At 38.7% G+C, this 1153433-nt stretch overlaps 8 protein-coding genes, 1 long non-coding RNA gene, 2 other non-coding genes and 1 pseudogene across 17 annotated transcripts; 3 read left to right on the top strand and 9 right to left on the bottom strand.

Moving 5' to 3' along the window:
- Positions 1–191888: 191888 nt before the first annotated feature.
- LOC118900458 lies at positions 191889–192309 on the bottom strand (annotated as a pseudogene).
- A 40199-nt stretch (positions 192310–232508) lies between these two features.
- On the bottom strand, positions 232509–236713 carry FZD1 (frizzled class receptor 1). Its single transcript, XM_036862810.1, has one exon. It carries the CDS (start codon positions 236277–236279, stop codon positions 234345–234347), a length of 1935 nt encoding a protein of 644 aa, XP_036718705.1. The 5' UTR covers positions 236280–236713; the 3' UTR covers positions 232509–234344.
- Positions 236714–259116: 22403 nt separating this feature from the next.
- Positions 259117–259189, bottom strand: TRNAW-CCA. The gene has a single exon. It is a non-coding gene; the product is annotated as a tRNA-Trp (tRNA).
- A 32545-nt stretch (positions 259190–291734) lies between these two features.
- CDK14 (cyclin dependent kinase 14) lies at positions 291735–859028 on the bottom strand. Of its 2 annotated transcripts, XM_036862811.1 has the most exons (15): positions 858642–859028; positions 851845–851876; positions 716138–716383; positions 692741–692835; positions 663993–664072; positions 612493–612587; positions 584448–584510; positions 569159–569282; positions 523507–523627; positions 491556–491649; positions 431925–431988; positions 413361–413409; positions 381756–381895; positions 376164–376307; positions 291735–292864 (listed from the first exon to the last, which is right to left on the bottom strand). In XM_036862811.1, exons 1-14 carry the CDS (start codon positions 858730–858732, stop codon positions 376192–376194), a joined length of 1410 nt encoding a protein of 469 aa, XP_036718706.1. In that variant the 5' UTR covers positions 858733–859028; the 3' UTR covers positions 291735–292864; positions 376164–376191. The 2 variants fall into 2 exon arrangements, with proteins under 2 accessions (XP_036718706.1, XP_036718707.1); XM_036862812.1 differs by lacking the exons at positions 851845–851876; positions 858642–859028 and adding an exon at positions 795915–795935.
- LOC118900459 (translation machinery-associated protein 7-like) lies at positions 315832–316081 on the bottom strand. Its single transcript, XM_036862817.1, has one exon. The coding sequence runs from the start codon at positions 316044–316046 to the stop codon at positions 315852–315854; it is 195 nt and encodes a 64-aa protein (XP_036718712.1). The 5' UTR covers positions 316047–316081; the 3' UTR covers positions 315832–315851.
- Positions 859029–915967: 56939 nt separating the features above from the next.
- On the top strand, positions 915968–916074 carry LOC118901403. Its single transcript, XR_005021376.1, has one exon. It is a non-coding gene; the product is annotated as a U6 spliceosomal RNA (small nuclear RNA).
- Positions 916075–977302: 61228 nt separating this feature from the next.
- On the bottom strand, positions 977303–987274 carry CLDN12 (claudin 12). The gene is made up of 3 exons (XM_036863464.1): positions 987189–987274; positions 985635–985724; positions 977303–980602 (listed from the first exon to the last, which is right to left on the bottom strand). The coding sequence occupies exon 3, from the start codon at positions 980567–980569 to the stop codon at positions 979835–979837; it is 735 nt and encodes a 244-aa protein (XP_036719359.1). The 5' UTR covers positions 980570–980602; positions 985635–985724; positions 987189–987274; the 3' UTR covers positions 977303–979834.
- A 7852-nt stretch (positions 987275–995126) lies between these two features.
- Positions 995127–1016350, bottom strand: GTPBP10 (GTP binding protein 10). Of its 3 annotated transcripts, none has more exons than XM_036863462.1 (10): positions 1016094–1016350; positions 1012718–1012911; positions 1009959–1010050; positions 1009390–1009534; positions 1004612–1004685; positions 1002961–1003013; positions 1000743–1000850; positions 1000095–1000172; positions 997646–997769; positions 995127–995811 (listed from the first exon to the last, which is right to left on the bottom strand). In XM_036863462.1, the coding sequence occupies exons 2-10, from the start codon at positions 1012855–1012857 to the stop codon at positions 995549–995551; spliced, it is 1077 nt and encodes a 358-aa protein (XP_036719357.1). In that variant the 5' UTR covers positions 1012858–1012911; positions 1016094–1016350; the 3' UTR covers positions 995127–995548. The 3 variants fall into 3 exon arrangements, with proteins under 3 accessions (XP_036719357.1, XP_036719356.1, XP_036719358.1); XM_036863461.1 differs by lacking the exon at positions 1016094–1016350 and adding an exon at positions 1015595–1015725; XM_036863463.1 differs by lacking the exon at positions 1016094–1016350 and adding an exon at positions 1013926–1014002.
- On the top strand, positions 1015824–1051137 carry LOC118900758. Its single transcript, XR_005021219.1, has 5 exons — positions 1015824–1015982; positions 1019726–1019817; positions 1045861–1045943; positions 1048027–1048117; positions 1049855–1051137. It is a non-coding gene; the product is annotated as an uncharacterized LOC118900758 (long non-coding RNA).
- On the top strand, positions 1047184–1047603 carry FAM237B (family with sequence similarity 237 member B). Its single transcript, XM_036863465.1, has one exon. The coding sequence runs from the start codon at positions 1047184–1047186 to the stop codon at positions 1047601–1047603; it is 420 nt and encodes a 139-aa protein (XP_036719360.1).
- A 2308-nt stretch (positions 1051138–1053445) lies between the features above and the next one.
- Positions 1053446–1119537, bottom strand: CFAP69 (cilia and flagella associated protein 69). Its single transcript, XM_036862805.1, has 23 exons — positions 1119227–1119537; positions 1103945–1104004; positions 1102209–1102274; positions 1099847–1099956; positions 1097232–1097308; positions 1094358–1094456; positions 1090745–1090894; positions 1090459–1090636; positions 1088631–1088754; positions 1086320–1086368; positions 1086103–1086224; positions 1083633–1083849; positions 1081082–1081246; positions 1078120–1078238; positions 1076432–1076550; positions 1063356–1063437; positions 1060557–1060749; positions 1059415–1059552; positions 1058759–1058835; positions 1057369–1057566; positions 1055566–1055652; positions 1054166–1054270; positions 1053446–1053669 (listed from the first exon to the last, which is right to left on the bottom strand). The coding sequence occupies exons 1-23, from the start codon at positions 1119344–1119346 to the stop codon at positions 1053499–1053501; spliced, it is 2826 nt and encodes a 941-aa protein (XP_036718700.1). The 5' UTR covers positions 1119347–1119537; the 3' UTR covers positions 1053446–1053498.
- A 6397-nt stretch (positions 1119538–1125934) lies between these two features.
- STEAP2 (STEAP2 metalloreductase) lies at positions 1125935–1152373 on the bottom strand. 4 transcript variants are annotated; one of them, XM_036863348.1, is made up of 6 exons: positions 1151877–1152112; positions 1140686–1140810; positions 1139922–1140446; positions 1136895–1137422; positions 1133822–1133986; positions 1125935–1131854 (listed from the first exon to the last, which is right to left on the bottom strand). In XM_036863348.1, the coding sequence occupies exons 3-6, from the start codon at positions 1140411–1140413 to the stop codon at positions 1131567–1131569; spliced, it is 1473 nt and encodes a 490-aa protein (XP_036719243.1). In that variant the 5' UTR covers positions 1140414–1140446; positions 1140686–1140810; positions 1151877–1152112; the 3' UTR covers positions 1125935–1131566. The 4 variants fall into 4 exon arrangements, with proteins under 4 accessions (XP_036719243.1, XP_036719242.1, XP_036719240.1 ...); XM_036863347.1 differs by lacking the exon at positions 1151877–1152112 and adding an exon at positions 1152155–1152373 and having other exon boundaries at positions 1131235–1131854; XM_036863345.1 differs by lacking the exon at positions 1151877–1152112 and adding an exon at positions 1147528–1147642 and having other exon boundaries at positions 1131267–1131854.
- Positions 1152374–1153433: the final 1060 nt, after the last annotated feature.

Genomic DNA, 1153433 nt, shown 5'->3' with positions numbered 1-1153433 from the left:
TATTCAAAAGATGTATTTTGATTTCATGAATTTAATAAAGAAAAACAAATCATTATTGGGACTAACTGACTTTCTCTTTGATGTATCTAGGACACTGGAATAAAACTGGCCTCGTTCAACTGTTTGTGCAGTTCTTCCAGCAATGGAGTTATCACTTCACTTTTCATGTGTCCAAAAGGAAACTTGGATTCTGAAGTGCGTGAATCTAACGAAGAAGAACAAACATTTGAGGTAAGTGAAAAGTCATGCTTCAGTGAGAGATTTGTAAACATGTTTTCTGCAGGCACACATGTTCAGTCATTTTTGGATATAGTCTTAAAGTAACTTCTAACTTTTGGAATAGATGCTCATGCTTCTTCCAAAGATTTGTGTCTTCTGGTTTTCGTGTGGTCAGTGGTATCACTTAGCCCTCATGACAGACGGTAAACTGTGTTGATAAACATTCTTTGTAACATCCATATTCATCATCAACTTTCTTGTGAAATTGAATTTAGAGCTTAACTTTTTGCTAAACATGTGCTTTTGGCTTTTTGAGTTCTTGGCTGCTGAAAGAGTTTATTGCAAAATAAAACAGCATTGCTAAATAATAATAGCTACTGCTATATGTATATAAATCATACGGTGAATCACAAACCTGTGTAATGATAGTTTTCAGGCTGCTCTCTATAAGCTCCATGATAAGATGGCCCAGCCTCTAGTTCCCATTTATGTTTCCCACCTAACCAATGAAGTCTCACATTTCTACTGACCCTACCAACTGATGGCTCAGTGGCTATATGCATTTGGAAGGGTGTGGGTGTGGCATAGGCCACAGCACAACTGACTGGCCCAACTATGGCTTGTAGGGGCAGGGATCTTCAGTCCTTCTCAACTGCCACCTAAACTGCAAGAAATTAGCTTCCTGAGCTCTCTCTTGCCTGAGGGCACTGCATTTACCAGCAGGTAATATGTGTGCTGTCTTTGAAAGGAAGGAACTTGTTAAACTGAGTCTGGAAAAATAGGGAAAAGAGAGATGGGTTATTGCTAGACATCTTTTAGACTTAATCATATGTCAAAGTAAAAAATCTGTTTATTGTGCATACATCTCCCACAGTACTAGCCAAGACCATGTCAGAAGCTGAAATACAAAGTAGAAGTCTGCCAGTGCAGCTATTAATAATTCTTTATTACAAAATTAAAAATCTGAGGGAAATGTTAGGGCAGTTGGGACCCTGGGACAACAGGTGTAAACTGGGATTGTCCCACTTACAGGAAAATAAAGAAGCTTCATTTTTCTTTGCCCCTTTGGGAATGGTGTTTGTAATTTTGCTACCTGGTATACTAGTGTGTCTGAGTTTTCTAAAGGTGTGGTTTCCTAGGTTTGAGTTCACTTAGCTAATGGCAGTACATGAGCCCAGGATGCCAGCTTGATACCTGTGGCTGTGTGACCATCAGTCTATTTCTTTCGCCATTGAAAGTAATTCAAAAGCTGCCTGATTGACTAGGCTGTCTTGGTCATTTAGTTATAAGGACAGAGCTGAGCAAGCCAGGGGACAAAAAGACCTAGCACATGCTATGTAGTTAATAAATACTTCAATAAAGGAGTCATTGTTGGAGGTGTTATTGAAAGCTACCAACTTCCTCGGGTCTGTTTTCCTTGTAACAGTAGTGATCTCAGAGGAGCTTCCATGGCTATGTGTTTATAACTCATATAAACATATAGATATTTAATGGAAATCTAAATAAAAAATCAGAAAGTAATGTCAGTAGTTTCTTAAAAGTCATCATAAAATGACCTTACATCATTCAAAATGTCAGTAAACAACTGCCCCATTAGAGCACCAGAATCACAAGATCTTGCAAGGAGGTTTCCTGCAAAAAAAGAGAGACCACTTGTTTCAGAATCACTGGACGAAGACCTGCCTATCACATTCTACTGTTCCTGGAATGCCTACTACAGTTTTTGCCTCTGCTTGACATGTCAAGCTATCTAGCTAAGTGCTGATATTCGATATTTTTTGATATCCTAATCAGATGCTCATTCAATAGAAGTCACTTCTGAATTTTGCAGACTTGCAGAAATGGAAATTCTAGTTGTTAATGCTGTTCTTACCTTGCTGCTTTGGCTCCAGGCTTTAAATTGATTTTTTTTCTGGGCTTTTAATTAAGTAGATGAACAGGAACATAATGGGACAGTGATGAACATTAGGGTCAGTCTGAGGTTCTCTCAGCACTAACCACATCCTGCTTCAATTCTTTTTAATTTTTATTGTTCAGCACTGAGGAGAGTGGACATTACCGTATACATTTAGTCTCTCCCGAGAATGTCATAGAGGGACCAGATGTATTTTCTCAAAGGACATAGATACCCATATTAGACACGAGGAGAATTTTCTAGTTAGTCCCTAAGAGGTAGGGTGGCACTGTGTGTTCTGGAATTTTGTTGCTTAAACTCTGACAAAATAAAATAACTTGTGTTGCTATGAAAATAACACTGGAAGAAAAAAAAATCACGTTAGCATAGGCTTTATCACAGAGTGTTATATGGAACGTGAGTCACGTGAGCTGCTCCACGAAAAGAGGGCTCTGTGGCCAAGACCCACCTCACCTTGCTCTTGGAGGTTCCCAACATATGTTAACATAATAAAGAATTTGATTGATCCTGCAATGAAGAAACCATTCTTGGAGTTTTCTAAAGCTTTCTAGAGTTTATCATGAAGCCCTCATTCTGTGTTGCTTCCTGTAGAAACACTGTAGTGATGTAATATTTTTTCTTTAAGTCTGTTTTCTTGCATTCATTGGGCTAATGACTAACTTTCTACAGTCCCGAGACATTATTTCCTATTTATTTTACTAAGCTAAATCTAGATGTATTTTCTTTCAGTTCTTCTCTGCCAATAGACGATGATAACCCCTCCAAATGCTCTTAGTGTTATGTGATCTTATAAAATCAGTGATTCTCTTTCCAGAGCTCATGAGCTTCTGTTATCCAGTGTCATTTCTTACCTTTCTTTGCTTCTTGATTTTCAAAGCTTTGTTATCTTCTATCCCATAGTAGAACCATTGAAATTTAGCTCAGTTTGAAATTTGGTCAGTTTCTGTTTCTCTCATTCCCATTTCTCTTATCCCCAAATGTCATTTTGCTCTCAGATTTGATCAGTACAATAAACACTGATCTGTTTTACTTGTGTCTGTCATTCTGATAAAATGAAAACATCCCAGATTGTGGATGTAATATTTTGACAGACTAATACTGACCTTATTCACATTTTTCCCCCCGAATAGTAGATTTACTACACTTTTTTTCCCTGCAGTGCAAGTCTCAATACCTACTGAAAGTGTAGAATCCAGGCCAGCAGTCTCAGTGGGGTATCTTTCTGCCCTGTTGTAGGAGTGAAAATCCGGATTCATTCAATTTATTCGAGAAAATGTGTGTGCCTTTGACATGCTAGGCATGAGGGTACAGTGACAGGGAGAATAGTATAGGCAGGCCTCTGCTTTCAGGAAACATAGACGCGAGTGTTGTCAGTGACTTCTGTTATAGTGTATAATATAGTTTTTTTTAAAAAAAAAAAAAAAAGCTGTCTTGATCCAGTTCTGAGGACCTGGCTGGAGGCCGGTGGTTCCTCCTTTTGAGCAGCTGATTAAGTCCACATCCCCAGTGACTTCCCTATCGAACTCTTCCACTCCTGGCGTCTATGCGCCAGCCTTAACTGCCACAGGGCCAGGTACCAGACAACTAAAAACAGCCCCTAAGTCCTGGAGCCTGTGAAATTATTCAAATCAGCCAATTCACAGGGAGCCTGCTAAACCTAGTTAACCCCACCTTGCTTGTCACACATCAGCTGCCCCTGCCCCAGGGTGTAACCCTCAGTGTGGCTCTGCCTGCGCCTTCTCTACTTTGGCAAATAACAAAAAGTTCTGCTTTTCATCTATCCAAATGTCAGTGGGTCGTGTCCTGCCACCAAAGAACTTTTAAATCTAGTAAAACACAACGGCAAGCAAAATTTTGGTTTTTCTTTTTTATTGTTATGAAAATTTCAAAGGACTTAAAATAGTACTAATTGGTGGTGAAAAAGAGGTGGGATCAGGATTTTAAGAGAAAGGAGGAATTAAGAAAAATTAACTTAAGTAACTTAGTTCCCTCACCAAGGACTTTAGCAGGTTAATATACCCCATATATTCATTTGTTTATTGTGTGCCTATTGAGCATTTGCTGTGGCCCTGGTAATATAATGCTCTAGGAGGTGTGCAAGATCAGAAAACGTGTACCCTTTTCTTGAGAAACCTACAGATTAATTAAGACATGACGCGCACCTAAAATGATTAGATAGACAAAATCAAGTATGTAGTACTATAACTAAACCACCCCTAAGTCCAAAAAATGACAAAAAATACTAAGGAACCAGAGAAATAAATTTGCTTGCAATTTTCAATGATAGCTAACTTTAAAATAATTTTTAACTTTCCTAGTAAGTTGGCTGGAGAAATGTTTGCATTATTGCTCTTTTCCTCCATTCATTTTTCCCTGCTCTGAAACCCTTTCTCTGAGGTGCATAGGGCCTGGCAATTTCTAACCCTGCTTTGCAAACCTCGGACGGTTCGGAGTCACGTGGATTTTGAACTGAAGCTGGTAACGAGGTTCTCTCAAGGGATGGATTTTGCAGGACTGTGTTGGCAGTTCAGATCAGATGAAGCTATTTCTTTTAAAGCTTGGGTGTGTTTCAAAAAGGAAAATGGTTTCAGCCCAAATCCATTTGCAATACCAACCTTCCTCGTTGGGGAATTGAATGCTTAGCTAGTTTATTTTTGATAGGCAGGCTTCTGTGTGTTTTAAATGATGGCTGACTGGCCTAGAAGCTGAGTTTCTCCAGAAGGCATTTGGCGGTGTTCCATGATCTTCAGTGGAACTCACACTTTTTTCCTGGAGGAGAGGAGGAAACTGTAGTTGATTAAGGCTCTGCCGTTTCTATAGACTCACTCCACTGACTTTCAACAATTCTTCCCACCAATACCTTCTTATTGAACATCTACCCTGTGTAAAGGACAGTATGGTCTCAGCAAGGAATGCCAAGCACTCCAACAGAGAGATGGGGCATGGACGCTATACAAGGCAGAATGTGGGCCTGGCCATAAAAGAGATATAAAGTGTTGTGTGCATGGAGTGAAAGAGTCACTTCAAACTGGGTGGATCAGGGAGAACTTTACAGAGAGCATGACACTTTAGCTGGGACTTGGAGATCAGGTTTGATTTGGCAACTAGAGAAGGAATCAGCAAACTGAAGAATATGGGCCAAATCTGTCCTCTCCTCCTGTTTTTATAAATAAAGTTGTATTGGAACTCAGCCATGTTCACTTATTGATGTATCGTCTATGACTGCTTGCATGCAACAACAGCTGAGTTGAGTAATTGGGACAGAGACTGTATAGCCCTTAAAGCCTAAGAAATTTACTGTCTAGCTTCTTACAGAAAAAGTTTGTGACCCCTGGTTTAAAGTCAGTTGCTTGAGGGACTTGATATATGGCCTAGATATTTGGACTTGACGTAGGCCAAAATATATGATTTCATTTGACAGACATTCTGGAAACAGAATGTTTCTGAGCCTTGGGAGTATTTGTGTGTTTACGATGGCACTGAATTTCAGGACAGGGAGTGTGGTAGATGAGCTGCAGAAGAGAGGTGCTACAGGTTGGAAAAAAAATCCAGAAGTTCACGTTGTCACCTAAGTGAAAAATAATGAATGTGGATTAAGAGGATATCTGTGATGAAAGGGAGAGGGCTCAAAAAACCATTGTGGAATAAAGCTCTAGAAGGGTGAACTAAAGGAAAGACAGAATTGAGGATGACTCCAGGGTCTTGAGCCTGGATGAATGGGGATGTCAATGATTCCTTCTCTGAAAACATATCGACCTGAACAGGACAAATTTTCCCTTCTTCCACCCTACTCCGATTAGGAGGAGGGATAAACCTGGAGTGGCCCCATCACTCCAGGGCAGCTGGTGTTGGGAGGAGAGGTAGTCAGAAGCTATTGTTACAGAGGGAGCCTTGCTTGGGGAAGAATATCTGGTCCTAGATAGGAAGTCAGCCTATGTTGTCTCTGAGAAAAAAAACCACTCCGTGAGTTGGAGGAGTATCCTTATATTTTAGGTCATCTTGCAGGATTGCCAGATAAAGTATAAATTGCCTGGTTAAATCTGAATTTCAGATCAACAAGGAATAATTTTCTTTGTATAAGTATGTTCCAAATATTACCCAGGACATATTTGTACTAAAAATGATTAGTTCTTGATCTGAAATAGAAATTTAACTAGGCATCAATTTCAGATCAACAATGAATAACTTTGTAATATATGTCCCAAGTATGGGATACATTTATACTAAAAAATTATCTGTTGGTTCTCTAAAATTCTAATTTAATTGGGCTTTTTTCCCCGTAAATCTGACAACCCTACCTGTAAGGTAAACAGCCAAAGTTTTCACTTTGGGGGAGACTGAAAAAGAATTGGGGCACCAGTATTTGCTTTCCTTCAGAGGAGTAGAGTTGACTCCTTCAGCCATTCTGGAGCTCACAGTGAGCAGAGGATAGCTCAGTGAACGTCAGGCCAGGGTGCTGGGCACTAATTAAGAGAGCAGATAGAGGATGGACCAAGGGGTGTGGTCGGGTGAAGTTTCCAGTGGTGGTGGTTTGGACATCCAACTGGGGGACTGGAATAAGGGGTTGGAGTACAGAGGGTCTGGATTAGAGAGAGGGAGTGAATTCAAGACAGGGACAGATTCCTTAGAGGAGCCTCTTTTCAAAGACACAATTTTGGAAAGAATTTTCTTGGGGTAGAACGAAGCAACAGCTCTGCTAGATAAAGGTCCCAGCTTCTCACACTTGCTCCAATGTGGAGATCCACCTACTTCATACCTCTGAATCTTTGATACATTGGTTCAGTGACGGGATGGCCATATTCATCCCAGTTTTCTTATAGAGCTATGTGATCATTAATTTTATGCATCAACCTTACTAGGCTGTGGTATCCAGTGGTTTGGTCAAGCACCAGTCTAGATGTTGCTGTGAAGGTATTTTTTAGATGAGGTTAACATTTAAATCTATAGACTTTGAGTAAAGAAGATCACCCTCCATAATGTGGGTAAACCTCATCCAATCAGCTGAAGGCCTTAGGAGAAAAGGCTGAGGTGACCAGAAGAGGGAGGAATTCTGTCTCCAGACTGCCTTCTAACTCAAGACTGTAACGTTGACCCCTGCTGGAATTTCCAGCCTGACAGCCTGCCCCGAAGACTTTGGATGTGCTAGCCCCACAATTGCGTTAGCCAATTCCTTAAAATAAAATAAATCTCTTTTTCTGTGTCTCTCTTTGTCATATATGTGTGTGTGTGTGTACACACACACACACACACACACATTCTATTGGTTCTGTTTCTCTGGAGAACCCTAATACAGGCAGGCAGGTGATCCTGAGTAGCACTGACCCCCATCCACGTCCTCAGATTCCCGCTGGGAGTTGAATCTTGTGGAGCCACTGCTGGTCTCTCCCAGATTCCTCTCCTCAATCCCAAGCCTGAGCAAGAGTAAGACCAAATTCCCTGGTTGCCCACACAGGTCATCAAGATGTGTTCTTTCAATCAGGGGAAGGCAGGATCTGCCATACCTGGGTTACACATCTCAAAGCCATCATGCATGGGAGTAGGGTTATTCCGCATAGCTGGATGGGTGCAGCCTTGGCCTTGGAATTTGGGGAGTGAGAACTGCCCTCTGACCTCAGGCATACCCGCAATACAGCAACTGCAGAGTGTGCTGTTAAAATAGTGTGTGTCTAGGAAGACTGCTTCTCCATATTTCTTTCCCTTCTTTATCCATTCTCCTCACTGGAGAGATGATACAAACAGAGACATGCAGGTTTATATTAAAAATCTTTGGTGGATTTTTGAAAAAATCTTTGGCGTATCTATCTGCTGTCCTCCCAGCTCCCTAGCAACAGCTATGTCATTCTTTTATAAATCTTTTCATGGAAATTCTAGCTTTTCTATGTGAGTCTCTCTGTGTTTTTTTGTCTCTCAGTGTCTTTCCCTCTGCCTGTGTCTATTTTTCCTTCTCTCCTTTCCTCCCCTGCTTCTCTCTGTCTCTGTCTCTCTGCATGTTTCTTTCTCTCTGGTGTGATTTCCCACATTAGCCACTGTCCATTTCTTTGATTCCTTCTTGGCAATAAGAGTTACGGCACCATTATGCAGCAAGCAGTCCTGCTTCCCTGCTACCTTAAAATAATAATGTTTCATGGTAACAAATGGATATAGTTAACAATGAAAGTAAAATGCTTAGCAGGCAGGGGTGCGACCGGGTCAGATTTCTCTGCCTGGCAAAAACAGAGGGTATCCTGAAAATCCCTAAAGAAAGGAATATATATGTGGGGATAGCTGGTGATGTTTGCCAGGTGGACACTGCCACTGTTTTATTTTTAATTTAGCTCCTGTAAATTGTGAGAGTAAGTTCTCAAATGCAGAATAATAGTTATTCTTAATTTACTAAGGTTTTGTCATTGTCCTAAGAAACTTAAAAAATATTAGCAGATTTTAAAATCTGGTTTTACGTTTGCTATTGTTCTTTGATTAAAAAAAAATCAAAGCCAAAAATAAGACAATCTGAATTAATGAAGGCATATAATCCTTTTTGTACCCCAGTGGCTGAAGTTTCTACATCATGTCAGAAAAGGTCCAATTAAAGTCAAAAAAAAAAAAAAAAAAGAAAAGAGAATGACTTTTTCTAGACCTCCTTTCCCTCTCTACCACTAAGAGGAGACAAAAATCCTAATACCCAAGAAATCTTCAACCAAAAGCTGTTTGCATGCACGTGTGTGTGTGTGTTTTGCACACCGCATGTGTGCCTTCCCCTGGGTGCAGATGGCTACTCCAGCAGCAGTGCATGTGCGATGTGTATGATGTGTATGTCTGAAAGTTGGCTTGGTTGTGCACATGGAAAGAAGAAAACAAGAGAGGGAGGTAAAAACCACACAAACCTAAATCAAAAGCAACTGTCGTACCATGAGGAAAGCAGGCAGACCTTGCTTTGTGCACACGCCACTCTTTCTTTGCCGCCCAGACTGATCTTTGAAATGAAATAAAGAAGCATGGCAAACTAACTGAAACATAGGTAGAAATAATAGATTTGGGTTTCAGAAAGAAAAAAAAATAACCTGGCATAGCTTGAAAGGCACCCATTTCATAACAACACATGTGCAAAGAATTACAGTAATTGCAGTGCACACATCGGTAACAGACAGAGTGAACAATGAATATTAAAAACACATTCCTAGAGCTGGCCCCGTGGCTTGGCAGGAGCTCACATTGCGGAGACCTACGCGGGAGTCAAAGGAAGGCTCTTGGCTTCCATAGCTGTCAGGGCTTGGCAGGAACTGAGGAGGAAAGAGGAGAGAGGAAGGTGGCAGTGATTGTCCCCGTCACTGACTCCTGTCTCCCACTGACAGAGCCCTAGGGTGGCTTCAGGAGAGTTGCCTAGAGGAAGTCTGCCTTCAGCCTTTTGGGGCTCTGCTTCAGAGCTGAATCTGAGCCAGGCTGAGAAGGAGGAGGGATGGGGATAGAAAAACAAACACCAGAGAACAGACAGAAGGTAATGCTGGGAACGCCCAGACAGTGTCCCGGTCCTCTCTCTCAAGGCTCACCTCCAGCAGGATCCAGCAGGATGGACTTCACTGCTGTGGAGACATAAACTGGAAACGTGTTTTTCTTCTGTGGACTAAATACATTGATTTGCCTTTTTCCCTACAATATTTGCTATGCGGTGGCATTAAAGTCCGTAGGGAGGTGAATTCTCCTGGTGGTGTGTTCTAGAGCCATCAAAGGCACATTGACCAAACATCCAAGGTACACAATGATCTTTTCACTGTGAATCCTTTCCATCATCAGCAAAGACAAAAGCCCTTCTCTTAAGCACAGCTTTGGTTTCAAATGTTCAGATTTTGCCTCTTGCCGTTGGATCCTTGCAACATTGGCAATGAGACAGGCCAGGGGGTGAGAATCTCTAACCAGAGAGTTTGGTTCACACACTGGGAGCCAAGACCTGAGGATTCTTAACCTGTGGGCCGTGAACATCCGAGGAGTTGATGAAGTAGAAATCAGGGAGATCCATACACTTGGATGGGAAAAAAATGACATCTTTATTTTTGCTGATCTCTGAGAGTTAGCATACCTTTACATTACAAATGTAGGAAACAAACCATGATAGTACTAGTAATACGTATGACTTTGTCACCAGTAAAACTCATGGGTATTTTCATGTCATTTCACTGTTGTTTCAGATATCTCTAATTATTATTTATACTCATCACTACTAGGAATTTTGGTAATTATTAGACCTGCCAGAAGATCTTGTTATTTTATGCACTAGTGAAGAAGCACATAGTATAATAAAATAATCTGATAATTGTATTTTAGTATATTGGTTTCCCTTGACATGTTATATACTATAGTTTATTCTTTTTAAAAAGATTATTCTGAGAAGCATCCACAGGCCACTTGGCCTCACTGTGGAGGACTCCATGGCACACACAACATTTACCTGAAGAAGGATCCGGTCTCTAAAGCAGTCACGAGGCGCTGGGTGATTCCCAGCTTCACACAGTGATTCCTCAGTGGGCCAGCCTTAGGCATGTCTCTATACACGAGGGAGAGAAGGGAAAGGCAAACATATGTTTCCAGACCCAACACTGAGGACTTAACAAAGGAACTTCTTACTTGTCCACTCTTTAGATATTCTCAACAAACCTTAGCATTTGCAAGACAAAAATTCACATTTTCTCTTCAGTGATTTGTGGCAGAGCTCCAAAATGATTTCATTAAAAAGAAAAGAAAATAAACTCCTCAAACAACTTCTCCCGTTTCTCTAGATGTTGGCCAAGAGTGTTTGCCATAGAATCACAGTTGGTAGGGTAGAGAAAGGCTGACGAGGAACTAACTGTATTTGCCAGTTTCCAAACCAAGGGCGGAAGAAACAGCTATTAGAGTGCTAGTAAGAGAATCAGATAATACAACACAACAGAGGGATGGCATCTTTTAAATTAAGGAGTCAGCTAAGGGAGCTGACACCCATAAATGTCACAGAGACAAATTAGAAAGTTCTTTCATTTCTACTTGTCCTCGTGGTAAAGGAGGGGAGTAGTTCAGAGTTGGAAGCAATGGTTTATTTGATTTATCAAAACCTGAAATCCTGCTGAACTCTTGTACCAATGCAGAATCTAGCACTAGAAGGGATGCTGGGAGTAACAGGCTTAATCACAATCCTCAAAAATATGAACCTCAGCATCTGACTTACAAGGGACAAAAATACTGTCCTAAAAGAAAATATGTAGAATATTAGCAATCTTCATAGACACTTTTTTTAACTTGGAGAGAAATAATATTTTACTAGAGTTCTTGACACAGTCATTTAAGAAAGTCAGGAAATATAGAGAGAAAGATAGATATATAGATGATAGATAGATAGATAGATAATTTGGTAAGATCTAGATCTATTATGTATAAGACACTACATTTGTTTTTAAAATACATTTATCTATCTCATTTAATCTTTCAGCATTTCCATGAGATGTTATTAGCCCAAGTTTTTCAGATGGGGGCAAGCTTAAGGAATGAAATAACTTGATTGAGGTCACAGAGCTAATCAATAGGATTTTTTTTTTTTAATCAATAGGATTTAAACACAGGTTTATCTGACCCCAGAGCCACCATTCCATTATTTCAAGTGGCTTCAATTATTTTAAAAATTGCTGTGATTGAATCCTTAAAACACAAGAAGTTGTTATAGAGCTGAAGGATCAAATTTCAAGTTAGAAACATAAATGGCAACATGAAAACACATTACATACTGATAAAAGAAGCTTTACGATATCCAACAAAATTGTTTCTCATATGCAGAAAGAAAAATGGGCTTGCCCATCTATTTTAATCATTAACATTAATATATAATCACTTTATATAAGTAAGTATAAAAGCAGGTACCTGGAATTTAAGAGCTCCTTAAATATGTAGTAGTTGTCTGTATGTACCTATTTTCAAAATGTGAAACTGTCATCTCTAATTATTATAAAATTTGGTGCATGAGACCAAATTTCATTGTGTTCAAAGTGTACTTCTGTGCCAATTGCCACCCCTTACCTACTGTATCTGCAGAGTACCCAGGGTTAGAGCTAAGGCCTTGATGACAGCTATCAATAATTAAGTATAAAGTAACAATAGGAAATATCAGGCTCATGCCAAGCTCTCCATCATGGAATTGCTGCTCTTCATGAGTCATATGCCTCCTCCCATTTTAAGTAAAGCCATGATGAGAGAATGAACATATTTTAGTCCTCCTTAAAATAATCCCTCTTCATCAAATCACAGCAAGGTATTGTAATCTACATGCTACAGACATTAGACGCCACTTTGGAATTATCTCCAAGGCCTAGTCCAGCCCTAGCTTTCTCTGATTCTAGGAACTGAACAACTGCTAAGATAGAAAAGCCTCCAAGGGGGTCTTTACAAGGTCTTGTAGACGTCAGAACTTAAAGGGTCCTTGACTTGAGTTCCGTTTTGTGAGACTACCCCTGAGATATTTCATGCTGCAGGAGTTATTCAGTCAGTATGAATAACTGGGACAAGTTATAGGATTTCAAACACTAAGTAAATAACCTACGATCAGAAAATTCAATTTGTTTGTGAGGTGGAGAAAGGCATCCTGCCATTAAGCAGTCAGATGGAAAACATGCAAACCACAGTCTGTGGAAGAGAAAAGAACATTAAAAGCCCTTGCCCAGAAGCATAGGCAAGTGCAGGAAATATACTCAGCAAAGTTAATGTGTCTATTGTAAATGTGGGAAGCGGGAGCCACAAGACTGATTGAGATTCCAAACTGTGTAATAACCAGAGACATCACTTGCAGGCCACTCTCTCTAATGGGGAGCGCTGGGGAGTCTAAGAGATTCACTCATGCGACGGGTTTGGAAAGAAGACCCTGGTCCAGTGCAAATGCTTTCTGGGTCAGGCACAGCCATGCAGCCAATTCCAGTGACTGGCAAAGAAAGGCACAGTCTGACAGGGCCACTTCACTCAGTTAGGCAGAAAGATCAGATATCCTCTGGGAATAGAAGAAAAAGCTCATGATAAAGCACATATTAATTATTGCTGCAAAGGATCTCAGATTTGCTATGAATGGGGTGATAGCAAAAATTATATTTGCATTAAGAATCACCTGTATATCCAAAAATGGATATTACCTAATGCAAAGACTACGCAAATACTGCCTTATTATTCTAGTGTGCCCTCTTTTCCACATCAAGGAGACTGTGGTGTGTACAATCAGACCACATAATGCCGATATTGTTTTGGCATCTGTTGTAATATGGGGGTAGTGTCATCAGGGCCACTGCTAGTCCATTTGCCACCTTTGTGCAGATTTGAAAAGGAACTTTGCTTCTTCCAGGTGGATGCAGCCCCAAACGGAGCATACAGTTTGGCAAACAGAATGTGGGCTGGATTTCTGTCTCTTTGTCACTCTCCTCTGGATGCCCTTAAGCAGTCCCAGGAGCAACATTCTCTCAGGCTCCAGAGGGTGGGTCCTGCTGGATCTTAGGTTCTATTATACATCAGTGGGCACAGCCGATGCTGTTGGGGTCTGGCCACATCCCCTCAGTCACCTGCAGCTTCAGTGTTCAGCTTTGTGTATAAGCTAAGACTTCCTACCTCAAGCTCCTGTTTCTCTCTGCCTGAGGGCTTTTTCTAGCTCCAGGAGCATGCTAGACGAGACAGGGGTTAATGTCCAGGAGCAGTCTTCAATCACAGAGGGGTGGAATGGAGTGGGTACATTCCCCAGCCTCCTTATCCCTAGGTGGGTCAAAGTGAGGTGCATCTGCCCAGTGTCGCATGGGGTCCTCAGGAGGATCAAACCCCAGTTGCCCAGAGTGGCCATTTGCTTATCAACACTCCCTTTGTTGACTTTCTTCCCTTCCTTGTTTCATTTCCTCACTCCCTCTCCATGTTTCCTGGGATTACCTTCTAAATCCTTGCACCCAAATTCTTGTCTCTGAGTCTGCTTTTGGGGGGAACCCATATTAAGACCCTTGGCTTCCTCACTATAATTTTACCTCTTGGCTTGATGTACCTGCCAATGTTTGGAGCTTTAAATCTAATTTGACCAGCACGTGAAATTTTTCATGAATTGCAGTACTCTTTTACAAGTCAGATAACATTAAGAAAGGAACAGGGACTTCCCTGGTGGCACAGTGGTTCAGAATCCGCCTGCCAATGCAGGGGACATGGGTTTGAGCCCTGGTCTGGGAAGATCCCACATGCCGCAGAGCAGCTAAGCCCGTGCGCCACAGCTACTGAGCCTGCGCTCTAAAGCCCACAAGCCACAGCTACTGAGCCCACGAGCCACGAGTACTGAGCCCGCGTGCCACAACTACTGAAGCCCACGCGCCTAGAGCCTGTGCTCCGCAGCAAGAGAAGCCGCCACAATGAGAAGCCCACACACCAAAACAAAGAGTAGCCCCCGCTCACTGCAACTAATGAAAGCCCAAACAGAACAGTGAAGACCCAACACAGCCAAAAATAAATAAAATAAATAAATTTATATATATAAAAAAGGAACAAACCACACCATAAAGAGAGAAGAGGCAGAATGGTTGCCTGGAGAACTTACAATGAGAAAAGAGTTCCGTAACTGTCTTAAAGAAAATGTACTTAAAGGAAAAGCAAACCACATCTCCTGTCAGCGGTGGGGGATAAGGGGGAGGTGGAGAAAACTGAGTGACTGTGCTAATTAATATTTATGCAGTAGAGCACCGGCTTCAGATACAGTGCAACTGTCCTAGTCGTGAGGTTGGGAGAACCAAATGAGGAAAGGGACAAGAGTGCAACAGCTTGCCGGAGACAGGCCAGAAAGAGAAGTAGATGGCTGTGGGGAAAGACACAGTGTGGAGCAGGTGCCATGCATCCATCCATCAAGTTTTGAAGTTATCCCCATGTCTGGGGACTCAATGCAAGCATTTATGGAGCCTTACCTATATTTGTATATGCTAAGCACAATGCTGGGCACTGCTTCATGGGGGCCCAAGAAAGAACAGGACACAAACTCTGTCTGCAAGGAACTTGCAGACTAGTAGAAGACATAGGACATGCCAAGACATTTGGCAGGGACCAACATAGCCGACCACAAACATAGCTGCCTGCTAGACTCTAAGAATCTTAAGGGCAGGACTGTATTTTTCATGTCTTTATATGGCCTGCACGTCAATGCCTTGAATACAGTAGGTGCTCATAGATGGGTGGTGTTTACATAACCCAACAAAGAATCTTAGTCTATAACACATTTTCATTTCATGAAAAGATAGAGAAGGCAGAAACCCATTGTGGCTGGGGGAATATGGGAGGGCTTCACTGAAGAGGCGGCTTTGGAGCTAGCTGACAGTTCTGAAGTAAAATACACCCAAGTAAAATGGAACATTGAATTTTCCTTTGCTTGTGAGCAGAGATCTGGGCTTAAGTTTGGAGATAGGTCCATCCTTCCTTCATTCCTTGGTATCTAATGGATGCCTATTCAACTTTGACTTTTTAATATTTTAAAAAATGGTTTGCTGTTAAAACGTTCTAAGTCAGAGCCTTTTCTTCTCTTGACATCAATGGAAGGATATTATTTTACTGCTTTTACTGCAGCTGAGGGACCACTGTTAATTTATTCTTCATTGTTGTTTAGAGATACACTTACAAACACAAGGATACATTTGAAGATGGGAAACAAAAAGATGGGAAAATGCACCCTATTTAGGAAAGCTGAGCCTCCCAAAAAGAAAACAGGAGGCTGCCGGATATATTTGTGTTTTAACTTGAGATCCTTCTCGTTCCCAGCTTGTAGTCACCTAACTCCTCCCACCCTCTCTCACTTTTCCTCTGCTGGGAATTACAGCAATGCCCTCAGAAGGTTCTCCAAAGATAATAAGGGGAACAGCAAGGGTTTCTGTGGAAGACCTTGATTTTGGGAAACCCTCAGAGAAGCAGAGGTCCCTGCTGACCCAGCAGGATCAGTACCTGCCACGTGGATAAACTACCTTTTCATTAATTGGTGAATCACATGAAATTGCCATTTCTGGGGGTCGACAAATGTTTGAATTGCAGTAATTTTACATGGTTTGAACTAACAGTTTTGTAGAAAAACTAGCTCATCAACTAAGAAAATGAAAATGAGTAAGTAAATCTTGAAGCTTTTCTTTTCTCTTCTGATTTCAATTCTGGCATTGAAATCTGTCCACATAGCAGGCATGTGCTGCACGAGAATTCTTAGTGAGTCTAATGAGGTCACCACAGGCAGAGTAGATTTGAATATCTCAGTCCATGAGCAGAGGTGGGCAAGAAACATCATGCCTGTTCGGCGATCAACCGAATGAATGGTCATGCCTCTCTCGACCCTTCCTGGTGGTTCTTCCAGAAAGCAGATCCAAGTTCCTGCCTCTCTGGAACCAGCCAGCTTCTCTGTCTCCTGCTCTCTTACTTCTAGACATGTAGAAACCTCTCTATTTTGGTGTCTTCTCAGGCTTCTCCAGCTCTGTTTCTACCCACAAACTCCCTTCTCTTCCCTTTACCTCTCCAGTGAAAGTATGTTCTAAACATATAGGCTTTTGCTAAACATTTAGCCTTGGAGACTTTCTGCTTATTGATTATAAATTGAACTCCCCTTGGGCAAGGTAAAGGAGAGCCTACTTTTATGGGCAGGGGTAGCAGGAGAAAAAAGTGGAGGAAGAAAGTAATTAATATCACAAATTCTTTAGCCACAAGGAGAATTTATGGTACAGGAATCAGGGTTAGAAATATATAAGAAGTTCTCCTTAATAATTTTGCCCAGGTCAGACTTTAATTTTCTTGATGCCTTAGAGTGCTTTAAGACCAAAACAAGGAGTTCTTGGGATAATTTGCCTCCAGGCCCTCTTCTTCAGGAGAAGTGAATTAGCACGACCTGCACCCCATGAAGGACGCAAGGCTGGTGTGGGTTTGTGAGATGGATTTGGGTTGGTTCCTATCTTGTCTGAGCTGGTTCATGAAAAATAACCCTAAAAAAAGCACAAGAATCATTTCCAGACATTTAGGATCAGAGCAGGACAGTCCAAAGGAACTTCCTCTCTGAGCCCTAAGGTACTCTTTACGTTTCTTTTGATTCTTAGAGCCATTTAGAGTTTTTGTTTCAAGACTGCTTCAGGCTCTTTGCCTCCTGTTCACATGTGGGTGGCACTGGTTTCTGTTTAAATTTATTTTTTTACTTAACTTTCTGTTTGCCCAGTTACCCAGGTGATTGATTTGGCTGTTTTAAAAGCCACTTTCAGAATACTTACCTTTCCCATGCACCACTGACAGAAAATATTTCAAGCCTGAGTTGGAGAGCCACTGTCTTTGTGGAGGTCGCTGTGGTATGGGCTCATCTTCATTGGTATTCCCTCCTGCGTGAGATCCTGCCAAGGAAGTGTCCAAAGGGCTGAGCTAGAGAATGCACAACGCATTTAGACGTTGGAGATTCAGCCAGGCCTTCTGACAGTCTATGAAACTGGAATGATTTAGAGAAGAGAGTGAGCAACAGAAACTAAAAGCCTAGCTGACGTGCACCGCTCCCGAGTTTTCTGTCAATGTTGTTCTCTTTTTTCTTTTTTTTAACATCTTTTTTGGAGTATAATTGCTTTACAATGGTGTGTTAGTTTCTGCTGTATAACAAAGTGAATCAGCTATAGGTATACATATATCGCCATATCTCCTCCCTCTTGCGTCTCCCTCGCACCCTCCCTATCCCACCCCTCTAGGTGGACACAAAGCACCGAGCTGATCTCCCTGTGCTATGCGGCTGCTTCCCACTAGCTATCTATTTCACATTTGGTAGTGTAACAATGTTGTTTTCTGACAACTTTGAAAAATAGACAAAAGGGCCACCCAAGAGGAATATGTATCAGTGAGAAGAATTTTGTGCCAGATAAGAAGTGAGAGAGAGGTAGTGCAAATGGACTAAGGTATCCTGTGGAGTTAGGAAGCAATAAAACCTTTATGGATAAATCTTCATTTGGGGCTGAGAGCCTGAATGCTAAGGAAAAAAACAAGCAAACAAAAACCTGCAGCTCACTGAGTTAGGGCATGTTTTTTTCCTTAGTTCCTCGGTGTGTAAGACGAGGGGAGGAGATTCCTGGCTTGTTGTGAGGAAAAAAACTTCAGAGGGAGGGAGAGGGGGCAGGCCTAGGCTTGTTGGAGGGGCTGAGCTGTGAGCAGATGAAAAACTGAAACAGTTGCAATGATGAAATGCTTCTAAATGGCCTCAGAAGGACTTGGAATGCCTCCCCGTATGCACTATCTGACCATTTAATCTCTGCGCGTGAAAGGAGAACCCAACACAAATTTTCTTCTTCCACTCTGTACAAGAGGCAGTAGAGGCTGAAAGACAGCAGCGAATGGTACCTTTGCCTCATGAGTGCGGAACTGAAAGGTGTTGAAAAACCAGAGGAAAATCTTTTTTTGCCATCTATTCAGTACAACAATTATACAGTTGTCAACCTTGAGGTCATAGATTTAGCAAGTTTTTCCACTTACAGGAAAAAAAAGTTACTTGGGGGGAATTTAACCTTTTAAACCAAGAGCTCTTAAGCAAATAATTTTAATGGTCCTGGGAGTTCTGGGGCCAATTTCAGATGTTGAGCTCACTCGTTGTCCGAAAATGTCGTGGTCATCTTTGTTCTCCTCACTGGCTACCTCGGGGAGGACGTAATTCTTAGCAGTTCTTCACAGCAGAAGGGTTGGAGGGCTTCTTTCTGGGCTTGGGAAGGGACGATGAGGCTAGAGATCCACAACCCAGAGCAGAACACAGGTCTCCGCTTCAGTTCTTGCCGCTCTCCTCTCACTGTTAGAGTTTGGACAGTCTGACAGATAGTGAAATTTTCCTGGGGAAGATCAGTTTCAGATATTGACAAAGCATCAAGGGAATGAAATTGCTTACTATGGAAAGAGTGTGACCCTATGAAGAAAGGAAATGAATAACTGGAAAAGAGAAATTTTTACAAGTGATATAAAACTAGATATAGATATGGCTGGACTGTAAGTGCGTACCTCAGAAAGAGCCACTGACGGGTCAGTCTACCCCTCTCGTTCATGTCTGGTCCCTCCCCACACCCATCACCTCCCAGCCCTGGTACCCATGGTGACAGTGTGGCAAAATGAGAAGAGCCAGAATTTTGTAACCTGGGCATATAACCACAGTACATGCTCCATCACTAAATAATTTCATTTCCTTGGACAAATTGCTTAATCTTGTCTGAACCTCACTTATCTTATCAGTGAAATGGGGATACTCACACTTATAGCAAAGGTTGCCATGAGACTCAACTACAAGAATAGAAAAAGAAGACCTTTGGCTACTGAAGAGCGTTGTGTATAAGTGTGAGTTCTACAAAAATCAAGATGTAAGGTCGGCATTCTGTAGAGCATTGCTTCCCTGCATAGAAAGATCTGATTAACTACAAATGTAGAGAGATAAGTGATGACAGTTTTAAGAGCTGTTGAAATGTCTGTGGATTTTTACTCTTTCATGGGCCTTCTTCTGAGCATAGATACCTTTTAGCTTTCTTGAGGAGGTACCATGTTGCATATCCTCTACCACTTTTCCTTTTAAGAGTTTCCAGACCCTTTTCTTTTCTTGTGTGCTGATTTTTTTAAAATTGAGATATAATTGACATATAAGGCATATAACAGTATATTAGTTTCAGGTGTACAACATAATGATTCAATATATGTATATGCTGCAAAATGATCACCACAAAAAGTGTGAGGGTTTTACTTAGCAGCTCCCCTTAATCTTCCCAACCATTGAGATGTTATAATTACTTTCATTAGAGATATGTTGTTGGGACCATGCAGGAAAAAATGCTTGTTTTCCATCGAGACCTGGCAAATTTTCATAAATCCCAAACCCTGTGTTTTTCAGATTTCAGACTCTGTAGGTCAATTTCTTTAAAACAAAGAGGCAAAAGGAAAAAAACACATCACCCTGGAACAATCTTGTCTTATGCTGAACTAAGCAGTGAGGCTTCTTTCTACCTTTACCTGCCCCACCATTTCAGATATATATGCCTTTACCCTTGGGTATGCCTTTACCCAAATTTGGGGCTGGGTTGGGGTGGAGGGAGTGGGAAACATACATCTTATTTTATATTCACACAAATCTCTTCAACTTTTATTACAGGCCTGTGAGCTCCCTAGGCAGGCAGGAGGAAATTTTGAATGAACTTAGCTTTTAGTGACCAGGAGTGGAGACATAAAAAGAGCTATTCAGCCTCTCTGGTTACAGAGATAAGTACAAAGGGTAACTGGCATTGTCTGTAGTAATAGCTGCTCTAAGTACTGACCATGATTTGAATCTCTCGATAACTGATTCTTGGGAGGCTAGAATATTTATCAACCATTATGAGAGGCTGTTTCTTGCTGATAAGATGCCTACAACTGATGAGGTCCACCTGAAGAAGCAGATGAAGCTAGGCTGGATTTATAGCCATTTGCAGTGAGAGCAAAAAATGTTCTCCTTAAGAACAGCATGAGACATTCATCAGCAAAACTATCAATCTGTCCCCTGGGGGCAACCTATGGAATCTTCACGAAACAGAGCTGGTGAACACGCTGACATATAAGGTGATTGGATGCTACACTCAGATTTGGCCAGCAAGTCACACTTTCACTGATTTGGAGACCAAGGAAGTAGGGGGTGGGATAAACAAGATGGAGGAGTTACTTAACTGTGGATCTCATTTTTCAGAAAAACCTTACACTGAATTATAAGGTGCCAGATATGTGATTATCCTAGGCTTTAAAAAATGAAATCACCCACTTTATACAACTCAAGGGCCTTATTCTGGTTTATTACTACAGTGGAAGAAGTTGCAGTATAGGTAATATTAAAGTTAAAAACAAACAGCAGTAAAGCAGTCACTGGCACTTTATTTTCCCTCTCTGTGAAGTTTTGTAGCCATGTGTAACCTCAGTGCCAGCTTTTACATTTTTTTAAAAATAAAATTGGTTCTCTTATACTTAATATATGTGACTTCAGTGACTTTTGAAATTTAAATTTGTTTTTCTAGATTGATTCTATTTTGAAAAATAAAATCTAGGATGAGAGGCAGATATGCTGACCATATACATAGGGTGGTTGGGTGGCCTCTTCAGCCAACCTTTGGGTCATATTTCTTAATGTCTTTAATGGAACATCCTTCCTACCTTCTTGGTTGATTTTTTGAAAGCATATAGATTTGTTCTTAATTAGCAAAACAAAATTTCCCTCTTTCCAGGCTCAAACTATCTGCTGCTCAACATTTGCCTAAAGCCTGTTTATGAGAAATAATATTTATGGAAGATTGCCTGGAAGATGTGCAGTTATTTTATTCCACTTGATATCCTAGATTTTTATCTCTGGATCAAACCAGATTATCAGAGAAATGGCTATTTGCATCTTACTGGATTTCCCCAGCCCTTGAGAAATCATTCTTAGAATTGTGGATCAGCATTACAGCTTTGGTCTGCTCTGAAGAATTCTTTAACCAATAGCCCTGTGTAATTTGCTGCTGTAAGTAAGGCTGGCTGCGGTGGAAGTTGACGATCATCTCCCATCCCTCCCCTCAGTCCCACCTGAAGCTCTACTCTAGGAGAAGAAGAACTCAATCCTCCCAGATGGGCGAAGTGTGTGTGCGCTGGGGATGGCATGTGTGGGGGGGTGGGCAGGTGCAGGTGTGGGTATAAGTGTATGTTCTGAGCATCTGAATGTTCTACTTCATGAGCCTGTGCGGCTTTTCTGGCTTCCTTTCCAGCTTTGGTCATGAAGACTCATAGCCACTCCTGTGGACTACTTGAGTAACTGCCTGTGACTGTCCCTGATGTTTCCTCCATCTTGTTTCATCTTGTTTTTCTCATGGGCTGTATAGCATGGCTGTTAAGAGCATAGACCCTGGAGCCACACAGTCTGGGTTTGAATCCTGTTCCACCAGCTCTGGCTCAACTGAAATTAGGATATTAGGAATAATCCAGTACTCAGTTGCCACTCCTGGAGCCCCCTGTTCTTCTTTCCTGCTGTGAACGTTACCCCAGTGCCTCTCGCGTCTTCGAAATGTTGGAGGGATTCATGACAAAAGTACTCAAAGTTCAAGCACCAATTCTTGCTCTTCTGCCACTGTCCTGGCAGCGTGTGTATGAAGGGCCACAGGATGGGATGGGGACTTGCCTCTGACAGGTTGCTGCTCCATGCACAGCCTGAGTCCCCTCCTTGGAGGCCTCACTCCCACTCCCCACGGGGAGGCCGTGCCCGGGAGAGGCACCAGCTCCAGGAGGCTTGGGCTTTGCTTCAGAAGCAGTAAAAACCAAAGAGAAAAACGATTCTCTTTCCCGACGTGCCTTGCTCTTGCCCAGTTCAGTGTCTTTCAGAACAGAAATTTCAGACACTAGATTCTCAGCTTGGGGCTTGCTTGAGAGCCCAGCCCTCACATTGGCACTAAACAGATAAAACATTAAGCACCAGTGTGCTCCCCAGATCATTAGTAGCAAGTCCACAGGCAATGAATTCAGCCCTAGGCTATTTGGGGCCTGTTGTTTTTATTTCCGACCCATAGCACAGACTTTTCAGTAATGAACTCTCCCTGCACAAGATAAGGGATACACACTATGTCCCCAGAAGGCTTGGAATGCCTCATTTCTGCCAGAAACTCTGGTCCTGGGTGCTTCAAACCCTCTGTCAGGAGCAGAGAGGAAGAAAAAACAATCACATAACTGTCTAGCCTGACTGACTGACTGAATAAGAAAACTCTATTTCTTAAATCAAATTACTGATTTGAAACAGTTTGGAGGATTTAAAAAATCTGTAAAAATAGATCAAAAGTTAAATAGTACACCTTTTTCCCTTTCCATAATTATTTTAAATTGTATCATTAGTTGACTGATGTTATCTTTAATTCTTACATTAGCTCCAGGAGGCTGGTGGCTTTGGTCTCATCATTTCTGAGCTCCCAGTGGAGAAGCCAAGTCTCAGGAGAAATTAAGTGAGTTTCCGGAGGTCTCCTGATAAGTGAGTGGAGATAAATTTTGAAGGTGGTCTCAGCTGCTTGTTCTGGTACTGAAACTTCCAAGTTCCTGGTAGTCTAACCTTAATAGTCCCCTGAGAGAAAGATTAAGTGGGGAATAGCAATTCACTTTACAAGGGACTACCCAAGTATTTTTAGCAAAAGGGAGAGGCACATGTCCAGTTTAGACAAGGTATCAGCTAGATGGATAAATTATATAGCCCAAAGTGTGTTGCTGAGTTGCAAGACTTTGGAATGGAGTAAATTCCACTCATTAAACTGTCAAAGAAACTTTGATGTACTTTTGTGATCACGTGGGGGGTTATCATATCAGAATTTTGCTGATTGCCCTTTGGAATATAAATATCATACAGTTGAAATACAAGGTATTATTTGAAACTTGTTTCTCTGTTCTAGACTCATGAAGACGGCTACTAGTTATTTCCTGCCTGGCCTTTACAAAGGCTGTATTGGTCTTTTAGTTCAGTGAATCACAGTGAGGGATTGTAGTGATTGTGTTTAAGAAATTATTTTCAAATATGTAAAACAGTATGTTAGTGTGGAGTGAATTGACTATTTGATTTTTAAATCCAGAAGAATACTGCAAAAAAATAGAATGAGGACTGAGAATGGGGAGAGAAAATAATTCTCCTCTAATGTAATATATTGATAAATGCATTTGAGGATGAATATATTATGGCTAAAGGCTATGGAAGAGCCTCTTAACAAGTTTATGAATGAATTTGTCTTCAGTGATTATCAGGTAGGTATCAGGACTATTTCTGTTGTGACAGAAAACCCAACCCAAATTGTTTTAAGTCAAGAGGGAATTTATTCGCTGATGTAAAACTAACCATTCCAGGTAAATTTGGTTTCAGGAAAGGCTTTACTTAGCAGGGGCACCAGGACCCAGTCTCTCTATCTCTGGACTTGGCTGTGTCTCTGTTACGTGTTGGATTCATTCCTGGGCTTCATGGGATTTCAAGGTGGTTCTAGCAACTGTTTACCCTCATTATGCTCAAATTAAGGTCCAGAAGTTTCACTAAGGGTTTCACGGCACCTCACATCTCTGATGCTTTTCCCTGAAACAATCCCTGCAGCCAGCAGAACCTGCAGCTCTGATTGGTGGGGCCTGGGTCACATGACATCTATGGAGTTGGGTGTGGAGTTAGTTCTGCCATTACTACTGTGGATTGAGAGGGGAGGATAGTGGATACTCAAAACAGAATGGCGAACTGATAAAGGAAAGAGAACAAATGGATGCCATAGGTCCAAAAGCCAGTGTCTACTGCACATAGCATAGCCATTAATGGTAGCTATTAAGGAAAAAATACATTACTACAAAATTTAAAAAATAGCATTAACAATGAAATAGTGCCCTAATGAATGGTTATTAGTCTTCTGTGTTAGACACATCCATGTATCTTTTTTGTATCATATATAACCTTCAGAGAAGATATGTTAGCTAAAGACTATGACACTTAATTGTGGTCGAAGATCTAAAGTATTTCTAGAAGTTGTTACCAACAGGGTGCAAAGGGCTGTTATATTGAAAGTATAGAGGTGTGCTTCTTTACTCACTCTTACTTTTCCTGTCTTGAGCCGGGATATTTGCAGTGAGCAAAGTAACAGGAGCTGGATTAGGGGAGCCTTCTGGTAGCACTTAGGCTGGAAGATGATCATTCTTCCCACCTCAGCCTTTTGAGGGCATTTGTGGGAGTTGCACAAGTGAGCTACAAATCCCATGGCTCATGTCTTACTTGGATGTGTGTGAGAGCAATGGAAAAGGAGTAAGAGCAACATGCAGTTGACAAACTCTAAACACTGAGGCAGAAGTTCAGAACTTGCAAACCAAGGGAGAAACAACTTTCTGGACTTATCAGCATTGTGGCCAGAATGCAGTCAATCTATCATGAACCAGCATAGGTTTTTCGCAGCCCTGGTTTGTTTGCATTTGCTTTTTCTTCTGCCTGGAATACGTTTCCCCCACCTTTTCCCATGTTTCATACATGCTCATCCTTCATTCCTAAACTCTTCAGAGAGAGCTTTCTGATCCCTCACTCTGCCCCATTTACTTAACATTCTGTTTATTTCCTTTACAGAACTTCTCTCAATTTGAAATTACTGGGTTTATTTACTTGTCTATTGCCTGTGTCTCCCCACTAGAATTATGCTTCTTGAAGGCAAGGGCCTTGTTTATACTACTTCTGATTCCCCAGCATCTAGAACTGTGCCGGGAACACATAGAGGATCAATAAACATTTGTTGAATAAATGTTTGGGATGTAGAAAGAACAAAATCTGTTGGAGATAAAACAGCCCACTTTGCAAAATACAGACAATATTATGAATTATCACCACCTCTGGCAGGGGTTCTGAACATTTTTTGTGCAATGGAAACTTCTAGCATTCTGGTGAAGCCTATGGACCCCTTCTAAGAATATTTTTAAATGCCTTGAAAATACATGGGGCTCTGGGCTTCCCTGGTGGTGCAGTGGTTAAGAATCTGCCTGCCAATGCAGGGGACGTGGGTTCAAGCCCTGGTCCGGGAAGATCCCACATGCCATGGACCAACTAAGCCTGTGCACCACAACTACTGAGCCCGCATGCCACAACTACTGAAACCCCCTTGCCTAGAGCTGTGCTCCACAACAAACCACTGCAATGAGAAGCCTGTGCACCACAATGAGTAGCCCCTGCTCACCACAACTAGAGAAAGCCCGTGTGCAGCAACGAAGACCCAATGTGGCCAAAAATAAATAGATAAAATAAATAAATTAAAAAAAAAATTAACCAAAACTTAAAAAAAAAAAATACATGGGGCTTTCAATTGAAATCAATTATTTAGGAACATAGTTACCAAAATATTTTAAAATTTATAAAATAGTAATATATGTGCTTCTTTATTAATGTAGGAAGTAACAAGATTTAGTGATGGATCTAATAACTAACATGATTTTAAAGTAATGATGAGAGGAAACAATATTTTGACATATTTGCAACACCTATAATATGATATGAATATGTGTGTGATTTTTAACATGTTGGTAACAAGGCACAGGTATGCTAATACTATGGTAGCTTTTTGCCTACCAACATAATTGAAGGAAATGCTAAATTTCCTTGGGGATTAATGAAAATGAAGATGTAGTTTTTTTTACCATCTAAATGTATGGACCCCCTGAATTCTACCTACAGACCTCTTAGGAGGACTGTAGACAAAAAGGTACAAACTTCCAGTTATAAAATAAATAAGTCATGAATATATAATGTACAGCATGGTGACTCTTGTTAATAATACTGTATTGTGAACAGACCAATCACAAGCACTGAAATTGAAACTGTGATTAAAAATCTTCCAACAAACAAAAGCCCAGGACCAGGTGGCTTCACAGGTGAATTCTATCAAACGTTTAGAGAAGAGCTAACACCTATCCTTCTCAAACTCTTCCAAAATATAGCAGAGGGAGGAACACTCCCAAACTCATTCTATGAGGCCACCATCACCCTGATACCAAAACCAGACAAAGATGTCACAAAAAAAGAAAACTACAGACCAATATCACTGATGAACATAGATGCAAAAATCCTCAACAAAATACCAGCAAACAGAATCCAACAGCACATTAAAAGGATCATACACCATGATCAAGTGGGATTTATCCCAGGGATGCAAGAATTCTTCAATATATGCAAATCAATCAATGTGATACAGCATATCAACAAACTGAAGAATAAAAACCATATGATCATCTCAATAGATGCACAAAAAGCTTTTGACAAAATTCAACACCCATTTATGATAAAAACCCTCCAGAAAGTGGGCATAGAGGGAACCTACCTCAACATAATAAAGGCCATATATGACAAACCCACAGCAAACATCATTCGCAATGGTGAAAAACTGAAACCATTTCCACTAAGATCAGGAACAAGACAAGGTTGCCCACTCACCACTATTATTCAACATAGTTTTGGAAGTTTTAGCCACAGCAATCAGAGAAGAAAAAGAAATAAAAGGAATCCAAATCAGAAAAGAAGAAGTAAAACTGTCACTGTTTGCAGATGACATGATACTATACATAGAGAATCCTAAATATGCTACCAGAAAACTACTACAGCTAATCAATGAATTTGGTAAAGTTGCAGGATACAAAATTAATGCACAGAAATCTCTTGCATTCCTGTACGCTAATGATGAAAAATCTGAAAGTGAAATTAAGAAAACACTCCCATTTACCATTGCAACAAAAAGAATAAAATACCTAGGAATAAACCTACCTAGGGAGACAAAAGACCTGTATGCAGAAAACTATAAGACACTGATGAAAGAAATTAAAGATGATACCAACAGATGGAGAGATATACCATGTTCTTGGATTGGAAGAATCAATATTGTGAAAATGACTATACTACCCAAAGCAATGTACCGATTCAATGCAATCCCTATCAAATTACCAATGGCATTTTTTACAGAACTAGAACGAAAAATCTTAAAATTTGTATGGAGACACAAAAGACCCTGAATAGCTAAAGCAGTCTTGAGGGAAAAAAGCAGAGCTGGAGGAATCAGACTCCCTGACTTCAGACTATACTACAAGGCTACAGTAATCAAGACAATATGGTACTGGCACAAAAACAGAAACATAGATCAGTGGAACAAGATAGAAAGCCCAGAGATAAACCCACGCACCTATGGTCAACTAATCTATGACAAAGAAGGCAAGGATGTACAATGGAGAAAAGACAGTCTCTTCAATAAGTGGTGCTGGGAAAATTGGACAGCTACATGTAGAACAATGAAATTAGAACACTTCCTAACACCATACACAAAAATAAACTCAAAATGGATTAGAGACCTAAATGTAAGACCAGACACTATAAAACTCTTAGAGGAAAACATAGGAAGAACACTCTTTGACATAAATCACAGCAAGATCTTCTTTGATCCACCTCCTAGAGTAATGGAAATAAAAACAAAAATAAACAAATGGGACCTAATGAAACTTCAAAGCTTTTGCACAGCAAAGGAAACCATAAACAAGACCAAAGTATAACCCTCAGAATGGGAGAAAATATTTGCAAATGAATCAACAGACAAAGGATTAATCTCCAAAATATATAAACAGCTCTTGCAGCTCAATATTAAAGAAACAAACAACCCAATCCAAAAATGGGCATTTCTCTAAAGAAGACATACAGATGGCCAAGAAGCACATGAAAAACTGCTCAACATCACTAATTATTAGAGAAATGCAAATCAAAACTACAATAAGGTATCACCTCACACCAGTTAGAATGGGCATCAGGAGAAAATCTACAAACAACAAATGCTGGAGAGGGTGTGGAGAACAGGGAACCCTCTTGCACTGTTGGTGGGAATGTAAATTGATACAGCCACTATGGTGAACAGTATGGAGGTTCCTTAAAAAACCAAAAATAGAACTACCATATGACCCAGCAATCCCACTACTGGGCATATACCCTGAGAAAACCATAATTCAAAAGACACATGCACCCCAGTGTTCATTGCAGCACTATTTACGATAGCCAGGTCATGGAAGCAACCTAAATGCCCATCGACAGACGAATGGATAAAGAAGTTGTGGTACATATATACAATGGAATATCACTCAGCCATAAAAGGGAACAAAATTGGGTCATTTGTAGAGACGGGGATGGATCTAGAGACTGTCATACAGAGTGAAGTAAGTCAGAAGGAGAAAAACAAATATCGTATATTAACGCATATATGTGGAACCTAGAAAAATGGTACAGTTGAACCGGTTTGCAGGGCAGAAATTGAGACACAGATGTAGAGAACAAACGTATGGACACCAAGGGGGGAAAGCGGCGGGGGGTGGGGTGGGGGTGGTGGTGTGATGAATTGGGAGATTGGGATTGACATGTATACACTGATGCATATAAAATGGATGACTAATAAGAACCTGCTGTACAAAAAAAAAAGAAAGAAATGTGTTTGAAGAGGTGCCTCTAATGTATGTAATGGGATGGATTAGTTTAGGGAAAGGCTGGAAGCAGAGATTTAATTGAGACGCGATGGTGCTAGCCCAGGCAAGTGGGGTGGTGGGGGGTGATGACAGTGGGGATGGAAAGGATGAGGTAGGTTTAAGAAGCATTGCCACAAAGGAGGAGAGATAGGCAGGAACTTCAGGCATGTGGCAGACTGATGTGGAAAAGGTTTTAGGCGTGCAGGATTTTTTATTTATTTTTTTGACTGTTACATCACACTTCCATGTGCCTGGGCATAAAGCTGGCTTGCAGAGGCTCTGCAGTTAGAAATACAGACAGGATTCTGACCCAACAGGATCTAAGAGGGAAATCCCCATATGGTACCTATAACTTGGGGCATTCAGGATCTGTGACAAGGGACATGGCACTGTGTGACACCAGTCAAGCAGCTGCACTTAACCCATCTGTATCATGGAGCTTGTAAACACATGAGCAAGAGCATCTAGAATCTTTCAATTCTACCCAAAGTCATCTGCTGCGTTGACCAACTACATAATCTAGTCAGGAGTCACCTGCAATATACCTGAAGTATAACCTAAGTTATTTCTCTCCCGCACAAAACAGCCATTTATTAGTTTTCACATTTCCATCATCTTTTTACCACCTTCTCCTCCAGCCAAAATAAACCCCCAGCAAGGCAAGGCAACCCCCTTGGCAAGTACAGAAAAGTCGTAGGTGTCACAGAAGTCTGGGCTTTCCCTGTCTGCCGTGCATGACTGCTGCCTAATCTGCTTAGGCAGCTCAGCGCTCACAGGTAAGTTAGATGTGACAGTGCCAACTGGATGGATTAGAGCGTTCAACGTCAGGTCACTCTTTTACTTGAAATTCTTTGTGAATACGGACAAGTCTGGAGCCACAGAAGCAGTGTAATCCTCCGCCCCAGGCTCTGCAGGCTGAGCCAGCTCTGCCGCTATCTGGCTCCCTCCTCCAGGCATCACTCACCGAGGCGTCTTAGTCCTGTCCGGAGGACATGGTAGCTTTTTGCCTGTTGATAGGAAGGTCCAAGAGCAGAGAGCCCTGTATTGGGGGATGCTGGGGGCTATGAGCTGCTGTTCTGTGTATTTACCATCACTGCAGGGAGGGCAGCATCTCCCTCCAGGTACCCTGTGAGGCGATCTGGAATCCTAGCTGCTAACAGAGCAGAATTCTGCATCTGATCGGTAACTTCCTAGCAAATGCCCTAAGAACAGGACCTTAGCCTATTCCCACTGCCACTTTCATAATCTAAAACATGCATAGCTGAAACACTTTTAAATAAAAGCTCTGTGCATAAAGGATCGAGAATTTGATGATCATGAAGAAGATGACATCCATTCTCTACTGTTTCTCAGGGTCCCAATGAAAAGCAGTTCGTCTCAAACTAGAGTTCAGAAAAGGACTGAAAATGTGGGTGTAGTGAGCCGGGCATATATTTCCCCTTGCAGCAAACAACAGATTCTATCTCTGATGATCTTGGGAGCTGAGAAATTCACCATACACTACTGCTTTATGGATGGAGAGGCAGAGAATTATTTTGAGAGGGAGGGAGAGAGAGACAGAGACAGACAGAGAAAATCAGATATGCAGAGGAAAACAGAGGAACCAGATAGAGAAAGATTCTTTCTGGCTTTGCTGTTTTTGGTTCCAGAAATTTATGAATCTTTATTTCATCACTGCCCTGTATTCCAAAAGATAATCTTCTATCTTTATAGTAACTCCCTCTTTTTTGTTTCTGCTAGTTCAAGTAGGTTTCAGTTGTTAACAGTCCAAGGGTCTTAACAAATTATGGGTGTTTCTTATGATAGACCAAGCCTATTTTCACTAAAATACAAATAACGGTCTTTTGCCAATTCTCAGGAAAATGTAAGTTAATGAATAATCTCCGTCATTTTCTCTCATAAATTATTTCTCAAACCATTGGCACTTGTGACATCTTGCCTAGTTGTGGACACTAGCAGATGACAAAAATGAACAAGCTAAGAAATGTTAATAGGAAAACAGAGAAATAGTCCCTTGTGCCTAGCACACAACTTGTTTTGCTAGACAGATGGTAATAATAATTTTATATTGTGTATTTCTATGTATGTATATTTATATGTACATATAAAATGCATATCTATAACATAGTCTTATATATTCTGCTAGTTTACATGTTAGAATTAAACAGAACAATAGGGATTTTGACACCTGAACAGTCTGGGAACCACTGCCTTAGCTTAACCTAAATCACCCCTCTTTTCTTCATTCTCACTTCTCCCGGGCACTGCAGGGCCCCAATCTGCCTCTCCTACCACTATTTTATCCCCTGCAGCCCAATTTCTAGCCCTGCACAGTGAGAGCACCCTCATAACCCACACTGTCTCTGCACATGCCCAGGGTGTCTGTTGTGCGTGCAGCACAGAGGGCCCAAGCCTCCGTGCAGGATTAGTTGGGAGAGGAGCTGTCCCTCCTAATGACCTTGTGGGTGGGAGGCCAGACTGTGAGTGCTGTAGTATCGACTTCTTAGAAGTTTGCTCAACCCTGGGTCAGTCTGTATGCAGAACACTTACTCATTAGACTGCTTCTTTGTCTGGCTTAGAGACAGTATTTTTTAAGTTAGGCCTGTGGATGGGGTTGTGGTGTCTTATGAAATATAGTAAAACTTTTCATGTCAATTAAACCTAGGGTTTATTTGTTAGATACTTTTGATAAAATGTTTATTGAACTTCCCATAAATGGTGTTCTGATAATAAAAGATAATTTTTATGTTTGTGGAATTCAAGACTAAGTTGATTTTTATCTTGCTATTCATATATTTTAATGAAGAGTTAAATGCTAATTATTGAATCTCCCTTTTCATGAAGATCTCTGTTACTCATGTAGATAACTGGCAAGTTCAATATTAATGAAGCTTAGTTTTCCATAGATAAGGAAATCTGGCAATTATAACTCTATTTGCTAAAATTTCAAAAGAGCCAGTTTTCCCTTGGGAAGGTCATTTATTTATTCATTCTAATTTGGCATTTAAAATGCTGTTGTTTATTGAATCTTCTTCACAGTCCTCGTGGCTTAGAAAATCATATTGCTCCAAATGGAGTCCCTCTCTTTTATTTGGTATTTTTAGGTAGCAAAATCTTTGCCTTTAAAATTATTTATTTTCCCCCAAGTTCTTCACTGCCTTAGTACATTTGAGAAGTTTACCTTTTTAGAGCTAATATGTTAGACAGACATGAAACATTTTTATAATATCTTCCTACTAAATGTTAATTTCTAGCCATAAATTTATAGTGTATGTTATTTTGCTTTGAAGTTTTTTTTTTTTCCCTCTGATTCCCTTCTCTTTTACCTCTACTTCTTCTAGGCCTTTCTCTTGGTGAAACTGTTCTTCTCTCTAGTGGCTCCTTCATGTCTAAGGGTTCTCAGTAGTGATGGGAGAATGAGTGATAAGGATGGGGTCAATGGGCACCACTCAGGAAGTCATTTCAAAATAGTCACGCCTATAGCCAGCCTCAGATATTTGATTCACTTGGTCTGGGGTGATAACCAACATATGTATTTTTAAAATGCTCCCCAGGAGATTCTTATATTACTCCCTGGTTTGGAGCCACTGCTTTAGTGTCTGCCTCTGTCATTGGTATATCTATCTAGTGTCTTTTTTCTTTCAGCTTCTACAGTTACAACTCACAGAACTATTCATACACAGACCTTATATAATTTGCATCCAGTATCTCCTAATTTCAATCCACTTTACATACCACATTCGTGTTAATTTTCTTAAAAATTTTTTGTTTTTATTATGATTGCAAAGTAATATCTGGAATAAAATTTTTAAAACTCAGAAGTGTAAATATGATACATAAAGTGGAAATGACTTATAATCATGTCCCCAGATCTAACCAGATCTAATCAGGGAAATAGAAAGCACTATGGCTATTTAAAACAGAAGGAACTTAATGCAGGTACTTCATTATAGTAGCAATAGGAAGAGGATGAAAAGTTTACCAGGGCGCGTGAAGTAACTCAGTGATTGGTGACATCAGGAAGCTACTAAGATCCCAAACTGGAGAGAGAAAGGGAGAGGCACTGTCACCAGAACTTAGGGCCCAGGGTCACCTAGGGGGTGGTAGGAAGAGATGCCAAGGAAGTTATCTAGCTGTTGCTGGGGAAGTCTAAGGAAAAGGAAGAGGGGGAGAAATACACTGGCTTCTCCTTTCCACGCACTCTTCAATCTTATGTGCCAAATCCTACCAATGGAATTAGCCCCACTATGATACAGAGTAGGGAAAAGGCCAAAAATGGGTCTGAGGGCAAAGAGGCATTGCCAGTATTCACAGTTTACTGTAAGATTGCTTATTTCAAAATATGGCTATGATTACATGGCTACTACATTAATTGATCTTTGGCTTTGCATTAATGCCCATGCCAAACCAAATTCCTAGACTCTCCAAAACATGATATTTTCCAATCTTTGTAATCATCTCTCCTCTTCTTAAATATGCACCATGTTCATATGTTCACAACACCTTCTCTCTCAAAAAGGCCTCCCTGACCCTGCCTCATTTACCTTATATTTTCTTTTAGCCTCACTTAAAGTCTTATCTCCCTCATGAAGTCTTTTCTGATCCCCAGAGCTCTTTGTGACTACTATTGATACTTTCACAGAGCTGTATTTATTGCTGTTCTCACTCGTTTGGCATCCTATAAAATCTATTTTGCCAGATTATTTGAGTTTTTAGGTATCTGTCCTATTTCTCCAATTAGATTTTAATGCTCTTGAAGGCAATAAATGTCCAGATAGCTTTTTGTATTCCCAGAACATAGATAGGTCAGGGCCCACAACATAGTGGATATTCAGTATGTTTACAACGTGGTTGATGCTGCTGTTCTGACTGAAAACTGTGATCACAAGAATTTTTGGAACAATTTGCTTTTCAAGGATATAGAAACAATCATTGCACGTCTCTCTATAAAATTCTAATACATAAGTAGCCATATGGAAATTACAAACTTAAGTCAGTTTTGGGGAGTTATGTTAATCACAGATGAACTCAATCCAATGAAAGCTGTGACCCAGCCATACCAAAAGTTGACTCTAGGAGAAATCTGAACTATTAATACTTTATCTTACTGTACCATACTAGTACCATAAAGAGGAAAGAGAAGTAAACAAAATAAATGTTATATTTGGTCTCCAAAATTTTGTTTTACATGATGTTCAGAATACAGTAAAAGATTATGACATGATGGAGGAAAGTGTGACCTATAATCAAGAGAAAACCTCACAGATACACAGATGACTCAGTTTTAAACGTTGGTCAACAGGACTTCAAAAATATAAATGTATTAAAGAATTTGCAAAGAATGTAGACATCAAGGATGACAGGTGAAAACTATTTAAAAAGAAGCAAATGGAAATTCTTAAACTGAAAAATTCAATATGCAAAATAAAATATTGGGTATGCTAATAGCAGGTAGGACACTACATAACGAAGAATTTGTGAACTTCAAGACAGGTCAATAGAAATTTTTTAAAATTTATTTATTTATTTATTTATTTTTGGCTGTGTCAGGTCTTAGTTGCGTCTCATGGGCTCTTCGTCGAGGTGCGTGGGCTCAGTAGTTGTGGTGGGTGGGCTTAGTTGCCCCCTGGCATGTGGGATCTTAGTTCCCCGACCAGGGATCAAACCCATGTCCCCTGCATTGGAAGGCAGATTCTTAACTGCTGGACCACCAGGGAAGAACCCCTGGTCAATAGAAATTATTCAGACTGAAACAGAGAGAGTAACAAGATTTAAAAACTGAACAAACATCAGTAACCTGTGAGAAAATATCAAGAGGTTTAATATACATATAATTGGAGTCCTGAATGATAAGGAAAATGGGACAGAAAAAAAAATATATATATAGAATATATAATTTATTTACTTTGCTGTGTCAGGTCTTCGTTGCAGCGTGTGGGATCTTTAGTTGCGGCATGCGAACTCTTAGTTGCCGCATGTGGGAACTAGTTCCCTGCCCAGGGATCGAACCCGGGCTCCCTGCATTGGTAGTGTAGAGTCTTAGCCACTGGACCACAAGGGAAGTCCCTAGGACAGAAACATATTTGAATAAATACTCACTTGCTGAAAATTTTCCAAATAACAAAATACCATACACTGAGTGGCTTAAACAACAGAAATTTATTTCTCATGGTTCTGGAGGCTGGGAAGTCCAAGACTAAGGTGCCAACCAATTCAGTTTCTGATGAGAGTTTTCTCACTGGCTTGCAGACTGCTGCCTTCTCACTTTGTCTTTACATGGACTTTCCTTGATGCGTGCACTCAGAGAGAGATCTCTCTCTTTCTTCCCCTTCTTATAAGGACACCAGTCCTATTGGATTGGGACCCTACCATTATGACCTCATTTAACCTTAATTACCTCCTAAAAGCCCCATCTCAAAATACAATCACTTTGGGTGTTAGAGATTCAACATATGAATTTGAGGGGACACAATTTAGCCCATAACAGGTACATTCATCCAATGGAATACCACTGACAATAAAAAGGAAAGAATTACTGACTTTCATAGGCATCAGGAGTGGAAGAAGCCAGATATTACGTAGTACATACTTTTGATTCCATTTAGATAGTGACAGAAGTCAAAGAGTGGTTGCCTGTGAGTGTGGGGGAGGTGGGTAGGACAGTTAACTGGTAAGGGGGCACTAGGGAAACTTCTGGGGTGATGGCACTGCTATGTCTTGATTGGGGTGATAGTTACAAGGTTGCATATATTTGTCAAAACACATCTTACACTTAAGATCTGTGCATTTCATTGCATGTAAGTTATAGCTTAACAAAGAAAAGGCAACTAAAAAACCAAATAACTTTGTTAAGTTTATCTTAACAAAGAATGGCAGTCTTCCCTGGTAATTTTGATGTACTCCTAGGTTAGGGAACACTGTTCTATAGAGGCTTTTAAATTTTAAATATTCTTACAAATGATGTAGGAGTTAGGGGATGTCAGATCAACACATATTTATTGAGTGCCTTCATATAATAGACTCTCCAATTCACAGATGCAGATGACAGGAAGGGACTTGTTCCAGGTCACATTACTAACCAATTAATTATTGGATGGGGACCATATTTCTAGCTTCCAAATTTAGACTATTTGGTATTAAAGAAAAAAATAGTATGGCACACCAAGTCAGTGTAAAGGGGTTCAAGGTGCTAGAGCTTGAAGGTGCTAGACCCTCCCCGAAGGTCATCCTGAACTTACGTTTGAGTTGTGAGGCAAAATTAGGAACAGGCAGATTTTCTGTGGTGCTGAAAAAGGCTTGCACTGACTGCATAGAGGCAGGGAATTTGATCTCAGCTAAGAGTCTCCAGTACCCCTCTCAATCCTGTCACTCTGAGTATTTTTCTTAGACTTTCAAGTCTTTCCTTCCTTCCTTCCAGGGATGGGCGTTTCAAGCTTAACCTCTGAGGCACCAGGTCTACCATTAGTATTTTCCTTTCTAAGGCATTTCAATGGATATTTCACTATGCATCTTTGAATTCTCTGGGGTCAGGAAACATGGCTCACACATCTAACACAATAGTGGGAGCTGAATGTTTGTGTAATCACTGTAGGTATTTAACAACAAAGAAGAAACCAGCCTCATTTCCATCAGCGACAGCTTACAGTGTTATGCAAGCACTTTGACGCAGCTTCATGAACTTCAGAATTAAATCTGCAACCACATAAGAAAGAAGCTGATTTCTCATGGCCATTTTGTAACTTCAGAAAGGTTTTGGGAAGTCTCTAAATTAAATGTAACTGTTGAGCACAGGCTGAACTTAAAACTCTCATCTGTTTTAAGTCATCGCCGCTTTCCCATACGCTGTGCACTCATACAGGGTCTGACTCCCAAGTGCTTCGGCTGAGGACATATGCTCTGTGTGAAAGGCCAAGGAACCCAAGGGGCTGAGATTACTTTACTGCCTGAATCACCACATTCCTTTTGTTTGAATTCACTCAGATGAAAACCACTGAGTGGTTGTAGAATGCCAGTGGGGTCCCATCAGGCCACAAAGGTGGGCGGAAAGAGCACAGCCCTACAAGGAATGTTGATATTATTATTCAGGAAGAAAAACAAGAAGATGGTAAGAAAAACAGATATTTCTCAACACCAATATGCCAAAATTTCCTACTTCAAAAAGAGGGTGTAATTGGCATCTACCTTGAAGCCAAACCCTATGGTAATTATTTTTTTGTTTGTGTCTTGGCGTGGGCTGGCACTGTCTAACTGCAGACAGTAACCTTGTCACTCTTGTACGATCTTCAGGGTCAATGCTTATTCTTTTTTTTTTTTTTTATGAGGAGTAGCATTTTGTAGTGATTAAGAACATGGACTTTGAATTTATTTATTTTAATTAATTAATTATTTTTGGCTGTGTTGGGTCTTCATTGCTGTGCACGGGCTTTCTCTAGTTGCGGCGAGCAGGGGCTACTCTTCGTTGCGGCGCGCAAACTTCTCGTTGCAGTGGCTTCTCTTGGTGCGGAGCATGGGCTCTAGGCGCACGGGCTCAGTAGTTGTGGCTCACTGGTTCTAGAGCGTAGGCTCAGTAGGTGTGGCCCACGGGCTTAGTTGCTCCATGGCATGTGGGATCTTCCCAGACCAGGGCTTGAATCTGTGTCCCCTGCATTGGCAGGTGGATTCTTAACCACTGCACCACCAGGGAAGTCCCCAATGCTTATTCTTTAACCTACAGTTTGACAATTGGCATTGATTATATAATGGTTGTACAGAATAGATTTTCTCTGCAGGACTAAAATCATATGTATTTCGAAGGCTATGCAAAGTCTTTAGCTGATCAGAAGACAACAGAAGGGACTCCATTACGGGACTTCTAAAGTGTTGCTTTATTTCTCTACTTTCTAATATTATATCACTAAGCAGTGTTGTTAATCAGTATATCCCATTGTGATTAAAATAGAAGATAGTTAAAATCAGTCAGAAAATAATGCCTTCAGATTTTTGTTTCACTAGTTAGATGGTAGCAGTACCAAACCTAAGTCAGAAGCACATGTTAGGAATGAGGCCTTCAACAGGTGCAGGTGTTAGGAGGCAGAGAGAAGAGTAGGTCCAGATCTAGAACTTAGGGCAGGGAAGGAAGACATGGCCAGGAGCTCCTAGCAGCACAGGAGGAGCTTGAGGGTGCTGGTGTCCTTGGAAAAGATGGAAGTAAGGAGTAAATTCCCGAAGCATAGTTCTTAGGTGCTGTTTTAAGTGTCTTGGGGCAGGTACTGCAGGCATTTCCAACTGAACTGACCTCCCTTGGTCTCAATACAATGTCTGGGTTAAGGATTAGCAAATTCCTAATACCCATCCCTTAACTGGGTTCTTATGACTGATCAGGCATCTAAAATCTATAGACACTGTTTTAAGCCATGCCTCAGTCAAACCATCTCGAAGTTTCTCTGGAGGTTCTTTTTTTTTAATTTTATTTATTTATTTATTTATGGCTGTGTTGGGTCTTCGTTTCTGTGCGAGGGCTTTCTCTAGTTGTGGCAAGCGGGGGCCACTCTTCATCGCGGTGCGCGGGCCTCTCACTGTCGCGGCCTCTTCCATTGCGGAGCACAGGCTCCAGACGCACAGGCTCAGCAATTGTGGCTCACGGGCTTAGTCGCTCCGTGGCATGTGGGATCTTCCCAGACCAGGGCTCGAACCCGTGTCCCCTGCATTGGCAGGCAGACTCTCAACCACTGCGCCACCAGGGAAGCCCCATCTCTGGAGGTTCTTTATCAAAGACCTGACCTGGAGATGGAGGATTAGAGTAGTTACACTGGTGATAAGTAGAAATCCGGGCCATCATCTCTTTCTACCAGAGCTGTCACTCCCAGGAAAGTCACAATTTCATTTCCTAATGAAATACAGCATTATGTTCCAAGGGCATTTTTAGTTCTCACTGCTCTGTATGTTGTACTATGGCAATGATTGCATAACTGTGAGGGGTCCTTGCCTGCACATTCCCATGTGGTTAATTGCAACAGCATGTGGTAGAAGTCTGTACTGAGTATGTAATCTGATGCCACTAATGTGATGGTGTCAGGTGCATAAAATGCTCCAGATAGTTGGATTTTTTTTCCTGCTACAGTGGGAGTTTGGAAACTTGCCCAATAGTTTTTCAGAGCAGGGGAAAATTCTCTTTTTGCCATTAAAGCCCTTCAGAATTCTTACAAATAAAAGCCCCTCTAATATGGGCCTGTATGAGAAAGTGCTTCTCTGAACCCGTGTCATGTGCTTTGTACTTCATGTAGGTAGGCGGAGGAGAAGGATGGAAGGAAAGTTGTCTAGGAGCCCCACACATGGGGGTGATGAGGACAGAAGTGTGACTGAGAGAAAAGAACAAGTAGAAGAGAGGAAAAGATAGTAGACCTGAAGAGCAGAGAGGAGAGAGTAGCATAGAGAGAGACTTTGAGAGTAAAGGGGTAAGTGTGTTTCATTCACTTGAAATACATGCAAGAAATGTAAAATCATCCAGCAAATATGAGGCTGCAGGTCAGAAAAATGATTCCTTATCAAATGGCTTAGGTTAGACCAACAAAAAAAAAAAGATGTCATCATTACCAATGGGCAAGTCACATAACCTCTCTCAGTTTCAGTTTCCTCATATACAAAATGGGGACACTAATAGTATCTACGTAATAGAATTATTGTGAGATTTCTAATAGATAATATATGTAAAGCACTTAGCACAAAACCCGTCATAGAGGGAGAGCTCAATATAGTTTAATGATGATGATGGTGTGGGTGATGAAGGTAATGGAAGACATTGAAGACAGTGCCAAAAGGATCAAGCCAATGAATCTCATTTCAAACCAATGAGATGCACTTAAATGAAGCAAGAGTTAATCAGATTTAAAAATTACTGGTATATTTCCAGCGCCATGAAAGAGCCATATGGTAGCTACAGTTTATGGCAGATTTTCTACCTCTCTTTCATTCCCACAGTCCCCAAACACACGGACAAAGGAAATAAAAGCCAGGAGAACTGCTAGCACCTGTGTGTTTGGGATATATGGTTACAGTGTTGAGGAAACATCAAGAAATCATCTTCTATGTAGAATTGTATTTAAATATCCAAGACAGGTGAGAGTCTATCCTAAGGACTTCTAAAGGTGTGGCTTTTCTTAATAGTTGGGTTCATGGTCTAATTATCTAGATGTTTAACTTAAAACACCATTTCAGTCTGGTTCTGATCTCCCTGGCAATGTACAACAGCTGGAGTTTTATAAAATAACCCATGACCCATAGAGTTGGAAGATAGGAATAACATCCATATTATAACCTAGTTGCGCTAAACCAGACTTAGCACAGATTCCTAAAGGTGAGCTTAAGGTTAGGTGTCATCTGCCTTCAATCAGGGATGTTTGTGGGGAAAATGAGAAGTGTGTCATGCCACAATGCATTCCAGATGGCTGAAGAATCTCCAGGGAAGAGAAACAAGAATAATGCAAAGCAGGTGTAGTTCAAGGTGACTTATGTGGGCAGCTCTGGATTGGCCCATTCTGACAGCAAAAGAGCCAGAAAAGAGTGGAAGTTTCATAGTGGAAGTTCAATCCAGACAGTCTCTTTGGGACTCTTTTGGGGAACATGCTTTGACCTGTGGTAGAACTGAATGTGAGTCCAGCTAGGATGGGGCCTACTGTTGCTTCCATCAGCTCCTCCAGAGCCCTCTTTTGTAGGCCTTCCTCCCCTCTGTGGATCTCCACTAGACTCTCCCTAGTGTCCCTATCCACCTCTTAAGTGGAGGAGAACAAATCTGAACTCCAGGCTGTAATTAGAGTCTGACTCATGATGCTTGCAGCCCAAGGATGTCTCTTCAGGTGTTATATACCACTTGTCATATAACATGTGATTCCTGATAATCTATTCTAGGGCAGTCTTCCTCCTCCTCCAAACAAACAAAACAAGAGCACACTTTTCCTGACTCATATGTATGATACATTCCAACATGTGGATCTTTTCTGTTTAGTTAGTTGAATCTCTCAGTCTCTGTGTTTTAGTTGTATAGTTTGTTTGGGGTTCTTAAACATATAACTTGTACCTGGCTAAGGAAACAGAGACCACATCTTTTATTTTTATTTCTCCATTGCCTTAAACAGTGCTAACACCACAGGTGAATGGCAAATGCTTTTTGTGCACATGAATGAATAAGGCATGGAAAAAAAGTATCCGTCTTTTTGCTAACACTGATTTTTATTTCAGACCCTAGACCTGGAGTTTTAATTCACCAATATGCTTACACACAGCTGTATGCAATACCCTTGGTTTTCCTGGTACCTTCTGCTGGCTAAGTCATGCCCTGAAGGTGAAAAAACACAGAACAAAAGGAGCATTGGGAAAAGGGGGAAGGAGGTGTGGAAAGTGGACAGGAAGAGGTGTTTAAGGGAAATGGTGTACATTAGCAGATGTCACAGAGATTTATTTCTTTTTCTATGGGGATTTACTCTAGTGACCAAACTTTGCTTTCAGGATTGTTTCCAAAAAGCACTTGGGGTATTTATCATTTGCTATGGGGACTTCTTTGTTGGCAAGACTTTCCTTTTTTTCAGACTTTTGATTCTGGTTTTAGACTTGAAATATTAAGAGGAGCAATGCCTTAACACTGTGGGGAGAGAGAAAGTTTAAAGCTTAGAGTGGAGGAGGGAGTTGTCAAAATAATTTTTGAGGTACCTTTCTCAAAACCATCATTTCTCCTACTCGTCACTCCTGGAGCAGCCGCATCAAGGGAATGAAAAGAATGAAGGCCTCAGACCCTCTGTGTGGTGGAGAAATGTGGGTGATGTGAGGTTTTGGCATATGTTTTAGGCCACATTTTGGAAGCAGTGCCCAGACAACAGGTCCTGTGTGTTCCTGAGGGAGCATCCTCAGTGGTAAAGCTCTGAGGGTTGTCAAGCAGCAGGGAAGCCCTTGTATGAACTATATTCCTAGGAAACAGTAAATCCTTACTGATTAATTCCAGACCACCACTTCTTTCCCAGTCAGAGATGTAGATTTTCCTCAAAAAATGTTTTTGAAGAGGAGGAGTGCTTGAAAGGGTTTAAAAGACAGGAGTCCTTTAAAAATTTTTTTGTCAGGTATCTATTTATAAATACAAATAACTAGTTTACAAATAACTATGCCATAAATGTGCTTTTATGGCACTTCTGTTTGAGTACCATACATAGAAATATAGTCTAGTAATTATCATTAACCTTAAACTAATGGAAAATCAAGAGAGAAAAGGCGGTCATTGGGAAATGACTCAGGAGAGTCATTTCCATTTAGTAAAATTAAAGTCAGTAAATTAGTAAACATGTGCTTATAGAGATTTGTCAAGAAGTAACAGAAATCTGAATTCTCTCCTCCAATAAAAAGTATATTCATTTTGCTAAGGTACTGCTAGCTAGGTTTGCAGACAAACCCCACAATTTCATTGGCTTTCACAAGATACATTTTTTTTTTTTTTTTGCTCATATAGCAGTCCGTTGTGGCTATTACTGGTTAACAGAGCAGAGTGGTGGAAGGCACAGTTGTTCCACTGTTATTCAGGGACTCTGGCTCAGCAGCTCTGCCATCTTCAGCACGTGCCTTCCAAGGACACCCTGGACAACAACGCAAGCCAATGGTTGGGGAAGGAGAGAGTGTAAAGGCACATTTGCTTCTGACACGTAACACTTCTGCTCATGTTCCACTGATGAGCGCTCATCACATGGCCCCAACCAAAGGGGCATAGGGTTGAGAATGTAGTCCCTGGCCTGGCAGTCACTCTTGGCCAAAACTCTCTACCCTGCGAGGTGGAGCTTGATCCCACTGGGAGACAGACAACTTTTCCATGAGAAGAATTAGGAATTGTGTTGAAATGGAGGAATCAATGAAGTCAAGTTTATGAAGCCATTTTAGAGTTCTGGCTCTGCCACCCACAAGGTGGATGATTTAGTCTCTTTGATCAACAGTTTCCTCGTCTACAAAGTCAAGATCACAATAACAGCTCACAGAATTGCAGTGAGAACTAAATACAGCACTAAATGTGAAGGTCTTTGTAAACGAGAAAGGGCTGCTTAGTGCTCCTGCAGCTGTGGCTAAGCAGAGTTGATTTTTTAAAATTAGATTTACTATATATTTTTGAAGGCTTACTATTCAAGTCACTGGCTAATTCAAGACAGAAGGAAACTATATGTTCCTTAAGGTTGTATTTCTTAATTATTACACAAGAAAAGGATAGTGCATTTTAAAAAGTGTAATTTGGAAATTTGGAGTTAGGGTAATGGAAAGAAAGCCTGGCTTCTAAATGTAACTCTGACCCTGGCCAGCTGACTGACCGCAGTCTGGTCACTTCATGTGTCTGGGCTGTCATTGCCTCAGAGGCAAAAAGAGAGTGGTTAGCTAAGTGGTCCTTTCCTGATCGTGAATGAAATATTCGGAGGAAGAAACTCATCTAAATGATTCATCCACATTATCAGATTACGATCATGAGGAGGTCACTGGAGAAATAACACCCAACTTTTACAAATTCTCTCTCTTCTCTTGCTTTTACAGTTTTCTTCTTGAGCATATAATTTGGGGCAAATAGTGTATAAAATATAGATATGACTGGGTAGACATGATTTCAATGGCAAGTAAGCATGAAATTTTGACAAATATCACTTCATAAGTTAGATATAATCATTTGGAAAGAAAGATTTAGACGAGACAGACATCTTAGGTGACTGAACTTATTTCCATGTTAAGAAATGAACATTCACACAGTTTAATTTCTTTTCTAGACACTGAAAGAAAGCTTTGGGTTCAGAGGTTAAGTAACACTCATGGCAGTTCTCGGATCCTAGCAGACACTAAATAGTTGATGAGAATAGTGAACTGTGTCAACAATTAGCAATTACTAGTGATGCTTTATTTTAGTTCCTGCTTTTCTAAACTATTAACTATGACCATCTAATTACTTAAAATATGTTTTATTCATTACATGCATAATCATTCTTATTAAACTAGCAGTATAGCCTAGGCTTAGTCTCATAATCTCTCTGACCCTCAGTTTCTTGATCTGTAAAATGGGAATAAATTTTTCTTTTGGAGTTATTGTACAGTTGTATGAATTAGAGACAGTGTATGTAAAATGCCTAGCACAGGGTCTGGCACATGGAAGAGGATCAGCAAATGGCAACTATTAACTACCTTTATTATAAAATCAATGATCACCTACCTTGTGCTTTCCATACTGTACTAAGTAATGAAGATTAAAAGAGAGTTGAGAAATAGTCCTTATTTGTAAGGATATACAGATCAGTTGGAGAGACAGGGCAGGCTAATAAAAATACAAGCTGGCATTTGCCAAGTGCCAAACCACTATCAGTAATGATGTCCTTATTGTAGAGACAGCCAGTGTGACTGTCAGGTGTTTCATAATGTATGCATCATATTTAAATACAACTATTACCCAAATTTGTATTTCTGGATGGCCCTTGTATTTGCAAAAAGTTTTGTTGATGCTTTATAATATATACTATGGTAATAAAGGGGGGATCAGTCAATTTTCTCCCATTTTACAGAGTGAGAATTGAGGTGAAAAAAGCACAAGGTTTTTGTAAGGTTGTGCATGAGGGGCTTTACAGAGGGAAGATCAGAAATCAGATGTGTTGATACCTATACTTGTGTTCATCTCTATGTCCCATTAGAGTTCAGAGGAATAAGATTTGCTTAAGAACCGAGTCTCATTTTTCTGGCTCTTAAAATCATTACATTTATTCAAGAAAGATTGGTGGCTCAAATGAACACTGGAAACTGCCTCACCTTTCTTCTCCTTCAAATCATGCCAGAAAAAGCCTCCAGCATACTCAACTCTAGTTTACCTTTTCTAAAGTTTCTTCCTCCCTGGATGAGGGTCGTGAGAATCATCACTTGTTAAAACACAGATGACTCCAAAAATTTCTGCACTTCAAAGTGAATCCTTTATTCACCTGAGTGTTTAACTGTGTCAATGTGCTCTCATTATCAGATTTAGTTGAATAATTCAACAAGGAAATGTGCCCAGTGCACACATTATACAGATGTGTTTGCCAAAGCTATCTTGGCTTGTGGGAAAGAGCAACCCTCTGATGCCCTGAGTTATTTAGAAAGGCCATCACAGATGTCAGCATAGGTGGAGGAGATAGATACCCACGGTAATATGTGAATATTGAGATTCGTCCCTACTTCATCCCATCATCACATTGATAGGATGCTGCCCTTGTGCTGGAGTTATGTAAATGAACAGCTGGTCGTGAGGAAATTGTTGTACTTATCCTCCCACTGGATTGTATGTTATTCTGAGCCAACATAAAGCCTGTAAGAGTGGCTGTACTCTAAGATGCAGTAGGAGGCCTTGCATATGTGAAGACCTTGCTAGGTTCCTGACCTGCTAGTAGAAACCAGTTGAAATATTTCTGACCTGATGGGAAGATGCAGATATATTTCCCAAGTGTGGTTGCAAAACTATATGGTACAAACTATTTCTTTGCTAATTCATATGGAGACTTGATTAAACTGGAGAATCAGATATATAATTTGAATTAAATCTACTATGAACCATATAAAATATAGAGCATGCAAGAATAATTTACTGCAAGATTACTGTATTAGTCAGCTTTTTGCTGCAATAGTGCTATTTAATGAACAACTCCCCAAATCTCAGTTGACTTATAACAACAAACATTGGTTTCTTGCTCAGAGGTCTGTGGATTGGCTTATGACTCAGCTAGATTTGGTTGGGGTGGGTTTGGCTGGACTTGGCACCAGGATGTGGATTAGATTCAGGTCTGTTCCGTATGTGTCCTTATTCTGGGATTCAGAATGAAGAAACTGTGGTGCCCTGGGACAATCTCTTCATGGTGGATTGCAAGAATGTGAGAGGGCAAACCAAACCACACATACACATTTGAAGTCTGATTGAGTGTAGTGCACGTAAGTCCTCTCATGTTTCATTGGCCAAAGCAAGTCACCTGGCCAAACTCCAAGCTAGTGACATTGGGAAGTGTCTCTGCTAAAAATATGTCTCAGCTGAGGAGGGGGGAGAAAAAGAATGGTGGAAAAATAATTTACCACAGCTGGTTACTGTAAGCTGCTAAATGAAGTTCAGGCCAATTGGATCACAAAAAAAATCAAATCAATCAGAATCAATTGGGTATTTTTTAAAATGTTAAGTCAAGGTATTTTTAATTCCCTTTAAATCATTATGCCATGTGATTTCCCTTCCATTGAATCAGCGGGTTTCAGTGCTTCAGGGCCTGAATATATGTCTTCTGAAACAATAAAGTCATTGCTCAGCCTCAAATTAGGCTTTTTGAGGCTGTAGTAAGGCAATAATTTTAAAGGTCAGGCTTATGTGGGAGAGAAAACAGATTTCAAATTCCAGAATTCCCTTTTACGTATCAAAAACAGAGCTCAGGAATATGAATGTCAATGTTTATTGTAAGATACAGGTAGAAAGGGCTTATAAGACAAAAAGGAAGTCCCTGACTTCGTTGGAGGAAGTGACCAGCTCTAGGTCTTAGAGGTGGGAAGAGATCAAAGAAGAAGGGCAAACTAGCATTCGGGTGGGGCCTGGCAGCCCCTCCCTGGTGGAGGGGAGGAGTTAGCATTTGCAGATAGCCAGGGAAATTTTGAAAACAGTGAAGCTTGTTCCCTGATGCACAACAGTATTATTTCAAGACCTTTCTAAGAAGCTTCGTGTTCAGCCTAGTACTAGAGCAAGAAATAAAAGTTTCAATAGTTTACCACATACAGCAGCCATGTTCGCTGATGACAGTGCAGTAAAATTAGAAATTAATTAATTAAAATAATTAGTACTCTGGAAAAATACTTCTAATAACTCCTGGGTTCAAGAAAATAAAAATTAAGCTACAAAATATTTTGTAATATTTTGTACACAGCAGCAAAAATTTTATATAAAATCTTATGGGATGCAGCCAAAGAGAGTCAAGGGAAAATTTAAAGTGTTAAATATGATTTTATTTTAGAATATAAGAAATAATTAAAATAAATGGACTGTATTAAACTTAAAAAAAAAAAGAGAAGGAAGGAGTTAGTAAAGATATGAGAAGATGTTAAGGAAACAGAAAACAAACAAATAGCAAATAATCACAAAATAAGACCTCATTATTTGAAAATACTCATAGGCAAACACCAAAGATAGACATTGACAGGAATCAAAGGAAAACAGATACCCCAAATATTAAGAATAGTAACCAAAATGGAACATACACAGGGGAATAAAATATTATAAGAAGGAACACCAGTAAATGTGAATATCAGATGAAACAGACACTTTTTAAAAAAAGTGTAAATTACTAAAACTGGCCCAGTAGGATACTTGAATAGACCAAGACCAGAAAAGAAACCAAAATGGTAGTTATTGATCTGTCTCTGCAAAAGGCACGAAGGTGACTGCTGTCAACTCTGCAAACAATAGGTACAGTCAGTTCTTGTTATTGGTGGCAATTATGCTCTATAAAGTCATTATTAACACTGAATTAGTGAACCCTGAATTATTGCTCATAGTGGAAATATAGGGTTAGTCCTGTGAGCCTCTGGCCACAACATTTTCACCAACTGATCAATACATAACTTTGTTTTATGTATGTTTCTGTTTAAAAACATTTTATTTAATAGATATTATTGATTCATTAACATTGAACTCGTGGCCAACAGCACAATAACTTATGCCTGAACAAAACTTACTTGAAACACAGATTTTCTCCATGAGGCATGTCATAGCCTTCTTCTGCTTAAGAACTTTAGACAACATGCCAACACTATGCTTGGGGACCATTTTAAGCTGCAAAATCACCAACAAAAAGCAAAAAATGCAAAAGACATGGCACTAAGTAGACCATGAAAAAGATACTTGATCACAGTAGGAGAGCTGAAACAAGAAGGCAGAGCATTGCCTTGTTTGACTTCTACTGGGAATGCACATGTGGGATGACTCAAAAGTCTCACCTCTCTGCATTTGTCTACAAATGACCACAAAAGTGCTGCAAGTATTGATTTGGGGGCTACAAATCCATTTTAGCTGGTAGGCAAATTCACAAATACAGAATGCACAAATAATGAGGATCAACTGCAATTTCTAATGTATCAGAAAAATATGAGGAATTAAGCCACTCAGCTTAACCCTGATACCAAATTAAGCTGAGGACCACACAAGAAAATAAAATTATAGGCCCATTCTGTTATAAACAAAGAATCCAAAATGTTATATAAAATATTAGCAAATTGAATCCAGCAGGAGATTAAAAGAAGATATCTAAGAATATATTTACCTGAGGAATTCAAGAATGGTTCAAAACTAGAAAATAAATTGGTATATTACTCAACACTTTAAGGGAATAAAACAGTATTAACTAAATCATAGCAATAAAAGCATTTGGTAATAATTAACATTCAATCATGATGAAACATTTCCTACATATTTCTTAGCAAACCAGGGCTTACTGCAACACCTGGCTGCCAGCCTGAAGATGAAGTTAACATAGGAGGATAACAAAGCAAAGAGACTTTCATTAAAGCAGAACTGGAACTTGACATGCTGTACCTGCTGCCACCCTATCTTGGAATTTCCTGGTATGTAAAACAATACGATCTTATGTTGTTTATGTCAATTTAATCATATGTTTCAGTTACTTCTTGACTTATATGTAAAGCAAGACCTAAAACAGTCGATAACTTCAAATGATATGATTACCTACCAAAAAAAAAAAAAAAAGGATCTCACATCATAATTATTGGAACCAATAAGAAGGTTTATTAACAAAGTGGACAGATGGAGGAATGGCATCTAATAATCAATAGCTTGGTCATCATCATAAACTTGGAGTAGACAAAAATTTTAAAACTCATTACAAAAAACAGTAACTATAAAGAAAAAATGGTAAATTACACCGTAAGCCACCATTAAAGAGTCCTCAGTGGGAGAAGCTGTTGGCAATACATACATCTGACAAAGGACTCATATCCAGGATGTTTAAAAAACTCCTATAAAGCAATAAGAAAAAGATAGACAACACAAAAGAAAAATGACCAAAAGGCTTAAACAAGTATTTCATAAATGATATCCAAATGGTCTAGACACAATTGGAAAGGTACCTGGCTTCACTAGTCATCAGAGAAGAGCAAAATTGAAGCCACGGTGTGATAATACTACACACTACTACAATAAATGACTAGAAAAGGGTACAGAATACCAAGTGTCAACAGAGGTATGGAACAACTGGAACTCTGGAATACTGATGGTTTATGTACTAAGTTAAACTGGAACTCTCATACACTGCTGATGGAACTATAAATTGGTTCAACTACTGTAGACGTCTGTTTGGCCGTACCTTTTTTTTCCCATAAATTTATTTTATTTATTGTATTTTTGGCTGCATTGGGTCTTTTGTTGCTGCGCGCGGGCTTTTCTCTAGCTGTGGCGAGCAGAGGCTACTCTTCGTTGCAGTGCACGGGCTTCTCACTGCGGTGGCTTCTCTTGTTGCGGAGCACGGGCTCTAGGCACGCAAGCTTCAGTAGTTGTGGCTCATGGGCTCTAGAGCGCAGGCTCAGTAGTTGTGGTACACGGGCTTAGTTGCTCCATGGCATGTGGGATCTTCCCGGACCAGGGCTCGAGCCCGTGTCCCCTGCGTTGGGAGGCGGATTCTTAACCACTGCACCACCAGGGAAACCCTGGCAGTACCTTTTAAATCTGTGACTAAGCTATTCCATTCCTAGGTGTGAAACCAACAAAAATGCATAAACAAGTTCAAATGTACAAGACATGTTGAAGAGTGTTCATAGAAGTACTATTTGTAATAGCCCCAAACTACACAATGCCCTTAAAAGTAGGGTGGACAACCAAATTGTAGTATATTAGCAAAAAAAAAAAAAAGAAAAAGAAAGTACTTTTCAGCAATAAGAATGTACAAATGTCAACTATATACAATAAGGATGAATCTTGCAAACATAATGTGGGATGAAAGGAGGCAAACACAAAAGAGTTCATGCTGTCTGAGTACGTTTATACAAAATTGAAAACGAGGTAAAGTTGTTCCACGGTGTCTGAAGTTAGGATAGCAGTTACTCTTCGGGTGGAGGCAGTGGTGGGAAGGGAGAACAAAGGAGACATCTTTTCTCGACTTGGGTGCTGTACTGAGTTTGTGAAACTGTATTGAGACATATGCTTTTCTGCAGATAAAGTTTCTTCAATAAAATCATTCTCCAAAAGACTACTGCAAAAAAACCCAAAACAGAACAAAAGTAACATTTTCCTATGTGTGATCAATAACCAGTTAGTAAATGCATTAGAAGAAAATACCCCATTCAAAATAGGAATAAATAGTACAATGCACCTAGTAACAAACCTACAAGAAATTTTATAGACAGCTCTGGAAACAATAAAAAATTTTTTAGTAAATAAAGATATATACTATATTCATAGATGAGAAAACTCCCTGTAGTTCAATAGCTCAGTCATGCCTGCAAAAACTTAGCTGCAGGGTGGAAGACTCTTCTGTTGTTTCTGTTGTTCCCCCCAACATGGATACATCTGAGATTAATGAGAGATTAGTGCTGGCTCTGAGACTCAGAACAGTTCAGATTGTTGAAGAGTCTCACGTTCAGTAGAGGGTTGAAAGAAGAGCAGGAAATATATCGGTATTACCTGGCATTCTACTTGATAAGAAATAAAGGGAAATTAAAACTCTGACTAGCGCCTGTGTTCTGGTATTGTGTAACTTCCATCTATAAAAAGGAATCAGTGTGTGTAGTCCAGAAAGGAGAAACAGGTCTAATTCTGGCATCTGCCAAAGATACTACAAGGTCCATACTCTGCTGGATATCAAGGCACACTATAAACCAGTATGGAATTATCACAGGAATAGACAAATCCACCAGTGGAATAAAATAGAGAGTTAAGAAACAGACTCAATGGCACCCAAAAGTGTGCTAGAAGGACAATTTACTTATTAATTTATCATCAGTTCAACATTCATAACTAAGGTACATTATTATTATATGTCATGCACACTGTTTCTATACTTGCTTTATCTCTGAATTCTAGTTTTAGAACAACGGATTTAACAGATGGAAAAACATACTGAATACTATACTCCATCATATGCATTCAATTGATATTAAGTAAAATGTTTATTCTTGTCCCCAACACTATTTTTCCATATTCCATTATTTGTTGGTTTATGTTACTTAAAAATGAAGAACAAAAAATTAATTAATATCACTTATGATTTCTAAGAAAGATAATAGAAGTCAATCTTACTACGAAAACTGTCTTTTTTTTGGTAGTGGTAGAAACTGAAATGAGCAAATACTAATGGACTGAGTATTAAAGAGCTGTGGGTCTGTAAGGGATAAAACACCACCATCTGCCCATGGAGGGGGCCCTCTGATTTTGCTACTGGCCTCGTCAGCTGACATCACACTGGCAATGAGAGAAGAGCCTACACTGGCCTCATGGCTGGATCTTCCTCCCAGTGCCTATTTGGATTCCCAACTCTGCAGGGAATCATTAGAAACATGAATTAAAATTCATTGAGTCTAATAAACATCTAGGGCACTGGAATATGTTTGAGGAAGTGTTTCTGACTGTGAAAGTATACACAATCTAATGACAGTGGATGAAAACAAGCAAAAAAATTCAGTTGGGACGCTCTTTTTCTAACAGTGTACCTCATAGATATCCTCTGGACAGAGAAAGGCAGCCCATTTTTGTCTCGATTTTCAGCAACCCGTATCTAGGAGGAGGTCTGTAATTTCTCTCTAGGTAGCTCTGAGCCATTACAAATTGTCATTTTTTTCCCTCCTTGAATTCATTATGCAATGTCATTTTACTATTTGTCATAAATTAGATATAAATAGACATACAGTTAACACACATAAGAAGTTCCTGCTTGTGGCCAGAGAGGATGGCATACTTCACATACAGAAATGGGGAAGGTCCATCACTTAGCTAAATGTTGAGGAAAACTAGAAAAGTCAGTGTAGTGAGTAAGGGAAAAAGACGAGGTCCTTTTCTCTGAGAACAAAGCTAGTGAGAAACAGGATGCAGGGCTAAGAAATGTCAGGGGTCATGTGGAACTGGATTTCTTTTGAGAAATTTTGAATGTTTTACAAACATACATTAATCCTTACATTATTCGTGTGTTTTTTTACATTTGGAATTTAAAAATAATTCTCCCACTGAATAGCATTTTATATTACAGAAAATAATGGAAAGAGTACTGTCAGTTTCCCTGTTTGTTCTGTGATGGGGCAGTGGAGTTCTCAAGCTTAATTCTTTCATAAAGGCAATCCATACTTGGTACTAAGGTCAGAAATAAAGACAAAAGAAACCTCTTCTTGCTTTTCCGTTGCCAGTTAAGTCCATATTTTATGATTTGATTCACATTTTATGACTTGAGTTTTCCTCACCAAATTTACACATGATTTTGAGATGATAAAAGTTTTCTCACATTAGAATAAAGACAAGGCTCCAGAGGGAAAAAAATGTATTTGGATGTTTTATTCCCACAACATTTTTATCCTTGAAACTAATATAATGCAAAGCGGGATTTCCAACAATGTGAAACAAAGCAAGCACTGCTGAGTTTTAAAGAGCCCCAGATTGTCGAAAAGGGGAAATTCCTTTCTTTCCCTCAGAGGATCAATCATCTTGAAATGCCTGCTTCAAATACTGGTAGCAGTGAAATAATCATTCTCCTGAAATAGTGTTTCTTAATGCTAGGGTATGTTTACTTTCTCCTTGAAGCCAAAGTTATCCAACTGTAAATCACATCAAAGAGAAATCAGGGCAGTAGCTAAATATTCTGATTAAAAAATTCTTCAAAAGTCTACATCATGTAATAATTTTGTTGAAATTTGCCTGTAATATGCATACAATATTTTGCTGGTTTTAAATAATCTCTATGTCCTTTTCTTCAGCTGCTTGTTTCAGTGAATTTATGTTTTAAAGTATAGTAACTGAAGAAATAATCCTATCCAAAACCACATGTGCAATTATTTCCTCATAATAACTTTTTGTTTTTCATTTGACTTTGTATTTTATTAAATTTTAATTAAAATTTACTCAAGTAATACATATTCACTAGGGAAAATTAGAAAATACAGATAAACAGGAAGAAAAATAAACATAATATCAAAGGTGATCAACTAAAGATAATCATAATGGATATTTTCTATGATCTGTTCAGATGCTTTTCTGCTTGTGTGAATATGTGTGTATGAGGTATTTTAATAGGATCCTTCTATACACATCTACATTTTTCAGCTGGCCTTTTTCTTTTTAAACTTGATATAATGTGAGCTCATCTTCCCATGTGAATATATATACTTTTACATTTTAATGATTTCATTTATCCTTCAGAGTCCTTGGATTCATTTTCATTTTCATTCAACTAGTATTTTCTTATTTCCTATGTAATTTCTTCTTTGACCCATTGGTTGTTCAAGAGTATGTTGTTTAATTTCCACATATTTGTGAGTGACAATTTTCCTTCTGTTAATGATTTCTGGTTTCATTCCATGTGGTCTGAAGAAGATACTTTGTATAATTTCAATCTTTTAAAATTTGTTGAGACCCATTTTGTGGCCTAATATATGGTCTACCCTGGAAAATGTTCCAAGTGCACTTGAGAATAATATGCATTCTACTGTTGTTGGGTGGAATGTTCTGTATATGTGTCTTGGGTCTAGTTAGTTTTTGTATTATTCCAGTCCTCTATTTCCTTATTAATCTTCTGTCTAGTTGTTTTATCCATTATTCAAAGTGGGGTATAATTGTCTCCAACTACTGGGTATGGAACTTCTTATTTCTCCCTTCAAGTCTGTCAAGTTTTGCTTCATCTTGGGGCTCTGTTGTTATGTGTGTATGTGTTTATAATTTTTATATCTTCTTGATATATTGACCCTTTTGTCAATATATAATGTTCTTCTTTGTCTCTTATAATAATTTTGACCTAAAATCTATTTTACCAAATACTAATATAGAAGCCCCAGCTCTCTTTTGGTTATTATTTGCATGGAATATATTTTTTCCATCCTTTACTTTCAACCTGTTTGTGCCTTTGGATCTAAAGTGAGTGAGTCTCTTATAGACAGGATAGTATCGTTGTATAGTTGGATCATTTTTTTTTTTTAAATATGTAATGCGTTTTTTAAAAATTAATTAATTTATTTATTTTTGGCTGTGTTGGGTCTTCGTTTCTGTGCGAGGGCTTTCTCTAGTTGTGGCAAGCGGGGGCCACTCTTCATCGCGGTGCGCGGGCCTTTCACTGTCGTGGCCTCTCTTGTTGCGGGGCACAGGCTCCAGACGCGCAGGCTCAGTAGTTGTGGCTCATGGGCCTAGCTGCTCTGCGGCATGTGGGATCTTCCCAGACCAGGGCTCGAACCCGTGTCCCCTGCATTGGCAGGCAGATTCTCAACCACTGCGCCACCAGGGAAGCCCTAGTTGGATCATTTTTTTTTAAAAAATTCATTCTGCCAATTTCTGTCTTTTAATTGGAGAACTTAATCCATTTGCATGTGAAGTAATTGATTCTTTGGGAATAAAGTCCTCTTTGTTTCCGCCAGCACCAGGAATCCATACCAGGGATGTAGGCTGCTGTCCTTAAGACTGTCATTGTGCTAGAGGGAGTTGGGTGGGACAAAGGTAAGTTAAAACACCACAAAGTTCTCCTATTGGGTTTCAGAGGGTTTCTTGATTAAGCATTTGCTTGACTGCTGTAAATCTTTGATTATCTTCCATTGTTCTGACAGAGTTGATTCTGACATTTTTAGCCAGCCTTTTCAGTGTTTCTGTTGAGAGATGGGCCCTTGGAGTTTCCTACTCTGCCATTTTCACTGGCATTCTTTCCTTTCTTTTAAAATATCATTTCCCATTATATTTTGTTTTAACTCTAATTCATTTAACAAATATCACATTTATGGATTTTTATGATGCTTTAAATTTGGGGCTATTATAAATAACACTATTATAGCCAGAATTTATAGAGATTATTTCCTCAGGATAATTCCTATATAAGGAATGATACATTTTAGGAATAAAAGGTTTATGGATTTAGAGTTTTATTAGGTAGATGACAATTAACATTAGCGGAGAGGAAAAAGAAATCTCAGATCCCTCATAATTTCAGGAGTCAAATCTTATACCTTTTAGGATTTTATGATGAAGCATTTGAATGGATTAACATTTATTCAGTTGCACCTAGTTTTACTCTTCCACTAAAATAGCCAGTTTTCAAATGTTAGTTGATGAATGTGAGCCAGGCCCTAGTGCCATAGTGTTGGTTGAAGTTGTACACTAACCACCAAAGGCCCTGTTGTGCATTAAAGACAAGATAGAGGATAGAACCCAATTCCTTTGACTTGGGGGCTATTTCCATCAACTCCACGTAATTTCTAATTTAAATGCGATTCCCAGCCATTCAGAGGCAAGTGACCTGAATGACCAGATCATTCATCTGCAGAGCACCAACAGGATAAGCCATTCAAAAATCTAAAATGTTATAAAGCTTAGGGTGAACTGTGTCTGTAAACAATTGTACCTCTGAATAATTTGTTTTTAAGCTATTAATATAGTACGCGTAGTAAACCTGTAGTAGATATTCAATAAATTTAACAAATCCCTCTTTCTCTTCTAGCAACCCTCCCCTCAGTCCCTTCAACTCTCCTTCCTATTCACTATGATAAGCTCCATTCTAATTCTCTTTATAAAGCAAAGCCATTCTGTCATTCACATTTTATTCTATAATTAGTGACTGTAGTCATATAGTAGTCTATCTCTTTTTATTATATTGCAGCTATTTATATTTTATTCCTCTCTTCTTGTTCTTACCTGACAAAAACCATCCACAAACATAATTTGAATTGGAAAACTTATTCTTTTGGCTGACTGTGCTTGTATTTTGACACTCAAGATCCATTAGATTCTTCTATTTTGTTACTTTAACATGACATATTTTATCTTTTAATTGATTTTAACAAGATAGAGAATATTTGTGACTAAGATGTCAAAGTGGAAGAAAAGTATAGTCCCCTCTTCTAAGTGTTGGGTGAGATCTGGAATTTTAAAACCTATTTCTAGGATGTAAAATCTCCTTGAAGCCACTGGGAATTCTGCATATGGGGAGACTCAGATACACTGGGCAAATATTACCCAAGAGAGACTTTTCGCTGTTGCTATTACAGAGACTTTTTGCAAACCTGCAAAGTCCTTCTACTCCAGGATGCAGTGTAGTGCTGCTCTAACTCCAAAACGCTGAGGACCAAAGTATTTCAAGACCAATTTTTAAATTCCAGAGAAGGGTTATAGTCTAGGATTTTTTTAAATGGGGTTAAAGCAGTAATCTTTTCCATTAATTTCCTGTTATTTTTTCCTTAAAGAGAATTGATATAGGGACAAATTCTGAAGTGGGAATAGGACATGACCATCAGTTCAGTAAAGTTCTGACTAGCACTTGTTTGCATCCTTCCCTACACTTCTTCTAACTCATACTTGACCATTAGCATCAAGATCAAATTATTTTTTTCAAGAGCACTCTGTAAGAGAATGAACGGTTATGTCTCCCAAGAGAAAGAAGGCATCATTTACCAAAAAACCAGCACTCTATTCCTATTTATTCTTCCATTCATTATTTGTGGATTGCCCTATATACATCAGAAACTGGGCTGCATGGTGATGGAAGAGGTGTGTGTTATTTCCAAAGAATGAATGTTATATCAGAATTTTAGGGTCAGCATACTGTTTCTGTTAGCTTCCATGGATATATCCAAGGCTGTCTAAGCTCATAAACTGTTACACGTAAATTCAATGAAAATAAACACACACAAATCTTGAATTCATTCAGATTGTACCCTGCATAACTGTTAAAACTTGTTTTAATTTTCTCTTTTCATCCAGTTATTTGGAAAACAGTTTTACTTCAGCTTCAGTCTGAAATGTGGTAGCAGACTGGCTTAGATGTGCTGATTGAGAGTGAAATCGTCCTATTCATGTGTAAAACTCTCTCTTCTATTGGATCAGGTGTTCCAGCAAATAATTACTCAATGAAATATGTACTTACTGCTAATTTTTATGGATAACAATTAAGAAGGATTTACAGTATCTTCCTTTTATTCTCCAATTTCTGGCAGAGGTACCAAAATTTTCAAGGAGGGTTTGTAGAATCACAGCTCAATCAGAAAAAGGAAGTACTTCAAGTCCTCCTGAGAAAGGGTATTCTTTCTGATCCAGGAAATTTCAAAATTTGGCTCTTTGCATTTGTACCAAAACATTACAGAGATTTTTGGAATCAAGTTGCTAAAACCTTGGGTGGCTCATTCATCTTCAATAGTAACATTAAGATTTACTGAATGGACTAGCCAGAAGCAGTGGAAAGCAGTTGCCCACAGCTCTGTTAAGCAGTTTTGCAATGGACAAAATGTCAAGTTAGAAAAATTGTCAGTTATGAAGTTGCAGCGTGCTTTTCCTCCACAAATAAAGCCCAGTGTGACATTTTATATAAGTTGCATTTCAAAAATAAGGAAATGGTATCTTTTATCTCTAACTAGGTTCTGGAATTAATTTGCTCTTTTTTACTTGCAGCAATATATTTGTCCTCCAATGGCATATGTTTCATCAGGGCAACCATGTGGAAAACTCAGACACAAAGAAGTGTTTGTTTCTTGCAAGAGCAGTGTGAACAGAGCATTAATGTAATTTTGATGCCAGGTAAAGTACTTTGTTATAACAGAGAGCATAATAATGAAGAGACTTATAGAGAACCTGGTTTGTTGGTCTTTGGATTTCTCCCATGGTACAGTAGTAAAGTTGGCTCAGGCATTTCAAACAGCTGAGTACAGTGTGAATATTTCTTATTTTCCCCTCCCCCCTGAATGGAGTAGCTTATGGGAATTTCAGAAATTTTAAAAAATTTTATAAAGGATTTTGTCATGCAGACTTGGTCCAATAGGCGTGCAGCTGTTTATATTTTGAATGGTTTTTAAGTGTAGGGAAGATAACACTCCACAATGAAGTTCATCAGCCTTTGGGATACAGGATAAATCTATTGAATAATTTATAGCAACACTGAAGAGAAGTTTTGCTTAGAAATGGGGATTTCTGTGGTGATTCAGTTCTTATGGAAACAGTACAAGAAAATAAAGATGAAGATAGTAACAATATTTTAATAGAAATGAGCTGGGTTAGAAAGGCTAATCCACACATATTTTAGGATTGTAAGAAAACAACTCTGGTGGAGAGGGAGGATTGTTGGATGTAAAATCAGGGGACTAGATTCGAATACCAATTCGGTTGAGCCACTTAGAGAAAGTGACAATGGTGGGGATAATAATGCTTAACCAAATTATCTCATATGGCACTTGTGAGATGAGCACTTAATGTACTAAGTAATACTAAAGTTCTTTGAAAATTAGAAATTACCCATCAGTTATTATTTCAGAGCAAGTTTAACAATAAGAGATGGACAGATGGACAGATCTTACCTAATCTAAAAAAAAAGACAAATGTATACCTCCAATAATACATACAATTTGGCATTCCACTAAAATGTAAGTGGTAACATGTACTAAATCTAGATCTGTTTCCTGTGGTATCTTGGGTTTCCATATTAAGTGTCAGCTTTAATATATCTTTTTATGCAGCTTATGACATCACAACTTCAGTGTAGGTCCCTGGCAAGGATGATTGAGAGTTATTGATGGGAGGCTCAAAACGTAAACTAAAGGAACCTAAACTGCATCTTTCTCTATACTCCCCTTGTGAACTCAGCTTCAGGGAAATGTGGGGATATTTTAGTAGAATCTTCACTGTCAAGCTGCTTTCTGAGAACTGACTAGTTGTGTGCTGGACAGGATCAGACCCCTGGCCAACACAGACCTAAATGAAGGGATACACAAATGGAATGAGTTAAATAAAATTACTTTTTTAAATGTAATACTATTATTTTCTAAGAAGATACTTCAGTTCAAAGCCTTTGTGATTCAAGACAGAATAATCATCAATCAGCCAACAATGAATTAATCAAAATGTTGTCAAGTTGAGACCCTGGTGGGTCTACTTTTATTAGGAAATGATTAATTTATAATCAGCTTATTAATGTTCATTTGTATTCAAAGAGAGTTTGTTGTCTATTAAATATAATGTCATGAAATCTTAGTTTCACTATGAATTTTCTTAAATTTCTACCTAGCTTCTGCTGACTTATCCTAAATCCCAAATAGTGGAATTCAAACCTCTCTTCATAATCTGCTGAGCCTCAGACTATTGGAAATTTAATGCATCATCATGTTTTAGTCCTCCAAAATTTGATTACATGACTTTTTCTGCCCTTTCAATTTAGAAAAAGAATTATTTAAGAACCAAGAGAAAGGTTTTGACAGTACTTTAGTCCAACAGGAAGCTCTGTAAATATCCAAAGAAACCTCATTCCTCAAATGTTGCCAAATTTTTTTGCAGACCCAAGATATTGAGATAGTCATAATCAGCTCAATTTCCCCATCCTTTGGCATTCCGAGCTCCCACTGTGTAAAATAAAATGTAATAAAAATGAAAAAAAATTAAACATAATCTTAAAAAGCAAGAAAAGAGAAATAGTGAATCATCAGCTGGGGTTGGAAAAGCTTAGTTGTTTATCTTGCTGAAACCTCTGTAATTTTTGATTTTCCTTGAATGGTTAGGCAGGGACAATAGTATTGAAAGACCATTATGAGTCAAGGTTCTGGGTTCTATTTTTATTTCCATGTTCTTGCATCTAGTTGAATTTCCCCATTAACTAAATACTGAGATTTTGAGTATATTGTTAAGCAAATGTTTACATAGGCTTAAGATTCGTGGATTAAAGGTTCTATAAAGGAAAAGAATATTATTGCTGTTACTCATGAGAAATAGTTTTAGTGCTGATTTTGGCATGGGCTGGCTGCCTTCATGTTGGCTAGCAGAGAAAAGTCAACACAAATTCATCAAGCACATTCTCTGCACCAAGTACTAACAGCATAAGAGCTATCAGGCTGGGAATTAAGAATACTTCCTTCAGAAACAGATAATTGAGTACAAACAGTCTTTCTCATGAAAATAATACAAATAATTTACCTACTCTTGATTAAATTCCTGGTAGGATGCTGGGCACTCAGTAGACTTGTTGATTGATCTACCCCCACTTCCATCTGGTTAATTTTATCCTTTATCCAACCCACCTGAAGCAAGCAGGGTCGATTATTCAAGATGAGCTTTTATAAAAATTATTTTTTCTTTCCTCTGAGATCCACAGTTCCTTCCAGAGAAGTTTACAGGGACTGGCCATATATCAACAAGCTACATGTTTTGAAACATTTTCAGAGAGGTGAGAGTGTAAGCATGGGTTATCAATTATAAAGTTAGAGTTTCTGTCACCCAAATTATCAATTAAGATGCTTTCAGCTACAGGTTAACAGGAAAACTCTATTAAAGTGGTTTAAATAATTTATTATTTCCCAGAGACACAGTTTCTCAGGGCTTTATCTCCACTCTGACATCTCCCCTAGCTCTTCAATGCTTCCAGTTTGGGTTCATTCCCAAGGTGGACGTCAGGATGGCTGCAGCATCTCTGAGCGTCATCGCATCCAGACATAACTCTGTCCACAGGACATAAAGACACCACATCTTCCGCGTGAATTTTTTTAGGAGTAAGGAAGTCTTTCCTGGAAACCCCAGCTCCTCTTAGCAGACCTTCCCTCATAGATCATTGGCTAGGATCAAGTCACATTCCTTTTCTAAACCACACACTGGCAAAGTGAATGGAGTGAGCATGATTGGTAAACTAATTGGTTAGGGAAGAATTTATATTGAGAGACTGCCACCATGATGCCATTATCTGAGGAATATGTAGCTCAAATTCCTATAACATAAATCCCCTTAAGTATTCCATAATTTATCAATCCAGAATATACTCTAATTTGAGTATATTAAAGTTGTTAAATTTTTTTTTAAGTCAAGACATTAAAAGCATCTAATATTGAGTTTTTCTTCATAAAATCTGTGTTTTATGGATTCTACAAGAATGAATCTGAAGGACAGAACCAAGAAGTTGCATAATGGTTCCCAGCTTTAAATGTCTTCACTATAGGCTCTGGGACTTCTCAACTAATGCTGCTTCTCAAATGCCAAGGCAAAGAAGAGGATAGGAAGGACAGGGAGAAATGATCATCCCCATTTTAACTAAGGCCTTTAACCCTTCTAAGCCACAAGCATTTTTATTAGTCAAACTAATTACATCAGGGTAATGAAAACAGCATTGGACAGGGACCCGAGGAATGCCCAGTTTTGCTATTTGCAGGTGTGGTCTCTCATAACCAAGGAACTTTCCCTATTTGCTTAGGTAACAGCAGGGTCCAGGCTGAGGTCTCTCGTGCCCTTTTTAACTCTAAGAAAATATAATGTTGGTGTCCTTTAATTTCTGCTATCTCCCCTTGCAAATAAGGAGAGAAATTGCTTCAAAGCAGATAACCCAAGAGAGAACAAATCCACCTGAACAGAACTGGGCCTGATCATTTCTGAAATAACTAAGTACAGCCTTTCTAAATGATCCCATGACCGAAAGCATTGTCATTTGTAAGGTCCAGAAGAAATGCAATGACTGGATCTCAATTACCTTTATCAATATGTATGTGGGAGGGGAACAGAGGCAAAGGGAGCATCTTTTATGGAAAAACATAAACAGGATAATATAGAAAACACTGCATTTTTAAACATCCTTCAGTTTATGAAGCGTTGCTATTTGGTCCTTTGATCTTCACCACAACCTGGTGATGTAGAAAGAAAATATGTTATGGTCTTCATACTACAGATAAAAAATATGGACTCAGAGAGCCTGGAGGTGTAAAGTAACACTGGCAGAACTAGCACCAAAGCTGGATCTTTTCAATAGAGAAGTGTCTTTGGGGGTTTCTACCTATTTTTGAGACCATTGACTTGCTCATATTTATAAGATATTATATGTTTAAATTCTAGAACTGTTAGACAAACAGTTTCTAATAAAGTTCTGATTGGTTGGGAATCTCATTTGTTCATTCAATAAATACTTACTGAGTACCTACCGTGTGACATGCATACTTCTCCATATTGAAGTATGTTTATTCATATCTCCTGGATCTTCTCTCTAGTTTGAAAAGCCTCTGGTTGGCCGAGATATTTTGATCTTGAGTTTAAATCTCTTCTTTGGATTTAGAGTTAAATGATTATTCTAACCGTTCTATTCTATGCCTTTAAAACAGGAAATAGATTGACTGAAGAACTGAGAGCAAGGCATATGCCCCATTCCACACTTAATGCCTTCTTGGCAGGATACCTAGTGGGGCTTTTCACAAAACTACTGGCATAGTCAGAGAGAGAAACAGTTTGTTATTCTTAGATCTTTCAAGTTGCTACACCTATTTAGCTATAAAATTGCTGGGGCAGATGAATGCTGCTTTTTAAAGTTACCTTAAATACCACTACTCTTAACCTTTTAACATGTTATCAGTTTGGCTAAACAAATTCACCAGTTTGTTCCATTATTATGAATCCATGCTCATGCCATGCACTTAAATAGCAAAGGAACTTTCAGGAGGGTGATTTAACCCCTCTTGGTCCAAGAAAAAAAATACGCTGGTGGAGGCTAGAAACAAGTCCTGGCAAGTAACAGTAAAACCAATGTTTTCTCCATAGACCATGATGATACTTGTAATTACTGTCACCTAAATCAAAATGATTAAAGTAAAATCATGTCTTTCCAGATGCTCAGCATACACTTCCTCCCAGTAAATTAAAGTCACCATTAAGCATCTGAAATGCCTATAATTTGAACCACAGCTGCAAGAGAAGTCACTCAATTGTGAATTTGTTAGACCGTATGTTATTGTACAAGTGTGGGTTTTCTTTCATAAGGCCCCTATGGCCCCCACTGGGATAATTTTTAAAAGAATGACATTGACTTGTGCTCATAGCTACTCCATGACTAAGAGGTAGCAGGTTAAATAATAATAAAAAAGCTATTTTGGCAAATAACACTTTTAAAAATAGAATTAGTCCTATGTTTCAGGTTTGAATTATGGAAAGAATCTACTGTTTATCATAGCCATCTCTCTCCCCTCCCCTTTCCACACCCCCCCCCCCCCACACACACCACTCACATCAATAGCGTCAAGATGTGGAGAGCTTGTCATAAATGATTTTAGAACAATTCTAAAACCACTGTTTAAGAAACAGTTTCTACTTCTTCCCACAAATGGAGCTATTTTCCAAATGAACAGATTTGTTTAATTATGACCTCAAGTGTCCAAGCCTCTCTTCCAATGGAGAAATAGACAAATGGTGGTCAAACAACCAAAGAAATAAGGGAGAGGGCGTCTGGATAATCCACAAAAAATAATCATTTTTTGAATTACCAAATTGGATTGCAATTTTGACTCGCCTCAAAACATTAAACTCATGAGTCTTCCCGGTGATTCACTGAGAACTAGCAGACAAGGTTCTTCTATAGGTGCCTCAATCATTTTAAGAGCCTAGATATGGAAGTCAATTGCCTCTTGGATAAGCCATCAAGAAAGAAACAGCCAGCTTCCTAGCCAGTTAGGTCTATTATACAAAAATGGACATTTGAACTAGTACAAATTCAAAATGAATTCAAAGTTTAAAAGATTCAAGTATATTCTAATTAGTTTTTCTCGGAAGATGGTTTCTATAAATCGGATAATATATCTTTTACATCCATTTAGTCTGGGATAATGGTGAAGAAAGCTGGGACTGGCTATTGACTATTTATTCTTCATAGAAGATGACTTCCATCTAATATTTTGGCAAACTCTCTGTCACTTATGTCTTTCTAGGCAACTCTTCCAACATTTTCATAATTTCTAAGCCATGGTCCAATTATCAATGATGCTATTCTTAGAGACCAGAGGCCAACTTCCATGGAGATAAAACTGCAGACTTTTCCTTCAATAACTTTCCAAAGCTCTGATTGTGAAAACAATACATATTAGAATTAGTTAAAAAGTTTCTGAAGAAAATGACAGTGCTTACACCCAACACCAGGGACAATTAAAATGACAATCTTTGGGCATGTAACCTGAACATCAGTACTTTTTGGTTTTTTTTTTTTTTGAACATCGGTACTTTTTAAAAGCTTCCCAAGTGATTCTACTGTGCAGCCAGGGTTGAGAACCTCTGATTTGGTCTACCCCATTACTTCACAGAAATGAATATGGGAGTTCAGAAATATAATTTACATACAGTAAATAATCTAATTTCTATTACTACAGATTAGTTCTGCTTATTCTATAGCTTCAAAGAAATGGAGGGGAAAAAAACAAACCCAGTATGTATTCTTTTTTTTGTCTTCTTTTGCTCAGCTAAATGTTTTTGAGATTCATCCCTGTTGTTGCTTGTATCAGTAGTTCTTCCTTTTTAATTGTTACATAATATTCCATTGTATGAGTATAGCAAAATGTATACATACCCATTTATCTGTTGATGGATATTTAAGTTGTATTCAGTTTGGGGTTATTATGAATAAAATTGCTATGAACATTCATGTAAAAGTCTTTCTGTGGACATATAGTTTCTTTTCTGGGTAAATGCCTAAGATTTGCTGAGTCACATGGTAAGTTTATATTTAACTGTATAAGAAATTGTCACACTGTTTTCTAAAGTGGTTGTACCATTTTACAATCCCACCAGAATCTTTGAGACTTCCAATTGCTGAATGTTCTCATCAACATTTGGTATGAGTTTTCTATTGCTGCCATAACAAATTACCACGTATTTAGAGGCTAACACAATGTAAATTTATTATCTTCTAGTTCTGGAAGCCAGAATTCTGACATGGATCTCACTAGACTAAAACCAAAGTGGCGGCAGGCCTCTGTTCCTTTCTGAAGGCTCTGAGGGAGAATCCATTTCCCACTCATTCGGATTGTTGGCAGATTCAGCTACTTGAGGTTGTAGGATCAAGATTCTCATTTTCTTTCTGGCTGTAAACGGAAGACCGTTCTGTTTCTGGAGGCCATGACATTCCTTGGCTTGTAGCCATCCTCCTCTATCTTCAAAGCCAGAAACCTGTGGTGAGTAGCATCCTTTTCCCATCACATCTCTCCAACCCACTCTTCTGCTTCACTCTTCCACTTTCAAGAGTTTACATGATTAGAGTGAGTCCATTCAAATAATACGGGATGATCTCCCTGTTTCAATTATCTACCTTAATTCCATTTGCCATGTAATATAATATATTCACAGGGCTCAGAGATTTGTGGGGCTGCATTCTGCCTGCCACATACCCGCACCCTAGATCTTTATGCTATCATTGTCATTCCTTTTATTCAATACTTCTATATCTGTTATAAATTCCACTTGACAGTGTTACTGATTTTCCTTTAAAATCGGTTGTCTTTCGCAAAAGGCCACAGATTGTATGATTTCATTTATTTGAGATGTTTAGAATAGGCAAATTCATAGATACAGAAAATAGTTCAGTGCTTTCCAGGGGCTGGATGAGTGAGTGGAGGACGAGATGACTGCTAATGGGTACAGTGTTTCTTTTTGTGGTGATAAAACGTTTTGGGATTAGACAGTGATGATGGTTTCACAACCTTATGGATATATTTAAATTGATTGTATTGTACACTGTAAAAGGGTGAACTTTATGGTATGTACATTATATCTCAATTGAAAGAATGGAAAAAGTCACTTGTCTTTGAAAGAAATTACATGAAGAAAAAAAAAGCAGATTTTTTTACCAGTCACAGGCTGAATAAGCTCTCTCCATGGGGAATCAACCCAGCTTCCCTGTTTCTGGCACTGTACCATATCCTATAGTACTGGAGGCTATATTGAGCAGTCTTGGAAAAAGGGATTGAAATGCCTGGCTGGACCTTAAACTATAGATACAAGCCCAGTTCAAAAGAATAATGAAGTTAATATGTGAAGAGAACTTTATTGTCTATATATACATATGTATTTGTGTGTAAAGGATACTAACCTCTAACATATAGATTAATGTACTTTACATACATTATTATTTCTTTTTCTTTCCCTATTTCCCTGACTAATCCTCCACTAAAATGTTTAAGAGAAATGGTGATAATATACATCCTTGCCCTATGCTTGATCTCAGGGGGAAAGCATCCAATATTTCACCATTAAGTATAATGTTATAGGTTTTTGGTTGTTTTTTTTTTTTTAGTCAGAATAAGAAAGCATCTTTCTATTCCTAGCTTGCACTTTGTTTAGTTTTTAATTATCTTAATAACTTATTGATTATCATGTAGAAACAAGTTCATGTTATCTCAGATATAGCATTAAATTGAATCACCCAATGAATAGTGACAAACTTCTATGTGGTTGGTACTATTTCAGGTACCAGGACCCAAAGAAAAATAAGACACAGTCCTTATCCTGTACTTCCTCACAGTCAAAATGCTGTGGGGTTATTGAGAAGAAAGAAAATGACTTTAGTTGAGAGGAATCAAGGAAGGATTCAGAGAAACTAACATTTGAGCCAAATTTTGCAGGCAGACAAGGTGAGCACAGTATATTCCGGGTAGAAGTCACAGCTCGGAAATGTGAAAGAACATGGATTATGAGGTGGTGGGACGTGAGGCCAGAGGGGAAGTCAGTGTATACCATAAATTAAGTTAGGAAACTTGCTGACAGGTTTATACTGGATCCTGTGGACAAAGAGGGGCCATCAAGTTGTTTTAGAAAGATCAGTCTGCTGACAGTGTAGATGGTGAAATAGAGATGAAGGAGGTTACAGCTGAGAGACTAGGTGGGAAGCTAGTGATGAGAATCTGAAACAGGGGAAATACACTCAAGAGAAAAGGACAAAATATAGTGAGACTTAGGAAGTTAGAAACAACGGAACAGATTGTCCAACTGGATGTAGAAACTGAGGGAGAGGAGGAATCCATGTTTCTTTCCTGGTTTCCTGGGTAACTACAGGGAATTTGGAAAGGTGAAGATGCTGCATTCGGTTCAGCACATGCCGAGTCTGAGAAAGGCCACCAAGTGGAATGTCTGAAAAAAAGCTGAAAATGTTGGCCTCACACTCCTGATTATGATTTAGGATCAGTCCTGGTGAAGCTCTGATCCAGACGATGGATTATTAAAATAAATCTAGGATTGGTGATAAAAATTTGAGGGATTTATAGCAAGCTATAGCTCCAGAAGGGCTGCTAGGACCCATGCTTTCCCCCATTTAGTAGTCAGGATCTTTAACCTACATGTGGCATGGCCATCTGATGGTTCCAAGCCTCTTTAATCACTCTTTTCTGGGCTTTTGCTTGGAATTATTTTGACCTCCAACCCAGCTATCCTGGCCTATACCTAATTTTAACACAAATATGGAAGAATCCCTTTGTGGTCTGATTGTGCTATCACAACTGAATAAAAACCCAAATACAATTCTAGGAGGCTCAGAAGAGTTATGTAGATGACTTCTGAAGGCATTCTTGATGAGTGGCATGGGGTTTAAAGGGTGTATCACACAGCAAAATAACTTAAAATTTCTCTTTACCCATCCATCACTTCAAGGCCTCTGCATCAACACATTAGCTTCCTAAAAATCTCTTCTCTCTCCGCCCCCCGCCCCTCACACTTTCTCAATAACAACTGCTACAGCTTATTCCTTGCTACTCTGGACTCTATTTCTATAGGGATAGTATATAATTAACAACACACAAACATACACACACACACACCACGAATCATTACTGACTTCAAAATCTCTTTCCAATGGAAGGATGAGAGGAAATAGATATGTATTAGGTATGTGTATGTTTAGTTGAAATGTAATTAAATACAGATTAGATGCCTGGTTAATGATACCTGGAGAAAGTAGGAATCCTGTGTGGAAATGAGAAGGCTTTGCAAGGTTTGGGACTAAAGGAGAAGCAAGGCTGCTAGGAGTTGGCAGTGAAGGTGGGTGGGAGGAAGAAGTCATGCCAAACAACATAGCTGTGATGTTGGACAGAAAGATTCTCTAATCACATCAAGGAAGAACTAACATATAATCCTGGAATGATAGAGCCCCATCTTTTTCTTTCTCATAGTGGATTGAGGGAGGAAATTCCTTCTTACCTGGTGAGTAGTCTCAGCCACAGCTGGCTCATGGTCCCTCTGTGGTGATTAATGGTGTGTGGGAATGTGGGTGTTTGGTGGGGTGGCCAGAGAATGCCCTACAAGGTGTTTGGGAGATAATGACCCTTCCTGTCCCATGCCCTCCTCTCCTGGCTAGTCTTCCCCAGATGAAACTCAAAGGCCAGCATTCAAAGGAAGTACACACATTCCTTTTACAAAATGTCAGGAAGGTCCGCTCCTCTGGTGAGATGGGGCTGGGAGACGCTCTCCTCAGCTCCTTGCCTGGGTGGGCAAGTCAGGTTCTAGGGCAGGCAGAAATCCTCGTTTGAGGGTCCCACCGAGTTCCCTGGTCAGAGTGCTGCAGCTGAGCAGAGCAGCTGCTTGGGACTACTGCTCGGGTGCTGCAGAAAGCGTTCTTGGAATTTGACATGTTATCACTTTGGGACCATTGACCAGCTGCTCCTGACTTGGCCACACGAAGGCTCAGACTGTCCCAGTCTCTGAACAAAAAATTTCACAATTTGTGTGGAAACACAAGAGACCCTGAATAGCCAAAGCAATCTTGAGAAAGAAAAACAGAGCTGGAGGAATCAGGCCCCCTGACTTCATAGTATACTACAAAGCTACAGAAATCAAGACATTATGGTACTGGCACAAAAACAGAAATATAGATCAATGGAACAGGATAGAAAGCCCAGAGATAAACCCACGCACATATTGTCACCTTATCTTTGATAAAGGAGGCAAGAATATACAACGGAGAAAAGACAGCCTCTTCAATAAGTGGTGCTGGGAAAACTGGACAGCTACATGTAAAAGAATGAAATTAGAACACTTCCTAACACCATACACAAAAATAAACTAAAAATGGATTAAAGACCTAAAAGTAAGTCCAGGCACTGTAAAACTCTTAGAGGAAAAGTTAGGCAGAACACTCTATGACATAAATTACAGCAGGATCCTTTTTGACCCACCTCCTAGAGAAAGGGAAATAAAAACAAAAATAAACAAATGGGACCTAATGAAACTTAAAAGCTTTTGCACAGCAAAGGAAACCACAGACAAGACGAAAAGACAACCGTCAGAATGGGAGAAAATATTTGCAAATGAAGCAACTGACAAAGGATTCATCTCCAAAATATACAAACAGCTCATGCAGCTCAATATCAAAAAAACAAACAACCCAATCCAAAAATGGGCAGAAGACCTAAATAGACATTTCTCCAAAGAAGATATACAGATTGCCAACAAACACATGAAAGGATGCTCAACATCACTAATCATTAGAGAAATGCAAATCAAAACTACAATGAGGTATCCCCTCACACCAGTCAGAATGGCCATCATAAAAAGGTCTATAAACAATAAATGCTGGAGAGGGTGTGGAGAAAAGTGAACCCTCTTGCACTGTTGGTGGGAATGTAAATTGATACAGCCATTATGGAGAACAATATGGAGGTTACTTAAAAAACTAAAAATAGAACTACCATACTAACCAGCAATCCCACTACTGGGCATATACCCTGAGAAAACCATAATTCAAAAAGGGTCATGTACCACAATGTTCATTGCAACACTATTTACAATAGCCAGGACATGGAAGCAACCTAAGTGTCCATCGACAGATGAATGGATAAAGAAGATGTGACACATATATACAATGGAATATTACTCAGCCATAAAAAGAAACGAAATTGAGTTATTTGTAGTGAGGTGGATGGACTTAGAGACTGTCATACAGAGTGAAGTAAGTCAGAAAGAGAAAAACAAATACCGTATGCTAACACATATATATGGAATCTAAAAAAAAAAAAAAAAAGGTTCTGAAGAACCTAAGGGCAAGACAGGAATAAAGACACAGTCGTGGAGAGTGGACTTGAGGACACAGGGAGGGGGAGGGGTGGGTTGGGATGAGGTGAGAGAGTGGCATGGACATATATACACTACCAAATGTAGAATGGATGGCTGGTGGAAAGCAGCTGCATAGCACCGGGAGATCAGCTCAGTGCTTTGTGTCCACCTGGAGGGTTGGGATGAGGAGGGTGGGAGGGAGACGCAACAACGAGGAGATATGGGGTTATATATATATATGTATAGGTGATTCACTTTGTTATAAAGCAGAAACCAACACACCATTGTAAAGCAATTATACTCCAATAAACTGTTAAAAAAAAAAAAGATATTCCATCCAAAAAAAAAAGATGTTGCAGAAAAAAAAAAAAGCAGAAAAGAAAATGTCAGGAAGGTCTCACTGAGAATTATCACCTGGGAACACCAGATTTTCTATTTCCCTCCTACCACAGAAGGATGTGGAGGGTGCTAACAGACTCAGACCTTCAGACTGAAGATGTTTTCCACATGGATTATCCCCCTTTTCCAACCCTCTTTTTCTCTCCCCAATTTCCTCTCCTGTCGTCCTATAGCTCCTTCTTCTAGACCCCCAGTCCAGTATCCACACCCACTCTTCAGGAATCTCTATTGCTCCTCACTGGAGTTTCCTCCCTTATGCTCTTTCCAGTGTTATGAACTGAAGCTTCTCAGGCTTTGCAGACTCCAGAGCGGATTTATGCTCTGGGTTTATGTGTTGAAGAGACAGAAAGTACCTGTCTGATTCATTTTCGCTACCAGCGAGAATTGTGGCTGATTTCCTCTGGCCCTAAGAAACAAGCATATTCATCAAAGCTTATCAAAGCATATTCATCAAAGCAAGCATTCATTTTCACTCACCGCACCCCTCCAGCCCCCCCCCAAAGACCTCACAGTCTAGTTTCATATGAAGAAAGCATATTTCATGGGAAACCATAATGCTGACATCATCATACTAAGGAGCATTGGGCCCCCTCCATTATGAGAGTCACAACTTGAGTGTGAATGACTTCATTTATTGTGAATGGTTATATCTGCAATTAGTGGGTCTTACTCCAGTTAGATTCCTCTCTCATGAAGGAAATAGACCAGCATGCATGTGTTAGGTCTCGTCCATTTTACAGTAATAGTTGCCATTTGTTGATATGTAATTTACTTTGCACACTTAATCTTTTGTAATCCTCACAGTGACCCAGCATGGTTCATATTATTAAACATTTCAAGAAGAAACTGGGGCTCAAAGAATTAGAGAATTGCCCAAGATCTCATGGAAGGTGAACATAGATGGAGCTGGTATTTGAACCCAGATCTATCTATCTGCCCATGATCTTATCACTGTGTTGTGCTACCTCTTAGCATGAGGTGAGCAGAGGGGAAACCAAAAGAAATATCACAGGACTCTGGACTTTTAAACCAGGTGCCCATGTGCTTATTAATTTGTTAGGGGGAAAACTAAAGCAGAATTCTTCACTCTTTCTCCCTTCCTCCCTTCCTCCTTCCTTCCTTCCCTCCCTCCCTCCCTCCATCCCTTCCCTCTTCCTTCTCTTCATTATAGTAATCATAGAAGAATCAGACATAATAGAGTGTAATACTGCCTCAAACCAATGTCTGGGTAAGAAGCTATGAAAATATTCTATTGTTTTATGATCCTATTTAGAGTGAACATTATATTTATAGATTTTTCCCTGAATACACATTAAGGTAATACTGAACTTTTGCTAAAAATTATGCCATACATCTGTGCTGACAGCTTGTTTCCTGAACACAAATCTTTATCTACAACTTTCAGCTTTCAATATTTTTGCCAAAGAAGTAAGTTAGGACATTAAAAAGTCTAGAAAGAAACGTAAAACAGATGGGACTAGATTTTGTGGGGAGTGATGGCCATATTGAATTTAATGGAAACCTAGTTAGAGGGAGGACTAAGAGGAAAATCCATGAAGCATACATAGGGAGGGCCCTGGCTTGGGATGGAATCTCAACAATGCACAACAATTGGCTTACAACTGTAGGTTGTTCTTGAAGTTGGGTGTTCTTTAAGATGGAGTAAGAGGCTGGTCATAGGCCCTTCCTATGATACAGGGCAAATATTTTCAACTATTGGACAGTACTGATATTTTGTGAGTCTAGTGTTTATTCCTTTCACTTGCCATCCTGGGCAAGTGAAGAGCCTGGGGCTCTGACCTAGGATGAAGTCCCAAGATCCATGGCTAAGGCACTGGTTGTAGCTATGGTCCTGGAGCAAAGGAGAGGTAAATTTGGAGGGCTGGACTGGACTGATCTCAGAGAGCAAGAGCCCACTAAAGTTTGAAGGATTAGCAAACGGCTTGGCCAAAGTGGAGGTTGCTGGTTCAGGAGGCTGAACTTGGAGGCAGTGCTCGGCAGATAGAGGGACTCTTTTCTGTAGTATCTACCCATAGCCCAGAAGAAAGGTATAGGGGGAGTCTGCAATTAGTGCAGGGTGATACCGGCAGCAGCGTGCATCCTTAGACATATAACCAGTGAACCCTCTTCGTTCCTGTTTGTTCAATCCCTCCCTCTCAACTGGCCTATTCCCATCAATATTTAAATATTAAATACCCTCCAGCCTCTCCTATTTAATAATAAGAAAAGAAGCCCCATTTAATGTTGCTTTCCCTTTTATCTGCTAGCCCTCCCTTTTCTCTTCACAATGAAATTTGTCAAAACTCTATATCCACTTTCTCCATTTCTTCACATTCCATAACTCCTCTAAAGACACATTTCATTTTGGCCTTTGTTCCATCTATCTAACAAAGAGCCATCTAACAAAATGGCTCTCTCTAGAGTTACCTGTGACCATCACATTGCTAAATCCAGCAGACAATTTCCAGTTCTCATCTTGTTTGATACTCAGCAGCATTAACCTCCACCCCTCCACCACTGATTGCTCCCTGCATCTTAAAACCCCCTCTCCCCTTGGCCTCCCCCCTCCCCCTTCCCCACTCTTCATGTTTTGCTTCTACCTCTCTGGCTGCTCTTATTCAGCCTCTTTGCCAGTTCTCCTCCTCCGACCACTGAATGTTGGAGCTTGTTAGAGCTCAGTTTCAGGCCCTCTTTTTTCACTTTACATTCTGTTGCCAGGCCACCTCATCCATTCCCATGACCTGAGTTACCGGTGCTGATGACATACCTCTCCTTTGAGCCCTAGACCGAATTCTAACTGCTTATGCAGCATCTTCTCTTGGATATAAGGACCTCAAGCTCATTATCTGTAAGCCTGAATTCATTCTTTCCTTTCACATGTGTTTTTCTCCAGTGTGATCTCTCTCAGTGAATGGCATGACCATTCATCCTGTTGCTGAAAAGCTATGTAAAAATCATTCTTGACCCTTCCTCTTTCCTCGCATCACATGACCAATTCATTAACAAGATAATAAAGACTTTTATGTCTTAAAAGTGTCCTAAATCCTTTCGTTTCCATTCTCCTTTATATAGTCAACAGCCCAATCCAAACTACCATGATTTCTCACCATGGATCACCGCAATAGCATCCCAGCCCCACTTTTACTAATTCCTCCTCATCCAGTCTGTGTGTCTTTTCAAAAAACAATTCTGACCACTTTCCTACCTTCCTACTTTCATGTGCGGTTAAAACTATTCAAAGTCCCTTCCTTCACTTTTGGGTTAAAGAGCCGTGTCCTTAACACCCTCTGTAAAGCCATGCATAATCTGGCCTCTACCTACCTTGCTCCTCTTCTGCCTTCACTCCTCTCTCTGTACTTTATCCTTCAGCATAGGGCATCTTTTTATTTCTTGATCCCTCCATATTCTGTCTAACTCAAGGCCTGGACACATATTTTCCCCTTATCTTGGAACATTCTCCAATCATCCTCACTTGTCCACAGCAGATTCTTACAGAAGACCAGTATGCTGGCCCACTCTCTGAGCTAAGCCTGTTGTGCTGAATGAACCCCAAGTAAACACACATGTCTTGAATAATGCTCATGCTGTTTTCATTCCTCAGATAAGTTAACAAACCAAACTTTAAAAAAATTAAAGCAACATAAAACTATAAAAAGTCCTAGGAGTTTATTAATTTCTCCATATTTAACAGATTATTGTAAAATTAACCACGATTTAAACTGTGTCTTTTTTTTTTTTTTTTTATTTTATTTATTTATTTTTGGCTGTGTTGGGTCTTCGTTTCTGTGCGAGGGCTTTCTCTAGTTGCGGCAAGCGGGGGCCACCCTTCATCGCGGTGCGCGGGCCTCTCACTATCGCGGCCTCTCTTGTTGCAGAGCACAGGCTCCAGACGCGCAGGCTCAGTAATTGTGGCTCACGGGCCCAGCCGCTCCGCGGCATGTGGGATCCTCCCAGACCAGGGCTCGAACCCGTGTCCCCTGCATTAGTAGGCAGACTCTCAACCACTGCGCCACCAGGGAAGCCTAAACTGTGTCATTTTTAACTAGGTAACGAGGAAGTTTCAAACAAGAACTAGTTGCATGGTGATATGAAACAATTCTATATTTTATAGCAACATTTGCAATGAACATGATTGGTATTGCTTTTACTTAGCATGCACTTTAAAATGATACTGACCAGAAGTAGATAAAACTAAACTCTCAGCCTCTGGCCCTCTTGATACCAGACATGTTGAAATAATAGGTCTTGGTTCTGACAAAAGGCTTGAAGCAGGCAAGGAGAGCGAGTTAATGAGATCCTGTAATCTGATCTCCAGCAGTCCTGGACAGCTGTTCTCAGAGCCCTAATGAACCCTACACCTTTACAGATCACGGACTGGCAGAATCCGACCCTGGTGGGCGCAGGCAAGCCCTGACACCGTGGAAATGGCTTTGCTGGTGTAAATAACAGGGATCTGTTATCATGAGATTACCTGTCTGTAAAATGCCTATTTATCTTCATTATGTTGCTTTTGTGGGGAGGAAGGAGGACGTGAGTGTTAGTGTGTAAGATGATGGAGTTAGGAGAGGAGAAATGCATCTCTGACCTAAGGTGAAACCTGCTTTATTTAACACAGTGGGTTTATTAGACAGCCAGATGGAGTCCATGATGCTGATTCCCAGTGCTGAGCTCCCTTTAGTACTATAAGCAAGTGTCTAGCAAAATAATGCAAGAATGAATTCATACCTGGGATTCCAACTTCATAGTTTGTGCAAGAAAATAAGATGGTAGTTTTCATCTGGTAGTTTCAATCTGATAATTTTTTCATTCATTCATTCATTCATTCATCCATTCACCAAATAGTTGAGTGACTACATGACTGGCAGTGTGCTAGGCACAGGCTATTGTATGGTGAATAAAACAGACACTGTGGTACCCTGTTGGACATTTGAGTCCATGGGGCACAGAGATGACAAAATAAACAATCAAATAAACATGTGATTAAAATGTTATAAATTCTACAAAGTGGAAGGAAAGGGTACTATGAGGGAGAAAAATAGGAAGAACCTACTTCAGAGAGAGAAAGGGAGATGATTTTTTAAATGATATGTGAAGAATAAAATGGAGCCAGCCATGCAAAGAAGATGCAGTGGGGATAGCTGATCAATTTCATTTATCTTGATTTTAATATGAAATTTGAATATGAGGTGCAATACAATTATGAAATATTCTTTTAATCAAAATCAAACAATTCCAAAAGAAAAAAGTGACTCCTTTTTACCTGTCTCCCTACAAAAATTCCATTCTTTTGTAGGAAGTGTGATTAACAGTTCTGGTGTGTTTTATTCTTACCCGATCATTCCCCATCTATGAAAGAATACAAACAGTAAGGCTCTTGCTTTGGAAAGAATGAGCAGACTGACCCTAAAGTAACAAAGGCAGAATATTACTAACCTCAGAACATGTTTGCAATATCTTAGTATGCTTCCAATCGCATGATAATTTGCATCTGTGAATAATCAGGGGACATAAAGTTCTGTACAATCTACATTCCGATAATCACATTTCCAGATCTTTCAGAAACTTACTTGAAATAAAGTTTATAACTATATCTTTTTGACAATCACTAGAGCTAGTAAAAACTGTTTTACTGCTTGTTTTGGCAGCTCAAATCTCAGTTTTGGGTCATTCAAGTTGCCTTTGCTTTTGCTCACATTTGATAGATTTTGCAATAGTGGTGAATAAAGGAATAAAAAAAGCCCCCAAAGTGGATATACAAGGCATATCACATTACTAAATGATAACAAATGATAACAAACAGATGACATTCAGAATATCTAATTGACAGCACTCAGTATTTCACTAGATCAAAAATATACTTTAAACAGCCTGGATTCATTTTAAAAGTTTAGTTTAAAAAAAGTCAATTACAGACTCATGGTATATCCTATGAGGAGAAATAAATCCAGATTTCTAAAATATTGACTGCTGAGCTAGCTCAGCTTCATGTGAAATTCGGGGTATCTCAGGACCACGAGTTATTTATTTCTTAACACAGCGTGCTGCATGCAGTGAGCCTGAATCATGAGGCGTTCTGGGCCTCGGGGGAAGCCAAACCACAGGGTGAGGAAAGTCGTGGTCCAGAGGCAGATGTCCTTGGCCTCCCAAGAAAAAGTACCTAAAATGTTTGACTTATTTTTTAAATATTTAAAGAATAATGAAATATAACACACGTGGAAAAGTGATAAAATCTAAAGATGTGTTTAATAAGTGTCACCTGTGTAACCATGAACCAGGTCAAGAGACCAACCATTGCCAGTACCCCAGAGGCTCCCATGGGTTCCTCCCCAGTCCCAATCCTCTTCCTTCCTTCAAAGGTTAGCACTTACCTGACATTTATGGTCATCAACCCTTCACTTTTCTTAATACTTTTGCCATCTGATTATATACCTCTAAACACTGCAGTGTAATAATGCCTGTTTTTAATTTTATATAAATGGATTCATAGTGTACGTGTTCTTTTTTGTCTGGCTTCTGTCACTTGATATGATGCAGCTGTGTGTGGCTGAGATTCATTTATTTTCACTGCTGCATGATTTTCCTTTATATGCTATACTGCAATTCATTTATCCCTCTGCTGTTGGTAGGAATGTAGGTAGTTCTGCATTTTGGAAATAATGTTGCTATGGGCATGCTTGTATACATTTCCTGGCACACCAGTATAAAAAAGTACATACTTAAGGATGGGATTGCTGGGTCACAGGTTATGCATATATTTAACGTAACTAGATAATTTCAAAGTAATTGTATCAATTTACACTCCCACAGGGAGTGTGTGTGAGAGTTGTCATTGCCTCATATCATCACCTATATTTGCTATTGTCAGGCTTTCGATTTTTGTGAATTTGGTGGGAGTATAGTGTTAACAAGGTTAACTTCTATTATCTTTCTTAGGAATCATATATAATATTAGCTAAATGTAATTTTTTATACATAGAACAAATAAATTAAAAAATATAGAGAGAAGAAAAAAATATAGGTATTTTATTGACACCTGAGTGAACATTAGATTAAATAAGGCAGTGTGGCAGTCAGCATATTTCTCTTGCAGCTGAACCCATTATTCCAACCATATTGGGGATAAAGCAAGAATAGAAATAGTATGCCTGACACCTTATAATTTGTGCCTATCTTAGTAAATATAGTTAAATTGATGATGAAATAAATGAATGGTCCACCAAGACATGTTAAATGCAATCTCTACATTTATGTGGATTTGTTTCTTAACTCATTGTTTGTCATTGATCTGTTTATTCCTGTGATGATTCCACACTGTTTTAACCACTAGAGTTTTATGACTGTCTTGCTATCTAGTAGGGCATGACATTTGTCTTAGTTTCTGCTAAAATTAGAGCCATTTTCTCTTGGACAATACCGCATTTTGATTGTTTTTAAAAACATAATGAGGGGGACTTCCCTGGTGGCACAGTGGATAGGACTCCGGGCTCCCAATGCAGGGGGCCCAGGTTCAATCCCTGGTTGGGGAACTGCATCCCACATGCATGCCACAACTAAGAGTTAGCGTGCTGCAAATGGGGAGCGCACATGCCACAACTAAGGGAGCCAGCGAGCTGCAACTAAGGAGCCCACCTGCCACAACTAAGACCCAGCACAACCAAATAAATAAATAAATAAATATTTTTTAAAAGCATAATGAGGTAGAAATTATACACATTAAGACACAGACACTGATGAGAGAATTTCACTTTCTTTTTCTATCTTATCAAGTAGAATGTCAGGTGATACCTATATTTTACCAGTTCTGCCTCCAACTCTGCTGAATGTGAGATTCTTCTGTAGTCTGAATCTGACCCACTCTGCTCTCCAGAGCTGGCATTGCTCTCCCATAATGGGGTGGACCACAGAAGGGTGGTTCACAGATGCAGCCAAGTTTCTGCAGGCATGACTGAGCTATTGAACTGCAGGGAGTTTTCTTACCTATGAACATTGTATATACATTTGTTTATTTACTCAAAAATTCTTGTTTCCAAATATGTCTTGAAAATTTCTTATAGGTATGGTCTTAGGTATAGGTGTTTTGTACTTTTTATGATATTGTAATGGGATCTTTTCTTCTATTACATATTTATTATTTCTGCTATGTAGGAAAGTTTTTGTTTTTTATTGCATCAATCTTTTGGGAGGGAGTTCATTGAAGAAAAACATACTGAATATTTGTGTTCTTTCCAAATTCGTATGTTGAAACCCAATTCCCAGTGTGATGGTATTTGCAGGTGGGACCTTTGGGAGGTGATTAGGTCATGAGGGCAGAGCTCTCATGAATGGGATTAGTGACCCTATAAAAGGGACCCCAGAAATTTCCCTTGTCCCTTCTTCCACGCAAGGACACAGTGGAAAATGGCTGTTACGAAACAGAAAGCAGGCTCTCACCAGACACTTATCTGCTGGTGCCTTGATCTTGGACTTCACTGTCTCCAGACTGAGAAATAAGTGTTTGTTGTTTATAAGCCACCTAATCTATGGTATTTTTGTTACAGTAGCCTGAACAGACTAAGACATGTACATGTAGAAAAATGCTCAGTAAATTTTCAAAAACTCCATCACCCCTTTAATCAACACCTAGATCAAAAATGGAAACCTTCCTTTTGTCACTTACACCTCCTAAGAGTAACTACTATCTTGACTTCTAATATCATAAAATAACTTGTCCTGTTTAGAACCTTAAAAATGGACTTATTTTGTACCTGACTTCTTGCATTTAATATTTATATTGTTGTAAGTAGTTGCAGTAATAACTGCTGTGTAGTATTTTCTTTTCTTTTTTTTTTTTAAATTAATTTATTTTACTTATTTATTTTTGGCTGTGTTGGGTCTTCGTTGCTGTGTGCAGTCTTTCTCTAGTTGCGGCGAGCGGGGGCTACTCTTCGTTGCGGTGCGTGGGCTTCTCATTGCGGTGGCTTCTCTTGTTGCAGAGCCCGGGCTCGAGGCGCACGGGCTTCAGTAGTTGTGGCTCACAGGCTCAGTAGTTGTGGCTCGTGGGCTCTAGAGTGCAGGCTCAGTAGTTGTGGCGCACAGGTTTAGTTGCTCCGTGGCATGTGGGATCTTCCTGGACCAGGGCTCGATCCCGTGTCCCCTGCATTGGCAAGCGGATTCTTAACCACTGTGCCACCAGGGAAGCCCTGTGTAGTATTTTCTTTTGTGGATTTACCACAATTTGTCCATTTTACAGTTGATAGGCATTTGAGTAGTCTCCAGTTTGAGGCTATTTCAAATAGTGCTGCTATGAAAATTTTTGTACATGTGAAATATGTATGCATTTTTGTTGGATATTTACCTAGGCATGGAATGTCTGGGTAATAAGGTATATTCAGCATCATATTAATAGATACTGCCAAGCTCATTTCCAGAGTGGATGAACCAATTTACGTTCCCACTAGCAATGCTTGTGTTCCTCTTAAGTCAAACGGTAGAACATGGCCCACATTACAAACCCCTGCTCCTGTTAGTCTAGATCGGGAGCACTGATGAGACCACTAGTGTAACACTGCTGGGTTTTGGTGGTGCTTCTCTCACCTCATATCCCAGGAAGTTGGGCAGCTATCTGCTCACCTAGCAAAGATCCAGTGTTTCCCCCAGTGATATATGTGAGGGAAAATGTAGTCAGTGATTCTCTGCTCTCAAGTTAAAAAACTACTGTCCTAATCATGTCCTTGTACTGCATACCCCCTTTAGGCTGTTTCAGTGCTTTGAGCAGAAGCTGGTCTGAATCCAAAAACTATTATGAAAATCTTTACAAATTTAGCAGTTTAGGCAGAAATTCTTCCAAATCTTTAGCAATCACAGGAAGGCAACATGCCCATGGTTCTTCAGTTGATTTTCAATAGCTTTTCTTTATCTTTCAGGCTAGTATAAAAACATTGTCTTTTTAAAGTAACGATATCTTTGTTAAGGAAAGCTTTTCATTAAAGATACCACAGAGTTATTAAAGACTTCTGAGGGAATAATGGCTGATCGAGTGAAGCTACCCGTTAAAAACCCTATAAATTTTTTTATCTAAAGGATTTCTCTCTTCAGTTGCCAAACTATGCAATCTACATTGCGTTTATGAACAAGTGCCCTTAAGTTGGTGTCTACCTGCAGTACCATTGAAAGTAAGCAATTGTAGCATTTCCACGGTGAAATCATTAGAATTCTATTCATTTCGAAGCCTTACACTATTTGTCACCTTTCCAAGCTACCAGGCAGACATACTCAAAACGCATTTTTATGTGAGCACACTCTATTACTCTCCTCTTGTCATGGATTTTTATTCCTTACTGTGATGCCTCTGTTTCTTCTTAGGGAAACTCAGCTCAGAGCCCAAACATGTGGGTCCTATTACAGACTACACTACCCAGTTGCCGCTATGCCTTGCTTTTCTTTTTTATAAAACAAAGGAAAACAAAGCCAGCCACTTGTACTAAGAGATTTAAATATCTGTTCCATCATCTTGTGATCTTGGATTTCCTCTCAACTGAGTTTCCAGGCAAGAGGCAGATAAGCCAGTCAAACACATAGTGAATATTAGAATCCGCAAGCTGAATGATGGTAAAGGGACGAGTCAGCCCTTGGGCTCTTACAGTGATGTCTCATGAAGCAAGCAGATCCCAGAATAATCATTAGAAGCAACCACAGGGAGAGATAATGGACTTGGACATTGTCCTGACACCACACATTCTGACCAAGGTTTACACATTACATTTTTTATAAGCAGTCTGTCATTGTGACATTTTGAGCAATGCATTGTTGGCATCTGGGTCATGGCAACAATCATGCACTTTGATTGTTGGTTGGCCAAATAAAATTGCAACACTGTGCAGTGGTTTTATTCCGAGCCTGTTAATATGGGATAGGTGTTAGCCACATCCTCTTGAGCAACACAAACATGGGGGACCTAACAGCATCTTAATGTCCAGCACAATGCTTGGCACATAGTGGAAACTTAACAAATGTTTATTGAATTAATGAATGACTGAGTAAACGAATGAAACAGTGAGTTTGATTCTCCCCCCAACGATCTTCTAGGCCTCCATTTGCTCTTGCAGGACTGACCTCTTATGTGAGGAAGGGAAGCTGAATTCAGAGTTCTCTGAGAGGTTTCCACTCTATTCCCCTAGCTGTTGAGTGCAGAAAACCCCAACTCCCTTTCTGACTAAATGGGATCAGAGCCAACAGGATCCCACAGGTCTGGTCTGATGGAGGGAGCTCTCTCAGAACTGTGGGTATTCCAAAGTCAGGGAATTGAGTCAAGCTCACTCCCCTCGGAGTTGGGGTAGGGGAACCTCTGGATTATCTTCTAGTAATCCAAAAAGAGGAATCAGAATAGATGCCCCCAAACCCAGGGTCAGGAAAGATGTGGGAAACCAGGGAAAAGATTAACAGAATAGGGATCAGGAAACCAAAGAGGCAGGACTTGGTAAGTAAATGGCGGTCATGTACAATTACCTAGGCTCTCTGTGTGCCTGAGCAGTTTGGTGTGGGAAGGGCTTCTGGGCCTGCCAGGCTAAGGACAGGGCAGGTGGGTGACATGTCCTGGGACCCTGTATGTTCAGCACCTGGATTTTAGTAGCTTGAATGGTCACCCAGAGGTCTGTCTATAGCTCAGTGGATATGGACTTGGTGGGCTCCTAGGTCTAGTACCAAGACATGCAAAACAACCTGCCCCTCATTTCTTCATGAAGGCTTAGGGGAAAGGACATGGGGTGAGTGTGAGTGGAGAGAAGAATGGAATGAGCTATTAGTGGCTAATATCAAAGCACAGGGTTACAGTTTCAGATCTTTTTCAGCAAGCTTCAAGAATCAACATTTTTTTTTTTCAAGAGGAAAAAACAATGAAAATGAACTTTTCAGTGGTTTTCCTAAATTAATTCACTCCTTGGAAACTAATAACTCTGTCTCTGATTAATTCTTCTGACTAATTTACTATGGCTCAATTTATTCCATGCAAATCTGCTTGTCAAGCTACTATGAAGCCCAAGCAGAATATAACATATAATACAGAATTGGAGGGAGGGGAGGAATCCCAATTACTGTTTAGTAGAAGTGCTAATTACTCAGAAAATACTCATGATGCTCATAAGGAATCATCTTGTGGAAAAAGAAAAATCCGTCAAGAATTAGCTAGAAATATGCTATCCTTTCACCTATCTGTGGAAGAAAATCCGGCTTGAGACGTTCAACAACTCAAGTGAAGGTATCCCTTCCTTTTGTGTGCTTTGGGGCCTCTCCCTTCAGTCATTGGGGGCAGCACACCCAGCCCTGACAGTGTCTCCAGCACCTCCAGGTGGCACCTTCCTCTGGGACCCTGAGATTTTGTGAGCCAGATGGTTGGGACTAACTCAGCATCTGTTTACCAGATCTCTCGAGGGGAGAAGTAGCTTCCAATTTCCATCGTCTTCTGCCTTGCTCCTCATGGTACTAGAGCCCAGTAAAAAAACGAAACTGACTAACCATATTTGGAATTCTCTAGACTTCTTCAAATGTGTGAACAGAGTGAGAAACTCCATTTGTTTAACTAACATTCCCAACTACATCGTGCCTTCTTAATTTCCCTGTTGATAATGCTACACTTGGCAGACACACCTTTGATTATTGTTGTTGCTTTTTCCTTTCCCAGACCTGTTCTTCTACTGCTTTTCTTTGTGTAAACAGTATGTACTGGCTTTGTGAAATCCCTGTAGCAAGTTGTGAATGATGTATGAAGTGAAAAGTCTTTACGCAAGGCACAGTAGGAATACAGAAAGTGCTGTGCATTCACTGCTGGGCTGAGTTTTTGACTGTGTACTAGAATCATAGATATCCTGTATTCATCCTACACTGCCTCAAAATCCCAGGAGCTCTCAACTGGGGGCAAGGGGCACCATCCTGCAGAAAAGCAGAGTGTTGAATTTATTGACCTCCAAAAGTCCTTTTTAGCACTGTGATTCTGCTTTCACTACAGGTAGTGTTTTTTTCCCCTGTAATTTTAACAAAGAAACAAGAATAGGAATCGACAGTCCAAGTCCAGAGTGTAGAAAATTAACCCATTCCCTAGCCTGTGATATGGGAAGGTTGGGAAAGGAGGTTGGCAATTGTCAACGCTCTACTGGCTAATATCACTTGGAGAGGATATGTCTCTTCACCCCGGCTTGAGAGAGAATTTGTTATTCCAAGGAGCCAGGAGGAGAGCTAGCCTTCTGATTTATGTGGTGTTTTCCTTTTAAGGAATCAGAACTCTCTGAGGATTATCACAGTTTCTCTATGAGCTGAGTGTCACATTCGTGTATGATCTAAAATTCTACCATGTTTCAAAACTAGATGCCTGATCATCCAACAAATATCTTATCCAATCGATTAGACATTATCCAGTGTTAATTTATGGACTCATGGATTAACTGATTCAGGTACAGCAAGGATGTGGGGCACACACCCACGGGAGAGGGGAGCTGAATAATTAGGCACTGGCTACTTCCTGCTAATTGTGACCTCCTTGAAGATGGACAGAGGGGGTTAACAGAGCAGCTCTGGCTACGAGGAGTGGAAGCAGAAGGGACAGAGTCCTCCCTCTCAGCCTCTGACTCATTTCTTTCCCCCAACAGGAAGCCCTGGAACCTTAAGCCTTGGATCCTCTCTTCTGGGTGGGGATAGGAGGAGAACTAAGCAACTCTTTGTTTAAGCAGTACTCGGGGATGAGCGTGTTGTAGATCATGCTGCTCCTTAGTGACACTTACGACAGTGCCGAATAACTGAGTCATAATTCTAGTCTCATTTTTACGCTTGATTTTTTGTTACCCTACCTCTCCTACCCAAATCTCACCGACCCAGTTCAATGAGAGTTACCTACTTTACCTCTCTTGTCTCAGAGGATGGGAAATTATTATCCAAGCTGATAGACCAACATTCAAACAGAATCCCTGACTTCCCGAATTTCACCTTTTCCCAGAATCCTCCAGCATTTATGGTTAGGTTTTAGGCATTCCATTCAGAGTCAGGCTATCTTTATTACGTGACTGAAGAAAGAACAAACCCGTGGCCTGCCAGTCTCAGCTTTCTACTTGAATTACCACATCCTGTTCCCTCATTCACCACATGGAGGGTAGCAAACCTAGAGGAGACCTATGAGGGAGCAAGAGACCTCACAGAAAGCCAGGTTAAAGAAACGATGGGTCCTTTAATCCTGAAGAGAAGAAAGCAGAGACATAACAATGGTTTTCAAGGACAAGAAAAGAGAATCTAGAGAGAATGGGGAGCAGTTCCGTTGAAATCAGTCTGGAAAGAAGGAATGAGCTCATTGCACAACCAGGGAGATTTGTGTGAGAATCAATATAAATCATTCACCTAACTCTTACCAGCTCATGCCTTTGATACAGAGAGGTTTCATTTTGTTCCTTGCATCAGTTATTTCAGGGTGCTTAAAGTAACAGAAGATTCTGAAAAGGAGAATACCTTGTAGAATAGTTGGGGTAGAATCTTTTGAGGACTTTGCTCATTGTTGTCTGTGGATTAGAACAGAGAACAGCTATTACTTAAAGCACCAGTTTGGAGAGTCTGTTTTGGGAAAATCGGTATTCTATTCATGCGTGATTTTCTGTGTTGGGGTAAAATGTTATTATGACATTTCAAGTTCCCATCTCGTAATTTTTCTTGTCCCAGGCCATTTGCCCATACTTTCCTTCCAAATGAAACTTGGTGCCTGAATTTCTTGCATATGCCTCTGGAGTTCTATTTCCTATTTTCCCCTTCTATTTCTCTTGATGACTATTAGGTGCTCATTTATCCATCCTTTGCCTGCCAAAATTCCAGCCATCAAATGCATAAGCCAAAATGGTGAAAAGGAGGGGGTGATAGTAGAGATGCCTGTCACTTAAGTTAAAACAATCCTTTTTAACTCCAAGGGGAAGAGCCAACCTCGGTTTCCTGTATGCCTAGGAATATATTTTCCTACTGAGACTTTCCCCTGATTTTAAGTAGCCTGAAAATGACTGGTCCAAGGAATAAAATGAAACCTCTCTTTCTCAAAAGCAAGAGCCTTAAGCAAAGGTGGTAACAAACCCTGACACACTAAGGTTTGTCTGAACTCAAAATTCAACAGGGTTCTATCACTCAGCACATCACAAAAATCTGGATTGGATTTTACAAAAAGTGACTGTGGGCTCTGGGTTCATTAGGAGCATATTAAACCATTGAGATATAAACCATTTTTCTCTCTAGTAGTAAAGATCACACAAAATCCCGAATGCAAATTTACTCCATCTTTTCACCAATAGATCATTTCCAATAACTTAGACAATGCATGAGGAAGCACCCCATCCTTAGGAAGAGTCGTGTCTCAACGGCAGGGATAGATAGACCTGTCACAATGCCACTGCTTGGGCTCACAGTGACAGCACAACACATTTCACATTTATTTCTAGCATGACTGTCAAAACATTCAACTTGGAAACCACGTGCTCCAAAGAGCGCTACTTGAGGGAGGCACAACCTATTCATACCCTCAGCGGCGAGAGATGGCGCCAGTCCATGACATGGGAGATTGCTGAGCGCTCCTCCAAGCTCCGAACCAGCCCTCAGTGATTTCTTACAGATATTTACTTTCACACATGGCATATAGAACATTAAAAGGTTTTGAAAAATCCCTCAGTTTTTTAACTTCTGAAGGATTATTAACTTCAAAGTCTGAAGAAATGTCGCCTTTCTATCTTTGGAAATGCCAGGAGCCTTTGCATATCCCTACCACAGTACCAAGCAACCCCCAGCAGAGAATAACGATTACTGCCTCGGTGGCGAGAGGATGGCTTTTGATCTCTTAACATATTGGAAATTACTTAAAGGTAAGCCATCTGCTAGCTGAGGAACAAAAACAGATTACATCACACCCTGCTAGAAAGATTGTGTTAAATCCTGTATATCAAGGCTTTTAATAATTCTATATTAAGTCAGCTAATAGGATTAGGTACACATCTTCTTTAGGCTTATTTCCTCAACTATTAAAAAAAAAACTTTTTGTGTGTGTTTGACGATCTGCAAAATTCAAGAGTATTCCACTGTGAATAAAAAGGGTTCTTTCAAGAGGAAGCATTTCTTCAGATCACCACTGCTCTCCAAAGAGATGTACAGCAGAGGTGCCTTTCCAGAGCAGCTTGTAGGGGGAAGGGAAACCAGTGCACTTCTGTCGTTGCTAATATGATTTATTGTCTGTGCATTACAAACCTGCCTACAAGAACTTCATACCTGCATTGTTCTTCTTCAACAAGTCACAGGTGGGATCCAGGCAGGTGGGGAATGTGAGTTTGCCTGGTTCCCTCAATAGTAGTAGTTAATGGTGACCTTGGTTGACAGTGTACCATGAGGTTGGTGTGGCACAAGTATTGGGGGGTGATAAAGGAATAAGCCTTGATTAATAAGAGCTTCGAGCATCTGCAAGACTGGACAGTGCCAGCCTTGAAAAAGCTTGCATGCTAAAATTATACCATGCCCACGTCATACATACTGTCCTCCCCACCTGTGGTAAGCTCTAGGTCATGGGAATATTATGGTATATTCACTTGATTACATGTGGGGAATGAAAAGAAAGGGTCTTCTTTATTCTTTGCCCCTTCTTTCGCTAATTTGTTTAGTGTTATTCTACAATCCCAGAGCATTAAATATGCACACAATATAAATTAACCTCCACTTATTGCTTCTCAATCTTTTATAAGAGGTTCATTTACTCATTCGGGGATACTAAATGTTGAATAAAGTTTTAATAGTGATAACAACAAACACTATCTCTCAATGGTCCTTGAAGTAGTACTTGAAAACAAAAAAAAAGGTCTCAGGTCTTCTGAGATAAGGTAATTCTTATCTTGGTGACAATGAAGGGTTACAAATAATCATTGAGAGCCAAATAAGATACAGGATTAACATATTTAGAAAACAACATTATGTGTTTGCATATTAAAAGCTCTTAAGAAGTGGGGTGTTTTTTTTTGAAGTATAGTTGATTTACAATGTGTTAATTTCTGGTGTATAGAAAAGAGGTTCAGTTATCAGAATTCTTTTCCATTATAGGTTATTACAAGGTACTGAATATAGTTCCCTGAGCTATGCAATAGAACTTTGTAGTTTATTTTATGTAAAGAAGTGCATATCTGTTAATCTCAAACTCCTAATTTATCCTTCCCCCCACCCTCTCCCCTTTGGTAACCATAAGTTTGTTTTCTATGTCTATGAGTCTGTTTCTGTTTTGTAAATAAGTTCACTTGTATCATATTTTTAGATTCCACATATAAGTTATATATGATAATTGTCTTCCTCTGGCTGACTTACTTCACTTAGTATGATAATCTCTAGGTCCATCCATGTTGCTGCAAATGGCATTATTTCATTATTTTTAATGGCTGAGTAATATTCCATTGTATATATGTGCCACATCTTCTTTATCCATTCATCTGTTGATGGACACTTAGGTTGCTTCCCTGTCTTGTCTATTGTAAATAGTGCTGCTGTGAACGTTGGGGTGCATGTATCTTTTTGAATTAGGCTTTTCATCTTTTCTGGATATATGCCCAGGAGTGGGATTGCTGGATCATATGGTAGCTTTATTTTTAGCTTTTAAAGGAACCTCCACACTGCACCAATTTACATTCTCACCAACAGTGTAGGAGGGTTCCCTTTTCTCCACACCCTCTCCAGCATTTGTTATTTGTAGACTTGTTGATTTTGGCCATTCTGACTGCTGTGAGGTGATACCTCATTGTAGTTTTGATTTGTATTTCTCTAATAATTAGAGATGTGGAACATCTTTTCATGTGCCTGTTGGCCATCTGTATGTCTTCTTTGGAGAAATGTCTATTTAGGTCTTCTGCCTATTTTTTGATTGGGTTGTTTGTTTTTATGAGCTGTTTGTATATTTTGGAAATTAAGCGCTTGCTGGTCACATCGTTTGCAAATACTTTCTCCCATTCCGTAGGTTGTCTTTTCATTTTGTTTATGGTTTCCTTTGCTGTGCAAAAGCTTCTAAGTTTGATTAGGTCCCATTTGATTATTTTTGCTTTTATTTCTTTTGCCTTGGGAGACTGACCTAATAACACTTTGCTACGATTTATGTCAGAGAATGTTTTGCATATGTTCTCTTCTAGGAGCTTTATGGTGTCATGTCTTATATTTAAGTCTTTAAGCCATTTTGAGTTTAATTTTTGTGTATGGTGTGAGGGAGTGTTCTAACTTCACTGATTTACATGCGGCTGTCCAACTTTCCCAGCACCACTTGCTGAAGAGACTGTCTTTTACATGACTTGATAGAGATTATGACCCTATCATAGTGAATCAATTTCTGTTTTTTGTTGCTGTTATTATTGATTCAACCATGCTCTATGGCAGTGGCCTTAATCATATTTACTTACCATTCCAAAAATGTGCATTAATTCTACTCTGTAACACACCTGTGGTAACATGAAGGATTTTATTAAAGTCTGCCCTTGCTAATCAAGATTCCTGGGAGTGAATCAGCAGCCACATTGTATAATGGAAACAGTAGAGAGGAGCCTACACTGATTTAGTACCTCAGCCTTCGTTTTAGGCAAGTAACTTATTCCCTCTGAGCCTCAGTTTCCTCAGACAGAAAGTGATAATAATAATACCTACCTTCCAGAGTTCTAGGTACAGCAATATATATATAAAAGAACCAGAATAAAGTAGAATATAGAACATAGTAGGCACTGAATAAATGGTAGTCATCATCATTAATAATAATGATTGATCATTTATAATGTTAGTGTTCATAACAAAAATGATAAACATCATGCAGTTTTGTTTCCTATTAGATGTGTTACATAAGAAAGCTTAACATCCAGAGCCAACACCATAACAGAATCTGAGGTAGAGCACAAGTTTTTGCAGCCTCCTGCTGTCATCTGAGTCCCTATTGAGCAGATATAACCCTGGGGACAGAGGACTATCCATCAGATGCCATGTCAGCTAAAAGCTCGAGCTGCCAATTTTACCTCTATTTGCATTGGATTGAGTCAATCAGCCTTCAGCTTCCACAAGGATAAACAGCCAGCAAACCAATGAAGCTCTTATGACTCAGTCCCAAACAGCCTTATTAAAGGATCTTATCTATTTCAATACCTGACAGTAGGTGTGGAATATTAGAATGTATACTCGGAATCTACTGCTGTCTTGAATTAGTAACCTTGGCTGAGAACTGACATATTTTTATATCAAAAGAGTAGAAACCTTTCTTTTCTCTCTTTCCTGATGCATAACATTCTAAAAGACAGGAATGGCCTTCAGCTAATACAAATCAATTTCCACTCAACTTCAGTCACCATTTAATTACTGTTGACTGCTTTAACATTTCTCACTTCCTTTATGGATTATGTTTCTTTCTACTCTACAGCCATTTAATTTATTCAGTGACATAATCAAACTTAAAATGATGTGATGCTTCATATTTTTCTTCTTCTCTCATATTTTTGTTGTGTTGAATTTATTTAGAAGCAAATTATTTCCTGAAGGACAAAAAATTTTAATGAGCTGACTTTTTACTTAGTCTCTATATTCACTTCTTAGATCTTTTATTTTTTAAACATCTTTTTTGGAGTATAATTGCTTTACAATGGTGTGTTAGCTTCTGCTGTATAACAAAGTGAATCAGCTATACATATACATATATCCCCATATCTCCTCCCTCTTGCATCTCCCTCCCACCCTCCCTATTCCACCCCTCTAGGTGGTCACAAAGCACTGAGCTGATCTCCCTGTGCTATGCGGCTGCTTCCCACTAGCTATCTCTTTTACATTTGGTAGTGTATATATGTCCATGCCACTTTCTCACTTGGTCCCACCTTACCCTTCCCCCTCCCCATGTCCTCAAGTCCATTCTCTATGTCTGCATCTTTATTCCTGTCCTGCCCCTAGGTTTTTCAGAACCTTTTTTTTTTTGGATTCCATATATATGTGTTAGCGTACAGTATTTGTTTTTCTCTAACTTACTTCACTTCTTAGATCTTGATTCATTAAAAGAGCACTCTCTGATTTCTTCCATCACACGTTTCAGAATGATGGACCCCTGCCATTCCCTTTAACATTCCTACAATATTTACCTGTAGAGAAGTGCGCTGTGTACTAATTTACATATTAAAAAGAAAAACTAAAACTTAAAGTGAAAACCAACCACTAATAGTGCAAAGGGAGTTATCAGAATGATACAAGAGCGGGAATTGTCTTCTTTCTGAGTACTGATTTTTGTCATCACTGACCTAGGCATGAAGGTATAGAGGAAGGACCTTGAGCTTTAGAGTTAGACACTTTCTGGGTCAAAACCTGGCTCTGCAACTCATAAGCTGTATGTCCTTTGGCAAAATCCTTGACTTATCTGAAACTGTCACCCTCCCTGGAAAAGAGAAATAACTGTTCTACCTCTCAAGATCATCGTGATGACTAAATAAAATAAAATAAAATATGTAATGTGCCTGGCATATCCATTCTCTCCCAGCAAGTAAGTACATTTGAACCTACCAGCAGGACAGCAGCCTGAGCTTGGGTTCTCCTGAAAGGGGAACCTGAGGCAAAGGCTTCTGGACTATTCCTTTCCCAGCTTTCAGAGTGCTGGAGTGAGGGGCAAGAGGAGTGAATCAGGGAAGGAAGAAGGAGAGTCAATATAAGTACACATGATTAAGAGAGCTGCCACTAAGGTCCTCTTCCTGATACTGGCCGTACTCCTCCCTGGAGGTATCCTGTCGCAGCAGCTGTAGCTCCACATAGTAATTAGGTTGATGAGAACATACAATAACTCTCTTCTTTTTCTGCTGATGCACTGGCATGAAGAGTTACAACATGCTAGTTAAAGGTTCAAGTTCAATGGAACCCTTTCTGTGCACCTGGTAGAAAGACCCCTACCCCTTATCCACCCCACAGTGGAAACCAGAACCTTAAGTTTGTGGGGACTGAAATTACAAAATTTCACAAGTGAGTTGCTGCCCCTGCAATGTGAATGTGAGCTGCTTTTGATCCTTCTTATGGGCATTGAGAAGAATACATTCACCAGATTAATTGTCTCATAGCTGGTACCAGAGTCTCTTTTAATCCACTCACAGGAAAGATAATACCTCTGGCATGGTAGATGTGACGGGGTCTAACACCTGGCTAAATTTATGGTAGTTTTACATCATCTGCCGTGATCCCTCAGGATTTTTCAGGGCCAGACAGGTAAATTGAACAAGGGATATGATGGAAACAATCACATTTGTATCCTTCAAGTAAGTCTGACAGTGGCACCAAGCTCTGCAGTTCCTCCTGGGATGCAGCATTGCTTCTGATTTGTGGTCTTGGCCAGAGATAGAGGCAGTATCTACTTGGCTCTTTGTACCATAATGGCCTTTACATTACAGATCTGGAAACCAGTGTGAGGGTTCTAACAGCTGATAAATGTATTTATCCTAATGATACACTCAGAGAATGAGAAATAACCTCAAGATGGGTCTATGAATACTATGGACCCACTGTGAGACAATTTTGGGCCAAAACTTTATCATGGTTCTCAGATGAGCTTTTACTTTAACTGAATGTCCTTGATGGCATTTCAGGTCTTTTGGTTTCATTTCAGCCCCAACTCTTTAACAGACTTTAAAAGGGCTAGGTTTTTCCCTTTCAACAGTGAACAATTACTCTAACAAATGGCCACAGGTACATTTAGGGGACAAGTCAGAGGGAGATTTCCTGTAGATACTTGTGGTGACATTGAAGGGTTCTTTCTCAAGGGATCCTGGCCTCCCTAACAATCATTGTACCCTGGGTCTGTGAACTGAACTGATTTAGACCTGGATACTGGATGATAGGCTGTGATTTTTCTACCATGGTAGTTGCTGTTAGTATTCTCTTCACCAAACTTCAAGGCATGTCTCAACAGACAATTAGGACTGGCTCCCAGGGTTCTTTGTAGGATATTGAATTCCAGTCATGGATGGGTGCCCGAAGTCAGTAAATTTTCCTCTATCCAGCCCCATACCTGACCTCCTCACTCCAGTCCAGGACTCTCAAACTCCATTCTCACCTGTGTAGCCCCTATTGTTGCCAGGCCGTATTAACAAATCTCTGCAATTCTTTTGGTGCGCATCCTCCAGGAGTAGTGCTTGGGCTGGACTGAGACTTCACCTTGGTCAGCAGTCTCGAGGCAATGAGGGATGCTGGGGCATATCTTAAGGAGAAAAATTTTCATTTTATGAGGCACCTGCCTTAGGGGAAGTCCTTGAATAGTCTCCAGGCAGGCAGACACTTCTGTCCTCTGGTAAGGGAGGGTTTAGTGAGAGCTCAAGATTCTCAGCCTGGTTCAGCCAAATAGTCCCATCCACTCCTTTCCTGCCAAGGTACTAACTTTGATAGCGGAGATTTGTGAGGCTACATATTCACTCTGCCACCTTTACAATTAGATGCTGGGTTCGATTTTCAGCATGGTCTTCCCTATGTTTCCAGGAGATGACCATTTCCATTGAAGCTGCTGTAGGGGATTTCTGGCTTTTACAGACTGGTTTAAGTTGACACTTTGCTTCCTCGAGTCTATTATTTTCTAAAGCTTCCACTGCAGCTAACAGCAGTTGTCTCTATTCCACAATTGCTGTCATTCACATTTTATCCATGCCTTAAACTACCATAGCCCCCTCATTTACCACCTGCATCTCAGCCCAATTGCCCACAGGTGAAAGTCTTAGTTATAATGTCACTACATGCCAGGGGTTATCATCACCATACCTTCTGCTAGCAATGGGGTCTTTTAAACTAAGATCCAAAATACCCTCCTGAAGGGCTGCTTTCTGGAGCCACTCTGCTATCAGTTGTTTTCGCCTTGGTTCACCAGAAAGTAGAATTTGAACCAAAGTCTTACATCGTACTATTTAATTAGGCAGTATAATTCAGAATGAGGAATATGGAGTATGAAACAGAGAAGGATGGAGGAAAACACAAGAATGCTGATCAATCTGGCTGAGGCTAAGTTCAACTGATTGTTTCATGTTGAAAGACCATCGTCTGAGAAACCATACAGCTGCTTCTCAGGACTGTTTCTCTAGGGGGAGAAAGGGGAAATACATCAGTTCATGGGCTCCTGTCACTCACTGGTCAAATTTTCATCCCATGGGGGTGCTAAGTCCATTGCATTTCCAGGTTGTATTTGCATGAGTGCCTGGAAGCGTCCTGTGGCATTCTAAACTTCTGTATGGGGACCCTTTGGCAGCAGGTGCAAAATCAAGACATATAGTTCATCACGGTCAAGTTGAGCCTGGATGAATTTTATCAGAAACTATGCAGAACTAGTCACCACAGCAGTGGCTGGAGTTAGAGACAGGTAAGACAGAAAGAATTGGAAGTGATGCATGTCAGGTATCTGATATAAGGGTGTTTCCATCTTCCTGAGGTAAGAAATCACTTAGCATTACAGAAGTACCCTCCCTATTTCTGTCACTTCAAACAAATTAATAAAGAAAACACCTAAAGAAAAAGTAATTAAAGACTAAAGGCCTATGGGCTCACTCAGTTTTTCCTCCAAAAAGAATCTGGTTATGGAGTATGTTATACTTATGTCTCATTTTATTCTCACATCAGGGCAGGTACTATTAGTCTTATATGAAGAAAACTAAAGCTCAGAGAGGCTGTGTATTATAAAGTTCATATAGCAAGTAAGTCACAGATCTGGAGCCCATAATCTAATTTATTTACCCAGAAAGTGATTTTTTTCATGTACCATGTAGCCAATTTATCTTTTCTCTCCATCTAGAAATTCTCTTTCTCATGACTTTTGCCTTTGTAAATATGCTATTGTAAGACTTATTCATACGTCAAAATGAGTCTAGAAGCTAAGGGTTTAAAATATCGATAAATTGGACTTTAAAACATTTTCTGTGGTGTTCTATCTTCAATTTTATCTTCCTCAGTTTGTTTGTGTTACTTGTTTATTTTCATGGTAGAAGAACTTGAGTGGTGGTAACAAATAAGGATGGTCCAGACAAAATGTCGGCAATACACCCACTATGTCTGTGTGACAGCAAGTCCTGTCCTGCTATTTGTCTTCATCTTATCCCTTCTGATAATATCAGACATTACTCCAAAGTCTTCTTCAAGAAAAGGACCATGCCATCTATCCCTGTATTTTCCTCAGCCTCTGGGTACATGTAGAAGCTGCTCCATATAACTTTGTTGAAGGAGTACATAGAAAGTCTCTCCCCAGGGCGTGGAGAAAAGGGAACCCTCTTGCACTGTTGGTGGGAATGTAAATTGATACAGCCACTATGGAGAACAGTATGGAGGTTCCTTAAAAAACTAAAAATAGAACTACCATATGACCCAGCAATTCCACTACTGGGCATATACCCTGAGAAAACTATAATTCAAAAAGAGTCATGTACCACAATGTTCATTGCAACACTATTTACAATAGCCAGGTCATGGAAGCCACCTAAGTGTCCATCAACAGGTGAATGGATAAAGAAGATGTGGCACATATATACAATGGAATATTACTCAGCCATAAAAAGAAACGAAACTGAGTTATTTGTAGTGAGGTGGATGGACCTAGAGTCTGTCATACAGAGTGAAGTAAGTCAAAAAGAGAAAAACAAATACCGTATGCTAACACATATATATGGAATCCAAAAAAAAAAAAAGTGTTCTGAAGAACCTAGGGGCAGGACAGGAATAAAGATGCAGACGTAGAGAATGGACTTGAGGACACGGGGAGGAGGGAGGATAAGCTGGGACGAAGTGAGAGAGTGGCATGGGCATATATACACTACCAAATGTAAAATAGATAGCTAGTGGGAAGCAGCCGCATAGCACAGGGAGATCAGCTCAGTGCTTTGTGACCACCTAGGGGGGTGGGAGAGGGAGGGTGGGAGGGAGGGAGACGCAAGACGGAAGAGATATGGAGATATGTGTATATATATAACTGATTCACTTTGTTATAAAGCAGAAACGAACACACCATTGTAAAACAATTATACTCCAATAAAGATGTTAAAAATAAATAAATAAAATGGATCCCTATCAAAAAAAAAAAAGTCCCTCCCCAAACACATAAAAGAGCATCCTCCCCTTCCCCCTCAGGGGTAAGGCTAGTTTGTAGGCCATATATTTTATAAAATGCCCTTTGCTAAAATGAAGCAATTTTCAAATGAGGAGAGTCACCTCAGACATTAGGAAGGCAATTAAGGAGGACTTTGTACAAGATGATTATCATCAGATCCTCCTGTGGGTTTTATGACATCTAAAGCCTCTTTTCAAAATATTGAGTACACATATGATGGTACTAGGCAGCCAAGAAAATATAAAGATTCACCTGTCTTTTTTCTAACAACCCTAATAGTTTTGTGGCAGCACTAAAAGCATCCTCTGAAGGGAATATGTGATTTACCTCTGGGCTTGGGAATGTGAGACTAGTGTCATTAGCCATTTCTTCCCCGGGTGACATATCATTTCTTTGACATCCATCTCCTTGGTGGTTAATGAACCCCAGGAGTGGGAGCTGTGAAACACACTTCCCAACAGTTAACCTCCACTGAGCCTCCTGCCTCTACTACAGTAGTCAGTGCCAAGCAGGGGAATATAGGAGTCTTGACTTGTTCCTAAGGATTGAGTCACAATGAGACACTGGTTCACCAGAACCTTTGCTGCTGTTGTTTCCATTTTCTTGGTAGATATTTTCCAAGACTCCCCATCAGCAAAGGAGAACACTCAAAATTGGTGAGAACCAATCCAGTTTTCCTGATTTATTCTGAGTTTTTTGTTTTGTTTTGTTTAAATTATTTATTTATTTATGGCTGTGTTGGGTCTTCGTTTCTGTGTGAGGGCTTTCTCTAGTTGCGGCAGGCGGGGGCCACTCTTCATCACGGTGCGCGGGTCTCTCACTGTCGCGGCCTCTCTTGTTGCGGAGCACAGGCTCCAGACGCGCAGGCTCAGCAATTGTGGCTCACGGGCCTAGTCGCTCCGAGGCATGTGGGATCTTCCCAGACCAGGGCTCGAACCCGTGTCCCCTGCATTGGCAGGCAGATTCTCAACCACTGCGCCACCAGGGAAGCCTAATTCTGAGTTTTTGAAACCCTCAGCATCAGTCCCAAACCAGTGCAAGGTGTACTAGTATGGGTGGGAGGTTAAAGTGATGGGATCTGGAGACTGACTGTCTGGGTTCAAATTCTTCTTCTGCCACCTACTGGTTGTGTGATGATGGGCTCATTACTTACCCTCTCCGGCTTAGTTTCCTTATCTATAAAATGCAGATAGAAGTAGGATGCACCTAGTAGGATCATTGTAAGAAATAAATACATAGAGGAACACAGGTAAAACACTTAGCTCAGCATCTGGCACATAGTAAGTGCTCAATTAACAGGAGCTATTACTATTAGCCTCTATAAACTGGAATAACTTCCCAGTGCCCTCAGTGACTGCATTTGAGAAATGATCCATAAGGAGCAGCTTCTCTGAAAACATTTGGTTGTGAGAAGAGCGCATTCCTAGAATTGCTTTGAATTTTTTCGGGTCTCATTATCTTTTCCTCTTGTGAAAAAAAGAGGTCAACATTCCTTTAGACTTGTAGGTACTGGTCAGCACAAATCACAGAGGGCTTTTAAGTGAATATTCCTTCTTCATATTTCCTCAAAGGATCAGTCCTTCTTTTGGGTAAGACTCAAGCTAAGAGACCATATTCGGTTGGCCTACCCTCTCTTTATCTTGAATTGGTGCCATGTACAATCCAATCACTAGGCTTTCACTGCAGTGTGAATTATTTTCTCAAAGAGGAGAGCAACAAGAGGACAGGGTCAGCACTGCTCAGCAGTGTCTATAGTAATAGTCCTCAGTAACACTGTTACTAAAGCAGCCTGTGCAAAGAGAGTTCACCTCTTGAGCCAACCATTTCTTCCTTAGAGCTGCATCTCTCCTGCGGTCCACATGTATGATAATCAGACTCGTGACAATCTGGTATGTCTAAAACATATGCAAGTATAGATTTATATATAAATGCTCATATAAAATACTTCTAGATATGTACATACATGTACAGTACCTATGCATATACAATGTACGTGGCTTTCTATAGAGAGTGAAGCTTGGTCTTATATTTTGCTTGCTGCAAGTCCTTATCTATTCTTTGGTCTAGTAATTAAACAATTAAGTGTCATTTATGATAATTAAACATTACAACAAAGTAGTAAGTGGGCATTAACTCACTTGAGAAATATGTTCTCTTTTAGAGCCAGCACAACATGGTAGCCAAAGTCAGGAAAGCATTAGTGCTCGGCACATGGCTCACTGCTAGCCTCCTTGCAGACAGACTACAAGTCACTAGAAATGGGAAAGGCCCCACAATCAATCTGAACCAGCAAGACTCAATGGCTCACTCTGGAATGTTATCACCACTCTGCTAGTTTCACTTATAAGTGGTTCAGGAGATACCAATTCCTGTGCCACTCTTGAGGATTAAGGGAAGGGTGTGTATTTGCCCATTTCTTCTACACACATTAAAAAGGCTTCTTCATTTATCTTAAACCCTGTCATGTGGAATATTAAGACTGCTGGGCTTAAATTAGAGGAAGGAGTATCCTTGTCTTCTCATCTGCTCGTCTTACCCTGAGCTTAAAGATACTTCATGAACCTCGGCTTTGGAACTTGAGGAATTCAGGGCTGCACTGGCCATATGGCTCCTGAGAGGAGAGGAAGTGAGGGGACCTGGAGTGGCTACACTTGAGCCCGCCCCACCTGGCCATTTCTTTCTCTGCTGTGCGCTGCCCCAGCCCTGCCTGCAGCTATGACTGTTCAGGGCTGGAAGCCTTCAGTGCAGGGCAGGAGAAGAATCGGAAGGATTGAAAACATCTCAGAAAGACCATGCCCCAGTTGGCCAGCTAGAAGGCAGAAATTTTCACATTTGTTACCTTAATGGATAAAGTCATTGAAAGTCTGAAGAGAAATTATAATATCTGGGGAGGGTGATTATCATACCATTAATAGTTGCTGCTGCTGCTGCTGTTGATGAATAGCTTTTCTTTGATTCAGCCATTATTATTTACAATGAAATGTTTTATATATCACGGTTTGACTTTAAAGCAACTACTCTTAAGGGCTATACTATATTGCCCATGTAACCTTATTATGTGCTGGATATTTAATCTCTTAATGGTTGTCTACAAGATCTTGAGGAAAAGGAACACAGGATGCTAAAGTTTTGCTAAGATAGATGATCTGGCAAGATGCAGAGTTTTAATAAGGGAGGTGGGGTGACATTCTTGAGAGGAACTGTTTAGAGAGGTAAGACACTGATTAGGTGCTACAGTGAGGGTGCCATTGGCCATTCAGGGATGAAAAATGCTAAGCGGGTACTAGAGAAATAAGATATAGAGATGAAAACTCTCCATAGACATAAATCACCTGGATTGCAGCTTTGACTTCAACAAGTATTGAGGTTCAGTCTGAAGCCCTAACCCGAGCCTGGTGGGGAAGAATAGCGCTGGGATGATAACTATCTTTCTATTAATTCTAGCACTGCTAGTAATAGTAGATAGAATTGTTTTATAAAACAATTTCATAAATAAATCAGGGCAAATATTTTAAGGGCACAAAGGCTCCCTTAAGGACATCTGCCATGTCACAGTCACAGACAGCCACAGATACTGGGGACTTTGTGTTACATCTCTTTGTTGTAGTTAGGGTATGAAAAGATCTTGAGGAAAACTTGGGACAAGTCTTGGAAATGCAGAATTCTTAAACATGTGTTTTAGTCTCTAAAAACCATCATGCTTTCCACACCATTGTTTCTACTCAAACCAGAAGTGTGGTGGGCGTCGGGCTCCTATAATCCTGTGACTTTGTCGCTGACCAACATCAACATGAGCTGACAGAAATTGCCAGAGAGTCAAATATGGTGGGCCATGGACTGCTTGCCTATTAAATGCTATAAAACTCACCGTCTTTGCCCTTTCCCTGTCGACAATAATAGAACCCGGAGCAGGAAGATGTCTTTCTTTCTCCAGTGTGAAACTGAACTCCGGAGGAAGGATCTCTCTTATCTGCATCCTCTAGAAAGATCCCAGAAATATGGCTGTGATGGTAATATGGAGGAAACGGAGCAGAGGTGTTGGGGTCTGCAGGCAGCATGGAAATTCCTACTTGACCCATGGCAGACTAAGACAGTTTTGTCTGAGATAACCGGGATTTTTAAAATACCTTTCTGGAGCCAAAACATACCACATGCCAAATATGGACTCATAAGATTGGAATAGCCTCTCTCTCTCTCTCTAAAGCTTGTATTATATAAATGGATATAGCTGGACCTTTTGTTCTTCAACAAACAATTTCCATCAACATTCAGAAAGAATTTAAACCTGACCAGTTGGACAAGGGAAGAGGAGAGGGGAAATTGATGATGGTAGAGATAAATGTGAAGAAAGACAAGCCCTGCTGTAAGTTCACAGTCTAGATCTCAGGTTAATAGACCCATTAGTGCTAAAAGAAGATCCCACTTCTTTTGAATAAAGTCAGATGAAGAGACTACTCAGTTGCTCCACTCTCAGATTAAATCCAAAGCAATTAAGACAGGTATTTGAAAATACTTCTTTTTTCAAAGCACTTATTTTTAATGTCCAACTGACATTTTTATGGTGATATAACATTCTGTGCTTCAAAATGACTTTGAGAAATTAATGTTTGGCCTACTTGTTAGATTGCCAGTTTGGGGCAGGGCTGAAAGGATGGTGGCACTGTGTTTCTCTTTAATTGTATTCAACATCAACGATATCACATGGAGACAGTTATTTAATATGATTCCAGTCCCAACCATGGTGCAAGATTTCCCTTAGCAGAATCAAGTGGGAAGGCTATGGGGTAGTTCTCCAGGAGCCCTGGGCTTATAGCTGTTTCCAGATGGGCCTCAGTTTCTTTGTAAAATGAGACAGGAATAGCTTCCCTTTCCAACTCTGTTTTTCACCCCAGTTAACATCTTTAAAAACATGAGGTGTGTAAAAGTGATTGTAGTATATTTGCCTGATTCTGTATGGCATCACTTCTTGAGACACTCAAAACAGAGTGTTTCTCATTCATTTTCTGCCAGGTAAAAAGACAGATAAGTCTAACCACATAACCCCAGTTCAAAGAGTGAAGGTGAGATTCAGAAAAATTTTCCACATAACAAAGAAATAAGAAAAGGAGGCAAAACCAAAATGCAACTCAGTGTTAGTCCTGAGCAAAACTGAATTTGGGAAAGTCCGTCTTTGGCCTCTATTCAAATCCCACTTCCTACTTGTTCTTTGTTCTCTACAGAAAGGTTATTGTTCTCTGTTATAGCAGTAATTAAAAAAAATAAAAGTCCTCCCAGGGACATTATATTTGAGTAGAGTCTAGAAAATGAAAAAACCTTCATGCTCCAATGATGGAATCTGAGGGAAGAAATATATGTTGAACGGAGAGCCTGGCTTACTAACAACTACCACATTCCATTTTTCTTCATGAATAAAATTTAAAGACAGTGAATGGAAATAAACAAAATACGAAACTCTTCCCTCCCCTCCCTATAACAGCCTCCCAGTTGGCATCTCTCTTTTCTCGGAAACCACCATAATAAAGAATGGGTACCATGCCCAGGCCTTTCCAGCTCCTCATGGGCTTTCTGCCTCATCCCTCAAAATTCTCTCAAGGTTTTCTGATTCCCTTTAACTTGCTGCTTCTCCAAGGAGAAGCTATGCCCAATGGTAACTTAAGATATATCTGACCAGTGTAAATGTTGTTAACTTCATTAATCTAATTCTAACTGCCTTTTCTATTTATGAAGGGAGCATCAAAGCTCTGGGAAATAAAACTACAGATAGTCCGACAATAGTAGCAGGATGGCATTTCAAAAGAAGGCATTAAAGGAAACTCACCAACAGTGATACTTTTTCCTAATGGTTCTGGGAGGATAATTAAGTTGTATGTCACCTTTGATGCTTATAACCCTAACATAGGTGTTCCCTGGAAACCAATTAAAAATACAGCTGATAAACAGTGTCTCTTAGCTCAACAAATTTACTAATAATTTCAATCCCATTTGGAAAAGAATCTTGTCAGGTCTTTTGACACCAAAAGGCAACTTTCACACTCATTTACACTTCAGCGCCTGTAGTGATAAGCACACACAGGGTATTTACTCAGCCTCTCCTGATCTCAATAGAAGTGTCCTCCAGAAAGCTTCCCTTGGCCATTGAATGGTGAGTTTAGTTTCAAAGTATGAATTGTGCTCAGTAGCTTGGGATTTCCTTTGAAAGGCAATGGACTAGGATCTCTCTGATGATATCTTTGCCTAATTGTCAGGAAGTAGTGGTGCCTTGAATCTGTGGCCCTAACTTTGTAACTTTCAGTGAACATCAAGTTGATGATTTTTAGTTTCTTCAAGGACTCATAGAAGCTGGAAAGGGTTCTTTGTGAAAATCTCAGGTGGTAACAGGTGGCTTGTGTGGCTGACTCAATAGAAGGTGGGCTCTCACTTGATAAGTTTGGTCAGGACCCACTTGTTTCCTTATATACTGAGCAGTTGGTACACCAAGCCCCCAACCCTGATCCAATCCACATCCATTGACTATTTTTCTGGAAGCTATTGAATATTTATAAGAGGCCTTTTCAATCTGGTTGAAAAGCTCATTGACAAAGTTCCTGATTCTTGTGTCTGAAGGCTCACTAGTTCTCTTGTGGGAATGTTTGCTGGTTGATTGGCAGATTGGTTTAGCTCCTTTCATCTGCCTCAGCCTCATTCTGATCGCTCCTCCATGTCTTTAGAGCTCTGGTAATTCTCAGGTCACTTTATTTCTCATCTCATTCACTCTTCACTTGGGGCAAGAGGTGTGACTTTAGATTCAGGCATTAATCTCCTAGCTCTGCCCTTAAATAGCTTTATGGCTTTAGTCGTTCCATGCTCCTCTCTGGACCCTTATTTCCTCATGTCCTTATTTGGAGGGGAAGAATTAGACCAGATGATGTGTGAGGGACCTTTCAGCCCGAAATTTTAGATGATGTTTTTGGCAGATGGCTGATGGCAGATTTTCATATGAAACATTATTTCTTACTACTTCACTCTTTTAAGTGAGTTATTTTGTAATCACTTTCTCATCCAGCCCTCTTGAATGTATAGTTGCATTTAAGAAACTGATTCCTGGCCAGTGTTGCTGCTGTTGAGAGAATGGAGAAGAGAATGGCATGTGATAAAACTGGAAAGAGAAATTGGAGCCTTTTAAGAAACCAAGGAAGAATTTTTGACAGGTGGAAGAATCCCTGTGGCTGTAAATGTGGAAAACAAGTTAGGAAGAGGTTGGAGTCATTGAATATAGCTCTTTTGGTTAAGAAGCCATTGCAGTGGTCTAGCAAGAGTTAATTGTCCTTTGTATTAGGTGACCATGGAGGTAAAGAGAAATGAATGGATTCAAGAGCTATTTGGGAGGTGAGATTTACAGGAGTCAAGGATGACTGTTGTTGTCTGGCTTATGCCATTAGATGCACGGAGGTGTCATTCACCAAGATGTGGTACAAAAGAAGAGGACCAGGACTTAGATAAGCAGAGGATGCATTAAATTCAGTCTTAAATAATTGAGTTTGATACAACTTTGAGACATCCAGTGGAGATACCAAATAGGCATATAGGTCTGGAACTAAGAGGGGAGCTTTGGGCTGGATGTACAAATTTTGGAGTCATCAGCAAATGAACGGCCATTGAAGCCACATAGAGGTTACCTGGAGGAGAGAACATAGAGTAAAAAGAGAAGAGGGCCTAGGACTAAAGTCAAACTTTAATGGCCAGGTAGAGAAGGATAAACTGGCAATGGAAGTGATTATGGAGGTAGAAGGAAAACCAGGAGGGTGCGGTGCCAGTGAAATAAGGGACTAATTTCATGAAGCAGGGAGTGGTCAATAACATCAACTCTTGTTGAGAGATTAGATGGGGGTAAAAAATGTCCATGTGATTTAACAACATGGAATTAATCCGTGACCTTCGAGCTGCTTTGGTGGAATAAGAAGAGTGGAGCCAGGCTGGAGTAGGAAGAAGAGGAAGTGGGATGAAGTCACAGGGACAATGAGTGTTAAGACCAGTTACAAAATCAGTTTCTGAAGTGGATGAGAGAGATGGAGGTGTAGATCTAGGGGGATTATGGGGTTGTGTGATAATTGTTTTAAAAGGAGAGAGAGACTCAAACATACATTTATTCAACACACATTTATCAGACACTTATCTTGTGCTAAGCCCTTTTGCCTATGTTAGGCAAAAGAGACGCAGCAAAGAATTTAAAAACCCCTGTTCCAATGGAATCTACATTCTAGTGAGAAGGTGAAGGGACAGAGACAATAAATAAACATATAAATACATAATAAGCCCAGTGGTGATAGTGTATGAGGACAAAAAAAGTGAAGGAAGGTGATAGAAACTATCTGAAGTGGGGGGAATGCTATTTTATACAATGAATGGTCAAGAAAGACCTCTCTGGTGTACGGTTGCCAGATTTCGCAAAAAAAGATGAAGGATGCCCAGTCAAATTTGAATTTCAGGTAAACAACAAGTACTTCTCAGTATAAGTATATCCAATGCAATATTGGGGACATACTTATGCTAAAACATTATTTGTTGTTTACCCTGGATTTAATCTGGCAAGCCCACTCTGGTCAGATGACATTTTCCATGTTTAATGTCAGTGGAAACTCTCTGGCTAAAGAGACCAGTTGAATATAAAGGAGAGAAGGTAGGCTATATTTGAGAGTGGTCTGAAGCCCCTGAGAATCATTAAGGGATGGGATCCAAAGCCCAGGTGGAGGGGTTTACCCTAGACAGGGGAAGGAAGAGGGGATGCGTGTGGATGGGCAATGGTTTGTAAGCACGGAGGGAGAAGAGGAAGGCTTCCTGTGTGATACCTTTGATGTTTCTCTGGGAGTGGGGTGGAAAGACAGGGGCTGAGAGGCGGAGGTGTGTGGCAGGGAGATGGGTTGGAGGTTGAAGAGAAGGGAGATATGAGAAGAGGAAGAGCATGAGTTGGCATGACAGGTTGAGAGCTCTTATGAATAAGGTTGATTATTCATAATCTCCATTACCCTTATGGAGCACCCTGAAGGTGGGAGCAGAGAAGCTCAATCTACTCCCCCACTGACTCACTCTACCCCACCAGAGGCTCCTGTAGGGACTACTTGTAGGACTCACTCCCAGCATCTTTGCCCTGGGACTTCTGCAGAGAATTGGACCCATTAAGCATTTAAGCTATTTTCCTTTAGATAGAAAAATTGCTGCCACTGTAAAAGCTACTTTAATAGCCCTACTTAGGAAAGGAGATGAAGTTGAAGATAACATCAGAAGAGCCATTTATGAAGCATCTAATTTTGACACACAAACTCCATCTTCACAGCCTGAAGTAAACTGGAGATTTGGCAATTAACCAGCTAATTTGAAAAATATTGACAGCCAGTCTGCATAGATAACACATTGAACTTGACTTTTGGGTTTTTGGCTTTTGTCTCTATTGTGTTTAGGTTTCTGCCTTTTACACGCTCCTTCAGTGTGACATCTTTCCTTGTTTTAGTTGCACACAGTGCTTTTAAGAAAGAGGCAAATGATTTTCAACAAGTTAAAACATATTTTATTCACTATTAACACTTTTCATGTCATAATCGTATTGTTGCCTTCTTAATAAGCATAATAATTGCTTTGCATTATTTCATTTATATGCAGAACATTTTTACAACATGTGTTTTCATGTTTCATAAACACAAGGCTGAATACAGAGCTCCTTTCCAGAGGGAGAGTAACTAAGGCGAGGGTAACCTTCTTTCCTGTGAAGATTAGCTCAGCAGGCCATTACGCAGTGCTCCTATCCGTGCAAATCAAGAGCTCAGCAGGCAGCAGCATTTAGTGACATGTCCCTTCCGCGTATGACCACTTGAGTGCACGTGAGATCAGCGGCCAGCAGGAGACATGTAAATGTTCACCAACAGTGAAAAGACAGATTTGAGGTGGGGGGAAGGGAGAGAGTTCTGTGCAAAGGGCCCCACTTTTCCCTCCCCCAGGGTGAGAGCAGCACTGAAAACCTTCAGAGACACACTTCCAGTACCATCTCTGGGTGAATTTAAATACAGAGAAGAGGCTATCTGTAAGAAAACCTTTAACCAGTGACTTAGAACTAAAAAAAAAGGGTCGGGGGAGGGAGAGATCAGGATGGGGAAATTTGATAGTCAAATATTTGATATTTGGTCTCTTGGCTTCCTTGGGTCCTGTCCTCTGTGGACCTTTCCCTGGATGCATTTTTACATGATGTAGAACTGAGTTTCCACCTGTTATCTGTAACCATCTCATACAAATGCAGCTTTAGGCAGAAGTAAGTCTTCTGGAGTTTGTGGAGTGGGTGAGGGAGCAGAGGGAAATTTTCTCCAGGCCAGATGTTAGGAAATGTTGTCTTATATGTGAGAGAGAAAGGCTGGTCCTCTGCCAGCTTTCTGGGTGTTTCTATACAAAATCACTCTGGTTGATCAAAATCCTATGAGGAATTGCTGCCTGGTTGTGACTGGGATGTTTGTATCATTCATAGAGTCGGAGAATTCAGATGTGAAAGAGACTTGAATAAGTTAACCTTCTCCAGTGTTCCTGAGACAATGCACTGGACTACGCTGATAGGTCACAATCACTTGTGAACAAAGTGTCAAAGTTTTGCACATCAGAAGGGATTAAAGATTATCCTTAGGTTAATGTCACGTTCCCTCACTTGCATTCTGATGTGTTTTCTTGCCTGGATGACTAAGTGAAGGTGCCACTTCCTATAGCCTGTGTGTATCTGTGACTGTGGGCTGTGCTTGTGAACAATATCTACCATGAAGATATGGAGGAATAAAGGTTGAGAATTCAGTCACCATTAGCAGATGGCTGTCCCACATCCACAGGCCCGCTGGTAGGGTCTAGGTTCTGCTGCAGTGTTAGCAACACCCCTTCCAAGTACTTGGGGATGTGACCTCAGAGATCTAACAGGCAGCCTATGGTTTTGTACTTTTACCAGAGTGGTGGGTAGTAGCAGAGGCCAACTACCCTTGACCTCTGTCTTCCAGCCCTTGGACAAGAAAAAGGATTGCACTGGTTTGGGGAGGATTGTAAACTGTATATCCCAACCCTGTCTTTAGGAGAAGATCCCATTAAATGTCACCGCTTACCCTAAGACATGGGAGTAAAGCAAATTCTGTTGTGTACCATCTCTTGTGTTGCACAGACAAAATGAAGTGGAGAATGGTCCAATTAATTAGAGCATATGAGGAACTTGGAAAATTAAGGCCAAGACCCATATATTCCTCTTATAAGCAGGCTTGTTTATAAGAACTTTACTGCTCCATTTTATTTTAAATTTGTAGATAGCACATGAGAGATAGATAGAAAATTCAGCTTCCACTTTCTTAGTAAAAATTTCAGTTCTGTCCCTTGCCAAAAAGACCTGCTATTACTCCACTGCTATTTCAGGGACAATTTAAAATAAAGTAAAACAAACATAACACAGACACATATACAAAGCAAGAAACAAAAGCTCATCTTTATTCTGTGTATCAGAGCACATCAATACGTCTTTCTTTCACATATGTCACTTTATAGTTTTTAACCTTCAATTCTGATTTACTTGCAAGAGTAACGTATGAGATTTAAATAATTTACTTTAGAATATAAGTTATAAGCTGAATAAGTAGAGGTTACTCATTGGATAAAAATGAATTTTCCCCTTTGAGAGTACCCATTAGATGTTGCCTTGTACATTCATTTATCAACAGTTCTTTCTAAACCAATGCAATAAATCAATTTTCAAATGATGCTGTTGACTGCATTACAGGAGGTGTATTACTTCTCTCTCTGTATATCTACCAAGTGTTAAATACATTGAGAGCTTAGAAGCTAAAACCAATATAGTTAGGTCATTTATATTTGATCAATAATGAAAATAATCCACTATATTTAAACCAAGTTTTATGGTTGACAAAGCAATTTATCATGTATTATCTTCCTTGGACTTTACAAAAGACCATAGAAAAAGGAATTGCTAAACAAATTACGTAACATCCAGGCAATGGAGTATTTTGCAACCATTAAAACAGAATCACGGGGACTTCCCTGGTGGTCCAGTGGGTAAGACTCCAAGCTCCCTGTGCAGGGGGCCCAGTTTCGATCCCTGGTTGGGGAACTAGATCCCACATCCATGCCACAACTAAGAAGTCTGCAAGCCATAACTAAAGATCCCGCATGCTGCAACGAAGATCCTGTATGCCACAACTAAGACCTGGCGTAGACTAAATAAATAAATATTAAAAAAAAATAAAACAGGACCGTTAGGAACCAAGATGGCGGAGTAGAAGGACGTGCTCTCACTCCCTCTTGCGAGAACACCAGAATCACAACTAACTGCTGGACAATCATCGACAGGAAGACACTGGAACTCACCAAAAAAGATACCCCACATCCAAAGACAAAGGAGAAGCCACAATGAGATGGTAGGAGGTGCGCAATCACAGTAAAATCAAATCCCATAACTGCTGGGTGGGTGATTCACAGACTGGAGAACACTTATACCACAGAAGTCCACCCACTGGAGTGAAGGTTCTGAGCCCCACATCAGGTTCCCAACCTGGGGGTCCGGCAACGGGAGGAGGAATTCCTAGAGAATCAGACTTTGAAGGCTAGTGGGATTTGATTGCAGGATTTCGACAGGACTGGAGGAAACAGAGACTCCACTCTTGGAGGGCACAGTAGTGTGTGCATTGGGACCCAGGGGAAGGAGCAGTGACCCCAGGGGAGACTGAACCAGACCTACCTGCTAGTGTTGGAGGGTCTCCTGCAGAGGCGGGTGGTGGCTGTGGCTCACCGTGGGGACAAGGACACTGGCAGCAGAAGTTCTGGGAAGTACACCTTGGCATAAGCCCTCCCAGAGTCTGTCATTAGCCCCACCAAAGAGCCCAGGTAGGCTCCAGTGTTGGGTTGCCTCAGGCCAAACAACCAACAGGGAGGGAACCCAGCCCCACCCATCAGCAGTCAAGCAGATTAAAGTTTTACTGAGCTGTGCCCACCAGAGCAACAGTCAGCTCTACGCACCACCAGTCCTTGCCATCAAGCCTCTTAGATAGCCTCATCCACCAGAGGGCAGACAGCAGAAGCAAGAAGAACTACAATTCTGCAGCCTGTGGAACAAAAACCACATTCACAGAAAGATAGACAAGATGAAAAGGCAGAGGGCTATTTACCAGATGAAGGAACAAGATAAAACCCCAGAAAAACAACTAAATGAAGTGGAGGTAGGCAAGCTACCAGAAAAAGAATTCAGAATAATGATAGTGAAGATGATCCAGGACCTTGGAAAAAGAATGGAAGCAAAGATCGAGAAGATGCAAGAAATGTTTAACAAAGACCTAGAAGAATTAACAAACAAACAGAGATGAACAATACAATAACTGAAATGAAAATACACTAGAAGGAATCAAGAGCAGAATAACTGAGGCAGCAGAACGGATAAGTGACCTGGAAGACAGAATGGTGGAATTCACTGCTGTGGAACAGAATAAAGAAAAAAGAATGAAAAAAAATGAAGACAGCCTAAGAGACCTCAGGGACAACATTAAACGCAACAACACTTGCATTATAGGGGTCCCAGAAGGAGAAGAGAGAGAGAAAGGACCAGAGAAAATATTTGAAGAGATTATAGTCGAAAACTTCCCTAACATGGGAAAGGAAATAGCCACCCAAGTCCAGGAAGCGCAGAGAGTCCAATACAGGATAAACCCAAGGAGAAACACACCGAGACACATAGTAATCAAACTGGCAAAAATTAAAGACAAAGAAAAATTATTGAAAGCAACAAGGATAAAACGACAAGTAACATACAAGGGAACTCCCATAAGGTTAACAGCTGATTTCTCAGCAGAAACTCTACAAGCCAGAAGGGAGTGGCATGATATACTTAAAGTGATGAAAGGGAAGAACCTACAACCAAGATTACTCTACCCAGCCAGGATCTCATTCAGATTCGATGGAGAAATCAAAAGTTTTACAGACGAGCAAAAGCTAAGAGAATTCAGCACCACCAAACCAGCTCTACAACAAATGCTAAAGGAACTTCTCTAAGTGGGAAACACATGAGAAGAAAAGGAACTGCAAAAACAAACCCAAAACAATTAAGAAAATGGTCATAGGAACACACATATCGATAATTACCTTAAACGTGAATGGATTAAATGCTCCAACCAAAAGACACAGGCTTGCTGAATGGATACAAAAACAAGACCCATCTATATGCTGTCTACAAGAGACCCACTTCAGACCTAGGGACACATACAGACTTAAAGTGAGGAGATGGAAAAAGATATTCCATGCACATGGAAATCAAAAGAAAGCTGGAGTAGCAATACTGATATCAGATAAAATAGACTTTAAAATAAAGAATGTTACAAGAGACAAGGAAGGACACTACATAATGATCAAGGGATCAATCCAAGAAGAAGATATAACAATTATAAATATATATGCACCCAACATAGGAACACCTCAATACATAAGGCAACTGCTAATAGCTATAAAAGAGGAAATCGACAGTAACACAAAAGTCGTGGGGGACTTTAACACCTCACTTACACCAATGGACAGATCATCCAAAATGAAAATGAATAAGGAAACAGAAGCTTTAAATGACACAATAGACCAGGTGGATTTAATTGATATTTACAGGACACTCCATCCAAAAACAGCAGATTATACTTTCTTCTCAAGTGCGCACGGAACATTCTCCAGGATAGATCACATCTTGGGTCACAAATCAAGCCTCAGTAAATTTAAGAAAATTGAAATCATATCAAGCATCTTTTCTGACCACAACGCTATGAGATTAGAAATGAATTACAGGGAAAAAAACGTAAAAAACACAAACACATGGAGGCTAAACAATATGTTACTAAATAACCAAGAGATCACTGAAGAAATCAAAGAGGAAATCAAAAAATACCTAGAGATGAATGACAATAAAACAGGACAATCCAAAACCTATGGGATGCAGCAAAAGCAGTTCTAAGAGGGAAGTTTATAGCTATAAAAGCCTACCTCAAGAAACAAGAAAAATCTCAAATAAACAATCTAACCTTACACCTAAAGGAACTAGAGAAAGAAGAACAAACAAAACCCAAAGTTAGCAGAAGGAAAGAAATCATAAAGATCAGAGCAGAAATAAATGAAATAGAAACAAAGAAAACAATAGCAAAGATCAATAAAACTAAAAGCTGGTTCTTTGAGAAGATAAACAAAATTGATAAACCATTAGCCAGACTCATCAAGAAAAAGAGGGAGAGGACTCAAATCAATAAAATTAGAAATGGAAGAGGAGAAGTTACAACAGACACCACAGAAATACAAAGCATCCTAAGAGACTACTACAAGCAACTCTATGCCAATAAAATGGACAACCTGGAAGAAATAGACAAGATCTTAGAAAGGTATAACCTTCCAAGACTGAACCAGGAAGAAATAGAAAATATGAACAGACCAATCGCAAGTAATGAAATTGAAACTGTGATTAAAAATCTTCCAACAGGGCTTCCCTGGTGGCGCAGTGGTTGAGGGTCTGCCTGCTAGTGCGGGGGACACGGGTTCGAGCCCTGGTCTGGGAGGATCCCACATGCCGCGGAGCGGCTGGGCCCGTGGGCCACAATTGCTGAGCCTGCGCGTCTGGAGCCTGTGCCCCGCAGCGGGAGGGGCCGCGATAGTGAAAGGCCCGCGCACCGCGATGAAGAGCGGTCCCTGCACCGCGACGAAGAGTGGCCCCCACTTGCCGCAACTAGAGAAAGCCCGCGCACGAACCGAAGACCCAGCACAGCCAAAAATAAATAAATAAAATTAAATAGCCTACTTTATAAAAAAAAAAAAAAAAAAAAAACTACCAGTTGGCATAGCAAAAATTCTTAAAAAAAAAAAAAAAAAAAAAATCTTCCAACAAGCAGAAGTCCAGGACCAGATGGCTTCACAGGTGAATTCTATCAAACATTTAGACAAGAGCTAACACCCATCCTTCTCAAACTCTTCCAAAATATTGCAGAGGAAGGAACACTCCCAAACTCATTCTATGAGACAACCATCACCCTGATACCAAAACCAGACAAAGATACTACAGAAAAAGAAAATTACAGACCAATATCACTGATGAATATAGATGCAAAAATCCTCAACAAAATACTAGCAAACAGAATCCCACAACACATTAAAAGGATCATACACCACAATCAAGTGGGATTTATCCCAGGGATGCAAGGATTCTTCAATATACGTAAATCAATCAATGTGATAAACCATATTAACAAATTGAAGAATAAAAACCATGTGATCATCTCAATAGATGCAGAAAAAGCTTTTGACAAAATTCAACACCCATTTATGATAAAAACTCTCCAGAAAGTGGGCATAGAGGGAACCTACCTCAACATACTAAAGGCCATATACGACAAACCCACAGCAAACATCATTCTCAATGGTGAAAAACTGAAACCATTTCCTCTAAGATCAGGAACAAGACAAGGAGGTCAACTCTCACCACTATTATTCAACATAGTTTTGGAAGTCCTAGCCATGGCAGTCAGAGAAGAAAAAGAAATAAAAGGAGTACAAATTGGAAAAGAAGAAGTAAAACTGTCACTGTTTGCAGATGACATGATACTATACATAGAGAATCCTATAGATGCCACCAGAAAAGTACTAGAGCTAATCAATGAATTTGGTAAAGTTGCAGGATACAAAATGAATGCACAGAAATCTCTTGCATTCCTATACACTAGCAATGAAAGATCAGAAAGAGAAATTAAGGAAACAATCCCATTCACCATTGCAACAAAAAGAATAAAATACCTAGGAAAAAACCTAACTAAGGAGGTAAAAGACCTGTACTCAGAACACTATTAAGACACTGATGAAAGATATTAAAGATGATACCAACAGATGGAGAGATATACCATGTTCTTGGATTGGAAGAATCAATACTGTGAAAATGACTATACTACCCAAAGCAATCTGCAGATTCAATGCAATCCCTGTCAAATTACCAATGGCATTTTTTACAGAACTAGAACGAAAAATCTTAAAATTTGTATGGAGACACAAAAGACCCCGAATAGCCAAAGCAGTCTTGAGGGAAAAAAATGGAGCTGGAGGAATCAGACTCCCTGACTTCAGACTATACTACAAAGCTACATTAATCAAGACAATATGGTACTGGCACAAAAACAGAAACATAGATCAATGGAACAAGATAGAAAGCGCAGAGATAAACCCACACAGCTATGGTCAACTAATATATGACAAAGGAGGCAAGGATATACAATGGAGAGAAGCCAGTCTCTTCAATAAGTGGTGCTGGGAAAACTGGACAGCTATACGTAAAAGAATGAAATTAGAACACTCCCTAACACCATATACAAAAATAAACTCAAAATGGATTAGAGACCTAAATGTAAGACTGGACACTATAAAACTCTTAGAGGAAAACATAGGAAGAACACTCTTGGACATAAATCACAGCAAGATCTTTTTTGATCCACCTCTTAGAGTAATGGAAATAAAAACAAAAATAAACAAATGGGACCTAATGAAACTTCAAAGCTTTTGCACAGCAAAGGAAACCATAAACAAGATGAAAAGACAACCCTCAGAATGGGAGAAAATATTTGCAAACAAATGAACAGACAAAAGATTAATCTCCAAAATATATAAACAGCTCATGCAGCCCAATATTAAAGAAACAAACAACCCAATCCCAAAATGGGCAGAAGACCTAAATAGACATTTCTCCGAAGAAGACATACAGATGGCCAAGAAGCACAGGAAAAGCTGCTCAACATCACTAATTATTAGAGAAATGCAAATCAAAACTACAATGAGGTATCACTTCCCACCAGTTAGAATGGGCATCATCAGAAAATCTACAAACAAGAAATGCTGGAGAGGGTGTGGAGAAAAGGGAACCCTCTTGCACTGTTGGTGGGAATGTAAACTGATACAGCCACTATGGAGAACAGCATGGAGGTTCCTTAAAAAACTAAAAATAGAATTACCATATGATCCAGCAATCCCACTACTGGGCATATACCCAGAGAAAACCACAATTCAAAAAGACACATGCACCCCAATGTTCATTGCAGCACTATTTACAATAGCCAGGTCATGGAAGCAACCTAAATGTCCATTGACAGACAAATGGATAAAGAAGAGGTGGTACATATATAGAATGGAATATTACTCAGCCATAAAAAGGAACGAAATTGAGTCATTTGTTGAGACGTGGATGGATCTAGAGACTGTCATACAGAGTGAAGTAAGTCAGAAAGAGAAAAACAGATATCGTATGTTAACGCATATACGTGGAACCTAGAAAAATGGTACAGATGAATCGGTTTGCAGGGCAGAAGTTGAGACACAGATGTAGAGAACAAACATATGGACACCAAGTGGGGAAAGCGGCGGGGTGGTGGTGGTGGTGGTGTGATGCATTGGGCGACTGGGATTGACATGTATACACTGATGTGTATAAAACTGAAGACTAATAAGGACCTGCTGTATAAAAAAATAAATAAAATAAATTCATAATTTAAAAAAAAAACAGGATCAGTGTGAAGTGGAATGATGCCATATTGTTGAGTAAAGGAAAAAGTTATAGAACAACATGTACAGCATGGTTCCATTTTTTATTAAAAATTGTAAAGTGTGACCCTTACATATATTTAAGTAAATATATATTATGTATTGGTATGAGCCTAGAAAAATATGCTTCAGGTTCTGGGATGGTATTGGAGGGGTAGAGAAGGAACACTACGACTCCTGTTTCTATCTACTTCAGAAAGCACAGTTAAATTATGAGTGATTTAACTATTTTATGTCTTTCTGCATTTTTCAAATGGAAAACTTTCAAAAATAGTGTCTTCATTTTGAGGATGAAAAAGCAAGGCTCGGAGAGTTTAAATGACTCTTGCAAAGCCATGCTGCTTACTCCTAGAATCCAGGCCTCCTGATTCTCTAGCAGCTGCTTTGGCCACAGTATGCCCAGAACAGAGCATTTGAACTGTTGACTAGGTTGGGAAATATTCACAAGCTTCAAACTCTACCCTTTGGTGTTCTTTCACCTTAAGACTTCTTGGTCTACAGCAACCGTGTTTTAGCCTAGTTAGCATATTAAAATATAAAATAAAAGCTGCTAACTGCCTGTATTTTCTTTCTGGGAAGAAGGCAGCCTACTTGAGTGTGTCCGGATGGAAATCCGGAAGTTTGTGTTCCTACCCGAGTTGTACATGTTGGGTGAACCACCAAACACTGTATCTCAGTTTCCTCACCTGTGAAAATATTGTGCTGACCTACTTTCTCAGGATAGCTGGGTGGGCTACTTCATGATTTAAAACTGCTTTGAAAATACAAAGCTTCACTGAAATTGTTTGTCAAGAGTTCCTCCTGTCTTAAACCTTCCTTCCTTCTCATGCCCTTCTCTGGCATATAAGCCCTATAGGCTTGGTATTTTTCTAATCTCAAAGTCTACAAAATTAAGCAGTAATTCTCAAGTCAGAAATATGTCCTCTGGTATTTGGTTCAAGTGAGAATGGAGTCATTCTTTCTCTTAAACCTGAATGCAAAATGTGTGTGTGTATGCGCGCGTGCACTTGTGTATTTAACACAATCAAGTAGAAGCCCATTGGGCCTGGAGGCAGCTTGGGATGCTACCATCATGTGGGCACTTCTCTGGCTTCACATGGCATTGTGAGGCTTCACGTCACCTGGACAACAAGAATTAGTAGTACAGCCTAAAGAGGGGAGGCAGAAAATGTATTCTCTTCTTCTCTCTCCCCTTGTTCACCTTCCCTGCCTGTCCCACTGGGGGAAGTGGAGGCAAAGTATCATAAAGCACAACAGCACTAAGAAGAAGAAAAAGAGGGAATTCCTTGGCGGTCCAGTGTTTAGGACTCGGTGCTTTCACTGTCCAGGGCCCGGGTTCAATCCCTGGTCAGGGGACTAAGATCCCACAAGCCTCATGGCATGGCCAAAAAAAAAAAAAAGAAAAAGAAAAAAAGATCAGGAAGGGAAGCTGAGGGTTTGCATGAGCTGCTTTCACCAACTAAAATATGTTGAGTGAAAGGAAAAGCCTCCACTGAGAGCAGAGTGCCTGTTTCTTCCACCCCACCTCCCACCCTGACAGGGTCAAGGGATAATGAGAAGGAGATGCGGGTGGTCACATTATAGGTCCACCCCCATGGAACACTTTAAACATGGGTGTGGCATAGATCTGAGGATGGTCAACCTTCTAAGTTATAGCCGGAATCCCTTCAATTGCTACCTCTTCTTTCATATTTGAATATTTTCAAAATTTTTTCAGTGTTGATCTTGAGTTTTTGGTTGTAAAAATGTCTTTCTCCAAGTATATTGTACTTTCCTTGGGCCATAAACATCCTGTAACTCTCCCAATACCTACACCTGTTCTCTGTGTATAGCAGGCAATTCAGCATGATTAAAGAAAATAGTTCTACATGCTGTCCAGCATGTGTCAACTGTTCTGTGATTCTGGGATGGTATCTCCAGACTCCTGCCAGCTTACTCCGGCTATGTGTATGGTTTTTGTTTAGGGGGGTTTCTTTGGTTAATGATCATCCCTAGCACATTCATGAAGACCCCACAAAACCCATTTTAAGAAAAAGAGAACCAATTCATTTTCCTCTCCAACATGCTCTCAGATTCTTTTAAGTTGTGTTTTCTTAGATTTTTGAGGAAGAAAGGAATCTCCATGGTCTTCTCGCCCAGTCACTCACTGGGTTTCCAGAATCCCTCCCCAACTTCTCCATGAGGTGGGCTCCCAGCCTCTGGTTGAAGCCTTCCAGAGACAGGAAGCTCTTTCCTTCTTTGAACAGCTCTGACAGAAAGGACTCTACCATGTTGCGTGGACACAAGTCCACCCTGGAGTTCTGCCTCCCATGACCTTGGAGAATAAGCCGGATCGCTCTTGAAGATGACTCTCACGGGTTTCCTCCATCTCAGAAGCCATCCTCAAGTCTTTTCTCCTCCTCGCTGAACAGTCTTGCTTCCTTCCAACAGAGAGCTGCTTGGCTGCTGCCGGTGTCATGCCTTGTGGGACAGAGATGAAGCCCTCTGACTCCTGGAACCCAAGCAGGCCCGTTTGTGGAAGAAATGTGAGCATTCACACCTTCTTGCCTTTGCACCCGAGGAGCCCATGCCCAGGCCTCCTGCTGAGGTCAGACACTCAGGGCGTGTGCCCACCCTCCTTCCCTCCATCCGCATGTGCCCTGGGAGGCAGGCCAGTGCTTGCACCCTCTCTGAGGCCTGAGCAAGAGCAAGGCTTGGCGTGATGACTGAGGATAACAACACTCATAGCCCAGCTTCTTATTATACCACAGCCCCTACCCTAGGAGCTCACTGTTCAAAGTATAAGGAGAACCATGTTTTCTGCTAATGTAAGACCTAAGTTTAATCTAACTAGTTAGAATAATTACAGTGTTCCCGGGTGTGGTGCCCTTCATGATGAGGGACCATCATGTTCTTTGTCACTGGAGATGCTCATAAAGACAGCCGGAGGAAACAAACCAGAACTGAATAAAGCCAGGCTAGTGGGGGTTTTGTTTCTCATTTTGTTTTAAAGTTAGTCATAGAATTATGGCCTAGGGAGATTAAAGCACCTAACACATCACCGACTCCATTCCTTGACTAATGAAGGAGAAATAAGGTAATATATTCTGTTCGCTTTGGGTTCATGTGGTAAACGTTTTGATTTAGGATGGTTTGCGTAAAGCTAAGCTGGACATATTCAAGCATACCTTATATGAACTATCCTGTTATCTTTGATTCTGGGAGAAACATGTTCAGAATTATCCAGGGCTGGAGCTACCTAGAGCAGGAAATGAAAGTGCTAGCCTGTAACATTCAGTCAACCTGATTCCCCCAGTGTCTTCTCAATGGCCTCTCAGGCTGGATCACTCTCTGGGCCCGGCTGTGTTCCCTGGCAGCAAAGCCAGGTAAGTGGTGAGTAGTTAAAAAGTTTCCTACCTGCCCCATTTGGACACGTTTGCACAAACTGGGTCTTCAGCTATAACAACAAATGCCAACAAATGACCTCCAACATTCACACAACAAATAAAACTCAAAAGTGTAGTATAAGGTCTTTTGCCTTTGGTACATTTCCTTCCCTCCCGCCTTCACCAGGCATTGTGCTGGGCACTGGGGCTACAGAATGAACAAGGTCTGGGCTCTGCCTTGTTCTCACAGTCAAGATGGGATGAAGAATCAACTATGAAAACCCAGTGTGCTGACTGCTGGAAGAGAGGGCGCTGAGGCACACTGGGGAGGGGAGGAGGGTCGAAGGGCTGGGGTGATGAGGGTGGGATGGAAGGCTTTGAGGAGACCTGATCCTGAAACTGAAACTTGAAAGATGAGTAGGAGTCAGCCTGATGCTTGAAGTAAAGAGGGACATTAAGGGCAGAGAGAATAGCATATGCAAAGGCACTGCCAGAGAGGTAGGGGGAAAATCAGGAAGGAGGGATGGCACAGGAAAGCTAGGATTAACAGTGTCACATGGCACAGGGTCAAGTAATGTCGGGACTGGACAGTATTTCCTGGCTACCAGGAGGCCCTGAGCCTCCGGACCCTGCCTGCAAATCTCCAGCAGTTGGAGCATCGATTGCATGGAAGTGCATAGAGTTGGGGGAGACCTTGGAGACCCTCAAGTCCAGCCTTCCTCCCACTGTGGGAACTTTCCTACGGCCTTCTGACTGGGGCCTTTCAATCTAAGCCTCATCACTTCCACAGTCACGGAGTCCCACCAAATCTCAAGGCCAAGCCAACTTCAGTGGTTAACAAGTTATTATTTACACAGACAGTAGCTGGAGCCAGATATTTAAGAACAGATAGTCTTGATTGTGTGTGCCTACCTTAACTTCAGAATGTGGCTTTCCCCGTCTATTGGAACTGTTCTTTACTCATCTTGGGCTCATAGTACCTGATAGTTACAACAGCTACCATTTATTGAAACCTGTTATGTACCAGGCACTACAACAGTGTCAGAGGCTTTATGTACGTTTTCTCATTTAATCTTCCCGGCAATCTTTATGAGGTAGGTGTACAGATATGGTTCTTTGTTTTGGCAAACTACAGACACTGATTCAGCTAACTTATGCAAAAACATGATCTATTGGCAGAACATGGGGTAGCTCATAAAATTGAAGAAGCTGAAAAACCAGGCCCCAAGAAGGACAGCAGCCTGGTAGCTCAGGAAATTCTGGCATCAGGAACTGATGGACAGTCCCTTCATGATGTCATTTTCAGAAGGACTCAACTCCAACCATTTTCCATCCTTGGGTCACCCCACTCAGGTTTAAAATTCCAGGGAGGCAAAGTTTGATTGTCCAGGGATAGGCAGGCCTATCCATGATTGACCATGATTGACACGAGGACTCTACTTGACTTGGAGGAAATCAAGGTGATTTTCCTAGAGCAGGGAGAGCGAATTCTGAGTGGACGTAACAGCTGTCCATTAGCACAGGTGACATCATCCCTGTTTACAGACCAGGAAACTGCAACTCAGAGAGGCCAAACATATCTCCCAGGGTTACACAGACAATAAATGGCACAGCCAGGGTTTCAGCCTACACTCTCCTGACTCCAAAGTCCAGGTACTTCCCATTCCTCCTTGCTGCCTGTTTGCCTGAACTGCATATGGATATTGATATTTAGAGTCAAGCTATGCCTGGTAGGTGGAAACTTTGCTGTCAGTCCTATGTCTGGGTCAGTCTCCATTAGTTCCCATCCCAGTTCTTAGGGGATGGCTCCAGAAACATCTTTCTGTCCCCTCACATGAGCCTATTTTGCTGTGAGGAAGTAGCCATGCTCTGTTTGCCCTAGTAGGAGACAAGGGAATAGTAAAACACACCCCATCTCTCCAATGTCTCCAATGTTTTGCCCCTGAGAGCAACACACAATACTCCCTTCTCTACATGCTGACCTTCTAAATATTTGAAAAGAGCTATCTGTGCCACCCAGATCTTCTCTTCACAAAGCTAAATATTCCCATTCCTTTAACGATTCCTCATACTGCTGTCCCATATGACAACATGGGGATAATTTCCATATGTTGGCTAATTCTCCACAACTTACATCAGATGAGAATCTGGCCCTGTATGAAAAGAAACTCTTTCCACTTGCTTTCTCTTTCTGATTCATTAGATTTCATATAAACCTTTCTGATGACTACCTGCTGTTTTCTCATTCAGCTGCAACCCAATATGACTCACTAGGCAAAATTCTTATTCTTTAGTCTTCGTTTATCATTTCCCACCAACCCAGGGCCCTGAAAAGCACCCTTCAGGAGCCATAGCCAATGGGCAATATATGTCCACTAAAAATGCCAAGCTTTGATTCTTTGCCATGTTCCAGTTTATATATGGTCATATGACTCTTTAAAATCAAGGTTTTTGTTCAATGTAAATAACTTTAAGTTTGAACAGCTGTAATCACATCCTCCAAAGAAAATACCCTGGAACTTGGTTGAGGGTGTTGTATGCCTGATTCTCCTCCTAAAATCTCTTTAATTGTTCTTTACATTTTTCAAAAAGGAAAGTAGAGATTTGAAAATTATTTTGAGGTTTTGAACATTTACAGGGCATTTCCTCCTAAAGACATTAGTTGCGCTGTTTCTGAAACAAAAAGTGTCTGATTATATAAATAGTCATGGAACCTCCAAATCTGAGTTGGAAGAAAGGGAAAGGAAGAAGAATTGCAAATGTAGGGAAAGAAGTTTAGGATTTTTCTGGTCTGAATCTTATAGCTGCGCAGCTTGGAAGACTGGAGCTGACACGTTATGGAATTAAATAAATAGCGGAGGAGCTGGACTGAACGACTCCATATCCTAGGCTCAGCGTGTGACCAGCCCAGGGAAACATTCCCATCCTCCTGCTCTTCAGAACATGGTTCAAAATTCACCGTTTATGATCTGCACATCATAGAAAATGAACTGAACTCAGACAGTGGCACTTACTGTCGGCTCCGCCATCAGTGAACTATCTATCTTTGAACAAATTACCACCTGATTTTGAAGGCCCTTTCCGTAGAACCATTGGTCAGTGAGCATCTCTTTAGAGAGATGATCTTTAGGGATGAGGCCGTGGTAAGAGGAAGGAGCAGCCTCTATTGCTGTATTGTGTTATTCCACCTGGAACAAAGGGAGAGAAAGTTTCTCCCAGTTCTCTGCTTCACTGGACTTAGTATATGCAGGCTGAAGAACGAATTGCTAAACGAAGCGGGTAGCTTCTGTGGTCACTGGTCATCAGGTTTATGGAATGTAGAAACTCACAAGTGGAAGCCTCATTAGGAATCATCCGGGCAAACCTTTGCCTGTCACGAAAATTGCCTCCACAGACCACTGAGCAGCGGCTGAGATGGTGGCTACTTCAGTGCGTCGGGGTGGGGCTTCTGCCGCCTTCCAAAGCAGCTCATTCTCCTCTGAGGTGGTTCTAAACATTATACCCTTTCAGTATTGAACTGAAGTCCACCACCTCTTGATTAGGGTATGCCCTCTAGAGCCGCAGAAAATAATACCTGCACCGTTCCTGAACTCTCCAATTTCTTTCAACTGCTCTTTATATCACTTGATTCCCAGACCCCTTACTTCCTTGGGCACCTTTTTAGTGCACACTTCATTTCGTTGCAATCCCTTGTGCATAATTTGAATCTAGTCCTCCTACTGCGTGAGCCTCCTAGATATGTAGACGTCTAGAGTATAAGCTCTACGAGGGAAAAGGCTGTGTTTGTTTCACCAGCAACTAGTAATGCCTGAAATGTAGGTACTCAAAAAATATTTTCTGAGTGAATGACTGACCTTTTCTTTAGGTGCCTTGTATAGAACTCTAAGGAATGTCGAAAGTCCGCCCTCCTCCTAACAGGATGGGAAATTATGCCCTTTGTGTTTAATTTGAATAAAGAGAATGTCTCTTTCTCACAGGCAGAGCCAGGTTAGACTTGCTCGAAGGCCGGTAACTTATGCTTTAAAATGTTAAACTACGTGGAAACATCATTACCAGAGAATAACTTAGACATTGGCAACTTTGGCTCAACATGTGTTGTACTGATGTTTTCCAGTACCTTTGTGATTCATACAATTTTCTAGGCTCTTTTGATTAACAAGAGAAAAATTTATAAATCAGCAAGAAGAAGAACTGTGGAATTTTGCCTTACTCAATGTAAGTAATCACCTGAAATCTGCAGAAGGTCACCTCTGGCACCTGGCTACACAGCTGAATGAATAATTCACTAATTACTTTGTTGTGCACCCCTCTAAGTGATTTTGGGGATGAGTGGGTGTTTGAGGGACTCCAGTGGAGTAAAACACAGCTGTCGAATTTTTTAACATTCACTTGAAAAGCAAAGAACGCAAAAGGCCCATGATTTCACCTCAACATTTCCAGCCTCCACGGACAGACTCTAGCTCGTCCTTGACCAATAGGAGACCCAGGTCTCTCTCCACCACGGCCAAATGCGATCTATGACTTAACTTTCTGGGAAGCGCTGTTGATCAGCAGGCACCTCCCTTTGAGGACAAGAAAACGATCTACTAATGGGACTTATTATCCTTCTTCCATAAGACCACTTCCAGTTTTAGTGAAATTGAGTTATTGTGAACATATTTTTCTGTGCTGCTGTCTCACAGTAAGCTCTGTGTGTGTGTGTTTGTGCGTGTGTGCGTGTATGTGTAGACATGTGTACCTTGTTTCGTTTTCTGCTCTCACAAATAGCCAGGAGACTGCAGAGGGCATGGCCAATCAGTCCTCCAGTTCCTGGCAAGGAATTACAAACTGTAGGAAATCAGCTTTAAAAGCTTTTCTGGCCCCTCACATTATTATTAAGCTAAACCTAACAAGGATCTGAGTGGGGCAAAGGAGGCAGTATACTTTCTGAGGAAACTAGCCTGAAACTATTTAGAGACATAGTATCTAAAAATTCTGTTGAAAAAGAGATTTCTCAATACCTTCTTCTCTTCCTAAAGTTTGAAATAACCCTTAAAGCCACTATAATTACAGCATTTATTTCTGATGACATCTTTTTTTGTCAGCCCTCTCCAACCTCAACCTTGTATATCCCCTGCTACTAGAAACCACCTATTTTAAACTAAAAAAAAAGACTGTAAAACAAAAAGAAAAGCAAAGAGTCATGATCATATGATTCTAGTTTTTAACAAAGACCAACAGTTTATTATAGAAAAATATAAATTAAATGACTAACAACAAAATCTGTTCTTTACTTGGTGATCCTGGGCTGACTTTTCCTGAGATGACTTCTCTTTGTTTTCACTGGGAAGCAATACCTATTGAGGGACAGGATTCTGTCTGTAAAAAAATGATTACAATTCACAGAGGAGATTAAATTTTCACCAGCAAACTTTTCATTTTTCCTAAACTTCCCAGACCAAAACCCCACTAGACTCTACGTCTGCAACTCCCACAGAAGGATTTCACTAAGGGCTTTGGCTCTCTTCCTTCCAATTCCTACTCTTCCTAATGCTCTTGGTCGGAATTCTCCCCTGCTAAGCACCAGCAGTCTGACTCACTCTAGGGACTGGGAGTAAAAGGGCCTTCATATTGTGAAGTTCAAGGCTTCTATAAAAGAAGGTCAGACAGCATAACCACAACTGGGGTTAAATAAAGGCCCAGGGGAAAAGGCAAAATAATTCTGGGGCAAACTCCCAGGTTTTACTGAGGACTTGTTGATTTTAGTTTTCTTTTCTGCTTTTATTCAGATAAAAGGTTTCGTGTAAGGTGTTTATATGTGACTTCTTGACCTTCCAAGTGATTACTGAAAAGTATGCAGTGGGAAGACTCTAATCCCAAATTGTCTATCTCTCCAGCATCAGATCTTACAATTTTTGGTGCAGAGAGCAGAACATGCCATTGTAATATTATTTACTTGTTTATAGGTCTGTCTCTCCTACTCAGCTGCAAACTTTATCAAAGGCAAGAACTCTGCTCTTTGTGTCTTTTTATCCCCAAAGCCTTGTTTAATGCCTGGTACATAGCCAATAAGTATTTGTTGAATTAATCCATGAAGGTAAATTGAAAGGATGCCATTGGCATTAATTGTTATTACTGGCAAGACCTTCTGTAGGCAGATAAATGGCCCCATGATGGCTCTGGTAACCACCCTGTCTTTTGAGGCCCAGTCTTAAGCCCTTTTTCACTCTTCTTCCCAAGCATGGAGCCTGAGAAGGCTCAGTTTGATTTCCATATTTGGATCATGCTGAGTGCAGACCCCAGTTCTATAATCCATTTCTTTCTGAGGCTGTTGGCACCTGCGGAGTCAGGAAGTAACATCTGCTTCAGTGAGCTGATTACCAATGAGAAGAAAAGGGGTAAAGGCCAGTGTTAGGTGGGGTCTGGCTTAGCTTCAAAGCAGGCATAGGGCTTGTATCTTAATGAGAGCGTTTACATATTCAGGAAAGATACATCTGAAGGGCAAATTATCTGGTTCAAGACCAAGTGCATAATGAAATGTTGCTGATTAGATTGCTCTAAGTCAATGGCACACTGTCATGTAAAAGCTTCCCTCTCAGTTCTCATTGCTTCACTCTAGTTGGGGCCCTGGTTGCCTCAAGCCGGGATCACTACAGTGGTTCCTCATGTGATCTACCCTTGCTGGGTGTCTCTGCACCAAATCCTGTTCCATAAACTAGAATGTTAATATCCCTAAAATGCCATTTTCATTTGCTTAAAAGCCTATTTTCCCCCGTTCCTGGCATTCAAGTATTTCCACAACCATATTTTCATTCTACCTCCTGACAGAGTTCCAAGCCAATGCTCCACCGCTCCATCCCAGCAGCCTGGTGCACTCACTCATAGAGAGTGTCCTGATTCCTTTCTGCTATGCTTGTTGGTCCTATTAGTCTACAACGTCCTGTTTACATTGCTTCATGTCTCCAAATTCTGCCCACCTTTCCAGGTTCACTTCAAGCCTCATCTATTCCACAAAGTCTTCTGCCATCATTCTAGTCCTCAGCAACACTTCCTTCTCTGAACACCTATAGAGCAGTGGGACATTGGGAAGGGACTAATGTGTACTATATTTTAAGGATCCTTGAATTCAAACATATTCAGTGGGATAGAGCATAGTTTCTTTGAAATCTCAATGTCAGCTCATAGATTGTCCAGTGTGGACAACTCCTGTGGTGCAGAGACTCAGTCTAATGAGATAAAACCAATATGTCAGGATGGGATGCTCTTTCCACGTCATCCCCTTTGTCCCTTCCCATTGTTGTCACATTTAATCATAGAGTTGTGTCTTGAGGATGAGTCGTATCAGCCAGAAAAAGTTTTAGTCTTGAGAGGACTCCACTCTGAAGAATCAGAAGATCCAGGTGAAAAGAATCTGCTATTTGAGTGGTGATAACTTGAAGTGGGACGAGCTGGTTTGAACATAGGGAGTGGTAGCATAATGAAGTTGAGCTCCCCAAGGAGAAATGGGTGAAGGAGGGAAACGGATGAAGGAGGGAATCCCAAGGGAAAGGGTGTTTCCAGGCAGCCATGCAAGACAGACACAACAAAGCAGAAGATGGCTTGATGAGAACAACAACAGTGACAACAAAAATCTGTCCTATCCTTTGCACTCTGTATGGATTTCTGGGCAACTATGAGTAAGGCTGGATGATTTCTGGTGGTGGACTGATTATGTACCCATTTTCAAGAGATGTAGAAGATAAGAGCAGGGATACTCCAGCTTGTAAGAGACTAGATCTGGGGGCTCTGCCACAGAGATTCTCCTATGGAAAACAGGAGGAAGAGGTAGTGGTGATGGTGGTGGTGGAGATGAATAGAACATCGAGGGAAAATCTAGCTGATGGTTCATGCAGCCATAACAGAAAGCCGTTTATCTAATGGCAGTTACATATATCTTGGTGGAAATGCCTAGAAGAAAGTAACCTTTAAAGTGCTAGACTTAACATCTAATCCTTGCCACTTATTCCATGAGCACTCTTGGCACTTACAATGTTAGACCTTGTTTTTTAAGAATATGTTTTTCAAACATTTTTGATGGCTACCCACGCTAAAAAATATCTTACACAGGCTAATGTTTCACGGGGGGAAAAACTTAAACTTTACTAAGAATAAGTACAATGCATTTTGATATTTTCTAATCTGGTAAGGTCTTTTTAATTTTAAAAATGCTGGTCAAGACCTACTAAATTGGCTTCATGACCCACTAACAAGAAAACTATGTCAGAGCAATTAGGCATGGCTGACTTCCAAGACCATAAGACAAGAGTGAAGAGAGACTCAGCAAACCTAGTTCCAAGTATATTCTAATGGATTGTCAGGGGTGCTATTGGTAGAAAATTTAAAAGGCTTCTTATACCCCTTAAACTATGTCCTTTATTGTTTAACCCTTAAGGCAAACTCCTTAAGAAACCACACAAGGATGGAAGGACTGCTTTAGGGACATGGGGAATAGCCTAGAATCTGAGAGTCTACATCTCATTCCATGGTGGTCCTTGGAGGGAGAAAAGATGTTCACAGCAGACCAAACCTCACTCTCTGAAGGCAGGACCATGTCTTTCTATCCCCTTCAGTACCCAATATGGTGCTTTTCATGAAGAAAGTACACAATAAAATGTTGGCTCACACATTTTGAGACTAATAAATTCTAGAACAGTGACTTTCAACTTTTGAAGGGTATTCTTCCTTTTGATAAAAGTGCTCACATTTCTGACCATATACCCCCAGATTCTGATCCTAAACTTTCTCTAACTTACCACTCCATTGTTGATTACTTGAAAATTAGTAGAAGAGGAAATGAGCATTTGTGAAAAACCGTTAAGCTTCAAGCACATAGTGTAGTTAACCTCATTTAAATTGTTTAGCAATTTTATGAGACACATACTATTTCCCCCATTTTAGATGAAGCAGTTGGAACCCCATGAGGTTAGGAGATTTGATCAAGAACTCAGAGCTAGGATGTTCCAGGACCAGGATTTGAACCCACACCTAGATAATTCTGAAGCCTACATTCTTCTCATGCCTTCAGAATAGGTCATACATGGAAGTCAGGCCTTTGGGGCCTTGGTGGAATGAATACTGATCTGGGTACAAGTGTTAGCTCTCTTAAAACTCTCCTTGTGGCCTGGGCATATTGTTCAAGCCTTCTGAGTCTTGGTTTTTCCATTTATAAAATAAGGATCATGCCCTCCTCCTAATAGAACCACTGTGAAGATTAAATGAGATGATGTATATGAATTGTAAATGGTGGATGATTGTGTAAATATGAGATGCCACTTAGTGCCTTGGCTTCCTATAGGGGTGAGGGTAAATGTGATAACTTTTATAAATCACGTGGCATCCTGCCTGAAAAAATGATACATGCTCGATGAATTTTCCTTTCCTTTTCTTCTTCCTTAAGGTGTATGTGACAAATCTACCCTGAAATAATCCAATAAAACCATACAGGTAAATGCTAGACTAGCAAGATCCAGGGCAAACATGCCAAGTGGTCCTACCAGGAAGGCAGGGGCCGGAGCTTGAGAGCCCAACCTTAAAAGATACATGCTCACGGATAGCTTCTACTTTGGAATCCTGTCTACAGATTACAGGAGTGGCAGCCAATTGGTGAAGGTTTAAATTCAGGTTGCCAAGCAGCAGTTTCAGAAGGGGCCTCTTTGCTTTTGGAAAATAAATAGAAAAACTGGCTCAAGCAGCATGCCCATCTCTGTCTGTCTTGGATAACCCCAGCATACATGTTAGCTTGAATGGGAAAGATCAAGGGAATAGGAGATAGTTTCGTTTTTATTCAATTAAGGGTCATTAATGATATTTAACTGCTTTCCAGTATCAGTAGGTGTGATCAAATGGTCTGCAAGTTCTCTAAGTGCCTCAGCTCTCCCTCACTATCAGAGTATACTATAGTGTATTACAGATTTCACAACTAGACTCTCCTGGTTGCCTGAAAGTCAGAGGACCAAGGGAACAAAGACATGCTCTTCCAAACCCTCTTTCTTCTCCAGCATTTCTGCCATAGCTGCTGGATTTCCAAGCTAACCACTTATAGGTCACATTCCTTTTTCCTGTCACTTCCTCTCAAGTTCATTTCATAGGCATCTTCCTCTATTTATGCACTTTGTCCCCCAGTTCAGAGGGAAGCTCTGCTTGAGAGTGTTGCTGAAGAGAATTCCTAGCCCTAACTCACAGGAAACAGACTAGAAGGAATTTTGCTCAAGCCACTGCCAAGGGCCAATTTCAAGATGAAGTATAGAGAATATTTTTCTGGTGTCAAAGGACTTGGATCCTCTGCCACTGAGAAGATCATGGGCAAGCCTAAGAAGATTTTAATATATCTGTCAGGGCTGTGAGAATCAAGTGAGCTACTAGAAGTAAACATGCCTTGTAATATATAAAACATTTTACGAATTCAGGAGAGTTTTTGTGTCAGAGGCTAGAGAGCCCAGGACTCACCCCTCCCCTTTTCTACGTTCAGACTGACAAGGAATAAGTGTAAAGATAATAAACTAAAGAGAACTGAGTATAGACTTTGCAACTGGCAGAGAAAACACCCAACATTCCTCAAAATGCAGGAGCTGGTAATATTTAAATATTAAAGAACACAGTTTGGACCTGAGGCCAACATGGAATCGTTCTAATACTCTCCTGAATCCAGGCCATAGGATTTATTTGACTGGCTGGCTCAGACTGTGGAGCGGGCTCCAAATCTGCTTACACAATCAGCCGTGGACCTGGGAGCAGAAAGGAGCTGTGAGCTACAGTGCTGAGAGATTCTGCCCACCGCTATGACATGGGTTCTAACCAGTCAGCTCACTTTTCCTCCTGTGGGGAGGAGGGAATTAGGTGAGTGAGGGAAGGTCCCCAACAATCCCCAAGGGAAGAGAGGGTAGAATGCCAATGGAAATATAGGAGGTGAGGTGCGGAATAAACATTCTCTCTTTTTCAACATTTCCTACAGGGGCCAATGGGATCATAAATCATATTTTCCCGTATAAAGCAAAAAAAAAAAATTAATTTAGGGAACTGACTTCCCTGTTGCATTTTGGTCTTTCAATTACCCTCCCTAGATTTGGTTCACTGTGATTAGTTGGGAACTGTATTGTAAGTAAAAGCACAAGATCAGGATAAAGGGTGATATAGATCAAGAAACTCTTAATGGGTGGATTAAAGGGAAGTGAAGAAGCATTTAGGTTGTTTTGATGAGCTATGTTTACCCAATATATTATATCCACTTGCAGAAACAAGATTCACTAAGAGCTATTAAAAAGTCTTATTCTTAAAATTCATGTCGGAAAAATAATTTGTTATGACCTTAAATTTAATAGCCATAACCCCTTTTCCCACTGAAACAATCGTTTTTGTAGCACAGATTTTCTCAGGGGGACAATAACCATATTATAGAAGACAGACCATATTTTGTTCATCAGATATCTGCTTTGTATCTGGCATGTGTTAGACACCATGAGAGACTTAGAATTAAACAAGACATGGTTTATGTTCTAAATAGCCAATAGGAGAGACAACGGAAAAATCAATAATAAAATAACAGGAGCTAAATGTATAGAGCTATAACTCAAATTGGAATGGGGTAAGTGCTCAGAGTGGGGTCCATTGTTATATTAAGTAATAGGGTGATTACTAGCTTGGGGAGCAGGGACAGGAAGGACTTTGGGAAGGACAGAGAAACTCAGGAAGGACTTCAGGGAGGAGGTAGCACTTGAGCTGAGTCTTTAAAAGGTGGGTATTATTTAGACATATAAAGAGGATGGATAAGACATAATAGGCAAAGGGAGTAATGAGAGAGGCACCGGGTGGCGTGCAAATTAGAAAGAGAGAGTAGTTCCCGTTGACTAGATTATGGGGCTCACCAAGGGGCACATGAGAAATAGAAAGCCCAGTAGAGGCCACATAGAGAACTCTTCATGCCAAGCAAGGGATTTTGGACTCTGCTCTCCATTGGCAGTAGGGCTTTGTAACAAAGCCAGGAGCAAATTGCAGGATCTCTTGCATGTTTGGTATGTGTAAACCTTGGCTTTCCCTCCAAAGGTTTGGAGGTGGAGGGAAGCCCTTTGGGAGACTGTCATAATTGTCCAGGCAGGAGTTATGTTTGCCTGAGCTAGGATGGTGGCTGTGAGAATTGCAAGGAGAGAATGAATGGGAAATGTGCTACTCAGAAAGAACTGATGGGATTTGATATACTTGATGTCAACCGAGTAAATGCCATGACCCATTTACTTTAACAGAGATGCCCCTCAGCAATGTAATTTGTAAATCATTTTTACCAAGAATAAATATAAAATTATTTAGGTAAATACATGTTGGCTTCACCCCATTAATTTTCCAGCACTGTTTATTGTGCTGCCCCATTTTCTGAGTTAGGTGACACTTTAGAGAGCAGCTTGCCCAGGAGTTTGAAACCTGTTTCTCCAACTCCCAAGCTGTCCCTTTTTTCTTTCTTTCACATATAGGCTGCCTGTACCATTTCCTTTGCCCAAAGGGTTCCATAGCTATAACATAGTTTGAAAATCACTAACTAATCCAAACTTCATAGATGAAGGAATGAACTGAAAGGACATCATGATTTCTGGACTCCAGGTCAGATCACAAAGAAATAGATAATAAATCCCCTTTCCATATTCTGAATTCTCAATTTCTCTTTCAGTGTTGTAACTCCTGCTGTGTCATTATTATTCTCTTTTTCATCCTGGCACAATATTAACATCAGAGCTGGTTATAGATTTATCAGTATTCAGACGTGGGAGAATCAATCATTTACAAAAAGAATGCCAGCATCTAGATGGAGAGCCACAGAGTCACTACTGTGGAAAAGAAATAGAAATTCTGGCCTGCATGTTCTTTGTCTTGTTTAATTATTTGTGTGCAGTACCTTTTTACTCAAATAGCTAATATTCCATTAACAACTCACATTATAGATTCAGGTAATTATAAATTCCTATTTGTGGCTGGAAAGTTTGTTTTTTTAAACGAAATAACTATAACCCACTAATCCTCATGGGAGGTTGTAGGCATAATCAAAAGATAATTTAGAAATCCAAAAATGGTCCGAAGGGTCAAAGAGAAAAAAGCTAAGTAAAATGTATTATCCTTTTAATAAACTCATACTCCCTGAAGAAATCTGAAAAAAATGCTAATAATATTACACAAATTATTAAATTTCTAAAGAGGATTAATGGAATGCAGCTTTGGCGAAATTTAGCTGCATTCTTTTGGTAATGCCTTACATCTGTGATGACTCTATTGTGTGCTTCCTCCCCCTCTCCTCACACTGCACTAGGGCTTCTCAAAATCTAATGCACACACAGCAGAGTATCTTGTCCAAACGCAGATTCTAATTCAGTAGGTCTAGATTGGGCCTTGGATTCAGGTGATGCTGCTGGTCCTGGGACTATACTTTAAATAACAAGGCTGTAAATACTTCACTGCCCTGACTCTATGGAGTCTGGTTACCTTCATAGGATTTCCTACGTCCATGCCACAGACAATTTTTTCTCAAACAGTGCTTCCTGAAATTCTAGGGCATAGTGGATATTGCTGAAGGGATAAGGGTAGGGTCCAGAAATAGACTCAACAAATATGGCTGGGACACTGTACCACTCTGCTACAGAAGTTTCATTTTTATGGGTTTGACATACAGGTTTTGTTTGAAGAAAAAACTCCAATGCTTAAAAAGGAAAAAAAAAAAAAAAACAAGGCAGAAATAGAGACACAGATGTAGAGAACAAACATAGGACACCAAGGGGGGAAAGCAGGGGAGGGGAGGTTGTGGTGGTGGGATGAATTGGGAGATTGAGATTGACATATATACACTAATATGTATAAAATAGATAACTAATAAGAACCTGCTATATAAAAAAATAAATAAAATTAAATTTTAAAAAAAACCTGGAAATGATGGTTCTAGACTTTTCCATCTTCTCTTCAAGGAAATCTGAGAACTTACAGTGTGCCAGGCCCATGCAAAGGGATTGCCCAAGGTCACACATTTGAGAAGCAGTGGAGGAGGCAGGGGGGATCCCAGAACTGTCCTATTTTATCTAAGCCTGGGCTATTGCACATGCATCATGCTTCCCTCCTGTCCTGCTTTTATGCTGTGTCTTAGCCTCAAGGGGTCTAGTGCTCTGCTTTCTCTGGTGAGACCTAAATATTATGAAAAACTATTCAGTATTTGGACATAGAGAAGCAAGTTTCTGGTGCAAAACACAATAGACAGAGAAAATAGGAGCCCAAGAGATCTCAGAAGACCCTTAACTTTCCTTAGTTGGTTAGTGAGTACAGATGAGTAGTGTAACTCAGATTTGCAAATATAAAGGGGCTGAAAGAATTGAGTCAATTAGTGGCTGGCCCATCTGGACCAACAGAGACCAGAATGTATTTTGATAACTGGAAATGTTGTAGATGAGCAAAATGTGAAGGCATTTTGATTTTCAATTACTTATTATAATATTTATATCCTTTCTCATTAGTCTTCTCTCTTAATACTATTAAGTCGATATAGGCAAATAGAGATTACTATCTCTTCCTGGGAATATTTTAGTGAAAAGTAGTACATTTAAAGACTAAAATTAAGCTTTCAATTCATTCCACTTCTCTGGTACCCCAAAACTGGGGATGTGTAGGCTTGGCAATTTGATACTACTGCCCCTAGTGTGAGTTGTGAGAATTGTAGGCATAACAAACTGCTAGATGAAGGATCAGCAAACTACAGTCCATGGCCCACAAGCTAAGAATGTTTTTTATATTTTTAAAGAGTTGTACAAAAAAATCAAAGAATGTGTGACAGAGACAATATATGTCTTCAATAGCCTAAAGTATTTATTGTTTGTCTGTTTATAGAAAAAAGAATGCTGATTCCTGCTCCATTTGATTTGAAACAAAAACACACAAATCTCAGCAAGTAAGATTAGATGGGAGTTTCCTCAACCTTATATACTGCATCTACAAAAAAACCTACGACTAACATCATAGCTACTGGTGAAAGTCTGGATGTTTACCCTACCATCTAAGATCAGAAAAAGAGCATGAATGTCCACACTCCCTGCTTCCATTCATCAATGTATCAGAAGTTCCTGTCAGTTAAATAAGGTAAGAAAAAAATTAAAGGCACTAGGTTGTAAAAGAAAAAGTGAAGCTGTCTTTATATATTATTCACACTTGACATTATAATCTAAATAGAAAATCCTATGGAATCTACCAAAAAACTACAACAAGTGAGTTTAGCACATTTACAATTCACATGTACATTACATTTACAATATATATATTACACATATATAAAAGTTAATTGTAGGTCAATATATTAGCAACCTGGAGATTTAATTAGCAAGTGGAAATTTAATTTTAACATTTTAAATAACATCAAAATGTGAAATACTTAGGGATCCACTTCAAAAATATAAAACATAGCAGAAGGAAATTCAAGAAGACCTAAATAAATGGAGAGATATATTGTGTTCATGAAACATAGGAATCAAAATTTTTAAAACGTCAGTTTTACCTAAATCGATGTATAGGTTCAGTGGAATCCAAACAAATTCCAACAAGCTCTTTTGGACAACTTGATAAGCTGATTATGAATTTATATGGAAATGCCAAGGGCCTAGAATAGCCAAAACATTGTTTTAAAAGGACAAAGTTGGATAAATTACACTACCTGTATAGTAGTATAATTCTTAAAAACAAGCACACAAACAAACACCCATGAAGGCAAACCAGGGGAAGTAATGACCTTCACTGAGCTTTACAATTGTGAGGATAAATTGAAATGTGTTTATCAGGTCTGATACTGCATTTTAAGACACACACTACAATCATAAAGATGGGTGATATGTCTAGATATAATACCATTTTAGAAACTATTGAAGTAACTAGTAGTATTAAGGAGACCCAATAACTATATTAAAAATATAAAGGGTCATCATAAAAGGAGAGATATATGACTTATTCTGTGTAGTTTCAGAGGGAAGAGCCTGAAGATAAAGGAGGCAGAGGTGGACTTGGGCTCAGAACAAGGCAGAACTTGCTAAAATGAAATGGGGCTGCTTTGTGGGGTGGTGAGCTCACCATGGCTGGAGGTTCAAGCAGATGCTGGAAACTACTTGTCATGTCTGATCTGTTGAAACTAGATCAGTGTTTCTCAAATTGTAATCTGAGGTCTACTTGCACAGAGAAGTTGTTAAAAATTTAGATTCTTGGGTCCCATCTCAGATCATAAATTTGAGTTTCTGGGGATGGGATCTGGGTATCTGCACTTTAACAACATCCGCAGATGATTTTTATGTTCATTAAATTTATAAAATGCTCTTCGAGATGACTCACAGGGATCCTTCTGAATTTAATGAATCTCTGATTCTCTCTTTCCTTTCCTGAAGGTCTCCTTTTGTTCATTTTGTTGGGTCAATATGATAGTCTTCCTATAATTTGCAATTATTTCTGAGTCCCAAACAACTTCATGGCAAACGAAACTTTGGGAAATGTTGAATAGTGGGATGACTCAATGTGTTGTCATGCATGTGATTATTATGGTAAAGCAAAAAGACTGCATACTGATTGCTGTCTCTAATGCCAGGATTTCAGCAATCTGTGGGACCAACTGTAGCCCAACACGCAGAAAGAAACACCAAAGGAATGGCCTCACCACAAGAGACATTATGGCCATGACATAGACTACCTTGGGCTGTTGACCCAGCTTATTTTCAAAGTCACAACTCCTGCTTAGAGAAGTGTGCAAAGGAGATCACCAAATATATTTCATGCACTTGGGGTTATATCCATAAAAAGAGTAACATTTTAAATTTTCAAGTTAAAAAAGAAACAAACAGTTGCCGCCTGAAATCCAAATACAGTTTCATGGGAGGAAGAAGCATACCATTCAGCTACATTACACATACCATTACACTCCTTATAATCATTATTTAAACCATCTCTACTCTCATCATTCCTGGGTATGCAACAACCACAAAAAGGAGAGGTGCTCTCCCACAAAAAATGGGGGACAACTTTGCCACTCAACTCAATTTTATATGCAGTTTAGTTAGTAGATGTATACACATTTACCATTATTGCAACTCTGGATGAATTGGTTCATTTTTTCATTACGATAAAATATTTTTATCTCTTTATTCTGTCTTGAAGGCAACTTTGATATTAATATGGCTTACACATATTTTGCACATGGTATATTTTTTTTCATCCTTTAACTTTCAACTTGTGTCTTTATATTTAAAGTACCTCTCCTATAAACAGGATATAGTTGGGTCTTATTTGTTGTTGTTCTTCCCAGTCTGATAATCTCTGCCTTTTAATTGGAGTGTTTAATCCATTCACATTTCATCTAATTATTGATATAATTGGGTTTAAGTCTATTATCTTTCTATTTATTTTTGCCTCCTCTGTTCTTTGTTTCCTTTTTCCTGTGTTATTTTTTGTGATAATCAATGAATTTTTAGTATTTTATTCAATATTCTCCTCTGTTGGCTTTTTTTCCTATACTTTATATCTTTTCTTGGGAATTACAATATACATCCTTAACCTAGCACAGTCTATGTTGAATTAATATTGTACTACTTGCAACAGTACAATTCCTTTTATACCCTGGCCCTTTTCTGTGCTATTGTTATCAAATATTTTACTGCTACATTTGTTATAACACTCCACGATAAATTATTTATCAGCTGACTTATAGAGATTTTTTTTTAAAAGAGAAAGTAGTATTTTATAATTACCCACATATTTACCATTACTTTTACTCATACTTTCTTCTTATAGGTCTGAATTTCCAACTTATTTCCCCTTTGAATAATTTTTAGCATTTTAGATTAAAAATTTTTTTAATTTAGACATTTAGAATCTTTAGCACTTTTTTGTAGTCAGTTCTGCAGGTGCAAATGTTCTCGGCTTTTATCTGCCTAAAACTGTCTTTATTTCACTTTAATTTTTAAAGATATTTCCCTAGATATAAAATTCTAGATGATAAGTTTTAAAAGATGTCCTTCCATCATCTTCTGGCTTTCACTGCTTCTGAAGTCAGCAGTTATTGTAATCATTGTCCCCTATATTTAATGTGTCTTTTTCCCTGACTGTGCTAAGATTTTTTTCTTTATCTCTGGTTTTCAGCAGTTTGTCTATGATGTTCCAAGATGTGGTTATCTTAGTGTTTATTGTGCTGGGGTTCTTAATATTTATCCACTGGGATTCATTCAACATCTTTGATCCATGGGATGCTAAATTTATTTTTTAATCAACTTTAAAAATATTGAACCATTAAAAGAATATTGAACCATTATTTCTTGAAGTATTTTTTCTTTCTCTATTATTTCTCTCTTCTCCTTCTGGAACTCAGTTTACACCTGTATGAGGTCACCTGATACTGACACACATGTTCATTCTCTTCCCAATCTTTTTGCTCTCTGCATTTCAGTTTGGATAATTTCTATTGGTCTGCCTTTAAGTTTCATGGTTTAAAAATTTTTTTTTCTCTGTAAGCTGTTAATTTTCATTTAAGATTTTTTAAAATGTCAGATAATGTATTTTTCAGTTTTAGGATTTCCATCTGGTTCCTTTTCAGTCTTTAATTCTCTCCTGAAATTCCCATCCCATAATTCCAATATCTGGGGCACTTACCAGTCTGTTTTTACTGATTGATTTTTCTCTTGGCTGTGTGTCACAATGATACATTGGGGAGACTCCATATCCTGTAATCTTATCCTGAAGAGTGTCAAATTTTGTTCCAGCAAGCAGTCAAATTATTAACAGATCACCATAAACCTTTGTTGGCTTGGTTTTATGCTCTACTGGATCTATTTTCATTTTTCCTTAGTTTTAGAGTAAACCCATGAATTCTGTTATATGGTCTTTACTCTTAAGGTCTCTCTGGTGTTTCGATGGAAAGTCCAAAGAGTTTACCAAGCTCTTTTAACTTGTCAAGACTCAAACTGCAGTTTCCCCTGTGGTTCCAGCAGCAGCAGTCTTTCCTCAGCTCTCTCAGCTGCCTAGATGTCATTTTCTCCTTGGGATATTTGGAATCCCACTTGTGCCTGTACTGCTCAGAAGTCAGTTATGGTTTTGAAGGGAGTTTATATGCAGAGTCTAGTCCCCTCCTTTACCATGGCTTCCTCTTTTCTGGGATCCACACCCTCCATTTCCAACCATTCTATTTATCCCACACTCTTTCCTCTGACCCTTCAGGCAAAAAAGACAGTGGGTTTTTTTGCTTAAGCTCTAGCACCCTGTGTAGTGTGCAGCCTGGGAATCTCCTCCGAGGACAAACTCCCTTCTTTCATGGGCCAGATGCTTCCCTGTTTCTGCCTACTTCTGGTCACTGTTCAGTGCCTTCCAACAGCTCTTTTTTATATTTTGTCTAGTATCTGCAGAAGCATGAATCCAATAAAAAGCTATTCTTCCCTTGCAGGAATTGGAACCCCAGTATGTAGTTTTGATGTCAATTATCCTAATTCCTTCACAGTATCTTTTTCTAGGGACCATTTCCTACTGCTGGTTCAGGGATTACCACCTAATGGTGTATGAAACTGCTCCAAACTCCTTATAACTTTCAAACCAATTATTTTGTGCTATAAATGGCCAATCCAATTACAGGTTTATTACTTTAAGAATTTTCTCTTTTAACTTTAAAGGAATTTTTTTGTGTAACAAAACTCAGAGGGTATGTCTAAAACAAGCCTCCAACAAACCCAATGTAACTATCTTTAGGCACAATAGCTCCTTCTTATTTATAATTTACCGCTGATTTTTCTTTTTTTCCAAGAATATTCTCCTCCAGGTTCCTCCTCTACCTCTTCTTCTTCCCTATCTTTAAATTCTCAGATCGGACATTCCTCCTTTGAAAACTTCCCCGATCTTCTCCTCTTCCACAATAGCGTTGCCTAGCTTTATCACTGCAGTTTCCACATTGTTTTAATAAATGTAAATTTAAGGCTATGCTGACATCCCACAAGTTTTTCTAGGTAGTGATTTGTGGTCATTCAGTTCTAAATATTTCATAAGTTCCATTATTATTTCTTCTCTGATTCATGAATATTTATAAGATGATTTTCATTTCCAAATATATGGGGTATTTTGTGGGGGGGTGTTTTGTTGTTGATGTCTGATATAATTGCATTATAGAAAGAGAATGTGGTCAGTGTTCTCAATTCTTTGGTATTTCTTAGGACTTCTTTTGTGGTCAGTATTTTTAATGTGTACTTGAAAACAATGTGAATTCTCTATGTGAGGAATACAGGCTTCTTCTATACAGGTCTCCTTTAAGTCTGGCCAGTTACTTGTGTTGTTCAAAATGTTTATATCTTTATCAATTTTTACTGCTTATGATCAGTTTATGAAAGAGGCATGCAAAAATATTTCCCATTAAGAGAGATTTGTCGAATTTATTTTATAAGCCAGGACCCTGTTTTGCTCAGAATGTACAGATTCAGCATTACTATTGCTTCCCTGTGAACTGCTCTTCAATGATTATATCATGACTTTATTCCAAATGATGCTTTTTTTGCCTTAGTATTGCTTCTCCAGCAATATTATTCTTTACCTGTTTTATCTTCTCTCATCCCTTTAATCTTTAAGCATCGTTATGTTTTAGGTACAACTCTTGTAAATGGCACATAATGGATTGTGTTTCTTAAAAATGATCTGATCTCTACTTTGGAACAAACCAGTTTAATCTGTCTACATTTCCTGAGATTACTAATATATCTAGACTTTTTTTACTATGTTTTGTTTTTTCTTAGCATATATATATATATATTTTTCTTCCTGTTTCTTATTAGATCACTCTAGAATTCTTTAAGCATTTCTTTTGCATGTTGTTGTTTTGAAATTACATTTTCCCTTATTCTTTGAGCATTACTCTTAAATTTTAAAAGGCATACTTGCTTAAAGTCTAAATTAAGCCTATCTCTATCTTCCTCCTGAATAATACAATGAACTTGGAGTTTATAATTTCAGCCTCTCCCACTCCCTTGGTCCATGTTATTGTCATCTAGCATTTTAGTTTCTTGTTGTTTAAACAATGCCCTAATTGATTTTTTTAAGACAATGCTTCTTTAAATTTACAACCATGTTCACAATATTTTTGTGCTCATGATTCCCTCTTACATTTTTACTCTGCACTTAAAGTCCCTGTTTCTTGGGTAATATTTATTGATAGTTATTTTGACAAGGGTCTAAAGTTGGTAAACTCTCTCAATCTTTGTTTTTTGTTTTTTTCTCAAAGTGCCTTTCTTTATTTCACCCCACACTTGAATAATAATCAAGCTTGATATATTATTCTAAGTTAATATTTATTTTTCTTCAGCATTTTAAAGATATTATTCTGTTATTCTGTGGCATCTATTATTGCTAATGGGGAGTCTATTGTCAACTTAATTTGAAGTTCTTATATAAATAATAACATATTATTTTATATAGAGTTCATATTTCTTTATCCTACAAATCCCTGAAACGGTGCTTCTTAACCTCATTTTTGGAGAGGGTGGGTTTTTCAGAGTTCTGTGAGAATCTGATGACAGAAGTCACCCCCCACATTCCTCTCCATATAAAATCAGAAGGTTCAGGGACCCCTTGAAGTCCATCTTTGAATCCTGTTGTGAATCTCTGCCTAGAATCATCCTAAAACAAAAGGGTACATACTCAATAAACATATGTTTGTTAAAATAATTAATTAATCTATGCAAGTCTGGATGGAGGTCTGGATGACTGAACCCAGTGAATTCTGGGTAATCCTGGGTAAATGCCACTATTTCAGACATTTTTGTTTGTAACTCCTGTTAACATTACTGAGAAGGATTATTTCTTATTCTGTTAACGCAATAAATTTGAATAGCAAATTTGAATAGCAAAATGGAACTGATACCGCTTCTTGGAGATACATTTCTATTTAAAGTGATGATTTGAGTATTAATAATAATACCCTGTAGAAAAGACAGCAAATGTTTTCTTTTTAAAGTTTCCAAAACATTTCCATATATATTCTTTTTTAATTCATTTGATCATCAAATAAACCTAGTGAGTTAAGAATTGTTGCCTTCAATTTTTTGTAGCTGAGGAAAACAAAGCCATGAGAGGATTTGAGTGATTTGCTTAAAGTTACACAACCAGATAACTGGGCTCGACTCAGATTTTCATTCTGTTCTCTCTGATTTCTCTTTGTCTGCTCCTCACTTCTCATCCTTCATTCCCCTAGCATCAGAGGGGCCAGATGTCTGTGTTAAGTATACATATACCGCAGCGTGGGCAGCCAGGTGAGAGGGAGGGCATCCCCAAGTCTCCAGAGTGGCCTTCAGACCTGAGCGGCCCTTGAGCACATGCCACGTGGACTAAAGAGAAAAGGAAGAAAGGCCTGAGGTGATTCTCTAGGACCATGTCACATACTACAGAAGATGACAGAGTGGGTGATAAACATCCATGGAGTCTTCTCCTATCTACCAAATGACCTTGAACGTGACTGCTTCCTCCACCAGGCTTCTTTCTCCAACCTTATCCTTTCCTCACAAGGCCATATTTCTGGACCACTTTCCATTAGACCTACCATTCACTCTTCTTCCTCACTCCACACCATCCTTTAAAATTTAGCAAGCATCAGTTAGAATTCTTTACAACATTCATCCCAACTTCCCTCTAGTGCTGGTGGGGGTGAAAACTGGCACAACTGTTTGGGGAAACTGTTTGGCAGCATCTACTAAAGCTGAAGATACACACACCATACAGCCCAGCAATTCTGCTCCTAGGTATAGACCCAGGTGCATGGATATGTTTACCAAGTGATGTACTCAATATTTATAGCAGCTTTATTCATAATATCCCCAAACCAGAAACTATCCAAAGACCTATTAACAGTAGGATGTTAAATTGTAGTGTTCACACAATGAGATGCTATACAGCAATGAGAATTGAACAAATTGCAACAATATAGATAAATTTTACAAACATGGTATTATGTGAAAGCAGCTAGGCACAAAAGGGTATACGTTGTATGGTTTCATTTAAATTTAGTGCAAAACAGGTACAATTAATCTCTGTTGATAGAAGTGAGGATAGTAGCCACCCTTGGAAGGAGTAGAAATTAGAAGGACAAAGGAGGCTTCTGTGGTCCTGGTGAAGTTCCATTTCTTGCTTTGGGGGCTGGTTACATGAGAGTGCTCATTTGTAAACTGGACAATTATGATATGTGCAAGTTTTCTATATGTACCTTTTATGTCCAGTAAGTTAAAATATTTATGTTTATCCACATTGGACATTTAAATATACATGTCCAAGACTTAGATATACCACACAAATGTACATACTAGTTATGTGCTTGTCCACTATGGATGGATTTGATTTAATCCATTCCCTTAAAAAAAGAATCAAAGTGAGTGACTAGCTGGACCAGAGGTGGGACTTTTAACTTGCTCATTTAATGAGATATTATGTTAGTGGCCTCCCACCAAACCACACTGAGATCAGTAAAGGAACCGTGTATATACAACAGCCAGCCCTGATGAAACAGCAATTACATATCTTAGCAGCTGTGTGCTTCTGTTCATGTTAGATAATTAGCCAGAAAATTGTTTGCATAATTATTTTTTGGAGCATTTGGTGATTTAACCATTTAACTCTGAAGGCTTATCCAAAAGTCATTAAACCGTTTAAAGCAGTAGAGATCACAGTTGGTGCTGTTTCAGCAAACATAACAAAACCCAAATGGCTTCAGAATTCCATGGATCTCTTCTGTGTAACCGATCATTGCAGCTGGCAGGTCTGAGCTGGCTTTTGCTTTTTAAATTTTATTATTTTCTCTCTACTCTAAAGGACATGTGTGTCAACTCTTTTAAAAAGATATACAATCAAATGAGTTCTTGGACCTGCCACTGTTCTTTCTGATTAGATGAAAGTCTACATGAATCAATGCTCTGGTTATTAAATCCATGTGGCTCATTCCCTGTTTGTGAATAGGAAACACGGAGAAAGAGAAATCAAGAGAGGTTGCAAAAGGAGGCACAAATAGGAAGGAAAAACTGGCCTTGGAGATTGATTTGAAAAATGCTTCTGGCCCACCAAAAGTATAGCCAATCTTATAATGTCACAAGAACGACACTGCAGTTTAAGAGATGAAGCTTCAACAAGAAATATTTTCTATTTCTTTTTGTTTGTTTGTTTGGCTTAGCTGAAGGACTTGATTCTGTGTACCTGGCAAGATGCTGAATTAAGTCATTGATGGGGGAGGCATGTTACCTCATTACAGCATTAAGCTTGGGGTCCAAATACTTGTATTCAGGTCCTAACTAGTTCTTCTAATAACGTATAACCTCTCAAAGCCTCAGTCCTTGCTTCCAAAATGGGAACACTAGAGGCAATTAAGAGTGGTATTTAGAGTTCAGATTGGAATCAAACTGCACATGCACACATCTCAACTCTGCCCTTACCAGCTCTACGATCTTGGGCTTGTCATCATTTAACCTCTCTGCATTTCTGGCTAATTTTACCAGAGCCCTGTCTCATCTGGTGCTTGAGGATTAGATGAGTTAATGCATGTATGGGAACTACTTAGAGTTGCCAAGCACAGAATAAGCACTTAATACGTGAATTCTATTGTTATTTTTACTTCTGACTGCTGTTTGGGAGAATAAAATAACATTGTGTATATGAAAGTGCTACTAAAACTGTAAATCCTAGAAAAGGTGATTCCCATAATCCTGTCACTTCCCAAGAATAACCATTCATGATTCTCCAGGGAACAAGTCAGAAGAAATTTAAATCAAAATTTACTAAGCAAAGTTCACGTTAGTGCTCCCTAGGGAAGGAAACCCAACTGCATAGCTGCCATCAATTAAGTCTTCTCAGAGAGCCCACTGCAGGCACAGCTCTTCTGAAAGATAGTGACTGAATAGTTAAGTCCAGGAAAAGAACGAAAGATGGGCAAACATTGCTCAAGAAACAGCGTCTGTCATTTTGAAAACTGCCCCTTGGGAGTCAGTGCTGTTGGGTATCAGGTTTCTTTTTGGGGCAATGTAAATGTTCTAATTTGATTGTGGTTATAGTTGCACGACTCTGTGAATATACTAATACCATCAAATTGTACACTTTAAATGGGCAAACAGTATGGTATGTGAACTATATCTCAATTTAAAAAACTACCTATTGTACTTCAATTCATATCATGAATTTCTTAAAAAAGAAAGGAAGATGGGGGAGGGGAGCAGGAAAGGGAAAGAAAAAGAAAGAAAGAAAGAAAGAAAGAAAGAAAGAAAGAAAGAAAGAAAGAAAGAAAGAAAGAAAAAGGAAGGAAGGAAGGAAGGAAGAAAGAAGAAAGAAAGGAAGGAAGAAGGAAAGAAAGAAAGAAGAAAGAGAGAGAGAGAGAAAGAAAGGAAGAAAAAAAGGAGGGAGGGAGGGAGAGAGGAAAGAAAGAAAGGGACAGAGAGAAGGAGGGAGGGGGGAGGATGGAAGGATGGAAGGAAGGAAGGAAGCAAGCAAGCAAGCATCTGGCTTCTTCTGGAGTGGGCTGTGGCTACCAAGGCTGGGCTCAGCAGTTCCAGCACTGGCTGTCCAAGTGACCATGGCAGGTGCTGCAGGCTGTGGCACTTAAAATCTTCACTGGACCCTAGGTAGACAGAAAAGAATGCCATTTTGTTTCTCTTTAATTTTTTCTCCATTTGTTTCAAAATAAGAAAGCAGGACCTGAGAGGAAAAGGCCAACCCCAAGTTTGTGTCCTGTGTGGGAGTAGAGGGGAAAGGAAAGAGAGAGCACACCTGGGACTGAGGTGGGAAGATCCCCAAATGGGACCAGGGCTCTTGAGGAGACCTGTTTGCCGTGCTTAAGGTACAGCTTCTCCCAAGCTGTTTGCATTTGTATAGGGTCTTTTGAAGAATAAAGAGCCTGAGCTCTCATATGGTGGTGGGGCCTTCTCCTTGCCCTTCTGATGGTCCCCCAACTTGCGTCACCACTCTAGTCTACCAGTTCAGACACGGGGCTTGGAGCTTAGGGCCCTGCCAGAGGCAAAAGCTAACAATTTCCAGTGTAAACAATAAGAAGCCATCATAAAGAGATCCACAGACTCGAAAAGACAAAAGCTCTGCAAAAAGCCCCCAACACAAGCCACCAGACTGCAGTCTCAGGGATGGGAGTAAGACAGGCATGGGAGATTCTCTGGAGGCTGGCAGGGGGCCAGTTTGTCCCAGCCCCAGCTTGGAGGACTGTTTGAAAGAGTTCTCTCCCAGGGGGAGTGGAAGGAATTGTTAAAAGACACAGGGACCTTAGAGACACCAGAGAACGCAAGCCTGGTCTCTGGGCATCTGGGCTCTGTCATGGGACAGCCTCGTGTATCTCAAAGTGCACCCTTCTTACATTTGCCTTTCTGGGGACATGAACTTTAATTAATAGTACAACTTTGTTATTTTTTTAGTGAAAAGTTACAAAAAGGGGAAAGTTCTAAATTAGTTTAAAGGATAAAACTAGTGAGTTAAAGTTTGAGGAGAAAGACAATGTTTCAATAGTCTCCAAGTATTTTCCTACAAGATTTTAATTAATTACAAAGAGAACAACAATCCCAAATTAGGACGGTAAAATAGGACAAATTGACATCAGGTGCTTCCTGGTATGATCCATTGAGAAACAGCCATCTTATCTCCGAGGATATTCCTGCCAAATATACATAACCTGAAAATAGTTATGAGGAAACATCAGACAAATCCAAATTCAGGGGCATTCACAAAATAAATGGCCTATAGTCTTCAAAATTATCGAGGTCCTGAAAGACAAAGACAGAGGAAGAGTTCAAGATTAAAGGAGACTAAAGAGATGAAAGGCAATGTCTGATTCTGTATTGCATCCTTTTGTCATAGAGTCTATTGTTATGACAACAGTGAAATTTGAATAAGGTCCAAGGATTAGATAACAGTATTGTAGCACCGCTAATTTCTTGATTATAATAATTGTACCATGTTTATGTGGGAAAGTACCCTTATTTTTAGGAAATACACTGAATATTTAGGGGTAAAGAGGCTTCATATCTGTAACTTGTTCTCAAATGGTTTTAGGAAACAGTAATGATAATAATTATATATAATTAGAGAGACAATAATTAAAACATCTGTGCTATAAACGTTAACATTTGAGGAATTTGTGTGAAGGGCATATAAGATCCCTTGTACTATTATTGCAACTCCTTTGTAAGTTTGAAATATTTCAAAATAAATACTTCTCAAATATCATTGTATTTTCCAGAAGAAAAAAAATGAAATAAATCCTACATGGCCTATTGAACTGAGTTTTGTCTGTAGACCCCAAAAGGAGGATGCAGATTTGGATAAAGTACTTCTTACAGAGCCTCCACATACCACGCTGTATTCCTGTTGGAGTTTTGGAATTCCAGAGAAGTCTATTCTAGGAGGCTGCTCTGTGGGTTGCTAAACTCATCCCGTCCCCATAGAGAGCCAAACTGTTTAATGATTAGGAGAATGTGAAACACTCCCTTGACACTCAACATTTGGAAATAATATCTAACGTGACGGAGAGGCTGGGGACCCTGTCCAGAAAAATCATTTCCCATCCTCCTTCTGTGGGAGACATTGAAGGGCTGTTGTTTTGGATTATTAAGATAATGAGATGCAGATGAGAACTTAAATTATAATGCTATAGAATCTCGAAATGTTTTCTTACTGTATCTCAGCTACCTCCTCCTCCTTCTTGTCCAACTTCCTTTTTATCTGTTTTATGTTTCTGAGTTCATTAGCTGTCATCCCAAGACACTGTGGGAAGAACCTTAGGACTTTGTGATGCATCATTTGCTAAACACTTTTAGGAACTTCAGTATAACATTCCCCCTTCCCCAGCCCCATCCCAAGCTGCCCTCGCCCCCTGAAAGCTGTACTTTTAACTGGTGAAAAGAATAAAAGGGGAAAGGAGGGAAGGGATCTAACAAGTGATTTACACCGATATCTCATTTAATTTTCACACAGTCTTGGAAGGTAGGTAGAAACACCATTGACAGATGGAGACCAAGGCTCAGAGAGGTGAAAAAGAGGCTAAAGCCACACAAATTATAAGGAACAGAGCAGGGATTCAACAGCCAGGTTTGTTTAACCCTGAGGCCTATGATGTTTCCACCTCACCATTTAATACTAATGAAATGTGATTTGTTCATTTCTCTTTAAAAATAGCAGTTCTTCGAATTGTGGGAGTGATTATATATATATATATTAAAAGCATAGAAAACACAGAAAAGCACAGTATGAAATCCATTTGGAAGTCAAGGCTAATTAAAAATAACACCACATTTATCAGTATTAATAAACCCAATCTGATATTCAGTATCTTGGCTCTTCTAAGTAAATCAAATTTCAGAAAAAATACATTTTAGGTAATCCAGGCTGGAACTCTCCTTTTTAGGTATGGGATCTCCTCCATCTGGCAGGGATATGAAAACATCCACTTTCTGAACTAAAAGAGAAGTTGGACTACATGATCTGAAAGGTTCCTCTTAAATCAAAGACTTGAGGGCCTGTGTTTCTGTAGATTTGTTTCTCCTGTGCTACTAATCACTAACCTGCATTTCTAAACCGAACACTCAGTTCTTCTGTATCCAAGAAGGCAGTGATGGAAACTTGTACCCAGTGATGAAAGGAAATTTTAAATATGACACCAATCCATCAGTCCTTTCCAGATCTCTTGTCTGAACAACATACATAGTGCTTAAGAAAATGAGCTTCCGAGTCAGACAATCCCAATCCTGGGATCCAGTTTGAGTTCTACTACTTACTAGCTGTGGCACATTATTAAATCTCTCTAGGCCTCCTTCCCTCTTCCATAAAATGGAGGTAATTATAAAGAAAAATGGAAGATAATTCAGGGAGACAATATATATGTACAGGGCTTTGTATAGTTTCTGACACATAGGAAATGCCTACTGAATAGTTCCTATTATCAATAAATGCTGGGATTAATGTGGGTAGATAGCATCCCAGAGTGAAATAAGAGTAGGTTCTGGAGTAAGACAGGAACAGGTCACACCCTGGCATGGTTTTTGTACTTACAAGCTATGTGATCTTGGGCAAGTAACAAACTCTATATGCTTCCGTTTCCTCAAATTTAAAATATGGTAATAGTGATTCAAATCCAGGTCTGTTTGACTCACAAGTTTATGCTCTCAGCTACTACACTGCAGTGGTGAAAACCACATCTGCAGGGTTGATATTCATATAGCACTGTAGCCATGCTCTTATTCACCATCAGCAGCATTCAGTGGTCTAGGACGGTATTGAAAGGTGGAGCTAGGCCTGTCTGTAAAGGTGACTGGGGTTGAACAAACTGGTAGAGACATAGCAGTAGCATGGCCCTGGCAGCAGAGTATGACTGGCCAGGTCACAACCACTCCAGCTCAGATTCTCTATCCATTTAATGGAGATAATGATGGGGGAGAGTTGTATCCTAGGTTGGTTTCTGTGTCTCCTCCCCTGAAGGAGAAATGACTGTGAAAAGCATAAAAGTCTCTTGTAGCCTTCGAATTCTCAAATTGAGTAACTAGTGAAGTTATTAGGAAACTAGATTCTGATTTTAGGAAACCCTGGTTCTGAGCCACTTAACCTCTCCTACTCTGTTTTGTCATCTGCCAAATGGTGATAATACAACCTACATCCTCAACTCCTGGCAGGGACCACTTACTCCTCTGTATCCTGAATGCCTAGGACAGTGCCTGACCCTAGGATGAGGAGGTTGGTCTGTGTTTGTTGAATGCTGAAGAAATGGGGAGGGGGAAGTCCCTGCCAATGCATTTACCCTCTTACCATTAATCAAAAGCAATGAGCAGAGGCCACTCACCAGCTCTATTCTTGCAGCTTCTCGCAGACGAAAGCTCTTTGAGAGCGGAGAATGCCGAGGGTGTCCCCAGGTTCTTAGGTATAGAGGAAACTGACCTGCAAAGTTTAAAAATGATGTAAAAACCCAGCACCTCTGAATTGCCCATGAGAGGGCCAGTTTAGCCCCCCTCCAGTGCTCACCAGACTGGAATGTGATACCCAGGAGGGGGCGTTTAGCTGGACTGTGTAGGCAAAGTCCAGCCCCCTTAAGTGTTTCTCCATGCTGCCCACCAGCCACCCACTGGGGATATTTTTTAGCATCAGTGCAACTGTAGCCTCTGTTTTGTGTTTCCATATCATATTTTCTCTTCCTCCCCAGTTCATATCATCATCACCATCATCCATTGCCTTTATTAAGGGCCCACCTGTGGGCGTTTGGCTGTCTGTGTACATCAGTGGATCAGCGCCACTCGCACTTTAACGTGATGGGAAACTGCTCCCCATGCACCCCAGTCCCCAAATGTCTTCACCACTCATTTTCACCTATTTACACACACACACACACACCCCTCACTATTTTCAGCCAAGAGGTAGAGAGCTAGTTAATAAGCAAATGTTGCTAGAGATTGGGCGCACATTAAAGCCATTTCAGGCCAGATTCTCCTACCAATTCTCTGGGGCTGGGGGATTCAGAAGCAGGTAGTTGGAGTATGTTTATGCCTGGGATGGGGGGTTGGCAGGGAGAAGGCTGAGACAAAGATGTGGAACAAGGAGCAGGCCTAGAATACACCACTGTGGGAGGATCGGGGGAAGGGGAGCATCTTCAAAGTCATATTTCTTCCACCCAGACCCAGCCCGCAGCTGCCCTCCAGATATTTGCAATAGGATCCAGACAGTCATCCCCCAAATCGGGCTCAAATAGAAAAGACACTGAAAATAAAGTCAATGTGAGTGACAGCATTTCTTGAGGCAAAATCTCCCACACCAGATGAGAGGATCTGTGTCCTCGTTAGCCAAGGCCAAACAGTTCTCAGAGCTGCATGGACTCGAGGCTTGGGTGCTGCTGTGGAGGGACAGTTCTCAAGGTCTGAGCCCCAGTCCGTCTGCAACTCCATGTATGACCTGGAGACAGCCCGGAGGGAGGTGAAGCCAAACAGGGCGCCCTCTGCTGGCTGGACATCACACTCCCGGTACCATGCGGTAGCGTCAGCACTGGAAGGGTAGGGAAAAGCAAAATTGATGAGGAGAAAAATACGTTTCTCGTTGTAAGAAAGAAAGACTTTCTGTTGAAGCGCTCTTAGGATGTCAGCAATCTTGTCATCGATTTCCCGTGGCAAAGCCCTGGGTCATAATGCTTTCGTTTCTAATGTGGCTTCACAGCCCTCTCAGACCACCTTCATCTGGGTGGACGGCAGTGCCATCTTAACCTTGATTTCCTAATGGCATACTTCCTGTTCTTGCTCTTGTATGAAATGACGGATTTCTTTTTGGCTGGGTTTCCAAGGATCCAGAAATGCTGCTGTCTGACTTCTTGAACTAACGAGTTCACTGTTGGGACAGTACAACTAAAGACGGGTGCTTGGGACATCTTGGCTTACTTTCGAAGGGCCGTGTTTATGCGAGTGCCTTAGACAGTGATCAGAGGAAGAGAGCGGAGAGTTATAAAAGGAACTATGTGTAGTCACTGGGGTGGAGAGATGAGAAAGGCTTAGCGAATCTGACTAAGGGGTCCCTAAACAACATAACTAAGCTTCAGATGCACAAAGCCACTTAAATAAATTGATGTTTTAAAGCCACTTAAATAAATTGATGTTTTAAAGCCAAACAGAAATTAATATGGGAAAGTGTTTGAATGAGGAGGTGCTGTACCTGACTTGCAGAAATGACTTTCAAGATCCCAAAGATGGGGAGGGTGGGAATTGCTCTTTTTAAGACTTTAGAAATTTTCACCTTACTGTTCTTGTAAAGGGAAAACAAGTCTGTCCTTGGGAGAACTTGTAAGATAGGCTTCTCTTTAAAAAAATGCTCTGAAAACAGTTAAGTGCCACAAAACTTTGAAAGAACTAAGATCAACTTGGTGTTTGACAAAGCTAATATAAGAATGGTAATCAATCCCTTGGCAATGGAAATTTTAAATTTAAAATAAGCTTCAACAAAGCCTTTGAACCTTCAAACACTTTATCCTTAAGAAATTAATGGGTCCCTGAAGAAGTCACATTTCCTTTTCTGTTTCTGTAATATATACTTCAATTACATTAATCAACAATGCAGCAAAATAACTGACATCAACCAACTTCCAAGTTGCATTTCCAAATGCTTCTTTTCTTCAGCAGAGACTTAGCATTTGAAGATAGCTAACTGAGGTTTATATAAGCATGAATAAATATTTGGTGAAGCTGGATTTTCCCATCCTGTTGTCACCCTTTGCTCACCCCAGAATGGTTTCCCATCCTTTTTTTCCTTCTGCTGTCATTTCTGTTGAGTATGATAAACTAGCTTGCTGAAGGAGATATTATGTTAAAACCTTCCTTCTGCACTGTGAAGTTGCTGAAGCACCCCTCAAATATGTCTCCTTTCAAAGCAAACCGGAATTTGTGAGTCATTTTGTTTTTCCCCAATGAAAACAACAGCGACAACAAAAACAAGTTTCATGACATTCATCTTTTTCAGATGTGATCTCCCTTGAAAATTAGATTTTACTTTTATTGTATTTACCCTCAAATCTATCCCTAGTAGAGTTCTGGTTTCACTTAACTTGCCTCAGAGAAATTGACTCCAAGGTCTCTGTTTTTTTCATTTTGGCTCGCTCTCTCTCTTTCAATTTCAGAAATGACAAGCTTAACAATAAAAGCCTCCAAATACTAATTTTACTAGTGTAGTATATACACTAGTGTGTCCACACATACAAAAGTACTTTCACTTTCCATTTGGGTATTCACCTTTTTATTTGGGAGTGACCAATATCTGTCCAGTGGGAGGTCATGTCTCCTTTTTGCCAATGGCCTATAAGAGAACTGATCCTGACACTGCATGCCACAAAGATGGCCAGTCTTGCTTTGGAGCTCTTTCAGCCCCTGTTGGACATTTCTGCATTTACCATCTCCTCTCTGCAAGGCATAGATACTGAGTCCATTTCACTAAGACCCTTGCCTTACCCATCATCTTAGAAAACAATCAATAAATTTCCCCTCCCAAGGTGAACCAAGGATTTTGGATTTTAAAGGGGGAACCTCCTGAGAAAAAAAACAAATTAGTTTCTAAGGTGGAAATACCTGCACAGGGCAGTGTAAGAGATTCTTTTAATAGGTCATGCAATAAGGTAGACCTGTGAGTCATATCAACTCAGCAGCTTAAACCCATACATTCACAAGGCTTAGCCTTTGTAAAAATAATTATGGGTTATCAACTATTGCAAAAGTCCCATTATTTAGAGTTCAATATTCTGCAAGAAAATTCCATGTAATGAGAGATCTGATCCATGGTTGATACTTCAGTGGTTACTTTGTTTTCAAATCTTCTAGTCGCTAAAGGGGAAATCAGGACATTTGGTACCACACAAACAAATCATCTGTAAAAGTGTTTGGGTTTTTCACTTTCCACATAGATATCTTAGTCAAACAGCTAGAGACATGAAAATTCAACACTTAGCTGTCAAGGCTGACCTCTCAACAGTCTTATCTTGCTTCTCTTTGCTTTGCTGGAATCAAGAGACTTGAAACCCTTCCCTCTAGCTCCTGGGGCACGAGAAGGGCTTTTCATGTGCCCTTTTCTTGCATGCCTTGAATATCACTTTTGTTGTTGCATATGTGTGTGTTTTGGTTACTTTCTTCTATTTAATAAGATTGGCAATATATTGTAAATACACCAAGTTGGATGAGACCCTCTGCCCACACACAATTACACACAGACAATGTTTGAGTCCAGATCTTCACTTTGAACTGGAAACTGGAATTCATTTATCCTACAACATCCTACAGAGGAAGGTTCAGACCATCCACAGCATTTGCCTATCAAGGAAGGAAACTCCAGACACTTAACTACTCAACTTGGCCACAAGTAAAGCTCAACATTTCTACAATCTCTGGGAAAATGAGATGTTACATGTTCTTAGCAGGAGCTGACAATTAAGCCGAGTGAACAATCCTGTGAGGTGGGGGAGTGGAGTTCTTGCTGCTTTAGCCACAGACCTCAGGTGCTGGGGTGAGTGTGAGGCCAAGGGCCAAATGCTTTCAACCACCAAGAAGCCGGGGATCCTCAAATCTACAACCCTTTGGTTTGCTATTCTGTTTTTTATCATGGAGACTGACCTGTTCCTTCCAACTATTTCCTCTGGCATGATAAGGATTTTGTGAGGTGCCAGGGGAGACATAATTTATTAGAATCAAGTAATGATTTGTAATATTTAAACTATTCCATTAAACCAGGAAGCAGGTCAGAAACTAACCTTTAAATACAGCCAAGGGAGAAAGTCAGCCCAGCAGCTTAAAATATATATCTTTTGCAGGAAGCATGAAGTGTATAATTAGCTGTAATCTCTGCAACTGCAGTCAGGAAGCTTTATATTTTGGCTGATAGGCAGTGTTATCTTCTGATGGCCTGGGAAACCAAACCCTGGGGTTGCATTCCTGGCTCCCGCATGGACCCTCGTGGGTGGCTTTTGGGGGGAAACTGGGCAAAGGAGCAGAGGAAAGGAACGGGCAGGGTGGGACCACGATCCAGAGAAGTTACAGGGAAGGATCTGGGTGATAGCCACTTTGATTCTTCTGTAAGGAGACTCTGAATTTCGTGCATTATATTTAAACATATTCTGATTTCCAGTGTGATAATTTCCCAAAGACATTTTTAAGGCTTAATATACTGGCAAAAGCTATCTGCCTTGGCTCCTGCTGGTAGTCATGGAGGAAGTTAAATGTGCTACTGTTAGAGGATCACTTTTATTTTTGGCTGTTTCAACGAGCATGAATTTTTTTTTTCCAGTGGGCAAGTCTCAGTCTGGTAGAGGCATTAAAAATTAGCAAAGGTGGAAGTGTTTTGAAACCTTTGATCTCTTCTGGAGGAAGCTGAGCAGAGGGGTGGGCAGTCCCTCAGGAAGGCTTGCTGTGTGGAAGCATATACACCAACAATGAGATATCTTCAATACCTTCTATGGCCTTGAATTCTCCCCTCTAGTCAGGCACCAAAGGGGACAAAAATCCAGCTCTCCTTTCTGACATTTGATCTAAATCTCCTGAAGTCTCAGGGGAGGCCATGGAGGCTCAGATAGGGGGGCAATAGAGCAAAAGCAGTAAATAAATCTGATTTTTGTCTGTTCCAGCCAAGGCTGATTTGGTTTGATGGGAAGTGAGTGCTCTTGCTTTTGTTTTTCTGGAGACTGTCAAATCCTGCCTCACCTTGCCCTCTGAACCACACCGACCAAACTGATCATCCAACAAACAGTTGAACAGAAATCTACCCTGTCCTTAACAAATGACAGTAATTGGCATTAAAAAAAATTATATCTCCCAGTTATTTATCAGGATTCTGCAGTATGTTAAAACTCTTTTTAATTATTTATAAAAACACTTTCTGCAGTCCATTTGGGAAAGAAGAGATGTGATTTTAAAGGATTTAATCTTTTAAAATAGTGTATGCTTAGGCTAGCACCAGAAAAGCCCAAATATCATTTCTCTCTTCTGCTTCCTGGGATGAGCTCCCTTTGATGGAGATCACGTTCAGATGTGTATTATACTGATATTCTCCAGATAATACATCTTGAATTACAAACTCAGGCATCTTCCAGGTACCGAGGAGGAGAGGATAAAGCAAGAAGGTGACCAAACACTCATTAGAAGAGAAGTGGAAAAGTAAGGGGGCATCTTTCCAGAGACCTCTATTGCCAGCATTTATTCTGCAGCAGTCGCAGTATGCAAATAATTGCCTCCAAGCCCTGACTTGGTCGGGTAAACCTGCTCTCTGCCTCGTAGAAACAACCCGAGATCAGTTCTCAAAGGCTCGCTCCTCTTCCCCAGCAGCTGTCCTTCTGTAATGCAACAGTTCTGTGCTGTCCTCCAGAGCAGAGCTGCATTGTCCTAGCTATGAATAAATCATTAACCCTATTTTATTAATAAGGCAAAGCTAACAATACTCCCAACCTGGCCCTGCTCTTCCTCTCCAGCAGCGCCTCAGAAATAAGTGCCACCCGCTCTTCCTGTGCAGAGAAATGCTGTAAGCCTCAAGGACGCAGCTTGCAGGACCTGGGGTGTGAAGCGCCAGCCAGCTGTCGGCAGATGAGCCCTAACTCTGAAGCCTCAGTGGGCTGCAACTGATGAGAGAGTCAGCTTTAAAGAGAGGCAGCTGCCCAGGGAACACTGCTTCCCTGGGACCGCGGGAGCGAGGTGGTGTCACCGGGAGAGAGTCTGGGTGACGAGGCAGAGCAGAAGAGCAGCTTGCTTGGGGCTCATTTTTTAAAGAAAGAAATAACTGAGTTTTAAAAAGATTTTGCTTAGGAAATCCTATATGACCTCAAATTTTACCCCCCACCCTGCCCTTGAAAACAAGTGGAAATAAGTTATAAGCTTTGTTTTAAGAAACTTTATCAGTGTATGGAGTACTTTTCTATGTCATCAGTTCTATTATACTGTTTGCTGACCTATATTTCTTATTGTACTAAGGCCTCTCTTGGGGGGAAATTACAGAAGCCCAAATTAAAAACATTTAAGCAATAAAAAAGGGAGAAGTTGTTGACTAGGGGTAATGAAAACTTAAAGAGGTGGATGGACTTTAGGCATGGAGTCTAGGGGTTCAAGGATTGTCATCAGATTGTTCCCTGTCTCTCCACAGCGTATGTCTTCAGGCAGATTTTCACATGGTGACTCCCATTGGGAGGCTGGTGAGAGTTTTGGACACTTGGCTGCCCTCTGGACTAGCTGAGGAAAGGACGCTACCATGTGACATTTCCATGGGAACTTTGACAAGTAGCTCAATCTTAGGAACTTCTGGGCATCCCCAACCTGCTCTTCTCTGAGTCTCTCTACTCAGCAAATAATAACCAACATCTACCCAGGGCTCCATATGAAATCTTGGAGCCATTCTTGATCCCTCTCTTTCCTTCACTCCCTACTTCAATCTACCAGCAAGTCCTATCAGCTTTATCTTCAAAATATATTTGAGTCCAACCACTTGTCACCATTTCTGTCACTACCACCCTTGTCTAAGCCACTAGCACCTCCTTTCGTGGAGCAGTAAGGAAGTCACAGGGGAATGACTTGTCTCCCTAGCAACACTCTTGCTCCCCTAAAATCCCTTTTTCATGCTTAGCTATAGTAATCATTTTCAAATGATCGTAAGTGGGACTATGTCTCTATCTGCTTAAAATCTTCTCTATTTATTTTCTCACTGTTCTGAAGGCTAGGATTCTCGAATCAAAGTGTTGGCAAGGGTTGGTTCCTTCTAAAAGGTCTAAGGGAGAATTGTTCCATACCTCTCTTCTAGCTTCCTGAGGATGCCAGCAATCTTGGTGTTCCTTGGCTCATAGCTGCGTCACTCCAATATCTGCCTCCATCATCCCGTGGACTTCTTCCCATGTGTCTCTATGTCCAAATCTCCCTCTTGTTGTAAGGATACCAGTCATTGGATTAGGGTCCACCCTAAGCCAGTATGACCTCATCTTAACTTGATTACATCTGCAATGACCCTATTTCCAAATATGGTCACATTCAAAGGTACCAAGGGTTAAGACTTGAGTGTATCTTTTGGGAATACACAATTCAGCTCAGTACAGTATATCCTCTGGTCTCTCCAAAACTCACATCTGTTCCATGGGCAAAACGCATTCACCTCATGTAAATTGATACAACCACTATGGAGAACAGTATGGAGATTCCATAAAAAACTAAAAATAGAATAACCACATGACCCAGCAATCCCACTACTGGGCATATACCCTGAGAAAACCATAATTCAAAAAGAGTCAGGTACCACAATGTTCATTGCAGCACTATTTACAATAGCCAGGACACGGAAGTAACCTACATGTCCATTGACAGATGAATGGATAAAGAAGATGTGGCACATATATACAATGGAATATTACTCAGCCATAAAAAGGAATGAAATTGAGTTATTTGTAGTGAGGTGGATGGACCTAGAGTCTGTCATACAGAGTGAAGTAAGTCAGAAAGAGAAAAACAGATACTGTATGCTAACGCATATATATGGAATCTAAAAAAAATATGGTCTGTTGAACCTAGGAGTAGGGCAGGAATAAAGACACAGACATAGAGAATGGACTTGAGGACACGGGAAGGGGGAAGGGGAAGCTGGGACGAAGTGAGAGAGTAACATTGACATATATACACTACGAAATGTAAAATGCAGCTGCATCGCACCGGGAGATCAGCTCGGTGCTTTGTGACCACCTAGAGGGATGGGATAGGGAGGGTGGGAGGGAGATGCAAGAGGGAGGGGATATGGGGATATACGTATGCATATAGCTGATTCACTTTGTTATACAGCAGAAATTAACACAACATTGTAAAGCAATTATACTCCAATAAAGATGTTAAAAAAAAATGCATTCACCTCCTCCCACATCCTTAAAAGTCTCAACCTATTCCAGCATCAACTCTAAGTCCAAAATCCTTAAAAGTCTCAACCTATTCCAGCATCAACTCTAAGTCCAAAATCCTTAAAAGTCTCAACCTATTCCAGCATCAACTCTAAGTCCAAAATCTCATCTAAATATAATTTGACTCCAAAAATCCCAAATCTCATCTCCTAAATCACCTTAAATCAGGTAGGGTGAGACTCTTGGCTCGGTCCATACTCGAGCAAAATTTCTCTCCATCTGTGGACCTGTGAAACCTAGAAAGCAAGTTATCTGCTTCCACAGTACAATAATGAGACAGGCATATGATAAGCATTCCTATTCCAAAAGGTCACAGGTCCCAGACAAGCCTGAAACCCAGCAGGGCCAATACCATTAAGTTTCAAGGGCCAAAATCCTCCGTGGATGAATGCCCTGTCTGTTGGGCCAGCTGGCTTTGGGGACCTGAACCCTCAGGGGGTTGTAGGAGGGCCTGGCTCCCTTGGAAATGAGGCTGAAGGGAGGGCGGCATGTACTGCAAAGAGAAAATGGAAAATATCATAAAACAAACTACTCGTTTTTACATGTTGCTGAGGATGAAACCCGGGGAGGCTCCCTTGGATTGGCTTTAACCACATCTGTAGTTGCAAACACTCTGGCAGCCCCAGAGCTGCCCTGGAAGCTAGGAGAAGGGAAAGGAGGAGAAAGTCCTGCAGCCAGTAAGTTGTTTATGCTTGAGATTAAGGGATAAGCAGGGCTGACTTCATGGGCGTGCAACCTGTACAGTTGCACGAGGCCCAACACTTAGAAGGTACCCACCATTGATTTAATGCTCTTCTGTCAACATCTTGAAATTCTTAATATTTGAACCAGGGGTCCCACATTTTAATTTTACACTGGGCTCCCAAAATTATGTAGCTGGTTCTGAGTATAATGACTGCCTACCACTTACTTAAGACAACTTTGTAGATACATAAGACAAAAGCTGGAATCTGTATCAAATTATTGACACAGTTATTTCTGGGAAGAAGGTAATTTTAGGTTTTCTTCTTTTTGCTCATCTATATTTTCTAATTTTTTATAATGAATATGCATTACTTACATAGGAAAAATGATTTTTTAAACTTTACAGATTATTGATTGGAAAAATTGCAGAAATAAGTTTCTTATGAAGCATCCTTTCCATCTTGAACTCAACTGGAATGAGTCCTAGAGGCCTTATTTTGCGTGTAGAGTTTATTGGGAAGAGTCACCTGTGGGGAGGAAGGTATGCCAGGCAAGAATGCTTCCCGTGGAAGCAGCAGAGAGACGGAGGGTCATAAAAGATGATGTCTACACGATCCTTAAGCTGTCTCCCCATAGTCTTCCCCGAAGAAAGGAAAGAGTAACATACCTCCAACACTCACAATTTGTTCTTTCATGAAGACCTAACATACCTCCAACACTCACAGTCTGTTCTTTCATGAAGACCTAACTACTGATTTCTCTGTCCCTGGTTTCAAATGTGCTGCAGAAGAAAGCCACACAGTTCTCCAGTGGGCCACACTACACAGTTACGGGTCCGCATTAGTTGGGCCTGGTGCTTCTCAGCATACCGTGTCCTTGATTTGGAACCATTTCCCATTTTCCACAGCATATGCCAAACTTAACTCTGCTCTTCTCATCCCTGAGTAAACACTCACTTTCCTAACTACCCCAAGAAAACAAAGGGCATTCAGTAAGAATTCAGCAGCCTTGCCCTTCAAGGTTTTCTTTGCTTTAAAGTGTCCCTCTCTCCTCTGACTTCTACCACTTAACTTCTAAATGATTAAGGTCCTGTTTCTCTTTCTGTATAATAACGTAATTAGAAACCCAAGATCACTCTCATCCGATTCTTTGTCATGCAATATATCTTTTAGGATTTAAGAAGACCCCTGTTCAAGCATGAGTATAACTTTCTGTGCTTTGGGGGTAACTGATGTTTATATGCTAGTTAACATGCTTTAATCTATGAATTAGCTTTTTTCATCAGAGCTCACTTTCCTTATTTTTGTCCCTGATGTTACCTTGGGTATTTATGGTAGCCAGGCTCCAAAGATAGCCCCCAATGAGCCACACCTCCCAGAATTCATAGCTTTGTGTAGTCCCCGACTTTTGAATCTAGGCTGGCCCTGTGATCCACTTCAATAGAATATGACATCAGTGACACAATGCTAGTCTGGGTCTAAACCTTCAAAAGAACTGGCAACTTTTGCTTGTCCACTCTTGAGATTTAGATTTAAGAAGCTCATTTAAAGAAACCCAAGTTGGCTGCATAGAGAGACCATATTGAGATAGAAAGAAAGATGTCTCAGCCTTCCAGCCAACCCTGCCAATGCTTGAGATGAGTAGAGTCATCTCGAATGATCCAGCTCATGCTACCTTCTCTTACCACGTGAAAGACTCTGAGAGAAGAATCCAGTTAACCCACTGGGGCTATTATAAGAGATAACAAATGGGACTTCCCTGGCGTACCAGTGGTTAAGACTCTGTGCCTCCAATGCAGGGGGCATGGGTTTGATCCCTGGTCGGGGAACTGAGATCCCAAATGCCTCGTGACCAAAAAAAAAAAAAAAAAGAGAGAGAGATAATAAAATTATTGTTTTTAAGCTCCTAAGTTTGAGATGGTTTGTTAAGCATTAATAGATAACTAAGGCACTAACTCTCTTCACCAATCTTTTCCTAGTAGCTTCACAACACCACCTCACCTCCACTGCCTAGTCTCTGCCAGGCAGCCATAGGCAGTCAACATACTGAATAAATGAATTCCAAGTGGATGGAATTCCAAAATGTATCTTTGCTTACACAGTTTGACGTTCCTTCCCCTCCTTTTAAAACCCAGCCTTGGGCTTCCATTCAAACATTTACCAATTATCTTATAATCTTGGCAGTTGTATTTTGCCTGACATTTCTGTGGACCTCATTTATATTAAAACTACTTCAATATGGATTTAGTATATATATATAGTACAGTATAGTGGTCAAAAACACAACATTGTTTGAAATTAATGTGTTTTGATTGCTGTGAATGCCTCGTCTGATACTGAGGTAATTCATAAATGACATGTTGGAACCATTCTTCCAGGGTTTCAGGCTGTTCCATAAGTATATTATTTCTAGCAATGTGTTGCAGGCTTGTGAAAGTAATAGTCTACAATGCATGCCACAGGCAAATGCCAATTTGAAGGATTTAAAGAAAAGTATAACAAACCACCATATTTGTTAGCATTTTGAGGTACCAAAACCTTTGTGAAATTTCAAAGACCATTCATTTCCTCAGGCCTATGTACACCAATGCAGTCACATTATAAATTAGAACTCGCAGGCTCTTGCCTGTAGAAATATTTCCAAGAAATGTCTAGTAAGTCTCTAGTGAGGGTCTCACATCCACTCCAGTGAATGCTCCCACTTCTCTGCCATCTTTCCCCACACATCTGATGGTACTACCATAACCTCCCAGAACAGATGTTTCCCCCTCAGCTGAGGCACCAGAACTCTCCACATGCCAAACCATTTAGTGTTTCATTTTGTTTCACATTCTGTTAGGTAGACACATAACTGTGCTCCTTGGGCACAAAGTTGTGCAAAATTTTCCTGAAACAAATATTCCAAATTTCCTCACTGCTCCCTGCTTACCACACAATTCACATATAAACTCCTTGGGCTCAGAGAGGACTCGTCTTCATGGACACTAAGTGACAGACACCATTCTGCTCTCAGGACTACTCCCTTCCCTATAACCCTGAAGTTTTAGTACCAAGTCACACTTTTCTAGCTTCCTTTTCCCTTCAGAAGAAGCTTTCCCTCTTCTGGTAAAATCTTTTAGCAGGCCTGCTCCACCAGCTCAGAAATGCCCAGCCAGTCTGAGTTGTAATCATGTCTCAACTTATATTCAAATTAGGTCTTCCACCACACACACACAAAAAGTTAATAATTTCGTGAGACCCTGAAGACCTGAAATGTAGGCATCGTTCACTGGCACTCCCCTAGTGGGGAATGCAAAGAACATGGAAGTGGGACATCAGAGGCTATAGGTATTCCTAACTCACTCACTCACTCACTCACTAGTTGGATAACTCAGATAAGATAGTGAACCTCTCTCAGCCTCAGTGCCTAGATAATTCCAGCAATATTAGCCCATAATTTTGCCTGATGAGAATGTGTGAGAACAGCCATCCTGGAGAGGGGTGTTGACTGTCTCACATCCATCTTACTGAGGCTCCCTTCTCACTAAGCATAACACATGGCGTGAGAATGCAGGGGGAGCAGGTGGACAGCCTAGGTCTCAGAAGGCAGGCATGGAGCCAGTGAAGCCGCAAAATGCAAGTGCAGGACAGAGAAACTTGGCTTTCTTTTGTAAAACAAGAGGCAGAAAATAAAAGATGAGAAAGAGATATATCATTGAAACAAATCAAAGATAATTTTTCCTGAACTTCCTAATAGGCTAAGACAGGACATCTTTTTAGCATTAAGATGGAGAAAACTATTCCCTTGGATGGCATGAACTGAAGGTGTTCTCTGAAGACAAAGAGCAGCCCAGTTTGTCTCCCTAAGGCCGGAAGGCTCTGTATATTATAATAAAAATAGCAGCTAACCTAGGGAGCATTTACTATATGCCAGACACTGAGTTAAGAATTTTACATGTATTAGTATATTAATCATAACATCAACCCCAGTATCACCCCCTGCTTGAGATAATCAAAAATATTACCAGATATTGTCAAACTCTCCCCATGTTGAGAACCATTGTTTGGTACTAAAAATCCCTACCTAAAAGTCTGACAGTGGCCCCTGTCACAACTCTTGACCAGCAGTTCCTGTTCCCAGATTCCTTGAGATTATACAGTTGGTTTTATGTAGGCATTAAATGAATTCATATTGGTATGATGCTTAGGAAAACTCCTTGCATATAGCAAACACTAATGTAAGTATTAGCTATTATTATTGCTGTTTTTGTTATTGTCATCATGACAGGAAAGGTAGCAGAGTAAGGTAGAAGGGAGCCTGTAGTGGACAACTGGAGATTTGGGGGATAATTATCCCCACTCTTGGATAATCAAAACCAGGACTGCAGTGTGGAAGGTCCAGCCATCAGTGACTAAGTCCATCAGCCCAGGCCAGCAGTAGAAGCTTTGCAAACACAGTCAAAACATGAATCTTGTCCAGGCAGAAAATAAAATCATCAAGAAAAAAGTATTTGTTTTCAGTGAGTCTTTATTAAAAAGTCATTCTGAGTAAATGATCACTTTCCCATTCTTGCAAATAATCCTTTTCATTGGAGTCTTGGGTGTCTCCCACTTTGATGCAATCAAGCCATTGGACTTACTGAAGAACATGTCTCATGTCAAATAGGTCATGGCTTGAGGAAGAGAAAGGGTAGGTCTGCAGAGGAGTAAGAAGAGTAGACCAGGTTGATGTGTGAGGGACAAAACAGTAAAGAGAATCATCCTATCTTGTTGCCCAATTGCTCATAATGAGTCAACAAGTAGGCAGCCATCGTTAACTGGTGACAGAGTGAAAAGGAAATGGTAAATCAGGGAGGCTGGAGTGCTAGCACACCTGTGTGAAGTAAGCGCTGGGACTCATTCCAGACACAACCACAAAGGGCTTTCAAGAGACACACAGACGCTAAGGCACCCCCGAGATAGCTTGTGAAACGCTAGGTAAAATCCACCGTAAGCCTTCACTGCTAAAACTGAGACTGACAGGCAGGGAGGGTTCAATGGTATCAGCTACTTGAAAGCAAGAAATGTTAAAAATTTAGGGAACATGAGAACACAGGACCTGAGAGAAGATTTTGCCATTTTCATTAAAAGCATCGTGTCAGCTTGGTAATGCTTACAGACTTAGAAAAGCCACGCTGGGTTTCATAGGCCAGGGTTGTGAAGAAATCTATTCATTCGCTGAAACAACCACCTTTCTATATGTCCACTCAGCTTCTCTGTGTCTCAGTTTCTTCATCTGAATAGCAGCCGTGTTGTACACGATGTTATCTTTTCACATAGAATATTTAATTCATTCTCATAACACTTTGAGAGGTAGGTGTTATCATCTTTAATTAATAGATAAAATTGGGGCTCTGAGAGGTTGTTAGTCACTTCCCTAAAGTCACATAAACTGTCCTAAGTACACCAGACTCTCTATTTCAAGTTCTATCCTCTTTCTAGAATCCTACTGAAAACCGGAGATCAGCTCTCTGAGGCTTCTTTCAGCTCCAGAATTCCATGATTTTGTGGGTTCTGTGTTTTTGAAAGCATGTCTGGTCCTTAATATTTTCCTCCCTTTATCCTGAAAGGGTTTAAATCATTGGAGGCAGATGACCCTCTCAAGCGGGGCTGTTTTTCCCTTTCCCCACCACTTCTTAATCCCTTTGTGTTCCAACCAGTTTAGAAGATCTGCAGGTGGGCCTGTTCCACTTAATGTTTAGATTGAGAGTCTTACCTCAGAAAAGAACCACAGAGCGTAAGTTAGCTTTGGGAAAGGATAATCCAGACAGCTGCTAACAAAAGTCAGGGGTAACTAGGGACAGTCTAGACCTCGTGGTCTTTTCTGGGTGAATGGGGAGTAGAGCAATCTGAATTTGCAAGTTTGATGAGATGATACTCCCTTACACCTGGGAAGAGGCCACCTCAATATCTTCCACATCCAGCAAGTCCTTCACATGGAAGGCAGATGAGCTCTGGAAAAAACAAACCATGTCTCTTCCTGACTGAAACATCTTCATAAGGTTTCAGCAACTTTTAGGAAAATCCAAAATCCCAAGCACAGCCTCCAAGCTCCTCCAGAACCTTACCCCTTGTTCTTTATTTTCCAGCTCTGACTCTCTCAACATCCTTATATTCACATTGTGCTGGAATTCCTGCTCTTCTTCTGACAAGTTGTTAGCTACTTGCTGTGGACTCCTCTCCATCATGTGAAATGCCCCCAGCCAGTAAGATCTAGACCAAAGCCATCTCCTCTATAAGCAGCTCGAGTACTTGGCTCCTACTTTTGGTAAGATCAGCTACTTTGGATTATCATTCTATTTCTCTCCACCATGAGTTGTTTATTTTCTTGTCATGCTGCTGAGCTCACAAGAGGTGCTCAGTAAATGTTGGAGTAAATGTGTAAGTGTTAAGTCATTGTTCATGACAAAACATGTCAGGAGCGCAGCTGATATTTACACAGACTCCTCTCTTTTGAGTCATCTCAGCTGGTTCAGCTATGAATGTGTCTTGCCTCATCTAGTGTTGTACTGGGGGTAGCTGATTGATGCAATTTTAGAAGCTCTAGAAGCTCTCCTACAGTGAAGACCAAGGCATCTTACTTTTCTTGCACACGGTATGATACAGAGCACACAATGGACACTAGAAGGTGAGTAAGACATACATTTTACAACAGTGTATGAATTAACATGTGTATTGTTACAAAGACTCTGGGCCATATTTTCTCTCGAATGGTGATTTCTATGATGTCAAGGAGATACGAGGAATCCCACGAATTTTTCTACTTCCACATGCAGCTCAAGGAAAAAGCATGCAGCTTTGGTGTCATGCTAACCTGAGATTGAATGCTTCTCCACCAAGTATTGATATTAGTACAACCTCAGTCAACTTAGTCAATGGAGCTGAATGATGCAACCTACCTTATAAGGCTGTGGCAGTGAATGATTTGACATAGAGAAAGTAATTAGCACAGTGCCTGGTGCATATTAGCTGCTCAGCTCATTGTAGGATTTTTGTTTAAACCCATCCTCCCTTCTTCATACGAAAACAAGACAGAATGAGAGACAAGGAAAATTATCCCTCTAAGATGCAGTTCAAAAAAGATCATTTAGATAGGGAGAGGAGACAAAATTGTCTACGGGTTCTATTTTAGAACAGGACATGGGTTCTCAATTCAGGAAAAATGTATTTTTTTTAAGTCATGTAGCTTACCTTGAGGCACATTTTTTTGGGTTTGTAAACATTAAAAATTTTTACCTTTATATTAAAAGCCAAGATCAAACTATTTTCAGAGTACAGTGTTGGTTCCCTGAGTTATGGAGGGCTCTATGCTTAGTCTATGGCTCCATAAATATTAATGAAGGGTCTAGATACCAGATGCTAACGGCAGCGGTGCTGGGCTAGTTCTCATGCCTTATGCTTGCACCCAGAGGGGTTGGCTATGACTTCATGTTTAAAGAACTGAGCTTCATGATACAATATATCAGGAGATGTGATGTATGTCTTCCTGCTACTGAACAATGAACTCTATACAAACTCACAGCCATACACACATACACATATTTAAATCAGTAAAAACCAAACTGGCTGGATTTATACAACTGTTTATTTTGTGTCTGAGTTTCAGTTTTTCACTGGAACTACATTTTTTTGTCCTTAATCTGATTATTTTGCTAATGCCCAAAAAGCCTGTGGTAGCTTTTTCTGGGAAAAGCAGCTGCTTTCCCTAATTTCCCCCATCTTACTCCAAGGTTTCTCATACTTTTCAGTCACCATAACTCCTTTCCCACTCCTCCCCCCATCCACACACGACACTCTCAGTTCACCTGTCTTCTGTTTTTTCATCTGACTGTGGAAGTGTTTCTTTAACAGTGATCTAAGAACCTTTGTATCTGCATGTGTCTTCCTGGGATATGCCTTCATATACACACAGACCTGAATAGATGTGCTGCCGGCTGCTGGTCAAGGGGTTGGGTACCATTTTCACACTGAGTGGGGATGAGCCGTCCTGTGCCTTCATCTTGCATTCACGATAAATACACTGGCCATAGGAATCATCGAGCTGTTTGGTAATTGAAACTCCAAAGCAAATCCAACACATATGCCTGCCCACACACTACCCCAAATTCATCATGCCCACACAACATCATTAGCTTGAAATCGCAAAATTATAACTGAAAATCACAAAGGAACTTAAAGAAATAACTGTTCACAATTTTACTCTTTAGCAGCAAGTAATAACTAAAACCCAGGAACCGTAAAAAGGACAACTGATTTGACAAAATAATCATCTGACTATAGCCTGACTTTTCCTTCTAAAATAGTCTTACGTGGTCATTAGATATTTTTTCTGTATCACGAAAAGGCAGGAAATAAATATATAAACATCCTTTAAAGAAATCCACTGTGGATGCATCCATGGGATTTATCACTAATATGACTTTCTAGAAGACAATATGAGAACATATATCCAAATTTCAAACGTTCATAATCTTCAAATCGGCAATTCTAGAAATTTATCTTAAAGATGTTATAAAAGTATACAAAGATGTATCCACAAGTACTTTTTAATAATGAAAAAAGAAACCGTATGATTAATACTAAGAAACCGTTTGAGAGAATGCTGTAGAACATAGTTATGGGCATGGGAATTTGAACATATTATGTTTCTAAATGAAAAAAGGAGGTTTTTGAAAGAACATACGTATGTTTGTTTGTGCTTGTGTGTATTTGTGTGTACACACTCATAGAAAAAATATCTAGAAAGATATTTTTCAAAGTATTAAAGGAGTTATTATTGGCGGTAAGGTAAAGGTTATTTTTACTTACTTCTCTATACCTCTTTGCATTGTACATGCAAATTGTACTTTGCATTGTACATTCTCTGCTTTGCAAGAGAATGAAAGTAAAACTATTTAAATTTGGGGAGGGGAGAGGAAATACATAACATTAGGGGACATACCAATATTAATGCCAAACTGACATGGTTAAAGTCCACTGTCAAAATGTATACCACAGAATCTCAGAAGCCAAGTACAGTTATTGAAAATTCCCTCTGTGCTCACCCAAGACCAGTTATGTGGTGAAGACTAGGGGCAACCATGACTGTAGAAAAGACCTGGAGCTTTCCCAACGGTGTCACACCACACACAGCCTTGTCTCCTTAGTGATTTAATATTTGCCACCTCCCCCTGCCTTCCCCAATACTCATGGACAGGCTGCTGGCAATTGATGGTCTCTCTATTGCCAGAAAGATAAGCTGAGCTGTCAGGGGAGTGGAGGTGACAGTGAAGAGGGGTGTGTCCTGTGAGGCAGATGACATCCAGAAAAGCATGCCTACGGACGACATGCCTACCAAATCCAGAAGTGCACTTGCTCATTAGGACACAACCAGGCGAAACGTTCGATACAGGTTATTTAGCATCCATCGCAAAAAGTGAAACAGGTGCAGAAAAAAAAACCCAGCCTTTATTTTCTTCTCCTTTCTTTTTCCTCTCTCTCTCTCTCCGCCTCCCTCCCTCTCTTCCTCCCTTCCTCTCCTCATCTCTCTCAAGTTTCAAACATGTCTTATAACCTGTCATATGGGCCAAGCCATCCCTGGAGAGAGATGTTAAACCATTCTGAGTGGCAGCCTGTCATATTTAAATTAAAAAATTATAAGATAAATAAGTGCTAGGGTTGTAATGTACAATATGATAAATATAACTAACACTGCCATATGTTATATATGAAAATTGTTAAGAAAGTAAATCCTAAGAGTTCTCGTCACAAGGAAAAAGAATATTTTTTCTATTTCTTTAATTTCGTATCTATATGAGATGATAGATGTTCACTAACTTATTGTGATAAACATTTCATGATGTATGTAGGTCAAATCATTATGTTGTACATGTTAAACTTATACAGTGCAGTATGTCAATTATATCTCAATAAAACTGAAAGATAGATAGATAGATAGATAGATAGATAGATAGATAGGTGTGAAAACAAACATAAAATGTTTCCCTTTCCCCCTTGCATCCTGGTCCTGGAGATGGAGTAAGTCCGTTTTGCACACTCTTGACCACGGGCTTGACCAGCATCCAGTCCGTTCCTCGCAACACTTCTGCAAGCATCTCCAATATGATGTGCTGCCTTATTTCCAACCTGCCTTGAGCTCAGACACTCCACCAGGGCATATGATGGGTCAGTTAAAGCTGTACCCCAAGCAGAGACAGAGCATGTAGATTTTGTTTAAAAGAACACATGGCGATCCATTCAAGAGGAAATGTTGTCATCCTGGTCAAGTCTGGATCAAATCTGTGTTGGAGGACATGAAAGGAGACCTGACTACAACACATCACCATGCTAATGTACCCTAGTCAGGTACACCGCTATTTCTTGCCATTTTCTTTTTTCTCATACGAAGGTTGCCATCATTTCACACACATTTAGCAGTGATAAAGGTAGTTCCGTTACTAACCGTCTGGTAGGGGTTGGGGAGCAAGCATTTTATAACTGGGTTTCGACAACTTTGAATATACTTGCTTAGATCTCTCTCCATCCTAACTCTATCCTCTTTACATGACTTTTCTTCTTTAAATATAAATATGATGTCTTTCTCTGTGACACACAAACACACAAGTTCTGCACAAATAGCCAGCGGATTGGAGACTCTGCTGCCCCATCCACAGTTGAATTTTAAAAATGGAATTAGGAAACTCAAACCATGATTCTGTCAAAGCAATTTGGAGATGAGCCATCACCAGACTGATGGGATGTAGGTGAAGCAACAACTCACTCTAAATGTTAGAAACCAGAAGTGGGGGAAAGACCCTGCAGCCCCAAGGCTCTGGAATTTCCATCACTCACGGATCCTGAGAAGTCCAGCCCACTCACTTTCAGACCTGGAACATGATGGCCAGTTCAAGGAGAGACCAAGGCTTGTAGTGCCTTTAAGTTTGTTGTGGCTGTTGTTTATGTGTTTTAAACGATATAGTTCTTAATGAGGTTATTTAGTGAAATGTTCATCTCCCTCTATGTTATTGCCATGTCACTCAGTGGTGAAAGGGAAACAATCAAATATGCAGTAACTAAATATGCTGCTGGATTTTACAGACTTTCTCCCCTCCTTTCAGAAGGATTCTGTTACTTTCACCTCTCAGGTATGTTACAATGTGTGAGAAAGAAAAAAGGGGTAAGAACAAATAGCATTTACAACCAGCCAATCAAGCAATAGTAATTGGTAACATCATTCACAGATATTCACCTGCAGTGCTAAGCCACATAGAAATGAGTGAGATTAGTTCCATTTCAGTTACAATAACAACAGGAACCAGGCCCACATGTGTTTATCTTAGTGGAGACAGGGGACAAACGGCAAAGAAAGTCTAAATTCAATGATCAGACAGGAATAAAGCCCTCCTCCCCAAAATCAAAATGAGATAATTGCCAGGGGCAGCTTGCCTTGGGTTCTGAGAGTTAGGAAGCAAATATATTTGCAGAAGGAGCCATAGGGAAGCAAAACGAAAATAAATTGCTCCAGTTCTAGGCATTCTTTGACTCTTTCGGGCACTGGCTCTTTTTTACACAATCCTCAGAAGAATGGATGGTTCAGAAACAAAACAAAACAAAATAGAACATGTAAGGGACCATATCTGCATGGCCCTGAGTGAAAAAATTCAGGCTTCCCAAACTTGTGTCTATGGCGTAATAAAGGTTTTAAAATCTACCTTGCTATATTTCTAGTTCTTTTTCTCTACAACTGGGTCAAAACACAAAGAACACAAGTTGTAATAGAATTTTCTAAATTAATACTACACTGGAAAATAGAAATCAATGTTGGGAACTAAAAAAAACAAAAAAAGGAATGTCTATTTAGCTTCTATGCCACCCTGAAAACAAGCAACCCTGAAGAGATCTGTTCACTTGGATCTGATCTGAGAATTTGCAATTTACCTTTCCTTACCTCTGCCAAGTTAGTCCCACCCCTTCCTTCTACTCCCACTCATGGGCCCTTTATGATTTCCTCCCTCCTTTACATCTAAATGCAGAAGTGAAGTGTGAAAAGCTGTTTAAGTACTTAACTTACTGAGAAAGGAAACTAGCTGGCCATTTTTCATATTCCATGATATTAAAATAATTCATCTGAGTTTGCACTAATGACAGTAAATCTCTCGTGCTGACAAGCTGTGGTCAATTATCCTTTCTACAGCCTTTTAAAGCCGAAGCACTAGGAAATGTGTCAGTGTTGGAAACTCATGGCTTGCTAATTCAAACGAAGCAGCTAACCAGCCTGAGCAGCTCTCTCCACAGTGTACCACCAGGGTCCTTGCCCCCAAACAGCTCTCCTAGGGGCTTGCAAGTGCTGGGGCACTTCCGCTGCAATTTACATGTATGGGGGAAATGGTTTAAATAAAGTGGTGTGTTATTTATCCCTATAATGATGAGTTTAACAGCCACAATTAGGAAGGAAATTCTACAAGCCTGAACTCCAGTTACTTATTACTGCCACTGAAAGTCAATTAAAGTATCTAAGTAATTACAGGGATTGCGATCATCTGTCATCTGGTAAATCATATTAGAGGGAAGAGGCTCTTGGTTTGCTTTGAAAGTGTGTGATCTAGTCTCCATCATGTTTTCGGACAAGGGAGTGTGTGAGGGGGGCTTGCCCCCCACATCTGTGGATCTGTTCACCTGGGAGAGCAACAGAAGTGTTCACTGGATTTCCATCCAACCTCAGCAGCCGAGCGAAGAAGCAAGAGTCATCCAGGAGGTGGGTGGGAGGTGCCCACTTTGCCAGATAAGCCACCCAAGGACATTGCTCTTCAACTCAGGAGCCTCTAGTGGCACCTTGTTCCTACTGGAGCTCCTATTATACCAGGTCCTTGTTCCTTTGCCCACTGCAAGGCCACTAGCTCCCTGACTACCTCCCAGTGCCTTCTTTAGTCATCCTGGTGAGCTCGCTGTCTCATAAACGTTATCATCATGATTTAAACGACTTCTGTGCTTTTTCTCAGACTGTTACTTAAGATGCATTCCTTCCCTCTCTTCTGTCTGTCAAAACCGTCTTCACCCTTCAAGGCCCAGCCAGAGTCCTGACCTCTCCCTGATGCAGATCCAATGCCAGACCTCTCCTTCTATGAGTTGCCTGTGGAATTCCAAATTTATTGTTCAGTGGTTCTCAGATTGTGAACACTAGCAGGGGCTACATCTTAAGTTTCCGCTTCCTGCCCAGCATCTGGGATACATTTACACCCCCAATGTGGTAACCTTCTGATCCTTGATTTCTGTGGTTGCTGTAGTTTAGTCTCATGTTTGGTGAAATGTCTTGATCAGACCTAGCTGGTATTCCTTCATTTATTCACACCTTCCTTCCTTCAGCAGCATGTTTTGAATGGCTTACTTAGAGCAGGACACCAGAACCATGGCTTCTAAGTTTGAATCCAGTGCTTCCTCTCCAACCATAATGCCCTGATGGGAAACTGTTTGCTCACACCACCATGCACAAGTCAAGGAGTGTCTCAGTGCTCATCATTCCTTCGCCGGCCAACACTTGCAGGGAAATCATCATAAAAGCACATGGAAATATAGAAAGAATGAGCTCCATCTCCCCTGTGGTTCCACACTGCTCTCCTCAGAGCATTCTCAGTCCAAGCCAGGAGACAAAGCGAAGAAAATATTTTTAAATGATCTTCCACATGACTTCAGGGCTTACACAGGGTTCAAGTGTGGTGCAAGGGATGGGCAAAACTCAGGTCAGCCAGCTATGCTAGGGTCAGCCAGACATTGGGGTCGACTGGCCATGCTTGGGTTGAATCAAGAACACCTTGCTGTTCTTCACATCCCAAGACAGATATTGGAATTTTAACTTTCCTTTTTGCAACCTCTTTATGTTTTGAAAATTCATTTCATCTTGGAGTGAGACTTCCCAGAGGATCTCTTTTCCAATTCTCCCCTTTCATAGCATGTCCTTTGGTAGCCCCTGTTCTGCACCTGTGGTGTTTAGACTTCATATTTCCACTAGCATTTGCCCCCAACATGTTGTTTGTGTAAAAAAAAATATTCTGCATGAGTCCAAGGAAACTGACCAGGAAGAAACATGAAATCCAACTGATGGGAAAATCTACAAAATGTTTTCTTTAAAGCTTCTCACTATTTTCTGCAGGAAATATTGCCCATAACAAAGCAGTGAAAATAGAATTGAAAATAAAGGCAAGACTGACAAGTTCAACAACATCGGACCATATCAAAGGACTGCTGAAAACCCTTCAATGGCTCGAGCTCTCTGATAGTAGCTGGTATATTACAGTGAAACTACTGTACCTGCATCTAACACCCACACCACCAACATGTAGAGCCTAAGTTCAGTACAGGCCAGGATTGTGCTGTGTGTCTCCCTGGTGGCTAGCACGGTGCCTGGGACACAGTATGCCCTCAGTAAATATTTGTACAGTGAATATTTGGTCACCATTTGGTTATATAAATACCATGTGTTAGGTGTGGAGGTTTTAAAGTACTAAGATACACGGTTCTCATCTTTAAGAAGTTCAAACCCTGGCACTGTGATTCTCAACCTTGAGTGAGCATCAGAATTTCTCAGGAAGCTCTAAAAGTACAGATTTCCAGGCCTTACCCCCAGAGATTCTAATTCAGTAAGACTGGGTAGGGACCCAGAATTCTATACTTTCAATAAGCCTCCAGACACCTCTGATGATCAGCCAGACTGGGAACTCTTGGACTAGTGGGTGGTAATAAAAGCCTTGTTTTTACATCTCTTTTCCCAAATATGAAGTATTTTCATACCCCTCCTCTCACTTGATTCTTACTCTCTGAGCGAGGTAGAAACCCTGCAGTTTATGAGTGAGGACATGAAGTGCAGAGAGGTCACATGGTTGGCGAAGTCAGAATGTGGATTTGAACCCAGAATTTCCATCCACAAGCTCAGCACTGTTTCCTTCTCACTCACTCCCTCTTGAGAGTGATGACCCAGGTTAGCTCTGTTGGGTAAAGAGCAACAAACCATATGGGTCATCGTTAAATGGACAACCAGTATATTCAGGTCTCTCTCCTAGGTTCTTTGGGAAAGACAGAGTGAGAGGAAAATATTGCCTTCTTCACCTGCCCCACCCCCCATCCTCCACCCTTCGCCTTGGAGAATCACATTGGGAAAAAGAATTGACTATGGAGACAGGCTCTCTCAGTGATGCCTAGTAATGAAGGTTATTTCCTTATAGGTATGTTTTACCTAGAAAATAAATCAACTGAGAAAGTCAATCCTACTGGGTGGAATAAGCTCGGTTCACACTCCGCAAGGTCCCTTGACAGGGACCACATGATGAACTAGGCAGCAAACCAAATGCAATCCTTTACCTGAATGTGGCTCATGAACCCAGTCCTCTTGCTTCCCTCTGGATTGTTACCTAGCCCACCTTGCTTCACTCTTCTACCTGTGGTGTGGTTTAGATAAGTCATTAAAGGATTTATTTCACTATTATCATATAATCCAACATGACATTAACAGTGCATTTGACAGCAGATAGATGAAAATTACAGCTGCCTTTCTGGATTAGTAACACAACAAGTTTCATTTTGAAATGACAAGCTGTGAGAGAGCAGTGTCAGCAAAAGGTCCCTCCATTTTCCATGCAGGTACAGGGCCTGAAGCTTTTCCCTGCCACATCCCTGACAAGAAAAGGCCAGGGGTTCAATAGTGTGGATGCTGAGCTATCCCATCATTCAAGGACGTGGACCCTTCAGGCTGTGTCTGAGAGTGAAACAAGCCTCTGTGAAGCATACAGAGGGCTTGTGTTGACCACAGAAAACAAGGGAGTGGGTATGGGGAGACAAGTCACTAGAAAAATAAGCAGAAACAAATGATCTCCTTTAAATTCTGCTTGGAAGTGTTTCTGGGTGGAGGAGCTTCTCATGAAGGTCTTTTGGTTTTTCTACTCAGAGACAACTTTCTTTCATGTGCTGGCACCAAGTATTACCTGAGGAAGTTTGGGAAGGGAGATAGGAAAGGAAAAGGCTGACAATTTGCCTAGCCATTTATCAGAGCATAGGTACTCAAGCAAAATAACCAATGGCCCTTATTTCCTTACACTTACAATTGGAAATTAACAACTCTGAAAGGGCAGTTTTGAAGAAGGCTGCATTCTGTGATGGTTCTTCATTTAGCATCACCTGGGTTGGGATTTTCCGGCTTCAGCATACTAAAATCAGATCTCACTGGGTCGATTGAATTATACACACAAATATACAAATTCAGGACACCTTTTAAGTAATCAGTTTGAGACACTGATGCTTGATGGGGGAACCCTTCTCCTTTTAAATTGAGCTTTACAGCCAATGTTATGTTTATTTTAACCACAAGATATGTATCTATTGACTCTATTATTGCGTAGCCCAGAGGAAGGTGCCACTAGGACACGATCTCATTCTAGCAGTGGCAGCAAAGCTGGCTGGGGAACAGAGCCTGAAGGGGGCTAGGATAACTGAGGCAGAAGAACTGATAAGTGACCTGGAAGATAAGAGAGTGGTAATAACTACCACAGAGAAGAATAAAGAAAAAGGAATGAAAAGAACTGAGGACAGCCCTCTAGGATAATATTATACACACCAACATTTGAATTATAGGGATCCTAGAAGAAGAAGAGAAAAAGAAAGGGACTGAGAAAATATTTGAAGAGATTATAGTTGAAAACTTCCCTAATATGGCAAAGGAAATAGTCAATCAAGTCCAGGAAGTGCAGAGAGTCCAATACAGGATAAATCCAAGGAGAAACACCCCAAGACACATATTAATCAAACTATTAAAAATTTTAATAGTTTAATAAAAAGTTTAATATCAGTTAAATATCAAAAATTAAATACAAAGAAAAATATTAAAAGCAGCAAGAGAAAAGCAACAAATAACATACAAGGGAATCCCCATAAGGTTAACAGCTGATCTTTCAGCAGAAACTATACAAGTCAGAAGGGAGTGGCAGGACATATTTTACATGATGAAAAGGAAAAACCTACAACCAAGATTACTCTTCCCAGCAGGGATCTCATTCAGTTTGACAGACAAATTAAAATCCTTATAGACAAGCAAAAGCTAAGAGAATTCAGCACAACCAAACCAGCTTTACAACAAATGCTAAAGTAACTTCTCTATGCAGGAAGCACAAGAGAAGGAAAAGACCTACAATAACAAACCTAAAACAATTAAGAAAACGGTAATAGGAACATACATATCGGTAATTACCTTAAATGTAAATGGATTAAATGCTCCAACCAAAAGACATAGACTGGCTGAATGGATCCAAAAACAAGACCCATATATATGCTGTCTACAAGAGACCCACTTCAGACCTAGGGACACATACAGACTGAAAGTGAGGGGATGGAAAAAGATATTCCATGCAAATGGAAATCAAAAGAAAGCTGGTGTAGCAATTCTCATATCAGACAAAATAGACTTTAAAATAAAGACTATTACAAGAGACAAAGAAGTACACTACATAATGATCAAGGGATCAATCCAAGAAGAAGGTATAACAATTGTAAATATTTATGCATCCAATATAGGCGCACCTCAATACATAAAGCAAATGCTAACAGCCATAAAATGGGAAATCAACAGTAACACAATCATAGTAAGGGACTGTAACACCCCACTTTCACCAATGGACAGATCATCCAAAATGAAAATAAATAAGGAAACACAAGCTTTAAATGATAAAAGGTGGACTTAATTGATATTTATAGAACATTCCATCCAGAAACAACAGAATACACTTTCTTCTCAAGTGCTCAAGGAGCATTCTCCAGGATAGATCATATCTTGAGTCACAAATCAAGCCTTGGTAAAGTTAAGAAAATTGAAATCATATCAAGTATCTTTTCCAACCACAACGCTATGTACCTAGATATTAATTACAGGAAAAATCTGTAAAAAAACAAACACATGGAGGCTAAACAATACACTACTAAATAAGAGATCACTGAAGAAATCAAAGAAGAAATCCAAAAATACCTAGAGACAAATGACAATGAAAACACAATGACCCCAAACCTATGGGATGCAGCAAAAGCAGTTCTAAGAGGGAAGTTTATAACAATACAATCCTAACTCAAGAAACAACTCAAATAAAAAACCTAACCTTACACCTAAAGCAATTAGAGAAAAGAAGAACAAAAAAAACCCCAAAGTTAGGAGAAGGAAAGAAATCATAAGATCAGAAATAAATGAAAACAAAATGAAGGAAATGATAGCAAAGATCAATAAAACTAAAAGCTGGTTCTTGGAGAAGATAAATAAAATTGGTAAACCATTAGCCAGACTCATCAAGAAAAAAAGGGAGAAGACTCAAATCAATAGAATTAGAAATGAAAAAGGAGAAGTCACAACTGACACTGCAGAAATACAAAGGATCATGAAAGATTAATACAAGCAACCATATCCCAATAAAATGGACAACCTGGAAGAAATGGACAAATTCTTAGAAAAGCACAACCGCCCGAGACTGAACCAGGAAGAAACAGAAAATATAAACAGACCAATCGCAAGCAGTGAAATTGAAACTGTGATTAAAAATCTTCCAACAAACAAAAGCCCAGGACAGATGGCTTCACCGGTGAATTCTATCAACATTTAGAGAAGAGGTAACACCTATCCTTCTCAAACTCCTCCAAAATATAGCAGAGGGAGGAACACTCCCAAACTCATTCTATGAGGTCACCATCACCCTAATACCAAAACCAGACAAAGATGCCACAAAAAAAGAAAACTACAGGCCAATATCACTGATCAACATAGATGCAAAAATCCTCAACAAAATACTAGCAAACAGAATTCAACAGCACATTAAAAGGATCAAACAGCATGATCAAGTGGGGTTTATCCCAGGAATGCAAGGATTCTTCAGTATACACAAATCAATCAATGTGATAAACCATATTAACAAATTGAGGGAGAAAAATCATATGATCACCTCAATAGATGCAGAGAAAGGTTTTGAGAAAATTCGACACCCATTTATGATACTACTCCAGAAAGTAGGCATAGAGGGAACTTACCTCAACATAATAAAGGCCATATATGACAAACCCCCAGCCAACATCATTCTCAATGGTGAAAAACTGAAACCATTTCCAAAACCATTTCCAGTTTTCCAAAAACTACGATCAGGAACAAGACAAGGTTGCCCACTCTCACCACTATTACTCAACATAGTTTTGGAAGTTATAGCCACAGCAATCAGAGAAGAAAAAGAAATAAAAGGAATCCAAATCGGAAAAGAAGAAGTAAAACTGTCACTGTTTGCAGATGACATGATACTATACATAGAGAATCCTAAAGATGCTACCAGAAAACTACTAGAGCTAATCAATGAATTTGGTAAAGTAGCAGGATACAATATTAATGCACAGAAATCTCTTGCATTCCTATACACTAATAATGAAAAATCTGAAAGAGAAATTAAGGAAACACTCCCATTTACCACTGCAACAAAAGAATAAAATACCTAGGAATAAACCTACCTAAGGAGACAAAAGACCTGTATGCAGAAAACTATAAGACACTGATGGAAGAAATTAAAGATGATACAAACAGATGGAGAGATATACCATGTTCTTATAGATTGGAAGAATCAACATTGTGAAAATGACTATACTATGCAAAACAATCTACAGATTCAATGCAATCCCTATCAAAATACCAATGGCATTTTTCACAGAACTAGAACAAAAAATTTCACAATTTGTATGGAAACACAAAAGACCCTGAATAGCCAAAGCAATCTTGAGAAAGAAAAACGGAGCTGGAGGATTCGGGCTCACTTATTTCAGAGTACACTACAAGGCTACAGTAATTAAGACATTATGGTACTGGCACAAATACAGAAATATAGATCAATGGAACAGGATAGAAAGCCCAGAGATAAACCCATGCACATATGGTCACCTTATCTTTGATAAAGGAGGCAAGAATATACAATGGAGAAAAGACAGCCTCTTCAATAAGTTGTGCTGGGAAAACTGGACAGCTACATGTAAAAGAATGAAATTAGAACACTTCCTAACAGCATACACAAAAATAAACTCAAAATGGATTAAAGACCTAAATGTAAGGCCAGACACTATAAAACTCTTAGAGGAAAACATAGGCAGAACACTCTATGACATAAATCACAGCAAGATTCTTTTTGACCCACCTCCAAGAGAAATGGAAATAAAAACAAAAATAAATAGGACCTAATGAAACTTAAAAGCTTCTGCACAGCAAAGGAAACCATAAACAAGACGAAAAGACAACCCTCAGAATGGGAGAAAATATTTGCAAAGGAAGCAACTGGCAAAGGATTAATCTCCAAAATTTACAAGCAGCTCATGCAGCTCAATATCAAAAAACAAACAACCCAATCCAAAAATGGGCAGAAGATCTAAATAGACATTTCTCCAAAGATAATATACAGATTGCCAACAAACACATGAAAGGATGCTCAACATCACTAATCATTAGAGAAATGCAAATCAAAACTACAATGAGATATCATCTCACACCGGTCAGAATGGCCATCATCAAAACATCTATAAACAATAAATGCTGGAGAGGGTGTGGAGAAAAGGGAACCCTCTTGCACTGTTGGTGGGAATGTAAATTGATACAGCCACTATGGAGAACAGTATGGAGGTTCCTTAAAAAACTAAAAATAGAACTACCATACGACCCAGCAATCCCACTACTGGGCACCCTGAGAAAACCATAATTCAAAAAGAGACATGTACCACAATGTTCATTGCAGCTCTATTTACAATAGCCAGGACATGGAAGCAACCTATGTGTCCATTGACAGATGAATGGATAAAGAAGATATGGCACATATATACAATGGAATATTACTCAGCCATAAAAAGAAGCAAAATTGGGTTATTTGTAGTGAGGAGAATGGACTGTCCTACAGAGTGAAGTAAGTCAGAAAGAGAAAATTACTGTATGCTAACACATATATATGGAATCTAAAAAAAAAAAAAAGGTTCTGAAGAACCTAGGGGCAAGACAGAAATAAAGACACAGATATAGAGAATGGACGTGAGGACACAGGGAGGGGGAAAGGTAGCTGGGACGAAGTGAGAGAGTGGCACGGACATATATACACTACCAAATGTAAAATAGATGGCTAGTGGGAAGCAGCCGCATAGCACAGGGAGATCAGCTCTGTGCTTTGTGACCACCTAGAGGGGTGGGATAAGGAGGATGGGAGGGAGACTCAAGAGGGAGGAGATACGGGGATATATGTATATGTATTGCTGATTCACTTTGTTTTACAGCAGAAACTAACACACCATTGTAAAGCAATTATACTCCAATAAAGATGTTAATAAATAAATGTTATTCTGTAATTCTACTACAAAATGAGTTAGAATTTCAGAACATGTCTGAAAATGACATTGTCCTGTTAAATGATATTCTACTGAGACAATCTTTTTTAAGGTTTCACTAATTTGGATCAAGAAAAATTAATTTTCTAATATTTAAATTATGACAGTTAACTAAAATGACCTTAGTGTGTAGCTAGCTTCTATTTTTATTAACATTATATTATTGTATATGTATTTTAAGTCTTGGTTCCTCCATGAAAAACTAACGTATTAATGACAGTTTTAAATGTGAAAGGTAAAATGCCCTGTTTCTTTATTGTTGAAAATAAAAAGACATGTCCCTGCATCAGGGTATTGGTGAAGCAACCTACTAGTCAAGTAAGAGTAGAAGTTTTTCAAAATGTTGTTGCAGGGCTTCCCTGGTGGCGCAGTGGTTAGGAATCCGCCTGCCAATGCAGGGGACACGGGTTCGTGCCCCAGTCTTGCAAATTTTTGTTTGGGGGAATTAATTTGGGAGAATTTTTGGAAATAGTCTGAAATGATGTGGAACCAGGCCTGGTAGATAGAGTGGGTTATAAAACTTTGTAATAATATTTTGGATGATTTGTAACTATAATGAAGAGACCAGTTTTTCTTTTGGCTCAGAGACGCTCTACCAAAGAGAAATTTTGAAAATGTTTGGAGAAAGGGCAGTACCAGTGGAAGACACAATACATGTGTCCTCATGCATGACTGCCTTGAGGCGGCTCTCATTTGAACTTAAAGATTATGAAATGTTTGCTTACAAATCATCAGTTTAAGAACAGGATGGGAGAGATTATGTTTATGTTTTAAAAATCGGATTATCAAAGGTAAGAAGTTTCATTTTTTAAGAAAATGAAAACACTTTTTTTTGCAAACAATACCAGAGTGAAATTATTCTAAGATCACATCTTAGGCAAATACTCCTAAGAACGCTTTTTATTTTCTAGATTAAAAAAAAAAGATCCCACACACCCAACATTCCTCTCTATGCCTAAGAAATTAATTTCTCACCACTTTGGGTGATAGCAGCAAAAGTCATTCTGGGGTTAATCAAAAATTTTAAGACAAGGGATATATGACATGGGAACACTGGTATATACAGGCCATGATTATCTAAGAAGTGTACATAAGTAACTAAGCTGTCCATTAAAAACTTAAAAAAAAAAAAAAGGCTGGAAACTTGGCAAAATCTGTGATTTAAAAGCAGTTGATGTTAGTTGTCTTCATTTTTAATGCATTTATCTGTTACGATGCATCAGAGAAATTCTCTCTGAATATATCCATTTTACAAGTTTATTGTGGATAAAGTAGACCTAAATAAAGCTGCATATATTTAAGTATACAATTTAATGTTTGTTGGATGTAAACATCCATGAAATCATCACCACAATCAGTATTGTGAATACATCTGTCACCCCCAAAAGTTTCCTCATTCCCCTCTGTAATTCATCCCTCCCCAGACAACCACGAATTTGCTTTCTGTCACTATAGATTCTGTTACAAGATTTTATATAAATGGAGTCATTCCATATCTACTCTCTTTTGTCTGGCTTCTTTCACTCAGCCTAATTATTCTGAGATTCATCTGTGTTGTTGTATGTATCAGTATTTTATTCTTTTTTATTATTATTTATCCCTTTTTATTCTACTTATTCCAGATATTTCTATTTATTTATTTAATTTCCTTTTATGGATATACCAGAGTTTGTTTATCCGTTTACCTGTTGATGCTCATTTGAGATGTTTCCAGTTTTTAATTTTTTATTCAAAGCTGCTATGAACATTTATGTACAAATCTTTGTATAAACATATGATTTCTTTTCCCTTGAGTTGTAGTTAAGTGTACGTTTAAATTTTTAAGAAACTGCCAGTTTTCCAAAGCAGTTGTACCCTTTCTCATTTCCACCAGCAGTGTATGAGATTTCTGGCTCCTTCTTATCCTCCCCAGTACTTGGTACAGTCAGCTTCTTTCAGTCTTAACCCTTCTAATGCGTGTGAAGTGATATCTCATTGTGGTTTTGATTTGCATTCCCCTGATGGATAATGATGTTGAACTTCTTTTCATGTTTTTATTTGGCATCAATATTTCTTCTTTAGTGAAGTGTCTGTTCAAATTTTACCAATTTTCACTGGGTTGCTTATCTTGTTAATTAGTCATGAGTTCTTTATATAGCTTAGACACAATTCCTTTGTCAGATATATATCTTGTAAATATTTTCTCCTAGGCTGTGGCTTTCATAACAATGTTGTTTGAAGAGCAAAACTTTTAACTTTTGATACAGTCTCATTTACTGACTTTTTTCTTTTGGGGTTGTGCTTTCAGTGTCATGTTTTAAAGTCTTTACCAAATTCAAGGTCGCTAAGATTTTCTCCTATGTTTTCTTCTAGAAGTTTTATAGTTTTAGCTCTGACATTTAGGACTATGAGCCATGTTGAGTTAAATTTTATGTGTGATATCAGTTAAGAGTCAAGGTGTATTTTATTTCATTTTTGCATAAGGCTACCCAGTTGTTCCATCATTTAACCTCAGTGGACTATAGTTTCCTCATTTGTAAAATGGGATTACATCTTCCATCTCGAAAGTTTGTTGTGGAAACTAAATAAAACAATATATGTACAGTGCCTAGGACCTGATAGGCACTTAATAAATATAATTTCCTTCCTATACACCCTCCCCAAAAAAAACTCTTAAAAAAACTATGGAATACTACTTACTGTGTACTAGAAAATGATTTATCACTTAGTACAAGATTTAAATAAAGATACGAGCAAAGAATTAATAAACTCTTGAAAGTTTGGTGCTAGAAAGGTTTTCAAAGCTTATTTCATCCAACCCTGTCCTTTCAAGATGGAGAACATGAAACCTGAGGGCTGACATGATTCACCCAAGGTCATTCACCAAGATGGTGGCAAAGATGGGCTAGAACCCAACCCCTTAGCCCTCATCTCAACTCTTACTCATCATTACTTAATTGAAAGGTGGGCTACAAACAAATTTTTCAGAGTGAAAAATCACCACATACATTGAAATAGAACAGTTTTAAAAGAGACATATAGTAATTTCCTCACAAAATTATTACTAATTACATCTAGTAGCCTGAAAGTGTTAGCACACAATCTTCTATCCAACAAAATTGAATTCATTATAGGTGGCTATTAAAATATTTGGGAATAAGTGTTAGGAGTAGATTCACAACATTATTGAGAGTTGTTTTAATGAATAAAAAAAGGAAAATATTTATATATTTGGCTATGAGAAAATTAAAAATTTTGCCTAACAGAAGACATCATAAATTAGAATTTTAAAAAATGAGACAAATTAGAAAAAAGTGGCAAGCTATATTAAGAGCTTGATTGATACACTTAATATATGATGGGCTGTCACGGATCCAGGGAAAACATGAAGACCCCAGCAGAAAATAGGCAAGGGGTACATACAAGTGTGTCCCAGATAAACACACATAACCATTAAACAGAAGGAAAGAGTCTCTACCCACTAACATTTAGAGATCATATCTGAAAAAATGAGATATATATTTACATCAGAGATTGCCAAAAATTTAAAGAGTAATAATACCCCACACCTTGGTGAGGGTGTGGAAAAAGGGCCCCTTTCATGTATGCTGTTGCTGTGAGCCTAGTATTGACACAACTTTCCTGGAGGGCAATTTGGTAATTTCTATGAAAAATTCCATGAAATGATTGACCCAGAAATGCCATTTCCATGAATTTATCTTATAAAAATACCTACCCAAGTGCCTAAAGATATTTTTATTAAGACATACATTGCAGGCTGGGTTGAATATCAAAAACTGAGAAACCAGCAAAATGTCCACTCACCAATGAATAGTGTAAAAATAAATAGAGGGATGATGCATTCGTATGGCATGCTCTGCTGTTCTCAGAAGAATGAAGTTGCTCTATATATACCACCTGGAAAAGGGTCAATGACGCATTAAGTGAAAAAGCAAATTGTAAAGATGTGTAGGCTGATCCTACTTTGTAAAAGCGGGGAAGGGAGAAATAGGTATTTGAATATACATGGAAGAAAGCTTTACTCGGACTCCTTAGTTAAAAGTGACAGAATGAGGAGGAACTAGCATAAGCCAGAAGGAATTGTTTGGCTCCCATCACTGGGAACCCACAGGTACAGTTAGCCCAAGAGTTAGCTGGATCTGGGGGCTCAGGCAACGTTCTCATCGTCTCCCACTGATTCTGCCTCCCTCCATGTTTCGTCCTCATTCTTTTTCATCCCAGACAGCTGCCTCCCTCATGCAGCTCAAAAATATGGCCACTGGTAATCTAACTTCAGATTTTCCTAGTAGAATGACCTGCAAGAGTAAGAGACAGAATTTCCTGCCACGTCCCGCAGGAACCACAGCTAGGACTCTGACATTTCCATCCCACTCCCGTTAGGGATCAAGCCTTTTCCTGAAGCAATGACTTGGGTCGGGGGCCAGGGCTTATTCTCAGCGGCAGGTGAAGCTCCTGATTCCATCTCTGGGAGCAGTGGGAGCTCAAGTGTGGGCTCAGACTGGGGGCCAGTGGTTCCCCACAGGGAGGACTTCTACTAAACAACCAGTATCTACTACACACTGGACATCTTTAATAACAATAACGTTAGGAAGTGGGTTATTATTGTAATTGAAAAATGCAAAGGTTGGGACTACAGAAAATGGTATAAAAAACAAACAGCAAACAAGGAGTCCTATCTCACCTCTAATCAGGTGCCCTTTTCAAGATTTAAAAGAACAAAGACACACACACACAGAGGCACATTTTTCCCTTATTTTGTCAAAATGTGGCATAGGTCTTTCTTGGCAACAAAGTAGTTAATTTCTTCTGGAAAGATACCGGGGAAGGAATTTTTACTGAAGAGGCTGATTCAACCTTTTCTGGGAGCAGAGACTCTTAGAGTTTGTGAGATAAGTGAAGGGAATGTACAGGCCAGGGTGAGTGCTGAGGTGGCTCTGTGTGAGCTTGTCCTGGAGCCCCCTCAGGGCAGGAAGATTGGAGGGTAAGGCCAGCCCCAGGCTTTCTGACAGCTTCTGAACGGGCGGTAAATGTCCCCAGAATGGATTTTTCTCTCCAGAAAGCAGTCAGTGCCCTCTGTCTGTCACACTTGCCGCTGACTGCCTTCTCCCCATCACCCCCCACTGCCACCTCCCAGTAAGTCCGTCAAAGAGAAACCAGGAATCAGGAATGCAAGACCTAACAGTTAAACTCATTAGCTTGGATTCCACAAATCCTGCATTTGAGATAAATCAGATAGGAGCTATAATGAACTTTCTGTATTTATTACCTCTGAATAAAGGATTTACTTTGCAAATTATAGGGTAAATAAGATTGCAGAGGAAAGGGGAAAGCTACTTTTCAAGCACCCTTCACTATTTCAGAAACATCCATCAACAGGTAATCAACTGATAAGCCAGTGACTAATGATAAATCACTGCTGTCTATTCAATCAAGTATTTTTTAAAAATCCTCTTCTACTGGACACTATAGCCTGGTTCCTCATTTCTGTGTATATCCTCAAGAGTAATTAAACAAAGTGTAATTCAGAATGTTTTACTAATTCAGATTACTGGAAAGTTTTTATTGTAGGATATTTAAGACTCAGATGTGACGTCTGATATCAGATGTGATTTCTGGCATAGTTATAGTGGTTAAGACTTTTGAGTCAGGTCTGGTTCAAGTTCAGGTTCTATCATTTAATGCCATCTTGGGCAAGTTGCTTGCCTCTCTGAGCCTTAGTTCTCTCATCTATATAACTGGATAACTATACCCCACTTATGGAATTGCTGTGAGGATTCAGTGAGAAGCTTAGCACATAGTAATCCATCAGTAAATATTAGCTTTAGTTTTTAATCTTTTTAGTCATGTATTGTGTTTTAAATGTAACTGACTCTCCTAGGTTCCCAAGACATTTCCTTTTCAAAGTTTTGATTTAGTGAGAACAGAATAGAGTGAGAACAGAATAGGGCTGGCTTTAAACACATGTTGGCCAAGTGTTCAACTGTTCAGTACAATAGGTCATGTAGTATCTGAAGGGAAAAAAGTGTATCATCTGAATCAATCTGTCAACTTTAGTTCATTGATTTTATAGGATTTGTGGATTCTTTCCTTAAGAGAGCAACCTTCACCATTATGTTCTACCTTTCCATTAACAGACAAATGAACAAATAAACAAACAAACAGACAAGCAAAATTCTCCTCCACAGAGTTAGGCAGTATTTTGATCTATTCAGCCTTGGGAGAGTCCACCAGCACAGATGGTTCCCATTTCAATAACTAGTGTATGGCATGCAGGCAGTGTTTACCCACAGACAGCACTGAGTGATGAGCTAGGAAATTGTGAGGCAGGTCAAGCAACTCCGATCAAGTAGAATGAGTGGCAAGAAAGTATTATAAAATGAAAAGTGACAAATTGGGAAACAATATTTGGCACACATGTAACAAGCAAAGGCTATAAAACACTAATATCAGAATGTAAAAATATAAAAGAGACTCTACCAATCAATCAGAAATGCCAAAGAATCCAAAAGAAGAATGATACTAGGTTAGTCTCTGCCAAGTCACAAAAGAAATTCAAAAGGTTAAGAATTTATGAAAAGAAGCTGAGCCTCATCAGGAATCAGGGAAATTCAAATGAAACCAGCAGTGGCTCACCATTTTTGATTATCAGACTTGCAAAAGTTAAAAACAATGATAAATACCCTAATGTTGAGGATTGCAAGGAATGGATATTCTCTTAAATTACATATTTTTTCTATTGCTGCAGTTACAAATTGCCACAAACTTAGTTGCTTAAAACAACACAAATTTATTATCTTATGTTGGTTAGAAGTCCAATAAGAGTCTCACTGGGCTAAGATCAAGGTGTCAGATGGGGCTGCATTCCTTTCTGGCGCCTCTGGGGAGGATCTATTTCCTTGCCTTTTCCAACTTCTAGAGGAAACCAGCATACCTGGACTCCTTCTTCCATCTTTAAACACAACAATGTTGCATTTTCTTTGATCATTCTTCTGCTGTAGTCATATCTCTCTCTGACCACAGCTGGGAAAGATTCTCTGCTTTTAAAGATTCATGTGATTAGATTGGACCCAATCAGATAATCCAGGATAATGTCCCCATCTCAAGGTCTTTAACCTTAGTCACATCTACAAAGTCCCTTTTGCCAGATAAGGTAACATATTCCCAGGTTCTCAGAATTAGGACGTGGACATCTTTGGGAGGGAGCATATTCTGCCTATCATATTAATGGTGATAGTCTAGTCTATTTGGAGGAGAGTTTGGAAGTACAGTCAGCCCTCTGTATTCACAGATTCTGCATCTGTAAATTCAACCAACCTCGAACTGAAAATATGCGGAAAAAATTTTTAATTTCAGAAAATTCCGAAAAGCAAAATTTGACTTTGCCACACTGGCAACTATTTATATAGCATGTACATTGTATTTACAACTATTTACATACCATTTACATTGTATTAGGTGTTATAAGTAAACTAGAGGTGATTTAAAGTATATGGGAGGATATACCTATGTTATATTCAAATACTATGCCATTTTTTATAAGGGACTTGAGCATCCACAAATTTTGGTATCCTGACAGGTCCTGGAACAAATCCCCCATGGATACTGAGCGACGACTGTGTATGCAAACCTACTAACGCAGAAATTTGACGTTTGATTATCTATCCTACAGAAAACTTGCACATTTGTATAGAAAGAAGTGTATGTTCAGAGACGTTCATTGCAGCATCATTTGTGAAAGCAAGAGATTAAAACAAATGAAATACACCTCAAAAAAGGATTTTTAAGTAAATTATATCTGTGTTACCAGGTAGCAGTTAAAAATACAAATACAGGCAGATCTCTATGTGCTGATATGAAAATATCTCCAGAACATGTGGTTAAGTGAAAAAAAGAAAGGAAAAAAAAAAAAGTTGAAGATATACTAAAATAAACATTTAAATGGAAACTTATAGTTCAAGAATTTTTAAAATGTCTGGAAGGATCCTCACTAAACCTTTGAGAAGTAGAGTGAAATTGAGGATAGGGAATGGAGGGGATATTCACTTTCTCTCTCTTGATAAGCAGATAGATGATAGATAGATAGATAGATGAACGATAGGGATATCTATATTTATCTCTGTAATGTTTCAATTTTCACAGGAGTGTATTCACATTTACTTGTATTTTTAAAAAATATTGTTTAAAATCAAAGTGCACTGGAAGCTAAGTCATGAACACAGCTACAAGATGTGCACTACTCACTAAGCTTGAGTTTTCCATCTTTTTTGCTTTCAATCTGTTTGTATCCTTGAGTATAAAGTGTGTATTTTCAATCTGTTTGTATCCTTGAGTATAAAGTGTGTCTTGGTAGGCACCAAGCAGTTGGATTATTTTTTAAAATCTTTCTACCTCTAGCTTTTTTTTTTTTTCTTTAACATCTTTATTGGAGTATAATTGCATTTCAATGGTGTGTTAGTTTCTGCTTTATACAGCTATACATATACATATATCCCCATATCTCCTCGTTCTTGTGTCTCCCTCCCACCCTCCCTATCTCATCCCTCTAGGTGGTCACAAAGCACCAAGCTGATCTCCCTGTGCTATGCGGCTGCTTCCCACTAGCTATCTATTTTACATTTGGTAGTGTATATATGTCCGTGCCACTCTCTCAGTTCGTCCCAGCTTACCCTTCCCACTCCCCATGTCCTCAAGTCCATTCTCTACATCTGCATCTTTATTTCTGTCCTGCCCCTAGGTTCTTCAGAACCATTTTTTTCCCCTAGATTCCATATATATGTGTTAGCATATGGTATTTGTTTTTCTCTTTCTGACTTACTTCACTCCTACCTCCAGCTTTTAATTGACATTTTTTTTTAAATTTTATTTATTTATTTATTTATGGCTGTGTTGGGTCTTCGTTTCTGTGCAAGGGCTTTCTCTAGTTGCGGCAAGTGGAGGCCACTCTTCATCGTGGTGCGCGGGCCTCTCACTATCGTGGCCTCTCTTGTTGCGGAGCACAGGCTCCAGATGCGCAGGCTCAGCAATTGTGGCTCACGGGCCTAGTCGCTCCGCGGCATGTGGGATCTTCCCAGACCAGGGCTAGAATCCGTGTCCCCTGCATTGGCAGGCAGATTCTCAACCACTGCGCCACCAGGGAAACCTTAATTGACATGTTTAATCCATTTATATTTAATGTAACTACTGACAAGGTAGGATTTAGAGCTGCCATTTTCTATTTGTTTTCTATGTCTTATCTTTTTTATTCCTTGGTTTATCTATCACTGCTTTCTTTTGTGTTAAATAGATATTTTTTAGTGTGCCATTGTTGTCTATTTTGCTGTATTTTTGGAGTTAGTTTCTTAGTGGTTGTCCTGGGGATTACAATAAACATCTTAACTTAAAATAGTCTAGTTTAGATTAATACCAGACTAATTTTAATAGCATAAAAAACCTTGGTTCCAATACAGCTCCATTTCAGTTCTCAACCCTTCCTGTGTGAGAATAGCTTTTGGAGGGATATTCATTGTCTCTTTTCTGCTAGTAAGCACTGGTTATGTCTCACTTTAACTAATGGGTATGTCTTAAAGAATTCCTAATTTCTAGTTAGGGGTGAAATGAAGAGATAAAGTAACCACATTAGCTATGTAAGCAGAGAACATGGCACCTCCAATTCACATAGGAGATTTTGAAGGAGGCATCCCCATTCACTGAGCTTTCTCAGTTTTCATTTGGCAGCTCATAAAGTGATTTTATGTGCAACTGAAAAAATGTAAAACCGTTTCCCACATGCTTTAAAAAAACTATAATGCATTTTCAAATACAAAGGGCTATAGGGAGATTTCCTGACAAGCTTGAATAAAGGTGCGAATTTCAATTTTTTATGAGATTCTTTAAGCACTGAATCTAAGGCAGCAGTAGCTCGCTCTTGCTAGCTATGAACGCATTGTAACTCCCAAGCTGAAGAGAGGTAAATGAGCGTTCCAGGGTCTGCAAAATGAAAAAAATACGTTTGCAATTCATGTGTCACAGAAACAATTATTCTTCAAGTTTTATCATCAGGAAGTGAGAAAGGCAAATCACCCTGTATATATACATTCACAAATATACATTTATATAATGTATAACACATCTCTTTGTATTGCAATGATATTTGGCCATGGCTTGTATATAGTAGTTTCCATATGGTGTTTCAAACCATGTGCATCAGTTCAACTCAAAATAGCTTGGTGTTGGTGTTAGGCAGATCTGAACTTGAGTCATGGTGTTGCCACTTACTCCCAGTGTGACTTGGTACTTCATCTCTTAATCATTTAATCTCTTTATGCCTCAGTTTCTTCAACCAAAAAAATTGACTTAAATTTGCTACCCACCTCACAGAGCAACTGAGATGATGAATCAATGTGATTAGCTATTGCTAATAATATAAGTATTAATTAAAAATAATAACAGAAGCTATTTTGAGCACCTGCTACATGCAAACCAAGGTACTAGAGCCTAAAGACAAATGGTAGGTGGAATATATTGAACCCATGTGATTCAAATATGCTTCAAGCTAAGTCTGAGAAACAAGAAATAATGACATACAGAATGCTGATAAAAATCAAAGCAAATCTCAATGGAATTTCTAGGAGAATTGGGGACAATAGGATTACAGTAGAAATAGAATTGGCATTGGAATGTGTCTACTTAACATTTTCAACATACTAATGAAAATAGCTCTTTTTTTTTTTTGGCAAATCTTCACTGTACTTGTACTTTCTTCACTACCCTAAAGAAGTTCTATTAGTATTGATTGGTCTTTGAGTTCAATAATAGATTACCTTCATTTTTTACAATTTAAGGTTTTTTAAAAATTATTTTTATAAATGTTTGTAAAGTAAATTATGTTTTAAATGGTTCTGAATGAGTTTCATGCTTTCTAGTCATCACATATCGTTCACTTCACTCCTTACTTAAAATATATTCCCATCTCTTGTCTGTCAACTCAAATCCTATCCAGTCTTTCAGAATCATCACCAATACCACTTCTTCTCTGAACCTTTTTGACAAATCTGCGTTTTCATCTGGAGCATAGAGCTCAGCAAAGCTTTTAATTTTTTTTTCAGAGATGGAAAAGTGGCCATTTAAAAGTAGTTTTTGGTTTTCTTCACTTTTATAGGAAAACTTTTTATTTTGAGAAAGAATTCTAACATGCATTTTGATTATGCAAAAGTAAAGCCAAAATGCTACTCTGGAATGGGGACACTAGGGGCCATAAGTAGCCAAACTGCTTTGCACATAGATGTCAATATTTGACTTTACCATGGAAAGAGTTACATCTTGTATAAATTAGCTTTTGCCACAATAATGGTACATAACAAACAACCTCAAAACACAGTGACTGAAACAAAAGTTTTTTTATTTTCACAGATCTGTGAGTCACCTGGGTTGGTTTTGCTTCACATTGCAGATCTGCAAATCTGGGTCTTTCCCTCGTGTCTTTCATCCTCCTTGGTCCCATTGGGCTCTTCAGGACACATTCTTCTCATGGTGATGGCAAAGGCACAAGGGGGAAGCCCAACATAAATACTTTTCAAGCTAATTTTTGCATTGCAGCTGCTAACATCCTACAACCCAAAGCAAAACACATGTCCGAGTCAAAGTCAAGAGGCAGGGACTTTAGTAGGAGAGAATATAAAGCTATAAGGCAGAGGGTGTAGATACAAGAAGTGGTGAAGAATTGGGTCCAATAATTCAATCTATCAGATATTTCCATAAAGATATCAGTTGAAACTGAGCGAGGGATTTGGGATTTGGAGTTCCACTTGCTGGACCAGGGAAAGGAGTGCAGAAGGTAAACAATCTTCACAATGCAGGAACAGGTGGGAATTAATGAGAGAGTTGGCTGTGACCATTTTGTGATACCCACGTTCCTTGGTAGAGTCCCTTAAATGTTACTGCTTGATAGTAGCTGGGTTGGGGAAATTAAGACAGGCCCATGAGCAAAGCAGAGTCAGGAACGTTGGATAGACAATCTAGTTTTGGAATGATTGTAGAATTTGTCTACAATAAGATGCCTGGCCATGAAGACAAGCAACAATGAGAGAGAATTGTGGGAAATAAGAGTTTTCCTCCAGGGTTTTTAGAAATATTCAACGTGGGCAACCCTAGCGAACACTAAACTTTCTGCTAATATGGGTTTATAGAGTCTGCTGTTTGAGATATCACAGTGGTAAAATAACTGTGAAGCAAGACATGCCTAATTCAAGCAGCTTTACCAGTGATATTATTAATTATAACTTGTCTATTTTAGATTAGACTAAGTTTTAGTCACTTACTGGACCTCTTAGCCCAAACTCATTTATTTGGATACAAAAGTAACATATCCCTGTAGGCTTAAGTCATACGTCTCATGATCACTTACATATCTCTTATCATTTACGCAGTCCATACATATGAAACCCAAGCTATATACAAGATAAACAGCTATGTAAAACAAAGTTTCTGATTTCAAATTATCAGTCCAAACAAAGTGATAACACTATAAGACAGAAGATACAAAGTCTATAAATATTTTGAAGAGACAGGCACTATTCAGTGAAAATCTTGACCTATAAAAGTTTAAAATAAACCTGATCGTAGTAACTAATCCCTTAATGTTTTTTTAATTTTTTTAATTTTTTTTTGTTCCAGGCTTATGTTTATTAAAAGCTAAACAAAGGATTCCTCTGCAAGGTATTTTCCCATGTGATAGAGACAGCTGCCCCACTGCCCTCATACATTCGCTCTAACTTCCAGTGACAAAAAAGGCAGAGGGTGATACATGTCATTGATTATAAAAATCTATGCTCTGTAATTTAAACAAATTCCTTTCCAATGTGTTTAGTTATTTCTGAAGAACTCCATGGCTCATCAGTTGGCTAGCAGGCCAATGGACAATCATCGCTAACTACAAAGTACTTCAAGTCTATAAATTCATCTCTCAAGTTTTGACATTTAAAGAAAAAAGCACTGGGCAGAGAATAATAAACAAATATGGGATGACTGAATCAGTCCACTGAATCAGTCCACACCAGAGTTCTTCATGGCCCAACACCAGAGCTAAATTTCTTCAAAAATCAGATTCCAAATGTCCCACAATCTCTTTCAGATGTGTGTTTTTACAAATTAGGGGATCAACATTTCTTTACAGGAGCATTTAAACAGTTTTCAGCTCTGAAGGACGAGTCTGTAAAACCTGAGAACCTGTATAACTGAGAATCTCTTCAGAATGACATGTTTAAGCTGAGAGACAGTGGTAATGTTCTCTCATGGTTCACAGGCTTTTGTTGATGTTGCTGGTGGTTTTAATCAAAGAAAAGATGGAGTACCTTTTCTAGGTCTTGCAGGCCACTTTCTCTTTTTATCATCTATATGATTGTTCAAGTAGAACAATTATTAGAAATCTTTAAGTTATTATTTCTGGGCCTGCCTTAATTTCCTTGGGGAAAAAAAAAAAAACTACACCAGAAATATGCAATACCTGATTATTCAATTAGATGAAGCAGCACAAGAAGAGATCCAAGGACGCCCCTGCTCACATCAGACAGACAACTTGGATCTGAAAGATTAGCACATTAAATGACCGCCAAATAATCAGATTCCAAACATTAAAGACAATTACATATCAAATAGACAGCCAGACATGGTGGTATGTTTTAAAAGATTGTGCCCACAATAAGCAAATGACATAGTGGTGGAACATCAAAACAAAGCTGATGAATAAAAAGGCACACTCTAAAAGTTCAGGAGTAGAAAGAACAGTTCTTTTTGGTTTGTTTTGTGTCTAATGTAGGAGGAAAGGAAAACAGGTGTATTCAAATCATTTTCAGGTGAAGGGTTCTGTCAGTTGAAGCAGTTAACGGTGGCTTCTTTCCCCCAGGACCAAAGCAGTCTTTTCTTCCACTGGCTTCTGAGAACGTCTTTAGTGTTCCGATGTGTAGAAGTGATACATCAGGGCTACAACCAGTGCTGAGATAGCTGGGATCACCCAATTGGTCCACCAGCTGGAATTAGAATCAATAGTAGTAATAAGAGTTTCCGAAGGCTTGGTTGTCTTTGACCTGTCATCCAGATGCAGCTCCCCAGCGGTAAACGTTTTGGACAATTCTCAAGCATGCGTAGAGTGTCCGACATCCTCAAAGTTTTCAGTAGCATCACCTCCAGCTTGTTCCCTTAAGACTTCTTCCCCAGGAGGGTGCTCCTCCAAAAATTTGCTCAAATCGTACACCTTGTAATGCAGGATCAGCCAGATGCTCTTGCTGTGGTTGTGCTTCTGGATCTCTAACAGGGTGTAGTACTTCACGGCTTTGTCGGCCTCCTCAGCCATTGCGGAGCGCGGCGAGCCTCGGGCCCTAAAGGGAACAGCAGAGCCGGGCAGAGTACAGCCGGCGTCTCCGCGAACTTGCCCCGGGACATTCCCTGCGGCCCGGCTCCGCGCCTGGGCCCCCTTAATGTTTTTTGTTTGTTTGTTTGTTTTTTAAAGATTTTTTTTAAAACTTTGGGTTTATTTATTTATTTATGGCTGTGTTGGGTCTTCGTTTCTGTGCGAGGGCTTTCTCTAGTTGCGGCGAGCGGGGGCCACTCTTCATCGCGGTGTGCAGGCCTCTCACTATCGCGGCATCTCTTGTTGCGGAGCACAGGCTCCAGACGCGCAGGCTCAGTAGTTGTGGCTCACGGGCCCAGTTGCTCCGCGGCATGTGGGATCTTCCCAGACCAGGGCTCGAACCCGTGTGCCCTGCATTGGCAGGCAGATTCTCAACCACTGCGCCACCAGGGAAGCCCCCCCCTTAATGTTTTTAAATGGACAATGACAATCAGTAAGTAGCTGGCTCAGCATTCAAAATGTTAAGCACAGAAGCCAAGCGTATATCATCTAAGTGTTAGAATCCATCGTGAGACTCCCAATGAAGAATATACCACAGAAACCCAAAGCAATTAAATATGCCCATTTACTTATATATTTGTTCAAAAACTAATCACAGAGCTCTTATTATGTGCCAGACAAGCACGAAGGAAGTAGCAGTGAGCAAAGTAGACAAGGGCTCTGCCTTCTTTCCAGTTGGTTGAGAGAAAAGACACAAAAATCAGCCAGCAAACAAATAAAATGAACAAATCCATTCTGGAAAAACCTAATTGGTACAAATAAAGAAGGGCGCTATGAAGTAGCATGAAGCTACTTTCTGTCAGGTGGTCAGGGAAGGCCTCTCTGAGAAGTACCCTTTGAACTGTGATCTAAATGGAGCTAATTGTGCAAAGATGATCTGGGGCAAGAGTACTACGGGCAGAGGGAATAGCAACTGCAAAGGGTCTTAACTGGGTGTGATGTTGGCAATAGGAAATATTAGCTCTTAACATTTCTTTCCTTTAACTTCTTGCTTAGTTTAATAAAATCAGTTTTTAATCACTCATAATACTGGAGAAAGTCAATGACTCTATTAGCCCAAGACTCATTGTATTCATTAGTATTTTTAGATTTGTAGTAGATTTTGTAAACACTAGAAAAAGACGATGTTTGACATTTTGTAAATTTAATATATATATTTAAAAGTCCAAAATATATGAAGAATTCATACAACTCAATAGCAAGAAAACAATCAGATTGAAAAATGGGCAAAAGATCTGAATAGACATTTTTCCAAAGACATACAGCTGGCCATGAAAAGATGCTCTACATCACTACTCATCAGGGAAATGCAAATCAAAACCACAATGAGATATCACCTAACACCTGTTAGAACAGCTATTATCAAAAAGACAAGAAATAACATGTTCTGTCAAGAATGTGGAGAAAAGGGAACCCTTGTGCACTGTTGGGGAGGATGTAAATTAGTGCAGTCGCTATGGAAAACAGTATGGCGATACCTCAAAAAATTAAAAATAGGACTACCATATGATCCAGCAATTCTACTACTTCTGGGTATTTATCCAAAGAAAAGAAAAACACTAATTCAAAAAGATATATGTGCCCTCATGTTCATTGCAGAATTATTTACAATAGCTAAGATATGGAAACAACCTAAGCGTTCACTGACAAATTAATGGATAAAGAAAAAAAATATGTATATATACACACACTATATATACACACATATACACAATGGAATGTTATTCAGCCATAAAAAAGAATGAAATCTTTCCATTTGTGCCAACATGGATGGACCTTGAGGGCATTATGCTAAGTGAAATAAGTGAGACAGAGAAAGACAAACACCATATGGTCTCACTTATATGTGGAATCTAAAAAAAAACTCAAAAACTGAACTCATAGACACAGAAAACAGATTGGTGGTTGCCGGAGGCCGGCAGTGGTAGTGGACTTGGGGGTGGGGGAGTAAAATGGGTGAAAGGGGTCAAAAGCTACAAAATTCCAGTTATAAAATAAATAAGTCATGGTGATGTAACATACAGCATGGTGACTGTAGTTGATAATACTCTGTTGCATATTTGAAAGTTGCCAAGAGTGTAAATCTTAAAAGTTCTCATCACAAGAACTTTTTTTTTTAACTGTGTGAGGTAACTGATGCTAACAAGACTTACTGTGGTGATCATTTTGTAGTCTATGCAAGTATCGAGTCGTAACATTGTGTACCTGAAATGAATACAATGTTATATCTCAATTATTGTACCTCAATTAAAAATATTTAAATAGAATAAAACTGTAGCATGAAATGTTACCTCTGAAAAAATAGAGAAGCTGTCTCACTATCCCATCTTGTTTACTCTTGTCTTTCATAATTTTTCACTTCACACTCGGGCTAGCCAACATCACCTCTTCACCCAGGAAAAACAGCCCCAGCAGAACCTTCCCTCCTTCACATTCTTTCCCTAAACTTGCTATTCAGAGCACCTTCTTGAAGACTCCCCAGTGCTGGGAAGAAGAGGATAGCAGGATGGTAAAGAAATTCTTTGGAAATGCGAACTTACCCCACTGGTGAGGTTGATGTCAAGCCTCCCTCTCGTCCAGCTCTGATAGGACCACAGGCTGCTAGAAGAGCTTCATTCAGGAGGTGTTCATCTTCCTTACAAAGTGGAAAATGGGCTACAGCTCAGTAGTTTTTACCCTGTTTGTGAGAGCTGAAAGATCTGCTCTGGAAAGCCACAAAGTAGACACTATATTTCTAGTGTGAAAGAATTTCAATCTAAAATGGAACCAGAGGATATAAAAAGAAGAATTTCACGCATGTGCCCTCAGGAAAATGAAACTTAGGAATTGAGAGACTGATTTCTTGTGAATGCCTGACTGACAGAAAACCAGAACTTCTCTTCTGACCAAGGAACATCCACCGAGCATCTCTCCCCATCCTCAAGCGAATGAACTTACCACTTGGACTCTGTCTGGACGCACCCTCTTTGCACTCCTCGCTCACAGATAGAGGCCACCCCAAACCTTCCACAGACTCACCTGCAGCTTGTTGTAGTTGGCATTTCCTGAATTGCAATTCCTCTGCTATTGCCAAATAAATTTGATTTCTGGTTATTCGCGCTTGCCTCCGTTTACCTCTTTATTTAGGTTCACTCTGGATAATAATAGTACCTTGCACAAAGTGAACATTCTACAAGTATTCATTAAAGTAATGAATGAATGATTGATTACACAATTCTATAGATCAGTGAAGAAATGTTCAAATAAAACATAGGACAATAATAAATAACCTCAGAGTTTTCATTGTTGAAGATTTATTTTTGCAACCTAAGGGTATGGTCACACTAGCTTCTGTCTTATACAAGATTTCCTGGCTCCATCCCACTCTATTTAGGGCCAGCTCCATTAAGCTGAAACAGGAGGTTTAAACTAAAACATGTTAAAAGAAAATCCATAGTACTTTAAAGAAAAGTCCTTTCTCTAGCAGGCCAACATTTTAAGAATGTTAATTGGAACAAATTTTATATTGCAATCTTTTGTCACATTGTAAAATAATCCCTAACCAACTGCAGGGATTCTGTTGCTGGGAAGTCATTGCTGTTGGCAAAATTTAGGTGAAAAGAGAATAATTGTTGTGTTCTTTTGTTTAAGGGAATTGAATTGATTCTTGCATATGTAAAAAGATGACAGATTCTTAAAAATGTATGTACAGTTTAAAACTCAGTTATTTCCCAACTAAAGTTGGCAAAATGGTAGCCTAAGAGATTAGTCAATTTATAATCTACCATTCTCATTCATAGATTCATTAACTATATAAAGAAAATGCATAGTCTTAATGTGTTAGATCCTAGTAAGTTTTGAAGACTTGATTTAATACCAGATCCTTTGATGCAATTCATTCGAGTTAAAATTCTGTACCAGTTTGCTCCTGCTCTAAAGAGCCGATTGGTCAATTTTCAGGAATTTTGTGAACCAGTTGTAAAAACACCCATTATTATTATTATTTAACAAGATTATAAAAACTTACAGTTAAATTAAACATAAAACAAAGGTGATAAATACTCAAAACTCATCGTTTCCTAGTGATTTTACTGTATTTTACTGTTATTTATGCCCTTGAGGTTATTTACATCTATTGTATCTGTACGGCAGAAATATATGTAATGGGATGCTAATGAACAGCTTTTCTCAACTCCCTGTTCAGTGATGTCACACTGAAAGTGGCCATGGTGGGAGTATTTATCCCATAGAAATGAGAGAATCAGGCCTTAATTTATTGTTTTCTTGATTGTCCAGACAGAGAAAGTGATGGAGAAAATAATAATGACGAGCAATAAGCTTAAAAGTGTGTCCAAGAAATATATTGGAGAGCCAATTGTTAGACCTTTACCAGAACACACTGAAGCTAAGGATTAAGATTTCAGGTGCATTAACCTAGAAGTCCCATCCCATGTGTCAGGGTTCATTCTCTAACAATGAAAGTCCTGACCTTGGGATAGAAGACCACGCTTGGTTGGGAGTTTATATTCATTGGAGCTTGTCTGCTTTTACAATTAAGTCTTAATCCTGTTGCTCAGCTTTTTATACTGTTCCACTGCAAGAAATGGGAGATTCTTTATATGCTACCAAGGAGGCCCCTTGGCTTTCTTTTTATTTATTTATTTATTTATTTATTTATTTATTTATTTATTTATTTATTTATTTATTTTTGGCTGCGTTGGGTCTGTGTTGCTGTGCGCAGGCTTTCTGTAGTTGCGGCGAGCGGGGGCTACTCTTCGTTGAGGTGCGTGGGCTTCTCATCGCGATGGCTTCTCTTGTTGTGGAGCACGGGCTCTAGGCACGTGGGCTCAGTAGTTGTGGCTTGTGGGCTCCAGAGCATAGGCTTAGTAGTTGTGGCACACGGGATTAGCTGCTCCGCCGCATGTGGGATCTTCCTGGGACAGGCTTGAACCCGTGTCCCCTGCATTGGCAGGTGGATTCTTAACCATTGCGCCACCAGGGAAGTCCCCCCTTGGCTTTCAAACTTGACTTTTAATTGCTGAATAATTGCCCTCAGCATTTAAAAAAAAAACTTTTCCCGAGTGTTAATTGAGCTTAACAATAAGTACCACTCAGTTCCAAAGTCCTTATAGATATGATTGCTCTCATACTTCTCAAATGCCCATACAATGTACCAACTAATGCATTTATTTTTCACTAGTATACCATCCTGATTTACCATCAATAAAAGTTTTAACAATTGCACTGCTACCTAGTGTGAGAGACATACCACATACCATCCATGCTGGAGTCCTCATTCCCTGTCGGTTGGCAGGTGGTTTGCCTCCAAAATTCCATTTAAGCATCTATTTTCTCAGTGCTCCTCCTGACCCCATCTCAGGTGGGTTTCCCCAGAAAGCAGACTATGAGACAGAGCTTAGCAGACAGCACGTCAAATAAAGAGTGTTCCTGAAATCCACACCTGTGGAAAGGAGTGGAAGGAAGCAGAACTGGGCAGATGGTAAAGCGGAGCTCTGATATAGTCTCAAGGAAGGCTTCAGCCGACCCCATGGAAAGGTCTGGAACTTAGGTGGCCCTTCAGAGTTGTCCCAAGGCGGAGCATGGCATCCAGGCCTTTATACCCCTGCACTGATCAATCTTTGAGGATGGGAAGAAGAGGTGACCTTGTGCAATTTTCTAAGCTATAGGCAACCTGCCATGAGAGCTGTCTTTTGGCAGTACTCCCAGTAGTCTTCACTCCTGAAGGGGAATCTGAGTGGCAAAGCACAGCACCTACCACAGTGCCTACTATGTGCCTGGCACTATTCTAGATGCTGGAGGTACAAGCAATAAACAAATCAATAAGAAAACATGTAGCATGGCAGATGGTGATGAGTGTTATAAGGAGAAATAAAGCAGAGTCACTCAGCTCCAGCCACACTACATCCATGATGTTCTTCAAACCCACTATGTGTGTTCCATTCCAAAGACATTGCTGTTTCCTCTGCTTGGAAGGTTCTTCCTTCCTACAACTTAAGACCTCTCTCCCTTTAGGTATTGGCTCAATGCTACCTTCTCAATAAACCATTGTCAGACCGTTCTATTGAAAATTGCAGTGTTCCCCCAACATACACACATCCCAGCATTCTCTACCTTCCTTTCCTCATCTGTCAGTTCTCTCTGTTTTCCTGAAAAAACCTGTACTCTGCTCTCCTGGCTGCCTACGCCCTTCTGAAGCCTGAGCATCCTTGCTGGGACCTTGGTAAAATATTTCTTTTCTTTTCCTTTATTTTTCCCAAACAAGTACCATAGTACTGTTCAGGAATGAGAATGGCTACTCTGCTCGGTTCCCCTATCCCTCACTTCTGCCCGTTTCCACCCCCACCCCTCTCCACTAAAGGATAAAGTAATTTTTCTCAACACTGAAAATCAACTGGGAAAAAAAATCTAATAGGAAACTGATTAAAGCAGATGAGGAGGAAAAGATTTTAAATGGCTGCAGAGCAGTGTGCCCACACATGGCTGGTTTTCCATGAGCAGTTTTGCTTCCCTCTTCTGCAGGAACCGTCTTTCCTTTGCAAAATCCTTCCAGGTGGGTTGAGCCCTGTTTCTGAGTGCCCCTGAACTAATGCACATGTTTGTTTAGTGGTCACCCTGCCTGTCCCCCTGCCTGGATTCAAATGCCTTCATACTTGAAAAGGATCTCTTTAAATCTTTTCAATCTGTTTTCCCAACAGATTTGTAGTAGCATGAGCTCGTGGGGTGGGGGAGAAGTTTAAGCAGACTTTGTACAGTTTGATTCTCACTGTAAGTTCAAAACCAACAAAATAGCTCAGATCTGAGCAAAAGAGAAATGCCATCCTTTCGATGTTGTACAGTAAGTGCACATCACAATCTCGTCGGTCAGAAAAACACAGGCATTGCCAGCATGTAACCGTATGTGTGGTCAGTTACAAGGGTTGGGTACTTGATGCCTTTTCTAACACATCTATTTTCCTTCCATTTTACTTACCACTTCCTTTTCATGACCAACCCTCCATCATGCCCATTCCAACCCACCACCCTCCATGCTCCAATTCACAAATTAAAGTGTTTCTGCCTGGAGTTATATATTCCACTGGATGACAGGGGTTCCCCGCTGGAGTTCATGTAGCTGAAATATCCAGATGGTTGTCGTAATTCTTCACTTGACTTTTCAGTGTGCTTGGCTATTCTTTCTCATTTCATCCATCATCAAAACATTTTTGAAAGTCATCCTCTCCATAGAATGTAAAGGTGAAGCTTCAAGTAAGGTGTTCTACACCAGAGTTAGAAATTACACTTGAACTCAGAGAGCAAGTTTTTCAAAACAAATGTGGGCTGAAGTAAGAAGATTAACATTTAAAATGTTCGCCTTTTCTATTTGAGTAGGCTTATTTATTAAAGTTTTTGAACAAATATTTATCAAACACTTATTATGTGCCAGACATTTTTCTCAGCACTTAGCATATCTCAGTGAACAAAATGAAGCCCCTGACACCATGAGAACTTACATTTCAGATGGGACTGCTGAGAATAAACACAAATGTAATAAATAAATAAATTACATAGCCTGTTAAGAAGCTTCCCATGTGATACAGGAAACTTTCCCATACATGATATGGGGAAAAAAATGAGAAAACATGGTAAGGAGGATCAGGAGAACAGGAGGTGTTGAAGGTGCAGTATAAAATTAGGGTGCTGGGGGGGCAGTCTTTATTGAGAAGGTGACATGTGCATAAAGATTAGAAAGGTTTTTCAGGCAAAAGTCACAGCCACAGCAAAGGCCCTGAGGTGGGAGCTTGCCGGGCATGTTTGAGGAACAGCAAGGAGACCAGTGTGGCTGGAGGGGAGTGAATTTAGGGGAGAGAAGGAGAAAAAGAAGGGTCAGCTAGGGAAGTGGGGTCAGAACACATAGCGCCCAGAAGACCATTGTAAGGACTCTGGCTTCCACTCTGACTGAACTGGGGAAGTCTTAGGAGATTCTGAGCAGAGACGTAATCTGATCAGATTTGGATATAAATCTGGCTGTTGTGCTGAGAATAGAAGGTGGAAGGTCTGAGGATGGAAACAGGGAAATAGGTTAAGAAGCTGGTAATGGTGGTGCAGAACAAGGTGGTGGCAGAGGTGGAATTGAGAAATGGTCAAGTTCTGGATGTATGACAAAGTTAGAGGAAGAAATTTTCTGATGAATTGGATACAGGGTGTGAGAAAAAAGTCAAGGATGCTGCCAAAGTTGTGTCTGAGCCCCAGGAAGACTGCGTTGCCATTAAGTGAGATGCGAACAGCTGCAGAGGATGCAAGGGCAGGGGCCATGTCAAGAGTTCAGTTTTGGGCATGTTCAGTTTGAGACAACAAAATGACAATATGTTGGGTAACTATATGTGAGCCTGGAGATCAGGGGAGAGGTCTGGGATGAAGAGATGGATTTAGGAGTCCTAGACATTTAAGTGGTATTTAAAGTCAAGAGTTTAGATAAGATTACCAAGGAAGTAAGTGTAGGTGGAGAAGAAAAGAGGACCAAGAACTGAGACACCAGGGATCTCAGTATTAAGAGATCAGGAAAGGAAAAACTAGTAAGTAAGACTGAGAAGAAACAACTAGTAAAGTAGGAGGAAATCCAAGTGAGTGTGGTATCCCAGAAGCCAAACGAAGAAAGGTTGAAAAAAGTGAGAAGTGAGAACTGACCATTGGATTTAGCAACAGGGAGGTCATTCATGATCTTGACAAGAGCAGTTTCAGTGAAGTAGTGGAAGGAGGCAAAAATTTGATGAGAGAGGATTCAGGAGAGAATGGAAGGAGAAGAATCAGAAATGGCAAGTCAAGACATCCCTTTTAACAAATTTTGCTGCAAGTACCCAAAGAAATGAGATGATAGCTTATAAAATGAAGGTGGCAGAAGAACAGCATGTTTGCATGCTACTGGAAATGATCCAGTAGAGAATCAGCATCCTGATAATATAGGAGAGAGAAAGAACAACCACTAAAGCAAGTGAGAAAGGATGGGATTTAGTGCACAGATGGAAGGGCTGGCTTTAGTTAGGAGCATGGATACCTCATCTTTGATAGCAAGTGGGACAGTAATGTATGAGGGGGCAGATGTGAGGGTGGAGATGTGATTGTAAGAGTTGGTGGAAGTTCTTTTCTAATCTCTTCAGTTTTCTCAGTAAAGTAGGATGCAATATCATCAGCTAAGATGATAAAGATGGGGGGAAAAGACATGGGAGGTTTGAGGAGAGAGATGATGTCACATAGGTGGTGAATAGTGAGCAAATGGACTAGAGAGGTATAGAATGGTTACTGTGAGCACTAAGGGTTCACCGAGTTTGTGCTTCTGAATTTGAAGTGAGACCAATCAGCACAGTCATGTTCTTCTCCAGCCATGATAAGTTACCCAGGTCCCTGTACAGCACAGGCAAAGAGTTGGATTTAAGCAGCATTATGGTTTCACCAAACAAACATGACAGAACAGGAGAGGGGCAAGGAATTTGAAGGTGTGCACAATGAGAGTGATTGTTGTGGATGGAATTCAGCTGGGTAAAGAGGAGCCTGGACATGAAAGGAGTAAGAGATAGTGAAAAGGTGTTAGAATTGGAGGTCCCAGTTGGGGGGTGGTCAAAGAATTACAGTCAGAATACTAAAGGGGGAGATCCAAAAAGTCAAGAGATATTGGTCAGGGTGGGATATATGATATTGAGAGAGTGGGAATGACATGGCCTTGCAGGGTCTGCCCATGGGAGTGGGTGACTGCAGGAGGGAGGGCACCACCACAAGGGAAAAAGGATCAGGGATCTGAGAACCCAAGACATTGGAAGGATCATTCATTGCAGTATTGAAATCATCAAAAAGGTAAAATCTCAAATGGCAAATTAATGTAAACAGAGTTATGATATAACTGTGCAATGAAATATTATGCAATCATTAAAAACAAAATTTTGGAAAGATATTTAAAGATATGAGGAAATGATAAAAGAATGCCAAGGGGGAAAATCTAAGATATATAATTTTATATGCAGTACAATCTAATTACTTGAAAATATATCTTTACACATAGAGAAAAGACTAGAAGGAGATAAAATATCAATGGGGTTTATCTCGATGTGAAATTTAGTTTTTCCCTTGTATCATTTGTGATTTTTCTAAATTTCCTACAAAAAAGCCAAGAAAAAACATATTTTAAAAAGAGAATAAACAAGAGAGAGTAACATTATAATTCCAGTGCATTAAACTTTCTGAGTATTTTTCAAAAAAAAAAAATTTAGTCATAGCTCCCAGATTTTCCACTGTCTTCTGAATGATAGTTTACATAGGTTATGTGAAATGTGACACAATTTTGTGGTTAAAGTTTAAATTTTCTTTTATCTTCAGAGGATTTTTTTCATACAATAGATTTTTTTAGTCAATTGGGACTCAAGGAATTTGCTTTTCTTCCAAAAGTTCTATAAATGGATGTTCACATTTGAAATGATCTTTCCTTCTAGATAGGACAAATATCTTTTACAGAGGATATGGGAACACATAGCTATATTTCTAAAGCTTTAAGCATCTAGATCTGGCGTGGAGAGCCAGAATGGCTATATCTTAGGTCACTTCTGTAGAGCTGCTGCCATTCAAAGCTAAGTTGGGAGAACAAGGCTTCTGATGCGGGGTTGTGGGGTGGTCTTTGTCCCTTGTGGTTGGGGATTTTTAAAGAGGATGCAGTTAATTTAAAATCTGTAATTAAGTAATTAACACATACACACTCCTTCCCTACCAGGAACAAATAAATATCAGTGTTTGTGAACCTAGCAGTTGTCTTATGTTGTTTCACCTTTACTTCCAGCTTTTCCCAGAGAATTTTTTTCCTGACCTATTAAGGGTAACTACATGGGAAAAGAAAAAGACCTCCTTTTGACTCTCAGTAGAATAGATTTCTACCAGCCCTTATCTTGAACACCCTGTGTAGTCTCATGTTGACAATAGAGGAATAGGTTAGGGAAGATATTCTAAGAAAAGATTTAGGGTCGAACCATATGACATTTTGGAACACATTAATCTCACACTGACCCAGGCTGAGAAACAAATCCCATTTACCATTTTAAAGATTTATTTTATTTTTAACATGTAAGGTTAAAGAGGAAAACTTTTATTTTTACTTTAAAGCAATTTACAATGCAGTTGACAGAAAAAAACTAAAAAGAAAATATGACTGAACTTTAACCATCAAAAATTTGTGTGTCTAATCTTCTCTGCAGAAAAGTCTCTGGGGGTAATTTTGAGAGGAAGAAAACATTTTCTGAAAGCTGAAAAATACTAGTTTTAAACATGAAATTTCAAAAGTCATGAGGCTCTAGCATCACACTGCTGTTTCCCTGGCTCCTGTACCTTTTAAATCTTTGGCACCCTTGTCCAAAAACCTGGTGCCTGCAGCCTGGGAAGGAGATGAGGTTGCTCCTCCTGTAAAATATTGCCCGTATCTTGTTTTGTCTTTGTCTCTATCCCTATAGATAGTAGACCTTCATTCAAAATAGTAGTAGACCTTATAGTAGACCTTCATTCAAAAGTATAAGTTTGAGGTGTCTAGGCAACTTATAGCCCTTTTTATAATAATTCTAATTTTTAAAATTCCACTTTTATGGTAGTATAAGCAGCCTGAAAGGAGAAAAGACCTGAGGGATAATCGAGAGCCCAATCTTACAGACTAGGAAGGCACATGACTTACCCAGGGCCATGAGGCTGGATAGGAACACGTAAATGAAGACCCCAAAATTAGGTTCTTTTGTGCGCATGTATCTACAGTATAGATTCTCTGCGTGCGTGCACGCACACACACCCCTTCGAAATCTTGAAATAGCTCTATATTAAGGATTGAAAGAAGCAAAAACTAAAAACTTGGTTATAGTTACTGGTTCAACCATCTGCCCACTATAAACTGGAATACCTTCTTATTCAAATGGAACATTTCAATTGCATGAGTTCAGACACTTTGTATTCTGAACAATCGTAAATGTACAAATATTTCAAAATTATATAAGTGTAGAAACTTTCTTCAGTATATTAATGTTGACTTTTTCTAGTTCTTCCCATGCCAGTTTATGAAGTTTCTGTTGATTCTAAAGTAAGAACTTGGCTGTGTAGTCCAAAAGTACCGAGAATCTCTGGCCTGCATGATCTAAGATAAATGGAAGTTTGAGCAACCAACATGATTTTGACGAAAACATAATTTTTTGTTAAAAGAGCCCTGTAGCTATATAACGAAACTGTTTATGTTAAAGGTAAAATCAACAACAATAATAGTAACAAATATTTACTAAATGCAAGACACTGTGCCTAGTATTTTACTTATATTTTCTCATTTAATACTTCAAAAAATCCCATGGAGAGAGCTACTGCTCTTATGCTCATTTTTAAAAAATGTATTTTATTGAGGTATAGTTGATTTACAATGTTGTGTTAATTTCTGCTGTACAGCAAAGTGATTCAGTTATACATATACATATTTATATACATTCTTTTTCATATTCTTTTTCATTATGTTTATTACAGGATATTGAATATAATTCCCTGTGCTGTACAGTAGGACCATTTTGTTTATCCATTCTACATATAATAGTTTGCATCTGCTAATATTATGTTCATTTTATAGATGGGGGAACTGGGAAAATTATGGAATTTGCCAAGATAACAAGCTAGTGAGTAGCAGAATTGGAGATTGGAACCAGGCAGTCTTAACCACTCCTTCAACCAGATAACATAGAACAGTTATTAGAAAATTGGAAAAGTATGTGTTTGTGTGAATTCAGTTCTCAGTAGAATGGTCTGTGTATTTGATGGCCGATAGCATGATCAGCACCATATATGCTTTGGAAATGTTGCTTGTCAAGCATGGAAAAGTAAAATATTTGTGCTTGCTCTTCTGTTCCCAAGACGAATTTTATTAATTTCCACTAACATGTTAAGATAGTAATACTAAAAAGATGAAACATAATCAAACCGTTAGGTTAAGAGTCTACACAGGCATGACCCACCAATTTTCTGAACTGATGGTAGAAATTAATGGGTCGATGGACTTTAACCACTGCATGAAAACAACCCAACATGCCCTTGTAAATCATTGTTGAACTCATTACTCATTACAGATTGTACTTCTCATCTTCATGCCACATGTAAAATCTTGGCAAGATTTGCCTGACATTCAAACCGACTCTTCTCACTCTAGCGTCACACTTTTCTGGTGTCAGCCCGCTGCAGGTGTTTTTCTATCACAGTGAATAATTACATCAAACAAAGACAAGAAATATTCTAAAGCTGACAAAACCACACATCTGAAATCTGTATTTCCTACCTCTTGGGAAATTAAAATCTACAAGTGTAGGGGCTTCAGTGCCCATGTCTTGGGGCCATTCTAGGTTTACAAAGAAAGATCTTTTCTTTGCAAGCCGACAGATTGCAATAATACAGGAAATTAAACTATATTTATAGACTGGACACCAGCACACCAGCATGCTTTCTTAGCTCTCTGAATCTCCCAACAAAAACAAAAACACTAGCAATCAAAAGGGTGAGCAAGAAGTGACAAGTGTTTTGACAGCTCTAGAATACTTTGAGGTATTTTTAGCATATTTCTGAGTCGTATTAGCTTAACCTGTAATAGAATATAAATGAGCCCATATGGCACAGATGTAATTATGTTCCATGCGAGAAATCCCTGTGGTAGGTTGGGGAGGGGGGCCAGGGGAGAAGAATACACCAGCCCCACCTCCCTCCCCACCCTCTCCCCCTCACCACATGTGCCTTCTGGAGGGCATGATTTACACATCATTTGCATTGAGAAGAATATGAAGAAACACAATGCTAACAACACGGGACTAAAAAGGGCAAGCGAAAAATTGGGGATCCCTAGGGGTGCTGCTCTCTGTGACTGACATCCAGTTAGGAGCAGAGGCAGCTTCCCCTCGGGATCACAGTTGATGAAGCGATCTTTGATTATGTGGGCACAGCAATCATAAGCCGTAATTATTATTACTGCAAGAGAGTGGGCAACACATCTCTGGGGAAAGCCTCTGTCACAGACACTTTGCTGACGCATGCTGGAAGCAAATGTTCTCCCAAGGATCATTTTCATTCCAACCTGATATTTAGCTGAAGCGTCTTTGACTACCAGTCATGAAACATTAAATATAGATTAGAGCCAGAGAGATGTTGAAAGTTGAAATTCACCGGAGGTGCACACTTGTGTCCTTGAGAAACAACACGAATGCCGTCCAGATGTTGCAGCAGCAAGGCAGAAAGGTCCCAAGCTGCAAGGAGGCCACAACAGAGGAGAGGGGGGATGTTTAGCATTCCACCAGGCTTCTGTTCGGTTTATTTGTACTACATTAATTTAGCAAAGAATCCTAACAGGCTGTTAGTGGTAGATGTTGCAAAGTGTTCACTGTCCGGAAAGAACGAAGAAATGCTTCTGTGCCAGGGAAGGGAGTAATTCAAAGCACGTAATTGATTTTCTACAGTTTCAAACTGTGATAAGACTAAGGCCTAGCAACAGAAACATATGTTAGCATTTTTTGTCTGTGTTACTCAATGAATCCACAAAAAAGAGCACCCCCAAAACTCGTAGATGGTTAACTGGCTTTGAACATCTCACTAGATATTAACAGACACTTGCAGTGGAATTTGGAATAAAGTGGCCGGCTTTGGAGCAGTTTGCAGAAGGGCAGCTGTGCTGTGCAAAGCAAAATCCATCCCCCAGGTGTGTGATGGGAGCACCTCTTCCATTTCCTCAATGAATTGCGAGAGAGAGCTGCGTTTACACTTGAGGCTTTCCTTGTGCCCCCCTCACCCACTTTTGAGAACAGGAATCAGAGGGAGGCTCTGGCACAAGCTCGAAGCATGTAATTGGCATATTCAGGCAACACTCTTGCTTCCTAGCAGTCCTAGTAAACTAGAGATATGAAACCAGTCACCCTAGAGGCAGGAAATGGAGTTAGAGGAGATAAGGAGGTGGGCGGCAGGCAAGGATAGGAAGTGAGACCCAGGAATTGCTTGCCAATGAGGGCTGACAAGTGCTGGCTTGGATGAACAAAGGATTTTTCATTCCACAGACCTTTAAAAATGGGAGGTACTGGTTAACTCCTCGGGTCTTTCTTGGAAGCAAAGAGCTGAATTAGATGTCACGCTGACCCCCCCAGCTCTAAGATTTTACCTTCCTTTCACAGGATTTCTTAATGTCTCTTCCACCAAAAAAAGGGAAAAACCAAAAGCTTTGTCTGAAGTTGCAACAGTCACTGGGGGTCTCTCATCATTGTGCTTCAGGGCCTAAGGTGATCATTAACCGTCAGCAAGGCAAGTGCCCCGAGGCACAAGAAAATGGAGAGGGGCAGAGCCAGCTCTTACCTTTTAAGCCTCCCTCCCCTAGCTCACGATGGAGGCCCCTTCTGCAATGCTGATTCTTGTGTTTATACTGATGGCAGGAATAGATTTGTATCGATTAACTTTGAAGTCATGTTAAACAAATGTAATTCACCAAAAAAGAGGGGGAACGCCAGTCCCTACAGATTTATTCCACTTATATAAGAACCCTGGAAACTGGGCATAAAAGGAACCTCAGGAAATATTGCCATACTCTATCCAATGGACAGTCCTTCCTATAATAGTTCTAGGGTGGGGGGTCGAGGGGTGGAATGGGAAATGTTTCACCAGAGAGGAGCCCCTTGAGTTGGATCTTAAACAGAAAAAGGATTTTCCTGGGTGAATGGGGCTGGGGGTGTCGGGTGCTGAGTCGGGCATTCCTGTGGTTGGAACGGCACAGGCAGGAACAGAGGCTTGGAGCTGTACATGGTCAGGGAACTGCAAATAGTCTGGTCTGGCTAGCAGGTAGTAGTAAGATAGAGGTTAAAATGAGAAACTGGACAGACAGATAGATGGTGGCCATCCTGAGGTGTCTCCTGCCACTGAAGTGTTCTGCATAGGGGTGGAGAAAGGATTGCACAGAGGTTGTAAGATCAGTTAGATGGGATTACAGTGGTCCAGACGAGAGAGGACGAGCTCCTGAACTAGAGCAGTAACAGTGTGCATGGAGAATAAAGAATGGGTAGGAGAGAAGTTAAGGCCACTGGACTCAGTGGCTTTAGAATGTGAGGGATGAGGGAAAGGAGGCATGTAGGATGATTTGCAGGAGGAGTGAGCAAATAATCTCCAAATCATTTGAATTACATCTCCAAATTGATTTTGGGGTTACTGGGGTAGCAGTTTTATGTTCTTGTGTTTTGCTTTTATTTGATTTGGGGGAGGGGCTTGATTTGGAATTTCCTGGGTATCTCCTCAGTGGGTGGCAGAGGGAAGGCACATAGAGGAAGGGCTGGGAAGGGGGCATCTGTGCCGGGAGCCTCGGGATTGTGAACAGAGGAGAAAGGGTGTTTAGAGTCACTGATAGACCCTTTGGGGAAAGTAACATGACAAAGTGTATTAAAAGTCTTTAAAATTTTTGTGTCTTTTGACCCAACAAATTATACTTGTAGGAATCTATCTTAGGGAAATGACCCAAACTACTCAAACTCTCTGCAAATGTTCACCTCAGCATTATTATAATGGGAGAAATTCTAAATGATTGATAATCAAGGTATAGTTATATAATTGCTTTAGGAGTAGTAGTTGACACAGTTACACAAGAGAACAAAATAAGAAGCATAAAAATTGGAAAGGAGGAGGCAAAATAGTCATTATTCACAAATGAGATGGATGTCTATGTAGAAAACTCCAAGAGAATCAACTAAAAACTACTATATATAACAAGAAAATTCAGTAAAATGTCAGGTTACAAGGTTTGTAAAAATGTTCACAGCTTTCTTACATACAATGTGCAATCAGCTAGGAAATATAATAGAATTTAAAAAACCCATTTGTCAAGGGGGCATAACATGACTGAATAAATGAAAAGATATATCCTAATTGAAACGAATTTAAGTAGCCTATTTAGGGGGAAAAAATGATTCAACAGCATAAGTCAGTTCTCCCTAAACCAATCTCTAAATTTCACAAGTTTCTGAAAAAAGGTGGGGTTTTTGTTGGTGCTGGTGTTTTTGGAGTGTGTTGTTTTGTTTTGCTTTTGAATAGGAAAAGTGATTCTAAAGTTCATGGGAGGGGGAGAAGTCATTCAACAATAGCCTGGACATTTTTTTAAATTAAAAAATTAACACTAGTCTTATCTGCCATAATATTACAGTAAATAAAACCCTTGTGCACTGGTAATTAAATACATGGCCAGATCAACGGAAGAGAATTAAGCGTCTAGAAATAGAACCAAATACACCCTGGAATTTAGCATCTGATAATAGTCCAGCATTGGTCTGGTCTTAAATTCCAAGGAGATGATGGCAGACAAAATATTTCAAAATTTAGTGGATTTTGAGTAGTTATTTGCCTGTTGGGGAATATTATAATTTGGTTCCGTTTTCACTGCAGTCAGGATGGGGAGTATATTTGTTTCAATACAATTGTTTTTACCAATTGATGTATGTAATTAAATATCTATATGTATTCCCCAAGTTTGTATTTGTATATAACCAGATACCCAGAGAGCAGTATATGTGTGACATTTTTGGGCACCCAGAGAAACAAAGCCCTTACATTATCATCTTTAGCAAAAGGTTTGATAGGTGAGGCATTTAAAACTTCTGGCTAAAATAAGGCTTGGGGATTATTAACGGATTTAATTTCTGCAAGCCAGCCCCATGATACATTACCATGGCTAGCTAAGCATTAACTGGATTTTCCATCCGTTTCCCATATTGTTGGGCTCAACCTTAACTTGTCAGCTTGGGCAAATCCCTTAACCCCCGTAAGCCTCAGTTTCTTCCTCTGTCAAATCAAGGAGTTAGGAGAATTGATCCCTCCAGGCCCTTCTCACTCAGCTTCTGTTATTCTGGGTACAGCAGCTGTTGCCATACTCCGTTGCACTAAGCATTAGGTGAAACAAAAGGAGTGTGCTTAGGTAAAAACTGTGAGGACATTTTAGGGAAAGTTGTTACCACTTAGGAACAATGGTTTCCAAGCTTTTTTGAGCCTGCAATTCTGTGTTGTTTTTTCTTTAAGAACATTTGTCTCAATATTTGTAAATACACTTACTTATAAATTATACACATTTATTGCTATATATGTGTGTGTATATTTATGTACATATGTGTTAAGGTATACTGTGGTGATATATTATGTTCATTTAAACACATCCAAAAATATAAAACTAAAACTCCTAATATTTTCTTCCTTGTATATATCCTCTAGAACTGCTGGTTTAGAGAATAAAATTACTTTACACTTCAATTAGTATATTTAATAGAGAACAAGCTGGTAGAACCCAGAAGGTTTTTCTATTTAATGGCGAAAAGAAAAAATACTCAAAACAATTTTGTTTTTCAGCTTGCCAGATGCTACCAATTAATTTGTGGTTGAGAGGCAGCCAAGTATGGTTTAAAAATTATCTTTGAATCTGAAGTCAGAAAACCATGTTTTGAAGCCCCGTCTCCGGGGACTTCTACCACTCTCCTTGCATCTTAATGCTTTGTGCCTTAGTTTCTTCGTGTATTAAATAGAGTTAATATTACATGCCCTACATACCTCACAGAGTTACTGTGACCAAATAGATTATATACATAATATATATAATATATACATTGCATTATACACATGTGAAGTATAAGACTTATTATTATCAAGTGCACAAATAGTATAAATTCCAACCCAACTTAACCTTCTACAGCTGACCCAAGTCTTACATACATGTAACCTAACCAGAGAGTACCATGAACAGTATCCTTACATTGAAAACCTTCTGAGAATAATGCTGACCTTCTCATCTTTGTAACATGATGTGTTCCCAGGTAGACAACAGATATTTTGGTAATAGGGGTCCCCTACCTGTTCTGCTCACATCCTGCTCCCCCAGCCCCTCAATCTTAGCCACCCAGTGGCTGTCCACTGACCGTGCTCCCCCTGGCAGGATGGGACTACCCCTTCCTGGACACTGCCCCATGCTCTGATGCTCTCTACGCCCCATTATCAAATTTACCTGCCCTGTGGCCCCTTCTCTCAGAACTTTGCCATCTCCTCACCAAGAGAACAGCATCCCTGGGCAGATGATATCAATCCCGATTACTGATGATAGGTTAATACATCAGACTCAGAGTCAGTGGAATGGCAGCCCACATGCTCTCATATACAGCATCAACTCCAGCTTTATTTGCATGTCTGGGAGCAGTAGGGAGCTAAGTCGCCACATCTCATCTCCCTCATAAAGGCAGTTATTCAAGGAAATGGGCTGGGACAATGGCAGAAGACTGCATAGTTCTATCCGTACAGGCCCTATGGATGGAGGAAGAGTTCAATTTCCAACACCGGAACTTTTTAAAAGTTATAAAAGTCACTTGAAAAGAGCTTAAACCAAACAGGTACACTTTGCAGTGGAAACTTCTAGCTACATGTTAGAATTCACGAAAGAAAACGTCAACCTAGTTTAAAAAAAAAGAAGTCAACTTTGTGAATTAGGAACAAAGTAAATTAGGATCCTGATCACCTGGGTACTCTAAAGAAGTTTTCTACCATTAGTGTCTTGACAGGACTGATGTGGGCCAGCTATGATCAGAAGCATTGTGTTTCTAAACTGGACCCCCATAAAAACATCCTTTTGGACCTTAAAAGACTACTATCCCAAAGAGAAGACAAAGCAGAGAGTAAAATCAAATAGCGGAAGTGAGGCATACCATGACTTCTGGGACAGTGTGACCATTCTAAGCAAGGTAGACCACTTTGGGGTTACCAGGGGGTGAAGAATAATTGACAGACAATAATTTTACAGACATAATTTTCTAGACTGTAATGTGGCATCAGGAAGTGGGACACTGGGGTCAACATAACAATGTAAATATTATGCTTCTATCTTTGCCCTGTCACTCTTGTGAGACCTCATTCCCCTTACTTCATTTAGATGTGTAAGTTATATAACTTTATATATTTTTCTGATTAAAAAAAAGTGCTTAGGGTAAAACTGCAAACATTACAAAACTAAAAGAGTGGAAGTGACAGTTCCTAGGAGGAACTACATGTGACTCTACATTGCAATTTGTCCAGGATGGTCTTATTTTACATCTGTTGTCTTGGCATAATTAGCAACATACCCTTCATTCTCAAAGTCATCCCTGTTTGGATGACTAATTACCTGTTACCTATTCATAACTCACACTCTAGACTTACGTATGTTAACTCTTTCAGTCCGTTTTCAAAATTCACTCTCACCCAGGAATTTCAAGAGCTATGAAAGGTGTCTCACACGTACTCAAGACCATGACCTTCACTGCTCTTGTAAGATGCCCACCATTTTCCTCTTCCTGAGATGTGCTTCTGAATCTCGCAGCATTCACAGAACTTCTCTGAAGCTTTCCTACAACCCCTCCGCTGCCCCACTGGCACTGGGCCACTTCCATTTAATGTCAAAACCAGTCGGTTCCACCTGCACTGATGATGCTTTAACATGAGAGCGCTAAGTGAACCAAATTGACAAGCGGCCAAAGAGCCAACCCTTTCAGCCACATGAAGTCGCGATGAACATCTCCAGTAGCGCAGGGCACCCCCTTCATGGTAATGCTCTGTCAATGCAGTGGGGAAACGTGATACTAGTGTCTTTCACAGCTTTTAAATGAAAACAGCTCTCTTAGTGTTCATCCTCGGGCTTCCTTCTCGGTAGGCTTTAGGGAGGATTACATGGGGATCCATCCAAGGGCAGTACACTTATACATCCCACTCCAAAAGCTCTGGCACTGGTTTTCCACCAAGCTGGAGGATGTGACTCTCAGCCTAAGGGAAGCTGTTTTCCAGGAGGTCCCTTAGTTCTCATTAAAACAAAATCCCGATGGCGCCCTAGCTATGCAGTGTGATCTTATTTGCCACATGCAAGTATTTCTTAATCTATTTAAACCCTTGGTCCCCTTTCTCTTTACCTTTTGTCTCACTTGTTTCCCTCCCTGTCCCACCTTTTCTTGACAGTTTTCCAAGCCCTGTGGTTTTTTTTTTTTTTTTTTTTTTTTTTTTAAATTTTATTTATTTATTATTTTTGGCTGTGTTGGGTCTTCGTTTCTGTGCGAGGGCTTCCTCTAGTTGCAGCGAACGAGGGCCACTCTTCATCGCGGTGCACGGGCCTCTCACTATTGCGGCCTCTCTTGTTGAGGAGCACAGGCTCCAGACGTGCAGGCTCAGTAGTTGTGGCTCACGGGCCCAGTTGCTCCGCGGCATGTGGGATCTTCCCAGACTGGGGCTCGAACCCATGTCCCCTGCATTGGCAGGCAGATTCTCAACCACTGCGCCATCAGGGAAGCCCCTGCTGTGGTTTTTTATTAGTGTAACGTTTGTTCATTTTGTTAATTCTCATACTTTTTATTATTTTTTTTATGGTGGTGGAAGAAAGTACGGGGAAATATCTTTCTTGTCAAATGACATCTCTTTTCAACTGTAAAGTTATAGAGAACAGGATCATGTCATAACACAGACTCAGCACCACATGCATATGAATCCTTAATAATTGAGGTTCTGGTTCTGAAAACGCAACTGAGAATTTATGATAAATTCTTCATATTATTAACTTTTTAACAGAACATGAATATAGATGTCAAGATATTAAAAATATTGGGTTTGGGAAATAGAGATTTTTTTTTAAATTAATTAATTAATTAATTTATTTATGGCTGTGTTGGGTCTTCGTTTCTGTGAGAGGGCTTTCTCTAGTTGTGGCAAGTGGGGGGCCACTCTTCATTGCGGTGCGCGGGCCTCTCACTGTCGCAGCCTCTCTTGTTGCGGAGCACAGGCTCCGGATGCGCAGGCTCAGTAGTTGTGGCTCGTGGGCCTAGTTGCTCCGCGGCATGTGGGATCTTCCCAGACCAGGACTCGAACCCGTGTCCCCTGCATTGGCAGGCAGACTCTCAACCACTGTGCCACCAGGGAAGCCCCTGTATTTTCTTTTTCATGACAACTGATAGCTGACCAAAGGGAAAGAGAGCAGACAAGAACAGTATTTTTGTCTCTTTAGCATCTGCTAACGGAAAGCTTACTTTTCATTAGGGCTGCTTTATGTTAAGAAGTAAACCATACCCGAAAAACTTCGGTTTGGGTAGTTTTCCACTTTACATTTTTTTGCCTTGGTGTTCCAGAAGTTTCTTTCATCAGTTAGCTAAAACCCCTTGAATAGTACCTAAGATGCCCCAACTTTGAAATTCAGCATTGCAGCCTACAGTTGTGTAGACATTTCAGGGCAACAAATAAACTTTGAAATGCTTAAATTCCAAATTGACATTTTGTTTATTAATCAATTATTATATTCCATATTTTAGGAGGTTTTAAATTTTGCTGAATGTAAGTCATTATTTGATTAGCTTATGGCAACCGGAAATGCTGCTATCAGAGAAATAATCTGATCTGCTGATTGCTTTACCTTCCCTGAAATAATGTCTCTTGTTATTTTGAGATAGCATACCCCCTCTTGTTAGTGACTGATCCAGTGATGGAACCACACAAAAGAATATAGTGTTTGTAAATATTATGTAATTGATCTAAAGTAGATTTGACTCAAATAAAATTTTAGTCAGGCAGTGTGCTAAGCAGTTGAGATATTGAGTAAAATATAAATATTGGGCTTCCCTGGTGGCGCAGTGGTTGAGAATCTGCCTGCCAATGCAGGGGACACGGGTTCGAGCCCTGGTCTGGGAAGATCCCACATGCCGCGGAGCAACTAGGCCCATGAGCCACAATTACTGAGCCTGCGCGTCTGGAACCTGTGCTCCGCTACAAGAGAGGCCGCGATAATGAGAGGCCCGCGCACCGCGATGAAGAGTGGCCCCCACTTGCCACAACTAGAGAAAGCCCTCTCACAGAAACGAAGACCCAACACAGCCATAAATAAATTAATTAATTAATTAAAAATATATATATAGAGAGAGACTGTAGACTGGTAAGGGATAGAGACAGTGATACAAACTATGATGTGAGATGTGATGAGCTCTCTGTTAGTGAATGTACAGGATGCTATTGGAGTGCATAGCTGGGACACATAGAGGGTCTGTAGGGGTCAGGGAGATATTAGGCAGAGGACATATATATTAAATGATGACATATATATTAAATGATAACATATATATTAAATGATAACATATTTTTCCAAAGCTATCTAAAGCTTTGGTGATGGGTGGAGGGAGAGAGGAATGTAGTTTTTTAGAATCTTGAATTAGAAGAATAAAAATTTCCCAATAAATAATTAGACACACTGGATACTTTTTTGTCTGGCACTAAATACACAATTGCATCAAAAAGGCAAATGCACATATTTCACATTATCCTCCCATACACAGATGACATCAAACTGGTTGATAGAGTAGATGTGACAGATGACAGAATTAAAACTGAGATTTTTCGTTTTGGTCTGGCAAGATGAAGTTATCTTTTCCTGCAGGAAACAAGACTACATTTATCAGGGATACAAATAAAGGCTTACATTTAGATTAGAAAGTGAAAGCCGAGGAAAACCTGGTTTCCAGAGCCGATGGGCACTCTGTACCCTGAAGGGCTAAAATCTGGAAAACGTTTTTTTCATTCTGGGATCACTTCTAAAGAGGGACAGTGACAAACCAACGTGCATCCACGGTAGGGGGAGAAGTCAGGAGTGACTGACAAAATCAGCCTGACACACCACCCTTTGCTGAGTACCTGCTTTGTGCCAGGCGCTGGGGATGTGAAAAGGAAGACACTTCCCTCCTGTGAAGTCCATCAGTGTCCACCGGGGAAGACCGACACCGAAACGAATCACGTCCATGAAGTCTATACAATGGCTGCCTAAAAGGTACCGTGGGAGCACGGAGAAAGGAAAATTAATTCTGTCTGGGGGTATTAAGGACCTACCAAGAAAAAAAATCACATATGAGTTTGGCCTTGAAGACTGCTGTCTGAATTTCCTCAGCGGAAAAGGAGGGCAGGACAAAGAGGGAGTGTAGATAAGGCCTTGCCGGGCAGAAGGAACTTAGAGGCAAGTGTTAGCTCTTCTACCATCTGGAGTGGTCAGCAACGGGAGGGACTGCATCAGGATTCAGCATCCCCTTGACATTGGAGGGCTCATGCCGAGAATAGATAATGACTCTATGGTAGTCAGTAATGGATTCTATCTTGTTTTTAACCGTATGAGCATTATGAATTTTACAGTTTATCACTTTACTCTGGCTCCTAGGAAGGTCAAAGACAAAAATTTAATCCTCCTCCGGTGAGTGTACAAAACCTTATAATATACCCATTGCATATTAAAGGTTTCTACTCACCCAATATAGTAAGTTCTATTATTGGAGAGTAATATTTTATATTTTTCTACATTTATGTTTTAATGTACATTTTGATAAGCTATATGCATCGTTTTATTAATAGAGTTATATATAAAGAAATAAGTAAGCTATGAACTAGTTCTAGAGTCACTTTCCTTTTTCAGTTTATTCGGAGGTGTGAAAACTATCATGAACTTCCTTCCTTTTTTACCATTGAATCAATTTCAAAATATTGAAAGAGGCAAAATTGAAATGCAAATCAAAACCACAGTGAGATACTATTTCACACTCATTAAAATGGCTATAATAAAAAAGACAATAACAAGTCTCAGCGAGGACATGGAGAAATTGACACCCTCATCCATTGTTGGCGGGGATATAAAACAGTGAAGCCACTTCGGAAAATAGTTTAGTAGCTCCTCAAAAAATTAAACGTAGAGTTACCATGACCCAGCACCACTCTTAAAAGTATACACAGGGGCTTCCCTGGTGGCGCAGTGGTTGAGAATCTGCCTGCCAATGTAGGGGACACGGGTTCGAGCCTTGGTCTGGGAAGATCCCACATGCCTCGGAGCAACTGGGCCCGTGAGCCACAATTACTGAGCCTGCGCGTCTGGAGCCTGTGCTCCGCAACAAGAGAGGCCGCGATAGTGAGAGACCCATGCACCGCGATGAAGAGTGGCTCCCGCTTGCCGCAACTGGAGAAAGCCCTCGCACAGAAACGAAGACCCAACACAGCCATAAATAAATAAAAAAAAAAAAAAAAAAAAAAAGTATACACAAGAGAACTGGAAACATATGTCCACACAAGAACTTGTACACAAATGTTCATAGCAGCTTTATTCATAATTGACCAAAGTGGAAGTCACCCAAGGATCCATTAACTGATGGATAAATAAGCAAAATATGGTATATCTACACAGTGGAATATTGTTCAGCCATAAGAAGGAGTGAAGTACTGGTAAATGCTAAAACATGCATGAATCTAGAAATCATTATGCTAGGGGAAAGAAGCCAGACACAAAAGCCACATGTATGATTCCATTTATATGAATTATCTGGAATAAGCAAATCTATATTGACAGAAAGTAGATTAGTAGCTGCCAGGGGAGTGGGGGGAGGGAGGAATGTTAGTAGCTGCCAGGGGAGTGGGGGGAGGGAGGAATGAGAAGTATCTGCTAATGGGTCAGAGCTTCTTTTTGGTGTGATAAAATATCCTTCAATTAGGTGGTTGTGAGGTTGTATAACTTTGAGAAATATCAAAATCCACTGAACTTTATACTTTTTAAAAGGGTAAATTTTATAGTATGTGAATTACATCTCAATAGAAAAAGACTGAAAGAATTAGTTGGAGCAGGTGGAATGTGTAGGAGGCAGATCAATTTTATTTTCCTGTAAAAGTCTTTAATCGATTATCACTTTAACCATCTCTATTTATTCAGGCACTTTCTGTTGTAAATTTCTTTAAAAACCTCATAACAACATTTGTTTTCTGTACCCTTGAAATGTATACAATTTGTTATTTGGAAAGGATGGCTGTTTAGTGACTCTTTGTTTTCTTCTTAGTCATGAGCTGTCCCTTAAATTAAGTATTAAGACTATGTCTAGGTAATTAATTAGATCTAACATTTATTTTTGAAATTTAATATCCATCTTTACTTAGACCACAAAAACATTTTAATAATAAAAATGTTGATCAAAAATTTTCCAAGGGCTTCCCTGGTGGCACAGTGGTTAAGAATCCGCCTGCCAATGTAGGGGACACGGGTTCAATTCCTGCTCCAGGAAGATCCCACATGCCGCGGAGCAACTAAGCCCGTGTGCCACAACTACTGAGCCTGTGCTCTAGAGCCCATGAGCCACAACTACTGAGCCCACGCACCACAACTACTGAAGCCCACGCGCCTAGAGCCTGTGCTCCTCAACAAGAGAAGCCACGACAATGAGAAGCCTGCGCACTGCAACAAAGAGTAGCTCCCGCTCGTCACAACTAGAGAAATGTCTGGGCACAAACCCAACGTGCCAAAAGAAAATATAAATAAATAAATAAATAAATAAATAAATAAATAAAATTTAAAAATTGTTTTCCATATTCCCTGGCTCGACGCTAACATGGCATTCACCCTTCCTGGAGGAGGTATTTCTTCCCAGCACAAAGGAAGAAGCTATTTGAAGCTATTTGAAACTTTCCAAGCTCCAGTAAGTTCTATGGAATAAAAATTACTTCATTCTAAAATGAAGTGACCGTCCTCTCCTCTGTAACTCTGATTATTCTTCCCTATAAAGCAAGTTCTTAACATGCTTAAGACAACATGAGTTTAGATATCTTAGGTTTTTTTTTTTTTTTTTTTAAATCTTGTAAAATCAGTTGGGGTATATTTTAGTTCTGTGTTACTCACATTTCCCAGTTACCTAGATTAATTGATGTGAACAACAACGGTGCTTTGAAGCACTTGAGTACAACAGTGGAAATGATCACATTTCTTAGTTAATGAATGAATTGCTGTTTCATAAGGCTTTGTTTATGGAAACAAATAGAGTATTACCTTGATTAGTGAATTCCCTGGAAAGGAAGGGCCTTCTAAGACGTCAGTTGTACTAAAAACCTAAACAAACAAAATGAGAACGGATGGGAAGCTGAGTTGCCTGAGAGGCCTCCATGCTCAGCTTCTGCCAATGGCTGCCCTGCTGAAAGCGAAGAGGCCCAGCCTGGGGGGAACCAGAACCTTTTGAAGTCCCTCCTCTGCCTGCCCATCAATCCTCCACCTGCTGTACTGTTTCCTTCTCTGTGTTGCTGTCAGATTCTGCATGTAAGCAAGAGAGAATCTATACACTTCTCCTTCCCTACCTCGTGATCAGTGAACTGATTGGACTCTGAAAGTCTTCTAACTAAAAGGATACCTCTAAGTTAACCTCTAGTTATGGAATTAGAGCCCTATCCTTTTTTAAAAACTTAAAAGAATTTTAGACCTGGCCTTGGCGAGGGGCCCGTTGGGCACACCAGGCTGACACCTGGCTGTTCTTAATTTAGATCTTTAGGGATAAAGACGGGCAGGATAGGTCGACTCCCTACTGAGAGTTCTAAAAAGCTAGTTCTTATAGTTTTCAGGCTCTGAGTCCAGTGAAGTTTCCACACTGTCTTAATAAAAGGAGGTTTGTAGATAGGAAGAAGGGCTAGGGGCTTGTCTTGAAGTTGTGTTTGCTAAACCCTTCATACAAGCTTGAGAAACATCAGTTGTCCCTATCAAAAACTGGGGAAAGGCTGGTGGACCAGACAGAGGGTCCTACTGGCACTGCCACTTCCATGTTTGGAGTGACCGGTTCCATCCAAGGTCCCACTGCCTCTACTTGGGTCTGCTAGTGTGTTCCTTCTCTAAGCCATCTCTCTTCCTGGGCTGAGCACTATTGCTCCTTTACTCACTTCCTTAACTTTACCTAACCCAATGTTTAAAAAAACGCCTCAAAAACTACCAGCGTCAGAAACACCAGAATGGAGCTTTCTGAACCATGTCCTCCATCCTCGCCCCGGCCAACAAAATCAGAGTCTCTTAAAATGAGCCCAGAAATCCTCATATTTAATAAGCTCCTCAAGTGATTCTACTCTACACTCAATTTTAAGAATTCCTAGTAATCCATTGCCACCTCCGATAAATATTGTATATTTTGAGGATCATATGTTTTTTTTTTAGTTAGCATTGAATGAGTTTTCACTGTAACTTGCTTTATCTGAGATCTTCAAACACACCCTATACCTCCTATATTAATTCAACTTGACTCTAATGAAGCTGTATATTATTAAAAACATCTTTATTTATAGAACCATTACTGCATTCAAATGAGCTTTGGTCTGTTACTGAAAATTATCCCTACTTGGGAAAAAAAAGTTATAGAGAGGATGAATGGTGTAAATTTTAAAAGAGAATAAATAATAGAGGTATTTGATGATAACTTTGTATATGCTAACTCATTACTGATTTCTAGAAATTCTCTGTATCTCTATATAATCCCTGCAAATTCAGATGCTTGCAAATAATGCATATTTGGGGATAGCTATGAACATTTGAAATCCTTCTTAAATAAGTTGCTGAAAAAGGCATATTTTTTCCAGACATATTTATATGGGAGGAAAATATGTACTTTTAGCATATATATATGTATATATATATGTATATATATATATATATATATATATATACACACATACATATATATATACATATATATATGGGAGGAAAATATGTACTTTTAGCCATAACAGTCTAGATAGAAAAAAAATCTTGCAGTTGGTTTCTAACGTAGACTAAAAATTACATTTTAGAGAACATTTTAAAGGATGCATTTGTAATGCTAGAAAAATTTCTTCTCCAAAAATGTCAACATAACATTTTAAACTAGGACAGGCGTACTCATTACCTGAATTTGTATAAAATGCAACCCAGGCAATTGAGATTTTTCTTTTTCAACAAAATGTTTAAATTAAAGATGATGAGAAAAAATTTTCTCTATGAACATGGTGATAACTTCATAAAGAATTAAAATCTATAGTCACAGCTAGAAATACAGATCAAATAAATCAGAGATGAGGTTAACTAGGTAAACTATTTCTCACATCCAGCCCTTCACCGAAGGGCAAAAATACAGTCACTTGACAGGTGTGTTTCTGATGGAAACCATAGAGTTATATCACTTGTAATTTAAAAAATAGTGGGATTATATTATTCTTCACTTGGAAGAAAATGTTTGACATTAGTCAATCACTGTCTCTTTCTGACCTATTTCTGGGACAGACACACACCATGAATCTAGAGGGAAATGTATTGAAAAGATATATAGGGTGGGTAGCAAAGAAGAGAATCTGTAGCAGAAAGAAGAAGAAAGATGAAATCTGGAATATAAAGAAATCTGGTGGAGTTAGAAGATTAGGACCGATGTGCAGACCACTTAACAGAAAATGGGGTGAAGGGAGAGGGGAAACCAATGAGGAATTGACCATTGACAGAAACATATTTTGAGAGAACAAAATGGAGAACAGAAGAAATTCAGGAAGCCAGTTTCTAAAAAATGGAATTGTAAAGAATGAGAATGTGATGGGAATACTTCTTAAAACAAAAAGATCCTCTAGCTATTTCCAACAGCTAAACATAAATGTGGCAGGTAGAAAAATGATCCCCTCAAAATGTCCACGCTCTAACTCTTGGAGCGTTGTCCTGCATTGATCTAATCATATGTGTCCTTGAAAGCAGGGGGACCAGTCCCAGCTGGAGAGAATCAGACAGTGAGAAAAAAGACCTGATCCAATGTTGCTGGTTTGAGTATGGGGGAAGGAGCCCAAGAGCCATGGGGAGCAGCCTCTAGAAGTGGAAAAGGCAGGAAAACCGATTTTCCCCTAGAGCCTACTGAAGGAAACATAGCCGTGCAAGACCTTGATTTTAGCCCAGTGACACCGATGTCATACTCTGACTTATGGAATTGTAAGACAGTAAATTTGTGTTTTTCAAGTTTGTGGTAATTTGTTACAGCAGCAATAGAAAAACCGATATACTAGACCCTCGGGGGTCACCAAGGCACCAAAATGGCTAGCTGCTCTTTCTATACAAGGAAATAAAGAAATGACCAATCAACTGCTTTGATATAAGCCCTCAACCCTGCTACACTTCAAGCATCAAAGTATATTCAGGGGGCTTCCCCGGTGGCGCAGTGGTTGAGAATCTGCCTGCCAATGCAGGGGACACGGGTTCGAGCCCTGGTCTGGGAAGATCCCACATGCCGCGGAGCAACTGGGCCCGTGAGCCACAACTACTGAGCCTGCGCGTCTGGAGCCTGTGCTCCGCAACAAGAGAGGCCGCTATAGTGAGAGGCCTGCGCACCGCGATGAAGAGTGGCCCCCGCTCGCCACAACTAGAGAAAGCCCTCGCACAGAAACGAAGACCCAACACAGCCAAAATTAAATAAATAATTTAAAAAAATATATTTATATATATTCAGTATGTTCCAATAGTATCAAAGGAGCATTTTCATAACCACTATTGAACAAGCTCCCTTTGGCAATATAGTCAACAAGGACAAACAAAGGACTCCTGCAATTCTTCAGTTAATTATCAGTCTGTAGAAGAGTTTATTTCTGAAAGGAAATTATGATTCTCTTCCTGGTCATGATTTAGAGTGGCCTTGAAGAACTGCTGCCATGTTACCCAAGTGTACAACCTACCAGTTAGGTCAGAATTGTTAGCAGCCATAAAGAATTTGAATTTGAAACAGTGTATCCCAAGGTGGGCATGAATGCATAGAAATGCACTTATGCTTTAAGAGCAATATCACTAATATACAGAACATTATTTGTGTCATTTAACCTTAAGGTTGCCCATTAACTTAATCTTTATCTGAATAAGTCTTGTAAAACATGCTTAGCCTGAAAAGAGGATGCAGGAACAATATGGCATTAGTTTGCATTTTCAATTTCCATCAGCGAAAATGGTGAGTTACAGAAGGAGGAAGGGAAGGGGAGGGCATATGGGTGAGAAGAGCGAGGAGAGGGAGCAGGGTAGGGGAGAATATTAGGGAGAAGAGGAAGAGAGAAAAGAAATATACAGTGAGGGGAGGAAGACCAAGATCTGTAGATGACTCTCTAGTGCTAAAAATGCCATTGTATACTTTATTTCTTTAATCCTCCCAACAACCATATGAATTAGTAAAAAGTTGTTAGTATCACCATTTTAGATAAATGGATCTGAGGCTAAGAGCTCGTTGAGATTCAAACCACGTCTTGCAAATCCAAAATTCTTTCCAAGATGACATTAAACTTCTTTGCGTCCAAGTCCCTATTACCTTGAAATTGATTTTTTTTTGAAAAGGAGGAAGATGAAAGGTCATATTTCCAATCCAGGATTATGGCCCTATTTGAGAGATGTGTCCATTCAGCTAACACTTTACTGACTCCCATGAGAGCTAGCTCCAAGAAAGATTAGCTGACTTTGGTTTTCATTATATCCCTTTCTTTTTCACCTCTTCCAGTGCCAAATGACCCCAACCTGTCTGCCTTCAGGACACAAAGCATCCCACCCCAAGCTGCTTCTCACATCTACCCCAGCTTCATTAATAAACAAATGGACAGTTCCTGAGGCACTTGTGTCACTCTATGAGGGCTCTCAATCGAGTGTCTGCCTGTGAATTTGTCACATTTGGACCTAGAACATATTCTTAGCCCTCTTATACTTCTGACCTTGAAACACTCTTGGAGCAGAATTCTTGCCCCAGACCAGCCCTCTCAAACAAGACCCTCCTTTCCCCTTATGAGGACCCAAGCCCAGTCAAATAGTGCAGTTGCTGCACTGCAGACTGGTTTATCCGAAATTTAACCAGAGTCTCATAAAAACTGGGAAAAATCCTATGTATGTTCGGGAGAACCCAAGTGTAGTAACAAAGCCAGAGGACAGGGGCTGGGAAAACTGCAGAAAGGCCCCCATCACCTTGGGTCCCTTTAGTGACTGGAACGTCCTTTTCCAAAAGTGGGGGAGGGGAGTAGTCAAAGCTGAGAAAGAGCCTTCAAGATGTCTCAATCTCCTCCTTAATTAGCTCAATGTGAGTGATAATGAAAACCCCTTGCGTTTGTACAGAGCTTCACTGTTTACAAAACGGTTTTCATGTGTATTATTTCATTAGTGTCTCCATTGGACTCATGAAATCTTGTGAGTCGGACTCACCCAAGGTACCTTAACGCGCTTAGCCCAGTCCAGACTGGAACCCAGGTTTTCTGCCTCCCAGGCCAGGTTCTTCCTCTGTATCGTAACACCTTCAGTGATGCAGGGACATGTGTAAAGAAAATGGAAATGTGGAATAGGAAGTGTAACAGCATAGTGCTAACACTTGAAAGAGATTTTTTTCAATAAGCTTATTTAATGTAATTCACAGATTTTTTTCCACTGAAATTATTATACTGTCTGTCCTTGTCTAGATTTAAGTAATAAAAACAGATTTATTTTGTTGACTGTTACGGGCTGAATGTTTGCTTCCCCCCAAAATTCATATGTTGAAATCCTAATCCCCAATGTATAGGTATTTGGAGATAGGGTCTCATACTTATGACTGAATCTGCTGGCACCTTGATCTTGGACTTCCCGGACCCCAGAACTATGAGAAATAAATGTCTGTTGTTTAAGCCACCCATTCCATGGTATTTTTGTTATAGCAGCCCAAGCAGATGAAGACATTGACTACAATGCAATATCATCAGGCTATTAATCAATGTAAAACAAACTTTGTGGGTCAAAAGTAAAGTCCATGCTGTAGGCATAAGTAAATCCATATTTTTCTCAATCCTATTTTATAAATTTATTATGTTTCATTATTTAAAAATGTGTACTCACAATTTTTTTTAAATTAATTAATTAATATATTTTTGGCTGTGTTGGGTCTTCGTTTCTGTGCAAGGGCTTTCTCTAGTTGCGGCGAGCGGGGGCCACTCTTCATCGCGGTGCGCGGGCCTCTCACTATCGCGGCCTCTCTTGTTGCGGAGCACAGGCTCCAGACGCGCAGGCTCAGCAGTTGTTGCTCACGGGCCCAGTTGCTCCGCGGCATGTGGGATCTTCCCAGACCAGGGCTCGAGCCCGTGTCCCCTGCATTGGCAGGCGGATTCTCAACCACTGCACCACCAGGGAAGCCCTGTACTCACAATTTTAAGTATTTTTTTAGAGCAGCATTTCTCAACTCTGGCACTTTGAATCAGATAATTCTTTGTTGTCAGGGGCTGTCCTGCGTGCATTGTGAAATGGTTTGTAGCCTCCCTGGCCTCTACTCACTAGATGCCTGTAGAAACCCACCCACCCCCAGTCATGACAACCAAAAATGTGTCCAGATATTGCCAAATGTCTCCTGGGGGCCAAAATTGCTCCCTATTGAGAACCAAGGCTTTAGAGTCTAATGTGTAGGTATCTCCTGAAATAACTACTTTATCTGCCCATCTTTTTTATTTCTTTACCTCGAGTTTAATTAAAAGATAGCAAGAATAGTGTTTTGTTTCAACAACGAAGGAAGTGAAATTTTATGTGCATTTATAAGAAGATTGAGAGGAATGGATGAATCAGAAGGATGAAGAGAAGGATAAAGTCAATATAAAAAGGGGTGGACCCTATGGAGAACAAGTATGGAGGTTCCTTAAAAAACTAAAAATAGAACTACCATACAACCCAGCGATCCCACTACTGGGCATATACCCTGAGAAAACCATAATTCAAAAAGAGTCATGTACCACAATGTTCCTTGCAGCTCTATTTACAATAGCCAGGACATGGAAGCAACCTAAGTGTCCATTGACAGATGAATGGATAAAGAAGACGTGGCACATATATACAATGGAATATTACTCAGCCATAAAAAGAAATGAAATTGAGTTGTTTGTAGTGAGGTGGATGGACCTCTAGTCTGTCATACAGAGTGAAGTAAGTCAGAAAGAGAAAAACAAATACCATATGCTAACACATATATATGGAATCTAAAAATAAAATGGTCATGAAGAACCTAGGGGCAAGACGGGAATAAAGACGCAGACCTACTAGAGAATGGACTTGAGGATATGGGGAGGGGCAAGGGTAAGCTGGGACAAAGTGAGAGAGTGGCATGGACATATATACACTACCAAATGTAAAATAGATAGCTAGTGGGAAGCAGCCGCATAGCACAGGGAGATCAGCTTGGTGCTTTGTGACCACCTAGAGGGGTGGGAATAGGGAGGATGGGAGGGAGACGCAAAAGGAAGGAGATATGGGGATATATGTATATGTATAGCTGATTCACTTCATTATAAAGCAGAAACTAACACACCATTGTAAAGCAATTATACGCCAATAAATACGTTAAAAAAAAGAAAAATATGTGGAATATATATACAAAGAAATATTATACAGTAATGAAAATGAACAAAGTATTGACAAATTCAACAGTATAGATGACTTTCAGAAACATAATATTGAGTAAAAGAAGCCAGATAAAAAAGAACACATACTACAAGATTCTTTTTATATGATATTCCAGATAGGCAGAACTACTTGATGATATAAGGATAGAGACTGTCTTTGGAGGGGGTTAGTAGTGCTCAGGAAAGTACATGAGAAGGATACTGGTTATGTTCAATTTACTAATGTGGGTTATGTTTTTAAAATTGTGTTACTTTGTGAAATTTGATCAAACACACACTTTATATGAGGATACTTTTCTTTATATGTTTTACTTCACTAAAATGTACCTACAAGTAAAAAAAAAGTAAAATGGAAAAGTCATTAATTACAACAGAATTTATCCAATGATAAGATTTTGGAAATGAAATGGCCTAGGGCATCGATTTTCAGAGTCTGAGACTGAGTCCAGAATCTGTATCTTTAACTAACTGGCTTCTGCTATACCTCAAATAGTAACATTTGATAAGTGCTTGGAATTTGTAAATGGAAGTTTACTTTTTTACAATAAAATTGCATAATCTTTTTAAAAAATAAATAAATAAAAAGGGTGGACCAATTCTAATTGAAGAGTTTCATGCAAATAGAAATGTGAATGCCATGGATTGCCTGGTCCACACCCTACATCCTACAACTCCCAATAATCACTGTAGAATTTTAAGTTTATTTACTTCTTTTTCCTTCCTGTAGATACAACTTTTCATTTTGGGGAAAACATGCGTGGTAAACCTACTTACCTCTGAGAAAAAGTATGACAATTAAGTGTTGATGTATAGCCATTAGGGATAAACCCTGCTTGAGTTTGTAATCTCATTACAGTGGACTGTTCTGACAGAGAAATAAAGAGATATAAACACAGGCAAAAACCTAACAGTTCCTTACAATCTGATAAACCTTAACATCAATTTAAAAAAAAAACGCATTTTATTCCAAAGGAATACTTTTGAGAGTCTTCCATAAAAATAGCTACTTGACCTGGTTTCATAAGCAGCAAGAACAGGGCTCAGTGGCCACTTAGGTTCCTGTACCTATGCCCCATTTCTTCAGGAGGCAGAAGACAGAACTGCCAAGATATCAATGTGATTTATTACATTACACCTTCATGTTGCACTCAGCTTCTGGTGATTGGTACTCACTGTCAAGATCAGTTACAAAGGGCTGTGTTCACTGGCTTTTCATCTGGTAATGAATGAGGCTAAAACTACAGTGGAATATATTTTTTTTAATATTAATTTATTTATTTTATTTATTTTGGTTGTGTTGGGTCTTCGTTTCTGTGCGAGGGCTTTCTCCAGTTGTGGCAACTGGGGGCCACTCTTCATCGCGGTGCGCGGGCCTCTCACAATCGCGGCCTCTCTTGTTGCGGAGCACAGGCTCCAGACGCGCAGGCTCAGTAATTGTGGCTCACGGGCCCAGCTGCTCCGCGGCACGTGGGATCTTCCCAGACCGGGGCATGAACCCGTGTCCCCTGCATTGGCAGGCAGACTCTCAACCACTGCGCCACCAGGGAAGCCCCTACAGTGGAATATTTTTAGTGCTGGACCGGTGACCACTACAGAAGCTTTTACTCTATCTTGGAAGCTCAATTTAATCCATGGAATAGGGTGATCCATCATCCCAGTTTGCCCAGGACTTTCCTGGTTTTACCACTGAAAATCCCACATCCCAAGGAACCCCTCAGTCCTGGACAAACCTAAACAGTGGGTTACCCTGTTTGAGTTATGAGTTTTTGACAGAATATTTATTGAAGTCAACTTTTAGAAAGTGTTTTCCAAGAGTTGGAAAGATAAGGTCAAGAATAGTCTCTACATCTACTTTTAAAGGAAAAAAAAATTCTATCTTGTAACAATCAAGTAGCACTTGGCATTTGGAATATACATTTAACTAGCCTGTATGACTTCCAGGTATTTGCTGCTGCGTTTGTGAAGACGAGCATTTCCAAGGGCAAAAGAACAATCTTTTTCTGAGTGCTTCCTTTAAGCAAGGACACGCTGCCAACTTGAAAGGAAATAAAGGCCACACTTTGTCTTTGGGGGGATCCTACAGTTATTCCCCTGCAAATTTAATTCAAACAGGTCTTGAGATCTGAAACATGGAGATATCCACAAATTAGAGGATACTCGGATTTTAAAAAGGAAAGAAAAGAAATTCAGGCCACAGAGAACTATCTCAAAGTAGCAATAGTGTTTCCTTTTCATGTTAATCACTCTAGTCCTGAGAACATGTTTTGAAAGTCTATATTGTGAATAAAATTTCTTGAGATTGTCTCTATATGAAATATGCACACTTCAAATATTAAAACCTAAGTTGGGCTTCCCTGGTGGCGCAGTGGATGAGAATCTGCCTGCCAATGCCGGGGACACGGGTTCGAGCCCTGGTCTGGGAAGATCCCACATGCCGCGGAGCAACTGGGCCCGTGAGCCACAATTACTGAGCCTGCGCGTCTGGAGCCTGTGCTCCGCTACAAGAGAGGCCGCGATAATGAGAGGCCCGCGCACCGTGATGAAGAGTGGCCCCCACTTGCGGCAACTAGAGAAAGCCCTCGCACAGAAACGAAGACCCAACACAGCCATAAATACATAAATAAATAAATAAACCCAAAGTTTAAAAAAACAAACAAACCTAAAAGTTATTGTCTTCCAGCAAGTCAATTTCATTAAAAAAAAATAGCATGCGTGTATAAAATGTGCAAATCAATGTTATTCTAATACGTCGCTTTTAGAATTATTAATTATACAAATATACCATTCAACTAGTGTATTAATGATTCCTTTAGAAAATGCAGCATTATTTTAATTTTATCACTCAAAAATATACCTCTTTAGAATATCACTATCTTAAAATAAAAGGATTTATTTAGAGAAATTGCTATTGGAAAATGTTATTTTAGTTTTTCGAACAATTTTAAGAATCTGCTTGACTTATAAAACTGATGATAACCTTCAGAACATTTATTATATGTTCATTGTACGATGTACTTATAGATTATACTTGATCCTGTCCATTACATGAGAAAGATTTGTGATAAATCCTTTTACTTGATCCGTTATTAGGGTCCCAAACCAACTTAAAAACAAAAATCCCCAACGTAAGTGTTATTGTGTTTAAACAGGAACTTGATTCTGTAATGGAGTAGAGACACTTTTCACCACAGATCATGTTAAAACTTAAGAAAATTAGTCTAGAGTCTGTCTTTATATCACCAGGTTACAAATAAGCTATTTTGTCACTATAGTTATGGTTTAACATATCCACTGTCAAAGCTATGACCGAAGTGAATAGAAATATTTAAGCTCCCAAAGTTTTAGGGAATTCTGAGTCATGAAGCTCAAGTAATGTTTCTCAAATTCTAGGGGCTATTGGTATCTGCCAACAGTTCAAAAATATAGATATAAATCTTAGGAGTCACCAAAATTAATTTTACCTTGTTTGGCACTTCCCTTGTAAGACCCCATTTCAAATGTGAGGGTCTTAAAATAAAAGTCTTGAATTTAAGGTGGTATCGCAATTCCTTTTTAGTAATGTAACTGGAGAACTCTTACATGTAGTCCACATCTTAGTTTGGCGCCTACAGGTTAATCCTGCAAGACTTTGATGTTAGTATATTCTGTGAAGTATTTAATGACAGAATTACTAGTGTCCACCTCAAGACGTATGTAATGGTCACATTTTGATTATCTCTCAGGCCCCAGTTACACAGAACATTATAATCAGAAATGTATCAGAGACATCCAGTGTCATAACACTGGTTTCAATTAATTGCATGTACATTACGTAAAATCTGGTTTATAGCCAAAAGATGGTTATAAAGCAATAAAAGCAAGAGTAGCTGAAGTTGAACACAAACACACACACTGAAAGTATGGCATCTTTTAAAAAAATAAATATGTACCAAGATCGAAACACGATACCAGGGAAAGTGATCTGAAGCCACCCAAGTCCTGAAATGGTTTGTGGTTTAGGCAGTTTTTTTTAATTGGCCATCAACTCTTCACTGTGTTCTCCTTTCCTAGTTCAATGCTGGAGTTTGGGAATGATGCAACTACAGGGGAAGGCTTCAGTGCTCCGTGGAGACAAAAGAACCAAGACAGTTAACTCAGGCTAACAAGTGACTGCCTCAGACAAACTAAAAAATCCGGTCCAGCTGTTTTGCATATGTTTGACACTAACTGGCTTTTAGATTAAAAATATGACTTTCTGCCCCTGCAGAAAGTTTAAATAAAAAATGGCTTTTTTTTTTTTAAAAAAAGCATCAGAAAGCTTTCATACTATGTATATATTTACTACAAAAGCTGAACCAAACACACACACAGTAAGGGGGAAAATTGACTCCAATTGATAGCTGGTTTAAAAAAATAAAATAGGCAAACCAAATAATCTGAAAATAGGGTTTGTCATGGAAACAGCATATTAATGGGACCATATTCCCAGTAGCTTTATGGTTTTTCAGGCAAGTCTTATTTTGCCATCACTGTTGAAAGAAACAAAAGAATACACTGGCTTTCTATATGCTACACAATTTAAAATAAGTTGTTTTGTAAAAACAAAGCCTAATGGTGGCTTAAAAATGTCTTTTCAAATTACTTAAATCCAGCATTATAAAACCTGTCTGCATCAAATTTTATAGTTACATCATTTTAAGGACACCCACAATAAGAATGCTTTGTATTTATTCTTTGAATAGAGACTAATAATCTTAAAATTTTTTTTCCAGAAACTATCTGTTGAATAATCTAGTGAGAAGACCTGTTTTAATTTAGCCTAAGAATTGCTATTTTTTGTGTGCCTACACAATAAAACCTTCTCCAATATCTACTATATTAGATTAATGTAACAAAGAAAAAAAGAACATAAAGTTGCACCTTGCTAATTAAAATTGAATGCTCTATTTTCAATTAGATTTAAGTTTTTCATTTGCCTTAAAATAAATAATGATGATGACTTCTAAGACAACTGCCTTATAACCATGAAAGTAACTCTATTGTATTAAAGGTCTTCATTTTAGCCCCTTGTCATTTTATCACAAAATGTTTTCATGGGAAAATTTAATATAGATGTTTTTAGTGTATAAAGGAATAAGAGACTTGTTTTCCAAAGGTATTTGAGGTTTTCCATCTGGCATTCTCCTTTTCTCATAACCTTATTTCCATATTGTAAAATATATAAGTAAACTTTGTATATTTTATAAAAATTAGTGTGTGTATACTTATGTGTATATTTTATAGAGAGATATAGATATATGTATATATACACTCTACATATTATACACTTACATTAATTCTAACTAAGAGTAGACCAACTAGATAATTCCTCTAGGGAAGGTTCCTTGAACAACATAAAAATGGATCTTCAGAAGCAAACAACAAAACAGCCTTATACACCCAACTGCTGCTTAAAATGCTTATAAACACACAGTCAGTTAACCATTTATTGATTGCCTATTTATGGTTTTGGAATATCCAAGATTATGGAAAGTATAAGATAATACTTCATAAAAATCGTGACAAAGATGATGGTGGATGATTTAAAAATAAACCTCCATATTCTAGAAAGTTACGTAAATGTACCCTTTAAAAGAAAAAAAAGCTGTAATAAAATTAGAGTTCTCTTTTTAATAATCTTCTTTGAGTAAAGAAATAATTTGCAAACTTCTATTTTATATTGTTACTGTCATGGAAGCAGATCTTTTCTAGGGACTTCACAACATCAATCACTACAATGCAAGTCGGTTAATTCTTTGGAAGGACTGGTCTGAAGGTTTAAAGATAGACTTTTTCGTTGAAATTCCTGAATTTATATACTGTGGGACTGGCTATAGACACTATAAAATGTAAAGGTAGTTCATAGTGCATACAGTTCCAGCTCTATTATTTTCAGGCACAAAAACCATATAATTTTGTACAAAACTTTGATTTTTTTATTTGCGAAATTAAAAATATGGTATTATATATATAAACTTCTATTCCTCTATAAATATAGATGATTTTGTGATAATGAACAGAATAAATGCATACCAAATTCAAAGACCATTGTCATTTTAGGGTATGACAGACATAGATAGATTTAGGTCCTAAGTACCGGCATTTTGATAAACTCTTAAAAGTTTAAAACAATACAATCAGGAGGATTGCTTTTCTCCTCTTTTTCACAGAGAACTAAAGTGAATATTTTTAAATGGCTTTGAAAGATTTACATTTGACACATTTCTGTAAATCCAAAAAGGAGCACACAGGATTTAGTGCAGTAGACCTGCACACATTCTCCCTTTAGCATGCATGCCCATATTTTGTTTATTTCAGGAGCTAATCCCATCAATTATTCCACCTCCTTTACCGCCTGGAATCTTACCAGGTTATTATTAGTGATGTGGATTGTTTCTCCCTCAGAATGTGTTGTTGAATAATAATCGTAATAATATGTTGAAAGTGTACAAGTTTTACATTTTAAAGTTTCTGATATATGTCTAATTATTATTTGATTGAAAATAAGAAAGTAGCACTTCATTTTGAGGACGTCCATTACACTGAAATCTCCTTCAAGTTTTCATATTCAGTTTACCGTTTTGCTGTCCTGTTACGGAAAGCAAAGATCAGCTCCTTAACAAAGCTATCCAGGTGACCTAACATTTCCATTTTACAGAACGGTAAATCTTTATGCAGGCTGTGTCAATCCTAGAGGCAGGTTGCCAGGCATCCGTATGCAATTAGAATTAACATTTTATAACTCCCATCTTCAGTCTCTCCCAACCCACACAAAGATTCATGCCTCTTCCCAAATCTCAGTAACCACATCTTTCCATGACGCTGGGCAAACCCATACCAGGTTTTAGACGCTGGAGAATGAAATGAACTCATCTACCAAAAATTAGACTTAAAAAAAGTTTGGCATTGGTTATCCCACTCACCCTCTAACCAACTTAGGTGGAAGAAGGGAGTGTCTGGGTGTTTGAGGCCAGAGCGAGGGAGGCTGCAGCTTCTAGTGCCCACATCCGTGGGCCTCCTCGAAGCTAGGGTTAAGGTTCTGGACAGTGAAAATTTCAGCTTCGGATAGTCTAAGGGACAGGCGTTTGCAATCTGGCCCCGGACAAGGGCTGACTTGGGATGGGCGGGGTTCCACTCTCGGACTTGCAAGCTTTGTGGAGTTCTGTACCTTAAGAGCCCGGACCCCAGCAAGGACGGGGAGGGAGGGAGCAGACAGAGGAGCAGGAAAGTGATCCGGGCGGTGCAAACCCAAGCGCTCCCCACCCCGCGTAAGGGAGGGGCGCGCCAGCACCAACAGAAGCAACGAGCAGTGAGCTCTGGTTTTCTCTCTGCGGTACTCTGCAAAGGGCAAGAAGAAAAAGTCTCAAATGGTTAAACCGCCCTAAATAATTACAATTTAAACCAAAAAAAAAAAAAAAAAAAAAGGAAACTAAAAGAAAAACCCGTGAACGGTCGTCATTTAAATACAAATATACTTACAAAAATCTTACACAGGCTATTTACAATCATAAAAGCGTACAGTCCTGGTACCAGAGCAAGAGAGGTCCATCCCCCTCTGGCAGTTGGGCCCTCGAGTCCCTTTGCCCCCGGCGACAGAAGCTTTTGCAGGAGCCTTGTTGTTAAAAGGAGTCCTCGAAAGTGAATGGCTAGTGAGAAAGGCTCGAGTAGCCAGACTTGGCAAGGATTCCATAGGGCCAGCTTTTTGGGGTGGCTGGGACCAGGCCGAGGGCTGGGAATGGGCTGAGTCCCCGGTCTCAGACGGTGGTCTCCCCCTGTTTGCTATTGGTGAGCCTAGTGTAGAACTTCCTCCAGGAGTTGAGGGTCTTGCCGGACCAGATCCAGAAGCCTGACGTGATGCCCACAATCAGCGTCATAAGATACTTGATCATGAAGACTGTGAAGTCAGGGCTCATGGGCGGGTGCGGCGGGGCGCCGCCCGCCTGGAGGTGGGGGCAGGGGATAGCATAGCTCTTGCAGCTCTGGGCCACCCAGCTGCGCTCCCACTGGTCCCGGAAGGCCTGCTCGTAGAAGTAGCAGGCAATGACGATAGTGGCTGGCACCGTGTAGAGCACGCTGAAGACGCCGATGCGCACCATGAGCTTCTCCAGCTTCTCGGTCTTGGTGCCGTCGTGCTTCATGATAGTGCGAATGCGGAAGAGGGACACGAAGCCGGCCAGTAGGAAGGACGTGCCGATGAACAGGTACACGAAGAGTGGCGCCAGCACGAAGCCGCGCAGTGCGTCCACGTTGTTGAGCCCCACGAAGCACACCCCGCTCAGCACATCGCCGTCCACCTGGCCCAGCGCCAGGATGGTGATGGTCTTGATGGCCGGCACGGCCCAGGCGGCCAGGTGAAAGTACTGCGAGTTGGCCTCGATGGCCTCGTGGCCCCACTTCATGCCGGCCGCCAGGAACCAGGTGAGCGACAGGATCACCCACCAGATGGAGCTGGCCATGCTGAAGAAGTAGAGCATCATGAAGAGGATGGTGCAGCCCTCCTTCTTGGTGCCCTGCGCCACCGTGCGTGCCCCATCCTCCGCGAATTTGTCGTTACACACCACCCGGTCCTCCAGCAGGAAGCCGGCGATGTAGGCCACGGCCACTGCCGTGTAGCAGCCCGACAGGAAGATGATGGGCCGCTCCGGGTAGCTGAAGCGCCGCATGTCCACCAGGTACGTGAGCACCGTGAAGAGCGTGGAGGCGCAGCACAGCACTGACCAGATGCCGATCCAGGTGCGCGAGAAGCGCAGCTCCTCCGGCCCAAAATACATAAGCCCGTACACCTTGGTCGGCTCGCAGGGCGCGCCGCAGTCCTTCTCCCCCAGGAAGTGGTAGTTGAGGTAGGAGGGCACCTTGAGGGCGCGCGGGCACGAGAACTTGCCTCGTTCCGACGCGCCGGCGCCCCCCGCGAAGCCTCCCCCCCGGAAGCCTCCGCCGCCGTGCTGTGGGTTGCTGGTCCAGAACTCAGGCAGCAGCGAGGGCGTCGGGGTGCCCTTGTCCGACGTGTTCTGGCCCACGCACAGCTCGCCAGCGCCGTGCACCGGGAACTTCTCGCACTTGAGCGTGTCAGGCCACTGGAAGCCGAACTTGTTCATGAGCGCCTCGCAGCCCTGGCGCGCGCGCTCGCACAGGGAGCGGCAAGGCGGCAGAGCCTGCTCCAGCACGGTGCACACGGGCGCGTACATGGAGCACAGGAAGAACTTGAGCTCCGCGGAGCACTGCACCTTCACTAGCGGGTAGAACTGGTGCACCTCGAGGCCCGCATCCTCCTGGTTTGTGTGGCCCAGCAGGTTGGGCATGATGGTCTGGTTGTACGCGATGTCCGTGCACAGCGGGATGGAGATGGGCTGGCAGTAGCCGTGGTCCGGTATAGAGATGCCCCGCTCGCCGTTGTACTGCTGCCCGCTCTGCTGCTGCTGAGGCGGCGGGGGCTGCTGCCCCGGCCCGGGCCCCTGGCCGGCCGCCTGCGCCCGGACCCCCAGCAGCAGCGGAGCCTCCAGCAGCCAAAGCAGTAGTAGCAGCCCGCGCGCCAAGCGCCCGGAGTCAACTGGGGGGGGACGGCGGCGGCTGCCCGCGTCCCCGCTCCCCTCCGCCACTGGTCCAGTGCGCAGCGCCCCGGCACAAAGTTCCCAGCTTGCGCCGCTGGCGGCGGCGGCCCGGGACTTCTTAGGCGCCTCCTCCTCAGCCATACTTTCTCGGCTCCTTTCTTGGCGCCTCTCGGCTGGGGCTGGCTGTGGCGCGGCCGGCGGCTGCTCCCCCTGCGGCCGGGGCGATCTCCTCCCCGCCGGTGCCCTCCGTCGAGCCCAAGCAGTGCTCGGCCCGCTCCCCCGGCTCCCGCTCCGCGTCCCGCAGCCGCCGCCGCCGCGGAAACTTGCGATTCATGAAGCGCGGGCTGCGGGGAGAGCCCGGCTGGCTCGGGCGCGCCGGGGTCGCGTCCCGCCTTCCTGGCCCTCGGCTAGCTGGCTCCCGGCTGGCGGCGCCGCGCTAGTGGCGGCGGCCGGGTAGAGCGCGCAACTCTCGGCAGCCCAGCAGCCTCGGCTCCCCCCTGCGCCTCCGCCTCCTCCTCCTCCGCCGCCGCCTGACCATTTGTGTCAATCCCTCAACTCGCTCGCTCTCCTCTCCCTCGCGCGCCCTCGGACCGGTTTCCAGGCGCCCCGCAGTCTGTCTTTCACCGGGAGGGAGGAGCCTTGAAACAGACGCGGAACTGGAGGCTCAGGGACCGTCGCCCAATCGCTGTACTGACTTGCCGGCGCAAAGGGCGCCAGCCGCGGTGTTCCCAGAGCGAAAGTCGGAGGCGGGCGGGAGAAGGAGGAGGCGGGAGAGGGAGGAAGTAGTAGTGGTGCAGAGGCACCTCTCGGCACAAAGAGTGGGTTTGCTATGAAGCGGGACAGGCTTGGTTGCTTTTGCTTCTGCGGAAGAAAGGGCGAGGACAAGTAGGAGAATGGTCCCATATGCTGCTGGAGATAATGAATAGGAGTCGGCGGACCGCTCGACTTAGCTTTTCTTTTATCCATTTTTGTGTTTAAAAATTATGCTCCTAACGCTGGTTACAAACAGCAAACCAAGTGCTTCGATCAGAACAGATACCTTTGACTTAAGGAACGCACGGCTTCCTTTGAGTTTCTATCTGTCGAGGTTTTGTTTTAAATATTACTCTCAAATCCTAGAGCTCTCAGGCTGGGCTTGGCGGGCTTTGGACGCGCCATTTCCCCCAAGGAGAAGTTCACGGCATCGCTATCAAAGGAAGAAAAACAACCACCAAACACAAACTTTGAAGGAATTTAAAAAGTAAAGTGAGATATACAGTCCGCTGTTATTATCTTTTCTGTGGTCGAACTCCTTTTTCTCCTCTTTATCAATCCAGAAACAGAAGCAAAGAGAAACTGCCCATTAAATATTTAGAGAGAAAAACTTGAGAACCCGACGACCTTTCTGAGGGAGCAGAGGAAGCCCGCGCAGCCTGAGACCCCAGAGGTGGTTCGGCGCCGCAACTGCGCCTGGGGGCAGCCTGGGCCCTGGGAGAGCTCCTGGGAGCCTTCCAAAGCCCGGAGACGCCCACGGATCTGTGGGAAATCCTGGGAGGGTCAGACCCGGGCCAGCTGGGTGCCACAGGCTGGGCTGCAGAGTGGTCTTCCACTCAGACGCAGAACTGCGGATGCCGGTTCACAAAACAAACAAAACAACACAATTCATCTCAGCCGACTTACATTCTCCTTGTTTTCGTGTAAGATTTTTTAAAGTGATGCTTTGACTATGTGACTCAGTTTTATCAATAAGATGCCACTGTATTATTAATTCTACCTAGGATTGGTTGACCTATGATTAGACTCTCTTGGGATACTTTTCTACAGTTATTTTCTATCTTTCGTTTATCCATTCATTTGTTTAGTAAATACTTACCAAGCTCATATTATGCTATAAGCACTGTTAGGTAGTAGAATACAAAGATAAGCAAGACATGGGCTGGCCTTACGGGAAGGCATAGTGCAGTGGGGCACAGAGATGTAGATCAGTTCTCTGGATGCCCATCCCAAAGCTAGAGGAGCACAGGAAAGCAGCCAGCCAGTGGAAGTGGGTAGGGAGGGTTCTTGTGGAGAAGTGGGTGGAAGGTGCAAAAGACAGGAGCTCGGAAGTGCTTAAGTTGTTGCAGGGGGAGGGGGGTGGGTGTGGCTGACATATTATGAGGAAGGCAGGAGAAAACTTTTAATCCATGCTAAAAAGTTTGGGTTAAATTATATAGACAACAGGGCACTGTTGAGGGTCACTTTTTCCCACATAAGCAGGGGGTGGCTTCAGGGGTGGCTGAACAATATTGTTATAATTTATATCTGTTTGATATGTTAAACTCAACTAAAATGCAGCTTTTCTGGTCTTTTTTTAAAGAGCAATGCTCCTCAAACGGTGATCTCTGAACCAGCAGCAGCACCTGGGAACTTGTTAGAAATGCAGATTCTCCAGCCCCGTCCATACCTACTGAGTCAGACATCCAGGTGAGTCTGATGCACTCAAAGTTTAAGGACCATTGCTCTAGAGAATAACTGTTGTATCCTTTTCTACACTGAGCACTATATTAATCATTTTGAGGTCAATTCTATCTTAAAATTGTCATATTCGTGGATACCAAATGGTATTTTATATTGGGCCTGATCATTTACTGTCTAATCAATCTGGTCATCAGATCTACAAAATTGAATTGATTATCTAATTCCTGAGAATGAATCAGACCACTGAACTGCCTAGGGCCACAATGACTGAACACAGAGCCCTCATTCATAAATCATTTAAATCATGAAACAGGAAATTCAACTGGAAGTAAAACTCTTCATTCTCACATAATTCATAGGATGGATTTTAAAAGACAATTCCAGCTGGATAATGTACCCACTAAAAAAAGTTCAGTTTATCAATATTCGCAGATACTCTCTTAAGAGCCCCAGAGTTTTTCAGAGCTTTGCAGTGGTTCAGCAGGTGGCTTCAGGATGACTGGGAAAGAGGGAACCTGGGGCACAATGTCATTGGGAAGCTTAAACATTAGTCTACATGTAAAGGTCACTACTTTAGGTGAGTGTCACTTGTCCTACATACTAAAAGGTCACTGTGAATTTCATCACCATGCATGTTGGTGTCTCTAAAGATTGTGCAGTCATGTCTTTACCTGTTGAAACGAAATGACATCTATTTGTTTCAGATATATATATTATCATTTTTCAAATATTCATGGATGTAGTAAATTCATAAAATTCATATTTGTTTTAAAGCATTTCTGGATTCCTGTTTTTTTAAAGAAAATGCAACAGGTATCATAATGAATGTACAACAGGTATCAAATGTGAATAAGTGTGTGTGTGTGTGTGTGTGTGTGTGTGTGTGTGTGTTGACAATAATTCATGAAAGATTTTGGTATTGAAAAGGAGGTTGGGAAGCACAGGTGCTCTCTGAGGTCCTTAGAGAACTCACAGTTCATAACTATTCATTTCATCCTCCAGCATCCTGGCCCACAGTCTCCCGGGGACACCTTTTCTCTAGCCTCTCACCCTGATGCTCTTTCTTCTGCTGATAATGTCCCATGCTTAGAAACTTTACCAAGCCATGTTTCTTCTGCCACTCCTCTTGTGTAAAGACTTCTCTGTCTTGTGTTCCATTCTCTCAAGGTCATTCTTGGTGACTGGGCTTGGTGAAAAGTCAATTTATTCTAGTGTATTAATTACCAAGAAGCATCCAGTGCATTAAGCGTCCACCATCACCATCACTTCAGATGCTTCCTCTTCTCCCCCAAGGGGGTAGGGCACAGGGAGTTTGGCAGAATGCAGTTCTGTTCCCCAGAGTAGGTCTGTCCTGCTTCAAAAGTTGTTCTCTTGAAATTCGTGAGCTTGTTTTATCTTCCACTGGACAGTGAAGTTTACTAGCGAGGAGGCTCAGAAGTGCAGTCAGAGCTAGAAAGAAAAAGAAAGTCATTTTTGCCAGATCATGGAACCAGAAGGAACCCAAAATATCATCTAAGAACTAGTTAATTTTCTCCAGTTTATAATTAAGAATACTAGACCCAAAAATGTTAAAGGAAGAGATACAGGTTAAATGGCCTTGTTTGGCCTGAATTTTGTTAAATGCTTATTTTAACCCTTTCTATGTTCTTTTGAGTAGCTATCGTTCTTTTTATTTTAAAAAAAAATCAGTTTTCTGTAGAAGTTTTCTCTCAATGGATTGCGTAAAAAAAGACCTTGTCAAAAAATTATTTCCTGAAAGTTACCTTCAGAAAATTATTTCCTGAAAGTTAACTGAAAAAAAATCAGTTTTCTGTAGAAGTTTTCTCTCAATGGATTGTGTAAAAAAAGACCTTGTCAAAAAATTATTTCTTGAAAGTTAAAAAAAAAAACAACCTAGGTTGTCTTATCTATTTTTTATACCAATACGTTATTTCATTTATCAAACCTACGTGATACAGAGGAAGATATTAAAATCAGGAACAGTTCAGGTTGGTAACCAATAAAAATTAGTGTTATGGAAGGTCTTTTGGGGAGGTGATAAAAGCAGTGGGTAACAAAATGTAAGAAGGAAAATATGAGCAGCATATTTTGACATTAATCTAAAATATATTATTTTCTCATATATGGTGGAAGGGGTTGAGATCCCCAGATAAAAATTACTAAGTAAGTATGAACTATTATGAACTTGGTAATAAAAATATTTCAATTAGGTAAAAGCTATAAGCATAACCCAATTCCTCCTTGATACTGATCCTTCAAGCATCAGACTCAGTCAAGTTTTCTTATGTCGAAGATCTTGTTTTATCAGCCCTTTCCCAAATCTTCTGAAGTTTCTCCAGACTGCTTATGTCAGGTTGAATATGGATAATTACCAGTTCCAATTACGTACAGTTGGGTGCACATAGACTCGCCTGTAGTTAGGTGAATGCTCCAGGTGTAACCTGGCAGACCTTGAGCTTTTAGGTGAGTTATTTGTTGCTGGCTTGTGGGTGGCAGGATTGAATTGTCCTTGTTGAATAACAGAGATAACACAGGTTAAGACTAAATTTTTGAGCACCTACCATAGGTATTTGTCATTGTTTTTCTTAATATACACTATGTACACTTAAACTTTACTACTTTTTGAGGTAAGTAGTAATTATTATCTTTTTTTAATAAATCAAGAATCTAAGGCTCAAAGCAGTTAAGTAATTTATTCAAGGTCCCATAGCCAGGAAGTGCCAGAGTAGGCCTTGTTTGTGACCAAAGTCCATGAATTTCCATTGGTAACATTATGCGAACATGTCCTCTTCTAAAAATTATAGAAGAAGATATGGTTTCTGGGTGCAGATCGTGATGATTCCTCAGTATTCAACATAGTCTTCTATACCAGGATATAGATGTATCAATGCTGGGACTCACTGAAGAGTTATATCAGCATTTTCCAAATTTTTTCTGTGAAATACGATATCTTCCCCAAAGATGGTCTGTGAAAAAAATTTGTTCAAGTAAGTTTGGGAAAAGGCCACACTCTATGTCCTTACTGGGGATTCATGTTAGCCTAATAAAATCTCTGAGAAGTCCTGAGGTAAAGAATCCTTTTTAAACTTTGTCTTACCTAGTATTTCCCACTTTTGGGATACACACACACACACACGGCAGCTTGACACTTACGCTTTTCATAAAACAGCTTGAGAAATGTTGGATTAGATCTAAGATATTTTAAAACTAAACTTTATAAGGTTGGACTCACGCCTCTGTATCACTTTTGTATGTTAGGAATGGAAAGTGGGAACTTGGTTTACTATGCTTTGAGTGTCTGATGCTTATCTTTGAATTCCTAGTGAAGAGATATTGATTGGTTCAGGAGCTGGTAGTGGTTAAGAAAGGCTGGGCTATGCTATTCCCACCTTTCTCAGAGGCTTCACCTAAGGTCTGTTATACTGTCTTTGTAGAGACACTTTATCTAAGCTTTCAGCATAGATTTCTACTTCTTTCTTCTTGAATTTCTAACCCAGGAATTATGGCAGAAACTAATTCTTAACTTCCAAAACATCCGTATTCTTTTGCAAAAACTCTAAAACTAAATGTCTTTTCTTTCTTAATTTTTTTCTTCATTCTTACACAAATCTGTTCTTGACATTGGCGAGATTGTTCTTGGATTCATTTATGCACAGAACCTCAATTTATAGGCTCTCTTTGAAAGGTCCATCTTTTGAGAACATATATTGCTTTCCCTAAAACAGCTTATCAAAGGAGACTGTCAGTTTGACTATCCTGACTTTTATCTTACAGGGCACTTATAGCCGATTAATATTAAGATCCTAAACTAACTTATCTTTTGTGAGTCAGCCATAATTTGTTAGAATTTCCATTTTAAACATGGTTAAGACTCAAAGGTTGAATATAGATGGGTATATTCAGTAGGTCTAGGTTTGAATCATGGATTACTCATACACAAATCTCACAGAACACATTTAAAAAAATAGAAGTATGAAAGGAAGAAGAAATCACCATCACTGAATTATCATCAATAAGGTAGGGTAGTTATTACCCCCAAATCTTCTTATAGTTCAAAGATTAAACTATAAAAGAAGATTTTGCTAAATATATTACTTAAATCTTAGTTTAAAATACAAAGAGCTATCTCATGACTCTGCTTTAATGAGTTCTGTTGTCATTATGCAATTGGAAATAGTGTATACTATCTGGGAAAACTTTTGCAAAACATGTACACATTTGTATTCGATTTAAAATTCAGTCCTTCTGTGAGGCCCTGGGAAAGAAATATAGATGATCCCTTGTAAATTAAAATGTTATGTTTCTTAAAGAGGCCTCTCTGATTGGCTAAGATGTGGGGAGCATAGTTTGGAGTCATTTTGGTGCACTCATAAGAGTGCAAGTAAAACTTGTGCCTCTGGAAGTGAGCATGTCTGCTCTCCCTTCTGGATGACTTGACATTTTGTGTGTTGGGGGGAGAGATAATATTATACATCTTTTAACATCATAGTCTGATCAAATTGTGGGTTTTTTTGTTTGTTTACTTGCTTCTTGCTTTAACCTGAAATCCTCTGGCTGAAGACACAACGTGTAAGTCAATCCATGGTGTCTAAAGTATTAGTAAAAATTCTTCTTAAAACAACATCTTTGGAATTATGATTAAGAACAAATGGAACAGGCAACCAGACATTTTCATTGAGATCTGACATTTCTTTGGACAGAGTAAAGAAAAGCACTGGGCTATTCGTACTTAACTAGACATCTAAGGCGAAAGAGATCCTAATACTTGAAAAAAAGTGAAAAAAGAAAAAAAGATCATTTTCTTCCGTGAACGTTATCGTCATATCATGTACCTGACTTAATCTTCACAACAACGCTGATGCAGGTAGTTAGATGATGACCCGCAGTTCAGATGTAGAAATGGAGGCTAAGATGTTGCCTTGCTCACCCAGCTGGCCATGGCGGGAACCAGAATTCAAATGTAGCTACTACATGCATTACCATGGCAGCACACCCAGGGAAACAAGATAGATCCCACAGCTTTTGTAACCTAATTAAGTTCATTAGAAAATCCAAAACTCTGCCAAGAATCTACCTCTAAGACAGTTATTTGGATGTTTTAGTATAAAGGATATCGAACGCCACAGGTCACTGTCAGATGGCCACCCATGATAAAACCCGAGAAATAGGGCTTCCCTGGTGGCGCAGTGGTTGAGAATCTGCCTGCTAATGCAGGGAACACGGGTTCGAGCCCTGGTCTGGGAAGATCCCACATGCCGCGGAGCAACTAGACCCGTGAGCCACAGCTACTGAGCCTGCGCGTCTGGAGCCTGTGCTCCGCAACAAGAGAGGCCGCGATAGTGAGAGGCCCGCGCACCGCGATGAAGAGTGGGCCCCGCTTGCCGCAACTAGAGGAAGCCCTGGCACAGAAACGAAGACCCAACACAGCCAAAAAATAAATTAAAAAAAAAAAAAAAAAAAAAAAAACCCGAGAAATAATGGTGCATTTTAGATGGCGGAAGGTGTCTGTAAGGTGGCAGAAAAATAGATTCAAAATGTAGCTTTCCTGTGATCTGATCTGATCCATGGGTAGACCTTTAGGGGATATACTCGCCATTCTTACATCTATTTTGCATCAGAAGAAAAGCCAGGACACTGGGGTATTCTTTGTGCTCAGCAAAAGGCACTGTCATTTCTTTTATCATGGTGAGTTTTCTTGCTTTCCCAAGACTCAGTTTCCTCATTTATAAAATTAGGATGATAATCTAATGAATACCCATTAGATTGGGTATCTTGCCGGCTTTTGCATACTGTAATTCTGATCACAACAAAGAAGTATGCATGTTTATATTTAAAAGTCAGAGTATTAATCAATAGGCAAATGCATTTGGTAAAACTGCCTCAGCACATTGATTTTAGGAATCTCTGCATTATTGATCTGATAGGTTGGAATGCAATCGGAGTCCATTTAAACCAAGGGCTTTTCTTTTCAGCTTTCATTTTCCCTCAGTTCTCTCAAGAACAGAAGTAAGAGAAGTCCATGTTTACATGGGCTCATGAGCTTCCCCTTGGGGCTCTGCAGTGTGTGGAGTTTGTATGTCATTCTGTTTGCTGCAGGCCCTTCAGATTAACACAGACTTTAGCTTAGAAAGAAGAAAGTAAACTTTGCCATCATTAAAAACTGATAGATATTTGAAAATTATGCACACAGATCAAGGTTGGATCTGATGATTTTGATATGGCTAATTTTCCCTTTTACTCCATTGTTTCCCCCCAGATCCATTATTTTCTGAATGTTGCATATACTTATTGCTATATAACAAACCACCTCAAATTTAGTGGCATAAAATAATAGCCATTTTATTGTGTTCACGAGTCAGAATTATTATGTTCGTGGAGTCAGAAATTTGGACAGGGACAGAGAGAATGACTTGTCTGCATGCCATGAGGTCTGGGAACTCAGCTGGGAGGACTCCAGCAGCTAGAGGTGACTCAGGCGGTTGAGGGCTGGAACAGTTGGAGCTGGAGGATCCGCTTTCAAAATGGTTGGCCCCTAGGCAGGGACGCTGGACTCTGATGGGACTGTCAGCCAGAGTGTTGACGTGGCCTCTCCAGCATGGAAGTCTCGGGGTAGTCAGACTGTACAGGGCAGCTCAGTGTTCCAGCCAACAACGCAGAAGCTGCATGTTCTTTCATGACCTAGCTTTGGAAGCCACATAGGGTCACTTCCAATGTATTCTAGAGTCAAAGCAGTCACAAGCCTGATCAGATTCAAGCGGAGGAGACCTAGACACCACTTCAATGGGAGCAGTGTCAAAGAATTTATAACAATTTTTAAAACTGCCACACTAAGAAATCTGAACTTATAAAATAATTTTATTTTATATTATGAGGGTTAAAGATAGCTATAATAATAACATTTGCTGAGTGCTTACTCTGTGCTAGTTAATTCTCATATTCATTCTTTGAGGGATGTCCTATTATTATATCCATTTCACAGAGGAGAAAAATGAGGCTTAGGGAGGATAAGGAACTGGCCACGCCCTACTGAACAGGAGAATGGAGGTTGAACTGAGATTGTCTGGCTATAGACTATAGGAGCTTCACCACTGGGCTATATCATTCCTTCTTAGCTAATTAAAGCAAAGCCTTTTAAGAACTGTTAAACAAAAAAATTAAAGCTATGGGCCCTCACCAAATTTTTTTTTTAAATAAATTTATTTTATTTATTTATTTTAGGCTGCGTTGGGTCTTTGTTGTGGTGAGCAGGCTTCTCATTGTGGTGGCTTCTCGTTGCAGAGCACGGGCTCTAGGCGCGTGGGCTTCAGTAGTTGTGTCATGCGGGCTCAGTAGTTGTGGCTCTCAGGCTCAGTAGTTGTGGCTTGCTGGCTCCAGAGCGCAGGCTCAGTAGTTGTGGCGCATGGGCTTAGCTGCTCCGTGGCATGTGGGATCTTCCGGGACCAGGGATCGAACCCATGTCCGCTGCACTGGCAGGCGGATTCCCAACCACTGCACCACCAGGGAAGCCCCCTCACCAAATATTAAGAAATGTTTTGCATACAATTGTTACTAAGACAATTGTTACTAAGATGTGGTGGTCTTGGACCAATAGCAATTTAACAAAATGTCTCACCTCTACATAGACACCTGTACATTGGCAGAGTATTTTCCTGGCAGGATTGGACAAGCTTAAACTGGTAGAGCTGGAACCTTCCCCAGGAAGAATGAGGTGAGTCATGGAGTTTGAAGGTTACTGTATTGTGACTGCTGAGAAATCAGGCTTTCGTCTTTGACTGTTAGTTGGATATCATTCCAAAGTTCAGAGACAGTTTTGCATCCAGAATTTGGCTGTTATCAAGACATATTCTGACACAAAGTTATTTCATCTTTCAGGGCAATTAGAAAGTCGATAGCTAAAGCACAGAGATACAAAGCTTCCATTTTTTGAACTCAGTTTTTACACATCAGACCAAGTAATCTGGCAGGTTCATGTCCTCCAAAAAAGGTAAAATTGCAGAGAGACCCACCTCTGTGATGAATTAAAAATCTGTGTCCTGCAGGAACCCTGCTTCTTTACTAGAATACCTCAGCATGCAGGTCAGATAGTGTAACCCTTGTGACACCGGCCTGGAAATGCTAAGAGCTTGGGGTGTAGTGAGCAACCCCAGAGTTCTGTGGCTTTAGAACCAATGTGGATACTGAAATTTCAACCCTGCCTGCCCTGTTTCCAGGGAATTGGTGTAGACAGGAAATGGGATCTCCTCTAGCCTCTCATTTCCATCAACCCCCAGCCACTCTCCCTGCTGCAAATGGCTGTCATGGCTGCTCTGTCCATACCCCAACCACCAGAGACTTCCGGCATTGTTCCTGCTGCAGGGCTGCCCTCTCACCAGTCAGTCTCTGATGGGACACACAGCCCTGCAGGGTCCACTGCTTCACAGAGCTACTGTCCTCCTCTCCTGCACTGCCCAAGTTTAAAGAGATTTCTTTCGACTATGGTAAGAAAGCACCTTCATCTAATCTTGGCATCCAAAGGTAAACAGGGTCTTTGTACTTGACTCTTTCTACCATCAGGTAATATAGGATGTTTTCCAAAACCTGAGCAATTCAACCAAGAGTCTCCACTCAAAGCATTTCTCACCAACATGGAATCCAAACCCACCATGGTTCCTTAACCCTCCCGCCCAACCATAGTAAAGTCTCATTCTTTCCCAGGCACTTCCCAAAGAGCTGCATCAGTCTTATATTTCCATTTATTCATTCATTCAATAAATATTTATGGACGACTTACTATGTGCCAACTACTTCACTTGGTGTTCAAGATACAGCACCAAGCAAGGCAGGAGTCTTCCTGTCTTCACAGAGCCTTCATTCTAGCACTGAAAAGGACACAAAACAAATACACCATTCATTATACATGCATACCTGAGTTCATTCCAGTTGGTATAAATTATTTTAAGTCTTTGGTTGGGAGTTATAGACAATTCTGGATAGTTTCAGGAAAGAACAGAATCCATGGGAAAGTCATAGAGGTGTCTAACAGAATACAAGGAGGAGATATACAAGTGCAAGAGTCAAATTAGCTCTACCTCTTTGGCAAGAATTTATGGGTCTTCCTTCTGATGTGCTTCATTAACGTAACTTAGTTATCAAAGCTCCAAGTCTTTCAGTTCAAAAGGGAATGTCTTTGGTCCATCTTAAGGTTAGTGTCTGCTCCTGGACTAATGGATCAGAGCCAGGGAAGCTGGTCTTAGTGTACAGACACTGTTGAGGGGCACCCCTGAATAATGGGTTAAGACTCCAGAGAAGAGGTAAGGCAGCCTCTGCAAAATTATTTATACAACAGAAGTTGGAATGGCCCCAAGAGCATCTGACCTAATTTTGGGAAGGGGGTGGGTTCAAAGAAAATTTCATTGTGGATGACAAATATAATCCCATCCCCTAAAGGATGAAGAGGATTTAGCTAAGGCAAAAGGAAAAGTGTGGGAAGGAGAGAGAGTGGGGCATAATGATAAACAGGAATGGTATCTGTAAAAACTCAGAGGTAAGAAGGAGTAAGACACATCTGAGGACCCATGAGAAGGCTGGTTTATAGCCAACAGCACATCTGAACTGGTGAACTGGAGGTCTTATCTTCAGCCTCACATACCTTTGATCAGCCCTCCCAGGAAGCCAGTGGGACACCTGGTGGCCAGTAAGGGCACTGCTGAGTACCTGGACAGGGCATCCAGAGCAGGCTCTTTGCTACTGTTTAGTAATAGACCTAGTTGTCACCTCTGATTTATGACTATCCTTGCCTTTGAGAAAAATACTCATCTTCTCTACAGTGTCAACTACAAATTGGCACTTGCCATGGGCAGTTGCCATCTACCTCTACGAGGTTAAGTCACATGCTGCTGCAGCTGCTGACCTTCAACACCCCCTGAAGGGAATTCAGGGTGGAGAGCAGAAATGAGGCACTCTGTGCTCTGGAAAAACTGGCAGAACAGGTCTTCAGGTAGTTAGATATTTTTAGGAGCTGATTTTATGAGTGCAATTCTTGCATCTCCTCATATCTAGAAAAGCACTAAATTCCTTCATGGTGACGTCTGCTCCACGTGACTAGCAGAAACCTTCTGCAAAAATATGTGCTTGATTGCATGTACTCCCCCCTTCACCAAAATCACATATACATTGACATTCCCCCCTACCTCTTTGGAGCAGTTTCTCAGAGCTATCTGAAGTGCTGTCTCCCGGGCTATAGTCCTCATTTTGCCCCAGATAAAACTTAACTCGCAACTCTCACATTGTGCATTTTTTTAGTCATCAACAGAAATATACTGGCTTTTTTTTTTTTTGAAAAAAAAAAAAAAAAGGTTGATTAAAATTCACTTCACCTACTTTCTCTAGATTTTATAGATATGCTACCTGATCTTATTATCTATAAAACAGACCTATATAAATTCTAGCTGAATTTTAAATAGTTCTTAAAGCAGCTCTTGAATTTTAAGAGTCTATAAAATTACTTTCCTATTAACCTAAGGCCAGAAATTGAGCTGTTTTGTTTTTTTGGAGAAATAACCACTAGGAGTTATGTAAGATGATTTGACCAAGATTTATCAACACTTTAGGGAATAATTCCAAATAGCTATTGTGATAACAGTGGTGATTTGAGCTGAGCAAATGTGGAAGTCTGTGGTGGATTAAAGTGGACCACAAATTCCTTGCCATTCCTCTCATTAAGAGATGGAGTCTATTTCCCCTCTCCTGAACCTGGGTTGGCCTGGAGAGTTGCTTTGACCAGTAGTGTAATGAAGGGGAAGCGCTACTGTGCTAGCTTCAGGCCTAAGCCTTCAAAAGGCAGGCAGTTTCTGTTTTGTGCTCTTGGAAGCCAGCTGCCATGCTGTCAAGAAGCTCCAGGACTACTGAATGGTGCGAGAGAACACAGACAGGTCCCAGAGGTTGAGATTCCAGCACCAGCCATACCCTGTGAGCTGGAGAACTGCCCAGCTCAACCCACAGAATTAAGATATCATAAATTTTTGTGTTTTAAGCCGTTCAGCTTTGGGGTGGTTTGCTACACAGCAATAGCCACTGAAGAGGTTCCATGTGGATTTCTTTTCCATTTTTTCGGGAGGCAGTGGATTTTTTTTTTATAACTCTAATGTCATAGAAGCCAGCAAAGAGAGTGTGCCATGAAGAATGGAACAGCCTTAGAGGAACTGAAAAGACTTAAACCTCTTGGTGGATAAAGGGAAGTTTTCCAGGAAAGAGAGAAAGGCTGAGGTACACAGTAGGATGGGAATGTCAGGGGGAGATGTTTGTAATTGATGGAGTGAAATTCTCAAAGAGGTGGTAAGGGAGGGGTTTCTAGCAGAAGAAGGGGTTGATTTAGCCTTGGAAGGGAGGAGGTCACCTCTTCCCATGAAAGTGGGACTGACTGGGGAAGAAAATCCAGGAAATCCTGAGGTGGCAGGGAGAAAAACTGAAGAAGCTAACATCAGAGGATGGGATTCCAGTCAAGCAGAGGTAAAGATCGTATGTAGAGGAGGAGGGAAGCCAATGATTGTAATAATGACCTGTTTGGAAGAATACCAATAATAAATAAATAATAATAAGTAGGCAGACTAAGTATGAAAAATCTTAAATCACAGGTGGTGATTCACTGCAGTTGTTCTAGCAGTTGGAAGAGAAAAATAAACATTTAATAGAGAAAGTAAAAGCTGGCAGATTTGACCTCCAGGGCCCAATGCCTTTCCCATACGTAACTCATCCGAATGAACTGCCTTTTCATTCCTTCTTTAGTGGAACTAATTCTCAGCACAGTGTCCACAACCAGGGGAGAAGGGACACGTTCCTGAAACAAGGGAGATGGCTCTTCTGAGACCTAGAGATTCCCCTCACTCAGGAAGTGGGCAGCGTCTGGGTAAATCGGCGGGTATGAGTCCCATGTTTGGTAGAAGTGGCCACATGGAAGCTCTTCTCTTTTTGATGACCCTGGAAAGTCTATTTCATGTTCTCTCGAAAAAGGAGAAGGGAGCTGAACGTGGAAATCATTAAATGTTCTCAAGTGTCCTGTCTGCACCCCTGAGGAGGAATCACTCTTTTATTTAAGTGTGTGATTTTAGCAATGATATCACCATAAGTATTAAACTAAATATGAGATGAGATGAGATAATTTATAGGGTTTAGTAACACATGACACTGGATGTATTCTGCTTCTGTAGCTCATTAGCTGGGTGACTTTGGACAAGTTTATTTAATGACGCTGAGCCTCAGTTTTCTCATCTGTAAAATGGTGGTTATGAAAATAGCTTCCCCAATTATCTCACTGGCTGTTGTGTAAGGATCAAATGAGACAATGAATATATAGAACACTTTGAAAGCACTCTCCAAATATAAGGTATATTGCATAAGTCACTTGTGAAAAATATCTTTGCTTACTGTAGAAACTCATCCCAATCCTGAGACAAACTAGTAGGAGAATTTTACTCTTCCTTCCCCAAAGCACAAATGACGAAACGATTTTTTAATACTTTCGGGCGATGCCTTGTTGGACTCTGCATGGAACGGATTTGTGATCTGCTGAGCTTCTGAAACCCTCTTTTCCAGTCACTCTGCTAAAGTACCAGCGAGTCATCCACCTAGATTATAAGCGCAGTGGGGTTGGGGGCAGGATGATTGGCTACATGGGAAGATTCTGTCTGGAATAGGGTTAAGTGGATAACCACTGACATAGGAAAAAAGCCTTTGAGTGGCATGAGAAAGAAATAGTACATTTTCAAACAAATAACTATTATAAGTTTGATAGCTGCACAATGTTCTGGTTTAAATACATAAACTCAGGGACCAGATCATGTGCATTTGAATCTCAGCTCTGTCACTTACCAGCTGTGGGACCTTAGGCAAGTTGTCTAACTTCTTTGGTTTTCCTCCCTGTACAATGAGGAATGTAATGGCACCTCCTTCACGGGGTTATTGTGAGGAGTCAAGGAGTTAGTATTTATAAAACACTTGGCACAATGCCGGGCACATGCAAGTGCTACATAACAATTTATTAAATAAGTCATCGGGCAGATGGTATTTAGTACATCAGACTCCACTTAGACCTCTATGTTTGTTTGCTAATTAGATACACTGAATACAAATTTTAAAGAGCCTGTGCGCTTACAGACCTAAATGTAAATATTTTCAGAGACATCCCCTGTATTTGGTGTGAAACCTTTACATGAACACATTACAGAGACTTTCTTAAGACATCAAACCAGGTTTGAGCACTGTGATTGCACATGTGCTCTCAGATTGGGCAATGTGTTTAACCTCTTCACGCCTCAGCTGCTCTCTCTGTAGTAATGCTATAAAAAATGCTTGCTTCACAAGGGTGTCATGAAGATGAAAATGAGATAATGTTTGTAAAACTCTTAGTGCTTGCCCGGAGAGGCGCCACCTAAATGCAGACTGTAATTATTAACATCATCTGGTATCCTAATGGTGACTGGCTTAAATGCCATTATCTTACTAAATGACTAAAGCCAATCTTAGAAATTACAGTGTTGGGTGGTTGGATAGTTAGGAACATAACATCAGACAGCTTCCTGCGTGAAGGCTGTTGAGAAGGCACCACCGCTTTGCTGTGTTAAAACTCACTAGCAGCGCTACCTGGATTCCCCTGGGGCAGACTCTGAGAGCTTCACCACTTTGCAAATATGGCTCTCTTGGAGTTACCCTCTGTCATTCCTGAGTGGTCCCAAGTCCACAGGAATCTGGAGCGGGAAGATTTGGAGCGTGAGTTTCCTTCCTGAAATTCATTAGCCACAGGGGCTCACAAAGCTTTTTAGAGTGGTTTAAAATTTTGTGGAACCAGTGATATTAATCTTCTCCTGCCTGTTCCAGGTTTACACGAGATAGACTAATAGGTGACAAATGCTTATTGAGTAAATTAATAAAAACTGATAGAGCTGGAAAATCTTTCTATAAAATTCTGCTATCCCTGGGGGGCAGAATATTCCAAAATGGGAGACATATAATCGGTAACAGGCAAGGTGATTTTAGGTGGTACACAGATGAATATTATATATATGTATATATACACAAACACATATATAGACACATACATATACACTTATACACGTGTGTCTGTATAAAAATTAAATACTAGGACATAAAACCTGTGCATTCATGGATATTATTGCTTGGGCAAAGATAAAGTTGGTAATTGAAAAAGATGGTTGGTAGTAACTAAAAAAATATATTTGACCTAAAGGAAAAGATTAGGTAATTAATAGTCATAGAAAATAATAATGCAGTTTTTATAGCAAAAATCATGACTAACGTTAAGGAAACTCCATCTTAGAAGAAAGATGAGAGAGCCTCTGTTGGTTTCAGATTTCTGAGTGCGGGATTTAGATCTCAGGGCAGAATCTAGAGAACAGGGATTTCTCTGGATTGATGGCTGCTGTCTGCAAAGTCCTTTTACATGCTTTTGCTTATTTTCAGATCAGGCATAATTATTTCTGTTTCATAGACAAGGAAACAGACAGTGTCCTTGAAAAGTTGTGCAAGAGCAAGCTGGCAAGTGAATAAAAATCTGCACATGTTATAATACTGTTTAGGGAAAAGAATCATATGCTAAGTGGTTTTTACAGAGTAGAAAACTAGTTACTAAAACTAGCGGTCATTCATTTAACTCCTTGGAAACCGACACTGCTAATGGTGGTCCTGTTCTTCTGGGATCTTTCATGGATCATGTGCTGAGCGCTGTGCTAGAGCTGAGGCCTCAGTGGGCATTACCTGGTCTCTTACTTCAGGGGCTTAAATCTGGTCGTAGGTTACTCAGTACTAGCCCAATTGGGCCTCCAGTTATGTTTTGCTTGAATAGTAGAGTGTTAACAGTTTTTAAAAAATGTGTTGTTGGTATTTAAGAAGCTGGAGGTTTTACATAAATATCTGGTGCCCGGCGTTGCTTAAAACTATGTGAAGATCTGGCAAGACCAGGTCTCGGGTTCCTGCTTAGTTGGCCTTTGGTGGGGACTCTGTGCTCTCTGGGCCAACACAGTCACTTGCTGGACTCACGTTTCTTTCCCTCCTTTACCTTGGAGAGCCCAGGTGCAAAGAGCGGTACAGACAAGTCAGCAATTCTTAACAAATCAGTCCTCGCCAGGGAGCAGCAAAATGAGCACAGTGGACATTAACCTAAAGTGTAAAAAACACAAGTTGGGAGAAATCAGCCATATTTTCATGGAACCTAAGGTTAAATATTAAAATAAATGATATATCATGCTGCCTGCAAAATATTTTTACTGCTTTGGCTGTTTCCAGAATTCCTCCACACAATATGCCATTCACACCCCAACTCTGAGAAATAGACTAGGTGGGAATTATTATCCACATTTTATTGATTAGGAAATTGAATGTCTAAAATTGAAAGAAGTTTCCCAGAAACAGAACCTGAGACGGGGATTTGGGTACTGTGATCTCTTGAGCAAGTGCTCTTCAGGAAAATCCTGTGGGGGAAGGAGTGAAGCAGGAGAGGCAGGGAGGGGATGTGGTCTCAGCTCAAGACCACCAGGACCTGCACCGTGGGGGAGGGCTCTGGAGCTTTAACCACCCACAGAATTGTTCCTTCCTGGGGCTGTGGTGCCAGCATTTTGTACCACTTGCCAATCAGTCATTGGCTGTGACCTCCCCCCACCAACTTCCTGAGTGAGGTGGCTCCTCTCTTTAGCCCAGGACAACCTTCCCAGAAATGGGGGCACCTGTGAGCCTTCAGCAGCCAGCACTCAGAGCAGCTGGGGGAGCTTTGGGGACCCTAGTAAACGGGATCTGGGAGGGGGCACCACAACAGCATCTTTGAAAATACTGAACACGCAGAATCACAGTGAGTTCAACTAATAGCGCTATCTACTCAGGCAGTGCACACACACACATACCATGCACAGTGTGTTTCAGAAAATACACCAGGGTTCCTTCCAAAACCGGAAAGTTCTCAGTCTACATTTTGAGAAATTGAGAGGAAATGGGTCCCACTTTTTAAAAATCCAATTTCACAGCTTATTCTGTGCACACTGTGGAAATGATTGAAAAATGAAGTCTTAGAGTTTATACATCAATAGATTAAAATATACATATAGATATACATATGCAGAATGTATGCATATGGATATATAGTGTATGTATGGCTATAAATATAGCTATAAGATGTGATGGTTAATGTTTGGGAAAAATATCTTGCCACAGAAAATGGAAAAGCTTTGTGTTCAAAGGGTTTAGAAAATAAATTCTCTAATTTATTTGACAGAGCCTAGCCCCTTGGGATTTGTCATAAGAAGGAAGAAAGAATTTCCAAGAAATATCAGGTTGTCCTTCTGGCATATTCATACTTTGTTCTGAAACAATTTGAGTCAGAAGCACATTTCATCAAGTATAGAAGTTGTAGGTTTTGCTAAGTGTGAGCAGAAGAGAAAAAAATGAGACACACAGTTATATTTTTAACCTCTAAAATGTTTAGATAAAGATTTAATAGAATTCTCCTTAGTAAAGGATGCGAATTATGTGTCCATCCTTCACAACTGATGGGACATTGTCAATATCCACAACTGTGGCAAATCAGGGAGAAAATAAACAGGCAAAAGTCCGAGGTAAAATATATTTTATTTTTTTTTCTTCTCTGATTTTTTTTCCGTAACACCTTCAAGGTGCCATCCCAAAGCTATTATCGTAGCTGAATATTTTGCATAATGGAAAGCACAGGCACCTCAGATCTCCTTTTGCATGACAAATGCTTAATTAGAAAAATAATGGGATGGAAATGAAATTGGTATTTACTATGACTGGAACAGAGAATTGTCCTGGAGAAGAAAATTCAGTTTTAATTTACCAAAGGCAAAAAAGAAAAACAGATTAAAAAAATAAGCAAGCAAGCAAGAAAAGAATCTTACATGATGGAAATAAATCAGAGACTAAAGGGTATGGCTTGTGCCTATAATTGGGATGGAATTCCTCTCTCTCGCACTCTCTCTCTCTCTCTCTGTCACATCCACCCCCCCCACACACACACATACACATTACATCATAAAGGCCAACACAATTTTTTAAAATGTGATATTTAATTGTTTGTGAAAAAAAGAATCAAGCCCTCTAAATGTTACATTTCCATCAGATTAGATAAAATATATACCAAATTAGTGTATCGTCCAATTCTGCACTGCATTAGCAACCTAATTATAACTGTGAAATAATTCAGTGTAAAACCATATGCTAAAATATGGTAATTGCTATTTTATGGTTTTTGAAGAACTAGTTGTATTTTCCTATGTCTCTTTGAGTTGTTGTTGCTGATTTGTTGCCTTCGGCTAGTGAGTCAGAGGCCATAAGATTCTACTTTACCACAGAATAGGAGAATTACGTTAATTCCTCCCTTTGCATTTATTTGCAGATTTTCATTGTTTAACAGCAATACATCTCGTCATACAAAAGAGGATAGGGTCCCACACAAGCTGGGTGCCTGAATCCTTTGTCCATCTCAGGCTTGATCTTGTGAAGCTATCTAAAAATGTGCATGGGATGTACATAGGTTCTCAAAATTCTTTTTTGGGGAACATGTACAAAAAGTAGAAAGCCTTGAGTTATTTGTTTGAATGCTGGGCCAGAGAATATTATGTGCATTTCCCTCAATTGCAGCTGATGTCATCAAGTTCACGCTACCGTTGTTTGTTCTGATTTTGTGTTTTTAAATTACGATGTACTTCTTTAGAGCAGTTTAGATTCATTAAAAAATTGAGAGGGAAGTTCAGAGATTTCCCATGTAGCTCCTACCCCACACAAGCGTAGCCTCCCCCATTATCAACATCACTCACCAGATGGTACAGTTTTTAATAAGGATGAAGCTACATGGATACATCACAATTACCCTGAGTCCACAGTTTACATTACAGTTCACTCTATGGGTTGGACAAATGTATAATGACATATATGCACCATGATGATATCCTACAGAATATTTTTACTGCCCTAAAAACCCTCTGTGTTCTGCCTATTCACTCCCTGACTCCACAACCACTGATTTTTTCTTTTTTTACTGTCTCCACAGTTTTGCCTTTTCTGAATGTTAGGTAGCTGAAGTCATACAGTAATTAGCCGTTTCAGATTGGCTTCTTTTACTTAGTAATATGCGTTTGAGTTTCCTCCATGTCTTTTCATGCCTTGGTAACTCCTTTCTTTTTAACACTGAATACTATTCTGTTGTCTGGATGTACTACAGTGTATTTATCCATTCACCAACTGGAGGGCATCTTGGTTGCTTCCAAGTTTTGGCATTTATGATTTAAGTTGCTATAAACATCCATGTACAGGTTGTTTTCTTTTTCAATAATTTACTCCTTCTAGGACAAGGACAAATTAAGACTGTCAGATGGGAGAAGCTATTCCAATTTTTAGCTATGAATTGTGTTGCCTTCAAAATGCTGCACAGTAGGTCCTCAACTCATTGGAATGTCTCAGCCATCTGTGTGTGTGTGCGCGCACACACGCACGCACACCCAGTTCAACTTGTCACCATTCCACCAGACTTGGCCCAACTTTTAATTGGGAAAAATGTGAAGAGAGGGCTCATCCCTACCTCTATATCTAAGTAAATAGGAATTTGCACTGAGTTCCACTTCTTTCTCTTCTAGCTAAGGGGTCTGAGGTACACACTGTTTGACATCTTTTTTTCCAGAGTCAAATCCAAGACAGAGGAAATGATACTATATATTAATCAAGGAGCATCTGCACTGTGATAACCGGATCATTCACACTTCATGCTTAATCAGAACATCCATCCAGCTTTTGTATCACCTTTGAATAAAGACAGCAACAAGACTGCAGTGGTCAGGACCATGAGTTTTATTAAACAGGAAATTGGAAACTGTTCCAGTTCATTCATTCCTCCATTCAACATTCCTTTGCTAGGTGCCCATCCCGGTACTAGGCTCTGGGAGTTGAAAACAAGGTGAGATGCAGTGTAGGGTGGGGGAGGGTAAGGTAACTGCAGACAGATTTGAAGATACAAGGTCACAAGCAGCCCTAGAGCCTGAGCTATAGGTGCGATGTCGGAAGTAGGCATCCAGCAGAAGGAGCTTTGTGGGAAAAGCAGTGGGAGGTCCCTTCTTTTCCATCCCTATTGTCAATGCCCAAATTCAGGCCAACATCACTTCTTACCAGGACTACTGACTGTGAGGGGCTTTTAACTGATCTCGGCCACCAGCTCTAGCTCCTTAAATCCACCCTCCTCACTATTACCAGAAGTCTTCCCCAAATGCAAATCAGACCATTTCCCAGCCTTACTTACAACCCTTAAGCATCTTGCCCTCACCTTGAAGACCAAGGCCAAGCTCATCAGCAAGGGCCTCCATAAGCTGGCCATCCTGCCTCTGTCCACGCTTCACCCCACACTCATGTTCTGGCAAAGCAACCACTTGTGTGCCTGTCACACTAGAGCACTTGGGATTCCCTCCTTCCACTCAGCCTGTGCTTAAGATCCTGGATTTTACTGTCACACAGGTCTGGGTCTGACTGTGGGCTCTGCTGCTTCCTAGCTCTGTGACCAGGTGTGAGAAATTTTGACCCATGAGTCTCAGTTTGTAAAGTGGGGATGATAATGGAATCTGCTTCATAGGACACTGTTGTGGGAATTAAATTAAATAATGAATGTATATCACATGTCAAGTTCCTAGTCCATAGTAAGCGTTCAACATACTTTACATTATTCCTACTATCTTTTTTTTAACTTTTAAGACAGTTAAGCTTAACCTTCTCCAGGAACTTTTTCCTGTTCTACCTCCAGTTTCACAGGCTGTATTAGACACTTCTCTTACGGGGTCCTCATTACCCTGGGTGTAGCTCCTATTGCAGTGTACTATAATTATTGTCCTGCACCCAAATTATTGTTGCAGGCTGTGAACCTCATAAGGGCAGGGACTGTCACTTCACAGTCATTCCCAGACCCACAGTGTTTGACATCGTGCCTAGTACCAAGTGGTGCTCTGTTTGTATTTGCCCATCAAGAAGCCCTAAGAAGACAACTGAGGCAAGAAGAAGCAAGTATGTGCTTTGCCAGGTAGAGCAATGACTCTGTAGCCACAGCTGGGAATCCAGGCCAGGAGATGGAGCCACAAAGGGTCAGGCACCCCGGTATGCATCCAGGAGGTGAGATGGCAGAATCCATCAAAAACGTCTGGGTAACGGGCTCAGGACCCGGGGGCAGGACGGTGGGCCCAAGGCTTCCTGACACACATCCCTTTCTGCTCCTGTGGAGGGCGGTTGCTTGAATTCATCCTGGCTAGAGTTAGGAAGAGGGGCAGGAAGCAGGGCAATTTCTCACAACAGACACGGAAAAAAAGATATTCTGGAAAATCAGCAAAGCTTTCTCTACTTGATGACCATTTTCTTTCTTTCTTTCTTTTCTTTTTTTTTTTAATAAGATTTTAGCTATAGTTTTTTTTTTTTTTTAATATTTATTTATTTGGCTGTGCTGGGTCTTAGTTGCAGCACGCGGGATCTTCATTGCGGCATGAGAGCTCTTTTAGTTGTTTCATGCGGGGTCTAGTTCCCTGACCAGGGATCGAACCCGGGCCTCCTGCATTGGAGGCTTGGAGTCTTAACCACTAGACCACCAGGGAAGTCCCCATTTTCTTTTTATTATTAGAAATATTGTGGAAAGAAAGAAGGTCTTCGTTTTAGGGAAGTTCCATGTTGGTTTCCCACAGAGAAGGAGCCATTTTGGTGATGTGTCCTGCATTATGGTTTTGTGGTTCCAGATTTTGACTCGAAAGGAAAAGAGTTCTGAGGTGGTCATAGACCTTTGCAAGTGCTCTGGTTTAGCCCTAACCACACAGAATAAGGCAGCCAGTTGAGAAAAGGAATGTGGTCTCAGCAGAGACAAGCCTGCCTTCCACTTAGGGGTCACGATATATATGTGCATCTTTTCTGGGCAGGCTCAGTTTGGCCGTCTTTTTCTATGTGACCAACAGAAAACAGACAGACAGAAAAGCAGGAAGTTCTGAGAGCTGCTTCATGATTATTGTTACTAAGGAAACCAATTCTTTAGTATTCATGTGTTCGGCAGATGGTTGCTCTGAATCTCTGAGGCTGAGGCGATATCACAGAATAGCATGAGGGAGAAGAAGGGATGAAAACAGCCAATCAATATGGAAGCTCTTTAAGACTATGTTGCTAATTTAGCCATCATTCGTGATTATTAATGGCTTTAAAAATGAGATCACTGCTAGCATCAAGTGATTTATAGAGTGATCAGGAGTACGTTTTCCTGCTGCATTTGTATAATCATATTCCCATAGTATCCACGCACTGGAAAAGCCTCTCTGGAGGGGACAAAGATCCTTGAAATCTGGTTCCATTTTGAGAAAATCATCTTTGTGTGAAAAGGGCATCTGAAATTTATCTCCATCTCTTGTCCCAATTCCAAAACGCCTTTCCCTTAGTATCTGAAGTTGGAGGTGGCAAGTGTATCGTTAATGACCACAAAGGCAACGTGTTCTCTAGCAGAGGATGAGAGCATTCACCAGAGCTGAGCATCAGTCCCCAAATCCAAGAGAAGTCAATCCCACAGAAGTCACAGCCCCAAAAGGACACTCGTAATCCTGCGGATGGGCCTGTGGGTGGCAAAGGCCTTCAGAATATTAAAGAGCCAATTCAGGGAACATGGAACCCCGTATTGCTGATCAGATAGAGTGAAAGAGAAGAGCTAGAAGAACTAGGGAGAGACAATCCACTTCAAATCCCTACTTGCTCCAATCATCAGAATGATGATCAGTGAATTTTGCAGCTGAGACTGTGGCCAACTAGTAATTCTCATGATGCGAATCCAAGCAAGGGGATCGCTAAGAACTCTTTCTCTCATAGAGAAACAGTATAAACGGAAACATTTAAGTTCAAAACAGAGTGTCCCGCCCCTTCTCTTTCACCTGCACAGCCGAGGGGAAAACACTGGGGATTCTAGGGGCGTCTCTTGGTTTGGGGATACAAGTATCCATTGAACTAGATCATCATTAACCTCCCAGTGCAAGATTATGTCACTGGCATCCTTTCCACATGTTCAATCACCATTAATTGAGCACCAGATCATTGCATTCAAAGCCCTCTGCTGGATGCGGTCAGAGATGTAAAAAGGAGTATGATGCAGCCTCATAACTCAAAGAACCCACCATCTAGCTGACGGTAATCAGAGTGAAAAACATCAACCTGAGCGGATCACAATCCTCCTTAAGGATTTTAAAACTTTGTTATGTGTCGTGAGTTTCCCGGGCCCTGTGCAACTGCCCCCCTTCATCTCTGTGGGCTCCTCATCCCCTGTACTCCCACACCGGCTTCCTCAGTTCCCCGGCTCCTATCTCTTCCTCTCAAAGTTCAGAGCCCAATTCAAAAGTCACTCCTTCAAGGAAGTTTTCCTGATTCCCCAGGTCAGGCCCCCTGCCATATCTTCTCGTGTACCTTCTTTTTTTCCTTTCCTGCAGTAATTGCAGTTTGATTATGTATTTATGTGGCTGTTTGATACTGTCTGCGCTTCTCTGTGTTAGACTCCAAGTTTAAGGGAAGCAGAGGCTGAGGCAGTGTGGGCTCATCACAGAGCCTGGTATAGAGCTGGCTGTTGACAAATGTTTCTTAAATAAATAAGTTATTTAAATTTATGAACAAATGTGCACAATGAAGTAAGTTTGAAGATAAGAGAAACAAGATCCTGAGGCAGAGGGCCATTAAACGGTGTGGCTGGGGGCTGGTTGTTTCTCCCCCAAACATTTGCTCTGTACACAGTGCCCTGCACATAGGATGCTTGTAGGATGAATGAAATGAATGAGTGAATGAATTATGAGCTGGAAAAAGCCATCTTTCATTTTCTCTTCTTTGTTTGTTTGCTTACATGATTAGATTTTACGTAAATAGCAATGTTCAAAAACACATTTTTGTGTGTGCCACAAACATGTGGAAAGATAGTTAAAAAATAAATAACCCAGGATCCGGCTGAGTGACCCCTTTTGGCCATTCCTGTAGTAAAACAGAGGTTTATGGGCCAGAGTCTACTTTTGATGGAAATGGCAAAAAGGAGTCACTCAGCCTGATCGTGGGTTATGGACAACTTCAATGTTCTAAGGAAGAACTCCTGGCTGCTTTGGCTGTGAATGCTGACTTGAGAGGCTTCTGTTTCATATGTGCTTAGACCTGGAGCTACAGTTCATTTATTCATTGGTTAGTTGACTCCTTCATTGATTCACTCAACACACGTTTCTTGAGTATCCACCATATGCTAGTTTCTGAAGTATGGGTATCTACCTTTTACCAGGAAAAAAGATAGTTAAGGCCTCTCATGGTTTACTTGGGAAACTAGAGCTGTACAAAGATGATTCCACCCTAGCATGAGAGTTGAGAAACAGATGCCTTTAGCACTCAGTACTTCCTCATCTGTAGCATTGATCAGACTCGTTTTTGCACTTTTAGTGGCTATGAGCTCCACAAAGGCAAGCCTCCTTTTATCTTATCCATCTTTGTACCTTCAGCAACTGGCACTATCCCTGGTACATAGTGGACCTTAGTAAATATTTAACTATTGACTAAGTGTAGCTAATGTTTATCATAGGAGCCAAGCCCTAAGTTCTGCATGTTAGAATGCAGTGCCTCATTTAATCCTCATAACACCACTAGGATGTAGTTGCTATTATTATTTCCATTTTACACATGAGGAAACTGAGACGTGGAGAAGCCGAGGAGCTTGACTAGGACACACAGCAACGAAGTGACAGAGCCAGGCTTCAACCTTGGTCTGTCTGACATATACCCACCATGGGCTCCTGCTTTTCTATTAGGTTGGACCATATGAAATTGCTGATATTTGGTCCTTTTGACCTACAGAAATAGCAAATATATAAGTAGATAAGTAGTATAAGTACTTATAACCTAATATAAGTAAGTGAAATAAAATAAAGGAAAGGTTATATATAAGGCACTGGGGAAGCAAAGCAGGGGAGGGGTCAGGGGTGGCTTCCTGGGGCCAGCCTTGTAGGATGGCCAGGGATGAATCGGCGTTTTAGGTGGAAGAAGGGGCACAGCATGGGTACTGACCCACCCCCTCACTCAACCCATCTTCCTTATGGGCTCACCATGTGCCAGGGCTCATGCAAAGAGGAAGCAGAGCTTGGAATCGTGCAGGGAGGACAATTATAATAAAATGGGCGTATTTATTATGCTCTAGTAAGATGCCCTGAGAATACACAACAAAGGCCCAGATGTGAGAGAGACCAAGAACAGGAGGATAGTGGTTGAGACCCATGGGAGCAAAGCATACCAGGCTGGGGAGCAAGATGAGGGCAAGTGGGTGCCATTAGGAAGGGCCCTGATGCCTGGCATGAACTGGACGCAGAACGCAGGAGAAACCAGTGGAGGGTGTGCGCCAGAAGAGGGCTCCAGAAGATTCCCTTGGCTACAGCATGGTGGAGGGTTTGGAGGGGGATAAATGGGAGGAAGGAGGAGCACTTAAAGCTCTTTGGGTGGAAATATTGAGAGCCTGAGGCTCACAGAGGAAGCAGAAATACAGATGGTCAAGTCCAGTGAAGTTTAGAGCTGAGTAAACCCTGAGAATTACCAATTACTCTAGGTATTCTGTGAGACACAGGTGTTCTGATGCAATTGGTTTAAATTAGAAAGGCTCCACCATCTTTCTACACAAAGGATTCTGTGTGCCAGAGGGCTTTTTTGTTTTTTTGAGTATTTTGCATTTTTTTTAAAGGAATTCCTTTATTTTTATTTTGTTTATTTATTTATTTATTTTTGGCTGTGTTGGGTCTTCGTTTCTGTGCAAGGGCTTCCTCTAGTTGCGGCAAGCGGGGGCCACTCTTCATCGCGGTGCGCGGGCCTCTCACTGTCGCGGCCTCTCTTGTTGCGGAGCACAGGCTCCAGACGCGCAGGCTCAGTAGTTGTGGCTCACAGGCCTAGTTGCTCCGCAGCATGTGGGATCTTCCCAGACCAGGGCTCGAACCCGTGTCCCCTGCGTTAGCAGGCAGATTCTCAACCACTGCGCCACCAGGGAAGCCCCAGAGGGCTCTTTGTGCTAGGTTCTCTCCTTAAAATCCCTCTTTGGGTATGTTTAAATTCAGTTGGGATTCTTGGCAGCTAGGGGCTGCTTGTTTTAGCATTTATGTTCATGGAGGAAGAGGGTTTTTTTTTTAAATTTATTTTATTTATTTTTGGCTGTGTTGGGTCTTCGTTGCTGCTCGTGGGCTTTCTCTAGTTGGGGTGAGCGGCAGCTACTCTTCGTTGCGGTGCGTGGGCTTCTCACTGTGGTGGCTTCTCTTGTTGTGGAGCACGGGCTCTAGGTGCGTGGGCTCAGTAGTTGTGGCACGCGGGCTCTAGAGAGCAGGCTCAGTAGTTGTGGTGCATGGGCTTAGTTGCTCCACGGCATGTGGGATCTTCCCGGACCAGGGCTCGAGCCCGTGTCCCCTGCATTGGCAGGCGGATTCTTAACCACTGCGCAACCAGGGAAGTCCCTGAGGAAGAGATTTTAATCAAAGATTATGGAACTTCATCTCTTCTGAATCTAGATCTTTTTCTCACTCCCACGTGCCTCCTTGAATAGTGTCAGGAATTTCTGCTCTGGCTCTTAATGTTTGCAGTATGATTTTTGAATAGACTGCCTCATGTTTCCTCTGTTCTATCTCCTGAGACAGACATGGGTCACTTTTGCTCCCCCACTGGCACTCAAAACAGATGTCACATCCCGGGCACCAGGAAATATCATGAAGCCCATTCAGAGTACTGACATAGCTCTGTAACTCTTCCTGACACGTCAAATGCAGTAAAAGCTATTAATAATTATAGAAGATAGGCAGATTTGGATTTTTAAAATCAACCACAAAAAATGTTTTTACATAGAACAGACTAAATCCTAGCTATATCTAAAAAAATGTTAATGTTATAATGTATTTAGTGAAGCTCAAGCAACCAAAGGTTGTCACAGAACAGAAAAATGGGACATTAAAAAAATTAAGACAATTCAGCAAAAGGCCATATTCTGGTTAAGTGCAGGATCATAAATTCAAATACGATTTTTGAGATTCTCTGATCAAAAACAGGGCTGACCATCAGGCTTTCCCTTGCTATAATTAAGGCTGTCTGTTAGCCTGGCCACCCTGTATGGTCACAGCCAAACCTTTTGGATAGAGGTGGCCACATGTAACAACCACATCTATTGCCCTGGGCGGCTGAGCAGGAAGGAAGCTATAGAGTTGCTAATTGGTAAATTTCATTCCAGCCTTAGCATTCTGTTGCTGTTGTAATTCCCACAATCGCAGCCAACAAAATTTCCCCTAAAACAATGAAGCATCTTTACTTCCTGCAGGTGAATCCAAAAGGAGCCCTTGTGGGAAATAGTCACCTCTGATGTCCCATTTACCGCAGAGGGCAACAGCGCTGGGAATCCTCTAAGGAAGCAACAATGGAGATTTATGTTGCCATCTGTCTCTGGTAGATTTAAATGTTTATGTCTCCATAGCCATAGGGTTTGGGCAGCAATATTGTTGATACCCAAGAAGAAAAGATGTGATTAAAATTAAGAGACTAAGAGAGGGAAGTTGATCTGATCCAATATGATATTTTGTCATCATAGCTTACTGCTTCTCTTTCTCTCTTTCTGCTCCACTGTTGACCTTTTTTTTCCACTCATCTAGACAAAATCAATAATCTCGGTGATTTACCTTAGCTGAGTCTCTATCAAAACTTCCTAGAGTCCAAACACCTGTTAACTGTGGGAAAGAGAAAGTGAGCCAGGTGGTGTGGAATGAGCCCCGCCCCGGAACAATAGAACCTCAGCGTTCAAAACAACGTAAGGGAAGGAGCTGGGCAAGATGGCGGAAGATTAAGACGCGGAGATCACCTTCCTTCCCACAGATACAGTAGAAATACATCTACACGTGGAACTGCTCCTACAGAACACCTACTGAACGCTGGCAGAAGACCTCAGACCTCCCAAAAGGCAAGAAAATCCCCACGTACTTGGGTAGGGCAAAAGAAAAAAGAAATAACAGAGACAAAAGAATAGGGACGGGACCTGCACCAGTGGGAGGGAGCTGTGAAGGAGGAAAGGTTTCCACACACTAGGAAGCCCCTTTGCGGGTGGAGACTGCGGGTGGTGGGGGTGGGGGAAGCTTCAGAGCCACGGAGGAGAACACAGCCACAGGGGTGCGGAGGGCAAAGCGGAGAGATTCCCGCACGGAGGATAGGCGCCAAGCAGCACTCACCAGCCCGAGAGGCTTGTCTGCTCAGCCGCCGGGGCGGGCGGGGCTGGGAGCTGAGGCTCGGGCTTCGGTCGGATCGCAGGGAGAGGACTGGGGTTGGCGGCGTGAACACAGCCTGAAGGGGTTAGTGCACCACAGCTGGCTGGGAGGGAGTCCGGGAAAAAGTCTGCAGTTGCCGAAGAGGCAAGAGACTTTTTCTTGCCTCTTTGTTTCGCGGCGCGCAAGGAGAGGGGATTCAGAGCGCCGCCTAAACGAGCTCCAGAGACGGGCGTGAGCCGTGGCTAACAGCGCGGATCCCACAGCAACAGGGGCGCAGAGGGAAAAGCGGAGAGATTCCCGCACAGAGGCTCAGCGCCGAGCAGCACTCACCAGCCCGAGAGGCTTGTCTGCTCACCCACCGGGGCGGGCGGGGCTGGGAGCTGAGGCTTGGGCTTCAGTCGTATCGAAGGGAGAGGACTGGGGTTGGCGGCGTGAACACAGCCTGAAGGGGTTAGCGCACCACAGCTGGCTGGGAGGGAGACCGGGAAAAAGTCTGCAGCTGCCGAAGAGGCAAGAGACTTTTTCTTGCCTCTGTTTCGTGGCGCGCAAGGAGAGGGGATTCAGAGCGCCGCCTAAACGAGCTCCAGAGACGGGCGTGAGCCGCGGCTAACAGCGCGGACCCCAGAGACGGGCGTGAGACGCTAAGGCTGCTGCTGCCGCCACCAAGAAGCCTGTGTGGGAGCACAGGTCACTCTCCACACCGCCCCTCCCGGGAGCCTGTGCAGCCCGCCACTGCCAGGGTCCCGTGATCCGGGGACAACTTCCCTGGGAGAACGCACTGCGCGCCTCAGGCTGCTGCAACGTCACGCCGGCCTCTGACGCCGCAGGCTCGCCCCGCCTCCTCCGTACCGCTCCCTCCCCCTGGCCTGAGTGAGCCAGAGCCCCCGAAGCAGCTGCTCCTTTAACCCCGTTCTGTCTGGGCGGGGAATGGACGCCCTCAGGCGACCTACACGCAGAGGCGGGTCCAAATCCAAAGCTGAACCCTGGGAGCTGTACGAACAAAGAAGAGAAAGGGAAATTTCTCCCAGCAGCCTCAGAAGCAGCGGATTAAAGCTCCACAAACAACTTGATGTGCCTGCATCTGTTGAATACCTGAATAGACAACGAATCATCCCAAATTCAGGAGGTGGACTTTGGGAGCAGGATATTATTAATTTTTCCCCTTTTCCTTTTTTTGTGAGTGTATATGTTTATGCTTCTGGGTGAGATTTTGTCTGTATAGCTTTGCTTTCACCATTAGTCCTAGGGTTAGGTCCGTCCGTTTTTTTTTTTTTTTTTTTTTACTTAAAAAATTTTTTTTTCCAATAAATGTTTTCTTAATAATTTTTTCCTTATTTTCTATTTTTAGAAATTAAAAAAATTTTTTAAATAAGTTTTTTCATATTTTTTATTTTAAAAAATTAAAATTTTTTTTCTTAATAAATTTTTTCTTAATAATTTTTTTCTTATAAAAATTAATAAATTTATTTTTAAAAATTAAAAAAAATTTTGTTTTCTTAATAAATTTTTTCTTAATAATTTTTTTCTTATTCTTTATTATAATAGCTTTGTTTTATTTTATTTTATCCTCTTTCTTTCTTTCTTTCTATTTTTTTCTCCCTTTTATTCTGAGCCGTGTGGATGAAAGGCTCTTGGTGCTCCAGCCAGGCATCAGAGCTGTGCCTCTGAGGTGGGAGAGCCAATTTCAGGACACTGGTCCACAAGAGACCTCCCAGCTCCACGTAATACCAAACGGCGAAAATCTCTTAGAGATCTCCATCTCAACATCAAGACCCAGCTTCACTCAACGACCAGCAAGCTACAGTGCTGGACACCCTATGCCAAACAACTAGCAAGACAGGAACACAGCCCCATCCATTAGCAGAGAGGCTGCCTAAAATTATAATACGGCCACAGACACCCCAAAATACACCACCAGACGTGGACGTGCCCACCAGAAAGACAAGATCCAGCCTCATCCACCAAAACTCAGGCACTAGTTCCCTCCACCAGGAAGCCTACACAACCCACTGAACGAACCTTAGCCACTGGGGACAGATACCAAAAACAACGGGAACTACGAACCTGCAGCCTGTGAAAAGGAGACCCCAAACACAGTAAGATAAGCAAAATGAGAAGACAAAAAAACACACAGCAGGTGAAGGAGCAGGGTCAAAACACACCAGACCTAACAAATGAAGAGGAAATAGGCAGTCTACCTGAAAAAGAATTCAGAATAGTGATAGTAAAGATGATCCAAAATCTTGGAAATAGAATAGACAAAATGCAAGAAACATTTAACAAGGACGTAGAAGAACTAAAGAGGAACCAAGCAATGATGAAAAACACAATAAATGAAATTAAAAATACTCTAGATGGGATCAATAGCAGAATAACTGAGGCAGAAGAACGGATAAGTGACCTGGAAGATAAAATAGTGGAAATAACTACTGCAGAGCAGGATAAAGAAAAAAGAATGAAAAGAACTGAGGACAGTCTCAGAGACCTCTGGGACAACATTAAACGCACCAACATTCGAATTATAGGGGTCCCAGAAGAAGAAGAGAAAAAGAAAGGGACTGAGAAAATATTTGAAGAGATTATAGTTGAAAACTTCCCTAATATGGGAAAGGAAATAGTTAATCAAGTCCTGGAAGCACAGAGAGTCCCATACAAGATAAATCCAAGGAGAAACACGCCAAGACACATATTAATCAAACTGTCAAAAATTAAATATAAAGAAAACATATTAAAAGCAGCAAGGGAAAAACAACAAATAACACCCAAGGGAATCCCCATAAGGTTAACAGCTGATCTTTCAGCAGAAACGCTGCAAGCCAGAAGGGAGTGGCAGGATATACTTAAAGTGATGAAGGAGAAGAACCTACAACCAAGGTTACTCTACCCAGCAAGGATCTCATTCAGATTTGATGGAGAAATTAAAACCTTTACAGACAAGCAAAAGCTGAGAGAGTTCAGCACCACCAAACCAGCTTTACAACAAATGCTAAAGGAACTTCTCTAGGCAAGAAACACAAGAGAAGGAAAACACCTACAATAACAAACCCAAAACATTTAAGAAAATGGGAATAGGAACATACATATCGATAATTACCTTAAATGTAAATGGATTAAATGCTCCCACCAAAAGACACAGGCTGGCTGAATGGATACAAAAACAAGACCCATATATATGCTGTCTACAAGAGACCCACTTCAGACCTAGAGACACATACAGACTGAAAGTGAGGGGATGGAAAAAGATATTCCATGCAAATGGAAATCAAAAGAAAGCTGGTGTAGCAATTCTCATATCAGACAAAATAGACTTTAAAATGAAGACTATTACAAGAGACAAAGAAGGACACTATATAATGATCAAGGGATCGATCCAAGAGGAAGGTATAACAATTGTAAATATTTATGCACCCAACATAGGAGCACCTCAATACATAAGGCAAATACTAACAGCCATAAACAGGGAAATCGACAGTAATACAATCATAGTAGGGGACTTTAACACCCCACTTTCACCAATGGACAGATCATCCAAAATGAAAATAAATAAGGAAACACAAGCTTTAAATGATACTTTAAATAAGATGGACGTAATTGATATTTATAGGACATTCCACCCAAAAACAACAGAATACACATTTTTCTCAAGTGCTCATGGAACATTCTCCAGGATAGATCATATCTTGGGTCACAAATAAAGCCTTGGTAAATTTAAGAAAATTGAAATCGTATCAAGTATCTTTTCCGACCACAACGCTATGAGACTAGATATCAATTACAGGAAAAGATCTGTAAAAAATACAAACACATGGAGGCTACACAATACACTACTTAATAACGAAGTGATCACTGAAGAAATCAAAGGGGAAATCAAAAAATACCTAGAAACAAATGACAATGGAGACACGACGACCCAAAAGCTATGGGATGCAGCAAAAGCAGTGCTAAGAGGGAAGTTTATAGCAATACAAGCCTACATCAAGAAACAGGAAACATCTCGAATAAACAACCTAACCTTGCACCTAAAGCAATTAGAGAAAGAAGAGCAAAAAAACCCCAAAGCTAGCAGAAGGAAAGAAATCATAAAGATCAGGTCAGAAATAAATGAAAAAGAAATGAAGGAAACAATAGCAAAAATCAATGAAACTAAAAGCTGGTTCTTCGAGAAGATAAACAAAATTAATAAACCATTAGCCAGACTCATCAAGAGAAAAAGGGAGAAGACTCAAATCAATAGAATTAGAAATGAAAAAGGAGAAGTAACCACTGACACTGCAGAAATACAAGCGATCATGAGAGATTACTACAAGCAACTCTATGCCAATAAAATGGACAACCTGGAAGAAATGGACAGATTCTTAGAAATGCACAAACTGCCGAGACTGAACCAGGAAGAAATAGAAAATATGAACAGACCAATCACAAGCACTGAAATTGAAACTGTGATTAAAAACCTTCCAACAAACAAAAGCCCAGGACCAGATGGCTTCACAGGTGAATTCTATCAAACATTTAGAGAAGAGCTAACACCTATCCTTCTCAAACTCTTCCAAAATATTGCAGAGGGAGGAACACTCCCAAACTCATTCTACGAGGCCACCATCACCCTGATACCAAAGCCAGACAAAGATGTCACAAAGAAAGAAAACTACAGGCCAATATCACTGATGAATATAGATGCAAAAATCCTCAACAAAATACTAGCAAACAGAATCCAACAGCACATTAAAAGGATCATACACCACGATCAAGTGGGGTTTATCCCAGGAATGCAAGGATTCTTCAATATACGCAAATCAATCAATGTGATACACCATATTAACAAATTGAAGGAGAAAAACCATATGATCATCTCAATAGATGCAGAGAAAGCTTTCGACAAAATTCAACACCCATTTATGATAAAAGCCCTGCAGAGAGTAGGCATAGAGGGAACTTTCCTCAACATAATAAAGGCCATATATGACAAACCCACAGCCAACATTGTCCTCAATAGTGAAAAACTGAAACCATTTCCACTAAGATCAGGAACAAGACAAGGTTGCCCACTCTCACCACTATTATTCAACATAGTTTTGGAAGTGTTAGCCACAGCAATCAGAGAAGACAAAGAAATAAAAGGAATCCAAATCGGAAAAGAAGAAGTAAAGCTGTCACTGTTTGCAGATGACATGATACTATACATAGAGAATCCTAAAGATGCTACCAGAAAACTCCTAGAGCTAATCAATGAATTTGGTAAAGTAGCAGGATACAAAATTAATGCACAGAAATCTCTTGCATTCCTATATACTAATGATGAAAAATCTGAAAATGAAATTAAGAAAACACTCCCATTTACCATTGCAACAAAAAGAATAAAATATCTAGGAATAAACCTACCTAAGGAGAGAAAAGACTTGTATGCAGAAAATTATAGGACACTGATGAAAGAAATTAAAGATGATACAAATAGATGGAGAGATATACCATGTTCTTGGATTGGAAGAATCAACATTGTGAAAATGACTCTAGTACCCAAAGCAATCTACAGATTCAATGCAATCCCTATCAAACTACCACTGGCATTTTTCACAGAACTAGAACAAAAAATTTCACAATTTGTATGGAGACACAAAAGACCCCGAATAGCCAAAGCAATCTTGAGAACGAAAAATGGAGCTGGAGGAATCAGGCTCCCTGACTTCAGACTATATTACAAAGCTACAGTTATCAAGACAGTTTGGTACTGGCACAAAAACAGAAACATAGATCAATGGAAAAGGATAGAAAGCCCAGAGATAAACCCACGCACATATGGTCACCTTATCTTCGATAAAGGAGGCAAGCATATACAGTGGAGAAAAGAGCCTCTTCAATAAGTGGTGCTGGGAAAATTGGACAGATACATGTAAAAGTATGAAATTAGAACACTCCCTGACACCATACACAGAAATAAACTCAAAATGGATTAAAGACCTAAGTGTAAGGCCAGACATTATCAATCTCTTAGAGGAAAATATAGGCAGAACACTCTATGACATAAATCACAGCAAGATCCTTTTTGACCCAGCCCCTAAAGAAATGGAAATAAAAACACAAATAAACAAATAGGACCTAATGAAACTTAAAAGCTTTTGCACAGCAAAGGAAACCATAAACAAGACAAAAAGACAACCCTCAGAATGGGAGAAAATATTTGCAAATGAAGCAACTGACAAAGGATTAATCTCCAAGATTTACAAGCAGCTCATGCAGCTCAATAACAAAACAACGAACAACCCAATCCAAAAATGGGCAGAAGACCTAAATAGACACTTCTCCAAAGAAGATATACAGATTGCCAACAGACACATGAAAGAATGCTCAACATCATTAATCATTAGAGAAATGCAAATCAAAACTACAATGAGATATCATCTCACACCGATCAGAATGGCCATCATCAAAAAATCTAGAAACAATAAATGCTGGAGAGGGTGTGGAGGAAAGGGAACACTCTTGCATTGTTGGTGGGAATGTAAATTGATACAGCCACTATGGAGAACAGTATGGAGGTTCCTTAAAAAACTAAAAATAGAACTACCATACGACCCAGCAATCCCACTACTGGGCATATACCCTGAGAAAACCATAGTTCAAAAAGAGTCATGTACCAAAATGTTCATTGCAGCTCTATTTACAATAGCCAGGACATGGAAGCAACCTAAATGTCCATCGACAGTTGAATGGATAAAGAAGATGTGGCACATATATACAATGGAATATTACTCAGCCATAAAAAGAAATGAAATGGAGGTATTTGTAATGAGGTGGATGGAGTTAGAGTCTGTCATACAGAGTGAAGTAAGTCAGAAAGGGAAAAACAAATACAGTATGCTAACACATATATACGGAATCTAAGGAAAAAAAAAAAAAGGCCTTGAAGAACCTAGTGGCAAGACGGGAATAAAGACACAGACCTACTAGAGAATGGACTTGAGGATATGGGGAGGGGGTGGGGTGAGATGTGACAGGGTAAGAGAGTGTCATGGACAGATATACACTACCAAATGTAAAATAGATAGCTAGTGGGAAGCAGCCGCATAGCACAGGGAGATCAAGTCGGTGATTTGTGACCACCTAGGGGGGTGGGATGGGGAGGGTGGGAGGGAGGGAGATGCAAGAGGGAAGAGATATGGGAACATATTGTATATGTATAACTGATTCACTTTGTTATAAAGCAGAAACTAACACACCATTGTAAAGCAATTATACTTCAATAAAGATGTTTAAAAAAAAAAAAACAACGTAAGGACACCACTGAAAAACTTGGAATGAAAACTCCCCCTCTTAGCTCCCTCCAAAGCTTTATGGATTTCAGTCGTTTCTCTTCTGGTCCCAGTACAGTAATCTTTGGATTATTCAAAGATTTTTCACATTTTCTGTACAATTTCTTTTCATATAAATTATTCACTGAATAAAAAATGTATATGAAATCTCTCCTTTTTTTCCTCTGGAGTAACTCACTCTCCCTAAGGATGTGAACAATAGGATTTGTGTTTGAGCAAGTTGTTAAAAATAAGTCTTAAGCTTTAGGGAGGAATCACATGTGACTCAGTTAGTTCTAAAAATAAATAAATAAAGCCTGGGGAGAGTAGGGGCCAGAGAGAGAATGACTTAGGGGAAAAAGAACAAGCAATTCATTTTCACGAGTTGCAAGACATGGTCTAAATATAGAAGCAGAGACTCCAGTCATCTCTGAGGGCTGAACATCACTCCCTTGCACCACCCCCTACACTGAAATACACTTTCACTTGTCAGCCTGCAAAGAAAAATCTCTGCACCCCTAGAATTTCTCTACACTTGGAAAATTGATGGCACACCATCTTATAGCTACGGCCACAGAATCAAAACCTTGTAGAAAAGAGATTTTCTTGCCTTGAATGAGTGGGGTTGAAAACTAGAACATCTGTCCTAGAAGATGTTATTTTAGTCCCCTGCAAAACATTTAAAGCTAGACAAGTGCTTATTTAATTCTTTGGCATAGCAGGGTTTTAAAAAAATTAGTATTAAAAAACTACTTACTCAGGCTAAGTCAAATCCACGCATTAACAAGTCTTAGAGACTAGAGATGGAGGGCGTGCTGATTGTTGGCTACTTGAGGAGGGTTCTTTGTCCTTTGGGACAGTGGCTGCCTGGCTTGAGGACGCAGGAAACTAATGAGGGACAAAGAACAAAACTCCTCTGTATAACACATGGTTTCCTGTGAGGAAAGTGGGACGCCAGGCACTTATCACCTCCAGATTCAAAAGCAAAGGTTTCCCAAGTGCTGATGGGGGATAACATGCAGTTGGAGATAATTTTTAAAACAGAGACCTAACTCCCAGAATTTCAAGAAGACTGCAGTCTTGGATTTTCTCCCATTCTACCAAACTCATCCAGATCAGTAAGCAAACGCATGCTAGGCCACTGCCTCTAAGAGGTGCGGTGGTTTGAACACAAGGCTGCGTATGATTTGAAACACCTCCCATCACCTCCCTCCCTAATTCCTCCTCCCTTTAAATATTGGGCTGGTCTTAGTGACTTGCTTCTAAGTAAGAGTAGGTAGCAGAAATGATTCTGTGTGGCTTTCGAGGCTAATTCATCAAACGTGATACAGCTTCTGCCCAGCTGTCTCTCTTGAGGTGTGTTCCTTTGGAGCATGGAAACCACCATGCCAGGGAAACCCCAGAGAGGGAGCATGTAGAGACAAACAGGAGATGCCTGTGGAGAGCCAGCAGTTCCGGCCGCCAACCATTCAGGTCTTCCCAGCCCACGAGCCAGATACAGGAGTGCAGGAGCCCTTGATTTGGCTCCGAGCCCAGCGACCGCCGAGATCTTGAGCCAGAACTACCCAAACAGGCTGATCCCGAATGCTGGATCCACAGAAACCAAGAAAGAAAACACAGCTGAATACTGTTTTTAGGCTACCAGTTTGGGGGGTGATTTGTTTCACAATAGATAAATAGAAATATTTTGGTACCTAGAAGTGAGCCACTGCCATAACAAAACTTAAAAACATGCAGCAGCGGTTCAGGGCCTGGGTAGAGGGTGGACATTGGAAGAGCTTTGAAGAGGCTGTCAGAGAGGAATTAAAGGAAAGCGAGGAAGGTGTGTTGGAAGCTGGAGGAAAGGATTCCCTGGTTATGAAATGGTGGAAAGTCTAGGAATACTTTCACCAGTGGTAACATGGAAAATAGAAAATGTACCTAAGAAACTCATGATCCAGTAGGATTTCCAGGAAGAGTGTTCAAGGCAACCTGATTCTTCCAGCTGCCCATAGGAAATACGAGAGGAGAAAGATGAGCTAAAGAAAGAATTGTTAACTATAAAAGACCCAAGACTTTGGGTGTTCAAAAAATAAAACTATTCCTCAGTTTCATCTTCTCCGGATGGCAAATGCAGCTAAAATTAAAATATGTAATTTCTATCTAAAGATGAAGGCAACGGTGAAGAACCCTTTGTTAAGACCTCAGCCAGATTTGAGGTAGCGCCGCATAGATTCTTTCAAACCATCAAAAGTCCCTCGAAGGATATGAAAGGCATGCCTTTTAGATGTCTCTGTTAAACAGAAGTGCTTATAAAAATCTTAAGGGCACAGTCCTGCAGTAGCCTTACAGGAAGTCTAAGGTAGAGAAAAGCTTATCTCGAGATTTGAGATAAGCTTTGGATGGATGCGATATTTGTTTAATGGAGTGAATCCTAACAAGATTGATGAGAAACAAAATATTAAGGAGACTTGTACTAACGAACACATTGCCAGCTCAGACTAAAAGGGACAGAGGTGGTATAAAATGAACAGAGGTTTTTGGAATTCTAAAATTCTATGGGAAAGAAGCAGACTGAGAAAACTACACAGCTATAAAAATTTTATAGAACAGGAAGGATAATTCAGAGGGAGGCAACAAGAGCCCAAAGAATGAAGTCAAGAGCCATGGAGAATCATTCCTAGGGAACCATACTGAGCTCTAATCAAGGAACTGGCAACATGTGCCTGGCTGGAGTTCAATTTCAGAATTGCTGCAGACTGATTACCTGATTGCTACAGATTCAGAAATGTCTGTAGTGGCTATCCTATACCTATCCCACCAAAGTGTGTTGGATGCGGGGAGCAAATAACTTGTCACTTTAGTTCACACATCTTCAGATCAAGAACTATACTCAGGAAGCTGTAATTGTGAATCTGTACCTACAGAGCCTCATCTGCAGCGCCTGAACCTGATTTGGATGATGGGATACTGGACCTTGAGTGTGAGATGGATGCTATCCAGATGAGATATTTGGGAGTTCAAGGAGCGGGTGAGTGTATTTTGCCTGTGGGATCGGGATCAATATATATATAACTTGTGGTAAGAGGGCAGATTGTTGTGGTTTTAAAACATACCCACAATTTTTTGACATTCTTTCCACCAAAAGGTGGAGTCTAATTCTCCTCCCTTTAAATATAGGCTGGCCTTCATGACGCATTTCTAACAAATGGAATGCAAGGCCATAAAAAGCAATACACCTTCTACCTGGTTCTCTTGTTCTCTTGGTGCATGTGCTTTGGAGCCCTGAGCCACCATATTAACTGTGCAGCTAACTTGAGCCATCACACTTAAGAGACCTTGTGGAGAAACCCCATTCAGTTAGAGGTGCTGTGCTCTAGCTCTTGTAGCTCCCAGCTCTCCGAGTCTTCCCAGCTCTGGCACCTGATACGTGAGTGACGAACCTTAAACGTGACCCCAGCTAAGCCACCATCTGACTGTAGTCTCATGAGAACCTCAAGCTAGAACCACCCAGCTGAACTGCTCCTGAACTCCTGACCCATAGAATTATGAGAGATAATAAATGACTATTGTTTTTTTTAAACATCTTTATTGAAGTATAATTGCCTTACAATGGTGTGTTAGCTTCTGCTTTATAACAAAGTGAATCAGTTATACATATACAATATGTTCCCATATCTCTTCCCTCTTGCATCTCCCTCCCTCCCACCCTCCCCATCCCACCCCCCTAGGTGGTCACAAATCACCGACTTGACCTCCCTGTGCTATGCGGCTGCTTCCCACTAGCTATCTATTTTACATTTGGTAGTGTATATCTGTCCATGACACTCTCTTACCCTGTCACATCTCACCCCACCCCCTCCCCATATCCTCAAGTCCATTCTCTAGTTGGTCTGTGTCTTTATTCCCGTCTTGCCACTAGGTTCTTCATGGCCTTTTTTTTTTTTTTTCCTTAGATTCCGTATATATGTGTTAGCATACTGTATTTGTTTTTCTCTTTCTGACTTACTTCACTCTGTATGACAGACTCTAACTCCATCCACCTCATTACAAATACCTCCATTTCATTTCTTTTTATGGCTGAGTAATATTCCATTGTATATATGTGCCACATCTTCTTTATCCATTCAACTGTCGATGGACATTTAGGTTGCTTCCATGTCCTGGCTATTGTAAATAGAGCTGCAATGAACATTTTGGTACATGACTCTTTTTGAACTATGGTTTTCTCAGGGTATATGCCCAGTAGTGGGATTGCTGGGTCGTATGGTAGTTCTATTTTTAGTTTTTTAAGGAACCTCCATACTGTTCTCCATAGTGGCTGTATCAATTTACATTCCCACCAACAATGCAAGAGTGTTCCCTTTCCTCCACACCCTCTCCAGCATTTATTGTTTCTAGATTTTTTGATGATGGCCATTCTGATCGGTGTGAGATGATATCTCATTGTAGTTTTGATTTGCATTTCTCTAATGATTAATGATGTTGAGCATTCTTTCATGTGTCTGTTGGCAATCTGTATATCTTCTTTGGAGAAATGTCTATTTAGGTCTTCTGCCCATTTTTGGATTGGGTTGTTCGTTTTTTTGTTATTGAGCTGCATGAGCTGCTTGTAAATCTTGGAGATTAATCCTTTGTCAGTTGCTTCATTTGCAAATATTTTCTCCCATTCTGAGGGTTGTCTTTTTGTCTTGTTTATGGTTTCCTTTGCTGTGCAAAAGCTTTTAAGTTTCATTAGGTCCCATTTGTTTATTTGTGTTCTTATTTCCATTTCTCTGGGAGCTGGGTCAAAAAGAATCTTGCTGTGATGTATGTCATAGGGTGTTCTGCCTATGTTTTCCTCTAAGAGTTTGATAGTGTCTGGCCTTACACTTAGGTCTTTAATCCATTTTGAGTTTATTTTTGTGTATGGTGTCAGGGAGTGTTCTAATTTCATACTTTTACATGTATCTGTCCAATTTTCCCAGCACCACTTATTGAAGAGGCTGTCTTTTCTCCACTGTATATGCTTGCCTCCTTTATCAAAGATAAGGTGACCATATGTGTGTGGGTTTATCTCTGGGCTTTCTATCCTGTTCCATTGATCTATATTTCTGTTTTTGTGCCAGTACCAAACTGTCTTGATTACTGTAGCTTTGTAATATAGTCTGAAGTCAGGGAGCCTGATTCCCCCATCTCCATTTTTCGTTCTCAAGATTGCTTTGGCTATTCGGGGTCTTTTGTGTCTCCATACAAGTTGTGAAATTTTTTGTTCTAGTTCTGTGAAAAATGCCAGTGGTAGTTTGATAGGGATTGCATTGAATCTGTAGATTGCTTTGGGTAGTAGAGTCATTTTCACAATGTTGATTCTTCCAATCCAAGAACATGGTATATCTCTCCATCTATTTGTATCATCTTTAATTTCTTTCATCAGTGTCTTATAATTTTCTGCATACAGGTCTTTTGTCTCCTTAGGTAGGTTTATTCCTAGATATTTTATTCTTCTTGTTGCAATGGTAAACGGGAGTGTTTTCTTAATTTCACTTTCAGATTTTTCGTCATTAGTGTATAGAAATGCAAGAGATTTCTGTGCATTAATTTTGTATCCTGCTACTTTACCAAATTCATTGATTAGCTCTAGGAGTTTTCTGGTAGCATCTTTAGGATTCTCTATGTATAGTATCATGTCATCTGCAAACAGTGACAGCTTTACTTCTCCTTTTCCGATTTGGATTCCTTTTATTTCTTTGTCTTCTCTGATTGCTGTGGCTAACACTTCCAAAACTATGTTGAATAATAGTGGTGAGAGTGGGCAACCTTGTCTTGTTCCTGATTTAGTGGAAATGGTTTCAGTTTTTCACCATTGAGGACAACGTTGGCTGTGGGTTTGTCATATATGACCTTTATTATGTTGAGGAAAGTTCCCTCTATGCCTACTCTCTGCAGGGCTTTTATCATAAATGGGTGTTGAATTTTGTCGAAAGCTTTCTCTGCATCTATTGAGATGATCATATGGTTTTTCTCCTTCAATTTGTTAATATGGTGTATCACATTGATTGATTTGCGTATATTGAAGAATCCTTGCATTCCTGGGATAAACCCCACTTGATCGTGGTGTATGATCCTTTTAATGTGCTGTTGGATTCTGTTTGCTAGTATTTTGTTGAGGATTTTTGCATCTATGTTCATCAGTGATATTGGCCTGTAGTTTTCTTTCTTTGTGACATCTTTGTCTGGTTTTGGTATCAGGGTGATGGTGGCCTCGTAGAATGAGTTTGGGAGTGTTCCTCCCTCTGCAATATTTTGGAAGAGTTTGAGAAGGATAGGTGTTAGCTCTTCTCTAAATGTTTGATAGAATTCACCTGTGAAGCCATCTGGTCCTGGGCTTTTGTTTGTTGGAAGGTTTTTAATCACAGTTTCAATTTCAGTGCTTGTGATTGGTCTGTTCATATTTTCTATTTCTTCCTGGTTCAGTCTCGGCAGTTTGTGCATTTCTAAGAATCTGTCCATTTCTTCCAGGTTGTCCATTTTATTGGCATAGAGTTGCTTGTAGTAATCTCTCATGATCGCTTGTATTTCTGCAGTGTCAGTGGTTACTTCTCCTTTTTCATTTCTAATTCTATTGATTTGAGTCTTCTCCCTTTTTCTCTTGATGAGTCTGGCTAATGGTTTATCAATTTTGTTTATCTTCTCAAAGAACCAGCTTTTAGTTTCATTGATTTTTGCTATTGTTTCCTTCATTTCTTTTTCATTTATTTCTGACCTGATCTTTATGATTTCTTTCCTTATGCTGGCTTTGGGGTTTTTTTGTTCTTCTTTCTCTAATTGCTTTAGGTGCAAGGTTAGGTTGTTTATTCGAGATGTTTCCTGTTTCTTGATGTAGGCTTGTATTGCTATAAACTTCCCTCTTAGCACTGCTTTTGCTGCGTCCCATAGGTTTTGGGTCGTCCTATCTCCATTGTCATTTGTTTCTAGGTATTTTTTGATTTCCCCTTTGATTTCTTCAGTGATCACTTCGTTATTAAGTAGTGTATTGTGTAGCCTCCATGTGTTTGTATTTTTTACAGATCTTTTCCTGTAATTGATATCTAGTCTCATAGCGTTGAGGTCGGAAAAGATACTTGATACGATTTCAATTTTCTTAAATTTACCAAGGCTTGATATGTGACCCAAGATATGATCTATCCTGGAGAATGTTCCATGAGCACTTGAGAAAGATGTGTATTCTGTTGTTTTTGGGTGGAATGTCCTATAAATATCAATTAAGTCCATCTTGTTTAATGTATCATTTAAAGCTTGTGTTTCATTATTTATTTTCACTTTGGATGATCTGTCCATTGGTGAAAGTGGGATGTTAAAGTCCCGTACTATGATTGTGTTGCTGTCGATTTCCCCTTTTATGGCTGTTAGTATTTGCCTTATGTATTGAGGTGCTCCTATGTTGGGTGCATAAATATTTACAATTGTTATACCTTCCTCTTGGATCGATCCCTTGATCATTATATAGTGTCCTTCTTTGTCTCTTGTAATAGTCTTCATTTTAAAGTCTATTTTGTCTGATATGAGAATTGCTACTCCAGCTTTCTTTTGATTTCCATTTGCATGGAATATCTTTTTCCATCCCCTCACTTTCAGTCTGTATGTGTCTCTAGGTCTGAAGTGGGTCTCTTGTAGACAGCATATATATGGGTCTTGTTTTTGTATCCATTCAGCCAGCCTGTGTCTTTTGGTGGGAGCATTTAATCCATTTACATTCAAGGTAGTTATCGATATGTATGTTCCTATTCCCATTTTCTTAAATGTTTTGGGTTTGTTATTGTAGGTGTTTTCCTTCTCTTGTGTTCCTTGCCTAGAGAAGTTCCTTTAGCATTTGTTGTAAAGCTGGTTTGGTGGTGCTGAACTCTCTCAGCTTTTGCTTGTCTGTAAAGGTTTTAATTTCTCCATCACATCTGAATGAGATCCTTGCTGGGTAGAGTAATCTTGGTTGTAGGTTTTTCTCCTTCATCACTTTAAGTATATCCTGCCACTCCCTTCTGGCTTGTAGAGTTTCTGCTGAAAGATCAGCTGTTAACCTTATGGGGATTCCCTTGTGTGTTATTTGTTGTTTTTCCCTTGCTGCTTTTAATATGTTTTCTTTATATTTAATTTTTGACAGTTTGATTAATATGTGTCTTGGCGTGTTTCTCCTTGGGTTTATCCTGTATGGGACTCTCTGTGCTTCTAGGACTTGATTAACTATTTCCTTTCCCATATTAGGGAAGTTTTCAACTATAATCTCTTCAAATATTTTCTCAGTCCCTTTCTTTTTCTCTTCTTCTTCTGGGACCCCTATAATTCGAATGTTGGCGCGTTTAATGTTGTCCCAGAGGTCTCTGAGACTGTCCTCAGTTCTTTTCATTCTTTTTTCTTTATCCTGCTCTGCAGTAGTTATTTCCACCATTTTATCTTCCAGGTCACTTATCCTTTCTTCTGCCTCAGGTATTCTGCTATTGATCCCATCTAGAGTATTTTTAATTTCATTTATTGTGTTTTTCATCATTGCTTTGTTCCTCTTTAGTTCTTCTACATCCTTGTTAAATGTTTCTTGCATTTTGTGTATTCTATTTCCAAGATTTTGGATCATCCTTACTATCATTATTCTGAATTCTTTTTCAGGTAGACTACCTATTTCCTCTTCATTTGTTAAGTCTAGTGTGTTTTGACCCTGCTCCTTCATCTGCTGTGTGTTTTTCTGTCATCTCATTTTGCTTATCTTACTGTGTTTGGGGGTCTCCTTTTCACAGGCTGCAGGTTCGTAGTTCCCGTTGTTTTTGGTATCTGTCCCCAGTGGCTAAGGTTCGTTCAGTGGGTTGTGTAGGCTTCCTGGTGGAGGGAACTAGTGCCTGAGTTTTGGTGGATGAGGCTGGATCTTGTCTTTCTGGTGGGCACGTCCACGTCTGGTGGTGTATTTTGGGGTGTCTGTGGCCGTATTATAATTTTAGGCAGCCTCTCTGCTAATGGATGGGGCTGTGTTCCTGTCTTGCTAGTTGTTTGGCATAGGGTGTCCAGCACTGTAGCTTGCTTGTCGTTGAGTGAAGCTGTGTCTTGGTGTTGAGATGGAGATCTCTGAGAGATTTTTGCCGTTTGGTATTACGTGGAACTGGGAGGTCTCTTGTGGACCAGTGTCCTGAAGTTGGCTCTCCCACCTCAGAGGCACGGCCCTGATGCCTGGCTGGAGCACCAAGAGCCTTTCGTCCACACGGCTCAGAGTAAAAGGGAGAAAAAATAGAAAGAAAGAAAGAAAGAGGCTATAATATAGTGAAGTAAAATAAAGCTATTATAAAGCAAAGCTATACAGAGAAAATCTCACCCAGAAGCATATACATATACACTCACAAAAAAAAGGAAAAGGGGAAAAATTAATATATCCTGCTCCCAAAGTCCACCTCCTGAATTTGGGATGATTTGTTGTCTATTCAGGTATTCAACAAATGCAGGCACATCAAGTTGTTTGTGGAGTTTTAATCCGCTGCTTCTGAGGCTGCTGGGAGAGATTTCCCCTTCTCTTCTCTGTTCACACAGCTCCTGGGGATCAGCTTTGGATTTGGACCCGCCTCTGCGTGTAGGTCGCCTGAGGGCATCTATTCCCCGCCCAGACAGGACGGGGTTAAAGGAGCAGCTGCTTCGGGGGCTCTGGCTCACTCAGGCCGGGGGGAGGGAGCGGTACGGAGGAGGCGGGGCGAGCCTGCGGCGTCAGAGGCGTCGTGACGTTGCAGCAGCCTGAGGCGCACCGTGTGTTCTCCCGTTGAAGTTGTCCCCGGATCACGGGACCCTGGCAGTGGCGGGCTGCACAGGCAACCGGGAGGGGCGGTGTGGAGAGTGACCTGTGCTCGCACACAGGCTTTTTGGTGGCGGCAGCAGCAGCCTTAGCGTCTCACGCCCGTCTCTGGTGTCCGCGCTGATCGCCGCGGCTCGCACCTGTCTCTGGAGCTCCTTTAGGCGGCGCTCTGACTCCCCTCTCCTCGCGCGCCGCGAAACAGAGGCAAGAAAAAGTCTCTTGCCTCTTCGGCAGCTGCAGACTTTTTCCCGGTCTCCCTCCCAGCCAGCTGTGGTGCGCTAACCCCTTCAGGCTGTGTTCACACTGCCAACCCCAGTCCTCTCCCTGCGATCCGACCGAAGCCCGAGCCTCAGCTCCCAGCCCCGCCCGCCCCGGCGGCTGAGCAGACAAGCCTCTCGGGCTGGTGAGTGCTGCTTGGCGCCTATCCTCCGTGCGGGAATCTCTCCGCTTTGCCCTCCGCACCCCTGTGGCTGCGCTCTCCTCCGTGGCTCCGAAGCTCCCCCTTCTGCCACCCGCAGTCTCTGCCCGCGAAGGGGCTTCCTAGTGCGTGGAAATCTTTCCTCCTTCACAGCTCCCTCCCACTGGCGCAGGTCCCGTCCCTATTCTTTTGTCTCTGTTATTTCTTTTTTCTTTTGCCCTACCCAAGTACGGGGGTGTTTCTTGCCTTTTTGGAGGTCAGACGTTTTCTGCCAGCGTTCAGTGGGTGTTCTGTAGGAGCAGTTCCACGTGTAGATGTATTTCTACTGTATCTGTGGGAAGGAAGGTGATCTCCGCATCTTACTCTTCCGCCATCTTCTCTCCTCCTCCCATGACTATTGTTTTTTAAGACACTAAATTTTCAGGTGATTTCTTGAGCAGCAAAGATAATCAGAACAAGGGGTCACCAGTCACGTCTTAGTCTGTGTGAATGGGAATCCCTGGAGTTTTTCAGCAAGATGGTAACCCAGGATGCTGTGCAAACCTAGCTGTCAGTGTTGGTCGACATCTGCAGGCTTTGTCCGGGCCACTCTGTGTCTCACTTTTCTCTCCTCTTCCCTGGTTTGCTACTTTCATTTGACTACATGTCTTGACTTCATTTGACACTAAGCTTCAAGACGAGTCCCTAATAACCTGGTGCTCTGGCTTTGCTAATATCGTTTGGACGCTCTGGTCTAGTTCACCCTGGGATTTCCCCCAAATATCGCCCTGATGTCCACTTCAGCACCCTTGTGCCCAAGATACCAAACAGAGGCCCCTTCCCTTCCCATCCCAGGTCGTCTCTGCACTGTGGGGATACGGGAGATACACACATCCAAGCTCCGTTTCTACCCCATGCAAACAGCTGCCTCTTGCCTATTCTCTAGTGTGGGCTCAGAAGGTGGGACATGACCGCAGGCTTCCCAACGAATCCTCTGCCCGACCAAGCCGAGCAGAGGGTGGAGGGGAGACTTGAGAGGGAGGAAGATAGACTGGTTAAGAGGTTATGCATCTAAACTTCCCTATAGAGATCACCACCATGGATGACCATCAGAACCACTTCAGGAGATTTTTAAAAGTACACACACCTGGACTGCCACCCCTGTGACTGCGATTCAGGAGAAATGTTCAGAAAGCTCCCCAGGTGATTTTGGTAGTCAGCCAAGTGTAGGAACTGCTTCAGGGAGCTCCTTGAGGAGATCTTTTCCTCTGTGGTTTCCCTTCCTCCCATAGAGCCAGGCCATACCTTGTATATAATTGCATGTCATAGTATTTAGTTATAGTATACAAATAGTATATTCACATTGTTTGCAGGCTTCTAAACCCTTTCTTAGGATGGTAAACTGTATTCAATCTCACTTGTTTAATCTGTATTTATCCTTTAATCATTGATTTATCTAAAAAAACCCACTGTTAAACGTCTGTGCCTCGGTCACCATTTTCAGGCTTGAGGAGACAGAGATTGAAAAAAGGCCTGTATTGTTACTATTTCCAAAGTGATGTGGGAACATGGAAGAAGGAGAAACTGTTTTGAGGGGAATTCTGGGATGTTTGGCAACAGAGATAGTTTTGGAACAGGGCTTCAAAAGGATTAATGGGAACTTGCTCGAAAAATGGGAACGGGCATTCCAATCAGATGGAACAGTGTGTGCAAAAGAACAGGGGCATGTAGAGGTCTGGGATACCCAGGGATCAATGGGAAGTTTAGGACTTGTGCGTGGAGAGGTACGGGACGAGCCTGGGGAGAAAGAGGTCAAGAAGCAATGCTGTGCTGGAAAACAGGCTCTCTTTCAAAAACAAAACAAAAAACAGCAACAAAAAACAAAACAAACCCCAAACCAAAACCAAAATCAAAACCACAAAGGAAAAAAAAACAACCCTGATATGTAGAGTTTGCCAATTACTGTGGTGTAAATACTCCCATCTGATTTCAAGTTATTAATGATTTAAGAACTGGCTCACAAAATTCCTAGGTATACAGTTGGTTCTGGTGGCCTGGTATCAGCTAGTTCCAGCACATGACTAACAGGAGGCAGATCCTTTAATTCCAAGAGATGTGCTGAAACAATTTTTTGCCCTTCCCCTTACGATGTCTGCTTCCACAGGATCAGAGTAGAGTGGGCAGATGAAATGCCCCACGGACCTGAAAACTCACAGGAACTAATTCTCAGCCTCCTATCACCCACCAGCAGTGCCCTTAGACCCAGGCAAGAGGGAGCTCTGTTTTGGTTCCCATGTTTAAAGGGCCTGGCTCTAGATCCTCGGCAAGCATAGCCCTCCTCCAGAGAATGAGGAATCCATGGTGCCATGCCCAACAGGAGCCAATCTCCCCCACTTTTATTCATATTCTCCAGATGCCTGGGACCCTGGAATCTTCTCTGCAATTGGAGCCTTCCCCAAAAACCCCCTCCATAAGTGTATGCAGCTGATGCCCGCGGGCCGGCCAAGGAAGGGCTGTTTGCCACAGGTACGGACAGAGTGTGGATGCGGGGGGCAGGGCGGGGTGCCCACACATATGTATGCTACACGCCGCCAAGTTTTGGTGAACTTAGAGGAGTCTGAGAATTCTAAGTGCAACCCTGGTTTTTCTAGGTCATTATGAAGACATATTTGTCAAGGTAAAATAATAGAATTTATTCAACATTTTGTCAGCTGGATTTATAGTTTGAAATATTTAGCTATATGGTTCATGGGCTTCCATTTTGGCTCTGTCCTGGGCCTGGCAAGTGTCAGGGGTGGTCCTGGCCTAACCCCATTACCAGGGCACATTCTAAGCCAAGGTAAGCAAACAACAGCCCTCGGGCAAATCCCTGCCCACTGCCTGTTTTTCTACAGGCTGTGAGCTACAAATGGGTTTTTTAAAAATCAAGAGCAAAATATTTCATGACATGTGAAAATTGTGAAGTTCAAGCTTCAGTGCCCCATAAATTGTTTCATTGGAGCACAGCCATGCTCATTCATTTATATGTTGGGCGTGGCTGCTTTCACACTCTGACAGTAGAGTGAGTCGTTTTGACGGAGACTGTGTGGCTCAGAAAGCTGGATATATTTACTATCTGGCTCTTACGGCAAGTTTGCCTGCCTGCTCCCCGGAGGAGCAGACAGACAGGAGGAAGGCAAGAGGCTAGCAGTTCTCACGCGAGGTGCACGACAGCAACACCTGTTGAGCTCCCAAACAGACCGGTGCCAGGGACCCACCCTCAATATTTCTCGAATGAATTGGTCTGGGGTGGAGGTGTTTTCAAAACTTCCCCATGATTCTAATGAGAGCCGGGGCTGCCAGCCGCTGGGCTAAGGGGATTGGATACCAGAGGGTCTGGATTCCCCCAGTGTTTGGCCGAAAAAAGGGACTTGTGCCTGCTCGCCCCAGGGATCCGCAAGGTACCCAGTTATTCGATTTGCTTGAAGATGGCGAGAGGGAAGAGAGTCATTGTTTCACACTGTAGTAGGATGTATAAGCTAAGTTGCATTTGAACCTAAATCCTTGAACCGCTGCTTCAAACATATGTCCCCGGATGTCCCCAGCATTGTCTGCATCTGTCAGGCACACCTTCGCCAGGACCCCCGCTGGGTCACTTCTCAGGATACACTCCAACTGGGAACCCTTACCCCATCTTTGCAGCATGCCCTCCGTAATTATTGGTGGTCTCACAGGGAAGGAGAAAAAAGACGACTCTATCAGGATCCCATTCTCCACCGGCACAGTCAGCACCATTGGCAGAGGCCGGCTCCGGGGCTGCAAGCCTGCTCTGAGCTATTATTGTGCCTGGCTCTCTCTCAGCATGACTCAACGCAGACAATACAGCACACGGAGAGCATGGGGGATGAACAGTAAATACGAAGCCTTGGATTTTTTTTTAATCTTGTCAGTTTTCTCCTGATTTGTGTCCTTTATCCTAGCCCCCTCTGCTGTATAAGCTTCTCAAAGCTAATGCCCATAACGCCACCACCCACTGGTAACAGCAGGCTGCTGGGCCGCGGCGGGGTCCTCATGGCGGAGCTTTACAATGCCCGCCATTCTTCAGCGACGGTACGCGTTAACCTAGTGGCACCGGGTTGCTCCGACACCTTCCCCTCTGGTTTCTCTTTCCTCTGGGGGCCAATGGCAAGGCTGGGAGGACCGCCCTCCTGACTCTAACTGCTTGCCTCTGCGAGCACACACCACATGCTCCAACCTGGCAGAGCTGCAACGGCCCTGCTGAAAAAGAGCAAGGGAACGCTGGGCAATTATGGGGCTGAGAGTTGACTGTCATCTCTACTTCCACGTTAAAAAAGTTAGAACTGTTTCTCCAAGCTATTTCTTTGGCCTCTGGTAGATACCAGCCCTCCACCTCCTTTCTTTTCTCAAGAGCTCGTGGGATTAAATCAACCCGGGGATGCGGTCAAGCCCACCGCCGAGGCTGCTGGGAATGATGTCAGCAATGGGCATCTGCGCTACTGTCACCGAAGTGGGACGATGGCATACATTTTGCTCCCTTGAAACAGCTCCAAGGAACAAGTTATTCTTTTGACACTTTTCTAGTTCTAATCAGTTTCCAGGGTCACTTATGGCTCCCATTTAACTAAGAAATGTGCCTGTTATCTCTACCTTGGCTACCACGACGTCTGCCTCTACGCCACCTCCTGTCTCAGAATCCACTGGTGGTGGCAGGGCTGTGTGGAAGTGCACGTGCCTTTGGCATAGATGACTTGCTGCTTTAGGGGAGACAGCAGGGGCTGGTGGAGGCTGGAGATGGGTGGCTCTCACGAGCTTTTGTGGAATGCAATATACATCAACTGAAAACACTTACATTCGGTTTTGTGAGAGTGTCAGCTTGCGAGGGCTTCCAAACTATGAAATCACAGAGGTTATAGGAAAGGAGCAAGGGAAGGGAAACCTGAGGTAGCTGCTGCTGGGGTGGGGGGTCTGTGCAGGGGAAGGCCGGGGGTCGTAGGTCTTCTTAACATGAGATATGAATTTTGATTTTTACCTTCAAGGAGAAACATTTTAAAATCACCAAATAGCATATCTAGAAGTTGATGACTGTATCTGGTATGAACTTTATTATCCATCGATGGGGCTTTGTTTGGGGTTATGAAGCTGACAGATCCGACAAGAAAGAAGAGGTGATGACAGAAATGAAACTGGCCTCCCCAAGTGGCAATGTCCATCCCAGTGCGGCTCCCAGCGGTGCTGGGTCAGGTGCAGGCGCCCACTAGGCGGTGTTCAGGGAAATGTGCTCAGCTCCGAGAACACTAACGCTTCTGGCAGAATGTCAGCGCGCTCAGGCTTTGATTTGTGTTCAATGGAGGGTAACCTACTCACCTCATCTTAGTGTACGTGCAAAAAAAAAAAAAGAGAGAGGAAGAGGCAATAAAAGATACTAGTAAGATTGTCATTAAACAAAACCAGATTGGCTCCAGGTGCACAGAACATGTGGTTAATGTCAGTAAGGAGCTGGGGGAATTGTGAAGATCTTGGAGCTCACAAGATTTGTTTTGCACAACCTCTAGTCCTTTACCTGCATTTGGCATAGCAAATCAAGCAAAGGGAGGGTTTAACAGATTTCTGGAACATACCAGCTAACTCACTCCTTCCCACATCCAAGAGCATTGTGTGTTTGGTCTCTTGTTTGCATTCTTTTTTTTTTTTTTTTAATTAATTAATTTTATTTTATTTATTTTATTTTTGGCTGCATTGGGTCTTCGTTGCTGCGTGTGGGCTTTCCCTAGTTGCGGCGAGCAGGGGCTACTCTTCGTTGCAGTGGTGGGCTTCTCATTGCGGTGGCTTCTCTTGTGGAGCACAGGCTCTAGGCACGTGAGCTTCAGTAGTTGTGGCACACAGGCTCAGTAGTTGTAGCTCACAGGCTTTAGCGCATAGGCTCAGTAGTTGTGGCGCACGGGCTTAGGTGCTCCACGGCATGTGGGATCTTCCCGGACCAGGGCTCAAACCCATGTCCCCTGCATTGGCAGGCGGATTCTTAACCACTCTGCCACCAGGGAAGCCCTTGTTTGCATTCTTTAAGAATGGTTGTGTCTAAGAGTTTTTAAGACAATGTTTCTTTGATGGAGTATATGGTGTTATTTGGTAACCACCAAGATGTACCAAGAAAATGTACAGAGATTCTGCTATACTTTATTCCATATCATGTTACAAGAAAACAACAGTGACAGCTGACAAACCATTACGTCTTTCATAATACAGACAAATTACAATTGGTAACAAATATGCAACATGTATTATTCCATTCTCCTTACTATGTGTCATTTTGAAGTATAATAATTTTCTGAATGATGCTAGCTCATTTCTTAGGTACCAACCCCCTGTTAGAAAGTACACATCTCAGTGTATCATACAAAAAAAAGCTAAAAGAAAAATTTTAAAAATCCACTCCCAACTAGAAAGAATGTAGATTTTGTATGTGCCTCTAAAATATGCTGCTGTAGGAAGGGAATGAGAATAGGAGATTGCTTATTTTACTTGAATTTTGTTTGGTTTGGTTTTTGGTGTATGAGAAAATTGCAAGGCAGTAACTTATACGGTTTCCTCTGCCTACAAGCTGGTAAGGGAGATGGAAGTTATATGCAACTATGCAGCATATTCCTATGTATGGGGCAGGCAATAATCTACCCCAGTATGTACAGCCTAAACTTCCTCTTATATAACAAAGATTACAAAACCAGTAATATTCACAGATGATTATCTTGTATAGACGCATTACCTAGGGTATTGATTACACTGGCTATCATGTACACACTGAGGAAAGGATACCAAGAGACCGTGCTTTCTCCACAAGCCTGGAGGCTCCTCTGGAAACTCTTCTCGTCACCCTTGGGAGGTAGAAATAGCCTCTCATCCTTGTGTCAGGGGACGGACAGCCACACCCGCCTTATGCCCCCGGTTTTTTTCTGAGCACTGCAAACATTTTTTTTCATGTCCTATGTATCTTGTATTTTTAAGTCAACCAAACTCTTCCTTTAAGAAAATGGACATGAAGTCCCAAGTTGCCTTTCAAAATACTGTGTTGCAGTGACGTCACACGGATACAGCTACCATGCTAACATGTTCTAACTATTCCAGCTGTTTGAATCCAAGCTACTCCTTCATATAAAAATAATCTCACAAAACATTCCAGTGCTTTCTCAATAGAATAGTAAATCTGCTCATGAACACAGTCTGTAGTGATTTTCATGGCTGTCCTCAGCGAGAGGAGGGAAAAAACAAGGAGAAGGTGTTTGCAAATGGGAGAGGAAAGAGAGAGACAAAGTAAACTTTGATGTCCTACACCAATGGCAAGCATGGGGAACCGAAAACCTCCTAAATGAGACCCTTCTGAGACATATGTCTCTGTAATAAAAACAGATTTACCCCCCCCCCCCACTGAGAAGTATTACGTTTCATTTCCCAAGAGAAGCTGCCAATGACAGGGGCATATATCTCTGAATAACTCTAACATTTCTAATTGAAATCTTTAAACATTAAATATTTTCAAAATTTCAAGTTAGAAAGCTTATTACATAGCAAGACTGAATCATCATCAGCCCTTGGTTTAAACTTCATTAAGTACAAAAGTTATGCCTCTCCCCCAAATGAATAATTCAAAATAAATCATAGGAAAGGCCGTTTTTTGATTGCACGTAAAGTTTTCTCTCCACATTTACTTTAAGAAGTCCTAATGTAAATACACGTTAAATCAAAATACCTCTAAAGACTGCCAAAGAGTTGGAATGTATGAAAGAAGAATGGGAAGTATTTCTAGGTAGCAAACAGTAAGCATTCTGGCCTTGGATAACTTTTCCTCTCTTTAAAATCAATCAGTAAATAATTCCTCGCTTAGCACTTAGAAGCTTACAATGAATACTACTCTGGACAAGATGGATTGTGACCTGACATCTATACTCACACCCCACTCCAGGGCAAGTACTGTTTTAATGTTTAGAAATCCTGGGTCCAATTTCCTAGGTATACTGGGTGACTATAGAAAAGCTTTTCCTTCACCTGACTCTCAGGGAAAGTTTTTGTCAAACTGGCTCATAATTCCTACTCTTGATCCTAAAAAGTGCGACACGTTTCAAGTTCTCAGTCTCTCCTCCTGTCTACTAGGAAATGTAAAACAATGTACACGAAGGTATTTCCATAAGAACTGGCGTCCTCAGGAGCTACGTTTCATGCTCGAGATGAAGTTTCCTAGCTGCCCCAGTGTTATTTGGGGTCTGCAGTGAGGCTGCCCCACCGGAAACAGACCTGCACCAGGCAGCTCTCCCTCTGGATCAAAGCACGCGCGTGCCCAATCCACCTTCCCCTCCATGTCACATACTCGCCTTCATCCTCCAAGGTCTCTCAGCTTCTTAAACAAGGGAAGCCAGGCCTTTCCTTTTTCCCTTTTCTATCTTTAAAGCAAGACTCCTGCCTTGTTTCTAAAACCTGCATCCGAACAGTTATTCCTGGAGACTGCTTAAAGTTAGGGTACCCAATGATGCCTTCCAATTAGCCTGGAATGTTTAGAAAAATGTAGTTCAAAGGTGTTTTGGTGTAAATGAGCAAATTTCAAACTCTGGATAGCTTTGTAATTTGCTTTTTAAATGTTGACTAGTAAAGACAGCATTCAGGGCTCATCTAGCAGATAGAATTCTTTTGCACCCGTGCTTTAAACATTCTGTTCCTCACTCTTTTCACCATTTAGAAAATACTCACAAAGCGTAACAAAGTGGATGGAAAAAATAAGATGTTGACAAGACCCAGAAAGCATGTAAAAAGCTACCTCAATTTCTAGAGGTTCAAAAGGAAGCGATTTATCCCTGTCTTTGTTCTTAATGCTTCATATTTGTTTCTTCACTTCCAACCTGCTCGGAGAACAGTCATGCTATGTGGCTTGAAAATGCTAAGCAGATTCCGATATCCTATATAAGTGTGCAGTTATTTCCAAGAAAAAAAAAAAAACACAAACACATTTGCCTATGTCCTCAAAAGGTAAGAGACAAGTGGGGTCCCATGGCCAGGGACCAAGGTGTCAAGTCAGTCAGAGAACATGGGGGTTTTTTTAGCTATAGTTTTCCTTCCTGGTGGTTGCAAAATGTGCACTGCTCTCAAAGAAAACACACATTGTTTTATGCCACTATGTGGCTTTCAAGTACAGACATTACTGAAGAAGTGTGAACACCGAGTGTGTTGTCTTAATGTATTTAAGACATGGCTGGTGAAAGCATAAAAACCTTTACAGAGACGCCGCGGTGCAGAGGGAAATCAAAAAAAATCAAACACAAAAGACTGAAAAGAATACATGCCATGTATCAGTAAGCAAAACTTAATCTTCACATAGTTCTTGGAACTCACAAGGTATCCAAATGCGTGCAAGGTTTTAAATAAATTGCAGAGAAAACAGGTCTTGCCAGCTTCAATTTTCTTGTAAGTGAAATCCACCACAGGGAGTGAAAGGAAACTGATCCATGATTCCCTTCGTATTATTGGCCACTTCATTAATGTTTTTTTTTCCTTCCCAGAATGATGACAACTTAATCCTGGAAGGAGGAAAAGAGAAAATTTTTATATGTTAAAAACAAAACAACCAAAAAAACTTACATCATTCATTTTTCCTAAATTACATGAGACATCAGAATCGGTCAGGCCAAAGTGAGCCTATCCATTCTTTCCACAGCGGCCTCGAGCACACATACTGGAAGCAGAGCGGTCTCCTTAACCAAAACAGTCCTTATAATACGATAAACAAATGCTCTGATTGCGTTTTCTTCTGTTAAAATAATTTAACTCCATGAATTTAAATGGTCTAACCTCCTCTTGGATTATTTAGAGAAAAAGAAATTCAGCAAATTTCCTTCCCCAAATCATTAGCACTAATACTGGTCTTAATTAAGTGCCTGTAGCATCATACAGACCATTAAAAGGATGTATCGTGTTCATTTTTATGAACATGAAATAGAAGAACGGATCACATACATGTTTTTAAAAAAATCCAGCTGTATATAATTCCACAGTGCCGATTATCAGACCTAGTTTCAGCAGAACGAAAATTGGCCCGCGTGACCTGAACTGCCAACCTCTTCCCAACATCCTGCATACAACTGTGCATTTCCAGTGATGCCTGCTTAAACTCGGTAACTACTTCCATGTGAACAGTTCAAGAAGAAAGACGGAATGTTCACTCTGCTTCTCTCTCCGTTTCTTTTTTGGCCCTTAAGCATTTTCATTGAGTTTCTAGGATGGGAAAAGAATGTCTTGCCAGGAAGGGTGAAAAGAAACACTGCCAGGGTCAAGTTGCACAGCCCAGAGATTCAATCCGTCAGCTCCGCTGAATCCCAGAACCAACTCATTATCTCAGTTTAGAAGCTTGAGGTCACTGAGGCCTGGTCAGGCCTGCTTGTCCCCTTCCACACTGCCACACAGGCATCTTCCCTGGCAGACAGGGAACAGTGGCCTTTCGTCGAGACTTTGCAGTGCAGTTGCCCTACTGCTGCCCTTGCAGGCTAGGGAACCAAGCACATCACCCCTGAATGGCACTACCTTGACCAAGGGAGCAACAAGTTCCAATCTTACAGTTAAGAACCATTAAAACAGCATCCTCTCCACCCTCTACTCATTTCCCCCACTTACTATGATGATTTTTGGAAGGTTAACCTTCCACCCTTTTTTAAAAAATTGAGGTGAAATTCATATAACACAAAATTAACGATTTTAAAGCATATAATTAACTGGCATTTAGTGCGTTCACAATGTTGTGCAACCATCACGTCTATCTAATTCCAAAACATTTCTATCATCCCCAAAGGAGACCTTATATCCTTTATTTACATATCTTATATCCTTCTTTCTCATTCTTCTCTTGCTCCAGGCTCCTTGGCAACAGTGAATCTGCTTTCTGTCTCTGTGTATTTACCTATTCTGGATATTTCATATAAATGGAATCATACAATATGCTGTGTCTGGCTTCTTTCACTTAACGTAATGTTCCTAAAGTTCACCCATGTTGTAGCTTGCACCAGTACTTCATTCTTTTTTATCGCTGAATAATATTCCATTGTATGAATATACCACATTTTGTTTATCCATTCATGAGTTAATGTATATTTGGGTTATTTTCACCTTTTGGCTATTGTGAATAGTGCTGCTATGAACATTAATGTACAAATATTTGTCTGAGTACCTGTTTTCAATTCTTTTGGGTAACACTTGGTAGTGGAATTGCTGGGTCATATGGTGATTCTGTTTAACTTTCTGAGGAACTGGCAAACCATTTTCCACAGTGGCTGCACCATTTTATAATCCCCCCAGCAATATACAAATATTCCAATTTCTCTACATCCTTGCAAACGTTTGTTATTTTCTGGTTTTTTGTTTTTGTTTTTTCTTGATTATAGATAGCCTAGTGGGTATGAACTGGTATCTCACTGTGGTTTTGATTCACATTCCCCTAATAATTAGTGATGTTTGAGCTTGTTAGCCATTTGTATATTTTATTTGAAGAAATATCTATCCAAGTCCTTTGCCCATTTTTTTTAATTTTTTTATTTTTTTTCACATTAAAAATAATTTATTGGTTCCTTTAAAATCTTGTAAATTGTGGTAAAATACTCATAACAAAATTTACCATCCTAACCATTTTTGGGTGTACAGTTTAGTCGTGTGGTTATGTTCACATTGTTATGCAACTTGTCTCCAGAACTTTTCATGGTACAAAACTGAAACTGTGTACCTATTAAACATTGCTCCCCCATCCCCACACCCAGCAACCACCATTTTTTACTTTCTGTGAGTTTGACTACTCCAGATACTGCATGCAAGTAAGTGGAATCATACAGAACTTGTCTTTTTGTGACTAGCATATTTCACTTAGCATAATGTCCCTTCAGGTTCATCCATGTGGTAGCATGTGCATTGGTTCTTTTTTTTTTTTTTTTTTTTTACGTTTTGTCATTTTCTACTGTTTTTTAGAAATGTATTTATTTATTTTAAACATCTTTATTGAAGTATAATTGCCTTACAATAGTGTGTTAGCTTCTGCTTTATAACAAAGTGAATCAGTTATACATATACAATATGTTCCCATTTCTCTTCCCTCTTGCATCTCCCTCCCTCCCACCCTCCCCATCCCACCCCTCTAGGTGGTCACAAAGCACCGAGCTGATCTCCCTGTGCTATGCGGCTGCTTCCCACTAGCTATCTATTTTACATTTGGTAGTGTATATATGTCCATGACACTCTCTTACCCTGTCACATCTCACCCCACCCCCTCCCCATATCCTCAAGTCCATTCTCTAGTAGGTCTGTGTCTTTATTCCCGTCTTGCCACTAGGTTCTTCATGGCCTTTTTTTTTTTTTTCCTTAGATTCCGTATATATGTGTTAGCATACTGTATTTGTTTTTCTCTTTCTGACTTACTTCACTCTGTATGACAGACTCTAACTCCATCCACCTCATTACAAATACCTCCATTTCATTTCTTTTTATGGCTGAGTAATATTCCATTGTATATATGTGCCACATCTTCTTTATCCATTCATCTGTCGATGGACATTTAGGTTGCTTCCAGGTCCTGGCTATTGTAAATAGAGCTGCAATGAACATTGTGGTACATGACACTTTTTGAACTATGGTTTTCTCAGGGTATATGCCCAGTAGTGGGATTGCTCGGTCGTATGGTAGTTCTATTTTTAGTTTTTTAAGGAACCTCCATACTGTTCTCCATAGTGGCTGTATCAATTTACATTCCCACCAACAGTGCAAGAGTGTTCCCTTTCCTCCACACCCTCTCCAGCATTTATTGTTTCTAGATTTTTTGATGATGGCCATTCTGACCGGTGTGAGATGATATCTCATTGTAGTTTTGATTTGCATTTCTCTAATGATTAATGATGTTGAGCATTCTTTCATGTGTCTGTAGGCCATCTGTATATCTTCTTTGGAGAACTGTCTATTTAGGTCTTCTGCCCATTTTTGGATTGGGTTGTTCGTTTTTTTGTTATTGAGCTGCATGAGCTGCTTGTAAATCTTGGAGATTAATCCTTTGTCAGTTGCTTCATTTGCAAATATTTTCTCCCATTCTGATGGTTGTCTTTTGGTCTTGTTTATGGTTTCCTTTGCTGTGCAAAAGCTTTTAAGTTTCATTAGGTCCCATTTGTTTATTTGTGTTCTTATTTCCATTTCTCTGGGAGCTGGGTCAAAAAGAATCTTGCTGTGATGTATGTCATAGAGTGTTCTGCCTATGTTTTCCTCTAAGAGTTTGATAGTGTCTGGCCTTACACTTAGGTCTTTAATCCATTTGGAGTTTATTTTTGTGCATGGTGTCAGGGAGTGTTCTAATTTCATACTTTTACATGTACCTGTCCAATTTTCCCAGCACCACTTATTGAAGAGGCTGTCTTTTCTCCACTGTATATGCTTGCCTCCTTTATCAAAGATAAGGTGACCATATGTGTGTGGGTTTATCTCTGGGCTTTCTATCCTGTTCCATTGATCTATATTTCTGTTTTTGTGCCAGTACCAAACTGTCTTGATTACTGAAGCTTTGTAGTATAGTCTGAAGTCAGGGAGCCTGATTCCCCCAGCTCCATTTTTCGTTCTCAAGATTGCTTTGGCTATTCGGGGTCTTTTGTGTTTCCATACAAATTGTGAAATTTTTTGTTCTAGTTCTGTGAAAAATGCCAGTGGTAGTTTGATAGGGATTGCATTGAATCTGTAGATTGCTTTGGGTAGTAGAGTCATTTTCACAATGTTGATTCTTCCAATCCAGGAACATGGTATATCTCTCCATCTATTTGTATCATCTTTAATTTCTTTCATCAGTGTCTTATAATTTTCTGCATACAGGTCTTTTGTCTCCTTAGGTAGGTTTATTCCTAGATATCTTATTCTTTTTGTTGCAATGGTAAACGGGAGTGTTTTCTTAATTTCACTTTCAGATTTTTCGTCATTAGTGTATAGAAATGCAAGCGATTTCTGTGCATTAATTTTGTATCCTGCTACTTTACCAAATTCATTGATTAGCTCTAGGAGTTTTCTGGTAGCATCTTTAGGATTCTCTATGTATAGTATCATGTCATCTGCAAACAGTGACAGCTTTACTTCTTCTTTTCCGATTTGGATTCCTTTTATTTCTTTGTCTTCTCTGATTGCTGTGGCTAACACTTCCAAAACTATGTTGAATAATAGTGGTGAGAGTGGGCAACCTTGTCTTGTTCCTGATCTTAGTGGAAATGGTTTCAGTTTTTCACCATTGAGGACAATGTTGGCTGTGGGTTTGTCATATATGGCCTTTATTATGTTGAGGAAAGTTCCCTCTATGCCTACTTTCTGCAGGGCTTTTATCATAAATGGGTGTTGAATTTTGTCGAAAGCTTTCTCTGCATCTATTGAGATGATCATATGGTTTTTCTCCTTCAATTTGTTAATATGGTGTATCACAGTGATTGATTTGCGTATATTGAAGAATCCTTGCATTCCTGGGATAAACCCCACTTGATCATGGTGTATGATCCTTTTAATGTGCTGTTGGATTCTGTTTGCTAGTATTTTGTTGAGGATTTTTGCATCTATGTTCATCAGTGATATTGGCCTGTAGTTTTCTTTCTTTGTGACATCTTTGTCTGGTTTTGGTATCAGGGTGATGGTGGCCTCGTAGAATGAGTTTGGGAGTGTTCCTCCCTCTGCAATATTTTGGAAGAGTTTGAGAAGGATAGGTGTTAGCTCTTCTCTAAATGTTTGATAGAATTCACCTGTGAAGCCATCTGGTCCTGGGCTTTTGTTTGTTGGAAGGTTTTTAATCACAGTTTCAATTTCAGTGCTTGTGATTGGTCTGTTCATATTTTCTATTTCTTCCTGGTTCAGTCTCGGCAGTTTGTGCATTTCTAAGAATCTGTCCATTTCTTCCAGGTTGTCCATTTTATTGGCATAGAGTTGCTTGTAGTAATCTCTCATGATCGCTTGTATTTCTGCAGTGTCAGTGGTTATTTCTCCTTTTTCATTTCTAATTCTATTGATCTGAGTCTTCTCCCTTTTTCTCTTGATGAGTCTGGCTAATGGTTTATCAATTTTGTTTATCTTCTCAAAGAACCAGCTTTTAGTTTCATTGATTTTTGCTATTGTTTCCTTCATTTCTTTTTCATTTATTTCTGACCTGATCTTTATAATTTCTTTCCTTCTGCTGGCTTTGGGGTTTTTTTGTTCTTCTTTCTCTAATTGCTTTAGGTGCAAGGTTAGGTTGTTTATTCGAGATGTTTCCTGTTTCTTGAGGTAGGCTTGTATTGCTTTGCCCATTTTTAAATTGGATTGTTTGTTGTTGAGTTGTAGGAGTTTTTAAAAAATATATATTTTGGATATTAATCCCTTGATTTGCAAATATTTACTCCCATTCTGTGGGCTGCCTTTTCACCGTATTGATAGTGTCCTTTGATGCACAAACATTTTAATTTTGATGACGTCCAATTTATCCATGTTTTTCTTTTGTTGCTTGTGGTTTTTGTGTCATATCTAAAAATCCTTTGCCAAATCTAAAGTTATGAAGATTTTCCCCTATTGTTTTCTTCTAAGAGATGCCAGCTCCTCCAGGAAGCCTGCCCACCCTGGCCAAACAGGAGTCAGGGTTTGTCCTGACATCTGCTTGCCTAGACACGGAGTTCCTACAGCCACACCCGAATGAAGTAGTAGTCATTGCCTGGCTCTCCTCCACTCCACCACTTTAATCAGCAGGATGCAGACCTGGCACCCAAGCTGACCTTCTGAACTACAGACTTCATGTAGTCCCTGTGGTCCGAGGGCATTTGCTGTGAGGGAGCATGTAGGGTGGCGGGTGGCATCATTATATTCTTGATTAAGCTTCGTTTTGTTGGCCATTGTGTCCCTAGAGCATAGCCCAGACCTAGCTCAGGTAGTCAGTAGACAGTTGTGGAATGAACAGGAAGGGGAAAGGTAGAATCTGAGAACTTGGGAGTGGAATATGTTCTCAGATGTTATTCCCTCCTGGCATGGTGACCAAGGGCAAATGCTGTACCTGTGCTCTTGCTGAAATAGCACAGTGCTGGGAACAGAGGTGGCCAAACACAGATACACTACAGGCTGAGAAAGGTGGGTAGGATTAACACCTTCCTGTAGGTCAAACATCTTCTTTTTAACTCGACATTCTATTTGAAAAAAATGATTTGATTTTCAGTATATCTGATTTTATGTAACCATATGTGCGCACCATCGTCCATAGCATGTTACTTTCCTATTGGGTTGATTTAAGACTTTCTTTTAGTCATTCCTGGCGTTTGTCCTTGCCTTTGCTCTGATTCTTTGGGTGTAACCTCTAGGAGAATCATATGTACCTAACCCAGGGCATAAGCAGAGTTGGATAATAAAGGATAATACAAAATAATAGTAATTGGATAATAAGTGGTGAACAGAGTGATTATGAGATGTCTATTACTTAGGTTTAGGCTCAGACATTTAATGAAAGGAGCCAATAATACGAAAAGAAGGGAGGTGCCAATGAGAGCTAGACCCTTTGCCATCTCTGTGAGCAGTTGAGCCCAAACTGTGCCCATTACCCTGCCTAATATTGTTCACTGGCAGCATGGGATGTCCTTTCTTCCTCCTTGGGTGGCATCAGCATCTGTTTCAGTTTTCAAGGACTGCATAGGAGGTAGGTGAGTTTACTGCTAGAAAAATTCTTTAAAATCTAAATGTAATCATGCATTTGACAGGTGGGGATATAGGTGGAAGGAGAGGGCACACAACATTCATAGGGAAGCAAAGTATAATAGCAAAATCCTTCCTTACATTTAATTGACTATTAAAATGCACCACACACACAATACAAATGGAACTGAATATAAATTATAAACTATGTGCACATCAACCCCTAGGTATATAAACCATAAGATTAACGGATGCCATTTATATCTTGCTTTCTGTTTTTACAATGCTCTTTCTCTAGAAATGAATGTTTTAAAGAAGAAATAGGATTTTATTGATAAAATCCTTATTCAGAAATATCTACATAGAGCTTCTCAGCTATAAATATTAATTAATTGGATTGCTGGTACCCATAATGCAACTTTGTTCTGACCCATGTGCCCTATGAACTAGATATTTTTTGGATTCAATTTTCTTAAAACCAACTGTCAGCATCATGTGATGGAGGAGATGAAAAATGAAAATGAGCAGCCCCGCTGTGCAGGTGGGTGACCTGTGGGAGAGAGTCTGCCTGGTAGGATTTTTACACGAACCATCAGACACAGACCAATTGATTAGATCATCTCATACCCGCCACCAACTAGGCTCAAGAGACTAATTAGAGAGAGTACTGCCTGCGCAGGCACCCCATTGACACCTAATTTGCTCAGCCAAAGCCTTTGGGGAAAATGTATTATCTCTGCAGCTGCACTTCATGCATTTCTGATTTGAGGCATAAGCAAGGAGTGCTTCATCATTCTTTTGAGCAAACTGAATGTAGAAGCCCTTAAGTGCTAAATGCAAGCAAACAGACCCAAATTAAAAACGGGCCAGGCTCTTTCTAATTCCCTCTGTGCTCCCTGTTAAATCTCTATGTGTACACATACACACACACACACACACACACACACACACACACCCTTACACATACACACACACATGCAGTTTACACGCCAGTGGGACAACACAGCCCAGTACCCCAGCTCAGGGTGCTTCCATGTGATCAGATGGTCTCTCTTTTGCTGGCCTACTTACCCACTCTCAGGTTTTGTGTTTGTTTTACTTTTTATTTTTTTAACCCTGCTGCACTGCCCCTACACAAAATATTCTTTTTTCTACAGGAAGACTCTGCCCCCCCCCTTTTTTTTCTCTCTCTAAGCCTCACTGGAAAGAAGTGATTATTTTGCTTCCAAATTAAAACAACTGTAGGTTTTCTTTCATTGCCTTAATTGTGAACAGTATATTCACCAGGATGTATGTGAAGCTACACATAGGGTAGTGTTGGATAATCTGCTCATTTCTGTTTGGGGGACTTCTGTGTAAAGATGCCTAACAGAAAGGGAAGCAATTTGATGGAAATAAAGCTACCTCCCAGTAGCAAAGACAGTATAGAATTATAAAATAGTTAACCTCTCTTTAAGAAAAACAATGTATATTATTTGACCACCTTTAGCTTTTATCTGTTTCTAAACTAGAATAAAATTAACTCCACATTTCCTTCTTTTCAAATGTAGAATCCAAAAGACTGGTATATAAGGAGGAATTTAAAGACAGGTGTATAATTAATCACATGCTTTAAAAAAAAGAAATAAAAATGAAAAATCCAGACAATATGGGAAAACTAGAGTATCTCTGTGCCAAATCTAGTGGCTAGGGGGAATGAATTTCCTTAATACTGGAAAAGAAAAAAAAAAAAAACAGGACCTGCTATGGTGTGTTCTAGAGTGGACTTAATGATTTTATGCCTTTCCACTCACATATTGGATGAATTATTTTACCCATGTGTTCTGATAAATTACAATTCTGCTTTGTAATTTTCATATTTATCTTATTCTTAAGCATTTGGTGAAGATTTGGGGGGATCATTTTAGCTGTCTACTTTTGAAATCAGCATTCATAGTTGTCCTAAATTGGGCATTCAGGTACTCAGAGGATTCCAGTGGCCATTGGAGTGATTGTCTTTCTGAAGGTGTATAGAGAGTGGTTGCAGGGGAGATGTTTGAAAATAGTTAAAAAATCAGGGCCTTAACTAACACACCTAACCGTTTACAGAATTTATTCTGATTTGGTGAAAGACAAAGTCCAGAAAGCTTCTTTTTCCCAAGTAGCATATTAATAAGACTTCACATAAAAAATATCTAGGAAAAAAAAACTACCAGGCTGTGTGAGTTTGAGTTTGATTTTGCTTAAAATACTAATCTTTTGTACCTAATTAATCTTCAAGCAGAATTTGCTACTGTAGAAAATTAAGTCCACAAATAAGATTGCTAAACCCCAAGCACCTAGGCAACTACAAACCTCTCTGAAGTAAAAATATCATGTATATATACAAATATATACATATATGACACATATACTCATTTGTATATATACAACATATATAATCAAATTTTATACTGTAGATTTGACATGAATGTTGGACTCAAAACGATACGTTTTAAACTTCATAATGATTTTCAAAAATCTGGGGACAGCTTTATTTCTTCATTTTTTTGTGAGTTTAATTATGTTATGATTTGGCTAGAAATATAGGTTTTCTTTGAGAACATCTGAAAGCAGTGTTTTCCAGTTGTTCTGACATTGCATTGAAGCTCCTTGTGGGGTGGGGAGAAATGGGATGAAACAGAACGAAGTAGAAAATTAGTTAAACCTACTTCTGTAACTTATTTCTGATTTATGATAATCATGCTTCTCCCCACCAGAAGAGAATACGTCTTTGAGACCAGCAAGAGAATATTAATTAAAATGAATGCAGAAATAGTCGAGCTTTGTTTTAAGCTTAACAGAAGGTCCATCACTCAAATAGCCCAAATCCTTTAAATTGAAAGCTGTTTGGTAACATCCATATGGGTGCACAATGCACTAATTGCAGCGACTCTGCACATTTTAAGCTTCTTGCCAAAGTGGTGATTATAATGAAAAATTTTTAGGCAAAGCTTTAAGTCTAACATTTCAAAACAAAGCATTTCTTATACAAGGAGACCGACTTAACATATCATTTTAATAATCATCGTTATCAACGAACATTTATTGAAATCCTCGTTAAAGACCAGGCATTATATGATGTGTAATTAGCTGTGATTGAAAAGAATCCTCTATTTTAATGGTGTGACTGTTTATTAAATCAGATTTATGTAAATATAAAACACTGGTCGTATTTTAATCCACATGTAGATTAAAGGATGGCAATCCTGGGAGTATGTCCTATCTCAATAAAGGCCAAAAGTGTGCAGGGAAAGTACTGATCTAGGTCTTCTAAGAGCCACCAAGACATATTTTAATCTTTTTAAAAATCATATGTATATATATATATATATATTCAATCGCACATATAATCATTTATATATCATACCTAATATATAAAAATCATACATATAATCATATACACACATAAGCATACATACATATAATCTAAGGTTTGAAATAGCTAATAGAAATAATTTTAATGACAAAGTTAAGAATAGGAAAGCCTTCACCAAAGTGGCTTATTCTTTTCAAGGATTTCATATGTGAAGCTTTATTTGCTCAGCATACCTTTATAATTGACTGGTTCCCAAGTGGGTATAAGTTAATTAAATAGAATTCTGCCCTTTCACCTTCCTTATATATTACAGTCCTACTAAACTATATTTAAATAAACCAAAGTCATGTAACTCAGCAGTGTGTGCATTTTTTACAACTTAAAACACACACACACAAATCTCATAAAACCACTTCTAAGTATTTAGCAGAGAGACACGAGGGTTCATGTCTGACTTTAATTAAAAGATCTGAGAGCAGATGTGACTTCATTTTGGGTGGATTTTTTTCTTTCAAATTAAAAGTTGTCTAGTTATTACTGTCCAAAGTGTTGAAGCACAAGAAAATTTCATGCTAAGGGTTTTGAATTCAATATATATGATCATCTACAACTTTAATCTGTCTCATGAACCATGAGACAGAAATTTGCAAAGCTAAGATTCAGCAGAAATTTGCAAAGCTAAGATGACTTTCTGTAGTGAAAACTAGATCACATATGATTCGTAAACAGAGAACAGTGTCAGCATAAACCAGAAGTCGTGTTGGTTCACGTGAGAAAATTCGTGTTAATGTTAGTTTTGAGCCACTAAGTCACAGCAGCCATGTGCATGAGACATAAACACAGTCGTGTGCAAGCTGAAGGGGTCTGCAGTACTGTACATGCTGCCCACTTACCTCACATATTTCATCTTGGCTTAGTTCGGCCACATGATGCTCTGTCTTGGAATTGTTTATTGTACAGTTCTTCTAGATCTCTGCACATTTTGCTGTTTCAGCCAAAATTCGGTAGCCTCAACCCTTCCACCAAACTTCTCTCACCTGTAAACTGTGCTAGTATTTTTAGTAGTGTTTTTACTGCTCTTGTGGGTGCCATGTGCTATAGACTGAATGTTTGTGTCCCCCCTCAAATTCATATGTTGAAACCTAAACCTAATGTGATGGTATTCTGAGGTGGAACCTTTGGGAGAAGATTAGTTCATAAGGGTGGAGCCCACGTGAATGGGATTAGTGCCCTTATATAAGAGACCCCAGAGAGCTCTCTTGCTCCTTCCTTCACGTTGAGGACATAGCAAGAAGAGGAAGAAGGTCCTCCCCAGACACTAGATCTGCTGGTGCCTTGATCTTGGACTTCCAACCCTCAAGAACTGTGAGAAATAAATTTCTATTGTTTATAAGTCACCCCATCTATGGTATTCTGCTAGAGCAGCTCAAACATACTAAAATACTATGTTGAATACAATTTCAGTGGTCTGCCCCTTACTCTATTTCTTCCCATAAACTGTACAGTTTTTACTGTGGTAGTTTGCTAAACACACGTAGGAACACATATGTCATATTATAGCAGAAACATCGATTCTTATGGGGCACAATTTGACACTGTCACAAAGTGACACATTGTGGACACTACCATAGCACATCATTTCCACCAGGAAATGTCTGCTGACAGCGAGGAAGGTCCAATAAGGTCATGCTGAGGGATTCAGACACTGGACACCCAGCTAAGCTCCCCACCAACTCTTTCTCGTGTAGCAGCTTCACGATATGAACAGTGCCAATGAACAACAAATCACTCGAGGGCTGATCCATGGAGGTTAAGACTCTATCTACATGTAAAGTTATCTGATATGTACTCCCCACAAAATCCTAATAGGCTATTTGAAAGTATTTTGATACTGGTTATCCCATCATAGCAAGTTGCTGTATTTCTCTCATACCCAAGATGAGTAGGAAAATATGGGATAGTTATGGAACACGTGTATCATTATGAGAAATAAATAGCAACCCTTTGTGCACATGTAGCATTTTCTCCTATCCAAAGTACATTTTCATTAACCCTCTCATTTAAAGAATGTGCCTGGGGGACTTCCCTGGAGGTCCAGTGGTTAAGAATCCGCTCTTCCACTGCAGAGGATGCGGGTTCGATCCCTGGTCAGGGAACTAAGATCCTGCATGCTGAGAGGTGTGGCCAAAAAAATAAAATAAAATAAAAAAATAAAGAATGTGCCTGAAAGATAGGACCATAACCTTAAGAGGAGAACAGATTTTATAAACTGGGCTTTTAAAGAAGTTCTGATCCTTTCAGTCACTGGTTCAATGTCTCCTGGCATAGCAGCCGTGCGAGGTATATTCCAAGTGTAAGTACCCATAGCATTCACTAAGGAACCACACCTTTACAGGAACTGGGGTGGCCAACTGTCCCAGTTTGACTGAGGGGGTTTCCAGGGTGTGGGACTTTCAATTTTAAAACTTGGGTAAACCAGAAGGAGTTGGTCACCCTTACAGGAACAACAGGGTTGATACGCTGTTATTTCCAAGTTGATTATAAAAACAGAGCTAGCCAGCTTGGCACTTTACTACATGAACTAAAATATGCTGACGTTCCAATCTCAAATTGTGAGTCACAAAAGTCAGACAAAGGCTCACATCAAGAACGGCAAAAGAGGGCTTCCCTGGTGGTGCAGTGGTTAAGAATCTGCCAGTGCAGGGGACACGGGTTCGAGCCCTGGGCTGGGAAGATTCCCACATGCCACGGAGCAACTAAGCCCATGCGCAACAGCTACTGAGCCTGCGCTCTACAGCCCGCGAGCCACAACTACTGAGCCCATGTGCCACAACTACTGAAGCCCGCGCACCTAGAGCCCGTGCTCCGCAACAAGAGAAGCCACCACAATGAGAAGCCCGCGCACCACAACGAAGAGTAGCCCCCGCTCACCTCAACTAGAGAAAGCCTGCGCGCAGCAACGAAGACCCAATGCAGCCAAAAATAAATAAATAAATAAATTTAAAAAAATAAATAAAATGACAAAAGATTTGTTGAAAAGATGTTGAGATCTGAGCCTATAGCATTCTCTCCTCCCTCAAAGAATTTGTCACTTATCTTCCCAAATCTGTGTCTTAGGCTTTCCTCTGTAAGTGTTTTATTGACTCCATGGTGGATCACATTCTGTTCTAATGAGGTTGCTGGATTCAAGACCATCAACTTGCTCCTCACCGCAGTTCTCAGTTGCACTTCCAATAAATCCATCTGTTTAAATTCACACATGCCTGTGCACCGTGGCATGGGGGGGGATGGCTAAGGCCACCACTCTCAAATGACAAGAGGTGCAAATATCCCCCGAATCTCTGTGGCAAGTGACACCCCACTCAATGAGCTGTGGCAGAGCCAAACTATCAGCTGGCTTGCCTATTTCAATTCAGGAAACACTGAACATCTCTTTTTTAAGGAAAGCACAGCGTTTAGGGGGTAAGAGGAGACTATTCCAAGGACTGTTAAAGCAAGGTCCCAGTGGTGGTCTGAAGCTGGCTTGAACTGGCTTGTGAGAGCCCAATGCTAAAATTTTCAGGAATTTTACAAGCTGTTATTAAACACAGCCACCCTTGAAATTGGCAATGGAAGGAGGTGTATTTACACCATGGGATACAGACAATTGACCAATCAGGGCTTTCCTGCTCTTTCTGGAGAGATGGCTGCTAAATATTTACCAGCACACCACTGCCGTCCTCAGGAGCCTCAAGAGTTTGGAAGGGGACGACAGGACAACAGCAACCTCTAAGTCAAAATGGAGAATGGAAGTGTTATCCTAGAGGTACCAATGCAGTGAGGAAGAACTGGGCTTTGAAAGATAAATAAAAGTTTAATGTGTAGAAAGGAGGAAGGAGGGCATTCTCGAATAGCCTAGGGCTCTGGGAAGCAGTGAGTGGCCAATGGGGCAGGCACATATTTGGATGTCAGGAAACAAAGTGCAGGGGAAGCTGACAGGGTAGGGGAGGCTGGTGGAGTGGAGGGCCTTACATGCCCTGCTTAGGGTTTGGGACTTTATTCTGTATGTAGTGAGGAGGTCTTAGAGGCTTTTAAGCAGGGGAGTCGCCAGGGCAATCCCCAACCAAGGGCAGTTGTGTGCTTTCCACACAGATGAAGTCTCAGCTGCCTCTGTGAAATCTGTGGGTAAATAGTTGTTTTTTTCAGGATGACATCAAATCAGATAATGCAGCAGGTTCTTCAAATGTCTTGTGACTGCTCACAAAGCACCAGATTTTGTAGCACTTAATGTGGAAAGGTCTTATTCTGCCTGTGAGAAACATCTAGAGTGTCCTGGACTCAGGATGACACAGAAACTAAGCTTCTTCCCCAGGACTGCAATTTTCAAAACGTAGCCCGTGGGGAGAATTTGGACATTTTCATGCACCAGAAAGATGCCTTAGGTCCTTGATAAATTGTCTGTTCACTTGAGTCCCTATATTTGTCTACACATTTAAAAGGAAAAGGAAAAAAATATGCACTAACTCTTAGTTTTACTACTCTGCTGACCTTTATAAGTCAAACATGATTTACTGTTTTTGATTAGCACACAACCTCAGACAGGCTTTCAAATTGTGGCGTTTAGAATTCTAAAATAGTGTCAAATCTTTTAAAGAGCAACTGCAATAAATTCGAAAACGTCATCACGGCACTCTTGTCTTGATTCACTGCGGCTGCACGTTGGGGACCTGGAGTTTCAGCTCCTTAAAAATGTGAAGCCTGTAATGTCCGATGAATAAGACATTAACATCAACACAATTGGTTTCCTCCTGGTATAAAACAATTAAAGTGCCAACAGCTCAGTGGTTTGGTGGCAGAGCACAGAACAGCGGTTGCAAGCCTGGGGTCCATCTCTCACTTCCACTGGCAGCAGAGCTGGAGAACGCAGTGACAGGACCCAGCACACACCAGGCTCATGGGATTAAGGGATGCTTCACGCTTTTTTAACGTCCGCTTGTGGCTGACTGAAACAAAAGCATGGGGCTAAGTGAATCGAGCTCTTATTGTGAGAGACAATGCAATACCCTGTCGCCTTGCCCCAAATCAGAATCCCACCCACAATGTGGTGAGTCGGGAACTGACATCTTCTCTTCCACACCTGTGAGCGGGAGCACATCCCAGAAAGATCTGATTTCCTCTTCACACAGATGCTGAAGAACAAAGTTATGTCTTGTCTGGGTTATGCTGTTTGTTTTCCAGTCTGTTGGCATTAAAGTTGCACCCTAAGCACCTGTCACGTCTCATGATGCTCTGTTAAGTCCTTTTCAAAAGATCTGACTTTGAACACTGGGGTCATTAGAAAGAAAGAAAAAAAAAACCCCAAAAACAGATCTAGTGACTTAGTTGCTTCATTGTCATGGGGGGAAAAAATCACCAGTTTTACTTGAAACATAATAATTAACTATAATGTGTACTGTATGAAGTATACAAGTGTGAAAACAAAACAGTTCATCAGCTCCAATAAGCTGTTTTGGTTTTGCTCCTTTTGCAACTCTTAGATTCAGTGGCTCGAATGAGCTGTCTGTCACCCACAATGCGCCGGGCCTGCGATGCTAAAATGGAAAAACTCTTTTGTTTTTTAATTAGTAACCTCCCAAGTTTTAGTGCCAGAGTTTATATGGTTCTCATGATCAATTATTAAGCACGTTGGTCCAAGCAGGATGTAAAACTACTCATGCCTGGATTAACATGGTAAAGTTAAATCTCATCTCGTTTAGTACTCTCTTATTAAGAAAAATTCTAACAGGTTGATTTTTAGAGACTGACCTATGCCTGGTAAAATGTAAAGAAGAACACAGCAACTCTTTCTTTCACTCGCTGGGGTGTAGTGTGTTAAGCCTGTCTACATAGTAGAGATGGGTGATTCAGATAAGATGTATCTGAAGCAGATAGGTAGAGGAAAATTACTAAGATTAATGGTGTGCAGTCAAGCAAAGAAATAGACTAGAAAATAATTGAAGGCAAGAAGAGCTTTGTGTTAGAACAAACTCCAAATAAAACTATGCAAACCCTACCAAATCTGGGGATAATATGCAATCATGGTCACTGTTCGGAGGGCTGTCTTGCTAAGCACACAGATACGTCACAGTAATTCCTCTTGACCATAAATTCTCTGCACTTGAAATTTGAACATTTGTAGATTTACTTCTATGTACTAAAGAATTACCTCTAAATTGAATCAATAAATATCAATTTATAAAATCAACTTCCATTCATTTCTTTCGATCCTTATTCTGTCTTCTGTGTCATATACAGTTGTATGTACTCTAAATGTTATGATCATATATTTTTCCAACATTTTATTAAACTTTTCAAATATACAGAAAAACAAAAGAATTATACAGTGAACATCCATATACCTGCTACAAAGATTCTACAATTAACATTTTGATGTGTTTGCTTTGTAACATAGCTATTCATCTGCCTATGCTTCTATTCATCCATTAATCAATCCTATTATTTTGATGCTTTTCAAAGTAAGTTGCAGATATCAGTATACTTCACCCCTAAATATGCATATCGTTAATTAGAGTCCAATATGTATTTATGGTGTTCAGGTAAATTTTACTTACAGTAAAATGTACACATTTTGCATACATTATTTAATGTTTTTAATGGTATTGCATAGGAACTGTTGCATTGCTATGTAATGGAGAGATCAGTTTTAAGTCAGAATCTGAGAATATGATTTTTCTTACTAAAAAAATTTCTTTAATGTCCTCCCTCTTTTTCTACTCTCACCAACTCCTCAGTGGACAAAACACTGATAAATACAACTGCCAACAAGAGAACAGACACAGAGCACTCAGATTATGATCATTCTTAAACTGAGTCACTGCCAAATTTGAGAACCAGATGAACACCAAGGAATCCTCTCCAGAAAACTCCATCTACACATATAACTACAGGCAGCTTTTTTCATACAATTTCAGTTGGCTCACAGATCTTCTGAATTCCATTCATAGACCCCTGGACCGCAGATCAAGAACATCAGGATTGGAAAGTCAGAATGCTGAAGCATTAAGCAGCATTTCCATCATCTAGCCACAATTCTAGAGCATACTGAAGCGGAAATAACCTTCCCTGAAAGTTAAGTCCTTGAAGGTAATTCCTTTTGAACAAGGGGCACAGACTATGGACACTCCTGTTAAGAGTGGTTAGAGGCTTATGTGATTTCCTACACCCTCCCTAGATGATAAGAATACAACCAACCAAACAAAAACAAAATAAAAATGTCACCTAGTCCATGCATCATATTTCATCAAGAGAGGTAGAACCTAGCCCATTCTATTTGATGACAGCAACAGCCAACAGGAGAAGCACAAGTGGGCATTCTTTAGATCCCTAAGTAGGGATCTAACGAGATGATCTTCAGAGTCTCTTCTCACAGCTTTGCCAATGATGCTGAACCCTTATCTTCCCTATTAAGGTAAAAACAATATCAGCCAAGATTTTGCAATTGTTCTTAATATGGCCACCCATATTTTCCCCCTCAGAAAGGGTCACAGACAACTCATTTGAGCAGCTGAGGAGGATTTATTATGCCTCTGGTCCCCGCAACAACCTTCAAGGCAGCATTTCATCTTAAGGATGAGAAAGCTGAAGCTCAGAAACACGTGTTGGAAAAGTACATCCCACTCCAACCCTCTGGACAAACCTTTGTCTCTCTCGTCAATACCAGTGTTTCTTCTTAACATCAGAAAACGAACTCATGGTCTTTTATATCTGCACTTCACAGGCTGATCTGGCTTCTATGGCCTCACTTTGGTTCTGTCATTTCAGAGTTGTGGCATTCCAGGACTTGGCCTGGAAGCTTGGCATTCTGATGATTCTTGCTCACTTGCATCTCTCTGGTTAAACCTTATTTACACTTGTACCCTGTTTATCCCAGGCACATGAATAACTTGTGCCTTCCTTGCTATTGCTAGGGGACAGCTACCTCTGGCTGCACGGTGTCTCTCTGTGACCTGCCTTGGTAGCACCAAGACCCCGAGGACTGCAAATCTTTAGGGGCCAGTTAAGAAGAGAAAAGGAAAATGTGGAGCCAGGGATGAATCACAATTCCTCAGTCTTATTCCAATCAGCACATGGTTGCCATAGCAACCACACCTAACCGTCCCTCTACCTTGCTCCTCCCACGGATCTGCTCGCTAGTTTGGGTGATCAAGGGAATCTGCACAGAATTGCTTCAGTTCTCTGATCCACATAATTTTACTTTTATACAGCTTAATTTTATAATATTTATTCCTTTGAGCATAAGATAAAGAGACTAAGAGTTTCAAAAGAAAAAATACACATTTTTTTTGACCATGGTTTTCCAGTGATTAAATGCAACAAGACCATTCCCCATTTCCTTTTTTTGAAGCTTCACATTTCCTCTTCCCTCATGCACCCTTCCCTCAGCACAGTCACACACATGAAAATACACACCCACACCATCCAATGCCTGGTGGTGATGTTTTTGAAGGAATATTCTGACCAGAGAAATTCTAAACATATAGATATGGGATCCGAACCCTCTTGTAGATTTGTAACCCTTCTACAATTAAGCCAAAGTAGAGGAATTTTAGGAAAAACTGGACTTGGAATAATGAAATCTAAACTATTTCCATTTATGTTGACATGCCTTCCTTATACACAATAAGGGAGACTTCTTCCTTTACTTTAAAGCACCAAGAAAATAGGATGCTCTTTAAAGGTTCTGAGGGGATAGAAAGAAAACCTTGCTGTGACTGTTTCAGTGGCTTGTGAAGCCTGGTGGCCATGGTGTTGCCACCCCTGGATTGGGAAGTAATCTTCCATGATAAAGAGCCCCAGGAGCTGTGCAAAGGTCGAAACAAGAACACAACGCCAACAGTGAGACCAGACAGCAGAGGCAAAACCAGGAACTGAGCTCAGAGGTGGAGTGAAGTGGCTTTGAGGTCTTCTGTGTGAGGCAGGCATCCTACATCTAATGATATATGGAGGGGATTGAGGAAGAGTTCACCTAGGCTGCAGTTTGCAACCCTCTGCAGATCTAGAAGAGTGGGGCTCAGTCTCTAGTCACACGAGACCCAGCTTGCTTCACTTTGACGCTGTCCCTTCCCTCACTTTCTTTTCTTGTTGAATTCCTCACCCTATTTTCCTTTTCACCATGCCTGGCTCCCACACAAGGCTCCCATTTTTGTCCCCAGACTTGTTTTCCTTCCCTGGAAATCTTTCTTGAATACCTTTGGGATCAAAGAAAATAACAAGGAATGACTTTTCACCCTTCCCTCGAAAGGCTTTACATTATCTCTAATGTTTGCTAACATTAGTGGTCATTAGTGCTCTTCACTAAGTTCCAGCTCTCTGTCTTCTGGATCCTGGGTGGAATGCCTTTTACGTCTCCCTTGGAAGTTAGGCATGGCCATTCCACCTGCTCGGACCAATGAGATGTACATATCCATGTGGTTGCCTTAAGGACCAGTATTCCTCTTGCCAGGTCTCTTCCCCCTGCCAAGGTGGCTGAGGAAGACTGTAGAGAGATGCAGCCTCTGTTACCCTGCATCCCTGAGCAGAGCCTCTCATGACTCATATGGACATACAGTGTCAACAAGAAATAAACGTTTGTTATATTAAGCCACAGCAAAACTTAGTCCATCCTGAATGACACAATGCTTATCATGTCTAGTTTGGATTACAAGTCTCTACTCTTCAAAACAATCCTAGTGAGGTAGTTGGCTTGCCATTCCTTATTCCAATGAGGAAAATAAGGGGTAGAGAATACACATAATTTACTTAAGGACTCACAGCTAGTAAGTGGCAAAGTTGGAACTTGTACCAGATTTTATTACTCCAAATTCCATACTCTTTCTACTGTATTGTAATGGTAGTAACTCTTAAATGATGTGGGCAGGAGAGAAGACTCAATTCTGAAAAGCAATAGAACAGAATTTGATAAGGTAAAGAGAAAAATACCACAAGCCATACAAGAAAATACATGCTTTTATATTAAAAAATGAATACTAGCACTGGATACGTCTGTCAAGCTTTACAGTATTCTATTTTTGCTTGTATTTCTTCCTGCTAGCAATAGGAAAGTTGCCAGATACCTGCTGCAAAAATTGGAATTCTCATATGAATATCACTCTCAGGTTGGGTAACTTGAATTTCATATAATTTGAATCTGAGTAAAATTTAAGTAATGGTATTCTTTGAAATTATAAGCATGAAATGTTATGTATATCAAAAAGCATCTGGAATGATATATACCAGCTATTAATAGTAGCTACCTCTGGAAGGAGATCAAGATTTTCTGCAGGTTGGGAATTTTAAAGTTTTACTAGATATTCCTTTGTGTTATTTGAATACTTTCCAATAAGAAAGTTTTATTATTGAAATTTAATTATTGGATAAATAACTTATTAATTATTTGTATAATTAACATACACACAATGTGATGAATAACTGCTGCATAACTGTGAGTTGGTGAGATGGTTAATATTTGGCAACTGCAATGAAAAACTAAACTTTTTCAGCACTGTTTAAAGCCTTGCTAAATATCCTTGTGTTTAAGAGAAAATTGTTCAGAAAAGGAAGGAAGAAGTAAAATATATTTCCTGCTTCACATTCTATATTGAAATTGAATTATTTTGTGATTTTTTGGGGTAATATCTTTTCAATGCATTAATAATGAAAAATGAAATGATAAAGATGAAAAAGAGAGCTATGATATCTAAATAGAAAATAATCACGAATGTCAAATGTTGCTCAACCTCTTTAACTACAAACACATAAGACACATGTATGAAGAAAGAAAATCAAATAAGTACACACTTTTAGGCACTAGAATTTGGTTATTACTAAATTAAAGATGAACCCTTCAAATTTAAAATGCTTTAATTTTATCCTCTTATTTACAGAAGGGAAACAAGGTTTGAATCTCTTATTTCTAAATTGATCAACAATTATACAACATATTGATAAACTGTTGTTCCACAGTCACATCTGATTTTAAGGTATGATATAATGTTGACAATAAGGCAATGGAATTACCTTCTTCATCCAATGACTATTTTTTTTTACAATCATATTTTATACTGAGCACTGAGACAAAAGATTTGGACTTGGTAATTTTTATCTAAAATTTTAACTACAGATTTTGAAAATCTTACTCTAACCATAACAGCAGCATGTTTCTTATGATTATTTGTCTATCATCTGTTTATCTTATATACATCTAAGCTACCTATTTATCTATCTGCACACATACTACACCTTGGTCTTGAGCATCTAGCTCTTAGCTGGTGAACTCAGAATCCGAGGAAAGAAACTGACAACTGATTACAACTCTATCCCCAGATAGATATACCACTACCATTGAGGGCTCTGTTTCGTCTGGATAGTGGTTCCAATTGCTTAGTGTGGGAGGGAATAAACACTAGATTCTCTCTACTACTTCTTTCCTCTCGATTCCATTGAGGGTTGATCAACACTTGCATTTTGTCTCACTGTTTGTTCATCAGTAATAAAGGGTATGAGTTAAAATACATGAGGAATGTTTAAGCGATATTCCTAAAAATATTTATTTAACTACTTGAAATCAAATTTCTTTTTCAAAAAAATTACAATGAATCACAAAATAAGTCTCAGCACTCAGGGATTACTCAATAGATGCTGGTTCCCTTACTCTTCCTGATCTGAAAATTATTACCATCCTCAACAAATTAAAGTAATACTTCATAGTAGAAAGGAAGAAAATTACCAGATTAATGGGGAAGGGAACATTACCGTGTTCAGAAATATGTTTGGAAGAAGTTACTGACCATCTTTCCTAAGAGATTTCCACGTACTCCCTGTGATGCTTGCCCTCACTAAAGTATGGATGTAAACGTAATGCTGAAGTGGTTGTTTATTGATTCTCATGTGTTTTGACTGCAATATGAAAAAGAGAGGCATGTCTTAATTGTGGCAAAGGGCTTACCAGAGTACTTAACTATATATTTTTAAACAAAATAGAATATCTTATTAGAAGGGCAAAGAGTAATTATTATGTTTAAATGAATTAGAGAAAGTTTTAAAGAGATGTGATGATATAGATATAATTATGTACTGTTTTAAATAATTTAACTGTTCTCTATCACTGCTTTATTTAATTCTGATCGTATTCTCATGCTTTATTGAACTAATATTTTACTTTTAACTTGTTTTTGGAGGTTCTTTCCTCCTACAGATTTATTGTAGCTCTTATTTTCAGGAGTGTTACCAAGTATAAAATCTCATGTGCATATTTTTCCCTTAAAGGGTATAACTAACTAACTAACTCTCAAAGAGAATGTTTTAATTATCACAGACTCTATGGAGTCAACAATTGTCCAGAGCTTTTTTCTTTTTTTTTTTAACAAAAGTTTGTTCTTAAATGTACAACAGGTTCCAAGACAACACTTCATTCTAGCTATAGGTGGCAACAGATGTTATGGCAGGGAATCCAGATGTTTAATCCAGATGTTTAAACAGGAATGGAATTAAGGATCACCATTGCCTCTGGCACAAGGAATGGCTTACTTTTTGCCAGATTTCTTAATTCCACCTGTGGCCAGGGGGCCTTTCCCCGCGGCCTTCGCTTTTAGCTCCTCGAGTTTCTTTTGCTCCTCCTTCTGTTTCTGCTTGAATGCCTTACGTTCCTCGTCCTTCTCCTTGGCGTGCTTCTTGGGCTGCTTCAGGGGCTTCTTCTTGCCACCTTCGCGGCCCGACATGGCGCCTGGCGCCCCTTCCCCAGACCCTGCCACCGGAAGCGGTGTCCAGAGCTCTTGATATCTAAATTCACGCTCTTTCCCTGTCTCAGAATTTAAAGAAAAAACAAACCCCAAACCACCTTTTGGATTCATGTGATTGCTGAAAGAAAGACTATAGTCAAATGTAGCCCTTTGGTGAAGAACATTAACCCAAATAAATATTTTTTCCCCCAAAGAAGGATTCGCTCAAAAGCACCTTTTCAGACTTTACCATAAACTTGGAAGACAAAGCTATTGTAATTTGTACATATACAATGAATGGACGATTAGCAGCCATCCAGCCTACCTCAGGCCCTTCTATTCCAGAGTAGAGGCAGCTCCTTCTTACAAAGAGATCCTATGAGAATGTGGAGAAATTGGAATCCTCATACACTGCTCGTGGGGATGTAAAATGATGCAGCCACCTTCATGTTTATAGCAGCATTTTTATAATAGCCAAAAAGTGGAAACAACCCAAATGTCTGTCAACTGAAGAACGGATAAATAAAATGTGCTACACCCATAGAATGGATAGTACTTTGAAAAAAAAAGAGAAGAAAGAAAAAATATAATACTGATGCATGAATGAACCTTGAAAACATTATGCTAAGTGAAAGAACCAGTCACAAAAGGCCACATACTATATGATTCCATTTATGTGAAATGTCCAGAATTTCAAATCCATAGAGACGGAGAGGAGATTAGTGGTCATCTGGGCCTGTGGGGATGTTGGGAAATGGGCATAGGGAATGACTGCTAATAGGTACGTGGTTTCTTTTTAGGATGATGAAAATGTTCTGGAATTAGACTGTGGTGATAGTTGCACAGCTCTGTGAATATACTACAAACTACAGAACTGCACACTTTAAATGGGTGAATTATATGGTGTGTGAAATATATCTCAATAAAGTTGTAAAAGTAAAAGAATTCTATGTTCTCTCCAGGTATAAAGTTTAAAACCATAATTTTGGACATAATGTGCTCACTTTATAATGAAGATGAAGATGATGATGAAAATGATGCATTGGTGGTTGTACAGAAGTAAGATATTAGAGGCATATGTATTAATGCAAAGTGCTTCTTTTTAGTGAGCGTATGTTCTCTTTATATTAGGTACTTATATTGTTTTTGAATTTGTATACTGAACATGTTATTTCTGCAATCAGAAAAACAAGTTAAGTGTGAGTTTTTTTTTTAAGTTTTTAAAGTATGAGTTCTGGAGAAGGAGATCAGTAAGGGTTATCACTGGGGAAGGTTGTTGGGATTGAGCTGGGCTTTAAGGGGTGGGTAGAATTGGATAGAGAAAAGCTACGGGAAGGACAACAGCCTTTAAAATAGTTCTTTCATTTCTAGCATCCCTGCTTACTTTCTCTGGGCTCTGAGGGTGGAGATAGATCTGTCTCATTTACCACTGAGTCCCAGGGGTCTAGAATGATGTCTGAACCATAGGAGGTGCTTGATAGGCATGAATTGAATCCATGAACAAACATTTGTTGCCAGAATCCTTTTCCTAAAATAGAGATGACAACTGGGGCTACCACATGCATCATGTGTGTTTTTATGCAAATTAGAAAAAGGGGTCCCCTTCTCCTAGGTTGATGCAGCTCCTCTCTAGGACTTGTGTCTGGGAGAGTCAGTCATGAGTTCACCCATAACCTGCCCCAATCCTGCTGCCTGGCCAACCTCCCATGTAATGGCCCCGCCCCCAACTGCAAACAGGATAAGTGCATGCTTCTGGGGCTGGCAATCAAAGTCCTTCTCAACTTGACCCCAACATTCCTGTCCCATCATAACCATTTCCAAAACCTATTCTGTGCTTAGGTCATAGTAATCCTATGCTCCCATGTGTTGGCTCCCAATACTGCCTTCATCCCACCATTCAGTAATTTTAAGCTAAACATCTACCATTTAATAAAGATGAGCCCTCCGCATTCTAACATTTCTCTCAGTGACCGTCCAGGACCCACCGTCTCGTCCTCGTATGCTCAGAATGGTCTGACTTTCCTTCTTTCTGACTCTTGACTCCTTCCTCATTTGAAGTTCTATTCTTATGCATGGGATTTAGATCTGGAATTTAGTATGACGTAGGCACACCAGCTTTTGACTCTCAGGTTTCCCTTCCTTTGGTCTTGACTTGGCTCCCTTTGGACAACTTCCCTGGTCCCTCTAGACAAAATCGTCAGCCTGATTCCTCAGGTGGAATCAGCACTTTCCTCTTTGAACTTAACCAGCGCACTATACAACCCCTTAAGGAACCTTGATCATATCATATTATGCTGTTTCCTTACATATTTCCACCTTTAGACTTTTGGAGCTTCTCACGGAAAGAACCATATCATATTCTTAGGCACTTAGCGCTGTGCCTGGCATATATATAGCAGGTATACAGCACATCAGTATGGAGAAAATGAATAAATGAAACATGGAGACAGCATCCGATCTGAGTAGAGAAGTGGGACTTTGGGGGTAGATTCTAGTAGGATGGAGTCAGATTGTGAAACGCCTTGAAATCTAAACAGAAGAGGCTAGACTTGTGGTGGAAAGAAATAAAGAGTCCCTTCAGATCTCTGAGAAGGGAAATGACGTGATGAAAACAACATTTCGGACGACTTATTATATGTCACCATTCTGGGTGGAGGGGAACAAGGGGGAGCTTGTAGTCACAGCAAGCACTCTATAGATGTTTTCTGTGTGATTGCCTGAGCCCAGAGGATCTCTTACAGGGACACAGGTGTGAGGTGAGAGAATGGAGAAAAGCACAGACATTCAAGACACGGTTCAAGGCAAAGATGGGCAGGCCCTGGAGGCTGATAGGAGATGCAGACAAAAGGAGAGCTAGAGCCCCAGTGGGCAGTGGGGCCAAGGATGAGAAGAGAAAAGCTGGGAGGCGAAGCCGACTTGTACGGGGAGAAGAACCCAGCTTCAAATGTACTGCGCTGCAGTGGCTGTGACACAATCCTTGCGCTGTTCCAATAAGTCCTCCCTCCCACTGTGCACCACACTTGCCCTGGGTGTAGCTTTCTGCCAACAAAAACAAAATTACTCATAAAATTAATGGAAACAATCTGCTGTTTCCTTGTCATAGAGAAGAGTTTTCTTAATCACTTTATTTTTTGTCCTTTGAATCATATATCCTGTAGGTTGATTAAATCCCTTAGACGTCACCTAGGCATTAGAGGTTTGCAGCATGAATCTCTGAGCTGGTGTTTACTTAATTCCTGGAAACAGATCTGCCTTGGAAAGCAGAACTTCAGCTATGGTAATGTGAGGGCATGCTTTCCCTCTCTAGTGCAAAATTTATTCCTCAACATTTTTTTTTTTTTTAAAGACAGCATCTAGTTAAATTCTTTATTCTCTTAATTTATTTATTTTTGGCTGCACTGGGTCTTCATTGCTGCGCGTGGGCTTTCTCTAGTTGCGGTGAGCGGGGGCTACTCTTCGTCGTGGTTTGCAGGCTTCTCATTGTGGTGGCTTCTCTTGTTGCACAGCAGGGGCTCTAGGCACTCAGGCGTCAGTAGTTGTGGCACGTGGGCTCAGGCATTGTGGCTCGTGGGCTCTAGAGTGCAGGCTCAGTAGTTGTGGCACACAGGCTTAGTTGCTCCGCGGCATGTGGGATTTTCCCGGACCAGGGCTCAAACCCGTGTCCCCTGCATTGACAGGCGGATTCCTAACCACTGCGCTACCAGGGAGGCCCAATTCCTCAACATTTTCAAGGAAATGGAATCTGGTTAAAATGTCAGTAAAAACCAAGTCTCCGCAGTATGGTACTGGCACAAAAACAGAAATATAGATGAATGGAACAGGATAGAAAGCCCAGAGATAAACCCATGCACATATGGTCACCTTACCTTTGATAAAGGAGGCAAGAATATACAGTGGAGAAAAGACAGCCTCTTCAATAAGTGGTGCTGGGAAAACTGGACAGGTACATGTAAAAGAATGAAATTAGAACACTCCCTAACACCATACACAAAAATAAACTCAAAATGGATTAAAGACCTAAATGTAAGGCCAGACTCTCTAAAACTCTTAGAGGAAAACATAGGCAGAACACTCTCTGACATAAATCACAGCAAGATCCTTTTTGACCCACCTCCTAGAGAAATGGAAATAAAAACAAAAATAAACAAATGGGACCTAATGAAACGTAAAAGCTTTTGCACAGCAAAGGAAACCATAAACAAGACCAAAAGACAACCCTCAGAATGGGAGAAAATATTTGCAAATGAAGCAACTGACAAAGGATTAATCTCCAAAATTTACAAGCAGCTCATGTAGCTCAATATCAAAAAACAAACAACCCAATCCAAAAATGGGCAGAAGACCTAAATAGACATTTCTCCAAAGAAGATACACAGATTGCCAACAAACACATGAAAGAATGCTCAACATCATTAATCGTTAGAGAAATGCAAATCAAAACTACAATGAGATATCATCTCACACCGGTCAGAATGGCCATCATCAAAAAATCTACAAACAATAAATGCTGGAGAGGGTGTGGAGAAAAGGGAACCTTCTTGCACTGTTGGTGGGAATGTAAATTGATACAGCCACTATGGAGAACAGTATGGGGGTTCCTTAAAAAACTAAAAATAGAACTACCATATGACCCAGCAATCCTACTACTGGGCATATACCCTGAGAAAACCATAATTCAAAAAGAGTCATGTACCAAAATGTTCACTGCAGCTCTATTTACAATAGCCAGGACATGGAAGCAACCTAAGTGCCCATCAACAGAAAAATGGATAAAGAAGATGTGGCACATATATACAATGGAATATTACTCAGCCATAAAAAGAAACGAAATTGAGTTATTTGTAGTGAGGTGGACGGACCTAGAGTCTGTCATACAGAGTGAAGTAAGTTAGAAAGAGAAAAACAAATACCATATGCTAACACATATATATGGAATCTAAAAAAAAAAAAAAAGTGGTCATGAAGAACCTAGGGGCAAGACGGGAATAAAGACGCAGACCTACTAGATAATGGACTTGAGGACATGGGGAGGGGGAAGGGTAAGCTGGGACGAAGTGAGAGAGTGGCATGGACATATATACACTACCAAATGTAAAACAGATAGCTAGTGGGAAGCAGCTGCATAGCACAGGGAGATCAGCTTGGTGCTTTGTGACCACCTAGAGGGGTGGGATAGGGAGGGTGGGAGGGAGGAAGATGCAAGAGGGAGGAGATATGAGGACATATGTATATGCATAACTGATTCACTCTGTTATAAAGCAGAAACTAACACACCATTGTAAAGCAATTATACTCCAATAAAGATGTTAAAAAAAACCAAAAAACAAAAAACCAAGTCTCCGGATAATCTCTCAGTGTAAAGTTAGGTTTTCTAATATGAATCTCTTGTATTTGGATAGGTCTTTTCTTAAAAAAAAAGTGCTTCCTTCTTTTTCTGTCAAATTGTCATTTAAAGGATGCATGGCAGGTGGTACAATCCCCATTTGAAAGATATTTTCTGATATAAACTGAGACATTAAGGAACTTTCCAGATGACCTAGCTTGTAAGGGCTGGAGCCAGGCCTCAATGGCAAGACAAAGTTCTCTCCACAAGCTCCCTCCCCCTAAACTCCTGAGGGCAAAATGTCAAAATAGTTTTCCATACTTGGAAAAGTTGAGAGAAATATGGGACAGAGGCTCCAGAAAATGGGGCACTAGACCATATATGTAGACCCTGACTCGCCCTCCTTCAGGCACTTACTCCTGGAGGCTACGGGGGCCAAGGCCTAAAGTGTATGTCGCATAAGAGCTTCATGGGATGGTTCACTTCTGTCTCCAATCCTTCCTGGCTTGCCAGCAAGGATGGAACCTGTTGCCAGAGAACACCGACTGGAAGTGGATCTGATGAGAGTGAGTGGATGGGTGGCTGGCCCTCTCTTCAGGTAGGATTACCTCCGCTCTGACCTCCAAAAATGATCTTAAGGGATGCAGGTTTTCCTGTTTGTCTTAATAGTCTGTTGCCCTGTTCACAGCCCATAGCCTCATACCTAAAATCTAGAGTCACCCCAGGCCCAATGACGACAGCTTTATTACCAAAGGGATCTCCTCATTGTAGAAGTTAAACTGCGCAAAAAAGGCAGTTAAACTACCGCACAGTTCTACTTGATCAAGAAAGAAAGACTGTTAACATTTTGCTTATAATTTTCCATCTTTTTTTCGTGCATATATGTGTATACTTCAGTTACTGAAATGGGGTTGTACTATGCACAGCTGTTTTGCAACCTGCTGTTTTCATTTAGTGATAGGCATAGACCATATTTCAATATGTCATTAAATATTACTTTAATGACTACTTAATAGCCCTGGCATGGACTCCATTATTATTATTTAAACTTTTCATCAAAACTAGAAAGTAAACTCCTTGAAGGCAGGAATGATGTGAATTTGTGACGCATTTTGCATCCCAAGCATCTAGCAAAGATTCTTTCATGATAAACGTTGATGTTAACTCTGAGTTAATCATGTGGCTGTGCTTTGGTATCTCAGCTGACAGGGGGAATCTGAAAACTGTGGATCCATTAAAAATGATCCTATTACACATTTAACCCACTGTCCATGAGCTCCTGGTACGTGAGTGCAATAAAAAAATTCAAGGCTAGAAAGTTGCATGTTTAATGACAAGGTTGGATGTCATTAATTTCTCAACTGTGTAATTCTAAATCCCAATAAGAACACTGAACTTTTTTTTTTTTTTCATGCGAACATGGGATTTATTAAGAAATATAAAGCTAGCTTATGGAATTGGAGGGGAAGAAAGACACCCCCACTTTAAGAAAGGTAGAGATGAAAACTTAGAATGCACTTGGCCTCCAGCACCATGGCTCTCAAACTCCTTTAAGATGCATGATCTTGCATCTTCACTTGATCCTTTCTCTGCTTTTCGCATTGCACTTTCGTGGCAAAAGTCCACCCCACATTTGCAGACAGCATGCCTTTTCTTCATGGGGGCATTAGAGATTGACCTGCTTATCCTAGTCCAATTCCAACTCTGAAAGAGCAAATATGAATGGTCCAGCCTGGGCCAGGTTTCCATTTCTAGTCCAGTAGAGTCTTGCCAGCGAGCAGGATAATGTAGTAAAAATAGGGTTGCTGGGGCCTACCCTGTGTGTAGGACTGCAAATCTCACAGAGGAAGAAGGCCTTGTCAGGGAGAAGACTCCAAAGATGTCTACTACAAAAGAGGCTAATTCCTACATGAGACAATGCTGGGAAGGTGAATATGAGTGATATCTTTAATTTTTGAAATAGTCATAGAATTAATTTAGACAGAGAGGGAAGGCTACTGGATATTGTTGAGAACACTGAACTCTTGCCCCAGCTTCTTTCATGCTAGATCAGCAGCAAGGACAGGAATTAATAAAGTTGGGAAGAGTAGCCATGTGCTTACAGAAGAAATCCAGTAAGTTCTGTACCCACTGGAGATTAGCTGGGCCCTTTGGCATAGGTCCAGCTACAGAGATGTGCAGAAGCCCTGGGTCCTTGGTGGGTACTGATTAGCCTTTGGATAATACTTATTGTTTAGCATAATTGGGAGGAAAGTTATCTCGCCTACTTGTCTATTAATAACACTAAAATAAAATAATGGTAAAAAACAACCCTTTTAAAGGTGTAGGGGATAAACATTCCATACATTTGCTCAGCGTTTCTAGGATTGGAATCCGATCATTCTAATTGAATAGTCTTCAATCTTTTTTGCTTGACTACTCCATAAATGTTTTTGTTAAACTATGTACTTTTCTGCACATTTTAAAGCTGAAATAGGATATTTTGATCATAAATTTAATAGTAGCAAAGAATGTAATGTTTGGCTTATTGAAAATATTGACATTTTAAAATAAAGATTTTACATCATTCTTTAAACTTGGTCCAATGTAATGTAAGTATATTTGATCTCACCATCCATTTTTAAAAGTACATGATTAAATTATTCTTTAACAGTAGGAAATTTTATATCATAATTTTTTCTCCTTTAGTACTTCCATCCCACTTCCCTAAATAGAATTTTATCCTAATATAATACATTCTTATCATGGAATTTATTTATCGTTCTACAATATCCCATAGCATAAATATATACAGTAATTTAAATTTAAAAAATTTCCCAAGGCAAAGTGCCAAAATACTACAAAATTGAAAATAAGTATTAAACATAAGACTAAACTTTTTGTTGGAAATGCATCTCTTAATAAGGTAGATGAGGGTGGCCTCCCTTCTCCCCAAGTTAGTTGATACGTCCCTAGAAGCACAGCATTTATTATCAGAATGAGTCTGGGTGCTTTAATTAGAGGAGGCTTTCTGGGTACCTAAAGTGGGTCCATTGCTTTGTTTGTTACCTGGAGATTTGTACAGCTCACAACAATTCTACGCGGTAAGGTTGAGATGGATGAGGGGATGCTCTCTAAGCAGGGAGTGACTGATCAGATTGGTTTTTTGGAAAGAAAACTCTCTTGGCAGTAAGGAAGATGGATGGTGGTGAGGGACAGCACGGGGAGTAACTAGAGGCAGAGAAACAACTTAGGATGAGGGATAAAGAGGGTCTCAGCTAAGGCTAGAAGACAGTGTGGAGTGTCAAAGAGAAAATGGACTTTAAGATAATGTTTAGGAGGGATTGACAGGTCTTGGTCGTTCACTCAAGTCTGGTTAAGAAACAGGGCACATCATGGAGGATGCTGAGCTTTATAGTTTGGGCAACTGTGTTGATGATGATATAATTAATGGATAGGAAAGGGAATACAGAATCTTCCTTTGAAGATAGTCCTCACTGTTTCACTCATGTGTGTTTCTACACCACCTAACAGATATTAATGAATACATGAATAAAACTATCAGTGCATTTGACCTCACTAATTCCAAGTTCTGTAAGATGGTACTTCTAGGCAGGTTTTAAATTTTGTTTTATGATAAAATTTGTGGACTACATATAACTGACTCTTAATAATAAAACAATAATCTAAAATCTAGTCCAGTTGTTGAAAATAATAGTACACATTAAAAAAAAAAACTAAATATATTTTTAGAAGACTAAATATATCATCCAATTGGAAATGAGGCAGTCAAATATTAAAATTAAGCAGTTTGGCCTAAAATTATACAATGTTGAGAAAGTTGATTCCATGTGTTTACATTTTAAAAGAGACTATAGTTTAAAGTGGCATTTTAAAAAAGATTTTATTAAAAAATGTGTTCTATTTACTCAGAAAGCATCTTTTAGCTCATATAATACCACTAGTCATGGTAAATAGAGAGGTAAGGCCTGCTTCAGTTGAAAAACCACTTTAAAAAACAAAAGACTTCTGGAGATGGATGGTGATGGTTGTACGACCTTGTGATATATCACTGAACTGTACACTTAAAAATGGTTAAGAAGGCAAATTTTATGTTATGTGTATTTTACCACAATAAAAATATTTGGAAAAAAATTGAATTGAAAACAAGAATTCAAAAACGAGCTTTTTATAAAAGTTATATTTGGTTCTAATATAATCACTTAAAATCATTTTTCCTTTTAATTTGGTATACTCTTCATTATAAAAAATGAAATAAAAGCAAACTAAAATTCTTCTTAGTTAACAAATCAATTTTCACTAAAGTGAAATGACTTAATTATATCTCCCCACTTAAAAACTATCTTCCTATTTGGATGGTACCAAGGTGTCTAATATTGGAGTCTTTAAACTACACTTAAAATATTATTTTAAGATTAGCAAACCTGAAAACTTACAATGTATTTTATCTATTATGCATGCATACACACACACACACAATTTATTTCTGCCATCATCAGAACTAAGGGGTTAATTCTGACCAGTGGAATCACTTATGACACTGAAACAATAAGATACTTAAAAGCAAATTTTTTCTCTCTATATAAAATTAAAACATAAGTATTTTTTAAAGAGTCCCCAGTCCAGCACTTTGGGGAGAAATATGCCAAAATGAGCATTTATCATTATTTTTAGGCCGATGATGAAATTTGGACTCTGGTCCTTTCTGAATCTGTGAACTCAAAGGGAACAACTTATCATAGCATCACTATTTGACCTCTAAGGAACAGCTCATGTCATCACAGAGCAAAAGTGCTGGCGAACATTTATCTAGATGAAAGACCTCAAGCAGTTAACCTGCTCAGCAGAGGCAATGCAACCAGGCAACAGGATAATGACCTCTATCCAAATGTGGAAGGTACATCAGTTTAATACCCTGACAGCTTGACAAAAGATGATGGCAGCTCAGCAGGAAAACATTAGCCATGATAACGCAGGGTACTGTATGTGAAGAGAATGAATTATAAAGCACAATGCTATTTGGGCTGAGTAGGGATTTTTTTTTTTTTTTAACCAACTTTATATTTAGGACGGTAGTCATGCCTAAAAGCTCCTTCCATTTCTTTCTACCTGAAGAATACCCTGATAAAAGTAAAAAGGCAGTGTGGATTAAATTGATAGCTTAAACACAAATCAAGCTTCCCAACAAACCCAGGAGATGCTGCACATCATTTCTGGCATGCGTGTTAATGTCTCAGAGTAGACAAACCTGGGCATTGATGAACTGGCTTAATCCATTTGAAAAAGGTAGGTAACTCAAATATGTGTGGATGGGACCAGGCTCACTGTGTCTGTTATTTTGTTTTATTTTTAAAAGGAGAAGGTACTTGGTGCACTTTGGGATGCCTTGGATCTTCAGCTGTAAAATTTCCCCACTGCAAATTCAGTTTAAAAAAAGCAATTTAATTTTAGAATAGTAGCATGATCATGCTTGTATGTTTATTCAAGGACCTTTACTCTGCGACAGGGTTTCAGCCTGTGAGGTTTTCTCTACACATGGCAGGCAGCTGTCAGAACCAGTGTGAAGGGTGAAAGGGCAGCCCGGCTGCTCTGTTAAATCACGGGGTTCCATCAACATCTCAGAATTCCTGCCGAGTAGGAGCTGGGAGACCACAGATTAGAGTACACTGGAGTGTGTATATTAGGTCACTCAGTGTCTATCAAAGCGATATCACGCCGGTGAGCCGTACAATAGATTTTACTGTGTTCTGTTCAAAGAAAATGTAAGGAAAGTGGACATGTGTGTAGCAGAACCACAGCTGAACACTGAATTCTTCTTGTCTTTAAATGGATGGATTTATTATCCACAAGATGAATGAAGAATAAGGGCACAATCAATAGCTTTGGAAATCATGCAAAGGTGGTGGTTTTATTCAGTTCTTGGAAATGACTGTTGGGCAGATGCAAGATGAGGCAGATAGAGTCTCTGGCCCAGCACAGTCAAGGGGCTGTGATCAAGGCCCAGCACGACCCAGAACTGGGTTATGGTTGTGGCCCTGGACCATGAATTTGTTTTATGATCTTGGATGGTCACTTCACCTCGGTTATACAAAACTTCAGTGTCCTCTTTTGTAAATTTAAAATAATAAGACCTGTCTTGTCTACCTCCCCAAATGGGTCAACAAACAAACAAAATTTCCTAACTGAGAAAGGACTTTCAAAAAGTTGAAAGGAATGCAGCATGATGGTATAATACGTGGTATTTAAGAAATATTTAAGAAATGAAATGTAAGTTTTATTAATGGATATTTGGTCTACGTATAAAAATAGAAAATACTCCTTCAATGCTTATTGTTCAATTTTTTTCCTTTTTTAATATATATGTATTTAAAACTTCCTTTTTAACAGAGTAAAATACATGTTCCCCAAGGAATCTTGCAGTCTTTAACAAGGTAATGGATATAATATGATTAGCACCATGCCTGACAAGTAAAGTGAAATTTTAAAAAGCTTAAACATTTTGTTTAATATTTTACTTCTCAATTATGACTTCTGCAAGGGAATCCTTGACTGTGATAAGCATACCGCTGAATTTACACTAATAACAACAGCTAACACTAACGAAATATTTACTATGTGCCAGGCACGTTCTAACCACTTTATAAAAGTTAATTTATTTAATTCACATGACCATATATAAAGTGGCCCCAATTATTAGCTTTTAGGCTCAATCACCATCTTACAAAAAATATCAGGCTCTGCATTATGATCTCCTTTTGGGATAAATATATTTTCTAATCTTGTAAAATGTGAACAAGTCAGCTACCTTCCGCAAAACAACTTCATTTTATACCCTATGATATAGATACTACTCTTTCCACATATTTTTTTTTTTAGATGAGAATACTATGCCCCAAGAAGTTAAGTGATTTCCAAAGCAACCAAGTGTCAGACCCAGGATTCACACCCACGTAGCCTGGCTCCTACCACATTGTACTTCCTCTTTGCATCAGAGGGGCCCAAAGACCCTGTTACTTGGGGGCAATGTCATGATGCCCACTTGGCCGATTTGGAATCCAAAACTGAGACACCAGGTTGAGACCTAATTAGTCACCCAGAAAATAGCTCAAAATGCATCACTGCATTGAGACTGGGTTCACATTCGAGGCACGGCTCTGCTTACATTATAGCAACCGGCTGGGCAGTTAGTCATTTCAGTGTAAATGCAGCAATGGCTGCCAGGTCAAAAGTGCACTTCCCAGGTGAGGGAGCTGAAAAGATACCTAATGGCCTTCTGTCCACATTCATCCAGGTGAACTCCTAACATCTGCCATTCTGAATGCTGAGAAGATACCATGTAATAGGACAAATGTGGGGGGCTTTGTCTTTTCTTTTTTTAGATTAGAAATATTTTTCCTCACTGTTTGGAAATAAGTCCTTGAAGAAAATCTTTAAAAGACGGTAAAGAAATTCTTAGACTGAATTCCGTTTTGTCTGTTTGTTACTGGCTGACAAAAGACAGTGTGAAACACAAATAGGCATATACAGAGCTGCATATAACAGCTTTGTAGCTTTCCTTTCAATAAATTCAGAGATTGTCTTTGTATCCAGTGACCTTTTAGGGGGAATTTAAAATCAAAACTCAAAAGACACAGTACAATTTGTCTATACGAAAGACCCAATTATAATTCTCAGCTTCATCTTTTATGGTTACTTCTCAAAATTCAGCTTAGGTGGCAAGAAGTGAAAAAGATTCCTCTTTTCTGAATAATACCCTCAAGTGAAATAGGGATCTTGGTGCTTCCTTTCCAGCCCTTATAATGGATGCCTTCTCTGGTGATTCTTTAATGGGCTTCACTGGCAGGTCCAGGAGCACAGAGGCTGCCCACCTCTCTAAATTTTAATAACTGATCAATTCAGATGCAGATTGAGCTGTGTCGTTACGACAGGTTAGAGAAACCAGTGAGTATACTTTACGAACAACAAAAACTGAAATCAAGATGTGTTTACAAACCCATTCACACCTACTCAGAGAACTTACAGATTGAAAGGGAAAATGCCAAATTGCTTAAGTGTAAAAACAGCCCAAATCATTACCTTCTAGGCTGGATCAGCATCTTACCAAAAAATATAAGGCTCTGTATTATGATCTTATTATGGGTCAAATTCATTTTCTAATCTTGCAAAATGTGAACAATCCAACTGCCTTCTACCAAACAATTTCATTTCATAGATTTTGTCATCAGTAGGGCAGCTAGAGCCTGCTGCACTGCTTTAAAAAAATTAAGAGGCATTTCAAGTTTAGACTCCTTGCAAGGCCATCCTATTTATTTATAAATTTTATTAATTCTGAAGCCAGTCACTCCTCAATGGTGTATTTATGTTCAACTAGGTCAGGTCCGTTGGGATGATATTTGGTCTTTCAGAGCAGACACACAGAGCCTGTCCGGGCAGCAGGCTCAAGCTACCAAACACACTTCTGTTCCTAAGATTTGACTACATGAATTCGTTAGACTTCTGTGAAAAAAAAAAAAATCTATCTATAAATCCAGATTTGCCTTTCATGAGTCTTTCTGCATGAGACGTTCTACACATAAGGCTGTCATTAACACGTGGCTTCCTTATTAGGCAAACAGGCATTTGGCAAACAGTCCATTTGGGATGGCTTGTGGGGCTTGGTGTAGTTACCAGTAAAGGGTACCCACAAACACAAGTAGAGGGAAACACTGAAAACTGTTCTTTCACGTTACATTAGTTTGCTCAAAAAGTACGCACTTGCTGACCAAACCTACAAACCACAGATTTTCAAGCATGTTGCAATAGAATAAAATTTAGTATAGTAAAGACTTAGGTAAGATAAAAAAAAATTCATGTTTATATTTCCCAAGAATGCTGTGATTAACTAGCTTTGAGAATGATGCCTTAGAGAGAATCTAAAAAATAAAAACAATGCAGAGGCATTTGACATTTAAAATGTTCAAATGCATATTAACATTCTCATTTCTCCTTTTAGAAAAGGGGATGCATGGCTTACCTGGAGAACTATCTGAGCCATCGCCAGTTGATGGGTGAAGATTACAAGCATCTAAGATGTCCACTTTCTTGGTCTTCCTGTTCTCTGATTTTACTCAGTGGAATGTGATGAATGAACACCATTCCTGTTCAAAACTGTTATTAGCTGGAACTCAGTGATGCCTTAGCACAGAATATTAGAGTTGAAAGGGCTTCTGGGGTCCCAAAACTCTATCATTATTTTACATAAAGGGAACTAGAGGCCTCATAGAGATGAAGTGACACGCTCAAGGTCACAGCTAGTCAGCGACAAGGTTAGATTTACTCCCAAACCCATGTCTTTGGACTCCTAATACGGTGCTCATTCACCCTATCACCTAAATGTGATGAAAGACAGATAAATGACACTGATTCCTTACAGTTTCTATGTCAGCACATGATTATGAGATGTATGCTGTGGACTCTGAGTTTTCTGAGGTTAGAAGAAATGTGCAGCCATCTAAATGTCACAGGCCTGGAAGTAATCAAAAGGAAGCCGAATGTTAGTTACTACTGTGCATGAGGCTCGCAACATATCTGTGGTCGGTGGCAATGTATTATTAGAGCTCGGGTTTTTGTTGTGACTGTATGAACCAAGCCGCATAGGGAACACAGAAGAGTGATCACAAAAATACCTTTCTTTCCCTACTGTCCCTCAAGCAGCAGGGATCAAATAACTGTTTCTCAGCTGTCTGTCTCTTAAACAAAAAATATCTCCTTCACTCTACATGTATCTGTGGCAAGTTGGTGTTTGCTTCCTTTTCTCTGTTCTATTTTTTTAGACCCCAACCTTGGATCACCAGGGGATACTGGGACTAGAAAGGGCCTGACATGATGTTTTACAAATGTATCTTGGATTCCTTCAGTACATCACAGTTTGTGTTCAATAAAGGCAGGCAGTGTAGAGCAGGCAGGCAAAAAAAATGGTCTGCAATTGGATATTAAGCTTGCAGAATCATTAGCCGCCAATCTTGATACCTGAAGGGCTTTCCACTCAAGAGTATGGCAGTTTCCATCTATATTTTGGGCGGCTGCTATGCTACTATGCCAACACTGCAATGATGGTGTGTTTCATTCATCTGCAACATGGCCAAGTCTTTCTACATTTATCCAGGAAATCACAGAGCTAGATGAGGTGTGGAGGAGCCATCTTTAATCCACTCTAACTGCACACACATTCCCCAATTCCTTTATACGAACTCTGACCTGGCCACTTACTGGCCGGATATGTTTTTTAATATTACTTTGCCCCAGTAGCCTCATGTAAAAAATGGGTATAGATAATAATAGTAGCTCTTTCTTATGGGTTGTTCTGAGGATTTAATGAGTAGTTACAAGTGCAAGACTTACATAGGATCTGGCATACGAGCACTATATAAATATTAGTTATTATAATTATTATTTCCACTCCACAAAGTTAAGACTTCCTCCTAGTTTTGGACCTCAGCTGGCTGTAATTACTTTTACATCAGTGAAGGAATGGCTTGTGAAACTAATGAACATCATATGGCTATACCATAATTGGTTCAACCATTCACCTATTATTCGACATTTAGTGAGTTTCCAATGTTCTGCTACGCAGATAATGCTGTATGTCATCTGCCATTTCTAGAAATCTATCCTTACAGCTTCCCTATGAGGTGGACGCATTTAATATTGCCATTTCCCAAGTGGGGAAACAGAGACTTAGACAATATAAATACGATATGCTCACACAACTAGTTAAGTGTTATATGCAAGACTCAAGCCCATGATTTGGATCCCAAAGCCTGAATCTATTCCCTACACAATGGATACAATAACAACAAGTCTGTGCACCTAAAGTTGCAAACTCCATTTATCTAAAATTTTTCTTACAGTGTGGACCATCTAATTCTTCGACAATTCAGAATAACTGCAGTGTTATTCTCCCCTTGGGCCCAAACTCCTCAATTTAAAACCCTTAACCTGCTGTTAGAAATGGTTACACTGCAAAGCCCCCAGCAGCTTCACAAAGCACTGCACTGGCTTCTAAAGGACCCGGACACATCCTTGCACCAATTCAGTCCAGCCTGCCTGGGCCAGCAAGACACAGAGTGGACATGAAGAGCAATTTCAGGGGCCCAAGGGGACAACATAATTACATTTCAGCAAGAAGAGCTTCTTTGCTTTCACCTGCTACAGACTTACTGTACAACAGATTTAATAAAATGTGACTAAACACCTTGTTGGTCAGGGGTGAAATTCCTGTCCTCACTACTGGGAGCAGTGGGAATGAAGCACACAGGTGCTACTTTTAGGATGTTCACTTTCTTGGTCTTGCTGCTCTCTGATTTTACTCAGTGGAATTTGATGAACAGCATTCCTGTTTGAAACTGTTATTTGCCACTGATGCCTTAGCACAGAACACTAGAGTTGAAAGGGCTTCTGCGGGCCCAAAACTCTATCATTATTCTACAGAAAGGGAACCAGAGGCCTCACAGAGATGAAGTGACATGCTCAAGGTCACAGCTAGTCGGTGACAAGGTTAAATTTACTCCCAAACCCATGTCTTTGGACTCCTAACATGGTGCTCATTTACCCTATCACCCTAAATGTGATGGAAGACAGATAAATGACACCGATTCCTTACAGTTTCTGTGTCAGCACATGATTATGAGATGTATGCCCTCAACTCTGTATCTGTTGATACAGAAAAATTTGTTTTTTTGAAGACAGAGATGATAATTGAGGAACAATGATGTAGGTATAATAAATGCACACCTTGTATGTACATTTCCTAGAGAAAGGGGTCTAGAGATGGCTTTGGCAACACCACCATCCCAGCTGAGGCTGTCCTCTCTGACTGCATGTCCCTTCTCTAAGGGACCTATGACCACAATAACGGCTAAAATTTATCGATCACTTACTATGTGCCTGACACTATTCTAAGAACTTTATGTATATTGACTCCATTTAACCCTCCCAACAACCCTGTGAGGTAGACACAATTATTATTATTATCATTATTTTCTCCATTTTATACATGAGGAACCAGAGGTGTAGAGAGGGTAAGTATCTTCTCCCAGTTACAGAGTCAGTAAGTGGGAAGGCTGTGATTTGACCCTCTGGTCCTGGGGCCTTTGCTCTTTGTCACTACCCTATGCCTACTTTGGTCCTTGGCTCCCTTGCCCTCTGCCCTCCCAGCCCAGTTCACAGCAATCCATTTCTCCCATTTGCTCCTCAATGGGGACCTTCACAGGGCCACCCTCAAGCTTGGACTCCCCAGTCTCCTGCCTCCTACCTCTTCCCTCCCTTTCCAAAAGTCTCTCTACCTGTTCCATGAAGCTCTCCCCAGGAATGCAAAGGTATCACTGAAACAACCACACACACAAAAAATCACTTCCCTTCAACACAAGGCTTAAATGATTACTAGAAATACACAGAGAAGAAATAGTTAATACAAAAATGAAAAAGTACTCATCAATACAAATACATATTTTTAGAGAAATCAGTGCTTAAGGAGATTGTTGCACCCAGTGCAATTTCTTGTACATACAAGAGGCGATAAATGAATACATAATGAGTGACTGAATGAATGAAGTCAACTTGGGACTATGGAATTTCAACAGAGGCTTTTGAAAACTGACACTTGGATGTTTTTGTTGGATTGCTTTAAGAAGATGCTCTTCTGCAAGAAAGACCATTTTGTCAGAATATGTACAATCTAATGTTGCCACGTGTTATAAAGTCCTCCATTGAGGGTTTTCGAACAAGTCTGTTATGCTAATGCCACACGCCTGCCAAAGAAGGCAGTGACTGTTCTCTTTTATGTGCCTCTTTCACAAGTTTTTTTAAAATAACAAACATTTGCGATACCAAGAGAAAAGTTAATCTTTCTTAAGTATCAAGGTTGAGAAGGGAGAATAGCTAATTTGCTTTGTCGACTTCTGTGGAGATTTTATTACTTCAGTGTTCTATAAAAAAATGTACTTACATTTCATGTTGACGTACCATTTTATGAGCTGTTAATAGAAATTACTGACTCACAAATTGAAGGAAAAACTAAGACTAATATTTTATTTATTATGTTCTAGCCAAGTGCTGAAGGCCAAGAAGAATTTAGAAGTATCTACAGCTTTGTTGTTTTAATATTCAGCTTAACTGTTTATTTTGTAATCACGTCTTAGATTTAAAAAGCCATTTTAGGCTCATTTGGTTTCATTTATTAAATAGAAGTTGTCTTGCTCAAACCCTTTTGAAACAGTAAAGGTAAGGATTTATTAACAAGAGTATAATTAAAATAATGAAGAGGTTGAGCGACTCAATTGTAAAAGCAGGATTTTGGTACCTTCACTCCATAGCTGTTTCAGGATTAGCCTATCACAGAAATAGCTTGTGCTGTTACCTGGAATCAAAATATAAACTCATTCCTCACTCAGCTCTGGTATTAAAGAGAAATGCACTGCTCTGAGCAAGAAACCTTGCATTTCAGGAACCTCACCAGTCAGGTTTTTCTCAGGAAATACGGTAACTTATACAGCGAATGTCTTGATTTCTGAAAGAAGTGAATTCAGGTTTTCAGTTTTACCTTCCACTCTTTTGAAGAAACCCACCCCTTAGCCACCTGCCTGTGCTGCCCTCAAAGCAAACCCTGGCCATCCCACCACTGACCCTACGTCTGCAGCTCCTGGCTGAATCCTCTCTGTCCACCCACCCACTTTTTTTTTTTTAACATCTTTATTGGAGTATAGTGGCTTTACAATGGTGTGTTAGTTTCTGCTGTATAACAAAGTGAATCAGCTATACGTGTACATATATCCCCATATCCCCTCCCTCTTGCATCTCCCTCCCTCCCACCCTCCCTCTCCCACCCCTCTAGGTGGTCACAAAGCACCGAGCTGATCTCCCTGTGCTATGCGGCTGCTTCCCGTTAGCTAACTATTTTCCATTTGGTAGTAGAGTGGCCTGGACTTATATATACCACCACCCACTTTTAACCCACAGTATCCATAATCCTGCCGACTCGTCCAGATCAAATTCCACCTCCATTATGAGCCTCCCAAGCCAGAAGTGGTGCTCCCTGCTGAGAATATAGACACTGATTGTCCGTATGTCTTCATGTTACTTCTTTTAGACTTGTCTTTCCGTGGTTTATGTGGGTCTCCATATCTCCGTCCCCAACTAGACTGTTAACTCCTGGAGACTGGGGACTCTGGAGACAGTCAATAATTTATTTTATCTTTTGTATCATATATACATTTGTGAGTTGCCCTCAATCACATGACAAATGAACTGTGGCGTAAGTGTATCCTGCTTATGATAGGATTATGAAATAAAGAAGTGTGGGTATGTTACGTATGGCCTATAAAGGCAATTGCATTATTGTGTAGCGATACTTTCTACTCTGTAAAATCCGTAGCATCTCTGTACCTAAGTGGAGTTGATAAATATAACAACGGAAATGAAAAAGAGAAATACCAAGAGTGGAATATAGTAAAAGGAGTTTGAAATAGACAAAGAAAATCTTTAAAAATATATACCGTGTATAGTGAAGATGTGATTACCTATAAACCTGCACAAATAAAATCAATAGATAATGAGAAGCTAAATGCTGGCTATAGGGTTCCATCACCTGTTAAACTAAACATTTCCATACAAGTATTTATAGGCCACAAGTTGATTATTTGGATTTATTCCCACTCCCTGCACAGCACAACCTTTATATGTATAACACCCACATGGTGGCTGAGGACATTTCTGCCCTTTAAGTCTGGGTAGAACAGGTAGGGACCCTGCCAATTTCTCAGACCATGGGAGTCCACAGCCTCCAAGATTTCTGCAAATTCCAGGGATGGGGGTGATACTTATGCTTTCAAGGCCCTGGGCTCTGGCGCTCTCCCCAACTACTAGGACACACGCACTGAAATGCACGCTGAAACTCGGCTCAAGACAGATGCCCTTAGTGGAGTTTGTTGAAGATTTGAGGAAGGCAGGGTCAAGAGCACATGGCCTTATACCAGCCAGATGGCTCCTTTCTCCCTACTATCTTCTGCTTTTTCCCCTTTTCATTCTCTCTGTCCTGGATATAGTAATTCAGATTTTCTAGAGGAAATCTTGGCCCCACCTCATTTCCCCAACCTAGATGGATTTCATTTCTAAATGTAATCTCTATAATCATTATTTCTTCAGACAAAAGTAGTATCCTTCTTGAGACTAATTCTGATCCCAGCTGTTAAATACTGTAAAAATGTCTTCCCATTACACTCATGCATTAAACAAAAAAAAACAAAAAACAAACAAAAAAACTGTATATGGTCAAAAAACTGGAAACTAGAGGAAAGCCAGGAGCTCACCTGACCTACTGCTCTGCCTCTACAGCTCCCTCACTACCCATGACTGAAGCTGCAGGTGTCCTATAAACACCACCATGGGCATATTCTACACTCCACAACAAGCTGCCCTGGGAAACTTCTGTTCCAGGCTGGCAACCCCAGTATCAACCCCATTGCCTGTCTCTGGATTCTTCCCTTTTTTCATAATACTCTGAATTGGGACGCACAGATTTATGTCCAGTTTTGTTTCCTTTCCTCTCTTCTTGAGACCACCATGATCTTCCACCCATGGGCCAGTCTCATTCTCTTTGCTCTCAGCACAGCCTCAGCTCACATCTGTCCAGACAGCGGGCTTGGGACAGTGCTTTAGAGGATATAGAATTTGGATAGCTGGCCTATCGGTAATGGGTAATGAGATCTACTTAATAGTTCAGATATCATTTCTGAATGTCCAAGTGTTCATGATCCTCATGATGCTAAGTTATTTATCTCTACAGAATGCTCTCTTTTTCACCACTGAGGCAACAGGCAGAAAGGAGGGTTAAGTGAGCGGACCACAGTGTTATCATGCTAAGTCCTTTAGTTAATAAACCAACCTATGGATATGAGCACCAGAAGTACCCCATTCCATACCTTCTAACCACCTTCATTTTTCTTGGCAAAACTGTCTCCACAATTTGTTTTTAATTAGAAAACGCAGTATTCTATAGTTATGACACCAAGACAGCATTTTCTCTGTTTCCAGTTAAAGGAAATATAAAGATGCCAGAAAATATCTGCCCAAACTGTGCTGTTTTTCATTAGAAGGGTACTTTTAGAACCTAGTTACTACAATATCAAGTCTGTATTGTTCTAGTATCATGAAGCACAGAATTGAAATAGGTGGGTTTTTTTGTTTTCTGTTTTTTCTATCAGCAGCACAACCCATTTGTTGGGTATTAAAGAAAGTGCTCACAGATATTAAAAGTTTTTCTCCTCCTTGGGAAAGGCATATCATTGAAAATACAACGTAATTTCCATTCTCTTTTGGAGCCCTGAAGTATAAGAGCATAATTTTTCTGAGTTCCTTCAAGATAACCAGGACATTGAATGCTCCCTGTCCCCCACTGACCCCCGCCCCATGACCGGACTACATCAGAACTGGAGAAAGATGTCAACCCTTTGGCCATCAGTTCTTTCCCTCTGTCAGGTCGGAAGGATCACTCATGCATACATCTACCCTGGAATGGCCTCTCACAGTCCTCCTTTTCCAAAGCAATGTTCATTATAATGTAACCTATCGTGGAAAGAACACATTACTTTGCAGACAAAACTACTCAGAGATTACAGAATATCTCATATTTCATTAACATGTAAATTGTGACCAATTCCACATCTCCAATGTAACAAGTCTGGAAGTGCCATAGCCTAACTGGGTGTCAAAAACTTCTGTGTTTGGCAAATGGCTATCAAAAGAGAAAAAGAAAGTTTCCTGGGAGCTGTGGAACTCATAATGGCTTTGGAGAAGGATCGTAGCATCACAGATGTTAAGTACCAGACCAGATGCTTCTGTGGCCATGATGAACTCCAGAGTGGAGAGCCAGAGGTGTCTAATCAAGCATGCTCCTCGCGAGGTGGGACTCCATGCTGGATTACTTTTACATGACAGGGACAGTAGCCTCTACTTACTGTTTGTTCATGATGTGCCAGGAATCACAGGCATTAATGCCCATCTACCTGACCATTCTGCAAGGTCAGCATATGAGGGTATTGAGCACCTTCCAAATACTGGGCCAGTACTGGTCTAAGTGTCTTACATGGATCATCTCTGTCACTTCTCATCACAGCTCTATGAGATGTGAATATGATTAGTAGGCTATGCTTCCAAGGCCACAGAGTTAGTAAGTGCCAGAACGCAGATGGCTGACTCTGAAACCAGAACTCCTAATGGCCATGGCACAGTGCCCTGATGCTTCCCAGGTAACATGAGGCACTTGACATCGGTCCTCTCTCAACTAATTCTCCAACAGCTTTCTAGGATCAGTGTTACTATGCATACCTGGAAATGAAGAAAACAAGCCTCTGAGAGATTTAGGGACTTGTCCATGGACACAAAGCAAGAAATGATGCTACTGGGATTTGAACCTGGTCTATATGAATCTGAAGTACAACCGGACCCACTGTGCGGCTTCTGACAGTGAGTCTCTTGCTTGTCACGAATAAAAGCTGATCATGGCCAGAGTTTAGGTGCTCATATCTCCAGATCCTACGGGACATGAGATCATTTTTAGTTAGACATTGCCTTTCACACTTACACCTTTTCTTCTTACAGAGAAAACATGAAACGTGTGATTCAGCAAGTTCTCTGATGAACCTTATCCTCCATCCTAATGTGGACTCAAATTCGAAACTCTCTTTCCACATGCTTCCCTGTTTGAAATGTTTTTGAGCACTTATGGTCCCTAAGTCACGAGGGTAGATATTAATCACTGGAGACATGTAATGCACAAAATATGGAGATAATAGCCGCTTAAAATAAAATATAGGTTGTCTCATCCAAATGAAGGGCGATCCAAAAATGGCAAGTCAAACCACTAACATTTCCTTAAATGCTATTTGCATGTTCTCTCGTCTTGTCTACAGCTCTTTCGTGCATCTGCTCATGCTCCAAGCGCAGGTCGTGCCAAGAGGCTCGGCATAAACGGTTTCAAATGCACAGAATGTGATGGGAATCTCATCTGAAACCATATGGCCTTTCACAAATGCTCCAAATGGCCACTACTCAAAGGTACGAGATTTAAAAAATAATCCTGCCACCATTAAAAATATATGAATAAATAAACGATGGCAACAACTTCCTTTCCTCTACTGGATTCGTGGACAGGTTGGGGAGTATGAATTGCTTCTGCTCTGTGGCTGATTTTCAGTTCAGATAACTCATCTTTATTCATTTCCTTTCAGTCATGATAAGCCATATTGAGAGCAGCTGTAGGCAGGAGGAAAATAAAAAGGATCTCCTCACTCCCTCCTTCAAATCATTGTCAAACAGCCTTTATAAAGAATCCATCTGGGCTCAGTGCTGTGCTGAGCACCCATGAAATAATAGAAAACAGGAGAAAAAACAGTTTAAGTTGACTCTAACAAAGAGATTTAAAAATTACCCAAACACATGTTTTCAGGCAAAATCAAACTCAGAAATGATTTAATGCAAAGTCAGGTAGACCAAGACTAAAGGAAAATTATACTTCAAATCAAATTCAAAACCCAAACAAAACAAAGTGTACTTTAATGCTGATGGGAAACACCAATCAAATGTCTTGTTACTAGGCAGGTAACTAGCAAGGAGTGGTCTGGTAGCCACTTCTAGTAAGAGTTACGTATAAAGTTAGAAGGTGGTAAGTGAGTACCAATAAGCTAAGCCTTAAAATAGAAGACGAGTGAAATGATCATGAGAAAACAACTTGCACAAAGTGGAAAGAAATAAGAAATGATTTACATTAGTGATTGAGTTTTTATATCTGAAAAGTCTTTCCAGGTTTACAAAGCAAATGAATTGGGAATCAAAACTCAGTTTTGTTTCATTTTTAAAAATTTTGGATGAATGATGAATATTTTTTGGTTCAGGCTTGGTCTGAATTAGGAAGTAAATGCTTTTAGCATTTTACTTAAAATGATTTCATCTGTTTTAATATATAAACGCAATAGAAATCTTGTTTATAGACCATTCTACTATACTTCAATGACACAAAAATGGCTTCAGTTTCAAAGGGGAGACTTGGCAAGTGATTACTGCATAAAATACTCAGTCTTGTTTATTTTATAACATTTTTGTTCATGCCGTTTTAATGGTTACATGAACCAAATGCTCAGGCAACTGTGCCATAGATGATTATGAATGAGAAACAAATATATCTTAGAGGGCAAGCTGGAAGACTAACTGCTTTGCACATTTTCATGAAATGTAACTTATAGGGTAAAAAAGAATTCTAAGTAGTGTTTGAAAATGACCAAGAACACATAGTGACTAAAATTCACAAAGAAAGTTTTAAGATGTTAGGAGAAAAACCAACAAAAAGACCATCATAGAACACACCAAGAAAATTCAAACTTCCTTACCTTCAATTTACTAACTAGAATTAGTAATGGTTTTTATTTCCTGTCAATCTCTGAACTCTCTGCCATTTTTACACTGATGAGTACTCCTTCCTTGGTGACAGTTACCCTTCTATGGTGTCCAAAATCTGATTCTCTGTCCACTCCTGCAATGCCATCTTTTCAGTCTCCTTGGCTGGGCTGGTCTGTCTTCCTTCCTGCCCACTCCCTCTCTCCACTTACCTCCAGCAGTCCAAGATCCTACGCTTTGCTCTCTCCTGGGGGCCCTCTCACTTATGCTGACAGGTCGCTTCTGATCATTCCCAAATCAGCATGTCCTTCCTCAGTCTCCACACTGTAACTGACAGACACCAGCCTATGTCCCTCTCCCACTGTGTCAACTTCAGTATGGTCAGAGCCACCTTACCACTGAGAGATCCACTCCTCCAGGCTTAAAAACTTTGACTCTTCTCTATTTTTTAAACTTTTTTCTCTCCTTTGGCCAGTATAGCCATCAGTCATTGAGTCCTACTGATGTGTCTCTCTTGGTATTTTTCCTCTCAATTCAATGCAGGCTCTCATCACATCATACCTAAATTATTACCATAATAATATTAACAACAGCTCATTAATGTCAGCTATTATGTGCCAAGCACTGCTTTAATTGCTTTATATGAATTATCTCATTACACAGGAAGAAATCAAGGCACAGAAGTGAATTTACCTGACTGAGGTCACACAGCAAGCAGAACCAGGGTATGAACCAAAGTTCTTCAGCGCTGGATTAAATTGCTCCTCACAGGATCTCTCATCCAAGCCATGCTGCACGCTACGGCCACTTTATTTTTCTAAAATAGTGTTTTAAATGTGACAGTATGTACTAGCAACCTCAATTACCCATACTTGTTGGCTCAAAATTTGAGTAAAAATTTCTGGAATTTTATCCTAAGAAAATAATTAGTAACATATGGAAAGATGTATATATAGGGATCTTCATTACAACATGATTTATAGTAGTTCAAAACTGGAGACACCTTTAATGTTCAATGGTTGATTACACAGAACTGTGGCACGTTCACATGAGGGACTATACACCGTTAACAGTGCCACTGCAGAAGAGTGTTTGATGACATGGGAAAATGTTCAAGATTTACTAAGTGGGGGGTCGGGGGGAAGCAGATTATAAGTTATATAGAGCCATATAGAGTATGGATCCAATTTTGTTAAAAAAGGAAAAAGCCCCAAACCCCAAACCAAAGCAAAACCAAAAAATCCAAAATATACCAAAATGTTAACCAAAATTGTTTCTAAGGTATTGGGACCCTAAGGGAGTTATTTTCATGCTTTTCCAAAATTTTATAATGAATATATGATACCTTGTTATCAGAGCCCCCTCTTACGATAAACATTATTTAAAAATAACATTCAAATCCCACTACTTCTGTAGTATCATTTTTCTGCTCAAGGACGTGACAATAAATACTTAATGTCTGTTACCCTAGGTTGAAAGTTTCTCTACCTACAATTGAAGCCCCTTTGTCTAAGGCTTCTTGTTGGTTCTTCAGTCCCAACCTCTGAGTCCTTCTAGGAGACCATAGCCAAATTGATCTCTTCAGTACGCTTCTCTTACCCATCACCCACCAGCTCCGTGATGGGTAAGGCCAAGCCATAGCACTGCTCTATCACTCACACCTCACTGCTACAGATGCATCAATTCCTCCATTGGATTCTTACAGTATAACTTGGATTTATTTAGAAATATTTGGTACTTCTTTCTAGTTTTACCATGTGTGGAAAATGGCACTCAACCTGGGGGCCATACAGTTATTATAAAAAGTCATCATTACCATATACAAGCCAGGCCAGTGCTATTAATAACATTTCCCACATTTATGTGCTGCAGTTTTATTATTTACCTGCTGGCCTTAGTTGCTCTTCAGTGTCTCCTACATCACATTGTTCACACTTGGGCTACAACACTTCCCACCTCAATTAAACAGATATATTTACACGTATGTTTCTCTTGCTCAATCGTCACTTCCTTGAGTTCAGTAATAATATCTAATTAAGCTTTATAGCACATAGCACATAGTAGTTACTCAATAAATATTTATTGGATGAATTACAGATTAGAGGAAATGGGTGAATCTGTATCTAAATAATATAAGTTGCTTGAGGAAAATCCGGGAAGCAACTTTCACATAATTGATAACCAGAATACACCACCAAACACCAGAAATGATTAAAATCTCCATGAGTGATACTGTTAAAACTAAAAATATGTCCTATGCCCACTTAGCTTTGCCAGATATCTAAGAGATGCATAAAAGTTAACCTGAATGTGTACCCATAATATTAATTTCTTATATTACATGATTGTTACTACCTAGAGATTTAGTGATAAAATAGGTGAGGGAAGGAGGAAGAGAAAGGAAGAATTTTTACTGGTTGTGAAAATTCCCAAATGGTAACTCCAGTTGCTACTTTCCCCCCAACTATATCATTAATTACTCTTAAGTTGCTATGTATCTGTAGAAACCAAAAGATCATACCACGATTCACAAGACACAATGCTATATGAATAAGTAGTCTAGATGGGGAGCTATAATTTTCTTGTGGGGCTTTGGAGAAGCTGTAACCACATGAGGAAAGTCTGACTGGTTAATATAGCCAGTCAAGCCATTGCTTGCATTTAAGAACACTGTAACCCCAAACACACAGACTTGGTTTTATATAATGCGTGGGTATAACTCCAATGAGTCTGCATACTGCAAGGATTTTTCCATCTCATGTTGGCCCTAATTTCCATTTCTTTAGACTACTTCACTTCTCTCTTTGAGCTCTATGGGTCCTAACATTACATCCTAAGTGGGCAAAACTGAGACTCCTCTTTCCATCTTAGCTACGACCATGAAATGTAGATATTTAGCTACCAGTGGATTCCGTCATCCAGCTAAACATGAACCTGGATCAAAGGGAGAATATGCAGAGAGAAAAGGGAAGCATTTTTCCTCTTCACCTGTGAATAATAAACAAAAGTACCCTTTTGGAACCAAATGGGGAACTCCAAGAGAGAAGCCATTTCAAAACAGTTTGTTATTTAGACTGTGGCAAAAGCATAGCAAACACTATTTAAAATACAACTCCTAAGAAACCAACCAGAGAAATAAAAACCAGGAAATTAAAAAGGTATAGTTTAAAATGAAACCCTATCATAACATAACTCTAGAGTTAGGGAAACTCAGGTCCAGTCCCCCGCTTTATAGACTAACCTCATTCCCTCAGGCTTTTCACAGGTGAACTTATGTTTTGCATGAATGAGAGCACGATGAGATCCATAGCTACCTGGATTTGAATAACAACGAGCCACTGTGAGTGTGGCACTCTGTATCGAGGATATGACGTGCAGTGAATGGACTCTGGGATGAGGATGCTCCCCTGGACCTGTCACTATGTTAGCAAATCAGACTCACTTTGGAACTGGGAATTTGAGTTCTGTCCCGAGTTATGAGCCTGAAGACTGGGGTACGAGCAAGAACGGGGGTGAGAATAAGGGCCGAACAGTATAGCAGAAGCAAATGGAGTAGTCTCCACAAGGGAACTCCAGTCTTAAGAACAAATTATGCTTCATGGGATATACGATCCTCAGGACATTCATGGGATATACGATCCTCAGGACATTCAGGCATTGAATAGGAAATATTAATAATGATACCTGTGTCCTTTAGTGGAGAGCTTTCCACATAAAATAAAAATACTTTACGTATTAATGAGGCAAAAAAATCAAGAAATATGACTCTTGTGTTCATTATAATAAAACCTAATTTGGATTAATGGCCTGAAAGACATATCTGAATCAAAATCTAAGCTGTAACACTCTTTAAATAGATACAATTGTATTATCTTTAAATATACACAGAAGCTAGAAGAGGGCTAAATTTGTCAAGTAGGGGTCTTTCATGGGCTCACCTGGACTTAGCATATTAAAAGTAACTTTAACGTGCTTGAAAACAGTTTTCTTAATAGGATAAACACTGTCCTTTGTGTTCCTCTTCAGAACCTTTATTGCCTTAGCAAACTACTTTCCATAGATGGAGGAAAGGCCAAATTCACCAGGCCGTCTGCCTTACCAAAAATTATTATATACTAAAGTTTAAATGTCTAAAAAGTTGTATAAATTTAGTAGTTCCATATGTGTGTGTGTGTGTGTGTGTGTACACACACACAAATGCACCCACATACAAAACTAGCACCTTAGGCCTTTCTAGTTATCTTAGACCAACATGCAAAAAAATCACCAGTTGTCTGAAAAATAATATAAGAAGATTACATTATTTTGCTACAAAGCAGCAAAAGTAAATGGAATGACTGACAAGATTTCACCTAAATAGATAATTAATTAGCTGACCTAATATATTTTAATCTAAAAGGAGACTTGGGAAAGGGAAACATATTTTTTAAAATGTTTTAAACACAAACTGTCCCCTTGTAAACAACCAGCAATCAGGAGGTCTTACATCCCTGGCATTAGAGGGTTAAGCACTCCACTAAATGTCTCTTCCACTTCCTCCCAACTAGAGGGTGTTGTAATTTTTTGGATTTATGAATTGGCCAGGCCAGTCAGCATCTTGAACACAACAGACTCTGTCTAGATCTATACCTTACCTGCTGGGAAGAGACAATTCCCCTCACACCTGGAACCCTGAAGCCCTTTAAGCTGCCTGCTCTGTAACCGTGGCAGCTGGGCCCTACACAGTTCTTCATCTCCTGCCACCAGGGCCTCACTAAATAAAGACTATGGTGCCTCGTTAGCCAACAACTGAGTGTGAAATCACTACATTGCAGTTCCCTACTCCCTGAGTCAATCAAAAATTTTTTGCCCATTATAGATCTGGGTCAATAAAGAGATGGGGAAAAATGGAGTTGAATAAAATGAATGTTTCAGGGCAATGGGAACACACTCCAATGACATATAGTGAAATTAGTTAGTGCATTCATATAAAACAGTTAAGAACTAGCTAACAAGGGACTTCTCTGCTGGCCCAGTGGTAAAGGAAATGCCTTACAATGCAGGGGATGCAGGTTTGATCCCTGGTCAGGGAACTAAGATCCCACATGCCACGGGGCCACTAAGCCCGTGCGCCACAACTACTGAGCTTGTGCGCCTCAACTTGAGAGCCTGCGTGCCGCAAACTACAGAACCCACGCGCTCTGGAGCCTGCACACCACAACTAGAGAGAGAAAACCCGCAGGCCACAACTAGAGAGAAGCCTGTGCACTGCCACGAAGAGCCTGCGTGCTGCGACAAAAGATCCTGCACACCTCAACAAAGACCCGACACAGCCAAAAATAAATAAAATAAATAAATAATAATTTTTAGAAAAGATCTAGCTAACAAAACCAAAACATGGTTACTTAATGTCAACATGGTTACTTAATGTCGTTAATACTTAATGCCATCATTGTGCTTAGAACTTGCACAGGACATATAATGGAGAAGAGTATAGAGACAGATACGCAGCCAAGAACAAGCTTTTGTCAGGTCTAAAATTGCTAACAGAATAGAGTGTGTTTGACAAGGCACTGAGGTTGTAACATACGTTCTTTTGAAGGAGTTTTAACATTTTATGCATTAGCTACATGCTAACCCAGAGGGAACAAGACCTTGAACCGTTAAGAACTATCAGAATGTCATGTGCAGTAATCAGCAGGTCTTCTCCCTGCTTGGAATCCTGTGTGTGCATGTGCCCGAGGATTGAAGATGCAAGGAAGCTTGGCACAAGAGGAGGAAAGTCAAAAAGGAGTGAACACGAAGAAATAGGCTGCAATGTGTGCTGAACGCAGTGCTTTTTTCTTGAAGAAGCTCCCAATGTGAGGGGCATGTTCAAAAGAAGGTTTCAGAAGAGGGAAGGAATGTTTTGAAATAAAGCTCTTTTCAACTTTTCATCCCACCTAAATAACACCTCTTATATAGTACTACTTCTCTAGTTGCAGGGCTATTTACTCAATATCCTTTAATATCCCTTTCACTTACGTTCTCGAAGATTCTTTTTCAAGAGTGCAAAATCGTTGTATGGCAAAAGTCAGAGTGTTGAAAGAATATTACTGTTAAAAATGAATTAGGACTATTGGGTCCATCCGGAGCACTTGAAAATCATTAGGCCATTAATACAGCGCACAGTCTCCCTAATGGTAAATTTTCATATATGGTGTCTTATGTCTTTATATAAAATTTCAACAACTTTTGCTGTTAGTCTGCAGACTCCTTATAGACAGCAGCTATATCTTGTCTCCCACAATGCCTGGCAAATAGCAAGAATTGAATAAACATTTGTTGACTTGTATTGCTATAAAGGAAATGGACAACAAAACATAATACTTCTAAGCAGGAGTCCCACCAGCAGCCATATTGACACCCCCCTCTTCATTGCTCCTCTGGGACTCCTGGGTGTCCCTGACCACAGTCCTCATGACTCTGGCCAGACTCATTGACTGTTGTCTGTCTTCCCCACAAGACTGCAGTAGCCCAAAGGATGGGCGCCAAGGCTTACTTGACATTGTAGTCTAAATATCCAGAACAGGACTGTACTTATAGGGGGCACTCTGCTTTCTACCCTAAGGCACCAAAGCTAATTATTACCTCACAAACTTCATATTCACCAAAGAAGCTGCCATCGTATCTTAGTAAAGGGACTGGAAATGCAGAATTCCTATATGAGTAAAATGTAAGTATGTGCACATCATTATCTGATTTGCAAATTCTCTTTTAAAATGAATTATTTTGTATCATACAACTTAATTTAATCATTCACAAGTTATTCAGAACCTGGAGACAATTATTAGTTATATATGAACATATATATACACATATATACCTGTAGACAGATAGATTGATATAGAAAATTTAACCCTTAGGTCTCTTTTTACTTCTTGATTGATTTCCTGATGGTGATTTTAATGTTGAACATGCTCATTTTAAGGTTAGACATAATTAGAAATGTAGATTAGAAGAATAAAGAATTCTATGAAGTATTATCATACCAAAAGAGAAATAATTTCAGAGTTGGTTGTTTTCCTGGATTATTTATCCATTATCCAGATTTTTAGGGGAAACAAGAGAGTTCAGTTTGGAGCCTGAGACTCATAGCCTCATATATGGCAAGTTGGTAACATCTACAATAAAGTATAAGATATTTATCATATATGCAAACATAATCCGTTAGGGGAAAGGCAACATGGTTTATATATAGAGAGGGCATGTCTCTCCAATCATTTTGAGTTATTTGAGAGGGTAAATAAGCAGAGCACATAATTTATTTAAACTTTCAAAACCCTTTGACAAGGTTCCACATCAAAGACAGTTTATAAAAATGAAGTTAACATGGGATTGGGGAAAGTGTTTTCTCATGGAGAGAGGACTTGATTAAAGATGGGAAATAATGAGTAGAACCAACATTTTCCATCACACAAGTGTTAAAAGTAACTAGTAGCCAGCATCAGCTGCATTTTCTTTTTAATATTAAAAATTATCTTGGGGAGAGAGAGAGAGCACACTCAAAAAAAAAAAAAAAAGCTAATCTGCAGAATCCATTTTATCCTCTTTCAGGTGATAAAATACGTAAAACCCTGGGAAGATCTGTGTGTGTGTGTGTGTGTGTGTGTGTGTGTGTGTGTGTGTGTGTGTGAGAGAGAGAGAGAGAGAGACAGAGGCTGAGAAAGAGAGGTCCTGGTGGAGGTGGGCCTGTTGGGGGACCAGAAAAGTGATAAGCAAATGATGCTTTTTATACCAAACTGGCTTATCTGCACCTACCCAATATGCACAGGTTTGATTACTATGTCCTGCAACATACTTGATTAAGAAAGTCCAGTGAAACTGAGGAAATAAAATATTCTAGGTATTATCTTAGAAAATGCAGGGAAAAAAATCTCAATATTATATATATACATATATGTATATATATGTGTGTGTGTGTGTGTGTGTGTGAGATAGAGAGATCAAAGAAAAACAGAGGCAGACAGAAGACAATAGAAAAATGGAGGTTGTTCGGTTGTTCAGCTTGGAAAAACAGAAGTTGAGAGAAGTGACTGGAAAAGTTTATAAAATCACAAAGGACACAAGTGGGGGTATCTATTATACTCACTGTCTGAACAGTAAAGCCAGGTAAACCCCTTTGAAGTTTAAAAGGCTCTTTCAGGACACCTGATAGGAAGGGCTTAGATTCACACAACAGGTGGCCTTTCAAGAGAAAGCGTCTAGTGAAAAACTGAAATAGGCTAAAGACTTTTGGGACATCCAGGGAGGCTAGATTCTTAACACGTTAATAAAGGAAATGAGGAGCTTCTTGTTGCATCCCCACCTTTTGAACTTTCCCTCCCCTACGCCCCTCACAGACAGGGGCTGAAAAGTAGCCAACCTGGTGAGCCATCGCTTCCTTTCCCCTCTATTAACGCAGAAAATGGAACATGAATCATGAATGCTGCATTACCTATCGCTGTTGTCAACATTAGCCACTAATGACCCAATTTGCGGGGAAGAGGGGTAGAGGAGAGAAGGTACCAGCCAAACAACAGTACTACCTAAAGATGTAAACGATCTTTTCTGAGGTAATTAAAAAAAATTTTGGCTGACTTTAAAGACTGACTTTCTTATGTGCAGTGCGGCATAGAACATCTTGCAGGCTGCAGATCAATAAATTCCAGCTAACTTTCAAGTCATGTTGGCATGCAGCCCCCGCTGGTTTATTAATTTAAATTTCAGCCCTCTAAAAAGATATGTCTAAAGAAATAAGGCACTATATAGATCGCAGTGAGATTGCTCAGTCAGAACAGGTCTTCACATTTATTGGTTATTAACATCAGTGGGAAATCTTAAAACACTAAAGAGAAGAGGTCACCCCTCCTTCCGTCTCATTCAGTTAGTGTTTTTCTTAGGACCCCTTCCTTTTTGTTTTTAAGACTACTTGATATCTGAGCAGCAAAAACCTATGGCTTTCCTCAGGCAAGCTTCAGCAATTAGTTAATTAAGAATAAAAAGGGTGTAAACAAAAGGACACTAACTCTATCTCAAATTCAATCTCCATGTTGGAAGGATTGTCTGCAGTGGTTGCTCTACTTGGCTTATGGGATCTTAGTTCCCTGACCAGGGATCAATCCCAGGCCCCCTGCAGTGGAAGCACAGAGTCCTAACTATTGGACCACCAGGGAATTCCTCCCTTTCTTTCTCTTTTCCTTGCCCCTCTGCACCCAACACCTATCTAACTATAAGGATATAACCTAAAAGTCTGAGAGTAGAAATGAAAAGCTAGAAATAGCTTATGTTTTTTCTTTCAGTCATCTCTCCTGTGCTTCTTTTCTTATCTTTGATACTGCACTTTGCTTTCAATTATACATTTTTAAAAGCCCTCAAATATCTGTCAGTAGATTATTCCTTTTGTGGACTTGTTCCAGGTAACAAGACATTCTGGAATTCCTGCTTCAAAATGGTTACCATTTTAAGAAGTATAAATTAATTTTACTATTAGGCTATGACAAAAATTACTGTGATAGTACAGCTGCAGTTCAAACAATGCACCCTCAAACTAAATGATTTCTGGGTTATCTGTGTCACTTCTCCCTTGTATTGACATAAATAAGGGAAAGCTGCCTGAATCTATGAAAACCGGTCAGAGACTAAAGCTGCAGCTGAATTCTACGGTACCTACTGCATTTTTAATTCTGAAAGAAATATTTATGAAACAACAATACCATCTGAATATGGCCCATAATGATAGTATCTTAAGTATATGTTTTTAAAAACAAGTGCTTATGTGGAAATTTCAGATGTTTTCAGACCAACTGTGTCTTCATGAAGTTTACACAGAATATTATCATTTTATTAATAACTGTGACATGTATTTTAAGAGCCAACTGAAACAATATGAAACTTATGCCACATTTTCATGTCGAGAATTTTAGATAAAAGACAGATTTATACTTTTTATTTCTGACTGCACTCAGTTTTAATCAAGGTTCCTGGAGCTTCTCACTAACAGTGAAATTGTATTTAAATAGAGCCTTTAGGGTGCCCGAGTTACAGATTAATTAACTCAATTTAGACAGGGTTTTGGGGGCACTGTAGTTCTTCCAGCTCTAATTTTATCTCCAGAGGCAGTCAAAGTTCCTCTAGACATTAGCAACTAAATACTTGCATAGGCTTGGACTGACTGTGATTGAAACATCCAAAATAAAGCAGGCTTGTCAGAAATCAGAATAAGACCAGTGATGAGCGCAACGGGAGGACCCATGACTTGTTTACATTTCTAGCACATTGGTGCATTGGGCTAGGAATGCAGCTTCCACTCAGCTGCGGGATGGTAGTGCTGCCTCAGTCTCCTGGTCTGCAAAATGGGGATAAGAACACGTAGAGGGTTGTTATGAGGACTAAATGAGAGTATTCATGTAAAGTGCTCAACATGATGCCTGGCACACAGTAACTCAATAAGTGAGATGTTGTCACTTTTATTATTATATATCTGACTAATGTGCTTTATGGCATAGCAGAATTTTCTAGAAATAAAAGGCAGAGAGAAAAGGTTAAGGAAAAGATAAGTTTGTGGTTGTTCAGACATTATAGTGAATGATCTTTGGTTAGATTTTCTTTTCTGCTCTTCCCCAGGCACTCGTGTACCTACTTATCTACCCTGCTGTCAAGGTCATCACATTTCTTGTCTGGCTGCAAACATGCCCTGGATTCTCCAGCCTTTCTGTACCTTTTGATGCCCCCTTTCTGGAAGCCTATTCCTGACTGTAAATATTCCACCTCGGCTTCAAGCTTTAGCTCAGATGTTATCTTCTCCATGAAGCATCCTCTGACTCAGTGAGGTCTGTCCCTCCTCTGTTTTGACTGCATTTTATTTATGCTTGTATAATAGTACTTTTCACATTTTACCTTGAGTTAATCATCTGTATCATATGTCATTTACTGCACTGTAAACTGCTTGACAAGACTGACCACTGTAATGGACTGAATATGTCCCCTCAAAATTCATGTTGAAGCCCTCAGCCCCATTGTGATGGTATTTGGAGTTGGGGCCTTTGGGAGGTAATTAGGTTTAGAAGAATCCACAGGGGTGGGGCCCCCATGATGGGATCCTTCTTATGAGAAGAGTCAGGGCTCTGCCTGCTCTCTCTCTGCCATGTGAGAACACAGTGAGAAGGCGGTTGTCGATAAGCCAGGAAGAGAGGAATCAAATCAGTCACTTAAACCCACCCAGTCATGGTACTTTGTTATGGGAGCCTGAGCTGACTAGTACAACCATGTCCTGATATCTCTCACAAATCCATCTGCGGGATTTGTTGGCATTTAATAAATGTTTGCCAATTGTCTTCTCGTTCATCTCGGCTGTTTATTTCCATGAATATCTTTCTTCCCTGGAAAATTGTTATATTCTTTTCATTTTGCTTCTGGTTCCCCAGAAACTATATGCAAACATAAACACATATAACAGTAAACCTGATTAACTGCTAAACAATCAGAAAAGATTCTAAGGCCCAATAAGGGCCAAGAAGGCAACAAGTGAATGAAATGGGCTACGTTATTTACATGAAGAAATATGTTCTTGCCAATTCTTCTTGCAACAAAAGCCTCCTTTGGGCTATTTTTACATTTGTCATTTAGGACAGAGATACAGTTACAAGAAATATTTCACTTTTCTTTTCCCTCTACCATAAGATAAACAACAGACAAAAGGTGAAGGTACATAGCAACTGCTGCTCAGCCTCAGTGGCAGGAGGGCAAGTTGTGAGTGGCAGGGACTGCAGCAAGTTTCAGAGCACAGCCTTTTCTAAAAAGGCATCCTCACTCACCCCTGGCCCATCACTGGGATTAGCGAACGCTCAGAATGGCTCAATCATCCTTTTATTTTTTTAATGAAATGCAGAAAAATAGGGATTTTTATATAAGATCTGCATAGTTTTAAATGTTGACTCTTATCAAGATTTAAAGCCACTGTTTTAGGCAAATACAGTGTGTACGGGCAGTATCTATTAAAGGTTTCCAGGTGACAGCCTCCACAAGCGCCTTGGAAAATCGGAGAAAGGCAACACAGTCGCAGCCTGGAAAGCGCTGGCTCAGCATCATGGAGAAGATGGTACCTGGGGTGCACCTCCAGCTTACTTCTGTCTTTCTTCTGACCTTTCTCTCTCTGCTGTCAGTGCTGATCTTTACCCACAACAGTTCAGGAACAGTGATCCAGCTTTTGAACCTTTATGTGGATCTCATCGGAGTGTTATCGGGCTGGAGAAGCCCAAATCTTCAGTTCTGCTTTTGATTCCTCACTCTCTCTCTATTGATACAGCAACCTAGACTACAGGGCACTTCTTTGCAACCCCAGACTTGGCCTAGTTTCCCTCACCCACTGCTTACCCCTTCAGAGCTCTTCCAGGCCACCAGGGAAGGTGTCTTTCGGCCAATTCGTTAGTTCCGCAACGTGGAAGGCAATTTTAACTCTTCTCTGGCCTATCTCCTCCTGCTTCAACCACATGACTACATCACAGTAATGATTTCTTTGCAATGGTTTTCAACGACCCCTACTGGGACTACAAAACTTAAATAATTTTCCTTAAAGACTGCCCCCACTTTACTATGTCCTTTACATCTTACATCCCCTGCATGCAACACATTCAGTTCTACTTTTGTCCTTTTTCACTGACTTAAAGACAAAAAACAAAAAACAAAACAAACCTCTTTGCAAATCAACTACACTTAAAAAAAAAAATCTCTTGAACGTCTCTTCCCAATTTCCACCAATCCTCTTTCTTCCTTCTCTTTAAAACTCATGCCAAACAAAGCCCCAATTTGCCCTTCCTCCGTCATGATTATGTATGATTTGTACCAAGACATGTATTGCATTGTAAGAATTTCTAGCTTTACTTCATTTTAGTAGAGGAAATGGAAAGACAAACAAAAAATAATTATCATAAAAGAGCTCAAGTAAATATGTCTTTTGTTTATCACAGACCTCATGAAATTTGGGATTCATAACAGTTACTGAGCACTTGTTATGAACCAAGCAAGCCATTATGCTATACATTATCATCCCATTTAATCTTCACAACAAGTTGATAAGACAGGCACTATTCCTAGTCCTGATTTGTAGATGGTAAAACTGAGGCTTGGAAACGTTAAGACTTAGCCCAGGTCATGGAACTAGTAAGTAGTGCAGAGCAGTCTCAAGGCCCAGGTGGCTGGTCCAAGTCAGAGATCTTCATCCCTACCCTACACAGCTTCCCTGAGTTAAAGAGAGCTGCCTGCAGACCACAAGTGAAGACCACTGCTAACAGGACAGGTGTTAATGCAATGAATGACTAATAAAATGTTCACCAACATAAGGTCACATTTTTTGGTGTGTATGCAAATAGGCAAAACAGACCTCATAATTAAACAAAAGAGCTCAACATTAGATCCCAATTTTCAGGACAGTCTGTGTCACCACAGAGATCCCCTCAACAATGTCAAGGGCAGAAAAAAAGTGACTGCTAAACCTATTTCAACTTGCCAAAGGAAGTTCTATAAAACACCCCTTTAAGGAAGTCAGCTTTTTTTCTTATTTAGTCTTGTTCTCTTACTATTGATTTCTATTAAAGAGACTGACTCCCCCCAGCATGCTCAGTTCTCTGAGGACCATGTGAGGAGGCTGCCACCTCCTTCTCCCTCATGTCACCACTGCTCACTTCTGCCTTTCATCCCTCCCTACAGAACTGGACAGGGAAAAGTGCAGGGAGAAGGACTCGCTGATTTTCCCTTTTTAAAATTATAAGGCTGCTTAAAGTCCATTCGGATTTAGTGTTGTCCTGGTTATATGCTAAGTCTCAAAGTTTTCTATGGGATTAAGTAGGGAAACTGCATTTCAAAGTTAGAAAGACAGGAAAAAAAGAACACCCCAAACAACTGAGGGCTGGATAGCTTCCCAGGCCGTCCTTCATACAGAAAACCAAAATAATTCCTGATCTGGTCCTGGCGGCTACTGGACTTAGCTCTAAAAATCCCAAGAAGGGACCTGGGAAACCACTTATTCAAACTTCTTGCCGCTGCATCCTTTGTTTAAAAGATACCTTAGGTGGAAACAAAAAGTATAAAGCAGATTAAAGTGGAGTTACTTTGATGGGGAGAGCGATGGGCTTGGAGCCCTGCCCAGTGTTTCTCTCCCTCCCTCCCTTCCTCCACCTCCCAAGAGAAACCTTGAAGGGGATCTGAGGAGCAGTCACTGGCTTGCAAACTTGTTTTGGGCACAACTCACTGTCAAAATACATTTTATTAAATGACTCAGTATAGGGGCACTTGCGCACACACCAACACACACGCGTCGCTGAAACAAAACTTTCATGAAATAATATTTATTCTTACTACATGTGATCATTTCTGACATATTTTTTTCTCATCTAGTCTATTCCATTTAAGAAACACTATTTTTCAGTCCACTAGATTGATATCACCACCCATGTGGGTAGTTGAAAAACACTGCATTAAACGACTGCATCCTCAAAAGAATTCTAAAGATGAAGAAACTTTTGCTCACATCTGCATTTCCTCCCTCTCCAAGAAACTGATGAAGAAAAAGTATGGTAAGAAGTGGCAAGTGGAGACACTAAAATTTGGAAGTCAGGCTGATTCACTTGATCTAAGAAGGGCAGATTCCCTTTGCAGGGAATTGGGAATGCTGACCAAGAGTGATGTCTGGTCTTTTTTCTTATGACAAATCAAGGGACAAGTCAACTTCGTTTCCACTGCATGGACCAGAGAAGCAGGGAAAGTCAGAATCAAGGCAAATAAAAGATGGAGAAGGAGAGACAGCGTGTCTGTACTTCAGTCCCTCTATGGGCTTCTAGTTTATGCCCAAGGCCCAGTTTTATTTTTGTTCTTGGTTCCATAAACATCCTGTATCCTTTTACTCTCCCATTTTATTAAAAAGAAGAAAGAAAGGACAAGAAACGTAGCACAGCCTCTTGCCTTTTGAGACAGAGCACATTCTGTCTATGGAATATGTATCTCTCTAAATAATTCTACTTCTTACCTATCAAAAAGAAAAAAAAAAGAAATCTAGCACAGTCATGGTAATAAGTTTGAAAATAAGTTGTCATTAATATACATAAAATCTGTTCATGCTACAATAGTATCACTAACATAAGAAAAAAAAAACCTCTTTAAAAGAACAGTACAGAAAATATTTTTGGTGGATTTAAAGAAAGTGAAAGAGAATACAAACATATGCATTTACGGAAAGAATTCCCAATGTCTACTACTTTTCCACCCTTAGGATTGTCAACTTACTATGTCAATCCAGTGGCAGCCACAGGATTTAAAGGTTTTATTGAACTTTCTTCACTAACTTAAAAGATAAATCTCAAATGCCATCTATTTAAATGTGTGCCCCTTTTTACGTTTCATTTTAGCAAGAGGTTGTAAGAAATATACCTTACAAAAAAAATCTAGCCATGGCAAACCTATAACAAGACTTCAAACATATGTACTTCTCCGCACCAAATCACAAAATGGGCTTTTATAAGTTTCTTTCTCCAAAAATAAATAAGAGAAAGTAATAAAAAAAGATAAAGCCTTCATACAGAATTGCAGCAATTATATCCCCACAGCTACACTATAACCCAAAAGTTTGCAAAGGCTTTGATTATTGAACCATGGCTGAAGTGAATAATTTGCTTTTCACTAGGAAAACAAGCACATTCATTCTCACCACAATGGAGAGAGGCAGTTTTAATTAAACCTTATCAAAAGATGAATAAAGAATAAACTCAATACCCATTCCATAGAACTCTATTTTCATCTGTTTAGTTTAAGCTTGCCATGTTCATGCAATAATTATCCACTGTCCAAGGAACGTCGGAGTTGTGTTAATGTTGGTAAAGATTTAATTAGCTCAATTATCTGGAGAGTATTGAATTGTGGCTCAGCACAGTACAAATTTCTTCAGGCTTTATACATACCTCTGATCAAAATACATGAAACTGAAATCTCAGTGTACAAAAGACTCTAACTTCAACAATTCTACTATTGAAACAGTTCCATACTTCATAATTTTATTACTCCAATTAAAAAAAAACCCACAATATAAGTCTTTAGAAGTAGAACTCATAAGTGAAGGCTTATCTTGGTGCAAGAGTGTGTGTGTGTTTGCGTGCGCGCCCGTGCCCACACAGCGCATACTGTTAACTTCCTGAATCTGTAAATATGTTTTTAGAAAGTTAATTAAATTTTCCTTTTAGATAAATATTAACACCCAAAGTCCAGTCCTTTTAAAAAATTTTATCTTTTCAATGGAGTCTACATATATTATCTTTTTCTCGGAAAACGAGGCATTTAAAAAGCATTGAAAGCGCAATAACACAGACAACTGTTTCAATCTGTCAGACACCAGGGACAGACAGTAGGGTTCATTTCAGAGAACAGATTGGCCCCCAGCGGCCTGACCTTCCTGGTGGGAAAGAGAACATAGTGCTGTGCTTGACAAGCTCAGCAACAAAGAGGTATATTCAGGTCCCCCCAGTTCAGACACGCTTCTCACAGGGAAAAATGCAAAGCAGGAGAAAGAAATGCACCACTTCCAGCAAAGCAGAGCTTACTTAGATCAGAGACCAGCAACTCACCACAACAAAAAATAACATATTTAGTAAAGTAGCAAGCACCATTTTATTCACTCATTTATAACTTCAGAAAGCTCTTATCTGGCCATTGTCAATGTCTTAGCTTTCAACCTCACCTGTGATCCAAGCTCACTGGCATTATCACATCAATGGAAACTCCCAAATATGATTATCCTGGTAAAGGTTTTCTTAATTACTCTACCCATGAAGACAGCACAAATTTTCTCTTAGAAGCTGGCTCATGCTAGTTTCAAAGTAAGCATGTCACAGGTTTTGCCTTTATTTTGAAACTCAGATGGACATTTCCTTGTCTTTTAGACCCTTAGATAAACAGATTTTTTCATTACTCATTTTTATTTTGAATTTGTGCAGGGTCTTCTACGCAGGTCTCCAAGTGAGCCAAAAATCCAGCAGAAGGATCAACAACAATAAAAAAAAATTCATAAAGCAATATCCTCAATTAAAAATAATCTGAAGCTAAATTTGTTGCTATGTGTAAATACACATATTTTTCCTAATTTCTAAGGTCAAGTTTTATTGTATATCCTGCTTGATCAGCTACAAGCAATGTTTAGTTTGTATGTTTTGAATTATACATATAATGTGGTAAGATACCACATTTTTTGAAGCTTTAAGCTCCACATAAAAGACCATAAATTTAAAAGGCACTCACAACTGCCCACATTATCCTTATAAACAAATACATTGCTATTTTTTAAAACTCCCATTCTGTGTTTTGAGTACATACTTTCCTGAACTATAAGGATTATGGGTATTTAAGTACAAACCAACTAGTGAAGTTGAAATGAGCCCTGATTTCTGACCCATGGATACTGTGATGATTTAATATATAAGCAGGTATTACAGAGACACAGTCCTCACTACAGACGTGTAGACTATTAGAAAGACTTATGGTGAAGAGTAGACCATTGCGTACTATCTAGTTCTTCTTGGGTTAGGAAAGAAGGCATCTTTTTGAAAACTGGACACAGACCATAGTCATAAACTTATGTTGCCAGATAAAAGATAACGGTTGGGTAGTGAGAAAACTTGCTCTGCTTAGTGGTCTAAATAACTTGTCTTAACGTTAAACACTTCAACCTCAGAACATTTTGTAAGGAAACAGGGCAAAAATGATGCATGGCAATCACAAATTGTATCTGCCACTTTTTTTTTCTTTGAGCCAGCTTTTCTGGGAATTACATTAAGGCCTTCGTTGAGTTGGCAAAGAAAGACACAAGTATGGGTTGGTTTTACCTTGTTTTTGCTAGCCTGCAAACACTTTTATGGTGTGACTCACTCAGTGTGGCTCGAAAAGACACCCTTGGAACTTCAGAGTATTTTGTGCAAGAACAAAGGGTGCTTGGGTTCAGTCTGCAACACGAGTCATTTTTACCACACAAATTCCCTTCTTTTGTGCTGGCGAAGGGGGATACTTTGAGCCCTTTGGGTTTAGAAGATCTTCAAACAGACAATAGTGTGCAAACAACGCTGGAGAACATAACTTTACGAGAACAACCTCAAGGCTGAGACCAAGGCTTTGAGAAAGGCCCCTTCAGCAGATTTCCTTCTGCTCTTCACCCTGAACAAAGCCTGCCTGACAATACTGAAATCTCTTTCTTTCTTTGGATTAAACCCCCTTGGCAGGAAAAGTATGCAAATGCTATCTGTGGCTCCCCTGTCAAAGGCTACTCTCACCGGCTATCTTTTCTCTGTCTGGCTCTCCAGCAGACCATCTACCCCCTGACATGGAGTCCAGCCTTCCAATTCAACATCTTTCACTGCTCTGACAGTCAGCTCCCTGGGCCTGCCACTGCCTCTAAAAGGGGCTCATTTAGTCGTAATTAACGATTCCCTGCATATTTCCTAAGGTATGGTAATTGTGCTAAACGCCAACAAGTGAAGCATTCATTCTCCTTCTCATTTAAATCTTTTTTTCCCCCTCAGCAGTCTCCCTCCCTCTGCCTTCTTTTTACCTCACACCACCACAAACCCCTCGCCACACACACACTTTTCTTTTTTCTACTCCTCCCTGGTAACATTTCAAGTAAAGAGATGGAATGAAGGTGGAAATTGGAAACTACAGGAAAACAGACAGTTCAAAAAGCAAAGCTGACTAAATGGTGAAGGAGCGCATGAGAAGTCACAAAGAAACTGAAAGAGAGTTAAAAATGAAAGATTGTTTTCGTTGACACAAATATATAAATATATGCAAATACATATATTTGAATATTATTTATGTAAAATGACCACATAATAAGCTGGTTTCAGGTCCCAAATACGTTGTGTACACACAAAATATAAAAATCTTACAAATTCATTTTTGGACACATACGTTTTCTTCTCAAAACTGATTTTCACCCTGCATTGCAAATAAAAGGTACAAATAAAAGGTAATGATTTTGTCTCACCAGCCTCTCTTCATCTTTAAGTCGCAGACAAGAGAGAGAGAGAAGGTCAGAAATCTTAATTTCTGACCTCTTGCAAACATTTCAAGTCCTGGCAAGTGGGCAGTGAGCCAATGAGGACTGTATTATGTTCTTTCAGGCCGACCAAGGCTACCGTGATCAGGAGATGTTTTCTCTGCTACACGAGGGGAATATCAGTTTAATGTATTTCCTTTGTCATTTCCCCTTACACATAAATTTTACACATACAAGCAGAATTAGTCTACTTTTTTCACATTATCACATGTATTTCTCCATGTTATTTGTCTTTATGACCATCATTTTTTTTATTCTTGAATTTTATTTTATTTATTTATTTTTACACAGCAGGTTCGTATTAGTTATCTATTTTATACATATTAGTGTATATATGTCAATCCCAATCTCCCAATTCAGACTGCATAATATTCCATCCAGTTTGGTATACTTTAATCTACTTAGTAATTCCTTTTAAAAAATATTTAAATGGTCTATTCTAAAAAACTTATGTTCAATCTGTCTTATTTTAGCTGTCTTAACATTTCTTCCTTGTCATTATCATCAAAAAAAGTTACTGAATTACTAAATATTAGGTGGTTTTAAGAACTTGGTTAGACTCACTTTAAGATCTTCAAATAATTAAGTTTGTTTGGATTGAGGCAAAAATGGACATGAAAACTAGAGTTAACTCTTATAGGAGCTTAAAGTTCATAAACATCAGTATGAATTTATTCATGAAAACACTTTTGCATACCTACAGAGTGCTGAGCATGTTACAAGTTAGACCATGACGATACTAAATTTTTAAAAATATTTATTTATTTATTTGGCTGCGCTGGGTCTTAGTTGCGGCACGCGGGATCTTTTTAGTTGTGGCATGTGGGATCTTTTTTTTTTTCAGTTGCAGCATGTGGGATCTAGTTCCCTGACCAGGTATTGAACCCAGGTCCCCTGCATTGGGAGAGCGGAGTCTTAACCACTGGACCACAACGGAAGTCCCAAGATACTAAATTCTTAAACATTTCTTTCAACTTCAAAAACTGTCTTAAATTTTTTTTTAATTTTTTTAAATTTTTATTTTATTATTTATTTATTTATTTATGGTTGTGTTGGGTCTTCGTTTCTGTGCGAGGGCCTTCTCCAGTTGCGGCAAGTGGGGGCCACTCTTCATCGCGGTGCGCGGGCCTCTTCACTATCGCGGCCTCTCTTGTTGCAGAGCACAGGCTCCAGACGCGCAGGCTCAGTAATTGTGGCTCACGGGCCCAGTTGCTCCGCGGCATGTGGGATCTTCCCAGACCAGGGCTCGAACCCGTGTCCCCTGCATTGGCAGGCAGATTCTCAACCACTGCGCCACCAGGGAAGCCCTGTCTTAAATTTTTATCCTTGGAAAATCTGTTATCTCATTCTTTAGTTTCGCATTTCCCCTAAATGTTGTCAGTGTGTCTTAATATATGGAATTTTACATATCCACAGAAGTTAAATTAAGGGGGTCATTATTCATTTTACAAAAAATATGCTAACAAAGAAGGCATATTCTTTCAAATAAAATAATGAATTTATGCATAATTTTTCAAGAAACACATTTATGTACATGTTGAAAAATGTATACTAAAGGAGCCATATCCATAATAGATTCACAGAATTTCAGGGCTGGAGAATGAATAGGTTTTCAGCCAAAGAGAAGGGTGAGTGTTGGTACAATTTCTAATATTCTAATATTATGTTAATATAAGTGTGAATGGAGTTTTACACGTTCCTTTACTTATTCTCAAGACATGATCTACCATAATAAGAAGTTCAAAGAAAAGGAAAAATACCATGCCTTCTTTCAAGGTTATTATATGATCCCTAAAGGATCTACCAGCTTTAAGATGTTTTGACTCTCCTATGTCTGACCAGGAAGTCGTATATATTGCCCGCCCCCTGGGCAATCACATTAAAATCCAAACTCTTTAGCACGTCATTCCAGCCCTGTAACAATCTAGCTTCAAATCACTTTTCAGTCCCATCTCCTCTCACTCCACCACTCCCACGTCTTTCAGCTTTATCAGACCCTTCCTTAGGATGCTGCACTTTGTGACATGGCTTTGCTCAAAGTGTTTCTCTAGTCCCTCCTTTTGCTCAAAATCTCTTCTTTTTTTGTTTTTTTTTTTAAAGGAACATTTATTTATTTTTGGCTGGGTTGGGTCTTCGCTGCTGTGCACAGGCTTTCTCTGGTTGCAGTGAGCGTGGGCTACTCTTCGTTGCAGTGCGCAGGATTCTCATTGTGGTGGCTTCTCTTGCTGCGGAGCACAGGCTCTAGGCACGAGGGCTTCAGTAGTTGTTGCACGTGGGCTCAGTAGTTGTTGCTCGCGGGCTCTAGAGCGCAGGCTCAGTAGTTGTGGTGCACGGGCTTAGTTGCTCTGCAGCATGTGGGATCTTCCCAGACCAGGGATCGAACCCGTGTCCCCTGCATTGGCAGGCGAATTCTTAACCACTGCGCCACTGGGGAAGTCCCCCAAATCTCTTCTTTCATGAAATTTTCTCAAGCCCCTCTCACAGAATTAATTTTCGTTATTTGTCCTCGCACGTAGCTTTATGAAAACATACTGTAGCCTTTATCACCCTTCAATTTAAATGTTTGTATCTATATCTCTCAATTGTGATTGTCTTGAAGCTAAAAAACGGCTTTATTTACTACTACTTAGAACAGCACCAAGATAATGGCTACTGAAAAAATACTTGTTGAAAGAACAGAAGATTATGGTATGGTGAGTAAGGCGGACATGCACTACATTTAAAAATATTTAAGGGACATAAATTATGTGCAAAACTAGGTGATGGAGACAAAATTGGGAAATAAGGATAAATCAGTAAACAAATGCCTATATTCTGAGTTTTAGATGCTAATGGGTAAGATGGACAAATACCAGGGGTCTTCAATACAGAGGGGCTGAAACTCTAGCTTTGTTCTCAACATGTGCAAAATAGCCATACATTTATTTGTGGAATAAAGGTATGTGAAAATGTGCTCGACATTACTAATTATCAGGGACATGCAAACCAAAACCACAATGAGACATCGCCTCATACCTTTTAGAATGACTAGCGTCAAAAAGAGATAAGATAACAGGGACTTCCCTGGTGGTGCAGTGGTTAAGAATCTGCCTGCCAGTGCAGGGAACATGGGTTTGATCCCTGGTTCAGGAAGATCCCACATGCTGCAGAAAAACTAAGGCTGTGTGCCACAACTACTGAGCCTGCACTCTAGAGCCTATGAGCCACAACTACTGAAGCCCGCATGCCTAGAGCCTGTGCTCTGCAACAAGAGAAGCCACCGCAGTGAGAAGCCCACGCACTGCAACGAAGAGTAGCCCTCGCTCGCTGCAACTAGAGAAAGCCTGCACGCAACAGTGAAGACCCAACGCACCCAATAAATAAATAAATAGATAGATAGATAGATAGATAAATAAATTTATTTATTTTTTAAAAAAAGAGTTAAAAAAATGCAACCCTAATCTGACTTCTACTCATGCTGAGTAGTTACTTTCAATTCTGAACCCCATAATGCACTCAGATTTCCATGAGCTACCTCATGGTAGCGGGCAGGGAGGGAAGGACCTGAGTCCATTCTCCTGAAAGAAGTCGAATGTACGCTGAGTCTGCTCAGGATGCTGTACAGAAAGTCCTCCCGAGTCCTATAAACAAGCTATGTAAAATAGCCTGATGACTTGAGTACTGTAGGATCAGAGCCTCACCATTAGGTAAGGTCAAACCTAATGCATATAAAAAAGGGAAAGTTACAGCCCCCCAAAGTAATATATAGCAAAAGTCTTTTAAGAATTAGCCTTCTAATCATCAAGGACACAGATTTAAATGGCACTCAACTGTAATTTTCAGATGACATCTGTGTGAACAAGAATTGGGATTTTATTCACTGTACCCCAGAAAAACTGAGATAGTCAAGTAGATGGATAGAACTGGAATAACTCTGTAGAGCAAAACAAAAAAATTGCAATGAAGAGTAATTTATTCAAGGGGTAAAATGTTACCAGCAAAATTAGCATATTAGAGTTAAGGCATGACACTATGGGTATAGAGCAGCAGCTCTCACACTTCTGGGTCTTAAGGACTCTTTATACACTTGAAAATTATAAAGGACGCCCCCAGAGCATTCGTTTATATGGATTATAGCTGTTGGTGTTTACCATATTTGATATTAAAATTGATAATTTAAAATATTTATTAATTCATTAAAAATAACCCAATTGCATGTTAACATAAAAGCACTATTTTAATAAAATAACCATATTTTCCAAACAGAATTAGCAAGAGGGGTGGCACTGCTTTACAATTATGCAAAACTTTTAAATATCTGGCTGAATAGCAGACAGCTGGGTTCTCCTATCTGTTTCTGCATTCAGTCTGTTCTACAATATGTTATTATGGTTGATGCAACTGAAGAAAATACCGCCTCTCACAGATATGTAGTTGGAAAAGAAAGAAGTATTTTAATAGCCCTTTCAGATAATTATGGATATATATTCTTTTATATTATAACAAAACTCAACAAGTGGTAGTTTCTTAAAGATTAGTTGCCCTGGGAAATTTGAAACTGTATCAATGAATTCTTTGTACTCTGTTACTTTAAAATCTATTGGTTTATTTTGCACTTTCAGTGAGCATTTTACCCATGCAATGATTTTCTACAATCACGCACTGGTGATTTGGAAAGTACTGATTCAATGGGTTATACAGCTCTTTTGAATGTTGACACATTTCACTATACAATTTCAAAAAAAATCACATTTGCTTATGTCACTACCCATCTCACTTGAAAAATATTTGGAAAGTTGTCAAGCCCACAGTGGCAAATAAAAGTTTTCTATGGTTTCCCCAAATTCTAATTTTCTATTGAAAGCTTTAATTTTTTCTTAGGCAGCAAATGCTACTGGTTGTTTTCCTGGGGTGACAGACTCACTTTTTGTTCATTTTTAGGAAACGTCTGCCAAATACCCAAGTCTGAAAAACCATAACCAATAACCACTGTCAGTCAGTCATCCATTAAAGACCATGTTTCAGGGAAAAACAGCCAGTTCCCCTTGCAGCTCAAACACCTGCCCACAGCTTTCCCTTGAGACAACCAGAGTAATTAGGTACACAGTGGAGATGGTTTATGCAAACTTCCCATTTAGTCACACTGAATATTAAAAAGACATTTACTCAAAGGGGGAGCTTTAATAAAATTAATAATCTTAACTGCTTCATCAAGAACATTATTAAGTGAAACTGGGTTTTAAAAACAATTACCATTGTGTGGCGGTAGAGAAAAGAGTGCCTAGGAAGACAGTTTGGTGCCACTGCCTTGATTCATGCTAAGGAGCCAGCGGTTTTACTTCCATTGCTTTTGCACCATTAGTGCAAATGTCAACACAGTGCAAAAGGCAAAGACCAGTTTAGTATTATTAAGGAAACAGTTTTGACCCCCATGGAGCTTCTGGGGATCCCCAGGGTATATGGACCACACGTTGAGAACTACTGATAAAGAGGACAATTATAAGGATGCCATTTCTCTTCTTTGGAACTAGGGAACTTATCTAAGGGGAACCCATAAATCTGACCGTGAAACTTTCAACAACAAGGTCACTCAATCCATAGAGCTGTGGAAAGATTCAACAAAGGGAATGATAAATATAATGTCAGTATGTATCAGATATTATTTTAGTTGATGGAGAGGAGATTAGCTGAGAAGAAGGCAAAATAGCGGAGAGTCTACGACGTCCGTGAACGCAGAGCTGACTTTAGAAAGCCAAGGTGAGGGCAGAGCATGGAGGAAAGAGTGAGAAATGAGACCAGGTATGAACAAAGGCCACTAGTCACCTCCGGCTCTGCATGGCTGGACTCCTTCATCTGGCCCATCTTGAGAGGTAAGGGCATCTTACTTCAAGCTTCTGAGACTGTGAAGTCCTTGGGAAGACAACTAGACCCAATCCTCTTATTAAAAAATTTTATTGACAATGTTTTCTTTCAAAATAGTTGACTTAGTCATTTTTCCAATAAATCTGTCAGTTGTTAACAAATTGAGTTACTGTGGAAGAATAAAAAATCTTAACTTTAGATGAGCTATTTCAAAAGTCTTTCATAATTTTTGTTTTTAAAGGCCAGCTCCTGGACCACACAATAAAGCTCCCAAATAAGGGGATGAGTGGATTCACACTGATGTTTAAATTTTCAGATTTGACAAAAGAAATGCAGTATATCTTGACAGCTATATTCAGTAGCTTAATGCTAAGCTTTTCATGCTGAATACAGAACAGAATGAATTTTCCACCAGTGTTTCCACTAGGAGATTTTAGGATTCCTATTCACTTAAGACAGCAATCTGAGGCCGCTTGATAAAACAAGCACTGGTTATTTCATAACTGCCTCATAAAATGTCTCAGTATTTAAGAGAAAAGAAAAGTCAAGACAAAAACATTTTGAAAATATATGTTATAATCAAAATCTGGATGCTAAGTAAACATCCTTTAGTGTTCAGCCAGAAAGACTTGCAGCTGTGGCATCTGTGGCTTAAAATAACAGAATGAAGATCTCCATGTAAAAGATAAATGATATCGTAAAAGTTTCTTATCAAAAGAAAATACATTTTCTGATGGGATTTATGTAGGAAAAACTTTACACTAAAGCCCATTTAATACATCGTAAAAATACTGAAACCTTTAAATTTGGAGTTTGGTTCGAGTACATGCTAGGCAATATTATTTTCTGTTTTGCCACTACATTCTCTTTTTACAAATTGCAGATTAATGCTTCCTGTAAGGACACTTTTTAATTTTAGTTTTGTTTGTAACTATGGCTACTGTAAGTTGTTGACTTTATGATAAAATATCAAATTCTATCCAGATGAACTGACAACTAGGCTCCAGTTTCATTACCGGAGAGCTGCTCCTTTAAAAAAAAGATTAAAGTTTTCACATTGTACCAAAATATGATATAGTCATATTCTAAAATATACATGTATATTTTAACATGGATTCAATCTAAATCTCCCCAAGGGCAAACGCTCTCCTCTATAAATGAGATTTCATGAGAATCTGGAACCCTGGTTTGATTTGTGTAGCCTAGCTAAGCACTGAAGATAAACACCAAGCCTGTTACAATTCAGTATGCAACTGAGCTAGTCTTCCACACCAGCAGAGGGAAAAGAAAAAAAAAAAAAATCCCCTTATTTTCTAAAGTTGCCCATCTCTATCCGTTTGTCGAGTTGCCACAATTGCCCAGATAAAACATTTGAGAGTATGTCAGCTTTAATTAATGTAACATGACCTGATCATTTCCACAGTTAAGAATAAAGAAGTTTGCGTTCTTTAAATCCAAAGCGCAACCTGGAGATTATGCTAAGTTGCTTCATTCATAGTCCACACTCCTCTGCTCATGTCAGAAGGACAGCATTTGTCCCCTCTAGTGATAAACAAATTATACATGAAATCAATTCCACTTCACAGTCATTTTCCCTATTGGGTATTATCTTTCCTTCTCTGCTGCCTCCAGTTAAGCCCGCATCCTGTAACTTGCTAATGAGCTGGGGGCTTTCTGTTCCAGGTGGCACCCCCTGCCTCGAAGTCATGACATTTCCCATTTCGAATGCTGCTGGCATTTTTCGACAGCTCCTGCTAACTAGCCTTTTTGACCTGCACTAAGAGGAACTCATCTGATCGAATCCTCTAACCTGCCAATCATTCCAGCAAATGATCTTCACAGTCACTCCCAAGGCAGGAATGGAAAAAAAAAAAAAAAAAAAGGAAATGCGAGTGAGAGAATGAGGGAGTAGGGAAGCGGCTGCCTCTGCAGCTACCTAATGAGAATGCTTTAAGTCTCTGAGGCAGCGGAAACACTGAAAAACTGGTGGGAAAATTAGGACACAACTGAATGCCTGGCTCTGTAATTACTGACTTCTTTCCATCCTGAGATCATTTTGAGAGCAACACCTCTGAGATGCGCCAGTTTCTAAAGAACACAAGAACACCCTACCTTATGTAGAGAAAATAGATTTATTTTCTCCTGCCACTATCAATATGCAATTCTCATAATCCCACTCTGTCAAACAGCATCCTTTGCAGAATTAATTATGTGCTGTAAGCTTGTTAAGTGCGCATTTGTAAACTGGGGATGATGATCATGTTGACCACAGTGAAGAAAGGACCTCTTTTTTTTTTTCCCCAGGCATATTTTAAATGTTGCCACAATTTAGGGGGTGTTGATTTTTACATGTTTACCTAAAAACAAATAGGTATGGTGAAAGTTGGCATTGGGCTCAGGGAGGATTTAACACTGACAACGTAGGATAATCTGGACATTCTTGATTTTAATGGAGGTAAAATAATTTTTGTTCCTTCCAGATTTTTCTTGCCTATGCACAGTCAGTTTATTTAGTGGGTTCCCAGCCCACAGAATAACCCAATTACTTTAGGAAAAAAGATCCACTACATGGATCTTTGGCAATGGATCACAAGTCTAGATATCTTAACATGAAGTAGATTTGTTGACCAAGGAATGATACAATATAATTACGTGTGATCATTACACCATTTATATAATAATGTAAAATAAATACTGTACATGATTTAATTGCACATGATAATCACACATCTTTCCCCATTTATAGTAATTAGGCCAATAGCCCCATTTACAGTAATTATTATATGTAATTGAGGGCATTTTACTAATTGCATTGAAAATGATAATCCAGAGCAATTAAAAATCCAAGGGCACTATACATAATGCAAACTACATTAAAAGAATGGTGATAATTTAAAGGGAAAAAATTCAGCCAAGTATGGAATTTAAGAGTACAGCATTAGATTCCATGCTTGGCATGCCCGCTAATATTTTTTATGAGATAAATTTCCATCAATTTCTCAAACTTGTGTATTGTTTCTGTTCTAGATCTTGTACACTGTTTCATCAGCTGGAGAAGTTATCCTTTGTTTAATCTATGACGTTATTCTAACAACTCTAGGACTGTTGAAAAATTATTCTATTTGGCTGTGTGAGTGTGCAGAGTGTGTGTGTATACGTGTGTGTGGGGGGGGGGGTAGAGGAAACAGCTCTCCTAAATTCCAAAGGAGACCCACTAAATTATTCATTTGCACAACCAATTTGATGTTCTTAAAAGCTTTATTCATTGAAGCATCTCAGAGTACTGCAAACATTTTGTTAAATATACTTGTAATAATTTAGCTAAAATGTTTAACTTTGTTAGACTTGAAACACACTCGGGTTGCGGTTTTCATCACATTTGCTATCTGTCTAGAATTTTAATGTGTCTAAGGACCGAATCCCTGGCTTTTGTCCCAGGGCCCCAGTGTCTGTCCCTCCTCGATCCCCCACTCCCCATTTCTACCCAGACAAAGCTCGTCTGTGAGGAGCATCTCAGGAGTGATGAGCATCTGTGGGACAATGGCAATAGTTTCAAGCTTTTTTTTGCCTTCTCTTCTCGACATTGTCATTTAGACATTGTCCTCTATGCATTCAAATGTCATCCCAGACCATCAGCCCACTTCAACTCAAACAGCCTCCTTTTATGCTCAGACACTTCTTAGAGTATCCGCAGACCACAAAGACTGTCTAGTGGGACTCAGCTGCTATCCTGGTATTAATAATACAATACAGTGCACTTAGGGCATAGACGATTCCCTCTGTATCCCAAATTCATAAGAATCAACATTAAATGAAAAGGAAAAATAGAGCCCCTGAACTGATTATAATTACTTGTTATATGTGATTGTTAACTTCATAATAGTTCGGCCAAGCATTCTAATAGATATCTTGCTAGTAGACATATCACATCTTATGCCCACTATTTATAAGAAAGCTTCACTCATATTATGCTGCTGGCTAAATAGTCCCTAAGAAATTAATTTCGGTTTTAAAAAGACAGAAGATGCAAGTTGCAGTGCTATTCTCACCTCCCCCCACCACCGGCCCACCATCCTCAATTTGAAAGCTCATCTGACCTGGAAACATTGAATCTCAATAACATAGCCAATTTTCGAGCATCTGTGGGCTGATGAACCAATTTGTGGAGCATCAAACAAGTTTCTTCTCTTTTAGCCGTTTTGCTTTTGAAAACTCTGTCAGAGAGGGGTAAAGGAAAAGCAAGGACAAAACCCCCTATATTTTTAATGCAAAAAATATCACTCTGAATTCTTTGTTTTTAAGAAAAACACACTGAAATATTTAAAGGTAATAGAGCATCATGTGAGGAAAAACTGTGTATGTGCACACATTTTTGTGTCTGTGTGAGAAAGAGAGAGAGAGGGAGAAAGAGTGAATATGATAGAGCAAATGTAGTAAAATGCTAACATTTGGGGAAAGTGGACGGTGTGTATCAGCCATTCTTTGTACTACTCCTGCAACTTTTCTGTAAATCTGAAATTATGTCAATACAGAGAAAAATAGATACTTTAAAAAATGCACTCTGGATGAATGAATGAATGAATATATTAAACTTTCTTTTCATTCTGCTTTGTGACAATCCCAGGACATAATTAAGCAGATTAGATAGTAAAGGACTTAGTCTTTGGCGAACCCATTCACAGGGCTGGTGGACATGGTATGTGGGGTACAGATCAGAGGTGACTCAAAGGAAGGGAAGGGCAGAGAGGCAGAGAAGGGACAGGGAGAAGAGAAGAGTCTTCCTTAGCCCATTATTTTGCTAAGTAGTGGAGTTAGAGGAGGTAATAGACTCTCTAGGGCAGAGGGGAAGCTAAGGAAAGGGGGGTGGAGGTGGGGTGGGGAAACTAAACCACATTCCAGCCTTTTCTCAATCAAGTGTTCACAAAGGTAGTCTGCACGTGTATGGTTCGAAGCGCTGTCAAGTTCCTGAATAATAAATATTTCTTAATCTGCAGTAATGTAGAGGTAATGACAAAAACCAGGGATTCTTTCAAATAAAACCTGCGAGGAACACTAAGGTTTGTTTCCCCCTCTGCCTGTTGTTATTTCCACAACTACTGCTATCAACTACATGAGACAACAGAGATAATAAACAGAGATAAAACTGTAGTTTGACAGGAAAAAAATTTGCAGAGTCATGCAGAAAATAACAGTTCTACCAGGAGAAAAATCATAAATCTTTCTGCTACTGAAAGAAAACTAGATCCAACACTTGAATTTCTTATACTGTGGTAAGTACTAATGGGTGTTATCTCCTTTTGTGTCTACAGTTGAGAAGACGCAACATGGCTTAAAAAGACTGTTAGTCAAAAATATCACACATTGAGGACGTTGTTACTCCATTAAAACTGGAGTTTCCCTCTATACTTGTCTGATTTTTCCCTTGGTAGTGTACAGGCCAGGCAAGTGCCTTCCATCTATACTGCTTGCTTTCCTAGAAGCTTCAGAGACTGCTAAGCCCAGAGCCCTCTTCTGACCGGTTCCTTAAGGAAAGGCTGGCCACCCAGTTCACAGCTCAGCTGACTGAACCCACCCAAGAGCCTTACTCAAAGCCTTGCTCTCTCTCCATGATGATGGCCACACCAATCAGAGCTGCTCTGGAGGAGGGTCTGAATCTGAAGAAAAGAGCTCGGCTATAGACTGCCCCAGGAATAGAGGCACAAGAGAAGCGATGATAAGCAGGATTCATGAATAAGCAGAAACAAGTCAGCAGAAGCCACGAGATGAAGAGCAGATAAAAGTACTGTTAGTCAATGCAGGGACAGAAGAGGTCACAGCATGACGGAGAGCAAGAGGGGGCTGTTTCTCCAGGGACAGGTACCAGAGTTGAGATGGCGGTTGAGTTTGACGGCAGACAAACCAAAGCTCCTGTGGACCCTGACGGACATTCAGGATTTGTGAGGCCTGCCTGTGCAGCTTTAAGAAGTCTAAGGACTGTCCACCTGTTCTTCCTTACTTCCCTGAGCAATCTCAACAAAGACCACCATCCCTGAGGACACCGCACCATGTTTCCTTCCCCCGAGAGATCCCCACACCCGCTTCCTCGTGATGTCTCCCGTCCCTGTGGCACAGCGCTTTCTGTCGCTCTCAGTCATCCGTCTCTGTCCTCTCACTTTGCCACCTGCCTCTTTCCTCACTTGAGTGTCTCTCTTCCGCAAACGTTTTGGGCTTCTCTGAAGTGGCTGTGTTCTAGAACTGAAATATATTTTTACTGATTGAATTCAGTTCAACTTTCCTGATTCCTCAAAGGCAGTCAGGAGAAACGCTCTTCACTGGTGCTGCCCAGTAGAACGTTCTGTGATGCTGGAAAGGTCCTTGCCCTGCCCTGTCCCTATGGTGGCCACTAGTCACGGTGGGTAATGAGCACTTGAAATGTGGTACTGCTACTGGGGGAACAAGGTTGTAATTTAGTTTAATTTTAATTAATTAAAAATGAACTTAAAATAGCTACACGTGGCTAGTGGTTACCCTGTTGGACAGCACAACTTTATATTAATCTTCCTTATAAAAAAGGGAAGGGAAAGGAAGGGATGGCTTTTCCTATTTTGTCTTTATCCAGTCCTGGCCCAAATAAGTTGATTATTTTACTTCATAAATGTACAATTCTTAAATAGTTACCGAACAGGTCATAATATGTGGTTCAAAGGTTACCTACATCAACATCCTTTGGGGTTCTTTAAAATGCAGAAGACCCCAGGAACCTGGATTTTTAAAAACTCACCAGGGGTTTTGGCACTGCCCCCCATTTCCCCAGGGTGTGTGAACACCTCTCTAATGAACATTCAGTTAGCGATGCCAGAGAGTCTTAAGCACCAATGAATTATATTCTGCCTGGAGTTCGGTTTTTTAAAAAATCTTTCTCTTATTTAATTAAAATTCTTGAGCAATTTATGCATCCTACTGTTTACCTGGCAGCCTACTTTTAGGAAATTATTGCTTGATGACTGAGTCAAACAGAAAGAGTCTACCACATTTCTTTTTCATTTTCATATAATACTTAAATAACATTGATTAGCAAAGATAATATACTAGAAAGCAAGGAGAGGGGTCACCAAAATATGCATGCAGTTAACTTCTTGCACTTGAACCAAATACAGTTTTCTCATGCACCAGACAGATATTTCTATATTTATTATGAATTTAATAGGGTTTGAAGACCAATTGATTCATTGAAAAGAGATGTTCCATAATGAGCATATACCATTTCAGGAAAATTATAAAACATCTGTCTAAAAGATTAGAGGCCATTCTTATCCCCTGTATTCAGCAAAAGCAGAGCAGACAAGAGTGACTGTGCACTTCCTGTCTCAATTTAGAATAACTGGAAAATTAAGCTCAGCCTGGGGGTGTATTCGGTATCACTGTGCACAAATGTAAGTGATACTAATGGATGTGATATTCAATATAGTTTCCGGTCTTTCCCTTGGGGAAAATTTGTACGCGTATTTAAGGCTCTCTCAGACTTTAGGAAAGTCCTATCCTTTAATGCTGATAAAAAGGGTGGGGACAATCTATGCAATCTGTAGTCTATTCATATCTTTAGAGGATAACAAACTGTAGGAAGCACAGTATCTTGATCATCCATTGGCTCCATTTTTAAACTTAGGTGCATGTGGTTTTCTTTTCGTTTCATTTGGTTACAAGACTCTGAAACCAAAATTGCTTTCTGCTGCAAAGAAAAATGCTTCTCATTAGCTTTTCCAGTAAGGCCAGTTTATGCAAATCCAGGATTATTAACTAAATAACTGAAGTGACCTTAGTATATACAAGTTTAGAAACAATTTGGCATTGTGGTATAAGAGAAAACTTAGGACTTGAAACGCTCCTCTCTACTCAGTCCTCCATCATTTCAAAACCAGAAGCGATACAATGCATTTTCCACATTTACCACATTTACCTCCCCAGAGAGAGATAGTTAAAATGCTAGATTACAGTCTTAGCCTCTCTGAGCCCTCAACCTCTTCCCCCTTCCTCTCCTTCCCAATCTCTCTGGGCTTTACAAAGAACTGGAGCATTTGAGGAAAATTTAAGATGCCTCAGCCTGCTCTAAACTGTTAATTAATTCATCAACAACAAAATCAAAATCTAGGGAATTACATATTTTCTTTATGAATACCCTTATTTATGTAGACTTTTGGCTCTATAATGTCTACAACATAGACACTGGTATTCAGCTATTGATTAGAATCAGCTCCACTGTGCAGGATGTATTAGGCCAATATATATAGGCTATGCTATTTAATCTCTAAGATGAACCCATTTGATTAAAAGAAAACCCTACAAAGGTGAAAAATTAAAATGATTTCCTTTTTTGCTGACTGACAGAAAACTCTTAAAATCCAGCTTCCATGCAGCTTTTCTGAGAAAAAGAAATTTAGATGTTTCCTTAATATAATGTTGAATCAAACTGAAGTATCTGGATTTTGAAGAAAACAACAAAGGCAATAATAATATTAAAGCTTTAAAAGTTGATGTGAAAAAGACAAAATTCACAGAGAACATATTTCTAGTATTATTAGATAATTCTAGAGGAAGAGGTTCTAGATAATACCCTTGAATCTAGTTTCAAAAACATACTACAAAGAAAAAACATCTTTGTAAAGGCTTTTGAATACTGATGACTGCAGTTCCAAGCAGCTCTTTAAAATCTCTTTTCACTTAGCAGTTTTTGAGACCTTATGGGCAATGCTTCTATCCAGTGAGCCTGATTTGATTTACACGGAAAAGCTGACCTGAAACACATTCTAGCAGTTTTGACTGGCCAGGCTCAGGTCAGAGAGATCTCAAAAGAGCAGAGAAGAAAGGACACAGCCCTGCGATGGAAATTCAAGCTTGCTTGTGTGTATGTGTGTATAAGGCAGCAGCACAAATAAAGTCCAATTTTTGCTTTGTTCTACTGAATTGGCTAAGGGTTTTATAAAGTCAGGGGCTCTCATTATGGTAATGCAGGTTAAATACTTTCAATAGCATCTGCTGCAACCCTCAGGAATTAAAACCATTTTCAGAACCAGGAGGTAACTGGTCAAAAACTCAGCCCCACTCTTTGTCTGACCAGTTGAAGTGAGAGTACAAATGCTACTGGGTGTATAAAGTTGTGCTTCTGGGTAACTTTTTATCCAATAGGGAGAAATAACCAGAAGAATGAAGAATCTTACGTATGAAATGGCAAGTCTACTAGTAACATTTCCTGACTGGCATTTATAGACCAAATTTTATCAATCTGGGAATCTTTTCTCCAATCATTCATAAATCACCACCATACTCCTGAAAGGCCAAAATGGACCTCCACATTGAGCGTACACAAAAGCTAAGTCCAAATGTATTGACTAATCACCCACAAGACAATGTGGACATTTAATGCACTGACAGTTCAGTCTGTTAACATATTTCACATTAAGAGAGAGAGGAAGGAAGAGGAGCCCTTGCGATGCTGTCTGTATTTTTCAATTCACTGGAACATTTAATTCCTGAACAGCCACACAAGCAAGTAACAATATGGGCTAGCAAATAAAAAAGCCTTCCCCACAAAAAAGCTGGTTCTCTATTTGCTTCAGAGTTATGTTGCATTAAACGAAGAGATATATATATATAGGCGTAAACTTCCAAAAAACCCAGACATTTCCAACTGGCACTAAAGACACAGCCTTTTCAGAAGTTGCCATCTTATGCTTGTTTCTGTAAAGCCTGTGTGATGACTGGGACAGGCCGACATGCTCACAGACTACCTCGTTTAGGTTCTGCTTTCCATCTGCAGAATAGCAGAGGTCAAAGAATCGAATAGGAAAAAAAAAAATAAATGCTCCACCACAATAAGGTCTGTACTAGGGGCCACCCAGGAATCAGAAATGGGTGAAGTGGCTCAAATGGCCACTAAGCTAAACTAGGGAGCCCATGTCCTTTCCAAAGGAGGCAGCCACAGTTCAGTTACATACACAAACTTCTGGCAGGAATGTGAGTTTAGCGTTGCCAGAGCTGCTGATTTCTCGAGAAAAGCCGGAAACCCAGACTTGGTGTAAAATCTCCTCATTTTAAAATGAGAGCAACCAAGGAAAAAAATTGTGTGGGCCACACGAAGCAGGTCTGTGGCTTAGATATCCTCCGAGGTTAACCATTTTCTAACCTCTGTGAAGGATGGGTGAGTAGTGAAATGATTTGCTTATGACTAAAATGGTTTGCTTATGACTACATAAATAAAGGACCATTTTGGTTAGACGCCAGCAAGTGCCTAAAAATACAGAAATGACTGACAGCACTCTGCCTCACTAGAATCTGTAATGAATGCCATAACAAACGTAAGAGATTCATAAGATACTTAGGAAAAAATAAGTCTGAAATATTTCATTTGCAAGATTGACTCAATGTCTTTTCACAATTACTTTCCAAGTAAAGTCGGTCATCTTACCTGTGCTCTCTCGAGAATGCTGTGCGCCTCAGTGCTTGCTATTTGATAGACTTTTGCCATAACTATTGTTTTTCCCAAAGGCCCGCATACTTTCTCCAGCTTCTGGTTGCAATCTTACATTTGGGACGGTAAAAATAGAAGACACTGTGGACAGAATGAAAAGTTTTCATTTACATATTTATAGGTGTATTTAGAGTCTTTTCTTTCAAAATTGGAGGCTGAGATGCAATGCTGGATGTCCAGCACATAAAAACATCATGGTATGCGTTGGTCTTTGAAATGTCAAGTCGTCACAGCCACACACACACACACACACACACACACACACACTCACACAGATTTACACACACATATGACAGGATAGTCTGCCTTCCCCTCCACACCACAGCTCAGCTGATCTCTCATATTTCTCTGATCTCGAACAATAAGCTTGAATTTGGAAACAACATATTTTGCCCTTTCTTTGTGCATTCTTTCATTCATTCTTTGAAGACATATTTATTGAGCCCCACACTGTTCTAGGTTTTCAGAATCCTGTAGTGTATCAATCAGAATGAAAAGAAACCCTGGTGTTTGTAGATTCCACTTAGGGGAGACAGATGATAAACACTCAGACAAATATATCAACTAGTTGTAAATGTTGTGAAGAATAATAAAGCAGGAAGAGAAACAGGAAGTGCCGGGGTGGAAGCAGGTCAGTGAAGGCTTCCCAGGTAAAGGTACCTTTGAGCAGAGACCCAAAAAGGTGAGAGGACAAGTCATGCATATATCTAGAGGAAGAGCAAGGATGAACTGAAGAAAGAAGAAACAGCAAAGCCTCTCTAAGGAGCAAGAGGAGGAGCAGGCAAAACAGTTAGACGGCTATTGTAAAAATACAGGTGAAAGAAGACGGTGAGTGACGTGGGGCAGTGATGGCAGTGGAGAAGTGAGGATGATGGTCTATTGATCTATTTTGAAGGTAGCACCAACAGGGTCTACAGAAGAACTGGGTTTGGGTATGACAAAAGAAGAGGAGTCAAGGGTAACTTCCAACAACTGGAAGAATGACATTGCCATTTATTAACAAGGCGAAGACTACAAAATGAGCGAGTCTAGGGGAAAAGACAAGGAGTTCAGTTCTGGTAATATGAAGTTGGAAATGCCTACTAGATGTCCAAATGGAGATGTTAAGTAGTCAGCTGGTATATGCAAGTCTGGAGTCAGGGAAGATGGGACTGGAGATTGAAATTTGGAAGCTGTCAGTGTACACAGATGATATCTAAATCATGAGATTAAATGAGATCATCTAGGCTCTAGGGAGCGTATGCAGATAGGAAGATCTGAGGATTGAGCCCCAGGGCGCTCTAAGAGTGAGAGGTCTGGCAGATGAGAAACCTGCAAAGGAGTATGAAAAGGAATGTTTAGGGAGGCAAAAGGAAAATGTCCTGTCCTGGAATCCAAGTGAAGGAAATGTTACTACGAGGAGACAGTGGTCAATTGTGTTGAATTATGCTGATGGATCAAGATGAGGGCTGGGGAAAGACCAATGGATAGAGACTAAAACCAGCAGTTGTGGAATCTTGGGTATAAAAACTCGGCTCAAAAGGATTCAAGAGAGGATGGAAGTCTAGGAACTAGAGCAGCAAATATGTTTGAACAGGGTGTGTTTTCTTTTTAAAAAGATGGCATGGAGCTCCATTAATGGCATAATGTTGCTTTAGGATAATATATAGGACATATATAGGAATAAGTAGGAAACCCTACCAACATTAGAGCTGAAAGGTCCTTAGGGATCACTGTGTCTCTATATGAGAAATTGGGAACCCACAGAGACTAAGGCACTTCTCCAACGTTGCCCAGCTAGTTAACAGCGGAGCTGAAGCTGGAATCCAGGTGGTCTGATTCCCAGTTCAGTGCTCTTTACACTGCACCAATTTGTTGGCCTTCTTTTACTGCAGATCTGAGTTTTGTGGATTAGCAAATGAATGTAATAAAATCAAGGACTCTACGCTATGAAGTGTATTTTGTTCATTTACTTTGACAAGGGTGGTTCAGCTTCAATAATTTATGTAACTTGATAGTATACACAGGAGAATGCCCTTTGGTGTATTTGGGGAAAGTAATGAATTTCTTCTAAATCAGCCCTCCATTTACTTCCCTGCAATTAAATCTTTGTGAAGAAGTGGGGCAAGGCTGTTCGGGTTTTGGGATAGAGGGAGAATGACGGGGTGCCACTAGAATTAGCCAGCTTTAACCGCCAGATCTCCAGGTAACTGTACCATAATTCTTGCTTGATGAATTTATAATTCCTGCTTCAGTGGCACACTAATACATTGCTTCTAAATTTTGGCATTTTGTAAACTGGTGAGGTTTTAAGGACTAGTACAATTAAGAAAGATATTATATTGTTATATGTTCTTCCAAAGCAAATAACAGTCTGGCATCAGCATACAACTTCATTTTTATAAGAATTCATGGAATGACTGCAGTGCTCTGTGTAACCAAGGTTCTAATAACACTTGATACTCTTCTCAAAAGGTCTGATATATTAAAGTAGGCCAAGAAGACTGGAGCCCACTTTGAACTTACTTTTGTTACAATCTTCTCCTTTTAACCTGGGTTTGCTTTCCGCTTGCATAAGAGTTTTCCCTTTGCGGGCATTCTTTAAAAAAAAAAAATGCCATGACCCATCTTTAAGAATGTGACTGCTATGGACTTAATTGTGTCCCTCCAAAATTCATATGCTGAAGCCTTAACCCCCCATGTGATAGTTTTTGGAGATGAGGCCTTTAGGTAGTATTTAGGGCTAGATGAAGTCATGAAGGTGAGGCCCTTAGGATGAGATTAGTGGCTTTATATGAAAAAAAAGAGAGAGAGAGAGAGAAAGAGGGAGAGAGAGGTGTCACTGTTTCTCTCTCTCTGCCATGTGAAGATACAGGGAGGTGGCTGTCTCGTCAGGAAACTTGATTTTGCCCACACCTTGATCTTGGACTTCCCAGCCTTCAGAACTGTGAGAAGTAAATGTTTGTTGTTTAAGCCCCGGTCTAAGTTATTTTGTTATTGCATCCTGAATAGACTACATATTAATGTGAGGCTCCTAAAACTGATTAATAGAAACCATGACTTGGTTGATAAGACAATCCATTTATTGGTTCTGCAACACTTCTTTTCAGATGGATCTCTTTCCAAATCTCCTTGAAAAGGAAGCATATGAGGATACTGGCACTGCTGCTGCTGCTGCCATTTGCCAGGTGGTGAACTTTTACAAGACTCCACACTAATGTAAAATTTAATTTTAAGAATTTCAAGAACTTTTAAATATAGTCTGCAGAATATTAACCTAGGTAACAGAGTCACCAAAACCAGTCATTTCACTTAAAAGAACTAGTTCCCAAACTCTCCAAAGCCTAGGAATTCTTTGTTTTGTAAACATGTTTACAAGGACTACCATGTTGTTCGAAATGGAAATGACTGTGGTATTTAATACTGGGATTGTCCTTTCTTGCGACTGGATTTATGCTTCATAATGATTATCTACTAGACACAGAAATAGCATTTCTGTAACTCAAAATTGTTACCGGAGGCATTTAGCAGAATCTTGCTTTAAAAATATAATGATTTTTCATCTTTATTCTCCCCCCTTCAAAAGGTTTCACTGCTCCTGATGTTTAACGTTATGCAAAGACGTGTTTCTGCCAATGAATATCGCCTTATGGTTATGCTTCTGCAAATAGCCTGCTGTGAGCTGATAAAGGGATTAATGCAGCCAAAATTCTTAATCTGTGAAATTACAAATTAAATTCTCATATTAAAAATACCACCCTGAGGTATTTTTTGTGGTTTTAATTCCCCTCTGGTGTTCTGCATACATTGTGCTTGTTAATGACAGGGACAAGGCTGTCTCCATTGGCAGCCTGCTGCCGAGTGATAATGTGTAGGCATTTACTTACTGATAGAAACTGGATTTAACCACTGGCTGATAAACTAAGTGCCAAGTGCGTAATAAGTCCATATTAACAGAAAAGTACTACTACAGAATTCAGAATTCATAGACCATCAAAATCCTGGCTTAAACTCAATCATCAAGTCAGATGGGATTGAGATGTCACCAAGGAGGAGTGATATCAAGTTGCAAGTTATACTGAATGGGAAAACAAACCATATGTTTGAGTTTGACGAGCAATAAACTAATGAGTCCACTGGCATCATTTTTTTTTTTTCAGTATGGGAAGATGTGTTACCAATTCATTATTTTTCTATAGGGATTTCGTCTTTAATTTTTTTTTTAATGGGGATAGCTGTAGTAATGGTCAGTGGGTAGACTTTCAGAAAGGAAGTAGGGCAGAATATGGGATAAATATGGGCTTGGAATATATGAAATACTGAAGAAGATTTCAAAGCATGGGGGAGTAGTGGATTAATATATCTATAGCTACTTTAGAGTAAAAAAAAAGTAATTAGAATTAAATATGAGGTATCAGAAAAGATTTAGGGTAGGAATACGCAAGAGTTGTTACTTGGGACTTAGTTCCAAAATAAAAGGTTATTGTTGTCGAGGAGACTCCAATGCTATCATGGGGGGAAAAAAGTCTGAGAGAATAAAGAAAAAATTTTATGTATGTCTATGGTAAGTGATGTGTACACAAGGATTAAAAATGATATTATAATATCCATCCATATATGCAGTATATTAATTTTTAAGGCAAAAAGAAAACAGTATGAGGAGAAATATCTTTCACTGGCATTTGGAAAGAATGTATCACCATTGAACAAAAGTGTTCTTACTGCAATAGTGCTTTGCAAAATTTCACAAGAATTTTGTTTCACACTTTGGAAGAAAGATGAGATCCTCCCAGTCATAAATCCTCCCCCAAATATTTAAAATGTAATTGAAAAAGGCTGTGTAAATATGAACACTTTTGTAAAAACAAAACAAAAACCCACCCAGGAATGTGTTTTGTTTTAAGAGATCCAGAGAAGAGCTCTGTATGAATACCAACAGCATCTGTAGTTAAAATGAATTACATGTCTTCAGTTCTTACATGTCAATTCAGCGCATTAGCCAATTGCCAACTCTGTTCGTCAGCTCACTGCATAGCAGCCCTTTTTAAGGTTATTGTTACAACCAAGATTGTCTCTGAGAATCAAACAGAAATGAATCATTTCTACTCTGTGTACTGCAGCCCGCTAAAAAATACTATATGCATAAGGCACTAAATATGTAAATCATATTTTCCTTTTCCTTTATGACTGCTCAGATCATTTTTTTGGACACACACATAATCAAATACAAAGACATGCAGCTGCTGACTGCAGAGCAGAGATAGCAAAAAAGGAATCCATTTTCTTCCTGTGTCTGGTAAGCTAGCAATTGAATGGCAGGATTCCACTAAATATATACACACACTACCCCCCTCCCCCCATTCTCTCTCTCTCTCTCTATACACACACACACACACACACACACAGGTGTACAGGCAATGCATATACAAACATACATAATATTAGAGAGATGCACATATAAACATGTGAACCTCTCTACATGTGTGTTACACATAGATGCTAAAATCATGTCCCTGCTTCGATTGGATGTTTCGAATTTGTCATACTCACTATCAGTCAGTTCCCATAGCCGTGGGGGCAGGTCACTAAAATACTCGTGGCTCAAGGCGGCCTGTGCTGATAGTCTGTTCTTTGGGGAACACTGTAGGAGTTTGGAGGCCAGATCCTCTGCATGATTCACATAGCTGAGCCTGAAAACAAAAGCAAAAAAGAGAGAAATCAGAAGAAACAAGAAAATCCCCTAAGTAAGACATAAGGCTCACTTAATTTTTCAGTATTTATTTATTCCTGGCTAAGAAAACAAGTTAAATTGCCTGCTGAAAATAAAAAGAAGCAGAATTCACATTAGTTCCTAGAGTATCCGTTACTGTAAACCAGCTTTTACTCTCGCTTTCCTCATTGATGTAACATATTTTACTATAAGCAAAGGATTGATATTTTCAGGATAGAATTAGGTTCCAAGGTAGAAAATTTCAGAAGATAATTTATCAAATAGTTGCCAGAATTTGTTCATAGAATATAGGTACTGCATACACATCTGGATACATTTACAGGAAAATTAATACAAAATAACCAGGAGAATTAAAATAAATCTACTATTAAATTCTCTAGTTACTGAAGTTACTTTTTCCTTTAAGAATTTACATTTTCTTACATTGAACAAAAAATTATTGGAATAAGTACCCTTTCAAATATTAACAATCATAATATTAACATGCAGGTTAACAAAGGGGATAGGCTTAGACCATATGGGACTGAATCAATTCAAGATGACCTTTAAAACGACAGTAGAGAGAAAATATGTGTCTCAAGATTACCAAAAAAGCAGAGGAGTAAAATCTTCCATGTGGTACTACTTTCAAATGGGTAGCAGACCACACTGTTCAGCCCAGCCTTGTTTTCCATGGAATCTCTATTTCACTGCTCAGAGCAATCAAACCCAAATAGTTAACATAAAAATGATAATTAAAGTCTTCCTAATAATGATTATCATTTATGAGTAGGTGAACATGTGTCAAGCGCTCTCCTAGGCGCTTTTCACACACTCTCCTATTTACTATTCAGACAAGATAACTCTGTTTCCGTCTAACAGCAGGGGGAGCTAAGTGGAAGTCAGAGAAGGTAATGGTTTGCTCAATTAGCAGGTTGAGTAGATTCAAACCCACCCAGAACTAGTTGACTCTTAAAGTGGTTTTGCATGTGCCAAGCTCTCAGATCATTCCTAAAGGCTTTTACCCACAGATTCCTGAGTTTCTACAAGATGAAGTAAGTACAGTGACTCTTAAGCAGCCAGAAGAATGTGAAGAAAAGTTGCACCTGCTAGTGGGTATTCTTTCAAAAGCCTTGAAGCTACAAAACAAGCCATTAGCCAGTAATCATCTTTCCTCCTGACCAACAATTCTCCCCCTTCCCCTCCTCAAGCAGCTCTTTAGCATTGATTTAAAATTGTTATGGTGTAGGGGGAGGGGGAGGGGGATGGATTGGGAGTGAGGAAGAGGAAGTAGGTCATGAATTTGGGCAGAGGAAGAAAAAGGGAGAAGAGCAAAGAAAAATATTACTCCAAAGATCCAATCTAAGAGACCTTCTCTCTAAATCTTCATAGGTGAAGGTCTCACTGATGGGTTCAGTGTTTGGCTGCTGTAATGGCTGTTTTTAAAAAAACTGATCAGTATCTTGGTTTTAAATGTCTCTACCTGGCAAAGAGAAATTTGTTTACAGGAAAAGGAGGCATTCTTAAAATTCTGTGTTTTTTTTTCTTCTTTCTTTCTTTTAATAGGGTCCAGGGCCATCCAAATTATTCCTTCCTCTTCCTAAGACTCTTTTGCTATTAAAATTTTTTCATTAGTATGTTTCTAAATATCAAATGCAAAGTTTGAGATAGGTAGACTTCATGGTAAAAACTGCACTTATATTGAACGTACAGTTTGTATGTAACCATGGTGAACAACACATTGGTATCTATTTTATACAGCTTTGATAAAACACAACGACAGTGCCAGACTGAGACTAGATCTGAGTTTTAGGCCTGACTCTGTTAAAGAGTGATGAACCACATTATGTCTGCAGTCCTTCCAGCTCCAACAAGCCATAAATCATCCTTGAAGCATGGTTTCACTATCTTGAAGAATTATAAATATTTAAAGTTGTATCTGATTTTGCAATCGACTGTTGATCACATTTAGATTTAACGCATATAGACCTAAATATAAGGAATTAACCAAGAAGACATTTCCCCTCCCCCAAACTGACTAAACTTGTTAATAAAGTCAATAAAATAATCAAATGCTTATTTGTGCTATCTGGTTTATACATAAACATCTGAATTATCACAGAAAATTTTAATTTAGAAAGTTTGCTATATCCTCACTTGTATTTCAAGAACCACTTTTATTCCAACTCTCCACATGCATTTTCAACATCAGAATCTTCATCATTACCAGAACCACTTTTTGAGTCCATCTAAGTGGTCTGAGATATGATACTTCTGGGATACCTTATTTGGAAGTTTTATCCCAAGCCATAAGTTCACCTTATCAGAATGTTAGAATGATTGTGGTTGTTTTCAGTCTCCCATTGTGATGGTAGATTTTAAAATCTTTCCTTGCAATTCCGCCAAGTTTTGTTTTATATATTGTAAAGCTGGGTAATTAAATGCTTAACAGTCTAGAGCTGTTATCTTTTCCTGGTAAATTCAGTCTTTAATCTTTCCGTGGTGAACTTCTTTATCTTTAATAAAGCTTTCTGGGTTAAAGTTCTTTTTTTTCTTATTAATTTAATGACCTCAGCTTTCTTTTGCTTAGTATTTGCCTGGCATACCTTTTGTCACTGTCTTTTAATATTTCATATCCATAATTTTAAGGTGTCTCTCATAAATATTTCATAGCTGGGTTTAAGGTTTATCCAATTAAACAATCCTTGTCTTCTAAGGAGAAAATTTAATCCATTTATATGTCATGATTACTGATATATTAATATTTGGAATTACTGCTACCATTTTAATCTTGCATCCTATTCTGTCCTGCCTTATCTTTTTCCTCTTTCCCTGCCCTCTTTTGGATTGACTTTTAAAATTCAACATTTTCTATCTTCTGTTTTAGAAATTATACATTCTATTTCCATGTGTTTACTAGTTACTCTTTTTTCTTTCTTTCTTTTCTTTTTCTTTTTGTATTTCAATATTTATTTTGATGTTTAAACTCTAGCACTAGGTTTTTACAAGCTGGTGTACAGTGATAAATTATTTCTCCCAAAGAACTATAATCATACAATTCAGATAGTATAAATATATGATTGAACAAACATCAACACACAGCACCATTTATCAATTACATAATAAGACAAATTATCAAGTATACAAATATTAAGTTATACACTTCAACAGGAATATAAAATATCAGATGTCTGCTCAATTTGTCAGCAGAAACAAATTTCTCTTTTTGTAAGACAGATTGGGAGAGAAGCAAAAAATTCACACTTCTAACAACAATAGTCAGCAAACAACTTCCAATAAAAACTGGAGAAAATTAAAGGATTTTCAGAAATTTTGATTCAGAATTATTTAAGCTACAACAACAAATCATGTCTACAATTAAAAAATACTGACTAAACTAAAGGGCATATTCCATATGTCCAACATGAGACAAACACAATGTTTTGCCAAAAATACTTAATGCTCACTCCCACTCTTTTTTCAGGCCTTCTCTTTTAAGTTGCACCCTAAAGTGCAAACATTAAATTAATTTTAAGACACTTTTGTCTGGCGACATTAAAGATATGTGCTTCTGTACAATGTGGACTTTCCATGAACTTTACAACCAGAGATTTGTGATTTTCAAAATGGAGGTTTTCATAACAGCATGAAATGAGATTTATAGAAAGACATTAAGAAAAAATCATCATAAGACTTGGTCAAAAGCCAACAAAATCTGTGGTTACACAAATCTGATGTATACTGTTTTAAATATGGGAGATACAGACATAAAGTAGCAGGCAAGTAGCCATATAGGCCCTACTATCAATGTTTGAAATGACTGAGGGGACAAACCACAGAGGATAGTTCCTGGGATTTTAATTCTGCATGATATTAAAAACATACAAGCATTGTGCTGGCTATTTCGGCACCCAGTCTCTTTAAATTTTTATATAATGATAAGATTCTGGAATGGGAATAGATTTGAAGAAGACTTATAACCCAATACTGCATGGTTTCAGGAAAGGTCAATTGATCAAAGTGATAAGCATGTTTTAAATGCTGAACAGCAAGAATCTTTTGCTAAGTTTCCAAACAGGCTGATCATAATACAAACACAGAGGCTGCAATTCTGCTAAGCTTGAGGCCTGATAAAACTGCTGATCAATGCTCCTATGAAAGCTTCATTAGACTTATCATTCACCAAGTCTACATGTTGGCTAATATACACAATAAATTGGGTCCTGTCTAAAGTTCTATTTCCAAGGAACTTAAGACATCAGGTAGCCCAGTTTTATTGACTTCAACAGTATCTCTATGGCTACTGGTATCTATGAAGTGCAGCAGGATTTTAGGACAATATTTCTCCATATACAAAAGTTGCTGGCTTTCAAAATCTCCACTCCACTTTTGCCTCATGAACTTCACCGCATATTCATATTTCATTCCATTTTCAATTAATGCTAAGACAACAAGCGTTAGAACTCTCCCAAGACCTGCAACATGCTGACAGTTTTTCAGGAAACTTCATTTTTTACAAGACGTAACCAGTCATTCACAGTCTGGTTGGAAGACAGTGCATCACCGTCCCTTGGCCAGCCCAGAACCTGATGCCTTTTCTCCACAAAAGCAGTGTTGTAAGTTGCTTCACATATTTTTACCCTTGTGGTAACGCCCCACTTTTTAAGTTCCTCTATCAATTTGTTAAAGTCACACTGGTTGGACTGTCCTGTGTATGACTTCACAAAAGTTGGTCAATTCATTTGAGCCATATTAATTTAGGTTAAAAAAAAACACTCAATAGGATTATAAAAAAATAAAATTTTTTGTATATAGAACACAGAAGTGATGTAAAGGATGATGTAAGGAAACTGAAGTCTACTACAATACACTACATTTGAAATTCTCAGTGCTTTGCATATGAGGTTGGGATTAATGGGACGTGAAATGATCCTCCTGGCAAGCCTCAGCAAATCTGAAATCCAATAATGAGGCAACAGAAAGGAAGTTCCCCCAGGTTTAGCCCACCTAGGTCAGAACTCTTGTAATATGCTTTCCTGGTTTTAATTCAATCCTCCTGTGTCCTAGCTAAGCCCTCTGATGGACCTTCTTGGTGAAACAGTAATGAATTTGTATAGTTCACTTGTCTGTTTAGAGGTCATGCTGTGTTCCTGGCAATAACTTCCACTGCCCTCCAGAAGCTTAATAAATATAAGACCAAGAACACCACACAACTGCCCAAGCTACAGCCAGTGGAGTTGTCTTTGGGGGTAAGTTGGTTTAGTGTTTTTAATACCATCAAGGATATCTGAAGAAACTTCCACACTTTGAATATACCTTCACCCTTAGTTCTCCAAGTGTATGGCTCCTTAACTTTTTAACTATTTAAAGTTCAAAGTTACACTTTCTCTTTACCCTCCCGCCAAACAATAAAAAAACACAGGAACACTTGAATTCTGATGACACTAGTCCTATCATGTTATACTGTCTAATATTTTATTTCTACTTTCTACATAAGGACATGCGTCAAACACTGTTTTGGTTATTATTATTTAGATTTACCCATGTTTATCATTTATTTAATCACCTTTCTTTTCATGTTTCAGACATTCCTTCCCAGATAACTTTTTTTGTATCTGGAATACAAACTTCAGAAGTTCTTTCTATGAGTAAAGAGCTTGGTGGCAAATTCCCTCAGTTTTGTTTTCATACAGGATAATAGTCAGCTGGAGAAATAATTTTAGGTTCAAAGCATTTTCCCTTAACTCAGAAGATATCATTACACAGGCTTTTCTTGTTGCCTGTTAGCTATTCTCTTCCACCTCAGAGTTCTGCGGTTTGCGAGGTATGGGGTTCTTTTGATTTAACCTGCTTGGTATTCATAGTGTTTCCTGAATTTGAGGTTTCATGTCTTTCATCAATTCTGGAAGAAGATCTCAGCCATTACTTCCCGAATATTGCCTTTGCTCAGTTCTCTCTTTTCTCTCGTTTTGTAACTCCAATGTAATACCATCTTATTAAATTTTCCATGTCTTCACTTGTTCTTTCATATTTTCCATCTGTTAGTCTCTCTGTTCTCCATTCTGAGTAATTACTTCAGAGCCATCTTCCAGCTCAACTAACTCTCTAATCAGGTGCATCTAATATGCTGTTTTCCTTATTCATTTTGTTCTCATCAGTTCTTTTTAAATCTCTGACAAATTTTCACTTCAACTTTAATGGTTTCCTGTTCAAGTTTTTAATTTGATCTTTTATTTCTTTACAATATTTTAAATATAGTTTTGTTCTATGTCTGATAATTCCCAATAGCTGAAGTTCTGATTGAGGTGGAGGAGCCCAGTTTTGTTGCTTTTGCTACTGACCCTCACTCACAATGACTTTTTCACATTTTATAATTCTGGATTTTGGGCTCATGCTTGGCTTTGATAATCTGTGGGAGTCCTGAAGCACCTGGGTTGAGAATATGTTCTCTGTAGGGATTTTCTTTTGCTTCTGCTAGGAGCCCTGGAGCTCTCTCAACACCTAGGTACTCCAAGTTCTTTCTGTTGGCTTCTGAGACCAAGTGAGTTATGTAAATTTAAACCTAAGCTTGTAGAATTCTCAGCGGAGTCTTTTTCATCCCCATTCAGAGCCAAGGGCAACACAAAGAGTTGTCCTTGCAGTCTCTCTTTGCTGGAAGCAGATTTTTTTTTTTTTTTAGCCAGCCCATTACTGGCTGAAGTGCTTTGAGGGTCTTGACTCTCTATGGGGAATCTCAACTCCTATGCCCTCCTAACTTTCTCAGGCCCAAAGCCTTGTTTCCCGACCCTCAAGTGGCTCCACGTTCCTGTTTTAGCAATACCTCAAGGGCAGCTGCAACTTTAGCACTTACTTATCATTCTGTTTTTTTCATTCTTGGCCCCTGGAGATTTCAGTTAATTTCTTCTTGGTTCAGCTATGCATATGCATTTGAACGGATGTGCTTGTATTTTATCCAACATATTAGGTGATTTTTAGCGGTAGCAGAAGAGACTGTTTTTCCCCCTACAGATAAATATTTATAATCTCTATAATCTAATTAGTTACTATAAAATCATCCACACTTACAGTTTTTAGGTCTTTCTCCCTGGAATAACACTAAATTGGTGTTGTTGTCTTGCCTCTTTTTTTTTAAAACTAATTCTTTTAGGTTACCTGTATTAAGCCCCCAAAACTAGCTAACTGAAGTTATTTCAGGCTAATGTTCCTTCCTTCACCACTCAACTTTACAGATGACTCTCAAATGCATTATCCTAAGTGAAAGAAGCCAAAGGCTACACACTATATACTTTCATTTAGATGACATTCTGAAAAAGGCAAAATTATAGAAACAGAAAAGTGATCAGTGATTGTCTGAGGCTGGGGGCGGGAGAGGTTAAGAAAGGGGTCCAGAGAATTTTTTCAAATGGCTCTACATCTTGATCAAGAGGGATGGAGATCAGGCCATCTAGAGATGTGAAAGGGCAGGGGGACCGGTCAAGGAAATTCAGCACAGGGAGCAGTTTGGAGAGATGGGGTGTTGCAGGTCTTTCACAAGGAACATTCAGACATCAGGGGTGGAGGCTGGCCCTCTGTGAGTGACTGTCACTGGGACTTCTGTGTCCCAGGGGAGCCTCAAGGGATGTCCCAGCAAATGAGGAGATGCAACTGCTAATGGTGAGGCCCTCCTATGGATTTCAGTGCTGGATGCCAGGTCACCGAGTGGGGGTCGGCCTCAGGCGGTCAGAACTGTGCCTGTCAGCTCACAGGGTGAGCTCAGCCAGCTCTATATTCCTGGAGGGTCACATAAACGGGGAAGGGTATGTGGGACAGAAACTGTCATGTTCATTCCATATTCATTGTTTTTAAAAGGTGTTGTTTGTTGTTTGTGGAAACTCCCTGGGAAAAACCTTAAGGAATTTTCAAATTATAAACCTGTATGAAAATGAAGAGAAACAATCTCTACTGAATTCAGAGTATGTTTGTGGAGAGAATCTTATGAGTAACTTTCAAACGAAGGCTTTTAATACAGTTGAAAATAATAGTATTCTGCTATTCTAATCGTAACAAATTTCATCATTTTCCTAGTCCTTATCTATGCAACACACACACATACACACACACACACATACACTTTACCTGAGTTTTCTTTTAAAAAATATGAAAGAATGTAACATGAATAGCAAAAAACAGCTTTAGACCATGACTATAGAGCAGGATATTTTCTTCATTCCTTGTGCAGGTCAGATTTTTGCACCTCAGAAGTGAGGAAGATGGAACAGATGGTCATTAAGGGTTGTCTAGCTCTAGACATTACATGTCCTCTGACCTAGGAAGAACCTGAACTGGAGGCAGGGAGGGTGAGCAGAGCCATACAGGCCTGCCGTCGCTCACCCACCCCAGCTCCCCTCTCTGCCATCAAGGCAGTGATCCAACAGTGCCTCTCACTTCTCTTCACTCAACCTGTCAACTAACTGCTTTGAAAGCTCACCTAAGTTTCTAAGCCATCTTGAAAATAAAGAGCAAAGCAAATCCAAAGTCTTTTGCCACACTAAGGAAGACTGTCAACGTTGGGTAGAGAAAACTGAAAGTAGAGGATGAAAATGATGGCGTGAGAAAGAGGAAGAACTGGGCAATGGCAAGGCGAAAAGGGCATTTCCTATGAGGCACGGTTCCTGGTACAGAGTGGGGACACGGCATTTGTTGAATGACTGAGTTTTTGATGGAGAACTGACTATATTAATTTTTATACTTACAAGAGGTTTTACTTTACCCTGAGACATATGAATTTAAAGGTAAACAATCATTTTGGGGTAAAAACATCTTAAAAGTCAAATTCTGGTCCCTAAGGAACATCTTCAAAGTATACATGCCTCAGAGGATGACTTTTTTGAAGTGGGAAGGAAATTCATCCTTGTCTTTTTAAAGTTACTTTATAAACTGGGATTGCAAGGATTTTTGTTTGTTTTTTCACGTTGTAGTGCCAAAAGACTCCCTCTAAAACTGATGATACATCTGCTTGTAGAACAACTAAAACAAGTTACATTTTGTTCCCAAGAGTTGACTTCTAAATATGTCTATAAAAATCTTCGCTGGGATTTATTAACATTTTAGCTCATGAAAGCTGCACATAAAGAGTAGAGGTGTAGCAGGTTCAATTTATTTATTAAAACATTCAATGGAGATACTGACTTCCATATAAAGGCTTAAAAGGAAATTAAAAAAAAAGAACAAAACGTTCTAGAATATTCCTCACTTGCAATTTATGATGGGAAAGAACGACATACACCGTGGGCCTATATCTGAAGCGTAAGAGTGTGCTTTGTCTCACAGAGTTGGAAATAGAGCGACCTGGAGTGAATGATGGGGAAGGTCTCTATATGTATGCTTTACTCACTGTCACACTCATCACAGAGCAAAGCCAAATGGACTGGGTCCTTTTATTTGACAGTGCACATCTTGTCTCTGTGCCAAAGATACCAACATGGGCACTGGCCACTGGATTAGACAACAACTGATCTCTTGAAAATGATTTGTGAAGAAGTCCACCCACCAATAAAAACAAGTCTGACTGTTTCCTCAACTGTACTGACTAGAATTGTAAGATACAGCACTCTTTTGTATATATATATGAAAAGCTAAATGTGCATTTAATCACCTTCTTGTCAAAGTTCTGACCTAGAGGGAAGACTGTGGTCATAAAACCACTCTGATTTTTCAAAAAGTGACTTATTTTTTAAAAACAGGCTTGAATTTATTCATTTTGCAAAGAGGGGCCAGTAATTGCTCAAGCAGAAGATGAAGGGAATCCCTGACACTGGAATAAACTCTTGGGGAAAATGAAGATTAATATAAGGAAAGATTTAGGTCTGTGCAGTGAATCTCAAGTCCAGGAGCTGGGCTGTGCAATGAAATGAGAGGCAAGACTCTTGGGTATGTTAATAATGAAGACAGAGTTGTTTTACACTGAGACTATCTTTGTCAATACACTGCTGTTAAAAAAAAAAAAATAATGAGAGTCCTCCCCTCAAGGTAAACAGGTAACATTTTTATATTACCTTCCATAAATAGGTTGTGTTTTGTTGTGCATAGAAAAATTGTTCAGTTCTCATTCATTTACTCTAGCTAAACTGTTTAATGACACAATCTCCCTGTAAGATACTCATTCCCATAATGGTCAGCTTACTTGATTGTTAAAATGCTATATGATAGTGCTACTTGTAGAGTGCTCTACAGTCTACAAAGTGTTTTCACACATATTATTTTATTTGATCCAGATAATCAAAGGGCCATACTTACAAAATGGAATGTATGCAAATTTCTGACTCTTTAGTGCCCATTACATGTCATGCCAAAGATTTACTGTATGTATATATGTGTATATACATATACATATAGATTATACACACACACACACACACACACACACACAAAGCTGTATGTTACTCAGTTTGTAAAGCGATTATTGGATTACTTTAAAGTTTTTTTTAAAGATACCTTACATGTTTCTGTATTTCTCTCTCTTCCTTTAATTCTGAACTCTATTGCTATAGAGACTATTCTTTCTATATTCTTTTTAACACCTCCAGTGCCCTATATTAAATAAAGACAACAGGGAGAGTCCAGCCTTAATGTGAACAAGATGAATAATCCCCAAAGCCAGTCATACTAATCTGCACTGCTGGGTCTTTCCTTCAGATCTAACCCTTACTCAACACATAGTTGCCCTTGCAGAAAACTCTATCTGGTGGAAAAGTACAGAAAGTGCTGTAGAGCCCTCAGCAGGGTGTGAATGAATTGAGCTTTTGAAAACGCTAGCACTGACACTCTTAAGAGTATTATACACTGCCAAAAGGTGAGTAGAAAAAGGAAAACACTAAATTCTTGCTTTGGATTTCAGAGCTTAGCTAGATAATATTTACCCCAAATTTCCTAGCTTTGATTTTATTTATTATAATTTTCTACCCTCCCCTCAAAAAAGAGATGTCTTTGAATGTTTAAGTTCAGACTGAAATCAAATAAAGAGTGGTCTGGCTTTTAAAAAATTGGCTAACTTATGTAATTATACTAGCCTTTTCCATGTGCTAATACGGAGCTATAGATTTTCATATTTACATCTCATAAATCTATAGATGCAGATATTATCATAAAATATTCACAAAGAAAAGCTAATATAAGTGAACTTCTTGTTATATTCTTTTCAACAAAAGCCCTGTATATTTAAACTTATTTTTACTTTCCACAAAGGTAGATCATGCTTGCATGCAACTTGCTTATAGGAAAGAAACAGTTAACTGGTTCACTACATTGTTTTTGCAGAGACTCCACTTTAATCTCCTTTTCAATTCTTCTCCAGTACCTAGTAGCAGTGACTTTTTTGAGTTGTAAAATTGTGTTTTTTTAGTAGCTTATATAAGTCTAATCACTTATAATTCTACACAACTATATAATATAATTTTTAAAAATTTCTCTAAGATTTGTTACAGGCTGCCAATCACTGACATTTTTCATATATAGGAATAGCACAAACCTATCAGGTATTATACCTATATTTTGGAAAAGGTTCCTAGATTTTGTTGACTAGTGATCATATGATTCTATATTTTTGCTTAGTATTTTACTTTAATAATGTGGTTAACAGCAGAAGAGGCACAAATAATTACTTTTCAATCCTCTGACTGAAGGACATGGTAAAAAATGATGTATCTTATTTCAGTAAAATAAATAAAATACAGTAGTAATAATTTATCCTTGTAATCAGAAGGATAAAACTTACAGAATATTTAAACAAAATCAGTGTATAACATCTTCAAAACCCAAAGGATGTGCATTCAACAGAATTGATTTCCAACTTCCCAGTTATTTTGTTAACTGTTATATCCAATCATAAACACTAGACCTTCATAACGACATGACCTTCCCCCATATGGAATTCCATTGTTAACTGAAGGACATCAACAACTCAAACTTTCTGACTTCTGGATACAGATCAGGATAAAATTAGTAGCCCTCTCCTCCACAGGACTGCTGTAAAGATTGACCTTTTCTTACCGTAAGTTGTTTAAATCAATTAAAAGGATCATATAATTTCACCTATTTCACAAGTTTTCAAAACATTTTTAGCAAACCAAGAGTGAAGCAAAGTAAATTGTTAATGAGTTTTCTACCCTTGTGATGTTTTTGATATTTATGTTATTTAGAGAATAGCGATTATCCAATTTTCCTGAATTCAAAGTGGTTGATTATAGCACTGCTTCATCTGAAAAAGACAACTCTCATTTTTAGATGATAAAAGATTGCGTCAAGAGTTTAAATTCAAATCTTCATCTATCAAAAAAGAAATCAATCCACATTAAAGTTTAGCAGTGGCTTATATTTTTACATTTAAGATGTATCAGTTATAAATATTTAGTCCAATATGAAAAACATTTTCACTCTAAAAGACTCCTGCAAAGTAGTTTACCTTACTGGTGCATCAATATTAGGGTGACTTGAGTTAATGGAAAATGGTAACTTCACAGCCTTTCATGCCTCTGAAACCCTATAGAAGTTACAAATCTCATCAACAGAGGCTGGTTTTGGAAGGTGATATCTGCTTCACCGTAATGGAACGGTGTGTCCTTTGACTGTAAACAATGCTAAAAATAGCTCCTGAAAGGTATCATTTTGTGTGATGTTATTTCACCGAAAGAGAAGAAAAAATATTCTTTAATCCTGAACAAAACCTCTTCAAAGTTTACCTCTTCAAAACCTCTCAATAAACCTTTCACTGAGAACTGAAAATATAACTTAGTAATGCAATAAATGCCCTAACAAATATATCAGATTTTTCACTTAATGCTTTTTACAGGCTTAAACCAAATGGACTAAAAGGAAATCACCTTTTACAGTCCGACTCCTACAGGAAGAATGCCTTGCTGTTATGCTTTTTAAAGAAGGCATGGTGAATTTATATCAACTTCGGCAAATCTTGAGGCATGATAAAAGGAAGAAAAATACCAGTGCAGTTAACATTCCACAGAACTCTTTCTTCACATGTTCATTTCCTTAGAGACTGGACATGATCCAAGATAACAAGAAAAATGTAAAAAGGAAAGTTTATTTTTTAAGGCAAACAACATACAGTTTAGCATCCTGAGCTGATGTAGAAGAGAGAATGTTTCCTTACCCCTTAAAAATAAATAAATAAATAAAAGAATTGTTGTCTTGTAGGTTAAAGATATTAGATGGTTAGGATTGGAGAAAATCACCAAAACCAGTTCTCCCATTTAAATAAATATGAAAGAAAATTCAGTTAGATCAGAGCTTATGAGTTATTAAAGTTTGGTTCTGGGCAAATGAAAAATATATTTTCTGTGGACTATCATTTCAGCTTCTTTATCTTATGACATTGCATCTGGAATTTGAAAATATATGATCTCATTATGATACAAGAAGAACTGGCCTGTGTGTTTATGCGTAAAAGAAGACTTGGATTAAGACTGAAGAGTTGGGTGTCCTCTACAAGGGCCTGATGATCTTTAGGAAGAAAAGTCAAATAGCTTTTAATACTTGCTGCTCCTACAAAGGAGCCTCCTATCTTCCCCGTCACAGACTTTCTTGTAGGCCGCACACTGAACCAACTACCTGTTGAACTATCTGATTTCCCTTGATTATCACAAAGGACATGATCAGCCAGCAAATGACACCCTTGTTCTAAATAATATGAGAAGGTATAATAAGGAGATGAAGCATCTATTGAGGATTTACTATGTGCTAGAGACTTTTCACAAGTCGTCCCCCTTATTCTGCATCCCCAGTTATGAGATGAACATCATTATCCCTCCTTATAGATGAGGGAACTGAGGCTCAGAGAGGAGAAGCCATACAGCCAGAGTCACACAGCAAATGAGGGTAGAGCATGTTATGTGCTTCAGATGAAGATGCTCTCTTCTCTCTATCATCCTTCTTAAAGCTTTGTTTATATCTTTTTTTTCTCATTATAAAAGTAAGACATGATCATTCTAGAGAATTTAGAAACATATAAGAGAAATCCTGAAACATATAAGAGAAAGTAAAAACATCTCATAAGTCTATAATTCAGATAAATGATTTTTTTATCAACTCGATGTTTACTTCTATGTGTATAGGTCTGAGCAAACACATCATTTTATTTCTTTGTAATTTTTATCACGGCGTACATTTTTTCCACATAAAATTTCCTTTCAAAACCTGCATTTAAAAAGCTCTCTTTAAATTCCTAAAAGTCAAACTTAAGCCCATACTGAGGTCATATTAGTTTCTGGGGGTCAGGAATCCTGAAACAGCTGAACTGGGTAGTTCTGGCTCAAGGTCTCTCACAGGGTTGCAGTCAAGGTGACGTCCAGGGCTACAGTCATTTGAAACTTGACTGGGCCTGGTGAATCCACTCCCAGGTGGCTCACTCACATGGCTGTTGGCAGGAGGCCTTAGTTCCTCACCATGGGGGCCTCTCCCAGATGGAGGAACTATTCACATGACATGGCAGCTAGCTTCTCCAGAGTCAGTGAACCAAGAAAGAGAGAGGGAGACAGCTAAGATGGGAACCTCAATCTTTTAGAACCTAACCTTGGAAATAATGTGCCATCATTTCTGCCATATACTACTGGTCACCAAGACCAATCCTAGTAGAATGTGGGAGGGACTACCCAAGGGTGTGAAGACCAGAAGACAGGGACCACTGGGGGGCCATCTTGGAGGCTGCTAAACCATAATGATGATTATAGAAGAGATCTGGGGGTTTTTTTTAAACTGTGGTAAAATATATGTAACCTAAAATTTGCCATTTTAAGCATTTTCAAGTGTACAATTCAGTGGCATTAATTGCATTCACAATATTTTTCAACCATCACCAATATCCATTTCAAAATCCTTTCATAACCCCAAAAAGAATCTCTATACTAATTTAGCAACATATTTTTATTAAAATAATGTGACAATAATACTAAAGATAATTTTTGTAAAGTAGAAAAACAATCACCCAAAATTCTGTTACCCTAACACAACTATTTTTATCTCTTATACTACATTTCCATCACAGTTCACAATTTTATAGTTAATATGCTAGTATGCATAAAATTATTTATTCTGCTTTTTTCAGAGAACATATGAAGCATTCCCTATGTTTTCAAAGTCTTCATAATACCGTCCTAACATTGTTGTGTAATATTCCACTGGGGTTCATGAACCATGATATACTAAATATTTCCCCATTCCCTTAATCTTGGTTAAGTTGGTACCAAGTCTTTTTTAATAATTTAATATACAACACAGTAATAAGCATCTTTGGGCAACTAGGTTTTTACTCCATTGATTTGTTTTCTTGGGAGAAACACTAAAGAGTCAGATTACTAGGTCATAAACTTAATTCCCCAGGCTTCCTATCGGAAGTAATATCGCAACTGTAGCCTACAAGGCCTTTCCTCACCCCCTTTGCCTCCAGTCTCCAATCTCATCTCCTCTCACTCTCCTTACACTCACTACACTCTTACCACCTTCATTCTTCAACACATATTTCTTGAGCACCTATTATGTGATGGGTTCTGTCATAGGTACAAAGGATATAAAGGTAAACAAAATAGTCAAAATCCCAGCCTTCATATGGCTTACAATTTTCCAGTGCTATTCCTCTTTTTAAAAAGAAATCATACTGCCATGTCTTCATGTACTTATCACTCTCTGAGATTGCTTATTTTATTACGTGTTTATTGTCCTAGATACTCTAGAAGGTAAAGCCCGTGAGGACGAGAACCTCATCTGTGCATTCCCAAGCACCCAGAACTTTTAGATGACGCTAAATCATATTTCTTGAATGTGCCACAAATGAGTATCTTTACAGCTTTTAACGTTTCCATGATGTTTTCTACATTGTTTATCAGTTTACAGTGCCATTAGCAGTAAATAAATGCATCCATTTCTCTATAACCTGACCAGCACTGGGGTTTAGGAAGGAGGAGGTTATGGATCTGGGGGAATGGGTGCTAATGAAGGGTTGTTTGATGGACAGCATAGAAAACAATGAAGCTATCTTTAGGCTTTTTAAAATATTGCATTAAAATGTAATTTATTTTGATTACTATGTTTTTTTTGGAGGGGGGCATCACCTTGAATTCTGAACCCAAGCTGAGTACCTTAGTTGCCTCATCCTAGTCTCCGTCCTTCTGTGAATAAAATGGCAAATGAGGGATATATTTACAGATTTGCTCTTGAGTCTACAATATAATTGAGGACAGGGAAACAGACTTTCTAAAATAAGCTGAAATGTTACTATCAGAAAATGTAGAGAACTATCTGAGAGCTATTTTCAGGATTAAATGAGATATTGCGGACAAAGCATTTGGCATGCTATAGGCACATCTATGTGTACCATGAACAAGTGCAGCTGTTGATATTTATAATAAATATTACTGCTGCTGCTCTACCACTTCTATGCATGTAAAAAATTAAACTGACCCTACTAAATGCAGTAAAAGGAGTCTTTTAAGACTATAATATCCTTTCCCAAATGAGAGTATATCCCTAAAAGTCCTTTGGTAGGAAACACCTCATTGGGAGACTTACAACTAATGGAAAAGAAGAGGAGAATCAAAGTTATGAGTAAATTTATACAAAAAAGATCTCATAATTTTTAAATGCTCACTAAAATAAAACAATGAAGAGCACCTGAAGTAAAAATATTTTCAAGATTATTCAACATACCTTAAGATGGAAACGTTTTCCTGTTAGATACGCTGCAGGATCTGCCTCTTATTTTAAGATTTTGTAAATGTGTTTTGCTGTGTCACATACCAAGGCATACTGCCTTCTTTGCCAGTCTCCCCTTTACTCTGACTATAGATGTGTCCTCTTTCTAAATGCCCAATGTCTTCCTTGGTTTATGGCTCACCACATGGCCTGTCTTATATGTCTTGATTTCCTTCTGCCTAGCAGCCCTAGGGTGCTGACCTCAATTTCAGACTTATCAAGACAACAAAGTGAAAACATTTCTGCTTCTCTACCATCCTCATTCCTCCTTTCCTCTTCCCAACCCTACTGTTCAAATGATCTCCAAGTAGAGTGACTCACCAACATCTGAACCAGGGCCCTCAGAGCTGTAGAACATCAAGCTGACATGTACTAAAATACTGAGTAACTGCAACGCATGTTTGGAGAGGGATTACTGTAATTATTTACGTGGCCAGGGCTGATGCTAAGGTTAGTATGAAGAAAACATTTTTTTGGTGTGTTTGTTTTCATTTTGCGGTTCAAGACCTGGAAAATGATTTATCCTACTCTGTGATGTAATGTGTGCTACAAGTATGAGAGCCATCAGAGGAGAGATTTTTAAATTTTTAGAAAAAATATTTCATATATTTCCATCAAAAGACAGCATTTCCTCCTACATTAGAATGTGCAATTTAAGGAGTGATTTTTTAGTAATGAACCTACAGAGTGAATTCCAGCTAGAGAAGAGTTAAGAACTGGTACCTTACATTCTTCTCCTAGTTCCAAGCCCTTGCCTTTTACCTTTCATTTTCTCTCTCTATACCTATATGAACCTGCACATGATTGCATCACTATTATCAAATAGTCTAAAGTGCTTCTGGAGGTTGCAAATGGCTGTTCTCAGCACAGAAATAGTTACTACATTAGAGAGACTTTAGTCTAATGACTTCCCTGCAGATAACTCACATGTCCATTAACAGGAAGCTGACCAAGTCTTAAAATGGCAGGGAACCGGCTTTGTGCATAGGAGTCCAGTCTTAAAGCTCATTACTAACAGAGTGTTGACAAGAACTTCATGATCCCTTCCTATTTTGCTCTCTTGTGCCCTGTGGTGTGGGGCTGCCTAGCCTTTTCCAAGAGGCTGGTCTCTTAAAGAATAACGTGGCTACCAATCATCCTTGCTTTCCTCTCTCATCATGTGAAGAGGTTGTGGATCTGGGGGCACGGGTGCTATAAAGAGTGGTTTGATGGTGAGCATACAATACGCTGAGGCTGTCTTTATTGAAAGTGAGCACAGCCTTTGGGTTGCACATTCCTTTATTCTTGCCTTTAACTCTACATTTGCCTCTTTATAGAAAATGATTTAAAATGGAAGGGTGCCATTCCATATCCATGTGGGCTTAGAGGTTCCCCAAATCGGCATAATTGCTGAACTGTTTATCTTCTTGAGCACTAATTCTATCTTTTCAGCTGAAATAAAACTAAGGTAAAGGAATAGAATTTAAAAGCTGCATATTTATTATCATCTGGGGTTCAACTACTTATATGTGCCAGGTATCTGGAGGGTGTTTTCAGTCGTGTCTCTAACATGAGGTAGAAGCTAGTGGCATGACACAAACCATTAAAAAAAAAAGTCTGCCACGTCTTAAAACCAACAATATCGGCATACTGCGGAAAACTAAGACATGCATTTGAAGATCATGTGTAAAAATATGGAAGCATATAAAAAATGATTACTTGGGAACTTATAAGAACATTTTAAAAGAATATTGAGGTCACTTTAGAGTGGATGGAACAAACATAGGCTTTCTTTGTAGTCAGTGTAAATAATTGTTGCATATGTATATAGGGGGGGGAACATTCCAATTTAAGAAATATGCTAACTTGTGCCAAGCTTGTATGCAGTTTGACACATTTTAGCACGTTCTAAAGTTTTATTTCTATATTTAGGAAAAACCAGATCTAGAGGTGACAGAGCTTAGACGGTAAAATGGCCAGTGCCCCCAGAATCAGTGCTGTCCAAATGCCATGCTTTGAAACTCCATTCTGGATACCCAGGAGAGATATGTTCAATATTCAACAAAATTGAAGAATTTGAAAATTGAAAATCTCTCAGATGTTCTCAGAGAGAGAAAATCCTGGGTCAGAGTCAGAGGATTTGGATTTAAGCCTATAGCTATATGAGAAAGAAATAAGCGAGAGAATAAAAGCCTGGGCAGTAGGTTTTTAGCTGCAAAATCTAATCCCCCTCACAATATATTCTGGTAAAACATTTGTTATAAACTGATCAGAAGTTATGCTCTATTCTGCACTGTTCAATTTGGCAGCCACAAGCCACAGATGACTATTTAAATTAATTAAAATTAAATAAGATAAAAATTCAGTTCCTCAATTGCACTAACCACAATTTTAAGTTACTCAATGGCCCCATATCGGACAGTGCAGATATAAAACATTCCTATCAATGCATAAAGATCTATTGGACAGTACTGCTCTATATCTTTCAAAGATCTGCTGCAGCTTCCAGAAATTTCTAAAATTAAAGAAAAAGAATTGTGTAGTTTATACACTGGGAGGATTTTATTCTTTAGATGAAGAATAGAGATTGGATTGAGAAAATCAGTGAATGTAGCTATAGAGAAGAGGGCTAGGTCAGGGATTACTCCAAAGGTTTGCCGGCTGGTAGGAGAAAGAGCCTAAAATCACGATGGATGGAAGATGTCCCCGTGGAAATGTGTTTCACTTCCTTGGGAAAAATAAAGAGACATTAGAATTCTTTCAGCATTACAACCTAAACGTAAGGGACATGAGGTAGCTGAATTCTAAGAAAGGAGAGTAAAGCCTGATTTGACTGCCAAATAAAATTAGAACTGTGGGTACAATTTAACCTTCAGTCAAGGGTGACAAGAAATGAGAGAGAAATGGAAAAATCCCATTTGTATTCATCTTTATAAATGTAATGATGTGCTTAGTTCAATTTGGAGTCAAAGGCATGGAACCTGGTATAATCCTTAATTAAGTAGCCTCCAAGGTAGCTGAGCCAATTCATAAAAATTGTTGGCCATCCAAGTAGATGCCCAAAATGGCAGACGGGGCAGCCAGTCAAACCATGGGGCAGCACTGATTTTTCTACTTGAGATAGCTTACTTGCTTTGCTAAAGGGAAAAAAAAAAAAAAAAATCAGTTGGTTATCTCACATATTTTATGGAGATAAGTAGCTGGCCTCTAACCTTACTCCCCACCCGGAACATGCTGCCCTCTAGAGGCCACGTGAATATACACATATGTAAAGATAACGCATAAATAAGGTTCAGTTACATCCAAATTAATAGGATATGATGATCCTATTAATAAAGATATGGTGAAAAAGAGGGGAGGTGGTTGATCATATCTATTGTCTGAAAGGCTTTAGGATAAAGATGAGAAACAATCAACATTTATAAGCCTCTAATAAGCTTTACCTCTTCAGCTGACATAAATATGAGAAATCATAAATAGTTCTGTAGTCCTATAATTGAATTTTCCTGGAGAAAGTTAAAAGTATGTCAAGTCATTTTTCCTTTGTTTCAACTAGGGAGGAGAGGGTGTGGAAGAAAGAGGAAGAAAAATGGTTGATGTGGTTTGACCGCTTTTACTAACATCTCCAAAGCTTATCAGTTTTGATCTGAAACAATATATTAAAATGTGGCCCTGAGTTGGGGAATAAAAGCCAATGAATTTAAGGAATATACATGATTTTGTCCCCGCTAAGAGTTTAATCTTTTAAACCTTGGCTGCAGTAAAGTGGTCAAAATCTGGCCTAAGAAATGAGAACTACCCTTCGTCTTTACTTCAAATCGATTCTTTCCCAACAGTCATGCCATAAACACACACACACAGCTGGTATGTTTATTGGTTTAGTCACTAAAGGATTTAGCTGGACAAACATCACAAAGATGATGGCTGATTTAATTGAATTTATGATCAAATGTTTTCCATTGCAGGAAGAGTGGGAAATCACTTATGGGGAATTTGAATAATTTAAGGGAAGTTCTCTATTTGGCATTATGTTTGTATATCAGGTCTTGAGGGATTAAATTCAGCTGAGGACTAGCAGAGAATTCACATACAGATATACAAAGATGCGCTGTATAATAATGCAGTGAGGACCAGAATATTGATCTCTTTGTGTTAGTATTTCTATTCATTTATATCTCATTTATAGTCTGGGTAATAACATCCACACACATATACACTCACTATGAGACTTCAATTGTAAACCACCACTGGATTTTTCTAATATCCCCAAAATGTTGAAATGATCTAAAAAATGCTCTTTTAGGTAACACAAAAAATAACTGATTTGCAGGATTGTATATGTGTGTGTTTAAGGCATTTTAATGTATTTTGTTGTTTTTGTCAAAGACAAAATAAAATCTATTGTTAAAGTCACTCCCATGATGAATATAACATGGGAGTGACTTTAACAATACAAAGTAACATGGGACTTGTGCCTTAGGGTATGGACTTGGCTCAGTGTCTGAAAGAAAAAAGCAGTTTCCTTTGGTGTCCCCTACCCATTTGCTTGTCAGTGATGATAGGTGAACCAGAGTAAGGCTATGCTCCCAGCCTTTATTCTTTGTGATTCTAGAGAGAATTCATCTACCCTCCCCATTTAGGAGCCATAATCAACAAGGATAATTACTTTTAGTATCACGAATGAAACCCTCGGGGTCAAGTGGACACCTGGTTTAGGCTTACCCATCAGTTCAGGTACAGAGTTCATGTACATGTATGGAAAAGGTCTAAAAGATGCTTTGAACTTGGTAACAGTGTTTGTCTAAGGGCTTCTTTCAATTTAATTAGGAAAACTGTCTAATAGATGTGCTTCAAGACTTAGGGTAAACCACAGTTTTACATGAATTATGTACAATGCTATTTGCTAACACATCACTCTTAGGAAGGAACTGCTGGGGAAGAGGAATCTTGTTTCTACACATGAAATATTTTTTAAAAATCATCTGGTGACCGAGAAATTCAGCACATGCTCCTAGAAAGGTAGAAGGAATATTCCAGATGTTTGGGGGCCCTGTGTCGCAGCAGTATTCATGTTCAAGGACAATTACTTATCTCGAAATGAATGAAATAGTTGGACTGGCAGGAGAGGGCAGGGCATGCTGAAAACCAGAAGGGGGATAAGCTAACATTCCTCACAATAATCCTGCCAAGGGTCTTAAAGACTGAAAATCTGGGCTCAGATTGGCTAGTGAGCTTCCTGGATATTATATGGTTCAGTGCTGGATCTATGATTGGTACTTGGCCCCTATCATACCAAAGCTTATGTTACTTTCAGGTGTTTTCTTGCTGTTTGCACCAATAATGAGTTTTCTCAGGCATCTTTCCTCTTTTCTATTCTTTCTTGGTTTTTATAAACAATATTTATTGACCGTGTATTTTTACAGGGTCAGTAGGACCAGTGTCTACACAGCATAAGTCAGATGCACTTGTCAACATGAACAGTTTATTAACTGTATCTTCACAATGCGTGGAAGTTGAGCCCCAGTTTTATAGAAAGTCTCCCCAAAGTATGAGGGGGACCCCTTGTCCCCACAAATGATTGGGCCCCTTATCCAATCCTAATTTTCATGAAAATCAACCAAGGTAAAGTGTGGAGTGGGTGACAGTGGATACAAAAGATGACATTGTTGTTCAAAGCATCTCTCTCCAGTGACGACTTATGCTTGTCTTAATTCTGAGGCTGACAATTCACCAGATTCATAAACATTTTCTTAATCAAAAGGAAATGATATAAATAAATGTTGAGGAAACACATCTCACAGCCAGTGTTTTTTAATAAATAAAGAGCAGTAAAAATTTCTGCATTTCTGTTCATGCTTCAGTTTTTTTAAATGTGGAAAATTTCAGTGTTCTGAAGCTGAAGAGTTAACATATGTACCCACAGGGGCCCATGAGAGGCTTATTTATAAAATGGAGCTCCTCTTGGTAGCATCTTGTATGTGGTGAAGGGGAAGCTGAGACTTTTGGTATTTTCTGAGCAGAGTTAGGGGAGATCAAGGGGGCCGGGAACAACAGCAAAGAGGTGAATTCTTCAGGGAGTTCAAAAAGGGTAGACAGCTGTGTGTCTAACCCCTAGCAGTTCCCAGCAGAAAAGAGAGAGAGAGAACAGGAGAAGGAGAAAGGAATGGAGTTGCCTGAAATAGGCAGTGCCCCCTGGCTCTTGGAAGCGAGGGGGAGGGCAAGGCATGTCTGCTAGGTGTTCTCTGATACCTCCACTATTCCCTCCTCAGATTTATCTCTTACTGGGTCCTCCAGAGCTATTATCGTCTCAGAGTGTTTACAAATAAAAGACAGAGGTGAGAAGCAAACACATCAGGCAAGATCCCCAGACACTTGACTGCAAAATGCAAGGACTCTTGAGCATAGAATTTCCAAAGCATCGGACACCCACACTTGTATTACACTGGTGGGCACCTAAAATAAATGGATAGTTTACCTGTTGATCTACAGTTGTGCTGCCCAATTTGGTAGCTACCCACGGTGGCTATTTACATTTAAATTAATTAAATTTAAATGAAATTTAAGATTCAGATCCTAAGCCACATTTCTAGTGCTCAATAGCCACAAGGGGCTAGTGGCTGCTGCCCTGGGTGGTGAAGATACAGATTTTCATCAACAGAGAAGGTTCTGCTGGACAGCACTGATCTAGAGGGGACATAAGTATCAGGCCAAACTTTTACCATCTCAGAGACTATGAGCTTTCCTGAGAATAATCTCTTTTTTTCTCTCTGCGGGGGTGGAAAATGATTTCTTCCTTATACATAATTTTGAGCATAGCTAATGTGAACCAGGCAACGTGGAACCATCAGAATCAGGGGCCTATGCTTGTCACCTGATAGGCCAGAGATTGGGCAAAATGGGCTGTGTCTGATCTGATGAGGGCTGGGTTCACCCCCTCTGCTCTGCCTCACCCCATTACTCCTCACTGAGTAGGAAACCCCAGTACAACTCGTGAAAAGCAGAATGGCCCCAAAGATGTCCTCTCACCCATCCCTGAAGCCTGTGAATATGTTACTTTCCAAGGCAAAAGGGACTTGGCAGATGTAATTAAGGTTACAGATCTTAAAATGGAAAGGTGAACTTGGATTATAGAATTTAGAAGCAGAGAACTTTCTCCTACTGGAGGCAGAAGAGATGGGGCAGAAGGGGAAGAGAGAGACTCGAAGCATGAGAAACACTTGTTGAACTGATGCTGCTTTAAAGAAGGAGGTGGCAGGGTGATGTGGAATACACGTGGCCTTCAGGAGCTAGGGGAGGCTCCCAGCCGACAACTAGAAAGGAAACAGGACCTCAGCCCGACAACCATAAGGAACTGAATTCTGCAAACTATCTGAATAAGCCTGGAAGCAGATTCTCCCCAAGAGCCTCCAGACAGGGCCCAGGCTACCAATACCTTGATTTTGGCCTTGTCAGACCCAGATCAAAGAAACCAGCTGAGCCCATCTAAGCTCCTGCCCAATAGGAGATGATAAATTGTGGCAATTTGTTATGGCAGCCACAGAATACAAATATACCATTTTATATTGTGGAGAAGCAGAGAACTTCCTCAGTTCACATGTCTAGCATCTGTTCTGGGGAACAGTTTGAGAAAACCTAATTCTATCGTCCTTCTTTCAGGGAAACGAGCAGCCCAGCTGCTCCTGGAAACTCTGTGCCGCTTCAGAAACATGGTTGGGTTTTATCCCTTAATGAGCTGGATGGCAGAAGGAAGGTTTTAGCTGCACCAGAAGTGTGTACTTTTGGATGAGGAGTCCAACACATAATCTGAAAGGATGAAAAACAATGGCTGTTGCCAACTCCCGAGCCTGGCACGTTCTGCCAATTAGTAAGCGAGAAGATGGATAGTTCCTGCCTATCAGGAGGGGAACAAAAAACTCATGCCTGAAAGATAGCAAACAGCATGGGGCCTGCCCTTGGCCATCACCAGGGGTTATTAATGTCAGCGAATTCTTTGCTACGAAAAGAAAGACATGGACAAGAAATCTGGCAATGACACAAAACGATAGAGCATAATTTCCTGGGGCAGTGGGAGCTGTGTGGGAATGGGCGACAGATCCCACTAGCAGGGTCTGCGTGGGTGGCTGGCAGGCCTGTCATCTCCAGTACTTAGCTTGTCACAAACCTGCCTCTATCCCAACGGCACATTACCCAGCAATTACCTAGGACAGGCCCTAGTTGATGGTGTGGGTGGCCAGCCTGCTGCAAACACTGTTCCCCAGGAGAGAGGAAATCAGGTTTGTACTCTAGCCCAGCTCTCCCACTGCCAAAAAGCTAGACCAGCAATGAATGACATCAGGTCCCAGAAGAGATCTCCCGACCCAAAGTCACAGTGAGAACAAAATAAAGTCAGGTATTGATAAGCCCACTTGAAGATCAGGGTTTTTTAAATGATAGTATTTCTTTCACAAGATTTACTCTGGGGCATACCCTCCAAGTTGTAATTCTCAATAGCACTAATCATTCGACCTCAGCAGGTTTCTTATTTCAAGCTCTAAAATGGAGACGATAATATCTGCCCTGACTACCTCCCAAGATTGGTATAAAGATATGAAGATGTGACAACATATGTGAATCCTATAGAGCAGAAGACTGTCCGACGGTTTACTACCACCGCTGTCAAGCCAGGACTATGGATTAACATGTATACGTCAGGCCTTTGACTAGGTACGTCTCGCGTGTTATCACATTTATGCTGTTGCTACTGTTAGTGATCGGGGTTAAAGCTTTGGCAGATTGGCCAGCTCTCTTTTGGACAGCTTTCTCTTTGTCCTCCTGGCACCTGCCTCCAACCTGTGTCTCTGGACAGACCTTTATGCTGTCTTCTTTGACTCCCACCAAAGCCTGGAAAGCATCTCCTGTTTGAGGACCTCCTCTTTTTCCCCTTCAAGAATCCACTCTTCAATTTTCTACAATTGCTCTCTGTTCAGTGGCAAGGGGTTTAATAGATCAGATAAACATCACACCTACCTAATGCTTTCAGTGACTGAACTAATGATTCATTCTTGTGAAATTGAATGACCCGAGAAATTGCTCTGAACTGTGACTTTTAAGCAGGCAGGTGAGACTTAGGGGCTTCCAAACAATACCGTGTGTGGGTGTCCAAGGTCAGGACAAGAGACTTGCTTGGATCTGACTGTCCAAGTGTTGAAAACTATATTTTCAAGGGTGTGGTAAGGAGCTACACCCCACGTAGCCTCCCAGTGCTGAACTCAAGTCCCCAGAGCTGGGCAGTCGACAATTGCAGCTCCAGCTCATCCTCTGAGCACAGAGAAAGGAATTCCAAAATGTCTGCTTTACTGTCTGCTTTATAGCTTGTCACCCTCATAAACACACCCCTAAAAAAGTGCATGGATGATGTAAAGAATAATTTCTTTGAAAATATGGTGAGAAGAAATCTTCAGGCACTAAATACATTGAAACTGTTACTTTGAAGTAAACAGAATTATAACAAAAATGATCAACAATGAAAAAAATGTGAAACTGGAGAAAGAGGATTTAAAGATCTGGCTCAACTCAACGGCTCCCCCTAGTGTCAGTAACTGTACTTACCTTCCTCTAACATTTCTAAGCAACCGTAGAGAAACTGAAAGCTTGAACTTACTTTGCAATATATTATTACTTTACAGAATTTTAGATCAACTTAGAACAATAAGGCAGAGTAGGAAACAGGGCTTTTCTTTCTTGAGAAGGCACCCATTTAAATCTTAATGGAACGCAATCAGACATGACAAGAAAAATACAATAGAGAACCACCAGTATTAGTATACAGAGTGAAATTTATGTTATTTCTCTAAATATTATTTTAAATACATTATGCTTTATGCACATGTAGCACGACTTTCTAGCAAATCATCTTTTTAAAAAATTAATTTATTTATTTGTTTTTATTTTTGGCTGTGTTGGGTCTTCGTTGCTGCGCGCGGGCTTTCTCTAGTTGTGGCAAACGGGGGCTACTCTTCGTTGCGGTGCGTGGGCTTCTCATTGCGGCGGCTTCTCTTGTTGCGGAGCACGGGCTCTAGGTGCACAGCTTCAGTAGTTGTGGCACGTGGGCTCTAGAGCGCAGGCCCAGGAGTTGTGGCACACGGGCTTAGTTGCTGCGCGGCACGTGCAATCTTCCCGGACCAGGGCTTGAACCCATGTTCCCTGCATTGGCAGGCGGATTCTCAACCACTATGCCACCAGGGAAGCCCAAGTCATCTTTAAAATATGTTTTGGAAGTTAATCATCGAATTAGATAAAACATTCAAGGAAAGTGCAAGTATGCCAAGCTGGAAAACACTTCTAAAGCTCCTAAATTAGGGTTTGTGACTCTGCTGGTACCTTCCAATACATGCAGGCAAATGTCTTCTCTCTTTTTGCATTTCCATAAGGGTAGCCTCATTATAATGTCTCTGAATTTATTGCACATCTTAAAGTATCGTCTTTTTTTAATTCTTAGGAGAAATCCAGTTGGACTTGCTAACCAGAAGGTTTATAAGCAGAACTAGAGCACTGGGTGGAGGGAGCAGGACAAGGCTGGCCTACACCTGTTCAAAGTCTATGGATATGCTTTGCTTTATCAGCTATGACCTGTGTTTTCCAAATCTGTCTTCTGTGACTTGGTGGTTTATCCTTAGCTCTCTTTTTGCTACTTTCAAACCTCCAAAATTGTTCAGCTGCTAAAAAGTTCCAAAACAAGCAAATGCATTCCTGGAATCCTACCCTTAACTTTGCTGGAGAGCATACATTAAGGATTCTTCTCCAGCCAAAATAATGAAAGATCTTTTAACTGGCTGAAATACTTGGTTGATTGCACATGCATGCCAATGTCAGACAACTATAAATAGAGAGATCAGGAAGAAAAATAGGGAGAGTCTTTATAACTCCAAGGAAATAAAATGGAATGTTCTGAAGGCCATCAGAAAGAACACGTATTTATAAAATTAAGATTTGTCTCCCTTTAGTCCAAAATCCTCTTCAAGCAGGAGAGAACCCACATGGATCATGCACTTCCAGTAGGAGGAAATAAAAGGACCTTCTTTTCTTTTTTAATATGTATTTATTATTCTCAATCCTATAATTAAGACTTCTTCTTTATATTATCCTTTTGAGTTTAGATATCTGCTGGATCTTCTGATATTTTCTCCTATCACTGCTTTGCTTCCCCAGAATACTAAAAAATCCTTCAAAGGATAAAATTATGCCCATGGTTACTGGTATAAATGAAGTCAGCAGGGAATTGCATGGGTGTTACTTAGGGCAGACTTGGTCCCAAAATAAACTGAGTCACTTGTTACAGCTGTTCAAAGAGACTTGAGGATTCATTTCTCAAGAAATTTTACTCTCGGGCTTCCCTGGTGGCACAGTGGTTAAGAATCCGCCTGCCAATGCAGCGGACACGGGTTCGAGCCCTGGTCCGGGAAGATGCCACATGCCGCAGAGCAACTAAGCCCGTGCACCACAACTACTGAGCCTGCGCTCTACAGCCCGCGTGCCACAACTACTGAAGCCCGTGCGCCTAAAGCCCGTGCTCCCCAACAAGAGAAGCCACCGCAATGAGAAGCCCGCGTACTGCAACGAAGAGTAGCCCCGATCGCCGCAACTAGAGAAAGCCCGCGTGCAGAAATGAAGACCCAATGCAGCCAAAAATAAATAAATAAAGTTATTAAAAAAAAAAAAAGAAATTTTACTCTCTTAGGCAGGTTAATATATCCACTAGCTTCAACAGCTGTGTTAATACATATTTTTAACATTGTTACTTAATTTTGAACAGCAACTTACATGTGTATATTAACCTGCCCATCTTATATTAACCTATCTAAACTGAATTCAAATTAGTCCTTGCACATTAGCTCCCTTTATTTTGAACCTATTACTGCTGTACAAGAGAATTTGCCAATCACTTTGGTTTCGTAACTGTGCTGTTGACAAGCAAATTAGCAGTAGGAAGAAAGCTAGCACTTGCTTAACAGTCTTTAAATGCAATTCTTCCGAATCTAGACCCCACTCTGAAGTGAGAGAAGTTGAAATGTCAATGATGGTTACAAGGTCACAAGTCTGTCTGTAGGAAGAATCAATAATATAATTAATGTCTGAATTCTCACCTCTCCCTAAATTGCATTGGGTTCGAACTGGCTGGAGGCTATAGCTTTGCTTTAAGGGTTCAGTACATAACAGATACTAGAAAGTCATATTTTTATAATATTTTTAGTGATGATTTTATTACTTAGTTTTTTCTGAAATAAATCCTTAAGGCAACAAAAGAATAAGACTTACGGGGACTTGAAAATAGCATGGTTCTAAACAAGTCACGTTTATAATTTTAAAACCTTACTTCAAGCTCAGCATTTAATATTTTCTCTAAAATATTTTTAAAGAAATCTAAGGGTGGGACTCTCTTAAATGACTTTGAATTAATTCTCAGGTTTTTAAAAAGCATATGTGATGGTAGAAATTAAAAGAAAGATATTAACTACAATTCTATCAACGGATTTAAAGGACTTTACATTAAAATGTAATATTTCCTTCAGTATTTTAGACCTTGTTTTTGGTAGAAAAAATATAAATCCTATGTTCACGGAAAATGCAAATAATAAATATCTCTGAAGTGATATCTTAAAGAGAAACCGTGTTCTTATTTTGTGAAAAATCATATTCCGAAGAATTATCTGCCCTCAAAAGTAAAAGCGTATTTACTGAACCTAGCATCTTTTAAGAAAATTCAGAGATTGAGCACAATGCACACAGCTTTTAAAATTTCTAAAGCAACAATACCAGAGGATCACACAGCCTGATTTTTGTCAATGAAGTTAACTACTTCTGTTGTGACACGAACAGTACCTCTCAGAGAAAGGAAAGCATCAGGTCTTAGGTGGTCAGAATGAAGCAAAGCAACACAAAGCTTGAATACTACTTCAATTGTCTTTTTCTTTTTGAAAGACATGAGATAACCTAGTTTCTCCTGAAATAGAGTAATGTAAATGGACAAAAGCATCTTCTCTGAGAGGCATTCCACTAGTCACTTCCAATGGTTGAACAAGAAAGGCCATTCGTCTGGGCATATAGATGACAGGTGCTGAATACAAGTTGCGAAAATGAACAGCTGGAGTGGGCCAGGTGTAAATGCTGTTGGAGTCACATCCACAAGGGGACAGTGGATGAACTATCACTCAGCATTGTCTACAGACCTCCCCCTCCCCCGTCCTGTCTTTTGTAGACTACTAAGTGGATAAAAATTGCCATTTATTTTTCTGGGTGATTTGGACGTCATTCTAGTTCTGTCCCTCTGAAGGAAGGAAACGGAGGGTTAGCTAAATTGGAGGCTATTCTCCACAAACGCCACTATGCGTGGATTTGCCAGATTTTCCTGTTACTTCAGAGAAAGGGTTAGAGATTCAATGGCTTTGTCAAGAATTGTTTCATAAAGTGGTTACCTGGTGGGACAAAACTTTTTGAGCAATTGCGAGAAATGTGTTTGATCATTTAATTAAGACAGGAACTGTTATACTGTAAATATTACCTGGTATATGAAAGCACTTAATTAAAATGTGTTACCACTGATCAGTGAAATTAGGGTGGAGGAGGATAAAAGGGTGAGGAACACACAGAGAATGCTCCCTCCCAGCCGAGGGCGTGCTTCCTGGGGGAGACTCTAGATATTAAGAACTGACCCTTCAAATGGAAAATACGAAGTCTTGTGTTAGACAAAATTAATTATACTGGTGTGTTCTTCTTAGCATGAATTCAATCAAAATATACTGCCAAATCTTTCAAATAATCCACTGAAGATTTTAATGTATTCATTCCATGAGTTCCTCACAATAAGCTATCTGCTGTTATCTACTGACAGCATTGATTAAAGGCATTTTTATTATAAAAAGTTTTTCTTATTTTTTCCATAATTGATGGCATCTAAAATTAAACATGTCATAACGGTAAAAAGGGAGACAATAACACTAAATTTCCCATAGACAAAATTTTGTTATGACAAATTCTAATTTACTTAATCAAAGCAGATCTAGTTACCTTTTCCCTAATGTAATGCTTGAAATGTGATACAGTCAAACAGAGTGACTCAATTACTCTGCTTCCCAACTTTCAATGATTTACTAGCAGTTTGGCTTGCCATAAAAGACCCCTGAATAACTTGAGACACCCAGATCTTCAGATGTCATCAAATTTCAAAACCAATAAATAAAGCTATTTCAACAAGGTCAGATGAGAGATTAAATAAAGAGAGTCCATGTATTCCAAGTGATATGTGTGCTTAGCTTCCCAATAAGGCTCAGGGGAAAAATAGGTAAACTAAAAACATTTGAAAGATCAGTTTTATCTAGCTCAAAGGTTGACACCAACATTATTTAGATTAGAAAGTCAGTTGATATATTGTACTTAAGAAATGCTATTTTGCTGATGCTAAAACATTTCTTGGAATCTAGTTAGAAGAAGAGTGTCCACAGTGAATTTCAGGATTAACAACTCTGAAGCAATACTATATCGCTCTGGGAACCCAAACTCACAGAGTGTTGGCTCAGGTGGAACATGGGGATGGTACACAGTTAGGGCTTAATAACTGTTTAATGGTTAAGCGAATGGATGAATAGACAATTGGGTGAACAAATGAAAGAATGTCATGACAAATTTATCAGGAGAGTTTTAAAAATTAAGAGAGAGAAAAAGAGAACAAGTATAATCTGTATAAAAAAACTTACTTATTCCATGCTTGTCTAAGGTTTTTAGAGCTGTACAGGGTAAAGCGTTCTGAAATAAAAAAGAAAAATGATAAACAATCTTTGTTTCAAAAGTCTATATTGCCAGTATGTTAAAAAAAACTTTTAAGAAGCTACTGTTCGATTTAGCCATAGTTATGCTAGACATACTAGGTCTTCACCTTAGATTAAACAAAAGAGTAAAACAGGAAGAGCTAAACATTTTAAACAATGAAGCATTGTTTTCTTTTGTCTAGGGTGATTTGTTTCATAATCTGGTTTCCTAGTAATTATTTCTTAGAATAACTAAGTTTTAATTGGGTTGAAAAAAGAAATGCAAATTCCAAATATGCAAACTGTAGGTAGATTTATAGAAGAATATTGCCACATCGGTCCAGTGAAACCTGCTGTTTTTTCTATGAAGACATCTCTGACCAAACACAGTAGTGCTGGCTCTCCTTGCTTATACTATATGCTATTTACACATACTCAAAGCCAAACCACCAACGTCCTATAGTGTTTACTTACATTTACCATTGAACAATCTTTATATTTTTAAAATGAAAACACAACATGTTTGTTTTACCAAGTTAGACAATAAAGTGGCATAGAATATATATTAATAATCTCTTCTCCTCCCCATTTTTCACTCCTGATGATATAGCAATTGTTAATGGCTTGGTATGTCTCTTTCCACATATATATGTTTATAAATACAAATCTATCCATATATACAAATATATATATATACTATTTTAATTTTTAAATGCATTGTACAATAAACATTCTCTGAAATTTTTTAGGCATCTAATAATATATAGTGAATAGTCCTTCGAATAAAATAATATGTAACAATTGTTTTAAATCTGTGTAATATTCCATAGGGTAGAAGTACATAAATTATTTGACCATTCTCCTACTGATGAAAATTTAGGTAGTTTCCAGCCCCTTTTTTCTTAAAAAAAATGTTTCAATAAATAATCCTTGCACATCTATGTCTATATACTGATGCTTTCTTTTCTGTCAAATAGATTCCCCAATATAGAACTGCCTGGCAAATGGTATGCATATTTCACATTTTAATAGCTGCTGACAGATTACTTTTCATTTTCCCACCAGCGATAAAAAAATAATGTCTCTTTTATATTATGCATCCCCGGGATGCAAGGATGGGTCAACATATGCAAATCAATAAATGTGATACATTATGTTAACAGAATGAAAGATAAAAATCACATGATCATCTCAATAGATGCAGAAAAAACATTTGACAAAATTCAACATCCATTCATGATATAAACTCTCAATATATTGGGTATAGATGGAACATACCTCAACACAATAAAGTCCATATATGACAAGCCCACAGCTAACATCATACTGGATGGTGAAAGGCAGAACTCTTAGAGGAAAAGACAAGGTGGCTACTCTCACCATTCCTGTTCAACACACTATTGGAAGTCCTAGTCAGAACAATCAAGCAAGAAACAAACAAAAAACCCCCAAAACCCAACCAAACAAACAAAAAAAACACATCTTAATTGGAAATGAAGAAGTAAAATTGTTGCTGTTTGCAGATGACATGATTTTTTTATATATAGAAGATCTTAATAAAGACTCCACCAAAAGCTTGTTAGAACTAATCAACAAATTCAGGGAAGTTGCAGGACATAAATTCAATATACAAAAATCAGTTGCATTTCTATATACTAATAATGATTAATCTGAAAAGGAAATAAACAATCCTATTTACAACAGCATCAAAAAATATAAAATACCTAGGAATAAATTCAACAAAGTAGGTAAAAGATCTGTACACTGAAAACTATAATTCATTGATGAAAGAAATTGAAGAAGACACACATAAGTGGAAAGATAGTCTGTACTCATCATTGGAAGAATTAATACATTGGTAAAATGTTCATACTACCCAAAGGCATCTATAGATTTAACTCAATCCCTATCAAGATTCCAATGGAATTTTTTTTTTTACAGAAATAGAAAAAAGCAATCATAAAATTCATATGGAACCACAAAAGACCCTGAATAGCCAAGGCAATACTGAGAAAGAAAAACAAAGTTGGAGGTATTACACATTCTGATTTCAAACTATATCACAAAGCTATAGTAATATACGTACTGTGGTACATATATATGCCAGTATGATACTGGCATAAAAACAGACACATAGACTAATGGAACAGAATTGAGAGCCCAGAAATAAACTCATGCATATATATGGTCAACGTTTGACAAGGGAACCAAAATACTCAGTGGAGAAAAGATAGACTCTTTAATAAATGGTGCTGGGAAAATAATGATACTCACATGCAAAAGAATGAAACTGGACCTCTATCACTCACAAAACCCGGAAAAGGATTAAAGACTTAAACGTAAGACCTGAAACCACAGAAGAAAACCAGGAAAAATCTCTTTGACCTTAGTCTTCATAATGATTTTATGGATACAACACCCAAAACACAGACAACAAAAGCAAAAATAAACAAGTGGAACAACAACAATCTAAAAAGCTTCTGCACAGCAAAAGAAACAATCAACAAAATGACAAGGCAAGGTACAGAATGGGAGAAAATATTTGCAAACCACATATATGAAAAATGGCTAGGGCTTCCCTGGTGGCGCAGTGGTTGAGAATCTGCCTGCCAGTGCAGGGGACACGGGTTCGAGCCCTGGTCTGGGAAGATCCCACATGCCGCGGAGCAACTAGGCCCGTGAGCCACAGCTACTGAGCCTGCGCGTCTGGAGCCTGTGCTCCGCAACAAGAGAGGCCGCGATAGTGAGAGGCCTGCGCACCGCGATGAAGAGTGGCCCCCGCTTGCCACAACTAGAGAAAGCCCTCGCACAGAAACGAAGACCCAACACAGCCATATATAAAAATAAATAAAATTAAAAAAAAAAAGGCTAATATCTAAAAGACAGAAGGGACTCATATAACTCATTAGCAAAAGAGCAAATAATCCAATTAAAAAATGGGCAAAGGACCTGAAGAGATATTTTTCCAAGGAAGATATTCACATGGCCAAGTACATGAAAAGGTGCTTGATCTCACTAATCATCAGGGAAATGCAAATCAAAACCACAATAAGATATCACCTCACACCTGTTAGAATGGCTGTTATTGAAGGGATGAGATAACAAGTGCTTGTGAGAATGTGGAGAAAAGGGAACCCTTGGGCACTGCTGGTGGGAATTTAAACTGGTACAGCCATTACGGAAAAGAGTATGGAGTTTTCTCAAAAAAATTAAAAATAGAACTACCACATGATCCAGCAATTGGGTACATATCTGAAGGGAACTAAAGAGATTTCCACACCCCTATGTTCATTGCAGCATTATTTACAATAGCCAAGACATGGGAGCAACCTAAGTGTCCCTTGATGGATGAATGGATAAAGAAGATGTGGCGCATGTACACACCGGAATGTTACTCAGCCACAGAAAGGAAGGAACTTTTGCCACAACATGGATGGACCCTGAGGGCATTATGCTAAGAGAAATAAGTCAGACAGAGAAAGACAGATACTGTATGGTCTCTCTTCTAGGTGGAATCTAAAGAATACTTAAACTCATAGAAGCAGAGAACAGGCAACAGAAGTGGTTGCCAGAGGTGGGGCATAGGGTTGGAGGTGGGGAAATAGGTGAAAGTAGTCAAAGGGTACAAACTCCCAGTTATAAGATGAATAAGTTCTGGGGATGTAACGTAAAGCATGGTAACTATAGTTAACAATACTGCACTGAATATTTGCAAGTTGCCAAGAGAGTAGATTTTAAAAGTTCTCACTCCAAAAAAAAAAAAAAAACCCAAATTGAAACTATGTGAAGTAATGGATGTGTTAACTAAACTTATCGTGACAATCATTTTGTAATATATACACATATAAAATCACTGTGCTGTACATCTTAGACTTACACAGTGCTTTATGTCAATTATAACTCAATAAAGCTGAGGGACAAGACAGTGTTTAGCAAAATAAAACACGGAGGTATGATGTAGAGTGACCAGTGTGAGAGGGACACTTCAGGTTGGGTGATGAAGGAAAATGAGTTGCAAATAAAAGTCAACCAACATAATAAACAAAGTTCCTACTGGAAATCTGGTTGGAGTTTCATTAAAATGTGTATTTATCTGAAAAGGTTGATATAACATCTTTGTACATAACAATATGTCGTGTCTTTCCATTTAGAAAGGATTTGTGTGTACATCCTCCAGTAAAATTAAATGAGCTCCTTTTCATATTGATCTCATTTCTTCTTAATCATTTAATACTTAATAGGCTTAATTCTGCTTAGTATTAGTTGGTGCCTTTTGTTAGTGTTGTCTGCTTTGAATTATAAGCTTTTAAAGAAAAGAAAGTGATTTATATTGCTTTTGTTATGGTATGTTTCACGTATAAGAATACCATTAGATAAAAAGAACAAAAATAAATTTAAGAACACACTCAGCTTCCTATCTCTAAGTACAAAGTTTATTCAAAAGAAATCTGTGCAATGATTCGTTCATTCAACTATTTACTGAGCACCTGCTGTGTGCCAGGTACACTTCTTAGCGCTGAAGATGCAGAGAAAGAACCAAACAGAAGACCTTCCTGCCTGTAGGGAGCTCTCATTCCAGTAGGGCATGTGCAGGATGGGGTGGCTGGAGCAGACAGACAGCCCAGGAGAGATGGGCAGAAGACCGGCTCACACAGATTTTGTGCCTTTAAGATATGATTTAGAATTTTTTTTTTTTTTTAAGGATCACACTGGCTTCTGTTTGGAGAGTATACTACCAGGGGAAATAGTGTACATTAGCTGAAGAGCAGGCCTGATTACAAATACCCATTGTTCTAAAGCTACAGGCAAAAGTGCTCACCAACAATCATGTATTTATTTGTTTCAAAAGAATGTCTAACATCTGAATTTATTCTCTACTAGACTGCATTATATAGGACCCAACATAATTCAGCCAGTTGGTGTAGAACAGAAACGTAAAGGCATATTCTAGGTTTGAGAATTAACTGACAAAGAAAGGAGAAATGGGAAGAATAGTTTTTTATAGAGGTTTAAAAAATTATTTTTATCTAAATAAAGTCTGGTATAAAAAGCAAGGTATATTTAAAAAATAATTACATCAAATGTCCTTGTAAAACAAATTTGATCTCCTTAACTTTGTACTCCCCACAAAGCAATTTTAATAATTTGCTATGATTTCAGGAAAGAACAAGAATTCCATTACAGATAAAATTAATACAATCTTGGATTTACAAGTAAATCATTATTCTTAGCAATTAATGACTGCACATAAGTATGAGTTCTAAGAATTGCCTCTATTTAGAGCTTGACAGGATATGCTAATAGAAAAAATTTTTTTTCAGAAATACATGTCAGTTTTAGCTACGCATAAAAGAGCCAAAATTGATAGAGAAACATGCCATATGAAAGTAGAAAAAATAAGGAAGAACAAAGTCTTCCTACCTTTACCTTCTGTCGCTACTCACATAAACTCTTAATTCTTTTAGCAGATGTCACCCGGGCACCTGCTTGTATGCCAGGCACTGCACTGGGCGATGGGCACACAAAAATGAGGACGTCCCGGTTACAGTTCAGTGGCCCAGAAATGTAAATACAGAATTATCAACACGGGGTGAAAATGCTACAATGTGGATATGGACGCAGCCCCCTGGGAGCACAGAGGCAAAGCCACTAACCGCATCTGTTTTCTTTTCCAGATGAAGACAGGATAAACTCAAATATCTGAAGCTAGCTCCAGTAACACACAGGAGCTGATCTCTTGTATACAACATCTTTCAGATCTTAACTGTCAAAGTACACAATTTCAAATGGAGCCATTTCTAACATTTTTGGCAATGAGCATGCGTAATGTTTATAATTAGATTTTTAAAATTCTATTTTTAAAACGATTACCATCATGAGTAAAAGCAATGTTCCATTAGAATGTAAGCAACCTAATTTCACTAGGTAAGTTTTGGAAACAAAAAGGTGCTTAAATTAGTGCCCCAAATCAGTAACAGGTGTATTTAATAAAATAGTCAACTGCTTATGAATAATTTTAACAGATTATTCGAGTATTTGATTAGGAGTGTTTTATACTGTTCTCCTCCAGTTAGGTTTATTCTGTCACTATTTTAATTTCAGCTTTCTCTTTCCAATTATGTTTAAACTAGGAGTTTAGAATGCCGTGATTTAAAGCATTGACTAACTCACAGCATAACTGAGAAGTGCAATTAATTTAAACCTGCAGGCTGATTTTCACCTTCTCCTCTTATTGCAGGGACACTGCAGAGGATGGTCGCACACAGTGGGCGGCCAGGGAGGAGAGCTGGTAGAGAAGAAATCACTAACTCTGTAACACGGTGGGGTAGGGGACAGAGGCTGGAAGGGTTTCGCTCAAACTGCCATGCTTATGCACAGCGATTCGTTGAGATTCCACAGGAAAATACTGGAGAACAATGCTATATATTCTAAAGTTTCCCAGCTTAAAAGAGCTAAACCTGAAATGGCTTGAGGCAGTGTGAAAACAGATAAAACCTAAATTGGAATTTACTCATTTGCTTATATATATGTACTGTATACTCTAGGAAAGTAACTTTAATTTTTATTACCCTTATCCCCTTCTCACCAGTGTTTTTTGGATCTTATAAGATACTGCTGTGTTTTTAACGTCAATAACAGGAAAACATATGAGTAAGTAGTCAAATCAACCAATCAATTAAAAACCCCAAGTATTGGATTGGCCAAAAAGTTCATTCGGGTTTTTCTGTAACATCTTACGGAAAAAAACAAACGAACTTTTTGGCTAACCCAATATGTTCAAAGGACTTGAAAGGCTAAAGCAGGATTTTTAAGAACACTTTTCTTTTTTTAGGGGGGAGGGGTGCATGGAAAGGAGGGGTGGCAATAGAGACAAGACCATTAAAAGTCTCAAACTTGTAAAGCAACTATACTCTAATAAAAATTTTTAAAAAAGTCTCAAACTTTAGAACACCTTTTACAAATGGATTTAATAGCATCTGATTTTGAAATAATATCATGGAATAACTATAATTCAATACAAAAGTGAGTAATGTCCAGGGACTTCCCTGGTGGTGCAGTGGTTAAGAATCCGCCTGCCAATGCAGGGGACATGGGTTCGAGCCTTGGTCCGGGAAGATCCCACATGCCGCGGAGCAACTAAGCCCGTGAGCCACAACTACTGAGCCTGAGTGCCGCAGCTACTGAAGCCTGCGCCCCTAGAGCGTCTCTTGTGCTTTGCAACAAGAGAAGCCACCACAGTGAGAAGCGCGTGCACCACAGCGAAGAGTAGCCCCAGCTTGCCGCTACTAGAGACAGCCTGCGCACAGCAATGAAGACCCAATGCAGCCAAAAAATAAATTTAAAAAAAGAGTAATGTCCAAAATGCCACAGTAAATGTTAGATTATTTTATAATGAACACCTCTAAACCATATATTCAACTACTCACTATTTAAATTCTTTAGGATTATTTTGCATTTTAACAAATGCATTTACTCTTTTCTCCTGAGTTTGTAAGAAAGTAGTAATGACTTAAGTCAAGAGCTGTGACCAGACTATCATCTGGCAGAGGTGTTGAACCTGAAGCCTTTCTCAGGATTGCTTCAGTGGAGGGAAAAGAGTCCAGTCCTTTATGAGAATGAACAATAAACACAGTCACGAATCACTCTGGTGATGCTTCCAACAATCACTTTAATTACTTGTTTATATAACAGATAATAGCCTTGAATCTTTTAAGGTTAGAAGACATTAGTATTCATTCATTCTCTCACTCATTCTACAAATATTTCTTGTGTGCCTACTGTTTGCCAGGCACTGTGGACCCAGCAGTGCACAAAACGTACAAGGTCATCTGTAGCCTACAATGAATCATGGGATCCAATACTAAGGGACCAGCAATGCAAGAAAATCTATTTACAAGTATTCACAAGAATTTTTATGCAAATGTGACTTTCTTATGGTTATAAGGAAAACCAAGCCAGCAGTCAACACTTCAGCTGATATTCTGACCAAGACATAGAAAAGCTGGATTTAAACCATCTATGGTCCTCAGACCAGAAGTAAAGCAGAATTCATGCACAGTAGACGACAGTTTATCCCAAACAGCGAGGGCTAGACTTGTTCCAAAATATGGGGATTTTAGATATGTCAATTCCAAAAAAGCATAGTGATCCAAACAGGCATTTTAGAAATAAGATGTATGTCTGCACAACTGTAATTCACAGCTTTAAAACTCTTGCTGTCCCTCATATATATAATGGCTGTGATTTCACACAGCTCCAGCGTTACCAGTGAGAGGCTCTGATGTGACATGCTAACATGGAACAGGATCTCACTGCCCTGTTGCTGTCACCCAGAGGGGTTTCCTTAAAATGCTGAGTAGCCGTCTTCAGTCCTGAAAACAGGAGACTGCAGCATCCTGCCCTGCCCTGGCTGCAGCAAATCACCCTTCGATTACCAACGGTGTGCGTTTTAAAATGAGCAATCTCTGAGCAACTTTCAGAAACAAACGTCTACTCTGTACGTTAAACGTTCTTACTTCCTATGGCATTTGGTTTTTCCAACAGACATACAAATGGGTGTGTGAGCACATATTCCCAGCTGAGGTCTTCAAACCAGCCACACCTTTCTCAACCTAAAAGTCACGGAACACTTCTCTTTCGGTAAGATGTTTTCCTTTAGAGAAGTAAAGTTTCATCAGTTAGGCATGTATCACAGTCTAAAGTGTACTATTCACAAATGAGACTGAATCTTTACAGCTCCCAGAAAAGAAAGGAGAAGAAAGATTTTGTGGCTCACTCTCCATGCATTCCGACCCATCCCTCCATCCAAACTCTCCACAGGGAGGAAGAGACCAGGAAGACAGCGCTCAGCACCTTCTAGGGGTAATGTGAGCAATCAGGTACTCTGACCACTTCATTCTACAAATGACTAAACTAAGGTTAGAAAAGTTGAGTTGACGAGCCCATGATACAGGCTAGTAGCGGAGGCTTAATCAGGACTCTATTGCCGGTTTATCACTTGTTACCAAAAGGCTGGGTTACCCAAGCTCTTTGGTAACAGTTCTTTCAGTACCTTGAAAATGATCTGTGTCTTCATTTATTCTGATTTCCACTCATAGTCTGAAATTCTAATTCTTTTCTCAGATATGATTGTAACCAAATCACACAAATTGGACACTCTACAAGGATTTTAATCCTCTTGGGGTGGGAGGATTACTGAAGAAGTCTTTGTTTGGTGACTGGCATTCTAGATCAACTTTGGCAAGATGAGGTGTGGATAACTCCCAAACTGAATTTTTCAAAATTCCGAGTAGAAGTAATGAAACCAGTATACCTAAGGTTGTTTTTTGGTTTTGCTTTTGTTTTCAATAAAGCTGCAATCAGAAGAACTTCATTTCTCTTTGAAAATTTAATCTCACTACATTTTCTCTGGCATTTTCTGGACACTCTGTTAGTCTCCATCATTTGTGATGCCCTCTAGTGAAAATAAATGGGAAATTCTTCAAGCAGATACAGAGAAAGTCAATACAGATAGTCCCTGCTTTGCACTGAAATGAATTTCCACAATTTATAAAGATATCTCCCCCCATAGGTCTGCCTACTGGGGAAGAGCTGAATTATTATTTTACATTTTTCAGTAATTATCATGATCTTTGGCCATTTAAAATTTTTATTTTATAGCGTTGGCTATATGTATGACTTTTTGCATATCAAATCCTTGGTCGGTTATGGACCTATCGGGAAAAACCTATGCCCCACGTCTATGGCATCACTGTTAACTGGTGTGAGAATAATTTCCCCCTGAGCTGGGACTTGCTATTACAGACCCTTCTCAGCCCAGAGCTGTGGGCAGAAACTACCAATCAAGAGGAGTTCACACTTGAGATGAAGCCCCTTACCATCTCTGAAATAGGTCCGTGACTTTTTGTAGACAGTAGGTCCCTTTGAAAACAAAACATCAATTTCCTTCTCCGCTCAAAAACCCTCCACTGATTCCTTTCGTACTTCAAGTAAAATCCTAGCTCTTCACCTCGGCCTTCAGCGACCCACCCCTGCTGCTCTGTCCATGGTCAGCTTCTCCAGCCACACTGATTTGTAATTTGTCTACTATTTGTCTCCCCTCTAGCACGGAAGCCCCATAAGCAACGGGTTTATCTGCTTTGTTCACGACTGTGTCTTCAGCATCTACAATGCTGCCTGGCACCTAGCGAGTACTTATTAAGAATCTGAGCTCATGAGAGTATCTGGAGCATGGTTCCTGCTGATTGAAACGTGGCCACTCAACTCCAGCATTGTCTCCCCTGCTCTCAGCCAGCAGTGACTCCCAGCATGATTGCCACAATCAGAAAGTATGGAAGTCAAGACAGCCTGCCCTTCTTGTCACGTTTAAGGTTGTTTTAACTTCCTCTGCTCTATAAAGTTCACTTATTTTATAAATTTACTAATTAACTGGCTTTTTCACTGTGTGACCGGAGTGGCATTTACTGGTAGGATGAAGAATGGCAGAGTTGAAGAAGGTGGTGGTTGATGCTTGGGGGAGAGAGCTCTAAATGTCCTGAGCCTTGGGGCAGGCAGACCCACAAGGTTTTTAGCAATAATATCTGAGATAAGGGCCATATATTTGCAGATTAATTTTTCAAGTCGATTTTTATAACCATCACATAGTTACACCCTTGTATATTCAGATGTAACCCATGACCATTACATTTGCTATCAATCGCTCAAACAAACAAACAAAAAGATTCTTGAGGTAAAGCATAAAGTGGGAAAGAAAACACCGGGCAGAGGACACAGTATAAATTGTGCAAAATATTACGTTGTAGTTGCATGCCCCTAACAGTTTAAAAGCGCTTTTATACCAATTACACAGCCAGCTCAAATCTTCTTAAAAATAGGTAAAGTATAAGTATGTAAAAAGTAATGAAGAGGATGTAAAAATGGATTATCTCATTTAACGTCCATAGGAATTCCATGAGCTGGAGGGAGCAGACGGGATGCTTCTGGAAGAGTAAGGAAGATGGCCCTGCATGTCCACAGGTGTCTCCTGACAGCAGGCTTGGTCTGTGCAGGGCAACATCATGGCACGAAACCACCCTCCTCTCAACCTCCCTGCACTGAATATCCCACCAAACAATTTCTACTTCCTCCACAGTTTTTCCATCACCTTCTTACAGACTAGGGGAAGTCCAGAGTGTGAAGAAAGGCTACAGGTTCAGATCTTCTCTGGTGTGCAAATCATGAAACTGGGCAATTCCCATAATATGTACCAAGGACTGTACATTTAAAACTAAACACCCACAGAGGGTGTTTGGAGTTGACAATTTGTTGGAAGCACAAGTTTCAAAGAAGATACCCATATTTAGCAGGTGGAGGGTGGGTTCTGGTACCTACAAGAAGATATATAGAGATCTTTTCCAAGATGCCACCAGGCAGGGCTGAGAAGAGGCTGACAATTCTCCCTCATCATACTCCTATGTTTGCAGACGGGGAAGCTCTCTTAAAGAGAGTGGCAGGCACCCGTAAGAGTAGCAGGCCAGGGACTGCAGGCCTGGGTTTGCGTTTGGGCTCCGCTACATACTGCAGATGCGGCCTTGGACAAGCCACACAATCTCTCCAAGCCTCAGTCTCCCAGTTTCCTTGTCTGCAAATTGGGATAACAGTATTAGGACAATAACATTATAATAACTCAGGAGTTATTCTAAATACCAATTGAGATAATATGTTGAAATGCTTTGTAAATAATAAAATACAACATAAAACGTAAGGTGTTATCATCATGGTATTCTATTTCTTTTTTTTTTAATTTTTAAAAAAATTTATTTTTATTTTTTTGGCTGCGTTGGGTCTTTGTTGCTGTGCGTGGACTTTCTCTAGCTGCGGCAAGCGGGGGCTACTCTTAGTTGTGGTGTGTGGGCTTCTCATTGCGGTGGCTTCTCTTGTTGTGGAGCACGGGCTCTAGGGCACGCGGGCTTCAGTAGTTGTGGCACGTGGGTTCAGTAGTTGTGGCGCACGGGCTTAGTTGCTCCGTGGCATGTGGGATCTTCCTGGACCAGGGCTCGAACCCGTGTCCCCTGCATTGGCAGGTGGATTCTTAACCACTGCGCCACCAGGGAAGTCCCATCATGGTATTCTGAAAAAATTTACATCTTCCCTCTGGAATTAAGAAGTCTGAATCTAGGGGCTTCCCTGGTGGTGCAGTGGTTGAGAATCTGCCTGCCAATGCAGGGGACATGGGTTCGAGCCCTGGTCTGGGAAGATCCCACATGCCACGGAGCAACTAGGCCCGTGAGCCACAATTACTGAGCCTGCGCGTCTGGAGCCTGTGCTCCGCAACAAGGGGGGCCGCGATAATGAGAGGCCCGCGCACCGCAATGAAGAGTGGCCCCCACTTGCCGCAACTAGAGAAAGCCCTCGCACAGAAACCAAGACCCAACACAGCCATAAAAAAATAAAATAAAATCCAGTTTAAAAAAAAAAAAGAAGTCTGAATCTATTTAGTTTGGGGGCCTCATTTAGGCCTGTGAATAGGTGGGATTGAGGAGAAGTTTTTCACCTCATTACAGAGTCTGAGTACAACTAAGTCCATATTTATATGTTACCTTCAAGGTCAGCGTGTCTGTGGGCTTAGTTCTGGGCACAGAATGTTTAAAATACTCCCTTTTTGCAATTTGCCTCCAACGGCAAATTCGTTTTTATCTTTGTTCATTCATTGCAAGAAATTCTGACTTTAACAAATCTTCCTTAATCAAACTGTTTTTTGGATTAGATAACTTTCTCTTCAGAATAATATAATCACTTTAGAAATACTCTGTTCCCTTGCTTGATTTGGGCAAAATAGAATTATTTCAGTCTAAATTTCATTACTTTTAATTGCTTCCTGTCTAGCAACATTTTTCTCTCCCTGAACTTTACAGTGCCTTCCTTTTCTAAACTCCTGAATAACAATTGGTCATTAAATAGCTGTTGAATGCCCCTTCTGTTGGAAGCATTTAAGAGATGAAAAAAGTTTCATACGTGGACTCTACATGTTATTTCGGGGCCAAAGTATTTCATACAAAGTGATGTTTGTGGGTCCATGTTTTACTAAGTACAGAGATCAGATCCTTTCTACTTTTTTGCTACTTTCTTGATAGACTAATTGTCAATAAACTGTCCATTAGAAGAAGGTCAACGAGAAATTGTAATACAGATGCAGTAGCATAATCATCCATGATTCATGCTGCAAAAAAAGGGCACTGAACTGAAACCCAGGGAGACCTCCTGGGATCTACTTTCATCTCTGACACTGACTTTGGGGAAGTCCTTTAACATCTCTGACCTCAGGTTCCTAGCCTTACAAAGGACTGAGCAGGGCTAGATGTCCCCCGGAACTTCTTCCGGCTCTAATGTTCAATTTGCTTAAATAGTTACCGCACAACCAAAACACCGCTCCTACTCCCAGCTCAAGCAGCCCAACGGTTTTCCTTGACAGTAGGAAAATGCAAAATCTTCTCAGAATTCTCAGTCCCTCACCCTGATTCTACTAGTCTGGAGAACCTCAAATGTCTACCTATATTCTGCCCTGATCTGGGGCTACCACAGTTCTACAAATCCCAAACAACCCCTCCAATAGATACCCAAGATGTGTTTTTAAAAAATATTGATGCTAAGTCTGTCTTATAACAAAGAATTTCAAGCATCACTTCACCAGAGGCGTATGAGCCACGTGGCCTCTGTTGACATAAAGTAGCGGAGGGCAAAGCAGGCGGGGCAAAGTGGTCCTGGGACTCACACAGGGAAGCCTCTTCCCATCCCAGAAGGAAACAGAGCAGAGGGCGTTGCGCAAAAGCATCCCAGTAGGGAGTCACCATGAAACAAGTGAAGGGGAAAGTGTAGTAATTTTGCAGTAGACTCTTACTTTTTGATAGAGAATGGGGTTTGGCCTGTGATGAATCTCATCGAAGGTGACAGAATTACTGAAGTGCTAAGAATACCACGGTGTCTCCTTTCACCTCCGAGGCTGGCCCACAGCAAGCATCCTGAGGATAGTGATAGAAGGAGACACTCTAGTATGAGAGGTGAGGAGAAGGGGGAGAGAGGGGGGAGGAAGGACAGAGAGGGACTGGAGAGGGAGAGACCCCTAATTTTGAGACCATAAGCCACAGAACCTGAGGGTGAGGGAAAATAAGCGAGAAGGCAATCAGGTTCAAAGAAGACACAGACCCACTTCCCACTTCTTTTGAGAGAAATTTAAATAGAAGTAAATGATGGGAAAGCGGCAGCTCCCAAGGTTAGATTTCTTGTTATATATAACACACACGTGTGTGTGTACGTGCGCACGTGTGTGTTACACATATATTTATTTATTTTATGCAGCTGTGGCCTGTCCCAGCTGCCTGGTTGCTATGGGAATAAGCTGAAGTTAAGGAATTTTGTGTTAGCATAAATATAAGTGCAGAAGAGGACACATACAGGCTAAATTCTAAAGAATCAATCCCAGTTGTTATCTAGCTGTTCTTTTAAAATCTTAACAATTGTTCTAAGCCAACACAGAAATTTTTTCTCTTGAGGCAAAACAAGTTAAACAAGACTAGTAAGATATGAGAGTGAGGATTATTTTCAAAATTGCTTAAAAATTAGAAAGAGTCATTTTAAAAAATTCCAGAGAAGCAAAACCTGTTTATAGAAAAAGGATACTTTCTCTAATATATAAAGAACTCCTAGAAATTGGTAAGAATATGACAAATGACACGTAACTCTACTGTAAATTGGCAAAAGATATTAGTTGCTCACAGAAAAGGAAATACAAGTGATCCTGAAACATATGAAAAGATGCTCAGCCTCGTCATAAAAGAAGCGTGCAAATTAAAATTATATTAAGATTTTTTTTGTCACCTAACAGGCAAAATTGAAAAGTTTGGAGTGGAGAAGAAGCGTTCTCATGTATTGCTGGTAACAGAGCCAACTGGTACCATCCTTTTGGACAACAATTTGACAGAAGTGTTCAAAATTATAATTGTATACAGTTGACCCCTGAACAACACAGGAGATAGGGGCGTTGACTCTCCTGCAGTCGAAAATCTGTCTATAATTTATAGTCTGCCCTTGGTATCTGTGGTTCCACATCCCTGATTCAATCAACCGCCATGTAGTACTGTAGTGGGTATTAATGAAAAAAATCCATGTATGATGGATCCATACAGCTCAACCCGTGCTGTTCAAGGGTCACTGTATACTTACTAATTCTTCAACCCTACTTCTGGTAATTTATCCTTCAGATATACTTGTACAGATGTGATGCACATATTTATGTGTGTATGTACGGGTTATAATATTTATAATGGCAAAAACACTGGAAACAACCCAAATGTCCATAAGTAGGGACAGGTTAAATCCATACAATGTAAAACAATGTGGCTGCAGGAAAAGAGGGAAGCCACACTGGCCTCCTCTATACAGTGACATGAGAGGACCTACAGGATGCATTAATGAGAAAAGCAAGACCCAAAATTGTGTTTAATATGGGAAATATGAAAATATATATTCATAATTTCTTACATTTACATAAAGGAAAGAAACATAACAGAAACTAATAAATGGGGGCCTGTGGTCGGGGCAATAGTTCTGGGGAAGTAGGCAGGTGGCAGACAGGGTGGGTAGGCTTTGTACTGTGCTCCTTTTTTATATGGTTTGATATTTTGAATTGCTTAAATTTATTATCTATTCAAAAATTGGGCAAAGTGTAATTTGTCCGATCTATCAATCGCACTCCTTGGTATTTACCCAAAGGAGTTGAAACCCAGTGCCAGTGATGTTTAGAGCATTTTTATCCATAAATGCCCAAACTTGGAACAATCAAGATGTCCTTCAGTAGGTGAATGGATACATAAACAGGGGTGCATACAGACAATGGAATATTATTCAGTGGTAAAAAGAAATGAGCTATCAAGCCACGAAAAGACCTGGAGGAACCTTAAATGCACATTAGTAAATGAAGGAAGCCAATCTGAAAAGGCAACATCCTTTTCAGATGATTCCAATTATATGACATTCTGGAAAAGGCAAAACTATGGAGACAGTAAAAAGACTAGTGGTTGCCAGGGCTCAGGGAAGAGGGAGGGATAAACAGGCAGAACACAGAGGATTTTTAGGGCAGTGATGCTACTCTGTGTGATACTGTAATGGTGGATAAATGTCATTATACTTTGTACAGACCATAGAATGTGCAACACCAAGAACGAATCCTAACGTAAACTATGGACTTTGGGTGACAATGATGTGTCAACGTAAGTTCATCAAACTGTAACGAATGCCCCACTCTGGTGGCGGATGTTGATAAAGGGGGGGCTGCACATGTGCCAGGGCCGGGGATGTATGGGAAACCTCTGGACCTTCTGCTCAGTTTTGCTATGAACCTAAACCTGCTCTTAAAAAATGAAGTCTATCAAGCAAAGCAAAACAAAGTATGTCCTCATGGCTCAGACTTTCTTCTTTTCCCTCAGAATTTCTAAGGCACTCTTTGCGGGTAGAATAAGGAGGTGGAAAGTGGGGTGGGACCGGTGGACCCTGGCACTGATATTTTCTCCTCTGGGAACGTGTATCTTCTTCCCCAGGACTCCCCTGATGGGTCTGCTTAAGTGCTGCATGAAAAGGCTCGTAGATTTGCTCCCTTTGCCTCAGTCTATTATCTTGTCTCTCCTTGACTCCTCTCAGGGCAACTCAGGAAGCATTTATCACATCTACTCTCATCCACAAGCACCAAGCGTTGCCTGGAGTATCTTTTTTGCTAGTCAGCACCCATGCCTTACATTCATCTAAACACGTTATTCTTTTGGACCCCCATTACCTTTTACATATTATGTGTCTGTGGTTGCACTTGTACATAATATTAATAACTTAAAAAAATATATATATATACCCTAATTTATATATGCCTACCAGAAGAGCCACATAAATAATGTCTGTTTTAAACATTCAATAAAATTCAGGGCAGCCGACATTCATTGGACCAAAATAGGTACTAGTCACAGTGTCTGATCTCATGAAGTTCCCAATCTGTTAGTTCAATTTGCATTACATCATAGTACTTTCCACACACATTTTAAAAATGCTTTTGTGTGTTGTCGATGAAGATAAATTCTATTCACACCAAAATGAACCAATTACTCCATGTTTTCTCCTCTAGAAACTTGGTGGGCCAAATGACTATCTTAATTGTTCCTTTCTGCATCAACTTTATTCATTTACACTCTTTTCATATTCTTCTCTGCTTTATTTCCCTAGGACTTAAGATTTTAGATATTAACATGAGGAAGCTAGGTTTCTTTATGAACCCATACCTGGAACATTTATAAAGAGCTGTGTTCTCACTTAAACTCCATTAGTGAGAGCACTTAGAGGATGCTTCTTGTTTAGTTAAAAAAAAAGAAAAAAAATCCATCTTAAATTAAGTATCTATAGTCTTTCATAACATAGAAGTTATTTAGAATTTTCAGTAAAAGTGCAAAGGATCCTTGGGGCAGCCAAAGAAAATAAAAGAATTCTCAGCACACGGTGTACTTTCAGAAGAAAAATATTAAGAGTAAAAATAGTTTCTAAACTCAGTCATTCTTTGGGATTGATAACTTATTCCTGATGGTCCCCCAAAAGAGAGGAAGGGGAGAAAAAGAATATACTTGGATCCTGTAACAGTAATTATTCATAGCTCTTTTCCCTCATAAAATAATGGACTATTAGATCGTCCATAAAATCCGTTTCAGTAATTTAATGGTAGGTCTGCATTTTATAATCCATGTTTTGTAAACAAGAAAAGAAGAAAAAACAAAAAGATTATTTTACAATAATTCATTCCACTAATTTTTATTAAATTTCCAATTCCAAACCTTTCATCCCCCCTATAAAAATTAAATAGCCCATTTTGAGATTCTTCGTCCGTTAAGCGTAATTATTAAAACTGAAAGTTTCTTGACTGCCACCTACTGGTAAGAAAAAAGTGACAACTTATTTTATATAAAAGTTCTGCATTTTCCCTCAGATTTTCTGGTTTAGGGGTTTAAATATTTAACATTAAAAAAGATGGAATGTTGAACATATAGAACATTTTATTTGTTTAAACTCAAATTAACTGACCATGTATTACTAGATTTTAAAAAAATAAATAAAAATATGATTTTTCCTTTTTACAATGTAATACTTTCCCTAGTATTATTACTAGAAGTCACACAGATGGATTATAGTAGCTTGATTTAAAGTTTGTCTTTATAGACATGGATGCTAGTCTAACTGATGACAAAATGAAAGGTTACTTCAAGATTAGTCAGTCAAATAAAACGAAGAACATAGGGTGAAAAACTCTCACGAGGGATGTCATTCAGTCTATCTTTGCCGACAAATAAACTGTGGAAACCAAAGGACAACTCCAATAAGAGGTCGAATACACAATGGCAAAAGTAACCAGAATTCTCCCAGGTAATATATTAGCTTGAGGGGGAATATTTATATATTCACCCTTTGCATATCGGAAGCACTCAGTCATTTGTAATTAGTGAAACATACCTGGCTTAAAATGTGGTAAAGAATGAACTCCAGGCCACGTGTCCTCATTTGGCGTTCCAAGAACCTAGTGGAGAGCAGGAAATTGTGGAAACAGACTTATTATTTCCAAAGCACTCAAGATTCTTCAGTGCAGAAAACAGTACACTGCATATGATGAAACTCTGGATTTTTTTTTTCCATTATCGTGTGCCAGGGATTTTATTTCAGTAAAACAAACCCAGCTAAAGAGCCACCCAAGTCGAATGTCTGTGTTTTAACAAATGCAGCTGAATGCGGCAAGACAAGTTAAATCTGCTGCATTTTATCAACTCCAAACTTAGTAAGTAGGCTTACGACTCAAAGAATGAGCTGTCATCTTCATGGAACTGAATAAAGTATGTATGTGTTCCTCATGATTCTTTCATGAGTTTTGTCCTTCACTCTTAACAGTTCTAAGAATTCTGTCATTTCTTCCCCCACATCCTCTGTCTGGGCATCAGAATGTTTCAAAGAAGCAGAACAGACAGCTTGGGATGCTCACATTCTTCACTGGCCATACTATTTGTTAGAGTTAACATCTTTAGTCACATGATATATAGTTTCCTCATCCCCAAATACTGTTCTCCCTACACTGTCTTTCTCTATCCACACTTCCAGCTTCTTTCCGCATCTACTTTTCTATCCCCACAATGTTTGATCTGGTCAAAGGCATTAAAAGGCAATTCCATTTCACGTATAACGAGCACACTTTATTCGAATTTTCAGTTCCACCATCCGTTGCTATTACACTCAATGATCATGGTAAATCACTGATGGAGGACAGTGGAGACGAGAGGTTTAGGAGCCCAGATCATGGAAAGAGCCTCCTCTGATCCCCTACTTACTAGACATGGGGCTTCATCGAGCTTCAACTTCCTCCTTTGTAAACTAGGGGTGATGATAACAGCACCTTTTTCATCTGTGGGAGAATACTACCTGGTATGCAGTAAGCACTATGTAAGGATCAGATACTATTCAAAGCACCCATAGAACATGGGGTCAGGTCAAGGAGGTGCTGGCAACGGAGGAGAATCCAGCCCACCCACTTCTACCATAGGGATTCCCTGATCTGGGGGTCAGTGCCAAATGCTGTAACGCAAACTACGATGGACCAATATGACAGTCAAATGAGTTAGAAAGGGGAAGAGATAAAGCCAGAAGCTGGCAAAACTGGAGGAATGGCAGACATCATGGGGGGAAATGACGCCTATTCACTCATCTCTGAGGATTAGCAGGTACTACTAGGCAATAAGGAAATACAGAGCTCTGGCTCTTTATGCATAGACTTCCTAGCGGGTACAGGGTTGTGAAGGCAAGGCGGGGCACACATACAGCAAGTGACTCACTCACTGCTTCCTGCTCTGGCGAATCAGGGTTAAACACATGTATTACGTTCCTCACTGAAACACAGAATTCACTGAAACACTGGGTGTGAACACAGTGTTCAGGGGATCAGACAATACAGTTCTTGCAAGCACTAATTAACACTAACGTTAACGGGCAGATCTACACAAACAAGGTCACACTATTGATGGGCTGGGTGGGGATGGAAGGCGATAGGTGAGAGAGGGCTCCAAGAGTTGTAAGATAGGAAAAGAGACAAAGACAAGCCTGACATAAACAACTGTGACAACAGTGTCTCTGCAAAAGGCATGGCCTCCTTTCTTTCCACTAATTCTGATCACTATTTCAAGAGAGGGAGACAGTCAGGTGTGCGGGCAGCACACAGCCCATCTGCGGGATGCTCCTCTTTTGAGCTCCCACTGAATTCTGCATGAAGGACAAAGGGGTTTGACAGTATTAAACTTTAGCAACTAAAGGGAGAAACTCTCAGCTCAAAATCACATCTTGATCATGACCAATCCATCACATATGAAATAGACCCTCTAAGGTTTCATAAACAATGAAAAGTCCAGCCAGAACGTGAAACTCGTTCTCTCACTCCTAATAAAGGTATGATTGATACCCTGACTGTACCTGTTTCTACACTGTTTATGTTAACAAAGCTTTTTCACAGGCACTATCCTCATCCAGATCCAGTGTTCTGTTTCAAAGTGATTATCAAATATTATGGCCATCCCATAAAAATTACCTACAAAGAAAAAAATACATGACTTTTTTTGAGTTATTATAGCATTGATTGATGAGATTCCACACCTCAAATTATTCTCCTGTCAACAACTCCTAGGCCATTTGCACAGGAAATAGAAAGTAGGCAAAGGAAAAGAAGGATTAGAAGTCAATGTTGCTTCCTGTAAAAGCCTTTTTGGGAAAGGCAATTTGGGTTAAATGTATGGTTAGAGATGATAGGCTACTTGTGCACTAGGGAAAGTGGGTGTGTATTGCCTCTGATGTCAGATTTTCCTTTGTATTAATAACTAAGAAATTCCACTACCAAGATACTTTGAAGTTAGAAGGAAAAAGAGGTACTCTCTAAAAGTCAAAAATAATCTTTTGCAAAAAAAAAAAAAAAAACAACAGTGCAGAAGATAATTACATCTCAACATGTAAATTGTGTGCCTCAACATTTAAAGTGTGGTCCCCATATCTGTAAATAAGCAGGCTTCTAATATCTGAGGTCACCCTCAGTCTTGAAACGACATGCTGTGATATGCGAAAAAGTCCTCTGTGTGTTCATTTAAGCTGCTTCGCCTTAAACCTGTGCCCATGGCTTGTATGTCTCCCTATCCCTTTGTTGGTTCATCTCTGCACTCAGTTAACATTTACTGTGTTCATCACAGAAGACAGAAGGATGAGACTGGGCTCTGCCTTGAGGTGCTCGCTCCTACTCTGGTGAGACAGAGGAGTGGGGCGGTGATGAGCGGCCTTCGACATAAGAAGAGCTCTCTCAGAAGCGTGAGGAGAAGGAGGCAAGAGCCCAAAGCAGGGTGTGCTTGAGGCTACCTGGGGCAGGGAAAAGCTGCCAGGGAGAGGATCTTTCAGTGGGAGAGGGAACACAGAGTGATGGTTGGCCAAGTAAAGAAAGTGGGCGGGGGGGGCCGAGGGGAGGGACAGCTGAGTATTCTGGTTATAAGGAAAGGCTGTATCAAAATAATCTCCACTGCTTAAGTTCTCATGATGCTCCTGCCCCCATGCCTTCCCAAGGCGGTTTCCTCTTACGGAATGCCCTGTCTCCACTGGCCAGGTTAACTCCTACCTCTGTTTCTAGCTTCATGGGTCATCTTTTCCTGAAAGACTTCCTGGACTCTCTGGTCCAAGTTACCTGCTGTGATCTCTGTGTTCTCTGAGGGCTTTGTGCAGACTTCCATTATAGGACCACCCACTGCCTCATAAGTGTTAGATCACTCATCTGTTTCTCCACCGGACCATGGACCTCCGAGTAGAGACCATGACATTTATCGCTGGATCCCTAGTGCCTACCATGTGCCTGGTACCAAACATGCACACAGTAAATGTTGAATGAATGAAGGAATGAATGAATGGTGTGTCTGGGTAACAGCATGAAGTTTGGTGGGCTTTACTGTTGGCTGGGTTATGGGATGGGAGGCTAGGGACAGATACTGAATGCATGAAGACTGCATTTTATCTCTCTTTCAAGTTTTCACAAACTGCAGGTCACGTGACCCACTGGAGGACTGTAAATTTCATTTAGAGTGTTGATATCAGCATTTTTCAAAAGATGAAATCCAAGAGAAGATGTCAGAGGGTAACAGACACGGTAAAGATGCATGTTGTTTTTATGAAGCAACATTTTATTCAACTTTTATTCAAGTTATATCTGTGCATGTACATATGTATGTGTGCATTGTGAGTCATGATGTAAAATGCATTTCTTACTGTTTAAGAGCCAGTCGATAGGGAACAAGAAAGCTGAAATCAAGAATGCAAGTTTGGGGGCTGAGGGCAATGAGTTTAGTTCTGGGCCTATTAAATGTTAGAAATGCCTGCAGGTCAAGACAAAAGGCCTTTAAAGGACAGGTGGAAATACAGATATGGATCCTGGGAGAGGGATTTAAGATCTAGAAAAACATTTAGTGTATATACATTTGTAGAAAGCAAATACCAAAATAGCAGCTACAAAATGGTCTCACTTCCCTATATTCACATGTATACAGTTCCCAAAGGGTGTCTCTGTGATTTCCTGGACTTTTAGCATCTGTTAAGAAAAACAATGGGAGCCTGAACCAAGATGGCAGAGTAGAAGGACGTGCTTTCACTCCCTCCCTCAAACAAAATCCAAAGTTAGTAGAAGGAAAGAAATCATAAAGATCAGAGCAGAAATAAATGAAATAGAAACAAAGAAAACAATAATAAAGATCAATAAAACTAAAAGCTGGTTCTTTGAGAAGATAAACAAAATTGATAAACCATTAGCCAGACTCATCAAGAAAAAGAGGGAGAGGACTCAAATCAATAAAATTAGAAATGAAAAAGGAGAAGTTACAACAGACACCACAGAAATACAAAGCATCCTAAGAGACTACTACAAGCAACTCTACGCCAATAAAATGGACAACCTGGAAGAAATGGACAAATTCTTAGAAAGGTATAACCTTCCAAGACTGAACCAGGAAGAAATAGAAAATATGAACAGACCAATCACAAGTAATGAAATGGAAACTGTGATTAAAAATCTTCCAACAAACAGAAGTCCAGGACCAGATGGCTTCACAGGTGACTTCTATCAAACTTTTAGAGAAGAGCTAACACCCATCCTTCTCAAACTCGTCCAAAATATTCAAGAGGAAGGAACACTCCCAAACTCATTCTAAGAGGCCACCATCACCCTGATACCAAAACCAGACAAAAATACTACAAAAAAATAAAATTACAGACCACAGATCACTGATGAATATAGATGCAAAAATCCTCAACAAAATACTAGCAAACAGAATCCAACAACACATTAAAAGGATCATACACCATGATCAGGTGGGATTTATCCCAGGGATGCAAGGATTCTTCAGTATACACAAATCAATCAATGTGATACACCATATTAACAAATTGAAGAATAAAAACCATATGATCATCTCAATAGATGCAGAAAAAGCTTTTAACAAAATTCAACACCCAGTTAGGATAAAAAATCTCCAGAAAGTGGGCAAAGGGGGAACCTACCTCAACATAATAAAGGCCATATACGACAAACCCACAGCAAACATCATTCTCAGTGGTGAAAAACTGAAAGCATTCCCTCTAAGATCAGGAACAAGACACAGATGTCCACTCTCACCACTATTATTCAACATAGTTTTGGAAGTCCTAGCCTCGGCAATCAGAGAAGAAAAAGAAATAAAAGGAATACAAATTGGAAAAGAAGAAGTAAAACTGTCACTGTTTGCAGATGACATGATACTATACACAGAGAATCCTAAAGATGCCACCAGAAAACTACTAGAGCTTATCAAAGAATTTGGTAAAGTTGCAGGACACAAAGTTAATGCACAGAAATCTCTTGCATTCCTATACACTAATGATGAAATATCTGAAAGAGAAATTAAGAAAACATTCCCGTTTATCATTGCAACAAAAAGAATAAAATACCTAGGAATAAACCTACCTAGGGAGACAAAAGACCTGTATGCAGAAAACTATAAGACACTGATGAAAGATATTAAAGATGATACCAACAGATGGAGAGATATACCATGTTCTTGGATTGGAAGAATCAATATTGTGAAAATGACTACCCAAAGCAATCTACAGATTCAATGCAATCCCTATCAAATTACCAATGGCATTTGTTTACAGAACTAGAACAAAAAATCTTAAAATTTGTATGGAGACACAAAAGACCCCGAATAGCCAAAGCAGTCTTGAGGGAAAAAAATGGAGCTGGAGGAATCAGACTCCCTGACTTCAGACTATACTACAAAGCTACAGTGATCAAGACAATATGGTACTGGCACAAAAACAGAAACATAGGGCTTCCCTGGTGGTGCAGCAGTTGAGAATCTGCCTGCCAATGCAAGAGACACGGGTTCGGGCCCTGGTCTGGGAAGATCCCACATGCCGCGGAGCAACTAGGCCCGTGAGCCACAACTGCTGAGCCTGCGTGTCTGGAGCTTGTGCTCTGCAACAAGAGAGGCCGCGATAGTGAAGAGGCCTGCGCACCGTGATGAAGAGTGGCCCCCGCTTGCCGCAACAGGAGAAAGCCCTCACACAGAAATGAAGACCCAACACAGCCAAAAATAAAATATAAATAAATAAAAAATTAAAAAAAAAAAAAACAAACAGAAACATAGATCAATGGAACAAGATAGAAAGCCCAGAGGTAAATCCACACACCTATGGTCAACTAATCTATGACAAAGGTGGCAAGGATATACAATGGAGAAAAGACAGTCTCTTCAATAAGTGGTGCTGGAAAAACTGGACAGCTACATGTAAAAGAATGAAATTAGAACACTCCCTAACACCACACACAAAAATAAACTCAAAATGGATTAGAGACCTAAATGTAAGACCAGACAGTATAAAACTCTTAGAGGAGAACATACAAAGAACACTCTTTGACATAAATCACAGCAAGATATTTTTTGATCCACCTCGTAGAGTAATGGAAATAAAAACAAAAATAAACAAATGGGACCTAATGAAACTTAGAAGCTTTTGCACAGCAAAGGAAACCATAAACAAGAAGAAAAGACAACCCTCAAAATGGGAGAAAATATTTGCAAATGAATCAACGGACAAAGGATTAATCTCCAAAATATATAAACAGCTCATGCAACTCGATATTCAAAAAACAAACAATCCAATCGAAAAATGGGCAGAAGACCTATATAGACATTTCTCCAAAGAAGACATACAGATGGCCAAGAAGCACATGAAGAGCTGCTCCACATCACTAATTATTAGAGAAATGCAAATCAAAAGTACAATGAGGTATCACCTCACACCAGTTAGAATGGGCATCATCAGAAAATCTACAAACAACAAATGCTGGAGAGGGTGTGGAGAAAAGGGAACCCTCTTGCACTGTTGGTGGGAATGTAAACTGATACAGCCACTATGGAGAACAGCATAGAGGTTCCTTAAAAAACTAAAAATAGAATTACCATATGATCCAGCAATCCCACTACTGGGCATATACCCAGAGAAAACCATAAGTCAAAAAGACACATGCACCCCAATGTTCATCGCAGCGCTATTTACAATAGCCAGGTCATGGAAGCAACCTAAATGCCCATCGACAGACGAATGGATAAAGAAGATGTGGTACATATATACAAGGGACTATTACTCAGCCATAAAAAGGAATAAAATTGGGTCATTTGTTGAGACGTGGATGGATCTACAGACCGTCATACAGAGTGATGTAAGTCAGAAAGAGAAAAACAAATACCATATATTAACGCATATATGTGGAACCTAGAAAAATGGTACAGATGAACCGGTTTGCAGGGCAGAAGTTGAGACACAGATGTAGAGGACAAATGTATGAACACCAAGGAGGGAAAGCCACAGGGTGGGTGGTGGTGGTGGTGTGATGAATTGGGTGATTGGGATTGACGTGTATACACTGATGTGTATAAAATTGATGACTAATAAGAACCTGCTGTATAAAAAAAAAAAAGTGATCAACTGTATTCTATTGGAAAGAAGCAAAAATAGACCATATTTACTGTCTAAAAAAAAAAATATATATATATATATATTTGATCTTCGAAAAAAAAAATCAACAGAAATTAAAAATTCACCTTTGACCTTACTCAAACCTAGATCCCTCTCCTGAGTTAACTACTGGTTTATTATGTAGCTTTTGAAGACCTTTTCTAATGCATTCATATGCTTCTGAATGTTTGAAATATTAAATATTATTTTGTTTCATTGAGGTGGGTCTTTTCATATGTATGGACACTATATGTATTTCTGGAAATTGTTGAACACAGTTTTACTCTGTCTCAGATTGTATTTTAATCAATGCAAAAAGTTGAAATATTATAAGGAACAATGCTTGGAATACCATATATTTTTCTTTGATTTTTTTAATTGACTTTTTTATATATAAAAGTGATTCCCAAAGTCACTTAAAAATGTTAGTGCCAGTTTGTACCAGCTTTCTAGCAGACAACTGGGTAAATGCAAGCATTGATATCCAGACTCTGTAATTCTCAAAATTCTGGTTGCTTTGGGAATGTTTGGACTTTATTAAGTTGATGACAAGATAAACTGTATTCACTGCATATTATTACACAGACATATTACTGACTTTATTACTCTATTATTAATGGTAGAATTGGCATTTTTTACAATAAATATTATAGGGATTCATGTTAAGTAATAAGAATTTTCTTCTGGAAGCAAGATTTTTGAAGCAAATTATGATGTTATAGAGAGAAATTATGTAAATAATTATATACTATCTTAGAATATTGAGGTGCTGAAACGTGACTGTAAATAGCGTCATAAAAAAACTGTTCACTTTGTTTCTCTAAAAAAAAAATAAAAAATAAAGTGTACAGTGTGACCAAAAAAAAAAAAAAAAAAAAAAAACAAGGGACTATCTCACCTTCTCAGTAGAGGTTTATACTATCTGACTCTGAGGAACTATAATTTAATGACCTCAAACTTACTCTTCTGGTCTTACCTATGTGCTCACAGGTACAGCATAAATCCCACCCATCATGTCGGCCTCTATGATGGGCAGAGGAAGATGCTGAGAAAAAGAGGGCCTCTCTGCTGAAACACCAACTAACAGAAGAAAAGTGAATTCTAAACTTCCAGAGCTCAGAGTTCAAGAATTAGTGTCTGTCAGAAACATTGACTTGCCCTTCCAAATTATTAATAGTTCCACTAATTCTCACATTCGCTAGTCTTTGCTTTTGCACAGGTCCCAGGGCTGCTAAAAATGAGTCCCTGGGCTTTCCTTGAACAACGCCTGTGGTTGAAGTAGAACAAGGACTCCTAATAGCTTTCCTGGGTCCAGAAGTCAGGGAGGTCTCTAACAGATACTCTAGTGCAGGGGGATTCTGGCCTATCGAGTGTGGATAAACCCAGCTCACACAAGTCTATACTAATGAAGTGATGGGGATGGAACGTGCTGGGTTCCCAGCTTGGAGTTTTCTGTTTTCCGAGCTGGGAGTTCTACTGTAGTGTTGACGATTTCAAACTGACTTAGCAATGGCTCTAAGGAAATGGAGAACAACCAAATAACTTTCATGATTTTGAAACTGACAGTCTGAAAGTCCACACATACAACGTCTCTCAAATCATGATTGCTTCACAGCTGTACTACTTTAGGTTCTCGAAGATTTTTTTCTGGTTCCTCGGTGAGAAGTCCGAAATGAAACTTGTGAAGAAGCTCAGCAGAACTCAGCTTGGATGTTACACACTCTGCTCTGGTGTAAACTTCAAAGATGAGCCAGGGAGAAAGCAGAACTTCCTAACTCTTACCCTGCTTGTGAGCGCTCTAGAAAAATAATTTATCAAGTGGGTGGAGCTGGAATTCAAAATCAGGTTGGTTTGATTAGAGAGACTATGTTCTTAAGAGCTGTGCTATTATATGCTCCCAGGAGGATCAGAGAATGTGGCTCAGATGGTGTTAAATGATTCACAGCCAACTAACCAGTCTCTAGAAGGAGATTCTAAGCATTAGGAGCAAGGCTTTTTTTTTTTTTTTTTATTCTCTCTCTCTAGTCCAACACACACACACACACACACACACACACACACACACACACACACACACGGTACCAATACCAACCTCTCTGGCATTTTCATCGGTGACTTAAAGGAAGACATAGAAAAATATCTTACATTCTCAGGTGACACAAAATAGAAGTGATATGTAATATCCCTTTTATTAAAAAATATTTAATCAGGTAGGAACAACCGGCTGAACCTAACAGGGAAACCCAATAGCAATAAACATAAAGTCCAGTATTTAGGTTCTACTAATTAATTGTTCAAGATGGGAAGACCTGGAAGGCAACAATTTGCATAAAAAAAGATCCAAGGCTTTTAGCTGAGTACAAATTCCATGAGACCATCCAGTGGAAATGAAAGGAGATGGGGGTGGGCTGACTTGAAGGTGGCCCCTTAAACTCCTGGTGTTCATGCCCTTCCCCTTGGGTGTGGATGGGACCAGTGACTTGCTTCTCACCAAGAGGATACAGACAAAGTGATGAGATGCCACTTCTGTGATTACATTGTGTGAGCTGCTGACTCCCATTTTGCTAGGAGACTCTCTCCCTCGCTGGCTTTGAGGAGGCAAACAGTCACATGAGGAGGGCTGCAGGACACGGAACTCAAGGCGGCCTCAGCCAACAGCCAGCAGGGACCTGAGGCCCTCTGTCCAGCAGCCTGCCAGAAGCTGAATGTTGTCTACAACCACATGAGCGTGGGAGCAAAGCCTTCCCCAGGAGACCCTCACATAAGACTGCAGGCCCAGCTGACACCTTGACTGCAGCCCTGGAAGACCCTGAAGCAGAGCACCCAGCTAAGCCAGGCCTGGATTCCTGACCCACAGCAATTGTGAGATGGTAAGTGTGCATTCAGTCACTAAGTCTGCGGTAATATTGTTATGCAGCAGTACACAAGGAATACCAATTTCACCCTTGAATCATACTATACACTAGTCAGAGCCCAACTGGATTGCTGTACCAGCACCAGGTGCTACCTGTGAAGAGGAACAAAAATAAATAAGGGATGTACCCAGAAAGGTCAGGGGGTGGTGGACCCATGCCCCATGAGGGGGACTGGAAATGTTTACCCCTGAGGAAGAAACAGTTTGGGACGTCACAGATCAAGTAACTGCAATGCTGAGGGGGGCTGGTTTACGCTGTGCTGAGGGCCAATGGGGTAACATACTAGTAAAAGACAAAGAAGGGCATACTAATGACAAGAGCTGTATAAAATGGAGTAGACAGCCTCATGAGGCTTCATCAGACGAAGGGTTGGGCTGCACCACATTTTGCATTCAGATATAATAAGGATCAACTTCTGTCTCCCTATACACAAGGGTCGTGTGCAGTGAAAGTCTGATGTAACACTATGACCAAGAGTTTGGGCCATAAGATGAGGTCATGCATTTACATCTACCTTCATTTGTATTTGGCCGTAATTATAACTTACGGGACAGATAGGGAGAAGTGAGTTGATAAGGAAAAGGGTATATATATGAAAGGGGGTAGAGAAGGTATGGATGAAAGCTTTCCTTCCCCATTTTCTATCCAAAGTATATATCAGTGGCAGTTATTTTGCAGGGAACCAGCACAATCAATGGCTGATGTCAGAATATTTTCTAGTAGCAAGATAAGCAAAATATATGCATGTATATGGTGTGTGTGTATTATGTATGTCTGTGTATACACACACACATATATACAGTTCCTTTCCTCCATCACGCCTTAGGCCTTCCCTAAAGTGCCACCGGATAAGGGGTTAGCGTGTTAGGACTTCATTTTTGGCAACGGCCAACGACATACAAGTTGAATGTGCGATTAGAAAAGCTGCTTTAATATGCTGTGTGATTCTGGGTTAGAGCAGCATAACCTGCAGTGAGATTCTGCAGAGCAGGGAGCTTTACCGAGGACAGGCCAGCAGGGGGAGCCACTGGACCAAGAAAATGAAAAGCTGCTGGGGCTTCAGAAAGCTGCTTGACTATTTAATCAGCTGCTCAACTGAAGTTGCTGGATTGAAAAAGATGGTGTTTCCAAAATATACTGCAGAGTTTTCAACATGACAAAGGTTTAGATGAGAAGGAACCCAAATACATAAAGGACAGCTGTTAAGAGTTTTATTTAAAGTGAGTTCAGTTCACCGGCTAGAAGATAAAGGTCTGGCTGAGTGGTGCTTGGCTGCACGTGGGAAGCATTTGGGAAGCGTGAAAAAAATACAGATTAAAAAAGAATACTAAAGACTGGGACCCACCTCAAAGTTCTGATTTAATTGGTTCAAGGTGCAGGCTAGGTATGCGGAATTTTCCAAATCTCCCCAGTGATTCTAATGTCACAGCAAGGGTTGGGCTCGCTGACTGGCCCCACCTAACTAGGCCATCTCTCAGAGGCCCTCAGTTTAGTTAGACGGTATATAGATTTCTTTTTTTTAAAGTCTTCAGCCTGGGTCCAGAGGGCTACAAAAGATTTTCAGTAGATGAATGAACAAAACAAGCAGTTAGCTGTTATAGAAATTAGAGGATACCTAGAAACTAAATTTGAAACTACTCCAGGAAACGCTCTTAACTGAAAAATTCTGCAGTGAAAGCAGCTCATTTAAAATATGTTTCCCTCCAACAAAATTTTCCTTCTTTTCCTTCTCCCTTTCCTCCTACCGTTTCTATTCCCTGTCTCTCTAAACCCTGACTCCCTCATCGATTTCACTCGCATCTCAACGGCTTCTCTCTTCTTTTCACTGAGTGATGTTATTCTGACGGGGCTTCAGGCTGCCAGCTCCCCGCTGTGGGAGCCACAGGGACGGAAATGTCCCTGCACGTTGTTCAGGAGCCTGAGGGTGGAGGCTGCTGAGGCTGCAGGGGGCGATGTTGCCAAGCAAATGCAGCAGAACTAGGCTGGCTGCCTGAAGCAGTGGCACAAAAAAGCAAAAGAAGAAGGACACCCAGGGAGAGACACTTGGAGGTAGGCACACTAGATGCTGGATGGAGCCCTGCTGTTCAAAGTGTGGTCCATAACCTAGCAGCATCAGCACCACCTACAGAAAGAAGCTCAGGCCCCACTCCCAACCTGATGAATCAGAATTTATAATTCAACACAAACCCTGGGTGATTCATACACAAACTTAAGTTTCAGAAGCACTGCTTTTAAAGAAGTCATTCTAACTGGATTTTTCAACCAAAAAAGTGCAAGCTAGTAGGTGGGAAGTAATCACTACAGGTACACCTTCATTTAGAGTACCTGTGGAAGATTATTTGTTCAGATAGCATTTGGAAGACAGGTGGGCATCTCATATCGGGAGCTAGTACAGATGACAATGATTTGCGTGGAGGACTGGCTCAGCATTCTGTAAGTTCGCCCACCAGCACCTGCTTTCCTGTCCTTACTTTTACAGTGTTATACCCCAGGTGTCTCTTACAGCAAGAGGTTTCAAATCATTTCTCAAAACTGGCAGGATGTGAATAATAATAATAATAAAAGAAATACTCCATTCATCCACTGATGTTCTTTACTTGAGCTGCAAACTTGAGGCCAATTAAAACTCGATGACAGGGGCTTCCCTGGTGGCGCAGTGGTTGGGAATCTGCCTGCCAATGCAGGGGACACAGGTTCGAGCCCTGGTCTGGGAAGATCCCACATGCCGCGGAGCAACTGGGCCCGTGAGCCACAATTACTGAGCCTGCGCGTCTGGAGCCTGTGCTCCGCAGCGGGAGAGGCCGCGATAGTGAGAGGCCTGCGCACCGCGATGAAGAGTGGCCCCCGCTTGCCACAACTAGAGAAAGCCCTCGCACAGAAACGAAGACCCACCCAACACAGCCATAAATAAATAAATAAATTAAAACCAAAAAAAAAAAAAAAAAAAAACTCGATGACAGATATATGTGTCATATATGACATATAACACATGCCCAGATTGATTGCCATCTCCTTTTTCTTGCATGAAAGTAGTTTTCCTATTTACTGAGCATTGACTCTGTGCAAGGCAGTGCGCTGATTACTGGGAGACAGAAAAATGCCTAACTATAACTTCTGCCCTCAAAAATGTAGTATTTTAAATATTCATTTTTATTACATTAAAATTAAAAAGGACAAAGCTATTGAACTGATTCATAACACTATGAAACTTTGACATCCTAGAGAGTGTTTTAGAAAATTATATAATTTTCAAAAACATGTTAATGTGAATGTATTAGTTTGCTGTGGATGCTGTAACAAATAACCCCAAACTAGGTGGCTTAAAACAACAGAAGTTTAATCCTTTTGAGCGTCTTAAGTCAGAAGTCAGAAATCAGATTCATTGGGTTGAAGTTAAGATGTCAGCAGGGTTACCCTCCCTCTGGAGCCTCTAGGGGAGAATCCCTTTCTTGCCTCTTCCAGCTTCTGGTGGCTAAAGGCATTTTTCACTCTCATTTCTGCCTCTGTCTTCATGCTGTCTTCTCCTCTTCTGTATCAAATCTCCTTCTGGCTCACTCTTACAAGGACACTGATGACTGCATTTAGGGCCCTCCTGGATAATCCAGGATAATCTCCCCATTTCAAGATCCTTAACTTAATCCCATCTGCAAAAAATACCCATTTTCTAAATAAGGTATAATTGCAGGTTCAGGGATTAAGGTCTAATATCTTTCATGTTTGTTATTCAGCCTACTACAGAGTAAAATGGCCATTTACAAAATATTATTTCTAAATGACACTCAAAGTGGATATTTCATACATATAAAACATGAAGGAAACAGAAAAAAACTGTGAAAGTATGTCTACTTGCAGCAATAACTTCACATAAGCTGCCTGACGATTTGTAATGTTACACCTATTATTTCATACGAGTTGTGATCAACCCAATAAAATAGGGCAATATTGGCTACTCTGCAGGTGAGAAAACCATACTGCAAAGCAAGGCACTTGCCCTTCAAGGTGCCCTTGAAGAGAGGAACAGAGCCAGGACACAACCTGGATTTGTGTCTGGTGCCCTTCCCACCTCGTCCCTTGGATGCCAGAGCAATTAACAGGACTGTTAATTCCTCTCAGGTGACTCCTAAAGCAACTTCCGTACGCAGGACCAGCAAAGACCGAAGGCCAGTGGTCAGCCAGGCCATCTCACTAGCTACGTGACCCCTCTCCCCACAGCAGGTGCTGCCATGCTTCTGCTGACCTACTGGACGTACTGAGATTGGTTTCAAAGTCAAGGAGTGATTCTCTCATACAGCTATTTACTAAGAAAACGGATACTGTCATTTATTCTTATTCGATTCTATTCGACAATAGTAATGGAAGTGCTTAGCCCTCAAACCAAAAAGAAAAAAGAATGTATTACTTTTTTCTCTCTTTGGATGTAGTGCACAGAATTTTGTTTATATTAACATAATAAGCACCCATGAGCTCACCGCCCCAGACAAGGGCTGGATTAATTAAAAACAACCACGTGGAATCCTCAGGCCCCATGCGATCACCCAGCATTCCCTGCCGCCACCTGCCGTAAGCTCCATTCTGAACCATGTTCATCACTCTACCTTCCTTTTAAATATAATTTTATTGTCCTTATAAAGATGATAAAACATTTTAATTTTAATTATTTAAAAATTTCTATATAAGATATAGGGCTGTAGCTAATCTCCTGAGATTTTTTTTTCCCACTTAACGTTATATTGCTAAGATTCATCCAAAATCTTGTGTGACTATTATGTGAATAGAATATTATTCATCCACTCTCTTATTGATAGGCATTTGTGTTGTTATAAGTTTCTGCCCAGGATTCAGGAAGGAAAACCGCATTACGTACAAATGGCAAGTTGAAAGCTCAGCAGTGATCTCATTATCCTTTCACCACCCTAAAATTCCATAATACAAAAATAAAACACTGGCACCTAAAATGGAGTTGTGTTCCAACAGTTTGAGAACTGTTTGGGACTCACAATATATTTCCCCAAAGAAACAATTCTCTACATGGTGGTTAGTCCCCTGGCTGCTGCACAAAAGCCTGTTGAATTCATCACAAGCCAAAAAGCGCTACGGAGCCAAACCACTCTGTACAACAGGGCTTCCGATAAGAATGCAGCCACCGTGGAAATCACAACACTTTCTATGGAGGCGGCCAGGGAGCAGGACAGGGCTCCTGTCCCCAGGACTCACCAAGCTCTAGCGTGGGGCAGCAAGGCCAGCCCAGAGGGGGAAGACCAGGCTGGCCCGAGGCTCCCAGGCCCACGGAGAGGCTGGGATGGGGGCTGAAACCAAGAAGAGGAAGGGAGCTCTGACTTGGGAGAAGTGACAAGCGCTCTAGCAGAAGGGGTGAGGGGTCGTCAAAAAGGGAATCGTTTTCTCTGCGTCTTTAGCACTGGTTAATGGCGGGGGTGGGCAACACAACAGTAAGGTGGGGTCCAGAGGTTGCCCTCAGGGTGTCTCCAGTGGGTGAAAGGCTTGGCTTTTCTTTCTCCTCTTCACAACCTTTGTATCTCTTCTTTCACAGAGGCACCTACTTGCACTAAGGCAGAACTGGGGGGGGGGGGGGGTCGGGGGGAGCTCCTGGAGGAGGTGGAGAAAACTGAAAGGAGGTGCCGCCTACGCCTCCGCTGTGCTATGTCTGCAGTGCTGGGGGGGTGGGGGAAGGAGAGCAGAAGAGCCTCCCGAGCTGGAGCGGGAGCAAGGGCTGTGTCTGTATCGAGAATATGTAGGTCAGGGCCTGCCTATCAAAAGGAAATCCATACATTTACCTGTTCTAAAAAAAAGAGGCTGTTATTTTTAGAGCTTTGAATGGGCTATGCAGGAATGTATGAGTTACAGCTAAACGCCAGGTAAGTTTACTGGCAAAAAAAAAAAAGGCTGTTAAAAAATTTAGGTCAAGATAGTTCTATAGAATGTGCTACATATGCAGTATTTTATTATAGTTTTGGCAGCTGTGTATATACTATTCAGATATATACAGTTACAGTTTCAACAGATATGTATGTTATTACATATTATTCATAAAAAGTTATTGTGGACTTGTTATTGCCAAGCACTGTGCTAGAAGTTAGGATGCAACTATGGAAAAGACAGTCCTTGATAAAGGTAATCTTCATGATAAACTCTAGGTCCTCCAGGGCCCCACGGGCCTGCTCCTTCCTGATCAAGAATAGAGTCACTTCCTTATAAAGTAGAAACTAACACACACATACACACACAAAACAATGACATCGAAAAAAAATAGTAAAATAAAATAGAGAAATTGTTCCTCAAAAAAAAAAGAATAGATTCCCAATCCCAAAGCAACATTCTCTTGGCAATTGACATGAAATACCACAGACTTTCCCCTACAAAAGGGGTTACTTATTCCTAACAGATTCAGTGGGTCAAGAACTGGTATTTAGAATACCAATGCTAAACTTTAGTATTCATAACCTAAAATTAGTAAATTACTTAGAGTTGAAAATGAGGTACTCTATCAGGAAGTATGGCTGCCAGTGAAGTCCTGACAACTTTGGATGCTCCCGACAACCACTGGCACATCCAGAGAGCTGGAATTCTGCAATTCTCTGGACAACACTGAGCTAAAGGTTCATCAGTGTTACAATGACTTAGTTGTAAATTTTCAGTTGCTGTTATTCTTGATTTTAAATTCTAAACTGGTATTAATTTAGCTTCATTAGTACCAGATTATTGTGAGCTATCTTATGAACTTCACATTATATTGAACGCATTTCTGCATCAAGGACGTAGGTAGCCTATTATTTTCCAATAACTAGAAATTATGACAGTTGTGCATTATGGGTTATATATGAATCAGCTAAGAGACTAAGGCTAAAGCAGATATACCTAATTCTTCTTCACCCCTTAATCTGTGATTTTCAAATACTCATTGCTATGGACTGACTCTTTGTGTCCCCCAAAACTCAGAGGTTGAAACCCTAACCCCCAATGTGATGGTATTTGGAGATAGAGTCTTTGGGAGATAATTAGAATTATATTAGGTCAGGAGGATGAGGGCTTCATGATGGGATTAAGGTCCTTATAAAAAGAGGAGGAGACAAAGGATCTCTCCGTGTGCACACTCCAAGGAAGGCCATGTAAAGACATAAACAGGAAAAGGGCCCTCACCAAGACCTGACCATGCTGGCATCCTGATCTTGGACCTCCAGCCTCCAGAACTGAGAAGTAAACCTTTGTTGTGTAAGTCCCCCAGTCTACGGTATTCTGTCACAGCAGTCAGTAGTAACTAAGACACTGACATTTACTGTTTTCTCCACAGTTAAACAGGAAAGGATGGGGTTGGTAGGCCAAGAGTTTACAGAGTTCAGAGGGGTTGGGGGGAGGGGGCTTCAGCATCTATGAATATGAAATGTGGTATAATGAGTAAAAGCCCTAAATGGGGATCCCTGATTTATACAAAGACATACAAATGGTGTCTGAAACAGGTTGAGTGACCTGCAACGGCCAAACAGCCAATGGTGATAGGTGTGGGGAGGGGAGACGGGATGGTCTCTGAACTCTAGAGATCTAATGGGCTCCCTCCCATTAAATTATACTGTAAAAATAATTTAAACACTCATGATGACCTCTGACCATGAATTTTATCCTCGTGTGAAGGACAAAGCGGAGATTAAAGATACCCAGATAAATCAGGGGTTGGGCTAACAATGGTATCTCTTCCTATCCTCCACCACGCTTCTCTAAGACCATCCTGTTTTGTTATTTCCTGAGAAAGAAGTTGTTTTCACTCTGGATGATCAACACATCATAAAATATTGCCATCATGGTTTATTATTTTCAGTAAAGGATAAAGTTTCCCAAAAGTTTGGGATCTCGATGTTGACATGTGTGGCCTCCTCACACAGGGGAAGCTGTCAGCAGCTGCTTTAGCTCTCCTCTCTCAAGAAGGCAGCTTCTCATCATTCCCTCTCCGCTGTGCCCCATTCTCCTGCTGACAGGTTACAGGGGACAAAGGACAGCCTTGCAAGACTGCCTGTCAAAAAAAGGAGAAAAGGGCCAGTCCAAATAAAGCACAAAGCCTTGTAACGATCACGGTCACTAAAAAGGCAGGGAACTTAGTTCTTTCAAAGAGCTCACCTAGATTTTCTAATATTCAGCCACCTCTGTCTGTGTCTTATGATTAAAATAGGCTCACAGTGCAACAAGCTGAGGAACAGAGATTGAGGGTGGATAGGCATTTTTGAAAGATAAAAAATGAGGATTTTGGCCAACGGCACTGCTGCCCAAGAGTCCTAGGGACTCATTCTTTTAGTATAAGTGAAATTAAATTAAAAGCGGAAGGAAACACTCGCTGCCGCTCTTATTTTCCTACGTTGCTTTAGAGACAGTGAACACGCAGTTGGCTCAGAGTCTTACTTGCACAAGATTGTCCTCAGCACATGCGTTTTCAGACTACACTGTACTTTACAAACAGAGCCATTTGTGCCTTTCTTTCTCCTGCTAGCCTTGTCGAAAGAAGGCAGCAGCCATATGATCAAGGTCATGTACAGTCCCTTAAAGCGCCCGACTTGAAGCCAAGTACAATCACCATCATTTTCAGCACTTTCTCATTCCATGTACCATGCTTACATGAGTGCAATTTAATGAGACTTAAGTCATAAAACTCACTGTCCTCTACTAGCTTATTCACTGCCTAAGGCTTAAACTACCTCCTACTTGAACTGACAAGCTAGGTTTCCCCAAGATGCCTTTGAAAATATACTTTTCCATCTTTAGACAATCCCCTGGAAGAAACCCATCTCTTCCTTAATTGGCTCTTCTGTCATTGATTTCATAATTAAAAGATCCAAACAGTGCCAAGCAATTCAGTTTTGTTATGGTGTATTCATAACATAAAACAGACTTTGATTCTCTTATTCACATGTACTATGAAAAGTTCTATTACTAGATTAGAAACAAACACTTTGAAAATACTCAGACTCAACCAAGACCTCGCTTATTTTAGATGATGCCAGTGGTGATACAGGTGGACAAACAAAATACCCCGAAACACATACTCCCAATTCTTAAAGTTACTTTAAAATTATTCAACAGTATTTGCATTTGAGGCCAGGCTGGACTGTGTCTGAAGTGAGGGTAGGGTAGAAAACTCTTAGTTTGTTGAGTACAAGGAATGTTCATGGTTGTAGACTTCAGAGGGTATGAATGCAAGATGAGAGCATGAAGTATTCAGGGGCTGCTACTAGGAAGAGGTGTTTGGAGAGCGCCAGCTTAAGGCTGAAGGAAAGGAGGGTCTCTGCCCCATTGTCAAGTGCTCCTCTTGTGCAGGATATGTTGGAAATCACCTTATTTAATCCTCTCAACAAAGCCTCTACGTGGGTCATATTCCTCCATGTTACAGATGAGGAAACTGAGGCTTAGAGATACCGAGGGACTTGACTAAGGCCTCACCATGCAGACAGAAGAGGCAGGATTTGAAAGGGGTATCCGGATCCAAAGTCTACACTCCTTACTTAATATGACCCTGTTCCTAGGTTCTAGGCTCAGGCTGTATCCTTCCTTCTGGGATAAAACTGTCCACCCCCACTCAGTCATTCTTCTGGCTGGGAAGCCACCATCACATCCTGGAGGTGGTTGGGGGAATTGTCAGGGGGCAATCCTAACAGGATGAGTGAACTCATTTCTTCCTCATCCTTGATAACCTCTGCCTGTTTTCTATTTTTCCCCATTTAGCTCTGAAAAAAGTATATAACCACGTCACATTCTACCAGACAATCCATCAAATGGAATTAGCTCAACTAATCAGCTATATTGCTCAGTGATTAAGAGACTGTCTACCAGATCTGAGTTTAGGTCTTGATGTACCATTTACTTACCAACTACATGGTCTTGGTAGGTACTAGGACCTCCAAAATCAATCTATCTGTACTCAAATCTCTACTTAAATATTTTGAATGCTGTAACTTAACTTCTTTTATTCTAGTTAGTTAACTTCCCTGTGCCTCAGTTTCTTCTTTGGTAAAATGGTGATAACAAAGAGTACCTACCTCATTGGGTTCTTGGTAAGAAGACTAAATAAGGTAATCCATGTAAAGTACTTAGAGTCCCATGTGACACACACTGGCACTCAGTGAATGTTAGCTGCCATCACTATCATCACCATTATCATTTATATGGGTTGATTAGCTTCTTTAAGACACACTTTCCTTTTATGGTTATGGGATAATAATAATAACACTATTTCACAACATTGTGAGAGTTAGTGAGACAATGCATAAAAATGCTTATCATGTTACTTTGTTTAGCTAACAGTAATAGTGGTAGTATTAGTAGTGATGAAAATATTTATCTATTTCCTCACTGTCGGACTTTTCTATTCAGAAATCTTTGTGTCCTTGTGACTATTTAGCAACTCCAGGAAGTCTCGATTCTAAGCCAAATAATATGAATATTTAACATTTTTTCTAACTTATTCTGTAGAATCATGCGTCAATTTATAATTCCATCAAGAGTACGAGAGTACATCTTGCCAAGAGTAGGATCATTTTGAAAAATCTTCCCTGAAGGATTATCTATCTTACTGAAGCTGTGGAAGTCAACTTTATGTGGTGATCTCCACAACCATGACTAGGACCAACAAAAATCAAGCTGAAATTTTGTGTCACTATAATACAGAAAATCGATGATGGAGTAGCAGGAGCTACAAGGCATTTGTTATGAAGACTGTAAATCACACATGCTGCTAAATGAACAAGCCTGATGAGAACATCATCTTCCCCTGTGTGAGAAGGTGGTGCTGTGATGTGAAAAATACAGCCTCACGAAGTACATTGTGTCCCCAACAGGACAAGGAAATCAATAAAGAGCACAGTTCACATACTCGCAACAAAAAACCAGGGTTAGTACTTTTGAAGTATTCAGTTGTTTCATTAGATGAAAAATGTCTACTTCGAGGGCTTAAAATATCGATGCCCCAGAGAGTTCTTCCTTACTGCCACACGGCATCAGTCTTAGACGAGATCATGGTGAGAGGCTCCCGAGGCCACGGGAATAAGTTAAGGGGATGCAGCTTCTCACTGTGCAGGAAATAATTCTTCTTAAGAGGTCATATATCAGTCCAGAAAGAGCTGAGAAGCTTTTTAAAAAATACATCAGAAACAAACTAAAAGAGATTCATTCTGGTCATTTTCTTTTCATCTTGAACACAAATGAAAAAAAAAGTTGCTAATAAAAATATAATACACTCGCCTGTGTATCTTGTAATAACTAGACACCCAATCTGCATTTATATAAATTTCAGTACACTCTCTGGAGATCTCTTGCGACCTAAATTATGGTGACACGTTTGCCTCTAGAGTAGAAACCTGGTACTGTGGTCCTGGGGTAAGAGACATGTTTTTTACTGTTTACTATTTTGTACTGTTTGAATTTTTTTAAATTATGAATGTTTTAATTATTTTTAAAAAACTCACGAATAACTATGTAAATAAATAAATATATAAAATGTACCAGGACATTTGGCAACACCTGTAGACATTTTTGGCTGTCACAAGTGGGGGTAGGGATTGCCACTGGCATTTAGAGACCAGGCCCACTGTTAAACATCCTACAATGCATAGGACAGTCTGCTAAGATGAAGAATATCCAGCTGAAAAGGTTAATAGTGCTGCTGTTGAGAAAGCCTGCTCTCTAAATGATGGGCCTTTACATAGAGAACATAAACATACAGAGTACGAATTCTACAAACAACTACTGAAGCTGCCTCTTGGCTCCTCACTACTCCAGACAGAGGATATCATCCAAAGAGACAGGGAATGGGGTTGATCATACAGGTGGCACACCTCCCCCATGCCCAAGCAGTTTCCTGCCTGATTGAGGAGGAACAGCTTTCATCAGTGGCTCTTAGCAGAGGAAGCATTAACAGCAAGATCTGGACCTTTCCTGTTGCCTCAAGACATCTTGGAGAGATGACCATAACGTCCTCTCCTCATGGGCCTGTGTGGGTGGAGAGGCAATTAGGGGGTTTCCTACTCCAATTATTCTTGTTTAAGCAAGTTTGGATAAAAGCCATTCACACTTTTACATCTTAAATATATCACTAGCACCTATATTCAATGATAATCCAGTGGCATCAACCAATGGTCTATTTGAGACTCACAGGCTGCAATTAATTTAGGGACAGTATGGTAACTAAAGGAGGAAAGTTTCTTACAAAGCACTATTTGCTTAGAGGGACACTGTTCCCCCAAAAGATCCCTTGACAAGACAACCAAAAAACTTCAAATCGGCAATACTTATGGAGGTTTCACTGATGGCAAAATAAAAGAGGAATGGATGACTCTTGCCTCCTTGAAACATATGGTCTATTTAGGTTCATTTCAACTTACCCTAATATTGTGCCTTCCCTCCCTCTCTCTCTCAGTAGATGTCCTATCCTTGCTCAGTTTTGCATTACAGTATATTGTAACAAAGCCACATGTTTGAGCTGAAAGGGACCTTAAAAATCATCTAACAAGGGCTTCCCTGGTGGCGCAGTGGTTGAAAATCTGCCTGCCAATGCAGGGGACACGGGTTCGAGCCTTGGTCTGGGAAGATCCCACATGCCGCAGAGCAACTGGGCCCGTGAGCCACAACTACTGAGCCTGCGCGTCTGGAGCCTGTGCTCCGCAACAGGAGAGGCCGCGATAGTGAGAGGCCTGCGCACCGCAATGAAGAGTGACCCCCGCTTGCCGCAACTAGAGAAAGCCCTTGCACAGAAATGAAGACCCAACACAGCTAAAATAAATAAATAAATAAATTTATTAAAAAAAAAAATCATCTAACAAAATCCTCACATTTTATAGATAACAAAAATAGCTGACACATATAGGGATTTTTATGTACCCAGCATTTTTCTCAGTGATTTACTTCTATTAATTCCTTTAGTCCTCAAAACCACTTGGTGAGTTAGATATTATTATTATCATTCCCATTTTACTGATGGGAAAATGAGACACAGAGAGGTTAAGTAACATGTTGGCGTAATTCTAAAATGACCTTCAGTTAGTCATGCCCTTGTATAACCCCCTCCCACTGAATGCTGAAGAAGCTATGACTTGCTTCTAGCCAATAGTATATGGCAATGGTGATAGGAGGGTCACTCCTATGATTATAAGACTCTGTCTTAGACTCAGTAGACTGGAGAGAGATTCTTCCACTGGCCTTGAAGAAGCAAGCTTCCATGTTGTGAGAGGTACTACAAGACAGCCACATGGCAAGGAACTGGGGGCCTCTAGGAGCCAAGAGAAGCCCCTGACTGACAGCAATAAAACAAGGACATCATTCCTACAACCATAAGGAACTGAATTCCGCCAATCACCACGTGAAATTGAAAAAAGATCCCAAGCTCCAGAAAGAAATGCAGTCCAGTCAACACCTAGACTGCAGCCCTGTGACACCTTGATCAGAGGATCCAGTTATGCTGTTTCTGGACACTTGACTCACATAAGCTATGAGGCAAAAATACATATTGCTTTCAGACACTAAGTTTATTGGAATTTATTAGGAAGCAATGGAAAAATAACAGCTATGTCCAAGGTCACAAAGCAAGTCAAAGGAAGGGCAAGGCTTCAAACCCCAGTGGTAAGGCTCCACTACCCATCCCCTTAACCACAAACACCAAACTGTTAACAGTGGCCACCTCTGGGGCAAGGGGCAGGGAGAGGTGAATTATTTTACTTACCCTATTTAATTTTTCTGCATTGCACTTTTTACTCTCTGACTTATAACACACTCATGAACACATGCACAAATATACACATTTATTTACTGTCTGTTTCTCTGACTAGAATATGAGACCCACGTGGGCAAGATTTCTGATTTTTTTGTTCACTGTTGTATTCCCATCACCTAGAACAATGCCCAGCACTAAGTATATGGCAGAAGTATTTGTTGAATTCCATGAATGAATGAAATCATTGAGAAGTTGAGGCTTAGGGACTTGCTCAAAGTCCCTCGATGGTTAGCAGCAAAGCCAGATGTGATCAATTGTGTTACTGATCTTGATTCCTCACCCCTTCCTATGACTGCACCCTCTGCCATGTGACTCTGCAGTTCCTCCATGGCACTCTAACTTGTCTGGTTAATGGGATGGGGCTGGAAGTGAAAGGGGCAGTTACCAACTTAGGAGGTAGCACCTGTTTCCATTCACCCTTCATGCCCTTCTGCCATTGCCAGAGAAAAGCACACCTTGATTAGCCCACTGGTCCAAGGAGGATAAAAAATATGTGGAGCAAACCTGGACTTTGATGAGCTGATCTTGGATCAGCCAACCTAACTAACCCATGAGTATCTGAACAAGAATAATTGTTTTAAGCCACTGAATTTTGAGGCAGTTTGTTATGCAGCATTATCATGGAACAGAAAGAGTTCTTTTGCACTTTTAGCCTACCTGAGGTCTTATTAATGTGGAATTTTACAGCATTGGCATTCTGGGGAAGAAAGCCCTAGCAGTAAAGGAAGACAAAATTGATGCTTTAATAGTCCTTTTGTTGGCTATAGGATACTTTGTAACCATTATGTTAAAAGCAGATTTTTAGGCTAGAACACATCAAAGATCATAATTCTGCTAAAATAACAAACCAATGCATAAATGCACTTCTGAAATAAAGGCATTACAAAAAAAATTATTTTAGATTAAAGGGAGAGTGGAGGTGTGAATTGGAGCCAAGAGTTCAATAGCTAAGAAAGCCCAAGTCAATGTAGAGCTGACAATGGTTAATCACCTAGTTTCAAGATCTGAAAAGACTAAAAAGGGTTTGAATTTTTGTAGCCTGCAGTCTCTGGCTATACTTTAAAATATAGTATTATTGTCCATAATTTAGTTAAAATGGAAAATAGATCAAAGATAAGTCTATTTGGTGTAATTTTCCCAGGGTAAGGGTGTAGAAGGAGTGTCAAAGCTTAATATTACAGACATGAAAGAAGAAGTCCCAGGAAGCTGTTAGCTGGATGGAGTTGTCCTTTCACAGGGCTGAGCTAGCCCACGGGCGGTGATGCAGATGATAGGAGTGGAAGCAGGCTTAGCACACAGGCTGCTACATCTCTGCCAATAAGAACCGCCGAGTTATTCTTACTTATTGGGACCTACTCTATGCCAGGTTCCCTCTGCTAGACTTTATATATCATATATATATGAGATATATATATATCATATATATATGATCTTCAATCATCACAGTGATCCCAACAAGTTAGGTACTCTTGTGTTCATGATACAGACAAGGCTCAGGAAGTGAAGTTCGCCGTAAGAGGGCAAACTGGTAGTAAGTGGAGGTGAGGAAAAAGAAAACAGAGCTCTGACCTCAAGGCCTAGATCCTTTCTGCACCATCACCTGCTCCTCAGGTTTCTAAATAAGGTGGCTTCCTTTCCTTTCTGTTTTCTCTTGCTTCTTTTGAATTTATCCAGTTTGTATCTACTCATCATTAATGTCATGACTTACAGAATAAATTTACTCGCAATACCACTGTCCCCATGCCTCTGTTCAGGAAACAGTGCCACATTTATTTGTCTATTGTTTGCCAGCACAACCCCTGGCTGATGCAAAGCCAATCTAATTTGATTTCATCGAAGCCCTGAAACTGGATGAAGCTGGTTAGCAGCACCATTCTTTTTTTTTTTTTAAAATAAATTATTTATTTACTTATTTAGTTATTTATGGCTGTGTTGGGTCTTCGTTTCTGTGCGAGGGCTTTCTCTAGTTGCGGCGAGCGGGGTCCACTCTTCATCGCGGTGCGCGGGCCTCTCACTATCGCGGCCTCTATTGTTGCGGAGCACAGGCTTCAGACGCGCAGGCTCAGTAGTTGTGGCTCACGGGCTCAGTTGCTCCGCGGCATGTGGGATCTTCCCAGACCAGGCCTCGAACCCATGTCCCCTGCATTGGCAGGCAGATTCTCAACCACTGCGCCACCAGGGAAGCCCCACCATTCTTTACTTATGGAAATAATCTGGAAGGCTGGCTAGCTTCTGCACTCTGGTGGCCCCATAATTCAAAATGCTCTGTTACCTTTGTGCACAGATTCACCTACTCACAGAACACAAGGAATAACAGAATACACCAGTGTTGGCCCTTCCTCCCAGAGCTCTTTGAATGCAGAGCCCTTCCAGAAGCACTGACACTCATCCATCATAGAGCATTGCCTATTTGCCCCACTTATGTCAAACACGAACACCCATTCAGGCAGATGAAGTCATCAATAACAGCAACACACACCCAAAGTCCAGCGTTTGAGGGAACATCACCAAGCAGACAGTACTGCTGAGCTGAAAGTTCCTATGAAAGCTCACCAGGAGATATCTTGTTTTAAAGGACTTGCCTCTCTAAAATCTTTGTTTTTAACTTTCAACTGTAAAAAAAATTATTATGAACGATCATATGCAAATAGCCAAATAATAATAATAATTAACAGTATCGGACCATATTTGACAAAAAGTGAGTGTGTTAGCAGAGGCCCAGTCCTAAACCTTGTAGGAAACTACCATCTGGAAATGCTCCCTGCATGCCCTGGACATCATATCATGTCCATCTTTTCAGCAGAACATTCTCTTTTCCTTCCACTAACGGGCACTTAGAACTATTTCATACTTTTCTTTTACATATCTTGAAAATCTTTCCATATGAGAGAAAACAGTGGGGAATAAAATCTTAGGTCAATCTCTTTTGAAAGTGAAATGTTTCTCACTAAGAAGCATTAACTTCAGAGAAAACAGACCTGTGTCCTTAAACAATTTTTGCTCATTACAAATGGATTCCAGCAGATAAAGTGAAGAAAGGAAACATCACACGACCCAAGAGTAGACAAACAAGAGCCCTGTAGGGATTCAGACTGCCTTCCTTCTCGATATTGGGATTTTGCTTCTTATTTCCTTTTCTTCTTTTTCTTAACAGGAACAATAGTCATATTGACATTTGTGGGAGGCTTAAACAAAGGTCCCTTCTAGGTCACTGTCTGTGCCTCTACAGTACTGGTGCATATGGAGTTACTGTAGACAATGCTTTGTTAGTTTTGTTTGAAAGTTTGACAGACGAATAAAAATTCATTCACGCACATGCCCTCCCCACCCTCCACTCCTCCTATAGAATCCGGTCTCCAAAACCTTAAAACCTGCCATAAATGATGAATATAAAAGGCATCTTACATAGAGTACCACTGGATTTAGCACAGCAAGGCCTGAGATAAACAATATGCTATTTAGATTTCAAACGCACCCTGCAATTCTGCTTCTGACCTAGACTGAAAAGCTCTCAAGAAGTCCTTACTAAATATATATGATTGGAGACTGGGTTGGGTGGGCTGAGAAGGAGCAGTAAAAATGCACAACTCACATTTCAACAGAACTTGTTAGTCCAGATGGGGCCATAGAGCACACACTAAACAATTAGAGTATAACCTATAAAGAGTACAAATTAACAAGTATAAACTATCCATCCAGTTGACTGTACCAGGTATGATAATGGCTTGATGGATTTTCATTAACGCTTCAGAGCATGTTTGGAATAGTCTTCCTTAAAATTGTGGGATATACCAAATTCAGTCCTCGAGGCCTGAAGGGCCAGCAGAAATCATGGTAAAATGAGAGGAATGTGTAGAGGGTGGCTGGTAGAAACATGCCGAGTGTAATGTTTTTGCCAGTAGAGGAAACATGTCAGATTTCAAATATCCCCAAATCAAAATTCACCAGGGCCGAGGCTCTAAGCTGCAGGCACAGGTCTGCAGGTGGAGATTGGCTGGAGGGCTGCTTTTCCCATAGGCAGCTCTCTAGTTCCACACAGCATCATGCAGGGTGACCGTAGTAGGAGTCTATTTAGTAGTGGTTAGTATAAGAATTGCTCATGCTAGGTCGGTAATCCATTTCTGAAAAGTTCTGCATGAAATTCTGCATCCATTGCTGCATGAAAATGCTATTGAGCCTATTTCCCATTAATATAAGTGAGAGTGAGAGAAATTTTGACATGCTACATGTCAAAACCCCAAACCCCCAATTTCCCCAAATGTAATTAAAACACTGTAGTCTACTAATATATGTCACCAACTATCATTTAGGATACTTCCTGTAAAAGCAAACAAATGTTTTACAGATGTTCATATACATAGTCTTACCTATATTCCAGGAAGTAGAGTATGAAAAACCAATACATGTTCTACTGGGATAAAACAAAATAAAACAAAACAAAATAAAAAAGCAACCCTGTTCATCGGGAAGAGAAATGCTGCTGATGTATCTGTAATTGTTGTGAACAATGCTGGCTGCAGATGGCATATGGGATAGATACAACCTGTGTGATCTGAATGGTGAGTAATGAGGAATTAGTAATGGAAGAGCTTCCTGAGGCTGCAGACAGCATAGCCGCGAAGAATGCACAGAACATGGATAAGGGAGTAAAATCACGGAATAGCTGGAGGAAGGGGTGATGGCTGGAGAAAACAAGAGATAAGAATGAGCTTGTTAAATAAGGAGGTTCAATAAGGAGACCAACCAGATTTGACGTAAAGGAACAATGGGCAAGTGAGCTTGAGTCAGATAAGAAGAGATTAAGGTGTCTGGACTTCACCTAATGCAGCAAGACAACAAGCAAAAGCACAAACAGACTAAGGCAAAGTCAAAGAACACATGAAGAGAACATTCTCTGTCAGATGGAGATAATACGCTAGAAGGAAAATTACTAAGCATATTAATAAATCTCAGTGACAGTGGAAAGAACTTTTTTAAACTTAGTTTCAAGGATGTTTTAATATGAATAAGAAACTCAAAGACTTTGAGAACTGAAAGGGGCTTTCACAGTTGTCCCAGTCAACAGTGAATCTTCATAAAGGGCTGGTCCACATAGCCAGGCAAGTGGGCACTCGCGCAGTGGAACCTGAGCCAGGCTGTCCCCTCACACATTTGGGGGCACACACTATAATGGAATTGGATACCTACATCTCATATCAAACAAGCCTCTATTAGTAACAATAATGACCACTAACCTTCACTGGCAGCTAATCCAGTTTAATGACAGTTAACCACTGGCAAGTTTCTTTAAAATATTAGTTTGTTTAGTGCTCACAAAATCCTTATGCTTGGGTAGTCAACTACCATCTCTACGTCACATGTAACCTGGTGACAATATTCTAATAATGATGAGGAAAAAATCACCATTGTTGTATGCGATGGCATATTTAATGCCATAGAGTTGGTAACAATTTTTAAATCTTGGGGAAAAAGAAAAAACATGGGCTAGCCCATCATTCTAAACATGATCTCATGTTTTGACGCCAAGAAAAGAAGGAGGAATTCACAAAGTAATTTCCACTTCTGTTCTGGATGACCTTTGTGTTTCAGTTTTCCCACGTCTATAATAAAAGTCAGCATTGGATTATACTTAAACTGAAGGTGAAGTTTGGTAATGGAACCAGCAGAAAGATGTGTTGTTTAATGCAATGTTTTAAAGTTCTAATATCTTGACAACTAACAAAAATGTCATCAGCTTAAACACTAAAAGAGTTTCTGTGAGATAATCTCAGTTATAGTTTCTGTAACTATAAAAGAAAATAGGGGCTTCCCTGGTGGTGCAGTGGTTAAGAATCTGCCTGCCAATGCAGGGGACATGGGTTCGAGCCCTGGTCTGGGAAGATCCCACATGCCGCGGAGCAACTGGGCCCGTGAGCCACAATTACTGAGCCTGCGCATCTGGAGCCTGTGCTCCGCAACAAGAGAGGCCGCGATAGTGAGAGGCCCGCGCACCGTGATGAAGAGTGGCCCCCGCTCGCCACAACTAGAGAAAGCCCTCGCACAGAAACGAAGACCCAACACAGCCATAAATAAATAAAAAAATTAAAAAAAAGAAAAGAAAAGAAAATTAGGTCACCTACTTTCCAGTCCAATTTTCCAATTCTGAAGAGCCAGTTCACTAGTCACACAAGTTCACGCAGGGCTGGAAACACTCTCTAGCATTTTCAGCTGTGCAGAGCTGACCCTCTTCAGATTGAGTCTTAATTACATGTTACGTCAAATTAATCTTGTTACATAAAGTTTGTGATTATTATAGTCAGACACAAAGATTCTCCTATCTTAGAAGTGCCTTTTCTTACCTCAAGGTAAGTCAAGGAGAAGAAGCAAGAGTTAAAAACCACAAAGATAATGAGACCGTGTGGTCTACAGAAAGATCTTTCCTTAAAAACATTGGTAAATTGATAGGATAGGGACCTAGGCTTTCACCAGACTGGAGTTATTTATGAAGAAAAGTTCAAATATTCTCAATGCCAGAGTGACATTTTAAAAGAAAAAGGAAGAAAGGTTTCATGTGGGAAATAACCTGGTAGTTTCCTTTGACGATTTCTAGAATGTCTTTCCTTAAATCTTGACTCAGTTTCTGGGCTTATAAAATTTTGAGAGGCATAGGTAATAAAATAAAATACAAAGAAGTTCTAATAATTGGTAGAAGCAAGTGGACATAAGCAAAGAACAATCCACTGCCTGAAAGCAAAACTCAAAAGTAGGAGGACAATGAAAATAGATTAATTCAACAGTAGCTGATGTCTCTCAAAGAAGAACAAATCAGAAGGTCATAAGACCTCCCTGAGGGACGCATTGGGCAGGAAGCTGGGAAGAGGACAGGAAGGGAACAAAGAAGGTGGCAGTGAATTTGAATTTTGTTTACTATGGAAATTTGAGCCTGTGTTTGGGACTTTTCTGGGGGTGGGATGACTTGATGCCTCTCCTGTTGGCTTTGATCAATCAGGTTAGGCAATAAATTAAGTAGTTACACGCCCATGTTATTTCTGCTATTTGGCAGTGCTGGAAGCAGGCAAAGTTCAGAGGCACTGGTGTCCTGAGTGACTGGCCAGGGCATGGTCCAGGAAATCCCAGGAAAGCCCTGATCAGAAATGCTCTGGCATCTGACATTTTTTACTTACTGTCATACCCTTTCAACAAGTTACATTTTTTTTTTTTCACTTACACACCAGCCAGTTATTTGTATGTGGATCTATGTAAGTGACTATAGTCAGTCTTTGAGGAATATTTACTATGTACCTAGCAGCATGCTGAATGCTCGGGGGCATGAAGAAACAGTCACAACTTCCAGCCAAGATCAAGTAATAAAGACTGAATAAAGAAAATATATGAAATAATGGCTCTCAAGTATTTAAATATCAGGCAGTGAAGGACAGTGATTGCTGAGAAACAGGAAACAAACAAGGTGAAATCTATGACTGCTCTAATTTACTGTCTGGAGAAAATTTCTAGGTCACAATGTACAGAAAGGAAAACCAGGGAGAGCTTAGTAACCTCTCACAGTTTAAAATATGCAGCTGGGAGTCCGGGGAAGCACAGGCTGCTAGAATTTACAGAGCAGACTCTCAGAGAGGAGAAATTCGTACTAAGAGAAAACTCTAAAGATCTTAACTGATGACTCAGTTAATTAGTGATCAGTGCATAAAGTTAAGGAAAACTACCCAATGCTAGGTTAAGAACCACCCAGATGATTAGAGGGAACAATGCCCAGAGTTCACACTGGGAGAACAGTGCATATTCCCAATAGCCAGAGTGGAAAACCTCATAATTCATAAGGCACTAAGTTTAGAGTACTAAGAAGGATTGTTGACTTTCAGTAAAGTTTCAAAGGCAATTCAGTGGAGAACGGATAAACTTTTCTACAAATTGTGCTGGGACAACTGGATAGCTATATAAGGAACTTTGATCTATTCCTGGCACCACATACAACAAAAAATGAATCAGAGACCTACCTAAAGCTATAGCTTCTAGAAGAAAACACAGAAAAATATCTTTGTGACCACAGGATAGATCAAGATTTCTTTGGACTTCATCAAAATTATGTACTTCTGCTCCTCAAAAGAAACTGTTAAGAAATATTTGCAAATCACACATTTGATAAAGTCCATATCTAGAATATATAAAGAACTCTCAAATCTCAATGATTGGGAAAAAAAGTAACCCAATAAAAAATGAACAAAAGATTTGAACACTTTCTCAAAGAAGACATATGGATGGCATGAAAAAATGTCCAATATAATCAGTCATTAGAAAAACACAAGTTAAAACCACTGTGAGATATCATTACACTCCAACTAAAATGTCTAAAATTAAAGATGTGAAGCTGGAACTCTCATAAACTGCTGATAACAATGTAAAATGATATATCAACTTTTTAAAAAAAGATAAACATGCACCCAGCATATGATCCAGGCTTTCCACTCCCAGGTACTAACACAAGGGAATAGATAACCTTTGCCAATACAAAGATTTATTCACAGCAGCTTAACTTGTAATAACCAGAAACAACAAAACTGGAAACAACCAAAATGTCAATCAACAGGTGAATGGAAAACAAAACGTGGTATATTCACACAATGGAATACCATTCAGCAATATAAAAGAATGAACTACTGACACTAACAACAGAGAGGAATCTAAAAATAGTTATGCTCACTGAAAGACACCAGACCCCCCTCACATATATTTCCACTTATATGAAATTTAATAACATGTAAACTAATCTGTAATGACAAAAAGCAGATCAGTGGTTGCTTGGAGATGGAGGGGTTAAAGAGAAAAGGGGTGCAGGAATTACAAGGAGGTACAAAGAACCTTGCAGGGATGATGCATATGCTCACTATCTCTTCATTGTGGTGATGGTTTCATGTGTGTATACATACGGCAAAGCTTATCATACTGTATACTTTAAACGTAGTGTGTCAATTATCCCTCAAAAGCAATTAAAATTCTTTTAAAAGAGCCTCAAAAGGCGAAAATTTAGCATAAAATGAAACTTTGCACTTTTGTTCTAGGGTAGTGTTTCTAAAACTTTAGTTAACTCAATATCCTCCTTTAAAGACAAAATCCTCATGCCTTCCATAAATGTTATTTACCATTTCAGAAGTAATCAAGTATTCTAACAGGAACAAAGAATAGGTAACTGAACATGCTTTTCCAAACCGCAAATTCTCCTTCACTCACTTTGATATGATCCAGTCCCTTTGAGATTATAATTTTTAAGTTTTTGAGAAAAGAATTACTGCCAAATAGGCATTGTAAGATACAATGCAGATATAAGGAAGGGAGGGAGGGAGGGAGGGTGGAAGGGATGGAGAAAATTAACAACTAACACCAAACACACAAGAAATTTCAAAGGATGACCTCAAATGTAGTTTGCATTTAAGAAAGTTTCATTTTGGCCTTTATTCTAAACTTGAATCAAAAGCTGCAATGCTTGTTTAGGTAGCTGTTTGTTCATTTTTCCTCACCCGCCTGTCCTTCTCTCACCCTGTATTACTCTGATTATCCCTCCAGCCACACTAAATTTACCATTTCAGTTGCTAGCTGGCTTCACCTTGAGGTGCAGAGCTTTGTGAAGTGTCAGACAACAAATTCCTGAGTGGAACTGTTGCAACTAATGCTGCTGCCACCAGCCCTGTTTTCTGGCCTTCTCCCTCCCCTGGCTCACATTCCCAGACTCTCCATAAGGCTCTGCTGTGCCCAGAATGAGCAATTCTAGTTCAGTAGTAGGACATGTGGAGAAGCCTAGGTCTTTTCTGGGGAGGCCACCATCACCCTTACCTGAACTAACACACAATGACCACAAACGCTGCAGCTACTGGAATATTTAACAAAAAATCAGGTTTAAAGTGAAAACAAAATCAGAATGTAAAATTGTATATATAAAAGAATTTCAACCATGAAAAATCTTGACAGATGGATAAAAATGAGAAGGACATGTGTAAAAATGAAAATAAAGTAGTTGTTAGGGTTTTGTTCCCTCCCTCTTGTTTTCACTATCTTTATTGATGTTATACTGTCTTTATAGAGGAAAAAAATGGTTTATTGACAGCTGCTGGCTTGAAGGCTTTTTTCATTCTATCCAGCTGAAATGAATCTGAGGCTTCTATTCATCTGGGAAAAAAGGAAAAATAACACATTTATTTTGCTCCTGTGGTGGGTGGTTATAGCTTGGATTTGCTTGACTGCCAATTACTGGTAACAGTTATCTGATTGTTATACATTTTATAAATGTGTCTAGCAGTGTTCTGTCTGGAAATGTATACAGTTTAGGAAAAAAACTATTATAACTTTATCTCCCATTCCACAGGATGAAGAAAAGTGACCCTGCTTAATTTAGTGAGATGGCCGAGGCCTCACTACAAGCACAGTGTATGTTACAATAACTCCCAGGAAGGTCTGCTCTGAATATTGTCTCCAAGGAAGGATGCTACTGTGGCAATTATTTGAGATAGGAAATAAGCTTCTGTTGGGTTTATTCAGAAGGGTGCAGAACATGACGCTCCAAAACATGCCACTTTGGCACATGGATTATTTTTTGAGCCGTAGGCACTTGAAAAACAGCAAATGCAGGGGGAGGCTTTGTCTGAACTCATGGCCTAAAGACAGATCTTCTAAAAGGAACTCAATTGTCATAAATCCCTTCCCTGGAAAGAAGTTTCATCAACCAGGGGAGAGTGACTCTTATCACAGGAGGGGAGATTAGAAGTGGACACCAAACACTGACAAACTTTGTCACAAGCTATCGTACCTCCCACCTACTCTTCTAAGGGCCCATTCATCTTTCCTAAAAATCATCCACTCTCCCCGAGGAGCCTTACATCTCCTCTCCCCTTTTCCTACTAAGAAGGTATTTAGGTCTGAATTCAAAGCCATATCAGGGAGCTAGTCTCTTTCCCCTGGTTATCTCCCTGTATACATGAGGTATATATGTTAATAAACTTTTCTTTTTCTCTTGTTAATCTGTCTTTTATTGCAGGGGTCTCAGCTTAGAACTCAGAAGGGTAGAGAGAAAATTATTTTTCCTCCTGTACAATCCTATCTCAGAAAAGCAAATCATGGGCTGAACAATGACACTGACTCAAGTGCCAACCAGTGCCAGTGGAGGGGAGGGCAGCTTCTAGAGGGGGGAATCAGTGATATCAGCATTAAAAGTGGGACAGGAGAGCACATGCACCGTTGCTAATGGAGTGCAAACTAGTTCAACATTTTTGGAGGACGGTTGGTCAAAATCTATACAAATGTTCAAAGGGCACTCAGCAGTCTTCTAGGAATCGTTTCTGCAGAGATAATGTCTGAGTGCATAAAGCTCTGGGAATAAACCAGGATGCTACCTCAGCAGGTTCTTCCCTCCATGATAGTAAAAAACTGGGAAATTTCAGGACTGGTGAAATAAACGTGTATCACCCACAGAGGATCATCATGCAGTGGTTAAAACAAAATGGAGCAAGTTGAAAACAATGTTTGTAACATGTTTTGGTGAAACATCACTCACAAATGCATACTATTTATGTGAATGACTGCATAGGAACAGAAAAAAGAATGTACATGAAATTTTTAATAAAACTTACCAGGGAGGGGATTATGGTGATGCTGGAGAGAATTTTAACTTTTACATGTACATGCTTTCATAATATAGGAATGTGGAGTGCTTCATAATTTAATAAATCAAAAAAGATGACAAGATCAAATAAATTTAAAATAAATGGGACAGGAGACTGACATAGAGAATAAATGGAAAAAAAGGGGATGGGATCAAATTAAGAAAATGATTTTGGTAATACAGATGATGGGAGTAAGACATTTCTATCAAGGAGAATATATAATGCTTTTTTCTGGAAAAAATGAGCACATGTTAAATGACTTTCTCTCTCCTCCCTATCCCCATCAACTAGCCAGAATCCAAGTTTCTGGATAAATGCAGTCTAATCGCAGACCATGGAATATTAAAGAACGATTTAAAGAGAGGACCTCTGGGGAAGGGGAGTTTCAACATTAAGTTATACTTTTAAGAACTAAAGAGTGCTATGGGGAGAAAAAAGTTCCAAGTTCCTTTCCAGATTAAAATAGGCAAGGTTATGCTAATTCTGAACATACCAGCAGGCTGAGTTCCCAGCTGCCCTGCAGTCTAGTCTAGGGTGCTGCCAGTCTGCAGGGTCCAGCAGTGTCTGCCTACAGGGACAGCGGACACCATCTTGTTGCCTGGACCAGCCCATAGCCATCACTGCCTCTAGGGCGGGACAAGGACAAGGCTGGGTGTCTTCATGAACTGCCTCAGATCTTAAACCACAGCCGCCCACAGCACCATCTGCTTAGTGCCATGTGGACCTTAAAAGAAAAATCCGGTCTGGTCCTAAAAATACTATTTGCTTCACCAGGAACCATCTCCTAGGGCTCATGCCTCACGGGTCTCTGTTTTACATAACATTAACTAGAGATGCTAATTCTGTGTCAGAATGGTACAGTGGCCACACCCTGGAATGTGAAATTGTAAACTGTAAAATTCTGCCAAAATGTGTCATCTTCTCCAAGTGTAGCAAACGCAGTTTTATATGTTCTAAGGCTCGCTGACCACGAGTTATAACTGGACGGGAGTCATAATCTTGTTCTTCCTTGGACTCACAATGTGCAAGATGTTTTTCTCCTGTATTTAATAATAAAATTGGCATATGTATTAGCATATGTGACTTAGAAGGATATAAAATCCCTGAAATTGTTAATACGTACTCAGTACAGAAGTCAAGAACTGCTTCCTTTATCAGTGTGATGCCACTCAGCTCCAAATGCACTTTCCATTGCCCACCTGTGATACTGGAATATTTCTCCCTTGCCAGCTGGCACAATGTAAATTTTGTCAGTAGATAGTGCTGGAGGGACCTTGGAGGAGGAAGGATCTTAGCGTGATTCAGTGGCACATGACCCCCAGCCATATACCCTCTCTGCCACCTAGTGGTGTTCACCTTCCAGCTTTCCAGCCCTAGCAAGAAGTTCCCTGCTTGCCCCTCAGAACCCAGGAGGGATTTCCTCCTCACAATGCCCTGACCACCAGCCTAGGCCCGCTGGCACCCTGGAGGGGGGCCTCCCAACTAGCTAGTCTTGGCTGGCAGTTCGATATAACCAACCTCTGCCCTATGGCCATGGACCAGCTCTGGCCTGGGGCAACCCAGTGGGCTTCTCCGCAATCCAATGGGTTGCAGACACACCTTTTCCAATGAGGTCTGAGCCCCAAACTTGGGGAAGTTTCCAAGTTTGTTCCTTTCTTGAGTTCTCTTCCTCAGTCTTAGAACATTCTTTAGAATTCGCTTTTATACCCTTTTAAAAGCAAATCCCTTGTAAATAGTTAATAACTCTCTATATTAAACCACTCCTGTTCAAATTAGTGTGGTTTTTGACTCCAGACTTGATCCTAATTGATAACTATCAATTGAAGAAGATAGCGACATTAAACCTCAAGTTGCCTCAATGCTGTTTGTTAATTTCAGCATTCATTTCTCACTGGTGGTCTGGCACATCACTCACCAGGTTATTTCAGACCTTCTCTTGTGTTCTTTAGATTCCAATTCATTCAACTTACCAATAAATTACTAGTAGGAGATGACATCAATTAATATTCTTTAAGAAAAAGTGGGAGCTTCCTTCAGAATCCAAACTTTATAATCCCCGTATTGTCCTCCTATTGATTTTGCTCACATTCTTTTCCACTTAAAAGAAAAAGTTGAAATTGGCCCTCACCAATACCATACCCTCCAACTTGATATATAACATGCTTGTTTTGTATTCCAGATTTTATCAGTCAGGACCTTCCTTACAGTTAATTGCCCTATCTTTACTTTCTCTCAACAGATGAAACCTGGAGATCAATTTTGGAAGACTTCACAACAATATTGAGTCTACTAGTTGATGAACATGGTATATCTCTCTATGCAAATCTTTTAAAATTTCATTCAGTAGTATTTTATAATTTGCAGAATACAAATGTTGAACACATTTTATTGGATATACACATCTAGGTATTTCATTATTTGGATGCTATTATAAATGGTATTTAAAAATTTCAAATTGTTTGTTACTAGTACATAAAAATACAGTTGACTTTGTATATTGGTTTTTCTAGTAGCTTTTTGTAGCTTCCTTAGGGTTTTCTACATAGGTGATCATGTCTGTGAATAAGGAGAGTTTTACTTATTTCTAACCTTTATGGCATTTATTCCTCTCCCCTCCCCTCCTCTTCCCTTCTCGCCTCTCCTCCCCTCTCCTTTCCTTTTTGTCTTATGGAACTTGCCTCCAGTCACATGCTGAATAGGACTAGAAGGTGTGGATGACATACTTGCTTTGTTCTGAACCTTAAAGTTAAAACATTGAGAATCTTACCATTAAGTACAATAGTTTTTTGTAGATATCTATAATCAGGTTAAGGAGGTTTTCTTGTATTTCTAGTTTTCTGAGAGTTTTGACCATGAATGGGTGTGGAATTTTGACTAATTCTTTTTCTCCGTCTAGTATGATGACCTCATGGACCCACCAGCTTATACTATACATGAAAAAGGAAACCATATATTTTTCTCTAAGACATGCTATTTTTGCCTCTTTTGAAGCAGCCAAACTAATATGCTAACTAAAACACTTTCACTGTCATTTGAAAGTTGTAGGAGTATTGTCAAGGGTTGGGGGCAAAATAGAGGCCAGATGGAGACTACTGCATTGACCAGGTGAAACATAATGGTGACTTGGACTAGCATGGTAGAGAATCATGGATCAAGTGAAGATCTATTTTAGAATAGAAGTAATAAAATTAGCTGATAAATCTGATGCATGGGATGAGGAAAGGGTAGAAATTAAGAATGACTTCTAAATTGCTGGCTTGAACCACTGGATCAGGGATACTACCATTTACTGACATTGGAAAACTTGGGGAGGAAAAGATTTGAATGATTTTGTTTGTGATATATCAAGAGCCATGATTTAGATGGATTATATCTGATTTTCTTATTAGTCATCCAAGTGCATGGATTGATCAGGAAACTGGATACAGGCTGGCACTCAGCACTTACCACACAGTATCATAACGATCTGTTTCCTTGTTTTTCTCCCTGGCCAGACTGTGAGTTCCTTGAAGGTGGGGACAATGTCTTACTTATTTTTACATCCTGGGTTCTAACACAGTACCTTTCATAAGGTTCATATTCAATAAATACTGGTTAAATTAGTCCATGAATCCTTTGCTTTAGTGAAAGGCAATTCATACTATGAGCTATACAAAAGAATTGCTATGGGATTATAATACTTATCTATACTTCACACTGATCAAAATAATTAACTAAATAACTAAAGGAAATCAGAAGACAAGAATAAATATTTTAATGAAGGCAATGCACTTAAAACTATTGAGGCATAAAGGAACCCTTTATGACATTAATGTTAAAATGTATGAGAGATATTATACAACAAAAATAACTACAGTGGAGAAAACTGAAAATTTGTGGAGATACCATAAAGATCATCTAGTCTAGTAGTTCTCATACTATGTTCCTTGGAGTTGTACAATTTCTTGGAGGCACACCAGGGCTATCTTGGGGACAGAGCGAGGAGGTCAAGCAGGTGGGATTTGGGATTTCAGGATTATAGGTGATATTTCACTTCAAAAAATAAATTATTTTACTAAAAATATTTTTGGAAAGTTATGAGTACTCTAGCCTCATTCCATAGGTGAAGAAACTGAATCCTACTTAAGCATGTCAAAATTCAAATAGAGACGGGACTAGACGTTGGGTATTCCAAGAACCAATCCAGAGATTGTGAGCTTTCATTCCAGAATTCATCTAAGAATACACTTGACATACTTTTATATTTACTATCTATCGCCTGGTAGAGTCATAAGTTTCATAAATCTATTACTGATGGTTATATCACTTACACTGGGCTTCAACACAGTATAATGCAAAGAGAAAGAGCTTTGAGAACAACAGCTGGGTTTAAGCTGTGCTGGCTACAGTTACAGGAAAGATTTATGTGCGAGTTATTTTAATGGACGCAGTACGGAGCATTCAGGTCAACTAACTTTGTTGCTCAAACATTACTAGGAGGTGAATATGCAAATTACTGCAACATATCCTAACTTTCCCCCTGAGGTTTCAATGGAATTAATTAAATACTAATCAGAAGTAAAGAACAAAGCAACAGGACAAAAAGAAAATCTCTTTTTATACTTACATTTGAAAAAGGTATTACCTTTTCCAAGAAAGGAAAACACAGAAAGAAAGGGTACTACTGAAGGTACCTTCATGTTTTGTTTTCATTATCACTATATTATTTCTCCAGCAGGTTATGCTGCAACACACTGTGGATAAAATCTCTTCATTTGCTTTCTTCTTTCTTTTCTGAGTGATTTTTTTTATCTTATCTGAAATGACAGGCTGGTATTATCAAAGCTGTGTATCCTGAGAGTCAGTAGCAGGACTGCATTTCCTTTTTTCATTATTTTTGGCAGAATACACAGACCTTAGGGGTAAGCTATCAGTGCCAATAATGTCTTCAAATTCTTACTAGGCTCCCTTAAGGGGAAAAGAAGGTAATTAATCTGTCATCTTAGACAGTGTACTGTTCCTTCACAATATTTAAAAGACTATTTCTTAGGGATAAAATGTTATCATAAACAGATGAACCAGAACAAAAGAAAACGAAACATTTCTAACCAAAAGCTGCTGAAGAGCATAAAGGTAAGTACTGAACTTTTAGGAATTCTAAGACTAAAAACCAAAACCAATAACAACAAAAACAAAAGCAATATTTTTGCCTGCTAATTTTTACTTGCTATTTCTGCATTTAGTTACATATTTCTGAAAACAAATCTGCCATATGACTACCTTGCTGCTGCCATAAGCTTTATTCCAGTGAAGACCAAACAAATATGAATAAAAAGATTTAGAAATGCCTTGCTTTTTAAAATGCGTAATCCTCTTAGTTACTATGTTGATGTCTTGCAGAGTTTCCCGAAGCTCACAGAAGCATTCTGAACCATTCCCTTTACAAGCTGCTCTTTTGAAGTTGTCACTAAATGTGCAGATTCCCACTTAGAATATCTCCTTTTTTAGGGGTTTGGGAAAAAGCCTCTTAAGATGAGTTCTTATCTTTGTCTTTTTCTACTTTCTAAAACTTGTCCTAAATATTGTCATAGGCAGCCCTGAAGCATGAAGAATTATCAAAGAGCAGGCCTGGGGTATGCAGGAGGAAAAAAGTCAGGGTATCCTTCTTTGTCACCGGAGCAACACCTGAATGAACTACTTACACCAATGGGCATCTCAGCATCTTTTTCTGTACCTGCAGGGGTAGCCACGTTCTTCTAAGACTTTCTTGGATCCTATCCCAGTGCAATAAACATAAGGCTTGGCTTGTCAGGCCTGGCTGACATCAGTGGAAACAATCTGGAATAAGTGTGCACATCAGCAAGAAGGAAAGCACAGATGCTTTGGAGACAGGCATGAGAAAGGACAGTAAGATATCGAGCAGTGAAATGGAAGTAGCCTATAGTGGACATATTTGTAGTTTTTTACTTTAATATAGGCTTTTGAACACTAAATTCAAATTATAGGCTAGATTCTTGACATCTGTCAAACTCATGGGCTGCAGGCCTACCAGTGGATGGTAAGTCAAAAGGCACGAGGAAATGAGCGTTCTGTTGTGGTTCATTCAGTTCCCTAACTTTCTGAGCAAAGGAATAGCAAGCAGTTGGCTTATTTAAAAATCACAGCTTGCTTCTTGAAGCATTTGCATGAATAAAATCATCACTTTGGAAACTCCAAGACAAAGAAACACATATATCAGTACAGAAAATGAAACCATTGCATCGTATGTCTGAGTCATTATTTTTTCTCAAATTGGTATTAAAGAAATGCTAAAGTGGTGGCTGAGACAATAGTTTGCTAGTAAGTAATAATTCAATACTTGTAAGTCAGAAATATGTATGTTTTAATCAACAGGCCACTCTCTATCTTAACGCTCAAAGGTAAAAGTTTCATTAATTGCTATTAACGTCACTGCATTTTGTGTGATAGACAATATTCTGTAGCACCTCTTACCTTTTTTTTTTTTAAAGTAATGTTGACACAGATTTATTCAAATGAATGAATGCTCCCATTGTAACTAACTCATCCCACCTTAAATACACAGGAAGAGGAGTGATCACCAGCAATGTTCCCCAACCATACTCTCTACTCCCAAAGTACTGATTATACGTTGTTTTTTTTTTATCTTACTAAGAACTTTTATTTCCTTTTTAGCCTAAACACATATAGCTAGCTGATGTAAACTAGTAACAAACTGATTATAGGTTTTTAATGCCTCACCTTGACCTTGTTTCTATCCTGCTAGCCACTCTACTTGAGGACCTGATACTTACTTATCTTTGCATCTCCCTGCTCCACCTACCACAGCTTCCATTAAGTTGCCAGGAAATAAATATTTTTATTGCCTGTCTACTCCCTTCCACATAGTGGCTCATTGACAGAAAAAAAGGTATAATTCCTAGAAGGGGAATCTTACTATTGACTCAAAAGAGAACAGATTTTGAGAACAGTATTCTGCTTTTTTAAAAATAAATTTATTTATTTATTTTGGGCTGCGTTGGGTCTTTGTTGCTGCATGTGGGCTTTCTCTAGCTGTGGCGAGCGGGGGCTACTCTTCATTGAGGTACGCGGGCTTCTCATTGCGGTGGCTTCTCTTGTTGCAGAGCACGGGCTCTAGGTGCACCGGCTTCAGTAGTTGTGGCTCGCAGGCTCTAGAGCACAGACTCAGTAGTTGTGGCGCACGGGCTTAGTTGCTCTGCGGCATGTGGGATCCTCCCGGACCAGGACTCAAACCCATGTCCCCTGCATTGGCAGGCGGATCCCTAACCACTGTGCCACCAGGGAAGTCCCCAGTATTCTGCTTTGATTCATCTACAACATCTTTTATTTTTTCCTGATAGATTTTATTTTATGGAGCAGTTTCAGGTTCACAGCAAAATTGAGCGGAAGGTGCAGAGATTTCCCATATAATAGCATCTTTTATGATTTGCAAAAATTGAGCTTAATATTTGGAAAGATGAACAAACACTGTATTATATTTGTTAATTTTTTTTGCCAGATAGAAGGTTGTAATTTCACTAAAGTTAATGCCTTTTCCATTTCACATCCAATTTGACATCATGGTATATCAGGAAGATCACAGTTACGAGAAGAGTCACTGTACATACTACTTGATTATTTGTCTAAAAACAATTTTCACTATAAGGAAGAAAATTAATAAGGAATTGGCAATCAAATTTAGTTCTCTTATGATTTTAGCTTCCTGATTTCCTCAGAGTGGCACTCCCAGTGCAAAGTACTAAAAAGAAGACTCAATGAAAATTTTGTCAAACTTCTTCAAAATAGAAATTTACTGAAGCCCACTTCCGGGCATATTGTAGGCACTCACAACTGCTGAATGAATTGAATCACATTCCAAGAGTCAATAATCAGATTAAAATGTGCAGACATCACCATTCTGTGTGAGAGACAAACAATATTTCCTTTTATTGGGAATAAGATGGGATCCAAAAATAAGCCTAATATTACTCTCCAAAAAATGTTTTATTAACAACTTTCAGCTATTTACTTTTCACTTGGCAAACATGAAACATTTTTAATATTGAATTTTACTTAGAGCAAATTGATAGTAATTTGTTCTACTGAGCTTCAATAAAATGAACTCTGCATTTGAATGTTAAATGTTATCTGCTGTGAGTGATTTACATATTATTAGAACAAGGAACTGCAAAAGAAGAAATTAAAGGAAAATATGAACTCAGATTTATTTTAAAACTAACAAACAAACGAAGGGAAATTGTCTTTAATTTTTAAAGTGGTTCTTAATATCATCTCCACAGAGTTCCCTCAAAAGATGCATTTTAAAAAGAACACAGTGAAGTTTTAAAAATGCAATAGTTCTCTCATCACGAGTTTATTCCTGCAGCGTCAGGGAACACACTAATTCTTGATTCACACAAAGTACTCCTTTCTTCTGCATCCCTACTTCCAAATCCTAAACTCTATCGGGGGAATAAGAGCAAAAATAACTGCAAGGCAAGGTTGAAGTTGAAGGGAGACAGCAGAGAGGATCCGGTAAAGAAACCAAGAGGTCCAAAAGAAGGAGAGATAATTTGTAATTGGGAAAACAGAGAAAAATTCATTAGAGGGGAAAACATTTCTAATATTTAGAATGGGTTAGATTTAGACATTGGAGATTGGAGGAATTCCCGGCAGGTGTAAAGGCACAGAAGTTTGAGAGCATAGGATGTATCCTTCTACCAATTCTTGCATCTTTACAAAAGACTGGACAAGATGAAAGGCAAAGTATGACAAGACTGCCATTTGCTCTGGTCACAGAGAATAATATCCTCCCAAGCAGAGACTCAAGTTCACTGATAATTTTAATATGTAAACTTATTCAAAACTAACAGAAGGGCTTCCCTGGTGGCGCAGTGGTTAAGCATCCGCCTGCCAATGCAGGGGACACGGGTTCGAGCCCTGGTCCGGGAAGATCCCACATGCCGCGGAGCAGTTAAGCCCGTGAGCCACAACTACTGAGCCTGCGCTCTAGAGCCCACGCGCCACAACTACTGAAGCCCGTGCACCTAGAGCCTGTGCTCTGCAACAAGAGAAGCCACAGCGATGAGAAGCCTGTGCACCGCAACAAAGAGTAGTCCCCACTCGCTGTAACTAGAGAAAGCCCGCGTGCAGCAACGAAGACCCAATGCAGCCAAAAATAAATAAAATAAAATAAATAAATTTATATAAAAAAAAAAACTAACAGAAGCCTGAGTTTATATTAGACACAATACAAGAATAAAATTCATTGAATGGTACATTTAAAATAGACAATTCTCAAGATAATGTGGTAATATATACAATGAAATATTATTCAGCAATAAAAAAGAATGAAATCTGGCCATTTGTGACATCCCTGGACCTTGAGGGCATTATACTAAGTGAAGTAAATCAGACAGAGAAAGACAAATACTGTATGATCTCACTTATATGTGGAATCTAAAAATCAAAACAAAACAAAACAACAAACCAAGCTCACAGACACAGAGAACAGATTGGTGGTTACCAGAAATGGGGGGGGGGTAGTGCGGGAGGGGTGGGCAAAATGGGTGAAGGGGGTCAAACTGTACAAACTTCTAGTTATATAATAAATAAACTAGGGATGTAAAATAAATAAATGGATAAAAACAAAATAAAATAGACAGTTCTCAACATTTTTCCAGTACAACTAAACTCACAGATAAAGAGATTTTGGGAAGAATTAAAAAAAAAAAAAAAAAGCCATAGTCTACACACTACCTGGAAAATGTATGCCTGTCATTTTCAAAAGAGGTGAGTGAGATAAAGAACAAATTCAGCTCCAAGGTCAGATAATCTGTTAACCTGACTTAGGAGAAAACCATTCTCTACAGGACATGCTCCAACGACTTAGGTGTATTATTTTATGTGATAAATTTTAATCAACCAGCCATAGCTTTCTATCAAGATATAAAATAATGAGACATGAGATCAATTTTAAACAGAATGTTTTGAGGATGCTCTTTTTCCTTGCAGGGGGTTTTGCAGGAGATGATACAAGGTCAGGTTTTAAATGAATTCACACCTCACAAAAAGATTAACAGCCTGGACAGATTTATCCTTTCGGGTAAAGTCTTCTGAGGCATAAGAAAAGGTAGGCTGCAAAATGAGGGAGGAAACCAGAATGTTAATCAAGTAATCAGGCCAGATAAGAAGTTATAGCAGCTGGGATATGATGATTACCTGTGATGATTACAGATCTTTGCTTGTGTACACAATACTAATAATAGTTACATAACATTATTAATATAAAGCCATGTGAAAGAAGCCCCCAAATATACTCATTATAAGGCATGCCCCTTGAGAATCATATCAAAAGTATCCCTGTAAGAAACACAGGACTTGGTTGGACTGAATAATGATTTCTATATTCTGGATAGTAAGCCCATACTACCTAGGTTTTTAGGTTGCCACATGAGGCCAGAAAATTTAAAACATGCATAACATTTCAAAGCATGACATGCACCTTTTAAAGTAAGAGTTTCTTAGCCAGAAGGACTCATCAACCAGGGTCTGCTCGTTTGTCTGAACGCACAGAGTCCCATCCCTGGAAACCTGATTCTAAAGGCCCTGAGTGGGGCCTAAGAATGTGTATTCAAGAAATGATTCCCAACATCGAGACTTTGCTGTGATATTATTGAGACACTAAATCAACGCCAGCGTTTGCCTACCCCAGATTTCTCATGACATGAGAAAAAATAAATTTTTATATTGTTTAAAAAATAAATTAAAAACATAAATAAAAATTAAAAAAAGAAATGATTCCCAAGTCAACCTCATGCACACTCATGGTTATGAATCAGAGCACAAACAACCAAACAAACAACTACAAAACAAGAGTATTTTGGTGGAAGAGTCAGCAGACTTAGGATATAGTTTCAGTTCTGGCACTTATTGAACATGCCTTCTTAGGCAAGTTCATATAATCTCTGAAGATCGTTTTCTCAGCTATAAAGCAACAGCTATAGCACCTACTCTTTCTTGGTCCTGGGATCAAAGGAGATGTATTAGTTATCGATCGCTGTGGAACAAGTTACTCCAGAACTTAGCGCCTTTAAGTAACAGACACTTACCATCTCCATACTTTCTGTTGGTAGGAATCCAGGTGTACCTTTGTTGGGTTGTTAGTCAGACAGGAGCGGATCCCCACCCCATCCTGGACCAGGTCCTCTTTCTCTTTCCCCGCCCCACCCCTGGACACTGGTGATCGGAACACGCCCAGAGATCCTCCCTTTTTGTAGTCAAGGACCGCAAAGTTTCCAGCCTTATCAGGACCAAACAAAAGAAAACCCACCAGCACAGGTTGGCACCAAGCGGTTGGCAGATGCACCAAGACCTAAAAGGGGACTCAAAGTAACCCAGGGTTCACTATGCTGTACTTGTAATAAATTAGCACTGTGGTTTTCGCCCCCCACTCCCAATGGATTTCACTTTGGTGCTTGTGGGTAAGTGCCTGCACACTACAAGAACAGTTATATAACCTAAAGCTGTCAATCAACTTGTCAGTCAAATGATGCAGGACACAGGGAGGGACTTCCCACCACTCTGAAAAAGCAACCCGACCCTCACTGTGGGGCTGCTTCTGGTTTCCAGACAGCTTGCTCCCCTTCTCTCTCTCAGAAGCATACTTTTGCTTTGCTTAATAAAACTCTTGCTACTTAAAACTGCTCTGTCTCTTGATTGAATTCTTTCCTTTGGGGGACAAGGACCAAGGAAATTGCCATTTTGGCAGTAACACCTTAACTGTGTGCCTCTGGCTCAGAGTCTCTCACAAGGCAGCAATTAAAGTGCTAACTATGGCTGTGGTCTCACATATAAAAAGTTCAACTAGGGGAGGGACCCACTTCCATGCTCACTCACACTGCTGTTGCCAAGTCTCAGGTCTTCATCCGCTGCTGGCTAGAAACATCAGTTCCTTGACACAAAGGTCCCTCCACAGAACAACTTACAACATGGCAGCTGGCTTCTCTCAGAGTGAGCCAGTGAGACTGTAAGAGAGGGTGAGCAAGAAGGAAGTAGCAACCTTTCTGTAACTTAGTCGCGGAAGTAATATCCCAATCTCTTTTGTCACAGGCTATTCATTAGAAGCAAGTCTTTAGGTCCAGCCCACACTCAAGGGGAGGGGATTACACAAGGGCATAAATACCAGGAGGTGGGGATCACTGGGAGCCATCTTAGATGCTGTGTACCACAAGAGTTGACATGTGATGTTCTGAGGAATGAAAGACTTATATGTGGAAACACGTTCCAAATGAAAAAAAAAATTAAGGTAGAATTTGAGTTATAGAAGTCTACTTTATGGATAACATTCTGAGAATTTGCTGAGAAGTGTCACCACCTCATTCACCTCAGGTGTGTCACACTATGGCAGTATTTCACCATTTTTTTTTCAGTCTGACACATCTGTGAACTTGTTAGTCAAAAAAGGAAGAAAAGGAGGGTGAGCAAATAAGGGACCTCGTGACCCACCAATTAACACTCTGTGACAACTCACACTTTCATATTTATCATGGGAAGCAGTATGGTAATGGCTATAAGGAGTATGGGAAAAACAACAAAAATTTTAGAAGCTTGATAAAACTGTTTCCCAGATGGTTTTTTCCTACAAAGCTGTTTATCAGCTCAAAATGGTAATATGCCCTAATGGAACTGTATCAATACATAATCAATGTCGCAGTTTTAAAACATGGCCCCAGCATTCTTGACACTCTTTCCATCTAGAACTGGGGTCTATGTCCCTTCCTCTTGACTCTGGGTGAGGGTTTGTGACTGCTTTGGCTGACAGGGTCACTGTATGAATTCTGAAGCTAAGTTAAGAGAAACATGCAGCTTCTATCTGGTCCTCTTAGGACACCCACTCTTGAAACACAACCACCATCCCATGAGGAAGCTCCAACTAGCCCACATGGAGAAAACCCACGTAGGGCCTCAAGACTACGAAGAGAGAGATATTTGGCTAGTCCCCAACTGCTCCAGCTTCTGATTGCTTCTGTTCCAGCCACCATCTGTCTTCAACCATACATCTGCAACCATGTGAGAGACACCCAAGTCCATAACTGCCTGGCCCATCCCTTACTGAATTCTTGACCCTAAAACTATGACAAATAATTTTAAAATATGACTGTTGTTGATTTAACCCAGAGTTTTAAGGTGGTTACATAACAAGAGATAACTGCAACAGCCAGTAAGTAATCCCATACTGACAATAGGTTAAAACATTCTCAAAACATTTAAGACTGTTAGACTACAGATATGAACCACTGCCTCCAGAAAAGTCTTCGTAAAAACTATTACAATTGGGAAACATTTATAGCTAGGATGGATATGCCTAAAAGTAATCTTATGTTAATAGGAAAGTAAACTATTACACATCATAGAAATTGGAAACAAAGCATTTCTATGCCTATAATAACGTCTCAGATCAACAGCTGATTAACAAATGTGGTCAGCAACGACCTCCTTCTCTTGTCATATCACATATCATAATACCATTTGGTATTACACCAGCTTTGCAAATATTATCCATTTCCTTCAACATCTACCCCTGCAGATGCACATTACTGTCAGCCACATCCCCTCCCTTTCATTTAAGAATCATGCAGATCATGATACCTTCAAATTCCTTTTTTTCTCCTCTACAATATTTATTTAAATCTTCCTCTCCTTCCTTTCCTTTCTTCTTTCTTATCTTCGAGAAAATCTTTTCATCCACATTTTCAAGGCACTGTCTCTTCCACCCATCCACTCTTGCCTCCCAATACCTTGATCTGTCAAATATGCTTTCTTGTATCTTTGGTGTCCTTTACCTTCCAAACATCCTGGTCTTCACTATTTAAAAAAATATTTATGACACATTATAAAATTTATAAATCTTGACTTAAAAAATACCCTTAAGGTGACATCTAATCCTATTTACTCAGCCAATTCTCAGATTGTCTATACTCAATGTTTCCATTTTTTCACTGCGCACTTACTCTTTAAACCCATTGTAACCTGACTTTAAATATCCAACCCTATTGGAACTATTCCGTCAGAAGTTACCACCTGTGGCCTTTTTTCAGCACCATCCTCCACTGACTTCACTGTACTATTTGGTGCAGTTGATAAAGCTTTCCTTTTTTGAAATTCTTCTACTTTTGACTTAAAAAAAAAGTGTTCTCTGGCTCTCCTTGAATTCTAGATATTCTTTCTCTGTTCTCTCCTCCAAAGCACTGTCTACTGTCCAAATCAGAAACATTTCCCACTTTCTTGTATCTACACCAACATTTAAATCAGGAAGCCCAAATCTCTTGCTCCAGCATAATTCCAAGTTGCAACATGCACACAGGTATACTTCAAACTCTCTTATTGATTTGCTCAATCTGATGTTTGAATATTAACCTATATAGGAATTTAATGCTTTACACAAAGCAAGGACTTCTCATATAAGAAAATGCTTTCTATAAAGGAGGTCAAAGTAATAAGAGCATTTCTCCTTGATGCAGTGGGAAGAACGATCCTTAATTTGACAAATTCAGGCCTGAGAACTCTGATTTTAATACTCTTATCATTAAGCACAAACAGGTTGCTATTCTCTCCACCTAAATGCTCTGAGCCCTATATCTGCACGTCTTGTGCCTTGACTAACTTCACTCAATGCACAAGTATCAGGATCCTCGAGAGAGACTTCCCCAGTATGCCATATGTAAAGTGGCATTCCTCATGCAACACTCATGAGACACATTATATATTTATTTGCTCATTGTCTATCTTCCCTCACAGGAATATAGGTTCCTATAGGCTCCACAAGAGCAGGGACTTCGTTTTGTGCAATGCTGTCTCCCCAGAACATGGAAGAGTATTGAGCCCATAGTAACCACATAATAAATATTTGCTGAAAAATGAATAACAATGAGAAAGTGAATGATTTAATGAAAATCTTCTCATTTTCCATTTATAGAAAGTTTGTAACACTATAAAGTAAATGTAAGAATCCTCAAGGTAAAAAAATATTTTTTTCACCATGCGAGTCTATTCAAATCTGTAGGTAACAGCCAGCTAATCTTCAAATAAATGTTTCTTTGTAAAAAGTAATGTGATTACCTATTCTGTAGTGAAATATCCCTCTGTCTTTGTTTTCTTCTCAAGACAAATGACCTTACTGAAGTTTGCTACAAAAATTTCAATAGCTTATTGGCACAGAACTTTCTTTATTAGAATACATATCTAATGTCTCCATATATGAATCGCTCAATTTTTATTTCTCTAACATCTTCATTTTCACTGGCTCTGTATCATGTTTCTTCCTCATGGATGTCTGTTTTTCATAGAACACTTGACCTGGGAAGACCTTAAGATAGCGTTAGTCCAGGGGTTTCCAACCTTTCTTTTAGCAGCGAGATCTATCTCACATACAAAATCTTGATGAAAGCAGAGCCAGGAGTGGAGGGGTCGGAGCTGGCCTCCCTTGAGGCTACACTTACCTTGACTCCAGCACCCCTGAGACACTGAGGAGAATCATAAGTCTCCTTTCAAAACCATGGACAGTCTAATAAATTTCCCTAATTAAACCCAGATGCATGTTCTGTGTCGACCCTTCCATTTCTCCAGAAGGAAACCCTTCTCATCCTCTGGGCTAAAAGCATGAGCTGCAAAAGTACAGCATGTGTGCCACATACTATACAGGCAGTGGAGGCACACGCTGAGGGAGCACAGAAAGGAAGGGCACTGGCCTCAAAATTCCTCACCCACCAGCTAACCAGACCTGAGCTGATACATAACCTCCCTCGAGGGAGTGATTATTTTTCTCCTTTTTTCTCCTCACTTCTCTGCTGCCTGCCCTTACCTTGACCTTTGTGTAATTGTCCTGATTCTCTCCTGCTTTAGCTCCCCACCCCCATCCCACCCCCACAAACCATGAGCATCCCTAAAGCCTAGGCAGTGCTCCTCTGGTCCTCCTCCACTTTCTCATTATTTAAGAACCAGTACAGTTTAGGTCCCAACATTGTCTGGTTTGGGTCAACAATCCCTTGATCCTCATTTTTCTCCTAATTCTGTTCAGTAAGACTTGTGTACTGGACATCTCCACCTGGGGTCACCTGCTATCATATAAAGTCCAGTCCCTGAGCTCTCTTCTTCCTCTCCCTCCACTGGCACTCCTTTTCTTTCTTTTTTTCTTTTCTTTTTTTTTTGATAATTATGCCATCACTTCCATTAATCTTTTTTTTAATTTTATTTTTTTTTTAATTTTATGGCTATGTTGGGTCTTCATTGCTGTGCACAGGCTTTCTCTAGTTGCCGTGAGCGGGGGCTACTCTTCATTGCAGAGCACATGCTTCTCATTGCAGTGGCTTCTCTTGTTGCAGAGCACGGGCTCTAGGCACACGGGCTCAGTAGTTGTGTCTCGTGGGCTCTAGAGCACAGGCTCAGTAGTTGTGTCTCATGGGCTCTAGAGTGCAGGCTCAGTAGTTGTGGCACACAGGCTCAGTAGTTGTGTCTCGTGGGCTCTAGAGCACAGGCTCAGTAGTTGTGGCACATGGGCTCAGCATTTGTGGCTCGGGGGCTCTAGAGTGCAGGCTCAGTAGTTGTGGCACATGGGCTTAGTTGCTCCGCGGCATGTGGGATCTTCCCGGACCAGGGATAAAACCCATGTCCCCTGCACTGGTAGGCGGATTCTCAACCACTGCACCACCAGGGAAGTCCCAGTGGCACTCCTTTTCAATGTCCCCATTATTTTCCATGACTTCATGGAGCACTTAGTTCCCCAAGCTTGAAACTCTGAAGTTATCTTTGACTCCTTTCTCTTCCAAATCATTTATGTACAAGATGTATTACAACAGTTTTGCAACAACATCCTCCTGACCTGACTGTCTGGAAGCTGTTCTAATGTAGCACAGCTAACAGTACATTTGAGGTGAGCAGGGACCGTGTCTGTCGGTTTTCCACTGCCTGTAGGCACAGAGCCTGGTATGGAATAGATGCCTAAAAATTCTTGTTGAAAGTATAACTGAATGGGTTAAAATTTACTGTAGCATAAAAACCGTAAGCAAATTACCTAGTACTGTAATAGGGCAATGTGTTAGTACATTTGGGAACATTAATAAGATATTATAGCATAATTAAAATAATATTCTCAAGCGTATATTAATGGCTTGGAAATTGCTCCCTATTAAATGTGAAAATAAAGAGAAGCTGAATACAAAACCCATAAATCTATTATTAACCCAATGGTAAAAATCTAGAAAAGAAAATACAAAAATATTTAACACTGGTTATCTCTAAATGGTGGTTTTAATTTCTTTTCATACGGCTTTAAAATTTTTCTAGCTACCTTATTTTTTATAAGCTTAAGACTCTGAAAAAGATTTGCCACCATGGAAATAACCAGGACTATTGATGAGACTTGAAAGAAACAGGCACAAATTAAAAGAGGCATTTATTTTAGGGTGGGTGGTATTATAATCCACCTCCCCGACTTTGTTTTTCTAAAATCAGCTTTAAAAAACATTGCTTAATATTTTCAGTATCCTTCACTCCAACATGTATTGCTTAGTTCTCTCCTTCTGTCAGCCTTTATATAGTTGAGTTTATCATTATATCATATTACATTAATTTTGCTGAAATGCCATTTTAACCTTATTATTCTTTTGTTAAAAATTGTACTGTCTCCTTATTACTTATAGATGAAATAAAATTAAAAGTGCTCAGTCTATCAAAGTCCAAACTTCAACATCCAATCTCACCTTCCACGCATACAGGACAGACTCCTACTGTGCCTACTCCACTCCTGGACTGTTGCCTGATATTCCCCATATCCCTTACTCCACTTCAAATCTTATACTTCCTTCCATGCTTAACAAAAATGTTCTTAGAAATTTCCTTTGAACCCCCACAGCCCTTATGCATAATCCTGTAATATGCAATTTTAGAATTAAAAAAGGTTAGAGCTGCAAGACACTATTGAAATCATTTGGTTCAATTCCTCCCTTTACAGATGCAGAAACTACAATCCCATTAGAAAAGGTGGCTTGTTCAGGGAAAAAAAACAATCTAGGATTAGAATTCAATATTGAACTCTTAGAGTTTAGTATTTTAACTAATACAGGATCTACTACATTACTGGATCTCCCATCTGTTGATCAATTGCTCAGCAATTTTTCATGACTCCATTCCTAATGGTATGTCTTGCCTGCCTATCTTGATTGCCCTCATTTGGTCCAGGGCAGATACCCTGGCACAGAATTCCTTTCCATCTCCATTGTACCTAGTGTTGCAGAGGGAGTGCTGAAGAAGTATGGCGGACATCACCTCAAGCAACCCAGTGATGGAAGTGAAGATACAAATCTGTGACAGCAATATTCCATCTTAACAATGTGGCTGCTACATCCAATTGGATGGTAATGACCATCAAAGGAGGCGGTGTCAACTTTCTTTTACATTCTATATGGCCGTTCTAGCCAATCATGAAACCTCAGGGTTATGGTTCCCATTAAGATCCTAGAAAGAGAGCCAGGATGGGGAAACAAGGACTGGAACCGGGTCTACAGGTTACGTCTCTGCAGTCAGTTCAATTGTAAAACACAGAGGCTTAAGGAAGGATCTGACTCAAAAGCCAGGCTGAGTAGATTTCAAAGTTGCCAGAGGCTCTTTTCACACACACACACAAATACACACACACACACTCTCTTTTAAATTCTGAATGATATATACACGGAAGAGAAACATTCTAACAACTGTACCAATCAAATAATGTACAATATGTTAACAAATAACTGGTGGATGAAACTCCACTGCAAACCAGAAGACCAGGAGACAGGGAAAAGTGAGCTTCTTGGGGTTAATCAACATTCAAAGGCAGGGAGAACTAGAACAGGCCCCCAGAACACAGTCACGCCAGCCCCTCTGTCGTGGCTGCTGTACTCTGGGGCCATGAGCCATATAAACCCAGAAGCATCTGCCAAAGGTTTCAGACAGCTGTGCAAGCACTCTCTGCCATTTGTCCAGCTGTTGTGAAGTGGCAGAAGAATGTCCCCAGGGTTCCATCAAGTAGAGTTCTTTTTCAATTCAGAACAATATGATTAGAATATGAATTTTCTTATTAGTTCTGATTTTGTCACTCTGAATATATATATTTACCTGGGTGAATACATCTACTGCTTATTTTTGCAGCTAACAAAGGTGAATAGAAAACATCATGACATTAAAAAATGAGTAATGTTGGAGAAATGATATTAATCACTCTTTTACTGTAATAGCAGAGTTACTGCTTAGAGATGTAGGTGCCCGTTCACCTGGCAATTCAAAATGTCTTGAATATAATTTGTCAAAATTCTATCACTTTCCTTCCTTTCTTGTATATGAGCATCACAATTTCAAGGAAAATGATTTAATGGTGAAATCTCAGACTGCAGTATAGCCACCTCACCTTACATAGATCAACACAGTTACCCTGTGTGGAAGTGAATGCCCTGGACTTGTTAAGAATGTGAACTGCTCCTTCCCACCAAAGGAAGGAAAAAGAAAAAATAAGAAAAAGAAAACCTTCAGAAGAAAAATATAAAGGCTCTAGTGACTGATCTTTGTTGCTTTTCACATAAAGACTCAGTGTGTGGGAGTTAATTATATTAGTTATCTTGGGTAACAAGCTTGAATTCTGTGCTTCAAAGTTATTAACCAACCACCTTTCTATATACAGTTCACAAGCAAATGAATGGACTTAATCCCTGTATTAAAACACAAAACAAAACGAACAATTCCATGTTTCGTGACTTTTCAAAGTTGATTATCTCCTTGGCAATGCTTTATGAGAGGCCAGATACACAACTGCTGCTTTAGAAAAGAGTCTCTGGCAGTTTACATGAGAAGCCCATGAAAGTGGATTTAATCACATTTAAAAGTCATTCCTCTTCAGACCAGACATAAAAGGTCACCAAGAAAAAGCATTTTTTCCCAGTGATTCAACCACATTGGGTTAGTAAAATTTCTTCTTCCAATGATCGCACAACTCCTGAGAGAGTCTGCTTGTTTAATGTGTCATATGGCTAACATTTGCAAATTTAAACAATTCAGGGGAGGAAATAAAATATTTAAGATGATAACATTTACTGTCAAAAGAAGTTTGCAGATTTCTCTCTCTCTGTTTTTTTTTTTTTGGTTATATCTAATTCTTCAGGGTAAAACATAACATTATTTAACTCTAAAGCAGCAATTTTATATAGATGAGGATCTTTATCTCCTAATTACCAAAGGACTTGGTAATTTTTTACTTGTAAAAATTTTACTTGTAAAAATCATTACACGTGTAAAAAAAACTACAGTAAATGAAGGAGTTATTACCATAAATCATGATGCTTATCTGCATTTAAGGGTCTCTGTGGTCTAATAAGAGCAAACAGTAGCTTGGTGTATCAATATTCCCATAGAAAATTTACAATGATATATTTCTTTGATTTATTAAAAGCCTAGTCATGGCTCAAAGGTCTCTGAATACCCATAAAATTAGGAAATAATTGCCATAAAATTAAGAATTAATAACAAAATCTCCATACAAGAAGCAATTCAACAAGATAGTACCTACTGGAAATGACTTACATTATAAAAATAATATTGAAAATTAAAACTTTGACTAAGCTATATCAATAAACTATGTTTTCATGAAACAAAATTTTTGGTACGACTGCTATAGAATATACCTCATTTATATAACCATTTCTTTTTCTTTTAAATTTACCCTGAAATAATGTGTATGCAGGGACATTTCTTTCTATATAATTTCCCTTTGAAGTTTTCTGATTTCAAATATAGTAAATTAATGATTTTAGCATAAAAAATAGGTAATTTGACAAGGTTATGTAAGTATTGTTCAATAGCTATCAGGGAGTGAATAGTTAAGTGGAATCTAAAGTTTAGGAAATTATTATCAGAATATAATTAAGTGGTATTATTATTATTATATTTGAGCTTTAAATAAATTAAAAAGCTAAATATTTAAAGATATGTTTTGGCATAAAGATCTATATGATGCAAAGTATAGCCCATTAAAATTCCCTCTCCTGTCATGTTTTTCACAATATGTGAACAAGTTAATTGTATTTTGGGGAAAATAACTGTGGAAAGTTACTTAAAACAGCTGAATGAAAATAAAGGCTTGATTAGAAAAAAGGAAAAGAGAAATATGTCTATGTTAAATTTATGCTAAGGGCCATGAAATATGAATAAAGAGATATTATTTTTTCTTGGCTGGGAAAGCTCATTTTATATCATTTCTTTGTAATATAATCCATAGGCTCAATACAATCTCAATGAAATCAATAAGCGACTTTCTTGACAACAGAGAGAAGGAAGTGTTTCATGAGTTTAGATGGAGGGAATGAAGTGTAAGAATGGTCAACAGACTTATGAAAATTAAACTGTATTCAATTCAGAACTTTCAATTCTAATAATTTTTCTTAACTAATAGGATAACTGTGCAAAGAATATTTCTGACAGCTCTTTATAATAGTTAAAAACTATAAACAAGCCATCAGTATCGGGCTGATTAAGCAAATAATTCTCATCCATACGATGAAATACTCATCACTAAGAATGATGATAAGTTTCTGGATTTATTTTCCAATGAAAGGTGTTAACTACCTATTGTTAAGTGAAAAAAGAAAGTTACAAAATAGTATACAAGATACAATTTAATTTTTTTAGCATGTGTAGAAATGGAAGATATATACCAAAATACTAAACATAATTTTCTCTGGGTAGTAGGACAAAGGGGTTTTTCAATTTTTATACTTTTTGACATTGTGGGAATTTCCCCACAATTATAAGGCTGCATTATTATAATCATAAGACATTATTTTAACACTGTGTGGGAATTTATGGATGATAATAATAATTAAGTAAAACTGAAAGGAAGTGGATACAGATAGCCTCTGGGAGAAGAAACCAATAAGATAAGACTTTGAAGAAAGTTTCTATAATATTAGGGACTCTGCTGTTTGTCCACCCACTGTGAATACACAGGGATGCCTGGGGTATAGGATACTGCAAGGAGGAATCACGTGTGCTTTGATTTTCTAGTTTTCATTTTCCTTTTCTTATCATTTAATGCTGACATCAAGGTGAACACAGCAGCGATGGAGTCTCAATTCATATCACTATACCCTCCTGTGGTCCTTGTACTTAATATGAAAGCTACATTTTAAGGGTGTACTTGCATAATCCAGTAAGTGCATGTCTTCACAAGGTCCATTCTAAAATGTGCACCAGTGATTTCACATGGGAGATTTATTTTAAAAAAGTATGATAATGTGGTTAACTGCTACAATGTATATAGTCTGACTCCTTTTAACAAAAAAAATTAATTTGTCTAGCTCTTATTCCATGTTTTAAATAATAAGTTTATATGAATATTAGCTAATGTGGAAGTTCCACTGAATAAAAATATCTGGTACAAAAATGATTTGATTAAAATAATAACAACACATCTATTGGGTATTTATTATGTGTCAGGCATAGTTCTAAAAGCGCTTTATGTAATTAAGTTAATTATTCCTCAAAACAATCTATGAGGTAGGTGTTACCATTATCCCTTATTTTACCCACAGGAAAACTAAGGTTCAGAGAACTAAGTCCTTTGTCCAAAGTGACAGAGCAGGTGACAAACCCAGCTCATCTGGCTACAGAACAAATTTTATTTTTATTTTTCACAGATTTACAAAAATTTTTAAATTTAAAATTTTAGAGTAGTTTTAGATTTATAGAAAAGTTGTGAAGAGTAGTACAGAGAGTTCCTATATACTCCTCACCAGTTTCCCTGATTGATGAAATCTTACATTACAGGGAACCTCCATCACACCTAAGGAGCACACACTGCTATGCTGATATTAACTAAACTGCACACTTCACTTGTATTTAACTAATTTTTCCCTAATGTTCTTCTTCTGTCTCAGGATTCCATGGAGGATACCACATTACATTACGCTGTCATGTCTCCCTAGCCTCCTCTGGGCTGTGACAGTTTTTCAGACTTTCCCTGTTTTTCATGACCTTGACAGTTTTGAAAAGTACTAGTCAGGTGTTTTGTAAATGTCCCTCAGTTTGGGTTTGTGTGATGTGGCTTTCCAGATTAGGCTGGGGTTATGGTTTTCGGAGGAAGACTACAGAGGGGAAGTGCCGTTCTCAATACATTATACAAAGGGTACATGCTACCAATGTGACTTATCTTTGATGATCTTAACCTTGAAGACCGGGCTGAGGTACCATTTGCCTGGTTTCTCCATTTTGAAGTTACTATCCTCCCTTCCCTTCTTTCCATGCTCTACTTTTTAGAAAAAAAGTTACCAATCAAAGCCCACATTTAAGTGGGTAGGAGTGGGAGGGAATAAGATACACCTATTTGAAGGGGGGATATCTATATAAATTATTTGGAATTTTTGTCAGAGCCTTCGTTTTTAACCCACTCCTCTGTATTGCCTCTGACATCCTATCCTTTCTTACCATTTTGGCATATTATTCATGTGCAGTAGTTTAAAAACACAATTCTTCACTAATTTCCTGCTTTTGCAAAGATCCAAAAATATGTTAGAATTAAATGTGACAACCAACAAATTTGTTTGAAATTATTTTCCACTACCACTGTAGGATTTGTCACTGAGGGATGCATTCAAGACCAATTTTTTTCAGAAGTATTCTGTAAAGAACTTACCAGAAATATTCGTTCAAGTTGATCCTGAATGTCTTTCATTCCTGGAAAAGCAGCAACTCCTTGGATCATTTCAACAAAGATGCAGCCGACTCCCCTAAAGAGAGAAGAAAGAATTGTTACTAAAACATCAATATACTCTGCTAAGGATACTAAATCTGGAATTAGAACATCTAATTAGAACATCTAAATTTGGAATTAGAACATCTACTCCTACAAAGGAGAAATAATGAATAAATAATATTCTAAATAAGTATAAAGGGCTGTGTCACATGTACCTAGATCCCTTAACTTTCCTTTCCCTTCTCTGTCTACTGCCCAGAAAGGACTCCAAGTAGATGCAACTACATAGGCTCAGAAAACGGTGCAAACCAATAAAATATAAGCCTCACTGACTACCTCACTCACAGGATATGGCCAAGAAACTCCTTAGCTTGATATAGAAAGCCTCCATAGTCTTGTTCTAACATCCTTTTCCAACTCTATTTCACAAATTCACAATGTATTATCCGCTATAGCTGTCCAGGGCTCAAAGCTCTCTTTGCATCAAAATCATTTGGGGAACTTTTAAAAAATGCAAATGATCTGAACACAAACCCCAGAGACTCTGTTTCAGTCAGTTAGAGGCAACGCATTGACTCGGGCTGCTCAGGTGATTTAGGGCAGCTACACTGAAGAGCTCTGAGCCAGACTGATCTGTCCACAGGCCAAGCATAAACCTATACAACTTGGCTCAAGTTACTCTAATACCTAGAACTCCCTTTTTCTTCATTTGTTTGCTCTTGACATGTAAATCCAACCCAACCTATAAAATCTAATTTAAATGTAATCTCTTCTACAAAGCCTTCCATGAACATTCTGCCAGAGAGGACAGATCCCTTTATGAGTTTATTTGTTAAGCTCTTATTCATTATCAGTCTTCTACTATGGTCAAATTCTTCTGCCAGGCTCACAGTTCCTATCTGGTAAGGCAGTTGAGCATATCAGGAGACCTTGCCTCTCAGACCACAGAACCCAACAGGAACACCGAATCCACAGTACAGGCAGAGAGCCAATCAGACACTTCTACTGTAAGTTTGGAGATAAAGTCACCTGGGAACAGGATGGAAAGAAACTAGCATATATTGATGAAATAAGTCACATTAAAGGCAGAGAACGTGCAAGAATGGCCACCTTCCTGCAGATGAAGTTTCCTGAATTGACCTGGTTCCCACCTTCTTAAGGCCTGGATGTTCAGATAAACCAGTGTTTTTGCTAGATCTCTCTAACTTCTAGCAATTCTCTAGGATTTTTATTTTTAATGGCTCTACCTTTAATGGGTTTATGTTTCCTAAAAGTATAATAAAAAAATCATAAACATATTGGGACACTTCTTCAATTGCTGCACTCGTATTCAATTTAGAGTGAGCAGTCCCTTGTGTATTTATTTCAGATCCTCTAGAGGTTAAAAACAATGCCTTACTTCTCTATACCTGCCCCAATTGTATGTAAACAATACTTTGAATTAAAGAAGTAATCCATTAGCAGAAATCTCTTCTCTATTACACCACATAATTTTTATCCAAATTAAACACCAATAGTATATACAGTGAAAATGACTGAAAACAAATCGTACTTTATATCATAAAAAAATTCCATTTAATAATAAAGAATTAATTTCAAAAGCAGTATTCTAGGAAGATGAGTTTTTATTTTTATTTATTTTAACATCTTTACTGGAGTATAATTGCTTTACAAAGTTGTATTAGTTTCTCCTGTATAACAAAGTGAATCAGCTATAAATATACATATATCCTGATATACCCTCCCTCTTGGGTCTCCCTCCCACCCTCCCTATCCCACCCATCCAGGTGGTCACAAAGCACTGAGCTGATCTCCTTGTGCTATGCGGCCGCTTCCCACTAGCTATCTATTTTACACTTGGCAGTGTATATATGTCCATGCCACTCTCTCACTTCGTCCCAGCTTACCCTTCCCCCATCCCCGTGTCCTCAAGTCCATTCTCTATGTCTGCGTCGTTATTCCTGTCCTGCCCCTAGGTTCTTCAGAACCATTTTTTTTTTTTAGATTCCATATATATGTGTTAGCATATGGTATTTGCTTTTCTCTTTCTGACTTACTTCATTCTCTATGACAGTCTCTAGGTCCATCCACCTCACAAATAACTCAATTTCGTTTTTTTATGGCTGAGTAATATTCCATTGTATATATGGGCCACATTTTCTTTATCCATTCATCTGCCGATGGCCACTTAGGTTGCTTCCATGTCCTGGCTATAGTAAATAGAGCTGCAATGAACATTGTGGTACCTGACTCTTTTTGAAATACGGTTTTCTCAGGGTATATGCCAAGCAGTGGGATTACTGGGTCATACGGTAGTTCTATTTTTAGTTTTTTAAGGAACGTCCATACTGTTCTCCATAGTGGCTGTATCAATTTACATTCCCACCAACAGTGCAAGAGGGTTCCTTCTTCTCCACACCCTCTCCAGCATTGTTTGTAGATTTTTTGAAGTTGTCCATTCTGACCAGTGTGAGGTGATACCTCATTGTAGTTTTGATTTGCATTTCTCTAATGATTAGTGATGTTGAGCATCCTTTCATGTGTTTGTTGGCAATCTGTATATTATCTTTGGAGAAATGTCTATTTAGGTCTTCTGCCCATGTTTGGATTGGGTTGTTTGATTTTTTGATGTTGAGCTGTATGAGCTGCTTGTAAATTTTGGAGATTAATCCTTTGTCAGTTGCTTCGTTTGCAAATATTTTCTCCCATTCTGAGGGTTGTCTTTTCGTCTTGTTTATGGTTTCTTTTGCTGTGCAAAAGCTTTTAAGTTTCATATGGTCCCATTTGTTTATTTTTTATTTTAATTCCATTTCTCTAGAAGGTGGGTCTTAAAGGATATTGTTGTGATTTATGTCAGAGAGTGTTCTGCCTATGTTTTCCTCTAAGAGTTTTAGAGTGTCTGGCCTTACATTTAGTTCTTTAATCCATTTTGAGTTTATTTTTGTGTATGGTGTTAGGGAGTGTTCTAATTTCATTCTTTTACATGTAGCTGTCCAGTTTTCCCAGCACCACTTATTGAAGAGGCTGTCTTTTCTCACATGTATACTCTTGCCTCCTTTATCAAAGATAAGTTGACCATATGTGTGTGGGTTTATCTCTGGGCTTTCTATCCTGTTCCATTGATCTATATTTCTGTTTTTGTGCCAGTACCATATTGTCTTGATTACTGTAGCTCTGTAGTATAGTCTGAAGTCAGGGAGCCTGATTCCTCCAGCTCCATTTTTCTTTCTCAAGACTGCTTTGGCTATTTGGTGTCTTTTGTATTTCCATACAAATTGTGCAATTTTTGTTCTAGTTCTGTGAAAAATGCCATTGGTAGTTAGATAGGAATTGCATTGAATCTGTAGATTGCTTTGGGAAGTAGAATCATTTTCACAATGTTGATTCTTCCAATCCAAGAACATGGTATATTTCTCCATCTGTTTGTATCATCTTTAATTTCTTTCATCAGAGTCTTATAGTTTTCTGCATATAGGTCTTTGTCTCCTTAGGTAGGTTTATTCCTGGGTATTTTGTTGTTGTTGTTGCAATGATAAATGGGAGTGTTTCCTTAATTACTCTTTTCAGATTTTTCATCATTAGTGTATAAGAGCTTTCTGTGCATTAATTTTGTATCCTGCTACTTTACCAAATTCATTGATTAGCTCTAGTAGTTTTCTGGTAGCATCTTTAGGATTCTCTGTGTATAGTATCATGTAATCTGCAAACAGTGACAGTTTTAATTCTTTTCTGATTTGGATTCCATTTATTTCTTTTTCTGCTCTGATTGCTGTGGCTAAAACTTCCAAAACTATGTTGAATAATAGTGGTGAGAGTAGGCACCCTTGTCTTGTTCCTGAACTTAGAGGAAATGGCTTCAGTTTTTCACCTTTGAGAATGATGTTGGCTGTGGGTTTGTCATATATGGCCTTTATTATGTTGAGGTAAGTTCCCTCTATGCCTACTTTCTGGAGAGTTTTTATCATAAATGGGTATTGAATTTTGTCAAAAGCTTTTCCTGCATCTATTGATATTATCATATGGTTTTTATTCTTCAGTTTGTTAATATGATGTATCACATTGATTGATTTGCGTGTATTGAAGAATCCTTGCATTCCTGCGATAAACCCACTTCATCGTGTTGTATGATCCTTTTAATGTGCTGTTGGATTCTGTTTGCCAGTATTTTGTTGAGGATTTTTGCATCTATGTTCATCAGTGATATTGGCCTGTAGTTTTCTTTTTTTGTGACATCTCTGCTTTTGGTATCAGGGTGATGGTGGCCTCGTAGAATGAGTTTGGGAGTGTTCCTCCCTCTGCTATATTTTGGAAGAGTTTGAGAAGGGTAGCTGTTAGCTCTTCTCTAAATGTTTGATAGAATTCGCTGTGAAGCCATCTAGTCCTGGGCTTTTGTTTGTTGGAAGATTTTTAATCACAGTCTCAATTTCAGTTCTTGGGATTGGTCTGTTTATATTTTCTATTTCTTCCTGGTTCAGTCTCAGAAGGTTGTGCTTTTCTAAGAATTTGTCCATTTCTTCCAGGTTGTCCATTTTATTGGCATATAGCTGCTTGTAGTAATCCCCCATGATTCTTTGTATTTCTGCAGGGTCAGTTGTTACTTCTCTTTTTTCATTTCTAATTCTATTAATTTGAGTCTTCTCTTTTTTTTTTTCTTGATGAGTCTGGCTACTGGTTTATCAATTTTGTTTATCTTCTCAAACAACCAGCTTTTAGTTTTATTGATCTTTGCTATTGTTTCCTTAATTATTTTTTCATTTATTTCTGATCTGATCTTTATGATTTCTTTCCTTCTGCTAACTTTGGGGTTTTGTCGTTCTTCTTTCTCTAATTGCTTTAGGTGTAAGGTCAGGTTGTTTATTTGAGATTTTCCTCTTTTCTTGAGGTAGGATTGTATTGCTATAAACTTCCCTCTTAGAACTGCTTTTGCTGCATCCCATAGGTTTTGGGTCATCGTGTTTTCATTGTCATTTGTTTCTAGGTATTTTTGGATTTCCTCTTTGATTTCTTCAGTGATCTCTTGGTTATTTAGTAGCATATTGTTTAGCCTCCATATGTTTGCATTTTTTACAGTTTTTTTCCTGTAATTGATATCTAGTCTCATAGTGTTGTGGTGAGAAAAGACACTTTATATGATTTCAATTTTCTCAAATTTTCCCAGGCTCAATTTGTGACCCAAGATATGATCTAGCCTGGAGAATGGTCCATGAGCACTTGAGAAGAAAGTGTATTCTGTTGTTTTTGGATGGAATGCCTTATAAATATCAATTAAGTCTATCTTGTTTAATGCATCATTTAGAGCTTGTGTTTCCTTATTTATTTTCATTTTGGATGATCTGTCCATTGGTGAAAGTGGGGTGTTAAAAATCTGCTACTATGATTGTGTTACTGTCATTTTCCCCTTTTGTGGCTGTTAGCATCTGCCTTATGTACTGAGGTGTTCCTATGTTGGTGCATAAATAGTTACAATTGTTATATCTTCTTCTTGGATTGATCCCTTGATCATTATGTAGTGTTCTTGTCTCTTGTAATAGTCTTTATTTTAAAGTCTATTTTGTCTGACATGAGAATTACTACTCCAGCTTTCTTTTGATTTCAGTTTGCATGGAATATCTTTTTCCATCCCCTCACTTTCAGTCTGTATGTGTCCCTAGGTCTGAAGTGGGTCTCTTGTAGACAGCATATTTATGGGTCTTATTTTTGTAACCATTCAGCCAGTCTATGTCTTTTGATTGGGGCATTTAATCCATTTACATTTAAGGTAATTATCAATATGCATGTTTCTATTACCATTTTCTTAATTGTTTTGGGTTTGTTTTTGGAGTTCTTTTCCTTCTCTGTGTTTCCTGCCTAGAGAAGTTCCTTTAGCATTTGTTGTAAAGCTGGTTTGGTGATGCTGAATTCTCTTAACTTTTGCTTGTCTATAAAGGTTTTAATTTCTTCGTCAAATCTGAATGAGATCCTCGCTGGTAGAATAATCTTGGTTATAGGTTTTTCCCTTTCATCACTTTAAATATGTCCTGCCACTCCCTTCTGGCTTGCAGAGTTTCTGTTGAAAGATCAGCTGTTAACCTTATGGGGATTCCCTTGTATTTATTTGTTCCTTTTCTCTGCTGCTTTTAATATTTTTTCTTAGTATTTAATTTTTGATAGTTTGATTAATATGTGTCTTGGTGTGTTTCTCCTTGGATTTATCCTGTATGGGACTCTCTGCGCTTCCTGGACTTGACTATTTCCTTTCCTATATTGGGGAAGTTTTCGACTATAATCTCTTCAAATATTTTCTCAGACCCTTTGTTTTTCTCTTCTTCTTCTGGAACCCCTATAATTCGAATGTTGGTGCGTTTAATATTGTCCCAGTGGACTCTGAGACTGTCCTCGATTCTTTTCATTCTTTTTTCTTTATTCTGCCCTGTGGGAGTTATTTCCACTATTTTATATTTCAGGTCACTTATCCGTTCTTCTACCTCAGTTATTCTGCTATTGATTCCTTCTAGAGAATTTTTAATTTCATTTATTGTGTTGTTCATCATTGTTTGCTTGTTAGTTTTTCTAGGTCCTTGTTAAAACGTTTCTTGTATTTTCTCCATTTTATTTCCAAGATTTTGGATCCTCTTTACTATTATTACTCTGAATTCTTTTTCTGGTAGACTGCCTATTTCCTCTTCATTTGTTTGGTCTGGTGGGTTTTTACCTTGCTTCTTCATCTGCCACATATTTCTCTGTCTTCCCGTTTTGCTTAACTTACTGTGTTTGGGGGTCTCCTTTTCGCAGGCTACAGGTTTGTAGTTCCCATTGTTTTTGGTGTCTGTTTCCAGTGGGTAAGGTTGGTTCAGTGGGTTGTGTAGGCTTCCTGGTGGAGGGGACTGGTGCCTGTGTTCTGGTGGGTGGGGCTGGATCTTGTCTTTCTGGTGGGGCGAGCTGCATCTGGTGGTGTGTTTTGGGGTGTCTGTGAACTTAGTATGATATTAGGCAGCCTCTCTGCTAATGGGTGGGGTTGTGTTCCTGTCTTGCTAGTTGTTTGGCATGGGGTGTCCTGCACTGGAGCTTGCTGACCGTTGGGTGTAGCTGGGTCTTAGAGTTGAGACGGAGATCTCTGGGAGAGCTTTCACCAATTGACGTCCTGAACTCTACTCTCCCATCTCAGAGGCTCAGGCCTGACACCAGGCTGGAGCACCAAGACCCTGTCAGCCACATGGCTCAGAAGAAAAGGGAGAGAAAAATAAAAAAATAAAAAATAAAACTAAATAAAATTTAAAAATTATTAAAATAAAAATATTCGAAAGCAATAAAAAAAAAAGAAGAGAGCAACCAAAGCAATAAACAAATCCTCCAATGATAACAAGCGCTAAAAACTATACTAAGATAAACATAAAAATCAGAAACAAGTCAGTCACAGACAGCAAACCCCAAGTCTACATTGCTCCCAAAGTCTACCACCTCAGTTTTGGGTTGATTCATTTTCTATTCAGGTATTCCACAGATGTAGGGTACATCAAGTTGATTGTGGAGATTTAATCCACTGCTCCTGAGGCTGCATGGAGAAATTTCTCTTTCTCTTCTTTGTTTGCACAGCTCCCGGGGTTCAGCTTTGGTTTTGGCCCCGCCTCTGCATGTAGGTTGCCCTCAGGCTTATGTTCCCACCCAGACAGGATGGAGTTAAAGCAGCGGCTGATTAGGGGGCTCTGGCTCACTCATGTGGGGTGGGGAGGGATACGGTAGTTATAATTGGAATGCAGGGCAAGCCTGCCACAGCAGAGGCCAGTGTGACATTGCAACAGCCTGAGGTGCGCCGTGAGTTCTCTCAGGGAAGTTGTCTCTGGATCAGGGGATCCTGGCAGTGGCGTGCTGCACAGGCTCCCAGGGGGCTGTGGATAGTGACCTGTGCTTGATATACACGTGGAGCAATTCTCACTGAAAACTAACTGAAAACTCGCAGAAAGACTCTTATACAACCCATAAGAGAGACAGATATGTAATCAGATAGGAACGGAAGAGCAGCAGTCAGGTTGGGACCTGTGCCCTTGGGAGGGGACTCAGAAGAGGAGGGAGATCTTCCCTGGGGAGTGAGCTGTTTGACCCACATATTGGGCCACCAAGCCCTGGGGTCCAACAGTGGGAAGAAAGACTCCCCTCAGCTGGTTAGAAAACCAGTATGCCTCACACAGGGGCTGTAAGAAACCTAGACTCCACTTGTGAAGTGTGAACACACACTTGCTTACTCTCAAAGCAAGGTGGAGAAAGCAAATTGAAACTACACCGGACTCTGGACAGTTTCCCATGACCACTCTGGTGTGCGACCCAGCTGAGCCAAGTGTTCATTCTGGCCCCACTTACTTTGCAATGCAGCTCCACACTAGGTGAGAGCTGCTACGGACAAGCAGAGTGAATTGTTGTGAGGGATGGAGCCAGCTCAGAGCCAGTCAGCTCAGATCTCAAATGGCACCTGAATGGGGTAACAGCGGCCACTTCTGGCGCCAAAGGGGGCAATGCAACAGAAGCAGTTCAGTACTCTGCCACAACCCACATCCAGATCCACACCAAGAATCTACTCTAGCCAGCCCCTCTTGATCCAGCACTATGCCCTTCTGGGGCAAGGGTGCTAATGCTGGAAGAGGAGAGAACACAGTCAGATGGAGTTGACCTGACCCTCACGGCTTCTGCTCCAGCAGCTTGGGACCTGACCTTGCCCCCAATAACCAAACAGACCCACACCAAGACATATCATAATTAAAATGGCAAAAGACAAAGAGAGAATTCTAAAGGCAGCAAGAGAAAAATAAAGAGTCCTATACAAGGGAACCCTCATAAGGTGATCAGGTGACTTTTCTGCAGAAACTTTGCAGGCCAAAAGGGAGTGGCATGATATATTTAAAGTGAGGAATGAGAAAAACCTGCAACTCTACCCAGCAAGATTACCATTTAGAATCAAAAGAGAGATTAAAAAAAAAAAATTCTCAGACAAGCAAAAACTAAAAGAGTTCATCAATACTATAACTATCCTAAAAAAAGTTAAAGGGTCTTCTCTAAGTGGAAAATAAAAGGCTATGTCAACAAGTAAGTATCCAGGAAAGGAAAAATCCCACTAGTAAAAGCAAATACAGTAAAGACTGGGGATAAACCACTTAAATAAGCTAGGAGGAAGATTAAAAGACAAAAATAATTGTAAAATCAAGTATAACTACAATAAACAGTAAAGGGATAAACATGAAGATGCAAATTATGACATCAAAAACACAAAATGTGAGGGAGTGGGGTAAAAAGATGTAGATCTTTTGAAATGTGTTTGAACTTAAATGACTACCAGTTTAAAACAAGCAGATAGGGACTTCCCTTGTGGTCCAGTGGTTAAGAATCCAACTGCCAATGCAGGAGACATGGGTTCAAGCCCTGGTCCGGGAAGATCCACATGCCATGGAGCAACTAAGCCCATGCGCCACAACTACTGAAGCCTGCGTGCCTAGAGCCCATACTCCGCAACAAGAGAAGTCACCACAATGAGAAGCCCATGCACTGCAACAAAGAGTAGCCCCCGCTCAGTGCAACTGGAGAAAGCCCGCACACAGCAACAAAGACCCAACGCAGCCAAAAATTTTTTTAAAATAAATAATACAAAAACAAATATCGTATATTAATGCATGTATGCGGAACCTAGAAAAATGGTACAGATGAGCCAGTTTGCAGGGCAGAAGTTGAGACACAAATGTAGAGAATGGTCATATGGACACCAAGGGGGGAAAACTGCGGTGAGGTGGGGATGGTGGTGTGCTGAATTGGGCAATTGGGATTGACATGTATACACTGATGTGTATAAAACTGATGCCTAATAAGAACCTGCAGTATAAAAAAACAAACAAAACAACTAATACTAAACTTTCATTGGGTTATTTGTATGGAAATATGTTAATATAAATGTTTCAGACATTACATGAAATTTCTAAAAATCTTATATTTGTATTTGTATGGAAATATGTATGGAAATATGTTAATATAAATGTTTCAGACATTACATGAAATTTCTAAAAATCTTATATTTGTATTTGTATGGAAATATGTATGGAAATATGTTAATATAAATGTTTCAGACATTACATGAAATTTCTAAAAATCTTATATGTTCTGGTATAATGTTATAAGTAATAATCCTAGTTATTACTTTAAAATGTATATCTCAGAAATAACTAATTTTCTTGTCAACTGCATTATTATGAACTTTCATCAAATCTTTAACCGTGGTCATTTTTAAGTCTTTTGTCATTTACAGACAGTTCTGGGTGTACTCTGATGATTTTGCAAATATGTTCCTATAAAAGGGTTTCATCTTCAAGAAATTCATGGAAAAGACTCTGACAAGTACAGGTTTCTGGTAACTGACTGTACTGCTGAACTGAATGAATAAGCATTTTCAGAACTCTAATGAAAAACTGATGAACTCATAAAAGTGCTAACAAAAGATCAAGATGAAAAAAAAAATTAATTACATGGGACTGAGTGAACTGATGAGGATGAGTATAATTTTTGTGACTTTCTGTCTGAATTAAAAAAAAAAAAAATCCCACAAGGACTCAGAGGCAAAGAATATACAAATCAATTTTCACTGCAAAGTAAAGGAGCTGTTACAGTGGAGGATTACTGGACTGAATGTCAATATTATGACATAGTATGAGTGTGTTTCATGTTTGGTAATTGCAACCATTGTTGCTTTTGTTGTGGTCATCCATGTACAATGCTTGGTGTCAGTCTATTTATGTCTTGTAAAAATAAAATACAGTGTGTGTGTGTGTGAATAAAAAAAAAAAAAAAAAAAAAAAAAAAGATGTGGACCAGTCTGGAGAAGCGAAATAGGAAAAAAATAAATAAATAAATAAAATAAATAAATAAATAAATTAATTAATTAATTAATTTAAAAAATAACATTTGCATTTCCATGGCAAGATCCTTTAAAAAAAAACAAACAAGCAGATATATTTATAGATCAACATATATGAACCCCATGGTAACCACAAACCAAAACCTACATTAGATACATGAAAAATAGAGAGAAAGAAACATAGGCATTCCACTAAAGAAAATCATCAAACTACCAGGAAGAAACTAAAAGAAGAAAAAAAGAACAGAGAACTACATAAACAACCAAAAAAACAAGTAACAAAATGGCAATAAGTACATATCTATCAATAATCACTTTAAATGTCAATGGATTAAGTGCTTTGATCAAAAGACACAGAGTGGCTGACTGGATAAAAAAACAAGACCCATCTATATGCTGCTTCCAAGAGACTCACTTCAGGGCTAAAGACACACACAGACTGAAAGTAAGGCGATGGAAAAAGATATTTCATACAAATAGAAATGACAAGAAAGCAGGGGTAGTAATACTCATATGAGACAAAATAAACTTTAGCCTTTAACAAAGGCTAAAATGAAATACAAAGAAGGGCATTATATAATGATAAAGGGATCAATACAAGAAGAGTTTATAACTCTTGTTAACATATATGCACCTAATACAGGAGCACCTAAATATATAAAGCAAATATTAACAGACATAAGTGGAGAAATTGACAATAATACAATATTAGTAGGGGACTTTTAGACCCCACTTACATCAATGGACAGATCATCATCTAGACAGAAAATCAATAAGGAAACAGTGGTCCTAGGTGACACATTAGACAAGTTGAACTTAATAGATATCTACAGGACATTACAACCAAAACCAGCAGAATACACATTATTTTCAAGTGCACATGGACTATTCTCCAGGATAGATCACATGCTAGGCCATAAAACAAGTCTCAACAAATTTAAGGGAATTATATCAAACATTTTTTCTGACCACAGCAGTATGAGACTAGAAATCAATAACAGGGAGAAAAGTGAAAAAAACACAAACACGTGGAGATTAAATAACATGCTAATAAAAACCAATGGGTCAATGAAGAAATCAAAGAGGAAATCAAAAAATACCTCAAGACAAATGAAAATAAAAACACAACTTTCCAAAATCTATGGGATGCAGCAAAAGCAGTTCTAAGAGGGAAGTTTATAGCGATACTGGTCTAACTCAAGAAATAAGAAAAATCTCAAATAAACCACCTAACCTACCATCTAAAGAATTAGAAAAGAAGAACAAACAAACCCTGAAGTCAGCAGAAGGAAGGAAATAATAAAGATCAGAGAGGAAATAAAATAGAAACACAACACACAATGGAGAAGAGCAATGAAGCCAAGAGCTGGTTTTTTGAAAAGACAAATAAAACTGATAAACCTTTAGAAAGGCTCATCAAGAAAGAGAGAGGATCCAAATAAGCAAAATAAGAAATAAAAGAGGAGAAATAACAACTGATATCACAGAGATACAAAAAAATAATAAGAGAATACTACAGTCATATGCCAACAAATTGGACAACATAGAAGAAATGAACAAATTTCTAGGAACATACAACCTTTCAAGACTGAACCAAAGAAAGAGAGAATCTGAACAGATCACTAGTAGTGAAAATGAATTTGTAGTTAAAAAACAACAAAACAAACTCCCAGCAAACAAAACTCCAGGACTGGATAGCTTCACAGGAGAATTCTACCAAACATAACATATAAAGAAGAGCTAATATATATTCTTCTCAAACTATTCCAAAAAATTGAAGAGGAGAAAAAAATAACAAAGCTCCCTGATATCAGACTATACTACAAAGCTACAGTAAACAAAGCAGCATGGTACTGGCACAAAAACAGACACTAGATCAATGGAACGGAATAGAGGGTCCAGCAATAAACCCATGCATTTATGGTGGGGTCTTTTTTTTTTTTTTTTTTTTTTTTTTATCTTTATAAATGAGTGGTTAATGAGGAAAAATGCAGTTTTCTTTAAAAATATATTTAAAGATATCTTTCCTGACTAATATTAATACATTTGCATCTTCACCAGAATATCTATCACATGCTTTAATTTCAGTGTTTTTGACCGAATTGACTGAAACCAAGGTTATTAAAGAACTGGAGCCTCAGTGTGAAATAATCTATGACAAAGGAGGCAAGAATATACAATAGAGAAAAAGACAGTCTCTTCAATAAGTGGACAGCTGCATGTAAAAGAAGGAAATTAGAACCGTATACCAAAACAAAACAAAACACCTCAAAATGGTTTAAAGACCTAAATGTAAAACCTGAAACCATGAAACTCCTAGAAGGGAACATAAGCACAACACTCTTTAACATAAATTATAGCAATTTTTTTTGGATCAGACTTCTCAGGGAAAGGAAACAGAAATAAAAATAAACAATTGGGACCTAATTAAAGTTAAAAGCTTTTGCACAGCAAAGAAAATCAACAAAACAAAAAGGCAACTATGGAATGGGAGAAAATATTTGCAAATGATATGACTGATATGGGGTTAATATCCAAAATACATAAACAGCTCATACAACTCAATATCAAAAAAACCCCCAAACAACCTGGTTAAAAATTGGCAGAAGAGCTGAATAGACATTTTTCCAAAGAAGATACACAGATGGCCAACAGGCATATGAAAAGATGTTCAACATCACTAATTATCAGAGAAATGCAAATCAAAACCACAATGAGATATCACCTCACACCTGTCAGAGTGCCTATCATCGAAAAGTCTACAAACAACAAATGTTGGTGAGGATGTGGAAAAAAGAGAACCTACCCTCTATTCTCCACCTATCGGCCTTAGTCTTTCCCACCACAAGCTGCAACTCTGAGTGTGAAGAACCTCAGCAGAACCCACATCCACCCCCATGGTGTATCTGCTAAGCTGGCTGGTGAGGTAACCTTTACACTGTCAGAACCACTTATGGAAATTCTTTTACCACTACTTGCGCTTGGTCCATAACATCTCCATAATATGATACTTAAAACAATTAAAAGATAAATCTATGCTGCAACTCTACTCAGTTGGAATGAGATGATACAGCATTTCTATAGGCACTTACCTGCTTAGCTGGCTAAGGGATTTGGACTTTCATTTCTAATGGATGTTTCCTATGTTGTCATTTTTCAAAGATGCTTGAGGGTATACTAATGAAGCTGAGAGAATTATATTTAAAGGATTTACAAAAAGAGATAGAGGGCTTCCCTGGTGGCGCAGTGGTTAAGAATCTGCCTGCCAATGCAGGGGACACGGGTTCGAGCCCTGGTCCCGGAAGATCCCACATGCCGCGGAGCAGCTGGGCTCGTGAGCCACAATTACTGAGCCTGCGTGTCTGGAGCCTGTGCTCCACAACAACAGAGGCCGCGATAGTGAGAGGCCCGCGCACTGCAATGAAGAGTGGCCCCCACTTGCCACAACAGGAGAAAGCCCTCACACAGAAACGAAGACCCAACACAGCCATAAAAAAAAAAAAAAAAAAAAAAAATAGCACAAAAAATAAAAAAGTAGAAGTATAAAACATATCAACATCTTAACATAGCAGAATACTTTATTACTGGAGCTTCTTTATTGCTAAACAGCAATAAAAAGCCGTTCAATTTAATATGCAGGGAGTATTGCCTGCTTTCCTTTTTTTTTTTCCTCCCTTTTTCCTTTGCTACCCTCCATTAACCCTGTGCTACCTCTCTCGATGGATTAAGTTGACTGCCCTGAGTGGTTTACTGAGAAAGAATTCATCCATTTAAGCTCTATATTTATGATATATAATTTTATTTCAGAAAATAAAATTTATGTATAAATAAAATAAATGTCTCCTTTAATTTGCTTCTACTGGGAATTTGAATCACTGTGTAATTATCAAGCACTTAGTCTAAATTTTTCAAGAAAAAGGACTGGTCACAAAAGCTTACAATTAAAGGTGTCACAGGATGCAGTGTGTTCAAACTCTCATTTTAGGATTACTTACCAGGCAAGGTAATAAATAAAACACCCACCCATGCTCACACATCTTTAATTCTTTTGAGCTTAAAATTTCCTAATTTAATTTATGCCACAGCTGTGTAAATATTTTTTTCATTACAATTCAAATCAAGATTTTAAGCAGAATTGATAATGCTTTGTCATTACGAGCAGAGACATAATTTTTTTAGTCCCGAAGGTCATACAATTTGGGAGTTCTCATTATGAATAAAAAATTAGGTACAAAAGTGAATTTAGGGTGAGAAAAAATAATAAAAAGAAACCATAAATTTTTTAAAGCTAACAAATATGGCAATAATACATAACTTGGAAAAATAATATAACATACTTATGAACTATCTGACACACCTCCCTAATACTTTTCTTTTTACAGTTTTGGCTGTATAATGTTCAATTACCTATTCTATGATAATTCTATAATATATTTTTCTATAAAGAGAACACAGAGATAATTTAGTCATTCCTCTAGCATAATGATAACTTTTTTTTCTGATAGTATGGAAAAAGTGTGTGTGCGGTTTTTTTCTCCCATCTTCACTTATTATTGGTACAGTCATGTAAACTTTTAGGACTGTTGTCAATTTGGGCAAAACGTCTATCACGTGTCTCTCAAGTATGTATGCTATAAACACAATAATTCTAAAACATTCTATACAATTCCCACGATATTGGATAATGAGGTAATGGAGCCAGGAATGGGACCCGTGCATTCCAGGTAGAGAAAACAGGAGCCAATAAGTGAGGAATATTGAGAGAGCCAAGTGCTAGTGTTATGGCTCTGCGTGGAAAATGGAAGAAAAAGTTAAAAAGAGAGCCATAGACCATATTCTACTCTAAGAGGTTTGTGTCTCATTCCTAGCCTAGAAGTTCTCGATTTTTGTCTATATCCCAATATTGGTGGTGAATAAAGTTGGACCTAACCGTGGAGAAGCCAGTTGTTTTACTAGCTTTGAGGACAGAAGCAATTACAACCGCTAGTTGTAAAGCCACCAGAGTGACAGCTGAGCTTAGTGACCTGTTTCCAAAGAGTCGGGTGGGGGATGGAGAGTAACATTATAATGGAGGAAACTGAAAAACAGTACCTTAACCATGTGATCAAGGTTAACATCATCAATGATAAGTCATGTTGAGAGCATAGAGTCTTGACATGATGTGATAAGACTCATGTCACTTCACCTCTATGGTCTTCCTTCCCAAAGCATGAGACAAACACAAATTGAGGGACATTCTACAAAATACCTGACTAATACACCTCAGAACTGTCAAGGTTAAGAAAAACAGGGAAAGTCTGAGAAACTATCATAACCCAGAGGAGGCTAAGGACACATGGCAACTACATGTAATGTGGTATCCTAAATGGGATCCTAAAACAGGAAAAGGAAATTGGGAAAAACTAGTGAAATAAAAATAAAGTTTGATTAATAGTAATGTACCATTGTGGGTTTCTTAGTTGTGACAAATGTACCATAGTAATGTCAGATATTATTAATAGGGAAACCAGGTGAGGAGTATGTAGGAACTCTTGTCTTTGCAAGTTTTCTATAAATATAAAACTCCTCTAAAATTAAAAGTTTATTTTAAAAGAGGCGAAATGAAGAAAGGCAGCGTCTCCTTGGGACCATATATAGAATCAGTCATTTTAAGTGGAAGAGCCATGGCATTTTGAGTTTTCCCTATATGAGAAAAAGAGAACCTGTGTACATTTTTATAAACTTTTTCTTGGAATCAACATGAGCTGTCTAGAACTGCAGGCTAGAATGAGAAATGTCAAAGTTCGACCTTAAATAACTTGGGCAGCAAACTAATTAAAGATTAAGTAAGCTAGATATGAAGGTATTTGAAAACTGATGTACATACTCTATGGCAAAAGAATTCAAAATGAAAACATTTATCTAAACTACTAAATTTGGGGCAATGGTGAGGAAAGTGGAATGCAGAGAGAAAAAAAAAAAAAAACAATTCCCAAGGAAGGGGCAAGAACTTCTCTCCATCAGAGTAGGAAACATCAAGTTCAATGTCACTTCCTTGGGAAGGCTTCCTGATCAACCACTAGGTTAGGTCCCCTAACTCCATACTTCTCATATGACTTCCTCCAACTGTAATTTATTTACTTGTAAATGTAATAGTCATTATCATCTTTCTCAGAACAAGAATTTGGTTTTTCACTTTTAAAGACACAGTTTAAATGAATCAGAGAGGTTTTCACAATACAGCAGCCCTCCCAGACCTGAATCAAACAGGGTTGGTCACTACAGTCCCCAGCTAAGATGCAGTGTAATGCATCTGATTATTAAAGTCCTGTTGGGATGATATGGTGCAGGATAACTTTACATCTTTCAACTAAAATAGGTATTAATTAGATCCATTACCTCCCATATTCAAATAATACCTGCATTTGACACATGACATTGCAAGTGGAGTATACTCAATTTTCCCAAAAAACATTGTTACAAGATGCTAAATAACCCAATAAGCAATTAACCCACATGAAGAAGTATAAAACAGAACCTAGAGGTTATTATTTATCTACTTGACATGAACCTTATTTTGGTCATCAAAAAATAAAACATTGTTTTCCTTCTTCCCTAAGTCTCAGGGCAACAGTTTGGTTGAACCTCAATAGACAATGTAGAAAGACTTTAATATTATAAAATATGGTGCAATTAAAATCTCAAAAAATAAAAAAAACCCTCCTCAATTTTAGCTTCCAATTTCATCCATTTATTAGCAAAGGCTTGAGATTCCTTAGGATAGAGACCTTTAGGCAGAGAGTGACAGTTTCACCCTCAAGTGGCAGCATTTAGCCACAGAGACCGGGAGGGATCACGACACAGCACAGCCCATGCATTGGAGGGGGTGCAGAGGGGACGGCGACCCACCCAGCTCACAGTATGACCATGAGGGAGACCAGCCCCCTCTCATACAGACTTCCCTAATTGAAAGTTATGAGGCTTCAATCAAGATATCATTTAGAGCCATTCAGAACCATCTGCACTGTCAAAACATTTGGAAAGAGGGCTGCAGATAAAGCCAGTGCTGGGCTGCGTCTGACAGGAGGACAGCAGATGAACAGAACCGTAACTCACCACAAGTCAGTACTTTTGCCTTTCTCTTCTTCAGCACTATGATGGCACCAGAAATCTCCTCAAAGCCTATGTGTTCATTGAAAAAAAGCATCTGAAGTAGTGCTTCTCACCTTTTAATGTATACACCAATCACATGGGGATCTTGTCAGAGTGCAGATTCTAGTCACCTAGGTTTGGGTTGAAGCCTGAGATCTTGCATTTCTAACAAGCTTCTCAGCAATGCCGATGTTGCTATTCACAAGACCAGAAACTGAAGAGCAAGAATCTAAAGGAATCTAGGTAATTCTGTGTTGAAAGGAGTTTTATAACTCAGATTAATTCTCTAAGTATGTATTCAGGCTCCATCCAAGGGAACCACAAAGAAACAGTAGGCTAATAAAATAAGTTAGATTAAATGCTAAACACAATCTGAATTTAACACATAGGGATGCAATACTAACTCAGAAAGGTTTCACGTTAATTAACCTAATAGGTAATTTTATTTAGCCATGCTTCACTGAAATACACCATTATGTAATTAAAGGTAGTGCAATTTGATGCACAAGGTGGCCATTTATTTATCTTTTCTCTGTTGGAATATATATATTTGTAAAAGAAAACAAAGAGGTTTTTTTTCCCCTATGAGTTTAGCTTCTAAAAGATCAAAGTTTTTTAAAAAGTGGGTTTCTTTGCTAAACTTGCATGAAAATGTATTACACATAACAAACGTGATCTTTTCATTTTGGCATCTGCAGTATTTGAAAAGTGAAAGATTAAAGAATTACATTCCACATGTCCTTGGTAGCTATTGAAGGGACTGAATTGATTGAACTGTCACTCACCATTTACTGTGGTTAGTGCTTCATTAGGCACAGATAGGCACAACATATCTTAGTCAGATACTTCCACGGAGCACTCAGCTCTCAAGGAATGAAAACAAAACCAATCCGAACACTAGACTGTGGGTGAAAGCCCATCTCAGAGAACATTCAGTTCAAAACAATAAACTTTTTATATATGGGGAAACGTTAACATTTATTTTTCAAACTATGAAACAAAATTATATCTCTAAGAATTGTACTTACAAATGAGGCATGTCAGAACAAAAACTAAACAAAAGCAAAGAATGAAGTACAGGAAGCTAAGGTAGTTCAATAAAGCCAAGGCTCAGGGTGGCCCGCTGCTGACTGGAGAGGAGGGACCAGGCAGTGAGAGGGAGCCCCTTACCAGCATCCACATCTGAAATAAGACTGACCAGAAAGATCTAGAAGCCTAACCACCTTAAAGTACCAACTGGCAACAATGCTCATTAAGTTACAATGATAACTCTTGCTCATACATTTTAATATGCAGACATCTATGTTGATATATTTTAGTGTATATATTTCAGTATACATATATTTTGGTACATATATATTTTAGTGTATATGCATGTGTGTACATATATACTTTATATATATTTATGCATAAATATATAATATATATTGTATACAATATAAAAAATGTATGCTTAAAATATGTATATATATGTGTGTGTGTGTGTATGCGTGTGTATGGATGTATATATATATATATATTTTTTTTTTTTTTTTTAATCACATTGCAAAGCTGTATTTTTGCTTTCTGGTGCAGTTACCTGAGCCAGAAATCCAGGAATCATCTGAAACCCTTGCCCTTCCCCATCACTCTCATTCAATCAAGTTGTCACATCCTAACTATTCCTAAATATTTCTCCATTCTGGCTTCCAACCACTTTCCCCCCCTCTCCATTTTTTCCTTTTTCTCTACCTGTTCTTAAACTCTGTCCCTCTTCCCTACCCACAAATATCAGCTGTTTCACCCCTTGGTGGGGTACTTTTGTCCATGGCCTGGCCAGTGTGTCCTCAACTCTAGCTTTGTTAACTTTGAAAGATGGCTCTGACGAGTCGGGCCAAATAATTACCACTTGGTGACAACTTTCCTGACCATCCCCCCAACCTATCCTCAACTATCCACCAAGGATAAATTTATCACCTTCCCCTCTGAGCCACCACTGTACTGACTGTATATCTGTGTTACAGCTTATTACACTGTTTTTCCTTCTGAACTTGAAGGCATGGAAGGATCTTTCTCATCTTTATAAGCCCCAGGACCTAACCTGGTACCTGGTACAAAATAGGTGTTCGATAAATATCTTTCAAATAAAAGAATGAATGAATGAATGAATGAATTATACAAACTATTCTGAGGAGTGTACACAAGAAACTGAAGTAGAGAAAGGAATCTGATTTAGAACTAATATCATCATACAAAGTTAAACACTAGAAAAATTCAGTTCAGTCATTACACCAAAATATCTAAACCTTAACTTCATTTATGTCACTCTGAAGGAATTCCAATGGTCTCCATGGAAACCTCTGGTTCAGCAGTACAATTTACTCGATTGTTAAAATTTAGAGATAGAGGGACTTCAGAGAGTGCCTAAGACAATGCTTTGATTTTTATGTGTAAAGAAACCGTATTACATGTTTAAATGTCAGCCCCAGAACCTGAAGCTGTGACTCAGAATCCTGGGCCAGTGAGCCTTCGTTATGCCATGCCGCCTCCCCAGTTAGAACGACGGGTCTTTATTTGGTCAGTCTGGTCAGATTAAAAAAGAAGAAACAGATGGCGAATTCGTTCTCATTCCTGGTGACACGAATGCTAACAAGGATAAAGATAATATCAAAAGAAAGTCTATAAAATTAAGGTTTGGGCAGAAAAAAACCAATAAAACTATCCCTAAAGACTGAAGTCTATCACCACTGATAGTGTACTGAAAGAAGGATGGGTGTTTAAAGATGCTTGAAAATTGAAAACAGACTTCCATAGATAATGAAAACCCCAGAGATAAAGTCTTAAAATAACAGCCACACAGGACTTCCCTGGTGGCGCAGTGGTTAAGAATCCGCCTGCCAATGCAAGGGACACAGGTTTGATCCCTGGTCCAAGAAGATCCCACATGCCACGGAGCAACTAAGCCCGTGCACCACAACTACTGAGCCTGCAAACCACAACTACTGAGCCCATGCGCTGCAACTACTGAAGCCCGTACACTCTAGAGCCCGTGCTCCTCAACAAGAGAAGTCACCGCAATGAGAAGCCCACACACCGCAACGAAGAGTAGCCCCCGCTTGCCGTAACTAGAGAAAGCTCGTGCACAGCAACGAAGACCAAACGCAACCAAAAAATAAATAAGTTTAAAAAAGTAAGAGCCACATATTATATAGATAACTGGGAATATTCAGACTAGGAACATCCAGAAACCATTAACAATTGATACAAAAATTTAAATAGGAAAGGCCCTTACTGAGGACTACAATAAGGAAAAAAATATAAAACTCAACATATTGCATTGAATAGCCGAGAAATATTATTTCTTGTACTATGGAACAATAAAGGAAGAGAGAGGTTCCATTCGATTAGTCATTTAAAATGCTACCACAGAAAGCACTTCTCCAAGGAATAACTGTAGATCAGGCAGGACAAGATAAAACAAATTAATAAGCTTTGCACATCTTTAATTTCTGTTTATATGACAGCTGATGCAAAACAAGGAAGTCATATTATAAGATTCCTCCCTGCAAATGTATTAATCGTCCTGCAATAATGTGGGGAATTAGGAAAAAATTGTTCATGGGTAATTATCTTAAAGATCAAAGCAAATGACACATTCAAGCAATCTTTTTAGAGAAACATATCTAGCATATCACACAGACAAATCACTGATGAAATCATGTAAATTACTCCCCTGAAAGGAGAATTCTGAACTTCAGTTTACAGAGTGGTAAGTTGATATATTTAGTCCCAGTCACCAAATGGCATAGCTGTACTTAGATGGTCTGTGGTTAAGAACGTTGGAATGAGCACCACTAAGGTATATGACTAGATGGATGATATTTGACAGTGAAATGTTGGACAACCATCTGCTATGACAGCCCTCTTAGATAACACATGGAAGACCTGAAGGCAAAAACTTTCCCACCATAAATCCTCATTGTCCATTTTTTGGTGAAGTCTGTGGGCTTCTTGGAATATACTCAAGGACTTGCCCTGGAATGTGGCTGTATAGATTAGACATTGCATACAGACTACAATGTGAATGACGCCCCCTGGAGTTGTGTGATGCTGTAACACCAGTGGGTGCTGCTGAAGGACAGGGACCAGGTCTTTTTCACTCTTGAACCTCTGGACATTCTATAAGGTTTTGTTAAATGAATGAATGAATGACCGAACATAATCATGTTGTGTAAGGGAGATCTTAGTGGGAAGGGGGCTGGCCCTGAGACTCTAGAGGTTCTTTTTCCCTCTGTGCCACCACCAACCAGCTAGTGTGAACAGCATAACCAAGAATCTTCAGATTTGGGAGGCAGGGGTATAAAATGGCCATAAAACCTAATAAAACAAAAGTATGAATTGATTTCACTGGGTTGCTAAAATTCTGAAACAGTTTCTAAATTAAACATGTTAGGATTAAAAATGACAAACAGATGAAAATTTTTATAGTTGATATAATAAAGTTTTTCAATTTGTTGAGTCTACATTAGGCTATGAATATATTCTGTCTTCAGAAGCAAACATGGTGAAAGCTAGCTGTCAAGGAAGAACCACTGAATTATCAATGAGAAAGAATAGAAATGCCTTGCCAAGTTCTACAGAAAATGCAATTATGTGAACATCTCATTCTTAGAATCTACTGTCTCACATGGAAATACAGAGAAATATAAAATGCCATACCAAAGAGGAGCAATCCACATGTGTACAGGAAAACAGGAAGCTACTCAGATTCTGTCCTTAGTAATTACTAAATGCCTGTCACAGACTATAATTAAGTTTTGTTTTATATTTTAATGGAATTTAAAGCAGGCTGTTTCTTGGCCACTGATAGGCTAGTTTAGTTAAGTTTGACTTTCTTTTTCAATTATTGTACTATTTCTTTTTTTGCCCAATGACATCTTTACCAATAGGAATCTAAGGACATTACATTTGAAGAGCAAAACTGGAAAAAAAAGCCCCCAAATATCTAAGTTTATTGATTACATAATATAGAGTCTAAAATCAAGAAAGCTACTAGTATATTTAAGTTACATTAATTCATAGAGCAGAATACCAGTAAATGAAAATGTGATTCCTAATTAAAGTACATGCTAGATAATGCAGTGTCCTGAGGAATTAAATCACAAACGTCACAATAGCACAGAGGTCCCCACTTTCGTCCTTCAATGAACAGTATGAAGTAGACACCCAAATCCCTTTACCAACAATGATGTTTATATAAGCCCCTAGCTTCTCTCCAATCACATTGCCATTCAATCATATCGTCCCTGTGCACGTAAGATAACAATCTACTTTTTCACCTTCATTGGATTGGAAACTTCATATTGACTGGAACATTTGTTGAAAGAGTTTCACTGATTGCTTTTGTTTGTTTTAATAGTAAGCTCACGTTGGATTCACACATTGCTATTGATCAGAGAACTACCTTCTGCAATCACTTCTTTTAATTCATGTAAAATTTTATCTTTTAAAAAACTATCATTTCACATTCTATTCCTTTCCATCACTAGCTTATCAGAAAGTGCTTGGCTTTCTTTTCACATTTGTTTTCATAAATAAAGTTGTCATTACTGCATTAACAGTTAAATGGTAAGGATTATAAATTTCCACAACCACACTAAGAAGCTGGCAGTCAAGATGCTCCTGCTTGCACCATGCTGTTTGATTGGCTCCCACCCATCAGGACTTGCAACTCAAATCTGTGGCCAAGCAAAGTCACAATTTTCTCTAGGACAAGGACCTTAGCAGTCAACTGTCCATAAGTAAAGCCAGGAAGATTAAATTATCAACAAGAGTAGGACATTCGGTAAAATGTACACAAACTCCCCTTCCCTCCCAAAAGTGACTGAAGTGTCAGTTAAGGAATAACATTTTAAACAAGGATGAAATAGATAGATGAGGACACACAAGAAGATGAGAGAGAATTTTTTTCGTAAGTTGTGGATGAAGGTGTGGCAATCTAGGCAGACCATAGGCAGCTACAACTTCTCAAGTTATAGACAGAGTATTTATCCACAACAACTTAGAAAAGGCACATGACTTGGATATATAAGTTCTAGAAAGTGTAAAGGTGAGTCTGACAACTGGAAACAGGGTGGAGGATTGAAAGTTTGTACAAAGCAGTTGACCCATAGGCCTTCTCTGACCATCTCTCACCCCAACCCACCAGCAGGACACTGAGTGTTTATCCTCTGGAGAAATGAAACCCAAAAGTCCTCAAACTGAGGATAAAAGGTGAGAGCAGAGTGTTGCACAGAGCTGAAAAAAGGGAAATTAAGTAAAAAATGTGTTTAATTGGTCTGTGTATCTAACTGGCACCAACAGAAAAAGATACAATCAAAGCTCATTATCAAGCAATTTCAGAACACCAGGGATAGATGTAAGAACCTAATACTTTCCAGGGAGAAAGTATGATGAGGCACACAAATGATTGCAAATCTGAATGCAATCAGACTTTTCAGTAGCAATACTAGAAGCTCTAAAGAAAGTAAGCAATACATTCAAAATTCTGAGGGGAAAAAAAGCCTCATTATATACTCAACCAAAGTATATCAATCATGTGTGGGAGCAGAATAAAGACATTCTGAGAAAACTAAGAATTTGAAACTTATATTTCTAATGCATTCTTTCTTAGGAAACTAAAGGAGGAAGACAAGGAATCTATAATCAGTAAAGGTAAGAAGGAAAATGAATCCAACCCAGAACAGACTCTGATGAATTTACTACTTACAGAGGAGTAACAGAACTAATAAGACATATTGAAACACTAAGAGGCTAGCAACAGCAGGAAGCCATTACTTGCATTAGAAATAAAAGCCGGGAATTCCCTGGAGGTCCAGTGGATAGGACTCCGCACTCTCACTGCCGAGGGCCCAGGTTCAATCCCTGGTCAGGGAACTAAGATCCCATAAGCCATGTGGCACAGCCAAAAACAAAAAAACAAAAAAACTAAAAGCCATTATTGCCCCTAGGATCATAAAGGCCAAATGTTATGGAAATCTATTGACAGCTAGAGTCATGAAAAAGTGCTTCTGCACAGAAGTTGTAGTTAGCCATTCCGAGAAATATGGGTTAAAGCAGGGAAGAAGTAGGGATGAATATTCAATCCTCATACTTTTCCATTGCCTGAACTCGATTGGGAACCAGTAGCCAAGGCAGCTTGGAGGATGTATTCCCTAGGGGTCAGCCATCCAGGACATAGGGCAGGGAAGAAGAGGGTAGAGAACAGATGTGAAGGGAAACAGAGAACAACTAGCTTAGGACCTACAACAACAGGAGAGGGGGGAAACGGAAGTCCTAAGATGACAGATGTTCAGCTGTGCTAAGGCAAGAAATCAGAGAGCCGAGAGAGGAAAGTTTCAAGGAAAAGGTTGAGGGAGGGAGATGTCAAGAAAATTAAATGGAATTGACAGATTTGCTGATGTATTTGAGCATTTGGAAAATATTTTCCATATATAATTGACATCTTTTATGACTATAAATAACAGTAAGGACAAAGACAACTAAACTAATAAAAAGCAGAGACAATCATAAAGTCCAGGAAAAACCAAAGGTTATACAAGAAAGGATACATAATCATGAATACTACTTGACTTCACCATGAATAATATTAATATTTACATATTAATATTTCAAAATGTGACATAGATTCTATATTGGGAGAATGAGATGAAGGTGGAGTTGGGGGAAGGTTGATGGAAGAAAGTTAAATCTTTGTCTACTATACACCTACTTAGTAGCAATGTCTAAAATAGTAACTTAGAGATAGCAATATAAAAAATTATTTAAGACATGTGGAGATAGATCCTAAAAGAGTTGAAAGTAGTAGTTACTTCTGAGAAATAGGATTAGAGGATGAGTATGAGTGAGGCAGGAGATTACTACTTTTGTTATTGTTACTATTGTGGCAGCTATTTGTAACTAGTTATATCTGAAATAGGTTTAATTATCAAAATTTTCTGATTTGGAAACTGAAGATAAGGATAGTTAAGCGATTTGGTCAACTAAATTCACACAGGTAAGGAGTGGCAGAGCCTAATTTAGGCATTCAACGTATTTTCTACCATAACATGGCCTCCTTGATACAGAAAACCACTGTTAGTTACCATGATCAGAGAATCAATAGCTACATGAAAAAATACACAACTTGTAAAACATAAAAGGCACTAGTGAACATCCAATGCTATCCAAACTTTGAGTACTAACATATATTTCCGAATTAAACGCATGTGCACGCGCACACACACACGTAAGATGAGAACATCCTGGGCCAAAATTTCTCTCTAATTCTCTAGACATAGACAGTATGTGAATCTCCCTAAAACCAAATACAACAGCTTCTATTTCTTTGATATATTCTATAGCACCCTTGGATTGTATATTTTAATAGAAATACAAAATATTTAGCTTGGCTGGTTGATGTTCCAAAAGCTGATAAGAACACTATTTTCAACATTTATGGAGTCATATATTTCTTAAAGAATTTCCGCATTTATCCATCTCTTGCAGCTATGAACCAGTGAGGCAGCTAAGTATACCAAGGGCTATCTTAGTATCATGAAACTTAGTCATTGTGATTGTCTATTTAAAAATTATCCAAAAACCAGTTGTGGGTAACCAATTACTTTGCCAACTTTGATACAAGTGGGGGAATTTTTATTTGTTTTTAAAATATTTAGTAGTGAAAACTACATATACAATGTCTCATTTTATATGTTATGATTCAGCCAACCCATCATTAACAAGTGACCAAACATATCCATTGAAAACACACATACACTCTCTCTCACAAACACACACTGATAAACAACATGGGATGTAATAACCATAACCATGCTAAGCTTCTGATAGGATAAGAGGACAGGTTCCCTTAAGCATTCCAAAGCCATCACTAAATGCAGCACTGTGGCAGCCACTCCATAATGTCATAATAATCTAATATTAGAGAACTGTACTTTTGGAGACAATTTGTTATAAAGCAATGTAACAGAAGTTTTCCACAAGGAATAGCCAGTACCCCTTCAGTGTGAATTAAGCACTCAAATGCATTGTCTCTTCTGACTACTAGTATTTAGCAAATTACTGCTCCAGTGCTTTATGAGTAAGATGACCACATGCCACAGTTACATCCCTGTTTTACAACTATTGTCCTAGCAGAATTACTATTAACTCTAAAAAGTGTCCTGGTATGGACAATATACTCTATGGTCATCGCAATTTTAAGGGACTTCAGTAGTGGGAGTGGCTCAGAAAGTACTGCTGCCACCAGGAGCTCAGCTTTTGTCCCCCAGACACCCTTCTGACTACCCCTGTTCTTTTGTCATGTTCCATTGCATTGTCAGTGGCTACACTGGCAAGTCATTTGGATCATGTATTATTTGAACAGCTCTCAAGAGCTCTTAAAGAGTTGTTACTTTTGAGAGTGACTAATTTGAATCCTCCTTGGTCTCATGACCTGATTAATTAGAAAATGTGTAAATAATGTTGACAGATGATTTTATGTAGCCCATGAACTCAAATTCTCATTTTTTTACTAGCATTCTTTTTTAAATGGACACATTCGTTTTAGCAGAAGCGGTAAATGAGTAATGGTTAGAAGTTGTGAAAATACTTGCCAGTATAGATATTGGTCTCATGAAAATGTATTCAATCCAATGATTCATGTCTTAAGTTTATTTCAAAAAAACTCCACCCTGAATAAAATTATATAATATAGACTACTGATGTGAGGAGAGAAAGCAGTCTGCAAGGCTGTTGTGTGAGAGGGAAAGCCACCTACTTTGTTTGAAATATGGAAAGGATCCAACATGACTCAGATCATAGCCTAAATTCTCAAAGAGGTATTTTACTTATTTGTGTTTTGGAATCACTTTACTAGTAAAATAAAAAACAATTGCTTATAAATCATCTTAAGAGATTATGTAATATGTTATAAGGAGAAAGGGCTTTGGAATGGGTTAGCTCTGAGTTTGAATGTCGGCTCTATTTACTAACTATGACCCTTACTCTCTTACTTAGTCTCCCTGGGTTTTGTTTTCTTTCACTGTATCATAGAACAGTAGGTAAGTAATTAAAATGCGTAAGAGGACTTAGAATTCGGTTTGTGTTCAGTAAAAGTATCTATTATTGTTACCATTGTTATTACTATTGCTTAAGACAATTTATGATCCTCTTAAAACACTGGTAAACAAGCCTGAGTCCTTAGGAAACTTTATTTTATTACATAAATTTCCTTGGTTCAGGAGAGATCATTAAGGATGATGGCAGAACTCTATATTGCCAGTATGTATGGTGATTAGGCTTATTTAATAAAATGCAATGCTAACTGGCCTTATAATACTCAATAAATAGGCAATTTCTTTTCTGATATATGCAAAATCAATTTTGATGCAGACGTTTTTCTATATATCAAGATCAGTACGGAAATTTTTTTCTAACCACCCAGCTGCTACAATGTTAAATACATTAATTTTAATCCTAAATCAGAGATGCTATAGAGAAAAGGGTGATTTAATATGCAATCTCATTACATTTGACAGGCTTATTTATAAATGATTTGCCCCACATTTTGACAAGCATAGTTAATATGTTAATTAGCTTTGAAAAAGATGATGAAAGGGAGAGACTGACATGCTATCATTCTTTAAACACCATGTTGGGGAGCGCTGGAATTGACACAAGGTGGTATCACTATATATTGTGCCCCCCCAAAAGCACCGTGATGATGAGATATTTATTAGCTACAGATAACTTAGTCACTATGCTAAAAATTAATCCCTTAAAATAATCCCAAGTGACCTTCTGCTTTAGAAAACAAATGCCATTCTAAACATATTTATGAGCTTCTATAAAGGAATATAAGGCTTATTAAGAGCAATGACCTCGACAGCTAGAGCAGAACTCCTTGACAAGGGAGGAACTACACAGATAAGCTCCTTTTCACATTTGCACTTCTCTTAATGTGGTTTTCAGTACTTGGTAAGCCTTTTTGGTTTAGAAGCTTAAAGATGATTTCCTATGCCTTGACTTTCAAAGAGTTATAAAATCCAAGAATTAAGAGAAGCTATACACGAGACAAAGTCCAATTTGATTCCTCTGCTTAAACCCTCCTTCACGGAGGCAGACAAAGGTGTCAAAAACTATCTTCCTTGATGAGTTCTCAAATCGCACACTATATTCATACATCACCACCGCGCTGGAGACCTAGAGCAGTAAATCATAACAGGGAGAGCTCTGACTTCCATTGCTTGCTGCCAATGTTAATGAATAAGTGTCTTCATTAATATTTTTATTGCCCGAAGCTATTTAAACAGAAAAACTGGAAATTGTAACACTGTGTAGGGATCATTAGTTTTTAGTTACTACCCTACTGCCCCAGGATGGTAAATTAACTGTAAAAATAGCCTGAAACCACTGCCACCTGCCTCCCTGCTATTGTGTATGGTTTAATATTTGCACTTCTCTTTGGTGCAGCTGAGCCATGACTCAATTATAGTCCCATTTCTAGATCTTTGAACACCCAGCATCAAGGTCACTAATTATGCAAAAATCATTGTCCTGTGAGCTTTTCTCTAACTGGAAAAATACATACATTTTACCTGACTTATAGGAAAATAAAATGGCTTTTAGAAAATGGCTTGGAATGAAATCAGATTCAGAGTGACAGGCATAGCATAGACATAACTCAGATTTTAGGGCTTAGAAATGAAGAGCCAATAAGCATGGGAAACTGCTCCAACATAACACATTTACTATTTGCTTTTGGCAATGAATAATCTTGGCATGCAGACAAAAGGGCATTTGGGGTCTATTATTTTATATCAGTTTTCCTCCCTTCCACTTAAATAACCATCTTCTTCTTATGCTTCATTATGTCTCTGCTTAAAGCAAATTGGCAGAAAGCAACCAAGCCTTCTTCCGTAAGAGAATGGACACAAACAGGCACATACATGTCACAGAAAGGCTGGGGAGCAGGGGGAGTGGAGAGGCACAGACTGGAAGTCAAACACGATATATCACAAACAGACATATTAGCAAGTCCCAATCCATGTGGTCCTCTGTACTTTAAAGAGCACTTTCAAAGGTTTGGGAAAAATTAGCCACTAGTGTATAAAAAACAGCTTCTCCTCATTCTGAGGGTAGAGTCTGAACTGCCCTGCCAAGCAACTAAGACAAAACTGGCTCCAAGCCACAAATATTTCCAAACTATGTTCTATTAGCAGAGTCCTTAACTGACCTCACTGAAAAACAATCTAGAATTTCCATCTCAAAAAATAGAGAAAAACACTCTATAACTCATACAGATCTACACCCCATAAAAACAAATATATCCACGTGTACACAAAATGTTGCATATATTTTCAGTGGCTTTACAGATGCCCAAATCCCATTCCTAAGGGGTTGTTGGAATCTAAATTAAGTAAATCTACGCTGTACCTTACATCACAAGGAACCTGATTGTATTCTCTCCATAAAATGTTTGGATCAGGGCTTCCCTGATGGCACAGTGGTTAAGAATCCGCCTGCCAATGCAGGCGACATGGGTTCAAGCCCTGGTCTGGGAAGATCTCACATGCCACGGAGCAACTAAGCCCGTGCACCACAACTACTGAGCCTGCGCTCTAGAGCCCGTGAGTCACAACTACTGAGCCCACGTGCCACAGCTAGTGAAGCCTGCACGCCTAGAGCCTGTGCTCCGCAACAAGAGAAGCCACCGCAATGAGAAGCCTGCGCACCACAATGAAGAGTAGCCCCCGCTCTCTGCAACTAGAGAAAGCCCGCATGCAGCAACGAAGACCCAACGCAGACGAAAACAAAGGAAGGAAGGAAGGGAGGGAGGGAGGGAGGAAGGAAGGAAGGAAGAAAGAAAGTTTGGATAAAAAATATCAGGGAAGAAGCCAAGCCTTATCACAGCCTAATTTACTAAAAGTTCAAGATTATTTAGGGTAGAGCAGTGAAGTAAGTACAGGGCAAGAAGATAAATGACACATGCTGAAGCTTTATTGAGGTCATAAACATTATGCGAACATGTAGCTGAATTCTGTATGTAGGGCATCATCATTCATGGAAGATGATTCATGCTATCAAATAGCCATGTGCTACGTGAACTGTTTTACTCTGAACACAATTGTGAGTCTAGAAAAGGGATTTTTCTATTAATAAATGACATTTTCAACATTCACTATTAAGCCTTTCCTGATTGCTAAAAAGAAGGTTATTCCCTTATTTGATTTAGATCACACTAGACTGGAAACTCATCACAGTTTATCATTAATCATAATTACACATTAAACCTTGCCAGTCTTTGGGCCTCCTATAATAGATTTTTAAGTTTTGCTAAACCACTGTGTAAAACTGTGACTCTATTGAAATTAAACTTACTCTGATATTTTTAAAAAGTAATCATTTTATTTCATTTTGGATAATTGGTACCAACAGTTTTCAGGGGTATACTGTACCAAATTTAGTACATTACAGTCACAGCAAAATTTTCAGACCACTTATCGGATTTCTGTTGTGAATTTAAACATGCTCCTACAACTTCCAACCCATACTGCTGTTTGGAGATATATACTTCCTTGTTATAAAATAAATCTACAAATTAAGACCCTTAGGGAGAAAAATCACCAAACTGACAGTTAGAAAAATGTCTCTGCCCCTGTCCATCAAGAACCATTACCAGACACCATCTGTAAGGGAGTCCCTGATTAGGGAACATTCCCAATTATGTTTTCAAAAACTCCAGTGGTATTGCCACACACAGGCCAACACTCCAGCACCATTAATCTTCATTCAGACTGTTAGGATGTTTGTCTAGGCTTGACCCAGACCAAGCACTACAGATAAATTAGCTAGAGTAAAGCTTCCATTTCTCACCACATGTCAAGGCAGGTGGAATATTCTGTCGAGCCCAGGAGGACATCTGGAGGTCTGTACCACAAGGTAACCACTTCATTGGAGTATGTGTGGCTAGGGACAGATTTTGCTCTTGCAAGACCTGTGGGTTACATGAAACATAAAGAAGTTTAATAGGCATTAATAAAACAAAGGAATTTAAATTTGAACGTTCACAGTTTTAAAAGGTCAAATGTGATATTATAATACAGAATCACAAATGCAATGTCAAGGTTACTAGAAAGGTTGGGGAAAGCATATTGTGGTCTACCTGTTTCAAATACATGTTAATAACCAATAAATCATTTATATTTCCTAATATAGCACCAAGAATCTAAAAAAAAATATCCCAGGAGAGTAAACAAATGATTCATAAACTATTTGATACTATGCAGAAGTTTAGAAATTTCCTGGACTTTCCAAAGAATGTCTCATGGTACTTTAGTTCTGAGAGTTACAAATAAGTGTGATAAGGAAAAGTCCCAAGGTCAAATACCTTTGAGAAAAGATGGTTTAAAAAGTAAAACAGGTTTCCATACTGTGAGACTTCTCACTGCCCTTAATTTTTCTAATGTGTACGGTGAATCTGAAAGATGAGAATATGACTCTTTTCTCAAAGGGTTTTTCCAAAACTTCTTTTGGTTTCAGGGTTCTGTCAAACACTCACTAAGAAATGCTTATTCAGGAGGTTCATTTGAAAACCACATAAATAAATAATTAGAAAGGAATAGTTAAATAAATCTGGTATGTGGAAATGATGAGATACCATATAATAAATTAACTTGTTTTCTAAGAATGTTTAAAAATTGGGAAAGTGGTCACAATAAAATGTTAAGTGATAAATTACACGCAGTTTGACCTCACAACAATAAATATTTATACACTGAAAAAAGACTGGTGGAAAATATATTTGAATAACCTTAGTGGTTAGTTCTGGAATACAAGATTATCTGGTTTTTTAATTTAATAAGTTTTTCTGAGTTTTTTCCAAGTTTTCTACAATGAATACATAATTCCTTCAAAAAACACAAAATCTATAGATGTTATTTTTTTAAGAGAAAAAAATCTGTGCGATAGCTTTCTATCTGGGTATGTCCATTAACGAGAAGTGTAAAGTATTATTTATCACTGTAATGCTCAAAGCGAATAAACATTTTTACAGTGAACCTACCATATTTATTTTAATGTTTTGATTATTTAAATTTTTATGTAGTACTTAGGAACATAACTTTTCTCATTTTATTAAACACTTGGTATTCCCTTTACTGTATTACACGTAAATGTTAAAATTAATAGAGCATCTGGTGAGAAGATGAATTTCTAATTAGTTCAACTATGGTTACAATAACTCAATTTTTCCTACCATGCAGTTTTTATAACAACACAATGGCATATTATAAATTGACTAATGTTTATAAGTATTCTATATTAAAATGTACAGATTATTCACACACAAACATACCTACACATGTATTGTCCCTAACTTTTCTGCACATGAATAGAATAATTATTTCTGATAACAGATTTCCATAATAACCTCTACTCCTTTTATCTGCAAGGTTTTATCCTACCTCAAATAAGGCAAAACTGAACAACAGATAAAACAGTCAGGGTGGTAAAGTGTTTCCAGAGTTTAGTGATCCCATCAAAAAGTTTAGTTCCTCAAATGAGCATGTTTCTATACAGACTAAAGAGCTAATAAGCACAAGTCCTGAAGTAGGTTCTGACTTGTTCCATATGCTGTTGTCAAGGCAAATGGGATGCCAAAAACATTCAGGCTGGATTCCCTTGGTTTTGCCAAGGCCCTGTTGACAGAAAGCTAGGCCAGACGGATAGGAGAATTTAAGAATCTGAGATTTTCTTTGACAGCTCAGAAGACCAGACTGGTTATAGAAAATTGTGATATCTCCAGTTTTAAAGGGAGAACCAGACCTCAAAATTACCTAGAAATAGTATAAATCTAAATAATGATATGTGACTTCAGGTCAGTTATGCCCACTCTGAATATAAGTTTGTAAAACTTATTAAATATTTCTGAAAAACACAAATAGAAAAAGCTCTTCATCTACATTATTTTTCTCCATCTCTTGTTTCAGTCAAGGACTGCCCAAACTCCATTCACATGGGTCACACAACTTCCCAAATCAACACTGAAAATGAGTTTTCAATATCTAACTCTTCAATGTGTTAAGACAGTTTCTTAAAATGGTTTGCATGTAAATGTGTCATATTGAAGCATGTTATTATATCTTTAAGATACATTCTTCTGTGTCACTTGAGAAAAACTCTTTCACATCTCACTTTAATAGAGTCAATTAAAACATATTCTTGTGGAGAGTGTCCTGTATATTGTTAAACAAAAGGTTTTAACCCTAAAAATATTTATGTTCAGTTAAAAAGATAAGTAAATCCCAAAACTTTTCAGGGAGGGAGCACATTATTAAAACAATGACTCAAAAGAAAAAAAAGTACACCCTGAAGTAGAAATATACAACTGCATTTTTAAATAAATATATTTAGTAAAGATATTGCTATCTATTTATACAGTTCATGCATCAAAACACGCTTACTATGCAAAATTTATTAAACTGCATCCTCCGGCTGAAGGAAAACTGTAGGACAGGATTAATTAGCACAGCATGTGTGAAAGCTTTCTTTCTCTGTTCCTTGTCAGTTGCTATGGTAACACTACAGGAAGAGAGCTACAATACCTTCTAAAAAGGATGAAGTTCATGGGTTATTATCAAAACTTCTCATATTAATGTTCAGTTTGAATTAAGAGTCAAAAAGCAAAGTGAAATGCTAACTAGATGAGTATAGGTTATTTATACACTGCTGCTTTGGCTGAGTGTGTACATATGAAAGGGTGCATGTTCCTTTGGGCACCTAAAATGGCTTGCCTAACGATTCAGAGTATCCAACTTGAAGATGTTACCACTTCTAACTAAGGAAAGACCCTAAGAGCGGAGTAAAAAATCCTATCATTCAAGCCCTCTTGCCAATTATTCAAAGTTGGACAACCTTGATTCTAGCTAGCATGGTAGAATCTTAGATTTCCAGAAGAGTTAAGAAGCTTTACAGGTAAGCTCTTACCCAAGTAAAGAATTCCTTTTCATATCTCTATAAGATGGTCTAACTTCTGCTGCCACCCTGAGCCTGGTTCTACCCTCTGGCAGGGACACAAAGTAAATCATGTGACAGTTCTTCCAACATTTGCCTTCAGAAGACCAGCCCTTCGGTGCCAACCAATGGAGATTCTTCAGACCTTATCTTAAAAATTCTCTCAGCTGCAATGGATACAGTTGACCACTCCCATTCTTTTAAATTTACTCCCTTGACTTCTCAGTTATGCTAGAGATAATAGGAGTGACTTGGTCTGCTTCTGGAATCGTCCTCTATCTGCCCCATAACTGCTGGACTTGTCTAGAGTTATATATTTAAACCACTGCTTTCTAAATGTATTCACTCTGTGGGTAACTGTGGCTAATGCTGTGTTTTAACTGTCATCCCTAGGCGACTTCTCTTAAGATTTTATTTCCAGCTCATACTTGTCTGTGGGCTTCAGATCTGGGTCTACCCAATTCCTCACTAGACATAGGGATTGAGGATGTTCTACAGGCACTAAACTGGACCCCAACCACAAGTCTCTATGGCCAATTGCATCGTTAATACAGGAAATATGCTGTGAGTCCAGGGTCAAGTGCAATTTACCAGTAAACTGTTTTAGGTTCCCCAAACAGTAAAAGTTCTTTTAGCTGTACACTCATGTTCATTAGATTTCTATTCTATGCACATCTAATTATTCTTTCAAATTCTAATGCATCCTTTTTGCAGGTAGTAACATTGGTTGGAGACTTGAGTTATCTCTCTGACTCCATGGAGAAAATTGCTAAAACTAGCATTGGGGCTCAAGAATACTAATTCCCATGTCTTTGCTTTGACTAAGGAATTGAGGAAGAACTGGCAACACTGATTTGTTTCTTTTGAATTAAGTGGAATAATGGCAAAAGGTAGATGGACTTGCGAAAGCCAACTAAAATACAATATAAAGGAACATCTCTCACCACTTCAGTCTTTCCAGAGGATGTGCCACTGTTCTGTGCTTGTCAGTGGTTTTGTATTTTATATTAGAGCAACTCCCACACGTCTCTCTCACCTTACCTCATTCCCCAAACTGAATGATCAGAAAGAGTGTCTTGCTCTTAATCACAAAATCAATATTTCTAGGAAAGGGGCTCCTTTCTTCACAACTTGATTCCACACAGACATGACATACTTGGGTAACAGTTTACCATTAGGCTGTCAGGCTGAAAAGGGGAAGACTTCTCTATTCCGTGAGCTAGTCCACGGAGTAAGGGCAGAGGAAGGCTTTTATATTTCTTTCCCATTCCGCAGTCCTGAGAACTGGCCTGGAATTTATTTTAAATAGACATTTTTAATGGTGTCCTCTCCCTCCTAGAGGGTTTACATTAAGTATCTGATGATGCGCTAAAGCTATTTTTAAAAATTCATTATTGCTGCTCTTACAGTGTATCAATAAACAACCATCAATCAAAACAAAACAAAAAAGCATTTTCTTCTGGTGTTGCCCAGAGTTTTGGCTTTAACCTTTTGCCTCTGCACTTGACAAGTTTTCCTGGAGGATCTGATTTACTCCCATGTGTTCAGTTACTATCTGTCTGCTGAAGATCCCAAATATGTATCTCTACTATCAATCTTCCCCTAAAACTTTAGATTTCTAAATAAAAAATGTCAACTTAGATCCTCCATATGTATCTTTAAGATTTTTATTGTCCCCAATTCTCCAACCATTACTACCCCCTCCAGTGTTCTATAACTCACCACTAAACATCACCACCCATCCATTCACCAAAGCCAGAAGTCTTGTTTCGTTATAGGCTCCTTTTGAAACAGGAGGGAAGGGGGCAGGGCACAACCTTTAAAAGGATGACATAGCCCGAGGACACGACATAAACTGATTAGAACCAAGTAGGTCCAAGATGGCAGACAGTTGACTTCCACTAGACCTTGAGCCTCAGTATACGCTGATTGTAACACATCAGCAAGCTAAATGACACACCCACAGGTGCCATGACAGTTCCAAGGCTGATTCTAAATGTCAAAGAGTGGCTAGTGGCCCAGTTCCTGGAAATTCCCACCCCTTCCCCAAAATAGCTGGAATACTCCCCCCACTCATTAGCCTATGAAATTACCCACCCCAATAAAAACTGGCAACCCCATACCCTGGGGCTGCTCTCCCTTTCTGAGATGGACCATACTCTGTCTGTGGGGTGTGTTTCTCTCTAAATAAATCTACTTCCTACCTATCAACTTTGTCTCTCACTGACTTCTCTCTGCGATGAGAGATCAAGAACCTGAACTTCATTAAGTCCTGAGACCAGGTGTGTGATCTCAGTTGAAAGAGCGTGCGTTCAAGTCCCAATCTGGGTTTTGGCTGGGTTTGAGTCCCAGCCCGTGGGTTCAAGTCCCAATCTGAGTTGCACGGTTTCACTTTCACTTAAAAAATTTAAAAAATCAATGGATTTTACTTTATAATTGCTCTCTTTTCTTCCTCTCCTTAGGTCCTCATCATCTCTTGCTAGAGTATTACACTAGCCTCAGGTCTGTCCACGGCAAATAGTTATCAATTTCGAAATACATCCTAGACAATAAATGACCTACATTTACTGAGATTAATTTTACTGAAAATTAAAGTTTAATCGGAACACTCTTCCATGTGAATAATAAAAGACTTGAATGCCCAATCTGCCCCTATAAGCATCCTCCAAACCTCTTGCCCCATATTTGCCATAATAGAAAGCAGGAAACGTGAGCATTTTAGGGACAGGTCTATGTTTTTTATACACTTAATATCACATGGTGTTTCTTAAAGTGGAAAAAAAGTTTTGAGATAACAATTATAATCTCCTTTCCTTTCCTTTAAATGAAACATCTTTGTTTTTTTTTTTCTGTCCAGATTTCTACTTTAACAGAAGCTACTCTTTACAGGATACCAAAATCCCTTTAAAATGTTATGACTGGCATTTGTCAGAATCTTTCAACTGAATAAGAGTAATCTCTGAAAACAAACTCTAATTAAAATGAAATTAAGTCCAGAAGACATTAAAACATGTTAAGGCAATATTTTATTTTGTTCTGATCTTATATTTTTATATAAGCATATATATGCTCTGACCTTTGAATTTTTTAAGTTAATAAATTATGCCTAACTTCTGTCTATCCTCAAGGGCACTTTTTTCATATCTTTCATTTGAAATAACAGAAATGATCATAATATTTTAATAAAGACATTCTAAACAAGAAAGGAAATTTTCAAAGAATTAAATTTTTTATATAGGAAGACTTTATTTTCTATTTTGCATAGAAGATAAAAACAATATATTCCTCTGGGAAATACTGCTTTACATGAAATTAACAGGAGTGGTGGTAAGACCAATTAGTCAGAGTTCTTTGGCTGACTACCACATAAGAAACATGCTTTTGCTACCAGAGCAGTAGTCTGCATGTTGGAAGACTTGTGATAAGAAAAAAACGAAATGCCTGACAGTCGTTCTGACACTAACGAGTTAGTTGTGTCTCCTTGATTAAGTCACTTAAGCTCTCTTGCTTATGTTATGTGTAAAATAAGGGGGCTGAGATCAGAGTCATCAAACTACGGCCTATGAGCTGGCTACCTGTCTTTGTAAATGAATTTTGCTGGAACACAGCTACGTCTGTTCTTTCACGTATTGTCTATGGCTGCTCTTGTACTCAACAGCAGAGTTGAGTAGTACATGTAAAGCTACAAAATTTAGTATCTGGCCTTTAAGAAAAAGTTTGTTGACCCATGGGTCAGACTAAGGAAACTTTAAAGTCCATCTAGGTACTAAAACTCAGCGATCCTAAGAAAATATTACTAAGAACCTTGTTCATTAAATGTATGAGGATCATATATGCTCAAGTTCTTAAAAAGCCCTTTTTAGTAAATAATTCCACCTCACTGATCCCATCACATCACATCTGCATTAGCAGAAAAATGCAAAATCATTTTCAAGAGCGTATACGTGAATATATCATCATTTTCACAGTTCACTGGTTTACATTTAATTTTCTAGTTTCTGCTTCTCAGTTAATGAAACTCATAGTTATTATTCCAATGCTAGATGAGAACACAACATAGAAAATGAATTTCATAACCTGACTAAATCGGCAATTTTGATGAATTTCCATATCCATGATGATGTTTCCAATTTTTAAAAATTAAAGGTAAAACATACTAAATTCATCATAAGAATCTAAGTTTTAAATCAAGACATAATACTCAGAACTTTTAGGCCATTTGCTTATAAATATGTATTTATATACCAAAAATATTATGAGCATACATTTGTATATGTTAAAGAGAGATTATTTATTGAACAACTGTAACTATAATTAGGTCAAATAAAGTAAGAATAATTACGATTTTATGCCAGAGGTATGCTTTGTGCTTAATATGAAAGAAGCCAATGTATAAAGATGAAATTATCATACATACGTAACATTCGAAATAACAACCTATGCTCATTAATTTTTTTAGCTTTGAAGAAAAATAATAAATCAGAGTGAGTGTTCCTCTTGGAGACTTTATGAGAAAATCATTCCCATTTCCTTCCTAAACCACCTAAAATTTTGTAAAAAGGAGCGGGGACAATACCCTTACCTAGTCTTACCATAGGTAATATAAAAATATGAGAATCTGTGGAAAATATGCTAGTGATTATAATACAGAGGCAAACCTGATGAGAAATTCTTGAGCAGTTACAATCTGTTGGGTATTCTAAGGGTTTTAAATGTGTGATGTCATTTAATCATTGCAATAACCTAGAAGGTAATATAATTATTAGTATCCCAATTATACAGACAGGAAACTAATTTACTCCTTGATCTACAGTAATAAGTGGCTATGCCTGGATGTGAATGCAGGCAGTGTCACCGCCTCCCCAGAGACACTGGGCATCTGGGAACAAACATGCTCCTGGGCTCCAGATGGGCAGTGGCATAGACTGAGTGGGTCCAAAGCCCAGAACGGTGACAGGTCAGTCTTGTGAGAGAGGGAGAGGGATGGGGTGAGGACAGGGAGGCAGGGGACATAGGAAAGAGAAGTGAGGAGAAAACACAGCTGGTTTTACTGAAAGGAGGTTCCAAAAGAATAAGTAAACTCAAGAGAAAATGACTGATGTTGTCTAGAGGGCCTCATAGAACAATCAGACAAAAAGCCCTCAAGGAAAAGAGAAGTTCCACAAGAGAAATGCTCAGGAACCTTCAAATTAGGGTTTGGTTGCTTAAATAAGAACAGTTCTTATCAGCTACTTTGTTTGTCTGTTTTAAAGTGGAAGTTGGCAGAAAGCAGTAGCCCCAGAAACGGAGTAGTTAGCCAGAAGGCTGCGGTAACTTGGAGAGTAACCGCTAGAAATTCGGTTTTTTTTGGGGGGGGGGTGGGATGCTCTTTATTTTACAGGACCCCAAAGGCTCATTGTTTTTTTCCAGAAACCTCAAACTTGGGTGTGGTTAAAGCTAATCTGAAGGATATGTACAATAGTAACACCTAAAGAAAAAGCTCTTCTGAGGTGTCCTTACTGAAGTGAATTTTTTTAATATTCCATGAGATGAAAATAGGCAACTATGCTCAAACTTGAACTAAGAGGTTTTTATGTTTTTATAAGGGTAAATGTCCAACTAAATCAGTTCAAATTAATGAGGGAATCATTGAGCCAATTCAAGGGAAAAAAAAGGTTTAGGTCATGCTAAGTCATTATGATATTTTAAAAATTTTATGGGGCTTCCCTGGTGGCGCAGTGGTTGAGAGTCTGCCTGCCAGTGCAGGCGACACGGGTTCGGGCCCTGGTCTGGGAGGATCCCACATGCCGCGGAGCGGCTGGGCCCGTGAGCCACAATTGCTGAGCCTGCGCGTCTGGAGCCTGTGCTCCGCAGCAGGGGAGGCCGCGATGGCGGGAGGCCCGCGCACCGCGATGAGGAGTGGCCCCCGCTTGCCACAGCTGGGGAAAGCCCTCGCACAGAGACGAAGATCCAACACAGCCATAAATAAATAAATAAAAATTAAAAAAAAAAAAAAAATTTTATGGTTGTTGCCCAATTTTTGTGAATTATTTTCTCCCATGCTTTTAGTTTTTTTCTTTTCTCTTTTCATACTATTTGAACAGAGGTCAAGTTATAGTTTGGGGTCTCAACACTGTACTCAGTACAGGACTTAGACATTATAATGAGAAGAAAATGTCTACTAAAAGACATGAACATTATTTTGATGATTTTTAAACTTTATTTGGATGATTTTAAAACATGTTTTATGACATCTGGTGACAATCTTGGTTGTCCTGATACTGGAGTTGGGCATTACTAATATATAAATAAACTTTAAATCTCCAAAAGGAGGTATATTGAGCATTTGGGGAATATTTTCAAAGATACATTAATTCCATGAAATAAACATATATCACAATCACTGCAGGGATGAGTCATATAGCTTTTGTGCTGGAAAGAATCTAAGACAGTCTGTCTTCTATATTATCATTTTTTATAAGGAAGTTGAGGTCCACAGTTGTATCCATTCTGCCTCTACTGTTTCAAATCCATTCCCTTCTTTTTGTGCTCACTGCACTGTCATTTTAGGCCTTCATACTTATTCTTCTGGGTCTTGAATCTTAGAAAGAGCTCCTCACTGGTTTCCCAGCTGCCACGTTTGCCCTTCCTATTCCTTTTCCATAGTCTGAGGAAGAGACAGTTCCCTGTAGTGTGCAAGAGCTTCCTCTGTGCGCTCATGTGGGACCCCCACTTACAAGCTGCGTGATTTGGGGCAAGTGATTAACCTAGCTGACTTTTAGTTGCTTCATGTGTGAAATGCATGTGGTAACTTTGCTGGATATTCTCTATTTGCCTCTCCTGATGCATTCTTGACTCTTCCTCCTTCCTGTTCTCTGCCTACCTCAATGAGCTTGTAATTACAGAGTTGTTGGTCCCCTGGCCTCAAGTGCAGTTTGGCCAGTGGGAGGCACAAGGACCAAAAATCAGAGGGAAGGAAAAAAGTGAGGTTGGTGTATTTTTTTACCCTTGGCTCCTTCCCAGCTGGACAGGAAAATGGCTGTGGCTAAGTACTCCCTTGGAAGGCTACCACTCTTTTTTTTTTCTTTGGCCATGCTGTGCAGCAAGTGGGTGGGATCTTAGTTCCCCAACCAGGGATGGAACCCATGCCCCCTGCAGTGGGAGCGCTGAGTCTTAACCACTGGACTGCCAGGGAAGTCCCGGAAGGCTACCACTCTTGCTCAGTGGGTTCCAGAATCTATTTCTCTCGTAATCCTGCAGAGCAGAATGGTAAATGCTCCCCACTACTGCTAGCCTGGAGGGGTTTTACATCTTTAAACTTGCCCACAGTTTCATAAATAGTCCCTTCATCCAACTCTCCTCAATCACCCTGTTCGAGTTGCCCTTTGTTTTCTTCTAGGATCCCTGATACAATGACCACACCTGACTCCTAGGGCATTTGTGTGATTAAATGAGAAATGCATGGAAAGTGATGAATAGTGCACTTGGCCTATAATAACACAGTACATATTGGCTATTATCATTAACTAAAACACCATCTGATCAGGTCACTCCTCTGCTAAAGAGCTTAATGGATCCTCTGGGCTTTATTCTGAAAGTCCAAACTCTGAGAAATAATTCTGCTATTATTACTCCAGCCTTTTTTCTTCCCCTTCCTTTCTATGTTCTGTTATAGAACAGAACATAGGCAACTGTTACCTGCTTGTCAAATTACCTGTAATTATCTGATTTCATGTCAGTTTCTTTGCACAACATGGTCTCATTCCTTGGAATGCCTTACTCAGCTGATGGATTCCTACATGTCCTTCACACCTATACTCTGGCCAAGTCCTCCAGAAGCTCCCCTGACTTGCCCTCCCTCCCTGGTCCAGGCAGTGAGCCTTCCTCTGTTCTCTGAATGACAGCAGCCCTGAGCGTGCATGGACATCCCAAGTCATTCATTTACATATCAGCCCCCCTGCCCCCCCGCCCCACACAAGACTGCAGTTTCCCTGAAAGAGGACCATGCGTCATTCACCTTGGTAGCTCCAGCTCCTGGCAGGGCGTCAGCCCACAGTGAGTCTATTGTTGGACTGACATAGAGAGAGAGAACAGCACGTATCATGAACCCCTGAGACAGTGTTCCCATAGCAGGTGGCACGTGTTTGTCATCCTGGCCAACAGGGTGAATAACCAAACCCACCTCATCCAGAGCACCTCTACTTTTACCTGTGTTATAGCTTGGGAGTTTGTGTCAGATTTCAATAGAAAAAATCTGTTCCTGGGTTTAAAAATTTTAAAAACCTAATGCAAGTAAGATTAAATTACCTAAAAGCTCATGATTTTTTTTTTTTTTTTGGCCACAGCATGCGGGATCATAGTTCTCCAACCAGGGATCGTGCCCCCTGCAGTGGAAGTATGGAGTCTTAACCACTGTACCGCCAGGGAAGTCCCCTATGATTCTTTTTTTTTTTTTGGTAAGAAGTAAACCCAATATATATATATATATAATGCTTTAATCTCTTTATGATGTTCATAAATAAAAATACAATATCATACCATAAGGCTATTAATATACAAGTTACTGGTTCTTAATATAAGTGATGAACTTATTTTCCTAACAAACTCCATGATGTCTCAAACTTTATCTAATGTGATATTTAAAATTTAAATGGGGATTTCCCTGGTGGTCCAGTGGTAAAGAATCTGCCTTACAATGCAGGGAACGCTGGTTCAATCCCTGGTCAGGGAATTAAGATCCCACATGCCGCAGGGCAACTAAGCCCGTGTGCCACAACTACTGAGCTTGTGCGTCTCAATCAGAGCCCGCGTGCTGCAAACTGCAGAGCCCATGCCCCCTGGAGCCTGCGCACCACAACCAGAGAAGAGAAAACCCGCACGCCACAACTAGAGAGAAACCCACGCACCACAAGGAAGAGCCCACGCACCACAACAAAAAGATCCCGCGTGCCTCAACGAAGATCCCGCGGGCCGCAACTAAGGCCCGACGCAGCCAAAAATAAATAAAATAAAAAATAAATCTTAAAAAAAAATTTAGATGAATGAAACCTCAAGAATTAATCAATCTCTCCTCCAAAATTTATATCACATCTCATTCTCTATTCAACTCATTTGGCAGTAAGTACATAAAACTGTTTTATTCATCTGTTTATCTCTGTTTATCTCTCCATCTACATTATAAGCTCCCTATGAGCGATGATCATTTCTTACGATTGTCCCATTTCTTACCATCACGTCCCACCCCTTCTGCATCCCAATATAACAGAGTCTTTTGTAAAACGTAGGACTTAGACAAGACTGTCTAAAGCACATTCAGACAGGAGATCAATTTGCCTCTACTTACTGGAATCCCTGCCTATGAATTGAAGTGCATATATGTGTGAAACCAGCTTAGATTCCAACTACAATAGCAGGTGTCTCTTATTCTGCATGGCACCTTAGCTGCCTCTCAAAGAGTTAACTTAAGCACAGAAAGAGGTGTGCCCAGACCTGAGAGCTTCTTAAAAAAAACTTGATGAGCAGAAGTACAAACACACTCATTTCAAAGCTTCCAGCTGTTTAGTTTTACTGATAGGAAGAGACCTGAATTTACCTTCGCTGCTGACTGTTCCTTTATTCTAAGAAAAGCAACTTAACGGCAATTTCTGTTACATAAATGTAAAGCAAGTCCCTACCCACTGTTCTGGGGCAGGCTGTGAAATTAACTTGCATCTGGATGCTTCAAACAGACCAAAGGGTTTAATGTAAACTGGGTGCCTGTTTTGGCAGAGCTAATAGGTTTCTGAGGCTCTGCAGTTTATTTGAGGGAGACGTTTGCTGCCTCAAGGAACACAAAGACAATGCACCAATGCCTCTCCCAGTTCTTGATCAGAGGTTTTCAGGAACCCAAAGGACTGAAGAAAGGGTAGGTGGTGAGAGCTATTCTTCACCCTACAAAGCACAGGACCAATTAAGCCCAACTTAATAACATTTAAGTCTAAATCCTACCGAGATTACTGATATTGGAATGTTGGTTGTGTTTTGGTGTAAATATTAAGTGCTATGATTGTTTATTGGGGCTGCAGGTCAGAGCACCCAGTCCTGTGGCTAGGGGATGCAAGGGGGACCCCAAGATCTGAAATTAGACCTCTCAGGAGACTTAGATTCTCACAAGGAGGGAAATTCCTCTTTCTGAAGCCTTAGGGCCTGAATTCCAGGTAGCATCACTGGGGTGCACTCACCTGGGGGAGAGGAAAGCCAGCCCTAGGCAGAGAGAGGGATGAGCAAGAGATAAACAGAGAGAACCCTCTCTCCAATGCTAAGGAGGGGTCTCCAGGTTCTGAGCCAACCACTTTGAACGCAAGTGAGTAGTACCACTACCTTGCCCTTCCCCAAATTCTCAACTTTCATAATTGTTGTTGGAAATGATACCCTGATGGTGGCTGCACTGTAGCAGTCTAAGGGAAGGGCCTGTTTTGCCCTTGAGCAGATGGCAAAGGAGGCCAGAATGGCTGTGGCAGTGCCAGTCACCAGGGAGGAGCCAGCTGTGCCAGGGGCCATCATAAGAGGCACTTTTACATGGTGGCATTGAGAGGAAGAGCAGAGGGCAGGAACATGAGGCACCGGTTTCTGACACGAAAGGACAAGACCTGGAGGGCACGGGCAAATAACCACAGCCCACAGTGAGGAGCCCTGATGACCTGTGGGCATCCCTGCAAAGGGAGCAAGCCATCAGAAAATCTTGGGGAAGTATTCCAGGCAGAAGGCACAGCAAGTGCCCGCATTCTGAGGCAGGAGGGGGCCTGGCACATGGCAAGTATGATGAGGAGGCCCTGTGTGGAGGGCAGTACACCCAGCATGTGCTTTGGTGCACCCACACTTCCTGAACCCTCTCCCCATGCTTCCTCTGCCACTTCCCACATGGAATTCTAATTCCAACCCATCCTCAAATTCTCCCCTGATCCCCAAGATCAGAAGTCATTCCTCCCTGCTGTGGATTTCCACAAGATTCTGCTGCACCTCTGATCTGTCGCCCAGCACTTTACCTTGAAGCATCACAGTCACTGGAGAGTGATACTACCTTATTTAAGGCAGGGACCATGTCTGATTCTTGAAAGTCCCCAGGACCAGCCTAGACAGGGCCCAGAATGAGTAATATGTTCACCAAGCTGGCTGGTTGAACTGAACTTGGAAGTCACTGGGTGTGTTTCAGAAGTTTCAGAAAGTGATCAATGGCACCTTTATCCTATATTTATGCACAGAAAGACTTATGTGCATGGATACCTATTGTGACATTGTTTATAGCAAAAGACCAAAAATAACCACAAATTCCAGGAGGAAAATAGCTAAATAAATTATGGTACAGCTTCAAAATGCAGCCGATGAGGCCATTAAATCTGTATGTACTAATATGGAACCAACTATAATATACTGCTAAGGGAAAAGGCAAAATAAAGAACAGTGGGCATGATATATACTATTTGCATAAAAAGAAACATGCTTATACATGCATATTATGTCTCTGAAAAGAGACGTTAAGAAACAGGCAAAGGCCACTTGCCTGTGGGGAAAGAAACAAGGAAACAAGAAGGAGAAGGATACAATTTTCACTATACTCCCGTGTTGTAGTCTTGGAAATATCTATTACTGTTGTGCGCATGTTACCTACTCAACAAAAATACTTGTTTTTAAAAGAGAAAGAAAAGAAAAGGGGTCAAATAAGCCCTAATCCAGCCCTGTGCAGTCTTAGCACCCCCACCCCCTTTTCCGCCTCCACTGTTAAGATTTCAGCGTATGTATTCTTTATACTTTATAGCGTGGGTCCTAAAATAGTCATGGTTTGTAAACGACAGGCTTTCCTGGTGCAGGGAAACTGATGGCTGGCAGCAGTGAGTTAATGAGTGGGTGGAGCTGGCTGAAATAAACTATTATTTAAATATTCTCACCACTACAACCAAGTTGCCTTCTAAAGCCCTCGCTTGTCTGCATAATAACCAGTTTAGCTACTAAGACGGAGGATAAGCGTGCATGATAATCTGAATCATCAGGCAGTTCTGAAGTTAAAAACAAAAAATCTCCCTTGAAGGGAAACATGCTTTTGCAAGTATAATACTTAGAACAGAGTTCCCTCACATGAAAGTGTCAAGACTGCCCAAGCAGTTAGGATTTTATTTTAAATTTTTACAATTCATACAATAAAGGTTTCATTTCTATATCCAGTGTAACCACATGAAGGCATGCTGCTCTAAATAACTAAGAACTAACGGAGGTAAGACTATCAGGTAGATTTTGAGAAGTTCGAACTCAGAATCAGCAGCCTGACAATCTATTTATCCTCAGTTGTCAGCAAACATCACACATGCTGAATTTGAGAGGACCAAGAGTGTTCCCAGAAGACTGCCATGGTTTTAAAAGAGCTGTCAGCAATAAAATGTAAACTCATCTTGTGCTATACTAGACAACTGTCTTATCCTTTAAGAATTAAAGACAGAAACCTAACATCTGAAGTACATGTCCTTTTTAGAATCTGTTAAATATACTTTAAATATCCCCATCTTGTCAGTCCAAATAACTTGTTCTTCAAGGCATTTATCTTCACCAGTGAGGTTTTATTTGAAATCTTACAATGTAACTGAAGGCATTTTAAATTTAGAAACTTTCTTCAAACCAAATGTGAGTTCCGGAATCATGAATTCCTCTCTATTTTGCTATCCATTCTTTTACTAATCCTACTCATTCCTTCATTAAACAGTTCATTAAAGGAGCACAAAGGGGTAACTATACTTGAAATACATGTCTGGTGGTTAAGTAAAATTTAGTACATGTATGGATTGATTCATCTTTGAAATCATGATTGTATATTGAAATCCAAAAGTATGAGACAATACCTCATGGGCACTAAAAGACTCTAAATGTTTTAACATATCATTAAAGATGACTCTACATCAGATGTTATGAACAAATGCAGTATATATTTCTAAAAATAAATTTCAAGGGAATTAATCTTCAAAACAACAAAAAAAAGCCCCATAGACTTTTAAAAAACATATCCTTTACACTATATCATTTTCTATAAACTTGTTTTTTGTCTTAAAAAATGGCAACTTTACACATTTCTCACTTTTAAGTAAAAAGGTAAGTCATCTTATATAACACGTTTTTCCCCAAAACACTTTTTCTTGTTAACATCCAGTTTTTGCAATGTTTCTATCATGAAGTCACAAATGACTATTTTCTATTACAAATTACTGACTTTACCTAGTTCCTATGATAAGCCCATTCTTCCTCAATGTGTGAATTAGTAAATTTGGGCTGATTTTTAAAAAAATATTACTAGGTTTTAACTTAAAAATGGTTTGGTGAAGACAATATAACATTATAAAGTTGGATTTCTGAGGAAAGAGAAGATACATATGACAAAGGCCATATGTTCAGAGGTTAAAACTCCAACATGTAAAAGTGCTCTAATCGCAGCCTAGTCTGTAGGTATGCTCAATTAGCCCAAAGTGTTCTTCTTCCATGATAAGCTCTCAAACCCTGAGGATTTAGTAAGACTCTTCAAATGGTTATGAAACACTCACAAAACACAGGTAGATTAGTCATTAAAAAACAAACAAGTAACTATGCTGTTTAGAGCAGCAATATTACAAGAAAATACAATATGACATATGTCAACATTCGTAAAACTTTTGTAGGTTAGTGCCATAATTTAGGATCTACAATTTACGTTTCAGTTTTTGGTACTAATACTAATTTTAAGTACTCTTTTTTTCATTAACTGTTTGTTACTACACAAAAAGTTGGACAACATTAATTTATTCTAATTACACTTGGCAGGTTTTTGGAATATCACATATCTTGGACATTTTCAGAAATAATAACTTGTAAAAGACAAGTGTGCTAAATTAAAATGCTACAAATTATTTTATTAACTAATGTATTCCTTTGAAAAGCTCACTGAACTAAATGTTTTATTACCAGCTCATTGGTTATATTAATAAGAAAAACTGTATTTCAAAAGGTCTAGAGCATGGGTTGGCAAATTACATCTCATGGACCAAATCTGGCCACATCCATTTGTTGAAATAGCGTCTGTAGTTGCTTTTTCACTAAAACAATAGATTTGTGTAGTTGTGACAGAAACTTCATGGCCAAAAATATTTATTATCTGTCCTTTTAAAGAAAGTTTGTGAACCCTGGTCTAGAATATCTCATAAGACAGAAATTTTGTTTTCCAAGCGGTGTTCTATTATTTGGGGTCCCACTCTTCCAGGCTGACTAAGGTCTGAAAAATATTTAAAAATAATAGGAGGCTTCCCTGGTGGCGCAGTGGTTGAGAGTCTGCCTGCCAATGCAGGGGACACGGGTTCGAGCCCTGGTCTGGGAAGATCCCACATGCCGCGGAGCAGCTGGGCCCGTGAGCCACAACTACTGAGCCTGCGCGTCTGGAGCCTGTGCTCCGCAACAAGAGAGGCCACGACAGTGAGAGGCCCGCGCACTGCGATGAAGAGTGGCCCCCGCTTGCCGCAACTAGAGAAAGCCCTCGCACAGAAACGAAGACCCAACACAGCCAAAAATAAATATAAATAAATAAATAAATTTATTTTAAAAAAAATAATAGTAAGAAAAATAATATTTACTTGACTGCTATAGCAAGGGGACTTTCTGAGGTGATGAAAGTGCTCTAAAACTTGATTGGGGGGTGGTTTTACCATTATATATCTTTATCAAACTCATCAAATTGTAATTGGTAAATTTCATTTTACATAAAATACCGTGCAACAAACAAAAACACTAAAAGATAACATCTGAAGTAAATTCACCTCATTGTCATAGTTGGATAAAATATTAAAACGGAAAGGTATTAGAAGATCATAAAAAGGAAATCAGCTAATGATTTCATTTTGTGATTTCTGATAGGAATGTTTCTATAGTTTATGATATGAATTACTAAACACAAAACAATGTAGAATTATGAAAACTTATTCTTAATTATTACTTATAATGCCCTACACTTTGAATTATTAAAAATACTTTAATTTAGAGGCCAGACTCAACATGAGTATTCATCCATGTACCAGAAAGGAGATCAGGGCGTGGTAATTATTTTGTGATGAAGACTATTCTCTTCCTGAGGACACCCAAGCTAAAGTTTCAGAACTGAAGGGTTTAAAGACTTATTTAGCTTGAGATACACATTCAAAATTAAAATAATGACCATTTAACAAGATTGAACATATCTATTATCTATTAAGAGAATCTAATGACTACGGTGAGCTCAAAGGAAAAAAAAGAGAGAAATAGCATTAATAATAGGAGACCATCCAGGTTATCTGCACAAAACTTTTTGTTAAAAATCTGAGTAGTATGCTTTATGTATATGGATGCATAAGGTAGCAAAGGACCTATCTGTGTTGGAATACAATATTACTGAATTTCAATATAAAGTTTGTGACCATTTTATGGAAAAACATTTGTCCATTTGTCTACTACATTTCTGATGTGTCACATAAATCTCCACGTTACCAAAAACATCATTTTGGACAACTAATAAACTGGTGATTGGTGAGAAAATTCACCAAATTAATAAAATCATATGCCCTTAAAAAGCAATGTATGTGCCATTAAAAACTAAAGCAATTTACCTTTTTTAAGAAAAATATGTCATTATGTAAGTGTACAAAAAAAGCATTGAGTTATGTTAACAGGGGTTATATTATCGAAAAAGTATGTTAGATAACGTTTCTTTTCTTCTTTATAGAAGTCCATAATGTCTATTTTAAAACAAAGAACATATATGACTTATAGCTATAAAAGTTAATACACAGGGGCTTCCCTGGTGGCGCAGTGGTTGAGAATCCGCCTGCCAATGCAGGGGACACAGGTTCGATCCCTGGTCCGGGAAGATCCCACATTGCCGTGGGGCAGCTAAGCCCGTGTGCCACAACTACTGAGCCTGTGCTCTAGAGCCCGCAAGCCACAACTACTGAGCCCGTGTGCCGCAACTACTGAAGCCCGCACGCCTAGAGCCCATACTCCACAATGAGAGGCCACCGCAATGAGAAGCCCGCTCACTGCAATGAAGAGTAGCCCCGCTCGCTGCAACTAGAGAAAGCCCGCGAGCAGCAACGAAGACCCAATGCAGCCAAAAATAAATATAATAAATAAATAAATTTATTTTAAAAAATCAAAATATAAAAAAACTTGCTATGTTAGTGATTAAAAACAGAATCCATGTTATCAGTGATATAATTGCTACTATTTGAAGATATGCATGCATGTCATCAAAGAATTGAAGGTATTTAGAAAATTTTAAAATAGCTACTGTGACTAGGTTCACAAGTTTATGATTTTAGATTTGTTTCCTTTGGCATTGTTACCTTATTCTCAATGTTCAGAGCAACAAATATAAAGAGGGAAAGGACTGCGCATTCTCTTTTGGTGTAGCGTAAAGATTTGCCTTGAATTTACTTTTAAAAATGAGACTTTCTACAAGCATTACAAGTTCTTTATTCTTTTTCCTTATTTCCTAGTTATAGTCATTAGAATGATTACACTAAGAAAAGCAATAAAATCTCCACTCTAGATAAGGCTAGTTGTCAAATAATTCTATATATGTTGGGTTTACATTTTCATGGGCAAAGCAGTTTACTTTGAAGTTGACAAAGGTATTTATAAGAAAATGACAACAAACTGTACATAGATGATAGAGAATAGAGTAAACCTACTTAGAAGAATAGTTTTTAAGGGACATTTAAAAATATTAAAACCAGGAATTTAAAGCTTAAAGATCATTAAATCCAGTCTTACTTTTTTTTTTTTTTTCAATTTTCAGAAAACAAAACTGCCTGTTTAAATGACTAGTCCAAGGTCAAACGTCTAGTTAGTAAAAATGTTGGAACAAGCGCTTGGACTTCTCACTCCTGCTACCATGTTCTTTTTATTAAATTTCACTGCTAAATGAGCAGAGCTGCCATCTCTGCCTAAGGGAGGGCTTCCAGAGAAGACACAGGTTTCATAGTTTTTCACCCTCAGTCTTTGCTGTGGGCTTGGCTGCTACTCTTCTAGCCCAGAGGACTGGGAAACCAGACCAGGACTTACTCTCACAGCTTGGGCCTCCCCAGATCTGTCAAGTGGCTCTGCATGGCGAACTGAAGGTTGCAGGCAACTGGCCCAGTGACCTGCCACACTCCCAGGGGCCTATCTATGCAGGGATGGGGCCTGGCCCAGGGCCTGGCTGACTGGCAGCAGGTTCTAGCTGATAGGAGCCAGAGAAACGAGTGTGCTGTAGCCCGGGAGGCCTCCGGGCCCTGGCACCAAGTGCCTTTCCAGATACATGTGACTGAAGGTGAAACTTGGAGACCAAAACTGGAGAGGGGGAAGTGGATGGAAACAAGTCTGCCTAGAACAGCCTGTAGGCTAACGAAGAATAAAGCAAGTGGACCATCAGATCAGCAGCTGTTTCAGCACCATTTTGGAAAGCGGCCTGGGATAAATAAATAATAAAAAATATAACCAAAGAGTTGCCATCTGCTGCTGCTGCCACCACCTAATTGACATTTAATCTACTCTCTGGCTTCGTTGCCCATATGTCCACCATCATCTCTGCCCGTGGCTAAACAGTCAAAGCTCTGTCCTTTGTCATGGTACTTGTAGAGGGATTGTAAATATTACCATTATATAAACCTACTTACCTTTACTTAGACTGAGCCCTGTCCCTGTCCTTGTCTCAGAAACCTCATAAAATCCTACTCATCCTTTGAAAAGACTTCTTTACGTTGTCCCCTCTAAGTCTCCCAAGCAAAAAGTGTGGCACCCTTTTCTGGCCTCCCATTCTGTATAGAGAAGTCACCTGTTGGAAAATATTATAATTAGTGGCATAAATTGTCTGTTTTCTCAGTGAGCTGCTTGAGAACAACCTACAGACCTATTGCTTACTTTACTTCCTGCTCTTCTATGTTGGTTTCTGGAAAAAGGAGGCTTATGTGAGGATCAAGTAAGATACTACAAGCAGAGGGCTCAGCCAGTATCTGACACAAGCACCAATCAATAAGGCTTACTTATCATCACCATTTATCATCGTCATCATCATCATCATCACCATCACCATCACCAATATCCTTTAAACACCTTTACACCCTAGCATAAGGCTTTACATGCTCAGTTCATTACTACTCTTTATGGAAAATCATATCAAACAGTATAGCCACCATGAAATAACTGGATAGTACTTTTTACATCAGCAGTGGTTGGCAGGCTCTAAGGTAGCTCCCCTGACCCCCTAACTCCTGGTTTTATGCTCTTGGGGAATCTCCTCCCCTTGAGCATTGGTGAAACCTGTTACTTGTTCCAAAAAAAAAAAAAATGGAACATGGCATAGATAATGGCATATCATTTCTAATATTAGGTTTACATAAGACTATAACTTCTGTCTTGCTGTAGTCTCTCTTCATTGCCTTCTTCTTTGCATGCTTTGGTGAAGCAAGTAGCCACATTGGAGAGGTCCACACAGCAAGAAACTGAGGGTGGCCTCTGGCCTACAGCTAGCTTGGAACTAAGGCCCTCGGTCCTATAGACGGCTAGCAACCGAATTCTGCCAACAACCACGTGAACTTGGGTAGATCCTTTTCCAGTAGAACCTTCAGATGACACTATGACTGCAGCCTCGTGAGAGGCCTTGGAGCAGAGGCACCTAGCTAAGCCATGCCCAGATTCCGAATCCACAGAAACAGTGAGATAATAAACTTGCGCAGCGTTAAGAAGCTTAGTTTGTGTTAACTTGTTACACGGCAATAAGATAACTAGGACCCCAACATTTCCCCAATATATGTTCCACAAGTCAAAAATCTGTCCTTAATGAAATAAATCTTGGAGATATAATGTCAGACTTTAGTTTAACTGCAGCAAGGTCAAGGATCTTTAATCACTAGTTAATATATTCTGTGATTCCACTGGGTAGGGGGAAGTGGGGAAAACACACACATGCAGCTCACCTGAAACTGATTTGACCAAGAAAAATTTTTGTAACTTAAAAAATTATTTTTCATTAATGAATGTTCAATGGACCACAATTTTTAAAAATGTCTTTTCAAGTTTACAGAAGCAGTTAAAGAAATAGCAATCAAAAGCTCTCTCTGGCTGCCTCAGTAAAAAGAAGGCAAGTGTACAAAGGGGACAAGAGCCATCAACTAATTGGGGAAATAACTGTCTGGCTCCTTCAAGAAATAATACAAGGATGAAAAAGTTTCACTTCCAATATTTCTATAGTCTTTTCTGGTCTTTTATCACTCTAAATATACCAAGCATGACATTTTTATGAGCAAAACAAATTGTACACCGTGTTTCTCAACAAAACAATTCACAGCAGCTATAAAGAAGACCAAACAGTAGTTCTCATTCTTTCTTTCCTCACGTTCCCCCATCACATCAGTGACGTACATCACCTGTTACCAGCATCCACGGTGTCTGTCAGTGAACTGACAGACTGAATGGGACAGGGCAGCTTGGAAAGAGGAAGGGAGGTGGTAGATTAAAGTCTAATGAGCACCTTGCTTGGTGTCGCATATGTTAAAAAAAAAAGGTTTTGAGTTTTTTGTTTTTTAAAGCCTTTCTGATTTCCACAAATTTTATCTTTGGCAATGAAAGGGCAAGTAGGCAGATAATAGAATGTTTTACTGCCTTTAATGTTTGTGTTTTCAATTTATAGATAACCCTTTAGAGCCAGTGGGCAAAAGTGCTACGATTATTTTGGCATTCACTTAGTGATTCAAAGACAATTTCAAATTTGCATTAAAATTTCTCTACTTCTCGGAGGGACATCAGAGAGTTTATTTATACCTATTCCCATTGATAAGTGCTGGATAGCAAAATGTATTTATCTATAATTTTCAAATTTAGAAGATTACTGATCATAATAACAGTCAGAACAACTTGAACACTCTTCACTTTGTTATTTAAAAGATATAAAAAGTCATATGATCTTACAAGATGATTTCAAGACAAATTATTTTCAAGCCTACAGACTCAACAGAAATGCCACTGTTACAACGTCAGTCATTCTGATACCCAAGTTGAGTTAATATTACAAGCACAAATCAATATTCTCATATTAAAAAGGGGGTAAAGAGACCTGTACCGTCTACTTCACAGGGTTATAAGAATAAAATACGAGTTATGAAATCACTTCATGAACTATAAAGCGCTGCTATTATTATTATTAGAAATAACAGAGGTTTGAATCAATTTCATTTCCTAAGAGCAATCTAATGTCAAGTGCTTCAGATAAAATGTTTCAATGATTCAACCACTAGAATGCTTCAAATTGTTGAATTTACTATTCAAAAATAAGAATGCTTTCAGACACTGGAGTCTGCAATGACTTCTACATCTTATAATAGGCAAAATAATCATCCTCTGTTTCAACACTGCACAGCACAAATGCCCATATCCAAAGCAGACCATAGACATGGTCTTTGTCACTCACAAAGAAGTTACAACAAGCAATTCTTAAAATTTAAGAAGTGACTGAGTTTGCTGTCATGGCCAAGGCTGACAAAATGTAAGGTATTGACATTTTTATTGGAATGAAGGATACATGCTACAATGCACTTGATTTATGAATTTGCTAAGGAACCTATAATCTACCATTATTGTAAATCATTCATTTTGACAATCTACACATACTCCTTTTTGACGATTACAAGTATATTCCTTAATTATGCATATTTCTAGTTGTCTGTATTTCCTCTTGAGATTTTAAAAGACTGATCAAATGAACTTTGACATCAAGGCTAATTTTCAAAAAAACTGCCATAAAAGTCTTAGAAGACAAGTTATAATGGTCCCATACAGTTTTCTTATCAACTAATTTCACTGTTTTACAGAGCAGAAAACCTCTGAAGACCCTTAATAGATCAAAATGCCATTTTTCTTTTAGATTTCTGCATTACCTAACAACGTAAAAGGAATTCCTGCAGAAAGATCATCTCCTAAGAGACTACGAACATTGACACTGGACAGAAGTAGTCTTCATTCTAGCAATTTCAAGGGTTTTCTCACTTCTTTACTAAACTGTACGCTAAGGTGTAATTGTATTTTTCATTAGGACTGATTTTTCTTGTGGTTCATAAAATTTTCTCAACTCACAGGTCTTTGCTAATGATATATTTGACAGAAGCATTAAGATGTTGTTTATGAAGAGAAAATGTATAACACCAGTGAATTTTTGGTTGGTTAACAAAGTGTTCTACCTCTTAAAGGAATTAACATGAAGTATAATTTTATTCTCAAAGAATGACACCAGTGCTACACATCTATCATAAATTTTTCTATCACAAGAATGATTCCCTTTTATTAAATTATCCTTAGTCCCTTTACCATGGAAACTAAACATAATGGCACTGTGATAGAGATATTTTAAAATCTGAACTACAAACCACAGGAAGTTTTTAACATTAGTTTGCAAATAATTATTTTTAAAATCTTACCTTAGCCGCTCATGCAGCTCAATATCAAAAAAACAAACAACCCAATCCAAAAATGGGCATAAGACCTAAATAGACATTTCTCCAAAGCAGATATACAGATTGCCAACAAACACATGAAAGGATGCTCAACATCACTAACCATTAGAGAAATGCAAATCAAAACTACAGTGAGGTATCACCTCACACCAGTCAGAATGGCCATCATCAAAAAATCTACAAACAATAAATGCTGGAGAGGGTGTGGAGAAAAGGGAACACTCTTGCACTGTTGGTGGGAATGTAAATTGATACAGCCACTATGGAGAACAGTATGGAGGTTCCTTAAAAAACTAAAAATAGAACTACCATACGACCCAGCAATCCCACTACTGGGCATATACCCTGAGAAAACCATAATTCAAAAAGAGTCATGTACCACAATGTTCACTGCAGCACTATTTACAATAGCCAGGACTTGGAAGCAACCTAGCGTCCATCGACAGATGAATGGATAAAGAAGATGTGGCACATATATACAATGGAATACTACTCAGCCATAAGAAGAAACGAAATTGAGTTATTTGTAGTGAGGTGGATGGACCTAGAAACTGTCATACAGAGTGAAGTAAGTCAGAAAGAGAAAAACAAATACCATATGCTAACATATATATATGGAATCTAAAAAAAAAAAAAAAAGGTTCTGAAGAACCTAGCTGCAGGACAGGAATGAAGACAAAGACGTAGAGAATGGACTTGAGGACATGGGGAGGGGGAAGGGTAAGCTGGGATGAAGTGAGAGAGTGGCATGGACATATATACACTACCTAGTGTAAAATAGATAGCTAGTGGGAAGCAGCTGCATAGCACAGGGAGATAGCTCAGTGCTTTGTGTCCACCTAGAGGGGTGGGATAGGGAGGGTGGGAGGCAGACGCAAGAGGGAGGAGATATGGGGATATATGAATACGTATAGCTGATTCACTTTGTTATACAGCAGAAACTAACATACCATTGTAAAGCAATTATACTCCAATAAAGATGTTAAAAAAAATGAGAAACTTACCTTGCCCAGTAATTACACTTTAAAATAGACAAATGAGGGACTTCCCTAGTGGCACAGTGGTTAAGAATCCGCCTGCCAATGCAGGGGACACGGATTTGAGCCCTGGTCCGGGAAGATTCCATATGCCTTGGAGCAACTAAGCCCGTGTGTCACAACTACTGAGCCTGCATGCCACAACTACTGAAGCCCACATGCCTAGAGCCTGTGCTCCACAACAAGAGAAGCCACCGCAATGAGAAGCCCACACACCGCAACGAAGAGTAGCCCCCGCTCGCCACAACTAGAGAAAGCCTGTGCATAGCAACAAAGACCCAATGCAGCAAAAAAAAAAAAATTTTTTAATAAATAAATAAATAAATAAAATACACAAATGACAATATCCATAAAATATATGAGACTGATTTAAAAATCAGATCCTTTAAAAAAGATTACTAGCCCGCAGGGCATCTCTGTACAATGTAATAATTGACATTCAAAATGCTGACTGCAAAACGGTAAGGAAAGCTTAGAGTGGGATTGCAAGAACCATGTTGCCTTGATTTACAACTGTATACTCAGCCATGAGCACAGCTCTGGGTATATAGTAGGCACTCAGTAAAAATCTGTTGAATGAACTATTGAATAACAGTCCATATTATAAACTTGTTCAAGAAAGCATCTTATACATTTTAGGGAAAAAATCACATTAAAAATAGATAATATTTTGAACACTTAAACCCTAAACCCAACCTAAGTGTCCATCAGTAGATGAATGGATAAAGAAGCTGTGGTATATGTATATAATGGAACATTACTCAGCCATAAAAAAGAATGAAATTTTTCCATTTGCAGCAACATGTATGGACTTGGAGGGCATTATGCTAAGTGAATTACGTCAGACAGAGAAAGACAAATACTATATGATATCACTTACGTGTGATATGTGAAATCTAAAAAATACAGCAAACTAGTGAATAAAACAAAAAAACAGACTCATAGGTATAGAGAACCAACTAGTGGTTACCAGTGGGTGGTGGGAAGGAGAGTGGGAGATACAAACTATTGGATGTAAGATAGGCTACAAAGACATATTGTATCACATGGGGAATACAGCAAATATTTTGTAATAACTGTACATGGAGTGTAACCTTTAAAAATTGTATTTTAAAAAATATATACAGAGGAAAAACAAATTAAAAGCTTAAAAAATTTTTTTTAATTAAAAGAAAACCCTAAACTCTAAAGGTTAAAAATAAACATGACATTTATATGGACTGTCTATAAGCCAGACACTGTCCTTAAATAATTTGTAAGTATTAACTTATTTAATTCTTCTTATAATTTTGTGAGGTGCCCAGTATTACCATCATCATCCTCATTTTCAAACAGATAAATTAAGACAGAGAATTTCAGTAACTCACAATTTGTAAACAGCAGAGACAGGATTCGAACTCAGGCACCTGACTCCAGAATCTGCACTCTAACCATTCTGGGATATTTTACTTTATTTTGTTTTTTCATGTGGTTGTATTTGTTTCCATATAAAAAGTTTTCTCTTTCAGACTTAGTGTTTTACTTACTACTTCTGTTACAGCCCCACCTGCCCTGCAGTTGTGTACTGTTTCTTTCCAACTTTTGGAAAAGGTAAGATTTGAACAGAAGATTCCTCCCACTGGGAGGCATCAAGTGTATTTTTCAGCCACTACCCAGCACTGCTGTGTTGTTAAGGGGAACATTGTTAAAACCAATTCAGCCTTCATTTGCCCACAGGGCTTCTCAATGCTTTAATTTATCCCAGGAATGTAATGAAAGAGGGTGGTTCCTTCTAATTCATTAATCAGCGAGGCTTTATTCCAATTTGTGTTTCCAACAAGGCTTCCTACAGGTCTACTGTGAGAAACACTCTTTATGTTGTTTCTTGCAGTTTCCTCAAGGCACGCGTTCTAGTTCCAGTGTTTAGGACTGAGTGATCTCATTGTTCAGCTGGCACAGGTCACCAGGCCAGCAGAGGCTACTTTGACCTGGACATTTGTTTAGCACTTGTACCTTCTCACATGTTTGGGCAACTAAGACCACCCATGCATGTGTTAAGTTATCAATAGTCTGTTGGAACTACACTAGGGCTGTAGAGACACTAGTGATAATAATATTAATAATAATTAAATACAACACTAAGTAACAGGCACAATGTTCACTTAATTTTCCATCTCTGGGCCAAAATATATAGATTTTTTAAATGAGGGGTTTGGACTAGATAATGTGAGCTTCCTTCAAAATCCAGAGAAAATCTAAAATAAAAAATTCTGAAAATGTGAATGACAGGTTTTCCTTTTCTTTTATACAACTATAACAGATTTATTTCAACTTTACCCTCAGAGTTGTTACCTTTATTCTGAAAAACAATAAGAACAAAACTTTCCCAATGATATGACTCTATCAACAGCTAGATGACTTCAACAATAATATCATACTCTGCTTCCAATTCCTTGAGCAAAATCCTTGCATATCATATTCATTTTGTGTTGTTCTTGTAATCTTAATATTAGTGATTCTCATTAGATGCTCCCAACTTATTTTAAGTAGGTTGAAAGCTTACTGGTAACTTTTCAGAAACCATCATAAATATATTATATCCTGAAATCTTCCAACTTTTCATGTACCTCTCTTTATACCTCTGTGGTCCCATTCTCTTGATGGGGGCACTTAATTGAGCCAATTCATTGACCCCTTTCACCCTCTGCTCTCCAATCTGTGACTTCCAGGCTGGTTCTAAGCACACTTTCCACATACAGGATGGGCTGGTGGTTGTTTCACACAATAGATTTCTTTAGCTGACACTCGACCCCAAAACTGGAATAAACACTTCAATCTGCATTTGATATCAGTATCTTTCCAGATTAAAAATGAGAATGTCAAATAACTTGACAGATATTTAATAGAGAGATGCTCCATTTTTAAAGTTTGAATTTCTCCAAAAAGTTCTATTTTAGATCTGTAAGCTTGATTATACACATCAAGGTTATTTTATAGTATGTGATAAAATAAACATAGATTTTTTTTTTAGACATGTATCTAAATTTCCTAAGCAGTACAGATCATTAGTTCTCAACTGTATCTTATTTTTAAATTTTCTAGTACTTTCTTTTTTCATTAAAATGAAAAAAGAAAAGTCTTAGTTTCCTATGTTTATCTATTGCAACGGAAGAAACCATTCAAGGTGAGACGGAAATTTTTTTTCCAAATATATATGTCTTTTACTGAATGTTCTTTTAAAAATTATTATTAAAGTACACGTTCATGACCTCCCCAGGAAACTCCCTTTTTGTCCAGCCCTCCCTGACTTCCAGTCACTACTCACCCCCAAGGGGAATCCCTGTCTTGGTATCAAACAGTATTGATTAGTTTTGTCTCTTTTTGTTCTTTATATAAGTAGAATCATACAACATACACTCTTTTATATCTGGCTTCTTTCCTTTGTATCACTGTGTGTAGTTGTAAATTGTACACTGAAATTTTAAAATATTACTATGAATATGCACTATTTCAAAAGTAGTAAGCCAGCACATACAGCATTAAAAAAAGTAGTAAACCAGCACATACAGCACAGGCTCTAGCACATCCAGCACATACAGCATTAAAAAAAAACCTTAGAGACCAAAAGAGGAAAGCAAACTAATATTGAACTGACAGTATTAAAGTAAGAAAAAAAATCAAAATCACAAAATTTTCAAGTATGCCTAACCTGCAGAATTTACAGTATATCTCGGATTTTCCACAGTAGCCAGTAAGTTTTTCTTCCTTCCAGTAAAATTTTTAGAAAACATGTGCTTTAGACTACAATGACTCACTGTCATCCATGATATTAGAGGAAATCAGGAGTATTGATGGATGTATCAGTCGAGTCTGGTTTTGGCTGCATTTTAAAATGCTTCAAAAAATAAATAAATAAATAAAATAAAAAATAAAAAAAATAAAATGCTTCTTGGAAGGTAAAGAGCAGAAGATGAAGGAAGATCCATAAATAAGGGACATTAGTGAATTGCTGAACTCTAAGCACTTCTACGCTTACCTAAAAGTTATGAAAACTCATGTTCAAGTGTAATCACAGTTGTCTTAAATAGCATGTGAGTGTTACATAATTCTAAGTTTCATTCCAGTGCTATTCTTGATAACATCACTTATAATTCTTCCACTCTGGTCATCACTGCCAGCACTTAGGGTTCCAGTCATCCCATATGCAGATTTTTAAAGGATATATTGGTGTATTTCAACTCATATCTGCATTACTTATCTGATTTGCTGCCTACAACTTTGCCCTCATATTGTATAGAACAAAAAATATTTTGCATATTGAAATCTTTTTGCCCAGAAAGTTTCCATCAAGAGTAGAGAATGAGATGATCAGTCCTATTTGAAGCAGTCTGTTCTGCATTTTAAGATGTCTCGTTACCTCACATGCATGATTTGGCTAAAAATGAACTAACACTTTTGCATTTTCTCATTTACATGGAGTCTGAAGCTGACATTCTTAGCAATCAACCCCTAACCACATTGCTTCAATCTGCTTTATGGTGACTGAACAGAGATTTCTCATACATAGAGTAGAATATGCTTATTAATTACAGTTCATACATTTCTTTCTTGTCCCCATTTACAACTTAAAAAAACCAATGGGGATATAAGTATATGTATAGCTGATTCACTTTGTTATAAAGCAGAAACTAACACACCACGGTAAAGCAATTATACTCCAACAAAGATGTTAAAAAAAAAAAAGAAGAAAACATATAGCTAAGGTTTTTAGAAGATTTTTAGGGCAGTGAAACTCTTCTGTATGATACAATAACAGCAAATACATTACATGGCATTATAATCTTTCGAAACCCATAGAATGTACAACATCAAGAGTGAACCCTGGGCTTCCCTGGTGGTGCAGTGGTTAAGAATCCTCCTGCCAATGCAGGGGACACAGGTTCGAGCCCTGGTCTGGGAAAGATCGCACATGTTGCGGAGCAACTAAGCCCATGCGCCACAACTACTGAGCCTGTGCTCTAGAGCCCGTGAGCCACAACTACTGAAGCCCGTGCACCTAGGGCCCGTGCTCCTCAACAAGAGAAGCCACCGCAATGAGAGGCCCGCACACCGCAACGAAGAGTAGCCCCCGCTCACCACAACTAGAGAAAGACTGTGAGCAGCAACGAAAATCCAATGCAGACAAAAATATAAAATAAAATAAAACTTTTTAAAAAAAAGAGTGAACCCTAATGTAAACTATGAACTTTGGGTGATAGTGATGTGTTAATTCAGGTTCATCAATTGTAATGAATGTACCACGCTGGTGGGGGATGTTGATAATGGAGGAGGCTATGCATGTGTGTGTACAGGGGATGTATAGAAATCCTCTGTACTTTCTGTTCAATTTTACTGTGAATCTAAAACTGCTCTTAAAAATAAAGTCCATTTAGGCTTAAAGACTTAAATATCAGACATGACACCATAAAACTCTTAGAGGAGATCATAAGCAAAACATTCTCTGATGTAAATCCACCAATGTTTTCTTACATCAGTCACCCAAGGCAATAGAAATAAAAGCAAAAATAAAGAAATGGGACCTATTCAAACTTACAAGCTTTTGCACAGCAAAGGAAACCATGAACAAAATGAAAAGACAACCTACAGACTGGGAGAAAATATTTGTAAATGATGTGACTGACAAGGGGTTAATTTCCAAAATATACAAACAGCTCATACGACTCAACAACAAAAAAACAAACAACCCAATGGAAAAACGGGCAGAAGAACTAAACAGACATTTCTCCAAAGAAGACATACAGATGGTCAACAGGCACATGAAAAGTTGCTCAACATTGCTAATTATTAGATAAATGCAAATCAAAACTACAATGAGGTACCACCTCACACCAGTCAGAATGGCCATCATTAAAAACTCTACAAATAACAAATGCGGGAGAAGGTGTGCAGAAGGAGAAGGAGCCCTCCTATGCTGTTGGTGGGAATGTAAGTTGCTGCAGTCACTGTGGAAAAGAGTATGGAGGTTCCTCAAAAAACTAAAAATAGAGTTGCCATAAGATCCAGCAATCCCACACCTGGGCATATATCCAGAGAAAACTATAATTGGAAAAGATAGGGGGAGACCTTCAAGATGGCGGAGGAGCAACATGTGGAGATCACCTTCCTCCCCACAAACACATCAGAAATATATCTACATGTGGAACAACTCCTATAGAACACCTACTGAACGCTGGCAGAAGACCTCAGACCTCCCAAAAGGCAAGAAACTCCCCACGTACCTGGGTAGGGCAAAAGAAAAAAGAAAAAACAGAGACAAAAGAATAGGGACGGGACCTGCACCAGTGGGAGGGAGCTGTGAAGGAGGAAAGGTTTCTACACACTAGGAAGCCCCTTCATTGGCGGAGACGGGGGGTTGCGGGGGGGAAGCTTCGGAGCCATGGAGGACAGCGCAGCAACAGGGGTGCAGAGCGCAAAGCAGAGAGATTCCCGCACAGAGGATCAGTGCCGACCAGCACTCACCAGCCTGAGAGGCTTGTCTGCTCACCCGGTGGGGCGGGTGGGGCTGGGACCTGAGGCTTGGGCTTCGGAGGTCAGATCCCAGGGAGAGGACTGGGGTTGGCTGCATGAACACAGCCTGAAGCGGGGCTAGTGCACCACAGCTAGCCGGGAAGGAGTCCGGGAAAAAGTCTGGAACTGCCTAAGAGGCAAGAGACCATTGTTTTGGGATGCGCAAAGAGAGGGGATTCAGAGCACCACCTAAACGAGCTCCAGAGATGGGCACAAGCCGTGGCTACCAGCGCAGACACCAGAAACGGGCATGAAATGCTAAGGCTGCTGCTGCAGCCACCAAGAAGCCTGTGTGCAAGCACAGGTCACTATCCACACCTTCCCTCCCGGGAGCCTGTGCAGCCCGCCACTGCCGGGGTCCCGTTATCCAGGGACAACTTCTCTAGGAGAATACACGGCACACCTCAGGCTGCTGCAACGACACGCTGGCCTCTGCCATTGCAGGCTCACCCTGCATTCTGTACCCCTCCTTCCCCTTGGCCTGAGTGAGCCAGAACCCCCTAATCAGCTGCTACTTTAACCCTGTCCTGCCTGGGAGAGGAACAAATGCCCTCAGGCGACCTACACGCAGAGGCAGGGCCAAATACAAAGCTGAACCCCAGGAGCTGTGCGAACAAAGAAGAGAAAGGGAAATTTCTCCCAGCAGCCTCAGGAGCAGCAGATTAAATCTCCACAATCAACTTGATGTACCCTGCATCTGTGGAATACCTGAATAGATAACAAATCATCCCAAAATTGAGGAGGTGGAGCTTGGGAGCAACTGTAGACTTGGGGTTTGCTTTCTGCATCTAATTTGGCTTTGGTTTTACGTTTATCTTCGTTTAGTATTTAGAGTTTATTATCATTGGTAGATTTGTTTATTGATTTAGTTACTCTCTTCCTTTTATTTTTAATATAGATATATATATATTTTTCCTTTTTCTCTTTTTGTGAGTGTGTATGTGTATGCTTCTTTGTGTGATTTTGTCTGTATAGCTTTGCTTTTACTGTTTGTCCTAGGGTTATTTCCGACCACTTTTTTTCTCTTTTTTTTAAATTACTTTTTAATATTTTTATCTTTACTAATTTTTTATTTTTATTTGAATACCTTTATTTTCTTTCTTTCTTTCTCCCTTCCTTCCTTCCTTCCTTCCTTCCTTCCTTCCTCCCTCCCCCCCCCCCCCCCCCCCCCCCCCTCTCCCTCTCTCTCCCTCTTTTTCTCTCTTTCTTTCTTTCTTTCTTTCTTTCTTTCTTTCTCCATTTTCTTCTGAGCCATGTAGCTGACAGGGTCTTGGTGCTCCGGCCAGGTGTCAGGCCTGCGCCTCTGAGGTGGGAGATCTGCGTTCAGGACACTGATCCACCAGAGACCTCCGGGCTCCATGTAATATCAAATGGCAAAAGCTCTCCCAGAGATCTCCATCTCAACGCTAACACCCAGCTCCACTCAATGACCAGCAAGCTACAGTGCAGGACACCCTATGCCAAACAACTAGCAAGACAGGAACACAAATACACCCATCAGCAGAGAGACTGCCTAAAATCATAATAAGGTCACAGGCATCCCAAAACACACCACTGGGCACAGTCCTGCACACCAGAAAGACAAGATCCAGCCTCATCCACCAGAACACAGGCAGCAGTCCCCTCCACCAGGAAGCCTACACAACCCACTGAACCAACCTTAGCCACTGGGGCCAGTCACCAAAAACAACGGGAACTATGAACCTGCAGCCTGTGAAAAGGAAACCCCAGTAACGTTAAGCAAAATGAGAACACAGAGAAACACAGAGCAGATGAAGTAGCAAGGTAAAAACCCACCAGACCAAACAAATGAAGAGGAAATAGGCAGTTTACCTGAAAAAGAATTCAGAGTAATCATAGTAAAGATGATCCATAATCTTGGAAAGAGAATGGAGAAGATACAAGAAATGTTTAACAAGGACCTAGAAGAACTAACGTGCAAACAAACAATGATGAACAACATGATAAATAAAATTAAAAATTCTCTAGAAGGAATCAATAGCAGAATAACTGAGGCAGAAGAACGGATAAGTGACCTGGAAGATAAAATAGTGAAAATAACTACTGCACAGCAGAATAAAGGAAAAAGAATGAAAAGAACTGAGGATAGTCTGAGAGACCTCTGGGACAACATTAAACTCATCAACATTCGAATTATAGGGGTCCCAGAAGAAGAAGAGAAAAAGAAAGGGACTGACAAAATATTTGAAGAGATTATAGTTGAAAACTTCCCTAATATGGGAAAGGAAATAGTCAAGTCCAGGAAGCGCAGACAGTCCCATACAGGATAAATCCAAGGAGAAATACGCCAAGACACATGTTAATCAAACTATCAAAAATTAAATACAAAGAAAAAATATCAAAAGCAGCAACGGAAAAACAACAAATAACATACAAGGGAATCCCCATAAGGTTAACAGCTGATCTTTCAGCAGAAACTCTGCAAGCCAGAAGGGAGTGGCAGGACATATTTAAAGTGATGAAAGGGAAAAACCTACAACCAACAATACTCTACCCAGCAAGGATCTCATTCACATTCAATGGAGAAATTAAAACCTTTACAGACAAGCAAAAGTTAAGAGAATTCAGCACCACCAAACCAGCTGTGCAACAAATGCTAAAGGAACTTCTCTAGGCAGGAAACACAAGAGAAGGAAAAGACCTCCAATAACAAGCCCAAAACAATTAAGAAAATGGTAATAGGAACATACATATTGATAATTACCTTAAATGTAAATGGATTAAATGCTCCAAACAAAGATATAGACTGGCTGAATGTATACAAAAACAAGACCCGTATATATGCTGTCTGCAGGAGACCCACTTTAGACCTAAGGACACATACAGACTGAAAGTGAGGGGATGGAAAAAGGTATTCCATGCAAATGGAAATCAAAAGAAGGCTGGAGTAGCAATTCTCATATCAGACAAATTAGACTTTAAAATAAAGACTATTACAAGAGACAAAGAAGGACACTACAAAATGATCAAGGGATCAATCCAAGAAGATATAACAGCTGTAAATATTTACGCACCCAACATAGGAGCACCTCAATACATAAGGCAGATGCCAACAGCCACAAAAGGGGAAATCCACAGTCACACAATCATAGTAGGGGACTTTAACCCGCCACTTTCACCAATGGACAGATCATCCAAAAATGAAAATAAATAAGGAAACACAAGCTTTAAATGATACATTAAACAAGGTGGAGTTAATTGATATTTATAGGACATTCCATGCAAAAACAACAGAATATACTTTCTTCTCAAGTGTTCATGGAACTTTCTCCAGGATAGACCATATCTTGGGTCACAAATCAAGCCTTGCTAAATTTAAGAAAACTGAAATCATATCAAGTGTCTTTTCCAACCAGAATGCTATGAGACTAGATATCAATTACAGGAAAAAATCTGTAAAGAATACAAATACATGGAGGCTAAACAATACACTACTAAATATCCAAGAGATCACTGAAGAAATCAAAGAGGAAATCAAAAAATTCCTAGAGACAAATGACAATGAAAACATGACGACCCAAAATCTATGGGATGCAGCAAAAGCCGTTCTAAGAGGGAAGTTTATAGCAATACAAGCCTACCTCAAGAAACAAGAAAAATCTAAAATAAACATCCTAAACTTACACCTAAAGCAATTAGAGAAGGAGGAACAAAAAAAACCCAAAGTTAGCAGAAGGAAAGAAATCATAAAGATCAGATCAGAAATAAATGAAAAAGAAATGAAGGAAACAATAGCAATGATCAGTAAAACTAAAAGCTGGTTGTTTGAGAAGATAAACAAAATTGATAAACCATTAGCCAGACTCATCAAGAAAAAAGGGGAGAAGACTCAAATCAATAGAATTAGAAATGAAAAAGGAGAAGTAACAACCGACACTGGAGAAATACAAAGGGTCATAAGAGATTACTACAAGCAACTATATGCCAATAAAGTGGACAACCTGGAAGAAATGGACAAATTATTAGAAAAGCACAACCTTCTGACACTGAACCAGGAAGAAACACAAAATATAAACAGACCAATCACAAGCCCTGAAATTCAGACTGTGATTAAAATTCTTCCAACAAACAAAAGCCCAGGACCAGATGGCTTCACAGGCGAACTCTATCAAACATTTAGAGAAGAGCTAACACCTATCCTTAAACTCTTCCAAAATATAGCAGAGGGAGGAACACTCCCAAACTCATTCTATGAGGCCACCATCACCCTGATACCAAAACCAGACAAAGATGTCACAAAGAAAGAAAACTACAGGCCAATATCACTGATGAACATAGATGTAAAAATCCTCAACAAAATACTATCAAACAGAATCCAACAGCACATTAAAAGGATCAGACACCATGATCAAGTGGGGTTTATCCCAGAAATGCAAGGATTCTTCAATATACGCAAATCAATCAATGTGATAAACCATATTAACAAATTGAAGGAGAAAAACCATATACTCATCTCAATAGATGCAGAAAAAGCTTTTGACAAAATTCAACACCCATTGATGATAAAAACCCTGCAGAAAGTAGGCATAGAGGTAACTTACCTCAACATAATAAAGGCCATATATGACAAACCCACAGCCAACATTGTTCTCAATGGAGAAAAACTGAAACCATTTCCTCTAAGATCAGGAACAAGACAAGGATGCCCACTCTCACCACTATTATTCAACATAGTTTTGGAAGTTTTAGCCACAGCAATCAGAGAAGAAAAAGAAATAAAAGGAATCCAAATTGGAAAAGAAGAAGTAAAGGTGTCACTGTTTGCAGATGACACGATACTATACAAAGAGACTCCTAAAGATGCTACTACCAGAAAACTCCTAGAGCTAATCAATGAATTTGGTAAAATAGCAGGATTCAAAATTAATGCATAGAAATCTCTTGCATTCCTATACACTAATGATGAAAAATCTGAAAGAGAAATTAAGGAAACACTCCCATTTACCATTGCAACAAAATGAATGAAATACCTAGGAATAAACCTACCTAAGGAGACAAAAGACCTGTATGCAGAAAATTGTAAGACACTGATAAAGAAATTAAAGATGATAGAAACAGACGGAGAGATATACCACGTTCTTGGATTGGAAGAATCAACATTGTGAAAATGACTATACTACCCAAAGCAATGTACAGATTCAATGCAATCCTTATCAAACTACCAATAGCATTTTTCACAGAAATAGGGGGAAAAAATTGCACAATTTGTATGGAAACTCGAAAGAACCCAAATAGCCAAAGCAATCTTGAGAAAGAGAAACGGAGCTGGAAGAATCAGGCTCCCAGATTTCAGACTATACTACAAAGGTACAGTAATCAAGACAGTATGGTACTGGCACAAAAACAGAAATATAGATCAATGGAACAGGATAGAAAGCCCAGAGATAAACCCACACACCTGTGGTCACCTTGTTTTTGATAAAGGAGGCAAGAATATACAATGGAGAAAAGACAGCCTCTTCAATAAGTGGTGCTGGGAAAACTGGACAGATACATGTAAAAGAATGAAATTAGAACACTCCCTAACACCATACACAAAAATAAACTCAAAATGGATTAGAGACCTAAATGTAAGGCCAGACACTCTAAAACTCTTAGAGGAAAACATAGGCAGAACACTCTATGACATAAATCACAGCAAGATCCTTTTTGACCCACCTCCTAGAGAAATGGAAATAAAAACAAAAATAAACAAATGGGACCTAATGAAACTTCAAAGCTTTTGCACAGCGAAGGAAACCATAAACAAGACAAAAAGACAACCCTCAGAATGGGATAAAATATTTGCAAATGAAGCAAGTGACAAAGGATTAATCGCCAAAATTTATAAGCAGCTTATGCAGCTCAATATCAAAAAAACAAACAACCCAATCTAAAAATGGGCAGAAGACCTAAATAGACATTTCTCCAAAGAAGACATACAGATGGCCAACAAACACATGAAAGGATGCTCAACATCACTAATCATTAGAGAAATGCAAATCAAAACTACAGTGAGGTATCACCTCACACCAGTCAGAATGGCCATCATCAAAAAATCTACAAGCAATAAATGCTGGAGAGGGTGTGGAGAAAAGGGAACCCTCTTGCACTGTTGGTGGGAATGTAAATTGATACAGCCACTATGCAGAACAGTATGGAGGTTCCTTAAAAAACTAAAAATAGAACTACCATACGACCCAGGAATCCCACTACTGGGCATATGCCCTGAGAAAACCATAATTCGAAAAGAGTCATGTACCACAATGTTCATTGCAGCTCTGTGTACATAGCGAGGGCATGGAAGCAACCTAAGTGTTCATCGACAGATGAATGGATAAAGAAGATGTGGCACGTATATACAATGGAATACTACTCAGCCATAAAAAGAATAAAATAATGCCATTTGCAGCAACATGGATGCAACTAGAGATTATTATACTAAGTGAAGTAAATCACAAAGAGAAAGACAAATATCATATGATATCACTTACATGTGAAATCTAAAATATGACACAAATGAACTTATCTACAAAACAAAAATAGACTCACAGACATAGAGAACAGACTTGTGGTTGCCAAGGGGGAGAGAGGGTGGGGGAGGGATGGATTGGGAGTTTGGAATTAGCAGATTCAAACTGTTATATATAGAATGGATAAACAAGGTCCTACTGTAAAGCACAGGGAACTATATTCGATATCCTGTTTTAAACCATAATGGAAAAGAATATGAAAAAGAATGTATATATATGTATAACTGAATCACTTTGTGTACAGTAGAAATTAACACAACATTGTAAATCAACTCTACTTCAATAAAATAAATTTTAAAAAAATAAAGTCCATTTAAAAGGAGAAAAAAAACAGGTATGTTAACATATCTGGGAAAAGTTACATTATGATCACACAAAACAGAAAGAACAATATAATGAAATATCATCATCCCTTTTGAATCCAAGAAAACTTCTGAATGGATAAGTGGGGATATTAAACAAGATTTAAATAATGATGCTAAGTGATATTTCATGGTCCTAGAGAAGACAATTTGAAGTATCAACACTCCTTTTCAAAAGGGTTACCACATCTTTAAAATAATGAGTCATGGGGATTAACCTTAATTCACATGTTAATTAAATTATTTCTAACATGGAATGTTGATAATGTATTTGATACCTTTTAAGACATGTACATTTTGATTTGGAGTTTTAATGAAGCCCAGAAAAATTAGGTAGAAAAACAGCCCTTTCTTTGGTTTCTATTGTAGCACAAATTATTATAAAAATATTCGTTAGTTTTCAGATCTTCCTGAAAGCAACTGCCTAAACTTTGCATTAAAACTGCTTATGGTAAACTTCAAAGGACCTTTCTAAAAGTAGATTGATACCTCACATTAGACAATACAGATATTTTTGCTAATAGAAATTATATTCTAAACCAAAGATACAGTAAAATTGGATCCTACCGGTCAAAGCATGGTTAGTTATATCTAACCTTGAATTTATAACTATGGCTGCAATGGTGAATTTTATAGGCCAACGATAAAAAATAGTTAAAGGTTTGTAATTTGGGGACTAATAGGCTTTTATTCAGAGACTTTATATTTATCACACAGACAGACTCTACTCTCCATCTGAAAGCAGTTGATTTCTTTCTGTTTTCTACTATTCCCTACATGAATTCTGAGAGACACATTACAAACAAACCCTGCACTCACCATGGCCTCTGCAGAGTTACATCTCTGGTGTGTTCTGCAAATTAATCTAAAATGTGAGTTACAATAATTTCCTTTTTCAAATTAAGACAAGGAACAGCCTGGAGGAGGAAACTACCAACATTAGGAAGGTAACATTTTAGACCTCTGGTGGGAAAGAGACCTGTGTAATTTTACTTGATTAAAACCACAGAGCTGTTTAACTTGGTTCCTACATTAGGAAAGCCAGTAAAATAAGCCAAGACCTTAAATGCTTATATTACAGAGTTTGCACTGTCTCTTTTTTTTCAGGGGCAAATTTAACCCAGCTGTCTTTCCATATAGCAAGGCCCTGACCCCTAAAAATAGCAGAAGAATGGCTGGAAAATGTGGGTGACACAATCATCATCATCTTGCAAGAATTGCAGAAAGCTGCAATTCTACAGACTCATCTATTTTGTTTTCATTTCATTTACATGGAAAAATACCTTTAAGTTTTCATACTATCATGCTGCAAATGAACATTAACTTCTTGGTGAGCTTATTTATACATTTACTTGTCACACTACGATAATTTTCTTTTAGTGTGATCTCAACACATATCATAAAAGTGTGGCTTTCATCTACTTGAATTTCTAGAAGCCAGAATAAAAAAGATTAGACCATAGGAAGGGATGGTATAGCCTTGATTATGGATTCAATTGACTGATTTTTATCCAACAGTGAATATCTGATCATTAGAAAATAGGTTAATAATTTCAGAAATGTACAACATAAAAAACCAACTCTGAGAAGAATCTTAGAAAGTATCTGTTCAATGCACTTATTTTTTAGTTGAGGAGTGTAAGCTCAGAGGGGATAAATGACTTCCTGAAAGTCATAAGCTAGTTATAGACAGAGCCAGGTCTCCTAATTCAAGGCTCAACACACTTTGATTTCAACAATAGTACAACCAGACAATCATTTAAGGTCTGCAGAGTAGGAACTTCAAATCTTATACATCTTTTCTACATGTCTACATTCACTCAGTGATATTTATTTCTGCAGCCTGAGGCTATAAATATAATACCAGTTAGATATGTAGAGCCAATGTATAAGAGCCTCAAAGCAATCCTGAGGCTCCAACACCATCTGAAGTCATCTAATTCCATCTGCACTCTTGACTGTGCCCAGCCAGGACAGCACTGATGAAGAGAAAATTAATTTGTAAACTGCTAGTTTGCTAAAGCGAATCAAGCAGAAATTAGTAAATTCACTAGTAATTAGTAATTAGTAAATTAGTGGGTCTTAGTCTTTACACCAATACTCAATTTTGTTATGCATATTGTTTCTTCATTCAACCAATATTTACTGAGCATCTCCTATGATCTAAACATAGCACAGACAAGAGTGAGCAAGACAGGACTTCCCTGGTGGCCCAGTGGCTGAGACTCTGCACTCCCAATGCAGAGGGCCTGGGTTCTATCCCTGGTCAGGGAAATAGATCCCCCATGCATGCCACAACTAAAGATCCCGCATGCTGCAATGAAGATCCCACATGCCACAACTAAGACCCAGCACAGCCAAATAAATAAATAAATAAATAAATAAGTGAGTGAGTGAGTGAGTGAGTGAGCGAGACAGGCCATGTCCCTGCCCTCATGGAATTTACAATCAAGTAGCAGAAGCAAAAACTTAACCGATAAACAAATGACAAAATAATTTCAGCGCACCATAAGTGCTATTGAAGAAGTTGAACTGGGTGATCATAGTGGTAAAATTCTATTTTTGGAAAGGTGGCCTTTTTGAACAGGTAACATATGATCTATGATCTGTGTGATGAGAAAGAGGCAGCCACGTGAGAAGCAGAAGGAACAGTATTCCAGGCAAAGGGAAAGGGTAAGTAAGAGGCTCTGATGTGGGAACACGTTTGGCGTTTGGTTGTACTACAGTAGGCAAGGAGGAGCAAGGTAGTGAAGACATAGGCTGGATAAGGGATTTGAAATATTTTTTCCCAAAAATAATGTAAACACGAACCCTTTTTTAGAAATGAGTCTGGGGCTTCCCTGGCCGCGTAGTGGTTAGGAATCCGCCTGCCAATGCAGGGGACACGGGTTCGAACCCTGGTCCGGGAGGATCCCACATGCCGCGGAGCAACTAGGCACGTGCACCAAGGCTACTGAGCCTGCGCTCTAGAGCCCGCAAGCTACAGCTACGGAGGCCTGCGTGCCTAGAGCCCGTGCTCAGCAACGGAAGAGGCCACCGCAATGAGAAGACCGCGCACCGCAACGAAGAGTAGCCTCCGCTCGCCGCAACTAGAGAAAGCCTGCATGCAGCAAAAAAGACCCACCGCAGCCAAAAATAAATAAATAAAATAAATAAGTAAATTAAAAAAAAAAAAAGAAATGAGCCTGAACGCTACACAATTTTATTATCTTATTATACACAGGTGGGACAAACTTCTGCATTAGGAAAGCCATAGTGATTCTAAATCATGTGTAATTTACTTATTTTTAAATGCATACAGAAAACAAGTCTCAGGTAAGTGCTTAAATATGATTTTGTTTACAAGGAAAAAAAAATAGTACAGCATTTTGACCACCTGGAATTCAGAACTGCATTCCGTTTAGACATGAATGGGTCTACGGATACATGATCATCTGGTTTACCTTGTCCAGCAGGTAAAATCTCCAAAGGACTAAGGCTGAAATCACTCATTACTATTGAATTAGTCAAATGACAAAATGTTCTTTAAATTATGTGATGCATTTTTTTGGTAATAGTGCAATCAATTTTTGTAGCATGAGTGTCATATTTGTCGTATGTATAAAATACATAGAATGGTTAATAATTTCCTATAATTATTAATGTATAAATATAAATATATATAAAGAACAATAATTTACTGGAAGATTAGGCAGGTCTGTAAGGTAAAATATCTATGTATATAAATATAAAGATCCTGGGCCACCTGAAATTGAAGGATGTGGATCAAGCATCTGAATTCCAGTTTTGTGAGCAGCTACCCTCATATAATCAAGCCTGTGAGAATTTCTAACCCTCTCTGAATATCATGTCTCTCTCAGAAGTATAGGTTACTACACGTTACTAGGTTTAAGAGACAATGAAACAAGAATTTCTAAGCGGCTGGCACATAGAATAAACTCAATAAGTTTTGAGTTTCTCCCTCCCCCCATATATTTCCTCTAATAAAAACAGTAGCATTTATGATACAGGAATTATGCTCATACAGATTTCATTTGTATCTTTTAATCAAAATTTTATGATATTTTTCACATAAGAGATATAGGTAGGACAAAGGAACTGCTGCTAAAGCTCTTTACACATCAAACTCTGAATTAAGACCTAGTGTTTCTAATTGTTCTGCTGTCTGGAACCGTCCCATTTTGACTGTCTAGCTCCTCCATCTCAGACTGTGTTTCCTTCATCTCAGACACAAACACGTGCCCGACCGCAGTAAATCACAGTTAATCGCATGTCTTAAATTAAAAGACAAAAATGATGCACAATTGGGAGAAATTGTCAGTTGGTGAATGAGCCTCCCTCATTACACTTCGTGCACAGGATGCATGCCAAGTCTGTATTCCAGGCAAGAAGATTCAGTCTATGACACTGAGGTACAACCTTTGTGCAGCGCAGTCTGGTCCAAAGAATCAAATGCTTTAAAACACACAACGCTGTAATTGCAGCATATATGGAACATTCAATACAGGACTGTGCATAATCATGAACAATTAGAAAGAACCAAAATGTTCACTGATGAGGGACTGAATAAAAAGACTAGGTCTTGGACATTAAAGGAAAAATCTATGCTGTTACAAATGATTTTTTCATATTGAATAACATGAGAAAATGTCCATGATATATTCTTATGTGAAAACTGCTTAGAAAACAATGTTTCTCTTTTTTTTGAGGACTATATAATTGGTGGAAGAAGCAAGAAAAGAGAGGGAGAAGGAGGAGAAAGACACTGGGAAAATATACAACAAAAATGTTAACATTTGTTATTTCTGAGTTGGTCATACTTTCTAAATTTTCTAATTTTCTAAAAAAAACTTTCTAAGTTGTTTAAAATTACACTTGAATTTATCTCTGAATCTATTGCAAAATGTCAGTTTTAAAGATCCATAAGAATCTTTTAAGGTGAACTTACCTATTATAATAAAAATGTCATCGTAAAATTAAAAAATAATCCCCCAGTAAGCACTGAGATACAATTCTATTATTCCCTTGGTTATACAGACAAAATAAACTTTGTAAAAATGTATTCTATAAATATACACGAAAACCAGCAAAAATAAATGTTCAATACAATAATTTATTCCAACATATACCTTATAGTATATTAACATACGAGAAAAAAATCATTATAAATTCTTACTAATTTAATACTAATACTGACAAACTACAAAATATGTTCACAGCAAACCCAACAGCCTTGAATTTGAGGAACTGCAAATCTTCTCTCCTCCACTCACCTACTCTCCCATTATTTTCTACACTGTAATAGAAAGACTTTACATCTAGCCACCTAGTAGTATTCTGATGCTAAAACCTGACAGCAAACAACATATACACACACACAAATAAGATGAAAACAAAGTTTTGCAATATATCACCAATCATGCTAACTTTTGTTTCATTTCAATTTTAGAAGAAAAGAATATACAAAACCCAAGAGTAGAGTCATTCCAAAGGTACTGAACAGTCTACTAACCTTGAAATAAGAAATAAACATTTCCTGCTCTCTTTTATTTCTCGGGGGGTGGGGTGGGAAAAGATAATCATATTTCGTTAAAAGCCCATATCTCAACCTCAGGCGTCTTTGTGTCCCAAGGGTAATATTTCCATTCCATTCTTAATGGAACAAACTTCTAATCAGAATATGTATTCAAAAATAATTGAGGCAATGCAATGTCAACACATCATGCTGCCATCAGCATTCCTGGTGTTGGGAATTGACTTGGCACACTCTGGTGTGACAGAGAGTCAGGGCAGTGCAGACACATCAGACGTGATGAAGTGAGGGGAGCCAGCAAGGACGACACAACAGTTCTGCTCCTCTTTGGGTGCCTAAGTCAGTGCTGGATGAAAGCTTCTAAGCTGGAAGAGGCCAACCTTAAAACCTTCAAGGAAGGGATGACTTGTAATGGATCCAGGCCAGGACCTCAACTTTTAAATCAGCGTCAGTGTCTACTTTTATAAAGTTATTGAGAATTTTTGAAAGAATAGTCACTTTCAGAAAGGTTAACACTGCCCCTAGATTTTTAAATTATTAAAATCTCAGGACAACATACACTACTGAATATATTTTGTGACGCTCTGAAACAGTCCCAAGGTTTAAATCCAGGTTTCCTCAAGTTTGACAATATATTGGTAGTTGTTGTAGCTGGGTGATGGGTAATGGGGCTCCTTATCATATCCTTCTACTTTTGAATGTGCTTGACATTTTCATAATAGAAAATGGAAAAAATAGATTTCTTTCAATGTATTTTATATTCAAAATTTTACTGACTTTTCCTTTGGAAATATATGAGATCTGATTTGTGCTTATGATTATTTAAGGCTTTAAGAAGCAATGTGGATTTTTAAAAAATCTACCAAGCATGATGTTGATCATAAAAAAAATTTTTTTTTCACTCCTGAAAAAATGTTACCAGGATCTGGAATGATAGAAGTGCACCTAAACAAATGCAGTGCCACCATCTGCCTGGCATTCTCACAGTGTGACAAAATAGACTGGTAATTAACTGCTTTCCTACCGAAATCTGCCAGCTTTAACTCCCCCGTGTCACTGATCAGAAGGTTCTGTGGTTTCAGGTCTCTGTGCAAAATATAACGCTGGTGGATGTAAGACAGCCCTCGCAGCAACTGAAATAAAAACAACTGAAAAAATAGGGAGACAAAAGTTAAAATCTGAACACAGACAAATGCCAGTTTCTACATACAGTCTGCCAAGTACTTGTGTTTAGTGAGAATGGGTACCCATCACTAAATTTCCTACCAAACTATTTAACCAGAATTTGCATAAGGGTATGGAAATTCCTAATTCATTAAGAAGTAAATCTGAAAATTTCTAACAACCTATTATGTCAACCCAGAGTGATACCTCCTCAGCCAGAAAGATCTATAATCCAATCTGTGTTCTATAAATTAAGCACAATGTAAAGAATCATTTTTTAAATAATATTTTATTTCTTCAGGTCTAAATTGATGCTTGAGACAGAGAAAAAAATCTATCCAGAACATTATAAAAAGAAGCAGAATTTTTTACTAAGTTTATGTAAATGTGCATGTATTTAATTCCATAGAAATGACATAAACATGGTACCCAAGGATTCACCCATTAACATGCTTTAAGGAATGGAAAGATACGATGATTTCAAGTAATTAAAACAAAAACAGTCACATGGTCCAATTATTACTGGATTGTAATTATACTGCTTTTGCACATATGGCCATAGAGATTAGGCTGTTGCCTAAAGACAGACATGTACCTTCACTAATTACAGAACAGACCCGTCCTAAAGGGAAAGGAAACACAGAAAACAGAGAAATCAAGAATTCAAGAGCAATGGTTTTATAAGAAATAATTTTAAGAAGTGACTGATGGCCTTCCCTGTTTAGTTTCATATTGGATCCTATCAAATGTTTCCAATTTTGATAACAAAAAATGTGATTCACTAGGCTTTCCAATATTTATAAAAATGTTTATAAAAAAGAGACTATCTTTAAACAATTTACTTGCCAAAATAATCCTAATTGACAGTTTTTAAAAATCAATCTCCCAAAACAAAAATAAAAACAAAAGGTTTTAAGTGCCATCAATACCGTAGTCTGTGTAATCAGCTGGTAACAAAATGCAGTTTCAGGGAAATTTTAAATGAATTAGATGCCAAGTGTGGGCAGTATAAGGATTCCAGGATCTTCAAATGGAGAAGACTGGCAACTCCTTGAGGGCCCTGGAAGCTAGCATTTCTGGAATATTTTCCAACTAACTAGGGGCTCTGAAAGCCAAGTAAATTTTTTAGAGGGTGGATGCCTTGAAATAACAGTAGATGAATTCATTTCAAAATCTCTGTATGTGATAATATGCTGTGGAGCAGTGAAGGCCTAGGATCATTATTTCCAGAATCTAAGTACCAGAAACTAAAAAGCTGTTCTGTGTTAGCCTGGATTAAATTACTGGCTCAAGAACCTCGGGAAGCAAACGTCTCCTGGACTCCTCCTTTCAATCCTTCCTGTGTAGCAGATGGAAAGACTTAACACCATCACCAGCAGCTTCCAGCCTCGTTCCTCACTTCTAATACCCCCTGCATCCTGAAGCGGAAAGCTTACAATTTCTAAGAAAATCCACATCCCTTCAGTTTAGCAGGGAGAAAGGATGAGCAAATAAAGCTGCTTTGTGTTTTCAAAAGCTTTTCATCAATCAATCAATCAATCACAAAGGCAGACCACATAACAAACTTAATTTCAAAAATAAACTGATTTTGAAAAGAAAGTCTGCATTCTGCAAGGTGCTAGCAGAGACTTACCAGACTGCGATTATCTATTTAACCACAGCAACACATTTTAGTTGAACAAGCAATGACACAAAGTGCCAGCTGCCGTTCTATGCATCATAGAATATGAACTCATTTGATCTCTGTAATAATTTTAGTGGTGAAGGTACCACTATTAAATCTGTATTAGTGATGAGGAAACTGGGATCAGTTTAAGTGGCAGAGACAGGACTCAAAACCCAACAAGTTTGACTCCATGCCCTTAACCACTCTACTGTAGGAATCTTGGCCAGAACACAAGTAGGGAGTGTTGATAGAGAAGCTGCTTCCTCCAACTAACAGGGTAAAGTCTGGGCATCTAACAGCACGGCCTTCGAGGCTGCTGAGCTGAGCCCTGATTCCCGCTGGGTGCCCAGGCATCATCTCTCTACATTCCCTGACTCCAAGCAGTCTCACGCACCCCCCTACACACAGCATACTGCTCTTCAGCCCTTGACCTTTGTTCTTACCTCTTCTCTGACAGAAGAGCCCTGTCTCACCTTTGCCTGCTAATCTCCATGTATTTCTTAGGTCTCTCCTCAAAAACCACTCCTCCCTGGAGGCTTTCCTGACCCCAGGCTTTCCCTCTCCCTACAGGTCTGTGTGAGGGGTTCCTCCTCTGTGCTCCTGGGGCAGCCGCTACATCTGTCTATCGCAGTTATGGTATTACCCTATCTCCCACAGACTGTGTGCCTTAACCACCTTCCTAACCTGGGTGCACAGCTGACACTCATATACCAGTAATGTGATGACTGAACAGAATTTAGACACAGCTGTATGAAGCAGATCCAGAAATAACAGACGCCTGGAATGGGAGTCTCTAGAAGCTAAGGGTAGAAGTGGATAGATCAAGCAGTCCCAAAGGGCTCTTCTTTTAATACCTTTACCAATTAGTGAAAATATATAATCCTCATGCTAATCCAGAAGCTATTCAAATAGGGTACCGTATTAAAGGGGATTAAGAAAATCAGTGATAGGAAAGGATGCAACCACACACTCCAACTACAGTTGTAAACATGATAAACTAAGCCCCAAACAAGACAAGTAGAGCCCCAAACATTAAGTTAGAGCCCCAAACAAATTTTTAGGTCTTTGATCAATGCACAAAGTCAGAACAAATCCCCATAGAATAAATTCATTCAGGATTAACTAAGTGCCAACCATGTGCCAGGTGCTGTCACGTAAGAGGGATGCAAAGATGAACAGGATATAAGATGTAGTCCCAGACTCGAGGAACTCACAGCCCACTGGGTATGAGAGACACATAAACAGATAACTACCACTTAAAGAGGTCTGCGCTGTGACAGCAACGCGAATGGAGTGTACTGAAGGCACAGAGGAGGGAGGAAACTTGTCACTCTGAAAACAGAATTCATTACACATAAAATTTTAATAGGAAAACAAGCATTCACTAGATGCACAAGATGAAGTGATGTATTATATGACAAACCTCTTGCTGTTCTGAGGGAAAAAATTGAGGAGATCAAGCAAGCAGATCACTAAGAAGACAAATTAAGAAGAAAAATTTAAATAAATGAAAAGAAGACAATATATGAAACAGTAAAATTATCAATGCACCATCATAATAGTAATGGTGGCAAGGGGACAACAGTATACTTCACTGAAACCATTAGTAAACTTGGTGTTTTAGAAATAACATTTTAATGTGTTTAACAGAAAATGTACCGCTAGCTAGGGGTGGGAAGGCCACAAGGAATTAGCACTGAGTTTAATAGAATGTCCCATGGAATATTCTTTGGGAGTGTTTTGAGAAAGGCAAGTCTTGGGCATTTCTTCCTTTAGGCAAACAGGCAAGTATCTAACTTGCCCATGTAAATTTTTAAGAAAGCCACTTCACTTGGTTGTTGTATAAATCACCACATAACAAGCTATATTTGATCTTTGTGAAAACCAGAGGGTACTGTGAAAACAAGAAGGACCACCAAAGAGGGGGTCACATGCAGAGAAAGAGTAAAAATCAGCTTTGCTACTCGCTAATAAAACTTGGTGAACATCAATGCAATCTCAGGTACTGAAAAAAAAGGGAGAGTAATACTAACTGAAGGCTTACACTCATTTAAAGGCTGTTCTAAGTAATTTTACATATATTTTATGATCCTGTATTTTTCCTTTTCTTTTAAACAAATGAGAAAACTAAAGTTCTAAAAGCACGAGAAACTTAAAGTCATCCAACCATCACACAGCACTTGTGAACTTTCCACTACACCTCATTATCTTAAATGAGGTTGATGCTTACTAAACGTATGGATGAATACAGTTATACACCCAATATAATCAAAGTGCTCTGATTAAGTGAACCCAAGTTTGTAAGCCTCAATTAGCATATTATGTAATGAGCATATGATTCTTGAATGTCTATTTTTGCTACTTAAAATCCTCTTAGAAATAAATAACATGGCAGAAGACAGCTTTATGTCCTGAAGCTGATAAACTAACATATTTTCATTTCTATCTTCTTATTTTTCTACTGTAGTAGCCATAAGGTCTTCCTAAGAATACCTTGTCCCCTCAGGATATTCTATTCAACTTTATAAAAGGAGATATCTTCAAATCCTACAGTACGATCACTGAAGAGTTATACTCTAGTTCGAATATGTTCACTTTTTGCAATAAGAATCCCCATGGGAAAATGCCTTAAATAGCAATGATACGATGAACAGGGACACTTTTACCAGCAGCAGATCTATCTATAGCCCCGTTGTCTTGCCATCCCCCTCAGAAAGCAGCTCATATTCTCAGGGCCATGGCATATACTTCTTGGGAATATCCTTTAATACTCTTTCTATTCCCTTCTGAAACTCTTTAGACTTTAAGTAGGTGAAGAATATCAAGATAAGGCTTTTTATCAAAACATTTAGAGCAAGTTGGTAAAAAGCACACACACGCATCATTGGACTTAATATATTTGTTACTCAAAAGAATTATTGGCACTTGCAGTGAGCAACAAATTTTATACCCCTCCACCCCCGTCAAAGTCTAAAGATGTGTGATCCGATGCTCTTTGTCTCAATGCTTACAGTCATTACATTCCATGAATGGTCTGAAATCCATGCATTATTTAATAAATGTGGTTCCATTTAGTATGAGACTAAGCACATTGAACATCTTGCAGATTTTCCCGGTTTGGGTCAACTATCTTCAAGGGATGTTCAGGGTCTCTTAGGGCTTATTAGAGTGATTAGCAATGCACCCTATGCCTTATGGCACAGCAGCAATTCTTACAAAGAGAGTTAGTTAAGCTACTTTTCTGTCACCTGGGGACCAAGGTTAACTCTTTGTATCTTAGGTTTTTCCTCTTAAAAATGACTGATTGTCTCAGATGCCCTTAATATTCATTCATGCTGTAAAATTGTATCCTTTCATTTTATGAATAACAGAAATAGAAGGGACTCTACAAATTGAGCAGCTGTAATAACTGCCATTTACTAAGTACTTACTAGTAAATTAATCCTTCCAACACTTCTGCTAGGCAGATACTATTATCTTTATTTCACAGATAGAGAAATAAGGGCTCAGAGAAACTAAATGAATTGGGAAAAGGGGCCCACAGCAAGTGTAGTAGAGGCAGTAGAGATAGTTCCCATTTTTGTCTTGCTCTGACACCCACAATTTAAAATACTGCTACCCAAAAATTATGTATACTATTTGAGTAAAGTAGTTACACATTGTGTGAATCCAAGGCTAGAAAATGTGACATTGGTAAATAAACCAAAGTTGTACATGGCTAATACATGCTTCAAATAATATGCTCCATGTTTAGCACTATATCACTTAAAAATCCACAGGATTCACAAACATTAAATTACTCACACATCAAACTTTCTAGAAATGAAAAATAATTAGAAAATTTGAGTCCTCAAAATATCTAGTGAATGTGAAAATACATTAAAATATGCATCAGATAATGATTTTACTGCAATACTAGGTCTTCTTCAACTTTCAAAAGGATGATTCATTCCACTTAGTTGAGTTTCAAATTTGCAAATACCTAATGCAAATATCAAATCATAATTTGTAATACAATGTACATAATACATTCCCAAATAGTTTATATTTTACACAACATCATTGCAATTTTATGTGTTGAATTTTTTAAAAAGAATACTAAGAAGGTTATATGGAGATATACGGGAGACAGAAATAAAAGCCCAGATAATAAAACATTATGGTATAATTTATTTGTCACTTTGGACATACTTGACAGTATTAAGTGTGCTACTGGGATGGTGTAAGACACAAACGTTCATGCCAGGTCATCAGGTCATAGATATGTCCTTTTTTGCCCTGTACTACAGATAGATCTGGGTCTTAGAAAATCTGAGTAGTAAGGACAGTTTGTCTTGCCACGTTTTGCCCTTTTTGAGTTCTTTCATTTAACTTTCTGCTTCTTCATTCTACTCCCTCATAAGTCTTAGATATGGAACATGTTCCATCATTTCTAAATAATGTAACAAAAATTTAATTTTCATTCTCTACGTTATTTATACATTAATATTCTATTCTTAAAGATGATAACTTTCTGGAAGGGAATAACTCAGAAAATAAGAGTTTCAAATACTTGGGCAAACTCTTGGGAAAAAGCTCTTGCACACTTCCTGTGATCCTTAAGTTGGCCTCCCATTCCGCCCTCTCCTCCTGCCTCAATACAATGGTGGATATCAACAAGGTGTTGTTCTAGGCACCGAGATGCCCACAGTGAGCAAGTTGACTGGAGCCATGGGAACCAGAACTGGGATACTTACAAGGAGTCAAATGGGGATTGTAAGACAGATCTGTGTTTTGCCATGTTCCTTGAAAGAAGCACACTAGCTTCTTTAGTATGTTAATATATTATAATAATATGTAATATTATATAATAATATATAATATATTATAATACTTAATATTAGTATACTAAGTAGATTTCCAAGTTATTAGGGTTTGTATGTATGATGAAGAAAATGGGGAGGGCTGAGGATGAGAAACTTCCATTTAATAAACTTGGTCAGCAGCCTAAAATTAGTATTAGAAATATTCCTTAGCTGAGTAGAAACAAGATGATCAAATTTAAGCTACTGGCTTTAATAGTTGCCCAACATAATTTTCCAATAGAGAAACTGAAACACTTATTCCAAGGAATTCTAATAATATAATAATATTAAGTATACAACTGACCTTTACTGATAGGCACTTTTTGGAACCAAAAAGAAATAGCATGAAATACAAATTTTTGCTCAACTTCATTTGTGAATGTATGCAACACTCCCCCAACTACAGGGCCATTCTTTTTACACACAATGAAAAGGAATAAATAGAATTTGAAATGGTTTTACTGCCTAAAGTAACACCTTAAACACTATCAACATGAATTGTCTTAATATCAGTTGATAAGGCCAATGCAACTTTTTTTAAAATTGAGGGAGACAGATGCAGACTGAAAAACTGACAAAGGTGATGAATCTTGAGTGTAAGAGTCTTAGAGAAAGATCACTTCTGCAAGCTATACAATAGAGAAAAATATGTTTCAAATGGAATGCAGTAAAGACTCTGAGTTTGATAGGTATGATCAATAAACCTCTCTCTCTCTGCATCTTCTTAGAGAGGTCTCAAGTAACAGGAATTTATATATTAATGAGAAAATATCTATGAAATGTACTGGCTACTCACAGGAAGGCTGAACTTGTCTAGGACTTTCAGAAAAATCCCTGGAAGTGTGTACATACTCTGTTACTCAGCTAATTTCCCCCCTGGGTCCTCATGTTTGTCTTGGAAAACATGCAAACAAAGGGGTCGAGTGCAAGATCCATCTTAAACGGGAGAGAGGCAAGGTGAATGGCTTGAAGCTTGAAACCCAGGAGGGTATCTTTCCTATTTCCACTGGATACCACAGCCCCTGCCACAACAAGCTGGGTAATTCCATCTAACAAATAAAATATCACAGGGCATACTTCTAATGACTATCTGTATTTCATCAATCTTTGGGGTGATTTCTTTTCAATCTGGGTTTTAAAGCATCTCTAGGAAAGAGTGGGCTGTTCAGTTAGCTGCCTTGATTCCTTTGTCTGATTCAAATCATTAACAAGCACATCAGCAGATGATGCCAAGCATACAAAAGACATGTTCTAAACAACGGAACGCACGCCCCACATCTTAAACAGAAATTCACTACTCAGACCCCCTCTGAACATCCAACACAATATGAATTGACACATGAATTTCACTTTCTTTTATTGTTAATCCTTCACTGTCTAGACATGGAAAATCATTTTGTTATAACAAAAATAGGATGAAAAGGCTCCGAAGAAAACTGGACAGGTGCTGAGACTAGGTGTCAAATTTTTAAAACACTCTTGAATGGCTCCATGAAATAACCGTATTTCCCAAAAATTTAATTTTCATTCTCTACGTTATTTATACATTAATATTCTATTCTTAAAGATGATAACTTTCTGGAAGGGAATAACTCTATGCATATGTAATGCATAGTAGGAAATCATTACCAGCTAAATGAGAGTTCTAACGCAAAATATGGAGAAAATCAGGTGTTATCTGATTTTCTATCTCAACATTAGAAAGTCTCATTCAGGAATCAATTCTCAGTGCCATCTGTATGAGACAGTCTTAATTTGGCAAAACATTATTCTGACTGTTATACACCTGCTTGTTCTTGGAAAAATAGCAATTTTTCAACCATAATAATCCTCATATCTTTTTAATTAATATAGATATTGAGATAAAAAATAAAACTCAGCTTTATGTCCAAAGAATTTCAGATACTTCAGAGAACAAGGCAGATAATTCAGAATTACTTTGGTTATTTTGGATTACAGTTCTTTAAAAAAAAGAGGCAAATGTTTTTACAAAAAAATCTTCTAGAAAAGTCATTAAGATGACATGGCAATGAAGGTAATTACATAAAAACACAGGAAGACCCAATGTCATCATGGTAATAAGATTCAAGCACCTGTATTTCTGGATATGAGCTGGAGACAGCATCAATTAATCTTTCTTTTCTTTAATGAACCTTAATTTTCAGTCTCTCATGCTTATCATTTTTTAAAGAACACATGTAAAGCTGAATGAAAGAGGGAATTTAGACTGTTATGGTCATTTTTAAAAAAACTGATCAATCTGTAAATCACTGAGAATTATAAAATGAAGAACTTCAATACAAGTCTGCCTTCAACTCAGCTATGACAGTCAAAACCCAATAAAATTCATAGTGAATGGTTTGTAAAGGGGGAAAAATGAACTACCTTCCGCCCAAAATTCTAACCAGTTTCCTACATACCAATTATCATGTTCTAGCAATTGGTTGTTATACCTTTAATCATCATAAATATTTACAACAAGGCCAATGTCCTCAGGCTTTCGATTCAGGTTTTAAATTGTCCTCTAAGTAATTAACTGCTAAAACTACCCATTTGTCTAAAATTGATATAATACAGACCATTAGTTAATAGTGAATATTTATTTCAGAAGGCCATACTGAGAACAGACACATTTTGTAGGCAATTAAAGTAGCAAAGTGATTATAGCAATTTAGTTAACATTGATAATTTTTCTTATGAGTTTATTCCAGTGCTTACAAGGAATATACAGCACGAAAGATAAAACTTTAACAGATGTTTTCCTGGGATTTAGTACAAAATTACCATAGACTAGCCTATGCTTTACTATGAAATCATGAGTTATGTACTCTTTCAATTGTTCTTTTCTTCCCCCTCATCCTTCAGTGATACATCACCTTTGTAACGCTTGCAAGTCTACCTGATTCACAGTAAAGAACAATCGCCTCAATTCTCAGATGCATGGCATCCCACCTCTTCAAAATAAACGAGTATATATGAAATCTAAACAAAGACACGTACATTTTTATAATCCAAGATAAATGTTTAAAATATTTCCATATACTGTCATGCTGCATAGTGATGAAACCAAAAGTCAAAACTGTCAAATTTAGAAGCAAAAGGACTTGATCGCTATGTTTTCCTTCTGTTCACCACAATAAATATTCAGTATTTATTACATTCCTATCCTTTAATGATCTATGAACTATTTAACCAAATGCAGAGCTTCAGAGTTATTACAAGAACATGCTCTTTTAAAGATAATTGCTTATCTCACCTGGTTTTCACACCTTACATTTATAGAGAACCATTACAAGGTCTTATTTTAGCTCAACTGTTGTTGTTTTGTTTAATCAGCATCTAGCACAGCATTATGAACAGTTGTTAACTTAGTAAATATTATTCTTATGTTCTTCATTTTGCATTCATCGATTTAAGTGACAATAAATATCACCACATGAAAAAAATGTTAATCCATCACACAGAAATACCCATGGGACATCTGTCAAGGTGTCATAGTCAGACTTCTTTGAGAATAATTTCAACTGCAGTGCAGATCCTAAATGTAACCCTGGAGGAGTGCACTGTCTCTAAGCAGACAAAACTGTGAAGAAAAGCCAGTGCATGATTAGCTGAGTGGCCTCCCATGGAAACCAACATGGTAATGAGGGCTGTTTGCTTTCATGCACTACAATTCAGATGCCAAAACACAGGCATTAACAAGATGCATTCTATTTTTTAACTTCCCCATACCCTCAGAGAAGGTATAACTATTATCTTCAACATGAAAATGATGAAAAACCTATGTGAATGAGTACATATAAAGTCAGAAATAACAAGCTAATTACTGTAATTTAATATATGAATCATGCAATGTAAGGAAGAGAACATTGGACAAAGAATCAAAATGCTCTTTGACAAGTTCTTAATCTCAGTGATTCTGATCTTTATATAAAATGTGGCAGCTGAAATGGATGACTGCTTTAGGATGCTAATCCTGGAATGAGCCTGGCTATAGCAGAATTCACTTAAAGAAGTGTTTTTCTAACTACATCAACATGTAATATTGATTACATATTACATTTTATAATATTACATATTGATCGTAATATTGTACTGTATTATAATCATGTAAATGTTATTTACAGCTGAGCCATTAAGTTTTATATGACTACTTTCTTCCCCTGCACAATAATTGTTTTTCCTGGTGTTAGTAACTATCTAGTTCTTTTGTTGGTTGGTTTGCTTGCCTTTGTTGAATTTTCTTTGTGGTTATCACTAATTCAACACCAAATTCTTCTTCCATCTTGTAAATCTGCTCAAACACATTTGGTATTCTATCTAACCCGTTCATCTTCTTAGAAATCTCTCCTGGAGACTTCTGACCTGGCCAATCAGACTGATTGGCTACCCTTTCAGCTCGATGCACAGCTGTTATCCTGGGATTCTTTTCATCATTGTCTTGAGGCTCTCCATCTCTCTTTTGTGGTAGCCTCTACTACCTGGTTTCCTTTTCTTTTCTGCTTTGATTTATTCCCTGAGTTATAGCGCAGTACACCTTCAAGTAGCTTCCTGAGAAAGGATGCAAGGTAGGCAAACTTTTCGACTCCTTGAACACCTGAAAATAATTATCCTACTCTCACACTTCATTGATAGTTTGTATAGAATTGTAGATTGGAAACAATTTTACATTGGATTTTTCAAGTTGTTGTCCCACTTCCATCTCCATTCCAGTGCTGCTGTTGAAGTTTAACACCACTGTAATTCTTGATCTTTAGTAGTAAACCTGTTTCCTTTTGGTAGGATCTTTCTTTGAAATCAGTGTTCTGAAATTTTGCAATAATAAATGTTATCGTTCATCTATTTTCATTAAATGTTCTGGGCATTTAATGGACCCTCTTAATCTTGAAGTTCACATCCTTCACATCTGGAAAAAGTATAGTTTAATGTTTATTGCTTTAATGACTCCCTCCTCTCTATTTTCTCCAGTCATTCAGATGGTTGATCCCCTGGACTGGACTCCAAATTTTTTGCTACCTTCTTTCTCATGTTTCAGGTTTGTATTTTATGCTCTATTTTATGGCAAACTTCTCCAACTTTTTCTTCCATCCATTTTTACTGTTGTTTTTAATTTCTGTCGCCATATTTTGAATTTCCAAAGCTACTTCATGTTCACTAATTTCTCCTTTTTAAAAATAACATAGCATTGTGTTTCATAGATGTACTGTTTTCTTTTACCTCTTGGAGAATATTATCGATAATTTTTTTGAAGTTTTCTTTCTTTCTTTCTCTGTCTAATCAATGCAAGCAACTTTGCTTCCTCTGAGTTACTTATTTGCCAACTGGGGTCTTCACTGTAGAATCGCCTAGATTCTTTAGGTCTGTTCTCTTGGACTGATCAGATTCTCCACAAAGACACTTACAACTTTCTACCTTGAGGCGTGGGTCTGATACCTGTTTTCTGAAGCACCACAGTCCAGGCTCTGTCTCATATATATATATATATATATATATTTTAAAGTTTCACAGATGACTCTGCTGTGGAGCCTAGTTTGAAGACCTCTTTGATGATGATCAAAGTTTCTTGCACCCTTAAATATTCCTAGCACTGAGACAATCCAGTACATTTTGGCAAAACCTCAAAAAGCCAAGATGTCAATAGCTATGGGGAAATGGAAACTTATATACCAACACCTATCGCTGCCTTTCAGTTATTCAGAAAGGTATAAAAAGAGGTAAATCACATCATGCACTTTTGGAGGCAAAAATGTAGTAGAGTATCAATCTGTAACCATGTTAAACAACTTCTGAGTGAGAGTAGTTCCTGCTCCATATGACTAATATCTAGACTCAGTGTTGGTGTCATATCTAATTTCTGTGACATTATTTATGCTAACTGCACATCTCATTCACAAATAAGTTTTCACCGCACCTTAGGAGGTACGAGCTCTTGCAGTAATAAACCTTGTTTAATGCCCCAGTACAACCTGAACTTCAAATAGGTAGCAAACACTAAGTATTTTAAGTATGAGGAATGATCATAGGGTGGAAGAAAAGCTTGCAAAACTTGGGTAACAGCTGTTGAAACACAATTTCAAGGAGTGCAGCCTAGTAACTGAAAACCAGTAACCTAGAAGCTCAATCTTTCCATGACCATTAAGAGATTAAGGAAAAATAAAATGTAATGGATGAAGCAGAATTTACAAAGGCTACAAAAATCACCAGTGATACTGGCAATGCTTTGTGGAATGAGCTCTCTTTCTTTATTTCACCAACAAACTTGCCCATAACTAATGACACACAGTGCTGGTGAAAAGACCAAACAAGGATAATGGAAATCCAGTGATTCCATGGTTCTTTGAAAAGGCTCAGGTCAGCTCTTTACTCTTAATCCTGTCACTGAATTTAAAGTCTGGAAATCAAAGTTAGCTCAGAGTAGCCTCTGATTTCCACTGAGGCTGGTAGGCCCTGGGCTTCCACTAGCTGGGCTCTCTACAGATTCCCCAGGCTAAAGTGGGAAACGGGGGCGGGGAGGGGGGAAGGAATTCGGAGATCGGGGTTGACACATATACACTATTGATACTATGTATAAAATGGACAACTAATGAGAACACACTGCATAGCACAGGGAACTCTACTTAATGCACTGTGGTGACCTAAATGGGAAGAAAATCCAAAAAAAGGGGATATATATAAATGTATAGCTGATTTATTTTGCTGTACAGTAGAAACTAACACAACACTGTAAAGCAACTATACTCCAAAAAAATTAATTTAAAAAATAGATAAATAAATAAAAATAAAGTGGGAAACAGGAGTAAGGATGTACTGTACTGTTGATTGTGAAACCAATCAACCCTAAGAAGAGAACATTAAATGTATAAATGAGACAATTTGAGATGTTTTAATGTTAAAAAAAGAATTATGTATTAATTATAATACTAATGTTTAAAGTTAAATTTGAACATGAACAAGATTAATAAACAAATCTCTTCATCTGTTAAAATTTCTTGCCCAATCTAACCACTAAAAAACTACCTATGTCAATGGATACAGATTTTTAAGAAAAATGAAGAGTCAAACAATTTAAAAGAAATCTAAACGGAACAAAAAATCACAACAACGAAAAAGGAGATATATGAAAATATCAACAAATACTGTAAGTACCATATTGACTCTATTATTTATTTTAAAAACAATGTTTTGTCAGATTTCCTACAAGTTCCTACATTTTAAAATTGTACAACATAGATGACCACCATAAAAACCCTCATTATTAATTTCATATTAAAAAGCACCTATAATTCATTAAGGAAAAAAACCAATCCAATAGAAAAATGAACAATATGTAAGAACAGGTAACTTGTAATAGCAGAATTACAAATGGTCAAGAGAATTAAAGGATGCTCAATGTCACTAGCAGTCAAGAAAATGCCAACATAAAAAATATTTCATTTTTACTCATCAGAATGGCAAAAATCTAAATGACTGGTTAGTCAATCCTAGGGAGTGTAGAGAAAAACAGTCCTTCTGTAATTTACAACCTTGTGGGCAAAGGTTCCAGTTAAATTCATTAAAACTGACATCACGTCTCTAATTAACAGAGAAAACCCATTAACTAGATATTCAAAAGAAATGAATATAAAGGTTTTATACTAATATCTACTCTAGAATCATTTTTAATAGGAACATTTTGGAAACAACCTCAAGATCCATGAATAAAGAACAGTTGCAAATTACGGTTTATTCATACTATGGAATAATATGCAGTTATTAGAAAGACTGAACTACATAGTCATGTATTGATTTTAAAGGATATCTATGACATATTCTAAGAGGAAAAAAACTTATACAAAATATATATATTATTTTTATAAAGCAAAAAGAAATAAACACATGTAACACCATATGTGCAAATATATCTCTCCTAGCAAAGGGAAAAGTACAGAAGAAAAAATATGCCACATTGCAAGAAAGGTGCAGATAATGAATGGGACGAAATGGAGACAAATAATTTTACTTCAAATACATTTATAAGTTTAGCCTTCAGATAAACTTTGGTATCTTCTAACTCCCTAACATATGCCAAGACAGAATCTCTTGTTTTAAGCTTGAAATTTTTGGACAATTTCCCAAGATGGTTGGTAGGTCAAATCTTAGAAAAACTTAGTCCTTTTTATACACAGTAATCCAATTTCTGGTAAAAGAAATGAAAAAAAGCAGTAGGAAAAACCATTTTTATCTGTACAAACAAGTGAAAAATATGCACCATGAACTCACCATAACACTGTTTTGGATCATAATAATACTTTATCTTGAAACCAATTGGTACTGCAGTATGGAGCTCCAAGCTAGAGCTACTGGAGATTCCCCTCTACTGAAAACAGTGTTACGACAGGATTCCAGTGGATTTTACTCATTATTGGCAAATGTTTCTCCATGAAGAAAAAGCAGGATAAGGTCTAAATAATAATACCCCAGTGAAAATATTTAATGTCAAAGCATGGCTTCCAATGTCAAAGCATAGCAATGACTATGGTTCACTTCAATATTACTTCTGTTTACACAATTTTTTTAAGTTATAGTAGAGAGATTAGATTTTCGCTCCAAAAATGCACATGAAGAATGCTAACCCTTGACTTAAAAAGATCTTTTCCTACCTTCACATTATCTGGATGCAGCCCCCCAGGGTGCTTGTCCATGTACTGACATAAATCAGTATGCTAGAAGAAAAAGGGGAAAATGTATTAACATCCCTCTGGCTATAACACAATGAATCAATATTTTTTTACTTCAAAGTCATCATTACTTTCTGAACAAAGCAAATATAAGACAAGTGGGTGGATTTTTTAGTGTATGCAGTTGCATGCTCCTCCGCCCCCTGTTTTAACCACAATCGAATCATTATCTTTACCTCTAGGCTCTGTCTTACATTAAACATATCTGTGTATTAGAAGGAATTCATGTCCACAATTTTTTACTTTGTTAAATGCCTAATTTTCTCCTCATTGAACATACATCTCTTAACTGGAAAAAAACAAAACAAAACCCTACCTAAAAATATATGCCTTAACTTAAAATAACTAAAGCATATACACACACACAATTAACCAATCCAATTACAATTTCAATTATCTTGTATTTTCCAAGTGGAAATGCAGGTTATGATTATTTATGTTATATGAGATGAAAATACTACAAACAGATCATTCCAGTAAAATTAATCATTGGATTTATTTGAGTTTTTCATAACTATATTCATTAAAAAATAATTTTCAGATTCTCAGAACTCTTGAATATATTTGAGAAAATATTTACGTTATAAAACTTTATAAAGATTTACTTTATAAATCAATACAAATACTTTCAAAATTATAAATTAAGACAAATACATCCAGATATAACTTAAAAGGAATATCCCTAGATAGCAACTTATGCTGTTATTCCTTCAAATATCCCAAGCTCAATTTGCACACAATTATATATTTTCTTTTTAATGCTTTTTCTGTTTATATTATGAGTTACATAAAACTTGGAAAAAAACATGTAGAGTTGCTATATAAATTTTTCTAATCTTATTGGAGGATACTGTAAGATTTGTGACATTGAAACATTTAATCATTCTGTAAAAGCCAGTGATCATGATTATTCGTGCCCCATTATCAGGCTTCAATTATTCAGGAATCATAAGTTTTTGATACCTTCAAGAACCTGTACCATGGCTATAGCCATGATGACAACAGTTCAGATTCCTTTACTAAGTTTTTATTGCATGCCAGGTGGTAACTCCCAAGGATACAGAGCAGAATTTAGCATTCATTCATTATTCATCATGTATTTCTTGAGCACTTATTATCTTCCAGGCACTACACTAATCACTAAGGGCATAGAATTCAATGAAATAGATGCTGGTGGAGAAAACCAGGCATATCAGTAATTACAGTAGAGTATGTTGTATATTAAGAACAGTACTGGGTAATGTTTGAGGACATAGCAGGGGGGAACTTATTGTGGTCTAAAGATTTCAGAAAGGCCTCTGGAAAGCATTACTTCTAAGTAAGACTTGAATAGAGAATGAAAAAGGTCAGCCAATGGAAGAACAAAGGGAAAGAAGATGGGACAGAAGAAATGCTCTTAGATATATTTTGAGACAATATTGCCTTTATCTTGCACCACACCCAAGGTGTTTAGCTTCCAAATGAAAGTCAAGTTCCATGAGGACAGAAATTATATTTGATTTGGAAATTATTGTCTCTCTGGTCCAGGCAATGACAGAGAAGAAGAACTAAATAAATACAGGTGGAAACAGTTTTACATATAGTATAGCTCATTAAAAATGAGCCTAAAATAATTATAATGGGTTTCATGGAGTTTTTCCTGACTATATAAAAGTTTTATTTCATGTATTTAATTAATTGAGGAGTGATTTCTGGATCCCATACTGCCACTTTGTAACTCCATACAATTAACCTCTCTGTCCTTTCAACTAAGGCTAACACCTTCCCTAGAGATTTCTGAAGAACATATAAAATAGTATGTGAAGCACTGACATATATACACTACCAAATATAAAATGGATGGCTAGTGGGAAGCTCCTGCATAGCACAGGGAGATCAGATCGATGCTTTGTGATGACCTAGAGGGGTGGGATAGGGAGGGTGGGAGGGAGGCTCAAGACGGAGGGGATATGGGGATATATGTATACATATAGCTGATTCACTTTGTTGTACAGCAGAAACTAACACAACATTGTAAAGCAATTATACTCCATAGATATTAAATAAATAAATAAAAATAAATAAAATAGTACATGAGAAAGCAGTTTTTAATCTATAACATGGTACACAAAATAAGGTAGTATTTAAGATACTGCTCATTATACAATAAGACCCATGAGGGGAAGGACTGTAATTTGCTCATTGCTTCACACACAACAAATAAAGTGGTAAATAGAAAGTAAATCCAATCATAACAATAATATATAGCCACATGTTAAAATTCCTATTAAAAATATAAATTTTCAGTTTACAAAACAAAATCAAACTCACACAAGCTAAATATACACAACAAAAAATAAGAGAAAACCTGAAAATAAAGAAATAATACATCATATTATATATTACACATTTACGTTATTTATGTTTTAGGATATTTATACTGGTAAATATCAATAAAAAAGCAAAAAATCAGCATATCAATGTAAATATTAGACATATTAGAATTCAAGGAAAAAGTACTAAACATTTACGTACCTAGCAACATGGCATATCACTATAAAGCAAATATTGATCAAAATAAAAGAAGAAACTGAAAATTTCACAAAATCTTGAAGGGTTTAGCTTACCTCTTTCAAAAACCAACAAATGGAATTGACAAAAAAATAAGAATTCTATAAAGGATATGAGTAACACAGTTAAAAAGCATGTTTAATTTTGTGCCCAATAAATTTACGCTACACATGCTTAAAGAAGTGGAATGGTGTTGGGGACAAAACTTTCACCGTATTTTATACTTGACATATACGTATTAAATGCCAATTGTGCATAAATAAATAAGAAAAGTCTCTGCTCGCATAGAGCTTACATTCTGTGGATTTTTACATACTTGTGCATTATTTTAATTTTTTTCCAAGATTAAAGTATTCAAGCTTTTTGTTTAAAAGTAAACAAACAAATAAAAAACCCCACTAAACTATGAGGAAGGAAACATATCAGAAATGGGGAAAAAAGCTCCTGATCCTCATGGTACACATTACATCCTTCCGTGTATACATGCATGCCCAATGACAGTGTAACATGAATTAAAGGAAGGAGGCCTCTCCAGAAACGAGATTTTGGGAAATTTAATAACGATTTTTCCAAACCTTTTAAATTTTAAGATTCATATTTTCTTAGCTGTATAGCATGAAAATGTGTGTATGCATACACACATGGTTATCACTAGCTGTGTAGCCTTAGACAGGTTACATAACCTCTGTGTATCAGTATCTTCATCTATGTAATGATAATCCTAGTATACCTACCTTATATGGATATTGTGAAAATTAATAAGTAAATATCCAATATGGTTTTACTACACTGCCCAGCACGTGGTAGATGCTACATGTGATGGTGATGATGATGATGATGATGATGATGGTGGTGGTGGTGATGATTTTCTGTAGTGTGTTTAGAGTAGGAAGGGATATTTGGGAGGACTGCAATTAAAAATGGAATGATAAATACCGTCAGAAAACTGGAACTCTTAGAAGTAACATTTCATCCTTATATATGTGTTCTTCCTGTCTACATGCCCAGACATTCTCATTCAAACTCCACAGCTCTCTGTACACAACCTCTGAGACTACTTCTGGCAAATACACCATTAACCTCAGATTGCTCTGGGTAATTAGGGGCAAGAATCTGGAGAATCCCAAATGGAGGAAGAGACAAGAGGTAGTACAAGGTCTTATTTTTATACCCTAGCAAACTTCTGTTGTACCTGCATTAAAAACTGTTTCTTTTCCCTCTCTCTTGTTTAATACACAGTACTATGCCTGGAACTGCATTAGATGTGCCTAAATTACAAATTTCATCACATCTCTTCTTTCTTTTTAACTTCTCTCCTTAGTTCAACTCATTGGCTTATGTGACCCTTATGATTTGCACTGGTCCCGAAATACAGAACTAAACTTAACAATAATGCTGGGAGGTACTTCTCTGTCATTCCATTTTTTTAAGTCATGCTACACATACAAGTTCTGAACAGAAGGCCCCTATGGCACATGACCAACAGATCACTATCCACTGATGAGACACAGATAATCTCGGGTCCGTCTGGCTTGATCTCTGACTATTTCTTGTTCTAACACTAAAAGGAGTATCTTTAGACTAGGTGCCTGGTAACTATAGATCAAACCCAGTCACTCTTCCCCCTCCAATCTCTATATTGGCTCTTGGCTAACATCGATTCTTGCCCTCACTACATTATGCCTCACTTCATCTTCCTACATCTCCCTCTTATTCACTCTATCACTGCTGCTGTTCTTCAGGGGAAGGCTTTCAGAAGCACTTGTGTCTGACAGGTTTATACCTGAATCCCTAAGAATACTTCATCAGTCTTCCGTGGAGTGTGTGGTTTTAAATGAAGCTCTCAAGTGTGGCTAGATTTGCAGACCAAGAAGAGGAGTGACAGTAAAAAGGAGCTGTTAAGGTTCAGTCCCCACACTTGCATACATTTCTTTCAAAATCAAGTTCCTCCTTCCTCACTGTTGATTACTCATCAAGTAGCATTTATTTGAGAATTTACATAGGTGCAGGAGTGTTTCAAGGGGAAGGAATCTGAAGAACGTATCTGAAACCATAACACCCTAAACATAAACATTCTCTGTAAAGGAGCCACATTTACAGTTTAGGTTTCTCCATGTTGATTTCATTACTCTGTGGCTGGATCAATTTAGAAGGCAGGAGAGAGATCTCTCTTCATAAAAAGGCAGGATACAGAAAGACCACAAAATATTGAAAAGACTTTTTACTCATAAGCACTTTCACACAGTAGAATCTCAGTTAATTTCAATCATATGTAGACCTGAGAACTGCATGACTAACAGTATACAGCCATGAGTCTTAAAGAGAAAGACATAAAAGGAAATTACAAAGATAAATTACAGATATGATGACAATTTCAAAACAGGCCTGAGTGGAGAACAGCCCTTCAAAAGAGTACCAGGAAAGAAAGTCCAGCCAAAGAAAAAGATGAGAAACTAGCTGGACCGTGACATTCACCTTTTCATATCTTCCACTCTCCATTCCTTACTCTTTTTGAAACTGACTTTGGGTGAGGGAAAAGAAGCAATATACTGCCACTGAAAGCCACTGGTAAAAAGGGTCTCTGAAGACCACAGAGTCAGAAAAGCTCTTGGACATGAAAGTTTACCCAAATTCCAGGGCAGAAACAAGTATAAGTCAATTATTAAGTAGGCTTCATCATTTAGTATGTGCTTATGTTTCTTTTTAATCAATATATTATCCATGAAGTGAGGTTTTCCAATTTTTGGCCCTTCAAGTGATCAGACCTCTTACTCAAGAGATATCAAGTTCCTCAGAGAAATTATGCTTTTGTATTAGCACTGGTCTTCAGACTGGACCTTTCTCATTAAGCAGGAATCTAAATAGAGCCCCTTCCCTAAAACATGCATTTTTTCCACACTCTTATGTTAAGCATGGTGTCTACAATATTTGTCAGCTAATTTTGATGTTTTTCAGAAGCACTGACAAAATATGACATTGAAAATAGCACAGCCCTAATTTCCAGCATCTAGGTTAAAAATAAGGATGTCTTTCCATGGGGATAACCAACAGAAATCCTCATTTTGAAGTTATCTTACACACAGCCTCCACATTCTTTACTTCTTTTCATTTAGTTTTCCATTTTGACAGCGAGAGAAGAGTCAGTATATTCAGGCTTAGTGTAATTTTTAAAACATTAAAAACAAAACTGCTTCGCAAGAATAAGAATATGGAAAGATTCCAGAAGATAATAAAACTAATTCTGAATTTCTTGCTTCTTAAGGAATAGGCTTATTTTATATGTTTAAATACCAAGGCTCAGCTATAATTTTATTTTGAAATTAATGAAAAGACTTACAAAACAAAAAACATTAAGTGAAAACACGTGATTTAAAAAAAAAAAGATGGGATATGTTAAGAACTAGTTGATAACATGTACAACTTGAAAGCATAAAAATACAGAGCCCTCCTTTTCTGGACTGATTTTGATTGTTTAAGGAGCTCCCTGGTCCTCATCTCAGTTTGATTACACTCCAATCTCTTCCTTATAATGAGTAAGTGACCCATTATAAAAAACCTTTAAATAGTACTCTGACTGGTAAGAGAGCAAATCAAGAAATCTGCAAATATCTAAAGGACAAGAGCAATTATTTCCACTCTTCAGTGGTACCACATGGGGTCCCAAAAGTAATGGCAACGATGGTAACTTTCGTGTCTCCAAGGCAGCAAGTGTGGCAGATGCTTACTTGTGATGCTTAATCTACTACTGGCTAATGTCACCTTTATTACCACTGTCCCATGTCTGGGACACACCACATGACTCTAACTAAAACCACACTTTAAGAATAGTTGCACATTTTGGTAGAACTCACTATCGTTTTAGTTTTTAATCTGTTTCACCTGTAGCTCATTAAAGTTGTGTGATTCACTGGGGAATAGCTGCTGCTAGAGGCAACTGAAGAAAACTTATAGAAGTTGAGCCCTCCTTTCTTCTACAGCAGTCAATGCCATTTCCTCTGGCTATAATCTCTGTTTTAATCAGCCTGCATTGCTGTAAGAATTAATACATCAAATTACTGAGCAGTTAGTTTCAAACTGCTCTTATACGAAGTCCACAGGCTTAAACCGACTTTGCATTTTTTTCTGTTAAGCTTTATAGTATTCATTTATTTATTTCCAAATCATAATTAATAAAATTTTAATGTTGTGAGTTCCAATACATAAGCACTATTCATTAGTGAGAAAAAATGAAAAGAAACATTAATCAACTTCCCCTTTAAAGCAAAATCATAGCCGTTCAAGATGCTTTATAGAGAAGGTTTGTACCCGCTATATACCACAGGGACCCACTTCTAAAACAGTGGTTAAAAAATAATTTATTTTAAAGTTTGTAAGTATTCTATTAAATGTTATTTAGGCTTTTTGCAAATGAATTGAAATCCCTTATCTTTAATGACAAAAACAAGACATTCATGAACAAGTACAAAAGTACTATCTCTTCCCTCAGAAGTAAAAATTCTAATTACGATTACCGGGCCTTAAGTTGCATCATAGGACGTGGTATGACAATAGAGAAAATATGGTCTTCCAATCTGTTCCATATACCCAAAACTGTGTTCTTAAATGGAATATTCTCAAATATTCCACTGTTCTTGTAAAGACTATTTTGATTGTTTACATATTCCAAAGCCTGTTTCTAGGTTATTTTATTTTCACCTGTTTTTACGCCACTTAGGAAATGTTTGAAATTCTGCCAGTAAACCACACACATATTTCCTGGGGAGGGCAAGGGTAGTTAACATACACAATAGTTAATACTATATAAAAATCCTCTCATAGTAATCACACTGCCTTGGCTTATTCCTAATTAAATTAGTCATTTCTTTTTTATCATATAATGTATTTTTCTCCTTTTGGGACATAACAAACCTAACTGTGACTTAGTGATCCCATAATTCTGCCTAATTGGTTTCAGCTGTCATTTCTGAATCCAAAATGCATGGGCAGCCTGGGGCTGGTGACTGGAACAGGAAGCATTTCCAACCACATTCCCAGCGTGTAAAACCAGCAACCTGGAAGATCTTTTCCATTAAAACAAAAAACTTACTCTTTGGCTTCTGGCAATGACACTACGGGTAGAGAGATTGTATATGTCTACCCAGGCGGTAAGACTGTCACGAGTCATTTTTCTCAGATAAGGAGAATGCAGACATTTATTTTCCAGTAGTTCAAGTGTCTGAAGTAGTTTCAATATTGTAGGGGTTAATTCATAAACCAAACACATAGCTATATCCATATATCTATCTATGTCCATATCACTTAATAATACTTATAGGGGGGTATAAATGATAGTCCTTTTTAAATTAAATAAATTCAAAGTATAGATTTGGGAAGTTTCAAAAATGGTGGAAATCTTCTAGAAGAAGAACACTGTGGTTCTACAGAACCAAATGCTATTACTCCATTAGAAGACTGTATAAACATGCTCTCTTGAAACAGTGAAGGAAAGACTACTCAGCATGGTTTATATGCCCTCTGGCACACCATTCACAAGCCTAAAACATATAATAAACTTTAACAGAGTCAAACAGATACTTTAAAAAGATTTTCATGCTATTTTGAAGCCACATTTAAAAGGAAAAATAAAAGGCCAATGGGTATAAAGAATGGAAAGCTCTGATCATCCAACATCCTCAAGAATTTGAAAAAAAAAAAAAAAAAAAAAAGGTTAACAAAGTGGGCCACAAAAAATTTTTTGGAGTCAAAGTATGAGATGGAAAAAAAAAAAAAAAAAAGGAACTGGAATAGTTCTCAGGAATATATTAACTCTGAAAACACCTTCTGGAGCTGCCCTGCTGGAAATATGAGAGATCCTGAAATTATAAGGTAAAAGTACCATGAGTGAAAAGATTAGAAACAGAGAATTAAAGTGGAAGAGAAGAGAGAGGGAGGAGAAAGAGAGGGAGAGAAGACAGAGGAATCAAAGGTGGCCATCCTGGAATAACTTTTTCTGGCTACAAAGTAGAACAGAGGAGCCTTTTTTATAATCCGGGTTCTAAGGGTAAGAGTAACACCTACATACGGACTGATCATACCAGATGTGTGTTTCAGAAAACTCTATGAAATATACTGTATCAATGAGCTTTAGGTACATGTTTGTTTTTTTTTTTTAATTTTTATTGCAGTATAGTTGATTTACAATGTTACATGTTATTCTTCATTTTAAAAATAGTAATTCTGGAACACATAATCACAAAGAAAACATTAAACAATTGTAACTTGTTAACATTGTCACCCTGTCTTTTTTTTTGGCATACCAACTGATATTCAAAATATATTTTCAAACTTGTAATGGGTAAAGTATTGCAAATGTATAAAGATGGATAAACAGTATTCACTATTCAAGAGCTTACTGATGACCATGGGGGAAATAAGAATGATAACTCAATAACAGTCTCTCTCTTACCTTAAATGAAACATTTATAGCTTTGTTCATATCATTTGACCAAGTAGTGACAACCTTAGGTGTTCTTTTTTCCCCAAGGAAATACAGAGGGATGTATTAGAAGGAATGTTATTAAGATTTTACAATGCAAAATACCTTAGAGTTATTAAACATGGTTATGAATATCTGATTATTTATGGAGTAAGAGCTGTGTGCTACAGACTCCAAAATGGGACAAATCAAAATCTCTAGAGCGGGCGAAATAGTTTGAAAGATAAATTTATACTACAAATGTAAAGCTCATTTATAGCTTCAATTAAATCCCTGGCTGGTGGGAATACAAATAATTTAGAATGATAAAGCTTTCAGGGAAAGTCCTGACAAACAGTGAAGTATACGAAATGTATGTTTGTTATATATGATGAAAGAGGCAACTTAAATTGCTATTCCTGTGGCACACCTGAAGCATAAGTACATTATAAGGTAATGTACTTACATTTAGGTAAGATCTATTTTTTTCATTAAGCTAAATTATTTCAATATAGTACATAAAAGGGTAAAGGTAGTTTAGGTTTCCTCAAACTCTGTGAGCAAAAGGATCACACCAACATTATTTTTTTTAATGCAAGTTTTTACCTACAGGGTCTAATGCTCTGAAGCATGAGAAATTGAAAAGTAGTGAAACATATTGTTAAGGATCCACAAAAAATTGTAAAAGTTTTCTTTGAAGTAGCTCTTTTAATAGCAAAGAATAAAAAGACCTCAGATCACAGAGGGGGTTAAAAAAAAAAAAAACCCATGAATTCTTGTATTCTGAGTACCGCCAAAAGTTAAAATGAAGTAGAAATTCCAAAGTATCTTTTTTTTTAGGATCTACAGTCAAAAGTCAAATTGCTGACTTACCTGACCTAAAAAAAATTTACCAAAGAGTAAATCATCACTCTTTTTCTTTTCTTTCACTACTTGCTTTTGCTCAATACATGTACAAAGGAAATGTGCTTAATTCCTTGCCATGCATGAGTATGAAATTAAAGATACCCTGGAAAAAGAACTGCTTTATTTTTCTTTCTCCATCATTAGACACTTGCAAACTTGCCAAGATAATAACTTTCCCAGGAGCTTGACATATTTGCCAGATATAGTTGATATTTTGAATATGAATTCTGAAACTTCAAGAAGTGAAGACCAACATTATTGCTCCTCATGATAAGTTTTAAACTTTTATACCAAAATCTAGTTATATATTCAGTGAATCAGAGCTAAAAATATCTTTTCATTTTCTTGACTTAGTACAATTTGCCATAAAAAGGTTACTGAAAAATATTTCAAGAGAAAGAATAAAGTCTCACCGAGTTTGTCTGGGATGAATTCAGGAAGTGCTTTCCTGATGCTGTGGTTGAAAATACCATTTGAAAGTCAGTCTTATCAAAATTTAATAGAAGTTATTGGAGCTTAAATTTTAAATCAATCACCAAAAAATTCTTAGAAAATCATAGTGGAGAATTTTGGGCAAAACACTTCAATATTTACTTCAAAATAAATTAGTAGGCCTAGCACGTAATTATTATAATCAACATATAAAGTTGGTTGTAATAATTTGTATCAAGAAAAACATAGCAAACACCATTCTTGACATAGAAGGTGACCACATTTGTACTTGACCCTTGATGCTATGTATGATACAAAAGCTTGTCATAAGCAAGCTGATTTAGTGCCCTCATTGAAAAAATGTGTAGTTTTTAAATGTTAAAACACCAGAATCAAGTGTTTAATACTTTAAAATAATCATTATTTAAAGTTGTTTTATTAAGAATTTTAAATTTATCCAAAATTTAAAATGGTATCAAAGAAAAGCACGGGATTTTATACTAATGCAAAGGGTGCATGAATTTTAAAATGTGGATAAACTTTGGTACATAACTACATTTATTGATTTGGAACAATGGTAGCATTAACTTCTGTAAGTTTTTAAAAAGGTTAAAAAACAGCACATGTACTACATAAGTATAGTGTACACATAAATAAACATACATATATACACGCATACAACATGCATATGAGTATGAATCATAAAAGAAGTCTTCAAAAGAAAAACACATGGTAGCATTGGCTTTCTCTAGAGTAGCTGGATACTAAGTAATCTGGGATATGTCCGTCAAGACAGGCCAAGTTATGCTGCTGTGATAACAAATAACTCTTGTTCACAATTTATTGGCCAAAGCAATCCACAAGGCCATGCCCTAGTTTAATAGGGAAGGGAGGTATAATCTTCCTGCAGGGGTTGGGATCCAAATACCAGAAAACAGTAATACAGTCATCTATATTAAGCAAATTATACTCAATTTTTTTTTACTGTACTACAGTAAGAATAATAAATACATATACATATATATTTGCATTGAATTTTATTTTTAAGACTTTTTTTTGATGTGGACCAGTTTTTAAGTCGTTATTGAATTTGTTACAATATTGCTTCTGTTTTATGCTTTTTTTGTTGTTTGTTTTTTGGCCCTGAGGCATGTGGTATCTTTGCTCCCTAACCAGGGATCGAACCCACACCCCCTGCATTGGAAGGTGAAGTCTTAACCACCGGACTGCCAGGGAAGTCCCTTGCATTGAACTTTAAAAGAAACTTTTGTCAAGGATTTAATAACTTCAAAAGGATGCTACAGCTTTATGAACTCAATTATTTCTCATCCAAAGTTAACTTTTCTAGAAATTCTTGCTATACCAGGTTATCTTTTTCCCCTCTGAACTCTGAAAATCTTTTGATTTTCTGGTATATGTCTGATATATTTGGACATGTAAATCAGAACCCCACATTTTAACAGTAAGTTCCCTAAAAGATAATAAATCACTATTAAATTAAAGGGTTAAATTGCATTTTAAAATTAATCTTGGGCTTCCCTGGTGGCGCAGTGGTTAAGAATCCACCTGCCAATGCAGGGGACACAGGTTCGGGCCCTGGTCCTGGAAGATCCCACATGCCTCAGAGCAACTAAGCCTGTGTGCCACAGCTACTGAGCTTGCGCTCTAGAGCCCGCGAGCCACAACTGCTGAAGCCCGCACGCCTAGCCTGTGCTCCACAACAAGAGAAGCCACTGCAATGAGAAGCCCACGCACTGCAACGAAGAGTAGCCCCCGCTCACTGCAACTAGAGAAAGCCCGTGCACAGCAACGAAGACCCAATGCAGCCAAAAATAAATAAATAAATAAATTAATTAATTAACTTAAAAAAATAAAATTAATTAATTAACTTTAAAAAATAAAATAAAATTAATCTTTATGACACTATGCCATAGGTTGGATTCTCCAGGTGGAGTTTGGGGTTACAGTATGCTTATTACGTAAAAGGAATGAAATATGTTTATTAGGTGAAAGGAATGAAAAGAAAGCAGGATTGCACAAAGGACATGAAAATGTGATGCAGGCCAATAAAGCCTTTGGCCAACCTAGCACCAGATTTGCCCTGCGTTGGGCAGAAATGGCCAGGTCTTTATACCTCCACCTCACATAGTCACCAGATACAGGATGCCTGTGGAAAGTCATGACCTCATTCAAGATGGGTCCCTGCAGCTGAGCCAGATCCCTATTTGCTGACGGAGATGCATTCTGGTGACCATATAGCTATGCTTTCTGTAGCTAGGCAGCAAGTTCTCCTTTAAAGAGGATATGGACCCCATATCTTTGTGTCTGTCATGCTCTGTAAGGGTGTTTTAATGAAAACCTTGAAAAATGACTCTACATTTATAGTACAAACACACACACAATCATATCTGGTGCACCCACTTTATGGGAAAAAAATACCAATTTGGCAGAGATTTATAGAGTTCCTACTGTAATTGTACTAAGAGACACACCACATGAGAAATCATCCCCTGCCCTCAGGAAACTAGCTGCCCATGCATCTTACACAGATGTCACAATGACAGAAAAATAATCAAGTTGCCCTGCTCACCCTTTGCAAGATACCACTCAGTTCACTGTATTTTTACTCAGGTAAAATCTGATTTAAAAAAAACAAAAAAACTTTAATCCTTTCTTTTCTTCTTTTCTTCTAATAAATATTCTGTTACTAATCATCCCTCCCCACACCTTTTCTCCCCAGCATTGCTAACTTTCTGTCTTGTTGTTAGAATTAGATACTGTTCCTCAATACATATCCTAAAATCCTAGCTAAAATACTCAACATTTCGGCTTTCCCTGCTGCTTCTAACTTCCCTATCCAAGTAGAAAGGGCAGAGAAATAGAAAGAGGAGAAAAGGGAAGCAATTCAATCTTCCAAATGTCCCTGATGATGGCTGAAATGAAATTCAAAGCTTTAAAACAAAGATCACATATTCAAGAAAAAAGGAAAAACCCAGAAGAAGGAAAATTCTTACTTAGCAAATAGCTGCCATGACAAATTAGTTTTCAGCTTCTCAATTATGAAATAAAAATGAGGCAGAAGCATCTGTTGGGGATTTATAACTGGACTCATATCTGCCAGGGAAAAAGGAGTAAATTACTCACTTGAAATTGGAGGTTAACTTAGAACTATAAAGTTCATATTTTCAAAAGCAAGTTTCTAATCATACACAGCAATCAAAAGCCTAATGAACCTGCAAAATAAGCAACCTATACATTCTTAATAATTATGTTTTAAAATCAGAATGCTTCACCACTTTTTATTCCTTATACATACACTTGCATTGTAAAAAGCTTCTTATTGGCTTTAAGATGCTCTCAAATGTATGAGTGTGTGTTTATACAGCCTATCAACATCCCACAATCATCATAACAAACTATAAGAAAAAACAAACAAAATGACTAACCGACCAATTAACAATCATAAATATTTTCCATCAAGACAGGACATCCTAATAAAGGTATGCTCACACTTTAGACACTGCTTGTGTGCCTAAAATTTTACTGATGGGATGATAATCTAATAACAGTTCATTCAAATATCTTCACTCCCACTAGCCTTGTCACATCTGATAAACTCTGATAATTGATAAATAGCAAAGATTTATATACTTCACAACCATTAAAGTGAAAAAATTATCTAGTTATACAGTGGTTTACACAATGACAAGCTCAAGCATTTGTTCATGTTTAAACTTATTAAGAATGGACGCAATTCCAAGGTAAAGATGGCAAACTGGACATATGTACCCATCCTGTACTCTCTTGAATCCCCACTCACCAAAATTTTAGAAGCTCCAAAACAGATGGTAGCAAGTTTAGCATACAAAATGCAAACAAACAACAAATGATTATTAAACTGGCAGCAGGGAAAGTCTAGAAGCAGCCTTATTTATATGACAGAAGATGGATAGTGATATCAAGGGTTTCTCTACAAAATGGCTTAGTCAGTTCCTACAGTGAAATTCATGGTGAACCAGCTACCCAACACACTTGGAGCACCCAATCAGGTTGTTACTGCACCACTTTTAAATTATGGCCAGGCAACTAAGAATCACCAGTTATCACTCCACAGTCTCTAATATTAAAGACAGAGACCAAAACAAACTAGAAGAAAAAAAACTCAGTAGAAACAGAGAAAATACTATTAAAAAAGCTTCAAAAAAAGATCATTAATATTTTCAGTGAGTTAAGAAAAGGTATTGCAATCTTGAAACAAGAAAAGGATATTATAAATTGGAATATTCTGGGAACAAAAAGGTCTCTTAGAAATTAATAATATTAAAATTTTTAAATTTCAATAGAATAGGTGAAACACAAAGTTGAGAAAATGTCCCTTAATGATGAGCTAAAGGAAAAAATAATTAGAATATAAGAGAGAAAAGATAAGAAAATTAGAAGAGCAATCCAGGAGGTCCAATATTTACATAATAAAAGATCCAAAAAGAAAAAAAGTGAAGGGAGGAACTCATAACAAAATAATTTAAGATACTTTCCTGGAACAGAAGGACATATGCACATTAAAAGAGCTTGACCTCATTAGTCACCAGTCACGAGGGAAATACAAAACAAAATGACAAGGAGAAACTATTATACACCCCCTATAACCAAAAAGGCAGACAATAACAAGTATTGGAGAGAGTGTGGAAAAATTGGAAACCCCACACACTGCTGGCTACATTGTAAAACGGTGCATGCAATTTGGAACATAGTTTAAGACAATCCCTCAAAAATTTAGATAGTTATCAGATGACTCAGCACTCCCATTCCTACCTATATACTCAAAAGAATTGAAAACAGGGACTCAAAACAAATGACTATACACAAATGTTCATAGCAGCACTATTCACAGGAGCCAAAAGGCGAAAACAACTCAAACGTACGTCAGCTGATGAATGGATAAACAAATGTGATATTATCTTGTTAACCAAGATTTCAGAAATGGAAATCTAACTGAAATAGAGAGGCTTTACTTGGGGTTTGTCAGACTACATGTAGGAGACACAAATTCAAGAAGCACTTGAATTGTGTTCTGTAGGACTACAAAATGGAGGAAGCTTATAAAGGCAGAAATTGCAAGGCCACAGTTAGTTACCTAAATTGTGTGTCAAGAATTATAATTGGAACAGGCAAGAAGTAAGGGTGCTTGTTAAGCAAGGACTGGTTGGGGTCTGAAGTGGTTGCATAGTTACAAGCAGGGGGGACCTTGAGACTATATAAAGTTGCAGCTGAGGGATGTTGTTCTAAACACGGCTGGTGGTATCATAGGGTTTGATATAGTTCAGAGCAAATTCAAATACTCAGTGGGGCAGAGATGTGTCTGAAACCAGAACCTCAATGACTGCCTGACACCATTTTTGTATGCCTGATCTATGACTATGCCGTTATAATTTCAATTTGTCATCAATCCATACCATGGACAATTATTCAGCCACAAAAAAGAATGAAGTAATGATACAGGCTACAACATGAATGAACTTTAAAAACATTATACTAACTGAAAGAAACCTGCACAAAAAGTCACATATTAATGATTCCATTTAGATAAAATGTCCAGGCAAATCTATAGAGATATAAAGTAATTACTGATTGCTAGCAGTTAGAAGGGTAGAGAATTCAGTGATTGCTAATGGGTGTGGGACTTCTGTTTAGGGTGATGAAATTTTCTAAAATTAGGTAGCAGTGATGGTTCCCAAACTCTGAGAATATACTAAAAACCACCGAATTATACACTTTAAAAGAGTGAATTTTGTTATGTGAATTGTTGTATTAAAAAAAAAAAAAAAAAAGAATGGAAAGACATGAGTTTCCAGATTGAAAAGGTGCACTGAATGAAAATAAAGCTACGTCTTGGTCAACTCTTTGCTTCATCATGAAATTTCAAAACACTGGAAATAAACAGAAGTATTTTAACAGAAACAGTGGAAACTAGACAACAATGGAGCAATTTCACTGAAATTCTAATGAAATTATTTCCAACCAAGAAACCTAGATCTAGCCAAAATGTCAATCAAACATAAGTGCAGAATAAAGATATTTTCAGCAATGCAATGTCTCAAATAAAAAAATGTCCCACACACTCTTTCCTAGAAAGCTATTAGAAATTGTGTTCACTCCAAAACAAAACAACATGAGATGGAGGAAAAAAGAGCTCCAGCCCGGTAGTGAGGGGAGGGGCACCGCAGGAAACCAGTGACAGGAGATACACCAGGTAGAGGCTTGGAGAGGTCTTGAATTAATGGTAGAAATGAAAAATGGGAAATTATTAATTTCAGGGAAAACAAAAAAGCAATCACAGTATACTACATGCCTCAGCTATAAACAAGATTTATATTGACATAATAATGTAAATTTTGAATTTCTGATCTAATCAAAATTATAATATAACTATGTTGAGAGGATGGAAGGTTGGGAGGGTGGCAGGATAGGATGTTCACTTGTTTGAAAGCGGAAGAATTTTTTAAAAGACCACTAAATTCCCATTTTTCACTGTAGGAATCAATGGATGATGCCAAAAGGTGAATAATCAAGAAGTGGCAATAAAAGAAAGTCTTATTAAATATTCAGAGGAAAATCTGAAAGAATCAGTTAAAAGAGTTGAAAGTAAAAACAACTATTTTTCATAACAAACCACCGAATTAACTGACTCTTTACATGCATGTGATGTACAACTTGCATAAAAACAACAATCACAGCAACAAAATGAATGATTTAACCCTGGTGTGGGTTTAACTGCCTTTACCAATGCATAAAGTGCATATTAAACTAAAATATTATGTGATGTTAACTGAATGAATTTGAAATAAATAAATGTAAGAAATAATAATAATCATATGAAAGAAGACCATTCATTATAATGGTCATTTTAATGATATGCCTTTATCAAATTACTGATTTTGAAAATCGGTGAGAAGTTACAGACACTCCATTTCGTATGATATATAATAATGTATACTTCACTTAGAGATAAATCTGCTAATGATTTTTTCTCCAGTTACTTCATGGTCTATTCAAACATAATGTGAAGGTAATTGGAATTATTGATCATCTTCATCCTGAACTTGGGCACTTTCATCAGACGGCAACTTTAGTACTTTAGCTGGAACGTTTGTCCAATTTCTCCAAGCTGATCATTATTGTCAGTCTTATTAATGCATCGCTCTCCTGCTTCCACCTGCCCCCTGAAGTATGCACAGTTTTTTTTAAGATTATTATTTCCTTAACTAGGAAACTTGGAAATGATTTCTGTGAGAAAAAACAAACGATTAATACGCGAAATATGTTTTTTCCTTTCTAAAGGAATTCTCTTTTTTTACTACTGTTATCTTCCCTATGACTTCCTTCTACAAATGAAGTCTTTTTTTTCAGTCCATTCTTTTCAAATATCACAGATTATACCAGCTTCACCATTAAACGTCTATAGTTTAAATGATTAAATTCGAAATTAAAGTAAGAAAAATAATTTTTAAAGAAACCATAGTGGCATACTGTATTCTCATAAAAACAGTCTAATCTGTGGTGGAATGTACTCATAAACTGTGTGTCTTTGTAAATAAGCAGGCATTTACTATCACAACAGTTAAAGATCAGACACGCTTCCATCTTAAATCATGTGGATTAAAATACTGAACTGTAATCAGGACCTCCGAATAAGGGATGGCAACCATATGAAATAAAACTAGAACACAGAGAAGATAGGTATGATGTAAACAGAAAAAAATACACTAAAATCTCAGCACCCAACATGATAGTGAAGAAACACAGCTGAAAGTGACTAAAGGAGACCATGACTCCCTATTAGATGAGAAAAAGCCGCTAGGGAAAAGGATAGAAAAGAAGATAATTGACTTTGTCCTACCAATTAGAGAAATAAGACATTCATAACAGAGCACTGATTGAAAGCTGGCTTGTTTTTTTTTCATTTCTTTAATTTCTCCTTATGGTTCAGAATTCTTTTATCTTTAGCTGCCTGCACGTTCTGTCATCCACAACGTTTACATCTGTTCACTTGCAATACTTGGTTCTGCATGGCAACCCACCCCTTCAGAATATAAGATCATAGTATTACACTGCATAACTAGTTCTCCATATATGAAACTAAAACATCCTTGAAAGTCTTCCATAAAGAAAAGTCCATGAGTCAAATCCAGTTTTCCTATTGTTGTCACTAAAACACAAATATGTTCTAGCCCACGACACATGAAGATCTATGACAGCGACTTATAACTCAAATGGCACATGGAGATTATCTAGTCTAAGATCACAGTCCTCCACCAGATTTCAACCTCGTTAAAAGTCAGGGCTATATATTTGTATCCCTAGAGCTTAGCTTAAGGATAGTCCCTGGCACAGAGAAGACAGTCCACATATGTCGGAGGAAAAAAAAAAATGAATGAATGATTAAGCGAATGACCATAACAAGTTGTGTTTCTGCTTCCAAAAATTATGCCAAATGGGACGAGTTTAAATAACAGTGCAAAAATTTGGGCAGCCCTTTGCTATGTAAACTTGGAGCTACCCAGATTCACACTTGACACAGGAGATGAAATGATGCAGCCACTGGAAAGGGCATGCATGGAGTACTGAACATCTAAGCCTGAATTTCCTCATCTGCAAAATGGAGGGACCTTATACCCACTTCACGGTTTCAGTTGGCACTATATGACATAACATCTAAATTACATATTTCAATCCCTTGCATAGAGTACAGGTTAGGAACCCTCTCTACAATATTTCTGATGGAAATCCACTTATCCTCTACTGAATGCTCTTAGTGATAAGGTGTTCATTACACAAGGCACTGAACTTAATTTATGAGTAACACAAAACATTTGAACATTGTTCCCAGGATTAAATCAAAACTAGCCTCTCCAGAACTCTCACACGTGGCTTCCTTATCCTCTCTGGAATATTTATGTTACCTTTTCTCTATGCTCTTCAGTATGGCTTCAATTCTCCTGAGTAAGTCTTGCTGGCACCTTTACTGGTTCCATGTTGTATCCGTTCGCATGCCCTTCTAGGTGCACTCTCCTGTTTGCTTCAGTTCTTTGAGCCAAAGAAATTACTAGTCTTTTTCACATAAACTGTTTTTAAGTTAACTTTCCTCCCCCCTGTTTTTCCCTTTTTTTTTTCCCCTTTTTTTTTTGATGTGGACCATTTTTAAAGTCTTTATTGAATTTGTTACAATATTGCTTCTTTTTTTTTTTTATGTTTCGGTTTTTTGTCCACGAGGCATGTGGGTTCTTAGCTCCCTGACCAGGGATCGAACCCACACCCCCTGCATTGGAAGGTGAAGTCTTAACCACTGGACCACCAGGGAAGTCCCTGCACCCTGTTTTTCTCTATTAGGTTGGGCTGCCTTTTTTTTTTTTTAAACCAAATACACTGTTTTACTTATCCCCACAGCAATTCACCTTGTAGGTTCTGCTCGTCATTTCACCACATCTTTTTTGACCCCTGATTCCATCACCCCAAGTGTTAATTATGGCTCCCAGCGACAACACAAATAGGTCAAGCACATCATCTCAATGTCTTCATCTGAGTCATTAATAAAGATATAAATAGGATAAGGTCAAGGACAATGCCCTCCAGCATACACCGATAGACTTTTCTCCATCCCAATGTCGATTCATTAATCAATAGGCTTTGCGTGAAGTTGTTCAACCAGCAATAAACTGAAAGAATAATCTTCTAACAACTGAATTTCAATTTTATGTTGATAAGGATCTCATGAGAGTCCCTGTCGCAACCTTTGCTGAAATAAGAAATAACACTGTTTCTTATTAAAAGGGAATGATTAGACTTGAATGTCTAAATATCTTTTTCTGAATTTCACTAATGTTCTACAGTAAGCTTACATGTCTACAGATTCAGAGGTGTGTTCCCTACCACCTTTTAAAAACCAGCATTACTTATATAACCTTCATTCTTGATGGTTTCTCAAAGATTATATGCAATGGTTTTCTTTTCACATTCTAGATGTAATTTATCTGGAACTACATAATGAACTCATTGTAGTAGATGTTTATGAGTGTGGCTTTTTTTTGGAGGAAGGGGGGATTGGGAAGAGCAGGGAACTAAGGAAAGCATGTCCTATATCTGAAATTATTCCCTATATTGGGAAAATCCCCTGCTTTATGAATTTTGGTGGGAGGCAAGGCCAAACCGTCGTTACAAAAGTCAAAAGGCCAGACACTCACCTTCTCAGGGGCCTGTGCAGTCAAAACATGGGCGTGGGACCTAGTGTCAGCTAACCAAACACAACCAACCCTCACTTAGCATTAGGAGCTAACAACCCAAAGAAGCAGGGAGAATGTTGACACCATTTTGACATCATCAGTGGAGGTAATAACATCCGGTCACCCAGGGCAGCCATGCCAGTCAAGTAAGAGACAATGTCTGCAGCCAACAGTCCTGGGGGCAGCAGGATGTGCAGTGGGCAGGTCCACGCACGATATTGGTTCTGGGTCTGGCTCTCCAGCCTCACACTGTTCCTGCCCGTTTTTAAAGTCTTCTCAGCAGGTCTGTCAGCCACACGTTAACCTCTTGATAAACTTTTCAGATTAATTCAGCTAAAGAGGATGTCTGCTGCTTGAAATAGAGAACTCTGACTGGTACATTTTTCACAGCAGCCAGCCACTTTAATTCCTTAGACACAACTAGGTGGTTTCTGACTACCCCATTGTCTGTGGTCTGCTCTACCCGTTATGGAGTCAGATTTGCTCTAAATCTTCTGCTTGGAAGAGAATTGTTTTGAGAGAAAAAATAAAGACTATAAATAGAAGCTAAAGATGGAATATAGATAAATAGAAAAATAAAGAAAAAAAGTTTAAATATGAATTAAGTAGTTCTGCTTTCCCTAGGTTGTTCGCATGAAGTAGTAAAACCGTTAGAGTCTCTTGCCCTTCCTGCTTCAAATGTCACTCATTCACTCATATAAAAATTACTGGCTAAGCAGCTACTATGTGCCAGACAGTCTGCTAGGCACTGGAGAGGCAGCCTCTGCTCTTGTGAAACCCCAGTCTATCTAGCTCAGAGTCTCAGGTGAAATAGTTTTATCTGGGTTCATAAATAATCTCCTTTCTTACAGGTGTTTCCTTCTCAGTATCCTCTGTTGGTGTTCCTCATCACTTCGAAGTGCCTTAATGTTATGCTGAATGTTGAAGTGCCCCAGTGTTCAGTCCACGAAACTCTCTTCCATTTCTGTGTTCATTTGTTCATACAGTGTTTTAGTTATTGATTGCTGGACAAGAAACTAACCCAAAACTTCGTGGCTTAAAACAACCACCGTTATATTATCTCTGACAATTCTTGGGTTGAAAATTCAGAAAAGGCATAGCAGGGGACAATCCATCTTGGTTCCATGTGATGTCTGTGAGACTGGAATCTGCCCCTTACCCCTACCCAAGAAGCCTTCTTCAGTCACATGTCTGGCACTAGCCTGGCTGGGCAAATGGCTTGGTTGGGGTCCTATGTCTCAGGCCTAACTAACTTCACACTGTCTTCTGGGTTCTCAGTTCTCCTCCATGCAATCCAGGGCCTCTCCCCACGGTCCATCCAGCAGGACAACTGGAATTCTAACATGGCTGATCAGGATGCTTAAGAGTGCAAAACAGAAGCTGTCAGGACCACCACTGGCAGAGTGTTCCTTCTACCAGGCTCTTTCATCGGTTAGAGCAAGTCACAAGCCCAGCCTTAATTAAGGGGCAGGGACTACACAAGGGTGTGACTATCCAAAGGCATGGTTCATTTAGAGCCACCAAGGTAACAATGACCATACCTGGTGATCTCATCTAATCCCCTTGTTAAATATTTTCTATGACCCAGACAACTTCCAAATCTCTACGTTGGACCTCTCTCCTAAATCCCAGACCCACATGTCTAACTGCCTTGTGACATCTTCACTTGCATATATAATAGGCATCTCGAAGTTAACCCCTTCAAGGCTGAGTTGCATCTTCCTGCAGTCTGCCTCATCTCTCCTTGTCACAGCAGCTCCACTGTTACAGTTGTTTCAGCCAAAACAGCTTGGGATCATCCCTGACTCTTCTTCATTTCTCAAATGCCACATCAAATGCTATCAGCTCAACCTTAGAAATACATCTAGAATCCAACCACTTCTCACAACCTCCACTGCTGACACCATCCCACGCTTAGACAACTGTGACAGCCTCCTAACTGGTCTCTCTGTTTCAGAACTTGCCCATCTTCAATCTATTCTTGAGAAAGCAGCCAGAGAGATTCAATTAAAATATAAGCCAGATCAGATCATTTCTCTGCTCAGCATCCTTTAGTGGTTCCCCATCTCGTTCTGAGCAAAAGAAAAGTTCATCAGAATAATACTTTACAAGGCCCGACACAATCTGGACCCCACTGTGTCTTGGATTTTGTCTCCTCCTCCTGTCCTCCTTGCCTGCTCCATTCCAGCACAGGAGCCCTGCTGCTCCTCACATAAGTCTTCTATCTGGAATGTTCTTGCCTTGAATATATTTCTTCCTCCTACACCTCCCTCAGATTGTTACCTAAATACCTCTCACCTTCTCAGTGAGGCCTTCCCTGATCACCGTCATTTAAAGCTGTACGTGCATGCACGTGTGCACATATATCTCATCTCATAGGAAAGCAGAAAACTTTTCAATTGCCTCAGGATAGTTTAATCTGGAAACCAGAATACTGATGGAAAGCTACAGTTTTTGAGAACAGATGTGGTATAAAATCATGCAAATTAAAGCATTCTTCGTAGATTTAGAAATCAAAATGTATGAGGCATAGAAACCAAATAATTAGGTAAATTGTGTGGCACGGTGAAAAGACAGAACATAACTTCCAGCTGCCAGTCCCATATCCAGCATCACACATACCTCAGGCCATCAAATAAAACTATGAAGATGGTTAACACCAGCAGGCTGCAGGGTGAAATGGAGTAATGAGGAATTTTAGGCACAGCAGACTTGGGCTAAAGTCTTATCTTTACCCTTTCAACTTAACCAAGTGATTTAGTAAATCTTAATTTCTCTAAGCATTCTTTTTCCTCATCAAGTATAAAAAAACTGGATAACAAAAACACTTGCCTTATGTACTTCATAGGGCTAAAGATGGAATCTAATGGAATAGCATTTATGAGAGAGTGCTTTGTAGAATGTAAAACACTATAAAAACATATTATGTGAAAAAAAAGAAAAAAAAGAAAAAAAATACCTTATGTGATTTTTGGTGATTCATAAATCCCTTCATATGACTTTTGGTGACACAGTTTTTTTTCATGTGGAATATAGATTTTTGTATTACGTAACGGTGCACATTAGCTTGGAATACTTCACAGTAGAAGAAATAAAATGATTGCTCCAAATAATCATGATCAGTTATAAGTTTGTTGCTTTTCTTCTTATATTGATACAAATTATTAAATATGTAATGAAAAATGCTGCTACACACACTTTGCTCTCATGCAATTTAAAACAGAACAGAATCGTTATGCACTTTAACTAATGGTAATATATATTTACATAATCATGTTTACTATTAATATTCTTATTTCCACTTACAGAATCTGTTTTAGATTTTTCAGCATGGTGTTAATAAGCAGAGTAATGTGGCACTTATTTGTCTTTGGCAAAAAATAAAAACTAAATTGCTTAACTTTTTGTTTAAGTAGAAAAAAAAATTTGCTAGCATTTTCACATTTTTTATATTTCTCTTCCATGTCTCAAACCCAGGCAGGAAAAAAAGATGGCTATAATAATATTTTAGACCATTATGAAACCACATACCTTTTCAAGCTAATAGAGCCACTGCTTGGATAAAGATACTCCTTCACATTTGACAACAACTGGAGAAAGGAAGTACCCAAAAGAGCACCCATCACGAGGGCCCACAGGTTACACCAACGAGCCAGGAGCAGCTTGGGGGCACGTTTCCCAGTGTGTGTCAGCCTTGCAGCTTGCAGACCACTATATCTACACGTTTTGAAAGTGTATAAGAAACTAAATTTCAGATGTTTCAGGAGTTTTACCCAGTACTTAAGAGATAGCCTACACTGACAATATCCTATTATACACTGAATCACTTTAATAGTGACCTCCAAAGTCATTTCCTCGAATATTCTTTCACATCAATAACTTCTCATCACTTATTTCATTATTCTGGCCTTCAGAAGGCTTTTATGTAACCTAAAATGTCATTCATGGCAATAATATAAAGCAGCCAGGCTTAGAGTTCTCTTTTAAAGCAAAAAAACAGAAATATATTTATACAGTGTGTACACTATCATAAATAAGAATCTCTTACATTGTGGAACCCAAATTACATAGGTACCTCAAAAAACGCTTGAATACTTAATTAATTCTAAAGTCCAAAGGAAAAATTCAATAGTGCCTAATGAATCTTAAATTATGTTACTTTTCCTGCATATCTAGGGTTTTCATGGGTATGAGGTATGAATTTTCTTATACTGTTTAACATACTCAGTCCCCTCCCTCAAAAAATATGCTGTTAATTACATGGAACTACAAAATCAACATTTTTCAGAAAATAACTTTGACGTTAACAATTTTTAAATATGGCAATATCATCATTAAGTTTGGGAAACTGTAGATTAAAGTGTTTGACACTGATTTTAGGGCTTGCTAAATAACAAGATTCTGTGTGTGTGTGTGTGTGTGTGTGTGTGTGTGTGTATTTAAGTAGATCCCAGTGAAATACATGGGGCGACACTCAACTTACAAGTTTCCTTTATGGAAACTTAAAACATTTCATAATTAAAATAAAGTTTTAAGTGGCTGGGTTTTCAACCAGTCTACAAAACTTATTTAAACAATAGAGCAGATTAACTGTATTTAGGATTTAAATACAGTTACATCTTAAGTGCAGAATAGGTAAGGTTGTGGAAAGAAAAAAAAGAAAGTTTCCTTTCCCCCTTCTGACCAAAAGCTCAACCTAAGTAAAGCTGAACATAAACAGGAGACACAATATTGCAATTAGGATTCAAAGTAAGATGGATCTGAGTCTATCTTTCATGCCACAAGACTCTAAAAAGCACTTCATCTCCCAAATCCTTAGGTTTCTCCTTTGTAGGGTGGTGACAGTCACAGATCCATAAGACTGTTGAGAACATCAAAAGCGAAAATGAATGTAAAACCCCCAGCACAGTGCCCAGCATAAAACTCAATACATTTTAGTAGTTGGTTTTTAGTATTGTGGTCATACTTGTCTTAAACATTATTTCAGCTACCTTTTTGATCCCTCACTCATCATCTCAAATCCACAAGTGCCCTCCCGTTTCCTACCCTGTGTCCCTCCACTAGATCTGCTCTAATTCCCGTGGCATGCCATGCTTTGAAACGTCTATCACCTTCCCACTGTTGTGAAACATGCAAGAAAAGAGGAGAATTTACTTCTGCTAGATACTGTGAGGAAAACAATCTGATTAAATTAATCCATTAAAGTATGTTAGAATCTTAATTTTCCTTGAGATATTGGCATATGTGGGGGAAAAAAAAGGCAAGCAATGAAAAAGCAGTGTAAGAAAAGAGAAACTTTAGGAAATATTCAGGGAAGTTATTTTTGTACTGGGCAATAGCCACAGAGGCAGGTTAATACTGTCAGGGAGTCTACACCTTCCCCACTCTAACTGGGAAGACTCTGTAAGGAATTTCTACAGCATAGAGCTCCCCTGCTCCCGCCTCCCCAACTCTGATTTCAGAGATTCACTGGAACATTTTACTTAAAATAAGCCAAACAAACTTCAGTGGTAGCAACAAAAAGCACTTCACTAGAGAGAGCAAAAGGATAGGAGATGAAGTAAATAGAAAAAGACAAAGGAAGGCGGAGATGAGAAAGGCAAAGAAATAAAGGTGGAGTGGAGAAAGGAAGAAGAGGCAAGGCAGGGCAATCATAAGTCATGAATGACACCAATGTGCCTCATTCTCTAAAAGAGAACAGGTTAATCTACACCTTAGCCCCCCCAGAGAAGTTAGGCATGAGATGCCCACAGAGTACTGCATATATGCACCCTATTTTGTGGTTTATTGAAGAGGACCTGGGATGTCTCCACAAGAACTGGGACCAAGGGAAATCTCGCTCACACAAAGAAGAATAATTTTAAAAGTAAGTCTTAATCAGTTGATAAATACTGCAGGACAGTGAATTTCTTTCCTTTTATGTGGCAACTTCCACAGAATATAAAATGATCAAATGACATCTGCTCTGATATGCACATTTTTAGCTTCACAGATATATTTAATTTTCTTTTAAGATTTGAAAGACACGTTTTCACATTATTTTTGTTCATTTCTCTTTCAATGTTACTGATTTTAGGGGCCAAACTAATTTTTCTTCCTCTCAATTTAATTAACCAATTTCGGGAGAGGGAACAAGTATATTTTTGAAATCTCTTTTGTAATGTTTTGTGGAAAAGTTAGTCAAGTATACTAAGAAAAATCTGGATTTAACTGAAATATTGCAACTAGACATACTACCAAATACGAAACAAAAATTCCAATTCTAAATCAGCTGAATACATTATTGACCCCCAAACCATCAGTTAAACAAAAGAAATTATATTTGCATTGATGTGTGAATCTGCATCCATTCTTGGTAGCATGTAATATATGCAACTGCTTGGCTCTAGCTGTCCTTGTAGCCACATTACCATATTATTCAAATGTATCTATCATTTATATGTAAATAGACAAGATGAATGGCTTCTTCATAAGACAACAATTTTCAAATGACAAACAGACATAGGCAGACATTAGCAAGATAAAAATGTTGTAAATATTCATTCTATTATATATTTTTAAGGAAAAATGGACACTATTTCAAATGTGTTAAAAAGTAGGGTGGTAATTACAAAATGGGATCTTAATACATTCACAATACCAACAGCTATTCTTCTCAATAAAGGTCTCTACCAATGTCATTTGTATCTTGTAAATTACATGTTCTCAGATCCATCTGTGAAAATTGGGATGTTAATTATCATGGTTACATTTCATGGTTCCACAGTTAAATGCTGAAGTGGTGCTACACAAATACCATATGTTTTTCTAAGAGAAACGGAGAAAGATTAATTATGAGTTCAAGTCCAAGTCTCAACACAATAAGATCATTACATTGTCTGCTATGCAAATTGGAAGTTTTAATTAATAGCTGAAATACTAACCGAGGGGAAAAACTATGCAGTCTAAATTGTAAGTATCAGGCTTTTCTCCACAAAAATCATCCAAATAAGGATGCTTTTGAGAAACCAAGTTATAAATCCAAAGAAAAAAAATTTTTGTTGCCTGTGAACTTCCTTTGATGGAGTGATCACCATCATGCTGTTTAATCCTATTTGATAAACCTAAAAATTACAGTGTATACTAGTAACAAATAGGTTATAAACAATATATCTGATGAAAATTCAACTGAACATTTTTTCTGGATTTTTCTTTAAGATACATCTCATTCAAAATTATGCAAAATTACAAGTCTCGTGTACTCAGATAAAATACTCACTTCAGTACAGCTAACGAAAGACAAAACTCTATGATAATACTATAAGAATTTTATTCATATTTATAAAATCTGAACTCTCATTTTACTCACCACATATTCAAACACAAGTGTCAGCGTCTCCTTGGTGTGGATAATGTCATGAAGCAGCACTATGTTAGCATGTTTCAGTCCTTTTAACAGAGAAGCTGTAAAATAAAGTGGACAGAGACAATTTATCATGGGTAACAAGCAACTGATTTGTTTCATTATCATTTTGGTACATCATCAGAAGAAATATACCTATTTTCTCGTTTTCCAAGCCAATAACAATTCAGAATCAAGGGCAGAGGAACAAGGTTTTCATTTAGATTAAGTTACCTCCAATTAGTTCACCTGTTATTTGTTATTAATCTTTAGTTAGATTCCATTATGGTCAGAGAACATACTTGGTTTGGTTTCAATTGTTTTAAATTTGTTAGGGTTTGTTTTGTTACCTAGGATATGGTTTATCTCCATATGTATGAAATATATATTCTGCTGATATTGGATGGAGAGTTCTATAAATGACGATTAGAGCCTGCTGGTTGATGGTATCATTGAATTCTTCTACAGTATATATTTGCTGATTTTCTGAATAGTGGTTCTATCAATGACTGAGAGAGGGACGTTGACATCCCCAACTGTAACTGGCAATTTGTCAATTTCTTATTTGAGTTCTGCCAGTTTTTGCTTTGTGTGCCTGGAAGCTCTGTAGTTTACTATATATACATTTAAGATTGTTATGTTTTCTTTGTGAATTGGCCCCTTTTACCAATATATAATGCATCTCTTTGTCCCTGGTAATTTTCTTTACTCTGAAGCGTTTTGTCTGATATTAATATAGCCACTCCAGCTTGACTTTGATCAGTGTTCATATGATATATCTTTTTATATTTTTTTTCTTTTGGCCTACACCAATGGCCATTCAGGTAGAATACTCAAAGAACAGAAGCTTCCTCTATCATTGTTAATTATTTTAGTAGCACCGTGTTTTCGATTTTGGTTTTTGGTATACAACCTGAAGAGAAAAAATAAACACAAAACACATTTTTTTGTGTGTGTTCTGTCAGGAACTTGTAACTGCTCATTTATTCATCAAATATTTATTGAGAACCTAGTTAACAGCACGGGTGGCCCTGGACAAACCTCAAACTCTTGATACTCAATAATGCTGCAAGACCACCTCTTTAAAAAGAGATTTATAACACAAAGCATGAACCCTGCTGTAAACTCTGGACTTTCGGTGATAATCATGTGTCAAGGTAGGTTCATCGCTTGTAACAGATGTACCACTCTGATGAGACATGTTGATAGCAGAGGAGGATTGGGGTGGAGGGTAGGGAAGGGAGTATATGAAAACTCTCTGTACTTTCCACTCCATTTTGCTGTGAACCTTAAAACTGCTCTAAAAAAATAAAGTCTATTTTAAAAACTAAAAATAAAAAGATATATCTATGTTTTAACATACTAAAAGAAAAAGCAAGTCTAGATTGTTTAATATTTTACTGAAATAAAATGGTATTTTAGATATGGAATCATCATGCAAAGAGGCTATACTGGGCAGTCCCCAGAGAAGGCAGAGGTAAAGCCTGTAGACTGTTACATTCTCGTATGACCCCAATTAATGTGAGCTCCTGGTTTTAGAGTTATTATTGCTATGAGTTTCCACTGTCTTCACCAGGCAAACCTATTTCAGGACAATATAATATATCTTTAATCCAAAGATGAACTTCAACAAACACTTAATTGGTCCAGAGAAGGCCATTCAGACTGAGAATACTTGGTGTGGCTGGTTCCAACACCAGAAGACAACAAGAAGTGTGTTTCCTCCGAAACTGAATCAGCAGCATCAGTGTGTCGTCCAAAGCCAGAGAGGTCTAAGCTAACTATCATGAGGAGGCCCTCTCTTCCGCCTCACATATATCTGCCGTGGGCAAGTTAGCTTTACACACTAAAAACCTTATAGTAAAAATATCTACAAATTTATTTTATCTGAGCTTTGTAAATTAGCACTCATGAGAAAATAATTACTAAAAATAACAATAACAGTACACAAACTTTGAAGAAACAACCACTACATAGATGTACGATAGAGTTTAGTACTGTTAATTCCAATAATTTACAATCTTCCTTCTTTTAATTATTCAAATATTTAATAATATTTTCATTATTCAACCGTCAGCCTCAAACAAGTAAAGCTTTATTACATAGCTAATCCCCAGGCATTAATCATTAATCCGTTGGGGAACCAACTGCACATGTGCTCAAATTTTAAAAAGGACACTTGGACCTACGCTAGTCTTCTGAGGCAGACTCATCCTCAAAGATCAAGATTTCAAACCACAACAGGGTATTTGGAAGTGATGGCCAGGTACAGTACTTCACACCTAGCCTGTGCAGGAATATGCATAGGTAAAATGAATCAAGGACCTAATGAATATTACGTTTATGAAAGGAACCTAGCTTTGTGAGGCAAGTTTTGGAAAGATATAATATCTTTTGTAATCCTGTCTGATTTCATTTTTCCAGTTATCCCTTCAGTTTGTCAAATTCAGTGATGATACTTACCAGCAACAACTCCAAAAAGGTACTGAAGCTTACAATTCATTGAATATCCTATCCCCAGAGAATCCTTTCTGTTGTTGCTTTTTTTTTTTTATTACTTTTCTCCCATTGCCACCTTTCCTCTCTTACCATTTAGACCTAAACTGTTTCTCATTTCTCAAAGTAACATCTTCACACCCATCATTTCCCATTGTGTTTTTCCTACAATTTCAGTAAAATCAAATCTCTGCCATCATTTATCCTGGGAAAAAAAATACATCTTCCTGATGGTGACCAATATTATAGCACAAAAGTCATGTCATTTTTTACATGACATTTTTGACCATTTCTACATGAAGACTCAAAGCCTCCATATTTCATTCTATTAACTCTCAATTATTACAGATTTTAGATTTCTAACTATATTTACATACACTTTTAAAACCACACTATCAGTTAAATAACTACCAAGAACTGTGTTTGAAAATAAGCGCTTTTTCTTTTGAGATTAACATAACGAATTTGTATTTGGAAAAGGCTAAAGCCACTAATTTCAAAGCTGATGGCAGAAAAATGACATTGAAGGGCAGAAAACCAACCACAATATCTACCAACATGAGGGTAGGTGACAGACCTGACTAACTTGGAGGCTGCCAAGGCAACAGCCGCTGCTCCAAGCCAGGTGCGAGATACTGTCACTCCTGCTGTTACCAAGGCAAGTGAGTCTCCTGGGCTGCCAAGTCGGTCCAGTGATTAACACCTACAAGTCCTAGAGTCAGTATGTCTCCCTTTTCAAGACAAGCACTGTCAAAATACTACTCCATGTAATCCTAATAATATCTCAAATATACCACGTTATTTTCTCATCGTTTACATACAAAACAAATCCTGTAACGCTGGCGTTAGTCATTCTAGCACGCTTCGTTTCCCCACAAGTTTTAAGCAAACATATGGCAAACATTTTAAATTCATTTCACCAGTGAGACTTGAAAAGGTACAAACGTACATGACATAAAAGACTTGTAATTAGGGTGAGGGTAAAAATGCTAACAATAATTCTGGGGCTGTGATGTCGAAACAATACAGAAACAGAAAAACACTGTTGCTCATAAAGATAACTGCCTTTGACAAAGTCCCAGTAGGACAGGAGGACAAAGGGAGTCCTCCCTTAGTTTAGTAGCAGGATTCAGACACCCACTGTCTGAAGGCATATAGAAACCTTGATCTCCCACTTTCAGAATAAACATCCTAGGTTTCCACTCTGAGGTGGAAGAGTTAAATTTCTTCTAAATGCTAATCTCATCATGCTTAAAATAAATTTTGAGTTATAGAAAAATTCAGAGTGTGTTCATTTTATAACGTTTTCACTGCAGCGGTTATTTTAAAAAGCAATGTTAACAAAGACAAACAAACAAAACCCTTCTTTACTATTTCAAATGGTCTTCTAGGTCATTATTTGACATCCTGCTACTAGGAAAGGAGAGATCACAAATAATCACAACCCATTCTTGCTCACTCCCCCTTTAGCCTCTGGAAAGAACTAGTGCATTCACATTTTCCTCTCATCATTTTTATGTGTCCTTTTTCAGTGGGGTGGGCTGGAGGGGCTGCTACTTGATTTTTCTAGAAGACAAAGATTACTACCTATTAAACCCAAGAAGCCAACCATATTTCAAGCTACAACCACAACAGACATAAACCTTTCCTTGAAGTCCACAGCTAGATAGCTCTAAGGCTGCCGAAATTCACTTTATACTAGAAATAATAGTATACTTTCTTTTTTTAATTGAAGTATAGTTAATTTACGATGTTGTGTTAGTTTCAAGTGTACAGTGAAGTGATTCAGTTATACATATATGTGTGTGTTATACATTCTTTTTCATATTCTTTTCCCTTATAAGTTATTACAAGATATTGAGTATAGTTCTCTGTGCTATACAGTAGATCCTTGTGGTTTATCTATCAATATAATATACAGTAGTGTGTATATGTTAATACCAAACTCCAAATTTATCTTTTTACTTATTTCAATAAGTTCTACTTCTCACTTACTTGTCAGTGGATTCTGAATATTTTCATAGCGAAAATATTCTGAATGGGAAAAACAAGGGGGTGAACAGCAACAACAAAATAAACAGAGAAAGACAAAAGTGCTTATTTAACTGTGTCTGTGATGAGGAGGTGATCTAGACAGAGAAAGGCACTCGTGCCTGCCCTGAAAACCAATATGCAGCTCCAGGTTAACTTAGGCATGGTTCCAGAAGGTGTGTGGCCCACTGTGGCTACATAATAGGAGAAATGCTGTAGTTCTACACAGTTCTGGACCTTCCCCTACATGAGATCTGATCTGATAAACACACACACACACACACACACACACACACACAACCATAAACTAATAAATGAAAAGGTAAGAGAATCAGGTTAAAAAATGGAATCGTATCTTTGACTCCATTTTTACTTTTTATACTTTTACACACATACATACAAAATCAACTCTTTGTTATGGGGAAAGAGGTCACAACTAATCCAAAACACAAGGTTAAACCACATGTGATGTCGAATAAACTTAACTTAGCTAAAATCACATTAAGGATTTAGAGACATGTTTTTTGTTCACCACATGCTATCCAAATGTGGAAAGATAATACAAAAGGTTAGGAATACTTTATACATATCACATAACTTGTTTTCTATCCACCACAAAGTCTACTGTTTTTACTTGCTCCGTAGCTGAGGTTTTCTATTTGAGGATGGACAGAACTTCAGTCTCACTGCGTATCCCCCCTGCTCTGCTCCCCTCCTAATTTCCCCATCACAGACCTGAAATGTGGTATTGGAATTACAGCCTCAGCCAGCCCCTCTGCCATCCCTCCCTGTGCATCCACCACTTGACTACTGGCAAAGATCAGTCAGCTGGGGGCTATTTCCATGTTGCAGCCTCACAGGACCACACTGACAGCTTGCTAAACCACTCAAAGCACAGGTTCCTCTAACAGTATAGCTTAACCACGTGAAACTGCCAATATTTGACATTTTTGACCTAACTAACACAGCAATTTTGAGTGGTTCAACCTAATAGAGTTTACCTGGTTCAAAGCAATTTTAACTTCTTCACAAATGCATGGTTACTCTTCCCACTGTTAATATTCAAACCAATTAATCAGCCAAGAATTGACTCTGAATAGAAAGAAAAAAAAAAAAAGGAAGAATCTGTTCATCAAACTATGGTTATAGATGAGGCGAGGGATATAGAAACAATTTAATTTTGTATGAGTACCTTTCTATATCATTTGAATTGTTTATGATAAAGATATATTCCTTTTATAATAAAAGAGATACCTGGAAAAGTTCTTTATTAGAGTGGATTGGCTAAAGAGAACTGAAATAACACTATAAAAGGTACACTGATGTTTAACTACACAATTAATGTGCAGCTACAATAATGAATCATTATAACTACAGTGTGATCCTTCACCACTAATCCCTCTTCATGAAGGTATTGGTGCAAATCCTTGCATTATTAGGGTCTATTTTCCTGTCCTGGAACATGACACGCCCCGTGTCAGCCTCTAATTTGCACTCATGTCACATGTTAATCAAAAATGTTGAAACCATTTCTTGTCTAAATGGTTACTTCCCCGCATTAAGATTAATTTACTCATTGCAAAAGATTCCTAGTTTTGTCTCCAATTACTCCCAGTTGAACCTGTAATGAGCCACAAGCTGCCTTTCCATGCTCTAGCTAATCTTGTTCCGATTTGCCAGTGGAAAGATCCACACATATGTAGGTAGTACATGAATGTGAGATGTGGTTCTTCTCAAATGTAAACATCTCACTAAAAACTTCAGCAGAAACACATCTTGCCAAGCAACAGGGTTGGAGATAGTGGTAGCTATGCTCCATGGACTATCTTTAGGCAGGAAAGAGACCATTTAGGAGCCAAGGGTTACTGGAAGACTTGACAACACAAGAGCTGTTTTTTGTCTGGCTGTAAAAACTAGGTTGAAAAGCTGTTAGGCAATTTACTTTATTTGAACTATTTTATACTTAGTTACAGTGGGTTACATGTACAGTCAGTAAGAATAGTACAAAGTATGCAATAATTTTTAAAAAAAGATAATGTGGTTTGGCACCAAGCCCCTTATGTCTTCTGGTGAAGAAGAATAAACATTTATATCATAATAGCTATCTTTGTTTGACTAGACTTAAACAACCTCTCCTTACATGAAACTATGTGAATAGCTATTATTGTATTCTTTTACAAAAATTAAGATAAGTTGAAAATCAGAAAATATACTCCTTGCCATGGCTGCAAGTCCCAGTGCCTAAGGGCCTGACCTTGAAAGACACCATTCAATCACTATCAGGCTCCTCCACAGAGCAGGGTAATTTTGCAGACACAGGAGGTTCCACCCCCTCCACCTCACAGCCACAGCCACAGCCACAGGCCCACCACGAGGTGCTTCTCAAAGTGTGGTCCTTCAACCACCCACATCAAAGTCAACTGATGGGCCTGATATCAATGCCAATGCATCAGGTCCTATCCCAAACCTACCAAATCCAAATAGATGGGGGTGGGGCCCAAGAATCATCCAACAAATATTTAATATCTACTATGTGCCAATCACTAAGCACAGGAGAAACACAGACAAAACTTTTGTTCCCATGAAACTTATATGCTGTGTTTCCACCAAGCTTTCTATTCAATCCTTACGTATCCTAAAGTTTGAAAATCACTGTTTTGTTATGGTTTTGATATATAGGAATGGGTAACATACTTAGTGAGTGTGTGTGTCTGTTTACACACTTAGTTACACTGCAATTTACTCACTGTTCCACAAGCAAATCAATAGAAACAACAATTCAATCAATCATTTCATTTACCTAGTATCTACTTCTGTCTCTGTCTCTCTGTGTGTCTCTCTCTCTCTCACACACACACACACACACACACACACACACACACGCACACAGCCACTGAGATAGATTCCACTGAAAAATATACAGTCTTGGGCTAGAAGACAGAATTCTTTACTCTGAAAATTTGATGGTATTTTGATGTGTGCGGATTTTCTCCTGCATTTCAAAAACCCCAAAACTGTGAGCTCATAATTGCAACATGAATAAAATGTTAAGGTCATGGTTATAAGACCTTTTCAATCCCACAGCAATTTCTAAAATCTGTGAAAGAGTAAAGTTTTATGTAAAATGTTTGCAATACATACTGCCTCAGAACCAGTGCTTTGATAAACAGATACAATCAGCAGGTCTGGAGATACTGTAAACAGATTATGAGCAAAAAAGGAAGAGAAGTGAAAGACTAAAAAATGAATATGAATCTTGGTTGGGGTTAATTCCTACCCTTGAATATCCCCTGACTTGAAATTTCAAACATAATACCACTTCATTTGACTGAATAACAAAGTCAAAGCTATAAAAATGACAAATGAGAGCATAACTCAGTGGAAAGTGCACAGCCCCAGAGCACCATGTTTCTCACAGAATTTGTTCACCTTCAGGCAGTCACGTCACCTTCACTTCTGCCTCCCCAGGACAGAACTGAGCCAGCTGTCCCTAGGCCTGGACGAAGCCTTGAATTCCTTCATGCGGCCTGTAATCAGTGGTGGCCCAGGTGGGAACCCAAGTTCAACTCAGCAAAGTGAGCTCTGCCACTTCTGGGAAGGTCGCTAACACAACGAGTCCCGGATTGCTTCCCTCCCATCAGTGCTCCCTCCTGCTCACTGTCCGATAATGCTCAGCTGCTAATGACACAACACTTGGCCGACTCCAGCACCACTTACATGTTCAGGAGTTTTACAAGGTACTTAAGAAAAGCAATTAAGGATTCATTCAGGAATTGCCTTCCAACTGCACGGAGGCAGGACTGGCAAACACCATCTCTGAGAGCTCTCACTGCTCTCCTGTTTCACATAACCTCGGCTATGGCAGCATTTGAAGGAGACTTTTCCATATTTGGAAATACATGAAAACAAGACAGGAAAACAAACATACCTATAAAAGGTACAGTGACATCTTAAGTGTTCAGTATTCAGAATCCTATGATGATGATAATAAAACTGTTTATGCAAAATGGTATTTAATGAGTCTGGGGAGCAGTTCCCAAACTTTTCTGAAAACAAGAACTTTCTAAGTCTCTTCTACACTAGGGAAGTCACTTCAGTACAAAAATAGTAACTTCTAGAATTTTTTTTAGAGTCATCTTTTTAAAGTCACTATCTACTTGTCAGAAACTGGCAACATCTTAGAAGTACTAGATTTCATGCAATGTATCACAGGTGCTTAAGATAAAACACTAACCACTGTGATAACTATACGAGTCAAGTAAAAGACAAGTAAGTTCGGCTTCCCTGGTGGCGCAGTGGTTGAGAATCTGCCTGCCAATGCAAGGGACACGGGTTCGAGCCCTGGTCTGGGAAGATCCCACATGCCGCGGAGCGATTAGGCCCGTGACCCACAATTGCTGAGCCTGCGCGTCTGGAGCCTGTGCTTCGCAACAAGAGAGGCCGCGATAGTGAGAGGCCGGCGCACCGCGATGAAGAGTGGCCCCCGCTTGCCACAACTAGAGAAAACCCTCGCACAGAAACGAAGACCCAACACAGCCATAAATAAATAAATAATTAAAAAAAAAAAAAGACAAGTTGTACATGATATATTTTATGTTTCTAAATTAGCAAGGTAACTTCAGACTGTCACTATAGTTAAAAAAAAAAAAAAAAAAAGCCATGCAAGAAAATGACAAAGGGAAAGAAAAATAGTACTATGGTGTCAAATTTTCTAGGAAATTTGTATCTCTGTCTCCACCACCACCAGCCAGAGGAACTCGGGGAAGGGATAATTTGGCCCTGCATTTATCAAGGTGGGCTCAACATTTGAGCCTCAAATGTTGTGACTGTGGAGGGGTTTTTTTAGTGTCTCTTCAAGGTGTACACTTGTGACTGGTACCAACAATAGCTCCCGCTCATACAACCTGCCTTTCCATACATGAAGGCAACTCCTGAGGACTATGGAGCACATCCGCCCATGATTAGCGTGATTGCCATTTTCTCAAATGTATTCTACCTCCTTTGACCCACATTTCCCTTTTTAATAAAACTTCATCTTGTTTCACATACATCATACACAAGCACATACATACACACATATATAAAATCTTAGTGCATTAAAGACATCTCTGTTTGACTTAACACAGGGTGACTGAATCATCACGCACAATTCAAACAGTCCTCATAGAATTTCAAAGTGAGTGTCATCTTCAAAAGCATCTAAATCCAACCCTTCATTTGACAATTGAGGAAATTATAATAATACACAGAAGTTTGGCCATAGGATTCAAACCCTGGCCCCCTGACTCCTGATACAAGAGGATTCTGTTTCTGTCAAAGTAAGCATTATCCACTCTCATTGTCTTGGTTTTCTCCTCTTCATTCCTAGTGTTTTGCTGTGATTGTGGTTTCCCTTTATCTTCGTATCTTTCCAGGTGTTGGGGGCAGAAAAACCTGAAGCTAAGAAGACTAGAAGAACATCAGACATGACAGACATATCTGCACAACTCTTCACTTGTAGCAACACCACCTGGACTAAAGAGGTTTCAAAAGAGAGTAACTAAAGAAGAAAGCGGGGGGAGAACTGCTGTTCAAATTGGCGTTTTAAAATCGCCTTTATCTGATCAAGTCACTTCTCTTCTTGAAATCTTTCAACGGCTGCTTAACAGGACTGCCAAGGACCTGCGCAATAGGGCTCTTGATGGAGCTCCCCACGCCCCCAGCTGCTCCAACTCCCTCCACACTGTGAACTCCAGCTACACAGCGCTTCTTCCAGATCTCCAATTCACCACTTCCTCTCAGACCTCTGGGGTGTTGGCTCTTCTGCTCCCTCCCCCATAGCGTCTGAGCCTCAGACATCCCTACCAACTCTTCAGATCTTAACTTAGCTATCATTTCCTTTGGAAGTCTCTGCTGACCCCAAGCTCAAGTTAGACATATTTTCTATCAGTCCCTGAGCACCGTGAGTTGTCCTGTCCCAGTGTTACAATTACCTGATGACCTACCTCCACCTGTCTGTATCCCCCACTCACAATATGATTTGCTCTCACTCCTGCTGTGCTCATAGCACTCAATGCAGTGCTGAGTTTATAGAAGATGCCTATTAAGTGCAGCTTGAATAATGTATGCATGAACAAGAAAAATAAAATCCTTAAATGATCTTCCATAAATCGCCGCCAGCAATGCAAGTTCTTAGGATTGCACTCTGCTGTGGATTGGTTATCTTATTATAATGTGTTTAGTTCAGCCTGGATATGTTGATCAGAATAAATCCACTCTCAGTTTTGTAATAACTGACAAACACACTGAGGCTATATATTTCACTGAAGCAAAGAAGCAAAGAAACATCTTTGCTTTTAAAAAGAAGCAAAGAAACATCTTACAAGGTTATTAGGAGTTTTCCTTTCATAAGTAGGTGAAATGCTATATACAATGCTATAAGTAAAAAGGCATTATTTTATTTATCTCCACTCATATTTCAGATTATGGAAAGATGGTAAAAAATGTGTTTGAAACTGTAATTTATTTCTAAAACCTCATATCAGAAACTAAAATTACATCCTAACACTTTTACCCAGCATGAGATAAGTTCATAAACAATAAGGTGGTAGCAATGAGAAGAGGAAGAAGATGTTCTCAACCATACGTGGGTTTACAGCAGAGTCAAATCCAACCCACGGACTTGGTTTGTTTGGCTGTGCAATGTCTTAGATATTTATGAAGTATTTAAAAATCGGAGGATTTCATATAAAATGCACAACTTTGGCTCTTCAGAAGTAACAGATGTGGGTAAAAGTTGTGTGTCTGGAGCTACACAACTGGCCCCTTACACAAGACATCACTATTATGGTTCCCCATCCTCCTTTTCCCCCCAAAGTGATAGAGGCTCTTTCAGCCTGTTATTTGATGAGCCTCTACATTTGTGATCTCTGAATTAATATTTTGTGAGTAAAAATCCAACATCACTTTGATTGCATGAGCTAAAGTACAATTATGAGGAAACTGGAAGCAGTCAATTCAAAGAGGGTTTTATGAGTCCCACAAACCAACAGAGTAAGAAAGGGTACTAGAAGGAGAACAAGGAAGAAGTTGTTACTACAGGAAAATCACAAATCCTACCAAAGAAGAATAGACTGAAATGAAATTATACCCATTTCAAACTGTTCATCTCAAAGCTCCAACGAGACCCACTAGGTGGAATAGGGACCCCTTAAGGTTAAGAGCACAGGACTTCTTTTTCACATCGTTTCAAACATAGATGCATTGACTGAAAGATCTAAACAGACCCTGGAGGACATTTAGTCCAACTGATGCACTTTTTCAGGTGAAATTTCATGGCCCAGAGACTGTCAAAAGCCATACGATTTGGAACGTCACTTCCCCTCTCTAGCCCCTTTTTCTCCAATTCATTCTCAGAGACTGATAAAAAATGTCAGGTAGGCATTAAACGTCTGATATTTATATCCTAGGAAAATGAGAAATAAAGAAACAAAATGGACTTATTCAAGGTAGCAAGCTGGGCCAAGAGCCAGATCTCTGATTCCCAAACCATTATGCCAGGCTTCTACCCGTAAAACTGCAGAGCTTAACGTCCGCCAGAACTACAGGCAATGCTCGTGATGGCCTGATAGCCCCTACCCCCAACGCACAAACAAAAGGACTGAATGGGGAGGAGGGCAATTATCAGGGAGGGAACCTAAAGCATGAATCGCAGAGCAAATTAATCCAAATAATATTTCATATTGACAAGGCTGTAAGGAAATAGACTCATACACTTTGAGGCCGGATGTTATTGGGGTGGGAAAGGAGATTGGTCAAAATCTATCAAAAGTTAAAATATGTCTCATGACAGGGAGCTTCAAGATGGCGGAAAAGTAAGACGCAGAGATCACCTTCCTCCCCACAAATACATCAGAAATACATCTACATGTGGAACAACTCCTACAGAACACCTACTGAACGCTGTTAGAAGACCTCAGACCTCCCAAAAGGCAAGAAACTCCCCACGTACCTGCGAAGGGCAAAAGAAAAAAGAAAAAACAGAGAAAAAAGAATAGGGACGGGACCTGCACCAGTGGGAGGGAGCCGTGAAGGAGGAAAGGTTTCCACACACTAGGAAGCCCCTTCGCGGGCGGAGACTGCAGGGGGCGGAAGGGGGTAGCTTCAGAGCCATGGAGGAGAGCGCAGCCACAGGGGTGCGGAGGGCAAAGGGGAGAGATTCCCGCACAGAGGCCCGGCGCCGACCAGCACTCACCAGCTGGAGAGGCTTGTCTGCTCACCCACCAGGGACGGGCGGGGGCTGGGAGCTGATGCTCGGGCTTCGGAGGTCGGATCCCAGGGAGAGGACTGGGATTGGCGGCGTGAACACAGCCTGAAGGGGGCTAGTGCGCCACGGCTAGCCGGGAGGGAGTCCGGGAAAAAGTCTGGAGCTGCCGAAGACACAAGAGACTTTTTCTTGCCTCTTTGTTTCCTGGTGCTCGAGGAGAGGGGATTCAGAGCGCCGCTTAAAGGAGCTCCAGAGACAGGCGCGAGCCGCCTCTATCAGCGCGGACGCGAGACGGGCATGGGACGCTAAGGCTGCTGCTGCCGCCACCAAGAAGCCTGTGTGCAAGCACAGGTCACTATCCACACCTCCCCTCCAGAGGGCCTGTGCAGCCCGCCACTGCCAGGGTCCCATGATCCAGGGACAACTTACCCCGGAGAACGCATGGCGCGCCTCAGGCTGCTGCAACGTCACGACGCCTCTGACGCCGCAGGCTCGCCCCGCCTCCTCCGTACCGCTCCCTCCCCCCGGCCTGAGTGAGCCACAGCCCCCGAAGCAGCTGCTCCTTTAACCCTGTCCTATCTGAGCGAAGAACAGACGCCCTCAGGCGACCTACACGCAGAGGTGGGTCCAGATCCAAAGCTGAACCCCGGGAGCTGTGCGAACAAAGAGAAAGGGAAATCTCTCCCAGCAGCCTCAGAAGCAGCGGATTAAAACTCCACAAACAACTTGATGTACCCTGCATCTCTGGAATACCTGAATAGACAACGAATCATCCCAAATTGAGGGGGTGGACTTTGGGAGCAAAGATATATATATATTTTTCCCTTTTTCTCTTTATGTGAGTGTGTATCTTTATGTTTCTGTGTGTGATTTTGTCTGTATAGCTTTGCTTTTACCATTTGTCCTAGGGTTCTAGCTGTCTGTTTTTTTGTTTTTTTTATTACTTAAAAGAAGTTTTGGGCCTCCCTGGTGGCGCAGTGGTTGAGCATCTGCCTGCTAATGCAGGGGACACGGGTTCGAGCCCTGGTCTGGGAAGATTCCACATGCCGCAGAGCAACTGGGCCCGTGAGCCACAACTACTGAGCCTGCGCGTCTGGAGCCTGTGCTCTGCAACAAGAGAGGCCGCGATAGTGAGAGGCCCGCGCACCGCGATGAAGAGTGGCCCCCGCTTGCCGCAACTAGAGAAAGCCCTAGCACAGAAACGAAGACCCAACATAGCAATCAATCAATCAATCAATAAATCTTTAAAAAAAAAAAAAGTTTTTTTCTTAATTATTTTTATTTTTCATTTTAATAACTTTATTTTATTTTATTTTACTTTATTTTTTTTTTATCTTCTTCTTTCTTTCTTTTTTTTCTCCCTTTTATTCTGAGCTGCGTGAAGGACAGGCTCTTGGTGCTCCAGCCAGGCATCAGGGCTGTGCCACTGAGGTGGTAGAGCCAAGTTCAGGACACTGGTCCACAAGAGACCTCCCAGCTCCACGTAATATCAAATGGTGAAAATCTCCCAGAGATCTTCACCTCAACGGCAAGACCCAGATCCAATCAATGACCAGCAAGCTATAGTGCAGGACACCCTATGCCAAACAACTAGCAACACAGGAACACAGCCCCACCCGTTAGCAGAGAGGCTACATAAAATCATAATAAGGTCACAGACACTCCAAAACACACCACCAGACGTGGACCTGCCTGTCACTTTGGACAGATAATCCAAAATGAAAATAAATAAGGAAACACAAGCTTTAAATGATGCATTAAACAAGATTAAACAAGATGGACTTAATTAATATTTATAGGACATTCCATCCAAAAACAACAGAATACACATTCTTCTCAAGTGCCCATGGACATTCTCCAGGATAGATCATATCTTGGGTCACAAATCAAGCCTTGCTAAATTTAAGAAAATTGAAATCGTATCAAGTATCTTTTCCAAGCACAACACTATGAGACTAGATATCAATTACAGGAAAAAATCTGTAAAAAATACAAACACATGGAGGCTAAACAACACACTACTTGATAACCAAGAGATCACTGAAGAAATCAAAGAGGAAATCAAAAAATACCTAGAAACAAATGACAATGAAAACACAACGACCCAAAACCTATGGGATGCAGCAAAAGCAGTTCAAAGAGGGAAGTTTACAGCTATACAAGCCTACCTCAAGAAACAAGAAACATCTCAAATAAGCAACCTAACCTTACACCTAAAGCAATTAGAGAAAGAAGAACAAGAAAACCCCAAAGTTAGCAGAAGGAAAGAAATCATAAAGATCAGATCAGAAATAAATGAAAAAGAAATGAAGGAAATGATAGCAAAGATCAATAAAACTAAAAGCTGGTTCTTTGAGAAGATAAACAAAACTGATAAACCATTAGTCAGACTTATCAAGAAAAAAAGGGAGAAGACTCAAATCAATAGAATTAGAAATGAAAAAGGAGAAGTAACAACTGACACTGCAGAAATACAAAGGATCATGAGAGATTACTACAAGCAACTATATGCCAATAAAATAGACAACCTGAAAGAAATGGACAAAGTCTTAGAAATGTACAACCTTCCGAGACTGAACCAGGAAGAAATAGAAAGTATGAACAGACCAATCACAACCACTGAAATTGAAACTGCGATTAAAAATCTTCCAGCAGGGGCTTCCCTGGTGGCGCAGTGGTTGAGAATCTGCCTGCCAATGCAGGGGACACGGGTTCGAGCCCTGGTCTGGGAAGATCCCACATGCCACGGAGCAACTGGGCCCGTGAGCCACAACTACTGAGCCTGCGCACCTGGAGCCTGTGCTCCGCAACAAGAGAGGCCGCGATAGTGAGAGGCCCATGCACCGCAATGAAGAGTGGCCCCCCCTCGCCGCAACTAGAGAAAGCCCTTGCACAGAAACGAAGACCCAACACAGCTAAAAATAAATAAATAAATAAATAAATAAATAAATAAATAAATAAATTTATTTAAAAAAAAAACATCTTCCAACAAACAAAAGCCCAGGACCAGATATGGCTTCACAGGTGAATTCTATCAAACATTTAGAGAAGCGCTAACACCTATCCTTCTCAAACTCTTCCAAAATATAGCAGAGGGAGGAACACTCCCAAACTCATTCTATGAGGCCACCATCACTCTGATACCAAAACCAGACAAAGATGTCACAAAAAAAGAAAACTACAGGCCAATATCACTGATGAACATAGATGCAAAAATTCTCAACAAAATACTAGGAAACAGAATCCATCAGCACATTAAAAGGATCATACACTATGATCAAGTGGGGTTTATCCCAGGAATGCAAGGATTCTTCAATATATGCAAGTCAATCAACATGATAAACCATATTAACAAACTGAAGGAGAAAAACCATATGATCATCTCAATAGATGCAGAGAAAGCTTTCGACAAAATTCAACACCCATTTATGATAACAACCCTCCAGAAAGTAGGCATAGAGGGAACTTTCCTCAACATAATAAAGGCCATATATGACAAACCCACAGCCAACATTGTCCTCAATGGTGAAAAACTGAAACCATTTCCACTAAGATCAGGAACAAGACAAGGTTGCCCACTCTCACCACTATTATTCAACATAGTTTTGGAAGTTTTAGCCCCAGCAATCAGAGAAGAAAAAGAAATAAAGGAATCCAAATTGGAAAAGAAGAAGTAAAGCTGTCACTGTTTGCAGATGACATGATACTATACATAGAGAATCCTAAAGATGCTACCAGAAAACTACTAGAGCTAATCAATGAATTTGGTAAAGTAGCAGGATACAAAATTAATGCACAGAAATCTCTTGCATTCCTATACACTAATGATGAAAAATATGAAAGTGAAATTAAGAAAGCACTCCCATTTACCACGGCAACAAAAAGAATAATATATCTAGGAATAAACCTACCTAAGGGGACAAAAGACCTATGTGCAGAAAACTATAAGACACGAATGAAAGAAATTAAAGATGATACAAACAGATGGAGAGATATACCATGTTCTTGGATTGGAAGAAGCCACATTGTGAAAATGACTCTACTACCCAAAGCAATCTACAGATTCAATGCAATCCCTATCAAATTACCACTGGCATTTTTCACAGAACTAGAACAAAAATTTTCACAGTTTGTAGGGAAACACAAAAGACCCTGAATAGCCAAAGCAATCTTCAGAAAGAAAAACGGAGCTGGAGGAATCAGGCTCCCTGACTTCAGACTATACTACAAAGCTACAGAAATCAAGGCAGTATGGTACTGGCACAAAAAGAGAAATATAGATCAATGGAACAGGACAGAAAGCCCAGAGATACACCCACACACATATGGTCACCTTATCTTTGATAAAGGAGGCAAGAATCTACAGTGGAGAAAAGACAGCCTCTTCCATAAGTGGTGCTAGGAAAACTGGACAGCTACATGTAAAAGAATGAAATTAGAACACTCCCTAACACCATACACAAAAATAAACTCAAAATGGATTAAAGACCTAAATGTAAGGCCAGATACCATCAAACTCTTAGAGGAAAACATAAGCAGAGCACTCTATGACATAAATCACAGCAAGATCCTTTTTGACCCACCTCCTAGAGAAAGGGAAATAAAACCAAAAATAAACAAATGGGACCTAATGAAACTTAAAAGCTTTTGCACAGCAAAGGAAACCATAAACAAGATGAAAAGACAACCCTCAGAATGGGAGAAAATATTTGCAAATGAAGCAACTGACAAAGGATTAATTTCCAAAACATACAAGCAACTCATGCAGCTCAATATCAAAAAAAACAAACAACCCAATCCAAAAATGGTCAGAAGACCTAAATAGACATTTCTCCAAAGAAGATATGCAGATTGCCAACAAACACATGAAAGAATGCTCAACATCATTAATCATTAGAGAAATGCAAATCAAAACTACAATGAGATACCATCTCACACCGGTCAGAATGGCCATCATCAAAAAATCTACAAACAATAAACGCTGGAGAGGGTGTGGAGAAAAGGGAACCCTCTTGCACTGTTGGTGGGAATGTAAATTGATACAGCCACTATGGAGAACAGTATGGAGGTTCCTTAGAAAACTAAAAATAGAACTACCATACAACCCAGCAATCTCACTACTGGGCATATACCCTGAGAAAACCATAATTCAAAAAGAGGCATGTACCAGAATGTTCATTGCAGCTCTATTTACCATAGCCAGGACATGGAAGCAACCTAAGTGTCCATCGACACATGAATGGATAAAGAAGATGTGGCACATATATACAATGGAATACTACTCAGCCATAAAAAGAAACGAAATTGAGTTATTTGTAGTGAGGTGGTCATACAGTGAAGTAAGTCAGAAAGAGAAAAACCAATACCATATGCTAACACATATATATGGAATCTAAAAACAACAGAAAAAAAGAAAATGGTCAGCGTAACCTAGGGGCAAGACTGGAATAAAGATGAAGACCTACTAGAGAATGGACTTCAGGATACGGGGAGGGGGAAGGGTAAGCTGGGACAAAGTGAGAGAGTGGCATGGACATATATACACTACCAAACATAAAATGGATACCTAGTGGGAAGCAGCCGCATAGCACAGGGAGATTAGCTCGGTGCTTTGTGACCACCTAGAGCGGTGGGATAGGGAGGGTGGGAGGGAAGGAGATGCAAGAGGGAGGACATATGGGGACATATGTATATGTATAACTGATTCACTTTGTTATACAGCAGAAACTGACACACCATTGTAAAGCTATTATACTCTAATAAAGATGTTAAAAATAAAAAATATTTCTCATGGCCCCTGAACCAGCATCTCTCCTAGGAATTCACAGACACAGATGCAGAAATAAGCAAAGGTACATTACCACAAATGTGCTCTTTGATGTTCTTAATAAACAGTGAAAAACTTGATACCAGCCAAAGAGCCCATTCCTTGTGTTCTGGTTAAATAAAATATGGCACATTCATATAACAAACGAATTGCATAGCCATTAAAAAGAATGCAATAATTCTACTATAAGTAGTAATATCGAAATGCCTAAGATATACTTAGTGGGAAGAAAAACATCAAGTTGAAAGTAGTCTGTATTTAAAAGGGGAGTGGAGGGGTGGATATACTCCACAAGCTATGTTACCTGTGCCAAATGACACTGGGCTCAGCAGATGAAGTGTGGGTGGAATGGGAGTTTACTTTTCTCATATATTTATTATTGTTTAATGTTTTTTATCTAGATATCTAGTATTTTACATTATAATTGTAGCTAATAAAAAATCATTTAAAATTTTTTCAAAATCCTTTTGTTCTCTACTCTCTTCTTAGGTGGGCATCTCTTTAACAAACTACTTATTCATTCATTCAACTAACATTTAGTTAATGCCTGTGATCTGTTTGTGACTATCCAACCTTGGAAGTCATACTATGTGTAGGTTAGCTATGCAGTAGACAAGCATCCAAAAGCAACTCCATATTGCTTGGTATGACCTGCCTAGAGAAAAGTTTTGAGAAGTACAATTACTAGCTCTGCTTCTCAACGTAAGATAAAGCAACTGAACCAAAAATAAATAAGTATCCTTGCCAGGCCCTTCCCCAGCCTCTCCCCAAAATTCTTTGATGGAGTCTTGGAAGGAAAGAAGGTAATGAGAAATTAGGTTCTGTTTGCCCTTCCTCCATTCATATACAACAGCTCTGGAGAAACGGACTAGCCAGAAAACAAACTGCTCCTGACAAAGGGGAAGGGGAAGGAAGAGGTGGAAATGGCAGGAAATCAGTCTATATATAAGTGGGGCCCCAATGGGAGACTGCTGGGTACCATTTTGGTTATTCACATGATGCTCATTTCTTTCCCAATGAATCACCTCATAAAAACCAAGGTAAGTGATGGGTCTACAACCAGGTGATGACTGATCAAACCCACAGCCAGCCACACCTATCCTCTGCCCAGATCACAGTCCTAACCTACCCTGGTGTGGGAGACTGGGCAACTGATGTGTTTGTATCTTTTTCCCCTTTCCTGCTACCTCAATAAATGAACAGATTTCTTTTTCCCTTTTTAACACCTGAAGTACTGCTCAGTTTGATGGAAATGTGCGGTTAGCTACCTTTGGCACACTGAGATGGCCTCCTGCCAACAGTCCTGGAACATTCTAGAGAATGTTCAGCAACAGCACAGACCGTGGCGCCTCCAAGAAGAATCTTACCTAGATCCTCACTTTAAGTAAAACTTCTACACGCAAGGGGATGAGAAGAAACACACAAGTTACCTTTACTACCACAGATCTGCATAATTGTCATGAAAGAGTAATAATTGAACAACTGAAATACGGAGGCAATGAAGAGGAAGGAGAGATAACTTCCAACTGGAGCAAAGTGTGGAATCTCATAAGATAGGTATCATACGAGTCACTCTAGAAGAGCCTATGGATGTGCTATGAGGAGATGGAACATTCTAAGCTCAAGGAACTTGAGTGTAGGGAAAGAACAAGACTCATAAATGGGGAAATATTATGTAGTTTATTTTGGCTGAAAAAGAAGATGTCTGAAGAAAAGTAATGGAGACAAGGTTAGAGACAAAGGTTTGGGTCCTCACAGCTTTTGTATATTATTGTATACAAAAAAGGGGGGAGGGTGCACTTCTAAAAGATTCAGAAATAGAATGAACTGCCATCTGAAAAGAGGGAATCCTTTCACATAAAACTAACTTCTTGAATGTACTATTCTAGTGACAATTTGACAGAACAGCTGTTAACGGATAGAAACTAGATTACTAACTGCCATTCTAGCTCAGTGACATAATAGTGTCACCAAGGGGGAAAAGAATAATTCTCATTTTATTTTTTCAGAAAAATTCATATACGTATTATATTAACTGAAATGAAAATGTACATGTCTAATAAAAGGTTAGCACTGAGTGGTGCCTGTTACTTGTCACATAAATAACATAATTTACTACAACAAGTCTTACGAGGTTTGTTGGGAATGTATTCAAATGAGTGGCACCAGAAAAGAAAGCTAGCAAAAACAATCTCCACTTGCCTACACATTGTACATTTGAAATTGGATGTATTATTTCCTGCTAGTTTTAAATTACCACTTCATTCTTGAAGAAAAATGGATTACAAAAGGAATTCAAAAAGGAGCTCACTCAATTTTTGGATGGAAATTTCCACTAGAAAATAATGTTTCCATTTAATGATTTTAAAAGATGAAGAATATAAAGAAGCCTTAAGAATAAGTGGGATAAAAGCACTGATGTCAAAAAATGTTTAACCAGATTTACTTAAAGTAATTTCTATCATTTAAATACCTTAAAATATAGAATACATGGCTTTAAGGCACAGAGATGTAATGCAATACTTGCTTATAAAATGTCATGCGAATTCATTCATTCACTCAATGAATGTTTATTGAGTGACTACTACATGAGAGGCACTGGAGACACAGCAGTGAGCAAAAGACAAAATGAGCAAAACTTCTGCCTTCATGATGCTTGTATTCTGTCGGGGAGAGAAAACGAAAAGAATAAAGAACAAGAAAAAGGGGAAAGGTGTAAAATACATAGTTTGTTAGAGCGTGATAAGCGCTAAGGAGAAAACGAAAGGACCTAAATGGCTCTGAGACTTTCTCAGCCATCATTTGTTGACTTCAGAGAGGGCTAAGATCACATGAACCACGATCTAGAGCTCAGAAATGAAACCTGGTCATCATTCCTAACATCTCTTTGCAAATTTGTGCAAATAGAATATAAACGTAGGCCAGAAAATAGAGCATTTCCTATCTAGAAGTTCTGAAAAGATAATTTGACTTCATCCTTCATTTTCAAGGAGAGACCAAAACCCAGCACAGGAATTTAGAATCCTTGCCTCCTAACTTTAAGACCTGTACTCTTTTCACTATCTGTTCTAGATGAACACAATGTGAGCTGAAAGGGAGCTTTCGGATGATTTAGACCAAGCTCTTCATTTTGTAGATTAAAACTTGAGACCCTGGGAAGTTAAACCCCTTGGCCAAAGTCAGGGTTTACTGAAAACACATTTCGAACTCACCTCTCCTAACATCACCTCCTGCCTATGCTTCCACAGGCCCACTCCCTCCAGGCTCCAGGATTAATTGCCTGTGCGGTTAGCAATTAAAGTGCTTTTCTACTTTTTCAAAATCTTCCTGAATGAGCTTGCAGAGCCTGGCATTGCTCTGTTGCTCTGTTATATGCCAGCTGCTGAGGGTACTCCAAGGCTCCATGGGAATTTTTTTTTTCACTTTGTTTTTATTTTTATTTATTTATTTATTTTAACATCTTTATTGGGGTATAATTGCTTTACAATGGTGTGTTAGTTTCTGCTGTATAACAGAGTGAATCAGCTATACATATACATATATCCCCATATCTCCTCCCTCTTGCGTCTCCCTCCCACCCTCCCTATCCCACCCCTCTAGGTGGTCACAAAGCACCGAGCTGATCTCCCTGTGCTATGCAGCTGCTTCCCACTAGCTGTCTATTTTACATTTGGTAGTGTATATATGTCCATGCCACTCTCTCACTTTGTCCCAGCTTACCCTTCCCCCTCATCAATTTTCTGAGAAAGCTGCAAAATTAATCTTAAAATATCAAGATAAATCACTACTTTTAAAATTGAAACTTGCATCTCTCTGTGTGACAAGTACATATGATTTACATTAAACTGTAAGTATGTACTTTTTGAAGGAAAAAAGGACTGAGACTAATGACCACTGAGCTGAAATATTAGGGCTGAAAGAGAAATAGCATTATTTGGTGTCAATTTTTTGGTTTATATCAAATGTCTATGACCTCTAACCAAATATCAGCAGCTCCCATTCTTGATGAAGAAGATATATGTTTAAGGAGCTATTACAATTTCTCTCACCTACTTAAAACAAGCAAACTAAGTAATCAATAGCAGAACATGCCTTACAATACAATAATAATGCCTTGGTCCAGTAAAACCAAGTAGAAAAATTACCATCGCTGCGAAAAATCTCTCCAATAAAAGCAACATTAGCGATAAGGCTGTTTGGTTTTCCTGTGAAAGTTCTGTGCTACGACCCAGCAATGTCATGACACTTCTTCCCTCAGATCCTCATCCAACGCAGACACTAACAGAAGGATTAACAAGTTTACAAAGTAGGGTTTCAGGTCCTAACTGTTATCTTCTGGTTAGCCACTTGTTAACTGTGATACCAGCTTTTATTAGAGAGTGCCAATTGTGTGCATGTGTGTGTGTGTGCGAGTGCATGTACAGACACACACAGATATGTGTGTTTAACTGTCAGATTGTGTCTAACACAGTCTGATTCTTCTGAGTGAAAAACTTCTTTTTGTTCCAAAAGCCTTTTCTAGCAGCTACTGCTTTCTCTAATTTGTGTCACTTGTTTCTAACCCCCTTCCTTTCTGCCTTCATTTTCCTTAGCTGTGTTACCAAGTATTAGCTGGCCATCCACTCTCAATGCCTTCTTTTGCACAGCTCACTATTAAGTGAGCATTTCTCTCCTTAAGCTGGCTTCTTTCAAACTCTTCACAGAGTCCCCTGGTGGCCTAGTGGTTAGGATTCCAGGCTTTCACTGCTGTGGGCTGGGCTTAATCCCTGGCCAGGGAACTGAGATCCCACAAGTCCCGCAGCCAAAAAAAAAAAAAAAAAAAGGAACCAGCAAACTCTTCACAAAGCCCTAACATTATTGCCAAAACGTCAAATGATAGTTTTGTAGGATCAAAATGGCATCTCGTAAGAAAATACATAATAAAAGGTGCTAAATTTGGCTAGTACACAACTAAGAATTAGAACTATAATAAGTCAAAAGAACTAGGGTGGGATAGATCTGAATTTTAGGCTCTGGTCTCTGCTAGCTTATGACCTTGCTAAAGTTCTTCCTCATCTCCAACAGAGTATAATAATATCTATATCACAAGACTGCTACACAGGCTACCTGAAGACATGGGAAACACCTAGCACTGTACCCAGTATGGAGTGGGCACTCTGTAAAAATTAGTTTCCTCCTTTCTATAAGCAGGTGTCTGGAACTACCACAGGTATAAGAAGTACCCTCAACTAACCACAATCCAGCTTCTAATCCTTCCAGCTCCCTTTGTTCCACTGAGGAAAGCTGATAGCATAATTTTCATTATGTACAATGAAAATACCATTACCCCACCAGAAATTTCACATATAAGTGCTACTGTGGGTGAAGTTCCATAACAGAGGTAACTAAGCAACATGTTCGGTTACCAACAAAAAGGTAACAATATTCTATAATACTTTCATTTTTAAATAATGGACTTTATATTTTAGAGTAGTTTTCGGTTTATAGAAAAATTGAACAGAATGTTCAGAGGCTTCCCATAGACCCCTTCTTCTACCCCCACATCCCACAATTTCTCCTATTATTAACATCTTGCATTAGTGGGCTACATTTGTTACAATTGATGAACTACTATTGAGTATCATTATTAATTAAGGTCCATAGATCACATTCACTCTTGTGTTGCACATTCTGCAGGTTTTGACAAATGTGTCCACCATTACAGTATCACACAGAATAGTTTCACTACCCTAAAAATCCCCTGTGCCTTTAATTTTTAAAATAAGAGTATGTTTTACTCTGATTATGAAAGTAAAATATAGTCACTGCCAAAAAAATTTTTTTCAACAATTTCAGAAGGTAAAAAAGCAAAAAGATCCATCATAATCCCAGCTGGTATATAACCATAATTAAGTGCCTTTCTGCCTTTTTTTCCTATATGCCACCATATATGTATGTAGGGGTGTGTGTGTGTGTGTGTGTGTGTGTGTACGTACTCTCTTGTATATTCTCTTTATTCACTGCATTGTAATTTAAACAGACATAATTTCTATAAAAAAGGAAAGGAAAATCCCTCAGAATTTCTACAGTCTTGGTTAAATCTCTCAAAGGAGACCATCCGTAGTCCTTCAGTATGTGAGAATCCATTTGTTAAGTGGCCTGACTCAGTCACAACTCTTCAGAGCTTCTGCACCGTCCTACCTTGATCTCAGGCCACAAATTTCCATGTTGTTTCCAATTCCCTAACCCACCAGCCCTGCCGCAACAAAGCAAGGGATAAGACAGGCCACAGTTAAAAGACAAGGAATTATTTCAAGTCCTGTCCTTCCTGCTTTCCTAAGTCTTAATATATCAAAAGGTGTTTATAATTAATTTTAGGAGAGTGCCCTGTTCTGGTTGTTCTGCTGGATACGTTTGGCAAATCACTATAAAGGCTTTAAAGAAAACTAAAAGCCTTCTTATATTTTTATTTTTAAGGATCATAAACTTTCCAAACTTTACAGTTCAAGTGACAGATAAGACCTGAATTCCAATCATCCCTTAGTTCTTGAAAATCACTCTGCCAATCTACCCAGTGGGGATAACTGCACTCGCTATCTTTTTCACTCATTTAAAATAAAACAGGGCTTTGAAAGGAAGATAAGGAGGTGCTAGTCTAGAAAGACAGGAGAAAAGAACATCTTAGCTTGAAAGGCTGACAGCTTCCGGTGACAGTAACAAGGCAATAAGACAGTCAGTCCTTCTTAGCAGGAAAACAGATGTAGCCTGTCCTCTGAAACAAGTTATTTCTAGCCTCTCATCCATCTATCCCAAAGTTTAAATGACAGCTTAACTCTCACCCTTCATTCTTTTTATATCTGTCCAGATGTCTATAGTAGGTACACAATAAGTATTGGCTGCATTGAACTGAATGTCCCAGCAAGCAAACCTGTGTGTCGGTACAGAAAGGAGGGATGAAGAATCACCGTAACGCTAGGAAACAATTTCAAAAGGGGAAAAAATTCACTATCCACAAGCATTCAGGAACACATTTCACTTTGATTCTGAATGAAAACGGTGCATAAAACTCTATTGTCTGTAATAAGTTACATTTCAGTAAAACCAATGGTTTATATTAGATACATAAAAGTAAGCATAGCATCCAGTGATGTTATGTGGAAGAAGTCTAAAAGATGACCAGAAAATACAAGTGTTTGTTTCTTACATGTAATACGTAAGGTTTCTGTCAGTACAAGACCTCTCTGACTCCTGAGGCACAAGTCTGCCATTCGTTTCTGAATCTTGAGACATACATTGCGGCAAGTAGAGACCATTAAAGTACTGCGCTCTAAGGAAATGAATAGTTGGGGTGGGAGGAAATAAGCAAATGGGCTTCCCTGCCTATGACCTTTGTTACTAGAAAGCTATCTTGCTGTGGATTCCAGCACATTGGAACAGCAAGTTCATTATGACTAATGAACTTCGCTGTAGGGAGGCAAGGGCATAAGCATAGTGGGAAAAAGCACAGGGCTAGAACTCTGGAGACTAAGCTATAGTCTCCATTCTATACTATTGGCTATGGAATCTTGGGTAAGTCAGTGCACCTCTGAGACTTGATTCATTTCCTCACTTCTTAAATGAATGGATGGGACCAGAGCTCAACATTTTTTTCATCTAAACTTTCTGCCAAACTTTCTCACTTGACTGCCAGCACATCTGTCACAGCCAAGGGAATTCTGATCAGCGTATGTTCTGTAATTTATATTATGGAAACAGGCACATTACGCAGTAAGTCCTATTAGTAGTACCACCAAAATATATCCAGACTCCATTCACTTTTCCCCTTCTCCACACTATCACCCTAATTTAAACTACCAACATTTAAATTTACCAATATTTAAACTTCCTGGTCTACTAAAAATACAAATGCAAAGTAGTCTCTTAAAACTTAAATCTGGTTATACCATTCCCCTGTAAGCAAACAAAATCCTTCAATTTCTTCCCAATTACTCCAGTGGCTTCCCATTACACTGATAATAAAGTCATAACTTTTTACACACAAGGTCCTACTTTACCTGACCTGTTCCTCTGCCTCAGTCTCTACACTTTACCTCCAGCCTACTTGCTTTTTACTAATCTCCAAACAAATCAATCCATATTCAGACATATTCCTATTATTTTAACAAACTAAATCTATGTGATAATCAAGGTTTTGTTCTCAGAAAACACCTATTAGCATCTTTGATTAATATATTTTTCAAAGTAATTTCTAGGAAGATACATTAATTATATATGCTAAGTAAGAGATACAAAGTAGAAATATGACCTCTAATTGATTCCATCTCATTTTCAGATCATTTGCTTATAAAAGCCCTTACATTAAAGTTTCATAAAATCACTGATCTTTTTAACCATAAGACTATCACAGGACAAACACCAACAACTAATAATTGATTTCATCACCACCAAGGGGTCTTTTAGTCACTGCCTGAACAGTTCATAATAAAGCAATTGGGTAAAGTAGTCTCCACAGTTTTAAATTGTTGTTAAGATCATGGGAACTATTATGCAATATCCAGAGTTCACATTCTTAAGGAATTTGAAAGGAGATGCAACTTAAATTTATAAAACATGTGGGGAGGGGTATTTATTTTCACAACAAAAACAAATTTAACCAAATGACTGGGTCTGTTTTTAAGTCCTTCTTGAAAAATCTTACCGGCTTTGGGAGGGGCGGGAATATTAATACTTAAAAGTCTACTAAACAGTATAAATGCTTGGAAGCCAAACTAATGATTGACATACTAAACTAAATCTTGCTATACTAGTCAGACCATCTGGTACATTTCCACCCAAACTCTCTACCCCACGAATAAATCAAGGACACCCAAACCCATGCTGTCTTATCTAGACTGCCCTCCAGTCACATCAATCAAATAAACAAAAAAATCAACTTCACTACATTGTTTAATTATGCCATTCATGTTCATTTTCATTTTCTAACTAGATACAAGCATCTTGAATGCCGAGATTATTCCTTAAAATTCTTGTTCTGTCCCCAGAACAGTGGTTTCAAACATCAAAACTTTCCAAATGAGATCCCTGTGCATCAGCCTCAAAGATTCTGATTCAGCATAGCTGGGGTGAGCCATGGAATCTGTGCAGAGCCATTTTCCCATTTCCCCAAGGGGTTCTGATGTGTGGAATGTTGGCGAATCAAAGCCACAGAGCCGTTACATGGCACCCATATCATGGCCAGTTTCACAAATTTTAGAAATGAGGTGGTTTCCAATATCAGTCAACTAATAGTTGGGAGGTAATCCCATCTTTATAGAACATGAAGCAGATCTGAAACGGAAATAAGCCTGCGAAATGGTAAGTGGTAGAGCCGAAGCCATACCCAGGCCCGGTGATTGTGCGTCCCCCAGTCTCACTGCCCAGCTACTTCTCCAGAGAAAAGACAAGGGCAGCGTTGAGAAAGAGCTAAGCACTGGCATGGTGGATGACAGGTGAGGGCGGGAGGTGTGGGAAGCAGATGGCTAAGGGCATGAGAAGAGACTGCACAGGCACCACTGACAGCTCTAGAAAGTTCACCGAGTCCTAACCCACGCGACCTTTCTCATCTCCACTGACCACCCTAGGGATACTAGCCGGATACTAGCCCACTACTCTGAGTACCTTCCTCTAAAAGAACTTCTTCCAAGTCTTTTATATAAGCTCCTCTTCATGTCCTACATTCTGAAGTGAAAGCATTTTTATCATACCTGATCTCAGGCCCATATCTGCTTAAGCTAAAGTAGAGGAGAGGGCTTCATGCCCTGTACAGCACTAGTAAAACATAGGAGCTTATTTTATCCTCAATGATACTTCGATACTTAGCAACACATTCTTTTTTTTCTTCATCTGAGGTGCTATTTTAAAAATTCAAATTTATTTAAGGGATTTTCAAGTATATATTTTATGCACTGTTATCTTTTTTAAAATACTAGGTATTTTACTATAAACTACTCTGTATGTAAAGTGGCTTTTTAAAAAAACTATAAATGGCAATGTCTAATGTACATTCCATGCTGAGGATGACAAGTTACTTTAGCAATTCTAAGTCCTCAAATAATTTCAAGTATTCCATTTTATTCTCAGCTTTGTGCTTACACCACTAATTTTACTTCTGGTTTTATATAACATAAAGCAGCACAAGAGGAAAATGAAATCAATCAGCTAAGGGCCCACTGACAAGTGTTTCAATTAGACTCTCTTATGTGTAGCTTACAAAAGACTTCCTTCAGCCACTTCATCATTTGGGAGGGGTGCAAGCAGTGAGGGAGGTGGGGAGGAAGGTCACTGTCAATAAGTAAGACATGGTCAAGGGAATCTAAGACCAGGAATTGAAATGCCTCACAGAGACTTGAACCCAAATCAGTCCATCATTCACTCAATAAATATTTATCTAGTGTTTGCTATGCGTCAAGCCCTGGGGATGCAGCTATAACTCAAGACAGGCATAGCCCTTACTTTTACTGGGCTTTCATTCTAATGAGAAAGTCATTCATTCATTCATTCATTCATTCAGTATGTTGTATTACAAGTGTTACTGAGCACTTACTGGTGCCAGGAACTATTCTAGGTGCTGGGGTTATAGTAATGAACTTGTAACAATAAATGAATAAATAGACAGGACAATGCCAACTGCTGGTGAGGACCATGAATAAAAATTAATCAGTAAGAGGCCATAGTGATGGGGACTAGGGTACGGGGCAGGGGGGGCGGGTAGTGAGGAGGGATAGGGAGGGAGTTTAAATCAGAAAGGGTGATCAGATGGTCAGATGTACTCCCTGAATACGTCTCTGAGGAGGTAATTTTTGATGTGAGGGACATGTTAACATTACAGAGTAGAGAGTCACAGGAAGAGGCACAGTTAAGTTCAAAGGTCCTGAGGGAGAACCTCAGGTCAAGGAATAACAAGGAGGCCAGTCTGGCTAAGGACACTTATCGGACACGAGGCTGGAGAGAAGCCAGGATCTAGGACATATAGGTAAAGAATCTGGATTTCAGTCTATTACGATTAAAGCTGTACGAGGGCTGATAGTGGTACCTATCTGATTTATGTTTTAAGATCAAGCCAACTGCTGTGTGGAAGATAGACTATGGACAGGAGTGGGGGTAACTGTGGAAGCAAAAACAAACAAATAAACAAGAAAAAAAAACACTAAGAGGCTATTTAACAATAGAGCTCAAGCTAGATATAACAACAGCTGAGGCGGTGGTGAGAAGCTGTTAGATTCCAGATCTGATCTGCAAGTGGAGCCAATAGAATTTATCAATGGACTAGATGTAGGAGGTGAGAGAAAGAGGCAAGTCAATCCTAATAACCTCATCTCAAAATTGTCCTTCACGATGAATCTTTTGTGAAAAGTCTTTAGTTGTATTTGAAACTCACCCTGCCACTTTTATTTTTTTATTTTTATTTTTTATAAATTTACTTATTTGTTTGTTTATTTATTTTTGGCTGAGTTGGGTCTTTGTTGCTGCGCACTGGCTTTCTCTAGTTGCGGCGAGCGGGGGCTACTCTTCGTTGCGGTGTGCGGGCTTCTCATTGCGGTGGCTTCTCTTGTTGCGGAGCACAGGCTCTAGGCGCATGGGCTCAGTAGCTGTGGCTCACGGGCTCTAGAGCGCAGGCTCAGTAGTTGTGGCGCACGGGCTTAGTTGCTCCGCGGCATGTGGGATCTTCCCAGACCAGGGCTCGAACCCGTGTCCCCTGCAATGGCAGGTGGATTCTTAACCACTGCGCCACCAGGGAAGCCCCCTGCCACTTTTAGAACAATACATTTACATATAATATAAATGTCACACAAGACCTCAAATATCTGAACTCTAAAAAGATACTACTTCTTTACCTTTCCTTACTATGATTCATGGTCACTGTTTTGTCAGTGAGTCATTCAATAAGCAGATAAGTATCTCAATCAGACATAGCTGGAAACTCAGCATAGCTGTCATGAGCCAGATTCTAGTGCTGTGGCTTGAGACAGACAGGTATGAGAGATACAGAGAATTCAGTAGTAGTAGATCAAAATAGCTTTAAGAGTTCTGACCTAACCAGACAAGAAAAGTACGAAAAGAATATAAAATTCCACAAGAAGTAGAAGAGATTAGCTGAAAGAAGTTAAGTGCCTCTGATTTGTAGGACTGCAGATTCAAATGAGGTAAAAGAATTATTGAAGAAAAGAGACCTGGAATCCTCCAGGTGTGATACTGACTATACAAAATGGTGCAGCATGTCCTCCAGTGGCTGGGGAAGAATACCCGTGACATCCATGCCCTCCACCAGGTCTCAGACCTCTGGCTGGTAAATTACCTACGTCGCTTTATATAATGAACCTGCTCTTCCTGGGATGACAACTCTAAATCACTCTGGGTGAGAAGAACTCCGAGAATGTTTAGTTTTAAATAGAGACACAGGACTTCCCTGGTGGCGCAGTGGTTAAGAATCCGCCTGCCAATGTAGGGGACACGGGTTCGATCCCTGGTCCGGGAAGATCCCACATGCCGTGGAGCAACTAAGCCCGTGTGCCACAACTACCGAGCCTGCACTCTGGAGCCCACAAGCCACAACTACTGAAGCCCGCGCACCTAGAGCCCGTGCTCCGCAACAACAGAAACCACTGCGGTGAGAAGCCTGCACACCGCAATGAAGAGTAGCCCCCGCTCGCCGCAACTAGAGAAAGCCCTCACGCAGCAAGGAAGACCCAATGCAGCCAAAAATAAATAAACAAATTAATTTAAAAAGTAAATAAATACAGACACAATGATCAAATTGAACCCATAGTATTAAAATCTCTGATGTTAAGTTTAGGAATCATTGTGTAATCATCTGGACAAAGTTCAATATTTAGTTGATAAAATGTTTATTATGTATATTGACAGACTATACTCGTAATTTCAAATGAATTTATTTTAAATTTGTGATTTTAAACTGAAAGGTGTAAGAGAATTTTACTAGGTTCTCCTTAGTATTGGAATTCTTAGATGAACTTTATAAATTTTGTATTATTGGGTTTACAAGAATAGTTTAAGTACTTCGAGAAGTTCTGGTTATTAGATCAAGGCACTCGAATGCTTAAAAAGAACAAAATACATTAAATTTATAAATGCAGTTTAAAAGTGTTTATGGGAATTTAATTAACTAGGTCTGTAATTGGGACTGATTAAGGCTGTTTATTAGTACTCCTCTCGATTGTTTTGAACTGTAACCAAGCAGGAAAACATCCTTCCAGCTTCTCCCCGAAGTCCGCTTACCTACTGGCAGCAGAAAGGCTGGAGTTTCAAACTTTGCTGGACTCATACTTTAAAGTGAACAATCTTCCTCCCTCCCAGCCTCCCACTCCCATAAGAATGGTATGTTTATCCTGACTTTCATCTATATACTCAGTGTCTACTCGTTCTCTAGGTAAAAAGAATTTAAGTATCCAAAGGAGTTGAAAACTTATGTCTGCACAAAATCCTGCACAAGAATGTTTACAGCAACTTTATTCATAGTTGCCAAAAGTTGGAAGCAACTAAGATGTCCTTCAGTAGGTGAATGGTTAACTATATGTTATATCCATACAATGGAATATTATTTAGTGCTAAAAAGAAATGAGCAATCAAGTCCTGAAAAGGCATAGAGGAAATTTAAATGCATATTAGTAAATGAAGGAAGCCAATCTGAAAAGGCTACATACACTATGGTTCCAACTATATGACATTCTGGAAAAGGCAAAACTATAGGGACGGTAAAAGATCAGTTACTGCCAAGGGTTGGATGGGAATGAAGGTAGTGAGGGGATTAACAGAGCACAGGGGATTTTTAAGGCAGTGAAACCATTCTGTAGAAGACTGTAATCGTGGATACATGTTATTATGCATTTGTCAAAACACATAAACCTGTACAACACAGAGTAAAGTCTAATGTAAGCTATGGACTTTAGTTAATAATGTTCATTTATCAATTGTAACAGATTTCGTGCCACGGGAGAAGGGTGTATGGGAACTCTCTGTATTTTATGCTCAATTTTTCTGTAGGCTTAAAACTATTCTAAAAAAGCAAAGTATATTAATTAAAAGAACACACATGCATAAGTAACTGAGTATTCAAGTTTAGAGAAAAAGAAAATTTAAAAACAATAAAAAATTTAAAAATTAAGCCTTTCTTTCTTTTCTTTCTCTTTCTTTCCTTCTTTCTTTCTTTCTCTCTCTCTCTCTCCTTCCTTCCTTCCTCCCTCCCTCCCTCCCTTCCTTCTTTCTTTCTTTCTTTCTTTGACCTTCTCCAATTTTGCCTTCCGACTTCTCCACAGAGATGGCCAGCAGTGCCAGGGATACTGAGCTCGTAAAAAAAGAAATGAAGAAATCAGTGCTTCATTTAAGAATTTAATCAAATAAGTGGACAATGGCATACAAAGCTTTTTGGTTGCTAAATTATAGCATTTAAAAGCTTCCCTCTAAGTTACTAGAACTTGAACTCAGACATTTACATACAGTTCACTCCAACAGCTGGAATTAATTGGCATCCTTGCTCAATTTCTCTGAAAGGAATTCTCCTAAGATAGCTATAATTGCAAAAGCAGTTTCTTGAAATTTCTATCCAGATGACTAATCAGGTCTTTAATTTAAAAAATAAAACTGCTAAGAGTTTTGACTAACAGAAACATAACTACCACACTCTGTGTGATCATTCTGATGTTAATTTACCCTTAAGGAGTCCTTTCCAAAACATGAGTAATAAAATTTTTAAACAATGATAAATACATTTATGATATAGAAATTTAGTCAAACAGAAGTAGTCCTATTAGCAAAAAAATTCATCAAAAATAATTGATACTTATTTCCCAAGTCCCTAATATTAAAGTTCAGCCTATGTGAAAAATTCTGTTAGTAAGAACTATATTTGCTAAATTTTGCGTATCAAGCTATCTTTTTTTTTAAAAGTCATCCAAAACATTTTGATCTAAAAATAATCCCTTCTAAGTTATCAGCTTTATACACGTCTCCACTACTTATACCACAGCAAGAAAGGCAAGGGCAACCAAAACAATAAGTATGAAATAAATGTTTTCTAGCTCTGAAAAATTCCCTCTAAGAGTACTTGAATTTAATTTTTAGAAATAATTATATGGTTTTAGTGGTTTTCATAAGGCATTTTACTTAAAAGAGATGATTTTCAAATGACTAAAATGTTACCATTATCTCTCATTTATACAAAAGTTTTCCTGGAGGGCCCTAGGGACCCGTTACAAATCTCAATGGCTAAATTGGAGGCATCCTCCATTAAATTAGCAAGCTCCGGCCCAAATCAGATGCTCACTTACATATAAACACAACTGCAGACTCATAGATGGCTACATTTCAGCCTGTGACTTGTAGTACAAAGTACAGAAGTAGTCTCTACCTCCTGGCTACACTGTGAAACTCACACTTAACAGCTAAGTACATAAACTTTAGTTGTGTACATACTCCTATTCTTTAAGAATAGGCCTTAAGTGATTCAGATATTAATTTGGCCATGAATTGTGAACTGAAGCCAAAATTTCAACAGCACAGGCTATACAACCAAAGGTAACCTTTCAAGATTTACTGAGGAGAATATAATTGCTTGTTTGAGCCAAGAAGGGCATAAACTGCAAATCTACCAAAACAACTTAATCAGCAAATATTTGAAATACTGCCAGCAAAGGGCAGTTCAACCCTTGTGGCCATTTGATGCAAAGCTATTACTGTCTATTTTTATTACTATTTTAAATTATTATTATTATTATTGGTATTATATCATCATCACCATATTATTATTATTATCATCACCATGTGTATTTACTTTACACTGTTAACAAAAATAACTTCTTTTGTAGCACTTGACAATTCATAAACCCAAAAGATGGTTACGGTAGTCCCATAGGGCAAAAACGGAAAAGTACAGTATTTCTTAACCCTTTTTAAAGACACTTTAAAGAAACTGATGCCCTGCTTTGCTGAGTAACTTGTCCAGGACTGCAGGAAAGCTAACCAGTGGCAAGGGCTTGAAACCAGTTCTTCTCACTCCACATCCACATCCTTTCCACGAAACCATGCTGTCTTTTATTAGCTACTGTTCCACTGGGATTTAAAAGAGCAGAGGTAGAATTACTGAGAAGGTAGCTCCCCTGAGAGCCGCTGTTTCCAGAACGATTGCGGTACTATCCTCTGCAAGTACGTGTTCACTCTTAGGATGATGCAGACAGCTGCAAGGGTTTTGGACCCCCTGTCCCACTCCCTCACTAACCGCGTGGCTCTGGGCAGGCTGCATCCCTTTTCCTGAAGCTTGGTTTTTTTCACCTATAAAACGGAGGTTATGACAGCAGCTATACCTCACAGGGTAGTTGTGTGGATTCGATAACATATAAAGCAGGTAGTCAAGTGCCCAGCTGAGAGTCCATGCAGAATTCCTAAAAGGGGAAGAGGATCACAGGGAAGGAACTCCAGGCTGCGCTGGCCCCAGTACGGTGCGAGAGGCCAAACCGGGACAAGAGGATAAGGAAACTGCTATTAATTCATATTGTACTAAAGCTCATCCACTAAGGAGCCACACAAACCCTGTGACTCTGAAACTCTGAAACTTTCTTTCAGAAAATTTCATCCCTTGAGCTCAAATACAATCTTTCTAGGAAACTCCTTCCATCTCATCGCTCTCAGTAATAATTTTTTTGGCTGTGCCACCTACAAAAATAATCAAGGACTAAAACAGCCACTCTCTGATCCTCTACGATGAGGCTAGCATTCTGCTGGATTCTGCCAAGCATACTAAAGAAATGAACTACTACGTGCCACCTTCCAAAATAATACAGCATTGAAGACAAGAACGGTTCACACCAAGCTACTGAAGAAATGTGATAAAATATACAATGAAGTACAGAATTGTACAGTACTAACTATAAGCAGGACTAATAGATTGGGTATGAGAGAACAGAAGACTTGGAGCAAGGGACATGGCACGTGGGGGGACAACAGAAGCCAAGGCCTGAAGGCCTGAGTGAGGGTGACAGTGGGCAGTGGAGGTTGGGGGCAGGGATCTCAAGGAGGCTACAGAGCAGACTTTGCACCGAGGATAATCCTTACTGCACTGGAGGGCAGGCAGGGGATGGTGAGAAACCGAGTTCAGTAACAGGTACGGTAGGGCCAGATAATGGAGGGCCCCTCATAGTCAGGCAGAGACATTGACCCTGATGAAGCAGACAGGAGGGAAGCACTTCAGGTTCCTACACAGGGAAGGGCAATGTTGAATGTGGTTGGAGTGAATCCCGTGGGGCTCAGCTCACAGCCCTCCTTATTGCCAACACACCTATCTCTCAGCTACTGCCCCACCGCTGTGTACTTTAGTGGGAAGAGCCCATGGCTGCAGGAACTGCCTCCCCCAGCTCATGCCTCCTCTCAGGGGGTGACTTGCTCAGAGCCAGGCACTTGGGGAGGCAGAAAGGAAGAGAATAACACATGGTTACAGGGAAAAGGAGAGCCATACAGGAGAGGAAATTAGAGACTGTGAAATGAGTCACATCAGGCACCTCTTGGTAGAGCTGAGGGTGTTGAAGGGTCTGGCCCTTTGCCTCCACTTGTGAGAGCTCTGAAGGCCCATCCCAGCTCTGAAGCACTCTATAGGATCAGTTACAAATTCATTGCAAGTGAACTTCTCTCTGTTCAACCTGCCTTCCTTACTTCCTTGCAGGTGAAAGTACCTGCACTTCCCATTAACCTGCATGCAACCCTGACACTGAGCCTGTTTCCAGGGAACCTGAAAGACTATGCTTAAAGAGGATGAATCCAGCAGCAGAATGTAGAAGAAATTGAAAGGCTGGACCCATGAATCAGAGGAGCCCAGAAAGAAAGTTATTTCAAGACCTTCACTACTTTATATCTGGATAGGAAAACAGTAAGGAAGATGGAAAAGAAGAGGATGAAGGTGGAAGTCATTTTGATGAAACTCTGCAAACATGGAGACCGATTACATATGAGGAGAGAGAGGAGTCTAACGTAACATGACCCCAGCACTGATAAACGAATTCCTCTCAGTCAATGAAAATAATGTTATCCCTGAACACAATGAGATAATTGGTCCTGAGACATCCAAAACACTCTGGTTGAGTTGGGTTGAGTTGGAGAGAGTAGCAGCACATTCAATGAGTTATACTAAGTTGCCTGAATTTGGGGGCATGAATAGTCAAGGCTAGAGGTGTGGTTTGGGAAATCGGCACAGAGAAGTGACAGCTGGTACCATAAGAGTCATGAACTCTCATGAGGTAGTGAGGAGAGTCAAAACCATGGATTTCAGGATGTCCTCAGGAAGCAGAAAGATAAGGCCTCTGCAGAGAAGAAAGGGGTCTTCAAGATGCCAGATTTAGCAGATAAAAATACAACAGAATGCCCAGTGAAATGCTGCAAGGGACATACAATTCTTCAGTGACAGCAGCAAACAGTGTCAAATAACAAAATAGTGTTAAAGGTGACCAAGAATTTGAAAAGGTCATGAGTTTTTGCTAAGTGGAATTCACTCGTAACCTTTAAGGGAAAACATTCTAGCTTTTATTTGAAAAATCCTATAAAAGATTTGATTCCTATGTTTGAACAACCGTGTGTGCCTTCTTAACATTTTGATTTCTGGTTAAATTATTCTTTTACCAAAATTGCTTCCAAGGGGGGAATTTCACTGCTTCTCAAGAGAAAGGACAAATGTTCAGCATTAGAAATCCTCCTCTTCCAACTGAGAGAAGGTTAACATTCCTCAAAAATCTGGCAGCTCTCAAAAGGCTGGTTTTCTACATTAATATATGCATTTGAAATGCATAAAACCTTTTAAAAACATCTTCTCTCTCTTCTCTAAAGACTACAAGTTGCTTAGAGTGATTCCATGAACTCAGGGGGCCCACAGCAATTAAAAGGAAGACAGTTCCCTACATGTTTATGTCTATGTCTTTTTTTAAAAAAAATCACACTCACCAGGGAAATGAAAAACATGAATTGCACTTATTAAACAACATGAGTTACCTAAAATAAGCTTTAATTCGGAGGGATGTTTCAATGTGTATTTTCATGTGCATGTATACAGAAAGGGTTGTAGTCTGGAAATATTAGCATTGAAGAAAGCTTCCTAGATATCCTCTGGGCCACATATGCATAACAAATCATTTCAGTTACTTACTTGCAAGCAAAGAAAAATAAACATTCTTCATAAGAAAAGTCTATAGGTTTGAAAATCTCAGCTCTTGACTGTCATCTCAAATTTGCTTTTGCATTATACTCCATGTCTGAAATACAAAAGGCCATGTACTGCCCTCCAATGACGCATAAAGCTTCCACTAACAACTCCATGCAGAGACCAAGGCAATATATCACCATACTTAAGGATTTGCCTAGATGCTTTATGAAGCCCAAAAGCAATACACGGGTTTATCAAATCATTGAAATAATATACCCATATATTTCTCTGGTCATATTTTTGCTCCAAGTACAGCAATATGTATAATAACACAACAACAAATAAAGAATTTGGGTAACAAATTATATGTATATACACACACACACACACAAAAATTGTCCATTTGTTCTTTGTGGGTTTTAAGATTTTTCTTTACTCAGAACATTATAGATTGAAGAAGGTTTTACTTAAAGAAGGCAGGAACTTCCAGTTAAACACCGCAGATTTAACACCAGTGATTTTTCTGTCTCACACATAAAATTCAAAGTTGACAAAATATTCCTAACAAACCAAGTTTACTATCATTCGTGTGCTCAGAATATTTTTATGACTTTATTTTTAATGGTTTAGGTAAATCTGAAATTATGATAGCACAGGCTTGTCAGCCAAGTATTTTCAACAATCTACTACTGAGGTAAAAATCTTCTGGAAACATAAGAAGTATCTGAAAGTATAGTTTTTCAAGCTGTAGCTAAGCTACCAGCGCTCTCTAATTCTGAAAACTTTCAAGCCTGAATTTGAAAACAAAATTGTATCATAAGCAGCTGTGTTTTCATGTTTTTCCATTTTCAGTTTGATTTAGCTCCCCGATAGAGCAACATTTAAAAAATATTTTCTTTTGCACTAATTATTCCACGATGGGCAGTATCAATAAGTTCTGCAATATTAATCACCTTAAAATTAGCAGGATGTCTAGTATTTGGTTAATCTATGTTCCAACAGTTAATTGGTTATGGGTGAATCCTGCCAGGCAAGTTTCGATTGTTTTCTAACACATTCATGATTCTGCTAGAGAGGGCTGCATGTGTTAGGCTAAGAAAGGAAATTTGGAGCATGAATTGGGGTACTGATCTATGGCTCTGGGCCAGTCAAGTACAAATCAATTAAGGGTTAAGTCTTAATCTCTCCGATCCTGCCTCTAGGAAGTGGTACATCCTCGTGTTAAGAGCTGCGCTGTAGGGTCAGATGCACATGCATTCGAATCCATCTGGTTATCAACTCTGTGGGTTTACAATCTGCTGGTTAGAATGGGTCGGTGGTGGAAGTTACTGGTTCCCTATAACACCATCAACCATCTGTAATATTCCAAATGTATTAATATAACAGGGGCAGAGGGAAAGAACTACTCCAGATGCACATCAACCCTGGAAGTCCCAGGGAAAGTAGAAATGTTTAACTGTTTCCCACAGGCTTACAATTATTTTAATACATTTAAAGGCACTTAGAAAGTCATTTAATAGACAACTGTTTATTAAATGCCTATTACACATTTAGAATTTCTAAAATACTACCCAGGTCATCTTAAATAAACAAACCCAACAATCTGCTGCTCATCATGGAAACTGCCTCAAATCTCCGGGAAAAAAAAAACCGCCCCTCCAGAAAAATTAATCCTGGTCTTCAACAAGAAAATTTTATAATCGTAAGTACTTCTGTGAAACCAAGTTGTCATCATTAAAACTGACCCCTGCTGCTGGTTCCTGCCCATACTAGCCCTAAACTTCAGGACAGAAGGAAGAAGTATCAGCTCACAGACAACAGAACCACTGCCAATTTCTTGCTTATTATTTCCTTTAATTCTTTTTCTTGGGCCCTGTTCAAATTGTTACCACTTTTAAAAAGTGCTATTATCAATTCAATCCTTGTGAGTATACTCAGGGACTTGACTGAGATGGCATGTATCCAAAAATACAAATGTCCTACACTAAAATTTCCTTTAACTTTCTACTTCTAAACTTTTCCCACAATAAACTACATGGTACATTTTCTCCACATATGGTATTAATCTGTTTTTTAAAAAATTAAAATAGGAATTATTTGACGGGTCTTCTGAAGAGTTCTACCACATTCCAAAATGTCAGAGGAAAATGAGAAATAGAGAAAAACCGAAATGACGTATCTTTTTGGCACTTCCCACTGAGATCAGTTATAATCTGTGGTGAGGGTTGCATTTTCAAGATGTGATTCACTGCCAGATCTCCGACCATCTTCTCTACAATAATGATTCAACATGACTTTCACTCCAAGCCTAGCTCTCCTGATCTTGGTAGTTCAAACTACCTACTGAACTCTCTAGGACTCAGTTTGTTCTTTTGTAAAATGAAGGAACCAGATGACATGGTCACTAAAATTCTTCTCAGCTCTAAAATCCTATGGTTTGGTGATTTCTAACTGGTATAAATGGCTATCACCTCAAGTTCAGCATATGTAACATCTATTCAATCCCTCTGACCATAAAACTGCTTCCACCTTTGGCTTCCTGTTTCTATAAATGGTTCTGTCAACCTCAAACTCACTCTAAGACACTCAAATTGTTCTTAGCTCCTTATTAATCCCCCTCAACTGGACACATTCTTCCTTTTCAGTGTCTTGTTCTAGCTCCCCTTTCTCAGGCTTCATGGCATTCTCTTGCAGATCCCTGTGTCTCTTGGTTTTTTCCTCACCAATTATCCCAGATGCCCCAGCCACATTAATGATTCAGGGTCAACAATGAAACACATAGTAACAAATATCAGAGTAACAACAACAATAACAAAATGTTAAGAAAAAAAAAAAACCCAGAAGTTTCCAGAACAATACCCAAATTATCTTTTTAGTAGACTATCAAAGAACACAGGAACAGCTAGACTTTTCATAAGAAAACATTTAGGAACAACCTACACACCCCACTGTCAAGAGATTTACTTCCTCAATGGCTGTCAAACTGGTGATGGGGTTGAGGTGGAGGGGAAGAAGTGATATTTACCTTAGTCAGCTACCCTAGCGGGCATGCCTTTCTCTGTTCATTTCTCCTTACATGAATCCTACCCATCTGCTATGGTCTAAATGTTTGTACCTCCTCCACCCCTGAAAAATTCATATTTTGTAGTCCTAACCCCCAAAGCCGATAGTACTAGTAGGTGGGGCCTTTGGGAGGTAGTTAAGTCATGAGGGTGTTGCCCTCATGAATGGGATTAATGTTCTTTAATTTTTAAAAAAAATTTTGTTTTTATTTTTTGGCTGTGCCACACGGCACGCGGGATCTTAGTTCACCAAAGATCAAACCCGTGCCCCCTGCAGTGGAAGCCCAGAATCCTAACCACTGGACCGCCAGGGAATTGGGATTAATGTTCTTTAAAAAGAGCTCCCACAGAGCTCTCTAGCCAATTCCACCACATGCGGATACAGTGAGAAGTCTCAACCTGGAAGAGAGCCTTCACCCAACCATCCTGCCACCCTGATCTGGGACTTCCAGCCTCCAGAAATGTAAGCAATAAATTTCTGCTGTTTATGAGCTACGCAGTCTCTGTATTTTGTTATAGCAGCCCAAACCAACTAAGACACTATAATTTAAACTCAGCCCAAATCTCTTCCATGTCCACACCAGAGCTCTCTTTCTTTTTAATCCAGAAACCACTATGGTCCTTTTCAATACTGTTTAAATTCCATTAAAACACTAAATGGACTCTTGGTTAGTTCCATTTTGGTGGCAGCAGAGAAAGAGCTGGGACATGATTAGTCAATGCTGGCTTCATACCACAACCCTCAGAATACAAAGGCCCCAGAGGTTATCAATAGTTTACAACTGAACACAACTGAGCACATCATAAAGTATAATGCAGAAAGTGCTAAGAGATAAGTTTAGATAAGTTTATAAAGGAGAAAACAACAACAACAGAAGCAGAGCAAGCAAAAAGGGCACAAAAGGAAAAAGATTATTTCTGTGAAAGCCAAAAAAGTTTCAGGGAAAAGACAGGACTTAAATAAGGTCTTAAAAGATGGTCAAAGCAGAGCTGGGGAGGGATCGGGAGGACTCAGGCTTGAAAAGGGTAAGGGACATTCCTTCCTCCAACATACAGCTGCTCTGGCTGCTTCTCCACTGCGGAGTCATAGAAGTTCAACCTGTCGATCGCCATTTACAATCAGCTTCTTGGCCGCATAAATTATACAATGATTTTTTTGCTTCTATTGGGTTATTTTATCTCACTGAACAAATAGTGTGTTGTGATTAAAGCTATCTGTCAAAAACTGACAGCAATGACATATGGCTTCAAAGGTTCTTTAGCACAACTTTATAGGCTGTCTCTTTCCTTCTTCCATGTGCTTAGGGCAGGTCAGTTCAGCACACAGAGACTGCGCCTACTCCTCACCCTCTGCCTTCCTGGAATAATGAAACATCCAACATCACTGATGTCAACATTGTTAACTGGAAGACAATTTCTGGCACGTGAGTAGGAGTAATTTTTTTTTAAGTTCTGATGTAGAAGTGGCCCATGTTTCTTGTAATGACAGGAGAGGCTGGGTAACACCAACGGGAGACCCTCAAAATCTTCCCTGTGACTGTCTGAACAACATCACTCAGGCACCACCTCTTCCATCGTTAATTTAAAGGCTCTTTGACTTATCAACAGTTTCCCTCTCACTCTTTCCCCTCTATAGACATTTATAATTAGATCCTATAATTCAACTGATAGCATGTTTATCTTTCTCCACTAATCAATGTTAAGACCTTTGAGAATAGGAGGTATCAGTTTTTATATTCAACAAAATAAGTTTTATTTCTGATAGTAAAAATAACAGAGTTTAGAGAAGTTGGGATAAAGAGGAATAAAGATTTTCTAGATTTAACAATTTAATAATTAACTTATTAATTAATAATTAAAGATTTAATCATCACTAGTGTTACATTAATTTTCTTCTATTTTTTAGCTAAGTGTATAAATATACATTTCAATAGAATTAGGAAAACATTTATTTGAGGTATAATATAAACCATAAAAGATGCCCACTGTAAATATAGAATAAAACGACTTTTAGTAAATCTGTAGGGCTCTGCAGCCATTACCATATCTCAGATTTGTCCAACCATAAACGAAATCCAGTAGTGGGACAATTTCGTTTCACCAGACAGTGGTGACAGTTTGCAGTCAGTCCCCTCTTCCAAACCCAGCCCCAGGCAAGCAACCACTGATCTGCTGTCTTTACAGATTTGCCTTTTCTGGGGGGAGTTTTATGTATATACAACCAGGCTTATATAACTGAGCATAAATGTTTTCAAGGTTCAAACGTGTTTTGTTTTGTTTTTTAAATATTTATTTATTTATTTATTTTTATTTTTGGCTGCATCAGGTCTTAGTTGCAGCATGCGGGCTCTTCGTTGCGGTGCGCGGACTTCTCTCTAGTTGTGGCGTGGGCTCCAGAGTGTGCAGGCTCAGTAGTTGCGGCACACGGTCTTAGTTGCCTCGCAGTATGCGGGATCTTAGTTTCCTGACCAGGGATGGAACCTGTGTCTCCTGCATTGGAAGGTGAAGTTTTAACCACTGAAGTTTTGACCACCAGGGAAGTCCCTCAAGGTTCAAACATGTTGAAGCGTATTATCAGTAGGTAGCTCCTTTTTATTGCTATATGAATGTTTGACATTTTGTGTATCAATTCAACAGTTGATGGACATTTAGGTTGTTTCTTGATTTCGCCTGTTCTGCATAGTAACACTAGAAACATTCATGTACGTGTCTTCGTGTGGAAGTGTTTTCCTTTCTCTTGGATAGATTTCCGGGAGTGAAAATGCTGGGTCATATGGTAATTTAATATTCCACTTTTAAACAAGCTGTCAAGGGCTTCTCTGGTGGCGCACTGGTTAAGAATCCGCCTGCCAATGCAGGGGACATGGGTTCGAACCCTGGTCCGGGAAGATCCCACATGCTGCGAAGCAACTAAGCCCGTGCGCCACAACTACTGAGCCTGCACTCTAGAGCCTGCGAGCCACAACTACTGAAGCCCGTGCACCTAGAGCCAGTGTTCTGCAACAAGAGAAGCCACCACAATGAGAAGTCCGCTTGCCGCAACTAGAGAAAGCCCGCTCGCAGCAATGAAGACCCAATGCAGCCAAAAATAAAATAAATTTATTTTAAAAATAAATAAAAAATTAAAAAGCTGTCAACATGTTTTCCAAAGTGAGTATACCACTTGATATTCCCACTAGCAATGTATGAGGGTTCCAGTTACTCCACATTTTTGCAATACTTGGTATTATTTGTCTTTTCTATTACAGCCATTGGATTAGGTGTATAGTCACATCACACTGTGGTTTTAATTTTCATTTTCTTTATGACTAACAACTTTCAGCTTCATTTCATGGGCTAATCAGCCACTGGTATATCTTCTTTGGTGAAATATCTATTCAAATCATCCATTTAAAAAATTTGGGGGAGTTTTCTAATTATTGAGTTTTGGACCTCTTTATATATTTTATATATATATATTTTTTTAAATTAATTAATTAATTTATTTATTTTTGGCTGTGTTGGATCTTCATTTCTGTGTGAGGGCTTTCTCTAGTTGCAGCAAGCGGGGGCCGCTCTTCATCGCGGTGCGCGGGCCTCTCGCTGTCGCGGCCTCTCGTTACAGAGCACAGGCTCCAGACGCGCAGGCTCAGTAGTTGTGGCTCACGGGCCCAGTTGCCCCGCGGCATGTGGGCTCTTCCCAGACCAAGGCTCGAACCCGTGTCCCCTGCATTGGCAGGCGGATTCTCAACCACTGCACCACCAGGGAAGCCCTATTTTATATATTTTGGAGATAAATCTTTTATCAGATATAGTATTTGGAAATATTTTCTCCCAATTTGTGGCTGATCTGAAAATGTCTTTAGCCTTCATTTTTGAAGGACAGTTCTGTTGGATAGAGAATTTTTGGTTGACAGGTTGTTTTGTCTTGTTTTTGAACATTTTAAATATGTCATTACGTTGCTTTCTTGCCTCCACTGGTCTGGATGGGAGATTAGATCTTAAACATATTTTTTTTCTCCTGCATGTAATGAGTTATTTTACTCCTGTTGCTTGCAAGATTTTCTTTTTGTCTTTGTCTTCCTACAGTTGGACAATGATGGGTCTAGGTATGGGTCTCTATGTTTCTCCTAATTTTGGTTCATTTATCTTCTTGGATAACAGATTAATCATATTTTTCAATAACTTTAGTAAGTTTGGGCAATTATTTCTTCAAGTATGTTTTTGCTCCTTTCTCTATCCTCTCTTTCTGGTACTGTCAAATTCCTTTCTAATATACATGACCTATCAATTTTTTTTAATGAATATTAAAAAGTCTCCTTGGGCTTCCCTGGTGGCGCAGTGGTTGAGAATCCGCCTGCCAATGCCGGGGACACGGGTTCGAGCCCTGGTCCGGGAAGATCCCACATGCCGTGGAGCAACTAAGCCCGTGCGCCACAGCTACTGAGCCTGTGCTCTAGAGCCCGCAGGCCACAACTACTGAGCCTGTGTGCCACAACTAGTGAAGCCCCCGTACCTAGAGCCCACGCTCTGCAACAAGAGAAGTCACTGCAATGAGAAGCCCGTGCACCACAAGGAAGAGTAGCCCCTGCTCGCCGCAACTAGAGAAAGCCCGCGTGCAGCAATGAAGACTTGATGCAGCCAAAAATAAAATTAAAAAATAATAGATAAATAATTTTTTTTTAAAAAGTCTCCTTGTTTACTATCATCCTTGAATGTTCTTTCAACATTCAGGAAATTTATCTTAAACTAGAGCTCAAAGGTAAATAACACTAAATCCTGTTGGTGGTAATGACAGTGGTCATGAATTAATTACTGTTTAAAGTTTGCCATCTTTTGACTATTTCTAAGTCACTAGATAGAACATAGCTTAAGCAGCAAAACAGTATAACAGTTTCTCAAATACTGAGAAGTAACAAAGGTATACCAATGGATGGTATTTTTATAAAGCAACTGATAGTAGCTATGATAATTACTATCATGACAAGCAGTTGATATGTAGATTATGGATTCCCATCACTTTTTAAAAATTAGCCAAGAAATTTTGAATGGAGGAAGGTATCACCTTTGAAACAAACTCTTCACTTAAAAGACCCCAGTTAAAACCCTAACTTAGCTGTTTCCTAGTAAACTGTGTAACACAGGATAATTTACTTATCTCTAGGCCTCAATTACCTCATCGGTAATATGGAGATGCTAATATCTACATTTAACACAGGATTATTGTGGGAATTAAATGAGGTAGCATCTTTAAAATGTTATTAGCATGACAGGTACCAAAAAAGTCTATAAAGATTTTTAGCCAGTTATAAATGCCTTCAAATTAGAACTAGTTACACAGTTCTTCTAAATGTGTTTTAAATATAAATGTATCAGAGCTTAATTTATATTTCCAATAAAATACTTATGTTTTCAAATATAAGTTGAAAATTGTATTTCCAAATAAAATAAGACAAAATATAATATTAAATTTTTTACAAATTTAAAGCAGACAAGAAATGTTATTTCATTAAAAAAACTTTATCCTTTAAAATTAAAGACATGAAAAAGAAAATACATGATTTTATAGTTTTTAAAGTCACATTATCTGAGAGCTTGCAAATTTTTTGTTGATATCAATTGGCAGACACCCATCAAGTTACTCAGACTTACAAAGAATAACAATTTTGGCAATTTACATAAGCTTACTTAGAATCAAAGTCTAGACTCGTAGATTTTTATCTTCCACTTAAAAAATTTTTGTCAATTGTTAAATGCTCTGAAGCAATTCATGTTAATTTTTTCAGTGACAGACAAAGGGTTATTATTAGAAGGTTTAAAAGAAATATTCTAAGCACAATAATGTGCATCACACTACAGCAGGTGTGGATGAGGAATACTGATGATACAATTATAGATCCTTTATCCAGGAAAAGATCCACGCTGGTACTATTATTTTAATCATGAAGATGTAAGATCATATAGTCCAACCCCTCCATTTCAAAGAGAAAGAAACTAAAAACAAAATATGTTAAGTGACTTGCTCACCATCACATAGCTAGTTGCACAGTCTTCATCAAGACTCAGAATTTTGCTGTATGGTGCTTTCCCAACTTCACCTGTCTGCTTCTTAACAGCCGGAAAGTCTCTATATATAATTTTGATCGTACAGGTTTCTGTGTCAACAGTAATGCAGTATAGTAGAATAAAAAGTAAGGATTTGGAATTTATTCACTCATTCATTCACTTATTCATTCAACACATACTGAATGGCTAGCATGTGTCAGGGTACTAGGTAGAAGACCCAAGCTGAACTCCATACCTGCCACATAATTATTTGTGTGACTTTGGACAAAAATTTCTTTAGATCCCAGCTTCATAATTATTAACACGAAGATAGTAACATCAACCTTTCTCACAATGTTGAAAGATTAAATGAGATCATGTACTTGGAAGTGCCAAGTAAGGTCCCCAATTTACGTACAACTGGCCTATTATCTGTATTGCACACCATATGAACAATTGCCACATGAATGTCCAACCTCAAACTTAACATGTTGAGATTGAACTTACTATCTTTCCCTTCCTGTAACTGCTACCTTTCTTGTATCCTAAGACATTTCATCTACTTCCTTTCAAACCTTTCTTGTATCTCCTGACTCTTTATCAGTACCATCAAAAACCATGACAATATCATATAAAGATTTTAAGTTAAAATAGAAAAGCTGGCCTCAGCACAGCTACTTAATTTCTCTAAGCTCCCATCAAAGACAGAACGAGTTTCAAAGCACCTGAACCTGAATTAAGCCATTAAGCACTCTAGCTCTATAAGATAAAATTCAAAGTCCATCTTTGGACATAAATCTAGGTAAGATTAGGGTTGCTTACAAGTGTTTCCACTTTAGGTGGAAATTATGTGTTAACATCTAAATTCCCAGGTAAGGTTAGAAGTTGCAAGCAGCCACTTGAAAACTACTTTACTATGCACAGTGCTTTCCTACTTTGAAATCTTCCTGCTATTGACGTTTTGTGAATGAGGAAATTGACCAAGCAGCAGAAAAAAGGCAAACTCAAATTAAACTGCTTCCTCTCAATTGAACAAGCCTTGCCACTCCCTCATCAATGCAAAAAGTGTAAAACTGAATATATCCCAAGCATCTACCACCCTCATCCTAAATATTTCAAGTTCTACCACTAGATACACAGAGGAGTTATTCTGCATGGATTTCTAGTATTAGTAATAGCAAAAGAGAGTGAGCAATGGTGCTAGGTTTTGCTTCCACACATAAATAGCAGAAAAATAAGCCTTATGAAAGGCAAGAGAGGAATAAATAACCAAAACTGCCCAGAGTTTCTTTTTCTTACTATATGGTCATTTATCTCCATTAAAAATCACTCGGAAGTCAGATTTTATTAGGAAAAATGTAACATATTTTATTCAAAGGAAAATACAATGTCTTGTGATCAGTTCCTTCAGGCCTCAATAATTCTTGTACCATTCATCTCCAGAGCATTCAGAACTCTGAGTTTAAAGACTCCTTGGGAAATCAAAACCATAATGCAGAGGTAGATGGTTCCTGAAGGCACAAACCAACTCCTGTGTTCTGCGAGTAGGGTTGCTGAGGCCCAACACCATTAGGTGATGTTACAGATTGAATTGTGTCTCCCAAAATGCATATGTTGAAGTCCTAACTCTAGCACCTCAGGATATGATGGTATTTGAAATAGAATTCTTTTCAGAGGTAATTAAGTGAGGTCATTAGAGTGGACCCTAATCCAATATAACTGGTGTCCTTATAAGAAAAGGAAATTTGGACAAAGGCACAGAGAGAAGATGATGTGAAGACACAGGGTGAAGACAGCCATCTATTAGCCAAGAAAGGCTTGAAACAAATCCTTCCTTCATGGCCATCAGAAGGGGGGCCCTGACACCTTGACCTTGGACTTCTAGCCTCCAGAACCATGAGATGCTGTTTGAGCCACTCAGTCTGTGGTACTGTGTTATGGCAGCCCTAGCAAACTAGCATGGTGATGAAAAACAAAGTCAGGATCAAAACCCAGCTTTCCAGACTCTAATATGAGGCTTTCCAACTTTGCAACACTGTCTTGCAACTTAGCTCTCTGTTTTCACTCAAAGTTATCTCCCATAAAAATCTTACCACTTGTTCAACTTGTTAAAGACCATGTTAATATATACTGTTTATGCTGGCTTCTTGTGAGCTACACTTCCACATCACAAAAAGACATTTTTGTATAGATGTCTCATGAACTCAAACACCAATGTGTAAAACCCTAATCAACTACTCCACGAAGTTAGTATGGACCCTGTTTTATAATCTAAGAAAGTCTAGGTCCAAGATTCAAGTCCTTGGACAAGTCATCTAACCTCTCTGAGCCTCAACTCCATATTAATCATACGAATTCTACAAACAATATAAATTCTACACCCCCCAAAAAAGAACCTTCAAAGGGCTAATGTGAAGGTTAAGTTGGATAATAGCCCTTTCAAACTGCAAAGTGTTAAAAGCAATTCTCCATGCAATCAAAAACTATTTCTCTCTCTGGCACCATTGTTTTTACTCATTCAAACTCAAAACCATTGATATTTCCCTCTCAAATTGCCTATAACTAATAATTCACCTAGGTCTGGCATTTCTTTCTCTACAACGTCATTTTTCGTCACTGCTTTCTAATAAATCCTCATGATTTCAAATCTGCACTGCTCTGAATGACTGATTTATCAGCTTCTGGCTTCCTCCTTATCTAATCTATATCACATCCTAATATCAGATTTATCCTCCTAATACACTCAGCTCAGAAGTCTTCAGAGGCTCTCTAACCCACAGAACCAGGTGCCACCTATAGAGCCCTGCATTCTATGACACAACTGCAGCTCGGGGCCAGCTCCTAAGCTTATCTCGAGGTTTACCATGTGCCCAAGGGCCTTGCCTCATACCCAGCCAGTATGAACAGACAGATCATCAAAAACTTTAATATAACCCTACTTGCTTCTTCCCTTGAGCTTCCCACTGATGGACCCAACTGTCAAAGCTGGATCCTCTAATATCATTAGGAACTTACTCTTAACCTTGAATCTGGGAAGGCACCATTAGCAAGGTTAGGCTGGTTAATTCTAGTGCACGCCCCACATGCTAAGAAGCATGCCTGCTGCCCAGTATCATTTTCCTTTTGCTTCTCTCTTGGCCCAGCAACTCTTTGCCCCTCTCCTACTCCTTAACATTCAGGGTCTACCATAATCAAATTCACAGCTCAGTGGGAACCCATTGCTCCCTCTCAGCCAGTGGTTTCCAATCCCATCAGACCAAATACAAGTATTTTATTCCTGGAATAAACCTCACTTGAGAGTGATATATTATCATTTTTATACATTACTGGATTCAAGAGGAAATGCCAGGTAGGCAGAAGGATATGTGAGAATGGAAACAAAGATAGGGTCTTAGCTAAAGAGAGGCATGTGTAGGTCATCATGTTATAGTTGCTATTTAACTCATGAATAAAATCACATGGGAAAGAGTGCTGATTAGAGAAAAGAAGGCCCCTTCCCTGTCCTAAAACTCCATAATATTTAGAAAAGGAGACAACACAAGAGAGAGAGAGAAAAGCTACCTACTTGGAAAATCTGGTGTTAGCTAAACAGGAATGATAGAAACCAAACTGAAGTGGTATGAAAAGGAGAATGAAAGGTGAGAAAGTGAAACAGAAAGTAGACGACTTCTTGGGAGTTCCCTGGAGGCCTAGTGGTTAGAATACCAGGCTTTCACTGCTGTGGCCCAGGTTCAATCCCTGGTCAGGGAAACAAATCAGACCAGTGACAGACTACATTTAGTTCATCAATATCTTAATACTATTGAAGTAAATCTCTGTTATTTATCTTGTTGTGGATCATCAGAAAAGTAACTGTGGTTCCTTCAATGCAAAAATAAACTGAAGTCTTATTTCAAGATTTGTACTTTTAAAAATGTAGTAGAGGTGAAGCTATTAATACTAAAATTTCTGAAAGTGAACTGAAAAGATCCCACTAATAAAAGAAGGTATTTTATTCTCTTGAAGTAGAGAAACTATGCAGGAAGTAATAAAGCAAAAGACAGAGCAATTTCATTTCATAAAAATTTAAAATTTATATGTAGCAAATAACTGTTAAAAAGACTTTTTAGAAAAATGACAGAATGGAAGAAAATATTACAACATACATGATGCTGATATATAAAGAGCATCTATAAATCAATAAGAAAAACCAACAGAAAATATATTAAAGAACAGGAACAAAAATCAAGAAAGAAGAAATACAAAAGACTAATAAGATAGCATAATCCCCTCATTTTTAAGAACTTTCCTTAAAAGTCATTAATATAGAGTAACTCTAGATTAATATGTGCGTGGAGCTCTGCAAACAAAATCAGACATGTAAGATTCCTCAGTTAGTGATAGTCTCACCATCAATGCACAGCAGTTTTTTTCTCCACACCTGAGTATACAGCAGGATAGTTTTATTTTATTTAACATGAATTGCTATGATCATAAGAGGTACTGATTTTTAAATTTCAGTTTACACATTCCAATTAGAAATATAACCATGTAATTTAGAAACGCAGCATATTCAGAGGTGCATAATAGTTAAACAGCTATGGGCATCATGCAAACACAAAAGCAAAGATAACAAGAGAAAATGCCTACCTTCCCTGATAGCTGTGAAAGGTGTACCTTCTTCTTCTTGCAGCCTGATCACCTTCAGGGCTACCAACTTCCCATTTACCCTGGAGAAACAAAACAAAAGATGAGAAGCAAATCCGTGAAAATATGTTCCCGTTACGGTTCTAATTGTCTTCCTTACAATTTATATTTTATGCATTTTTGCATTGAAAAATGTCAGGACTCAATTATGCCACCACCACAAGATTAATTTCAGTAAGGCTGGGAATCCTGTGTCATCATCATAAATATTCACACTTTAAATATTCACATTTTAAATATTCTCACTTGCATAGTCCAAGATTTAACTGAAGTTTTCTGTGATTCACTCTATGTTCTTTCCAAAATGAAACTAGTGCTTAACAAAAACACCATGTTCGATCAATTATTCACAGATTAATTAAAACTCAAGTCGTCAAAATAACACTCTCCCTTTGTTTCTCCAATAGCGCCTCTGTTTCTTTTGCTGAAATGTCTTCATCTTCAGTCTTAAGTTGAAGTCATTCAATCCCCAAGGACGAAAACCTGACAATCAATCTTCTTCCTTCTCTCTTCCCTCTTCTTTCTCTGTCTCTCTGTCTCTCTCTCAGCATCACCCATTCCTCCCTTTTTCACTATTTATTTTTACTAGAGTCTCCTAAAATTACATTAGTCTGATTGTGTTTTATAATGCAGTATATCATCAAAATAAAAGTTAAGAATATTTTACTATTCTTAACTTTTACAAAATTACACAAGACCCATCCAAAGCAGATGTTTCTTTTAGATACATTCTAAATGTGTATCAGCTCTAATTAAAAGGAAGATTACGCTAGGCAGATAACTTTTTATCCAATCTATTCTGTTAATAAAATAAAGACATGATTATCTATATTGGTCTTCTAGTTGACTGCTCTACTTTCTACCTTGACTAGGCTTACCAGCATACTTCCTTAATTAAAATAAGTAAAAGAAGCACAAAGCATTTAATGAAAAGTAAATCTCCCTGCCACACCCAGTTCCCACCCTCTGAGGTCACCACTTACCTCAGAGAGGTAACTTAGCTTAACATATATACTTAACACACACACACACACACACACACAAATGGTAGTATGGCATACAGGGTACAGTGTATATTATTTTTATCACTTGATATATTTTGGTGACTGCCTCATAAATTCATGGAAAATTGTCTCCTGCTTTTGAAAGACCACAGGGTGTTCCTTTGTATGCGTGTAGTGTGCTTAATTTAACGCCAGTCTTCTATTGATAAGCATTTAGCAGGTTCCCAATTTTTGGCCATAAAACAATGATCTAATAACTATTCTTGGACATAATTTCATCCATGTAAAAATACATCTGTAAGACAAATTCCTAAAAGTAGAATGTGGATGGACCTAGAATCTGTCATACAGAGTGAAGTAAGTCAGAAAGAGAAAAACAAATACCGTATGCTAACACATATATATGGAATCTAAAAAAAAAAAAAATGATCATGAAGAACCTAGGGGCAGGACAGGAATAAAGACGCAGACCTACTAGAGAATGGATTTGAGGAGACAAGGAGGGGGAAGGGTAATCTGGGACAAAGTGAGAGAGTGGCATGTACATATATACACTACCAAACGTAAAATAGATAGCTAGTGGGAAGGAGCCACATAGCACAGGGAGATCAGCTCGGTGCTTTGTGACCACCTAGAGGGGTGGGATAGGGAGGGTGGGAGGGAGGGAGATGCAAGAGGGAAGAGATATGAGGATATATGTATATGTATAGCTGATTCACTTTGTTATAAAGCAGAAACTAACACACCATTGTAAAGCAATTATACTCCAATAAAGATGCTGAAATAAAAAAAAAAAACCAAAGTAGGGTGTGGACAGCCAAAAAAAAAAAATGATAATAATGTGTATTTCTAAATTCTAACTCTGATGACACTGAGAAATTATCCTACGTACAGGTTGTACCAATTTATACAACCTATAGAAAATAGGAGCTCCTGTTTCCCCTTTACCAGTATATACTATGTTATCAACCATTGATTTTGCCAATCTGATAGGTGAAAAATGGTTTCTTACTGCAATTTAAATTGCAACCAAAAATCTTTAGAGGCTATGGAATCAGCAAAGGAGAGCTCGTGTGGCCCAGAGAATCCAGTGCCTGAGTCTGAAATAAAGAATTTGAATGTCTCTTTTTAAAGAACTGCATCCAATTGGTCTGTTTTCGATCAAAAAAAAAAAAAAAAAAACTGGCACAGGCACAAAGGTCAAGGGAATCCTCACAGCCCAACCATCCTAGTGGCATCCCTCATCAAACTGATTGTTGAACTATATTATTGGTTACAGTAGTCAAAGGACATCCAGTTATAACGCTCCACAATGCGCCGTCTCCTCAAGGCTAGGAGTCATGTTTGTTTTCCCTTGTGTCTCTCAGCTGGGAGGACAGGCTTGCCGCTTTTCTGCTCTGCAACTCTCCTCTACATCACCTTGATTTTCTTCTAATCCTGATTATCCTCTAGGTACCCAGGTGCAAGCAAAAAATTAATACTCACATGGGGTTCAACTGGTGAGTGTGCCTTGCTCTGGCCATTTTGCCCTTTATGACTAAGGGAGGCCTCTGGCAGGGCTTGGGGCTGGGATGCAGTCAGTACTCACATCTGCACAGACTTTCTCAGCCCAGCTGAGCTCGTCACTGGCTCCCTGAGGAGGCAGGAACTGATTCCAGGAACTGCTTGGAATTTTGCCTTCATTTATCAATATTCTCCCCTCACCCATAAAAAACACATACAAACTTCTTCCCACAAAGCTTTTCCCTTTCCCTTGAGATCGCTGGCTTGCATATACCATGAACTGAATTCTGGAATACAGGGAATTTGTGATTTTGGAAGGCTATCTGCTTAAAACACACTCTGAGACCATGAAGCTATGAGTCCCCTGCAATACATTGAAAGGAGAAGAGCTTTTAATTGAACCAGCACTCATGCTTTAAATGCAACTAGAGAAGGAACACCTTTAAGCAAGCTCATAGGCTAGTGTGCATTATTTTTGTGCCGAAAAAAGTTTTGAACATATTTACTATGATAAACTGCATAAAAGAATAAGATCCAGGTTAATGGGATCCTGATTCTGAAGCACAACTCTCCATGATTTAAAACCTCCAACTATCAATTTCTTATAGTTACGATAATCACAGCAGTTAAAGACATTGAGATTTTATGTATTACATCATATGAAACTAAAAAATTCCTTAAAATTTATACTAGACTATTAGCTCCAGGAGCAAAGAAACTCTTTTTCTGTTTTGTTAACTGTTACATGCCCAATGCCTAAAACTGTCTGGCACAGAGTAGACTCTCAAAATATTTTATTGAATGAATATTAATAATGTTAATATACTGATATTTATTTCCTCATACCTACAAGTATCTCAAGAATAAAGTATAAAATTATTATTTTCAATAATTTCAAAAATATAAAATTTATAAAAAGATTTCGATATCTTCTTTCATGTTTATTTGTTTTACTTTTTCAAATTAAAGGTTCAGTCTCTTTGTTTTTGATGATGCGGGAAGATATAGAAAGTTTTCATTTCCTTAAGATTTTAGAATTTATAGACTGCTTTGTTAATTAAACTTTTTCACCCAACAGACATGTTTCAAAACCCTCACTATCTTTAATAATCTGAGCCCAGACTAGTAACCAGTATTTCCCTCTTCTCCAACTGCTTCATTGGTTTCCCATTAAGAACCATATTGATTATCAAATAGCCTCTAACCTTAGAGTCATTGATTGTGACTCTCTTTTCTTAATTAGTTTTTCTCTACAAGTCTAGACACTCATCAACTACTGAATCCCTCAGTTCTAAAGTCTAGTAAAAACATAAGTCACTGGCTCCACTTTTGGAAAAGGTACCTTTTGAAAAAATAACATTACACATTTTCCAATGTTCTACATTTGGGGCATATTTTTTAAACTTTAGTACGGACCGAAACACTTGAAATTCTAAGTGACGAACTCTAACAAAATGTCATTTTTTTAGAGATATCAAAAGAAGATACCTATTATTATATGAAAAACAAAATAAACATGGTATCTAATAATTACCTTGTGTGGTTTAAACTATTTTATTAAGTATTCAAAACACATACTTCAAACATTGAAGTTCTTTAGAATAATTACAAAATTCAAATTGAATCAATACATTAGAGCTGTTTACAGGAAAACATTGAAGATTTCTCTTTAACAAGTTTTATTAATTAAATCAAAGGCTAATGAATAGAAGGTAATCAAGACTTGATTGGCAATGGAAACATTAATTCAGGTAAATAATATAGCAAAAAAAATGCTTTCAATTGTGTTAATATCACCACAGAACTTTTTTTTTTTTTAAAGTGAAATGCCCTCACTCTCCATTCTTTTTTTTTTTTTTTTAATTTATTTATTTATTTATTTATTTTTGGCTGTGTTGGGTCTTCATTTCTGTGCGAGGGCTTTCTCTAGTTGTGGCAAGTGGGGGCCACTCTTCATCGCGGTGCGCGGGCCTCTCACTATCGCGGCCTCTCTTGTTGCAGAGCACAAGCTTCACACGCGCAGGCTCAGTAGTTGTGGCTCACGGGCCCAGTTGCTCTGCGGCATGTGGGATCTTCCCAGACCAGGGCTCGAACCCGTGTCCCCTGCATTGGCAGGCAGATTCTCAACCACTGTGCCACCAGGGAAGCCCACCACAGAACTTTCTATTGGAGATATTGCCAGGTTTGTGTCTAGGTATTCTAAGCTATCTAGGGAGCTCTTTTAATTTCAGAGATTCTTTACTATTTTCTAATTCTTCCAACCACTGCCTTTCCCAGCGTGTCCTCACTGTGAAGCTCACTTCAGACCCAAGGACAAGTGACACTGCTTTAGTCCGCCTGTCACACAGGAACAGCTGTCAACTGCATCAGGAGGAAAAGCCAGGGGAACGTCCGAGCACAGAGCTATCCACGCACAGACATGGAGAGGCTAGCTGTCCTGGCAAAGCCACGCTAAAGTGGATCCAGCTTTCAAACCGGTCCTAACCACAGATCCAAATCTCTGCCAACTTCAGAAATTCTGTCCACAAATCTATGTGCCCTAAGTTTGTAAATAATAAAATGATCTTGTGTGGGTTACGCAAGATCGAGAAGTTTTGAATAAGGAGCACAGCCTATTCATTTTTTCATGCATTTGTTACTTTAACATTTTGTGAACCCTATAAAGGAAAACTCTCCACTTAGGGTAAATTTGCCAGGCTCAAAAGACGATGCACAAAGAGAATTTCCTTATAGACAGTCCTCAAAGGAAAGCCTAAAGGTTTTCTATCACATTAGTTACCTCAAATTCATAAGATAACTTAGTACAATAAAACAAAATAACAAATATTATCTAGGTCATCTTTGAAAATAGTGTTCATGTGCTTACACCTAGAAGAAATTATGTGTAGAGGACATAAAGGAAATTAAGGCAATACACCTAAAAGAAATTTAATATATTCTGGTAAATTTAATATATTCTGCCTCTCTCTTCCATTATGATTTTGTCTCAAGAGAAACTGCTATGAAAAATAATACTGAGTGCAGGGAGATACAATGCTTTTGTTTCCTTACTGTATTGGTTTAGAAGCAATAGAAGGAAATGTAGTTACTACTGAGGGAGTGACAATGGCAAGGCGGAGCACGTCAAGGACAATATTTTGAGCTGAACTTATAAATTTTTGGCGAAGTCATTAAAAACATTTTAAAGGGGCTTCCCTGGTGGCGCAGTGGTTGAGAGTCTGCCTGCCAATGCAGGGGACACGGGTTCGAGCCCTGGTCTGGGAAGATCCCACATGCCGCAGAGCAGCTGGGCCCGTGAGCCACAGCTACTGAGCCTGCGCGTCTGGAGCCTGTGCTCCGCAACAAGAGAGGCCGCGATAGTGAGAGGCCCGCGCACCGCGATGAAGAGTGGCCCCCGCTTGCCGCAACTGGACAAAGCCCTCGCACAGAAACGAAGACCCAACACAGTCAAAAATAAATAAATAAATAATTAATTAATTAAAAAAAAAAAAAAAAAAAAACATTTTAAAGGTTTTACCACTAGTGCTTCTTTTATTAATTCCCTCTTAAGACACTGTTGGAACGCTGACTATACTGTCTCACATACACACTTCAAAAATTAAAAGCAACTAAATATTCATGGCCTTGCTATTTCCACCTAAATTCAATTTATATTCAGGTGTAAATGAGAAATCATCTCAATACTATTTAACCTTTGATATTCTGAAATATTCTAGAAGTGTTGTCTACAATACTTTATTCTGGAAAAGTAAATTTAGAATTTCAAGGTAAGTTGTCAGTAATCACACCTCACCCTAATCTTTATCAAAATAATGCAGAGAGAAGAGGAAAAAGACTAATGCCATTTCTGTTAAATTAATTTCTTTAAAAAAAAAATCCGAAGATTTATAAGAGAATAGCATAATGGCTACTTATTAGGATGTGATTAATACTGCAAAATGTCTAATGATTTAATGCAGTGAGAAAAAGGGTGTGCTCAACCAACAATTATTATGAGTTTGTACATTTGACAAAATATTGATAATGATGTTTTATTAAATGCAAAAACTCATAATACTTTGAAACATAAAATTAGAGGAACATATATTGTTCATGGGAGAAAATAAAATAATTACATTTCAATAATTTAAAACTTGTACCTTTCCAAAAATAAAATCTGTCAATAAAGGATTTGAGAGTCGTATTACCTTAAAAGTAGAAGTACCTCAGTGATCATTCAAGCTCCTGAACAGACAAAAAAATCCTGACTGGCTTGATTGTCTTTGTCCTCCCACTCCCTGGAACAAAGTATCTCCTCAAAAGACTTTGGTGGAACTCAACCCCTCTAAAATACCCAAATTACTTAGTCCTTTTTTATGTTGAGCCAAAATCTGCTTCCTGTAACTTCTACTCTCTGATTCCAGTTCTGAGTCTACCAAGACTAAACTAAATGCTCTTCCACAAGACAGCCCTGCCCTTAATTAAGTTTTAATATCCTGCCTCCTAGTCAACAAATACTAATTGAGAGACTGTGATTTTGTGCTTGGGATAAAGAATAAACAACCCAGACATGGTCCCTGCACTTAAGTCTCACCGAGGAGACGGACATAAAACATGTAACTACAAAGACGGCTGACATACACCAAAGGGAGACAGGAGGCGCTCGCTCTTCAAACAGGGGACAATTTAAGCATCAATAAACTAATACTTGTGATTGAAAGGAATTAAATATGTTTAAATCAATAAGTTTATAATGAGACTTTAAAAGAAACTCATGAGTCACATTTGGAGAGTACTACGGAACCATCTCATTAGTTCAAAAACTGTTAAAGAGAATATGTCAAGCATTTACCTTCCCTTTTCATATACTTTCGCATACACTGTACCTCAGTGTAAACAGATAGTTCATATGTGAAGTTTCTCTGCATAGATGCACTGCATGTAACAAATGAAGAGGGAATGACAGAATTTGAATATCACCATTAATGGTTGCTAAAGTCACAAAAAGAAGCTACCAGATATTATGTGCCCCCTGATGGAAGCACTCATCCCCCTCAATGGAATCAATCCAACTGGAATCTGACCACGTCCAAATCTAACTACTTATTTCAAGGAGATAAGGGAACAAGTTAAAGAACACCATTGGGATATAATCAGAAAACCCCAGACTACAGGAAACCATAGGGAAATGAACCTGTTTCTTCAACAAATGAATTTCAAGAAAAAAAGGAGGGGAGAACCCATAGATTAAAAGAGAGAGATGAACTAACGGCAATTAATTGCAATGTATGGACCCGATTTTATCTTGATTCCAACAAAGTTTATTTTAACACTGACTATATATTTGATGATAAAGAAATCGTTAAATTTTTTACATGTGATAATGGCATTATGGTTAGGTGTTTTAAAATAGAGTCCTTATCTATTAAAGAAAAAAATATACAATGAAATAATATGATGTTTGGGGTTTGTTTCAAAATAATTGGAAGGAATGAATACAGATGAAACAAGATTAGACACAGGTTGTCAGTGTTGGAAACTGATGGGGGTTTATCAAAACTCCATAAGAAGTTCTTTAAAAATTAAAAAACATACCCAATACAAATTGGGATAAATGCGATGAAGGAAAATCAGAGCATGCCATAAAAAAAGATAAAGAACCTATTTTAATGATACTAATGAACTTATCTACAAAACAGAAATAGACTCACAGACACAGAAAACAAACTTATGGTTACCAAAGGGGAAGCGGGGGTGGACAGGGATAAATTAGGAGGTTGGGTTTAACATACACACACTACTGTGTATAAAATAGATAAACAACAAGGACCTACTGTATAGCACAGGGAACTATATTCAATATCTTATAATAACCTATAATGGAAAAGAATCTGAAAAAGAATATATATATGTGTGTACAACTGAATAACTTTGCTGTACACCCGAAACATTTAAGTCAACTATACTTCAATTTAAAAAAAAAAGAAGAAGAACGTATTTTAGATTAGACAGGGAAGGATTCTCTGAAAATGTGACATTTAAGCTGAAACAAGAAATATAGAAGAGTAAGGAAAGAACATTCTAGGCAGATGGAACAACCTGTACAAAAGCCCAGGGGCAGAGAACACAATGTGTTAAACAAAACTATAAGAAAGAAAGAGTGGTTGGAGCTTGTTGGCCGGCAGGGGGTAGGAGAGGGGGACGTGCAGAGAGGGACAGAAGAGCGAGATCATGCAGGTCCTTAAGGGCCACAGAAAGGACTGATTTAAAAAAAAATCACCGGGGAATCTTAAGAAAGGGGATAATACGATTAAATTGTGTGTCTGCAGCTCCCTCACTATCGTGTAGAGAACAGCCTGAAGGCTCACAATAGTGCGAGCAGGGAGGGCGGTCAGGCAGCTACTACAGTGGTCCAGGGGAAAGATGGTGGTCACAAAGAACCAGGGTATTGGTAGGAGCAATGGGGAAAAGGAAAACAATATTCTGAAGACAGAATCAAGAGACTGTTAGGATAAACTGAATTGGGCATAGGGCAAGTGGTAAAGGATGACTCCAAATGTCCTGACTTTAGTTTCTGTGTGGATGGAGGCACGTGTACTGACTCAAGGGAAACTAAAGAAGAAGAGATTTAGACAGAGAATAAAGAGTCCTATTTGGGAGGATCTTAGTCTAGACATAAAAGTCTAGGCTAGACATAAAAACTTGTGAGTCATTTGGAGGACTTCAAGGGAAGCAATAACTTCAAGAGAGAGCCAATTTTCTGTTAAAGCAGAAGTAAAGAAAACACTCAGAAGAAAGTCGAACATACGTAAGCATTTGTAAATCAGAAAACAATATTCTAGATCTAGATCTAGATCTAGATCTAGACAACAGAAAAAGAGCCTGAAGGACATGGGGAAGGGACAGAGTAGGAGATATAGTGAGAAATACGGGGGTGACGTCTGAAAAATAATAAACCATCAGGGTGTTTTATACCATGCCTGTGGTAAACAGTGGTGTGAAGCAGAGGAGATTCCATCCTGACAGCCTCTTGGAAGCAGGTGGAGTAGGGACTGCTGTTTTGGCTGCCCTCTGCGTGCATCAGGCAAGGCCTGGAGCTGGGACCAGCCTCTGTGGCTGCACAGGAAACCAAGGTACAGGTTCTCACCCCTGACTACATTTTTAAATCAACTGGAAAGCTTTAAAACATACCAATGCCTGGCTCCACCCCTGATTTAGTTGGTGCGGTGAGGGGTCCTAGCATCCATATTTTTTTAAAACATGCTGGGTGACTATAAAGTATCACCAGGGTTGAGATCCACTGTGTTAAATAAGCCTTCAGGTTCCGACATCACCTGCTCGTTGTCTTTCTTCCTTTGCCTGGTCTCTCCAACACTGAAGTCTCCTTTTTCTCGGTAAACATCCAAAATTTTTCAACTATGTTGAGTGCCCTCACAGTCCTAGTTGCAAGCTTTGGTAAGTCGGGGCTGATTAACCCCTTTTGAAATGTGCTTGCCAAGGTGTACACGCTACCAGATGTGGTCTGATAAGTGCTGAGCGGACTGGGAGACTACCCTGCCCCATTCCAGAAACTCGACTGGTACTCATTTGGCCTCAGCCTGTATTCGGCTGTGATCAGCACAAAACACTATTAACTCATGGATCTTGCCAACAATTAAAATCCCTCAGTTTTCTTCATGGGCCCCGCAATCACACCAACTCTAACTTGCCCTAGGCCTAATAATTCACTTTTTAAACATAATTTCAGGAGTTTGATTTATTCCTAATAAGATTCCAACTTGTCAGCAGCAACCAACTGCTCATACCTCTCCTGTCTAAATTCCAATCTTGTTTTTGACAAGCACTGGTTGCCCATCCTTCTGTGTGTCCTTATCTGAGGTAGAATGGAAACACTGAACAGGACGAGGTCCAGGGCAGTGCTCTTGGACACCACACTCTTGACACACACCTCATCCACCTTTGGGGGACCTGGCTTCATTGATTGTCTTCTCTTTCTCTCTCTTTTCCCCCCTCCCTCTTTCCCTTTTCACTTTCAAACTCTCTAATCCAGCCCTTCCTCTCCATGGCCCTCTGTCCCAAACCACTGCACTGACCTTCTGCCTCTACCGTTGGACTGTGCTGGAAAATCTGCATCTGGCACACAGTTAGGGCTCCATGGTGAACAAATGAGTCAACCCTTTACCATGTAATAAAGGTACTAGAAACCCTACCACTCTTACCAACCTGTTTTAAATCCACCACCAGAAACAGCGTATCACTCAACTGTCTATGGCTCTCTTACCTACCAGAACATAATCAGAACATTTACCCATGTTTGAAAAACAAGCAGATACCCAGCATCTACAGTGTTGCAGTCCACTAGCTTAACAATCTCATCAGAAAGAGGAATTAAGGTTATTTAGGTATGACATAATTTTTTTATGAACTCCTAGATCATTATTTTTCTTCCTATTTTGATTTACTCAGAAATAATCTGAGTGATAATCTGTCCTAAAATTCTCCACTGGAGGACGGGAAATGAGAAAGGCATGCAGGGAGGAAGCCACACCATTTCCATCTTCTTCTGTGAACATTTGGACATCTCAAGGCTGCTAACGTCTCTCCAGTTTTTCATAGTTCCTCAAAGATGACTAACAATGATGGGACAATCTCAACTCCCAATTTCTTTAAAAGTCTGTGAAACAGTCATCTCAGGTCTTAAATCAGAACTCCTTAGAAAACCCTCGTGCTGTCAGACTTCCTAAGACATTTGGTAATTTAATTCACTCCTATGTTTGCTTTGCACTTCAGTGCTTAAAGCAAACTCTCCTTGGTAGCAATGACGTAAGCAAAACAGAAGGTAATTTGCACTTGTTTCTACCCCATAGCATCTTTTGTGTGTAAACTTGAACCTAAGCTTTTCCTGAGCTACTGATGCTTCCTCTCCTTCCCTCACTCAGCTGGATTGTACTGTGGTTATCTGGTCTGATATTTGTTTGCATTTGAGAGACTTTTATCATCCATGTTCATACATTAACCTTCCAGAGTTTTAGGGCAAGGGGTTGTACACATCTCGGTATTCTTCTGGAATACCTCCAGTTACAAGGAACCATTCTGGGGAGAGCAAAAAGTCACATGCATACAGCCCTTGAGGAGATTACCAGCCAAAGAAGAAATAAGACAGTATCAAACAACTAAAATGCATAATAAACAAAGGTAAGTTTCTTTAAAAAAAAACAAAAAAAGATAAGCAAAGTTATCAAAGACAAAGAATGGAAGAATTGTTAACTTATCAAGAAAAGGCAGGAAGCATGGAAAAGATGCCCAGGACACCCATAGATGTAAAGGTGGTTGGTTATACTACCCCTAAAATTACTAGAGAAGAGCCGTATTTATTTGATGAGATGGGAGGGTTTCATAAAAAGTAAGTAAAATGTAGTTTATTATGAGGAGTTTTTAGAGATTGATTTTTCACACATAGTGAGATTTGAAGCTTCCTGTATTAATTAGTTCTATAAGTTTTCATCTGTAACATACAATTCATATCCCTAAACATACATCTCTATACACTGATATGCACTGAAAACTAGGAATTAAGGGATAGTGTTAAGGTAAAGAAAAAGAAGAAGTAGGAGAGTTTTTTTGTGTTGTTTTTCTCTAGTCCCATTTTCAAGCACACTTGTGTGGGGAAACATATTACTGAGGTCTTTGGAAAGGCTGCATTTTATATTTCTAGAGAAATCAAATTTTCTACTTCTGAGGTCAAGTTGCCACTTCAAATAGATTTTTATCTTCAGTAGCTTTTTTTTTCCCATAGAAAATGCTTCAAAAAAGCAGAAAAGAAATGGATATACTTCTTGATGATATTATCATTTTTCCCTATCTTGGATTACCTATTATTTTCTGGCTAATTCTTACATGCTATATCTTATACTACCCCCCAAAATAAAAATAATTCACAATTTTCTTTTTTAAAAGTCTAACTGCAGCACCACAATCACAGTGAGTCATTACATGAGCTGGGATTAAAGAAAAGAGGGTGAAGTCCGATGTTCAACATTATAGCATTTCAAGCTTCCTGGTTCAAAGGTATGTTTTAAGCATGATGTTTCCATTTCTCTAGCAGAGTTGTAAATGTTCCCCTTCCTCTAGTAGAGACATACATATTCAGCATCGTAAGAGAGAGGTCAAGCTTCCATTTTCAGGAAAAAAGCATCTCCAAATAAGTTAAACGAGATGCACCAAAAAGCATGTCACTGATTCACAAAGAGACTTTGAAAAGTCCCCAAATACTCACTGCCAAGTAATGTTAACCACAGAGACCTTGCATTTTCCATTCAAACACAGCCTCACAATATCAAGTGAAGTTCGGAACAGCAGGATAAAACAAAGCAGCCCAGGAGAGCCATTAAGGCAGGGGTATTCAGAGTTCAAACCATTCTCAACCCATTCTCCCATTCTAATAAAGATGCATGCACACACACACACACACACACACACACACACACACACACACACACCACCTCCAGTTTATGTTACAAACAGGACAGCAAGCTAGTGTTTTCTTTCTCAAGTTCAAACAAGCTCACACTTTCCTTTTAAGGAAAATGGCCCCAGAACTTCTTTATTTCATAAAATCTCATAACTTTTGTATTTTGATTTATTGGTGAAAGCAACCCTGCTAGCCAAGCAATAGAGGCCTGAATGAGGAGACAGTATATGGGGCTGAGAGCCACGGTGGGGGTGGGGGGCCGAGGGGGGGTGGCCGGCAGGACCTATGGGGCACAGTTCCTCTGAGTTGGCCTGGCTGGAATTCAGTCTTCTGGGCGTGCTGCAACCCAGTGACAGGAAACAACCACTCAAATCATCTCCAGGATAGACATTCTAGCAGATTTTACTCTATGAACCCAGATATATAATCTTACACTCAGAAAAACTGAGACCCGTGATAATCAAATGTGTAGTTGAAGAAAGAACTTCATATGTCCTGACTACAATCTCTACTCCCAAGGGCCATATGTCAAAGTCTCTTCTCATACTTAAAGGGCCTGATGAGAGCATTCCTAAACATTTTCCCCAATCATTACATAGTTAACGTTTGTTAAGCATCTATTAATAGCACTGTAACAGATGCTGAAGAATAAGTTATATACATATAAGAATACGTTACATACATATGAGGAGGTAAAGGAGATATCAAGCAAGGCAGTAACTGAATTAGGAAAAAGAAGAAAAAAAATATTCTGACATTTGTTAAAACAGTAAGATTTTATTCAAGACTATTGCAACAGTGGAGAGAGATACAGGGCTCAACTCTGAATACCACAAGAACAAGTGGGGATTTATAGCCAAGGAGGAGGTTAGGGGATCATTGGTGGATGGAAAATTACGAAGAAGAGACATCACAGGTAGGGAATTCTTGCTAAACTCACCTAACAAGATTCCTGCTGCAGACAGGCCAGAGCCATCAGATATCAAGGATGGGGGGATTTTCTCTAAATTGACTTAGCAGGATTCTTGTTAAAACTGGGTTATGCAAGCCTGGCAAGGACAGGAGTGGGGGGGTGGTGGAGGTGAGGCAAAGTCAGGGCCTAGTCAAGAAGAGGGCTTAGAGGAGTATAACTGAAGTTTATTCAAAGAGAGTATCTTGTCAGAAGCCAGGAAAGTTTCATAATATGAGTGGGGCTTGAAGATGGGATAGGATGTGGACATGTAGAAAGGGGAGGCAAGCTACTTACATAGAGGGATCTATCATAAACAGAGGTGCAGAAGGGGTGGGGGGAGGCACATTTAAAGTACAGAGAGTAGAAACTAGGGAAGCAGTAGGACATAAGGAAAGAAAAGTAGACTCGAGAGGGATTTTGATGCCAGGTCCACTACAAAATTGATCCAATAAAGTAATTAGATATTTGATCTTGTTAGACACCAGTACTTTCATTACCTGCCTACATTTTTTTTAGGGTAGAGCTTTGAATGAAGCAAAAGCTAATAGGTCAACAACGTTCTTTTGAAGCTAAACATACATTTTTATTCCTAACCAACAAAGGTAAATTAACTGAGCTTATAAATCTACTAACTATACCTCCATGATATAAGCAGATTAAAGCAGACTATAAAATGAATTTATTTATAAATATAAATTAAAACACACTAAAAATGAATAAATTTCCAGGATTTACATATTATAGTTACATATACATATATAACTATAAAATATTTGGTGGCAAATCTTTACTGTAATGACAAAGAAAGCTGAATACACAATTTGTTAAATCCAACTATGCTACTTCCAGGGCTTTCCAAGCAATAACATGTGTGTTTATCACATCAAACAGGACATTAGCATCCTTCTTTCTGCAGAGCAATTTGTTTTGCTAGGTTTAGGGGTACAAAGTAAGGAAAACTGACAAGGTCTTAAAAGGCTATTCAGTAATGCTAAGGCTCGGCCACCAAATCTAGTTCCAAGAAATCTAATTTCTACTCAGTGAGATGACATAATTTAGCCACTTTGGGGAGAAACCATGTTTTATGGCTTTTGTGGAATCTGGCTTCAATAATACTGCACGCATGAATGAATGAAGTCAACTATCTCAAACAAGGACTAAACAAGTAACAGCTAGAGATAGGACAGATTACATCAGCTCTCCCTGATAGAACAATTTCTGTAACTAAGAAATCCCCAAACTCAGCTATCCTAAATGTCTCTCCTTTGTGTATCAATCTTCTCAGTCCTTATAGAAAGCCTTCTGAAATGATTTTCATTTAAGTTCAAGGTGAGTGTTAGAGGGTAAAGTCCCTGACTTCAGGGGAAACATACACTCAAAAGCAATTAAATATTTGCAGGGTTTTCCCCTAAAATGAGGGATGACTGCAACTGCCATGACTCTTTTCCAACTGAAGCAGATGGGAAATCATCAGTAGTCATCCAATTGAGGAACTCTTCCATAACAGCACCTTATTTACAAATCCTAGTCCAGAACATAAAAGAGACTTTAGCTAGTGTAAAATGTTACCTTAAAGTGAGTTTAAAAAATAGTATATCTGTAAATTGGGTAAATTAAATACATATACCTAAATCTTTCTGTCAAAGATCTGCAGATATTTGTTCACTTAGTAACTGTCTATCATTTTCCTCTTTTCTAAGATTTATATTCTTTTCTTGTTTAAAAAAATAGAATGTAGCTATATAAAAAATGCAAGTAAAATGGACCCTAGAAAACTAATGTCCTGTGTCCATGGTAGATAAACAGCTTGGTCTGGTTATAACACATAGGATTGCCTTTCCTTTTTTCTTTGTTTTTAAATACTCAAATATTTAAAGAAAAATTTTTTCTTCTTTTTAACCATGATCTTAAAAATCCAGACCACTAATTAGTCAGTTGGATTCAGTTTATGAACTTCAGAAAGTGAGAGAACATGATTAATCATGTATCAGGTAAGCATTCAATCATTATGCTCATAGCTTACTCATTTTGAGTGACTAAGAAGAAAATATGACCGAATTATATGAGACTTGAAAAAACAGGGAGATTTACTCATTTTGGATATATGGAATGACTCCAACTCTGAAGTACAGTAAGAAAGCGACAGATGAGAAGTTGAGACATCCAAGTCTTCAGTGCAGCATGTTACTACTCAGGGGTATAAACTTACACCCATCTTTCAACCTGTCAACTCGACTTTCTCTAACTTTCAAAGACAATCTCTGCTACCTCTTTGTATTTTCTTTTTCATATATACACACATATATGAATATCTGTATATTCATATGCTATGTGAATATATATAATACAAGGGAAAGGTTTTGAAAAGTAGAAAGGGAAATAAAACTATACAGGCTGATTATTAAGTAGCTACCGACATTGTCTCTACATAGAAATCTGGCCATGTCAGCTTCAACAATTGCATTTGTGATGAACTATCATCCACATAACCATACTTATTAGACAAAATAACCTTAACTACAGTTGTTCTCTTCAGGTCTTATTAATTAAACAAGCCTTTTTTAACAGATGGGTCAACAGTAAATTAGCTCAGGTCATGTCAACCATCACAAAAATCATTTAAAATTAATGAAGTCACCTGAAAGTTTGTGTGAGTAAATACATACAAACAATATAAAGGTACCTGCTTAGATACAAATCCATAAGGAAGTGACTAAATATAAGAACAAGGACCATGAAAATTTGACAAGACTTTCAAAGGACGTAACAGGTAGAGAGAATCATTTTCTCCTCTTAATTCAACGTTGAATGCTTAACTACATGTACAACTGGTGCTGGGAGTATACTTTGGATGGGGGCTCAAGGGTACCGAGTTTCTGATTTACTCAAAAACCTATTTGAAAGCATTTTATTTTGTTAAGGTGCAATTCTTACTATAATATTAGTTTCTCCATTATTTATGAGAAGGATAAAAGGGTTGTAAAGGTACTGGCAGATCAAGAGTTACATTTGCCATATGAATAGAATAAAAAAAGCAGTAAGAGAAAGAGAAATGGGTGCCATCAAATCTTGGGCTGAGGTCCGCAATGAAAAGGTAGCAATGGCAACAGTGTTGTTTCATTAGCTACCTAGGGCCCTGGAAAGAATCTAGAAAAGAGTGGATATATCTGTATGTATAACTGATTCACTTTGCTGAAAGTAACACAACATTGTAAATCAACTATACTCCAATAAATTTTTTTTTAATTAAAAAAAAAAGTAGCAATGGAATGGAAACCTTGTGCAAAATAAATTTATCCAATAGAAAGGGAAGCGGAGCAGTGAGTGTTCTATTTCATGCAGGCACCTCCTACATGGAAAGCCACAAATCACTTGGATGAAATAAGGGGAAAAATAACTATGATGTCACTGTGAAGTTACTTAGAATAGTGGAGAATACAAATGATAAATAACTAAAGAGAAATTACAATACTGGCACAGAGGAAAGATATGAGAATCACAGGGAAAAAATGGCTATATACCCCTAGAGTTTATCATTAACAAAGGGGTAGAGTAAGCATAGATTTTAAGAAAGCAGATTTTAACATTTTTCCCCCCCCCAAATAAAGGGAGATAAAAATTAAGAACTCAGCTCTGGAGTTGCACTGCCTGTATCTAAATCCTGGCTCTGACCCTTAGCTGTGTGATTGTGGGCAAGTTACTCAAACTTTATGGGCCTCAGTTTCTACATCTGTAAAATGAGGGAAATAATCTCATCCCAAAGCTTTTCTAGAACTGTTAAAAGAAACAAAGGAAAAAGTAATAGGTGACATTCATTTAACACGTGAGACATGGTTCTAAGTGCTCCAAAGGTATTCGTTCATAGATATTCTTCACAGCTGTGTGAAACCAATTCCATTATCAGCCCTATTTTAATAGGTGAGAAAATTGAGCTTAACCCAGTGTTCAATAAATATCAGCTTTATTTCATGACCCTAATTACCAAGAGAAAGCAACAAGAGAGACAGAAGATTCACATAAATAGACGTTATTTTAAAATTACAACTAGTATCAATGAAGGACCAAGAGGAGAAACCAATGTGCTACACAGAAAGTTTAATGGTGTATTTGAAGTTTTAAAGAACACCAGTAAAAAGAGAAGAGATATTTAAGAAGGATAATGTCCTCGTAGGACTAAGTCCTAAATGAGATGAAGCTGGCAAGAAAAACAATTCAGATTTATATATTACCAGAACAAGACAGGGGAAGACCAATTATCAGGGACATATGAATAAAGATCGAGTGACAGAGAAAGGAGAGCTCCTCAAATGTCTTCATCCAGAATATATTTCAAGTGTTTTCTTAATCATTTTCTCTCTCCCTAAAAAGAGAGAGTAAAAACCGACTCCCTTGTTATAATCCATATACGTACTCAATTCCCTCCCATTTAGTTTAAAGCCAAAACAACAAAAACACTTTTGCCCTTTCTTCTTGTTCTCCTTTCCTCCCCTGCCTCACTCCTCAAAAGAATAGCTTGCATTTCAGCCTCCATTTTTTTCCCTTTCTCTCTTGACCCAAAGCAATAAGGTCTCCATCCCCACCAGTTCCCTGCACATCCTTAAGAAAAACCTTCCTAATTGCAAATTTAGTGGGTCCTTTTCAGGACTCATCTGATTTGCCTTTGCTGAACATCTGACACCATCATCCGCATTTTCAGCAACTCTCTTCCTTCCTTGGTGCTTGGCTGGTTTTCTTGCACTCTCTCTAGGCAATCCCTCTCATACTCTTTGGTTCTTCCTTTGTCCAACCCTAACTGTTGGCGTTCTATTATTTCATCTCTTCTATTTCACTCAGAGATGAGATATATTCTATTTTAATTTAATCATCCTCCGTGCTTTACTTTGGGCAGCGTCCCAGGTGCACTCAACTCTCCAGAGCTTAACATTGAAAGTTTCCCAGAACATAAACTGGGGAAAAAAAAAGTGTCACCGTTTAACCTAGTCCATTGCCTTCTCATTAGGAATTCTGCTTCCTCTGGAATCCCCAACAGGCCTCGTTTGTAACGTTTATTTAGTTTCCCAGTATCTCTTCTTTCTCCTAAGAGGTTTAATCAGACACACAACAAAAGCCATTGGTTCCTTTTCTGCTTCCTCAGGGGCTTTTTTGTCTGTGGGTACCTGTGCTGCACGCTAAGCTGCTTCAGAATTCACTCTCTTGTCTCACCCATCAGGCCAACTAGGAATGATGTCTATCTTATTCTCAGTTGAGTTACAACAGGGCTTTCGACTGTTAACCAAAGTTCCTAGTGTTTATAATTTTCCCTTGGCTCAGTGAGTGCTGGTGGATCTGCAGGATCATTGATTTAAATCCCTGAAAACAGAGATAGTTAAAAACACAGCAATCCCAAGTAGACCATTTTGAACTAGAGACAGAACTATCTTTTAAATTTTCAAAGAATTTGTTTATACAGGGAAATATATGTTTCCTTGAACCATAGAAGGAAGGGAGCACATATTTGCTTGGAATCAACCATTTAAGTGTGAAAAATGTCTCATGCCTGAGATCTTTAAAATAATTTCCTGTCTATTTGTTGAGCTCAGATATTTTTCTGAATAAAAGCCACTGAGCGTGTATTATCTTTCCCATTTTCAGATTTTAGTGACAAAGGAAGATATCTCTCTCCAGTTCATTATGATGGGGCAACAAACAAGAGCCTGAAGTTGAACTTCAGGGACAACCCAAACATACTTAAGGAAAGAATCAGATCAAACCCCAGTCCTTTTTTCCAAAGACTTCCTTTTTGATCCTGGCCTACCAGATCTCATATTCCTTAAAAATCACCCCAAATCAACAGTGTCTACAATCCAATTTTGCCCTTGATTAACCTATGCAACTTGGAGTCCTGAATTTTCAAGTACGCGCTATCTCTCCATTATTATAATTGCTCCTAATGGTATAGTATACTCCTTTTGCATCTATCAGTGCTAAATAGACTGCAAGCATTTGACTAAAATTCATTGACACTACAACCCATTAGCTTTGGGCTCTAAAAGCTCCTGATTTCACCCAAGCCCCAGCTTACTCATTAATTCATGTTTCAAATTTCTAATATTTCTGCTAACTTGAATTACTCTGAGCCTATCATTTATGTCATGAGTAGTAAGGGATCTGGGTAAGTCATTTGAATTTTAGACTGATCAGTTGCTATTTCACAAAATTCCTGAAGTCTAGTCTCCATACCTTGCTGTCCAAGAGCATGTGCTGTACCTAAAACTCATTAATTGGCCATGAAACTTTTTAAAATTAATTGACAAATCTTCATTAGAGGTTCAATGATAATCACAAACAGTTCAAAAAATCTCCCAAAGGTTCACTACAATTAATGCTTCTAAATACTCGATTGGTCTCCATAGTACAATACATTAATCAAATTTTGGTTTTTGGCAAAATGTTTTAGCAAGTTCTAGAGGAATAAAGCACTACATAAGGAAGGTGATCATATATTTTATCATCCAAATGGAGACACCGAATAGTAAAAACACTGAATTAGCAAAAAGGAGTGCTATTAATAATTACACAAAGACAACAAGCATAAACCAGGATTGTCCCAAGCAAACCAGTTCATAAGGTCCCTCTCTACACAAAGCACCTTATACCAAACCAAACTGGATCTTTATCCTTCTTGGGAATATTATGTAAAAGAGTGAGGTTAATCCAAGAAGTAGTCAATGAGTGTGTGGTCAGAAAAGGTAAGTGAAAGAGCTCTGTGCAAAGGTAAGAGCAAAGATTTAATTCCACACTAAAATGAAATCCAAACTGTATTGTGAGGTATTAAAACATGGCCCAAAGATTCTCTGACATTCTTCACTGAGAGGTACAGTCTGTGTTCCCCTCCCCTTGAATCTGGTCTCTTCAAATACTTGATAAATAAAGTAGGTGAAAGTGACACTGTGCCAGTTCTGGGCACAGGCCTTAAAATACAGGCAGCTTCCACTTTCTGTATCTTGGTGTTGTTCGGGTCATCTACTCCTTACTGATCTTCCTGCCTGCATGATCTATCAGTTACTGACAGACAGAGGGGTGTGGAAGTCTCCATCTACTACAGTGGATTTACCTATTCATCCTTTCAGTTGTATCAGTTTTTGCCCCATGTATTTTGACACTTTGTTTGGTACATACACATTAAGAATTGTTGCGTCTTCTTAGGAAACTGACCTTTCTATCATATGGAATGCTCCTCTTTATCCCTGATGGTCTTCTGAATCATCAGAAGTGTCTGCTTAGTCTGAAATTAATATAGCTAACTCCAGTTTTCTTTTAATTAGAGTTAGCATGGTATATTTTTCTCTATCACTTTACTTTTAACCTGAGTCTTTATACTTAAGGTGGGTTTTTGGTAAACAACATATAGTTGGGTCTTGTTTTTTATCCACTTTGACAATAGCTGTCTTTTAATTGGTGTATTTAGACCAATTACATTCTAAGTGATTTTCATATAAGTGTATTAATAGCTATCCTGTTTGTAAACTGTTTTCTATTCATTGTATGTCCTTTTCCTTCTTCTTTTTCTGCCCCCTCTGATTTTAATTGAGCATTTAATATGATTCTATTTTATATCTTTTTAGTGAATCATATATGGATCCCTCATATCTCAGTCCAGCTGTGCAAAATGATGCCACATGGAGCAAAAACAAGCTTTTCCTGTCCGGCCCTTTCCCAAGAGTAGGTCCATGAGCAAAATAAATGATAGCTGTCGTTTTAACTCTCTAAGCTTTGGGGTGGTTCATCTTGCAGTAATATGTAAGCAGAACATTCCTAAGACGGTCCTCAAGGCCTTGCCAACTTTTCAAAACTCAGTTCATACCAATCTCCCCTGAACTCCCAGTCACATGGGGCTCTCCAAGTCTGTAGAAAATACCAAGCTCTTCTTGGGGGTCTGGCCTGAAACACTCTTATCCCTGCTCTTTACCTGGTCAGTCACATCTCCTCCTTCAGATCTAAGTGTAAATGTCCGCTCATCAGCTAGGCTTCCACTGTCCATCCATCTAAGGTATACTCATTGCCCGCCTCTCTCCCTCACATAAACATATATAACCCACCGCTCTCTATCTTAATTATTTCTCATAGCTCTCTTTTCCTCTTTGCAACTTAAAATGACAGATGTATCTGCTGACTCGAGTAATCTTTGCCTTCCCCACTAGGTAACAGGTTCCATGGAAAGAGAAACTCAGTTTTGCCCACCATTACATACCCAATGCCTGGCCCAGTACACCGAACACAGTATGGGCTCAGTAAATGTCTCCAAGGGAAACAGCTCTTTTAAATGGGCAATGCCTCTATGCATTCCTTGTTTAGACCAAGGCTTCTCAACTTTGGCACTATTGACACTTTGGACCAAACAATTCTTTGTTGCGGGAGACTGTCCTGTTCCTTTGTACGATGTTTCACAACATCCCTGGCCTCTGGATGCCAGTAACACCACTACCGCTCCCTGAGTTATGAAACCAAAAATGTCTCCAGATATCAGCAAATGTATCCTGGTTTAAAATAAAAGGATGACAATAACAATGAAGCAACTCAGGAATGTGGGTTTGCTTTAGACTGAAACCAATCTTATCATCATGTCCTTCCTCTAGTCCTCCTCAAAAACCACTTAAGCTGAACTATGGGAGAGAGATTCTAGGAGCCCTGACATTATGATAATTGGAAATTTCTACACTAACTCTTTCAAAAAATTCCTCCACTATCCAAGGAATGCCTCCATTTTCACCAGCTGCACTACAGCTCTGAAGACAGGAAATATCACTGATTGTTTGGAGGGTCTCCCAATCAAATGATCAAAGACCCTGATAATAAAAATGGCTAACAGAGGCCAACATTAAAACACTGTCTAATAGAAAAGTTATCCTTGTACAGTTTGGTCTAATAATTGAAATCATGCTTCTTGCTTAAACAATATACTCATTGTCACTTCTGTCAAAAAGATTAGGTATTGTTTGTTTATCTGCTGCAAGCTAAATGGAACCAGCTGTACCCACGAACCAGCTCCTAATGCCTTACATTCTTCCTGAAAAGGAAGTCAGGGCTGAATCTGCAATTTGAATAGGCTTTAAGGTTTTTGAAAATAAAATTAGCAGATGTTGGTGGGTGGGCTATTATCCTCCTTGGAGCAGGTAAGGATAAGAACTCTACTTTCATCTGTACACAAGGAGCACCAGATCTGAAAATCACATGACACAAAGTCCATTCATTTCATTAGGTTTTTTTTTAAATCCAGTTTCTCTTGTACACTGTAATGCCGTATTTTGTGCATTAAATTACAAAGCTAACACTGATTGTATTATCGTAGTATGATGCCATTTTCATATCCTGTGACTAATAGTGTGGTTACAGGCTTGATCTTTGAAGTGAGCTGTGATAATAAGCCTATGGACCCAAAGTCTAAAAGAAATCAGAGCAGACCTAATGAGAAACAGAGAGTGCAGCAGAGCCCGTAAAATGTAATCAGATTTGCCTCTCTTTTGTACAGAGTTCCCGTTTGTGGGTACATAACCTCTCAGGATGCTGGAAGTCAGCATGACAGTCCAGGTGTCAACACTTAAGATTGAAACTTCAGCGAACCAGGAGTCCAGTGTTTTCCATCTGGGGATTTCTGACTTCCAGAATTCTTCAAACTCCTCCTGATAGTGTTTCAGTGGAGCTGACCTTCAGGGCCAGCAGTAAGAGCCAGCTCTTTAATCTCACATATTCTGAAAAGGTGGTTGACTGCTGCTGCCTTTCTTCTTGCTGCTGCTTGTTTTAATTAACAGTATTTCTTCCTCCTATTTCTCCTGCGGCTTTGAAGAGCTCTTTGAAATGTATTTAGTGTATTTCAGTCTTGGTTTGGCCTAGTCTCTCAATTTATGAGGTCGTTGAATTCAAGTTCAATGATTCAGCACAAATTGGCAGAATGAAATGCTAACAGAAGACTGGCATTTTCAATCACATAAATCTCGTGTTACATAAAGTGACCAAATTCCTCCATTGTTCTTACCGACCTCTGAGATAACAATTTACAGCTGGCACAGACCAGCGTGGGCCGTCTCCTCTGTTTAGCGGGCTCCCGCAGGAGTAAGGCTTTGGCATCTGCACCTCAACAGAAACTGAAGATAAGCAGAAAAAAATGACCAGAAATCAGGGTCATCTGGGGGAGGACTTAGTCTGAGTAAGTCCAATACTCTAATTCCAGAGATGGAACAAAGAGCAAACTTCTTCTTTCCGTAAATGACACTAGAAGCATGAGAAGGTCAAAAGCAAGGAGCTACAGCCTCGCACTCCTTTAAAGGAGGAAGGAGTCTGTCCCAGGCAAGAGTAAAGGTTTATAGCTTCTCACCACTCGGGGCGGGGTGTGGAACCCGGGAGGACTGGGGGTTCAGGCATGGGGTCGGGGAGAACTCGTCTGCACTCCACCTGCAGATCCCAGTGCGCTGAGGAACACACGGGTCCCACCGTATTCCAAGTCTGGGAGTTGAGGTAGCTGGTGCCCATAGCTCTTACCTACAACAGCCGGGCATTCATGGGTGCTCATACATCAACAACCCACCAACCCGTCCAAATTACATTGTCTTAATGCCAATCCCACTTTAACACTCAAACATAACACTTTCGCTTTTATCAAAATGTGCACAATAATTCAAATAAATAATTAATTTTACTTTAAGGCCCTCAGGCTTTAAACAGATTTTGTGAAGAGTCTGGTGAAAATTTCATTCTATGTGGTTAGAGGACCAAGTCCCAAAAGGGAACTCTCCCAAGGAGTTCTACAAATATACACAGTGATGAGGGAGGCTTGATTTAAAAGCACATGAGGCTGTGAATTCAATCAGTCACCACTGGAGAGCACACATTTAAAATACTTTAGTCAACCTCATCCTCTCTTCCTTCCTTTTGAAACCCCACAGCATTTTACCTGGGCCTTTCTTACTGCATTCTATCTTATATAGAATACACTACGTTCTAACTTATACAGAGTTCTTTACGTATATGGACCATCTCCCGTCAAGACTGTTAAGTTTCCTGAGGGCAGAATCTGTATCTAAATTCCCTCTTTTTCACCTACAGCATAGAAGGGGCATAAAAACAACATAACAAACACTCATCATTAATTAAATAAGCTAAAAAACTGTTAACGAGTCTCTTAATGTATTGATACAAATGTCCTTGGGAAACAGATGATTTCAAGGGGCTGAACTAAAGGCATTTTTAAATGCCACATGTTTTAAAATGTAGCATATTATACACTGCGTGATTTTTTTAAATTGTATATTAAATGCTACAGGGATTTAGAAGAGAGAACATAACCAGGAAATCAAACCAGGATAAAGATTAGTAGCAAGAGTGATGATAAACTGCCTCCCTTCCCCAGACAGAAACACACATGCACAAAGAAAGTATTAAGAAGCTGGAGAACACTGTTTTCAAAACAAAACAAAACAAATCTCTACTCAAATATAAAACTGTGGGAAGTTCAAAGCTTTTTTTTTTTAATAGGAAAACTTATTTGTGAGTGTTGTATGTTGATATGGTTGCAGTTAACCAGCCACATTCTTTAGAGGCAAGCTCATTACCAAGGGGCCTACACAGTACAGGAATCTCAGTCAACTTCTCCCCAACCTATGTATCCCTACAGGAATAAGAAACTCAAGAGAATTCAAGAGTAATAAAAAGTCTTTGTACTTCTTCTCAGGTTTCTAAACAATGGCTGACAGCAACTGTATCAAAGTCAACAATTACACAAATCTTTTGATGGGGGGGATATCCTTTGCTCATATATTTGAACGATGAAATAAAAGATGACTTACATATATCATAAATGGAGATGAAGAAGAATATTATCATGAACACAATGCCAAATTAGTGAGGTTTGAAATTAATGAGTGTTATAGATTGAACTGTATCCTCCAAAAAAGATATGCTGAAGTTCTAACCCCTAAAACCTCAGAATGTGACCTTATTTGGAAATAAGGTCTTTACAGAAGTAATCAAGCTAAAATGAGGTCATTACAGTGGGCCCTAATCCAAAATGACTAGTGGTCTTACAAAAAGGGGAAATTTGGATGTGGAGACAAACACACCGAGAGAGAGAACACCATGTGACCATGAAGGCAGACATCAGGGTGGTGCATCTATGAGCCAGGAATGCCGAAGATTGCCAGCACACCACAGACGCTAGGAGAGAGGCATGGAACAGATTCTCCCTTACAGGACCAACCCTCAGAAAGAAACGAACTCTGCCAATACCTTGATCTTAGATCTAGCCTCCAGAACTAAGAGATGATAAATTTCTGTTGTTTTAGCCACCCACTCTATGGTATTTGTTTTAGCAGTCCTAGCAAATGAATATAATGAGGTTTATGGCAAAATCCAAACTTGACACCTGTAATTCAATACACATATATATAAAATGCTCACCAACTGAGTCTCAGGGGTATCTCTACAAATGCCACGCAGCTTTGTTGCAAGATAACGATGGCTGCTCTTGGGGTAGATGCTAAAGATAACGTTTAAAGATGGAGGCAGGGATGCAGACAGCTATGGGAAAGTGGTTAGGAGTACTGGAACAGGGATCCTAACATTCAGTTGACTCTTTAAATTACGTAGTGCTTCAGGAGACACACCAAACTCAGCTCCCTTAATGTTGCTAGATGGCACGTAACTGTTGTTCTTTGGCCTGACCTTGCCACCGTAAAGCAAATAAGCACAAGCAGCCTGTCATCTCCTAAAGCAGCTGAGTGGTCAATGGCTTTCATCTCCAGCTGGAGGAAATTAAATAGTACATGTGACCAGCAAGCTTTAAACTGCTTGAGAAATGCTGACAAGATACATTGAGACCTTCTGGAGTGAAAAGTATTAACTGTCCAGAACTATCCTTCTCAAAGATTGCAGGTACTTAAAAGGCAGTCTTTCTTTTATTTGGGCATAATAAATGGAGAATGTTTAAACTATCTTTCAAGATTTTGTCATAAATCTTAAAGTTAAACATTTAAAAGAGTTATTATATTGCATTTGGAAATTAGCTGAGCGTATATCTTTGGTGGGAAGGCACTTCCTTATGGTGAAATAGTATGTTTGCTTCTGTTTGATCCACGATTAAAACAAATCAGAGCATCTGGGAGAACCATCTGGAATATTCAACAACGATCAAGTCTTTCCAAGAAGGCCTTATCCTGTGGAAGCAGTATGTAAAATGGTTAGGAAAAGATGACCTCAAACCAGAGAGACATGAGCCAAGACAAGTTCTGTCACTAATAACCTGTACTGACTTGGACAAGTGACTAAATTTCTCTAAGCACCAAGATGTCTGGTCCAGCAGAGATGATAATAATATAAAAATGGCACCTTTCTTATAGAGTGTTATGAAGAATAAATGAGACAATGAATATACCATATTTTATACAAAATAATTGCTTAATCCAGTGTAGTTGTCTTCACCTTATTAATATGAAAGGTGCAAGTAATTTTTACACAGTAGAGTACTATTTTTCCTTAGGAAAAAATACAAAAACTTGGGACACAACCACTATTGAAATTAACTCAACCATTTATGACATTCCATAATGCTTAAGAGACACAATGAAGCCGTTAACAGCCCTCTAGATTTTTTTTTCCTTCCCCATCATATTTTTTTTCTATTCAAATTTTTTAAAGGCTTTTTTTTTTGGGCAAATGTCTAAGAGTCAAAATTAATACTCAATTTTGATCTACAGCATTTCTGAATTTCCTTACTTACATATCTTCCTTTATCAGGAATATTGCTTTATCTTCTTAACTTGAAAACTATGAACAAAGGTATAAGACTACATTCCAGAAAAGCCAAAGAGTACCTAAATAAGCACATAGTCAAAATTTCCAATTATGTGTTTAGAATGATCCTTCAGAGAATTGTCTTCTCTGTCTCTTTAATTACTTAGCTTAGTTAGTAATTCAATTACTGCTGAGTAATTAGTTAGGATTTCCTATCTTATATAATGAAATAAAAGGGAGACAAAAACAAGGATAGTTTAGAAAAAATTTTTTCAACACTATTTGGTATTGTTATTAAGGTAAAATGAGGCTTTTGTCTCCTGTAGTTATTTCAGGAAGAGTATTAAAAGTTTCTACAAGCTACATGCCACCAAATCTGTGCTCTTAATCAATATGGGAGAGGGAGGAGGCCTATCAGAAACATATAGGGGCAAGCTTTTTAAGAATCCAAATCTGTGCCCTGACCCTGAGAGAGAATGTGGGGGAAGAGGAAAAAGGGGGGAAGAGTTGTTTCTCTGTGTGGAAATATATGCAGCATGATGCCAAAGGAGACAGGAAGAAAGAAAGAGTTTGCAGTTTGTTTAATTAAGTGACTTCTGAAAGATGGAGTAAAAGCTCAAGTTAAAAAGATGTCAAGAATAATCAATACATTTGGCTTTGTCAGATCAGTACTCTTTTCTTAAGCAAATGCTAAACCTCCATGAGAAATTAATCACATCATTCACCTGGAAATGAATTCTCATTTGAGGGTTCCAATGAGAGAAAGAGAAAACAAAGTTGGAAGAGGGGAAGGACAGAAAAGATAAATTGGACAGGTCTGCAAAACTGTTTGCTCACGGAGAAAACCAAGTCTACTGACTTTTACAATTGTTAAAACAATGACAACAACAATAACAACAAAAAACCTGAGGGAGGAAAATCTATTCTGTATTAAATAAAAATTTTTTAAACATACTGTTACTTAATACTAAGAGAACAGGTATATTTTACATGTGAAATATTCAAAAATTAATGAACTTACTTGCTTTTCCCTTTGTATACTGTAGCATAAGATCCTTCTCCTAGTTTTTCCAGTTTTTCATATGAGTCAGCTTTTCCAAATTTGGGACTTGTTGGCTAAAAATGAAGCAGAAGGTAAACAAAACAGATTGTATCAAACTAATTAACAATGAATAACCCAATTTTGCTGAAAATGTAGATTCTGTCAGTTTTTAAATAACTTTTTTCTGATACAAGAATGTTTATTTTTAAAAACAACATAATAAATATTCAGGGTACAAAACTCAGAATATGCAAATGAACACAGTATAGAAGTTTAAATTTGCCCATAATCTAATCACCAACAGGGAGCCACCATTAACATTTTGATAGCTCTTCTTCTAGTGCTACCTGTATACTTATGATTGCTTTTTAACATAAATGGGACTACACTACAGATAGTGTTTTGTAACCTGCTTTTTCTTAACTCAATATATTATGAATATTTTCCATGTTATTATACAGTCTAAATTAGGGGCTGGAAACCAGCCCACTACCTATTTTCATATATCCCATAAACTTAGAAAGGTTTTTATATTTTTTTAATGGGGGGATATCTAAAAAAGAATAAAATATCATAGCATGTGAAAATTGTATGAAAATCAAGTTTTAGTGTCCTGAAGTTTATTGGAACATAGTCACACTCATTCATTTACATATTGTCTTATGACTTTGAAGCTACAACAAAATTATACTTGCAACAGAGATCATATTGCCAACAAAGCTGAAAATATTTACCTGACCCCTGTCGTAAATCATGACTGTATAAAATTCAGTCATACAAAGTTACTCCTCTGTTACCTTTTAGCAATAATGCAAACACATAATCAAAATATTCAGATAACACTAATTAATACAAAAGAAACTCTCTTATGTCTACATACACCAATCCTTAAGGTTTAGCTGCAACGAAATCACTCTTCCTTAAGAAACTGTACATTCCATCATGACCATAGGAGTGCTAAGAGTGAGTGGTCTCATCACTCTTGCTGTGCTCAACTCCCACCCCAATGTTCACCAGAGAGCAAGAAAAAGGGAGTGTTGTCCTCCATGAGGACAAATTGCTTATTATTTTAATGTCACTGTAAAAAGATAATATCAAAACATATTAAAAATGATAATTATATAAGAAATTAATAACATTTTTAAAGGATTATGTAATCACAGTTATAACTACATTTATAAAAAGTTACTAATGCTTGTGGCACTCCATAAGAAACCAATTTTAGAAACTTAAGGAAAGAACTTCTTGCAGAAAGTTTATAGTACACTATTCTTGACCCTGAGCTCTTATACCACTTATGAAAAAACACAACATACTCACAATGAATCTGACTCGCATGGTTTATAAGGATTCTATTTGGCAAATTGAGTGATGCTGCTTACCTCCTCCCCCCCCCCAAATGCCACATAGTGAATGAAAAGATATTTTTCAAAAATAATAAATTAAAAATAGGAAAGTGAAAAAAAAAAGAGTGTCAATATCTAACCAGATATTTAGAGGAATTCTAAAAGATAAAAAGTAATCAGAATGAAAACTTCAGAGAAAAGAATGGGGGAATTTAAAGCCCTAACATGTAGGGGAAGACTAGTACAGATAAAAGAAGCAGGAGTCTCTAGGTAAATATGAGACTTACCAACACAGGAGAACACACGATGTCCTCCCAAGCAAACTGCAGGAACATGTGGAGAGGAGACAGCAGAGAAATTTTTTTTTTCAGGCTAGAAGGGCAGAGCAAGGACTGAAGTAGCCAATACCCAGAGAAAGGATGACATCTCCCATCCCCAAACTACAATTCCTGCCTGTCTCACACAATCACTAGAGACAATTTACAGAAAACAGAATAAGCTGACAGCAATTCTAAAATACAAAAATGAGTACACAACCAAAAATCACAAATAATTTCAGGAACACCAACAGCTTGAAAGAAAAGTATAAAATTCAATGGGCAAAGAGATAAACCCTCGCACCTATGGTCACCTAATCTATGACAAAAGAGGCAAAAATATATAACGGAGAAAAGACAGCCTCTTCAATGAGTGGTTCTGGGAAAACTGGACAGCTACATGTAAAAGAATGAAATTAGAACACTCCCTAACACCATACACAAAAATAAACTCAAAATGGATTAAAGACCTAAATGTAAGACCAGACACTACAAAACTCTTAGAGGAAAACGTAGGCAGAACACTTTTTAACATAAACCACAGCAACAAATTTTTTGACCATCCTCCTAGAGTAATGAAAATTAAAGCCAAAATAAACAAATGGGACCTAATGAAACTTAAAAGCTTTTGCACAGCAAAGGAAACCATAAACAAGATGAAAAGAAAACCCTCAGAATGGGAGGAAATATTTGCTAACGAAGCAACTGAAAAGGATTAATCTCCAAAATATACAAGCAGCTCATACAGTTCAATATCAAAAAACCAAACAACCCAATCAGAAAATGGGCAGAAGATCTAAATAGACTTTTCTCCAAAGAAGACATACAGATGGCCAACAAACATATGAAAAGATGCTCAACATCACTAATTATTAGAGAAATGCAAATCAAAACTACAATGAGGTATCACCTCACACCTGTCAGAATGGCCATCATCAAAAAATCTACAAACAATAAATGCTGGAGAGGGCATGGAGAAAAGGGAACCCTCATACACACTGCTGGGAATGTAAATTGATACAGCCACTGGGGAAAACAGTATGGAGGTTCCTTAAAAAACTAAAAATAGAACCACCATATGACCCAGTAATCCCACTACTGGGCATTTACCCTGAGAAAACCATAATTCAAAAAGAGTCATGTACCACAATGTTCATTGCAGCACCGTTTACAATAGCCAGGACATGGAAGCAACCTAAATGTCCATCAACAGAGGAATGGGTAAAGAAGATGTGCTACATATATACAATGGAATATTACTCAGCTATAAAAAGGAATGAAATTGGGGGACCTTCAAGATGGTGGAGGACTGAGACATGGAGATCACCTTCCTCCCCACAAACACATCAGAGATACATCTACATGTGGAACAACTCCTAAAGAACACCTAGTGAATGCTGGCAGAAGACCTCAGACTTGCCAAATTGCAAGAAACTCCCCACGTGCCTGGGTAGGGCAAAGAAAAAAAGAAAAAACAGAGACAAAAGAATAGGGATGGGACCTGCACCTCTGGGAGGGAGCTGCGAAGGAGAAAAAGTTTCCACACACTAGGAAGCCCCTTCACTGGTAGAGACAGGGGGTGGGTGGGGGGGAAGCTTCAGCACCACAGAGGAGAGCACAGCAACAGGGGTGCAGAAGGCATAGCGGAGAGATTCCTGCACAGAGGATTGGTGCCAACCAGCACTCACCAGCCTGAGAGGCTTGTCTGATCACCCGCTGGGACGGGTGGGGGCTGGGAGCTGAGGCTCAGGCTTCGGAGGTCAGACACCAGGGAGAGGACTGGGGTTGTCTGTGTGAACTCAGCCTGAAGGGGGCTAGTGTGCCACAGCTAGCTGGGAGGGAGTCCGGGAAAAAGTCTGGAACTGCCTAAGAGGCAAGAGACCATTGTTTTGGGGTGCACGAGGAGAGGGGACTCAGAGCACCGCCTAAACGAGCTCCAGAGATGGGCGCAAGCCGCGGCTATCAGCGCGGACCCCAGAGACGGGCATGAAACGCTAAGGCTGCTGCTGCAGCCACCAAGAAGCCTGTGTGCAAGCACAGGTCACTATCCACACCTCCCCTCCCGGAAGCCTGTGCAGCCCGCCACTGCCAGGCTCCCGTGATCCAGGGACAACTTCCCCAGGAGAACACATGGCGTGCCTCAGGCTGTTGCAACGCCACACTGGCCTCTGCCGCCGCAGCCTCGCCCCACATCCGTACCCCTCCCTCCCCCCATCCTCAGTGAGCCAGAGCCCCCTAATCAGCTGCTACTTTAACCCCGTCCTGTCTGGGCAGGAACAGAAGTCCTCAGATGACCTATATGCAGAGGCGGGGCCAAATCCAAAGCTGAAACCCAGGAGCTGTGCTAACAAAGAAGAGAAAGGGAAATCTCTCCCAGCAGCCTCAGGAGCAGCAGATTAAATCTCCACAATCAACTTGATGTACCCTGCATCTGTGGAATACCTGAATAGACAATGAATCATCCCAAAATTGAGGCGGTGGGCTTTGGGAGCAAGTGTAGACTTGGGGTTTGCTTTCTGCATCTAATTTGTTTCTGGTTTAATGTTTATCTTAGTTTAAATTTACAGCTTATTATCATTGGTAGATTTGTTTATTGATTGGGTTCCTCTCTTAATTTTTTTTGTTTTCTTTTTAATATATATATATATATATATTTTCCTTTTTCTCTTTTTGTGAGTGTGTATGTGTATGTTTCTTTGTGTGATTTTCTCTGTAGAGTTTTTTTTTTAAAACATCTTTATTGGAGTTTAACTGCTTTACAATGGTGTGTTAGTTTCTGCTTTATAACAAAGTGAATCAGTTATATATATACATATGTCCCCATATCTCTTCCCTCTTGCATCTCCCTCCCTCCAACTCTCCCTATCCCACCCCTCTAGGTGGTCACAAAGCACCGAGCTGATCTCCCTGTGCTATGCAGCTGCTTCCCACTAGCTATCTATTTTATATTTGGTAGTGTATATATGTCCATGCCACTCTCTCACTTTGTCCCAGCTTACACTTCCCCCTCCCTGTATCCTCAAGTCCATTCTCTAGTAGATCTGCATCTTTATTCCCATCTGGCCCCTAGGTACTTCATGACCATTTTTTTTTAGATTCCACATATATGTGTTAGCATACGGTATTTGTTTTTCTCTTTCTGACTTACTTCACTCTGTAGGACAGTCTCTAGGTCCATCCACCTCACTACAAATAACTCAGTTTCGTTCCTTTTTATGGCTGAGTAATATTCCATTGTATATATGTGCCACATCTTCTTTATCCATTCATCTGTTGATGGACACTTCAGTTGCTTCCATGTCCTGGCTATTGTAAATAGAGCTGCAATGAACATTTTGGTACACGATTCTTTTTGAATTATGGTTTTCTGAGGGTATATGCCCAGTAGTGGAATTGCTGGGTCGTATGGTAGTTTTGTTTTTAGATTTTAAGGGAAGTCCATACTGTACTCCATAGTGGCTGTATCAATTTACATTCCCACCAACAGTGCAAGAGGGTTCCCTTTTCTCCACACCCTTTCCAGCATTTACTGTTTGTAGATATTTTTTATGATGGCCATTCTGACCGGTGGGAGATGATACCTCATTGTAGTTTTGATTTGCATTTCTCTAATGATTAATGATGTTGAGCATTCTTTCATCTGTCTGTTGGCAATCTGTATATCTTTCTTGGAGAAATGTCTATTTAGGTCTTCTGCCCATTTTTGGATTGGGTTGTTTGTTTTTTTAATGTTGAGCTGCATGGGCTGCGTGTAAATTTTGGAGATTAATCCTTTGTCAGTTGCTTCATTTGCAAATATTATCTCCCATTCTGAGGGTTGTCTTTTCGTCTTGTTTATGGTTTCCTTTGCTGTGCAAAAGCTTTTAAGTTTCATTAGGTCCCATTTGTTTGTTTTTGTTTTTATTTCCATTTCTCTAGGAGGTGGGTCAAAAAGGATCTTGCTGTGATTTATGTCATAGAGTGTTCTGCCTATGTTTTCCTCTAAGAGTTTCATGGTGTCTGGCCTTACCTTTAGGTCTTTAATCCATTTTGAGTTTATTTTTGTGTATGGTGTTAGGGAGTGTTCTAATTTCATTCTTTTACATGTAGCTGTCCAGTTTTCCCAGCACCACTTATTGAAGAGGCTGTCTTTTTTCCACTGTATATTCTTGCCTCCTTTATCAAAGATAAGGTGACCATATGTGTGTGGGTTTATCTCTGGGCTTTCTATCCTGTTCCATTGATCTATATTTCTGTTTCTGCGCCAGTACCATACTGTCTTGATTACTGTAGCTTTGTAGTATAGTCTGAAGTCAGGGAGCCTGATTCCTCCAGCTCCGTTTTTCTTTCTCAAGATTGTTTTGGCTATTCGGGGTCTTTTGTGTTTCCATACAAATTGTGAAATTTTTTGTTCTAGTTCTGTGAAAAATGCCATTTGTAGTTTGATAGGGATTGCACTGAATCTGTAGATTGCTTTGGGTAGTAGAGTCATTTTCACAATGTTGATTCATCCAATCCAAGAACGTGGTATATCTCTCCATCTATTTGTATAATCTTTAATTTCTTTCATCTGTGTCTTTTAATTTTCTGCATAGAGGTCTTTTGTCTCCTTAGGTAGGTTTATTCCTAGATATTTTATTCCTTTTGTTGCAATGGTAAATGGGAGTGCTTTCTTAATTTCACTTTCAGATTTTTCATCATTAGTATATAAGAATGCAACAGATTTCTGTGCATTAATTTTGAATCCTGCTACTTTACCAAATTCATTGATTAGCTCTAGTAGTTTTCTGGTAGCATCTTTAGGATTCTCTATGTATAGTTTCATGTCATCTGCAAACACTCTGTATAGCTTTGCTTTTACCATTTGTCCTAGGGTTCTGTCTGTCCTTTTTTTTTTTTTTTTTTAGAATAATTTTTAGTGCTTGTTATCCTTGGTGGATTTGTTTTCTGGTTTTTTTGCTCTCTTCTTTGTTTCTTTTCCTTTTATTACTTTTTTACTTTTTTATTTTTCATAATATTTTTATTTTTTATTTTCATAATTTTATTTTATTTTATTTTACTTATTTCCTTTTCTTTCGTTCTTTCTTTTTTATTCTCCCTTTTCTTCTGAGCCATGTGGCTGACAGTGTCTAGGTGCTCCAGCCGGGTGTCAGGCCTGAGCTTCTGAGATGGGAGAGCTGAATTCAGGACATTGGTCCACCAGAGACCTCCCGGCCCCACATAATATCAAAAGGAGAAAGCTCTCCCAGAGATCTCCATCTCAACACTAAGACCGAGATCCACTCAATGACCAACAAGCTACTGTGCTGGACACCCTATGACAAACAACTAGCAAGACAGGAAACAACCCCACCCATTAGCAGAGAGGATGCCTAAAATCATAATAAGGTCACAGACACCCTGAAACACACCACCAGACATGGTCCTGCCCACCAGAAAGACAAGATCCAGCCTCATCACCAGAACACAGGCACCAGACCCCTCCACCAGGAAGCCTACACAATCCACCAAATCAAACTTATCCAGAGGGCAGATACCAAAAACAACGGGAAATACGAACCTGCAGCCTGCGAAAAGGAGACCACAAACACAGTAAGTGAAGCAAAATATGAAGACAGAGATATACACAGCAGATGAAAAAGCAAGGTAAAAAACAACCAGACCAAACAAATGAAGAGGAAATGGGCAGTCTACCTGAAAAAGAATTCAGAGTAATGATAGTAAAGAGGATCCAAAATCTTGGAAATAGAATGGAGAAAATACAAGAAACATTTAACAAGGACCTAGAAGAACTAATGAGAAAACAAACAATGATGAAAAACACAATAAAAGAAATTAAAAATTCTCTAGAAGGAATCAATAGCGGAATAACTGAGTCAGAAGAACAGATAAGTGACCTGGAAGATAAAATAGTGGAAATAACTACCACAGAGCAGAATAAAGAAAAAAGAATGAAAAGAATTGAGGACAGTCTCAGAGACCTCTGGGACAATATTAAATGCCCCATCATTCGAATTATGGGGGTCCCAGAAGAAGAAGAGAAAAAGAAAGGGAATAAGAAAATATTTGAAGAGATTATAGTTGAAAACTTCCCTAATATGGGAAAGGAAATAGTTAATCAAGTCCAGGAAGCACAGAGAGTCCCATACAGGATAAATCCAAGGAGAAACACACCAAGACACATATTAATCAAACTATCAAAAATTAAATATAAAGAAAAAATATTAAAACCAGCAAGGGAAAAATGACAAATAACATACAAGGGAATCCCCATAAGGTTAAAAGCTGATCTTTCAGCAGAAACTCTGCAAGCCAGAAGGGAGTGGCAGCACATATTTAAAGTGATGAAAGGGAAAAATCTACAACCAAGATTACTCTACCCAGCAAGGATCTCATTCAGATTTGACGGAGAAATTTAAAACTTTACAGACAAGCAAAAGATAAGACAATTCAGCACCACCAAACCAGCTTTACAACAAATGCTAAAGGAACTTCTCTAGGCAGGAATCACAAGAGAAGGAAAAGCCCTACAATAACAAACCCAAAACAATTAAGGAAATGGTAATAGGAATATACTCATTGATAACTACCTTAAATGTAAATGGATTAAATGCTCCAACCAAAAGACACAGACAGGCTGAATGGATAAAAAAATAAGACCCGTATATACGCTGTCTATATGAGACCCACTTCAGACCTAGGGACACACACAGACTGAAAGTGAGGGGATGGAAAAAGATATTCCATGCAAATGGAAATCAAAAGAAAGCTGGAGTAGCAATTCTCATATCAGACAAAATAGACATTAAAATAAAGACTATTACGAGAGACAAAGAAGAACACCATATAACAATCAAGGGATCAATCCAGGAGGAAGATATAACAATTGTAAATATTTATTCATTGAACAGAGGAGCACCTCAATACATAAGGCAAATGCTAACAGCCATAAAAGGGGAAATCGACAGTAACACAATCATAGTGGGGGACTTCAACACCTCACTTTCACCAATGGACAGATCATCCAAAATGAAAATAAATAAGAAAACACAAGCTTTAAATGATACATTAAACAAGATGGACTTAATTGAAATTTATAGGACATTCCATCCAAAAACAACAGAATACAGTTTCTTCATAAGTGCTCATGGAACATTCTCTGGGATAGATCATATCTTGGGACACAAATCAAGCCTTGGTAAATTTAAGAAAATTGAAATCGTATCAGGTATCTTTTCCGACCACAACGCTATGAGACTAGACATCAAATACAGGGAAATAAAACTAAGAAATACAAACACATGGCGGCTAAACAGTACATTTCTAAATAACCAAGAGATCACTGAAGAAATCAAAGAGGAATTCCAAAAATGCCTAAAACAAATGACAAAGAAAACACAACGACTCAAAACCTATGGGATGCAGAGATAGCAGTTCTAACAGGTAAGTTTATAGCAATACAATCCTACCTCAAGAAACAAGAAACATCTCAAATAAACAACCTAACCTTACACCTAAAGCAATTAGAGAAAGAAGAACAAAAAATCCCCAGAATTAGCAGAATGAAAGAAATCATAAAGATCAGATCAGAAATAAATGAAAAATAAATGAAGCAAACAATAGCAAAGATCAATAAAACTAAAAGCTGGTTCTTTCAGAAGATAAACAAAATTGATAAACCATTAGCCAGACTCATCAACAATAAAAGGGAGAAGACTCAAATCAATAGAATTAGAAATGAAAAAGGAGAAGTAACAACTGACACGGCAGAAATATAAAGGATCATGAGAGATTAATACAAGCAACCATATCCAATAAACCATATCAAATAAACCATATCCAATAAAATGGAAAACCTGGAAGAAACGGACAAATTCTTAGAAAATCCTTCCAAAACTGAACCAGGAAAAAATAGAAAATATAAACAAACCAATCACAAGCACTGAAATTGAAACTGTGATTAAAAATCTTCCAACAAACAAAAGCCCAGGACCAGATGGCTTCACAGGCAAATTCTATCAATCACTTAGAGAAGAGCTAACACCTATCCTTCTCAAACTCTTCCAAAATATAGCAGTGGGAGGAACACTCCCACACTTATTCTACGAGGCCACCATCACCCTGATACCAAAACCAGACAAAGATGTCACAAAAAAAGAAACTACAGGCCAATATCACTGATGAACATAGATGCAAAAATTCTCAACAAAATCCTAGCAAACAGAATTCAACAGCACATTAAAAGGATCATACACCATGATCAAGTGGGATTTATCTGAGGAATGCAAGGATTCTTCAATATATGCAAATCAATCAATGTGATATACCATATTAACAAATTGAAGGAGAAAAACCATAGGATCATCTCAATAGATGCAGAAAAAAGCTTTCGACACAATTCAACACCCATTTATAATAAAAACCCTCCAGAAAGTAGGCATAGAGGTAACTTACCTCAACATAATAAAGGCCATGACAAACCGACAGCCAACATCGTTCTCAATGGTGAAAAACTGAAACCATTTCCACTACGATCAGGACCAAGACAAGGTTGCCCCCTCTCACCACTATTATTCAACATAGTTTTGGAAGTTTTAGCCACAGCAATCAGAGAAGAAAAGGAAATAGAAGGAATCCAAATCAGAAAAGAAGAAGTAAAACTGTCACTGTTTGCAGATGACATGATACTATACATAGAGAATCCTAAAGATGCCACTAGAAAACTACGAGAGTTCATCAATGAATTTGGTAAAGTAGCAGGATACAAAATTAATGTACAGAAACCTCTTGCATTCCTATACACTAATGATGAAAAATCTGAAAGAGAAATTAAGGAAAGACTCCCATTTACCACTGCAACAAAAAGAATAAAATACCTAGGAATAAACCTACCTAAGGAGACAAAAGACCTGTATGCAGAAAACTATAAGACACTGATAAAGAAATTAAAGATGATACAAACAGATGGAGAGAGAACCATGTTCTTGGATTGGAAGAACCAACATTGCGAAAATGACTCTACTACCCAAAGCAATCTACAGATTCAATGCAATCCCTATCAAACTACCACTGGCATTTTTCACAGAACTAGAACAAAAAATTTCACAATTTGTATGGAAACACAAAAGACCCCGAATAGCCAAAGCAATCTTGAGAACGAAAAATGGAGCTGGGGGAATCAGGCTCCCTGACTTCAGACTATACTACAAAGCTACAGAAATCAAGGCAGTATGGTACTGGCACAAAAAGAGAAATATAGATCAATGGAACAGGACAGAAAGCCCAGAGATACACCCACACACATATGGTCACCTTATCTTTGATAAAGGAGGCAAGAACATACAATGGAGAAAAGACAGCCTCTTCAATAAGTGGTGCTGGGAAAACTGGACAGCTACATGTAAAAGAATGAAATTAGAACACTCCCTAGCTCCGTATACAAAAATAAACTCAAAATGGATTAAAGACCTAAATGTAAGGCCAGAGACTATCAAACTCTTAGAGGAAACCATAGGCAGAACACTCTCTGACATAAATCACAGCAAGATCCTTTTTGACCCACCTCCTAGAGAAATGGAAATAAAAACAAAAACAAACAAATGGGACCTAATGAAACTTAAAAGGTTTTTCACAGCAAAGGAAACCATAAACAAGACGAAAAGACAACCCTCAGAATGGGAGAAAACGTTTGCAAACAAAGCAACTGACAAAGGATTAATCTCCAAAATTTACACGCAGCTCATGCAGCTCAATATCAAAACAACAAACAACCCAATCCAAAAATGGGCAGAAGACCTAAACAGACATTTCTCCAAAGAAGATACACAGATTGCCAACAAACACATGAAAGGATCTCAACATCACTAATCATTAGAGAAATGCAAATCAAAACTACAGTGAGGTATCACCTCACACTGGTCTGAATGGCCATCATCAAAAACTCTACAAACAAAAAATGTTGGAGAGAGTGTGGAGAAAAGGGAACCCTCTTGCACTGTTGGTGGGAATGTAAATTGATACAGCCATTATGGAGAACAGTATGGAGGTTCCTTCAAAAACTAAAAATAGAACTACCATATGATGCAGCAATCCCACTACTGGGCATATACCCTAAGGAAACCATAATTCAAAAAGAGTCATGTGCCACAATGTTCTTTGCAGCTCTGTTTACAATAGCGAAGACATGGAAGCAACCTAAGTGTCCATCGACAGATGAATGGATAAAGAAGATGTAGCAACTATATACAATGGAAATATTACTCAGCCATAAAAGGAAACGAAATTGAGTTATTTGTAGTGAGGTGGATGGACCTGGAGACTGTCATACAGAGTGAAATGAGTCAGAAAGAGAAAAACAACTATTGTATGCTAACACATATATATGGAATCTACAAAGAAAAAAAAAATGGTTCTGAAGAACCTAGGGGCAGGACAGGAGTAAAGATGCAGACTTAAGAGAATGGACTTGAGGACATGGGGAGGGGGAAGTGTAAGCTGGGAAGAAGTGAGAGGGCGGCATGGACATATATACACTACCAAATGTAAAATAGATAGCTAGTGGGAAGCAGCTGCATAGCACAGGGAGTCAGCTCGGTGCTTTGTGTCCACCTAGAGGGGTGGGATAGGGAAGGTGGGAGGGAGACGCAAGAGGGAGGAGATGTGGGGATATATATATATATATGTATAGCTGATTCACTTTGTTATACAGCAGAAACTAACACACCATTGTAAAGTAATTATACTCCAATAAAGATCTTTAAAAAATAAATAAATAAAGATATCGGGTATATCCTAACTCTAAAAAAAAAAGGCCATGAAATTGCGTCATTTGTAGAGACGTGGATGGACCTAGAGAGTGTCATACAGAGTGAAGTAAGTCAGAAAGAGAAAAGCAAATATATAATAACGTGTATATGTGGCATGTAGAAAAATGGTATAGATGATCTTAGTTGCAAAGCAAAGAGAGAGATGTAGAGAACAAATGTATGGGTACCAAGGGGGAAAAGGGTGGGGTGGGAGGCATTGGGAGACTGGGATTGACACATATACATTATTGATACTATGTATAAAATGGACAACTGATGGAAACACGTTGTATAGCACAGGGAACTCACCTAGTGGACTGTGGTAACCTAAATGGGAGGGAAGTCCAAAAGGGAGGGGATATCTTTATGTGTATGGCTGATTCATTTTGTGTGCAGTGGAGGCTAACACAACATTGTAAAGCAACCATACTCCATTAAAAAAAAAAAATTCAGGGACTTTCTTGGTGGCGCAGTGGTTAAGAATCTGCCTGCCAATGCAGAGGACACAAGTTTGAGCCCTGGTCCAGGAAGATCCCACATGCCGCGGAGCAACTAAGCCGGTGAGCCACAACTACTGAGCCTGTGCTCTAGAGCCCGCGAGCCACAACTATCGAGCCCGTGCGCCACAACTACTGAAGCCCGTGCGCCTAGAGCCCATGCTCTGCAACAAGAGAAGCCACCACAATGAGAAGCCTGCACACAGCAACTAAGAGCAGCCCCCGCTCACTGCAACTAGAGAAAGCCAGCGTGCAGCAATGAAGACCCAACACAGCCAAAATTAATTAATTAATTAATTAATTTTTTAAAAAATTCAATGGGCAAATAAGTTAAACCCTGGTAAGAGAGTTGACACTGCAAAAGTAATAACTTTAAATAAAAATAACCAGTATCTTAAGAGAGATTTAAGAAGATATTACATCCTTTGAAAAGAAACAGAGATTTAGAGATTAAATATTTCATCAGCGAAATAAAACATGTATGGGCAGTGACTAAAAGAATGTACATAGCTGAAAAAGTTAAAAGTTCAATGTTTGAACAGAATTTTCCCAGAAAGCTCTAGGGAGAGGTTACATCTAAACAGAAAAATTATTCAACAAGCATAATATTTTTATACACAACAATGGCTGAATAAAAGACAACTAAGCAATACTTTTAAAATGAAATGGGAAAATGGTTTTGGATCACTAATACTCAAGATAGTTCCTCAGTTGGGATGGAAACATTGCAATTTTACCACCTACAGGAAAAAAATAGATATAAAATTCCATTTTATCTCAATGTAAGACGTAGTTGGAGTGATGGGTGAAGTGCAGGAAGGCAAATAACAGTAGAAAAAGAGAATAAAAGCATGTTGGGATTTATTGGATTGTTAAGGACAGACTGCAGATACTGATTAACTCCACATGCATAAGTTTTAGTGTATTTCTTAACACTTAAAAGGTAATTACTAGAATAAATATGATGTACAAGTCCCAAACAAATTAAGGAGGGAAAGAATGGAAGAGAAAAGTGCAAGGAAGAAGGGGGAAGAGGGTAAGGAATGGGAGAGTTAGGGAAGGGGCGTACTCAGTAAGAAAGCATATAAAGTAGAAAATCATAAAATAAGGAAGTTAAGTCCAAATATATCAATGATTACAATAAATATAAACTTTAAAATATCTCTATTAATATAAAGTTCTCATATTGGAAAGACAAAGAAAATCTGGCAATGCGCTATTGAGAAGAGACAAAAAAATTAAGACAAAAGAGTAAATCTGAAAATAAAAGGGAAGATATAGCAAAAAAAAGTATTTTTGCAAAATCATGCATTATAGCAATATTGATGGCAGAGAAGACAGAATTTACAAAACAGCAAATAGATTAAATTAGTATAGCCCATTAAAATCCACCAAGAAATTTAATAATCACAAACTAGTATGAGCCAAACAACATAGTTTTGTGGTGTATGAAACAACTGCTGGTAGCAATAAAATGAGAAATTGTCAAATCCACAGTGATAATGGGAGACAGACATACATCACTCAGACATCAACAGAGCAAGCAAATGACCAATAGGTAAGAGATATATGGGCTTGAATAGTAGAATTAATATTTTAACCTAATACATATATTAATATATATTCTTTTCAAGTGCACATTAAACATTCAAAAAAATGGCCATAGATTAGGCCACCAAAAAAACCTCAATATTCAAAACTGAAGAAACATTTCAAGTTACTTTTTCTGAACACAATGTAATAAATTAAAAATTAAGAATAAAAGGAAAACTAAATAGTCTAGCCATATGGGTTAAAAAGAAAATCAAAATTGAAAATTCATAAATAAATATGTGGCACTGAGGACATGATATTTTAAGACCCATGGGATGCAGCTAAATCAATACATAAAAGAAAATTTAAATAAATGTGCACATACTAGGAAAGAAGAAAGGTTGAAAGTATTATGATTTTAGACATTTAACTGCAGCTAGAAAAGGAACAACAAGAGACACTGTAGGAAGGAATTAATAGACAATGGACTACCTATTCTTTTCTTCAAGAAACTTGTGGAGTACCAACGATGTGTTGAGTTGAATCAAGTAAAACTTAATGGAAAACTACATTCAAAAGAGCCTGACTAGTCCTGTGTGGGTTATGTTCTCATGCATTTTTCATCACCGAGAAACAGCTTGTGAATGTCGCACTTTACCATCACCCTCCTGAGCCCAAGTTTTAAATAGAAATTTTTAAACCTATATTAAACTTCAGTATAAAATGATCTTCAATGGGGAAAATATTGTGTTCACAGTTCCATTCTAAATTATTTAAAATCATAATGAGAAGTCTGTATGTTTGCTTTTGTGCTTCTTTAAGAATAAATTCAATCTAAGTTAAAGAAAAAAAGCAGCAGCAGAAAATCACCTGTTTAGTCTTATTAGAAGATAAACTGCTAATGCGTATTTAGAGCAAGGACAAGACACAGTCACACAAAATTGGTAATAGATTAGGAAGTTATTATTTTCTCTTCCTGGAAAGACACAAATAATTTTCTAAAAATGATATATTTTACTCTTCGTAAACTGCCTTATATAAGCTTATGTAATCATTTTAAGACATAGACCATACTAAAATTACTACTTGAAGAAAGTGAATTGAGGAAATTAGAAAAACAAGGATAATACTCTTTTTTAGAATATATCCCATTTATCCACTAGAAAAATAAAGTAAGAGATGTTAATGGCATCTAACTGAACAGATTTGGAGGCATTAACTGTCATGGTTAAAGTACATCCTAGTAACAATGTGATGGCAGAAAATTAATATTTTGCCTCATTTAGTGGAAAAACAGTCAATGTGATTTGCCTTGTGAAACTGATATGTACACATTGTGAAAATATACTGTAAGTTACAGATCTGTAAAATAAGAATAATCACACACATGTAATGCCTCTCTAAAAGTTATTCTAGTCAATGAAAGAATGGGTCTATGGAACAGGACATGTCTATGAGATAGTCTGCGCTTTAAGAGTTAGATTCTTGTAAAGTTCATCTCCTATTTTAAATACACAGAAATGTTCTGATCTGTAATTATTATGCATATAAATGAGGAAGCTAAATGCCAAGTGTTTAAAGAGGCCAATAATAAAATCCTTCCAGTCAAATGACTAAGAATAATTCAGAAGGAGAGGTCCTATTTTGTTTGATAATTAAAGTTCAGGCCTTTGGTTTGCCTTTCTTTTTTCTTGCAACTTTATTAAATCATCACATTTAACTAAAGATGCTAGATCAAGCCAATAGGTAGTCAACCCTAACATTATCTTTGGCTCTTTGATGTCAGGTGCATGCATGGATGGGAAACAGCTTTATGGAGCCACTATTCTCTGTTTACCAGTTCCCTACTTAGACTTCAGGTTTGAGACAGCACTTTAGAGAAATGGAAATACAGAGGGCGAATCAGCAATTATTAACAGACACTAACTGCATAGAGACGTAGAATTTAATGAGATAATGTTAATACATTTTTTTAACAGAATAAAGGTACAGAGAACTGTCAATTGTCTGGACCAGTGGAGGGGAACATTGGCATGGATAATGAAAAAGTCAAGATAATATTCCAGCTGAATGGTGTTTGTCGCCCTGCCCTGAAGGAGATGCTCCTGGAGTGCTCCAGTTCATTGTTTGTGCAATCAACAAAAACAACCAGCTAATATCAAGTGTTTACTGTGTTCCATGCTTTGAGTTTATCACTTTAAATACATCACCTAAATTTAATCCCTATAACACCACCCTAAGGTTGGTTCTATTAGTGTTCCTATTTGAACATGAAGAATTTAAGACTGGAGAAATAAAGTTACTCATCTAAGATCCTACAGCTAATGGCAGGGCTACAATTCAAACCAAGTTGATTGGAATTGAGAACATATTTTCTTTGCCACTACTACACTGGCAGACTCTTTCCATGGAGACCTAACTCCCACCCAAATGGAGGAGATATTAAGTTATGCTTAAGTCTATCATCCACTGAAACCCCATTCCTAGAAACAAGGATGGGTTTTTTTAGTCAATTTTTATAAACTGCATGAGTATACCTCAGTGTTCACTATAATGATACCATGATATGGTTATAAGAATGTCAACAGTTTTACACTGAATTCATTGAAAATTTACTTTAACCTTCATACATAACCCCTTACTTAAGATTGTTGATGACCCCCTGAATTGTAGGAAAGCCACAAGTAAGAACCACTGCTCTATCACATTATACTAATAATTGTGAGAGTGGGTGTGAGGGTAAGGTGGGAAGGATTCAATCAGAATTATCTGACCTCATTAAACAACAAGGATTTTTGAAGTCAAACCTTCCTTGGCTAATTTTTCTTCTGCCTTTGATCTTCACAACAGGCTCTATCATCCTGCATTTCTAACCCTTTTAGACACAGCCACACTGAGATAATTCATAGTTGGTGGGTCACTTGGTTACAAAATAGATCTAGATCTAGACAGAGGGAGAGACCCAACCACCACACATGTTAACAACCTGACAAGGGGCTAGTCCCCACAAGAAGGAGGAAATGCCAAAATGAAATCCCCAAGGATGAGCATCCGAGGACTGAAGCGGGCCTCTCATTTTCAAGTCTGCACCGTCCTCCTCTCCCTCCAAATTGAGCCTGACTGTCATGGGATGCAGATTTTTTTTTGGTGAGGAAGAGAGGTAAATTTGGAGAAATTTACAGAATGTATAGAGGACCTTAATTTAAACCTGAATTTCTGAAAATATGGTCTCTTGAAGCTCATCTTATGATAGCACAGCTCAATGAAATCTCTTCTAAATTGGGCCAGCAAGACAGGCAGTCTCCTACAGCACTGCCAATAGTTCTAGATATTGAAGGGCACAGCTGAGTTGGAGGAGGTGGTAGGAAAAGGGGAGCAAAAGTTTGTCCTGTCAGTGACAGTGCTCATTATGACCCAGGGAAGAGGCCCAAGAAGAGTAGGCACTCAAAAATCATCTGAAACAAATAGAATCTGTCAAACACCTCTTGAAATATACCAATTTAAATAAAATCACATTCTTTACATTCTGCCTGAATTTTCAAGTGCCACCATCTGGACAAAATCAGGAAGTCCAGATGATTGTGATGGTCACTGAGGCCAAGGTACACTTGATTCCTTGATTTCAGGCATGACTCCTCCTATAGGCATGACCAGTATGTGAACAGCAGAGAGATGTATACACAGTTGGGAAGATGTGATATTGTATAATAGTTTCTACCACGGTATTCCAAGAAACAAGAGTGACTATCCTGCGTTCTTCACCAAAATAGGGGCTGGATACCCACAATGCTACTCATTTCCTCCTTCCTTCTCAACTGTACTCTTGGAGCTTATTCAAGATAACTAATACTTTCAAAGAAATAACAATAAAATAAAGATATAACATTAATCCTGGTTGTCCTTAGGTAAAGGGTTTCCTTCGATGCTTATCAGCCTTTAAAAAACCTTTAAAAATAACAAAACCTATGTCATAAATCTCTCATGCCACTGAGTATGAAATGATCAAACTTATACACTGTTGGACAGGATGTAAAATAGTGTTGCACAAGAAGTGTAACCACGTCCATTTTCGGCCCAATGAGGAATCGAAAGGAAAATAGACTTTCCATGAAAAAGAGTATAATAAAATCCCCCCCCCCCCTTAACTGCAATAGGGGAGAGAACAAAAAGGCAGTAAACAGAAAGGACTCAGAATAAAACAGAATACTGTAGCATCATGCTAAAAGAGAAAAAGAAACTATTTCCAGCTTGATCAGGAAAGAGCAAAGACCTTTTTCCAGGGCATATTGAATGGAAGCAAAAGCTCCCAAAATGAAAAGAAAGCAAAGCACTTTCCACACAAAATAATATAAGCGCCCTGATATATAAGACAGACATCCCAGATTGGATCAGAAAAGGGTAAACCCAATAAGAAACTCTCAGGAAAGAGGATCTAAAGCAAGTTAATATAATAGGAGAGAAACAGTGGACATTTCCAGTTCAACATGTTGGCTTGAATACAAGTATTTATCTCTCCCCCTTACCAATCTGTACTAAAATGACAGTACTAAGTTATAACTCAGAAGGGCAAATAAAATGAATAAGAAGACTGAAGACAAGATACAAACAAAAATTTTGAGATGGGAAACAAATGGACAGGAGGTCACTGACAAGGACGATGACTAAAGGTAGAAACCAGTAAGAACTAAGTCAATTCCCACTTCAGAATCCCAGAAACACTCAAGAATTGGAAGTTGAACTTTAAGGAGGGGCTAAAACCAAAATGATTAATTGGAGTAGATTTAAGGAACAGGTCCTTTCCCCTCGACTCTCCCAGTCAGGTGTCTGCCCGTCCCTGATCCCAGCAGAGGTTTATTCTCTGAAGAGGTTGAACTTGAGAGTCTCAGAATTAGGACACCAAGCATAATGAAAACCAGGATGAACAGTGAGACTGAAGAAAAATGAAGCATAAAAAAGGCACTGAGCCCCATCTTGATCATCTCAGGAAACAAACTGCAGCTAGGCTTACCTATCCTAAAAACTAGATTGGTCAATCAGCTTTGGAGGAATGAAGGGACGTCTCCTGACAGCAATTTGGAGATCAACCAGTCCGGATTGGATTAGGACAATGGAGAACCACAAGGAAAATTTCAGGGGGAAGAAAAACTGACAGATTATCTGATTCTGACCTATTTCAGAGGAGTTTTCTAGTTTTATCAAATAGTTTGAGGCCTCAATTCGTGATTAAAATTCTATTCATTAATTGTATTAATTATGAACAAATGAAAAGAAGAGGCAATTATAACTAGGAAAATCAAAAAGTTTTGCAAGGAAAGAAAGTTAATCATAGTACACTATGTGGTCTCACTAAGAACAGCATTTACATCATCTTAAGATTGTAAATACTGTATACAAATTAAAGCCAAAAAGTAGGGTAAACATACTTGGGGATAGGAAAAGAGCAGAGAAAATCCCATCTTGATGTGTTCCTTTGTACCCTGTAACTCGGGTAGTTACATCTAGAGGCCTGCTCAGATTCAGGCTTAATTCTGTTGGTGGTTATTGCATACTCCCATGAGGACATCATAACCTCTGGATGTCCCTCTTTTGATGATGTTAGCAGGTATTGATAATCTTTGCCTAGATGTATTAATTCTTCGGGGTTGCCAAATGGTGATTCCTAAATCTATTATTCTTTCTTGATTTATTAGTGGGATTACTCCTAAAAGAGAAATTTCCCTTCATCAATGACTAGATTACCATGAGGTGAATTTCATATAGAAATCACTGAAAATAAATACTTAGTTATTTGATTTATTTGCCAGTTTTCAACACTAATTCTTATTTGTTTTTATAATGGTATCTATTGGGTTTTGTATATTAATGTTATAATCTGCAATTTGGCTAACTTCTCTCACTGTTTCTAGTATTTCCACTGATTCTTTTGGTTTTTCTAGATATATCATCATAAATCTGCAATAACGATAATTTTGCACCCCTCTAGCTTGCTTTCATTATCTGTAGAGATGTTATGCTACTCCCTACTCTCTCTCTCTTTTTGTCATAGTTTTGTATGGGATTCAACCAATAATTTTTCTATTGGTTATTTTTAAGTAAAATGAATTTTTCAGTAATTTGAGAGGCGTATGGCCAAGATAGCTTTTCTAGCTTTATGGAATGAAATTCTTTTCTCTGTTTTCATGAAGTGAAAAAAAAAAAAAAAATGACAATCTCACACACATTGAGATTTCCCCATTTGTTTCACTTCAACACTTCTTTCTGGACATTCTCTTTCCCTTTTGCCCTACTGAACCTGCCCTGCATGGAAGTCTACTCCAGCACTTTCTACTCAGTGCCTGGCTTTGTCCTGAAAAGGTGCTTCAATTTGATGTTCTAGAGAAGTCACAGGAGGAAGACCAGCAGACACCCCATGGTCTCTGTGCACTCATCCACTCACAGGTGCCATCAAAGTCCCCTCCCAGGTGCTGTTCCTGTCCTAAGAATGGCCCAATGAGCCACCAGTATGTACCTGATGGCAATTTTGGGGCTTCCTGGATCTGAGAGTAGGCCCTAGTCCCCTGGCCTTCCCTGAGCTTCCTCCCTCTCACTTTCTGATACCACGTGGTTCTTAAAATTGTTCATGGCTTGTTCCCCTCACTCCTAGTTTGAGGTTCATGGAGAAACCTCGTCACCTATATTTGTTGTTGACGTTGTTATCCATTGGTTTTGGTTTTACTGCACTAGTTGCTCTCTCTAATTATATGAGGGGTTTCTAAACCTATGCCACTGCCATCCTCCCTGAGTCCTCTCCTATTTGACGTGTACACACTGCTATATTTAAAATGGATAACCGACAAGGACCTACTGTATAGCACAGGGAACTCTGCTCAATATTATCTGACAATCTAAATGGGAAAAGAATTTGAAAAAGAATAGATACGTGTATATGTATAACTGAATCACTTTGCTGTACACCTGACACTAACACAACATTGTTAATCACCTATACTCCAGTATAAAATAAAAAGTAAAAATAAATGAATAAATACAGAGAGAAATACAGCATGCGTCAGACAAGTCTCAGCTTTCTTTGACAAGTATTTTAATTAACTCCTTATTAAACATTAAAAATAAGTATTAAAAATAAGTATCAAAATCCCACTGTTATTATTTATACTATGATGATATTATATGAAATAATATACCGATATTATACTATACTATATTTTTATAGTATATTATTTATATTACACTATATTATTTATACTATGATGTACACACTGACTTGATGACCCCCAGTAGCAGCACCCAATCTTAGTTTCTAAATACCATTCTTCAATAAAAGGAAACAGGGATCTTTGGAGAAATGGCTGATTCTAGGTCTGGGGCTGGAAAAACACAATGTAAGCCAAGAGCAACTTGTAGGACAAGAAAGTAAGAAAGTGTTCAAAAAACAAAGGGATGAAGACATCTCAAAAGGACACAGGGGCCAAGCTAAAAGAGCTCCCAGTGACCAAAGCAGGAACAATTTGAGTAACAAAAGAAATAATGTACCACTGGATAATAACTAGAATTGCAGATACAATACAGGATAACTAGCTAAATTTGATTTTCACATAAACAGTGAATAGTTTTTTAGTATAAGTATGCTTCATTGCAATATCTCAAGTGCCAATTTCTATATATCATGTAGATTGACATATAATAATACTAAGATAACTATATAGTAAAATATATGTAATTCTCTTTCCATTACAGAAGCTTAATCATTCTCAACCATTCTTTTCATTTCTTCTAAATGATACTAAATCTAAAAGTTCTCCCAGGAGTTAGCGTTGTACCTGTGACCTAAATGGACACTACCCTGCAATCATAGACAAGATTACAGGGGCCAATGTGGGGAAAGCCAGATAATCAATTCTCCTCACAAATGTTGCATTAACAAATTTATTTTTGATTCATTAACAAAAAAATGTGACACAAGATTTGTGAGGTATCATACACTTTAATTAAACTGAAGTGTCAATATTCTCCTAGCAGCTGACATCGCTTGCTCTGTTTTGGCCCTCATGGAATTTAATATTTAAAATTTGTGAAATGGAATATGTTTCTTAGCAAGATGACAGAATCAAAATTCTCTTAGCATTCTTCACTTACCCTTTAAACTCTTAGACCAGCTATGTCAAGAAGTTCTTAAGTGTGGGTTAAATTTGAAAATTACTTAATTTCAAAAGATCATAAGTTTTTTTTTTACAATGTTAAATGCAGGCCAGTCTTGGAAATATGAGTTTCGGTAAAACTTACAGTCAAAAAGCAGCAATCATCTCAGAACTTTATACGTCCTTGGGTCCAAAGGCAAGACTTGCTTTGATATAGTTTGGGTTTAGAAAATTTCACTGTGATGAATAGGATTTCTCTTTAAGAAGATCAGTTTCAATGTCTAGCTCGTAACTTGTAGAATATTGACAATGAGAACAAACTGGAATAAGACAAGTGAACACATTCTAACATGCACCCTGAAATGAAATTCTTTGTGAATCTGCCAAATTCAAAACTACCCTTACTGCCCGCAAACACAGTAAAGTTCAAACATCCTCTCCAGGTGTTCAAAATACCAAAGGATTTTTACTTATAAATTCCCCTAACTAGAAACAACTAGAAAGAAAATAATTTTTCCCAAAATAAGTTGCATCATTTCTCATTTGCTTGCTGGGTGCTTATGAATAAAGAGTCTGTATATAGTTGGCACTTGCGCGTGCCTGCGCTCTTTCTCTCTTCCAAAAACATTAAACCACCTAAGGAGACAATGCATAATAATGTACTGATAAAGCCACCTGCTGTCTTCCCGCACAGCATGCCACTATTATAAGAGGGATACTTGTTCTGTTCACCCACTGATAAGTGAGAAGACTGCACTTACCGAGCTGGGGCTGGAGTGCCGCCGAACTTTAGGAGACTCTTTGCCAGTGGAGGAGGCCTTAAAGTTAATGCAAGCATTGTTCTCAGAATGCACCCTCTTAACTTGATTAGCTGGTTTCTCAAATGGGTCAAAAGTGCTCTGTGTCCTCTGAACCCTGACTTTTTTATCCTCAGGAATTGTGTCCAGGGGTTTGATCACTGAGTCCATTCCCGGGCAGTTCCGTGTAGACATCTTTGTGACACATATCTGGGAAAAAAAAGAAATTAAACTCAACCTCTCCACTGAAACTTTAATATCACTAAACATGCTGATTTGTTATCCTAGAAAGCATGCCAATTTTGATTCCAGGAAATACCCCAGAAGACCACAGTTTAAAAGCTACATTAGCTTAAACCTCAATATGAAAAATTCCTCATAATCATCCTGCTTATACTCGGTTAGGGCTGACACTAAAATTGCTATCCCTAAAACAGGAAGCTTAAGGCCTATACGCTAGTGCCCTAAGGTGGTTCTTGAACTCTGTCACATATTTTACCATCTGACTGCAACTGCGATTATTTCTGAATCATTAAAAGTTGGATAACTTGCCTTAATTAAAAAAACAAACAAAAAAACCCAGCTGAACTAAATCAGATGGGCATTTTAACTGATGGGCCACCACGGAAGCCGCTAACACGGCTAGAGAAAGTCATTATGTTCTTCAACACTTTAATGCTTGAATACATGTTTAAAATCTATCCCAATCTTGATTTCATCTCCAAACTAGAATGGAGCATATGAAAAGGCTAAAAGGTAGAGATAGTAAAAGTTGAAAACAATGTTTTTTCTTTTTTCTTTTTTTTTTTAACATCTTTATTGGAGTATCATTGCTTTACAATGGTGTGTTAGTTTCTGCTTTATAACAAAGTGAATCAGCTATATGCATACATATATCCCCATATCCCCTCCCTCTTGTGTCTCCCTCCCACCCTCCCTATCCCACCCTTCTAGGTGGTCACAAAGCACCGAGCTGATCTCCCTGTGCTATGCGGCTGCTTCCCACTAGCTCTCTATTTTACATTTGGTAGTGTATATATGTCCATGCCACTCTCTCACTTTATTTTGTTTATATTACTCCACTAAACCCCAATTTCCTTCTCAACTTCATTCATTCTCTTACTGCATAGTCTGCCCCCCTCACTCATTTTATTTTAGTCTCTCTGACTTTTGCTCCTTGTTTTCCACTTTATGTTCTAACTCTTTCGTTCTCCCTGTATTCTGGAGACTTTGTTTTTCTTTTTACATAATTTTATGGCCTCTAGCTGGCCTCTAGCAAGGTAACTTTATTATGCTCTTTAGAGAAAAGATAACTCTGAAATTGCTTTTAAAGTTTTTTTTCTTCCTGTGAAAAGTTTCCATATCCTCATTTAAGAAGGCAGGAAAACAGAAGGTATCTAAGAAAACCCCATACTGTTAAAGTAAACATATGAAGTGTCTGAGTAATATGTACAAGATGATTCCATATCGGAAAGAAATGTATGTGTATGGATAGATATAGATACAAATATACATACAGACATAGATATAGATATTTGTATGTGTATGTATGAGCACACAGAAAGGTATAGAAGGAAACACACCAAAGTGTTAACATAAGATACCGCCAGATATGTAGAGCTGAACAGATAAAGGGTAAGATCACTTATTTTTTACATACCCCTATATTGTTTGACTTGTATAATAAACATGTCTGACAACGTAATTTTTGAAAATACTGAAGTGGGAAAGTATGTAAAATAAATTAAGCTCTTTCAAGTTTTTGAAACAAACAAAAAAATTTTAATTAAATATTAAGCATCAACTCTGTCCTATGAGTGTGTCTCAACTACTAAGCATAGGTTGAATTTTAATTAAATCAAATAAGAAGGATATCATCACACCTTTTAGCATACCACAAAATTGCTGAAGATATCTTTAAAAGACTTAAGGCAGAGTCCTCTAGTCATGATCAAAAACTAACAATTTATCACAAGATTAGATGCACTGACGTGTTTCACTCAATTTTCACTCAAGAGTTCACGTGTTTCTCTTACAGATGTGAAAGCAAGAGGCAATAGATATGATATGGATACGAAACCACCCACACCACTGAGGCAACTGAATTATAATTATAAAATATAAACACATGAACCTGAGGAGTCAACGAACCCTAAACACAAGAAATACAAAGAAAATAACATGTAGGCACATCAAAATCAAGTTGCTTAGAACCAGTGATAAAGGGAATATCTTAGAAAGGAGCCAGAGGGGAAAAAGTACTTTAAAAGATCAGTAAGACAGCAAATATTTGGAAACTAAACAATACAAAAGGGGAATTAGAAAGTATCTTGAACTAAATGAAAATAGTTAAACAGAATATCAAAATGGCAGATACAGCTTAAATAGTACTTTAGCTGTAGAAAAACTTATAATGGTAAATGCATATAGTGGAAAAAAATTCAAATCAATAAGATTACACCTTAAAATACTAGTAGAAAAAGATGAGAAATTAAAACCTAAAATAAGCAGAGAATTAAAATGATGAAAAAATATCATTATGGAAATAAATGAAATAGAAAATGAAAAACAATAAAGAAAATCAATGAAACTGAAAGCTAGTTTTCAGAGAAGATAAAAAAAAAAATGGATACACCTCTAGCCAGACTGATAAGAGCAGAAAGGTAAAGAACTTATATTGCCAATAACAGATATGAGAGATGACATCACTACAGATTCTACAGATATCATCAACAACTTTATGCCAATAAGTTCAGCAACTTAGATGAAGCAAATTCCCTTGAAAGATGAAAACAACCCAAGCTCACTTGAGAAGAAATAGATAAGTTGAATAGGCCTATGTCTATTAAAGAAATTAAAAGTGTAACCAAAAACGTTATCACAAAGAAAATGCCAGGGCCAGACAACATTACTGGTGAAGTAAATTTAAGGGAAAAAATAACATCAATTCCACAGAAATGCTTCCAAAATATTAAAGAGAAGCGGATACTTCCCCACTGACTATATTAAGCTAGCATCATTCCAACACCAAAACCAGAAAAAAGCGTTAGAAGAAAACTACAGATCAATTTCTCTCATGAATAAAGATGCAAAAATTATTGGCAATTTTTAAAAAATTGAATCCAATAATATATAAAAAGGATAATAAATAATGAAAAAGTAGTATTAATCCCAGGAATGGAAGGTTGGCTTAACACTCAAAAATGTGTAATTCACCATTTTAGTATACAATGTCAGGCAATCTCTAAAAGGGCTCCCAGTGATAACCACTTCCAGATAGTCACACTCTTATTTAGTCCACAGATCTTGAGTTTGGGCTGTATTTGTTGACTTATATCCAATAAACAGAATATGGCAGAAATCATGGGCTATCACTTCTGAGAAAAGATTATAAAAAAACTGTGGTTTCTGTGCTGGTACACTCTCAGTCCTATTCCCTTTCTCTTAGATCACTATCCAAAGGCAAAGCCAACTGCCATGTTAGGAGGCAGCTCTGTGGAGAGGCACATTTATGGAAGGACTGAGGACTGTAAACAACCACAAGAGTTGAGCCTTCAAATGCAACCACAGCCCCAGCCTCCTGCTTGACTGGAACCTCATACAACACTCTGAGCCACAGGCACCCAGCTAAGGCGCCCTGAATTCTAAACCCACAGTAACTGTTAAACTGAATGCCTTTCTCCTAAGTACAGGAACAAATCAAGGATGTCCACTCTCATTATGTTGACTCAACATTGTATTACAAGTTCTAGACAATGCCACAAGGCAAGAAAAAAGAAAAAAAAATCTACATTGGAAAGGAAGAAATAATACCAACTTTATTCACAGAAGACATTATCATCTATGTTGAAAATCCAATGAAATCTACCCCCCCAAAAAAACACTAGAATTAATAAGTTTATCAAGGGTACAAGATATAAGATCAATATACAAGAATCATTTGTATTTCCAGATACTAACAACAATCAGAAACTTAAATTTTAAAAACACGATTTACAACAGCTTCAAACAATATAAAATATTTAGTGATAAATCTGACAAAATATGTGCAATATCTGTACACAGAAACTATAAAGTATGGCTGAGAAAAGGAAAAAAAAACCAAAGGAACCAATCAGAGACTTCCCTGGTGGCTCAGTGATTAAGAATCTGCCTGCCAATGCAGGGGACACGGGTTTGAGCCCTGGTCCGGGAAGATCCCACATGTCGCGGAGCAACTAAGCCAGTGTGCCACAACTACTGAGCCTGCGCTCTAGAGCCCAAGTGCCACAACTACTGAGAGAAGCCACCGCAATGAGAAGCCCACAAACTGCAATGAAGAGTAGCCCCCCTTGCTGCAACTAGAGAAAGCCTGTGTACAGCAATGAAGGCTGAACACAGCCAAAAATAAATAAAATAAAAATAAATTTATAAAAAAAACCCAGCAATCTTGACACAAAAATAATAAACATATATATTCATAAAATGCTATCATAAAAGTATTTTTAAACTACAAGTTCATTGTGATAGGCAGAATTCTACAATGACACCCAATGTCCAGCCTTTGAATAATCCCTTCCCCTTTGAGAGTGAATACGATGAGCTATCACACCATGATTCTATTATGTGATATGGCAAACGGGCAATTACCCTGGGTGGGCCTGACCTAATCAGGTGAGTTCTTTAAAAGCAGAGCATTTTCTCTAGTTGGTCGCAGAAGAGAAAGTCAGAGGTGTGATCTGACTAGCCTGGAAGAAAGCCAACATTTCATGCTGTGACCTTCCTGTGGGGGCCACATGGCACAGAACTGGGGGGCAGCCTGTAAAGGCTGAGAGTAGTCACTGGCTGACAACCTGCAGGAAAAGGGGACCACCGTCCTACAACCACAAGAAAATGAGTTCTACCAACAGCTAGTGAGCTTGTAAGAGGATCCTGAGCCCCAGGTGAGACCAACACCTTGATTTCAGTCCAGTGAGACCTAGGGCAGAGAAACCAGCTATGCCGTGCCTAGACTTTTAAACTACAGAAACTGTGACATGATAAGCTAGTAAGTACATGGTAATGTGTTACACACCAATTGAAAACTAATACACTCACTTTACTGAAATTGCCTAAAAGCACTCTGATACTTGAGCAGAATGTTCTTAGGAACATGTTGCAGATACCACTTTCTGTATCTGATACACTGTATCAGATCCAGGATAGATAAGCAATGATTCTTAGGACTGCTATCAATAAATGACCATATATTGAGAGTTTTCTGCACGACATAACTTCATCAGCACTATAAAGCCCACGAACAAATTCTCCACATAATTAAATTTATACGCAATTTATGGTCTCCACTTCGCCTGGGTTTGTGCGAATAAAACCAGTATCAGGCCTGCTTTATGTAGGCATCTTCCTCCAGGAAAGTCATCTATACTTGAGTTTTCCACATAGGGCAAAGTGACTGTTCTGGAAAGGTTTCAAGTTTCCAATATTTGGGACAAACAACTTAAACATGATCTGGCCATCTCTGTTAACCACAAGCACAACAGAAAGCAGACTCCAGGCCCTTCATAAGGCTCTGGGGAAGCAGCCTCACTGACCTCATGGGCTTGTCAGACCCTGAAGAGAAAAGGGAGGGGTTGGGTGCGGGGAAGGATCCAGACAAGGTGAAGTAAGAATGGCACTCATTCCCCTTAGCTGCAATCTCTGGCATACTATAGAATAAAATTATTGAAGTGCACAGGGTACGGGAAAAGAGTGAGCTGACTAGAGTCCTAGCAATGAAAGAGGGTTCTAGAAGACAGATTATACACTGGTGCTACTCCCCAGTGCCCAGATCTTCATTTGAATCTTTCCATCAACCTGTCAGCAATCTAAATAAACATTTCCCCTACCCAAATAGAATCTTTCTTCCTACAACAAGATGCTTGTGGTCGGTGCATATACAATCTCATTATATAACAAAACTAGAGGACAAAAGCATGTATGTCAAATTGGAAAAAAATCAGTAGGAACCCATAACCTCAAAAAGGCAGATTTTTTCAACCACCCAATAGTAGCCCTTTGATCCACTGCTAACTTTCATGTATACCACCAGTGCCTAGATTCTGGTCTATGTTCCAATTCTCCACTATGAAAAAAGAGGAATCCTTGGAAGTAACCTGATTCCAGTTCACAGGGCAGGAAGCACAAAACAGCTGTGAAATATCCAGCTGTTACCAGAAAACTAGGATCCTTTCAAAAATGTCAGGGACAATGCTAGAAGGACAAAGGACTCTGGCTATAGGGATTCCTACTGGCCCAACTGTGATTACATATTTGAGCATCAAAAGGAAAATAAAATTATGGTTAAATGGAACAAGAGAGATATTGAAAGACCCTGAGTTCATTATGATTTTGAGAAAGAAAAGTCAATATAAATGACAAATGGCAGTTATATGGAAGGATGAATATAACAGGATATATAGTTGGTTTTCACACATAGAACTGTGAGTAAGCCAAGTAGTGCCAGAAAAAGTAGGAATTGCACCAAGAATAGGAATGATTGCTCAAAGCTTGTGGAGAGGGGGTCTACACAGCACAAGTGTAGAAAGAACAGCAACATGGATGTCCCACTAACAGACCAGGTCAATATAACACAGTAATAAACAAAGGGTATGTGATGTTGCCTAAGCAACATTTTACAAAGAATACATTTAGTGGAGAGACACCAGATTGTAAAGAAAATTTATTGTGAAGTCAATGTGGAATGCATTTTTTGGAAATAAGTTAAATTTTAGTAACTAAGTGAAATTTAACCCTCAAATAGAAAATTCAACTTGACTGCTAACCAATGACTCAGATCTGAATCACTTTGGAAAAATCAACCAAGGCCCCAACAGTCTACAACTCAGATCCTGTAATCCCAGCTATTCGGAGAAGGCATTGTTTTACTTGTGGATGTGTAAAGATTACACAACTCCAAGAAGATTCAAAAATATTACTAGTGAAACCCCTGGAAGGAATCTACTAATTAGATCTATAACCCTAGGAAGGCATAAAAAGAAATATAGAAATAATATGAAATTAATTAAACCCACAGTGTTGGTGTTTTAAAATAGGATGAGTGTAAGTGTAGTAATATTATGTGCAATAATCATATTTGTGCATGCTTTCTTTGTTTAAAGTATCTGAAATATGTTAAAATAATCAGTCACACTAAATTAGTATTTGAAATTAAGGGAATTTAGTTAAGTCAGTCATCAGTGCTTAACTAGACTGAGACAAATTGGTTTTCAAAATTACATTTATTAGCTACATATATTTTTAAGGATGTGGGCACTAGCTGTGGATGTTCCAGGCACAGAATACTCTTGGACATGGCATTCACCATCAGCTTTCACTGTCCTTCACACATAGTTTGTTAGTGCCCTCTGCACAGGGCACACCAAGCCATAGACTTCCTCCTACACCAAGCCATGGACCAAGCCAGTCACAATAAATAGCTATAGTAGCAGTACTGCCTGAAAACCACAGACATTCCAGTATCATCGGGAAACAGGATATGTTTTCTCTATGATGGCATTTTTTCACACTTCCTTGATCCATTTAGAAACTGAAGTGACACAATTTACATAAGCAGGGATGTCTGATGGTACTTGAAAACAGATAAAAAGAAGAAATCATCACAAATACTAACATAAACGTCTGTTCCTTTATTTTTTCCAGTAAATTCAATAGAACCTAGAATTTCAAACATGGTTAGAGATGCACCCACACATTTAGGTGTTCATCTGAATGAATTATTTTGGTTCACTCATCATTAACAGGGGTCTGTACATTAGCTGGCAGACTCAAAACTCAGTAAAAATTGTTAGCAATTCAAACAGTGTTGGAGGCTCCAAAAGTCACAGTTTGACCTACAATTTTAGCTTGGAGCTATGTAAAATCCAGACAACTGTCCCCCAAACTCACAGCAGTGGATTTGAAAGAGCACAACTTAATTCAGTTAAGGTTGGCACTCATTTCTGGCGAATTCACTGGGGCTGAAAATTGTCCCTTTGAATCAACCATTTTCTGGTGATTGGCATTTTACTGGGTTCAGAGTGTGATCTTCTGTACTTCTTCACTCCACCCTCTTCATGAAGTCAAACACCATAACAAGAATCGCTTTAAGTCATGATCTTTTGCCATTCATGAAAGGAATATCCATGACAGGCCAATGCAAAACTGAAATCAGCAAAATTCCTGACACTGAACAACCTCTTACAATTGTTTTCCCCTCATCTGTTACCTGATGAGGGCCTGACAGCTTTCTCTTACTCAATATCTTCTCTCAAAATCTGCTCCCAATTAAAAAGCCACCATCAGTCATTTACAAGTTTGTGAACACATAAATCAGAGCATTACCTCTCCCTAGATCATCTGAACTTTAAGCATTATAGCATTAAAAAGCTCCACCCCTTATAAAATAAATTTCAGCTTTCAGGGGTAGGTGGACAAGGTATTTTGGTAGGAGCAGGGAATGAAGGGGGCGAGGGTAGGAGAAATTTCTAATGCCACTAGAATCATAACCCATGACAGCTGCCTTCATCTCTAACCTAAACCTGCAAGATCTAAAAGTATGCTGTCCTCTCTTTGGCTGTAGTCTTCTCTTTTCTCACCCATGTGTGTGTGTCTGTGTGTGTACAGAGGTGGCAGTGTGAATGGCTATAGTCGTATAGAGGTGTATAGAGGCGGCAGTGTGAATAGCTACATGGAACAAAAAAATAGAACATGTTGTCTATGTATATAAAGGGATATATGCCTGAATGTACTTTTACTTACAGCTATGTTTTAACAGAACGAACATCTTGCCTAAAATCACCTTCAGAACATTAGCGAATACACGGGCAAGGCTGCGGCCCATATTAAGTCAGAACTAAGTGACTCAGAACAAGTCACTTCAACTCTCTGGGTCTCAGTCTTTTCATCTGTGAAATGACACAGCTGGAGTAAACAGCTCTCCAGGCCTTTCAAAGCTCAACTGTTCTATTACAAACTCCAGGCAGCAGCTTACAGCTGGTAAATGATTTTAAATAGAGCAACTAGAGAGCTAAGACCAGAGACATAAATTCACTTCTTTGTGCTTCCTTTTACTTCCCCTTTGCCTTAGGATTTTAGGGTTTAGAGAGGAGGCCGTCAGGTTCACACCATAAACACGTCTCCTGAGAGCTCCAGCCTCTGCGGGTGTTCCTTAACTCTAAAATCCTGGCATTGTCTCTCAGTGATGGCATCCTGGGCCTTTTGACTGAGGGATTATTTGTGAGCAGCATGGGGTAGCAGTCACACTGTGGGATGCTGGCAACATTAGTTCTGTCTACTAAACGCCAGTCATGCCCCTACGTCACTGTCACTGTCGCCACCAAAAAAGCCCTCACTAAGAACTACATCGTTTTTAGACTGTACCTCATAACCCGTCACTTAAGTATACACTGTCTTATGTGCTTTCATATAAGCTACTGTGGAATTTGTTTTGATGCGTTTGGTTTATCTGCCGGGGTGGGAGGAGATCTTTGTCTTGCTCTGTTTCTCATGTATTTGTATTTCCACAACCAGACTGTAAACACCAGAACACAGAAACCACGTCTTCCATTTCCTTCACGTTCCCAAAGCTCAAATGGCAGCACAAAAATGGGTGCTCTGGTAATATTTACTCAAAGATGGATTGTTCTCCTTATTATAAGCCTTCCCCTTTAACTAAACATGGGTCATTACGAAAATGAGTCCTAAGAAACTACGTAACGATGAGGCACCTTCTGAGCCGAGATCTTCTCCAGTCAACAAAAAGGCTTCACCAGCTGTTCCCACTCACCAGAATTCAATGTCCACTACTGGGATTTAATTTTAAAATGCTTATTTTTCTACTGACTGGTTTCTTTGGGGTCTGACCTAATTTCCTTCAATCCTGAATCCATCAGCTAATGGACACAGTTGAATGGAGAACTCTTGAGGACATCACATTCCTTTATGCCGCTTCAGTGACTGTAGTTTTGTTACAACCTTACTGGGCTTCAGTGCTTATCACCAAGAGACTTGATCGTTGTTTTGCTGATTCTATTATGAAATATTTAGGCGGCCTTCCCAGGAGCTTAAACTTTAATATGCATTACTAAAATAATTTTATTTAGTTGCTTTCCCTTCTGTTATAATGAGACACTTGATTTAGATATAAGAGATACAGTTTGCTTAAAGGCTGGCATAGATAGATGCATGTATTTACTGACCTCTAGGTTCTTTATTTTACACTACTTCCACTAAAAAGTAACTAGCCCAAAAAGGTAAGGGAAGAAAGAAGAAGATATGTGAAATTTTCTCACTCCCACTTGACATCCATAATTATATGCTGATTAAAATTCCATGATTTCATAATGATAAATTTAACATGAAATTTAATGAACAATCACAGTAAGGGTTGAAATGCCCTCTCTCTGTTGTTAGTTGTGGCCTATCTAGGTTTTCTGGAATGTAGTTATTTTGGGCGATCAGGATTTCGTCAGCAATTATTCTTTAACCCCTGGCTGCCTTTGGACCAGCAGGACAGTCATCACCCAGGATCACAGCCCTCACCTCACCTCAGTCCTACTGAGTCAGAACCTGCATTTTAACAAGATCCCAGGGGATTTGTATGCACATTGAAGTTTGAGGTGCAGTGCTCTAAACCATATAATAATAATAGATTCTGCTACTACGGTCAAATAAAGAATTGAGATTGTGAAAGAGGCAAAATTTGTTTGTCTCTGGGTACAACATGACTGATAATCATTTCAACATTCCTTGGGTAGCATTTTGCTCAAACTTCCCACAAAAGATCATGGTAATTTCAGATAATTCTTTAATGTAATTTTGAACTCTGAAATAAAATTTTCCAATAAGCTACCCCCAATATATTCAGGAATTTTAAAAAAGCAATGGGATTGGAGTGTGTGAGGAGTAGAGAAAGAAGACTATACATACGTTATAATAACATATGTAACATTACTTCCTGCACAGAAACTTTTATTTGTTTCTAATACAGAAGCATTGTTTTACCATGGGCCACCATATCTATAAAAAAAATGACCACAGAATTATTCTAAGGTGAAGTGAACCCAGCATTTTGCTTTACTCTTTATTTACCAGAGTTTATGTAGTAGCTTTGAAAAAAAAAATTCAAAGGAAGTCACTTCAGGATCCAGAAATGAAATTTTAAAAGGAACTTACATGCATGAAGAGTGCCATGTACTGTAAAACAGGTCCTCCCTTGGGTGGGAAAAAAAAAAAGCCCTTTGCCTGTGAGGCATAACTGAACATTTCCCACCCTCGTCTGGACAAGGACCCGAACCCCTACTCCCAAACAGAAGGACAGGGCAATTCTGTGGAATTCTGGGCCTCTTTCAATCACTGCTTCCACTAAAAACTTACTAAATATCCCCAAGAAGTCAAGGGGAAAAAGAAGATGATGTGTGAATTTTCTCATTCTCACTTGACATCCATAATCATATGCTGGTTAAAATTTCATCATGGAAAAAAAGAGAGTCAGGAGTATAGCAGTTATATCATATGGCCCAATGAACATACTGGGAGGTGAAATATTAGAATCGACATCTATATTACTTCCTCCCTCTCATTTAGAGCCAGAGGGCTCAGAAATGGGGCTCATGACACGAGAATCCCCACACACAGCACAGGAGTGGCTTTGTTGAGATTCCACAAAGCAAAAGCCTATTCCAACCTACGAAATCCCCATAGCTGCAGTGGGGAACTGGAATACCCATTCTCAACACAACAGAAGACTCGAGCTACAGAAAGTGGCTCACACTGCATGGCTGATTAGTTTCTTCATCAAGACACTATTCCCTTATAGCTCTTGCTCTAGAAAAGAAAAAGTCTGTTCCTGCAAATAGGGACTTTTCCCCCCTCTCTCATAGAATTTACAGGTTTAAATATAGCTTTTCTTTTTATTAGGTTTTGTTTTGGGTCCTACCTGAGAAGGAGAAACCAGGGTGTGTTTTCAAAGGACCCCACATCATGCAGAGGTACAATATAACCTGGGAGGGGAGCTGACTAATATTAACTAGGGCAATTTTAAAATGTCAACCGTGTTAGAGCACTAATAACCAATAAACAGATAAGGCTGAACTCAGATTCCCAGATGTTTAAAATCAATAACATGGTCCAGAATGCTTTCTGTACACATATGCTTAGCGTTTGAGGGCCTTTTTTTTTTAACATCATGAGGACACGAGAAACTGTCATTTGTCTCAGAGGCTGTACAAACAAGAGTCTCGGGTGCCTTCTGAATTCTGTTTTCTGTTCCTAGTTTCACTGCACCACCCACAGCTTCTTTGTACTAAAGTAGCCTAGTTCTTCCTTCATGTTTATACCTTTCAAATATCTGTAGCTCACTATTCTGTCCCTCATGTAAGATAAAGCAACCAGAAGGTAAAATCACATTAAAAATTGGAAACTTGTAAAGAAGACACTACTGGAGGTTTTGACTGATCCATTAGGACCTGAATTTCTTTCCCCTGGTAACCACATGAACAGCATTTAAAAATAAAGATTGTAAATATTTTTAAATTCCTTCCCTGAAGGAGAAATAAAATTGTGTACTCTCTTCTTACTCTGAAACAGATGGTTATATAAATAAATACAACTTATATCTCCTCACCTACAATAACCATCTTTTTAATAACATTTAACTGCATTATTAATCCTTGGAAAATAACTTAGTGATTAATGTCAAGAGTGATGTTAGAAAGTTTAAAAGTTTAATAGTTTTACTCTAATAAAATAAATCTAGATGCAAACCCCATCAAAGAATTCAGAAAAATATAGAGCACCACTCAATATAGGATTGACTTTTGAAGCTCTTAAAATTTTCAGAGAATCATATATGGGTCACTAACCACACAGAGCTTATGAAGAGAAACACAGGGAACAAAGAACGCCTGGGGAGAAAATGGAAGTATCTTTCAATGTAGCTTTAACAACTGGTCCATCTATTGTAAAGAGCTAAAATTTCAGTGATAATAAATTTGACAGAAATCCATTAATAATAAAGTCCTAACTGCTTCCATGAGGACTGGTTCTGTAAACCTTTCCTATGACTGAGAAAATTCAATAGTGAATCCTAACTGAGATATCCAAGGTGAACAGAGCAGAACAGCGGGATACACATACGCTGCTGTTTGTCTGCCACCTGAAAACAAACCCCATTGCTTCCAGGAGCATTTCACAGCCATCTTTGTATTTTTAGCAAGATCTCATTTAGCTGTGGAATAAGCCACTGGGGCAAACTTGTATCAGTTGGGCCGAAGAGGAAGTCTATAGAACATATAATCCTTCCCAAACCTGCCAGATGATAACTAGAATACTGGAGCATTCTTTCACACCCTCCTTTTATCCACTCAAACCCAATAACATTAAGAAATTGTCATATATGCTCAATAAACAAGCAAACTGGAGAAGAATCTTGGGCAAGATATAAGTTGATAGAAAAGAGAGATGGAAATTAAGGATTTCTAGATGACCATGACAATGATGATGATAGCTATTATTGAGCTCTTATTATATGAGTTACTATTAAAAATATTTTATAAGTAGTTTCTCAATTAATCTCTACAACAACCCCATGAGGTATTATTATTATCCCAATCTTATGGATGATTAAATTGAGGCACACAAGAGTTAAATTACATGTCCAAGACCACACAGAGAATATGCACAGGAAACGGGATTTATTCCAAGACTCTGACTACAAAGCCCAAGCTCTTGACCACCAGGCTGTCTTCCTTACATGTCCCCTGGGACTTACATCCTGCAAGAAATAAGGAAAGCAGAGACCTGATCTGCAACACTTCTCTCATTCTTTCTTCTCCTGATGCAAAAGAAAAGCATTTTTAAAACTGAGCAAAATCACTGCTCTGTGTTTTAAGGTTTTCTGACCCATCCTCCCTGCCTGCTCACCACTTCCAGCATGTAAATTTAACATGCTTTTGACTAATCTGACTCTCAATCAGCCTCATATCAAAAGTCAAGCCTGAACATCAAAGTATTAGGGGGTGGGGCAAGGGCAGAAATCAAGATTTCTTTAGAAGGACAGGCTGACGGGGAAGATGGGAAGTCTCAGGCATTAGACACCGCCATGTTGAATCTTCCTCTTCTCATATATGTTTGTGTTTCCTGAATAGTACGTTAAAGGCGCGGATATAAACTGCTGATTGATCCCATCTAAGAATCATCAAATCAGTCATTGATAGACAGACAGACAGCTCTAGGGCCTTAACTTGGCTTTCTAAAAAGGATCTTCTATCAGAAAACCATCTGGATTTAAAAGCAGCATCAGGAAGAAATATGAGAAAGAGAATGCTATATTGATGAAGCCAGGCTTACCTCATCCAGTGGAAATCTGCTTAAGACGGCATCAAGCTAATACCCTCTCTCACTCCCCTCTAAGTCAGAGGATACCTGGGATTTGGGGATTGAGTGTCCACTGAAAACAGCAGTGGGGAGTGAGAGAAGGCTTGCAGTGGGCGTCAGGAGACTGAGTGGAATCTCGCTCTCCAATTGGCCAAATGAAATGAAGATGAGCCAATCAGACAACACGATTGCTGAAAAACCTCCCAGTCCTAAGAGTCTCTGATTCTGCAAGAGGACTTCAACATGATCAGTCTTTGCTTATAAAGTTAGATGAAGTAAAAGACTAGAAGTAGAGTGGGTAAAATTTGAATGTTAATGACAAAAGCTACAGTCCAGCCTTCCATGGAATATTTCAGCTGATAGTTGCTTTCTATAAGCAAAGAATTGACATGAAAATCTAACTAGCCCAATTACCATGCTCAAATTACTAGCCCATGTAAAGAATCCAAATGAACACATCCTTAGATCATTCCCTCAGTGCATTTCTATTCCTCATTCCTTGCCCTTCCCCCCAGGCTTTTATTTTTAGTATCTCTAAATTATCCGTATTTATTAGATGTCCACAGAGGTCCATATGGGAACTTGATTCAGTGAAATCATAAGGGGGGGGGGGGAACTGCTGTCTTTTCCATATAAAAAAATCAAAGCATACATTAAAAAGGAATGAAATTCTGATACATGGTACAACATGGATAAACCTTGAAAACATGCTGAATGAAATAAACCAAACACAAAAGGACAAATACTGTATGATTCCACTTGATATGATATGAGATACCGAGAAGAGGCAAATTCTCAGACCTAGAAAGTAGACTGGAGAGATTACCAGGGGCTGGGGAGACAGAGAATGGGGAGTTATCATTTAGTGGACACAGAATTTCTATTAGGGATGATGAAAAGTTCTGCAAGTGGGCAGCAATGATGGTAGCCAAACACTGTGAATGTACTTATGCCAATAAATTACATACCTAAAAATGGTTAAAATGGAAAATTTTGTGTTATGTATATTTTATACCACAATTTTAAAAATGGAAAAAATCTAAGCATATAGTGTCTGTTTCACAATTGCCCAAAATGAAAAAAACTTGCCTCCAAATTCTTCTTGAAATATTTTAAAAATAAGTAGATTGTAAGTTTTATGAGGACAGGGACCAGCTCTGTTTGACTTACTGTTACACAGTAGTTACACTGTTACACAGTAGACTCTCCATAAATGTTTGTTTAATAAATAAATGATTAAAAGAAAATAGAGGAAGGAGTCTCCTAGGGAGGAAAATATAAAAAGCATCAAATTTACTTATTCATGAGAAAGTATAATGGGGCATATTCTTGAGAAAAATACCAAAGCTACTACATCTAAGCTCCTTCAGGGAAGGGAGTGTATCTATTTCATCTATACTTCCTTCACAGCACATCTTATGATGTCTTAGAGTAGATGACTGATAAATGTTTGCACAATGAGGAATAAAAAACTGACTGTAAAATCAATGTCATATTACTGCTCTACTACCCCTTTTTAAAAATTACTTACTTTTTGCAAATGTACAACTCCTTTTGTCACAGGGTGAAAAAAATAAACCTCACAGCTTACACAAAGTGAAGGCAAAAATGTAAATAGCCAGGAACATCACTCTCAGGAAAAGAAACAGCAAACACACGGCACATCATCCTCTGAGTAGAAAAAAAGTTTGTTTTTTTAAGGAACAATTGAAGTATAGAAAAGAATAGTTTATAGTTCATCTTGATTTTTTAGGAAATAATAAATGGTCAAAATAAAAGAAAATTTGAACTCTCTTTGGAAGAAAATCCAAATATTCATTCCCCAAAATCAATGTCCAACCTTTACAATAAATAGTTGAGTGAATACAGAAAAATATTTAAGGCTCCTTCCCTCCTCCAAAAAAATTCTAGTGAACCCAAACATTATCAATATTTCTCTCAATTAGCCTATCAAGTAATCAGGTGTTCTTTCTTAAAAATACTTATGTCACAAAATTATATACAACTGGCTTGTGGCCAACATGCCACATCAAGATACTGATGCTTTTCTCAACTAATATTCACTAGCGACATCATTTACATTTTACACGAAGTACTCAGCTCAAGTATACATAAGAAGAATATTTTTAAAGCAAAAAAATAAATCAAATGCTGACACCCTTAACATTCAGTACCTATATAATAGATGGATCCTTATAAACTCACCAGGACCACGTAATGTAGTAGTCTCACTTCAAACAATATTAAAACATGTCCTTCAACTTCAACCATCTCCAACCCCAACACAGTGTGTCCATTAACAAAGGAAATAAGGAATTCACCCTCTGCAGATATCAAGGTTTACATTTCTGTCTCTCAACTGTTATCTTCTCCACGACAGGTAAGCATCATTTTGGAGGAGCCTGTCTGCTGCCCCGGTCAGTCCCTCATGCATGCAGGAGTTCTCCATTAGCATACAGAACGCTAATAGTCCACTCTTAGAGTCAGCACTTCAAGCAGAACTGCATGCAGGATTATCACTTCCGTACATGAAAGCGTAACCACTACAGGTGTAATGATGCAAAATACCAGCACACCGACCTCTGCCAGGCAGCACACACTTAAAGCAGGTGCATTTTTGTGCCAGAAGGGAGGCAGCGGGAGAAGCAGGGAGGAAGCCCCAGATCCCTAATATATTAGAGATGTTTATTGCACTCAGAGCCAGTCCAGCTAATTCATGGACATCAGTTTACCCAAATGAGAAAAGTCGTATCCCGTCCTTCGCTGGCTTGACTCAGAGGGCATTCGGCCAAGCATAGCCAGGCAAAACAATCTGTCAGATCTCTTTAAGCTATAATAAATAAGACGAGTTTCAGAAGAAATAAGATTCAGCTATGGCAAAGAAGCACAGTCGCAAACCTTTTCTTCATCTTATCGCTGCTACTGGTGTTTACAAACTACAAGCAGCAGCCTCGGGCACCTCCAGAGACTCTTCCATGGGTAACCTCCTGTCAGATCTTTAGTTTAAATAGCCCCTTGATCAATCTGTGATGTTTTGGGCAGTTAAATAGAAGGGGGTGAGTAAAATGACATGCACAAAATGAATCCTTTTCAAGTTGTAAATGAGTGAGTCAGGATTCAGTCTTGCAGAGATGCTCCAAATTAAAACCCCTGCTCTAATTTTAAGCATGCTCGGTCTTACCGTTTTGCTGTTGTCTGTCTCAGGCTCAAATCACCTGGAACTCTTTAACATGTCTCTAGCAATATGTTTGCACCAGGCCAGGCCCATACAGCAACTGAATTCACATCTTTCTGCACTAGCAAGCTGAAATGGTACGGCCGTACTACAACCAAGAAAGGGGGAAGCAAAAGGAAAAAAAAAAAAATTCACCCAGAAATCACCTACAGAAGCTAATCTCCATGGAATAAGACCAAATATGGTTCAGAAGAACACAAAGGACATGCTAACATTCAGTATCAATAGCTTTAACAGTTCAATTTTTTCCCAAAAGAATCTTTTTTTTTTTTTCTCCAAACACGATGGACTTGCCTCTGGAGTTCCCAGGAAGGCAGTGTAACCGGGCTCTGCAGCAGCATTGCAGCCAAAGTAACCATCCATATGCTGTCCAGGCAATTCACAACACACTGTCTCTTCAGAAAGATATTGATTTGTAATGCAGGGCTGCTTCAAAAGAATACAGAATGGGAGCCAAACAGCTAATGGTGATTGCATAGGAGGAAAAACATTTAATCAAGGGGATGCACCTCATCATGCTCAATTCAATTTTTTAAAAGCACTGGGGAAAGCCACTAAGTGTCTTGAGTGACAACCCCATTAAACAGTAATCTGAGGTCCCATAGAAGGCCAAGTTTAGGATACCATCATTCGTGCTGCAAAGCCACTAAAATGGTTTAATATGTCTATGTGCATAGATTTCTCATATGCAAATGGGGCATGATGAGAACTCTAAAATAACCATGCACCAAATACGTGAGGTAAAAAAAAAAATGCACAGGTGTAGCATTTACGGAACCAAAGTGATAAAATACATAGTTATGAGCCTGCAGAATTCTTGATGGAGTTAGAGCTCATATCACCCTCAAAAGTAAAATATCAGCACAAACCAGAACTCACAATCCTTAGGCTAATTGTGTCAAGTCACACCACATGGTGCTGGGTGGCAAGGAAGGATGCCAAATTGTTACTCTCATAGCGACCCCTACAGGAGAGTGGTTGATCTACAATTCATCCTTGCTTAAAGTTATTTCCTATCCTTAGAGAACAGAATCACAAAAGGGCACAAATTAGATTAAGACATAAGGATACAACTGAAAAATACACTAGGCAAGAAATCAAAAAAGTCAGGCATGAAATATGACCTCATAGATATTCATTCAATTAAGAAATTAAGTACAAGAAGAGGTAACTACAGTGTCAAATATTCCTTTAGCTCCCAGGACTAGGTGCACACTTATAATCAGAAATTTCAAGGAAAAGCGCTTTCCTTTCACATCCTAATTGGTTTAAAGGAATCATCTCCCGCATGCCCTATTTCCAAACCATCTTCACTTTCATCCTTTTGAATGACACTGGGAAGATACTGAAATTTATTTTTTTCTGCAACACAAAAGCTCAGCCCTCAGTACTTGTTATATAAATAAATATTAGGAGGATCTGTTGATGATAGTAGTTCAAACAAATTCTGTGGACTCCTGTAGAGTGGAAATGGAAGGGGAGCTTGAGAAATGTGTGAGAAGAATGTGTGGGGAAAAAACAGTGTCGACTAATGTATAGAATTATACAAGAAGTTTGACCATAGGACAGAAGTAAAGATAGAGGCTGAGGGTGAAGCTGTGGGAAATAATCACTATGTTCATGTCTTAGAAGCTCTGCCATCTATTGCTATTAAGAATATCTTGGGCTTCCCTGGTGGCACAGTGGTGGAGAATCCGCCTGCCAATGCAGGGCACACGGGTTCGAGCCCTGGTCCAGGAAGATCCCACATGCCACGGAGCAACTAGGCCTGTGCGCCACAACTACTGAACCTGCGCTCTAGAGCCCACGAGCCACAACTACTGAGCCCGTGTGCCACAACTACTGAAGCCCGTGCACCTAGAGCCCGTGCTCCGCAACAAGAGAAGCCACCACAATGAGAAGCCCGCACACCACAATGAAGAGTAGCCGCCACTCGCTGCAACTAGAGGAAGCCCGTGCACAGCAACAAAGACCCAACGCAGCTGAAAATAAATAAATTAAAAAAAAAAAAGAATATCTTTATTGGGGACATTGAGATGTATATAAAACCACACCACAGAAGAACAATAGTAGAGATTAAAATAAGGGGTCCATCTTCAAAGAGAAGAGACAAAAAGTCTTTTGTAAAAACACTATCACAGTGGATATAGAGAAGAAGATGGGAAAGAAACTGACAAAAATACTAGATACTAACATCTACTTCGGTCATTTTTGCAAGTAAACAAAACTTGATCCCTTGAAATGCCTGCTTTTATAAATTTTTTTTTAATTCTAAAAAGTATTATGCACTTCTCTGACATTTTAAATGGCTTATAATAAACAACATCTAATCTTCAATTGATGATGGAGTCAATTACGAATATCAGTGACAGCCATGAGGGTCTAAAGGCGGGTATACAGGACCACTGTCTCCTAATCTCAATAACCAATGTATGTGAGTTCCTCCGCTTCATTGTGATGGTCCAGCCTCTCTTTGCCTTCAGTCTTTCCTTCTTATGGCTGTAAATGTGCCACTTCCTTCTAACACCACCACACCCTTCTCAGTCTTGCCACAGCTTCTTCAACCATCCCTGTCCTGGGCAACCTAGATAAATAGGCTGATTAGAAGACTGTGTGAATAAAGGTCTGAGTCAAATGGTGGGTTCAAAGCAGAACTAGGAACCTTCTCCTGAGTGGAGAAATACTAGCCTAGGCACCCACTGACCACGGCTTTACCATACAGGCTTTGTGGTACTTCTCATCTGTGCAGAAACCCTTTGTTTCCTATCAACCTACATGGAGCTATCTCAGACATATGAGGCTGCCAGATGTCTGACCTTCACAGACAGATGGGGCCAAAGAAAACTAAACCTGGAGAAAAAAGTACTTGGAAAAAGGGATAGAGAAGGGCTCTTTTTTTTTAACTGAAAAAAGACAAGAAAACATTAAATAAGAAAACTTTTCAAAGATTAGGAAAGGGGTAAGAGAAAAGGCTACATTATACATATACATTTAATACAATAAGTCACCTACGTTATGAATTAATTTCATTAAATCTTTAAGTCTAAAGAAGGGAATATATTTTACTTTATTTTGAAAAGTGATAGAGAAAAGATTGAAATTCCCCCAAGAGGTTCAATTTCAAATTATAATAGTTCCATGTAACCCTAGCAATTTCTTCTGATTGTAAACTTTTACAGTGAAATGTTTACATTATGATTGCTTTTTAAATATTCATAATGTTTTAGTAAACCTAAACCTTAATTTTTTAATAAGCCCTAAAAATTTTGACTTAATTCTTCTCCACTGGTGTCAATCATTACTTATATTCCCATATATTCAGAGAAATGTTATTCACTTAAAATGCTTTCTCAAATGATGTGACTGACAAGGGATTAATCTCCAATATATACAATAGCTCATACAACTCAATATCAAAAAAAACCAAACAACCCAATCAAAAAATGGGCAGAAGATCTAAATAGACATTTCTTCAAAGAAGACATATGGATGGCCAAAAGGCACATGAAAAGATGCTCAACATCGCTAATTATTAGAGACATGCAAATCAAAACTACAATGAGGTATCACCTCACACCAGTCAAAATGGCCACCATCAAAGAGTCTACAAATAATAAATGTTGGAGGGGGCGCAGAGGAAAAGGAACCCTACTACATTGTTGGTGGGAATATAAATTGGTACAGCCACTATAGAAAACAGTTTGGAGGTTCCTTAAAAAAACTAAAAACAGAGCTACCATATGATCCTGCAATCCCACTCCTGGGCATATATCCAGAGAAAAACATAATTCGAAAAGACACATGCACCCCAATGTTCAGTGCAGCACTATTTACAATAGCCAAGACATGGCAGCAACCTAAATGTCCATCAACAGATGAATGGATAAAGAAGATGTGATATATGTATATATATATATAATGGAATACTACTCAGCTGTAAAAAAGAATGAAATAATGCATTTGCAGTAACACTGATGGACCTCAAGATGATCATACTATGTGAAGTAAGCCAGACAAAGACAAATATCATATGATACTGCTGATGTGTGGAATCTGAAAAAAAAAATGATACAAATGAACTTACATACAAAACAGAAATAGACCCACAGACATAGAAAACAAACTTATGGTTACCAAAGGGGAAGATAGGGAGGGATAAACTAGGAGTTTGGCATTAACATATATACACTATTATATGTAAAATAGATAACCAACAAGGACCTACTGCATGTCACAGGGAACTATACTCAATATTTTGTAATAACCTATAAGGGAAAAGAATCTGAAAAAAATCGATATATATGTATGTATCACTGAATCACTTTGCTGTACACCTGAAACTAACACAACATTGTAAATCAACTATACTTCAATTAAAAAACAAATTTCTCAAAACACTGTGAAATTCTGGAGGAGTTTGAATTGAATGATTAAAAGCCATTTCTTAACCACATACCAAAAACATCCACATGTCATTCATGGCATTTCATGGAACCTTTGGGATTTTCTTCTTAACATTACACAATTTTCAGTGTTTTCTAGATTCTGGAGGGAAAAAAAATGAACTAATTTTATCAGTAAATATGAATAATTCTATCAACCAATATATTTGTTCCTGAAAAACGTTGCATTCTATTAAATTGCACCCTGAAAGCGAGGTTATTTACTGGGAAAATAAGACTGAGGGCAGACCATTCAAAACCCATGCATCCAGAGCACTAATAAAAAAAAAATATATATCCTTACAAACACACCCACACAGGCCACATCCTCTTCATCTCTGCATTCCCTACAGTGCTGGTATTAGGTCCTGTGCACAATAGATGTACGATAAATGTTTCTCGGCTAGAGATAAATCCTGTGCTGATCTCTGTGAACTGCAGAAAACATGTCCAGGTGAAAAAAGTTCAGTTATGAACTTCATTCTAGGTTGGAAATTAAAAGTCCAAAAATAGAGCAGGGGAGCTTTAGATTGTGTTTGTTAAAAAGTGGCATGGAAGGTTGAGAATCATGAATCTAAGAACAGAAACAGATAGATGCAGGTTACAATAATTAAAAGACAGGCCTTATTTTTGCCTATATTCCCAAAATCGGATATCTGATCACAGTTCTGCTTCTATTCAAGGTTTCAGCCTAATTCTTTTTAGGGAACAATTTTCCTCCTTCCTGTACGCTGTGTTTCCTGGTTGTGTGTCCTGAATTACCCTGGGTAACAACCTGTTTGCATCTCAGTCTTTGCTTCTCCTTTTCCAATCCCTGTCACATAAGACTTGTATTTCCACGAAAACATATATTACATGGCTTCTACATACATATACATACACACTTATGTACTCAATAATTATTAAGGTGATATATAAAAAGCATGGGCATTTACATGGCCCACTATAGTTTTTTCTATTAACACACAAGCAGAAACATAACAGGCTTTTGATGTGGTGTGAAATGGAGCAGAGGAACCCAAATGTAAAAGAGATTTTATTATGACCGCATTCACAAAAGACAGTATCAGAGAGTTCCAAACATGAACAACGTATATGACCTGAGAAATGTGAATTAAATTACAAGATTTCAGAGGCTGACACAAAATCCTCAGGTAGCAGCAAGAAGAAAGGCAAAGGCACTGAGAAAAGATGTGAGGGTTTTCTTTCTTCCTGATGTCAAGATTACACTAAGGACAGAGACTACAAATCCATGATTATCTGAAGCTTCTTAAGGAGCTAAGTCTCTTTTTTTTTTTTTTTTTAAACTTCTCCAAGTTTTTTAGTTAACCATAAAAAGAAGAGAACAAGTTTTCTAGTTCAGGGTTGTAAGTCAGCTTTATTGCTTTTAGGGACTTTATCCCAGCTTTCTAAAATTTCACTTGGTTAGAAAATCAGAAAAATCCCAAAAGGAAGAAAACTTTCTTAAAAGACCTTGCCAAATAGACATACAGAAATAACTTTAATGAATACTTTTTGTAAATTTTATTTGGCATTTTTAAATCTAGAAATACCCTACCACTGATCTAATGAGTACTTTAAAATATTAAAACAAAAAGTATTCATTTAGTAATTTGCTCCCTTTGTCTCATCTACACACTTAAGAAATAAAATGAAATAGGATGCTGGACCATGGGAAAGAATGGATAACAATGCTGTACATTCAACAATGAACACTCATGACAATGAAAAGATAACCAACTGAAGAAACTCACAATTAAAATGAAAATATGTGCTCCTATGTAATCTAATTAACTTTCCTGTAGAAAATGTCTTAGTATTTGCCATTTCAAGCCAATACAGCTATAGTTTAGATAATTCTGAAGCCACATGGACACCATCCTCAAAGAAGAGAAAGCAAACCAAAGTGATCATTTGTCTAAGGAAGAATCATCATGTGATCATATAACCAGTCCAATCTCACTGGTGCAACAGAGGATGAGGTTTGCTGCAAAAACGCATAAGTAACAGGGATATTAACAACTCTGAAATGCTCTGACTTCCCTCTACACTCATTTTGTATCCAGTAAAACAGTGACAACAGCAGCACGCAAATATTGGTTGAATCCTTTCTACTACTCCTTGTGAAATGTTTTTCTTGAGTGGTTATTAAAATAAGATAGGTTCCTGTTTCTAAAAAGAAGTAGAACCAATTGTTCTGAATGGTCAGCACATCTTTTCCCTTTGCCTGGAATGACTCCTCGACCCTGATGCCATCCACCACAGTCTAGGGAGGGCTGAGCCCTGTCTAGGAGCAGACAAGGGATCCAACGTAGGCCCGTCATTCCCTGGGACTTTTCCAACCAGGATTGCACCCCACCTCTGCACCCCTGATGGTGGCAAAACAGAGAAAACGCCAGCTTAGAAGCAAGTGTCTCTAGCTCTGTAGAGAAACTGGACAGGGATCCTGAACTACCAAGAACTAAGAGTAAAGATGAGGGTAAGAAAGACAGCACAGATCACATGGGATCCCTGGTCCTAGCCCTTGAGGACCAACTGCCTGGTTGCCTGACTTTCTAGAGCGTGGCTGTCAAGTCCTTGTTTCTATTCTGTCACATTAAACTCCCAATAGATCCCATTTTTTTCTTAGTGACTTCAGGTTGATTTTCAGTTATTTGTAACCCAGAGTGCTAGTGTTGGTACACATGAAAATACATGTACAAAAGGATGCAGAGCTACTGTGACGCACTAATGTCAGAGCTACAGCTAAGTAACAATAGATGTGTTGTTTTAAAACCTAGGAAAAGAGGATTTAAGGTTGATTTTGACTTATATGATGGCAGGAAAGGAGGGTTTAAGAGTAGTTAAAGGTTTCACAAAGCTACCTCACAAACCTACTATATATAATATTCTATAAATTTTTACTAAATTATCATATATTAATATCATTTATTTATTCTTATAATTTACAGGGGAATTTATATAACTGCCATAAGTCATGGAGCATGACCTATTAATCACTTATGTGCACCTGTAGGATGCCTGAATGCTTGGACCAGTTACTTTAATCTGGCATCCAAGTTGCTATGATAGCATGTATTCAAATTTTAGGCATAGCACCTAGAGGGAAATAAGCTGACTTGGCCTTGTAGATACCACTTAAAAATTGATGGCACCCATAAGTAGCTAGGAAATGTCATAGGAATTATGAAAGGGAAATCAGTTTGTTACACGAACACTGGCTTTAAAGATTTCTGGCCATGAGGGAAAGAGGGTTATTAAAAATTAAAGAACTAACAGCAAGGGAATTTTGGAAAAAGCCACAAAAATACACTAGGGACTGATGAAGTATGTAAAGAAACTGCTAAGAAGACATAAAGTAAACTACATTTTCTGTATTTCATTACCAAAGGATTTTTTTTCATGTTCAGTTCATTTACCAACAATTTATTGAACTTGATATTAAGCATTATGGGGGATATCAAGATGAATGAGACACAACTGCTACTCTCACAGATACTTACACAAATAAATATAATACAAGAAGTAATTGCCAAAGAAGAAGTAAAATACTATGGGCGTTCAGAATGAGGGAGACCTCAGAAAGAGGGAGGCCTCTGAATGATGGATCAAGCAAAACTGGAAGACTTTCACTTTAGATAATCAAATTCTGAATACTAGAGTCACAAAGAATTCAATAGGTAAGATGCTGGGGGGAAATGTATATCCAAAGACCAGCAAAGACCACTCGTAGCATAATAATTGTTATCGATATTTGGATGTAATTTGATAATTTAACAAAGAACCTTTGTAATATTGTAGGAGCACAGCCTAGAAGAGTTGAACAATTTCCATGATTTGAACCCTCATGAACAATGGTTCTTTTCTACCCTCTGGTGGAAGATTATTTGGATGGACTCCAGGGACTCCATGTACACTGCCTGCCCATACGGTTCAAAGATGTGTTTTTTCCTAGTTACCCTGGACACAGACAACCAAACTCTTTCTTCATATTGCTTAAGGAAAACTGAGCTTTGAGAATTGTTGCAACAGCAAGTCACAGGGAACTCAGAGATCATCTTTACTTATCATTCCTCTCTCCAATGCTGATTCTAGTTTAGGGAAGGTGGGGTTTTACTTATTGAAACACAAAGGCCAAATCGATCAACTTAGTTTTATCAGTCCTCCCCTGAAGCACCTGATTCCCTCAATAGTCACTGTTTCTCCTAATCATTCAAGGAAGACTCAATCCATATAAAAGTTTTTAAAAAATAATAATTCAGTTCATACTTCTTGACTGACCCCATCACAGTTAGTTCCTTCTATGGGCACAGAGTAACTACGGCATCGGCAGGACCACCTGACTTTAAGGAACTACATCCAGGTGGCTATCCACCCTGGTTCAAACATTTCCTCTCACATCAACCACAGGCCCTTTAATTCAGACCTCTGAGAGATAAAACAGGTTTGATAAGGTCAAAAGAGACAGCATCATAGATGAAACCAGATAAACAGACACACTGAAGCATAATTTCAACATAAGCTGCAGAACAGCTAGACGGAGAACATGAGCTCAAGGAGCAGACAAACCAGGTCCTGGGCAAGAAACTTAAGGGGATGATAACAGTTTGTATACTTTAGAGGGTGGTTGTGAGGCTAACTCGTGTATAAACTGCTTAGAATAGTGCCCAGTAAAACAAAGGCTTTTACAACCCAGTGATAAGGATAATGTATATTTAGAGGGACGAGGTACTAAGCCTTGAGGCATCACAGACAATCCTTTATCCTGGGGCTCCGACTCTGCCTGAGGTCTGGTACTGGTCTTGGTTCTCTTGGTTCAGATCAACCTGGGTATTTCGTTCTGTATCAGCTATGGGCTGTTAGGCTCATTTGCTCATTCACTTCTTAGGTCCATCAGTTCCTATTGCTTCTTCTCCAGTACTTCTACTTCTATTTCTGTTCTGGATTATGCTGTGCTTTTGCACCATTCCATGAAGTTCAACCAGTTATTCAAACACTTTTTTTTTTTACCAGCTATAGGTACTACCCTACAGCCTTTCTTGATACTTCCTTTGGCTAAAGGTAAAAGGAGCTATGTATTTACAGTTCTTTATGAGTTTTATTGAGAATGTTTAGCTCATTCTCTACCTACCTATGTATGTATCTCTATCAATTTTCTTCTCTTTCTCACTATCTATCATATTTCTCCATTGTAACTACAAAGCTGCCTCTAAAGAATCAAATCAGAACAGAGAGCCCATGGTTACATACTGACACTTTCAACATAAAGTTTATTGAACAAGTGTCCTTGTCCCCATGGTGAGCCATAGCCACCCCCCACCTCTGCAGAAGCCCCTCCAACACTAGCAGCTGTGTGGCTAACAGGGTCTTGGTGCTCCGGTCTGGTGTCAGGCCTGAGCCTCTGAGGTGGGAGAGCCAAGTTCAGGACACTGATCTACCAGAGACCTCCCAGGCCCACATAATATCAATTGGCAAGAGATCTCCCAGAGATCCCCATCTCAATGCTAAGACCCAGCTACACCCAATGGCCAGCAAGCTCCAGTGCTGGACATCCTATGCCAAACAACTAGCAAGACAGGAACACAACCCCACCCATTAGCAGAGAGGCTATCTAAAGTCATAATAACTTCACAGACACCCCAAAACACACCACCAGATGAGCCCTGCCCACCAGAAAGACAAGATCCACCCCACCCACCAGAACACAGGCACCAGTCCCCTCCAAAAGGAAGCCTACACAAGCCACTGAACCAACCTCACCCATTGGGGGCAGACACCAAAAACAACAGGAACTACGAACATGCAGCCTGCAAAAAAGAGACCCCAAACACAGTTAAGTTAAACAAAATGAGAAGACAGAGAAATATGCAGCAGATGAAGGAGCAATGTAAAAACCCACCAGGCCAAACAAATGAAGAGGAAATAGGCAGTCTACCTCAAAAAGAATTCAGAGTAACGATAGTAAAGTTCCAAACCTTGGAAATAGAATGGAGAAAATACAAGAAATGTTTAACAAGGACCTAGAAGAACTAAAGAGCAAACAAACACTGATGAACAACACAATAAATGAAATTACAAATTCTCTAGAAGGAATCAATAGCAGAATAACTGAGGCAGAAAAACGGATAAGTGACCTGGAAGATAAAAGAATGGAAATAACTACTGCAGAGCAGAATAAAGAAAAAAGAATGAAAAGAATTGAGGACAGACTCAGAGAACTCTGGGACAACATTAAACACACCAACATTCAAAGTACGGGGTCCCAGAAGAAGAAGAGAAAAAGAAAGTGTCTCAGAAAATATTTGAAGAGATTATATTCGAAAACTTCCCTAACATGGGAAAGGAAATAATCAAGTCCAGGAAGCACAGAGAGCCCCATACAGGATAAATCCAGGGAAAAACATGCCAAGACACATATTAAACAACTATCAAAAATTAATTACAAGGAAAAAATATTAAAAGCAGCAAGGGAAAAGCAACAAATAACATACAAGGGAATCCCCCTAAGGTTAACAGCTGATCTTTCAGCAGAAACTCTGCAAGCCAGAAGGGAGTGGCAGCACATATTTAAAGTGATGAAAGGGAAAAATCTACAACCAAGATTACTCTACCCAGCAAGGATCTCATTCAGATTCAATGGAGAAATTAAAAACTTTACAGACAGGCAAAAGATAAAACAATTCGGCACCACCAAACCACCTTTACAAAAAATGCTAAAGGAACTTCTCTAGGCAGGAAACACAAGAGAAGGAAAAGACCTATAATAACAAACCCAAAACAATTAAGAAAATGGTAATAGGAACATACATATCGATAACTACCTTAAATGTAAATGGATTAAATGCTTTAGCCAAAAGACATAGACTGGCTGAATGGATACAAAAACAAGACCCGTATATATGCTGTCTACAAGAGACCCACTTCAGACCTAGGGACAGATACAGACTGAAAGTGAGGGGATGGAAAAAGATATTCCATGCAAATGGAAATCAAAAGAAAGCTGGAGTAGCACTTTTCATATCAGACAAAACAGCCTTTAAAAAAAAGACTATTACAAGAGACAAAGAAGGACACTACATAATGATCAAAGGATCAATCTAAGAAGAAGATATAACAATTGTAAATATTTATGCACCAAACATAGGAGCACCTCAATACATAAGGCAAATACTAACAGCCATAAAAGGGGAAATCGACAGTAACACAATCATAGTATGGGACATTAACACCCCACTTTCACCAATGGACAGATCATAAAAAATGAAAATAAATAAGGAAACACAAGCTTTCATGATACATTATACAAGATGGACTTAATTGATATTTATAGGACATTCCATCCAAAAAAAACAGAATACAGTTTCTTCTCATGTGTTCATGGAACATTTGCCAGGATAGATCATATCTTGGGTCACAAATCAAGCCTTGGCAAATTTAAGAAAATTGAAATTGTATCAAGTATCTTTCCGACTACAACACTATGAGACTAGATAACAATTACAGGAAAAAATCTGCAAAAATTACAAACACATGGATGCTAAACAATACATACTAAATAAGCAACAGATCACTGAAGAAATCAAAGAGGAAATCAAAAAATACCTAGAAACAAATGACAATGAAAACACAATGACCCAAAAGCTATGGGATGCAGCAAAAGCAGTTCTAAGAGGGAAGTTTATAGCAATACAATCCTACCTCAAGAAACAAGAAACATCTCAAATAAAAACCCTAACCTTACACCTAAAGCAATTAGAGAAAGAAGAACAAAAAAACCCCAAAGTTAGCAGAAGGAGAGAAATCATAAAGATCAGATCAAAAATAAATGAAAAAGAAATGAAGAAAACAATAGCAAAGATCAATGAAACTAAAAGCTGGTTCTTTGAGAAGATAAACAAAATTCATAAACCATTAGCCAGACTCATCAAGAAAAAAAGGGAGAAGACTCAAATCAATAGAATTAGAAATGAAAAAGGAGAAGTAACAACTGACACGGCAGAAATACAAAGGATCATGAGAGATTAAAACAAACAACCATATCCCAATAAAATGGACAACCTGGAAGAAATGGACAAATTCTTAGAAAAGCACAACCTTCCAAAACTGAACCAGAAAGAAATCAAAAATATAAACAGACCAATCACAAGCACTGAAATTGAGACTGTGATTAAAAATCTCCAGATGGCTTCACAGGGGAATTCTATCAAACTCCTTCTCAAACTCTTCCAAAATATAGCAAAGGGAGGAACACTGCCAAACTCATTCTACAAGGCCACCATCACCCTGATACCAAAAGCAGACAAAGATGTCACAGAAAAAGAAAACTACAGGCCAATATCACTGATGAACATAGATGCAAAAATTCTCAACAAAATCCTAGCAAACAGAATCCAACAGCACATTAAAAGGATCATACACCATGATCAAGTGGGATTTATCTCAGGACTGCAAGGATTCTTCAATATATGCAAATCAATCAATGTGATAAACCATATTAACAAATTGAAGGAGAAAAACCATAGGATCAACTCAATAGATGCAGAAAAAGCTTTCAACAAAATTCAACACCCATTTATGATAAAAAACGTCCAGAAAGTAGGCATAGAGGTAACTTGCCTCAATATAATAAAGGCCATATATGACAAACCCACAGCCAACATCGTTCTCAATGGTGAAAAACTGAAACCATTTCCACTAAGATCAGGAACAAAAACAAGGTTGCCCACTCTCACCACTATTATTCAACATAGTTTTGGAAGTTTTAGCCACAACCATCAGAGAAGAAAAGGAAATAGAAGGAATCCAAATCGGAAAAGAAGAAATAAAACTGTCACTGTTTGCAGATGACAGGATACTATACATAGAGAATCCTAAAGATGCTACCAGAAAACTCCTAGAGCTAATCAATGAATTTGGTAAAGTAGCAGGATACAAAATTAATGCACAGAAATCTCTTGCATTCCTATACACTAATGATGAAAAATCTGAAAGAGAAATTAAGGAAACACTCCCATCTACCATTGCAACAGAAAGAATAAAATACCTAGGAATAAACCTACCTAAGGAGACAAAAGACCTGTATTCAGAAAAATATAAGACACTGATAAAGAAATTAAAGATGATACAAACAGATGGAGAGATATACCATGTTCTTGGATTGGAAGAATCAACATTGCAAAAATGACTCTACTACCCAAAGCAATCTACAGATTCAGTGTAATCCCTATCAAACTACCAATGGCATTTTTCACAGAACTAGAACAAAAAATTTCACAATTTGTATGGAAACACAAAGGACCCCGAATAACCAAAGCAATCTTGAGAAAGAAAAATGGAGCTGGAGGAATCAGGCTCCCAGACTTCAGACTATACTACAAAGCTACGGTAATCAAGACAGTATGCTACTGGCACTAAAACAGAAATATAGATCAATGGAACAGGATAGAAAGCCCAGAGATAAACCCATGCACATATGGTCACCTTATCTTTGATAAAGGAGGCAAGAGTATACAATGGAGAAAAGACAGCCTCTTCAATAAGTGGTGCTGGGAAAACTTGACAGCTACATGTAAAAGAATGAAATTAGAACACTCCCTAACTCCATATACAAAAATAAACTCAAAATGGATTAAAGACCTAAATGTAAGGCCAGACACTCTAAAACTCTTAGAGGAAAACATAGGCAGAACACTCTATGACATAAATCACAGCAAGATCCTTTTTGACCCAGCTCCTAGAGAAATGGAAATAAAAACAAAAATAAACAAATGGGATCTAATGAAACTTAAAAAGCTTTTGCACAGCAAATAAAACCATAAACAAGATGAAAAGACAGCCCTCAGAATGGGAGAAAATATTTGCAAACGAAGCAACTGACAAAGGAGTAATCTCCAAAATGTACAAGCAGCTCATGCAGCTCAATATCAAAAAACAAACAACCCAATCCAAAAATGGGCAGAAGACCTAAACAGACATTTCTCCAAAGAAGATATACAGATTGCCAACTAACACATGAAAGGATGCTCAACATCACTAATCATTAGAGAAATGTAAATCAAAACTACAGTGAGGTATCACCTCACACCAGTCAGAATGGCCATCATCAAAAAATCTACAAACAATAAATGCTGGAGAGGGTGTGGAGAAAAGGAAATCCTCTTGCACTGTTGGTGGGAATGTAAATTGATACAGCCACTATGGAGAACAGTACGGAGGTTCCTTAAAAAACTAAAAATAGAACTACCATATGACCCAGCAATCCCACTACTGGGCATATACCCAGAGAAAACCGTAATTCAAAAAGACACATGCACCCCAATGTTCATTGCAGCACTATTTACAATAGCCAGGTCATGGAAGCAACCTAAGTGTCCATCGACAGATGAATGGATAAAGAAGATGTGGCACATATATACAATGGAATATAACTCAGCCATAAAAGAAACGAAATTGAGTTATTTGTAGTGAGGCGGATGGACCTAGAGTCTGTCATACAGAGTGAAGTAAGTCAGAAAGAGAAAAACAAATACCGTATGCTAACATATATATATGGAATCTAAAAAAAAAAAAGGTTCTGAAGAACATAGTGGCAGGACAGGAATAAAGACTCAGAGGTAGAGGATGGACTTGAGGACACAAGGAGGGGGGAAGGGTAAGCTGGGACCAAGTGAAGGAGTAGCACTGACACATACACACTACCAAATGTAAAATAGATAGCTAGTGGGAAGCAGCTGCATGGCACAGGGAGATCAGCTCAGTGCTTTGTGACCACCTAGAGGGGTGGGATAGGGAGGGTGGGAGGGAGATGCAATGCGGAGGGCACATGGGGATATATGTCTACATATAGCTGATTCACTTTGTTACACAGCAGAAACTAACACAACATTGTAAAGCAATTATACTCCAATAAAGATGTTAAAAAAATAAAATAAAATAATGTTTATTGAACAGGTTAGAGTGATAACATGAGATTTTACCTTCGGGACACACAAGAGAAATTATGAAGCAGCGAATGCCAGAAGAGAACTTCACATTTACTAACAGGAAAATCAGCCACATGATGTATCCATACCTGGCTGCTATTCAAAACTGGACAAGAGAAGATTTTAAAAAAAGAAACAAACAAACAAAAAACCTCATCAAGAATCAATTTTGCCAGTAGCAACCAGGTAACTTTTCAAATAAACAGTTCTAAATTGGAAGGTGCACATTTTGAAAAAAAATGGGGGTGTTTTAAGATAACTGATGCCAATCAGGAAGCAGGACTCTGTCTTCTGAGACTGTACTAAACAAAATGTTCCATCTGATCAAAGAAGGAATAAAATTCTGAGGCATCAGCTTTCAAAATATACACAAATAATTGGCTTTCTTATAAAAATCTGGGAAATCATCCATGATAATATCTACGTAGAAGCAGAGTCTACCCACATGTGCTAAATCTCAGTCAGAAGAACCCACCACCATTCTGCTCTTTCTCACATTTGCAAAAGTATTTTCCTTCTATGTGCTACAAAGTAGCATAAGATAGTACAACTAAGAAACTGTGTTTTAATAGTAGGTAAGAAATTTATAGGTAGAATTCAATATTGTGTTATCATTGCAATTAGCATGAAATTAAAATGAAAATATAAACACTAGTAAAAAGCAATTAGTGGTAGAACAGTATATGCAAGTACAGGTGAAAATACCAGCACCACAGCGATTCCGAAGAAGACCTCTTCTCCAAGAGATCCACCCCCAACACTGAAAATGTGAGATAAGCATATAATTGTGTGAGCAATTAATTTTAACTAAAACTAACCCTTCCTATCAGAACAAATATCAAGTAGCATGTATCAGCTAATTTTCTTCAAGTATTTAAGTACTTTCCAATTTTTTTTTTTTAACAATTGGCACATCCATCCAACACTTCTTTTTATTGGGAAAATGTTTGATTCTTTTAATCCATGTAGGTATTCTAAAAGAATTAGAATATTACTATAACTGTCACCAATTTTGTTTCTGACATAGAAGTCCTCTCTAAAATTTTTATTCTGAAATTACTTCTGGCTCACAGAAAATCTCACACAGGGCAGTTCAGCTTTATACCAGTTCAAAGATACCATCTGACATCTGAAAAGTTAAAGAAGAAAGCCCTGAAATCTGATACTTTATTAAAGATTTTAACACCACAGAGAACATAAAAAGGTCTCTCTCTTTCCATGACAATTTTTGTCATGTTTATAGGGACAGTAAATACTAGAGCTAAGGAGTGCTTCAGCTACGCATGTCTTCTTGTTGTTTAACAAAAGAAGAGGTGAGGGAATGAAATTGTAATTATTCCCAAAGTTATCTTCTACCTTAAATCTCCCTTGATCTCTGAACCCCTCCGCCCTTCACTTCTCTGTTCCCTTTATACCAAAATTCCTCAAAAAGAGTAGTTAATCCTAATTGGCTCCACTGCCTCTTCTCACTGTCATTCTTTTTTTGTCTGTTTTTTTAAATTGAGATATAATTGACATATGACATTTTATTAATTTTAGGTTTATAACAGAATGTGTGTGTCAGCACCAATGGTCAGCAACGACCTCACTCTGCCAATTCCATGAGCACTTCCCTGGATCTCTCAGCAGCAACTGACACACTTGACCACCCCCTCCAGCCTTGGATTCTTTCTTCACTTAGGCTCCAAGGCTAGTTTTCTTCCTACCTCACTGGCTCTGCCTTCTCAGTCTCCTTTGCTAGAGGCTTCTCTTCCCAACCTCTAAAGATGGAGTTGTCCCAGGAATGGGACCTTGGACCTCTTTTCATCTCTGTCTACGTTCCTTCCTTAGGTGATTCAAAAGTCATGGCTCAAATGGTTTGAATGCCGTCAATGCACTGAGGGTTCCCAAAGTTATATCTCCAGGCCCTACCTTTCCTTCATCCTCAGACTTATATATCCAACTACTTATGTGACAATTCCTTACAGATATCTGATAAGAATCTCAAACTTGACAAGTCCAAAACCAAATTCCTGATTCCATACCTTCCCAACCCTGCTCCTCCCCCCACCATTCTCCATTAGGCTCTACCATTAACACACTCGATGTCTCTAGTCCAAACCTTGAGAATCCTTGATTGCTCTGTCCTATATCCTACATCCAATCCAATGGTCAGTTCTCTTGGGTCTACTTTCAGAACATATTCCAAATCCAATCAGTTCACAGCACCTCCACTGCCTTCCTCCTAGTCCAAGCCACAATGTATCTCTGGATGATCACAACAGCTTCCTAACTTGTCTTTCTGCTGCTACTCTCCTACTCTTTCCCCTGCTCCAATCTACACATAGCAATCAGTTTTTGAAAATACCACTGCCTTGCTGAAAACCTCAGTTTCTGACTTAGAATAAAATGCTACACCCTAACCATGACCAGCAAGGTGCTATCTTTCTCACCAGTCCCCTTATTTTCCGTATCTATGCTCCTTCTTGTTTCTTAAGAACATTAAGCCCCTCTAGACCTGCACTCTTTTCCTCCAGATACTCCCACAGTTTGCTCCCTCCCTTCTTACATATCTGCACTCAAACATCACTGCAGAAGTACCTTCCCTGACCATTTTACCAACACTCCCCTCCATGTTGCTCTTTCCCCTTGCCTTGCTTTCTTTGGTTTATATTCCTTGCACTTCTGCCTGACCATTATATTATAGGTGTTTATTATCTGCTTCTCATCCCCACTAAAGTAAAAGTTCCATGGTGACAGGGATTTCTCTATTTGCTCACTCTTAAATGTCCAGGGCCAAGAACAATGCCTGGCAAATAGTAGGTGCTCAAAAAATATTTGTTGAATGAATCATTTCTATACTCTTACTCATTTCTTACTGGGGTAGAGAATATATATTTCAATTATGTATTACTTTAATGCATATAGTATAATGCCAAAAGGAGCCATTAAATATTTTCAAGTTATATTTTTAGAGCCTCATAATTATAGCGAGGGGATTTTTAGACAGAAAGAACAGCATGGGCACAACAAATAAGGTAGGAAATATTATAACATATTTATGGGAAGATAAGTAGTTTCCTACAGGAAATCTGGGGAAAGTTGGGGGAGAAGAAAGCAGGGTAGGTAAAAGATGAGGCTTGGAATAAGGCTGAAAGCAGACAAAGGGCAATCATGAAGGGTCTTATGTGCTGGCCAGAGTTTTGAGTGTTATCTTGTAGGCAATAGAGAGTCATCAAGCAGGGAAACAGCAATCAGAATTTCATTTGAAAAAAATTACTCTGGTCACATAGTTTATATAACCCACATAATCATGTCTGTTCTTAGTTGAGGTAGCAGTTTTGCTGCTCGAGGTCTACACAGAAATAAGACATGCCACATAAGTCTTAAATAATTATTTAACCTCTTTTCGTACCTAAAAGGTATTCATAGTTTCTTGATCACAAACCTTTAACTAATTTTCCTAATGAAACATTTTCTCAGTACGTTCCTATTTGAATATTTTCAACTTTAAATCAATTAGCTCTCCAATTCAAGAACACTTACATGACAGTCTTTAATTAATGCACACAGAGCCTCATGTATACACAGTGAATCAGTTAACTTACAACACTAAATGTTAGTACTATATTGGGTATTCAACAAGAAAATTCAGTTATGGCTTTTTTTTAATTAGTGAAAAACTGGCATCTGATCATTCAGATAACAAAACAGTCTAAAGTTTATCCAATACAAAACTTCAGATTAAAGTAAAAGAGAGCTCAGTTGGTCTAGACAAAGGCATATAAAAAGTCCTGGTTTTTTTTAGATTAAAACAGCACCTTGATTTAAATGTTCAAGAAGCAAAAGAACTTTAATATTCAAGGAAGCAAAATAACTTAGCTAAATGAACAATGTATGGTATCAGAGCCGGCTTAAATATCTTTTCTCTGCTTAGTAAGCAGGTTTATGATTAATAACAAGTCAGAGAGGATCTAGAAAGGGAATCATTAGGAAGGATAAACAAAGACAGGACCCAAAGTCAATGAGCAAGTGGATATTCTCTCACTGGGACTTCTTCATGTGTGCCTAGGACATTCACTGAATTGAGTCTAGGGACAAAGAAGTAACACACCACAGTTACGCTGTAGCGCAAACTAGCTCAATGTCTGCCCTCCCTATCCGCTTTCTTGATAAGCCTTTTCTGGAAGTTCCCAACAATACAACCATGAGTGTACGGCTCTGCATAGCTATTCACTACAAAGATTCAAATTACAAGAGAATGGGGAAACCCCTAAAGATGTCTGTCCCCAGCTGGGAACACTCACAGAGTAGGTGTTAATCTTGGCCCATTTCCTCCAACTCTATGTGGGCATCACAGACGAGGGTCTATTCCAGGACTCACCACCAGTTTATATAACTTATACAACTTCTGTTCCATAAATATTTAAGTATGAAGGAGCGGCGTAGACGTTTTAAATTTTAAAAATGACCTTTAGACATCAACCTTAATATTTACATTCCTCAGCAGTCATCACATTTTAAATACCTTTGGCAAGAAGACACAGAGCAACCATTTCAAAATGGAAAAAAGCAAATATGTACAAAATCTGAAATACTTCCTATAATAGCATGAAAAAGAAATCTGGCTTTTCACACACAGGTTAAATGAACTATCCTTTCCTTCACGTGCTTCACATTTTCATGCACCCTTTCCTAGTACACCCCACAAGCTGTAGAACCCTGCTGGCAAAATGCTTCTCTCTGGGGAGAATTTTTTTTTAACTTGATAGAAAAAAGGCCTTGAATTTAAAGCAGTTTTTCTTTCACATCATAACAGTGCAGTGACCTCTATGCAAAATATAATGAAAAATGCAAGTCAGTGCTATTATATAAGGTAGAAAATGAAACTTGGGTTTGTGTCTACAAAGATATCAGATCTATAACTTTAGAGTTCACACAAGTGAAATAAAGAAAATATAAAATAATCCTATGAATGTAGGAACCCCTCCTGATCTCAAGGGAGACCCATATACTGCTGGGAAGCCAATTCTGATTACCAGCCTTCATCCCAAATTTCCTATATTGTCAAAAGAGATATATAGAAATGCTGATGGAGTCAAAATAAGATAAAAATAACTAGTACATAAACTGTACGTGCTATAACACTCCAATAAAATTTCCAACCCACAGTAAATTCAAAAATTATTTAAATGAAAAGGGCATCAGACTGAGATTCAGAAAGAACAAGTCTAGCCTAATTTGTGAAATTCATGGCCAGTAGTCCATAAATGCTTACTGACTTGGCTAAAGAGCTGTATGACCATGAGCAGAGAGGAGGTATCAAGATCATTCTCTCTCCTTCATAAGGCTGGAAAACATAGCAATGAAGAGTGCTCAGTGGTTGACTTTATGATCTAAATTGCAGAAAGGAAGCAGAACCCTTTGTCCCTTTCTCCAAGACTGTGAATGGCAGTCTGTAATAGCTGAAAATAACCACCTGGGGCTTAAACCTAAGGAGAGACTCTCCTCCTGCAACTATGAGAAGGATCACCTTTATCTTGAAGGCTATAAAAAACACTGAAAGGGATTTAGCAGTGAGGGGCAATGTCACATCTGAGTTTTAAAGTGATTACTAGCTAGAATTTTGAGGATGGATTTCAGAGGTACGGAATGAGTCACTGAAGCCAGACGAGACATTACTGCAGCAGTATAGGTGAGAGATGAAAACTAAGACTGAGGTGACAGGGGAGAAAAGAAATTTGAGCAACACTTGAAAACGAAATCAACAGGGTGAGTATGTGAAGGAGAGGGAGATGTTGCTGCTGATGATGACGATGATTGCAGCTAATACTATTATCACTAAAATGTACTGTGTTTCAATGTGTCAGTCATTGTACTAAATGCTTATTCATATTATCTCATTTAATCATACTGACATCCTAGGAGGTCGATACTATTATTCTCCCCATTTTACAGATGAGAAAAATGAAGCTTAGAGAGGTCGAGCAGCATGTCCAAGGTCACATTAAGTGGTGGAGCCAGGATTCAAGCCTGAGTCGGCTGATGCCAAAGCCTGCAGACCAAATCGTTCCTTATACTACAAACCTCCCAGGATTCTGAATTTGTGGGTAACTGGAAAGCATTATTTACCTAAACATACCTAGTTTTTATTATAAAACACTTAATCTCATACTATTTTTCATATTCTGTTCTTTCCTATGAGTATCTTGATGGTGCGATCTTTCATGATCATGTTAGTCTCTCCTTAACACAGCACGTAGTGGGCGCCATGCTGGCTTTAGACACAAACAGGGATATTCTATACTTCTGCCTGAGCCCTGTGAACTTGTAGCTATAGCTGCTCTGGGATTAAATTGTGGAGAGTCTTCAATCCAACATACTTTTATCTTCTTATTTGTTGTTTTTTTCTTTTTTTTTTTTCTTTTTTTTGGCTGTGCTGGGTCTTTGCTGCTGCGCACAGGCTTTCTCTAGTTGTGGTGAGCGGGGGCTACTCTTCGTTGCGGTGTGCGGGCTTCTCATGGCGGTGGCTTCTCTTGTTGCGGAGCACGGGCTCTAGATACGCGGGTTTCAGTAGCTGTGGCTCGCGGGCTCTAGAGCGCAGGCTCAGTAGTTGTGGCATCATGGGCTTAGTTGCTCTACGGCATGTGGGATCTTCCCGGACCAGGGCTCGAACCCGTGTCCCCTGCATTGGCAGGTGGATTCTTAACCACTGCGCCCTCAGGGAAGCCCTACTTTTATCTTCTAATGCAGGAACCAGATAATCCGCATTCCCTCATTGCCTAGAATGCTTTTTATTTTTCTCCAGGTTGATACAAGATCTGAGTAATCCTGATATTTACTGCAGCCCTACAAATGCGGGAAGGATCCGCCATCATGCTATCAAAGTCTAATGCCTATGTGCACATATTAGGACCTCACAAAGAGAAAATAAAAATATTCCAAGTTGAAGGCATGAAAGTTTCTTTTATCACTTCTGAAAAATGTGCTCTTCAATCCATTCTCTCCTAGTCAGACAATGCAGATGGTTACACAGAGTAGGGTGTAACCCTGTGCTGAAGGAACCCATTAGGTTTTGGTCAACAATAAATACCTTTGAGATATTTAAGGTGTCACACCTCCTGCCTTCTGTGTGGTTCACTGCCTATGGAGGGATAATAAAATCTGCCAGGTTACTACCAAACCAGACTTGGTTCTGTCTGCTTTTAAGATATCTAAAGGGTCTCAATAATTACTGAGAAGGAGCCCTGTCTCCATGAGTACTAGCTGAAATCACAGTAGAACTGCTGAGTAGTACCTGCTCTATACCCCTCCTACCACCAGAGAGGTTTTATAGATATAAATAGTTTAGACAGGTTCATGCTTTCCTTTTTCAGGATCATTAAATGTAAAGTTTGACATGGTTCTTTGTCATTTTTGTTGTACTAGGACCAAGACAGTCAATAGGTTTGGAGTTTTTTTGTTTTGTTTTGTTTTGTTTTGGTAGACTTTTACTTTATTTGGAACCTTACGGTTACTCCACAAGTTTTTTAATGAATATCATGGTTCAAATGAAGACTTGAAGAGGAGCTGTAAAAGCTGTATGTTGACACAGAGTGATCATTCTGGTATGAGTTATTATTTTATTTCATAGTGGTCAAGACCGTGGACTCAGAAACTACACTGCCTGGGTTCACATCATGACTCTCGTTTACCAGCTGTGTGACTTCCAACAAGTTCCTTCACCTCTCTGAGATTTCCTAACCAGAAAATGGAGATAATAACAGTACCAACCTCAGACAATTGTTGTAAGAATTAAATTAGTTGACCTTTGTAAAGAACTTAGAATAATGCCTTGAACTTTGGTAACACTATATATGTATTTATTACATAAAATAAAAATAAAAATACCTCTGGCCAAATACTGAACTTTCGCCAATGCACTACGCAGTGAGATGGAAAATCCAATTACAATCTGCTCAAGAGCTAATTAACCTTCAAATAAAATGTTTTAAATCTAGATATCATTAGAAGAAATACATTCCAGAAAGGAAACTGCTCTTAAATAAGTGCATTACTCCCTGTTTAGGAGATGTATACAAAAATGTACTAAATCTACATAATGTATAGAAAACAAATATAAGGAGAATTTGGTCTATTTACTATTAGACTCCATATAAGTAGATAACCTCAGTTACCCTATTTGAGAAAACACAAATATAAAACAGTTCTTGTACAATTTCAGTTGCCTACCTAAATTTAAGTCACATGACACCAAAGATTAAATTTATCTCTGAAAATTAACAGGGTCATAATTCATCACTGTGAACTTTGATGGAATAGTTCTGTCAGAAAGAAAAATATATACAGATCAGACCTAGAAACTATAAAACCTGAATTCTTTTTATTTTACAATCTATTTTTAGTAATAGAAAAAATTATAGTGGTCAGCAAAAAAAATCACACAGCTATTTGTCAAAATCCCCACATCTCTAAAGTACTCACAAAGCAGGGAAAGAGGGGAGCAATGGAAACAAAATGTGCCTGAGAGGCATACTCTATTATTCTTTGGCATTTTTTTCCCTTTTTTTTTTTTTTTTCTGAAGATAGCCTGGGTAGAAGGAATGGTGATAACACACTTCAGACAACTAAAACTACAAAGGTTGTCTTTAATTATACCAAATTCTATTCACTATATTAAGGTTTCATGGAACTCTCAATTCTGTGTTCTGTTGCATCTTGAAGTTTCATACCCACTCACAGCACTATCCTTTAAAAGGAGCTTTTAAAGCATTTTGTACCCAGCTGTATTCCAGAAATGACTTTTAAGGTAGATAGTAAAATACTTAGAATATAGCAAGATAAAATGAAAATTTTAATAGCTGAGTAGGACATCTGATAAAACATGGCAGATTAACCTGCCAGACCTTCTGTCTTCTCTCCCTCTCAAAATACATGACAGTAAAGGAAGAGAAAGTATGTACACTCACCAGGACAAAGAGAAAGCCAGAAACATTCAAAAATGCTGGAGAAACAATTACGGGTTTGACAGAGCTTAGAAAGCTGCTGGTCAAGTGCCTGTCAGGGGGAACCAGTGAGATGTGAGCCAATTCACACACAAAAGTCTGACAGGCCAGGTGAACCAAAGAGAGAGTGAGGAGCAGAGCTGTAAGCAAGAGGGCTGGGTAAAGTCTCCCTGTGGAGCAACTGAAACCCCCAGGCCTCCACCCCTAGTCAATGCAGCCAGGTTATTCTCTGGAGAAAATAACCTTTACAGGCTTGAAGATCAGAGTCATCATCAAGGGAAAGAGGATTGAGAATCAGCACTGAACAAAGAGGGACTGAGTGAAAATTTGCAAATGGAAAAACACTAGAACTCTCAGATCAACTCCCTTGATCTGCTTCAACACATAGGGCCTGATTTCCCCATCTAAGAGGTTAAAAGAGTCTCCTCTAGAAAAATTAAATCTTTCTAAGAAAAAAGAGGCTTTACATACTGACATTTATGAGTCCCCTGATGAAGCACTTTGCTTACCACTTCATCACCATACAGCCAAAACGACCTTCCAGTAAGCCATATGCAAAAAGAGGGGTGCTAGTCATGTCAGGACTCACTCTTAAAAAACACCTGAGGACTTCCCTGGTGGTGCAGTGGTTAAGAATCCGCCTGCCAAAGCAGGAGACATGAGTTCAAGCCCTGGTCTGGGAAGATCTCACATGCCGCAGAGCAACTAAGCCCGTGTGCCACAACTACAGAGCCTGCACTCTAGAGCCCGCGAGCCACAACTACTGAACCCATGTGCCACAACTACTGAAGCCTGAGTGCCGAGAGCCCATGCTCCACAACAAAGGAAGTCACCACAATGAGAAGCCCACGTACTGCAACGAAGAGTAGCCCCCGCTACTCCCTAGCCACAATTAGAGAAAACCCGCACGCAGCAATGAAGACTCAATGCAGTCAAAAATAAATAAATAAAATAAAATAAAATAAAAAACACTTGATAGAGAATGATAACTATACATTTAAGAGCAGCCTCCAACGTATAAAGGCAACACACAAAAATAAACAGAAAAAAGGGGTGTAGATATAACAAAGACATTGCAAAGACAGAAGAATACTTTAAAAGCAAAGAAAAACTTTTTATTTACACAATTATATTTAATATCCCCTAGAGAATAAGTTAAACACAGACTCCCCAAAAAAGAACATAAAATTAATATCTTCAGAGAAAGAAGAAATCACATAATAAGAACAGAATGCTATGCAGAAGAACTCATCAGTGAAAATAAAAGATGTCTCTGACATTAAAAATATAATTAATAATTAAAAATTTAAAGCAAGAGTATGTCCAGCCAGCCCCGGGGCAGGAGCAGTGCTAGGCAGGGGTGGGTGGGGGGGACTGTGGCCCAGCCCAGGAACCGGGAGCTGGGCTCCGAGCTGAAGGCAGGGGAAGTGGCGGTGAACTTAGCCTCACACTCGCTGGGCGCTACAGCGGCTCCCTTCGCCGAGCCATGAGGCTGAGAGGGTCTCGGTGCTCCAGCTGGGTGTCAGGCCTGTGCCTCTGAGGTGGGAGAGCCGAGTTCAGGACATTGGTCCACCAGAGACCTCCTGGCTCCACATAATATCAAATGGCAAAAGCTCTCCCAGAGATCTCCATCTCAACCTAAGATCCAGCTCCACTCAATGACCAGCAAGCTACAGTGCTGGACACCCTATGCCAAACAACTAGCAAGACAGGAACACAACTCCATCCATTACCAGAGAGACTGCCTAAAATCATAATAAGGTCACAGGCACCCCAAAACACACCACTGGACGCGGTCCTGCCCACCAGAAAGACAAGATCCAGCCTCATCCACCAGAACGCAGGCACTAGTACACTCCACCAGGAAGCCTACACAAGCCACTGAACAAACCTCACCCACTGGGGGCAGACACCAAAAACAATGGGAACTATGAACCTGCAGCCTGCAAAAAGGAGATCCCAAACACAGTAAGTTAAGCAAAATGAGAAGACAGAGAAACACAGAGCAGATGAAGGAGCAAGGTAAAAACCACCAGACAAACAAATGAAGAGGAAATAGGCAGTCTACCTCAAAAAGAATTCAGAGTAATGATAGTAAAAATATCCAAAATCTTGGAAATAGAATGGAGAAAATACAAGAAACGTTTAACAAGGACTTAGAAGAACTAAAGAGCAAACAAACAATGATGAACAATACAATAAAAGAAATTAAAAATTCTCTAGAAGGAATCAATAGCAGAATAACTGAGGCAGAAAAACGGATAAGTGACCTGGAAGATAAAAGAGAGGAAATAACTACTGCAGAGCAGAATAAAGAAAAAAGAATGAAAAGAATTGAGGACAGTCTTAGAGACCTCTGTGACAACATTAAGTGCACCAACATTCAAATTATAGGGGTCCCAGAAGAAGAAGAGAAAACGAAAGGGACTGAGAAAATATTTGAAGAGATTATACTTGAAAACTTCCTTAATATGGGTAAGGAAATAGTCAATGAAGTCCAGGAGGCACAGAGAGTCCCATACAGGATAAATCCAAGGAGAAACACGCCAAGGCGCATATTAATCAAGCTATCAAAAGTTAAACACAAAGAAAAAAATCTTAAAAGCAGCAAGGGAAAAACAACAAATAACATACAAGGGAATCCCCATAAGGTTAAAAGCTGATCTTTCAGCAGAAACTCTGCAAGCCAGAAGGGAGTGGCAGCACATATTTAAAGTGATGAAAGGGAAAAACCTACAGCCAAGATTACTCTACCCACCAAGGATCTCGTTCAGATTTGACGGAGAAATTAAAACCTTTATAAACAAGCAAAAGCTAAGAGAATTCAGCACCACCAAACCAGCTTTACAACAAATGCTAATGGAACTTCTCTAGGCAGGAAACACAGGAAAAGGAAAAGCCCTACAATAATAAGCCCAAAACAATTAAGAAAATGGTAATAGGAACATACATATTGATAATTACCTTAAATGAAAATGGATTAAATGCTCCAGCCAAAAGATATGGACTGCCTGAATGGATACAAAAACAAGACCCATATATATGCTGTCTACAAGAGACCCACTTCAGACCTAGGGACACGTACAGACTGAAAGTGAGGGGAAGGAAAAAGATTTTCCATGCAAATGGAAGTCAAAAGAAAGCTAGAGTAGCAATTCTCATGTCAGACAAAATAGACGTTAAAATAAAGACTATTACAAGAGAGAAAGAAGGACACTACATGATGATCCAGGGATCAATCCTAGAAGGTATAACAATTGTAAATATTTATGCACCCAACATAGGAGCACCTCAATACATAACGCAAATGCTAACAGCCATAAAAGGGGAAATCGACAGTAACACAATCATAATAGGGGACTTTAACACCCCACTTTCACCAATGGACAGATCATCCAAAATGAAAATAAATAAGGAAATAAAAGCTTTAAATGATATGTTAAACAAGATGGACTTAACTGATATTTATAGGACATTCCATCCAAAAACGACAGAATGCACTTTCTTCTCAAGTGCGCACAGAACATTGTCCAGGATAGATCATATCTTGGGTCACAAATCAAGCCTTGGTAAATTTAAGAAAACTGAAATCATATCAAGTATCTTTTACGACCACAACACTATGACACTAGATATCAGTCACAGGAAAAAATCTGTAAAAAATACAAACACATGGAGTCTAAACACTACACTACTTAATAACCAAGAGATGACTGAAGAAATCAAAGAGGAAATCAAAAAATACCTAGAAACAAATGACAATGAAAACAAAATGACCCAAAACCTATGGAATGCAGCAAAAGCAGTTCTAAGAGGGAAGTTTATAGCAATACAATCCTACCTCAAGAAACAAGATACATCTCAAATAAACAATCTAAACTTACACCGAAAGCAATTAGAGAAAGAAGAACAAAAAAACCCCCAAAGTTAGCAGAAGGAGAGAAATCATAAAGATCAGATCAAAAATAAATGAAAAAGAAATGAAGGAAGGAATAGCAAAGATCAATAAAACTAAAAGCTGGTTCTTTGAGAAGATAAACAAAATTCATAAACCATTAGCCAGACTCATCAAGAAAAAAAGGGAGAAGTCGTAAATCAACAGAATTAGAAATGAAAAAGGAGAAGTAACAACCGACACTGCAGAAATACAAAGGATCATGAGAGATTACTACAAGCAACTATATACCAATAAAATGGACAACCTGGAAGAAATGAGCAAATTCTTAGAAAAGCACAACCTTCTGATACTGAACCAGGAAAAAATTGAAAATATAAACAGACTAATCACAAGAACTGAAATTGAAACTGTGATTAAAAATCTTCCAACAAACAAAGGCCCAGGACCAGATGGCTTCACAGTAAATTCAATCAAACTTTAGAGAAGAGCTAACACCCATGCTTCTCAAACTCTTCCAAAATATAGGAGAGGGAGGAACACTCCCAAACTCATTCTACGAGGCCACCATCACCCTGATACCAAAACCAGACAAGTTGTCACAAAGAAAGAAAACTACAGGCCAATTATCACTGATGAACATAGGTGTAAAATCCTCAACAAAATCCTAGCAAACAGAATCCAACAGCACATTAAAAGGATCATACACCATGTTCAAGTGGGGTTTAGCCCGGGAATGCAAGGATTCTTCAGTATATGCAAATCAATCAGTGTGATATACCATATTAACAAATTGAAGGATAAAAACCATATGATCATATCAAACACGCAGAAAAGGCTTTTGACAAAATTCAAGACCCATTTATGATAAAAACCCTCCAGAGAGTAGGCATAGAGGGAACTTACCCCACAGCCAACATCTTTCTCAATGGTGAAAAACTGAAACCATTTCCTCTGAGATCAGGAACAAGACAAGGTTGTCCACTCTCACCACTATTATTCAACATAGTTTTGGAAGTTTTAGCCACAGCAATCAGAGAAGAAAAAGAAATAAAAGGAAGTCAAACTGGAAAACAATAAACAAAACTGTCACTGTTTGCAGATGACATGATCCTATACATAGAGAATCCTAAGGATTCTACCAGAAAACTACTAGAGCTAATCAATGAATTTAGTGAAGTAGCAGGATACAAAATTAATACACATTAGTGTATAGGAAATTGATTCCTATACACTAATGATGAAAAATCTGAAAGAGAAATTAAGGAAACACTCCCATTTACCACTGCAACAAAAAGAATAAAATACCTAGGAATAAACCTACCTGAGGGAACAAAAGACCTGTATGCAGAAAACTATAAGACATGGATGAAAGAAATTAAAGATGATACAAACAGATGGAGAGATATACCATGTTCTTGGATTGGAAGAAGCCACACTGTGAAAATGACTCTACTACCCAAAGCAGTCTACAGATTCAATGCAATCTCTATCAAACTACCAATGGTGTTTTTCACAGAACTAGAACAAAAAATTTCACAGTTTGTATGGAAACACAAAAGACCCTGAATAGCGAAAGCAATCTTGAGAAACAAAAATGGAGCTGGAGGAATCAGGCTCCTGGACTTCAGACTATACTACAAAGCTACGGTAATCAAGACAGTATGCTACTGGCACAAAAACAGAAATATAGATCAATGGAACAGGATAGAAAGCCCAGAGATAAACCCACACATATATGGTCACCTTATTTTTATAAAGGAGGCAAGAATATACAATGGAGAAAAGACAGTCTCTTCAATAAGTGGTGCTGGGAAAACTAGACAGCTATATGTAAAAGAATGAAGTTAGAACACTCCCTAACACCAAACACAAAAATAAACTCAAAATGGATTAAAGACCTAAATGTAAGGCCAGACACTCTAAAACTCTTAGAGGAAAACATAGGCAGAACACTCTATGACATAAATCAAACAAGATCCTTTTTGACCCAGCTCCTAGAGAAATGGAAATAAAAATAAAAATAAACAAATGGGACCTAATGAAACTTAAAAGTTTTTGCACAGCAAAGGAAACCATAAACAAGATGAAAAGACAACCCTCAGAATGGGAGAAAATATTTGCAAATGAAGCAACTGACAAAGGATTAATCTCCAAAATTTACAAGCAGCCCATGCAGCTCAATATCAAAACAACAAACAACCCAATCCAAAAATGGGCAGAAGAGCTAAATAGACATTTCTCCAAAGAAGATATACAGATTGCCCACAAATGCATGAAAGGATGCTCAACGTCACTAATCATTAGAGAAATGCAAATCAAAACTACAATAAGGTATCACCTCACACCAGTCAGAATGGCCATCATCAAAAAATCTACAAACAATAAATGCTGGAGAGGGTGTGGAGAAAAGGAAATCCTCTTGCACTGTTGGTGGGAATGTAAATTGATACAGCCACTATGGAGAACAGTATGGAGGTTCCTTAATAAACTAAAAATAGAACTACCATATGACCCAGCAATCCCACTACTGGGCATATACCCTGAGAAAACTATAATTCAGAAAGAGTCATGTACCACAATGTTCACTGCAGCTCTACTTACAATAGCCAGGATATGGAAGCAACCTAAGTGTCCATCGACAGATGAATGGATAAAGAAGATGTGGTACATATATACAATGGAATATAACTCAGCCATAAAAAGAAACAAAATTGAGTTATTTATAGTGATGTGGATGGACCTAGAGTCTGTTATACAGCGTGAAGTAAGTCAAAAAGATAAAAACAAATACCGTATACTAACATATATATATATATATATGGAGTCTAAAAAAAAAATGGTTCTGAAGAACCTAGGGGCAGAACAGGAATAAAGACTCAGACGTAGAGAATGGACTTGAGGACATGGGGAGGGGGAAGGGTAAGCTACAACGAAGTGAGAGAATGGCATGGTCTTATATATACTACCAAAGGTTAAATAGATAGCTAGTGGGAAGCAGCCGCATAGCACAGGGAGATCAGCTCGGTGCTTAGTGACCACCTAGAGGGGTGGGATAGGGAGGGTGGGAGGGAGACGCAAGAGGGAGGAAATATGGGGATAAATGTCTATGTATAGCTGATTCACTTTGTTATAAAGCAGAAACTAACACACCATTGTAATGAAGATGTTAAAAAAAACAAAAAAATTTAAAACAAGGTGTTGGAAAACTAAGTCAAGAAAATCTCCTAGAAAATAGAAACAAAAGACCAAAGAATGGGAAATGCAAGTGAACAAATAAGAATATTAGAATACCAATCCTATAATCCAGTAGACCCAAAATTCTAACTAACAGGAGTTCAGAAATTATCGGAAATGGGACTTCCCTGGTGGTGCAGGGGTTAAGAATCCGCCTGCCAATGCAGGGGACATGGGTTCGAGCCCTGGTCCAGGGAGATCCCACATGCCGCGGAGCAACTAAGCCCATGCACCACAACTACTGAGCCTGCGCTCTGGAGCCCACGAGCCACAACTACTGAAGCCCGTGTGCCTAGAGCCCGTGCTCTGTAACTAGAGAAGCTACCGCAATGAGAAGCCGGCACCCCTCAACAAAGAGTAGACCCCTTTCACCGAAACTAGAGAAAGCCCTCGCGCAGCAGCGAAGACCCAACACAGCCATGCATAAATAAACAGATAAATAAATAATTTTATTTCTAAAAAAAAGGAAAGAAATTATAGGGAATATTGAAGAGAGGTGATTAGCAAAGTAATCAAACCAAAAGTAATAAAACCAAAAAATTCCCAGAAGTCTCCAGATTCATCCCAGAACCAAATGTTATCATAAGTCTCTAGATTCAAAGAGCTCACCAAGTGTTCAGCAGAACAAATGAAACAAAAAGAGACCTATGATAAGGAAAATTACTATGAAATTGTACCATACCAGAAATAATAATATACAAAAGACTCCAAGAGCGTCCAAAGAAAAGAAAATGTAAAATACATATATACATATCTAATTAGCAATCACAATGGCAAAGAGTTTTGAAAGTAAAAATGGAATCTGGAAGACAATATAGAACAATGATTTTTAAATTCTATAGGAAAAAATTACTTTCAACGTAGAATTCTATTTCCGGCCAAACTATCATTTAAGTGTGAGAACATAAATAAAGGTAGCTTTAGCCATTTAAGGAACAAAAAATCAGCGTCCGATATTCCTTTCCTTAGGAAACTAGTGATTGAGTGTTCTATCAAACAAGAAAGCACAAGGCATGGAATCTTGATTCAGGCAATCCAACCTGACAGAGCACTGAAGGAAGTCCCAGAATAATGAATATTCTTCTGATCTAAGGGATAAGGCATCTAGCCTGGTGCAAGAAAAGTGGGAGTTATGAGACAGAGGTCCCCAAAAGCATTTAATCATTTAAAAGATTGCTGTCACGTTTGGCGGGAAAAAAGAAGGGTAGGGATTTAGAAAAGTAACCAAATGGGCAACAGAGTCTTAATTATTAACTCAAATTGAACCAAAGAATTGTACAAGAATGGCAACATATCACAGTCTACCATTGCACTGGATAGTAAATACTAATGTAGTCTTCATAATGAAAATATACACTAATTATTTAAATTAGAATGGTGATATAAGCTAAAAATACTTGAGAAACAACATAAAAAGAGTTGAATTTAATTGTCTACATAGATTAAGAACTAGCAGAGGAAGACAGGAAGCTACAGATATATGGAATATACCTATACATGGAAAATAGGAAATTACTGTGTTTTTCACAGTCATCTAATATTTATTATGTATGATTTCACACATTTTAATGCTCTGTGTACATGTGTTAGATTTTTTTTTTTAAGTAATCCTTAAAACTAAGCGGATGAGAGGGAGGGGGAAATGGGAATTGTTGTTCAACAGATGAGAGTTTCTGTTTTGCAATTTGAAAAAGTTCTAGAGATCCGTTGCACAACAATGTGAATAGAGATAACACAACTGGACTGTATACTTAAAAAAAGTTACAATGGTAAGTTTTATGTTATGTGTTTTTTACCACAATTTAAAAATAAAATTAAACTTAAAAATAAGTGCATGAGAAAATTAAGTCAAAGGAAAAGTATTTCACATTTTCTAGATGACAAATTTGACTAGGCTTTTCAGCAGCCATGATAAGTGACATGATTTAGTGTCCATAAAGATTTTTAAAATAAAGCCATAAAGCCATTATTTTCAAGAGAATTGTTAACTAAATCCTGATATAGGAAACAAAAAAAATTTGTGCAAGGATTCCACCAAGATGATACTATATAATTAAAGAATCATACAAACGTAGCAATATGCCTCATTTACTTTAAAAGAATCTATTGGGAGTAAATAGATTTTTAATATATAATATCCATTTCAGAGAAATAAGAAGGTATTAAATTCTGAGTAACAGTTCCTGCAGACCCCCTCTATCCTTGGCCCCAGAGATGAGAATAGTCCTGGTGCCCAGCAGTCCTGGGGCAGGAGGCAGAGGGCAGGAAGTGCCCAGCACCTTCCCCAGCACAGGCTCCAGCAGGCAGAGTCTCATGCAGGCTCATCTGTGCACATCATTAGGCTACTGATGAGTTTAAGACTAAACTTGGCACATGAAAAGTTGTCGGCTCGTAAGGAGTATCAATGTACAATGTGCCAAAGCAGAGGTTGAATGAAAGTCAATGTCTAAAACTTGAAACTCTCTTTAAAAGACTAATTTTCCTGAGTGGTTTATAAGCTAGTTGTGAATTAATATAAGAACAGAATTCCAAAAATATTTGAACAATTGTGGCATCATTTTGGGATAAACACACAGCTATCCAGTGTAGATTATACTTGAAAGATAAGTCCGTGAAAGGTAAATATGCAGTGGAATGTTTGGGTATATTTGTCTAAAACCACACAAACAAAAACATACACTCTTGGCTTACAAAAAAGGAAGTGTTGGAACAATGACATAAGGAAGCAAACCAGAAGAAATATGGCTTCCTAAATGTCTGCAATCAAGTGAAGCTTTAAATCTTTAAAATAATTCCAAATGTAAGATGCATATATTTCTCAAATTGGAGCACGCCGTATCACACTTTCCTTTACTTTTTAATACCTGTAAGTGTAACAACACATGTGCTATGGGATTATACACATCTGACACTAAAATGCTGAGCCCCTGCCCCACAACAATCCTAAAAGAGACTCCTCCAACAGTTTCCCAAAAGGCCCGTTAATAGCCATTCCATCGTTCAAGCTGTTCAGACCTACAGCTTTGATAATTCTAATTTGATATCCAATCTGTTAGCAAATCCTGTTGACTCTACGTCCAAAATCAAGACTCCAACCGCTTCTCAATATCTTCAGAGCAGCCACCCTAGTTGGATGCGGATGTGATCCACCATCATTTTAACAGATTACTACAGGGGCCTCTCACCCAGGCTCCTGTTGCTCCCTACCGTCTTTTCTCAGAATAGCTCATGAAGTGATTCTTTTAAATCACTTTACTATGCTCAAAAACTTCCAATCGTTTTCCATTTCATTAAGAGTAAAAGTCAGTTTTACAGCGGCCTACAAGGCTCTATACAATGTTGCTTATTTTTCTGATCTCATTCCTACTACTCTCCCCTTCGTTCACGCTGTTCCACCCACAGCGACCTCCCTGCTGTTCCCTCTACCTGAAATACTCTTCCCCCATGTATCCACATGGCTCCGTCTCTCATGGCCTCCAAGTCTATGCTCAAAAGTCACATTTTCTGTTGAGGCCTTCTTCGACCATCCTAATTAAAATTACCACCTTTCCTATGTACTCCCTTGCTTTATTTCTCCCCATAGTACTTATGCCATCAGACAGACAACGTTTACCTATGGATTTATTATCTGCCTCCCTTCACAATTCAGTTCCATGATGGCAGGGATTTTTGTCTGCTTTGTGCACTGCTGTACCCTCCTTGTTCAGCACTGAGATAAACGTATACTGGATGTTCAATAAATATCTGTGAATGAAGTAATTTCTATCTGCAAATCACCAAATTGCATGTGAGTACATTTTAGAGGGTTTTTAAAATATTTTCAAGTAATTATTACCATGAATAAAAATAAAATAGAAAAATCACAATACAGAGTACACTGAGGACTTAAATCTGAGTTGAGCATCAAGAGAATCATGGTCACCTTTACAATCAAACTTACAGGTTTTTTTCTGTTTTTGCTTTTATTTGTTTACTTTCTAAAGTAATCTTTGTCAAAATAAGCCCTTACAAGTGTAATTATTTTAATGCATCTTTTTGATGCTCTTAAAATACATAAATGTAAAAATAATTATTTACAACTGAGTGGAAAATTCTATACAGTTGCCATTATCGATTTTTTAATTCCATATTAATTTCATTTGAAAATAATGTATGTGATTGCTCCTAAAATGACACACAGCTAAAGGATTCTTTCTTCTGTAGCTAGAGAACGCCATCTGGCTCAATGTGAGAGAAACCACACTATTATACTGAATATTGCTATAAGTACAGTATTTAGTGTTTCTAAAAGAATTTCCTTCTAAGATGAAATAAATTACATTGTGGTATTTTATTTAATTCATTTAATAAACACTTTCTAAATAACAATTACATAGATATATAGCAAAAGAAGTTAATAATAATATTAATAATAACAATATTAGGTAGTTCTAAGCATTTTACATGAATTGCCATTCTTAATCTGTACAACAATCCTCTGAGGTAGGTAGGTACTATTGTTATTCCCATTTTATAGATGAGGAAACTAGAGCACTGAAAAAATAAGCTACTTAATTGGAATCCTTGTAGAGCTAGAATTCAAATAGGAGCACACTATATCTGGAGCCAGGGAGTTTGGCTCCAGAGCCCACAGACTTAACTGTCACAGCATCTGCCTCTCTAAGACAGCAAATACCAAGCAAACCCACCTTGCATGCCCTTCAGAGCATTAAAAATAGGCTGAGATCTACCTTAGAGGGTTTGTAGTCTAAAGATGTGGGCCTTCAATTTTGGTGACACATCACTTTATCAAAAAGTAAGATGCTCAGAACAAATGATCAGGTTCTTCTAATGCAGTTTCATATGTATCCATAAAAAAGTACATTAACTTCAGAAATTTTAAATAAAAACCAAAACTGTAGGTTCAAGCATCAAGAGAGCAGTTATACTACATAATCTCCTATGTCAATCATGAATTCTAAAATTCTATAAAACTTTTCTTAAAGAAGACTAAAAGTTTCTCTTCTTATTGGAGCATCAAAAACTGACTTCCAAGTGATCTGCAATTTATTAGCAACTTTCAAGTTCTTCCATCCATTCAGCAAAAAATGATTAAGTGCCTAGAACCTACCTAGGGAGGAATCCGAAAATAGGTAAGTCGTACTTTATGTCTTCAAAGTAACTGAAGCAAATACCATAGATTTTCAAATATTTTGAGATAAGACGCATTTCATGTCTTCAAAGTAATTGAAGCAAATTCTGTAGATTTTCAAAAATTCCCTAAGTTATGGAAACCAAGTTTCTGAACACTGAATACACAAAAGCAGTCTGTCCCCAACAACCATGAACTTGCTATGCTTTCCCAAGGCAACTAAATGACTCTGGGTTAACAGTTCTCCCTCAGGGCCAGAATGCGAAGATCTGAATGGTAAAAATGCCTTCAGTCTGTCTCCTCAAAGGAGACCAGGGACTTAGAGACCACAGGCCACTTAATTAAACATTTTTATTTTAATTCCTGTGTACCCTCTTACTGTAATCCCTTTCCTCCATTCTCTGTCATTTCTTGCTTAACCTAAACAGCTTCTCTACCCACGCCCAGCCTCCCTAAACACCCCTTCAGGCCATATATAAAACAATAAATGATCCTGATGACAACAGATAAAAATAAAGGTAGTGTTTAATCTGTACCAATACCAAAATTTTTAAAAATCATAAAGTTGAGATTAAATTAGTCATTAAAACCAGCACCATCATCTTCTATGGTTCCCCAAAGTATCCACAGATCCCTTTTAAGAACTCCACAAGTCTCTTGCTACCTTTTCAAGCACATTTAGGCATACTTGCTTCTCCTAGAGTGCCAGAATTCAACATGATTATATAAATGACTCCAACATTCATGTTAGTGTGAACAAAGAAAAACAAAGAGCGTTGCTCACCACCCAGTTCTAGAAGGGTGAAGTTGTAACCCACTGCAGCTGCCCACTGGCAGTGCACCCTGAGAGGAATTCAGGACGAGAGGATGAGGCATCCTGTGCTTTGGATAAACAGGCCCCATAAATAGTTAGATGTAGATCTCAGGAAGAATTGCAATGACCCCCAGATTCTTGCGTCTGCCCATACATAGAAAAGCACTAACATCGTTAACTTGAGATATCTGTTCTTTATGATTAGCAGCAATTTTTTTTACCAAGATGTATGCCCAGTCATTTGGTGGGTGGGACAGAGGAAAGGAAAGAGGGAACGAGAGAGGGGGGAAAAAAAAAGGGAAGGACTCTGCAAATTCACTATGGCATACAGGTTGATATAATAATATAATCACATTGTAAATATTGTTCTACATTGTTCTAAATATTGTTCCTACACATGAATGCTATTCTAAACTGTCTGTGAAGTCACCACTGACTCCACCAATGCAGATATTTATGTCTGCAGTCTCAGAAATCCCGTGTTAGGACACTCTTCCACTAGGTCACTATGTATGACATTTTTTACTACATGATAATAATACATTTTCAATATATCATGTTTACTTGCAATATATTGTATTCTCCAGTTTACTTCTGCAATAATCTGTTAGCAGTGGGTTTTTTATTAATGCTGTTATTATCATTGCCATGAGTTATTCACTTGGTGCTTTAACACGCGATTGTTACGCCATTTCCATGTGCTATATAAACAATGAAAAACAAATTTTTTATAAAACAAATTATTAAACAGATTTTAATTAAGTAATTTAACAGTAGTGACATATAGGGAAGGCTAATTATGACATAAGTGAAAAAGATTAAGTCTTCAGGTTGTTAGGTTTTTTTAATATGATCACAAGAGACATGCTATTTCCACTTATATGTCTATTTCTTATTTATTTTCTTAGGTATCATTACTGACTTCCATTAGAAATCTGTATTCACTGGTCTATTACTGATCCCAGGTGTCAAAACCAGATATTGGATGTCCACAGGAAATGTGTGAAGCAGCAATTGTGTTCAGTTCATTTTAGATTCAGGAAAGCGCCATAGGAATGTGTTATACACGTGTATTCTGACTGTTCTGTGATTATCACAATCCAACCTGGATTTCTTGAACTTCCTTCCTAATACCTCCCTTGCGGCCTAAGCTTTTCAACTTTATACTTTGTTATTCTAATATTGTTGGTATTGATTCAGGTGACACTGAGAAAAAAGAAATCATAATTCTAAGTCATATTTCTCCGTTGTTAAATCTGGTGACTTAAATCAAGTATTAATCGGCTGTGTTTTCTGTCCTTCAGCAGTTACTGCTGTAAGCTGCAGCAACTGTTCCTATTTGTTTTAGATGATCAGAAAAAGACCCCACCATTTCACAATTTTATTTATCAGAGTATCTCATAAACTGCTTTTTTAAAGCAAGTTAAGTTTCTTTGTGACTAATAATGTCTTTCTCTTTCAAATTCCTTTGGAATAAGTTAATTAAATTTTAAAGGTAAAATGTTATGCTTAAATAACTGCCTAAATCCTTCTTTGGGGGTTAGGAGTGGAGAGCTGTTACCCAAAGTACCACGGGTAAAAAACCTGCCTGGCAATCAAGACACTCCAAAAATCTAGTACATGGCTTCCCCATCTCCCCATCCCATTACACATTTAGTTGTTAATATGCATCTAAATAGATCCATTCTTGCTCTGATACACCATTATTCCTTCTACTTTCAGTATCATCACCTCTAACTCTTCCCTTTGTCCAAAAAGCCCCCCTTTTCCACCTTCTACCCAAATCCTGCTCAACCTTCAGAACCCAATTTAAATCCCATCTCCTAAGTAAAGCCTTTTTTTTTCCCTCACAGTTCTTGGTTTAATTAGCGTCCCTCAACCCCAAAATTCACTATCCCACAGCTTCTTCTTACCCAGCCTGTCTTTGAAACCCTTAACAATGGATGAGGGACTTCCCTGGTGGAGCAATGGTTAAGAATCCGCCTGCCAATGCAGGGGACACGGGTTGAAACCCTGGTCCAGGAAGATCCCACATGCCGCGGAGCAACTAAGCCCGTGTGCCACAACTACTGAGCCTGTGCTCTAGAGCCCGCAAGCCACAACAACTGAACCCGTGTGCCACAACTACTGAAGCCCGGGTGCCTAGAGCCTGTGCTCTGCAACAAGAGAAGCCACCGCAATGAGAAGCCCACGCACCGCAACAAAGACCCAAAGCAGCCAAAAATAAATAAATAAAATAAGTTAAAAAAAAAAAAATGGGTGAGTAACATAACAGACCCATGTTGAAGATGATTTCTTTGGTCTAAAGGAAAAAAAAAAAGGAACACATTTCACTACTCTAGCCATCCCTTAAATCTTCCTATTTCTCATGTTTACATGGGGTTTGCAGCCCACCCAGATCATGGATTGAGAAATACTGAAATCCATTTTTGAATAAATGATCCCTTCTGCCCTGATGTGGATGGTTTGATTCAGTTGCAAGTTAACGGTTCTAAATTGCGCAAGTCACAGCTGCTGCTTTAAAAAAAAAAAATTCATTCACAATTAGATCATGCATTCACTCGTGAGAGGCAATCATGAGGAATGGATTTTTAAGTCAGTCTTCCTCCCTTGTCTTTAGTTCACGAACAGTTTGGTATCTGGTTAGAGTTTTTCATTTTCTCTTCTTCATACAATATAATGCAACTGCATTACTCACTTAAAATTCACTTTAAGCATGACAGAATGTTTAACACATGGAAGATTTTAATTGGAGACAAAATAATATTCCGCTGACTTTCTCAACAAATCTCTGTCTCAGGATTGATGGCTTTAGGAGCAATCTGAATTTATCATCTTTTCCACATCTTACTTTTAGAAAATAATAATAATTTTATATCATCTTATGCACTCCATATAATAATTTTTGGTTAATCCATTTAGTTGATAAGATTTACCAGTACTCATGAAGGGAGATGAGATACAAACAAAGGAACAAAACAGAGTCCTTCTCTTTTAATAAGATGTTGCCTTCAGCTTTTAACTAGGGCATTCTGGAGAGCACACTTGCTTACAGACCATCTCTTCCAAAAGCTTCTCGAAGAAATAAACAAAGCAAATTATATAATTCATTTTTCACAAGTTACTTCTCCAAATTCGTTCACATTAAGAGATGGCTGACATTTTGATCAGTAAGTCAAAGACAACTGAAAATGGTAATGATCCAGGACACCTTTTCCCTGAATTAAACTGCTTTGCAGAAAGGTTCTTTGAAATCTTACCTAACTGGAAAGAGAAGGCAAAAGATTTATGTAGGAGTAAGTGACTAAATATTTGGAAATTACCAAAAATCAACTGAAAGAAACTACTGGGAACAATAAGAAAATGCAGAGAAACCTGTCAAAAACTAAAAATCCTAATAACAGCAGTTAACATTTGTTGAGAACTACCATGTGCAAATTCCTTTTAAATATCATCTCATTTAAACTTTAAACAATTCTTATTAAGCAGTTACAACTATTAAAGATGACAAAGTTGGAGCAAGTAACCCAAAGACACACACTATGCTCTACTATTTATTAAAATTCATATGTAGACTAAAACAGCTTTCAATATTAAAACAGACAAAAAAGATAATTGAGTAAAAAGTACAATCAAAATATCAAGAAAAGGAAGCATAGACTATCAGGGAGTAAATATTAATAAGAAATCCATACTACCTACTTGAGGAAAACTAGAAAATACAAATAAGAAACAGAGAAGAAAACAAATAATTGGAAAGATAACTTAGTTTTGAACAGAAAGATTTCAATATTTTTAATTCTTCCTAAGTTAATTTCCAAATTCATTGCCACACTAATCAAAATCTCAGTAGGAAATGTTTTCTATTTTGAAAAAAATAGTCTAATGTTCACTGGAAGACTAAATGTATGATAAATGTATTATCATGCTTCAGTAATTAAAAGAGTGGTACTCACACAGGTAGAGAAAGACAAATCAATGTAATATCATCACCAAGATATAGGCCCGAGTATATATTGAAAATTAATTTATGATAATGGTGGCACTTCAAAGCAGGGGGAAAAAAATGGATTATTCAATAAATGCTACTGAGGCAACTGAAAAGCAGTCTGAAAGAAAGGAAAAGATGGGCTCCCTCCTCAAACCTTATACTAAAATAAATTTCAGATAATTAAAAAATGAAACTGGGCTTCCCTGGTGGCACAGTGGTTAAGAATCCGCCTGCCAATGCAGGAGACACAGGTTCGAGCCCTGGCCCGGGAAGATCCCACATGCCGTGGAGCAATTAAGCCCATGTGCCACAACTACTGAGCCTGCACTCTAGAGCCCACGAGCCACAACTACTGAGCCCGCGTGCCACAACTACTGAAGCCCGTGTGCCTAGAGCCCGTGCTCCACAACAAGAGAAGCCACTGCAATGAGAAGCCCGCGCACTGCAAGGAAGAGTAGCCCCCACTCGCCGCAACTAGAGAAAGCCCGCATGAAGCAACGAAGACCCAACACAGCCAAAAATAAATAAATAAATAAATAAATTTAAAAAAAAAAAAAAAAAATGAAACTATCAGAAGAAAATAAGAGTGAATATTTTTCTCATATAGTATAGGGAAAACTTTTATAAACATGATCCCAACACCAGAAACCATAATAGGAATGATAGATATGATTCCCTGAAAATGAAAAAAATTTGTACATAAAAAACATTATATAGGACTTCCCTGGTGGCGCAGTGGTTAAGAATCCTCCTGCCAATGCAGGGGACACGGGTTCGAGCCCTGGTCCGGGAAGATCCCACATGCAGTGGAGCAACTAAGCCCGTGTGCCACAACTACTGAGCCTGTGCTCTAGAGCCCGCGAGTCACAACTACTGAAGCCCACGCACCTAGGGCCCGTGCTCTGCAACAAGAGAAACCACTGCAATGAGAAGCCCACGCACACAACAAAGAGTAGCCCCGCTCACCACAACTAGAGAAAGCCCGCGTGCAGCAACAAAGACCCAACACAGCCAAAAATAAATAAATAAAAAATAAATTTCAAAACAAAACTAAACTACATTAAGAAAACATTATATATATTTGAAGGCAAGATGACAAATTGGAAAAAATTATTCTCTAAACAAATACGGAAAGCAAAGATTGCTGTCCCTAGAAAAACAATTAGCTCTTAAAATAATAAGAAAAAGTACTACCCCAATGGAAAAATTGGCAAAGGTTAGGAACAGACTAGTCACACACACATACACACACATAGAAGCAAATGACCAATAAGCAGTTGAAAATAAGTTCAACCTCAGTAGAAATCAAGGTAATACAAATAAAAACTAAATATTTTCATCACATCAAAGAAAAAGAAGATCCAGAAATTGCAATGATATGAGGCTCCCATACAATTAACTTGGTACAATCTTTCTGGAGAACAATTTGGGTATTTCCGTTAAAATATAATTTCACGTTGACTTAAAAATTTTATTCTGAGAGATGAAACATATATAAACATATATGGATGCATATTACAGCCTTGATTTTAATAGCAAGAAAAGCAAAAAGAATCTAACTGTCCACGATCAGGGAATTAGCTAAATAAATCATGATGCTTCACAACTGTGATTTTAAAATGAAGTATTTATTGGCTTTAAAAAATATGCTTGGCATTTTTGACGAAAACGCAGATCTCTAGCTATTATATACAATGAAAGTTACGCCCAAACAAGTAGGTGGGAGGATAATGGAGTAAAAAAGAAAAAAACAGAAGCAGAATTTAATGGATTTGAAAGGAAAAAGAAAAACAAAATACAAGAAACACTCAGTACTAAACTTTGGGGAGGAAAAGTAGAAATAATAGATTAAATGGAGGAGACTGCAAGAATATAAATTGCCAGAATTAATCCAAGAGACGTAAAAAAGTTGGTATATAAGAAATTGTAAAGTCATCAAATATCTATCTTCCTAAAGGATACTTTGGGGGCAAGTGCTATTGAATCTTCATGGAACAGATAATCCCTTAGTCACTACCAGAGCCCTCATATCCAAACATGACAAAAGTAATGCAAAATTTTTTTTAATTAATTAATTTATTTATTTATGGCTGCGTGGGGTCTTCTCATTGCGGCGGCTTCTCTTGTTGTGGAGCACAGGCTCTAGGCGCATGGCCTTCAGTAGCTGTGGCTCGAAGGCTCTAGAGCGCAGGCTCAGTAGTTTTGGCACACGGGCTTAGTTGCTCCGCGGCATGTGGGATCCTCCCAGACCAGGGCTCGAACCCGTGTCTCCTGCATTGGCAGGGGGATTCTTAACCACTGCGCCACCAGGGAAGCCCAGTAATGCAAATTTTTAAAACTCTAAACCAATCTCATTTATGAATATGAATACAAAATTCCTAAAAACACTGGCAAATCAAATTGAGGTGAAATAGGATGTACTTTACGGCTGTCCAACATTAGGTAATACATCAAAATAATATATTACACTAACAGGCCAAATCAGAAAAATCATAGGACATCCAGAAGTGTGAAAAAAGCCTTTGGAAACTTTCAAGATAGTCCTGCTACTTCAAAAAATAATCAGTCCTAGTTGACTTATTTAACATGATGAAAAGACTTATAAGAAAACAATAGCAAACATCCTACTTAAAGATGACAGCAGAACAAAGTTTAGTTGTGGGAACACTAGTTCCTTAGGAAAATTTTTAGAAGTTAAGGGTGGAGTAGGGAGAAATTTTATGGTCAAGGTCATTTTAAAAACTTGAGATTTAATTCTAAAAAGTTTCTCAGAAACTTTAATATGCTCATGTGCACAGTACATTATAAATTTTAAAAAGCAGGTATAGGACATAGATAATCTCATTTGTGTTACAGGACATAGATGACCTCATTGGGTATATGTGTGTACGACTGGAATCTGAAATTAAACAGACTGTGTACTAGATAGACAGGTCTTAAAGAATCATAAACACAGTATGGTGGTTTTAAAATATGTCCCCCAATTCTTTGACATGCTTCCCTTCAAACAGTGGATCCTAATTCCACTCCCCTTCAGTGTGGACCACACCAGAAAACAATGAAGCTGGTTGCTTATATGGGGATTGAGGGGTAGGAATAGAATGGAAAGGATGCTGGAGGGGGTGGAACTTTTCTGAGTGTACCTTTTTGTGTAGTTTTGACTTTGGGAAGCACATTAATGTTACTGACGTTTGAAAAATAAAGTTAACAAGGATGAGGAGGGAGGAGTAAAACTGAAAGCAAACCAGAACAAATCAACCCTAAGTGTATTTGAAATGAATAATATAAGCACACTACAAACATCAAAAAAGATGGAAGAAGAGGAGGAGAAGGAGGAAGATTTATATAATTTATGATCACGGAATTCTTGGTTGGAGGGAGGGAAGCGGCAGAGAACTGTAAACAACCTTAAACTCTTTTATTAGGAGTGATTTGTAAGGCTATGGCAAAATAATTCTGAAACTATTTCAGATACATTACAGATTTTAGCAAATTAGTAAGTACACTGAAGTCATTAGGAGCTAGGGTTCTCACCATGGAAGAAGAGAGATACAAATACGAAATGGGAGAAGACAAAGAAAAACTCCATGGGGATGGATTAGAATTGGGATTTGGTATGGACTCAGGATTTCTATATGTATGCTTGAAGAGGCTCCCATTGCTGATTCAGACAATTTGAGCACCAAAATAATTTTTAAAATAGGAATGAATTATGAACCATTGACAAAAAAATGGAAATCTATGAGTTCACACCAATAATAAATGGATAAAGAAATAAAAGAGAAAAATAAAAGAAGGGTTCTTGCTTACATGAGAAGGTGAAGTACTGATGGGTCAGTATCGGGGAAAAATCATCGTTTTGCAGCCTCCACAGTAAAGGATGATCCATGAATGCTAAATCTAGGGGGGAATATTTTGATAAGGAGAAAGATATTTATATAGAACTAAAATGTCTTCCTACATATTGCCTACTAGTAGGAAGGGGAAAAGACAGTATACAGAAATCAGCTAACACCTTGACTGGATGATCAAAATTAACATCCAAAGTAAGGTGCAGATGGATATCACATGCCTCCAGGTGTGAGACCCTGAGGACACACCAGTTATGAAATATTCCAGCAGGGAACAGAACATGTAACCTGAATGTAAACAAGAAGAAACATCACACGGACATAATGTGAGGGATATTCCATTGGGGGGAAAGAAACGCCTATTATTAAAAATGTCATTGTCATAAAATATAGAAGTTGAAGAACTGTTCCAGATTAAAGGAGACTAAAAAGACATGACAACTAAATGCAATGTGTGATTCTAGGCTTGGTTTTGCACTGGTGGGGAAAAATGCCATATGAAGATGTTACTGGATCAACTGACAAAATCAGAAAACAGACCGTAGATTAGATAAAAACTATTATATCAATGTTAAATACGCTAAGTTGATAACTGCACTGGGGTGATGTAAGAGAATATCTTTATTCTTAGGAAATATACACTATCTTATATGTATCTTACTCTCAAATAGTTCAGAAAGAGAGAGAGAGAGTGTCTTTGTGAAAGAGAGAGAAAGAGAGAGAGTGATTGTTGTGTGTATCTGTATTTATCTACCCATCTATTTATAGATAGATAGACAGACAGACAGGCAGGAGAAATAACAAAGCAAATGGTAAAGGCTATTTAAGTATTCTTTGTACTATTCTTACAACTTTTCTATAAATTTAAATTATTTCCAAATAAAAAGTTTTAAAATGTATTGTCTTGCTTCTACACATACAAGAAAAGCCTTCTTTTAGATATTTATACATTCTCCCTACAGGTTTTATTATTTTTTTTTTTAGGTTATTGCTGTTTTCTAGATATTTTCTCACTAGATAGTGAAAATGTAAACTTCAGTATTTGGGGGCTCTATATGAATTATTAAAAACAACAAATGAATGAGGCTTAAATACAAACTCAGGGCATAAAAAGATAGAGGTATATTAATGTGAAGCAATAATCCACCACTAGTGGATGCCACTACTAAAGGGACAAAGCAAAAATGTTATTTAAAGTAGCAGTTCACCCAGAAAAAAAAGTATAATATATGCTTAAACATTTTACCTAACTTAATTCTTATAAATACACATTCACCCAAGTATTTTTCGAAATAGAGTGAAGTAATTTTCTTTGAAGAAGATCCAGAATTCAGTCTTTTTTCCCCCACATTACCCATAACCATATAGCATCATCTACAAATTCCAGTATTGAGTTTCACAAGGGGAAGATTTAAAGACACTTGGGCAAAAGTCTTCTAAATTGGTACATTCTTTAGAGCTGTCTCTCCCACACCAGAGTCAACAGGGGGAAAAAAGTTTAGAACATGTCTGTGTCATATCTTTCCAATGTGTTTAACTTACTTTTCATAAAACAACCACACTCTATCTTTATGCACTTATATTTTACCAGTTTATTGTTACTCCTTTATATTGTATTATTACAAACACAAGTATGATTAGCAAAAATATGCAGCTCGACCAATAAAAGCAGAGGGCATGGGCATCCTAGAGGGTAGCTGAGCACTGCCAGTCAGAACGTTCTCAGAAGCAACAGACAGTATCTATCTATTGGTCCCACGCTACTACTAGGTAGAGTTCGGTTATGAGAGTGTCTGGTAAATATCCAACTGGACTCACCTCTACCAGGTAATTAAAATACTCCTCTCAAACAAGTGAACTAAGCACTTCATAAATAGCTCTTAGTTTGTCAGAAATGTACAGGGATTAAAGTGACATTTGATCAAGTTTATAGACAAGTGAGTTCAATTTAAGACCCTCCCTGTTTTCTTTATAGACCAGCAATATGAGAGAGCAGAAATGTCTGGTGCTAGATAACATACAATAGTTTGAAATTCATACCCCAACTAGCCAAGTCTTAAAGTAGTTCATTAAAAATATACAAATCAAAAATGAATAACAAGAACATAGAACAAGAGGAGAGTTAAAACTCTGACCTTGATACTCTCTTACAAAACAAATCCAAGCATCCATACTTTCGACATGTATACTACTTCCAAATGCAGGCATTTATCTCTTTGCAGAATCCATAAAAGAGGCTTTAATTTTCCAACAGGGTTTTCAGAAAACGTGTTACTTGCATACATGGTCATATTCTAAGGCATACCCAAGCATGGCTGAAATCTGGTTAGCCCTACAAAGTTTCAAACCTTTAAAAATAAGTTATTTAGTCTTCTAATTTGGGATCACAATTGTGTCTCCATTAGAAATGTGTCAATAAAATAATGATCACTGTCAGAGTAACTGGAGCTAACTGCTATCACACCCACCTCTTCTCCATCTTCAAGGACCCAAAGGAACAAAAGTGTCCAAACGCTCCAGGAGCTGATCTGAAACACTACATATTATGCATATCTGATATGTGATGACAACAAGACATGCAACTTAATGCACTCCCTTGTTATGAAGAGCCGACAGACAGAATTTGATTAATTTACCCAAGATTTCCATATAACAGGGTCTCCGAGAGCAAAACAAATAGAAACCCATTTTGTGTGACCCCAAGCCTCATCTGGCTGCTTCTATACTGTGATTTTAAATGTATTATTCTTGCTATATTTTATTTCTCCAACCAATGAAAAACTGGTGCTCTTCTGTCCACATTATTTCATGCATGGAGAATTTTAATTATATTAAATAATACTTGACAACCTAAGATAACATCGAAATAAACTATTTCTAAATCAGACATCAGAAAATATGTCTAGGACTTCCCTGGAGGTGCAGTGGTTAAGAATCCGCCTGCTAGTTCAGGGGACATGGGTTCGAGCCCTGGTCCGGAAAGATCCCACATGCCGCGGAGCAACTAAGCCGGTACGCCACAACTAATGAGCCTGTACTCTAGAGCCCGCGAGCCACAACTACTGAGCCCATGTGCCACAGCTACTGAAGCCCACACACCTAGAGCCTGTGCTCCACAACAAGAGAAGCCACCACAGTGAGAAGCCCACACACCGCAACGAAGAGTAGCACCGCAACGAAGAGTAGCCCCTGCTCGCCGCAACCAGAGAAAGCCCGTGCACAGCAACAAAGACCCAATGCAGCCAAAAATAAAATAAATAAATAAATAAATTTTAAAAAGAAAATATATCTAACAATACAACAAAATTCCAGTTCACCTCAAAGAGGTTGTCATAAAATCCACAGCTGATATAAACTGGTGTCCTTCTAATGTCATTAGTTGAGCTAATATTTCACAATATAAAGTCAGATGCTATGAGATTCCTATCTTAATATAGACACTCTATTTAGTCCTCAAATTTCTCTCTCTATATGTATGTATATGTAGTGTATTTGTGTACATACACACAAATATATATATAATATACATAAACAAATATGTATACAAATATATATAAACTAAACATATAAATAAAAATTATATTTTATATATATTCATATATATATATATAAAAGGGGAATACTAATGCTATAAACCCCTCATACTGAATTACACAGAATCATTTTTAATCACATCTAAAGCACTAGGAGAAAAATAATGAAGATAATGGCCTCTGAGAGTCACCACACATTTCTGAGTTGTAGACATCTATCCTCACTCTGAGGCAGCCTCTTTAATAGCCTGTGGTGACTATGAATCTATATGACAAAAGATCATTTTCAAGAATCATTCTTAAAAATGAGAGCTTCACAGCTGCATAATAGCACAGGGAAATCAGCTTTGTGACCACCTAGAGGGGTGGGATAGGGAGGGTGGGAGGGAGACGCAAGAGGAAGGGGATATGGGGATATATGTATACGTATAGCTGATTCACTTTGTTATAAAGCAGAAACTAACACACCATTGTAAAGCAATTATACTCCAATAAAGATGTTAAAAAAAAGAGAACTTCAATGATTTATAAAGCAAATCATATAACAGTTGCACTACGCCAACAAAAATGGGTTGACTTGTTAAAAAAAATAATAAAAAATAAAATATTTTTTAAAAACAACCTATCTTCTCTCATCCAGTAAAACTACTGGGGTCACTTAAGAGTATTTCTTGCATATCCACAATATACAGAGTATTTTAAGAGGTTAAAAAAATTAAATCAGTTGGATTTCTCACCATTCTTTGCAACATTACCTATAATTCTCTTTTAAAAGAAACTGCTTTGGATGAAGGTAGTAGTCAAAAGATACAAACTTCCAGTTATAAGACTTAAAAAAAAGTACTAGGGATGTAATGCAGGGGACACGGGTTCGAGCCCTGGTCCACGAAGATCCCACATGCTGCGGAGCAACTAAGCCCGTGCGCCACAACTACCGAGCCTGCACTCTAGAGCCCGCGAGCCACAACTACTGAGCCTGCGTGCCACAACTACTGAAGCCCGCGCGCCTAGAGCCCATGCTCAGCAACAAGAGAGGCCACCGCAGTGAGAAGCCCGTGCACCACAACAAAGAGTAGCCCCTGCTCACCGCAACTAGAGAAAGCCTGTGTGCAGCATCGAAGACCCAATGCGGCCAAAATAAATAAATAAGATAAATTTATTTAAAAAAAAATTGACAAAATACACATTTATTCAGTTTGGAATAACTTCCATTACAGGTTTTTAAAGAGACAATATATTACCTACCCTAATAAGTCATTAGTTTCATTATACAAAAAGAAGTACTTTGAGTAAATTATCAGAAAAATTTATCTAAAGTAACAAGCTTTAAAATGTTATGTCTAAATACGTAACTGAAATTATTTTGTTAATTCAAGTTGCTATCAGTTAATACATTTTAAGCTGATGACACAAAATATCTCTGAGCTACATTTCTTAAGAACTGTTCCCAGGCTTCCCTGGTGGCACAGTAGTTGAGAATTAGCCTGCCAATGCAGGGGACACGGGTTCGAGCCCTGGTCCGGGAGGATCCCACATGCCGCGGAGCAACTAAGCCCGTGCGCCATAACTACTGAGCCTGTGCTCTGGAGCCTGTGAGCCACAACTACTGAGCCCGCATGCTGCAACTACTGAAGCCCACACGCCTAGAGCCCATGCTCCCAACAAGAGAAGCCCGCGCACTGCAACGAAGACCCAATGCAGACAAAAATAAATAAATAAATAAATTCATTAAAAAAAAAGAACTGTTCTCAACTCTCCTTCAACTCCACATAATACAATTCCTTTGGAGATAATTTAGATGGATAATTATTCTCTTGCTCTTTTTATTTCAAATAAAGAAATCTGTGAGCTCCTTCGTAAGCCACTGATAAGGCTGTGTTTTGTATCCCCAGCACCTGGCACTTAATAGGTAATATCCAGTATATGTCTGATGAATGAACGAATGAATGGATTGATGTACAATGAACCAATGATAATTTCTTTATTTATATAAAGATGCTCTTTATATAAATGCAATCCTCTGCTCTTGTGCAACCCTTCATCATTAAATTTCATATCTTTTAAAAGGGACAAAAGTAAATGTACACACTGTGGGCTCCTCAGAACATATCTGAACAACAAGTTATCCTCAAATGGAAGAGGTTAAAAAAACGACATTAAAAAGAGAAATTCATCCCACCCTCCAGTTCATTTCAGTAAACAATGTTGATATACGATGAATATGCATGATCACCACTCTGAAGGCATCCATAGTCCAGTGGAGGGGACATAAACATAAACAAATAATAATACTGATACATGCATGTGGTCACTGTACCCTCGGTTCCTGCTACTCCTCCTCTCCCCTAGAGCTTTGGGTCAGGTTAATCCATTCATGTAGTGCAATTGGCGTGACTGCGAAGGGTCTCGGCAACTGACACCCTGCTTTCAGCCCAAGCATTGGCCAAAAATGCCAGGCAAACCACTTCCACTCTCTCCTGTCTGCTATCCTTCTACTCAGCCTTGCTGAACCCACCAAGAGCCTGTCCTCCAACACTGTGGCTTCGCTTGATATTCTGAACGTAAGTGGCTTCCCTTAAAGCCCCTGCGTTATTGGCTTCTAACAGCACTGTTCTCCAACAAGGGCTGCAACTTTCCTCCACTTCACTCTTATAATCAGCTAATAACAGAAGACCAGAAGCTGTGCTCTTAATCATTCAAACTAAATGAATGTTTACACTCATTGCTGATTCACAGCCTTTCTGGCCCAACTGTTGACTCTGCCAAAGAGGCGCCTCCGTGGTCCAGCTGCTTGCCAGCCACACAGCTGGCACCACTGGGCATCTTCCTAACCCATTCCCCTGACAGCCTAAAACAAACACGCCCTGGAGTGGGGCACTAATGCATCAACCACAGAGACCTGACATTTCTAACACTCGCCCCCACCTCCCCTTTCCATAAACAAAGTGATAAACTCCTATTCACATGAAGAAAGAACAGCTTCCAAGCCGTTCTTACATTATGTATTCTTCCCCCATCACCTCGAAAATGCCAAGTGATTTGATGTTTTCCTCCTTAGTTAATATATGGAGGAGACCTCAGTAAAATGACTACCGGGTTAGATTCTGGAACCAAAACCATGATTTTATAAACCTTGCTCTATTTTCTTTAAATAAGCAGATAACAAACAGCCAACAACACAATAAGACAGTGTGAAAATGACTACAGGACTTGAACAACATAATTTGTCTGGAAAAAAAGTACAAAATTAGTCTGAAATTGACTGTTACAAGCATCTTGAGTTTCACAGTAAGTTTTATAGGAACCCATAAATTTAGAGGGAAATTGGCAGGTAGGTGAATGACAGGAAATTATATTTCAGGGATCATTATTTGCAATTCTGACTGTTTAAACAAGATTGCAAACCACAGAGTTCACCACCTTAGAGCACAATACTCTCTTAGTGGGTATTCATAATGTCAAATGGATCCAGAAAGGTCTTTTCTTATTTGCTTCCAAAAGAAACAGTGATGTACCAAATTTAGAAGTACATTCTAAAATGTCTGCTAAAATTTCAAAATGGTCTATGTCGAAGTAAATAGAAAAGAAATTGTAAACTTGTACCTGTACACACCATTACGTCTCTTCATTCTTCAGTTAGAAATTCTGAGCACATAAAAAACTTGATATATAACTGAATAAAAATTAGAAAGTATGGCAAGTCTAATTTCCTTGCTTTTATTTGTGGCCCTGCCCTTTCCTACCCAAAGAACCTTGAAAGCATCCAGGCCTGGTCCTGGAGTTGCAGGTGCTAACCATGACCCCTCCCTCCTTCTACCCAGGCTCTTCTCCCTCCATGCTCCTTCAAAGACACCAGGGCCTTTGCACTAGCTGCTCCCTCTGCCAGCACCTTCCCCTGACATCCCTACTGCTCCTTCATGGCCTTCTGGCCATTTTTCCAAAGTCAGTGTCTCAGGGACACCCTCCCTGACCACTCCATCAAAAAGGTAAGCACCCTCCCCAATCTCCTACCTCCCTTCCATGTTTTATTTTTTCTTCTCAGCAATTATTAATATCTAACATTCCACATAGATTGTATATTTTGATTACTATGGCTCCTCCACTAAAATGTAAGCTCTATGAGGGCAGGGATTTGTGCCTGATTTGCTCACTATTCTATTTCCAATGCCTAATGAGTGACAGGCATATAGCAGGTGCTCAATAGATATTTCTTGAATAAATGAACAAATCTGCATAAAGATTGTTTTTAGACTGGTCTACCAGTTTGCCTTCTAGACAAGCTGTAAAGTTTGCTAACTCCACTTCACAGGACCTTTGCCTAGCCAAAAGTTCTTGATATTTAGCCTCACCACTCACTCCTTCCTCTCCCAGTTTTCTTCTTCTTTCGTGCAGTCATTGTTTTAGGTCTTATTGAAAATGAACTTTCACTGTAAGCAACCCGGAATTGTTGGTGAAAGAAAGCGGGAGGTAAAGAAATCAATAAATAGAAGAAAGATCATGGTTGGCATGGAAGGTTTTCTCTCTCTTTGTGCCTTTTTGCAATTTTTGAATCATTTTATAAAAGCTCACCAAGAGGTGGCTGATACTTAACTGATGTAGAAAATAGCTGATTTGTATATATGCTTACACACATAGAAAAGAGAATAAATTGCATTGGTGCATTGAATCAGTTCTATTTCTGAGTGTAATTCAAGAAGCTGCTGAATAAAAGTGAAGTGTAAAAACCCTTTAATAGAGTTACAGTTGGGATAGTTAGGGAGTTTGGCTGGTTATTTTATAGAGCACGTCCCTTCCTATCAACTTCATGATACCCTCAAATTGACTAGTGTTACTTTGCTGCTGAATAAAAGTGAAGTGTAAAAATCCTTTAATAGAGTTACAGTTGGGATAGTTAGGAAGTTTAGCTGGTTATTTTATAGAGCACGTCCCTTCCTATCAACTTCATGATACCCTCAAATTGACTAGTGTTACTTTGCTAGCAATAGCCAAATTTATATTTCAAGAAAAAAGCTGTAAATAGTCTAGATCAACATTCACTTGGCATGGTGGGGGGAGCCTGTACTCAGACCTTAAAAGCAAAGCATTCAAACAGATGAAAATAGTTAAAAGAAGTTTAAAAACAGAATGAATTAAGGCCAGCCTGGCCATGCCAGATATCAGAATGTCTTATATGCCTACAGTAAGCAGCACAGTATTGGGACAAGAACATACAAGCAGATAAATTGAAAATAATATCTCAAGGGGAAAAAAACCCTACTATATATATAAAAGGTTAATATACGGAAAAAGAAGGTTGAATGGGCAGGATTCCAGGCTTTCTGATCCTCAAAGCCATCCCCAACCCCAAACCATCTCAGTATTAATAAGATCTATGTTGTTGATAAGTCAGTATGGTTTCCCCACCACAGCCAAAAACACCACATAATGAGAATGAACTATACTCCATAAATGGGGCTCCCTAAAATTGACTATTGCCGGGGGGGTGGAGGGATGGGGGAGACGAGCCTATTTAAATCTTCTACACCATATATCAAAATAAATCCCAGATGGACAGGGCTGGGCTCTACCTTCAGACTGGGGTGGCATGCCCCATCCAGGCGGGGAAGGATTGGTAAGAGAAGAGAAATGTCTGGGTTGGTTGCACAGCCAGATTGGGAGTGCAGGGAGGGGTCTCGGCCTGTCCCAGGAGGTCTGGAGCTGCCAGTGTGCAGGGTAGGAGTGGGCGGTGCTTCCTCAGGGAAGGCAAGTGTGTCACTGCGGTTTCTACCCACCATTTGTAAAACTGCTTAGACAAAATGTTTTGGAAAAAGATCCTTGCACAAACCATAATTATGCATTTTATGATATTTTCTTAGCCCTCTGAGAAGAGAACCATCCCTTAAACAGCTAAATGTAAGGGTTTAAATGTGTTTTACCTTCCCATTTCCAAGTATAAATATGGAAGTAAATTAAGCTGCTGAGGTTAGTCAATAGTTCGTTTCTCTTCTCACCTTGAACATGTCTTCATCTGCAGAAATTCATCTTTCATATTCTTCTAGAGGAATTTGTGGTCCCACCTTTCCTAACTGATTGGTTTTCTCTAGCTATGACTAGGCTCTCTCTATACTGATATGATTTGTTCAGGCTGAAACTACTAACCCAAACTCTGACAATCCCACCAAGTGATCCCCAGCCACCTCCATTAGCCAGCGGTCTCCCTCGTGATCCTACCCTGGTGGACCCATCATCCATTAACACACGACTGTGATTCAAAGGCTGTATTTTTCTTCTTGCTACAGATACCCATATTCTTAAAAATACTGTTCCATCTTTGGAAGCAGCCTTTTCATAAGACTCATTCAAAATTTCCTCACAATTTTATATCCCCCTTAATTATGAACAATAGGCCATCTCACTATGGAACTAGGGCCCAATACAGCCAACTTCGTTAAATGCCCAAATGTCAAAGAGTGTTTCCATAACTAAACATTTATCCCAATGCAATCAGAGTGATTGAACATTCTATAAAGGCAATAAGTAGCATGTATTTGGAGTGACAAACAAGCTGTTAATCCAGTTTATTAGATTCTTGGTATCTACATAAAAATAAGTCTTAACTTTGATATAAATTTAGTGGATGCCAGAATACTTAAAAATACATCAGTTACAGTATTCCATCATTTTACTGGTGCAATCAGTAGTGACTATGAAAGCAAAGTAAGGATGTGTTACATAACAAATAAGGTCTGATATTTACAGCTTTGTGATTTATAAAAGATGGATTTGTGGTTATTCACATACAAATTATTCTCAGTGCAATGATGCGTGTTGGAATAATTATCATACTGAAGTCAGAAGACTTCTAGAGAAAATCTTGTTAATAAGCACCATCTACTGTGTCTCTGGGCAATGAATTAATCAATTTTAAGAGTTTCTTCCAAATTCCATAGCTTTTAATATAATGAAATAAGCAATTTTCATAGCGTCTATAAATAAGACAATAATTGTTCTTTAAAAACTAACCCAGACTTCAAAATATCATTTGTGTAGTAAAAATATACTGAGAAAACTTATGCAAAAATTTGTATTAATTATAACCCTAGAACTAACATTTTAAACTCTAGTAAAATATATGATTTCAACACTAAAAAGTCACCTTTCCACATAAAGCTCCACCTATTCTACTCCATTAATATCCAAGTTTTCTGTTCAATAGATGGATAAAAAAACAAAAAAGCTTATCAAAATATAAATATAAAATAGCTCAGAAGAAAGGAGCAGTAATAGAAGTTCAGAGAAAAAAATTTTAATTTTGTGCACCTGACAAGGTTTGGTAGTTTATGTGAACATGATTTATTTTATTTTGTTTCCCTAATAAAAAGGGGAAGGGTGGTATTAGAAAAACGAAAACACATTGAGTGCTAAACGATAGTGATTATTATGATGGTAACAAAAAAGTAGAGAGCAAAAATTTAAACTATTTTATATTGTGGCAAAAAAACCCAACAACATATAAATATTAAAAAAACAAAAACAGATTCTCATTCATTTTTGAAAAATTCAAGTTTGAATGTGACCACATCTGTGAAGTGCAGTCGTCACTGATCCTTCCGGGATGAAGCCATCATCCCTCTTCTTTCTCCAATAATGGCTTCCCACAATGCTCTCTAACACACTGAAGTCTATCCATGCGTTCATTTCCTCTACATACGGCTCCTCCGTGCTCCTGGAGCATCACTAGCGTAGAGCCAGCCCCAGTGTCTGATGGGAGAGGGTCCTATCCCTTAGGCAGAGTGAGATGATGAGAGTGTGAGGACCACTGTCTTGGACAGTGATGTGTCTGAAGGAACAAATTTAATCATTCCTTAAAAGGGAACCAGTTGAAAAGTTCCAGCTCCATAACTTGAACTAAAATCAGACTTCTGAATTTTTTATTAACTCCTTAGAAGTAAATACACAATTTCTGTGTTATAAAAGGTCAACCAGCATTTAAACCATGGTAAGCTAAAATGTTTCTGACATCTTTGTTACGATAATTTCCCACTGACCTGTGTACTACATCTGTGTAAAAATAAAATGTATAAATAAATTCTTAGAGCAACATTATTCCTAATAGCCAAAAGGTGAAAACAACACAAATGTGCATCAACTGATGAATGGATAAACAAAATATGATATATCTAAACAATGAAATATTATTCAGCCATAAAAAGGAATAAAATACTGATGCCTGCTGCCACATGGAAGAATCTTGTAAATGTTATGTTATGAAAAAGAGGCCAGGAATATATAAATGTGTCCAGAATAGGGAAATCCATACACAGAGAAAGTATATTAGTGATTGCTTAGGGTTGCAGGGTAGGGCAGGGAGAGCAATAGAGGGGTGATAGGTAAAGCATACAAGGCTTCTTTTTGAGGTGATGCAACATTCTAAAATTGACTAGGGTAGTGGTTGCACAACTCTGTGAATATACTAAAAACCACTGAACTGTATACTTTAAATGGGTGAATTGTATGGTATGTGAATTATATCTCAATAAAGCTATTACTTTAAAGAAAAGAATATAGGATTTTCTATATTCTTATACTCTATATTCTATATGCCTGTATTCTTCTATATTCTTCTCCCCCAGCTTCACTCAGATTTCACCTCTCCCAGTCACCTTTCTACACTTTTTGAGTGCCCACTAGAAAGGAGCAAACATTAGCATCAACTTTTCTTAAGAAAAAAAATTCAAACTTTATTTTGTCTGCTTACATCTTAATAGTTTCACACTTACCTCTGATACTCTTATTCGAAGCTACAGTGAGTCTGTACAACCTTCTTATTACAGAAGTTGCAGAGGGGAGGAGACAACGGCTCAGTAAAGAAGATCAAAAAAATAATCTCCCAAGAGTTAGAAAAAAAGAATATGTAACTTCTAATAATTGCTTGATCTCAAATTCAGTATGCTGGAAATCCTGAATGCTGGAAATAGGTGTGCTGAGAATCTGCACAAGGACCACAGCTTCCCGCCTGATTTAACAGACACAGGGAGCACCATCTGGATGAAAGGTGCCAGCCATCCAGCCATTCCAGCAGAGTCTGGGTACCAAACTCAGAATGATGAAAACATCCAGCTGGCAATCTGTGAAACAAAAGGCTCATCCACATAAAATCCTCCCCTATTCTTTACTTTTTCCTCAAGCATTTTACTGCAAGCCCCACCAGCTTTTGTTCTTAAGGAAGTGATTCTTTCTTCAGAAGAAGCCTCAATAGGAGAAGATATGAAACAGAAGAAAGACTGCACTAAGAATAAAGAAACCAAGATTACAGTTCCTTCCCTGCTGTGTGACTTTAGGTACATTCTATAGTCTATATGGGCTATAATTTTTTTCTCTGTGAAATGAATGAGTTGGACTCAATGATCTTAAGTCTACAGAGTTAGAACAACATAAAGCACAATACTACACTGGGCCTTTATCTCAAAAATACACTAAATAAAACATAATTAGGTTCTGAAAACCTCAATGCCACTTCCCAAATTATGAATTTTCTAACAACCTGCTAGGTTAGTTCCCATCTTCTCTTCGTGGCTGTTAGAAAAGTGCCATGGTATGGCCATCTGACGGTCAGTGCCATACCACTGATAGAGTGTAACAACGTGTCCTTCTTCGACAACATAATGGAAATGACTTCTGTAAGCCGCAGTGGAAAAATCGGTTTTGTTATCTGCAGAAAGACTTAGTGAATGTCAATTTATTTTTCAACCCCAAATCAGTAATTATTTTTTGAAGACTTTTTCCAGTTCCCTAACCCCTCCCCAATAGCTGTGCTGTTCGCCTATTTTATTCAGATGTCTAATCTTGCATTTGCCATATATTTATTTGTCTCTCTGTTTCCCTTCTAGGTTGTCAAGTCCACGAAGGCACAAAGCATCTCATATATCTTGTGTCTTTAGCTTCTATCATTCTATCTGTGTGAGAACCACAACTCTTTCAGCTGTGAATCTAAAAAGGAATATACATGTATCTCATGTATTTGAAAGGTCCAGAAATGGTCTAAACTTCAGGCAAAGCTGGATTCTGCTGTTCAATGGATAGTTAAGATACAATCTCTCAGCTCACCTTTCCTCATGTTGGTTTTATAAACAGACAGACACCCCTTTCTGGTGATAAGACATCAGAATTTCCAGGCTATACCAGTTTACTTTCCCACTAATTCCATGTATGTCTCTGACCCTTTTTGGGTCTGTATCCATCTCTGAACCAATCACAATGGCTCTAGAGATAAAATTCTCATTTGTCAAGTCATTACAATTTGCCCACTCCTTGAGCAGGAGTATGTGTTGTAAGTTCAGCCTATAGACAGAGACTGTGGGAAGCAGACTCCACAAACCGAGTGCCATTTCCAAAAAAACAGAAAGAGTAGGCAAGTAAGGCAAAAACACCAGATGTCTATTACAACTTGGTTGTTTGCTTAATTAAATGTAATCACATTTGTAATAAAGACTTTGTCCTCTCATATACTCTGATTATACTACTCCCTAGTACACAAACAGATTCTAATATATTATGTCATGATTAGCTAAGGATGGAGGAGTTGGAATGGGGGATGGGGTCCACCAAGTACATGCAGGCAGAGGGAAAACAACTGTCTTTCTAGGTCACCCTGAAAGTTGAAACTAAAATTTTACTTTTAAAAGTGTGACCCCTTCCTTACATCATACACAAAAGTGAGGTTGAAATGTATCAAAGGCCTAACTAAATAAGAGCTAAAACTATAAAACTCTCAGAGAAAAACAGGCATAAATTTATATGACCTTGAATTAGACAATGGTTTCTTAGGTATAACACCAAAACCACAAGCAACAAAAAAATAGGTAAATTGGACTTGACCAAAATTTGAAATTTTTGCTATTCAAAGGATGCCATCAAGAAAGTGAAAAGACAATTCGAAGAATGGGATTAAATACTTGCAACTAATATATCTGATAAGGGACTAGTATTCAGAATATATAAAGAACTCTTGCAATTTAATAATAAAAAGACAAACAACCCACTTAAAAGCCAGGGAAGGATTTGAATAGATATTTCTCCAAAGAAGAAATACAAATGGCCAATACCCAAATGAAAAGCTGATTAATATTTGTCATTAGGGAAATATATAAAATCAAAACCACAATGAGATACCACTTCGCACCAAGACGGCTAAAATCTAACAGACAGACAATAAATAACAGGTATTGGTGAGGATGTGGAGAAATTGGAACCCTCATAAGTTGCTGATGGTAATGTAAAATGTTGCCATCACTTTGAAAACAGTTTGGCAGTTCCTCAAAAAGTTATATATAGAGTTACCATATGACCCAGCAATTCCACCCTTAGGGATATACACAGAAGAAATGTAAACATATGTCAACACAAAAACTTGTACATGAATGTTCATAACAGCATGTCTCGTAATAATCAAAACATAGAAACATCCCAAGTGTCCACCAACTGGTGAATAGATAAACAAAATGTGACATATCCATACCATGGGACATTACTCAACCATAGAAAAGAATAAAGTACCAATACATGCTACAATGTGAAGAAACTTTGAAAACATTAAGCTAAATGAAAGAAGCCTGTCATAAAAGAATACATAATGCCCAGAATAGGCAAAATCTAGAGACAGGAATTAGATTAGTGGGGGGAGGAGAAAATGGGGAGTGACTACTAATGAGTATGGGTTTCTTTTGGGGGTGATAAAAAGGTGCTGGAATTAGGGGTGATGGTTGCATAGGTTTTTGAATATCCTACAAACCACTGAATTGGTCATTAAAAGACTGAATTTTATGTTATGTGCATTATATCTCAATATTTTTCAAAGTTTGAATATGGACTGGGTAATAGACATTACCAAGAAATTATTATAATTTTGATAAGTGCAACAATATTATTGCAATAATGTAAGGCAACGTCCCCTTTTGTGAAGACGCACACTGAAACAGTGTAAGAGTGAAATGATATGATGTCTTGGATATGCTTTAGAACAGTTCAGCAAAAAAGGAGGGTAGACAATAAAGAAAAAAATGAAGCAAAATTTCAATAACCGTTGAATCTGGGTAATAAGTATACGAGAGTTTAACACACCCTCCTCTCTACTTTTGTGTGTGTGTGAAATTTTTCAAATAAAAAATTATTAGATGAGATTGTGATACAAATTTGCATTTCTTGTGGTTGGACTATGTGACAATTAGGCAAGCCATGGCTTTAAAGGACCTGCACTAATAATGGTGTAAATATTGAAATACTGAAACCAAGTTGGGAAATCCATTCAAAGAAATGGACAATACTTCCATTACTTTGAAGACATTCTTTCCTAAGATATTTCCTCTTATTAAGCAAAACCATGTTGTAAGGCAAGATTTTCCCCAAACTACCTTCCCAAATCAGACTTTCCTCAAGACTTTAACAGATGTTCTCAAACAAAAGTGTTCCATTGTCAAATAAGTTTGAGAAACACTGAATCAAGCAAAGCTAATGCATTTGCTACATTCCCAGTTGTTAATATGCCCACACGCACTGTGAGTCATCCCACAGGAGCTATAATATGCCTCATTTGGGAAACTCCTGTAAATCCATTTATTTATACAGCACATCTATTAAGCTTATGAAGTACTTATATTGCAACCCTGGCAGAGAGACAGAATCACTTCTAGTGTCTGATATAAATACAATTTTCTCTGTTTTTTTAAGATCCACTTGAACCAGAGTTTATGAAATGCTGGTTTAGAGATAAGAAAGTTTTTGCTTAAGAAAAGGTATCTGAGCCGAGTCTGGAAATCAGAGAAGCTAATCAGGCAACGTTATATTCAAGACAAAGGGAATAACAAGTATAGGGATGCAAAAGCAAGAAGCATTTGGGAACTGAGAGTAGCCCCCTATTACTGGGAAACAGGAACATACGAGGGCAGGAGGGCTGGCAGAAGATGAGGTTGAAGGGGCAGGCAGGGGCCAGGCTGGGAAGGACTTTGCTAGGCTACTGAGTTTAACGTGTGAGTAGTGGAAAGCCACTGAATGACTAAACAGAGGAGTGATGTGGTAAAACTTGCAATTCCTTTCAGTGTCCCCAAATGTAGATGCACCCACCCTGAAGCATGATGATTTGCTCTGGATAAGTCACGTATCTATATTAAAACTGATTTGCCAAATGAAGTAATTCCCCAGTCCACATTGACAATTATTCAAACTTCAGTCTAGGCACGATTCACTTACACAATACTACTACTGTTCCAACTCATCCTACCATTGGCTGCAAATGCAGAAATTTTTTAATGTGTGATTCTCCTGTATTGCACACATGGAAAATACGTCTCCAAAAATCTCTTTTTCTTCTCTGATGTTTGGATTTCTAGAAAGAAGAGAAAGCTTCAAGAATATGCTGCAACTTGAAAGAATTTCCCCTCATTACTTAAAAGCTACTCTGCAGTCATTTCCCATGTTACACTTTCAATTATCGACCCAGACTGCAGCTGAGGTTAAAAACTGTCCCCTTACTGCGTGGCTGGGGAATTTGTTTTTTAACTGGTTTGTTTGCCATCCTTTGTGCTCTTAAAAATAATCATCATCATCATCATCATCACCATCATCATCAATCAAGAGTATTTAAAGATCTAGTGATTTAACATAAAGTCTGGATTTCGAGAGTTCCCTGATATTTTTATAGACCTGACAACACTGAGCTTGGATTTTTGCAGGATACAATCAGCTAGAGATAAACATAACAGCATCCCCTTAGATGAGCCTCCCAAATACACCAAGCACCCCACCCACTCTGCACTTTGCACATTCACATTCATGCAGTATGCATTGTGCTGCCTGGTTTTAGTTTTATTACATAGGTTTATACTGACCTACATTTCATGCAAAAAAATTTAAGCAGTTTATCAAATTAAATACATAACATAGGATCATGAACAATAAAAACAATACCCACCAATTAAATGGAACAAGCAAATATATTTTCCAGGCATCTGGTGAATGTAATTACGTAAAATGCAGTAAGTAATTACCGCAGTTGAATCCTGACTTTGCCTAAGTAAAATATTTTTTTTTAACATCTTTATTGGAGTATAACTGCTTTACAATGGTGTGTTAGTTTCTGCTTTATAACAAAGTGAATCAGCTACACATATACATATATCCCCATATCTTCTCCCTCTTGGCTCCCTCCCACCCTCCCTATCCCACCTCTCTAGGTGGTCAAAAGCACCGAGCTGATCTCCCTGTGCTATGCAGCTGCTTCCCACTAGCTATCTATTTTACATTTGGTAGTTTATGTATGTCCATGCCACTCTCTCCCTTCGTCCCAGCTTACCCTTTCCCCTCCCCGTGCCCTCAAGTCCATTCTCTACATCTGCGTCTTTATTCCTGTCCTGCCCCTAGGTTCTTCAGAATCATTTTTTTTTTTAGATTCCATGTATATGTGTTAGCATACAGTATTTGTTTTTCTCTTTCTGACTTACTTCACTCCGTATGACAGACTCTAGGTCCATCCACCTCACTACAAATAACTCAATTTCGTTTCTTTTTATGGCTGAGTAATATTCCATTGTATATATGTGCCACATCTTCTTTATCCGTTCATCTGTCGATGGACACTTAGGTTGCTTCCATATCCTGGCTATTGTAAATAGAGCTGCAATGAACATTGTGGTACATGACTCTTTTTGAATTATGGTTTTCTCAGGGTATATGCCCAGTAGTGGGATTGCTGGGTCGTATGGTAGTTCTATTTTTCATTTTTTAAGTAACCTCCATACTGTTCTCCATAATGGCTGTATCAATTTACATTCCCACCAACAGTGCAAGAGGGTTCGCTTTTCTCCACACCCTCTCTAGCATTTACTGTTTGTAGATTTTTTGATGATGGCCATTCTGACCGGTGTGAGGTGATACCTCATTGTAGTTTTGATTTGCATTTCTCTAATGATTAGTGATGTTGAGCATCCTTTCATGTGTTTGTTGGCAATCTGTATATCTTCTTTGGAGAAATGTCTATTTAGATGTTCTGCCCACTTTTGGATTGGGTTGTTTGTTTTTTTTGATATTGAGCTTCATGAGCTGCGTGTATATTTTGGAGATTAATCCTTTGTCAGTTGCTTCATTTGAAAGTATTTTCTCCCATTCTGAGGGCTGTCTTTTCGTCTTGTTTATGGTTCCCTTTGCTGTGCAAAAGCTTTTAAATTTCATATGGTCCCATTTGTTTATTTTTGTTTTTATTTCCATTTCTCTAGGAGCTGGGTCAAAAAGGATCTTGCTGTGATTTTTGTCATGGAGTGTTCTGTCTACGTTTTCCTCTAAGAGTTAGAGTGTCTGGCCTTACATTTAGGTCTTTAATCCATTTTGAGTTTATTTTTGTGTATGGTGTTAGGGAGTGTTCTAATTTCATTCTTTTACATGTAGCTGTCAAGTTTTCCCAGCACCACTTATTGAAGAGGCTGTCTTTTCTCCATTGTATACTCTTGCCTCCTTTATCAAAGATAAGGTGACCATATGTGCATGGGTTTATCTCTGGGCTTTCTATCCTGTTCCATTGATCTGTATTTCTGTTTTTGTGCCAGTACCATACTGTCTTGATTACTGTAGCTTTGTAGTATAGTCTGAAGCCAGAGAGCCTGATTCCTCCAGCTCCATTTTTCTTTCTCAAGATTGCTTTGGCTATTCGGGGTCTTTTGTGTTTCCATACAAATTGTGAAATTTTTTGTTCTAGTTCTGTGAAAAATGCCATTGGTAGTTTGATAGGGATTGCACTGAATCTGTAGATTGCTTTGGGTAGTAGAGTCATTTTCACAGTGTTGATTCTTCCAATCCAAGGATATGGTATATCTCTCCATCTGTTTGTATCATCTTTAATTTGTTTCATCAGTGTCCTATAGTTTTCTGCATACAGGTCTTTTGTCTCCTTAGGTAGGTTTATTCCTAGGTATTTTATTCTTTTTGTTGCAATGGTAAATGGGAGTGTTTCCTTAATTTCACTTTCAGATTTTTCATCATTAGTGTATAGGAATGCAAGAGATTTCTGTGCATTAATTTTGTATCCTGCTACTTTACCAAATTCATTGATTAGCTCTAGTAGTTTTCTGGTAGCATCTTTAGGATTCTCTATGTATAGTATCATGTCATCTGCAAACAGTGACAGCTTTACTTCTTTTCTGATTTGGATTCCTTTTATTTCTTTTACTTCTCTGAGTGCTGTGGCTAAAACTTCCAAAACTATGTTGAATAATCATGGTGAGAGTGGACAACCTTGTCTTGTTCCTGATCTTAGTGCCTAAGTAAAATATGATTTCAGATTCTTTTTCCTCAAGTAAAAGATTTTAGGATTCCAAGATAGGGCTGAGCTGATCATCAACTGAGATTTACCAGAATTTCCCCCCAAGACTAGAGTTCCTTCAACTAGCTTTAATCTTCAGATCTTTACAATTTCTCTCAAGCAGAGAGCAGACTTCATATTTCTTTGATCTTGCCATGGGTTACCAATCTGAACCATGTAGGTAATGTCTAATAAAAGATAAAGGCCATAAATCATTTATGATGGGTAAACTTTATCAAATGTGTTAAGTTCTATTGGCTCTTCCTTTAGCTAACTCAGTCTTAATAGTCAATCCTCCTTACTGCTTTCAAAAAAGTGAAAGAAAACATTTTACACTGGATGTGTATATAGCTTTCATAATATCATCAAGCTGTGAAGAAACAGGGGAACTTGGAGAAATTATTTGCTCATGCTTTTTTGCCTTCAGGAGGGTGACTGTCTGTGATAATTCAGCATTATAATTATCAGAAAAATCTAGCACAGAGTAAAGGCATCCAAAATTTCATCTAAATATGGGGTTGGGGACTTCCCTGGTGGCGCAGTGGTTGAGAATCTGCCTGCCAATGCAGGGGACACGGGTTCGAGCCCTGGTGTGGGAAGATCCCATATGCCATGGAGCAACTAAGCCCGTGCGCCGCAACTATTGAGCCTGCACTCTAGAGTCCACAAGCCACAACTGCTGAAGCCCGCATGCCTACAGCCCGAGCTCTGCAACAAGAGAAGCCACTGCAATGAGAAGCCTGCGCACCACAACGAAGAGCAGCCCCCGCTCGCCGCAACTAGAGAAAGCCTGTACGCAGCAACGAAGACCCAACAACGAAGACCCAATGAAGCCAAAAATAAATAAATAAATAAATAAATTTATTAAATGTGGGGTTGTCCATTTTCTGATGGAAACAGAAGAGTCACCTGGTCTCTCCTTGTGGTCTTGTGTTTTATAGAAAGATGGTTTTTCCTTTCCCTTGATTTGCTTCACAGTGAAGCTCAAACACTCTGCTCCAAGGGGTTAAATTTGTTGTAGATGTCAGATGGCCACAGGATAATGTCTAAAACCCTTCGGGTTCTGTGCCACATAAAGTTTAGAGATAATTTATTACAGTCCTTGCAAAAGTAAACAACCACGGGGGGGAGAATGTATTCATCTTGACCTATTTTCACAGTTCATCACATCTTGAACGCTTTTTAAAAGTATTCATTAGTTTCAGTAGTAGTACAATTTAGCAACTTCTGCTGACTTTAACCCTTCCTTACCCATTACTTCATTTGAAAGCTATTTTTTTCCCTACTTTCCACTAGACTGTAAACTCCTGAAGGGCTAAAACCAAGTTTGTGTCATTCATTATTATATGCCCAGAATCCAGCATAGCACCTGCCATAGAATGCATAATAAATACTGAATGAATGAATGAATGTTCCTTAAATACTATTAACAATATAATTTTAAGCAACATTCAGAGAAAAAGATGCACTTAGAAAGTTTTTAAGCAAAATATGAAAAATAAAATGTAAAAATTTATTACAAAAAAAATTTAGAAAATACTATATTTAAAAGCACTCCAGATTGAGAATGTAAATACTTTCTCCACTGGCTTCAGACTCTGTAACTGTAGAAACCCAATAGTTTTTAGAAAGCAATTTCTATTCTGCAGAGAAAAGGTTCTATAAACTGCAAGCATTACCAAGGAGCTCCTGAACCATGGAAATTCGGTTTTGTTTTATTAAAGGTGACTAAAGGTTGCAATAAATTTTTAGAGAGACTTTCTGAATAGAAGACTATGGGCAAAAATCTTACACTGAAATTTTGCTAATAACAAGTCAGTGACTGAGAATATCTCTAGTTTCTTACACTAGAACAACAGAGACAAAGAAACAACGGCTTCTCAGAGATCAGAAGCAGAAAGCACTAACATAGAGGTACTAAGATTAAAAATAGTGACTGAGAAAAAGAAAGCTGAAGAGGGCAGGTTCTCAATATGCTGGCAGAAGAAGACCCACTCCCTGCTTACTTCGATGAACTTTTCCATCAACATCAACAGTTCCTTCCTGCACAACTATTACACACTCAGTACCGAGGTGAGTGTGATCCAAAATAAGCACAAATCTTTTTTTTTTTTTGGCTGTGTTGGGTCTTCATTGCAGTGCGCGGGCTTCTCATTATGGTGGCTTCTCTTGTTGCGGAGCTCAGGCTCTAGGCTTGCGGGCTTCAGTAGTTGTGGCATGCAGGCTCAGTAGTTGTGGCACACGGGCTTAGTTGCTCTGCGGCATGTGGGATCTTCCCGGACCAGGGATCGAACCCATGTCCCCTGCACTGGCAAACAGATTCTTAACCACTGCGCCACCAGGGAAGCCCCCAAAGTAAGTACAAATCTTAATGCTCTTTCTCAGAGAGAGAAAGTGGATACATGGCAAACTTTTTAAATAATTCAAGACAATATACAAGAAGTGAAAGAAAGCGAGGCAGGTGTGTTATAGTTTATATGAAGAGAGATTTATGAAAGTTGGAGAGTAATGGGGGAAGGGGGGACATCATAGAAGAAACAGAACTCCACCTGAGTGTATGGGTGTGTGTGTGTAGACACTCCACTCAATGCAAAGGGAACAAAAAGCACTGCCACCTGTGTGCTAAGGCTGGTTTCACATCCACTTCCTCTAACCTTCACAACCTCGTGAGCATATATCCCCTTAGCAGATGAACAAACTGAACAGGTGGCATGAGATGAATCAGTTTGCATGGCTAGAAAGTCAAGGACCCCAGACTGAAATCTACAGTTATCTGGTGCCAAAGTCTCTCCCCTCCTCAACCTCCTAATACAAACAAAGTCTCAAGATGACTGTTTAAGCTTCTCTACAGATACTTCCTCTCTTACACATGGGTTTTAAAAAATTAAAAGGAAACTTTCAACACATAATCCTATCAGCTCATGATTGCATAGCACCTACTCTATGCCAAACGTTGTAGTAAGTACTTTACAAGTGTTCACGCACAGCATCCTTGCATCTGTATGAGGACGGAAACATGATTTTTCAGATTAGAAAACTGAAGCACAAAGAGGTTAACTAACCACCCGAGGTCACCCTTCTATTAAGTGACAGGGCCTTTTATAAGCATACTCCACACCATTCCCATAAAGTGTTCAAATGAGAATCACCTCAGTTGCACAGAGGGGTTCCATAAATAACCCCTGGCAGGTCTCTGGCTTCTCCAAGGGCACCTGACCCAGGAGAGAAATGAGCAGGACTTGCGTTTCCCTGGCACAGCATGGCCTGGGTGCTGGTTGAGATTCTACCACCCATCAGTTCTGTCACTTTTGCACAGTTATTTAGCTTCTCAAGGTCTCAGCTTTGACACCTGTAAAATGAGGAGCTTGTGATAAATGATACCAGAATTTCTTCCAGTTCTAAACTTGTCTGTGGTTTAAATCAACCAGACTTGCTTTATACCAACACTCCTAACTACCAAACACGTGAAAAAGAAAAAAGAAGGAAGGAAGGAAGGGAGGAATCAGGGCATAAATGGTGATCTAATTAGTGGATGAGTAAATACAAATTCATAATAACCTATATGAACAAAATGTATCATCCTGGTTCCAATCACCCCAAAGTTAATAGAGTTATTTTTCTAATCTCTCTAAGTTAGAATCACAAACTTAAAGTATTCCTCAAAGTACCTAGAAAATTGGTTAAAATAAAGAGAACGCAAACTTTTTGTCCCGAGTGAAGTGACCTCATGGAGGTAAGTGCCAACATTTCTTACTCCTTTGTGGAAATACAATTTTGTTTTTCTTTCCTGGAAGTGTTCTAAGACTCTTACCAGACACAGCTCTAGCAGACAGCATATTTAATCCTTGTGCAATGCAGGAGAGTGCTTTGCAGACTCCTAGGGCAGCTGTTGCAGCTGCTCGAGACCCCGCCTGGAGCAGCTGCAGGCAGGGCTGGCCTTGTTGTATGAGAAACAGCAGCCTCTTACACAACCGTCAATACATTTATAACCTCTCAGACCTTCGAGAAGGATCGATCCCAGCAACAACGGCTGTAGGAACACAAATCAGGCTTACAAGTGAAGAATGCTTAGTGAAGTCCTAGCATACAAGGGTTAGAATTCCTTTAAACCAGTCACCAGATGACTTACAGTGATAAGACATGTCATAATAACCTGGGTGATAACAGTGAGAGTTTGGGTTTATGCCAAACCAGACGTGGAAGGCACGTGGATTATCTGAGTATTTGGAGTTCAAGACCTTGTCCAGTTAAAGGCCCAATTTCATCCATAAGGCCAGGACACATTCCAAAGAACTTGTAACAACAGGTTCTAAGAACAAAGCTAAGAGTCAAATTCAGCACCAGGTCCGCCTTTAGCAGCTGTGCAGCCTAGGTTCTGCACAATTTCAGGGGGTGCACTTTACATGAACTATCTAATAAACACTGTCCCCTGGAGCTGTGTACTGCGGTGGCCCCGCTCGGCACACTTCTAAAATAGCAACAAAGCCAGAAAAAGAGCAGCAGCATCCACGAGCACCTTTGGCCAACAGAAATTTTGCAAAATACATCGGTTCTTAATTTCACCTTAAGAAGACCTCAATACGCGAATCTTGGCCTCTCGAGTTTTCACAGGATTCCTGTAGCAGACACAGAATTCAATTTACCTATGTCTTAACATTCTATCATGAAAGGTTTCAGAATCCTTGGAAAATGACCCAATGACCAATGTATGTTCCGTCTCTAGGTGCCAAGTGGTATGGCTGAGGGCACCTCAGGCAGTGGCTTCACTCCATGGTTTTGCCAGTTTCCACTTCCTTAGACTCAGGAGCCACTGTTTTGCAGCTGGGCTGTAAAACAACATTCAGGAAACATGAGCATTGCCTCCTAATTGGTACATTCACCAGAGGCATAAGGGTAAAAGTTAGTGTGCATTTCCCCAGTGGGCCAAATAGTCCAATTTCAGTAAATCAATCCAACTAGGAGAAGGTCATCAGAACTTATGGAAATGTCTAAACCACAGAACATGGTATTAGAAAAGTTATTACTTTTACGTTGTCTGAAGGGATTCAAACTAGGTTTTTGAAAGTCCACTGAATTAATTATAACTGTTAAATTGCAAACTAGAAAGGAAATATGCACCTGTCTGTATTGTATTGAAGATGTATATATATTATATATCAATATGTGTTACGTTACCTGCTAGTCTGAAAGCTCTCTGACACCAGAAATTCTCTTATATCTCCCCACTGCACTTAGCACAGTGCTAGGAACACATTAATAATAGTCAATACTTAATGAGTGCTTCTCGGGCACGAAACACGGATCTAAGTATTTTACATTCAGTCCTCACAGAAATGCTACGAGGTAGGCAAAACTGTTGTTCCCACCTTACAGAACAAGAAACTGAGGCTCAGAGAGGTTAAGTAACTTGCCCAAGCCACAGAGCTAGTCAATAGTAGAGCCATATTTGAATCCAGGGAGTCTGATGCTAGAATATATGCTCTTAGTCATCACACTATTCTTTCTCAACATTCTACATACTCAATAAATGTTGCTGGAATGCTTATGTATGGGTCCTTCATAACAGAAGTACTTTAAACCATTATCTTCTCCTAAATAGGTTAAACATTCACTTTATGTCATTGATGCTATTAATTTCTTGGAAAATCCTATCTAAAGTTCAATCCTTACCCAATATTTCACAAAAATTTCCTAATTAATGGAGAGCAAACTAATGAGGTTGTGCTTTTACTGTAAAGAGTCAATTCAGTGTTCCCTCTGGTAAAAAAAAAAAAAAAATGTACCATTCTGGTGAGTGATGCTGATAATGAGGGAGGCTATGTGTGGATGGGGGCAGGGGGAGCAGTTAGTGGGAAATCTCTGTAGCTTCCTCTCAATTTTATTGTAATCTAAAACTGCTCTAAAAAAAAAAAAAAATGTTTGGGGGAAAAAGAGTCAATCCAAAAGATTTACAAACACACACTGTCCCCAGTTCCAGGATTCCATGCCCTCCAAGGACCCCAGACTGCTGAGCTCTTTCTGAACTACTGAAACTTTCCCACAGCCCTCTGTAACATTCTTGGAGCCTTTTCTTCATTTCTGCTTTATATCATTATTTGCATAAGCTCCTTGAAGACAAGAACAACATATACAGGGACTTCCCTGGCGGTCCAGTGGTTAAGACTCCGAGCTTCCACTGCAGGTGGCACAGGTCCGATCCCTGGTCGAGGAACTAAAATCCCACATGCCACAAGGTGCAGCCAAAAACAAAGAACAACAACAACATATACACTTTTATGGTCTCCTTAACACCTAGCATACCAAAATATACAGTAGAAAATATTTGGATGAAACGGGAAATCGAAGCAATATCACAAGTGTGAAGATTCTTATCACAGAACTTTTTTTTTTAACCAACTGTACTGTAATGCAGGGCAATATTCTTGCAGGCCAGAGTACTTCATAACCTTATTTTAATAAGATTATTTCTGGCAACATTCACAGAGTTAAACTACATGTATTTTTAAAGAGTAGTTTCAGACTTCTGTCATCTCAGCAAGAAATGTCTATTTACTGAACCAAAAAAAGCTATGTTGCTTTACAATTCTGCTGTTTCTGGCAGACAGATCAGCAGGGAGGCATGCAGTCCAACCCTTTAGGGTCTGAACATAATAATGCCTAGAAAATGCCATAAACTAACAGAGATTATCCCCAGCTATCATTAATACGCAAAAGTGCAGAATCTTATTTCAACTGGTGTTCTACCAACAATCTGTAGACTCCAGTTGTCCACATTACATTAGGACCACACTTATATAAATACCAACATATATATATATGCACACATATATATTTTCAAATGTTAAAAAAGACATAAGAAGGAAGACTGTCATGCATTTTTAAAAATCTCAAATGTATGTGCAGAAATCTGAAAATAAGTACTAATTATTTTTATAAATGTTTTACCTGGCACTAAAGGAGAATACGAGATACACTATTATTGTTGTCTTGAATCTAAGTCCACTGTAACCCTAATTCACTAGTGGATAGAAACCACAAGAAACAATAAAGAATCAACCACATTTATCAAAAAGGAACCACCCCTACCTCAGAAATGCTAAACACAGTTACCATATGACCCAGCAATTCCACTCTCAGGTATACACCCAAGCAAAATGAAACCATATGTCCCCACAAAAACTTGTACATGAACGCTTATAGCAGCATTATTCATAACTAAAAAGTGGTAACAACCGAAATCTCTACCAACTGATGAATGAATAAACAAAAGATGTCATATCCATGTAATGGAATATTATTCGACCATAAAAAGGAACTAAGTACTGGTACTGACACACTTCAACAGGATGAACCTTGAAAACATGTTAAATGAAAGAAGCCAGTCACAAAGACCATACAGTGTATGACTCCATTTATGTGAACTCTCTAGAATAGGGATATCCATAGAGATAGAAAGTAGATCCCTGGTTGCGAGGGGCTGGAGGGAAGGGAAGATGGGCAGTTTCTGCTAATAGGTACAGGGTTTCATTTTAGGGTGATGAAAATATTACAAAACTTCAATCCAATCATAAGAAAACATCCTACAAACCCAAATCGAGAGACTTCTACAAAATAACTGATGCTACAGTTTGAACCAAAATTAGATCCTGTGACAAAAATAGAAAGAGCACGCTTGGTGCACTAGCTCTATGACTTCTGCCGCAATACTTATGCTCCCTGGGCCTTGCTTTCCTCACAGTAAAACAGGAGCTCACAGGGTTGTTATAAGTCGTGAAAAGTAAATACCCCGTGACATCTCTAGCACAAAGTAAACAGATGCTCAATAAATTTTTATTTTTGTTGTTGTTGTTAAGTATGCCAGGGCGTTAAGATAAATTAAAGACAAGCCTTTAGCAACCAAATGACTCACTTGAGCTGTGCTGTCCAACACAGTAGCCACTGGCCACATGTGGTTATTTAAATCTAAATTAATTAAAATAAAAAATTCAGTTCCTCAGTTCCAGGAGCCACTTTGCACGTGCTTAATAGTCACAAAAGTCTAGTAACTACAGTAACAGCACAGATCCATAAAAATATCAAAAGATGAATTCCTGTGGATCTAGAACATGATCATCATCACTGCACTAGAGACCTGAAGACACGTCAATGAACACACATGTTAAACTTAAAAATAAATAAATAAACAAATAAACAAACTTTACATCCAGCTTTAAACTTTCACATTTAGCCTAAAACACTGTAAGCATCAACTACAAAAAGTTCTCTCAAGACAATTATAAGATGGAGGGAAAATTAAGTTAAGGAATGTTCACAGAAAATATTTGCAAAATGTATTTCAAACTAGAAGAAGTAAAGATAAATCAAACTGCAACCAAAGTCCTTATCACAGTTGCCTTGTCTGGGCTGTTAAATAAGCACTTTCCAAGCTTGAAAGTATGACAGTCTCCTATTATTACAAAATGAAAAGGAGAAGGAATAAAGTAAATGAGCAACAGCGATCTCTGAAATCAACTAAATGTTTGTGACACCAATTTCTCATACATCAATTATATTTTTTAGAAAATATTTTAAATACCTATTTCTCTGCAACTATTTCCAACTCATTCTATCAGTTGATGTCAACACAAGGAGGCTTCAATCTCCAAGAGATGCTGTGTCATATTTTTAAATACAACAGTATTTTAAAAACGCTTTAAAAACATGGGCTCATCCACCTTTACAATATCCTCCCCAGGCAGCAGAGAGGCTTGGTACTCTTGACGACACAAAAAAGTTGAAGTGATTTCCCTGACATTATACCATTCAGAGTTTGGTGATTCAACATGGGAATTTATATGCTCTGGCTCAGCACCCACATACCCTGAACCAGAAGCTTTAAACAGACCACTAGAAACTCTAAGGGCATGAGTTCAAAGTCTCTGAAGAAAGACTGGTAAATTCCCAGTCATTTTCTATGAAACAAAAAATAGATACGATTTACAAAGTCATTCCTCAATGTTTCTCACTTTTATTATCACACCAGATGCTTTGAACTACATGGAGAATCTGCAGACTGGAATGGTTCCACTAAACAGGCAAAACTAGATCAAGAAGCTTAGTCTACTAGCGCTCTTCAGAAACAGGAAGGAAAAACACCTGTCCACTTTAGATTAAGGAAGATTCCGGGCACTGTGTATGATGCCTTTTCGTTCAGATACCAAAATGATAATGAGTCCAAATTTTTGATGAAATATTGAATAATAATTAACATCTCTCCCGCTGCAACTCAAATGCTCTCACATTCAAAATATATTACCCCTATGAAGGAACTAAATGGAGTCCTCAGAAGAAAAGGGTTGAGCATTTGGCTTTAAAGTGACTGCACTTTGCTTGCCTTATTCCAGCTGGAATACACCCAGTAATTATGCCTGGAAGTTGCAAGGCACTTTCCCCTGGGGAGCTTTAAGTGCTTTAAAAACATGGGCCAATCCACCTTTATAATATACCCGGGCAGCAGCAGAAAGACGCTTGGTACTCTCGAAAACACACAAAAGCTCAAGTGATTTTTATGAAGTTACACCACTCAGAGTTAGGTGATTCGAGATGGGAATTTGTATGTTCTGCCTCAGCACCCAAATACCCTAAACCAGAAGCTTTAAACAGACCACTAGAAACTCTGAAGGGTGTTTCAGCATGAGTCAAAGTCTCTGAAGAAAGGCTGGCAAATACCCAGGATGTCAGACCCTTTGGCAGAATTATTGGTGGCCACAGGAAGTCTGGAAAGAATGGCTCTTTGCTTACTCAAAAGCAAGGGAGAGCCGCATTAACATCCCAAAGATGTGTTCATACATCAGATATGCATTTGTAATGTGTTTACTTTCCTCAATTTGAAATAAAAGTCATTGGGTAAATTGCTCTTATAAAATTATAAAACAGGTAAGTATTTTATACTTGATTTATTATGTCAGATATTCAGTTTGTATTTCCCCTCTAATTCTCAGGTCATGCGTAAGCATGTGATTAATTAAGTGATTAATTAAGACTCAGTGTGTCTGGCAAAGAAGCCAGTATCTGCCCTTGGCTCTGACTAGTTCAAAGAACCCCATTTTCAGGATTACTGCCTGGACTTTACATCTGAGAATAGGTAGTATACTTCCTTTTCCTGTGTTATCTTTTGATGTTATGTCTTTGCCTTAGTGCTTGTTTAATCACCCAAACCATTATAACAGGGTAAGAACTGAACATTAGCAGAGGAAAAATGGCATTTCTCCTGGCTGTTAAAAAAAAAAATAAAAACACCTGATAGACCTTCCCAAACTCCACTTACATCTTAAATCCGGGAACACCAGTTCAAAACTTAGGTCCACACAAAAACCTACACGCAAATGTTTACAACAGCTTTACTCATAGTTGCCAAAATTTGGAAGCAACCAAGATGTCTTTCAATAGGTAAATGGTTAAACAAACTGTGGTACATCCAGACAATGGAATATCATTCAGCGATAAAAATAAATGAGCTGTCAAGCCACACAAAGACATGGAGGAACCTTAAGTGCATATTGCTTAGTGAAAGAAACCCATCTAGAAAGGCTACATGCTGTATGATTCCAACTGCGTGACATTCTGGAAAAAGCAAAAGTACGGAGACAGTAAAAAGATCAGTGGTTGCCAGGGGTTCAGGGGAAGAGGAGAAGGAATGAGTAGGTGGAGCACAGAGGATATTTAGGGCAATGAAACTATTCTGTATGATGCTGTAACAGTGGATACATGTCCTTCTACATTTGTCAAAACCCATAAAACTGGACAACACAGTGAACCCTCATGTAAACTATGGACTTTAGTTAATGAGTTAATATTGGCTCATCAATTGTAATAAATGTACCACACGAATGCAAGATGTTATTAGCAAAAGGGGAAATTGGAGAGAGAGGGGATATAAGAACTATTTTCTATAAACTTAACATTGTCAAAAAAATAGTCTATTACTTTTAAAAAAAACAAAACAAAAGCGTGATAGACCTTCCCAAACTTCATATGCATCTTAAATCCAGGGACACAAGCAGAGAATTTTGTTTGATTGACAACTCTTATGGTGAACTTAGCTTTTTAGTGAATATGATGAGTTCTAAAAACCACACTTCCAGTTACTTTTTGTAAAAGATTTTGTCCCCTCCTTGATGTTCTTCTAGTAAACTTAATAAAGATGAGTTTTTCAAAATTCTGGGCAAGGGACAAAGCTAACATACACATAGAAAAAATAAGCGACCAGTTTGTGAATTGCTGGTGACATTTCACCTTCAGTAAAACAACTCATTTTATGTGCTAGATTGTCTCTTCAGTCACTCTGCTTCTCAGATCCATTACAAGTTTCTTTTCCATTATTATTAATTAAATTTTAACCTACACTATAAGTTCCCCGAGGGCAGGGGCCATGTCTTAGCTATTTCTTTTTTTTTTTTTTAATTTTTATTGGCGTATACTTGCTTTACAATGTTGTGTTAGTTTCTCCTGTACAGCAAAGTGAATCAGCTATATGTGTACATATATCCCCTCTTTTCTGGACTTCCTTCCCATTTAGGTCACCACAGAGAACTGAGAAGAGTTCCCTGTGCTATACAGTAGGTTCTCATTAGTTATCTATTTTATACATAGTAGTGTATATATGTCAATCCCAATCTCCCAATTCATCCCACCCCCCTACCCCCTTGTTATCCATATGTTTGTTCTCTACATCTGTGTCTCTATTTCTGCTTTTGTACCCCAATGTTCACTGCAGCACTATTTACAATAGCCAGGACATGGAAGCAACCTAAATGTCCATCAACAGAGGAATGGATAAAGAAGATGTGGTACACATATACAGTGGAATATTAACCATTAAAAGGAAAGAAATTGTGCCATTTGCAGAGACATGGATGGACCTGAAGACTCATACAGAGTGAGGTAGTCAGAAAGAGAAAAACAAATATTGTATAATATCGCTTATATGTGGAATCTAGAAAAATGGTACAGATGAACTTACTTGCAAAGCTATTTCTCATCCTCAATGCTGAACATACTGAGAAAAGACGGAAGCAGGAAGGCAGGGAGAAAGGAAGGGATGCTTTGCAAATATCTGCCCATACGTCTCAACAGGAAACATATCTCACACACACTCAAACTGGGTGTAATACATTCAAATTGAGTTTGATCAAGAGACAACTTTTAAAGTCAGGGCAGGGTTAGCGCTACGTTACCCACCCTGTGGGTAGGGAAGGGTCAAGGAGTGAGAGTGATTCCTGGAAATCAGAGAAAGAGAGAGAGAGAAAGACAGAGAGGGGAGGGAGGCAGGAAGCAGCGGAGGGAAGGAGAAGGATGGCGCCAACAGCCTGGGACCCAGTAGAGAAGAGGTGAAGGAATAAACACCCAATATCACTCTCGACCTGCCCTCAGATCTCCTGATTTCTTCCCACTGTTCGAATCTGTCTGGAAGCAGAAAGGCAAGGGTGTTCACTAGTGTAATCTGGGTCAGCCACCCAGGGCACAGAGCAGGACGGAGAGGATGGAGACAGAATCTAGGGGAGTAAACAGAAGATACCCAGCACATCTCAAAACACACATGCACAGGAGCATGACCCAAGTGCTCCCAACCTCTGCTTCTACCTATTATAGTCTTTAGACTCGGACCAATCTAGGGTTCAAATCCTAACTTCTGTCACTTTGCAGATGAGCATCTGTGGGCAAGTGATTTAACCTCTAAGACTCAGATTCACCACTTGCAAAACAGGACTCACTAGAGGAACTGCTTGAGGGTTATAAGGATTAAATGAGACAACAAAGAGTGCTTAGTGGCTGTGTACAGGAAGCACCGTTACTACATGTCCCACAACACACACTTAAGTACAGTTTCCAGCACATCATCTTACACTTATTTCAGTCCCTTAGCTGTTTCATGTATGTGTTATATCTCCCCGGGTACACAGCATAGTCTTTCAAGACAGGCAAAAGGGACTTCCCTGGTGGTCCAGTGGTTAAGAATGCAGGGGGCGTGGGTTCGGGCTCTGGTCCGGGAAGATCCATGTGCCAGGGAGCAGCTGGGCCCGTGCGCCGCAACTACTGACCCTGTGCTCTCGAGCCCGCGAGCCACAACTACTGAGCCCACGTGCCACAACTACTGAAGCCCACACGCCTACAGCCTGTGCTCCACAACGAGAGAAGTCACCGCAATGAGAAGCCCGTGCACCGCAACAAAGAGTAGCCCCCGCTCACCGCAACTAGAGAAAGCCCGCGTGCAGCAATGAAGACCCAACACAGCAAAAAATAAATAAATAAATAATAAAAATAAATTAATTATAAAAAAAAAAAAAGACAGGCAAGAGCTGGGTCATTTTACTCCTTTGCTACCCCCCCAATGCACCTACCTGATATAGTGCTGTGTAAACAGGGCAACAAAATAAATATTTACTAAAGAAACACATAACCCCTCCAATAAAAGTAGAAAGGCTTAATTAATTTATTAACCTGCAGAACAGAAGTATCACTAATGAAATCACTTTCTGTCTCCTCTGGTCTATAAAGTGCTCACTTGATTCATAAGTGGATATACCTTTTCAGCAGGTGCTTCAAATTTTAATATATACAAACTTGGCATCATTCCAATTGGGGATAAGAAAAAGAGGGACCTGGAATTGGGAATAGAAACAGAAAACAAAGCAGACGGCAGAGCAGGAGGAACAGTCTTGGGAAAAATTAAGGAAGATGAGGGAAGACAAGTGCGGGTCCCGCAGGTGCCCACTGGTGGGCAGTGTCTGCGAGGATGGAGGCCACTAAGAGGTGTACAGAAAAGGCTCAAACAGCTGGTGCTCAGGCAAGACCTGTTAGAGCCGAGGCTATTCAGTGGATACTCCTTTGTATTGGGAGGGAAAGAGAAAAGTACTGGGGTTAAACAGATTAAACAAAACTACTCAGGTATCCCTGATAATCCCCATCTCTAAGACCACTATGGAAACAAGGAAGTAGGATCCCAGAGGCCTGCCCATGCGTGTAGATCCATAAAATGAAGTCAACAACTATGAGCACTAAAAACCAGAAAAACACTAAACATCTGGACAAAGAACCAGATGAAGAAAAACAGTGGCCTCCAGCTCTGACCTCGCAAGAAAGAAAATAACTACAAACAGATCACAACAACTGTGAGGGAGGACATATCTAGCAACCCGAGTGACTGTTTCAGTCAGTGAGAAGGCCAAAACATTAGGTATTTTAGAAGTCGGAGAGTTAACAGAAGAAATTACATGGGTATTGAGAGACTAAAAAAGTAAAAAGGGGACACAGAGATAACCATGATATTAGTCACTGCAAGAAGTAGCCACAACCTTAGGGCTGAAGAAACAAAAGGGAAGATGTGGGGTTACCAGGACGTGGGTGCTCAAAGGAGGGACTGATAACAGGACTCAAAGCAGGGTGGGGAGAACAGGACACATACAGTATAATTGATACTTGGACCTTGGTTGGCGCCATGGCAGACTTGACGCCAAAAATTCCTAAATAAACTACAGACTAGAGCTGTAGCGACCACAGGAGAAACGCTGACAGGAGCTGAAAACAGCAAAGCCCTTTCTCCCCCTTGCTCCTACATTTCAGTCTTCTGCCAGTGCCTCCTACTGCCAGAAACCAACAGGAATCTAGCTGGCAAGGGAATCTGGGAGATGGATTTCACAGAGCTCCAGCCCCAGCCTCACAGAACAAAGCAGAAAATGGTGGGCTTGAAGCTGAAACCACAAATAAACAGCCGGCACAGTTTGATATCCACATTTTCCCTGTTAGGTTTCAAGTTCCTCAACTGAAAACTCTCCAATATTGGTTTTCCAGGAACTAACCTTGAGAACCAGTGAATGTCATGAAGCTTTTCTGACTAAAAATCAGCTGAAATATTTCACTAAAATTCCTTTCCTCTGTCAGGACTGTAAATATTTCCTATCTATCTGGGACAGAAATTTCATAGGATAGAGCATAAAGAAAGACTTATAATTGAGAACACTGGCCAAATAAAACAATTTCTTCCAACAAAGGAAAATTCTTAATAGACTCCTAGCATTTCCAAAATCTGTTTAAATGCATGTCTCCTAATTCTCCTACACAAAGAGTTGGCCTCTGTATCGGGATGAGATTTGGGGGCCCTGAGAGGAACGAGTGTATTTGCTTTGCAGGTTAGAGAGATGTGAATCTTTGGGGCCCAGCAGGTGAGTAGACACTCTCCGAGAAAGCTTCCAGTGACCCCGGTCTCCTAGAGCTCACACTTGCGGAGGCCCCTGCCATACTAAATAGGGCTGACCTGTGTAACCACAAAGATATTACAGAAACAACCATGTGTGATTCCCGCCGAGTCAGAAGATGCTGTAGCTTCCATCTTGCATTCTTCTCTCTGATTACTCACTCTGGAAGAAGCCAGCCACCAGAATGTGAGAACCTTCTCTGTAGCTCTACAGAGACATTTAAGTGGCAAGGAACTGAGGCTTTCTGCCAGCAGCCATGGTACAAGCACACCCTCCAGGCCCAATCGAGCCTTCAGATGACTACAGTTCCAACAGCTTGACTACAACCTCTGAAACACCCAGAGCCAGCACCACCCAGCTAGGTTGATTGCAAATTCCTGACCCCCAGAAACTCTGTGAGATAACAGATGTTTATTGTTGTTTGAAGGCATTAAGATCAGAGGCAACCTATTATGGAGCAATAGATGACTAACATACTCTCAAAGAGCCCTCCTTGGGACTTCCCTGGTGGTGCAGTGGCTAAGAATCCGCCTGCCAATGCAGGGGACACGGGTTCAAGCCCTGGTCTGGGAAGATCCCACATGCCACAGAGCAACTAAGCCCATGCACCACAACTACTGAGCTCACGAGCCACAACTACTGAGCTCACGAGCTGCAACTACTGAGCCCACATGCTGCAACTACTGAAGCCCATGCGCCTAGAGCCCGTGCTCCACAACAAGAGAAGCCACCGCAATGAGAAGCCCGTGCACCGCAACGAAGAGTAGCCCCCACTCACCACAACTAGAGAAAGCCCACGTACAGCAATGAAGACCCAACGCAGCCAAAAAATAAATAAAATTTAAAAAAAAAAAGGATCTGCCGGCCAATGCAAGGGACACGGGTTCGACCCCTGGTCCAGGAAGATCCCATATGCCATGGAGCAACTAAGCCTGTGTGCCACAACTAGTGTGCCTGCACTATAGAGCCCGCGAGCCACAACTACTGAGCCCGCGTGCTGCAACTACTGAAGCCCATGTGCCTACAGCCCATGCTCTGCCACAAGAGAAGCCACCGCAGTGAGAAGGCTGGGCACCGCAATGAAGAGTAGCCCTCGCTTGCCGAAACTAGAGAAAGCCCACGCGCAGCAACGAAGACCCAACGCAGCCAAAAAATAATAATAATAATAAATAAATAAAAATTTTTAAAAGAAGAGCTCTCCTTAGTCATATTCTCTCATTCCTTAGTCAACTGGACAAGATTCGCTTCACATGCATTGCTCCTGGTCCCCTGATTGGGCCTGAAAGCATCTTCTAGTTTCATTAATGTGGTTTATTTAAAGAGTCCAGCTGCTCCCACCCTCTACACTACTCTTTTAACATATCTTGAATTTTCTGTCAACTAAGCCAACAGAGGAATTAGATGACCATGAGGTTTTAAGCCCCTTTAATATTGGAAGCATTCAACCAGATGATCAAAGGTTATAAAGTACTTCCTATACCAACTGGAAGGTGGGACTAGATGACCGGCAAGGTTTCTAATCACACTAAGAAGGTTCTAAGACACAAGTCTCTGGGTGTGTCTCCCAAAACTGTGCAGTAATTCTCATCAGGTATAACTAAGTACTGAAAGTAGCCTGGAGTTCACAGGGAAAAAAAACAAAAGAATTAAAATGGCTTATAAACTTAAAAAAAAAAGATGCTCAGACTAACTAATAATTAAAGTAATGCAAATGTAAAAGAACTAGTAAAGCATTAATTTACATGTGCCAGATTGGAAAAATCCGCAAGTTTCAGAAAAGACATCAGGGCAAAGCGTAGAGAAACAGACATGGGGTGGGGGGGTGAATCAGTGCAAGCTCTTTGAAAGGCAATCTGGGCAATATTAAAATTTTAATTCCCCTTAGCCTGAGTGAGTCAGCACTTTCAGTTGAAATTATCTATTCTCCTGTGTGTAAGGACAAAATCCTATAAATGACGTAAATGGTCACCAACTTTAAAAATGGGTAAATAAATTTTAGTGCAACTATGCAATGAATAGCATGCAACCTATGAACAGAATGAGTTGTATCTATATATGGGCTGATATGAAATATTCTCAAGATATATTGTTAGAAAGAAAAACAAGATACGTCTTAGGATAAAACTTCTGCAAGGAGTTTTTAAAATGCCGTTCATAGTTGCCACTAGGAAGGGGTACTAGGGACTTGGGAGAAGGAAACCTCTTTGCTGTATGCTCATTTGTACTGCATGAGTACACTCTATTTTTAATTTCTTTAAAGTGGGGTGGGGGGGAAGCTTAATGCAGAAAAAAAGAACAAGAGAAAAAAATACAGGGTTAAGTTATAGCTACTTTCCAAGTAATTTAAAAGGCAGTCCATCAAAGTAGCCAGGGTCTGGCTTTGGGCTTAAGACACTCACATGCACATTCAACAGTTAAAAATCATCTCAGAGAAGAAAGGTCCTTCGCACTGTCAGCGTGCCTCTCACTAATTGCGGAATGAGAGCTCTCTGGCCATCAGAATGCAAACCACTAACTCAATGACTGGAGGGATCCATGAGATGAACATCTTCCTGCCCTAAGCTTTGTAAATCATGAAATGTGATAAAATTGCCTTTCTTTGAATGTTTAGGCAAAGAGTGGCAAGGTGAAAGAAATAAAAAGGAGTCAGCATTCATTTTACTGGCTGGTGGGAGTCGTCCAGAGCACACAACTGCTGTTAAAAAGCTGGCTGCCCCCCGCCGACTGCCTCTACCCGTAAATGTCAGCCATGATTTTCTTCTCCATTGACCAAACCCTTCCTGAGACTCAGTGAGCACTTCCCAGATCAGTGATCTGCTTAAAAGAAGTCTAGTAACTGGCGGTTAATTATTCTCAGGGTGTGTGACACAGAAGGGAAACTGCATTCAGAAAGAACATTCTTTTTCTTTTTGGGTCAATACGTAAAAGATGAGACCTTCGTGTCTTAGAACGGGCTTGTATTTGCTAACAGGTGAGGCACTTTTGTTCATCTCGTGACAAATAAACGGTAACTGTCTAAAAACATTCATTTAAAAAAATAATAATTAAAAAAATAAAAACATTCATTTAAATGTTATCAAATATGACCTATGTTATGACCTATTTAAAAAGGAGGAAAATACCCAGAGTTTCCTAAAAACTTATTTAAGCAATGCTATCGTGCGACTAGACTGAACCCTCCCAAAAACAACTTTACCAAGGCCTTCACCCAGATGTTCAGATTCTTTTTCAATTCAAACCTGACAAATGTCCAGAATTTTAAAAACTCCTTTTGAGTTACAGAAAAAGAGGGGGGAAAGGTGTAGAACCAGTTTTAACCAGTCTCTCTGGAGATTTTTAATCATTTTAAGGTTTAAAGAAAAATCATTCTTTTAATAATTAGAAATAAGTTTTAGTTGTAGATGATAAACTGCCAACCAAGCATAGGCCCAAAGTTAGTTTCTATAATCAAAACACTAATACCTGAACTGAAGACTTATTTATCCAGAAAAGGCCAAGTGCCCAAAGTCGTAATAAGTAGAGAACCTTCCAACTATAATAATTTGTCGATATGTATGTAAACATGTTAAAAAGGACACATGTAACCCCTAATCACCACATCTCTGTACAATGTAAATTCCATAAGATCGGGACCCTTGTCCTTCCCTACAAAATGCCTAGCCCATGCAGGTGCTCACTAAAATCAAAGGAGCTCATTTTTATAAAGGTATCTACTTTCTTTTCTTAGAATTAAGATCTCGAAAGTTCATAACTATGTACCTTGTGGGTTTTGCCTAATCTTTATGCGAAAATAAAAGCTAAATACAACTGAATTTTTCAAAGTAACATGAACTTTTAGTCTCATTATATGTTTAAATTCAGTAAGTTGTAATGTGTCCATGATCATCATTTAGGTACATTAGAAATTAAACAGGCCTTTGGTGACCACTGCCGGAATCTGATGACCACTCTGGGCTGCACTGCCCAAATGGGTGCCCATAGAATGTTCCTACACATTGAGTCACTGGGGGTGCCCCTAGGAAGTAATCTAAGAGACATGAGGGTAAGGTTAAAACCAGTTTCCTCACTGAAGAATTTCTCAGAAATTTGAACATTAAATGTGCATCCATCAAGCAGAGGAGGTAAGTTTCCCAAGATTTGAACAGGAAACACTTTGTAATCTATGTGTGGTTATTGTTGGGTCTTTTTTCCCCTTAACATATATAAATGAATTATAGAGCTGTCTCCTCAAATTGGACATAAGCTCAACAGGGATCCACAGATTCCCTTCCCAGCACTGAGACCTGAGACAAGTTATTTAGTCATCAGATTCCCCACCTGTAAAATGGAAATAAAGATATGACTTAACTCATACTTTGCTGTAAGGAAATCAAAAACTAAAATATATTAATCAATCAATAATTGTTTTGACTATTATCATCATTCCTGTTTTAGACTGCTTGGACTGCCATGAGAAAATACCAAAGACTGGGTGGCCTAAACAACAGAAATTTATTGTCTCCGAGTTCCGGAGGCTGGAAAGTCCAAGACCAACATCAGGCAGGGTTCAGTTTCTGGTGAGGGCTCCCTTCCTGGCTTGTACCTTCTCACTGTGTCCTCACATGGTAGAGAGAACAAGCTCTCTGGTGTCTCTATAAGGACACCAATCCTACAAGGTCAAGGCCTACCCTTATGCCCTCATTTAACCTTAATTACTTCCATAAAGGCTCCACCTCCAAATACAGTCACATTGGAGGTAAGGCTTCAATTTAGGAATTTAGGGAGAACACAATTCAATCCATACCAATTCCCCTTCCATTTGATTTCTATTCTTTCACTCCTTAGTATCTACTACATTGCTGAAAGAATAAACATCTCAGGCTGTTGAGACGTGAACAAGTTTGTCCCTTTACTGTTGCCACAGACCCATAGAGAGTAAGGTTGTTGGTTTGACTCTCTGGGTCAAATAAATGAAGCCACTCGACCTTGAGAAGACAGAAGAAAAAAGAGAGAGAGAGAGAAAGTATCCTCTGGCTTCCTGACTCAGCCATCAGAAGAATATCAGGCTGTACAGCAAAGTGATTCAGTTGTACATTAAATCAACTATACACCAATAAAATTAAATTTTTTTTTAAAAAAAGAAGAATATCAGGCTGTTTATCATTAGGGATCAGACATGGAAAGAGTTGGGTGTGGGAAACATGGGCTCCACATACATTTTACAACTCTCCTCATCACCTAGTGGGGAAACCACTTTCAGAAACAAGATTTTGCTGCTGTAGTAGCTGCTGGATCAGCCAAATCCATAATTTTATGAATTAAGAAATTTCCACATGGTGCACATCAAATCAAGTAATCATAATCCTATGTGATGAGAATGTAAAAATGAAAAGCAACTAAAATTAAAAGTCAAAGAACAGACTAAAATAAAATGTTTGTCTTAAGCGTGACAATAACTAACACTAATATTAACATTTGAAAGGAATACAAAGAATGGAAGCATATTAAAAACAAAAACAACTGCATGTACTAATGAACAAATAGGAAACACCAAGGAGCCAACAACTCTTCAGCCAGAGGGAACCTCTGGGAACTCCTTGTCGGCATCACAGTGTTTGATCAAGGCTGTGTCTATAATTCACACTCTCCTTAGGATGCCCTCCCTTTTGCCCCTCATCCTTCCTCCAGGCAAAGACTGGTTCATCTTTCAAGCTGCACATATATATAACCTCGCTCCTGTACTGGCCACATCCCCCAGGTTCCTCCTCAAACACATTTTTATACTTTAATTGAAGCACTCATTTTACCTACTGTAATTAATTATCTCCTCGTGAGATGTGGAATTTTTTTGAGTGCACGGGCTAAATAAGTCTTTCTCATCTTTGTATCTCCAGTATCTGGCACAAGGCCTGACAGAGAGTGGGTATTCAGTAAATGTTCATTGAATAAATAAAAATGCCCATCTGGGACTTCCCAGGCAATCCAGTGGTAAAGACTCCGCGCTTCCAATGCAGGGGGCGTGGGTTCAATCCCTGGTGGGGAACTAAGATCCCACGTGCTGTGCCGTGTGGCAAAATAAATAAATAAATAGAATTAATTTTAGGGACCTCTCTGGTGGCGCAGTGGTTAAGAATCTGCCTGTCAATGCAGGGGACACAGGTTCGATCCCTGGTCCGGGAAGATACCACATGCCGCAGAGCAACTAAGCCCATGGACCACAACTACTGAGCCCACGTGCCACAACTACTGAAGCCTGCGTGCATAGAGCCCATGCTCCACAGCAGGAGAAGCCACCACAATGAAAGCCCACGCACTGCAATGAAGAGTAGCCCCTGCTCACCGCAACTAGAGAAAGCCCGCACGCAGCAATGAAGACCCAATGCAGCCAAAAATGAATAATTTTTTTTAAATAATTAATTTTAAAAATAAAAATGCCCTTCATTCATGAGGTAACCACAGGAAACAAACCCAAGTTTAAAAACAATTTATTTAGTCAAAGAAATACAATTTAAAGCAACTCTGACTATGGTAGGGGACACTGTACTTAACAAAACAGTAAAATTTTATTTTAAATGTTAAAAATTGTTCAACCCTTCAGAAAAATAACATGGCACTACTTATTTAAAGTCTCAGCAATCTGTTCATTCCTGAGAGTCAGCTAGAATTTTATCCAAGGGAAACAGCCAACAGGGGAAAAAAAAAAAAAACTCGTACAGAAATTTTCATTATTTAAAATATCAAAATATGAGAAAATCCTTACATAGGAGGAGAATGAGCAAAGTATCCTTCATCAACTCAATGAAATATTATGCAACAAAAAAACTGATAATTTAAGACTGCAGATATATGGGGCTTTTTCTTTTCAGTGTCTAAGGTTACATCTGGAACAGTTCACCATAAATTTATGTAAAGGATACAAAGTATGTCATTTCTGGCATACTGCAACCATTGACATTTTAAAAATAGAACTATTACATTATTGTTTAAGTAGCTCTATTGAGTTATAATTCACATGCCATACAAATTACTAATTTAAAATATACAACTCTAAATATATTCACAAAGTTGTGCAAACATCAACACAATAAATTTTAGAACATTTTCATTGCCTCAAAAACAAACCCCACACTCCCTAGCTGTCAGCCCCCAATCCTCCCATCACTCTCCTACCCAGCCCTAGGCAACCATTAATCCACTTCCTGTATCTACAGGTTTACCTATTTTGGAAATTTTGTATAAGTGGAAACATACAATATGTAGTCCTCTGTGACTGGCTTCTTTCTTTTAGCATAATGTTATCAAAGTTCATTCATGTTTTAGCATCTATCAGTACTTCACTTCTTTTTATTAACAAATAACATTCCATTGTACAGATATATCACTTTTTATTTATCCAATCAGTTGACGGACATTTGGATTGTTCTCATTTCTTAGCTATTATGAACAATGCTGCTGTGAACATTTGTATAGATGTTTGTGTGTGGACATGTTTCCATTTCTTTTGAGTATATACTGAGGAGTGGAATTACTGGACCATACCATAACTTTATGTTTAACAATTTGAGGAACTACAGACTGTTTTCAAAAGCAGCTGAATCACACATCTTCACCAACACTTGTAATTATCTGTAGTTTTTATTCTAGTCACCCGAGTAGGTGTAAGGTGGAATCTCACTGCGATTTTTACTTGCAATTCTCTGATAGCTAATGATGTTGAGCATCTTTTTATATGTTTACTGACCATTTGTATATCTCCTTTGGAGAAATGTCTACTCAGATCCTTTGAAAATTTTTAATACGATTATTTGTCTTTTTATCATTGAGTTGTAATAGTTCTTTATATATTCTGGATACTCGTCCCTTATCAGACATATGATGTGCAAAAACTTGCTCCCATTCTCTGGGCTGCCTAAATATCATGGAGATTTCATTCCCACCATAATCCATATAAAACATACATGAACAAGGACTAGGAAAATTTACATCATACCCTTTTCTCTTTGAAACGATATTTCATTCCTCTTTTCCCTCAGAATTTCATCCTAATATATTTATGCTTGAAAGTCTTCTGATTTATTAATTCTCTATTGTACTTCACTGCAACAAAGAGTTTCATACATACATTAAAATTTTTAAATGCCTTTGATCTCCTGTGACCACAAAACTCTAAGCTTTAATGTTTTTCTTCTGGATTCAATTATTTTTATATTTTTTGTGTTTTTATTATAATTACTTATAATTATTGTATAATTATTAATAGGACACAGTAAGCATAATATTTACCACGATAAATACTTATTAAATATAAGGAATAAATTTCATTGGTAATGCATGGTTTAATAAGGTGAATGGGGTTGGGGAAAATTAAGAGGCATTAAGATTCACCTGACATCAAAACTATGAACTGGTCCTTTGTTTGATGATCAGGGCTTTGAAAATCTTAGATCAATATGCCAATAGTAAGATTAGAGATGGAGGAGAGTGCTTTTTGTAAAATAGGAGAAGGCTATAGTAGAAGAAAAGGTGGGAAAAAAGATTCTGCATCATGCCCAGACCATGGGTGTGTTTTCAGGGAGAGGAGTTTCCCGAAAGAATACATCAGAAGTTAAGGATCTGGAAAGAGATTCCCTGGATAGTTTTATCCGGGCCTACATACCTCTTGGAAAGTCTTTTCGTAAGTGTACATGTTACCCAGTTGGGAGACAGCTGCAATCAGAGGGTCTTGTGCTCCTTCGGATGATTATGCATAATAAATACTTATTATATTACACAAAGTGTCTCTTTGCTAACACCTCTTTCTATACAGGACAGAAGTGGTACCTTAGGTGGAGAACGCAGCTTCCTTTCTCCAGTATTTCTTAATAAAATACGATGGGTCAAAGCAGTCAAGATAATTCAAATAATCAAGAAGGTTTGCGTTAAGCAGTTGGTAAGAAAAGATCCAAATGCTGATTAATTTTATGTAATTTTCTATCTTTTACTCTAAAATTTGATGGCTTCAAATCAGTTGCTACACTAGACAGCAACATATAATAAGCCTAAAATAGCTACTTTTAAAATCAGGCTTAAGCTTGACAAGAGCTTATGAGTGGATTAATATTGCTTACACTCGTCTAAACGTCACTTTGACAAACTACACGTTTGTCTTGATGACATCTCCCCCAGGCATATGGCGCTTCCATTAACTCTGGTGTTATCTTTGCAGCAGGAGAATATGCCTAATTGTTTTCAGAATATTCATAATTTACAAGGCCTCTCGTTGGTCATGATTCATAATTGCTTATAATACTGAGGGGAAAGATCCCTGCACAGATGCTATCCAGTGTGTGGGGTTTTTTTTTAACTATTATTAATTTCAAAGAACAAACTGTTCTCTTTGAGGCAAACATTTAACAGTTATGATCCAAATTTTAGATGAAAATGTTACCTTATAAAGTGTAACACAAAAAAGATGTTAGGCTGAACTTTATCATGGCAACCTTGGGCAACTGAGAGAAACTGCAAATATGAAGTCAAAGAAGAATATAAATTCATGATTGGAATTTAACAATTTAATTCAAAACAATTCCATTCAACAAGTATTTATTAATAACTCTCCTTGCATAATACTCTATTATAAACATACGCAAGACAAACACACTTCAGCCCTTGATTCTATCACCTAACTGGCAACATGAAATACACAAAGAATCTGAGGATTATAAGGGGATGTGTGATCCAAATATCCATCCCCAAACTTAGGTCATCATAATTCAGAACTACCCTCTGGGGAACGGATGACTTATAAAACCAGTTCTACGGTCATATTCCTCCCCATCCACCTTTCCTGCAGCGACACAAAAATTCAAACAAATCAATACAAATCTTGCCAAATAGACAATCTTTCATGAGATTAATTAAAGTAACTTTGGAAAACTGCTTGTCACACACAAGACCACAGAAAATGAGGATCTCAAGATCCTCTTTATAATTAACAAAGATTTTTAAATCTACAAGTTTACAGATGCTTTAAAAGGGAATGAAATGATTATCAACTTTTTTTTTTTTTTGGCCACACCACGTGGCTTGCAGGATCTTAGTTCCCCGACCAGGGATCGAACCCGGGCCCCTGCCGGTGGAAGCTCGGAGTCCTAACCAGTGGACCGCCATGGAATTCCCATTATCAAATTTTTTAATCCCCTGGAAAAATATAAATAAATAAATGGGACCCTCTTTATGATTGTACGTAAACAAAAGATAGCATATGTGTTATACAATTTCAGAAATGATTATTCCCAAAAACCTTAATTCATCTCTTTTTTTTCTAATTATTAGCACATTTTTTCTAATTAGTTGCAAATAAAAACTAGAATGAACTTATTCTTAAGATTATCAGTTAATTTTCTAAAAGACGAAATCCCAATCAAGCCTTATATGCATAGTAATCATGAAATGTTGTTCTTCATTTTTAGTGGATTCACCTTCAATGAACTTTTTCCAGTGCCAATCATCCTTGAGCCTCCTATATCTTTCTAGTTCCAATTAATGAGCAACATTCTAGCCAGATCTAAGCCTACTCGAACTATCTGTGCTTAAAGGGGTTTTCTGCTGTTGAACCTGCTGCCATCTTTCTCCAACTCAGTCCCAGAAGCCCTCCCTGGCACCAAGTGTATTGTGTGTACTCCTCCCCTCCCCCACTTTGGCCTTTGTGCCCGGTGGCCCACGTAAGCCAACCACTGAGCAAGACACACAAGCTTCCCCAGACCATGAGTCTTCACGGATTCCATCGTTAATCACTCTGGAGTAGACAAACGTATAATTGTCAAAAATTCTTACAACAGTGGACCCTGGTCTAAGAATCTTAAATTCTTCCTGGAAAGCTAAAACATATTCTACTTTTATTCACTTGACATACTTGAAATTTAATTCATAAAACTGCCTCCCTACCACCACTACCAGCACTCTCCACCCCTTCACACCTCAGCATTTTGCTAATCCCTTTCTCCAAGATGGTCTGTCTTCCCAAACAAAAAACACAAGGGAAGCAAAACAGTGGGTCTCAGGTGGGCACTCTGCCTTTCTGAGGAGCTCCAGGCAAGAAGTCACCAAGTAAGCTAGGGCATTTTACCACATGTTCAGTCATTCACAAATCATATACCACAACTTGTATGATGCAGAGCATCTAGTGAATTCAGAGATGTTAAATGAGCAGCTTGGAGAAATAAGCCAAAGCCAGAATGTAAGAATCCTTGATTCCATGATGTTCCCATAAGAACAGGGATTTTTGACCCTACCAGACCAGAGCCACCTTTTGAGAGCAACCTTTGGAATCCATAGACACAGTACACACAGAGAAAGAGAGAAAACTGTAGTATAAAGGCAAATAAAGAGGAGTAGTTTTTACCATCTTTCATATGTGTAAATTATGTGCATACATATTTTAAGATGCAAATAGGCATGGCTACACTAAATGATTTAATGATGTAAGATGCTTGCAACTATCTTTAATGAGTAAATTTGAATTTAAAAGAAGTAAAATTCATTCACCGGACTGTTCAACACTTTTTATTGGATATCTTAAAATAAAGGCAAAGTGTGTGTGGGGGGGGAGTGTATTCATAATCATTATATTGCCCACAATGTGTACTGGTACAATTCAAACACCACAAGCAGCACTCCTATAGGTGAAGGGATTTGCCAAAATGGTGGACATGTCTTTGAAAAGTTACCAATAAATCAAAGTACAACTTTTGAAGTATTCAGCAGTTACATTTCTGAAAATTTCAGAATACATTAAAACTGGGTCAAGAAAATTTTTTGTATGTTAAATGGGGTTAGGTTTTTGGCTCAGATAATTATAGACAGATATTTCACCAACCGAACCTCCAATAGGGATATTCTAAGATTTTGCAGGATGCACAGGATAAGCTTTCACTTGTTTGGTATTGTTCTGTATACTACAGAATGTCTAGCACCTCTGGTCCTCCACACACCAAACACCAATAGCGCATTCCATTCTTTTGGACAACTGAAGTCAGTTCTCACCAATTTCCAAAACACTACTTGAGGAAGCAGTACCCCTCCCACTGAGACCCAGTGAATAAAGCTGTTCGAAAAGTACTGGCTGGGGACTAACAGGCACCAGATCCAGTGCGAGGCACTAGGGACAAAGTGGTGAAAAGAACAGAGCTTAGAGCATAGTGGAGAAAGTGACATTAAACAACATCCAAGGGCTTCCCTGGTGGCGCAGTGGTTAAGAATCCACCTGCCAATGCAGGGGACACGGGTTCGAGCCCTGGTCCAGGAAGATCCCACATGCCGCGGAGCAACTAAGCCCATGCACCACAACTACTAAGCCTGTGTTCTAGAGCCCATGAGCCACAACTACTGAGCCCGTGTGCCACAATTACTGAAGCCCACAAGCCTAGAGACCATGCTCCACAACAAGAGAAGCCACCACAATGAGAACCCCGCGCACGGCAACAAAGAGTAGCCCCCGCTCGCCACAGCTAGAGAAAGCCCGCGCACAGCAACGAAGGGCCAATGCAGCCAAAAATAAAATTAATTAATTAATTAATTAAATTTATTTTTTTTAAAAACCCAAGTAATTATGTCAATACAAAACATTCTAAGTACTATGAAAGAAAATTAATAAACTAATAATTTAGATGGTGGGGTGGCATCTGACTTTAGAAGTTTGTGGATCAGTGGAAGTATTATTCTATTAACTTGGAGACATAAATAGGGTTGTCAGCTTTTTGATTTTGCCATGAAAGATCATTTTTTTAAAAAATAAGAACTACCATTTACAATCACTGTGGTAACAAGAAGGCAGGAAAATTATTTCTAAATTTTAAAAAAGTGGATAAAACAGGAACACTTTTAGTGTAGTAGAAAGCCTCACTCACTACATTAGTATTTTTCTCTTTTTGTTGTAGGCTAATAAAAACTTACCAAAGATTGGCATTTTGTGACCAGAGCACAAAATCCTTGCTGCTCCAAGTGTGGTCTGTGGACCAGCAACATCAGCATCGCCAGAAAATTTTTGAGAAACGCAAAACCTCAGGCCCCACCTCAGACCTACTGCATCAAAATCTGTTAACAAGACCCCCAGGTGATTCACATCCACATTAAAGTTTGAGAAACACTGTCCTAGAATTGATGCTGCCCCTGCAATGGCTGAAAATCAGCCATACCCATCTACATGGAAGATTCAAAAATGATCTTTAACACTCAAGAACCATTTTTCTCAAAGAAGGTAACTGAAGGATCCTGGAAAAAATGAGGGCACAGGATGAAATATAAAGCAGATGAGCTGGCATCCTAAGGGATCAAACATCTTTCACCTTTTAAATCTGATGACCTTGAAAAGTAGTGGGGGGCATGGTCAATCACAAACAACATTCACAGCTCTGCAGTAGACTTCAGTAGCATGAAACAGAGTTCCCCAGCTTCTGTGCAAGAGACCGCATCCGGGGAGTGTGCTAAATGCTGAGTCTTGTTAGGATTGCTAAGTCTTGCCATAAGACAAAGCAATTTTTATCACTAGCCGTCAACAAGTCAACCAGCTGTTTAGGTAGGTTGACACATGCTACATTTTAATTCATGTCTTAGGATATTTTATCCCACAACTGGTTTTTCTAACAAAGAAAATCTCTCTAGATACATGTTAATTACTGGCAAAGACATGAGGCACAGACTCATGCCTCTTTTCTAAGCCACTTGGTTGGAAAAATAATTGCCAGTACAGTGCAGTGCTTTTTCAAGACAAAAGAAGAGTTTAAGTATAGATCTCTGCTAACCAATAGGGTAGCTGCTAGTCACATATGGCTACTAACCACCTGAAATGTGGCTAGTCCAAACTGAAACATGCTGCAAGTATAAAATACATAAGTGGATTTTTAAAACTTACTCCCCAAAAAAGTTAAACAACACAATAATAATTTTTATACTGATTACATGTCCAAATTATAATACTTTAATATATTGGGTTAAATAACATATAAAATTAAAGTTACCTATTCCTTTTACATTTTTAATGTGACTACTAAAAATTTTTCATTTTCTAGTAAATTTTAATGTGGCTTGCATTATAGTTCCACTGGACAGTACAGGTCTAGAAGCACATGAGATTTACACATGCATTGACCTTAAGTTTAAAAAAAGTATGGAGATAACTGCAGAAAACATGTATTTAGCAGGCAGCCAAATTTAAAAGGGGACAGAAAGTGTTCAGCAGATCTTTTTATTTTAACAACTGCTGAGCAAGAGAGCCCTTTCTGAAATGGGGGGGTGGGGGGTGGGTGGGTGGTCCCTGGACTTACATCCAAAGAAGAGAGAAATAAAAATAATATTTAATAAAAATAAAGTATTAATATTTAATAAAAATAGAGAAAGGGGAGGAGTTGATACAAACTGAAGCGCAATCCCAGTGATGATGAGTTCTCTCAGAGTCTAGGAATGCAGAGGAGTGGAAAAGATAAACAAATTCCATTGACAAGAGCCAATAATTTCCTGGCCTGAGCCACTCAAATCACTAAACTTTCCCACCCCTACATGGGGAAGGTAAAACCACAATCTCAATACTTGAGTCAGATCAAGAAAGGTGCTACATGTGGCGCACAGCCAGGGGCTGACCATGTTGGTTTGCAGAGATGACACTATAAATGGAAGTGAACTCACACTTGTTCTTCCGTTGTACAAAGAAAAACAGAAAAACTTCCATGAGCTTAAAAAGTAGATTCAAAACTTACTTTTTTTAACACGAAGACCTTACATACCTGCGTTAAAACAGCATCCCCAACAACTGGAAAATGGTGCTGGGTCGGTTAGTTCAGGGACGAGGCTACGAATATGAAACAAGCAAAGGAGCTGAAACCATCTCCAATCTGGGCAGATTCCTCTCATTCCTGTCTCGGGAACAATCCCATCACTTAGGAAATCTGGATCTCTGCCAACATGCTGCTTGTGCAGTCGGCTGGGGGATGGGGGAGGCGGGTGGAAATGTCTGGGCAGCTGGCTTTTATCACAAAGCCTTCTCTCTTCGAAAGGCTTACAATGAATTTCCTAGACATGATATAACACAATATTTTAAGGGTTTAGTAGTACAAAAATATCACATTAAAAAAAATATGTGTCCAAGGTATAAGAAGCCAATAACTACATAAACGGAGTCTGATGCAAATATTAAAACACCATATTCCAGCGGTTTTTAAATTCCTTTCATTAGGCTTAACCTCAACACATCTATATGGGGGAAAAAGAAACTCACATACTGAGAGCTTAATAGAGGCACCAAGTACTTCCCTACCTTATCCCACTTAAGAATGACTAACTTCTGATAGGAAATTTACTGCGAGCCATTCATGTATTGAAACTCATGTGACCCTAACAACCCTATGAGGTAGGTATTATTAGTATCCCCGTTTCAAGATACATGGAGAGGTTAAGTATCACACAACCAAGAGGTGTTGGAGCCTGGACAGGACTGCAGGTTTATGACATCAGGCAGCTGGGCACCAGCACCCTGAATTCTCAGCTAACACATGAAATTGCCGCACAGCCTTCACTCTCAGATGAGGAGACTGAGGCTGACAGATTAGGAGACATCTGTTCATCGTAACAAAGGGACTGCGTGGGGGAGCACGGACTCGAATCCATATCTAACGCTGAATTCTTCTCATAAGCAGCTTCCTGTTTTCACCAAACCTTTGCCCCAGCTTGCAATACTGTCAGAAGTCATTTATCCCTATTCCCCAAGGGAGGGTTGCGAGCCACGTCGTCTCCCTTCTCTTCTCTTAGCCAAACTGCCAATATTCCTACTATAGTATGAGCTTTTGGCCCTTGAGGCATCTGAAAAATACAAAATAGGATTTATGCTCTTCACAGCTATGTACAATTAAGTATTCAGGTCTATAAATCTGTCATAGAATATGGAAAATCAAATGCATTTGTCTGAATGGAGAAATTAGTGGGTGATTCATATTATTTCTCATTAATATATTATAATATTCAGGAAATTAAGTACCATTTTGAAATCCACATTATTAGAGCTTTTAGGTCACACACCTTGCCTGATTTGATCCTAAATGCAATGTCCTTAAATCCTGACTTTCTTGGGTGAAGCAGAATAATGGGGTCAAGTTAGGAGGACAGGAAACTTTGGTTCCAGACCCAGCTCCACTGTAAGAATAGAAAATTGTGGCTTGGGGCACAGCACTCACCTTCTTGGACGGCAATTCCCCCCTCTACAAAACAGGGCTGAAAATATTTATCCACTACCTCACAGGGCTGTTGCAAGAACTGACTGAGATAACCTGTGAAATTGTTCTGTGAACTCTGAAGCCCTGCAAAATCTGTTATGAATATGCAGTGACACTCTTGCCTGATGTTAGCCAGCAGGAGAAGGGGCTTCAGGACCTCTGATGATGGCAAAGAGGGAGACAGCAGTCTGTCCCTCTAATCCCACATGCCCAATAATTCACCCTCCAGGTGAAATCATCACTGGATTTTCAGGGTCAGGAGCTGTGTTCTTAAACAACAGTGAGAGATAATAAGCACTGATTTAAATAAAAGGCTTGAGAACTCCTGGAAGGCACAATCACCACTGTAACTCTCATCCAAACAAGTCTCCAAGGGATGTCTGAGGATGGTCTAGGGGAGCTTTCATTGCTAGACCCTTTGATCAAGTGCAAGATGGGTGAAGATTTTAACCTTAAAATTACTTAAAAATGAATTGACACGCATAATGCTTAGGTGTCTTACTTTTTTTTTTAATCCACTGAAAAAAAAACTTAAGAAAAACAAACCTAATACCTTAAAATCTAATGTTCAGAACACTTCAGATATTCCTTTTCAGATGTTTTTATTTTCCCTCCTTGTGTCACATTATCGACATGCCAGTATCCAAGTCTATTACCAAGCCTGCCAAAGAGATGCATATATGGAGAATAGCCCTTTTTAAAAAAGGCGCAAAATAGCTAAAGATCTTCAAATTCAACTACAGTAACAGCTGCCCCTCTCTTAAAATAAAGGATGCCTAATTATTGGTATTCATGTGGTCAGACTATACCCTCAGAAGACACAGAGCCACCCTTTCAGACCACAACAGAAATCCTTTTAAGCCATTTGACATCTTGCACAGTACAGTTTTAGACCTGCACATATGTCTCAGTTAAGGGCAGAAAATTCACATGATTACAAACGCTAGAAAAAAAAAAGTTTAAGACAAAGAGGCCAAAATTTTTAAAAGAAATACATAAAAGAAACAGAATTTTTAAAAATTATAGTACAAGGAAGCCAGTGCACTGACGAATGGCACATTACTACGTTAATGATGGAAACTATGAATATTCATTGCACAATAGTCATAAATAGAATGAAGGGATACCAGAGAGTGCAGATGGGGCAAAACCTCAGAAAGCTTTTAAAAGAAAAAAAAGAAGAAAGAAGGAAAGAAAACACATACAGCCTTAGACAATACTATTTAAGTAAGGGTCCCTGGGTGGAAACTTTGATCTAAGATAAGATAGGACAGTAAAGAAGGAATTTCCTTTCAAAAGGTAAATAAATAAACAGTATAAAATACCCAGAATGACAGGAAGAGCTTTCAGTAAAAACACACTCAGGCTAGTCTTTGCTTAGGATGTTTGGGATAATCACTACTAAGGTTAGTAAGTACTGCCACACCCCCTCACATCCCCAACTCCCCACTTAGAGAAGAAACAACCCCAGATAAAAATCCAACGCACTGATGTGCAATCTTGAATGTTTAATTTGTATGTATCTTGGGAATAAGGAGGAAAAACCAAAGATGCAAATAGAATTAACCCCAAAACACGTGCTCATGAATCACAGATTGTGTTTCTCCCATTAGAAGCTAGAGACTTCTGGGAAAAGTTACCACACTGGACAGATAGTTGTTCTAAAGGACAGTTTCAAGATAAGGACAGAAACCCCATAAGCTCTAGATGAGCAAAAACTAACCATAGGGGCAAAAAGACGTGGGTACTAAATTATTGACAAGACATAACATCTGGCCTGTACTGTTTAATTAGATGAGAAAGAATCCTTCAGGCAAATGCCACAGGATGGATGGTACTGGAGGAAGCACATACTCTAAGTAGGAAAATCAATTTATTTGCAGCACTTTCATTTTGTTTCTCAATTAGTCCCACATCCAAGGGCTACCCTAATACACTCTTAGCATTCATTTGCAACTTAAAAGTCACTACTGAGGCCCGCGCGCCTAGAGCTGAGAAGCCCGCGCACTGCATCGAGGGGTGGCCCCCCGCTCGCCACAGCTAGAGAGGGCCTGTGCACAGCGGCGAAGACCCAACACAGCCAAAAAAATAAATAAATAAATTTATTTAAAAAAAAAAAAAAAAGTCACACAGTTCAAGTAAATGTAACTCAATCGTCATTTAAATGCGAGGAACTTTCAGTGTTCCTTTCAAAAGGCCAACAATCCAGCAGGTCCCTTCCAGCGGCTACTTTAGCCGTCGGGAAGGGGGCTGTCTAGGTCACCCCCAGCTCTGCCACTTCACCAGCCCTGGAACCCTGGGCTGGTTGCTTAACTTCTCTAAACCTTAGTTTCCACATCTGTAAAAGTAGAAATACTAATGCCAATGATGGGGAAGACTAAATAATGTGCACAAAGAAAAATCATTTAAGGGTTTGTCGTTTATTTTTTCAAGTCTCATCATCAGTAAATGACTGGTGGGACTTCCCTGGCAGTCCAGTGGTTAAGACTCCATGCTTCCAATGCAGGGGGCATGGGTTTGATCCCTTGTCGGGGAACTAAGATCCCGCATGCCACGCAGCGAGGCCAAAAGATTAAAAAAATAAATAAAAAATAAAAGTTTGAAAAAAAAATTTTTTTTTAATGATTGGTGAATTCCAGAAAAGAGAGGGAGAAAGAAAAAAGAAATATTATGTCTGAATTATGGAAATAAATTCACCAAAAAGACCAAAAGTATGTTCTCTGTTTGTTTATTCTTTCAAGCAACATTTATTCAGCACATACTAGGTGCAAAGCACTAAGCTGAACAAACGAGTATAGAGAGAGGGAGAAATTATCTCTGCCCCCAGGAACCGAACGCCCCGTTGAGGAAATAAAAGATGATTTTAAGGACACGAATATATGTTCAGACAACAGGTCCCAAGATCTTGATATGAAGCGCCTATGAGGGGATAACATACTGATGGGGAAAAAAAAAACAAAAAACAATTCCTCAACACATGGGCACAGGACACACAGATAGGGACAAGGGGCCTACCCCTGCCAAGACAATGAATAGGTTCCAGGAAAAATGTTGGTAACCAAGAAAAGGAACCAAAAAGACATCATCAGGAGAACCTACAGGGGAGGCATCGACCCAGAAGTGAGAAAGCACGGGATGATTTTCCTCCCTCTATATAAGAGGTAATCACCGTGGATCTTTCTGGCAACTCCTGTCGACAGATGCACACTGTAGATGTGATGTATGTGTGCACTGTTTCCTACTAAAACATTAGTTAAGAATGCTCACAAATGGACTTCCCTGGTGGTGCAGTGGTTAAGAATCCGCCTGCCAATGCAGGTGACACAGGTTCGAGCCCTGGTCTGGGAAGATCCCACATGCCACGGAGCAACTAAGCCCAGGCACCACAACTACTGAGCCTGCACTCTAGAGCCCACGAACCACAACTACTGAAGCCTGCGTGCCACAACTACTGAGCCCGCATGCCTAGAGCCCATGCTCCGCAACAAGAGAAGCCACCACAATGAGAAGCCCGTGTACTGCAAGGAAGAGTAGCCCCCGCTCGCCGCAACTAGAGAAAGCCCGTGCGCAGCAACAAAGACCCAACGCAGCCAAAAATTAATTAATTAATTAATTAAAAAAAAAATAATGCTCACAAATGCAGAGCCCCTGACTGTCTCCTAAAATCCCATCCACCAAAACCCATGGAGCTGACAAACCCACCAGTGGACATTCCTTTCTGCCGGATCCAGTCAACACAGGGTCATGGCAAGGCCACTGAGATGGGGGAGAAGGGGAGCAGTGGCAGGAGGAAGACTCAGCTTGGACTTCACAGTTTCCCCATCTTTAAAATGAGGAGGTTCCTAAAATTTGATCACTGGTGTTCCACGATAAAGTCAGCCATCATGTGACCTACAGACGTGTGAGGGCTCACGTGGAGAGAAGCATGACACAAACGCCACTGAGCATGAGGGACGCTGGCCCGCTATGTGCCACGTCTATTATAGGATTTACAAGCGTTATCTGATTAATCATAATAACACTGCCAGGTACATGATCCTTGATGTACAGATAAGGAAAAGGAGGTGCACAAAGATTGTCTGGAGGGTGGGAGTGGGGAACCCCAGCTGGACTACAGGAGAAGTGAGATCCCAAAGCTCCTGTTCCTGTGTTTTCTCGCTCTCTACCCAGCTTCAGAGAGAGCTCAGGGTGGAGATGTGCAGCTACACAGCCCTGGAGGGCACACAGAGTAACAACCAGGACAGCCAGCACCAACCACCTGAAAATAAAAGAAATCTCGGGAAAAAACAAAATACCCAACGCATCAACCATTGAATCAAAAGTTCCTGACACTCATCCCCAAACTGGTGATCTTCACTGATCCCCAAAACGGTGGTAGAGGTCCCACTAAAAGTTCATAAACATTTTTCAGGTTTCTAAAAATACCCTGCGCTAACGGCAACATCTTGCAGGACACACTTGTGGCTTTCATCACAGAAACATTTAACGTACAGACTTTTAAGACCAAAGGAATGTCAAGAAGATTACGAATAGAAAGGCATCTCTCGATCTTTCAAAAATAAATGTAAGAATTCCTCAATACAACCTTCAAGTAATTAAACATAATTGGCAGTTCTCTAACACAGAAGGCTTAAAAAAGTCACCAACAAAACTATGACATGTATCTGAGGACCCTTTGATTATTAAATATCTAGAGAAGTAGAAATAATCACTATCTTATGCTCATTAAATTTTTTTATTTTGAAAAGACACTCATCTGAGACCTAAGAAAAATGATAGCCTTCATTTAGAAAGTTACAAGCATCAAGAGGAAAAAAAAAAAACTGATAAAATCATTCCATGTAATACTGGAAAGGAAGAGATAAAAAAATTATTTGCAGATGACATGATTATATACCAAGAAAACCCAAAGGAAACCTCTGAAAAATAGTGGAGCTAACACAGTTGAGTAAAATAACAAAACGCAAAATAAACACGTCAAAATCTACAGGAGCAAAGCAGAAACAAGAGAAATTCATCCTCATCCTTAATTAGCAATTATTTTCTAAAAGATGTCTCACAATAGCATTACTGACAAATAAAAAAAGCAGGTCATAAAAATTTTTTAAACTACAATACTTTATGAAGAGATCTTTAGCTTTAAAAAAAGGCTTAAACGATAGTAAGAATATCCTATGTTCCGGGATGAAAAAAAAACTGTAAACTTATGGAAAGGATATTTTTTAATAGCATTGAAAGAAAACTTTTTACTAAATGTACAACTTAAGTTTTTAAACTTCAACTTTTTTATAACATCTGTATTTTTTTACTTTTTCATTAACGACCAGGTGTTATTTTACAATGTAAAAATGTAACAGTGTTAGAATTAATAACAATAAAAATACCAAAAGTTTTCAAATGCAATCTTTGAGTTTTGAGGCTGTATTTTAATCAAATTTCCAGTTTTCTTAAACCCCTAAACATGTGTCAGTTGAGTTATTAGAAATCAGTTTAACACGACTGAGCAGCCAGGCACAAAGAAACAGGAAAAAACTAAGTTTCATTTCTTTCCCTTCCTTTAGTCTCAAGATAAATGTCATTTGAAGTTTAAAAACAAAAGATAGGTGTTACAACAAGGATCAGCGCATCATACTAGTCACTGGCCTCAGAGGTGAAATGCCCAATGGAAGTGGAAACTAGTTAGAGGCTCTCACATGTGAGTTAAATGGTCCCCAAACAAACAGCAGGAAGGGCTGGCAAATACATTCATTTTAAAAGTAAATATTAACTTAATGAGCTTGCTGACCGGAAAACTGATACTGCTCTCTTGAGATTTTCACTTCCCTGCTCCTTCTCATCGAAAAAGAAAAAAATACTAACAAGGCACCCATTCTTCTATTTCTGAGCCCACTGACAAGTACCAGAGAAGAATCTAAAAATCACTCTTTATGTCTGTGCCCACAAAACTTCCCAACTCGACTGGTTGTAAAAGCAGAAAGACAAAGTAAATCAAACAATATACGTGCCACAACTAGTCCATGAAACGCAGTAGGGAGCATAAGGAAGTTCAGGTCTTTTTTTAGGGGCCATAATTCTGCTGTCCCATTGCAGAACCAGGGCCAATCATTATAAAGCATCTGTCTTGCTTGCCTGCCTGCCTCTTTGCCCTTCTTCTACCCTTACCTGCACCAGTCACGCACCAGAAAAGAATCATGTCTGTCACAGTGGAAGGGTGGCACACGCAGCCACAGAGGTCACTACATTGACTGGACCTAGCGCATGGATTGTGAAAAAGCTCAGGGCAAAAAAAGTCCAGTGGCTGGCAGCTAGGCCATTTGCTTCAGAGAAGATGGAGCTGACTGTCCCCACCAAGATCAAGCAGTTTCAGGATAAAAAGGAAAAAAAGAAAACACAATGATATTGGAAGCATAAGGAAGAGGAGAAAGAAAGAAATGGTCTGTTTCTTTTCTCAGCACCCACCCTACCAATAAAAAGGAATAAGAAGCATTCAATGTCTCTCTCCATGCCCACCTACAAGCTTTTTTTTTTCTTACTAAGATGTAACTATTGAAAAGATCTGCCTGTTTCCTCTATATTTTTAGCCTTCACAAACATTTCAGTTGTCACAATATGAAATAAAAATGAAGCTAGAGTCGCTTCACATGAGCGAGCTAATAATCCAAGCGTATACATAGCCAGGACTTGAAGTAAAGAAATGAATTTCTCATCTGTCACTTTCTGTTCAATATTAACTTTTTACCTCGTTTAAGGAAGGCAATGTACACCCATTGAAAGATGTCCTGACATTATGTTCTGAACATGCCAGTTAAAACACATACCAGCATCAGTCTCATAATGCCTCCCAGCTCCAACCAACCTGTAGGCAGGCTGGTTGGTGATCCAGGGTACCTCATCCAACAGTTAACCTTCCATAACCTTCACTGTGGGCAGTGCCCTAATGTCTAACTGGAAATTTGTATTAAACGACCAAGGATCAAGCCTGTATCTCAAAACAATTCCACCCAATCCCCATCCATATCCAGATAAAAACGGCAATACAAGCACAGTTTTAACATAAGCATGAAACTGAAATCTAAAATGTAAAGAGTAATTGAGAGAAGAGACCTCCTGGATCTCACACTAACCAACCACGTTCTCTTTGGCAACTTATTTAATCTGCCTGGATGGACCTCAGTTTCCTCTCTGTAAAATGAGTATAACTTGGCTCAAAAATGACATAGCTCCACTGAAGGAATCTTTTAGGTTCACTCACTCTTGTGCATTATTAGGAAAACCATTCATCTATTAGAATTACCACCAAACATCAGTTGCATCTTTGTAAGAACGCGGGGTCCTTTCTCCATCTACCTGCCATACACCACACCATACCACCCGTGTATTGTTTCTCCCTTCTCCTGGGAAGCAGCCTAGTAAAATGCCAAGCACACACTGGAGTCAGAGTGACTAGACTGGAATCGCGGATTAATCGGCTTTCTAGCTGAGGGGCGTTGAGCAAGTCACCACTCCAATGAACCTCAATTTCCATATTATCCTTCTGTTGTTTTTCCTTTTTTCAGATGTTTCCCCCACGCAGAGGAAATATGTTTTACAAAGCTGAGATCATACTTATATACAATGGTTGCTTTCACTTAACATTGTAATTTTTATTTTTTTGCTTTTTAATATTTTATAAATTTTCTGCAATGTGCATACTTACTTTTCTTAATAGCAAATATTCAAATTATTCAGTGAAAAATATGTAATTGTGATAGGAAGGGAAAATTCTGAACCAGAAAAAAAGTCCAGGGTGATGTCAATATGCTGTGTTGCCTGAAAAAAAATATTCAAATGGAGATAAACGTGTGTGTGTGCGCGCGCATGTGTGTGTGTATAATAACATAATAAGTGAAAGAAAAGGAACGCTTTTCTTTAGATACTAAACGTGAATCACCCAAAACTGTGGTCATCCAATTAATGTCATTCACATGGGTTTTAAGATTTTTATCTTCTAATAACTGTAGAAAAAGTAATGTAAAGGCAGACTTGTGTATCTTGCAAAGTACATATTTATTTATCTTTTCCTTTTATGACCAAAGCACCTTTTTGTTGTACATGAAACACACCATTTAGATAAAGTAATGCAAACCTCTGGGGGAAAGTTCTGAGCTAAATTAGGGTACCTGGGGACAGGCCATATGTTACCAAGCTTTCTGCACACCTGAACCCCAATATCTAATGACCCAAGGATGCTCATTTATAAAATTAAATAGTCTGCCTTTTAGGAGAAGAGAATCAAGCACTGCAGAACATTCTCCACCATATTCATTTGAAGACAATATAAGGAGAGCTATAGAGCTGAAGAAGATTTAAAATAAATGAGCAACTATAACACAAAAGATGCTGTAATTCATGCCCTGAATGACTATTACTAACATACAATTTTATCTCATCAATCTTACCTCTTCTTTACCTATAATGTTTTTAATTAATGCAATTCCCATTAAAATTGAAAAATAATCATTACTCTTATTCATTTTTATCTGTTGTAGAATATTATCTACCTAGCCCCTTCTTTGTTAAACATTTCTTTATCACTGTCTGAGTTTTTCTTTTAGCTAAAATACCTAAAAAATAAATGTGATATTAAGAAATATACAATCATAGAACTAGGACTGTATTTTCGGAACCAAAAATCAGGATGCGTGATCTGAAATCAAGAGCTGTTCAAAAAAATTCAGACTGCATGTGATTGTACCACTATCCATCTTCAACTCACTTCTAATAGTTAGTAATAGATATGTTAGAAGAGTGGTTCTCAATCATTTTTATCAACAAACCTACTTGCAGGATATGACACACTGTCAAAAAATAACCTGTGCTAAGCTAACTGCAGCAGCAATATTCTTAAGGTGTGTGATTTGGGGTAGGGAGAAGAAACCTGCACCAAAATCTTCATTCAGGGAGCATTTAGAAAACTTCCACCCTCCACGCCATCACTGTTTTATACAGCGGGTGCAATTCCCTATTGTGAAAATCGCTTAAAATAGAACAAATAATGCTCTGAGGTAACTAAGTTATGGCCATAGCCCAGCCTTAAGGCAAGGAACAGACTAGAGGAACATACTTCATTTTGTTTCCACCAAGACATATGTCATGGGTGATCATTTCATACTTGGTACATCACCATGGGCAAACTCTGGAATATGCCAAATTCCTGGTACTCTAACTGCAACTCAGCCCCTTTCTTTCCCACTCAAGAAAATGTATCAAAACACAATTGAGAGACTGACATCAATCTGCTCTATTTTTTTTTAAAGGAAATGATTTGCATACTTCAATATTTCAGCTGATGGAACACAGAGTTGTAACAATGTGTTTGACGCAGGCTAGGCTACACTGAATATGAAGATACGTTCTAGACATCACACTTTATAGACATCTCACATGAGGGTATCCATAGATTGAGAAAACACAGTCAACAGATTGAAAAACACATGGAATTGACGACTCCAAGAGCCTTCCACGTTCTCGGTCCAATTCCAAGTCCCTTTCAATACTTAAAAAGTCTGATTTGCCAGGCTGGAAAAAACTATCAGTGGAAAGTCAAATAAGTACTCTACCTGATACAATTTACGCTGAGTATACAATTACATGTTGAAGCAGTTTTTTCTACTTTATTTTAACTATATGGCCATGAAAGCCTTAAAAAAGTTTTCCCCCACACATTCATTAGCAGGCATATAAGATTTAATATTATGGAATTTAGAATTTAGAGTAGCTATTTAAAAGACACAAGAAAAAACTATTAACCTCATTATTAAAAATTAAGCATATAATGTTGCGGTGCAAGACAGTGAAACACTGTAGTAAAGAGTACTGTCATACTTTCAGATCACAAAAAAATACATATTTTTAAGAAAATCCCCAGGCTCATATGCTGGGAAGGAAGGAAGGAAGGAAGGAAGGGAGGGAGGGAGGGACAGAGGAAGGGAGGGAGGAAGGAGGGAGGAAGGGAAGAGGAGAGAAAGAGAGGGAGGGAAGAGGAGAGAGAGGGGGGCAGGGAGAGGAAAAGAGGAGGAGAGAGGGAAAGAAAGGGAGAGAGGAAGGAAGGAGGGAGGAAAAGAAAGGAGGAAGGCAGAAAAAAGTAAAAGAAAATAAAATTTAGAAACTAAATAAAGAATTGAAGAATAAGCAGAACCAACTTTATATAGTGAAAATAAGATAGATTCAGAAGGAAAAAGTGAGTATTCCTTCAATTACTGTCTTTACATGGGAAGAGCTCCTTCAGGAAGCCTGATATTGATGCATTCTGGAGAAATCAAGCTTGCAAAATTAAGAGCATTTTGCTGGTTCCAATTTTTGGTAACTGTGCCTTTTGTAAATTTTATGGCACAGAGAATAAGAAGAGTAAAGTGTGTTTTGAACTATAAAAAAATATTTAATAAATGTATCCCTCAGAGAAGGATCATTTAGAAAGGAATGTCTGTCACAATGCCCTAAAGGTCAGCACACTCCAGATCAAGTGGAGACCACGATTCCAGTCCTCAGAGAAGCCTCACCCTCCGACTTAGCTGATTTCAATTATCATTATGGCTCCATGAAAAATGGGCCATCTCAAACACAAACAAGCAATTTAAGGATCTGAGGATTATCAATCAGTGGCTCAATTTCAGTCAGAAGGAAAATGGGTATAATGTGCTGCCTATAGCTGGATTCATTTTGTACCTGTTGAAGAAAATCCTAAGTACTTGGGTTATATAGAGAGACTTCCTAAGCCAAAGGTCAGCTTTCTGCAAATAAATTCAAACATGCAAATGAAAGCACTGCCTGGAAGGGAACACCAGCCACCTTACAGGAGAGACTTCCTACACTCTAATGGGCCTACTTGTCAGGATATGCACTACCCACTAGAGAGACAGGACGTTACTCAATGCTCTCAACTTCTGTAACATTCTGTCTTTGGGGAATGAAGAAAATAATGTGACTAATTCTCCCAAATGTCATACATTGTGCATTTTGTGACATGTACCTCCTCCCTGAATCTTTACAGCACTACCCAGACATTCTAGCCACTGTCTGGGACTAGATATAATTATGGTAATTATGTCTACCATAATTAGGGAGAGGGTAAATGTGATCAAACATGTATAGAGAGGAAAAACTGAAGCATAGAAAGTTTTAAGAATCAGAAAATTTCAACTAAATTTCCAAAGAGAGAATTAAGGAGGAAGTGAGGTTCTTTCTCAGCCATCCAAAATGTTGAATTTTAAATATAAAGACTTACCAGATTACTGGCATGATCAGAGAACAGTCTGTTAATTTCTAGACCTCTTTCATGCGATAGGTTCATATCATCCAGGGTTGGCAAACATCACCATGGTAAGAGTAAAATAGAATATAAAGTAATGTAAAATCTTACTATAAAGAGAAAGTGAGATTGAATCTGTGCCCAGGCCCAACGCTGCAAGATGATAGGAGCTGGTCAACCTGCAAATGCCAGCGCGATGAAATCTTGTGAAACTGACTAGATTATGAGAGTCAGGTTCTGAGCATATCCAGAGACTAACATAAAACAGACATCAATACAGTTGTCCCTCAGTATCAGCATGGATGCTCAAGACCCTTATATAAAATGGCATAGTATTTGCACATAACCTACACACATTTTTCCGTATACTTTATATTTTTTATACATCTTTATTGGAGTATAATTGCTTCACAATGCTGTGCTAGTTTCTGTTGTACAACAAAGTGAATCAGCCGTATACATACATATATCCCCATATCTTCTCCCTCTTAAGCCTCCCACCCACCCTCCCTAGCCCACCCCTCTGAGTCGTCGCAAAGCACCAAGCTGATCTCCCTGTGCTACACTACTGCTTCCCACTAGCTATCTATTTTACATTTGGTAGTGTATATATGTCAACGCTACTCTCACTTACCCCCCAGCTTCCCCTTCCTTCCCCTTTAAATCATCTCTAGATTACTTATAATACCTAATACAATGTAAATGATATGTAAATAGTTGTAAATACAATGTAAATATTATGTAAATAGTTGCAAATACAATGTAAATGCTATATAAATAGTTGCCACCATGCAACAAATTCAAGTTTTGCTTTTTGGAACTTTCTGGAATTTTTTTTCCAAATATTTTCAATCTAAGTTTGGTTGAATCCATGGACACAAAAGCCACCGATAGGGAGGGCTGACTGTAAATACCTGATGTACAAATCTCTGATTAGAAAAGGATAATGACAAGAAAGATGTTTTGGGAAGGCTGGAGTGGAGGACTGAGAGATGGAACAGTAAGACCAATTAAAAGGTTATTGGGATAAAACAGGTAAAAGCGATAAAGTCCTGAACTGAAGTGGTGGCAGCTGGAATGATGACAAAGGTATTAAAATAAGAGATGACTGTTTGATAAGGGTGGAAAGGTAGGCGAGAGATGAGAGATGGATGACGAAAGGCCTTGAAAGCCAAGCTAGGAATTTAGACTTGACCCTGCAGCTGACAGGGAGTTGTTTTTTTTTGTTTTTTTAAAATTTTTATTGGAGTATAATTGCTTTACAATGTTGTGTTAGTTTCTGCTGTACAACAAAGTGAATCAGCTATACGTATACATATATCCCCTCTTTTTTGGATTTCCTTCCCATTTAGGTCACCACACAGTAGAGCATTGAGTAGAGTTCCCTGACAGGGAGCTTTTAAAGTATTACGCAGGAGAATAGCACGATTTGTATTTCAGTTCCGTCATTCTGTTGGAATAGGAGGCAAGCTGTAGGCAGGAACGCCAGTTAGAACACTACCACAGTCCAGACAAGAGAGGCTGAATGTGCACTTCAGCAGTGGGAATGGGCATGACGGAGGGAACAAGAACTAAGCCAAAGCTTGGATGTGGGGCTTGGAGGAACATTTAGGATGGTGTCCGGTTTTTGCCTTGAAAAATCATGTGGTTGTGAAAGCCAATCACTGACATAGGAGAGAGAAAAGGTGCATGTTTAGAGAATACAGGAATTAGTAATACAGATGACCCTTGAACAACTCAGTGGTTAGGGATGCCAACCCTCTGTGCAGTCAAAAATTTGAGTATAACTTTACAGCCGGCCCTCTGTATCCACAGTTATGCATCCACAGATCCAACCAACTGCATTTGTTGAAAAATAATCCACGTATGAGCCAACCTGCATAGTTCAAACCCATGTTGTTCAAGGGTCAACTGTATTTTTTATTTATTTGTTTGTTTATTTATTTATTTTTGGTTGCACAGGGTCTTCGTTGCTGCACGCGGGCGTTCTCTAGTTGTGGCAAGCAGGGGCCACTCTTCGTTGCGGTGCGCAGGCTTCTCATTGCAGTGGCTTCTCTTGTTGCAGCGCATGGGCTCTAGGCACGCAGGCTTCAGCAGTTGTGGCACACGGGCTCAGTAGTTGTGGCTTGTGGGCTCTAGAGCGCAGGCTCAGTAGTTGCACCCCACGGGCTCTAGAGTGCAGGCTCAGTAGTTGTGGCGCACGGGCTTAGTTGGCCGCGGCATGAGGGATCTTCCTGGACCAGGGCTCAAACCTGTGTCCCCTGCATTGGCAGGCGGATTCTTCACTGTGCCACCAGGGAAGTCCCAAGGGTCAACTGTTTTTTGTATGCACTGAAATCAAGGTGACTATAAGATATAGAGGCAGAAACATCTAATGGGCAGCTAGATATCTAGGTTTGGAGTTCAGAACAGAAAGGTGAGTCATCCACACTGACGTGAGTATAATAACAGAGCAGCCAAAACCAAGGGACAGACAAACTACTCAAGGAGAGCGTGAAAAAATGATCACAGAGCACAGGGGTTTCCATTACGATGGAAGAGACGGGGAAGACTTAACCATGCTCAGAGCCTCGGCTGAAATACCTGTAAAGGGGAAGAGACAGGAAACGTAGGTAAGAAAGGAAAGAATCAATTACACAAGCTTCTGGAGTGGAAAGGAGGGAAAGGAATCAAGAGGATAGGAGGAGGAACCAGACCAGCAGAGGAAAAAAGACACATCCTCCTCTCAGGGAAAAAAAAGAAGTATGATTAGAGCAAATAAGGTATATATGTAGGCAAGGGGCTGATGTGTAATATTATTAAGTGTTCTAAGAAGGTGAAGGCTGTTATCAGTTGAATTGTATCTACCAAAAATTCCTATGTTTAAGTCTTAAGTTACCCCAGTACCTCTGAATGTGATCTTATTTGGAAACAGGATCATTGCAGATACAATTAGTTAAATAAAGATGAGGTCATACTGGAGTAGGGTAAGCCCCTAATTCAATATGATTGATGTCCTTATAAAAAGGGGAAATTTGGGGCTTCCCTGGTGGCGCAGTGGTTGAGAGTCTGCCTGCCGGTGCAGGGGACGCGGGTTCGGGCCCTGGTCTGGGAGGATCCCACATGCCACGGACCAGCTGGGCCCGTGGGCCACAGCTACTGAGCCTGCGCGTGTGGAGCCTGTGCTCCGCAACAAGAGAGGCCGCGACAGTGAGAGGCCCGCGCACCGCGATGAAGAGTGGCCCCCGCTTGCCGCAACTAGAGAGGGCCCTCGCGCAAAAATGAAGACCTAACACAGCCATAAATAAATAAATAAATTAATTAAAAAAGGTCAAATGAGAATATACGTTTAAAAAAAAAAAAAAAAAAAAAAAAACAGGGCTTCCCTGGTGGCGCAGTGGTTCAGAATCTGCCTGCCAATGCAGGGGACATGGGTTCGAGCCCTGGTCTGGGAAGATCCCACATGCGCGGAGCGGCTGGGCCCGTGAGCCACAGTTGCTGAGCCTGCGCGTCTGGAGCCTGTGCTCCGCAACAAGAGAGGCCGCGATAGTGAGAGGCCCGCGCACCGCGATGGAGAGTGGCCCCCATTTGCCGCGACTGGAGAGGGCCCTCGCACAGAAACGAAGACCCAACACAGCCATAAATAAATAAATAAATAAATAAATAAAAATTTTTTAAAAAATAAAAAAAAAAGGGGGAAATTTGGATACACAGACACTCACTGAGTGAAGATGATGTGAAAACACATGGAGAAGATAGCCATCTACAAGCTAAGGGAAGAGGCCTGAAATAGATCCTTCCCTCATAGCCCTCAGAAGGAACCAAACCTGCCAACACTTTGATTTCAGACTTCTGGCCTACAGAATTGTGAGACAATAAATGTCTGTTGTTTAAGACACCTAGTCTGTGGTATTTTTCTATGGCAACTCTAGCAAATTAATAGAGAGGAAAAGTCATCTAGTAAAGGAAGGAGGGGTGGAGGAGGGTGGCTAGAATGTTTGAGGGAGGTGGAAATGTTTCAGCAGGAAACAGCCCAGCCACACAGTGCAAGACTGTGCACAGTTGCCTCGGGTTCCAGCAAAGGCTGGAAATGATAAATTTATTTGCAGAGTGATTTCCTCAAGCAGCTTTTGGCAGCCACTGGGTAAAAAAGGAAAAGATGCCAGGTCAAAATCAAGAGCTGGCAGAGTAGATTACAAGCAAAGTACAAAGGGGTAAGGCCACTGAGGATACTGTCAAGGGAGTGATATACCATGAGTGAACAGAAAAGGAAACAAAGGAGGGAGGATGGGTTGTGGGACGGAAGAATGGGACAGGGCAGGCAGAGGAGGGATCCTCTGGAAACTGGAAGCCAGCAAAGAAGAGATAGAGGGAGTATAACAGGAGCAAGAGGGCTAAGGAATGACTGTTACTGAGATTTAATATTTTAGATGAGGAAGTCAGGGAAGTCTGAAGCTGGAACACTGTATACAACAAATACATTATTCACAAGACACTGAGGCCTCCAGTGATGAAGACAGTTACGGTGAGAAAAGACTGCAACAGATTCCACCACCCTCAAAAGATGGAAAAGAATGACCAGGAATATCCCCAAATCATATTTGTACCTAACCCTTAGACTCTGGTTCTCATAAAAATCACTGCCGTATTTACCATCTTGGGTATTAGAGTTATCTCTTTATACAAAATAACAAAGAGGGACATGGACTAGAAACTGAGCTCAATGTACATTGCCCCCATCTATCTCCCAATCTGGGTTGGCTGAATCCGTGGATGCGGAACCCCAGATATAGAGGGACGAATGTAAAGTTCTGCGTGGATTTTTGACTGTGCGGGGGGGTCAGTGCCCCTCACCTTCACATTGTTCAAGGGTCAACTTTATGCAGAGACTAAACAACATGCTACTGAACAACCAATGGATCAATGAGAAAAGCAAAAGTGAAATAAAAAAATACCTTGAGACAAACAAAAAAGAAAATACAACATATCAAAACTTATGTGATGCAGAAAAGGCAGTTATAAAAGGGAAGGTGGGGAGGGGGAAGGGTAAGCTGGGATGAAGTGAGAGAGTGGCATGGACTTATATATACTACTAAATGTAAAATAGATAGCTAGTCGGAAGCAGCCGCATAGCTCAGGGAGATCAGCTCGGTGCTTTGTGACCACCTAGAGGGGTGGGATAGGGAGGGTGGGCGGGAGGGAGATGCAAGAGGGAAGAGATATGGGGATATATATATATGTATAGCTGATTCACTTTGTTATAAAGCAGAAACTAACACACCATTGTAAAGCAATTATACTCCAATAAAGATGTTAAAAAAAAACAAGGCAAGGATGGCCCTTTTCACCACTCTTATTCAACACAGTACTGAAAGTCCTAACCAGAGCAATTAGGCAAGAAAAAGAAATAAAAAGCATTAATTGGAAAGTAAGTAAAGCTGTCACTATTTGCAGATGACATAATGCTAGATATGGAAAACTCTAAAGACTCCACCAAAAAACTGTTAGAAGTAATAAATGAATTCAGTAATGTTGCAGGATACAGAATCAATGTCCAGAAATCTGTTGTTTCTATATACAAATAATGAACTATCAGAAAGAGAAATTAAGAAAACAATCCCATTTACAATTGCATCAAAAATTAAAAATACTGAGGAATAAATTTAACTAAGGAGGTGAAAAGACCTGTACACTGATAACTATAAGACACTGATGAAAGAAATAAATGGAAAGATATTCTATGCTCATGATTGGAAGAATTAATATTGTTAAAATGTCCATATCACCCAAAGCAATCAATGGACTCAAATTCCATTGGCATTTCTCACAGAAATAGTATGAACAATTCTAAAATTTTTATGGAACCACAAAAGACCCCGACTAGCCAAAGTAATCTTGAGAAAGAAGAACAAAACTGGAGGTATCATGCCCCCTGATTTCAAACTACATTACAAAGCTATAGTAATCAAAACAGTATGGCAGAAAAAGAGACACATAGATCAATGGAACAGAACAGAGAGCCCAGAAATCAACCCACACATACATGGTCAATTAATGTACATCAAAGGAGCCAAGAATATACAGTGAGGAAAGGACAGTCTCTTCAGTAAATAGTGTTGGGAAAACTGGGCAACTACATGCAAAAGAATGAAACTGGACCTTGATCTTATACCATACACAAAAACTAACTCAAACTGATTAAAAACTTAATATAAGACCTGAAACAAAACTTCTAGATGAAAACATAGGCAGTAAGTTCCTTGACATTAGTCTTTAGAGTAATTTTTGGATTTGACACCAAAAGGAATAAAAGCAAATAAAAACAAGTGGGACTACATCAAACTAAATAGCTTCTGCACAGCAAAGGAAAACATCAACAAGGCAATTGGATTGTTGAATTTACCAGCAAAGGAAACCATCAACAAGGCAACTGGATTGTTGAAAGGAATGAAAAGGCAATCCACTGAATGAGAGAAAATATTCGCAAATCGTGTATCCAAAAGGGATCAATATCCAAAATATATGAAGACCTTATACAACTTAATGGCAAAAATCAATCCTATTAAAAAATGTGCAGAGAATCTGAATAAACACATTTCTAAAGAAGACATACAGATGACCAATAGATGTAATGCAGAGCGCTGTGACTATAGTTAATAATACTGTTCTGCATATTTGAAAGCTGCTAAGAGAGTAGATCTTAAAAGTGCTCATCACAAGAAAAAAAATGCTGTAACTATGTATAGTGACAGACGTGAACTAGACTTATTGTGGTGATCATTTTGCAGTATATACAAATATCGAATCATTACTGAAACTAATATAATGTATTATACTTTAATAAAGAAAGAAGGAAGGTAAGGAGGGTGAGAGAGAGGGAGGGAGGGAAGGAAAAGGAAAAATAAATAAATAGTTCTTTCAAACAGGTCCATATTTCTTTTTCTCCTCTGTTCAAAGTCAAACATTTACATACACCTAGAGAAATCCTCTACATGAGTCAGGAAATAGCAACTACACTCCCTCTCCAGGCACTCTGGAGAAAGCCACTCCTTGAGATAAGGAGCCCTCCAGCTCATAAATACTGAGTAAGGAGTTGCCACACCTCCATGCATATCTAAGAAGCTGACCCAGCCTCCAGATTCCAAGACTCAAATCTTAACTGGATTCCAATGGACTGTAAGGTCCTCCAACTCCCACAGGAAAAGCGGAAGACCATGAAACGAATTCAAGAAAACATCTACCATTATAATATGAAGATGATCACAGAAGAACTCAGTGACTTCCTGTTCATATAATCACAGATCTAGAACTCATTTCTGATCTTGGTAAAATTGTAATTTTATGTTGATTGTTTTGTATGCTGCATTTAAAGACAGAAAGCAACTTGAAGATCATAGTTTTACTGATTGGTTTTACAAATGAGAAAACTAAGTCTTGGGTAAAGTAAATGACCTGCACAAATAGCTAGGAAGTGGCAAATGAGAATCCACATTGGCTGACCCTGGGATGAACACTCTCTTTTCATTTGCAACAGATATTCACTCATATTCAATAGATATTTATTGAATGTTAACCATGTGCAAGACATGGAGGGACTACAAAGCAGAACGCAGGCAGTCATTCTCTCAAGGAATCTAAAAAATGGTGTGCTTTAGACAATATTTTTACAGTTTTAATATGCAAATCATCACATGAAGTCTTACGTGGAATTTTAGGGGAATATCTGAAAGTAATTCTCCTCATAGATCTAATACTTAATTTTGAACTTAATCTTTCCATCCTCCTTTCAGCCCTTCAACTACAGAAGGCAGAGGTCACGGTAAGAGCATCAATGATGATGGTGATGACAAAGACAAGGACAATGACAAGACCAAATATAAGACATTTACTATGTGCCAGTGACTATTCTCGTACCTCTATACACTTAGCTTGTCTAATCCTCCCAATAACCTTAGAAAGGAGGTACTATTGCACCTCCGTTTTATAAAAAGGCTGGGGAAAGGAAGTCGATTGCCCTTGAGAGGGTGGTTGAGTTGGGGTTTACACTCAAGCATGTCTTTACTAAGACTGTCTCCCAGGCTCCTGGCCCTGGGTCTTCCCTGATTAACTGAAAATTACCTGTCCCCCCACCCCCGGACCTCAGTGCCTTCACCTTTGAAATGCTGAAATCGGCCACATGATTTCCAGTGTCCCTTCCAGGTGGAACATTCTGTGATTTAATGACTTAAGGTATCTAACCAATCTCTTTCCTTTAGCAGAGGAAGGAAAACACTTTATAAAAGCTAAGGATAATTTTGCCCCAAATTACAAAATCCAGGCCTTCAGCTTTGCAGAAGTTTGGGGGTAAGGGAGGGCAGGTAGTTACGGGTTTGACTCATACATTCTTAACTTCCATCTAGGTTCCAGCCTCAGGTGTTTTTGAAAGCTGATGCCACAGCCGCGTGGCAGAATAACATACAATCGTTAATGGTGGTGTTTAAACAAGACAAAAGGTTTTTTAAATTCCTAATAATGATTAGGAGTCATCTGTAAAAACATGCAAAAATATATTATAGGTTAAAAGAAAAAAGTAGGATATAATACATGGGCTACAGTTTGGGGGGGGTTGTTTTTGTTTGTTTGTTACATGAGGAAAGAGGCAAGAAGGACATTCAACAGTGGTTGTAATTGGATAATAGGATTTGGGAGTTTTTTTCTTTTCCTTTTCCTTACTTTATTTAATGTAAACTCAGATTACCTCCATAATTAGAGGGGAGACTTCTTATGAAGAGAAAAAAGGTGCCCAATATTCTCACATTGATTTCTTCTGAGAAGAAAGAAAATACTCTCCTAAAAACATCTCAGTAACACTGCAGAAATTCCAGAAATACGGGTTTAGAGGGGAACATCATTATTACCCACTACAGATGGGAAAGAAAAGACTCCTTTATTGCTTCAGGTCTAGAATCACTACGTTTCACAGGATGTTTCAGGAATGCTGGCAGGGGAAGTTGCTCTGGAGTCCAGGGACACACAGCTTTGTAGAGCTGGACCCGGGGGAAAAAAGAACAGGTGCAGCAGACAAAGCAGCAGACCATGAGAGCCAAATGTCGTGGGCCCCGTCCAGAAATCCCGGTCTGGAGCAGGTTCCCCCTGAGTGCTCTTGCCCTGCACCACAGCCAGCCACATGGCCAAGGGGACTTTCCATGAGCACAAATGTCCTTTCCTCTCTGAAGCACTGCAGCAGAGGCAGGACAGGTAGCGTATTTCATGGCATCTGCAACTGCTAAAACAAATCAAACCACAACCAAACTAATCTATGCTTTCATCAGGCTGCAGGATAAGCACATTGTGTAGATACATCTGTGTTCATACATAAACACTCAATATATATACATATACATATATATATATATATATATATATACACACACACGTGGCCCAGTTTACAACACAGATCAGTGACTGTGGCTTTGGATGGCGACAATCAAACACTTCACTCTACAGCACTCTTGAGAACATTCTGTAAACACATTATTTCTCTGGTGATTCCCACTGATACTACCAAAAGCTCAGGAAAAGAGTACAATTGAAAAATCACATTCAGAATGTTATTAATTACATAGGAACCCTCTGCCTTTCTTGAACAGGCTTTTTTGCTACTTTGTGGCAAGTAGATAAAGACAGATCTGATATACAAAGAATAGGAAAAGTGGAACAGGAAAAGTCAGCTCCTCCTTTGGGAGTCTGACAGACAATATGTGGCGTCAACATCGCATCATACCCTAGTTCAGAGGAGGGCTGCAAGGGAGCCGTGGAGCCCAACTTGCCAGCAGCTCCAGACATGCCCTGAGTACACACATCACACTGGGCTTCACCAGCACTACCAACATCAGGAAAGCAGCAAAACAAAGGCCTGTGGGTGCCTTTTGTTTATTAATTTCAAAAGACACATTTCTGTTGATTGATACCAAAATTCAATTTGAACGGTTATTTAAAACCGGAAAATAACATAATGTAACTAAATAAAGTGATGCCGTGGCTTGTTTTTTGTTTTAAGGCATTTTTTTGTTTGTTTGTTTCTAAGTGCAAAGTTGGCACCTACTGACTTTACCTGGCCGTAATTAAATACTTCTAACATTAGATAAAGAAATTTAACCTACCTCATCAAAGGTGGTGTCCTCTTTCTTCAAAGCTATAAAACAAAAGGGGAAAGGAAACAGTTATTGTGAAACATCTCAAAGAGACTAAGTATCTAAGTTCTAAAAAACAGAAAAAAAACCCAAAGCAGTATGGTGTTTTCATTTCAAAAAGTAAAATCGTACCCCAACCTGAATAACAATGTTATGATACAAATGTGAAAACTGCAAATGAGGGAGAGAATTGCACAGCACGCATCTTTGTGAGACACTTTCGTAAATATATAAATGGAACTATCCTCCCAGCTGTGGAAAAGAAGTGTGCATATCTTTCCTCTATTTCTTCTTTAGTAGGAAAATGTTTTAATGAAAGTATTAAAGAATCAAAAAGTAATCTTAAAAAAATTTCCCCTTAAACTTCTGGTGTTTGCTGGTCTATCATTATGCATGGTGGCTGGACCTCCCAAACCAGTTGTCAGGAAGACATCCACTCTGCACAGTGCCCGGAATGAGATTTTCATACTGAGAGAAGTTTAAGTTCGATGATGAAAGATCAAGCGTGTAAAATAAGCACTGCAGAAACATAATTCAAACAGTTTCAACATGATAACTTTTCTAACAAAGTATCACCAAAGGAAACAATACATGTGGAATATTTTATAGGTACTAGCAAATACTTAAAATTTATTTTAAATATTCATGACTTCAGAATTGAAATTTTATTACTCTAAAGAGAAAGAGAAGTATTTCATACATATAGTTGGCAAACACCTAGTTCCTTAAACTCTACAATTATTTAGAATGTTTCAAATTAAGGAGAATGCACAAAGGAGTTAATTTAGCTGAAAACACAGGTTGGAGAAATGTTTCAGAGGTAAAGAATTGTGCATAAATGCTTACTGGTCTATACCGGATAGTTCTATTCAGAATAGAAGTGCTTGGGTAGCTCTTACTTGGAAAGCTATGTTCTGACCAAAGCAATGGAAAACAAATTGTTTTGGCAGTTAAGCTCTGAGAGAAGTTCTGTGCCTAAACTGAAGCCATCACGTCAAAGCTTATATTATACTGTCTAGCAATCTTGCAAAGGTTCTTTTCTGTGTGTCATACTATAAATTTGTCTTTTTAAAACATCAAGAAGTCTGTGGTTGTGGTGATGAGTTAAGGCAGAAAAGGGTAGGTCAAGGGAGATAAAATGTTTCTCAAAGTCTAATTCTTAGTCTTCCCCTTTTGCCTAAGAAACTGATCTTGTAATAGTTTTCTCTACTTCCTTTATTAGAGAACCATTTCTTCCGAATGGAAAATAAAAAGACAGATCTTTGTCCCAGTTTCAAATGGTTTATCTTGCATTCAATTACTCACCCATATTACATAATGTATTTGACTTAATTTATATTAAATCTAAAATAACCTACTTTGGGGAATTCCCTGGTGGTCCAGTGTTTAGGACTCCACGCTTTCACTGCCAAGGGCACAGGTTCAATCCCTGATGGAGGAACTAAGATCCCGCAAACTGCTTGGCGTGGCCAAATAAATAAATAAAATAAAATAACCTACTTGTACAGAAAGGTAGAAGATCCTAGGTGATTCTTAATGGTGACATTTTTAATTCACAATATAAAACTTTTAATCCAGAAGACTTTCTTTAAATATCAGTCAACAATGTTACTAGACTATACCCCTCACTCTCTCAACCCAAGGCGTGTCCTTTAATTAACATACTTGACTAGTGATTCCTTTATAAAATATTAGTGACCTACGTAAATATAAACAAGTTGTTCCATCTAAAAAAAAACAATTTTTTGGAATAAGAAATGATTAGCTCATTGATTTCAAATACAAAGTGAATTATTGTACAGCCTCATATCTCACTCATTTAACAAACATTAAGGTAAAACACATTACGTTGTTGCCATGCGAAGTGCAGAGCTACAGCAGCAAGCTTATCATTCACAGCACAGACGTTTAAATATATCTTCTTTACTTGGGACATGATAAAAGTTCTAGAGATTTAGCCATGGGTTTTCCTAAGCAAAGCAACCAGTAAGAACTACAGTTGATACCTTCTCTCAGAGAATTGCAAACAAGGAACGAAGACCCTCAAGTTGAGAGATGACGAGAGTAGAAACTAGAACGTCTTTAACACCCAGACTGCACTATTTCCCTCTTGCCACCTAAGTCCTGCCAATTCCTCCAACATTCTGGATAAAGGGGTGGGATCTGTGGGTAGAAAGAAAAGGAGGAAATAGAAGGGTCGTTGCAGGTGTATTTCCTAAGATATAAAGAGCAGGAAGCCAGATTATCTCCCCTGTACACTATTCTCAAGCCCAGGACACCAGAGGGGAGAACATTTTAAGACCAAGAAGGCTACCCTTTCATTGAACCCTTCATTGCTAAATTGACACCTTGCATAGTTTCTTTTAAATAGTGTATCCTTTCCCTGAACAGCAGTCAGTGGTAACAAAAAAGACCAATTAAAGATGTCTTTGCCAAATATTTATCAGGTCATTGATGAATAAACTCTGACCTAGACAAGCACACAACATCTCGTTATTGATTACATTCTCTGATTGTCATTAATCATTCATGTAAATACAAACCCACAATTGTCTTCAAGGATATCATGGAATAACAAGCATATTACATTTTTCTGGGTTAACAAAGGGGCATATATTAAGCCATCTAAGATAATCAGATATTCTATTCAGTCCTCTGCTCAGACGTTGCTCCCTCCAGAAGTCTTTCCATGATCTCACCAAGACTAAAATGGTATCCCCTCCTATGTTCTTCAACAGCAAATTATGCTAATCTTCATGGTAGAATTTGTCCATGCTCATTCATTGGCCTGTCTTCTCTTAAAGTCCTTGAGGACAGGGACCAGTGACAATGGTCATTGAATCTGAATGCCAGCACAATATCTAGCACATAGGAGGTACTCGATAATTATTGGCAGAATTAATGAGTTGCACTTCAATGGCAAAAGGATAGCATCTTACCCTTTGAGATACACTAAAGTTTTGGCATATGAAAACCATGTACTATTCTCTCTTATGAAAGAATCATAAATTCCATTTCACAGTTTTCAAATAAAAATCTTTTGAAACTACATTGGGAGAGGATATGGTACAATAGTTAAATTTTGCCTCTGAACCTTTAACCTTACATTTTTCTTTTTGACAGAATGGATTTATCAGGTGACAGCTGGACTCTAAAATTACACTCTTACAGAACAAGGTAACAAATCCCCAAATTCAGTGTAACCACAGCCTCTTCTTTTTATTCAGTTATCTCACAAACTGCATCTTTCAAAGAAATGGTATACGTAGGGTTCATCTCGTATATCGCAGAGTATAAACTTCCTTTCTCTAGAAGATCATCCAACTAAGTGTGAAGAAATGCATTCAAATGAATATGAAGAAATGTCAGTTCGACCTTAATCTTACACGGGATATTACAGAAAGCCTTTCTCCTTCTAGGCAATCATTCCAAAATAAAAAAGAAACAATGAAAGAAAAGAGGAAATGAATTTTAATATAAATTTTTTAAACAATTAAGTTCCCATTTGTCTTTATGCTAACTTAAATTTTTTTTAAAAAAAAGCATGAGACAACTATAGTAATTCCTAATAAGTGAAAACACTGACACTATTTAGCAGAAAACCATAAATACTCACTCCTGAAATCAATGGATGACTTTGAAATTCAGTTACACCCATCTTATAAAAGAACCATAGCTGTGTTATAGTCACTCCCTGGCAGATGTAGTAAATTAGAGTGCTATGGCTTGAAAGCCAATGTGTTTTATTAGACCTTTTATAATATAGTAATCTCAGATCAGCTGTATTTGAGGTGGGCAGTGACAAAGTTGGCCTGATCTTTCATGTGTGAGTAAATTAAACATTAGCATTGTCGCTTTTATATAGTTAGAATTATTATTATTAATCTTTTATAATAATGAATTATTAATGAATATCACAGACTTTCAAAAATTGTCCTCATTTTCTATTGATGATCACTAATTTTTCATGGCTAAACAATGATACTGTATATATTACCATATAACAAACTACACTTCTGAATCATACTAAAAAAGCAAAATAAAGTCAGTATGTTTATTTCAAAAGCTGGAGTAGATTGGTTAAAGGGAATGAATATACTGAGATGTTGGATTACGCAGCAGGAATAAACCATTCACTCTTTGATCTCCTCATGAAGTACCAACGAAGAAATGAGGAAGACAGGAGATAAACAGAGAAATCAGAAGGAATAATAACAGCCTCCAGTATTGATCTTCACCATGTGACAGATATTGCACTAGATGTTTTATGTATTTTATCTGATCTAATCTTCACAACAACCTTGAGGAAACTGACAGATAAGGACTCTAGGATCTAAGGAAATTCTGCTAGCTGTTGCCCAAGGCACACAGCAGACAAGGAAAATGGGATTCGAACCCAGATCAGCCTAACTCCAAAACCCATCCTGCTTTCAGGTTAGCTACACTGTAAAGTCAGTGGCCACTTCTCTTACTTCTCTTGCTTTCCACCTAGAAGATCCATACGTCAGCATGTTGTACTCACCAATAATGATAATAACACATTATGAACATCTATTGAGTCTTTATTCCATACAACACAGGACATCATATGCATTATTTCACCAAGTGCCAATAACAAAACTGACTTGAAAAACTGAAGCTCAGAAGGTGAGGGACCTGTCCAAGGTCACTCCACTGCAAGCGGCAACACCAGAAGTCCTAGTCCATCCGACACACTGCCCACACCTTTAAATCTACGCACTACGTAATCCCACAGTAAAGCCTCAATTCAACAGCCTCCAGCACCTTAAAAATCCTCAAATAATCAGATTGATTTCATGCTTTTTGATTTTACAAATAAAACTTCAAAAAATACAAAGATAACAAAGACTTATTTTCTGTAATGCTACTCTAATGAATGTCTTGAGCTTGTTATACAATCATAATCACTTAAAACCTCTTTATCTCCTTTTACAGTATTCCGGAATGAGATCTGCTATTCGAATCATGACCCTCCATCAATACAAGACATAATCAGTTATGATCACTTCACTGTACTGTTTCTGAAAGGGAGGAAGTAAAATCTACTAGAACTTAGAAGACATTTTAACAAGAGTTGTAATCAGAAGGAGTTTCACATCACTAAATCTCTGTAAGCTAGAAAATCCAATTAACTATAATACCCCATTTGCCAGCATTGTAGTTAATCTAAATTTTACTGATTGTTGATCAAAACCTTGAAATTACCTAAACATAAGGAATTTTTATATTAATGTCCTTGGTTTCTTACTGAGATTCAATTGCAATGAATTATTTAACACAAAACTGGAAGAGTTCCAACAGAGTCATTAGCATTAGTAAATATACAGTTAATGCCTTATAGAACAGGGCTTAATGGACTCCAGAACCCGCCTCTGTGATAGTTTGGGTCAGGGGCTGCAACATCCTCCTTAATAAAGCACAGCGACTCAACACCTTGCTTTCTCACACTCTTCTTGGCTTCAAACTTCATTTGAATGCAGGGGCTCTTCATACACATCCCTAACTCCTAAGAGTAAAATTGCAAATATCCCATACACAAAATAAATAAAACCAGGGCTAAATATTGGTTTCACACCATAACTTTATAGTCATCTTGGGAAAGATTATGTATACCAATACTGAATTTTCAGTTAAAAGACAACAAAGAAAAGTAGGCTAAACATTTTTTTGACTTGAGGAAAGTTTGCATATTTCACGATGCACTTAATACAATGATTTTTAAATGAATGGATGGAAGGACAAGGACAATACTCATATGCACTCCAGGGTTTTATTTTAAGGAATTAAGCACCTTATGCTTAATTTCCATTAACACCTTCATTAACATGGATGACATGTTACACAAGTGAAACAAAGGCTAGAGGCTTCTTAGGAACTCTGAGGGGTTATTTTGTACGATTTTCTTGCTGAAAGCAGTTACCTGTGTAAATGAAAGTTAAGATGTTAGAGAAGATAGCTACCGTCTTAAGGTTAAAAGGGGTTTTTATGGCCAACCCTAGAAATCTAACCACCCATTCCACGTGACACTGTTGTCACCTTGTTATAGTCCGTGACATGGATTTATTCTTAAATGTCCTAAACATTTCTCGGTCGGTTATCTGTCGGTCAATTGGTTGGCTGAGTTAAAGACAATAGCCTTGGTCTAGTAAATGGAAGAACTTTGGGAGACTTATTCCTAAATGTTCAGACAAGTTCACGGCGCGAATTTCTCTGCCGCAATGGAAAGATTCAGAGGACTCGAGACTGACTGAACGCCCAAATCTCGCTTTCGAGGACCCGAAGTACCGAACAAAAGGTCCCAAGGTATCTGTCCCACTTCTCTTTAGGTTGGATGTGTTAAACAATACCAAGGTACAAACTCAACATTTCACCAATTTCCAAAGCTAAATTATTGACTGAACACCCAATACCAAAGCCTGCGTGCAAAAAAATAGGTGACCCAGGCGGCCGCGCCGCCTGTCCCCGGCGGGCGCGAAAGCAGGAGCGCTAGTGGCGAGGAGAGGGAACCCAAATTGTAGGCTTAAGATCATGCACAAATGAACCCTCAGGTCCTGAGGGAAAGAGGTGTCTCTCCTTTTTGTCGTCGCCCTCCCGCAGGTCCCGGGCACTGTTCCCTCCACCCTCCGCGCGCAGCGCCCCCCACGCCAGTCCCGGGTGGCCGCTGCACCGCTAGTGCCAAAAGCGCGGGGCCGAGGGCGCGGGCATGGGGGCGCCGGGCCGGGTGCCCGGGACAGCACGCCACTCACCAATGCGGCTGAAACTATCCGACAAAGTTCTCCGCAACTTCTTCATCTTGCCAATCTTCTCGGGCGGCTGCGGCTCAATGAGGTCGCACATCTGGGCGACACGGGGCTCGACCAACTTCCCCAAACTGGTCCACAGCGAGCGCAGACAACGGCGAGGACGCGCGGCGCGGCGAAGGCGGCGCCGCCTCCTCCTCCTCCTCCTCCTCCTCAACCTCCTCCTCCACCTCCTCCTCCTCCTCCGGCCGCGAGGCGACGCGCAGGGCTGGGGAGGCGAGCGGTGAGAGGCAGGCTGCACTCCGGCCTGGGCCGCGGCTGGACGAGCGGGGGCGTTCTACGTGGTGCCGGGGGCGCCCGGGATCGCCGCCGCTGTGGTGGCCTTGCGCCGCGCCGCCGCCGCCGCCGCCGCCGCCGCCCGGCTCATTTTCCCTCCTTTGTAACCGAGAAAAGAGCGGCCGGCGGCCGGCTGTGGGGGGTGGCGCGGGCGAAGGCGGGGCGGGGGCGGGGCGGGGACGAGGTGCGAGAGCCTGGGGTCGCCGAGGGCGCGGGGCGCGGGCGGGAAGAGTTTCGGGCGCTCGGGAGAAAGAGCCGCGGCGCGGAACCGCCAGCCGCCCCGCCCTCAACCCCCTCCCGCCGCCGCCGCCGCCGCCGCCGCCGCCGCCACCGCCGCCGCCCCGCCTCCCCTCGGCCAAGGACCCCGGGCTCGGGACCCCGGAGCGACCTCGGCCCCCCGCTCGGAGCCCGAGTCCTCTGCCACCCTCCCTGGCCCGCTCGCGACCCCGCGCTGCTCCCTCGGCTGCCAGCCCAGCCCGCGCGCTCGAGGACCCGGGCCCGCGGAGGGCCGCGAACGGCCAAGGCTGGGAGCGGGCCGCCACTGGTAACCCGGTTCTCGCGCTGTGGGGAGGCCCCGAAAGGAAAGGGGCTGAGCCTAGATCGTTCATCGTAGTGGTTTTCTCCCTGCCGCGATCGCGTGTGAAAAGAGCTTGGAATTGGGGATGGGAGGTTGGCCGAGACCGCTGCCTCTGGGTCAGGGGAGTGGAAATGCCTCGGGGATGCGCTCAGGTTTGACGGTGACTTTTTGTTTTTCTTCAGTTTTGCCAAGGAAACTGAAGCGAAAGAACTAAAGGGAAAGATGGGCCCGTTTCTTAGGAGAGTCAAGTGCAAAAGCAGAAGCGTCAACTGTAACTCCCCAAGGCAGGGCTAGTGCTCTGTTTCCTTCATCCCTCTGTCACACTGAGTGACGGACGGTAATGTAGCTGATTGCTGAAATGAATACCCAGTTCTATAGTAAATAGCAAACAGAAGGCCTTAGTCTATTTACCATTTTTAGAATATATTTCTAAACTGGAAGACTCAGAGGCGTAAACATTCTGACCTCCTCGTCCCCTACCTCAAAAAAGCAACTTTAAAAAGGGGGGCAGGGGGAGGCTTTATAAAATCCCAGAACCTACAGTTCGGGCAGCAAACACACATCGTCTTCATTCTGCTAAAACACGATGCAGCAAGCCTCCAAAAGTCAGTCTCCCAGGGGAGAAAGAAGGAAGATGGGGGAAAGCCTGAATGTGTTGATTTGGGGCCAGCAAACTCCTTATGAATAGAAATGTAGTAATCTTGAGTCATCTGGCTGTGTAAGTAAAAAGAGCTTGTGAGCGTGTGACAATGTTGTTTGGTTTAAAGGAAGTTTTGGGGAGTTTATGTTTTATTAATAGATTTTTATCTGAAAACAAAAACTAGCCCCCTGCCTTCCTTAAATTGTGAGGTAGAACACTTTGATTTGTTCTGCTCTGCACTGAGCACATTATAGGGACTTGATAAACTGCAGCTGATTAAAGCCAGGAAGTCAAGCCAAGTGGGGGCAGAGGAGGGTGGGGAATTCCTCAAGAAAGTCCGTATGACTTAAAATGGATGTTGAGTCCTGGGGACTATAACTAGATATCACTGACAGCACCAAGCATGGCCTCAGAAAGGAAAAAGTTTGACTTTCACCACTTGCTCAGGTTAGTTAGGGAGAAAGGTATCAGCAGCTTTGAATGAAAAGACAAAAGCAACCAATCAAAATCCTGATGGGTTCTACCTATCCGTCCACAAAGATGAAGAAGTAGTCATTAACTGAATGAACTTTGACAACTATACATCTGTGGCTGTCCTATTAATCATATTATTCACTCTGATAATGGCTGTCTCATATATAGGTGTGTGTATGTGAAAATATATATAATATATTCATATTGTTTTACCTTCCCAGTGTTTAGTATTATTGACCTTTTAAAAGATAAACTTCTGTTTGAATAAATTATGGTATATGCATACTATGGTACAGCAGGTAAACATTTTCAAAAATGAGATAGATCAATATGTATTGTGTAAATATGTCTAGAGTAAGTGAAAAAATATTTACCATTAACCCGTTTTCATATTTATAAGAAAAAATTAGACATGTATATGTTTCTATATGCTTAGAAAATTTCTGAAAAAGACGAGAACAACAAACTGTAAGTGTGTATACCCAGAATACAGTAAGTCCCCTACATATGAACAAGTTCGGTTCCGAGACCACATTTGTAAGTCCAATTTGTTCGTAAGTCCAACGAACTTGGACTTGGAGGAAGAGGAGGTGAGAGATGGTAGAGCTGAAGGATCGTTTTTAATAGGAGATGGAGGGCAAGATGCAATTTCACTCATGCCTGATGTTGACGGCACTGGTTTTGGTTCCTTGCTGGATTCAATTCTATCTACCCTCTTGAAAAAATGATCCAGTGATGTCTGGGTAGAAGCTCTTTTTCTCGTCATAGATGACATGTGGTAGCACTGGATTGCATTCTGAAGAGCTGCTGCAACATTTGTGTATCCTCCTATGTTCAGGTCATGTGCCTCAAGAACTAACAGTGGCTCCTCAAATAAAGAAAATCCCCTTGCCATTTCCTGCATCGTGAATCTCTTCGGTTCTTCAGTTACTTCTTCTTCCTCTTGTCTCTCTTTGTCCTTTCTCTGGGCCTCCAATTCCATCAGGTCTTCATTAGTAAGCTCCTCGTGCTGCGCAGCAAGGAGTTCAATGAAGTTGTCCTCTTATAGATCTAGCTTGAAATAAAGATACTGTACTACTGTACTCTATACAGTACTGTACAGTAAAGTACACAAAAGCACAACCACTTGTAGAGGATGCACACATGTGACAATGTATGCCAGACACATGAACTAACTTATGTGATTAGACATGCAAATACATGTTTGCATCTTTGAAAGTTCAGAACTTGAAGGTTCGTATGTAGGGGACTTACTGTAGAGAGAACATTTTCTTTGTACTTTGTACCTTTAAGTATAATTTGAATGTTTTATCCCCCCAAAATGCATTGTTTGTAATAATAGAAATAGTAATTTAAAACATAAACATAATATTTACTTCATTTTTACCTATCCCACTCCAAAAAAATTTCACCTAATTACAATGGTATACCTTGCAGGAGAAACAGTTGTTAGTAATGGACCACGTAAACCTTGGCAATTATGAATAACCAACTCCCAGCATATGCTTATCTGCTTCCTTTGTTGGTTATAAATTACAATGGCTAATTTTGCAAGAAACTGTGATACAAAGAAGGAAATTTTTAACTGGATGCTTTTAATATATGTATACTTATGTTATAGGATTCAACTTTTTTTTTTTTTGGCCATGCCGCCCAGCTTGTGGGATCTTAGTTCCCCAGCCAGGGATAGAACCTGTGCCCCCTGCATTGGAAGCCCAGAGTCCTAACCACAGGACCACCAGGGAATTCCCAGATTCAACTCCTTATATGGTTATTTGTTTCACATTTGCCTTCATCTTAGATTGTAAGTTCCCTGAGGGCAAGGGCCCTAGATACAAAAGGTATAGTGCCTGTTTCATAGTGGACATAAATTAAATGTTTGTCAAATGATTAGAGACTGTATTGCTGCCACTGAGAAGTAATGTGTTGTCCTCAGAAACAAAGATGACTATTCAGCATCTGTGTGGCATATGTATTTTCAGCGGGAGGATGGATCTGTGCCAGTTCTCCATCTGAACTTCTCATTCACAAGGTTATAGTTTTGGCTGGCCTGAATTAAAGGTGCAGTGTCTGCCTATAAACAAATAAACTTACCGAGGAGCTGAACCCAGCATGGGTTGAACTGAATCGAATTCATCAATTAAAGCATGTGTGTGTATTAATTAGGCCTAGAGTAATAGCAGCAGTGGCTGGAGACCCAGGACTCATGGGTTTTCGTCCCTACTCTATCACAAAGTGTTGTGTGGCCTTAGACAAGTAAGTGATTTACCCACTTCCTTACCTGTAAAATGAGAGTCTTGAACTAGCTAACCTCTAGGGTCATCCATAGCGGCCAAATTCTAAGTTGAATGGTGAAATTTCTGCTCTCCCAGCTTAAACACTGGGATATATTAATGAAGAGTAATTAATACACAAATAAGAGAGACAAGGATCCACTGATAAAAATTATGAGAAATTAAAGATACATTATTTCTAGTCATGTTATACATAAATTATGCTTTTCTTATGAATGGATCTTGTCCATATAAGAAAAATAGCAGGCTCATATACTGGCAGTAAATTTTAAGGGAATGAATCCTAATCTAAATTAGATGAAATATAGAGGATTTGATTAGAATCTAAAGTACCAGCAAAACCAGAAGCAGATTTACTGACCTGAAATAGTATCAAAAGATATTATCAGAGAAAAGAAATCTATGAAAAAAGGATGCCAAGGACGTGGGGACTAGAGTTGGGAAGTGAAGTTAAAGTGAAAACATATGTTAATTAATGTAAAATTTTAGAATTTAGCCAGTGTAGATAGCTAAAGATTAAGACATATTGTTGACTGTAATTACTAAAGTGGTAGAAACTAACATAATTAAATATCCTCTTTGAACTCTAAACAGTTACCCTAGTTAATTATTTTTTTAACACTTTTTTATTTTATTTTATTTTTTTTTACTAAATAGAAATCTAATTAGTCCAATTACTTAAATGCAAGCATTTACATTAGAAAACGAGTTCTCTTCAATCAAAATTATGTAACAAGAATTCAGCACTTTACAAAATTCTGTAGTATGTCACATGACATAGCTATAACTTTTTATGTTGTAGCAACAGGTACTTATGTCAAGACTTCAGATTTTATTAAAGGGCAATCTAAAACAATAGTAGAGTCCAGATATAAGATATGAAAAGGACCTCATGAATGGTAGTTAAAAGAGATAACAGGACAAAAGCAATGTAAAATATAATGCTCCAAGTGGTCTCTACATTTTGGTAAATGATAGAACTATCTGAGAAAAATTATTTTTACTTTGAAGAAAGTTATAAAATTACATTAATTTAAAAACATTAACAGATGAATGATGTATGCAACTTACTTTCAAACAGTTCAGAAAAAAATAGACGTACGTAGAGTGGAAAAGATCAATAGAGAAAGCATACAAAAATGATAAAGCAAACAGTACAAAATGTTAATAGGCAAATCTAGGTAAAGGGTATATGTACGTTCTTTGTGCTGTTCTTTTTTTTTTTTTTAACATCTTTATTGGAGTATAATTGCTTTACAATGGTGTGTTAGTTTCTGCTTTATAACAAAGTGAATCAGTTATACATAAGTTGCCATATCTCTTCCCTCTTCCATCTCCCTCCCTCCCACCCTCCCTATCCCACCCCTCTAGGTGGTCACAAAGCACCGAGCTGATCTCCCTGTACTATGCGGCTGCTTCCCACTAGCTATCTATTTTACGTTTGGTAGTGTATATATGTCCATGCCACTCTCTCACTTTGTCACAGCTTACCCTTCCCACTCCTTGTCTCCTCAAGTCCATTCTCTAGTACGTCTGTGTCTTTATTCCCACCTTGCCACTAGGTTCTTCATGACCTTTTTTTTTTTTCCTTAGATTCCATATATACATGTTAGCATACTGTATTTGTTTTTCTCTTTCTCACTTACTTCACCATCACCACATCTTCTTTATCCATTTGTCTGTCGATGGGCATTTAGGTTGCTTCCATGACCTGGCTGTTGTACATACTGCTGCAATGAACATTGGGGTGCATGTGTCTTTTTGAATTATGGTTTTCTCTGGGTATATGCCCAGTAGTGGGATTGCTGGGTCATATGGTAGTTCTATTTTTAGTTTTTTAAGGAACCTCCATACTGTTCGCCATAGTGGCTGTATCAGTTTACATTCCCACCAACAGTGCAAGAGGGTTCCCTTTTCTCCACACCCTCTCCAGCATTTGTTGCTTGTAGATTTTCTGATGATGCCCATTCTAACTGGTGTGAAGTGATACCTCATTGTAGTTTTGATTTGCATTTCTCTAATAATTAGTGATGTTGAGCAGCTTTTCATGTGCTTCTTGGGCATCTATATGTCTTCTTTGGAGAAATGTCTATTTAGGTCTTCTGCCCATTTTTGGATTGGGTTGTTTGTTTCTTTAATATTGAGCTGCAAGAGCTGTTTATATATTTTGAAGATTAATCCTTTGTCCATTGATTCATTTGCAAATATTTTCTCCCATTTTGAGGGTTGTCTTTTCGTCTTGTTTATGGTTTGCTTTGCAGTGCAAAAGCTTTTAAGTTTCATTACGTCCCATTTGTTTATTTTTGTTTTTATTTCCATTACTCTAGGAAGTGGATCAAAAAAGATCTTGCTGTGATTTATGTCAAAGAGTGTTCTTCCTAAGTTCTCCTCTAAGAGTTTTATAGTGTCCAGTCTTACATTTAGGTTTCTAATTCATTTTGAGTTTATTTTTGTGTATGGTGTTAGGGAGTGTTCTAATTTCATTCTTTTACATGTAGCTGTGCAGTTTTCCCAGCACAACTTATGGAAGAGACTGTCTTTTCTCCATTGTATATCCTTGCCTCCTTTGTCATAGACTAGTTGACCATAGGTGGGTGGGTTTATCTCTGGGCTTTCTGTCTTGTTCCATTGATCTTTGTTTCCGTGTTTGTGCCAGTACCATATTGTCTTGATTACTGTAGCTTTGTAATATAGTCTGAAGTCAGGAAGGCTAATTTCTCCAGCTCCGTTTTTTTCCCTACAGACTGCTTTGGCTATTCGGGGTCTTTTGTGTCTCCATACAAATTTTAAGATATTTTCTTCTAGTTCTGTAAAAAATGCCATTGGTAATTTGATAGGGATTGCATTGAATCTGTAGATTGCTTTGGGTAGTAGAGTCAATTTCACAATATTTATTCTTCCAATCCAAGAACGTGGTATATCTCTCCATCTGTTGGTATCATCTTTAATTTCTTTCATCAGTGTCTTATAGTTTTCTGCATATAGGTCTTTTGTCTCACTAGGTAGGTTTATTCCTAGGTATTTTATTCTTTTTCTTGCAATGGTAAATGGGAGTGTTTCCTTAATTTCTCTTTCAGATGTTCCATCATTAGTGCATAGGAATGCAAGAGATTTCTGTGCATTAATTTTGTATCCTACTACTTTACCAAATTCATTGATTCGCTTTAGTAGTTTTCTGGTGGCATCTTTAGGATTCTCTATATATAGTATCATGTCATCTGCAAACAGTGGCAGTTTTACTTCTTCTTTTCCAATTTGGATTCCTTTTATTTCTTTTTCTTCTCTGATTGCCGTGGCTAGGACTTCCAAAACTATGTTGAATAATAGTGGTGAGAGTGGACATCCTTGTCTTGTTCCTGATCTTAGAGGAAATGGTTTCAGTTTTTCACCATTGAGAATGATGTTTGCTGTGGGTTTGTCATATATGACCTTTATTATGTTGAGGTAGGTTCCCTCTATACCCACTTTCTGGAGAGTTTTTATCATAAACGTGTGTTGAATTTTCTCAAAAGCTTTTTCTGCATCTATTGAGATGATCATACGGTTTTTCTCCTTCAATTTGTTAATATGGTGTATCACATTGATTGATTTGCGTATATTGAAGAATCCTTGCATCCCTGGGATAAATCCCACTTGATCGTGGTGTATGATCCTTTTAATGTGTTGTTGGATTCTGTTTGCTAGTATTTTGTTGAGGATTTTTGCATCTATATTCATCAGTGATATTGGTCTCTAATTTTCTTTTTTTGTAGTATCTTTGTCTGGTTATGGTATCAGGGTGATGGTGGCCTCATAGAATGAGTTTGGGAGTGCTCCTTCCTCTGCAATTTTTTCAAAAATTTGAGAAGGATGGGTGTTAGCTCTTCTCTAAATGTTTGATAGATTTCACCTGTGAAGCCATCTGGTCCTGGACTTTTGTTTGTTGGAAGATTTTTAATCACAGTTTCAATTTCATTACTTGTGATTGTTCCGTTCATATTTTCTGTTTCTTCCTGGTTCAGTCTTGGAAGGTTATACCTTTCTAAAAATTTGTCCATTTCTTCCAGGTTGTCCATTTTATTGGCATAGAGTTGCTTGTAGTAGTCTCTTAGGATGCTTTGTATTTCTGCAGTGTCTGTTGTAACTTCTCCTTTTTCATTTCTAATTTTATTGATTTGAGGTCTCTCCCTCTTTTTCTTGATGAGTCTGGGTAATGGTTTATCAATTTTGTTTATCTTCTCAAAGAACCAGCTTTTCGTTTTATTGATCTTTGCTATTGTTTTCTTTGTTTCTATTTCATTTATTTCTGCTCTGATCTTTATGATTTCTTTCCTTCTGCTAACTTTGGGTTTTGTTTGTTCTTCTTTCTCTAGTTCCTTTAGGTGTAAGGTTAGATTGTTTGAGATTTTTCTTGTTTCTTGAGGTAGGCTTGTATAGCTATAAACTTCCCTCTTAGAACTGCTTTTGCTGCAGCCCATAGGTTTTGGATCATCGTGTTTTCATTGTCATTTTTCTCTAGGTATTTTTTGATTACTTCTTTGATTTCTTCAGTGATCTCTTGGTTATTTAGTAACGTATTGTTTAGCCTCCATGTGTTTGTGTTTTTTACGTTTTTTTCTCTGTAATTCATTTCTAATCTCATAGCGTTGTGGTCAGAAAAGATGCTTGATATGATTTCAATTTTCTTAAATTTACTGAGGCTTGATTTGTGACCCAAGGTGTAATCTATCCTGGAGAATGTTCCATGCACACTTGAGAAGAAAGTGTAATCTGCTGTTTTTGGATGGAATGTCCTATAAATATCAATTAAATCTATTGGTCTATTGTGTCATTTAAAGCTTCTGTTTCCTTATTTATTTTCATTTTGGATGATCTGTCCATTGGTGTACGTGAGGTGTTAAAGTCCCCCACTATTATTGTGTTACTGTCGATTTCCTCTTTTAGAGCTGTTAGCAGTTGCCTTATGTATTGCGGTGCTCCTATGTTGGGTGCATATATATTTATAATTGTTATATCTTCTTCTTGGATTGATCCCTTGATCATTATGTAGTGTCCTTCCTTGTCTCTTGTAACATTCTTTACTTTAAAGTCTATTTTATCTGATATGAGTATTGCTACTCCAGCTTTCTTTTGATTTCCATTTGCATGGAATATCTTTCTCCATCCCCTCACTTTCAGTCTGTATGTGTCCCTAGGTCTGAAGTGGGTCTCTTGTAGACAGCATATATATGGGTCTTGTTTTTGTATCCATTCAGAAAGCCTGTGTCTTTTGGTTGGAGCATTTAATCCATTCACGTTTAAGGTAATTATCGATATGTATGTTCCTATGACCATTTTCTTAATTGTTTTGGGTTTGTTTTTGTAGGTCCTTTTCTTCTCTTGTGTTTCCCACTTAGAGAAGTTCCTTTAGCATTTGTTGTAAAGCTGGTTTGGTGGTGCTGAATTCTCTTAGCTTTTGCTTGTCTGTAAAGCTTTTGATTTCTCCATCGAATCTGAATGACATCCTTGCCTGGGTAGAGTAATCTTGGTTGTAGGTTCTTCCCTTTCATCACTTTAAGTATATCATGCCACTCCCCTGTGGCTTGTAGAGTTTCTGCTTAGAAATCAGCTGTTAACCTTATGGGAGTTCGCTTGTATGTTATTTGTCGTTTTTCCCTTGCTGCTTTCAATAATTTTTCTTTGTCTTTAATTTTTGCCAGTTTGATTACTATGTGTCTCGGCGTGTTTCTCCTTGGGTTTATCCTGTATGGGACTCTCTGCGCTTCCTGGACTTGGGTGGCTATTTCCTTTCCCATGTTAGGGAAGTTTTCGACCATAATCTCTTCAAATATTTTCCCTGGTCCTCTCTCTGTCTCTTCTCCTTCTGGGACCCCTATAATGCGAATGTTGTTGTGTTTGATGTTGTTCCAGAGGTCTCTTAGGCTGTCTTCATTTCTTTTCATTCTTTTCTCTTTATTCTGTTCCACAGCAGTGAATTCCACCTTTCTGTCTTCCAGGTCACTTATCCGTTCTTCTGCCTCAGTTATTCTGCTATTGATTCCTTCTAGTGTAGTCTTCATTTCAGTTATTGTATTGTTCATCTCTGTTTGTTTGTTCTTTAATTCTTCTAAGTCTTTTTTAAAGATTTCTTGCATCTTCTCGATCTTTGCCTCCATTCTTTTTCCAAGGTCCTGGATCATCTTCACTATCATTATTCTGAATTCTGTTTCTGGAAGGTTGCCTATCTCCATTTCATTTAGTTGTTTTTCTAGGGTTTTATCTTGTTCCTTCATCTGGTACATAGCCCTCTGCCTTTTCACCTTGTCTATCTTTCTGTGAATGTGGTTTTTGTTCCACAGGCTGCAGGACTGTAGTTCTTCTTGCTTCTGCTGTCTGTCCTCTGGTGGATGAGGCTATCTAAGAGGCTTGTGCAAGTTTCCTGATGGGAGGGACTGGTGGCGGGTAGAGCTGGCTGTTGCTCTGGTGGGCAGAGCTCAGTAAAACTTTAATTCGTTTGACTGCTGATGGGTGGGGCTGGGTACCCTCCCTGTTGGTTGTTTGGCCTGAGGCAACCCAACACTGGAGCCTACCTGGGCTCTTTGGTGGGACTAATGGGAGACTCTGGGAGGGCTCATGCCAAGGAGTACTTCCCAGAACTTCTGCTGCCAGTGTCCTTGTCCCCACGGTGAGCCACAGCCACCCCCACCTCTGCAGGAGACCTTCCAACACTAGCAGGTAGGTCTGGTTCAGTCTCCCCTGGGGTCACTGCTTCTTCCCCTGGGTCCTGATGCACACACTACTTTATGTGTGCCCTCCAGGAGTGGAGTCTCTGTTTCCCCCAGTCCTGTCGAAGTCCTGCAATGAAATCCCACTAGCCTTCAAATTCTGACTCTCTAGGAATTCCTCCTCCCCTTGCCAGACCCCCAGGTTGGGAAGCCTGACGTGGGGCTCAGAACCTTCACTCCAGTGGGTGGACTTCTGTGGTATAAGTGTTCTCCAGTCTGTGAGTACCCACCCAGCAGTTATGGGATTTGATTTTACTGTGATTGCGCCCCTCCTACCATCTCATTGTGGCTTCTCCTTTGTCTTTGGATGTGGGGTATCTTTTTTGGTGAGTTCCAGTGTCTTCCTCTCGATGATTGTAGAGCAGCTAGTTGTGATTCTGGTGTTCTCGCAAGAGGGAGTGAGAGCACGTCCTTCTACTCTGCCATCTTGGTTCCAATCCTCACCCCAGTTAATTATTTTTAGGATTAAACATTATCCTCCTTTTTTGAACACATCCAGGAACTGAAGTAGCACAAGGTTAGGTGACCTATACCAAGTTCCCAGTTAGTCATCAGTGAAACTGGTACATGGAATTCAAAACTCTTGTCACCAACTTTTATGTTCCAACTGTTAGATAACGTCCAGTCTTAAGGGTTTCTTTTTTTTTTTTTTTTTTTTTATTTATTTATTTATTTTTGGCTGTGTTGGGTCTTCGTTTCTGTGCATGGGCTTTCTCTAGTTGCGGCGAGCGGGGGCCACTCTTCATCACGGTGCGCGGGCCTCTCACTGTCGCGGCCTCTCTTGTTGCAGAGCACAAGCTCCAGACACGCAGGCTCAGTAGTTGTGGCTCACGGGCCTAGTTGCTCCACGGCATGTGGGATCTTCCCAGACCAGGGCTCGAACCCGTGTCCCCTGCATTGGCAGGCAGATTCTCAACCACTGCGCCACCAGGGAAGCCCAAGGGTTTCTTTTTGTTGTTGTTGTTGTTGTTGTTTTGACAAAGAGAAATTTAAAATCAAAAAGGGGAGGGAAATGGAAGATTGGAGAAACCAGTGTGTTCTCACAGGTAAATGGAGGCTCTCCCACTTCTTTCCCCCCTGTTCTATCAGCCATCTGTTGCCTAGTCACTCATAATTCAAATCCTTTTCACTTTTACAGAAATCACTCACTGCTGACACAAATCTCCAGGCTTGTTTAGGAAGAAGACCTGATTGTTTTGTAGAGAATTCTATATTTTTTCATCATATATTTCAAGAGGCCTAGGGATGTAAGTAAATTGACCTACTTGCAAATTACTGTAGGAAGGACAAAGAAGTTGCAAACCCATCCAAACGGTGTCAAGTATAAATTAGCTCAGAATAGTCTTGAAGAAAATAAACTACCAAGGTCAAAGTGTGCATTGAAATACTGGTAAATTCCCCTCTCCTACTAAATCATACTTAAATATTACAATGGCCTCTCCTTCCTGTTTTTCATTTTGTATAATTTGTAAATAGAATTTTATATGAGAAAACATCTACTACCATTTCAAACTAACATACAATTCACTCAATTATCCCTTTGGTGTTATTTGTGTGTGTGGAGAGATGTGTCATTACTAAAGGGTCCTCATTTATGATTGTCATCAATTTCAATGCATCATGTTGTACCCAGCAGAATTAAAATTCAGAGGCCAGTCCTGTAATTGAACCGTGGACATGGATGCAAAAGTGGGTCAGAAGCTAATACTTCAGGGAACCCAAACCTTTTGGTCAGTGTAGAGAAGTCCTGTTAGGAGCAATTAAATTCAGAAATGTAGCTTTTCTATCAAAAACATCCTAGTCTTTCTTCCCAATGCCCTTGACGATTCATCTACATTCACATGCCTATTCTTTTTTTTTTTTTTTAATTTATTTATTTTTGGCTGCATTGGGTCTTCGTTGCTGTATGCGGGCTTTTCTCTGGTTGCGGTGAGTAGGGGCTACTCTTCGTTGCAGTGCACAGGCTTCTCATTGCGGTGGCTTCTCTTGTTGTGGAGCACGGGCTCTAGGCACGTGGGCTTCAGTAGTTGCAGCACGTGGGCTCAGTAGTTGTGACTCACGGGGTCTAGAGCACAGGCTCAGTAGTTGTGGCGCACAGCTTAGTTGCTCCGTGGCATGTGGGATCTTCCCGGACTAGGTATGGAACCCGTGTCCCCTGCATTGGCAGGTGGATTCTCAACCACTGCGCCACCAGGGAAGCCCCACATGCCTATTTTTTTTAATTAATTAATTTTTTATTTTTTTTGTGGCTGCATTGGGTCTTCATTGCTGCCCGTGGGCTTTCTCTAGTTGTGGCGAGTGGGGGCTACTCTTCATTGTGGTGCATGGGCTTCTCATTGCGGTGGCTTCTCTTGTTGCGGAGCACAGGCTGTAGGCACGTGGGCTTCAGTAGTTGTGGCACACGGGCTTAGTTGCTCCGCTCCCACATGCCTATTCTAATCAAGTGCTTACAAGCCAGAAAAAGTATCCATAGGATAACTATATTGATGGTGTCGTTGGATATATCATGTTCCCTAGCTAAAATGGCTTACTATTTATAATTTTAAAATGTAACTAGAATAATTTGTGGCTTTATAATGGGCTACAAATTGATAATCTCATCTTATTTTAACCCGTACTACTCCAAGAGACATTATCATTATCACTATGTTACACAAAGGAAATGGGCATAGACATGCCAAGAGACTATCCCCAAGAGGTTCCAGTTTTATACTGAGACACACTTTGGTTACCAAAATCTTTTCTTTAATAAAGCATTTTTGTAGCACGATGTATGGCATTTTCTTTTTCTTTTGATATATTTTGGGTATAATTGTGATTGTCCTTATTGTATAGAAAGGAACTATTTTGAAGCAGAGAGAGTGCAAGGAACTGGCCAAACTCAAACAGGTTTATGGATGGGTCAAAACTCCTAAACTCTAGCACTGTAATTTGCCTTTTTTTAACCTTAAGGGAAGAAATTAGAAGTGTGGTATTAAAAGACGTACAGTTGGGGCTTCCCTGGTGGTGCAGTGGTTAAGAATCCACCTGCCAATGCAGGGGACATGGGTTCGAGCCCTGGTCCGGGAAGATCCCACATGCTGCAGAGCAACTAAGCCCGTGCACCACAACTACTGAACCTGCGCTCTAGAGCCTGTGAGCCACAACTACTGAGCCCGCGTGCCACAACTACTGAAGCCGGCGTGCCCTAGAGCCCATGCTCCACAACAAGAGAAGCCGCCGCAATGAGAAGCCCGCGCACCACAACGAAGAGTAGCCCCCGCTCGCCGCAACCAGAGAAAAGCCCAAGTGCAGCAACAAAGACCCAATGCAGCCAAAAATATAATAAATAAAAATTTTTAAAAAGATGTACAATTGACTTTGAAAAAGAGGCTCCTTCCTACTCTAATCGGTGCTTGTAAATGAACTAAACATTCTAAAACTATCACTTGAACCACTGTAGCATGTGTCATAAATGGATTAATGCACTTTTGCTCATAACTAATATTTAATCCAGTATTCCTCACCTATGAAGATGAGTCATATCAAAACTAGTTGGTGTCTTAGTCTGTTCGGGCTGCTATAACAAAATACCATAGACTGGGTGGCTTATAAACAACAAAAATTAATTTCCCACAGTTCTGGAGGCTGCAAGGCCAAGATCAGGGTGCCAGCATGGCTGAGTTCTGGTGAGAACCCTCTTCTGGGTTGGAGATTGCCAGCTTCTCACTGTGTTCTCACATAGCATGGCAAAAGGGGTGAGGGAGCTCTTCAGGGCCTCTTTTATAAGGACACTAATCCCATTCATGACAGCTTCACTCTCGTAACCAAATCATCTCTCAAAGACCCTTCAAATACTGTCACACTGGGAATTAGTTTTCAATGTATGAATTTTGGGTGGCAGGAGCAGGGAGGAGACACAAATATTCAGTCTACAGCACTTGGGTAGTATTTTCAAAGAACCACTATAGAACACCTTAGGCAGAGACTGGAGGGGCAGGAGGAGGAAGGGGCACATATGGATTGGAAAAGCCTCCAAGGTGATTCTTGTACAACCCCCACCAAGTGAGAATCGCTGATTTAGTCCCTTAAACAGCAACATGATGGTAGTTACTTGATGAAAGTCAGATATAGAGAACAACACAGCAATACCCGTGAAGCATAAAAGACAATAAGGTTGGAGACGTAACATCCTAGATGTGTTTCAAACAGTAAAAGAAAACAGTATTAGGAGCCAGAAGATACTAATTCTCAGTTCTAGAACCTTCTCTCATGCGTTGTATAATATCACTAATCCTCTGCTTCCTAACTTATAAAACCAGAGATAGACAATTATCCTGGTACGACCCACCTACAAATTTAAGAGATCATTACCTCCTTTTCCTAATCGACTATTTTGAGTTCTTCTAATTGCAAACCAAGAAAACAGGGATAAGCCAAGACAGTTGAACAGAAAGGACTGATTGAATCAGTTTCCAGTACTATCTCTGTTTTCTTATCATAAGCCAGTCCTTTCACTTGTCTTCATTTGTTTATTCATCAAATGCACATTGAGCACCTACTATGTCCTCGGCACTCTGCTAATGGCTGGATATACTGCAGTGAAAGAAGTGGAGCATGGTCACAACCCCTACCTCCACAGAGCTTACAGACTAGTGAGGAAAAATAAAAGGTGACCCATTTTAAAATAGGGGAAGGACTGAGTGGTATGGATACCCCACAGCAGGGAGATTTCACCCTAATCTGAGGGTCAGAGACATCCACTCTGAGCAGTCACACCTAAACTGAGACCTGAAAGATCCATAGAGGCAGTTGGGGGGCAAACAGGAGCTCCTGGCAGAGGTATCAGCACTTGTGGGGGCCAGATGGCAAAGGCAGAATGTGGTGCACTCAAGAAACTGAAAAGGTAGTCTGAGTATAGAATGGACATGAGATAAGGTTGTTGAATTAGACAAAAGGCCAAAAGGTAGACACTTTAATAATCATACAGTAAAGACTCTGTATGCTTTAATTCCTATTAGAAATGTCAGACAACACTCATGGGAGTTTCTGTTCCTCCTGAAAACCCACTAAAACAATAATGAATGAATTTTTTAAAAAGTATTAAAGACTCTGTACACTTTAATTCCTATTAGAAATGTCAGACAACACTCATGGGAGTTTCTGTTCCTCCTGAAAACCCACTAAAACAATAATGAATGGATTTGTTTTAAAGTATAAGTCCCCAAGCACATAGATAATAAAAGAAGAAACAGCACCAACACAACTTTGGAAGCTGGAAAAATTATGGTTGAGTAGTAACACACCTGTCAGTCCCAAGAAAGCTGAATCCTAAGCCAGCAGTTGGCAAGGCTGGGAGGCAACCTACTGAAAGTTTATAACTGACTGTCAAGACACCTAACCTTCTTTCTTCACTTTCTTCCCATACTTCTGACCAACAGATTGCCCTACAGTGAAACCCACAGTTGACAAGCCAACCATGTAAACTGAGCTTGCCCAAAGCTTTCTAGTGCCTCTCTTCTAGATATGGGCAGACAGTCAAGGATCTCTATAGACAGTTGATGGAATATTCTAATAATAAAGACAGAGGCCAAAACAAACTAACACAGAAAAGCAACAAGGAAGAAATAAAGACTAAGCAGGAGGAAAAAAATAACCTTCTATTAATATCTTCAAAGATTCAAAAATAGTGAAATATTATAAGATATTGCAGTCATCGAACAAGAACCAGATGGTATTAGTGTTTTTAAAAGTAGCAGCCAGAGGGCAAAAATGAATTCTTGGATATTAAAAATATCACAGTATAAAAGAAAACTTCCAGTGAAGGTTTAAAATATAAAGTTGAGGAAATCTCCCAGGAAGTAAAACAAAAAGATAGAAAGAGAAGAAAAGATAAAAGATGCAAAAGGTACAGACTAGTCCAGGAAGTTCAATATCTGAATAAAGGGAGATCTGGAAAGAAAGAACAGAGAAAATGGAGGGGGAAAACTATCAAAGAACCAATTCAAGAAAATTTCCTACAATGAAAGGACATGACTTTCCAAATTAAAAGAGCCTATTGAGCTCCCAAGACAATGGATGGAAATAAACCTACATTGAGACACATCATTATGAAATTGCAAACCCTGTGGACAAAGAGAATATTCTAGAAACTTTCAGGAAAGAAAAACAGGATTCTAAAAAGAATCAGGTATCAGAATGGCTTCAGACTTCTCAACAGCTGCACTGGATGCTAGAAAATAGTAGAAGGAAATGATTTCTAATGTAAAGTTCCCCAGCCAAATTATTAGTTAAGTGGGAGGGCACAATATAGATTTTTTTCAGACGTGAAAGGTCAAAAGCACTGTCTGACAGGTCCATTTCTCAGGGAGCTATGAGAGAATATATTTAACTAAAATAAGAAAAGAGAAAATGGAATCCAGGGAATGGGATTCTGATACATGAGAAAGTCAGGGTGATGGTGAAGGGAAAAATCTAAGACCACAGCTCCGAAGGAAGCCTAAAGATCAACCAATCTGCTGGACTGGAGCAGGGCAGAGGCCCTGGAGAAAGATCACCAAGAAAATGACATGGATAGAATGACTGACATTTAAAGAATGTTGAAGGAAGATTTCTTAAAACTGGGGGTGGGGCAATTTGGGAATGTATTGATGATAAGTATACATCAATATATAGATCAGTCTGCCCAGAGGTGAGCATGATCTCCCACTTAGGAATTTACTTGGATGCCCAGACATATGACACAATGCACCCACCCATGACTATAAATAAAGTATACTTAGTACTAATACTAAGCTAGGGGTTCCCAGCAGGGAAAGGGCTCATGCAGGAGTTTGATGAGAAAATGACAAAGGATGAGGGGTGGTTTGGGGCTTTCACTGTGGTTCAAAGGTGGAGCCAGCATGGTGGGGAATTACCCTAACATGGGCTAAAGTCTGCCCTATTTGAAATTCCCATCAGCTCTTAGAGGTAAAGGCCTACACAAGTCTTCTCATCTTGGCTGCCCAGATGTGGGAAGATAGGGAAGAGGGATGCAGATTGAAAGCTTCCAATAGTCAAACATCGAAAATGGAGTTAAGCCTCTTTATTACAAAAATCAAGTTACAGGGGGGAAAAGTTATTAACTCAAAAAAAAAAGTTGTAAAGGAAAAGTATTTGTAGCATAGTATTCTTTGGCTCAGATGTGAATAACATTTACAAAGTCATATCAGTGTAACTACTGAAGGCAACATAGTTAAGTCATGACCATGTTGAGAAGATGAGGAATAAAAAGTGTTCATGTATGTGGTGGGTATCATAGGGTTTAGTGAAAATAAGCTAAATCTTCATCTTCTAGAGTGGAAGTCACTGAAGTTGTTTTAAAATAGCAATGTAAACATGTTCTTTAGAGATATGGAGATAATCCCAAAAGAATCAGGTAAAATAGTTGATAGCGGTTGCCCTAGGGGAAGCTGAAGCACAAGAAATAGTGAACAGTGCTGTAGGAGAGGGTATGTTGGAGGAATGCTGTTTTGTTTGTTTGTAACAAGCCTGCCAGTATAACTTCTCAAACATATATAATTAAATTGCCCCCCAGATTTGACTGTATCTTAAAGGCAATAGGGAGCTACCCATCACCTTGGAGCTCTAAGCAATGAGGCTCTGAGCATGATAGTGAGATCAGATTTGCATTTTATTAAGATTACTCTTGGGGCTTCCCTGGTGGCACAGTGGTTAAGAATCCGCCTGCCAATGCAGGGGACACGGGTTCGAGCCCTGGTCTGGGAAGATCCCACATGCCCATGCACCACAACTACTGAGCCTGCGCTGAGCCCACGAGCCACAACTACCGAGCCCGTGTGCCACAACTACTGAAGCCCGTGCGCCTAGAGCCCGTGCTCCACAACAAGAGAAGCCACCGCAAGGAGAAGCCTGCGCACCACAACGAAGAGTAGCCCCTGCTCACCGCAACCACAGAAAAGCCCACGTGCATCAACGAAGACCCAACGCAGCCAAAAATAAAAAATAAAAAAAAGATTACTCTTGTTACTTTGTGGAGAAGAAGTAGAGGAAGGAAAGAATGGGCACAGTGGTGTCTATAAGGAAGCTTAGCTAGTCTAGCCTGGAATCTAGACAGGAAGCTGGCCTGGACTCAGGTATGGCGACAGGGGTAGGTAGAAGTACACAGATTGCGACTGATTGGATTGTGGGATGGAAGAGGGAGGACTCAAGACTGATACATACTGCATTTTCTGGTTTGAACAATGGGTGAGTGGGGAGCCGTTTATTAAAATAGGAAATCCAGAAGAGGAGCAGGTTTGGATGGAGTAGAATGATTTAAGTATTGGATATTCAATAGCTGAATGGCTATAAGGCCATTGCAGATACAGCCTGGAGCTCAGGAGAGGAAGCCAGGTTGGTGATGGAGATTTGGAATCAGCAGCATAGAAATGACAATTGAAGTCCTGGGAGTGGGTGAGATTGTTCAGGGAGTGGGCGTAGAGTAACCAGCATCAAAGACAGAGACTGAACTAATATAAACAAGGGAAGGGGCAGAGCAGTCAGCAAAGGGGAGTAAAAGGGAGTAGGCAGAGAGGCAGTAGAAAGTTCCGTGTACTACAGAAGTCAGGGAGGAGAATGAATGTTCAACAGTATCCAAGGAGCCGAAAGGGAACACATACACTGGAGAGGCAAAGAGGAGGGACTGTTAGTAACCGTGACAAGAGCAGTGTCTGTGAAGCAGTGGGGCAGGTTGAAGAATACATGAGAGCCAAGGCACTCATTTTAATCACTGTTCAAAAGATAATAACAGGAAATTTTCTTGAGTGCTTTTTATGGGTGGGATACTGAATTAGGTACTTTACCTACTTTATCTCATTTAATTCTCAAAACAACATCATCTCTACAAAATAGATGCTATTGTTGACAACCACATTTTTCAGGTGAAGCACCTAAAGTTTAAAGAAGTTAAGCAGTTACTCAAAAGAATAGAGACAGTAAGCAGATAGGCTGGAATTTGATCTCAGAGTCTGACTCCAGATTGTACGCTCTTAAACACTGCACCATACCCTCTAAATGATCTGCCAAAGAAAACATTATCACTCATCTATTCAACAAATCTGCTGTGTGCCAGGCACTATTCCAGGTGTTGGTGATCCAGCAGTGTACAAGACAACGCTCCTGCCCTCATAGATCTTACTTTCTAGTGGAGGAGATAGATAGTAAACAAATTAAAAAATGCATGTGTACTTTCAGTGTTTAGTGTAATGAATACCAAGAAATCACTCTGGAGAGTGGCTAGAGAGGAGAGCTATTTTAGGCCACCGGCCTTCCTGAGATGACATTTTGGCAAAAACCTAAATGAATTCAGGGACTGAGGCAGGAGAAGATGCATTCCAAGCTGAAGGAGGCGAAGTGCCACAATCCTGAGATGGGGGCGGGGACGGGGGGGGGGTGGCGCGGAATGAGTGAGGGGGAAATTGGTAGGCCAGATAGTTGGTAAGGAAGGTGGGGCTGCATCATGCTCAGCCTCAGAGGTAAGAGTTTAGCTGTTGTTTTGGGAGTGATAAGAAGTCAGGAGGATTTTGAGCAGGATGACGACAAACTCTGACTCACATTATATTGATATTAGCTTGCCATAAAGCCTGGACTTTGGATTCTGTGACCATCACCCTTTCCATATTCTCTAGAATTGAGATGTTATTGAGCCCTTGAAATGTGACCAGTCCAAACTGAGATGTGCTCTAAATGTTAAATGCACACCAGATTTCAAAGACTTAGTACCAACAAAAGAATGGTATAGATCTCATGGCCAATTTTTTACATTCATTATATGTTGATACGATAACATTTTAGATATATTGGGTTAAATATAATATTCAAATTAATTTCACCTATTTCTTTTTACTTTTTTTAAAAAGATGTAGCTACTAGAAAATTTTTAATTACTATTTATGTGGCTCATGTTATATTTCTTTTGGATAGCACTGGTCTAGACAACTTCCCTTCTGCTTTCAGCTTCAGCATGTTATAAAGACAAATGACATAACTTGTGTAGGGCTCTTTGAGTTTTCTTAAGGAAACATATTATGTAACAACAAGACAAATTATTGAGAATGATAGTCAGCCAAAAAATGTACTGTTCTTTATAGGCCAAAGATAATGTTACTGACTTGATCGTGGTTTTGTGTTGTTTTTCCTACGGTACTGATGAGTTTACACAAAGTCTCCTGTAATGTTTCTCTCCCCGCCCATTCCACCCCCTCCTTGTGCTCCCTTATGACCGAAACAGCATGTTTTTGAAATACCTGGCCTAGGTTAAGAATGCAGTTCTCAGCCATGGAAATTTTTCCCTGTGCAAAGCATTCAGTCTTGTATAGGTTTGAACCTCAGCTTATTTAACATGATATTCTAATTATCTGGTCTACTCAAGCAAGCAGATTCCAAATGTCAATGATTATATCTATAATCATAGTTATAGAATACTCTTGGCTCTTTTATATCTAACTCTAAATATGGTCAATTAGAATGTACTATTTAGGACTTCCCTGGTGGTGCAGTGGTTAAGAATCCGCCTGCCAATGCAGGGAACACGGGTTCGAGCCCTGGTCTGGGAAGATCCCACATGCCGCGGAGCAACTAAGCCCGTGCACCACAACTACTGAGCCTGCGTTCTAGAGCCCACGAGCCACAAGTACTGAGCCCGCATGTCACAACTACTGAAGCCCGCACACCTAGAGCCCGTGCTCCGCAGCAAGAGAAGCCACCACAATGAAGAGCAGCCCTTGCTCGCCGCAACTAGAGAAAGCCCATGCACAGCAACGAAGACCCAACACAGCCAAAAATTAATTAATTAATTAATTATTTTAAAAAGGGGAAGGACACCTAATTAAGTCATCAAGATGAGAGATTACTAAAAATAATCTTGATGATATATTACCATGTAATTTTTGGTATATAACTGAGAAGAATTCAAAGAACTGAGTCCCATTGCTATAACAAAACTCCATCAGGGACTTCCCTGGTGGTCCAGTGGTTAAGACTCCACGCTCCCAATGCAGGGGGCCCGGATTCAATCCCTGGCCAGGGAACTAGATCCCACATGCATGCCGCAACTAAGGACCCCACATGCTGCAACTAAAGATCCCACATCCCGCAACTAAAAAACAAAAAGATCCTGCACACAGCAACGAAGATCCTGCGTGCCACAACTAAGACCCTGCACAGCCAAATAAATAAATAAATATTAAAAAAAAAAAAACTCCATCATTCCTATTTACTTATTTAGGTGATGAGCTTCTCAGCACCTCTATTTGCCAAATCATACATTCAACATTGACACTAAGTCCTGTATATTTATCCCCGGATACATGGGGAGAAAGGCTTTACTCATCTCATTAAGAGCTGCAATTCCAATACAATTTTACATTTTATGTTTAATAATTATTCATCAGTATTTGCAATATATCTATGCTGTTTTGAGAAATTGTGCAGAATTTTCTAACACTTAGAACCTTATGATCACAGGAAATTTTAAATTATTTCCATATTTCTGTTGCATAGAAGTATGTTATTCATGAAATACTTTAAAGTATAAAATATATATTAGGAAATGGAATGGAAATACAATTTCAAGAAGAAAAACGAACAAAGAAGAACTTATTTATATGTATTTTAAAAGTATTATGGGGCATCAAATTGCTATAATATTTAGATTCTACTGGATAGATTCAAATAGAGATGTGACAGTTTATTTTTAAATGTCATTATTCATAATGTACTGGAACATATATATATATATATATAAATATTTGTAACCTAACATGATAAAAATTTTAAGCATCAACTTAAAAATGTGGTGAGGAATGTATTACTTCTTAAAATATTTTAGGAGTACTTGAATGAACATGTCTGGAGACAATGAAAGGAGAAAGTTGTGTTAGACAAGAAAATGATGAAGGAAAGAACAGGCCAGCTGTTGAGACTGATTGCACAATGAAATATGATGACAAAGGACCTGTCTACTCACATTTGCTTTTGTGTCCTTTATCAAAGAGAAAGATCTAATGGGAATGATTGAATGGACATTGTTAAAGAGGAAGAGAAGTTCAAGATGGAAAGAGAAATTGTAACAGTGTACCCATCTCTTTGGCAGCCAACAGAAGGTGGTGAGACTAGCAAGGATTTGAGTCCACCAGGACTGACTCAGAATTCTGACTCTGCCAGTATTAGTGATGTGACCATGGCATGATGCTTAACCCACCTCATCTGTATAATGGGCATAGAGCGATTTACCACATAGGGTTAAATTCCATAAATTTCAATGTAAAGTGCTTTGCATAGAGTCAAGCATAGCCATGCATAAAGAGTGGCTATTTTAATTATTATGTAGCTGTGGGCTTTGGAGCAACTTATCCTACTTAAGTCTCACTTTCCTCCTCCATAACACAGGAATAATAACATCAACCTCCTAGGATTACTATGAGGATTAAATTGATAATAAACATGAGAGCACTTATAACACAAAGAAGGCATTCAATAAATATTAGTTCTTTCCGCACCCCTTCCTTCTAGCTTCCTATTGATTTAGACAATCCTATGGTACACCTGATGGGACGTGATGAAGAAGAGTCTAATTCCAAATACCTATTTCTAGAATAGTATATTACTTTTATTGTGTCTACTAATAAAAAGACTAAAATTGAAATGATTCTCTTTTCTTGTTAAGAGACCAGGGTCTCATATTACAAATGACTCTATCCTTGTGGATATGACCTTTCTGTTTTACTAGTAAATCTCATTAATGACAAAATTATTTTCCTGAAGTTGTGGAAGATAAATATACTGCTGATCTATGACCATGTAATCAATCCTCTCACAAAGAGGACCGCCTCACAAAGAAAAAATTCTTTCCAAGTGTCTCCTTTTCTCTCATGAGTGAAAGGACAAAGCATTTATTAATCTATGGGAATAAATACTGTTGATTAATGTGATTCACATATTTTGAATGGTACCAAGTATGCCCTCTCTTTGCAGCTTTGTGTACAAAACAAAGCCTGGTTTAAGATGAGCTAGGATGCCCGGGAGGGAGTTAGGGAACCAAGTTTCACTGAACAGGCAGGAAATATGTCTAAAGCCACTTCCTCCAGTTTAATCTGTGGGATAATGTCAATTTGGTTCTTTTCAGAAATAATCTGAAGAGTTGCTGTCCTTGTTGAAGAGAGGGGTGTAATGACTGAATAGTAGTCCAAATGCATAGGAAGGCCCTATATCAGCCAGGATCCCAGCAAGAAACAGATGGCACACTCCAAAGGAGTGAAAGAAGTATCGTTGAACCCGGATAATGGCTATGTGGGCACCTATTATACTAGTTTCTCTATATATGTCTATGTTTGAAATTGTCTATAGTGAAATATATGAAAACAGAGGCGTGTAAAAGAGGGACTGATGAAAGTGATTTACAAAGGTGTGGGCAGAGGTTAAAGGAAAACAAGGGAAGGCGATATCTCCCTCTTTCCCCTCCATACCCCTTCCCCCTCACCCACACAGGACTGGCAAGAGTGTCAGGTGCTGCCAGCCACAGGCTTGAAGGAGCAAGGGAGAGGGACCAGCTCTGGGCACCCAGGGAGACCTGTAGCTGTAGAAAAGGGCCACCATCAGGAATTGTGGCCTTGGGTGGAGGAACACAGACACCGTTAACCAAGTAGATAAATTTGTGAAGCTCAGTGCAAACTGAAAAATCAAGAAAAAAAATGTAATTAAAGGTCCTGAAATATAAAACTTTAACTTTTCTTCCACAGTCTTTCTTTCCCTCTCACTTGACTGGTCATGTTTTAAATTTTTTCTATTTAACACCATTTAAAATAAAGAAAAAAATTAAACGTTTAAATTATCAGCACAAACTTTACCACTTACATTGTGCAATGTCAGTTTTAAATGCAATATAAGAGCATTTAACTTACATGCAGAATCACCAAAATTATCCAATTCATATTTCAAAGTTCATACATAACATATGCATTTTTTTTCTTGCTGGAACAGTGGAAACACCCCTCAAAACTAACTCAACTATTCCATTTAACTTCTTTATACACACACATTGTACCAACACTGTCTGCCTTTGGCTTACTAATGAGTAAAGAGGGGCTGAAAGGAAAAGGAACTGTGGATTGTCCTGTCTTTCCTTTCCTTCTGTGGCATCATTTTTAGTGTAAGTGGTTGGCTAATATAGGGAAGTAACATGAGTAAGAAAGGATATGATAGAGTTCCTTGGTTAGTTGGGCTTCTTAGCATGCCACAGCGTTTTGTTTGTTTGTTTGTTTTGGTTCAAGTGGAAGGAGAGGCATTTCGGGCTTAATCAGTCACAGAGGTTTACCTTGACCTTGCTCTGAGTCTCAGTGAACTCCCAAGTGTCATGGATGCACAGGAATGCTATGCCCGTAGAGCACTGGAAATGCTGTATGCAAATGGGGCAATCAGAAATGGCATACGTGTATCATGTGTATCTCCTCTTTAGTAATCAGACTTTACTAACGAAACACACATTCAAAGATAAAATTAAGAATTTCAAAATGGTGTCAGCAAAGCATTAGATCAAATGCAGGACCCCTCTGAGTATGGGGCCCTATTGACTGCAGAGGTCACACACCCATAAAAGCTGCCCTGCTGCCAGCCCATGGTCAGGCAAGGAAGCAGCCAGGAGAATTAGTGTTCTTTCCTTCAGTCCTCCCACCTCCTGCACCACTTACAATAGGTCTTCGTACATGTGAGATATAATAGGAAATATACATATATTGGTCTCTACCCCTAGTTCACAGTACAGAGCTCCTAAAACACTTGTAATTTCCTAAGTGATAAGAGCATAGGAGCATCTTTTGTTCTAAAATTTGGTCTTTGACCCCAGTTCCTGACACCGATCTCCTAAATCCTTTGGAATTTCCTGGGTGATAGCAATGTCCTTTGTTCTAAGAAGGTGACTCTTTTTTTTTTTTTTAAACAACTCTGATTTTTTTTAAAAATAAATTTATTTATTTATTTTTGGCTGCATCAGGTCTTCGTTGCTGCGCGTGGGCCTTTCTCTAGTTGCAGCGAGCGGGGGCTACTCTTCGTTGCAGTGCATGGGCTCCTCATTGTGGTGGCTTCTCTTGTTGCGGAGCATGGGCTCTAGGTGCACGGGCTTCAGTAGTTGTGGCACGCAGGCTCAGTAGTTGTGGCTTGCGGGCTCTAGAGCACAGGCTCAGTAGTTGTGGTGCACAGGCTTAGTTGCTCTGCGGCATGTGGGATCTTGCCGGACCAGGGCTTGAACCTGTGTCTCCAGCGTTGGCAGGAGGACTCTTAACCACTGCACCACCAGGGAAGCCCCTAATAAGGTGACTCTTCGTGGGCTCTTGGATGGGGCCTGGCCACCAGAAAGACCAAGCCATGATTAGAAGCTTGGAATTTTCAGCTCACCTCCCATTCTCTAGAGAAGGGAGAAGGGCTGGAAATGGAATTAATGGTCCATCATGCCTACTTGATGGAGCCTCCATAAAAATCCCAAAATATGAGGTTCTCGAGAGCTTCTATTCTAAGTTGTTGAATACGTGGAGGTGCTGGGAGAGTGGAGCATTGGGAGAGGGCATGGAAGCTCCGTTCCCCTTCCCACATGCTTTGCCCTTCATATCTCTTCCATCTGGATGTTCATCTGTATCTTTTATCATACCCTTTAACAAACTGGTAAACATAAGTGTTTCCCTGAGTTCTGTGAGCTATTCGAGCAAATAATTGAATCTAAGGAGGTCACGGGAATCTGATTTGTAGCCAAGTTGAACACAAGTTGTGGGTAACCTGGGGACCTACTACTTGCGATTGGCATCTAAAGTGGTGGGGAGGGGGGCAGTCTTGTAGGACTGAGTCCTTATCCTGTGGCATCTGATGCCACCTCCAGGTAGTGTCAGAATTGAGTTACACTGTAGGACACCTAGCTGGTGTCTCAGTTGCTTGGTGTGGGAAAAAACCCACACGCCTGGTGTCAGAAGCGTTGTGAGTGTGGCAGTAGTGTGAGAGCAAAACAGATATGCAGGAGAAGTGTAGGTTTTTCCTACACAGTACACAATTAGCGCTTGGTAAAAGTGAGAAATTATTATCATGCAATGACTCAAAATATAGCACTTATACACATTTGGGCAATATTAAAGTTGTAATATTTCTGCAATAGATGAAGACTATGATCCATTCGTTTTTACTATGTATAATTTTACAAAAACTATGATTATGAATGGGTGGATTTTTCCATGTTTAATCTCTAGCCAAAGATAAGTATTGTGAAGTTTTCATTAACAAAACACAGTCCCTTCTGAACTTTTCTCACCAAAAAGCAGAGGTACACCTTACCTTTTTATACCTTGCAGATAAATTGTCCTACTCCACCATCCCCAAACATTGAGGAAAGATTTTTTTTCTCTTTAACCTTGGTCAATTTATACACTAACATAAGGAGATTAGATGGAATACCAGATCCCACTGAGCAAATAGCTAGGTGGGGCTCTTTTCTCTTTAAAGGAAACTTTAGATTAGAATCAAGTTTGAATAAAATAAACAGTTTAGAAAATGTTAGAGAGGTTTGGTCATCAGTCTTTCTTACTTCTAGAGGTCAAGTTGAAATAAAATAGTAAGAGTCAGACTTTCTGGATTCCTGTGCATATCCAAGCAAGCTCATCACTCAACCTCACTAATTTCCATGTCCTCATCCACAGAAGAATCATGTGGAAAGTGCTGCCCAGCCCCACTCCTAAGGTTCTTGTGAGGATTTTAAAAGATTTTTTTGTTCGTTAAAAAATACCTGAAAAACAAAAGCACTCTACAAATGCAAAAAGAAAATTTATTCAAATAACTTTCTTCTTACCTAATTTCTTTTTTGCACATCATCCAACAGCAGGTAGACTGGCTTATCTGTCAGGAGCAACAGCCCTGAATTAATCCCATTCACGTCTTTGAAGTGTTCTTACCAGTATCTGTAAGAAAAAAATCATACTCGATTAACCAACTAGTGTTCTTTAATGTTCATTATAAATAAATGGTGTCTGGTCAATAACAGGTTCTCAAAAAAATTTGTTGAATGAATTTGGAAGTTCTATAATTTAAAACATTCGACATGATTTCACTCGCAAGGCTGTTAAAAGTCAAAACAATGGCTAAAACAACCTAGTTACTAGGGAGACCTAATTTTCATGTAGAGAGAGTTGAATAATAACAAGAACCAGAGCCTTGCAGTAAATGCTCTTCTTCTGGCAGACTTGACCACTGTGGTGACTGTCCAGCATGAATGTGTAATAGCAACACATTTATTTAGTATTTCTGTTTAAAAAAAGAGTGAACGGTAAAAGTAAAAATTTGAAGATGGTATTAAACTCTTAATTTTAACATATTACAGCATAACGTTGGCAAAAACAATGCATGTGGATTTCATAAACTCTGTGAATAAGCAGGACATTTGTAATGTGAACAGTGGAAGAAGAAGGGAGAAAAGGGTTAAAGGAGTCATTATAGATTCAAGATATTGGCAAATGCTGTCTATAATTCATAAAGAAGGCTGAGAAAGGAAAAAGGGATTCTTTGTGTTTTGTTTCTTTGGTTTTTTAACATCATATTAGCAGAGACTTTCTACCATCTGTCTTTCTTCAACATTTGTCTCAACATTTTGCTATTTGTTAGCATTTTTTCTTTCTTTAAACAGTTTTATTGAGATACCATTCTCACATACCACATAATTCACCCATTTAGAGTGTACAGTCCAATGGTTTTTAGTATATTCACAAGATTGTATAATTCCAGAACATTTTCATCACCCCTAAAGGAGCCCCTACCTATTAGCAGTCACTCCCCATTTCCCCCCCTTCCCCCCAGGACGACCATTACTTTACTCTCTTACCTCTATAAATTTGCCTATTCTGGACATTTCACACAGATGGAATCATAAAATATGTGGTCTTTTGTGACTGGCTTCTTTCACTTACATAATGTTTTCAAGGTTCATTCTGTTGCAGGATGTATCTGTGTTTCATTTCTCTTTGTTGCTGAGTAATATTCCATGGTGTGGAAATACCACATTTTATTAATTCTTTCATCAAGCGATAGACATTTGGGTTGTTTTCATTTTAAGGCTGTTTTGAATAATACTGCTGTGAACCTTCGTGTGCAAGTTTTTGTGAGTATACATCTAAGAGTGGAATGGCTGGGTCATATAGCAGCACTGTGCCAACTTTTTAAACAAACTTTTAAAAATTTGAGATATAATTCACATACCACAAAATCCACCATTTTAAAATGTACACTTTACTGGGTTTTAGTGTATACACAAGGCTATGCAACCATCATCAACATCTAATTCTAGAAGAATTTCACCACCGCAAATAGAAACCCTGTACCCATTACCCTCGAATTAACCTTGGATCAGTAAGCCTAGATGCCTCTGCTCTTTCTTTTGCCTTGGGAAAATGATTTAAAACACATTGTCATTTTTATTAAAATCAAAATTTCAAGTGGGTATTTGAAAAATAAGCACATTGACTTTCTAAAATAATGGGTTTATTGAGATGTAATTCACATACCATAAAATTCACACGTTTAAAGTGTACAATTTAGTGGTTTATAGTACATTCACAAAGTTGTGCAATCATTACCACTGTCTAATTCCAGAACATTTTCATCGTGCCAGAAAGAAACCCTTTACCCACTACCAGTCATTCCCCATTCTCCCCTTCCCCTAGCCTCTGGCAACCACTAATTTACTCTCTGTCTCTGTAGATTTTCCTATTCTGGACTATGTTTAACTTTCTGAAGTGTAAAAAAGAATTCTTATATACCATTGTCCATTAACCACTTCTTTGAACCTTAAATCATTTGGCTACACACACGTGCATTCACACATACACACGCACACACACCTATTGTTTTTGTCACTACTGACATTTTCACATCTCCATGCCACTTTGTTGTACTCACAGGTGAGCTCAGCACCTGTTAAAATACCAAAGTGGGGAAAATACAAGCAGCATATGGCAAATTATTGGTATCCTCAATAGAGAGATTTACTCATCTCTCCAGTGATCATATAATTACAAACTAAAACAAGATAATTTTTCTTTTTTAATACATTTATTTATTTATTTTTGGCTGCATTGGGTCTTCGTTGCTGCCCGCAGGCTTTCTCTAGTCACGGTGAGTGGGGTCTACTCTTTGTTGCGGTGCACAGGCTCCTCATTGTGGTGGCTTCTCTTGTTGCGGAGCATGGGCTCTAGGCACACGGGCTTCAGTAGTTGTGGCACACGGCTCAGTAGTTGTGGCTCACGGGCTTAGTTGCTCCGTGGCATGTGGGATCTTCCGGGACCAGGGCTCGAACCCATGTCTCCTGCGTTGGCAGGTGGATTCTTAACCACTGCACCATCAGGGAAGTCCAAAACAAGATAATTTTTAAATTAAAAATACCTCTTCCAAAAGAGAATCTAAACACTATAATACCCAGAATTGCTGAGGATGTAAGCAAAGAGGCACTCTCATACACTGTCAATTGGAATTTAAAGTTGTATAACACTTCTCAAGCCCAATTTGGCCACATGTGTCAAAAACCTTTAACATATGTGTCTTTTTGACCCAGAAATTCCACTTTAAGGAATTTATTATTAGGAAATTATCTTAGGAACCCTTAAAGATGTGTGTGTGTGTGTGTGTGTGTGTGTGTGTGTGTGTGTGTGTGTATAGGGTTGTTCATTATCTCATTGATATTTAAAATATCAGAAAACTGGAAAAAATTCTAAATATTTTTTAAGAGAAAGAGGTTAGTTACTTAGCTTACCAAAGAGCCATATGATCAATCACCAAGCTGCTGTTAAAAATTATATTGAGGACCAGTGATGAACAGTGGATTTTAAATAAAAACCACATCATCATTTACATTAGCACCCCCCAAAATGAAATACTTAGGTATAAATCTAACAAAATATGTATAAGAGCTATATGAGAAAAACTCCCAAACTCTAATGAATGAAATCAAATAAATGGAGAGGTATCCTGTGCTCCTGAATAGGAAGAGTCAGTATCATCAAGATGTCAGTTCTTCCCAACTTGATTTATAGATTCATTGCAATCCCAATCAAAATCCCAACAAGTTCATTTGTGGATATTGGCAAACAGATTCTAAAGTTTATATGCAGAGGGAAAAGATACAGAATAGCCAACACAGTATTGAAGAACAAAGTTGGAGGACTAATACTACAGATTTCAAAACTTACTACAATAAAGCTACAGTAATTAAGACTGTGTGAAATTGGCAAAAGAATAGACAAATAGATCAGCGGAACAGAATAGACAGTCCAGAAATAGACCCACATAAATATAGTCAACTGATCTTTGACAAAGAAGCAAAGGCAATACAATGGAGCAAAGACAGTCACTTCGACAAACGGTGCTGGAACAACTAGACATTCACACACAAAAAATGAATCAAGACACAGACTTTATGCCCTTTACAAAAATTAATTCAAAATGGATCATAGACCTAAACATAAAATGCAAAATTATAAACTCCTATAAGATAACATAGGAGAAAACCTAGGTGACTTTTTTGATACACAAAAGGCACAATCCATTAAAGAAATAATTAATACTGGATTTCCTTAAAATTAAAAACATTTGCTCTGTGAAAAATGATGTCAAGATAATGAGAAACAAGCCACGGACGAGAGAAAATACTTACGAAAGACACATCTGATAAAGAACTGTTATACAAAATATACAAAGAATTCTTAAAATACAACAATAAGAAAACAAACAACCCAGTTAAAAAATAGGCCGAAGAATTTAACAGACACCTTGCCAGAGAAGATATACAGATGGCAAATAAGCTATGAAAAGATGCTTCACATCATATGTCATTAGGGAAATGCAAATTAAAACAACAACGAGATAGCACTATGCATCTATTTAGAGTGGCCAGAATGTGGAACACTTACAACACCAAATGCTGGCAAGAATGGGAAGCAACAGGAACACTCATTCATTGCTGGTGGGAATGCAAAATGGTACAGCCACTTTGGAAGACAGTTTGGTGGTTTCTTACAAGAGTAAACCTACTCCTACTATATCATCCATCAATCATGCTCCTTGGTGTTTATCCAAAGGAGTTGAAAGTAAATGTCCATACAAAAACCTGCACATGGATGTTTATAGCAGCTTTACTCATAATTGCCCAAACTTGGAAGCTACCAAGATGTCCTTCAGCATGTGAATGGATAAATAAACTGTGGTACATCCAGACAATGGAATAGTATTCTGCAATAAAAAGAAATGAGCTATCAAGCCATGAAAAGACATGGAGGAACCTTACATGTATATTACTAAGTTAAAGAAATTAACCATATAAGTTAACTATTTATATTTGTTCTCTATGTAATATTGTATTTTAATTTTTAAAATATTATGCAACTTAGCAATAAATACTTTTATAGTTAAAAAAGGCCATAAAAGTGGCAATGAATTTTTTTTAAAAACTCTGAAATATTACAAGATAAATAACATAAATCTTGTGAAAGAGGAAAGGCTTCATCTTTCACTTTGTCAAAAAGTAGTTCCTAAACAGCAACCAGGGATTTCAGGAGGGAAAAAAAGCAAAACGAGTCCTTATGTACCCTTTTGCCATGGCGTTGGCCAACAGGAAGAATTGAGGGAGGCTGTCAGTCTTTTTAAAACGATGCAGCCCCCGTGGTAAAGACTATTCAAGCGATTTTATGTGTTCTAGAAGGAAGTCTTTGAACTAGGGATCCTTCCCTGAGAAAATTCCTTTTTCAATTACCAAATAGAAAGAACCCTTTCTGAAGATTGTCTTGGAGGATTAGATGTCTGTGGGGATGGATGGATGGATGGATGGATGAATTGATAGATGGATGGTTGGGCAGATGGACAAGTGGACAGATGGACAGATGGATGGATGGAGGGATAGACAGATGGACAGACGGACGGACACAGGGATAGATGGATGATGAGTGGATGGGTGGATAGGTGAGTGGATGGGTGAATAGAAAGCATAGCTGCTGACTACGTGAAAACATGGAATAGTCTCTAGAAATGTTCATCCCTTAAGAATTTACAGTTAATTATATAATTAAATCAACAAATAATTATTGAAAGCCAACTGCTAGACACTGCATTTGGCAAGGTCCCTGAAGTACATGTCCTTGACCTCATGAAGCATTCAAACTAGAGGCAGAGACAAAGAGCATGCAAATTAATACATCAATTATTAAAAATTACGAAAAGTACTTTCAAGAGAATTATCATTATCATCCTAATTTTTAATTCCATTAAATTAGAAACAAGTTAGAGGTGCCAATTCCTTCTTACAGGAGGAACACTGGCCACCACAGAGAGAGGGGGACCTAAGATCACATTTTAAAAATGTGAATATTGGCCAAGTTGCTTGACCTCTGGGCCAATTTTGCTGCTGCCAAAAAAAAAAAAAAAAAAAAAAAAGTGAGAAGGATAAATTTAATTCACATTTGTATTTGAAGATCAACTAAAAAAGTGCACTGCATATAAAATATATTGCATATATACCAACTCAGAAACATTTATTATAACTGAAATTTTAAAATATTTTTATTAAATATATCTCTTTTCACTTTGTATATCTATAATATCTAACTCTTGGAATTATTTTTAAAATACTGCTACCATACTTAAAAGTATTCCATCACTATTGTATTAAGCTGCCCTCTGGTGGCTTTTAATTTAGTATATATCTTTAACTATATTAGTATCTGATGTGAAGTATATTTAAGGTACTGTAGTTTGTTTAATACCATATTTTTTTTTTTTTTTTTTTGGGTTGAAGCCATCTGGGCTCAACCTTTTTTTTTTTTTTTTAAGTATTTGTTTATTTATTTGTTTATGGCTGTGTTGGGTCTTCGTTTCTGTGCGAGGGCTTTCTCTAGTTGTGGCAAGCGTGGGCCACTCTTCATCGCGGTGCGCGGGCCTCTCACTATCGCGGCCTCTCTTGTTGCGGAGCACAGGCTCCAGACGCGCAGGCTCAGCAATTGTGGCTCACGGGCCCAGCTGCTCCACGGCACGTGGGATCTTCCCAGACCAGGGCTCGAACCCGTGTCCCCTGCATTGGCAGGCAGACTCTCAACCACTGCGCCACCTGGGAAGCCCTGTTTAATACCATATTAATTCCTACTTTCTAAATGTACTTATTTGGCAGAGGCTTTGAAATTTTCATTTAATAAAAATAGACACTGCCTAATGTCCAGAACAGGGAAAAACAATTTAAAAATTCATGAAGCAGAGTTTCTACATCCAGTTCAACAAATCATCACTTATTAGCATTGTTTCTCTTATTATCATTATAGTACAGGAGTGACTGATATGAGCCTCAGTCATAAAGCACAGAATATAACAATCAAAAACGCCTGAAAACTAAAATACATTTATTAAGTAATGGTCCCTCATACATACTAAAGTCTCTCGTATCACACAATACAGTTAACCTTGGCAATGAACGTATAGAATATTCTCATTAATGAATTGGCTAAATGTTTGTCACTGCCCCAAATAATTTTATAGAGCTGTCTTTTAACTTCCTGCCAAAGATAAACGTGATGTACCTGTTGAAAAGATACTTTTGGTCAAACCAGTCTCTTGTCTTTGGATAATAAAATGGAAATTGTCAATCACTTTTGTTTTATTTTGTTGAACTTTCTCTAGTATGATGATTGTAATGTACAAAATGCCCTTGATTACAAGAACAATATATTTTAACCATAAGTGTTTGAAAGTTAGAGTATCATTCAAATTTTCCTATTATTATTCTTTTTAGATAAGGCAAGATCTATTTGGACACATTAAATTATTTATCTTACATGTATACTCTTTAGTTCAGGGAAAGGAGATCCACATTACATGACATTAAACATTTTTTAAGTTCAAATGTTTATTTAGGTATTTGAGTACCTTCTGTATACCTAACCCTGCACTCTAGAAAAGATGTCCATTCCAGAATAGAAGCTCCAAAGACATTTTAAGCTGTTGCAAAATCATGGGAATTAGCACTTGAGAGGAAAAGTGCTCCAATAGTTCAGGAAAGAATTGAGAGCTATATTAGCTGCAGGGGGAATAAAAGCCTCATAGAGGAAATGGCACTTGAACTGGGCTGTGATAGATTGATGGGATTTTGGTGGCAAAGAATCAAATGTTGAACACATTTCAGATCAGAAAATAAAGATGAACAAAAAGATGTAAGGGGATCACATGTTGGTGAAAAACATTGAGGGAACTGAGCTGAACATCAGTCATCTTTTAAAACAAATCTACACAGTGTTACAGTTGAATACAGAAATAAATCTGCAGCTATGTTTAGCAAAATTCAGAAGATTCAAAGCAACAATAGTTTTACATAATTAGGTAACACATATGAACTGCTATTCATCAGCACCATTGAGCAATTGACCATTATTAGTAGAATTAGTAGGATCTATGGATCAATGGTTATAACAGAGACTAAATGCAATTATTATGTTATTTTAAGCTGCTCAAGTTTTTAAGAACTGAGATACCATTTAAACAGGGAAATGCACAGATCTTATGTGTACAGTTTGGTCAGTTTTGACAAAACTGACACACAGCTTTCAGTTCTGACACCTGTGCTCATCCACACTCCCATCAAGATAAAGAATGTTCTATCACAGCAGAAAGTTCTCTCAGCTCATTCCCAGTTATCCCCACCACCACCACCCGCAAGCAACTGCTGTTCTGATTTCTGTAACCATAGATTAGTTTTGCCTGTTCTTGAACTTCATGTAAGTGAAATCATACAGTATGTACTCTTTTCAGTCTGGGTTATTTTACTCAAGCACAATGTTCGTGAGACTCATCCTTGTGGCTGTATTAGTAGTTAGTCCCTTTTTATTGCTGAGTTGCATTCCACTGTATGAATATATCACAGTTTATCTACTGTCCTCTTTATGGATACCTGAGCTGGTTCCAAGTTAAGGCTACCAGGAATAAAGCTGCTGTGAACACTTACGTATAGGTCTTTGTGTAGTCATCTTTTCATTTCACTAGGGTACATATTTAGGAGTGGGATTGCTGAATTGTATGGTAAGTATATGTTTAACTTTATAAGAAACTGCCAAACAATTTCCCAGAGTGGTTATATCATTTTATACTTCCACTAGCAAAACATGAGAGTCTATAGAGTTTTTATTCTCTTTAGGTTCAGTCATTCTAGAGGGTGTACAGTATCTCATTGTGGTTTAAAATTGTATTTTTATAAGAACTTAATGATGTTGAGCATTTTTCAAGTGCCTATTGGCCATTTCTGTATCTTTTTTGTGAAATGACTGTTCAAACGTTTTTAACTGTTTTTTTCTTTAATATTTTTTATTTTATTTTATTTTTTGCTGCGTAGGGTCTTAGTTGTGGCATGCGGAATCTTCTGTTGCGGCGCACAGGCTCCTTGCTACGCTGGGCGGGCTTCTCTCTAGTTGCGGCGTGCAGGCTCCAGAGCACGTGGGCTCTGTAGTTGAGGCACACAGGCTCTCTAGTTGTGGCCCGCGTGCTCAGTAGTTATGGTGCGCGGGTTTAGTTGCCCCGCGGCATGTGGGATCTTAGTTCCCTGACCAGGGATCAAACCCGCATCCCCTGCATTGGAAGGGGCATTCTTAACCACTGGACCACCAGGGAAGTCCTTTGACTATTTTTAAGATTGGATTTTTTAATATTCTTATCAAGTTGCAGGTATTCTTCATATATTTAGGGTGCAGGTGTTTGGTCAGACACGTGTGTTGTAAACGTATTCTCCCAGCCTGTGGCTTATCTATTTGGTCTCTTAACACTGTCTTTTTGAAAGTGTTTATTTATTTATTTGTTTATTTATTTATTGGCCATGCTGCGTGGCTTGTGGGATCTTAGTTCCCTCACCAGGGATCGAACCTGGGCCCACAGTAGTGAAAGCGCTGAGTTTTAACCACTGGACCACTGGGAAATTCCCTGCCAGTGTTTAATTTTGATGAAGTCCAATTTACCAATTTTTTTTTTCCTTTTGTGGTCAGTGTTTCCTGTTTTCCTCAGGAAATCTTTGCCTACCCCAAGATTGCAAAGATATTGTCCTATGATTTCTTCTAGAAGCTTTATCGTTTTAGATTTTATGTTTAGGTCTATAATCCATCTTGAATTAATTTTTGTGTATGGTGTGAGGTATGAGTTGAGTTTCATTTTTCCCCACATGAATATCTAGTTGTTTCAGCACTGATGAAATGACTTTATTAAGTTTAATTTCTCTGAAATTATGTCAAGACACAGGAAACTTTTAAAAGATTACTGAAAAGAAGGGAAATTAGGAGTAAAAAGGGCACTTGACTCATACTTGAGTCATTCTTTGAACTCATACAGCAAACATGCACAAATGACTGTTAATATTTTAAAAAATACAGCCACCACACATATGAATTTCTGATAGCTCTATTCCCTGAATGAACTAACAAAACTATTTTATATGGAAAGGGTGCTCTATCTGTAGGAGAATCCTGACTTGTTTGAAAACTTGCAGCATCTTTCTATTTCACTAAGTGCCTCTGAAGCCAGTTAAATATTTTGGAGGTGGGGAGGAGCCTTGAGTGGACCTTTTGACCGTGCAAAAATAAAACCCAAATCTCCCTAAATAGAAGTGTTAAGGATTCCTAGGAGCTAGACTGCACACGATAACACACAATGGGCTGGGGCAGGCTTTAGACCAGGACGAGAGAAGAAAACTAGATTTTTCTCTTTCTTTGGTCCTCAGATGAGATGGGGGTTTGTGTTCTGGGTAGGTGGTAATTTGGAGGAGGCATAAACATGGGGTAGAAGGAAGGGGTCGAGGGTGGGGTAGGTGAGTAGCATTTTAGCAACAAGTCAAGGAATAAAATCAAAGGTCAGAATCCCCCCTTGGGAAAGGTTTAGCTGTAAACCCCTGAGTTACTCATTTCCAGTGGCTGGTTTCCTGCATGTTTTTCCATTCCATAGACTCCCAAGTTCTTGGTAAAGTTATAGTTAAATCTTGCTTAGGGAAGTTAAGAGAGGGGCTGTGCTTCAGCTTGGAGCGAAATTGAAAGGGTAGGGGGCAGCAACCTCAAAAAAGTGACCTGTGAAAAGCTGAAAGAATAAACAGAAAAGCTTTGCAAGCAGAATATAAACCACAGAGAGAATACCAAGTGTTTGTTTTAGATGTAACATATTCCAGCTTACATGAGGCACCGTGTATTTATTGTGAGGATTTCTATGTTTTCAAGTAGAAAATTTATATTTAGAGAAGGATTAATTAATGAGGCAAAGAGTAGGGTCACACATGATTTGACTCTTTTTTAAAAAAGCAGTTTGAAAGATGAAAGCTAAATGAAGGTATGAGTGTAATTCTACAGCACAAAAGTTATATTCATGGGGTCACCTTGGAATTGTCTGACTTACACAAAATCATCTAAATGAGTGCTTCTCAAATTTTAATGTTCATTCTGAAACTAATATATGTCAATTATACCTCAATAAATTTTAAATAAAACTTTAATGTTCATACAAATAATCTGTGGCTTCTGATTCAGAAGAACTAGGATGGGACCTAGGAGTCTATATCTTTAACAAGTCTAAAGCAGAGGTTCTTCAAGTTCTGTGCCTAGACCAGCAGCATCAGTACCACTTGGGAACTGGTCAGAATGAAAATTCTCAGACCACACTTCAGAACTGCTGTCCTGACAACTCTTGAGGTGGGACCCAGCAATCTGACTGAACAAGCCCTGCAGGTGATTCTGATGCACACTCAAGTTTTAAAGCCAATGCTCTAGAGCTACACTGTCAGTCATACGTATAAATTCAAAATGTATAAAATTAAATAAAAGTAAAAATTCACTTCTTCAGCATCATTAGCCACATTTCAAATACTCAATAGCCACATGGGGTAACGGCTACCCTATTGGACAAAGAAGACATAGAACATTTCCATCATTGTAAGAAGTTCTATGAGACAGTGCTGCTCTAGGGTACTATGAGTTTGCAATGCTGGCTTCACATGAGAATCACACAGTGGGATTTTTTTAAAGTACCATTTCTTGGGCCCACACCAGACCAACTGAGTCAGAATCTCTGGGAGTGAGATCTTAATCCTCAAAAATTCCTTCTGCACTTGCCCTAAGCTATGAAGATCACCAGCAGCAGAAGTGGGAATAGGAGGTTGGGTAGATAATCCCATCTACTGCAGTATCAGGGAATGAGAGATGGGTTTTCCTAAATTCCCACACTGGGACTTTGAATGTTTTACCTCCATAAACTTCCTTCCTATCAACAAAACAGAGACAGTATCTTCCTTCAAAGAGTTTATAATTCAGCTGGGAAGTCAGTCCTCAAGTAAACTATAAATAACACAGAGAAACAAGAGTTATGAAATGAGGTATACTATGTGCTTTAGGAACCCACAGCAGAGGAATCTAGGGGTCAGGAAGGATCTTCCCAGACAAGGGACATTTGAGTCCATAAGGATGAATAGGAATCTTTCAGAAGAATAGGAGGGGTGGAAAGTTTCCCAGGCAAGAACAACAATATGTCCAAAACCTCGAAAGCAAGAGAGACTATGGTGAGTTCAAGGAACTGAATGAAGTTCAGAATGACTGGAGAGTGTTTTAACACAGGAGATGGGCTGCAGAGGTTGTTGGGGACCAGACGTCACAGGGCTTTATAAATAAGGTGACCTTTTATCCCATTTTCTCAGACAGTCTCAGCTTACACACCTGTTCCTTCATTATTATTAACAGCACTCCCTTTCACTCTCCAAAGTGCCCCGTTTGGACGATAAATTAAATGGCCATATTTCCTACAGGTAAAACTTCAACTTTATCCTAATGGGAACATATTGACGAATTTTAGGCAGAGAATTGACATTGTTAAAGTGTTTTGAAACAATTCCTTTGGCTGCAGAGAGAACAATGAATTGAAGACCAGTTAGAAGGCTGTTACAATTATACAGGCAAGAGACGATAGTGTCCTGGAGTTATGGCATTGTGCATGGAGAAAAGTGGACAGAACTGTGAACTACTAAGAAAAGAAGAAGATAACAATTGAGTGTATGGACAGATGGGAGTCAAGTTGACCACTTTTCTAGCTGGGGGAGGTAGTAATATCATTTGCTATGACAGAAGAGGAAGAAGGAAGGAAAACATTTTTGAGAGAAATGAGGTGTGCTGAATGATTCAAAAATGTCAAGTAAAATGAGGTCTGAAAATTCACTGGCCACATTGGTGAGAGAAGTTTTTCTGGATTTTATGGGACTAATGAATACATTGCAATGGAATGAATAGGAGGTGAATGGAATGGAAGGGAAATGAAGGGAAGAAATTGAGTGGAGATAACTCAAGCAGCTTGGCTTTAAAGAGCAGGGGAGGGCCTTCCCTGGTGGTGCAGTGTTTAAGAATCCGCCTGCCAATGCAGGGGACACGGGTTCGAGCCCTGGTCCGCGGAGCAACTAATCCCGTGCACCACAACTACTGAGCCTGTGTTCTAGAGCTCGCGAGCCACAACTCCTGAAGACCACATGCCTAGAGCCCGTGCTCCACAACAAGAGAAACCACCGCAATGAGAAACCCGCGCACTGCAACAAAGAGTAGCCCCCGCTCACCTCTGGAGAAAGCCTGCACACAGCAACGAAGACCCAGCACAGCCAAAAAATAAATAAATAAATTTATTTTTAAAAAATAATTTAAAAAAAATAAAGAGGTGGGGAGAAATGTAGCTGTGGGAAATTGAAATTGGAGGTTTCCTTTCTTTTAAATAGTTTTTCCACGTGTAATTGCTCATTAGAAGGATCAGATAGAGAAGATTTGAAGATGTGGAAAAGAGAAGCAAGAGAGAAGGATCCAGAGCATAAACGAAGGTTTATTAGTTATCTATTGCTACATAAGAACTTATCCCCAAATTTAGCAGCATAAAACAGTAAATATTTATTATCTCACAGTTCCTGTGTGTCAGAAACCAGGGCACAGCTTAACTGGCACTTCTGGCTCAAAATCTCTCATGAAGTTGCTGTCAGGCTATTTGCTGGGTCTGTGGTCTCATCTGATGACAACAATGGGGGAAGAGGAGGGAAGAGGATCTGCTTCTATATTTCCTCATGTATTATTGTCACCATTCAGCTCCTCAAGGCTGTTGGCCTAAGAGCCTCAGTTCCTTGTTGGCTGTCAGCCAGTGGCCTCCCTTAGCCCATGAACCTCTCCATAGGGCACCTCACAACATAGCAGCTGGCTTCCTTCAGGGTCAGTAAGTGAGAGAGGAAGAGGGAGCTAGAAAGTACCCAAGACAGAAGTCATAATACGTTTGTTAAGCTAACCTCAGAAGTTACATTCTATTACTTTCACTGTATTCTATTTTGGTGGATAAATCACCTATGTCCAACCTTCATTCAGGGGGAGGGAATTTCACAGGGTATGAATATTGTTAAGTGAGAGTCATTGGGAGTCATTTTACAGACTGCCTGCCACAGAGTAATAAACTATCAACAGAAGAGGGAGACCTCTTCTCCGGTAATAGAAAGGAAGGGGAAAGAGTTGGATGTAGATTAGGGCAGTTTTGGATAATTGTAGTGAGAATGGAGAGAGTACTTTTCAGATGGCTTCTATTTTCTATGCCAAGTAAGACACACCATTTTTTAAAAAAATTATTAATTTATTTTATTTATTTAGTTTTGGCAGCGTTTGGTCTTCCTTGCTGCGTGCGGGCTTTCTCTAGTTGCGGCGAGTGGGGGCTACTCTTCGTTGTGGTGCATGGGCTTCTCATTGCGTTGGCTTTTCTTGTTGCGGAGCATGGGCTGTAGGCACATGGGCTCAGTAGTTGTGGCTCACGGGCTCTAGAGCGTAGGCTCAGTAGTTGTGGTGCACGGGCTTCGTTGCTCCGCGGCATGTGGGAACTTCCCAGACCAGGGCTTGAAGCCTGGTCCCCTGCACTGGCAGGCGGATTCTTAACCACTGCGCCACCAGGGAAGCCCCACACCATCTTTTTTTGAGAATTAAGAGGAAATTGGAGTTTTGATAGTAGAGAAGCTTTGAAACAATCACTGTTGGGTATAAGAGAAAGAAGTGATCTGGGAAACAGAGGACTGACTGGGAATATTATGGGCCCAGCTGAAGTGGGGATCCACAAAATTATAGTAAAATTAATCTGCCCAGAAGGGTGATTTTTCTCCAGCAGCACTTAGTAATAGGCAAGAGGAAGTTCTCCATGGCTACTTTCTGATGATTGCCCACTTTCCCTTAGGGTGACATGGAAAGCATGAAAAATTGCTGAGGCTGACACCAAAATTTATATAACCATAAAATTGAACAAAATAGCTGCCAGTGTCAGAGTCTAAAAAAGGAACCTATCACACAGTTTCATTTGCCACAAAATTCATGGAGAGTCAGGTTAGCACAAAATAGGCCAGGTTGCTAAGTTATTGGGTTAGCCAGAAAGTTTGTCAGGTTTTTCCATAGCATCTTATGGAAAACCCCGATTGAACTTTTTGGCCAACCCAATATATGCCATAAAGTTGATTATCTGTCTTCACTGGAATTCATGCTTGCTAAAGATAGTTAAACCCATCGACCACAGGAGAGTGTTATAAGTCTTTCATTGTTTATTTTGGAAAAGATTTTTTTTTTTAATGAAAAATCCCCAAAATGAATTTTTGAGAAACAGGTTCACCGGTTTACTCTGCCTTCTGAACAAAACCTAATTAAAGCTCTACTCTGATGCTTCTATTTCTTATATATAAAACTAGTCCTATTCTATGAAGAATGAGAACCTTTCCCTAGACTGGAGGCCTGCTTAGTGACTGGGAGGAGCTATCAACCTGTCGCGGTTGGCCCTCTGCCAAGTGAGCTAATCACGTGTCAGCTGCCTTGCCGACGCTTGGCCTCTGCAGTGGAGGGAAGGCCCTGACAAAAACAGGCATATACAGCACTGTCTCCCACCCTTGTGTGCATGTGTTGTTGGACCATGAAAGTGAAGATATTCAGGCTCCCTAGCCTGACTCCACTCAGCCTTGCCTCACCTCTTTCTTTATATTCTAGTACCTAGGGAACAAAGGACATCCAAAGAATAGAACGTAAAAAGGCAACATGGGACTTCCCTGGTGGCGCAGTGGCTAAGAATCTGCCTGCCAATGCAGGAGACACAGGTTCGATCCCTGGTCCGGGAAGATCCCACATGCCATGGAGCAACTAAGCCCGTGCGCCACGACTACTGAGCCTGCGCTCTAGAGCCCATGAGCCACAACTACTGAGCCCACGTGCCACAACTACTGAAGCCCGTGTGCCTAGAGCCTGTGCTCCGCAACAGGAGAAGCCACCGTGATGAGAAGCCCGAGTGCCTCATCAAAGAGTAGCCCCACTCGCGCAACTAGAGAAACCCCGCGTGCAGCAATGAAGACCCAACGCAGCCTAAAATAAATAAATTTATATTAAAAAAAAGCAACGTAAGGCAGGAGATAAAATTTTGCTACTCCAGAGACAGTTCAAAGCCAGAACACAAACATGTTGAGATGATAGGCGTTGGATTTCTCCATAGCTGATATTTTCTCAGACAGGAGAGTCTGAACAGCAGAGAAACAAGGATGTTTAGGGTTAGCCAATAAGCATGGTTGACACATTGACCATGACAGGGTAGGACATGGAGACTGGAGGGCCTGAGAGATGTGAAGAGGGCAGGATTGTTGATGAGTGGGTGGTGTTGATAAAGCAGACCAGAGGTGCCAAGGGTGACTGAACCACTGAGCTAGAAGGAGAAGCAGTTGTAGCCCTAAACTGGGCTTTGAATTCACGCCCTCTGGGAGTTTTACAGTGTTATCATGGTATAATGGCTTTTGCCCACTAACTGCTATGCATGACATGATTTATACAGGAGAATGCTTTCCAGATTCCAGTGTTTTTACAGAGATTTAGTCACCTCTCTTCTGTAGAGTGGAGACTCCTACCTAGATCTTGTGGGAGGAATAGAGCAGCCAAAACAGGCCTGGGTAATCACTAGATATGACAACTGAGAGAGATTAAGTTATGTAACAGGTAAAAATCCTTCCTGGTACAAGATTGCCCTTCAAGCAACAATTCCTTCTAAATATCTTTTCCTTACTATTGAAGGGGAAATGCTCGCTGTAGAAAACTTAGGAAACTGATCCATCCATTTACCCGTTCATTCAGTGAAAACACAGAGAGCCTTGGTGGCTTTGCTGGAGTCACAGGGATACAACAACAAATATGGCAGATAAGGTCCCTGCTTTCACGGGCCCTGCTTCCTAGTGAGGGAGACTGCTAAGTAAAAAGCATAATATTTTAGTTAAAGAAAAAATGATCAGGGCAATGAGATGAAGAATGACTGCTGGGTGGGGTGGGTAGTGGAGACACAGCAGATGGGGTGCTCAGACAAGGCCTCCTACAGGAGATGACAGTTGAACTGAGATCTGAATAATGAGAAGGGATCAGTCAGAACTGGGAGAAGGGCATGTTAAGTGAAAGTAATACTTGCCAAGCCCTTAAAATGGGAGAGATGTTAGCCAAGGCTAGGAACTGACCACAGCCCACTGGGGCTGGAGTTGAATGAGCCAAGCAAAGAACTGTCAGAGATTCAGTTAGAGTAGTCGGTAAAAGCAGGACTGTGAAAGACTCTGCAGATGGTGGGAAGGATTAGCATTTTGTTCCAAGTGCAATGGAAAGTCAAGTTGGGATTTTAGGCAAGGAAGGCACATGATTTTTCTACATTTTTAAAAGATGACTTTGGAGAAAGGAGGGTGGATAAATTAGGAGTTTGGGAGTAAAATATATATACTACCATATATAAAATAGATAACCAACAAGGACCTATTTTTATATATGTAAATAAACTGAATAACTGTGCTGTACACCTGAAACTAACACAACATTGTAAATCAGCTATACTTCAACAAAAATTTTTTTTTAAAAAGATGACTTTGGCTGCTTTGTGAACAATAAATAGGGAAGGTATAAGAAAGTATTAAAAAGAAAACAAAATCTATGAATATGTTTCCAGAATCATAATTCTAATGCAGGTACAGTTTTTTTGTGTTTGTTTTTATGGGTTTTTGTTTGTTTGTTTGTTTTTGCTCCAGAAAGCTTTATTGTTTCCATTTGGTCCCTGGCTTGGGAAAGGGGCAGGTACAGTTTTGTGTCTACTTTTATCATTCCGTATCATAAGGATATAAACATGTCATTAAAAGTCATATGAAATAATTTTTCAAGTGAATGCATGAAACTCTTGTCTGTGTCTTACCTTAATTTATTTCACCAGTCCCCTACTGCTGGGTAATTAACTTATTTCCAATTTTGCCTGTTTTAACTATGGCAGCTATAGTGATATTTTTATTTAATCTTCGGCTACATTTTCCACCTCATTAGAATCCATTCCTATATGTGGAATGGGACTATAGGATCAAAAGATACGAGTGCTGGATTGTTCTATTTTCAACTTGGTGAAGCTGGGAACTACAGTGCCCAGAATTCCTTTCCCTGCGCGCTTAGAGGTAGAGCTGGCCAAGAGGGGAGCTCATGTGAGAGGAACTCACCAGGAGTGAGGCAGCAGCTTTGCTTACTCTGTGGAGGTCTCTGTTGTCAGAAGCTGAGCTGCCTGCTGGGCTCCAGGTTGTTCTCACTCTTCTCTTGGCATCCAGACCTTTTTCCTGACTTCTGGCCCTGCTGATGGACAGTGGCCCTAGATTGGCTGCCCAATGCCCGGCTGCAGATCCCCAGAGTCAATGGCCTCCCAGAGACCTCCCAACAGATCCGAATCCCCTTTTGCATGCCCACAACAGTGTCTCAGATCTGCTCTCCCTTGTTCACTCACCCCAGTGCTTGAGGATTGGTGTGTCGCTCTGACTCAAACCCCTGTCAGGGCTTCACTTCCCCAGCTTTCCCCACAGCTGTATAAGGTCCATTCATATAATAAATCCCATACTCTGTAACACTCATAGTTCTGCTTGCCTGACTCGTACAATATATGAGTATTCTGATGGTTCTTGTGACATATCGCCAGATTGCTTTCCTGAAAACTCATGACCAGTTATACACCCACCAGAAGTTTATGAAAACGCTCATCTCATCACCTTCTCAACAGTATTGATATTTTCAATCACTTTCAATTTTATGGGGAAAAGTTGATATCTAGTTTTAGTTTACTTCTCTTTGATCACTAATGATGTTGACCTTTTTGTGTGTGTGATACTTTCTGTGATACTTTGATACTTTCCCTTTTCTTTCCTACTGGGGACAGTTACCATGTTTGTAAAGATTTTTGAAAAATTTGAGAAAACTTAGTAGCAACTTTATTTATACTTCTCCCTTTTTATCCATTTTGTTGGCACTTCCTGCCTAAGTTCGTTCAGGTTATAGACTATAGGTTGGTGGTGGTGGTGGTGGTGGCAACGGGGTGTATGTGTGCTTTAGTCTTATATCATAGCTCAGTATGGTCAATTTATAAATCAGTACATAAAGATGAATCAGTTAGGGCTTTTAGATTAAAAACAATAGAAATCAAATCTGCTGGAATTAAGGAAAATGGAATTATATGGGAACTCATGGAATTTATGCAAATCTTTAGAGGCCTAGGCCTAAGTTCAGTGATCAGAGCGCTAGTGCAGGAATGAGTAAATTCTACCAATGTCAGTTTCATTTTCACTCTGTTCTAGATTTAAATTCCCAGGAGTGAGCTTGAAATTGACCTAACTTACACTGGAGCACTGGCCCCTAGTTCCATCTGGTTGTTGAGTGAAAGGATCTGGGTGAAAGAACATCCAAAGGCCCCTTTCTCATCCATAGTGGGAGGGAAGGCACTTGAATTTACCATTTTACCAAAAGTATTTCCAAAGCAGAGGGAGTAATTTCCCAAGGAAAACTGAAATGTTTTTAAGAAGCACCCCAGTGCTTCTTGAATGTTGGGTGGCCAAAGTCCAAATACACATAAGCAAAATCTAGCAGTGTCGGGTGAATTTTCACTGACATTGATTATGTAGGGAACGCATTTTGGAATCTCATACTTCTTTTTAACTACAAGTATTCTATGAACCATCATTTATAAACCTATCTTGGAAATATATAAGTGAATTTCCCTTTTAAATTTTTATAATATTATCTGAGCTTTATGGCTTTCAACAACCACTAGTCGATCAAGACTTTTGATTGGGATGTATTACATGTATTTATCATACCATATAGGAAAGCCTTATTGCTTAAAAAACTATACAGTCCTGGAGTAGCAGTTTTTAATGTGTGTGAAACCTTTTCCATGAGGATTATTTCTTTAGAAAGATGTTTTGCTAAAAAATAGAAGGGATTAACAGATTTAACAGAAAGCCCTACCAACAACTTTCAGCATCTTTTATACATGCTTTTTAAAAAATATACATACCTTCTTTTGTGGTTATACAGTTAAAATACCAATATATATTATCGAGCAATTGTGGAGCTGACTTCTTTCCCATTTGCTTTTATGGCAATTACTCTCCAGTAAGAATAAGCAATAAGACCTAGTTTTCTGAATTGCTGGTTGAAAGCAAGTACTTGTTTGGCAGGTAAGTGGGCATTGTAAATAGGAAAGCCACTTTGAAAAAAACTAAAACCTGAATATATAAGCAATTTAGGACTAAAAAATAAGGAACAAGAAAGTGCTCCCATAATATAAGGGATTAGAATCAGAATCTAAAAAGCTCTGGGAACCCAGGCAACTTCCTTCTCAACTGCCCTCTCTGGTCTTGGGTCTCTGGTTTCCACTTTTCTGGACTTCTCTGACTTTTTCCATTTCTTTCTTTATAACAGCATTTTCTGCTTCTGTACATAGTAGCCCTTTCTCACTTACTACACTATATAAAGTCATTGCCTGTGATTATGGTCTCTGTCTCCATTAATTGTCCTCTAATATTCATTTGCCCTTTTATCTACAATAAATAATGTTTTAGCTAGGCCCATGACTACTTAGATATACACTATATTTTTCAACCTTCCTTGCAGCCACCTGTGGATTTATGACTCTCTTTTGACCAGAAATAATAAGTAAAAATTCTAGGTCAAACTCTTAAAAGGAACGTGCATTTCCCTTTCCACCTTCCCGTTGGTTGTGAGGTAGAGATGTTGAGAGCCAGAGAAGCTGACCTGTGCCCAGAGAGGAAGCCAGGTCAAGATGGCACAGCCATCCTGTGGGCCTGGCTGTCTACCTCAGGGCTCCAAGGTGGGAGAGAAATTTCCACTTCTTCTACTCTGGGGTCTCTCTGTCACAAAGGCTTACACAGCATTCTAGATAGAATACACCCTTCAAGATTTGAACCTCTGCAAGGGTGAGTGGCAGGACTTTTCTTTTTCATAGTTGTCCCCAATCTTTAGAACAGCTCATATTTGGCACTCAAAAAATGTTGGTTAAATGTTGTTAGGAGCTGAATTGTGTCCTCCCAAAATTAGTATGTTGAAGTCCTAACCCTCAAGTACTGCAGAATGTGACTGTGTTTGGAGACAAGGTGTTTAAAGAGATAATTAAGGTTAAATGATGTCATTAGGGTGAGCCCTGATCCAAAATGACTGATGGTCCTTATAAGAGGGCATTTGGACACAGGCACAGGGGAAAGACCATATAAAAACACAAGAAGAAAACAGCCATCTACACCATCTACAAGTCAAGGAGAGAAGCCTCAGAAGAAACCAACCCCACTGACACCTTGATTTCAGACTTCTAGCCTCCAGAATTGTGAGAAAATAAATTTCTGTTGTTTAAGCCATCCCGTCTGTGGTTCTTTGTTATGGTAGCCCCAGACAACTAATACAAATGTTTAAATGCTAGGAAAGTTTTTATAAAAGTTTTGTTTTGTTTTGTTTTTTAATAAAAGAAGACCTGGGGGATTAATCAAGGTTAGAAAAAAATAGGTAGATAGAAAATGTTTTTCTTCTTTTACTCAAGGATAACTTCAAAGTGTGCTAGAATCACTTAAAGTAAAAAGAGACCATTAAAGCTAAAAGGTAAAGTTCAATATTTTCAAGTTTGCAGATGATTTGAGTCACTGTGGACTTAGCAATTGACTAGAAATCTAATTACTGATAAGAAATTCAGAGGAAAGATCGTTCTGTATTTTAAAATCCCCAAGAACACTGCAAATTGCACCACTCACATTATCCACAGTAAAAACGACTGCTTTAAATAGAAAATTCTTATGTAGCTGAAGAGCAAATTCTTATTCAAGTGACAGTAATAGCAGAATTTCAAGATGTGCTCAGACCAAAAAAAGTTACTCTTAAGATTTTCTTTAGAGTTTAATGAGCTAAAAATCTATGACTGCACTCAAGTCAGAAGACAAACTTTTATAAAGTATGTGTTTGTTAAGAACTTTCATTTAAAGTAGTAAAAACCTGAAGAGTAAACAAAAAACATATTTTACTCGAAAGTTATGCGGGGTCTCTCAGAACCAATAGGCAGAAACTGAAGGTGGCCTCAGGTGAGAGTGGAACCAGGAACTGGAAAGTAGTTAAGATCTTCGGCCATCACTCTTACTTTGTGTGTGTGTCACTTTCTCTGGGCCCTCTTGGTCTCTCATCTCTGTTCCTTTATTCAGCTTTATTCCCACTCCTATCCTCTTCCTTCTCTCTTGCTCTCTGTGGCCAAAGATGAAAGTGGTAGCGGTGAGGCATGTTATATAAATAGAGCAGACATACCTTCCATCTACAGGAGCAGGGGAAGTTGTTTCTTGGAGAACTGGGGATGAGTTGCTTTCAGGCTAATATATGTTATCATATTCACTTAAAAAAAATCCACTTGACTTCTCATCCTTAACATTTTTCTTGATTAGAAAAATCACACACCTTTGGTAGCTGAATATAAAATATAAATACTTTAAAAAAATTCACATCATTGTCTTCCTATTTTCTTAATGAATTGTGACTTGAAACGAGATGAAAATGAGCCAGGCATTCTAAAAGATCTTGCTTACAAATTAAGAATTTATCTTAAAACAAATAAGAGATTAAATACAAGAAAAATGAATTTAGCTTGCATTTCTGTTACCCGATATCAAGAACAGAAGGTAGGAGAAGGCAGTCTACATTTATGGTGCCTGTAGGCAAAACATGAGGAAAATACTATGTTTTGGAAAAGAAAAAGTGAAGTCCTATTTAGACTTCACTGAGGAGTCTATATTTAGAACTTTTTCCCAAGGCAATTTCAATTGTATTTATGAGGTGGTTTTGTTTTGTTTTTTTTATCATCTCAGTGTGTGTTTTAAGTGTCTTTTATGTAATGCTAAATATGAACTTTTGGACAGTTTCAAGAGTTTAAAAGACTAAGTGGCACTGTATTTTTATAACGTCACTGGGAAGACTAATGAAATATCATACCAATTTGTTTACACTTTTTTTATGCTTCAAACAATAAAGGCATTTTACCTTTAAAAAAACCACACACTTCATTAGGGCATGATTTTATAGGGAACATAGTGATTAGTCATTGAAGTTGATAAAGCTCTATTCTCATGTAGTGTTCCATATGACCTTAAGAAGTTAGTTTCTGGGGGTTTAGAGTCTCTGCTAGGGGACTAGAATTCTGAGCTGAACCTTCTTAATTGGTACTAAAATCAGACAGGCCATTGGAGATGGGGAATGAGAAACAAAGCTCTTTGTACACATATATACATCTTAAATTTTGACACAAGCTGTCAATAAACAGAAGAACCAGTTTTCAAAGTAGGAGTATTTCCTTCCCAAATGTTTAGACTGCCCTTACTGAAGAAGCTGATGAAGAATTGATGCTTTCAAGAATATAGAGTTCATTAAATTGTTTGAGTCTTTCTCTGACATTTATCACATTGTAGCATATTTTCAATTGGCCCAAATGTTGGGTGTTATAAATTTAGCAATAATTTCATGAGTGGATTATTGTTTGGCAGTTTATAGCTCCTTCTCCTTGGAAACTAGGAGGATGCAGATATGAGGCAGGTTGGTACCTAGGCAAAATGGGGCTGACAAAGAAGAGAATTTACGCTGACATAGGACCCCTCCCTACCAGGGTGCAAGGGAGGGAGATGGGGGAGCTAATCCACATCCTTAGGAAGCAGAGCAGCCCAGACATGAGTCATTCACAGAATACCATCAAGAAGCCTACCAGACATGATTCTTTCAGTTGGCAAGTGACAGAAACCTCAGCCCAAATTGGCTTGAGCAAAACCCAAATGAATTAGCTCATAAAACTGGACAGTCCCAGGAGAGTGTTGGCTGTAGGTGTGGCTTATGTGGAAACTTACATGATATAACCATAACCCAGTTCTCTCTATCTCTTGGCTTGGCTTGGTTCTTCTCTGATGTGTTGGATTTATTCTAAGACAGGTCCTACCCTCATGGTTGTGAGACAGTTGTCTGAAGCAGTGCCATCCTTCAATCCAGATAAAAGGGATCCTCCTGTGGACCCTGTACTATAGGGAGTTCTTCTCTGGCTCTCCTTCAGCCATGCCCCTCCCCATGGGGCAAAGAGCCTCAGGAGCCAAAGACACATACTCCCCCAGAACCCTCTCACATCCCTCTGGATCACACTCTGGATACCACAGACCAAAGGATTCCCTGCCAAAAATCTCCAAGCTAGTTCTCAGCCCTCAGTGGACCTCTCCTTTTAGCCCATCCCCCTGAAGGTGAACTAAACTGACAATCTGCATACCTTTGGGCCCAAGAGTGAGCTGTTTGCAGATGATGTGTATGGAATTTAGATGAGCAGGCTGGGTTGTTCATACATATCTTATGAGTCCCCTTCTGGCAGAGAATTGAGGCTGGAGTGAGAAGAGAAGGAGTTGGGCCGAAATGTGTGTGATCTCTTCATCCAGCCATGTTCCAGAGCAGAAATCTGAGGAGTCTGAGAATCTGAACATTGCCTTCTGGGTCATTATGAAAGTATATTTGTCCAGGTAGGAGAAAAGAACAATTTGTATATAACATTGTGTTGGATTTTATAATGTTTACATTTTTAAGCATATGGTTCTATGTTTAGAACATAGGCTTCCATTTGTTTCCTTACTCTGTGAGCTACAAATATTAGAGTCAAATCTGATTAAGTTACAACCTTACAGGTTTAAGTTTAACCAAAGAAGAGGGAACAACTATCCTACAACTTCCAGAGGAAGTCCTGACATTTTCTCTGCTTGGGTCATTTTAGGTCACATTCCCACCTTTGAACCAATCACTGTGGAAATAGGATATCTTGGGTCCCAAACTCCATTCCTAGGGCTTAGAACAAAGGCCCACCCAGTCTACTTGAACTAAAATGGGGGAAGGCTGAATCCCAAGCAAAATTTGGAACTGTCGCTAGAAGGAGGAATGGGTGTTTAAGCTAGAAGGCCAGCCATGATACTGGGAAATTTTATCTGGTTCTCAGTTGTAAGGTATCGATGACTTGTTTTACAGGATGGCCTGGCAGGAACTGTTTGATCCTAGGAGGAGGGCCATCACTATTAGGTAAGGAAGGTGAGAAGGCAGACAGGGCAACTGAGGCAGACCCTGTACACATGGAGAAGCAGGAAGGGGTGAAAGAAAGCTCTAGATAAGGAGTGCCTAGGCATCCAAGGCACACCAGAGACTCTAGGTTTGTCAGAACAGCCCAGGGATCCAGATCTGGTACGATGAGTTAATTTTGAAAAGTTTGCAGATAGTCTGAGGAACATATGATTGGACAGAAATGGGTGAAACTGTGCCTGTGAGCAGAGGGCATCTGTGGAAAAGACAAAGGAAAGGAGATGAGGCAGGGAAGTGAAACCAGGCTGGCTTTCCCTAACATTACTTCCAGAGAGAAAACTGTTCAAAGAAAAGCTGGTCTCTTGAGTGTGATATTTGCAATGTTAGAACCATTATGACCAAAACAGAGTTTATACACTTTTTTTAAAAAGCATTAGATGAGAATATTATTAGTTTTAAGATCCCCAAATCATGTTTATGTTTGCTCTGCCATAATTCATAAAGTTCTAAGCCCTTTATAAACAGGTGGTTTTTATTAATAATCAAATATATTCAATTTACTATCATTACATAGATGGTGAACTAAAGCACAACTTAAGCCACAAATTGCAGGATTTACTCCCAACCCCTTCCCTATCACTTGCTTTCTTTGTCCAGCGTTTCTAACGATGTTTCCATTTCTATTGGCTTAATTTTCTGGTTATAACATTTTAAATGTTGCATGAAATAAAAGCATAGTACCTCATATATTATAGGGACTCATCACATATATGATTTATATGGAAGAAAGTAAGATAGCCTTTACTAATGTCCTAATTCATATCATATTGACTCACAGAAATTTGAACCTAGAAAAATATTTGCCTTAACACACGCATTTCAAACGCAGGTACTGGATAATGGGAACATCCCAAGATACCTGAAAATCAACCACTTCTTTGTCTACACATAAGAGTGGCTTTAGATGGGTTAACACTAAAAGACTTCCTTTTCTATCAATAACTGGGAAACATTAATAGTTGTTTGTGAAAATAGAAAAAATTCTATTGGGGGAAAATGTTTACTTCTCAGGAACTCAAGGCTTGGAGATCAGTTAGCTTAAAACCCCATTTGATGCAAGAATTCTTTTTCCTTTTTTATTGCCTTGACAATAAATAAATTATTGCAAGGTCAGGCAATTCTGAAACATCTTTAACAAAGAGCAAATGGCTTTGAAACACTGGATGTAAGTTAACAGTCAGGTAGTAGCAGCAACACCACAGAAAGCAAAAGAGATAGACTGGTCCTGGAATGTTGGGAGTCCCAGTCTACATTCTGCTACTTGGCACTTACTCAAGTTTCTTACCAATTATTTCTCACATTATATCAACACTGGGCACATATCAGCTTTTGATATTTGAAATGCCTGGAAATCTTTTAATAGCTTGGCCCTAGGCAAATTTTAAAACTCGTGTTCCTAGAAATTACACTGAAAATTATATTAGAACTCACTGATGTTTTCATTTTCCAGGTTATATATTTTCACCAGTAAGAAGTGCTCAGTAACTTCACTGCCATGGTTTATGGATTGCAAGAAGCATGGAATGATGATAGAGCTGAAGGGTCCCAGATGGATCAAATCAAAAAATCATCTTTCTCATTTTATAGTTGAGAAACTCAGGCCTAGATCACTTGGCTGGTTAGTAGCAACCCCCAAGGATGGGTAAATTAGTGGCTTAATGACATCACTTAAGGACCTAGGTAATTTCCAGTTTTCAGTTCTGCCTCCTTCAAGGTATCAACTTTTTCCACATGCTTATCTCATGATAGGAAAGTAGCTGAAGCAGCTCTGGGAATCACACCTAGATATAATATTGCCAAACTAAAGATGAGGAAGCCGTCCTTCTTGTGTCTTGTTTAAGAGTAAGAAAGCCTTTCCTAGAAGCTTCTAGCAGATTTCTCATTTCTGACTGGGACATGTGTCCTTTCTAAAACAATGGCAAGTAAAATGAGAATGCCATAGAGCAATTAGGATTTACCTTCTGGGGCTGGAATAGGGCCAGCCTCTCACTAGTATGTGGCCACATGGAGGAGAGTGGCTATTTGAACAAAATCGGAGTCATGGTTTTAGCACATATGTGTAGAGAAATAGATATTGAGTAGGCAACCAATAAAATCTTCTATAATTAGGAGCCCAAAGCCTCAAGTAACAGCTAGAGATCACTGGAAATGATTTATTTTAGAACCTACAGAGCATTTCTCTGCTGTCTCTTGCTCTACTGCACCTAAATTTTCCCTCCTCTTTCCTGTCTGCCTTACCACCTTCTCCTTCCCTATCCTTTCCCTAAACTGGCTATGAACTGAAATTAGTCTACTCCATTTTGAGGGCCTACTATATGCAAAGCATCATACTAATATACATCAATGCATGGAGTTTTTTCTTAAGTGTTCACTGTATCTCAAAAGGCTGATGAATATATTATTTTCTCTACTGGTCATTTCATCCTATGATCAGAATTACATTCTCCACTAGTGGGAGGTCTTTTGTTTCCTTAAAATCCTCTTTTATTACAGTTCCTTTTCCCAAAGACCATATTGGTACCATTGTACTAACTGAGAAGGGGTCAGTTCCTTTGTGTTCCAAAATTTGCTATAAATATTGAAATGAATATTATTCTTTAGCTCTGAAGGAATCTAATGCAATCATCATGAATTATGATATAAATGTATAAGGGATGACTATAAAGGAATAAGGCTTGTTATTTTTTAACATAACAAACCTTTGTTAAAGATAAGCCAGTTCGTTCACTGGGTGGAAAAGCATAGGAAAGCACCTAGATTTTTCAGGAAAGAAAAACCTATCTGAAGTCTCCACTGAAATATTTACTATTTTTGTGGCTTTTTACAAGGTGTTTCTAAATCTTAGTTTTCTTTTCTCTAAAGTAGAAAAAATAAAAATACAAAGATAGGGTCAGGCTATAATTTATTGTCCAACTGGGACACTTTCTGCATGTTGCCGTCAGAAATTCTTTCAGGTCCTTTGTGGGGAAGTTTTGGTTGAAGTTTAAAATATACACAGAAAAGTGTACATATCATAAATGGATTTTCAAAAACTGAATAAATCTGTGAAACCAATAACCAGATTTAAAATCTATAAAATTGGAGGGGAAGGAGGAGAGAAGGGCCGAGAGCCACGGTGAGAGGTGGCATTCCTGAATTGGTTGTATGGACGCCTCCCCTTGGGTCCTAGCCCAGCCGAAGCCCCCTGCCTCAGCGGGGAAGGTTCTTTCCCTGTTGGATTCCCACTGCCATCAAGGAAACCTAGGCTGAGATACTAACAGCACACGCCTGAGTCAATGGCCAGAGAATGGAGAAGCGGGAACTTGGTTGGCAAATCAACTTCGCCTCCAGGGGCTCACAAGGAAGGAAGTTTAAAGCCATGTGGCTGACAGGGTCTTGGTGCTCTGGCCTGGTGTCAGGTCTGAGCCTCTGAGGTGGGAGACCTGAGTTCAGGACACTGGACCACCAGAGACCTCCCAGCCCCACATAATATCAATCGGCGAGAGCTCTCCCAAAGATCTCCATCTCAACACTAAGACCCAGCTCCACCCAACGGCCAGCAAGCTCCAGTGCTGGATGCCCTGTGCCAAATAACTAGGAAGACAGGAACACAACCCCACCCACTAGCAGAGAGGCTGCCTAAAATCATACTAAGTTCAAAGACACCACAAAACACACCACCTGATGTGGCCCTGCCCACCAGAAAGACAAGATCCAGCCCCACCCACCAGAACACAGGCACCAGTCCCCTCCACCAGGAAGCCTACACAAGACACTAAACCAACCTCACCCACTGGGGGCAGACACCAAAAACAAAAGGAACTACGAACCTGCAGCCTGCAAAAAGGAGACCCCAAATATAGTAAGTTAAAGAAAATGAGAAGACAGAGAAATATGCAACAGATGAAGGAGCAAGGTAAAAACTCACCAGATGAAACAAATGAAGAAGAAATAGGCAGTCTACCTGAAAAAGAACTTAGAGTAATGATAGTAAAGATGATCCAAAATCTTGGAAATAGAATGGAGAAAATACAAGAAACGTTTAACAAGGACCTTGAAGAACTAAATGCAAACAAACAATGATGAACTACACAATAAATGAAATTAAAAATTCTCTGGAAGGAACTAATAGCAGAGTAACTGAGGCAGAAGAATGGATAAGTGACCTGGAAGATAAAAGAGTGGAAATAACTACCACAGAGCAGAATAAAAAAAAAAAGAATGAAAAAATTGAGGACAGTCTCAGAGACCTCTGGGACAACATTAAACGTGCCAATATTCGAATTATAGGGGTCCCAGAAGAAGAAGAGAAAAAGAAAGGGTCTGATGTAGAGAATGGACTTGAGGACATGGGGAGGGGGAACGGTAAGCTGGGACAAAGTGAGAGAGGGGCATGGAGTTATATATACTACCAAATGTAAAATAGATAGCTAGTGGGAAGCAGCCGCATAGCACAGGGAGATCAGCTCGGTGCTTTGTGACCACCTAGAGGGGTGGGCTGGGGGGGGAAGGAGATGCAAGAGGGAGGGGATATGCGGATATATGTATATGTATAGCTGATTCACTTTGTTATATAGCAGAAACTAACACAACATTGTAAAGCAATTATACTCCAATTAAGATCTTTAAAAAAATCTATAAAATGCAGACTAAGAAATAGAATATTACCAACATTCAAACTGAAATATTTTTGAGAGTGAAAGGTGGCATTATTTCTTTTAAAAGCCAATTGAGGTATATTGATATATGATAAACTGTGCATATTTAAATTTACAGTTTGTGCTCGCTTCAGCAGCACATATACTCAAATTGGAACGATACAGAGGAGATTAGCATGGCCCCTGTGCAAGGATGACACACAAATTCGTGAAGTGTTCTATATTTAAAAATTAATGATGATAAAAAATAAATTTACAGTTTGATGGGTTTTGGCATACACCTGTGAAACTATTGCCACAGTCAAGATAATAAAAATATTCACCATCTCAAAAAGTTTCCTCTTTGTAACCTTTCCTTTCACCCCCATCTTCCCTATCTTCAGGTAACCACAGATCTGGTTTCTGTCACATTTGCATTTTATAGAATTTTATATAAATAGAATTATCCACTTTATCTTTTTTTGTTTGACTTCTTTCACATAGAGATTCTTACAGATTGTATGTATCAAAAATTTCTTCCTATGGATTTCTGAGTAATATTCCATTGTATAGCTATACTGTAATTGTTTATCCATTCTCCTGTTACTGGACATTTGGGTTTCCATTTTGGAGTTATTCCAAATAAGGCTGCTATGAACATTCATGTAAAAGTCTTGGTATGGAGATATGCATTCATTTTTCTTATGTAAACATCTAGATGTGGAATGGCTGGGTGGCATGGTAGGTGCCTTTAAGTTTTTAAGAAACTGTTAAATATTTTCCAAAGTGATTGGACTATTTAACATTCTTTATAGCAGTGTTTTGAAATTATAGTTGGTCCACATGCTCACCAACATTTGGTATGGTCAATGCTTGTTTATAATTTTAGCCATTCTAGTGAGTGTGTAGTGGTATCTCATTTTGGTTTTAATTTACATTTTCCTAATAACTAATGATGGTGAACATGTTTTCATGTGCTTACCTGAGGGGGCTCTATTTTTAATTACACTAAGACAACCAGCATAAAGTAGGACTGTCCTGGGCAAACTGAGACATATGGTAGCCTAAACAAAGGTAAATGAAGGTTTGAGTTGTGGATGTTGAAACATCCATGCACCCCTGGAATAAATCCCACTTGAACATGGTGTATGTGATACACCACATTAGCAAAATGAATTTAAAAATCATATGATCATCTCAATAGATGCAGAAAAAGCATTTGACAAAATTCAACATCCATTCATGATAAAAACTCTCAACAAACTGTGTATAGAGGAAACGTACCTAAACATAATGAAGTCCATATATGACATGCCCATAGCTAAAATGCTCAATGTTGAAAAACTGAAAGCTTTTCTACTAAGATCAGAAACAAGAAAAGGATGTCCACTCTTGCCACTTTTATTCAACATAGTACTAGACGTCCTAGCCACAGCAATTAGTCAAGAAAAAGAAATAAAAGACATCCAAATAAAACAGAGGTAAAACTATCTCTATCTGCAGATGACATGATGTTATATAAAGAAAACACTAAAGACTCTACCAAAAACTGTTAGAACTAATAAATGCATTCAGTAAAGTTTCAGGATACAAAATCAATATTTAAAAATCAGTTACAATCTTTATACAATAATAATAGACTATCAGAAAGAGAAATTAAGAAAATAATTCCATTTGTAATTGCATCAAAAAGAATAAAATACCTAGGAATAAATTTAACAATGGAGGCAAAAGACCTATACACTGAAAACTATAAGACATAGATGAAAGAAACTTAAGAAGACACAAATAGGTGGAAAGATATTCTGTGTTCATTGACTGGAAGAATTAATATTATTAAAATGTCCATACTACTCACAACAATCTACAGATTCAATGCAACCCCTGTCAAAATTCCAATGATGTTTTTCACAGAAGTAGAACAAACAATCCTAAAATTTGTATGGAACCACAAAAGACCCTGAATAGTCAAAGCAATCTTGAGAAAGAAAACAAAGCTGGAGGCACCATGCTCCCTGATTTCAAATTATATTACAAAGCTATAGTAATCAAAACCATATGGTATTGGCATAAAAAACAGATACATAAACCAATGAAACAGAATACCAGAAATTAATCCATGCACATAAGGTGAATTAATTTATGACAAAGAAGCCAGAATATACAATGGAGAAAGGACAGTCCCTTTAATAAGTGGTATTGGGAAAACTGGACAGCTGCAGGCAAAAGAATGAAACTGGACCACTATCTTACACAATATACAAAAATCAACTCAAAATGGATTAAAGACTTGAATGTAAGACTTGAACCATAAACTTCTAGAAGAAAATATAGGCAGGAAGCTCTTTGACATCAGTCTTGGCAATGACTTTTTGGATTTGACACCAAAACGAAGACAAAAAAGCAAAAATAAACAAGTGAGACTACATCAGATTTAAAGCTTCTGCATAGGAAAAGAAACCATCAACAGAATGAAAAGGTAACCTATGGGATGGGAGAAAATGTTTGCAAATCATAGATCTGATAAGGGGTTAGTACTCAAAAAATACAAAGAACTCATACAACTCAATAGCAAAAAAACAAACAAAAATTGTAGCTATGTGAAGTGATGGAGGTGTTAGCTAATGCTATGTGGTCGTCATTTTGCTGTAAATATATAGCAAATAATTATGTTGTAGATCTAAAACAATGTTATATGTCAATTAAATCTCAATAAAACTGGTGGGGGAGAAGAATGAAGGAGATAAAGGGAGAGTGATATGGGGAAAGAAGAAAAATAGCCCTTCATTGGGTTATAGGTCATGATGATGCTTTGTTAACATAAAGTTACATAAAATTTTATTCTTGTTACTATGTAAGCTAATAATAATAATTCAAGTTGATATTTTTCCCAAAGAAAAAATATGGTAAAAGTTACATTCTTGATTAAGGGATCTGAGGTTCAAATTTTTTATAAAATTTAGCAAAATGCTATGTTTAAAATTTACACATACACACACATACAGTATGTATCAAGTAGTATACATAGTATATATGAAATAGTAAAATATATTAACTATCTCATAACACTGTACTTAAAAATGGCTCACTTTCATAGAACATTGTAAATGGTTCCCCCTCCTAAAACAATTCTAGCCTTTCTTTTTCCCTTAGTGCAACAAATCAGAAAGTGTAATATTATAGAATGCTGAGGGCTCTTTTGGAGAAAGTTTGCCAGTCACCTTTGAGACAATTGGGAGAGAATGAAAGACACTTGATTATGCATTTTGAACTATGGATGCTTTGTTTTTCTGCCCTCTTCTTGTAAAAAACAAAACAAATATTGGCTTTTTAAAAAATCATTTTTCCCCTTCCAGTTTTTTTTTTTTTTTAATTGAGGTAGAGTTGTTTTACAATGTTGTGTTAGTTTCAGGTGTACAGCAAAGTGATTCAGTTATACATACTTATACATATCTATTCTTTTTCAGATTCTTTCCCATTATAGGTTATCATAAGATCCTGAATATAGTTTCCAGTGCTATACAGTATATCCTTGCTGTTTATCTATTTTATAATATATAGTAGTGTGTATCTGTTTTAAAAAATTTGATTTAACTCTCATTTCTCAACATAAAAGTTGATACAAGATTAGGAAAAAAAAAACATTCCAGTTGTGAAAAGACTGAGACTAGCCACAGTCCTTATTTGTTGTGTTTGTTTTTTTACAAAAATCTTGGAAGAATTTTCAAGTAAGAAAAATCAAGTCAATAAGATTTCAGAATTAAAAAAAGGGAGTTATATGCAACAAAATATCTTTATTATTGGTTAAAACCACATAAAATTAGAAAAACATATTGGCAATTGCTAATGTTTATATATACTCCACTGATTTTTTTCTATTGTAATTATTTTTTCAAATGAAACAACCTCTGTCTGCGGGATAGAGCATGAAGTTTATCCAAGAGAACATGAAAACATCCTATTAGCTAGAATCTGTATCTACAGTAAATGATGTCCAGGGGTATTGTGTCATATTTTTATATGAAGTGTTGTTATTGCAATTATTCTGAATAACCTATAATGCTCTGTACAGCGTAGGGTCTCAAATGTTGTTAGGATTAAACATTGGACAGAAAACTATTCTTAAAAATGGAAGCTGTTTCCCTAAGGTTTTAGTATTTGATTTCCAGATGACTAGAAGACTGCCTTTAGTATAATCTTACGTGATTTGGGATTTTCACCGTGATGAACAAAGTAAACATTTGAGCTGGAAATCAGTGAAAGTGTTTGAACCAACTAAAAGGATAATAAAAAGCATACTTAACCTTAACTTTAAAACCAAGCATGGGTTTTTCTGGTTTACTGTTGTACAGTTGAAAGAGCATTTTCCCCCATAATTGTTCAGTTTCACTGACAGGGATGTCTTTTCTAGCACAGTAACCTCTTTCGTGCATGATTTTAGACAAATTGAAAGAAAATTTCTGAGCTATTATCTCACAGAGAAGCAGATGTTTTTATGAGACAAAAGCTGTATCCTTCCAAGCCTACCTCCATGTTTCAAACCCATTATGATCTTGGACAATTCATTTTGCTGTGGCTGGCTTGTTTAAATTCCTTATCTAACTCAAAAGATCAATTTAGAAAATGAGAAAAACACCATTTTCTTTAATTTGTCACGATCACAAATACTTTAGGGTCAGAACTGAAATTAGGACTAGGTTTCCTAAATCTAAAACTTGATCTCCTCTTCCAAGCATACCACTCAATCTCATGAGGTAAGACATAGAGAAACTTCGATAATTAGTATGAAATTTCAGTTAGCAGCTTGTATTAAATTGCTCATTTTTGATCCCTCTCCAGATCGTATCTTCCTAAGGTGAAAACCACCCAAAGTTCTGGTTAGAATGGAGACTCTCTCTGAATCTAGGCTCCTTTCCTCTTCTCTAAATTTACTTTGCTTCCTCTGTTCAAAGCTGACATTTCCTGGAGCCATCTTGATTCAGCATGATCTATACAACTCAGGAGTTTTCAGAAACTCAACAAAGCTAAGATGTGGGAATTCCCTAGTGGTCCAGTGGTTAGGACTCGGGCTTTCACTGCCATGGGCCCGGGGTTTGATCCCTGGTCGGGGAACTAAGATCCCGCAAGCCGATCAGCGCGGCCTAAAAAAATAAATAAATAAATTTTTTAAAAAACCACAAAGCTGCCTTCCCAGTAAGAACCAAACAGGATGGTACAAGGTGGACAATAAGGCTTTTGTCCAGACTGATGCCAGGTGAGTGAAAGAGCCTTAGGAAGAATTAATCAGATTCAGTTTTGATTTATATGCTGTTTACTTTAAATCCCAATATGGATATGAGCTCAGAAGTACAAATGAAAATCATATAAAACCTCAGTGCTTAAGGGGCTGCCAGTACTTCCAAATGTTTGCATTCTTTCAAAACAGTCACCATGGAAAATTCAAAGCTTTTTTCAACAACTGCTAAAATCTTTTTGAATTTTTCTTTTCAAATTGCTATCCTATCATAATCAATTTGGGCCCCTCCTTTTCCTCCCTGCCTTTTCATTTTTCCTCTCCCAAACACACAACAAGTTCTTTATAGCATATCCCTGACTTGGACCAAAAATGGATTATCTGAAACAATCAGTTACCTGTTCTCATCACATATGGCTCTGAATGCCTGTCTGCCATCTCTCAACCATCCATAAAAAATGAAGATGTATTTTATATGTTCTGCAGGTTTTTAAAGACATTTCAAAGGAATAGGTCCAAAGACATTTTAAGTAATATCAGCAGGAGTGAAATAAGTGAATAACTTCAAATGGTGAATATTCTCAAGGGAGAAAATTAATTTTGGTTTAGTGTTTGTTAAAAGATGAGTCAGATTAAATTATAGCTATACTTTATATATGTATACACACAAACTACGTGTGTGTGTGTACATAATCTTGAAATCTCGTGTATTTTTAGAAGGAAAGTTAAAATTGAAAGACAGCAAGAGAAGAAAAATCAGCATGTAAAATGCCATGGGAGGAAACACCTGCTGGGAAAACATAAATGTAAAAAAGATCTGACAGGCTTCTTTCATAATTTCACCCAGTAAAACAGTAATATTTAGAAATAAAAACGTGTGGAAAAGCAGTAACATTTCAGTATTTTAACACATTTAAAGGCTCTGGTTCCATTGTCAACTTGTCAGGAATCTAAAAACCTTTAAGAAAACCTTCTGTTTTTCCAAAAATCAATTTCAATATGCATTTAACTCCATTACTTTACTTGTTTTATTTGAATTAGTGAATTTTTAGGAATAAGTTTTAACTTTATAAACCTCAAATTTTGTCTTACTGATATGCTTGTAAAGACTGCATTTACACTTTATCTAGGTGTTTCATTTTGTTACACACTACTGAAAATCCAGTAATCAAAAATGCACAACCTTTTATTCCTGAAGCACACACGCAGGGTCTCTTTAATAATTCAAAGTGCTTTCTATAATGATGAAGTCATACTGATGGACTCAGTAGGAAAATTCTAATACTATTAAGTATAACTTAAATAATTCACTGTAGAAACCAGGCATAATAGAGCAAGAAAAATAAATTCTAAGTGCTCAAAACATTTTGCTTTTTCTTACACCAATGTATATTTCTTAAATCACAGTGACAGTTCTCCTCTCTTTTGTTGGAGTACATGACAGCTATTCATAAACTGGAGCAGGTGCAAAAGATAAATGCTTTCCTATTAAAGTCAAGAATGTCAGCATTCTGTGTGCAGTGATGGGCAGACCTCCATCATTTTTGCATAAGATGTCTCCTGGGAAAGCTATCACCAGACCATTACTACACTATCAACTTACTCTCATTTCAAATTATTATTCTTCATAGACAGCCAGCTGAGTTGCACTTTACTTTTTTAGATTCCCTGATAGGTGATGAAAGGAAAATGTCAAACAGAGCACAGAGAACAAGGTTATTCATAATTTCACTTAACACCAAACAACTCCAAAATCATTAATCCTATAAATATAGTATTGTTCATTTTGGAATTATGATATATTGAGAATTATTCAATCTGACTATATAAAATAAGTGATTGAGAAAAAACTTTAAAAAATAGTCAGTAAATAATTTTTGTAAATACAGAATTATGGCAAGTTCTAAAATGAATTAATTAGGACCAGTAATGAAGAAATTAATTGAAACATTCTATTAAAATTAAAATAAAATAAATTAAATATGGCTTAATATTTTATTATTTCCTTTGGTATTTATTTATAGAAGCCCTCTTTTGGATGATTGAAAATCAAAAGCCATACTCAGGTTACATAATTAAAACATGATTTGTTTTTCACAATTTAGTAGCAGTGACATGACATATAGAAGATAACACAGTCTATACTGAATTGTTTTGAACAAAGAAGCAAATTGGAATTTATCTTTGTGAAAGGAGAAGAAAAAGAAACTCCCCCCAAAATATGAATTAATGAGATTTTGAAGATGCCCATATGTATTAACAAAAAATGAATATATTTTTAACATTCTGAAACTTAGCATGCTATTGAGATATGAATCCCTCTAATGAAAAAGATATATTTAAATCTGGCAAGTGTGATTTTATAAATACTCAACATATGTTATATGTTATGTGATATGTATATGTTACATATGTACATAATAACAATGGAATATTATTCAGTCCTGAGAAAGAAGGAAATCCTGCCATTTGTGATAACATGGATGAACCTGGAAGATATTATGCTACATAAAATAAGCCAGACAAAGACAAATACTGTCTTGTATTATCTCACTTATATGTGGAATCTTAAAAAAAAAAAAGTCAAACTCATAGAAACAGAGAGTAGAATGGTGGTTACCAGAGGCTAGGGGTGGGGGGAGATCCTCATCAAAGGGTACAACCCTTCAGTCATAAGATGAATAAATTCTGTGGATATAATGTACAGTATGGTGACTATTTAATAATACTGTATTTTAACTTGAAATTTGCTAAAAGAGTAGTCTTAAGCATTCCCATCACACACACACACACACACACACACACACACGTGCACACACACACATCACTATGTGAGGTGATGGATGTATGAATTAACTTGATTATGGTAATCATTTCACAATATATATGCATATCAATCATCATGCTGTACTCTTTTATATGATTTTTTTTTTTTTGGCCACCCCACCCAGCTTGCGAGATCTTAGTTCCCCAAAAAGGGATTGAACCTGGGCCCTCGGCAGTGACAGCGCAGAGTCCTAACCACTGGACCGCCAGGGAATTCCCTATATATGTAACGTTATTTGTCAATTATACCTCAGTAAAGCTGGGTTGAAGGGAATAGAGTGAGGACAAACACCAGGAAACAAGCTAAAGTGCAAAGAAAGAGACAGACAGACAGGAGCAAGCTTAGGCTTATTACTTCATGGGAAAAAAGACAGGAAGTTCTCAGATTTTGGTGGAACAAAAGTGATTACTTATTTCTGCATTGCTGTTTCAGTTCTCTAATCAAAGTCAAATTTTCTGCCTAGCATAGAAATCAATCTTTGATCAAGTGTAAGGTCTGTCTTGCTGGAGTTACAGCCACCTCAACTTAAACAAATTTGGTTTTTCCTAGCTCAAGTTATTCCAGCCTTGATAGCATGGGAGAACACTTCTTTTTTGCTTTTTTTCCATGTGTCTTTCTTGGCAATTTTTTTTCTTTTTACATCTTTATTGGAGTATAATCGCTTTCCAATGTTGTGTTAGTTTCTGCTGTACAACAAAGTGAATCAGCTATATGTACACGTATATCCCCATATCCCCTACCTCTTGCGTCTCCCTCCCACCCTCCCTGTCCCACCCCTCTAGGTCAAGCGTGGGAGAACACTTCTAAATATATATAGAATCAAGTTTTATTCCCCCCATTGTGATAATCGATTATTTTCTTCACAATTTTTGGTATCACATCTCCCACCCCCAGTTTAACTGAAGCCATATTAGTTTTATATCAAAGTACTAAAAGTAACAAAAATATCAAATATAAGTTTATGTCTTCTTTTTCCGAATTTTGCCCAACAGGGAGAGGTTAAAAAAGAAAATTGGTGAAACATACTTATTAATGAATATATCGGAACATTACTGAATTTTAATGAAGAAATTATTTGGTATTGAAACCAGCCTGGCATAATTTTGCTGTATTAAAAAACCCTCTAGTATTTTTCTTACATTGTTAAGAGTCATTACCTCTTTTATTTGAAACTATCTATAGAATTAAAAATATATTATCATTGATATATATTCATCAACACAGATTCTAATAATATCGACCATTACCTAAAATTTACTATTGTATGGAAGATTCTGAATAGTGGAGCATTTTTGTAATAATAAATGTAAATAAGATTAGAGTATTTATTTATCGTCTGGTCATACTGATGAGAAAACAGCAACGTCAGACATAATCATGGGATGTAGCCTCTAATCCTTCTGCCATATATAAATTTATATGTCAGGTGCTTGCACATTCTATTTTTATACCGCTTTATGTTCAAAGGGAAGAATATTAAGATTGTAAAGCTAGCTAGGAAGGAGATTATTCAAAAGTTTAACAAAAATCTTTTAAACTAACCATAAAATCTTGTTTCGAGAGCTTTTTAACCCTTATAAACACAAATTACTGCACAAGTCATAATGTAAAAGTAATGAAATACTCTACAAAAATGTTCAATAGAATTTAAAATTTTAACTTAAGGGAATTTGGAAGTTCAGTCATTCTCAAAGAGGCTGTAAGGATGATTAAAATCCTGAAGGAAATCTGAAAGAAAAAGGACACAGTCATTACTGGAAATGTAATACAGCATTAACTCTCAGGTTTCACGTTTAGACTAGAAAGCTTAAGTTCAAGGCCATTACACCAATCTTTATAGAAACGTAATGTTCTCCGACTCATGGTCCTTCCCTTGAAAAGCTGTGCGTGGGTAACAGTGATTATCAACTCAAATTAGTCACACACACTGGGGTAAATTGGAAATGAAAAGCTGCTACAATTACTCGAACCAACATAAATGATTTATTTCCTTCTGCTGACATGAAAGGAAAAGACTTGAATGCTCGTGAAGGATAGCATTTACCCACCCTGCACTAAGGTCAAAGAGCTCACTCAGCACAAATATTCCCAGAAAAGGTTCAACCCGGCAGAAAAGAAACCATCTATTCCAAAAGGTCACCACATCAGCTTAACTTTTCGTCTGCTGTGAGAAAAATCTGTCAAAATCCATTACTGTAAGGCAGCAGCTGTTCTGTAGAATGATAGCCTCCAAAAGAGAATAGTTTCTCATATGCCCCAGTGCAACTCCTCCACTTCACAGACTACTTCTTGTCTCCTCTGACACCATTCTTCCTCACAACCCCATGGCTTTGCTCTTCCACCTCAGATGCCTACTCCCAAATATTTCTCTACATTTTACAGTCTTAAACCCAGCTGAAAATCCAACCCTCTCAGTCAAGTCTAATGCGACCCACACTGCTTTTAGTGGCCTCTAAATCCCTACATAGTCTGACCCCTGCCTATGTATCCAGCTCAACCCTTGCTCACTCCAGCCACATTGAACTTCAGTTTCTCCAACACCCCAAGCTCTGGCTCGCCTTGGAGCCTCCACCTGGTATTTCCTTCGCCCCACTCTGCTCCTGGCTGACTCCTCATCATATTTGGGTCTTTGCTTAAACTCCACTCCCTCGATGCCTTTGTTATTTATCTCAAGTACGTTCCCCACCTTCCTTTCCCCCAATTTCAGTCCTTTTGTTTCTTTCCAGCAGTGTCACAATTTTTAAATTATTTTCCTTTGCTCCTCACTTCTTTTGTATTTATACTGGGATCAGTGTCTTTTTTTCCCATTATTGAGATATAATTGACATATAACATAGTGTAAGTTTAAGGTATACAATGTGTTGATTTGATACACTTATATATTGCAAAATGATGAGTACCATAGCATTAGCTAATACGTCCATCACCTCACGTAATTACCATTTCTTTTTTTTTTGGCGGGGGGTAAGAACATTGCAGATCTACTCTCTTAGTAACTTTCCAGTATATAATATGGTCTTACTAGCTATAATCACCATGCTGTACATGAGATCCTCAGAACTTATTCTCTTTTAACTGGAAGTTTGTACCCTTTGACCAACATCCCCCCTTTTCCCTGATGTTGTCTGTCTTGTTCACATTGTATCCCCAGTGCCTGGCACAAAGCAAAATGCAATAAATGCTTATTCAATCAAATCCACCCTACCCTGATCACTTTCTAACTCCCTTTGCTCTTATTGGAATCAGAGCAAAATGAACTCATCATTTACTCAATTTTATCATTATTATTCAAATCAAAACATACACCCTACTATATGCCAGGAACTGTAAGCTGTTGCCATAACAGTCATTATTTACTGAGTATTCATTATGTGTTAGGCACTGTTATAAGTACTTTACATATGTTATCTCATTGTATCACCACAGCTATGTAAACAAGCAATTATTTTTATCCCTATTTTAAAGATGAGGAAGCTGAGACAGAGAGAGGTTAATATGTGCTCCAGATATCACAAACGATGATAGAGCTGAGATTCTGTACTCTATCCAATAAAACACAATTTCCACCTTAAGATAAGTACCAAGAGAGAGCGGAAAGGAAAGTGATCTGAAAAAAGGAAGAGATAACAGTTGCTTAAGGGAGACCAGGAAAATGTGTTTGAAGGTGGCATTGAAGACGAGATTCGGAAAAAAAAAAAAAAAAGCGTTTTGACAAATGAATATCAGGAATTGGTACAAGAGCCCCTCATCAGAAAAATAAATAAATAAATAACAGTGAGAACAAAAATACAGGGAAAGAGACAGTAAGCGTGCACAGGAAATAGTAATAGTAGAGTTACTATATGTTGTCACATCTCTTGAAAGTCCTTGCCTACCTCATTGAGAATTTATCTGTGGCTGAAGCAGGAATGAAAATGAAATCAAGGTTTTGAAATAGCAATTACTGTGGACCTATTCTCTAAGTTATTAATTACCTCCCTTGTTCATTATCTATTTCTGGTAACTGTTCTCTCAGCAACTGGATTTTAAGTTTTTTGATGGCAGATACCATGTCCCACACCTTCATCAGAGGGGTTATGAAAGCTGACTCTTGAAAATGTCAGTGGATAGGAGGAAAAGTCAGAGGAGACTAGGGAGAGGCGCTACACACAGCGATGCCAATGGTATAGCGATGCAATACTGCCCTTGCCCTCAAGGAGTTCTATTCCGACACAGAGATGAAATGATTTGTGTACATTCATATAACACAGTAGATATGTTAGAAGACATACAAAGGGCTACAGCTCTAGGATTCTGCAAAGCAAAATTGTTTCTAAAATTAATTCCAATAGGTATTTAAATTACAATGGCATTTTCCAAAAGTGTTTCAGGACAACTTTTTCCAGACTAAGAACAGTAAATTTCTACGATAATGAATACTTATAAAATAAAAGCTTCTCTGCAATAGTTATTTACATACAACAGTGAAGAGTCTCATCTAAAACTTTATTAATGTGGTTACTATGAATTCTCCTCAGTGAATAATCCAGCTCAGCATTGGCTTTTTAAGTTCCCCGTCTGTGGCTTTCTATAATAAAACTTCTTGACTGGAGAAATTTAAATAACTTTTTTCCTCTTTCTGTAAAAAGCAATTACTTTCAATTCCTTCACATATTACCACCATACTCCCATTAGAACATTTATTTGAAGTCCCAAACAACTGAATACACACACACACACACACACACACACACACACACACACACACCTCTAACCCTTTTATTAGGAACCAGCTGAGTTGAAGGTGTGTGGTGACTCTCCCTTATTTACCCTATTGAATGCACATAATTTTTCTTCATTCATTCACTCTAGAGTACCTGACATTCAGTCTCATTTTGCAAGCCTCACTGGAAAATTGTGCTACAAAATCATGAGGAGTCATTTGCCTTTTTTAAAAAGGTTGATGTGTATGATAAACTAGGCTCTGATGATCACAGAAACTTAGAGCTTTAACAATACCTTAGGAAGCATCTAATCCAGAAAAGACCAACTCTGACACAGTATTCCCCACTCCCACCACAGAGGGTCAATATTGCTAATAGATTCTAATGTTCTTTCCCACTGAGCCTGGGCATTACTCAGATTTCTTCTCTACATGATGCTCCAGGCAACCTCTGTCCTGTAAGATAAATCATTTATTACACATGACACTCCTCATAGGACAGAAAATGCACTGTAGAAAGCTACAATCTATTTTCAGCTACCACAGTACCTAATATGCACCAAAGTGCTCCTTAGTATCCTGAAACATCCTAATTGTTTAAAGGCATTGCTGCAGTTTACAAAATAGATTATGTGTATGAGCAACTTTGCCTGTGCCACACATTTGGTGTTCCTGAACACCCTTGTCCTATATCTTAGCTCTGCTCTATTCTGACTTGATTACTCTGGGTCACTGCTCCATCTTCTTGGGTGACACCATAACTTCTTTCCACACTCTAGATTAAGGCTATCCTGAAGGATCCTTTCTTGTCCTTCTGTTCTCTTGACACACTCCACAATTGCTCTCACCCACACCCATGGATTCATGTAGACTCTTTCTTCATTTAGTTCTTCAGCTCAAATTTCCCCAGCTCCACACCCACAGTCCTAACTCTTGGTTGGAGTTTCTACATGCATGTCTTGCCATTACCACAAATTCAACATGAAAACTTTATCCTTCTCACCAAAATGTCCTTGCCCTTCCTCCTGTTTTCCTTCGTTATCTTAACAGCATCATTGTCTTCCAATTACCCAAGTTGGAAGCCTTGAAATCTCCTTCAGCTCCTCCTTTTGACACTCTACTTCTAAATGATCAAGAGGGTCTGTGAATTCTAACCTAAAATGTCATTCAAGTCTCCTCCCAATTTCATGGCACCATTCGCATTTGGGCTTTCACCTGTGCCCACTCGAATGACTGGCACTCTCCTAACTTGGTCTTCCTGCCTGAATCTCCCCTCTCTAAATCATCCACCCATCCCATTTCCCTGTCCCCACCCCAATAATATCATCGAGATATATTTCCTTACAAATAAATGATTGTTATTCTTCACCTTTGCTAAGAAGTGCCTCCACGTTTCTTCAAAATAAAGTCAATGTCTCCTTTTACTTTTAAAATAAAGCTCAAATTCCTAAGTGGGGATTTCAAGATTACCCACAAATAAGGACCAGGTACCTTTCTCATCACATAGCATCATGATTCAAAGCTCAGACCCTGGACCCAGATTGCCCAGCTTTAAGACACTAAGCAGGACTGCTGCACGCATTAGTGTAGGCTGAGGGGTCCTGAGTGAAGCATCTGGCTGAGGGTGAGGGGTGAGCAGGGGTAGAAGTGTAGCCCATGCACCACTCACCAAGCTGTGTCTCAGCACAGGGCTGCTACAGGCTCAGAAGAAAGGACATCATTTTCTATTTCACATATAGGCACTATAAGGGCTCTATTCCCTTATCTATGAAGTACTAAGACTTTTCTCATGGGACTGTTGTGAGGATTCAATGAATTAAAGCCCTTAGAACAGTGCCAGGCACATGAGTGCCCAGTAAGTATCAGCCATTAATCGTGCACCTTCCCTGTTCCTTATACTTTAAAGAAATAGTAGAATTTATTTACTATTTTACTCATGTATAACTGCGCTTTTTCACCTTCATGACTTTCATTGCTCCTTCTGCTTCCTTTCTCCCAAACTCCCTCCCCTAACAGCGTTAATCTCTGTCTGTTGATAATTCTGACCACTCTTCAAATTCAGCTGAGCTGACATGATTGCTTCCATGAAGTCTTACTTGACCCCTATGAATATGAGTTATCTAGACTTTAACTCAACACTTAGGCACCTATGGACCCCTGTTGTGGAACTTACTATACTATATTTTGTACTACCTAAACATACTTATCTCAAGGCCTTCTCTTCCTTGAAAGATTTTAAGTGCCTAAAGGTAACCTGTAAGGTTCCTCTATATGTTCCCATAGTGCCTACAGACCTACAGTGACATAACAGGCAATAATAGAACCATTTATTGAGTACCTACTATATGCCAAGCACTATAAAGATTACTTCTCACACAACTTTTATAGTATTGTTATTTCCCTTTCATATGGAGCGACTTTGTATATAAATAATTTGCTTAGCATTAAACAGTTCAAAAGTGGTGGGCAGAGATTAGAACCTAGGATCTTGCTGGTTCAGGGACTAGACTCCTACTTCATTGTAGTATCTTACCTGGCTCCTTCCCTTGCCCAGGAGCTACCACTTATTGACTGTATATTATATTCCAAGAGCTTTTCCTACATTTTACCTCAACTTCCTTGCAAAGTGGTTATTATTATTCCTATATGCATGAGGAAATCAAGGCTCAGAGATATTAAGCAATTTACCTGAGATCTTACAGTGAGTAAATTCCAGATGCATCTTATAAACCTGACCACAGAATTCCCCCATCTCCCAAAAAGCACTTGCCACATTTTAGGAGGAGTCCCTTGAGAAAAATGTTATTGCCTTCACTAATTTTTTTTTTTTAATTCAAGCTTTTCTTTTTAATCTTTTGGATCCTAGTACATTTCTTTTTTTTTTCTAAATTAATTTATTTATTTTTGGCTGTGCTGGGTCCTCGTTTCTGTGTGAGGGCTTTCTCTAGTTGCGGCAAGCGGGGGCCACTCTTCATCACAGTGCACGGACCTCTCACTGTCGTGGCCTCTCTTGTTGCAGAGCACAGGCTCCAGACACGCAGGCTCAGTAGTTGTGGCTCACGGGCCTAGTTGCTCCGCGGCACGTGGGATCTTCCCAGACCAGGGCTCGAACCCGTGTCCCCTGCATTGGCAGGCAGATTCTCAACCACTGCGCCACCAGGGAAGCCCACCTTCACTAATTTTTAAAAATTACTCACAGGGTCTCATTTATATGGTTCTATTTCATTTAGACACCGTTTTGACAGAAACCATCACTATATACACTTATTTAAAAAAAAAGTTATTCCTGCATTATATTTTATCAACGTTTATCTTTGTATAACTATTAATCCTACCTATTATAAATAACTTGGCAAAAAATGCTTGTTCCCCAAAGAATTTGATGGAGGTTTACATAAAATAATCTTGATATCAGAAAAATAAAAGTTATTGATATAAAATGATTGCTTAAATAAGTACTAGGTCAGGAATATGTTGAGAGGTTCATATTTAGTACTTGTCATTATTAATTTCACCAGATCATTAGGTTTTGCCTGGTATTTCTATTGCATTCAAGTTTTTTGGAAGGTCAAGATAAAATACTAAACCTAATGAAACAAGTAGGCACTGATTTGAATACCAAAATGAATCTTGAACTAAATACCAAGCACAGAGAGAAGAGGGGAAAAAGGAAAAATGCAGGATCAGAGTTAACCATAGATTTTTTTACATGTATATTTTATTTTTGGCTGCATTGGGTCTTCATTACTGTGCGCGGGCTTTCTCTAGTTGCCGTGAGTGGGGGCTACTCTTTGTTGTGGTGTGCGGGCTTCTCATTGTGGTGGCTTCTCTTGCTGCGGAGCATGGGCTCTAGGCGCACAGGCTTCAGTAGTTGTGGCACGCAGGCTCAATAGTTGTGGCTTGCGGGCCCTAGAGCGCAGGCTCGGTAGTTGTGGTGCACGGGTTTAGTTGCTCCACAGCATGTGGGATCTTCCTAGACCAGGGCTCAAACCCGTGTCCCCTGCATTGGCAGGCAGATTCTTAACCACTGCGCCACCAGGGAAGTCCCTAACCATTAGATTTTTCAAAAATATAAGAAGATAATTTTGAAAAGGGAAAAATGGCGGGGGGGGTGATTTTACTGGAAATGAGTCTGATTTATTTTTTGGGAAAACAATAATACCAAATTAATATGCAGCAACTACCAAGGTAATTAAAAGATACTTAAAATAAAGATATTATTTAAAGTTACATGACCTGAATATCATTATTCAATTTTGCCAGGGCTCACTATTTGATTGTAAAAATCCTATTGGTTTTGAGGGAAACAAAAAAAAAAGGACAAGTGAAAGTAGAAAAAAATTAATAGAACCAAGATCTTCCCAAGCAAAGAAATAACTCCAAAAGAGTATCCCTCATTATGAAAGCACTAGTTTCTAGAGCTCCCAGAGGATTCTGAGTAAAACTGGACATACTTGCAATGCATTATAAATGTGTAATTACCATTTAAATGGAGGGAGAACCTGGTGAGTGAAATGAGAAAAAGGCATTTTCTTACAGCCAACCAGAAGCTGGCATTTTGGGCAATGATCATCTAATCTACAGAGTCAGGTTAACAAAGCTATTGTCATTCTGCCACTCACCCTCAGCCTTTTAACTGTTTGCTCTCCTCTACCAGGAGGAAACAGAAGGTTAAGTCTGTCTCCACGATTTTCAGTCACAAATTTTCTCATTAGGCTCTGGCATGCTCAATAGATAACTCAACAGCATATGTTTACCAAAAAACACAAGCAACATAAAGGAGTCTCTTTAATTCTCCCTTTTTATTATTTGGGCACCCAATTTGAAAGAGTAAATGAAATTTTGGAGTAAATTTCTGTTGGTTGTACAGTCGTGATGATTAGGGTCATCTCATCTCACCTACAGCCCAATGAAGACTTTCCTTAATAACATCCCTGTTTGTGGATTTGGCCAGGCAGCAACTTGGATGTGGAAAATAATGCCTTACTCCAAAAAGGCAATGAACATCCTTTTCAAAGAAGTTTAAAATTTGTCATGTAGATTTCAAAACTCTGGAAAAGTATCAAAGGTGTTTTATTGGACAGATGCATAATAAAGGATAGAGGATAAAAGATTTGTCAAGAATCCACACCAATTTCCACACAAAGTAAGTGGAAAGACCCCTGTCACATGTATATTTCAGAAGTCTAATCTATTCCTTTTGGATTATTGCTACATTTCTTATGAGATTAGTTACTTTTTATGATGTGTTTGTCAAAACCCCTTTGGATTTATCAGGACGGCATATGTTGGATGGATTAATTGTTGCTTCCATCTCAAAAAACTCAGTATTTATAAGTAAGAATATAAATGTGAAGGATGAAAAAATTAGTGAAAGGTTGTGCATACTGTGATCAACCATGTGACAAAAGTGATGGGATTATTAGTTACCTAATGGTTACTTTATTCTAGCTTTCCCTTTGTATCATCTTTTGGCTATTTTATCTGGAATCTTTAAACACATTTGTTACAAGTCAGTGTAACAAGCTAGGCAAACACCAGTTAGCCATTCAATGGTCTTTTTCATCATCTAAACCAGGGTTCCACAAACTATGGCTCCCAAACCAAATCTGGCCCTCTCATGTTTTTGTAAATAAAATTTTATTGGAACACAGTCACATACATTCGATTATGTACTGTCTATGGCTGATTTTACATGACGGTAAAGTTGAGTAGACCAGAAGACCCCAAAAGCCTAAAACATTTACTATCTGGCCCTTTATAAGAAAGTTTGCCAATTCCTGACTGAAACTGTTCCATCTCCTAGTGTTCTAGGAGAAGTTTTATTCTCTGGCGACAACGTTCTACTTCACCACTCTCTGTCCCATTAGATCTGCTTTTTTCTACTTCTCCAAGACAACCGTTTTTCAATTACCTTCTTTTCTTAGTAAATCTACCATCTTCTGTTTGCATATTTTTCCCTTCTTGGTCACCATCACAATTAATTCTTTTCCAAAATTTATTTAACCCAGAAATAAAGCTGGTCACATATGGCCCAACCTCTGCATAGGGTCAATCAAATAATAATAATAATAATAATAATAATAATAATAATAATGATTTCAACAACAATGGAAAGATATAATTGAAAGAAATGTTAATATTCACTTCCGTTGTAAAGAAAATGCTAAAGTGGAGAGGGAGGAGTGTGCACTTAACGAGTAGGAGAACATTTCAAATCCTATCTTCCTAGCATCACTATTCTCAATATTCCCCCAAATGAATGACAGCTGCTGTGGCAGATGCCTGGACTTCCCTTTCCAGAAGAAGGCACTCATTCCTCCAGCTGCCAGGCTCTCTTTGATAATTGCCCTCAAAGGGAGCTGCCGCACTCAAAGTTAAGTCTCCTTTTGGAGCACATCCCACATCTAATGATAGTTGATATGGAGGTTTGGGCTCCTTTGCCTCAATTAGGGAGGCCATCTAGGTTCCAGAACTCTCCATTAAATTTACTGAGGGCTCTGTTGTGACTATATGACAATTCAATTATTCCCCCTGCCCAAGTCTGCTTCTCTCTCTCTCCCTTATATGTGTTATTCCTAAGAGCATTCTCCAATAAATTCTTGCAGGCAAAGCTCTGCCTTGGAGCCCACTTCCCAATTTAAGATAGTTCTCCCTTCAAATACTCTTTCTCTCATTCTATTCTCATCTCTCAAACAAAGCCTTCCCTGAATACCAGTCTTTCTGGCTCTTTATTCCTCTCTCCTCACAGTCCTGTTTCCTCACAATCCTGGGTCAAAACTCTCAGTAGAGTTCACTTCCTTTTCTCTAAATTTGCTGATTAGATATGAACAAGAATAGAAAACTAGGTTCTATAATTTGTCCTAGTATATTTTTATGTCTTATTCTAAGATTTCAAAATATTGCTTTATAGAAGACAGTTTTGGGCTGGAATATCAGGTCTATTTTTAAAAAATGTTTCACTGTTTTATTTTTAACAGAATATGTAACCAAAAAGCATTAAAAATTATAACTTTTCCATTATGCATTTGAAAGTCTTTCTATGATTATTATATGGTCAACTGTATAGTAAAAGCTTTTCTGCAACACTTTCCCCCTGCAGTAGCATTTTATTCAAAATGAAATGCTCTGGTACAAAAGTTGGACAGCAAGGCAGCATGAGAAGACATAAATTTTTTTTAAAAAATACTAATATCATCAAGTCCTTCTTTGGTAAGTCTGCTCTGGAAGGAAGAGATGAAGGAAGTAAGGGAAAAGAAAAGACAGAAAGAAGAAAAAGAGAAAGAGAAAGAGGAAGAGGAAGAAAGGCAGGACGGGGAGGGGAGGACAACCAAGTTGCAACAAATCAAGAGGAAATCACTGTAAATTCATGAATTACTGTACATGGAGAACCTCTGAAGTTCTAGAATGACTATCTTTTCCAGAGAACAAATGTTTAACTTTCTGAAATTTCCAGCATTGGCACAAGTTAGAATAAACAACTCATCTTTATTATGCTTGAACTTAAAATTAAGAAAAAATGGAAACAAGAAGAGTAATGTGAGGTGGGGAGAAGTTTAATATCCCTTCCAGATATTAAAATAATTTATATATCCTCCATAATTAATTATGGTGTTAGGGAATGATTAGCCAGACAAACCAATGGCAGTGAATAGAATAAAAATATACTCAAATGTGTATTTGAGTACATTTAATTTATGAAAAAAATTCCATCTCATCACTGGCGTAAAGATGGGCTTTTAAAATAAATTGTGCTTGATAGCCATTTGGAAAAAGATAAAATTGGAACTGAATCTCACACCATATATCATGCTTAATTCCTAATGGATCATAGAGCTACCTGTTAAAAATGAAACTATTTCAGATTATTTTCATAGGATAAATTCCTAAAAGTGACATTATTGGGATTTAAAGAGTAAAAAAAGGTTCATGCTCTTGATTCATATTGGCAAACTAATTTTTAGAATTCTTGTACTAACTTATACCCCCAAATGTATGACAGTTCCATTCTTATTCAAGTCTAGACAAGAATATGTGTTATGTGTGTGTCCTATTTTTAAAATATTTAATAAAATATGTGTGTGTGTGGTACAGCTTAAGCTTTAGGAGCCTTCATTTGCCCTAGGCCTTTTAAGTCTCTGGGAATATGTGTTATCAGAGTCAAACATTTTTGTAAAATTAACAAAAAGAAGATTTAAAAACAATTTTTATGAGGGTCTCAAAATTTCATAAGCTTCAGGTCCCACAACACATAAATCAACTCCTGACAATTTTTAGTTTGAACTGTATGAAATTGTATGTCACAAATGAACAAATCTAGAAATTCATCTGATTCAACTAATACACATAATTTTGGTGACTCATAAGGGGAGAAAATCTCTAATAACAGAATTACCAGGTCAAAGAGTAAACAAAAAATGTTTTAATAGACACTGTCAGATTGCCTTTTTAAAAGTTTGTATAGATACCCAATCCCTCCAACAGCAAATAAATGCACGCATTTCCCTCACAACAGTGGGTGTTAACCAGCGTGACCACATGTTCTCATTTGCGCAAGATACTCCTGGTTTATAACTTTTCTCCCAGAATAATTATTAATAGTACCCCCTTTTACTCTCAAAATGGTCCCAGTTAGGATGATAGATGGTCATCCTAGTGTCACTGATCTTTTAAACTCTAATTTCTCTCCTGGAGATCATTCTGGCCTCTAGGGGGCCTGCAGGCTTCTGGGAGTTACCTGCATTCTCCTTCCCCTCCTTCCTTATTCACCGGCACTGACAACTTCAGGAGCCATACAATTATGGAGCATGCCTCTAGCTAGGGTCTTCCTTTCTGTGTAGGTGGATGTAGGAAGTGGCAATTAAAGTATGCCTGTGTGTTTACCCTGTTGAAAGTCAAGCACCTGTGCGTGCACACAACATTCATATACATACGCGCACACACACACACAAAGCCAAATTAGTCATTGTTTTCATACAAGTGACAGTCTCCAGCTGTTCACCATCAAACATGCCAGAGATACGGGCAAGAGGGTCCTAGCACTGGAGGAGGGGTTGGGCAGGGTGACTTTCATATGCCTCCAAGGGCTGAGATTCTGTACTCCAGCAGTAACGATTAACATTTATTAAGAACTTACTGAGTGTCAGGGAAATTCTAAAAATTTTGCCCATAAAATCTCATTTTGTCCCTCAGAGCTACCCACTGATTTATTCACTATTACTGGAGAATATTAACAAATGAGCAAACTGAGACACAGACAGGTTAAGTTAGTTGTCCAATGTGACATACTTAGTAAATGAAGCCCAGATTTCAACTAAGGCAGCCTGACTGAGGAGCTATTATAGCTCCATTTTCTGCTGCCTTCTATTACATGTGTCAGGCATGGAATATCAGTTTACATTTTACAGATTTATTTCCACTTACTTTCTTAATGATTCTGATTACATTTCTGAAAAGTTACATAATAGGAGGGAGGGAAGTCATGCAGAAAATTCATGCAATATAATTTGAAAGCTTACCATTGAAGAAACTTCCTTCTTCTCTCTCTAGATGATCTAGCTTTTCAGTTATCTATTCATTATATACTATGAGAAGAGAGAAACAGTTTACCTTTTCAAAGTCTTTCTAAGAAAAGTCAGTGATGACTTGCCTAATTTTTTTTAAATGCTAAACATAAAATATTTAGAAATAATCATACGATTTCTATTCTGATACTGCAATATTACTGCTATTTTAATATTTAGGGCTCAAATGACTTAAGGTATTATCAACTTGGGTATGAGCTTAACAAAGAGGAAAAGGCCAAACATTTGCTGGTGACCACAAGACTAGTTGTCTCTGCTGACAGAAAACCTGTGGATGCTCAATGAATCCCTAATCCCTTCAAGTCATCTTCTGAATTCATTTTCTAGAGAAGTTTGGACCAAGGACCAAGAGGGACGATATTACCATCACTCCAGGAAAATAACTCTGTGGGTGAGAGGCATCGTGGTCAAATGTGCCTAGTGTATGACGTTTTTCAGGTTCCATATTTTCTTCTTCCACAAGTCAGAAGTCTGTTTATTCTGTGTCTCGAATAAACACGCATAAGACTACCACATGCAGTTAGGGTATCAGTAACCTCCCAATTTGTAAGTCTATGACACCATGCTTCCACTTTCCACCTTCTCAATTCCTTTTGAAGAATCTTGTTTCCTTTATTCAACCTTTTAATATAGGCCATCCCTTGGGCTTGAGATTTTTTCTCCTGGGTGGAAAATAATCCGGCTTTCTGAATTTGATTACATTTTATTCCCTACAATGAATCTAGTGTAACTAACTGTTCTCAATCTGTGAATAGATAACGGTTTCTATCTGAAATGAATAAATATCCAACCCTGTGCTCTTTTCAAAGCATTTCTCCTGGTTCAGCTTGTTGTGGAACTGAACATGGAGGGAGACAAGTTGAAATGCCGCATCGTCCTCTGCAGCCCTCTGGTGTGATTTCAATCCTAGGAAGCAGCAATCACCCTGTACTTCAGCTCCTCTCCTCAAATAGCTTTTTGAAACAGTTCGTGATCCTGTTACCATCAAAACAATTTCTACGTAACAAGATCTAGAAGTTAGCAATGGAGTATGTACATGCTTGACAGTTCATCCTAGCCCCTACAAGGTTTACCCTGCTTCTCATTCAGATTTAGTATCATGTCCCAGAGTCCCAGAGCAGCACAATAATATGGATGTCCCCTGATGTTATTTTTAATGGAAATTATAAAGGACCTTGCGGTACCCTTTCATCAGTCGATACTTTATGGTTCAATTACCCAGGTGAACAAGGGGGCTATGGTTCTGACTTCAGTTGGGGTCCCAGGATCTAGGCCTGGGCGGAGGAGTGTGAGGACCCGCCCAGAGCTGTGCATGTTGAGTCGAAGGGAGCTAAGATCTGAGTTCTGGGTAAGCAGAAGCCTTGTAAGTACGGGAAGGTTTAAAGAATCAAGCTGAAAAGAGTGGAGAGAGGGTCAGTCAACTAGGTAGGATGAATTGATTTGTGAAAAGTCTTCAAGGGTTCCTTAAAGCAAAGTGAAACTTTTGTTGAGCTGCTTTTGTGGATTGGGAGTTGAGGTAACTGGGAAAGGTATTAATATCCAATTTAGGTTGGAAATTTTAAACTCTTCTCTATCAATATTATGGTTTTTACCCATCCTACACTAGCTATTGAGGTTATAAGAATGTGTTTTAGAAACGAGAACAGTGTTTCCTACTCATACTTTAATTTTGATGCCCGGGATAAGTAAGGGGAAGGCTTCCAGCTGTGAGTTACTGAAAGAGTCTGGGGCACGTCATCAAACAAATTATAATACTTGCCAGGAGCAGTCCCACGAGGAATGTAAATTGTGTGTGGTCTTCCAGCAATATAGACTTGAGTTCTGTTCAAAAGGATGGTAAACTTAGAGTTAGTGAGGCCTATTTTCAGAATAAAGTTATAATTGGAATTATCTTATTAGATAGACTACATTTATGTAACTTTTTATTACCATTGCCTTATTACATTAAGTTCTCCTTTTATTTATCCACCAGGAGAATTAAAGTGTTTGATTAAGAATACAGTAATACAATTAAAATAAATGAAATATCATTTAAAATATCAATAAGTTAGCAATAGAATTAATAATTGCTTGTTTACTTCTCTGTGCCTTCTCTTAGTAGGATGTAAGCTCCACAAAGGCAAGGATTTATCTTTCTTGTTATAATTATGTCCCTAGTGACAACCACTTATACTTAAGGCATAATAAATACTCAGTAAATATTTACTAAAATAGATGAGAGTCAAAGGAGGCAGTGAGTACACGAGAGGTTAAACATTTATGTTCTCTAACACTTGGAACTTTAAAAGTGCTTTAACTTAAAATCATATCGCTAAATAACAAGACTATTAGATCAGATGTAGTAATCAATCTTTTGATGCCCCATTAGTCATTCATTTTTTTAATGAAAGATGGATGTTTCTGGAACCCAAGCAGCATCTTTGGATTATGAAGTACAAGAAGTCCTTAATAAGACAAATTCCTCTAACAGAATGCAGTGCTCATGGAATTAACAAGGTCTAGGAGATCTCTAGAAGAAATCAAAAAAGAAGAGATAGCAGATGAATAGCAGAGCTAAACCAGAACTGAGGGCAGTTGTTGGCCCATATTTGCAGAGAAGCTTGAGTTTTCCTTCTAAACTGCAGAAACTTCAGTGATGGATATTTGCTCAGGACCCTATTCTCTTCTGGGAATAATTAGCCACTTAACTGATAAGCACTATGCAAAAAAGTGATGACACTTATAAGAGACCAGGATCCTGGGGGGGGGGGCGGAAATATATATATATATAAAACAACATGTTTGTCACAGACTCTTGCCACATATGTAATGTACCCTTACTGGTTCTTCCTTCTGGGTATATATTTTTTCTAAGATGTAAGAATAAGGAATCTTACCCTTTCTTTTATCTTTATATGTTAATAAGAAAAGGATATAAGGTCTCATAGCCAGAAAAATACAAAGTCCTAGACAAAGAAGCGGTCTTAAGTAAGCAAACAGAACATTTGGCCAACACTTATCTTTTCCTACAGGCACATTTTACTTACAGATGGGCCTGTTAAAGTGCCTCTGCCTTATCTATGGATCTTTCTATCTTGTCTCTGGCTCCTTCTTGAAAAAGGTGTACAATTTAAAGAAAGAAAATAATACTGTGTTGGCCTGAAGGAGAATGAAGAAAAACAAACTTCTCAACGTGTATGGACTATGAAAATATTTTCCATACTTCTGTGAACTCCTTTTGAAAAAGTTACTTGAGAATATACTCCAGCAAAAGGGGAAAAAAATGAATCCTAAAAAAAGGAAGATATGGGATCCAAAAATTTCTTCTCAGTAGAGCAGTGAAAAGAAACTAATTTTTGTAAATTATAACAGGAAGTCACAGGACTTTTAAAAGAATATCTATAAGAAGACAATGAATATATTTTACCAAATACTAGATGAGTAATCACAGTGATAGGAATAAAGATACAGGTGTCCTGTGTCCTTGACAAGAAATAATGAAGGTAACTAAAACTCTAGGAAATGCAAAAGCTGTATAGGAAAGTCACAATGTAAACATGAAACAAGCTGAAATGTATCATGACTTAGAGAAATGGAGAGTAAGGAAAGAGACTCTATTTGATCTTAACACTAGGTAATTCCCTTTCAAGCAATGCAGGTTAGTGACGTAGAACTACCTTTCCTATTTCCACTTCAGTTGCTTCCTAAACAGTATTAACACAATCATAATATGTTTTATTATTTTACTAGTTTAAGACATTTTAGATTTAAACTATAGAGTAAGCATTTCAAGATATAAATATAGTTACAGAACAGAATGTAAATATTATACACTTGACAAGTTCAAATGAGTGCGAAAGCTTACACAGGTAGAAGGAAACACAGGGTTCCAAATTTTCTTATCTTAAATAATGGGAGAAGTATTGATGGATAGAGAAACAGGGACTGAATGGATTACTCAAAGTCAAAAAGATAGCCAACAGGGCTTCCCTGGTGGCTCAGTGGTTGAGAATCTGCCTGCCAATGCAGGGGACACGGGTTCGAGCCCTGGTCTGGGAGGATCCCACATGCCGTGGAGCAACTGGGCCCGTGAGCCACAATTACTGAGCCTGCGCATCTGGAGCCTGTGCTCCGCAGCAAGAGAGGCCGCGATAGTGAGAGGCCCGCGCACCGCGATGAAGAGTGGCCCCCGCTTGCCGCAACTGGAGAAAGCCCTCGCACAGAAACGAAGACCCAACACAGCCAAAAATAAATAAATAAATTAATTAATTAATTAATTAATTAAAAAAAAAAAAAAAAAAAGATAACCAACAGAAGAAAGATTAGGCATCTTAAGAGCTAGTAATGAACAATAGTTACAATTCAAAAATAGCAAAATAATAATATCCCCTAACAGCAAAATAACAAAAAAATATGGATAGTGCAAGACAAATTTTTCAGCTTTCATGATGGGGAGTTGATAGATAACATGTAAAGTTAAGAATTCATGAAAAGGAGATAAAACCATACTTTTCAAATACATGGAGGTAGCCAAAAAAAGAACTACAAATAGAATCATATTAAAAGGATTATTTTTGGAGAGGAGCTATCGGAGGTGGAGTGGGGAGTGGGAAAAATAAACTTTTTTTTTAATAAGGTAAGGAGTTTATTTTTTAAATATTTATTTATTTATTTTTGGCTGTGTCAGGTCTTAGTTGAGGCACGTGGGATCTGCAGCATGCGGGATCTTTTGTTGCAGCATGCAGACTTCTCTCTAGGTGTGGCACGCAGGCTGAGTAGTTGCGGCGTGCGGGCTCTCTAGTTGTGGCATGCAGGCTCCAGAGCACGCAGGCGCAGGCTCTCTAGTTGTGGCACGCAGGCGTAGTTGCCCCGTGGCATGTGGGATCCTAGTTCCCCAACCAGGGATCGAACCCGCGTCCCCTGCATTGGAAGGTGGATTCTTAACCACTGGACCACCAGGAAAGTCCCGGAATAACCTTTTTATTTTACAATTTTCTGTACCTTTTGAAAAATTTTTCCTTTATCACATGGATGCATATACTATTTTTATTACATAAAAAAGTAAAACATTTCCTGATTACTAGCTTAGCATTCCCTTCAATGATAGTATCCTAAAGTGCATTCTTATTAAGGATAAAAGGAACATACGTCTGCAGGTAATATTGATAGATGAGGCATTGACAAATGAACACTATAATCAATACTGCAATGAGTAGAAGCATCAGGAATCCAAACATGTCAACTGAAATGTATGAAAAGAAAAGAAATATATTTTAAGCTAACAGAAGGTTAATAATTTCTCATAGTTTCATCATTCCTAATATCATGCAGTCTGATTCTTAAATACAAATTCACAGGTCATTATTAAAAATGATAACATACATCATATGCTCCAATAAAACTACTCTTAATGCAATAATCACTAACATTTGAAAATAATCTGGGTTGCTAAAAAGAGGTAACATTTAATGTCCTTTATCTCCAGATTGGTAAACTATTAGGCCACAGGCTTATTTTTTCCTTTATTTTGTCTCTAGACTCATTCCAGGCAATATCTCAACAGAAAGAATAGATCTCTCAGGTTGCTGTTTCTATGAAGATAAAATAGTAGGTAGCAGGGGTTGGTTTGTTGTTTGAGTTTCAGCAGTTCCTTATCAAAAAGGCAGCCAACGCTTGCTGGGAAAGCAGATTTCCAGCGCACCTGTAAACTGTATCCCCTCTCAATACTATTTAACTTATCAGCCTGGTGTACCTGTAAAATGAAACTAGAAGGGAAGAAGATGAAGTAGGAGACTAGGGTTCCCCATTCATACTAAATACATGAAGTGTCACTTGCTATATATATGTTCTTTGCTACAACTATGATTTAAATTTACCTGATGGTACCTGAAGAAAACATGGATTTGTGAGCAAAATTTATATTTTTTCACTTCAATTTTTTAAAAAAACCAAAAATACAACATTACAGATATAAAATTAAAGATTCTTTGATGATTGAGATGAGTTCAGTCCCAGGGAGTCATTGTTCTGAATGTCAAGTCTCAGTATTGAACACATTAGCTGAGGAAATATAAGTTATTAATAATGCTATTGGGCTCAATATGTTGTCAGGACTAGCTTACAAGAAACTCCTGGAGTTCCTAAAACAACTTAAGAACACAAACCTCCTTTTACTGGGTTATGGTTATTGTACATCAGAGTACTTTAGAGATGAAACTTAAAGTATTTAACAGTTGGTATGGTAAGCCACCCACAAATCAGAATGAATGTTGACCTAGTTTGAACCAACACTGCCTGGAAACAATCAGTATCAGTCTGTATCAGAGGAAACACCAATGAACAGACTTGCTATATTTTAATAAAGCAAATATAATAATTTATAACTCTTCAATTGTAGCAAATCACTAGTTTGCAAATCAATTGTAAAAAGTACATAAAATTCAAATAAGGACAACTCACCGCGACAGTTCAACCAAAATATAGAACTGAAGTGACACCCGAAATATGGAAAACAAATTTTTCTGCAAGCCCTTTCTTCACTGCACCAAAAACACTGTATTTGGAAAGAAAAAAATAAAAGCAGTGTCCAAGTATAATAACCACAATCCCAGTAAGTTTCTAGTACTAGTTCAATAAGTATTCAATATATAACAGCCATCATCATCATCATCATTATTTTATTATTATTATTTGTAGTTGATGCTGTTGGTGGTCTGCCACTTTACCAGATCCACTTTACCAGGCCCATGCACACAAACCTAGCTGCAATGAGTGTTGACTGCCAACGGCTCAAGCTGCCATTCTTCTTGCATTGTCCTCGTGGATAGGGACCATCTTGCCTATGAGGTTACTTTCACCTCTGTCAGGAGTTGACTGGTATATGGGGTTCCAAACAATGGACATCCTTGCCTCAAGGCAGGCACAACTCTGCTATGTAACTTTTTGCCCCAGGGCTGCCCATGGTTCAGGCCAAGTGTAGGCTTTAGCTGAGATCACATCTTTGCTTGGCTCTTGTCCCTTAGTTTCTCTGAGTTCCTTACTCCTTCATAGAATTTTGCTGAACAGCAGTCACTCAAGAAATCACACGTACCTGAATCCCTTTCTCAGGCTCTGTAGTTAGAGAACTAAATCGAAGACATTATTTCACAAAGTAGTAATAATGACTTCAGAAGATAGGGTGTTTTTCGTTGTTGTTGTTTGTTTGTTTTTTCCCCTCTCTCTTTCTAACACTCTTTCCCATTCCCCTTGTCTGCAGCATTCACACTTTCCTCTGGGGATTCCTCTTCTGTTACATGTGGGCCTGGTGGTACTGTAAACCAGCCTTGCTTTACCCCCTTTCCCCTTTTTGCTCACTGGTGGCCAGATGATCATGTGGAAGTAGGAAAATTGAATTCTAAGTCTCTTGCTGAAGTAAGCAAAAGCAAGGTACAATGGTGGCAACCACCACGGAAGATAAGACTAGAATCTGGAAGATTAAAAAAAAATGAGGACAGAGTGGTAAAAATGGCTGTCACTTACATAGGGCCTACCATGTGACAGGCACCATTCTGAGCCCTTTATATATATTAACTCATTTCATCCTCATGACAACCCTGTAAGCTAGGTACTGTTATATCCACTTTATAGAGGAGGATAATAAGGCACAGAGCAGTCAAATGACTCACACAAGGTCACATACCTAGTAAACAGGGAAGCTTAGGTTCTAATGTAATCAATTTGGTTCTATGCTGGTAACCAATCCTATAAGACTGATCCCAGACCCCTCCCAATCACTTCTTGCTGTATATCCTGAGACCAGCAGGATATACATTCCATTGTAAAAAGTCACCCCTTAGACACTGCCTGAGAGCAAGAGATATATCACAGGCCAACTTTTGTTTCATGTTAAGCAAGATCAAAGGTCAAATGAAGGCAAATTTAAGATTGAAGCCATTTTGGCTAAATGGGTCCTGTCCTCTTAGACTGCTGCTTAAAGACTGGAACTTCAAAGTCAAAGTCTACATTCAAGGATTACAGCCCAGAGACTTCAGGCCTTGGTTATTAGATCTCAGAGTTTTTAGGAATCAAGTTCATGCCATCTAGCAGGGTTTTAAGGGAGATGAACTGCCAGAAAAAACCTGAACCTGTCAGAGAGGAGCTTGTGGTCACTTAGCGCTAAGCTGATTCCCTGGCCCCGATAACCAGGTTCACAGCACATGAGCTCCTAAAGCAGTGCAGTCCCCAGAAGAGACATTCTTCCCTGTGCCTCTCTCTGATAGGAGCTCAGAGAACAACGGAAAAGGGAGCTCCTTCGCAGGTTAAGCCTGGGGCAGCCAGATTGGTGACCAATAACTCACTGCTTGGCCAGGGAAACTCAACAGAACGTCTGCACACCACGTACATCTCTCTGACATTCCAAAGTTATAGCTGGGGGGCAATAACTGATAATGACTCTGGGTAAGTACAATTTTACTTGAGGGTTGGTTGCATTAATTAACAGGAGCATTTTTTTAAATGTAGGGATGGAGAAAACAGAATGTGTACTTCCTGAAAGGTCAAAGGGTGAAACACAGTAGCCTAAGGTAGTTTATTTTTTTACTCTCTGTCTGCCCAGATTGTGTCACCATCCTTCTTCCTCTGGTAACCCACACCCTCTTACCTTTTCGGACCTCTTCCCCACCTTTATGTGGGTCTGCAGCTATCAGTCAGCTGTGCTCCACCACTTTCCTCCTCCTGGAATCACCTGACCCAGGCAATGGCACTCAGAGTAGCCCATCCCTCTGGCCCAGTAACTAGTGCTGGACTGGACATAAGACCCAAATAGGGTCAATCAGAATCTTCTGTGGAATTGTATACAGGCATTGGGAGAGGTCTGCTGGGAGCCTGCCTCTTCCCCAGCTATATGGAAAATGTTCATTTGCCATAGAAGAAAATGACGTCAATACCCAGAGTGAGGCAGAGCTGGGAGATGAAAAGAGAGAGAGGAAATGGGAATAACATCCTTTAAGACTCAGCTGTACATGATGTCAAGGCCACCCTGGGCTTACCACTTTTGTGAGTTAATAAATTCTCTTTTTTAATAAAGTAGTTTGAGTTGGGTGTCTTGTCAGTTACCTCAAAAAGATTTGACCAATTCCTTTTTTTTTTTAAGATTTTTTTTTTACGTGGACCATTTTTAAGGTCCTTATTGAATTTGTTACAATATTGCTTCTGTTTTATGGTTTTTTTGCCTGGAGGCATGTGAGATCTTAGCTCCCCACCCAAGGATCGAACCTGCATCCCCTGCACTGGAAGGTGAAGTCTTAACCAATGGACCGCCAAGAAAGTCCCTGACTAATTCCTTAACTAAGGCTAAAAAGTCTTCAAAGAGAAGAACTTCAAATTACCCAGAGGAACAGTAGAATATATTCAACATCTCTAAATTAGTAATGCGTAATTTAAGACAAATTACATGAATTTTTTTCTTGTAGCTAAGGAAGATGACCCATATAAATACAAAGCCATGCCAACCTCAGACCCTTAAGAGAGTGAGAAGTGAGAAGTCAGCTAACAGACTTTAGAATGATGGTTAATATTATTAAAATGAAAAAATGCAGAAAGGAAGGTACATAGTAATGTTTAATCGTTCGTTAACATTGTATAAACCAAATGGTTTAATACTTATACTGGCCAAAAATATTAAATAAGTGTTATTGTACAAAGAGGGATTTTAAAGTAGTGGACATAGAGAGGATAAAAAGAGCATTTACTAATTATTTATGGGCAAATGCTAGATATAATGGAAGTTAGGTTACATTGATATATAAAGCATTGTTTTCTAGAGGTTGAAAATTTAACTTGCAGGTACAATATTTCCACTCTATAAAAAACAAATGTTTCTAAATGGAAGAATATTAGAATTTCAAAAGGAGTGGAACAGATAATAAATGTAATAGGAGTTCATAGCAAAAGTACTCACTTCTAGTTGATTGGATAAGATTTCTTTCAGAGAATAGGGAGAATTTGTCTGAGCTTTGAAGAAAAGGTAAAATCTGTGCAGGAAGGGAGGGCTTTAGACACAGAAGCTATGGTAGAATAAAGAACAGGTTTCCACTGTGGCAGGAGTGAAATCCGTCGTCATGAAATTTTGTGGAATTATTTGGAAAGGTAAACTTTTCTCAGAATGTGATGGGTTTTGAACCAGACTAAAGAGTGTGTTTTTTCTTTTCTTTTTTTTAAATTGAAGTATAATTTTTTTCAAACAAAAAATTATTTTGTTTTTGAAGTATAATTTTCTAAAAGCAAGTACATGTTTGCACTAAATTTTTCCTTTATTTCTAGATTCTCAAGGAGCGGTTTGAAATGCAGAATACTTCTTAATAACCACCATTAGTCATTCCTACTATTAAAAAATTGTGTAAAACAAAGTTTGGCATATCTTTTAGACTACAACTGTAAACTGTGTGACTTTATAACATTCCCAAGACAATTTCCTCAAATAAAAGTTAACTTACTTTGTTATTTTCTGTGCACAATTGACAATTTTTCCATACAGTACATGCTGCAAAAAAATTAAGTACAAAAATATAAATACAAAGCCTATTTATTGCTCAACTTTATATAAAATGTGTTTCATTAAGTCATTCCTGTTTCATGGCAAATGTATCCATACCCTGAGCATTTTCCTTTATTATTTTCATATGTCTAGACACTTTCTCATTGATACCAGTTAAATCCTAACTCCTTCCTTTCTCCTGTTACTCAGAAAAATATGAAATAGCATCATCCAACTTTGATTAGCCAAGTAAGTTCTAAAAAATAACTTTCCTCTCCTACACTAACTCCCTGGTCCCAACCAGGCATCTAAAGCTACGTACCTGAATCAAATTGGGCTAATCCCACACCACACTCATTGATCCAGGGAGAAGGAATCTGAGCAAGTCAGGCCAATCAGAATCCTCCTTCCACAATTTACAGATTGGAACTTGAGGGTTAGGGGTAGTGCGGAGCCTCTGTCTCCAACTTTTCAAAAATTTAAACAGGATTGTCTTTATGTAGTTATAAAAGTGACACATGTTCAATATAAGAAATAAGTATACATAAAAAAATAAAAATCAGCTGAAATTCCACCATCCAGAGAAACTCTGATGCTTCATCTTACTTTAAATAAATTATTTCCATGCTCTAAACTTGGATTTTGCCATCATTCCAAATGACTGCAACCATGAAATCTTAAATACCAATATTCTAGTCTCTGACTAGAATCTTCTTTCCTTTCCTCTCTTGCTTGCCTTTTGACATGACTCAGACCTTCACTTTTCTTGACCTTTCCATTGTTTTCCAAATCTGTTTGTCCCTCATGGCCTCATTCCCTTCTCTTTAGCCTGAACTTCATGTCAGTGAATGACCCAATCTGGGTACATCTCAGAGATTTAGACTGAGTATTTGTACAACTAACCAGCAATCTTTCTTACAGTCTTTCTTGCTGTTACTGAAGAACCAATGAGGGACAGCTGACCTACATGATAATGTGCTACATGAAGCAATAGGTTCTTTTCTTCTTTTACTCTGTTCCTGAAGAAAGAGGAATTAGCTATTTCCACAGCATTCTCAGGACCAGATTCTTCCTATACTCTCTTAAAGACCCAATTTTTTTGTGTATTTGTTTTCTCTCTAGTCACTTCCTTCCTCTTGATTACATTTTCATAATTTCTGCAGCATCATTCTCTCCTAGTTCTCTTGGAACATCTCTGGCCATTCCTTTTAGAGTTTCCTGACTGGTTCCATTCCCTCTATCAATGTCTAAAATGTTGTTATTCCATAAAATTCCATCCTTGTTTCTCTTCTCTTCTTCCATGAGGGATCAGAATTTCAAATACCTAGAGATGCCAGGCATCAACATATATTATACCAGATATCAAAACAAAAACTTTCTTTTTGATCGGCATTGAAAAGAATTAATTAATAATTTTAAAAAAATAGAACAACTGAATCAGACAAGCTGATTCTAAAGTTTATCTGGAATTAAAAATTTTTGATGAACAGCTAAGAGAAAAATTTGGGGGGAAGATAACAAGATTTCATATATTACTATTTTCTATATTACATCCTTATATTTTATTTACTTCCTTAAAAATTTTTGAGAGATATATTTTATATTCTACTTTCTATCATTGCTTAATCAGGATCTACATTCTCTACCTATATAAGGACCCTAATATGCTTTAACTTTCTTCCTTTCCCTTCCCACACCACTCCCCAGGTAGAAATCATCTGGAATTGTAATTATTATTAAATGGTTATCAATCATTATTAGACTGTTAATGTATTTAAATTGCTATTGACTTGTAATCAATCATTTATAAAAGTTTTACTGGTTTCTTTGCTTACTACTCTTTCTTGAATCCCACATTTCCCCCTAGTTTATATTCATTTTGCTGAATAGTATCCATGAGTACACCTTTCTCAGAAAGGGTCTGTGAGTGACAGAAATCACTCTGATTATATATAACATAGGGAACTTAGTACTGGGAATCAGGTATGCAGGTGATAGAAGAGATTGAGAAATCTACCAGGGGAAAGACAATGAAGACCCACCTCCCCCCAGATATCAGCACACGCTAGGCTAGAGGGCAGAGGAAGGAGGCAGCTACCAGAGTCCAATATAATAAGTATATGTAGAGTCTGCATGACAAATATTCTTGGTGTGTTCACCATTACAGAAATAAACAAATGGGTACTACAGAAATAAAGAGAAAACCTGGAAGCCTTGCCTCATGTTCAAATTACTTAGCCTTCAATTCATTTCCTTGGAGAAATCTGCCTTTCGTCTCATTCTGATATCTTGACTTTGAGATATGTTTCACTGAATCTATTTCTCATTTGGTGGTTCTCTAGCTCAGCACTTGTGGGGAAATTTTCATCTGTTCCTTGAGTTATGTTTTCTTCTAGGACAGATTAGCTGTTTTTCTGCATGGGAGCATATACTCCATTATTTATTCTGTTAGCTATGCAGTGTTTGCACAGGTTCTATATTGTCTATTTTCATCTTACTAATGCTTAGATAGTTCTGTTCAGACCTTCTATTTGTGTTGACACAGTAGAAGTGACATTTTGACCACCTTACCACTGTCCTTGAAATTTTTTTTCTGACAAACTACAGTTTTACTGTATTTTATGCTCTCTTCACTTGGTTGTTCTCAGTATTTGACAAAGGGAGAGAACTCAGGTGAGTCTGTGCCAGACTTTGTTAGAATATCTGGGCTCTACACTCTCTTCTGAGGTTTTATCATTTTCCACTGCCAGGGTTCACTCTAGCTAATTGGAGATATATCCCATTTCCATACAGGGAATATTTCTGTATTGTAGTTCTGCCCCAAAATCCAGTTTGTAGCCCAGGAACTTGTGTTTCCATCAGAGTCAGATCCACTGTTTAGTTTCTCTGTTTTTCTTATTTCTCCTCCAAAACCATTTCTCTGTAGATCTTCAGAACAGGTGAAGAATAGGACACCCACTCAATTTGCATCTCTCTAGATCTGGGAGTACTAATCAAAATTCTTGGAATTTAGTGACTCAGTCATTTCTAAAGGGTGATGGTGGCATTTGCAGTGTTACCATGTTGTGCTATTCTATTTTGATCTAGAATCTTCTATTTCTTTCCTAGCTTGCCACTTGTTTTATAGGCCATACCCCTTTGTTTTCTGGTTGCTCCCAGTAAGAGAATTTCTCTACATTTTAGTATTTTTTAATGCATTCATTAGGTATTGGAAAAGAAGATTCTTAACCCAAAGTTCCAAGAGCAAACTACAACTTCTTGGGATATTGCTTACTAAGCTCTCAAATGTAAATGAAACATCAGGGTTAAAAGCCCTGGGAATCAAAGCAACCCGCTTAGTAGGAGATCTCACTTGATGTGGGATCATTAACAAAGTCCTGTGGGTTGCCTGTGGGAAAGGTCTATCACTCAGACCACCAGCAGGGATGTAGGTGGAGATCTCAGTGAAAGGTTAGAATCCCTTTCGCAGTTTTGGAAGTGAAAGAATCATAATGTCTAAGAAACCATATCCTTATAAAATAGGAAGGTTGAGTGCAAGTTCAAAGGAGAAATTACCCCAGGCTAGGAAGCAAACACTCAGGGGAGGCCCAGGACTGGCTGAACCAGGCTTTCCCTCCCAAAGGGAAGCTGTTTCCTCAGAAACACTGACTGGGTTCGTCAGCCCTAGAACCAAGCTAGCTAGAAGACCAGACTATGTTATCCATGATTCTTGATTTATTTTTGTTTACTCCCTTTTTGTTCTTCCTCAACATTCTTAAAAGGTTTTTTGAAAAATTCTAGTATGACTCCAATTTGTTAGGGAACAAAGGGAGGGATTTGTTTCTATGTTTGGCCTATGTTTTTAGGCACTTTTCCTGGGAAGAACATGGCAGGGATGGTATGAGAACATTGTTCCTCTTGAAGTATGTATGGGAATGATTGAGAGGTTAAATGAGAGAAAAATGTATGGGAAAGATGAAACCAAAAGAAACAAGCCAGATCTTTTGATTCAGCCTCTCCCCATCCTCCACCCGCTCAAAGGAGAGTCTCATTTCAGTGCAAAGCTAAGAGCTTTGGGTTTGGTTTTAGGAAGGAAGACACTCACAGATACTATCTTTTTGACTCTGAAAACCAGAAAGCGGTAATTATTCTGTCTTATAGTCTTCATAAAAATGGCAGTCTTGGCTTTACAGGGCATTTTCCAAGTAGTTCAAATCCTGTCCTTATTCTATCTATACAATTCCAGTTTAGGATACCGAAAACCTTATCTCCAGCTTCATGAATTTAACTCAGTACAACTTTTAATGTTTCAGAATTTCTTCAGTTGGGGAGGGGAGCCAAAGGAAGTCTCCAAACCAAGTAATTATTTCTTAAGATAAGACCCAAATTAAGTACTTTATTAACTAAGACCGTACAACACTAAGAAAGACTAGCTATGGCCATTGAGTGGGGTCTGATTAGAACAAAACCCAACACCTTATTCACAGCACAAAGCTTTGCACTATAGGTCATGCAAAACGCGGGCGTGGGGAACATGCTTTCCACATTTAAAACTGTTTTAATCCACTTTTCACACTTCAGATAAAGCAAATGAATTTGAGTCCAATTTAACTGGATTTCACCAAAAACGTTAAGATCCTTAAAAAATGTCTTCCTGCCAACACCAAAAGGCAACTTTAGAGCTGAAAATCTCAGCCTGCCAGCGTGGCACAACCAGTAGGAAATACAACGGCGGTGGCACGCCTGGGGCAGCAGCCTCTGGGCTCAGGACGGCTTACCGTCATCCATAGATTTTGGTCTGTGCTTGTTCTTGTGTCTGGAGACTTGGGAAAAACTATTCTCTGAGAAGCTGATAAACAGTTGGATGAGAAAGAGGGAGAAGAATACTGGCAGGAGGATTTGGCTCCACAACTGCGGCCGGCACATGGCTCCTCGGCCCTGGGTTCCTCCGGTTGCCGGCCAGTGGGACCGCGGTGGGCACCAGGTACCGAGCTGGACCCGTGGACCCACTCACGGACTGTGACCTGTCCCAATCCCAGCCCCTTCTGAGCCCTGGACCCCAGCATAATTCGCAGAATTTTAGTACCCCTAATGTTCCGGCCAGAACGCGGAATGTTTGTAATGCAACCCTGGTCTAGTTTGTCCACTGGTCTGGATGGAGGTCTATTTCCCTCCAAAGCCCACAGCTTTTCCCTGCTTGGCCGTTGCTTTTGAAGAAGGCCTGGATTCTAATTTCCACCATTCAATAGCTGGAAAGCAGCAGCAGCTTTCTGTGCCGCTTTCCTCAGATGTAAGGGAACCTACCATCCACCACGCCCCATGGGAGTTATTGTGCGATTGATAAGTGATGAGGTCCTGAAACTCACAACTCTCTCAATCCTTGATCTTGTCTTTGACTAGTATGTGGCCCTGTGGCATGCTCTAATGTAGCTTCCCAAAGTATGGTGTATTTTAAGTGGTATGCAGATGAGTATCTTTTATTTTCATAGTTATGAATTTATTTTTAATGTGTATGGGGAAAAATATAACTAGTAGTTATAATGATATAATGGCAACAATATATGCTTTTCTTTTAAAGTAAATCTATGTAAAAATGTCAGGCTTCAGAAATATAAATAGTAGCATAATTTAAAGGGTAAGGCAAAATTGTGAAGGTGGTTCCAGAATGACTGAAATTTGAGCAATACTGCCTCATTGTGGAGGGGGTATGGTAGGGAGGAACAGGGCATAGAGGTTTGTCCTTGTCTGGGATCTATCTTGGTTTGTTTTTTAAGGCTGAATGATGGAGTTGTCCCACGGCACCCTTGACATATTGATCTAGACTGCACCCTGAGGACTATGGATCCAGTACTGACAATAAAGATGGTGAAGGGGAAGATGTACAGAGTGCCAGGCTGCCTTTTCCTTGCCTCTTTGTAATGCAGAGGACAGACAGAGCTATAATATGAAAAGTGTTCTTATAAACTGACAAGAAAAGGACAAAAAGAAAAACAATAGTCATTTCAGAAGAAGAAACATGTTCCTGCTTATCCTTTTGGACACTGTATCAGACTGTCCCTGGAATCAAATTCTTCTATCATCTAAGTCAATAATTCCCCTTTTGCTTAAGCCAGTTTGAGTTACGTTTTCTGTCTCTTTGAGCATTCCTCAACAGCAACATATCAAGACTCCTCATAGGGGGACTTCCCTGGTGGTTAAGAATCCGCCTGCCAACGCAGGGGACACAGGTTCAAGCCCTGGTCCGGGAAGATCCCACATGCCACAGAGTAACTAAGCCCGTGCACCACAACTACTGAGCCTGCGCTCTGGAGCCCGTGAGCCACAACTACCGAAGCCCGTGCGCCACAACTACTGAAGCCTGTGCGCCTAGAGCCCATGCTCCGCAACAAGAGAAGCCACCGCAATGAGAAGCCCACACACCGCGACGAAGAGTAGCCCCTGCTCGCTACAACCAGAGAAGAGCCCGCACACAGCAACGAAGACCCAACACAGCCAAAAATAAATTTAAAAAAAAAAGACTCCTCATAGGAAGGAAAAATGGTGATAACAGATTTGTGATAATCGTTCTTAAGCAAAGTCCCTGTTTTCCTTCCTGGCGCTGATGTAAATATCTGCAATGAGGAAAGGGAATATGTAAGTCTACAAATCCCGTGTATAAAGCTCGGTCTACCATAACAAAATACTAGACTGGTGGCCTAAACAACAGTTAATTTCTCACATTTCTGGAAGCTGGAAGTCCAAGCTCAAGGTGCCGGCAGGGTTTGTCTCTCCTGAGGCCCCTCTCCTCGGCTTGTACACGGCCACCTTCATACTGTGTCCTCATATGGCCTTTCCTCTATGTGTGCACACACCTGGTGTCTCTTCCTCTTCCCGTAAGGACACCAGTCCCACTGGATTAGTGCCCCATCCTTACGACCTCATTTAGCCTAAATTACCCCCTCAAAGGCCCTGTCTCCAAATACAGTCACATTAGGATTAGGGCTTCAACACATGAATTCTGGGGGACACATTCAGTCCCTAACAGTCAGGCATAGCACTTTTCCTTCATCACGAGATTCACTCTTTGTCCTTCAGAATTATTCCTGTCAAAAAAATTCATTCCTTGTGCACATGCAAACTTTGTTGTTTTCTCTCTACTTTGCATTTTTTCCAAATCATCATCATTCTTGCCTTTATCAAAAGCAAATGTGTGCCTATTAAAATAGTTTTTTCAGTACTTTCACTGCTTTTGTGTTTATCGGGTGGAGAGTTAATGTTTGTAAAACATTTTAAAAAGAGTAAAAAAAAAAAACCCAACTCTTTTAGGTTTTGGTCACTAATTTCAACATGTGTTGGTGGGAGACTCCCCACACAACAACACTCTGGACGACAGCTGGGTGTCCCTCAATTCAACTAAATTCTGATGCTGTCTACCCAGAGGTAGCATTAGCTTCTACAGGGTAAGGGTTTAGTCCCACAAGACTGCACCCTCACCCCTGACACACTTCAGACACCAGCTGAAAGTCCACGTTATCACCTGAGTTACTGACCAACCGGCTATAAATTCGAGGTTCCGACAACCTCCTCCTCAGGTTCAATTAATTTGCTAGAGTGGCTCACAGAATGCAGAGGAACACTTTACTTACAAAATCACCAGTTTATTATAAAGGGACACAACTCAGGAGCAGCCAGCTGGGAGAGATGCATAGGGCAAGGCATGGGGAAAGGGTGAGGAGCTTCCACGTGCTCTCCAGGAGCGCCACTCTCCCTGCATTCCCTTGTGTTCACCAACTGGGAAGCTCTTCAAACCTAGTCTTTTTTCGTTTTTATGGAGGCTTCGTTACATAGGTGTGCTTGATTAAATCACCGGCCACGGGCAACTGATTCAACCTCCAGCCTCTCTCTTCTGGGCAGGGGGGGTGGGGGGGGTGGGGGGGGGGGGGGGGGGGGGGGGGGGGTAGGGGATGACTGGCAATCAGCCCCCATCCTTAGATGGGGGCTCCAAAAGTCACCTCATCAACATAACAAGACACCTTTATCACTGTCCTCACTTAGGAAACTTCAAGGGATTGACTGAAGAACAGTTGATTTCCAATAGTATGTTAATTTCAGGGATACAGCATAGTGAGTATTTTTATAGATTATACTCCATTAAAACTTATCACAAAATAATGGCTGTAGGAAATTCCAAGGGTTTTAGGAGCTCTGTGCCAGAAAGGGGATGAAGACCAAATATAAATTTCTTATTATAAATCACAGTTATCACAAGAGCCAACACACTCGAGAACAATGCACAGCCCTAAAGGACTGACATGACTGCTAATGCCATCTGTTGGTGGCAACAGAAATGACATGTTTATAGTCTGGAGAATAACTTTGCTCAGATCTATCAAAGTGTATACATTGAACATTTGAAGGTAAAGGAACGTCTATATTATCTTTCTTGACCTTCCGTATTTCTTTCTGTCTCAATCAAGGGCCCAGGAAGGCTAACTGAAGGGAATTCAATGAAGGAGTAACAAAAACAAATAAAGGATGGTGGAGCACCCTGGGACATCAAAGGGAAGCTATTACCAGAGAGGCTGAAATCCAGAGAGAACTGAAGAGAGGCTACCTGACAGGAGCTGTGGCCATAAGGTAGAGAAAATACAGTTTGGCTGAGTAGTGAGAATAAATACCCTGACCTCTCTTTTCTCCTACTATCTAGGTTCCCAAAGTCAAAGAGGTAAAGAAACCAAGGTAATGCAAACTGTAGAGATCAGGGCAGGGCAGAGAAGGGTGGAGAACGGATTTGGAAGGTTGGCTGGTGAATAATCCATACCTTTCCTTCACAAAATAAATAGCCCTCTCCTCTGATATACATTTATACACAAATACGTATTTGTATATAAAATCACCTTGTATTATGGATACTCATTTTATGTGTTTGGCTCCCTATACTAAACCAAGGTTGAGTTCTTACGTGTCTCATTCATGGTGTTAAGTCCTCCATTATAGAAGGAACTCATAAATAAATGAGTGAATATTTATTGTCTGTCCCCATGGCTTAAAATTTTGCTGGGGGAAAAAAGGGCAAACGTACCCTATTTTATGTTATATCTTAATGCCCAGTGAATTCCATCTGGCTCCTAAGTATAATAAAGACATCAATAACACAAACAGGGGCTTCCCTGGTGGTGCAGTGGTTAAGAATCCGCCTGCCAATGCAGGGGACACAGGTTCGAGCCCTGGTCCGGGAAGATCCCACATGCCGCGGAGCAACTAAGCCCGTGCACCACAACTACTGAGCCTGTGCTCTAGAGCCCGCGAGCCACAACTACTGAGCCTGTGTGCCACAACTACTGAAGCCCGTGCGCCTAGAGCCTGTGCTCCGCAACAAGAGAAGCCACTGCAATGAGAAGCCCATGCACTGCAACGAAGAGTAGCCCCTGCTCGCCACAACTAGAGAAAGCCCGCATGCAGCAACAAAGACCCAATGCAGCCAAAAATAAATAAATTTATTTATTTATTTTTTAATTTTTAATTTTTGCATTTTATTTTATTTTTTTATACAGCAGGTTCTTATTAGTCATCAATTTTATACACATCAGTGTATACATGTCAATCCCAATCTCCCAATTCAGCACACCACCACCCCCACCCCCCTGCCACTTTCCCCGCTTGGTGTCCATACGTTTGTTCTCTACATCTGTGTCTCCATTTCTGCCCTGCAAACTGGTTCATCTGTACCATTTTTCTAGGTTCCACATATATGCGTTAATATAGGATATTTGTTTTTCTCTTTCTGACTTACTTCACTCTGTACGACAGTCTGTAGATCCATCCACGTCTCAACAAATGACCCAATTTCGTTCCTTTTTATGGCTGAGTAATATTCCATTGTATATATGTACCACATCTTCTTTATCCATTCGTCTATCGATGGGCATTCAGGTTGCTTCCATGACCTGGCTATTGGAAATAGTGCTGCAATGAACATTGGGGTGCATGTGTCTTTTTGAATTATGGTTTTCTCAGGGTATATGCCCAGTAGTGGGATTGCTGGATCATATGATAATTCTATTTTTAGTTTTTTAAGGAACCTCCATACTGTTCTCCATAGTGGCTGTATCAATTTACATTCCCACCAACAGTGCAAGAGGGTTCCCTTTTCTCCACACCCTCTCCAGGATTTGTTGCTTGTAGATTTTCTGATGATGCCCATTCTCTAACTGGTGTGAGGTGATACCTCATTGTAGTTTTGATTTGCATTTCTCTAATAATTAGTGATGTTGAGCAGCTTTTCATGTGCTTCTTGGCCATCTGTATGTCTTCTTTGGAGAAATGTCTATTTAGGTCTTCTGCCCATTTTTTGATTGGGTTGTTTGTTTTTTTAATATTGAGCTGCATGAGCTGTTTATATATTTTGGAGATTAATCCTTTGTCCATTGATTCGTTTGCAAATATTTTCTCCCATTCTGAGGGTTGTCTTTTCAATTTGTTTATGTTTTCCTTTGCTGTGCAAAAGCTTTGAAGTTTCATTAGGTCCCATTTAAATTTATAAAAATTTGTAAATTTATAAATTTATAAAAAAAAAATCAGTAATGGCTATATACTAGGAATTTAAAAAAAAAAACACAAACAGGATAATTTTTCCTGACTGCTGGCTATAAGTGTACGTGAGAAACAAATTCAAATAGCAGAATCTAAGAGATTTTCCACCACAATTTGGCTTTTAAAAATTAAATTTGCAGGGCTTCCCTGGTGGCGCAGTGGTTGAGAATCTGCCTGCCAATGTAGGGGACACGGGTTCGAGCCCCGGTCTGGGAGGATCCCACATGCCGTGGAGCAACTAGGCCCGTGAGCCACAACTACTGAGCCTGCGCATTTGGAGCCTGTGCTCCACAGCAAGAGAGGCCGCGATGGTGAGAGGCCTGCGCACCGCGATGAAGAGTGGCCCCCACTTGCCACAGCTGGAGAGAGCCCTCGCGCAGAAATGAAGACCCAACACAGCCAAAAATAAATAAATAAATAAATAAGTTTAAAAAAAAAGGCTTCTTTCTAAAAAAAAAAAAAAAAAAAAATTAAATTTGCAATATTTAAAAAAAAATAAGACCAGCTCACTTATCTTTGCTTTTGGCTTTGAAAGTCCACACTTTTATTTTTTATTTGTTTAGTTTAATTTTTTATTTTATATTGGAGTATAGTTGATTTACAATGTTGTGTTAGTTTCAGGTGTACAGCAGAGTGATTCAGTTATACATATATCTATTCTTTTTTCATATTCTTTTCCCATGTAGGTTATTAATGGAAGTGAATTGAGTTTATCTCCAATAGAAACACTAAAGTCAAAATTTATAGCATTTGGATGTTGTCTAACAGCTGAACTTTAATAACTAAACAGCCTGTTGAAGGCAAGCAGATGAAAAGTCCCCAGAATACTACAGATTAATTAGTGAGTACTGTTACAGCTGCTGTCTATGCCCCTTTCCCCCAAACACATAGAGAAATTATGTTTTGGTGACCGATGTTCTTTTGTTCAGGCCGTTTTACCTGCGGACCACTGAGCTGTAAATGATGTCCGATATGACGTTTAAGACAAACACGCAACGGTACTCATCACTTGCTGTCTAATTACTACAGTTGGCTTAATGACAGGGTTGCCATCAATATTTCAGTAGTACTGCAGTAATAGAGCAGATAGTTCTGCAAATGTCCCTTTCTTTTTTACGTGCCCAACCAGGGGAAAGAAAGCATGGTGGGGATTGATTTCTTGGTACTTTGTTGTTATAGAAAAAAAGGAATGTTTATAATCTATTAGACGTTTCTGAGGGCATGTATAACATGAAAAGGGCATTTCAATGGAAAATGTACATTCTGGTTGGTCATTGTCGTTAAGTGCATTGTTCAGCAAATGTTCCGCGATATTGAGTTTCAGGCATCAGTTGAGTTGTATTATGGTGAAATTTGTGATTAAGGTAAGCTAACTCAAAATGACAAGCCAAGGGCTTTTAAAACCCACATTTCAATGAAATCTGGCAGCACAAAAACAGCTGCTCTAAGTCTGCTCCTCTAATATTTCAAAGGAAGAATAGCAATGGATTTCTGATACCATATGTGCCAACTGCAGAAATTCTAGAACAGCCTGAGAGACCCTGGGTGAAAGGTCACACTCTGCCTTATACAGATGGCACATTTAATTATTAAAGAGCAATTTTAATCATTTAATCATTTCAAGCCCTGAAATGAAAGGTCTTCTCGGATACCTCGAAGCTTGTTGCAACCCACACTCTGCTGTCAAACTTCTATGGAACCAGTAAGAAGCATATGTGATTTCATATCCTAACTTGATTTACATTCTCATGTGAGTTGAATTTGTTTTGCAGGATCTAAAAGACATTTCTCAGAAAAAAAAACACAAAACTGAAGGTCATGTCTTTGGCAGAGAATTTACCTACCCCTAGCAGGAAAATTAAATCTAAATCCTTGCTTCAGACTTAAATCAGGCTCAGATTCCTCAGGAGGATGGCTGAATGGCCCCTTCTTTCAGCAGATTGTTTGCAGTTCTGCTGGAAATTTTTGCATCTAGCCTCGAAAAATTTTTCAGAAAGATCTCCTTAGCTTTTGTTCATATCGTTGCATATCTGGTATGCAATGTTCCGTAAATGTTAGGCCCTCCTCTCATCCTCTCATCAAATGTGTGCACGCACAGGTTTGCATGCATACATTGGAATTTAAGGTTATGTGACTTGGCAAGAACCGTGGAATAAAATCAAGGATATCCACCGATCTATAAAGGCAAAATGAAATGCAAATCTTAGAATTAGCATGCCCATTAGATAAAGAAAATGATACTATTACTGAGCCAATAATAATAGCAAATATTTATTGATTATTTATTATGTGTCAGGCACTGTCCTAAGCTCTTTACATGTTAAAACCATAACAGTTTGATGGAAAGGAGTTATAATTATCTTTATTTTACAAATGAGGAAACAGGCAGAGATAGGTTAAGATGTCTATAAGGTCATATGGCTGGTAAATGGTGGAGCCAGGATGCCAAACCAGGCCACTGAAATTTCAAAACCCATGAGTGTGTCAATACTCTCCCGTTAAAGACCACCAGGAACACACCTGTAGTTGAATAAGTTGGGTTTATTTCTTATTACAGAGAGGGAGGATGCACAGTATGGGGAAACATGGGGTATCCCAGTGAGTGCGTGTTTAAAAGGACTTATTAAAGGATTTGGTCTTGGGAAGAGCTTAAGGAAGCAGGATTTTTCTCTGGAGTGGATGCTATCAGGAAATGGGGGTAATTCTATGATTGGGTATCTTACTAAATCTTATGTAGAAAGGAGGAGATTAGAGAGCTGTAAGTGGTAAAGCAGCAGCAGTCACTCATATTGAAGTGACTCTACAGGCAAAGGCAACAGGAGCAGCAACAGAAGCAAAACAGGGGTGATGGGAGAGAAGTTTTAGGAAGAACCTTGGCTACGTAGTCAAGCCGAGTGTCAAAGTGGGAGACGAGCACCACAGAAGTCTCCTATGCTAGCTAACTGCTCTAACAATCGTCTGAAGTGTTCTGTTTTTTTTGTTTTTTTTAAGTCCCTTTAGGGTACTTTTTTGCTTTCCTGGAAGCCTTACAGTTCAACCTAACCATAAGTACTCACCGAATGGGCTCTTCTCAGTTTTGAAAGCTCAGCCCCATTATTCACGTGTGTCATAAGGCTACTTTCTCCAAAAGGACTAAGGTCCATGCTGATGGCCTGATGTCCCCAGTGGACTTGATGGAGGCTCCCTTCCCAGCGTCCTCAAGCCTATTTTCCATAGGAATCATCTCCTTCTGGGGTCCTATATGCCTTTCCTGCAATTGCCAGGAGGTTCTGCTGGGAGTCTGCTATATTAAGCTTTCATAAAAAGCAGACTAAGGAGGAATGAAATGGACATCTGTTGTGTGCTCCCGTACAGCAATTTTCCTCCTTTCTTGGGTAAGAAAACCCTGATTTCCCTTGGGAACTTCCCCAGCACGTGTAGTCCTGGAAGGACTTGGAAATGAAGGTGACCTCCCTGCTACCTTCCTTCAGCCACCAACACACATACCACCTGGCACAAGTCAGGCAAATCAGTCTCTCTTTTCCAGGGGTCTGGATCTTGAGTGGACCGACACAGACAGGAATATGTGTAAAGCTGACACATGGCAGTTATCTGCAGAGACTGTCCGTTCGTTCCTGTTACCCAGATCCCCAGAGCTGCCTTCATCCCTATCCTTCCTGAGGCCTAACTGTTCAACATTTTCTTTGACTCTCTGAACTACCTAGGATATTTCTAATAACTTTTTTCCTTAAGTTAGTCAGCTCCTGTTGTTTGCATCCAAAGAATTCTAATTGACGCACAGAGTTTATTAGATAATGTTTTCTACTGAGCAAAGCTTGGAGGAAATGTCCTTTAACAATGTCAGTCCAGGGCTTCCCTGGTGGCGCAGTGGTTAAAACTCTGGCTGCCAATGCAGGGGACACAGGTTCGAGCCCTGGTCCGGGAAGATCTCACGTGCTGCGGAGCAACTAAGCCCATGTGCCACAACTACTGAGCCTGCACTCTAGAGCACGCGTGCCACAACTACTGAAGCCTGCGCGCCTAGAGCCTGTGCTCCACAACAAGAGAAGCCACTGCAATGAAAAGCCCGCGTACCGCAACTAAGAGTAGCCCCCACTTGCCACAACTAGAGAAAGCCTGCACACAGCAACGAAGACCCAACACAGCCAAAAATAAAATAAATTAAAAAAAAAAACCAACCAAACAAACAAAAAACAATGTCAGTTCAAAATAATAAGAAAGGACATACAGTTAAATCTCTGGCTTCCAGTTCACATGGAAACCAGACTATGTTCTCCCAGGAGACTCTTGCTTTATTAAGACTACTGATCATTTTGCCCAGCACTGATAGGTGGTCAGAATAAACGGCCACAAAGATAATGGGTCTTTGACCTTGATTTTCATTATGTGACTATTTTTCTTCTCAATGGGAACAGATGATGTTGACGTCACAGCTCTTCTCCAACTTGTTTTTACTGACAAACAAAAAGAGAACAGCTTTGTTTCATTCTGTTTACAGAGAAATGTGATTAGGAGCTTCGTAAATCTAAAGACTTTCTCCACAAAGTCCACTGTTCTATAAAAATCACAGATATTAAGTGGGATACTGTGCTCTTCTTGAAATAAAAGTCACCCATTTGCTTCCAATTCTTTGGGCTTGTGGTGCTCCATTTGTAGCCACACCAAGGAATAAAGTCTTTGGGCAACATAGCAAGAAGAGAACATGGTTATAACTATACTTCTAGAAAAACATCTGGGATGGGGACTAGGAGGCACTTCCTGAATATCTGCATTGGAACATATGCTTGTAGATACTGGAGACTGATTTTATTTTAGAAATCAGATATCCTTAGGAGCTCTTTATTCTGCAAAACAGCAGGTCACACTGAGAAATATGATCATTCTAAAAATGCTTGCCTGTTCTTATTTTCAGATGATTGCCCACATGGAAAATCCAAGAGAATCTACAAGCTATGAGAATAAATGAGTTCAAAAAGTTTTCTTGATTCCAAATCAATAGTGTTCTCATATGCTAGTCATAACCAATTGGAAAATGTAATTGAAACGAAGGTCCCATCTACAATATCATAAAAGCTAAAGGTATAAATCTATCAGCTTCAAATATCAACATAACTCCCAAAACAACATTGAATGTAAAGAATAAACTGCAGAATGGTAGATACAAGATATTTATATAAACGATAATTTATCTTTTTAGATAGATACAAAACATATTAAAAAATTTAAATGCTACAGTACTATATAAACATTTATGGATTAATGTAAATATTTTAGGTTGCTGGTTACCTCTGAGCAGTGCAAGAAAAGAATGGGACTGAGGAAACGTTCACTGGGACTTTATTACTTAAGAAAAAATCTGAAGCAAACATATGGTAAAATGATAAGGTGTATTGTAGCTGGATGGTGAATATCATTATTATTTTCTTCAGGGGATCATCATTATTTACTATAACTTTATATTTCATAAAAAATGTTTTTAAATGCCACTGTAATTATAAGGAATAGGACAAAAATTTTTTATTGTTCTCTTTTGCCAAGTGGAGAATCCAAGTGTGAAGGTGTGAATGGTTTTGTTTTTCTTAGGCACTTCAACAGCAATTTAGTCAGAGATGAAGCATGAAACAAGTTGGAACCTACGTGACCAGAGTTGATGCTCTTTAGACAAACAACCTTCTACAATTCCCCTTATGGAGAAAATTATCCCTCCAGCTTTTTTAAAACAGAAGCGGTTTTCGTGGCCCTGGACTAGGGAGAAAAATGTCCTGAGTCCTGGTGCGAATTTTACCACTATTTGGTGACCTTGGAGAAGTTACTTTCTCTTGTCCTCAGTTTCTTCTTTTGTACAATAAAATGCAGGTACTCCCTGGTTCCCCTTCTCATAGGCTTGTTGCGCAGAATAAATGAGGTAATGCACATGTGAGACTGTTTACTGTTGCAAAAATGTTAGAGCATCCTGTGTACACAGTTTTCACTGACTCTCAGACTGAATGTTATGAAAAGCCATGTAGTTAAGATGTTGGGGGAGTGCAAAGACAATCACTTTTGGGGGAAAAAGAGTAAACTCTGCCTAGTATCAAAGGCTTGATATCAGGAGAATGATAATGTACAAAGAGGATTTAATCCCAAGGATTCTCTTTAGAAGAAAGTGTACAGAGATGTTATTTTAGTGCTTTTTTCCCTAAGTTACTAGAGGATATTATTTGAAGAATTTCATTCTTATCAGACTGAGATGTTTGGTAGAAATTAAGATGATTTAGGTTATTTTTGTTGGAATAAAGGCTATCCTCTGGGAGTTACTTTAACTGGAAAGAGAATGTCAACTATTTTTAAATTTTTATCTACAGACATAGAAAGGCAGTGGTTAAAAGCACGAACTCAGTAGTTCCACTGTCTGGGTTTGAATCCAGACTCTGCCACTTGTAACTGATGCCACCTTATTAACCACTTTCCCTCAGTCTCTTCCTAAGTGAAATGGAGGTGATGATGGTACCTAACTTTAGGCTATTGGGGTTTTAGAGAAGGCAATCGTACCTCTCCCCAGGGGTGGACCTAGGTTTTGTGGGGTCTGAAGTTTATATTTTTGAGGGATCTCTTTAAGAGAAAGAATATAAAATTATAAATACAAAGTTATAGGGCCACAGAAGGAGCCCTGAAACTTAAGCTTTATTACCTTCGTGGTATATCTACCTCTACCTTTCTCTACCCTCTAAGCCAGGAACCCACTGAGAAAGTATACACAGTTGGAGATCAAAACATAGCCAAACAATCCTTTATCTACAATTCAAAATTCAAAAAGTTCTAAAAACCAAAAGTGTTTTTGTAACTCATTTGACAGTAAAATCTGATCTGACTTAATATGATATAGTCTTAATTTATCCAACTCTGTGTGAATATTCATACCTTTTATTGCAGAAATAACAACGTGTTTGACAATGAGGAGTTGTCCCAGAACGTGTAAATGAACCATAGAACCTTTCTAAAATCGGAAAATGTCTCAAATTTGAGACCCACCTGGTCCCAGGAGTTTCAGGTAAGGAATTGTGTACAGTGTCAGGCATATTACAGATAGAGCTGAATTGAGGAACACATCGGAACCCCAGGAGTACAGGGGCAGGGTTCTCCGGTGTGTACGGAGGGGCAGAGAACCCCCTGGACTAGGGAACAGGTCTCCCTAGGGAATGAGCCGCTGCTGCTTTTCCTTGTCTCAAAATTACCAAGCTCATCCCACGCTCGTCCTGAGGAGGAAGGAGCTACATGAGGGGCAGATTTGAGAAGCCCAAAGAGTCACTCCCAAAGGAGAACCTGGAGAGTAGAGAAGAAACATGGCAAACAGGAAAAAATGTCCCCCACTGAGAACAGGGTTATTGTGAAGACGAAATAAAACCATGACTTAAAGAGCTTAGCCTTGTTCCTGACCCATAGGAAGCCTCAGTAGAAGCTGGGGCCACTGTTATGGTCATATATAAACCTCATGCACCGAGAAATTTCCCTTTGGCCTCACTCTCAGGATAGCTTGACCCTTCCCAACTCTGGTCTCTTTCTTGGAGGGTGAGGGAGCTATTTAGAACAGTTAGATCACCTTCAAAACAGTGAAGGCTCTTAAGGGATAGATTTCACCTTGTGGTTTCATTTTTTTTTTCTCCTTCTCTCATATTTTCTTTGTCCTGATTGCTTCATCCACTTATTTTATATTTTACTTTATCTGGTTACATTTTACTTATTTTTAAACTTTGTGTGTTTTTACTAATGACTTTAAATCCTTTCTGGAACAAGGCTGAGTATAATTATATACATAATTTTAAAAGAATTCAAAGAACGTCAAAAGTATTTGCTACTTATTCCACATAAAATATAGATGAAATCAGTCACGTACGGAGGAGAAATCCTAGGATTAAGAGGTCTTGCATGACTGAAATTTGGTGGAGGAAATAACCTTCATGTCAGATATTTTTGTATCCAATTATCTTCTGGCTCCATGAACCAGGAATTTCTCCTTTTAAAACTATTAAGGAGTATATCATCTTATTTTATAAGAAATGCCTGATGAATCAAACGTCTTAATGATAAAATAGGTTGTTGGAGTGGGGAAGAGAGAGTGGGCAGTGCTAGGCTTTTGGGTAAGTAAATCATAAGCTACATGAAATTACAGTTAATGTAGCTGACAGAGATCTGTACACAGGAATTAATCAACCCTAGTATATATATAATTTTTTACTTTTTATAATCACAAATACAATGTGTGTCCACTGTAAAGTATTTGGGAAGTAGAAATTAGCACAAAAGAAAACAATAAAAATTACCCAAATCCTTCAACTCTGAGATCATTGTTAACATTCTGGTGTATATCCACCCAGTCTTTTTTCTTTACACAGACATTCTTCTATTTTCTAAAGTGGGATCATGTTTTATTTCTCGTTTATAATTTGCTTTTTCAGTTAACTACAGATCCTAAAATATCTTCCCATGTTATTAACTATTACTTTAAAATAATTTTTATAACATACATAATACATGTTCATGGTAATATGTTCAAGTTGTAGAAAACTGTGCTATAGAGACAAAAGTAAAATTCTACTTATCTCACCAATATCTCATATGCACTCCCTAGAAGTGTCCACTGTTAATAGTTGTATGCGTGTACATGTGTAAATGTGCGTACTATACATCCTTTCAGATATTTTCTGTGCCTTTGCAGGGAAATAATTTTTCTACATAAAAGGAATCATATTATCAATATTATTCTACCCTTTGCATATTTTTGACATCTTTTCTTATCAGTATGGATACCTACCTCAATCTTAAGAGCTATATTTACATTTACCAATCTCCTTTACATTGTTAGGGGAAAACAAAGTTACCTACTTTACTAAAATACCACATAGATAAAAGACTAAACGTAAAAAACTAAACAAAAACAAAAAACTATAAATAACATACATGAGTATGTTCCATAACTAAACATACACAATTTTTAATTTTTATCCTCTGGGAGAGGAGACAGCCTTTTAAAATATGACATAAAACAAAAATTATGAAGGAAAAAACTGATATACCTGACTACATAAATATTAAACCTTTCCAAAGCAAAACAAACAAACAAAAAATCACAAAGTATAAATAATAAATGACAAACTGGGAAAAATATTTTCAATGCAAACTACAGATAAATGACTAATTTCCTCAATGTGTGCTGGCACTTCACTGATAAAGAAAAACAAGGCCAAACAAAATAAAAAACAAAAGAAAGAAAAAGGAAAAAAAGCCGTAAAAAGATGAACTGCCCATTCATAAAGAAACGAAAATTAAAACAAAAATGAACTTTTGGTAATTGTCATTGTTGGTATGATGTGAAGAACTATGTATTCACAGTTACAGTAGAAGTATAAGTTGGTGCAACCTTCTTTGGAGGGTGAATTGATAATATCAACATTCTAAATACACACATCCTTTCACTCAGGAATTCCACTCCTTGGTCTTTATCTCATATAATTAAGTATGTAAAAGGTGTGTATAAGAATATTTGTTATAGTGTGGTTTATATAGCAAGTTCTCACATTTAAATGAATTTTAGGAAAACACGTGAAACCATTTTTCAGAATTACTTAGAATAACCACTAGATGTCACAATTGTTCCACAAAAATAAAGCTATAGCCAAGGTAGATCAATCAAATATGAAGGCTAGAAAGAACTTTCTATATATAGTCCTTCACTTTAAGATAATTGGTACGTATACATGCCACTCAGTGCAACTCTACAGCAAGGACAGTTTAATATATCACAAAGTACTCTGCAAAACAGAACATTTCACAAAGTGATCTTCAAATTATCTTTTTAAAAAATGTTTTTCTCATAAAGAAGTCTCAATGAATTTTTATATGTTTTTACAAAACTTTAGCCTAAAATGCACTAAAATGGGGTAGGCTTATACGGTGTGATTTGGAAGCTTCCAGGAAGAACTCAGGCTTCAAAGAATCTGACCACAAACATGCATAATACCTTAAATTCCACCACTGAAGATTAATTTTGAGGAGTTTAAGGTTTTCCAATCTTTAAAAAGTGTTAACTGCAAAATACCTCTGGATGAGGTGAGCCTTCAAGTACTATTGCTGAATAGTTTTAAAGATTCATTGAGTTTAAACAAGAACAAGGCCCACTGTGAAAGAACTATAAAAAGGGTGCCTAGAAAAAGAGATGGGGTGGGGTGACAGCACACTAGAAAGCAGTGGCTCTTAGCCTGGGCTCTGCATGTCCATTCTATTGTCCTTTAAGCTAAATACGACACAATTCAGTGTGATCTTACTTCTGAGAAATGTGCATACTCTGGGGAACCTATGACCCTAGATAATATTTGGCTTATCAAAATCTGTATTGTCACAGATATTTCCTAATGCTCTCATATCGAGCTACATATTTTATGTTGATCTAAAGTAAATAAGCACAAATATATTAGGAAACAGATATCATTTGTTTCTGTACTCATAAACTAATAGCTAAAGCAAATATTGAAACCTAATCCACATTTAGTTCCAATTAAGAAGTTCCAAATACAAGCAATTGCATGTAGACATTGGGCTAAATACATGTTTGGCTTTAAAATAAGAATGTATCAAAGAAAGAAGCAGGAGATGCAAATTAAACAGGAAGGTGAATCAACAGTGTTAGGTGATAACTTTTACAAATAGTTGCTCATTAATTTAGTTTTATATCAAATATAAAATACAATCATAGTAATGAAAAGGGCTAAGAAGATCTCACCTTGGCAAAACAAAATATGGAATATCAAACCTGAATATGCAGCTACTTTTTAAAAATCTTTCATTTGCAAGGAATTACATTAACGAAGTGATACGTGTAAGGATGTTTAGCTATAGATACCAGTCAGTTCCTAATACCTTCAGTCCATGGTGCTTTCTACAATTTTCAAAGCAGGTTTACATACTTTATGTGATTTTCTCCTACAGAATTACTTTTTTTGGATTGGTATAAAAAATACTAACAGCCTATTATCAATTTTCTCTATCCAATCTACAGGTCAAACTAAATTAAATATCTTTAACCTTAGGCACTTCAAAAAGAGGAAAATAAGTCTGCCTACTGAGTTTGTGGACAAATTTTTTAAAGCTAGAGATGATATCAGTACCCAGTCCCCTAGCCACCTACCCCCCAGCTCAGAGTAGAACTCACTCACAGCTCTGGCACATGTCTCTTTCAGATGGACATGGCTTATAACTGATGAAATAGTAATACCTTTTCCTGGACCATGCCATGTTCCATTTTTCCTGTCCTAGAACTAAAGGGTAGGGGCTGCATCTTTATCCTAACATGATGGAAGAACAGTGTGGTAGCTCTATACTGTTTAAGGGCTAGGTCTCCTTTTTTCCCTAATTTATTTTTTGTCATATTATTGGAGAACTGTGCAAATACACACCCTTCTCTCTTATAGACCAGGGGTCTTCTAAGTAGGATGCACCCATGATGATCCACTAGGGCAGTGGTCCACAAATTCCAACCCAGCCAAGTCCAGCCTACCACTTTTCTTTTCTCGAAATGTTTTATGGAGGTAAAATACACATAACATAAAATGTACTATCTAAACCATGGTTAAGTGGACAGTGCAGTGGTATTAAATACATCCTAATGTTGTGCAACCGACACCAAGGGCTGAGTAATTTGTAGCGTCTCCTCCACCCACTCAAACTCCTGTCCATCAGAGCAGCGTCAACTTTTCACTGGGCCCCTTCCCCAAGTAAAATAAGTTGTTTCTCATTCCCATATTTGGCCCTAAAATTGTAGTAAAAGGGGAGGGGCAGGTCTTATAACTATTGGCCCAATTTGTGTTCCCTTGAACTTGTAATGCATTTTGAAGAGAGACATACTTGTTATCTAAATCCAAACATTAGCATGGACTGCACTCTTGTTTTTTCTGGGGATACAAACCATCTATAAAGGAAGCTTCTGATATGCAACATGACACCTTGCTTCACCTTCTTCATTCTCAGCCCCAACATTAGGTAAGAGTGAGCAGAACTTAAAGAAAAATCCATTGCACCCTCACAACCACCTTTTAAAAGAAGTAAGGTGGGGCTTCCCTGGTGGCGCAGTGGTTGAGAATCTTCCTGCCAATGTAGGGGACACAGGTTCGAGCCCTGGTCTGGGAAGATCCCACATGCCGCGGAGCAACTAGGCCTGTGCACCACAACTACTGAGCCTGCGCGTCTGGAGCCTGTGCTCCGCAACAAGAGAGGCCGCGATAGTGAGAGGCCCGCGCACCGCGATGAAGAGTGGCCTCCGCTCGCCGCAACTAGAAAAAAGCCCTCGCACAGAAACGAAGACCCGACACAAACAAAAATAAATAAATAAATTTATTAAAAAAAAAAAAAAAAAAGAAGTAAGGTGGATGTTACTGGTCTCAACGTACAGATGTAGAAACTGAGAAACAGGAGCAGGGATTTTCACATGCCTGCGCAAGGTTGCCCACTTAGTGAGACAAGACCTGGAACTATAGAGATCTCAGTGCTCCTGACTCCACATCCAATGCTCTCTCTGCTACATCCCACTGGAATAAATTAAGAATTTCAAGACAGCAACCAGACTATTAAACCAAGGGTAGAGCCCCGCTAAGCACAGGGCCTCACGTGACTGCACAGGTCCCACGAAGCCCGTCCTGCCCTCATGACACAATGCCTTCCAAAAGCACAGATCCAGCGGGAGCTGGGGGAGCGCAGGGGGGTGTTTCTTATATGTCCTTGGTATGATTTGTCTCTATGCCACAGTAAAAGCATTGCTAATTTCTCTTGGCAGTGAGAGTGACTCTGCTTGTAACAAAAAATTCAGAGGCAGCTGTAGAAACAAAAACAAATATATAAACACAGAAAAAAAAGGCTGCCAGTCTCTTGATAAGTGACTGACAATAGCAGGCTTTCTAAGTAAAGATGATTTTTTTTTTCTTTGCCATTTTTCTCTTTGGAACATCTTAAACTTTGATTCCTTTACTTCCTTAACAATCACATACTTTTGTTCTCTGAATAAACTAAATTTCTGTTCATCATTCTTTCATGGTATCACTTCTAAAAGCAAGAATTTCACTAGAGCTGAACTATAGATAATTCTCATTTACCACAAGGTGTTAGGTCTTCCTTAATTCTTGCTCTGTTCCCTGTCAAAGCTAGTTTAATTCCACAGGCATTGCGGTTCCACCCGGGGGGGGGGGGGGGGGGAATTTACTAGTCTCTCCCTACTCCACTTTAGCATTAATGGCTTTCTCCACCTTAGTGCCTGACAAGTTGTACAGGCTGGGTGGGGAGAAAAGCAACCTAAAAAGAGTAGGGAAAGTTGGCTTCTGATGCTTTCCATTGCTGAGCCATCCACTGCCGCCTGCCACCCCCATCCCGGGTCACATTTTCTCCTATGAATCTCTTTTACTCCCCAACCAAGGAGCTCAGTGTCCTTAGGCTGCTGCCCTCTGGGCATCCTAAGCCACCTAGCTTGCCCCCTTTACAGGCCAAGTGTTAGGAAAGCAATCAGATTAACTTTACTGCACTGAAATATCAATATAATTCAGCTTCCCTCTCCCAGCTTCCTTATCTCACAATTGCTGCCACAGGCTTTTATCTTGCTGTTTGTTCTACCAAAGGGAGGTATTACCTGTCAACTCAACAGCCTAATGAGTCTCAGAATCAGCTATTTCCTCATCTACCTAGGAAACTATCAGTTTTATTTTCTTCCTGAAGGGCTGACCCCAGAAATAATTGGACGGTTAGATAAAAACAAATGATTTTTTTATAGGTATGGTTTATTTGTTCCTGGTAACCAGAGAACAACATAACCACTATGTATATCAGATTTGACTGTAAATGCATTTAACATCTATTCCAACCTCCATGAATGTTTATTCTTCAGTTTATTTCCCTGATAACAAAGGCAGTCACTTCTAACCTAACCAGAATTAGAGAGAACTCTGCTCCCAACCTAAGCTCAGATCCTTCTCACCTCCCACCCCCAACATACACACTTCAGATTAGGCTCTTTTACCACATTTTGGCAAAAAATATTCAGCACTTTCCAAGGGAATCTGGGATCATGAGAGGGATTTTTTTCTGATATGGAGCAAGGAAATCTCACAATACCTCTTCATAGCATTAAAACAAATATTCCTCAAGATTGACCCCCTGCATTTGCTTTATGTTCTTTTATTAGTCATCTATTGCTGTATATCAAATTGCCCCCCAAACACAGCATCTTAAAACAACAATAAGCATTATTTCACACAGGGTGTGTGGGTCAGGAAGTTGGGGGCAGCTTGGCTGGGTGATTCTGGCTTGGGATCTTTCAATCAGGTTGCAATCAAGATGTTGGCCAGGGCTGCAGTGATCTGAAATCTGCTTCCAACATGGCTTTCTTACATGGCTGGCAAATTGGTACTGGCTGTTGGTAGGAGGCCTTGGTTCTTCCTAAATTAACCATAGGGCTGTGTATGTCCTCACAACATGGCAGCTGGCTTCCCCTCAGAGCAAGTGATCCAAGATAGAGAGGCAGAAGCTACAACATCTTTTATGACCTATGCCTCAGAAGTCACAGGCTATCATTTCTGCCAAATTTTATTGGTAACACATGTCAGCCCTGTTCAGTGTGGGATAGGACTGCATAAGGATATGAATACCAGGAAGCAGGGATCATTGGGGGCCATCTTAAAGGCTAGCTATCACATTCATCATGCCATACAGGAAACAGAAATTCCTTGAATAAGGTATGTAACCAATCTAGAGGTCCCTGAGAAGGGATATTCCCTATTATTTATTCTTGAATTTGCATTGTTACACATTAGACTTGTGAGATATTGTGTCAATAATTGCTAAAAGTCTGATCAGCTGTGGACACAGTGAAAAAAATCTCTTTCTAGATAACTTGTGTGGCTGTGCTATGCCAGGCAGTTTGTTTCTCCTGGCTCTATATTCTTTGATGTACTCTTATCTGTTCTACTGCACAAGACCTACCACTCAGACTTAAAACAAGAGTTTAGACTCTGTTCTGAGAGGTAACTGCTGAATTATTTTAAGTAGAGGAGAGACTAGGTCATACTTGCATTCATTAGGTTCCTTCTGTTGTCTGTGTACAGGATGGGTTGGTGGTGGGGAGGGACATAGAGCAATACTGGAGGTAGAGAGACCCATTAAAAGTCTATTTCAGAGAGTCCCTTTATCACAGATAAGGTTTTATAGCTCTCAGCACTTGCTATAATTCCCAGTTTCCCAGGGGGGGAGGGAGGAGGGGAGGGAGGGAGGGAGGAGGGGAGGGGGGGAGAAGGGGAGGGAGGGAGGGAGGGAGGGAGGGAGGGAGAAAAGAAAAAAAAAGAAAAAAAAAACCAAACTCTAACTTGTAGCATTTGCCAATTTCTGTGGCATCAATACTTCCACCATGGCCAATTTCAAACTACCAACATGATGTCACTGGGTGAGGAGTTGGGAAGAGATGTGCACAACCGGCCGGTACCACCGGGCTGGCTCCAGCATCCACTGCTACCTTTGACCTGTTAAAGCAGAAGCAGCCAGGAGCAGGTTAGCAGGTCAGAACATGAGCCAAAGCCCTCATTCACGTGGCCAGCAAGGGGAAAGACACGCTTCCTAGGCACCTGCTCACCCCAGAGGGGGACTGCCAGGACCTGGGGTCCCCACTATCTGCAGAAACCTCCTGGTGCTAAACTCCCCACCTGGACTGTCCAGAACACAGGATTAGCCTGAGAATGAGGACAAGAAAAGGGACATGGGGAGAGAGGCAAAAATTATTTTTAAATTTAAATGAATTATCTGTATTTATTTACTAGAAGTACCCTTTCAAACTGTTAAAGAGTGAATCTTGGAGCAAGGCCACTATATATAAAGCAGCTGAAGTATCAATAATGCCTTTTCTCTTAATGAGAAGCTGTTAACTTTCTTCTATAAAGCAAAACCCTGGAGACATGAATCTATATTTTTTTCTATAGAGGATTTTAGTGAACAAGGACCACTCAAAATCATGATTACTACATTCCTGCTAACGGGACCCAGTCATACTGGGTTTTTCATACAAAATAAGAAACAATTTCTCTCCTCATTCACCATCTCATTTTCTTCGTCAAAATTTGCTGAAGGATTTGTTTCACATAACAGTCTGGAAAGCTGGCATTATTTCCAAAGAAATTAAAACAAACAAACCCAAATTTCCTGTTAATAGCAGATTTGGATATGACTACTAGGCAGGCTATAGTTGTGCTTTTTCTGAGTTCCAGTCCTGCAGTGAGGTTTTAAAGGGCTCTGGCATGCTATGTCACCGACAGAGAACCTTCCTGGGCTGGAGGGTGGTGAGACACCCACCAGCACAGGGAGAATGACCTTCTCCTAGAAAGGTTACTCCAGTGTGGGGCAGGGGAAAGAAGGGGAGATAGCCCTTAGGCTAACCTATCAGTATACTTCAGGATTGAAGATACTGCTAAGCAATGAAATGGGACAGCTAATTAAGATCCCATGAGTCCTGTGGTTCTGTCACTTTGATTTACATCTCTTCTGCAAGGACCTTTCCTTTTTATTTTTCCCAGAGAAACCTGACACAAGCTCTTCAAGTTCTCTCCTAAAAGAGTTACTGTAGGAAATATTTTAGAGACAACTTAGGCTGTAAGGTTTTATGCTTTTCTATTAAAATGAAGAGGTGTGAGATCAGGAGAGGTAGAGGAGGGGGCAAAAAGTAAAAGTGGAACTGACAAACTGCACGTTTCCTCAAGATTAGTCTCAAGCTATGTATTTTTAATGGAAACACCACAAAAGCAATGATCTGACCTTCTTGTTGCATATTAGAAGGTGCATGATGTTGGTTTGTTGTATTGGTGATAAATTTAATCACTTGGTTAAGGCTGTGTTTGCCAAGTTTATCGACTAACAAAGTTACTACTTTTCCCTCCGATATTAGTAATTTGTGGAGCAGTATTTTGAGACAACGTAAATATCCTCTTTCTCATCAAACTTGCACCAACTAGTTTCAATTCTATTGATGTTTTCCCAACTCCATCTATTTTTCCATATTTACTTGGTATTTTACTGTAAGAAACAACTTTTCTTTCTTCCCATTTGTATCAGTAGGGATGCATGGATTTTTGCTTTATTCAATGGATTATAACCCATTACTATTATTTTGATGCTCAGATTGTCCCAGATTTGGCCAGTGGGAACCTCTTTAAGCCGGCTTCTGTGTAACTGGATAAGTCCCCATCATTCTTTGACCATTTCCTTTACGGAAGACGATGTGCTGGGCTCATCTTGTACTTTCCCTACCCCAGGAGTGGAATCGGTCTTTTCTCCAAGGAGCTCTGTGTAGGGTGTATTTTTAAAACACTGGTCTTGGATAGTGGTTGCAAGGCATCTATATTTCTCACTTCTGGTTGGTAAATCAGTCTCTTGTGAATTTGGTTAGCATGAAGAGTTTCTCTAGCATTTCAGCCACCCTCAGTGAGACTGTGCAACCAAGGGGCAGACTCCGGACTGTGGTGCGTTAGTATAATCAGCTATGGGGATGGCCAGCTTGAAGCAGCTTTGGATTTCCAGCGCAACGTACGGCTCTGGCATCTAATGTCCCACCAGAGAGCCTTGGGTTCAGTAAGGAGTGCTTGTGAATGCTCTCACCAGGAGGCAGAAAACTAAGAGCTCATTCCAGGCTCCAGAAATTCTGAGGTGACTTACCTGTTAGGACTGCTTTTCCTGTTAACCTCGAGTTCTGAAGAGTAAGGAAAGATCCTCCCACTTAACCATTTGAGAACTCCCAATCTACAAGATCACAGACCGCTGAAACACTCCATTGATGAGGCAAGTCTGGCACATTTGACTTTATTTGGTGTTTTTTTTGTGGAATGTTGAAATAGTCCAGTGAACTCCTAAGACCACTCTTAGAATTGAAGGGTCCTGATGCTTCTGAAATAATAATGCCAAGTTTTCCAATTCCATTCCAATTGCTATTCTACAGGGCTTTAAATGGTGCTGTGTCTTTTTCAATTTGCACATATTTAAGAAACATTTCTCAAAATATTTCAACTTAAAGCACTGACGAAATGATAGAAACAGAAACTTGTAAAAATACATCTTTTAATAAACATCAAGTACAGTGCAGTTTTATCGAGGTTTTACATTGCAGTTTACAGCAAACATATTATCTGTTATAGTGTATATTTATTTACAAGTAAAGTAAGCTCAGGGTTTTTTTCTCCCATGGTTGGATAAACCAAATCTGGTGGATCATACTACATTTAAGGTTTTCCAAGCTTCTGTAAAAGGCCTTTAACATTAAGAGACTTGTAACAACAAAAAAAGATATCCCCCATCACAATGATAGACTGATGAATGCTCAAAAGTTATTAAAAAGAATTATAAATACTTGATTTCCTTTGATGGCTTTGAAGAATAGCTCCTGATAGCAAATCTGAAATATTAATGACAGTAAGGGAAACAATTGTTTCTTTTGCCAAATGAATCTATAATAAATACTAATTAGAGGCTACAGATTATGAAAAGAATCCGAAAGATTCTTACAGGAAAAGTTTAACATTTTATATACATGATCCCATGGACTAAAAACTGTCTAGAATATTAATGGCTGAGTCTGCTTTTAACATTGTTTATACAAAGAATGGTGGAATTCTTGACACTTTTGGACAATTTCAGTGAGAGAGGGGACAGAAATTAATTAGCAAAGGGGGAAATTAATATTAATCTCAAAATTCTACCTGACGCTGTCTTGGAATGATCAAGACTCAGCTATATCTGAGAAGAATTAAAAGAACTGAAGGAAATCAGAAGCTATAGCTAAGAAAACCATAGTTTTGCATGCTTTTAACTGATGGCATTTAAAAATTATACAACTGTATTTACTTGCTATGTACATAAACTAGTGTTTGGAATTAGAAACAAAAGTACCATTTACGTCCACAGAAGTACCAGAAGCATACTCAGATTTGCAGAAGAGGCACAATAATCTGTTAACATGCAACTAGCTGTCTGTGAAATTTGTAATGGATAATAGAACAAAATCCCCATGAACATAGTACTAATGTGTAGCAAATTACATCAAATAAACAGCTCAAATTCATAAGGGTAAACACCCAATATCCCTGAATTTCTAAGCATTCATCTCAGTGTTAACATGGTTTCCTCTAAATGTTACCCCATTAGAAAGATTTTAAATATTCCTCCCTCTTTAATACATCATCATACTTTGAGAGGTGAAAAGGGAACAATTTAATCTTTACCACTTTTGCCCATCCATTCTTATGAATCTGGTATCGTGTTATTACAGTGTCTAGGCTAATGTAGGTGCTCTAAAGGATCCAACAAACTGAATTTCTGGGTTCCAAACATTGCTGGTATTGTACAATAAGCCTGTCTGACAGAAAGCCATGTCTCTGGGTGAAATATATTCCTAGATCAATGCTTGAGAAGTGAAGACCAGCTGCCACTGAAGTCAGACTGTTCCCTAATTGTCAGATAACAGTTTGATCTTCTCTTATTAAATTAAAATTTCTTAGTAGATGGGACCGGATCTCATACTTTGCATGTATCCTCTATAGCACCTAGTAAAGTGTTGGGCAAAGATATATCCTCAAGGAAATAATCGGTGATGGGGGCAGGAACTGAATCAAGGGTGAATGCAGTCATGGTGAAGCCATGCCTCACTTCACCCGTCACCCAAAAGGCAGCCACCAGAATGAATCTCTGATGTTGTCACTGAAGAACAGATGCTTGTCCCCTACCACTGTCTAAAGGAGAACTAACCACTCGGGCCTCTTTATTTCTTTCTCTTAATCACTAAGAGATTATACGTGGGCATGAGTACCACTTGGTGGATGATATCTGGAGAAAAGTTTTTCTGCCTCAGAGGAAGCACCAATCCATCACATGGCACTTTAACTTTAATAATACAACTTATAGAACTATTAACTTTTAAAATTATGTTAAATGTTATCCATACTAATAGATATTTTAAATGTTAGGCTTATTCTCTCTGACATCACTTAAAATACATTTTATTTTTAAACACAGGCATGAGGTAGAAGATTAGAACTCACAAAAGAAAGTCATCTTCAAAATACCAAACTCTATTCAATACAATTAGCCCCGAGAAAGAAGTAAGAAAAGTTACAGCCTAAGCTGGTAGACTGGCTACTGTTAAAATATTACCCTTACCTGAAAAAAAATTTTTAATTTGAAATTGCCCTTTTTTCCCAATTTAAGGTACTGTAGCAAAAGGACAATACACATTCTGAAATACTCATAAGGATCGCTTATAAGAGCTTCTCTTAGCAATCATTTTTTACTATGTTGCTCTAAATCACCTCAATTGAGACACAGGTCCTTTCCACCGAAATAACTGATCAGATATCCACCTGGAGGTTAAAAATCCTTCTAGCATAAGAAGATAAAAGGAATGATTCACATTTAAATATTGTACTTTTCATAAAAACTAGCAGCACTTCATCTTACTAAGACATACTAATTTGGCTTCACTGACTGATCAGAAACAAAGGGAAATGTATATAGGTCCAAAATAGCTCCTTGCACAAGGGAAATGTGAGGCTACAAGTTTTCTTTAGCAACTATTTCCCCACTAGGTGGTGTGTGAAACTACTGGAATGTCGATTTCTATGGCAGAGAGGCGGGAGCGTGCTGAATAGGGCTGTGAATATGTATGCATACTGGGAGGATGGGAGTACAGCGGTTGCCAGAAAGGAGAAGGCAAAGATTTGCATGCACAGTACCAAATAAACAGTAGAAGGGAAGTCGTAAACAAGCCCCCAGCACTAGCAATAGTGACATACACTGCATAGTCAAACATAAAGACTGGCTCGAACTTCTTGTTCAGATGGATGTTATAAAAGATGACCCAGATGGATGGGGAGAGGCTCACAGTACCTGCCAGGAAAAACAGCAGCCCGGCCACCAGATGGCAGCCTGCACTATTGACCAGACACTTGGCCAGTTTGATGTTGGGCACCGAGGACCTGAAGGCGGTGTTACACATTCCAATCAGGCAGAGCAGCAGGGCCCCCGTTGCAATCAGGATGCTGAGGGGCAGGGCAAACTGGAGGACCCGCAGGTCCAGCTGGTCAACTGATGAGTACCAAGTAGTGTCGTACATCAGGCAGTCATTGCCCCCGTCGTACCGGGCACACTTCACCCACAGGCCTGTGTAAACAGTCAGGTTCTTCTCATTTCTGTTGAACGTGATCAGTCGTAATTTTCTCCAGTTGGGAAGCAGAGTCCCCGCAAAGAGGCCTGCTACCGAGGCGATCCCACACAGGAAGGAGAGGACCGTGGCTGCATGGACATCCCGACAGCCCATGGCAGGCAGGCTTGTGCAGTACTGCCAGTCAGACTAGGGGGTGACACACAAGAGGACAAATCATGAGGGGACAACAGGAGAGCACGGTGCTGACTGGAAACACAACCAATGACATCAATGCAAACAGGGAAATTCTGTCCCTTGTCTCCTCTCCATATACAATATGAATGTATATAAGCACACATGCATGTGACCTCAGAGCACAGCTGCACACACACGATTGCTTACTACTGCCTGGGTCATATAGCAACTAGAGTCTTCACACATGAGTATTTTTCTACACAGTGAATCAGAGGAACAACCAAAATAATTTCAGATTCTCTTAACATCACATCAGAAATTCTCTCAGTTGTCCAAAATCACTCATTCAACAACCACATTTCAAGCACTTTGATGTGTCAGACACTCAAATATATAGGGTCAAAGCACTCATCAACCGTCAACTACAAACACAAATTCGGCTTCAAATGCTCACGCAAATGTAAAATGAGACCAGCATAAAAGACAAAGGCATAGGGAAAGAAGCACTACAGGGCAGCAGAGTGGTTGAGGGCAGACTCTGAGCCAGACTGCTTGGGTTCCAACCCCCAATTACTCACTTACTAGCCAAGTGACCAAAGTCACCTTGGGTCAACAACAATACTTCTGTGTGCCTCATTTTCCTCATATGTAAAACGGGAAAAGTAACTGTGCCTACCTCACAGGGTTTTCTAAGTATTCAATGAGTTAATATAATGTCAAATGCTTAAAGTTATATCTGGCGCCTTGTAAGTGTGATGCAAGCATTAACTACTTCTTAGCACTCAGTGATCAGCTCAGTGCTTGGCATCCTGGAGCAGTTCAAAGAACATCTGTTGAATAAACGTTAAATAAAAAAAAAGCAAACATCTCATTCCTATATACCAGGCATACCAGAAAATCACAAAACGTAAATAGACTCCTCTCCAATGAGTTACTCAAACGAAAAAGAGAGAACAAAGGTCCCTGAAATTATTCTACTCATCTACTTCCTGACTGGTTCAAGATGACGGGCATGCATTTCAGGTTATTAAACTATTGGTTATTGGTTATTATACTAATATACTATGATTGGTTAGTCTACTATTACTGCTCATATAAGATGAACACAAAGATTTCTGAAGAAATGACAACCTATCTCTATTAATGCTATTATAAGGAAAAAGAAAAAAAGTAGCCAGGCCTTTCATCTCAAATTAAAAGGCTGTGTTCTTTTTCTGTATACAACAAATTATAAAAACCAGTATATTATTCAGCTTTATTTCTTCAAGAGTTTGAAACTCACTCTCCAAACACCACTCAAATATATTTTCTCTGCCTTCCATCATGCCTCCTATGAGACAACAGAACAGACTATTTTAATTTACTATATATTTAATGCAATCACATGAACTAGGAATAATTTTACTAGCAGAAAACATATACGTATGTGTACATACCTATCCACACACATACATATATAAGTGTACAATATAAAAATCGGAGTTTAAGCACAAATGACCATTTTTTAAAGTCCTCAAGTTAAGCATAACTAGTTCTAAGTTTCTCTGCTCTTAGTTTACTACTTGTTTATCATGCTGTCTTCTGTCAATATTACCAAAAGTAGTAATTGTTTAAGAAAATGTTATGGATGAAAATACTTCAAACAGAGGAATTATGGTCCTAATTTATTTTTTTCCTGCAAATTTTAAATGCTTAATTTTAGCAACCATCCAACCACCTTAGTCCAACAATGGAAACTCTGGTGCAAGTTTGAGGATGTTTACCCTGGAAAATGCCACTACTGTTGTCAGTCTCTAGAATCCAGCTTCCTGTTGGTTTCTGCTCATTCGCCTGTCCCCCCAGTATACTGTAAGTAACTTGCACAGTGCCTGGCACAAGAGTCATTTTAGGAATATTTGAATAAATAAATACTGGGCCCCGACCCAAGGCCACAGCAACTCACAAAGGTAGGCTATTAATGACGTAGAACTGGACAAGGAAGTAGCCATTACTAAGCAATCATTCATTCAACAGGTATTTACTGAGTATCTAGCACATGCAAAACACTCTGTTAGGCCCTAGAGGGACACTGAGGCCACTAAGATCTGGACCTTGCCCCAGTGTGCTAACAGTCAGACTGAGGGAAAGAATATGCTGTTTTATAAGAACTCAAAATGCTGATAATGAAAGAGATGTCTGATTATTACCTATCAAGTGATTATTGTTAGGTATTAAGCAAAGTGACCCAATAAGATACCTGTTCATAAAAATGTATCATTCAGTGTTAGAGAAAAACTGAGCAATGAAAGAGAATGAAGATTTAATCAATGTTGTAAAGACGTAAGAAAAAGTTTCCCCCAGTTTCTTTCAAAGCTTCAGAACTCCTTCAGATAACCCATGCAAAGTCCTAACCCAATCACAATTCCTTCCTGCTTTCAGAGGTAGGGGACAAATACTTGGAGTATCAATGTAATTGAGATTTCTTCAATCAAGCTGCCCTGTACCCCTGATTCCTACAACGCAAATGGAATGAGACACAAGATCAGTATGAATGACTTTGCTATTGATAAATAAATTTCTGTAGTTCTTAGCCTACAGACTGTCAAATGACACTAATAAACAGAGGTGGGTCAATAGTCAATATCTATTTCAGTATCAAGTGTGTTCAAATTTATCCTGCATCAAATCAATACAAGTGTTATATCAGTCCCCTGAATTTGCGTCTGCTGAAGTATTCTTAGCTCAGATCCCAGAGACTAACTAACAGTCCTATTTTAGAGAGCCAACAAGTATACCACGGCATTTTTCAGAAGGGAAATACTATTAACCTCTATTTAACTAAATTTCAGTCTCAGTGCTGGAATTAATGTCCTTGCTCTTTGTAACTTTCTTTGGCTGCTTTACTTTTTATACCCTGCTCTTAACTCCACATATGTATGATTTGACGGTAAGTAGTATATCTCACTAGAGGGATGAAGTAACATTTTATAGGGATAGTTGGGAGAAGGAATATGTTTAGTGATTTAAAACTGAAAGATATTGCTGACTCTTAGAGCTATACCAATTAATTTCGAATCTGGAATAATTTTTTCAAATGCAAATCTGATCATTTCACTACATTTCTTACCATTCAATAGCTTCCTATTGAATAGCTTCCTCAGAGTAAAGTTTTAAATCTTTCCCATAGTTTCCAAAGTTTTAAATCCCACCATTTGGTTCCTGCCAGATTCTCAATCTCCTTATTGTGTCATCGTCCCACCTTACATATTACTGTCTATGTAGCCATACTGCTTTTCTTTTAACTTCTCAAATTTTGTTTTTCAATTTGGCTAAGGGCTTTTTCTCATGCTGTTTTTCCTCCTAGAACTTTCTTAATCCCATCCTATTCTTTGCTTAGCTAACTCGTACTCATCTTTCTGGTTTCCAGGGAGTCTGGTCCTAAACCTCCCCTCTCTTCCCCCACCCTTCACCTTCCCCCTGCCCCTAGTTACACGCTCTGGCTGCACCTCCGTACTTTTTCTTTGGTAGCAGTGATTATGCTTATATTCCCTGTTCAATGTTTATCTCTCTGACCAGACTGTAAATTTCAGGAGGACAGAGAGCCTTCTGTTTTATTCACTGTGTCCAACACTGGCACACAGAAGGCACTCAATTATTTGTTGAATGAATGAACAAACAAACAAATGGAAGGTCCATGTGAGTATGGTCAGGACACAGAAAGTTAAAAATTTGCTCTAGGATCAGTTCCACTCATTTCATTCATTCACACTCTGTGTTTTGAAGCCTTCAAACTGCTTCTAGAATGCTGCTTTCCATTCTTTATTGGCCAAAGCCTCTCATTTTTAAAAATAAAGTTCATTTTCTTCCCCCAGAAACTTCCCAAGAAAGATGAGGCCATTCCCAGGTATTTATATACAGCCTATGCTTCTAGAAACACATATCTAAGTCTGGCGACACTGGTTAACTTCCACAGTGGTTAGAGATTCGATCAATTATGGCTCTGTTGATTCTCGTGTTTTCAACTTAACAGGTATGTTACATACGGGATTCGCCCCTTGCCATTAAGAGTGGTTCATATATCAAATTAATGTTTGCTTATCAAAGTTAAACAATTTATTATATTTTTATTTATATTTCCTCTTTAAAATATTTCTCCCAATGAGGAAAAAAACATCTTTTTGCCATATGAAAACCCCTTATTAGCGACTGCAGCAAATGTGCAAGGCTAAGAACACACTTTAACAATCTGAGGCACACCCATGAACACTAGCTGGCTGACAGTCTTGAGCTGGGTTGTATATACAGATGTTTGGGCTTGCTGTTTCCATCTGAGAGGCAGCTTGGTATTGTAACCCAGGCAAGCACAAGACTCATATGCCAGTCATAAACCACCATTTGCAAACTGGGAAAGTCACCTATGTCCTCTGCATCTTAAATTTCTCAAATGTCCCCCAAGGTAGCTGTGAGATCATAAAGAGTAAAGCCCTTTGTAAAGCAGAATAGGATCAGGAATTTAAGTCTGTAATGATTATTGGTAGGTTTATCTGAGAGCATTCTCTCTGAGAGTAGTTACTGACCAAATCAGACAAGAACTCTGTTCAAAACACCCACTTCACATTTGTCATCTAACTGTTCCACAATGACTTGCAGAGAAGAAGATGGATAAATTTTTGTACACAATTAAAGGTTATCAAAGATATTTCAAATAAAAATATTTTCAAAAGAATATCTTTCCTGTGGTTTGGAATAGAGTTCAAAGAGGTTTGGAGCAGGAATAGTGGCTAAGAGCTTAAAGAATTACCAGATCCATTATTGTATTTTTTCAGGAACAATTCTAAGGAATAGATACATGAGAACACATCTGTAATAGCAGCTACATTAATCCTTGGTAGTAACACTAGCAGTCCCTTCTACCGTAATTTGGGTTTTCTTAGAAACTGTAGATCATCAACATAGCACTTGCAATGGAGGTTTGTCCTATAACTTTATTTTGTTAAACAAGAGAAAAAGTGTCATCTGATATATGGTAGCAAAAGGAAGAGATATAATCAAGGAATGTACTTACTCTTTGAGGTACTTGATAGTTCTAAAACAACTTTAATCAACTTAGAAGAAATATATGCACATCTGAACACACAGCACAGATGATCTGGACCTAAAGAAATAGGAAAAGTACTTCAGATTAATATGGTACTAGTTTAAAAACTCAATTTGAATTCACAGGGCATTAGGAAAAGTAATTAGCAATCATCTGAAACCAATGAAATCTTAAACCAAAAAAGGTGGTCAATGAGTTAAAAAAAAAAAAGGCAGTTTATTCTTAAATTCACACAATATCTATATGTGAGATACAGAAGAAAAAATTAACCCTCATTTTGTGATTCAAGAAGATAGGAAAAATAAGGATAAAAGTCACTTTACTGTCCTAGAAATAGATAATCAATATTTAATGAATTTTTTAGATCCTTTCATGACTATAGTGAAAGAATGAAGGGCCGATGAAACACTGTGTGATCAGTTGTCTTGGCATAAAAGACATTCATGATGTTTCTTTTATACCTTTTAAAAGGATACTGACAACAAAACTAGTCCAAGTTGATTCACACTGTGCCTCCTAAAATTTGCATCTAGAATATTTGAGTTTATAGTGCCACCAATAGCTCAACCCGCCATTTAAACGTTTCCATATATCTTTCTTAAGCATCAACAACTTCCTCTTCAAACACTATTTACCTCAAATAGGAGGATGAGAAGGAAAACTTGTAAACACCTGAAAACTTCCTGGATTAAGGCTATATCACTAGCCCTACTACGATCATTAAGTAGAATGATGTTCCCAACAGTCTGCACAGAAGTGATTTCAATCAGGTGTTTTTTTTTGTTTTTGTTTTTGTTTTTCTCTTTTCCAGATGTATGTCTGGGTTGGTTTCAAGCACAACTGCTCACTCCGAAGTTAAGTGAAATCATTTTTATAATAGAAAACACACAACAGGATCTCTGAGCAATCATTTTTAAGTGGGGTCACCAAGTCTGGCTTTCTAATGTCGTGACTAGCCTCTTGCAAAGCCTGTAACACAGAACTCGGGCTTCAGAGGAAAGCAAATCAAGCTTCCAGAGAAGCCTCCCCTCCACCCCCCACTCCCTTTGAGCTGTGTCCTCAGGAGCACCAGAGCGAGGAGAAAAAAAGAAGGAAAAAAAAAAAAAGAGCTTTCCAGGTTAGAACCAGTGGAAAGAGACCGCAAAAGTGACTATGAACGCTCTCAGAAAAACCCATCTCTGCAACACTGAGTGGGTTGAACAGCGAGCAGGTCATCATTACACAACCAGCATGAGCTGCTGATTCAAAAATAGCAACCTGCAGCTCCACACCGCACACCCGGCCAGGCAAGCCCCAAGCCCCTGGCTGCCCCGACCAGACACCTAGACATATTCATACTCCTGGGTCCAAAATAATTTTTTAGAGCTCTACCAAATACCTCCTCACTCAGTGTTCACGTCCGCAAATGTGGTCAGCATTTTTCAAGGCTAAATGACTCCCGTCGTTTAAGCAACCTTACACAAAATCCTCAACTACTTATGCAAAAGACCCAGAAATCGGAACATTCTTGACCAGACCTACCTGTTTCTCACATCCAGAGCATTTTACTCGCCCACACTGAGGAACCTCTTAGACCATCTCCCTCTCCGCGTCCCAGGAAGTGCGTTCCCAGTGAGCCACACCAGAGGCTTCTGGGACTCGTAGTCAGGTTCCCTAAACCAGAATGTCCTGGATGACTGGGAGACTACAATTCCCAGAATCCACTGGGCTGGCAGTCCCAGGCAATATCCTGGGACCACTTCCCGCCCTCTGCTCCGCTTCCCACCTCCACCATTCCTCTAGCTCCTTCAGTTCCGTCCAGATTTGAGTTACAGGTCTAAAAAACAGTTAACGGAAACAAAACTAAAAATAGTTTTGAGTTGGGTACCAAAGTAAATATTTCCCACTAATGATTTATTTACCACTTTCAGTGGGAAAGGGGGAGGGAGGGTCAGAGTGTTTTTTGTTTTTATATCATTTTTTTTTTCCACCTGCTGTTTCTCAAGTAACTTTAATTCAAAACAATCAATATGCCATTGAGGCATATTTGGAGGTGGCCTGCCCTGGGCAGATGCTGAAGTGTCATGATCACACATACACATAAATGGAGATAAAGTAAATGTGGCAAATACTGATAATCGTTAAATCTAGAGAGAGTACGTATACGGGTGTTCATTGTACTATTCAAATTCTCTGTACCTTTGAACATTTTCAAAATAAAAAGTTTGAGAAAAAGCATCACAGTTTTAAATGAAAGTAAAGGATGGCATCCATCCCTATCCCACTCTGCCTCGGTATGACCTTGGGCAAGTTAAATAATCTCTTTGTACCTCAGGATCTCATCTGTAATAATAATGTATTTATACCAGAAACTATGGTGAGGATTAAATGAGTTACTATACATAGACAGTATACGTGTCTAACACACAATAAGGACTTTACATATTTGCTATTTCCATTTGACATTTTTGTGTTGCTCTAGTAACGGGACTATGTGTTAGTATGAAAAAGGCTACTATCTGTGCACTGTTACCACTTTCTCATCTTCCGTACTGCTTCAGAGGATGTAAGGTGATTTAAGGCCAGAAGCAATCCAATCCCAAAGCCAGACCTCGAGATGTAACAATGAGAAAGAGGGACAGCATTGGGTGGTAAAAGGATCTCTGGGTACAGAAAGGCTCTGGGCTCCAGGCCAGCTCTGGCAATAGAAGATGGATGATGACGATATGACACAGGATTCTTTGCTCTGAACTTCAGTTCTCTAATCTATAAAACTGAATTGAATCAAATAACTGTGTACAAAATCATTTTATAATTTATTTCCCAGTCATTGATGAATACTACCTTGTTAGCAGACTTTAGCTGAGATGTATATGTAGTTGACAATATGTTTTTTTAAAGCTATAAAAGGAAGGGAAGACAACCCTATTTTTAGACTTATTGATCAAGTTCAGGTCTATGGTTAGCCTGCCTTTGGTATGGAAAAGATGAAATGAAATACTTACATGCCCTAGTGGGACTAGAATGTTGGAATATCATTCTCAGAAGTACTTTAGGTAAGACTTTGAGCAATTAACAATCCTGGCTTCCAAGTTCACTGTAATATACTGTTCATCTCCAAAATTCTATGAAGATTCTCATTTGGTTATTCTATTAGTTTCGTATTGCTGCTTCAACAAATTACCACAAACTCAGTGGCTTAAAACACCACAAATTTATTATCTTACAGTTCTGGAGGTCAGAAATCTGACAGGGTCTCCCTGGGCTAGAATCAAGGTGTGAGCTGTGTTTTTTTCTGGAAGCAAGAGCTGTGTTTTTTTCTGGAAGCTCCAGGGAAATTTCCTTTTCCTTCTACTTCTCCAGTTCCTGAGGACACCATTCCTTAGCTTGTGGCCCCCTTCCATCTTCAAACCCAGCAATGACTGGTTGAGTCTTTCAACATCTAAATCACTTCAGCCTACATTCTTCTGCCTCCCTCTTCTAGCTTTTAAGAACCCTTGTGATTAAAATTGACCCATCTGGGGGGCTTCCCTGGTGGCGCAGTGGTTAAGAATCTGCCTGCCAATGCAGGGGACACGGGTTCGAGCCCTGGTCTGGGAAGATCCCACATGCCGCGGAGCAACTAAGCCCGTGAGCCACAACTACTGAGCCTGCGCTCCGCAACGGGAGAGGCCGCGACAGTGAGAGGCCCGCACACCGCGATGAAGAGTGGCCCCCGCTTGCCGCAAATAGAGGAAGCCCTCACACAGAAACGAAGACCCAACACAGCCGAAAATAAAAATAAATAAATTTTAAAAAATTTAAAAAAAATTGACCCATCTGGACTACCCAGGATAATTTTTCTATTTTTATGGTCATCTGACTTGCAACCTTAATTCTGTAACAGAGCATATTCAGATTCCAGAGAGGAGGAGGACATCTTTAGGGGACTATTATTCTGCCTACTACAGTCACTAATAACCTCTTTCTGCTTGAATCCAAAGGCTTCTTTTTGGTCCTAATTCTCTTCCACCGGCTTCAGGTCCACATTACACAATTCAGACCACCTTTTTTCCCTAAACTTTTCTTCCTTGGATATGGAAACATCAACATTTCTACCTTTCTTCTAGTTTATCTGATTAATTCACTGTCCACCAGCTGCTTTCACTTCTTCACATTAAGATATTTTAACAGTTTCCTTACATATATTATCAATTAAAAAAATAATAGATAACACTGAATATATACCAAGCACTTTTTCATGGACTCTCTAATTTAATCACCATAACCTCATATTAATGACAAAGAAATTGAGATGCAGAAAGGTTAAATAATTTGCCCAAAGTCAAGAAGTAGTTAAGTGGTAGATCTTCCTAAAAGGTGGCTGTCACTATTCAGAATTCTCCAGACTCAGGACAGTTTCCTAGTTTTGGATTTCTGCCTCTAAGATCTTACTTAAATCTAAATGCTCATTGAAGCTATTCCTGAACTTGAAATGACCTCATACTATCCTCTTTGCTCACTCAAATCCTACCTACCTCCCCCCTGCTCTGAATATTTGTATCTTCTCTAAACTACATAGTAAACTACATAGTTCAACCTCAAATTGTAAATTAACTTGCACACACTGTTCCTTTTCCAGTCATGTCTCACCATAGTATTTCTCCAACTCCATGACTGAAATTCAGCAAATTTAGATTAATGAAAAAACCCATAAACTTGTTTTTAGAGGAGACTGTCAAATAAAAATAATAGATAACATTATAATTGGGAAGTTGGCAAGTATAGTTGGGAAGTAAATTTTTACTATTAGTTGGGAAGTGTAGAAAGAAAAGAAGGGAAGCATTGTGGGTTGAATATGTCCCTCAAAAATTCATCTACTGAGGTCTTAACTCCCTCAGCATACATCAGGATATAACGTTATTTGGAGATAGGGTCTTTACAGAGGTAATCAAGTTAAAAAGAGATCCTTAGTATTAGCCTTAATCCAATATGACTGGTTTCCTTAGGAAGAGGGGAAATCTGAAGACAACCTCACACACAGAATGCCATGCAAGGATGAAGGCAGAAATTGGGGTGATGCTTCTATAGGCCAAGGAACGCCAAAGATTGCCAGCTAACCACTACACACTAGGCGAATGGCATGGAAGATTCTCTCTCCACGGCTCTCTGAAGGAATTAACCCTGTTGGCACCTTTATCTCCAACTTCCAGCTTCTAGAACTGTGAGACAGAAGATTTCTGCGGTTTAAGTCCTCAGTTTGTGGTACTTTGTTATGGCAGCCTTAGCAAGCTAATACAGGAAATAAGGGAAAAAGGTTCTGGATAAATCAAGCAGTGAGATGTCACTTTAAAAACTGTTAGGCTAGCGAGCAAGGGCACCTGTTTCTTGTTTTCGCTTCCTCGTGCTGCAGCACACAGAACGAGCTCCCCCTTGCTTGAAAAAAAAAACTGTTAGGAACGTGTCATCTACTATAACATAGGTAGGATGACAGCACTTGTTCCTGATCTTTAATAAAGTTACTAGTGAAGAGGGGAGGGAGCCGGGAGGGGACAGGATTGTACAACAGAATTGGCTTAAAGTACAATAATTGAAGGCTTTTTCCTGGAATTGCTTGCAGGTGTTTTAAATCTTTTTGTCTTTTACCATGCCTATTACTCCTCCTCCTACCACCACTATTTTTTGTATGGATTTTTTTTTTAACATCTTTATTGGAGTATAATTGCTTTACAATGGTGTGTTAGTTTCTGCTTTATACCCCGTTTTTAAAGAGAAACCTGTATGTTAAACATTTGATGAATGTGTTACAAATTTGGGATTATGACATTAATGGTTCTTTTAAGTTTGTGAGTTTTCTGGTTCATATTTTTATAGGAAAGGCCATGTGTGCTCAGTACTGTTCTTACTATTTCTCTTGACCCTGGGAGTAGTACCAGTTCACAGAAAGATTTGTTTTTGAAGCTGAGGCTCAATTATTATGCAGTACTCTTACTTCCCCCCATTAGGATTTGGTTGACCAGGGACTTTTATTTACTCTATCATTTAATCATGCTTCAAATCCATCCAAAGCCATAAGCTTTTACTCAATGTCTGCTCTTGATTTAAAATATTTTCAATCTCCCTCAATTTGTAGCAAACCATATACAAATAAAACTGAAGCTATGTTTTAGCTTTATAATCATATCCTTTTTCTTAATATAAGAATATTACACCATGGCCTTCCTAAAGCCTTTTATACAGAAATAATACCAATAACAATGTTTGACAACAAATAAGAAAATGAAGGCACTGGTCAGAAGATACTGACAATTTCAGAAAAATATACTGAAATATGTGCCATGAACAAAGGAAGCTCTTGTCCTTTGCTTTCAACTTTCAATGCACTCAGAGTTTACAAAATAAACAGGAAAAAACTGCCTTGCTGTATTTGCTCCAGAATTAGTTGTAATATAAATTGCATATCCTGTTCTTCAAATTCCAAGTATTTCAAAGGAAAGGACATGATTCAGATAACACCTATGCTTCACATAGCTTGGTATCTGGGTACCCCAAAAAGGTTTCACTTCTATTATGAACACACTAATAATATACACAAAGGAGATTACTTCCTTTGAAGTCTTCCAAATACCCAACAACTATTAATTAAGCAACTGTCTTACAATGAGAAACAGAAAAAACATTTTTTAAATTAGGACAGCCTAAAATTAGTGGTTAGTTATAGTCAGAAAAGGTAGCTGAAATTGCCGCTGGCTTTTCATCCAACTGAGGCAATGAGCCCACCTTTTACTCCTAAGTTATCCACAAGGAAATACTCCAACTTTCCAACATACACACTTTTCTTTCATTTTTTTCTCCTTTTCTCATTTCTATTACCTATTTGATTTTGCTTTTCCTTCAGCTGGCTTGTGACACTCACTCAAAGCTAAAAAGAGTCCTCTGATACTTTCCCTCTACTTGCTACCTCTGATCACAAAACAGAAAATAAATAGAACGCTTTCCTGAAATATTTCTTTAAGAAAAAAAAAATAGATATTTTTCATTATTAAACTCTGCAGTAAAAATTGTAGCATGTTGTCTGCCAATATTTATCAACTATGTTTATCTCTTAATTCTCAAGGTATATAAACTTTCGTAAGGCAAATACTTTTTTTTAGTTATAAAATATTTTAAAGCACGAAAAGGTTAAAAAAAACCCCAAAACACTCATGTACCTACCATCCAACTTAACAATTTGGACTTCAAAAAAAATGTTGCCATATTTTTGAAATTGTCTTTTGTATAAAGTTTACCAATTTATATTATTCCTCATTTTCATTTTGTTTTTTAAGCTATAACTTGTAAGTATATTTATATGCTGTTGCCTTGAAACATTATTTTTAATGCACCTTAATGGTATTACAAATTTCTCGATGGAACTTAACTTTGTTAACTGAACATTTTATCTGAACTTTGCAAAAACCCTGTGAAACTACTTGGAAAATACTCCACGTCTTTGTGTACATTTTTAGCAAGAAAAACAAATCAGTAGCTTTCATTAACTTTCTCTGACCTCTATCCTCACAAACCAAATGAACACTGAGCTAAAAGAAGACATAACTTTACAGGAAAACTAACTGGATAAATCCTGAAATAAAATACCCTTGACCTAATTTTGCCCATTATGAAAGCAGATTTTTCCCCTTGATTATATAATACATGTTTACCACTTAAAAGAAAACATTAATTTTACAAAAAGGTCATTTCGCTATGATAAATAATATGGATATATATTACAAAAAGAACAATAGGTTTCTGAAATTTTTTTTTTCATAGGTGAAATCTTCAGAGCACAGATCCAACCTCACAGTACGGTATACTTAATACTTGACAGTGTCTGGTAGCATAAATTTGTAATTCATGATGGTAAATGAATCTGACATAGCAAGCTCTGCAAGAATGACTGGGACTTGGTAAAAATTTGTTAAACACAGTGTATTGATACCCTGGCCATTCAGTACTATAACAATTAAGGATCCAATTAAGGATTCAGTACTATAACAATACTTTTTAACAAAGAAGTATTAAGGACAAAATAAATGGCAGTTAAAATATTTATTTCAAAATAAATCTTTAAGTGTTTAAAATTTATTTTTTATAAAATAAAAAAGGAATCCAGATTTTCTTCATTCATTTAGAATAAAAATCAACCATCAGAAAAAGGTACATAGAGTACACTTTTGGTAAGAAGAAAATACAAATGATGGAACATTTTAGTGAGTTACATAAAATGTTCCAGTTAGTCGTGGAGTAGTAACCTGGGCAATACAGACACAACAAATAAGCTACAATTCCTCTTAGTCCTCAACACACATCTACTATCCTTTGCCACAGCAAAAAATAAGATTATGGTGTCAGAGCTTCAGAAATTCACCTGATCTAACTGTCATCACACTGCTACTTGTTCACACTTAGGAAATAATAGAAGTGAAAAAGAGAAAAATGACACTCAAGTCATAAAGGTAAAACATACCCAATATGAAACATGGTCACTATGATCAGTAAAGATGTTCAAATTCCAAACGCTTTCCTCACTCTTACTCCTTTGCTGTGAAGCGCTCTAATCCCCTGCAGCTACTGACGTTGAACGTGATGTCCATGAGGGCAGCAGGTCCTGTCTATTCTCCTTAACACTGTACATGCAGCGCCCCACACAGTGCCTGGCACAGGGGAGACACTCAATAAATAGCCGTGCAATGAAAAGAAACACAAGAAAAGCCAGTGATCTGGGGACTGGGATGGGAGGTGGGAGTGGGGAATAGAAAACAGAACAAATAAAAGTGAAATAACACTTGTAAGAAGTCACTCACATTGTCATATCTGAAGAAATTTAAGTAGAATGATAGTGACATTTTTATTTAATACTTATAGCCACATATTAAGGCTTCACTTAGTCTTAAATTCCAAAACAATTCCTAATAGTTTAAAAGTAGCACTGAAGAATAATTTTTAGAAGCTCATTAACTTGCTACTATTTTGTAAAAACCAAAAAACCTTGGAAAGTCTTATATAATGAACTCATTTAGGCAAAAAGATATATGCATTAAAAAATTCTGCAAGAACATGTGGTTTTCCCTGAGAACTGGACAGCCTGATGCAGAAAGATGGGAACTTTTCTTTTTTACTTTATATGCTTTTGCACTGTTTAAATTTTATTTTATTTTACAATTAACATGTATATTTTATAATAAAATGCATTAAGAGAAAATGTATAATATGTAAGTATTTTTGAAAGTCAGGCAGAAATTTAGAAATTATAATCTCCTGAGAATATACTGATGATGGATAATACTATTTAATATTGTACTTCCTATTTATTCTCTTTACTAAAATATGAAAGTAGACAGTGAAACAGACTAGGACACAGTAAGATGAGACATACATCAGTGTGTCCAAAGCAAGAAAAAAATACTCTTATACTTAAGAAAGAAAAATTTCCAAAAGCTGAAATCACAAAGATCTATCTACTGATTATCAGTGGTCTTTATTATCACTGAATATGTTCAAATTTAGGGTTTGAGGTTTTCCAAACTATTATATATTTAGTAGAACCAGGTACATGACAGACTTAAAGACAAACAAACAAAACCTAGTTGCTCATACGGAATCCTTTATATAATTAAAAAAATGATCTCACTAGAGACATATGTACAGGAATATTGTAGGATTTTATTATAGGTGGATTGGCCATAAAATTATAAACTGTCATTTTTAACCCTCAGTTACTTTTTTTTTACTGTTGATAGACTTAAGTACAAAACATCTTTAAAAAGTATGGTTCTTGAATGATGGCATATACACCAGGTTAGTAACAACTAACCTTCTAAAAAATATGTCTGTGGAAAAGCTTCCAAATGAACGCAATTTCAATATCACTTTTAACAGATTTAAGTTATATCTATTCTGGGACTAGCAACAGCATTCTTTGATGGTGGCTCACTATAAGATACTGTATTGGAAATATGTAAATTAAGCAACTGCTTCTTATGATATGCATCATTTTCCTGGTTGGTGTGTTCATCCAGAGATTTCCTTATACAGTTCTTTAGTTCATCAATTCCTTCTCCAGTAACTGCAGACATGGGGATGATGTGTTGGAACTCCACGGTCCTCTCTGGAATCATGTGTTTTTCAAATAAATGTAAAAAATCTGAAACAAAGAACACAAAACTAGGCTGATTTTCACTATCTTTGAAAGTAAGTCAAAACTATGCTAGAGGTTTGATCTCTGAACCAGTGAACCGAAAACTAAGCATTTAAATTTTTTTTTTTCCTTCTCTTTCTAATAAGCTCTCAGAACCTTTGGTTTCTACTAGTGACAATGGTAAGGTTCTTGGCACATGACAGGTACTTAAAAATTTTTGTTGCATGAATATATTTTAAACAAAATTAAGTGTAAGTAAAAGATGAATCACAGAAGATGATTTACTTACGGAAGCAATAAATTTTGTTTTGGGGTGGTTCAATAAAGTAAGACAACATAGATTTTTCTGAAAGAACTTTCCTATAACATAACATCATTTGTGATTTGGGATATTCTAGCTTGCTTCAGCACACAGGTGGCCTTTAATTGTCCTAATGGCTTATCATCACTGGTGCTATGAACCATACTAAAATTGAAAAGAGTTCAAGGAGTTCAATTCATCATTTTAGGTGAATCCAATCTATCACCCCACAGGGGCTGACAGCCATTATATAACTTTTCCTTCTTCCCTGCCACCAAGGCAACAGAAGTAGGGATGCCATCCTGATGGGATGGATCAACACTGACACGAACTGGGAAGGCTGCCTAAAAGAGGTTAGCCAAACCAACACAGAGCTTGGATTCTGAGATTCATTTACCCCCAATGAAGTCTGAGAGGCTAACTTGGGAATTATCACTGAGGGGACTACATTGTTTTATGATGGTCCAAAATAGCCACAAACTCCCGAATTACCCTCCCTTCTGGTACCTCCTCTGAAAATTCCCTTTTCTGCAAGACCAGCCAGCAGATAGATCTAATGACCTCATAAAGCAAATGACATTAAGGAATAAAGGTTTATTTATAAATTTTCCAGAGAATATTTATATCCCAAAGTAACTTATTAACTCAAGGACAGCCCAACATGTAAATTATACGGGGTGGGGGGTAGATTTTGAGAGGGGAGAGAGGATCTTCTGGTGCTGCCTGGTAGTCCTAGTACATTATAATTTAGTTTCCCCAATTTTTATCGCAAGGATAAAAACAGAGATTAGGTCTATTTAAAAACATGTTAACTACTTACCTTCCACCCTACTTTCCTCATTTGTGCAAAACAGACTCAGAAAAATGAAAGCATCATCACTGTAGGATAGAGAGTGTTCTGCAAAGGTCGATACTCAAAACTATGGAGAATCCCTTTAAATTTCTTTACACATAATGGTCCATATAGGAACAAATTTCAAACAAATCCTTTTAGAGTAACAGCATCTATTATTCTGTACCATACATACACAGTGACTCAAGTTCTTTTTAGAAGATTAGTACTCTTCAGAGATCTACAGACCTGGCACCGCAAAGATACATACCTCTTTTTAGAACTACTAGCTCTGTTTTAAAATTCATGATGTACTAGGGGAATGAAGTTCTAGAACTTGTGAAATATGTTAACAGACTTCACAGGTAGATGCTGACATTATTCTCTTCTGATCCAAATCCCATTAACTCTTTAAGAGCCCACTTTAAGTTTTACTTCTTGATGATGCCTGACATTTTCAGCTCAAATTAAACTTTCTTTCCTTCTGTCTCCTCTAACTTATTGTCCATATTACACATTCTGAAATGGGATATTATTTTTTACAGTGTTATTTAAAAGTTTCATATGGTATGTGTTCTTTCTTCAAACATACTTTTTTTTTAAGAGTAGCAACTTTCAGTTTTCTTTTCCACTGATTATAGTACCTAGCACTCTCTGCAAACAGCAGGTATTCATTAAACTGGCACTAAATGAATGAGTGGGTTTACCTTTAGGATTCTGGAGTTGGTTCATCAGTACGTGGAATTTATCTTGGGCATCTGGCAAGTCCATTTTATTAACTGCCAGGAGCGCAGGTTTTGTCTGAAGTTCCTCTCTGTACAACTCCAACTCCTTTAAATCAAAGAGAAAAACCAAATAATTTTATTAAAATATCTATATAAATGACCTATTTGGTAATGTCTTTCTTTACTTTATAGGCCTGGGTAATCTAGGGCCCATTCGCACCTCTGAAATGCAGTAACTCCCAATAACCACAAAACTAATTAACAAAGGAAATGCAGAAAATGCTTACTAGTTAAGTCATGTGTTAATACATTTTAGCTCACATGACATCCTAGAGACAGTTGTGATTTTGTGCCTAGAGCCAAATACAGATATCTGGATGTCTAGTAAGCACAAAGATAAAATTCAGAACTAGATAGTGACAACTTAATGCTATACCTGTATTATTCTTGGAAAAAGTTAAGTATGCTTAGAAGTAAATCTTTGTGACTATGGATTAGGCAGTGGTTTCGTATATCTGACACTAAAAGCATGAGCAAAAGAAAAAATAGACAAAGGGGACTTCATTAAAATTTAAAATTCTGTACTTCAAAAGACAACCTAAAGAAAGTGAAAAGACAACTGAAAGAATAGGAGAAAATATTTGCAAATCATATATCTGATAAGGGATTTGTATCTAAATTATAAAGATCTCCTACAACTCAACAATTAAAAGACAACCCATTTTAAAAATGGGCAAAGAATGTGAATAGACATTTCTCCAAAGACTTACAAATGGCTAATGAGCACATAAAAAGATGCTCAACATCATTAGTCACATTTCTCAACATCATTTCTCATTAAAGAAATGCAGGGGCTTCCCTGGTGGCGCGGTGGTTGAGAATCTGCCTGCCAATGCAGGGGACACGGGTTCGAGCCCTGGGCTGGGAGGATCCCACATGCCACGGAGCAACTGGGCCCGTGAGCCACAACTACTGAGCCTGTGCGTCTGGAGCCTGTGCTCCGCAACAAGAGAGGCCGCGATGGTGAGAGGCCCGCGCACCGCGATGAGGAGTGGCCCCCACTTGCCACAACTGGAGAAAGCCCTTGCACAGAAACGAAGACCCAACACAGCCATAAATAAAAATAAATAAATAAATAAATAAAAAAGACTTAAAAAAAAAAAAAAGAAATGCAAATCACAACCACAATGAAATACCACTTCATCCCTACTAGGAAGGCTAAAATAAAAAGACAAAAGTGAGTGTTGACATTAATGTGGAAAAATTGGAACCTTCATACATTGCTAGTAAGATTGTAAAATGGTGTAATGCTGCAGTCACTCTGGAAAACAGTTTGGCAGTTCCCCAAAATGTTAAACACAGAATAACCATATTATCCAGCAATTCCACTCCTAGGTATATACCCAAGAGAAATGAAAACATATCCACACAAAAACCTGTACACAAATGTTCACAGCAGCGTTATCAATAACTGGCAAAAAAATAGCAAATGAAATAGGATATAAAAGTCCTGAAGATAAACAACATCATGTTGTGTTAGAGAGAAATCATTGGCTGGATATAGAATGTACGGGGCGTGGCCAGGGGTGGGAGGAGGGAGGAGAACAATAGAGATACAGTGCTTGGTAAGAACCCAACCTTGCCAGACCTCATAAACCATGTTCATGTTAGACTTTAACCTAACAGCAGTAGGAGACCATCGAAGTGTTTTAAGCAGGGAACAAACATCTGCTTGGTTCTTTAACAAAGATCACTCTAGCTGCCATATAAAACATGGTCTGGAGAGAACTAATACTGGAAGCAGGGAGACAAGCTGGAGGGACTTAGAACATTCTAGTAAGAGGGGCTGATGATTATAACAGTGTGGGTGAAGACAAGTAGTTGCATTTCAGAGAAATTTAGGATATAAAACTGTCAGGGCTTGATACAGGTGGTAAGAAAGATAGAATCACTACCACCCAGGTTTCTCGCTTACATATTCAGTAAAGTTCTGGGGGAGGCTGGAGAATTAAAAAAAAAAAAAAAAGGAGTTCAGTTCTATACATATTAAATTTGAGAAGTTAATGGGACATCCAATCAAAGATGTCCAATAGGCAGCTGATCTAAAACATAACCAAAATATCTTGAGTATCAGAGAACCTAAAAAGTAGACTGAGAAATAGTCTAAGAAGTAGGAATAAAAGTTCAGCAAGATACAGTCTGAGAAGTATGTAACAGGGATTTGGAATCAAGGAAGGTTTTATTGATTACAACAGTTTGAGGAGCAGGTGAATATCACAAAACTGGAGACAGCAAGTTTAGATAATTCTTTAATTGACATCAAAGCTTTAAAAAGTAGAGGCAGACTATATATTTATTCGAATTATCATACGTTATCCCATACAGTCCTATGTGCCTACATATTAGACCAGATATAAAACAGAAAACCTACTTTTGAAAGCAGCAGTATGGTTTCAAAGGCAGTTCTGTATTGAGTTTGGGAAGAAAGCTGAAATCCAGAAACATCAACCTAAAAAAAAAAAAAAAAAAAAAAAAGGGAAAATGATTGCTTTTAACATAAGAACAACAGCTATACAATTCTGTTTTGAAATGTTTTACTTGCTCAAGCTAAAAATAATTTCTCAATCTATACTCTGGTAATTTAGTAATTCGAAATGAGAGAAATTGATGTTTTAAGATAATTATAATTATTCTGATAAAACCACAATCATTAATGAGAAACTAGTACAGATTAAACAATTTATACCAATACAGACAATCTCATATATAACTCAACACCAGAAATGAAGTAGGAAATTGATCCTATATAATTTAGTAGTATATTGAAAATCTTAATGAATTAAACCTGACCGAAGTATGGCCGAACTTTCATCTGACATAGTAAACAATGCCACTTCCATCCCCATATTATAAATAAAGATCACTAACTGTATCTGACTCCTATCTAAATAGATTTAGTGGAATAATATATGCTGCTACTTTATCTTTAAATGTTATTATTATAAAAAATTTCTAGGAAAACTAAATTCACTGGTTCTCACATTCATTTAAACATCACATTGATAGGCATATGACTTACAACAAAAAGTAGTTGTTTAGTTCTTTCTATATGCTTGAGGAATTTGTGGCCCATTCCTTTGTTCATGTGTGCTCCTTCTATTAAACCAGGAAGATCAGCTACTGATATCTAACACAAAATTAAATGGTACGATAATAAAAAAAAAATATGAAAACCACAAATACAATTACATCCAACAATTTTCATGATATTTCAATTATAAACAGTTCTTCATTTGTGATTACCACTGCATCTCTATAAAGCCAAGATACCTTTATAATGAAATAAATGTATTAAGAATCAAAGTCCTTTGTTATCAGAAATTAGTCCCATTTTTTACTTTAACAATCCAGGAATTTTATGGCTTAGTTTGACATTTACTAATCACATAAATTCTCTTTAGAATTCCATAAATTATATTGTTCAGTATGAACTTTTCAAAGAATTTCGATTTTCTCAATTCTTAAAAGTATACAAGGATGTTAATTCAGCAGACATTGACTTAGTATAGCTCTGTAGTTTTAAGTTTTTTATTCTATATGTAAATGGTTATTTGGTACCATTGTTTCTTTATTGTTCATATTCTACCAGAACTATTAACCACTCTTAAAAAGTAAGGGAAATAGTGTTACTATACTCCTTTTGGAGGTTATAAGAGTTACTAACCATTACTCTACACTTGTGGTTTTCAAACCTCACTGCATGTCATAATTATCTAAGAAACTTTTCTAAACTACATATGCTCAAGCCCTATCCCCAAGGGTTTTGGTTTCAAATCACTGGGGCCCAGGCTTCATTTATCATTGTTGTTCTTAAGCTACCCAGATGATTCTGATGTACAGTAAGGGATGAGAAACACTGCTCTACACATACTGCTTGTGTGGTTAAAAATTTCAGTTTTAAAGAAAGTTGGAGCTATGTGACAAAGCAATGTACATGTAGGTCTCATGTCCTGAAATTCTCTTCAGAGGTTTTCTACTGATTTCCCTTAAAAATTACCAATAATGCTGTCTTTTCCTCTAAATATTGTTCTCTAAATTCATATTATCCTGCACTTATAATTTTACTTATTATTTAACATTCTACATAATTGTCGAAGTTTTAAAAAATTTTTACTGTTATACCACTATTATAAATATACATCTTCTATGTCTTTTGAATTATGTCAATGGATTATATGAAAGTATACTGATACATCATCGCTTTAAGCCCATACTTTACATTAGGGTTCACCCTTGGTTTTATATATTCCATAGGTTTTGACAAATGTATGACATGTATCTAGTATCATACAGAATAGTTTCGCTGCCCTAAAAATCCTGTGTGCTGCCTAGTCAACCTTTCTTTCCTCCTAATCCTTGGCAACCGTTGATCTTTCTGCTATTTCCACAGTATTGCCTTTTTCCAGAATGACATATAGTTGAAATCGTACAGTATGTAGCTTTTACAGATTGGCTTCTTTCACTTAGTAATACACGTTGGAGGTTCCTTTGTGTCCTTTCATGGCTTGATGGCTCATTTCTTTTTAGTGTTGAATGACATTCCATTATTGAGATGTACACAGTTTATTTATCCATTCACCTACTGAAGGACATCTTGGTTGTTTCCAAGTTTTGGCAATTATGAACAAAGCTGCTGCAAACATCCGTGTGCGGGCTTTTGAGTGGACGTAAGTTTTCAGTTTATTTGGGTAAATACCAAGGAATGCACCTGCTGGTCATACATTACATATTTTTAAAATTTTGTTACTTTCCTTTTTAATTTGTTTTTATTCTAATTATTCAAAAGTTCTTCTGTAGCAAGGAAAAATAAATTTTAATAGCTAGTTAAGACGAGGATCCCATTCAATTAAAAAAAACATTTTTCTAAACAGTAAGTTGGAGTAAAATTACATCCATGAACTTTAGAAAATGTTTTTAGGAAATGAAAATCAATAATCAAATATGGCAGTAAAATATGGACTTGCAATGAGGACAAACTGATTAAGGCAATTAAGATACAATCAATGTTGTAACGACAAACTGGACCCAAACTTCAGAAGAACAAGAAATTATATTCTTATACAATATTTTTACTCTGATAGTGGTCAGCAGAATTGATTTGATCATGGTTTCACTTATCAAAAACAAAATCCTGCTACTTTTTCCCCCTAACACCAAACTGCCAAATAGTATAAAATCTAAGCACTAAGGCAAGTACTTTCATTACTAACCAAGTGTCTTATTTTAAAAATACCCACCTGTTTGAAATCATTATACATAATTTTTCCGAGTTCAGGCTTTAATGTTGTAACTAAAAGAAAAACAATAATAAATTGAGGCTAGAATAAAGGCTTAGACTCTCAAAATTGTCTTAGCGTCATGTATAAAATAAATAATATTTCGTTTCTATGAACAACCTAATTCAGATTATGTTCTCATTTGCTGAAATTAAAGGTATAATTATCTTTGCTATTTATGATATACTTGGAAAAGGACAAAATATAGATTTTTATAATCTTCGAAAGCACAGGTGTAATCTAATTAGTGGGCCTCAAAGTCCCTGTCTCAAACTTTAAGGAGCATGGTAAAGGTGCTGAGGATGGGGGCAGAATTTAGGTTTCTATCACTTGGGCTGTGAGTGAAATCTCTCTATGGTCCTTTCTCATTTAGTTATCCTCATGCTTCATCAATCCTGCCCTAGCCTCCTTCCTAGGACTTTTTGCTTTTCTTCTTCTTTCCTTCTCAAGAATCCCCTGTATTGTAACAATAAATATTGGCCATGTGATTTATATAGCAGTTAGTACAAAATTAACTCTACTTTATCAATTTTAGAATGGTTTAATTTTATTTTCCATGTTAATGTCATTCTGTGCCATTTTGTTTAATGATGGCAAAGATCCTATCATATTCATTCACTACTCTTAGTCTAAGCTTCCATTATATCTCATCCAGCTACTGCAATAGCCAGTTCTACTAACTGTTCTTTCCAGATCCATTTATATCCCACACCAATCCGTTTTCTACATTACACACCAATACATCTTTTTTGAAAAGCAAATCTAATCACTGTTTTCCCTTGTTGAAAAGCTATCAACTGCTCTTAAGCCACAGAGATCAAATACAGTCTATATGGCCTATATCACAGGTCTCCACCTGCATCTCTAGCCTCATCTTGATTCCCTCTTCCCCTTACTAAATGTTCTCTAGACAAACAAATCTACTCCCTGCCACCACAGAGTCTTTGTGTACATGCTATTTCCTTTGACTGAAAGACTCTCACCTCCATTGTCTGTCACCAATTAAGTCATATTTATTGTTCATATCTCAGCCCCACCATCACACTTCCCCAAAGAAATCCAAAGCAGTCACCTACACTCTTTCATAGAACTATATTATATTCTCTTATATCATTAGTGAGATATGTGCCTTCCCCCACTTGTCTGTAAGTTCAATAAAAATCAAAACAGTATTCACTTCTGCTTACCAGTCTTTGTAACTCCAGAATTTATTGTATTGATAATTCCTAGAAATAAATACTTGCTAAATGAATGAAAGAATTGATCTCTGCCTTCATAGCATTTATCACAGTGTTTGATAAAGGGTAGGTGCTCATAAAATCGTTAACTAAACTGAATAATGATTATGCAACAGACAAATAAATGTAACAAAGTGTCTAATAAGCAGTATGCAACAGACAAATAAATGTAACAAAGTGTCTAATAAGCAGTACTAGAAACTTTGCTGAGAGCGATAAAGGTTTCAAAGATTAATGGGAAATACATGTACTCTGTCTGCCAAGAGTTTTCAAACTAAGGCTACCCCAGTTATCATTTTTTTCATACTCAAAGAAAGATTAGGCTTTAAAAATTTACCTCTATACATTAAAAAAACAAAACAAATTGTACTTACATGCATAATCTGCAATTGCAGGTTTTGCATGAGAAATCTTACTTAGCAAAGAGGATTTTCCAGCATTTGGGAATCTGAAACAAGAAAATAAATTTATACATTACAACAAATATCAGCATTATTAATACTTGCTTATCTCTGAATTCCTAACATTTCAAGAAGCAGACTTCTTGAATATTGCTGGGATTAGGAGTAGACTATAAATTTAAAATAATCTTGAAAAACTTGAGGAACAAAATATACTTATAGAAAAGGTAAAGATAAATTTATGGTGAACACTAAAGATGTTTCAGTATTGACAGTAAATCAAATAATGTTAAAAAAAAACAGCTTGTAAATCATAGAAAAACATAAAGAAACTAATAAAAATACCTGCAATTCACTATCTCTAGCCAAATACTGACAAAATATTTCTTATATTGTCTTGTGGATTTTTTAAAAAAAACATTTTATATGGACATTTCACTAGCAAAGTAATGAATCCTATTTAGCCATCACCTAGCTTAAACAAATATTAATACATTCTTAATAATTTTTTTAAAGTTGGTTTGTTTAAAACACAGACCCAAATAAGGTCTGTGTATTACAATTGGTTGATGTGCCTTTTAAATTTCTTCTGGTACAGGCTCCCTCTCCAGGTTGTTTCCCCTTTGCAATTTTATTTTTAAAGAAACTGGGCCATTTGTCCTGTAGTTTCTTTGCCATAGTCTGGATTTTTCTGCTGATGCCCATGATGTCATTTAACATGCTCCTATAAATTGGTAGATATGAAGCCTTGATCAGATTCAGCTTTGATTCCTTTTTTGTTGAAAGACTATTCACAGTTGGTCGGCCTCCTTTTAAACTGAATTATATAAGGTGAATGCATTTCAAGGGTGTAGTGTAATTTACTTAACTAATTTCTTATTGTTAGGCATTTAGGTGGTCTCAAATTTTTTACTGTTATTAATAACTCTGCAAAAAATACGCATACAGCTAGAAAGACATACACCAATGTTAAGTCACCTTAACATCAAATGGTGCAATTAACAGTCAACTCTTTTTTTCTTTCTGCAAACGAGCACTAATTATTTGTCAAGCTTGTTTTAAAAAACTTTAAATGCTGAAGTGAACCTTTATATATACCTTTAATTTCTTTCTTGAGGTAAATTTCTAGATAAGGAAATACTAGATTAAACTATATGGCTGTTTTAAAGGCCTTGATTTTATTGCTAAATATCCCTCAAGAAAGGCCCACAATGGATGAAAGAAAGTACTAGGAATGGGGGCCACTTAAGAGATGATTTCCTAAATTTCATTCAGATATTTTCATTAAATTTATTCAACCAATGGGAATGTAAATTGGTACAGCCACTATGGAAAACAGTATGGAGGTTCCTCAAAAAATTAAAAATAGAACTACCAAATGATCCAGCAATTACACTTCTGGATGCTTATCCAAAAAAAAAACAAACCAAAAACACTAACTCAAAGAGATATATGCACCTCATGTTCACTGCAGCATTATTTACAATAACCAAGATGTGAAAGCAATCTAAGTGTCCATCAATGGATGAATGCATACAGAAAGTGTGTGTGTGTGTGTGTGTGTGTGTGTGTGTCAGCTGGGGGGGCGGTTACAAAATGGGCAAAGGCCGTGAAAAGGTAAAAAAAAATCCAGTTGTGGGGAATTCCCTGGCGGGCCAGTGGTTAGGACTTTGCACTTCCACTGCTGAGGGCTTGGGTTCGATCCCTGTTTGGGGAACTGAGATCCTGCAAGCCACATTGTGTGGCGCAAAAAAAAAAAAAAAAAAAAAAAAATCTAGTAAAAAAAATGTCATGGGGATATAATGTACAGCATGGTGATTATATTATAATCATATATTATATTATAATTAATAATATAATGTATATTTGAAAGTTGCTAAGAGAGTAAATCTTAAAACTTCTCATCACAAGAAAAAAAATTTGTAACTATACATGGTGACAGATGTTAACTAGATTTATGGTGGTGATCATTCTGCAACATATACAAATATCAAATCATTACACTGTACACCTGAAACTAATATAATGTTATATGTCAATTATATCTCAATTAAAAAAAATTATCCAACAGATATTTATTGAGCACTGACTTGGGTCAGGCAATATACTAGGCAGGAGAAATATAGCAATCAATAAGACAGATGTGATCCCTGTCTTCACAGTTTTCATTCAAATCAAGATCTTTCAAAACTCTGCCAAATTTTCATTTGGAATAATGGTGTAATATTTTACAAATATTAATTTGGAATTCTATAAAAATGTATATGCTCTTAATGGAGCTCTTTAAACAATTTTTCTCATTAAAATATTTCTATAATAAATTTAGAATAAAACTATGTGAGATTTCTTAATGACTCGTTTCCCCTGGAAATACAGTATTTTCTTATATCCTGTTACACCCAGGCTCTTGTAACTTTTTGAAAAGCAAATTGCAATCATTTTTGCCATGATTATCATTAGTTGGACTTGCTTATTTCTTTCTAATATCCTCATATTTTCATAACAATGATTAAACACAGAAAAATGCAAGCAACTATTTCCAAAGAGATCAAAATACAAGAAGAAAAAGGAAGCTACCAGGTGAAGAACAGATACCTGAGATTTTTATTGCCAAGTACCTAATGAAAATTTTAGAGGTTGAAATCCAACCTATGCAAAGACCAGATTTGAAAACAGCAGTACAAGTGTATTAGTTATATGATACCTTTCTTCTAATGTTCAGTTCATTCCTGAAACTGGCTAAAAGGACATCTGCTTATGCTGGTATTCACATTAGCCACTTTTTAAGAATAGTTACCTACTTTAAAAGCACTAGCATACATGTTAAACATTGTGCTCTAGAATCATGATGCTTGCTATTGACTAATATCAAGTCCACTTCTGAAAAGCTTAGTGTATCACTATATGTGGTCTCCAATAAGTTGGCAATGATGATGATAACAGCAGCTACCATTCATTCATTGAGCATTCATAAATCCAAGGCATGTATTATGCTGCAAATGCAATATCTTACTCAGCAATTACATTTTAAGGTGAGAACTACTGCCATCTACTATTAAAGATGAGAAAAAAAAAAAAAAGGCTTAGAGAGACTGTATCCAAGACCATCCAGCCAGCCTCCAGAGGATTTGAGATTCTAACCCAAACAGTCTCACGTGAGTCTCCCCTCGCCATCCCACTTTTATTCACTACTCAGCCTTGCTATGTTCTTATTAGGCTGTAAAGGTGTCTCTATGGAACCTGAAACATATTTTCCTAGGAAATGAGAAAGTGAATGGCTAGATTCTCAGTCTTATCCACAAAACCCTATTAAGTCCATAATGTTCCTAAAAATATATAGTATTATAGAACCTATGACTCATAATCCTTATAACTATGTTTCACTGAAAAAATTAAATGCGAATGGCAAGCTTAAATGCCAGGATCACATCTTTCTCTGTTACAACTTCAGCAGGAATGAGGCCTCTGTGAACTCTAAGCCACTGCTGGTAAGACCTAAACAGGCATGGAAAGAGGTGAGGGATTCAGAGTGAAGAGTGTGGTAAAGAAGCAGTGAGATGCGGGAAGAAGAAGATGAAAAGAGCTTAGAAAGCAGCTATGGGAAAGCGAGGCATGGAACTGGCAGCTGGAGTAGAGTGGCAGTTTCCCCTCCCTTTTCCTGAGGCCTTCCATCTGACTATTGTGTAATGCTATAGTGGGACTTGGAAGAGGAAGACAGAGAGGGAGAGGAGACAGACAAAGCTGAAGTTTTCCCTTCCTTTATCTACTTTCTATCTTGCTATCTATCTCCCTCCATTTATGTGCCATCACTGCAAACCCTACAGCTAAGTAGCATTGTTTGATGAAAGAGTGGAGGCTGGTGGAGGAGGACAACATTGGAAGGTCTGCAGCACTGAGAATGGACAGTTCCTAAACAGAGAGTGAAGGATAGGGAAACGGTCATAGCAAGATCCCAGCTTAGTGCTCAATAGTGTGTAAAGCTGATGGTTGAGATCATCTGTACCGGCCTTTAGCCATCTGATTAATGATACTTCAATACCTCTATTAAGACTTGTAAGAATATTTTCCCCCTACTTTTTATTTCCTTCTATACACTTTTTTTAAAATAATTAATTAATTTATTTATTTATTTTTGGCTGTGTTGGGTCTTCGTTTCTGTGAGAGGGCTTTCTCTAGTTGCGGCAAGCGGGAGCCACTCTTCATCACGGTGCGCGGGCCTCTCACTATCGCGGCCTCTCTTGCTGCGGAGCACAGGCTCCAGACGCGCAGGCTCAGTAGTTGTGGCTCACGGGCCTAATTGCTCCACAGCATGTGGGATCTTCCCAGACCAGGGCTCAAACCCATGTCCCCTGCATTGGGAGGCAGATTCTTAACCACTGCACCACCAGGGAAGCCCCCTATACACTTTTTAAAATGGGCTTGTTTGGATTTCTAATTTTATTCCTTTATACTTGGTAACATTCTTTTGTATTTGATTGATTTTTCTGTGTTTATTTATTTTCTAACATTTCCACTGCCTTATTCAATTGCTATGATCTTTGACAAATGAATTGTGACTATGAAACTCTATGTTGGCAATATCAGCAGCATATTCTTTTTTTTTTTAAGCAGCATATTCTTAAAGTACACAAACAATACACAAATTCCATAAACTAGAAATAATGCTGGCCCCAAATTACCATTTATATTTACTTTCTATTCGTGAACTATCTCTCTGAAAGTATAAAAATAAAAATATGAATGATACTTACCCCACCAAGCCTATATCAGCTATAAGTTTTAGATCAAGGTGAATTACTCGTTTCTGCCCTTTCAATGGTAAGAAATTTGTAAGTAATTTACCACCAAGACCTCCTTCAGCTACCAAAATTCTGTCTTTCTCTTTATTGAGTTCTCCTTAAAAAGAGAGATAAAGATACTTAAAGCAAAGATTAGTAAGTGGAGCTAATCACTAATGACATTTTTCTTTCAGAAACAGATGCCAGGAAATTCCGGTTTACAAATCTAAAGGGCTAAACGATAGGATCAAGTTTCTATTAAAAATCTGACCCCAAGAAAACACTTTTGCAAGTGGTTGAAAAAATGCTAGTTATTTGTTTTAAAACTGAGTAAATACTCTTACATCTTTAAAATAATTTTAAATCTAGCAGCTAATTCTGAACTGTTATATAATGTTTTTAAAAGCTGTTTTATAAACTAGCAGCTAAAATATTTAACGTTTAAAAAAAATCCTGAAACTTAAGAGGTGCTATTCCCCACAGCTCTCAATTTTAGAAAATGTGTACATTTTTCACAACCTTAGAATCTACAATACACTTACCTATAATTTTACCATTTTCATCAGTTATTGAAATACCCACGGGTACAGGAATTTCACAGTCTTTTCCTTTGGAGCCTTTCAGTGCACTAACTCTATAAAAAAATAAAGCTAAATTAACATAAAGAAAATCTGCTAGATTAAATGGTTGATGTTTCAAATACAATGGTATACGAAGAAGACTAGCGACCAATTCTTATAATGCAGATGTTAAATGGCCAAATAATGGAGAAAAAATAAAATTATCCCTATTTATTTATTTGCATTTTAGACTACTGTATCTCAATAAAAATATATTAAGTAATGATTTAAGTTACCAAGCTAACTACCAAAAGTCATTTAAACTCATAATGAACTAAAATATTGTATGTTTGAAAGGAAGAGACCATTGCAACATGAATAAACTAGAAAAAAATGGAAAATCCAGTGAATAACAAGGCTTTTTAAAAAATGACCTGAAATGAGAGTACTTTAATTATAGGAGGCTCATATGGCGATTCTTAAACTGCTCAAGAGAGGATAAAGTCATACAAGCTTCCAACTAGTAATTCCACTTCTGGGAATTTATCCTAAAAAAAAAAAATTGAACCATGTAAACTATTATATACACAAAGATGTGTACTGCATTGTGACAATAACAGTAAAAAAAAAAAATCAATAATTACCTAAATAGATGAATGACAAAATAATTTATGTTATTTCCAATACTATAAGACTATGCAGCCATGGTTAACAATTTTCTGGAATGGAGAAAAAAGTTAAAAGAGAAGGTTGCAAAATTTTGTGCTCCTGTTTTTGTATTCCCCAATTTTACAGACACATTTAATTACATTTGGGTAGACACACAAAAGTCTTAGAAAAGTCATGAAAAGATTAATAGTGGTTATTTCTGGATAGAACAAGTCTCGGAAGGGGAATAAGATTTTGCCAGATAATCAAGGCAGGAAAGTGTTGGCAAAGAGAAAGAAAAACAAACCAAAAAAACACTCACACACATCCCGGATTAGGAGGGAACAAGGTATTTGGTGAAATAATAGTTATTTCTAGTGTAAGCATAGCAGAAGTGGGGTGGAAGACACTGTAGTCCAGATCACGAAGAGCCTGATATGCTATGTTAAAGAGTTTGAATATTATCTTAGATTGATGGGGAACATTGAAGGATTTTAAATATGCAAGTGACATTAATAAACTGGTGTTACAGAAAAAGCACTGTAGACATAATTGGAAAAAGAATGGATTGGAGGTGATGACTGAGACTGGAGAAGGAGACCAATCTGGAGAATACTGCAGTATTTCAGAAATGACAAAGGTCTGGCTTGTACCTATCTTTCTAGTCTCATCTTCCTCTACATTCTGTGTTTTGTGCATTCCAGCCACACTGACCTTCTTTTAGTGTTTTATACTGGTATTTGTCTTCTATCACTGGGTCTTTGTTCATGTTGTTATCTTTCCTGTAATGCTTTTTCCTCCCCTTCATCCAGTTGGCTCCTATTAATCCTTTAGATTTAAGCCTCTACATTCTAAAAATTCCAGCACACAATCGCAGTAACTGTTCTATTTAAATCTTTCTTAACATTTAAATTTTATACACCATCTTTAGCATACCACTTAACTAAACACAGAATAAGGTTGGAATTACAGCAACCTTACTTTTCAAAAGAAATTATAAAATGATGAAAAATTTTACTTTAGGATATAAACTGCAGTTATTTTCTACCTGTAACATCAAAATAATAAAATGACATTCTGATCTTAAAACTTTGATTACTGAATTCTAATTTAGGGCTCTCAAAATTTGCCCTGTAAAGACTATTCATAAACAAAAATGCTCAAAAGAAATTTAAGGGGTTTCTCCAAGGATTCCTTTACCAGCAGAGGATGCTGCTGGATATTTGGGGCAGGATAATTTGTTGTTGTTGTTGGGGGCATTCCTCACCCTGCGTTACAGGGTGTTTAGCCTATATCCAGGCTCTATCCTTTGCTTACACTTATCCCCCAAGCAAGTGCCACATTCCATCCTCGATGATTGTGACAAATAAATATACCCAAACACTTCCTTGGGAAGGGGAAAGAAAAAAGGAACAGAAAGCCTAACCTTTATACCAACACCTCCTAAGGAACAACAAAATGACAGAGGCCTGAGGACTCACAGCCTGCATTTTGATGGAAGCTTTAAGAATTTTCTTCTTCATTTTCTTTACAATGAAAGAAAAAATTCTTCTCACATTTTGAGGCCAACATAATATGTTCCACAGAAAATAGCAAACATTAACAAAAAGCAAAGGGAAGATTTTGCTGTCACAGAGAGAAAATCAAAATAGAGGCAAAAGGAAAACATTCAAGAGATGTAGCAGCAAACAGGCTCTAAATTTTAAGTACTGCCTACAAGATGCTGGCAGAACTATGGGTGGTAGTGGGGTGGAGTAGCCAGTTAAGAGTCTAGAAAGTTTCCTAAAGACTGTCAAAGATAATTTTAGAAGAAAACAGTGGGGATTCAGATCATTTTCTGGTTCTACAAAGGAAGTATAAAAGAATATAAACAGACACTGGGAGAAGAAAAGGATAAAAAGTTTAAAAACGTCAAAACATTCCATAGTACCTATCTTTTATATTTACTAGAGACAAAAAATAGTAGATTTTTGCTCAGTTACAAATCCAGGATATTATTTACTTCAAATTACCAATTAAATTTTTATCTCAACTTTTTTTTCTTCTTCTGGGGGGAATTAATTCCATACAAAGTCATTCAGTTAAATACTTACCGGCTGTTTGCTCCTTCTCCAGCCGCAAACCGTTTCTGAGGATATTTATCTTTAAGTTGTTTTAAAGTCATTTTGTTATGGGCTACAACCCAGACGTCACCACCTTTTCCACCTTCTCCACCTAAGTGAGGGTAGCCCATTCCACCACTTCCTCCCCTGGTGAAGACTCTCAAGTTATCAATGAAGTTTCCATACTTAAAAAGAGAAAGAGAACATTTGTATACCACATGTGCTTACCAATTTTGAATTCCTTTCTAATTCTTTGTTGCCACTAAAACTCCTTTAAAAAAAAATGGCTTTCCGTATGCCACATTTATTGTCTTTTCTTAGTTTACCTCCTGTCTGACCTCACTTTCCCATTAGATTAACTCTCTTAAGACCTGTTTTTCACTATCAATTGTTGTCCTTCCAATCCTGAAGGTCTCTGACACTGGCCCACTTTTCAATCTAGACTTTCTCCCCTGGGTGATCTCAGTCTGTACCAGTAACTATCACCTAGGTGAGATATTCTCTATCCCAGTTAGTTGGACATCTCCACCAGATGTGAGCTTAATAGTCTAAAGCAACTGAGAATGAGATCAGTATTTAACTTATATTTGAAACCCCTCAAATATATAACTTGTTCTTAGGTATTGAAAGGATAATAGTCATCTAAATACATGTTATATAACAAAACCAAACTTTTCCCTAGGTAAATTCTGTTCCTCCAATGTTCTCACAAATAATGAAACGATAGTTTATCTACTCACTGAGACCACATATGGGGATCTTAGACTATACCTGCTTCTCTTCCCGAAGCCCTACTATCTTTCCTTTTTGGCACAACTAACTACCGCAGTATCTTGATCATTACATTAGCTCCTAACTGGTCTTTCAATGTCTAGTCATTCCTTCCTCAACACATCCTCTGTCTCACTGCCTGAGCGATATTTCTGACAATGGATCTGACCTCTCAACATGTTTCTCCCTTACTCAAAAACCATTCATGGTTTTTTGCTGTTTATGAAATAAAGTCTAAAATTCTCAGTGCTATATTCAAAGCTCTTAACCTACCCTTCCCATTTCATTTCCATTCATTCAACCCCTCCTATATCCTCTTCCTCTCTTTGCTCTATGCTACACAATATACTGTCACTTCTCCATGGCATTCTGCTCATGCTTTTTCATCTACTTACAATGTCATTTGTTCTTTTCTATCATAAACCCACCTGTATGTCATATCTCCCGATGTCCTTCTTAATTCCTTTAACCAACACTTAACCATTGATTTTGCTGGGCTCTCAGTAATTGGATTATATCTCTATTATTAGGTCTCTAGAAATCATACACTGTATTTAGGGTTTATTTCTGTTTCCCTCACTAAATCAAGAACTTCTTGCAGGTAAGATCCTATGTCTTAGCCCCCTGGGCTATCAAAATTCCTCACAAAGTAATTTCTTAAAATCATAATCTTCACATCGTTAATCATTTAGGATAGTTTTAAGTATCGAAAACATCTGGGAACTTTTTTCAAAAATGCATACACTCCACTGACCATTCTGATACTCTGGAGGAGGGCATGAGAATAGGGTAAGCCAGCACATCTATCAAAATCTCCTTTGCTGATTCTGATAAATCTGTCTAGACTTGAGATTGCAGTGGATAGTTACACAGCAAAGATTCAAAGCACAGCTTTTCATTTGAGTATGCAAATATAGTCATGAAACAGAGCATTGTAAGGGTGGAAGGAATATACAAAACATGAACTTAAGGGCTAGCCAGAGTATTTTTCTCTGGAGGCTGATGAACTTATGCTTTGGCTGGGTAGAGCTAGATCAGAAATGCATCACAGGTAAGTGAAGAGGTAGATTCCCCTTGCAAACAACACCGACTGGAAGTTACTGTTATGGCAGTAAAGTTACGCAACTAGCATTTAATAACATATCCAGCAAAAAAAGCAGTAGTTCATTTTTTTAGCTTACAGATTAGTTATCCTATATGCCCAAGTACTATCCTTCACAAGTCTCTCTTCTTCTGACCACCTATTTTCTGGAAAATAGAGGGTTGAATAAAGTAAAACTTTACTAACCATGGTATTACTAACCATGCCTTTCCTCCGACAAAAAGAAAACTCCTGTTTTTAAAGTTCCTTTCAATATGTGACACATTTTTTACTGCTCTAGATTTATCAGGTTCATAGATTTAGAACTCAAAAGTAGTATCTCAATCTCATCCTTAATAATAAGGTAATGACCAAACTTGATGACGGCAGGTTTCAAAAAACATTGCTAGTAAGGATCTTAAAGAGGTTTTTAAATTTGAAAAGCAACGTAAATTTTTTACAGAAACGATTCTAAAACCCGCACTGCACAAAAGCTGACCTAGTTTCTTGCAAGAAGGCAAGTCAGTTACCTATTTTCGTTTACTGATGAAAAGTTGTCTTTGGAAAGCTCTTAATAACAATGCACTCAATGAAAAAATATGTAAAAACAAGTTATGGATATTATTACTTAAAAGAAGGAAAATACACTATTTGAGCCAAAAGAAAAAGTCAAACCTACACTGCACATACACCGTATTGCATGTATAAACAGCAGGCAGTTACCCCAGCTCTATCATCCCACGTGCACACAATTCCCTTGAAAAATCCCAAACCCTGTTCCAAACAACCGTCCTGACCATGCCCGGGAAACTAGACACGCCCTTCTCACCCCTTACAAGCCAAGCCCGACTCCTTGAGGGGCGAAAAGGAGAGGACTATGGTAGAAAAGAAGCAGGAAAGAGGCCCCCAGGAAGAAAACAGTGGGGAGGGATGGAGGCGAAGGAGAACCAGAGCCCGCAGGTGGGGCTAGAGGCACCAGGCGTCGGACATCAGGCTGAGGGGCACCAATCACGGACCTTTCTGAGCAATACCCGACTGCAGCTCACCATGCCCGCGATGGGCGAGCATTCACTCCCGTGGCAGCTGTTCGCACCGAATTGCGGCGCGATCTTTTTACGTCACCGCCACCGCCGCTGCTATTTTGTATCCGCACGCTGCCGCAGGACAGCCTCACCGGCCGTAAGGCGCGCGCGCTCACGGAAACGTGCGCATGCGTTTTGCTGTGCCCCACGGGGAGGTGGAAGGTGGTGTCTGTTTAGAAGCAAGCGGAGTAAAACGCTGAGGCAATGTCGAGAGGCAATGTGACAGGGGACAGTCGCGTGCGGAGTAGGTGCCTCAGGAATATTTTGAATAGGATGTCACTGGAGACTCTGCTGCCTTGGAGGAGTTTTTATGCTAATTAAGGTAACCACAAGATACCTCAATCTTTACTCTCGGCGAAGCAGAGTGGAAAAACAAAACAAAACACCTCCCACGGACAGTAAAAGCAAACGCGTAAAAGACTCAGAAACTCACCTGGGAAAAAAGCTGTTAATTCATTGACCAGCTGAGTAATATCCAGCAAAATCTTCCAAGAGACAATGAATTTAAAATTTGGGACCCAAAGGTCAGGATCTGAGATCTGTAAGAATTTCACTGTGTTCTGTGGGGAAGGAATCTTGCAACTGTTTGTCAGATAATAGCTTCTAGGGGTCCGGTAGATACTATGGGTCATTATTCAACTCTCATTTGCAGCGCGCCTGTGTGAGAATTAGATTCCCTTTTCTCAAGCTGGGCAGGACCAGCAGAGTGACTGGGTCTCCGTCTGCCCCACCCACCCCGTCTCCCCCTGCCCTCGCGCAGTGGACAGAGGTACACAGCCCTGCTAGGCGGCCCTGCACTACGCTGCCAGCCTAATAATCTTTCTGAACTCAAAACTGAGAATCCTTCTCCTATTTCTACCCCTCACTTATGACAGTGATTGTTAGGAAATACACGGTGTAAGAACTATCCCTTTCAGTCTTGATTCCCTTCGTACTACTGAACCTCTCTCTACCCCACCCCTATCAATAAAACTATAATTGTCATTTAACCTGTAATGATTAATTAATCAGGAAATTAGGATGGGAATTCCCTGGCGGTCCAGTGGTGAGGACTCGGCGCTTTCTCTGCCGAGGACCCGGGTTCAATCCCTGGTCAGGGAACTAAGATCCCACAAGCCACGCGGCCCGGGAAAGAAAGAAAGAAAGAGAAAGAAAGGGAGAGAGGGAGCGGGAGGGAGAGGAAGAGGGAGGGAGGAAGGAAGGAAGAAATTAGGTTGTTACTAAGTAGGTGTTTAATCTTAATAACATTTGCTGCCATTTGGATTATTATCTTTACTAGGTCTTACAATCTCAGAATTATGTTGAGCCCAATCTGTTTATTTTCTAAGGTTTATTTTTTTTATTAGTGAACACAAGGCCAGATTGTTTTCCTTGTCATAACAATTACATGGGAACATGATAACAGCAGATAAAAATAAAGGGGAAGTTGATATAAAAACATCTCAAAATACTGAGGAACATTAGGTACTATAAACAAATGAGAAAACATAATATTTTTCTTGAACAAAACACCATCAGTGCCTGAAATATTTATTACAGCTCTGGTTACCAGATAGTAAAAGAAACATGAAATGTAAATCGTCCCCTTTAAATGTTCGGCTAAAATGAACATGAGGTGAAATGACCCTGATGCATAAGTCATTACTGACAGAAACTATTATTAGTTCTGCCAGTGAGTGGATAGAATGCCTTCCCCATGGCTGCTAAGATTAAAGTATAGGCAAACCATTAAACTCAGGCACTAGAGAATTTTGCATAATAAGCACGATAGTCTCAAATGAGCCAGTGGCATACGTACAATTTGATTTTTTAAATGTTGTAAACTAGAGTTATTCTGATAAAAATAACTAATAAGCATCCTAATAAGCATTTTATTTTGGAATAATTTAAATTTACAGGAAAGTTACAAAGATAGCCCAAAGAGTCCTATATACCCTTTACTCAGCTTGCCCTAAAGTTAACGTCTTGTATAACCATTTGTCAGAACTAGGAAATTAATGTTGCTACAATACTCTTAACCAAACTAGACTTTATTTGATCTCACTAATTTTTCAACAATAACCTTTTCTGTTCCAGGACTCAATCCTGAATACCACATTACATTTAATCTAATAAACATTTTAGTGTAGTTTATTACTTTAAGCATAAAATGAACAAATATAATTAAGAAATCTAGCACTTTATAATGCTATTTTATAATCATCCCGCTTCTCTCTGTTAATATAGTTACTCAAGAGGTAATTTACCTCAGCATTTGCTGTGATATTAACTTTCTGATACTCTTTATCATCTATAATTTTTGTTATGATATAGGTTAGCAAGAAGTAATCATTAAATTGGATTTACTAGTACGTCCTAAGAAAATGCTTCTTCTCTGCAGTTCCTCTTCCGGAGCCACCCCAAGGACAGAATGTTGACATAATTGGGTTTTTTTTAGTTCTTAACCTCCCTTTTCTGCATCCCCCACTCCCTTTCTTTTAATTGCCTCTTCTTACTACAGGTACTAAGTACCCTTCTGCTTTCCCCTCACAGTACCTATCAAAACTGGATCTCAGGCATAGCTTTGATACCTGCATTTTACAAGCTGATGTGATTTTAAGTCAGTGTGTTGATTCTCAGGGCATTTACTTTTAGTTTTTATCTCTAATTGTGAAATGAATAAAAGGCTCTAGCTTCTACTAAAAAAATTCAAGCGTTACTCTGGGAGATCCTTCCATGGGGGGAATATGTGAAAGAAGCGGAGGCTTTTTGGTATCCTTTGTATAAGAGAAGGTAGCAGCTAACATTGTTTCTATAAGATTCAGTCTAACTTTAATTACTTTATTGATTCTATAACCCAACTTAGCAGGTTTCACTAGCTTTCATGTACAAAGAAAATAACACAATGGTCTTGTTCACTATAGTCCTTTATCCGTATGATCTCCAGAGGAGTGGTTTTTTTTTTTTTTTTTTTCCCCTTAAACATACAGATTTAATCAGATCACTGAATTCAAGATCCCCTCATGGGCTCAGCATGACTGCTGTATCCATGTTTCAGATGGGAACATTTATAAAGTTCCTTTCTTGGACATTCCATCTTTATATCTTATTGCCACCTTGATCTTGAAAAGATTTTTTTTTTAAGGGGGATATGTTACCATCAACTATTCACATGTCTACACCTTACCCTTTTTTATATTTCGTAACAGGTCCTTTGGCTCAATATATACTCTGAATATTTGTTAGTTAATTTATTTTTTTAGGAAAGACAATAGCTAGATTGCTAATTCCTATGACATATGAATTACCTGAAGTGGGGCATAAAGTTATTCTCACTCAACAGCCTTATAATCCCCAAAACTAACGTCAAATATTCTTTTAGTTTCATACTGTTGAAAATATTGTTACTCTGAGAATCATTATAAATTGGGGTCTTACACTATACGATAAAATGAAGTTCTCCTAGATGATAAAAGTAAATGGACTGAACAAATGAGAGCTATATACCGTCTAAGCTCTTCATCTCTAAGTTAAAATGTAGTATTGTCAAAGTAAGGGCCTCAGATCATGTAATTATTGTCCTGAAACAAGGCCTATGTAAAGAAAAAAAAAAGTGAATTTATTGCCTTTCTTCCTAAGGATTTTTAGTTTCTTCATTTATTCATTCATGTAACAATTACCAAGTTCCTAATTTGTCCCACACACTCTCAGCTATGTGCTAGAACCCTGCCTTGGTTACGGAATAACTAAGTAAGAATAATTAAGCACAGTAGTTGTGTTAATGAAAGAAGCAAATTTTAATATTATTGATACCTGAATTCATAGTGAGTGGAAAAAACATTTCTACTGAACATGATTTTGTTTTGCTTTTACTGCACCCTGTTTTTAATTTGAAGGGTATCACTGAAAGGTTATTTTCTTAGAAATATATATATATAGAAATCCTAAGAAATAGTTGAATCATGTTTTGAAGACCCCCATTGTCAACCATTTGTACTAGAGGAAGAAAAAAGTTTTAAGGGGCTTCTGCTATACTATGAGTCACTGAGTGCTCTCTTTTTTATACTTTCTTTTAATCATCTACAGGTATAAGAATGGCAGTGGAATTATCAGAAGGGCCTTTAATAATGATACTTCTGCTTGTCCAAAACAAGAGTACTCATGCAGCAGGAAAGTTGGTAGTGTATTGAGTTCTCATTTACCTAAACCATTTTCTTTGTTACTTATTACTGATATTTCATAAAGCAGTAACCACTTACTAACAAATAGAATTCTTAGATAATTTGAATAGTAATTAAAAATAAGGAAATTAATGTTTATATTAGCTTATTCCTGTATTATTTTGTCTTTATTACTACCACATCATAAATTAATCAGTTAAAATATTCTCTTCTAGAAAAAGGTATTGTAAGAATATGTAAATCATTGTCCTAGGCATGTGTGTTAGACTATCACTCTGTACATGGTAAGCTACAGCTTTGGAATGGAACAGCATTTGTACACATTGCACTCATTATATAGCCTACTTAGACTCATGGCAGAGAATACACTCTGAGATGGTGCAGAACACATAACTTATTGGAGGCTATGGTTGGAAATGAAGTTTATTGAGAACTCATTTTGTTCAAGAGTTTTATAGAGTATAACTACCAAAAATAGAATGGATGGCTGGTGGGAAGTAGCTACATAGCACAGGGAGATCAGCTCGGTGCTTTGTGACCACCTAGAGGGGTGGGATACGGAGGGTGGGAGGGAGGGAGACGCAAGAGGGAGAGATATGGGGATATATGTATACGTATGACTGATTCACTTTGTTATACAGCAGAAGCTAACACACCATGGTAAAGCAATTATACTCCAATAGAGATGTTTAAAAAAAAAGAGTTTTATAGAGTATAAAATATATACAGTTTTTTGAACCTTTCTTAAGGGTCATAGACACTTAATAGATATATACATTAAAAAAATTAAATCGGTAATAATTCCTTTTGGCCTCTCAATTCATTTATTCATTCAGTCTAGTTCTTGCAACCGCACTAAATCTTTCATTTGGTTACTGCAGAGCTCCCAGATATTTTAGTATTAATTTCGTGTTTTTTTTTTAACATCTTTATTGGAGTATAATTGCTTTACAATGGTGTGTTAGTTTCTGCTTTATAACAGAGTGAATCAGTTATACATATACATATGTTCCCATATCTCTTCCCTCTTGCATCTCCCTCCCTCCCACCCTCCCTATCCCACCCCTCTAGGTGGTCACAAAGCACAGAGCTGATCTCCCTGTGCTATGCGGTCGCTTCCCACTAGCTATCTATTTTACGTTTGGTAGTGTATATATGTCCATGCCACTCTCTCACTTTGTAACATCTTACCCTTCCCCCTCCCCATATCCTCAGGCCATTCTCTAGTAGGCTGTGTCTTTATTCCCGTCTTGCCACTAGGTTCTTCATGACCTTTTTTTGTTTTCGCCTTAGATTCCATATATATGTGTTAGCATACTGTATTTGTTTTTCTCTTTCTGACTTACTTCACTCTGTGTGACAGACTCTAACTCCATCCACCTCACTACAAATAACTCCATTTCGTTTCTTTTTATGGCTGAGTAATATTACATTGTATATATGTGCCACATCTTCTTTATCCATTCATCCGATGATGGACATTTAGGTTGCTTCCATGTTCTGGCTATTGTAAATAGAGCTGCAATGAACATTTTGGTACATGACTCTTTTTGAATTATGGTTTTCTCAGGTTATATGCCCAGTAGTGGGATTGCTGGGTCATATGGTAGTTCTATTTTTAGTTTTTTAAGGAACTTCCATACTGTTCTCCATAGTGGCTGTATCAATTTACATTCCCACCAACAGTGCAAGAGTGTTCCCTTTTCTCCACTCCCTCTCCAGCATTTATTGTTTCTAGATTTTTTGATGATGGCCATTCTGACCAGTGTGAGATGATATCTCATTGTAGTTTTGATTTGCATTTCTCTAATGATTAATGATGTTGAGCATTCTTTCATGTGTTTGTTGGAAATCTGTATATCTTCTATGGAGAAATGTCTATTTAGGTCTTGTGCCCATTTTTGGATTGGGTTGTTTGTTTTTTTGTTATTGAGCTGCATGAGTTGCTTGTAAATCTTGGAGATTAATCCTTTGTCAGTTGCTCCATTTGCAAATATTTTCTCCCATTCTGAGGGTTGTCTTTTGGTCTTGTTTATGGTTTTCTTTGCTGTGCAGAAGCTTTTAAGTTTCATTAGGTCCCATTTGTTTATTTGTGTTTTTATTTCCATTTCTCTAGGAGCTGGGTCAAAAAGGATCTTGCTGTGATTTATGTCATACAGTGTTCTGCCTATGTTTTCCTCTAAGAGTTTGATAGTGTCTGGCCTTACATTTAGGTCTTTAATCCATTTTGAGTTTATTTTTGTGTATGGTGTTAGGGAGTGTTCTACTTTCATACTTTTACATGTACCTGTCCAGTTTTCCCAGCGCCACTTATTGAAGAGGCTGTCTTTTCTCCACTGTATATGCTTGCCTCCTTTATCAAAGATAAGGTGACCATATGTGTGTGGGTTTATCTCTGGGCTTTCTATCCTGTTCCATTGATCTATGTTTCTGTTTTTGTGCCAGTACCATACTGTCTTGATTACTGTAGCTTTGTAGTATAGTCTGAAGTCAGGGAGCCTGATTCCTCCAGCTCCATTTTTCATTCTCAAGATTGCTTTGGCTATTCGGGGTCTTTTGTGTTTCCATACAAATTGTGAAATTTTTTGTTCTAGTTCTGTGAAAAATGCCAGTGGTAGTTTGATAGGGATTGCATTGAATCTGTAGATTGCTTTGGGTAGTAGAGTCATTTTCACAATGTTGATTCTTCCAATCCAAGAACATTGTATATCTCTCCATCTGTTTGTATCATCTTCAGTTTCTTTCATCAGTGTCTTATAATTTTCTGCGTACAGGTCTTTTGTCTCCTTAGGTAGGTTTATTCCTAGATATTTTATTCTTTTTGTTGCAGTGGTAAATGGGAGTGTTTCCTTAATTTCTCTTTCAGATTTTTCATCATTAGTGTATAGGAATGCAAGAGATTTCTGTGCATTAATTTTGTATCCTGCTACTTTACCAAACTGATTGATTAGCTCTAGTAGTTTTCTGATAGCAGCTTTAGGATTCTCTATGTAGAGTATCATGTCATCTGCAAACAGTGACAGCTTTACTTCTTCTTTTCCAATTTGGATTCCTTTTATTTCTTTTTTTTCTCTGATTGCTGTGGCTAAAACTTCCAAAACTATGTTGAATAACAGTGGTGAGAGTGGGCAACCTTGTCTTGTTCCTGATCTTAGTGGAAATGGTTTCAGTTTTTCACCATTGAGGATGATGTTGGCTGTGGGTTTGTCATATATGGCCTTTATTATGTTGAGGTAGGTTCCCTCTATGCCTACTTTCTGCAGGGCTTTTATCATAAATGGGTGTTGAATTTTGTCACAAGCTTTCTCTGCATCTATTGAAATGTCATATGGTTTTTCTCCTTCAATTTCTTAATATGGTGTATGATGTTGATTGATTTGCATATATTGAAGAATCCTTGCATTCCTGGAATAAACCCCACTTGATCATGGTGTATGATCCTTTTAATGTGCTGTTGGATTCTGTTTGCTAGTATTTTGCTGAGGATTTTTGCATCTATATTCATCAGTGATATTGGCCTGTAGTTTTCTTTTTTGTGACATCTTTGTCTGATTTTGGTGTCAGGGTGATGGTGGCCTCGTAGAATGAGTTGGGGAGTGTTCCTCCCTCTGCAATATTTTGGAAGAGTTTGAGAAGGATAGGTGTTAGCTCTTCTCTAAACGTTTGATAGAATTCGCCAGTGAAGCCATCTGGTCCTGGACTTTTGTTTGTTGGAAGATTTTTAATCACAGTTTCAATTTCAGTGCTTGTGATTGGTCTGTTCATATTTTCTATTTCTTCTTGGATCAGTCTCGGCAGGTTGTGCATTTCTAAGAATCTGTCCATTTCTTCCAGGTTGTCCATTTTATTGGCATAGAGTTGCTTGTAGTAATCTCTCATGATTGTTTGTATTTCTGCAGTGTCAGTTGTTACTTCTCCTTTTTCATTTCTAATTCTATTGATTTGAGTCTTCTCCCTTTTTCTCTTGATGAGTCTGGCTAATGGTTTATCAATTTTGTTTATCTTCTCAAAGAACCAGCTTTTAGTTTTATTGATCTTTGCTATTGTTTCCTTCATTTCTTTTTCATTTATTTCTGATCTGATCTTTATGATTTCTTTCCTTCTGCTAACTTTGGGGTTTTTTGTTCTTCTTTCTCTAATTGCTTTAGGTGCAAGGTTAGGTTGTTTATTCAAGATGTTTCCTGTTTCTTGAGGTAGGCTTGTATTGCTATAAACTTCCCTCTTAGAACTGCTTTTGCTGCATCCCATAGGTTTTGGGTCGTCGTGTCTCCATTGTCATTTGTTTCTAGGTATTTTTTGATTTCCCCTTTGATTTCTTCAGTGATCACTTCATTTTTAAGTAGTGTATTGTGTAGCCTCCATGTGTTTGTATTTTTACAGATCTTTTCCTGTAATTGATATCTAGGCTCATAGCGTTGTGGTCGGAAAAGATACTTGATACGATTTCAATATTCTTAAATTTACCAAGGCTTGATTTGTGACCCAAAATATGATCTATCCTGGAGAATGTTCCATGAGCACTTGAGAAAAATGTGTATTATGTTATTTTTGGATGGAATGTCCTATAAATATCAATTAAGTCCATCTTGTTTAATGTATCATTTAACGCTTGTGTTTCCGTATTTATTTTCATTTTGGATGATCTGTCCATTGGTGAAAATGGGGTGTTAAAGTCTCCTACTATGATTGTGTTACTGTCGATTTCCCCTTTTATGGCTGTTAGTATTTGCCTTATGTATTGAGGTGCTCCTATGTTGGGTGCATAAATATTTACAATTGTTATATCTTCTTCTTGAATCGATCCCTTGATCATTATATAGTGTCCTTCTTTGTCTCTTGTAATAGTCTTTATTTTAAAGTCTATTTTGTCTTATATGAGAATTGCTACTCCAGCTTTCTTTTGATTTCCATTTGCATGGAATATCTTTTTCCATCCCCTCACTTTCAGCCTGTATGTGTCCCTAGGTCTGAAGTGGGTCTCTTGTAGACAGCATATATATGGGTCTTGTTTTTGTATCCATTCAGCCAGTCTGTGTCTTTTGGTGGGAGCATTTAATCCATTTACATTTAAGGTAATTATCGATATGTATGTTCCTATTCCCATTTTCTTAAATGTTTTGGGTTTGTTATTGTAGGTGTTTTCCTTCTCTTGTGTTTCTTGCCTAGAGAAGTTCCTTTAGCATTTGTTGTAAAGCTGGTTTGGTGGTGCTGAACTCTCTCAGCTTTTGCTTGTCTGTAAAGGTTTTAATTTCTCCATCAAATCTGAATGAGATCCTTGCTGGGTAGAGTAATCTTGGTTGTAGGTTTTTCTCCTTCATCACTTTAAATATGTTCTGCCAGTCCCTTCTGGCTTGCAGAGTTTCTGCTGAAAGATCAGCTGTTAACCTTATGGGGATTCCCTTGTGTGCTATTTGTTGTTTTTCCCTTGCTGCTTTTAATATGTTTTCTTTATATTTAATTTTTGCTAGTTTGATTAATATGTGTCTTGGCGTGTTTCTCCTTGGATTTATCCTGTATGGGACTCTCTGTGCTTCCAGGACTTGATTAACTATTTCCTTTCCCATATTAGGGAAGTTTTCAACTATAATCTCTTCAAATATTTTCTCAGTCCCTTTCTTTTTCTCTTCTTCTTCTGGGATCCCTATAATTCGAATGTTGGTGCATTTAATATTGTCCCAGAGGTCTCTGAGACTGTCCTCAGTTCTTTTCATTCTTTTTTCTTTATTCTGCTCTGCAGTAGTTATTTCCACTATTTTATCTTCCAGGTCCCTTATCCGTTCTTCTGCCTCAGTTATTCTGCTATTGATCCCTTCTAGAGTATTTTTAATTTCATTTATTGTGTTGTTCATCGTTGCTTGGTTCCTCTTTAGTTCTTCTAGGTCCTTATTAAATGTTTCTTGCATTTTGTCTATTCTATTTCCAAGATTTTGGATCATCTTTACTATCATTATTCTGAATTCTTTTTCAGGTAGACTGCCTATTTCCTCTTCATTTGTTAGGTCTGGTGGGTTTTTACCTTGCTCCTTCATCTGCTGTGTGTTTCTGTGTCTTCTCATTTTGCTTATTTTACTGTGTTTGGGGTCTCCTTTTCGCAGGCTGCAGGTTTGTGGTTCCTGTTGTTTTTGGTATCTGTCCCCAGTGGCTAAGCTTGGTTCAGTGGGTTGTGTAGGCTTCCCGGTGGAGGGCACTAGTGCCTGTGTTCTGGTGCATGAGGCTGGATCTTGTCTTTCTGGTGGGCAGGTCCACATCTGGTGGTGTGTTTTGGGGTGTCTGTGGCCTTATTATGATTTTAGGCAGCCTCTCTGCTAATGAATGGGGCTGTGTTCTTGTCTTGCTAGTTGTTTGGCATAGGGTGTCCAGCACTATAGCTTGCTGGTTGTTGAGTGAAGCTGGGTCTTGGTGTTGCGATGGAGATCTCTGGGAGATTTTCGTCATTTGGTATTACATGGAGCTGGGAGGTCTCTTGTGGACCAGTGTCCTGAAGTTGGCTCTCCCACCTCAAAGGCACAGCCCTGATGCCTGGCTGGAGCACCAAGAGCCTTTCATCCACATGGCTCAGAATAAAAGGGAGAAAAAATAGAAAGAAAGAAAGAAAGAGGATAAAATAAAATAAAGTAAGATAAAATAAAATAAAATAATTAAAATAAAAAATAAAAAATAATTATTAAGAAAAAAAGAAAAAAAACTTTTTCAAGTAAAAACAAAAAAACAGACGGACAGAACCCTAGGACAAATGGTGAAAGCAAAGCTATACAGATAAAATCTCACACAGAAGCATACACATACACACTCACAAAAAGAGGAAAAGGGGAAAAAATAATATATCTTGCTCCCAAAGTCCACCTCCTCAATTTGGGATGATTCGTTGTCTATTCAGGTATTCAACAGATGCAGGTACATCAAGTTGTTTGTGGAGCTTTAATCCGCTGCTTCTGAGGCTGCTGGGAGAGATTTCCCTTTCTCTTCTTTGTTCACACAGCTCCCCGGGTTCAGCTTTGGATTTGGACCCGCCTCTGCGTGTAGGTCGCCTGAGGGCGTCCGTTCCCCGCCCAGACAGAACGGGGTTAAAGGAGCAGCTGCTTCGGGGGCTCTGGCTCACTCAGGCCGGGGCGAGGGAGGGGTACGGATGCGGGGCGAGCTTGCGGTGGCAGAGGCCAGCGTGACGTTGCACCAGCCTGAGGCACGCCGTGCGTTCTCCCAGGGAAGTTGTCCCTGGATCACGGGACCCTGGCGGTGGTGGGCTGCACAGGCTCCCGCGAGGGGCGGTGTGGATAGTGACCTGTGCTTGCACACAGGCTTCTTGGTGGCGGCAGCAGCAGCCTTAGCGTTTCATGCCCATCTCTGGGGTCCGCGCTGATAGCCGGGGCTCGCGCCCATCTCTGGAGCTCCTTTAAGAGGCGCTCTGAATCCCCTCTCCTTGCGCACCAGGAAACAAAGAGGCAAGAAAAAGTCTCTTGTCTCTTTGGCAGCTCCAGACTTTTTCCTGGACTCCCTCCCGGTTAGCTGTGGTGAACTAGCCCCCTTCAGGCTGTGTTCACGCGGCTAACCCCAGTCCTCTCCCTGGGATCCGACCGAAGCCTGAGCCTCATCTCCCAACCCCCACCTGTCCTGGCGGGTGAGCAGACAAGCCTCTCGGTCTGGTGAGTGCTGCTCGGCGCCGATCCTCTGTGCGGGAATCTCTCCGCTTTGCCCTCCGCACCCCTGTGGCTGCGCTCTCCTCCGTGGCTCCGAAGCTCCCCGCCTCCGCCACCCGCAGTCTCCGCCCGCGAAGGGGCTTCTAGTGTGTGGAAACCTTTCCTCCTTCACAGCTCCCTCCCACTGGTGCAGGTCCTGTCCCTATTCTTTTTTCTCTGTTTTTTCTTTTTTCTTTTGCCCTACCCAGGAACGTGGGGAGTTTCTTGCCTTTTGGGAGGTCTGAGGTCTTCTGCCGGTGTTCAGTAGGTGTTCTGTAGGAGTTGTTCCACACGTAGGTGTATTTCTGATGTATTTGTGGGGAGGAAGGTGATTTCCACGTCTTACTCCTCCTCCATCTTGAAGGTCTTCTTTTATTTTAGGTTTTGAAATAAACATTCATGTTAGATTTTTTTGTTTGCATAGGTGTATATACTAGTTTCAAACAGTTTTTAGATCCTCAATAAAACATATCTTTTAGGAACTTTTACTTTTAGCACTTTGCTAGCCAAGTCCTTTAAAAATAATAAAAAGTTATAACATTTATTTTACAATATTTTATAATATAGAATTTTGATAAACACTGACTGGGTGTAACGCCAGTGAATTCAAACTAGTGATGTTTGTTTATTAAATTTAAGGAAATTGCCCGATAACATCTATCTTACTACGACAACTCACCTTTCATGGTGGCAAGCCCCAATTCCAATAAATTCCTTATGAACAAGGAAACACGTCCTTAGGCCTTAGTTTTCTTAACCTACAAAATGAGGGTGATGGAGGAATTCTGACATGAGTTGCTCTTGTCAGATGATCCTTCTATATATAACAATGATAAACTGTAATTTTATCCTTAGAATGACCAAAAGTAAGCAGATTCTGGAGGGCAGTTGACCGTTTGTAAGAAGGGAGATACTCAGATCCCTTTTTTCAGTTTCTAGCCTAAGGACTGGCCTCAGTCTGCTCCCTGCAGGTTGACTAAAATTCTGCTGCAAAACGCCAGGTTTTTTGGCTTGAAGAATGAGAGGTATGAGTTTGGGATAAGTATAGTTGCTGGAAAGTAAGGGGAAGATCCAAGGTAGGAGGGATCCAGAGAAGGGATCCTAAAATCTTTTTAATAAATCTTCTGCTGATGCCTGAACTATTCCTGCACAGGACAAACTTTAAGCAACCAAGCCCAAAAGATATAGCCCAATTAAGTCAATTGCACACTAAACCAAACCAAACAAACATACAAAAAAACTAACATTCTTTGGGAGAGTATTACCGACTCCAAGATGTTTGGAAAATAACATTTACAATGTTAAGGATACAACCTAAAATTACTTAATAAATCAACAAATATGGGAATGTGACTCATTTTTGAGACAAAAGACAATCAGCAAAGATCAACCCGGAGATGCCCCAGATGTTGAAGCTAGCAGACAAAGATTTAAAGCAGTTACTATAAAACAGCAGTCTCCAACCTTTTTGGCACCAGGGACCGGTTTTGTGGAAGACAGTTTTTCCATGGACCGGGGTTGGGGGGATGGTTACGGGATGATTCAAGTGCATTACATTTATTGTGCACTTTATTTCTATTATTATTACTTTGTAATATATAATGAAATAATTATACAACTCACCATAATGCAGAATCAGTGGGAGCCCTGAGCTTGTTTTCCTGCAACTAGATGGTCTCATCTGGGGGTGATGGGAGACAGTGACACCCGAAGTGTGTTGCTTATATCCAGTCTAGTATGTAATCTTGTTTTGGTTGCTGTTACTTCAGAAAACCCTCCTTCACAAAGTTAGCATGTTGGAAATGGAAGCAGGCTTTTCAGTGCTTTTGTGGCAATCTCAGGATATTCCGTCTTGACTTTAATCCAGAACGTATGGAGATTTGAAGTTGTCTCAAACATACTTTTAAGGCCACCATCATTTGCAGTCTCAAGCAGTTGATCCTCTTCTAGCACGGACAAAGTCGATTCACCTGGCTTATTTACAAATGGGTTGCAGATCCATTCCTTCTCAGTTCGGGGGTCTTTTGTGGTTGGGAAGTAATGCTCAAACTCTTTTGAAAGCTGAGATAGGTGATCATGCACCAGCTGGGAGAAAGAAGGCCCTGGCTCAGTCCCTTTCAAAATCTCTGCTAATGTTTGAAACATGTCAAAAATCCCAGTGTTCACTCGTCACCCCCATAATTCCAGTTTGGCTTTGAATGCAACCACTTTATCTGCTGACTTGAACACAGCTGTCATTCTCCCCTGAAGTGACAGATTGAGTTCGTTCAGCAGGTTGAATATGTCACACAAGTAAGCAAGTTTTGCGACCCATTCAGTATCACTGAAATGTGCTGCCAGTGGTGACTGTTTTTCTGAAAGAAATCTCTGGAGTGGCTCTTGTAACTGAAAAACTCTGACCAGTGATCTACCTTTAGAAAGCCATCTCACTTCTGTGTATAAGAGAAGACCTGTGTGCTCTGCGTCCATCTCCTCACAGAGCTGCGTGAACAGACGTGAGTTAAGGACATGTACTTTAATGTGGTTGATAATTTTAATCACATCCTACAAAACGCTGTTCAGTTCAGGTGACATTTTTTGGCTAGCCAGCATTTCTCTATGGCTGACACAGTGCATAGACTCACGTTCAGAAGCAACCTCTTTGACCCAAGTAGTGAAACCAGAAAACCATCCAGTCATGGCAGCCGCTCCGTCTGTGCATATACCAATACAAAATGACCCATTCAGTTTTCCTGATATGTAATCATTCAAAGACTTGAATAGTTCTGCAGCTGTGATGTTGGTTGGCAACAAAAGTGCACATAGCATATTCTCATGCACATCCTCCTGAAAAATATATCACAAAAACAAGCATTGTTGCCTTGTTGTCAACATTGGTAGACTCGTCAACCTGGACTGCATACCATGGTGACTCACTAATCCTCTCTAACAATTGTGCCTCAATATCCTCTATTTCATCAATTCGTCTAGTTATGGTGCTAGCTGAAAGAGGAACATGTGCCACCTTTTGAACTGCAGCCTCTCCTAAAAGTTGTCCTTAGCAGCAGGCAGGATCAACTCTTCACCAATAGTGAAGGGCTTTTTAGGTTTAGCAATGCGGTTAGTCACTAAGAATGATGCTCTCAGTGCAGACACATTTGATGAAGTGGCAGCCTTCAATAATTGCTTCTGTTCTTTGTGTGCACGTTTTTTTCTTTTGAAAAACTCCAAAGGCTTGTCTTTTAATGCAGGGTGCTTGGTCTCCATGTGGCAAAGCAGTTTTGAAGGTTTCGTGTCTTCATTGAATAGCTGGTCGCCACATATTATACAAAGCGGGCTTGGAGAATGTGAATCACCTGTTGCAATGAACCCATAATTTAAGTAGGACTCTTGGTATTTTCTTTTAAATGCAGCTTTCTTTTTGTTGGCAGTCTTAGAGTCTTCTGTCTCATAATTGGGTCTTTCCCCCTTTTCAAAGAAGCTCTCCAGAGATGTTTGTTTTTTACTCATTTTGGCTAGGGTTAACTTATGGGCTTACCAAAACTGTGACTGAGACAAGTGCGCGGTGTGGGGAAAGAGGCACAGATGGAAGTGGTAAATAAAATAATGGGCGGGCCCTGTGTGGACTAAAATAAGTGTCAGATTCTGACTTAAAGACTGCCGCCAGATGCAGCTTAATTGTCATTTGCCACTCACTGATAGGGTTTTGATATGAGTCTTCAAGCAATTGATTTATTATGGTCTCTGTGCAGTCAAACCTCTCTGCTAATGATAATCTGTATTTGCAGCCACTCCCCAGCACTAGCTATCCTCACCACCTCAGCTCCACCTCAGATCATCAGGCATTAGATTCTCATAAGGATTGTGCAACCTAGATCTCTCACAGGCACAGTTCACAGTAGGATCGCACTCCTATGAGAATCTAATGCAGCTGCTGATCTGACCGGAGGTGGAGCTCAAGTGGTAATGTGAGTGATGGGGAGCGGCTATAAATACAGATGAAGCTTCGCTCGCTCGCCCACCACTCACCTCCTGCTGTGCAGCCCGGTTCCTAACAGGCCACGGACCAGTAGCGGTCTATGGCCCAGGGGTTGGGGACCCCTGCTATAAAACATATTCAAGGATGTAAAAGAAAATATGTGCATTATGAATGAAATATAGGTTATTTAACAGAGAAAGAGAAACTATAAAAAAGAAACAAATGGAAATTCCAGAACTAAAAAATGTAATATCTGAAATAAAAATTTACCAGATGTATTTAACAGCAGAATGCAAACGATGAAAGAGTCAGCAAAGCTGAAGATATATTAATAGAAATTATTGAGACTTCCCTGACAGTCCAGTGGTTAGGACTCCACGCTTCCACTGCAGGGGGCAAGGGTTTGATCCCTGGTCGGGGAACTAAGATCCCACATGCTGCATGGTGAGGCCAAAAAAAGAAAAAATTAATTAATTAATAGAAATTATCTAACCCAAGGAACACAGAGAAAAAATATTGAAGTAAAAATGAACAAGCCTCAGGGACCATATTGAAAGCTCTAAGAATGTGTAATTAGAGTCCCAGAAGGAGATGAGAGAAAGGAATAATGGGCAGAAATAATATCTAAGGAAAACATGGCTGAATATTTTCCAAATTTGGTGAAAGATATAAATATACATTTTCAAGAAGCTTAACAAACCTGAAATGAGATAAAAACAAAGAAAACCACACTGTTGTATAATAAAGAATTTGGCTGGTCTTTGTCCCTAGTTCCTGGGAAATAACCTCTAAATCTCTGGAATTTTTTGGAGTGATAGATATGTCTTTGTTACTCATGGTGAGCCTCTGGGCCCACACCTGAGTTTATGCTAATGAGATGACTCAAAATGGGGGCTAGCCACACCAGAAAGACTAACCAGGTAATTACAGGGTTGGGGCTTTTTTAGTCAGGTGATATGAGCCCAGCCTCTGAAGAGGGCAGAATTGGCTGGAGATTGAGTTCAAGCACATGGCCAATGATTCAATCAACAAAGTCTATGTAATGAAACTCCAATAAAAACTCTGGGCACTGAGGTGAGCTTGCCTGACTGGTATTTATACTTTAACGTGCCTGGAAGTTGAGGCATTCTGAGGACACAAAAGCTTTGTGTGTGGGACCCCCAGACCTCACTCTATGGGTCTTTTCACTTGGCTGCTCCTGATTTACATTCTTTATAATAAAACTATAATTATAAATGTAGTACTTTCCTGAGTTCTGTGAGTCATTCTAGTGAATTATAATACTTTAGGGAGTACTGGGAACCCCTGAATTTGTAGCCAGTTAATCAGAAGAATGGGTGACCTGAGAGCTCTGGAATTTACATCTGGCTTCTGAAGTGAGGGTAGAATTATGCTCCTAACTTCCAAAATTTGACCTAATTCAGACCACAGTGGACCAACATCTTTAAAGTGCTGGAGGGGAAGGGAGAACAAGCCCACATCAAATCAGAATTCTACATCCAGTGAAAATGATCTTCCAAGAATGAAATGCATTTTCAGAAAAAGAAAACTAAAAGAATATATTGACAGTGGGCAGGTACTATAAGAAATACTAAGGAAGTTCTACACACTAAAGAGAAATAAAAACAGATGAAAATTCAGATCTTGGTTGCGGGGGGATGAGAGCACTGGAAATTATAACATTGTATCATAGAGTTTTACTCTGCGTAGATGTTATACATTTGACAACTTTAGCAAAAACAGGCAAGGGTGAGTAAATGAATTCCTACCTTGCAAGATTTCTGTATTTGACATGAATTGATTCAATATTAACCCTAAGTAGGCTGTGAAAAGTATATATATTGTGATCCTTAAAGCAACCACTAAAAAATAATGCAAAGAGGTAAAGTAAGGATCCTGGAATACATAATGTTTATACATATGCTATGTTTCAGCTAAACTAAAGATAAACAAACCTAAGTTAAACTTTTATTTCTTGTTCTTCTTAAATGATGACAACAAACTATTTCTATTAATGGTCTTTTTTGTCAGGGGTAAGGATTATATGATATTTTTTCGACTTCTCTCTTGAACACTTTTTCTCCTGTCTTAGAGTCAACATTTTGCTCATCTTTGTCTCCTGTGTTCATGAAAAAAATAATGTCTACTTTCCCTTCAATTAGTCAGCAGTCAACTAGTGCTTGTTTTCTCTGCAGGGTACTTATTTGTTTCAACTTCATTTCCTGCTCTCTTTCTCCCCAAGGTCATTGAATCACACTTTGATAAATACATTATTACTAAGGATTACTAGAGGCAATTGCAATTACAGATTTTTAAATTAATGTCTTTCATTATACTGAGTCAGAAAGTCAGTGAATTGAAAAATTATTCTTTTAGTGGTTATTCAGCATTAGTCAACATGTCCTTGCTGTGTGTGGAGTGGTCTTCTGAATTCTCTGGGGGTGTGATTATGGCAGTATTTCCTGGAGAAACAAGCTGTATAAAGAAGAAATGGGATAAATAGATAGCTAGTGGGAAGCAGCCGCATAGCACAGGGAAATCAGCTCTGTGCTTTGTGACCACCTGGACGGGTGGGTTAGGGAGGATGGGAGGGAGACACAAGAGGTAGGAGAAATGGGGATATATGTATACGTATAGCTGATTCACTTTGTTATACAGCAGAAACTAACACACCATTGTAAAGCAATTATACTCCAATAAAGATGTTAAAAAATAAAAAAAAAAAAGAAAAGAAACGGGATAAACAAAAGTGTGACAGAACTTCAGCTAAGTGATTGGAAGGTAGGAAGAATGGGGGCAAATGAATAGGCCACTGGCCTGACTAACCCTGGAAGTCTTCACAGGGAGCACTAGAGTTCTGAAAGACTTGGGTGAGCCTTGTGTAAAGCTGACAAAACTCCCTAAGTGGAGCAAATATCATGGATATGAAGTAGAAATCAGCTAAAGATATTTATTGAGTGCCGATTGTGTCACATGCCAGTCACTAGAAGAACATGAAGTAAAGATAGTATTATTATAAACTAGTAGGGAAAATTACATGTTCTCATGCAAAAAAAAAAAAAGACAACCAATGTAGTAATAGATGCCAAATACAAATAGATGCCAAATATTGTAGTGAAAATGAATACCTAATTGCAGAAGGAAGGGTGAATTAAATGGAAGGGACTTTGAAGTGGGATCAGGGCCTAAATTGACAGAGAGAAAAGGAGAGATAAGATATAACTCAGAGATGAAATCTGGGGACAATGGGAATATGCTGGGAACAGAGGATCATGATAGGATGGTGATGAATATGTTGCTGCTGGTGAAGATGATTTTATTTATTTATTTTTTAAATTCTTATTAGTCATCCATTTTATACACATCAGTGTATACATGTCAATCGCAATCTCCCAAATCATCACACCACCACCCACACCCACGCCACTTTCCCCCCCTGGTGTCCATACGTTTGTTATCTACATCTGTGTCTCAATTTCTGCCCTGCAAACCGATTCATCTGTACCATTTTTCTAGGTTCCGCAAATATACGTTAACATACGATATTTGTTTTTCTCTCTGACTTACTTCACTCTGTATGACAGTCTCTAGATCCATGCACATCTCTACAAATGACCCAATTTTGTTCCTTTTTATGGCTAATATTCCATTGTATATATGTACCACAACTTCTTTATCCATTTGTCTGTCAATGGGCATTTAGGTTGCTTCCATGACCTGGCTATTGTAAATAATGCTGCAGTGAACATTGGGGTGCATGTGTCTTTTTGAATAATGGTTTTCTCAGGGTATATGCCCAGTAGTGGGATTGCTGGATCATATGGTAATTCTATTTTTAGTTTTTTAAGGAACCTCCATACTGTTCTCCATAGTGGGTGTATCAATTACATTCCCACCAACAGTGCAGGAGGGTTCCCTTTTCTCCACACCCTCTCCAGCATTTATTGTTTATAGATTTTCTGATGTTGCCCATTCTAAGTGGTGTGAGGTGATACCTCATTGTAGTTTTGATTTACATTTCTCTAATAATTAGTGATGTTGAGCAGCTCTTCATGTGCTTCTTGGCCATCTGTATGTCTTCTTTAGAGAAACGTCTATTTAGGTCTTCTGCCCATTTTTTGATTGGGTTGTTTGTTTTTTTAATATTGAGCTTCATGAGCTGTTTATATATTTTAGAGATTAATCCTTTGTCCATTGATTCGTTTGCAAATATTTTCTCCCATTCTGAGAAGTGTCTTTTCGTCTTGTTTATGGTTTCCTTTGCTGTGCAAAAGCTTTGAAGTTTCATTAGGTCCCATATGTTTATTTTTGTTTTTATTTCTATTACTCTAGGAGGTGGATCAAAAAAGATCTTGCTGTGGTTTATGTCAAAGAGTGTTCTTCCTATGTTTTCCCCTAAGAGTTTTATAGTGTCCGGTCTTACATTTAGGTCTCTAAATGTAATAACTCCATTTTGAGTTTATTTTTGTGTATGGTGTTAGGGAGTGTTCTAATTTCATTCTTTTACATGTATCTGTCCAGTTTTCCCAGCACCACTTATTGAAGAGACTGTCTTTTCTCCATTGTATATCCTTGCCTCCTTTGTCATAGATTAGTTGACCATAGGTGCGTGGATTTACCTCTGGGCTTTCTATCTTGTTCCATTGATCTATGTTTCTGTTTTTGTGCCAGTACCATATTGTCTTGATTACTGTAGTTGTAGTACAGTCTGCAGTCAGGGAGTCTGATTCCTCCAGCTCCGCTTTTTTCCCTCAAGACTGCATTGCCTATTTGGGGTCTTTTGTGTCTCCATACAAATTTTAAGATTTTTTGTTCTAGTTCTGTAAAAAATGCCATTGGTAATTTGATAGGGATTGCATTGAATCTGTAGATTGCTTTGGGGAGTATAGTCGTTTTCACAACATTGATTCTTCCAATCCAAGAACATGGTATATCTCTCCATCTGTTTGTATCCTCTTTAATTTCTTTCATCAGTGTCTTATAGCTTTCTGCATACAGGTCTTTTGTCTCCTTAGGTAGGTTTATTCCTAGGTATTTTATTCTTTTGGTTGCAATGGTAAATGGGAGTATTTCCTTAATTTCTCTTTCAGATTTTTCATCATTAGTATATAGCAATGCAAGAGATTTCTGTGCATTAATTTTGTACCCTGCAACTTTACCAAATTCATTGATTAGCTCTAGTAGTTTTCTGGTGGCATGTTTAGGATCTTCTATGTATAGTATCATATCATCTGCAAACAGTGACAGTTTTACTTCTTCTTTTCCAGTTTGGATTCCTTTTATTTCTTTTTCTTCTCTGATTGCCATGGCTAGCACTTCCAAAACTATGTTGAATAATAGTGGTGAGAGTGGACATCCTTGTCTTGTTCCTGATCTTAGAGGAAATGCTTTCATTTTTTCACCATTGAGAATGATATTTGCTGTGGGTCTGTCATATATGGCCTTTATTGTGTTGAGGCAGGTTCCCTCTGTGCCCACTTTCTGCACAGTTTTTATCATAAATGGGTGTTGAATTTTGTCAAAAGCTTTTTCTGTATCTATTGAGATGATCATATGGTTTTTATTCTTCAATTTGTTAATATGGTGTTTCACAATGATTTGCGTATATTGAAGAATCCTTGCATCCCTGGGATAAATCCCACTTGATCATGGTGTATGACCCTTTTAATGTGTTGTTGGATTCTGTTTGCTAGTATTTTGTTGAGGATTTTTGCATCTATATTCATCAGTAATATTGGTGTGTAATTTTTTTTTTTGTAGTATCTTTGTCTGGTTTTGGTATCAGGGTGATGGTGGCCTCATAGAATGAGTTTGGGAGTGTTCCTTCCTCTGCAATTTTTTGGAAGAGTTTGAGGATGGGTGTTAGCTGTTCTCTAAATGTTTGATAGAATTCATCTGTGAAGCCATCTGGTCCTGGACTTTTGTTTGTTGGAAGATTTTTAATCACAGTTTCAATTTCATTACTTGTGATTGGTCCGTTCATATTTTCTATTTCTTCCTGGTTCAGTCTTGGAAGGTTATACCTTTCTAAGAATTTGTCCATTTCTTCCAGGTTGTCCATTTTATTGGCATAGAGTTGCTTTTAGTAGTCTCCTAGGATGCTTTGTATTTCTGCAGTGTCTGTTGTAGCTTCTCCTTTTTCATTTCTAATTTTATTGATTTGAGTCCTCTACCTGTTTTTCTTGATGAGTCTGGCTAATGGTTTATCAATTTTGTTTATCTTCTCAAAGAGCCAGCTTTTAGTTTTATTGATCTTTGCTATTGTTTCATTTGTTTCTATTTCATTTATTTCTGCTCTGATCTTTATGATTTCTTTCCTTCTGCTAACTTGGGTTTTGTTTGTTCTTCTTTCTCTAGTTCCTTTAGGTGTAAGGTTAATTGTTTATTTGAGATTTTTCTTGTTTCTTGAGGTAGGCTTGTATAGCTAAAAACTTCCCTCTTAGAACCGCTTTTGCTGCATCCCATAGGTTTTCGATGGTGGTGTTTTCATTGTCTTTTGTCTCTAGGTATTTTTTGATTTCCTCTTTGATTGCTTCAGTGATTGCTTGGTTATTTAGTAATGTATTGTTTAGCCTCCATGTGTTTGTGTTTTTTACATTTTTTTCCCTGTAATTGATTTCTAATCTCATAGCGTTGTGGTCAGAAAAGATGCTTGATATGATTTCATTTTCTTAAATTTCCTGAGGCTTGATTGGTGACCCAAGATGTGGTCTATCCTGGAGAATGTTCCATGCACACTTGCGAAGAAAGTGTAATCTGCTGTTTTTGGATGGGATGTCCTGTAAATATCAATTAAATCTATCTGATCTATTTTGTCATTTAAAGCTTGTGTTTCCTTATTAATTTTCTGTCTGGATGACCTGTCCATTGGTGTACGTGAGGTGTTAAAGTCCCCCATTATTTTTATGTCACTGTCGATTTCCTCTTTTATAGCTGTTAGCAGTTGCCTTATGTATTGAGGTGCTCCTATGTTGGGTGCATATATATTTATAATTGGTATATCTTCTTCTTGGATTGATCCCTTGATCACTATGTAGTGTCCTTCCTTGTCTCTTGTAACATTCTTTACTTTAAAGTCTATTTTATCTGATATGAGTATTGCTACTCCAGCTTTCTTTTGATTTCCATTTGCATGGAATATATTCCTCCATCTCCTCACTTTCAGTCTGTATGTGTCCCTAGGTCTGAAGTGGGTCTCTTGTAGACAGCATATATATGGGCCTTGTTTTTGTATCCATTCAGCAAGCCTGTGTCTTTTGGTTGGAGCATTTAATCCATTCACATTTAAGGTAATTATCAATATGTATGTTCCTATGACCATTTTCTTAATTGTTTTGTTTTTGTTTTTGTAGGTCCTTTTCTTCTCTTGTGTTTCCCACTTAGAGAAGTTCCTTTAGCATTTGTTGTAAAGCTGGTTTGGTGGTGCTGAATTCTCTTAGCTTTTGCTTGTCTGTAAAGCTTTTGATTTCTCCATCGAATCTGAATGATATCCTTGCCTGGGTAGAGTAATCTTGGTTGTAGGTTCTTCCCTTTCATCACTTTAAGTAGATCATGCCACTCCTTTCTGGCTTGTAGAGTTTCTGCTGAGAAATCAGCTGTTAACCTTATGGGAGTTCCCTTGTATGTTATTTGTCGTTTTTCCCTTGCTGCTTTCAATAATTTTTCTTTGTCTTTAATTTTTGCCAGTTTGATTACTATGTGTCTCAGTGTGTTTCTCCTTGGGTTTATCCTGTATGGGACTCTCTGCGCTTCCTGGACTTGGGTGGCTATTTCCTTTCCCATGTTAGGGAAGTTTTCGACTATAATCTCTTCAAATATTTTCTCTGGTCCTTTCTCTCTCTCTTCTCCTTCTGGGACCCCTATAATGCGAATGTTGTTGCGTTTAATGTTGTCCCAGAGGTCTCTTAGGCTGTCTTCATTTCTTTTCATTCTTTTTTCTTTATTCTGTCCGCAGCAGTGAATTCCACCATTCTGTCTTCCAGGTCACTTATCTGTTCTTCTGCCTCAGTTATTCTGCTATTGATTCCTTCTAGTGTAGTTTTCATTTCAGTTATTGTATTGTTCATCTCTGTTTGTTTATTCTTTAATTCTTCTAGGTCTTTGTTAAACATTTCTTGCATCTTCTCGATCTTGCCTGCATTCTTTTTCAAAGGTCCTGGATCATCTTCACTATCATTATTCTGAATTCTTTTTCTGGAAGGTTGCCTATCTCCACTTCATTTAGTTGTTTTTCTGGGGTTTTGTTTTGTTCCTTCATCTGGTATATAGTCCTCTGCCTTTTCATCTTGTCTCTCTTTTGTGAATGTGGTTTTTGTTCCCCAGGCTGCAGGATTGTTGTTCTTCTTGCTTCTGCTGTGTGCCCTCTGGTTGAGGAGGCTATCTAAGAGGCTTGTGCAAGTTTCCTAATGGGAGGGACTGGTGGTGGGTAGAGCTGCCTGTTGCTCTGGTGGGCAGAGCTCAGTAAACCTTTAATCTGCTTGACTGCTAATGGGTGGGGCTGGGTTCCCTCCCTGTTGGTTGTTTGGCCTAAGGCGGCCCAACACTGGAACCTACCCAGGCTCTTTGGTGGGACTAATGGCGGACTCTGGGAGAGGTCACACCAAGGAGTACTTCCCAGAAGTTCTGCTGCCAGTGTCCTTGTCCTCACAGTGAGACAGAGCCACCCCCCACCTTTGCAGGAGACCCTCCAACACTAGCAGGTAGGTCTGGTTCAGTCTCTCCTGGGGTCACTGCTCCTTCCCCTGGGTCCCGATGCACACACTACTTTGTGTGTGCACTCCAAGAGTGGAGTCTCTGTTTCCCCCAGTCCTGTCGAAGTTCTGCAATGAAATCCCGCTAGCCTTCAAAGTCTGATTCTCTAGGAATTCCTCCTCCCGTTGCCGGACCCCCAGCTTTCGAAGCCTGACATGGGGCTCAGAACCTTCACTCCAGTGGGTGGACTTCTGTGGTATAATTGTTTTCCAGTTTGTGAGTCACCCAACTAGCAGTTATGGGATTTGATTTTATTGTGATTGCGCCCGTCCTACCATCTCATTGTGGCTTCTCCTTTGTCTTTGGATGTGGGGTGTCTTTTCTGGTGAATTCCAGTGTCTTCCTGTCGATGATTGTTCAACAGTTAGTTGTGATTCTGGTGTTCTCGCAAGAGGGAATGAGAGCACGTCCTTCTACTCCACCATCTTCAAAGATGATTTTAATAAAAATGATACATGGCATGGAAAACATAGTTGCTTATTACTTAGGGTTTGTTTTAGATAAAATGATAATTAGATGGATCAATTAACTTGACTTTAACCAACTGTTAAATCTAAGCTTCTACATGAATTTATCATGGCTATTTTTAAATGTACTATGTGCTTTTGAGTTTCACCACTGCACCTTCTTTTTGCCAAATGAAAAATATTATTTCAAGACCAGTTCCCCAAGTGTTTGACCTATAGCAGTCTTCTGATTCTTCAGCTGTATCCTCTGTCTTAGTCCATTCAGGATAACATAACAAAATACCAGAGACTGGGTAGCTTATAAACAACAGAAATTTATTTTTCACAGTTCTAAAGGCTAGAAGTCCAAGATCAGGGTGCCAGCATGGCTGGGTTTTAGTGAAGGCCCTTTTCTGGATTGCAGACTGCCTACTTCTTGCTGTGTCCTCACCTGGTAAAAGGGGCTGGGGATCCCTCTGGAGCCTCTTTTATAAAACACTGATCGCATTCAGGAGGGTTCCACCCTCATGACTTAAACACTTCCCACAGGCTCCACCTCCTAATACCATTACCTTTGGGGATTAGAATTTCAACATATAAATTTTGTGGAGGACACAAACATTCAGACCATAGCATCCTCCCTTTGGTTCTGTGACATCATACCACCCTGGAGCTTGTATAGGCTGATTGTTCTATCTCTTCTTCCTTCACTGATTCTGTCTGCAGTTCATGGACCCCTAAATTTGGACATAGTCTTCCATCTTCATCTCAACTTTCTTTTATCAATGTATACTCTCATAGCAGCAGTAATTTTCTATCAAAACAGAGACCTTTCAACTTAAAGTTCTAGCTAAATTTTAGATACTCCAGAAGATCCAGAATCAAATCTAATGCAACACATCCTGAATCATATTTATCCTCCCCACTAATCTCCGTTTCCATTTTTCATATTATCATTGTCACCCCCATAAGGATGCATGCCAAAAACGTTAGTTCTCTTTTCTTTCCATCCCATATCAATATGACCAGTCACCAAGCTTTGTCCTTATGTATTTGAAATATGTCTTGTCACTATCCTAGAAGTTTTAACATACATTATTTGACAGTAGAAAAGAATATACCTAACACATATTTGTTGGCAACTCTAATCATAAAGACTAGTAAATTTACCATCCATAGAAGCTCTCTGTGCATTCTTCTACATCTCATTACCTCAAACGTTACCACTCTCCTGAATTTTGTGTTAATCACATCCTTACATTAAAATTACATTATCATATATACGTATTTATAGAGAACATGTGGTTTCATTTTGCTTGTCTTTGAAATTTATAAAAATGGTATCTTCTGCAATTTGCTTTTTTCATCTATAATGCATATAGCTGTAGTCTATTCATTTTCACTGCCGAATTACATCCCATTTTGTGAATGTACCATGGTTAATTTATCTATTCTCCTGTTAAACATTAGGTCACTATGATTGTTTCCATGTTTCTGGCTTTTATGAAGAGTGCTACTATGAACATTCCATTATAGTGTATGTCTCTTGGTGCCCATGTACAAGAGTTTCTTCAAGATCTTTCCTGGGAGTAAAAAGATTTATTGCAGATTGTGTGCTTGTTCAGACTCACAAGATAGTACCAATTTGTGCTCTAGACTAATTGAACCAATTTACACTCCTCCTAGCACTGTGTAAGAGTCCCTGTTGTTTCATGTGATGGTTAAGTATATATGTCAACTTGAGTGGGCCATGGAGTGCCCAGATATTTGGTTAAATAGTATTTCTGGGTATGTCTGTGATGGTACTTTTGGATGAGATTAGCATTTGAATTAGCAGACTGAACGAAGATGGCCCTCCCATTGCTTTCTCTGCCTGACTGTTGAGCTGGGACGTTGGTCTTCTCTTTAACTTGGACTGAGATTTACATCATTGGCTCTCCTGGTTCTCAGGCCTTTGAACTTAGACTGGAACTACACCACCAGACTTCCTGGGTCACGAGCTTGCAGACAGCAGATCATGGGACTTCCCAGCCTCCATAATCATGTGAGCTAATTCCTTATACTAAATCAGTCTCTCTCTCTCTCTCCCTCTATTTATTTAACCCATGTTTCTCTAGATAACCCCGACTAATACCCTTCATATGCTCACCAACACTTGATTTTGCTAGACTTCTTAATTTTTGACGACCTGATGGGTGTGAGTTCATATCTTATTATGGTCTTTCACTATTTGTACTTCCTTGCTTGCAATGAGGTTATGAATATACTTATTCAATCATTCATTTATGTTTCCTTATTTATGAAATGCCCCTCTAAGCCTTTTGCCTAGTTTTCTGTTGTGGTATTTGTCTTCTTCTTGTTGATTCCTTGGAAGATTCTTATATCTTGGATCCTAATTCTAATCCATTTGTGGTTATATGTGCTGTAAATATCTTCTCCCAGATTATACTTATCTTTTATCTTTATTTATGGTGTCTTGTGATTAACAGATTTAATTTTAATGTAGTCAAATGTATTAGTTTTTCTTTTATGCTTAGCACTACTTGTATTTTGTGTAAGAAATGCTTGCCAACCTCAAGATCAGAAAGATATTCTGAATTTCTTCTTAAAGTTGTAATGCTTTGCTTTTCACATTTAAATTCTTAATCTACTTGGGATTGATTTTTGTGATTGTATGAGGTAGGAATCTACTTTTTTTTTGGCCACACTTCAGGACTTGCAGGATCTTAGTTCTCCAACCAGGGATCGAATCTGAGCCCTTGGCAGTGAAAGCAGAGTCCTAACCACTGGACCGCCAGGGAATTCCCAGGAATCCTTTTTTTTTTTTTCTCTGTATGGCTAACCAATCATCTTAGCCTCAATTAGTGAAAAAGACACTGTTGCCTTACAGATCTGCAATGCTGGTTCTGTCACATGTAAGTCTCTATAAATGTGTAGGTCTGTTTTTAGGCTCTCTAATCTACTCAGTTGGTTAATTTCTCTTTTCCTGAGCCAATGACATCCTGTTTAATTACCAGTGAGTCCCCTTTCCTTATTGTTGTTCTTTAGGAAAAGCTTAGCTATTTTGGATCTTTGCTCTACCATATACCTTTTAGAATAACTTTTCATTAACCCTGGTATGATTTTGGTTGAAAATTTGTATATTATTTTGGGAAGATAGATATCTTTAGACCACATGTTAGCATTCTTTTTGTTGAAATTTTCTTTAATGCCTTTCAAGAAAAAAATTCTCCGTAAAGGATTTAATGTCCTCGTTGAATTTATTTCTAGATATCTTATATTTTTTGTTATTATAAATAACATCTCTTTTCTAATTTATATTGTTTGTTACTCAGATATAGAGATGCAGTGGATATTTTAGATTGAGCTTATATCCAGACACCTTACAAAACCTTACAAAACTCTTGTTAAATAGTTTGTCTGTGGATATAATTTATTATTTAAAAAAACAAAGACATATATAGCATTCTTACTATGTGTAGGCACTATTCCAAACACGTCACAAATATTTATTTAATTATCTCAACATCCCTATGAAACAGGTTTATTTTTTAATCCCCATTTTACAGATAAGGAAATTAAGTCACAAAGAGATTAGGTAACTGCCCAAAGTCACAAATTTTCATTTGAACCTAGAAGGCAGGATTTAAATCCAGGCAGTTGATCCCTAAGCTCCATGCTAAACCAATAGCTTTGCTGCCTCTCCACTAGACTGAAAAGTTCTGTTTCTTCCTTTCTAATCCTTATCTTCCCTCCTTTTTTTTTTTTTTTAACCTTTCTTTGAGGGTATTCTTTTGAATGTTAACAAAGATAATCCTTGTCTTATTATTAATTTAAAAGAGAATACTTTTATTTATTTATTTATTTTTAACATCTTTATTGGAGTATAATTGCTTTACAATGGTGTGTTAGTTTGTGCTTTATAACAAAGTGAATCAGTTATACATATACATATGTCCCCATATCTCTTCCCTCTTGCGTCTCCCTCCTTCCCACCCTCCCTATCCCACCCCTCTAGGTGGTCAAAAAGCACCGAGCTGATCGCCCTGTGCTATGCGGCTGCTTCCCACTAGCTATCTATTTTACGTTTGGTAGTGTATATATGTCCATGCCACTCTCTCACTTTGTCACAGCTTACCCTTCCCCCCTTCCCATATCCTCAAGTCCATTCTCTAGTAGGTCTGTGTCTTTATTCCCGTCTTGCCCCTAGGTTCTTCATGACTTTTTTTCTTCTTAGATTCCATATATATGTGTTAGCATACGGTATTTGTTTTTCTCTTTCTGACTTACTTCACTCTGTATGACAGACTCTAGGTCCATCCACCTCACTACAGATAACTCAATTTCGTTTCTTTTTATGGCTGAGTAATATTCCATTGTATATATGTGCCACATGTTCTTTATCCATTCATCTGTTGATGGACACTTAGGTTGCTTCCATATCCCGGCTATTGTAAATAGAGCTGCAATGAACATTTTGGTACATGACTCTAAAAGAGAATACTTTTAATGATTTACCATAAAAAGATGCTTGCTGTAGTGTTTTGGTGGATAACATTTAAGAGGTTAAGGAAATTCCCTTGTATTCTTAGTTTACTAAGAGGTTTTTTTTGTTTTTTATCTTGAATGGGTGTTGCATTTAATCAAATGGTTTCTCTCTTCAATTTGTTTTTGTGGTGAATCCACTAATTGATTTTCATATGTTGATCTTTGCATCCCTGGGATAATCCCAGCTTGATACTGATGTGTATTTTCCTAAATCCTGCTGAATTTGGTTTGATAATATTTTGTTTAGGATCTTTCATCTATCATCATTAGTGAGATACTCTTGTGACTTTACTCTTTTTCACACTGTCCTTGTTCCTGGGTCTCGGGACTGGGGAGGCGGGCAAGGTGAGGGCGGGGCCTTGAGAGCTGCCACACACTCTGCCCCCTCACTCAGTCTCTAGAAAGGGAGCGTGGTTCGGGCTGCAGGGCTGACTCCGAGCCCCCAGCGGCGGCAGCAGATTCCGCAGCGCCGCTCTCGGGGAGCCTGAGCCGCTTGGCTCCGGAGCGCGGTGCGGCCGCGCGGTTCCCTAGGGCGAGTTCAGGGCGCCCGGGGAGCCCTAGCGGCAGGTCGCAGAGCACCGCTTCCGCCTGTCACCAGCCTGCAGGGGTGGGTTCGGCTGGGCAGGGGGTGGGAGTCCGCTCAGAGACCTCTTGTCCCTTCCAGTCAGGAGCCGCCCTCGTCCCTCGAGGGAGCGCAGCGCACGCAGGACATCGCACCCGGACGCTCGCCTCCGCCGCCTAAGAGAGGTACCATTCCCCGCGGGCTCCCTATCTGCGTCCAGGTGACCCGAGCCGGGAGGAGCGCCCTGGTCCCGAGGGTAACCTGAAATTCTTGGGGAATAAAATTCTCTGGCCCCACTCAGTCCTTTTGGCCACTGTCAGCTCTGTTTGGGAAACCTGCACAATTTTCCACAACGTGAAACGACCCGAATAACCTAAGTTTAAATTTGTTTCGTTGGGTTTGTCTCTTTAACCTAACTTCTTTTTTGGGGGGTGGGGGGGAGTGGAAGACGGCGGTTTACGGGGAAGAAGGTGAGTACCGTCTTCCGGATCTATCCTCGCCGCTCCACTCCTCCGACCTGGCTGTCAAGGTTGTGTCAGGGACATTTCCAATGCCAGCCTGGAATGGTAGGGCCATTCAAAGCGAATTTAGACCTTGACTTCACCTATACGCTTCAGGCCGATTTACTGAGCAATCAGTTTTCAGGGAAACTTGTGCAAAGAATCGTGAGAAATACCAAGATTTTACTGAATGTTATTGGTGCTGCACCATGTCATATTGGCTTATATCACTTTTATTGTCTTCGTGCTCCTTTGTGTATGTATGTTAATCTTCTCTAACCAGCTCCTGAACAACCTGGGAAAAGCCAGGGATCCACCAGATATTAGTGCATAACGAATATTTTTTCAATGAATAAATTTCATCAGTAACTTTGAAACCCAAAATGGTGCTTGAGCATCCAACGCTTGATAGATTGGAAAGCGTCAATTTAAAAAAACCACACACACCTTTTTTATGGTTACCTGTAGACAGGGCTGCATTTTGATCCTCTTGGTTGAAATGTATTGTGGTAGGAGTCTTGGATAGGGAGACAGGAGACCTGAGAACTTGCTGAATCGTATCACTGAGAATTTTTCTAATCTGTAAAAGTAGAAGGTTGGAACACATGCTTTTTAGAGTTTCTTTCAGCTCCAAAGGTCTTTGATGAAATGAATCTATCACAACTTCATAAACATGTGTTGGATTTCAGTGGCCCCTGAAGACTGTTTATCAGAATGTTGGTAAAGCTGTTATTATATCCTTTCGAAGGAAAGTCTGAGAGTCAGCAACTTAGAGGAAAACCAATAAATACATAGTAGGCAAATTTGGCTTGATCAAAACCAAATACATAAGTAGTTATAATTTTTTAGGTTTAAACAGATCATCAAGTAATTGAATAATTTTAAGTTAAAAATATATCCCTTCATTTTTTTTTCTGTATAGAATATGGTTTTTGCCACAAGAAGATGGTTCTACCTGCCGCTGGGCTGCATGATGCTGATAAATCTGATTAATGCGGATTTTGAATTTCAAAAGGGGGTGCTTGCCAGCAACAGCCCAGGGATCATGGAAGACATTGATCTCCAGTGCTGGAATGCTTGCTCTTTGACACTGATAGATCTCAAGGAAATCAAGATAGAGCACACTGTGGATTCTTTCTGGAATTTCATGTTGTTCCTGCAAAAATCCCAGCGGCCTAGACATTATAGTGTCTTCTTAAGCATAGCTCAGGATTTCTGGGACATGTATGTCGACTGCTTGCTTTCAAGATCCCATGGAATGGGCAGAAGACAGGTGATGCCTCCCAAGTATAATTTTCCACAGAAGATAACAGGAGGTAATTTAAATGTGTACTTAAGAGAATAGCAGTTTAGTTTTCTTAAAAATACAATATTTAATCTTTCTGATTTTTAAAGTTTATCTAATAAGCTAGCAAATTTGCCATATTTTTTCCTAATATGATCAGCTTTGATTTTCATTTTTACTGATTTTATATTATTTAGAAACCACAGGAGCTCTGATGTGCAAATACGAGATTCTAAATGATCTTGGAATGATATATTTTTGTAGATCATTAAATTATCATCTTATTTTTTTCCCCATGAGTAGTTCATAAGAAAGCCATTTAGCCCTGTAATTATTCATATTACATTGGTTGAAAAAATTTTTAAACATCAACATGTATTTAGGCTTTTGAAATTAATTTTTTCAATAGGGTTGTTTAAAGGGAGGGAATCTTAAGAGTCATATTAGAACAAATGTTAACAATTTTTCCTCTCAACCTTACAGGACTGGATTTTACAAAACATGAGTTTTACATTTAAGAGAACACAGAAAATACCTCAAGCAAGATGACACCAACCTGAAAACTTAACTCTGTGTCAGTATTTATGAGCTCGAATATTTCCTGTTGCATTTATCAAAATTATTTCTAATTCTTTAATATTGATGAAGATAGATTGTATTTTTGTTGATATGTAATTGTTTTATGGCTATTGAATTATCATTTCCATATTTTGGGGTATTTTGTCAATAATTTTTTATTTAGAAGGCATCTTTGTAAAGCCTCTTTTTTTTTTTAAAGAAAAAACCACTTAAAATGCAAATACAACATATTTTTTAATACAACAATCAGTGCAGTAAAATTGTAACCAGTTTTATCAGGTATCTTATACATAATTTTGACTTTAAAACTGTGCCAAAACTAATGCCAGTATTATCCTAAGAAGTAATATTTAATCTTGATGTAGTATACTGTGTGGCTTCTGATATATGTATCTCATCACCAAGCTATCTTACATATTATTTTTCTGTGCATTAAGGCCTAAAATTTTGTTTTATGTTCTCAGTTTTATAGTCCTCATTTTAAAAAAGGAATAACAAGCAGAAAGGCAGTTAATTTTATTTTTTATTTTATTTATTTTTTTATAAATTTATTTATTTTTTTATTTTTGGCTGTGTTGGGTCTTCGTTGCTGCATGCGTGCTTTCTCTAGTTGCAGCGAGCGGGGCCTACCCTTCGTTGCAGTGTGAGGGCTTCTCATTGCGGTGGCTTCTCTTGTGGCAGAGGACAGGCTCTAGGCGCACGGGCTTCAGTAGTGGTGGCACGAGGGCTCTAGAGTGCAGGCTCAGTAGTTGTGGCACACGGGCTTAGTTGCTCCGCGGCGTGTGGGATCTTCCCGGACCGGGCTCAAACCCACGTCCCCTGCATTGGCAGGCGGATTCTTTAACCACTGCGCCACCAGGGAAGTCCCCATCTTAAGCCTTTTTATTGGTACTTAGATACAATGTTCTGTTAAATCCCCCCAGTTTTGGTCACAAATCATGTCATTTGTATATAGAAAATTGTATTCTTTTTTCATCATTTACTTATTCATTCAAAAAAATTCATTGAGCTTGGAGGTACACTGCTGAGCAATCGAGACACAGTTCTTGACTCCCAGAGTTGTCATTGCTGTGGGACAAAGATGCAGCAGGAAATAATATAATTCAAAAGCACTTTTATGATGTCAAAATATGTTTTTTTTCCAAGAAAGAGAAATTGTAACCAACATAGGGTTGAGTGGGGAACAATATGTATTTCTCTTTTGCCCGATTCAAAATCATCAGACTAGATCAGACAGATCATCCGAAAAGAAAACCCCAAAACCCACCAATTCTTGCAGTGGTATTATGGTAAAGACTCAGTCGGTTTCGCAGCTTTGGTTTTATGCTGAACTCATATAGCTTAACTCATAACCAGTTGTTTTCCAGAGCACTGAAAGCTGAAAAAAGACAGCAAAACATCTAATATTGCTCCCAAAATATTTCTTCAGGAGGTGATACAATGGATAAAAATTGAGCATCTATGCTTAAAGTTCCTCTGCTCTTCCTATAGAATTTTTTTTTCTTTAAATAAACTTTTTACTTTAGAATAGTTTTAAGTTTGCAGAAAAGTTGCAAGGCTAGTGCAAAGACTTCTTGTATATGCCTCACCCATTTTTTCTTATTGTTAACATCTTACGTTAAGTCGTATGTTTGTCATAACTAATGAACCAATACTGATATGTTTTTAATTAAACTTTATATTTAATTTGAATTTCACTAGTTTTCCCCCTAATGTCATTTTTCTGTTCCAGGATCCCATCCAGGACACCACTTACAATGAGTTGTCATGTCTTCTTAGGCTCTAAGAAGATGTTTTTGATGACCTTGACACTTCACGATGCTGGTCAGGTGTATTGCAGAATGTCCCTCAATTTGGGTTTGCCTAATGTTTTTCTCATGGTTAGACTGGGGTTATAGGTTTTTTGGGGTGAAAACTACAGGAGTAAAGCACTGTTCTCAGCACTTCCTATCAAGGGTACATGCTGTCAACATGACATAACACAGATGGCGTTTAACCCTGGCTGAGGTAGCATCTGCCAGGTTTCTTGGCTGTAAAGTTACTTTCCCTTCTCTTTCTATGTTGTGTTCTTTGGAAGCAAGGCACTAAGCATTACCCACACTTTAGGGAATGGGGAGTTATGTTCCATCTCCTTGAAAAGGAAATGTCTACAAAAATTAAAATAAATACAAGCGATTATGAAACATGGTTGCCAGTGAAACTAATGTAAGCTCAGGCTATGTTGGCAGAAGGTGTGTAAAAATGAGAGGGGCTAGTTTCATTATACCCTCCATGTGTCCTGTTACACCTGTAAATTGTTGTTCGGTTCTGTTGGCCTCAGTATAGAGGAATAATCACAAACTGTAGCACTTCAGAAAGGGCTGGCCAGATTCATGGTCTGGAATGATTAAATAAACTGGATATTTGACCCAGAAAGACTGAGGGTGAACATTATAGTTTTTTCCTGTGTTATGAAATGTACCCTGTGTTCCAGAAGGCAGACTGAGGACCAGATGAACAAAAGTTGTTCACCTCATTATTCACTGGTTTTCATCCAATATGAGCAAGCACTGGCTAACAGGGTCTAATCATGGAATGAACTCCTCCCTCATGTGGTAAAAATCTCATTACCGAAGAGTGTTGAAGCCACTTTCATCTGTGCTCACTCAACTCCGTTTTTATTTTCTTGACTTTCTTTTCATGTAGTTTATTAGCAGAAGTCTGGGAGCTGAAATTTTGTATCAGTTGACTCATGGAAGGAAATACACTGTCCACCTTTCAGCCAGGCTGGATGGGAGAGGCACCAATCCCCTAGGGCTCAGAAGTGGTATGGTGGGAGCACAGGATGTGAGGAGAGATGGAGACGTGTTAGAATTAGTGACCCTGTCAGACAGAGGGACTGATTTCACTGGCTCGCTGCCGGGTGGCTGGAATTGTAATATGCGAACTTTGGGTATTGTCTGTCTACCAAGTGCAAGTGTCTGGATTAAGCAACCTTACTACCCTCCATCTGTGTACATTTCTTCCTCTGTTAAATGGCTGCTAGGTAATAACCTGCCCTATTTTACCTTTCCTCTTCCTGATGGGTAAGATCTACAACAGCAGGGAGAAGTTCTACAGAACTCACAGATTATTTTGATTGCAGTCAGTCCTAATCAATCTGGAGATACCAAGTTGTACTAAATACAAAAAATAATGTTCAGCCAAGAAATATCAATTCTATTTCTACCCACTGGTTATATTAATGTAATAGTATTTATGCCTCATTTTAGAGAAAGTCTGTCACTGTTATGAAGCACATGCATTTGAACTACTTTAACATGTCCATGTTTAGCATCCCCTGTATAGTATTTTTTTGGCTGAACCTTCCCTTTGAGCTCAGGACTTTGCTGCCTTTACAGAAGTTGAGGGGAAGGTTGCCAGGAGCTGAGGCCACCATCACACTAATTCAATAATTTATTTACTGAGGTGTTGGTTACAATAATGAATGAGATGTGGTTTCTATCTTGTCTTTAGGGAGCTTAGAGTCTGAGGAAGGAACTTATAGTCTACAAAATGGAGTAAACATTCATTGCTTTTAGCCATGGACACTTCATCTCGATTCTATGTGTATCTGAGATGTTCCTGAATGTGTATCTGGTGCTTTTTGTATGGGCATCTCATCGTTGAATGTTCCTACCCACATCCATTCTTGTGTCTCAGTAACTCCCCTTTACATGGAACCTTTGTGCTTAGGGCTGCCTGTGAAGAAGAGGAACAAATTATGCTGTCTACTATCTTCTTGGGGGTGGTGGTAATAGAGAAAGGGATTCAAGAGAGCACAAAGCTCACTGATAAGCTGATGCATATTATGTACTCCTGTGAGCCACAAGGAGAATGGGCAGCTGGGCCAGGGTGAGAGGCTGCTGGTAACTCATTCTAATTAGAACAATAACAACAATTGTAATTTCTCCTCTCATGGCAGATGCTACTATCCTCACAGACAGAATAATGAAAAATTCCTGGAGGAATGTGAATTGGGGGAGGAGGAGTAAGGGGAAGAGGGAGGAGAAAGTAAGAGAAGGTGGGCCCAGTGGGGTGTTGGAGCCGTCTTTTATCTGATAATGAAAGTGGATTCTATGCGTGTCTTCCCAACTCTGCATTCAGTAGCACCATGTTGGTAGCTTGAAACTGGTCATAGTGGGATTGGCAAACACTACAAATAAGGGTTTTTTCCCCTTGCAGAGCTGGTTGTTATACATTTAACCAGTACACTGCTGTGTGCATCCTATGGGCCTAGAGTCTAGACTCAAATTCCAGTATATTTTCCTTTCTGAGAAAACAGATTCTTGTCTCTCCCAGCCCTGGACATGAACTCAATTTTGCAGCTTCCTGAGTGGAGAAGGGGGTTGACGGAAATGGAGACAGGCTGTGGAAACCGCATAATGCCATACAGGGACACAGACATGTAGCATTGCTCTACATCTAGCATTAAGGCATCTACCTCCTATTTGGCAAGATACCTCCACCACCAAAAGAATTTCTCCCTACTCCCCCTTTTCCTTCCCCATTAAGGAAGAGACGTAGCATTAGAATTTGTTTATATATTAAGAGTTAAAACATGTTTATTTTAGTTTTATTGTTTAGCTTATGAATAACATTTGCTTTTTATAGGAGAGAGAACTTATTTTACTTTGACCAACATATTTGTTGCAAATGTTTTTGCTGCCCAGTATTTATATATACTTATAATAACATATTTATAATATCCTGATTCCCTACTCCATCCATATGCTTTGGATGGGATTGGCTTCCTTCTGTCTCTGGGTATAGGCAGTTCTCAGATCTGGCCAAAGTCATGATGAATGGTTCAGGAGTGGGCATATGGCCAATCAGGGGTCCCAAGATGCAGAGGCAGTTGCAGAGACTGTTGAGAGATAGGCATGCACTCTTTTCTACTGGATATCAACCTGGGAGAATATAATTCAGCAGCTGCTAGGGAAGGAGAAGATCCTACTCACAGAGTTTCAGTTCCTAGATCCAACAATGCCTGTAGTTTTAATTAGTCCTAGATTTGATAGCCCCAGAGCCTGTAAAAGTTGGGTTTTTTTCTTTTTGTTTTGTTTTGTTTTTTGGCTTAAACCAGTTGTAGTAGTTCACATCAATTGAAAGAGTCAACTGATACAACATGTTTTACAGTTTTCAGTTAAGAGAATTGTAATCTTTAGAAAGAAATTGATAACAACTCTTCTCACAGTATGTGTTGATATTTTCAATAAAAATACATTATATGTGCTTTTATTTTAATAGTATTTTACTAAAATATTTATTCTAAAATATTTGCTTTACATTTATATATACAGATATTTAACTAAAAAATTATAAGCAGAATTTATTTCAAAAAGTCTCCAGAGTATTTTATGTAGGAACGCTCTTCTCTGGCTCATTCACAGTTTTTACTGCTTTTACTCTCTGTAAGGCTCCTCCTCGAATAGGAAGTTTTTTAAGAGCAATATCTGTATCAGCCAGAGGTCCTCCCACTAATCGGGCAGGAGTGCTTTCCACTGTTACGACCCCACCAGAGGGCACCTAAAAAAAGCAAAAGTAAATATTTACGAGTCCATTTACAAAATTTTTCACTAAGAGGAAAACCCATTCATCCTTCAGCTAACTTTGGAAGAGACACAAAATGTACATAGTAACTAGGAGACAGCATGGACTAATGGAAAAATAAGGGCCTTGGAGCCTTTGCAATCAGGGCCAAATTATGTCCAGAAGAGGACACCAGGAACACCGGAATATGGCATGGATCTATTTGCCAGGCAAAGGAGGCACTGCACACTTTCTGTCAAAGAGATGTAGAGATATATTTTGACTAGTGTTTATAGCAGTTTCTTGGGAATCCTGGAGGGCTGGATCTGGTCTAAACCAGAACTAGGCAAGGGTAGAGATAAATATGCCTTAACTATTTGATATTTGAACAGCAAAAAGAAAAAATATGAGACAAAACCCCATAGAAATAACATTCTTTGGGGACTAAATTTAATATCTACTAAGAAAATTTATGGAGAAAAAAAAATCTTACTGTTGTGTTAAGGCCTTCAATATCTGTCCGGTGAAATATTGCATTTGGTGGACGTTCACTGTATCTAGAGGATTCTATACCTTTCTCTTGAAGTCTTTTTGCTTTCTGAAGATTTTTAAATTAGAAAGAAAATAAATTAATTGCTATTAAAGCATTAACTATGGTACAATGAAGTATACAAAATATATTTAATTGTGTCTGTTTTATGCTTTATTAGTTAGCACTAGCATTTACTCATTTACTCATTTAGGCTAAGAAAATAGTTATTAACAAGTTATAGCCTTTGTACATTGCAGAAAACACCTGAAAATGTTACTGAGATTTCCATAGGTACTGGTAATATATGACCAAGGGATAAAGCAGATCCTAAGGAAATCAGGTTCAATTTTTTGTGCATAATTGAATAAGCTACTAAATTTACAATAGATGATACATGTTTTCAAATTATTTTGCATGAATTAAATACTAATTCAGTACACTTAAATGTTTCAAGCATTCAGAATAATGCAAACTATAATTTGCTGCAGGTATAGTCAAGCTCAATAGTTGAGGCACTAGAACAGGCTAAATTCAAGGTAACAAATTATCTGCATGGAGGGGGCTGATTCTAAAGTTGGGAAGAACTTTTAGTGACAAAGGGGAGACATGGTACCTTGAATAAGCTTGTTCTTAATTTTGGTTTTGCTATTTTAATATGATTCCACTATTTTCGTGGGCTAATATAACATTTAACAATTTCATATCTAGAGGAAGAATTGTAACATTATATAAAAGTGTATCCCAAGTATTAATGGAAAAGTTGGAAAAAAATTAATGAGATTTTTGGAAATCTATGCTGCTTCTTACATATTTCAAGTGAACAATTAGCATTATAAACTGTTTAGATTAGTTTCTAGTTTATTGCTGAAGCAGGTTATCACATTTTCCCAAAGGGGTGTTTATCCCAAATTCCCACTTAAGCTTTAATATAATGTTTCTTTTGGTGGTCACAGAGGGGAAGCATCCTTGAAGGAGAGAGTAATATGGACAGTTGTTTTTTGTGTCCTTCACTCTGCTTCTTACAGAAAGGATCAGTAAATAAGAAGGCTCAGAATGGAAAGTAGGAGCACATTTCTCCTGCTTATTCCTGACTAACTCTCATCTCTTTTATGCAAACCAGGAACACCATCCTTGCTTCCCTCCCTCCCACTGCTAAGCCAAATGAAACTCAGAGTGGTATCTTCTGTAACTGTGAAAAATGCAAAGTTTCAGTTAACGCCCTAAACTGCAAATGAGGATCAATAGTGTTGGTATTCCACACAGAAAGATCAACAGAAAAAGGTGAATGAATAGTTATCCCTAAAAAAGTCTGTCAGAGTTGACTGTTTGTTGTGGATATTGTAATATTTAAAAAATCCTACCTTTAAAGTTTTAACATTTGATGTTCTAGCCAAGAAATTTTCCCATGATTTATTAGCCAATTCTCTTTGCTTGTGTGTGGCTTGTACCTGAAATGAGAAAGATAATTAAGAGCTCCAGTTTCTACGAAAGGATACCAAAGGGCTTGAATACTTGTATTTTGAAGGAAGACCTAGTTTTTGCCAACGTAAATTTTAAGGTCAACCAGCAAAAGGGTTAGAGTTTAACAACTTAAAAAACAAAAGTCTTAAAATGGAAAAAACTCCTTCCCTCACTATGTGGCCAAGGTTTGAACTGCTCCCCATGAAATGTAATGCAAAACTGTTGCTATAAAAATACAAAATATGAAAATAACAATAATCCTTCTCAGCAAGACTGATAGTTTCACATGATTATCACTTGTGAAGACAGAGTATAATCCAGAACAAGCTACATAAATGACCCAAGAGCAAATTCACAGGAGAAAATAAAGAGTTTTCTGCTGCCACTGACAATAGTTTAGGCAAGATTATATTGGTAAAACTGCTTCTAATTTACGCCTTCAGCAAGACAGCAATTTTGTGAGAGTGCTGAGTTTGTTGTGGTGATGCAGTCTAGGGAGGTAACTACTGACAAAGGACAAAGACTACGGTTCCCAACAGGCTCTCCACTAAATATATATATAATCCGAGGACACATGCCCTTGGTTGGTATATAATAGACTATTAAGTTTAAATTATGAACCTAAAAGTATTTAATTAAACAACTGCTAAAAAATAAACTGGGTCAGAGCCATGATAACAAATCAACGATAACCAACAAATCAGCAATAGCTAGTCCACACGGCAGAATCCTGCCAATTCAACAGAACTAATGAGGAGCAGAACTTCTAACGGGTTACTCCACTTAAAAGCAAATGAATGGGTTAAACGGCAGCATCCTTGCAATAAAAACTCTTCACAAACAAAACTTTTAAGCAGGGAGTTATCTAAGAATTTATAGGTGGATGCTAAGTTCCACTAGACTGAAGATGTAGACATTTAATAGTAGATGTAAAAAGATCAGACAATAGAAAACACTTTGGAAATCACCTTAAAGTGTTTTAAATACTTAATTTTAGTCATAAAAGATCACCAAGCAGAAGTGGAGAATCTACATCATCTTTGTATCTGTGGACAAGTTCACTTAAATAGTCACTTAACCTATTTGCTCAAAAACTTCTGATGTGTTGTTTCTTACCTGTGTAAAGCTTTGGGAGAATGGCTTATATTTTCCTGACAGGCTTTTTCTGATTAGCTAAAGTCAGAGACCAGATTTGTAGAGTGCTCACAGTATATGTTTTGGCACTGAGGTGAGGAGAGGCTTGTCGATGTGCCTATGATTGGCACACTAGTAAGGGCCTATCACAGAGTGAGGGACGAGGGCCAACTTTCTCAATGAGGTTATACATACAGTCACAGAGATACACCATTTGTCAGAATTTGCTAAGTGTATACATTTAAATAGACCACAATTTTTGGAACTCTGTTTGACCTTTCAAAAAATGGAAATGTCTCAGGTATCTACGTTTTAAAATGTAAGCCTGTAGAAATCAAATTATAATGCCATAAAGCAGCACTGAGTATAGTAATTGAATTTCAAGCTATTAACTCCATGTTTTCTTTAAAAACTATACGAAGACACTGAAAGTAACTATAAAAGAAAATTACAAGGTAACTCTAAGTGCTGAAGAATTCACAAGTAAGGCAAATATAACTTATGGATAACTTCGACTAGTTTATACATTGAAATTATTTTCTTGTGCCTCATTGGCATCTGTGGCTTACTTTTGTATATACTTTTTGTTCGTTTTGCACATCTTGGCGTGCTTGGCTTTCAATCATCTCGCTTTGCAGAGAAGCAACCATCTTTCCAATATTTTCTGATGCTGTTATAATAGATTCCAAAATTTTTTTGTCTGTAGTGACTGGTCTTAAGTTTTCTAATTTTATTTCTTCATATATTTCATTCCATATTTCTCCAATCTGTCATAGCAAAGTTTAAGAGTTTTAAAAAGTTAAATTAACCAAAAATAAATAATATAATTTTACGTAACCTAAAATTTATTTGGGTGATCATTCCAAAGTTAACACTTAACTGAACCAGCTTTTCCTAACTTACTCCTTGGGAATAAGTTAAGTGCATTGAGAATGATTTGGGGCAACAGTTACATTTGAGTATTCAGAAGTAATTTACCTAATGTTTTTCAGTGATAAGTACTCACGGGTAAGGTTCCACTACCTAAGTGTAGTTTATTGCTCTCATCACTGCGCTCTCCTTTATAGACACTCTGTTTTCACAGCTGCACAAGTTGTTGCTTTAGTCTCATCCTCCTGAAGTACAGATGCTTTCCTTCTTAAAGCCCTGTTTGAAGGCTAGGTCAAGCTGAATTTGTAGAACAATGAACATGGGGATTCCTGGGACTCTAGTACCCAGCCACCCTGAGAAACAGGGCCTTGTCCCTCACTTTCCAGCTAAGGTAATACTTGAATCTAAAACTCTTAACATGTTGGTTTCATCATGCTGTAGCTCCATCTCATATTCTGGGTTATCTGGAAATTACTGTGCTTGAGTATGTTTAAATTTAGAGAAAAAACATACATCCAGAATAGGGATAAAATTCAGCCTTGTTTTCCTTTTTTATAGAGGTTTATTCATTTACAGCATTCAAATACATAGTACTAACACTAGTAGAAGAGAATGTTTACTTGGAAGGACTTTCCTAAAATTTCAAAGGCATTTATTTACCAAAAAGTATATAACCAGCAAAGTAAGCAACTCTTTAATTGACATTTGATCATCATACAATGTAATGATAAAATAATACTTTAATAAGTATAAGTCATTTATTTTAATAAGTAATAATTCATTCAATTCTAGCTCTTAATACCCTAGCTCTTAATACCCTCTAAAGAGAAGAAATTATATTTTAAAGATTCTGTTAGGCTTCTATGTCAGTAACATCCATCTTCTTTTATAAACTAATAGTTGGATGAAATCATATCCCATGGAAAATACCCAATCAGTTAATTGTATGTTCCTTGAATAGTATCAGATGTAAAATGAAAAATAAAAACTACACAGTACGTGGATGATTGCTCACAAATAAAAATAGATCTTTCCCAACTGATGTTTTGCCATACTAGATTTTAATAACAAGGTTAAGACGGTACTCACTTTAAAATCAAGGTATCTATGTATGATACAGAGGGTAACAAAATCTTCAGCAGATAAGCCAGGTAAATTTTCAAAATCTAAACGAAGTTTATAAAGAGAGATTTATTTTAACAGAGCAAGTGATTCCAGAAGGCATATATTTATCATAAAAACAAATGCAAATGATTGCTTTTGATTTCATCCTGATTTATGAAAAAGTTACTTCTGTGAGCTTCTGGCTTCCTCCTATAACAAACAGCTGCCAGGTCATCCTTATCTAGTCATTAGAAAAGGAATACTTTCTGTGCTGTGGTCAGACCATGATATTGTGCTTCCACAATCTGAAGAGTGAGGACTTTTTTTTTAATAAGAAGCAAGGTTAAGTCCTCAGGTGATTCAGAATTCTAGTGTTTAAGCCTAACCATCTAAAACTAACTGCCTTTAATCCTGGCTGCACTCTGGAATTACCTGGGGAGCTTAAAAAATACTGATGCCTGGCCCCAAACCCAGAGCTTAAGGGTGTAGCCTGCGTATTGGGATAACAATGGAATATGCATTTATCTGTATAAAGGGACTTTTGTTCATCATATATGAAAAATGGACTTCAAAGCAAAATCAATTTACAACACTCAGCAAAAAAAGAGAGGCTCTTGTGAACTTGACGAGTAACTTCTTACCTAGTTTGCCCAACACAGCATAAATTTTTGCTCTGATATTCTCAGCAACATCCATAACTGCAATGGTTGGGCAGTTAGCAGGCAGTGGTGTGATTTTTTGCTCTTCTTGAAAACTAGTAAATAGAGGTTTCTTTGTATCTAATCATTGGATATCATGAAAATATAGAAAGGACAGATAAAAACTGTAGTAAATTAATAATTTTAAGATTTTAGTCTAGACATCATAAAATATATAAAAATATTGTAAGAGAGTACAATACTGCATGATACATGGTTACTCCTTTAAAAGCATAAATAATCAATAATTTCTTCCCCATTCTGTTGCAAAACTTAAAGCTTTCATTTTTAACTATTTATGTAAAATATAAAAATTTCACAAAATTACTTTTTTAAAAGTGAAACTTTCACGTAAAAAACTTTTCTAATTTTGAGATCCAGAAATTGAACACTGTCAGTTTAACAATGATGTAATCTCCTATTTGCTTTTGGTTTCTATATATTATGCTATAAATATAAAAACTATTTTATGATGTTATAGATGAAAAGTTAGAAACAATAAAAATGGATTGAAGATAGAAATCATCAGAAGTTAAAGGGGAAGTATTTTCACTTAAAAATAAACATACTAACAGATGAAACTATAATAAGAATTGTAAGAGGTTTAGAAAATATAATGTAGCATTATAAAATAGATAAATGAAATATAAATTCTGGTACTATAAACTTCATTAATTTAGAGTCTAGTAATTAAAATTTATGAACATTTGATTTATTTTTATTTCAAAGTTTCTTCTTTCATATAAAAAGTAAACTATAAATATGAATCAAAAGAAATGTACAAAATACAATAAAAATTGTTCTCAAGCACTCAACTTATATCCCAAATTTTATTGGTAAATGAAATATTACTGAATATACTTACAAAAGCAGGTAACTCAAAGACAGTTCTTTAAGAAGTACTGTTAAGTTTTTTATTTTCAATTTAAAGAATATAATCAAATACCAGTTCCTGAAAATGTTCTATAAAAATATGAACCTGCTACTAATTTACTTAGTGTGGTGTAAGTCCCCATACTTTCCTAAGATTGCTTTTTAAAAATACGGATCTAATTGCTTCTAGAAACAATTATAAATACACTTACCAACGATCTTCCCATGTTTATCACGTTTTACTCCTAGTTCTTTTTCTTCCTTTCTCCACAATTTAATTAAAAGACTAGCAGCTGTCTGATCCTTCTTCCCTCGCCAAGCATTGACATGAGCTGCAGTTTTGGGATTATCACAAAATTCAACCAGTATTCCAAGTATTAGATTACAGAATTTTTTTTGGTTCAACTTTTGCAAGGAAACAGAAAAAGAAAAATGTTGCAATTAATATTTAGAATTACTGTCTTAAAAAAGAAAGGAGAAACATTTGTATTAATCAGTAGGTTTCTTCTAAATGACTGCCTTATAAAATTAAGACTCTAAGTATGATTTGTGACCATCTCTTATTAAAATAAATACCATTGTAATGAGTCCATTTTCAAACATTAGGGATTCTTAAAAAATAGAAAGAAAAAGATTCAATATAATTCTGATGTAGTCATAAACATATGTCATGAACAAAAATGTAATTGATTTAGCTGAGTAGGAAAAAGAGAGATTATCAAAATAAGTGAAAATGTTCATTTTAAGTGAAGCAAGGTCAATGGTGCTATGCATAGGACTCTGTAATTATAGGATCTTTCCAGTTTACCTGCTTAATTAAAGTTTGTAAAGTCGTCTCATCCTAGCTATAACCTCATTGTTACTAAGAGACCAACTGATGGTAACTCCAAGTGGCAGTCACATGTGAAAATAAATCAAAATGAGGTATAATTTTGTATTTTGAAACTCAGCATCCATAAAGGAGTATTTAAGCACTTAAGAAAAATTATCTTATTAAGCATATTTCCTCTGTTTTCCTACAAACAGTTTTCAGCAAACCAAAATTTAGGTATAGAGAAGTCCAACCAGAGCAATGGCCTCCACACAGTAATGGTTTCTGTGTGAAATATTTTTGGTTGATTAACTCCTACAGTATACTGCTAATAGAATATAGCAAAGGAAACATGTAACCTGTTGTCTGAATTGCAAACATTATCCGTTTCCTCTTTCATTAAATTAAGGGTAATAATATTACCTGCTTTAGAGAGTTATTATGATGAGTTATATGAGACTGCCTGTCACATAGTAAACTCTCAATGATATTTAACCTTTATTAACAATTGCCATTTCACACTGAATAAATATTTTAGCAGATTGTATTAAGCAGAATCCTCAATCAAATGAGTTTTTTATTCCTATACTTCACTTTCAGGAGAAAGAGGCAAATATCAAGGGTTGAAGTTTATATAGGAACTTCATTAAAGAAGATTTGTAATTTGTAGTTAGCTTGGTTGGTTTAATCCATGTTAAGTGCAATCTAATAATTACATTCTTAACAATAGAAAACACAACAAAAATATCTGTCAGGAACTATTCTAACTAATGCATGTATATGTGTACACACACACACATAATCACTCACATAATCCTTCCACCAATGCATGAGGTAGATAATGTTATCTCTGTTTTATAGGTGAAGAAATTGGTAGCAGAGATGTTAAATAATTTTTCAAAGTTACACAGCTAACAACTATTAGAGGCCTCAGTCAGACTGATTCCAGCCTGTGCTCAAAACCACTGTGTTATATGGCCTCTCCTACCAGCCTTCATGCCTTTCCATCCAAGAAACCCTGATGGTGAAGGAGAGTGGACACAAGTAAGAAATGTCTTTTATGTCTTCTATATAATATTAAAATAAAATATAATTATTTAATATGTACATGTATAATATCATTCCTCACTTCCAAATCTTAACTAGAAGCTAGATTCCAGGACGATATGCCTGGAATTAATGTTGTAGCTTTGAGAATCCGTGACACTGACCATGTGCCTCTGGGCATACTTGTACGCTAGTCAGAGAAACACGGTGAGCTGTATGTCATTTAGGACTACATACGTCCTTCTGTGTTATGTTCAATTTTCTGAACTTTCAAAGGGTTTCTGGTTATGACTCATTCAAGGTGGGTTATTTTTATTATTATCATTATTATTTACTTGTTTTTTGTTTGTAGTGTTTTATATCTAATGAGTTCACTCTCATCTCTAGTGTAAACTAATTTTCTTTCAGAGTTAAAAGGACACAGATAACTTTAGTATCTTTGCTAAGTCAAAGTAGGTTTGTTATTCTGTTAATAAAATCAAGAATGGTGGCAATCATAGGCAGTGACATAGCTAGAACTCTGCATGAGAATATCTCCAAAAGTTTTACTGAAACAAAAGTATACTTTTTCTTTCATATCATCTTAACTATGGACCCACTTAGAATTGAGGCTAGTAGGGGATTACTGTAAGGATCTTTGCCATTCTTCTCAGCTGCCTTCCTGGAAGGCTTAATATGCTCACTTCTGCTCATTCTATAAAACAGTGTATGACACACCAGATTCTTCACATTACCTACAAACTATACACAGTTTTTAAAAAATGCTGATCTTTACTCCTTTGTCTAAGGTGACCCTTTTAATACTAAGAGAAGAAGCTAGAAGTTATTAATAAATGATTATTGATTTTTAAATAATCTAGCTGTTTCTTTAAAGTTTCATGGGGAAAAACAAAACAAGACAGAATAAATTCTCTGCTGTCATGTGTTTGGGAACACTGACCTAAGTAAACTGGTTTCTTCACTGGAGGAATTTTCAGACTCTACTATGCCAATGCATACTATGAAACTCCAGGAGGGATTTTTGTTTAAAACAAACATTTGAACACTATTTGAGGGCACATTTAATCACAGAGTAGTGTTCTGTGATACTCAGTTGGAAAGAGTTAATAAAGACATTTATTTTTTGTTTCACAATTGTTATAATCATACTTACTGCCATTAAATCCAAAAGGAGAAAAATGCCTTCCTTTTCAAGAAAGTAATCCTCTGAGGGGTAACATCCCAAAATGCAGCACCTTAAGTAAAAAGAAAGTTATTCATTTAAAAAGGCTTTATTGTTAAATTCAATTTGTGAGTTTATTTCTATTAAAAAATCTTTTCAAAGAATATTTTTTCTTCATTTCCTTAAATCAAGCAGTTAATTTCTTTGCTTAAAAAATTGAACTTTGAAGGGACTTTGTCAGTGTAGTTTAATTTCAACTATTTAAACACTAATATCGTTTAATTATTTTTCATAACTGCCTATTTCTTTCCTGTAGATGCAATATTCTCCTCTGCTTTCCTGATATTAATTATTCTTAAAGGTCTCCTCTGTTGCTCTATTAACTTTTTCTTCAAGCTTTATTCATTTACTGTCTATCTTTTACAGTGCTGGCATGCCTGAAACATTTGTTGTTTTTAATTACATCTTTTCTTTGCATATGATATTATTTGCTGAAGTGCCTGCTGCTTAGGCCTGTGCAGCTCATATGGAGTGAGGGACTGAAGTTGCTGTCAGGGCTACTTTTACTGTTCTCCTGGGTGGGGGATGGATATGGGCTGAACAGGCTGGTACTGGTGCTGGTGTTGGTAAACAGAGCCTAATCTCCCTCTAGCCCTCCCAGGCCTTGCAAGCCTGCTGGGGTCAACCTGTATCCCTTTCCTATTTAACATGGCATCTATCTATCTATCATTCAATAATAATGTGATAATTATTTAACATGGATCCCTCTTGAAAAAAAAAAGAGACCCTGTTTCTGCTGGCTGTTTTGTGATGGTGGTTGTGTGAGAGTCGGTGCATAAAGGCCATCAGCTTGGCCCCACTCACTCAGGTGCTTCCAGGTTTTACCACCTCTGGGTATGAATCACACTTTTTTTGTTCCCACTTTTGAAGTAGTACTCTCTGATGCCTATCATGGGCTGCCTTTTGCCTCTTTAATTCATAACAATTACAATAAGAGAAAAAAATAGAACATCCTTCTCTGTTCAGAAGTTAAATAATATACTTCTAAAATTCCCAAAGATTGAAAAGGAAATCACACTGAAAATTAGAAAACAGTTTGAACATAATGATAATACAAATAGAACATATGGAAACTCGGCTGGAGCTAAAACCATTATTACCGGAGAATTTACAGCCTTAGATGGATATATTAGAACAGAAGAAAGGTTGAAAATCAATGATCCTGGCATCTATCTCAAGAAATAGAAAAGTTGAGATTGGTTCAAGATGGCAGAGTAGAAGGACGTGCTCTCACTCCCTCTTGCGAGAACACTGGAATAACAACTAACTGCTGAACAGTCATCGACAGGAAGACGCTGGAACTCACCAAAAAAGATACCCCACATCCAAAGACAAAGGAGAAGCCACAATGAGATGGTAGGAGGGGCGCAATCACAATAAAATCAAATCCCATAACTGCTCGGTGGGTGACCCACAAAGTGGAGAACACTTATACCACAGAAGTCCACCCACTGGAGTGAAGGTTCTGAGCCCCACGTCAGGCTTCCCAAACTGGGGGTTCGGCAAAGGGAGAACGAATTTCTAGAGAATCAGACTTTGAAGGCTAGTGGGATTTGATTGCAGGACTTCGACAGGACTGGGGGAAACAGAGACTCCATTCTTGGAGGGCACACACAAAGTAGTGTGCGCATTGGGACCCAGGGGAAGGAGCAGTGACCCCATAGAGACTGAACCAGACCTACCTGATACTGCAGGGGGTCTCCTGCAGAGATGGGGGTGGCTCTGTCTCACTGTGAGGACAAGGACACTGGCAGCAGAAGTTCTGGGAAGTACTCCTTGGTGTGAGCCCTCCCAGAGTCCGCCATTAGCCCCAACAAAGAGCCTGGGTAGGCTCCAGTGTTGGGTTGCCTCAGGCCAAACAACCAACAGGGAGGGGACCCAGCCCCACCCATTAGCAGACAAGCAGATTGAGTTTTACTGAGCTCAGCCCACCAGAGCAACAGGCAGCTCTACCCACCACCAGTCCCTCCCATCAGAAAACTTGCACAAGCCTCTTAGATAGCCTCATCCACCAGAGGGCAGACAGCAGAAGCAAGAAGAACTACAATCCTGCAGCCTGTGGAACAAAAACCACATTCATAGAAAGACAAGATGAAAAGGCAGAGGGCTATGTACCAGATGAAGGAACAAGATAAAACCCCAGAAAAACAACTAAATGAAGTGGAGATAGGCAACCTTCCAGAAAAAGAATTCAGAATAATGATAGTGAAGATGATCCAAGACCTCAGAAAAAGAATGCAGGCAAAGATCGAGAAGATGCAAGAAATGTTTAACAAAGATCTAGAAGAATTAAAGAACAAACAAACAGAGATGAACAATACAATAACTGAAATGAAGACTACACTAGAAGGAATCAATAGCAGAATAACTGAGGCAGAAGAACGGATAAGTGACCTGGAAGACAGAATGGTGGAATTCACTGCTGCGGAACAGAATAAAGAAAAAAGAATGAAAAGAAATGAAGACAGCCTAAGAGACCTCTGGGACAACATTAAACGCAACTACATTCACATTATAGGGGTCTCAGAAGGAGAAGAGAGAGAGAAAAAACCTGAGAAAATATGTGAAGAGATTATAGTCGAAAACTTCCCTAACATGGGAAAGGAAATAGCCACCCAAGTCCAGGAAGCACAGAGAGTCCCATACAGGATAAACCCAAGGAGAAACACGCTGAGACACATAGTAATCAAACTGGCAAAAATTAAAGACAAAGAAAAATTACTGAAAGCAGCAAGGGAAAAATGACAAATAACAGACAAGGGAACTCCCATAAGGTTAACAGCTGATTTCTCAGCAGAAACTCTACAGGCCAGAATGGAGTGGCATGATATACTTAAAGTGGTGAAAGGGAAAACCTACAACCAAGATTACTCTACCCAGCAAGGATCTCATTCAGATTCGATGGAGAAATCAAAAGCTTTACAAACAAGCAAAAGCCAAGAGAATTCAGCACCACCAAACCAGCTCTATAACAAATGCTAAAGGAACTTCTCTAAGTGGGAAACACAAGAGAAGAAAAGGACCTACAAAAACACACCCAAAACGATTAAGAAAATGGTAATAGGAACATACATATCGATAATTACCTTACACGTGAATGGATTAAATGCTCCAACCAAAAGACTCAGGCTTGCTGAATGGATACAAAAACAAGACCCATATATACGCTGTCTACAAGAGACCCACTTCAGACCTAGGGACACATACAGACTGAAAGTGAGGGGATGGAAAAAGATATTCCATGCAAACGGAAATCAAAAGAAAGCTGGAATAGCAACTCATATAAGATAAAATAGACTTTAAAATAAAGAATGTTACAAGAGACAAGGAAGGACACTACATAATGATCAAGGGATCAATCCAAGAAGAAGATAAAACAATTATAAATATATATGCACCCAACATAGGAGCACCTCAATACATAAGGCAACTGCTAACAGCTATAAAAGAGGAAATCGACAGTAACACAATAATAGTGGTGGACTTTAACACCTCACGTACACCAATGGACAGATCATCCAAACAGAAAATTAATAAGGAAAAACAAGCTTTAAATGACACAATAGACCAGATAGATTTAATTGATATTTATAGGACATTCCATCCAAAAACAGCAGATTACACTTTCTTCTCAAGTGCGCATGGAACATTCTCCAGGAGCCATCACATCTTGGGTCACAAATCAAGTCTCAGTAAATTTAAGAAAATTGAAATCATATCAAGCATCTTTTCTGACCACAATGCTATGAGATTAGAAACCAATTACAGGGAAAGAAACGTAAAAAACACAAACACATGGAGGCTAAACAATACGTTACTAAATAACCAAGAGATCACTGAAGAACTCAAAGAGGAAATCAAAAAATACCTAGAGACAAATGACAATGAAAACACGATGATGCAAAACGTATGGGATGCAGCAAAAGCAGTTCTAAGAGGGAAGTTTATAGCTATACAAGCCTACATCAAGAAACAAGAAAAATCTCAAATAATCAATCTAACCTTACACCTAAAGGAACTAGAGAAAGAAGAACAAACAAAACCCAAAGTTATCGGAAGGACAGAAATCATAAAGATCAGAGCAGAAATAAATGAAATAGAAACAAAGAAAACAATAGCAAAGACCAATAAAACTAAAAGCTGGTTCTTTGAGAAGATAAACAAAATTGATAAACCATTAGCCAGACTCATCAAGAAAAACAGGTAGAGGACTCAAATCAATAAAATTAGAAATGAAAAAGGAGAAGCTACAACAGACACCGCAGAAATACAAAGCATCCTAAGAGACTACTACAAGCAACTCTATGCCAATGAAATAGACAACCTGGAAGAAATGGACAAATTCTTAGAAAGGTATAACCTCCCAAGACTGAACCAGGAAGAAGTAGAAAATATGAACGGACTAATCACAAGTAATGAAATTGAAGCTGTGATTAAAAATCTTCCAACATGGGGCTTCCCTGGTGGCGCAGCGGTTGGGAGTCTGCCTGCCGGTGCGGGGGACACGGGTTCGAGCCCTGGTCCGGGAGGATCCCACATGCCGCGGAGCGGATGGGCCCGTGAGCCGCAATTGCTGAGCCTGCGCGTCTGGAGCCTGTGCTCCGCAACGGGAGAGGCCGCGATAGTGAGAGGCCCGCGCACCGCAATGAAGAGTGGCCCCCGCTTGCCACAACTGGAGAAAGCCCTCGCACAGAAACGAAGACCCAACACAGCCATAAATAAATAAAAAAATAAAAATTAAAAAAAAAAAAAAAAAAAAAAAAAAAAAAAAAAAAAAAAATCTTCCAACAAACAAAAGTCCAGGACCAGATGGCTTCACAGGTGAATTCTATCAAACATTTAGAGAAGAGCTAACACCATCCTTCTCAAACTCTTCCCAAAAACTGCAGAGGAAGGAACACTCCCAAACTCATTCTATGAGGCCACCATCACCCTGATACCAAAACCAGACAAAGATACTACAAAAAAAGAAAATTACAGACCAATATCACTGATGAATATAGATGCAAAAATCCTCAACAAAATACTAGCAAACAGAATCCAACAACACATTAAAAGGATCATACACCATGATCAAGTGGGATTTATCCCAGGGATGCAGGGATTCTTCAATATACGCAAATCAATCAATGTGATACACCATATTAACAAATTGAAGAATAAAACCCATATGATCGTCTCAATAGATGCAGAAAAAGCTTTTGACAAAATTCAACACCCATTTATGATAAAAACTGTGCAGAAAGTGGGCATAGAGGGAACCCACCTCAACATAATAAAGGCCATATACGACAAACCCGCAGCAAACATCATTCTCAATGGTGAAAAGCTGAAAGCATTTCCTCTAAGATCAGGAACAACACAAGGATGTCCACTCTCACCACTATTATTCAACATAGTTTTGGAAGTCCTAGCCACGGCAATCAGAGAAGAAAAAGAAATAAAAGGAATCCAAATTGGAAAAGAAGAAGTAAAACTGTCACTGTTTGCAGATGACATGATACTATACATAGAGAATCCTAAAGATGCCACCAGAAAACTACTTGAGCTAATCAATGAATTCGGTAAAGTCGCAGGGTACAAAATTAATGCACAGAAATCTCTTGCATTCCTATATACTAATGATGAAAAATCTGAAAGAGAAATTAAGGAAACACTCCCATTTACCATTGCAACAAAAAGAATAAAATACCTAGGAATAAACCTACCTAGGGAGACAAAAGACCTGTATGCAGAAAACTATAAGACACTGATGAAAGAAATTAAAGAGGATACAAACAGATGGAGAGATATACCATGTTCTTGGATTGGAAGAATCAATATTGTGAAAATGACTATAATACCCAAAACAATCTACAGATTCAATGCAATCCCTATCAATTTACCAATGGCATTTTTTACAGAACTAGAACTAAAAATCTTAAAATTTGTATGGCGACACAAAAGACCCCAAATAGCCAAAGCATTCCTGAGGGAAAAAAACGGAGCTGGAGGAATCAGACTCCCTGACTTCAGACTATACTACAAAGCTACAGTAATCAAGACAATATGGTACTGGCACAAAAACAGAAACATAGATCAATGGAACAAGATAGAAAGCCCAGAGATAAACCCACGTACCTATGGTCAACTAATCTATGACAAAGGAGGCAAGGATATACAATGGAGAAAAGACAGTCTCTTCAATAAGTGGTGCTGGGAAAACTGGACAGCTACATGTAAAAGAATGAAATTAGAGCACTCCCTAACACCATACACAAAAATAAACTCAAAATGGATTAGAAATCTAAATGTAAGACTGGACACTGTAAAACTCTTAGAGGAAAACTTAGGAAGAACACTCTGACATAAATCACAGCAAGATCTTTTTTGATTCACCTCCTAGAGTAATGGAAATAAAAACAAAAATAAACAAATGGGACGTTATAAAACTTAAAACTTTTGCACAGCAAAGGAAACCATAAACAAGACAAAAAGCCAACCCTCAGAATGGGAGAAAATATTTGCAAACGAATCAATGGACAAAGGATTAACCTCCAAAATATATAAACAGCTCATGCAGCTCAATATTAAAGAAACAAACAACCCAATCCAAAAATGGACAGAAGACCTAAATAGACATTTCTCCAAAGAAGACATACAGATGGCCAAGAAGCACATGAATAGCTGCTCAACATCACTAATTATTAGAGAAATGCAAATCAAAACTACAATGAGGTATCACCTCACCCCAGTTAGAATGGGCATCATCAGAAAATCTGCAAGCAACAAATGCTGGAGAGGATGTGGAGAAAAGGGAATGCTCTTGCACTGTTGGTGGGAATGTAAATTGATACAGCCACTATGGAGAACAGTATGGAGGTTCCTTAAAAACCTAAAAATAGAATTACCATATGACCCAGCAATCCCACTACTGGGCATATACCCAGAGAAAACCATAATTCAAAAAGACACATGCACCCCAATATTCATTGCAGCACTATTTACAATAACCAGGTCATGGAAGGAACCTAAATGCCCATCGATAGACGAATGGATAAAGAAGATGTGGTACATATAGACAATGGAATATTACTCAGCCATAAGAAGGAACAAAATTGGGTCATTTGCAGAGACGTGGATGGATCTAGAGACTGTCATACAGAGTGAAGTAAGTCAGAAAGAGAAAAAAAAATATCATTTATTAACACATATATGTGGAACCTAGAAAAATGGTACAGAGGAACCAGTTTGCAGGACAGAAATTGAGACACAGATGTAGAGAACAAACATATGGACACTAAGTGAGGACAGCGGTGGGGGCGTGGGGGTGGTGGTGTGATGAATTGGGAGATTGGGATTGACATGTATACACTGATGTGTATAAAATGGATGACTAATAAGAACTGCTGTATAAAAAAATAAATAAAATTAAATTCCAGAAAAACTAAAGAAATAGAAAAGGTGAAATTGAATGAACGAAAAAAACCCCACAGAAATTAATTAAATATAAAACAAAATAAAATAGAAATAATAATGCACACAGATTGATTCTTTAAAAAGACTAATAATATTGATCAACTCCTGGTGAAACCCATCAAGAAAAAAGCGAGAGGGAGAAGGCAGAAATGGTTAATACCAAGAAAGGAAAAGAAAGCATCACTTTGTATCCTACAGACATTAAAAATCCTAAGAGGATATTACAACAGCCTTATGATAGTAAATATGAAAATTTAGACAAAATAAATGAGTGCCTAGAAAAAGACATCAGAACGTATGCAAGAATAGAAAACCTTAATAGACACACACATATTAAAGAAATGAAATCTATACTTCAGAATCTTTCTACAAAGAGAACTCCAGGCACAGATGACTTGATCGGTGAATTCCACAAGTTATTTAAGAAAGATACGAAAACAATCTTACACAAACTCTTTCTAGAAAAAATATTTCCTGTTTTTCTGAGGTCAAAATAAACTAAATACCAAAACCATCCATGGAACATTAATAAAAAGGAAAATTAAACTCACATTACATGGTACCAAAAAAAAATCTAAAAATGTTAGCTAATTGAATCCAACAACATAGAAAAAGAAATAATACACCATAACCAGGTCAGACTTATTCAAGGAATACAATGTGATGGTCCACATTAACAGAATAAAGGAGAAATAGTATATGATATCTCAATAGAAGTAAAAGTGTTTGATAAAATTTAAAGTCCTTTCATGATGCAAATGAATAGACAAGAACTCCTCTCAGTTAAGTTCCTAAGAAAAGGAAAAAGATCCGATGCCCAGTGTTACTAATTAAACATTGGACTTATTATCTTTTAGCCAAAGGGAATTGAGTTGTGCTGTAATAAAAGACACATAAATAAAACTATTTATCTTAGTATAACTGTGAGGTATTAAGTAAAAAAGGGATAAAACATCAAGTCATTTTCTGCAGTAACCACTGAATCCCAATGTATTGGTAGATAGTAAGGATGGTACTCATTAATATTCATCTCTAAATTTTTTACTATGCTTAATACAGCACTTTGGTCAATAAGACTTTGCCGTTGAAACCTAAGATCAGGTTATCATTTTATCACTATATCCCTCTCTTCTCTGCTGTAAAAAAGAAACTAGATAGTTGATTAGCCCCATTGTCTATGTGTATCTGGAAGAGAGCTGAGTATTCCAGCTCTCTATATAAAAAGAGAATTTGCAGGGGATAAATCTAGTTACTTCATCTTATGGAAAGTAATATTCATCAGAGTTTCACCCCACCCCATGTTTACTGAAGTATAACTGGAATTTTTTAATCTGCATATACTTATTATATATAATTTGGTGAGTTTGTACATATGTATATACTTGTGTTACTATCACCACAATCCAGGTAATAAAAATATTCATCACCTCTAAAAGTGTCCTTGTATCCCTTTGTGGTATTTTTTTTTTTTTTTTGTAGTAAGACCACTGAACATACTAGATCCATGCACTTAACAAATGTTTAAGTACACAATACCTTACCTTAACTATAGCTGCTATATTATAGAGCAGATCTATGAGCAATATGTTGTACTGCAGATCTCTGGAACTTACTAATCTTGTATGACTATAACATTATACCTGGTGAATGATAACACCTCATGCCTCCCTCACTCCATCATTCCACTGTCTACATACTGTTATCTACTTCTACACTTTTATTTTAGATGCCTTTTATAAGAGAAATTATGTATAAGAGAAATCCTTCTGTGAATGACTTATTTCACTTAGCATAATGTCTTCTAGGTCCATCCATGTTCTTGCAAATGGTAGGATTTCCTTCTCTTTTAAAGCTGAGTAATATTCCATTGTATGTATATACCACATTTTCTTTATTCATTCATCTGCTGATGGACATTTGGGTGGTTTCTGTATCTTTGCTATTGTGAATAATGCTGCAGTGAACATAAGAGTGCAGCTATCTCTTCAAGATCCTGATTTCAATTCTTCTGGATATATACCCAGAAATGAGATTACTGGATCATATGGTAGTTCTATCTTTCATTTTCTGAGGAACCTCCATACTGTTTTCCACAGTGGCAGTACCACTATGTCTTTCACCCCTTGGTTATGTTTACTTTTAAGTATTTTATTCTTAGAAATTGCAAATGTGATTGTTTTCCTAATTTCCTTTTTTGGAGTAGTTCATTATTGGTGTATAGAAATGCAACTGATTTTTATATGTTAATTTTGTATCCTGCAACTTTACTGAATTCATTTATTAGTTCTAACAGTTTTTTGGTGGAGTCTTTAGTGTTTTTTACGTATAAGATCATGTCATCTGCAGAGATAATTTTACCTTTTTCTTTCTGATTTGGATGCCTTTTATTTATTTATTTTTTCTTGCCTAACTGCTCTGGGTAGGACTTATAGTACTATATTGAGTAGAAGTGGTGAGAGTGGGCATCCTTGCCTGATACAGATCTTAGAGAAAAAGCTTTCAGCTTTTCACCATTCAGTGTGATATTAGCTGTGGCCTTTTCATATACAGCCTTTATTGTGTTGAGGTAAATTCCTTCTCCACCTAATTTATTGAGAGTTTTTATCATGAAAGGGTGTTGAATTCTGTCAAATGCTTTTTCTGTATACATTGAGATAATTATGTGATTTTTGTCCTTTTGTGATATACCACATTAATGTGGTATATCACATTGACTAATATGCATATATTGAACTATTCTTGCTTTCCAGGGATAAATTCCACTTGGTCATGGTGTATAATCCTTTTAATGTGCTGTTGAATTCAGTTTACTAATATTTTCTAGAGGATTTTTGCTTCCATTTTCATCAGGGATATTGGTCTGTAGTTCTTTCTCTTTTTTTTTGGCCACACTGCGTGGCTTACAGAATCTTAGTTCCCTGACCAGGGATTGAACCCAGGCCCACGGCAGTGAAAGTGCCGAGTCCTAACCCCTGGACTACCAAGGAACTCCCAGTTCTTTTTTATGATGTCTTTGTCTGGCTTTGGTATTATGGTGATGCTGGCCTCATAAAATGAGTTTGGAAGTGTTCCCTATTCTCCTACCTTTCAGAATAATTCTTCTTTAAATTTTTGGTAAAAAATCACATGTGAAGCTCTCTGGACGTGGGCTTTTTTGGCTGGGAGGTTCTTGATTACTGATTCAATCTCCTTATTGTTATTGGTCTGTTCAGGCTTTTTATTTCCTCTTGATTCAGTCTCAGTACATTGTATATTTCTAGGAATTTATCCATTTCTTCTATGTTGTCCAATTTGTTGGCAGATGGTTGTTTATAATGGTCCCTTATGATCTTTTTTATTTCTGCGTTATCTGTGTGATGCCTTCTCTTTCATTTATAATTTTATTTCAGTCTTCTCTCTTTTTCTCTTAGTCTAGCCAAAGTTTTGTCAATTTTCAAAAAAGTTTTGTTATCTCTTCAGAGAAGCAACTCTTGGTTTTGTTGAGTTTTTCTATTCTCTATTTCATTTATTTCTGCTGTAATCGTTTCCTTTGTTCTGATAACTTTGGGCTTGGTTTGTTCTGTTTTATAGTTCCTTGGGGTGTAAAGTTAGGATGTTTGACTCTTCTTTATAAACATAGGGATTTTTCACTATAAACTTCCCTCTTAGTGCTGCTTTTGCTGTATCACGTAAGTTTAGGTATGTTGTGTTTTCATTTTAGTTTTTCTTGAGAAATTTTCTAATTTCCCTTTTATTTTTGTCTTTGACCCAATGGTTGTTCAAGAGTGTGTTGTTTGATTTCCAAGCATTTGTGAGTTTTTCTGGTTTCCTTTTGTTATTGATTTCTAGTTGTATTCAGTTGTGGTCAGAAAGGAATGATTTCAGTCTTCTTAAGTTTGTCAAGACTTGTTTTATGACCTTACATGTGATCTACCCTAGAGAATGCTCCATTTGTGTTTGTAAAAAAAAAAAAGAAAAAAAACTCTGTGTCTCCTCTCAAAACTACTCTAAATACTTCACTTAGGGCCACCAAATGTGTAGGGTTTTCCTACACAAACCAATTCTTCAATTCTCAGTGGACATTAACTGGGTGTCCTACAATTCAGTTCGATTCAGAAACTATCTACCTACAGTTAGCATCAGATCTCACAGGTTAAGGGTTCAGTCCCACAAGACTGTGCTGCTTTCCTTCCCCAACCTTAAATTCCAGTCCAGGTTGTCACCTGTGCTTCTGATAAACCAGCTATAGAGTAGCTCACAGATCTCAGGAAAATAGTTTACTTACTAGATTACTAGTTTATTATAAAATGATCCAACTTGGGAACAGCCCGATGGAAGAGATGATCAGGGCAAGGTATATGGGGAAGGGGCATGGAGCTTCCATGCCCTCTCTCAGCACCTCTAAGTGTTCACCAACCTGGAAGCCCTCTCAATCTCATAGTTTAGGATTTTTATGGAGGCTTCATTATGTAGGTGTAATTGATGAAATCAGTGGCCATTGATGGTTAAACTCAATTTACAGCATCTCTCCCCTCCCTGGAGGTTGAGGGTGGAGCTGAAAGTTACAACCCTTTAATTAACCATATAGTTAGTTCCCCTGGCAACCAGGCTCCCATCCTGTGGTTATCTAGGGGCTTTCCAAAACTCACCTCATTAACATAAACTCAGATGTAGTCGAAAGGGGCTTGTTATGAATAACAAAAGATACTACTTTCATCTTTATTACTCTGAAACTATTATAGGAACTGAGGATAAAAGACCAAATATTGTAAACAAAAGATGTTCGCGTTGCTCTTATTAATTAAGAAATTACAAGAGTTTTAGGAGCTCTGTACTAGAAATGGACCAAATACATATTTTTAAATTATAAATCACAATATCACAGTGATTGAAAAAAATGTGTTTTCTGCTGTTATTGTTAATGTTCTGCATACATCTGTTAGGTCCATTTGGTCTATAGTCATGAGTTTTTTGTTTGTTTGTTTGTTTGTTTTTAAACTAATGTGTTGTAGTGTGGCTCTCATGAATTCCACCCAAATAGAAGAAATGTGTTAAATGTTAATGATATAGGAAACTCAACTAATTTTCCCCAAGACAAAATTTCATAAATTAATGTTAAGAAAAGTAGTGTATATATATATATATATATATTTGCCCTTTGGGATGCTAAAATGTTTGGGAAACAATATTGATGAGGAAATTCCTAATCAACTGGTTTTCAACTTTTTAAGATAAGATGAATGAAGAATTCAGCAGTCTTCAAGAATAAGAAGAATACTGTATGAGTAATAGTAGATGCTTGTATTTTCCCAGGCCAGGGCAAAATGGAATGCATTCAAATCACAAAAAACAAGGATTTAAGTTTAGATACAAGAATGGTTTTATATTTGAGTGATGGACAAGACTACTTTCCAAAGGATATTGGTAAGTGTCATTTCTGGACTACTGAAAAGAAAAAGGCTTATCTTTCTGCTGTAGTTTTGAGGGAAGAAAATTGGCATACATAGCTACCAAAAGACGTAATTTTCTTTTACTGTGATTCTATCTAACATGGGTACAGTAATACTTACCAAATGCTGTCCAATGTACTAAAAAGAAGTACATTATAGCCTAATCCACTCTGTAACTTCTTGGGGTCTGTTTTCATTACATGAAGAATTATATCCACTCCTTCAGTTCCAAAAATTTCCTAAGAGATTTATTTAAAATTATTTCTTGAAATAAATAAATAATCCTTTCCTTTCCCATTTCATCCTGTCCCCTAAAACTTTTTCTACCAGAAAAATACAACAACATTTTTAGGAAAATAGTACTGTAATACGATTTTTTTTTTCAAATTTGTACTCACTTGTTCTCAGGAATTTAAGACAAATTATTGTAAAGCTAGTCATTTTAGAGAGGATATCAATCAACATGTCAGCTTAATGCCCCTTTATATTTTTTCCCTTTCTCTTTCTTTAAAAAAAAATAAACCATAAGGCTTGTCCCATGGTTTTCTTCCACATTGTAATGAATGTCATCTAACATCATGTCAGATGAGTACTAGATAGCAACAACTAATTTAAGGGGTTAAAATTCTATCATGGAAGATTTTCCAATGTTCCCAAGAGAGAAATAAATTTATAAATAGCAGTTAAAACCTTTAATAATGTATGTGATGTTATCACCAATTAATATTTGTCTGTTACCAAGTACCTTTCCTATTGTCTGTCATTCAGTTCTGGTTCCCAGTAAGCAAGACTATGAGTATTTTCCAGAAGAACACAGGTGCAGGGTGATAGAATATAAGAAGTTCCACCAAAGCTTGGAGCTAAGTATGTGTTTACTGTTCTTTTTTGCCTCTCCCTCAAATCACTCTATTGAAACCTTCATAATTTTTAATTTTTATCTTTCCAAATCTATGTCTTGCTATTTAAGTTATTAATCTCTGAGACTCAGAGTTTGCTATGGCATTAAAAAGATCAAAGGGAATTAAGCTCTTTTTTCTAACTTTTAGTTTTAGGTATGAACCCAATTCAAACCCAAAACATCATTTATAATGGTACAGCCACTCTGGAAAACTATTTGCCAGTTTCTTCAAAACATACACCTATCTTATGATCCATTAGTTGCACTCCTAGGTATTTATCCAAGAGAAATGAAAGCATTATGTCCACAAAAAGACTAGTACAAGAATGTTAATTAAAGCTTTAAACATAGTAGTCCCAAATGGAATCAACCTAAGTGTTTATCAATAAGGGAATAGAGAAACAAATTTTGTTGTATTCATACAATACTATTCAGCAATAAAAAGGAATGAATTATTGATACATGCAACAACATGGATATATTTCAGAAATATGGTGCTGGCTGATAGAAACCAGAACTAATAGAGTAAATAATCATGTGATTCCATTCATATAAAGTTAAAAAATATGCAAAACTAATTTATGGGAATAGAAATCAGAAAAGTGGTTGCCTGTAGGCAAGTGGGGGCATGGCTGCTAAGCGGCATGAAAGAATTTTACAGGGAGATAAAAATATTCTATATTTTAATTGCGATATGGGTTAAATGGATGCATACATTTGTCAAAACCTATCAAACTATATACTTAAGATCTATATACTTTACTGTATGTAATTATACTCTTAAAAAAGAATATTAAATCTTCGTAAGATTAAAAAAACACCAACATTTATGGACATTTACTAAGAAGAAGTTCATAGTGTTATGTGATTGAGAGATCTGAACAAAACTTTGATTCACAGGCATACATACCTTCCTAGGAATATGATGTTCACAAAGACCAGATAAAATAAGTAAAATATCAGATTGAATTTCCAAAAGAATGGCCTCTTCCTTATCATTATACTTGCTTACTGTATTTTTAAAGATTCCTGATTTGAAAAGAGTTAAAGAATGTAAAGTTATTGAACACTGTATTTTTATTTTGATCAATTACTGTTCTGAAATTCTTTCTTATAAAATTTCAACTAGAAAAACTATTTTTAAAAGGGCTATTTTCATTGTATGGTTTCCTAGAAGCTGTAGACAGAAGATGATAAATGGATTCTTTGGGCTCTCAATACAATCAGTAGCCCCATATATATAGACTTTCTAGTACATAATTAATGGTGTGTCATTAAAAGAAGCCCTTAACAACCTGATACTTCACCAAGCAAACAAAACTGTTTAAAAATATGCAGTTTCATGAGGCAAAGATGCGTGCCTTTGCAAATATATGACCAAAATGCCTGATCATAGCTTGCCTCATCTCTTCTTGTCCTTGTGGTCAACAGGGTCAATCTTAAGCAAAGGTGGAAGACATCCCTAAGTACGTTTTCTATTCCTGTTACTTCTTTCTGCATCGTCTCCTTATGTCTACTCGAAGGCATCTTCAACAACTTAGGTAGCAATATTCCCATGTTCTTTAAAAGCTCTCCTTCCAATCAAAATTTTAAAAGACTTGAAAATAGCCACTTACATTGATGGAATGTCATTCACAATAAAATTTTGCCTCAAAAAAGGACTTTTCCTTTAAGCTTTGTATAAGGAACAAAAGTCATTTTTCCTCAGTTACTAAGGGATCACTGGCATTAGCAGGAAGGTGTGGAGCTATGTTTCAAAGTAAAAGGGCCATGGAAATCACAGCCTATTTCCACTGTTGGCCCTGAAGGGACAATTCTTGGTCCTGTTAGGATGAATTACAGGTGAAGGATCAGAGTCTAGGAAGGCTAGGTGAGCATGCTGGAGGCCAGGGCAGAGGCATGCCATGGACAGAGGGCCTATGCTCCCTTTTTAGGACACCTTCTAGGAATCCAACCTGGCTGGCCTTGCATCTGCTTCTCCTTTCTAGATTATCTCCTCTTCTTCCTACCTGTGTACAGGGATGTCACTTTCCCTGTTGTCTGTAATAAATGTTATGTTAATACTGAATTATTTTCTTAATATTTCGGTATCCTTTAACTCTCTACATTTACCCTCTCCTTGCTCTATTCTAACCATTGGATATATTTTTCAGATTTCCTCTTTCTAAGGTAGCATTGCACATATAACTTCCCTAATCCAAACCACTAATAGCTCACCATGCTTAAAGAGAATGAAGTTCAAACTCTATTATGGTATGCCATTCAAAACTCTTTCTTGCTTGGCCTCTGACTAGACAATTAACTTTATCTCATATTATTTGTCTTCATAAAACTTTGACTTCACTTAAGCTAGCTCTGAACACATCATCATGTATATTTTGGCTTCATGTCTCTGTTTATGCTGTCCCCTTGCTTGAAAGACCATCTCTCTCTCTCTCTATTTTTTTTTCCTCTTGAAACCAGCCTTACCCTCACACCCTAACTCATAAAGATTCTTGTTAAGATTGCCCAGCCTTGAAGACTACCCTGTGGCATTTACTCTCTGTATTACTCACTAGGTGCCTTACTAACAGTGCAGGGTAACACATGCTATCTTTCTATGACATACATCTTTCCTTTTGTTTTCATTAAGGCAAGGTCCTGAGAGTTCTGTTCTATACATGTTTATGACACCAGTGCCTACACAACAGGTGTATAAACATTTACATTTACAATGCAATTACTATTTGTTGAGCTTATTACTACTATAGAGCCTCTGTTAGACTCTGTAAGAGAAGGTTCCTGCCCCTAGGAACTCACATAATAAAGATCAGCTTCTTTCAAGTTAAAGGGAAAGGTCCTAAGAAGAAAAGAACCCTTGCTATTTGCTCTCCCTTCCCCACTTGCTACCCAGGTAAGATTAAGACTTCTTCTTGGATATATGGAAAATTGTATTCATCCAGTTAGGCTGGGGCCTTCACACTGAGTTCTGTATCATGAAATGTGCACAGAAGTGATAAAATCTACTTTCAGGTTTGGTCATCCTCCAGTAAGCTCATCAAGAAAGTGAATGTTTTTGCCTAGCCCCCTTTTCAATATCCTCATTTTGCTTACTAGTATTATTATTAGAGGGCACCACCCCAATCCACTAATGATGGAAGAGCAGGCACTGAACAGGTAGAAGAGTTTTTGAGTAAGCATTTGTAATTAATTGACATCCAGCAAATTATATCACCTACTCATGAGGCGGTCACTGAACACGGATATGACAAATATAGCTCTTACTTCTCAAAGTCAGGAAAGATTAGGGCCAGAGAACTATTTATTTTTTAAATAACAAAAGGTAGAAAGCTTTTGCTTAGGTGTTCTGAATTTTACACTGAACTCACATGTATGTATGTTGGAGATAAAGTGACTTAGCACAGTCAACTCTTTAAGTTGAAAATTAAGGATATCCTGATATTTCACATCAGAAAACCTATGTACATTTCTGTATACACCAGCGTACCAGTATTCTGGTAATGTCAAATGCACTGGAAAATGTAATGTTATCCTCTTTTAAAATGACTCCAAAAGGCCTGGCCAAAAAGTGGTGATCTTACTCCTAGAAGAGTGAAATATAACACTAGCCCATTAAAAAAAAAAAAAGATAAAGATAATCCTAAATGAAACGGTATCTGAATTAAGTAAACAAATGTTTAAAGGATAAGTGATCATGATGTTTCAGTAAAGACAAACTAATTTATAGCAACAGTATGAAACAAAAATCAAGAAAATATTCAGGAGTTTGTCAGCTATAGGACAAAATAAATGTGTAGAAAAACATTTCAAACAAAAGTTCTAATTCATAAACATTCTACTTTCATCAGGACACAAACATGTTACGTTTTTACCTATCAGTTGCTGAATTGCTCTCTTTTCACAAAGATCCTTGTTTATGGTCTCATGCTCAAGGTAGACCATGGCTCTCAAGAGTCTTAAACTGTAACGCATCTGGGCAAACTTGTTTCCACGGCCACCTGTGCCATGAAAACTGTTCCCATGACTAAAGAAGGAATCTGTAGGGAAATATTAATAGTTACTTTACATCAAGAAATTTAGATTAGACATCTTTTATATCTATATAAGTTTAAAGAGATGTTAAAATTTTGTCATACTTCAGGGTTTTTTTTTTTAGAGAAGTAAATATGATTCCATCCCCCTCCTCTTTCTATTTCCAGTACAGAAATATGTGTTTTTAAATTTTACTCAAATGTATCATTATTGTATGTATCTTTTGTAACTTGTTTCTGTTACTCAATGTTGTATTTTTAAAATTATTCACATTGTTACAAGTAGATCTAGATTCGCTCAGTTTTAACTGCTTTCCACATCCAGTTTATAAATAACAGTTTATCCATTCACTAGTACAAATTGCTATAATGAACATTCTAGTTCATGTCCTCTTGTTCCCACTGAGAAGTGTTTCGCCTGTGACACCAGAATCATATAGGGTATACCCACATGGAATTTTATTAAAGTTGCCAAATTGTTCCCCAAAGTGGTTATATGGATACAATGTATAAGAAATAGATTTTTCCCAATCTATTAAATGTGAAATGGTAGTTCATTGTTATCTTAATTTGCAGAGCAATTACATTTCTCTGATTACCGGTGGGGTTGAGTGTCTTTTAATTTTTTTTTGAAAATTTGAGATTTTCTCCAAAAATTTTGAAGAATTTTCTTGGCAATCTCTATTGTTTGCCTACTTCTCTACTGAGTTATTTTCTTTTTGATATGTAGGAGTTCTTTATGAACCTGAATTCTAATCGTTTATCAGCCAGAGTGGTGAGTAAATGTCTTCCCTCAATTTATAGATTGTTATCTTATTCAGATTTTGTCATACAGATATTTCCGTTTTACAGTAGTTAATACATTTAATAATCTTTAATAATCTTCTTTATAGTTTAAGCTCTTCTGTATTTAAAAAGTCTGTTTCTACCCTGTTATCATAAAGATAATTTCCCATGTTTTCTTCTAAGATTTTTACAGTTTAACTTTTTGCATTTAGGGCTTGAATTCATTTTGCAATTGACTTTTTTAAACAAGCTGAAAGGATCTAATTTTTATTTTTTCACACGGAGGGCCAACTGCCAGAGCATCATCCTTCTCTCATTGATTGGCAATATCATCTCTGATGATGCCAACCTCCCATATATTCCATTCCACTGGTCTATGCCTGGTCTAGTACCATACAATATTAATTACTATAGCTTTATGGTCAGTCTTGATAAATAACAAGGCAAGTTCTCTTTCTTTGTTATAATATGCTTTCTTTGAAAGGTTCTTTTAGAAGTAGCTTTTTGTTTAATGCTAAAAAAAAAAAAGTTCAAAATACTGTTCTCAGTAGTGTGTATAGCTTTAGAAATGTGGATTCTGGAGCAAGACTGCCTGCATTAAATCACTTACTATGTGGCAAGGAACAAGTTATTTAACTTCTCTGACTGAGTTCTACCCACTGACCAACAGGGCTAATAATAGAACCTATAACTCCTAGATTTGTTGTGAGGCCTAAATGGTTTAATACTGCTGAGGGGGTTAAGGCCTATCACATAGTAAGTACTCAATAACTGTTAGCTATCAGGCTTCTTCTTGTTAGGAAGCATTTCCTTTTTATGCCTTATAGACTTCTGTAAACATAAATAATATAAAGGAGAGACAGGAGAATTGTTTTATTTAATGCACAGTAATTTAACATTACTAAATTTAGTAACTCAGCATATTAAAAACTAGAGAATAAAAATAAGCTATAATTTTTTCTCCCTCATGGATGAGTGCTATTCTTGATCTAATGAAAATGTACCATACAAAATTATTTCCAGAGCAAAGTTACTACCAGAGAAGAATACAGTATCTTACTTATAATTTTTTTAAAAAAGAATGTATTTCTTATTTCCCTTCTAAGAATTATGAGAATTGAAATGAAATATTCATACAAATTAGGGCTCTGCTAACTTGGCAGACTACATGTGGCTAGAGATCTAGATTTGAAGCTCCATGAAGGTATGGACTTCATTTATTTTGAACATAAATGTTTCGTTAGTAGCTAAAACAATATATGGTTACTAGTAGGCATTCAATAAATATTTGTTGAATGACTAATTAAAATATTATAGGACAGTATAATTATTGGATAGGCCTAATAATATAAAAATTTAAATCAGTTTATATGAATGATTTCTTTTACTGAAAGGTATGCATCAACTCTAGCTAACATTTACTAATGTCTGACTATAAATGAAATCTCAGGCTTTTTTCCTTAAAACAGCATTTAAACACATTAAAATCACAGAAGGCCAGATCTACATTGTTAGTTCTCCTTTTAATTGTATTTCTTTTTCTACACTGCCATTCAGTTGAAATATGTAGATTAGAATTTTGACAGGAATCTGAAAGGCCACTTACCTTCACTGTCACACCATTCTAAAAATGCAAGGACGTGAGCATTTCCCTGATACAACATATACTCGTCTATTAAAAAAGGAGCCACTGATGACAAAGTGGCAATTGCATGCAGTTGTAATTCTTCATACTGTGCTGCAGACCACTCAACTATTTTGTGTTTCTCAGGCTTTTTAACATAGGTAAACAAAGCCAAAATAACTTTGCCATCAATTAATAGCTATGAGAAAGGGCAAAAAGTACTATGTTAGAAACATAATTAAAACAATTTTATTTAATCTAAGAAAATTTAATAAAAGATTTCCAATTTGATGTGTTATTGATGATCATTTCAAAATACTTTCTTCCTAAAGATTCCAAGCTATGTTAAGCACCAAAAATTAAAAAATTAAAAAACCCAAAACCAAACTCACTAATAACAACAGTTCACTGTGATCCCCCTTTCTGGGATATACACTCTATGGCTAACAATAATATAAAATAAGTATTAGTTTTTTTAATCTATGCTGCTTATATATGCAGTTTACCTCCACTTATGATAAAACCACAGGAGTTGAAAATTTAGAGCAAATAAACTGGTGGTTATTTCTGTCTTCCTTACTTTTGTTTCTTAAAGGAAATATTTCAGAGACTCAATTGTATATATACTTTAAGAAATCAATTTTGGCTGAAGTTATGATAATAGACTATGGCTATTTTTAATCATAGGCAACAGAACTTATACAAATACTCTATCCAGTGAATACCAGTCAGGTCACAAGCCATAGTTAATTACACGCCAAGAATTTTAAAACTGTACTGAATCCATGATGTCAATAAAAATAAAACAAAAATGCAAAGCTATTATAATATGACAATCAAGTTAATATTACAGCTGATTCTGATTGGTATATATTTATGGTTCACAAGATAGTAACACACCATGTGCTATATTCTATTCAATTTTCTTTTCATCTGGCATTATTCTACAAAGATTTTTTCACAATAATATCTATGAATTTTTCTAAATTTTCTACTATTCCACATGGAAAGAGCACAAGATTTAGAACTGAGAAAACAAGAATATCAATTAGTTCTAGCACTGCTGTAAGTAGTAAGTGGATAATTTTTTTGAAATACTCTGTGAACTGCAAATAACAGTACACGTATTTATTATCACTACCATTACTGAGCCACAAACACAAACATGTGACAGGAAAAAAATTAGTTGATTCCATTGCTCACATAGTGCTTTAAGAAGCTTATCAGTCTTTGTGCCATTTGACTTTGCTGTCAAATAAAATTGGTTTATAAACTATAGTGTAAATTTTATTATCTTTGTATCTGTCATTTTAATAGTTATATAATACTCCACTATAATAATAAACCATATTCTATTGAATGATTTTCTATATGACATTTCAGAAAATACATTTAGCTTCTATGGAGTGTACATTTTTGATATGAATAACAAAGTTATAACTGTAAAGACAGTTTTTTTCTGAGCATTTTTTAGTATATTCTTCAAAGTGGCATTACCAAAAAAAATTGTTTTTAGCTCTTTTAATCCTCATAATAATTCCATGAGATAGGTGTTTTCCCCACTTTGAAGTTGAGATAACTGGAATTTAGAGATGCTAAACTATGTATTCAAGATCACATTGCTAGAAAGCGACAGCACTGGATTCCACCTGACTAAAGCCTTAAGCACCGTATTATACCACGTTTATATTACCACTAATGAAATTGATAGAATGAATCCTCCCTTGGAACTTGAGTTTTAAGACTAAAATGAAATTTCAATTAATGCAGTAATAACTAAACTAATGGAATTGTTAGTAAGTAGTATATTTTTTTCTGTTGCTTTATAGTCTACAAAGCCCTTATCTCAGTCTCACAACAGAAGGAAGAACTGAGCCTCAGAAAGTTTAGGTGACTTTGCCAAGGCCATACAGCTAGTAGGCGATAAGACAGAAGTGAAATTCATTTCCAGTGCTCTTCAAATTACACCATGCTTTATGTAGGATATAAAGTATTAAGATAATTCATTGGTAATAAAAATATGTACATAAGAAGGTTAGATTTGTGTGGAGAAAAAGCAGGTTCATACAGTTTGAGATGGGCGGCATAGAGATGAGCAATTTCCTCCAGCATTAAATCATCCCTCATTACTATGGTCAAAGACAGACTATTAGGCTGGGTGGGCCTATATGGATTTTCTTTCAGTTTATGTTCTCTTATTCAGGAGCTCTAAATATATAAATAAATCTCCACGGTTCTCCTGCTTTTCCTTGGTTTATGTGGTTTAAATTTAGGTAAATTCACTGTTCATTAATAGATAAGAGAAATTTTGAAAAAGTGAAATTCCAGTGAATATGAGTTTGTTACCTTCTATGGTAAATATATGGGCTGATGAAAGATTTGCAGCCATGGCTTTTAAAAAGTTATACTACAAAGTGAGACAATTTTAATTTTTATTTTGATTACTTTTTACCTGTATAGTAGATAAATCTTTATAAAAGGTCACAATTATATTGAATAGCAATTTCTTCAACTCAAAATCTTCATAGGAATTAGAAAACTTAAGACCTTTTACCAAAGGATTTTGGCTTTTAACTGTGAGAGGGAAAAAAAAGGAAGAGTAAAATAAAAGCTGAAATGATATATGACTCATTAAGATAATTATAAGTTGAAAGTTTTATGGTTTTTACCTTCATTAAAGGTTGCAAATAATATCAAATCCCTGGTAAAGCCACACTCCTAATATAAATACACAAAATAAACAGAAAGATGAATTAATTATATGGAAATTAAGTTACAGATGCCCATATTTATTTAATATGTAGGTATTTTTTATCAGACTCTCCTTGTCATTCATTTGAGTTCATAAAGCACTAATAATAAGGGATGAAAGCAAGAAAATAAAAGCATATAGCCAGATAAACTTGTAATTTATTTAATATTAAACTTACTTCTGTAGGTTCTTAGAAATATATTACATTATTCTATGAATATTTTACAAGATACTGTTTAAAATTTGGTAAGAACCCAAAACGTACTGCTAAAAGTTACTTATGTAATTCATTATCTATACCTTCAAGGGATGAAAGAAGGGAAGAAAATAGTTACTTTCAACAGCTTTTCTTCTTAAACACCCCCTGGCTCCCCACCCTGACCCCAACCACTCTCAAATATGCCAAAGGTTTGGTCAAGAGACAACAAACAATTCCTACTTAACATGAAAAGCCCTGAAGAATGACCAGAAAACATTTCAGCATGAGGGAACTCATTCCTGACAGAGATATCCTAGTTGGACTTCGTACATTAGGGAGAATTTATAGGGACAAACCTTGGGCTTTTGAGCTTGCAACTCTATATTCCTACTACTTTAAGATCCATATGGTTTCTTTAAAATGTGAAGATGTTATTCCTATTGACTCACATTCATGGAATTCACCTGAATGTTTGCAAAGATGCTGATGAGAATTTATTGACTGACCAGGGGCTTCCACAGAAACATAGGCCCACCTACACATTGAAACCTTGACTAGGAAGCTATGTAGGACGTTTTCCCCATTTGTACAGTATAAATTCCATGACTGTTTTTTTTTTTAATTTTATTGAAGTCTAGTTGATTTACAATGTTGTGTTAATTTCTGCTGTACAGCAAAGTGATTCAGTTATACATATATTCTTTTTCATGTTCTTTTCCATTATGGTTTATCACAAGATATTGAATATAGTTCCCTGTGCTATACAGTAGGACCTTGTTGTTTATCCATCCTATATATAATAGTTTGTATCTTCTAATCCCAAACTCCCAATCCTTCCCTCCCCCACCCCTCCCCCTTGGCAACCACAAGTCTGTTCTCTATATCTGTGAGTCTGTTTCTGTTTCATAGATATGTTCATTTGTGTCGTTTTCAGATTCCACATATAAGTGATATCATATGGTATTTGTCTTTCTCTGTGTGACTTAGTATGATAATCTCTAGGTCCATCCATGTTGCTGCAAATGGCATTATTTCATTCTTTTTTATGGCTGAGTAGTATTCCATTGTATATCTGTACCACATCTTCTTTATCCATTCATCTGTCATTGTAAATAGTGGCTACTGTAAATAGTGCTGCTATGAACACAGGGGTGCATGTATCTTTTCAAATTATAGCTTCGTCTTATATGTGCCCAGAAGTGGGATTGCTGGAGCATATGGCAACTCTATTTTCAGTTTTTTATGGAATTTCCATACTGTTTTCCATAGTGGCTGCACCAATTTACATTCCCACCAACAGTGTAGGAGGGTTCCCTTTTCTCTACACCCCCTCCAGCATTTGTTTTTTTGTAGACTTTTTTTTTTAATATTTATTTATTTGGCTGTGCCAGGTCTTAGTTGCAGCACATGGGATCTTCGTTGGGGCATGCTGGATCTTTAGTTGCGGCATGCGGGATCTTTTTAGTTGTGACATGCAGACCTCTTAGTTGCGGCATGTGAACTCTTCATCATGGCATGCATGCAGGATCTAGTTCCCCGACCCCCGACCAGGAATTGAACCTGGGCCCCCTGTACTGGAAGCACAGAGCCTTACCCACTGGACTACCAGGGAAGTCCCTGTTTTTCTGTAGACTTTTTAATGATGGCCATTCTGACCAGTGTAAGGTGGTACCTCATTGTAGTTTTGATTTGCATTTCTCTAATAATTAGCAATGAGGAGGATGTTTTCATGTGCCTATTGGCCTTTTGTTTGTCTTCTTTAGAGAAATGTCTATTTAGGTCTTATGCCCAGATGAGTAAATTATATTTGTGAGTAAATTATAATACATGAGGAGGATCTCAACCTTCCAAAGGGATGCAAAGAAGAACTGGCAGAGTGCAAGTATACTGGTGACCATAATGACATTACAATATAACTTGGCATTACAACAAAGTACATAAATGTTACAACACAGTTCAGGACTCCCTCCTCCCCCCACACCCACCACTTCCGCAATTAGAATTAAAATGCAATTTGATTCATACTTACAATCATTGGTGCTCCAGGATTTTGAGATATAATTGTTGTGATCACTAATATGTCATTTCTAAGCTGACGATCATAATGACTAAGACCTCTTGTAAACAGATTTTTAAATACTTTCTTCAAAGCCCTAAAAAGTGAAATCATATCTTTAAAGCCATATTTCTATGGCAATACCACCTAAGTGTCTACCAACAAAATCTCCCTTTTTACATTTTACTACTCATTTCAAAATATTTCTAATCTTTTCTATCTTTACAAATCTGCCTCTAGTTCACTGAGGAACCAGATAAGAATCCCTCGGTCCAATCTATACATGGTGGTCAAAGTGACTGCTCTAAAATAAAGATTCAATCACGTCATTTTCCTTTTTAAAATTACTGATACTTAAAGGCTTTTCTTTGTTCTTAGGATAAAGCCCTACCTCCCTACCAAGGCTTATCAGGCCTTGCATGTTACAGTCCCTGCTAACATTGTTGGCTTCATCTCTCACTATTCCACCCTGTACTTTCTGCTCTCACTATATTGAATTTCTTTCAATTTTTTGATTTTGCTAAATTCTTCTTTCACTTCTGTTCCCCTGTCTAGGATGCTCTCTGCATGCAGAACTCTTATGTTGGTAAGTCACATTTATCATTCAGATACCAGATTAGGGTTTATTAGGAAGTGCTGATTAACTCTCCAAGTCTGGGTCAGGTTCCCTGTACAATGGGCATTTGTTGCTTTATCTTCTAGGAGCCACTTGCCCTTCTTGTGATAATAGTACCCTTATTTTTATTTAGGCATTCACTCTTTACCCACCTTTGGTCTTGTGAAGCTGCCTTCAACTAAAAGGAAGCGAGTTAGAGCATTCCTTCTTTCTGTCACTGTAACTCACTCTGAAATGGGCATATGGCCAACACCAGACCACTAAGGGTCAACAGGGACTCAATTAGAAGAATTTTCTTTGAGCTTTTGGAATAGCAAGTCTTATCTTCTGCTTGGTTTGGGGTTGTGATTATGTGAAGCTAGACTTCGTAGGTCTTACCATATGGATCTTGAGACTAAAGCCAACACAGTGGAAAATAGTGCAGAGGGATGAAGAGGGCCCAAGTCCTGATATTTGCTGAGCCTTGAATACAGCTGCACATGAAACCAGTTTTATCCTTGACTTTGTAGTTACATGAGCCCATAAAATTTCCTATTCGGTTTAAATCAGTTGGGTTGGGGATTCAGTCGCTTGCAAACAAAACTGTGCTGATCCATCATCTTCGGGAGAACGTGAAGGACCTTGCAGTAATCTCTTTCATAACATTTAGTATGTGCTCTTTTAGTTGCCTATATACTTGTCTCTCTCTCTTAACATAATGCAAGTGCCATGAAAGCAGAGACCATTTCTGTATTGTTTTCAGTTGTATTTCCACAGCCTAGTACTGAACTTGGCACAGAGCAGACAATAATTATTTGATGAATATATGAATAAGTAACTTAATGGCTCACTCATATTTTATTGCTAATGCTTACTGTAGTATCTGGAAGACAGTAAGTACTCAAAAATAGGTTTACTGAATGAACAAATGAAATAGTTCTTTTAAATATCTAATTTTACTTTATACATGCTCAAGGACATAATTTAGTTTTGTTAACAAGCTACTTTAAAAGCCTTCCACATAGAAAAAAAAAAAGACTTGTTATTGTGCAGATGCATTTATACCATGGTACAAAAAAATGTCCTGAAACATAGCCATTACATGAATCAGAAGCCTAACTGAACACAAATTTTAAAAAAAATTTTAGTTATGTCACTGGCTATCGTTTTAAGGTTAAAAGTTCCTATCTAACCACATAAACTTACAGCAAACATTCCAAGTTACTAAGCTGTTGTATGATTTCTTCTTTTGAAGATTTTTCCAATAAGTTCCAAAGTATTTCGGATGAACGAAATAGAAGCTGTCCAGAGGGATCTGGGTCATTGAGGTGAGCACAGATTCCACTGGCTGCTTGTGCTTTCACCATTAAAGTACAATTAACTTCTGAAAATAAATTTTAAAAGTATTTATGCTGTACAGTCTTGACATTATTAGATAAAAACAAAAATAGTTGAGAATGAAGTGTTCAAATATGTACAATAATATACAAACCAGAAGCTGAGAGATGCTGTAGAGCTTTAAGTACCCAAAGTTTCTCAACAAGTTGATTTTCAAGCAACGCCAATGACTGGACCATTGTTTTTGCCAATCCTCCAACTTCAGCCATTTTAATCTTATATGATGAACTAGCCTGCTGGTAACCTAACAACAATTAGTGAATAAAAATGTACAATTATTTCACATAGTAATCATCTACATTAAACAAAAGAATGAGTAATTTATCGTTAAACAACAGCAACAACAAAAACTTTAAAAAAGTGTATGGCATGTTAAAATGGTATAGCACAGGGATTGGCAAACTTCTATAAAAGGCCAGGTATCAGTATTTTAGGCTTTGCAGGTTATAAGATTTCTCTCTCAAATACTCAACTCTGCTACCATAGCATGAAAGCAGGCATAAACCATACAAAAATAAGTGGGCATGGCTGTGTTCCAATAAAAGTTTGTTTACAGAGGGCCAGTTTTGGCCTGGGGTCCACAGTTTGCTGATCCCTGGTGTAGCATTTGAAATAGGACCGCAGAGTTGGAGGCATATTTTAAATTCTAAAAAAGAACAATATTTCTTTTCTCTAGATATACATGTCCATAAAGGAAAATGGCATGATTACAAATACTAAATGTTTTCACTATTCAACTCAATACATTACTTTAGTGCTTTCAAGGGACCATAATTATGTAATTTGGTGATGAAATAAGAGGTGAAAATATAATGCTGTTCTGATAAATGCTAGTGAATATAATGGTATTTTAGGGAAGTTTGATTCTTGGCGACATGTCTTATAATAATTTCCTTCTGCTGTAGCACCTATGAGAAACACCACCTCTCCTTTAATACAGCTGCACAGGTACCTGACCAACTACACTCAACTAGAGAGATTAAATACACAGCAGAAGGTACCTGCTCACGTGAGACACAGCTATTTTCTTTCTTAGTGATATACTTATCTACCTCCCTGACTTCTTGACTTTTGAGACCAACTAGATTCTTTAACTTTGCCATAGTTCTGAGATGTCTGTCAGTTTGTCTTGTCTTTCTGAATTTGATCTTTAGCCCTGGACAAGGCCCTGTCCATTCCTGTGATGGGTTCTCTATGGTAAGGCCCTAGCTACTCACTTTAGGCATTTAAAAAATATAAAGAGAAAACCACAAGTTGCATAATTTCACCATCCAGAGAGAACAACCTTAACATTCTGGTATATTTCTTTTTTTTTTTTTTGATCAATAGATATCTATTAAGCAGCTACTATGTTACAGATTATTGTAGATCTGGTATATTTCTTACTGATATTTTTAATGTATGCATATAACTTTAACAATATACTATATGCAGAATTTTACATTCAACTGCAGCCACTGAAGATTTTATTGTAAGCCTTTTCTCATTCTATATTTTCGCAAATCATGATTTTATTTGCATAATAGCCTGTCATATGCAAGGACCAACCAAAATGTACTTTATACTTACTGTATCTTTATATATTGAGTTTACATTTCTACAGAAGGATATAGTAATATTAAGGCCCATGGACCTGATTCCTGTCTCCGGGGCTGTGTCTCTTACAATTGCTCTACTGAGGACTTTTCAGCTGTGGTCCCAGCTATCCAGCCATGCCCATCACCTGAAACCAACTGTGTGACAGCTAGTGAGAGCATTGCCTAAGATTCCCAATTTTCAGAGCCTGGTCAAATTAAGATCAACCTCACTTCTCTGCACCTTGACTCCTCTGTCATATCTTATACATCATTTGTCTCCCTTTCTTTCTATCTTAAAAAGACTATGTATATATTGCCTAGGTTAACCCTAAGCTTGTGCTCTTAATTCCATCCTCTCATGCCTTCTTTGGGAATTTCACCCTCCAATTTCCCATGTACTAGCTTCTTATTCCTCTGCCTATAGGGGAAAACTTCATTTTTCCCTATCCTAAAAATTATAAATAGTAACAAAACCAAATATCTTCTTTGATTTTGCTACCAGTTGAATTGTTCTCCATCTTCCTTCTTTTTCTTCTCCATCTGATTTTAATATATAAGTCTGCATTCACTGCCTCTATTCTCACAATCTTCTCATTCTTTAGTCCTGTATCTGCCCTGACCACTTTAAGTCAATAGATCTGCCAAAAATGTACTACAGCTTTTCAGATATCACATCAGTTGGCGTTTTCATTCCTCAATTACAGAAGCCTCTACAGTATTTGACACTGAGACCACTACCTCCTTCATCAAACATTTCATTCACTGGCACACAAGACATGGCAGTCTTTAGCTTTTCCTCCTCCTCTCTGAACATTCCTTCATTGCCAGTTTCTTTGGATTGTTTTTTGTTTTGTTTTGTTTTTCCCTAGATCTCAATATGGGCATTCTCCATGTTGCTGTTCTTGGTCCCTTGCTACTTACATGCTTTATCTCCTAGAAAACTCAAGCACCCTGATGGTTTCAATTTTCATCTCTGGGTGAATTCCAAACCTGTATTTCTGGTCTCTGCTTTTAGTATCCAATGTCTACTATCTACCAAACACTTCCTCCTGTTTATCTCATCAATAGCTCAAATCTGACAGTTAATAATTTCTTTACTTATTTCTCTACTTAAGATGTCCTCCATTTTTCCCTATTCATAAGTTAGCTTTCTTTTCTACCAGTCTTATTGCCACCTATCTAAAGGAACATATAACTTAAAACTGTATTTTATATCTTCTCTCCTTTCCTAGATTGATTATGAATTACAGAAACAATGAAGGTAGGAAGTATGTCCTAAGTAATATTATATCCTCTACATTGCAAGTACCCTCTATCTTGATACCACCCATTTCAGTGTGACTCATTTTATCATTATATATTATGATCCCTTAGCTGTAACATGCAGAACTCTTTTTCCAAACATGGTAGAGAATGTTATTAGCATTAGGAATTTAACATCTAGTTGGGTGGGACAGATATTATGAATAATTATAAATGTTAGAAAATAATAAATAATATTATCAACAGTATTAAATAACATTAATAGTAATAATTATAATTAAACTAACTTGGGTATGACTTTAAAAATTCTGTTATATTTAGCATCAGAATAAAAATCTAAAGTTGAAAAAAATACATAAATTCTTTTGTTTAAAATGACTGAAGAGTTTGAGACTACCAAAAGAACTGTTTTGATGTGTTGCATTTATTTATTTATTTTTTAAAATTTAATTAATTTATTTATTTTTTATTTTTGTCTGAGTTGGGTCTTCATTGCTGCGTGCGGGCTTTCTCTAGTTGTGGCAAGCGGGGGCTACTCTTCGTTGCAGTGCGTGGGCTTCTCATTGTGGTGGCTTCTCTTGTTGCAGAGCATGGGCTCTAGGTGCGTGGGCTTCAGTAGTTGTGGCTTGCAGGCTCTAGAGTGCAGGCTCAGTAGTTGTGGCCTAGATCTGGGATCTTCCCAGATCAGGGCTCGAACCCATGTCCCCTGTATTGGCAGGTGGATTCTTAACCACTGTGTCACCAGGGAAGCCCGATGTGTTGCATTTATGATCCCACTCTGTCTTTCCAAGTTCAAAGAGAAATGAGAAAGACTGTTCTGTTTTATAAAGACATAAGTTATTACTGAAAGACTATTGAAAACTTTACCTGTAATATGCTTCTTTGGTGGTTCTGCATGATAAAAGTCAATAATACACTTACAAATTTGTATCCTCAATTCAGAACTTGGTATTATCATTAAGTCACCTGCCAGAAGATAAACGAATGCTATTCAATAACAGTGCCATAAGTTTATTTGCACTTTTAAGCATACAGTGTTAGTAACATGATTAAAAATATCATCAGAGATTCAAACTGGATCATGTAATTTTATACACACACACATGTGCGTGCACACGCATGCACAAAACACCCTGAATATCTATCCTTGTAACACTTGGCCCCTCAATCAACTCAGTCTCTCCTTCCCAGGAAGAAAAGAATGGTAATTAGCAGCATAAATGCTAGAACTAAATTGTCTAAGATTAAATCCTGGCTCTGCCACTTACTACCTGTATAAACTTGTGTCTTAGTTTTCTCATCTATAAAATGGTATAACAATAGTTACCACATTAAAGATTGCTGTGAGAATTAAATGTGTTAGTATGAGAAAAGGGCTGAGAGTTTTCCTCCCTAACTAGAGAGTCAGTAATCTGTTGCCCCTAATAAGGCATCCTTTGCTTAGAGAAGTTCCAAGTGAGCTTTGCTCCCTCAGTTTATTGACAGACTGGAAGACAGTGAGTTTCTAGGCAGTCTTTGCCCTGCAGGTAATAGGTTTATGTTCAAGTTATCGTGGTGGGGATGGAGGATAGGGAATACTCCTTTTCAGTCATATATACACTACTTCTGAATTGGCTTCAGCCTATATTTCAAACTGGATTGTGTCTGCTCTGGTGAAGTCCTACAAGTATGATCCCTAAGAGAATCTGAAAATGATCAGTAGGATTCTGGAAATGATCCAGAATGTCCTCTGAGAGCCTGAGGACAACTGGAGTCAGGACTATCAGCTTCAGGGCTGAAGCAGATCTGCTTGGATTCTCTGAGGGAAAGAGATAATTAGGTGTTCCTTGAAGACTTGTGTTTTGCATTAGGCTTTGCATAATGTTCATCTCTGAGGGTAGCCAGTGGGTGGGGAAACAAGCAGACAGAAGGAGGGAGCACGTAGGAAAGACTCACCCTAGCTTGAGAAGAATCTATCAGCAAAAGCTAGCACTTAAAAAAAAAGATAGGTTCAAGATTATTCTCTTAATTTTTTTGGACCCGTCCTTTGAAGTTGAAAACTCACTATGTTTTGAAAAAAATTAGGCAACAGGAACAACTAAACTTTTCCAACAAAACTATCCAAACATTCAAGTTTATGGGAAATTCTAAGGTTTCTCGTTTGCTTCACCACCCTTTTAGTTCCTGTAGGTTTAGATCATCTCTCATAGTTTCCTGTTTTATAATCTCAGGGCAGAGTACCAACTTTTTCCTTCATATGTTTCCAGAATCCTGCTCTTAAGTCGGAAATATCTATCATTTAGAAGAAAAAGTAATATAATTTACTAGCACATAGTAGAAACTGGAAGTTAGTAAAAATGAATAGCCTTTGTTCAAAACTTTGTACTACAAACAATTATTTTAGTTTAAACTCATGGTTCCAGCAATTAAAAAAATGAGGGACAGAGCAGCAGTACTTTCGGTAAGTAAGCAGTGAAAGGAGTTCATTTTAAGCTAAGAGTTCATACTGCCCTCAAATGAGACAGTAATATGTTCTGTAGGCAGGCATTCAGCAAAGAGTAGACTGACACAGTAAAAAAGCACCATGTATTTATTATACAAATGCATATTTAAAAATAATAAGGGCAACAGAGATTTTTTAAATGTTATCAACCAAACCTACACTTTTTATCTGTTAATACTACCATATCCTCTTCTAGGTTGGCTTCTCACTGTAAATTTCCATTGATGAGAGATTCACAGAATTAAAGTTTCCCATTAGTTTCTAGTCTGCCTGCTCCTTAAGGTCAGCTTACTTAACTCCCCATGTTTATTCTAATTTCCTTGACACCTTCACCCACTTTAGGCCATAATAATTCCTCCCAAAGTATCTACAGTTGAAGATTATGAAATTTATTTAGACATAAAAGTGTTAGTGTCTATGTTAAAAATTTTAAATGCCTTTTACTTATATTAGTTTCTATCATCTTTCAGTATGGAGTATAATGCTGGGAACATAACTATTCAGTAAATATTTATTTTTAATTTTTTAGGCCATTTGTGTATCTTTTGTTTCTCCTATACAAAGACCTAAATTAATAAGCATAAATTTAATGTGGGATTTGTTTTGGGAACATGCTGTTATGTCTCAGGGGCTGATTCAAGGATCTATAATGTTTGATCTCATTTCTAAAAAATTATTATTTTCTTTCTCTAGAAAACTGAGCAATAACCCAAATATGAAAACTGCTTATAATATTTTTCATATTTTTGTATACAAAAACACAGGCATCGTTATGTATATTATACTAAAGCTCCCAATATCCCACCATTTTATGATTTTATTTAAGACTTTAAATTATTTAATGAACAATTTGGCCCTTGCTAAATTGTTAGAATTGCTAACAATTCTAGCAATCAGTTAGGTTCAAGCAATGATTAGAGTTCAAAGATGAAAATATTTTTGTGATTACTGAAAGAGAGAAACACATACTTCTGATTTACAAAAAAAAATGTTACCAAACATTTCATCAAACTAAGTATATAACATCAAGACAAATAAGTGCAAAGAAGTATCTGCCAGTCCTTAAAATTAAGGAACAAAAAATCCTGTTGGTATCATGAAACACCTGAGTAGAAGATAATACAAAAAAATGTCACCAAGCACACTGTGATTAATTCCCAACAAGAAAAGAGCCTAGATTTGGAGAAGAAGTATCCTTAGTGAAACTTTGTGCAAGAGATATTTCCTTCTTGTCAGTAGGGCCTATCATCTCAACTCACCCAGAAGTGCAATTGAATTAGCAGTATCTTCAGCATATGTTATTTCATCCGATACTTTCTTTTTCAAAAATGGCAAGCTTCAATAAGAATGAAGAATATATGAGTTAACGTTTAATGAAGTCCTTAATTGAAGCATCATTTGCAAAGTAGAGGAAAATTTCTTTTCTAAAGATTAAAATGAGGATAAAGATCCTGTTTCTTTAGCCCTGGAGAATTAACAACTACCAAAAATATTTCTGTGTTTCTAACCAGTTGACCAAAATAAAACAAAACAAAATAAAATAGATTTATAAAAATGAAGAGAGATGGACATACAAGGCAAGGGTTAAGAAAGCCATCTTGCAACACTACATAAATAAAAAACTTAAGAATCTTCTTTCTCTCTGAGGGCAAAATAATACTAGATTATACCTGTACTATTAAAATTAGGAAGACATTGGAAAATCTGATACAAATCACAGATCTAGTCTCACCTATAACTTAAAGGCTGTTCAAGGGCTTTTTCTGAAGTTTTTGAAACTCCAGTTAATAGATCAATGGTCTATTTGTTCTTAAAGGTCAGTGACTTTTTCCTTATTAATTGGATCAGTTACCATCCACGAAATAACAAATATACTTTTTGAGACACTAAAGAATTTAACAAATATTAATTATATTAGAATTACATTTCACAGCTAATATAACCAAAGTTATTTGAAAATAATTTATTCACAAGTCATAAAAGATAGGGCACTTGAACCTAGGTCATTAGTCCAAGTGTCAGAGGAGAGAGAAAAGTCACTTCCTAAACAAAAAATATAAACTATTTCAGCATTTCAGGAGTTCAAAATTTGAACTTCGTATCCTATTTAAAGATATTTAATATATCTTATATATAGGACTTTAAATTCATGTTTTTCAAGAAAAATTAACCAAGTAGTTGAAAAACAGCACTTGGAACTATCACATGTGGATGTATATAGGTCAACTGGAATTAAAAGATATTTCAAAGGCAAGTTATGAAAAGTAATATTTTATAAATGCCATAGAGGTTCATTTCTGGTGTTTGTTAGAATTTTTCATTTGAAATAAATAACTTAATTACTTGATATCCAGCTCATTGTTGAATCTCTAAAGTGAAGAACTATAAAACGAATTGTTCTTGTCCTCAAATGTTTTCCTTTTTTACCAAAGGAAACAGCCTAAAAGATAAAGCATCAGAAGAGTTTTCCACCAAAAAGGTTATGAAAAAAAATAAGCATTATACTTCTGATGCACTGAGAGAAACATATTACTTAGAAGCCAAAACAGAAGGGTTTGATTTTATTTTTTAATTTTCAATGTTTTTATCTCCCAAAAATGTCCTGAAAAGAGAATCAAGTGAGGGTGTGGTGTGGAAAAATGCATGATGAAAGTAGAAATTAGGAAAGTTAAAAAAATAAAAATGATGTGAATAATTATGAAATATGAAGGAGAGTGAAGAGTGCATTTCAAAAGATTTCTCATATTATGCAATGAAACATTCAGTCACAGCTTTCATAGAGAAACAATTCTTGGTGGAGCTCTGTAGGAGTGCTGATGTTGAAAGTAATGCTTGCAAATCTGGTGTTCTAAGACTTGCATAGCCTCAAAATCTGAAAGTGTTTTACATAATATTATCTCACATCAATATAACAATAATTTCCAGTTAGTACATTACAGTTCCTTGAGAGCATCAGAGCAATAATTTATTTCTTTATTTTTCATGGTTTCTATTAAAAAGTAAGGTGTGGTAAGGGCAGTCAATAAATTTTTTTTGAACATCTGTTCAGATATCAAAATCTTAAATGTAGTTAGTTACAAAATTGCAAATATTATTGCTACTAAATCTAAAAGTGAGAGATAAACCTACCACGTATACATAGTCCTACTAACACTATTATTTATATATTAAAAGAAACTCACTATTTAAAAAGTAAATTGGTAGAAAGGTTTAGAAGGTTAAATTGTCGGAAAAGTTTATTCCTTGTTTAAGAAATTTCCTCTACCATATTATATTGAAAACCAAAAACATATATTTTAATATACATCTTGATTAGCCACTATGTGGCTAGTTCCCCCAAATGGTTGAAGAAAAAATAGTACAGAGGATGGAATATATAAATTTTATAATTCTGATCTCTAATTCACATTTTGAAAAAAATATGCCAAAAATAATTTAGTGATAAATCATTCTTTATTCAAATTTGGAAGATCAAATAAAACATTTTGACTCTCATGTCTTTGAGAGTCAAATTTCTTAGAGAGATAGAAAAAAAACTAGGCAGAAACTATTAAGTATTGTCCATAAATTTTCTCAAGGATTCTCTAAAAATATTATTTCTTTGTTTCATCTCACATTTATCATTCACTTGAGAGCAATTTATTATGAGAAAACATTTGAATATACTTACAGTTTAATCTCTTGTGGTCAGCAATCTCAGACTACAATAAAATGTACTACCTTTGAGATACCAGCTGCTGAAATCAAGTGATCAAGTGAAGTGTCCTGAGTTCTGTATCACTTTGCTATACCATAATGCATAATATTTTTGTAAGACAAAATAGAACAGAAAATACTGCATGCTAATATAAAACAAAGTTAAAAAAAAACTTACCCACATAATTTTAGGATATTATATGCAGGTTCTAGAAAATGGGGCTGTTTTTTAATTTTTCCTGTACACAGATTCAGAATTTTAAATATCTGTGCTAAATCCCTTAGGGGCTTTAATATTTTTAGTTAAGAAATAAAATTAAGATTTTTATTAAAATATTCTTTACAGCACTTCTGTCAAGAAAAGTCTGTAGAATTCCATCTATTTTGTTAAATGTGGTTTAATTATACCAATTTTGAAATCTAAAGAGGAAAACAGAACCATGTTTTTTTAAGGAATATTATTTAATTTTTGTCTCAGTAACCGCTTATTCAAAATATTTTTTCTCTTCTCACATCTTTAGAATTTGATTACCAACTACTACACCACATATTCAGTTGAACAATAACTTATTATTGGCAATGAGTAATAACACTTTGAAAAAACAACTAACTTAATGGCTCAATTATATCCTTCATCTCCACCCACATACAAAACATATATTGCTCGGGAATAAGCAACCCAAACCTACCTTACTGTTCTGCGTTATTTTATTAACATTACTCAGGTGTGTGATCTTGTTTTTAAGGTTTAAATTGATTGAAAATTTTATTTAAGCATTATGAAAGCAAAATGTACCCTCTCTAGATCTTCAGGTAAAAGCACCTTTTATTTTACCTATTTAAAAAACCCAATTGGTACATAAACAAATTTCACACTTTTTGTTTTGTTTTGTTTTTTAATACAGTTAAGGGGACATGGTAGCTGTGACTTGCACTTCTTGATTGAATCTGATCACTTCTAGTCTCTAGGAGCTCCTTAGAAAAAGATAGGAGAGCTGGATGTATTAGAAATACAAACCTCTGTTAACTTCCTAGAGAAATGACCAAGATACCTCTCTAACTTATCTTTGCTTTATGTGGTTATAATCTCTAAACCCAGCCTACTAAAGGCATTCAGAAACAGTCATTTGCCACCAACTCTCTAGCCTGAAGAAGAAAAAATAATGGAGGTGTTGAGTTATTGGGTTAAGATAAGAAATCTCTTGCTAGTAGACTTTCTTGGCTACCAGTAAACAATGCTTGATATCGACAAGCCCTCAGGTAACTGACTGAACAAATCCATATAAAACAAGGCTAAAATAAGGTGAGACAAGAGATAAAATTATAAGGCACACTTCCCTGAATCGGAGGCTTAAGACATTTTGAAATCTTGGAACAAGCTAATATTAGAGACTGCTGTCTTCTTGGGACCAGACTGGACAACTGTTAGAGATTAGTTAGATCAATACTACTGTTAAGTGTGGTCTGTGGACCATGCCAGTTCTGGAATTGTATGTTACCAGTCTGTGGAAAAATAACTGCAGAAAGTGAGTTTCCTGTGACAATTTCATTGCATTTTACAATAGCATATATATGCAAAGGATAAAAAAAAGAAACAACTCCCAACAGCAAACTGGTTCTTAATCACAGATAGTTTTGAGAAATGCTGGTTTCTACATATTCTTATCAGGGTGGTATCTTCATTAGGGATTACATATTTATAGAATGTTTTACAGATTATCAAGAACTTGCTCATACATTATCTCATCTAGTCTTCCTAGTGACCTCATGAGGGGCTGTTATCCCTATTTTATAAGGGTGGGAAAGTTAAGAAGCTTATCAACAGTGCAAATACTCAAGTAAATTGGTAGAAACAAGACTTTGACTTGGCCCTGCTAACTACATAAACTGTCCCTCTGAGTCTATAGATACTGACAATATCTGCACAGTTAATATTGCATTATACTGTTTCTTCAAATTTATATTCTCTGATAAAAATATAATTTTGTAAAAAGCACAAAATGTTAGATATTTTCTGTGGTAAACAGAATAATGGCCTGTCCTAATCCCTAGAACTTGTGACTGTTACCTTCCTTACATGGCAAAGGGACTTTTCAGATGTGATTAAGTTAAAAGCCTCGACATGGGAAAGTTATCCGAGGTTATACAAGTAGGCCCAATGTAATTACAGGGTCCTTATAAGGAAAGGAGAGGCAGGAGAGGGTCAGAGAAGGAGATATGATGACAGAAGTAGAGGTGAGAGTGATGCTACTTCAAGGAAGGGCCCAGGAAGCTTAGGAATGCAGGCTGCCTCTAGAAGCTGGCAAGACAAGGAAATGGATTCTCCCCTAGAGCCTTCAGAAAGAACCAGCCCTGCCAACACCTGGCCTTTAGCCCAGTGAGACCTCCAGGACTGTAAAACAAAAAAATTTATGTGGTTTTAAGGCACTAAGTTTGTGGTAATTTGTTACAGCAACAACAGGAAGCTAATGCATTTTCTAATAAAAATTCTCCCATTTCAGAATAAACAAAACAAACATACACATATAAGTAAAGGATACAAGTCCATTCTGATAACACTGCACCATTTTCTTGACAGATATAAGTTGTTTTTCTTCTAAATCATCCTAAAACAAATTATCTATTTTAGTTCTTTTGTGTTATTAATTCTGTTGAGATTTTTAAAATTTTCCTTAGTGTAGAAAGAAAGTAGACATGTTATCAAGTAATTCTTAAATTACTATATTATAATGTAAGCATTAAAAATGTTTCATAAAACAGTGAAGGTAAAAATAAACTACCATTTATATTTGAATAAGAAATTGCGAATCAAAACTAGGTTAATATAAAAGCAGTAATTGTTTCCAGAAATAATATTAACAATACTGAAGTATGTTGAGCATTTTTCTATGCCATGTACCATTTAGGCAAGCTATATACATATCATTTCATTAATCTTCAAAATAACCCTATTAGGAGGTACTTTTATTATCCTTCTTTTTTGGAATAGGAAACTCAAGCTGAAACACTACATAATTACCCCAAATCACACAGCTAATAAATGGTGATGTAAGAAGTCAAATTTGACAATCTGACTCCAGAAATTGCATTTTTAACCTCTAAAATATACCCAATGTAATGGCTCAAACTAAACATCTTCAGCCAATTAAAACAAAACAAAACAAAGCAAAGCAAAACTCTGTATACTGATGTATTTTCATGACTGAATCACTTCTGTCCTTTTAACCTTCTTAAATTGTTTGTGAGAAACTGTGGCACATATATCTATATCTATATCTATATCTATATCTATATATATATATCTGTGTGTATATATATATGTATGAACACATATATATACATACACACACACACACACACATACATACATATTTTGCCTACCCGTATTTAACAGCTAGTAGGAGCTCTACGTAGTTGGGCTTCCTTTTTTAAAAACTGCAGATATATTCACAATTAAAAATAACTTTCACAATAATCATAGCCAACAAAAGATAAATTATTCTTATAAAGTCATTATTCTTAATGTGTTTTTTTCTTCTTTCTATGTAAAAATGTAGAGACTAAAAAATAAAACAATGACTAAATTTTTGCACCTGCTAATCACAGGACATTGTTTTGATCTGCGATACCATGGTCAGCCCATTTCCCACTTATTGAAAGTATGCAATCTTCATCCTGTAGTAATTTTATAGTGTATACTGGCTTTTTAGGCATTCAGTCAATTCTTGGGTAACATCAGGAGAGTGTCATATAAACATGTATGCATATGCATTCATTATCCTTTCTCCCAATGCCTAAACTCTCAATTTTGAGTCTTGTATCTTTATTTCCATTACATTATACATTCTGTATAAGAGTTCTCTCAAAATAAATTACTTATGACTGGATATGAGTATGTACATATCCTGATTTCTTATCAGGAAATTTTTAAGTACTACATCATGATACACTTTTGCTACCCTTGTGCCCATATCCTACTTGGTAATAAGCTATGAACAGAGGCTAGATTAGTCTTTCTTTACTCTTATGATTTCTTCTGTTTATATCCACCATGGATTTGTCCATCCCATGTAATCAAATCTATTCTTTCCCAGCCTCCCTACCAGGTTAAATATATTCATACTAAATTTAAAAAGTTCTTCAATATGAGACATAGACTATTTGAAATGTTTTCAACAAAAGGAGAGAAATGAGACATATTTAGGGGAATACATGTTACCATTCAGGGAGATCACAGTTTCTAAGTGAAATAGAGAAATTTTCTCCCAAAGCTTACTTTACCAGTCTCTTCAAGGAGTTTGATGACACGATTTAGGTCCATAGGCTCGGAAACACCCTAAAAAACATACAACTCATAGTATTCTATGTCATGAGAAACAAGAAATCACATCAAACACACTATTTTTATATGGTATTATCTCTTAGCAACTTAAAAATATCTATGACAAAAAGATAGTAAGGGATAATGAAAAGCAGATGAGACTTATAGGAGTAAACAAATTTTGGAGTGAAAAAAAACCCCCCAAACCTCTTAAGTTCTAGTATTACCTTACAATCTTTTTTCTTTTTTGCATTTTATTTTTCTTTATTATTATTATTATTTTTTAACATCTTTGTTGGAGTATAATTGCTTTACAATTGTCTGTTAGCTTCTGCTTTATAACAAAGTGAATCAGCTATACATATACATATATCCCCATATCTCCTCCCTCTTGCATCTACCTCCCACCCTCACATCTTACAATCTTAATGTCTTTAAATTTCTTAGTCCCGAAAGGCCTAGGAGAGCATCTGGAATAATAGCACTTCCATGCTTTGGAAAATAAAATGATCTCATTCATACATATTACATATCTCATGCATACACATTACACTGAGTTTGCCTACGCAGATATACATAAGACTAACTTCTAAACTACAGGTAGGCAATCGCCTTCCTGAACCAGGTATCCCCTCTCCCAGCAGTCTTACATCACCTGTATTAGAAAACTGGAACTGCCAAGTTCTACAGAGTTTACATCTTAAATATTTCTTGAGCCCACTCCATCTTTTTTTTTTTTTAATTTTTATTGGAGTATAGTTACTTTACAATGCTGTGTTAGTTTCTGCTGTACAACAAAGTGAATCAGTTATACATATACATATATCCACTCTTTTTTAGATTTCCTTCCCATTTAGGTCACCACAGAGCACTGAGTAGAGTTCCCTGTGCTATATAGTAGGTTCTCATTAGTTATTTATTTTATATATAGTCATGTATATATGTCAATCCCAATCTCCCAATTCATCCCACCCTCCCCCTTCCCCCCTTGCTAACCATAAGTTTGTTTTCTACATCTGCGACTCTATTTCTGCTTTGCAAATAAGTTCATCTGCACCATTTTTCTAGATTCCACATACAGTATAAGCGATATTATACGATATTTGTCTTTCTCTTTCTGACTTACTTCACACTGTATGACAATCTCTAGGTCCACCCATGTCTCTGCAAATGGCATTATTTCATTCCTTTTATGGCTGAGTAATAGTCCATTGTATACACATGTACCACATCTTCTTTATCCATTCCTCTGTCAATGGACATTTACGTTGCTTCCATGTCCTGGCTATTGTAAATAGTGCTGCAGTGAACATCGGGGTGCATGTATCCTTTCAAATTATGATTTTCTCCAGATATATGCCCAGGAGTGGGATTGCTGGGTCATATGGTAATTCTATTTTTAGGTTTTTAAGGAACCTCCATAGTGGCTGTACCAATTTACAATCCCACCAACAGTGTAGGAGGGTTCCCTTTTCTCCGCACCCTCTCCAGCATTTATTGTTTGTAGATTTTTTGATGATGCCCATTCTAACTGGTGTGAGGTGATACCTCATTGTAGTTTTGATTTGCATTTCTCTAATAATTAGTGATGTTGAGCATCTTTTCATGTTTTTTGGCCATCTGTATGTATTCTTTGGAGAAAAGTCTATTTAGGTCTTCCACCCACTTTATGATTGGGTTGTTTGTTTTTTTGATATTGAGCTGCATGTGTTGTTTGTATATTTTGGAGATTAATCCCTTGTCAGTTGCTTTGTTTGCAAATATTTTCTCCCATTCTGAGGGTTGTTTTTCAGTTTGTTTATGGTTTCCTTTGCTGTGCAAAAGCTTTTAAGTTTAATTAGGTCCCATTTGTTTATTGTTCTTTTTATTTTCATTACTCTAGGCGGTTGATTGAGAAAGATCTTGCTGTGATTTATGTCAAAGAGTGTTCTGCCTATGTTTTCCTCTAAGAGTTTTATACTATCCGGCCCACTCCATCTTAATGATTTATTCAGTTCTCATTTCTCACTCAGTTGTGGAGGTTTCCTGCTGTTTGTTCTCCCCGCCACTAGTCTTGCACACTTACGGTTCTACCCTCTGGTCAGAACAATAAAACTCAAATCTGAACACAACACGTCTAAATCATTCAATGACTCTCCACTAATGCCCTTCACCCCCTCCTCTGTTTTCATTATGTTGTTACAATCCTATCTGCCTCCTTGGTTAACCTCCCCAGGTCCTTCAAAACACATTTCAGGTGTCACCTCCCCTAGGGAGGAAAAAAGATACAACAAATGTCCCCCCTGAGTACTCCCATAGCACCTTGAATGTATAGCCATCACAGTTCCCGTCACCTTATTCTAAAATGGTTTACATCCTTATCCCCTATCCCAAAGTTTACTTTGAGGGAAGACTGTTGTTTTCAGGCATCCCCAGCACCAAACACTGGGTGTAACATATATAAGTTATTTGTAGGTAAATGGGGAAGGAAATGGAAGGTGTTATCCAAAGTTTAAGTACTTATGATAGTACAGAAATGTCCAAATTCTAAATGCAGTTTTGGCTATATTTATCTTGGGGATTAATGCTTTGCTGCATGGCGTTTTCTTTAATTCAAATGTTATATCAATATTGCTTACTCCTATTAGATGGGTTAAGCTATCCCAGTCTCTTTTGTTTCCTTCTTCACATCTCTCCTGCTTTCACACTTATTTCTACTTTAAAATAACTGTTTGAAAAGATGATGTAATGATGATATAAAAAATATTCAAAAAGAAAAAAATCTTATTCTTACCATCAAAATACATTTTTATTATTTTGTTTTATATATGTATTTTATATTTTATTTTCTGTTTTTGTTTACATGTATAAATACCTCACATAATTTCACTTAGTGTTAACACTATTGTATATTCTGATTTTTAAATCTATAATACATACCGTTCCATATTTCTACATAGTCACCTTTCTACACAGTCATTATTCCATTTCCTCTTAGGGCTAGAATTTCCTTTCCTTTCACAATTACAAACTCACATGTTCTGATCTCAAGAAATGTCTTTCAAAAACAATTTTCAGTTAAGCGTTCTAACTTTAAGTGTGCAGAATAAGTATCTGAGTGAGTTTATTTACTCAGTATGATTTTTACTTTAAAAATTAACAATCAAAAAGGATTTACTCCCATAACTACTGGGTGGGTGACTCACAGACTGGAGAACACTTATACCATAGAAGTCCACCCACTGGAGTGAAGGTTCTGAGCCCCACGTCAGGCTTCCCAACCTGGAGGTCCGGCAATGGGAGGAGGAATTCCTAGAGAATCAGACTTTGAAGACTAGTGGGAATTGATTGCAGGACTTCGACAGGACTGGGGGAAACAGAGACTCCACTCTTGGAGGGCACACACAAAGTAGTGTGCGCATCAGGACCCAGGGGAAGGAGCAGTGACCCCATAGAGACTGAACCAGACCTACCTGCTACTGCAGGGGGTCTCCTGCAGAGATGGGGGTGGCTGTGCCTCACTGTGGGGACAAGGACACTGGCAGCAGAAGTTCTGGGAAGTACTCCTTGGCATGAGCCCTCCCAGAGTCTGTCATTAGCCCCACCAAAGAGCCCAGGTAGGCTCCAGTGTTGGGTTGCCTCAGGCCAAACAACCAACATGGAGGGGACCCAGCCCCACCCATCAACAGTCAAGCGGATTAAAGTTTTACTGAGCTCTGCCCACCAGAGCAACAGTCCACTCTACCCACCACCAGTCCCTCCCATCAGGAAACTTGCACAAACCTCTTAGATAGCCTCATCCACCAGAGGGCAGACAGCAGAAGCAAGAAGAACTACAATCCTGCAGCCTGTGGAACAAAAACCACATTCACAGAAAGATAGACAAGATGAAAAGGCAGAGGGCTATGTACCAGATGAAGGAACAAGATAAAACCCCAGAAAAACAACTAAATGAAGTGGAGATAGGCAACCTTCCAGAAAAAGAATTCAGTATACTGATAGTGAAGATGATCCAGGACCTCGGAAAAAGAATGGAGACAAAGATCAAGAAGATGTAAGAAATGTTTAACAAAGACCTACAAGAATTAAAGAACAAACAAACAGAGATGAACAATACAATAACTGAAATGAAAACTACACTAGAAGGAATCAATAGCAGAATAACTGAGGCAGAAGAACAGATAAGTGACCTGGAAGACAGAATGGTGGAATTCACTGCTGTGGAACAGAATAAAGAAAAAAGAATGAAAAGAAATGAAGACAGCCTAAGAGACCTCTGGGACAACATTAAATGCAACAACATCCGCATTATAGGGGTCCCAGAAGGAGAAGAGAGAGAGAAAGGACCCAAGAAAATATTAGAAGAGATTATAGTTGAAAACTTCCCTAACATGGGAAAGGAAATAGCCACCCAAGTCCAGGAAGCGCAGAGAGTCCCATACAGGATAAACCCAAGGAGAAACAAGCCGATACACATAGTAATCAAACTGGCAAAAATTAAAGACAAAGAAAAATTATTGAAAGCAGCAAGGGAAAAATGACAAACAACATACAAGGGAACTCCCATAAGGTTAACAGCTGATTTCTCCGCAGAATCTCTACAAGCCAGAAGGGAGTGGCATGATATACTTAAAGTGATGAAAGGGAAAACCTACAACCAAGATTACTCTAAGAACTTCTCTAAGTGGGAAACACAAGAGAAGAAAAGGACGTACAAAAACAAACGCAAAACAATTAAGAAAATGGTCATACGAACATACATATCGATAATTACCTTAAACATGAATGGATTAAATGCTCCAAGCAAAAGACACAGGCTTGCTGAATGGATACAAAAACAAGACCCATATATATGCTCTCTACAGGAGACCCACTTCAGACCTAGGGACACATACAGACTGAAAGTGAGGGGATGAAAAAAGATATTCCATGCAAATGGAAATCAAAAGAAAGCTAGAGTAGCTATACTCATATCAGGTAAAATAGACTTTAAAATAAAGAATGTTACAAGAGACAAGGGCACTACATAATGATCAAGGGATCAATCCAAGAAGAAGATATAACAATTATAAATATATATGCACCCAACATAGGAGCACCTCAATACATAGGAGCACCTCAATACATAAGGCAACTGCTAACAGCTATAAAAGAGGAAATCGACAGTAACACAATTATAGTGGGGGACTTTAACACCTCACTTACACCAATGGACAGATCATCCAAAATGAAAATAAATAAGGAAACAGAAGCTTTAAATGACACAATAGACCAGATAGATTTAATTGATATTTATAGGACATTCCATCCAAAAACAGCAGATTACACTTTCTTCTGAAGTGTGCATGGAACATTCTCCAGGATAGATCACATCTTGGGTCACAAATCAAGCCTCAGTAAATTTAAGAAAATTGAAATCATATCAAGCATCTTTTCTGACCACAATGCTATGAGATTAGAAATGAATTACAGGGAAAAAAACATAAAAAACACAAACACATGGAGGCTAAACAATACGTTACTAAATAACCAAGAGATCACTGAAGAAATCAAACAGGAAATCAAAAAATACCTAGAGACAAATGACAATGAAAACACTACAATCCAAAACCTAAGGGATGCAGCAAAAGCAGTTCTAAGAGGGAAGTTTATAGCTATACAAGCCTACATCAAGAAACAGAAAAATCTCAAATAAACAATCTAACCTTACACCTAAAGGAACTAGAGAAAGAAGAACAAACAAAACCCAAAGTTAGCAGAAGGAAAGAAATCATAAAGATCAGAGCAGAAATAAATGAAATAGAAACAAAGAAAACAATAGCAAAGATCAATAAAACTAAAAGCTTGTTCTTTGAGAAGATAAACAAAGTTGATAAATCATTAGCCAGACTCATCAAGAAAAAGAGGGAGAGGACTCAAATCAATAAAATTAGAAATGAAAAAGGAGAAGTTACAACAGGCACTGCAGAAATACAAAGCATCCTAAGAGACTACTACAAGCAACTCTATGCCAATAAAATGGACAACCTGGAAGAAATGGACAAATTCTTAGAAAGGTATAACCTTCCAAGACTGAACCAGGAAGAAATAGAAAATATGAACGGACCAATCACAAGTAATGAAAATGAAACTGTGATTAAAAATCTTCCAACAAACAAAAGTCCAGGACCAGATGGCTTCACAGGTGAATTCTATCAAACATTTAGAGCAGAGCTAACACCCATCCTTCTCAAACTCTTCCAAAAAATTGCAGAGGAAGGAGCACTCCCAAACTCATTCTATGAGGCCACCATCACCCTGATACCAACACCAGACTAAGATACTACAAAAAAAGAAAATTAGAGACCAATATCACTGATGAATATAGATGCAAAAATCCTCAACAAAATACTAGCAAACAGAATCCAACAACACATTAAAAGGATCATAAACCATGATCAAGTGGGATTTATCCCAGGGATGCAAGGATTCTTCAATATATGCAAATCAATTAATGTGATACACCATATTAACAAATTGAAGAATAAAAACCATATGATCATCTCAATAGATGCAGAAAAAGCTTTGGACAAAATTCAACACCCATTTACGATAAAAACTCTCCAGAAAGTGGGCATAGAAGGAACCTACCTCAACGTAATGAAGACCATATATGACAAACCCACAGCAAACATCATTCTCAATGGTGAAACACTGAAAGCATTTCCTCTAAGATCAGGAACGAGACAAGGATGTCCACTCTCACCACTATTATTCAACATAGTTTTGGAAGTCCTATCCATGGCAATCAGAGAAGAAAAAGAAATAAAAGGAATACAAATTGGAAAAGAAGAAGTAAAACTGGCACTGTTTGCAGATGACATGATACTATACGTAGAGAATCCTAAAAATGCCACCAGAAAACTACTAGAGCTAATCAGTGAATTTGGTAAAGTTGCAGGATACAAAATTAATGCACAGAAATCTCTTGCATTCCTATACTAATGATGAAAAATCTGAAAGAGAAATTAACAAAACACTCCCATTTACCATTGCAACCAAAAGAATAAAATACCTAGGAATAAACCTACCTAGGGAGACAAAAGACCTGTATGCAGAAAACTATAAGACACTGATGAAAGAAATTAAAGATGATACCAACAGATGGAGAGATATACCATGTTCTTGGATTGGAAGAATCAACATTGTGAAAATGACTATACTACCCAAAGCAATCTACAGATTCAATGGAATCCCTATCAAACTACCAATGGCATTTTTTAGTAGAACAAATAATCTTAAAATTTGTCTGGAGACACAAAAGAACCCGAATAGCCAAAGCAGTCTTGAGGGAAAATAGTGGAGCTGGAGGAATCAGACTCCCTGACTTCAGACTATACTACAAAGCTACAGTAATCAAGACAATATTGTAGTGGCACAAAAACAGAAACATAGATCAATGGAACAAGATAGAAAGCCCAGAGATAAACCCACCCACCTATGGTCAACTAATCTATGACAAAGGAGACAAGGATATACAATGGAGAAAAGACAGTCTCTTCAATAAGTGGTGCTGGGAAAACTGGACAGCTACGTGTAAAAGAATGAAATTAGAACACTCCCTAACACCATACACAAAAATAAACTCAAAATGGATTTGAGACCTAAATGTAAGACTATACACTATAGAACTCTCAGAGGAAAACATAGGAAGAACACTCTTTGACATAAACCACAGCAAGATCTTTTTTGATCCACCTCCTAGAGTAATGGAAATAAAAGCAAAAATAAACAAATGGGACCTCATGAAACTTCAAAACTTTTGCACAGCAAAGGCAACCATAAAGAAGATGAGAAGACAACCCTCAGAATGGGAGAAAATATTTGCAAATGAAGCAACGGACAAAGGATTAATCTCCAAAATATATAAACAGCTCATGCAGCTCAATATTAAAAAACAAACAACCCAATCAAAAAATGGGCAGAAGACCTAAATAGACATTTCTCCAAAGAAGACATACAGATGGCCAAGAAGCACATGAAAAGCTGCTCAACATCACTAATTATTAGAGAAATGCAAATCAATACTACAATGAGGGATCACCTCACACCAGTTAGAATGGGCATCATCAGAAAATCTACAAACAACAAATGCTGGAGAGGGTGTGGCGAAAAGGGAACCCTCCTGCACTGTTGGTGGGAATGTAAATTGATACAGCCACTATGGAGAACAGCATGGAGGTTCCTTAAAAACCTAAAAATAGAATTACTGTATGATCCAGCAATCCCACTACTGGGCATATATCCTGAGAAAACCGTAATTCAAAAAGACACATGCACCCCAATGTTCATTGCAGCACTATTTCCAATAGCCAGGTCATGGAAGCAACCTAAATGCCCATCGACAGACAAATGGATAAAGAAGTTGTGGTACATATATAGAATGGAATATTACTCAGCCATAAAAAGGAATGAAAGTGGGTCATTTGTAGAGACGTGGATGGATCTAGAGAGTGTCATACAGAGTGAAGTAAGTCAGAAGGAGAAAAACAAATATCGTATATTAACGCATGTATGTGGAACCTAGAAAAATGGTACAGATGAACCGGTTTGCAGGGCAGAAGTTGAGACACAGATGTAAAGAACAAACGAATGGACACCAAGGGGGGAAAACCGCGGCAGGGTGGGATGGTGGTGTGCTGAATTGGGCGATTGGGATTGACATGTATACACTGATATGTATAAAATTGATGACTAATAAGAACCTGCTGTTTTTTTTTAAAAAAAAGGATTTACTATATAGTTATTTATCCTTGGTATTATGATTACCATTAAAATTGTTACATCTTACTATTAAATTGTTTAAATTATTAAATTTACTGTTACAAAAATTTTTGATAAATAGAATTTTGCCTTTTAAGGTTTTGGGATTTAACAGTGCCATATGCCACTACCTCAGTTGTCCTTTTCCTTCCTGTGTTCTCAGAGAAATAAATATATATAGTGAGTTTTTATTTTCCAATTTTCTGCAATATTGGCTTTGAGGGTTGGAAAAGATATTGAAATGAAATGTCACTGCAAAATTGTTTTTTTAGTACCTGTATGTATTATCAGAATTTTTCCCCCCAAATGACCAGGTATAACTTTTCCAAGAAAGAGAGTATAAAGATTAAAGCATAGATTTATCTTGTATTATCTTAAATTTATCTTATATTACTACTTCATGTTACCCTGTGTTTTACTTGCATGGCACATATTATATTTTTAAGATTTCTCCCTCTCTCCCTCCCTCCCTTAGCCTTTTCCTCCTTCTATAAATAGTTATAAGCAGCTTCGACATTTCAGAAACTGTGCTAGGTGTGGGGAACGCATTGCTCTGACTTCAAGTACCTATCAATCTGGCATGAGATGTGGGTAATACAGATAACATGCTACAAAATGCTTCATGAATGCTGAGAGGTGTGCTCTGGAACTATACAGAGGGGGACAGAATGGTATGGGGAGGAGGGATGGGAATCTGGGACAGCTTTTGAAAGAAGTAATCTTCAAGCAGAGGTGAGACTGAGCAGGATTTGTGAGATGAACTGAAGGTTTGAGAGATGGAGCAAAGGAAGTAGCATGTGTGAAGGCCCGGAGACGAGAGAAAACATGGCATTTACAGGACTGGTGAGTCATTCAGTAGGTTGAAGAAGATAGTGCAGAGGATAGTAGCTACAGATGATGCCGATAAGGTAAGTAGAGGTCAAATCATGAATAATAATGATGCTAATAACAATAATGGTGATAGCTAAAACTTATTAGACAACGTCTATTTCTAGGTACAGCTGTAAGCACTAAATGAATTTACTAACTGAATTCTATGAGGTAGATACTATTATTAACCCCATTTGACAGAGAGCCTTGTATACTATGCCAGTGATCATCAGAAGCTATTGAATGGTTTGAGAGACTGGATATAAAAATAGACAAAGGCCAGACTACATCTAGCAACAGAACTCTGTCCTACAACCTCTGTAGCAACCAACCTGGGGAGTCAAACCACAACTTCTGCAGCAATTGGCTCAGAAAAGTCAGTATTCGGTCAATGATTGTCAGATTCTCTATTTTTTACCCCAATTTGTCACTCAGGGCCAACCAGAAAAAGACAAGTATGCTTTCCAAATCAATCACACAGGTTGCCTTGCTTCTAGCTAGCTCACTTCCAGCTTCCCCAAGGCAACAACCTCCAACCAGAGCAAATCAGAAGCCTCCCTTTTATTCACTGTAAAGCTCCCCTGCCTGCCTTGGGAGTCTCTGCTAAATGTAAGCAATGCTGGCAGATTCTCTTTCTATAGCAAGCTCTGAACAGCAAGCCCCTGTTCGTTCTCACTAGGGTGGTCTTCATTGATTTCCACAGGTTTTAACCAGAGGAATGTAACAATAAAAAAGATAATTCTGTCTGCTGAGTAGAGACTGAACTGGCAAGATCTAGACTGGAGGTGGGAGACCAGTCTGTGACTTCAGACCTTGACTAAGGCAGTGGCAATCGGGATACACAACAATGAATGGAATGAAAAGCATCAAGGAGGCAGAATCAGCAGGACCTAATGAGTGATTTGATTTGGTGGGAAAGAGAAGGAAAAGGTAAGGAGGACGGACAGGCTTGAGGAATGACATAAGTGGTTGGCACCATTTGCTGAGACAGGGATGCTGGAGGAAGAAGCTTGTGTTGAGGCTGGAGATGAGTTAAATTTGGGGCAGAGATTTCTAAGTCACAGGCTTAAAGTAATAATTGGAACAGTCTGGGTAAATGAGATCACACAGGCGGGGTGTAGAAGCAAGAGAGAACATACAGATGTAAAAATAAAAATAATTGCTGTTATTATCATCATAAGATGTTTATGGAGAAATTGTAAAAACATTTAACAAAACCTTTTAAGATCAAAAGCTTAATAAACTGCTTTGAAGAAAACTAGACCTCCACTTACGTCAAGTTATAGAATGAACATATTTTCCCACTTTACCAAGGAACATTTCAAAGGGGGAAAATCCTGCTCCTTTGATACTTAGTTACAGGGAAAGTATCTAACATTTATTGTGGTCCATTTATGTGTCTGGTACTTTATATCTTAATTAATCCTCAAATATACCATATGAAGATAGCATTATTATCCCTGTTGTTGAAACTGAGGCCCTGATATCTAACTTGTTAAGGTCACATAGCTAGTATATGGGCTAGCAGGGCTGTCTGATGCAGAAACACTGGTTCTTTGCACCTTCATTCTCTGCCTGACTTCTCAGCTGACCACAGAGGCTACTTCTAGCAATTACTCCAAAGCAGGGGTAGGCAATTTAAGGACATAATCCATGGCAGTATTACAGATAGTGGCAGGATATGACATCAACTAGCGGACTGTGCAGGTTCTCACAGGGAAAGCAAATTTGGGCAAGGAAGCTCAGCCATGATACTATGCAAGTGAAAAAAAAAAAACTAATCGCAATCATATTTATTCTACAAATATTACTGTGTGCCTCCATTGTGTCATTGTTCTAAGTGCTGAAGATATGGTATTGAATAAACACACAAAATCTCTTGCTTTTATAAAGAATTGATACGCTTTGGGGGAGACAATAAGTTTTACAGTGTATTGCAAGATAATGCGCTGGAGAAACGGGAGTAGAAAGTGCTAGGATGCTTAAGCAGTGGTTGGCAAAAGACTCACAGAGTGGGTAAAATTTCAGCAAAGTCTTGAAGGAGGTAAGGGAACAAGCCATGGATAAGGGGAAAACTTCCAGGCAGTGGGCATAGCAAGTGCAGAGGCCCTTAGGCAGAGTACCTCTGGCATGGTTGAGGAGATGCTAGGAGGCCAGTGTGGCTGGAACACAGAAGGCTTTATCAGCTACTAATGAGGACTTAAGTTTCTACTCTGAATTCAGAGTTGAGAGGGGAAGGACACGCAAGTATTAAGATATATGTTCTACACTTAAGGAGAGGGAGAGACAAAACAAGACAAATGAAATAGTAACAAACATAAAACAACTGATAATTAGGTGAGAAACTATGAGACTCAGACCAAGGACTACACCCATTTATGAGAAGAAAGTCTGTGAGAGTGAAAATGAATGGGAAGTATGTCCTATTGGGGGTTACTTTATGGTGGACAGGTAGGATCTGAAGGTAGGGTAAGATTTAAATTCAGAAAAGAGGGGAGGGCATTCATTCAATACATATTTAATATCCCCTCCTGTGTACCAGGTGTTGTGCTGGGTGCTACTGGGGGATAATAGGGGACATTACAGAGAAAAACAACAGAGAAGTTTCTGCCTTCATGCAGGTGGCACTAAGCAGAGTACATGGAACAGATAAAGCACAGATTATATACATTGGGAAACCTTGCAAACAGGACAAGAAGTGGACCTGAGGCACTTTGAGGATGGCAGACACCTTAGATACCATCTAGTTCAGTGGTTCTGAGGCTAAAAATCACTTAAAGGAGCTTTTTAAGAGTCCCAGGCACAACACTGAGGATTATGATTAAGTAAATCTAGGGAAGGACCCAGCTATGTACAGTTTTCTTTTAAAAAAGCTCCTCAGATGACTGTGATGGTCACCCAAGTTTGGGGAACGCTCATCTATTACAGGCTTGTTTTACAGAAAAGGGAACAGGTTTAGAGGGTTGAGTGATCTGGTCAATGTCATGATATTAAGTGAGGGAAGCAATAAGGAGCTACTGCAGAAGCCTGAAAGAAAGAACAGGTGGGACTCAGAGGTAGCAAGGAGGATGGTAAAGTGGTGTTTATGGATAATGGAGTGGGAAGAGAGGAAGAGGTGCGACCCAAGGATGTGACATTAATCCAGGATTGACTGAGGCATTGTGGTGACAGGAAAGGAGAGTGAGTAGTTCTTTTAAAGCCCCATTTGGTACCATATCATCTGACCTGGCAGGGGGAGGGTTGGAATTTTTATTGTTGTTGTTATTGTTTACTTTGTTTTATAATCTGAGTCCATGTAAAACCATCTCCTATGGCTTTCCAGGAGGTAGCTGCTGTGAAACTGTCACACTGTACATACCATACTGCAGCTATGACACACTAAGTGTTGCTACTCTGAGTGGAAAATGGAGTCCTTCAACCAGTAACAATGGCATCACCTGAAAACCTGTTAGAAAAGCAGAATCCAGGGCTCCACCCAGACCTACAGAATTAGAATCTATATAGTTTAATAAGTTCCCCAGGTGCTCCAAATGCACATTAAATTTTGAATAATCACTGCCCCAAAGGGCTTCTTATTCTTTATGATAAGAGGAACAACATTAAAATAAATAGGAAATAGATAAAGGGTGAACAATTTGTGATTTCTCAAGCATATATGATGAAGCTGGCTTAATGGGTTGAGGTAGACCCCACATTCTCACTTTTAGCTACTAGGATATACTGTACTGTCACTGTAGGAAGAGGGGGAGGCTGCAAATATGGAAAGGTTGGAAAAGATTGGAAACATTTAGAGTTCCAAGGCAGAGGTCTACAAAGGTTATCATTTTAAGTGGCAAAGAGCACTAGACTCCACTCCCAGTAAAGAAACTGAGTAACTCTCAGTTAACTTCTCATGGCCTTAGGGTCTTCATTTGTAAAAACAACCACAAACAAAAACCAGGAAGGCTAAGAGACCATTTCTCCCAGCTCTAAAAGATGTCTTTATTCGATTTCATTTCTTTTGGTAGAAACTGCCTTTTTCTTCAGTACTATAAAAAATGTTAATATCCCTAGAAGCAGTTATTAACAGGGTAGGAACTTTAATTAATACAAACTGATTTCTTCCAGGAGGAGAAACCTAGGCCCTGTAAGAAGAGGCAGTAATGAAAGAGGAAAAGAAAGGGAAAGGGAAGGGAGAAAACAAACACACATATACACAGGTATACTTGTTCTGCATTATTTGATACATTGTGGACTATTTTGGCAACGGCCTGTTAGAAGTATTTCCCCTTTTTTCTTCTTCTTTTTAACCCACTCTTGCCTGCCTCCTACAACTTGAGACCCCATCCCTTTTTTTTTTTTTTAATACCAAGTAAAGGAAGAATGACAGCCATCAGATACCAAATTCACCTACTTGTCAGTTTTGCCCCATGCCTGGGAGAACAGCAGTAGTGTTGAGCCCCCTTGCAGCCTTGGGAGTGAGGGGACAGCTGTTGTTCCTCAAAATTATCTGCACCTGGATTGGAATACTTCCACAAACCCGATTAGGTAAATTCCCCTAGCACCTGCTCCTCTTCATGCAGAAGTGTTGTTTCTCTGGGGGTTGAATGTCTGGCCATCTTCAGAGAGCGCAACCCTATCCCCACCATAGAAGAGGTCCCCAGTCAACTAGCCGCTCCTAAGGAACCCTCCAAGCCTCCAGGACGTGGACGCAGGAGACAAGGTTCCTGACGCAGCCTGAGACTTGTGAAGCCTCAGCAGGAATTCCCATAGTGACCCCACGCCATCAGCGTGAGGAGGTAGGGCAAATTTCCTCCATAGAATTCACATTAATTTAGGGCTTGATCATGCATCTCTGGGGAAGAGCCATGGAACCCTAGTATGAAACAAACGCCTTGGAGTTTCTAAACACCCTCGCTACGAATGGAGATCCAAGCCAGGGTTCTGAAGTGAAATTTCTCAACAGAAATTCGAAAGAACTAGTTTTGTATGACAAAGAGTAAACTAAAAACCAAATACATGCACAATAAATCAATTCTATTCGATCCCAATTCTCTCCGACGCACTCCTAACCAGCTTCCAATTTCATATAAAAATGTTGCTAAGTTTCTAATTTTAATAGTATTTTCCTCCCCTCCAGATGCAGGTTTTGGTAGCAGCAAATTTAAACACGGGAGGATTTACCCCTGTATCAAGAACGTCACACGATAACAGCGATCTACATATAAAAGCCCAGTGCAAACAAGGGGGTCATCAAATCCAAGTTTTCGCTAAGAATATTTCCCTCCCTCTCAGGCCCTTCGTGGGGTCACACTTTTCGAAGAAAAGCTGCCAAACCTTGCCTACTCAGTTTACTGGGACGCTCCGGGAGGACCTCGAGACACGAGTCCCCAGACAGGTTGGTCGACGACAGCCAACTCCCCTCGCAGGCGGCGCAGTTCTCAAAGGGATCAGCTTTGAGCTTGGAACCACAGTCCCCCGGGCTCCCCTGGTTTCCCCTCGGGCCCCCATTTCCTCCCTTGCTGCCCCCAGGCATCATCTCCGCCCCCAGATCTCAACCCCCGCCCCCGCCTTCACACCCTCCAAAGCACAGACACCTGGCCATACCTGCGCCTCCTTGTCCTCCGTCACCACCCCGACTACCGGGATTTGGCGAGGGCTGCTGGACTTGATTCTGCTGCCGGGTGCCCGGGCCTGGGCTGTCGCCGCAGCCTCCGCTGTAGACATGGCTGTGGCGGCGGAGTGAGGGATGGGGGGTATCCTCCTGTCCTACACTGTGCCCGCAGCCGCGAGACTGCAAGAGGCCCCGCCACCGAGAAGTGAAAGCCGCCTGAGAGCCACTAGAGTCGCGAAAGGTCCCGGGGATCCGGCCGTGGACTCGGCCACCGCGACGCCACCCGCATCCCACGGAGGCAACCCACCAGCGCACCTAGCAGCCTGCTTGCTGGCAGGTTGTTAACAAGCCAATGCGTTGCTAGGGGCGGGGTCAGAGGCTGCTGAAGCGCCGGCACCTACGGAAGCCCGAGGATCCAAACTACCCCAAACTCTCATCTGAACCTCTAAATTTGCAGGGGCTGGGTTTGCTTGCGTACCGGAGGAAAGTGGGGGAAGACCTCGGTACGTAACAGTGGAGTGTTACCTTGGCGACAGGTGCGTCTCAGTCTTTGTAGTTTGCGCTGGGCCTTCTTGAAACAAGCATGGGCCGGTGGAGGGATGAGGGGTGGATGTGGGATGCAGGAATGATGGATGATGAACTGATAATGTTGGAAGCTGAGCAGTTTATCTCACCCCGGAGAAGTGACTAGTGTCAGCTACATTCCCCAGCCTTTTACCTCTTCTGTACTTTAGTGGCTCTCCCAGACAATTAAATAACCACCAAGGCATTGTGCACAATGTTAGAAGGCTTTCGAGCCAAATTATTGAATCTAGAGCATCTAAACCCCTGGAAGCCCCATTTTTCTCATAATTTTTTCACTTTTCTCATCAATAGGATTGCCGTGAGAGGACAGAATGAAATGATAGTTTTGTAAAGTGGTACTTGGCACATAATAAGCAAGATGATCTAAATGACATTTCTGGCCCTACAAATAAAAAGAAATGGAAAACCTAGATTGGGCTTGGCAGCACTTGATGTGAATCACAGCCAAAGAAACCAAGTTTCTTTGAAAGAGTACTGAGCACTTCCAATCCCTATTTACTCAATTCTATTCATTCTTCGGCTTTCCTCAACTGCCCTAACTGAGGTCACCAACACTTGTGGTACAATTTTGTGGACACTTTCTTGTCCTCATTTTGGTGTACTTGTCTGTAGTATTTTACACTGTTGACCACTCACCCCTTCTTGAAACTCCCTAGCTTGGACTTCAGCATTCTTTTGGTTTTTGTTTTTCTATCTTTACAGCTACTCATTGGTGCTTTTAGAGCTCCTCTCAGGCCTTACACCTAGAAGTGGTTAGTAGGTCTAAGGCTGCTATTAACCCGAGAAAGTGCAAAGGGTGTGTCAAGTGTATTATTAACATAACCTTAATTGCTGTTGTACATTCCAAGTATACTACATCAAGAGGAGACTGAAACCACTTGGATAAACACAGTGGAATCCTGTGAGAACGGCACCCAAGCCTAAGATGGTGGTGGGAAAGCTGATAATCTGATGATTTGCTATCCTTTGTGTGCTCATCCTGGCATCTCAAGATGAGGAAGGACAAAGAGGAGGGATTGCCAAGGAAAATTTCCCACTTAAAGTGGAGCTTGCCTAGGAGATATCAACTGACTTTTGTGATTCAGCACAGTAGACTGAAGCTGATAAGGGTCCATAAATCTCAATGGCCCTGAGAAGTCAGACTCTCCTCACTGGACTGGACTGAAGACATTTCCCTAACGAATGAACAACAGGATTTTTGTTTTATTTTAACCAACTGTGTACCAACCTATATATTCATTCTGTCCCATATCCAGAGCACAAGTTTCCCATCCTTAATTAGCACTACTCCCATGAACTCCCCCTTTCTAGGACTTAAAAACTTTTGACTTTTCCCCCATCAGTGAAATTCTTCATAGAATGGGTTCCCTTACCAGGAAGTTAATAGATCTAACTTTGTAATTTTTATCAGCTCTAATGGTTTTTGTTTTATCTTTTGACAGGTGAAAAGCAACCAGAATGGAAGTCCTCAAACACCCCACACTCAAGCCATCTTGACTGAATTACTTGCAGTTTTTCACAGGTGCCATACTTCCTCCTGCATTACCTTTGCATATGTTGTACATGTGACTGTCTTCTGATGTCTAACTCCTTATAAGACTCAGCTCCTGTGACCTTTTCTAGGAAACCTTCTTTACATGCTCTGCTATGTTAGGTGCCACTTTGTCTGTCATTCTGGTTTTGTACTGACCGCATATTTAATGGTATTTACTGGCTCAGCAGACTTCCTACTAGACTGAGATTTTTTTAAAGCAAGAAGAGTCACATACTCAGGTTTACATCCCAAGCCCTCAGCATAGTGTCTAGAGTAGTGTTTCTCAAAACTTAGCATGCACCAGAATCATCTGGAAAGCTAATTAAAAGACTCCTGAGCCCCACCTTCAGAGTCTGCTTCAGTAAGTCCGGGTGGGGTTCATGGGTTTGCATTTACAGTTGACCCTGGAAGAGTACAGGTTTGAACTGCAGGGGTCCACTTATATGCAGATTTTTTTCAATAAATACAGACTACAGTTCCACACAATCTGGTGGGTTTAATCCATGGATATGGAATCTTGGATACAGAGGGCCAACTGTAATGTTACACCTGGATTTTTGACCGAGCCAGGGTCGACACCCCAACCCCACGTTGTTCATGGGTCAGCTGTATAACGAGTTCCTGAGTGATGTTGGTGCTTCTGGTCTGGCAACCATATTTTGGGACCTCCTGGTCTAGATCATACTAGGTACTCAATAAACGTTCATTAAAGATTTCAAGGATTACTTTTTTATTTGATTTGAAACCAAATTAAAGCATTTCATAAGTTACCCAGGGTAAGGTACACACTAAGTCCTTGCTACTCAGACTGAGGTCCTTGAACTACCTACACAGCTATTACATAGGAACTTGTTAGGAACACGGAAGTTCTGGCCCTGTGCTGGACCTACTAAATCAGAATCTCCATTTTAACAAGATTCCCAGGTGATTAGTATACAAATTAAAAGTTGAGAAGCACTGCTCTGGTGTGTGTTGTATATTTTCATTAGTATTGTTTTGGCAGTCGCTGTAAAACTGGCTTTTATTAAATATTCCATTTGTGAATTTTCCATGTCCTTTGTTTTCTTACTGATGATAATGTTGAGTGTATTTATTTGTTTTTCTTCTTGTTAAATGCACCAAGCTTAAGCTTTTTAAAAGCTTTACCTGTTTAAATTAGCTAATGGATTTAGGTTTAATCATTATTCATTGATCCTTCTTTGATACCGATTTTTGAAGGCTGCAAGTTAACAGCACAAGAGACATTATGACACAAGAACACAGAAGGAGGTAGGGGTAAAATGGCTAACTATTGAATTGGTAAATTATTTCAGCAAAAATATAAATTAATAGTAGAGAAATATATGAGAGATGAATTATACACAGAGAATAGAAATGCTTCAATCTGGTAAGAGTTCAGCAGAATTTAACATTTCTGTTAAATTACAAATTACAATTTCTTAAAAGCTGCTGTAGACTTAAAGATTAACTACAAGTTTTAGTAATTTATTGACCTGTGCACCACTTTGTTACTTCTAAAAGTAACAAAGAAAACTAAACATATTTTTAACATAAATATAATCTTAAGAAATAATATTCTTCTGATTTTTTTCCTGATACTTTTCCTGATACTTGTTTGCACCCTGCCTAATAAGCAATATTTAGTAAAATTATAATTATTCATTAGCATGAATTAAGAATGTTTCTAATTACTATTTTAGATTATATATGAATTTGGTAGTTGCTAACCTAATGCCAGGTGTCCTAAATGTTCAAGCAAATGTTATTCCTTTCTGAGTCAGAGTAATTTGTTTTAAACAGAAAAATTTTATAGCACATGTGAAATGTAATTAGAGTATAGTCTTACTAGGTTGGATGTAGGGGAATTATGTAACAGAAGAAATACATAAAAGCTGGAATTTAATCTACTTTAGTGTTTTAAAAAATCTTTGAGGTTGATTGTTGCAGAAACAATGCATAAAAAAGAAACAAAAGTAATTACCTCTTACTAACAGAATCATTAATGTAAATTTGATAATGAGTACATGGAACAGAAAACAAAAGAACAGCCACCCCTGAAGTCAACCATTCTAATAAAAAAGTGTACTAATAATCCAAATTGCAAGTGATATTTTTTTAACATTTTTATTGGAGTATAATTGCTTTACAATGGTGTGTTAGTTTCTGCTTTATAACAAAGTGAATCAGTTACACATATACATATATCCCCATATCTCCTCCCTCTTGCATCTCCCTCCCTCCCACCCTTCCTATCCCACCCCTCTAGGTGGTCACAAAGCACCGAGCTGATCTCCCTGTGCTATGCGGCTGCTTCCCACTAGCTATCTATTTTATGTTTGGTAGTGTATATATGTCCATGCCACGCTCTCACTTTCTGCAAGAGATTTTGAAATAGGAAGCTGCAGGAGCTATTCATGTTTAGTGGAGCAACTAAATAAATGGTAATAAATAAGATTAATTTAAAAAGAGTGACTTTTATCTGATCAAAGCTTCAGTTTCATAACATAGTTCCAGTTCATAGTTCCATGAACTGAAAATGTTCTTGAGCTTTTAGAACTAAAAACCATTTATTGTGTTTACATGGTGGGATGTTATAGTGAAGTACCCCCAGGAGAGAACTGTCTTTATTGTGGAGCAGGACTAATCGGACAAGCTTATTCCAGTGACATTAATTATTCAAGTTCTGTAATTAACTTGACTTGTTTTGATTCCATGAACCATGTTTTAGTTTTTGAAGGCTGTGGGAACAAATACCACAAACTGGGTGGCTTATGTAACAGAAATTTTATTTCCTCACAGTCTGGAAGCTAGAAGTCCAAGATCAAGGTGTCCAAGATTGGTTTCATTCTGAGACCTCTCTCCTTGGCTTCTCCCTTTGTCATCACATGGTCTTCCCTCTGTGTCTTAATCTCCTCTTCTTATAAGGATACCAGTCATGTTGGATTAGGGCCCACCTCTATGACCCCATTTTACCTTAATTACCTCTTTAAAGGCCCTTTCCCAACGCTCTCAGCCAGTCTGGATTTTGAGTCTGCAGGGCCCTGTGCCTGACTTTGTGAAAACCATCATTTATTTCATGTTTTATTTTCCAGTTGAAGAATCCACTACCAAAATTACTATGCCAGCCTAGGTTTCCTAGAGCCTGCCACAAACAACAAGAAGCATTCACCTGCTGCCAGTTCACTGGGGGGCACTATCTCTGGGAAGCAGAAGGGAGGAAAAGATGGAAGTGAGGCAGGCAGTGGAGGAGGGTGTACAAATATAGGTGTTACTGCGCTGCCATAGCTTTTCAACAAGAGTGGTTAACTGCTCAGTCTTTTAGGATATTTTCATGGATTACTGCACTTTGGAACAGTCTATCTTGGGGAAATGAAGGAAGAATTTACCTACCAGTTCCCTCTTGTGCTGCATCTCTTTGGTCAAAATTCACCCTCCAAGTAGGGTTGCCAGATTTACAGGGGGAAAAAAAAGTCCCATGCAATATCTGTAACAGAATTATACTAAAAATGTTATTTGCTGTTTCTCTGCAATTCAAATTTGATTGAGTATCCTGTATTTTACCTGAACCCTACTCTCGGGACATTAACACCACGCACTTCCAGGCAGCTGCAGGGAGAGCCATAGCCTCCACAGATCCTGTGCTCAGGCACAAAGGTCAGTTTCTTTTCCTCAGTACAGCAACGTGGCAGGGGTGATGGTGGCGGCAGTGGCAGCAATAGCAGCAGCTCCACTCTGGGACCACAGGGCAGCTCCAGGCCACTGGCCAGGAGGAAAAGCAAGAAGCTGAGACAGTGATGAGGAGGGGTATGTGCAGGAGGATGCAGGCATGGCTGCATGGATGTGGGGTGATAAATAACATAATTTTCTGTAAAAATGAGGCAACATTCATTAAACTATCTCGTTAATGTCTGTAGGACCATGCTGCACAAGACACTAGGAATATAGTCATAAGACAGATAGAGTTCCTGCTATCAGGAACTTACAGAACATAGCTTAAATATAGTGTTCAGTCCTGGTTTAAAGATACTTAATAGGGCTTCCCTGGTGGCGCAGTTGTTAAGAATCCACCTGCCAATGCAGGGGACATGGGTTCAAGCCCTGGTCCGGGAAGATCCCACGTGCTGCAGAGCAACGAAGCCCGGCGCCGCAACTACTGAGCCTGTGCTTTAGAGCCTGCGAGCCACAACTACTGAGCCCATGTGCCACAACTACTGAAGCCTGCGCGCCTAGAGCCCGTGCTCCACAACAAGAGAAGCCACCTCAATGAGAAGCCTGCGCACCGCAACAAAGAGTAGCCCCCGCTCGCCGCAACCAGAGAAAGCCCGCACACAGCAATGAAGACCCAACGCAGCCAAAATTAAAATAAAATAAATAAATTAAAACAAAAGATACTTAATGTCTGCTTTGGCAAAAACAAACAAAATTCCCCCCAAACCCAAAACTGTTACATGCATTGCTTTCTGGATGCTTCTGAAAAGAAATAGTCAGAAAAGTATTAGATGGCTTCCATCAAATATTGGAATCATTATTCAGTAAGAAAGAAAAATCCATTTGTATATAACATTTCAAAAAAGAAGTTAAATCACATTAAACAGTACTTTTTTATTTAGATGTTTATAAGGCAGATCTATGAGAATGATATAAAAACATGGCATAAACTTTGATAATGATATTTTAGAGATTACAGAGTTTTAGCAAATATCTATTACACAGTTATAAAGAAGACAGTATTTTCCACGCAGATACAAAATACCTAATGAAAGGTCAAGGCAGGAAAATAAGTATAATTAATTAACAATGGAAAATCAATTCTAATGTGAATTGCACATTATCCTTTAAAAACGTTTAAAGGTAAGAATTATTGCAATCTAGTTTATTCAAACAGTGTTAAACGGCATCATGATAAAGAACTGAAGGCCAGAATGGATTAGTTTTGAGTTCATAAAAAGAAACCCAAATTTACAATGGCTTAAATACAGGAAAAGGCAGTTGAAGTTGTGAAGTAGTCAAGATCTTTTTAGTTTCTAACATGTCGTCCTTAGGGTTTGGCCTTGGTCTACTTGGATATTTGCAAGGGCTGCTGTTATATCACAGTTCTGGCAGGAAGATGGAGGAATAAGATAAAGGAACACATGCTGCTTTTCTTTGAAGAGACTTCCAAGAAGTCACTCATTTGTTCCCCTACATCTTGCTGGCCAACACTCAGTCACACAGGAACACCTAATGGCAAGGGTAGTTGAGGAATGTGATGGGCAACAGCTTTTAAAGTAGGGTAACTAGACATTGAGAGACAACTTCCAGTCCCCATTCAGGCTGGATATCTGTAAAGCTATGAAAGACCTTTAAAGAAAATCTTAAGAGAATCTTCCTTGGAGGTGGCAATTTGGAAATCATAAAGAAAGCACCTGCTTTGGTAATTGAATTTAGCCCATCTAGCCATTAGGAGAATCCAAATAGTCTGCCCTAATTTTGGATGACTGCATGTTGTTAATCCAACGATTTGGAAAGTTAAAAAAATCTGAGTACAGTAGTCCGCACCCCCCTTATCCACAGGGGATATGTTTCAAGACCCCCCAGTGGATGCCTGAAACCAGAAATAGTACCAAGCCCTATATAGACATACATATGTTTTTTCCTATACATACATATCTGTGACAAAGTTTAATTTATAAATTAGGCACAGTAAGAGATTAACAACAATAACTAATAATAAAATAGAAAAATTATAACAATATACCGTAGTAAAAGTTATGTGAATGTGGTCTCGCTCCCTCTCAAAATACCTTATTGTACAGATTTAATGCCTTTTCCATCTTAATTAAGCATTTGTCACACACTGTGGCTGTAACTTTTGCAGCATGAGGTCCAACGCAAAACTAGCTTGAATTTCTTTTTCCTTCTTCATAATTTCATGGATAGAAGAATCTTTCTTACCATAAATCTTAGCAACCTCAGCATACAATTATTTTTCTTATTAAGTCAAAACCTTTCACCTTTTCATTTAGAGGGAGCACAGCTTCTCTTTGGCATATCTGAATTGCTAGCGTCACTACTCTTGTACTTTGCGACCATTATTAAGTAAAATAAGGGTTACAAGCACTGTGATACCACAACAGTCGATCTGATAACCAAGACAGCTACTAAGTGACTAATGGAAAGGATACACCGAACAGAGGGATAATTCACCTCCCGGGTGGGCGGGATGGAGCAGAAACGCCCGAGATTTTACCATGCTACTCAGAATGGCACACAATTTAAAAGTTATTAATTGTTTATTTTTGGAATTTTCCATTTAATATTTTCAGACCATGGCTGATTGTGAGTAACTGAAATCACAGAAAATGAAACTATGGTAAGGAGGGGACTACTGTGTGTACATGTGTTAAGCTGAACTAAATGTTTTTTTGGTATCATATCGACAGAATCTCTGAATATTAGCACTTTATAGTTTTCTTGCATTTAAAAAAAATTGAAGAACCTATTCATCCCTATAAAATTCAGTGTTCAAAGGTATGAACAAATTGTGTTTCCACTAAAATTATTACAGTGTCATTTAGAGCAATTACATATACTGAAGATGTATCAGAATTTGCTTTACTGACTTATGAACAGTTGAGGGTGGAGCAGCTCATTTTCAGGACAACACATTGCAAATATAAATCTTAACACTAGACTCAGGTTATTATACTATGTGTGCTTTAAGTCATGAATTTACAAAATAATTTCAACACGACATTTTAGGCTGTTTAAATACTTATTTCAAAACAGAGATTTTATAGACTGACACAGTTTCAGTGTTCATAATATTCCTAAAGAAATATTTATAAATTACATTGATGGTACTTTATTTAAAACATCACATAAGAATCTTTAACTTTCACAAAACTTTTCTGGAGGAGAAACCTCTCTGTACAGAAGTTATTATGAAATAGTTTAATGGCAAAAGGCAATTAAAAAGAATTAAGATCTTACATATTATATAAGAGATAAACAATAAAAAAATTGGATATGATATATTCTTAAAAGCCCTTTTACACAAATAATTTTCATAATTTGACTGTAAGGATTAATATACATAGAGTTACTATTATCAAATTAATTTTAAAAGTAAAATTCCTTAATCAACTCAAGATTATGCTAATTTTAAGAAATTAGGTAGTTTAACACTGGAGCTCATTAACCAATCCCATATGTAGCACAAAATATTTCTCTCTGATAAATACCTATAAATATAATTTATTCATACTTTAAAATATTTTGAAATTTAAATAAAAATCTCTACATGTAGACAGTCTAGGCGAATTTCCATATATGCTTTGAAAAATATATGCTAGCATGAATATATTCTTATTTAAACATAATTTTAAATATTCTTAATAGAGGAGACATGGAATCTGCACACAAAAGCTAGGTAGCATGATTCAGTCAATGATTAATTTCCTCTTAGGGAAAAAATTACTTAATTATTTTGCATAGGATTAAAACTAGGTATATTTTCCACATTCTTAAAATTTTCTCAGGGGCGCTTCTCAAAATACAGTTGAGGAAAAAAAAATTCCACTACTTTAAAGTTCCCACTACTTTCTCACATCTAGCAAGAGCAGAATTCAGTCCTACTTCTGAGGCCAGAGTAATGATTTTTAAAGAATGATTATGAGAAATAATGACTAAGAAAAATAATCAGGTAGGAAATAGTAAAATAAAGCAATTAAAAGTCATTTAAGTAAAGCAGTTAAAAGTCAATATTTTTTTGCATTTTTAGAAAAGCTTTTAAAACACTTAGAATTATAATGAATATATTATATTTATTCTAAAACTTCAAAATTATTTCCTCTTTGTAGTACTGAAAAGGAGATATCACCGTTTCAAACAACTGTTACATCTTATATACATTTTCATAAACTTTGTTTTTTCATATTTTCAAAGGCCCCACTTATCTGTAATAGTGATAATTTTATTTATCTTATTGGCTAATTAATATATACATGCAACAATATACTTCAGTAGTCATCTAACTTTTAAAAATATTTCATTGTATTTTCGCATTACATGGTGCAAGTATGGGCTTAAGGGAGTGGAACTATAGGAACGAGGAAATATTAAAAATATGCTCTTAATTTCACTAGTCCACTATATAGTTTATAGGTGTTTACCTTTAAGTTATCACCCAACTGAATCCCTATTGAGAACTAACAAGTAAATGATTATCAAGAGGGAAAGAATACAATTAAAGAAAAAGGAAAAGCTCAAGTAAAAAGTACAAGCTACTAAAATTCAGCAAGACGAGGACATCAGAGAATCATGAATAGTTTACCAAACTGACATGATGCGGTAGTAGGGAAGGAGCCATTGGTGGGAAAGGTAGCCTCCACTAAGTAAAAGTCCATTTATCTTTGGCAGCTGGATTCAGTAGAACCTTACTGGGTAAGTTTAAAAATGTTATAATTTCAGGAGGAGGAATACATATAATTGTATCTGCCTGCAACTTTCTATTTTAATAAGGAAAGAGCAAATGGAAAAAAAACATAGGGCTTTCTAACCAAAGTATGAACAAAATGCAATTTTAATGTGGAATGTCAGCACTGAAAACTTTCATGAGTAATCTGTATGATTCTATGTCTCTAGAGTACATTTATAATTAACTGCTCATCTAAATATCCTTCATGCTTGCAAACTGCTCCCTAATTAGTGGCTGAGCAGGCAGGAGGACTTCTCAAGAAGAGAAAAAGAGATGACCAACTCTACAGGGACTTTTTAAGATTCTGTAGGACCTCAGCCATTCGTTAAAACTGCTGTGGTCCTATCTCTGCTGGAGTCCCTCACTGCACAGGGAGGCCTATGGACTGCCATGGATCTCCCGGGTCCTGTCCCAGGCAAGATCCTCTCCTAGGGTAAGTGTGGATTATCCCACAGGCAAGGATAAATTTATGATTACAATATTTTCATATATCTTTTGACACCCACAACACACTGTAAAGAATGTCAGTGCCTTTATATCAAAGAGGAAGCATCTAGATTGGTATGCATGGGGATGGGGCAGGGGTCATACAGCCTAGCGGCTAAAACTGTAGCCTCTGAAATATGACTGCCTGGACTTGAATGCTGGCTCTGCCACTCACTAACTGCATGACCTTGGGCAAATTACTGAACTTTTCTATGCTCCAGTATCCTTATATGTAAAATGAGGATAATAGCTACCTCTGTCATGGGGTTGTTGTAAGTACTGAATGGGAAAATACAGGTAAAGTGCTTAGAACAGTGCCTGGCAGGTTATAATCCATCCACGAATGTCAGTAAAATCCTGTACCATTCGGAGTATGACTGGCTAAGGTGCAACAGCTTAGATCAGCTGACAACTCCTTGTGTGTAAACGTAACACTTTCCCTCTAACTAGAAACAATTATAAGATTCCCAAGATTGGTACTAGATGAGAAAGATCAGTTTTGGAGGCCAGATGTTACTGTCTTCTCCCTGATCAGTATATTAATATGCAAATAAAACTGCTCTGTAACAAGACAAAGAATAAAATCTTTCATGAGGTACACATTATCAGTATATAGTCCATGTCTCCAATGCATTTTAAACATAATTTCAAGTTCAGTCTGTCTCTTTAATTTGTGTTTGTTTATAAATCACATTGGTTCATACAACTGATTACATTCTTCAAAACCGATCTTATGAAAGGAATATAGGGATTTTAACCACGCACCCTTTCCTAGATGCTAATGTAATGTGTCCTTTCTTAAAAATAATGTATGGTTATGCATTTCTATTTCTTAAGCTGGATAATAATTAAAACCTTACTGAAGCTTCAGAAAAGAAATGTATCTATTGAATTATATTAAAACTTAAAGTTCTGCTGGTGTGCAAAGTTTTTTAACATTATGTTGTATCTATATTATTAACTACAAATATTTCTGCCTGATTATGGAATAAAGTTTCTTAAAATAACAATAGTCTTACGATTGTACAAAACAAAACAAAACATACCTACATTTCAACAATAAGTTGACTATAAAAACTCATATTGGCAAAATGTGACATTAGTGAAAATAAATTTGAAGAAAATTCTACCACTAATTCAGTTGAGATCTCACTGAAGAGGTTTCAGCCCATAGCAATTTGACAGTGCACTTGCAACTGCAGATAAAGGAAGTCATAAAAATAATGGCATGAGGAGAACTTTATATGGCACCAGGGAGCACCATTTATCATCACATTACTGTAACCCTCTCTGGTGAGAGATGAGGAACTGCTCCTCCAATACCTTCTTCTAGAAATTGGCTCTTTTCCCAGCCTTTTTTAATTCTCTTTAGCTTTCGGCTTATACATGGAAGGAGTAAAATGATCTTACCCAGAATTACAATTGAGGGCAAAACAAGAGCAAGAACAAAGTTTGGTGGTGTATAAAATCTGTAGTACTCTTCTTCAAAAGCTCGTTTCCATCCATAAATTAAAACATGGAAAGTACTTATGAGCAGAGCAACATAGCCAAGTGTAGACTTGAGATAGGGGAGGAAGAAAAAGAAACAGAATAAGAAGCAAATTATTCAAACTGATAAATTAACCCATCCAGATATACCAAGTTTATATTTTGATAACACTATTTTATCTTAAATTACTGAGTTACTCTTCGTTCTCTACTGCATTAAACAATTTTAGTATTTTCATATATTTCTTATATATTTATATGCACTTTTTTTTACACAAATAAGGCTGTATTGCATATAGTCTAATATTCTGATTATTTTATTTATCACATCCAGAACCTTTGCCTCATGTCATTAAATATGAAAACATGACTTTAATGCTATATGATATTCTATTGAATGGATGTGCTATAATTTACCTAACCATTCCTTTTTGTTGATCATTTACTCTGTTTCCTACTTTCCTCAACTATAATGTCACTTTAAGCCCTTTTCTATACTTTGGTTTATTTCCTTAGAATTGATTTCTAATAGTGGGATTACTTGTCAGAACGTCTGGGTTTTCCTTAAGGATACTGATAAAAACTGGAAAACTCCTTTATAAAAGTTATCCACATTTCTACCAGTTGTGTATCTTTTTTTAAAAAAATGTGTATATGTGTGTATATAATACATGTATACATATGTATATAATAAAATTAAATGCTGAAGAGCATTCTCATGAGTATACACACACATATATACTAGTTGAAGATAAATATGAAAAATCTTACAGCATTAATATGTAACATAAAAAGCATTTCAAATGGCTTTATCAACCATATTAAATGAGATTATTAAGAGCACTTTGTTAAACAGTTCACAGGTTAAAATCAAAAAGTTCAGCATTTTGGGTTCCCTACGTTATGTTTAATTGCTTATTTAAGAAATGGTCTATGTTACACAAAATGTAGTACTACATCGGCATAATAATGTAACTTCTAACTTCACTGGGGAAGGATCAACTCTCTCACAGAAAATTGTTCTGCTTGCAATTACTCATCTAAATTTATAATGATACTTTGCACCCGTCTAGCACCTTTTATCAGTGGGCCTTCTATTTCTTTTCAGGTGTGATTAAACTAGCAGTTGGGAAAGTATTCACATTTTATTTCCCTCGAAAAGGAAAAATGAATTTAGATGAGGGATATGCCCTTAATCTGAATGAGATTTTTAGATCACTTAAAAAAAAAACTCAAGCGAATAGGCAAAAAACAAAACTAAAAACAAACAAAATTTAGTGTACCACCAAATGACACTCATCTGCATATTGTACTATAAACCATTTGGATACAACCAATACTGATTTTATGGTAATTTAGGTAGGGTCTCAGTTTGAGTTATATATTTTTAAAGTATGCAAATGTATTAAATAGCTATTACTGGAGAAAGTGAATGTTTAACTCATCAAAGAACACAATGTTATCTTGAAACCCCTTTGTAGACACTCATATACATATGTATACAACTGATGCACCAAATACATATACTAACAAGAATGATAAGGCTGGTTGCTTGCCAGAATCCATTAACTACCACTTGTGTTTGTGTGTGTATACACATTTCCTTTAAAATATTCAGACTGAGCTTCTCTCCACTTGAATTACAATGAATGAGACTTTTCTAGACAGATCAAGATGACTCAAAATATAAAGTAAGTCTTCATTCATTTGCCCAATAATAAATTGACTTTGGTATTAAACTTGATCTAAGCTCATTCATCCCCCACTTTTTTTTTTTTATTTTTCAAATAACCTTTATCTGTAACATAGTAGGCAGTACTATCAAAGCTTTCCAGTAAAGTCCTGTACTGGTCTTTCACTTACTAAACCAGAATGGTCCTAAGCTGGCCTCTAGCGACATAACATTCCACGAGCTAGATGCATGAAGAGCAGTCCCAGGGGCACTCTTTTATAAGCAGCATATTTAAAATCCAACTGTACTCAACTGGAATTAAAAATCTATGTCACCCAGTCCCTCACCAAACAAACCCCACATACCTGAATGAAGCTGAATTCCCTCCAGTTTAAAGCATTGCTCACTGAAGGGATGGAGGTGACTGCCAGGAGGGAAAGTAAGCCAAGGCTCATTATACCAAAGGAAATATACATTTCAATTCTCCAAACTTCTTCCTCGTTCCAAGAGTTTTCAATATTTGCATGAACCTAACAAGAAAGCAAACATGAATTTCCTTTGTTTGGTAGAATATTAACTGATTCAGCACAGAGTTCACTCTTGGCCTAAGAATATGTCATATATGGACATATAACATTTGAGTTGCACTAATGCAATTTAACAAACTGTTATGGAGAACCTATTACTGGATGGTATTGTTCCAGGTGTGAGGGAAAGAGAAGGGAGAGTTCAACAAAAAGAGGACTAAGATTCTCTCCTTCCTCACCCACATGTGAGAAGGGTGGGTAAATCTGTCATCACATTTGTAATACATCATGGTGACAGGGACTCTGGAGTCCCAAGACCGTGAAATACTGAGTGGTTGGTTCCAGGGGGACACAAAAGAAGTACTGACAGTTAGACTTAGTTTTCTGGTGCTTTTACAAGTTAGTTTAAACTTGGTTGAATATTTTGGGTACATTCTGGCCTTAGTTCAATTTAGAATCCAGGCAGGGAATTTCTAAACTATGTCTGTGCCTTCCTTTCTCACATGAAGAATATTTATATGTTGATTTAACCTCTTCTTACCTTCTTTTCCCCAGGAAGCTGAGACTTCCCTGAGGATAAAGCCCTAAGGAGTGCAAATACTTAACCACTTGAATGGCCTCATTAATATACTTTCCAACTGTCCAGTTGCCTCATTCAGTACTTTCCCTTACATTGATAATGCACATATAATCAAGCCAGAGTTTAACTCTGAATATGTCATATTCTGCATAGGGACTACTTTTAGAATTGTCTATTTACATGCAAACAATATAATTAGAGTATAAATCAAGGCTTGGATTCCTTGGGTTAAAGCTTTGGTTTAAGTAATCTATTCATGGAAAACATTCTAACTTAACACCAGCTTAACTTTTTGTCCAATTCCAGATAACCAAACATACTTGAAATTTAAAAAAAAAAAAAAAAAGAGAGAAAAGCTATTTCTTAGCCATTGTTCCCTGAAGCAATCATACCAACATCCTGAAAAGAGCCACAGAACTTATCTGTGGATAAAGGCTCTTATTATCTCGTTTGGTGTCTATACAACAATACAGAATAACAGCATACCCCAGTATACCCAGAGATTACAACCTGAATCTTATCTACAAGCCCTCCCAATTCATCCCTTTGCTCCATGAGTATGTTTTTTGAGTGTCTACAATGTGTCAGGCACAGTTCCAGGCATTAGGAACTGTGAATATATCAGTGAACGAAACAAAGATCCCTCCTCTTGTGAACTTACATTATGATGAGAGAAGGCAGAGAACAGTAAATAAACAAAGAACACAAAGTGTGTTAGAAGGTGGTAAATACTACTGAACAAAGACAAAGAAGAGCAGGTAAAGTAAGAGGGGTTGAGAGTACCAGGGTTGAGTCAGAAGCAGGTGGCAGAATGTAAACTGGTGTCCAAATGAAGGCCTCGCTGAGGAGGTAAGAACTTGATGGAAGAAATTTTCACATGTTGAGGTATGGGGAAGTCATTCTGGCTTATACATGATTTGGCTTGAACTTTATGCTAATTAGAACAGCCTGTCTTACGGCCTGTCAAACATACATTGTACATCAGCTTTACCATTAAAGAGAAGAATGTTGCCCATCATCAGGTTATGCAAAGGGTTCAGTCACAACCCACTGTCAGTTGACAGCGAGCCCTGAGGGGAATTCAGGAGGAAAAAAAAACAGGATGAGGTTTTCTGTGCTTTGAAGTATTGGCCCCTAGGTAGTTAAGATGTGTATCTCAGGAAGAATTTCAATGACCCCAGATTCTTGCATCTTCCCATATATAGAAAAGCACTAAAATCATTAACTTGAGGTATCTCTTCTTTGTGATTAGCAGTAATTCTTTATCAAAGATGTATGTTTGACTACACTTATTTCCTAGCCAAAAAATTCATATACACACTGGCTCCTTCCCTGCCCCTTCAGAAGAGTCCCCTCAGAGCTACTGAGAGGTTGGTTGTCTTCAGTTTGGCGCAAATAAAACTCTCTTCTATTCTTACTACTGATTGTTTATTGATATTTGTGTCAACAAATTGAAGACCTGAAGGAGGTGAGGAAGCTGGTGGAGTGGATATCAAAGCCTTAGTAGTCACCTTAGTGGTTATTTTTAGAGAGAATGGCTTAAAGAACATCAATCTAGTAATTTTTTTCAAATTATTTTAGGTTTTATTGTTGAAACGAGTGTAAGTACTGGATGCTACACACTTGGACCATGATGCCTTGGTTTCTTATAAAATGCAAAAGCTCTTACACATTTGTTTAGTACACGGTCCTCGGCTTTCATTGAGAAATGCTACATCAAAGAGCTTCAGTGAAACCCCTTACATTTGCTGAATGGAAATTATTGAGGAAAATCATAGTCTATTCCATCAGCCCTTTCTATGAAGCTCTCCCAGAGATTTTCTTGAAGAGCTAAGTGCTAGAAAAGGTTCACCTGAGGAACCAGTATCTTTCCTGCTTTATGATAACAAAAACCTTGTGTGTGTCTCCTGATCTTGACTTCCTATTCTGTTTTATATTTTCACTAGTTCTAATTTTATTGTGTATGTTTACTGAGAGCTGCCTTATTATTTCATGGAACATGGCCAATTATAAAATAATTAACTGATGCTGAAAGTAGTCACTGCAATTGTAATATTAAAAAAAGAAAACAAAACCCAACTCTTCACCTCTCTGTTCTTATTCTGCAAAGAAAGGGATGGTAGCAGCTTTTATTCTAAATGATTCTGAATTAGCCGCATAATTCTTGTGCAGAAACATTGTTTAAAGAACAATTCTTTCTCTTCCCTAAATATACCAAAATTTCTATTACAAGGTATGTGAAGTTTTACACTGTTTTAAATCTCACATTTTACAAATTATAATAATCAAGTATTTTACTAGCATCAGATAAATATCAAGCACGTCCCATACCTGCTGATAAGCCATGTTGAGAAACAAGTATCTTTCTGACCTTCTCATTGGTAAGCAGAGGCTGTAGGCAACATGGACGGAAGCGAAGAAAAAGCTTAGTAATCCTAGCTGTTTTCTACACTGTAACCAGGTCTCCAACCAAGGTGGAAATCTCCTATACTTGGTGCCATAATAAAGCTGATAAGCAGCTGCCAGGAGACCTGCCAGGTAGACCAGGGACAGCAAAGTAATGGCAACTATGGGCAAGGTTTTATTCACAATTTCAATAGGAATCTTGTAAAAGTCACTCTGCTGGTTTCTAACATATGGATGAATCACATCTCTGACGAAAGAATAAAGAAAGAAAAACGTGGCCAGGCTTATGGCTACCACCACTGGCCCTCTCCAGAGAGTAAATAGTCGCAGGGGTAAATTTTCAATCTCCCTGGCTGATGATAATGATCCCAAATCAACGGGAATGAAATTCAACTGACGGGCAAGTTCAATAACCTGTTGTCGAGCTTGAATATTGTTGCCGCATATATAAACCTATGGAAAAAACAGAAGACTTATCATTACTATTATTGCTTATAAAAATGGTGACAATCACACGCTCCATTTAATCCACAGAGCATCACTTATGATGACCCTGCGTGATGCCAAAAAATTAAGGAGATAAAGCATTTATTAATTTATTAATCTATTTATTTATAGGTTAAAATAGTATCATAAAAACAACAAAGTCCTTGCTACCGTCAATGACATGAAAAGAAAATGCAGAAAAATCTAGCTTGAACCTGGGAATAGAAGTCCTCAGGGGAAGGGAGGAGGGAGGAGAGAAAGGTTTCTACATCACCAGGTTCTGAGCAGACAAGGTAAGGTCTTCCCTCCAACAGTCTAGGTGGAGTTTGAGCTGCAGGCCATGCCCCTCCCCTGTCCAGCTCTCTCACTCCTGCAGGGAACCGGGTGGGGCTGGCTCTCCAGGCTTTGGTGGACAGTACTTAGTTCTAGGACTAGCGATTCTGCTGAGCAGAGTGATTTCAAGCATTGCCCTTTATGGCTAAGAAAAGGGAAAAGATAAGCATGGATCCTGAATGGTTGAATTTGTAATTAAAACCTCTAAATGATGTCATGATGCTATACTATTTATAAAATTTAACTTTTGGCTTAGAAACCAATTCACCAAAACCATGGATGATCTCAGGTATATTATTTCATTGGTCAGAATTATGAAATTCTTTCATGTTTAAATGAGGATAATATATTTGGTGGGGAAAAATTAGCATTAATAGGCTTAGTTAAACAGTAAAGTAACTGCCATTTTCTAAGAGCTGTTACCTCTATAGGAACTCTAAGATGTGACTGTGATCAGTGGGGGTGAGGGTGGGCTTTCAAACTACCAAAACCTCTTAGATATTGTAATGTAGTTGAGAATTCACAAATATTTGTTGAACACCAAGTTCACAAGTTCCTGGCTGGAGTGAGCCAGGATTAGAGTTAGAAAAATTTTGCTATAAAATCTCTGAGCTATGTTCAGGGAAAACAAATTCCTAAATGTATCCCTGAGGATGTTTATATAAAGGCTCTGAAACAGACCACACTGAAATGCTTGCCTACTAAACCTAGTTACATAATGGTGAGACTGTAGAGCTCTTAGGATTATTAATTTTATCTAACGTTAACCATATAAATGACAAAGTCTATACTATTATACAAATGTTGATAAACTTCTAAAATGGAGCAGGGAAGGTGGAGAAATATATACCAAAGAAGTAAGGAAAAGCATTTTATTTTTTTCCTAATTTGATAAAATTAAATAAATTTTATCAAATTTATTACAGGTGTGACAATGGTGGATTAAACTGTTTTTACTTCACTGGGAAAAAAACTACAAATTTTAAAATTTTATAATAAACCTAAAAGAATAAATCAAACATGCATAAAGCCACAAGGACTATAAAATACAAATGAAACTCTTTCTGTAGCTCACATTGAACTTAATCTCTTGTTCTACAATTTCTTCTGTTGAATAATTAAAATCATCACAAATATGGGCAAAGGATTAAATTCAGGTTTATCTCTAATTTGCTAGATTTGTATCCATTGCCAAACCTTGGTTGATATGCAAAAGAAAAAAAGGATTCAGAAATACTCTCTAGGAAAGTAAGAAAGTATATATTCTTCCAAATTAAACACTTCAAAATGAGTGGTTATCATGACTCTGATACACAGCATATAGTGATGTAATACTTGAATTTATTTTCTAAGACATCTAATCAACTGTCTTTATGGACAAAAATAAAAGTATTTTATCATCATGCTTCATTATAATGCATAACCACACTTTTGAAAGATTTTTAAGGTGCACTATTTTATGTGTTTACTTATAAAAGCTGCCATTCCACAAAAGCATTGATGGAGCTCCCCATCTGCTTTATTCTCAAACTGAACTAAACAGAACTCATAGATTAAAGGAGAACCTGAGAAATTCAATCTGCTTCTACCTTCCCCACACAGATTAAAATCTACCCTTAAAATAAAACAAACTGTGCTATTTAAATTCTATGAATAATCTACGTAAAATAAAAAGGTACTTCTAAAGCATTCTTCTTGAGGATCATACTACATAGCATTTCGCGCAGAGATGGGATACTGTTTACCAAATAGCTGCAAGGAAGGAAGAAGGGAGGATGGAAGGATGGGTGGGAGGGAGAGAGGGAAAGAAAAAAGACATGATTGAGATTGTTTTAATATTTGAGGAAGCAAGGAGATGGCCCATTATTCAACTGCCAACCTTGCCTTTTTCTTGAATTAGCTGATTATGATAGGCAAGTTCCAGTTATTTTCTCGGCTTTTCACATCATTTTGGGAATAGAAATGTGCCCTTACAAGGTCAGGACACAAATCTTCAGGAGCTCATACATATCAGTTTTCAAAATGATAATCACTGGAGAGTGTCAAAATTCAGTTTTTAAATATATGATATTTGTTTTAACTATTTAAGTACAAAATACCATCTAACTAAGAATAAAATTTAAAAATACATACTTGTCGGCTGGCATCCTTTGGTCCTAACTGAAGTGCCCAAGCTGAGATAACATTAAATCCTTTCACAATCAAGGAGTCCGGGAATAATGAAGCCAAATATTCTGCATTGGATTCTGGGTATTGGTTTATCCTCATGTTATTGCTCACATCAATCAGGATTTTACCCACAAGCAGATGTCTCAGGTCCCACAGGGAGGTGTAATGTTCTCTATGTATAGCAACAAATATTATATTTGTTTTTATTAGAGCATCTTCATGGTGAGTAACATCTACTACATGAGGAAAAAATTCAGAAGCAAACTTAGGATTTCTGCTTCCTATGACCACATGATAGCCACATCTAATAAGTCGAATGGTCAGGGATTTAGCAAAATCCCCACTTCCAATTACACCTACAGTGACCTTCCTTGCATCTTTGATACCATTTATGCCATTAGGCAAAAAAGTTTCGCTAAGGCTCTTGGGGCTTCCCATCATAGAGATCGATTCCATAATACAGACTCTTCTAAGATCACCAGGGATATCCTAGGGGAGAGAAAATAAAATGTTCATCAATTACCTATTACCAAACATGAATACACTTCTAGATGTTTTAACAACATCCCTTATTTCTAGAGGTAAAATAGTTTGGCAAGCTATATAACCTCGAACACTGCAAGACACAATTTGAAGCTAAAAATGGATCTCAAAATAGAAAAATGACCTGTCACAAAGTTGATGTGCTAAAGTGGAGCTTCTCAAATTTTAATGCATACTTGAATTACCTGAGAATCTTGTTAAAATGCAGATTCTGATTCAGTAGGTCTGGAGTGAGGACCAAGATTCTGCATTTCTAGTAAGGTGATGCCGATGTTGCTGGTCTATGGGCCCCTCTTTGAACAGCAAGGCTCTGGAGCACAAAAGGAAAGAGACTGAAGTTTTCAGCAAGGGAGAACTTTTTAAAAAACACAGTTCTAACAAGTGTGATTATCCAGTTTCTCAGCAGACCAGAGGCAGCAAGTCAGAAATGCCACTAAAGGTAGAGAAGGACTATGACAGTTCATCACAGCTCACAAGACAAGAGAAAACAGAAAAACAATAATAAAAACCAAGAACTTATTTATAACCCCAAACTGTCTACAGTCATTTGTGATGGGGTCTACCTCAGTAGCTAGTGAGGGACTTTACTACTAAATGAGAGTAAGCTAAATCAGCTACTAAAAAATGAAACCTTGCACTTAAATAATATTTTCAGAAAAGTAGGCATCAAAATATAACAAAGAATTAATTAAATACGATAGACTTCTATCATTCACCCTATGTCCTATTCACTTATCATAGAGAAAGATAGCTTCCCTGTGTAAAGGGGGTTAATAATGTGTTTATGGTCTTAAAGTGCACAGTACTTATGAAATCTTTTTCTCCCCGTTTTTTTTTTTCCATTGGTTACATACAACATGATGCAGTTATTTTTTTCTGGAAAACTCTGTCAAATTCTTTTCTGAGTGACTAACACCTTATAGGTTCATATTTGTTGTAACTTGCTCAGGCATACCAATCAGATGACCATGAGTCAGTGTCACTGTTGGGTCGGGATAAAAAATACTCTTCCATTTTATCCGCAATGCACAATTTCTTTTATGCTAACAGCAGATGTGGATCACTTCAGAGAACTTAATGGATTTTACAGGAACAGGTGGAATGTTTTAAAAAACTTTTTTTTTTTTTGGTTTTTACTAAATGAAATTTGAAATTACTGGAGCAAGGAAAATCCAACTTTTTTTTTTTTTTTTTTTTACATCTTTATTGAAGTATAATTGCCTTACAATGGTGTGTTAGCTTCTGCTTTATAACAAAGTTAATCAATTATACATATACAATATGTTCCCATATCTCTTCCCTCTTGCATCTCCCTCCCTCCCACCCTCCCCATCCCACCCCTCTAGGTGGTCACAAAGCACCGAGCTGATCTCCCTGTGCTATGCGGCTGCTTCCCACTAGCTATCTATTTTACATTTCGTAGTGTATATATCTCCATGACACCAACTTTTTACCCTAGAACTGGAGCATGTTCAATGACTCCAAATACATCAGTAAATTAATCTTTAAAAAGATAATAATAATATTACCTCATACTCATATAGCATACACTATGCGCCAGCTCTGTGCTTTACAAATTAACTGAGTGAATCCCCACAACTACCCTATGAGATAGGTACTAATACTCTCGTGCCCATTTTGCAGATGAGGAAACTGACACATGCAGAAGATAATCTGTACAAGGTCACAGGAGAGAAACTAGAGGAACCAGGATTAGAACCCAGGCAGTCTAGCTAAGGTATGTGTCATCTGGGTGCATGGAAGGAATTTAAGAAAGATATGGGGGCGGGGGCAAGGTGGAAGAGTGACGGTTGTGTTCATATTAGCGTATTCTCCTTCTTTGGTCATGTCATTGCTCCTTAGCATTACCTAGTCATCTTAATGTCTAACTTGGATCTTGGGAAAGGAGAAAACTCACTATTTTTTAATCTATTACATGTTTCATTTCATACTTTTCAAGATATAAGGGGTGATAATTATTTGTTTTCCCTTGGAGTGACCCCATGCACCTTGAAAGGCAGGCGGCGGTCAGGGGCACCAGGGTAGTACAAAACTGTCAACATCTTCTTGGAGATATTGTTGGCTACGTGGAGAATCAGGAGCAGTTAAAGGAATCAGAAATAATTAAATCAATGCTCATTTCATTAAACAATTCAAGGTGAACTGACCAACCTACCCCTAGTCATATACATTATCTAAGGGTAAAAAGAGTTAACTAGACTCACACACCAGAAACCAAGTTTCCTATATCCCAGTCCCAAGTTCTTCTAAGTAGAGACTGTAGCATCTCCCAAAACGTAAGAATTTCAAAATCTTTAAATGTAAGAATCATGATGATCAAGACCTTTTCAAATGAAAAACAAAAACAAAACAGTATCACTTATCTGCTTATTTTACAAAGCAAGTTCAAACCCCTTCTGCACATCAGAATGTGAACAGGTAAAAATACATTAGGGCCTAATAATGTCATCTCTGGGTACCTCATTTTACCATGTATTTTATACATATTAATAAGTGACTCTGTCCTAACATGTCTGGGCCTTATTCACATTGTATTTCTAATGGCAAGTTCTAACTGAACCCTTTAATAGTATGACTGTGCCTACAAATAGAAGTTGGCCTAAAAAATGAGACTCTTTTCATCAAAGTGTTAAGGAATGTAAAAGCATTCATGAGAGAAAAAAAAAACAGCCTTTAACAGATCTGAGAGATGGATTATTTGTGTATTGCTGAAAGCATATACCACATGCTTGTGTGCTATTTCATAGTTCACAATATTTTCACATATATTACCTTATTTAATTCTCAGATGGCTGTGAAGTACATATTATGCCCATCTTAAAGATGAGGAAACAGAGGCTTAGAGAACCTTAGCAATTTATCAAAGACAGTACAGTTGGTAGTTAACACAACAAGGCTTCAAATACGAGTCTTTTGACCTCTGCTCATTCTAATATTGCAGTGCAAACATTGTATGGGGAATCTTAAAACTGTCTAGATCCCCAAATGTCACCCATTAACTTTATTTTCCAAAAGAAATACTAACTCTAAACAGTTCAAGCTTAGGATAGTTTTAGGTAAATCCAAAGCTATAAGGTTAGGAATTCTAGCTACCAACCAATCAATCAAATCAGTCAATCAACAATAAATCCAATTTTTAGATCAAAACCAACCAAAGACCTAAATTTATTAATACTACAAAACAAAACATGATTGGTTGATGGGTATCTCTTGGAGAACCCCCAGATAGCAACTCATTTTCTTTTGGGGGCTCTGCAAACACTGTGAAGGTGTGTACTGCTTCAAGAGGGAAGGGAAAAAGAGCCGAGAAGTATGTCTGTATCCTGTGGAACCCACCTGTACACAGACTTAAAAGCAGTGCATCTCCACAAACTATGGGTGCTGAGACACTGGGACAAAACCTCATCAATCACTTCATAATTTGCTAAGCCATCATTTTGGATCACTTGATTAACAGGTGAGCTGAAGTTTACAATCGTGATATCCATAAAAAATGGGGTTATAAGAAGTGAATTATGTCAATAGCTGAAAATAAGAGTAATAAGCACCTTACGTTGTACATTTCCACTGACAAGGAGTGATGCAACTATAATCTAAAGGCAGATCTACTCTGCTGTGATCCAGCGTGAATTTATCCAGGCCACTGTGTGCTTTGCACATAAGAGATAAAGAAGAGAAGCATGGTGCGTACACTTAAGGAGTTTACATTCCAGTTAGGAAGAGACAGTAGGTACTTGGAATAAAAAGCAGAAAAAAACCCCTCATATCAGCATATAATTAAGAACTAGACTGTATGATCAGAGCGTAGTTATTCTAGAAAATCAGGGAGAGAAAAATATCACATGGTGTTCCCTTACCTCAAGTCATTCTATATATTGATGAACTGTACTTGGGAAATAATCTCTAAATTACACAGAATGTCTTCAAGCCAGGTTCATGACAGTACACTACAGGCTCATTCTAGCTTAAAACCATAAGGATCTAAAATTAAATTTGGCTTTCTGTGACCTTACTTTAAAAGTGCTAGGGCACTGGTTCCCAAATATGAAGCTATCACTGGTCGACAGCAATTAAAAAGTATACGGATACAATAGGGAGTTTTTCATAAAATTATTCAATTTAACAAATTGTCCTTTACTCTGAGAATATCTCTTAACTACCTTTACTGGTCAAAATGTCCTTTTTTCATAAAAGGATAGTGCTAACAGCTGTTTGAGTTGGCAGTCCTATATATATATCCTCTCCCTCTCCTTTTTATTTTACTGGTCTGACATTAGGAAACTCTCTATATAAAGTGCTCCTTAAGCCTGTTGGAGAGAAAACACTTCTGGGGAGGGGAGAAAAGCACCTTGGAACAAACTCCCTGCTGCTAGAGATGTCTGCTTAATCCTCAGATGAAATATCAAATATCCCAATCTAATTTTCTGTGACTAAATTGTGATTCTTACTATCATGATCTTTGGGTTGCAAAAAGATATTCCCTACATTCTCAGCATTTAAATAAACATATAAAACCCAACTGTTTATAACAATAAAGTATTTCTTTGAGGGAAGAGGTGGGGTTTTTTTTAGGTTTTGATTTTTTGGAAGAAATTCTTAAGTCCTTTAGACAATGCCAGAAGCAAAGCTGCAATTCTGCTTGAAAAATTAGAATGTGATTTCTTAACGCATGGTCCCTCAACCAGCAGCATCAGAATCACCTGGGAACTTGTTAGAAATGTAAATTCTTAGGCCCTACCGGAGACCTCCTAAATCAGAAACCCTGGGAGTGGAGCCCAGCAATCTGTATCATAAAAAGCCCTCAGGTGATTCTGATGCACATTAAAGTTTGAGAATAACTGCCCTAATATAATGCAGTCCAATCACTATTCGCTATTTGAATATTAAAATCCACTTAAGTCAGACTATTAAATTCTTTCCCTCAGCTGAAACTTTTGGGTAATCTGTATGCATCCTCATTTAAAAATCATTTTCCAAAAATTACAAAATAGTAGTTTTATTAAAACTATGCAGATCTATTCTTTGAAATTCTGTTTATAAACTATGGTAATTACAAATGATTCATTAATATTTCATACTTGGATCTGAGTGTCTTTTTGTGTTAATGTCTTATAGAACCAAAAGATTTTCAGAAAAGAAATATAATAGCATTAAAGCAAAAGTTTGACTAACTCCAAGCCTTCCAGACTTTTCAAATAACCAGCATTTTAATGAGATATTCAAAATTACAAGTAACTTCCAAGATATTTCCTAGGCTCAGTATGTATTCAATATATACGTTTATATGGGTATGATTTTATGATGTTTCTAGGTCCTAAATCATCAAAACAAAACTTTATATGTTTATTATGTTGCAATTGCTAGGGTAAGAAAGCAGTCTAATTCATGGTAGGAAGATTTTCAACAAAAAAGCATTCTGGTTAAATTTAGGTTAGTCTAGAAATTCAATTTTTAAAATGTATTACTCAGGGACTTCAGTTAATAAAACATTTTAGGATCTTCTTCAATAAATTAAAGCAACAACATCCCAAGACCTCCCCACCAACCCACTTTTCTTCTGTGTTTAGGCCAGAGAAGAAGCTATACACGTCCTTCCATCCACCTCATAATACAGCCTGCTACGTCAAGCACAGCCATGTCTCCTGTGCATGCCTGGGTTTTCATAGCACTGCAATTTAACATGACCAGGGGGTATGTCTAAAATGAAGCTGGGAGTAGCAGGTCTTATAATGGCTGAAATAATTTCCCCATCTTATAACCTTGTTGCAGATGGTACTTTGAGATAAGGACACCTATATTTATTGGCTAGCAAATACAAATTTTTCTACATTGCAGTAACTTATTCATAAACAAATAATCTTCTATGATGGGCCTGCTATTCTAGCCTCTACACAAACCCGTTTCCCTAATTTCAATACCATACCATAAACAGTTTACAAATGGCACCAATGGCCACTGGGTGCTATGAACTTTAGGAGTCTCTGATGATTGACATCAATTTAGAAATCAGTCCACAACCAAAGGTCATAATGATACTCACCCATCCATCCCCAACCATTCCCCCATCCAATGTCTTATTGAGCCCTATCCACCAGGCATGCAGCTAGATGTTAACACTCCAATGATACAAAACAGGCAGTGGCTTCCTGGCCATCCAAGCAACATGATAAAATTATGAATATTGAAGCATACATAACAACTAAAAAATAAGTTTTATTGAGGTGAAATATACCTATCATGAAATTTACCCATTTTAAATGTATAAATTAATGATTTTCAGTATTTACAGTTATGTAACCATCTCCACAATCCAATTTTAGAATATTCCCACTAGCAGTAACTGTTATTACTCAAATTTTAATAAAACCTGCCGAGAGTATATGCCTCTTTAAAAAAAAATCCTACTTCCCACAATGTCCTGAAAGCCCCACTGGCTTTTATACACACAGCAGATTGTGACTTCAGTTTTGCTGACTCTGCTGGATGCTATGGGAGTACCAGAGGGTCCCATTCACTGCTTGGGTTAAGTGGAGAGGCAGAGCCTCAGTCTCAGAGCTGCCTCTTCCTGTAACGGAGAATGACTTTCTAAAGCAGCAGTTCTCAGCTCCAGCTGCACCCGGGAGTGACCTGAGGAGCTTTACCACATAGTGATACCTAGTCACCACTGCCCCTCCACCCAGAGTTTTATTTAATCGGTCTGGGGTTCAGCCTGGGCATCAGGATTTTTTAAGAGATCCTCAGGTGTTTTAATATGCAGCCAAGATCGAAAACAACTCTACTAAAAGAGTTAGGATTCAACCTCATACTTATTTTGGTATTTGGAGATAACAGATGTGGCTTTTTGATCCTCAGTTACGCTCCTTTTCACACTGTTGTTTGTAATAATGAAAAATAACCCTAGCAAGAGACTAACAGCTGCCCTTGAATGCTGGAAGCTGTAGAATATGCATGCAGCCCTTTCCCCTTTCTCACACAGGCTCCGAGCTGTCTCAGAAGGTCCACTCACTATTTTGCAATTTCCTCTCTTCATTTTTTGGAAAGGGCAGTGCCATTCCTTAAAATGTGTCATCCCACCACACAGCATACTTTGTTCCTGTTAGTTCATAACATTCAAAATTCAGAATGTTCCAGTGAGGGTGTCTCTTCTTTCCACTTGACGAGGGGCTCCTCTCCTCAGTTCTCCAGGCATGAGAGGTTCTGCTGACCTGAGCAGACGAGAATTTCCAGGTGGACCGACTATCAAGCTTTAATGTGGGTATGATCATCTAGGGATCTTGCTACAATGCACATTCTAATTCTCCAGGTCTCGGGGGGGCTTGAGAGGATGCAGTTCTCCCAAGCCCCCAGGTGATACCCATGGTCCTAGTTCATGGGCCACATTTGGACTAGCAAGGCGCTAGAGTTTCTCTACCTTTTGTTTTGATCTTAGTCACAGGTAATACAGACTAGATAATTGAAAAGACTATGACATTTATAGAAAGTTTTGTTTATGTGGTGTCGAGGAGAAAGAATAGGCCCAGGCTTCTGAAATCACCTTGTTTTCTGAGTCTTAGTTTCCTTTGTTAAATGGAAAACAAAAAAGTTGTATTTGACTCTGCATTCCTTCCCAACACTAAAATTCTTTTGTTTCCAAGACTTATAGCTATATAATAATGGTAATCGCTAGCTTTTATTTAACACTGTGACACTTCCACTTTATGAGCTCCATCTAACAGTGTGATTTAAGTAGCATATGGGTTCCTTGAAATTTCAAGGTCACAGTTTTCTTGAGTGGACATTTGACTTGATGTATGCATTTAATTCTTAAAGTATATTATCAAGCTAAGAGAATTCCATTACACTCAGATACATGAAATCCTAAGATTTTCAATTTAGAGGAGTTTCCTTGACATTCTTCTGGCTGAATGGCAGCTGTTGTGCTATATTAATTTTATAAAACAGAACGGAATTTGTTTCACAAACATCTAGAGCATTAATTGTTGGATAATAGTAACTCTGAAAGGGCTGTCCTCAGAGATCTTGATGACATTCACAACCTGCTGATTTGGATGGGTTATCAAGAAAATGTAATCCTCCAGGGCCATGAGATGAAGTTAGTGTAGTTTTGACTTTGAAAGCCACATCTGAACCTTTCTTCTTCTGTCCTGCAAACCCCAAGCTCCTTTGAAGCCCATGGCACCTCGTAATATCCTCTCCCTATACTCACTGCTATCATCTACTGACTTCTAGCTTATTCATTATCACTAGTGACTTTGGCCCCCAATACATACACACTCTTCCTCTCTACCCCAGCAGTTGTCATCCTTGTCTACTACTTCATCATTCGAATGGATGAAGCATTCAACCTCATGGCTTCATTTCCTTCACTTATTCGTCTAAGACAATGAATCTGGGCTCTCTTCTGCCATATGAGGACACAGTGAGAAGTTGGCTGTCTATGAACCAGGAAGTAGGCCCCTACCAGACTGAATCTGCCATTGCTCTGATCTTGGACTTCCCAGCCTCCAGAACTGTGAAAAATAAATGTTTATGGTTTAAGCCACCCAGCCAATGATATTCTGTTATAGCAGCCTGAACAGATTAGGACAACTCTCTTGCTCTCCATCACATCCACTTGGCAAAACTCAAGCCCTGGAAGAACCCAGCTATCCATTTTCACTGTATCTGTATCCAAGTTGGTGAAGGCTGCTAAAGAAAAATCAGACAACGCAGCTCACCTTAAATTCACAATCATTAACCTCACCTATCAAAGGACAGTCTCTCCACTTCCGTCCTGGAGACCATCCCTTTTCTCCTCCCAGGCAGCTGTGGTTATGATCTCCTCATAGATATCTCAAACTTAACAGGTTCAGAACAAAACACTTTTTCTATCCAGATCTGTTTGCATTCATCCAAATTTCCTCCTCTCAGTAAATGATATCATTACTCATCAGTTGCTCAAGCCAGAAATCTGGGAGTGATCCTCCAGTCCTTGTTTTCCCTCACTCTTGACAAAAAATCCAACACCAACTTCTGTTTTCCAAAATATTTCTTAAATTCCTCTCCAATGACACCAGCTTAATCCAGGTCTCTCTCATCTCTCACCTGAACTCTGCAAACATTTTCTAATGGTCTCTCTACTTACTTCTTTGCCTCTTTCCAAACCATTCTCTAGGAAGCAGCTAAGATCATCCTAAATCGTAAATCAGATGATGTCTTTCACCTCCTTAAAAATCAGTGGCTCCCTGTTGCATTTTGAACTACAGTCACCTTCTTGACCTAAATGAACTTGACCTGAAGGCTCTGAATGAACTAGCTAGTCCCAGCACAACTCTTTTTAAAAAATATTTTATTGGACTTCCCTGGTGGCGCAGTGGTTGAGAATCTGCCTGCCAATGCAGGGGACACGGGTTCGAGCCCTGGTCTGGGAAGATCCCACATACCGCGGAGCAACTAGGCCCGTGAGCCACAACTACTGAGCCTGCGCGTCTGGAGCCTGTGCTCCGCAATAAGAAAGGCCGCGATAGTGAGAGGCCCGCTCACCGCGATGAAGAGTGGCCCCCGCTCGCCGCAACTGGAGAAAGCCCTCGCACAGAAACGAAGACCCAACACAGCCAAAAATAAATAAATAAAATAAAGAATTATTAAAAAATATATATATATATTTTATTATTATTTATTTATTTAGGCTGCGCCGGGTCTTAGTTGGGGCACAGGAGATCTTTGTTGCAGCATATGGGATCTTTTTAGTTGCGGCTTGCATACTCTTTAGTTGCGGCATGCATGCGGGATCTAATTCCCTGACCAGGGATTGAATCTGGGCCCCCTGCATTGGGAGCACGGAGTCTTAACCACTGGACCACCAGGAAAGTCCCCCAGCACAAATCTTCAATGTCATCCCGTATGACTGTTATTCCCTATGGTCCAGCCACAGCATCCTTTTCTTGAAGTAGAAAAGACCAATCACTTTCCCATCCTGTGAACACTGCACATCCTATCATGTCTCTTCAATACAATGATTCACTCCAGTTTTGTTCTGTTTTGAGCCCCTGGTAGGTTTCCTTTCTTATGTAATTGTTCTTTACTCATTACTATTTCCCCCACCAGAAAATAAGCTCCTTGAGGGCAGAACCACGTTTGTCTTGTCCATCATTGCCTCCACAGTGCCTGGCACATAGTATATACATAAGAATGCAATAAATATTCTTTGTTGTCAAATGCATCTAAAAATGTCAGGACCAGAAGAGATGTAATAGGTCTCTAGATAAGATCCCTCATTTTGCTGATGAAGGCTTGTGGGCCGAAAGTGGGTGACATGTCAATGTCATGGTTACTGGCTGAGCACAGAATAAATGCATCTCCTGATGCCCTGAATGCCCTTTACTGAAACTGCAGTGTTAAAATATAATTACGCTCATTCACTTCAAGTCTATTTTCCATGTCACTAGTACAATAAAAAGTGACCTGGATACAGTTTTTCATTTCCTTTCTGCACAATTAGCTCAATTCATCATTATTAATACTGTCTCATTCCCTCACCCCTCCACCCCCGCAATGACTGACAAGCTAAGAGAAAGAAACTGCAGCCATTCCAATTATGTTTCTAAATATGCTGCAAAATCTCTAGGACAGGTGTTTTTCTTCTGTAGATAGCTTTTAAGCTTTGAAACAAGAGAGAGCTGTAGAATAAAAAAAAAAAAATACAGCCTTAAAGAAAGAAAAAATAAATGGAGATCAACACGACGCGGAAATAATAAAGGTGAAGAAAAAAGTGTATGGGGTGTGAAGGGGCACGTGCTTTGGAGAGAACTAAAAAGGTTCCCAGCATCAGGGCTGTTAACAGGACTAGAATCCAATCAAAGTCAAGAGGGTGGCAGGTGGGGCAGGAGTTCGAATTCTACTTGCACTTTCACCCACAGCAATGAGTATAATTAACCATGGCCTGGAATAAGTTTTTCCATCTAAAAAGTGTACGGCCTGAGGAGTAAAAACTGACATCAATCCTTCTCCAAGGGGTGGGGAAGATAATAAATGGAAATCTCTCGACAAAAATTCCCTTCATCTCCCTGCTTTATTTTAAGAGCAAGATTTTTGGGGCATAATTTTCAACAAGTTTTGGCTGTGGCTGAATACAGGTCTCAGATAATTTAGGACACTCAAAGAAGAGGCCAATTACTTTCTAACACATAATGGCCTAAACACACCACGGTCACATCACTGGGTAATAAACAAAATGACTACTAGAAATACTTAGATTTCGAAAAGCAGCGCTGCCCGATCTTCAGTGAAATGCTCCGCATGAACCCAAAGTGGTAAGGAGACTATCAGGGAGGCTAAGGTAACCTGCCCGTCCTCTCCCTTTGGGGCACATCCTACCTGGGACAATGTGTCTCCTGGCCTCCTTTCTCCTGGGCCCAACCAACCTCAGGACTTTCTGGGAGCTCGGGGAAGTAGGGGGCGGGATCCGTGGAACAGACACCCTTCCCACTCCCCGCCTTTAGGTACCAGGCGATCCAGGACCCCAGCAGCTCAGGCGGACGCCGCAGGCGGCGCGGAATCCAGGGGAGGAGGGATGCAGCGCTTGGCGCCGACCGCATCTGGCCCTTCAACTCCGCCCCCGCCACCTCGTCTAGAGCTCTCCCCAGCCCGCTCACCTCCGCGCCCTCCGCGCCGCGTAGGGGCGGGCCTCGCAGCTCTCCGCGAGCAGCGCCGACTCCCCCGCGGCCTCCCCGGGCTCTAAGGCCTAGGAACCGCGCCTCCGGCCCGCGGCTGTACACTGGCTGCCGCGGCGGTCGCGCTCGGGCAGCTTCCCCGCCTCCCCAAGCTGGATCGCGCAGGGCCAGGGAGGGGAGGAGGAGGAGAGAGGGCGGGAGGAAGGGCGGCGCGCGGAGGCCGGCCTCGCAGGACGCGCCGCTAGGGGCTGCGCGCAGTGAGGGCGCAGAGCGCGGCGCGGGCGCCGGGACGCCGAGTGGAGGGCCTAGCGGGCGAGGTGGGAGTGCCGAGGAGCCGGGGAGGAGTCGGAGAGCTCGGAGCGGGGGAGGGGCAGGCGTGGGGAGCGCCCGGCAGGACGCGGAGCGCCGAGAGGGGCCAGCAGAGGGGCGGGGATCGTCCGGGAGGCACGGCTCCAGCTTCGCGCTCCCCGCCTCCCCCCACCCCCATACCTTCTGGGAGCTGCCGAGTATCCGCCCTTGGCCTGCGCCTCCCTGCAGGGCTCCCCCAGGGTTCCTTTTGAAGCCTCTCTAGAACAGTTGAGCCCACTTTTCTCCTCCACTGCGTGAGTGCTGTGTGGTCGCCTTTCCACTCTAGACTTTGCTTTTTATTACACTCCCACCCCCTTCCCCACTCAGTTCCTGACAAGTCTCCAAGAAACTGCGCTTCTTATCCTGTACGTGTTCTTTCCCTCACCTCTACCCACCCAAATCATCTTTTGGCTGGACTGTGTCCTTGGAGTAAAATGTTCAGAAATGCCCTTTCGTGAACCACATTTAAAAACTCCCTGGGATAGGAGAACCCTCAGAGCCGGCGGGCTGCCTAGCAGTTTGGTAGCTTTGACCTTTACTCTAGCTGGTGGCGCTGGAGCTTTGGTGTTGGAGAAAAGACGGTTAGGCCTGGCGGTCAGGATACCTGGGTTCCTGGGAAAGACGTTTGACTGCTGGGGCCGCAATGGCCTTGAGTGTTCAGAGGATTCCTGAGCTGTAAGGCCACCTTTGGTTTGGGGATTATGTAGATTTTCTTCCTGCAGATTGCCAAATAGTCAGGTATCCTTTATTTTTTGTGCTGAAGATGTAAGCAGAAGCAAGAGATCTTTATTCTCAAATATAAAATCAGTTCACTGAAGATTCTCAAATTTGGGGAATTTGTTTGCATGCATTAGTGAATCCCCATTTCAGCAAATTTAAGTTTAAAAAAAATCTCTCCTGGTGGTTTATTAAC

This window comes from Balaenoptera musculus, chromosome 9 (assembly GCF_009873245.2).
Source record: "Balaenoptera musculus isolate JJ_BM4_2016_0621 chromosome 9, mBalMus1.pri.v3, whole genome shotgun sequence".
Lineage (NCBI taxonomy): Eukaryota > Metazoa > Chordata > Mammalia > Artiodactyla > Balaenopteridae > Balaenoptera > Balaenoptera musculus.
Note: the sequence above shows the minus strand (reverse complement) of the source record. Positions and strands in the feature narration are given on the sequence as shown.

Excerpts from the sequence above, each read along its gene's own strand:
- CLDN12 (XM_036863464.1), bottom strand. The coding sequence starts at position 980,569 with ATGGGCTGTCGGGATGTCCATGCAGCCACGGTCCTCTCCTTCCTGTGT.
- CFAP69 (XM_036862805.1), bottom strand. The coding sequence starts at position 1,119,346 with ATGTCTACAGCGGAGGCTGCGGCGACAGCCCAGGCCCGGGCACCCGGC. Across the intron at positions 1,097,309-1,099,846 it reads AATATCCTAAAATTATGTGG|CTTGCCATTTTTGAAAAAGA; the intron begins GTAAGTTTTTTT and ends TTCTTATTGAAG. Across the intron at positions 1,055,653-1,057,368 it reads AACAAAAAGTATATACAAAA|GTACAAGCCACACACAAGCA; the intron begins GTAAGCCACAGA and ends TTCTCATTTCAG.
- FAM237B (XM_036863465.1), top strand. The coding sequence starts at position 1,047,184 with ATGGTTTTTGCCACAAGAAGATGGTTCTACCTGCCGCTGGGCTGCATG.
- LOC118900459 (XM_036862817.1), bottom strand. The coding sequence starts at position 316,046 with ATGTCGGGCCGCGAAGGTGGCAAGAAGAAGCCCCTGAAGCAGCCCAAG.
- GTPBP10 (XM_036863461.1), bottom strand. The coding sequence starts at position 1,015,627 with ATGGTGAGCTGCAGTCGGGTATTGCTCAGAAAG. Across the intron at positions 1,012,912-1,015,594 it reads GTCGGGTATTGCTCAGAAAG|TATGGAAACTTCATTGATAA; the intron begins GTCCGTGATTGG and ends TCTCTTTTTAAG. Across the intron at positions 997,770-1,000,094 it reads CCATACTGCTGCTTTCAAAA|GAGTTGGAGTTGTACAGAGA; the intron begins GTAGGTTTTCTG and ends TTTGATTTAAAG.
- STEAP2 (XM_036863347.1), bottom strand. The coding sequence starts at position 1,140,413 with ATGGAATCGATCTCTATGATGGGAAGCCCCAAGAGCCTTAGCGAAACT. Across the intron at positions 1,133,987-1,136,894 it reads TCAACATGGCTTATCAGCAG|GTTCATGCAAATATTGAAAA; the intron begins GTATGGGACGTG and ends CTTTCTTGTTAG. Across the intron at positions 1,131,855-1,133,821 it reads GGGAATTCAGCTTCATTCAG|TCTACACTTGGCTATGTTGC; the intron begins GTATGTGGGGTT and ends CCCTATCTCAAG.
- FZD1 (XM_036862810.1), bottom strand. The coding sequence starts at position 236,279 with ATGGCTGAGGAGGAGGCGCCTAAGAAGTCCCGGGCCGCCGCCGCCAGC.
- CDK14 (XM_036862811.1), bottom strand. The coding sequence starts at position 858,732 with ATGTGCGACCTCATTGAGCCGCAGCCGCCCGAGAAGATTGGCAAGATG. Across the intron at positions 612,588-663,992 it reads TTTCACAGCTATCAGGGAAG|CTTCTCTGTTAAAAGGACTG; the intron begins GTAGGCATTTTC and ends TTTATTTTACAG. Across the intron at positions 413,410-431,924 it reads TTTACCACATTTTAAGCCAG|AACGCTTTACCCTGTACAGC; the intron begins GTATGTTTCACT and ends TTTTTATTTCAG.